Source organism: Lissotriton vulgaris, chromosome 7 (assembly GCF_964263255.1).
Source record: "Lissotriton vulgaris chromosome 7, aLisVul1.2, whole genome shotgun sequence".
Lineage (NCBI taxonomy): Eukaryota > Metazoa > Chordata > Amphibia > Caudata > Salamandridae > Lissotriton > Lissotriton vulgaris.
In genome coordinates, this window is record NC_141695.1 from 415,241,721 (window position 1) to 416,395,153 (window position 1,153,433).

A 1,153,433-nucleotide genomic window follows, 5' to 3' on the forward strand; every position below is an offset into this window, starting at 1 on the left:
AGATCAATTCTGCTCTAAGACTGTTTAGAGCTTTGTGGAGGTTTGACTTTTCAAACTTTGCTTCTTTACAAACTTCATATGGAGTGGTTAGCCAGTAGAGCAGCCTTCACAGCTCTCTTGTGTGAATTTAATTGCCTTTAATGGATTGCTGGTTTCTGCATGAGATTACTATTCTCACTGAGACATTGGGACCACCTGCTTTATAGATACCCCCACCTCACAACTGTGAGTGTGTTGTATGGTAATATTTAATAAATCTGCTGTTAACTAATCTCAAGAAATATTTTCATCATTTGCGGCATATGGGAGCCTACCACAAACATCGTTCTACCAAACTCCGGTGGCCGGCACATGTAAATGCTGTGTGTGGTGGGGCGAGAGCAGGGTTAGGTGGGAGCGCGGGCAGTTGGCAGATGACGGAATAGGTATAAATAAATAAATATTCCATCGTCCGTCAACTTCCCCCCTTGCCACGCCCTACCCCACCATGCTTACCATTGCCGGCCACCACTGCTTTCAAATGAAACACAGAACAAAATAGCACATAAGAATATTTATTTATATGTTTTTTAAGCTCTAAACAAAATTTGTTAAAGATTGTTTACCTTGACTTTTGTTTGTCATCTTTTCTGAATGGAAAAACATAAAAACTGCTTGTCTTAGGAGATATGAGCACCAATACACATGCACTGTTAACGTGGCATTTAGGAATTGTGACCTTGTATGCATGGATGCATATGGCATTTCTATAACATATACCTAGCCACAAGGCAGTGAAGCACTGTAAAGGGTCAAAGACAAGCATAAATTCAACAATTGTAGTTGTATGGTGGATGGTTAATGTATTGTGAAATGCATTGTGATGTAGAGTTCTTTAGAGATTACATTTTCAACTTTTTCCTAAATTGTAGCAGCGTTGGTGCGGTCCTGATGGATACAGGGATTCTGTTCCATATCCTGGCTGAATAGATGGATATGGCCTTCTGCCTTGTTTTTAACAACCTTTTAAGAGCATGGTCTATTTCATATAAACAAAGGTAGCAAGATCAAAGTTAATTTTCATTGTTAATGATGATGTTGGGGTGAGCAGTGAATCACAGAGCAGAGAAGCTAGAGTTATCCTGGATCATTCTCCTCACAATCATTTTATATAACAAATACCCTATTACAGCACACCACGCTTGTTCTGGAGGTTAAAGAAATGGTTTTCAATCCCACTTTAATTCCACTGGCAGATCTTTCATCTTCTCCTTGTAGACTTCATCAAAATGCTTTCTCTGCTTATCAGTAAAATGATTCCTCCAGTCACCTGCGATCCCTAGAAAAGTAACGAGAAAACAAATATAGATATTATTTCAAAATACAAAAAAAGTGACATAAAAAAGCACCATAGTATCCTGATTTACTATCATGAGGGGGTTGCTAGGTGTTGCGCATTGTCCTTTGCTGCCATGTTCCAGCTGAGACTCCATCACCACAAATTTCGGAAGGAGGCCTTATGGGCCTGATTCACAAAAGTAAACTTAGACCAAAAGTCTAAGTTTAGACCTGAAGTCTAAGTTTAGACCAAAAGTCTAACTTTACTACTATTTAAAGCTAGACTTTAGGTCTAAACTTAGGCTTACAGTCTAAACTTAGACTTTTAGTCTAAGTTTAAATTTGTGAATCAGGCCCTCTGTGTATATAAAGTTTTGACAGACATCCTGATTTGGGAGTACCAAAGTATCAGAAATATGAAATTGGGCTTTTAAGTGACCGTTGATAGAGGAGGAGGTGGCTTTCGAGTGCAGAGGCCCTGTGGATGAACTTCCCACACTCTGTTCTTCCCATTGACAGTTCCTATGAAGAACAGAAGCAGTAAGTGGACATTTTGTTCCTGATACCCCTATTACAAAAATACTGAACAGATACAAAACAATTTGAGAATGTCTTATAGTTACTTTTTGATAGCTTGTTGCATTCAATGCTTCATCACTTCTATACATGTCAGTATGAGTTCAGTCCTTCAGTGTCCCAGGCACTTTTGAGCCTGCAGCAAGAGTATACGAAACAAGGCCCTGCTCATTGGTTCTTCTAGATTGCAGAGTACAGAATGAATTGATATACTGGTTACGGATGAACCTGGATTCTATTTTCTTAATTCAACAAATGTACATGTCTTTGTTAAGTTGGAAATTGGAGTCTAGGGAGAGCAGCATTTTAAAACACTTCAAGAAATGCCCTCTAAATGAAATCAATTTATGGGTGTTTAATGCAAAATGGAGATTGTACAACTGAACCACAGGAGACCAGTTATTTAAACTTGAGTCTCACTAACTTTGATCAGAGGTGGAACCTGGAAGAATAAGGAGTGATCCTCCCTGGTGAAAAGTTCATTGGTGTAAAAGTCACTCACAGCACTACTAGACCTCTATTTGCAAAAGCCATCTCCTGGACCATCGCCGCCCAACTGTTACCTGTGCATTTACACTGAGTGTGCTAAGGACCAGCCACATTCATAGATTTTTGAACCTCAGTCACTTTAACATACCGAGAATATTTCATCACTCACAAGCATAAGCCTGCATTTATATCCTATGGAAATATCTTTGTGCTTGCCTTGGGAGCCTGATTACGATCACACATCTACTTATCATTCATTAAACTTTTTCCCAAGTGAAAGACATTAGGAACAACACCCTTGTGTACCTTCCTCTTGGAGCATTTTCTACCACTTAAAATCATTTGGCTTTGATCTAACTTTTTCTTCAAAGGGTTTTCTTTATCTTTAATTGCTTTCTAAAATAGTATTGGGCCGCAGATGCTGAACAAAACACCCATTCACTTGGCACATGGTAATAATGAATAGAATTTTCGAGTCACCCTGTGCTTTCTAACATCCCTTTTTTGGAGTTTTGATTATGCCTCCCCAATAGGATATAAATGGCCCTTGAATAGGTTTGTGGGATGCAACTAGCATTTGTAATTTTCCTTAAATGGATTGGTTTCTAAAATCAAATGTTATCAAAGTGAATGTCTCACCTGGCATGTATTTACTCATTTAATGCACACAGCCAGGCTCCCTTGTGTTGAAGAATGAATACAGAAAATACACAGTATGAACCTGTCATAGCGGTCATAGAAAGGTTCTCAGAGCAAAATATGTGTTGGATTTAGTGGTGGTTGGTGACACTTGAAAGTGGTTGGGCGTAAAAGTTTGTGATGAGTGGGCGGTGGCGAGCAAGTGAGCCTGACAGCCATAAGAGTGGTTTGGGGGGGTTTCTCCGAAGAACATTTTGAACAAAGAGCGGGCAAATGGTGCATTTTCAAGCATATTTGAGAAAGCAAGAAAGTCAATAAAGCAATTAAGTTAAAAAATGTTGGCATCAATAATGCTCGCTACTATTACTGCAAATAATCTCTGTGACAACCTCACATTTCTTATATGTGAGGTCCTGTTTTGATCTAAAATAAAATGTTGATGGATTTTACATAAAACATAAACACAGCGTTTCTCTGAAAATTGTCTATAATAGCCTCAGACACCACCTACTTTCAAAATAAATTAAAGGAAAATCATATTTAAAAAAGTTTGTTTAAGAATTATTCAATCAGAGGAGGAGCCAAGCAGGCATTCAAAATGGCCGCATAGTCGCTCGGCTCCGCGAGCCCTTTCGCCCCACACGTCTATCCTGCCGAATATCCTGACCCACGGAGGCATACTTTGATAAAGGAAAGAAAACGAGCACCTACCGTTTGCTTCCCGAAGCTCCTGGGAATTATCCCCGACTGCACTGCAGCCCACGCGATGGTGAGACCGGGGCGTTGATTAGGCGGGGCCTCCGGCCGCAGCTGCAGCACTAACGGCCGTTGATGGCGACGGGGAGCCTGCCGGTGTGGGCCGATGATATGAAGGACCGCTGCCAGCGGTGAAGACCCGATCCGCTTGTCGGGGACCCTTGAGGGGCAGTGTGGTGGTGCAGGATCGGAGGGGGTGCATGACTCCTGCCCCCTCCCCAAATTTTGTTACCCGGGCATAGCTAAGGATTGCCCCCGACATAGGCGGGTGACTCCCAGGGCCCTGCAGGACTTTAGCCTTTTGGTGGCTCTCCTTTCTGGACCCTGCCCCACAGTTCGTTTGCCCTGGGGACGCATCCCGCGGTGCCCTCACAGTAAGGCCGGGTCCCTGAATATGGTGAAGAGGGACGGGGCCGACTGGATTAAGATGGCGGTTGGTGCCCCGCTCTACGGTTCACGTCCAGGTTGGGCGGCTGTTGAAATGATGGGGCCGGGATGTCCGCAATGCACGACGGAGTTCACACCCTGGGACGTGTTGGCTGCCCTAACAGTTTTGCACGAGACCATGGATTGCCATGTCCGAGACCTGGGTGCAAGGATGGACGCCATTGCTGTTTCGCCATCTATGGCGGCCACGGTCCTATTCCAGCGGTCGGCCGATGAACTTGCTGCTGTGTCCATGGAGGAGGTTTCAGACCCTCGGGGGCACCTTGGGTCACTTGAAGACCGGGCTCCCGTGCCCGCGCGGACCATCTTGATGGCTCGTATGGATGTATCCTTGGGACACATGTCCGGCTGGCAGCTGGGGGTGGAGCGCTGTTTTCCTCCTTGGACTGACTTGGTTGTGTCGCGGCGGAGGCCAGATTGTTTGACTCTCCTCTCCTGGATGATGTTATTATTTGTCAGCTTTGGGAGGTTCATGGGACCGGCGTTGTTGTTGCCTGATCTTTGCTATCTATATTTGGATAGATTTGGATTACTATGCTCTTTTATGGCTTCGCCCAGTCCGGGCTCATCTATACTGTTTGGACTCTCAGGACTGTGCTTTACATTGATTAACGAGAGGACTTCGGGCGGTACTACTGCCAGACACGGTAAGGGATGAGGTGGATTACAATCTATCTGCTTTATTGCTGACAGACGGTGCAGTGGGTATCTTCGATCGATATTTCATTGTTTTTGTGCTCGGGATTTGTTATTCTTCCTTATGGTATTGTTTCCTTCTTGGGATTTTCGAAGTGTAGGGGTGAAGGGCGGGGCCGGGCGGCACGATGAGGGCTCTCCTCCGCTTATTTTTTCTTCTTTTCTTTCCTTTCCCTATCTTTCTATATTTCGGGTTCTATTAGGGCGACAGGCACGCGGCTGGGAGGTAGGCCATGGCCTTCTGCAGGGTGGGGGGTTGTGGGATGGGTGTTAGATTAGTATTTGTTTCTATGGCCCTTTAGTCTTTCTTCTCTTTTAGTGTCGCCGTCGCCCATGTTCCTCGCGGTGTGTTTGGAGTGGATGTATGACGTTAGCACGCATACTATTACCACGCATACCTTTACAACGTGGTATTTACAACGAATACCGTTACAACGCATAGCGCTTTGAGGTGCTGGATAGTGGTAAGTATAGTTTTATATTCCAACTCCAGTCCCCGTGGACACTAGGGAAGGCGTTGGATATAAAATTAAACTTATTCCCTATCCTAGAGCGCCCCCCAGCGCAATGCGTTGTAATGGTATGCGTGGTAATGCCTGCGTTGTAATGGTAGTGCGTTGTAAAAAATGCGTGCTAAACGTTGTATACCGTTTGGAGTTGAGGGGCGGGGTTTAGACTTGTTACACGATGGGGTTATGCTTCCACTTCTCCTGTTATGTATATCTTATCCCCTGCTGCCCCCCGTATTGCTACTGTTCCTGATATCCTGATTTGCACACTATCGCGGGACTGGCTGCGACTGTGCAGCACTTCTCCTTAGTTCTTTATTTGAAAATGAACCTTTTAAATCCTGATTTAAGCTGTTGTGTCCGCTTACAAACTGTGTACTGTTATTTTATTATCCTGGGCTCCGAACTGTCACAACTATGCATATTGCTTGCAATGTTTTGGTTTTGTCTAGCGGCCGGCCGTGATGGTTGTAGGCCCATACCTGTAATCACATGTGCTACAAATAAAGGTTCACAAAAAAAAAAAAAGAATTATTCAATGTCATCAGGGCAAGAATCTCTGCAGAACAGAGCTGGCTCTATAAGGGGACCCATGAAATTCTGGGGCCCTGGGCCAGAGCTGAGCCCACTTTGTCGATGTCTTAAAACTTTTCTGACCAGGCTTGGTGTTTTCGTTTATATCCTTTCACATGGCTTGCATTAAATTTCTTGCATTTGGAAGCCCCTGCTTTCATCAAACCACCTAACGTTGGTTGCAAGCCATTTTCAGACCATAAACAAACACAGCATGAATGCATTTGTTGCCACTGGTGAAGCACAGGGTCAGGAAGCACAGGAGAGGGAGGGTTAATGAAATAAACTCTCCCACGAGGTATGTAATATAATTGATACCAGGCTGCATCAAACATTGAGCTTGCTTGTGACATGTTTCATGACAAGCTGCAGGACTCTGCCTGTGGTCTTATCCCATGTTGTCACAGACATTCTGAAGCACTCTTTGTAAACAGACATGCATCCTACAGCTCCAGGAATAGTATCCTGTGTCATCATTACACTCAAGGAGCTGAAGTGGTACAGCTACATTACCGTGCATGGGAGCTACAGCTCGTTTACAGAGTGTAAAACAGTAAAAGCATCACCAATAGCCAGGGCACAAGTCCTAAAAAAAAAGTTGGGGGACGCTGACGTCATGACAGGAAGTGACATCACAAAAGGTTGCTTGCACCATCACACTCAATGCCTCCCCTCGCTCACCCCTTAGATGCGATCGCATAAGAGAAGCCAGCGCATGAACAGCATTCTGAATGAGCTCCGATCTCGCCCCAGAGAGGGCAAAGAGTGAATGCGTGGCTCCATTTGCTCCAGGAATCGAGCTCGTGGTAAAATAAGTGGGGGGGATGCCATCTACCCGCTTGGTACTCCGACTCGAGCCCTGCCAATAGAGTGTTTTTATTCTCAGGCTCAGCAGCGCCTGGATTGGTCAGGGCAGGACAACTTGCTGCTCATCTGGAGACCAGGGGGCTGCAGCTTCGACCCTCTTAGGCTCCTTCATTGTAGAGGCGAGAGTGCTTCAAACTACACATGTCGGGCTGGCCGCGGAAAGGCGCCGACCCAAACCGACATGCGCGGGTGTTGTACTGACTGCGTCTAGTTCCCCCCATAAGATGAGGCAGACGTAAGTGACTTAGTGATTACATGCAAGTAACAATACACATACACATATTTTTTGTTCACACAGCTCACGAGTGCCTTGGACCCTGGGGGAAAATAATGAGAGGGCAACACAGAAACACCCTCACAGGGGAACCGCCCCTGGTTGGATTGCATCTTGCAAGTTCATTGGAGCCCTCAAACCGATTGTATGTAGAAAGGTAAATCAGTAATGATCTCAAATTTAATCAATGCAGAAAGAGTGACAGGATGGAGCTAAAAACTAATCAATAGATTGCGGTAAACGTGAACCAATGTGCTGTTTCTTATTTGTAAAGCACAAACACAATAATACATGCAATAAAGGAATAAACATCAACCAAATGAGTCAAGTATTTCTACTTTTAGAAATCAATCCATTTAAGGAATAAATAAAGGTGTGAACGGTATCCCCAAGGCTACACTGTGCAGATCCTATTCTGAGTCTAGTTTGGTACCTTTCCCTGTATTAAGCGTAAAGTATCTAATGACTGAGGAAGCTGTAAATAGCAGTACTTGCAGCCACAGATTTCTGGAGTCAAACCATACAGTTCTCACTTTGAAATCTTAACTCTTTCACTGCTGAATTGTTTGTACATCTCTGTGGCATAGCTTTTCTCTAAAATGTAGCATTAACTTGTTCAAACAAATACACCCTTATGCCCTATGTGCCTCTATGGTCTCCTCGTGCACTAATTAAAAATATACATTTTTGAAACATGTATGGCTATCTATGGTGCAAAACTCACATCTATATCTAATTTCAGCATGAAGATATAATCAAATGTAGAGATGATGCATGCATTTGCTTAAGTTTTTGTTTTATTTCTCAATGGTCAAGTCTATTTATAAAGTGCCTAGCTAGTTACAAAAAGGGGGTACTTGTTCCTATGAGGTAAAGGGATTAAGCAAGGTTGGTATAGGTAGTACTGAGGGGGCTATTCCTTAAAGGGAAGTGATGCCCTCACACACCCACTCGGGTGACATGCTTTATCATCAGGCTTTTATCTCCTCTTGGGGCCAGCTTTTCAATGCCCCACGGGCCCCATGAGCGGGCTCTTTGTCGGACATCTTTTTATATATAACAGCCTTGATGATGCATGCAAGTGTGTGGATCTGGTGAGTGGTTTTGCAAGTGGAATAAAACTACCTTAAGGGTATACAATGATAAGTTTATTCAGGTCTCACTTTGGTAGGGTTAAAAACAGTAAACAGTGGACAGTCAGATACATGAGGAGACCTTGACCCCACCAGGGCGACCATTCTTCTCTGGTATTGACTCCGTACTAGAACCATTAAGCAATTTTGTGATTATTTTCTGACACCCCTGGTAGCAAAAACTACTAAATACCTAAAGAACACAACATATGTTTAAAACCATTTAGGTGCACAAATTATGGATGGAGTTGGAGGGAATAATCAACTCTGTTTCTATAGGGGTCAATCTGCTCCACATGAACATACGCAATGTGACAGAGGTCTGGGCTGCCGAAAACTCCATAGACAAACTACAGGTTGAGGTGAAGCTGCTTACGAAGCAAGTGTCCAAAATTGTGGTGGTGTCCAGCATACTGGAGGATAGAGTGGAGGATACTGATGTGTAATAATCTACGTTTGTTGGACTTCCTGGTGGGAACAGAACAATCAGCTCTGGAATAATTCTTGGATGATTGGATTCTTGCCTCCCTGCAAAACCTCAAGTACTATTGAATATATATCTGCAGTGGAGCAGTAGCACAGGGCCCTGTCAACCAGTCCTCCTGCTGGGGCCCATCCCAGGGAGCTCATAGTCAGGATATTCAATTACAAAGACTTCAACAAAAATATAATCCTAAAGGCACCCACAGACGGTTTTTATTTTGAAAACCATGAGATTACAATCTACCCAGATTACACCAGGAAAGTCCAATTGAAGTGGAAGACTTTCCTGAATGTAAAGTAAAAGCGGGCCATGAACTTGCCCTACATGCTGCTGTATCCAGCTCACCTCGGGTCGGGGAACAGAGAGAGATGATGCTGAGGGATGGTTATACATAACTTATGATCACCTGACAGGGAGTGAGTATATGTGCCACAGGAAAAGTTCAGAGAGTGATATGCATTGAAGTGAGTTGCAGACCGAACTTCCCTTTTTAATTGTCAGCTCAACTACATCTGAGAGCAGTGGAGAAGGTACATGGCAATAAAGGAAGGTGGGTCAAATGGACATTAAACTCACAGATGAAGGCGAACGCAGGCTCCTTTCTAGAGGAAATAGGGCAGTTGGGAGTGTACCTTTCGGGGGGCCTTGATCAGCAGCAGGCTCTTGAGGCCCATGGAGGGATGACCCTCTCTGCATATTGTTTATTATAAGTTCCTACTTATGAGTATCTTCAGTTTCACATGTTTATAGTATACTAGGTGGAGTTTAGGGGCAGGCATTTTACTAAGAGTTAAAGATGTACTTACCCCCGGGTGGGCTCAGTGGGATGTTTGGCGGGGTTCTCTTTTGTTAAGTTTATAAAGGCTGTGTTGTGGAGCTCCTGGATTCTTAGATGAACTGTTCAAGTAGTCACGAAATTCCTTCAAGGAGGCTGTAGTTTCTTCCTCTCTTAAAAAACCCCGGGTTTACCCCACGATTTTAAAGAACTACAAACCAATCTCTTTGCTTCCCTTCTTAGCTATGCTATTAGAGACTCATGTAGCTCAACATTATTTCTACTTTTTTGGAGGAATCAGGTTTTCTTGACTCCCATCAGGCCTGTTTTCGTCTTTTACATTCAAGTAAGACAGTCATCCTTGCTGTAATGGATGATATGAGGAAGGAGGCGGATCAAGGGATTAGTCAGGCACTAGTCCTTCTTGAGCTATAAGCAGCCTTTGACATGGTTGATCATGCTCTACTGATCAAACCTGTCAGCTCTGCCGGTGTCTGTGACACTGACCTCAAGCGGTAGACATCCTTTCTTAAACATTGGGCTCAATCAGTTTCCCTTTCCCCGTACCGTTTTACTTAGGTCCCTTTAGGTTGAGGTGTCCCACAGGTATCCACCTTATCCCTCTACTTGTTCAATCTTTACATTTGTCCTCTTACACATTCCCTTCAGGAGCAAAAGGAGAAAATGTATAACTATGCTGCCGATATGCACCTGATTTTCACATCGACAACACTTTGAAAGCCAAGGCAATTATCCAAAACACTTTACTACATATCCAGGACTGGATCAATTTTCCCCAGGTTAAGCTAAACTTGGATAAAACCTAAGTCATGGTTACAGAACCAATTGCCCATTGGAATCCCTCTTTCTGGCCCCCAGAATTGGATGGGTGTTCTGACTCTGCCCAAGAAAGAGTAAAACGCCTTGAAATTCTCATTGATGTGGATTTATCCCACAAGTCTCATATAGGAGCTGTGTCATCTTCCTGCTTCTTCCATCTTCGGAGAATAAGGAAAATTAGGAGATATAGGGGAATCTGTTTTCCAAATCCTTATTGCTCTTGTGATCTCTCTGATTGAATAAGCCAATGCACTTTATCTGGGACTACCTACTGATCTACACAACAGGTCGCAACTAGTTCAAAATCAGGCAGCTCAGCTGTTATTTCACGAGCCTCATAACTGCCACACTAAGCCTTTAGGATTCCAGTAGCTTAGAGGACCATTTTTAAAACAGCCTGCATTATTTTTATGGCTCATCAATGCTAAAGCCCTGCCTTTTTGTCCTACAGAATCCGCCATTACACCCCCAATCACCATTTAAGATCAGCTTACCATAACTTACCTATGGTGCAAAGATACAAGAGGAAAAGGTTCGGAGGGGCCAGCTTCTGCGTTCTGGCTCCTCATACCTGTAACTCTTTCCCAACTGCTTTTAAAATCCTGGTAGTTCCAACACACTTATGTATAATCCGAATAGTAGTTGCAGTCTTTCGTTGCCCTAGCACCCTGAGACCTTATGGTGAACATGCGCTGTATAGGCGGCCTATAACGTAACATACCATAACTACCCAGGTGCCTGATCCTGGCTGGCAACATATACCATGGCCCCTCAATACAACTTTATAACCTGGAATATCTCTGGATTTAGTAGCTATGTGACGCACCAAAGGGTCCTGACTTACCTTAAGCATAATAAAGTGCACATTGCATATTTTCAAGACTCATTCAGAAGAAGTGAAACTTAAAAAAGAAGCAGTGTGGTCAACTGTACTATGAAGGTTAGCGCTGTTTCCCGTGGGAGCAAGGTCCCTTCAGTGCACTCAAGAAGAACAAAGTTCTTAGACAAATTTGATAGCAATTCTTATATCATGTATTTGGTCAATGTTCTTTTTATTCTTTTTCAATTGTTTAAGTTCCACATTATTCATTCATAATGTCATGTTACTTTTTCTTTTCACCCAATGCATTTCAGGCATTTGCCCTTTATCAGGGGACTTAAATCTGGTTCTTGAACGGGAATTTCGTGTTATGTTCTGAGGTGGTCAAAACCGCCGTCGCGGGTTTCCAAGTGAACTGACACGTAAGAATCTCCGTGTAGTTGAGTGATGGCGGATGAAGGTACTATGTGCTATGACAGATTGGGAAAAAATGTGTTATGGATCTGTGAAGCAACCAAATTGGATTGGGTTATTCAATAATTCTGGGATGAAGAATCAGGAAGAATATGGAGACATTAGCGGGAGTCTTCTCACTGGCCTCCCCAATGAGAAGAATGTTTGTGCGGAAGATGGTATCAGCGGGCTGGCGATTTCAAGTTAAGTTGAAAGCAGAGGGCGCATGGCCGCCCGCTGGCTTCTCCCCCACCATCTACGAGCATCACATTGTAGTGTAGTTCCTATTTCCCTGATAGGCTCTGTGCATTGGAATAATATACACTATAGTTTTGACATAGGACTGAGGTCAGTATGTCTCTATCGAGTACATTAACTTAATTACTTGTGTGTGCCAGCTAACTCAGTGGTCACCAGAAACTTCTCAAATAAACAAGAAGGGATTAGTTTCTGACAACCGCATAAACATGACAATTTTTTTTTCCTTAGAGTCGTAAAAATCTCAGAATCGTGGAAACAATAGATAACCCTTTCACCTAGTCAATCGTGCATGCTTCGTTTCTACAGAGGTTGCACAGAAATAGGGAGACATGCGTTTCAATAAAAAGGGTTGATTGAACAGTCTTATTTCTCATGCAAGAGATATGAACTGCTACAATCATAAGACAGAATGCAAAGTATAATACGTACAGCGTTTGCAGTAAGATAAAAAAATACTGTAATAGCATGGTTTGTAGCTATGACATATATTCAAAAAATAGATACATAAATAACACAGGCTAAAATACTCATCTGGTGCTTCTAAAGTAATCCTTCCCCAGTGTAGCTAACCTAAGTGTAGTACGAGGGAAAAAGTAGGTGCTGTTCAGTGATAGTCTAGGTCAGCTATATTTGCCAAGAGTCCCTCTAGGTTCTAGTCTGCTCCATACCTTAAAATGAGAGAGGTTGGAATCTCTTGCCCGGGTCTTGATCTCTAACACCCCGCAAGGGGAGTCAGAAACACTGGAGCTGGATTCTCTGTGAGGAGGATGGCAGCATCTGGTCAGTGCGTCAGTTGGAGACTTGACTTCCTTCCGAACTTGCCGTGGTGAGCTGCGTTGTGCAGGTAGGCAGTCGAACTGTGGACTGAACCGTGGTTTTCCCTGGCAACTGAAGACATATTTATACCTTGAAGGTGTTTAGGAATGCCAGTATTTGCGTAAAAGTCGGGCACAAGAACGTCATGAATGAACCCCCAAGGAATAGATGTTCCTGGATAATAAATGAGTTTTTGGAGAAATCAATATTGAAGCATGGGGAAGTCCTAAAGGCTTAAGAGTCTGGTTTTCCAAGAACTCGTTGTGACGTAGATGAACGGATGTAGGTGGCCATGCCTGTATTTGGTTAGCATGGAGAATGCCTAAATAAAGGCTGGATTTTCTATTCCTAAATAAGGGCAATGTGAATTGTACCTATATAAGGGCATAACTCGAGAAATTCATACGGAATCTAAATCGACACACAACAACATGACGCTCGCCCTGGAGCAATGCTAGAGTTGGCTTCAGCTGTGACGCTTGTGCGCCAAACTAAGGTAACACAATTAACTCATTAACCAAAGTATGTGAAAGGTCTCAATGCCAGGGTCAATCCTTGAAGTGTGAATATTTTTTATTGAAGTGCACAAGGTGAGTACATGCAAAATGGATAGAATGACTCAGATCACCTTGTTTGCCATAGTGATATTCCCCAATAAACTGTTAATAAGAATAGATACTTTCCTAACCGTATATAACCAGGCTGTGTCAAAAATGAACCCAGATAAATGGTCTTATGTGGTGTTACAAGGATAGAATGTTAACAGCATCCGTACGCATAAAAATGCAAAAACCTATCATTAAGTGATTCTGTCATATATGTACGTACTTGACCCCAGCAGCTATGGTTTGGACTAAGGTACTAATCAAACAAATGAGCATTTCTATATGTTTCCCAGCACAGATTTTATTGCAATTTAGTGTGCCAATCATAACTATGGGGCTTATTACGATGTCATGTGGACCAGTTCTTGGGGTCCTGTCTGAGGCGGTTGGATCATAAAAGGTCTTGTCGGAAGCACCCACTCCGACCATTGGATTATGTTGCATCCATATACATATAAAGGGAGACAAGGGGACCCTACTCAGTGGGAGCCTGGTTATGAGGACTATTAGAGAAAACAACGTCTCCTGTGGACTAAAAAGGGATACTTAATAGTAAACGTGAAGCACAATCGCTATGAAACAGGGTTGAGAGATATCAGACAGACAGCAGACCATACAACTGCGAGGTTTGTTGCAATAACGTAATTATTTATATAGAAATCTTACAGATAGCATAGTACCTACAAGCAAATTTACAGTGGACAATTATATTTATACAAAAACTAAACATTTGTACAGTAGTGTTTGGTGTCCCAGTGAAAGTGAACTTGAACCAAAACTACAAAGTGACTTCAAGAAAATTACAAATGGGTAAGGTTTCAATCATAAAACAAATGAGGCGACCCTGGAATTTTATAGTCTCAAGTGCTGCAACACTTTTAACAATCAAAAAATGCTGCTCTGGGTTCGCCTCTTCGATTGTCAACGGCGTTTTGACCCATTTAGGGTATTGGGTCTCTTCAGGACCTGGCAATGTAGGGACACCTGAAGCAAGGGCAGAGGCAACCAACAACGAAACCAATATAATCCCCATTGGTTCCCCTACCCAAATCAGGGACTGGGTGCATATCAGCATAACCCCTACAACCAGCCACCTTTCCCACCGAACTTTGGTTGGAACCCACACTTTGTTCCCCCCCCCTCCACAACATTTCCAACAAAACATGTACCCACAACCTTTTTTAGGGTTTGGCCGGAGAGGCAGGGGGAAGAGGAGAGCAGGGAACGAGGTCCATTGGGGACCAACAGAATTTGTAGGGGACAACACACGGAGCAAAACTCAGGACCAGAGAGCGGGCCCGAGCAACCAAAGAGTCTAATAACTAATCTATCAAGTGTAGTCTTGACTCCTGATGAAACCTCTGTCTTGGAAAAGGGCTTGGGTTTTATACCTACCCCCCGTTTGGACCGTTTTAAATTGAGATGTGAACTGGGGGAGTTCTTTAGAAAACTTAGGCTTAAGACTTTCTTTGAACAACATGAACATACCACCCAGACACCTCCGAGTGACACTAATTTCAAAAACAAATCCAATTTCATTCCTCCTACTCATCTAATACCAGCAGATATTATTGCATTTGAAAACGCTGTGTCTCTTGAGGTAGAAGCACTGACAGAACCGACCCCATATAAGAACTTAACAGCTGGGGAGTATAAAGCTATAGAAAGTTTACAGAAGAACACTGATATAGTGATCAAAAGTGCGGACAAGGGGGGTGGTATTGTCATCCAGGATGCCATTGCCTATGACAATGAGTGTAAACGCCTCCTGGGTGACACCAACAGCTACATCATCCTCCAACAGGATCCCTTCCCTTACCTTAGGGATGAAATTACAGACTTAGTTGGCACTGCGGAAAGGGATGGTTACATCAGCAAACAAGAGGCTGACTTTCTTACTGGTTCGGAAGGGAAAATACCATACTTCTACACTCTCCCAAAAACCCACAAAAATCGGGTTCCACCTCCGGGAAGATCTATTGTGTCAGGGATCGGCTCCCAATTAGAGCCCCTCTCAAAATATTGCGATTTCTTTTTCAAACCTTTGGTACAATCCACCAGTACCTACATTAAGGATACCAAAAGTCTCCTTTCGATGCTTCTCACTGTAGAACTGCCAGAAGAACCTTGTTATCTGGTTTCCTTAGACATCGAAAGTCTATATACCTGCATCCCGCAGGATGCAACCTTAAAGGTCCTTGCGGATGTCTTGGAACAGACCACCTGGACATATAACACTTCTAAGACTTTTATCATCGATTGTGCTACTTTAGCACTGAAACGGAATTTTTTTCAGTACCAAGATACCATCTACTTACAGAAGACCGGTACCTCAATGGGTAGTACCTTTGCCCCCAGAATGGAAAGGGGCGACCATTCGGTCCCCCCGAACGTATGGTGGAGTACCACGATCCCCCCGGGAAGCCATCTTGGGCGGGAGGCGAGCCTCGGCTGGTATGCCCGAAGCGGCGTAGCCGGGGCGCGCTTTTTTCCCGCCCTGGAGTGGGTTGTCCTAGACACTGGCACGGCCGGCCACGCCCTCGGAGGCAGGCGGGGGCGGGTTTTACGCCCGCCCTGAAGACGGATAAAAGGAGCAACAAGTCAAGAAAGCATCCTCTTGTTCCTGTGCTCTGAAGCTGCACCTCCCCGCTGCACGTGAGCTCGAGACGGAACGAAGAGCCAATTTTGAGCGTGGTAATCTTTCTCTTTTGTCTTACAGATATCTTGTGTGAGAATGCCAGGCAAGAAAGTCGGAAAGCGGGTCGGTACCGATCAGATGCTCCGCATGCTCATGAAGGAGATAATCGATTTGAAGAAGCAGATGGCGGCTAAGGACGGGGAGGGAGGACCGAAGCGACCTTTGCCAGGAGTAGTCCCTGGTGGGAGAGGCAAGAGGTCCAGAAGGGGGGCACTTGGGGGGGAAACCCCGGTTCCCGATACCCCACTTGAGGAGCCAACCCCGGTTCCGAAGGAGGGGCATCCGATCCCCGTAGTGGTCACCCCCGTGACCGGGGAAGATATGCCTCCCGAGTTAGCGGCGCAATTGGCAGCGTGGTTGGGAAAAGATAGCGAGGGCGCCACGGCTGACGACGCCCGGGCAGTAATGAGACAACTGCGTGAATCTAGAGAGGCTGCGAAGGCAACATCTTCTGTTATCCCGCCAGTTACGGCGGCGGAAAATGCAACAGGCCCAAGTTCGGCAGCAAATACAGTATCTGGTTCAGGTAAGCGGCCATTGCCGATCGCGGGGGAGGGGTCTGTACCTTCACGAAGGGAGAAGGTGGCTCAGCATGTTCCACTGGAAATTAAGGAAAAGATTTGGGCAAATAAGTATGTGAACATTTTTTCTTTGCTTACCGATCATTACGAGATGGAGCATGTTAAGAGCCAAAAGGAGCTCATGCATCCGAGTGTTTGGCGCGCAAAAATGGCCGCCTTTAAGGTCGACGAAAACATTGGTACTTGGGGCAGAGCATGGGGCATTTTTACCTCCATCATGGGGGAGCGCAGGCCCGAGTTGCTGACCGAGTTGCCTATTTATCAGTCACGGATCATGGAGTATTCCGTAGCATACGGGGGCAATCAGTGGTTCTGTTATGACAATATTTTTAGAAAAGCTAAAGAACACGACCCAATTCTGTCTTGGGATTGTTACGACTCCGTTTCATGGCAAAAAATGGAGAGTTCAGGAATGTTGAAAGTACCATTGTCAGGGAGTAACGGTGGTGAATCTTCCCGCCAATACTCTGGGACACCCTTTCGGACGGGTGCAGGTAACGAGTATCACTCAAAACCGAGTGGCAACGCAGGAAAAAGGGGGATTTGTTGGAATTTTAACAGAGGGAAATGTACGAGGCCCCAGGGGTCATGCAAGTTCAGACATGAATGTGGGGGGTGTGGGCAGCCATCCCATCCTGAGTCCATGTGCAGAGCCAAAACGGGTGATAACGGAGGTAGGGGTAGCGCCAAACAGGTCTGAAATAGTCCGAGGGGCGCCTTTACCTACTCCGATTGATACCATGGCAATGATTCCTTGGCTCAACGAATACCCGGATCATGCTTCCGCTGGGGTGTTGCGAAACGGGTTTTCATATGGTTTCCGCATCCCAGTGGGGGATTTTCAGGGTGTAGCAAACTGTAAGAATCAATTATCGGTCTTGCAGCATACGGCCGTGGTACAGGTAAAGATTGGGAAGGAGGTGACTCGAGGTCGTGTCGCCGGTCCATTTGATTGGCCACCGGTTGCTAACTTTGTTTGTTCCCCTTTAGGGGTGGTCCCCAAGAAGGACCCGGGTGAGTTTCGGCTGATACATAATTTGTCAGCCCCACGTGGTCTTTCCGTGAATGATGCAATAGACCCGGAAGTGTGTTCGGTGCGGTACGCATCTTTCGATGAGGCCGTCGCCATGTTGAATCGCCTGGGGCCCGGGGCGCTGATGGCAAAATCGGACATCGAGTCAGCGTTCCGGTTGCTCCCGGTACACCCAGACGATCAGCGTCTCCTTGGTTTCATGTTTCAGGGTCGCTATTACATGGTAGATGTATGCCAATGGGATGCTCTATATCTTGTGCCTATTTTGAAAAGTTCAGTTGTTTTCTGCAATGGGTCTTCACAAAGAAGACGGGTTTTCAACATGTTATGCATTATCTCGATGACTTTCTGTTCCTAGGGGCAGCCGGGGATCCAGAATGTGGACAGGCTTTAAATGAATTTTGTGTGTTAATGAACCATTTTGCTGTACCATTGGCGCCAGGTAAGACCGTGGGTCCCTCGACTTCCCTCGAGTTTCTGGGGATCGAGCTCGACTCGGTAGAAGGTTGTTTTCGATTACCAAGAGAAAAAGTGGTAAAATTCAGGGCATCCCTTGAAACATGTATTAGTGAGACTAAGGTAAAACTGCATCAATTGCAACAAATGGTGGGCCAGTTGAATTTTGCCCTGAGAGTAATGCCGATGGCCCGCCCCTTTTCCCGCTCGATCGCACAAGCCATGGTCGGCCTGAAGGAGGGTCATCACCGCACGAGGCTCTCGGCAGAGGTTCGCCAGGACATGCGCATTTGGTTGGCATTTCTGGCGGATTTCAATGGTCGAATTGTCTGGAACAAACCGACGGTGTCCTCTGAGGAGCTGGGGCTGTGGACAGATTCGGCGGGGAGTGTAGGTTTTGGTGCCATATTCGGCACACAATGGTCGGCTCAAAAATGGCCGTCATGGTGGCACGAGTGCGGACTGACGAGTAACATTGCTTTTCTCGAACTTTTCCCTATTTTGGTGGCCCTGAAAACTTGGCCCGAGGGGTTCCGGGATCACTCTGTGGTGTTTTGGTCTGACAACATGACCGTGGTTGAGTGTATCAATAGTCAGGCAGCACGTTGCAAATGGATGCTGAGACTGCTTAAAGAAATTGTGTTATTGTGCATGCAGTTGAATGTACTCTTTAGGGCAAGACATGTCCCGGGGGTACTGAACCAAGCGGCTGATGCGCTTTCTCGTTTCCGTATGCAGGCCTTCTGGGGTTTTCTGCCCGCAGCGGACCCGGTGGCGGCACCCTTTCCCGAAGCTCTCTGGTCTCTCGGTGCCCCGAACTACAAAACCTCGTGGGAGAGAGTTTAGCACCCAGGACAAGGAAGGCATATGAAGGGGCGTTCCGTTCCTATTGGTCCTTTTTGGGTTCTGCTAGGGGGGAGTTTTGGGGCCAGGAAGAGCTTGTCGTAAAATTTTTGCTGTCTTTACATCAGGCAGGCAAATCAGTAGCTACGGCCCAGAGGCATCGGGCCGCCATTTCCTTTATGGCAAAGGCTCATGGGATCCAGGACCCGACAGCGTCTTTCGTGGTACAGAAAGCGCTACGTGGGTGGCAACGCCTTGAGGGTCGCAGAGCAGATGAGAGGCACCCGATAGGTCTGGATAGGTTGGCCCTGTTATTATCCGTACTCCCTGCAACGTGTTCATCCCAGTATGAAACAGTGTTATTCCGAGCCGCTTTTGCGCTAGCATTCCATGGAGCTATGCGGGTAAGCGAATTAGTGGCGAAGAACAAGCAGGATACGATGGGGGGACTGTGCCGAGAGCACATTCAGGTCAAGGGGGAGACGATGACTGTCTCGTTTGTCAGGTCCAAAACCGATCAGGGTGCGATTGGGGACTGCATACTCATACAGAGGATTCCCGGGTCTTCCATGTGCCCTGTTGTTTGCGTAGAGAAATATTTAGCGCAGAGGGTGGCATCATGGGGGGGAACCTTGTTGAGACACGCTGACGCCACCCCACTGACGAGGTTTCAGTTCCAGCGGGTGCTTGCGATGTCAGTTTCGGCCACGGGCTTGAACCCCGGCGAGTTCGGGACCCATTCCATTCGGATAGGGGCTGCTACTGAGGCTACAGCCAGGGGTCTGAGTGTAGAAGAAGTAAAACGTGTGGGGCGTTGGACCTCGAACTGTTATAAAAGGTATGTGCGGTTGCACATGTTGTGAAGCTGTAATGATGTACTCACGCTTCTTGTTTTTGTTTGGTTTTCAGTTGTGCAAGCCTACGAGGCGGGGCGGACTGTGCAGTCGACCCGACACCGGGGGACCAGCGGTCAGACATCACCGGCTGCGAAAAAGGAGGTGTGGGTCGTGGGCCACTCATACGTGAGGCGTGCCGCGGATGTATTCAAAGCAGGTGACATGATTCACGTGGCTGGGGAATACGGGTACAGGGTGTCCTTCTACGGAAAGGGCGGGCTCTGTATTGACCAGTTTCAATCCTTTTTCGAGGGTTTGTTAGGGCGGACAAGGTCACCGCCGTCGATAATCATAGTCCATCTTGGGGGCAACGATTTGGTGGCCACTGGTAGACTTTCTTCTTGAGGCAATGCTTTCCACAGTAAGTTGGTTGGCAAGAAGAGTTCCAGGGTGCACAATTGCATGGTCCCATATGATCCCACGGAAAGTGTGGCGGGGGGCCATTTCGGTTTCTGCTCTGAATCATTCAGTGAGGAAAATAAATAACAAAGTGAGTAGATTGTTTCGTTCAAGTACACTGCATTCTGTTTCGCATGGTTGTATCAAAGGGGACAGTATGTATTTGGGGGATGGGGTTCATTTGTCCCGGGTGGGGAATGAGTTACTCATAGGAGACCTCATAGCTTGGTTAAAGAGTTTAAAACATGACCTTTAGGCAGGAGTGGTTGTGGGGGGTCCGGATAGCCGGTCAACTTTCCGGCCGGTGGCGGTAAGGTCATGATCGGTGAGCAGTAATTGGAAGATCCCTATGGGGGGGCGTCACCCATTACGGATGGGAGCGCTCGGGGGAGGTGGCCATTGGCCCCTCAACGGGGAGGCGGTCCCGTCTAAGGATAGGCCGCTGGAAGGAAAGGAAAGGTGGTCAAGGCCCCTTCCTGGATAGGAGGGGCTACGGGCCCTCCTGGGGAATTTCCCGGGGCCAGGACATCTGCGACGGCAGATGGGTAAGTTGTGTGGGGTTCGGGAGGGGGTTTACGCTACCTTTTAGACACCTCACACGAGTCCTCGGACGACCGTTAAATGGCGTCGAGTTCATTGGGGCCCCCGTCAAGTTCAAGGGAAATTGGTAGATGCACTTGAGGTACGCCTCTGTGCGGTCGCTCCCCTCACAAGTGAGGGTGGTATTTCTGGTTTAGGGATCTGACACCGGTTACGACCTTGCCGTTGGCCCTTAACGTTAGGATGTACAATTTCAAGTCAAATGTTTTGTAGGATGTTAGTTCGGCTAGGAGAACCTTTGTATTAGAGATCTGTTAAGGTTAGCCAAACATCGTAATGTGGAAATGAAATTGTACATAATATGAAACTGTTATTTTAATGTTTTGATTTTGTTTCATATTTTAATAAATACGGCCGGGAGGGTCACTCCCTCCCGCCTTCCAAAAGTTCAGAACCGTTTCCGGTTTCCCATCCTTGGGGATTGTGTTGAGAGGGGGTGGCGGGTATCTCAGCCATATGGAAAGGGGCGACCATTCGGTCCCCCCGAACGTATGGTGGAGTACCACGATCCCCCCAGGAAGCCATCTTGGGCGGGAGGCGAGCCTCGGCTGGTATGCCCGAAGCGGCGTAGCCGGGGCGCGCTTTTTTCCCGCCCTGGAGTGGGTTGTCCTAGACACTGACACGGCCGGCCACGCCCTCAGAGGCAGGCGGGGCGGGTTTTACGCCCGCCCTGAAGACGGATAAAAGGAGCAACAAGTCAAGAAAGCATCCTCTTGTTCCTGTGCTCTGAAGCTGCACCTCCCCGCTGCACGTGAGCTCGAGACGGAACGAAGAGCCAATTTTGACCCACCCACCAGCCCCTGAGGACAGCAAGTTGTTTTGAATAAAGTTTGAGGTGGTAACTCTATTTCTTGCAGGTTGTGATAATTGTCGTGATAATTTTGAATATGCAATAAAGAATGGTCATTTTCAGTATGTTTTGCAATTAAAGTAATTTTTGCACTAGTGTTGATCAGTAATCATGCTTGTAATAAATTATGATGGTTTTTAATTTAGTAATTTAGGTAGAATTGTCGTATGTATTATTGTCGGGCGGTAAGGTCATGATCGGTGAGCAGTAATTGGAAGATCCCTATGGGGGGGCGTCACCCATTACGGATGGGAGCGCTCGGGGGAGGTGGCCATTGGCCCCTCAACGGGGAGGCGGTCCCGTCTAAGGATAGGCCGCCGGAAGGAAAGGAAAGGTGGTCAAGGCCCCTTCCTGGATAGGAGGGGCTACGGGCCCTCCTGGGGAATTTCCCGGGGCCAGGACATCTGCGACGGCAGATGGGTAAGTTGTGTGGGGTTCGGGAGGGGGTTTACGCTACCTTTTAGACACCTCACACGAGTCCTCGGACGACCGTTAAATGGCGTCGAGTTCATTGGGGCCCCCGTCAAGTTCAAGGGAAATTGGTAGATGCACTTGAGGTACGCCTCTGTGCGGTCGCTCCCCTCAGAAGTGAGGGTGGTATTTCTGGTTTAGGGATCTGACACCGGTTACGACCTTGCTGTTGGCCCTTAACGTTAGGATGTACAATTTCAAGTCAAATGTTTTGTAGGATGTTAGTTCGGCTAGGAGAACCTTTGTATTAGAGATCTGTTAAGGTTAGCCAAACATCGTAATGTGGAAATGAAATTGTACATAATATGAAACTGTTATTTTAATGTTTTGATTTTGTTTCATATTTTAATAAATACGGCCGGGAGGGTCACTCCCTCCCGCCTTCCAAAAGTTCAGAACCGTTTCCGGTTTCCCATCCTTGGGGATTGTGTTAAGAGGGGGTGGCGGGTATCTCAGCCATATTGCGGGGCTGTATGTACACAATTTTGAGAAGACACATATCTTGAACGCCAGCAACCCTTACACTCTCAATGTTATCCTGTGGCAGAGGTACATTGATGATGTGCTTTTAATTTGGAAAGGGTCAGAAGAGAGCCTTCTAGCTTTCTTTGACTGGGTGAACACGTGCGACCCCCACTTGAGATTCACCCACCAATATAATTCTGAATCAATCGTCTTCTTAGATGTGACCCTCTCCAGAGTTGGCAACCGCCTTGTGAGTAAAACCTACTACAAACCTACCAGCACCAACAACCTCTTCCATTTCACTAGTTTCCATCCGCGTCCCTTAAGGGAAAACCTCCCTTTCGGTCAATATCTACGCATCTGTAGAAATTGCAGTAATCTCAAAGATTTTAACATCCAGGCTGATGACCTCACTGTAAAATTGTCAAGTAGAGGATACCCAAAGAAAGTACTACAAAAGAGCCGCAAGAGGGCTAGGAATAACAATAGAGAGGCCCTGTTGGAGGACCATGAAAAGGAAGCGGAACCTGTTGTCCCTCTAACATGTGTGACCACCTTTAGTAATATCTCAAATTCTGTGAGTCGTTGTATCAATAAGCACTGGAGAATACTCACAAGTAATGGTCGCAACTGGCAAAAACCTTTGTTCTCCTATAAAAGAGAAAGGAGTTTACATGATGCTCTTGTACATACCCGCCCCAGAACCAATCAGACTCCTCACCATCAAACTGTGCTTAATGTCTGGGGTCTACCACCCGTCATAGGCCATTTCCCCTGTGGGGGATGCAGTGTGTGTCACCTCACCACCACTACCAAGGTCTTACAACTGGAAGAAGGGAAAGAATGGCATTTGAGAAGTCACACCAACTGTAATTCAAGTAATGTAATCTACTTGATTACTTGCCCCTGCCATCTGAGGTATGTGGGCATGACCACCAGGCGGATAAAGACACGCATTGGGGAACATCGCAGTAACATTAGATGTGGTAGGAATACTACCAAACTAACTACCCACTTTTTGGAAAATGGTCACAGCCCCAACGATGTGAAATGGGTTGTGATAGAGCAAATCCACTCCAACAATGAGGGCACCCTTTTTGAAAAGGAACAGAGGTGGATATATCGCCTGGCCACTCACCTACATGGCCTTAACGATGAAATACCGTGGGGCACGGTAATGCGGCGATAACCGTAATAAATGATTTACCCATGATAGCACTTTTCTGATCATCAGTGACCTATTTAGCAATGTAAATGACTCGTGGGTTACCCATAAAGTTTTTTTCCCTAACAGTATCCCCCTCCCTTCCTCCTCCTAAAATAGCTCTCATTTGGTGCACAGCAATTTGTCAGGTAGTGTTGTGGCGCAGCATCACATAATTACGAATACTGCTGGGGTTGGGCTGATATAGCGTTATATTGCAGCATTACTTAGTGAATTTAAATGGGGCGTTATTTAAATACCATTCTATTCTGTGCCCTTTCTTTTGCCAATATCCTTCTGACCTTTCCCCAAGATAACAGGTCTTTTTTCACTTTCCTTGCACTGACAATTGAAGCGTGTAATGAGGCCCCTTTAAATGATTTGAGACCTAGCAAGAGCACGTGACCACGGGCTAACGCGAGCCGCGCCCTTCTGGCGCTTCCGCGTTTCTCTCATACAAAACAAACCCGCGCCTTCATTGCCGCTTGGTGTTACGGGCGGCGGTCGCGGTTTGAATAGGTCCGAAGGCGGGGAGTCGCATCGGATAAAGTAGGTGCATGCAGTGATACCGTTTTACTGCCATTACTTGTTTAACTAATTCCACACAGATACGGGTGCCTCTTAACATTCTTGTTGCACCACGTTATATTTATAGATGGACCGAGCGTGAAGGTTTCCCCCCACCGCCAGCCCATGAGGTCCCATTGAGGGCTTATAAATGTGAGTTTTTTCTATATGTAACTCGACTGGCCAGCTTTATATGCCCCTTTCAAAGGTCGTCTTTGTGATTTCTTCAACTCCAACCTTCTGGTTGGCTTTACAATTATGACGAGCACTTTTTTAAATTATATATTTACCCTGTGACCGTAGACTAAAATACCTGCGTGTTATCTAAATCAGACTTCTAAGATTAGGAGCCTTGTTTAAACATTCATGTATTAAAATGGTTTTTCTCTGGGCTCAACGTCCCAAGTCACGGAGATTGTATTCTTTAGGAATAATTACTCCTAGTCAGAATATTGGTGCATGTTTAGATGTAAGTGCATGTTTGATGAAAGTACATGGCTTCTGAAAAATGTTATAATAGTCACATTTTAAAACAGACTTGTTTTTGTTTTTTTCTTATTACTTTTCAGACTTTTTTGTCTCCCCCTCGGGGTGAGACTGTGGGAAGACTTACCCAATATAGGAAGTCTACACTAATCAGGTTGTATTAGTTTTTTATATTTGTTTTTCCTTCTCTACACCTTAGTTTTGGACACCTTAGCGAGTGCCCATTAAGGTATATGATAGAGTTCTGTGGTCCTGACGAATGCTGAGCCGATCCTTGGCTCTTAAGCAGAAACACGTTGACCATCTTTGTTTTCTTGTCACTCCAGTAAGGACTTGTTGGTTCAAACTAACTCAACCAATCACTAGTCCTTTAATTTGCACTGTTTTTACTAGAGTTAGAGCTACCCTCTTAATAAAATTATTGTGTGATGAGTAGCCCACGCTCTTTTTAAAGCACTTCTTTATCACCACTTCATTTTTCCAACCTTTTTGGACCCAATGAAGACAATTGGCTACCGACCTTCACAGGCGGTGCCTGAGGGTTCTTTTTCTTCACAGAGCACATGCACATTATTCCTTTACTAAATTTCTGTTCCTCTAGACGGTGGTAATTTCCTTCCTGTCTATTGACATCAATTGGTTTTAAGTCTTGTTCTTTGTTATTCAACTTCCCTTGACACTCTTCTGTTGATTGTTATGCATTTCGGAAGGGGTAAAAGAGTGGTCTTAATTATACCCTTACTCTCTTGTTGTTTCATGCAAGGGCCTATCCTGCCTGGTGACAAGACACAGTAACACCCTACGTGGTGTGTAATACAAGAAAAGAAAACTCACAGGGAACCCTTGTGCAGGGTGCCCTTGTGAGGGAAGTGAAGGAAGCGGGAACTACGGCAGGACTTTTGATGGAGCCCCCCCAATACAGAGGATCGCTGTACATTAGTTAGTCTAAGAATACACACAGTCAACATTGGTGCATGTGAGCACACCTTATTTCCTCAACCAATGACATTGATTGCAGAACAGTGAAAGGACATGTGGCTTAGAATACCTCTTAAAAGTCCTAAACTGTGTCCTTAACAGAAAGGGAAGCATGTAACTTACCATCTTATGGTAACACTAATCACAACCTAGTATTATTACTATTGTACACATATCAGCCAAAGATGTCAGCTTATCCTTCTCTGTTACGTATCACCAAGCACACATTGACACTCCATAGATGCACATATGATTTCCACCTGAGTGAATATACGCTTTTCAATGGTATGCTAAGTCGTAATGCAAGAAAGGTCAGTCAGTTTTCAACATATGCATATTTTGGCATCAACATGTTTATCTGGTTTATGAAAGCCATCAATGCCAGTGGAAAAGTGTAACTCTCCCATCCATATATTTACACGTCTGTTACTAGGTAATACCTACTCTGTAGGTCTATGTAAATGTAAATCCAGTATTTGTAAAGCGCACAGCTACCCATAGGCATCCAGGCACTGGGGGCCTTTGGGAAGATTAGGCGAGCTATTGCCCAGAGTCACATGGTAACGGGGATCGAACTGTGATCCCCAGTGTCCGGCGTCAGTCGCCCTGGCTGCTGCACCACACCTCTTCACAGACATATGTTGTCATGTACACATTGCCAAAACATGCAGTTATCAAGATATCAGATAGGATGCCTGTAGTCCCTCACTTCATGTATGGAACAGTCTTACATGTGAAATTAGTACACATAAGTTAACACCTGCCAGCATCTTTTCTGAACAATAGACAGCACTAGTGGTGTTAGCCCTCTCTCATTATACAGATTATTTCTCACTTCCCAAGAAGTTAAATTGCACATTGTCTGCTATCAGAATTTATAGTATGGCATGTCACTTGCAAGTGGTACTGCATCACATAACACAGAAAACTGAGGGTGCTTCAATCCAGACACTAGAATATTACCTGTTCGGGCCAACTATAATGCATGACTTCAAGACCTACGATAGATAAGATATTGTGCTGCCATATGGCCATTCCACCTCTGAAATGCAAAACGTACACTACCCTGCTTAGCTCCTGCTTCCATAGAGCATAGTCAATGCACCTACTACAATACCTTTGCATTCAACAATTTTCTCATTACATGGGTCCAGAGCCTCCTTAAAGCTTGAAGTGACAAGAACTGCTTATAAGAAAACATACATGGGCATACACAATGTTTCACTTAGACCCATGCTCACCCCCTCGTTGCTGCTGTTTGGCTCTCAACTGCTTATCGGGGTCTGGGTAGGCCACCCAGACCTCAATGCCGGCCTATGAGGGTCGGAGGGGGGGAAGGGTCAACTGCTGCACGAACCCTTTCTGCCTGAGGTGACTGGCCCAGCCGGACCTCTGCAACATTACATGCCAGGTCTCTCTAGTCCTGCTACTGTTTCCAACAGTGGCCACTGCGCGGACGTGTGAACACCAGGGTCTGCACCTTCTGGGCAATGGTCTTCCACCTGTATGGATGCAATGGATTGAGACACCTGGTAGACATGCAAGATGTATGTCATTTACTAGGGTGCCACATAGGTAATACACAGCTAACCTAACCATCTAACAACATAGCAGACATTACATATTTGCAGTGCACATGCTGACCAAAACAAATAATCATTTTCACTGCATGTTCTGGTCTCAGTCATACCACCCTCTATCCTGACCTTGCCCATATTGAGTACACCAGCACTTACATCACGTAGGATGGGACAAGACCACAGATGGTCTGTAAGGTGTTACCAGGTAACCCAGCACACTATTGTGTCCTCCAGACAGCTACAGTAGCTGTGCAGCTCCGCACAGACACCTGAATAGTATGAACAATTTACTTCTTCCAAACTGTGAAATACTTCACTGCTACCTTGTTATTGAGTTTTATCAACATTCTTGGATGACAATGTAAGGTATACCATGTGTATAACTTGATAATCCCAATCCAAGGATACGTGCATTTGTGTCTTACACATTTGGACATCAGATTTTGTGTGTGTTTGTTACTGTTGGTAAGACAGAGATCTTGCAATGCCCTGTATGCCAGATGTGCCAGTGTGAATTGGACCACATCAACATACCATTGTACAACAATCATGATGACACAATATAACAGAGGATGTGATGCACTTAAAAACTGAACTGCAGATGTTACAGCTATATGCCGGAGACATGTTTGACATGATAACTGTTGTTGGACCTGGCCCTTTTGGCAGCTTCACCCCGAAACTTTTTGCTTTTGCCTAGCTTGTTTCTGTAACCTGGTGTAGGTGATTTTAGGTCTCTGTGCACTTTTTCACTGTGGGCCAGTGTAAAGTGCCTGCGCTCTGTGTGTGTGTGGTGAGAGTGACCTGCCCTCCCCATAGGAATGCATTGGGAATATGTGTTACCATGGTAGTTCCTGATGTGTGGGGAGTGCAGGGTCGAGTTAGGTATGTGCGAAATCGTGAGATTGAAGGCTGCGCAATGACGTATGCGGCGCAATTGTGTCTAGTGTGGAAGTGCCACTTCTAGAAGTTGGCATGTTTGTGTAATTTGTGTCTGGCATGTGATTGGCTGGAGCTGGCTGGTGATCCTGGCTCCAGGAGTCAGGATGGGTCTGCCCCGGTGGTGAGTGGAGTGATTTGCATGCTGATGTGAGGGAGGGGTACACCTGGGACCTGAATAGGGCTGGGCTTCCCCCACTCAATGCTGGCTCCACCCCCAGTGGTGCGTCTGATGTCCCTAGCCTGGCCAGTGAAAGGGAGTTCCCCATAACCAGTTTTAGCTAGTTCTCACATTGTCTGCACCTTGTAGAAAAACGACTTTGCTGTATAAAAAGGGTGCTGTGACACCCTGAAGATGTTCTTGTTTTTCCTTACTAGAATCTACCAGGGGCGTGCTGCTGCTGGGGTCCAGGAAGGCTTGCCTCCCTGTGCCCTGCCCAGCCCCTGAATAGACTTAGATACTGGAGGACTTTCCTTTTATCTCCAGGATTTCTGGGACCTTACTGGCTGCTTTTGCCCTTGCAGGACCTTCAGCAGCCTTCCTGCGCCTTATTTTGGGACTGGGCGCGCTTTTGATGCACTTCCCCTCGTAGGGATTCCCCCTGTGGCCCCTTCATTGAAGGTGCCCACCCTGCATTATTCCCACACATGATATATTTATATAATGGGTGCCACCCCTTTTTGAGATGCAATTAACGGGTGCCCACCCCGTTTCTACTTTCATTTTTATTCTCGAGGGTGGACAAAGAAAATCGCTGCCGCGGCCATCGCACCACACACAGGAAGTCAGGTACCAAAGTGCCTGACTCGGGGCGGGATTTCCGGCTTTGAAGGGAAGTCCAGCCCGCAACCGTGCTCTGATTGGGTGAGCGCGGGGAGGAAGAGGCCAGCGTGAGCTTTCGCGAGGCTCCCAGGTGGAAGGGAGAGCCCTGTGGCAATGGCAGCAAGCCCCAGGTCCCAAGAGGGGGCCCGGGTAAATCCACATGGGGCGAGGCCGCCGACGGAAGTGCAGGGCTCCCAGGAGCCCAGGTGAGCCCCGCAGGAGAAGCGGTGCCGCATCCCCAGGAGAAGGACGTTCTCTGCACGGAAGAGCCGGTGAGTACAGCCGGGCGGGGGGGAGGAGCAAAACGAAGACACCATGCTGGTGCCTCCCTCAGAGCAGCCCCGCTTTGCAGAGGGCTGCTCAAATGATAGGGCATAATTGGATTTTGAGCCCACGAGGCTCCACCATCGCGGGGTCCCCATGTCTGTGGCGGTGTGGGGGTGCTCTGTCGGCACCCGGGCAGCCCCACGTGCCAGAGGGCCGCCCCAACGTCCTGGGGGCAGTTTATTTCTTGAGCCTATGGTTAGCACATTGGTAAGGGGCATTTAGAGCGGCCCCGGATGGCAGTGGGCCGCCCCAACATTTTATTAGTCATCTCCAGAGTGGGCCCGGGGCCGTGTCGGGCCCCCAGTTAATTCCCGAGCCCGAGGGCTCCAACGTCTGGCCATACTTGACTACTTAGGCCCAGAGGGGCCCACGCTTATTATGGAGGTCCGTGATGCAGCATGTTCCATTGGCAAGTGTAATTTACCCCGGCAGTCTCCCCTGTAGGTGGAAACATCTAATGATCCATGACTGTCACTTCAACATATTAACAGGCTATGGCTGTGTCCACCTTGGTTGAAACCAGCTACTGTGACTTTTAAATAGGCTGCATTTGACACACCTGCATTTGCCACTGGTGTGGGTTAGGTCTCCACTTTGTCTGGATACCCAGTATTATGTGTAAAGAAGTATTTAAGTAAACCTCCTACATTCCCTTAACATGGTCACCTGGAAAGAGAAGCCTAAAGCAAACTGTAACAGGTGAAACGAGCTGGAAAGCACTGCCTTCAGTGTTTTTTCACCTCATTTTAGGAGTAGCCCATGTAGATTAAGAAATGTGAATACACCATAGGACACTGGCAAAAGCTTTTATAACCCAATGGCAATTCTGGGTGATGCTCAGGGAAATAGAGGGGTGTGCTTGATGAGGTACAAATTGCCAACTTAAATGTAAAGACACACCTAGGCACAGTATTTCACAAATTATTTTGGCAAAAAACTTTAAGACAGTAACAATTAAAAAGAGCAAACAATTATTGCCATAACTGATATCAAAAGAATATTTATTTTTTATTTTCGTTCACAAATTTATCAGAAACATTTATTTTCTATGAATAGATATATCTTTCTAGATATAGGATGTTTTTTTGAATAGTTTAAATGGTTTTATGTTGTCATACTTCTCAGTGAACACATGAAATACAGTGATATGTAATACAAACATGTATGAAAAACTGGTAATTCATTACACCATGAAATACATAGTCATTGATCAATCACGATATATAATCGAAATCTCAAAATGATGTGCAGAGACTGGCGGTTTGTTGTCAAGCAATGAGCGTTTCGGCAAAGCCTTCATCAGGGCTCCGTCACAGTAATCACTTTATGTTGTAGTACACATGTAGCTCAACAAGAAGAGATGGAATTAACTGAGTGTGGGAGGAATGCTGCAAGGATTATGGAAACATACCAGCCCTTTAGGATCTATAAATGGCCCACTGTCCGAGATTGAGCTAGATATGATGAATTAGTCTTCAAGATGCTGCCTGAGGAGAAGAACATGAATATCGACAAAATAGCTGACTGCAAAAGATAATTCCTGATTTTGGACTTAGAGGGGATGAGCAGCTATTCCCTGAACAATTTCTTATTTTTGGCAATGTGTCCAACATCTATAAGATTTCTCCCGGACTTGTGTGGTTCGCACATTAGTGTCCCATCAGCTAGAGCAACCTCTGTACAGACCCCATGAGGGGGCTTACATGGCCATGCAACATATGTAACTGATGCTTCGTGCTTCCCTTGCAAACAGATTGCCGACTTGCCAGAGGCACCAAACCCTACAAGTCCCCGCATATTCCTCACACAATGGCATTAACTTGCACAATAGCAGTGATATCTTTTTCATGTGTACACTTTTACAAATGTACAGTGTATACCAGAAGTTATTGTATGTTTAATGCAGACTACACAAAACTACCATGTCCACCGTGCTCAGTGCAATTACAGACAAATATGGATTACAAAATGGTTGTCAGAGGTAGAGCTTACTGTGATTACAATTGATCTTTGTCATCCGGTAAACATCTGTATCAATTATGTTACTGGGACCAATTAGACTGTCTACCCCCTGGTTTGGCTTCTCCTAAGCCTGTTGTTACTGGTAAAATATCAGTCTATTGTAATTTTATTCAAGGTATGTATTAAAATCGCTTCATACATGGTTATGGTATGTATGTAGTTGTATGTTATATATGCATGATTTGAAATGCTGGTTCCCTCTAACATATACTGGTATGTGTGGTCACATTGCCTTTTGTGCTTGTCTAAGTACATGTTAGTGTGGGCAATGTGTTACAACTCCTAATGTGTCTACACTCCACACATAGGTACTGTGGCAGAGGGAGAAGACAGCCTCCTATCTACCAGCCCTTTCCAGATCTTCAAACCATGGACCCAGCTGGACTCACTGGTGCCATCTGCCAGCCAGCCAGAACTGATGGGCAAGGTCCAGCTTCCACGTCCAAGTTTGCAGTTGGAGTGTGGGTCCTCACTCTGGCTGATGTGTTACCAGAGATTACAAACGTAATTTTGTAAGTCTAGGTTGTACATCTACATCTATTGGACTACAATAAGTTATGGCTTGGTAAAGAAAACGATTTATATGGGAATATTGGCACCTATCCCCATTATGTTTGCATTAACTATTTTACAAAAAGAAGTATGTGTCTGCTAATTAGCTATGCTGATATGGTTATTTTTTACATTTTAGAATGGAGTATAGCTAATCCCAGGGGCTTGCACCAGAAACACTGTAGACGTAACTTGAGGATTAGTACATTCAAAGTCCAATTTGTACCCAGTACAGTCATGCACAGAATTTGAGATCATTTAGTTATTGCTATTCCTGTGTGCTGTTCAGTGTCAATGTATCAGCAGACACATTGAAGTAACAACCTTACCAGAAAGTATTGGTGATATTTGATGTACACACTTGGCATAGTCTCAGTATTGGACTCATTATTTCCAGTTCTGGAGTCAATGGGAAGTTCAAGCTAAGTAGGCAGACGTGTGTCAGAGAATAGCACTGCTTGTACACTGCTCAGTCCATTTAACCTTACCCTCTGTAGTGAAATTGCTGACAAGTGAGTATGGAGAAACAACACAGGAGCCTGTTGTTGAGAGGTCTGAGTAGAGGACCTGATTGTAGCTGTAGTCATTTCAAACACGCCTCCCCCACTTGACTAATGCCTCCCCACCTGTGAGGAGAACTTAAGTTGAAAAATGGCTGACACAGGTGCCTGGAGTTATGAGTACAAGGCCTGATGGCAGTTGTGGTCATTTCAAACACTCCTCTTCCCCCATCTCACTTCACAAATGGCTCCATGCATGTGAGGGCAACTTCAGTTGAAACATGGCTGACAATGGTGCCTGTAGTTAGGAGTTTGGAGTACAAGGTCTGATGGTAGTTGTGGTAATTTCAAATGCTCCTCCCCCCATTGGCAGATGGAGAACTGCGGACCCAGCAGTCGGAATCTAACAGCAGCCACGTCGGGTGGACGGTCAATCCGACTGGCATCGTAAAGAGGGCCTTTATTTGGAAAGTACTGAGAATATCACAGAAAACATTATGTAGAACTAAATCTACCTAAACGTAATGTACATTTCAGAATGTACAATGATTCAACTAAGTATACCATCATAAATGAGTGTAAAACGCAACGGCCTGAATATTTAAAATGTGTCAAATGTCATTGATTAGATGGTCATTGGGTGACTGCAGATCATAAGAAAACTTAAGCAAAAAAACACTATGTATACCCCTCTCAAGTTCTATCACACAACTGAAATCTTATACACCTCAAAGATGTAAACACAATGATAATTAATGGTGGTTTAGAGAGTAGATGCGTTATTCATTTCATTCAAACTATGGCACCACTCCTACCCCATCCATATCTCTTCAACAATGACCACTGATCTAAAAGGTCTTTCATTTTGCCTCTCACTAAGGTGTCAGTACGCAGAGATAATCCAATACTTTGTACACATTTCAAGATCTTTAAAGTCACATTAGTGTCTACTCAATCCACAGTTTGGATCAGGCGGCCATTTAAAATGGAATTGCAGCTTTACTGACTCTATATATTTCTAATAGTGAGGGTGTTAGACATGGTACCATTTGTGAGTCTCCCTTCCATTTTTTGCTGTTGTCTCCTCTCCTATGTTTTTGCTGGTTTACATGCTATGGGCACTGTGCCACTGCTATTCAGTGCCACAATACAAGTGCTTCCTATTGTGAATTGTTGTATTGGATTGTTGACTACATGGTTAGCTTTTTTGATTTTCTTATCAAACCCTAGTACAGCGCTCCATGTGTGCCCAGGGCCTGTAGATCAAATGCTACTAGTAGGCTTGCAGCACTGATTGTGCCACCCACAGAATCAGCTTGTAAAGTGTGTCTGAGGCCTGCCATGTCGACTTGGTAAGTGCACCCACTTACCAGTCCCTAAACCTTCCCTTTTCTACATGTTAGTCTCCCCTAAGGTAGAGCCAAGGTACCCCCATGGGCAGGGTGCATTGTAAGTAAAAGGTAGGACATGTCCTTGTGTGTGTAGGATATCCTGATACTGAATTACAGACAATTTTGTTTTTCACTATTGCAAGGCTACCTGTCCATATGGGCCAGAATGGGCAGTTTATTTATAACATTTTATAATCCTAACTGACCCAGGGAATTAGGTAGAAATGTGAGTTTAGTATGCCTGAACTCAGAATGTTAAAATACGTCTTTTAGTGAAGGTGGTTTTTACATTCTGTGTTTGAAAATACCACTTTTACAAAGTAGGTATTTTCTTGCCTAACCATCCAGCTGCCTCTGCTAGGTTGTGTATTACAAGTCTAGTTTGTGAGTGACAGGAGGGCTTGGGCTCCAGCAGTCTAATGAGTCAGGGCTAGACTGAATGGGACCTTGGCTGAATAGAGTGTAGGGGGTGGAGATTTTCTTTCAGCTACCTAGGCCAGGTCTGCGTTCAACAATGCTGTCTCCACCTCCTGCCAGGAAGCTGCACCAGTGAGGACAGAACTGGTTTTGGCCAGGTACCAAATTAGTAGTATAAATATTGGAGCCCAGACCCCAAGACTTTAGAGTACTTCTGGACATCAAGATGGGCCTTTTGCCAAGGAGAAGAACCAGAGAATCTGCAGGGGTTTTTGACTTCCCCTGTGCCAGTGTGTAATTGCTGGGGTTGGCCTGCAGTGGTTTCTTTATTGCCAAGGAAAAGCGAAAGACTTTTATTTGCAACTTTCATCATCTTGAAGAAGAATCTCCAAGGTCTTGAACTGTGCTTGCCTCCTGCTGAAGACTCAGGGATACAGACTTTACCTACAGCTCCCCCCTGAATTTCCTTGCAGGGAATTCTGTCTGCAGAAGCCTGCTTGTTGTCGGGAGCTGGAAGCACAACTCAATGAGAAAAAGAGTGTCGCATCCGCAGCTGTCACCGTTGCATCATCAGAGAAGCATGTTGCTACCGCAAAGGTTGCCGTCGCATCACCAGAGAAGTGTGTCTCCGTCGCAGCTGTGTGTCATTGCATCATCAGAGAAGCATGTAGCAAACACATGGGTTGCCGTGTCGTAGGGCCTGTCGTGGCTCCAAAGTTACAGAGTTGCTGCACGGTCGCCGGGCTTGCACGCATCATCTTCACATCGTCGCATCGCATCGAGGGCTTAATCTTCTCGCATCGCACCGGATCGTCGCATAGCAGCAAGGTGCCATTTTGTCGCATCACCGCCTCTCCGGTAAAGAACAGACGCGTTGCCTACTTTGCGCAAGTACTGAGGAACAGGCGCATCGCCTCTGCCAAAGCAAGGAACCGGCGCATTGTTCTCCCTGCAAACCTTTTGTCTTTCTTGCGTGATGCATCCAAAGGTACTTTTTGGGAAATGTGTCACATTTACCATCTAAAGAGTGAACTGAGGTATTTATTCCATCTTAAAGTCATTTTCTTAACACTGTATTATGAATTTTTGTCGTTTGGGACAAGTTTTAAGTCTATTTAAAGAACGATTATTTTTATAAAACCTGGGTTGTGTCCATCTGTAGTGTTTTCCCTGTATTACTGTATGTGTTCACAAATTCTTTACACACTGCCTCTGAGATAAGCCTTCCTGCTCATGCCAAGCTACCACAGAGTTGAGCAGGGGTTATTTAAGAGTGTAGCTCCCTTACTCTGACTAGAAGCAAGGGTCCCCATTTGGACAAAGGTGCACGCCATTGCCAACTAGAGATCCCCCGTTCTAACAGAGGGCAATTATTAATTGATCATACATGTGGCCAGGGAGCTCCTTTGTATCTTTTATAAGATGATTGCTTCAGACACCTATGCAACAATGTGTACACCCACATTAAACTTCACGTTGTGTAACTTGCGTATCTTCCTGTTAATCACAAGACTCACAATTAAGCATGGGCGAATTTTGTGACTCTGGCGTTCGCGAACTTTGCGAATTTGCGAACTCGCAATCTGCAAAATCCGCGAATTCTCGCGAATTTGCGGAATTTTTTTTGTGTTCGCAAGGGTTTCTGCCAGTTCGCGAGGATTTTGTACCAGTTCGCGATTGCGAACTTACTTGTCGGCACGCAACGGTCCCGACTATGTTGTTTCTACGTCTTGTTCATCATCACAGGTTCACAGCACCCTCTGTTTCAACACTGCCACCCTCTGTTTCACCCATGCCACCGTCTGGTACATCAATGCCACCCTCTGGTTCATCATCATCACTGTAGATTATGGGGGGAAAAAGCAAGCACACCTGCCCTGCTTCACCTGACATGAATTAATTTGGGGTTGATTTATTAATGTGTCACTGTTTTAAAATTACAGTCTGCACCTGCCTCCTTATCTGTAATTTGCTTTCTGTTGCAGTGCAATTTTTTTTCCAGGACCTTTTTGGCCTACTTGTAGCTATTCTATGATCCGGCTGTGAGGGTCAGAGCAGGATCATACAATTGTTGCAACTAGCAACTGAACTCTGGAGGGGCCCCAGTCAGGAAGCACTACAGGGAATGGTTACTAATGATGAATTTGAACTTTTGCACCTGCTGCTGAGTGTTTTCAGTTTAGCAAAACTCGTTTTTCTGCAGAACAGCAAATGTAATGCCCCAAACAAACTTACTTGTGAAAGTTTATTTCTAATCCAAAAGTGATCCAAAGAAAGTCAAAAGGCCTCAAATCCAAAAAAGGGCAGGCAAATGTCAACCTGAGGAGTTATTCTGATAAAAATCATCATTTTCAGAAGGTCTATGCTGCTTGCTAGTGGATTTCTTGTGCAGAATTGCAAATTTTGTAATTTCGCGAGTGCGAGATTGTTGCTGCCTGCCGCACCTACATGTTCGCAATTGCGAACTTACACCGCACGCCGCAAAATTGTATCACCAAGAAAAAAAATCCGCTGCTTGCAAATTTGCGGATTTTCTGTAAATTCGCGAGCGTTCACGGATTGCAAATTTACCGAAAATCCGCAAAATTCGCGCGCGTAACGGATTTTCCGCCCATGCTTACTCACAATCCTCACCTGATGTTTGACCGTATCGCTTAATTTCCATTGTCCAGAAATTAGTTAAAATAGAAGGCATAACAAGTATAAATATGTTTTACAGTACCTTTCCTCATGAAGGAACCGTTTTTGAGGTCTAGAAATTCTGGAGGTACCAGGGAGAAGTTTGCCATCCTATTTTCCTTCATGCTTTTGAAGGAGGCATTTTCCACTATGGCATCAATGGCTTTTTCATCAAGTTCCTTCTCCAAGAATGTGGAGATTCTCTTCACGCTGCCTCGCAGGTCCTGGAAAGATGCAAGAATCATAGGTGTTGATTGTAATTCACTGGGAAACAGCGGTTTCAACACGGGTGTTACCATGCAGGTAGGTAACAACGCAGTCATTACAACGACCGTGTTGTTGACACGCGTGGGTCGCAAGTCGTTTCTAAGACTTGCGCTAAGTGGAGTGCAACACCAGGGAATGTACTGGATTTTAAATCCAACAAATTCCCTGCTGTTGCGTTAACTGAAGTAGGAATAGAAATTTATACTATTCCTAAGTCCAGCGCGCCATCTAGCGCAAGTCGTAGAAACGACTTGCGTTGTAACTACCGTGTTGTTACCTACCTCGTGGTAACACCACGCGTAAAGAGACATATTCTAAATCAACTGTTATTTCCCATCACTTTGCAACAGTTACAATTCAGTATAGAGAAAGGCCTTTTGTGGACTAATGGCTGCTGCATTTGATTGGAGAACAATGAAATGGTGATTGTGAGCACAAAATAATCAGAATGTTGGTCTGGCAAGGCGTGAGAAAAAGGTGTTATTCATACAAAGCAAATCTACAATTTATATAAAATATGTGCTTACTGGAGAAACAACCACTGTACCATCTTGAGATTTATTTTAAGCTATATTATGGCTGGCAGCTAAGACATAAGGATCCCAATCACATCCCTCTGCACCCATCAGAATATGAATTTATACTGAATCTTATTTTATGACCTCATTTATTCATGGTTGAGCTCAATTATATGTTATGTTAATTGGATCTTGGTATAGCGCGGTGGCTCGACCCTGAAGGGACATCGCAGCGCTCTGACAGGCAGGGTATGAAAGAGGCAACAAGATAAAAAACTAATGTTTTAAGATGTATTTTAAAACCTGAAAAACTGGGACATGCTCGAGCGAACCCAATTACATTTCGCTTTATGCTACAGACTTGCCACACTTTTCATTGCGAATACATAAAGCCAGTAGCAGTTGGTTGCTTGTGGGAGTGCTGCCGGGTAGTGACGTGGGGAGGGGCAGGGTGGGAGTAGTAAGGGCAGGGTATGAAAGAGGCAACAAGGTAAAAAACTAATGTTTTAAGATGTATTTTAAAACCTGAAAAACTGGGACATGCTCGACCGAACCCAATTACATTTCGCTTTATGCTACAGACTTGCCACACCTTTCATTGCGAATACATAAAGCCAGTAGAAGTTGGTTGCTTGTGGGAGTGCTGCTGGGTAGTGACGTAGGGAGGGGCAGGGTGGGGGGTAGTAAACTATGAATTACGGCAGATTACAGGTAAGTAAACATAAAAATAAATAAAACAAATTTTCTTGTGCGCACTTCATCGCCAAATGCGATGCATTGCACGCAACGAAATTCTTGTTATTTATATGTTTACTTACCTGTAATCTGCTGTAATGCATAGTTTACTACCTCCCACCCTGTCCCTCCCCACATCACCACCCGGCAGCACTCCCACAACCGACCGCTACTGCATAAAGCTATTAAACGTTGTCCCATAATTACAACTGCGACGAGGCTGAAAAAATGTAAATGTAAATGTAGAGTATTTATATAGCGCACTTCTGCTCGGAGGCCTCGTAGCGCTGTATTCATACCACTGTGGAACCCATCCTGGCTTTCCTGTGAAATGTCCACTCCTGGGCACCCCCAAGGTGAAGCCAGGCATCCACAGCGCTGCTGGGGCTGTTGTGGAGATTAAGCAAGCTATTGCCCAGAGTCACAGAGTGGGACCCATGATTAGACTAGGCACCGAGGCGAGAATTATCAGGTCGGGGAAATTGAGTCCAAGAGCCGCCAAGGTGGGAATTGAACCCTGGTCCCGGGCCAGACCTCTGCATTAGGGTCTGCCGCTCTGACCATTGAGCCACGCTTCTCCACGGAGCTGTGCATTAGTTAATGTGTTCTGGCCGTGTCCATGGCATCCATGGGACTGCTGTGGCAAAACAATTTAAAGAAAATACATCCAATGGCAGTGAATAAATATGAGAGCTCACAGAGGCAGTGCAGATCCTGCCATTTCCTCACAGATTTAAGCAGCGCTTGGTTTTTTCCAAACTAAGTTCAGTGCCAGTTCAACTCCAAAGACTGTCAGGCCTACACCTCCGCATAATGCCCCTCTTTTCCCTTGCTTATGCAACCATAGCAGCCCAATTTGTCTCCTTTTGGAAGACTCCATCTCATCTCCTAATAGCCACCTCCCCTTCAATCGATAGTTCTCCTAATTTTAAATCTATCATCATAGTCACTAGAGCTTATTCAGGGCTTTAAGTGGAATGAAAAAATAGGGGGTCTCTCAAAGGGGCGTGGCCGATGTAATTAAGGGAGTGGCTCAAAATCCATAAGTTAAAAATCTGTGCTTAGCATGGTGTGCCACCCCACTGGAATTTTGCTGCTTCTGTCATTGCATACAGATATATAATACAATAAATAACATTACACCTACAACAAGGCAGGGCTGTTGGGTTTGCCAATGGTTGTTAGTTGTGTAAGATAAATAAACAACAAATGTGGCTTCGTTGTATATAATATTGAAAATGCTTCAGTTCTAAAATGATGAGACTGTGAAAGAACTATAAGGAGTCTCTTTGAGGTGGTTATCTTAAAGGCAGTAAAGGGCGGTGCTGCTGCCGAGTTAAGATTTTTTAGGTCGAGCCTATAGCAGCAGCGAGCATGCGCTGCTCGCTTTGCGCGCCATGCAGTATTCAGTATGGCATGGAAGCTTTGTGGAAGCTCCGCCCACTCTATTATTTGTTTTCATTGCTTTAGGTCCTAAATGCTTCCTTCCAATTGGTTTTAGGCCTGTTAGTCCGTCCTCATGATGACCATGTCATCATTAATATCCTTCCATGGCTACTGGCCCCTTTACTTCAACCACTATTATTTTCTTGTGCCCCCCTCCTGCAGTCAGTGACTTCTCAGCCCTGCTGACCCCCAACCACACTCCCGTTTATGCCTTCTCGCACATGCCTTCTCGCACGCCGGCACTCCTGTTTCCAATGCAATAGGTCTCCTGTAAATGTGAGTCCTATTGCATTGCAAATGCTTGTTTTATTCAACTCAAGGGAGTCCCAAGCGGCGCTAGGAAGTAACTCTATATGCCGCAATCAGACTGGTCAAGACTTCATGTGCTCTAAATGATTCATGAAAATGCCTCTCCGTTAGTTGCCATGACAGCAGGAAACTCGACACCGCCCAGGAATCTGCCATTCACAATGCATGAACTAAGCAGAAAGTTGCCTCGAACAGCTTCACGGAGTGTGCAAGATTCTGACAGTCTAGCCGCCCATGGATTACTGGCTATGAAATATCACAGTCATTATTGTATTAATTTGCCGTTCGTTTTGTATTACCAAGGTCGTTGGCTATGTGGATATGATGGGCCTCATTTATGAGCCCTGCGTCACTTTTACGCCGCTGGTGCGTCACTTTTTGTGACGCACCAGTGGTGTAGAAAATGCGCCTTGTTGCGCCATATTTACAAAGTGACGCATCTAAGTAGATGCGTCAATTTGTAAACCCCTGCGGCACATTATACCTGCGCCAGGTATAATGAATGCAAGAGGGGCGTATTGACATAAGAAAGGGTTGTAGAAGTGACGCAGTGAAATTATGAGATTTCACTGCACAACTTTTAGGACACAAATGCGTCAATTTCTTACGCCTGCCTCACAGCAGGAGTAAGACTGACGCAGGCCCTTTCACATGGGGCTTGCCTCATGTAAAAGGACACATTGCTGGTGTTGCGTCACTTTTGTGACACACTCCAGCAATGCGTCTCTTTTGCGCTTACAGATACGTCAGAAATACTGATGTATCTGTAACTCCTTGCGACATGATGCGTCATATTATAAATATGACGCATCCAGCATGATGCAAGGAGGGCGCAATGAAAAGTGACGCATCGCTGTTTTCACGCAGCGATGCGTCACTTTTCATGAATGAGGCCCAAAGTATTTAAACAAAAAGTGGACAGTGGTATGAGAGTTATAAGACGTATATATGATTTAAATAAACATCATCAGCCTTAACCCACTACTGCTAGAAATTAGTTTCAGTTTTAATAAGTTTGCCCTGCAAGGACTTTACTGGGTCAGTGGATTTAAATTACTTTTTTTACTCTATTTGAAATTCTACGAAGCTTTGCTCTCAGAGAGGTATCTGGAGGTTTGTATATTGTATATTGAATAGCGTACTGCTGCCAGTCTGATCTCTGTTGTAAGAAACACATACTTGTTCACGCCTTCCTTAGTTTGATCAGTTGTCTTCCACATTGTTCGTCAGTTGAATCTAAACTATCTCTCCGACATTAAACTGCCTTTGTGAATTAGTTGCATCCTGTTTTAGGAATATCTGGCACTAAACACCTACTCGAGTGTTTCTGATGATCATTTAATTTTGCATGTGCCAGAGAAGAAAATCTTTTTCTGTCTCCCAACCACGGTTGTAGAATTTCTTGCTACTATTCCTCCTTCAGAATTATTCACTAATGAGCAATTGTCAGGACTTACCCCTAGATTCATTAAAGTCCCGTTTTGCGAGTCCTTAATAGCGATTATTAAGGAATCGCTATTAAGGACTTGCAAAACGGGATTCATGTAGGAATCGCTAAATAAATTGCAATTCCTACACATTCCTTATTTGCAATTAGCAAATTGCTAATCGCAAATAAGAATAACTCCCATTCATTCCTATGGGCCTAAAGGCCCATAGGAATGAATGGGGAGTTATTCTTATTTGCAATTAGCAATTTGCTAATCGCAAATAAGGATGCGATTTCAAGGGTGCTAGGGGTGTCCAAATGACACCCTGTAGCACCCCTGAAATGTAAATTTCGACTTATGTTCCTTTGGACATGTGTGTGTGTAACATACAACTGAGAAAAATGCACAAAAGTGCATTTTTCTCAGTTTTCGCTATTTACCACGAAGTCAGACTTCGCGGTAAATAGCGGCAAAAAATAGCGAAATCGCAATTTATTAATGGTTCATGAATAGCATTTAAGGAATCGCAAATTGAGATTCCTTAAATGCAATCGCAATTTGAAAAATCGCAATTTTTTGCGATTTTTCAAATTGCAAGTTCATGACCCATTGATGAATTCCAAATGCCATTTTTGCGGGCCCAAACGGCCGAATTCTGCGATTCGCACCGTTTGCGCCGCAAAAATGCTTCATGAACCTAGCTATTAAAGCCCATTTGTTCTAGAAAGATCGCCTCTTTGCTGTTCCCATAGTTCCTTTCTTTCGAAAAGAAAAATGCTTGATTCCGGTCTGGGAAAGACATGGCTTGGTAGTTCGGACTGGACTGTTCCCATGAGGCACAGGGTCAGAGCTGATTTGCATATAGCCAGTGTCTAACCCAGGGTGGTGTGGAGTGCAAAAAAACGATGGATTTAGGCCCAGATCCTTCTACTTGGGTGAATGTATGACATTGTTCTACATTCTGTCCATCAACTGTGTTTTTTGCTGTTTGAAGTTCGGCACCTCCTTGGATGTTGTGTGGGTACTGTCTAGCGCATTTGACTGCCTTCGCATGTGCTTGGTTGTGTGCCTGCATGTTGTTTTGGCAGGCATGTTTGACCTTAACGGAGACATTGCTGACATGCTGTCATTTGACCTGCGTATTACTATTCTCACTCAAAGCATCTCTTAACGTGACTCGTCATCACAACGTGGCAGTCATATTTGAAAGGGTTCATATTCATCTATTTCAATGGCATTGCTGCATGTTAACTGTATTCCGGGCATTTTCATCCCTGGGGCTCACAATCTCTGACTAAATTGATTGTTCGGTTGTTTCTTTGTTTGAGGTCATGGATTGATGATAAAGCTCCACCTTTTGGAATTTTGATGTAGAAAAGTTTACCCAAAATAGGAAGAATGCTGTACTTTACAGCTGTTTAGGCTCTGGTAATCTGAAATTTATGTCAGTTTACCTGCTATATCACTCCTGGAGATGGTGATGGATGGAATGAATATTAAGAGGCAAAAACAAAGCTAAGAAATACATTTACAGAGCATCCAAGTGTACAGCTTGAAAGATTTCATTTTAATAACCAGAAGCAGGCTCAGGAGGAGTCTATTGAGAAGTTCATTTCTGCCCTTAGGAGTCTTTCAGTAAAATATAATTTTGGAGCTTCGTTGGACACTTTCATCAGGGACCAGTTTGATGTTGGTTGCAGCTCTAGGAAAATCCAAGAATGCTTACTTAGTTTTCGTGATCCGACTTTAATTGAAGTATTGGATATGGCAAAAGCCATAGCATGTTTAGTTATTTCTAGCAAATGTATTGCATCTGAACTTGTTATGCTTGCTTTAAATGTTGTGCAAGTTCCTGATACAGTAATGTATTGTCTGGTTATGATAAATTTAGCACAACTTCACATAAATGGAATGGGACTTATTGCTTTGGATGTGGTTCTAAAACACATCTTGGCAATTATGCCTTGTGTTCTGCTTTAGGAAATAATGTAATAAATGCCAAAAAATGGGACATTTCCAAGTGGTCTGAATTAGTGATCATGGTGGTTCTCAGGTGAATTCTGTGTATATTGCATCGGTCATGGATGAATATTCACAGGATTATCAAGGGTTGTCCTTACACTCAAGGTGGATTCAATGGAAATGAAACCTGTGATAGGCCACCTATGAGATGCATAGTGGCTCAATCAAACTCAATATAAAGGCAGATTCAGAGGCATTACGATTGTTTCAAAAACATTCTATCATCAAACTTGGGCTAATTCTGGACCCCATTGCTCCTGATGTTTCTCCGGAGGCATACAGGGATTAGGATATTACAATGATTGGTTTCTATATGGATGATTTAGAGTGTTTGGGCGGGCAGACACAAACCAAGATATAAATGGCTGAAAAAAGGGAAAATGTATTGTGGGATGGCAGAATCTGGCAAAATTGGGTTTAATGCTTGTCCCTGGTGTACCCCATCCCATCATGGTGAATAATATGCTGGTGGCATCAGTAAGTGACAGTGCTGACAGTGTGTGGTCTGAGATAGTTCAAACTTTTCCAAACGTTTTTACTGATAAGATTGGAAACATCGACAAGTTGGAACATAAGATGAAGCTAAAGAAGAATGCCTTACTGGTGTCTGATAAGGTTAGGCAAGTACCATTATCAGTAAGGTTAGAACATAACCTTTTGACAAACCTTTTGACCGTTTGACAAACTGGTTAAGGAAGGTGTCATTGCACACACAGACTCCTCGAAGTGGGTTAGTCTCATTGTCTTTGTATGCAAGAAAAATTGGGACTTTAGGCTGTGTGCAGACTTTCGCACTCCTAATAATGACTTGGTAGTAGACTGTTACCCCTTACCCAAGATTAATGGGTTATTGGCGAACATAAGTGTTACAAATGTTTTCACCCTATTGGATTTATGCTCCAATATCACCAGATTCCACTCATGTCAAACTCGGGAGACCTTACCACCTTTGTCACTCACTTCGGGGCTAAGAAAGCTTTATGTTTCTTGTTTGGTCTTGCATCTGCTGCAAGTGTTTACCTGAAGTTAATGGATTCCATCAAACATATCAGGTTCCCAAGCTTACCAGGATTATGTATTGGTGTTCTCCAATAGTATTGCAGAACATAAGACCATACCTAACAAGGTTTTGAAAGTGTTTCAACAGGGGGGGTTTACTGCTAAAACTAGAGAAATGTTTTCTGATGCAGGATTTAGACTATTGGGGTCACCATATGTTCGGCTCTGGCATAACACCAAACTTTTCAATAGTAGAGGCAATGCAGGATTTTTCTCCACCAAACAACAAGGACACCTTGAGATCCATCCTTGGTATGAGTGAATACCATTACCGGTTCATTAAGGTGTATGTTCTGTTTGTGCAACCACTTCAGAAGCTTCTGCATAAGGGTGCACAGTTCATTTGGGATGATGCAGCTAACAAAATCTTTTCTAAAATTAAGTCACTGATTATTAATGCACCAGCCTTGCCCTCTTTTAGGCCTGAAGCAAGTGTGTGCTTACAGTGTATGCAAGCCAAGTGGGAATAAGGTATGTTCTCTCACAATTTTATTATAATAGAGCACACACTGTAGCCTTCGCCTCCCACTCATTGAAGCCTACAAGGTCACACTACAGAACAATAGAGAGGGAGGCGTTGGCCTGCTCTTGAGCGATTTGAAGAATTTAAAATGTTCTTTAAGGCAAGAATTTTCATTCATATACAGATCAAAACCCCCTGATACATTTGCTTAATGGCAATAGTTCAGGGAATGTTTGTCAGACTTATTTCTCGCTTGCAGAAATCCGATTTCTATAATTGAATACATTCCTGGCCGGGAGAACTCTAGAGCTGATGTCTTGTCTATGATTCCACTTCAGGGTGTTGATCAAATTGAAGAACATGAGGAGATCGAGTCGATGGTGACCACTTTGGATGACATTTTGAGCTCTTCTAGTTTGGTCTCTCAAGAAGAAGGGTTATCTGCTCTCAGAGATGACAATGTGTTATCTGGCTGTTATGGACTTTGTCCAGAAAGGATGGCCCGGGGAAGGATCTTTACCTGTTTCCCTCAGAAATTTCTTGCAGGTGGAAAGTGAACTTTCCATTGTAGACGTTATCCTCTTAAGCAATGATGCCACTGTTCCTCATTGGCTGTAAGGACCAATCTCGTTGAGGAAGCTCACCAAGGCCCTTTAGGAGTGGGAGCTACATGTAAACATAATTATTTTTTGGCCTTCATTAAATTCACAGGTTATAAAATGGATATCAATTTGCAGTACTTGTTTACTGTGAGATAAGCACTAGAACCCTCACCAAACACCCCTTCACACTTTTCCACTTTTGGATGGTGTTTGGTCTAAAGTTGCTTTGCAGGACCTTTTGAAGCTTTTCCCACAGACCAAAATATTTTTATTGGTCTTAGCAGATTATTTCTCGGAAAGGTTTTTTTTAATGACTTTGTTCCCACCACTACAACCAATATTGTCACACATTTTTTAAACAATATCTTTGAAATTGAGGGGCCACAGCACGATTTGATCACTGATAACAGAACACAGTTTCCTTTTTCACAGATGAAGGAATTTGTTCAAAACCATCACTTCAGACATTTGATGGTGCTTTATACTCACCTACCTCAAAGGGAAGGGTCTGTTGTAAAGAAGAACAAAGTTTCTGAAGGAAGGAATACAATCTGGTTTGGTGAGTTGAGTTCCAGTGGAAGATTTTATGAGGAAAAAGGATTGGCAATACCATCTGACTCCACACTCTACCACTGGTTTATCCCCTTTTTGTTTGTTGAGAAAGAAACACGCCAGTCTTAGGTTTGTCCTGATTGGGTCAAGGAAAGTGCTCCAAAGGGGAAAGATTGTCAATGTAATATCTCTGTAATAGTCGAGGAGAGAGTAGCTATGGCCTAGTTAGCACATAAAGTTCACCTTGACAAAGTGTATGATATAAGTATTGATTTCAAGGTTCCTGACTGGATTTTGATCAAACGTCACACCTACTAACATTAGACAGGGACAATCAATTTTTTCTGGATCTGCACAAATTGTTAAAGTTGCTAAAGGCTTAATTTTGCTTTATGAAAGAGGTTGGTGCAGCAAGATGGCAGTTGTGAAGTTAACACCCCTAGCAAGCTTACAGAATGTGCACACACAGAGGTCTCATTGATGCAGAAGGAGGTCAATACCATGATGATTGGTTTATATCAGAGAGAAACATCTCTTCTTTAAGTGCTACTCCATATTCCTCCTCTGTTTTTTTCTTACAGTCCTGAAGTATATACAGAGCCAAACTTATCTGAGCCACCATTGACAGGAAACTTGAAAGACTGTGGTGAACCTAGAATCCCTGGTGGTACTGATGCATTTGCACCTGAGGCTGCTAGTGCAACTGGTCCTACCGGAGATGTTAGAACTTCTCGCAAAGTTTCCATGCCTTTGACCACTGACTCATTGTCCACTGACCACTGACTCCTTGTCAGTGAAATTGCTCTCCCCCCATGCAGCTCCACCATTAAGTGAGGCCTTCCCCAAACCCCTGCACTCTCGAGTGCTGGTGTACGAGGCCCTTCTCCACCCCCAGGTTTTACCTGCAACTCATCCCTGGTGGTCCAGTGGACCTCTGTCTCCTTTCTCTCGCTTTGCTCTTTCTCTCCATTCTCACGTGTTTTTTACTGATTTCAGTATCCTCCGTTTACTCTCCATTATGCCATTTTCACTCTTTTTTTTACTGATTTCAATCTCCCCCTTTCACTCCCCCTCTGCGTCTCTCCTCCATTTTCACTCGTTTTTTACTGATTCAAATCTCACCCTTTACTCCCCCCTGTGTCTTTCCTCCGTTTTCACTCGTTTTTTACTGGTTTCAATCTCCCCCTTTCACTCCTCCTCTGTGCCTTCCTCCATGTTTATTCTTTTTCTTATTGATTTCAATCTTTTCCTTTCACTCCCCGCTGTGTCTTTCCTCTGTTTTCACTCGTTTTTCACTGATTTATTCTTTTCCTCTTACTCTCCCTCTTTGTCTTCCCCCACTTTTCTGCACCTTTTACTGCTTCATTTCAACTCTTTCCTCTCTTTTTACCTTTTCCTGCCTGTTTTCCCTGCCCCTGCTGCCCCTGTGGCCCCTCTCCCCAGCACGACCAATGCGACAGGCCCAACCAAGCTCTCCTCCCCGCTCCTGCCACCCATCTGTCCAGTCCTCCACGACCCCTACTTAATGGCGGCCGCTGCAGTGAGAGGCGAGCAAGACCACTGACAGTGAGAGGCGAGAAAGACCACTGACTCATTGTTAGTGAAATTGCTCGCCCCCTCGCAGCTCCACCATCAAGAGAGGCCTTCCTTGAGCCCCTGCACTCTCGAGTGCTAATGTTCCAGCCCTCCTCCACCGCAGGTTTTACCTGCGCCTCATCCCTGGTGGTCCAGTGGATCTCTGACTCCTTTCTCTCGCTCCACTCTTTTGCTCCATTCTCACTTGTTTTTCATTGATGTCAATCTCCCTGTTTTACTCTCCTTCTGTGTCTTTCCGCCGTTTTCACTCTTTTCTTTACTGATTTCAATCACCCCTTTTCACTCCCCCTCTGTGTCTTTCCTCCATCCTTACCCATTTTTCACTGACTTCAATCTCCCCCTTTTACTCTACTTGTGTCTTTCCTCCGTTTTCACTCTTTTCTTTACTGATTTCAATCTCGCTTTTTCACTCCCCCTCTGTGTCTTTCCTCGTTTCTTATTCACTTTTCACTGATTTCAACCCTGTCTTTCCTCTGCTGTCACTCGTTTTTTTACTGATTTCTATCTCCCTCTTTCACTCCCCCTCTGTGTCTTTCCTCCATTTCACTCGTTTTTCACTGATTTCAATCTCTCCCTTTTACTCTCCTTCTGTGTCTGTCCTCCATTTTCATTCTTTTTTTACTGATTTCAATCTCCCACTTTCACTCCCACTCTGTGTCTTTCCTCCCTTTTCACTCGTTTTTTACTGATTTCAATCTCCCCCTTTTACCCCCTCTCTGTCTTTCCTCTGTTTTCACTCATTTTTTAGTGGTTTCAATCTCCCCCTTTTACTCCCCCTCTGTGTCTTTCCTCTGTTTTCACTCGTTTTTTTACTGATTTCAATCTTCCCCTTTCACTCCCCCTCTGTGTCTTTCCTCCATTTTCACTCATTTGTTACTGGTTTCAATGTCCCCCTTTCATTCCCCCTCTGTGTCTTTTCCCCACTTTTCTTGCACCTTTCACTGCCTCATTTCCACTCTTTTCCTTTTTCTGCCTGTTTTTCCCTGCCGCTGCTGCCCCCGCGGCCCCTCTCCCACAGCACGACCAATGCAACCGGCCAATCCAGCTACCTTCCCCACTCCCACCTCCCGCCTTCCTGCTGTCCAGCCCTCCATGACCCCTACTTAATGGCGGCAGCTTCAGGGACTGGTGAGCAAGACCACTGACTCATTGTCAGTGAAATTGCTCTCCCCTCCTCACAGCTCCACCATCAAGTATGGCCCTCCCAAAGCCCTCTACACCCTGGGACATAGTATTTCTAACTGAGACCTGGATCAAAGACTCATCCAACCCAGATATCGCCCTAGCTATTCCAACGGGTTACAGATTTACTGGTTTTAGCCGCGAAGGCTCCAAACCAGGAGGAGGAATAGCGGTAATTCTAAGGAATCACCTAAAAATTACCACCAGGAAAATTACTAACACCAAACCTATAGAAGCTCTATACTTTTCTATCGTAGATTTCACAACTGCCATCTCCTCTGGGATATTGGCCTACGTCCCCCCTAACTCTCCCCAACCTGCCATCCAAGAGTTACTGGCAATTACAGCAGATCTCTCCCTCAAACACCCTGACTTTATTGTACTGGGAGATTTCAACCATCATGTAGACGTTAGCAGCTGCAACCGCGCTGCCCAACTCCTGGAATCAATGCAAAATCTTAATCTATCACAAAGGGTAACAGGCCCCACTCATACCACTGGACATACTCTCGAGCTCATATTCTCAAATCATGAGAAACTTAAAATCTTCTCCCCTTTACCCCTGACATGGTCTGACCACTACTTAGTACTTTTTGAGATTTCTCTATCACAAATTATTAAACAAGAATCCGCCATAAGACCTCAAGGCAGAAAATGGCACAAACTCTCTCTAACTGCCTTAGAGCAAACTTATTCCACTAGTCTCAACCCGCCTCCGGATGACCTGGACGCCGCAATATGTACACTAAACAATGACCTTACTTATGCAATAGAAAAAATAGCTCCACTGCATCCTCTCACCTCCCATAGACTAAAACCTTCTGCTCCATGGTTCACACAAGAACTCAGGGCACAAAGAAGCATGTGCAAAAAGTTAGAACGACTTTGGAGACAGAACTATGACCCAGTAGCCAAGGCGCTCTACAGACAAGGCCTTAAAGAGTTTTGCAAACTCAAACACCATTCCATGAGCACTTACTTCTCTGACACCATTGCCAAAGCAAAGAATTCCACCAAGACCCTTTTCAATATAGTCAAAGACTTCACTCAGCCTAATGCACTTACTGCTCCAGTCCCCATGTCTCAAACATTGTGCGACAATCTTTCAAATTTTTTTGAAGAGAAAATTATCAACATTGCAGCTACTATCCGTCAAAATGGTGCTGTCAGTACTGAAGATCCTGATACAAATTATAATCTTGCCTTTACAGCATTCCAACCTCTCACTAAGGAACAAGCCACGAAATTATTTCGGGATTGCAAATCAGGCTCACCTCTAGACCCTGCCCCAGCCTTAATCCTGATTGATATTGCCCCCTTAATCATCAGCTCCCTACTTGAAATCTGGAACTCCTCCCTTTCTACCAGTGTTGTCCCTGCTGCCTGGAAACACGCATTACTTATCCCTATCCAAAAAAAAGTAGGCATGGACCCTCTTTGTCTGAGCAATTACCGTCCGATTTCACTTCTGCCCAAACCCGCCAAAGCACTAGAGAAGGCAGTTCAACTACAATTATCAGACTATCTGGAATCTAACTCCTTGTTTCATGACACCCAGTCTGGCTTCAGACCGGACTTTAGTACCGAGTCAGCACTACTTGAAGTCTCCGAGTCAATTAGGGAATGCACGGACAGGGGAGAGGAGGCCATGTTGGTCCTCCTCGACCTGTCCGCTGCATTCGATACCATCTCACACGACATACTAATGATAGTGATGGGCGCCCCCCCCCTCCTGTGGGTAAAATCATTTTTAAAAAACAGAACCCAACAAGTGATGCTGGGATCCTTTCTCTCTGCCAAAAAACCACTGACTTGGGGAGTTCCACAGGGCTCCGCCCTAAGCCCCCTCCTCTTCAACGTGTACCTTAAACCATTGGCAAAGATTGTCGAATCGTGTGGAGTCAAAGTGACCTTCTACGCCGACGACACCCAACTAGTGTTCTCTTTCAAAGACCACGCTGACAAATCTTTGGCAACTTTCGCCATTGCATGCTAAAGATCGCCTCATGGATGTCCGAGAACAATTTAAAACTCAACACTGATAAGACAGAAGTATTATTTTTTAGGTTTAAAGTATTTTATTGCAGCATTGAAAGAAAAAAGAAACAATACAAACAAATACCCACAGGTACCCCACGTGAAATAGTGCAAACAGTTCGTTACAGATGTGCAATCCGCTCGTACAGTGTGTTGGGCACATCATGCTCCGGTTCCTTATGGCAAGTGCACCTGCGGGTGGGACAAACCAAAAAGGAAAAACAATACCCTCTCAACCAACTGCCCTCCTCCCATCCCTCCTGAGTCCCTCCCCCCACCCTCTGTATTGTGCTAACGATCCCTCCTCTCCCCACCATAGCAGCATAGTCATTCATCCTTCCCCCCTAGCTATCATCTCAAGCAGTTCAGGTGGACGGGGATGACTGGGATGTCAGCCGTAGCAGTCTGAGGTATCTAGGACAGGTAATTTCCCTAAATTCTGACTGTAACAATGTATGGAATGGCAACCACAGCTCTTCGAATGTGTCTACATCCCCCGCCACCACCAGGGACATCTTCTCCATGCCTAGTACATGCCACAATCTATGTAGCCAACCAACAACAGTAGGGAGCATGGTAGTGCGCCAGTGAATGAGTATATTCTGAATCGCCGAGCTCAAGGCAATCGCTATCTGCCTACCCTTCTTAGATCTTAGGGGGTACATCAAGCCGTTTGGCAAACCTAGCAGAACATAGGCAGGGAAGCGGGGCAGTTCAATGTCAAAGCACCAGTCTATCTCATTCAACACCTCTTCCCAGTAGGGATTCAGTAGGGGGCATTCCCATAGTATATGAGTGAGTGTGCCAGTCTGTCCACAGTCTCGCCAACAGGTCCGTGGAAGGGTATGGTTCATTTCATGAAGTTTCTCGGGGGTGCGATACCAGTAAGTGGATAGTTTGGTGAATGTTTCAGTGAGCCCAAGGTGATAAGCAGAGTGTCGCGCCCGGTAAGAGATGTGGTCCCAGTCAGTGTGGCTTAGCGATCGTCCCAGCTCTTGCTCCCAGCGTTCTCGTCCGTGATTGTAGATATGAAAAGGGGGGGGGCTGCAAGAGTTTATAGAGATCTGAGATAAGCTTGGCGTCTGAGGAGCGTGTCACTAACCATCTTTCATAAGGCGTGAGCTTCCGGTCTGCCAAGGCGCGTAACTGCGGCTGGAGCGCCCAGTGATGAGCCTGCATGTATCTCATGCGTTCCGTCTCGGGCAGGCCGAAGTCCCGTCAAAGGTCCTGGAAGGAAACGACGCCTTTCGGGCCGTACATATGAAATAGGGCAGAGCACCGGGCCGCTCGCCAGAGCGCGAAGGCTCCAGGTTCCCTACCAGGGCTGAAGTCCGGGTTTCCGAGTATCGGCGTAAACGGGGAAGGAAAGGTGGTAAGTTCATGTTTGGAAGACACGGCATCCCACACTTGGAGCGGAACCCGTGTGACGAAAGACGCATAGAGGTTGGGAGGGCGGTGTGCTCTGCGTAGGAAGGGCACTTCCTGCAGTGTTCTGCCCGCCACCTCTTGATCCTGAAGCAACCAGTGTTTATCAGATTCCCATCAACTCCACTCTACTAAGTAACGTAGTTGTGCAGCCTGGAAATATTTGTGCAAGTCCGGTATGCCAAGCCCCCCGGACTCAGGTGCCAGCGTGGATAAGGTTCTTTTGAGCCTGGGTGTACGGCCTTGCCATACAAAGCGTGCGATATCAGACTGGGTTTGTCTGAGCCACCCCTTAGGGGTTGTAACGGGAGGGCCCGAAAGAGATACAGGACTTGCGGCAGAAGGGTCATCTTCACCGCGGCTGTTCTGCCCAGCAAAGACAAATGCCTTTGTCCCAACGGGCCAGTTCTTCCTTAATTTTCTTGCTTAAGGCCGTGTAATTGGCTGTGACCATGGCAGGAAGAGAGGGCGCCAGAAGAATTCCTAGGTAGGGCACTTGGTCCTTAGACCAGCTCAGAGGGAAGAGCCTCTGCAAGTCAGCTCTAGTAGTGTCAGACAGCGAGATGTCGAGGGCTGCTGATTTCCCAAAGTTCACCTTAAAACCTGCCACGGTCGTGAAGGTTTCCAGCTCCTCAATACAAGCAGGCAGCGACCTCCTAGGGTCATCGAGTAGAGACTAAGGGTGTGGACAAACCCCCCCATGCGGACGCCTGTCACATCAGGGTTCTGGCGAACCCTCTGAGCGAACGGCTCCATATAAAGGACAAAGAGCAGCGGTGATAACGGGCACCCCTGCCTGGTGCCCCTCTCTATCGCGAACTTCTGGGAGCTGCAACCGTTCACTCTCACCACTGCGGACGGGAATCTATAGCAGTTGAATATCAGGTGCCGAAACTTCTCCCCTATGCCCAGTTTACACAACACTTTCTCTAGGTAAGGCCAGTGCACTCTATCGAACGCTTTCTCCGCGTCTATAGAGAGGAGCATGCGTGCCCCGGAAATCCGGGAGGCCTTCTCCAGTATGTGGGTCACCCTTTTAGTATTATCAACTGTCTGCCTGCCTGGGACAAACCCGGCCTGGTCCGGGTCGAACATACCCGGTAGGTGGAGTGCCAGACGCGCCGCAAGGATGCTGGTGCATATCTTCAGGTCCACGTTCAGGAGCGAGATCGGGCGGTAGGAGCCGCACTCGGTCCGGTCCTTGCCCGGTTTAGGGATCACCGACACTGTCACTTGGAGGAACTCCGGAGGGATAGCACCCGGTTCAGAGAACGAGTTAAACAGGCGCGTCAGCAGTGGTGCCAGGTCTTGGCAGAATGTTTTGTAGAAGAGAGGTATGAAGCCATCGGGTCCCGGAGCTTTCCCGTGTTTGAGTTGGGAAATGGCCGTGACCACCTCCTCAATCCGGATCTCCCGCTCAAGATGCTGGGCCTGGTCCGGCGAGAGGGAGGGGAGAGTTACCAACTCCAGATAGTCAGTCTTGGCTTGCGTTGAGGGGGGGACACCCGTGTAGAGATCGGCGTAGTATCTACGAAAGCCTTCCGCAATCTGGCCATCCTCTGTGACTGTTCCTCCGTTGGGAACCGACAGTTCTTTCACCCGATGCTGCTGATGTTGTATGCGGAGCTTATTCGCAAGGAGCCGGCCACACCTGTCTCCGCCAGTGTAGTATTTGTGTTTCAGGCGTAGTACTGCGTACTCCGCCCTGTCCATGTCGAGTGCGGACAGGAGCTTCCTGGCGGCTTTGAGTTGCCTCCTGACTCGAGGGGCTCCTGTCCGCTGATGCACCTGTTCCAGCTCCCTCACCTTGCATTTAAGTTCGTCTTTTTTAAGCTGCCGGTCTCTATTGTCCGCTGAGGAGACTGCAATAAACTCGCCGCGGAGCACCGCCTTTAAGGTGGCCCATTGTGTCGCGCGGGTGGTTTCATCATTATCATTGTGACGCTTGTATTCCTCAATTGACTCGCGGATACGCTTCACTACCGATTGTTTGTGCAGCAGTGTCCCTGAGACGCCAGACCCCTCTTGAGGGAGACACAGGAGGTAGTTGGAAAGTGCCCTCCACCGGGGCATGATCAGAGAGGGACAGGACCCCTATGTCAGCGGCCGAGGCCAGCTCAAACATTGGACCCGTCACCAGGAGATGGTTCAGTCTCGCATAGGATTTGTGGGCGTGGGAGTAGTATGAATAGGTAAGAGTCGTTGGATGGAGGCGGCGCCACACATCATGCAGGTCCAGTTCCTCCAGGCGGGACCTAATCGAGTGCGAGAGCTCCCCTGATGGCAGGCGTCTTTGCGCTGACCTGTCTAGGGACGTGTCGAAGACCATATTCAGGTCCCCTCCAATAACAATGTGTCTGTCAGGGGTGGTTGACACTTCCTCCTGTGCCTTGTTCAAAAACTGTTCCTGATGGTCATTGGGGATATATATCGAGCCTACAGTGAACACCAGACCTCCCACCTTGACTCTGTAAGCTAGAAGCCTCCCCTTTTGTTCCGCTACCTTGTGTAGTATCTCCCCCTTGAACTTCCTAGACACCATGATCGCTACCCCTGCTGTTTTGGAAGTGCAGGAAGAGAAGAGCTGTGTGGGGAATTTTGGGGATCGTAGTCTGTGGCAGTCCTTAGCTAAAAGATGGGTTTCCTGCAGAAGACAAATGTCTGCCTGTGTGTCATCAAGTAGGGACAGCACAGCCTTTCGTTTGACCGGATTATTCAGCCCTTTCACGTTCAGGGTGACAATCTTAAGGGCCATCAGTGAGGAGAGTACCAGTAGCGCTCAGCAAGTCGGGCTCGGCCCGCATGGCTAAACTCAAAGGCAACAGAACGCAGCCGCAGCACGCAGTGAAAGTAAATGACATCATAGCACAGTACAGTCCCCGTATCCCCTCCCCCCCAACTGTAAGAACCCCATCCCTGGAGCCCAACGCCACCCCGTCCTCCCCTTCGTCCAGTGAACTCCCCAAACCTCAAACATCCCCATTCAACTCCCTCGCCCACCCCCCTCATCCCCAACTATGCATAGTACTTCATTGTCCCAGTCTGGTCCTCAACGGACAAGGCCGTGGAAAGTTATTCAAGTGGACGTCCAGCCACAACCCCCAGTGCTCCCGCCACCCCCCTACCCCCGGAACCCCCGCACCTGCAATGAAGATAAGGCTACTGCAATCTCCCCCCGGAGTATGTTCAAGCCGTCAAGGCCACATCACCAGCCGCCGTGGTCCTGAATGCCTCCTGTATGGCGCTGGTCATTTCCGCCCGAATTGTAGGTGAGTCGGGTCTCGTGGGCGGCGGCGGGGATCGCCGTCCTCCGGCCAGCAGCCAGCCGTCCCGTGTGCTTCGCCTACCACGAGGCGCTGGAGTGTCTGCATCCGTCGCGGTGATTCCCAGCACTCCGCAAACGTCCTGGAGAGATCGGAGCTGGTGTAGAGCCCCATTCCAGCGGAAGATGAGTCGAAAGGGATGAACCCATGAGTACTGTGTGTCATGTTCCCTCAAAAAATCCATAGCAATTTTAAAGGCCTTCCGTTTCTGCAGCGTTATTGCGGACAAGTCCTGATACAGAGCCACTTGGTGGTCTCGGAAACGTAAAGGCTGCTGTCATCTGGCCTCACGGAGAATCCGCTCCTTCAGAGGGAAGTCCGGCAGGAAGGCTAAAATGTCTGGAGGAGGCGCTGAGGCCCTCCGGGGTCAGCCCACCCTGTGTGCTCTATCAATTCGGATCGGGAAGTCTTCAGATTCTCCCAGGATTTCACGGAACAGGGCCCCCAGGTAGGCGGCCACATCTTCTCCTTCTTCACTGGATGGAACGCCTCGGACCCGGATGTTGTTGCGTCTAGACCTGTTTTCAAGGTCCTCGGCATGGGCTTGTAGGTCGATCTGTTGATCTCTCAGTCTCAGGACCTCCTGCTGTAGGTGCGTGATTTCTTCATCTCTGGAGTGGCCAGCCGCCTCCACCGTGCTTACTCTCTCTCCCAGGGAGTCAACCTCTCTCCGAACTTCTCGAACCTCCCCGGCCACCTCCTGTTTTAGGGCTTGAAAATCCTCCCTCAAAGAGCTGAACAGCGACTCCAGAAAAGATCTAGTTACCGGAGGTTCCCCGCCTTCCGCACCCCGAGAGCTGGTCGGGGGGGCTCGGGGCTGGCTGGTTCCTGTCTTGTCTCGGGGCGCCTCTGCCCAGCATGTCGGGTAAGGTCCGGTCTCCCTTCTTCTTTCCTCTGGCATTCGACATCGTGGGGGTGGGGTTTCACAAAGGCCCACGCGTTATGGGGAGGAAGGGGCCAGGGCCTGTACAGCAATCTTTCATAGAGCGGCAATCCTCACAACTCGTGGGATCTCTGGACTCCGGAGCACCGATTCAAACTAGAGCTCGGCTGGGCGCCTCCAAGCGCCGGGAGCGATGGTTGCTCCACAGGGCCGGTGTGAGCGACTCGCCCTCGTCCAATATGGCTATCTGCCTCGCCTTCAAGGACCAGCGTTGTTATGGCGCAGTCTCGTCTTCTGAGCTATATGTGCGGTGCCCCACCTCGGCCGGAGTCGAGGCCGAGACCCTCCGCCACAGAGAGAGGCGCCACAGGACGGCTCCCCCTCTGGTCGTCGCCCAACACCGCGGTCTTCGACCCCGTCTGGGCCGCGTCCGTGGACAGCTCACTTCTCCCGGGGCTCTCTGCAATTATCCGTCGTCCACACGAGCCAGCCAAAGTTCCACGTGGGGAAGGTGAGGGGTGGGGGGCTTCCCTCAACTCACAATCCGGAGTCCGGGCCCGCTCGATGACAACTTGTCCCAAGGCCGGCCAAGTAGATCGTTCAGTGGCAGGGACCGGGGAAGGGTCAGGCCCTGCAGGCAGCGGGGGTGTTTCTGAGCGTTCGATAGTCCGGAATCACCCGGTAGGGGCGCAGGACGGGGCTCGGGCCGGGCCCTATGGCACAGGCCTCGCGGCCTACCTGATCCCCGGGTTTGCGTAGCTGCTTCCTGCCGGCTCCGCCCCTCTGCTTTCCGCTAACTCGGCCCCGCTCCGCAGGGGGTGGCCGCATCTAGTCCACACCGGGGTCTCGCCGTCGGAGCACCCGCAAGCCGCCGGTCCTCTCCGTGCTTCAAGGCCTCCTCTTCGGACCTCTGGAGGTCTGCGGTCGATGGTTCTCCGGCCTCTCGGCAGCTCCTCAGACCGCTCTCGCCGCGGGCCGACCCCGTTGCGGCACCGCCGCTGCAGCAAGGAAATTGGGGGTTGCGGACCGCTCCACAACACCGTGGGGTGCACTGGACGTGTTTCCCGCTCGATCCGGGGGAGATCAGCGGCGTAAGACAGTGCAGGGCTTCCAGGGGCTCGGGAGCTCACGGCAAGAGCGTCCTCTCAGCCCGCCATCTTGGCCACTCCCCAAGTATTATTTTTTAATCAACAATCACCCTTACCCCCTAATATCTGGTGGCCCTCCAAACTATACCCTCCCCCAGTGCCGGTCCCAGCGGCCCGAAACTTAGAATTTCAATTCGACACTTCTCTTTCCTGTAAAGCCCAAATCAGCAAAGTTACCTCTGCCTGCTTTGGGAAGTTACGTATGTTAAAAAAAAGCATTCCCTACTTACCGCTTGACTCCCGAAAAACAGTAGTCCATGCCCTGATAACCTCCCATCTAGACTACGCGAATAGCCTGTATGTAGGTGCTCCATCCTACCTCATCAACCAGCTACAGAGAGTTCAGAATGCAGCGGCCAGGTTAATCAACAATATCCCTTTTCGTCACTCCATCTCACCCCACCTTATCAAACTCCACTGGCTCCCAATAAAAATGCGGATCCAATTCAAAGCCCTGACCCTGGCTTTCAGAGCCCTTAATGACCGTGGCCCTGCATACCTCCGGCGCAGACTGAGGTTCTCACAGTCACAGCGTAACCTCAGATCCAATTATCTACGCTTAATGATATCCCCCCGGTTTCGTCTTACACGTATGGGTGGAAGGGCTTTTGCCGTTGTCACTTCTAAACTCTGGAACCAGCTGCCTACAGAGTTAAGATTCACCACTTCGGAACCCCTCTTCCGTAAAAAATTAAAGACCTGGTTCTTCTCCCAGATCTAAAGATCTAAATACCCCCCTCTTTCCTTGCCCCCTCGTCCCTTCTGAGATAATGTCTTCAGTGCCGGGACACCTCCGTCGGAGGTAGCTGTGCGCTCTACAAAATACTAAATAAATAAATAAAGCCCCTGCACTCTTGAGTGCTGGTGTTCGAGGCCCTACTCCACCCGCTGGTTTTCCCTGCACCTCATCCCTGGTGGTCCAGTGGACCTCTGTCTCCTTTCTCTCGCTCCACTCTTTCTCTACGTTCTCACTTGTTTTTCGCTGATTTCAATCTGCCCCTTTTACTGTCCTTCTGTGTCTTTCCTCCATTTTCACTTTTTTTTTTACTGATTTCAATCTCCCCCTTTCACTCCCCCTTTGTGTCTTTTCTCGTTTTCACTCATTTCGTACTGGTTTCAATGTCCCCCTTTTATTCCCCCTCTGTGCCTGTCCTCCGTTTTCACTTGATTTTCATCGATTTAATCTTCTCCTATCACTCTCCTTCTATGTCTTTTCCCCACTTTTCTTGCACCTTTCACTGCCTCAGTTCCACTTTTTTCCTTTTTCTGCCTGTTTTTCCCTGCCGCTGCTCCCCCGCGGCCCCTCTCCCCCAGCACGACAACGCAACCGACCCAATCCAGCTACCTTCCCTGCTTCCACCTCCCGCCTCCCAGCTGTCCAGCCCTCCATGACCCCTACTTAATGGCGGCCACTTCAGGGACTGGTGAGCAAGACCACTGGCTCATTGTCAGTGAAATTGCTCTCCCCTCCTCGCAGCTCCACCATCAAGTGAGGCCCTCCCCAAGCCCCTGCACTCTTGAGTGCTGGTGTTCGAGGCCCTCCTCCACCCGCTGGCTTTCCCTCACCTCATCCCTGGTGGTCCAGTGGACCTCTGTCTCCTTTCTCTCGCTCCACTCTTTCTCTACGTACTCACTTGGTTTTCGCTGGTTTCAATCTGCCCCTTTTACTGTCCTGCTGTGTCTTTCCTCCATTTTCATTCTATTTTTGACTGATTTCAATCTCCCTCTTTCATTCCCCCTCTGTGTCTTTCCTCTGTTTTCAATCGTTTTTTACTGGTGTCAATCTCCCACTTTCACTCCCACCTCCATGTCTTTCCACCGTTTTCACTGCACAGATGCAGGCAGCAGGTGCGCCACTGGCGCGCCAAAGGCGTAAAAAAGGCAAGCCCGTCTGCACTCTTCCGTGACCTGACCACGACCAGCGCCAGGAACCCTGGACCTTCACAACACCAATGCTACGACCCAGCAGCACTCCACACTTTCAACCCAGGACCCAACAACAACTGCAAGCTAGCATCATCAGCTGACACTCATGGACCCTTCAGCTGTCACCACTGCCAGTACACCTGCAGCACCGCCAAGACCACAGACCCGGCTAAACCCACCCACAAGACCACAACCCAACCAAAGACCCTGCAATGCATCCTCCTCTATATCCGATCCCTTCACAAACATGCCACCAAAATCAGGGACCTCCTCGACAGCACCACCCCGGATGTAGCGTTCTCCACCGCAACATGGACCAGCACCACCTCAGGACCGGACATTGCCATCTCCATTCCCCAAGGATACAAGATCTCCAGGAAGAACTGCTCCACCCGCCCAGGAGGAGAAATCGCCATCGTCCACAGATCCAACTTCCGCACTGAGCACACTCCCTGACTAGCCCACAGACCTGATGGAACACCTTCACTTCTATATGCTGGCCAGCCATACCACCACCCTCAGAGGAACCTTCATCTACCGTCCCCCTGTACCACACAGACTTTTCGCCAGCTCCATCAAGGACATCAACTCCCCGCATGCCATAGCGTCCACCAACTACACCCTACTGGGAGACCGCAACTTCCACCTCGACAACCAACTGGTCCCCAGCACCACATTCCTCCTGGACAACCTCCACAACATTGGACTCCACCAGATCGTGACCGAACCCAAGCACTCAGCAGGACACACCCTCGACACTCCATCACCTTCAGCCACACCAACGAACTTCCATGGACTGACCACTGATGCGTCCACTTCGCCTTCAGAACACCCACCATCCTCAGACACCTGCTCCTACTCCAAGGAAGAAACTGGACTAGAATCACCGATGACCAGCTAACCTCATCACTCAGCAACTTACCCCAACCATCGCTGAAAATGATGACCCCAACACCGTAGCCCGAACCCTGCACAGATAGATCTTGGACCGCACCAACACCGTAGCCCCCCTCAGGAAAAACAACAACACCCACGCCAAGAAAGCTGGATGGTTTACCACTAAACTTTAAGAAACACATTTGCCGCTGCCTCCAAAAGGCCTGGAGGAAAACCAAATCCACAGAAGCCTAGAACAAAACCAGAGCCGCCACCAACGCCCACCAACAGCTCAACAGACAAACAAGGAAAAAAGTGATTGAAGACAGAATCTCCACTCACGCACACAACAGCAAAGAATTTTTTAACAACCCACCAGCCCAACCCACCAGCGAGTCCACCGACATCCCTCCCTCACAAGACCTCTGCGACAAACACAGCACCTTTTCCCACCACAAAATCAAGAGCATCTACGACAAATTTGACCAAGACAACCACCACACTGAACCCTCACCAACCACCCCTCATCCTGAAGCCTTCGATCGACAACTGGACAGCCCTCACCACCGAAGACACACTGAAGACAAAAAAGTCAATCCAATCCGGGGCCCCCATGGACCCCTCCCCTCACCACATTTTCAACACAGCCTCCGACACCATCACACCCATACTCTACCACACCATCAACCGCCACGTTCCCCAATGACTGGAAACATGCTGAGGTCAACCCTTTCCTGAAGAAACTCTCGGCGGATCCCACTGACCTCAAAAACTACAGACCCATCTCCCTGCTCCCGTTCCCAGCAAAAGTCATCAAGAAAGCCATCAACAGCCAACTTGCCGCATTCTTCGAAGCCCACAACATCCTTGACTTCTCAAAATCCGGCTTCAGAAAAAAACACGGTACGGAAACCGCCCTCCTTGATGCAACAGACGACATCCGCACCCTACTGGACAAAGGAGAAACAGCAGTCCTCATCCTCCTCGACCCCTCAACCTCACAGCGGCATCCAACACAGTCTCTCACCGCACCCTAATACGCAGACTTCACAACACAGGGATCCAAGACAAGGCCCTCAACTGGATCTGCTCCTTCCTCTCCAGCAGAATGCAGCAGGTCAGATTCCCCCCTTTCCTCTCCGACCTTACAACTACTGATGGAGCAAGGTTTTGCACATTTAGCGAATTGCTTGTATTCATTAACCTCGAGTAACTCTAACTATGTAATCAATCTGTTTCGTGTTACTAATATTGCACATTTTACACTACACGGGGTGTCCCAGAGAAGCATACTTATGTGTTTATTAATCCTAATCTGCGTGCCACCTTAAATGGCTGCTGCTACGCGGGAATCTAGTTTGCGCATGCGTCGGTCATACCCATGTGATGTGACCCACTGGTGGGAATTTGTTGCTCATGCGCAATACAGCTAAAGATGGCTGCTTTATGTTCTCACATCCTCTGAGCTTGCATTGCCGCTTTTGCAAAGCTGTTTGTTCTGCACTTACCCTAATGCTATAGTTATTATAAAGTAAGGGATATAGTATAGCCATGTCATGGTATACAGTGTAATCTTTTATTCTGTGTTTCTAAATTATTTTCGCTTACTTTTCATGTATCGTATTCTTTGGGCCTGGGAGGTGCTTACTACTCCATCTTTGAAGCTCGTATAGTACCAGTCACGTGATGAGGAATAGAAAGCCATGCAGCAGTGGAACCCAGCCAGCTGGCAGCCTCGCCCAAGATGCTCCTGGGAACCGACCTGTAACCCAGCAGGACGTAGCTGAACTGTACCTAAAATTGTTACATTTGTAATAAACTGCTGTATACTCTATTGTTCACTGTAAAACATATGCCATGGGAAACTAGAATGTAAGGGAGGGTACAAAACTTTAATATTAAGCCTGAGAAAGTCTAAAATGTAGGTGGTGTGATGAATTAACCTCCTCCTTTGTCCAATCAGAACTTGGGGATCCTTACACTTGCAACATTGGGGGGTGGTACACTGACCCGAAAAACAGTGTAACTAGCCTAGGTTTCGCTAGAGAAATTGTCCGACTTGTCCGAATAGCTGACCTGTCACTGATCCAACGTACTCTATTGGTGACTGATACAGAGAGATGTGGAGCACTCTGTCCGAATTTCCACAGACCCACTCTGGGTTTTGGGAACCTTAAGTGCTAGCGAAGCACTTTGCTGGGAGATTTCGAGAACCCAATCGGGGTTATTGGCAGATTCCTTGCAGAGAGGGAGTAGCGCAGGCGTTGCAGCCGAAGCTGCGGGTGTTGGTCCTACCCTTTGGTGAACCGGGTCCTGATCCAAATTCTGGGGTTATCCTGTCCTGACTGTCCATGAGCTGTACCTGCTCGCCTACTGGCAACCTAAGTCTTTGAGGGTCCTTTCCCAAACTGACCCGTGGCCAGGGTTGGTCGTCATTCTATCCTAGGTAAATATAAGTCTGTGTGGGTGTTTGTCTATCTAAACTTTCTTTCCTCTCGTTTCGAATAAAGTATATTTGCATACATTCCTTTTCTTCCCTGTCTACCAATAAATTAGATTTTTATGTATTATTTGTCTATTAGCATGTTCCAATCTTCTACCTACCTTTAGTCAAATACTAAATTGTTTTGCATATATAGTTTGTTCCAATCTTACCCTCCCTATAGAGAATAAGCACATCTGGATAAATCAAATTGCATAAGTTTAATTTCCTTTGAACCGTTAGTGAATTTCGAAAGTCTACTTTGATTAGCATGTTCCCTTTCTTTACCCGCCTTTAGTGAAGTTGTGAAAGTCTGTTGATCTAAAATAGCGTGTTCCTTATTTTTCCTTCCCTTTTAATTTCCGATTTCCAAATGATTCTTTGCCTCATTCATAGCTATACGATATTTCTAATTCTAGTTATAGACAGTTTGATCTGTGTTAACCTTTGGCTCATGGCATATGATGATGATGATGATTAGATAAAGGTTTTAAAAACTTCCTGAGTTTGTGGTTATTATAAAGAGTACAAACATTATTGAAATTGTATATTGTATTGTGTTGTCTGCTTATTGCACAGCTAGCTCCTTGATCCATTGTGATCTTAGGTACCTGTGACGAGGATTGGTAAGTCAGGTACACGGGAAAAAACAGAAAGGAACTGAATTGCTGGTAGTAGTGTGTAGGTTACCGGGTTAAAGTATAATGAAAATATTTTTATGGGCTCAAGTGTGCATATTTGATAACCAAGTTAGTCGGGTGAGCACTCTATCAGTAATTTTCTGGTAGCAGTAGTATGGTTAAGGACTAGTTAAGATAGGTAGATAGGTTACTTGCTGATAACTGTGTAAAATAAAATTGCTGCTAAAATTTCATTGCTGCTAAAAGAATCGATCGATCGAATGTAAACATTTTTGAAATGTTATGAAATATTTTTGATGAAATGCTGCTATATTGATACATGTATTAACACAACTCGTTAGTCATTGTTATATGTTTGTCTGGAATCCCCGGGGGCAGAATAGCGGGTGGTGAGGAGAATCCACCTCGCAGAGAGGTCACTTACGTCGAGGAAACTTAGTGCATGGTTAGGCAGAAGGGGAAGCGCTAATTAGGGTTTTCTGTATGAATAGTTGAATAAATTATAGCAACGAGTGCGCTAACAAAACTTCAATTGTGATATAACCGAGTACGGGTCACACGGAAGGAGTAGTAGGTTCGTCGGAGCTTGAGTGATAGCAAAAGAGTTCGCTAGTGAAACTTTAGACTTAGTAAATATCCCGAAAAGAATGGATGAGTTCAAGTTCAAGTTCAAGTTCTGGCATTTATAAAGCGCACTACTCACCCATAGGGTCTCAAGGCGCTAGGGGAGGGCGTTCATTGTTTGTCGAAAAGCCAGGTTTTAAGTTCTTTTCTGAAGGAGATGTGGTTCTGAGTAAGGCAGAGGTGAGTGGGGAGTGAGTTCCATGTCTTGGCCGCCGGGAAGGAGAAGGATCTGCCACCCATGGTGGATTTCCGGATGCGCGGGGCTGCGGAGAGGGCATGATTGGACGATCTAAGTTGGCGGGTGGGTTTGTAGAAGGACAGTCGAGTGTTGAGGCATTCGGGTCCTAGATTGTAGAGGGCTTTGTGTGCGTGGGTGAGAAGGCGGAAAGTAATTCTTTTGTTAACGGGAAGCCAATGGAGATCTTTTAGATGTCTGGTGATGTGATCTTGGCGCGGGATGTCTAATATGAGTCTCGCTGACGCGTTTTGGATGCCCTGGAGTTTTTTCTGTAATTTTGCTGTGATTCCGGCGTAAAGTGTGTTCCCATAATCCAGTCGACTCGTGACCAGTGCGTGGGTGACAGTCTTTCTAGTTTCGAGAGGGATCCAGCGAAAGATCTTTTTGAGAATGCGAAGTACGTTGAAGCAGGAGGACGAGACGGCGTTGACTTGTCTGGACATCGAGAGAGAGGAGTCTAGGATGAAGCCAAGGTTGCGTGCATGGTCTGTGGGTGTGGGTGCTATGCCCAGCGCGGAGGGCCACCAGGAGTCGTCCCAAGCTGAGGGGGAAGAACCTAGGATGAGTACCTCTGTTTTGTCTGAGTTGAGTTTTAGGCGGTTATGTTTCATCCATTCGGCTACTTCCTTCATGCCTTCGTGAAGATTGGTTTTGGCGGTGTTGGGGTCTTTGGTGAGGGAGAGGATTAACTGGGTGTCGTCGGCGTAAGAGATGATGTTGAGGTTGTGTTGATGCGCGATGGAGTCGAGAGGACTCATGTAGACATTGAAGAGGGTGGGACTGAGTGAGGATCCTTGAGGTACGCCGCAGATAACTTCGGTGGCCTCTGAGTAGAATGGGGGAAGTCGGACTCTTTGAGTTCTCCCAGCGAGGAATGAGATGATCCAGTCCAAGGCTGTTCCTTGAATGCCGATGTTGCTGAGTCGGTGTATGAGGGTGCTGTGGCAGACAGTGTCGAAAGCGGCGGACAGGTCGAGTAGGATGAGGGCCACTGTTTCACCGTTGTCCAGGAGTGCTCGGATGTCGTCGGTTGCAGCAATGAGGGCAGTTCCGGTGCTGTGTTTGGCTCGAAATCCAGATTGAGATGGATCAAGGGAGTTGTTGGATTCAAGGAAGGTTGCTAGCTGGCTGTTGACGGCTTTCTTGATGACTTTGGCCGGGAATGGGAGGAGGGATATGGGTTGGTAGTTTTTAAGTTCAGAGGGGTCTGCTGTGGGTTTCTTAGAAGGGCGCTGATTTCGGCGTGTTTCCAGCTTTCTGGAAAGGTGGCAGAGTTGAACGAGCAGTTGATGACATCACAGAGGTGGGGGGCGATGATGGAGTCAGCTTTGTTGAAGATGTGGTGGGGGCAGGGGTCAGTGGGCGAACCAGAGTGGATTGAGTTCATGAGGCGGATGGTGTCTTCAGTGGTAATTGGGTTCCAGGCGCTGAGGATGTTAGTTGGCGGAGTAGGATCAGAGGGGGGTGGGGAGGATTGAACGCTGGGAGAAATCTCAAAGCTGTTGTGGATGTCGGCAATTTTGTTGTAGAAGAAGGAGGATAATGAGTTGCAAAGTTCTTGGGAGGGAGTGATGTCGTTAGACGCTGCGGTGCGGTTGGTGAATTCTTTGACGATATTAAAGAGTTCCTTGATGTTATGAGTGTTGTTGTCGAGACGATCCTTGAATGCTGATTTCTTAGCGGATCGAATCAGTTGGTGGTTTATGCGGGTGGCTGACTTGAGGGAGGCCATGTTGTCTGAGGTTGGGCTTTTTCTCCATGTCTTCTCCAGAGTGCGGCATCGTTTCTTAGATTTTTTAAGGTCATCATTGAACCAAGGGGCCTCTAATGCTTGTGTGAAGGGTAGACAGAAGGGATCCATCCGCAGCATATGAAAAGTAGACAGAAGAGGTTTACCTGCAGTGAAACAAATCTTTCCTTTCTAGACACTTGAGTACAGTGGCGAATGTTATACGTTGTAAATTAAATAAAGCACTTGCACTTTAAGAAAGAAAGAGAGTGTCCGTTACCTTGTGAAGGAGGGAGTCAGTCGCGGAGCTGCGCTGACGTCACTCTGTGCCGCGCTGGTATTGGTCGAAACAGCGGGTGTGTAACGGAGCTGGTATTGTAAAGGAGGGGTGAGTGCAGGAGCGTGAGAACGCGTCTCACGGGAAGGCCGCGCTCCCATTGGTTGAAACTATTTGCAACCACAGTATTGATTGGTTGTCGAAAATTGAAAGACGCGCTAGCATTGGAAGAATATAGTAAACAGAAGTACATGTTTTTACACAATTTAAGTCTTTGCGAAATATATGTGGTATCTGACTCACCCCGATACTCAACCTGATCCCAGATACCTAGGGTTTGCGAAAGATCAGTGGAAAGGTCGTAGACTAAGCAGAATGTACGGAGGCAAGAGAAAAATGACTTTAGTAGACAAAGTAAAGAATTATTTTAAGAGAGACAAGCCAATTAGAACTAGAGAAGGAGTTATCATTCCACCACCAAATACTCCCGCTTCATTTATGATGTTTGACAGAGGGTACCATGCTTGTGTATGGTTGGAAAATTGGGTGGAATACACAAAAGATGATAGAATTTTAGCATTTCCCTTAGAAGGTACCTTTAATGGTAGGATTTTGTTTAATTTGAGGACTCGAATGAATGATTTGCATCCCAGACCCAAACTAACGCAATATGGGGCCCTAGAAGAATGGGAAATAGAGGCCTTTGAGCGAGAGCGAGACAGACCTAGAATGGATAAAGGGTTAGCTAAATTTTATCCAAAAGCACAGAGGGAGACCCGAGAGAAAAGAATGAAATAGTGGAGACAGAACACAATGGCAGAAGGACTGTTCCCAGTATTAACTGCAGACGAACCCGTGGGAGGTAAAAGGACAGAGAAAACTAGACACCGAGGGGCAGATTTATGAAGGCCTTGCGCCGCCGGTGCGTCATTTTTAACATAGGAAAAAGTGATGCACCGGAGGCGCAAGTCCTTCATAAATCTGCCCCTTAATGACTACTGGTGATTCTGAGGATGAATACCTGGAGGATTTAATAATGAAAAATCGACCACCATATAATGAGGAATCTAGGTCCCGGAGTACGAAAAATCCATTCTTTAGGCCTCCCCGTAATGAGGGATCGAGCACGTCAGAAATGACTGTCCCATATTATAGACCTTCCTGTCATGAAGGACCAAGTATGGCAAATCCAAGTGCACCGAATCTTTACCCTCCTTTGGTCCCACAGATAGTTCATGAAACCACCATGGAAAAGGTATTACAGGAACGAGAAAGAGAGGCTTTAATTAAACAGAGAACTGGACTTATCCAGAAGATTTCCTAGTTAAATACAAGTCCTGAGGCTTTGACAATTCCAGTAACTATTGGTCCAGTTGTTCCTCTTTACGGGGATAAACAGGCTAGTCCAAAGACTCCAGTTATTACTCCAGCTGTAGTGCACCCAAGAAAAGAGCCCTTAATAGTTGATGATCAGGCAAGTGAATGCGAATCTGTAATTTCCCTGATGGACTTACCCATAAGGGAACCAGAAGGCAATTCACAGAGAAAGAACACTCATGTTAGTGCAAATGAAGTCCAGATTGAGTCCTCTTCTGGTACTAGAAGTGCCACAGTAGTGACTCCTGAAGAAATAGATCGATGGACCCGAGAATTAGAGAAAATAAATCCTCAGCCAAAACCATTAGATATTTACAAATTAAGAATAGAATTCGAAGAATTAATGGCTGGGACCGTGGGATTGGACAGGCTGAACACCCTTAGTGAGGAGGAATTACTATTCATTTGCAGAAGTATTACTCGAAACACCAAAGTGTTCCATGAGAAATTGATGGACACCGCAGCTAGCATGGGAATAGACGTTAGCACATCTAAAGTGTTGCAAAAACACTACAGAGTAGAATTTTCTGACAAAGATTTAGAAAACATTAACGTATCAGGGAAAAAGGTGCAGATAAGAGAATTGTTGAACCTGTTACAGAAATGGGGAGACTTAGAAAAATGGAAAGCCAGGTGGGCAAAGAAAAAGGAAGACAGTAGATCCAGACAAGTGACTTCTGAATATGTCCTAAAAGAAGCTGACAAGGCAGAAACATTGTATCCTATGAGAGAAGTGCCAGGTGGAGGATATGTACATGTTCCATGGTCCAGACAAGATATTGTGTCATTTACAAATGATTTTCCAAAATTAGGAGAGAAACCTGTAGAGTGGTACAGACTGTTTGAGAGATTTGTTAAGGTTCAAAAATGCCTCCAAAAAGATCTAGATGGGTTCTTTGACATTGTAGTTCCCGTAGATTTGTGGACAGAATATAAAATTGCTATTGATTGGCCAAGTGAAGAATATGCCAGAGACCCAAAGACAGGAGCTCCTTCAGGGGAGGTGATGAGGAAATATGACCAGGTAATATTGTACCTGAAATGAAAGGTGCCTGCAAAAGAGACTGATTGGACACGAATAGATAGAACTACCCAGAATCGAGATGAAACTGTGCAATCATACTATGAACGACTGTTACAAGTGTTCAAAACGTACAGCGGGCTAGATAACATTGAAATGAAGGACGTGACTCATTTCATTTATCGATTTGTGTTAGGATTAAGACCTGAAATCTCACAATGGATTAAAGATAATAAAACCTGCTGGCAAGCAAAACCAATTGATGAGGTCCTGAAATATGCCAAGTACTGCGAAGATGAGCTAGAAAATAAGAAAAAGGAATTGAAAGAGAAAGTCATGTGGGCACAAGTAAAATTAGCAGAGCACCAAGAACAGCAGTTAAATAAAATGACAAATACTCAGAATCAGAGCCCCGAGGGTGGAGGTAAACCAAGAGTAAAAATGAGTCGAGAATAGGCCAGGAAAAAGTTCCCCTGCCATGGGTGCGGAAAAATGGGGCACTGGAGGGACGAGTGTAAGGCTGTGCAGAACGATAATGTCCAAATTAATTATTTAAATCCGCAGGCGCAGAATGAAGGACCACGTAAGACACAGCAACAGGTAAAACAGAATCAGTTGCCTTGTGCACCTAGGCCAAACTATAGGAGCAAAGCACAACAGAGGGAGGAAGCAGAGGTTTGGGAAGGGAAAGAGGATAGAAAGGCAGCAACTTCGCAATTTTTGTTGAATGATACATTCCTCTGTGACAAACCTTTCTGACGGTGCCCGAGGGGGGAGGACGAGGAGTGCGTGCTTGGCGCCCCATTGCCGGTAGACCAGTCAGGGCCATACATTGAAGGAAAGGTTGAAGGAAATTACGTCACGTTTCTGTTGGACACTGGTGCTACCCGATCTACTGTGAGAACAGCAGACATTCCAAACCTACCCCTCTCGGGAGAAGCGATCCAAGTAGTGGGCGTTTCTAATCAATTAATTAGTACCCCAGTTACAGAGCTAATGGAAATTAAAATAGGGAATTTCAGAGAAATGCATAGATTCGTTGTTTGCGATTCAAGTCCTGTAAACTTACTAGGACGAGATTTGCTGTGCAAAATGAACTGCACCATCTTTTGCACACCAAAAGGCGTTGAGATTCAGACCCCAGATGAAAACGGAATTTACAAATTAATGTTAATAAGACCTGACTCAGAAATTAAAAGACTGACAATGCAAGACTTACCTGAAGAACTCCAACAGACAGTGAAACCAGAAGTATGGGATTTCACTGGGAAAGATGTAGGACTAATGGCAAATGTTGACTTAATTAAAATCTCCATAAAAGAAGATTCAGTTCACCCGAATACTAAACAGTATAAAATGAGTACAGAAGTGAAAGCAGAAGTTGCTATTGAAAAAAAAAGGTTGCTGGAAGCAGGCATCATACAGGAGGTATTGAGCAGTCCTTGTAATTCGCCCATAATTGGAATCAAGAAACCAAGTGGTAAGTACAGGGTAGTACAGGACCGGCGTAAGGTAAATAAAATTGTTGTTCCTTGCTGTCCTAGTGTGCCAAACCCTGCAGTGATCTTGTACCAAATACCATGGAATGCTGGATGGTTCACTGTCATCGACCTATGCCATGCATTATTTTCAATTCCATTGCATCGACAGCAAATTTCTTTTCTCATTTGAATTCAACAGTCATGTTTACGTCTGGAATCGTGTCCCTCAGGGGTACACAGAAAGTCCTTTGATTTTCAACCAGATTCTGAAAAAATGCCTTGAATCCTTGGTATTGCCTAGAGAATCAGTCCTGGTGCAATACATAGACGACCTCTTGGTGGCGTCTCAAAGCAGGAAAGACTGTGTTGTTGACACCATTACCTTAAAGGGGTACATAAAGTGTCACCAGACAAACTACAGTTCTGTACCTCTTCAGTGAAATATCTGGGGCACCAGATAGAGAAGAGTATCAGGAAAGTTACCACAGAAAGAATTAGGATAATTCGAAACATGCATCTCCCCAATACCCAGAAAGAAATCAGAATGTTTCTTGGAGCTGTAGGATACTGTAGGCAGTGGAATGTGGGATTTGCAGTCCTAGCAAGACCATTGATAAAAATGACAAAGAAAGGAGCAAAAGATCCAGTGGAATGGGATGATGAAAGCATGACAGCTTTTGTGAAATTACGAGACTGTCTGTGTACAGCTCCTGCATTGGGAATGCCTGATTACACAAACGAGTTTGCATTGTTCTGTAACACACAAGACAATTGTGCACTTTCAGTCCTGACTCAAAGTCATGGTTTAAGCAGACGACCTGTAGTGTATTTTTCCGCTACTTTAGATTCAGTGGCTGCTGGATTACCTGGATGTCTGAAAGCAGTAACTGCAACCTGCATGAGTCTTGAACAAAGTGAATCTATCATTATGGGATATCCTGTAACTGTGTATGTTCCACATGCAGTTGTAATTTTGTTGACCAGAAACAAAACTCAGTACCTCACACCTAGTCGGCTGACTAAGTATGAGAGGATTCTTGTAGGTGCAAGCAATGTAACCATTACTCAATGTATTATCTTGAATCCAGCCACTCTCCTACCAAACTCACTCACAGCAGGAGTGAAGGGAGAAGTTGAGCATGACTGCCTAGACTTGACTGAGTTCAGCACAAAACCACGCCCTGACATAAGATCAGTACCCTTAAATGATATTTTGAGCTGTTTGTAGATGGAGACATGAGAGTGGAGGCTTAAGTGCTGCCTATGTGGTGTACACTTTAGGAGGTCCAGTAGTAGCATCCTATTTGTATGGAGTAAAGTCTGCACAAGTAGCCGACTTGGTTGCATTGGCAAAAGCCTGTAAATTTGGGAAAAACATGAAAATAACCATATACACGGATAGCCAGTATGGTTATGGGGTTGTGCATGACTTTGGCCAATTGTGGCTGCAAAGAGAGTTCCTGACTTCTTCAGGTACTCCTATCAGAAATGGAAATTTTGTGCAAGGATTACTGGAAGCAATCCAGTTACCAAAAGCATTGGCACTGGTCAAGTGTGCTGCTCACAAATCTGGCGATGACAAAGTGACAGCAGGTAATCGATATGCTGACCAACTGGCCCAACATTGTGCGAAAAATACAAAATATAAATAAATACAAATTTGGGGGTAAGCGGAAACAGCTGCCAACTTATGGTGTTTGAAGACATAAAAACATGGGAAGAACTGAGAGATTTACAGGATGCAGCAGAACCAAAAGAAAAAGAAAGGTGGAGAAAATGTTGTTGTCGCAGGAGTAATGAGGATGGTGTTATTGTTTACCTTGATGATACGCCTGTGTTGCCAGACTGCATGCTTGCTCCTTTGGCTAGATTGATACATGAAGATACCCATATAGGAAGAGATGCCATGATTCGTGTTTTCAGACAGACATGGTTCAATTCGAAATTCAGAAACATAGCAGAGGCACTCTGCCAGAGGTGTTTGATGTGTCAGCAATTTAATCCCGGAAAGAAAACAGTAGTTTTGCCAGGTACAATTGGAAAAGCAGAAGGCCCTTTCATAAGATTGCAAATGGATTTTATTCAGTTACCACCCTGTTGAGGAAGGAAGTATGTCCTCGTCATTGTCTGCCTATTTTCAAAATGGCTTGAAGCTTATCCTGCACGCAGAAACAACAGCATCACTGTAGCCAAATTGTTACTGAGGGAACTGATACCTAGGTACGGTTTTCCAGTCACAATTGAATCAGACAGAGGTGGGCATTTTCAAAACGAAATAATAGGACAAATCTGTGAAGCATTCAGAAACACGCAAAAACTACACTGTGCATATCGCCCAGAGGCTTCTGGAGTGGTAGAACAACTGAATGGCACAATCAAATCAAGATTGGGAAAAATGTGTTAGTCGACAAAAATGGAGTGGATAGATGCCTTGCCCCTTGTCCTGAAGTATTCCAGACCGGAAGACAGGTTTTAGTCCTCACTAGATACTGATGGGAAGAGCAATGCGGCAAGCATGGGTGCCAGGACACAAACTGATAAACACATCTGATGATTTGGTGCTAGAGTACTGCAAGCAACTGGGTGACCAAGTGCGTTCTATCTCTCACCAAATTGGAGAAGACGCCGTCGCCAGACCAGCAACTCCAGCCCATGACTTGAACCCTGGTGATTGGGTTGTAATTAAGAAACATACTCGGAGAAGTTGTATTACACCGAAGTGGGGAAAACGAAGACAGGTGATTCTCGTTACCACAACAGCGGTGAAGTGTGCAGGTGTGCCAAGGTGGATCCATGCCAGCCATACAAAGAAAGTGACGGAAGACGAAGAAGAAACTGAGGCTGAAGGTTGTGCAGCTGAGGGATCTCCTGAAGATGGTCCTGAAGGAGCTGAAGAAGAACAACCGAGCTCCAGTCAAGATGATTGGGTCCCAGTAATCGATCTGACTCTCGATCCAATAAGAACCAGAAGACAAACCTACTTAGATAGAGAGTGGGATAGTGAGGACGAGACAGGAATAGAAGGGAGATAATCAGATCATCGAAATCCATGTCAAATCTGATGATGAGGAAGGCCAGGTAGGGACAGAGCAGGTTATCGACACACCTCCAAAAACTCCTGAGTCTGAAGAGGGACAGATAAAAATTAGAGCAGAAGTTCAGGCAGAAGAAAATCAAAAGTTCGAAGTGCTTGAACAGGATCAGATAGAAATAGATAAATGTGTTCAGGAAGAAGAAACTGAAACAAAACAAAGCCAAATCCAGAATATACCTGAACAAGGCCAGCTTAGTGACCAGGCAGAAGAAACTGACATAAGACCTGGAACTAGTCAGATAGGAAGGGAAGAAGAAGACACTGAAACAGATGTGCCACAACTGAACGAGAATAAAAGAACCTTTGAAAAAAGTCAAATTACAGTGCCAATTAAAAAATTCAAGAAAAAGGATAGAGAACCAAGATTTGTCAAAAGACTGAGACTGAGACTAAAAACTGTAGACGAAAAACTTGAGCACGTAAATCAAGACTCCAGTGAAACCGACCAGTCTGGAGCAAAGCCCAAGAGAAGAAGTGCCCAAATAAAAGACTAAACAACAAGTATCAGAGTCTTGAATGGACTTATCTGGTGTTGGAAGAATTTGAAAATCTTGAAATAAGTGAAGAGAGTGATGAAGAATTGATTGCTGATCAGTCTGACGAAGAAGTGCACCCAACCTGAAAATTGCCTTGTGTAAGCAACCTGTGTAAAGTTACAAAGAGGGGTTGAGACTTCTTTTAAGCCAACATGTCTGATTCCACTGTAAATGGAAGGCCAAGGCGAAATTGTTGTAAAACATGCTGTAAAGTATGTTTGTGTAGTTTAGCATTAGTACTGATATTATGGATAGGACTAACCATAACTATTCCTTACAAGATGAGTAAAGATACTAATTTGTACCCTACTAAATCAGTGACAAAAGACACAGAAGAGTTGCAAACGAAAGATACATCACAAAGAGTAGAAACACAAGGGAAAACCATTAGCCTTAGACAAACTGGAATGGACTTAGATGCATCAGATGAGGAAGAACTACATTATCACAGAATAAAGAACAGAACTCATTTAAATGTATTTGCAAACTTGTTAGTACACTACGTAGAAGCAATGGAAATAGAAGACTGTTACGTCTGTATGAAGCTACCTACTTCAGTAGCTGAGGGTGTGACCTATCATCATTTACACTAACATATGGAATTCCTTGTAGTATTTTAGCTAGTTTATTCTATAGAAGAGGACCGTTACAGTACTACTATTCTAACTCAGACGTGATATTTTCTGAACTTCCTATACGTGGAAATCTGAATCCTGCACATACTAAGAGTGATGTAACACGTTATATGGGAGAGTATTTTCTAACCATAGGTACAAAAGATTTAGGTGAAGCACATAGAGATAACTTAACATGTTCATTACATGAACAAGAGAAAATGTTTCTAAATATGGCAGAGAAAAGAAGAGAAAGTTTCCAAAGAAAAGCAAATGATAAAAGACAGAAAACTCTAAGTGGGCTGAAAACATGGGGAGCACCTCAAATGGTGGAGCTAATCCTGCGTTCTTGTTAGATTTCGAAAAGAAAGGGAAACGTTGTCTTCACAGAGAAATGACTAGTTATTATACTAACATATTCATTGGTTCCAGTGAATGCGAACACAATTACAAGGTAATTGGAGGTTGGGGTTTCAGAAATGGGTAAGAACCTGTGTTTCCCGGAATTTATTATATATGTGGAAATAAGGCTTATTTCAAATTGCCAGATCACTGGTATGAAAGCTGCTATTTTGGAATTTTCTTCTCAAAAATATACCATTTGAATGATTTCGCTGGAAGCAATGAAAACACTAATGGATTAGTGCGTAGTAAAAGAGAAAGTGTAGGAGAAATATTAGGTGATGTATTTAGTGCATTGATACCTGCAGTGGGAGTGACTCTGAATACACACAGAATTTGCAAATTGTCTACAGTAGTAGATTGGTTATCAACTGACACTGCTGCAGGTTTCCTGCTGGTCAATACCGAAATGGTTGCGATCAGATCTATGGTTTTACAGAATAGACTTGCTCTTGACACTCTATTGGCAAAAGAGGGCGGAGTCTGTAGAATGTTGAAAGCGCAACAGTGTTGCACTTACATTTCTGATAAAAGTGTTGAAAGTATGAAATATGTGAGAAACATAACTAATTTGGAAAAAGAGCTAAAACCACTGGAGGTTGACAGTGCCTGAGACTAACTGATGATCTCTCCTCTGTAGGTAATTGGTTTTCTAACCTAGGTAAAAGTCTTGTGAGTAAAATACTGATTCCAATAGCGGGAATAAGCTTATTCGTGCTTATCATAATAATTTCAAATGTCAAAAACACAAAAAGAAGTATGCTGTGAATAAGAGAGGAATGAAACGAAATGATGATGAACTTGAATTAGAAGAGCTGAATAATCATATATATAAAAGGGTGAAAAATTCTCATCCTAATAAAGATGCAGAGAAAATGCTGAATAAAAAGTTTGAAGAAATTGAATTGGGTGAAATGTGAAAAATTGGCATCTGGTTCCATTAATAGTGATGATAGGAAATATCATCAAAGAGGGGATTGATGGAGCAAAGTTTCGCACATTTAGCGACTTGCTTGTATTTATGAACCTCGAATAACTCTAACTATGTAATCAATCTGTTTCGTGTTGCTAATATTGTACATTTTACAGTACACGGGGTGTCCCAGAGAAACTTGCTTATGTGTTTATTAATCCTAATCTGCTTGCCACCTAAAATGGCTGCTGCTACGCGGGAATCTAGTGCGGGAATCACATGCTCTGAGCTTGCATTGCCGCTTTTGCAAAGCTGTTTGTTCTGCACTTACCCTAATGCTATAGTTAGTATAAAGTAAGGGATATAGTATAGCCATTTCATGGTATACAGTGTAATCTTTTATTCTGTGTTTCTAAATTGTTTTCGCTTACTTTTCATGTATCGCATTCTTTGGGCCTGGGAGGTGCTTACTACTCCATCTTTGAAGCTCGTATGGTACCAGTCATATGATGGGGGAAAAGAAAGCCATGCAGCAGTGGAACCCAGCCAGCTGGCAGCCTCGCCCAAGATGCTCCTGGGAACTGACATGTAACCCAGCAGGACGAAGCTGAACTGTACCTAAAATTGTTACATTTGTAATAAACTGTTGTATACTCTATTGTTCACTGTAAAACATATGCCATTGGAAACTAGAATGTAAGGGGAGGGTACGAAACTTGAATATCAAGCCTGAGAAAGTCTAAAATTTAGGTGGTGTGATGACTTAACCTCCTCCTTTGTCCAATCAGAACTTGGGGATCCTTAAACTTGCAACATTGGGGGGTGGTACACTGACCTGAAAAACAGTATAACTAGCCTAGGTTTAGCTAAAGAAATTGTCTGACTTGTCCGAATAGCTGACCTGTCACTGACCCAACGTACTCTATAGGTGACTGATACAGAGAGCTGCGGAGCACTCTGCCCGAATTTCCACAGACCCATTCGGGTTTTGGGAACCTTAAGTGCTGGCGAAGCACTTTGCTGGGAGATTTCGAGAACCCAATCGGGGTTATTGGCAGATTCCTTGCAGAGAGAGAGTAGCGCAGGCGTTGCAACTGAAGCTGCGGGTGTTGGTCCTACCCTGTTTGTGAACCCGGTCCTGATCCAAATTCTGTGGTTATCCTGTCCTGACTGTCCATGAGCTGTACCTGCTCGCCTACTGGCAACCTAAGTCCTTGAGGGTCCTTTCCCGTCTTTCCAAACTGACCCGTGGCCAGGGTTGGTCTTCATTCTATCCTAGGTAAATATAAGTCTGTGTGGGTGTTCGTTTATCTAAACTTTCCTCTTGTTTCGAATAAAGCATAATTGCATACATTCCTTTTCTTCCCTGTCTACCAATAAATGAGATTTTTTTTTAATTTATTTTTATTGCAGATACACAAGGGGCCAAGATATAAACTGTATATGAATCTCTGTGTACAACAGCTGGTGATACCTCGCACTCTGAGGGATACACGGCCATTTAGCCCACACCCCGGAGGTCGGGCGGCGTGCATTGTCAAGATAATAGTTACACCGGTGATTGTCAACCCTGATCCGTTGCAAACGTCCCATGTTTCTGCTTTTCTGTTTTTCTGTAAGTAATGGAACCATCCCCCTCCCATCCCCCACCCTTATCCCAAGGTGGTCAAACATTAGAAAACTCAAGTTAGATTTCAGCAATACACCAGTAGGTTTTAAGAACGTGTCATTGTCGCATACATTCCCTCCCCCCTCCCTCCACTCTCAGCCAGGTAAGTACATTTGGTCACAGCCTGTCACAACCAGTGGCCTCTCTACCCCATGTGATCGTAAGCATGACTGTTCAGACCCTCCTGCTCCCCATCCGGTCAAGATCAGCGACGCAATCCCTCCATCTTTCACATCACACTACAGTCCCCCATCCAACCCATGGTACTGTCTCCATTTTGACCAAACCTTCCTAAATTTACGGGGGCAGCCCCTTGCCTTGTATGTGACCCTTTTCCGCTGCCATGTACAGGTCCAACCCTCTCCTCCACTCCTCAAGGGCCGGGGGTTCTGGTGCTCCCCGATGTTTCGCAATATCCCATTTGGCGACCACCAGCGCCAGGACCAGGAAAATGAGTAATGGGCGGGTCAAATCCACCTCTGTCGTCATACCAAGCAGCGCTAGCTTGGGGTACAGAGGGATGGAGGCCCCTAGGATCTCTTCGAGTTCCCGAAAGATCTGCGACCAGTACTTCTGTATTACCGTGCAGGTCCATACCGTTATGAAAGAAATCCCCCTCCCCCTGCCCACATCTAAGGCACCTTGGTTCCTCTATTTTCCCCATTTTGTAGAGGCGTACCCTGTCAAAGTATGTTCTGTGAAGAAAGTTAAATTGGATCAGTCACAATCTGGACTTGATGGCCACATCCCGGGGGTGTGTCAAGACTATCTCCCAGTCCAGGTCCTCCATTTCCCCTACCTCCACCTCCCATACATGCCTAAGTTTTGTTAGGTCTCCCAACATATGGTTGGTCAATGTCTTATATGTGAGGGACACCTCTTGTCCAACCATATGCTCCTGGAGCAGCCTCCCCTCCAGTGGTGCATATTCAGGGATGTCAAGCAGTGAGATATTTTGGGCCCTCCAGGCATGGCGCAGCTGGGCGTATTTGAAGTGTTGCGTGTTGTGTAACCCGAACTCCATTTGAAGAGCTCTGAATGACTTTAGCTCCCCCTTGGCCACTACGACCCCAATGGTGGAGATGCCAATGTCGTCCCATCGCTGGAATCCGCGCAGTTTGTGTAGTTTACGTAACCAGCTACAGTGCCATAGTGGTGTCTGTCGTGTAGGTTTCTGTTCCCATCCCATGCGATTCAAGCAAGCCGGGCCGAAGACACCTGGAATGCCAGAAACCGGTCCCCGGAAGCTTGTTTCCTTCCCAGTATAAGAATTGGCTTGGTAGTTTGGTCTGCCCTGTTCCCATGAGGCACTGGGTCAGGGTCAGACTAATTTGCATATAGCCAAGTTCTGAGCTGGGATGGTGCAGTGAGCTAAAAAACGGTGATGGATCAAGCCCTGATCTTTGGAGTGGGTAAGAGTGGTCTGCTTAATTCAGACACTCTGTTCATCACCACCCCCTTTTCTGAATCATATATTCAATGATCATATATTCAATGAGGCAGCCTGTCTGAACCAATTTTTTACTTGACCAGTCCAAATTCTAATTGAATGACAAACCCTGGGAAAGATGAAACAAAAACCGATTTTTTTTTTAAAAAAAGACATGTGAACAGTTTTCTTTATGACCTAAAAGGTACTTATGAGAAATACAAATACTTTACTGTACATGTGGTAAATCTTCCTCAACAAACCGAGGGAACACAATAGGCACAAGTCAATGTTTACCCCAAGGTGTCTTATGATTAAGCTTTTGGCTGGCAGCAGAGCCTGAATTTATGGTTTACTTGTGAAGTGACGTCAGGGTATGAGGCAAAATCCGCTTAAATATAATTGTAATTAATTTAAACTTCAAATTAAGTTTTTATAGTAACAAAATGTTATGCTAACTAATTGCCATAAGGATTAGAGGAGGCAAACTTATGGATCAAAATTTGTTGGAAATGAAGTAAGTCAAATCAACAAAACCCAAACTGAATAGCAATTTTTTTTGAGTAATGCCAGACTACCAAGTTGTTTGCATTATAAGTTATTCCCCATTTACAAAGCAGTGCAAATGAAAAAAAGGACAGGGAAAATGTAAATGTTTCCTGGAAACACTTAATAGACTATAAATGCAAGTGTGCTAATAACGCCCACGATGCAGTAGTATGAATGCCCATACAGTAGTATGAAAGCCAAACAACAATCTACAGTGCACATAACTTATATCATAACAAAAATATTTGCAATGTTTCACATTGCCCATTATCTGTTTAGTAACTATTTCATATACGCAGGTGCAAAACCAGAACACTCTAGAAGCAATCAGAGCCAAATATGACATTTAGGTGCAGTAGTAGCTATTATGTTCCCTGAGCTTAATCACTGCACATTGCTTAATCAACAGTCTATTTTTGAAACCTGCACATTTAAATTGCAATCGGATCCGAGTGCTAGAACGTCCTTGCTGCAGTAGCTTCGACAATCTATGATTTTTATTGCCAAAATGTTTTTTTAGGAAGCAACACGTATTTATTCTGAAACCCTGCATTTTTCACTACATTTTATGTATCTTTTAAGTTTTCAGATTGATTGTAAAGTATTTTTATTTTGTGCTTTTATGGTCAATACCATGACTGAATAAAAATTATTGAAACAAAACGACTACACAATTAAACATTTTTCTTTAATTACAAATGATCGAATGCCATTTACTTTCCTTCAATAAGCTGTTTGAAAACAAATGCATGATAATCACTCTGAAAATTTAATATGCAAAACGTGTAGCAGGTAACTCATGTAACATGCTCCTATTTTGGAATGCTGGTGACATTCACAAACCACTCAGTCTTCAACCTCATGGTTAAAGATGTTGCCAGAAAAATAGAACTGCAATACATGGTTACCTGATATTTATTAGCTCTCCATACTAAAGTCATTGACTTAGAGTTTGCAAAGGCTTAGCTGAGGTCATAGACACAAAAGTTTTCATTAGCTGATCTCAAGTAAGCATTTTCTCTTACAGCTGCCATTGTAGGATGGAGTCATGCCCCGAACATCTGGGAACAATTAAAAGCCACCCTGATCTGACCGGTCTCAGTGAAGAGACGTTTAGAGAGAAGGATAAGAAAATTAGAGGAAGTGTGAGAAGAAGAGAGCGAGAGATAAAGAGGAAATGGTACACGGGGCATAAGGGAAGACATAAGGTAAGAAATTAGGGAGGCAGAGGAAGGATTCTGACGTTTAGTCAACCCTGGGCGAGGAGTTTGAATGCTACAGTGCTTCGCTTTGCATTTGGCATTTGTATTTTTGCATTGTATACTGAGATACACTGCTGACATGGGATAACTGGAAATCTTTGAGAGATGATGGGAAGAAGGTCTGAAAAAAACAAGACAGGAGGGACATGTTGGGAGAGGGAGCACACTGGGTAAGGATAATTAGGGGGAGTTAATGAAGGAAAGGCAAAGGGGAATGGAAGTTGAGGAAAATTAAGGTAAGTATGTAGTGGGGAGGATGCAGGGACATATACAGAAAGAGAGATATAGAGGATGGGAAGAAACAGAAGAGAAGAGCGTAGAGTTCGCAGAATTGGGTCGTGTGTCTGTCTCCTAAACCGTTTTCCATCCCACCAGTGTCAATTCCATAATTCCTTTCTCCTTAAACATCCAATGTCCATTTGTACTCATCTGCTAGTACCAGTCACTGAGTAGCATTGCATAGGGATTGTCAACACCATGCAGGGATAATTGTTCTCAAATTACAAAACACAAAGGTTTGAGCTGTTGGTCTGAAATCAGCTTCTGGAAGGAAGGGGCTCCATTTTCAAGAGGAGAGCCGGTAACATGTTCTTTTGGTGTTCTTGATGACGTGTTCTTTGAAGGAAATGTTTGTGTCAATGGTGAATACAAATAATTTCATATTAGCTGAGAGTTGGGCAGAGAAGCTCCTTAGGTCCAAGTGCAATAGCTTTACTAGAATCCATAGTTGTTTGGTGCTATTGCTGGACAAGAAGAATCCAGTGTTTGGAGAATCTGAATCAGTTCGGGGCAGGTACTCAGTAACTCCTATTTAGGGGACTATGTTGGCTTTATTCAGCCAGCCCCACATTCCACTTCACTTTGCTCGATGTTCAGGCTTTGTCAAAGGGAAAAACTAAAAATGGGATGTCTCCTGGTGACACTGTAAGTGGCAAATTACTTTGTGATTCACATTGCTTTTTTATGCACCTGTAACTCAGAGGTAGCCATGCACATACTCAGGAAAAAAGGTTTCACACTTGTCATTTTACTTACTTACACACAAGTTTCCTTGTGAATGAATCCCCCGCTGTGATAGGGGAGTGGGTGCTCTAGGGTTTTAATATTGTGTAAATTACTGTACACACATAAAAACCCTTTCCTAGGCAAATAAGGGAGAGTGAACAACTTATGAAGGTAAATTGCGCTCGCAAAGGGCCAGATTGTGAGAATCTGGCCCTTTGCGAGTGCAATTTTTGCATTTGGGATTCATCATCCCAAATGCAAAAATCGCAATTAGCGAAATCGCATATTTGCGAGGAATTGGATTTAAGGAATCTCTATCAGAGATTCCTTAAATGCAATTCATGAACCAATTGGAAATTGTGAATTCGCAATATCTGATCGCTATTTACCACGAAGTCTGACTTCGTGGTAAATAGCGAAAAAAAATTAAAAAGCACTTTAGTTTATTTTTTTCTGTTGCATGTTACACACACACATGTCCTTTGGACATGTGTGTGCGCAACACCTGTTTAAATTTGCATTTCAGGGGTGCTACAGGGTGTCCTTTGGACACCCCTGGCACCCTTGAAATTGCTATCTTATTTGTGATTAGCTAAGGCCCATAGGAATGAATGGGGAGTATTCCTTATTTGCGATTAGCAATTTGCTAATCGCAAATAAGGAATGTGTAAGAATCGCAATTTATTTTGCAATTCCTACATGAATCCCGTTTTGCGAGTCTGTAATAGCGATTCCTTATGAATCGCTATTAAAGACTCGCAAAACGGGTCTTTGATGAATCTACCTGATAGAAACTGGATATTGCGCAAAGGAAGACTTTTAGGGCAAGCAGCTTGTTCTGAAGAATTTTACGTTGGCAAAGGGAAATTAAGTTTCATCAGGGTGGGGTCCATGTGGTCCTTTTTCTGCAATCCCTTGAGGCATTCTACAGACTGTAGAATGCCCTTAAAGGGGACCAGTGTGTAGTGTGAGAAAGGCATCATTGTCTTTCCGATTGAACAGTACAACGGCTTGAACAATATTCCTGAAGTCACTGTCATGGAGAAATGGTTTCACTTTCTTTGTTATTGAAAACTCGTATCAGTCAGTCTTACTTTTCTTGATGTGCTTCCTGACGGTAATGCAGTTGTCTAGGTTGAATCCAAGTGATATGGTGTTGGAGGAAAGCTGGCATTTGATTCTATCTAGATTCATGTTGATGAGCAACGTTTGAACTAGTGGTTGGTTTTTTCTCTTAGCACAGCCCTGCCAAGTTGCATACATCAGGCATTAGACCAAAGCATTTCAGTGTGGTGATCCACATCACCGCAATGAAATGCAAATTCACGCATCCTCAACTGTCAAGAGGTGCGCTAATAGCATCACTGAAGAAAGCTGTGTGGCAGTGCGGGTTCCCCGCTGCTTACAAGCTTGAAAAAAAGAGAACAAGGGAGACCCTACTCACAACGGAACCAGGGTAAAGTGTTTATCCAGAAAAACAATGGTTCCTGTGGTATATCACTTAGTGAATATGCGATAAATTGGGGACTTAATACCAATCCAACTATTAGAGAAAGGGTGGTAAAGAGGAGAGACACAATTAAATCAGTATCAAACCATTCTCTTTTATATATGTTTCAATTGAAAAAATCAACAATGCTTTCGACTACAACATATAATCTATACTACTATTATAAAGAGAGAACACAAACCTTTTGGCAAGGTAAACTGGGGAACCACAGCGCCAATCCACACACCCAATACATTGTTGTAATCCTCAGGGTGTGCAGATGGACATAGGCTATAGAAAAAAAAAACCGTAAATGTAAAAATATAACTTAAAAAAAAAGTAGTGCCCTGAAAGTAGCACCGGCCGCGACGCTGACGGCCACGACGTAGCGCTGGCCGCAACATACGTGATGACGAGGAGGAGCGACGGTGAAGTGAGGAGCTCTGGGAGGAGCGGCGGCTCAGGTAAGGCTCTGGGACACGGGACGAGAGGGAGGGAGCCGGTGCGGGAGGTTGGCCCGGAACAACTGCGGTAAGGCTCAGGGTCTGGGGGCAGCATTTCAGGCTTGCGAGGAGGAGCGGCGGTGAAGTGAGGAGCTCGGGGAGTAGTGGCGGATCAGGTAAGGCTCTGGGACACGGGATGGGAGGAGCCGGTGTAGGAGGTTGGGCCGGAACAACTGCAGTAAGGCTCAGGGTCTGGGGCAGCATTTCAGGCTTGCGTACACTCCCGCCCCGGCCCCCACCCGCCACGACATTGTCCGGGAGACAGACAATGATGTGGGGGGCGGGGGCCGGGGCGGGAGTGCACGCAAGCCTGAAATGCTGAACCCAGCCCCCTTCTGCCCCAGGCAACGCTGGGGCGGGCTGCTAGTACAATATATAAAGTGCAATGTGTCCTCAGTGAGTTGTGAAGTAACCAAAGAAACAACGTGTGTACATTTAGGTGAGCTATACAGGTTACAGTTGTGACTAATTACAAAAAAGAGACATGAATCCAAGAAATTATTTAAATCAATCGTAGAACAGTTGCTACACAATCATAGGCAATGTATGAGTCTAATTCGCCTCCAGTACGTCGACGGCGTTTCGACCCTTAGAGTGAGGGTCTCATCAGGACAGGGAGTGAGGGACGTCTAGAAAACATAATATATAATGTGGAATTGTAATTATATGTAGTCACCTTGAATATTTGTAAATATTCTTGGAAAGGTGAAGTGATTTACCTTATACTGGGCTAATGGATATGTAACCCATGCGTGTAGAAGTAAAATAAATTTACTTACATTGAACCCAGCCGGCACTGTCGAGGGGCAGACAAGCAAAAGCATAGAATTAGCCACGTGCGTAAAAACATCAGGATTATATATCTGGAGCGGCACAGAATAAACAAGCTTGAAGCAGCCTTGGGGAAACGGCTCAGCACTCTAGGCTGGCTTAGGTGTTCTGTGATCAGATTCCCTGACGTCACACTCCTTTGCTGCACAGTCTCTACTTTCAGTTTCAGTTTCAGTTCTGCAGGAGCATCTGAATAGATTTAACAAGTCTACCCTGATCTCTCACCATCTGACAATGGGGCAGGAAGGAGACCCCGATCAGGGCTGGTCCTAGGATTTTTGGGGGCCTAGGCGAAGTGGACTGTGCGAGGCCCCTCTAATTTACATAAGTGACTCCTTCAGAGCTCTGGAAGCTGCTTTGTGCAGACTCCTCCTGGGCCACAGCTCTCCTCCCTGCCATCTACAAGCGCCTCTTTCACAGCTCATATCGGGCGGAAAGTGTGAGAATAGCTTGGGGGCTGAGAGTTAAAACTGTGCAGAAGGTATAAGGCTGACAATGGGTGCCCCACAGTGTCTCTCAATGGACAGCCAGGCAGGAGGCCTAATTGCAGGACACACCTGCAATTAGGCCTCCTTGCAACTGACACAAGATGAAGTGCTTCCCTTCCCTAGGCCTCCCCACACCATCTCTGAGAGGCCCAGGGAGGGGACCACCTCCTGTGCGCCCAATTGCAGACAGACACCTTTCTTCAATGGGATCGGGATTAGCACAAGAGGTGTGGTGGGGTGTTGCACTGGTGCCGGCCCCATGCTGGTGGACTGAGAAAGAGGCCCTGGGCAGCTGCCCATACTGCTCATGCCTAGCACCAGTCATGGCCCCGAAGGACCAGACTACATGTGTGTGACCATCCATGAGCCACTGTTAGGGCCCTTAGAGTCTGTCCGCGAAGACCCCAGAACCGCGCTCATTGAGCTGTAAGAATACTGGGCCCACACCTAAGGATTCCATGCCGTCAATGTGTGCGCCTGTGGAGGGTCTGTGGTGACTTGTTCTGTTTCTCTTATAAGAAGTGTTTTGAAAAGGCAGTTACTGTCCAGTACTGAGTCCCTGCACTTCTCAGCACCTATGCAATACATGTAATGGGGAGAACCGGGACTTCTCAGCAGCAAACAGGTACTCTAAAGAATGAGTACCCACACTGTTATATTTCCTTTTAAAGCACTGCTTATAAGGGGGGGGGGTGGGATTTAGTAAAATGTAGGTATGTATGCTGGTCCGGGGCGGATGAAGGGGCACAGCACAGTTAGTAGATATGGTCAGTGGTGAGGGATGTCACACTACCTAAGCAATAGGGGTGTGTCACTCTGGGGGCCACGAGCTTATTGATTGCATGTACCCTGACCACATTAACGGCAATTCCTGCCTGCCCTGTCCCCAGTAATTGCAGCCTGCGAATGTAAAATTATAGGACAAGACGTCTGCTCCTTAACCTCCCGGACATTGCTCCCTGTTGAGTGTATGGAGGGGAGGCGGGGAGGGGTCTGTGTCCTCCTATCACGGTGAGAGCAGGCGCTGAGTGCCTTTAACAGGTGCAGGGCTCTCAAGTCAAGGTGCCACGCCATGAGCTCCCACCATGACTACAATCTACTGCCCCCAGAAAAAGCAGTCCCATAGAAATAGAGCTGCCTGTATTACGGATGGTCGCGTGTGCCCACCCTCCTGAAGAGGTCTCTTTCACAGTGGCATACCGCGCATCTGACAGGCAGCGGCAGCCCTGGCATGGAAACCTCGAATTCGTTCATGAAACTGCAATCTTTTTCATGTTTTTAGTTGTGAAAAACCCATGTGGTCAGATGCTGCGGTTTGTTGTAAGGACCCCTTTACAGTGAGTGGACACGACACCCAGATCCTCAAATAACAAGCATTTGCAATGCAATAGGTCTCGCATAAGTAAAGTTTGAGCTATTGGTATTGTAAATGACAATTTTTTTATTTATGTGTTGTTTTTGAAAATAGCGAAATTAATAGCTTTGTTATTTACAATGCCAATAGTTTTAACTTTAGCAAATGTGACACCTATAGCATTTGTAATGCAATATAAAAGTTATTGTAATTTATAATGGCAATAGCTTTTGTAAATAACTTTTGTAAAGATTATGTTCATTGTATTTTATTGTGGCGAAAATCCAAGAACAGAAGTGAAATATTAACATGTTTTTGTGACATTTGTAACAAAGCTTGAAACATTGAGAGAACATATTTGAACCAGTTGTTGTTGAATGGTTGCACAGATTGATGCTGTGGTGGTGCTGAGTGATGTTCTTGTGTCTATGAGTGATGCTGTGGTAGCGCATAGTGATGTTGTGGTGCCTTTGAGTGATGTTGTGGTGCCTCTGAGTGATGCTGAATGATGCTATGGTGATGCGATAGATAGATAGAGTGAGAGTGATAGATAGAGGGAGGAGGCGATAGATAGAGAGCGATAGAGGGAGGGGGCGATAGATAGATAGAGGGAGGGGGCGATAGAGAGCGATAGATAGAGGGAGGGGGCGATAGATAGAGAGCGATAGATAGAGGGGGGATAGATAGATACAGAGCGATAGATAGAGGGAGGGGGCGATAGATAGATAGATAGATAGATAGATAGATAGATAGATAGAGGGAGGGGGCGATAGAGAGCGATAGATTGAGGGAGGGGGCGATAGATAGATAGAGGGTGATAGATAGAGGGAGGGGGCAATAGATAGATAGATATGAGGGCGATAGATAGATAGATAGAGGGCGATAGATAGATAGAGAGCGATAGATAGAGGGAGGGAGCAATAGATAGATACATAGAGAGCGATAGATAGAGGGAGGGGGCGATAGATAGATAGAGGGCGATAGATAGAGGGCGATAGATAGAGGGAGATAGATAGATAGATAGATAGCGATAGATAGATAGCGATAGATAGAGGACGATAGATAGAGGGCGATAGATAGAGGGCGATTGATAGAGGGCGATAGATAGAGGGCGATAGAGGAGATAGAGGGCAAAAGATAGATAGATAGATAGATAGATAGATAGATAGATAGATAGATAGATAGATAGATAGATAGATAGATAGATAGATAGAGAGCGATAGATAGAGGGAGGGGGCGATAGATAGAGAGCGATAGATAGAGGGTGATAGATAGAGGGCGATAGAGGAGATAGAGGGAGATAGATAGATAGATAGATAGATAGATAGATAGATAGATAGATAGATAGATAGATAGATAGATAGATAGATAGATAGAGAGCGATAGCTAGAGGGAGGGGGCGATAGATAGATAGATAGATAGATAGATAGATAGATAGATAGATAGATAGATAGATAGATAGATAGATAGATACCGACAGACAGACAGACAGACGGCAATAGATTGTATTTATGTTGCATTGAGTAGAGTGTAATTATGTGGCGTGTAATTATGTTGCACTGAGTGGTAAGCTTTCAAGTACCTCCAGGTATTAAGCCTTCAGAGAGCATAAAAGGCAGAAAAGTCCTCTGCACCATGCTACAGTCTACTATTTGACTGTGTGGCTGATCATTAAAGACGGATTACTCGGGAGCCCCCAGCCCCCCTCTATTTTGGGGCAGAGGGGATTCTGGGAGTCTCAAATCGACATTTGTATGTTCCATTCTAGTGAGTAATGCCTCCTGCGACATGGAAGCTTTCTACGGTATAACATATCTCATTACTGCTATGTGTTGTGTACACATTTTTATAGGTGCTAAGCCTCTTTTAACTTAATTACATGAGGTTGTGCTGACATTAGCATGCATTTAACAAACACATATGGAAATTATTTCCTTCTCAAACTAAGTGCAATTTAAGAAATGAAATCTGAATATTTACAAAGAGCATAATAACATTCACATTTCGCAACCACATAACAAGAATAAACAGCTAACTTCCTACAGAGGCAAGTGTTCATGAGGGAAACGCAAAAGATATATCTGCTAAACTTCCACTGACAGTACGTTAAGGGCTGTGCTATTCCACTGGGGATTGTGCATTATTTGTTACGAATCAATAAATTACTTTATTATTTGCACTGCTTGAGGCACTTTAGAACTTGTCTGAAAAATTGGAAACCACATATTTTCACCATTTAGTTGAAAAGTGTTATTGCCATTGGTATAATAAGTAAAAAAAAACATTGTCATTTTCAATGCCAACAGCTCTAACTTGAACAAATGCATTTGAGTATTTACACAAAAATTGAAATCGCACTTTGTGACTTTTAAAAAAATGGAAAGCGTTACTTGTCCTAACGTATGGTGTGGGAGCACTTTGCATCATATGCACAAATTGATAAATTACAAGTATGTTCATGAAATACATGATGTTACGACAAGGGATTCAAGATGTAGGAGTCAGTCTTTGTTGGTATAAATTATATGTAACAAGAGAGTGGCTGGGAGAAACACTAAGTCATGATTTAAAATGTAAGGCAGTGGTTAGAGTTGTCTGTACTAAAGAAACGTCATTTGTCATAACAGAAACCCACTTACCGATCTACATAAAATGAAGCTCATCTGCATGCAATGGGTTATTCTTTGCTGTAGACTTTCACTGTAACATAAAGTATGTTGACTGAGACTGTTTTTTATGACTCCGCACCTTGCAACTCTACCCTCTTTTCTAGCGACACCTTAACCCCAAATGAATGGTTCCCGGAGTAATTGACGTTTTTCCAACACTGAAGCAAAATGTCTTAACAAGCCTCCGTATGCTGATCGCTCAACCACATCAACTACATAACTACTGGAGGCCACATCTTTTTGTTCCTGGCTGCACGTAGTTGGAAGACCCTACTGTTGCAACGGGAGTTGCAATAGTGGCGTGTGTAGTGCAGAGGACAGATTAAGGGAGGGTGAAGGCGGCCCTAATCTGGGGGGAAAAACACGAACATTATGAAGTGGATACCGTGTCCTGTAAAATAAAATAAAGGCATGTAACACGAAGTGCATATATGGGGGTAAAAAGGGTGAGGGAAGTGGAACAGTGGCCTGATGGAGGAAGATGGACTGTAACAAACTAGCAGGAGGGAGGAGGGAGGAGGTGGCCGCTACAGCCTAGGGAGTGGACTTTCGCATGAAGAGCAGCTCTTCCTAAAACTTTATTAAAGCCATTAAAGTGAAAACGTGTCATTGGACACTTGATAAAAAAATCCTTTGTTAAAGTAAATACAGCAAGCCGCATGTAAACAAAGGTGGGTGGTCGCAATGGAAGAAAGCGCAGCTCAAAAAGAAAACAGTCAACACTGTAACTGATCAAGCAGGCAGCTTATAGCCCAGGGAGTGCATTCACATGTTCTCACAGTGGCTGAATATCGCGCATTACTCGTCACTGTAGCAGTCTCTGTAACTTCTGCAGCTCAGCAGTAATATGCCCTTCTCAGGCCACAGGAGAGCGGCTGCTGGTACCGCACACTTCATCGTTCTTGTGGATCCGATCCACTGAGATGGAAGCACTATGGCCGGCCGTAAAGCGGGGAGGGGCATATTTAAAAACAAGCCTTTACTTTAAGTGTCAGCCCTGTGTTACGGAAACCGCTGGTGAATCAAGATTGGGCTGTGCAACTAATCACAGGATAGTCAGGTCCTACACATTTTGCAGGAACCGTAAATATTGTTTACAGAATTGATACCAATTACAAGCCATAAATAAACAGATGGAACATGGGGAAAAGTGGCAAAGGAGTTTGCATATATCAAAGTGCCCTCCTGCGTCTCCCATCAAAACTTCAGATACTAACTGCTACCAACTACAGTAGAGAATGTAGCACACACCCTTCAGCAGCAAAACTGTGCAGATCGATCCAGCTTGACTGCAAAAAACAACTACGTGAAAAGACTGTGTAGCAGACTGATCTGGACTTAACGATACGTTATTGACGGACGTTTCAGAACTAACACTCTCAAGTGCAAAGCAACCCAAACAGAAAAGTAATTCACATTTACCCAGAGTACAACATATGAAATATATTGCTTGCTCGGCCTGTGTGGTGTGTTCCTGTGAGCCCACTGTAATCTATTGTGACGCACTGCCATGCAAAGTATGGGCAGACTCACCGCGAAGACGGAAGCTCCGAACTGCTTGCAGATGACTGGCTGTTGTGTTATTTTACAGACCCAGCTGGTGGTTTTGGTTTCATGTTTGCTTTTTTTCAGCTGCTCACAGGGTGCGTGGCTCTTCCTGTATCTGTGATCCTGAAAAACAAGCCCCCTCGTTGCCGGGGTAACTCTCAGAGCTGCTGCCAATCCCGGAGCGGCTTTGGTGGTGATGTCGATGGACTCTGGTTCCGGTGAATTCAATTTAAGTGCTCTTGCGTCTCCCGGGCCAGCGGCGGTTGTGTATCCGCATGTAAAGTGCAAGTCAAACAGGGGCATCAAAGGAAGCAGAGGAGATGGTGGGGGACAGCTGGGCATAGCGACGCGACCCGAGCCCCTTACAATAAAGACCTACCCCAGAGAACACATGGGAGAGGGCTCGGCAAGGTGAAAAGGTACAGCTGTGAGACACGCTCTGTGTTGGGGGAGGGGGAGGAGCGTTAAAGCACGCGCTCAAGAACAGCGATGCAAAGTGAAATGATAGCAGAGCAAGCGCAGGAAAACTGTAAGGAAACACCCAGCAGGAAAATAATAGAGCGAGACAGCACACGTGTAAAAAAACACCCAGCAATGAAATCATAGCTGAGGAAGCAGCAAACGAAACGCCCGGCAGTGGATGCAAAGCAAGCCCAGCAAACTTGCAAAGAAACACCCGGCAGTGAAATCATAGCAGAGAAAGCTGCAGCAAATGTGCAAAGAAACATCTGGCAGGAAAATGATAGCAGAGAAAGCGCAGCAAACGTGTAAAGAAACGTCTGGCAGTGAAATCCTATCAGATGAAGCAGTAACGTGTAGGGAAACGCACGGAAGTAAAATCACAGAACAAGCGCAGCAAACATGTAAAGAAACAGCCGACAATGTTGAGCAGCATAAACAAAGCACCGTGAATTCAAGTCACAGCATCGAATTCACATAGGAAGTGCTGTGAATCGATCTCGGAGCGGGGTGGGGAGACATAAAACAAGCATTGGCGGCGGCAAAAAAAACGGCAGCGAAATGAAGAAACAAGGCAGCGCTGGGAGCGGGGCTGGGCAGAAATGCGAGTCACGGCTGAAGTGTGAACCAGTGGGCGGGGAGGCAGGAGCAAATGGTAAGGGGAGCCTTTGAAGAGCAAGGCAGGGGGATAGAAGCGCAGTCACGAGCACGTGCACTTCTACAAATCCGGATCGTAAAAAGTCAACTTTGTGGTTTGGCTGCAATAGGTCTCTCTGTGAGACCTAAAAAAACAACCATTTATGGAGCGAGCCCTCTGTAAATGTGTTAAGGGCTTGCGAAGTGACACTGTCACCAGGCTACACCTTGAATCGCCACGTCGTCTGTCCTTCTGATAAGGTCAGCAACATGGACTTGTTTATTCATATTATGTGATTTAGGAGTGCAATTCAATTTACTGACCAGCAAGACATAAAGATATCTTTTCTTCCTTGCAGAGATTACATGCAGATCTCTCCTGCATGTGCAAAAAAGACTGTAAATCATGGAAGAAAAAATGCCACGCAGCAGCACAAACTACCGAATAAAATCGGCCAATTAAAAGACAGCAGAAGAGGCATCTATCTTCACCAGCAGAAAGCTACAATTCGGTGTTTCATTTCCGCCTGGGCTTGACTTCACACTGTGTACTTACCGAGGCAGCGTGTTGTCGCTCTTGAAAGATTTTCAGTATGTTTGTTTTCATTGTTTACTCTGCCTGCCTTTTGACCACACTCATTAGCACAGGGTGTCTAAAGATTTGCCAACCATGATTAGTTGAATTCACTTCAGTTGGTGAAATGACCCCGACTCGCTCCCTACCCCTCGCACTTTCTTTCTCTCTCTCGATACTGTTTAAATTGTTTCACATTTCAGAGTCCCTTTCATTGGGAAGGGTTTATGTCTTAGGCTGTATTGTAAGTGTAAGGAATGCATTCTTTAGGAGTCTCTGCTGCTGCCGATCAACATTTCTCTGTGGTTTCAGATAAAATATTGGAAGCAATTTTTGTTTAAAATCTGTGGCTAGCATAGCTCTGCAGACACAGGTAAACACAGCCACGCCATGAGCTCTAACCATGACCTCAATCTACACCAGATGCAACGCACAACTGCAATGTACAGTATGCAGAGAGGCGCGTCATCTGTCATTATGCCAGCCTGCACTCTCCGAAGTGGCAACTGACTCTTATCTCTCTCCACATGACAGCCACACTGTCCTATTATAGGACTGCCATCCTTGGAACACCAAGAGGAGGATGTGCGTTCAAGTTGCATTTTTCCAATTAAGAGAATCTACCAATAAAACAAACATATCAAGGTATTGGCCTGAGGTAACCTCAGCAATAGACCATCTTATTCCTGTATCAGCTTTAACACCTTAAATATGTGATACTGCCATCAGCTTTGAGGCTGGCATTACTAATTTGGGGTCAATGGGTTCTAGTCACAGGTAAAACCCTTTATTTATTTTTGTTGGATGACTAAAAAATGAACACGTACTTGGTGATGATACACTATTAAGCCTGAGAGGAATTTAAATTACAATGGAGTCATTGGTAGAATTTTTCAACACACTTGCTATGTAAAACTGCTGAAATTACGCTATTATGCCATTTTGCGTAACAACACGTCATTCATAGTGTTTTAGTTTGAATGTGTCCTGGTGCTAAAAATCGATGTGTGGTCGCATTTCACACTAAACATTGCACGAAATGCACATTTATTCTTTGTGCAATTACACATAATTTTAAAAACAATGATGGTCTATCCCATAATTACAAGAAAGCAAATTTCACAGACCTCTGTTCTTAATTAGCAATGCCATATGAATGAATAATTTCAGAACCATGAGATATAGTGTTACATTAAAACTATAAAACATATTATTAAACTGATTGTCTTTGCTTGCCTTTCATGTGCCTTTAACATACTCCTCAATTGCAAGAGGAGGAACAATACCTGTATCTGTCCCTTACCTTCAGAAGCTCCTCATAGGTGATAAAGAGGATGTTGCTCTTGTCCTTTATCCCCATCCATCCTTTGACATGGTCAAACCAGGAGCCAAAAGGAACTAAAAGACAAATGAAAAGCAACTTATGTTACTGATTAAATTGTTTTTTTTGTAGGTACAAGGTGAACCATACATACCAAAAATATGGGGAAATGTATTCCAATGATTCTGTTCAGATGATGCACCAGTCCTAAAGTGGCATTTCAATCAGGAATACATATTTTGTTACAGTCTGAGTCTTATAATTTGTTTTTGTAAGCATATGTTCACTAGGAGGCATCTTGGCGTTAGTACTCAGAGATGTACAAAAGGAAAAATTACACTCAGAGCATTATAACATAAATATTACAAATGTGCTAGCAAGGATTTTCTACTAGCTAGAAATGTGTTGAGATATACAGCTCCCAGAAGGAGCATATATGACTCTGGAGAATTTGGGGGAGAAGGGGTAATTAAGAAAGGCATTTTTTAGTATCTGAAGTAGTACTTCTTCACATACTCATAAATGCAATTTCCAAAGGTCCACTCTCTTATGTGTATTATCCAGTTCTACCTCATATAAGTTGTTCTTCATCAAGAATGTGTAAAATAATGCAAACATAGTTCTATGTTTTACTTATAAATGTGGAAGTGGAGAAGTGGAGTGGCAACATATTCTGGAATATCAACTACAAAGTTGAAGGAGAAAAGGGAATGATAGGCAGAAACAGTGAGAGACATGAAAATACAAAACCAGCTACAAAAAGGTTAGTCACTTGCAATTCACTAAAGGAACACTCATTTTTAATCAGTAGCACTACCACAGAAACAAGTTAAAATCAACTCAAGTCAAGTCTTGAAGAAAATCACACACCATACAGACATATACATTACATATACCTATATAAATCACATTGTAAAAATGTAAATTTCTGTAAGAATACCTGTTAAGTTTCCAAGTATTTAAGTTGTTAATGAATTATAGCAAAATACTTGACTCATCCCACAACTAACTACTCCACACAAACACAAATATATATTACATTGCGTTACAGAAGCAAACAAGCACCTGTACAACTATAGTTGGTGTCTGGCTCCATAATGTCACAGAGCATAAGGGAAGAGTGGAGAATAGAGCGTGGGCAGCATGTAAATGTTTCCACGTGTGATGACAGTCAGATGTTGACTATTTTCCGTAGGTGATGCTTGTTTGTTTTTCCTTTTATTTTCAGTTCTTTAGTTCTCCACCACTGCTATGTGGAACAACATTTGAGTGATTTACACCTAAAATACACTCATAAGGTTACTAGTCGTACTTTGAGTCATACATGTCTCAATCTCCTCATGTAAAGGGTGACACATATGACTGCTACTATGTGTAAATCTTCTGCTTTTAAAGAAGAAACCTGGTAAGCCAATCTCCTTTTCCTGCATCCATCACAACAGGAATCCATCTCTGGCTTCACCAGCCTCCATCTTTACAGGAGGGAACATCTCTGTATTCTTCCAGCATCCATCTTTACAGGACGTGATATCACAACCTTTCCCAGCATTCATTTACTCAATGAGTGGCGTTACTGTTTTCTCTTCAAACTTATTTTTAATTAAAGAAACCAGGAAAGTTGACTTCATTCCCCATAATCCATCATACAAGAAATGTATATACCAGCATACCCTCAGCATATATCCCTACAGGAAATGACATCACTGCATATCCCATCATCTACCTATACAAAGAGTGGCATCGCAGGGTTCCTGCCAAAATCATCTTTAAAAGAAGCCCCACAAGAAGACCCAATTTCACAGCATCCATATTCGAAGGAGCTGCCATAACTTTATTTTCAATGATCCTTCTTTACAGGAAGAGAACGCACTGCATTTTGCAGCATTCATCTCCATAGAAGAGACATCACTAGTTTCCCCCCAAAAGCGATCTTTAATAGATTATACTGGGCAAGCAGACCTAATTTCCAGGAGCCCGTCCCTACAGGAAGTGCCATCACTAATTTCCACCATCATTTTCTTCCTGCTATTCTAAATTTGTCAACACTTTAAATATTGTATTAACTGGGTGCTCCCAAATAAGGGCTTAGTCAGACAATGTTGCCAACAGTTTAGACTTCTTCAGACTTGAAAGGACGTAGGGCCAGATTTTTTCTGATCCAGATATTCTAGTTTCATCATGTGTCAGACACACCTCATGTGCGACCTGGCATCCTTGTTGCGGGTTTCCCCCTAACTTTCTGCCTTTAACCCTCCTGTTTTGCTGATTTCGTTTTAGCTGGTATTAGGACTCTGTGCACTTTACCCCTGCTAACTAGTGCTAAAGTGCTTGTGCTCGTTCCTTAAAGCATGGCAGAAGTACCTTATACCCAACTGGCATATCTAATTTACACGTAAGTCCCTAGTAAAGTGGCTCTACCTTTGGCCAGGGCTTGTATATTAAAAGATACAAGTGGGCCTGCAGAACTGATTGGCACTTCCTTTGACCAGGGCCTGTAAATGAAATGCTGCCAGTGGGCCAGCATCATTGATTGTGCCACCCACATAAGTGGCACTGACAGCATTTCTCAGGTCTGCCACTGCAGCCTGTGTGCCCAGTTTTAAATATGCCATGTCAGTCAAAATAAACATTTTGCCAGGGAAAAAACTCCCTTTTTAATACATGTAAGTTAACACTAGGGTAGGTCTTAGACGGTCCAGAGGGCAGGGTGCAAATATGTTTAAAAAGTAGGACATGCACTTTTAAGATTTACATAGATCTATATATACCATTCCAGGGCGCGGCCCTGGAATGGATCATCTCGTTCCTCGCCGGTAGAACCCAGAGAGTCCGCCTCCCCCGTTCCGGTCCGCGGCCACCGAAGTCATCTGCGGCGTCCCACAAGGATCCTCGCTCAGCCCCACCCTCTTCAACGTCTACATGAGCCCCCTCACGGCCATCGCACGCAAACACAACCTCAACATAATCTCCAATGCCGACGACACACAGCTGATCCTCTCCCTCACCAACGACCCGGACACCGCCAGAGCCAGCCTCCAGGAAGGAATGAAGGACATGGCGGAATGGATGAAGCTCAGCCGTCTGAAACTGAACTCAGACAAGACGGAAATCCTCATCCTGGGACCGCCCCCCTCGGCCTGGAACGAATCCTGGTGGCCACCTGCCCTGGGCACCGCCCCCAAAACCACGGACCACACACACAACCTGGGCTTCATCCTGGACTCCTCCCTCACGATGACCAAGCAAGTCAACGCCGTCTCAGCATCCTGTTTCAACACCTTGCACATGCTCCGAAAAATCTTCTGATGGATCCCCACCGCAACCAGTAAGACGGTCACCCAGGCCCTCGTCACCAGCCGCCTGGACTACGGAAACACCCTCTACGCCGGAACCACTGTCAAGCTCCAGACAAGACTACAGCGCATACAGAAAACCTCGGCAAGACTCATCCTGGACATCCCCCGCCACAGCCACATCTCCGCCCATATGAAGAATCTGCACTGGCTCCCCGTTAGCAAGAGAATCACGTTCCGACTCCTCACCCACGCACACAAGGCCCTTCATGACGGAGGCCCCAAGTACCTCAACAACCGCCTCGCATTCTACACACCAACCCGCCAGCTCGGCTCGGCCAGCCTCGCCCTTGCCACCATCCCATGTGCTCGCAAAGCCACCGCCGGAGGAAGATCCTTCTCCTACCTGGCAGTTAAGACATGGAACTCCCTCCCCACCCACCTCCGGCTGACACAGGACCATCTCACCTTCAGGAAGCAACTCAAGACCTGGCTGTTCGAGCAGTAGCAACCTCCCCCAGCACCTTGAGGCCCTAACGGGTGAGTAGCGCGCTCTACAAATTCCCTGATTGATTGATTGATTATTCACTACTTCAAGGCCTGACTCCCGAATAGGAGAACATTGGAGTTACTTTCTTCTTACCTTTAGTAAGTGATCATTTCTGAAAGGGAGCACATCACCAGTTCATGTTTGGTGTCTTCGGAATTGTAATGAAAAATCCTTTGTTATGGAACCAGGCTACTTCTTAGTTTGGCTGCTATATGATTCAAGCAGAGATCAATGGAAACATTTCAATTGATCTGGTTATTTATTTAACCTTTTCATATATACATTTTATGTCTTTTTCTTATTCAAAATACGTATGAAATGGAACAAGCACTTGTTCATTCAGAATGAATATACAACTCAGATACAAAAATTCAACATGTATATACTCATGAAATGACTACATATAGAAAAAAAAATCAAAGTTAACAAAAAGCAGACCCTTCAAACTACAATTCATTTCATCATAGAAGCAGAAGGCCAGACATTGGGAACAATAATGGAACCAGTCGGGGTTAAATCAGCATTACAATTCCCTCAAACTGTATACAGCCAACATATGCCTATCCCTCAATGTAACACCAAGATGCCGATGCATTTCGAGACCCTTGTGAACTCTCATCAGGCTCTCATCAGGATTTCTGAATTATGAATACTGGTGCAATCTGCAGAAATAAAAACATAAAAAGAAGGCTATGGGTTCTTTTCAGGCCTTCCCTTTGTCTGAACTCTACGTACAAACTAGATCAAATAAAGTTACCCGATGGGTGCCACTTATTACCATCAGTGGTGTACCTTGTCAGTCATAGGGAGAGTTTTTTGTGAAAGAATCCCTGTTGTGACAGGAACTGCTGCAAATATTCATTTAGACACGTTTTAATTTCTAAGCGAGCAGAAAGAATGAAATTATCATAGGAAAGTTAAAGCGTGTACGTTAACAGCAGTTGCTACAGAGCTTGAGCTTAACCTCTCTCAGTATTTTCCACGAAGGTTTCCTTTGAAACAAAGTGTCAGTTGGTGTATATATCCCGTCTATGGAACAAAAGCGCATTCAAGATTCAGTCTGACTGAATTAAAGTTGAAAAGCGTGAGTAATAGGTTGAACGCATACCTGAAAAACTGCTGTTTTCAAACTTCAGCTTTATTTCATGCGGAGGTCACTATTTGCAACAATGTATCAATCGGAAATGGCTTTCGCGTCTCTGAAAACACAAACGGATTGAGGATTCACTTTGTCCCGTGCTTGCGAGTGGTGCACGATGTCTATACTTCAGGACTATGTTCTTGCTTAATCGACTGGAAGATCCATGCTTGTTCAACGTTTTCCTTCCAAGTACGTCGCACGACTCGGGCGGCAGCATGCATTTCCTGTTGGTGTAAGGTTTAAAACACTAATTGGTGCATTGAATTGTGGGCAATGTAGTTTCTGCTGTTGAGCAAATGACGGTGGGACAAGTGTGAAGGTCCCTGTCAGAATTTAATTTTGCACCGGCAATGTGTTCTGGGCGCTGTAGTTTCTTTCAGCTGTCAAGTAGAATGAATGGGATTAGGGTCAAAGTCATGCTCTGGATAATTCTGTCATTTCATTTAATCCAGTAAGGGCACTCTTAAATTTTAAAATCAAATAGTCTTCTTTCTGTAGGAGTGCTGCATCTGTGTCAAAAATCCTGCATGGATCTTCTAGCGGATTAAGTAAGAACTAAGGGCCCCATTAGGATGGTGGGCGGATATCAGTCGGCCCGCGCCCCTAAGCGGTGATAGGACCAGCAGCCAGGGGTGCCGCATATTAAACATTGCAGCGGATGCTGCTGTAAGCAGCACCTGCCGCAATGCCAAAGAGGCATTTTGCACAGTTCCTGGCACTTTGAGCATGGCAATGTAGGGGGGTACCATAGGTACCCCTCAAGTACAGCCCCCTAACCCCCGGGGGCCTGCAACAGGCCCCTGAAGCAATTCCCGCCAGCCTTTCCATGGCAGCATTGCCGCCATGGAAAGGCCTTTGATTTAACTCATGCTAATATGGATGGTGGTGCCTAGTAGGCACTGCACAATATTAGTGCCCAGTCCACCTGGCAGGCAATCGTAACGATTGCCGACCGGCCGGAAAAGCGGTTGATGCACTTTGCATCCGCCGCAAAACCCCCGCCATTGTAATATGGCGGGGGGGTTTCACTCGTTACGATGTTGTGGCGGTCGCCACTGCCGACTCAGCGGTGGTGAATGTCACAAAATCCTAATGAGCCCCATAGTCCTCAAGCATAGACAGCGTGCACCACTCATGAGCACGGGACAAACTGAAACCTGAATCCGTTTGTGTTTCAGAGTTGCGGAAGCCATTTCCAATTGATACATTGTTGCAAGTAGTGACCTCCGCAGTAAATAAAGACTGGAGCAAAGCTGAAGTTTACAAACAACTGTTTTGCTGGTATGCATTCAACCTATTATGCGTGCTTTTCAACTTTGATTCAGTCAGAACGAAACTTGAAACTTTATTTGTTACATTGAGGAATTGGCATATGTTGGCTGTTGAATTGTAATGCTGATTTTACCCCGACAGGTTCCATTATTGTTCCCAAGGTCTGACATTCACATTCTATGATAAAATGAATTGTAGTTTGAAGGGCCTACCTGTTTGTTAACTTTGATTGGTGTATCAACATTTGTTTTTCTACGTAGTCATGTCATGAGTATATACATGTTTTGTTTTATCTGTGTTGTATTAACAAGTGCTTGTCTCATTTCATACACATTTTGAATAAAAAAAGACATATAACATTAACATACACAAAGGTTAAATAAATAAGCAGATCAATTGAAATGTTTCCATTAATCTCTGCTTGAATCATATAGCAGCCAAATTAAGGAGTAGCCTGGTTCCTTTTTGAGTACCACGTATTAAGGCCCTACCCGGCTACTGTTTCTCGGGCCTAGCCCCCCTTTTTGACTGACTTTTAGAAAGTTGCCATTTTCCTTCCATGGCCATTTAGTGTATGCAGCTTGTCTTTGGGTCACATGACTAGGTGTAGCTGACAGTTGGGCTTTGTTAGAAATGGGATTTCTGGTTGGCCAGGGCAGGCGCCAAAGCCAGGCAGAAACCACCACTAGTCAAGGCAAGGGAGTTACACACCAAAGATAACTAAGCATGGGCGGAAAATCCGTTCCGCTCGCGGATTTTGCGGATTTTCGGTAAATTCGCAATCCGCGAGATTTGTGAATTTCCCGCAAAATCCGCAAATTCGCATGCAGCGGATTATTTTTTTCTTGGTGATACAATTTTGCGGCGCGCGGCGTTTACTTACCGTCATTCATCGTTTGCCGAGTTATTTTTCTTGATATTTTGCGAGTGCTGCGCCATTTTGGATCTTGCTGCGGGATCCCGCGGGAATTTGGCAAGCGCGATTACGTAATCGCGGCTTGCCAACTTGTACAGCGAGAGTTTGTCAACGCGAGTACGCCGTGATCACGTATCGCGGTACTTCGCAATTGCGAGCTTGGAGATGCGGCGAGCAGCAATAATCTCGCACTCGCGAAAATACAAAATTTGCAATTCTGCACAAGAAATCCACCAGCAAGCAGCATAAACCTTCTGGAAATGATGATTTTTATCTGAATAACTCCTCAGGTTGACATTTGCCTGCACTTTTTTTGCGAGGAGTCCATTTTGGGGAGGGGGGGTGGGAGGAAGGAAGTGCCCCACAGTCTTCAACTTCCTGTTCCTGTCCAGCAGGCTCCTCCCAGTGCTCTGTCCATCTCCAGGACACTTTTCATTTGGATCTGGAGCTGGAAGGATTACTTTTTGTGGATGCTGCTGGATATTTGGATTTGAGGCCTTTTTGACTTTCTTTGGATCACTTTTGGATTAGAAATTTCACAAGTAAGTTTGTTTCGGGCATTCCAGTTGCTGCAACTACAATTTTGGAATTTTCGATGTTTGGGTTGTTTTGGGGCCTTTTGCCCAGGGGTACTCAGTGGTGGGTGGACTGAGTCTTTCTGTGGGGTGTCTTGAACTTAAACATTATGGAGGGCATGGATGGAATGGGATTGTGCTGATTTTTCAGTGATTTTTGTTTTTTTGGGCTGTACTTGTGGCCTTTTCACCAGGGGTAGTGAGTCTTGCATGGGCCTAGTCTTTCTGTGGGGTGTCTTGAACTTAAACATCATGGAGGGCATGGATAGCATGGGATTGTGCTGATTTTTCTGTGTTTTTCGATTTTTGGGGGTGTTCATGGGGAGGGACAGGCCATGTGGCTGGGGGGCATTTTGAGTAATGCTACAGGCCCTGGCCATGTGCTGGGAGGCAATTGGCCATTTTGAATGCAGGCAGTGTTGTTAGGCCTGCAACCATTTTGCCTAGTTTTCAACCTTTATGCCCAGGGGTAGTGAGTCTTGCATGGGCCTAGTCTTTCTGTGGGGTGTCTTGAATTTAAACATCATGGAGGGCATGGATGGAATGGGATTGTGCTGATTTTTCAGTGATTTTCGTTTTTTTGGGCTGTACTTGTGGCCTTTTCACCAGGGGTAGTGAGTCTTGCATGGGCCTAGTCTTTCTGTGGGGTGTCTTGAACTTAAACATCATGGAGGGCATGGATGGAATGGGATTGTGCTGATTTTTCTTTGTTTTTCGATTTTTGGGGGTGTTCATGGGGAGGGACAGGCCATGTGGCTGGGGGCCATTTTGAGTGCTGCTACAGGCCCTGGCCATGTGCTGGGAGGCAAGTGGCCATTTTGAATGCAGGCAGTGTTGTTAGGCCTGCAACCATTTTGCCTAGTTTTCAACCTTTATGCCCAGGGGTAGTGAGTCTTGCATGGGCCTAGTCTTTCTGTGGGGTGTCTTGAATTTAAACATCATGGAGGGCATGGATGGAATGGGATTGTGCTGATTTTTTAGTGACTTTCGTTTTTTTGGGTTGTACTTGTGGCCTTTTCACCAGGGGTAGTGAGTCTTGCATGGGCCTAGTCTTTCTGTGGGGTGTATTGAACTTAAACATCATGGAGGGCATGGATGGAATGGGATTGTGCTGATTTTTTAGTGATTTTCGTTTTTTTGGGCTGTACTTGTGGCCTTTTCACCAGGGGTAGTGAGTCTTGCATGGGCCTAGTCTTTCTGTGGGGTGTCATGAACTTAAACATCATGGAGGGCATGGATGGAATAGGATTGTGCTGATTTTGCTGTGTTTTTCGATTGTTGGGGGTGTTCATGGGGAGGGACAGGCCATGTGGCTGGGGGCCATTTTGAGTGCTGCTACAGGCCCTGGCCATGTGCTGGGAGGCAAGTGGCCATTTTGAATGCAGGCAGTGTTGTTAGGCCTGCAACTATTTTGCCTAGTTTTCAACCTTTATGCCCAGGGGTAGTGAGTCTTGCATGGGCCTAGTCTTTCTGTGGGGTGTCTTGAATTTAAACATCATGGAGGGCATGGATGGAATGAGATTGTGCTGATTTTTCAGTGATTTTCGGATTTTTGGGCTGTACTTGTGGCCTTTTCACCAGGGGTAGTGAGTCTTGCATGGGCCTAGTCTTTCTGTGGGGTGTCTTGAATTTAAACATCATGGAGGGGCTGGATGGCTTGGGATTGTGCTGATTTTTCTGTGATTTTCTTTTTTTGGCCTGTTGTTGTGGCCTTTTCTCCAGGGGTAGTGACTAGTGAGTGTTGCATGGGCCTAGTCTTTCTGTGGGGTGTCTTGAATGTAAGCATTATGGAGGGCATGGGATTGTGCTGATTTTTCTGTTTTTTTCCGATTTTTTGGGGGTGTATGACTGAACTGATGTTCCTCTGTCTTCCATTGCTTTTAGGTGCACAAGACTCAAGAGAACCACCAGTGCCAGGAAGAAGTCCTGCAGCGGTGTGTGTGCAGCATAACGTCACGCAACGGCACGTCTGGCCTCAGACAACTCTGCAACTCGTGCAACTGCGGCCTGCTGTTCTGACCTGCTCTGAAAAAGATGGCCCCAAAAAAAGGTCTCCGTAGCTCCTCTAGCAAGAAAGTTGCTAGTAAGGAGCAGAAGAAGCAAGTTACCAAGGAGGCTGGTGTGCCGGCCGCCGCGTTTTTTGGGAGTAAAAAATAAAGTACGCCTGCAGCAGCAGCGGGATCTGCTGGGGACCAAGCTGGGAGCAGCACCCCCGCTCCATTGGGCTCAGTGCCTCCACCACCACGCCAACTTAAGTCAAAGCCCTTGAGTGCTTCAGAGGCAGTCAGTGTACTTCTTCAATCACCATCGACCAGTGATGTTGGCTCATCGCAAGAAAGTAGCAGCAATGTCCCTGAATCAACACAGGTTGTTGTAACTCATCTGACAAGTGTTGAACAACCACAGCCGCAACAACAACAATATGTGCAAGTACAAGCCCAAGTACATGTGGAAGGAGAGGCAGCGCAAGGAGATGCGCAAGCAGAGGTGCATGGAGGGTCACAAGTGCCCACAATAGTTGTTCCTCCCGAAGTAGGGGCACATCAGGAAATTGACAATCAAACCGAGGTATCATTTGAGGAAGCCACTCCTCCTGATGATCATTCAATGTCTTCCACATCCCTAGCAAGGAAAAGATCAAGGGGGGTGTCTACATCTTCTTCAAGCCCACCTCCTTCTGATGATCCCATTCTGGATGAAGATTGGGAACCATCATCACGGCAGTCTGAGAGTGAGGCACACCATGATCTGACAAAGATACCTAAGCGTAAAAGGAAGGTCGTTGAAAAACTCACAGCTATGGAGTGTGATGAGGCTCAACAAGAAGTGACGGATACTGCTGCTGATGAAGCCTCTCACGACGACGAGCCAGTCATCATAAAGGTCACTGCAGCCCCAGCGGGCATGCAGCAAAGAGACATTTTGACCCTATCCCGAGAAGCTGCTGAGCGTGATGAGGATGTCGACGAGGAGGCAATGGAAACACAACAATCATTGGATTTGGAGTTAACTAGTACACCAACACCTACCGCTTCCATATTTCTTCCTCGCAAGAAGGGACCTCCATCCACCTCGACCTCAATTAGTGGTGGTGAAAGTGCAAAACGTACTGAAGTTCGGCAATCCACATCCTCCACTTCATCTGGCATTAGCAGCAGGACCACCACCACCAGTATCGCCGCCTCCTCCGGCCCCCAAAGACATTTCAAGTCTGCAGTTTGGGACTTCTTTAGTGTTTGCCCAAAAAAGGAAAACATAGCCATTTGTAGCATTTGTAAGCTTCGAGTTAGTCGTGGTAAGTTTGGTACCAACTATGGTACCGGAGGCCAGAGAGGTCATCTTAGGAGAACGCACACTGTCCAATGCTTTGCGCACCTAGAGGCGATCAAGGAAGCCCAAATTGCACGTAATGAAAACGTTGATGTTTCATCTGATGATGACGAGGAGGAAGAAGACATGTCAAACACTTCACTTACACCCAGTACCCCTGTCAGCAGCACACCCCATGTGAGCCACACTAAGAGTGTGGGAGAGAGTGAGACACCAATGCGAAAAAGTTCATCAGCGAGCGTAACTGGGTCGAAGATATCATCATCATTATCCCGTAAATCCTTGGTCCAGGGCAACATTAACAAAATGTTGTTGGGGATGGGGGGGGGGGGGGGAGATGTTTCATTTACACCCTAACTTGACTTGTGGTAGCGCATGAGGTTGGCCCAGTTCAGGTATAATCTCATGTCTGTCCGGCAATATGCATAATCAAGGATCATACTGTGACTTCCCGAAGTTCGATTGTTCTTTCTTTAGGTTTATAAAACAGAAAACGAAAACCTCATTCACCAAGCATGGAACATTTGCATTTAACCTTCGCCACTCTCTTTGCGATCTTTATTTCAAGGACTTTCGAATTACTCTGCACTGTGTGTATTTTTAAAGATCGTTCTCATATGACACTTCAATTAGCGGGCGGCCCGTTCGGGTTGTAGGCGACAAGCTGTGTACAACTGTGAAGGTATAATAAAGGTTTTCAAAAAAAAAAAAAAAAAAATGTTGTTTACAGAAGCGCAATATGAACGCAACCACCCACTGACGCGTCTGTATAACACTAAGCTGGCTAAAATGCTAGCTCTGGACCTTCTCCCTTTTTCTTTTGTAGAAGGGGTTGGTTTTCTAGAATTAGAGGCAGCGCTCTGCCCTAAATGGAAGGTTCCTAGCTGGTTCTATTTTGCCCGAGTTGCGGTTCCAGCACTACATGAAGATGTTCTGGAGGTGATTGGGGCAACTTTGCAGAAGAGTGCTGTCCACACTATACATCTGACAACAGACATGTGGACCAGTGGCGCAGGCGCTGATAACATGTGCATCACTGCACACTGGGTCTCTTTTCAGGGGTTAAAGCAAAGCTAAACGCAGGTGTTGACCCGGACAAAGTTTTTAAAGCTGCTCGGAAACATGTAACACTAGCCATGTTTGGTTTGGAGAAACGTCACACAGCAGAAAACATTTTGGATGTGTTTAACACAAAGGTCCTTGACTGGCTGTCCCCAAAAAAATGCCAGGTTGGTTATGTTTCCACGGATAATGGCGCCAATATAGTTAAGGCCATGCAGCTGGGTGACTATTTCAGAGTGCTGTGTTTGGCGCACTGTATAAACCTGGTTGTCAAAAAATTCTTGAGTGATAAAGGCAGTGCAGCGTACAGGGTAGTGGACACCTGCCGAAAAATGTGCAACCATTTCAGCCATTCTTTTAAGGCCCGGAAGCATCTGAGGAGCCTGCTATATGAACGTCAAATGCCATTAAAAGCACTCATCCAGGAGGTGGCAACACGTTGGAACTCAACCTTCTACATGCTTGAGCGTCTGTATGAGCAGTATACGGTACTCGATCACTATTTCTTAACACAGGGTACAGCTCAGAAGGAGGACCTGAGGATGGGTGCGGCGCAATGGGTCATAGTTAAAAGCCTTACACGCATGCTTCGTCCTTTTGAGTTCTTCACGCGTGCAGTCAGCAAGGAGGACTGTAATTTGGGAAAAGCTATCCCATTGTTGTACATGCTGGAGCACCAACTGAAGGAGGTGTGTTCTATGTTTCAAAAAGATGAAGAAAACCAAGACCCTTTTGTTCTGACGGAGAAATTATTAGAGCACCTATAAGGTGATGAACGTCTTAAAATGATCCACTCAAACCAGCATTACATTTGTGCTACTATTCTGGATCCACGCTACAAAAAGGCGCTGGCAGGCCAAGCATTCTTTCCTTTTGCTGATGAAGATGTTACAAAGTACAAACAGTGGCTAGCCTCCTCAGCCAAGAGGTTTGAAAGAGAACGGCAGCAAATTGAAGGAAAAGGCAGTACACAGGCATTAGCAGGCCATCCCCAGTCACAACAATCCACTTCTGCACCTGTGGCTGCGGCACAAGTGACCTCTCAGCCATTAAAGAGACCGGCAACCGGATCATCTGCACCACCAGACACAACAGTAACATTGGAGGCTGAAGAGGATTGGCTAGCTCGGCTTGGGTTTGGTTCTCAAAAGGTCACAGCAACAGCTAAGCAAAGTGGAGGAACCTTGGAGGAGAACCTTGAGTCGATGGTGAAGGACTATCTGAATGACTCAACAGAGGTCTATGTTAATGCTGACCCATTGGCGTATTGGCATGGGGAAAAAGAATTGTGGCCACAGCTCTCCAACCTGGCTTTAAACTACTTGTCTTGCCCACTCGCAAGCGTGTCTTCTGAACGTGTTTTCAGTGCTGCTGGTGGCATTGTAACTTCCAAACGGAGCCGCCTCTCGCCCAAAAATGTGGAGAGGTTAACAATGATCAAGATGAATCAGCACCTCATACCACCAGATTACAGAGTACGAGAAAGCACGCCAGATGAAGACGAGGTGGACAGCAACATAGATGAGGGAATTTCTTCTCTGTCAGGTGACACTGAGCTCACCCTGCCTGAATTCGCAGAGTATGATGACGAAGCCTTATTCTTATTCGTGGACCGTGACACCGAGCCCTGAAAATGAGACAATGAATCAATAACTTTCTTTTTCGTCCTTATTCACTTTTATTCCTGTGTGTCTGTCTTTCTTTGTTGTGCACAGTTAATATAATTCAAACTTTAATCACCCAATCTCAAAAACAAGCCCATCAGCAGAACTGTCTTCACTTGTTTGCTTATTGATTTTAAGGTGCCGCAGTCTGCATTCCTCAAGTTCACAAGTTCAGAAGAACATGCTCCTCTATCCTCCTCCTCCAGACTCCTATTTCCATCAAAGCAGAGGGCTGGTTTACGCCCAATGAAGAAAGACTCAGCACTTGTGGGGGTGTTGTTCTACCTCTTTGCGGGTGAGTTGACGGCTCTGGGGCCATTGCTGGGAAGCTCTAATACCGGATAAAAGTTGTTTGGACCAAATCCAAGGCAGAATTGTTTTTGTGTTTTTGCTGACTTGCTTGCCTTTGAGGTGCTCTTAGGGGGGGTTCCGCCTGTTTGTGGGTGAGTTTCGGGGTCTGTGAGCACTGCTGGGACACTCTAATCTTGATTGCATTTGCTTTTCAGGAAATCCGTGGTGGTAAACTGGACTTATGGCCTAGCTACACAGCGCGTTTGGACCGAAGGCTGAGAAATATTGTAAGTATGAGAGTTTGCTTTTGGCCTGTTTGGGGGTGTTATGCTTTTTGGCGGGTGGGTTGGCGGGTCTTGGGGCATTCCTGGGAAGGTCTAATACCGGATAGAAGTGGTTGGGACAAAATCCACGCTGATTTTTTTTTTGCTATTTCTGACATTTTGCTCAATGTAGTGTTTTCGGGGGCCTGTTTGGGGGGCTTCCTGGTGTTTGTGGGTGGGTTTCGGGGTCTGGGAGCACTGCTGGGACACTCTAATCTTGATTGCATTTGCTTTTCAGGAAATCCGTGGTGGTAAACAGGACTTATGGCCTAGCTACACAGCGCGTTTGGACCGAAGGCCGAGAAATATTGTAAGTATGAGAGTTTGCTTTTGGCCTGTTTGGGGGTGTTATGCTTTTTGGCGGGTGGGTTAGGCGGGTCTTAGGGCATTCCTGGGAAGGTCTAATACCAGATAGAAGTGGTTGGGACAAAATCCACGCGGATCTTTTTTTGGCTATTTCTGACATTTTGCTCAATGTAGCATTTTCGGCGGCCTGTTTGGGGGGCTTCCTGGTGTTTGTGGGTGGGTTTCGGGGTCTGGGAGCACTGCTGGCTATGGATACTTTACTTTGCAAGAGGTTTGAAGCAAATCCATGGTGGCAGAGGGGAGTTAGGGCCTAGCTGCAGAGCGCGCGTGGAGTGATTTTGGAAATTTGCAAAAAAATGACTAAGTCCCCATTTTTGTACTTTTGCTCTTTGGCTGTTTGGGGGTCTTCTACTCGTTTTCTCCTGGGTTGACGGCTCTGGGGCCATTGCTGGGAAGCTCTAATACCGGGTGAAAGTGGTTAGGACCAAATCCGAGGCTGAAATTTTTTTGTGTTTTTGCTGACTTGCTTGCCTTTGAGGTGCTCTTAGGGGGGGGTTCCGTCTGTTTATGGGTGAGTTTCGGGGTCTGTGAGCACTGCTGGGACACTCTAATCTTGATTGTATTTGCTTTTCAGGAAATCCGTGGTGGTAAACCAGACTTATGGCCTAGCTACACAGCGCGTTTGGACCGAAGGCCGAGAAATATTGTAAGTATGAGATTTTGCTTTTGGCCTGTTTGGGGGTGTTATGCTTTTTGGCGGGTGGGTTGGCGGGTCTTGGGGCATTCCTGGGAAGGTCTAATACCGGATAGAAGTGGTTGGGACAAAATCCACGCTGATTTTTGTTGTTGCTATTTCTGACATTTTGCTCAATGTAGCGTTTTAGGGGGCCTGTTTGGGGGGTTTCCTGGTGTTTGTGGGTGGGTTTCGGGGTCTGGGAGCACTGCTGGCTATGGATAGTTTACTTTGCAAGAGGTTTGAAGCAAATCCATGGTGGCAGAGGGGAGTTAGGGCCTAGCTGCAGAGCGCGCGCGGAGTGATTTTGGAGATTTGCAAAAAAATGACTAAGTCACCATTTTTGTACTTTTGCTCTTTGGCTGTTTGGGGGTCTTCTACTCGTTTTCTCCTGGGTTGACGGCTCTGGGGCCCTTGCTGGGAGGCTCTAATACCGGATAAAAGGGGTTTGGACAAAATCCACGCTGATTTTTTTTGTTGCCATTTCTGACATTTTGCTCAATGTAGCATTTTCGGGGGCCTGTTTGGGGGGCTTCCTGGTGTTTGTGGGTGGGTTTCGGGGTCTGGGAGCACTGCTGGGACACTCTAATCTTGATTGCATTTGATTTTCAAGAAATCCGTGGTGGTAAACCGGACTTATGGCCTAGCTACACAGCGCGTTTGGACCGAAGGCCGAGAAATATTGTAAGTATGAGAGTTTGCTTTTGGCCTGTTTGGGGGTGTTATGCTTTTTGGCGGGTGGGTTGGCGGGTCTTGGGGCATTCCTGGGAAGGTCTAATACCGGATAGTAGTGGTTGGGACAAAATCCACGCTGATTTTTTTTGGCTATTTCTGACATTTTCCTCAATGTAGAAAAGGGGGTGGTGATGAACAGAGTGTCTGAGTTAAACAGACCACTCTTACCCAGTCCAAAGATCAGGGCTTGATCCATCACCGTTATTTATCTCACTGCCCCATCCCAGCTCAGAACCTGGCTATATGCAAATCAGTCTGTACCTGGCCCAGTGCATCATGGGAACAGGGCAGACTAAACTACCAAGCCAATTCTTCACCATCAGGATTCAAGCAAACCGGGCCGAAGACGGCTGTAATACCAGAAACCGGTCCCCGGGAGCTTGTTTCCTTCCCAGTGTAAGAATTGGCTTTTGTAGTTTGGTTTGCCCTGTTCCCATCATGCACTGGGACAGGAACAGACTAATTTGCATACAGCCAGGTTCTGAAACTGGGATGGTGCAGTGAGCTAAAAAACGGTGTTGGATCTAGCCCTGATCTCTTGACTGGGTGAGAGCTTTCTGCTTTATTCAGAGACTCTGTCCCTCACCACCCCTTGTTGTAAATATTTTTGTCCACCCTAAGCGCGGAAGGGTATTCTCAGATGTGAGACCCTTGCTCATTGCACCATCAGGATTCAAGCAAACCGGGCCGAAGACGGCTGTAATGCCAGAAACCGGTCCCCGGGAGCTTGTTTCCTTCCCAGTGTAAGAATTGGCTTTTGTAGTTTGGTTTGCCCTGTTCCCATCATGGACTGGGACAGGAACAGACTAATTTGCATACAGCCAGGTTCTGAAACTGGGATGGTGCAGTGAGCTAAAAAACGGTGTTGGATCTAGCCCTGATCTCTTGACTGGGTGAGAGCTTTCTGCTTTATTCAGAGACTCTGTCCCTCAACACCCCTTGTTGTAAATATTTTTGTCCACCCTAAGCGTGGAAGGGTATTCTCAGATGTGAGACCCTTGCTCATTGCACCATCAGGATTCAAGCAAACCGGGCCGAAGACGGCTGTAATGCCAGAAACCGGTCCCCGGGAGCTTGTTTCCTTCCCAGTGTAAGAATTGGCTTTTGTAGTTTGGTTTGCCCTGTTCCCATCATGCACTGGGACAGGAACAGACTAATTTGCATACAGCCAGGTTCTGAAACTGGGATGGTGCAGTGAGCTAAAAAACGGTGTTGGATCTAGCCCTGATCTCTTGACTGGGTGAGAGCTTTCTGCTTTATTCAGAGACTCTGTCCCTCACCACCCCTTGTTGTAAATATTTTTGTCCACCCTAAGCGTGGAAGGGTATTCTCAGATGTGAGACCCTTGCTCATTGCACCATCAGGATTCAAGCAAACCGGGCCGAAGACGGCTGTAATGCCAGAAACCGGTCCCCGGGAGCTTGTTTCCTTCCCAGTGTAAGAATTGGCTTTTGTAGTTTGGTTTGCCCTGTTCCCATCATGCACTGGGACAGGAACAGACTAATTTGCATACAGCCACGTTCTGAAACTGGGATGGTGCAGTGAGCTAAAAAACGGTGTTGGATCTAGCCCTGATCTCTTGACTGGGTGAGAGCTTTCTGCTTTATTCAGAGACTCTGTCCCTCACCACCCCTTGTTGTAAATATTTTCCTCAATGTAGCGTTTTCCGGGGCCTGTTTGGGGGGCTTCCTGGTGTTTGTGGGTGGGTTTCGGGGTCTGGGAGCACTGCTGGGACACTCTTATCTTGATTGCATTTGCTTTTCAGGAAATCCGTGGTGGTAAACCGGACTTATGGCCTAGCTACACAGCGCGTTTGGACCGAAGGCCGAGAAATATTGTAAGTATGAGATTTTGCTTTTGGCCTGTTTGGGGGTGTTATGCTTTTTGGCGGGTGGGTTGGCGGGTCTTGGGGCATTCCTGGGAAGGTCTAATACCGGGTAGAAGTGGTTGGGACAAAATCCACGCGGAAAAGCCTTTTGGCACTTTTTGTAACTTAGGGTTCGTTAGGGTTAGCCCTAGCAGCAGGATTGCATGTGTTTCGGGGTGTTCTAGATTTTTGCAACTGAGTTCTGGGGTCTTAGAGCACTCGTGAGAATGTGTAATTTTGGTTGCAAGTCATTTGAAGAAAATCCATGGTGGGAAAGGGGGGATTTGGCATAGTTAAAGAAAGCCTTTGCCACTATTCTTAACTTAGGGTTCGTTAGGGTTAGCAGTATTTCTATTGCATGTGTTTGGGTGGGGGGGGTTTCGAGTCTTGGAGCGATGCTGGCTATGGATACTTTTGCTTGGTTGCTTGCAAGTGGTTTGAATGCAATCCACGGTGGGTAATGGAAAGGGGCGACCACTCAGTCCCCCCGAACGTATGGTAGGGGGCCTAGATCCTCCCGGGAAACCATTTTGGGCGGGGGGCGTGTCACGGCTGGTATGCCCAAAGCGGCGTAGCCGGGGCGCGCCTTTTCCCGCCCAAGAGGGGTTGTCCTAGACACCTACACCGATGGCCACGCCCAGAAGGCGTACCAGCGGAGGGTTCACGCCCTCCCGACGAGGAATAAAGAGAGCGGGAATCCGAAGAAGCATCCTCTTGTTCCCGTGCTTGGAAGCTGCACCCACTCGTTGCACGTGAGCCCTCGACGGAACAAGGAGCAATTTTGAGAATTTGTAATTCTTGTGTTTTTCTTTCAGCGCCTTCAAGGCTAAAAGACCTAGGACCGTTTCTGTTCGTCTTGGAGTGAATAATCAAAAGGAATATCTGGAAAAAAGGCAGGAAAGAAGCCCAAGACTGACCAGATGCTCCGGATGTTGATTAGCAGAATGACGAAGATTGAACGAAACGTGGGGCGAGATATGGCGAACATGAAGAAGCAGATGGCTGCGATGAACAACCCGGGTAAACCGAAGAAGGTAATAGGCCCGGCATTGCCGGATGTTGCCCCGGAGGGCAGGGGAAAGTGGGTCAGGAATTGGGCCCCAAGGGGGGAGGTCCCTGTCCCCGAGGTACCCCCGGTTAGCCCTGCTATTCCAGTCGAGGCCCCGGTACTCCCAGACACGGGTCAGCCGATACCGGTTGTGATTACGCCCGCTAGCGAGGAGGACAAGCCGCCTGAATTGGCCACCCAGTTGGCCGCATGGCTCGGCAAGAAAACAGGGGGTGCTACGGCACCTGGAGACACGGCCGCAGAGGCCAGGCTACTAATACAGCAGTTGCGGCAGTCGCGAGATGCCGCAAAGGCGAATCTCCCTCTTGTCCCCCCACAGGTAACACCGGAAGGACCGGCAGCTGGCGTGGAAAAATCAGCAGGACCTTCAACTGAACCGGGTAAGCAGGCATTGCCAATGACGGGGGGATTCATTGCCCTCAAGGCGGGAGAAAGTGGTTCAACATATCCCGTTGGCCACGAAAGAGTTAATTTGGGCAGACAAGTACGTTAACATGTTTTCTCTCTTAACTGACCATCGCGAGATGGAGTATGCTAAAACGCAGAAAGATTTGTGGCACCCGAGTGTCTGGCGAGCCAAGATGGCGGGCTTCAGGGTGGATGAGACAATAACAAATTGGGCTAAGGCCTTTGCGATATTTACTGCAATTATTGGGGAACGTAAGCCTGAGGTTTTGTCTGAATTGTCTTGCTACCAGGCACGAATAATGGATTTTTATGAAACATATGAAGGTAATGAATGGATGGGTTACGATATGAAGTTCCGTAAGGCCAAAGAGTTCGATTCATCTCTGACGTGGGATTGTCTCGACTCGATTTCTTGGCAGAAGCAGCTCCTGCCGGGCGCGACGAAGACGTCCTCGTCAGGTGGGATTGGATCGGGGTTTTCCCGCCAACAGCCCGCGGTGCCCTTTCGAGCGGGCGTCGGTGGCGATCACCAGCCAAGGGCCGGTGGGAATGGGGGAAAACGGGGGGTCTGTTGGAGCTTTAATAGTGGCAACTGCTCCAGACCGCAGGGGGCATGTAAGTTCAAGCATGCATGTGCGGGTTGTGGGAATTCCTCGCACCCGGAAAGTTCGTGCAGATCCAAAAATGGCGGATCGGGAGGTAAGAGAGGGTCCAAACAAGACTGAGGAGGGTCACCATGTACCGTTACCTACCCCTGTTGATATCATGGCAATAACCCCCTGGCTAAACAAATACCCTGATCATGTCTCCGCTGGGGTGTTGAGGAACGGATTTTTATATGGTTTCCGCATCCCGGCGGGGGATTTTCGTGGGGAATCACTTTGTAGAAACCAATTATCGGCTCGGCATAATCCAGTGGTGGTAGAGAAGAAGATTGGAAGAGAGGTTTTACTAGGCAGGGTGGCGGGCCCATATCAGCACCCTCCAGTGGCAAATTTTGTCTGTTCCCCGTTGGGAGTAGTCCCCAAAAAAGACCCAGGGGAGTTCAGGATGATCCATAACTTGTCAGCACCGAAGGGTCTCTCGGTGAACGAGGCGATTGACCCAGGAGTTTGTTCGGTGCGGTACGCATCCTTCGATGATGCCGTCACCATGTTGAATCGCCTGGGGCCCGGAGCGCTGATTGCGAAGTCAGATATCGAGTCGGCGTTCCGGTTGCTCCCGGTACACCCACAGGACCAGCGCCTGTTAGGCTTTGTATTCCAGGGACGTTACTATATGGATAAATGCATGCCAATGGGTTGCTCCATCTCTTGTGCCTATTTTGAGAAATTCAGTTGTTTTTTGGAGTGGGCGTTCACTGAGGCCACTGGGTATAGCCATGTTATGCATTACTTAGATGATTTTCTGTTCTTAGGGGCAGCCGGCGACACAACATGTGCGCAGGCGCTACAGGAGTTTTGCATCCTCATGAGGGAATTCGGGGTGCCATTGGCGCCAGGTAAGACGGTGGGACCATCTACTACACTCGAGTTTCTGGGAATTGAGCTCAATTCTGTGGAGGGATGTTTCCGTTTGCCGGTGGGGAAGATAGCGAAATTTAGGGCTTCCCTGGAACTGTGTCTTAGTAAGGAAAAAGTGACCCTGCATCAGTTGCAACAGGCAGCTTAACTTTGCCCTTAGGGTGATATCAATGGCCCGCCCCTTTTCACGCTCTATTGCGCAGGCTATGGTCGGTCTCAAAGAAGGACATCACCGCACAAGACTGTCTTCAGAGGTTCGCCAGGACATGCGTATTTGGTTAGCATTCCTGGCGGACTTTAACGGTCGAATAGTGTGGAACAAACCGCCAGCGTCTTCGGACGAGATAGGTTTGTGGACCGATTCTGCGGGGAGCGTGGGATTTGGCGCCATTTTCGGCAATCGTTGGTCGGCGCAAACATGGCCGACATGGTGGCACACCAGCGGTCTCACCAGTAACATTGGTTTCCTGGAGCTATTCCCTATATTTGTGGCTCTGAGGGCATGGCCGGACGAGTTCAGAGATCGCTCGGTGGTATTTTGGTCTGACAATATGACTGTTGTTGAATGTATAAATAATCAGGCAGCACGCTGCAAGTGGATATTGAGATTGCTGAAAGAAATTGTACTAATTTGCATGAGACTAAATGTACAATTCAGGGCGAAGCATGTGCCGGGGGTACTGAATCATGCTGCTGATGCACTCTCTCGTTCACATATGCAGGCGTTCAGGGGTTATCTACCTACTGCAGACCTAGCGGCGGCACCATTCCCCGAAGTACTCTGGCTACACGGTGCCCAGGATTACAAGACCTCGTGGCCGCAAGCCTAGCTCCCAGGACAAGGAAGGCATACGAAGGAGCGTTTCGTTCCTGTTGTGCATTTTTGGGTCCAATAGGGGAGCAGACATGGGGTCAGGAGGATTGCTTCCTGAGGTTTCTGGTAGCTTTACATAGGGAAGGCCGATCAGTGGCAACGGCCAATAGGCACCGGGCGGCCATTTCATTCATGGCGCAGGTGCATGGCGTCAAGGACCCAACATCTTCCTTTTTGGCAAAGAAAGCCCTTCGTGGCTGGCAGCGCCTTGAGGGTCGGAGAGTAGACGAGAGACGCCCGATTGGGTTAGAGAGGTTGTCCCTGCTCATAGCGATACTACCCACGACATGTTCCTCCCAATTCGAGGCAGTGCTGTTCCGCGCCGCTTTTGCTTTAGCATTCCATGGGGCTATGCGAGTGAGCGAACTGGTAGCAAGGAATAAGAGCGATGTGGGGGGAGGTCTGTGTAGGAATCACATCCTGATTAGGGGTGATTCAATGGTGGTTACAATAGCTAAGTCCAAGACTGACCAGACAGCTATGGGAGACAGTGTTGTGGTCCAGCGCATGCAAAGGTCCCCCATGTGCCCGGTAAAGTGCGTTGAGGAATATCTGGCGCTGAGGGCGGATACATGGGGTGGGAGTCTGCTGAGACACATTGATGCCACCCCACTGACGAGGTTTCAGTTTCAGAGGGTGTTAACATTGGCAATCGCAGCGGCGGGCTTGGACCCGGGCGATTTTGGGACCCACTCCTTCAGGATAGGGGCTGCTACTGAGGCTACAGCCAGGGGTCGGAGTGCTGATGAGGTGAAACTGTTGGGACGATGGTCCTCGAATTGTTTCAAAAGGTATGTGCGGTTGCACATGTTGTGAAGTCAAGTTACATGCACTCACGCTTCTTGTCTTCTGTTTGATTTACAGTTTCGCGAGCATGTTTTGCGGGGCCGAACTTGCAGTCGACCCGGCACCTGGGGACCAGCGGTCAGAGATCACCGGCTGAGGAGAGAATGGTGTGGGTCGTGGGCCACTCATACGTGATGCGGGCCGGGGACGTATTCAAAGCAGGTGACGCGACTCACGCAGCTGGGGAATACGGGTACAGAGTGACCTTCCACGGAAGGGGCGGGCTCTGTATTGACCAGTTTGAATCTTTTATCGAGGGACTGTTAGGGCGGCAGAGGTCACCGCCATCTGTAATCATAGTACACCTGGGGGGCAACGACATGGTGACACTCGGTAGGCGAGTATTACTCGAGCGAGTTTTGTCCACCGTTAGCTGGTTAGCGAAAAGGATCCCGGGGTGCACGATTGCATGGTCCCATATGATTCCCAGGAAAGTATGGCGGGGGGGCCTTTCGGTGTCAGCACTGAACCATTCAGTAAAGAAGGTCAACAACAAAATTGGTGGGTTGTTTCGCTCAGCACAGTTGCACAGTATTCCGCATGGGTGTATTCGGGGTGATCCCATGTATCTCGAGGATGGGGTTCACTTGTCCCGGGAGGGGAATGTCTTACTCAAAGGAGACTTCATAGCATGGCTAAGGGGTTTAGGAAAGCATGACCTTTAGGAGGAGTTTGTGGGGGGGCCGGATAGCCGGTCAATTATCCGGCCTGTGGCGGTAAGGTCATGATCGGTGAGCAGTAATTTCAAGGTCCCTAGAGGGGGGCGCCACCCACTATGGATGGGAGCGCCTGGGGGGAGGCGGCCATTGGCCCCTCCCATGGGGAGGCAGCACCCACTAAGTATGGGTCGCCTAGGGGAAGACGGCCATAGACCCCTTCCAGGGGAGGAGGCGGTTATATGCCCCTCCTACAAATTTCCCGGGGCCCGGATATCCGCGACGGCGGATGTGGTAGACAGTGTGGGGTGGGAGGGGGAGTCCACGCTGCCTTCTTACAGACACCTCACACGGGTCCTCGGACGGCCTTTAAGATGGCGTCGAGTAATGGGGGGCCCCCAACAAGACAAGGGAAATTGGAGTTGGCACAGAGGGAAGAGTCCTCTGCGCATGCGCCACTCACACCGTGAGGGCGAGAGTTTCGGTAGTAGGGATCTGACACCGGTTGCGACCTTGCCGTTGGCCCGTAATGCTAGGATGTACAATTTTTAGTTAGAAAGTATGCATTTGCAAGATGTTAGACTCGGCTAGGAAAACCTCTGTATTGTATTGTATGTTAAGGTTAGCCAATGAACATGTCTTCATCGAAATGTAATAAGTAAAAATTGTACATGATATGAAACTTTTATTTAATGTTTTACTTTTGTTTCATATTTTAATAAATACGGCCGGGAGGGTAACTCCCTCCCGCCTTCCAAAAGTTCAGAACTGCATCCGTCTCCCATCATTGGGGATTGTGTTGGGAGGGGGTCACGGGCATCCCGGCTATAAGGGGGTATTTGGGCCTACTTTTACTTTCAAACTACGTTTTGTCACCAGTTTTCTGCTAGGCCTCGTTTTTTGAGATTTGATTGGGGGTCTTCTACATTTTTGCGACTGGCTTTAGTAAGGGTCTGGGTGGGAGCACTGCTGGGAAGATCTAATTTTGTTCTAAAACACAGTTTACAGTACACCTAGCTTGAGGGGAAAGATCCGCTACATTAATTTGCCCATACTTATTTATCCTTCAAAAGGTGACTCAGACAGAGTACGCACTTTCAAAAATATTGTACTGTCTACTAGGAAAATCAAAGTGTGACTTTTTGCACTCCACAGCCTACATACCTTATATTTATTTATCAGTGGTGTTGTAATATTATATCACTTCCTGTTTTTCGTTGAATAATTACAGGCCGGGTTTCAGTCTGTGCAATGGGGAAAAAAGGATGGAGTCAGGCTTCACATTAGCGAGCCGCAATTAAGCATCCGCCAGGCAGGCAGTGGACAGGGTGTCTTCTGGTCACCAACATTGATGGACGAAACGTCAGATGGAATGGAGGAGTGCCGCTAATAAGAGGAATTTATTTCTGCATGCAACTTACTTACCAAATTCAACAGGACAACAACAACAACATACAGATACAGTATCCATTGTGTTTTTCTATGACTGTGACTGCATTTCTTGGATCTCTCTCTGCTTCTAAATTGATCCCTTAACACATCACTTAGTCCACTCCACTATCACATCTGCACCACACATAGTCATTTGTAAGTGCTCCTACGTAATTCGCAAGTCGCAGCACGCCCCAGCCCGTAGAGGACTGGGATGGCCCCAATGATGAAGCATGTCACCAAGGGGCAACCCTGGTGAGTGAGGGGACACCTAGAAAAAGAGCAATTTCTCCTTTTCTATCTACTATACCTTCCAGACCAACCCCATTGAGTGTTGTGAATGGATTTATAGTGACCAGCAAGGCTCTCAGGTATCTGGCAACAGAGACCTTATGTTGAATATAGTTATCAATAATTCCACACACGCCCTGTACTGTTGCATTCTTTCTTCCACAGTTGTCGAAAGTACTACTTACTTTTCACTGACATGCATGCAGTAGTGCATGCACTTTCAAAGATTGATGGATAGGTTTGTACCCAAAGATTTGTTTATGTTCAATTGTTTGTCCATGCTGTGCTTTTTTTACAGGGTGTCTTCTGGTCACCAACATTGATGGACGAAGCGTCAGCTGCAATGGAGGAGTGCCGCTAATGAGAGGAATTTTTTTCTGCATGCAACTTACTTACCAAATTCAACAGGACAACTACAACAACATACAGATACAGTATCCATTGTGTTTTTCTATGACAGTGACTGCATTTCTTGGATCTCTCTCTGCTTCTAAATTGATCCCTTAACACATCACTTAGTCCACTCCACTATCACATCTGCACCACACATAGTCATTTGTAAGTGCTCCTACGTAATTCGCAAGTCGCAGCACGCCCCAGCCCGTAGAGGACTGGGATGGCCCCAATGATGAAGCATGTCACCAAGGGGCAACCCTGGTGAGTGAGGGGACACCTAGAAAAAGAGCAATTTCTCTGTTTCTATCTATTAGGAGAGACGAGAGACTGACGGTAGTACTACTAAAGTCCTAGGACTCTTGTTTGGACATTTACACTTAAAGGAAGAAAATGGAACTAAACTTTCAGGAAAACAAAGTTACTGTTAAACCCCCACCCACCAGGCAAGCAGTAAAAACAGGTATGGTCAGATAAAGTTTCAAAAAGTATATTTTTATAGCCCTAACAAAATAATCTCCCGCAAGACCCTCCCTAACCCCAACTGTTGTCCTTTAAAAGTCCCAAACCCAACTCCCGATTCCCACCCCCCAAAAGTCTCTAAAAAAGGGGCAAGGGACACTATGGGTGGATGCTGTTTACTTTTTGGGCCAGGGCATCATGCTCCTCACGGAGCAAGGCGTGCTCTAAGCGGAGCCCCTCCAACACGTTGGTAACGTAGTGGAGCTCCTGCTGAAGGCAGGACACCCTCAGGGTACTGCGGCGCTGGCGTGCCTTGCAGTGGCTGTGAGAGGCAGCTGTTGTCCTTGCTGCTCGGCGTTGGCGTTTGGCTTTGGCAGCCCGGCTCAGTCTGGCTGGAGCACTGTGCTGGGTGGCAGCCCGTGCGGGCACGGAGGACGATGCAGCCGACGTTGTTGTCGTGGTCGACTGCACACTTTTGTCGTCCTCCAGGACCACCAGCCGCCGATATTCTGCAACAGTGGCATCGATCCTCCGTTGCCGAGCCGCTATAGCCAGCTCCTTCCTCCTTGTTCGTTTGGAAGGAGCATCTATATGAAGAAAGAAAGACATAGTCTGTAACCAATGCTCTTTAAGATTAACTCAATCATTCAGCAGAAATTTGTGTTGCAGTCCAACTAGCAACTTGCAAGCGCATTACATAACTATTGAGGCCAGTATCTATCTAACATCCCACTTCTTCATCCTTGCTCTAACATTAGTGGGAGTTTAAGGAACAAATTCTACGAGCACTATGGACTTCCATTGGAGTCGACTATGAAAGTACACCAGTCTTATTCTTCTTCTTGTCTCTTGTTTAGGAAAATTGGTACGTTATCTTCTGCCAGCCGGCATAATGCCAGTGCAGTGAACTTGCACCCGAGAAAAAGAGACGCACGCCATGATGAGTGACCTAGACTTGCATTACTGTACCGGTCCAGTACATGCAGGTGGTGAAGCTCTTACTTTTATATTACGGGTGGCACTGAGAATACTGTGTTACAAGGGCTACTGCTTAATTAATTTAACTTTCACCCTACAGTGCAAATGAGTACTAGAAATGGAAAATGAAGAAGATAAATAATCTGATTATCTATCACTTCACATGGGATGTTTTTGCTTACATATGGGATGACTTTAGGTGCTTTGCTTTTTATTGAGTGACCAGTGATACATCCACACATGAATGACTGAGTACTACTAAACTTATTAAGAGAGGTAGGGAGTGGCCACCGTAATAACCGGATCTATGCTGTGCTTGCAATACAAACTACTGCTACTATTGATGGTAGTATTTGGACAAAATTACAACTTCTTTTCCTTGCCTTTCCTACACTGGAACGGGCGTGCGGGTGCAGTGTTACATGCTCTTCAAAGTTACACTTAGTTCATCCACTGACCGTCTACTCTCTCTAGATCATGGGTACTCACAAACTTTCTCTCAGGGGCTAAATTTACAGTGTAGTTTGTGGCCGAGGGCCGCACTGGTAGGGGCGGAGTCAGAGGGGGCAGGGCTAAAGCAAAACGAAAACTTGTGACCATGAGGTTGCACACAGGTCCCTGCAGCAGATGCCTTCTTCCACTGAACCACCAGACCCAGCATTTACATACATCTCTCTCCCTCCTGCTCTCCCTCCTGCCCTCCCTCTCAATATCTCTCTCTCTCCCTCCTGCCCTCCCTCTCCCTCCCCCTCTGTCATCTCACTGTGTGTGTGTCTGTCTGTGTCAGCCTTCAGCCCGGGCTGAGACAGCTTCCTCAACGCGCACACACAGACAGCCACACCAAAGTACTTAACAGGTCTTTAAAAGACCATTAACATATTATTGAGGCTTTGTTTGTTGTAGCGCCCCTGCATCTCCACCCTGACAATCACAGCTTGCCAGGTCCCACAGAGCAGAGGCTTTGTTCTATTTCACCTCTTTGTGGCCCTGCATCTCCACTCTGCTCTGTGGGGGCCGGGGGAGCAGCGATTGTCTGCAAGGTCTGCACACCGCCAAGGAGGCTTGCCGGGCCGCCACCGGCCCGCGGGCCATACTATGAGTACCCCTGCTCTAGATACACATATGCTATCTAAGAGTCAGATAGTAGCATGATCCAGGTATATGGACACATACAGTTTCTGTGTCACCCACCCAGGCTGTTGTCCTTCCACCAATCATTGCTTCATCATTCACCCAGCCATGCATCTCATATTCTTACCTTCCCAGCCACGTCTTCAATCTCAATAAGTAAGGAATATATAAGAGCTTACCTCTGCTCGCCACCACCACCGTCTCAACTCTCACAGCCAGCACTGGAGCCGCCGCCTCCTCCCCTGAAGAATTGCCCTCCGCCTCCGTGTCGAGCACCACCACCTCCACGCTGGCCCCGCCACCAGATGTTCCACCTACAAAGTTCATTTAAGAATGTTAGAATAAACCACTCACTAGTATTTGGTCTAGGAATGAAGACATGTGAAAACAATGTAATTTGTGACTGTCTACTCCAAAGTAAAAAAAAATGTCCCTTTTTCCAGGGAAGGGTGTTGTCTTGCTGCACTTTTTGGCACAACTGATGAAGGCTGGCTTTTTAACACGCACAATTTTTCTCCACACAGACAGAAGATGGACTTCTAACAACAAGATCAAGTTGAAACCAGGTGAGAGCTCGGCTCGACCACAAGAAATGTCTTCAATTAATCGTCAGCACTAACCACTTTTCCATTCTCAGTTAAAAGTTTAGTTTTTTTATTATGACTTCATTTTAATAAATGTGTTTACTTTTAATAAAGCTTTTAAACTTAAATAGACTCTGTGTTTTTTGGTCCAGACTAGAGTGACTGAGCGAAAGGTTTTGCAATTTTTGCAAGCATGAGTCCGTGCCTCTGACACTTCTTGACTCTGACTCCGTACTCTTGAGCTACGTTGGATAATCATCATTGGGGATCAATCATCGATGAATTCGGGAGGTAAATGACTGTGCCACACTATGTAGTCAGTCAGTAAGGACATTGGGGGTTCAAAGTCTGTTATCACAGAGGTATGTGGAAACTCTAACAGTGCCTATTATAATTGATAAGCAATGCACTATTTATTGTCCATAGTTCTGTTTCTGCAGAAGAATTGTCCCCGCAACAGTAGTGGTATGGATTGTCCTCCTATCCAAACCAAAAGGTAGTATCTTATTCTTTCTTGGTGGTCATTCACATTTTATAGTTGGGAATTTTCAAAGCAGATAGAACACTTCAAAAGACATTATGGACAATCCCAGAGGACTGCACTAAGTTGATAGAGCTATTGCTGACTAGAATGGGAGTTTCGCCAACCGTGCAATCTTAGTTAGCTACACAGACAGACTAATAAGAATAATCTAGTAATACCACAGGGAGTCATAGTAGAGGCAGGATAAGAATTTAGATACAGTCTACAAGAAGATCAAAGACGATTTTGAAAAAATCAAATGAGGAACGCTAGGAAAAATAGGTACTAGTCTAAAATGAAAACTTACTGGGGCCAGCAAAGGAGCCCTCGCCTGCCCGATCCTGGCCCTGTTCAACAGCATCCGCCGCCGCCTGCTGCTCCTGTGTCCTCCCCTCGCCCCTGGGGGGAGCTGACGTACAACATGAAAGAATGAACAGAAAACATGGAAGATTGTTGCTTGTCAATGTCAACCAAATCAAACATTTCAAAACAACAATAACAAAATATTTCCGCGAAATTATATTGATTAGGGTTAGTTTTCATTGATTTGCAGACCTGCGACTTCGAAAGTCACGTAACTCACTAAACAAAGTACTGAAAGGTTCACCTAGGACTGGCAGGCAGCAGTCCGCAGGCAAGACGCAAAGTGACAGACAAACTCCATTGTGATTTCAGTCAGATCAGTGACAACACAAACAGTTGCCTGCTACATAACCAGTCATTTAAATAGTCAAACTATCAATCCACTGCCACCATTTTTCTTATTGTCAGGGGTACAAAGGAAGGGGCAGATTTAACCCCCTTGCGGCTCTTTTGCTCCGTTCTTGCGTGACTTTTGTGATGCAGCAGCTAAACAAACGAGGCGCCATGGTGCGGCGTATAATATTATAACAACGTGACGCATTTGGGAGATGCATCCCGTTATAAAGCCCTGCGCCATCAGGGGGCGTTCCGGCGCAAGGGAGGGCATCCCTGCGCTGGAACACATCCTAAAAGTGGCTGAGGGAAATCTACAAAATTTCAATCAGTCACCTTTAGGACAATGATGCGTCACACAAACCCTGCACCTGCTTGAAGCAGACGTACGGCTTGACCCAGCATTGGGGAGATAGGGTACCCCAGAGCATTGCTGGAGCTGCGCCATTGTTGCGACGCAACTCCAGCAGTAAAGCAGAAGTGCCTGCGTTAAATCTTGTAGATTTGACGCAGGCACTTTTGCGAGGCGCACAGCCGCCGGACCGCCCACCCTGCGTACTAGGAACGCACCCATTGTGGTGCAGGCCCATGGCTTTATAACGTGACGCATCTCCCTAGATGCGTCACGCTGTAAATGACTCGCAGGGATGCACCACGTTTACGCCGCTGTTGCGTCACGCAAGGCAACGTAAACGTGGCGCAAGGGGCTTGTAAATGTAATCTGCCCCCTAGTGTCTAGCATTACGCAGTTCTGTAAAGTACACTCATACATTATAGTTACTCAGGATAATGAGACCACAAAATAGAAAACAAATAAGCATAGTAGCAACGCCACTGAGAAGGAGAGCAGTGCACCTGAAATGCACAGAAGATTTTGGAATATAATTTAACTACAATGTAATCGTCATCAGCGGCATTATTGGCTTGCTCCATGTAAAAAACAAATATTTGCAATACAACAACACAGAGCAGGAGAAAACATAGTAGTGAGTGATGAAATAGCTACTACTACTCACCAAGCCCGGGGATCTCCAAGCCGAGCTGGTCCAGCAGGTCGCGCTCCTGGTCCAGGAGGTCCGTCCAGCGGTGGGTGGCCTGGCTGTAGGTGCGCTGGACCCCGTAGAGTTGGGACATGGCCCAGCACACCTTCTCCCACTGCTTCCGGCGCTCCCGGATGTTGTAGCCGCCGGCAACGATCCTGTCGCCTCCCGTGATGGTCCTGGGCAGGCGGCGCTGGACGAAGTAGACCAGCGCGCCCACTTCCTCCGGGCTGAAGATCTCCCGTCATGTCACCTGCTCCCCCCTCAATCGCCCGCATGCTGTCCTGGCACGGGGTCCAGGACTCCTCCTCCCCGCCGCCGCTGCGGCCCTAAAGTGCCTGGGCAGCTTCACGGCGCTTGGCTTCACCATGGTCTGGGCAGGTAAGGTAGGAAGTAGAAAATTAAGAAGGAATAGGATAGGGAAGAAGAAAAGAAAAGAGTTTAAAAAAGTAGTTTAAAAGTAAACAAAAATAGCAGAAAAGACAAAAATATACAGCTAGGAAAAGAGAGGGATAGATAAGAAGCAAAATCGTTCGAAAAAAACTGAAAACAAGCAAAGGATGGCAAAGATAGCAAGAGGATAAACACCATGCCCAGACACAGGAAAATGAATGAAAAACAAGATGGCTGCCCGTTCACGAGCGCGAAAGTAAGTTCGCACGAGATTTTCCTCTCGATCTCGTGCGAACTTGTACTCGCAATGCGCTTACTTCGCGAGATTATACATAGCGGGCGGAAACGGAAATACGTCACGCAAACAAAATGGCCGCGCCCGTAATCGACCTTGGGGTAAATTTGCGTGTTGCGCTGCAAGCGGCTCGCGAATACTGCAAAAAAACTCGCGAAATAACACGCCGCAAAAAAATATAAAGCTCATTTGCACGAATTGGCGGCTTCCGCGGTCAGTTTTGCACGACGCCGAGCCTCGCAAATAGCGCGAAATTACCGAAAAACGATTTTTGCAAAAGCAAAACAAATGAGCAGGTGCAAAAGGTCAATCTCATGATTTGTAACGATTCCCTGTTGTGCTTCCTGAGGGGGCCCTCCAGAATTCGGTTGCCTGCTTGCAACTATTGTGTGACCCTGCTCTGACCTTAACTGTATGCCACAAAGGTCCTGATTTACAGCTAAGGGAGCAGACAAGCAGGTGCCAGGCTGGAACTTCAAATTCAGTGACACATTAATTATCCCCTAATTCATTATTGTCAGTTGGGGCAGGGCAGGTGTTGTTAATAAACTAACCCCAAATTAATTCATGTCAGTTGAAGCAGGACAGGTGTGCTTGCTTTCCCCCCCATCTTCTACAGTGATGATGAACCAGAGGGTGGCATTGATGTAACAGAGGGTGGCATGGGTCAAAGAGAGGGTGGCAGTGGTGAAACAGAGGGTGCTGGGAGGCTGTGATGATGAACCAGACGTAGAAACAACATAGTCGCGACCGTTGCGAGCCGACAAATAAGTTCGCAATTGCGAACTAGAACCAAATCCTCGCAAACTGGCAGAAACACTTGCGAACACAAAAAAAAAATCCGCCAATTCGCGGGAATTTGCGGATTTTGCGGATTGCGAGTTTGCAAATTCGCTAAATTCGCGAATTCCAGATTCGCAAAATTCGCCCATGCTTAAAGATAACCCCCTAGTAGCTTGGCAGAGCAGTCAGACATGTGCCAGAGGCAATGTGTAAAGTGTTTGCACAACACACTCACACAGCAGCGACACACTAGGCACACCACAAAAGAAACTCCACACAAGGTTATATCAAAAAAAGCCTTTGTATTGCTCATAAAACACATTGAAACATAATCACATATATTCACTGTGCCACCTGGCACTTGGTATGACTTTACAAGGATTATATATACTACTGGCCTAATCGGGCCACCGTCACCATATCACAACTCACAATTAGTGGAGACAACCAGTAACTACTGGCAATAGTGTACTCAGCAGAAACACCTTAGGCATACATCCTAATCATCAGCATTTCATAGAAGCGCATATTACACATATACCGCCTCTGTGCACCATAGTAAACAGGGTCACAGTACCCCTCTCATGAACACAACTCAGGTGTAAACGTAACTGTCCATAGGGTGTGCACATTACACCAACAGCATCAGCACATTATGCCAAGACTTTGCAGGAGGCCCAAATCACCTCCCTCCATGACACTGTCCCCTAGTCAGTGGTCCCATGCCCTGCAATTCCACCTTAGGGAAAAATTGCCCCCGATATTTAGGGAGTGCATGAGGCCCAAATCACCCCCCCTTCCGTGTCAAAACATGCGTAGGAGGCCTCTCCCTGTCTCGGGTGCTGAGGGAGGAGAAAAGCCGCCCCTTGTTCCCTTCTCCTGTCCTCTGGCTCAGAATGGGCAATGCCCCTGCCCTCACAAGGCCTCCAAACTAGCCCTCTAGCTGCTGGTGCAGAAGAAACAATGCCAGTAATGCAAAGGGGGCAGGGATCCAACTCACCCTTGTCCCCTCAAAAGAATGCCCCCGATGTTGCCGCTGCCCGCAATCCAGTGGCGCAACTGTGATGAAAGTTAATCAACAACAGCTCAGGGTAATTTTCTGGGCGGCATTTCCTCCTTTCTCCCTCCAGCTTGGTTTTCTACCGCCGGCCCTACCCCCTCAACAGTCTGCCAGTGGACTCTGGCCTGCCCACAACCTGGCTTTACTTCTGCCTGCCTCAGTAACTACGCAGGGCTCTCCTCCTTCTTACAGTAGCCCCGCCCACAGTCAGGCGCTGGTGCCTGGGTACCTGGTGAATCCTAACGGCCTGAGAATATGGAGTTAAGTCTCCATCAGGCTCAGAATCTCCCGCCCTCATCCTGGCATGTTCTCCTCGTCAAAGCCAGGTGTCCAAGGAGATCATACATGCTGTCAACACCCAGACTACTTTCCTGGCACTCAGCCCCAGGAAGAGAGGCAGAGAGTATGAAGCGCTTCATCAGCGCTGAACTTCAGAGAGCTCATAGGGCAGGGCAGGGCTGGGCCCAAGCAGGCCAGCTCACAGCGCCCTACGCCAGAGCGGGAGCCCTCTGAGGCAGTCCCTCCTGGAACCCAGCAGTCCTCCAACCAGCATCAGTTCAGTAAGCACCACATATGGGGTCACAGCCCCAATATTTATATCCTATAACGTCTTTGTTCTGGCCTGGCACAGGGTACTGGACCTGGTCCAAAAAGTTATGGGGGGTACTTAACAAGTGCACATCAATCAACATTGTTGGTGTAGGCTCTGGCCCCAGACACACCACAGGGGATTGAAGCAAGCATTGTGGAAGGCAAGCACAGTCCTATTCAGGGTCAGGTGCTACTCCTACCACTACTCCAAATTAAGCATGAGCGAATTTTGCGGATCTCGCGTTCGCGAATTTTGCGGATTTGCGGATTCGCAATCCGCAAAATCCGCGAATTCCCGCGAATTTGCGGATTTTTTTTTTTTGTGTTCGCCCGTGTTTCTGCCAGTTCGCGAGGGTTTTGTACACTTTCGCAAATTGCGAACTTACCTGTCGGGTCGCAAGTTTCGCGAACTTGTTGTTTCTACGTGTCCAGCCTGTTTGGGACACTCTTCTTCATCACTGCCACTCTCTGTCACCACTGCCACTCTCTGACTACTCATGCCACCCTCTGGCCCACCCATGCCACCCTCTGTTTCATCACCACACTCTCTGGTTGTCCAGTGTACATTATTTTCGGCAAAGCAAAGCACACCTTCCCTGCCTCAAGTGACCTGAATTAATTTGGGGCTGATTCATGTGTCACAGAATATTTTTTTAGCTGGCACCTGCTTCCTTAGTGCGCCCTGATTAGTGATCTTTTGCACTTGCTAAGTGCTTTCATTGTTGCAAAATTAGTTACAACACCTGCCCTGCCCCAACTGACAATAATGAATTAGGGGCTGATTAATGGATTTTAACTTCCAGCCTGGCTCCTGCTTGTCTCCCTTAGCTGTAATTCAGGACCTTTGTGGCATATGTGTAACTATTCTGAGGTTCAGAGCAGGGTCACATAATAGTTTCAACTGGCAACTGAACTCTGGAGGGGCCCCTCAGGAAGCACTCCAGGAAATGGCTACTAATGATGAGCCTGAACTTTTGAACCTGGTAAGTAGTTACTTTCAGTTTTGCTAAGATCGTATTTCTGCAATTTTGCACTTATTCGCGGGGCGCGAACTCACGCGAACAGTGCGAGCAGTGCGAGCAAAATCCGCTGCTCGCGGATTTGCGGATTTTGCGGGAAATCCGCAAAATCCGCGAGCGGAACGGATTTTCCGCCCACGCCTACTCCAAATGCAGATCAGCCTATTCAGCCTAGCACTGACTCACCCAGCCCCTCTGGAAACACTGCACCTCCCAGCCACTGTCATCCAGAGCCAGACATGCAATACACAACAGGCAGGCACATAGCACACTAAAATGCCTACTTCTAAAAGTGGCATTTCTAAAATAGTGATAATAAATCTGAAAACACCATCATGCAAGCATTCATTACCACTATTCCAAACATACCAAATTTGAGCACGCTACTTCTCTCATGACAGAAATTACCACTGAAACACATATCTGGGAATTCCCAATGCATTCCTATGAGAGGGCAGACTCACAGCAGTAAGAAACCAAATAGGCTGTTTCTCACTACTAGGACATGCCACAGAATTAAGGCACATGTCCTACCTTTTACCTACATTGCACCCTGCCATAGGACTAGCAAGGGCCTACCTTAGCGGTGACCGATATGTAGTAGAAGGAGAGTCATAGACGTGGCAACCACTTTACGTGCCACGTCACAGTGTAAGTAAACTGCGCATGCAGGCCCTGCAATGCCAGAGGCCTGAGACAGGTTTGAAAGGATACTTTGGTGAGTGGCACAAGCAGCCTAGCAATCCATCAGTAGCATTTAATTTACTAGCCCCGGGTATATGAGATGCCACTTTACAAGACACTGATAGGTAAATTAAACACGCCAAACAGGTGTAGACCAATCTTACCATGTTTATCAAAGAGAGCACATGCACTCTAACACTGAACAGCAGTGATAAAGTGCCCAGAATCCTAAAACCATCAACACCAGGTCAGAAAAAAATACCAGGAGGAAGGCAACAAGCTCAGGGATGACCCTGCAAAAAGGGCCAAGTCCAGCAGGCTTAATGTATTCCTCCTAAACAGCCACACACAGTTTTGGTGTGCTTCAATGGGCGATCACTTATAATACAGGGGGAACCCAAGTAACCACACGGCATCTGGGTAATAATACAGAGAATAATGAAAATGATGCCTAGGGAAAAATAGTTCAAGCAATTGAAGGATAGAGATACAACTAATTATCTCTTCCTATTTGAGTTTACTCTCTTCCGAAAAAATCTATATTTATTTAAGCCTCTTGAAACAATGGCATATTATTTTTGTACTCCTTTTTAGATTTAATTTACATATTCAAAAATTTGTAATGGTGCCTTCAAAAAAATTGTCGATGCGTTTCAGCCCTTCTAATTTCCAGGCCTCATCAGGACTAGGGCGTTCAAGGTTCCGCCATCTTCTTATTCAATCCTTAGGCTCTTCAAACTCCAAGTATGTCTTTATTTCGAAGCTTCCACAATTGAGTACTGCCCGCGTAATATTACAATGTGACTGCCTCTCCTGAGTACTAAAATAATAGAGGCTAATGAATATACCTCCTATGCTCCAGGGGGCATATTATCAAGCCTGTGCGCTAAAATTATCGCCGCTTTATCGGCCGAAAACGGCCGATAAAGCGGCGATAATGGGCTTGATAATATGCTCTATGGAATTCCAATCAAAGCACATGTTCGATGTGAAGACATCTAACATGGGCTTCGATTGGAATTCCACAGAGCATATTATCAAGCCCATTATCGCCGCTTTATCGGCCGTTTTCGGCCGATAAAGCGGCGATAATTTTAGCGCACAGGCTTGATAATATGCCCCCTATTTCTTAGTGGCGACCTTTTTGTAAGGAATGTCTTTGGTTATACATGGTTTGTAAGCATCCTTTTTTTGTAAAAATAAAGGCGAAGACTCTTAAAGGTTCAAAAATATATATGTATTACGTGTATAGATATATTGTTTGTTTGTATATTGTATATATATATATATATATGTCCAACAAAGTTTGCCCTGAAGCTTGAAGCCACAGTCTACTACTACTAGAATTCCTATCAGCAGCACAAAGGAATTAAAAGCACGAACTGGGCTCACACTCAGAGGCCCACTGGAGGGCCAAAAACATTTATAATAGCCAGCAGGCAGTCAATGGGAGAGGCTCTGCAGCACGAACTACAAAACCCAGGAGGCACGCAAATGAGAACATTACTCATGAGGCTCCCAGGTGGGCCAATTAAGGAATATGCAAATGAGTATAAGTGCAAGATGCAGAGACCGGAGACTGTGGCTTCCCCCCTCTGATGAAAGAGCATGGAGCTCTGAAACGCGTAAGGGATTGAAAGGGATTGAAATAATTTGGATGTTCAAGCCGGTTTGAAAAATAAAGAGTTCTGATGAACTTTCCTTTGTGGAGTGGCGTCTTCAAGCTTCAGGGCAAACTTTGTTCGATATATATATGTATATATGTATGAGTTGTGTGTGTGTATATATATATATATGTGTGTTTGAAAAACAGTAAACAAAACTATGTACATTCATTTCTACAGAAGATGGTGAAATACATAGAAAATAAATCTTAATTCTTTCTGGTTTGCTATTGTTTGAAGAGGCTTAAATAAATATAGAATTTTTCGGAAGAGAATAAACTCAACTAGGAAGAGATAATTAGTTGTATCTCTATCCTTCAATTGCTTGAACTATTTTTCCCTAGGCATCATTTTCATTATTCTCTGAATGGGCCATCACTGGCAGAATGAGAGGGCAAATCTGGGCACAGCCATACTTACAAATGAATAGGCTGTGTCCTACTTCCACACAAAGGGAGGCATACGCCCTGTAGCTAGTCTGGAGCCAGGACAGAGAAGGCAAGAAGCCTGTGGACTTCAAGGGGAAACATCTTACAGCTGCTCCCCACTTCAAACAAAGGCCCAGGTATAAATACTGGACTCCAGACATTAAATCATCAGTACACTTCTGGAACTGTGGATACTCTGCCAGAAAGAAGTACAGAAGTGCTGCTAAATTGCCTGCCACTCTGCTGAGCTTTGAAGGACGTCTGCACTGCTATGCTGGCCTGTTGCCTGCTGCACTCTTCTCCAATTGGGAACCACTGGACCTGCATCTTTTGAACGCAGGACTCGAGTGACTCCAAGGGCTAATTGGCCGGACTCCTGACTAGAACCTAAAGGACAGAAGTTTCCAACTACCTTGAACCTAGAACCTGGACTTTACCATTGGTGAGTCCTACCCTGCCAAGTGGTTCTACTCCAGTCTTGGACTCCTGAACCTTGGACATAGACCTGAAGATGCTCTGCAAGCCTCCCTGTGGATCCAGTACAACAGACGCATCTCCTCTGATGTGTGGTGCAAACCTGAGCAGAATCGGTGCATCTCCTTTGCTCTGAGGATTCTCTCAATGCAAGGACTACACATTGACCTCACAGCCCACATTGAAACCACCACTGTGTGAATCTTCCCCAACGTAGGCCCTTGCATCACAAATCTCTAGCTGATGGCAGCCTCAATGATGATCTCGGTTCTCGCATCGCAGCCTCACAGCTCTTCAGAACTAAAGCTTCCCCTCAACTGCACGGTGCATCCCTGATGCATCACAAGCCCTCATCAATGGGATCCTCAATGATGATGCAAGACCTTTACTTCAGAGCTCCTTGAAACTGATGCAGCGCCTTGGCTGACCAATGCATCAATTGTGTGGGACCTCACAACACTTGGCTACCAGGATAAGGAATAAGCGTCTTCAGTGGGCCTAACTAGGCCACTGTAGCCGGCCCCACACTCCATCACGGTTGGCCTGAACCTGTGACTTTGTCCTGGTCCAGTGCAACTAGATATCCAGAGTTGGCTCTTTGTGCTTTTTGGAGCTATATTTAGTGAAAGCTCTAAAATTACACATATCAGGGTCTACTGATTGAATGTTTGTTATTTCGGTCTTGATTTATTTATTAAAATGTACTCTTTTTTCCAAAATTGGTGAGGGATGTTTCTTGTATTGCATTTACACTGTAATACTGGTTGAAGCACTGCATAAGTACTTTACTCATTGTCTCTAAGTTAAGACCAGTCATGTCCCTGGCTTCTCTGTGCCAGGCTACCCTGGGGGTAGAGCATAGGTTGATTGGGGCTTTCCTTGTGCCTCACCATGACAGGCATTGTGGTTGCTGATTGAGTAGAGTTTCACTCCCCTCAACCAGTGACCCAATTTCTTACATTGGTGATCAGTGGTGAGGATTAGGACTTGTGTTTTTGCAGTGACATGCAGTTATTTTGTCTTGCACTAAAAATCCCAGATAAATAATTTGAGGCCAATTTGAGTTTAAAATTTTCCCTGATTGGCCTTTTTGCCTTTTTTCCAAATTCACCCTAATCCTACCTGATTTTTTGTACTTGTGGCTTCACCTACAACAAAGGAATTTGACCTTCCCAAGCTGGAGAGCTACACAGTGGACAAGCACAAGAAAGTTTGTGTTGAGAGGCGCTGCCTGCCAAAGGGAGCACATGAATGTAGAGCTCCAAAAGCCTTGAAGGGCATGGGAAGAGGCCCACCATTTGCCAGTTGCAACAGAGGACCAGGAGGGGGAGGATGATGTGGAGGAGCCAGAGCAGGGCGTGAATACCAGCCCTGAGATGCAGCAGTAAGCTGAGGGGGGACGACTTGACGCCAGAGTTGGAACTCACTGCCAGCGCAGAGAGCAGTGTGTTTTCTTGTGGCCTGTTCCCAGAAGAGCTGGAAGAAAGGCAGAAAGAGAGTTCAGGCTGCAGACGGCCTGGTTGAAAATTGAACCAGAACAAAACAAACTGATCTTGAAGGAGAAGAAACTGGCCATGGAGGAAAGGAAATTTGCCATGTAGGCTGATACAGCCTTGTAGGACAAACAAACGTTACTGACTCATGAGCTGGGTGTGAAGGAGCTGGACATCAAACCCAGGCAGGCAGGGTACAGCAGTGATGGTGGCAGGGTACCTGATGTACCCTCTGAAAACAAGAGGGTCCATACTCCTAAAGCAGAGGTCTTCAAACTGGGGGGTGGGCCCCCCTAAGGGGGCCTTGAGTGATCCCAGGGGGGGCCCAGGCTCTGGCCAAAAGAAACATTATGCTTTGTTTTCAGCCTAAAAAAATGAGCAGCAGTAAGCACGTCTGTAATGGGCCATCATTCACATCCTGTGTCTTTTAAATCCTGGCTGGGAGAAGTTGTCAAAAGGTAAGGGACTTCAAATGTTCTCCAAGACCCACATTGCCATTTTGAATAACCACATTGTATCCTTTGCACATTAGCAAGGCCTGCCTCACGGGAATAGTATGTTTAGAAATCATGTATTTGTTTGCATTTCTAAAACAGTGAAAGAACTTAGCTGCAATGTTTAAATAAGTCTAGACATATTTAAACATTGCCAGTTAAATAAAATAATTGTGAAATATTTTGAGGGGGGGGGCCAGCGAATTGTTTTTCTACACTGGGGGGGGGGGCGCAGAATAAAAAAGTTTGAAGACCACTGTCCTAAAGGTCTGGTGCCTGAATTTGTTGTAGAGGATGCCCTTTAAAAGTAGTTTGAAATGTATGATGTGGCATTAGAGATGCATAGGTTCGCTGAGGAGGATTGATGGCTAGTCTCTTGAAGCATATACCAAGCGAGGAGAGGGATGTCCTATTGGCCATTCAAAATGAGGACAGGATGAGGTGTCACCCTATTTAGGAAACTCTTTTAAGGAAGTATGGCCTCACTCCTGAAAAGTAAAGGCACATGTTTAGGGACATCCAGAAGCAGGCCCATCATTCCTCAGTTGGTTGTGTGAATTCGTGTGAAGTTAAGAATTTTCATGGGCTGTATAAGTTGATTGCAAGAGAGCACATGTTCAGTTTTTGTTTTGCAGATCTGCGCCAAAACCTTATTGATAGTAAGCTAACTGACCTCATGGGCCTCTCTAAGGAGACAGACTGTGGCTCAGCACTAGGGTCTACAAGAAGGTATCTGGGGGTTCAACCCAAGGTGGCAGGGTCCCCACCAGACGAAGGAGTGGTGAGACAAATATAAATACAAGGAGTTCTCTAAAGGTCCTTAAACCAGTTCTAAGGGTCAAGACTCCCGATGCCCAACTAGACAGAAAAAGAAGGGGTTCCCTGTTAATAAGCCCTTAGTGCTGTGAGTGCCACTGTGTTAGGCACTACAAGGGGGATGTCAAGAGTACCAAGTGAGCATAGCCCTCCACTGGTGGGAAGCCACTGGGCTGGCTAGTGTGGTGCTTGGGGAGGAGATTTTCCTAGATAGCATGGGGAATAGTGTAAGGGATTACCTAGTACCCCTAGGTGAACGAGAGATGGTGTACAGGTATTGGGTCGCCATCAATTTGGAGAGAGGGAATGTTCTGGGAGATACTGGGACCAGCATGACAACTGCCAAATGTCCTCTAGTGACCTCAGAGCACATAGTTCTTAATGCATTGAACCAGATTATTTAAGCTAACAACCATGAGAGTCTCTATCCATTGCCTCTGGTTCCCTGTGAGTGGGGTGGAGGGTCTCTGGTTCCTTAAGGGTAGTTGTGAGTCCATCCATGAGTGTGGATTTTCTGCTTGACAATGACCTATGGCACACCATCTGGAAAGAGGTGCAGCGCATTTCACACCAGGTGATGTTGCCAGAATGGCTGTTCCTGACCACACAGTCCATGGCCACCCAAGATGGTAATCAGGAGGTCCTGGAGCCTGGAGGAGTGACCCAGGTGTCTATCAAAAATAGAAAGAGCACGAGGTGCAGGAAACTCTGTCCTGTAACTCTCACAGTCTGCAAGGAGGCTGTGCCGGAGGGTGATGCACAGGGACCTACAGTAGAGGACAGTGCTGCCTTGGCAAATCTAACTGAACTGACCAACTGGCAGAAGGAAGGAAGAGCCAACATCATAGAAGTTCTGGAAAGTGCATAACGAGTGCCCTGGCCTGGAGGCCCCCAGGGGACAGGCCGAGGCCCTGGAAGCTGATAACACCTCTGGTGATCACATGTTCTATTGGGAGAATGGTCCCCTGTACAGCAAGCCAAACGGTTCTGGACCTGATTCAACCCTTGTGTTGATAGTTGTCCAATAATACAGGGCTGTCCTACTGGAGCTGGCTCATGATGTTACCCTGGTAAGTTATCTAGGGCAGAGCAAGACCTTTGAAAGACTTGTCACCCACTTTTATTGGCCACAGATGAGGATTGCCTCAGATGTGTCTGCCGGTCATGCCCTACCTGTGAAGCCAGTGCCAATTCATGAGGGAAGTGCATGGCTTCCCTGCAGCCATAACCTGTCATTGGCACTCCCATTTAAATGGTTTGCATCAATGAGTTGGCAGCAACATTGTTGGGCCTCTGGACCTCAAGATTGTCATTGGCAACAGGTTCATTCTAGTATTGGTGGACCATGCCACCCGGTCTCCGCAGTCTACCTCAGAAGACAGTGACTGCAACTCTGGTGGCCAGGGCACAGATGTGGAAATTTTCCCATATGGAGTTCCTCAAGGAGGTAGTACCTGTCCATGTCTGAGAAGCTGTCCTGGTATATGATGTCCATTAATGTAATTGGGCACCTTGCACCAGTCAAGACAACCTTTTTGGTGATTTAAGAGGTCTCAGAGGCTTGGACTTTATCATTAGTTTGCATGGCAAAGTTGAGTTAGCACTTTAAAACTGTTCCACAAGTAAGTATTTTGCTGCAGCCCAGTAGAAACACTTTTAACTTAAAAGCCCCGGGTCACTCAATCAATCAAGCAATCAATCAAGGGTTGGTAAAGTGCAACTACTCACCGATGAGGGTCTCAAGGCGCTCTGGTGCCTCTGGTACCATAAAGTAGGGACTTATCAGTTACCTTACACCAATTGGATGTAAACCAGTTCCACATTTACTTTTAAAGGTCAGAACACTGGCACTGAAGTGGTTAGCAGGCTTCAGTGCACTCTCAAAGTTAAAAAAACAGCAACATCAGTTCAAAACTTTGACAGTGATCATGCAAAAGAGGCATTTTCTTACGCTTTCAATTAAAACATTAATTTCTCTGCTAGTACGTTAGTTTATGAGTATGTTAGTTTACACTCAAGTTTTGCGTCTTACTATAGTCAAATGTTGACAAGGGGTGGCTAGTTGAAAAAAAAGTAAAAGTGTTTCATATAGTAATATAAAGCTGCCTTTAATGTGTAAGCTTTTCTGGTATGAATTCACTCACCATCTCCTTCCAAGAATTGATTGAGGAACTGGTCAAAGCTTTCAGGAGTCTTATAGACCGATACAATTGTTGCATAGTAATATAAAGAGACTAGGACATCCTTTGGGTTTCTGTACACATAAATGATCTGTTTAAATGAGAAAGTCCAATTACTGTTACAATAATCAACAAGCAATTGATGAAATACCGCTGCTTCGCACCCTATCTAAATTGAAAATACCTTTACCATGGTCTTAATTCTCTGTCTCCTCCGATTTTTTCTTTTTTTTGCTATTTTATCATAAACACAAAATGGGAGTATAACAGCACAAGCAGTTCATTTTCATAACAATATAAAAAGAGTACAAAAAAAACAAAACAAGTTCAAAAACCACTAAATGAACCGGTTTGCTAAGATAGCTGCAAACAGTGTAAAGAGTAAAGTGCAAAGCATATTCATAAATATCAGACATTACACAATTCGTCCACAGTCAATTCAGGGAACCTTTCTCTATGGTCCAAAACGGCAGCAGTTTGTCCTCCCATGAAAGATTTTTATAATAGTATAAAAATGCATTGCGTTTTCAAGGGAAATGAGAACAGTTTGAGAAAGAATAAAGTGAATTAGGTATGTCAGTATTAAAGTGCATAATGCCAACTAAACACTTAAATGAAGGTTGTGTGGACATAGTCCCTGTAATTCCTTGTGCTCAATTAGAAATGTTTCCAACTCAGTTCTGGAGAGGGGTCCAATTCTGATTCCCCCTCTTTCTTGCTTTCCCACCTTTTGCAACAATACAAATTGTTTTCTAGATTGTAAGTTGATAACAATTGTGCTAGGCACTGGCGAAACAATGGAGGTAGAGGTTCAAGCCCTGCTGATGGTATACAAATACCAGTCATGGCCATAGCCATAAATAAACAAGCAATGAAAATGCAAGGAGAGACTGATTGCATTTTTAATGCTTGCTCTTCACCTGGCCGTCCCGACGACTTAGCGACCCAGTGCACCCACTTGTTTGGGTGATGTTGGGGTTCCGTTCTAATCGAGGTTTCTGGTACTATGTAATGAAATTTATGGGGTGCTGCTAACGTCGGCAAACCAATCAAAGCACAAAGTCAGATACCTAGGTCCTGACTCGGCATCTACTTGTATCCTCGAGCAAAAAAAGAGGTATTTTTCCTATGCAGCGCATGTGCGCTGTGTAGGCAATACCTAAAAAGACCGCCCAGACCTACGACCATATGGTTGTGTATTCCTGCTAACATTAACTGGGGAGTTAAGTTGATTACGATGGTGATGAATCTACCACCGGCAGCTACAGAATGGTGGTGGTGCCTTGCAGGCACCGCCTACCAGATTTAGATGTTGGATCCCCGCCAGTCTTTCCATGGCGGTATCCCCACCATGGAAAGGCTGGCAGGGATGTACTTTGGGGTCCTGTTGTGGGCCCCCTTGTGCAGGGGCAGTTGGTCTGTGCACTTTGGAGTTCACCTATGGTACCACATGGTGCCTGCCACGTAGTGCAGGGAAATGTCAATAGTGCCTTTTTAACATTTAACATTGTGGCGGGTGCAGCATCTAGCAGCACCCGCCACAATGTTATATATAGCAGATGCTTGTGCCACGATGGGGGTGGAATCCTAATACCCACAGGGGATCGTCGTCTTGTAGACAGGCAGTCTCACTCCCTGGCACAATGGCGGATAGACTGAATTCCGTCTGCCATCGTAATGGCCCCCTAAGTTTTTGAAATTTTCACTACCTCTAGGTTCAGCCGATCCAGTGGTGGGCAGGTGCTAAACATATGCACAAGATCTTCCTCTTGACTTTAGCATCTCGGTCAGCAGATACCTGCATTCCCAAGCCTTTTATTAATTTTTGCAGGTGTATAATATAGATTGAAGAGCGTTTTATAGTGCTGCACCTGTAGTCCTCCCAACAACAACACAGTACAGCCCAGCTCCAATGTTTCATGAAAGCTGCAATTTGTCATATCAAGCTTCTTCTACCACTTGTTCATATGTTTTTCCAGATCATCACACTTACAAGTGCCCAGAAATCTATTGTAGGAGAGTAGGGTCTGCTATCCTATGGTCACCCCAAATTTTTGCTTTTTGCTTCACTGGTTTCTGACTTAATGTGGCTGTGGGCCTGCTAATCAGACCCACAGCCTGCTGTTCTCTCTCTAAATTAATGCCAATGCACTTTAGGTGCATTACGAATTGGAACTGGTTCACCTTATGAGCCCCTGTACTAGTGCACCCTAGGTGCCCAGGGCATAGGTGTATCCAAGGCCTACCAGGGGCTGCAGCACGTATTGTGCCACCCCTGGCCTGGCCTCCATATTTGACACAACTGGCTGATCACTCAGCTGGGGTAAGTCGTTGTAACCACCTCTTACTTAGGTACAGTATGTCTGTGCCTAACCCTAAACTGGACACATATGTTCCTATCAGCCACTCCTATGGAAGGCCTCATCAATCCTGGAGGCAGAGTGCTTGGAAATATGTGAGATGGTGCTCTGGCATGAGCTGAGCCTGTCTGCAGCTGTCGGGAACAACTCCCTAAGCCGTTCCGGGATATTGCCATACCATATACTCTTAAGTGCATTATAATCCTCGCGGTTAAATGCTATCTTTGGTTTGGCTTTATCAAAACATGTCGAGTAAGGTGTCATACGAATTGGAATACTATCCCCTCGCCAATTCTGGCGACGGGGATAGCATTCCACCCTTCTAGAGGGACACGACATGTGCGTAGCCTTAACCCCGGTTAAAGTTAAACAGAGCCTCAGCTTCACAAAATGGACGCTGCCACCACAGACACAAGTCTGGCCTCCTGCTGCTGACCGAAACTCGGCAGATGGTGGCCTGGACAAAGGGTTTCCTGCCTTGGGAGGTGCGAGCACCACCCCAGACAGGATTTTGTGTATTAGGTAGGACAGGGCTGAAAAGAATCAGACATGCCCGGGGCACACAAGGTGTCCCCGTGCATAGGCCAGTCCAAACCGGTTCTGGGGCCTTCCAGCCCCAGTCCTGGCGCGGAGCTGGACAAAGGAAAGGGGGTGTAACCGCCCCCCTTCCTGGTTCCACCCAGAGGAGGGACCTAGTAGGTGATCCACCCCCAGTTTGGGAATAAGAGGGGGAGCAGTGCCATTGCACAGGAGATCATCCCGAAATCAACTTAAACTAAGAAGAAGACTGGACTTCGACATTCTGCTGCACAGAAGACTGAAGAAGAATCTCCCTTGTGGCCAAGGAGTGACCACCCTGTGAACACAGGTACCAACCAGCAACTCGACGTCTGCTTTGCCGCCGCCTCCCGCCGGAGCCCGAGCCCAGAGCCCGACAAGAACCAGATTCCCAGACCTCTCAGAGCCCGATCCACAGTCCCTGCAAAGAAGGGACCCGTGGAGGCACCGAGTGACGTGGGACCGGACCTCTTGAAAGACACCCGAAAAGCTGACTGCGCAGCTTCTGAGGCATCCTCGACGTTGTGCTTTGGGGATTGAGAACCCCCACCACCGAGCAGCCCTTGCACCGAAGATCAGCCCCCCAGCATCTCCACGATCTGCGTGGGGCCCTTTTGCACTGTGCCACTCGACGCGCCATCCCGGCCACTAGCCACGCGGCCAGCGGCCATCTTGGCGACGAACCCGAAGATTTAAACAGCAGGTCTGGTTGCTCCAGACCTACCCAAGCTCCTGTAAAAAGGAGCACCCGCTCTGACCTTGCTGGTCCGAGTGAACAGCATCTTTCAACTTCTGCGTGGCTTGCATTTGCCAAGGCCTGTTTGCTCCGATCAGGTCGCCGACACCGCCAACAGCGAGAAGCCTACGTGGGACAGCTCGTGACCGACTCCTGGACGTCCTCGACCCCGGGTATCCACGTGGCTGCTGAAAGAAGCTACCCGACAACGCCTGTTTGCACCCGACATCACCTGGTTCCACTCTGGTTCCACGGCAGTCACTGGCTAGTGACTTTGAACACTGTCCCCTCTGCTTTCAGGTCTTCACATCTACAGATCCACCCTTGGATCCACCGGAACTCTTCTCATCGAGCCGCCTGCAGCATCTCCTGCTCCAAGCACCATCGACCAGCGTGACGAAACCCGACACATCTTCGACCCTGTGCACCCGCTTCCTGTGGGTGAGGTAACTCAGCTCCGCCGGTGCTCCTGCACTGGTACACATCCCAAGGGCCTGTGTTTTAAGTTTCAGCTCCGTAGGTCACTCGGAAGGTTCCTAACTTTCTAACTTTGTGCTTTTTACGCACCATAGACTTTGTATTGAGAAGTGCGTGCACTTTGAACACTGCACCCGAGTCCCGTGGGCCTTTCCCGACTTAGTTAACTCCAGTCTCGAATAGCTCCAGCGATTCCCAAGGCCCTAGGCCTCTTCACTTTCCTTTAGGTATCTCTTATACCACTTATTTAGTATATGGTTTAGGTGGCCCCTAGGGCTCATCCATATTGTGCAACTTTTGTGTATTTTAAACTGTCTTGTGATTTAACGCTTGTGCTTCTGTGCTCATAAAGAGTCCAGGGGATTTTAATAGTTAATAAATCAATATATATTTTCAATATATATCTGTGTGGTGTCCCTTTCATTTGGTATTCAGGGGGGTTGTGTATGGTATAACAGCTGGCTTCACATGCCTTTCAGAGTTTAGCCTAAGACTGCTTTGTCCACGTTACCACTAGGATAACTGGTCTACAAGGTTGAATTACAACCAATCATCATAAGGGTTGCTTGGCATGGTACAAAGTGATCACTAGAATTAGTGAGCATTATATACCAGGCCAACTTCTCACATTGGTGAGCAGCGGATTGGGATCTGAGCTTGCTGTTGTTTTACCATTACAATCTTTGAGATTATCATCTGAAAGATCACACAGGTACCTGCTAGGTACATATAAAACAAGACTAGTATACTTAAGTTCTACTGAACTTAGTTGTTGTAGAGTAAAGGGAGTAGCACACCCTAGCTACAACTACTAGATAGGTTTAGTAGGTAAACACCAGTGTAGGTAGATTGCAACACATCCACCCACACTAGAGCAATGTCTGGAACAGAGGGGTCCAGTGGACTTACTCCTGTTGAGAGTGACCCTCCAAGGGCACCATCCCAGTTTGCTATTTTTCCCTTTAAGGAATTAAGACAGCTTTGTGTCTTAAGGGGTCTGAAGACAGGGCCTACCCCTACTACAGACCACCTAAGAGAGCTCTTGGATCAGTCTGAGGCTCTAAAGACCTCTAAAGCAAACCCCACAGGGAATGCTGAAGGAGGCCATCCTTCAGAGGATGACACTGTAGACACCCCTACCCCTATCATCCTAGTAGATGAGGAAGCCTCCACCACTGGAGCTCCTCAGGTAGATGAAGAAGAAGAAGAAAGAAGGTCAGAAGAAACCCTGGTGTAAAACTTGTAAGAACACCTCTCACTGGACAAGTGAGTGTAAAAAGGGTGGAGCCCCCAACACTGCAGCCCCTAAGGCACCTGCACCCACTAGTACAGTTAGCAGTGTTGGTCCTCAAGCCAAGGGTTTAGTGGGAATCACTTTGGGAACTGAAGGAGATTCTGACCTAGTCAGAACCCTTACACAGGCTGTTCTGGTTTGTGAAGGGGACATAGATTTGACCCCTGACATAAGTCCCAGTAACCTGGGCAAATACAGACAGACACCTTTGATTAACAACAAAGTGGCTCAAGCTTACAGGGACACATGTGCCAGTGTCACTATGGTGACACCTAACTTTGTGGACCCTGGACAGTACATGCCAGGCGATGATTACCTGGTGACCAATGCCAGCAATGTCACTACTACACATAGTGTGGCACTTGTTAACTTTTCCTGGGGAGGGGTAACTGGCCTAAAGAAAGTTGTGGTTAGTGCTGATCTCCCAGTAGAATGTTTGTTGGGCAATGACCTGGAGAACTCTCTATGGTCAGAAGTTGAGTACAGGACTCATGCAGAGATGTTAGGGATATCATCACATGTCCTTGCTGTGACCAGGTCACAGGCCAAAAAGTGCCTCTCTGAACCTCAGGTCTTGGATCCTGGAACAATGGACCAAGTACCTCCCAAGAAGAAGAACAGGAGGGTTAAGGCTGTGCCTTCCCAACTGCCTACAAGTGAGGATCAGGCTTCACAGGAAACTGATCTAGAGACCCCTGAAGGAACTGTCCCTGAAGAACTTGAACCTGATCAGGTTGAGTTTCTGGGGACAGGGGGACCTTCTAGGGCAGACTTGGGGCAGGCTCAGTTAACCTGTCCTTCTCTTGAACCCCTCAGACAGCAGGCTGCTGCTGAGGCTGCTGGGAATGCTCAAGGTGCCCATAAAGTATATTGGGACGATGGACTCCTTTATTCAGAGGCTAGAGACCCCAAGCCTGGTGCTACCAGGAGGTTGGTTATACCTCTGCAATTTAGGGGCTTCCTACTCACCTTGGCCCATGATATTCCTTTAGCAGGACACCTAGGCCAGAACAAGACTTGGGACAGGCTTGTCCCTCACTTTCACTGGCCTCACATGTCTGAAGACACCAAGGAGTTTTGTCGCTCCTGTGAAACCTGCCAAGCCAGTGGTAAAGCAGGTGGAACAACAAAGGCCCCCCTGATACCACTACCTGTGGTGGGGGTTCCCTTTGAGAGAGTGGGGATTGATATTGTTGGTCCAATGGATCCCCCTACAGCATCTGGGCACAGATTCATACTGGTGGTAGTGGATCATGCCACCAGGTACCCAGAGGCAATTCCCCTTAGGACCACAACAGCTCCTGTTGTGGCCAGGGCCTTACTTGGAGTTTTCTCCAGAGTGGGGTTTCCTAAGGAGGTAATATCAGATAGAGGTACCAACTTCATGTCTGGATATTTGACAGCTATGTGGAAGGAATGTGGTGTAAACTACAAGTTCACCACTCCTTATCACCCACAATGCAATGGGCTTGTTGAAAGGTTTAACAAGACCCTAAAGGGCATGATTAAAGGATTACCTGAAAAGCTCAGGCGAAGATGGGACATCCTTCTGCCCTGCCTTTTGTTCGCTTACAGAGAGGTCCCTCAAAAGGGGGTTGGCTTCAGCCCCTTTGAATTGTTGTTTGGGCACCCTGTAAGAGGGCCCCTGTGTCTTGTGAAGGAAGGATGGGAGTTACCTCTCAAAAAGCCTAAGCAGGACATAGTGGACTATGTACTTGGTCTCCGCTCCCGGATGGCAGAGTACATGGAAAAGGCATCCAAAAACCTTGAGGCTAGCCAAGAATTACAAAAAGCTTGGCATGACCAAAAGGCTGTCCTTGTTGAGTTTCAGCCTGGACAGAAGGTATGGGTGTTGGAGCCAGTGGCCCCAGCAGCACTCCAAGACAAATGGTCTGGACCCCATACAGTTCTGGAAAAGAAGGGAGAGGTTACCTACTTGGTGGACCTAGGAACTCCCAGGAGCCCCCACAGGGTGCTCCATGTGAACAGACTGAAGGCATATGTCAGCAGGGCAGACATGGGCTTGCTCATGGCTACAGATGAGGGACAGGAGGAAGAGAGTGACCCTCTCCCAGACCTGCTCACTCAGAACCCTGAGGATGGTTCAGTTGATGGTGTGGCCTTAGGTGACAACCTCACTGAGCATCAGCAACATGACTGCAGACAAGTTCTACAGGCATATGGGCATATGTTCTCCTTGACACCCAGTCAGACTAACTGGTGTACACATGTGGTGGACACTGGTGACAGTCTTCCTGTAAAGAGCAAAATTTACAGGCAACCTGACCACGTCAGGGACTGTATAAAGACTGAGGTGCAAAAGATGCTGGAATTAGGTGTCATTGAGCCTTCAGAGAGCCCCTGGGCTAGCCCAGTGGTTCTGGTCCCCAAACCTCACACCAAAGATGGCAAGAGAGAGATGAGGTTCTGTGTGGATTACAGAGGACTCAATGCTGTCACCAGGACAGATGCACACCCTATTCCAAGGGCAGATGAGCTCATTGACAAGTTGGCTTCTGCCAAATATTTGAGCACATTTGACTTGACAGCTGGCTACTGGCAAATCAGGTTAGCTGAGGAGTCTAAAGCCAAGACAGCATTTTCTACCCCTAGTGGGCATTATCAGTTTGTGGTGATGCCCTTTGGTTTGAAAAATGCACCTGCCACCTTCCAAAGGTTGGTGAACCAAGTCCTCACTGGGTTGGATGACTTTTGTGCAGCTTATCTGGACGATATTGCTGTCTTTAGCTCCACCTGGGAGGATCACCTGATCCACCTGAAGGAAGTGCTTGAGGCTCTGCAGAAGGCAGGCCTCACTATCAAGGCAACAAAGTGCCAGATAGGGCAGAGCAAGGTTGTATACCTGGGCCACCTTGTAGGTGGAGGCCAAGTTCAACCACTGGAGAGTAAGATCCAGACCATCAAGGACTGGTCCCCTCCAACTACCCAGACTCAGGTCAGAGCTTTCTTGGGCCTGACTGGGTACTACAGGAAGTTTGTTAAGAACTATGGGTCCATTGTGACTCCTCTTAATGATCTGACATCCAAGAAGATGCCCAAAAAGGTTCAGTGGACAGAAATCTGTCAAAAGGCATTTGATGACCTGAAGAAGGCCATGTGCTCTGCACCTATCCTGAAGAGTCCTGACTACTCAAGAGAGTTCATTGTCCAAACAGATGCTTCTGAGTTGGGAGTGGGAGCAGTGCTTTCACAGCTTAATGTAGATGGCCAGGACCAGCCCATTGCTTTCATTAGCAGAAGGCTGACCCCCAGAGAGAAACGTTGGTCAGCTATAGAGAGGGAGGCCTTTGCTGTGGTGTGGGCCCTGAAGAAGCTGAGACCATACTTATTTGGCACTCACTTCAAGATTCAGACCGACCATAAGCCCCTCCTATGGCTTAATCAGATGAAGGGTGAAAACCCCAAACTACTCAGGTGGTCCATTTCCCTACAGGGGATGGACTTTACAGTGGAGCACCGCCCAGGGACTGACCATGGCAACGCAGATGGTCTCTCCAGGTACTTCCACTTAGAACATGAAGACACAACTGGTCAAGGTTAGTCTAATGTCCCTGCGTTTGGGGGGGGGTTATGTAGGAGAGTAGGGTCTGCTATCCTATGGTCACCCCAAATTTTTGCTTTTTGCTTCACTGGTTTCTGACTTAATGTGGCTGTGGGCCTGCTAATCAGACCCACAGCCTGCTGTTCTCTCTCTAAATTAATGCCAATGCACTTTAGGTGCATTACGAATTGGAACTGGTTCACCTTATGAGCCCCTGTACTAGTGCACCCTAGGTGCCCAGGGCATAGGTGTATCCAAGGCCTACCAGGGGCTGCAGCACGTATTGTGCCACCCCTGGCCTGGCCTCCATATTTGACACAACTGGCTGATCACTCAGCTGGGGTAAGTCGTTGTAACCACCTCTTACTTAGGTACAGTATGTCTGTGCCTAACCCTAAACTGGACACATATGTTCCTATCAGCCACTCCTATGGAAGGCCTCATCAATCCTGGAGGCAGAGTGCTTGGAAATATGTGAGATGGTGCTCTGGCATGAGCTGAGCCTGTCTGCAGCTGTCGGGAACAACTCCCTAAGCCGTTCCGGGATATTGCCATACCATATACTCTTAAGTGCATTATAATCCTCGCGGTTAAATGCTATCTTTGGTTTGGCTTTATCAAAACATGTCGAGTAAGGTGTCATACGAATTGGAATACTATCCCCTCGCCAATTCTGGCGACGGGGATAGCATTCCACCCTTCTAGAGGGACACGACATGTGCGTAGCCTTAACCCCGGTTAAAGTTAAACAGAGCCTCAGCTTCACAAAATGGACGCTGCCACCACAGACACAAGTCTGGCCTCCTGCTGCTGACCGAAACTCGGCAGATGGTGGCCTGGACAAAGGGTTTCCTGCCTTGGGAGGTGCGAGCACCACCCCAGACAGGATTTTGTGTATTAGGTAGGACAGGGCTGAAAAGAATCAGACATGCCCGGGGCACACAAGGTGTCCCCGTGCATAGGCCAGTCCAAACCGGTTCTGGGGCCTTCCAGCCCCAGTCCTGGCGCGGAGCTGGACAAAGGAAAGGGGGTGTAACCGCCCCCCTTCCTGGTTCCACCCAGAGGAGGGACCTAGTAGGTGATCCACCCCCAGTTTGGGAATAAGAGGGGGAGCAGTGCCATTGCACAGGAGATCATCCCGAAATCAACTTAAACTAAGAAGAAGACTGGACTTCGACATTCTGCTGCACAGAAGACTGAAGAAGAATCTCCCTTGTGGCCAAGGAGTGACCACCCTGTGAACACAGGTACCAACCAGCAACTCGACGTCTGCTTTGCCGCCGCCTCCCGCCGGAGCCCGAGCCCAGAGCCCGACAAGAACCAGATTCCCAGACCTCTCAGAGCCCGATCCACAGTCCCTGCAAAGAAGGGACCCGTGGAGGCACCGAGTGACGTGGGACCGGACCTCTTGAAAGACACCCGAAAAGCTGACTGCGCAGCTTCTGAGGCATCCTCGACGTTGTGCTTTGGGGATTGAGAACCCCCACCACCGAGCAGCCCTTGCACCGAAGATCAGCCCCCCAGCATCTCCACGATCTGCGTGGGGCCCTTTTGCACTGTGCCACTCGACGCGCCATCCCGGCCACTAGCCACGCGGCCAGCGGCCATCTTGGCGACGAACCCGAAGATTTAAACAGCAGGTCTGGTTGCTCCAGACCTACCCAAGCTCCTGTAAAAAGGAGCACCCGCTCTGACCTTGCTGGTCCGAGTGAACAGCATCTTTCAACTTCTGCGTGGCTTGCATTTGCCAAGGCCTGTTTGCTCCGATCAGGTCGCCGACACCGCCAACAGCGAGAAGCCTACGTGGGACAGCTCGTGACCGACTCCTGGACGTCCTCGACCCCGGGTATCCACGTGGCTGCTGAAAGAAGCTACCCGACAACGCCTGTTTGCACCCGACATCACCTGGTTCCACTCTGGTTCCACGGCAGTCACTGGCTAGTGACTTTGAACACTGTCCCCTCTGCTTTCAGGTCTTCACATCTACAGATCCACCCTTGGATCCACCGGAACTCTTCTCATCGAGCCGCCTGCAGCATCTCCTGCTCCAAGCACCATCGACCAGCGTGACGAAACCCGACACATCTTCGACCCTGTGCACCCGCTTCCTGTGGGTGAGGTAACTCAGCTCCGCCGGTGCTCCTGCACTGGTACACATCCCAAGGGCCTGTGTTTTAAGTTTCAGCTCCGTAGGTCACTCGGAAGGTTCCTAACTTTCTAACTTTGTGCTTTTTACGCACCATAGACTTTGTATTGAGAAGTGCGTGCACTTTGAACACTGCACCCGAGTCCCGTGGGCCTTTCCCGACTTAGTTAACTCCAGTCTCGAATAGCTCCAGCGATTCCCAAGGCCCTAGGCCTCTTCACTTTCCTTTAGGTATCTCTTATACCACTTATTTAGTATATGGTTTAGGTGGCCCCTAGGGCTCATCCATATTGTGCAACTTTTGTGTATTTTAAACTGTCTTGTGATTTAACGCTTGTGCTTCTGTGCTCATAAAGAGTCCAGGGGATTTTAATAGTTAATAAATCAATATATATTTTCAATATATATCTGTGTGGTGTCCCTTTCATTTGGTATTCAGGGGGGTTGTGTATGGTATAACAGCTGGCTTCACATGCCTTTCAGAGTTTAGCCTAAGACTGCTTTGTCCACGTTACCACTAGGATAACTGGTCTACAAGGTTGAATTACAACCAATCATCATAAGGGTTGCTTGGCATGGTACAAAGTGATCACTAGAATTAGTGAGCATTATATACCAGGCCAACTTCTCACATCTATACATTTGATTGACTGTGCAATTAGCGTTATTACATAGGATAACCAACAAAGTTAGCTGACTAACCCACTCAGCCCACATCCTTACCAAAAAAAACTCAAACCTCAAGGTACTTAAACAATTCCTCTTGTCTATCCCATAATCTTGCTTTGATTCCTCAAGCGACACAAATGTATCTCCTGTAAAGAAATCTCCTAATCCATCTGATCTCCCAGCTCAGACAATAAGAGTCATGAGATATCGAAGGTAACATTTGAGATCCTTGTAATGTATAATAGCTGTATCTCCCCATAGCAGTTTTTTTTCCTCATAATCGCCCAGATCCTAAAGGGTCCAGAAGAGTCTTACAACACAATTTTTTGTAACAATCTAGCTCAACAATCTTCAAAAAACTACCCTTCACATCTTCTTTTTTAATAATTCATATACGGGGAGATCACTCTCCCTCTACAATCGCCCTCATAGAAAAGGGACTTCATATATTGTAAAGCTGCCTCCCACTGATAATATGTAACATTGGGGACTACCCAGCCACCTCTTTCTTTAGGTAACATCAGATTCTTGAGAATTCTTCTGGATTTAGCATAATACCAAATATAACTGATTGCCATGTCTTCCAGCATTTTAAACCATCGAGTTTCAAATTCAAATCAAAAAAATATAGAGGACCTTAGGGACAAATAACACCTATTACTTAGCATTGGCTAAAAATTGAAAATAGAAGGTCCCTTTCAAGCTAATAAATTACCTCTGCTACGACAAATTCGACTATCTGGTCTATGCCTAACTCAATACTGACCTGCCGATACACAGCTGTTTCCACTATGTTGTTGTCAATCGATTGTATCTGCTTATTAACAACTAATTGAGTCTTTCTCTGATTTAAGGAGTAGCCTGATCATTTCCCAAGTCCAAGCCTCCTTTTCTATCTCCAACATTGATACCTCTGGGTCTGGTTTCACTGTTGCTATGTAATCGGCATATTACAAAACCTTAGTGTTTTTGCCATGAAATTGCATGTGCTCGAAAAGAGCGTTATCCTCCAATTCTTTAATCAGGGTGTCTATGTAAAGGGTGAACAATGAAGGAGAGCAGAGACAGCCATGTCTTGTTACTCTTCTGATTTCAACAGAGTTAGATTGCCCACCCCATAATCTGGATCATAGCAGAACGATTTTGATACACAATTTGGATAGCTTTGATGAAGCCCTCACCAATTCTATACCACCTCATGCTCCCCAGAGATCTCATGCTCCCCAGACATAGTTCCAGGCTACTGTGTCAAATAACTGTTCTGTGTCTAACAGGGAAAGGGCTGTGGTACCTTCAAAAACAGCTGCTGCATCAAACAACGTTATGATCCGACGGATATCCATTGATCAGGTGCCTTGATTTTATGCCATATATCAACTTGCCCGGAATTACTCCTAAGGTGATATAGTGCCCAAAAGACTTCAGGCTCCCGCCCCGAATAGCCTCTATCTGTTGAATCAATCCTTCGGCTATGTTGATATTCAGATCCCCACACAATATGATTGGTGTTGGCCACAGACCCAAATCAGCATTCACAAAATCAAGTAATGCAGTGTCGACTAAAGTTGAACCATAAACAGAACAAAGTGTGATAGTGCATTTTTCAAATTGGCATTTAGCAACTGCTCATCTACCACATTTATCAGAAGAACATTGTTTGAACCTACAGAGATTCTTATGAGCCCAAATAGCCGAGTGTTTGTATCCTCAGTAGTACATACTCCCAGCGTAAACCCATTTGACTTAAGCAGTTTAAACTTTGAGCCCCTCTACACGATTTTCTTGCATACAAAGAATATCTGTCTATAATTCATAAAGATCTTCTGCAACATTCTATCTCTTAACATTATTGTTAACACCACCTTTATTGACAGAAGCAATTTGTGACTTAATGATGTGAGCCTTACCCCCAGCCATGAAAAAAGAAAAAAAGCCCAATCATATTGTTTTGCTTCGTACTCCCTCACCGCCTCACCAACCAGCATCCACTTAAGCTAGCATTTTGGATCATTTGTATTTCTACTCTCCACTTCTATTCTGAGTCCCATCCCCCCAACACATCTCCTGTGCCCCCCTTAAGTCCTCCTAAAGTGGGAGTCCAATTATCCCATCCCACACCCTGTTTTCTACCCTTGGAAGCAGCTGGGTGGTAGTTTCATTCTCTTCATTAAGCAGGCTGCGACTAAGCATACCATTAACGCTATTAAAGCTTCTGTGGAATTCCACAGAGTTACCAAAAAACTCAGAGAGATTCCACGGTATTCGGCAACCTGGCAAAGTAACTTGAACAGAATACATGGGTGCCCTCTGATTGGCACTGTGGAAGTTTTGAGCTCAACGAAATCCTTGAGTGCACCTAGTACCAAACCAGCCCTAGGGAATGTTTGAGGGTAGTTATTGTGAAGCCAGCTCTATGGACAGTGTCCCCTGTCAGAGGAGCTTTGTCCATAGTAAGGTGCTATATGATGGGAGCACGGGCCGGAAGGTGAATGGTGCCTGCTGCCAGTCGAGCAGTGCGGACCACAAAGAAGCAGTGTGTGATGCACACATGGGCATGGAGCACTAGTGCACAGGGCACTGTAGGTGTCCTTACACACAGCCTGGATGCTTGAGGAGGGCTCATCCTGCCTGCCTTAGTCCCACTCGAGGTAGCTTGTAGGCCCATGCTTGTTGAGGAATGCGGCCTGGCTCCTCAAACCAAGGTGCATGAAGAACCGGTAGTGATCACTAAACCTGGTCAAAGTTCACCGAGTTCTGCCATGTGGAACTCCACGAAGTGACTATAAAACTCTGCCGCGCTACATGGAGTTCTGCAAGCAGTGGACTGCACTTGGCCATGCCTGTTTGCATTGATTTTCAGTGTTAGGTGTTTATCCTGCAACACAAACCTGGTCAGTGCAAGAGGATGAAGAGGATGCTGCTTCTTTTTTGCTGCTCAAGTTGATTTTCTACTCAAGAGGCAACATTATCAACACGAACAGACAGTTTCTCAAAGCGAGTTGTTGGGACCACCTGCGACCAACCACAGTGAGAAATTTGATGGCCCACGTTGGGAAATCTCGCCGGGAGGTAAAATTTCCCATTGCCAACTTGATGTTTGGGACCGCGAGCGAGGAAAAATCTCACATGGAGGTCGACTTTCCTCGCTCACACTCACCAACTTGATGTTGGGGAGCATGAGCGAGGGGAAAAAACTCCACTCTGCAGAGCAGAACTTTTCAGAACTCTGTGAGCTCCATGGAGCACAGAGAGCAGAAACCTCCACAAACTACGTGTGCAGAGTGGAGTTCACCGCCCAGGCTTAGTAATCACACACACGCCTATGTGTGTGCTTTATTATGTAACCCATCCCCTATTTTACATCTGATAACATTGTACTTTTAATATGTAGAATAGTACCTCACACACTGACATGAAAGCAATCCATAAAGAGCGCCACTAAAGCTCTGAATACCTGGACCATTACCTTACCTTCAGGTGTATCCACAGCGGTGTGAAATGATCCTGCTGCACAGTGCACATTATGCTAGAAGGATGAGGCCTGCTCGGATTGCACAGGAAAGTGCAGTGAACCCCTGACGTCAAGAGCTGCAAGAGCTGCCCATATTGAACTGGGCGAAGGCTGAGTCTGTCCCAAGGAGATCCCATGATTGGGTTAGGCAAAATTAATTTTTTAATTAATAGGCCAAAGTGGTAAAGTGGAGGAGGTAGAGTGCACTCAAGGAACATGCCCTCTTCCTAACCTACAGGGGAAAGTCCGGTCAAGGCCATTTCCCATGAGGTGGCCTGAGGTCAACTGCAGCCAATGGTAGGTGGCCCAGCATCTGCAACTGCAACTGGGGTGATGTAGTTCCATCTGCTACTTATAAGAGACCCCAGCAGATGCACCCCAATGCCAGTCTTGAATTTTGAATAAGGCCACTGGAAGAAACTCCAGGTGAAAACCAGATAGCAAAGCCGTGGCAGAAGAGAAGGCTGCTAAAGGGGAAGTGAGCACAGACATTTAGTGTGGAAATACATTGAACATGTATATCTGTTTTGAAAAGGAACAATGAAATGCATTTTCTTTTCATTCTATACTTATGGATACTGGATTTTCCCAAAAAGAATTACATCATCACAGAGGTTGAAAGGCTGGTGACTACGAAATATGTTTTTGATGACATGTATACACACATTTTGTGGAGAATACATTGTCTTGAGCACCAACTATGCTGCCGTTTTGTTTTTTGAGGGAAGTTCATGATGTTTTCGCATAGTGTCAAGTGAGCTTATTATGCCGTTCCATAATTTTCCTGGCTACTGTTTTATGTTGATAGCCTATGCCATTTTCTGGGTCTTGTTCAGCCCCATTTGTTTTGCTATTCAGGTTTTTTAATTGTAGCATCCACCTAGTATGTGTCCTGCTTCGAGGTATTCCCGCTTTAGACGGAAAATGTACTGATGCCCAAAAGGAATGTAATTTACCCTGTTGGGCACATTTGGACAAGTGGCAGTGGGGGCACAGAGTATCCAAATGCCTGGCGTCTCAAGTCAATAGGTGAGTGATAGGTGTGCATGGGTAATTCATATATTAACTTACTTGTGTCCAGAATCATTGCTTTTCCTTTTAAAAGAGTATCTGTGTCACTATGCCAAATGTGCCATGCCACGAACAATAATTATTTAAGTAACTGTATGAGGTCATCAGAAGGTAATATTTACCTCTGCCTTGGTGGGTGCTGGCCATGCACACCTACTCTAGCTTGCCTGGGGAGCGTGTAAGTTAAGGAAGTTGTTTAAGGTCTTCAGGGGTGCTGAATGGATGAAAGTGCATCCTTCAGAGAACGTCTGCTCAGTGGAGCAGTTCTGCGGAGGTGAGTGGGGGTGGCCTGGTATGTTCCTTTACCGGAATGATTTATGTCAGTAATCAGAGGGTATGGCATAGACTGCAAACTGACAAGCGATCACAGACAATCTCTCTCATGCTCTCTTTGTCTCCATCTTTGTCAGTCAAAGTCAAAAGTAGTTTTATTCGGTTTCAATTTAGGAATCCATAAAAGCACACAAGAGATACAATTAAAAACATTTCATTTTTACATTAAGTCATCATCATATCCTTTATAAAAACAAAATGCAGAACCGAAAACCAGTTGCTTCCAGATATAAAATTAAGATTCAATTCATTGTCAACCTGAATCTCAACGCACTTTTTCAAAACATAGAAACAATATATATATAGCGAACTCATCCTCTAGCATTTGTAGTCTTAATAGAGTAGGTCTGCATCGTTTCAAGCCCCACTTCTTGAATAATACAAATACGTACTTTCTCCTAATCCAGCTATAAAATTTACAAATCAAAATGCAGTGTAACATTGATTGTTGGGATACATCGTCACAGGGGCACGGGATCAGTGACTTTGACCAGATGTTAACCTCAGGAAAGGTCATTAGTCTGTAAAAGCTCCCCCCCCTGAAACGGGTTAACAACATCCGCGTAAAACTACTTGGTGTGAGCATTAAATATTTCTGTAGGCCGGGGCCATCTAGGATTAGTTGATTTCGCATTACCGAAGGCTTCTTGCCCTCCAACTGCCATCTAGTATTTTCCAGGTGGGTAAAACAGATTTCCTTCAACTTTTTCTTCGAGATTACAGAGATACACAACGGGTTGTTGAAAAATTCCTGGGGGCTAATATCTGTTAAGAAGTGTTTTACATATTTGAACCACTCTATTTGTGCGCTACCCTGAAGGTTCATACAATCCCGAATGGTGTCCCTGTTCAATTTTGTCTCCTTAGACACCCATACCTTATGCCACAGCAGAATTGGGCTCACCTTAATAAGGTCTGATATATAGACAATGCCCAACTCTTTGTGGCAAGCATAAGTTGAAGTAGACTTAGGAACCGCCAGTAAATAGCAGAGGAAAGCATTTTCACACTTCTGTATCTCAGTAGTGTTCGTGATCCCCCAAATCCCGGCTCCATAAATCACTGTGGACACGCACTTAGCATTATAGATGTCCAACAGGATTTTCATCGGTCGACCCCCAAGCTTAATTTCAAAATTAAGCACAGCGCCAATAGCACAGGAGAATGCTAGTTTTCTTGTATTCGCTGCTGCATCCCAAGTCCCTTTATGATCAAAATGTATCCCTAAATAGGAAAAAGTTTTAGTGGAGTCAATTTTAGAACCAGACAAAAAAAAATTACAGTTGACCTTACTCTTTTAAGAGCAAGACATAATAAAGGTTTTACTGATATTGATTTTTAGGCCTCTCGCACTCATGTAATCTGCAAAGGAATTAAGAGATCTCTGGAGCCCCAGTTGAGTCCATGCCATGATGACCGCGTCATCCGCGTACAGCAGGATTGGTGCTGACCTTCCTTTTATTTGTGGGTAGTCCTGCCTATTTTCTATTAAATAAGATGCAACGCTATTCATATATAAATTAAATAAAAAGGGTGCAAGTATGCATCCCTGCCAGACTCCTTTTTTTATGGGAAATTCGGAAGTGCACTCACCCTTACTGCCACAGCGGACCTTTGCACCCGCCCCGATATAATTCCTTAATAAAATTTAGAAGACCCATGTCTATGCCTAACTGAAAAAGTGTGTCCCATAATATTTCATGGCTTACGCAGTTGAAAGCAGAGCTTAAGCCCACGAAAGTCAGGAATAATTTATCTCTGTGTGCCACCACATATTTACCAATAATAACAGCTAAATTTAGGCCTTGCTCCACAGTGCCTAGCCCCTCTTTAAATCCATTCTGATATTTCGAAAGAACGCCCATATCTTCCGCCCACATCTGGAGTCTGTTTAAAATGACCCTTCCGGCCACCTTCATCAACGAATCTAATAATGAAATGGGCCTATAACATTTTGGGTCATTGCGATCCCCCTTTTTAAAGATGGGGATCACAATTGCTTCTTGCCATGTTGGAATGAACGCTGTTTTATTGCAGCAATTTAGAACATTGGTCAAGAGGGGAGCCCATAATTTAGGATTTGATTTAAAAATATCCACGGGTACCCCGTCAGGGCCCGTGGCTTTCCCCCCCGAGCTCTCTAATATAGCCACTTCGACCTCACATAATTCAAAGTTAACATCCAATGGAAATAGGTCCAAATTGCTATTAATCTCCTCACCCCCTGACTCCGCCTGTGTATTCCCTAATAAGTAATACTTATTATATAATCCAGTGAAATAATTAACCCAAGTGGATTCCTCTATTGCCAATTCTATGCTGTCTACTTTCCTATCTGCGAAGAAAGGGGCGTTCAGAAGCTGATGGTATCTTTCCTGAGGGCAGCTTCATGTAAGTTTTCCCATGCCTCCTGCTTTATATCCTTCTTTCTTTTCTTTATAGCAGCATAGTAAAGCCTCCTAGCGTTTTGTATCTCAGCGCTGCTATTGGGGACTCTTTTAAGTGCTGTTTTTAAAGTTGCATGCGCTTTGCTACATTCCGAATTGAACCATCCCTCAACTTTATCTTCCTGTCGTTTCTTTTCTGAACCCGCCAGGGATTGTTTAATCTCCTCCGTAATATTAATGAAAGCCGGCATAACGGCGTCCAGATTACATGATTCTGAGAGGCAAATCATGAAATCCTCAAACTTACATGTTATTAATTTCTCTAGGAAGAGTATAGGCTCAATTTTACTCCATTTTATGGCGTAGCCGTTTCTTTTCGCTAAGTTTAACCTGTAGCAGTACAAATTGTTTACCAATGCCTCCTTATCATTATTATACTTCTTAAATTTTAGGGAGAAACTATTGGGGTAATGGTCGCTAATTACGATTTCACCCGTTCTGAAGTCAGCCAGATTTTGAGAAAAACTATTTGAAACCATGACAAAATCAATTAACGAATTACACCACCTCCCATTGTAAGTAGGTTTAAAATTGACCGGTGGCGTACATAGTTCATTTCCAAAACCCAGGTCCATTTCAAACAACAAGTTATTTACAAACTTTCCGACTGGTGTATGTGAAAAATGGGTACAGGGTTCTCCTTTAATGTTAACTAGGCCACACCTACTAGTGTAGGCATTTGGACACAAAGAACAATTAAAATACCCCACCCATAGTACACGATTTCCTGAAAAACAATCCTTGCTAGATTTCTGCATTGCATTTAAAAGACCCTAAAAAACACCGGGCATTTCGCATTTGGGAATATTATTATAAAAATTTACAACATTAAGAGGCTCATTTCCCTCCACTGTGACCTCCAGCATCTGATAATATTTTGAAACCGCAGTGAATTTTCCCACCATTACGTTTGAGGTGTTCGAGATGTAAGTACACAAACCCCCTTTGCTTCTTTTCTACCCCTTGTCGACAAATCAGCAGGAGAATAGAAAGTGCGAAATCCATTTAAATGATCTGCCTCCCTCTCCTAGGTCTTCTTTAGGCAAACAATAGAAAAATCCTTTACAAAAGACATAAAGGATGGGTCATTTAACTTATTCGATAGGCCAGCAATATTCCAGGATAAGAAGGATAAGAACTTTCCCCTCTCTCCTACCTCCGGAGCAGAGAGGGGTTGGATGCAAGCGCCTTCCAGTTCTATGTGCGTGAAGTGTGGGGTGGTAATAAGTTTACTGCCATGTATTCTAAAACCCCCTTAGCAGGTTCTTCTCTAAAGGCATTGTTCCTTAGTGCCAAATCTGCAACTGTGGGTGGCGGACTGTTACCGCTCGATGAACACTCCAAGTTGTTATAGATCAATTGCAAGGAGGCCTCTGGATATTTTTCAGTACGCCACCCCGCGTTCCCGATAGTGGTCTTAATTGAACCCATTTTATGTCAATCGACCATTTCTAGAGTACTAAACCTATTTTGTAAGGGCAAGTAATTTTGAACATTTGGAGGAGCGTGTCTGTAGGTTCCCGCCCTATTCTGACGGTGGTGCGCTACAAGTGTCCATGTTCCTGTGTTAGCTGGTTGATTCAGTGGAGGAAAAAAGAACGAGAGTGGTCTTGTTTCTATCGTTGCTCCTAGCTCTTGCTTATAATTATAGTTGTCCCAGGAGCAAATATACTCCACCGTGCGGGGGTCTCTGAAGTTAACCAATACACAATCCCCCGCACATGTTTTCGGTGTATAACCCAACCATGGTAACCTACGCACCAACATAATTTCACTTCTTACGTGTGGTGGTGGCGGTCTATTAACATTGAGCCAATGTACTACTTTATTTTTTAAGTAAGTAAATGGCTCGGGACTGGTATTTTTCAATTCAGGCACACCCTTTAACACTACCACATATGGGTTTTATTGAGGGGGTAGGTTAATAGGACGTGCCCGTCTGGGTGCTTCATCTAATATTTCCCTTACACCGTCTGTCAGTATTTTTTCAGATAGTGTAGATGCCTTGCCCAAAATACAAGGGGCTTGTAACAAAGCTGGGGCACTTACTGCTCCCTGAACATTTGAACAGTTTCAGTTTAAGCAAGATTGCTTCATTGTATTTGGTTGTTGTAGGGTGGGCTGAGCAACAGGCACCATAGTTACTTTAGATATGCTCAGAGCGTCACTTTTAGATTTCCCGCTAACCTTGCTATCCTTCACCTGTTGCTCTAGCTTTACTAGTTGTTTTTCAATACTTTTAAGTCTTTCTTCCAGGGGGGCAAAGATAGATCTCATTAAAGACCCCAATTTATTTAATAGGGAGTTCTCGTCGATTTCAACGCCACCTAAGGATTTATTCAAATTATTTTTTTCGCCAGCTGCGGGTAATGCAGCCTGGCTTAAGGCTTCCGAAGATGTATGATCAGAGCCCACTTGCTGTTTACAGTGATCACCCTTTTCATATGTAAGTGGTATTGTATGGTTACTATTGCCCTTTGTAAGTTTAGGTTTTTTATTTCTTCCAGCAGCGGTCATTGACGGCTTACTTTTAGGTATGGTGCCTTCCCTTCTCCCATGTAACTGTCCAGTGTTCCCTTCCCTTGGAGGAGTCTCCTCAGTTACCACCTGTGTCTACTGGTGTTTGCGTGTTAGGCATTGGTAATGAACTAAAAGAACCCTGAGAACTGGGGGGACTGTGTATAAGAACCTCAGTATCTACAGTATTATCTCTGTTGATGGGTTCGGGTGTGCGTGCCTTTGCAAATTGGCCCATTGACTTTTTTGGGCTAAAACTAAATCTTGCGAAACCAGCCTTTCCATCAAGGTTATCCCTTGGTCTATTACTGAATTTGTTCTTATAATAAAATCGTCTGAAGTCCCCATTAGCAAAGACCCCTCCGTAGTCTTATTCCTCCTTTCCCGTGCAGGCATTACTGTGTTCTATGAATCAGGAAGTATACACTTACACAAGTTTCGAGAGCCCTGGTTTCTGAAAGAGGGGGATGACAGGAGTAAGAGGGGTAGCCCAGTACAGTCTCACCCGGTCTCATCGGGCTACAAAGGGCCCGCCCTTGGCCCGGGCTTCGCCCGGCGTATGCCCGCGAGCGTCCCGCAAACTCGGAAGTGGGAGTGACTAAGTAGGGAGGCGGGGCGGGAAGAGGACCCAGGTGCGGCCAGTCACTTGCCACTAGGAACCCTGGTCCATGCAGTCCGGCAGGTCCGGTGTTCAGCCCCAAATCGGCAAGGAAACCGTATTCAAAAAGTGACAGGTAAACCAGAGTTCTGGCAGCAAAAGGTCTTTGAGTTCGAGGGGCCCCCGCGGAGCGGGGGCCGCGAGGCGCTTTAAAGTGCAGGGAGGCGGGGTCTGTGAGTTCGAGCTGCACCATCTTTGTCTTCTTTTGCTCTTTGTTACTCTACCTTTTTCTTCCACTCTCTTTGTCTGTATCCTTCACACATCAATACACACTTGCCACCAAAAAAACTCACAGCCAGGCACTCATAGACACACTCACAGAGATGCACATGTTTCCATTCATACTGACACACACTTACTTGTGGGTAGACTGGCACGCTCTTTCAGTTTGAGAGCTACTTATTTCCATAGAAATGCTGAGGCTGAGTGGGGTTGCACCTGTAGAGCAGGACCACAGGGCCCACAGGGCCCACAAAAGAGACAGACCAGCCAGTTCATTATACGCTCACATTGCTACCGGAAAGGCTGTGACTCGCATTGTATTATTGCACTGGCTTACAGTTGGTGCTAGAGGATGTTGTCGTTAAACAAAGCTCTGCGGCGGGTGCAGAGTTTTTTGCCAAACCTTATATTCCAAGTGGAGCGCAGAGTGGTGAAAACTCTACAAAGTCCGCTTGCAGAGCGGAGTTAACCACTAGCCTCCAATTTAGCTTAACAAATTCATCTATGTACTCATAGCTTTAACCTCTAAAAAGAACAGTCTAGTTTAATTCTTAAGGATAATCTTGAGTCGAGCTTGCTATGTTAAGTATGCCTCAGCTCCCTTTTCTTGGCATGGTGTAATGAGTTGCCTCAATATCCACTTTCTTTACACAGTTGCGTGACAGAATTCTGGCCTGCGGAAGAAGGTGTTGCAGGAAGCTGTGTCTCTATATTGTGTAGTATAATGAAGTACACTGGGGAGAGAGTCCAGGCAATCCCCTACTGGTATACAGAGGTAAAATCAGATCATTCTAATGCTCTTTTTGTGGTACTGTGGGCTAGCAGTAAGGCTTATTAGAAGTTATTGCTACGTATTTGTTGTATTCACACAGGTAATTAATCAGATACACACTCAAGAATAGATCCGAGAACAATTTATAAAAATAGTATAGATTTTTATGTGATTTATAAGACCAAAAATTTAAATCTTCTCAGGGGAAATAAAAGTTTTTTTGAGGGGTCTCCTTCACGGGGATGGGGGGGGGCAAGGGCCTGGGGAGCATGGGAGCAAAGCTGATTAATCATTATCAGGGCCGGTGGGGCTGGGTGCAGAGCATATTGGTCCACCAGGCATCGTGCATCTTGACGTCCTCACGGTCAGGAGCTGGCAACTTAGAGAGGCTGAATGTGGACCCCTCTCCTCACCTAACTAATTATACAGCCTGTCCACCAGCCAAATGTAGAGCAGGAGGGGGGCATCATTCCCAACTGTCTGGGGCAACTGGAGCTGAACTTCAAAGGTAGCAACACCTTTGAATCTTCTCGTTCTGGAAGGCCAATCCAGCCTAGAGGGAGTGTGAAGTTCCTCTGCCCATAGCATGCTTTGGCGTCTGAGAGCACTGGCTGTCACCCCATGAGGTCAGAAACATGTCTGCTAGTGGCAGGCTGGCTACAACATGTCAGAAACCATACTAGTGCTTGGTAGGTTTTCAGGTGAGCCCAGGGGCGTAAAGATATTTGAGGGGCCCCCCCTGCAAGGTACCTAGAGGGGCCCCCTCCAGACTGTATCAGGAGCTCCCCAGCCGAAGTGCAGTGCTGAGGGGACCCCTGGAGCTTGAGGGATCCCCGCACTGCGGGGGATGCGGGGGCCTGTGTTACGCCCCTGTTTTAGATAATAGAATCCACTAGTCTTTCTGACACAATGCCAGTCTTATGCGGAGTCCCACAGGGATCCGTGCTTAGCCCAACATTATACAATGGGCTATCTATCACCTCCTTTGCGAATTATAGGCATTTGATAGTATAGGCCCTCTTTGAAACAGCTTCCCTGGCTGCACATCAAAGCCAGGATTAACTTAAAAACTTCTGCCTGGTTCATAAAGCAGTAAATGGAAGGGGCCAGATTAAAATCAGAGAACTCATCTCCCCATAGACACCGAAGAGATGTCTCAGGTCAACACAAGAACACCTTATTGTGATGCTAAGAATCAAGAGATCAAGATGGGGAGGCAGTTAATTTTCTTATTTGGTCCCGAAGTTGTGAAACTCCATGCCCAGGAAGCTGAGATTACTGGAAGAGGAACCCAGCTTCAAGAAAAAGCTCAAGCAATGGCTGTTTCCACCACAATTACACAACTTGTACCAACACCAGAAACTCCCTTATCTAGTGCTGGGAAGACCTAGGGCAGCCATGTGCTTTACAAAAACCCCAAACATAAACATACACATAGACTAGCATTGAGCAAATGGATAGGGTGCCAGCCAGGCCAGTGGGAACTGAAAGAAGTGCGGCCATATTAGCTGTAGGGCTTCCCACAGCCATTAGTTTGTTCATTGACATTCCAATATAAGTTTGTTGTTTTTCCCTTCCCCAGATCCCAATTTCCCTTTCTCCTTATTAAATACTTGCTGTCTGAAGGATTAATTCCTTACAAGACGATGTCTGCTCTTATTTGGTGTTCTGCTTGTGTATCAGCTGCTTGTGTTCCCAATTCTTGGCAGGGTTCCCAAACCTTCTTGGGATCACATCCGTCCCTTCACAAGAGCATCAGGTGAGTAATCAAAGGGGGAGTCACATAAGTCTTCCTCAAAGTATGTGAACAATATAATTAATATTTATTCATTTATATTTTTAGAGAGTTCACGTACATAAGAAGCCTGAGCCCAATATAAGCGGTAGGATTAATGATAAGATCCTAATTAATCAAGTCGGTGGGGCCATATTCTGTTTTTGCTCTCTCTGTCGCTCTCTCCCTATCCATATTTTCTCTTTGAGAGAGTAGGATTGCCCTCAATTATGTATCCCCTCTCCATTCAAATAGGAGTTTGATGTAATATTGTTGGGAGTCTTTTGTCACAGCATTGTCATTAGAGCCAACTTTGTGAGAAACGTACACACAATGAATGAATGCAGAAATATTTGCAGAGCGCAACTGCTGCTTCATTGAAACCTCCTGGCACTATATAAGTAATGAGTATGAGTTTGTACTGAGAGAGACCTGCTTAACAATCCAAGGCTCACTTCGAAACCAAGTTGGAGAACTGGCGCGAGGTACTGTGGCCTCCAAATGCCCACTGCATAAAAGGGTACGGTTACATTCCTTAAAGAGACGGTTGAGAATGTGTGTCTGTCAAAGGTAAGGGAATGACAGTACTAACGTAACCACTTAAAATGCTTGCATTACAAAGATTAACTGGAAAGGAGTCACTATTGCTCTTGTTTTCCCCAGTGAATCATTGTTCAAAAGCACCACCACAGAAGTCGTCATACCCATTTTCCACATTTGGCATCCCATCCAAGCTAAAGTTCGATAATGGACCTTCCTTTTTTGGAAAGGAGTTGAAGGATTTTACAGCATATCTATTTATCAGCCATTGGAAAGTAACTCTACCAGCGACATGATGGAACACTTAATAGATACATAGAAGAGACAACGCCAAAACAAAATTCATGTTTAGAGGAAAGACCTGAACCAAAATATCAGACCTCATAGAGAAACCTGATCCAAGATTACAAAGAGAAATAAAGCCTTATGACCCAGATAGGAAAAGAAAAATTACATCACATGCTAAACAGTGGTCACAAACTCGATCTTCATGCCTGTGCATTCGTCAAGAATAGAGGCAGTCACAAAAAAAGGCCTGATCTTTGACCTGCAAACCTATGATCTGGCCAAAGATATTCCTCACAACCATCTGCCCCCTTTATTGCATCTACTCACCCTGGATGGCACTTCAGGCCTCTTGAACCCCCCTTCACATTTACAACCATGGACTAAAGTGAGTTAATATATGTATAAATCGGGAGTGTAATGTCCCTGCCTTCACCTAAACGTGGTGTCACTTCTAGTCCGCAGTAAGCAATTTCCTCTGCGTGCAGAAAGGGGCATCTGAGAGGGAATAGGATGCAGTGACAGAGAGGCATGCAAGTGAAGAGTCTCTCTTCTGCTGGGGTTCTACTCAATATGTCATTCACCCAACATAGTACTACTGCCTCTCCAGAGATTGTTCTTGATATTAATGTTAGCCAACTAATAAAATGTATTCGTTCGAGACATATTCTACATGGCTGGTGACTTGAAATCAACAGAAGAGCAACAGAAGAACATCAACAGAACATCAACAGAAGAGCAAGCTTTCTCAACACACAGCATGATCAACAGAAGACATGTTTACTCCACGACCTCTCTAAACAGCAGTAGTGAAAGTTTCTTCAATGCAAAAGAGCCGCTTTTTGATAGGCGTCCTTATACACAGCAACAGCAGCAGGGCGGCGCACATATTACAAAAGCATCATATGCAGTCGATGAGGGGATAATTCTCCCCGCTCCCGCACATCTATATGCTTGCACACACAGTAAGGCAGCGGAAAATCATAAGCTAGCATTTTAAATCTCTTTCTCTCTTAAAAACATACAGACACACACAGAGAGTCTAATTAACTCAGCTTAATAATCTAAAATGTGCAGCAACCCGCTCCAATTAATACGTGGATGCACGTCTAATACAGGATATTTTGTGCACAATCCTTGATCCTGGACTTGGTGATGTACTTGTACACCACCAGTTGCCCACAACCACCCTAGGCGCAGACACTAGACACTAGACTTTCATCAAGGGACACACTATAGGGACCCACACTCTAACAAAAGAAACCTGCGAGGAAGAACACTCTCCTATCTCCTTTCCTACCTCTATCCCTCTCTATCCTCTCTATCGTCCGGGGCGTTATACCCACCAGGCAGTGCAATAGGGGGGACAACGCCAAGCAAGACTCGGAAAACGGACTTCCTCTTTTTTGGACTATTCGAACTATCCGACCCGACGTACCATTGCAAAGATCGAACTATTGCAGGACAATATTGCTATACCCCCCCCCCGGCGCCTTCTTTTTCCTTTTTCCTTCCTTTCTTCTTTCACTCATGTATGCTCCATGTAAATATATATTTTTTTATATACAATAAAAAATTACAGAAATTAAAAAAAAAAAAGAGAGATTTAGCACTTTTCTCTGTAAGTAATTGTCTGAAAATAGTAAGGGGGTTTAAACTTCCCCAGTGGAACATTTTCAGGAAAAACCATATGGCACCACTGGGGAATGAGTAAGTGAATAAATGAGTGAAAACATTTGTACATCATGGTGAAATGACTTAAAATCAACTCTGTTCTTTGATAAGTCGTTTGCCCTCCATGCTCCTTACCTGAGTCACTGACATCTAACTGGTTCCTAGGATTCTCTTTAGGAGAGCCTGACTGAGAAGCCCTGCTGAAACTTCTAGATTCTGGTTGCCTACAGTAGGCACCAGATGGCCACTCTACCCCACACACAGTTTCACTCACGTCATAGGCAGGCGTTTCTGCACCTAGGCTTGCCTTGCACACGAATGTTCTACAACAGGCCAGGGTCACCGTCTCACTGCATGACTCGTCACAAGACGCACTCACCTGATCTGAGGGCTGGCTGGGGGCCTGCTGCTGCTGGGCGTGGCATCACGAGCGGATGGGCAGAAGGCAGGCAGGGCAGCTGAGGGGGCGCAAGCCAGGCTAGCCAGGTAGGGACCGGGCAATTTGAATTATTGCAAATAAAGGCCCCAACCTGAGCGTGCGTGGTTTTGTCTTCTCTTCTCTGCTGCGTGCCCCTGATGCTGCCACACCTTACGTGCATTTTTTATTGCGTTTGCATGATGAGCTCATTGCGCAATGCGCATATGTTGTCTCCCTGTCCCCCAACAAATGAAATGAGGGGGCCCACCAGCCAGCCCCCCCTGCCCCCGCCCCCCACTGTGCGCATACGAGTCGAAGGCGGAAAGTGAAAGTCAGGAGTGAGGAGTAAACAGAAGTGTGAGCCGCGCCCGCGCACACCCAACCTGTCCCGCCGCCATTGATTTAGAGCCTGCTCAAGAGCCTCAGGACCCCGGCCGGGGCCCGCCCAAGCTCTATTTATAATTGCCTCAGGGGCCCGGCTGGGCCGGGGTCCGTTCCCGCTGCCCGGCCCGCCCCCGTCCATCCACATCCAGTCCATTTAATAAGCGCACCCGCACCATGACATGATCATGACTTTCATACACTGTGTCACCCGCCCGGCCGGGGCCCACCTACCATTTGTATCAATTTCAGCAGTGGGCCCCGGCCCGGACCCCGCACCCACCACCATTCCCTGCTGCAGCCTGCCAGCCTCATGGGCTCGGCCCCGACCGGGGCCCCGCACCATTCCTGCAGCTGCTGCCAGCCGCTGCCTCACGGGCCCCGGCCGGGGCCCGCACCATTCCTGTTGCCAGTGCCAGCCTCACGTGCCCCGGCCGGGGCCCGCACCATTCCTGCTGCCAGTGCCAGCCTCAGGGGTCCCGCATCATTCAGAGCCGCTGCCAGCCTCAGGATCACGGGCCCCGGCCGGGGCCCCGCACCAATCACCTTGACCTTGTAACAATTTTAGGGGCCCCGGCCCCCGCACACCACCAGTTCTCAAGAGCCTCAGGGCCCGGGCGGCCCATCCGCGGCCCAGAATGATGATATACTAAAGAGTGCACTGCCACTGCCTCACTCATCACGGGCCCCTGCCTGCACCATTTCTAAGACTCCAGGGGCCCTGGCCCCAACACCATTTCTAAGACTTGCAGGGGCCCCGGCCGGGGCCCGCGCTGCAGTGCACTATTTTGGCGGACCGTCCATAATCAAAATTAATAATGAATTATCAATCAATGTGCATCATTACAGTGAGGGGCCCGGGGCCCCCTGGAGTGCGAGGCCCCCCACAACGCGGGGGCTGCGGGGGCTTGTGTTACGCCTGGGTGAACCTCTAAATGGTCTGCTGTGTGCATATATTAATAAATTCACCACTGGTTTCAGTGAGAATTTATTAAGACAAGATGTTTGGTATGAAATAACTTAGAAATCAGTGAAGCTATCATGCAGCTAGGAAGCTCGTTTTGACAAGTATCCAACCCATGTATGCTCTATGGCTTCCCTGTGGACAATATGTCAGAAAGGACTGGATATTGTAGGAGAATATCTGCTCATGCTGCTAATGCTGATATGCCCACACAAAGGATATAGTGCACAATGCCTCAAGGGTTGTAAGGCCTACAATAGGGGTGACTTACCTATATCCTAATCTTAGGACAAAAAAGTAAAAGACACACAATTGATAGACCGAATGCAGAACAAATCAAAACATTCCTTCACCCCCCAGTCAAGAAATCTGGGTTAAATCCATCATTCTTTTGCTCACCATGCCATCCCAGTTTAGACCTGGCCATACGGAAATCAGTCCTGTGACTCATGGGAACAGTCCAGCCCAAACTGCCTGTACCGTATGCAGTGTATAGGTGGCATTGCTTTTGTCAAGTGAACAGACCAGCTCGAACTGCCAGGCCAAATTGACCCGGGACCTGAAAAAAGCATCCCTCATCATCAGGGATTCTTGACAAACCGGCTAAAAGCTGTCTGCACAGAGGGATAGGGAATAGAGAGAGGCCTGCCAGGAATATGATCAACAATACTTGTACTAGTAGAGGATCACAAGGACAGGATATTGTATTGGATCTAGCCTCACAGCATCCCCTGGAACAACACAGTAATATTCCCTCCCTCAATGGCGACCCATTTAGAGGTATTCTACTAAATGCTAGATCCATAAGCAAACACAAATATGAGGTGGAATGCCTGATCCAAATAGCAAACCCGGATCTTGTGTTTCTCACGGAAACCTGGGCCAATGAGACATCAGATCCTGATTAGAAGGTAGAGGTTCCTTCAGGTTACTTAGTTGCACATATGGATAGGGCTGAAACGAAAGGAGGAGAGATAGCTATTATTTATTGATCCTGCTTCTCAGTTGGGATTTTGCCACAATCCTCGCTACAGGCCGAGGCACTGTCCTTTAATATTAGAAATAATAACCTCAAACTTTTTCAGGGGCTACTAATCAACCGACCACTAGGGGCTAGACCGTCTTTCTCTAGCTCGCTCCAGACGTTTCTGGAGTCTTGCTTGGGCACTCCAACATTTACTGTTTTGGGGGATTTTAACTTCCACTTTGAGGCTAATAATAACGCTGATACTTCTCATTTGTTGGACAATCTTGCAAGTTTTGGTTTGAGTCAGCTTGTAGCAGAGCTGACACATTTCGCAGGCCATACGTTGGATGTTATTTTCACCAACAACGAACATATTAAGATACTCAGCATGCAACCTCTACCATGGTCAGATCACTCTGGAATACATTTCTGTATAAAGCATTCCCCAACCATTAGGGGTCGAAGGGAAAGGACAGAAATATTTAAATCTCGCCTTTGGAAATCCATCCAAAAGGGTGATCTGGCAACCGCACTGGAGAATAATCCCCAGGAGGTGACTCTTGACACTAATACCTCAGTCAGAAACTTTGAAAGCTGACTTAGTTCAGCAGTAAGTGTCTTAGCCCTGGAAACCAGTAAACAACTCCATAATAAACGTGTTAGCTCACCTTTCTATACGACTAAGCTACGGCAAAATAAAAAAACTTGTAGACTCAGGGAGCGTATTTGATCAGATTGTAGTGCAGAGCATAAAACAGTCTATAATTGCACCTTAGAAGACTGTAAGGCAGCCATAAAACTTCCCAAATCTGTCTACTTAACGGAAAAAAACAGTGACAGCGCTATCAAAATGTCCGGGTGACAGAGCATTTCTGCCAGACCAAAATTTTGTGGAACTGATTGCCGTGTTCTTTCAGAATAAATTTCAAGCGGTATATGATGGGCTAGCCACTGTTGCTTGTCTCCCAAAAACGATCAGTGTAGATTTCTTGAATCACAGGGCATCTCTGCTAAGGTTGGCTTATTTTTCCACTCTGGAGAAGGCTAAAGTTGCCAGCCTGTTGTTAAATACTAAATCAGGTTCTCCTCTGGACCCATGTCCCCCTTATATATTACATCTGGTATCAGAAGAAGTAAGATCCACCTTGACCCCTTTATTAAGTTCGATCATCATCTCTGGGGAGTTTCCCACCTCGAAGAAAAAGACATGCATTAGGCCTATCATGAAAAAGGCCTCCTTAGATCCCTCAGAGCCAAAACACTACTGCTCAATCTTCTGTCTCCCATTACCATCAAACATCCTGGAGAAAGCCATGAACCTAGAACTGACAGAATACCTGGATAGCAGTAACATTTTTGACTCCACACAGTATGGCTTTCGCTCGTGGCATTCCACAGAGCTTTAATCATGGCCACAGAGGAGATCCGCAAAGTGATGGATGGGTGAGGCAGAGCTGCACTCATCCTGTTAGATCTGACTGCAGCATTTGATATGGTAAATCATGCAGTTTTGCTGTGTCAATTAAGGGATGCGTGTATTGAAAAAGTGGCTCTGACTCTACTTACCTCATTTCTAACCTCAAAAGAACAACTTATCCAATGGAATGGCCTGCAATCAGGAATCTTCCATCTCCAATGTGGAGTCCCGCAAGGCTCGACCTTGTCTCCGACATTGTTTAATCTATATGTCAGTCCTCTGGCTCGGGTAATCAAAGACCAAGGTATAATATTGGTGTTGTACGCTGACGACACTCAATTAGTGGTCTCTATGACACAAAATATGGGGCTTAAAGCTGAGAGATTTCGTAAAGATAAACGTAGAAAAAACGGAGGTCCTAGAGTTTGGGCAACTACCGTCGGTATGGAGCCAAGCCTGGTGGCCTCCTGAAGCAGGCACCTGTCCAGTCCCTGTGCCTAAGGTTAGGAACTTTGGATTTGTATTTGACAAGGACCTTAAACTTGCCTGACAAATAAATCAAGTTTCCTCATCATGCTTTTTCACCTTAAAAATATTACGGAAATTCTGCTCTTCATTCCTCTGTCACTTCGAAAAACAGTGGTCGGAGCCCTGGTTCTGTCAAGAATCGATTATTGTAACGCCCTATACTTAGGAGTTGGCAAGGGGCAGACCAAAAAACTTCAATCACTCCAGAATGCAGCTGCTCTGGTTCTACTTGGCCTACCCAAATATCAACCAACATCAGCGGTGATGAAGGAGTTACATTGGCTCCCAGTCCATCAGAGAGTGAACTTTAAAGCCCTATGCCTATTGCACAAGGCTATATACGGAGGGGGGGCTGGGGACATTCAAACTTTGTTCTTGGTATACCAGCCCCAACACTCCCTCAGGTCAGCCAATACAGGATTGGTCTGTGTCCCTAGAACAAAAACAGTTAGATGGGGAGGAACGGGTTTCTCCTACCAAGCGCCCATCTTATGGAACTCCCTCCCCATGACAATTAGGTTAGAATCCAATAGGGCCGTTTTTAGAAAAATTATGAAGACCTGGCTCTTCTCAAGGCCTTAATATCTGTTGTTGTCTGCATCATATTCACCCAGCGCCAAGACGCCTTGCATAAGAGCGCTGTTAGACATGGCATCCTTGGCGTGGTTTCCCCCTAACTTTTTGCCTCTACCACTTGTATTTTTGATGCTGTGCTGGGTTTCGTTTTTGCTGCTTTAGATTCTTTGGACACTCTGCCACTGCTGATTACTGTCAGAGTATAAGTGCTCCCTGTGTAAATTGATATTGTGATTGGATATACATGATAGGCATATTTGTATCACGAACAAGTCCCTAGTAAAGTGCATTGGGTGTGCCAGGGCTGGTGATGACAAATGCTACTAGTGGGCCTGCAGCACTGATTGTCCCACCCACATGAGTAGCCCTAACATGGTGTCTCAGGCCTGCCACCGCAGTGCCTGTGTGCAGTCTATGAACTGCCATGTCTTCCTGGTCAGTGTCCCCACTGACCAGGCCTAACCCTGCCCTTTCTGTGCACATTGGTCACCCCTATGGAAGGGCCAAGGTACCCCCTTGGGCGGGGTGCAGTGCATGTGAAAGGTAGAGCATGTACTTGTCCAGGTGACATGCTCTGGTAGGGAATTACAGCCATTTTCATTTTTCACTGCTGCAAGGCTATCTTGCTCCATAGGCTATCATGGGGGAGGGTGGGGGGTTGCAGGCTACTGTGGCTACCAGCATATCTTCCCATAAGAGCAAGATAGAACATAAAAGTTTGGTATCCCTGAACTCAGAATTTAAAAACACATCTTTTAGGAAAGGTGGTTTTTAACTCCTGTGTTTGAAAATAGCACTTTTAGAAAGTTGCTGTTCTCTTGTCTGACCTTACTGTGTGCCTTGGCCTGTTTGTGAATTGACTGTCTGGTTTGAGAGTGACAGGGGCTGGGGGTTCCCCAGGAGGCTGGCTGAGTCAGCCCTAGGCCGAATGACTGCATTTGCAACTTGAGTGGTGGGAGGAGATAGCACCTGGGCCTGAATAGGGCTGTGCCTGCCTTCCACAATGTTGGCTCCATCTCCTGCTGGGGGGCTGACAACCCTTCCCCTCACTCTGAAAGGAAAGGAGAAGCCAGAAAAACGAAGTGCTCAAGGAACACCCAGAACAAAGACTTTTAGGGGTAAAAGTACAGGACCCGTGACAACAAAAAATTAGATCATCCTGGAATCAAGAAGGAACCTCTGCCAAGGAGAAAGCTGAAACTGAAGAAGAAAGACTGTCCTGCTGTTGCTCTGCTGGAGTGACCTGCTGTTGCTTTGCTGCGAAGGAGAGGAGAAGGACTTTGCTTTGTGCTGTGTTCCCTGTCTTGAAGGAATCTCCAAGGGCCTGAGAAGAGCTGTCTCCCTGTTCTGAAGTTCCAGGAATAAAAGGACTTTACCCGAGATTCCCTGAACTCTGCTGAGATAGTCCTTCCTGGAGTGCGTGGCCCATGTGTGTTGCCGCTGGAAGTTGTACCTGTGTTGGGGAGCTGGAAACCAAGCTTTTAAAGACATTCTGCAAGTTTTGTCGCATTGCTCGCTTGCGGAGCGCATCCCCGACAGTGCGAGGAACTTCCCGCCGCTACGAAGGCCGAGATCGTCCCAGCGCCAGTTGCCGCTGCCCGAGCTGTCGCATACTTCGTTTGAGGGACTCACAAGACCGGTGCAGGAAGATTACCATCCCTGCGAATGCCGTCGCAGAGCCTGTTGTCGCTGGGTGAGTTCGCCGCACCGCTTACTTGCGGACCGCATCACGTCATTGCGAATGTGTCATCGCAGAAGCCATTGCATCGAGGAGCTGTGAGAGAGAGATCACCGCTGGTCTGCGTATCATTACCCCAGAGATCGTCGCAACTCCATAGATCATCGCATCGTGCCTTTGCAAGAGAAAACTTCCTACGCACAGGAATCCATACAAGTCCGCCTTCCTCCCCACACAGGCCGGATTCGTCGCAACACGCCCGCTGCTGCAGGGGGGTTGTCGCATCGCCTCCCCAGGGTCTCAGGAACAACGCATCGCTTGTTTTCCACTGCACCAGCTTCTGCTTTGGAAATTTGTCGCTTTTAAAAGGTACTGTGAGCAAACCGTAACGCAACTGTGAACTTTTCACGCAACTGTGGATTATTTTATCGCAACCTTAAGAACTCTTTTGCAACCATATTCTTGAACTGTGTATGTTGGATTTTTGTTGTTTTGGTCTTGTGTAGTTTAGATTAAATACCTTTATTTTTCTAAACTGTTGTGAAGTCAGTTTGTAGTATTTTCACTGTGTTACTGTGAGTGTTGGTACAAATACTTTACACATTGCTTTTGGATAAGCCTGACTGCTCGTGCCAAGCTACTAAGGGGGTGAGCAGATGTTATCTAAAGAGTGTTTCCTCCTTACCCTGACTAGAAGCAAGAAACTAGAAACAATGCCAAATGCCAGACGACCGCCATATATGGGGCGGGAGTCTGGGGGTATACCGACACCAGCTCCATCCAGAAGGCGGAAAATGTTTTTCTTAGATTTCTTTTAGCCACTCCGAAAGGCACTTCAACATATGCTATGCACCTGGAACTAGGAATACCTTACATAGAGGATCTAATCAAAACAGAACCTGTGATGCTGTGGCGGCGCATCTGGACATCCGATAAAAACACGCTGACCCAGTCCATCATTGCTGATTCGATGGCCCTCGACAAATCCTCTAAAGTAAAGTGGCTGTCCTACGTAGGACATTTTCTCAAAGATCTAGGGCTTGAGAACTACTACCTTGTACCAGAATCTATAACAGACATTTCAAAAAAAGACCTTAAACAACTAGCACTAAGGCACCTGGAAACTCTAAGATTAGCATCGGTTTCATCAAAAACGGCGGTAGTTCATGCTAACATGGTCCAAATAGCCCATGGCATTCATCCATATTTGACACTTCAAATACCAATTTATGAGAGAATGTTAATAACAAGATTCAGGCTAAATACCTTTTTTAGATTGGTTACGTTCTCACTGAGAAACTGTTGGAAAGCTATTCTTCCACCCTGTCCGTGTGATGGACTAGAAGCACAATCCAATCTACACGTGATCATGCTCTGCAAATTTTACCAACCGCATAGAAATATTTGGTTATTACCAATTTTAAGGAACTGGAGACTGAGACAATGTAGACCTGCCCTTCTTAGACTCCAAATGTTGGAAACTGAAAATCACTGTTATTTTCTGAGCAATTTCTTAAAATGTATAATGAAACACAGGAAAAATCTATAAACGCCCTTATCAAGGATACTCTGAGTAGATCCTTGTAGAAAATCTGATAATTAATTTTTTTCAATTTACTAGTTCTTTCGTATGAAATTTTATGAAATATGCTTCTTTTAATTATGTAAAAAAATGTAATGCATTTTATTCACTGTCTCTTTTATGGTTTTTCCTTTGTGAACAAGCCGAATAAAGAAATTTATATTATATATATATATAGAAGCAAGGGTCCCTATTTGGACAGTGGTACCTACCTCTGCCAACTAGAGACCCCCAGGTCTAACATTGTTGGTCAGCGGTGTGATTTTAACTTGTATTTGTACTAGACCCACAGTGATTGGTGTACATCACTAGGGAGTGCAGACCACTACGCCACCTCATAATACGTTTTTTTTTGGTTGGTTCTATTTTTGAGTAACTCTTCTGAGCATCATGTCTGTGAATGGAAAGGCACTCAGTGAGGAGGCAGAAGTAGAATTGGAGTTTGTTATTGAGGATTTGTATTCCTACAAAGCGAAAGATCTTAAGAGATTCTGCCAAGAGTTTGGGTGCCCCTCAAAGAGCACCCTCAGGAAGGAGGAGTTGCAGGGGAATCTTGAAGGCCCATTGGGAGGAACAAGAGGGAAATGATGCAAGTACAGGGAATGGTTTTTAAATCACAGATCTGCCTGTGAGCAGAGTATGCTCAAGGGCTGGCAGTAACCATTCCAGTAGGGGTTTCACTCAAGAAGAGTTAGAAGAAAATCAAAGAGCAAGGGACCATGACTTGGAGGTCCTGAAATTGAAAATGAAGCAATTGGAAATGGAAAAAGAGAATCAAAGAGCTGAGAGAGAAAGGGCGGCAGAGGAGAGTAAAAATGTCCGTGACCTGGAGGAAAAGAAATTGCTTTTGGCGCATGAGAGAACTGGATCTTAAAGCCAAGGAGGTGGATGCCAGTTCAAATGGTGGCAGCGCACAGCCGGTGCAGGGGGTTAAAGTTTATATTCCCAAGGATCTGGTACAGAATTACAATAGGAGTGAGGATATGTATGCCTAGTTTACTTCTTATGAAATTGAATTGAGAATGAATGGTGGGCCTGAACAACATTGGGGGGCGGGCCTGTAGAAACATTTTGAGGCTTCTGGGAGGAGTGCTCTGGAGCCCTTAGAGATGGCAGGTGCCATGACCTAACCCAATATGAAGGAGGCCTTATGTATCAGGTATGGCCTTACTCTAGAGCTGTATAGACTGCAGTTTACAAACTCCAAGAAGAGAGAGTCTGAGACTTGGATGGAAGGTGTGAATTTGTACTCACGTGCACTGGAAGGTTGGATGAAGGGCAGTAAAGTAACTGATTTTAAGGGGTTCTTGCATTTAATCAGTTGGGAGCACTTGAGTAGTCTTTGTGTTCCAGAGCTGCGCCAGCATCTTTTAGGCAGCAAGTTGACAGACCCCATTGAGCTTGCTAAGGAGGTGGACCACTGGACCAGTACTAGAGTTCACAGAGGAATTGTGGGTACCACAGCCAAAGGTGGGCAGGGTCCCTAGCGGAAGAGTGGAGGGGACAAGGGTAACCAAAAGGAGTTATCACAAGGGCCCCAAAATAGTTCCCAGGGAAAGGAGTCCCAACCCCCAGACCCAAGCAGCCATGGCCCCCTAGGGGCAGATGGGAGAACAGAGGCCCCCCTACCTGCTTTCACGCAATGAGGTGGGACATGTTATCAACAGGTGCCCCAAGAAACCCCCAGCACCCGCTGGTGCTCCAGCCCCAGGGTTAGCAAGTGTTGCTTTGGGAGGGGATTTGATTTCTAGTGGGGAAGGAGAACGAGCAGTTATGACCCTTGTCACTCTAGGAGACCCAGAGATGGTCCAGGAAACCTTACTGCCCCCTAACTCCAAGAAATACGGGCAGAAGGTGATCATCAATGGGAGGGAGATAGAGGCCCTGAGAGACACAGGAGACGGCGTGACATCCATGAGGTGTCAGTTGGTGTCTGAAGAGCAGTGTATCCCCAATGTGCTCCGCCCGGTAGTTACAGCTGATAGCTCAGTGCGCCTCTGCAAAGTGGCACGTGTTCTCTTTGAATGGGGAGGGGTCTATGGTCTCTTGGAAGTTGTTGTCAGTGATGCCTTGCCTGTAGACTGTCTGCCAGGTAATGACCTGGAGAGTTCTCCATGGAAGGATATAGAACACAGAACTCATTTGGAGATGTTGGGTTTGCCTTCGTGGATCTGTGTGACCACGCGAGCTATGGCAGCCCGTAGGGGTGATTCAGCAGAACTGGAGCCTGAAACAGTGGTCCAGAGAACTGCCTGGCCAGTTAAAGGCCAAGGGCGTGGGAAACCAGCCCCAGACATTCCCACAGTCCAGGAAGGAGCAGAACCTGAGGGGGATGCCCTGGAAACGAGAGGGGAACAGGTGGCCGAACTGGGCGACCTGCCTGAGCTGACCCATTGTAAGCAAGAAGGTGGGCCCTCCAGGGAGGAATTCTGCAAGGAGCAGAAATAGTTCCCTTCTCTCATTGGTATGCGGCAACAGACTGCAGACCAGGCAGCAGGTGGAGTGTCCAGAGATCACTTCATCTACTGGGAAGATGACTTGTTATATAGCGAGCCTAAGTTTGCTGAGCCCGGTGCAGCCCGTGTGCTGGTGGTACCCGCGCGCTTCAGGAACTTCCTAATGGGTCTGGCTCATGACGTGCCTCTCGCAGGACATCTGGGGCAAGACAAGACCCTAAACAGGCTTGTCACCGACTTCCACTGGCCCCAGATGAGGAAGCATGTTGGTTCCTTTTGCAGGTCGTGCCAAACATGTCAGGCCAGTGGCAAGACTGGAGTGAAGTGCAAGGCATGCCTCCAACCCTTTCCTGTGGTGAGCACCCCTTTCGAGCAGGTGGGCATCGACATTGTGGGGCCCCTGAACTGCAAGACAGCCTTAGGCAACAGGTTTATCCTGGTCTTGGTGGACCATGCCATCCGGTACCCGGAAGCAGTCCCTCTCAGGACAATCACAGCACCCCTGGTGGGTCGTGCATTGATGGGGATCTTTTCCCGTGTGGGGTTCCCCAGAGAGGTGGTCTCCAACCGGGGTACCAGCTTCAACTCTAGGTACATGAAGTCTCCATGGGAGGAGTGTGGAGTAACTTATAAGTTCACCCCTCCTTACCACCCTCAAGGAAATGGGTTGATTGAAAGGTTCAACCGCACCCTGAAAGGTATGATTATGGGACGAGATCGTTGCCCAGGACATTGAGGCAGCCGGCCCTGAGGGGTGTCCATCCACAGGGCCTAGGAGGGCTCTAGGAGGGGGCCTCCAAGATCCTCCTTTTATCTTATATATAGTTAGCCAATGGAGGTTGTGGTTCCTGGGGCTGGGGGACTGCAACGGACCCCCTTCATTAGTGCATTGGTGCCCATTGAGGTGGTTGTCCCAGGGCTATGTGTGGGGGCCAGAGCCCCCTCACGTATCATAATTGATTTATTTTAGCCCCAGGGAGGGGGCGGTCCCTGGGGTTATGGGGCTATGGGGGAGGCTGTTGGGCCTCTCCTCTTTTTCAAAAAGTATTTATGTGCCCCGGTGAGGGGGCGGTCCTCAGGGTTGGGGGGCTGTGATGCTCCCATATTATTGAAATTACCCTGTGAAGGTGGCACTCCCTAGGGCACAGAGAGGTCTGCGAGGCCCCCCTCACATAACACCCGATAGCCCCAGGGAGATGGCGGTCCCTGGGCCTTCAGTCGTGACCAGTAGGCCCTTGCGTATTAATAATAATATTAGATTAGGTTCCTGGGGTTTTAATAAGCCCTAAGAGGGGACCGGCTTCTATATAGATTATATGCCACTGGGACCGGGCCCACTTGGGAGTTATTTTTGACCCCCTACTTCCTTTTTTTCACTGCGAATATCACAAATTCACTGCAATTAAAACATTTTTCATGCTTTTATGCAGTGGCGGGGACCCCAAGACCATGGCTTGTGGGTCGGGGTGTTCCTACCCTGCCTCCTTTCTTTAATTTTCTCCTAGTTTGGGGGACTCGGGGAAGCCGAGTCCCAAGATGGCTGGCAGCATTTCCCTGTTAAAGTGTTGGCAGCCAATCAGAGCAGTACATTTCCCTGCTCAAGCTCATCTTTGTTTGCGAGTACTTCCCAACCAGAGATATCACTGTAATTTTAAGCTTACATTTCTCAACAACTACTGAACGGATTTACACCAAATGAGCAAAAGGTGCATCCTTGAATCACCATTTACCTCCCTGCTTAATTTGGTGTAAGTCCATTCAGAAGGTCTGGCTGTAGCTATGGCTAAGTGTTCCTGTGTGACTTAATAATACAAACGCACCCCATTTTTGCAACCCGCATTCTCGTTCCCCACTGCATGGATGTGCTAGCGTCAGTGATTGTATAGTTGAGTGAGTATATGTTTGTAGCTGTACAAATAAGTGAATGTCTATAGTAGAAAAAGGTAAGTAAATGGCTGTGATTGACACTTTAGGTGAGTGAGTAGGTGTGTGAGTAGTTCTATAAGTGACTGACAGTGTGTGAGTGGGTATATTGGTATATAAGTGGATATATCAGTGCCTGAATTAGTGAATGAGTTGGTGTATCAGTGGCCGTATGGGTGCCTGAGTAGATTTGTGTGTGCCAATGGTTTTGAGTATAGTAGAGTGGAAGTTGGGGTGGGTGTATAAAAGGTTATGTGGGGATATGGGTGGGTATGTCAAAGATTCTGTGGATGATACCATCAGTCATTTAAGATGTCGTCAGTGATGTCATCCGTGATGTGACTGACAATGTCATGAGTGATGTAATGTGTGAGGTCATAAGCAGTGCATTACGAGGGCATGGGCTGAATTTCTCTGGTTTTGTACAAGTGAAATAGCAGCCTAACTATAACATTCCTGGAACCTTTGGTTTTTCACTGAATTTCCAAGTTTTTTAAATTTTGATTTCCTAACTATAATGCCCCTGTAACCTTTGTTTTTTTCAGTGAATTTCTCTTCCCCAACTATAACTTTCATGTAAGCTATGATTTTTTATTGAATTTTTAAGGTTTTTAAATAGTATTTTCTATCTAAAACTGCTCTATAAAGGTTATTTTAAAAGCTTTTATTTTCTTCACTGAACTAATAAGCGTTGTGCTTTTTCTTAAATTTTTTAAAATTCACGACAATGTGGCGCTCTCCGCTGACATGTAATGAAAAACATTAAACAAAAGCAGCTATTCAATGACCACCATGGCATCCAAAAATAATATGTAACAAAATCCATTTTGAACATTGACCTACACTTATTACTACATAGATACTTCTTTCAAAGCATGTTCAAACTTATATTTTTTACTAAGTTTCTTTAAAAACCATCTTTCTGACCTATTTTCCATTTTTGCGGTTATTCAGGATGTCTCGATGACGTCTTTAACTGCGATGATCACAATGTTTCCATTATGTTATAACACGTTCATGCACACGTTATAGTATTTTAAACACTAGGGGTTTATTACTGTACACTTCAAACTCATTTTTTTCTAGTGTATTTCTAGAACAACCATCTCTAAAACCTATTGTCCGTTTTTGCAGTGACTCTGGCTACTGCAATGACATTAGTAATTGCAATTCCCCCGGACACGTTGCAAAAGCGGAGAACAAAAGCAGACTTTTAATGGCCACCAACAAATCCAAAAATAATGTGTAACAAAACCCATTCAGAACATTGAACTATTTTCCATTTTCGCGGTTATTCAGGACATCTTAGTGACGTTGTTAAACGAGACAATCACGCCTTTTCCATGAAGTCTAAAACACATATATTCAAACATACTACAGCATTTTACACACTAGGGGTTCCTTACAGTATACTCTAAAGTCATGTTTTTCTAGAGAGTTTCTATAAAAACCATCTGTAAAAACTATTTTATTTCTTCGTTGTGACTCCAGAGATCGCACTGACGTCAGTAATCATGAATCCCATGGACACATCGCAAAAGCAGAAAACAAAAGCAGACATTCAATGACCACAAACACATCCAAATATAATATGTAATAAAATGCATTCAGAAGATTGCCCTACACATATTACTGAATACATACTTCTTTAAAAGCATATTTAAACTCATATTTTTGTACTAAGATTTTTTAGAAATCATCTTGAAGACGTATTTTCCATTTTCATGGTTATTAGGGACAACAAGACATTACCATTAACAGTGAAGATCGCGCCTTTTCCATACAGTGAAAACACATATATGACACACATTGCAGTGTTTTATACACTTGAGGTCCACTACTGTACACCTCAAATCCATCTTTTTCTAGTGTAGTGTATTTCTAAAAAAAAATCTCTAAAACTAACCTTCCGGTTTTGTAGTGAGGCTGGAGATGTTGGTCATCAAGGCCCCCGATTACATAGCCAAATCAGAAAACAAAAGCAGGAAATCAATAGCCACCCCTCATAACAAAATGATGACTATAAAACTAATTCTAACCATCACAGTAGAAAACTCACTATATAAATAACTCTAAAAAGCATTTCTCAATATCTCAATAACAATGCATATTAATGGAAAGGGCAACATGGCGGCCAGCTAGGAAGCCAATCTCAAGCCACTCTCCACTAACCTCTTGGATATGGACTTCCGTTAATGCTGCGTAGCTGTGGTTTACAACGCAGTTCTACCCATTTTCACCTCCTCGCGGCAACCGCGGTTTGTGTCCTCTGGTGTACTCTCCCCCCGCTCCGTGCATCTAGCAAACTTTGGCTGTTTTGGGACTCCAACTGACGATTCTCCTCTGAGTTTTCTGGCTACAATTCCTGGGTGGCTAGATGGCGAGGAGCACGTTGTGAGCGCCTCCCGTGCCCGTGAGCCTAGGGTCATTTACTCTGCCCGAGAGCTGAGAGCTGCGAGCAGGCAGAGCTAAAGATGAAGTTTAGACTTAAAACTCAAGAGATTATGCTTCAGAAGTGGGAGGTAAGCAAAATGAGGGACTTCGACCGGGGTGAGAATTGTGGTAAACTTCTCGCTACGAAGAGCAGAGTTAATAGTTTGTGCAAATATACCAGCAAGATTAAAGTGGGTAGCCAAGTTATGGTGGACAACGTGGATATTGTGCAGGCTTTTATAGATGTTTTTCAAGCCCTATATCGCGAAGATTTATCAGTTGAGGAAGATGCTATGGATCATTGGCTTGCTGGGAAACAGTTATCACAGCTGAATCTGGATAGCCAAAAACACTCACCCAAGATATAACAGGGAGTAAAATACTTACTGTACTAAACAAAGCTAAGAAAGGGGAATCTGCAGGACCGCATGTGATCCCAATTGAGATCTATGCTTTAATGATCGATGAAATTATTCCGGTCTGGCTAAAACTGTTTAATGAAATTCTTAGAGGCACTTCCCCTTTACCTGACTTGTGGAGTGAGGCTGTCATCACACTGATTCTGAAGCCCGGGAAGGATCCAACCCAGTGCCAGTCTTACCGGCCAATATCATTACTAAATTGTAATTATAAGATCTTTACAGGGATACTGAATGCCCAGCTCGGTAAGATCGTGGGGCTGACAATTCATGAAGATCAAAAGGGCTTCGTCCCAGGCAGGCAGATGTTGGATTGGTTTATACCTTAATTGGTTCAATCGATCTGGCAACTGCACATCCCTCTCTCAATTATTACCATAGATGCAGCAAACCCTTCAAACGAGTCAACTGGCACTACTTGAATAGGTCCTTGAAGGCTTTTGGCTTTGGCGACATCTTTAGTGAGGTCCTTAAGAAAATATATAGAGTCCCCTGGGCTCAGATCTTGGTCAATGGCAGCATTACCGCAGCGGTCACAATAGAGGGTTGTACAAGGCAGGGGTGCCCGCTGTCTCCCAATCTGTTTGATTTGTATATTGAGCCTTTGGCCCAGAGTTTAAGGCAGAATGAAAAGATCATCCCCTTTGCAGCAAATGGGTTCACGAGGAAGCTAGCACTTTATGCTGATGACCTGATTTTATCATCAAATGTCAATCTTACTTTATCAGAGCTAATTATTGAAGTTCAGGCTTCTGGGTAACTGTGTGGCTACGAGTTTAACAACGATAAGACAAAAATCATGGCATGAAACATTGTAGCTCAAGGGGCGAGGCTCTCCAAGGAGTAAAGATACCTTGGAGTAACAATAACCCATGATCTCAGAGATATTCCCAAAATAAACCTGAAGAGATTCTCCAAGGAGGTGGATGTTCTACTGATGGCAGAACATCCTGCTATCCCATTTCGGGCGGGTTAACCTGATTGAAATGTGTGTTCTTCTTAAGTATGCATACCTTTTTAATAACATTCCCCTGGAATTTGATGATGGTGAACTACTTAAAATACAGGGCAAGATTTCTTCTTTCATCTGGGCAGGCAAAGGGATCAGGTTGTCCTGGAAGAAATTAAGGAGCAAACTTTCACACGGTGGTTTGAGCTTGACGGATCTCCAGCTGTACTGCTGGGCCTATCAATTAAAGAATTGTAGGATGCTACTTCCTGTGCCAGCTGGATTTAGATGATGTAGGTTTTATGTCTAAATTTGAAACTCCTAATTAAAAAAAAAAAAATCCGCCTGAAGATTCTGTATGCAGCGGCCAAGTTATGGTTGGACTGTCGGACCTCTTTGGGATTGTCCTATTAAGGAGAATGGGCACCAGTGTGGGATTCCCTAGGAACACCTGAGAATCTTTTTAGACGCTTTAGTCCAGCCATTAAAAGACACAGGTGTCACTGGAAGGACATTGTGGATGGTAACAAATGTTTTCCCTTTGGATTCCTGGAGGAATCTTACTAGCGGTGCTCTCTCCAGATTTAAGTACTATCAAATGTCGTCATGGTGTAAGAGCCAACACTGGCTTCCCCCAAAAGGACAATTCAATGGAAGATGAGTTACAAGATCTGATTCCAAAAAAGAAGAAAGTAGCACAGTGGTATAATCATCTCCTTGCTACAGCGGACAGGAATCTGGAACACCCATATTTGGTCTGGGAGAAGTATTAGCCGAGTGAGGAGCTGAAAAATCTTTGGCAAGTATCTTTAGACACGCTTTGCCCATTGGTTAAATCTGCTGCACTGAGGAGAAAACACTTTTTACGCTCCACCGGATATACTGGTCCCCACTCAAACTTTCCAAAATAAAGGGGAATGGAGAAGGAAGGTGTATGAGATGTGGTGCCCAGAAGGTGGATGATATTCATGTGTTTGCTTCTTGCCCCGTGATTCAAGAGTTCTGGGACAATGTGGGTAAGACTCTATCCGTTGTACTGGGCACTGAGGTTGACATAAGCCCTTCTCTTATTTTGTTTGGCACTGTATTGATGCCCAAAGGGGTGTTGGGCCTGACGGGGATACAGAATAAAATTGTTGTTTTATTTGATCCTTTTGGCAAGGAGTGAGATCTGTAAGTTATGGCGTCAGGCGGTACCCCCAACCTTGAGAGCCTAGTGGAACTCAGTGATTTAGATCAGAAGGTTAATGTATACAGAGAAAGAACAAAACTTGGGTAATTTGGGGATTTGTTAGACTATTTAGATTCGGATAAGACTACTTTATAGAGCCTAATGATTAAACCTCTTGGTCAGCTCATGATGTGTGGTGTGGGTGGCTCTCACAAGAACATGAGCTGAGACTGGACCCCCAAGTTACAAGCAGCAGGGTTGGGTCAGACCGAGAGGTTGCTGTAGCTACGGAGGTCATATGAGGACAAAAAAAACAATGCATATTAAGGATTCATTGATATTTTTTTTTATATTTTCACCAATATTCATGACAACGCTCACAGTCCTGATGCCCCCATAACAGTACACAGGAGGCCATCATTGTGGTTACATCGTTGTGTGAATATCAAGCACAATAAAAGAAATCACTTTTGGACACATGACTTGTGTCACTAACACCTCCACTTCTCAACAGTGGGATCAGAGTATCTCCACCCTGACCCCTAATGTGGGCTTTCACACAGATTTTCAGCCTGAGGATCCATTCCCAAAAGATAAAAAAATAGCCTCAACTTTCTATTCAGGTTGCGTCCAGCCAATAAGAGCATTGATGTTGGTGCGTGCATCTGCGACTCATTCCAAAACCTTCACAAAATATCCACTGCCAGAGATATTACTATAAATGTAAATTTAAATTTCACAAAAACTACTGAATGAATTTACACCAAATAGGCAAAAGGCACTTTCTTGAGCCGGCATCTATCGTCCTGTCAAATTTGGAGTAAGTCCGTTCAGTGGTTCGGGCTGTAGAGGTAGCTAAAGGTTCTTATGGGAAGTAACATTACAAACACAACCTCATTTCGCACCCCAAAGTCTCAGTCCCCACTACACGGATCACTCCCAAACTTTCCATAACAATAGTACCCACAGTGGCACCTTTTTGGAAAAACTTCATGCAGATTGGCCAAATGACGCCAAAGTTATAGCCAAGTCAGAAAAAGCTTTTCCTATGGAAGCTAGGTCCTAACTGTAACTACTCGATGGTGACCTCCAGTAGGTAATATACATATATATATATATATATATATTACCTACTGGCGGTCGCCAGTAGGTATATATAGTTAGGATTTTTTCTCTATGGGATTTTTGAAAATTCTATGTCTAATAACTTTGGCGTTTGTGGACGGAATTGGCTGAAATTTTCAGGAAAATGGAACATTTTGTTTCTGAGCAGCCCCTGACAATTTGGGGGGGTTTCATGAAGGGGGGCCGAGAAAAAAGGGGGGTCCCAAAACGCGTTTTTCCCATGTTAATTTCCATAGGGCGATTGGCCTCACTTTTAGCTCGAACGGCTGAATGGATGTGCACGAAACTTGGCAAAATTGTAGGGACTGTTAGCCCGATGTGCCTTTGCTAGGTCTCAATATATGTCCTCCAGTGGATTTTGAGTAATTTAGGTTCAAAAAAAGATATATATCTGGGCGGAGCCTAACCACACATCTGATCTGATTGGCTGTCAGCACTTCATCCAAGAAGTGTTGGCAGCCATCTTGGGACCAATATACATGATAGCACCTCATTAAAAAGCATTGTAGTTAATAGAGGGTTTTAGGACTTTAGTTACATTGTAAATCATTTGTTGATGGTACCATACTCGTTTTAGGAATTGTGGTGGGTTCTAAGGTGATTTTACCATGTGAAAAAACCGTCTGCTGTGATATCATGAATATTGTTTGAAATAAAACTAATATCTCATGATTTTCCCACAGTGGTTTGGAAGGGGATCTATAAGCTAAACTGAAAGCATATTTTCTGTAAATTCACATTATCTTTCTCAGTCATGTGAAAATGAAGTCTGACATTCTCAGTAAAACATGTACATCCAACAAGGACAGAGACTGTCAGTTGATTCCTTTGTGTTCTACTGCAGCCTCCTAGAGTGTTCTAAAGAACAACTAGAGCGCTAACAGTCCTACTTATTACAAAGGTATGGCACACCTGAAGCCATCTTGATTGGAATAAAGTGGTAACTCTTAAAACATTTAATTTAAAAAGAAACAACATGAGGGGGTATATTTTGCCATAGAAAGTATGATTAGTGCTGCAGAATGAAAAATTAGGGCACATTTTGAGTGACTTCTCAAATCCTTTTCTATTTCATTAAAACATTCTGACATGCAGTCTCCCAAAATGGCCACCAGAGACAAAAGAGCCCAAATGTAGCCCAAATATCACCCAGATGTAGCCCAAGTATAGCCCAATGACAGAATGTCCCAGAGTGTTCTAAAGAACAACTAGAGCGCTAACAGTCCTACTTATTACAAAGGTATGGCACACCTGAAGCCATCTTGATTGGAATAAAGTGGTAACTCTTAAAACATTTAATTTAAAAAGAAACAACATGAGGGGGTATATTTTGCCATAGAAAGTATGATTAGTGCTGCAGAATGAAAAATTAGGGCACATTTTGAGTGACTTCTCAAATCCTTTTCTATTTCATTAAAACATTCTGACATGCAGTCTCCCAAAAAGGCCACCAGAGACAAAAGAGCCCAAATGTAGCCCAAATATCACCCAGATGTAGCCCAAGTATAGCCCAATGACAGAATGTCCCAGAGTGTTCTAAAGAACAACTAGAGCGCTAACAGTCCTACTTATTACAAAGGTATAGCACACCTGGAGCCATCGTGATGGGAATAAAGTGGTAACTCTTAAAACATTTAATTTAAAAAGGAACAAAATGAGGGGGTATATTATGCAATAGAAGGTATTATTAGTGCTGCAGAAAGAAAAATTAGGGCACATTTTGAGTGACTTTTCAAATCCTCTTCTATTTCATTAAAAAATTCTGACATGCAGTCTCCCAAAATGGCCACCAGAGACAAAAGAGCCCAAATGTAGCCCAAATATCACCCAGATGTAGCCCAAGTATAGCCCAATGACAGAATGTCCCAGAGTGTTCTAAAGAACAACTAGAGCGCTAACAGTCCTACTTATTACAAAGGTATGGCACACCTGAAGCCATCTTGATTGGAATAAAGTGGTAACTCTTAAAACATTTAATTTAAAAAGGAACAAAATGAAGGGGTATATTTTGCCATATGAATTATGATTAGTGCTTCAGAAAGAAAAATTAGGGATCATTTTGAGTGACTTCTCAAATCCTCTTCTATTTCATTAAAAAAATTCTGACATGCAGACTGAAACATGCACTTTGAATACCAACAGCAGACGTCCCTGGTGAGCAGTAGCTTTACTACAGTGATCTAATGTGCAACTAGAGTGCTAACATTCAGAATTTATGGCAAATGTGAGACACATCTGAATGCCTTCTTGATGGAACCAAAGTAAACAAGCATTGAAAATGCAATAGATCTCGCCCTCGTTTAAGTTAAAGCCATTCTGTTTGTAATGAGGTGGCTTTTTAGCTTTGCTTTTATTAGTGTTTTTTCAAATTTCATGTAAATAACATGCATCTGTATGCATATAAGTATATGTATGCATGCATTTATGTTTGTATTTATATAGATATACAGATGATATATGTTTATATATGTATGTATATATATATATATATTCACTGAAAAAACCATAGGCTATAGACCATATATAGTTAGGAATTAGCATTTACAAAACCTTGAAAATTCACTGAAAAAACCATAGGTTATAGACCATATATAGTTAGGAATTAGCATTTACAAAACCTTGAAAATTCACTGAAAAAACCATAGGTTATAGACCATATATAGTTAGGAATTCGCATTTACAAAACCTTATTTTACTCACACAAAACCATTGAAATTCCATATATAGTTAGTTGCACTAACTATATATCGCGCACCCGCAATCCACTGCTGATGATGTCACATATTACATCATTCATGACATGGTCAGTGACATCACTGATGACATCACTGATGACATCTCAAATGACATCACTGATGACATCACTGATGACAACATCCAGTGACTGTATGTTTCTGTAAAGTTAAAATATGTCTTACATATTGAAGAATGAGTGGATGTATAAGTGTCTGGATGAAGGATTTAGTAGGTGCATGACTGACTGTATGAGTGAGTGATTAAATGTGTCTCACTGAGTGCATGGGTTAGTGACTAAACTGTCTTAATTTGTGCATCATTATGTCTGTTGTTCTGTAAACTGTTGCATGTGTTGATAAGTAGCTATATGAGTAACTATATGGGTTATTGATTGGTTGCTCAAGTATTTGTATGGGAGACTGAGTGTGTGTGTGGGTGGCTGGGAGGTGTATGACTCTGTGCATAGATGTGTGAGCAATTGATTCACTAGATGTATGGTTTCAAAAGTGCATGTGGAAACAGCTGTATGGGCGGTTGACTGTGTGCATGAGTGTATTGGTGAGTGAATGGATATCTCAGTGCTCCATGTCAAAGTAAGTACATATGTAAAACACAGTACATGTGAGAGTTGACATATATAAATAACTGTGCATAAGAGCCAGTGAATGTGTGAGTGGCTGTATGGATCATTGTGAACTTGTATCAGGGATTGTATAAGAGAGTAAATATGTGTTAGTATATGTTTGAATAAGTAAAGTTTGTATAACTGTATAGTTGAGGAAATGGAGGTGTGATTGATTCTTTGCATGACTGACTAGGTGTGTGAGTAACTCCATGGATGAGTGACAGTCTGTGAGTGTCTGTTTACACTGATTGTATCTAAGGTTATATTAGAGTCTGAAGAGGTTCATCGTATTATCACATGAATGATATCATCAGTGATGTGATCAGTAATGTCAAATGAGATGTCATCAGTGATGTCATCAGTGATGTCATTTGAGATGTCATCAGTGATGTCATTTGAGATGTCATCAGTGATGTCATCAGTGATGTCACTGACCATGTCATGAATGATGTAATATGTGACATCATCAGCAGTGGATTGCGGGTGCGCGATATATAGTTAGTGCAACTAACTATATATGGAATTTGAATGGTTTTGTGTGAGTAAAATAAGGTTTTGTAAATGCGAATTCCTAACTATATATGGTCTATAACCTATGGTTTTTTCAGTGAATATATATATATATATATATATATATATATATATATATATATATATATATATATATATATATATATATATATATATATATAAATAAGGTTTTGTAAATACGAATTCCTAACTATATATGGTCTATAACCTATGGTTTTTTCAGTGAATATATATATATATATATATATATATATATATATATATATATATATATATATATTCACTGAAAAAACCATAGGTTATAGACCATATATAGTTAGGAATTCGCATTTACAAAACCTTATTTTACTCACACAAAACCACAAAACCATTGAAATTCCATATATAGTTAGTTGCACTAACTATATATCGCGCACCCGCAATCCACTGCTGATGATGTCATATATTACATCATTAATGACATGGTCAGTGACATCACTGATGACATCACTGATGACATCTCAAATGACATCACTGATGACATCTCAAATGACATCACTGATGACATCACTGATGACATCTCATTTGACATTACTGATCACATCACTGATGATATCATTCATGTGATAATACGATGAACCTCTTCAGACTCTAATATAACCTTAGATACAATCAGTGTAAACAGACACTCACAGACTGTCACTCATCCATGGAGTTACAAACACACCTAGTCAGTCATGCAAAGAATCAATCACACCTCCATTTCCTCAACTATACAGTTATACAAACTTTACTTATTCAAACATATACTAACACATATTTACTCTCTTATACAATCCCTGATACAAGTTCACAATGATCCATACAGCCACTCACACATTCACTGGCTCTTATGCACAGTTATTTATATATGTCAACTCTCACATGTACTGTGTTTTACATATGTACTTACTTTGACATGTAGCACTGAGATATCCATTCACTCACCAATACACTCATGCACACAGTCAACCGCCCATACAGCTGTTTCCACATGCACTTTTGAAACCATGCATCTAGTGAATCAACTGCTCACACATCTATGCACAGAGTCATACACCTCCCAGCCACCCACACACACACTCAGTCTCCCATACAAATACTTGGGCAACCAATCAATAACCCATATAGTTACTCATATAGCTACTTATCAACACATGCAACAGTTTACAGAACAACAGACATAATGATGCACAAATTAAGACAGTTTAGTCACTAACCCATGCACTCAGTGAGACACATTTAATCACTCACTCATACAGTCAGTCATGCACCTACTAAATCCTTCATCCAGACACTTATACATCCACTCATTCTTCAATATGTAAGACATATTTTAACTTTACAGAAACATACAGTCACTGGATGTTGTCATCAGTGATGTCATCAGTGATGTCATTTGAGATGTCATCAGTGATGTCATCAGTGATGTCACTGACCATGTCATGAATGATGTCATATGTGACATCATCAGCAGTGGATTGCGGGTGCGCGATATATAGTTAGTGCAACTAACTATATATGGAATTTCAATGGTTTTGTGTGAGTAAAATAAGGTTTTGTAAATGCGAATTCCTAACTATATATGGTCTATAACCTATGGTTTTTTCAGTGAATTTTCAAGGTTTTGTAAATGCTAATTCCTAACTATATATGGTCTATAACCTATGGTTTTTTCAGTGAATATATATATATACATACATATATAAACATATATAATCTGTATATCTATATAAATACAAACATAAATGCATGCATACATATACTTATATGCATACAGATGCATGTTATTTACATGAAAGTTGAAAAAACACTAATAAAAGCAAAGCTTAAAAGCCACCTCATTACAAACAGAATGGCTTTAACTTAAACGAGGGCGAGATCTATTGCATTTTCAATGCTTGTTTACTTTGGTTCCATCAAGAAGGCATTCAGATGTGTCACACATTTGCCATAAATTCTGAATGTTAGCACTCTAGTTGCACATTAGATCACTGTAGTAAAGCTACTGCTCACCAGGGACGTCTGCTGCTGGTATTCAAAGTGCATGTTTCAGTCTGCATGTCAGAATTTTTTTAATGAAATAGAAGAGGATTTGAGAAGTCACTCAAAATGATCCCTAATTTTTCTTTCTGAAGCACTAATCATACTTTCTATGGCAAAATTAACCCCCTCATGTTGTTCCTTTTTAAATTGAGTGTTTTCAGACTTACCACTTCATTCCAATCAAGATGGCTTCTGGTGTGCCATACTTTTGTCATAAGTAAGACTGTTAGCGCTCTAGTTGTTCTTTAGAACACTCTGGGACATTCTGTCATTGGGCTATACTTGGGGTACATCTGGGTGATATTTGGGCTACATTTAGGCTCTTTTGTCTCTGGTGGCCATCTTGAGAGACTGTATGTCAGAATTTTTTTATGAAATTGAAGAGGGTTTGAGAAGTCACTCAAAATGTGCCCTAATTTTTCTTTCTGCAGCACTAATCATAATTCATATGGCAAAATATACCCCCTCATTTTGTTCCTTTTTAAATTAAATGTTTTAAGAGTTACCACTTTATTCCAATCAAGATGGCTTCAGGTGTGCCATACCTTTGTAATAAGTAGGACTGTTAGCGCTCTAGTTGTTCTTTAGAACACTCTGGGACATTCTGTCATTGGGCTATACTTGGGCTACATCTGGGTGATATTTGGGCTACATTTGGGCTCTTTTGTCTCTGGTGACCATTTTGGGAGACTGCATGTCAGAATTTTTTAATGAAATAGAAGAGGATTTGAAAAGTCACTCAAAATGTGCCCTAATTTTTCTTTCTGCAGCACTAATAATACCTTCTATTGCATAATATACCCCCTCATTTTGTTCCTTTTTAAATTAAATGTTTTAAGAGTTACCACTTTATTCCCATCACGATGGCTCCAGGTGTGCTATACCTTTGTAATAAGTAGGACTGTTAGCGCTCTAGTTGTTCTTTAGAACACTCTGGGACATTCTGTCATTGGGCTATACTTGGGCTACATCTGGGTAATATTTGGGCTACATTTGGGCTCTTTTGTCTCTGGTGGCCATTTTGGGAGACTGCATGTCAGAATGTTTTAATGAAATAGAAAAGGATTTGAGAAGTCACTCAAAATGTGCCCTAATTTTTCATTCTGCAGCACTAATCATACTTTCTATGGCAAAATATACCCCCTCATGTTGTTCTTTTTAAATTAAATGTTTTAAGAGTTACCACTTTATTCCAATCAAGATGGCTTCAGGTGTGCCATACCTTTGTAATAAGTAGGACTGTTAGCGCTCTAGTTGTTCTTTAGAACACTCTGGGACATTCTGTCATTGGGCTATACTTGGGCTACATCTGGGTGATATTTGGGCTACATTTGGGCTCTTTTGTCTCTGGTGGCCATTTTGGGAGACTGCATGTCAGAATGTTTTAATGAAATAGAAAAGGATTTGAGAAGTCACTCAAAATGTGCCCTAATTTTTCATTCTGCAGCACTAATCATACTTTCTATGGCAAAAAATACCCCCTCATGTTGTTTCTTTTTAAATTAAATGTTTTAAGAGTTACCACTTTATTCCAATCAAGATGGCTTCAGGTGTGCCATACCTTTGTAATAAGTAGGACTGTTAGCGCTCTAGTTGTTCTTTAGAACACTCTAGGAGGCTGCAGTAGAACACAAAGGAATCAACTGACAGTCTCTGTCCTTGTTGGATGTACATGTTTTACTGAGAATGTCAGACTTCATTTTCACATGACTGAGAAAGATAATGTGAATTTACAGAAAATATGCTTTCAGTTTAGCTTATAGATCCCCTTCCAAACCACTGTGGGAAAATCATGAGATATTAGTTTTCTTTCAAACAATATTCATGATATCACAGCAGAAGGTTTTTTCACATGGTAAAATCACCTTAGAACCCACCACAATTCCTAAAACGAGTATGGTACCATCAACAAATGATTTATAATGTAACTAAAGTCCTAAAACCCTCTATTAACTACAATGCTTTTTAATGAGGTGCTATCATGTATATTGGTCCCAAGATGGCTGCCAACACTTCTTGGATGAAGTGCTGACAGCCAATCAGATCAGATGTGTGGTTAGGCTCCGCCCTGATATATATCTTTTTTTTAACCTAAATTACTCAAAATCCACTGGAGCAAATATATTGAGACCTAGCAAAGGCACATCGGGCTAACAGTCCCTACAATTTTGCCAAGTTTTGTGCAAATCCATTCAGCCGTTCGAGCTAAAAGTGAGGCCAACCGCCCTATGGAAATTAACATGGGAAAAACGCGTTATGGGACCCCCCTTTTTTCTTGGCCCCCCCTTGATGAAACCCCTCCAAATTGTCAGGGGCTGCTCAGATACAAAATGTGCCATTTTCCTGAAAATTTCAGCTAATTCCGTCCACAAACGCCAAAGTTATTAGACATAGAATTTTCAAAAATCCCATAGAGAAAAAATCCTAACTATATATACCTACTGGCGACCGCCAGTAGGTAATATCTATATATATATATATATATATATATATATATATATATATATATATATATATATATATATATATATATATATATATATATATATATATGTATATGTATATATATATATATGCATTATTTGTACTTTATATTTAACAAATGGGGAGATGCAGTGTCTTGTGAGTTAGCGATGGCAGGACCCTTTTGGTTCCTGACAGACTCTGTAGAACAGTGACGTAAGTGCTTGGGTGTGGCAACAGAATTCATGATGTAGATTATTCAGTTAATGGTCACACTCTGAAGAATAAAGATGTGTAATGCCAAGCTCCATGTGTGGTGTTATAATTTGCATGTATCCTGGCTGGGGAGATTGCTACACTTAGATTCTGAGATGAAGTTCCCTGTTAGTAAGTCTCAGATGGGCTCTGAATGCCAGTCCTGGGGGGGGGTACATTCTGAATTTCAGAATTCATTGAATGAATTCTGTTGCGTTCTTCAGATGACCAGGTTACTTCACAAATGTGAGTTGCATAGTTCAACTAATTGCAAATGCTCTCATAATCCAGACAACTATGATAAAAGCATTTATCTCAGACACCCTTCATTACCCTTCATCCAGATTCTATACACAAGGAATGCACCCAACACATGCTGGTGAGAAAGAGAGCATGTTCTTCATGGCACAAGTCCCTTGAATGTAGAGACCCAAGACCCAAAGTCTAGAGCTGAAACAAACCACATGCAGTTCAGGAATCATCTGCTGTATAAAGTTTTCATACTCGCGTCCTACTGAACTTGTAAGAGAGCAGATGTACATGCAGAGAAACATTAGATAATTTACAATAATAAATATATTAAATAATAAACTTAATTTAAAAAATAATAGATTTAAGATACAATGCAAAAAAAATAACAAATGAACTTCACCTAAAATAGTTAAACCAACGTATATAATAGTTATCATATATATTTACTGTAAAACAATTAATAAACTATTACATTAAATGTATTTTATAAATTTAAAAATATATAAAATTGCAACAAGTTAATATATATAAACATATATCAATAACATAAAATGTATGTTAAAAAAGATTCAATTATTAATTAAAACTTTAAAATATTTAAAAATATTTAAACTTAAATGTCCCTCTCTAATTAATGCAACAGAAGGGAAAGTGTTGGATAGCGGAGGGGTAAATATTACCATTCCCACTCCAATGAGTGCAATAGTAGGGAAAGTGTTGGATAGCGATGGGTGAAAATGACTATTGTCACTCCAGTCAGTGCAACAGTAGGGAAAGTTTTGGATAGCAGAGGGGTAAAAATTACTATTCCCACGTCAATGAGAGTAACAGTAGGGAAAGTGTTAGATAGCGGCGGGAGCAATTACTATTCCCACTTTAATGAGTGCAACAGTAGGGAAAGTGTTGGATAGCGGAGGGGTAAATATTAGTATTCCCACTCCAAAAGTGCAACAGTAGGGAAAGTGTTGGAAATTGGAGGGGTAAAAATTACTATTCCGACTCCAGTGAGTGTAACAGTAGGGAAAGTGTTGGATTGCGAAGGGATAAAAATGACTATTCTCGCTACAGCCAATTCAAAATTAAAAACAAACAAATTATCAACAACAAATATTTTAAAACTTAATACATTTAAAAAAATATATATAAGTATGTAAACAATTAAAAAACAAATATTTTGAATATTATACATTAAAGAAGCATATTATAATGGTAAATAAATATCACTATTACCTAGAAATATTATAATATATAAAAAGCGATGTTAAATGTTACATACATTTATTTATTTTACTTACATCCTACCATATAACACCAAACAATTCACAAACCACATCTAAATTAAAAATAAATTGTACTTCCATATTAACATAATTAATCATCAGTTACATAATTATTATTAATCAAAAACAAATTAAAACACATACAAATTGTTTACTTCCCATTCTTTACCCCTATAAATGCCACAACCCACAGTTAAAAGTAATTACACAATTACCATATTTAATTTTCAATTAATTACATAATATTCAAAATTATTATTAATTAAATACAAATAAATGACTTCCCACCCTTTACCTCCAAAAACCTACAACCTGCAACTAAAAATAATTACACAATATCCATATTTAATTTCAATTAAATAATTCATAATAATTAAGAACTAATGATTAATTAATTAAAAATAAATCGAAACCCACCATTTGCCCCTATAAATACCACAACACCAACCTAAAATGAATTAAACAATATCATGTTTATTTTTTAATGAATTAATTAATAAAAAGTAACACCTAATTATTAATTAATTTGAAATAAATTAATTCACACCCTTTACCCCTATTAACCCCACTACATGCACCTAAAATTGATTCCATATTTTCAATATTTATTTTTCAATTAAATAATAAAACAAATAATTTTTAATAATTAAAAATAAATTCCTTTCCACCATTTACCCCTAGAAAGCTCACAATCCACACCCAAAATAAATTACACCCTTTACATATTAAATATTTAATTAATTAATATTAATTAACAACAAATTAATAATTAATTAAGAATGGATTACTTCCCACAATTAATAACGATAAAATATAAATTAAACAAATATGAATAAAAACAATATAATAATAATGTATGATAATTAAATTACTTCTCACCCTATTCCTCTATAAACCCACAACCTGCTACGGAACTAAGAAATGCAAAATGTTATCAAAATAAAATTGATAACAACTAAAAATGTAACTCATACCTTAAAAAACATAAACAATACTTATACAAGAAAAATACATCACATACTTTTAAAATATATACTAAAATACATAATACTGACTAAAAAACAAACAGTTTGATTACCTTCTATATTTTGAAAAATATACATTTCTTATCTTAACTTCCTTATTCTTGACCATGATATTCTTGTGTCTTTATTTCTCACTGACTATATTTAGAACTCAGTATTCCTGTAGTTCGACATTTCCAACTCGATATTTGTCTGCACGCCAGATAATGTCGTCCCTTATTGACCAGGCGCTAATGTCGCTAATCCCGCTGACAACAAATTTTATCAAAACCTTCAGTGCGTTAAAGTTGCCAGAAAAGAATGATTTAAGAATCATACCAGATGAGACAGGTATGAGATGAGTATAACAGAGATAGATTGAAAAGTGTTATTCCTGTACCTAGTCCAAACAACACTAATTCACTCACAGATTTTTTGCTCATCATATAAAATATCGGGAAGGGGCAAGCCACATGATGAAACCTATGTACAAATGAAGTGTACTTGAACAACCTGTTTCACAAACAATTCTGTATTCCCATTACTTCGCGAACTCGGAATTATTAAATAAATATATTCTTAAGAGCCTTGCATGCATTAAAATACAAGACCGGGCTGCAAATGTAATCGTGCAGCAGCTATATCAAGTGAATGAGCAGGAATAGAATGTGCACACAGCAATATATAAAGGAGTTTATACGCACGTCTTGTAGTGTAGTTCCTATTTTCCCAATAGGCTCTGCGCATTGGAATAACATAAACAGCAGTGTAAACGTAGGACTGAGGTCATCTAGGTCTCTACTGACTATGTTAAACTTAATTTAGGTTTGCGCCAGCCAGCTCAGAGGTCACTGGAAACTTTCTTGAATGAATAGGGAGAGATCAGCTTCCCTGGCTCAGACAAGAAGGGTTTCAGCTTCCGACAACCATATAACATGACAGCTTTGCTCCCTCAGAATAAGAGTAAATCTCTAGAGTCGTGTGAAAACAATAGACAGTTATTTCACTTAGTCAGAAGTGCGTTCTTAGTTTCACCAGAGTGCAGAGAAGAGAGAGATGGGCGTTTTCAATAAAAGGTATTATTTATTGAGCAGTCTTCCTGTTCATGCAAGAGAAATGAATTGCCACAATTGCAATACTTAATATAAAGTAAAGTACGTACAGTAAAAGGAGTATTATGAAATAATACTGTAAAAGCATTGATATGGTTTCTTAGCCATAAGACACTTTAAAATGGATAAAATATATACATACATATATACATTGACTAACGTGCTCAACTGGTGCTTCTAAAATATGCCTACCCCGGTGTACCTGACCTAAGCCTAATACGTGGGAAGGAGTGAGTAAGTAGCAGTTTAAGTTAAGTTGGTTTTGCCAAGAATCTGATTCAAGAATTCTCTCTAAGGAATTAGTCAGCACTGTACCTTGGGAATAGAATGTAGGAGGTCTGGTATCTCTCTTTCAGGACTCGATATCCCAGTCACCCGCAAGGGTAGGCTGGAAACACCGGAGCTGGATTTTCTCAGCAGGAGAAAAGACAGCGTCTCTCTCAGCGCGTCAAAGAGGAGGGGCAGAGTCCGTGGGCTTTTTGCATCAGCTGGGCTCTCGGAAAGTAGATAGCTGCTCTGCTCCAAAACCACCACTGTGTGTTTGCTTAAGGCAACGTTGGTATATTTATACCTGAAAGGTGCCGAGTTTGACATAAGGTTTGGACATAAGACGTCAATAAAGATGTCACTAAGAACTGGCCATTCTTACAGTGCTTGCAGGAGTTCTATTACAAATCAAAACAAAGCAAGTGGGGATTTCACAGGTTGCTGGAGGTTTGGTGTGTCGAAAGAACTCTTTGTGCTTTCTAGGAATCCAAGGAAGTAGCTTTTGCCGTGTCTTGGACTGCAAGGGTGATTTACTGAAATATGGATTTCATTCTTATGCCATTATAGGGATATTATTGATTATAGCCATACAAGGGCATAGAATAGCAATATTTATTCAGGTTCCTAGATAAAAACACAATACCCACTCCACGATCTAATGTCCATCATTACTAAAACTAAGCAATAGTAAACATGTAAAGGTGCATGTGTATTCCAACCCACCCCAAAGTACATTTTTGCATCTGAAATGGTGTATGCGAAATACGCTAAAGATTATTGGTACTGTACGTTTATCAAGCAGTGTAATCATTCAGTAAAAAAGGAATGCACATATATTTAGCTGAACGTTTTGCGAAATTACACATGAAATGTCTCTTAATACAGAAAAGAAGGTCGAGACTATTTCATCACATATAAATTGTGCTAGAGGCCGAGGTAATATTTTGTCTCTAGAATTACACAAAATAGAAGCTCTGTTCTTTAAGAATAGTTCTACTTTAAGCAGAGTACATGTGCCAGAAAAAAGGGTAAATATTTTGGAATTTTGAAAAAAAATAATTTCGTTTTCAGGGGAGAAAATAGTTCCAAATGTTTTCAGTAGCTTTTGTTTATCAAAGCTGAAGGCCGAATTCAGAGTTCAGGGGAATGCTGTGTGCCGGTTTCCATAAAAAGTTATTCTTTCTGTTCAGGGGAAAACATGATTTCAGACAGATGTGCAAAAAAGCAGTCTACAGCTTCAGGTGAAAGTTCGACCATGGTTGAAAATGCTGCAACAGTGCAGTCGTGAGAATGATTGCTATCATCGATGTTAGGATCAGCAATGCTCACAGAAGTTCGTACCTGGGTGATGTTGCTCTCATCTCGTGCTTCACTCCCACTTAATCGTAGTGGTGAAGTTTCAACAAATGCCGTCATCAGGATTGGTAACCGCTGGGGACAACACGATGCATGAGCCGTTACAGGACTTAGCAAAGTATCGATATCCATTGGTACTGCTGATTATAGTGTAAGACAGGTGTCCAACACGCATTCTTCTCCGCATAGCATACATCGAAGCACAGGTAAGATGCAGTTCTGCCATATAGGTCTGAATGAAAGAAACCAGGTCATATTCAGATCTCTTAGCCGGGCTAATCTAAGGACTTTAGTTATGCGGTCCTGATAGCGTATAGCTAGGATCGTTTCTTCCATCGTTGCTGGAGTCTTTTCTGCAGTTTGGCTTGCCATATCGGAGCAGAAGAGTCAAAAATAAAATTCCTGCTACGAGTCCCAAAAGTAGTGGTAGGCCGCCAACGACAGAATGGACAAAATTAAGAAAGATGCCCAGAACTGCTTCGAAGGGTGTTAACAGTCCCGAAAAAATTGTCTTAAATACATGTGCGTTGCCACTGGTATCTGACATATTTAGAATTTGGCTTAGGATTTCTATGAAATGCAAAGGGCAATTAGTTGATAAAAGTGTATGTATCTCTGCTGTTGTCCTTGCAACTTGAAGATCATACGTTTCTTTTGATGACGTTAAAGGCACGGTTGTCTGTAAAAGAACAGACTTCATTCTGCTTAAAGTATCAATTCGTATAGAAGAGATATTCAAGGAAGGCCAAATCGTCGCCTCTGTATCAGGAGGGCCATTTGGATACAATACTTGCATACAGCAAGTGACCATGGAACTAACGCTTACGAGATATGCTTTCCCTGGCACCATGCCACAACAGCTGTGGTCTGTTATTAGAACGTAACTCCCGTTAGAAAGTTGTCTAAAGAATGGTTCTATTTGTGTTGCAGGTGTGCCGTGCTGGTGGCATGAAAGGTTATTTGAAGTCCCCTCACAGGCCCCATGCAAATTAATACCATGGCACAGAAGTATACAGGTTAGTGATCGTTTACAATTATTACCACTAAGAAATACATTATGCTTCTTGTCACTATAACATGTGTGTGTATAAGGTAGTTTCCATGATGACTTAATGTAGCTTTTGCCCAATCTTTCATACTGGCCTGCTGGTATATTCTCTTGGCAATTTTTGAATTGGAAAGTTGTTATTGGAATTGTGATTATTCCGTGTATTATCCATTCAATGACAGGTCTTTCTGACATTATCAATGGTAATCTCTCAAGTTTTTCAATGCTCAGAATCGTATAGTCTGCTCCTTTTTGTGCCAAACTGATTTGTTTATCAGTAAGGTTAAAGATAGAGAATAATGACGTTGTGTTTATCAGACGCCATGGCACCTAGCCTGAACGCAGGTTTTGCAACGTCCAGCCTAGCTGTACAATAGAACGTAATTGGGACTGACCATGTTGTAACATTAGCAAGTCCTGATCTATTATATCGATAGCAGATGATACAATACTGTCCAGTGAATATATTCTGGAGGACAGAGTCATTAACCCAGAGCTTTCCAAACTGTGTGTCCAGACACAGTGCTGTGTCGCCTGGGAATGGTGCGTGTGTCGCCGGCACTTAGCTCATAATTGCTGCTAATTAAGAGGCATTCTTTGAAAGAGTGTCTCTGAGTCAGCCACAGCAGTGCGGACTCCGAGACACTCTGCTCTATGTGGGTCGGGCGATTCACACCAAAGCTCCATTAACAAGTAAAAAGAGTGGAAGGGGGCTGGCGTGTATGTGGGCGAGCAGGATACCAGGCAGAGAGCAGCGCTGAGAGTTGACAGATGACTTAAGCAAGTAAAGACAAGCTAGGCCAGGAAGCAGCACCTCATAAGGCCCAAGAATGGGGTGAGGTATGGCAGGGGTCTTAGTTGCTTGGGCATCAGAGAATGGAATGCACTTGGAGAGTGTGCAATCGTACAAGTCTGCCTCTGCACCTATGACAACATACAGCACAGTAATATTGCATTCTTTTTACATGCTACCTTATTTGAGTGATGCTGGTTGCATATAGGCCTAAAGATACAAAGGATGTAACCTTATTACTATGTAACTCATTTGGGAAAGACGGGGTCAAACGTTGGCTTTCATTTATCATTTAAATTGAGGTTTTTAGAACACAAAATTGTCATCCTTGGAGATTTACCTTACATTGTGGGTGTTTTAGCAGTTGCAAAATTACGGTCAAGTGTGTTGAAATGTACAAAGCACACAACTGTGCAATCTATGCAAACACTCCCTGCATCTACCATGAATATAAGAGTGTCTCGGAGTCAGCCCCAGCAGCGCGGACTCCGAGACACTTTGCTCTATGGGGGTCGGGCGATTCACAACAAAGCCCCATTAACAAGTAAGAGTGGAAGGGGGGCTGGCGTGTATGTGGGCGAGCAGGATACCAGGCAGAGAGCAGCGCTGAGAGCTGCAGACACCCGCTATCAGGCAGACAGAATTGCTTTTATGTCCCTGTGACTTTACTGTGGCCTGCAAGGATTGCCCTTAATCACACTCAGTTGAAAACGCATGGTTTGGGGAGGGGGGGCTCCGTTATGGCCACGGCCTTTCAAACAATTGTTATTAACATAGATTTAATGGAAACCAATTTGTCAATGTGGTGTGGTCACTGCAAACTGGTGCCAAGCTGTGAGACAAGTCACACTTTCTGCACACCTGCTTGTTAGTAATATAAACACTAACATAACAACACTGTGTTGGTGTAAGTTGGAGGTGACGATAAAGTGTAGTCCAAAATCAAATAAAGTGAAGGTAAGTGCAGAGGGAGAGATGGGTGGTTGGGTTGTCAACCCTCCTAATAAGAAACTTTCCCCATTCATGTTATTACAGCACATCCAAGGAGTGCTGGCAATGCCTCACTAAAGGTATGTCAGCGCTGCTTTCACAAACCAAAACTATCTCATTAACACATAGGTTTTTGCTGAGAAGAGAGGAAACTGTCCCACTGAAGGTGCAGCAGCACTGCTATGCAGTGCAGGTAATGCCCCCTTAAATGCAGAGCAGGCCTGATAATCAATTAGCAATATTGTCTAAAGTAAACTACAATAGCCCTGCTAGGAAGTGCAACGAGAGCGCCATTCAACCCTCTTGTTCGAATGAAAATCAATCTGTCCGTTTAGTGTAAAGACAGTGTTATGTCCCAGCACAGAGGGAGACAGATGGAGGGAGACAGACAAGAGGGCGAGAGAGGGAGGGAGACAGAGAGAGTTAGACAGAGAGAGAGAGAGAGGGGGAGGGAGACAGAGAGAGGTAGAGAAAGAGAGGGAGACAGACAGAGGGAGTGAGACAGGGAGACAGAGGGAGAGGGAGACAGAGAGAGAGGGAGACAGAGAAAGAGAGAGAGAGGGAGACCGAGAGAGAGGGAGACAGAGAGAGAGGGAGACAGAGAGAGAGAGACCGAGAGAGAGGGAGACAGAGAGAGAGGGAGACAGAGAGAGGGGGAGACAGAAAGGGAGACAGAGAGAGGGAGACAGAGAGAGGGAGACAGAGAGAGGGAGAGAGGGAGACAGAGAGAGGGAGACAGAGAGAGGGAGGCAGAGGGAGACAGTCAGGGGAGACAGAGGGAAGGAGAGGGAGACTGACAGAGAGAGAGGGAGGGAGACAGAGAGAGAGAGGGAGACAGAGAGAGAGGGAGACCGAGGGAGAGGGAGACCGAGAGAGAGGGAGAGAGAGAGAAAGAGAGGGAGACAGAGAGAGAGGGAGAGAGAGAGAGAGGGAGACAGAGAGAGGGGGAGACAGAGAGAGGGACAAGAGGGAGACAGAGAGAGGGAGCCAGACAGAGGGAGGGAGACAGAAGAACGGAGACAGAGGGAGGGAGACAGAGGGACAGAAACAAAGGAAGACCGAGAGCGGGAGATGGATAGTGGGAGACAGAGGGCGACAGACAGAGGGAGGGAGACAGACAGAGGGAGGAGGGCGACAGAGGGAGAGAGACAGATGGAGCGAAACAGACAGAGAGAGACAGAGGGAGGTAGACAGACAGAGGGAGACAGACAGAGGGAAGGAGAGGGAGGGAGAGAGAGGGAGGGAGACAGAGAGAGGGAGACATTTGGAGAGGGAGAGAGAGAGAGAGGGAGACAGACAGAGTAAGTGAGAACCCCCGCCGAACTCCCCCTAGGTGGTTCGGGCTCGCTACGCTACACTCGCTTGCTACACTGCCTTACTGTGTCCCAAAATGATGCATCTCCAAAAAGTGTGTCCCCAACATGAAAAGTTTGGAAAGCTGTGCATTAACCCATTGTCCACAACAGAAAGCAATTTTTCCAAATTAATACGATCAATTTCTCGTATTTTCTCTGCTGTCTCAATTTGAGTTACTTTCCAAGCTTCGTTGTACGCAGCGTATATACTGGCCGCTATGAAACATTTTTGACGCTGTTTGCCTGTTCCCATTATGATATCGCGCAAGTCAGCACCGTTTTTAAGTAAAGTCAAGTGTTGCTTAATTTCTGCCAGTGTAGATGTCTGTAGCCATTCAAGGCATAGTTTCCCTACACTGTATGTTGTTACTATCCCTGGATGTTGTCTCTGGGAGTATCTAGGGTCTGGTCTGGTGGTTTTTAACCCTTGTATTTTGTTCAGGAATCTGTCTTGAAGTTATTTGTGTCTGTTGGCCAGATTAACAACTTGTTCCACTCAGGATATGTTCTGTTTTGGTGTAAAATATGGGATACGTCTATCTCAATATCTGTGGTCGTATTATCAGGGATTGGCTTTGGAATAGACGGTTTGTTTAGGTCTTTAATCTTAGCTAGGCCTAGAAAAGTAGTCTGTTGAATGGTGTCATTCAAGAACATTATTTGTTCTGGGATCATGCAGGCTTGAAATAATGCTTCTAAACCTTGGACCTGCCATTCTTTTGTACCCCAGATGGTTTTTGTCTCAATGTTGTTTTTCCAGAAATCAAAACCAAATGTAATCATTTTTTCATAAAATGTTTCCGAATAAATCAATTTAGTATTTGTCAACATAGTATTTATCCCTGTTTTATCTAACAGTTTATAATAAAATGTTTCTGCAGCACTCGTGTTAAAGTAGAAGTATGGGAATTTCTCATAAAATGTTTTCAAACTGCTTTTAGGTGGAGTAGCACAATGTTCCCATTGATTATACTTAAAAACATTTCTAGGTTGTGCAGATTTGTGCAAATAGTGATGAGCATAGTGGCTATAGCAATACATTTGTTCATAGTTCGATGAACCCTGTAAATAATCATGTTCTGTAAATTTTGCTGACATTACTAAATCTGATATCATATTATTTATGCTTTCAAAGTCCCAATTATCAGAGAATGTACTTGGTTTTACAAAGTCACTTAATGAAACCTTGAACTGGTGAGGATATTTCAAGAGTTCGACCGGGCCATAGATTTCGTAATCCGTTTTGTCCCAAACTACCCCACCGGGTATCGGAATGGCTGTGACATTCACTGAAGATAGTTCTCTTTTCTCGATGTGAGATGACATGTGTGGCTTTAGGACCAAGTTGATATTCTGACTTGCTGTGTCCATTGTACTGTATTTTCCCTCAATTAATTTTCCCAAACAAAGTACCATGATGAGCCAAAGCAGGAGGAAAAGTACACCTAACACAATCCAAAATTCAATCCATGGAGAAATCAGATAGGTTTCTTTGAGTTGATGACAGAGTTCTGTTGCTTTGTCTTTAAAAGTTTTTTTTTTTTTATTGCTGGCGTTCCTTCAGGTTCGCTTGGATCTTCAGAAAAGTTATCGAAATTGATGAAGTAGCCAGATGCAGTTCTGTCAATTGTTGGAATTGCTTTTTCCATTTTTCTTTCATTAGCATAGTCCGAGGCTACATCGTTGTAGACCGGTGTTTCTTGACGAACTGTTTCAATTTGGGTTTCAAGAGGCACAAGTTCCATGGCATTGTTGCATAGTCCTTTTTTATTTACTGCAGGTTTATCAAATGTGATTAGCCTCTCAGTTTGAACCTCTTGGATTGTAGCAAGTTTTGGAGTTCTGCTAATTCTTGGGAGTCCACTGGGCCTACTACTTATTATTGGCCACATGATTGTGGTTTTAACAGGTCGATTTATACAACTCGGTTCTCCTTTTTACCAGCAAGGGGCGATAGTACAACTGATCTTGTTCCGCTGACTGCTAAGACAGGTACTGCTTTTCTGTAAGAAGGCCCAAATTCCTTTTTCATCGCGATCTTCTCTCTAACCAGATCCCCAATCTTTGGAATCCAGACAGGTCTTTCTGGGACAGGTGGTGTATCTTCAGTGGTTGTTGGCTGTTGTTTTAACTTTATGTTGCTCAGGGTTTTTCTTGTTTCGTTTAAGTCCAGTAAAACAGCCAAACGATCTTTGATGTCAAAGCATTTTTTCTTATCTTCTACCACTGAAGTTTGACTATCTAAATCCTGAATATACATTCTAGTTCTGAACAATAGTTCGTATGGGCTGAAACCTTTTAGAGAATTTCTTGGCAGATTGTTAAGACTATGTGGAACACTTGTTAAATGCTGGACCCACCCATCACCCGAACCTAATACCTTTGCCGTTATAGATTGCTTTATTTCTCGGTTTTTTCTTTCCACAATCCCATTTCCCTCAGGATGGAAGGGACAAGAGTACCGCAATGCAATGCCCATGCTGGTCATGGCCTCCTTATAAGCTCGAGAGCTAAAAGCAGGACCCTGATCAGAATGTAGCATGCCAACTGCGTATGTGCCGATAAAGACTCGCAAATCTTTTATAACAGATCTGTTTGTGCCTTGGACCCTCACCCATGTGTGCGTCTGCTATTAATAAGACTCTCCTGTTCGTGTTTGGAATTACTCTATCCCCCACTCCAGGGATTCAAGCAAAAGGAACGGAGTTTGCATCAATTATGTATGTATAATTGAGTGGATAGTTCACCGGAAGAGCTGCACAGTCGCCATTTGAAGACGTTTTTACCGCCAGCATGGTTTCCCCGTCTATGTATTTTTCTGAGCACTTTTTGGTGGCTACGGAAGCCGGTTGAGTTGCTTCCGCTGTGGCTGTATTAGCCAATGAATTCCCTGCAACGTGAACGCCATCACGTTGATGACTCAGTGCATGTATCACGTGAGTCTTCTGTAGTTCTTTATGTAAAAGAACTATCGGTCCCCAAAGCTTCTTATGCTTTATTGTGGCACCTGTGTCGTCTTTGTAATCATTTTGAACCCAATTCTGCAAGTCATTATTGTAAGATTTGACGCAGAAATGCGAAACGCACACTATTAGTGTCGGGAATTCACAATCGGCATTTTCAAGCGCCATCTTTAAAGATCTTATTTCAGCTCGCTGAGCCGAACAGTTTCTCAGTGATTCAGTTTTTGTTATTTTTGGTCTGAATTTACCACAGCGCCAGCGACCTTTAACAATCGCGCATGCTGCATTGTAGGATTTATTATCCATATAGTACAAATCTGTCTGTATAGATTATACAAGAATACTGTTGGAGAGGCAGAATTTCAATTGGCAGAGGATATTCTTCTTCATATTTCAAGTCATTCAGTTTTTTCATGTTCGGGTCAAAATAGTGTGTCACGTCTTCTGCAGCAAGATCATTTTCCCACTGTATCCATTTTGGATCTAGTGCCACCGTTTTTAGATTAACTGGGGTGGATAACGCCTTAAAGGCTGATTCTGCTGAAAAAACAGTCATTCTTTTGCCTTGGGCTTGGGCTCTTTCTTTTGCTTCAGCAGTCTGAACCGCCTTTACAGTATTTTCTGTAAGACTGAATGTTTTTTCAGCTTGTGTGTACAAATGTGAATTGTAAGCTATTGGTACCGTTTCTCCCTCATTAGAGGTCAGGTACGTGAATCTGCATCTTCCTGGGATGACTCGGATTACAAGGTTGCGTGTATTGTCGCGAGTTTCTAATTTTGTTTTAGCTAACATGTCTGTTTCCAATGATCTCAAAATTTCTGTGTGTTTCTGAGTCCGGTGATTGGTTTAAAATCAGGTTTTATTAATTCGTAGAGAGGTTTAACCCTCTCAGCATAATTTAGAATGTAAGTTCTTCCGAAATTCAGGAAGCCTAGTATCGATTATAAGTTCTTAAGCGTTTTTGGTGCTTGGAGTACAGCGCACTTCTCTAAGAAATTGTCCGCTAGGCTTTTGCCTTCACTTGATAATTCATATCCTAAAAATAGGACAGTTAGATGGGCAATTCGTGACTTTTTAAAGTTGAATTTGTAACCCTCTGCTGCGAACCCAAGTATTATGGTGTTCACTCTTTTCAAGTGAGTATCCAGGTCATCATCTGTGAGATAGATGTCATCGACATAAGATAATGCCTCGTCATCATACATTTGTAGTAACTCTGTTACTCTTGCTGAGATTAATCCCGGGCTATTCTTGAATCCCTGTGGGAGTCGGCAAAATTGTTTTTGCGATCCCATTGTTGAGAAAGCGGTCAAATACCTGCTTTCCGGTGCAATATTTTGACAAAAGAATCCGTTAGAGATGTCTAATGTTGTTTTGTATTTTTTGCGAATTATGTTATTCATTAGTGCTGCACTGTGTGAGTTTTGTACAGCAAATGTCTTGCAACATGAGTTAAGGTGTCTGTAGTCCAAGACTAGACGATAAGAATCGTCTGGTTTAGAGACAGGAAACAAAGGATTGTACATTTGAGAGGTGCATGTTTCAATCACCCCTTGGTATTCAAGTTGATCTAAGATCTCCCTGACCTGTTTTTTAGTTTCTTGCTTAATTGGGTACTGTCTTTGTGCAGTTGGTTGACATTTTAACTGGATTTTGTGAGGAGGAGAGTCCTCATCCCATCCTACGTGATTTTTATATAATGCAGGTGCTTGAGCTACTGCCCATTTTCTCGCATATATGTATTTTCTATGAATTGGAATATGATTTGAGAAGGCAGGCATAATCATTTCTTCGCCATGAGGGCACTCCCTGACAAACTCTGGTGGCCAGTTTTTCTCAGCTAATAGGATGTCATAGCCATTTGAGAGGTTATCCCAAAACAGACCCCTTACTTTCCTAGTCTTATCTCCCTCTATACGCAATGTTAATTCGTATATTTTATGAGGTTCGCCAACTCTGGTATCTGCAGTTTCCACCTAAATGTATTCATTCGTGTCCACTGTCTCCAGATGATTCATCAGGATCTTGCGAGCTATGGTCACTTCTGCTGCGCTGTCTAGCATTGTCTGTGCCCACTATCCATTTTTCAGCTGTGTCCTCAATATCTTCGGCATGTTTGATTATTTTAATACTTGCTACCTTCTTTCTTGGAAATTGTAATTTTTTACTTTGAGCAGGTTCCTTGTCTTTGGACTTGACGTGCTCTTCCCTGTGTTCTGACCGTCCTCTTCTTTCCGATTTCTGCGAGGAAGTCTGAAAAGATCGAGAGGGACGTGTATCAATATCTTGATATCTATCAGGCTTTTTCAAATTATCCCTATTTCTAAGGTTGTATATTTTTTCAGAGGACTCCCTTTGGGGAGACTTGTGTTCTTGGTTCTGAGTTCTTTCTCTCCGCTGAGGAGACCTTCCTCTGGACTGGAATCTTTTTTCTTTGGGAGTGGATTGTTTATTTCCATCCCAGCTCTTTTTTGGAGTGTTTAGATTATTTTTGATTAAATATCTTTTCAGGATTTTCAAGTAGTTGGGGTTTTACCGGTTTCCCACCCAAACTATCTCTACCTAGTTCTTCATAGGCTTTTTCTATGATTCTGGCAAGTTCAATTGGTTGGTCTGCTATATCTGTTTCTTTCAATTTTTGGCAGATCGCCACAGATGCTGCTCCTCCTTTTATGTGGGCTAATAATATAGCCGAGACCTGCTTGAAGTCTTTCAGTAATTTCATACCCAGAGTTAAAGCAGGTTCTGGACCATATTCATTTTGAATATGTCTTAGTACATCTGGTATCACCACCAGAGATGGAACACCATGCGTTTTTGTGTAAATGGAAGCAAAGACTGTGCCCCAAGTGTCACAATCCTCCACATGTGGTGCGACCCCCATTGGAAGGCAGATAGTCAGAATTCTGTGTTTATCACTAGGGGCAGTATTCGGGAATACTGCCTCTATTTGAGTTATCTTTTGGGCTAGCCAGAATGGAATTTGTTCCTATTTTGCGGGTGTTTTACCAAGACACGATTGTATGTTCTGTGGTGTAATTTTATTTGTGTTTCCCTGATGAGGGGTCAGCTGTGGAATGTTAATAGCTGGTTGGACTGTTGCAGTCCGCATTACATATTGGACTAATTGTTTATGAATTTTAATTAGTACTTTTAGCTGGGCTAAAAGTTCCCTGTCTGACATTTTTTCGATGTCTGGATGTGGTGTGTAGCTGACTAGGACCGGCCACGTTGCTCCTGGTCTATCTAGTGGACCGAGCCTGGTGATGTGATCAGTATGTTTTAGGGCGCCTTTAAACCAGAGCAGGTGCTCTTGGTAATTTAGTGGGATTTCAACATCCTCGAAAGGAGTGTATTCTTCCGGAGGTTCCTCTATTTTGTAATAGTGGAAATCGTGTGTTGTAGTGTTTGCTGCTGGAAAGTTTATCCATGAATAGAATACCTCTGTCTGCCGATATTCGTGTGTCTCTATCAGGAATATGACTGAGTGTACCACCTTGTGATGTCAGTCTGTTTTCTATAGATTTTAGAGTTATAACTCTTCTTATGTTTGCCGGGATGATAATTGCATCCGGTTCATTTTCATTAAACCCTGTAACATCGAAACCCCGTTGATTCGCATCTATTGCGGCTTCATCGGTTTCGTTGTTGTCGCCGTTATTTGACATTGTTTTAATGAAAGTTTGCAGAGCAGGTTTCCAAGGAAACAAATATTAGGTGCACAATATTTTGGAACACTGTATCCTTCAACGTTGACTAAACCAAAAACTATACATAGGAATCTCTTCCTCCTAAGTTCCGGTGGATTTTAACATTCCACCCACTCCAGACGTCTATTGGAGTATTTATGGGAAAAAGGGTCTGTGTGAAAAAGCACGACTGAGTTACTCTAACGTCTTGCATTAGTTTTATCGCCTTACCAAACGTTGGGCGCCATGTAGAGTAGTTCCTATTTTCCCAATAGGCTCTGCGCATTGGAATAACATAAACAGCAGTGTAGACGTAGGACTGAGGTCATCTGGGTCTCTACTGACTATGTTAAACTTAATTTAGGTTTGACCTCAGAGGTCACTGGAAACTTTCTTGAATGAATAGGGAGAGATCAGCTTCCCTGGCTCAGACAAGAAGGGATTCAGCTTCCGACAACCATATAACATGACAACTTTGCTCCCTCAGAATAAGAGTAAATCTCTAGAGTTGTGTGAAAATAATAGACAGTTATTTCACTCAGTCAGAAGTGCGTTCTTAGTTTCAGAGTGCAGAGAAGAGAAAGACGGGCGTTTTCAATAAAAGGTATTATTGAGCAGTCATCCTTCTCATGCAAGAGAAATGAATTGCCACAATTGCAATACTTAAGTACGTACAGTAAAAGGAGTATTATGAAATAATACTGTAAAAGCATTGATATGATTTCTTAGCCATAAGACACTTTAACCGCATACGCGCTAGCGGAATTCCGCTAGCGCGCTCGGTTTTTCAAAATCGCACTTTGCGTGACGAGCTGGGCTCGTCATCAGTGTGCGAGCGGGCTACACCATGACGAGCCCAGCTCGTCATGAGTGTCGAAGGGGTTAAAATGGATAAAATATATACATACATATATACATTGACTAACGTGCTCAACTGGTGCTTCTAATATACGCCTACCCCGGTGTACCTGACCTAAGCCTAATACGTGGGAAGGAGTGAGTAAGTAGCAGTTTAAGTTAAGTTGGTTTTGCCAAGAATCTGATTCAAGAATTCTCTCTAAGGGTTTAGTCAGCACTGTACCTTGGGAATAGAATGTAGGAGGTCTGGTATCTCTCTTTCAGGACTCGATATCCCAGTCACCCGCAAGGGTAGGCTGGAAACGCCGGAGCTGGATTTTCTCAGCAGGAGAAAAGACAGCGTCTCTCTCAGCGCGTCAAAGAGGAGGGGCAGCGTCCGTGGGCTTTTCGCATCAGCTGGGCTCTTGTAAAGTAGATAGCTGCTCTGCTCCAAAACCACCACCGTGTGTTTGCTTAAGGCAACGTTGGTATATTTATACTTGAAAGGTGCCGAGTTTGACGTAACGTTTGGACATAAGACGTCAATAAAGATGTCACTAAGAACTGGCCGTTCTGACAGTGCTCGCAGGAGTTCTATTACAAATCAAAACAAAGCAAGTGGGGATTTCCCAGGTTGCTGGAGGTTTGGTGTGTCGAAAGAACTCATTGCGCTTTCTAGGAATCCAAGGAAGTAGCTTTTGCCGTGTCTTGGACTGCAAGGGCGATTTACTGAAATATGGATCTGATTCTTATGCCATTATAGGGATATTATTGATTATAGCTGTACAAGGGCATAGAATAGCAATATTGATTCAGGTTCCTAGATAAAAACAAAATAGTCTGTACGCTATATTTTCTTATATAAACGCGCATAAAAGGTGAATATTTTTTTTTTAAATGCACTTTTAGAATTCTATGAAATTAGAGACATCCGGCAATATATTTTAATAATATTATATATATGGCAAGTGAACAAGGGCTTGTGAAGCCCGAAACGCGTATTGCCCTCTTTTACCAGCTGGCTATGCAATAAAAAGATACCTGTGAACTGACTTGGTGGTCCGTCTCCTGCCTTGCTTCGCCGGTCCGATTGGGGATTGGAGGTGGCGTTTGTGGAGTTTCACGCATATATATATATATGTCCAAACAAAGCTGCTTCTGCTGCAACGCTGCGACCCGTTGAAAAGTGGTGTACGCTCCGGCGAAGCAACCGGAATTTTTTGTATTCCACACAGATTCCAAGATAAAGTACGCTCTCAGGAACCACAACAATCCAGGAGTAAACTTAGATCTTTAGTTTATTCACACAACGCGTTTCGGCGACTTGCCTTGATCACATGTGATAAAAGTGTGTGAGTAGTGTGCCATAATAAGTAAAGTTACAGAGTCGAAACAAAGGTAGGACTGCCGCCAAATGTACAAAAATAATGTCGGCCATCTTGTAACGGTGTTCTAAACATTGCAATCAAAATAACATACATCATCATTAGAATTTGTAATTGATCACAGATATGATACGCAATGGAGTCGCTGTGGCACGAATAGCATATGCGGAATGTTCCGACATATTAGGTATACAATTCATTGACAAGTGTCCTGGGTAAATGAGGCAACTCATGCTCTTGATCAGATATCCCATTCTAGTACAAATAATCTCTAGAGGTTTCATGTCAGCACACATAACACAAAAGGAATGTCCAAACTTATAAGTGTCGAAATCATAGATAAATGACCACGGTTTAGTAAACATACTAGGTCACATGCCTTTGAATCGCCTGCGAAGTGCACCAAACATACCTCCTATTCAAATTCACAAGAAGGAAAAACCATAAAATAATTTACAAGTGTCATAATAAAGGAGTAAAATTTCTGCATATCATGGACATATTTATATATCCAAATTTAACGGTGCACAAAATATATTCACTTCCTCGATAGTCTCTCATTGATTATGAGAACCTGCACAGTAAAGTAGATCTATGCATATATATATATTCAGGTAAGCCCACATTCACTTTCCGTCCTTTGCGGGAGGGCGTCATCAGCTTGGGTCACTCCGGGCGGTGTTCGCCTAATCACGGGGCAGCGGGAGTGAGTGGAAACTGCCTGTTCAGTGTGGGACGCTTGATTTCCAAACGCGTTGGATTACTCAGTTGCAGTACTTTATGGGCAGAGGGGTGGACTATTAAATTTAAAACACGTTTATACTTGTACCCCGCCAGCAACACACGTTTGTGTTCTACTGATCTGCAATCTGTACTGTTTAGTAACCAGTTTAATTTCGCGTTTGCTACCGGCAAAAAGAACTCTGGATTGTTTCCAGAGGGGAATTATAACAATCCAGTTATTTCACTGATCTTTGGTAGCACCCTAACATGGAAGAAGAAGCAAGTAGACGGGCAGCAGCGCAAGCCCTGTTCAGCAGGAAACCAGGTGGAAATCTTAATGCCAACAGAAATATCGGCATGAACACCAGTACTAACACCATGGAAGAAAAACTAAAAAAATTGGAAAAATTACGACGTACGGAAATATCCAAATGGTGGGAAGCGATTTCCCTACAAAACTATGTGGATCAATCTATGGTACCAAGAGGTTTGAGGATCTTTATTACCCCAACTTACGAGTCACCAAATCCTAACATGCTACAAGATTGGTCCAATAACTCTGCCAAAAGCTCCAAAGTCATGATGGAGATTCTCATCAAATATGCATGGGAAGACAGAGAGGAATTACTGAAACAAATTAAAATTATAATGGAAGAGGTAACACCGTCTGTGGATGAATCCACTATGAAAAAACTTATGGACCAAATGAAAGATCGTCTGATCAAACATGAGGAGGATATCAAACTAAGAAAACAACATAAGATCAATAGAGACTACGCCGACTATGAGAGTGGACGGATTCTCACCTTTAGTAAGAAGTATGACCACCTCTACAGAGAGGAGATGAATGAGCAAGCGGGAGCAACTGCATCCAACATCTCTATGGAGATTCCAGTCATTAGTGATACTGACTCGGAGGCCTCGTTAGAGCAAGCATCAGGACCAGACCGAATACCCAAGCAAGTTAATTTTTTAAACAAATTCCGAGTGATGCAAAAGAACAGACAAAAAACAAGAGCAGACACCCCACAGAAATCCAGAGGGAGAGGTCTAGGTCGAGGCAGAGGTCAGACAACGTATCAACAACAGGAACGAAGAAACGAAGAAATCGCAAAAAAAGACTACAACAACGCTGGGAATCCAGACAAAGGAAAGGGAGCCATGGGAAAACGGGTTACTCGCTCCAACAAAGCCAAATAATGGATGCAGAAATTGTAAATCGCACCGTTGTTAATCTTTCCAAAAGTGAACTAGAAAAACGTACTTTATGCTTAGGCCTTTCTTTTTGTCCTACTGCTAATTTTAATTTCACTGAAACTCGTATAGACTTGTTCAGATTTGTACGCAAAATCAAACTAAAAAAGTGGTACAAACTTAAAAGACTTGGGCGTGGACCTAACATAGACCTTACAGAAAGGGGTCACAACAGTGACTTCAATGTGGGAGACGTGGATAGTCTCCTAGCCATTGCTGAATTAGATGTGTCAGCAGAAAATGTAAATGATCAAACCACATCGGTTGACACACTTAGAGAAGCGGGTTTTGAGGTTGGAGCGGCTGCTAATACCAACTTTAAAACACGTTCTACTTTCATGCCCACTCTCCCCATGACAATATAGATACTTTCCACGAATGTATTGTGAAAGATTTATTAAAATTAAGATCGAAACATGGTGGACAAAGTAACCATAAACACAATACGCCTAACAATTTGACCTCCAAACAAAGAAATCCTTTGAAGTCTATGCAAGCAGACTCTTCAATTGTCATACATCCAGCGGACAAGGGGGGCAATATTGTGGTACTCAATAGAAGTGATTACATTTCTGAAGCTATACGTCAACTCAGTGATGACAAGTACTATATACAAATCATGAGATCTACCTATAGCAATAGCATCACTGAGATTTGGGAAAAACTTGTTATGTGGAAGGAGCAGGGGTTACTCACCTGGGAAGAATATTGTTACCTTAAAAAAGACCATCCTATTCTTCCGATATTGTATCTGCTACCCAAACTCCACAAACATAAGACACAACCACCTGGCCGCCCTATAGTTTCCTCGATAGGTACTGTTTGTGAACATATTTCCAAATACGTAGATCATTTTCTCAGAGACTATGTGGTCACATTGCCCAGTTATCTACAGGACACTAAAGATTTTCTTAGTAAAATAGACACTCTGAAGTGGGAGACAGATTGGAACTACATGGTGCTTGATGTACATTCGTTATACACCATAATTGACCACCAACAGGGGCTTGAGGCATGTGAATTTTACTTACGCAACAGATCGATAAAGTTTTTTGAGCACAATGTTATGATCATGGCAATGATTGATTTTTGCTTCAAAAATAATATTTTCTCATTTGAAGGCGCCCTCTACAGGCAGATCAATGGTACTGCCATGGGTTCTTGCTTTGCTCCCAGTTTCGCAAATTTATTCATGGGATACTGGGAGCAGGAAATCCATGGCAGTACAACCCTTAAGGAAGACTTCCTAAGAGTGGTGGTATGGCTCCGCTATATAGACAATCTGTTTATTGTCTATAAGGGGAGCAAAGAACAGGCCGAAAAATGTGTGGACAATCTCAATGTTAACAGATATAACATTAAATTATCAGGTACCATCAGCAACTCCATGGTTGAGTACCTTGATGTCAGACTTGAGATCAAAAACAATCGTATCTGCACTTCCCTTTTTCGCAAAGACACAGCAGGCAACAGTGTACTGCATGCCCTTAGCAGTCATCCAGAGGTGCTCAAATGGAGCATACCTTATGGAGAGCTGTTAAGGGCAAAAAGAAATTGTAACACGTTGGAAGCATTTGAAGCGGAAAGAGACATCATAGCAGATAGATTCAAGGAAAGGGGCCACCCCAATTGGGTCATCAAGGGAGCTATTGTAAGAGCTGAAAAGGTAGACAGAAAATAAACCTTAGAGAAGGGTGAGCCTGAACTTGAGGAGACTGAGGACACCACCAGATTGATACTTACTTTCAATGCTAAATCTGATGGTGTTAAAAAGGTCATTGCTAAACATTGGGACATCTTAAAACATGATAACATTATAGGCAGTCTGGTTAAAGAACGACCGAGCATAACTTACAGACGCAATCTTAATATCAGGGATCTGGTTGCAAGAAATGATGTCACTCAATACAAGGATATTAATGAACATGGCTTGCAGGGCTTTTACCCTTGCAGTCACTGCAAAGCCTGCAGCAATAGTACTTTCAAAAGTGAGTTGGTATACAATGGGGTTAGGAAAAAAAATCACACAATTACTCACCTGTAGTACCAGCTATGTTGTGTACGTTATTGAATGTCCTTGTCACCTATGGTATATAGGTAGTACGAAGTGCAGTGCGAAAAAAAGAGTATTGGAACATCGTAGGGCAATAACTAGAGAAAAACACTACTCTGATGCCAACCTGTTGAGCTACATGCTCATTGAACAGATTCATGTGAGCCCGAGGGGTGGAGACAGACTACTATCCCTTAGACAACATGAATCTAGACATATCATCAATTTTCAAAGTAAACATCCGGGTGGCCTTAACTGGGATGAAGAGCTAGCAGTACACCTGAGGGAGGATACATAGGGATCTATTTGAGTCCTTCTCTTGGATTGTATTGATGCCACCTGTGTTATCTGTATAACAATGAACCATGATTGTCCTCTACATGATCTTGCTATTATATCTACTTGCTTCTTTAGTAAATGTTTACATGTGTGCTGGTATATATTTTTAATCGATTTCTTTTGTGTATTTGTGTTACAGGTGTACAGGCAGGGTCGTCTAGTATGAATGGATTCTTCAATATGGGCACCTCTGCTTGTCTCTGGCACTTGATCCTGTTGCACCCCCCCTTTCTTTAGGCACTTAGATTCACGGTCAGTTATTTTTTCTTTTTCACCTGTTTGACACCAAGGAAGTTACTTTACCAAGTAGGACTTTGCTTCTTATGATACGAGTATGAGCAAATATGTTTTGAAGCTGTCGAATAGCATTACATATGTTGTATCACACGTGATGTCTGGACTTTCTTCACATGGACACTTGTCAATAAGTATTTATATGCATAGATCTACTTTACTGTGCATGACCCCCGGAATACATTATACCTGACGCAGGTATAATGTATTGCAGGGGTTTTACAAAGTGCCACATCTGCTTAGATGCATTACTTTGTAAATAGTGAGCAACAGGAGGCATGTTTTACACCGCCGATGCGTCACAAAAAGTGGCACATCGGAAGCACAAAATTGACGCAAGAATGTTCTCCTAAAATCCTTTAAGAATCACAAAAATATCATAAATACTCCAAACATGGGTGTAAATTAATGGGAGTACACCTGTGGTAGTAATTTCACGAATGTGTATGTGAACTTGTCAAAAATGTGTATGGACAAAATTGGAGAGAAGTTTGAGAGTGGGAACTGTCTATGAGGAAAAAACATCATTTTCAAAAGTAAGATGAAATCACGAAAAATATCAGCAAGGCGTCTTGGCAAGTAAATCTTCAGGGAATTAGTTCCAGGTAACGTTGTAGGTTTCGGTAGATAACCAAGGTAACTGGAGGTTTAAATGTAATTCTTAATTGAAGCTCTGAGCATTTTTGAAACTTTGTGTGGTCTAATAAAAAAATATTTGCAATTAAGGGAAATGCGAATATTGTAGCTGCCATTGTGATTACTTTCAGAACCAATGGTGGAATTTTATAAAAATAAATGTTGTCATATCGCATTTAGTAGCAGAAGCATTTCTGTTTTGCATTGTGTTATGTGTTTTTGGGAGCCGTATTCCTCAGAAACTAATTATAGACCATGTTCATGTTTTGTGGGAGAATGACGCGTTTCTAGTATGGAAGAGTGCAAATAAGGTATTTGCCACTGGTTGCTTTCGACACTTCTCTCACACGTTTTTGCCAGAATTGTGGGAAGCTGACTGATACCGCACTTAACAATCAGAAAGAATACTCAAAGAAACTCCAACTAGAAATGCTTTGACTATCTTACCTTGGCCTTTGAATTAAAGACGGACTTGGGGAAGATCTCAATAGTCACGTGAGATGTGAGAATGCGTGGGGGTTTGTAGGTCTCCAATAACTTCAGACCTGCGGTGCTATAAAACCACGGTGCACGATCCCACACTGGGACAGTCTTACTCCACGTTGGGTCTCCATTCCTTCGTATCAAACTCATAATTTCCATCATCCAGACTGTGCCTGTGATAAAAGAATTACAAAGAAGATCTGTCACTATGAAAATGATACATTTAAATAAATGTCTTAATATGTTACATTTTCTGTACCCAAAGGTCTCCAGACGTTTTCAATCCCGCCATAAATACAACAAATAAAAACAAGATGTGCTATAAAAAACATGAAATATCTAGGTAGAATAATTAAGAACCGAGATCAAGCTCTAAGGGAAAAGACAGACATCCAGTGACAAATATTTGACTGGGAGCATAGGAGGAAAACGTTGCTGACACAGAAATATGTTTGGTTTTTTAAATAAACTGAAGTTACTCATTAGTACTGTTTGAAAGTGAATTATTAGTAGGAGCAAATATGCATCTGCCACTGACAATAACGCCGCAAACACATTCTAGGGCTCAGAAAATGATTCCCAAACTCAACCCTTGGTAGCTTGGCTGCGAGCAGGTAGGATCAGTAGCAGCTCCTGGAGGGAGTGCTGCGAGGCAGTGGGGTGGGGCGGGGGAGGGGTAGGGTGGGGGGCAGCAAACTCTGGCTTATGGCCGACCGGGGTTAAGTATATACCGCCATATGGCTGAGATACCCGCCACCCCCTCTCAACACAATCCCCAAGAATGGGAATACGGAAACATTTCTGAACTTTTGGAAGGCGGGAGGGAGTTACCCTCCCGGCCGTATTTATTAAAATATGAAACAAAAGTAAAACATTAAAATAACAGTTTCATATCATGTACAATTTCATTTCACATTACGATGTTTTGGCTGACCTTAACACATTTCTAATACAAAGGTTCTCCTAGCCAATACTAACATCCTACAAATGCATTTTCAAATTGAAATTGTACATCCTAACGTTAAGGGCCAACGGCAAGGTCGTAACCGGTGTCAGATCGCTAAACCAGAACTCCCCCCTCACTTGTGAGGGGCGGCCGCACCGAGGACTGCACCTCATGTGCACATACCAATTTCCCTTTTCTTGACGGGGGCCCCAATTAACTCGACGCCATCTTATTGGTCGTCCGAGGACTCGTGTGAGGTGTCTAGAAGGTAGCGTAGACCCCCCTCCCCACCCCACACAACTTACCACATCTGCCGTCGCAGATGTCCTGGCCCCGGGAAATTCCCAGGAGGGGCCCGTAGCCCCTCCTATCCAGGGAGGGGCCTTGACCGCCTTCCCTTTCCTTTCGGCGTCCCATCCTTAGAAGGGACCGCCTCCCCGTTGAGGGGCCAATGGCCACCTCCCCCCGGGCGCTCCCATCGGTAATGGGTGACGCCCCCCCCTAGGGATCTTCCAATTACTGCTCACCGATCATGACCTTACCGCCCGACCAAATAATAAATACGACAAACTAGACTAGAGAGACTAATTACTAAAGAGGAAAAGACAAAAGGATATTCAAAGTATGAACTGCTAAACATCACTGACCAACTCTGGTGCAAATACTTTATTTGATAAAACATACCGTAAAGAATTATTCACTTTATTGCATACTGAATCACAACTTTATTCAGAACAACCTGTAAGAAAAAACGGAATTACCACGTCAAATAACTTTATTTCAAAAACCACTTGCTGTCTTCAGGGGCTGGTGGGTGGGTCAAAATTGGCTCTTCGTTCCGTCTCGAGCTCACGTGCAGCGGGGAGGTGCAGCTTCAGAGCACAGGAACAAGAGGATGCTTCCATGGCTTGTCGCTCCTCTTATCCTTCTTCGGGCGGGCGTAAACCCGCCTCCGCCCGCCTCCGGGGGCGTGGCTGGCGGCTTCAGTGTCTAGGACAACCCACTCTTGGGCGGGAAAAGGCGCACCCCGGCTACGCCGCTTTGGGCATACCAGCCGAGACTCGCCTCCCGCCCAAGATGGCTTCCCGGGGGGATCGGGGTACTCCACCATACGTTCGGGGGGACCGAGTGGTCGCCCCTTTCCATTTGCGTTGCAGCGCATGCAATGTAATTTGTTTTATTTATTTATTTATGTTTTTAACTCCGATAGGCCAGAAGCCGGAATTTACTACCCCCCGCCTCACCACCCGCAGCACTCCCTCGAGGAGCCGCTACTGGGTAGGATTTACTTTAAAGACAGGTATGTAAAGCCTTTAAAAATACCAATTCAGTAAATAATGAAGACACAACACACAATCGAAATCCAAGACCAATTTATAAAAATAGGAAATATTTCTATCTTTCAAATGACATCAAAACGAAAAAAAATAAACTGTAGGGAACCAGAGATATAAATTTACAAAGAAATGGCATAAAGAAACCTATAGTGCCTATTGGGACATCTGGTCACTCCAGACCGGGACAAAGTCAATGTTTTAGGCCCACTGTAATGGAGCACTGCGCCGCTACCCATCATGGTAGGTTTTGGTCAAAGTTTTACCCTCTGACTTAGAAACATTTCTAGAACTTTTCTTCCCGGGTCTCTCAACTCTGTCAGCCATTCTGGATTCAGTGAGGGCTCGCCAGCTTGCATTGTGACGAGCTCCCGGGCAACATTTTGGAAGTTAGACCTCCGGAGCTTCCCAGCGGGACAAACCAGGGATTCAGGCCGGGTTGCAGTTGAAGTTGGGCAGCTTGGCTCTCGCAGTTGGTCCGGGTCATGTTTCCTATGTTCTGACTTAGAAACTTTTCCGGAGATTTTTCTTCAGGGGTCCCATAGTGCTCTTCACCTGGCTGGCTTCAGTGAGGGATTTGCCGCATGGGTTTCAGCCAAATCCCAGTCAATCTCTGGATGTCAGACCTTCAGAGCTTTAGAGCGGACAAACCTGGATGGCTGTCGGTCTTGAGGTTGAGGATTGCCGGTTTTGCTAGCCAGGGCCAGTCGGTAGACTTATGGAGCTTTTTTAAAAGATGTTCTCCAAAGTTCTGGAACTTCATTCTGAAGTTACTCAGAGGGTCCCAAAGTGCCCAGAAATGTCTTCAAGGGTCTGGAAGCTCCAAGAAGGTCCTTGAAAGTTTGGGACTTCAGTTTCCACAATGCCCTTGGACAAAACCCTTATAAAATCCACTGGTAGTACTACAGGCTGAGAATTCTTAGTGGTGATGGTCCAGATGAGCTCTGTTAACCCATAGCTTGCAGGGAGTCAACTCTTTAGTCCTTTTGAAGCAAGTCAGCTCCACAGAGCTGAAGTTCCAGATTGCAGGGCCTGGTTGGTGCAAATTGAACTTCTTAGCAGGACCCTTGTTCTTCCTTTTGTTTCAAGCAGCAGATCTGAGAGGCTCCTCCCCTGTAAATGTAAAGCGATTTATATAGCGCACGTATCACCCGAAGGCATCAAGGCGCTTGCCTTGGGAACCCGTCCTGGTATTCCCCTGTGAGATAACCCCAGCAGGGTATCCACAAGGTGAAAGCCAGGCATCCCGCCGCGAGGGGCCGTAGTGGAGATTAAGCAAGCTATTGGCCAGAGTCGCAGAGTGTGAACCCGTGAGTCGAGTAGGCACCGGAACGAGAATTATCGAGTCCGTGGAATTTTTGAGCCCAAGACCCGCCGAGGCGGGGAATTGAACCCTGGTCCAGGACTGATCTCAGCTTCCGGGTCTGCCGCCTCTAACCCCTGAGCCACACTTCTCCCTCTGAGCTACTTACTCCAAGTTCTTCTGGTTAAGCAGGAAAGCACTTCTTTACAATGAGGTGCAGTGCAACACCACAGAATATAACGATATCCTCCAGAGTGTGGCACTATAGTCTCCCAAAGACCACAATTTCTCTCAAAAATACAACATAGCTGATTTTGTAGCAGAGAGGCAAGAGCTGGCTTAACCCATCTCCAGGATGGTACATCTCCATATTCTCCCTCCCTCTTGCACCTGCTCATTCCTTAATTAATCTTGTTATCTGTCTGGGTTCAATAAATCAGGGTGTAATTTAAACTGGCTTTTCATGCCCGTCTCTTCCTTCTATTGAAGATTATTGTTTCCAACCCCCCTGCTCTGGCATTTAATTGTTGTAGAACCCTGCCCTCCCAGGAACTGCTTTTCACCTCACCAAAGCAGCCTGGTTAATCCACTTGACTCTGACCAATCAGGACAGATCACTGGAAGGCTGAATGTTGGCTTACAAAGCAGAAAGTCTAATAGCTTCTTGTCTGTACATTTAGGATAAAATCACAAATAAGATATTTTTGGAATTATCAATACCATTCAAGGAAGTCCTTGAATTATATTTTTATGACATCCTTGACATTAGTTAGTATTTAATAACTTCTTGCCATGTTTGTTATATGGCCATTAGGGTCATTGTCGACATTTCTAAGTTAGACTGAGCTCTGGTGCCATGATGCTGCTTTTATGAACGTTACTACATGACTTTATTTTGCAAGACTTTGTTTGTGCCTTTCACATGAGAACTGTCTGCTTTCTGCGTTCTCTGCTGGTTCCTGGAGTTTAGTCTGAACACAATATGCAAGGTCGATAAACAATGGCCCTTGTTATTCTGTTCTGGTCAGTTCCTAGCACCTAGACAAAACATGCTAAACACAGTTGTACTGCTGGAAACTCACGCTTTGATATTACAGGGATGCATGTTGTTCAAACACACACTTGGAAAGGGACCTTGCCAGGGAGAAGAGCTATGCTGTTCCTATGATGTAAAACTTCCATCTAGACACTAAGGTATGGAGTCTGCTGACAAAGCCCAGCGATCTTCCTTTATATAATAAAACTCAACCTTACCAAGGCGTGGGTGGTTAGGCCTTATAGCCCTTTTTCCACTGTCTATATATGATGACATCTCCCTTTATATTTTATGGAATTGTAACAATTCTGATTGTTCTGAGTTTATGCATTTCTATGCTGGTAGTGGCTCATATACTGCATTATAGAGCACAATAGTTAAAATAAACATTTTGAACTATTACAGTGACTCTGTCAAATCTTATTGTGGACAAGCGTGAGTGAGTGAGCAAAAGGGTATTTCTTGCTACCGCGATTCCTGAGAGAGTTGGAAGTGTTGTGTTCTGGGTTGTCTAATCATTTGTAGCTTCGTGATTATATAGGAGAACTAATGAGACACTATAGCTAGTTGGTTTTAGGATTTTGAGCACTAAGGCGGTAGGAAAGTACAAACCCTATACACTGACGTCCTGTTTTCTTAGGCATAATTCTGTGTATGTGCAGAATCCCCGCAACATGTTAACCTACATGGCTGGGGACCTGCAATGGGGAAAATGAACTGGGTAATTTATCCAACACCAGGGCTTATAAAACATAATATAAGGACCTTGCCTATCACTAAAGGTTCTCCACCCCTGGAACACCTAGGGGAACCTTTAAGGGTTCAGAATTTTTCTCAATATTGCAGATCCTCAGTCCACACTGGTCCTAACACAAATGTTGATTATGGGAAGCCCTTTACTGCAATGTGGGGCGATGAAATGTGCAATCTCTCTAACCCCAGAGCCTATCAAAACAATTTTAAAAGGAAGCTCCATTTAAATGCCTGACCCCCCTCCACCCCTGGGACACTTACAGGATACCCTGAGGGTACCTAATATGCCCAAATATTGTAGTTTATGAATTCGTAAGTACCCCTCTCACCAGTTTGGGCAGAATTTGCATTTTAAAAGTAGTCTTGCAACGCAGGGCTGCTTTTAAACAATGGACCTCAGGCTTCAGCAGTGCACACATGCAAGTGCAGAGAGGCTGATGGCCTCTAAACTGCCATGCCCTATTATATACTAGGGACTTAAAGTTTGTTTCAATCCCCCTGCCCTATTATGTACTAGGGCCCTATATGGGAGGGCATGCCAATCATAGGAGTATCCTATTCCTAACCTATAGTGTACCCTAGTGTATGTAGAAGTTTTCATTGTATCTAAGTGTCTTTCCAGCATAGCACTGGCCCTGGGCCTGGTTAGGCATAGCCCAGGGTCAGTCAGAGCCAGTTACTACCAGTAACAGTCAGCAAAAAAAGGGGGTGCCCAGGGAACAGGATGACTTTGCAACAAGTACAGTTCAATTTAGCCAGGAGACAAGCAATTGAGAGAAAATCACTCCCTTTTCAACAAATGGTTGCATAGAGCTCGCAACAGACTTTCACTGGGGCAGCAAAGGACTACATCCCCCACCATTCTTTGCGCCAGGAGGCACCAGCATTGTCACTAATGCGCCTGAAGTGCTTAAAAGGTGTACCGGGCTCCCGCAGTGCGGGAGCTCACAACAGACTTTCACTCCATCAGCAAGGGACTACATCCCCCACCATTGTTTGCACCAGGAGGCACCAGCATCGTCACTAACGCGCCAGAGGCACTTAAAAGGTTTACAGGGCTCCTGCGGTGCAGGAGCTCACAATGGACTTTCATTGGGGCATCCAGGGACTACCCCCCCACCATTCTTTGAGCCCGGAGGCGCCAACATCATCACTGACACGCCAGAGGCGCTTAAAAGGTTTACCGGGCTCCTGCGGCCTGGGAGCTTGCAACGGACCTTCACTGGGGCAGCCAGGAACTATGTCCCCCACCATTCTTTGTGCCAGGAGGTACCAGCATCGTCACTAACGCGCCGGAGGTGCTTAAAAGGTTTACGGGGCTCCCGCAGCATGGGAGCTCACAACAGACTTTCATTGGGGTAGCCAGGGACTACGTCCTGCACTATTCTTTGCGCCAGGAGGCACCAGCATTATCACTAACGTGCCTGAGGCGGTTAAAAGGTTTACTGGGCTCCTGCGTCGTGGGAGCTCACAATGGACTTTCACTGGGATAACCTGGGACTACATCCCCTACCATTATTTGCCCCAGGTGGGGCCAGCATCGTCACTAACGTGCCAGAGGTGCGTCTGTTTCGAGCTCCCGCGGCATGGGAGCTCGCAACAGACTTTCACTGGTGCAGCCAGGGACTATGTCCCCCACCATTCTTTGCACTAGGAGATGCCATCATTGTCACTAACTCACCAGAGGTGATTAACAGGTTTACCGGGCTCCCGTGGCAAGGGACATGTGGGGGTGTACCAGGGAAAGCTCAGGCAAAGCTCTGGTCTGCACCCGTCTGAGACTGGAGGAGGCTGAGCTGGGCCACCCCTCTTTAAAGTGACATCGGAGACTGGTGATACTACATTACGAGTGAGTGATCAGCCTACCCCCCATAAAGCTTACATTCAACCCCTGACATTGGCATTATCTTAGATCATTTGTGAGTCGCTACCATGGGAAAGCGTAATATGCTACTACCTGCATGCCCAATAACAGCTAGCTTTAACAGCATTCTTGAGAAAGTGGTTAACATTGTTTCAGGTTTAATTAAACTTACAGAGCTGCGCATGTCACTGGGCATTGAGGGGTGGGCAGACATTGCACATTTTAGAGGTACACCAACTGATCACACCCAAGACTCACTGATAAAAGCTCTTGATTCAGGTTTAGTAGGAAGAGCAGGTTTATTGATCCAATCATCAACAGCAATCCTCAGCAACTGACACAGTATCAGAAAGTAAACACTCCATCAATGATGTAGAACAGACAGTGTTCCAGTAAAGAGACAGTAACCATAACACATCCCCTTACCAATATAAAAGAAAAGATAAATAAGATCAAGAACAAAAACAGCTTCAAAAACAGCTTAAAGAAAATTACAACAAAAGGAAAATAACATACAGAAGAATAAAACTACAGACAAGGAACTGTACCAGATAATTAATACAGAACATAGGGGCATATTACCAAGCAATAGCGATAATTATCACTATTGCTTGGTTAGAGACAAAAATTTACCGCTGAGCTGCGGCGATTCTTACTGCAAATAAACCTTGGTATTACCACATTATCGCAAATGCATGAATATAGCTGAAAAGTCAGCGATATTCATGCATTACTGAGCTAGTGCTCTTAGCCATGTTATCCACCTCCCATTGGATAACATGGCTAAGAACTGCTCAGGGCAGGTGTTAGCTTTTGGAGATATTCGCGCTTAGAGCGAATATCTCCAAAAGTTGGTAATAGGAGATAGCGATGTTAGCGACTGTTTTCAGTCGCTAACATCTTGGCACGCCCACTTTGCATGTCATTAGTGATAAATATCACTAATGACATGCAAAGTGGGGCCCAAGATGGTCGCTATCTCCTACTAGCTGTCTCTAACTGATGTTAGCGACAGCTAGGTAATAGGGAGATAATTTTATCTACGCTTTCTTGGCTTTTAAAGCCAAAAAAGCGGAGATAAACCCCCTTGATAATATGCCCCAAAATCTTTAAATTTCCTGGGAACTTGTCTTGTCCTTGGAACCATTCTTGAATTATCAATCTTTGGCTAGGAGAAGTGCAGGAATGACTGGAATTACCAATAGGCACAGAACCACTATTGGAATGACTATTAAACCCGGAACACTTGGTTAATCTAGACATGTTCCAAGTGCACCCATTGTCTAAAGTCACAACATTTTTCCTAATAGCAGTAATGATGAAAGGACCACTGAAATTGGAAGTACCCGTGTGCCCATATTTTGGCTTCTTCACAAGAACACAATCCCAACATTCCATTTCCTATATTTGACAGCCATCCTTTCATCATAACGTTGTTTATACTTCCATTGATACTCAGCCAACGCATCTCTCCTCCTCAATTCACTTTCAACACTATCATCACAAACCTTCTCCGGAAGCCAAACTGGATTGAGTTTGGAATTAGCTAATCTCCCCCTCAATGCTTCAAAAGGAGACTTTTGCATGATAGCATTGGGAACAGTGCGATGCGCCCACCAGGTCTCCCTCAACACACTACTGAAAGAAACCTTAGTTGCAAAGCCCTCTGCGCACAACTTTTAACAACCCTATTCATTCGCTCAGTAAGTCCATTCGCCTGAGGCGAATAAAGAGCTGTCTTCTGGTGAACAATACCAAGATCCTTAAGAAAACAGTCCATTTCGTTGGAGGTAAATTGTACCCCATTGTCAGTAAGCAGGTATTTAGGCACACCCTCCGAGACAAACACATCCTTAAGAAACTCAATGATAGCCCTGGAATTCACCATTCCCATACATTTCGAAATCACCCACTTTGAAGTGTAATCCACCAGTAGTACCACAAACCTCTCGTGTGAAGGCATGAGCTCAAAAGGACCCGCTATGTCCAACCCCACCTTTGTTCAAACTGTAGCAGGAACTACTACCGGAGAAAGAGGAGAATGACTAGTGGTGTGTGATTTGTCATTGGCAGCACACAAATGGCAATCTTTCACAACAGCTTCCACCATCCGATCTATACTAGGCCACCAGTATCTCTCTCTGATGCGAGCCTTGGTAAGGTTCCTCCCGAGATGGCCCTCATGAGCCAGATTGACAACTTTCTCACGCAAATCATTTGGAGGTACAAGTCTGTCACCTCTTAATAAATTACCCTGACAAAATGTCAAGTCATTTCTGACAGTCCAATAAGGCTTTAATTCACTATCCAGTTGATCATACCTAGGCCACCCTACCCTGATGATATCTCTCAAAGACCGAAAAACAACGTCATTATCAATACAACTTGACCATACATCCTTGGACAAGGAAGGTTCCAATACCCAATTTATGCACTCCAGATTACCAGAAAAGCAATCTCTATCAATCGGCAACCTTGATAAACAGTCTGCAGGCTTGTTGTTCTGACCAGCAATATACTGTACAGTAAAATTAAATTCCTGTAGTCCTTCGCTCCATCTCTTCAATCTAGGTGTCATATGATCACTTTGATGACAAGAAAATATCTGAACAAGAGGATGATAATCTGATCTCACAACAAATGGAATGCCCCATAAAAAGAACTTAAAATGGTATATTGACCAAAATACAGCCAACGCCTCTCTTTCAATGCAAGAGTAATTCAATTCTGCATCCTTCAAAGCTCTTGAAGCAAAAGCTACCACAACCTCCTCTCCATTCACAATTTGAGAAAGAACAGCGCCAAGGCCTTTAAGACTGGCATCAGTAGTGACAATAGTTTTTAATTTAGCATGAAAATGACCCAGAGTGGGCATTTTGCCAATTTCAGTCTTTATCAATTGAAACGCATCCTCACAATCACTAGACCAAGTGAAAAGTACACCCTTTTTCAAAAGGGATCTTATAGGCTCAACAATGCTGGCAAGAAAGACTTGGCCTGGTCTTTATCCTCTGAAGCTGGTGCTTTAGCAATACTCTTAGCCAATTCTAGCTTAGGTTGTATACCTTTCCCATAGATTACATGTCCAAGGTAAGTAACTGAGTCCAAACCAATTCTGCATTTCTCTTTCTTAACAGTGAGCCCCCTGTCAGAAAGTCTACTTAACACTGATCTCAAGACAGTATCATGCTCCCTGGCATCCACTCCATACATCAAAATATCATCTTGGAAGAACTTTACATTATGAAGATCTCCAAGAACCATTTTCATCACCCTTTGAAAGCAGGCGGCAGCCGAGGCTAAGCCAAAGGGCATTCTCAAGAACCGATAAGCACCAAGGGGTGTGACAAAGGATGTTAAATGTCTAGATTCTTGATGTAAGACAATTTGGTGGTATGCAGAAGAGAGATCAAGAACACTAAACATGTTCGCACCCTTCAAAATACTAATAGATTCAGAAATATTTGGTAAAGGTTGTCGATCAACCCAAATGCACTCATTTAATCCACACAAATCTACACACATACTTACTGCTTTTCCACCATCCTTAGGTGCCAAAACTATAGGACTTAACCATTGTGAGGACTCAATTTCTTCAATCACACCTAATTTCAAAAGTTTCTCAATCTCCAATCTCAAAGGCTCAACCATCATATTAGGGACTTTCCGAACCTTGTGCACACACGGTTTAGCAGATTTCTTAAGAATAATCTTGTGTTCAAATCCCTTTAAACATCCCAATGTGTCTGAGAAAACTTTAGGGAATTCAGAAAACATGTTGTTAGAATCAGACACAGTGTTAATTTCTTGAGAAAGAGAAGAGGGAACTAAGCCATAAAAATGACTTGATTATGAGGATTCTTGGCACAGGGATTATTCAATTCAAAGAATCTTTATTCGGTGATTAAAAAACACCATAAAAGCACACATATATATACATAGATAAAAAGTCATTAAACATTATTCAAGATCCTTATACACAGTATTAATAAAAATAGAAATACCGACAGGCAAGTCCAACAATTTAAAAATAGAAAATCCAAAACATTTCATTCCTCTCCCCTTGTTAGCCTTAAACTGACCGCTACCTTAATAAAATTCATTATACAACACAAAGTTAGAGGGTCCGAGGCACAGGGATTAAGGATAATACCAAAATCATGTTGATGTTTCCACCCAAGAAGATTGTCTCCTCTCACAGCCACATAAACCTTCCCAGTGATTTCTTTACCTCTAAATGAAATCTTAGCAACTGTGTATCCCAAGATATCAATCTTTGAACAACCATAACTCAAAGGAGCAATATCTGGCTGGAGGCAACAGTGGAATATTTTCCAAACCAACAACTTTATCCCAAATTTTGTTACCTATTAACGTATAAGGAGATCCTGAATCAGCCATGAGTTTGAACATATACTTATCAATAACTATATCACAAAAAGGCATTATAATCTTTTCAAAATCAACAATTTCCCCAATTACATTTGAAACAACCACAGTGCGAACAATGTCAGATACATTTTCATTAGACTCTTTCTTTTTGTTAGATTTGCAAACACGAGCGTAGTGACCTTTACCCCCACAATTGTTACAGATACTATCCCTTGCAAAACAGTTTGGATAATTAGAAGTGTGAGAAAAACTTCCACATCTGAAACAACGCAACCTTTGATTAGAAAATGAACGTTGTTGTCGAAAATCATGTTCTTTGGACAAAGAAGTCTCTCTATTAAGCAAAGGACGAGCCTCTTGAGAACTTTTCTGAGATAAGTTCTTTTGAGGCAATTTGTTTCTCACATTAGTTGAAACTTTCGCAATGGAATCAGGAGATTCTTCTACAAATTCATCTTCTTGTAGTCTATGCACAATATCTTGACTTTTCTTTTTAACTTCGATAGAAGTGTGATTAGTCTCTTCTTTATTTTTTCTAATTTCTTTAACCCAAGTAGAAGTATTCTCCATGCCTTCTACAATAGCCATAGCCTCTTTCAGAGTAGGATTCCTAGATAATAGTTTTTCTTGAACTCTGGTACTATTAGTAAATCTTACAAGCTGATCTCTCGCTAGTGATTCAGCTAAATCCCCAAAATCACACATGTGTGCAAGAGTTTTTAAAACAGCTATAAATGTACCCACACGCTCAAAAGGACCCTGTACTCGAGTGAAAAATCTGTGGCGTTCTAAGGTAACATTAGTTCTAGGACCAAAATAATTTTCCAGCATGGACATAGACATTTCAAAAATATCAGAAGGTTCACCATCAGCACCACCTACTAGTATAGTGTCCATACTATCGTACGAGTGTCTACCTTCAACCCCTAAATTATGTAACAAAATTGCCTGTTTTCTGGCAGCTGAGAACTTTTCCCCACCAATTGCACCCAGATAGGAATCAAAAAGATTCCGCCATCTTTTCTAGGGAAGAATAGGTTCTCCCTCTTCAGAAAGGAAAGGGGGAGGCTTTGACATACTGGAAGTAGTAGCCATATTATCCGTAATATCCAACACACGAAAATAAATAAATATTTAAATGTTTAAATTACTGACTAAGACATTACACTCCACTTTACTTTCTTTGTAAAGCAAAAGTTAAAAGTCAACGTGCTGTCGTGCACATCGACGATGGCAAAATTAATTATTAAAATATATAACTGACTACCAAAGAACTATGGAAAATAAATGCGCTGTTGTGCACATCGACGTTGAAGAAAGAACGATAGTCTTAATAAAGCACAGCTGTGTGCATTGATGTGAAGAATTTTTTAAACGAAATGAAACTTGCGTTGCTGTGCACATCAGCGTGGTTGCTAAGGTTACTGAAATGCGCTGCCGTGCGCATCAGCGTGAAGAAATGCACGAAGAAATCAAGATGGCCGCTGCGTGATGACGCTATAAGTTTAAAGCGTCAAGGTCAAAGTTCTGGGCACGTCACATCACGTTCGTTCTGGCGTCACGTCCTGAAGCCGGTCCTGAAGTTGTAGCTGGTTCCGAAGCCGATGTGAAAGAGAAGGTGAGCGCGCAGAGACACGCGATGTCACCCGCTGCCAGGACACACATGCGATGTATGATTTAAATCTGTTTAAGAGTAAACAGATCCTGATCGTAATGGCCAACAGTTGAATAAGCCAAAAGAAAGTTAATTATTCAGTGAAGTTTGTTCTCCGCAATAGGTACAGCAGACAGTACAGCAGTATTATGCATAAACACTGCATTTGATGATAAGAAAGCCAATTTTAAATGATTTAAACGATCCAAATTTTGATGAAAAGACGTAGAAAATCCAAATAAAGTAGAAATGAATCCAGATTTCGAAATTTGTGCAGAACAGAATGAAATCCAGTGTCCAAAGTCAATATTAGTCCAATAAGAGTAGAAGAGCAGTATTCAAAATGTAAGTTTCTTCAAACCTAGTCCAAATCCAAATCCAAATAATATTCCAATTGTAGGGGAGTTGATGGTTGTAGGTGCTTGTCCCCAATCAAGCCTTGACCCTCGTTGCCAGGGATAAAATCTCTTGATTCAGGTTTAGTAGGAAGAGCAGATTTATTGATCCAACCATCAACAGCAATCCTCAGCAACTGACACAGTATCAGAAAGTAAACACTCCATCAATGATGTAGAACAGACAGTGTTCCATTAAAGAGACAGTAACCATAACACTCACCCTCTTCTCAGCTTCAGGGAACTGGAACCGGATCTTACAAATCCCCAATTGGAAGTGGGAGCACGAGCGGGCTGGACATAATTTAGTTAGCTGAGTCACAATCTGACACTGATATAGCCCCACCTGCAGGAATTCCAGCTGTTAAACGGAAGAGGAAGAGCGGTTAATCCATGTGTACTAAAAGGACAAAACCTACCAGTACTGCCCCGGCCTGAACCTGCCTCTCTGCTTGGATACAGCCACCACCGCCAAGTACTGACACTCTTGAAATCCCTGATTTTAACATGATTACACCGATAACACAGAACAGGATACTGAGCTCAATCAGCACACAGACTAAGGCTACATCATAGTTTGAGAACCTTGAGGGACACTATTCCTAATATTGCTGCTGCAATGGTGACCAAACAAATCAATGAACTTCTAGATATAGAGCTTGCTCCACTACGGGATCGCCAAGACAATCTGGCTTTACTTATAAGGGGCGATGGTCAACCAGCTGGGAATGTACAAATCACAGCTATTGTAGGGGGAGGAGGAGGAAGGAGAGAACAATGCACAATAACGAGCATTCCAAACCGTGAAACCCAAACCCCCACTGTTACAGCCACTATAATTGTAAGTAACTCGCACATGACACATGGACAAACTAGGGCACTACACCAATGGCTGATCCAGCCACCATTGCTCACCCCATTCAGGATTGCATTAATAGATCAAATAGATTAGACACAATGGAGTCACCTGCCACTTGCCCACATGTGGTGGTGCTGGCAGGCGTACTAATTCTAAAGAGGGATAAGCATGAGTTATGGGTCCAACTATGCAATAAATGTGTGAATTCGCTATCGAGGATTAGGAGGTTTCCCCCATCTGGAATGAATGACATTAAAATGGTGTGTAGAGTTGGGTGGATCGGTGCACCCACATAGAACTGAGACTGTTGTAGGTCATCAGGGCTAAGAATGAGGACCTGGAGGCACGCTCCCGGTGGAGCAACCTAATAGTGGGGTTCCCAAGAGCACAAACACTGGCCGCCTAGAGGACCATGTGGAGGCTATGCTCAAGGAGCTGTTCGCAGGTACTGATAGTAGAGCGTGCGCATAGATCACTGGTGCCCTGGCCACCTCCGGGCACACCGCCATGCCCGTAGTAGGGAAAATATTCAACTACAGGGAATGGGACACGGTCCTCTGGCTGGCGAGAGAAAAGCAGAGCACGTGCTACCAGGGCAATATGGTGTCTTTTCCCTCTGATTTTACTATGGTGGTGCAAAGTATGGGGGCGACATATATCTGGATCCAGACTCAGATAAAAGAGATCGACCAAAGTAATACATGATATTATGCTTCTATTTCATATGAGAGATATTTGGCGGGACAGACACCCGAATACTAGAGAAGGCACTTACATACCTGCAGTACATAAATCATGGTCCAGGCTGGATTACTGGATTCTCGCTGAGCCCATGGTGCCTTAGGTTACCGGGGTAAGGCACATGCCAGGTACGCTTTCAGATCATGCCCCAGTAGAGTTAGACATCAATATCCTGACTAGGCATCATCAACCATTTCAATGGTGCTTACAACCATCGTCCGTTCTAGACCCTGTATTTAAAGACGGTTTGCATCAAGCTATAGAATTGTTCTTTGAGCAGAATGTAAGCACAGTAGAGGGTGCAGGCGCGCTTAGGGAAGCTTTTTAGGTGACCATTAGGGGGACTTATATAGGGCTTCGAACCGGGGTACTAAAAGTGCTCAGGTCGTGTATGCAACATATAGAAACTGAGATTATGCGGTACAAAAGGGAATACACCAGCAAGTTGAATGCCTATAAATTGGCAGAGATCAGGACATTAGTGACAGAATACAACGAGACAGCGGAGCAGGAAATACTGCACATGTCTAGGCACTGGAAGGCTAGGGCATACAGTGAGGGTGGTCGTCCGGGTCGTACACTGGCAGCCTGAGGTCTCAGGAATACATCACAGAAATGGAGGGACCGGATGAAACAATATATCATAACTCCGCAGATATAGTTGACTGCTTCCGGCAATACTATGCTTCCCTGTATTGCTCTGGGGACAACACCTATAGTGAGGAGATCAGGGATTTTTTTGAGGAAATAGTGTTAGCCTGGCTCTCAGATGGCCAATGAGAGTACCTAATACAACCCCTCACATTAGATGATCTGAAAGAGGCCATATGGGCGCTACCATTGGTAAAGCTGCGAGTATTGATGGACTGCCGGGGGAATTCTATAAGGAGTCCACTTAATTATTAGCCCCCCCACTTAATAAATATGTATAGTGAAGCCTATGACAAAGGTCTGCTTCCTCCCATCCTTAGGGAAGCATTTATTGTCACTCTGCTTAAACCAGGGAAGCAGGGGAACAGCTGTGAGTCATACCGCCCGCTCTCACTATTGAACATGGACACAAAAATAATTGCTAAAATCATTGCTACTAAGTTGCGTCTGCTGTTACCCGCCTTGGTCCTCCCAGATCAGTCGGGCTTTGTACCATCTCGGTCAATGTCCCATAATCTGTGCACTTTATTTGCGGTTCTACACCGACTAGACCCGGAATCCAGAGCTGTGGTGGTGCTCCTTGACGCCGTTAAGGCTTTTGATTCGGTTAGATGGGGGGATATGTTTGATACATTAAGGAGGATGGGTCTACTGTTCCCATTTACGATGGATAAAGATTCTCTACACAGCACCGATGGCGAGGGTGCGGATCAATAATTGCCATTCTATACTTTTTAAAATATATAAAAGGATCAGACATGGGTGCCCGCTTTCGCCTATCCTTTTTGCCACTGTGATGAAACCGCTGGCCTGTGTTGTGTGACAGTGATATGCGAAAGTGGCCCTACAGTTCAGTCAACACCCCCTTATAATCTCCATGTATGCGGATGACATGGTTTTGTATACCCGAAATCCGAAGGAGAACCTCTATCCGTTTATCCGGGAATACATTAAATATGAACACTTATTGGGGCAAAGAATTAACTGGGTAAAATCATCTGTTTTTCCACTCATACACAGTATGTCCCAGTTCTCACTGGAATACCCACTCGAATGGTTGTCGGAACCTGTCAAGTACCTTGGGGTGTGGGTACATTCTGACCCCGAGATAGTACTGAGTGAAAACTTTGGCAGAGCTCTGATCTCCACAGAAGAATGGGTGAACAGGTGGATCGGCCTACCCCTCGCAGATAGAATAACAGTAATAAAAATGGCCACCCTTGCAGGTTTTTATACCTTTTCACTAACGTCCCTATTAAACTAACGAAGGTCTTCATCTTGCGGCTGTACTCAATATTACTATGCCTGACCTGGGCTGGAAAGAAATCTAGGAGTAATTGGGGGACTCTTACAAGACAGTATTCACAGGAGGGGTTAGCGGCACCCGATCTGTATTTGTACTACCTTGTGCACAGGCTCAATTTGCACACTTCTTGTTCTTTCCTCCCCCCTTTCTTCTGCACGTGGTGGTGGAGGTGGATGACATTGCCCCAGACCATCTGGTTGCACGGATTTCAAAGGCAAATTCTCCCTACCCATTCGGATACATGTGCATCGCAGACTGCACATCACAGGCATGGCGGGCTATGGTGAAACTCGTGGGCAGACAACTTGTATATGCCCCGGCTCTCCCAATAGCACACCATCCTAAAATTTCAGTAACCCAAGAAAAATTGGTGCTGGAAACTCTGGCGGACATGGGTATAAATACAATGGATGATGTCTACCGTGAAGGCACTTTCATTTTGATGGAAAAGATAAAGGACCGGCATCACTGTGCGCTAATGTCTGTTTCACATATTGTAGACTGCAGGAGGCACTCAAGACCCTTAATGACAGACACCCCAATACAGATGCAAACTGGTCACTCGGAATACAACACCATGCAATTTTACACTGCGCTTACTATCCGTCATGTGATGGAACGATGGGAAAAGGTATTGGGCGACGTGCTTAGCGAGGAGGACTGGGAGTTCAGCTGCTCCATGACCAGACGACTGATGACTAATTGTAATTTGCAAATAATTCACTTTAAATATTTACAGCAATTATATTACACCCCGTTTCAGTTATATAGATATGGCCTGAGAGAGATGGCTAGGTGCAAATGGTGTGGGATGCTGGGGCTGATTTCATTAATCTCGCATGGGAATGTCCCAGGGTTCATAAATTCTGCTCACCGAAGCTCTGTCTACTGAGGTTGGTGAAGCGCTTAAAACCAGTGAATATGATTGGTGCTAATTGCATTACTACTGGCTAAGAGAAGAGTTGCAAAATCATGGGACAGCAAAAGGCCTGATCTTTACAACCTGAATACAAGATTTGGTGTTCTGCAGAGATCAACTAGCATACTATGCCGAAGAACTTCCACCTCCTTCTAGACCTAGAGATATCTGGTCTCCACTGATTACCTATTTACTATCTAATCCTCAAGCTGTCACAGATGAATAGGGTGCACCTTAGTAGCACTGCGGCAAATGTGAGTTGGTGTGGATTAATATTCTGAACTGGCTGTATGATGTCATTCTGTAAAATCAAGGTATATTGTTGTCACACCGGGGGGAAGGGGGGCGTGTTTTCATGCACATTGCGCATATGTTGCATATTGTTGAAAATGTAAAAATAAAAAAATACAAATATATATATATATGTTAGACCTGGCATTTCTTGGTGTGATTACCCCTGCCATTTTGCCTCTACCTCCTCTATTTTTGATGCTGTGATGGATTTCGTTTTACTGGCTTAGATGCTTTGGGCACTTTGCCACTACTGATCCGTGTCAAAGTACCAGAGCTCCCTGTGTAAAGTGTAATGGTATTTGGTTGGCCATGATTGGTATGTTTGCCTTAGTAGTAAAGTCCCTAGTAAAGTGTACTATGTGTGCCAGGGCTGGTAATGCAAATGCCACTAGTGGGCCTGCAGCACTAATTGTGCCACCCACACAAGTAGCCCTATAGAGAGAACTCAGGCCTGCCACTGCAGTGCCTGCGCACAGTTTGTTAAACTGCCATGTTCTGACCAGTGTACCTGCTTGCCAGGCCTTACCCTTCCCTTTGTATGCTCATCAGACACCCCTGTGGTAGATCTAAGGTACCCCCCTTGGCAGTGTGCAGTGTATGTGAAAGGTAGAACATGTACTTAGGTGTGCACCATGTCCTGACAGTGAAATACTCTCCATTTCGTTGTTCACTGTTGAAAGGCCATCTTGCCCATTGGACAGAATGGGGGGGCTGTGTAATATGTTTTCCAGCCTATCTTCCCAAAGGCTTAAGATGGGGAGGTGAAGTTTAGTGTGCATGAACTCACAATGTAATACCTTATCTTTATATGTAGGTGATTTTTGCATTGTGTGTTCAGAAACCACTCTTACGGAAGTTGCTGAGTTTCTGTGCTCCAACATTTCTGTGTGTCTCTGCCTGGTTGTGGATTTACTGTCTGGATTTGAAAGTGATAGGATCTGGGGAATGTCTTGACCCAGGGGAGGAGGTGAGACAACAACAGGCTGACCTTCATCTGTAGTACAGGGGGAAGGAGTATCCCCCAGGGGGTGAAGAGGCCGGGGTTGCTGCAGTAAAACAATGGTCCCATCTCCTGCTGAGTGATTGAGAATCTAGATCCCCACTTATCAAAGGAAGTAGGTGTCACTGGCAGGGAGGCACCTAGAACTGGTTTGAACAGGAGTCAGTGCCCCCCTGAACACAAAGACTTCAAAGACATTTAGGGGCATACCAATAAGAGCTGAAGCCCCTGAACTTTGGAGGAATGGAACTGTTCAAGACTGTAAAGGAGTGAAACTACTTTGTGGTCAAGCAGAACCTCTGCCAAGGAAGAAGCAGCTGAAGAGACTGAAGGAAAGGACTGACCCTTGCTGTGTGTTCTGGGGCTGGCCCGCAGTTTGCTGATTTAACCAAGGAGAGGCTAAAGACACTTTGCTGTGTGCTGTGCCCCCCTGCTTGAAAGGACTTTGCTGTGTCCTGAAGTAACTTATTCCCAAAGGCCCGAGGAGAGCTGGCTCCCTGTTGTGGAAACACAGGAATACAAAAGTTTCCAAGTGTGTCTCAGCGATGCTGTGTGTGAGTGCTTTTTTCAGCCTGAGACCCTCGTAAGAATTGCCCTGTGATCGTGGGCACCTGGAATCCAAGTGAGTCTCTGCGACGCTGTGTGCGTGTGCTTTGGACAGCCTGAGACCTTTGTGAGGGTTGCCCTGTGATCGTGTGCCCCCGGAACTCAAGTGAGTCTCAGCGACGTTGTGTGCATGTGCTTCGTGCAGCCTGAGACCTTCATGAGGATTGCCCTGTGTTACCAAGCACACCCGGAGCTCAAGTGAGTCTCAGTGATGCTGTGTGCGTCTGCAGTGTTGCGCACTGAGTTCTTTGTTATTACCATTGGCCCAGACCGGCATCCCCAGAGAAGCTGTGCTGCCGGCCCGAGCCTGCCTTTGCCAAGGAGGGACCTCGAACCATCCCCATCGTGGGGGACCCGAGTTCCACTGCCCCAAAATCAACGAAGTTGCATTAGAGGCCCGAGTCGCGAGGAGAGGAGAGTGAGGTCGCACTCCCCAGGTACCAATAAACAAGTATGCATGTGTTGCTGCCTGGGGCGGGTTGCGGGCTCCGAGAGAACCGCTTTCTGCTTTTCCCATTGTCGCAGCACGAGCCTCTGATCAAGCTCATATCGCGGCCCGTACTTGCAGAGCAGTGACAGTACCAGGGCAGGATTGTGGAGCTGCACTTTGTTTTATAATATACCCGTGTAGGGGGTATATTTTGGCAGAAGCTCACCGTGAGTCAGTAAGAGTGGCATTGAGAATGTCCAGAGCACCGTGATTGGTGGCAGAGTTCATGATTGTTGCGTTACGCATTGCATTATTTTGGCATTATGAACTGCCTGATTGTTGCATAACGAATTGCATTATTTTGACATTACAAAGTGCCTGATTCTTGCATTATGAACTGCATAGCATTCCATTAGGACTGCATTGGATCATAGACAATTGTTCCTTACTACTGCAAGAACATACAAGGGCTTGCTGACCTAATAACCGGCAAGGTGAAATATTACAAATATGCATATGTTGGATTTTTCTCGTGGGGTCTCATCGGGTATCTTTTTATATAAACATATTAATGTTTTTGTATGAAAATTGTGAGGCGTCCATTTGTGGTGTCATCATTTGGGTTGCTAAGAGCATGGTTGCAAATACTTTATCCATTTGACTTGGAGATAAGACTGGCTGCTCGTGCCAAGCTACAGAGGGGGTGAGCAGGGGTTATCTGAGAAGGTGTCCTTCCCTTCCCTGACTTAGAAGCGAGGGTCCATATTTGGCCTGAGGTACCTACCTCAGCCAACTAGAGACTCTCAGTTCTAACAATATATATGAGTTATGTTCTTAATATAGTTGCATAATTTCAATACTATTATCAAGTATGGAAGTACAAAACTGCTCAAAATGTTATTACACATCACTTTCTGTTCCAATCAAATTACCTAAAATTGATACAAGTTTGTTATAACCTTTGCACAAATGGCTGTTATTACTTTTTGTTAATGCACCTGATGTATTAGTAGCCAAGTGATCGACTAAAGTAGATAACTTTCTTATATTCACATCATTTAAGGTCACATCAATTGGGGGGATCATAAATATCATTAAGCAATATCTGAAAACTGCACTTCACTCATTTGATCCTACCTAGTAGTATGATAGATATGGGGAAATCCTGGGGCTGGAAAGCAAGAACCCACACAATTAATAAAAATGCTGAAATATGCTGTTTTACTACAAATCGGATAAATACTTTTCCATACAGGATCTTTCATTGCCTAACTCTGAATATTTACACTAATTAGTCCCAACCCTAATAAAAGCATCACGTTTTTCACATTCCTCTTGCATCACCCACAAAATAAACTTTTTCCCCTGCATAATCCTAAATCTAGGATGCACATTTCATTTCTTAACGTTCTCCTCAACCTTTTCTATAACTTTTATAAGCCCTGCTTTCTCAGCAATAGTAGCAGCTCTTACTTTTTTGCCACTATACTCTCTAAATAAAGAAATAAATAATAATAATCTTTATTTGGATATAAAATATCCTTAAAAGAACACCACAATGATTCTGACAACAATACACATTATTAAGAAATAAACAAACCGGTAAAACAACAATAGTTAAATGAAAATCTTCCAAATAGCGGTATGCGGGTTCTTATTACATATGGGTGATTAAAAAGCACAATCAGCGTAGCTTTAAACAGAGCATTAGAACAGGAAAGGTTTGTAATACCGACAGTTGGCAATGTTAGGCTTGTAAAAGCAATCTAATGTTCATCAAATAGCTGCAGGTTATAAAAAAAAATATAAAATCAGATAAAACTCAGCAGCAACACATCTATAGCAGCAGGTTGTGGAAAAATGCAGTCAAATAAAAACAGTCTTAGCAGCTTAGAAGTGCAATTTGATTTAAACTATTGCTTAAGAGAAGAAGCATGCATAAAGGAACGATATGCAGAGCGTAAATAGGTTGTGAGGGCTATATTTAAGGTTATGTTTTCAGGGTTTAGTGCTGCAATAATTGCCTGTCTACAAGTCCGAATACCCAACCTGTTCTACTCCGTTTTCAATTTGCGTATGCGCTGAGACATAAGGGCGGGGCAAAGGCAGACCACATGTTCCAAGGTTTCAGCAGTCTTGCCACACCCTCTGCACAGTAAAACATCTGACAGCGACGCCGAGAGGGCAAATCTTTTAGAAACTGCCAGTCGCCCAATCTAATAGCCATGAAGCTGAGTTTTAAATAGAGGGAGTAAGTGCAAGACAGGTAGATAGCGGGAGATAGCCGCCCATAACACTTCATAACTTCCCATGCATGTCTGCGTTTGGCAAAATGGGCTTTGTCAATAATAAGGGAGCTCAATCTTACACATTTCTTAATGCAGGATTTAAATGCAGTAGTGCTGGGGTTGAGATCCCATAGGTCACCCGCAGACATTTCGCGGATGGAGTCCTTAAAAAGGCGTCCATAAGAGCCCCCTGGATTTTTCTCAGACATTTCTAGCCAAACTAGTGACTCTAGTGAGCCTGTATCTGCTTGTCTAAGTTTATGGCAGAGGTTTAAATACGAGCCAATGTTAGAGACTTCATAATTTAATAAGCCCAGTTCTAATCTGATCTGGGAGGCAGATGCATTTTTTGGCAAATGGAGGACTTTTTTTATAAATTTTAGTCACGTGTTGGTTTAGGGTGGTGTTTAAGTTACCCCTGAAAATCTCAATGCCATATGACAAGGACGGCCCATTTCTGCTCTCATGACTTCTAATAAAGGTGAAAGACTTGGGGTAGACACATTTTTTGAGAGCTTAAAGAGGGTCACCTGTAGGATCATGGCTTTTACTGATAACTCACTACGCTATTTGGCAAAGTTGCCCCTAGAGTCAAAGTTAACTCCTAAGTATTTATAGGTGCCTGCTGTCGCAAGGCTCATATTGTTATACAACCACCCATTGCCGACGTTGCGATTTCTACCAAAGGTTACCACTTTGGTTTTCTTTAGGTTAACCTCTAATTGATTTGCTGTGGTGTAATTGTATAATTTGTCCAAGAGCCTTTGCAACCCCACCCGTGTAAAACTAAAGAGAACAAAGTTGTCGCGTACAGAAGATTGCTTATTGGCGAACCACCCAACTTGGGTGGATGACTATTTATTTTATTTAGAGCTACCTACAAGTCTGCTATTAACAGATTAAAAAGAAGAGGTGCCAGCACACATCCCTGTTTGACACCTCTAGTTGTCATGATTTTCCGGGAGAGATGTGTGCCCGACCCCGACTTCACTTGAACCCATGTGCCTGAGTGTAATTGAACAGTCGCCTCCAAGAGTTTTTCCGGGATCCCCCATTTTTTTAGCTTTTTCCCATAGTACAGCCCTGGGAACCCGGTCGGAGGCGGCTTTAAAATCAACACACCAACAAAAAACAGCCCTGGATGTGGAACATGCTTTGTCAACTATTATGGACACTGCCGTTAAGTTAGTCAGAGTGCCAGATTTAGTGGTAAAACCGGTTTGATTCATTGGAATAAGGTTGTTCTGTTCCTCCCATGATCTCAGCTCCTTCAAAAGAATGCCTGCGTAGTGCTTAGCCTCTATGTCCAAGAGAGCTATTAGTCTGTAATTGTTTGGAGAGGAGTGGGAGCCTGATTTGTAGATTGGATGAATTATAGCGCCACGCCAAGAGTCCGGAATGTTTGAGGTTCTTAAAGCGAAGTTGAAAAGGTTAGTTAGGTGTCCTGACCAAAGATCTATATTTGATTTAAAAAGGGTCTGTGGTAGGCCATTTGGGCCCGGAACTCCGTCCGATCTTATCTTGCTTTTAACAAAACTTTGGTAACCGTTTCTTGGGTGAACTGCAAGACATCGCTTGCGGGGTCTAAACAGCCAGTGGGCCTACTCCAGCTCTTACTCTGGCTTGTTTCCGTCGGGTTGGGAGCGCATATTTCTAAAGACACTATTCCCTCTGGAGACCTAAAGTGGTCTGTAAGGAAGGCAGACCAGTGGGCTTCTTGAATGTTTGCTGACCAAGAGCTGCATGAGCTGGAGTTGTAGCGGTTGATTAAAGCGCTGAATTGTCTTGCGTTTTGGTTTTTACTCTCCCATATTAGTTTGCACCAGAATTGAGTTTGGTGGAGTCTTTTATCTATTTGTATGGCCTGCCGAAATGATTTTTGAGCAGTTTTGTACACATTTAGGTGCTCGTTGTTTCCTGGGGATTTCGTAAGGACCCGCAAGGCATTCTTTCTGGATTTCTTTAGCACCCTCGTTTGGTTTGAGATTGAGAACTGGCGACTAGAAAAAGCCTTGTGGAGATGCTGTTTGGCTGGAAAAAGGGTTATCAGTTGTAAACAGAGCATCGACCATGCAACAGTGGGAAAAAGCGCCAGGTCAATTCCGCCCATTATAAGAGCCAGACTTGCATTCATAACATTAGGGCTTATGTATTCACTCCATCTTAGGCCCTGTACATGTTGTTGAGGCTGGTATGTGGTACTCTGTCTTTACATTGAGGGTAACAGTCTGGGGGCGGTGGTCGCTTTCCGTTCGAGGTAGAATACTGAAGTCACCCAGGTGTTTAAGCAGGGCTAAGTTGCAAATGGTGTAATCTAAGTAAGATTGTTTGCGACCATTTGTCCAGGTCCATTTTGGTGGAGTATCATTCATTGATCTGCCATTCAATACCAGAAATCCCGCACTATGAAGTTGCAGCACACACAGTTCACTCAGACCGCAGTATGCTTATTTTGGTGGATTGGACTGTGCCTCTGCCACAGTAAATGTGAATGGGAAGATCCCTTCGTGGTCAGCTGTGTTGCCCTGAAAGAAGTTGGTGTTAAATCCACCAAAACTATACAATCAGAATAAGGTTGATCCGCGGCCAGATCGCACACAATTTTCATTAAGCGGGTTAGATGGACCTTTTTTGTGCGCGTGCTCGGGTTGATGTAGATGTAAAAGTGGACGTTGTTTGCTCCATGAGTCGATTTTGACACCAAGTAACCAGTCTTCGTCAAAATTGAATGGCGTGATCGGACATTTAAAGTTGTTTGAGACATACATCGACAGGCCCCCTTTGGGTTTGACCATAGGGGCAGTCTCTAATTGCTGGTTTCCAGAATTCAATGAAGCTGGCCACAGGACAGTTTCCAGTTGCCCATGTTTCTTGAAGAGCAATTACAGTGTGCCCAGATATGAAAGAGTCGATAATTATATGTTGGAGACCACTAATGTTCCATGAGAACAATGCGAAGGAAGGTTCCGGCTCGGGGTTTAGGGGATTTGCAGGTGAAGATGCGTGAGTTCTTAATTGGTGCAGGGCCTTACAGCTTGGGGGTGCAGGGGGAGCTTCCCTTGGTCAATCTATTTTCCTACAAGACAGAGCACCTGGAAGCCATCCCCAGTCTTGGATTTTGTTGAAATTAGGGTCTGCACTCGTGAAGTTTGTGTTCAGTTCTGTTGTTCCTAGGGCTTTTTTTAAAATTGAATAGGGCCTGGTTTTGACTCCAGTTCTGGGGGATTCGGCTTTTAGCAGGGTGACTGGCTGGTTTGATAGCGCTGTGGTGATAACCAGGGGTAGTAAATGGATATATTTTGATGCCCCATTCCCGGAAGGTAGCCTTATGTTCTAAAAATGCTTGTGCCCGTGTGGGAGACCTAAGTGACACCAGAGTTACCTCAGAGGGTTGTGCGCCTTTTGGAGGGAGAAATTCAATAGACTTAATGTCGTCCGATGTAAGGGCCTCAAAACCCGGGGCACCATTTGCAAGTTTGATTATATTTGACCTAGTGAGGATGTCATGCCTACCTTTTGATTTGTATTCAGGGGCAAATAGTAATTTGGAGCCCTTTAGATCGCATTTAGAACCCTTGCTGCTTGGGCTTAGATTGGGCTGAGTTGATTTGTTAGTTGAGGAGCCTACGTCTAAACCCGGTTGGGGTTGGGAAGGATCACGTGGGCGTAACCTAAGGGTCTGGGTATTTATAGGTAGAGTTGGTTTCTTATTATAAATTACCTTTGAAAAGTTTAGACCAGTGTTTGTTATTCCCAACAGGGGTGGACTCGAGGAAAAGTTGGTTGAGGTTGTGTTGAAGTGACTGTGGTCATTATTGTGATTGGTACATTGGGTTCGACCCTTAGTGTTTCGGTGGCAGGCTGAGGCTCCAGTGCCATGGCTTCAACAGATGTGGTGTTACAATCGTGACTACAAACAGAAATCTGTTGGCAGGCACTTGAAGTTGAGTCAGCCTTAGGTGGGCTTTGGCTGGGGGTTGTTGATGTTGGTGGTGGTTGTGAAACACTTAGGACTTTTTTATTGGCAGCATTTGCAAACAACGAAAATAGTTTGGGGAGTCGACTGTTGGGTTTAGTCTTAATTTTTTTCTTTGTTTGCGCTGACGTTTGCACTCTCTCTTGCTGCCTGGAAGCTACTGAGCCGGGATTATTTCAGGGTTGGGGACGGCGGCAGCAGGAGGGTTGACAAGCAACCCTGCCTCATAGGTGCCGATAGCATATGTTTGCCCACTTGCCGACCCAACTTTTGTGGCCGGGGATGCCATCGGCGCTGCAGGAGTAAAGGGACCTTTTGGGTAGTAGGGGACGTCTTGATGAACAATCTGACTTGTTAAGGGTTCTGGTTTCCCACTTGACTGCATCCCGATTGCAGGTGAAGACGAGGGGTTGGGTAATTCCAGGTTCGAGGTTGTGAGTTTTTGGGGTAACTGAGGAGGACATTCGGATGAACTGCCTCCCTGCAGTTGCTTAACCTTGCTTATAACAGTGGATAAGAAGGCTAGCAGCGAAGAGAAGGAATCGATGATGGGTGAAAAGCAGCAGACCGACTGTACTAGTTTTGAAGATGATTGGGCTCCTATAATTAAGTTGTTCAGTTTGTCCAATTTGTTATCGATCCCTGCTGTAAACAGTCCTAAGGTGTTCAATAGGACAACCTGCGTGTCTAATTTGTCTGAATGATAGTTTAAAGCAGTAACTGTAGATTGGAGGAGTTGAAGTAATCGTTGCCAAATACTCACTATTGTGGGAGCGTCTTGGTGAGGCTCTGTTTTAGGTAGGGAATTGGGTGAATTTTGGGGTTTTTTGAAAAAAAAGGACAAATCGTCTAGCAATTGGTCATTTGGATCAGTTTTTTGTGTCAGTTTTAAAGAAGTTAATATTACTGCTGATGGTGAGTATAAGCATTGTTTGGGATTAGTCAAATCTGGACTACCCTCTGAAGGACTTAGGATGTGTAACAGTGGGGGACAAAATATGTCAAAAGTGAGTGCAGAATCCCTTTGGGTGTGAATTTGTGGGAAAGTTAGATGAGACTGAGACGCTGGGGTAACCTCCCTATACACAGCGGAATTTTGGGATGGGGAGTTGAAAGGTTCTCCGATTGTAGTGGATGCAGTACTTGGGGGCTTGGGTTATAAAATAGATTCCCTGTGGGTGATTGGCTGGAAGTGGCCTCTTGGTTATATGTGTCATGAGGGGGTAGAGGCTGACTTAATGAAAATTGATAGCTTAGTGGGGGTATGTGAGTAACCTTTGCAGAGCCCTCAAAGACGATGTTCTGATCGGCTGGTGCGGACCCGAAAATGTACACATCCAGAGCTAGGGCCGGCTTATCGGTGGAAGTTGACAACATTTGTGGCAGATGTGTGCTTCGCTCTGCAGATTGGTCAGCGTCGCGGGGCTTGGTTACCTCTGAAGATTGAGGAGGAGGTACAGAATTAGCCCCACCCGGAGGTTTATTGAAGTAGTCCAAAAGGGTGAGGGATTTTAAACCATTCAGAGATGGAGCACAGGGGGTGTGCGTACTGCTGTTGCTAGTGTGTTGTCGTCCATTTAATGGTGATTTAGGGACCTTCTGAATGTCCGTGGCAGCCAATGAATTAGTGTAGTTGTCCGGGAAGCTGACTGTTTGTGTTTCTTCCATTTTAGTGCCGAGGGGGGTTTTCCTATTTTCCCAGATCTCATCGCTTCTATTGTTGGACAAGGCTTTTCAGAGCCACTGGGGTTGGGAACTAGGGTGGATTGACCTTCTTCAAGACGCTCTCTGTATTGCCGACTGAGCTTGGGGGCAAGAAGGTCGTAAAGGATTGCGTCAAGAGTCGTGTCCAAGGTCGTGTAGGGCCAGTGCAACTCCGGGACAAGATTGCTAATCTTGTCTTATTGTGTCTTGTGGTCTTGTGAACTACGGGATCAAATGCCCGTGCTACGCGCGTGGGCACCCCCCGCACACTTAGTCCCTACTCGAACCCCCTCGCCCGAGGCCACTTGTCCACGGGTCACAACTGCACCAGTCACCTGAGGCCCGTGATTTTACTCCTGGACGCCCCCCAAATGCGTCACCACAACTACCCAGGTGGGTACGCACAGCGGGGGAGCCGTCATGGCACGGCAATCACTTGCAGTCAGCGCAGTGGGACCAGCAGCGGTAGAGACGGGGAGAGGGGGTTGGAGGGTGCGGAGGGAGCAGAACCAAAGCTTAGGAGTACCTTGCAATCGAGCGCCCTAAACGGCTGAACTGCCAGAGGAGGTGGATGGCCGGAGAGCGAGGCTGGGCAGAGCGGGGATGTGCGGCTGCCGGGGCCCGAGGAGCTGTCACTGAGGGCGCTTTAAGGGTGGCCCCTGTTGAGGACCCACACCAAGCTGAGACTTGGGTGACACCAAAAACGAGGTGGTTCGGGGTGAACTAGAACAGATTGGCACAGATTAGCAGGGGGGCTCAAGTGCGCCCGGTGGAAGCGGGGACTTGATGTTAAGAGTGACTCGGGGTGCTCAACTATGCCAGAGCTTCGCTGTTATGTTCACTGTTATGTCCCAGCAGAGCTAAAAAGCTGAAAAGCTAACACCACCGTAACACACCGCCCCTTGGCGACTTACTTGGCCCCCGCCCCTGGCACGTTCTTGTACGCTTTCCACAACAGGTCACAGCACCTCGCAGCAGCTGTCTGCGGCCAGCACCTCAGGCTCAGCCCGCACTCAGCCCACACTAGCCCGTAACGGCCCCTGTAACGGCCCCTATAACGGCCCCTGTGCAGCCCCTGTGCAGCCTCAGACAGCCACAACAGCCGCCGCTCACTGCTCGCCCGCTCACCTGACTCCACCCACCAGCCGCAACCGCATCAGCACGTTCCCTGCACTCAGATGCGCTTTCCGTCAACAGTGATTCGCAGCCACAAGTTTCCTGCCAGTAATGATAGAGTTACGAAACTCTCTAATAAAATTATGTTCCACATCTGTCAATATGCGCACAAGCTTTCCAACACTATCAGTATTATAATTATGGAATATATTGTATCTAATATTTTTATTAGTAAATTTTGGAAATTCTATCTTCTGACAATTTATCAATGGAAAAATTATAATTCATGTGTTTTTCGTCAAGAAAGTCTTGCCCTATCAATATAAACAGGTAAATACTACAAACTAAGCTATAGGAAAGAGAAAGGTAAATACTACAAACTGAGTTATAGTATAGAGAAAGGTATAAATATGTCACTCATTCAGAAAACAGATGAGTACAAATGAAGCAGTTTGTCACATTCATAAATATTCTATTTTCATCTAAAAAGTTAGCCTATGGATTTCCATTAGTTCGTTATTTGACCTATCTCTATAACCTAGTGTTTTATCTCTGTCATTTTCATATGATGTAGCATTTGATTTGGTTGAGGCAGAACTAGCATGAAAAATATGAACTTACCAGAATCGCTAGTAATATTATCATTAAAAACATTATGAAACTATCATTAAAACTAAGCAAAGTTAGCTTTGCATGAAGGTATCTTCTCTATATAAAAGATCAACAAAAACAAAATCAGTATTTATAAACATAGTAAACAATTATCAAAACTTCAAAAGAATTATGCAAATACTTTTTCAGGAGTCTTTTTGTGGGCAAAAGAACTAATGTAGGCAGAAGAAAGTGATTCAGTTCATATAGAACGAGGTCAGCTACTCTTTATGAAGTCATTTAGGGAGATTACTGTATTCAGAAGGATGCCTTCAGCTAGTACAAAATTACCCTTCCCAAGTTGCAGGCAGAACATAAAAATTATTCTACAGATGAAAATCCATTATAAGAATTTGGGCAAAAAAAAGTGTCTTCAAATATGTGCAAAATAAAAAACTCTAATTAGGATAATTATGCAAGCACACTATAACAACTCAGAGTGTTTCTTCTTTAAGATCAAAAATCTTTTCCATCACTTTGCAAGAAAAGTATTCAATATAGATCACCATCATTTCTCAGTTCATATCTATTCATGGAGGTTCATGGAGGTTCCTCCAAAAGAATTCAATTGTCTCTCAGATTAATGTCTTTTTTTCCTCCTTAATCTTTACCAAATATGCCCATTTATGAGATCTATATTTTTTATTTGACCCTCTTTTTCCTGTTCAGGTTCTTTGTCATTCAGATCTAGACTGTTGTAGCTGTTTTTTCAATATTTTCTTTCAGACCGTCAACTCTTTGTAATGCTCCTTTTCTTTTTCTCACACGTTCAGACCGATCAGCTGGTATCAAGCTTCTAATCTTCTGTTGGATTTGGTCTATTGCCTTGTTTTGATCTTCACTTCTACCATAAGGTGGATAACTAGCAACTAGAATATAATAAGTTACTCTTGGAGTTTTCAAATTTTGAGTTTTTGAATTTTGATTTTCATGTTTTTTTGTTGTCCTTCTTCTTGAAGTCAATGTTTTCACCCCTGGATCAACATTGCAAAGTTGAACTTGACCCTGTAACACATTCATTTGTATCCTTAAATCTTCATCCAAAGTCTTCACTCTTTTTGCGTGCGAACCCTGGAGCCAGTGCTGCAAGCTTCCACACTTCACAAAAGTGTCCCTCACCAAGATCACTTAGCAGGAGACATTCCAAATCAGCTCTAAACAGTGTTTCCAAGCATGTTTCTATACCACAAACCAGTCTGTAGGTCATTGCAGTATACCCAGGACCTGAAAGTTAATAGTCACCAGTGGACTGCAGTTCATATTTTGCCCTCACTAAAGTCACTATGCAAAACATGACTGCAGATCTACCAACAATAACCTGACTGTGCAGGTTTGAATTGCAAATTAAGCCTATTAAAATAACCACTTTCGACAGGCTTAATCCCTCCTTTTAAATAATAGTAAGTCACCCCAGTAAGCCTTAATGCAGGGGCCATGGTATTTAAAAGTAGGACTCAAAGTTGCTTAATCTCCAAAATACTCTTAAAGTGACAAGGCCCCAAAGGCGGTTTGCAGTGTAGCAAGTTTAGGTGTTCCATCGGAAAGTATAAGGAGTAAACATTGAAATATAGTTGTTATCTTTTTCTAGGAACCAGCTAAAAAGTTCAGTCCTTGATATTTTAAAATATGTATTGCAAACTCAATTCATTGATAAAGTCAGATTCTGATTAAATAACTTAGAAAAGGAGCTTTTAAAAAGTCACCTTTCAGCCTCACTGTCACCAAGGAGCGGAATACAAAGCTGAGACAAATGCCTTGGGTGTGGGGACATGTTCCATTCCTCTGGCAGACGACTATCTGGCCAGTGCTCAGGAATTTAATAATCTTAAATGAGGCAGATGTTATAGGTAGATGTCGCTAACACCTGAGTTTGCTCTTTTCCTTTGTCCACCTAATCAGTCAAGCTGCAGACCAAGGACCTCATTTATGCCATATTGAATTGCTGTTGTTTTCCCCTGTGCTTGCGCACAATGGGATGCTGTGCGCCAACACAGGCACCTTTGCATCATGGTGCAAGGATGCCTGCATTGCGGAGATGAACATTTTTGTGCTGGAAGGGAATCCTTCCTGCACAAAAACAATCACTTGAGGATTTTTCCTCTTTCTATGTGTGCTGCAATGCAGCGGCACACATAGAAAGATGAAAAATGAGGAGAAATAAAGAGAGTTTTTCTTTTGTGCCTCCCTTACGCCTCCCCTGGGGAGGCATTAGTTTTTGGCGCTGCCTCAGACTTATGATTTCTCGTAAATCACACGAATATCGGCAGACAGAGGTATTCTATTCTTGGATAAAATTTCCAGCGGCAAACACCGCAACACACAAGTTCCACTATTACAAAATAGGGGATCCACCGGAAGAGTACGCTCCTTTCGAGGAGATTGAAATCCCATTAAAATTCCAAGAGCACCTGCTCTGGTTTAAAGGTGCCCTTAAACACAATGATCATATTACCAGGCTCGGTCCACTAGGTAGACCAGGAGCAACGTGGCCGGTTCTAGCCAGCTACACACCACATCCAGACATTGCAAGAATGTCTAGAGAAGAACTTTTAGCACAGCTAAAAACATTAATCAAAATACATAGGCAATTAGTCCAATATGTAATGCGGACTGCTACAGTCCAATCAACTGTTAATGTACCACAGCTGACCCCTCATCAGGGGAACACCAATAAAATCACACCACAGAACATACAGTCATGTCTTGGTAAAACACCCATAAAATGGGAACAAATTCCTTTCTGGTTAGCGCAGAAAATCACTCAAATAGAGGCAGTATTTCCAAATACTACCCCTATTGAGAAACATAGCATCCTGACCATTTGCCTTCCTATGGGGGTCGCACCACACGTGGAGGACTGTGACACTTGGGGTACAGTCTTTGCTTCCATTTACACAAAAACACATGGTGTTCCGTCAATGGCGGTAATATCAGAAGTGCTAAAACAGATTCAGAATGAATACGGTCCAGAACCTGCTTTAACTCTTGGTATGAAATTACTGAAAGACTCGGCTTGTCTATATTACTAGCCAATATAAAAGGAGAAGCAGCATCTGTGGCGATCCGCCAGAAGTTGAAGGAAACAGATATAACAGATCAACCAATTGAGCTTGCCAGAATCATAGAAAAATGCTATGAAGAATTAGGTAGAGACAGCTTGGGTGGAAAACCAGTAAAGCCCCCAACTGCTCGAAAATCCTGAAAAATTATTTATTAAAAATAATTCAAACACTCCTAAAAAGAGCTGGGATGGAAATAAAAAATCCACTCCCAAAGAAAAAGTTTTCCAGTCCAGAGGAAGGTCTCCTCGAAGGAGGGAAAGAACTCCAACTCGAGAACACCAGTCTCCCCAGAGGGAGCCCTCTGAGAAAAGATATAACCTTACAAATAGGGATAATAATTTGAAGAAGCCTGATAGATATCAAAGTATTGATACACGTCCCTCTCGATCTTTTTCGCAGAAATCGGAAAGAAGAGGACGGTCAGACCCAGGAGAGCACACCAAGTCCAAAGAAAAGGAACCTGCTCAAAGTAAAAAATCTCAATTTCCAATAAAGAAGGTAGCCAGTATTAGAGTAATCGAACATGCCGAGAATACTGAGGACACAGTTGAAAAACGGGGAGTGGGCACAGACAATGCTAGACAGTGCAGCAGAAATCAGTATAGCTCGCAAGATCCTGATGAGTCATCTGGAGACAGTGGACACGAATGAATACATTCAAGTAGAAACTGCCGACACCGGAGTTAGCGAGCCCCATAAGATATACGAAATAACACTGCGTATAGAGGGTGATAAGACTAGGAAAATCAGGGGTCTATTTTGGGATAAACTCTCAAAAGGCTATGACATTCTGTTAGCTGAAAAAGATTGGCTCCCAGAGTTTGTCAGGGAGTGCCCTCGTGGCGAAGAAATGATTATGCCTGCCTTCTCGAATCACATTCCGATTCACAAAAAATATACTTATGCAAGGAAACGGGCAGTAGCCCAGGCACCAGCATTATATAAAAATCATGTAGGATGGGATGAGGACTCTGCTCCTCACAAAATCCAGTTAAAAAGTCAACCGACTGCACAAAGGCAGTATCCCATTAAGCAAGAAGCTAAAAAACAAGTCAGGGAGATTTTAGATCAACTTGAATATCAGGGGGTGATTGAAACATGCACCTCTCAAATGAACAATCCTTTGTTTCCTGTCTCCAAACCAGACAATTCATATCGTCTAGTTTTGGACTACAGACACCTTAATGCATGTTGCAAATCATTTGCAGTAAGAAATTCGCATAGTGCTGCACTAATGAATAACATAGTTAGGAAAAAATATAAAACAACATTAGACATATCTAATGGTTTCTTTTGTCAAAATATTGCACCAGAAAGCAGATATTTGACCGCTTTCTCAGTAATGGGGTCACAGAAAAATTTCTGTAGGCTCCCACAGGGATTCAAGAACAGCCCAGGACTATTCTCAGCCAGAGTAACAGAGTTACTACAAATGTATGATGATGAGGCATTATCTTACGTAGATGATATCTCTCTCACAGACGACGACTTGGAGACTCACTTGAAAAGAGTGAACACCATTATACTTGGGTTCGCAGCAGAGGGTTACAAATTCAACTTTAAAAAGTCTCGAATTGCCCATCTGACAGTATTATTTTTAGGATACGAATTATCAAGTGAAGGAAAAAGCCTAGCGGACAACTTCTTAGAGAAGTGCGCTGTACTCCAAGCTCCAAAAACGCTGAAGAATTTACAATCGATTCTAGGCTTTCTGAATTTCAGAAGAACTTACATTCTAAATTACGCAGAGAGGGTTAAGTACAGTATTTCTGTTGCGTTCTAATCTAGGACCCTGATCAACCCTATGATCTTTATGCCCCTATACGGCTATAATCCATTTATTCCCCTATATTGGCATAACCGATCAAATGCAATATTCAGAAACTCGTCTCTGGCCTCACACGAACAGAGCCACATTTCAGAATCGCTTCCTCTGTACCTTCCTTTGCAGCTCATCAGTGCAAATGACACAGCAGAAGCCACTATCTAAGATTCCTAGATTAACACTCCGAGTTCTTCAACAAGATAAAACTCAGCAACCTGGGAAAGCCCCACTTGCTTTGTTTTGATTAGTAATAGAACTCTAATGAGCACTGAGAGACGCTCACTTCCTAGTGACATCTTTATTGTCAAGTCAAGTCAAGTCATAAAATTTGTATAGCGCACTACATACCCAGAGGGTTTCAAGGCGCTTAGGAAGGGGAGGAGGATTATTTGTCAAATATCCACGTTTTAAGCTGCTTTCTGAACGCTAGGTGGTTCTGGGTGAGGCGAAGGTAAGCGGGGAGTGAGTTCCATGTTTTAGCAGCCAGGTATGAAAAGGATCTGCCTCCCATGGTGGTCTTGTTGATTCGAGGTACAGTGGCGAGGGCTTGGCTGGAAGAACGTAGTTGGCGGGAGGGGGTGTAGAAGGACAGTCGAGAGTTGAGGCAATCTGGTCCGATGTCGTAGAGTGATTTGTGTGCGTGGGTAAGCAGTCGGAAAGTGATCCTCTTATTGACGGGTAGCCAGTGGAGGTCTTTAAGGTGACCAGAGATGTGTTCGTTGCGTGGGATGTCTAATATGAGCCTGGCTGAGGCGTTTTGGATTCGTTGGAGTTTCTTCTGGAGTTTTGCGGTAGTACCCGCGTAGAGGGTGTTTCCGTAGTCTAGTCGGCTCGTGACCAGAGCGTGGGTGACTGTTTTCCTTGTTTCGGAGGGGATCCAGCGAAATGTTTTTCTGAGCATGCGAAGAATGTTGAAGCAGGAAGAGGATACGGCGCTGACTTGTCTGTTCATTGAGAGTGAAGAATCCAGGATGACGCCAAGGTTCCGTGCGTGGTCTGTCGGGATGGGTGCTTTTCTGAGGGCTTCCGGCCACCAGGAGTCGTCCCATGCAGAGGGGGATGTACCTAAGATGAGGACTTCAGTTTTGTCTGAGTTCAGTTTCAGACGGCTGTGTTTCATCCATTCGGCAACTTCTTTCATTCCTTCGTGTAGGTTAGTTTTGGCGGTGCTGGGGTCATTGGTGAGAGAAAGGATCAGTTGAGTGTCGTCTGCGTAAGAGATGATGTTGAGGTTGTGTTGGCGTGCGATGGCCGCGAGGGCGCTCATGTATACGTTGAAGAGGGTGGGACTGAGTGAGGATCCAACGTTGCCTTAAGCAGATGCTAGCTGCCTCATAGATATCGCTGCCGTTATCGCTGCTGATGCTATCGCTGCGAACGAGCAAACAATGGTGTGGTGAACAGAGGAGCTGAACAGCCGTCCCTTGCAGAGCGCAGCAGATACAACCAGCCCACGGACGCTGCCCCTCCTCTTTGACGCGCTGAGAAAGACGCTGTCTTTTCTCCTGCCGAGAAAATCCAGCTCTGGCGTTTCCAGCCTACTCTTGCAAGTTACTGGGATATCGAGTCCTGAAGGAGACACAAGCCCTCCAACATTCTATTCCAGAGGTATCGTGTTGACTAAACCCTTAGAGAGAATTCTTGAAGCAAACCTTGGCAAAACCAACTTAACTAAAGCTACTTACTTACTCCCCTCCCAAGTATTAGGCTTAGGTCAGGTACACTGGGGTAGGCGTAGTTAGAAGCACCAGTTGAGTACGTTAGTCAAATGTATATATGAATGTATATATGTTTTATTCATTTTAAACCATTGTATGGCTAAGAAACCATATCAATGCTTTTACAGTATTATTTAGCAATACTCATTTTACTGTACGCACTTTTTTATAATAACAAGTCTTGCAATTGTGGCAATTCATTTCTCTTGTATGAGAAGAAAGACTGTTCAATAAATAATACCTTTTATTGAAAGCGCCCGTCTCTCTATTCTCTACATATTGTGAAAGTAATCTGCACAACAACTGACTGAGTAAAATAACTGTCTATTGTTTCACACGACTCTAGAGATTGACTCTTATCTGAGGAGCAAAGTTGTCATGTTGCACGGTTGTTGGAAAACTGAATCCCTTCTTGGCTGTGCCAGGGAAGCTGATCACTTCCTATTCAGTCAAGAAAGTTTCCAGTGACCTCTGAGCTAGTTGGTAACACACCCAATTAAGTTTAGCATAGTTAGTAGAGGCCTGGAAGATCCGCACTTCTACGTCGATACTACTGTTTATGTTATTCCAATGCGCAGGGCCTACTGGGAAAATAGGAACTACACTACGTGGTGCCCAAACGTTTGGTAAGGCGATAAACTAACGCAAGACGTTAGAGTAACTCAGTCGTGCATTTTTCACACAGACCCCTTTCTCCCGTAAATACTCCAATAGACGTCTGGAGTGGGTGAATGGTTAAAATCCGCCCGACCTTAGTAGGAAGAGATTCCTATGTAAAGCTCTGGTTTATTCAACGTTGAAGGATACAGTGTTCCAAAATATTGTGCACCTAATCTTTGTCTCCTTCGAGACCTGCTCTGTATACCTTGCATTTCTACAATGCCAGGAGAAAACGGAACCGCTGCACCCGCAGTAGATGCAACTCAGCAGGGTCCCGATGGTATTACTGAACTGGGTGCAATAATCATCCCAGCACATTTAAGAAAATCTATAACGTCAAAACTTACAGAAAATGGACTGACCACATGAGGTGGAACAGTCGTCTTTGTGATAGAGGCCCACGAATATCGGCAGACAGAGGTATTCTATTCTTGGATAAAATTTCATAGTAGGGGATCCACCGGAAGAGTACGCTCCTTTCGAGGAAACTGAAATCCCATTAAAATTCCAAGAGCACCTGCTCTGGTTTAAAGGCGCCCTAAAACACAATGATCATATTACCAGGCTCGGTCCAGTAGGTAGACCAGGAGCAACGTGGCCGGTTCTAGCCAGCTACACACCACATCCGGACATTGCAAAAATGTCTAGAGAATAACTTTTAGCACAGCTAAAAACATTAATCAAAATACATAGGCAATTAGTCCAATTTGTAATGCGGACTGCTAAAGTCCAATCAGCTGTTAATGTACCACAGCTGACCCCTCATCAGGGGAGCACCAATAAAATCACACCACAGAACATACAGTCATGTCTTGGTTAAACACCCATAAAACTGGAACAAATTCCTTTCTGGTTAGCGCAGAAAATCACTCAAATAGAGGCAGTATTTCCGAATACTACCCCTATTGAGAAACATAGGATCCTGACCATCTGCCTTCCTATGGGGGTTGCACCGCACGTGGAGGACTGTGACACTTGGGATACAGTCTTTGCTTCCATTTACACAAAAACACATGGTGTTCTGTCATTGGGGGTAATACCAGAAGTGCTAAAACAGATTCAGAATGAATACGGTCCAGAACCTGCTTTAACTCTTGGTATGAAATTACTGAAAGACTTCAAGCAGGTCTCGGCTATATTACTAGCCAATATAAAAGGAGAAGCAGCATCTGTGGCGATCCGCCAGAAGTTGAAGGAAACAGATATAACAGATCAAATAATTGAGCTTGCCAGAATCATAGAAAAATGCTATGAAGAATTAGGTAGAGACAGCTTGGGTGGAAAACCAGTAAAGCCCCAACTGCTCGAAAATCCTGAAAAATTATTTATTAAAAATAATTCAAACACTCCTAAAAAGAGCTGGGATGGAAATAAACAATCCACTCCCAAAGAAAAAGTTTTCCAGTCCAGAGGAAGGTCTCCTCGACGGAGGGAAAGAACTCCGACTCGAGAACACCAGTCTCCCCAGAGGGAGCCCTCTGAGAAAAGATATAACCTTAATAATAGGGATAATAATTTGAAGAAGCCTGATAGATATCAAAGTATTGATACACGTCCCTCTCGATCAATTTCGCAGAAATCGGAAAGAAGAGGGCGGTCAGACACAGGAGAGCACACCAAGTCCAAAGACAAGGAATCTGCTCAAAGTAAAAAATCTCAATTTCCAATAAAGAAGGTAGCCAGTATTAGAGTAATCGAACATGCCGAGAATACTGAGGACACAGTTGAAAAACGGGGAGTGGGCACAGACAATGCTAGACAGTGCAGCAGAAATCAGTATAGCTCACAAGATCCTGATGAGTCATCTGGAGACAGTGGACACGAATGAATACATTCAAGTAGAAACTGCCGACACCAAAGTTAGCGAGCCCCATAAGATATACGAAATAACACTGCGTATAGAGGGTGATAAGACTAGGAAAATAAGGGATCTATTTTGGGATAAACTCTCAAAAGGCTATGACATTCTGTTAGCTGAAAAAGATTGGCCCCCAGAGTTTGTCAGGGAGTTCCGTCATGGCGAAGAAATGATTATGTCTGCCTTCGCGAATCACATTCCGATCCACAAAAAATATACTTATGCAAGGAAATGGGCAGTAGCCCAGGCACCAGCATTATATGAAAATCATGTAGGATGGGATGAGGACTCTCCTCCTCACAAAATCCAGTTAAAAAGTCAACCGACTGCACAAAGGCAGTATCCCATTAAGCAAGAAGCTAAAAAACAAGTCAGGGAGATTTTAGATCAACTTGAATATCAGGGGGTGATTGAAACATGCACCTCTCAAATGAACAATCCTTTGTTTCCTGTCTCCAAACCAGACAATTCATATCGTCTAGTTTTGGACTACAGACACCTTAATGCATGTTGCAAAACATTTGCAGTACAAAATTCGCATAGTAATGCACTAATGAATAAAATAGTTAGGAAAAAATATAAAACGACATTAGACATATTTAATGGTTTCTTTTGTCAAAATATTGCACCATAAAGCAGATATTTGACCGCTTTCTCAGTAATGGGGTCACAGAAAAATTTCTGTAGGCTCCCACAGGGATTCAAGAACAGCCCAGGACTATTTTCAGCCAGAGTAACAGAGCTACTACAAATGTATGATGATGAGGCATTATCTTACGTAGATGATATCTATCTCACAGACGACGACTTGGAGACTCACTTGAAAAGAGTGAACACCATTATGCTTGGGTTCGCAGCAGAGGGTTACAAATTCAACTTTAAAAAGTCTTGAATTGCCCATCTGACAGTATTATTTTTAGGATACGAACTATCAAGTGAAGGAAAAAGCCTAGCGAACAACTTCTTAGAGAAGTGCGCTGTACTCCAAGCTCCAAAAATGCTGAAGAATTTACAATCGATTCTAGGCTTTCTGAATTTCGGTAGAACTTACATTCTAAATTACGCAGAGAGGGTTAAACCTCTCTACGCACTAATTAAACCCGATTTTAAACCAATCACCTGGACTCAAAAACACACAGAAATTTTGAGATCACTGCAAACAGACATGTTAGCAAAAACAAAATTAGATAAACGTGACATCACACGCAATCTTATAATCCGAGTCATCCCAGGAAGATGGGGATTCACGTACCTGACCTCTAATGAAGGAGAAAAGGTACCAATTTCAATTAAATCTCACTTGTACACACAAGCAGAAAAAACATTCAGTCCAACAGAAAATACTGTGAAAGCAGTAGAAATTGCATTAGCAAATGAACGAGAACTAGCACATGGCAAAAGGATCAATATCCTCACAGCGGAATCCGCCTTCGAGGCACTATTCAGCCCAGTAAACCTGCCTACAGTGTCACTGGATCCGAAATGGATACAGTGTATAAATTCTCTTGGAGCGGATGACGTGAAATACTATTTCGCCCCGCAATTCGAAGAACTGAATGAATTGACATATGAAGAAGAATATCCTCTGTCAATCGAACTTCTGCCTCTCCCACAGTACGCCTGTATAATCTATACAGATAGATTTGTACAGCATTTCAACGTAGAGAACAAATCCTACGATGCAGCCTGTGAGATTGTTAAAGGTCGCTGGCTGTGCGGTAAATTCAGACCGAAAATAACAAAAACTGAATCAGTTAGAAACTGTTCGGCTTAGAGAGCTGAAATCAGATCTTTAAAGATGGCGCTTGAAAATGCAGAACGTGAATTCCCGACACTAATCCTGTGCGATTCGCATTTTTGCGTCAACTCTTACAATAATAAGCTGCAGAGCTGGATTGAAAACGATTGCAAAGATGACACAGGTGCCACAATAAAGCATAAATTGCTCTGGAAACAGGTAGCTCTTTTACAGAAAGAACTACAAAAGACTCACGTGATACACACTCTGAGTCATCAACGTGATGGTGTTCACGTAGCAGGGAATTCATTGGCTAATACAGCCACAGCGGAAGCAACTAAACCGGCTTCTGTAGCCACAAAAAAGCGTTCAGAAAAACACATAGACGGGGAAACTATGCTGGCGGGTAAAACGTCCATAAAAGGCGACTGTGCAGCACTACCCGTGAACTATCCACTCAATTATGCATACGTAATTGTTGCAAACTCCGTTCCTTTTGCTCGAATCCCTGGAGTGGGGGATAGGGTAATTCCAAACATGAACCGGAGAAAGTTATTAATAGCAGACGCACACATGGGTGAAGGTCCAAGGCAGATACAGATGAGGGAATCTCTGAAAGAATTACAGTCAGTGTACTGGTGGCCAGGAATGAGCCTACACCACTACAAATATGTAAAGAACTGCCCGGATTGCGACAGGGATCGCAGCAATGAGTCAAGCGCATTAATGCCATGGTAAGCATAATGCTGTCTACATGCCATCCAGCGTCCTATTAATCATTTAGGCTAAACACTCTTAACCCCTTCCATGCTGATGACAGAACGGTTCCGTCATCAGCTACGGGTGAGCTGTGCTGATGACGGAACCGTTCCGTCATGACTCCGCCCGCGCAAGGCGGAGTCAGCCCAGGCGGAAAATACGCCCCGCACGGAAGGGGTTAAAAAATGTGGCCCCAGTGCTCGGCTGACGCCAGAACGGTTATAAAAGATCTGAGAGTCTTTATCGGCACATACGCAATTGCCATGTTCCATTCTCACCAGGGTCCTGCTTTCAGCTCTCGAGCTTATAAGGAGGCCATGGCCAGCATGGGAGTTGGGTTGCGGTATTCTTTTCCATCACACCCCGAAGGGAACAGTGTGGTAGATTGTCAGGGAGTGCCCTTGTGGCAAAGAAATGATTATGCCTGCCTTCTCGAATCACATTCCGATTCACAAAAAATATACTTCTGCAAGGAAATGGGCAGTAGCCCAGGAACCAGCAATATATAAAAATCATGTAGGATGGGATGAGGACTCTCCTCCTCACAAAATCCAGTTAAAAAGTCAACCGACTGCACAAAGCAGTATCCCATCAAGCAAGAAGCTAAAAAACAAGTCAGGGCGATTTTAGATCAACTTGAATATCAGGGGGTGATTGAAACATGCACCTCTCAAATGAACAATCCTTTGTTTCCTGTCTCCAAACCAGACAATTCATATTGTCTAGTTTTGGACTACAGACACCTTAATGCATGTTGCAAAACATTTGCAGTACAAAATTCGCATAGTGCTGCACTAATGAATAACATAGTTAGGAAAAAATATAAAACGACATTAGACATATCTAATGGTTTCTTTTGTCAAAATATTGCACCAGAAAGCAGATATTTGACCGCTTTCTCAGTAATGGGGTCACAGAAAAACTTCTATAGGCTCCCACAGGGATTCAAGAACAGCCCAGGACTATTCTCAGCCAGAGTAACAGAGCTACTACAAATGTATGATGATGAGGCATTATCTTACGTCGATTATATCTATCTCACAGACGACGACTTGGAGACTCACTTGAAAAGAGTGAACACCATTATACTTGGGTTCGCAGCAGAGGGTTACAAATTCAACTTTAAAAAGTCTCGAATTGCCCATCTGACAGTATTATTTTTAGGATACAAATTAGCAAGTGAAGGAAAAAGCCTAGCGGACAACTTCTTAGAGAAGTGCGCTGTACTCCAAGCTCCAAAAATGCTGAAGAATTTACAATCGATTCTAGGCTTTCTGAATTTCGGTAGAACTTACATTCTAAATTACGCAGAGAGGGTTAAACCTCTCTACGCACTAATTAAACCCGATTTTAAACCAATCACCTGGACTCAAAAACACACAGAAATTTTGAGATCACTGCAAACAGACATGTTAGCAAAAACAAAATTAGATACACGTGACAACACACGCAATCATATAATCCGAGTCATCCCAGTAAGATGGGGATTCACGTACCTGACCTCTAATGAAGCAGAAAAGGTACCAATTTCAATTAAATCTCACTTGTACACACAAGCAGAAAAAACATTCAGTCCAACAGAAAATACTGTGAAAGCAGTAGAAATTGCATTAGCAAATGAACGAGAACTAGCACATGGCAAAAGGATCAATATCTTCACAGCGGAATCCGCCTTCGAGGCGCTATTCAGCCCAGTAAACCTGCCTACAGTGTCACTGGATCCGAAATGGATACAGTGTATAAATTCTCTTGGAGCGGATGACATGAAATACTATTTCGCCCCGCAATTCGAAGAACTGAATGAATTGACATATGAAGAAGAATATCCTCTGCCAATCGAACTTCTGCCTCTCCCACAGTACGCCTGTATAATCTATACAGATAGATTTGTACAGCATTTCAACGTAGAGAACAAATCCTACGATGCAGCCTGTGCGATTGTTAAAGGTCGCTGGCTGTGCGGTAAATTCGGACCGAAAATAACAAAAACTGAATCAGTTAGAAACATTTCGGCTCAGAGAGCTGAAATCAGATCTTTAAAGATGGCGCTTGAAAATGCAGAACGTGAATTCCCGACACTAATCGTGTGCGATTCGCATTTTTGCGTCAACTCTTACAATAATAAGCTGCAGAGCTGGATTGAAAACGATTACAAAGATGACACAGGTGCCACAATAAAGCATGAATTGCTCTGGAAACAGGTAGCTCTTTTACAGAAAGAACTACAAAAGACTCACGTGATACACACTCTGAGTCATCAACGTGATGGCGTTCACATTGCAGGGAATTCATTGGCTAATACAGCCACAGCGGAAGCAACTAAACCGGCTTCCGTAGCCACAAAAAAGCGTTCAGAAAAACACATAGACGGGGAAACTATGCTGGCAGATAAAACGTCCATAGAAGGCGACTGTGCAGCACTACCCGTGAACTATCCACTCAATTATGCATAGGTAATTGTTGCAAACTCCGTTCCTTTTGCTTGAATCCCTGGAGTGGGGGATAGGGTAATTCCAAACATGAACCGGAGAAAGTTATTAATAGCAGACGCACACATGGGTAAAGGTCCAAGGCAGATACAGATGAGGGAATCTCTGAAAGAATTACAGTCAGTGTACTGGTGGCCAGGAATGAGCCTACACCACTACAAATATGTAAAGAACTGCCCGGATTGCGACAGGGATCGCAGCAATGAGTCAAGCGCATTAATGCCATGGTAAGCATAATGCTGTCTACATGCCATCCAGCGTCCTATTAATCATTAAGGCTAAACACACTTAAAAATGTGGCCCCAGTGCTCGGCTGACGCCAGAACGGTTATAAAAGATGTGCGAGTCTTTATCGGCACATACGCAATTGCCATGTTCCATTCTCACCAGGGTCCTGCTTTCAGCTCTCGAGCTTATAAGGAGGCCATGGCCAGCATGGGAGTTGGGTTGCGGTATTCTTGTCCATCACACCCCGAAGGGAACAGTGTGGTAGTTTGTCAGGGAGTGCCCTCGTGGCGAAGAAATGATTATGCCTGCCTTCTCGAATCACATTCCGATTCACAAAAAATACACTTATGCAAGGAAATGGGCAGTAGCCCAGGCACCAGCAATATATAAAAATCATGTAGGATGGGATGAGGACTCTCCTCCTCACAAAATCCAGTTAAAAAGTCAACTGACTGCACAAAGGCAGTATCCCATTAAGCAAGAAGCTAAAAAACAAGTCAGGGAGATTTTAGATCAACTTGAATATCAGGGGGTGATTGAAACATGCACCTCTCAAATGAACAATCCTTCGTTTCCTGTCTCCAAACCAGACAATTCATATCGTCTAGTTTTGGACTACAGACACCTTAATGCATGTTGCAAAGCATTTGCAGTACAAAATTCGCATAGTGCTGCACTAATGAATAACATAGTTAGGAAAAAATATAAAACAACATTAGACATATCTAATGGTTTCTTTTGTCAAAATATTGCACCAGAAAGCAGATATTTGACCGCTTTCTCAGTAATGGGGTCACAGAAAAATTTCTGTAGGCTCCCACAGGGATTCAAGAACAGCCCAGGACTATTCTCAGCCAGAGTAACAGAGCTACTACAAATGTATGATGATGAGGCATTATCTTACGTAGATGATATCTATCTCAAAGACGACGACTTGGAGACTCACTTGAAAAGAGTGAACACCATTATACTTGGGTTCGCAGCAGAGGGTTACAAATTCAACTTTAAAAAGTCTCGAATTGCCCATCTGACAGTATTATTTTTAGGATACGAATTATCAAGTGAAGGAAAAAGCCTAGCGGACAACTTCTTAGAGAAGTGAGCTGTACTCCAAGCTCCAAAAATGCTGAAGAATTTACAATCGATTCTAGGCTTTCTGAATTTCGGTAGAACTTACATTCTAAATTACGCAGAGAGGGTTAAACCTCTCTACGCACTAATTAAACCCGATTTTAAACCAATCACCTGGACTCAAAAACACACAGAAATTTTGAGATCACTGCAAACAGACATGTTAGCAAAAACAAAATTAGATAAACGTGACATCACACGCAATCTTATAATCCGAGTCATCCCAGGAAGATGGGGATTCACGTACCTGACCTCTAATGAAGGAGAAAAGGTACCAATTTCAATTAAATCTCACTTGTACACACAAGCAGAAAAAACATTCAGTCCAACAGAAAATACTGTGAAAGCAGTAGAAATTGCATTAGCAAATGAACGAGAACTAGCACATGGCAAAAGGATCAATATCCTCACAGCGGAATCCGCCTTGGAGGCGCTATTCAGCCCAGTAAACCTGCCTACAGTGTCCCTGGATCCGAAATGGATACAGTGTATAAATTCTCTTGGAGCGGATGACATGAAATACTATTTCGCCCCGCAATTCGAAGAACTGAATGAATTGACATATGAAGAAGAATATCCTCTGCCAATCGAACTTCTGCCTCTCCCACAGTACGCCTGTATAATCTATACAGATAGATTTGTACAGCATTTCAACGTAGAGAACAAATCCTACGATGCAGCCTGTGCGATTGTTAAAGGTCGCTGGCTGTGCGGTAAATTCAGACCGAAAATAACAAAAACTGAATCAGTTAGAAACTGTTCGGCTCAGAGAGCTGAAATCAGATCTTTAAAGATGGTGCTTGAAAATGCAGAACGTGAATTCCCGACACTAATCGTGTGCGATTCGCATTTTTGCGTCAACTCTTACAATAATAAGCTGCAGAGCCTGATTGAAAACGATTACAAAGATGACACAGGTGCCACAATAAAGCATAAATTGCTCTGGAAACAGGTAGCTCTTTTACAGAAAGAACTACAAAAGACTCACGTGATACACACTCTGAGTCATCAACGTGATGGCGTTCACGTTGCAGGGAATTCATTGGCTAATACAGCCACAGCGGGAGCAACTAAACAGGCTTCCGTAGCCACAAAAAAGCGTTCAGAAAAACACATAGACGGGGAAACTATGCTGGCAGTAAAAACGTCCGTAAAAGGCGACCCGTGAACTATCCACTCAATTATGCACACGTAATCGATGCAAACTCCGTTCCTTTTGCTCGAATCCCTGAAGTGGGGGATAGGGTCATTCCAAACACGAACCGGAGAGGTTTCCTTACACAGGAAGCACATATGGGGTTGGGTCTGAGACACCAAACAATCAGGGACTCTCTGAAAGAATTACAATCAGAGTACTGGTGGCCCGGGAATGAGCGTAGATATTCATTATTTTGCAAAAATTTGTGAAGACTGCAACAGAGATCGCAGTGGAGAACCGGCCAGCGTAGTGTCAGGAACCCTAATAGAAAGCATAAGGCGATCTATTCACATAATCAAACAAGAGAAACGCGTCCCATTGTATATCATTAAGACAAAATCCACTTAAAAAATGCTGACGCCAGAACGGTTATAAAAGATCTGCGAGTCTTTATTGGCACATACGCAATTGCCATGTTCCATTTTGAACAGGGTCCTGCTTTCAGCTCTCGAGCTTATAAGGAGGCCATGGACAGCATGGGCATTGACTTGCGATACTCTTGTCCATCACACCCCGAAGGGAACACTGTAGTGGAAAGAAAAAACCGGGATATAAAGCAATCTATAACAGCGAAGGTATTAGGTTCGGGTGATGGGTGGGTCAAACATTTAATAAGTGTCCAGTTAAGTCTTAACAATTTTCCAAGATATTCTCTAAAAGGTTTCAGCCCGTACGAACTATTGTTCGGAACTAGAATGTACATTCAGGACTTAGATAGTCAGGTATCAGTGGTAAAAGATAAGAATAAAGACTTTGACATCATAGATCGTTTGGCTGTTTTACAGGACTTGAATGAAACAAGAAAATCCTTAAGCAACATAAAGTTAAAGCAACAGCCAGCTACCACTGACGAGGCACCACCAACCCCAGCAAGGCCTGTCTGGATTCCAAAGATTGGGGATCTAGTCAGAGAAAAAATAGTGGTGAAGAAGGAATTTGGGCCTTCTTACAGAAAAGCAGTACCTGTCTTGGAAATCAAGGGAACAAGATCAGTAGTACTACCGCCCCTTGCTGGTAAAAATGAGAACAGAGTTGTATCAATCGACCTGGTAAAACCACAAGCATGTGGCCTATAATCAACAGTAGGCCCAGTGGACTCCCGAGAAACAACAGAATACCCAAACTTGCAAAAATTCAAGAGTTCCAAACTGAAAGACTAATCACATTTGATAAACCTGCAGTGCACAGAGAGGGACTACGCAATAATGCCATGGAACACGTGCCTCTTGAAACACAGATTGAAACAGTTCGTCATGAAACACCAGTCTACAATGACGTGGCATCAGAATGTGCTACCGAAAGACAAATTGAGAGAACAATTCCAACAATTGACAGAACTGCCTCTGGCTACTTCATCAACTTCAATAACTTTTCTGAGGATCAAAGCAACCTCAAAGTGATGCCAGAAACAAAGACTTTTAAAGAAAAAGCAACAGAACTCTTTCATCAAATCAAATAAGTATTTCTGGATGCACCATTGATTGAGCATTGGATTATTTCAGGGGTATTCATACTCCTACTATGCCTAATTTTAGTCTTAATTTTAGGAAAGTTTATTACAGTTCAATGGACACAGCAAGTCAAAACATCAACTTAGTCCTAAAACCACACAAATCATCCCACGTGAAGAAAAGAGAACTGTCAACAGTAATTGTCACAGCCATTCCAATACCCGGCGGGGTAGTATGGGACAAAACTGACTATGAAGTATATGGTCCGGTCGAAATCCTGAAATATCCTCACCAGTTCAAGGTTTCCTTAAGTGACTTTGTAAAACCGAGTACATTTTCTGATGATTGGGATTTTGAAAGTATTAATAATATGATGTCTGATTTGGTGTTGTCAGCAAGATTTACAGAACATGATTATTTACAAGGTTTGTCTAGTTATGAACAGATGTACTGCTTCTCACATTACGGTGATCATTACTTGCATAAATCTGCACAGCCTAGAAATGTTTTTAAATATAACCAATGGGAACATTGTGCTACTCCACCTAAAAGCAGTTCTAAAACATTCTATGAGAAATTCCAGTACTTCTCAGGGTTTAACACTAGTGATGCAGAAACGTACTATTATAAACTGTTAGATAAAACAGGATTGAAAACTATGCTGACAAATACTAAATTGATATATTCAGAAGCATTTTATGAAAAAATGATGACATTTGGTTTTAATTATTGGAAAAATAACATTGAAACAAAAACAATCTGGGGTACATATGGCCGGGATGCCTGTCACCCCCTCCCAACACAATCCCCAAGGATGGGAAGACGGACGCAGTTCTGAACTTTTGGAAGGCGGGAGGGAGTCACCCTCCCGGCCATATTTATTAAAATATGAAACAAAATTAAAATATTAAAATAACAGTTTCATATCATGTACAATTTTCATTTATTACATTTCGATGAAGACATGTTCTTTGGCTAACCTTAACAGATCTCTAGTACAAAGGTTTTCCTAGCCGAGTCTAACATCCTGCAAATGCATACTTTCGAAATTAAAATTGTACATCCTAGCATTACGGGCCAACGGCAAGGTCGCAACCGGTGTCAGATCCCTACTACCAGAACTCTCCCCCTCACGATGTGAGGGCGGGCGCGCAGAGGACTGTACCTCTGTGCCAACTCCAATTTCCCTTGTCTTGCGGGGGCCCCCTATTTTAACTCGACGCCATCTTAAGGGTCGTCCGGGGACTCGTGTGAGGTGTCTGTAAGAAGGTAGCGTGGACCCCCCTCCCACCCCACACTGTCTATCACATCCGCCGTCGCGGATATCCGGGCCCCGGGAAATTCGTAGGAGGGGCATCTTAGCCGCCTCCTCCCCTGGAAGGGGCCTATGGCCGTCTTCCCTTAGGCGACCCATACTTAGTGGGTGCCGCCTGCCCGTGTGAGGGGCCAATGGCCGCCTCCTTCCGGGCGTTCCCATCCATAGTGGGTGAAGCCCCCCCTCTAGGGACCTTGAAATTACTGCTCACCGATCATGACCTTACCGCCCGACCAAAATAAATACGACATTTGTTTACCTACTAAGGGAGAAAATTATACTGTACCTTGCAATATTTGTCTCTACTACTAGACATTTTATCACATAATTAGACTTAGATCGTTATCATTCGCTAAACCAGGTACGAAGATGTTATCAAACAAATCACTTTATTGTCCTGTTATTAACCGCTATACAACGGAAAAAGATGTTATCAAAGCAAATCACTTTATTGCAGTACTAACGTTGCCATAAGGGGCTGGTGGGTGGGTCAAAATTGCTCCTTGTTCCGTCGAGGGCTCACGTGCAACGAGTGGGTGCAGCTTCCAAGCACAGGAACAAGAGGACGCTTCTTCGGATTCCTGCTCTCTTTATTCCTCTTCGGGAGGGCGTGTACCCTCCTCCGGTACGCCTACTGGGCGTGGCCAACGGTGTAGGTGTCTAGGACAACCCCTCCTGGGCGGGAAAAGGCGCGCCCCGGCTACGCCACTTCGGGCATACCAGCAGTGACACGCCCCCCGCCCAAAATGGTTTCCCGGGGGGATCCGGGCCCCCTACCATACGTTCGGGGGGACCGAGTGGTCGCCCCTTTCCATATGGCCGGGATGCCTGTCACCCCCTCCCAACACAATCCCCAAGGATGGGAAGACGGACGCAGTTCTGAACTTTTGGAAGGCGGGAGGGAGTCACCCTCCCGGCCGTATTTATTAAAATATGAAACAAAATTAAAACATTAAAATAACAGTTTCATATCATGTACAATTTTCATTTATTACATTTCGATGAAGACATGTTCTTTGGCTAACCTTAACAGATCTCTAGTACAAAGGTTTTCCTAGCCGAGTCTAACATCCTGCAAATGCATACTTTCGAAATTAAAATTGTACATCCTAGCATTACGGGCCAACGGCAAGGTCGCAACCGGTGTCAGATCCCTACTACCAGAACTCTCCCCCTCACGATGTGAGGGCGGGCGCGCAGAGGACTGTACCTCTGTGCCAACTCCAATTTCCCTTGTCTTGCGGGGGCCCCCTATTTTAACTCGACGCCATCTTAAGGGTCGTCCGAGGACTCGTGTGAGGTGTCTGTAAGAAGGTAGCGTGGACCCCCCTCCCACCCCACACTGTCTATCACATCCGCCGTCGTGGATATCCGGGCCCCGGGAAATTCGAAGGAGGGGCATCTTAGCCGCCTCCTCCCCTGGAAGGGGCCTATGGCCGTCTTCCCTTAGGCGACCCATACTTAGTGGGTGCCGCCTCCCCGTGTGAGGGGCTAATGGCCGCCTCCCCCCGGGCGCTCCCATCCATAGTGGGTGGCACCCCCCCTCTAGGGACCTTGAAATTACTGCTCACCGATCATGACCTTACCGCCACAGGCCGGATAGTTGACCGGCTATCCGGCCCCCCACAACTCCTACTAAAGGTCATGCTTTTACAAACCCCTTAACCACGCTATGAAGTCTCCTATGAGTAAGACATTCCCCTCCCGGGACAAATTGACCCCATCATCGAGATACATGTGATCCCCCCGAATACATCCATGCGGAATACAGTGCAACTGCGCCGAGCGAAACAACCTACCAAGTTTGTTATTGACCTTTTTCACTGAATGGTTCAGAGCTGACACAGAGAGGCCCCCCCGCCACACCTTCCTGGGAATCATGTGGGACCATGCTATCGTGCACCCCGGGATCCTTCTCGCCAGCCAGTTAACAGTAGATAGAACTCGCTCGAGTAGTACTCGCCGACCGAGTGTCACCAAGTCATTGCCCCCCAGATGTACTATGATTACAGATGGCGGTGACCTCTGCCGCCCTAACAATTCCTCAATAAAACATTGAAACTGGTCAATACAGAGCCCGCCCCTTCCGTGGAAGGTCAGCCTGTACCCGTATTCCCCAGCTGCGTGAGTCACGTCACCTGCTTTGAATACGTCCCCGGCCCGCCTCACGTATGAGTGGCCCACGACCCACACCACTCTCTCCTCAGCCGGTGATCTCTGACCGCTGATCCCCAGGTGCCGGGTCGACTGCACAGTCCGCCCCGCATAGCATGCTCGCGAAACTGAAAACCAAACAGAAGACAAGAAGCGTGAGTGCATGACATTGACTTCACAACATGTGCAACTGCACATACCTTTTATAACAGTTCGAGGACCATCGTCCCAGTTGTTTCACCTTCTCAACACTCTGACCCCCGGCTGTAGCCTCTGTAGCAGCCCCTATCCTAAAGGAATGGGTCCCGAAATCGCCCGGGTCCAAGCCCGCTGCTGCGATTGCCTTTGTTAGCACCCTCTGAAACTGAAACCTCGTCAGTGGGGTGGCGTCGATGTGTCTCAGCAGGCTTCCCCCCCATGTATCCGCCCTTCGAGCCAAATATTCCTCAACGCACTTCACCGGGCACATGGGGGACCCTCGCATGCGCTGGACAATAACACTGTCTCCCATAGCACACTGGTCGGTCTTGGACCTGGTTATTGTGACCACCATTGAATCACCCTTAATCTGAATGTGATCCCGACACAGACCTCCCTCCACATCTTTCTTATTTCTTGCCACCAGCTCGCTCACCCGCATAGCCCCATGGAACGCTAATGCAAAAGCGGCCCGGAACAACACTGCCTCGAACTGGGAGGAACATGTCGTAGGGAGTATCGCCATTAGCAGGGACAACCTTTCTAACCCAATCGGGCGCCTCTCGCCCACTCTACGACCCTCAAGGCGTTGCCAACCACGAAGGGCTCTCTTTACCAAAAAGGACGATGTCGGGTCCTTGATGCCATGCGCCTGCGCCATGAATGAAATGGCGGCCCGGTGCCTATTGGCAGTTGCTGCTGATCGGCCTTCACTGTGCAGTGCTACTAGAAACTTCAGGACATAATCCTCCTGACCCCAATTGTCCCCCGCTGCCGGACCCAAAAATGCACAATAGGAACGAAACGCTCCTTCGTATGCCTTCCTTGTCCTGGGGGCTAAGCTTGCTGCCACGAGGTCTTGTAATCCGGGGCACCGAGTAGCCAGAGTGCTTGGGGGAATGGTGCCGCTGCTAGGTCCGCGGAAGGTAGATAACCCCTGAAAGCCTGCATGTGTGAACGAGAGAGTGCATCAGCCGCCTGGTTCAGTACACCTGGCACATGCTTCGCCCTGAATTGTACGTTCAATCTCATGCAAAGTAGTACAATTTCCTTCAGTAATCTCAATATCCACTTGCAGCGTGCTGCCTGATTATTTATACATTCAACTACAGTCATATTATCGGACCAAAACACCACAGAGCGATCTCTGAACTCATCCGGCCATGCCTTCAAAGCCACACAAATAGGGGAACAACTCGAGAAACCCAATGTTACCTGTGAGACCGCTGGTGTGCCACCACTTCGGCCATGTCTGCGCCGACCATCGATTACCAAAGATGGCGCCAAATCCCACGCTCCCCCCCGAGTCGGTCCACAAACCCAGCTCGTCCGAAGACGCTGGCGGCTTGTTCCACACCACTCGACCGTTGAAGTCCGCCAGGAACGCCAACCAGATGCGCATATCCTGGCAAACCTCTGCCGACAGTCTCGTGCGGTGGTGTCCTTCCTTGAGACCAACCATGGCTTGTGCAATAGAGCGGGAAAAGGGGCGGGCCATTGGTATCACTCTTAGGGCAAAGTTAAGCTGGCCCACTGCTTGTTGTAACTGATGAAGAGTAACTTTCTCTTTGCTAATGCACAGTTCCAGGGAAGCCCTGAATTTCGCCACTTTCCCTACTGGCAAACGGAAACATCCCTCCACAGAATCGAGCTCAATTCCAAGAAACTCGAGTGAAGTAGACGGCCCAATCATCTTACCTGGTGCCAATGGCACCCCGAACCTCTTCATGAGAGTGCAAAATTCATGTAAGGCCTGCGCACATTTTGTGTCGCTGGCTGCCCCCAAGAACAAAAAATCATCCAGGTAATGCATAACATGGCTATGGCCAGTGGCTTTGGTAAATGCCCATTCCAGAAAACAGCGGAATTTCTCAAAATAAGCACAAGAGATGGAGCAACCCATTGGCATACATCTATCCATGTAGTAATGGCCCTGGAACACAAAGCCTAACAGACGCTACTCCCAACGGGGAACAGATGAAATCAGTTACTGGCGGGTGCCTATATGGGCCAGCAACCCGGCCAAGGGCAACCTCCTTTGCTATCTTCCTCTCAACCACCGCTGGATTATGCTGAGCCAACAGTTGGTTTCTACAAAGTGGTTCCCCACGAAAATCCCCCTCCGGGATGTGGAAACCATATAAGAAGCCGTTCCTCAACACCCCAGCGGAGACATGATCAGGGTATTCGTTTAGCCAGGGGATAATTGCCATGATATCAATGGGGGTAGGTAGTGGTACACAATGGTCACCCTCAGCCCTGTTTGGCCCCTCCTCTACCCCCCGTATCACCATTCTTGGCTCTGCACAAACTCTCGGGGTGTGAAGAATTTCCGCAACCTGCACACACATGTCTGAACTTACATGTCCCTTGTGGCCTTGTGCAATTGCCCCTGTTAAAATTCCAACAGACCCCTTTCTTACCCCCATTCCCACCGTTCTTTGGTTGGTGGTCGCCAGCGGGGCCCGCTCGAAAGGGCGCCGCAGGCTGATGGCGGGAAGGCCCCGACCCATTTTCGCCAAGCGAGGACGACTTCGTCGCGCCCGGCAGGAGCTGCTTCTGCCAAGAGATCGAGTCGAGACATTCCCACGTCAGAGATGAATCGTACTCCTTGGCCTTACGAAACTTCATATCGTAACCCATCCACTCATTGCCCTCATACGTTTCATAGAAATCCATTATTCGTGCCTGATAGCAGGACAATTCGGACAAAACCTCGGGCTTACGTTCCCCAATAATTGCAGAAAACATCGCAAAGGCCTTGGCCCAATTTGAGGTTGTCTCATCAACCCTGAATCCCGCCATTTTGGCTCGCCATACACTCGGGTGCCACAAATCCTTCTGTGTCTTAACATACTCCATCTCGCGATGGTCAGTCAGCAGAGAAAACATATTCACATACTTATCAGCCCATATCAATTCTTTCGTGGCCAACGGTATATGTTGGACAACCTTCTCCCGTCTTGAGGGCAAAGACCCCTCCCTTGCCATTGGCAATGCCTGCTTACCCGGCTCCGTTGCTGTTCCCGCTGTTTTTTCGACACCAGCTGCCGGTCCTTCCGAGGTCACCTGTGGGGGTACAAGAGGGATATTCGCCTTTGCGGCATCTCGCGACTGCCGCAACTGCTGCATTAGTAACTTGGCCTCTTCGGCCGTATCTCCCGGTGCCGTAGCACCCCCCTTTCTGCCAAGCCATGACCCCAACTGGGCGGCTAATTCAGGAGGCATGTCCTCCTCGCTGGCGGGCGTAACAACAACCGGAATCGGTTGACCCGCGTCTGGGATCGGTACCGGGGCCTCGACTGGGATGACCGGGCTTGCCGGGGGTAACTCGGGAACCGGGACCTCCTCCCCTGCCATCCTATTCCTGGCCCTTTTACCCCTCCCCATGGGGACAACTCCCGGCAATGCCGGGCCTATAACCTTTTTCGGTTTACCCGTATTGTTCATCGCTGCCATCTGCTTTTTCATACTCGCCATATCTTTTATCAGCATGCAAAGCATCTGATCAGTCCCGGATTTCTTTCCCGCCTTTTTGCCAGGCATTGTTGACGGATATTCGATCCTCGTTGCTCAACACGATCCTGGACCCTTAGGCTCGAAGTCGCTGAAAGAGAAACACACAAAATTACAAGTTCTCAAAATTGCTCCTTGTTCCGTCGAGGGCTCACGTGCAATGAGTGGGTGCAGCTTCCAAGCACAGGAACAAGAGGATTCCTGCTCTCTTTATTCCTCTTCGGGAGGGCGTGTACCCTCCTCCGGTACGCCTACTGGGCGTGGCCAACGGTGTAGGTGTCTAAGACAACCCCTCCTGGGCGGGAAAAGGCGCGCCCCGGCTACGCCACTTCGGGCATACCTGCCGTGACACGCCCCCCGCCGAAAATGGTTTCCCGCGGGGATACGGGCCCCCTACCATACATTTGGGGGGACCGCGTGGTCGCCCCTTTCCAAAAGATTGGCAGGTACAAGGCATAGAAGCATTATTTCGAGCCTGCATGATCCCAGAACAATTAATGTTCTTAAATGACACAATTCACCAAACAACCTGTCTTGGCCTAGCTAAGATTAAAGACCTTAACAAACCGTCTATTCTGAAGCCAATACCTGATAATGCAACAATAGATATTGAAATAGACGTATCAAAAATTTTACATCTAAACAGGACGCATCCTGATTGGAAAAAGTGGTTAATCTCGCCTACTGACACAAACAACTGTCAAGATAGATTCCTGAATAAAACACAGGGGTTAGCAATGACCAGACCAGACCCTAGATACTCCCAGAGACAACATCCAGGGATAGTAACAACATACAGTGTAGGGAAGCTGTGCCTTGAATGGCTAGAATCATCCACACTGGCAGAAATTAAGCAACACTTATCTTTACCTAAAGGTGGTGCTGATTTGCACGATTTCATTCTGGGACCTCGCAAACATCGTCACAAGCGTTTCATAGCGACCAGTATATATGCGGCTTACAAGGAGGCTTGGAAAGTAACACAAATTGAAACAGCTGAAAAAATACAAGAAATTGATCATATTAATTTGGAAAAATCACTTTCTGTTGTGGACAATGGATTAATGACTCTGTCCTCCAGAATATATTCACTGGACAATATTGTATCATCTGCCATAGATATAATAGACAAAGACTTGCTAATGTTACAGCATGGCCAGTCGCAATTGCGTTTTTATTGTACAGTTAGGCTGGACGCTGCAAAATCTTCGTTCAGGCTATGTGCCATGGCGTTTAATCAACACAACGTCATTGTTTTCCATCTTTAACCTTACTGATAAACAAATCAGCTTGGCACAGAAAGGAGCAGACTATACAATCCTGAGCATCAAAAAACTTGAGAGATTACCTTTTACAATGTCAGAAAGTCCTGTCATTGAATGGATAATACACGGGATTATCACAATTCCGATAACAACTTTCCGATTTAAAAATTGCCTTGAATACATACCGACTGGCCAGTATGAACGTTTGGGTAAAGGATACATTAAGTCAGCATGGAAATTACCATACACACACACATGCTATAGTGACAACAACAAAATAGTATTTCTTAGTGGTGAAAACTGCAAACATTCACTAAGCGGTATACTTTTGTGCCAAGGTATTAATTTACACGGAGCCTGTGAAGGAAATTCAAACAACCTTTCATGCCACCAACATGTCACACCTGCAACGCAGATAGAGCCTTTCTTTAAGCAACTCTCGAACGGGAGTTACATTCTAATAACGGATCACAGCTGATGTGGCCTTTTGCCAGGGAAAGCATATCTCGTACAAGTAACTTCCATGGTCAAATGCTGTATGCAAGCATTGTTTCCAAACGGCCCTGGAGACTCAGAGACTGGCATTTATAGCCTCGTTTGAATGTCTATTCTATACGAATTGATACTTTAAGCAGAATGAAGTCTGTGCTTTTGCAGACAACAGTGCCCATCACGTCATCAAAAGAGACGTATGATCTTCAAGTTGCAAGGACAACATCAGAGATTCATGACCTTTTATCAACAAATTGCCCCGTGCATTTCACAGAAATGCTTAGCCAAATTCTTAACATGTCGAGTGCCATAGGCATCCCAGGCGTATTTAAGACCATTTTTACGGGACTGTTAACACCATTCAAAGCAATTCTAGGAATCATTCCTAATTTTGTCTATTCAGTCTCTGGCGGCATACCCCTGATTTTGGGACTTGTAGCAGGCATTTTATTTTTGACCCTCCTGCTTCGATATGGCAAGCCAAAACTCAGACATGACTCCGACGAAGATGAAAGAAACGATCCTAGCAGTACGCTACCGGGACCGAATAACTAGAGTCATTGGATTGGCCAGGCTGAGAGATCTGAACATGACCTGGTTTCTTTCATTCAGACCAATATGGCAGACCCGCATCTTACCTGTGCTTCGATGTATGCTATGCGGAGATGAGTGAGTGTTGGACATCTGTCTTGCACTTCCATCAGCAGTACCAATGGATATCGATACTTTGCTAAGTCCTATAACGGCTCACGCATTGTGTTGTCCCCAGCGGCTACCAATCCTGATGACGGCATTCGTTGAGACTCCTGTGCTACGACTAGGTGGTGACAGTGGAGCGAGAAATAAAAGCAACATCACCCAGGTACGACCTTCTGTGAGCATTGCTGATCCAGACTTTGATGATAGCAATCATTCTCACACCTGCCAAGTTACAGCACTATCGAACTTGGTTAAAGACGTACAGTACAAATAATTCCATGTATTTCAAATACGCCATTTCAAATGCGAATATGTATTTTGGGGTGGGTAATGTTACACATGCATCTTTTGCTATAGTTTTTAGTAATTTGATGGACATAAATTCGTGGAGTGGGTGTCGTGTTCTATTCTAGGACCCCGATCAATACTGTAACCTTATGCCCCTATACGGCTATAATCCATTTATACCCCTATAATGGCATAAACGATCAAGAGCGATATTTCAGAAACTCGTCTCTGGCCTAACACGATCAGAGCCACATTTCAGAATCTCTTCCCCTGCAGCTCATCAGAGCAAATGACACAGCAGAAGCCACTATCTAAGATTCCTAGATTACACTCCGAGTTCTTCAACAAGATAAAACTCAGCAACCTGGGAAAGCCCCGCTTGCTATGTTTTGATTAGTAATAGAACTCTAATGAGCACTGAGAGACGATCACTTCCTAGTGACATCTTTATTGACATCTTATGTCCAAAAACCTACGTTAAACAAGGCACCTTTCAGGTATAAATATTACCAACGTTGCCTTAAGCAAACGCTGCCTCAACGACATCGATGATAGCGATGGTGTGGTGAATACAGGAGCAGAACAGCTGTCCCTTGCAGAGCCCAGCAGATACAAGCTGCCCACGGACACTGCCCCTCCTCCTTGACGCGCTGAGAGAGACGCTGTCTTTTCTCCTGCTGAGAAAATCCAGCTCCGGCGTTTCCAGCCTACTCTTGCGAGTGACTGGGATATTAAGTCCTGGAAGGAGATACAAGACCTCAAACATTCTATTCCAGAGGTATGGTGTTGACTAAACCCTTAGAGTGAATTCTTGAATCAAACCTTGGCAAAACCAACTTAACTAAAACTGCTACTTACTTACTCCCTCCCAAGTATTAGGCTTAGGTCAGGTACACGGGGGTAGGCGTAGTTAGAAGCACCAGTTGAGTACGTTAGTCAAATGTATATATGAATGTATATATTTTATTCATTTTAACCATTGTATGGCTAAGAAACCATATCAATGCTTTTACAGTATTATTTCGCAATCCTCATTTTACTGTACGCACTTTTTATAATAACTAGTCTTGCAATTGTGGCAATTCATTTCTCTTGCATGAGAAGAAAGACTGTTCAATAAATGATACCTTTTATTGAAAACGCCCGTCTCTCTATTTCTCTGCATCTTGGTGAAAGTAATCTGCACAACTGACTGAGTAAAATAACTGTCTATTGTTTCACACGACTCTAGAGATTGACTCTTATTCTAAGGAGCAAAGTTGTCATGTTTATGCAGTTGTTGGAAAACTAAATCCCTTCTTGTCTGTACCAGGGAAGCTGATCACTTCCTATTCAGTCAAGAAAGTTTCCAGTGACCTCTGAGCTAGTTGGTAGCAAACCCAATTAAGTTTAGCATAGTCAGTAGAGACCTGGAAGACCGCACTTCTACGTTTATACTACTGTTTATGTTATTCCAATGCGCAGGGCCTATAGGGAAAATAGGAACTACACTACAGAACTACCTGTGCCGAATGCCTATAAATGAAAAGCTACTAGTGGGCCTGCAGCACTAAATGTGTCACCCACTTAAGTAGCCCTTTAAATGCGTCACAGACCAGCTATTGCAGAGCCTCTGTGTGCAGTTTGAACTGCCATGCCGACCTGGCAATTTAAACCACTTGTCTAACAAAAGAGAGGGACTTTGAGCACATCAAGGTCCAGCATACATGCTCCAAATAAACTAGAGGATGTATAAAGTGTATGTAGTACCTAGTGTAATATGTGTGTCTATGCAGATCATTGACGGTTCTGCAGGATGTCCTGGGAGCGTGACTCTGCAGGACAAATGCCCCCACAGCCCTAGATAGGTGCATGCTTCATCATAGTGTGTTTGCTCCCTGTTGGGTCGGCACTGCAATGCCCGATGGGCACCCACAATGGGGGCTCTTTGCCGTAGATCTTCTTGTCTGCAGTTTTGTGAAGTGTGGGTGTGGGGCCATAAGGAATAGATTGGTGTTAAAGTGTGAAAAGTGTGAAGTTTAAAAATAGGATAAGAGGTACTTTTTAGGAAAAACTTCAATGAGACAGTTCTCTTCCTGTATTAAAATATGTGATGCTATTCATTAGACTTTACTTATCTTAGATAGCTATAGGTCAACATGTTGCTAGATTTTGTGTAGTCATAACAATGATCTGGGAGCTATTCGTCAGGAACAATATTTACCTAATCTACTTTGTGACTGGAGTTTTTATGTATACTTTCATGGATTTTGTCCCAATCACACATACCTTACTTTTGGTATTGATTTACAAAACTAAATGAGTCTATGACCTGTAGTTTTAAGACACTCACTAAACAGTAAAAATAAAATCAAACAGTTGAATTGCAAATTTATTTTTACACAAAAAGCATGCTTTCCTGTTTGCACAAATTGCATGCTCTGTGTTGGATAAAATTATGTTCCCTGTACATATAAAAACACCACATGATGAACATGACATATACTATTAACCAATAGGGTAAAATGTGCTACTCCTTCAGTTGTACACATTAGCATGCCCTTTACATAGTGAAAGAAATTATTCAATGTTGGGATCAGTTGACCCTGCTTGGTTCAAAGTAGGAATAGTATTCCATTCTCTGATACGTGGTTTGCTATGCTGTTCTTACAGTTTGGTCAGAACCGGCTCGCTGGACAATCTACCCTTGTGTGCTGACTTGGAAATGTTGGCGCACGGGTAGGTTCACAGTATTTAACCTGTTGCTAATGGTTTAAAAGAAACCAGGTATTTCCATTGTGGGACCCGCCCTGCATCTAAATGCTAGAGCTGGGAGTTGAGTTTTTTCCAGAAGGGTTTAGTCAGTTTTTTATCTTCTTCAGAATCGGGAAATTGAGATCAAATGCGGCAGCCATCTTGTTACTGTAATAGGAGCTCGGCCTAATTGTGGATGTGCACTCGTAGATTTCAGATTCTTTACTGTTTTTCTCCTAAACATTAAGTTGTTCCCCAAAAGTGAGCGGACTTAGGACCACTTTCTGATGGTCTTAGAGAAAGGGGGTTGCTTGATGGCTATGTTGTCAGTTCGAGTAGATGTTTAGCTCCTCATTTTGGGGTGTTCATATGACCGGCCTCGATGGGTTTATTTAGGCATTTTTTACTCAGTAAGATATATAATCCTCAATCTTGTGTGTATACTTTTAACAACCTGTGTGGGTTACAGGAGGTAGACTGGTGAGTAGATTTTCACACAGCTGTGTAGGAATAGGAGCAATTGATACTGCTGTTAGAACAAAATCTACGGGGACCGCCCAACACAAATTGTGTTACTTACGTAGTGAGATGTGCTTAGATTAGCAACAGCTATGGGTTTCGTTTGGTGATCAGGGTAAGTGTGTAGGTGAGGGAAACCCTTAATCACCAAGAGTTATGGTAAAGTGTTTGGTGATCACCTGGGTGCCTGTCTAGTCTAATCTGGTCTAACCTATGTTAGGAGAGTCTATGTCTCATGCCTTGAAATGTCATTGTACAGACCAATGGTATTGGAGGAAGGTATGATGATACGATGCATACTTTTAAAACGCATGCCATTACAACGCATTTTTCACAACGCAAAAACTATGACAACGACTGTTTTAACAACGCATACCGTTACAATTCAATATAAATAGAATGCATTAAAAGTGCCATCACAACGCAAAACAATACTACGCATACCGTTACAACGCAAAAAATATTTTTTTTTTACTTGAATTTGTAAAATAACTCCTGCCACGGGATGCAGGGAAAATAGGGCTTTTGGGTGGGTAAGTGTATTAAATTGTGGAACGCAACTGAGCACATAATTTTTAAAAAACAGGCTTTAAAAAAATGTAATACTCAGGTATTAAAATTAATACTTGAGTATTAATCGAGTAACATAACATATTTTTAAAAAGAACATTTTTAGAAAGAGAAACAGAAATTAAGATATTAATAATAAATACATTTAAAAATTGACGAAAAGGCAACTCTACAAAGAAAAGAAACAAACTACTTAAAAAAGATCCTTCATTTTAGGAGCATGCTCAACCACAAGTCCTACAACAGGTTTCATGACAAGAAATAGATCCTACAGCAAACAAAATGGAGGAGTAAACACTGACAAACACATTAAACAGTCACTTTTTTTTACAATAAATTAAATTATAGGTTCTCACATCAAACAAATCCCAAACATATGTGAATAAAATTGAATATTTTTATGAAAATAATGGTGAGAAACCCAAAAAAATATCAAGAAAGCTTGCCCACCATTTTGAAATCAGTGGTCAACAGACTACCAGCAAGAGCAGATGCTTTTTACGGTACCTCTCATGCTCCCACAGAAAGTAACACAGTGGAATTACCATAGAACCATTCCCAAAAAGCAAATACGTACAATACATTTTACTAAAAATATTAACTATAATTTAAAATTAATAAAGAAAAGTTTATAAAGATTACATATTATTTTTCAGTTTTTGGCAAACTTGGCAGACAATTATCCAATGAGCTGAATATTGAAAAGCAAATTATAAAATTGAAAGTAAGTGAATTAATTAAATAAAATATAGAGTTGTATAACAGAAAAAGTGACTTTTCGTACCCAAAATGAACAATACTTTTCATTTAAAAGTATAAAATGAATTACAGTCAGATGATAACTAACCAACGAGTTTACTATTTATGTTCCAAAAAACAATCTTCTTTAGAAATTCATGAAAAACAATGTCTACAATGTTCTGAAGCTATTTTGAAAGTTATTTTTTTATCTATCTACCAAAGTGTGTTATTATTTTGCAATTAAGACTGCAAAAATCTAAAAAAAATTCAAAACAAAGAATAAATGTTTTTTGTTACAGTGATATGTAAAAAGAGTAAGGAATATAAATCACGAAACGTGTATGTTTTTGAGAAGTATTGTTTTACTAAAATAGGTAAGACAGTTGGACTGTTGAATAATTCGGCAGTAATATCTCATTCTCTCAAAGAAAAGTTTGGTATAAAATTATATTTAATATTATGAAAGGAATTATATTTTAGTTTTAAAATACCACTTGATATTTTTTTAAAATGCTAATTCCTATCTCTTTTACTTAATTACAGCATACTGAAAGTAATTCTGAATAAATACATATAAAATCTTTTGAAGAAAGAACACCAACAAACAAGAAGGACATGTCTGTCAAAGGTAAATATAGTTATAAAAAAATAACTAACAGATAGCAATTACCTAGCATTTTTTCAAAATATTTAAAAAAAATGAAGAGCATTTCTGCAACTGTTTCTGAACTAAAATCTATATTTTCTTTTAAAAACATGGATTGTAAAGTTTTTGCTGTCAAAATTGCAATTTTGTAGAAAATGTAATACATTTTAACCATGAAATAATACAATATTTTTAAATCCTATTAAACGTGATTTTATAAATTAAAAATAAACAGTCTATATTATTACAGCTCCATGGGGTTGTCCAAGTAGCGGGTTGCACTGGAGCCTGCGTGCGCCTTCCCCAAAGCGTTTGTTGGTATGGGCAGTTGCGTGTTTGAAATAGGCCCGACACGTTTCGGAAATTTATTTTCCTCATCAGGGGCCAGCAGTAAAGTGCACGACGTCTACCATCTCCCTGTATGAAAACACACATTGTGTTTATGGGAGATGTAGTCCATATTTCCTGGATGGATGCACTTTCAAATTACTGCTTGTTCCAAAGGCTCTTCCATGAGCCCCAAACAACACTCATGTCCCCATCCATCGCGCAGCTCCACATAAGCGACTCCTTGAATAGCGAGTCTTGCAGCCCCTGTTTTCCGGGGTGGTGCAACCCAGCGGCAGGACCGCCGCTAATGTATTACAGCTCCATGGGGTTGTCCAAGTAGCGGGTTGCACGCGAGCCTGCGTGCGCCTTCCCCAAAGCGTTTGTTGGTATGGAAAGGGGCGACCACTCGGTCCCCCCGAACGTATGGTTGGGTGCCCCGATCCCCCCGGGAAACCATTTTGGGCGGGAGGCGTGGCTCGGCTGGTATGCCCGAAGTGGCGTAGCCGGGGCGCGCCCTTTCCCGCCCAGGAGGGGTTGTCCTAGACACCCGCACGGAAGGCCACGCCCCAGTAGGCGTAACGGAGGCCGGTCCCCGCCCTCCCGCAGATGGATAAATAGAGCGGGAATCCGAAGAAGCGTCCTCTTGTTCCTGTGCTCTGAAGGCTGCACCAACTCGTTGCTCATGAGCCCTCGACGGAACAAGCGGCAATTTTCAGAACTTGTAATCTTGTTGTTTCTCTTTTAGTTATTTGGCGTACGAAAGATCCAGGACCTCGTTGATCAACCGACGCAGAGTACACAAAGCTATGGCCGGCAAGAATGCAGGGAAGAGCTCCGAGTTGGAGAAGGTACTGCGCACCTTGTCAAACCGAATGGCGAATATGGACCGAAAATTTGGTAAAGTTGAGTCGATCGGCCGAGGTTTGGCTGATGTTAAAAAACAGTTGGCGGCCCTGAACAGCTCAGGCCGTCCTAAGAAGGTAATAGGCCCGGCCTTGCCGGGAGTCGTCCCTGAGGGTAGGGGAAAGCGTGTTAAGAGGAGGGCGGTTTCTGGGGAAGATCCGGTCCCTGAGGTACCCCCAATCGCCCCGATCACACCGGCGGACAGCCCAGTACCAAACGCAGATATAGGTTTACCAATCCCCGTTGTAATTACTCCTGTTAATGATGAGGAGATGCCCCCAGAACTAGCCATCCAGTTAGCGGCAGTGTTGCCATGGCTCAAGAAGAAAGCGGGGGGCAGTGGCCGCGGGGGACCCGGCCGAGGAGGCTAGATGAATAATCGAGCAGCTACGGCAGTCGAAAGAGGCCGCGACGGCAAATGTTCCCCTTGTTCCCTCACAGGTGGCGCCGGGAGGACCTGCGGTTAGCCGGGAAAAGGCGGCAGACACGACGGTCGAACCTGGTAAGCACACATTGCCAATGGCAGGGGAGGGTTCGTTACCTTCAAGGCGCGAAAGGGTGGCCCAGCACATCCCTGTGGCCACAAAGGAACTGATGTGGGGGGAGAAATATGTGAATATGTTTTCATTGTTGACTGACCATCGTGAGATGAAATATGCAAAATCCCAGAAAGATTTATGGCACCCCAGTGTATGGCGGGCCAAGATGGCGGAATTTAGGGGTTGATGAGACGGTAGCAAATTGGGTAAAGGCCTTTTCGATATTCACGGCAGTCATGGGGGAGCGAAAGCCTGAAGTCATGACTGAGTTAACCTGTTATCAGAATAGGATTATGGATTTTTATACCATGTATGAGGGGGACGAGTGGAAAGGTTACGATATGAAATTCCGAAAAGCGAAAGAGTTTGATGCAACTTTGAACAGGGATTGCCTCGACTCGGTGTCATGGCACAAGCAGCTCTTGCCTGGGGCGGCAGGTACGTCCTCGCCGGGCGGGAACGGATCGGGGCCAGCTCGCCAAAAGCCAGCGGTGCCCTTTCGAGTGGGCGCCGGTGGGGAATATCAGCCCAAGACCGGCGGGAATGGCCGCAAGCGGGGGGTTTGTTGGGGCTTCAATAGAGGCAACTGTAGCAGGCCCCAGGGAACATGTAGGTTCAGGCATGCGTGTGCGGGCTGTGGGAACTCCTCACACCCGGAGAGTAGCTGTAGATCAAAAAACAGCAGAACGGGAGGAAAAGGGGGGTCTAAGCAAGAGTGAGGTGATGTTTTGTAACGGATTGTCTACACCTGTCGATATCATGGCTCTGACTCCTTGGTTGAACAAATACCCTGATCATGTATCCGCCGGGGTGTTGAGGAATGGATCCTATATGGCTTCAACATCCCGGCGGGGGATTTTCGGGGGGACTCCTTTTGTAAAAATCAGTTATCTGTACAACATAACCCAGGCGTAGCTGCAAGAAAAATTTCCAAAGAAGTCAGCTTGGGGCGGGTGGCGGATTTCGTGTGTTCCCCGCTAGGGGTGATCCCGAAGAAAGACCCAGGGGAGTTTAGACTCATTCACAACTTGTCTGCCCCAAGGGGTTCTTCGGTGAAGGAAGCCCTTGACCCAGATATTTCGATGATGCCGTGGCCATGTTGAATCGCCTGGGGCCAGGAGCGCTGATGGCTAAGTCAGATATCGAGTCAGCGTTCCGGTTGCTCCCGGTACACCCACGGGATCAGCGTCTGTTAGGCTTTGTGTTCCAGGGCCATTACTACATGGATAGATGTATACCAATGGGTTGCTCCATCTCTTGTGCTTATTTTGAGAAATTCAGCTGTTTTCTGGAATGGGCATTTACCAAAGCCACTGGCCATAGCCATGTTATGCATTACCTGGATAAATCACCTGGGCCCCGGAGCGCTGATGGCGAAATCAGATATCGAATCGGCATTCCGGTTGCTCCCAGTACACCCGCGAGATCAGCGCTTGCTAGGTTTTACATTTCAGGGGAGTTATTACATGGATAAATGCATGCCTATGGGTTGCTCCATTTCTTGTGCCTATTTTGAAATGTTCAGCTGTTTTTTAGAGTGGGCATTCACCGAGGCCACAGGGCATAGGCATGTGATGCACTATCTGGATGACTTCCTGTTTCTGGGGGCAGCCGGCGATACGACATGTGCGCAGGCGCTGCTGGACTTCTGCAATCTCATGCGGGAGTTCGGAGTCCCATTGGCACCAGGTAAGACGGTTGGACCATCTACTTCACTGGAGTTTCTGGGAATTGAGCTCGATTCTGTGGAGGGATGTTTCCGTTTACTGATGGAAAAGGTGGCCAAGTTTAGGCCTTCCTTGACACAATGCCTGGGCAAGGAGAAAGTGACTCTGCACCAGTTACAGTAAACAGTGGGTCAGCTTAACTTTGCCTTAAGGGTGATACCAATGGCCCGCCCCTTCTCACGCTCTATTGCACAAGCTATGGTTGGTCTCAAGGAGGGACACCACCGTACGAGACTGTCGGCAGAGGTTCGCCAGGATATGCGCATTTGGTTGGCATTTCTGGCGGACTTCAACGGTCGAGTTGTGTGGAACAAACCACCAGCTTCTTCGGATGAACTAGGTTTGTGGACCGACTCAGCTGGAAGCGTGGGGTTTGGCGCCATCTTTGGTAATCGATGGTCGGCACAAGTATGGCCGACGTGGTGGCACTCCAGCGGTCTGACAGGTAACATTGGGTTCTTAGAGCTATTTCCCATTTGGGCTGCACTGACGGCATGGCCAGACGACTTCAGGGACCGCTCGGTGGTGTTTTGGTCTGATAATATGACTGTGGTTGAGTGCATTAATCAGCAGGCAGCCCGCTGCAAGTGGATCTTGAGATTGTTGAAAGAAATTGTTTTACGATGCATGAAATTGAATGTACAGTTCAGGGCAAAACATGTGCCAGGCGTACTGAATAATGCAGCTGATGCACTCTCTCATTCACACATGCAGGCTTTCAGGGGCTATCTACCCACAGCGGACCTAGTGGCGGCACCGTTCCCCGAGGCACTATGGCTAATCGGTGCCCCGGATTACAAGACCTCGTGGCAGCCAGCTTAGCTCCTAGGACAAGGACGGCATACGAAGGAGCGTTTCGTTCCTACTGCACATTTTGGGTCCATCAGGGAGACAAAGCTGGGGTCAGGAGGAATCCTTCCTGGGGTTCCTGGTTGCGCTGCACAGAGAAGGCCGATCAGCGGCAACGGCCAATAGACATAGGGCGGCCATTTCATTCATGGCACAGCTGCATGGCATAAGAGATCCGACTGATTCCTTTTTGGTCAGGAAGGCACTCCGTGGCTGGCAACGCCTCGAGGGTCGCAAGCAGGATACGAGGCGCCTGATTGGTTTAGACAGATTGTCTCTACTTTTAGCAAAGTTAGATGAGACATGCTCATCCCTTTTCGAAGCAGTTCTGTTCCGGGCAGCTTTCGCCTTGGCATTCCATGGGGCTATGCGGGTGAGCGAACTCGTCACAAGGAACAAGAAGGATATAGAGGGAGGCCTGGGCAGGGATCACGTCCAAATAAGGGGTGATTCTATGGTAATCTCTATAGCCAGGTCCAAGACTGACCAGGGAGCTATGGAGGATAGTATTATCGTGCAGCGCGCACGGGGGTCCCCCACTTGTCCGATAAAGTGCGTAGAGGAATACTTTGCACTGAGGACGGCTACATGGGGGGGGGAGCTTGCTCAGACACAAGGATGGCACCCCACTGACGAGATTTCAGTTTCAGAGGGTGCTGGCGCTGTCAATCGCTGCCGCGGGCATGGACCCGTGCGATTTTGGGACCCACTCATTTAGGATAGGGGCTGCTACTGAGGCTACAGCCCGGGGTCAGAGTGCGGAGGAAGTGAAGCAGCTAGGCCGTTGGTCCTCGAATTGCTTCAAAAGGTATGTGCGATTGCACATGTTGTAAAGATCAATTAACATGCACTCATGCTTCTTGTCTTTTGTTTGCATTACAGTTTTGCGAGCCTGTCACGGGGGGCGGAATTGGAAGTCGACCCAGCATCAGGAGACCAGCGGTCGAGGATCACCGACTGGAGAGAGAGTGGTATGGGTCGTGGGCCACTCATATGTGAGGCGCGCCGGGGGCGTATTCGAGGCAGGTGACGCGACTCACGCATCTGGGGAATACGGGTACAGAGTGACCTTCCATGGGAAGGGCGGGCTCTGTTTTGACCAATTTCAGTCGTTTTTTGAGGGTATTTTAGGGCGGCAAAGGTCACCGCCATCTGTAGTCATAGTACACCTGGGGGGCAATGACTTGGTGACACTGGGAAGACGAGTGTTATTAGAACACATCCTGTCGGCAGCTAGCTGATTGGCTAAAAAAGTCCCGGGGTGCACGATTGCCTGGTCCCACATGATCCCCAGGAAGAGTTGGCGGGGGGGCATTTCAGTGTCAGCATTGAACCACTCTGTGAAAAGGGTTAACAATAAAGTTGGGAAATTGTTTCGCTCCGCGCAGTTGCATAGCATTCCTCACGGGTGTATTCGGGGAGATCACATGTATCTGAATAATGGGGTTCACCTGTCCAGGGAGGGAAATGATTTACTCATAGGAGACTTCATAGCATGGTTAAGGGGTTTGAGGAGGCATGACCTTTAGGAGGAGTGGGGGGGCCGGATAGTCGGACAACTATCCGGCCTGTGGCGGTAAGGTCATGATCGGTGAGCAGTAATTTCAAGGTCCCTAGAGGGGGGCGCCACCCAGAATGGATGGGAGCGCCCGGGGGGAGGCGGCCATTGGCCCCTTCCACGGGGAGGCGGCACCCACTAAGGATGGGTCGCCTGGGGGGAGACGGCCATAGGCCCCTCCCAGGGGGGGAGGCGGCTAGATGCCCCTCCTACGAATTTCCCGGGGGCCGGATATCCGCGACGGTGGATAGAGAGTGTGGGGATGGGGGGGGAGTCCACGCTGTCCTTCCTACAGATACCTCACACGGGAACTCGGACGACCTTTAAAAATGGCGTCGAGTGAAAAGGGGGCCCCCACGACAAGGGAAGTTACAGTTGGCAATGAGGGTAAAGTCCTCTGCGCATGCGCCACTCACACCGGGAGGGCGGGATTTTGGTAGTAGGGATCTGACACCGGTTAAGACCTTGCCGTTGGCCCTTAATGCTAGGATGTACAATTTTAATTTAGAATGTATGCATTTACAGGATGCTAGACTCGGCTAGGAAACCTTTGTATTAGAGATCTGTTAAGGTTAGCCAAAGAACATGTCTTCATCGAAATGCAATAAATGTAAAATTGTACATAATTCATGAAACTTTTATTTAATGTTTTAAATTTTGTTTCATATTTGAATAAATACGGCCGGGGGGTAACTCCCCCCCGCCTTCCAAAAGCTCAAACCTGTGTCTGTCTACTCCCATTTGGAATTGGTGTTGGGAGGGGGTGGCGGGCATCCCGGCCATATGGAAAGGGGCGACCACTCGGTCCCCCCGAACGTATGGTTGGGTGCCCGATCCCCCCGGGAAACCATTTTGGGCGGGAGGCGTGGCTCGGCTGGTATGCCTGAAGTGGCATAGCCGGGGCGCGCCCTTTCCCGCCCAGGAGGGGTTGTCCTAGACACCCGCACGGAATGACACGCCCCAGTAGGCGTAACGGAGGAGGGTCCCCGCCCTCCCGCAGATGGATAAATAGAGCGGGAATCCGAAGAAGCGTCCTCTTGTTCCTGTGCTCTGAAGGCTGCACCAACTCGTTGCTCGTGAGCCCTCGACGGAACAAGCGGCAATTTTGACCCACCCACCAGCCCCTTAAGGCAATGTTTGTTTAAATAAAGTTTGATTAGTAGAATTGTATAGGCCTTTTTTCCTTTGTAGAGAAGTAAGGGAATGAGGGTAAAGTCCTCTGCGCATGCGCCACTCACACCGTGAGGGCGGGATTTTGGAAGTAGGGATCTGACACCGGTTAAGACCTTGCCGTTGGCCCTTAATGATAGGATGTACAATTTTAAATTAGAATGTATGCATTTACAGGATGCTAGACTCGGCTAGAAAACCTTTGTATTAGAGATCTGTTAAGGTTATCCAAAGAACATGTCTTCATCGAAATGTAATAAATGTAAAATTGTACATAATTCATGAAACTTTTATTTAATGTTTTAAATTTTGTTTCATATGTCTGTCTACTCCCATTGGGAATTGGTGTTGGGAGGGGGTGGCGGGCATCCCGGCCATATGGGCAGTTGCTTGTTTGAAATAGGCCCGACGCGTTTCGGAAATTCATTTTCCTCATCAGGGGCCAGCAGTAAAGTGCACGACGTCCACCATCTCCCTGTATGAAAACACACATTGTGCTTATGGGAGATGTAGTCCATATGTCCTGGATGGATGCAATTTCAAATTACTGCTCGTTCCAAAGGCTCTACCAAGAGCCCCAAACCACACTCCTGTCCCCATCCACATCCTTGAATAGCGAGTCTCGTGGCCCCCGTTTTACGGGGTGGTGCAACCCAGCGGCAGGACCGCCTCTAATGTATTACAGATCCATGGGGCTGTCCAAGTAGCGGGTTGCTATATTATATCCTACTACAGATATCAACTTCAAAATTTGATCTCAAGCAAGAAAGAAAAACAACCAGCTTTAGAACACCTTCTAAAGAAAAACACCAGCATCTGCAAAACATCCAAAAAGAAATACAAAACATAAATATATTTAAAAAAAGAGAAGAAGACACATTAACCCCTTTTTCTCCTGAAAGAGTAACGTAGCAAAAAAGCACCAAATAATAAACCAACATTTTTCAAATTTTCTTACAGGACAGCAAATTGAAAGAACTACCAGCCAACAAGAAGTTGAACTTAATCCATCGTAGCCATCCTTCAAACAACCAAAAAGGTGAAAAATACTAAAACCAAGTAGACTGATATCTTTGCATAAATGTTTTTTGAAAAAACTGTACGTAAACAAACAGAACCCAAAAAACAATACCAAATCCCATATATTAGTATTTCTGACATACTTTTCTTTTTTTTCTTTTCATTTCAGAAAATGTCACGGATAAGACAGCCCATTATATAACCTCAATCAAAGGAAACCGACTTCTGAAACAGGCAGGGTACATTTATTGCAAGGAGAGAATAATAGAACCAAGGAGACATTGAAGATGTGTGCAATTACTACTCAACCCATTGCACAGGCAGAGCAGTTACTCTGGGTGACACTGTTGTAAAAACGTCAAAGCATAACCACTCTGCCTCTGCAATGGAGATTGAGGTAAGAGAAACAATTAATGAAATGAAAGATATTGCAAGCACCTCCAATTACTCCTCTTGTTCCATTTTGAGGGAGGTTGCCCAGCATGTCCCTAGTCATGTTGCTAGCAATATGCCCATCATACCCAATCTGAGACGAATTATACAACGTAAAAAACAGGCAAGTAACCCACAAAGAGTTACACCTAAAACATTCTCTGATATTCTTATTCCTCCTGAACTCATTGTTTCTATATCTAACCAACCTTTCTTACTGTATGACACCAAAATCCCTAAAAAATGAATAGTTATCTTTATCACACCCCGTAATTTAGCCAAGTTAGAGAATAGTGATGTTTGGATGATGGATGGCACCTTTAAAAGCACGCCCCATCCATTCACCCAAATATACACAATTTATGCTAAAATAAACAATACAGTAGTCCCCTCAGTATACAGTATGCTACCTGCCGAACGACCCACAACGTACACAGAACTTTTAACAGTGATAAAATCAAAAACATCAAACAAAAGTCCTAGGAAAATAATTATTGATTTTGAATTCACAATGATAAATGTTATAACCAAAACGTACACAGATACCCAAATTCAGGGATGTTTTTTCCATTTTTCCCAGGCATTTTGGCGTAAGATACAAAAAAATCCCTAGTTGTGGATTACGTATCAGATAGCAAACTGCAATTCGAATTAAAAAAACTAACTCCACTTTGCTTTGTTCCTCCTGATAGTGTAGACGAGTACTACACTGCAATTACAGAATCAGACTTTTACACATCAAACGAAGAAAAATTGGCACCCTTACTAAATTATTTTGAAGACACATGGATTGGGCATTTAAGCAGGTCGGGTCCCAGGAGGAAGCCACGTTTCCATGTGGAGTGGTGGAACTGCTACACAAGCTGCTTCGAAGGAGGAGCAAAGAAAAACAATTCCATAGTGGGATGGCACAAGTCCTTCAACCAAACAATTGAAAAACCTCACTGCAACTGCAACTTTTATAATTTTTTAGAAACTTTGAGGAAGGAGCGACGTTTCAAAGAAATGAGAATGTCACAAGCATTAACAGGTAGTCTAAACCCACGCATTTCTAAAAGATCAAAAGAAATGTCTGAAAGACTATTGGGTGCATCTCAACAATTTTTGTTGATTGTGGCTTCAGATTACCTGGATAATGTTGCACACATTCTACATTACTAACTCAACCTACAAAATTACTTACCTGTTTTGCCCTAAAATATATAAACACACATTTAAATTGGCATTTTTAAAAAACATTTTCCAAAATTTTAAGTCGGGTCACCTTACGTTTGATGTTTTCTTTTTTCTTTTCTTTTCTTTATTAATCCAATCCATAACCATGCTTGTTTTTTTTCCAAATTCAAAACCAGAAAAAAAAACATTCGCAAAATCTTCTTTTTTTCAATCATATTCCCCCAAAAAACTATTCCAATTAATTTGTACTCCATTCTAAAAATGAATCCTTTCGAAAAAGATCGATTTCAAGAAACCATTCCAAAAAAAGTAAATCTTCCCCAAATCCAAAAGATCTTGAATTCCAAAATAATTGATTTAGCGAAATCCAAACCTTCGAAATCCTCTTTCGTTTTAAAATGTTCCCTTGTAAAAACAAACCCGAAAACAAGATCTTTTCCTCGATTCCAAAATTTAAAAAAAAAAACAATTCTGCTTCCCAATAAGAAATCCATTCTTCAGAAATCGATCGTCTTCTTTCGCCGGTCTTTACAGAACAAAGTCTTTTTCCATTTTTTCAAACAAAATGCAGTATTTACAGTGCAATAAACGTAGTAAATACTAATATACCAACATTTTGTTTTAAACTCTAAATAACACGTGACTCGACGTGGGCATACACTAATAACAAGTTCTGGGACATGCTTAAAAGATAACAACTAAACTTATAATTAACATATCTAAACCTCCCTCTTCTCTCCTTGCAATACATGTCACTCACACCATCTTTCACAATGTATATAAGTTTTAAAAGTTTCCTACCTGAGCGCAGGTCTCCTTGCTTCTGCTCTGTACAGCGACGCTCCTCAATATGGCTGCCTCCGTGATTCACATTTAAGTGTATATGTCATTTTGAACTACCAAAAAAGAAAACGGACAATTTATCTACTATATATTTGTAATATTAATATATGTTCAAAACATATTTTTTTTAAATAAAGTTTACCAATATGGTTTCAAAATATTTTCAAAAATAAAAAAATTATCTAAATTGAAAAAAACGTTTTTTAAATAATAAACAAAAATATACAGTCTCGCATTGTATCTTTTAATTAAAAATTAATTATTTTACAAAGAACTACTACTCTTTACTATGTGTATTATACTGTTAAATACCATTCTTACCTTTAGGATGCTCCCTTTTGCTTCTTTTCTATCCAGCGTTACTCTTCTAATAACTTCCCATATGATAGACGCGGCAATCACCTTGAGATCCATTGAAATAAAGGAAGGACATAACTTTACATTGAAGTTAATGTAAAAGCGTGGGAACTTTTATAAAAAAAATGTTTAACATTTTTATTTAATAACATTTTTTTTAAATGATGTAGTTAATTAAAAAAAATTCTAAATCAATAATATTTCTTTTTTTTAAATAAAAGTTAATTATTACTTTACACTTTGAAGTATTAATTACTATTAAAACTCCTGTGGGGTTGTAATAGTAATGTAAAAGTGTTGGATAGAGTAGGGAGTATACATTTCTATTCATACTCCAGTAGGGTGTAACAGTAGGGTAAGAGTTGAATAGTGTAGGGGGTATACATTACTATTCTAACTCCTGGGGGTGTAACAGTAGGGTAAGAGTTGGATAGTGTAGGGGGTATAAATTACTATTCTTACTCCAGGGGGGTGTAACAGTAGGGTAAGTATTGGATAGTGTAGGGGGTATAAATTACTATTCATACTCCAAGGGGGTGTAACAGTAGGTTAAGATTAGGTTAGTGTAGAGGGTATACATTACTATTCTTACTCCAGGGGGGTGTAACAGTAGGGGAATGAATTGGATGGTGTAGGGGGTTTAAATTACTTTTGTTACTCCAGTGGGGTGTAACGGTAGGGTAAGTGTTGGATAGTGTAGGGGGTATAAATTACTATTCTTACTCCTGGGGGGTGTACAGTAGGGTAATAGTTGGATAGTGTAGGGGGTATAAATTACTATTCTTACTCCTGGGGTATATAACAGTAGGGTAAGAGTTGGATAGTGTAGGGGGTAGAAATTACTATTCATAACGCAGGGGGGTGTAACCGTAGGGTAAGAGTTGGATTGTGAAGGAGTATAAATTACTATTCATACTCCAGGGGGGTGTAACAGTAGGGTATGTGTTGGATAGTGTAGTGGGTAAAATACAGGTGGGATAATAAATTAATAAAAAAGAAATAATTAACAAACCTTACGTTGTAAAGGCATGCGTTGTAACAACATATGCGTTGTAATGGCATGCATTGTAATAGCATGCGTTGTAATACCTCTTGTGTTGTAAAAGTTGCGTTGTAATGGTAGTGCGTTGTAAAAGTTGCGTTGTGATGGTTGTTTCCCGTATTGGAGGATAGGTGAAAATCCATTGTGGTTCATTTCTGAACAGAGCTTGTGTATTCATATTAGGATGTGTTTCTAGTATATTCCAGCGTAGGTCATCTGATGTGTGACCATCAGTCAGGAAATGCATACACATTTTGTGTTGGACTTTTTGCAGCAAATCGTACTGCAGTGTTTGTTGATTCTTAATTTGATAGGACGTGTAGTCATTTCCATATATTGTTTTTTTACATGGCATTTTTGTTGTTGCAGTTTGTGTGTGTTTTTAGTGCCCCTATCCAGTCTGACCCGAGCTCTACCTCTCTGCTGGTGATCGTGGAGGCACAAGCCACACATGATCCACTTGCCAGGCACAAACCTTCCTTTTGAATACATATAAATCACCCCTAGTGTGACCCTGGGCAGCATACAGGGCAGGGTGCAATGTATTTTAAAAGTAAAAGCAGGATGTGTACTTTTGAGTTGTATATGTCCTGGTAGTGAAAAACTCTTAAAGTTAATTCATTTTTGTGAACTGCAAGTTGGATAGTGTAGGGGGTATAAATTACCCTACATCTATATAGGCCTATATCCCCCATAGGATACCATTAGGTTTACCCTATTACATTTTATAAGCATAATTTCCGAAATGAGATGGTATGATTGGATCATGTTTGGTGACTCTGGTATCCTAATTTAATTTTTTTTTAGAAACTTTTAGAAAGTTGGCATTTTCTTGCCTTATCCATTTGGTGCCTGCACCCTGTTTCTGGTCACATGACTGGGTGAAGTTGGCAGTTGGGCTTTGTGTATTCCACCTAGACCGCCACAAACAATGGAATCTTCGGTGTGACTGAGGGGGCTATCCTGTCAGGTTGGGAGGGGGGAGCTGGACCCAGCTTCACTTACACCTAAATTGTCTGTGCCCTGTTCCCACAAAAAGGGCTGCCTACCCCTGCAGTTACCCTGGAGCCAGGGCTGGGTATCTGTAAACTGCAAAGGTATGCCTCTAGAACTTTCTTCCCACTTCAAAGGCACAACTGTGTATTAAAAAAGATCTCAGACAGGTCAACGTCAGTACACTTCGGGGCCTGTCAATATTCTGCTTCAAGTACTGCTACTCTGCTGGACTGCTGCTTTGCTGTGCTGACCTGTTGCCTGGGTGAGAGTGATTGGACAAGCATCTCTTAAACCCAGAACCTAAAGTGATTCTAAGGGCTACTTGGCTGACCTACTGATCCGAGGTCTCAAGGACATAACAGGCTTCCAACAACCTTACATCTGGATTCGTCCATCTGTGAGTTTACCCTGCCAAGTGTATCTGCTAAGCGGCACATCCTCTAGCTGAACCAATGCATTCCCTCAGATGAGCGGCACATTCTCCAGCTGAAATGAAGCATCATTGCTGTTGCATAGATTGAGACCTGCGCAGAAGGTCCTCATAACTCTTGCATCTTCAGAACCGATATATGGCCACTGGCACGGAGCATCTCTGACCCAGATCCTTGCATCTCTCATCAGCTGCAGCTCGACGATGACAACAACCTTAGTATTAGCAGCCTCGCAGCTCATCAAAACTGAAGCATCGCCTCGGCTGCACACCACATCCTCAACCCCTGAAATTTGCAACCCAAGCTCCTGTTGACAGAATCGTCAACACAAAAGAACCTCGCACCGCAGCCTCGCCACATGACGTTACCGATGTATTGCTTCGGCTGCACAAAGCTTCCTCGTTTTGGATCCTCCCAATGCTCTGCAACCAGGACTTAAGGTACTTTGCTCAGCAGGTCTAACCTGGTCCCTGTAGTAGGCCCATGCTGCGTCCCGGTTGTCTTGAACTAGTGAATTAGTCTTAGTCAGGTGTAAACAGATATCCCTTGTTGGCGCTTTATGCTTTTTGTTGCTATTTTATCCTAAAAACTTGTAATTCAATATCTCTGGTATTCCTGGTTGAATTTTTGCCATTTAGGTCTTGTTTTAGTTCCAAAAATATACTCTATTTTACTAAACCTGATATGGGATCTCTTAGAGTGGTGTTTTTACAGTTTTACTGTTTGAAGTGTTATAACAAATACTTTACACAATACCTTCAAGTTAAGCTCGAGTGCTATGTGCCAAGCTACCAGAGGGTGAGACCAGGTTAATTTGGGGTTTGCTTGTGCCTTACCCTGACTAGGGATGTGGTTGCTGCTTTACTAGGGCTTACACCATAGTCAACCAACAAGACACCCTTGGCACCTTTTTCTCTACTGATTGATAGAGGGGCCACGAGTCATCCTCACCCACAGGCTGGTGCAAGGCATAAATGCAGGGAAAAATCTTTTACATCGTAGTCTTCACGGGGCAATACGTTTACAACGCAAGTCGTTAAAATGACTTGCGCTGGAAGGCACTATACACTAAGAAATAGTATGATTTACTATTCCACCACCTTTCCTACTGTTACGTAAGCTGGAGTTGGAATAGTAAATCATTCTATTCCTAAGTCCAGTGCCCTCCAGCGCAAGTCGTTGTAATGCCTACATTTTAAATGTATCGCGGTGTGAAGACCGTCATATATTCATAAATGCAGTACTCTGGCCACCCTCTTCAGACCACAACTGGACCTGTGGAAGACAGAAGGACTACACCTACTGAGCAGGACTCTATCCTGGACATATTGCCACTTGTAACCAGGACACAGAAGTGGACTCCATGGGTCAATTTCTGACCTTTTGGCCTCTGGTTAAACTACAAAGACAAAACATTGCAAGAAGGCCACTTCCTGAAAGAGCTCAGCTCAAATTTAGGTTTCAATTTGACTTTCCCTGGATCCTTCTCGTAGCTTCTTTTAGACTGAATCTTAACCCCTAATGCTGTTCCTGAGGTCTCGTCTGGTGTCAGAGTGTGCTGCTCCTGCTTAAATCTAAAATCCTGAGACTTAAAAACTTTTTGCCCAATGTTTGCCGGGAGAACTGTATTGGGATGGGGACCAATGTGGGAGCTGATCCAATGAGGGTGCATCATCGGTGGGCCTGACTTCACAGCAGTTACCTCTCTTCTCCATAACAGCAAATATGACTCGGATGTCTCAGGAGACTTAATGCCACCCAGCATCCGACAACGTGGAAAAAGCAAGTTACTTACCTGTACCAATGCTTTTGTAGCCTGAAGCTCTTCTAGGTTCTCATGCTGTGCATATTCGGTCATCTGGTAGTGGGCGTAGGAAAGTTCTACTTCTTTTAACCTTTTTTTTTCTCTCCGCTTGGAGATGGGTGAGTCTGGTGAAACCAGATCTCTTAAAATTAGGCTATTAAACACTAGTTTGTGTGGCTAAGCATTCAGATTATTTTTTTCGCCATGGAGCTTGTAGGTGTCTGCTATGTTGCAGAAGGAAACGTCGGAAAGGAGAGCATAGGAACCAACATTAGCATGGGTGGTAGGAATAATGTTGATGGAGAGGAACAACCCAATTGTGCATGTTCGAGATGTGTAGCCACTTTTAGCCTGCCATAAGTTCCTTAATTGCAGTCAGACAATTCCCTCTGCAGCATTCGAGCAACAATTCATGTCTTTTTCTGCCATTTGCAAATGTAGTATTTGTAGCTTTTTGGATAGAAACAAACCTATGATAGAGCAGCAGGTTTCTTTAACGTAGAATAATGATAATCAAAACAAACGTTAGCTTTATACCTTATTTGCTGTTGTACATCTTTTGCTGTTTCTGTAAAGCACTGTTTAAAAACATTTTAGAAGTAACTAACTTGGCAGTCATATCTGCGCCTGGCTATGCCTCAGCCCACTTAGAAAAGAAACACAGATTAACCAAACTATATTTCAGACCATTACATTTAGGCATCTCTATGAAATCTATTCGTAATCTTGTGAAGGGACCTTCTGGTTTTCCTATGTGGTACATGGCCAGTGCTGTTTATCTATCTGCTGAAAGGTGACACAACTTTCACATGATCACTCAGTACCTTTTCTATAATGAGGATTGAGCCAATATCTCTTGAATATTAACATACCATCACATCCCATATTTATAGAGGTGCATGTACTTTGCCATTTGCAACACCATATAGCCTGGTAATACTAACCTATGATCACTTAGTAAACTGACATCACCTTTGGTTTTTATATACATTTTTCCCATATTTTCTATTCATTCTCTGGCACTTTAATTTGCAGTCCCCTCAATTCTTAAAGAGATTGAGTTGACATTGAAAAGTAAATATGAGTTTTCTCCATTTTATTATTACAATTTTCATTTGGTCCAAATGTAACAGACATAAGTGTGCAGCATTTTGCAGCTCTATCTGCAAACCGGTTGCCTAATATAATCACATCTCCATTCTTATGTGCTGCACATTTCACCTCAGCAATTTGCATTGGAGACTGAGATGCTATCAACAGATCCAAAATTCATGGGCCATTTTGAATAGGAGTGCCAATAGATGTCAAGAAATCGCATTGTGACCACAATTGGCCAACATTATGGACCATACTACAACCATACTGGCTATCCATATAGATTGTAACACTTAACCCATTTGCCATGCAATATGCTCCTGTAGTTGCAATGAAATGCTGCTACTTATACTATAGTTGCATTAAACATATATGATGCTTCTACAATGTGTGTTGTTATGCAAACTACATTTGCTACTCTTGGATTCAACGATGATCGCTCAGACAAGAACCATCCACAAATAAATTAAAATCAGCCAATTTGAGAAGTACATCCTGTGTCTGGTCTTGGCTTGGCGGTGCCGCGGTGGGATTGAGCCTGCTGCATTGTTTTCAAAACCTTTGCCCAAGGGGGAAGGGAGGAGGTTTCAACCTAAATCTGAAACAAAAGAAAGCAATTGAATCCCTAGCAAATGATTCTTCTATCATAATACGCCCAGCAGATAAAGGTGGGAATGTGGTCATACAAGATCGGGAGGCGTATATAACAGAGGCAATGAGACAGTTAGACAATGAAAACTTCTACTGCAAAAGCAATGGTGGAGTTTACAAAGACAACATCTTAACCATGTGGTCGAATCTAACCAGGTGGCAGGAGGATGCGCTCCTATCTTGGGAGGAGTTCACTTTCCTTAAGAAAGACTATCCCAAATTGCCAATAATCTATTTTCTCCCTAAGATCCATAAAAACCCACTAACACCACCAGGGAGACCCATAGTGTCATCCATAGGAAGTGTATATGAAAATGTGTCAAAATATGTTGAGTTCTTCCTTCAGGAACATTTAAAGAAACTCCCGTCTTACGTCAAGGACACCCAAGACTTTTTGAAAAAGGTTAACACCATAAACTGGAAACCGGAATATATGCTAATGACAATGGATGTTAACTCATTGTACACTATCATTGAACATGAACATGGCATTGATGCATGCATGCACTATCTAAAAAAACGAAATATAATGTACCTCGAGCATACGAAGATGCTAGGGGAAATGATAAAAATATGCCTTGAAAACAATGTATTTATGTTCAATGGTGAATTGTACAAGCAAACCACTGGGACTTGTATGGGCACGAGCTTCGCGCCGAGTTTCGCGAATTTGTTCCTAGGGAAATGGGAAGAAGAAATACACAATGACCCCCAGTACAGGCAGGCATTTAAGAGAGTCATAGTATGGCTCAGATATATAGATGACCTGTTTGTGGTGTGGAATGGAAGTGATGTAGAAGCGGATAAGTTTGTGGAACAACTGAATGCCAATGAGTACAATATAAAACTGACCCATCAGAAGGACAGATACAAGGTTGAATATCTTGATGTAGAAGTAAGAGCTGAAAATGACTGTCTGAAAATGAAACTGTTCAGGAAGGACACTGCAGGCAATAGTGTCCTCCATGCCCTTAGTAGCCACCCTGACATTCTAAAATGGAGTATTCCCTACGGGGAACTTCTACGAGCAAGGAGAAATTGTTCTAGTACAGAAGAGTATAAGCAAGAAAGTGGAAACATGATACAGAGATTTAAGGAAAGGGGTTACCCCAAGTGGGTCCTAGATAGAGCCTTATCTAAAATGGAGAACGTAACAAGGGAAAGTACCTTGATAACGAAGGAGAAGGAAGACCTAGAAAATGAGACCACCAGAGTAATCTTAACATACAATAGGGGGTCTCATAAGGTAAGGAAAATAATTGCAAAGAATTGGAACATCCTTAAAAGTGATCCTATCATTGGCCCGGAACTGAGTACTAGACCAGCTATCACCTATAGAAAGAGTCGTAGTTTGAGGGACATAATTACGAAGGGAGACATCACGGACTACAAGGAGAGGAACCAACATAACCTTACAGGTTTCTTCCCATGTGGGCATTGTAAGGCCTGTAGATATAGCCCTATGAGAAAAGACTTTGATATCCCTCATGGGACGTCGAATAGGAAGATAACTCAGTTTTTAACGTGTAGCTCAACACATGTGATATACATACTTGAATGTCCGAGTAAGAAAAGATATGTAGGCAGCACGACAGTCATGGCCAAGAATAGAGTGATGCAACATTTAAGAGCAATTACAAACCAGGACCCACAGTACCCAGTTGTGAGACATTTTGCCCGACATCACAGATCTAATTGCAATCTGTTAACGTATTTTGCAATAAAACAAGTAAGGCAAAACCAGAGAGGGGGTAACAGAGAGGTGCAGTTAAGAAAGAAAGAATCAAAATGGAGCCTAGAATTAGAAACGCGACAACCGAATGGACACAATGACCATGAGGAACTCGTAGTTCACCTATATGATTCAAAGAAATATAGTTGGAAGGCATGAATACTGTATCTGAATAATGCAAGAAAATCAGATGAATGTTTATCACAATGAAGTAATGTTGTTATAAATCTGAGCTTGAAATGTACATATATGTTTTTAATGAGAATCAGAACAAAATTGTAATTTTAAATCTCTGTTTTATTCTAAACAGGTAGAATCAAGATGCTCTGATTAGGGATCACGTGCACTTCACGAGAAATTGAGCCTGTCACCCAGAAGATTCACGGGAGAATAGAATAGAAGACTTCTTCACTAAGTAGAAATTTATTCACTTTAGTTCACGTTTTGCACTTTATGTTTTTAGAGATAAGCTTTGCCCAGAGACATTGAACCATAACTAAGCCAATAGGTGAAAGAAGAGGGGTTTTAGAACTAGTAACTGCACAATTAGCCACTGTGGCGAATTAAATCTGAAACAAAGCATGACATGTACTTGACTACTATAATGAACTAAGTGGTTGCATAAAATGAGACATCAGGTGTAATGTAACAATGTGGAATAGGTACACTCCAAGATGTCAGCCAAAATGGAATGTGCAGTCCTGTTTCTATGGCTATCACAAACTGTGTATGTAACTGGTGGAAAGCTAATGGATTGTTGTGTGAGCAAGGGAGCAGAGGCTTCCGAAACGCGTAACAGCAATAAAGCAGCACTGTGTACCACTTGATTTCTGAGTGCGCGTTTAACTTGGATACTGTTTGGAAATATATATATATATATATATATATATATATATATATATATATATATATATATATATATATATATATATATATATATATATATATATATATGTATAAATTTGTTGCGGTTTTCCTATGAATAATAGGTCCTAACTATATCTAGCTACTGGCGATCGCCAGTAGGTAATGCATATATATATATACATATATATTATATAATAATACATATATAATAATGAATAATCGATGAAAATAATGAAAATTCTGCTCTTAGATTCATCACATTTTTTAGTTGCCAGGACAGAAGAATCAGGTCTATCTTAACAAAAAGTTGGCCTATTCTTCAAACTGATGGAGTCCTGGCTTTGAGTCTACCTCGAAATCCCAAGATTACGTTTAGGAGGGGACCCTCCCTAAGTAGTCATGTGTCTAACCCATTCCCTGAGTTACCAAAAATTAAATCTTGGCTTCCCCGGCGACTAGGTTTCTTTAAGTGTTCAAGTTGCCGGGCGTGCAAATTTGGTGTCAACACCAGCACTTACATGACTCCCTTCAGTCCTACACCTTTAAAGATCAAGGGAAATTACAACTGCAGGACTGAATTGGAAAGGGGCGACCACTCGGTCCCCCCGAACGTATGGTTGGGGGCCCGGATCCTCCCGGGAAACCGTTTTGGGCGGGGGGCGCGTCACGGCTGGTATGCCCGAAGCGGCGTAGCCGGGGCGTGCCTTTTCCCGCCCAAGAGGGGTTGTCCTAGACACCTACACCGATGGCCACGCCCAGTAGGCGTACCCGCGGAGGGTTCACGCCCTCTCGATGAGGAATAAAGAGAGTGGGAATCCAAAGAAGCATCCTCTTGTTCCTGTGCTTGGAAGCTGCACCCACTCGTTGCACGTGAGCCCTCGACGGAACAAGGAGCAATTTTGAGAACTTGTAATTCTTGTGTTTCTCTTTCAGCGACTTCGAGGCTAAGGATCCAGGACCGTGTTGATCTACTTGGAGCAAATATTCGAAAACAATGTCTGGCAAGAAGGCAGGAAAGAGGTCAGAGACTGACTAGGTGCTTCGCATGCTGGTAAGCAGAATGGCGAAGATCGAACGGAACGTTGTTATGGTCCCAACGCTTGGCCGAGATATGGCGAACATGAAGAAGCAGATGGCTGCGATGAACAATCCGGGTAAACCGAAGAAGGTAATAGGCCCGGCATTGCCGGGACTTGCCCCTGAGGGTAGGGGGAAACGGGTCAGAAATAGGGCGGCAGGGGGGGAGGTTCCGGTCCCCGAGGTACCCCCGGCGAGCCCTGCCATTCCAGTCGAGGCCCCGGTACCAATCACGGACGCGGGTCAGCCGATTCCGGTTGTGATTATGCCCGCCAACGAGGAGGACATGCCACCTGAATTGGCCGCCCAGTTGGCCGCATGGCTCGGCAGAAAAACAGGGGGTGCTACGGCACCTGGAGACACGGCCGAAGAGGCCAGGTTACTAATTCAGCAGTTGCGGCAGTCGCGAGATGCCGCAAAGGCGAATCTCACTCTTGTTCCCCCACAGGTGACCCCGGAAGGACTGGCAGCTGGCGTCGGAAAAACAGCGGTAACGACAACCGAACCGGGTAAGCAGGCATTGCCAATTGCGGGGGAGGGCTCATTGCCCTCAAGACGGGAGAGAGTGGTTCAACATTTCCCGTTGGCCACGAAAGAATTGATATGGGCTGACAAGTATGTTAATATGTTTTCTCTGTTGACTGACCATCGCGAGATGGAGTATGCTAAGACGCAGGAAGATTTGTGGCACCCGAGTGTCTGGCGAGCCAAGATGGCGGGATTCAGGGTGGATGAGACAATAACAAATTGGGCCAAGGCCTTTGCGATGTTTACAGCAATTATTGGGGAACGTAAGCCCGAGGTTTTGCCTGAATTGTCTTGCTATCAGGCACGAATAATGGATTTTTATGAAACGTATGAGGGGAACGAATGGATGGGTTACGACATGAAATTCCGTAAGGCCAAAGAGTACGATTCATCTCTGACGTGGGATTGTCTCGACTCGATTTCTTGGCAGAAGCAGCTCCTGCCGGGCGCGACGAAGACGTCCTCGCCAGGTGGGAATGGGTCGGGGTTTTCCCACCAACAGCCCGCGGTGCCCTTTCGAGCGGGCGCCGGTGGCGACCACCAAGCAAGGACTGGTGGGAATGGGGGAAAGAGGGGGGTCTGTTGGAGCTTTAACAGGGGCAACTGCACCAGACCACAAGGGACATGTAAGTTCAGACATGCGTGTGCGGGTTGCGGGAATTCCTCGCACCCCGAGAGTTCGTGCAGATCCAAGAATGGCGGGTCGGGAGGTAGAGGAGGGTCCAAACAAGACTGAGGGGGACCACTGTGTACCGTTACCTACCGCCGTTGATATCATGGCAATGATCCCCTGGCTAATCGAATACCCTGATCATGTCTCCGCTGGGGTGTTGAGGAATGGATTCTTATATGGTTTCACCATCCCGGCGGGGGATTTTCGTGGGGAACCACTTTGTAGAAACCAACTATCGGCTCAGCATAATCCAGCGGTGGTGGAGAGGAAGATTGCAAAAGAGGTTACCCGGGTGGCGGGCCCATATGGGCACCCGCCAGTAACAAATTTCATCTGTTTCCCGTTAGGAGTGGTCCCCAAAAAAGACCCAGGGTAATTTAGGCTGATCCATAATTTGACGGCTCCGAAGGGTCTCTCGGTGAACGATGCGATTGACCCGGGAGTTTGTTCGGTGCGGTACGCATCCTTCGATGATGCCGTCACCATGTTGAATCGCCTGGGGCCCGGAGCGCTGATGGCGAAGTCAGATATCGAGTCGGCGTTCCCGTTGCTCCCGGTACACCCACAGGATCAGCGTCTGTTAGGCTTTGTGTTCTAAGGACGTTACTACATGGATAGATGTATGCCAATGGTTTGCTCCATCGCTTATTTTGAGAAATTCAGCTGTTTTTTGGAATGGGCATTCACCGAAGCCACTGGGCATAGCCATGTTATGCATTACTTAGACAATTTTCTGTTCTTGGGGGCAGCCGGCGACACAAAATGTGCGCAGGCGCTACAGGATTTTTGCATCCTCATGAAGGAATTCGGAGTGCCATTGGCACCAGGTAAGACGGTGGGACCATCTACTTCACTGGAGTTTCTGGGAATTGAGCGCGATTCTGTGGAGGGATGTTTCCGTTTGCCGGTAGGGAAAGTAGCGAAATTCAGGGCTTCCCTGGAACTGTGCCTTAGTAAGGAGAAAGTGACCCTGCATCAGTTACAACAAGCAGTGGGTCAGCTTAACTTTGCCCTGAGAGTGATACCAATGGCCCGCCCCTTTTCACGCTCTATTGCACAAGCTATGGTTGGTCTCAAGGAGGGACACCACTGCACGAGACTGTCTGCAGAGGTTCACCAGGACATGCACATCTGGTTGGCATTTCTGGCGGACTTCAATGGTCGAGTGGTATGGAACAAGCCACCAGCGTCTTCGGACGAGCTAGGTTTGTGGACTGACTCGGCGGGGAGCGTGGGATTTGGCGCCATCTTTGGTAACCGATGGTCGGCGCAAACATGGCCGACATGGTGGCACACCAGCGGTCTCACAGATAACATTGGGTTCCTCGAGCTATTCCCTATTTTTGTGGCTCTGATGGCATGGCTGGACGAGTTCAGAGATCGCTCTGTGGTATTTTGGTCCGACAATATGACTGTTGTTGAATGTATATTGAGATTGTTGAAGGAAATTGTACTACTTTGCATGAGACTGAATGTGCAGTTCAGGGCGAAACATGTGCCGGGTGTACGGAATCATGCTGCTGATGCACTCTCTCGTTCACATATGCAGGCATTCAGGGGTTATCTACCTACTGCGGACTAGCACCATTCCCCGAAGTACTCTGGCTACTCGGTGCCCCGGATTACAAGACCTCGTGGCAGCAAGCTTAGCCCCCAGGACGAGGAAGGCATACGAAGGAGCGTTTCGTTCCTATTGTGCATTTTTGGGTCCGGCAGGGGATCAGAAATGGGGTCAGGAGGATTGCTTCCTAAGGTTTCTGGTAGCATTACACAGGGAAGGCTGATCAGTGGCAACAGCCAATAGGCACCGGGCGGCCATTTCATTCATGGCGCAGGTGCATGGCATCAAGGACCCAACATCTTCCTTTTTGGCAAGGAAAGCCCTTCGTGGCTGGCAGCACCTTGAGGGTCGTAGAGTAGACGAGAGGCGCCCGATTGGGCTAGAAAGGTTGTCCCTGCTTATGGCAATACTACCCACGACATGTTCCTCCCAATTCGAAGCAGTTCTGTTCCGGGCCGCTTTCGCATTAGCGTTCCATGGGGCTATGCGGGTGAGCGAACTGGTCGCAAAAAATAAGAAAGATGTGGAGGGAGGTCTGTGTCGGGATCACATCCTAATTAGGGGTGATTCAATGGTAGTCACAATAGCTAAGTCCAAGACTGACCAGAGAGCTATGGGAGACAGTGTTGTTGTCCAGCGCATGCGAGGGTCCCCCATGTGCCCGGTAAAGTGCATTGAGGAATATTTAGCGCTGAGGGCGGATACATGGGGTGGGAGTCTGCTGAGACACATCGATGCCACCCCACTGACGAGGTTTCAGTTTCAGAGGGTGCTAACATTGGCAATCGCAGCGGCGGGCTTGGACCTGTGCGATTTTGGGACCCACTCCTTTAGGATAGGGGCTGCTACTGAGGCTACAGCCAGGGGTCAGAGTGCCGAAGAGGTGAAACTGTTAGGACGATGGTCCTCGAATTGTTTTAAAAGGTATGTGCGGTTGCACATGTTATGAAGTCAAGTTCCATGCACTCACGCTTCTTGTCTTCTGCTTGATTTACAGTTTCGCGAGCATGTTATGCGGGGCGGAATTTGCAGTCAACCCAGCACCAGGGGACCAGCGGTCAGAGATCACCGGCTGAGGAGAGAGTGGTGTGGGTCGTGGGTCGTGGGCCACTCATACATGAGGCGGGCCGGGGACGTATTCAAAGCAGGTGACGCAACTCACGCAGCTGGGGAATACGGGTACAGAGTGACCTTCCACGGAAGAGCGGGCTCTGTATTGACCAGTTTGAATCTTTTGTCGAGGGACTCTTAGGGCGGCAGAGGTCACCGCCATCTGTAATCATAGTACACCTGGGGGGCAATGACATGGTGACACTCGGTAGGCGAGTATTACTTGAGCGAGTTTTGTTTACCGTCAGCTGGCTGGCGAAAAGAATCCCGGGGTGCACGATTGCATGGTCCCACATGATTCCCAGGAAGGTATGGCGGGGGGGGCCTCTCGGTGTCAGCACTGAACCATTCAGTGAAGAAGGTCAACAACAAAATTGGTAGGTTGTTTCGCTCGGTGCAGTTGCACAGTATTCCGCATGGGTGTATTCGTGGTGATCACATGTATCTCGATGATGGGGTTCACTTGTCCCGGGAGGGGAATGTCTTACTCATAGGAGACTTCATAGCATGGCTAAGGGGTTTAAGGAAGCATGACCTTTAGGAGGAGTGTGGGGGGGGCCGGATAGCCGGTCAACTATCCGGCCTGTGGCGGTAAGGTCATGATCGGTGAGCAGTAATTTCAAGGTCCCTAGAGGGGGGCGCCACCCACTATGGATGGGAGCGCCCGGGGGGAGGCGGCCATTGGCCCCTCCCACGGGGAGGCGGCACCCACTAAGTATGGGTCGCCTAAGGGAAGACGGCCATAGGCCCCTTCCAGGGGAGGAGGCGGCTATACGGGCCCCTCCTACGAATTTCCCGGGGCCCGGATATCCGCGACGGCGGATGTGATAGACAGTGTGGGGTGGGAGGGGGAGTCCACGCTGCCTTCTTACAGACACCTCACACGGGTCCTCGGACGACCTTTAAGATGGCGTCGAGTTGAAATGGGGGGCCCCCAACAAGACAAGGGAAATTGGAGTTGGCACAGAGGGTACAGTCCTCTGCGCGGCCGCCACTCACACCGTGAGGGCGAGAGTTTTGGTAGTAGGGATCTGACACCGGTTGCGACCTTGCCATTGGCCCGTAATGCTAGGATGTACAATTTTAATTTAGAAAGTATGCATTTGCAGGATGTTAGACTCGGCTAGGAAAACCTTTGTATTAGAGATTTGTTAAGGTTAGCCAATGAACATGTCTTCATCCAAATGTAATAAATGAAAATTGTACATGATATGAAACTTTTTATTTAATGTTTTGATTTTGTTTCATATTTTAATAAATACGGCCGGGAGGGTAACTCCCTCCCGCCTTCCAAAAGTTCAGAACTGCGTCTGTCTTCCCATCCTTGGGGATTGTGTTGGGAGGGGGTGACAGGCATCCCGGCCATATGGAAAGGGGCGACCACTCGGTCCCCCCGAACGTATAGTTGGGGGCCCAGATCCTCCCGGGAAACCGTTTTTGGCGGGGGGCGTGTCACGGCTGGTATGCCCGAAGCGGCGTAGCCGGGGCGCGCCTTTTCCCGCCCAAGAGGGGTTGTCCTAGACACCTACACCGATGGCCACGCCCAGTAGGCATACCCGCGGAGGGTTCACGCCCTCCCGATGAGGAATAAAGAGAGCGGGAATCCGAGAAGCATCCTCTTGTTCCTGTGCTTGGAAGCTGCACCCACTCGTTGCGCGTGAGCCCTCAACGGAACAAGGAGCAATTTTGACCCACCCACCAGCCCCTTATGGCAATGTTAGTTCTGCAATAAAGTCTTGTTTCTCTGATAAACATCTTCTTCCCTCTGTTTTGCGGTATATGAAGGTTTAGTTTAATGATATGATGTCGGTCTGAAGGTACTGTTTTTTCTTGTAGTATAGACAAATATTGCAAGTAGACAGGATGATGTTTTTTCCCTTAGTAGGTAATCAAATGTCGTATTTATTTTTTGGTCGGGCGGTAAGGTCATGATCGGTGAGCAGTAATTTCAAGGTCCCTAGAGGGGGGCGCCACCCACTATGGATAGGAGCGCCCGGGGGTAGGGGGCCATTGGCCCCTCCCACGGGGAGGCGGCATCCACTAAGTATGGGTCGCCTAAGGGAAGACGGCCATAGGCCCCTTCCAGGGGAGGAGGCGGCTATATGCCCCTCCTACGAATTTCCCGGGGCCCGGATATCCGCGACGGCGGATGTGATAGACAGTGTGGGGTGGGAGGGGGAGTCCACGCTGCCTTCTTACAGACACCTCACACGGGTCCTCGGACGACCTTTAAGATGGCGTCGAGTTGAAATGGGGGGCCCCCAACAAGACAAGGGAAATTGGAGTTGGCACAGAGGGTACAGTCCTCTGCGCGGCCGCCACTCACACCGTGAGGGCGAGAGTTTTGGTAGTAGGGATCTGACACCGGTTGCGACCTTGCCGTTGGCCCGTAATGCTAGGATGTACAATTTTAATTTAGAAAGTATGCATTTGCAGGATGTTAGACTCGGCTAGGAAAACCTTTGTATTAGAGATTTGTTAAGGTTAGCCAATGAACATGACTTCATCGAAATGTAATAAATGAAAATTGTACATGATATGAAACTTTTTATTTAATGTTTTAATTTTGTTTCATATTTTAATAAATACGGCCGGGAGGGTAACTCCCTCCCGCCTTCCAAAAGTTCAGAAATGCGTCCGTCTTCCCATCCTTGGGGATTGTGTTGGGAGGGGGTGACAGGCATCCCGGCCATAATGCTGTATATGTCCTGACATGTACATGCAGCCTGAGGTACGTTGGCAGTACTCGGCTGGCAGTACACGCCAGGATATTACAGCATCTTCGTGCAATCGTTAATAACGATAATGCGTACCCAGTGGCGAGGCACTTCAAAAGTGTGCATAATAACAACTTGGAGTGTCTCAATTATTTCGTCTTGGCCTCTGTACCCCAACCCCGCCGGGGAGGAGACAGAGACAAGATGTTACGCCAACTCAAATCAAGAATGATTCTAGAGCTGGATACCAAAGTGCCTAACTGGTTGAACACCACAGAGGATTTATATCATTTCCTGTAGGGTAATATGTATTTGAATATGATCTAGAGTTTACATACTCCCAATTCTGTATAGCAAATTCAATGCCTCGCTGAGATTAATTCTAACCGTAAAATTAAACTAAATCCAGAGGATTTTTTATATTTCTTTTCCCCCTTATTTATTACTGGTTCCAACAACACACACTAATATAAGTTTAATTTGTAAACTAAAAAAAATCTCTCTTTTGGAAAATTATTATTGTGTTGTTCTGTCACTCCACCCTTATTTGTCTTTGACCTGTTTAAATGCTGTTTATTGTGAAAAAAATAGGTTGTTTTATTTTCACATATTACATGCACATTTATTAATAAGGTGTTAGGTGCACTATAAGATGGAAATTGGTACTGGTTCATGATAGGCAATGCTATGCAGAGGGGTTGCCATCAATCAATGATGTCCCCAATTTATTATAATTAATAAATCCAGGGGTTGCCATCAATTTAGAGATGTCCCCGAGATAACATATATTAGATCTGACATTCACATCGTTCAGGATCATTTGAAATAATCTGTTTATATAAAGTATGTATTTATATCGCGAAAGTTTGCACAATGTGACTTAAGCAGTTTTTAAGAATAACAATTTATGTTTGTATTCAAACTGTTTTTAAGTATTTAATATATGCTTTTTAAAACTGAAACTGTATCACTCATATCATGTTTACATATTTGCGGTATGTTGCACAGAACACAATTTTAATGATCAATGAACAGTCTTAATCAAATTTATGCATTCATGCAGAAATTATGTTGTCCAAATATTGAATTAATTCAGTTAGATTTACTAGCATTTTACAACGTTGGCATTGCAATGGAAATAGTACATTTTCCCTCGTTGTATATTTTCCCTACATATATGAAAGCAGTACCTCTTCCTTTTTCATTTATGTCACATGATGTATCACATGACTTGCACAAGCATTTGAAAAGTACAGGCATTGTGGGAAAATGTTTGACTGTGAGCAAGGGCAACTGCCCGAAACGCATCAGTTTTGCTGCTCAGTTTGCCTTGAATAAAACTACATTTTGCCTAACTGAGTATTCGTCCGGTCATCTGTTCTGGTCCTTTGGGCCAGGTTGCAGTTCTGGCTGTTTGTGTATATATATATATATATATATATATGACCAAGGCCGCTGGGACGGCCGAAACGCGTCATGACACACTACCTAATGGCTGAATAAAGAATGCTGAAGGAAAGTTGGTCCTTGCCTCGAGTCTCTTTGCAAGGAGCGCTGCTGCGAGGTATTTGCAGATACATATATATATATATATATATATATATATATCCAAAATATCTGGCATGGATCCAGCCCTCCAGGACCGGTTTGGAGACCCCTGCACTAACCCATGCTCTCAGTGAGACACATTTAATCACTCTCTCATACAGTCAGTCATGCACTTACTAAATCCTTCATCCAGACACTTATACATCCACTCATTCTTCAATATGTAAGACATATTTTAACTTTACAGAAACATACAGTCACTGGATGATGTCATCAGTGATGTCACTGACCATGTCATGAATGATGTAATATGTGACATCATCATCAGTGGATTGCGGGTGCGCGATATATAGTTAGCGCATCTAACTATATATGCGAATTTCAATGGTTTTATGTGAGTAAAATAAGGTTTTGTAAATGCAAATCCCTAACTATATATGGCCTAAAACCTATGTTTTTTTCTGTGAATTTCAATGGTTTTTTAATACCAAATATCAAATGCTGTCAAATGTCAAGTACATGATAGGTAAAAACATTTTCGTGTTTATGCACGCTGATGTGCTTTGAACGCTGCCCCCCCCCTCCTCTTTTCTCTTAGCAGTACTCTCTCTTTGCAGATAGTGAAGGGTAGTTAACGCAGGCCTTCGCCCCGTTGTAATCCATCGTGCCTGCTTCTCTCTCTATTTGATTGATTGCTATCCAAGTATTTACTGTTTTAGAATTGGTTCTCTTTGGTTCATTCTGTATTTACAAACAAGCACAGAGTCGCAATACTCTGTTTAGTCTTTGCACATAGTGAAAAATAGTTTAAAAAAACAAAAGGAATCGAGCAAAATCAGTAGGCCACTAATGGGATCTGTTTTTGACCTCGCTAAAATAGAAACATTAAGAACAACCCCTCATGAGAAATACGAAACTAGTGAGATGAACTTAGCTCCACACCATGATGGCAGCAAGACAGCTCGACTCCGCCGCCCACCCCACCCAAAATAACGACAAACCCTATGCAAATATTATAAATATATACAACACACCAGCAAAGTAACAGGGTAAAACGTTTTATTAAATAACTATATACACGGCAGCCTGCTGCAACATCGATCCAAATGCCTTTTGGTGACTCTTCCATTGTGAACATTGTCCCACAATCCGTTTGACCTGAAACGATTACACAAATAAAACATTTGTGAGTTTTAAATTTCCGGAGAAGTATAATTCACCAATAGTTTTCTCTGTACATCTTTTTCCATTAACAATCCCAGTTCCATCACCCGCCCAGGATATCACTACTGTTAGTTGTCATTGTTGCTTCTGTTTTAATAAAAAATGTTTTAAGGTGTTTACTGTTTTTGTTGCGATGTATATATTTATAAGTTATTAAAGTGTTATAATCCTACTATTTTTTTTATCGATTATTGCTGTTTGAGATATTCCCTGTCTACAAACAGAGAAGAATAGAAATATTCTGTCTCCCTTTGCAGATAGTGAAGGATAGGTAATGCGGACTTTTGTCCCCCGTTGTAATCCGTCATGCCTGATTGATTGATTGGCTGGAAATTTATTGTTCAAGGAATAGTTCTTTCGAGGTACTCTCTGTTTGCAAATAACGTGGAATAGAAATATTCTGTCTAGTCTTTGCAAGTAGTGAAGGGTGGGTAATGCAGACCTTTGTCCCCCGTTGCAATCTGTCACTCCCCACTGATTGAGAAACTACTTCCACCCGGACCATTTATTAGAGGTACATCATCTGACTCAACCGGAGAGAACCCCTAATAAATAATACATATGTAAAATACGAAGTAATTCCTGTATCCTGTTAAACAGAAACTTTAGCATGAAACACACTTGAAAAGGAAAGGAAAGAAATCGAACAAAATCAGTAGGCCTCTGATGAGTTTTTGACTTCGCTAGAAATAAGAAACATGAAAATGGTGAAAGAAGCCAAGCTTGACGTTACGGCAGCCACAAGGTAGCTAGGCTCCGCCACCCCCCCACTGCTCCAAGCATGTCTGTCCCACCGCCCGCCACGCCCAATAACGGTAACATGAAATAAATACAAATCAGCAGATACCTACCCCCATTCTGGAAACTCCCGAAGTGCAACAGGTTCGCGGCTACGCCCATCCGGAAGACGAGGCCTTCAGCACGTGTAGGGCGAGTCCTGCTGGCAGCCGTCGGCCCGGGAGGTCATCCCGTAAGGTGGGCCAGGAGAGGAGCCGAGGCCGACGGGATTCTTCTACTTTCTTAGATAATGTCTGCGACAACGGGGGGGATGTCTTGCATATGCCACCGACCTCCCCCCCTCGTATCTCCTGGTCTGGCCCCGGCTTGATATGAGCTCCCCGTTCGGGCCTGAAGCGGCGCCCTGCAGGCCACGGGGGGAGGATGTCTTGCAACTGCCTCCGACCCCCCCCCTCTTATCGCCTGGTCCGGACATCACGGATATCAACGCCAGGTGTCGGCGTGGGGTGCGCTGGGAGGGAGAGGCGGCGCGAACGAGACTCTCCTACCCCCCCCAGGTGGGGGCCCCTCAGCTGCACCCCCAACGCTCCACTCACCCAACAAAAGGGTTCGTCCACTCTTGCGATACAGCGACGCTCCACTCGCCCAACAAAAGGGTTCGTCCACTCTTGCGATGCAGCGACGCTCCACTCACCCAACAAAAGGGTTCCTCCACTCTTGCGATGCTGCGACGCTGCACTCACCCGACAAAAGGTCTTGTCCACTATTGCGAGGCAATGATGCTCCGCTCACCCAGCGTGGGCCTCGTCCACTGTTGCGATGCAACGGCGCTTCTGAGTTCAACTAGAAAATGAGTCCTGCATCCAGAAACGTTCTCCTCAACTTTGAAGATTCTATAAGAGCCACGGGGGCCCCCGACCCCCGATGGGGAATGACTGCCATGATCACCCACGGAACGAACATGACGTAGCCGCGGGACGTCGGCGCGCTCATGCCGGCGCCGGCCTCAGTCTTGAAATCACCAAAATCCTGCAAGTCTACCAACTTGATCAGTTCCGGTGGGACACCAGTATGACCCGGTAGGAGAGATTTTTGCCTCCCACCCCTCTTTGACTAATGGTTCATGTCGCCAGTCCCCTCTACTACCCTTCAACGAAAACTTTTAGACTGCCGAAAGAGGTCCCGGTCCAACCACGAGTTGGTGGAGACATTTTGACTATACTTGGACCTTCCTGACCTCACCCAAAATGGCGCCGGTACAAATGAAACTATTGTGCCCCGATTGCTCAGCCTTGATATCATGAGATATGTATGCAGTTTTTAGCACATGAATTGATATGGGATAAGACTGATTATATGTTCGGACAATGAATTGATCCGGGATGGGTATTGATTATACGTTCGAACAATAAATTGACATGGAACTTGTACTGATTACACATTCGGACAATGAATTGATATTAAGTTCTAATGCATCATTGATTACTGTATTTATTGAAGGTTAGAATTGTCGACACTTTTGGTACTTGCTCACAATGAATTATCGATATGATTTTGTCGCACTTGTCGCACTTTTTACTGATTATATGTTCGGACAATGAATTGATCCGGGATGGGTATTGATTATACGTTCGAACAATGAATTGACATGGGACAGGTACTGATTACACGTTCGGAAAATGAATTGATATTAAGTTCTAATGCATCATTGATTACTGTATTTATCGAAGTAATACTGATCTCTCTGCATGAAATTAATTTTCCACATGCTACACAAGTCAATCTCAACTGCCCAAAGTTCTTTTGCAGATTTGGGACCGTTTCCCTTGCATCTGACTCACTTATTGGTAAGTCATTGGTGGATGTTTTTGCCAGTCGGGGGTTATCCCCCAAATCTCGAAGTTGTGCTTTAGAATAATTAAAAGGGTGCCACCTCTCCATGTGCCGATGCATGGTATGATTACCATAGCAATATTTTTTTTCGGTCCCTCTCGAGAGTTTTTTTTTGCAGATGAGGCAGGTAACGAACCTGGCTTTAACTTTCTTTTCATGAGAAGGAAAAGAAAAAAATTGCCAGATAAAATTCACTTTCACATGGGACGTTCTTGGCATTTCTTTTAGTTTTTTAATGTACATGTTCATAAAACGATTACACAAATGAAACATTTGTGAGTTTTAAATTTCCGGAGAAGTATAATTTACCAATAGTTTTCTCTGTAGATGTTTTTCCATTAACAAACCCAGTTCCATCACCCGCCCAGGATATCACTACTGTTCCCCATGTCATAAAACCTTAGGATGTTCAATAACTGAAACAGCTAATATGGGTTTACTTACAGGGGACATCTTTTGTTCTGTTTTGTAAAGTAAAACTATTGTGAACGCAAGTATTATACATAGTAAGTGTTTAATATAGCATTTGTCAGTCATTGGTTAAGCAGCTAGGACCTGTTCACTCTTGACACCCCAGGTGCTGTGTATGTTGCACTATAGTGCTGCATCGGGAATACGGACAACCCTATTGATGTTGATTTTTCATTATTGATTATTGTAAAGAAATGGCGACTCCCCCCTTTAGCAGATTAGCTAAATCTTTGCGTAATTTGGGCATAAAAGTTATATTATTGGAAGTAGATGGTTATAGTTCTGGTTAATTTCCATTCAGAATGTCCTACACAGCACCACTCTAGGTAAATATGCTGCCTTGGGACTATTCGCACAACAGACCGCTACTGACCATTGTTGCTTCTGTTTTATTAAAAAATGTTTTAAGGTGTTTACTGTTTTTGTTGCGATGTATATATTTATAAGTTATTAAAGTGTTATTTTCCTTCTACTTTTTTGTGAGTGCTATATATTTTTAATGTGACACATAATTGTGAAGACTTTGATGTACAAAAAGGCATCCCTGGAATCTTCCGCTTCAGGCTCGGTCCCACACACCCTCACAGTGAGAATCCCCTCTCCAATCACAATACAGGATGGTTATCAGATTGCAGGAACGCGTGTAGTGTGACGGATCTCATCGGGTGGGGGCCTTGATCTACTGTAACTTCTTTGAAGAGGGGTGATTCTGTACAGTTGAGGCCATAAACTACATCTGCAGGGCTAGGTGATAGCCTGGGACGGGCCTGGACAATCGGACACAGAGGAAGAGGAGTGTCAGAGGGTGCGGTAGTGAATAGGGTGAAAGGCAGGTGTCGGGCGGGCACAGGGTGTAATTCTCAGAGAAGAACAGCGCAGATGGGAGGAGGTTTCTAGCCCATACATGAGAAAGAGAGCGGGAGTGACCAGTGCGTGGGGGAGATGCTTGCGAGGGTGCAGACAGTGGGTCTCGTCAAGGCATCTAAAATGGCTGCTGTGCTCGACAAAAGTGTGGCATTGCAAAAAAGGCAAGATGCCGCAGACAATGTTTATCAATAATGATTTATTTATAACAAATAAAATATTTACTCGCAGTGACAAAATGGCGGTCAACACTTCCTGATTTCCATCGAATCAAACGTTAACAGACGTCACGCAGCAAAAAAAAAAACGCTCACGCACAGCCGCTGGAAGACATGTATCAACATATATGAGCCTCCTCAGCCACCCTCAGAAAACAAAAGGGGTCAGGATACGTCTCCCGTACCCCCTTATACCTAGTAATTTAATGAAATCGAAACACAAAATGGCGAATTCACGTTTCGCTACCAGTTTGCGAACCGAGAAGCGCTTCTACCGCGAAAAATCAATTTTTTTTATTTGCCCCACGGGACCCTTTAATAACCCCAACATCATTCCTAGGGGGTCAAGAGGGGTCTACCTAGCCCCCTTTCATTAAATTCCCCCTTCGTTTTTCTCCTCCTCTTGTCTCTCGATCCTACCGACAGACAAGATGGCGGCCGCACCGGACTGTTTAGAATGTTGACAGACACCGGACAGCCAATCAGCTTCGCTACGCAAAGCTCCGTTACGCGAAAAGTACGCGATCTGGAGCGCTATCTGGGACGCTGTCACAGATATATCTGTTTTTTAAAACGTTAATTTCTCAAAATCCACTGGAGCACATATATTGAGACCCAGCAAAGGCACATCGGACTAACAGTCCCTATAATTTTGCCAAGTTTCGTGCAAATCCATTCAGCCGTTAGTTTGCGACCCGGTTCGAGAACCGCTTCTACCGTGAAAAATCAAATTTTTTTTATTTTCCCCACGGAACCCTTTATAACTCCAACATCATTCCTAGGGGGTCAAGAGGGGTCTACCTTGCCCCCTTTCATTAAATTCCCCCTTCGTTTTTCACCTCTTCTTGTCTCTCGATCCCACCGAGAGACAAGATGGCGGCGGCTCCGGACTGTTTAGAATGTTGACAGACACCGGAGAGCCAATCAGCATCGCTTCGCAAAGCTCCGTGACGCGAAAAGTACGCAATCTGGAGCACTATCTGGAACGCTGTCACAGATATATAAATTTTTTAAAACGTTAATTTCTCAAAATCCACTGGAGCACATTTATTGAGACCCAGCAAAGGCACATCGGGCTAACAGTCCCTACAATTTTGCCAAGTTTCGTGCAAATCCATTCAGCCGTTCGAGCTAAAAGTGAGGCCAAACGCCCTATGGAAATTAACATGGGAAAAACGCGTTTTGGGACCCCCCTTTTTTCTCGGCCCCCCCTTGACGAACCCCCCCCACATTTTCAGGGGCTGCTCAGAAACAAAATGTGCCATTTTCCTGAAAATTTCAGCCGATTCCGTCCACAAACGCCAAAGTTATTAGACATAGAATTTTCAAAAGTCCCATAGGAAAAAAATCCTAACTATATATACCTACTGGCTATCGCCAGTAGGTAATATATATATATATATATATATATATATATATATATATATATATATATATATATATATATATATATATATATATTCACTGATAAAACCATAGGTTATAGACCATATATAGTTAGGAATTAGCATTTACAAAACCTTAATTTATTCGCACAAAACCATAGAAATTCGCATATATAGTTAGTTGCAATAACTATATATCGCGCACCCGCAATCCACTGCTGATGATGTCACATATTACATCATTCATGACATGGTCAGTGACATCACTGATGACATCTCAAATGACAACACTGATGACATCTCAAATGACATCACTGATGACATTACTGATGACATCTCAAATGACATCACTGATAACATCTCATTTGACATTACTGATCACATCACTGATGACATCATTCATGTGATAATACAATGAAGCTCTTCAGACTCTAATATAACCTTAGATCCACTCAGGGTAAACAGACACTCACAGACTGTCACTCATCCATGGAGTTACTCACACACCTAGTCAGTCATGCAAAGTATCAATCACACCTCCATTTCCTCAACTATACAGTTATACACACCTTACTAATTCAAACATATTCTAATACATATTTACTCTCTTATACAATCTCTCATACAAGTTCACAATGATTCATAAAGCCACTCTCACATTCACTGGCTCTTATGCTCAGTTATTTTTATATGTCAACTCTCACATGGACTGTGTTTTACATATGTACTTACTTTGACATGTAGCACTGAGATATCCATTCACTCACCAATACACTCATGCACACAGTCAACCGCCCATGCAGCTGTTTCCACATGCACTTTTGAACCCATACATCTAGTGAATCAACTGCTCACACATCTTTGCACAGAGTCATACACCTCCCAGCCACTCATACACATACTCAGTCTCCCATACAAATACTTGGGCAACCAATGAATATCCCATATAGTTACTCATATAGCTACTGATTAACACATTCAGCAGTTTACAGAACAACAGACATAATGATGCACAAATTAAGATAGTTTAGTCACTAACCCATGCACTCAGTGAGACACATTTAATCACTCTCTCATACAGTCAGTCATGCACCTACTAAATTCTTCATCCAGACACTTATACATCCACTCATTCTTCAATATGTAAGACATATTTAAACACACAGTCACTGGATGATGTAATTAGTGATGTCATCAGTGATGTCACTGACCATGTCATGAATGATGTAATATGTGACATCATCAGCAGTGGATTGCGGGTGCGCGATATATAGTTATTGCAACTAACTGTATATGCGAATTTCTATGGTTTTGTGCGAGTAAATTAAGGTTTTGTAAATGCTAATTCCTAACTATATATGGTCTATAACCTATGGTTTTTTCAGTGAATTTCAATGGTTTTTTAATAGCAAATATGAAAAGCTGTAAAATGTCAAGTACGTGGTAGGTAAAATCATTTTCGTATTTATGCACGCTGATGTGCTTTGAACGCTGCCCCCCCCCCTCCTCTTTTCTTTTAAAAATTGGAAGAAACAAAAAGTATTCCCTTCCATAAATAACCCAAGACTTTTATTTTGTTATGGCAAGGGAACGAAATAGAGAATAAACTATAGTTGGTCACCATGGGGTTTAAAGAAGGGATGGTTCTTCACCTGATTAGATATTTTCCCAGACCCTCATTCTCCAATGTGATGAACTAGGCTAAAATTCTTCTGGTGCCTGCACCCTGTCACAGAATATCACCCTAAAACATGGAATCTCCCAAACACCAGATTGAGTTGAACCCCACAGTAAGCCTTATTTCTTCAGGGCCTCAGAATTTCTTTTGCTTTGCTCATGGAAATTGTGGGATATACGAGAGATAAGGTGTCACCATTAACAATATTTGCATATCAATTAGGTTAAACCTTTTAGACATATGATATACTAGCTTGAACTTATGCATTACATTTGAAGCCGAATTCAACAGCTTAAGTAAGTAGGTTTTCATAGTTGTAACTTTAAAGGGTGATCTAGCAAGCTGTAAAGATTTTCTAAAACAGTGGAGCGTATTTAGTTTTTTAATGTACATGTTTATGAAACGATTACACAAATGAAACATGTGTGAGTTTTACATTTCCGGAGAAGTATAATTCACCAATAGCTTTCTCTGTAGATGTTTTTCCATTAACAATTCCAGTTCCATCACCCGCCCAGGATATCACTACTGTTAGTTGTCATTGTTGCTTCTGTTTTAATAAAAAATGTTTTAAGGTGTTTACTGTTTTTGTTGCGATGTATATATTTATAAGTTATTAAAGTGTTATAATCCTACTAATTTTTTATCGATTATTGCTCTTTGAGATATTCCCTGTCTACAAACAGAGAAGAATAGGAATATTCTGTCTCCCTTTGCAGATAGTGAAGGATAGGTAATGCAGACTTTTGTCCCCCGTTGCAATCTGTCATGCCTGTTTTTCTCCCCACTGATTGATTGATTGGCTGGACATTTATTGTTCAAGGAATAGTTCTTTCGAGGTATTCTCTGTTTGCAAATAACGTGGAATAGAAATATTCTGTCTAGTCTTTGCAAGTAGTGAAGGGTGGGTAATGCGGACCTTTGTCCCCCGTTGTAATCTGTCATGCCCATCTACTCCCCACTGATTGATAAACTAGTTCCACCCGGACCATTTATTAGAGGTACATCATCTGGCTCAACCGGAGGGTACCCCTAATAAAGAAGACATATGTAAAATACGAAGTAATCACTTCATCCTGTTAAACAGAAACTTTAGCATGAAACACACTTGAAAAGGAAGGGAAAGAAATCGAACAAAATCAGTAGGCCACTGATGAGTTTTTGACTTCGCTAGAAATAAGAAACATGAAAGTGGTGAGAGAAGCCAAGCTTGACGTTACGGCAGCCACGAGGTAGCTAGGCTCTGCCACCCCCCCACTGCTCCAAGCATGTCTGTCCCACCGCCCGCCACTCCCAATAACGGTAACATGAAATAGATACAAATCAGCAGATACCTACCCCCATTCCGGAAACTCCCGAAGTGCAACAGGTTCGCGGCTACGCCCATCCGGAAGACGAGGCCTTCGGCACGTGTAGGGCGAGTCCCGCTGGCAGCCGTCGGCCGGGGAGGTCGTCGCGTAAGGTTGGCCAGGAGAGGAGCCGAGGCTGTCGGGATCCCTTGTCCCATCCTCTTCTTTTTTCAATAATGGCTACGACAACGGGGGGGATGTCTTGCACATGCCACCGACCCCCCCCCTCCCCTCATATCTCCTGGTCTGGCCCCGGCTTGGTATGAGCTCCCCGTTCGGTCCTGAAGCGACGCCCTGCAGGCCATGGGGGGGATGTCTTGCCTCTGCCTCCGACCCCCCCCCTCTTATCGCCTGGTCCGGACATCCCGGATATCAACGCCAGGTGTCGGCGTGGGGTGCGCTGGGAGGGAGAGGCGGCGCGAACGAGCCTCTCCCATCCCCCCAGGTGGGGGCCCCTCAGCTGCACCCCCAACGCTCCACTCACCCAACAAAAAGTCTCGTCCACTATTGCGAGGCAATGATGCTCCGCTCACCCAGCGGGGGTCTCGTCCACTGTTGCGGTGCAACGGCGCTTCTGAGTTCAGCTAGAAAATGAGTCCTGCATCCAGAAACGTTCTCCTCGACTTTGAAGATTCTATAAGAGCCACGGGGGCCCCCGACCCCCGCAGACACCCCGATGGGGAATGACTGCCATGATCACCCACGGAACGACCACGACGTAGCCGCGGGACGTCGGCGCGCTCATGCCGGCGCCGGCCTCAGTCTTGAAATGACCAAAATCCTGCAAGACTACCAACTTGATCAGTTCCGGTGGGACACCAGTATGATCCGGTAGGAGAGATTGTTGCCTCCCACCCCACTTTGACTGATGGTTCATGTCGCCAGTCCCCTCTGCTACCCTTCAACAAAAACTTTTGGACTGCCGAAAAAGGTCCCGGTCCAACCACGAGTTGGTGGAGACATTTTGACTATACTCTGACCTTCCTGACCTCACCCAAAATGGCGCTGGTACAAATGAAACTCTCAACTCCTTGTTGTGCCCCGATTGCTCAGCCTTGATATCATGAGATATGTATGCAGTTTTTAGCACATGAATTGATATGGGATAAGACTGATTGTATGTTCGGACAATGAATTGATCCGGGATGGGTATTGATTATACGTTCGAATAATGAATTGACATGGGACGGGTACTGATTACACGTTCGGACAATGAATTGATATTAAGTTCTAATGCATCATTGATTACTGTATTTATTGAAGGTTCGAATTGTCGACACTTTTGATACTTGCTCACAATGAATTATCGATATGATTTTGTTGCACTTGTCGCACTTTTTACTATGAAATCAACGACCACTGACTCTGTTATGTTTTCCACAAATAAATACCCCCCCCCATTTACAGTTCCAGCCTGCTCCGTGGCCGGCCCACGGGGTTGTAGGCCCGTATTTGTGCACCAACATTTTTATTAAAGGTTTTTGAAAAAGCAAACGTAGTTGTAACGCGTAGATTGGTAAGTTTCGAATAAATGGCCACTGTTTCCGATATATATTAAAAAAAAAAAAGCAGGTGAAATGAAGCAGCTCGATTAGTTAAGGGTTAAAAAGTATAGTACGCAGAAACATTGCAAATATGAATGGTCCAGGTTTGTTGTAACTTATGTTAAAAAGCGGCGACTGTTGAAAATGGCAATGTATATGTACATAAGCGGCGTTCATTTGTGTTCACCATACCCCTTGCTGTAAACAGAACGAATACCGCAAAACACTCACAGCATTATCCCGCCAGCATAGACCTATGCATGCACGCAAACAACAGCCATTTTTAGGCACCATGGCCTTTCTGCCCGTTTGTTAAACCCCCAGCACCCCTCCCGCGCACACAACTCATGCATCGACCATAAAGCCCTCTCCCTCTGCGTGACCCTCATGAGAAATAAAACTCTGTTCTTGTGTTCCTGCTTGCAGCGCCCGTCTCTTTATTTGGTAACCGTTCAAGATGGGAACTAAGTGGCGTCTTGTGCCAGCAGCCTGGGCATCGGTTGTAATCTGGGCTGAATTTTCCTCAGCACGGGGTGTGATTCTCAGGGAAAAGCAGCGCATATGGGAGGAGGTTTATGGACCATGCATGAGAGAGAGAGCGTGGGTGACCAGTGCATGGGGGAGATGCTTGCGAGGGTGGGGAGCCATGCTGAGGATCGGCGGCGTGCAGAGAGTGGGTCTGGTCAAGGCATCTAAAATGGCTAACGTGCACGACAAAAGTGTGGCATTGGAAAAAAGGCAAGATGGCGCAGACAATGTTTATCAATACGGATTAATTTATAACAATTATTTTTAACAATATATTTACTCGCAGTGTCAAAATGGCGGTCAACACTTCCTGATTTCCTTCGAATCGAACGTTAACAGACGTCACGCAGCAAAAAAAAACAACAAAAAAACGCTCACGCGCAGCCGCTGGAAGACAAGTATCAACATATATGAGCCTCCTCAACCACCCTCAGAAAACATAGGGGGTCAGGATACGTCTCCCGTACCCCCTTATACCCATTTCTCACATTGTTTTTCCTCCATCTTGTAATTTAATTAAAACGAAACACAAAATGGCGAATTCCCGTTATGGCCGGGATGCCTGTCACCCCCTCCCAACACAATCCCCAAGGATGGGAAGATGGACGCAGTTCTGAACTTTTGGAAGGCGGGAGGGAGTTACCCTCCCGGAAGTATTTATTAAAATATGAAACAAAATTAAAACATTAAAATAACAGTTTCATATCATGTACAATTTTATATTTATGACATTACGATGCAGACATGTTTATTGGCTAACCTTAACAAATCTCTAATACAAAGGTTCTCCTAGCCGAGTCTAAGCATCCTGCAAATGCATACTTTCTAAATAAAATTGTACATCCTAACATTACGGGCCAACGGCAAGGTCGTAACCGGTGTCAGGTCCCCACACCACAATTCCCCCCTCACGGTGTGAGGGGCGGGGGCACAGAGGACTGTACCTCTGTGCCAACTTCCAATTTCCCTTGTCTTAGCGGGGGCCCCTTATTTAACTCGACTACATCTTAATGGTCGTCCGAGGACTCGTGTGAGGTGTCTAGAAGGTAGCGTGGACCCCCCTCCAACCCCACACTGTTTCTCACATCCGCCGTCGCGGATATCCTGGCCCCGGGAAATTCGTAGGAGGGGCCTATGACCGCCTTCCCTTCGGCGACCCCATACTTAGTGGGTGCCGCCTCCCCGTGTGAGGGGCCAATGGCCGCCTCCCCCCGGGCGCTCCCATCCATAATGGGTGGTGCCCCCCTCTAGGGACCTTGAAATTACTGCTCACCGATCATGACCTTACCGCCCGACCAAAAAATAAATACGACGTTTTATCTACCCATTGAAAAAGAAATTTTAACTTTACGTTGCAATATTTATCGTTTAACTAAAACATTCAACACATCTAGACTGTGATACTCTGCTTCACTGGGGAGGAAAATGTTTATGCAGTAAATCATTTTATTGCAGTACAGACATCGACATCTTTATTAACCACTAAGTCAGGAGAAAACGATATTATCAAGCCAAAACCAATTTTATTGCAATACTAACGTTGCCATAAGGGGCTGGTGGGTGGGTCAAAAATTGCTCCTTGTTCCGTCGAGGGCTCACGTGCAACGAGACGGTGCAGCTTCCAAGCACAGGAACAAGAGGGTGCTTCTTTGGATTGTTGCTCCTTTTATTCCTCTTCGGGAGGGCGTGTACCCTCCTCTAGTACGCCTACGGGGCGTGGCCAACGGTGTAGGTGTCTAGGACAACCCTCCTTGGGCGGGAAAAAGGCGCGCCCCGGCTACGCCGCTTTGGGCATACCAGCCGAGACACGCCCCCGCCCAAAATGGTCTCCCGGGGGGATCCGGGCCCCCTACCATACGTTCGGGGGGACCGAGTGGTCGCCCCTTTCCATATGGCCGGGATGCCTGTCACCCCCTCCCAACACAATCCCCAAGGATGGGAAGACGGACGCAGTTCTGAACTTTTGGAAGGCGGGAGGGAGTTACCCTCCCGGCCGTATTTATTAAAATATGAAACAAAATTAAAACATTAAAATAACAGTTTCATATCATGTACAATTTTATATTTATGACATTACGATGCAGACATGTTTATTGGCTAACCTTAACAAATCTCTAATACAAAGGTTCTCCTAGCCGAGTCTAAGCATCCTGCAAATGCATACTTTCTAAATAAAATTGTACATCCTAACATTACGGGCCAACGGCAAGGTCGTAACCAGTGTCAGGTCCCCACACCACAATTCCCCCCTCACGGTGTGAGGGGCGGGCGCACAGAGGACTGTACCTCTGTGCCAACTTCCAATTTCCCTTGTCTTAGCGGGGGCCCCTTATTTAACTCAACGCCATCTTAATGGTCGTCCGAGGACTCGTGTGAGGTGTCTAGAAGGTAGCGTGGACCCCCCTCCCACCCCACACTGTTTCTCACATCCGCCGTCGCGGATATCCTGGCCCCGGGAAATTCGTAGGAGGGGCATCTAGCCGCCTCCTCCCCTTGGAGGGGCCTATGACCGCCTTCCCTTCGGCGACCCCATACTTAGTGGGTGCCGCCTCCCCGTGTGAGGGGCCAATGGCCGCCTCCCCCGGGCGCTCCCATCCATAGTGGGTGGCACCCCCCCTCTAGGGACCTTGAAATTACTGCTCACCGATCATGACCTTACCGCCACAGGCCGGATAGTTGACCGGCTATCCGGCCCCCCCACACTCCTACTAAAGGTCATGCTTTTATAAACCCCTTAACCATGCTATGAAGTCTCCTATGAGTAAGACATTTCCTTCCCGGGACAAATGGACCCCATCTTCGAGATACATGTGATCCCCCCGAATACATCCATGCGGAATACAGTGCAACTGCGCCGAGCGAAACAACCTACCAAGCTTGTTATTGACTTTCTTTACAGAATGATTCAAAGCTGATACAGAGAGGGCCCCCCGCCACACCTTCCTGGGAATCATGTGTGACCATGCTATCGTGCACCCCGGGACCCTTCTTGCCAACCAGCTAACAGTGGATAGAATTCTCTCGATTAGTACTCGCCTACCGAGTGTCACCAGATCATTGCCCCCAGGTTTACTATGATTACAGACGGCGGTGACCTTGTCCGCTCTAACAGTCCCTCAACAAAACTTTGACATTGGTCAATACAGAGCCCGCCCCTTCCGTGGAAGGTCACCCTGTACCCGTATTCCCCAGCTGTGTGAATCATGTCACCTGCTCTGAATACGTCCGCGGCACGCCTCACGTATGAGTGGCCCACGACCCACACCACTCTCTCCTCAGTCGGTGATCTTTGACCGCTGGTCCCCAGGTGTCGGGTCAACTGCACAGTCCCGCACCGCCCCGCATCGTATGCTTGCGAAACTGTAAACCAAACAAAAAACAAGAAGCGTGAGTGCATGACATTGGCTTCACAACATGTGCAACCGCACATACCTTTTATAACAGTTCGAGGACCAACGCCCCAATTGTTTCACCTTTTCCACACTCAGACCCCTGGCTGTAGCCTCTGTAGCAGCCCCGATCCTAAAGGAATGGGTCCCAAAATCGCCCGGGTCCAAGCCCGCTGCCGCGATTGCCATTGCAAGCACCCGCTGAAACTGAAACCTCGTCAGTGGGGTGGCGTCGGTGTCTCAGCAAGCTTCCCCCCCATGTTACCGCCCTCTGCGCTAAATATTCCTCAACGCATTTTACCGGGCACATGGGGGACCCTCGCATGCGCTGGACAACAATACTGTCCCCCATAGCACCTTGATCGGTCTTGGACCTGGCTATCGTGATTACCATTGAATCACCCTTGATCAGAATGTGTTCCCGACACAGTCCTCCCCCCACATCCTGCTTATTTTTTGCCACCAGCTCGCTCACCCGCATAGCCCCATGGAATGCTAATGCGAAAGCGGCCCGGAACAGCACTGCCTCGGTCTGGGAGGAACATGTCGCGGGGAGTACTGACATCAACAGGGACAATCTGTCCCACCCAATCGGGCGCCTCTCGTCAGCTCTATGACCCTCGAGGCGTTGCCACCCACGTAGTGCCTTCTTTACCAGAAAGGACGATGTGGGGTCCTTGATGCCATGTGCCTGTGCCATGAATGCAATGGCGGCCCGGTGCCTATTGGCCGTTGCCGCTGATCGGCCTGCCTTGTGGAGTGCTACTAAAAACTTTAGAACATACTCCTCCTGCCCCCAATTATCCCCTCCTGCTGGACCCAAAAATGCACAATAGGAACAAAACGCTCCTTCGTATGCCTTCCTCGTCCTGGGGGCTAGGCTTGCTCCCACGAGGTCCTGTAATCCGGGGCACCGAGTAACCAGAGAGCTTCGGGAAATGGTGCTGCCACTAGGTCCGCGGAAGGTAGATAACCCCTGAGGGCCTGCATGTGGGAACGAGAGAGCGCATCAGCCGCTTGGTTCAACACACCCGGCACGTGCCTCGCCCTAAACTGTACGTTCAGTCTCATGCAAAGTAGTACAATTTCTTTCAGTAATCTCAATATCCAATTGCAGCGTGCTGCCTGATTATTTATACATTCAACTACGGTCATGTTGTCGGACCAAAACACCACTGTGCGATCACGAAACTCATCCGGCCATGCCTTCAGAGCCACAAAAATAGGGAACAGCTCAAGAAACCCAATGTTACCTGTGAGCCCACTGGTGTGCCACCACGTCGGCCATGTTTGTGCCGACCATCGATTACCGAAGATGGCGCCAAATCCCACGCTCCCTGCCGAGTCGGTCCACAAACCCAGCTCGTCGGAGGACGCTGGTGACTTGCCCCACACCACTCGACCGTTGAAATCCACCAGAGATGCCAACCATATGCGCATGTCCTGGCGAACCTCTGCAGACAGTCTGGTGCGATGGTTTCCTTCCTTGAGACCAATCATGGCTTGTGCAATAGAGCGGGAAAAAGGGGCGGGCCATTGGTATCACTCGCAAGGCAAAGTTAAGCTGGCCCACTGCTTGTTGCAACTGATGGAGAGTAACCTTCTCTTTGCTAATGCAAAGTTCCAGGGAAGCCCTGAACTTCGCTACCTTCCCCACCGGCAAACGGAAACATCCTTCCACCGAATCAAGCTCAATTCCAAGAAACTCAAGTGAAGTGGATGGTCCGACCGTTTTACCGGGTGCCAATGGCACCCCAAACCTCTTCATGAGAGTGCAAAATTCCTGTAACGCCAGCGCACATTGTGTGTCGCCAGCAGCCCCCAGGAACAAAAAATCGTCTAGGTAATGCATAACCTGGGTATGGCCAGTGGCTTTGGTGAACGCCCATTGCAGAAAACAACTGAATTTTTCAAAATAGGCACAAGAGATAGAACAACCCATTGGCATACATTTATCCATGTAGTAGCGTCCCTGAAACACAAAGCCTAACAGACGCTGATCCTGTGGGTGTACCGGGAGCAACCGGAATGCTGACTTAATATCCGATTTAGCCATCAGCGCTCCGGGCCCCAGGCGATTCAACATGGCGACGGCCTCATCGAAGGATGCGTACCGCACCGAACAAATTCCTGGATCAATCGCATCGTTCACCGAAAGACCCCTTGGGGCCGACAGATTATGAATTAACCTAAACTCACCTGGGTCCTTCTTGGGGACTACTCCCAACGGTGAACAAACGAAATTAGGGACTGGCGGGTGCCTATATGGGCCAGCAACCCGGCCCCGGGCAACCTCTTTTGCAATCTTACTTTCCACCACTGCCGTATTCTGCTGCACCGACAGTTGGTTTTGACATAGTGATTCCCCCCCGAAAATCCCCCGCCTGGATGTGGAAACCATACGAGAAGCCATCCCGCAACACCCCAGTGGAGACATGGTCAGGGTATTCATTTAGCCAGGTGATCATTGCCATGATATCTACGGGGGTAGGTAGCGGTACCCCATGGTCGACATTAGACCTGTTTAGTCCCTCCTCTACCCCCTGTATCACCATTCTTGGCTCTGCATGAACTCTCAGGGTGCGAAGAGTGTCCACACCCTGCACACTCATGCCTGAACTTACATGTCGCTTGTGACCTCGTGCACTTGCCTCTGTTAAAGTTCCAACAAACCCCTTTTTTACCTGCGTTCCCACCACTCCTTGGTTGGTGGTCACCATTGGCGCCTGCTCGAAAGTGTGCCGCCGAATGTTGGCGGGAGGGCGCTGACCCATTCCCGCCAAGCGAAGACGACTTGGTCGGGCCCGGCAGGAGCTGCTTCTGCCAAGAGATGGGGTCGAGACAATCCCACGTCAGAGATGAATCGTGCTCCTTGGCCTTACGAAACTTACTATCATAACCCAACCATTCATTGCCTTCATATGATTCATAGAAATCCATTATACGCGTCTGATAGCAGGCCAATTCGGTCAATACTTCGGGCCTACGTTCCCCCATGATAGCGGTAAACATTGCAAATGCCCTGGCCCAATTTGAGATAGTCTCATCCACCCTGAATCCCGCCATTTTTCACGCCACACATTCGGGTGCCACAAATCTTTCTGACTTTTAACATACTCCACCTCGTGGTGGTCAGTCAACAGAGAAAACATATTCACATATTTATCAGCCCAAATCAACTCTTTCGTGGCCAGCGGAATATGTTGGACCACCTTTTCCCTTCTTGAGGGTATCGCTCCCTCCCTCGCCATTGGCAATGGCTGCTTACCCGAATCCGTAGCTGGTCCCGCTGTCTTTCCAACGCCAGACGCCGGTCGTTCCGAGGGAACCTGTGGGGGGACAACAGGGAGATTCGCCTTCGCAGCATCTCTCGATTGCCGCAACTGCTTCATTAGTAATCTGGCCTCTTCGGCCGTGTCTCCTGGTGCCGTAGCACCTTCGGTATTTTTGCCGAGCCATGCGGCTAACTGGGCGGCCAGCTCCGGAGGCATATCCTCCTCGTTAGTAGGCGTCACTACAACCGGAATTGGTTGGCCTGCGTGGGGGATCGGAACCGGGGTCTCCACTGGACTAACCGGGTTTGTCGGGGGTGACTCGGGAACTGGGCCCCCCCCTGCTGCCCCGTTCCTGGCCCTTTTACCTCTCCCAGCGGGGACTACTCCCGGCAATTCTGGGCCGATTACCTTCTTCGGTCTGCCCGAGTTGTTCATGGCCGCCATCTGTTTTTTCATGCTCGCCATTTCCTTCATTAACATGCGGAGCATCTGGTCAGTCCCTGCCTTCTTTCCGGGCTTCTTGCCAGGCATCGTTGTCGGATATTCGATCTTTGTTGCGTACTAGGTCCTGGATCCGAGGTACGGAGTCGCTGAAAGAGAAACACAAGAATTACAAGTTCTCAAAAATTGCTCCTTGTTCCGTCGAGGGCTCACATGCAAGCACAGGAACAAGAGGATGCTTCTTTGGATTGTTGCTCCTTTTATTCCTCTTCGGGAGGGCGTGTACCCTCCTCTAGTAAGCCTACGGGGCGTGGCCAACGGTGTAGGTGTCTAGGACAACCCTCCTTGGGCGGGAAAAAGGCGCGCCCCGGCTACGCCGCTTCGGGCATACCAGCCGAGACACGCCCCCCGCCCAAAATGGTCTCCCGGGGGGATCCGGGCCCCCTACCATACGTTCCGGGGGACCGATTGGTCGCCCCTTTCCATTCGCGTCCTGATTCGCTACCCGGTTTGCGAACCGGAAAGCGCTTCTACCGCAAAAAATCAATTTTTTTTAATTCGCCCCACGGGACCCTTTAATAACCCCAACATCATTCCTAGTGGGTCAAGAGAGGTCTACCTTGCCCCCTTTCATTAAATTCCCCCTTAGTTTTTCTCCTCTTCTTGTCTCTCGATCCTACCGAGAGACAAGATGGCGGCCGCAGCGGACTGTTTAGAATGTTGACAGACACCGGAGAGCCAATCAGCTTCGCTTCGCAAAGCTCCGTAACGCGAAAAGTACGCGAACCGGAGCGCTACCCGGGACGCTGTCACAGATATATCTGTTTTTTAAAACGTTAATTTCTCAAAATCCACTGGAGCACATATATTGAGACCCAGCAAAGGCACATCGGGCTAACAGTCCCTACAATTTTGCCAAGTTTCGTGCAAATCCATTCAGCCGTTCGAGCTAAAAGTGAGGCCAAACGCCCTATGGAAAAATGAATGGGAAAACGTGTTTTGGGACCCCCCTTTTTTCTCGGCCCCCCCTTGACGAAACCCCCCCAAATTTGCCATTTTCCTGAAAATTTCAGCCGATTCCGTCCACAAACGCCAAAGTTATTAGACATAGAATTTTCAAAAGTTCCATAGAGAAAAAATCCTAACTATATATACCTACTGGCGACCGCCAGTAGGTAATATCTATATATATATATATATCTATATATATATATATATAGCTATATATATATCTATATATATATATATATATATATAGATATATATATATATATCTATATATATATATATATATATATATATATATATATATATATATATATATATATATATATATATATATATATATATATATAGATATATATATATATATGTATTACCTACTGGCTTTCGCCAGTAGGTAAATATAGTTAGGACCTATTATTCATAGCAAAACCGCAACAAATATGGCTCATGCTGGAGGTTCCTGGTGGGCTAGTTGGCGCCAGGGGTCCTCTGGATTGAAGAAGAATCAATTCCCGTAGTTAAAATGAGCTATAGGGCGTGTTTGCACATTAATTCATCATCAATGCCCCCTACCTTCACCACTGTGCAAACGCGCCCCGTGGCGCGTTTTAAGTTGGGGGATTAAGTTGGGGGATTAATATCCCTTGAATCCTGAGGTCCCCTGGCGGCCAACTAGCCCACCAGGTACCACCAGTAAGCGCCACGGAGCTGTGTTGCAGAGTGTTGTAAAAAGATGCATGGCCTCTGAATTCCTCTCTGCATCGCAGCTCCTTGGCGCATACTGGAGGCACCTGGTGTGCTAGTTGGCCCCAGGGGACCGCAGCATTGAAGATTAAGTAATTGCCCAACTTAAAACGTGCCACAGGGCGTCTTTGCACACATATCACCGCAGGCCCTGCCCCTTCCATCACCATTCTACAAATATTCCTCTAAAATCAGTTGAACTACGAATTCCAATTTATTCACCTGTTGTCAGGAGGGAACTCAGTGCTGGATCTTTTAGCACAGCACTGACGCTGAAAAAGTAATTCTAACCATACTTACTAGTAATTTGCATTTCCTTCCATAAGAACACATTGTCTGGTTTTCACCAGAAAAGTTTCTGTCTATTTTCAAAAACTAAAAATATTCTTTAAAAATTGCCTGTATGACTTAAAAGCATTCTTTCAACTGTTTACAGGAGAGGCACCAGTGCTGGATCCAGGATCCACCACTGAGTAAGAAAAAGTGACAATAGCACTACTTACCTGCTAAAGGAATTTCCCGCCATAGGATAACATTGGTGATTCTATGTGAAAACATTTCTAAGTGTCAACTATTAAAATACAATAATATTCCTTAAAAATCACTACTGTAACTAAAACGCTTTTACTCAACCGTTTACAGGAGATGTCCAAGGACTGAATCTAGGATCCAGTCCTGTGGTTAGAAAATAATTTTTAAAAAGTAACTAATTGCATTTAACTAGAAATTCAGATTGAGGTCAATGTTGCATTGTGTTTGAAATTGTGTTGCCCATTCCAACAATTGTAACTACTGTACTTAAAAGTCTGTTGCCTTTTTGCAAAGTATTTAAGGTAAAGTATTTAATTCTGAAAAACAACATTTTGTAATGTAATTATAATGTAATTAAAAAAATAAAATATCTAAAAATAATTACTTAAAAAAATGTAGTAAATCAGTATCAATTAATAAATTTAAAAATTGTCATTTACAAAACCTTCAAAATTCACTGAAAAAACCATAGGTTTCAGGCTGATATAGTTAGGCACTAGCATTTAAAAAATCTTTGAAATTCACTGAGAAAATCCATAATTTTCAGTCCTGGTATAGTTAGGAATTAGCATTTAACAAACCTTAGAAATTCACTGAGAAAACCATAGGTTTTAAGGGTGTTATAGTTAGCTGGACAGTTCACTCGTACAAAACCATTGAAATTCCTCCGATATAGTTAGTTGTACTCACTATATCTTGCACGCCCGCAATCCACTGCTAATGATGTCACATATTACATCATTCATGACATGGTCAGTGACATCACTGATGACATCTCAAATGACATCACTGATAACATCACTGATGACATCATCCACGTGACAATCAGATACACCTCATCATACACTAATATAACCTTTTATCACTCACTGTAAAATACAGAGTACCATATTTGAATCCATTGACACACCAATACAAGTTTCTAAAAACCCACTCAGTGATTCCTAGATCATTACACACATCTAATCACTTACCTATGGATTCACTCATACATGCAGTCAATGATCAATTGAACACTATCAAATATATCTATACACCTATATCAACATCACACACCAGCAAACATCCTATTCACTTATGCACTTATCACTGTCGGCAGCCTTCGACACGGTCTCACATGCCATACCGATAGACCGTCTAGTAACATCTGGCATAGCAGGAGGTGAATTGGAGTGGATTAAGAACTTTCTGAGTGACAGGCGTCAAGTGTTCACCCTTGGAGATTTCTGTTCAGAGAAAAAAACACTCACGTCGGGAGTTCCTCAGAGATCTAGCCTGAGCCCGACACTCTTTAATGTTTACACAGCCCCTCTGATATCGTCCTTCAAGATGGATGTTATCTCTTATGCGGACGATACGCAGCTTATCCTAGTCCTTGATAAAGACACTAAGGACTGGGAAGAAAAGTTTAAAAGCTGCCTGGCAGCCACCTTTAAGTAGATGGGTAGGAACCACTTGAAGTGCAATACGGGAAAAACAGAAATTTTGCTGTTGGGCCCACAAAATGACTTTCAGCCACATGCATCATTGTTGCCGTTTGCGATTTATTAATTGCGAAAATTAAGGAATCGCAAATAAGAAATCGCAAAAGGCTATGCATCAAGAAATCACAATTTTTTCCGCGATTTCTAAAAATTCCTTATTTGCGATTAGCAATTTCCGAATCGCAAATTGAGAATGCAATTGCAAGGGTGCAGGGGGGGTCCAAAGGACCCCCCTGCACTTCTGAAATATAACTTTAAGTGCATTTTTCCACACACGAGTGTGTAAAATGAAACTTTGAAAAATGCACTTTTGTGCATTTTTGAAAGTTTTCGCAAATTACCATGAAGGTCAACTTCATGGTAATTTACCTCTCCCTATTTGCGAATTCGCAAATTTAAAATGTTCATGCATTGCATTTAAGAAATCTCAAATTGCGATTTCTTAAATGCAGTCGCAATTTTAGAAATCGCAACATGATTGCGATTTCTAAAATTGTGAAAAACATGATGCATCCCAATTTTGTCAATTGCATTCGCAAACGGCCGAAAATTGCAATTCGCACCGTTTGCGAATGCAATTGACAATGATGCATGTGCCCGTTTGTCCCTAAACAATGGTGGCCTGAAGATGCGGAGGTGCCGCCAAACAAGACTAACGCAGCACGTCAGTGATGTCATGAATGATGTCACTGACCATGTCATGAGTGATGTAATATGTGACGTCATCAGCAGTGCAAGGGGAATTAGTTCCCCCTCTGCAAACACGCCCGGGGACTGCGTTGCAGAGAGGTGTAAAAAAGGGTGTGGCCTCATTACACCTCCCTGCAATGCAGCCCCCTGGCGCATACTGGAGGTTCAAGGTGGGATAGTTGGCCCCCAGGGACCCCCAGTATGCAAGTGGAATTAGTTCCCCCTCTGCAAACACGCCCTGGGACTGCGTTGCAGAGAGGTGTAATGAGGCCACACCCTTTTTTACTCTGCATGATATGCCTTTATAAAAACCTGTTTTGTGGGATAACCAATTTTTCTGAATAATTACCTCAGGGCTAGATTTTACTAGAGCGTTCCTCATAGAGGGGGCCCTCCTAAAGGTAATAGATGGCTCCTCTGGTAGTGTTTGGGCTAAACTGATGTCAGTTTTTAGCTGCGGCCAATGTTTCTTCATGATCCCCCTCACTTTTCTTTCCTCTGTGTTGAAGGTGGTAATGAGACTAATTCTTTCTCTTCCATTACTCGGGTCTTGATGATTAGGCTGCTGCTTGTTACCGCTGATGCCTGCCAAGCATTCCTCTTGACTCTGACTGTTGGCCTTATCTTCTGAGAGCTTGAGTTTCTTAGAGCAGTAGCCCCGGGCCAAGAATCTATTATAAGCCTCTGTTTGACATGCCTCTAGATCTACATCTGAGCTGCATATTCTTTGCATCCTCATGAACTCTCCATAGGGTATGCTTTTAATGAGGTGACCTGGATGTGCACTTTTAGCGTGCAAAATCGCATTACCTGCTGTTAACTTCCTATGCAGCCTAGTTTGAATTTTATTATCAGAAATGTAAACCTTTACATCAAGAAATTGAATATGGGGGACTCACCTGCAGCTTGGGGGCAAACTCTGTCCAGTCACCAGCCGCCGCTGAACTTACTCCTGTCTTCCTCCCTCTCGCCGCCGCAGCCCACAGCCACCAGCGGCCGCAGTGCGGAGGGGGGGGGCAATCACGGACCACAACTCCCAGACGCCCTAGCGGCACCGGAAGCTGCACCATGTAATTTCCGCACCAGGAGGCGCACAAAAAGGGTCACAACCTCTGTGGAGTGGGGGAATCACCTGCAGCTTGGGGCAAACTCTGTCCAGTCACCAGCCGCTGCCGAACTTGCTCCTGTCTTCCTCCCTCCCGCCGCCGCAGCCCACAGCCACCAGCGGCCGCAGTGCGGAGGGGGGGGCAATCACAGACCACAACTCCCAGATGCCCTAGCGGCACCGGAAGCCGCACCACGTAATTTCCGTGCCAGGAGGTGCACAAAAAGGGTCACAACCTCCGTGGAGTGGGGGACTCACCTGCAGCTTGGGGGGCAAACTCTGTCCAGTCACCAGCCGCCGCCAAACTTGCTCCTGTCTTCCTCCCTCCCGCCGCCGCAGCCCACAGCCACCAGCGGCCGCAGTGCGGAGGAGGTGGGGGGGGGCAATCACGGACCCCAACTCCCAGACGCCCTAGCGGCACCGGAAGCCGCACCACGTAATTTCCACACCAGGAGGCGCACAAAAAGGGTCACAACCTCCGTTGAGTTGGGGACTCACCTGCAGCTTGGGGGCAAACTCTGTCCAGTCACCAGCCGCCGCCGAACTTGCTCCTGTCTTCCTCCCTCCCACCGCCACAGCCCACAGCCACCAGCGGCCGCAGTGCAGAGGGGGGGCAATCACGGACCACAACTCCCAGACCGCCCTAGCGGCACAGGAAGCCGCACCACGTAATTTCCGCGCCAGGAGGTGCACAAAAAGGGTCACAACCTCTGTGGAGTGGGGGACTCACCTGCAGCTTTGGGGCAAACTCTGTCCAGTCACCAGCCACCGCCGAACTTGCTCCTGTCTTCCTCCTTCCCGCCGCCGCAGCCCACAGCCACCAGCGGTTGCAGTGCAGAGGGGGGGGGGCAATCACGGACCACAACTCCCAGACGCCCTAGCGGCACCGGAAGCCACACCACGTAATTTCCGCGCCAGGAGGCGCACAAAAAGGGTCACACCCTCCGTGGAGTGGGGGACTCACCTGCAGCTTGGGGGCAAACTCTGTCCACTCACCAGCCGCCGCCGAACTTGCTCCTGACTTCCTCCCTCCCGCCGCCGCAGCCCACAGCCACCAGCGGCCACAGTGCGGAGGGGGGGCAATCACGGACCACAACTCCCAGACGCCCTAGTGGCTCCGGAAGCCGCACCACATAATTTCCGCGCCAGGAGGCGCACAAAAACGGTCACAACCCCCGCGTCGCGGGACCGCGCGCGGGCTAAGCCCGGGCAAAGGGCGGGCCCTCTTTGGCCCTCGGAGGCCATAGGAGGACGGGACGGGCCACCCCCCTTGGCCTTCATTGACTATCACATCTGCCCAGAAACTGTTACCTAGACCCCTAAGGGAGTGGTTACAAATATACCCTTTCGGCTGGACCTATGCCTTAGGACATAAGACGGGTTCGCAATTGACATTTCGGTACGAATGAATGTATAGTACAGTTGCTATAATCACTATAGCTCAGCTCATAGACACCCCAACTAGCATGGAAACCCCTCCAAAAACAATCATTACAGCGTCTAATCTCCCCTGGCTAGACGATTTAAATAGCATGTGTAATACCAGGTATACCTTTGTGACATCACCCCACCAGGCAACAAACACTAGTCAGCTAGCCCGCAGCGCAAGTATACAGGGGCCTCTACCTACACTCATAAAAGCCAATGCCCAAAGTACAATTCCTGTTCAGGTCACATCTGCTAAAAGGAAACACGATGGGGTTGGAAAAAGTGGGTCCCAATCCAAAACATCAAAATTACAGAATGCGTCTCCAAATATAAACTTGCCCGTTATTACTGTCCTGTCAACCCCAGAGGTGGGTAAACAACTTGACGATCCAGCATCCTTTTCCCAATTGGCTTTACTGGACATGATCGAACATCTGATCATAACTATTATGCATCCCCTGATCGATAAAATTAACACCTTGGGGGATAGACTGACGGGGATCGAGGAAACTGTTAAATCCAATCTGGCACAATCTTCCCGTACTGTAACATCTAATTGTTCGCTCCATGCTGCTCTTTCCAATACGCCCAAACAAACCATGCAAAACAAAGCTCCCCCAACTCAAGTATCAGTCCCTACTACTGTGCCTCCATATGTCCCTAAGGCACCACCTATACCTGTCATAGATCGCAATGTAACATCTAACTGTTCGCTCCATGCTGCTCTTCCCAATACGCCCAAACAAACTATGCAAAACAAAGCACCCCCAACTCAAGTATTAGTCCCTACTAATGTGCCTCCATATGTCCCTAAAGCACCACCTATACCTGTCATAGATCGCAATGTTGATACCAGATTAGAATGTATTAAGATTCCTCGTATTAATCTTCCCCCAGAGGCCGCTCCATTTGTGTCCATCCTCTCGGGGGTTCCTCCACTGAAACATGGAAAATCTGAGAGAACCACCGACCTGCTAAACAAAGTCTAGTTTTGGCTATCGAAAAATAGACCCTTACCCCATGACCTTGATGGCAGGATAATCAGCGCGAGGAGAGTGGGCTGGCTGGGTCCCCTTTGAAAAGATATTAGTGGCGCCTTGGTTCTAATTAGATTTAGGAGCAGACAAGTTGTTCCCTATCTCCAGTCTTGGCGGCCCCAAGAAGGTGATGGCCCCATAACAACCTGGGATCTACACGATTTCTATCCAAGCAACTCATATATCCCCCTCCGGAAACAAATCGTCGAACATAACACTGAGATGGGTTATAGAATTTGCTTACCAAATGAGCGTAGCATCCCTGCTTTTAATCGATTTGTTCTACCGCAAAGCAGTTTTAATATAGCAACCTTTATCAATTTAACCCTTTGACGTAACATAAAAACTGCTAATATTAGGCTTGTGAATACCATGTAATCTATTTAGATAATCATAACTGCAGGGTTAGCAAATCCCATTAACTTGTAGATAATATGTTGCTTTTTAAATGTATGTTGCTTGTTAAATTATGATTGTATTTTTTAAATTGTATGCTTTTATGGTTTTAAACAAAAAATCAAATAAAGCAATTTGAATCTGAATCTGAATCTGAATATGTGTTGTACTTATTTGTGCCGTGAATTTCAGATTGAGGTCATTTTCATTTATTATACTGACAAAATTCATGGCTGTTTCTTGCGTCCCTCTCCATATCATGCAAATATCATCTATCAATCTCCAAAAGTGGACTATCTTGTCTCCCACTAGAGAATTGAGTGTTCCCCCAAGGACATGCTCCTCCCACCACCCTACATGCAAACATGCATAGGTTGGGGAGAAGCATGCCCCCATAGCCACTCCTCTTTGCTGTTGGTAAACCTCTTTGTTAAATAAAAAATAATTGTGAGTTAAGCACAGATCTATCATCCTCAACACCATTGCATTATGTTGTTTGTATACAATGCATCATTTATCCAGAAAATATTTAACAGCATTTAGAACGTCTACATGTTGGATACTAGTATATAGTGTTCTGATATCTAGAGCAATAAGTACAAAGTCAGATTCCTATTCAACATTTTTGAGTTTGGTCAGGAAATGACCCGTTTCCTTAATAAACAAGGGTCAATTCTCTACAAAATCATGTAAGAAGTAGTACACATATTTTGAGACTGCTTCCAATAAACTCCATTGTGCCAAAATAATTGGTCATCCAGGTATAGGCATGGTTTGTTTATGTATCTTCGGTATGAGATAAAACGTTGGCGTCACCGGATATTCATTTTTTAAAAACATAAATTCCTGTTTACTTAAAAGTCCATCTCTTTTCCATTGATTAAATTCTTTATGTACTCTGTCTTTCAGGCATCTGATGTCATTAAATGTTCCTTTCTTATAGCATGTCACATCACTCAAGTGTCGGTTTGCTTCCTCCATGTAAAGGCTGCGAGGCCAAATGACAATATTGCCTCCCTTATCAGCTTTGTTTATTATAAGGTTTGAGTTATTTCTAAGCTTTTTCATCATGCATATATATGCAAACCAAATCTCCTTCCGTAAAAGTAGACAAAGGGGACGCGGCTGGGCTCTGAAGACTCCGTTTATTTAAAACCCGGCATGACGCGTTTCGGCGACTGCCTTTTTCAAATGCCTTGGTCGTTCTGGGGTCTCAATTCACTCTGTGTATTCCCTCCTCCTAAAGTAGTGTGGGGCATACCTGACTCACATAATTTTACGAGCACTCAAGCTGTTCAGTGTTCCGAGACTGCAAGTCCCAGCATGTGGTTTGTCCGTGGCGCTAATGCGTGTTCGTGTCAGCCTTAGTTGTTTTGTTGTTGCATACTCCAAGTGAGAGGCTAAATTATGTGCTTCAGGCTGAAACCATTGACACAGTGCTGGACGAACAAAGGGTTTCTCCGCCCTCACTCCCAACATTCTTCTTCCCCCAAGGGTATGTATGTATGTATATATATATATATATATATATATATATATATATATATATATATATATATATATATATATATATATATATATATATATATATATTACCTACTGGCGTCTCGCCAGTAGGTATATATAGTTAGGATTATTTGTCTATGGAACTTTTGAAAATTCTATGTCTAATAACTTTGGCGTTTGTGGACGGAATCGGCTGAAATTTTCAGGAAAATGGCACATTCTGTTTCTGAGCAGCCCCCGAAAATTTGGGGGGGGGTTTCGTCAAGGGGGGGCCGAGAAAAAAGGGGGGTCCCAAAACGCGTTTTTCCCATGTTAATTTCCATAGGGCCTTTGGCCTCACTTTTAGCTCGAACGGCTGAATGGATTTGCACGAAACTTGGCAAAATTGTAGGGACTGTTAGCCCAATGTGCCTTTGCTAGGTCTCAATATATGTGCTCCAGTGGATTTTGAGAAATTAACGTTCAAAACAAGATATATATCTGTAACAGCGCTCCGGGCTGCGCTCCGGTCCGCTTACTTTTCGCGAAACGGAACTTTGCGCGCAGAAAGCTGATTGGCTCTCCGGTGTCTGTCAACATTCTAAACAGTCCGGAGCGGCCGCCATCTTATCTCTCGGTAGGATCGAGAGAGAAGAAGAGGTGAAAAACGAAGGGGGAATTTAATGAAAGGGGGCAAGGTATACCTCTCTTGACCCTCTAGGAATTATGTTGGGGTTATTAAAGGGTCCCGTGGGGAAAATAAAAAAAATATATATTTTTCACGGTAGAAGCGCTTCCCGGGCCGCGAACTGGGCCGCAAACTGGTAGCGAAACGGGAATTCGCCATTTTGTGTTTTGTTTTAATTAAATTACTAGGTATAAGGGGGTGCGGGAGACGTATCCTGACCCCTTATGTTTTCTGAGGGTGGCTGAGGAGGCTCATATATGTTGATACATGTCTTCCAGCGGCTGTGCGTGAGCTTTTTTTTTTTTTTTTGCTGCGTGACGTCTGTTAACGTTCGATTCGATGGAAATCAGGAAGTGTTGACCACCATTTTGTCACTGCGAGTAAATATTTTGTTATAAATGAATCCTTATTGTTAAACATTGTCTGCGCCATTTTGCCTTTTTGTCCAATGCCACAATTTTGTCGTGCACGGCAGCCATTTTAGATGCCTTGACCAGACCCACTCTCTGCACGCCGTCGATTCTCAGCACGGCGCTCCACCCTTGCAAGCAACTCCCCCACGCACTGGTCACCCCCGCTCTCTCTCTCATGCATGGGCCATATACTTCCCCTCATCTGCGCTGCTCTTCCCTGAGAATCACACCCTGTGCCCGCCCGACACCTCCCTTTCACCCTATTCACTACCGCACCCTCTGATACTCCTCTTACTCTGTGTCCGATTGTCCAGGCCGGACCCAGGCTATCACCTAGCCCTGCGGATGTAGTTTATGGCCCCAGCTGTAGAGAATCCAGACATACCAATCCTCCCGATTCAGGCGTGAGACTACTGATTTCAGTGCTAGTCTTCCGCCTCCCGATTCCTGCAAGGAAAAACCCGGGGGCATATTACCAACAACTAGCGATAATTTTTGTCTCTAACTTGTTTAGAGACAAAAATTATCGCCGCACATCGGCGAATTTTATCGCAGATAAACCTTGCTATTAGCAAGGTTTATCGCAAATGCGATAAAAAACGGCCGCAATGCATGAATATCGCTGAAAAGTCAGCGATATTCATGCATTATCCAGCAAATGCTCTTAGCCATGTTATCCACCTTCCATTGGATAACATGGCTAAAAACTGCTCAGGGCAGGTGTTAGCTTTTGGAGATATTCGCGCTTAGCGCGAATATCTCCAAAAGTTGGTAATAGGAGATAGCGATGGTTAGGGACTGTTTCCAGTCGCTAACATCTTGGCACGCCCACTTTGCATGTCATTAGTGATAAATATCACTGACATGCAAAGCGGGGCCCAATGAATCCTTATTGATAAACATTGTCTGCGCCATTTTGCCTTTTTGTCCAATGCCACAATTTTGTCGTGCACGGCAGCCATTTTAGATGCCTTGACCAGACCCTCTCTCTGCACGCCGTTGATTCTCAGCACGGTTCCCCACCCTCGCAAGCATCTCCCCCACGCACTGGTCACCCCCGCTCTCTCTCTCATGCATGGGCCATATACTTCCCCCCATCTGCGCTGCTCTTCCCTGAGAATCACACCCTGTGCCCGCCCGACACCTCACTTTCACCCTATTCACTACCGCACCCTCTGACACTCCTCTTCCTCTGTGTCCGATTGTCCAGGCCGGACCCAGGCTATCATCTAGCCCTGCGGATGTAGTTTATGGCCCCAGCTGTAGAGAATCCAGACATACCAATCCTCCCGATTCAGGCGTGAGACTACTGATTTCAGTGCTAGTCTTCCGCCTCCCGATTCCTGCAAGGAAAAACCCGGGGGCATATTACCAACAACTAGCGATAATTTTTGTCTCTAACTTGTTTAGAGACAAAAATTATCGCCGCACATCGGCGAATTTTATCGCAGATAAACCTTGCTATTAGCAAGGTTTATCGCAAATGCGATAAAAAACGGCCGCAATGCATGAATATCGCTGAAAAGTCAGCGATATTCATGCATTATCCAGCAAATGCTCTTAGCCATGTTATCCACCTTCCATTGGATAACATGGCTAAAAACTGCTCAGGGCAGGTGTTAGCTTTTGGAGATATTCGCGCTTAGCGCGAATATCTCCAAAAGTTGGTAATAGGAGATAGCGATGGTTAGGGACTGTTTCCAGTCGCTAACATCTTGGCACGCCCACTTTGCATGTCATTAGTGATAAATATCACTGACATGCAAAGCGGGGCCCAAGATGGTCGCTATCTCCTTTTAGCTGTCACTAACTGGTGTTAGCGACAGCTTGGTAATAGGGAGATAATTTTATCTCCTTTTTTTTGGCTTTTAAAGCCAAAAAAGCGGAAATAAACCCCCTTGATATTATGCCCCACGATTCCTCGGGGGTTTCAGCTGACAGGGCTTGGTATTGTGTTACGTGCTAATTCTTCCAGGAAACGTCAGAGGGTCGATGTAGGGGTTCTAGAAGGGGTGATAAACCATTTAAGCCTCATGAACATGCGCATGGTCTTTTAAAGATTTGTGAAGTACTCGGGGCGGGGGTGTGTGTGTGCCCTCTTTCAGGAGCGGGCGGGGGGGCACTGCCAGCAACTTGCCAGGCCAGGCAGTGTTCAACACGTGCATCACCCTTTCTCTGCCTGCTATTGCGCTCCATGCTTCGGAAAGGTAAGAAAAAGAACGTGCATTTGAGTTTGAAATGTCCGATCCTGTAGCAGTACACTTGCAAAGCCCACCCATGACAATAACCCGATTCAAGGCCCCATTCACCCGATTTTTTTAAAAAATATAGTACTCCAAGAAAGTTGGATTATAAAACTTTATTAACTTTTAAATATAACGAACGCAACAAAAACTGTAAATATATTTAAACATTTTTTGATTAAAAAAAACAACAATGGTCAGAAGCTGTCTTTTGTGCGAATAGTCCCAAGGCAGCACAACGTGCTGAGTTGTGGAAGGCACCCAGGTGAAGAACCATCCCTTCTTTAAACCCCATGGTGACCAACTATAGTTTCAATGAGTGCTATGTCCCAGGTTTTACATAAAGTAGTGTTTACCTAGAGTGGTGCTGTGTAGGACACTCTGAATGGAAATTAACCAGAACTATAACGATAACAACAACAACAACAACAATAATATAACTTTTATGCCCAAATTACGCAAACATTTAGCTAATCTGCTAAAGGGGGGAGTCGCTATTTCTTTACAATAATCAATAATGAAAAATCAACATCAATAGGGTTGTCCGTATTCCCGATGCAGCACTATAGTGCAACATACACAGCACCTGGGGTGTCAAGAGTGAACAGGTTCTAGCTGCTTAACCAATGACTGACAAATGCTATATTAAACACTTACTATGTATAATACTTGCGTTCACAATAGTTTTACTTTACAAAACAGAACAAAAGATGTGCCCTGTAAGTAAACCCATATTAGCTGTTTCAGTTATTGAACATCCTAAGGTTTTATGACATGGGGAACAGTGGTGATATCCTGGGCCACCTATCCGTAGCCTCTCTAATCTCCATTACAATGTGTTTCTTTGTTCCTTAAGATGTCATCTGTGTCAACCTCTTCCGAGAATGCTGATGCGTTAGGGATTTCCTTGTGTTTCTTAATAGCATTGGTGTCTGCACACTTCTTTGTCAATTCTGTGAACTTGACAGCTGCTTCATAGACAGACGATATCTTTGTTTAGTCATTAGTGTTAAGTGTGTCTGAAACTACAGTGCCCTTCTGTTTTTCTTTCTTCAGGCTCTACAGAGTTTTGTGTGTTGTTCTTTTGAGCGACAATTATTCCAGAGGTTTCAGGTTCACTTGTTTTGTCCTGCAGTGAGTTAACAGCTTTAGAGACTTCATGTTTATTTGCTATGTCCTGCTGTGCGTCAACTGCTTCAGAGACGTCAGCCTCATTTGTTATGTTTGACTAGATCCTGGACCTGCCCGGCCGCGCCCAAAATGGCGCCGGTGTAAATGGGACTCGTAACTGCTTGTTGTGTACTGGTTGCCCAACCTTGATATCACGAGATACGTATGCAGTTTTGAAGCACATGGCGGAGGCTCGTCTGCTGTAGTGGGGCGCCCCTTTATCGTTTCAGTCGCCATTCAGCCCGCTTTTGCTACACTGTGCCTTTTCCGCCATTCAGCTGTTTACCGCCCGCTCTTACGGCTACAGCGTCTCGCTCACCATGTAGTTGAGTTGCTCCCACTCTTGCGGTGCAGCGATAGGCGGCGGCCACAGGACTCTTAAAATGGCGGCTGGCTCTTCGGATTTGGGCCTGGTCCAGTAAAATGGCCATGGGACACCTTGGAACTCGGACGCTTGTCTGCCAGGGCTTGGGTCCCATTCTCGAAAGCGTCCCCTCAGCCTTGAAGATTGTACAAAAGTCTAGGGGGCCCTCGACTCCCGCAGGCTTCCGGTGGGGAGCGGCTGCCATGATTTCTTGCGGAATGGCCACGACGGAGCTACGAGATGGTGGTGCTCTCATGGTGACGCCAGCTTCAGTCTGAAACATCCAGAAACAAGGTGGGGCTTTCATCGTTTGGGAAAAAAAATGTTCTAAACCAATGAAAAGTGTTATTTTTAGGTCACATGACCTAGTCTTACATCATTAGGAAAACAAAAGTAAAATGAACCAATGAAAAGTTTTATTAACAAGTCACATGACCTGTTATGCTTACGTTACGCGCTGCGCGGCGCGCTCTGGATCGTTTCCGGGAAGCTGCGCCTTGCGCACCGGAGCACTTCCGGGTGCGCTAACGCGGCGCGTCATATGACGCATTACGCGACAACGCAGGTCCAGAATATAGTCAAAATGTCTTCACCAACCAGAGGTCGGAATACAACCGCTTTCAGCAGTCCAAAAAGTTCTGTTAAATCTTAAGACCGGGAGCAACTCAACTACATGGTGAGCGAGACGCTGTAGTCGCAAGAGCGGGCGGTAAACAGCTGAATGGCGGAAGAGGCACAGAGTACCAAAAGCGGGCGGAATGGCAACTAAAACGGTAAAGGGGCGCCCCACTACAGCGTGTCTTCAGGTCAAACGGATTGTGGGACAAGGTCCAGAATGGAAGAGTCATCAAAAGGCAAAAAATTCCGCCGGACCCCGGGAGCCGGCCGCCTATGTGGGGGGCGATCTCAGGCCACACCAGGGCAACACGACTTGGGGAGGGGGCAGGAGCCAAGCGCCCCCTCCCAGTCCGCGCCATCTCACCGCCCCTCGGGGGCCTCCGTCAAGCGGTTTAGGGAGGCACCGTATCACATTGTTTTCCAATGCAGTCAGGTCCACAAACGGACCCCACTTACTTTGAATAGTGAAGCTGCAGCAGGTGCAAATAAGGTTTAGACAGTGTTACAAGCGCTGCTTAGAACTCTGAAGTATGGCACTCAACATCCAGAACTTATGCCATTTGTGTAAGGCAGTGACATCAAAGCATGAACGAACACTCACGTATGAAAATCTTATTTGGGGAAGGGGCAGGATCCAAACGCCCCCTCCCAGTTCGCGCCACTACACCGTATGTAGAAAATCTGAAGCCATCGTTCTACAAACTCTCAACGCTTGCTATCAGTGCATGAGTTTCATGCTCGATCGATTGAGCTAGCCGGATCGGGCAACAAAAAGTATAAAATAGTTATGTAAAAAGTTATTTAATAAAATGTTTTAACCCTGTTTCTTTGCTGGTGTGTTGTCTATATTTATAATATTTGCATAGGGTTTGTCGTTATTTTGGGCGGGGTGGGTGACGGAGCCGAGCTGTCTTGCAGCCCTCATGGTGTGGAGCTCAGTTCATTTCACAATTTTCGTATTTCTCATGAAGGGTTGTTCCTAATGTTTGTATTTTAGCGAGGTCAAAAAGAGATCCAATTAGTGGTCTACTGATTTTTCACGATTACTTTTATTTTTTTACACGATTTTTCACTATCTGCAAAGACTAAACCGAGTATTGCGACTTTGTGCTTGTTTGTAAATAGAGAATGATCCAAAGAGAACCAATTCTAAAACAGTAAATGCTTGGATAACAATCAATCAAATGGAGAGACAAGCAGGTACGACGGATTACAACGGGGGTAAAGGTCTGCGTTAACTACCCTTCACTATCTGCAAAGAGAGAGTACTACTAAGAGAAAAGAGGGGAGTGGGGGGGGGGGGAAGCGTTCAAAGCACATGAGCGTGCATAAACACGAAAACGTTTTTACCTATCACGTACTTGACATTTGACAGCTTTTGATATTTGCTATTAAAAAACCATTGAAATTCACAGAAAAAACCATAGGTTATAGTCCATATATAGTTAGGAATTTGCATTTACAAAACCTTGAAAATTCAATGAAAAAACCATTGGTTATAAAACATATATAGTTAGGAATTTGCATTTACAAAACCTTATTTTACTCGCATAAAACCATTGAAATTCCATATATAGTTAGATGCGCTAACTATATATCGCGCACCCGCAATCCACTGCTGATGATGTCACATATTACATCATTCATGACATGGTTAGTGACATCACTGATGACATCACTGATGACATCTCAAATGACATCACTGATAAAATCACTGATAACATCTCATTTGACATGACTGATCACATCACTGATGATATCATTCATGTGATAATACCATGAACCTCTTCAGACTCTAATATAACCTTAGATACAATCAGTGTAAACAGACAGTCACAGACTGTCACTCATCCATGGAGTTACTCACACACCTAGTCAGTTATGCAAAAAATCAATCACACCTCCATTTTCTCAACTATACAGTTATACACACCTTACTTATTCAAACATATACTAACACATATTTACTTTACTCTCTTATACAATCCCTGATACATGTTCACAATGATCCATACAGCCACTCACACATTCACTGGCTCTTATGCACAGTTATTTATATATGTCAACTCTCACATGTACTGTGTTTTACATATGTACTTACTTTGACATGTAGCACTGAGATATCCATTCACTCACTAATACACTCATGCACAGTCAACCGCCCATACAGCTGTTTCCACATGCACTTTTGAACCCATACATATAGTGAATCAACTACTCACACATCTATGTACAGAGTCACACACCTCCCAGCCACCCATACACACACACTCAGTTTCCCATACAAATACTTGGGCAACCAATCAATAACCCATATAGTTACTCATATAGCTACTGATCAACATATGCAGCAGTTTGTAGAACAACAGATATAATGATGCACAAATTAAAACAGTTTAGTCACTAACCCATGCACTCAGTGAGACACATTTAATCACTCACTCATACAGTCAGTCATGCACCTACTAAATCCTTCATCCAGACACTTATACATCCACTCATTCTTCAATATGTAAGACATATTTTAACTTTACAGAAACAAACAGTCACTGGATGTTGTCATCAGTGATGTCATCAGTGATGTCATTTGAGATGTCATCAGTGATGTCATCAGTGATGTCACTAACCATGTCATGAATGATGTAATCAGCAGTGGATTGCGGGTGCGCGATATATAGTTAGCGCATCTAACTATATATGGAATTTCAATGGTTTTATGCGAGTAAAATAAGGTTTTGTAAATGCAAATTCCTAACTATATATGTTTTATAACCAATGGTTTTTTCATTGAATATATATATATATATATATATATATATATATATATATATATATATATATATATATATATGTATATATATATATATATATGTATATATATATATATATATATATATATATATATATATATGTATATATATATATATATATATATATATATATATATATATATATATATATATATATATATATAAACATACCATTTCAGGCATAGAATGAGGAATAAATTATGCAGAAAAGAAGCAGAGAACTCTGGGTAGTTCGTAAGTATAGGTGGAAAGCAGCACCTGTATGGAGCACTCTCAACACCAGTGGCACTCTAGATCTGCTCACCTCAAATGTCTGCTTTTCCATCAAAGTTTTTAAGCAAGGTATTAGCACAGTGCTATCCATGCCGAGATAGAAGGGGCAAAGTCTTTGCCATTTATACAGCAAAGTCTTTAAGCATAGGACTAGCACAGTGCAGTCCTTGCCGAGCTGTAAAATGACAAAAGCCATTTACCACTCCAGGCACAGCATTACAGCTTTGAATTGGTAAAATGCCAACCAAGCCAACTTTAAATGAGTAAAAGCAACCCCTGACACAGTGTTTTGCTCTAAATAGAGCTCTTCAGAGAGGTATAGCTTTGTCCAGACACAAGGGAGCACCCAGTATAAGTAAAAAAACATACCCTTTCAGGCATAGACTGACAATAACTTATGCAAAAAAGAAGCAGGGAACTCTGGGTAGTTCTCAAGTTTAGGTGGAAAGCAGCTCATGTGTAGAGCACTCTCAACACCAGACACCAGCGACACTCTAGATCTGCTCACCTCAAATGTCTGCTTTTCTATCAAAGTTTTTAGGCATAGGATTAGCACAGAGCTATCCATGCTGAGATAAAAGAGGGACAAAGGACCTCATTTATGAAGGCCTTGCACCACTGGTACGTCACTTTTTCCCATTTTAATAGTGACGCACTGGCGGCGCAGGACCTTCATAAATAAGGCCCAACGTTTTTTGACATTTCTTCAGCAAAGTCTTTCAGCATAGGACTAGCACAGTGCTGTCCTTGCCGACCTTTAAAATGATAAAAGCCATTTACCACTCCAGGCAGAGTATTACAGCTTTGAATTGGTAAAATACCAACCAAGCCAACATGAACTGAGTAAAAGCAACCCCTGACACAGTGATGTCATGAGTGATGTCACTGACCATGTCATGAGTGATGTAGTATGTGACGTCATCAGCAGTGCATTGCGGGCGCGCAAGTTACAGTTAGCTGAACTAACTATAACGGGGGAATTTCTATGGTTTTGTATGAGTGAAATGTCCAACTAACTATAACATCTGTGAAACCTATGGTTTTTTAAAGTGAATTTCTAAGGTTTTTTAAATGCTAATTCCTAACTATAACATGGCTGAAACCTATGTTCTTTCAGTGAATTTCAAAGGTTTTTTAAATGCCAATTCCTAACTATAACGGGTGTGAAACCTATGGTTTTTTCAGTGAATTTCAAAGTTTTTGTAAATGATAATAATTAAATGTATTATTAATTATATATTTTTCTTTTTATAACAATTTCTTACATTTTTAATATAACTATTTATATTTATTTCATTTTTTACATTATATTTCATATTCTTAATGTAAAATAATAACTAAATTGAAAAATATTTTGTTAATTAATTTTTTTTCTCCAAAATATATAAAATTGAATTCTATATAATTGCTTTAACATTGTTTTTTTTGTTTTTATCACCGTACCATACGCATACACTAATGTAATTACACCAAATTTGGCAGACAGGTAGAGTTTGGTTCGCAGATTGTACTTTTTGTTAAATGGAGTAAATCCATTCAGTAGTTCATGAGAAAACCCCAATACATGCATGTAGTCTTCTATGCACCAGCAAACGTGTCTTTTACACCTTCCATTCCCCAATCTGTTTTGTTGCACTTCCAGTAAACACTATCACACTTCTGTTTCAGTTTTGTAGTGACCATACAGCACTATGTGCTTATCTGTACACTACTCTAAAACAATCCATTCACTACATTAAAACACTAATCAGCAGATGTACAATAAGTGGTACATTCCCAGAGATATGATACTTATTGTGTACTGTGATATCACCTCCTTCTGGTGCAGGGCTTTATAATGTGATGCACCTTCCACACACCATGGCACATCTTTTACACTACCAGTGCATCACAAAAGTGATGTAAGGGCTGTGTTAAAAGAAGCACAAGGGGGTTGTATATCTACACCTAACACGTACTAATTCACCCAGGCAGTTTCACCAGCAGCGCAACTTGAAGCATAGACTTGTAACATATTTATATCGATATGTTACATTCAAGTGCTTCAGAGGTACTGCAGTATTCTATAGGTAAACACCTTATAGATGTATGCTGTAGCACGTCCCTATAGTTCTGCACTTTCACATTCACCATACACTAGTAATGTTTTCATTCATTCATTTATGAACTACACATTCATTCGTACAAACGTTTATACATTAACATAGAAATATAGTTCTTTCTTTAACCAGTGAAGGTTGTTCTAAAAAGAACTGGGTTTTTTTTGTTTTTTGTTTTCTTTTTTTGTGTGTTTTGTCAACAAGTTTTTTTTAAAACCAAAAAAACTGAACTGGAACCGAAAAAGTGTCCAACTGGAACAAAAGAATGAAACAAAAACAACTAATGTTGAGGACAGCGATGCTCCTGCATCCTGCATTTGATCAGATCAATAGACTGTTCCCTATAACACAAAAGTTTATTGCACTGAATGAATACAATTTTAACATCAGCAAAATCAGGATCAATTTATTGGTATGGACTGCTTGCTGAAAATTCTGATGCAGTAGTTGATGTGCTTGGTGCAGAAGCAGATGGGTTCTCCTGCAAACTCCGTGTTGCCGCTCGAGCAAAGTTATTGGGGTGCAAGTTCTTCACGTGTCGCACCATTTGCTGTGCCAAAGGAGTATTTTTTAGATGGATAACCCCTTGAAAGAGTTGTTTGGCAAATTTTACAGGTTACTTTTGGAGCATTAACCTTTTTTTTCCCTTCTGGAAAAGAAGAAATTGTAAATTTAGAGCATCTTTCCTCTTCTTTGAAGGTTCTTCAGGAATGAAATATTCCTCTGCAGAATGGCTGGAAGATGAGTCCATTGCTGTTATTATGGTAATCTTTCTTCTATTTGACAGGATTCTCAGAACAGATGCTTCTTCATAGAAAGACAAAGTAGAATGATTAAAATGGGACTGAACTTTCAACAATTGGAATAGAAACTATTATGAACAAATCAAATCCATTCTTTTAAAGTCACATGACTTTGCGTACGCTTACGCTGAGCTTACGGTGCTCTTAGGATGCAAGTATACATAAGGTTCCACCGTATAATTGCTTTTAAAAGTAATATACGATTGTTTAAAGTTTAAAAAAACAATTTTCATAACTATTCTACATAATGTATTCTATTAGAATGTTCATTAAATACATAGATATGTGTTTTTAAACAATTAAAAACATTCCCGCCTTTCGCGTACGGGGTGCCACACATGACATCACACGGAAGCTTTGATGCGATGCATAACATCGAAGCGTATTCGTAGCGCATACGCAAGTACGCGCTGAGAATGATTAGCAATACAAACTATAGTGCAATCACTCTCTCACTGTCAAATCAGAGGACAGGGCGCGCTACGAGAATAGTTACAAGTGCTCACTCATTGGAGACCGGATTCTGGGTCTGCCTCTGCGCACATGAAAACCCTGCCCCCGTGTCTCTCTGTTGTTAATTATTGGTGCACACACTCACACTTGCGCAGTGCACGCCCGCCCACACTTTCCCACATATCACTACGTACCTTTCTTTCTATTACTAAGCCTGGAACCCAATACATTAGCCAATGGGAGGTCCCCCAGGTCCGTCATTCTTCTAGACCGCGAAAACGCTACCAATGAAAACCTTGGACTTAGTTTGGTCAGCCTTCGCGGTTCCCATATAAAACGGATAGTGACCTAATCACGCTCTCCTTTGCCTCCACTGCGGTGGCAGACAGACTCTCATCATCGTCGATTGTACTACGAACTGTTTGCTCGAGCGGAGGAGGACTCGTGACACTCTACATGGTGTCACTGCTGCTGCCTTCCAGCCAGGCCATCATAGCCACAGTGTCGGTGTCAATCAATCAATCAATCAATCAGTGACACTTATAAAGCGCGCTACATACCCGTAGGGTCTCAAGGCGCTGGGGGGGGTGGGGTGCCGCTACTGCTCGAACAGCCAGGTCTTCAGCTTCTTCCTGAAGGAGAGGTGGTCTTGGGTCAGGCGCAGGTCGGGAGGGAGGGAGTTCCAGGTCTTGGCGGCCAGGTAGGAGAAGGACCTTCCTCCTGTAGTCACTCTTCGGATGCGGGGGACGGCTGCGAGGGCATGGTTGGCTGATCGGAGGTGGCGTTTGGGAGCGTAGAAGTTGAGTCGGCTGTTGAGGTAGCTCGGGCCTTGGTCGTGTAGGGCTTTGTGTGCGTGGGTGAGGAGGCGGAAGGTGATTCTTTTGTTGACGGGGAGCCAGTGAAGGTCTCTCAGATGTCCGGAGATGTGGCTGGTTCGTGGGATGTCGAGGATGAGTCTGGCTGAGGCGTTCTGGATCCGCTGGAGTCTCTTCTGGAGCTTGGCGGTGGTACCGGCGTAGAGGGCGTTGCCGTAGTCCAGTCGGCTGGTGACGAGGGCCTGGGTGACGGTCTTCCTGGTCTCGGTGGGGATCCACCAGAAGATCTTCCGTAGCATGCGTAGGATGTTGAAGCACGCCGAGGAGACGTTGTTGACTTGCCTGGTCATGGAGAGGGAGGAGTCCAGGATGAAGCCCAGGTTGCGTGCGTGGTCTGTCGGTTTGGGTGCGGTGCCCAGGGCGGGAGGCCACCAGGAGTCGTCCCAGGCGGAGGGCGAGGAGCCCAGGATGAGGACCTCCGTCTTGTCCGAGTTCAGTTTCAGGCGGCTGGTCGTCATCCACTCGGCCACCTCTTTCATCCCTTCGTGCAGGTTGGCTCTGGCGGCGGCGGGGTGGTTGGTCAGGGAGAGGATCAGCTGGGTGTCGTCGGCGTAGGTTGTGTTTGCGTACGATGGCCGCGAGGGGGCTCATGTAGACGTTGAAGAGGGTGGGGCTCAGAGATGATCCTTGAGGGACGCCACAGATGACTTCGGAGGCCTCTGACTTGAACGGTGGTAGGCGGACTCTCTGTGTTCTTCCGTCGAGGAAGGAGATGATCCATTCCAGTGCCTTGTCCTGGATTCCGATGTTGCTGAGGCGCCGTACTAGGGTGCGGTGGCAGACCGTGTCGAATGCCGCGGAGAGGTCTAGGAGGATGAGGGCCACTGTTTCTCCATTGTCCATCAGGGCTCGGATGTCATCGGTGGCGGCGATGAGGGCGGTCTCGGTGCTGTGATTGGCTCGGAAGCCGGACTGTGAGGGGTCGAGGGATCCGTTCGTCTCAAGGAAGGCGGCCATCTGCTTGTTGACGGTCTTCTCGATGACTTTAGCTGGAAACGGGAGGAGCGAGATGGGGCGGTAGTTCTTGAGGTCGGTGGGGTCTGCTGTTGGTTTCTTGAGTAGAGCGCTGAGTTCGGCGTGTTTCCAGCTCTCAGGGAAGATGGTGGTGTCGAAGGATGTGTTGATGATGTCTCGCAAGTGGGGTGCGATGACAGCGTCGGCCTTGTTGAAGACGTGGTGAGGGCAGGGGTCGGTCGGTGATCCGGAGTGGATGGAGTTCATCGTGCGGATGGTGTCTTCGGTGCTGATCGGGGTCCAGGCGTGGAGGGTGGTGGTGGGGGGTGGTTGTTCGGTCATGGTGTGCGTTGGTTGGTTGTTGAAGCTGTTGTGTATGTCCGCGATCTTGTTGTGGAAGTATGAGGCGAGGGAGTTGCAGAGGTCTTGCGATGGGGTGATGTCGTTGTTTCCTGCGCTGGGGTTGGAAAGCTCTTTCACGATGTTGAAGAGTTCCTTGCAGTTGTGTGCGTTGATGTCCAACCGGTCCTTGAAAGCTGTTTTCTTGGCGGCGCGGATCAGCTGGTGGTGCTTCCGGGTGGCAAGTTTGAAGGAGGTCCTGTTGTCCGGTGTCGGTTCCCTTCTCCAGACTTTCTCGAGGGCTCGGCAGTTCTTCTTGGAGCTCTTGAGTTCGTCGGTGAACCATGGGGCCTTCTTGCTGCCGGGTCTGCTAGGCGGGGTCTTCAGTGGGGCGAGTTCGTCCGCGCAGTTGCTTATCCACTTCGTGAGGTTGTCGGCGGCCTGGCTGGGGTTCGCTGAGCTGGCAGGAGGGTGCTGGCTCAGGGAGGTGGCGAGCTGGTCTGCTGTGATCTTGTTCCAGCTTCTGCGGGCGGCCTGTTGCTGGTGTTGGTGGGTCGTCGTTCTCTTGAAGGTGAAGTGGACGCAGCTGTGGTCCGTCCATTGAAGCTCTGTGGCGTGGCTGAAGTCGATGTCTGTGCTGGAAGAGAAGACTGCGTCGAGTATGTGTCCGGCGAGGTGGGTGGGGGTGGACACCAGTTGCTTGAGTCCAAGGTTGGCGAGGTTGTCGAGCAGGGTGCTGGTGTTGCGGTCGTTGTTGTTCTCCAGGTGGAAGTTGAGGTCCCCCAGGAGGATGTAGTCCGCGGAGGGGAGGGCGTGCGGGCTGACGAAGTCGGCGATGTCCTCGCTGAATTTTGTGCGTGGTCCAGGGGGTCGGTAGATCAGTGTGCCTCTGAGGGTGGTGTTCGGGTTGGTGTGGATCTGGAAATGCAGGTGTTCGGCGCTGGTCAGGGTGTTGTCGGTGCTGGTCGTGAGACGGATGGTGTTCCTGTGGATGATGGCGATGCCTCCTCCCATCTGGTTGGCGTTTCGGTCCCTCCGGACGATCTTGTAGCCCTCTGGGATAGCGATGGCGATGTCGGGAGCTGAAGAGGCGTTCATCCAGGTCTCCGTGAGGAAGGCAACGTCAGGGGCTGTGGTGTCTAGAAGGTTCCAGAGTTCGATGGCGTGTCTGTGGACGGAGCGGGTGTTGAGCAGGATGCACTTGAGGTGGGTGCTGCTGGTGTTTGACTTGGCGGGTGCTGGTGCGAGGCTGGTCCGGATGCAGGAGAACTTGCAGGCGTGGCAGCTGAAAGGTCCGTGGGTGCGTCGTGGTGTGGCTTGGTGGCATTCTGGGAGTCGGCCGGTGTTGAGTGCGATGAGGGTGTCGGCGGAGTACGTCAGGCGGGTCGGTCGGGGTCTTCGTGGGCCAGAGGTCCTGGCGCAGGGCGCGGTCCGGTCGCGGACGGGCGCAGACGGGCTTACCTTTGGCGCGCCTTCGGCGCACAATCGGCGCGCCCGCTGCGCGTGACCGCTGCGCGTGACCGCTGCGCGTTCGCACGGTCGCCATTTAAGGCGAAGTGCGCGGGAGGGCGGAGCAGCTGGGAGGCGGGAGCGGGGAGGGAACAGAAGAGAAAAGGGGCGGGGCTAATGGCGGTGGCGGGAAGCGGGAGCGGGGAGGGAGAGCGGAGGGCGGCGAGGTAGGCGGGCAATCAGGAAGGAGACAAGCACAAATACACAAATGAAGGGCAAAACACGAGGCAAAACGGCACAATAAAATACAGGCACAAATGCAGGTCAAAACGGAGGAAAAACAGTTAAACAGCGATCATACGGCATACACAGCAAACAAGCACAAATTTCGGTCAAAAACCGGCGAAAACCAAAGGGGAGCGCTCGAGGCGGCAGCGAGGCCGGCGCTGAGGCAGAAAGCAGGCACAGGGGCACACGCAGCAGCTGGTGGCCGTGCGGCGCGGGGGTGTCCCACAAGTGGGTCACACTCACCTGCGTCGCACGGTCGCCATTTAAGGCCAAGTGCGCGGGTGGGCGGAGCAGCTGGGAGGCGGGAGCGGGGAGGGAACAGAAGAGAAAAGGGGCGGGGCTAATGGTGGTGGCGGGAAGCGGGAGCGGGGAGGGAGAGCGGAGGGCGGCGAGGTAGGCGGGCAATCAGGAAGGAGACTAGCACAAATACACAAATGAAGGGCAAAACACGAGGCAAAACGGCACAATAAAATACAGGCACAAATGCAGGTCAAAACGGAGGAAAAACAGTTAAACAGCGATCATACGGCATACACAGCAAACAAGCACAAATTTCGGTCAAAAACCGGCGAAAACCAAAGGGGAGCGCTCGAGGCGGCAGCGAGGCCGGCGCTGAGGCAGAAAGCAGGCACAGGGGCACACGCAGCAGCTGGTGGCCGTGCGGCGCGGGGGTGTCCCACAAGTGGGTCACACTCACCTGCGTCGCACGGTCGCCATTTAAGGCCAAGTGCGCGGGTGGGCGGAGCAGCTGGGAGGCGGGAGCGGGGAGGGAACAGAAGAGAAAAGGGGCGGGGCTAATGGCGGTGGCGGGAAGCGGGAGCGGGGAGGGAGAGCGGAGGGCAGCGAGGTAGGCGGGCAATCAGGAAGGAGACAAGCACAAATACACAAATGAAGGGCAAAACACGAGGCAAAACGGCACAATAAAATACAGGCACAAATGCAGGTCAAAATGGAGGAAAAACAGTTAAACAGCGATCATACGGCATACACAGCAAACAAGCACAAATTTCGGTCAAAAAACGGCGAAAACCAAAGGGGAGCGCTCGAGGCGGCAGCGAGGCCGGCGCTGAGGCAGAAAGCAGGCACAGGGGCACACGCAGCAGCTGGTGGCCGTGCGGCGTCCCCCGCGCCCACCCACCCAGGCCCAGCCAAAGCCCCAGCCTTTGAAGACAAGACAAGAGACGACAAAAGCAAAGGTAGGAGAAGCTGCTATAAATTGTACCTGCATTATAGTATTTTTTTTTTCTGTCACGTGGCCCTCGAGGCTCTGGTTTGCTTTATTTTTATGCAACACATACTTTGTACTTCATTGTATTTGCTCCCTCCTAATCCTCCTGTGACTTTTAAAATTAATGCTACCTCACGTGGCCTTCCCAGGCCTCGATTATTATTTATCATATATAATTGATCATAATATTTCCTTCTGCGTCAAGGAGCCCTCCTTAGCCTTTTCTAAATAAATTGTACATGCATGAATTTCTGTGTCGTATTTTCGAAGTGTCACATGCTTTAGCCTGTATTATTATAAATTGTGCGCTCATTATACTATTATTTTTTGACTGCATCATGTGACCCTCCCAGCTCTGTTTTGCTTTATTATTTTGCTCCATGTGCTTTGTACTTCATCATATTTGTTCCCTCCTAATCGTCCTGTAACTTTTTTTAAATAGTGCTATCTCACGTGGCCTTCCCGGGTCTCTATTGTTATTGATCGTATATGGTTGATCGTAATATTACCTTCTGCGTCACGGGCCCCATTAGGCCTTTTCTAAATAAATTGTGCGTGCATGAATTTCTGGGTACTATTTTTGAACTGTGCCCCGTGCTTTAGCCTGTATTGGTCCAATTTGTGCATTCATATTAGTATTTTTTTTTACTGCGTCACGTGGTCCTCCCAGCTCTGTTTTGCTTTATGTTTTGTGCTCCACATGCTTTGTGCTTCATCGTATTTGCTCCCTCCTAATCCTCATGTGACTTTTAATAATTATTTCTACCTCACGTTGCCTCCACAGGCCTCTATTCTTACTGATCGTATATAGTTGATCGTAATATTGCCTTCTGCGTCACGGGGCACTACTAGGCCTTTTCTAAATAAATTGTGCGTGCATGAATTTCTGTGTCGTGTTTTTGAACTGTGCCCCGTGCTTTAGCCTGTATTGGTCCAATTTGTGCATTCATATTAGTATTATTTTTTTACTGCATCACGTGTCCCTCCCAGCTCTATTTACCTTTTTTGTTCTCCCATGAATTTTAATAGTTATTACTGCCTCACATGGCCTTCCCAGGCCTGTTTTCTTACATATTGTGCTTGACAAATATATATGTCAAATTTTTGTGCTACGCCACGTGCTTTATGTTTCAACATACGTACTCTCTCGGAATCATCATATATGCTCCCTTTTAATCCTCCACTAACTTAACATTTGTTGCTTCCTCATGTGACCTATAGTTGTTTTTTTCTGTGCTCTAGTTGCCTGTGAAAGTTTTGCCTCCTCAGACTACCATATATTTAATTCATAATAATTGTTGGATTTATAACTTTGACACTACGTTATTGTACTGGCCCTTTATTTGGCTTAGGTTATCTAACCATTTTTCCCTCTCTCGTACAACTTTTTATTACATGCGTTATCCAAAATACTTGTTTTCGACACTTCACCACTTCATGATCAGTCTTTCAGTGCAATTGCTGCCTTTCTTGAAAGTGTAATGGTAATTGTTTGTCTATGATTAAAATGTTACTCTTGATGGTTAAGTATACCAAGACTGCTCATGTAGATGCTACTACTGGGCCTACAACAGTAACTGTGCCACCCACACAAGAAACTCTAAATATACAAATCAAGCCTATCACTGCAGGGCCTGAGCGTCCTTTGTTAAACTGTCATGGTTTCAAAGTGCATCCATTTGACAGGCCTTACCTCTGTATTTGTATAGACTGTACTCTATATTCCTCACTTAAACTTTCTACACACAACATATTTTTCAAACTACATTAATGTAAGAAAGTTATTTTGGATTAACTGTGTTTAAGAAACTTTTCTGTTAGGTTGTTAAACTAATTTCTTCTTTAAGAAATGTTACTTTTTCAAAATTAATTTGCAGGAAGCATAACCAGTGATAATTCACCAGCACATGATCAATCTCCACAACGTGATCAATCTTCACAACGTGATCAACCTTCACAACTTGTACCAGGTACACCACGTTCTGCTACATGTAAATTGTGTATACTATACCTAATAGCGTATGATGTAGATATTGGTTCCTCTTTAGAAGCTTGTGTGCTTTCATATATTTTTACAACTAATCAATACCTTCCTCTCAAACATGTCTCTCAACACCAAATATATGTATATGTTCATTCCTATCACAGTTACTTATCTTTAAGTAATAATTTCCCATCAATGTGTGTACTGAAATTCTCTACTCTGAAACCTATGATTGGTATGACATTCAGGTACGACTTTTGCTCAACATATACATTTGTTATTATGTGTTCAGTTTGCAGAATACTACCCAACTCAGCAGCCAGTAGCCCAGATTTTTACTAATGTAATATTTCTGAAGAATTATGAACTGAAAATTGCAATGAACCTAATGGAGTCATCACGTTTGACTTTAAACAATAATATGACACAAGTTGTGGGTTTGCTGTATGCTCCCCACATCTTGGAGCATTCTAAGTCTATATATCCAGTGTATAATCCTACTGGTTGGAGGTGCTTTCAAGACCAAAGAACGCCCAGAACAAAAAATCTATGTTTACCATGTAAATACATATAAAGTTTTCATTTCAAAAAGCTATTGACCTTTAAACAATGCAATGTTAATAACAAGATACTTTTCACTATCTTCCCAACAGGCCCAATGTTTGGAATGCAGCAGATGCCCCCACCTTGACTTTATAAAACCAAATGTAAATCTTACTTACCTTTTACTGGTTATTTATGTAAAAAATGTATCTTTTTATGTAACATGATCGCATGCAACATGTCTAAGCAGACATTGGCACACTCCTGCAATCTAGTGTTGTATCTGAATTATGTTAAAAACTAATATTGAGACAAACTTCTTTCAGCTGTCACAATTTGCACAATCCTTTTAGAGTTGGCCAGCCTTCCTCTAACATTCCTACTTAATTTTCTTTTTGAAATTCAACAATTATTTTGTTTAGGTGTTGAAATATAAATTTAAATCTTCCGCCTCTTTGAAAGTCAAGAAGCAATACCGCTCCTCCACACATGATTGTTCAATTGTAGTCTAGAAAGTAGTGGTAATTCCACTATCACTATGGTAGATATCTGACAATAGAATCTATGATATAGTTACACCACTATTCCATGGTCCTAATCAAAAAGGTGTGTTTACACTCAACAAAAAGAACAATCGAGCACTTTTTAAGCTGGACAGTATTGTTTCAACAATCGGGATAGGAAAAGGGTTTGGAGATCGGAAGCCGTAGAGTCTGTTCCCTTGCATCAGCCGGTAAATGGATCTTCCGGGCGTCTTCAGGTCTTCCGGGGGGGAGCTCCGGTGTAACCTCGGAGGGAAACAGAGAGGCAATCCTTTATAGCTCGGACTTATGGAGTACTAGCACCAGCACCCGGATCGTGAGGGGACAAAGACGAACATGAGGACGGGAATGGAAAGGAAGGTTCAGACGGAAGGGAAGAGATGTGGGAACGGGGAGAAGAAGCGTGCCCAAGTGAGTGAGGGGGGGTTTTAGGGGCTATGGTACAAGATAGAGGTGCAGTGACGCTACTAAGTATCTATACAGTGCAAGGGTGATCTATCTGTGTGTTCTACTACTATACAGGTATTTACATATATCTACAGGGGGACACGGAGACGGTAACAAGGTACTCACGTGCCCCGCCGCACTCTCCAGCGAGTCACAGCCGCTCTCCAGCCACCTCCAGAGGACTCCACCACTCCTCGGTCCAGACGTCCTCCACTTCCTCGTCGTCGCTCCTCTCATTCCGTCCGCTCTCCTTCACTGGTTCACTACGCGCTGTCTCCTGCCACTAGTCGGCTACCTGGAACACTCTCCTCCCTTCGTCGCCGGCTTTTCTGCTTCTCGGACTGTTGTTGGGGGTGGGACTTCCGGGTTCACGGTAGGTCGCTTCCGGGTCGGCCCTTCCGGGGTCTCGGGGTTCGTGGGAAGCCGCATCCGGGTCAGTGCTCTGTCCTGTCGGTCGGTCTGGTTCCTGCAGGGAGAAAAAGAAAGGAGGAGTCCTGGTCGTCAGGGACGCAGGAGGGTTAGTGTTCATGTTTTCCCTGCTCGGGCGCCACCCGGTCGAGGTGAGTGGCGCTCCCCTTCCACAATCATAAAATAGAATTGGATGTCACTAAGTACAAAGTATTTCTGTGTTATGTAAGTCCTAATGTGTCACTTAAAGATTCCAGCGAAGTCCAGACACATACTAACTGAAAGACATCAACCACTAGTAACCTGTAAAATTTGTCAAACAACTCTTTCAAGGTGTAATCAATCCAAATAATTATCCTTTGGCACAGAAAATATAGTGCAACACGTAAACAACTTGGACCCAAACAACTTTCCTTGAGCTACAACACAGATATTGCAGGACAACCCACTTGCTGCTCCACCAAGCATATCAACTGCTCCAACAGCATCTTCAGCAAACAGTCCATACTCACATATTGATCTTGAATTTGGTAAACTTAACTTTCTATGCATTTATTGCGATCAACTTTTGTGTTACGTGAAAGAGTTTATCAACCTCATCAAAAACAAGAAACGGGACCACTGCTGTCCTCAACATTAGTCATTAGACATTTATCAAGCGTTTTTGTTGTAAGAACTACCCCGTCCAAAGGCAGTAAGAAATTTGCACACTTGCTACCTTTCTTGCGTCCTTTCTATCACACAGTGTGTGTACTTTGTCCACTTGCATTGGTTGCTTAGATGTGCTATCCATTTCTCAAGTTCCCACTGCAGAATCCGACGCAGAGTCTGTGTAATGGACTGGAAATCCAAACATCTACTTCCCTCACAGTGCAGTGGATACTTTGCGCATCTGTAGCCTTTCTTATTTTTCACCTTTTTTATCTTCCACTCAATCAACAAATAATCTGCACATACACACACCTACTTGCTGCCTTCCTTGGCTGGGGTTATCAATTATTCTTGAATTTGATATTCTTTTTTTTAAGTTTTGGTTTATTGAAAACAGAAAAGTCATAACACAAAAGAGTCATATAAGAGAAAGTACAATGAAACAATAAGCTAATTCATCATATAACCTATTACAATCTTTGTGAAATAAAAGAAAAAGGAAAGAGAAGAGGGGGGAGGAAGAGGGAGGGAAAGAGAGGGAGGGAGGAATAACACATATGTACAATATCAGTGAAGGCAACACCTGAATCTTACCTTTAAATTACAACAAGAATATTGATAATAACAAGAGTAATTTAAAACACAAATCCTAAAATAAAAGAACTAACACGCAAAAAGGGAGCAAAACTTTAAGGCAATCATCTGGAATGGAGAGTAAGGAGACAACAGGAAAATTTATGGAGGTTTCTTAACTTCATCCGGAGTGCTAATTTTAATAGAAGAAGCTAAAGCTATATCTGAAAGGTAAGAGGATAGAGGCAGCCATAAAAGATCTCTCTTAATACGTAAAGAGAGAGGGTTAATATTACATGTGTCTAATCGATGGTGAAAACAAACAGCATTCCACCAAGCCTTGAAAGTAACTTTATTTGTTTGTTTCCAATTGGATGTAATTAAATGCAGGGCCATTGCTAATAATAAGTCAATTACAGAGGGAATATGTGTTTGACGAGGCCAAGTGGGTGATAATGATCCTAAAAGATATGGGAAGTGGAAAAGGGGATTTGGGTATTGAACATTTTATTAATTTGGGACCAAACTGAAAGCCAAAACCGAGATAAGGAGGAACAGTCAAAGAGCATATGCTTTAAATCTGCTGAGGTACTTTTACAGGACCAACAGGTTGGGGATATGTCTGTTGAAAAAGTGGCTAATTTCATTGGAGTGAAAAGAAGATGTTTATAAATAAAATATAAGGTTTTGGATGTATTAGCAGCTCTTGATGTTTTATGAAGTTTTAACCATAATGAGTCCCAAAAAGGAACAGACCAACACTCTCCAAAATCCTTTTCCCAGGCCAATTCAGATTTTCTCTTAGGTCTATCAGCAGCGAAAAATAGGTGCTTATATAAAAAAGAAGCTGAGGTATGAATAGATAAGAGCGGAAAAATATTAGAAGATGTAGTAGGAATGTTTGGGGTATGGGGTAAAGATTGAAGATATTGAAGAAGAGAAGGAAGAAGGGAATCATATTGGGATTTACAAGAAGAGGGTGAAGAGAAATTCAATTGGAGGTCTGAAAAAGAAAGGGAAAGGGAATAAAACACCAATTGGTAAATCCAAAGCAAACCTTTGAGTCTCCATTCTTTCCAATAAATGGTACGAACTTTGATATGCAATAAATGATTATACCCAATAGGCTGAGTATCTAACGAAGATAAGGCCGGATAGGAAGAAGGAAGAATAGGTATTAATAATTTACAAGCATGAGAGATCACTTGAGGGCTAAATGAAGAAATATTATTAGTAAAAGCTAGAGATTCACGAAAGTGGAAGGGAGAAATAAAGTGTTCAGCCAAAGAGGAGGATGAATATTTTGGTCTTGATCTAACCAATGAGAAGATAGTCTTAGACAAAAAGCATGATGATATGATTTGAAGTCAGGGAATTTGAAGCCACCAGAGGATTTATCAGCTTTAAGGGCAATAAGAGCGATACGAGGAGGTATATTTTTCCAGAGGAACTTATTTAAAAGAGAATTAATTTTTTTTTAAATAGAAGCCAGGAATGTGGACTGGAATCCTAGAAAGAAGATAATGGATAAGTGGAGAGAGCATCATTTTAATTGAATCTAATCGACCCCACCAGGAAAGAAAAAGTGGGTGCCAATGATCAATGGATGTAGAGAGAGATTTGGAAAGAGTATCAACATTTTCTTTCAAAGTTTCTGGGATAGAGGGGGTAAACCATAAACCTAAATATTTGATTTTAGTAGTCTTCCAAGCAAAGCCAGGGGAAATAAAATCATGTTTTAGACAAAGAAAATTTAAAGGGAGAATTTTACATTTATCTAAATTAAGACAATAGCGCTATATAGCTGAGAGAATGTATCCACTTGAGAGAGAAAAACTGGTAGAGAAATAGAAGGATTAGAACAGTAAAGAAGGATGTCATCAACATAAACAGACACTTTAAAATGGGCGGAATCAAGTTTAAAATCAGAAATACTGTCATCAAGCCGAATTTTAGTTAAGAAAGGTTCTAAGGCAATGATAAATAAAAGAGGAGATAAAGGACAACCCTGACGGGCTCATCTAGAAAGAGAGAAATAGTCAGAGGATACACCATTAACAAAAATAGAAGCTTTGGGATCGGAATATAATAAAGAAATGAGAGAAATTAATTTAATAGGCAGACCAATCCATTTATGTGCCTGAAACATGAAATCCCAACCAATCCTAACAAATGCTTTTTAAGCGTCCAATGCTATAGCAGCAATGGGATAATCAAGAGAAGAGGCCTTACTTAGAATATTAAAGAAAACTCTAGAATTATCGGATGACAAACGACCTTTAACAAAGCCAGATTGTTCTGGCCCAATAATGTTTGGGAGAATGGTATCGAGACGGAGAGCAAGGAGCTTTGCAAATATCTTGCAATCTAGATTAACTAAGGAAATCGATCGGTAATTCTTACAAAGGGAGGAATCTTTATTTTCTATAGGAATTAAGCAGATCACAGCTTCCTGAAATGAACCTGAAGAAGAACCGTCTTTTACAAAATATTGATAAAGCGATAAAAGATGAGGGAGTAATAAAGAGGCAAGATGAGTATAAAATTCAATAGTGAAGCCATCAGGACCAGGCACCTTACCTCTTTTTAGTTTAGAAACAGCATGAGTAATTTCAGATAAAGTGATATCCTTCTCCAATGAGGCAGAGTTTGGGTCCTCCATGAAGGGAGGATGTAATGAAAGAAAGAAAGAAGAAAGAGCAGCAGAGGACGGACAGCTTTCCGGTGTGTACACATTTTTATAAAAGGAAACAAATTCATTTAAACTATCACTATTTTTAAATAACGAAACACCAGCACTATTACGTATGGAGTCAATATTAGTACGCTCACAACTTATTATTTAATAATTTTCAAGTAATTTGCCCATCTTATTTTGGCCTCCTTAATACCGAGCACTACTTTTTGAAAGATAGGAAGATGCGGCTTCTGTAGAAGATTTATTAAAGGACATTTTTGCATCTATGAGGCGCTTTAATGAGGTTTAAGAATTAGAACGATAATGGGAATATTCAAGGTTTTTAATGTTATTTAACAGCTGAGCATCTTTGGCAACAAAAAACGTCTTTTTCCAGGAGACAAAACTTATGATAAATCCTCTAGCCGCTGCCTTAAAGGGGTCCCAGATCCTTACTGGAGAAGTTTCTGAGGTAGAGTTAGTAGAGAAAAATTCAGTTGCAAAATAAGTGAATTGGCCTGTGAAATCCAAAAGTAATGAGTTATTAAAACGCCATTTACATTTAAGGGGACTGAAAGGTAAAAGATCAAACTCTACAAAAACTGGGGCATGATCTGATATCAATATGCACCCTATTTCAGCATGTGTAACAAGTTGGGATAAGGGTTTACTAAAGAAAAGGTAATCTATTCTGGATTATGAATTATGAGGAGGGGAATGAAAAGTATACTCCTGTAAATCGGGGTTGCAAAGCCTCCAAATGTCAGTTAAAGCTTTGCGGCGGATAGCAGAAGTGAACTGAAAATGCTTCTTAGTGTTTGTAAATCGTACAGAGGAATGTCTATCTAGAATAGGGTCAAGGACCTGATTACAATCACCTCCAAAGATAAGGTAATCATCATCAAACATAAGGAGTTTATCCGAGATCTGATTCCAGAACATATTATCCACATTAACAGGTGCATAAACGTTAAACAACACCAAGGGAATGCGATCAATGAGCACTTTGACAATTACACAGAGACCTTCAAGATCATTTTCCTGATGGGTTATTGTAAGTTGATGTTTCTTATGACATAATATCGATAGGACATTTTTCTTCCCAAATGCTGGGGAGGAGAAAACATGACCCACCCAACCCCTATTCAGCTTCACTGCGTCAATGTCTGAGAAGTGGGTTTCTTGAATAAAGGCAATGTCTACATTCAATCTAGCTAAAAGGGTTAAACCTTGTTGTCTCTTTATAGGGTTATGAACTCCCTTAACAATCCAGGTTAAGACTCTAAATGAGAATCATAAAAATGAACAGGCACAGGTATTATCAGACTTAGCGGTAAGATAACAATTATGAATAGAATATATGAACCAAACATAAGAATATAAACTGTAAAGTAACCTAGGCTTACAAAATGAATAAGAGTATGAAAACTTCTTATAGAAACAAAAGAAAAGAAAATATCATGGAGGTTGGTAATTAATAATATGCAAACAGTATAACAGAGCAGAATCATATGAATTAAAGAGGAGAAAATAGCAGAGAATAGAAAGAGATATTGAGTTTGAAAAAACAGTGAAGCAACAGAAAAGTAAAAAGAAAAGTGCAGGAAGGAGGGGTAAAGAGAGAGAGGGAGAGAGGAAAGGAAGATAAAAGATAAAGGAACACTGAGAGAGAAGGAAACAGAGAACAAAAGATGGAAAATAATAAAAACATTTGATAGTGAAAAGAAACATTAAAGAGACGTACCACACTAAAACAATGTGACTGGGGATGGTGGAGCCACATGATGAAAACAGCACACCAGATCAGGGAGGCCACTGGAATACGCACAGGGAGAAGAACTTCCGAGTGAATACAAAGAGCGGACAATGAAGGGGGTCATAAAAACGCATCGCCGTTGCTCCTTGACGTTGGAAAAGGCATCAATGTGTGCCGCGGGTGTTCCAGTTTCTGAATCTGTGAGATTTGAGGGCCCGAAGTCGTTGGGGGCACTCGAAAGCCTCCCATCGTGACTACGTTTCTGCGGAGCTTCCCGGACCAGCAGCCATTTCCCACCGTGTCGAAACCACGCCCCCTTGAATTTCATATTCTAATTCAAAGTCATGGCCCTTTATCGAACCTTTTTGTTGTAACTACTTCCCCGCTAAAGGCAGTGGTTAATTTGCAAACTTGCAGCCTTACTTATTTTTTACATTATTCAGCTTCCACTCAATCAACACATCATCTACTCATACCTACTTGCTGCCTTTCTTGACTATGGTTATCAACTATTCTTCTATTTCATATTTGTATTCAAAGTGCAGTCCCTTTATTGAGCCTTTTTGTTGTAACAACTACCCTGGCTGAAGGCATTAAGAAATGGGATCACTGGCTACCTTTCTTGGCTGGGGTTATCAATTATTCTTGAATGTCATATTCTGATTAAAAGTCAAGGACCTTTATCGCGCCTTACTGTTGTAGCTACTACCCCGGCCAAAGGCAGTGGGAAATTTGTACACTTGCTGCCTTTCTTGGCTGGGGTTATCAATTACTCTTAAATTTCATATTTTGTTTGAAAGTCGAGGCCCTTTATCGAACCTTTTTGTTGTAGCTAATACCCTGGCCGAAGGCAGTAGCACATTTTCACACTTGCTGCTTTTCTTGGCTGGGGTTATCCATTATTCTTCAAGTAATTCAAAGTTCAGACCCTTTATTGAACATTCTTGGTAACTACTACCCGTGAATGGCAGTGGGAAATTTGCACACTTGCATCCTTTCCACCGCAAAGTGTGTGTACTTTGTGCACTTGTGCACTTGCTTAACTCCTTAGATGAGATACCCCTTTCTTAGGCTCCGACTGCGAAATCCAACTCAGTCTGTAATACACTGGAAAACCAAACACCCATTTCCTTTACAAGGCAGTGGGTTGTTTCTGCACCTGCTACCTTTCTTCCTTTTCACCTTATACTGCATCCACTACCTCAAACACACCTACCTGCTCACTTTCTTGTAGCCTTTGCCAAGTATTATTCTAATTCAAAGTAGAGTCCCTGAAATGGGCCCATTGTTGTAATTTTTCAGCCCTGCAGCCCACAGTGGTAACTTAATGCACTTAGATTGCTTCCTTCAATGTGGTAACCATTTCTTAGGATCCTATCCGCATAATGAGGTGGAAATCTAAAGATCCACTTCCCTGACAAGTCAATGGATAGTTTGCACGTCTGCAGCCTTTCTAATTGTTCACCTTTTTTATCTTCCACTCAACCAACACATCATCTACAAATAACACACACCAACTTGCTACCGTTTTTGGCTGGGGTTATCAATTATTTTTGAATTTCATATTCTGATTCAAACTCGTGGCCCTTTATTGAGCAAAACCTCCTCACAATACCCAGGACCAACAGAGCCCGATCTGGGGACCGTCTCTTCTCGCGAAATGCAGCAAGGCTGTGGAATGCCCTCCCGCTTTCACTTCGCCTAGAACCCAGCTTGCTGGCATTTCGAAAACAACTTAAAACAGCACTGTTTCCCAAGATACAGATGAGTTAGCTCCCACATCTCAGATCCTTGTCTATCCCTTCTGCTCAACGTCAAGCGCTGGGATGCTTCCGAGTAGCCATGCGCTATACAAGAACCTCTTCAATTCAATTCAATTGTATTGAGCCTTTTTGAAGTGGCTACTACCCCGGCCGAAGGCAGTGGTAAATTTGCACACTTGCTGCCTTTCGGCTGGGGTTATCAATTATCCTTCTTGTAATACAAATTCAAAGTGCAGACCTTTTATCGAGCCTTCTAGGTAACTATTAGTTGTGAATAGCAGTGGGTAATTGGCACACTTCCTGTCCTTCATACGTAAAAAAAAAGCTTAACAAAACTCTACCAATATTAAAAAAGAGTCAATATACTCTATAGTTATCAAATATTCTGTTTGTTATTCTAATTCAAAGTACAGGTTCTTTATTGAGCCTTCTTGATAACTACTGCCTGTGAAAGGCAGTGGATAATTTGCACTTTTGCAGCTTTTCTTATTGTTTACATCAACACACCATCTACACGTACACACACCTACTTACTGCCTTTCTAGGCTATGGTTATCAACTATTCTTCTATTTCATATTTGTATTCAAACTGCAGGTCCTGAATCGAGCCTTTTTGTTGTAGCTACTAACCTGCCGAAGGCAGTGGGAAATTTGCACACTTGCTGCCATTCTTGGCTGGGGTTATGAATTACTCTCGAATTTCATATTTTGATTGAACGTCGAGGCCCTTTATCGAGCCTCTTTGTTGTAGCTAATACCCCGGCCGAAGGCAGTAGCAAAATTTTACAATTTCTGCTTTTCTTGGCAGGGGTTAACCATTATTCTTCAAGTAATTCAAAGTTCAGACCCTTTATTGAACCTTCTTGGTAACTACTACCCGTGAACTGCAGTGGGTAATTTGCACACTTGCATCCTTTCCACCGCACAGTGTTTGTACTTTGTGCACTTGATTAACTCCTTAGATGAGATACCCCTTTCTCAGGCTCCCACTGCGAAATCCGACTCAGTCTGTAATGCACTGGAAAACCAAACACCCATTTCCTTTACAAGGCAGTGGGTCGTTTCCGCATCTGCTACCTTTCTTCCTTTTCACCTTATACTGCATCCACTACCTCAAACACACCTACCTGCTAACTTTCTTGTAGCCTTTGCCAAGTATTATTCTAATTCAAAGTAGAGTCCCTGAAATGGGCCCATTGTTGTAATTTTTCAGCCCTACAGACCACAGTGGTAACTTAATGCACTTAGATTGCTTCCTTCAATGTGGTAACCATTTCTTAGGATCCTATCCGCATAATGAGGTGGAAATCTAAAGATCCACTTCCATGACAAGTCAATGGATAGTTTGCACGTCTGCAGCCTTTCTAATTTCTGATTTGCATATAGCCAGAACCTGGCTATATGCAAATCAGTCTGTCCCTGGCCCAGTGCATCATGGGAACAGGGCAGACTAAACTACCAAGCCAATTCTTCACCAGATGGTGCATTGAGAAAGGGACTCATGTCTGAGTATACCCTGCCACACCTATAGTGGCCAAAAACGATTCAGAAAAGGGGGGTGGTGATGAACAGAGTGTCTGAATTAAGCAGACCACTCTTACCCAGTCCAAAGATCAGGGCTTGATCCATCATCGTTATTTATCTCACTGCACCATCCCAGCTCACAACCTGGCTATATGCAAATCAGTTTGTCCCTGGCCCAGTGCATCATGGGAACAGGGCAGACTAAACTACCAAGCCAATTCTTCACCAGACAGGAGACAAGCTACCGGGGACCGGTATCTGGCATTTCAGCCGTCTTCGGCCCGGCTTGCTTGAATCCTGATGGTGCAGTGAGAAAGGGACTCATGTCTGAGTATACCCTGCCACACCTATAGCGGCCAAAAACGATTCAGAAAAGAGGGGTGGTGATGAACAGAGTGTATGAATTAAGCAGACCACTCTTACCCAGTCCAAAGATCAGGGCATGATCCATCACTGTTATTTATCTCACTGCACCATCCCAGCTCAGAACCTGGCTATATGCAAATCAGTCTGTCCCTGGCCCAGTGCATCATGGGAACAGGGCAGACTAAACTACCAAGCCAATTCTTCACCAGAAAGGAGACAAGCTACCGGGGACCGGTTTCTGGCATTTCAGCCGTCTTCGGCCCGGCTTGCTTGAATCCTGATGGTGCAGTGAGAAAGGGACTCATGTCTGAGTATACCCTGCCACACCTATAGTGGCCAAAAACGATTCAGAAAAGGGGGGTGGTGATGAACAGAGTGTCTGAATTAAGCAGACCACTCTTACCCAGTCCAAAGATCAGGGCTTGATCCATCACCGTTATTTATCTCACTGCACCATCCCAGCTCAGAACCTGGCTATATGCAAATCAGTCTGTCCCTGGCTCAGTGCATCATGGGAACAGGGCAGACTAAACTACCAAGCCAATTCTTCACCAGAAAGGAGACAAGCTACCGGGGACCGGTTTCTGGAATTTCAGGCATCTTCGGCCCGGCTTGCTTGAATCCTGATGGTGCAGTGAGAAAGGGACTCATGTCTGAGTATACCCTGCCACAACTATAGTGGCCAAAAACGATTCAGAAAAGGGGGGTGGTGATGAACAGAGTGTCTGAATTAAGCAGACCACTCTTACCTAGTCCAAAGATCAGGGCTTGATCCATCACCGTTATTTATCTCACTGCACCATCCCAGCTCACAACCTGGCTATATGCAAATCAGTCTGTCCCTGGCCCAGTGCATCATGGGAACAGGGCAGACTAAACTACCAAGCCAATTCTTCACCAGACAGGAGACAAGCTACCGGGGACCGGTATCTGGCATTTCAGCCATCTTCGGCCCGGCTTGCTTGAATCCTGATGGTGCAGTGAGAAAGGGACTCATGTCTGAGTATACCCTGCCACACCTATAGCGGCCAAAAACGATTCAGAAAAGAGGGGTGGTGATGAACAGAGTGTCTGAATTAAGCAGACCACTCCTACCCAGTCCAAAGATCAGGGCTTGATCCATCACTGTTATTTATCTCACTGCACCATCCCAGCTCAGAACCTGGCTATATGCAAATCAGTCTGTCCCTGGCCCAGTGCATCATGGGAACAGGGCAGACTAAACTACCAAGCCAATTCTTCACCAGAAAGGAGACAAGCTACCGGGGACCGGTTTCTGGCATTCCAGCCGTCTTCGGCCCGGCTTGCTTGAATCCTGATGGTGCAGTGAGAAAGGGACTCATGTCGGAGTATACCCTGCCACACCTATAGTGGCCAAAAACGATTACTGCAGCACAAGACATAGACCCTTTATGATTGAATCTCTGTGTAAGATCCGATGATTACTGTTGTACTTGTTACCAGCACCAACCATTCCCAGAGGGCTGGCTTACACTCAACCCACATGCATCCAGCACAGATGTCACTGGACATGTGACCCTGGTAATAAAGAGGTGTCGAGCGCAAGTGCCCGTACCCAGGTCCACTATCTATCTGAGTCCGTGTATTCATTATGTATGCAAAATGCTGCCCCGGGGCCTTACCACATGACATTGTGCTGTAGGCACAGCATATGCTACCAGTTTACCTCTGGTAGTGGGGAAAACTTTGATTATGTAACTTTCTTTCGCTCAAACTACAAGTACGAACGTAGAGACTGGATCATTAGAGTACTGCAAGGAGAATGTATAGTTAATTTATAAGTACATGGGGATTGGCAGTTTTTTTTTGTTATTGTGTTATTGTTACATATATATATATATATATATATATATTCACTGAAAAAACCATAGGTTTCACACCAGTTATAGTTAGGAATTAGCATTTAAAAAACCTATTAAATTCACTGAAAAAACCATAGGTTTCACACCAGTTATAGTTAGCTGGAAATTTTACTGATATAAAACCATTGAAATTCCCACGTTATAGTTAGTCGGACTCACTATAACTTGCGCGTGCAATGCACTGCTGATGACATCACATATTACATCACTCATGACATGGTCAGTGACATCACTCATGACACCATCCTTGTGACATAGTGACAGACCTCCTTTCACTATAATGTAACCCTTGAGACACATATTCAAAAATAGAAACTGAAATTTTTTAAAAAATGGAGATACCTATATCAGTTACAACAAGCAATTCAGTAATTCCACTATCTATATACACATCCACTCATTCACCAATAGTTCTATATAGTCACTCATACATATACTCACTCATCATATGAAGTGATACACCTATACATCCTGTTACACACCGACATTCATCCAAAAGTTACTCACACACATATTCACACGTGCAAATAAACTATTGGACATCCATTTATTTGAATATAGAGTTATACACACACTTCCACCTTACTTCTATTTAAAATTACACATATTTATTCTCTTAAACAATCACTTATAGAAACACATACTTATTTAAACAGGAACTCTTACAATCTCTTACTCTCACATATACTCACTTATATACATCAATATTCATATATACTAGATTAAAACATATGTAGTTACTGATAAAGACACTAGTGAGACAGTCATTCACTCACTAACAAACACATATAGACACTCATCCACCCATACAGTCCTGTACATATGTTGTCTTCAAAACACATACAAACAAAGAGTCAGTCACTCATGCATCTATGTGCTAAGTAATACCCCCACCAAACCATATAGACACTCATACTGATACTAATAAAAATATCTAATAACCCATATACATACACATGAGTGGATGTGTATTAGATGGTGATATTACTGAATTGGTTGTTGTAACTGGTATGGGTATATCCACTTTTTTGAAAATATTAGTTTCTATTTTTGAATATGTGTTTCATGGGTTACATTACACTGAAAGGAGGTCTGTCACTGTGTCACAAGGATGGTGTCATCAGTGATGTCATGAGTGATGTCACTGACCATGTCATGAGTGATGTAATATGTGATGTCATCAGCAGTGCATTGCACGCGCAAGTTATAGTGAGTCCGACTAACTATAACGTGGGAATTTCAATGGTTTTATATCAGTAAAATTTCCAGCTAACTATAACTGGTGTGAAACCTATGGTTTTTTCAGTGAATTTAATAGGTTTTTTAAATGCTAATTCCTAACTATAACTGGTGTGAAACCTATGGTTTTTTCAGTGAATTTCATAGGTTTTTTAAATGCTAATTCCTAACTATAACTGGTGTGAAACCTATGGTTTTTTCAGTGAATTTCATAGGTTTTTTAAATGCTAATTCCTTTGTATATCGAGTTTCTAACCTTTTTTTTTTTTACAATTTGCTGTTTTTTTTTAAGTATTCATTTTTTCTTATAATTTTTTTCTTTTGCGCTCTGGGTGCGCGCTCCGGGAAGCTTTCAGCTAAGCTCTCCTGTAAGCTTCTCCGAGAGCTCATCTGAAAGCGCACCCAGAGCGCAACTGTCGTTCGTGAAAAAAAAATATGAATGAAAAGTTAATAATAATGCAAAACATTTCGTACCATACAAATAAAATTAGTTTTTTTTAATATGGAAAATGATTATGCATTTCTATAAAAGATTGATGACGTCACTTCGGCGCGCAACGTAAGTGCCCTCGGAAGCGCATACGTGCGCGGCGCATAAACGCACGGAAAAGCGCCTACGATCGCGCCACGTTTGCGCCCCGGAAGCGCCTACGATCGCGCTGCGTAAACGCACCCGGAAGTGCTCCGGAGCGCGCAGCGTAAACGCGTCGGGTCATGTGACCCTCAAATAACACTTTTCATTGGTTGCTAACAGTTTTTTTTTACAATGAATGAAATCCCCACCCATTTCCTTCACTTCTTCTTTCACTTTTGTGACTGAAAGACCTGCCTTTTTTGCTGCTCCATATTCCTGGATTCATCATGGCTGCCAGACCATCCAGCAGTGAAGATGACTTCATTGATGAAGAGCCTCCTACCCCAAAGGTGAAGGAACATTTCATTTGGAAATTTTTTAAGTTTCCAGAAGGCCAGAAGAAGGTGAATGCACCAAAAGTAGAGTGCAGGATCTGCAAACAGGTCCTGTCACGGGGTAACCCCCAAAAAAAATACTCTTTTGGGAACTTTACGATGATCCGACATGTGGAGAGGAGGCACCCCCAGAATTTTGCCCGGGAAAGTGTCAGGGCTCTGGCACAGGAGGTTCCCAGAGATGGGGCCTCTACATCAACAGGAGGAGCAACTTCTTCTGGAAGAGAACAATCTCAGGGGCAGGTAGCAAACATTCAACCTGCATTCAACCATGGGGTCGTCAAATGCAGATACTGCAATCAACTCCTCACCTATGGGGAGCAAAGTGTCCTGCTCATGGTTCGGGCATTGGAGAACCATCACTGCCCTTCCCACCCCTAATTTTTTTCTTTTCTTTTTGCTCCTGTTGAGCAGTTTCTATTCCCTGTTTTTGTTCCTCTTCAGTTAAAAGAAGAAAACCAAAAGTTCTTTTCAGAACTACCTCCAATTCTCATCAAAGAGCTATAATCTTAAAAAATGAAGAGTAAGTGAAATATAGTGCATTGATAATTGAAAGGAGAATGAGTAAGAAAGAACAGAAAGGTATGAGAGGTGAAAGGAAGTGAAGTAGGAGGAATGAAAGAAGGTGAGTGTTAGAAAAGAAAGTTATGACACAGTGAATAAACTGGAGTATTTCTGACATATCTGTAAACACAAAAGTAACGCATTGCAGGAGTGCGTCACAAAAGTGACGCAACTCCAGTAATGTGTCCTTTCACATGGAAAAAGCACCATGTGAAAGGTTTGCTGTGAAGCAGGCGCAAGATTTTGGCGCAACTGCATCCTAAAAGTGACGCACTGCGTCATTATTACCAAGCTTTTTGCAAGGAACACCCCCTCTGCATGCATTATACCTGACACTATTTTTTAAAAAGTGACGCATCTAGGTACATGGGTCACTTTTTAAAACTCTGCGCCATATTGTATCTGCATCAGGTATATTGTATGCAGAGGGGCAATCCCGCGCAAAAAGCTTGGTAATAACAACGTACTGAAATCTATGAGATTTCCCTGCGTCACTTTTAGGATGCTATTGCGTCAAAATTTTGCGCCGGCCTCGCATCACTTTTATGTTTACACATATGTCAGAAATACTGACGTATCTGTAGCTCCTTGCAACATGATTCGTCATACATTAAATATGACACATCTGGAATGTCATAAGGACTGTGGACAGAAAAGTGACGCATCACACCAGCAGTGTAATAAAATGTGCCTCGTTGCACTATATTTAAAGGATGCAACAGCATCCTAAAAGTGACGCAGTGAAATCTCAAACATTTCACTGCGTCGCTATTACAAAGCTTTTAGTGGGAGAACACCCCCTCTGCATGCATTATACCTCACGCAGATATAATGTGGCGCTTGATTTTAAAAAGTGACCCATCTACCTAGATACCTCACTTTTTAAATATAACGCAACGCGGCACATTTTTTTACACTACTGGTGCAATGCGTCACTTTTCTGTGCGCACTCCTTATGACATTCCAAGTAACGCATTGCTGGAGTGCGTCACAAAAGTGACGCAACTCCAGTAATGTGTCCTTTCAAATGGGGAAAGCAGCATATGAAAGGTCTTGCCTCAGTCTAACACCTGCTGTAAAGCAGGCACAAGATTTTGACGCAACAGCATCCTAAAACTGACGCAGTGAAATCTGAAAGATTTCACTGCGTCGCTATTACAAAGCTTTTTGCGGGAGAACACCCCCTCTGCATGCATTATACCTGACGCTATTTTTAAAAAGTGACGCATCTAGGTACATGGGTCACTTTTTAAAACTCTGCGCCATATTGTATCTGCAACATGATTCGTCATACATTAAATATGACACATCTGGAATGTCATAAGGAGTGCGCACAGAAAAGTGACGCATAACACCAGCAGTGTAATAAAATGTACCTCGTTGCACTATATTTAAAAAGTGACGCATCTAGATAGATGCGTCACTTTTTAAATATTGCATAACAATGCGCATTTTTTTACACCGCTGGTGCGTCACAAAAATTGACGCACAGGAAGCGCAAAACTAACAGCGCAAGGCCTTCATAAATATAATCCTGGATTTTCCCCGTGCTTCGCCGGTGCGCGTACCATGCGCTTCCCCCGCGCAAAACGAAAAAAAAATTTTAATGCCCTGCAGGACCCTATTTTAGTCCCTACATCAAACCTAGGGGGTCAGAGGGGGTCTACTCTTCCCCCTTATGGTCATTTGCCCCTTTTTTTTTCAAACCCCTTGTGTCTCGATTTTACCGAGACACAAGATGGCGGCCGCTCCGGACTGTTTAGAATGTTTACAGACAACTGAGAGCCAATCAGCTTCCTGCGCGCAAGTCGCGTGCCGCGCCTGGAGCGCACTCGGGTGCGCGCACGGGAGAGCGCCTATAGATATATATATTTTTTTGAACCTAAATTACTCAAAATCCACTGGAGCACATATCTTGAGACATAGCAAAGGCACATCGGGCTACCAGTCCCTACAATTTTGCCAAGTTTGGTGGAAATCCATTCAGCCGTTCGGGCTAAAAGTGAAATCGACCGCCCTATGGAAATTAACATGGGGAAAACGCGTTTTGGGACCCCCCTTTTATCTCGGCCCCCGCTTGACGAATCCCCCCCAAACTTTCAGGGAAGGACCGGACCGCCATGAGACCATTTTCCTGAAAATTTCAGGCAGATTCGTCAACCGGCGCCAAAGTTATTCAAAATAGAATGTTGAGATTTAACATTGAAAATTATCCTAACTATAACTACCTACTGGCGACCGCCAGTAGGTAATATATATATATATATATATATATTCACTGAAAAAACCATAGGTTTCACACCAGTTATAGTTAGGAATTAGCATTTAAAAAACCTATGAAATTCACTGAAAAAACCATAGGTTTCACACCGGTTATAGTTAGGAATTAGCATTTAAAAAACCTATTAAATTCACTGAAAAAACCATAGGTTTCACACCAGTTATAGTTAGCTGGAAATTTTACTGATATAAAACCATTGAAATTCCCACGTTATAGTTAGTCGGACTCACTATAACTTGCGCGTGCAATGCACTGCTGATGACATCACATATTACATCACTCATGACATGGTGAGTGACATCACTCATGACATCACTGATGACACCATCCAGTGAATATGTGTCTTTCTGAAAAATAAATATTAGTGAGTTATGTTTAAATATTTAAATACATATATTAGTGTTTCACTTTGTATATAAGTGACTACATGTGTTGATAAGTAGCTACATGCGTATGTATATGGGTTATTTGATATTTTTATTAGTATCAGTTTGAGTGTCTATATGGTTTGGTGGGGGTATTACTTAGCACATAGATGCATGAGTGACTGACTCTTTGTTTGTATGTGTTTTGAAGACAGCATATGTACAGGACTGTATGGGTGGATGAGTGTCTATATGTGTTCGTTAGTGAGTGAATGACTGTCTCACTAGTGTCGTTATCAGTAACTACATATGTTTTAATCTAGTATATATGAATATTGATGTATATAAGTGAGTATATGTGAGAGTAAGAGATTGTAAGAGTTCCTGTTTAAATAAGTATGTGTTTCTATAAGTGATTGTTTAAGAGAATAAATATGTGTAATTTTCAATAGAAGTAAGGTGGAAGTGTGTGTATAACTCTATATTCAAATAAATGGTTGTTCAATAGTTTATTTGCACGTGTGAATATGTGTGTGAGTAACTTTTGGATGAATGTCGGTGTGTAACAGGATGTATAGGTGTATCTCTTCATATGATGAGTGAGTATATGTATGAGTGACTATATAGAACTGTTGGTGAATGAGTGGATGTGTATATAGATAGTGGAAGTACAGAATTGCTTGTTGTAACTGATATAGGTATGTCCATTTTTTAAAAATTTCAGTTTCTATTTTTGAATATGTGTCTCAAGGGTTACTTTACACTGAGAGGAGGTCTGTCACTGTGTCACAAGGATGGTGTCATCAGTGATGTCATGAGTGATGTCACTCACCATGTCATGAGTGATGTAATATGTGATGTCATCAGCAGTGCATTGCACGCGCAAGTTATAGTGAGTCCGACTAACTATAACGTGGGAATTTCAATGGTTTTATATCAGTAAAATTTCCAGCTAACTATAACTGGTGTGAAACCTATGGTTTTTTCAGTGAATTTAATAGGTTTTTTAAATGCTAATTCCTAACTATAACCGGTGTGAAACCTATGGTTTTTTCAGTGAATTTCATAGGTTTTTTAAATGCTAATTCCTAACTATAACTGGTGTGAAACCTATCGTTTTTTCAGTGAATTTCATAGGTTTTGTTAATGCTAATTCCTAACTATAAGTTTCACTTTATAAATAAGACTGTTAGCACTCTAGTTGTTCTTTTTAACACTCTGGTACATTCTATCATTGGGCTACAGTTGGGCTACATCTAGTTGAAATTTGGGCTACATTTACAATTTTTGGTCTCTGGTGGCCATCTTTGGGCTACATTGGGCTACTTTGGGCTACATTTGGGCTACATTTTGGCTCTAACATATATTAAGCCCAATGTAGCACAATACATATTTTTTTAAAGTTAATTTTTTTACAAACCACTTCAGAATAGGGCTACCTGTCCCTACAATTATCCCATTTTTATTTTTTTTTATTTTTGGGGGGAGCGCTCCCAGAGCGCGCCCCGGAGTGCGCCCCGAAAAGCGTATTTCCGAAAAGCGCCCCCGGGCGCGCTCCGGGGAGCGTCTCGTGAGCGCCAATATCGCAAACGAAAACATGATCGTGACGTATCGCGTAGCCGCGTAGGCGTGAAACGCACGACGTAAGCGCACCGACGCGCTTACGCTACGTGACCCGGGGCACGCCCCCGGGCACGCCCCTGGGCGCGTAGCGTAAGCGCGTCGGGTCATGTGCCCTAAAAATAACACTTTTGATTGGTTCATAACAGTTTTGGTTTCATAATGATAAAACCCCTAGTCATGTGACCTAAAATTAACACTTCTCATTGGTTCAGGATATTTTTTTTTCAAAATGAGGAAAGCCCCCACCTTTTTTCCTTATTCTACCTTTTTGCTTTGAGAGAGGAAGACCTTTACTTTTATCTATAGAAAATGGCTACATTAGCTGCAGCTGCTGGATCTTCTGGACCACCACCACCACCACCACCACCACCACAAGGACCTCCTCAACTTCACAGTGGTGCAGATCCAGAACAGGAGGAAGATGAGGACGAAGAGGACAGTAGATTCGTCCCAGAGGACAACATAACCTACAAACCAAAAGAGCACATCATTTGGCAATTTTTTTCTATCCCGAGTGACAAAAAAAAAGTGAATGCACCTAAAGCAACCTGCCTTATCTGTCATCAGGAGATGTCAAGGGGGAATCCCAACAAGAAGTACTCCTTCGGCAACCACACAATGATTAGGCATATGCTAAGAAAACATCCCAACAACTATTCTAGGGCAGAGGTCAGGGAACTGGCCAAAAACCCTGTGCAATCTTCTGCCAGCACCTCCAAAACTACTGTTCCCACCCCATCAGGACTGGAAGTTAGGGAGACATGCTCCATCATACAAACCAACTTTTCAAATTTTAAAATGGTTTGTAAATTTTGTGGTCAAATGATTTGCTATGGTGAGCAATGCATCACTCTTATTAATCGTGCTTGGGAAAACCACAAGTGCCAAAGGAAATATTAATTTGTTGCCCTTTTTTTTTTCTCCTGTTGAGCCCGTTTGAAATGCTTGGTTTTTGTTTCTCTCCTTAAAAAATACAAAAAAAACAAAAAATGTTCAGAAAAACCAAAAAAAGCAAAAAAAGTTTAAAAACTCCCCAAAAAATATAAAACAACAAAAAGAATAAAAAAACAGTTCTTTTCAGAACTACCTCCCATTTATATAAAATGACTTAAATTTTAAAATTCTGCCATTCTCTTTTCTCCCAGGAGCGCTTTCCGGTGCGCGTACCATGCGCGCCCCCCGCGATAATCAAAAAAAATAAAAAAAAATTTTGACCCCGCGGGGCCCTTTTATGGCCCCCACATTAAACCTAGGGGGTCAGGGGGGTCTACCCTGCCCCCTTATGGTCAATTCCCCCCTTTGTTTTTGCCACCTCTTGTGTCTCGATTTTACCGAGACACAAGATGGCGGCCGCTCCGGTCTGTTTCGAATGTTTACAGACAACTGAGAGCCAATCAGCTTTCTGCGCGCAAGTCGCGTGTCGCGCCGGGAGCGCTCACCGGTGCGCGCACCGGAAAGCGCCTATAGATATATATTTTTTTGAACGTTAATTTCTCAAAATCCACTGAAGCACATATCTTGAGACATAGCAAAGGCACATCGGGCTACCAGTCCCTACAATTTTGCCAAGTTTGGTGGAAATCCATTCAGCCGTTCCGGCTAAAAATGAAATCGACCGCTCTATGGAAATTAACATGGGGAAAACGCGTTTTGGGACCCCCCTTTTATCTCGCCCCCCGCTTGACGTATCCCCCCCAAACTTTCAGGGAAGGACCGGAACGCCGCGAGGCCATTTTCAGGAAATTTTCAGGCAGATTCGTCAACCGGCGCCAAAGTTATTCCAAATAGAATTTTGAGATTTAACATTGAAAAAAATCCTAACTATAACTACCTACTGGCGACCGCCAGTAGGTAATATATATATATATATATATATATATATATATATATATATATATATATATATACATATATATATATATATATATATATTACCTACTGGCGATAGCCAGTAGGTATATATAGTTAGGATTTTTTCTCTATGGGATTTTTGAAAATTCTATGTCTAATAACTTTGGCGTTTGTGGACGGAATTGGCTGAAATTTTCAGGAAAATGGCACATTTTGTTTCTGAGGGGGGGGGGGTTCGTCAAGGGGGGGCCGAGAAAAAAGGGGGGTCCCAAAACGCGTTTTTCCCATGTTAATTTCCATAGGGCGGTTGTCCTCACTTTTAGCTCGAACGGCTGAATGGATTTGCACGAAACTTGGCAAAATTGTAGGGACTGTTAGCCCGATGTGCCTTTGCTAGGTCTCAATATATGTGCTCCAGTGGATTTTGAGAAATTAACGTTCAAAACAAGATATATATCTGTAACAGCGCTCCGGGCAGCGCTCCGGTTCGCGTACTTTTCGCGTAACGGAGCTTTGCGAAGCGAAGCTGATTGGCTCTCCGGTGTCTGTCAACATTCTAAACAGTCCGGAGCGGCCGCCATCTTGTCTCTCGGTAGGATCGAGAGACAAGAGGAGGCCAAAACAAAGGGGGAAATGAAGGAAAGGGGGCAGGGTAGACCCCTTCTGACCCCCTAGGATTGATGAGGGGGATATTATAGAGCCACGCGGGGCAAAAAAAAATAAAAAAAAATAAATCCGATTTTTTCGTTGTAGAGACGCGTCTTGGTACGCGAACCGGGCAGCTAACCGGGCAGCTAACCGGGCAGCTAACCGGCAGTGTAACGGGAGTCTGAGGAGTAGCTGATTGGCTGTCAACATTGTAAACAGTCCGGAGCGGCTGCCATCTTGTCTCTCTGTAGGATCGAGAGACAAGAGGTGGTGAAAAACGAAGGGGGAAATGAAGGAAAGGGGGCAAGGTAGACCCCTCCTGACCCCCTAGGATTGATAAGGCGGATATTAAAGTGCCCCGTGGGGCAAAAAAAAAAAAAAAAAATTTGATTTTTCGCCGTAGAGGCCCGTCCCGGTACGCGAACCGGGCAGCTAACTGGGCAGCTAACCAGCAGCGTAACGGGAGTCTGAGGAGAAGCTGATTGGCTGTTAACATTGTAAACAGTCCGGAGCGGCCGCCATCTTGTCTCTCGGTAGGATCGAGAGACAAGAGGAGGCCAAAACAAAGGGGGAAATGAAGGAAAGGGGGCAGGGTAGACCCCTCCTGAACCCCTAGGATTGATGAGGGGGCTATTAAAGTTCCCCACGGGGCAAAAAAAACGGGCAGCTAACCGGCAGCGTAACGGGAGTCTGACATATTGTGTTTTTGGAGCGTTTGTTTGCATACCGGGTAGCGTTCCGGTAAGCGTAACAAGGGGAAAATCAAGAGAAACAGTAAAATAAAATTTAAAGGAGTAGATTTCCACCAAACTTGGCAAAATTGTAGGGACTGTTTGTTTGATGTGCCTTTGCAAGGCCTCAAGATATGTGCACGTGTGGATTTTGTCTAATTAAGGTTAAAAAAATATATATATATCTGTAAGCGTGCTCCGGCGCGCTTATGTTACGGGTTTTGTTTGCGCTGCAGAGACGATACGTCACGGTTATGCAATGCGTCATGAGGCGTCTCACGGGCTATGTGATACGTCACGTAATAAAGAATATATTTTACAGCTATAGATATTAGCTTTTAAAAAAACAATGAAATTCACTGAAAAAACCAAAGGTTATAGACCATATATAGTTAGGAATTTGCATTTACAAAACCTTGAAAATTCACTGAAAAAACCATAGGTTATAGACCATATATAGTTAGGGATTAGCATTTACAAAACCTTATTTTACTTGCACAAAACCATTGAAATTCCATATATAGTTAGTTGCACTAACTATATATCGCGCACCCGCAATCCACTGCTAATGATGTCACATATTACATCATTCATGACATGGTCAGTGACATCACTGATGACATCACTGATGACATCTCAAATGACATCACTGATGACATCACTGATGACATCTCAAATGACATCACTGATCACATCACTGATGATATCATTTATGTGATAATACAATGAACATCTTCAGACTCTAATATAACCTTAGATACAATCAGTACAAACAGACACTCACAGACTGTCACTTATCCATGGAGTTACTCACACACCTAGTCAGTTATGCAAACAATCAATCACACCTCCATTTCCTCAACTATACAGTTATACACACCTTACTTATTCAAACATATACTAACACATATTTACTGTCTTATACAATCCCTGATACAAGTTCACAATGATCCATACAGCCACTCACACATTCACTGGCTCTTATGCACAGTTATTTATATATGTCAACTCTCACATGGACTGTGTTTTACATATGTACTTACTTTGACATGTAGCACTGAGATATCCATTCACTAACCAATACACTCATGCACACAGTCAACTGTCCATACAGCTGTTTCCACATGCACTTTTGAACCCATACATTTAGTGAATCAACTGCTCACACATCTATGCACAGAGTCATACACCTCCCAGCCACCCACACACATACTCAGTCTCCCATACAAATACTTGGGCAACCATTCAATAACCCATATAGTTACACATATAGCTACTGATTTAAACATGCAGCAGTTTTCAGAACAACATATATAATGATGCACAAATTAAGACAGTTTAGTCACTAACCCATGCACTCTGTGAGACACATTTAATCATTCTCTCATACAGTCAGTCATGCACCTACTAAATCCTTCATCCAGACACTTATACATCCACTCATTTTTCAATATGTAAGACATATTTTAACTTTACAGAAACATACAGTCACTGGGTGTTGTCATCAGTGATGTCATTTGAGATGTCATCAGTGATGTCATCAGTGATGTCATTTGAGATGTCATCAGTGATGTCATCAGTGATGTCACTGACCATGTCCTGAATGATGTAATATGTGACATCATTAGCAGTGGATTGCGGGTGCGCGATATATAGTTAGTGCAACTAACTATATATGGAATTTCAATGGTTTTGTGCAAGTAAAATAAGGTTTTGTAAATGCTAATCCCTAACTATATATGGTCTATAACCTATGGTTTTTTCCGTGAATATATATATATATATATATATATATATATATATATATATATATATATATAGCGCAAACTCGACCCGAAGGTATTGGAGCGCTTTACATGAGCACAGTATTTTCATTACACATTTAGGCACGCACAGATTACGTGATTTGCCCACAATCACAGGATGGGGACGCTACCCCGATCCTCGAATCCTGGTTTCGAGCACCAAAGTCGACAGTCTAGCCGACGGACCACATAAATACATATGTTGGTGCAGCCTAACTCCGAACACGAGCTTCGCTCTATTTTACTGCCCTCTGAACTTTCCATGGCACTGTATTGATACAGCTGCAAAATCCCAGTGAATGTGCAATAAGCATTCCTATCCACAGAAATGTGTCATGTCCACCATCTTTCATGTGTGGAACTATGGATGAATGTAGGGTCAGTGATTCCCCGTACATTCCATGTTGGCCATGTTGTGGGACTTCAGTCACAGAATGACACACTTGCGCTTGCGACCTGGGTGATGGCAGCACTACAACACGGACACCCGCATCAGTTGATTCCTCATATAGCTCACGACGGAGCCATATCCATAGCTCCAGAGTCATTCTTCACAGCCTCATGCAGCACTGGCATATGCAGGCCTGCCCACTCCGCTTACGCTTACAGGGAAGGACAACAACTCTACATGGCCCAGATTTTCATCATAAGCGAGCTTTGGGAAACAGAAAGAATGGGATATGATGCAACCCGCAATACCAATGGAACCAACAAAGGGATTGACGAAAGTGGGAATAGAATAACCACAACCACAGATTTCAGAGCACCATCTACCTTCTATCCCATCCTACTGCGAGACAATATAGATATTTTCCAAGAAAATGTGGTAACGGATCTAAAAAAGTTGCAAATACAGATTGGGGGTACAAAACGCAGATACTCAGCCCAACAACAGCAATACAAGGCATTGACTGAGAAACTTAACAAAGAAAAAAATGTGGTAATCAGAAGCAGTGACAAAGGGGGAAATGTGGTCCTCATGACTAAAACAAACTATGATAAAGAGGCCTATAGTCAACTTAATGACAGTGAATGTTACGAAAAAATCAACAACCGAGAGCTCCTGACCATCAAAGAAGAATACCATCGAAAACTATGTAAGTGGCGGTCAGCCAAACTCATTACTGACAATGAATTTGATTATCTGAAGGTTGAACACCCTGTAACACCGATTTTGTATTTTATACCCAAAATACACAAAGACCCCATCCACCCACCTGGAAGGCCAATAATATCAGCAAGGGGGAGCCTTCTTGAACATACCTCAATCTATATAGATCATTTCATACAAGGTTATGTTCAGCAGTTGGGGTCATATATACGTGACACAGGGGATTTCCTAGTAAAAATCAAGGATGTACAGTTTCAGGAGGAGGATTGGCTGATAGCCCTAGATGTGACAGCTTTATATACCAGTATATCGCATAGTGATGGTCTTGATGCAATACGGTATTATTTATCGAGAAGAGAACCCGGCAATGAAAAGCATACCAAAATGTTGTTGGACATGTTGAATTTTTGTCTTACAAACAATGTGTTTTTGTTTAACCTACAGTTGTACCGCCAAAAACAGGGGGTAGCAATGGGGGCCAGTTTCTCTCCAAGTTACGCATGTTTGCACATGGGAGCTTGGGAGGAACTGGTCCTGGGGCTTGGTTTTCAGCACATCATTAAGAACAATCTTGTAGCATGGTTCCGCTTCATTGACGACTTGTTCGTCATATGGAGAGGAAGTCAGGAAGAGGCCCTTAAATTCATTGAGGACATCAATGATAACCCCCTAATCCTTAGATTTACTGCGACACTCAGTCAGGAAACAGTTACCTTTCTAGATGCTGAACTCTACACCAAGGGGTGTCGTTTGGAATCTAGGGTTTACAGAAAAAAGACAGCAGGCAACAGCATTTTACATGCTGCTAGCGCTCACCCGGTCCATCTCATTTCCAGCATCCCGTACGGGGAAATGCTGCGGTTAAGACGCATATGCAGCAACCCCGAGGAACTGGAACAGGCACAAAAGGAGAGCAGGGAGAGATTCCTTGAAAGAGGATACTCCGAAAAAGTGATTGACAAAGCTGTGCAAAAATCCATGTCAATGAGTAGAGAGGAGCTCCTAATCAGGAAAGCGGATAGGGAGCCGTCCAGGCAAGACACATCTAAACCAGATAAAGTTGAGCCTGAATGCTTCAGATTAATAACAGGATTCACTAGGCAACACCATCAAATAAGGAAAATAGTGAATAAACATTGGCCCATTGTGCTGAGGGATAGGCAAGAGTTTACCAAAGTCTATTTCTTTAACCTACAGCAAAGCCCCCTCCTTAAGGGATCACATAGTTAAAACCAACCCGGATCCCTTTACAAGAACAGAGTGGTGGCAAAGAAATAAAGGGTTCTATAACTGTAAAATCTGTAAAGCATGTACTCACGGTGAAAACACCAAAACATACAGGGATGGATTCACAGGAAAGGAACATCAAATAACCCAAGTACTAACATGCAAGACAGAATACGCTATATACGTTTTGCGTTGTCCTTGCGGCTTGCAGTATGTGGGCAGCACCAGAAATGCTGTCCATAAACGCATTTTGCAACATCTGCGAGCAATAACTAATATGGACAGCACATATCCTGTTGCGCGCCATTTCAAGGACCACCACCAAAGCAACAACAGTGGTCTTAGATACTGGGTTATTGATTCTGTCATCAACACCAAAAGAGGCGGAGACAGGGAAACCAGACTCAGAAAGCTGGAGACAAAATACATCCTCCTGCTCAATACTAAGGTGCCCCATGGGTTGAACGTGACTGAAGATCTCCACACTTGCTTACTCTAGATGACTTAACGTATCAGGAGTGTGTGCTCTCCCCCACGTGGATAATGTCCACGGCACTCACCCGGCTGGGAGAAGGCTGGGACAGATCCCGTGGGGGCTGCGAGCATCCACAAATCATAATAATCATCACTGAAAGAAATTATGCTGCTATGAGAATAGACAATGTTTGTTTTATTATTATTTTTCACTGTGCACTGTTATTTACAACCAGGTTAATAACCAACAAAATGAAATGACCTGTAAAGGTTTTTTAACATAAGGTTGTTTGTTTATTTTTATTTTTGGACAGTTTGGTTTTGGGTTTCAGGCCCCTTGTGGACCTGATTTATTATTTTCACTCGTTCCATCACAAGAACTTTTTTAGAGACATAGGAATTATGGCACCCACACAGGAAGTTTCAATACAGATTTGTGTGACTCTTGTTAATGATGATTTATCCGCCCAGGATTAAAAGTCTAAATATAATATTGCGGAAGGGCAACAAGAAATGACATAGAACTCACCTCCTCAATAGAAATCGATATATTTGTAAATACACACTGTTTATAAGTGAAACGGATTAGGACCTAGGTATATTGTAACATGCGCATTTGCACTATGCTAATTTTGCACATTTTTGATGCACTTTTAAGCACAATTTGCACATTAAAAAGTCAGCACGTAGCACTTTATATGGATTTAGCCATCATACCGAGGTTCCCAAATGGAGAAGTAAAATCGAAGATTATGTTTACAAATATTGAAAGGCAATGATTAGGGGATGTATATATTTGTAAATAAGGCTTTTAAACAGACGGATATGTATAATAGATTTGTGTATTTTACCATGATATTCTTATATAAGGAATTTGACTTACAATTGGAGTCACACCTGTTATAAAATCTGCAAGAAACATTGCAAAAATGATCTGGTTACAAATGTATTTTACATCTATTTAGAAACTTGAAATGCAAAACGGAGTTGAGTGCATTACATAGTATTTCTTCTATGTCTACTAGTGAGTTTGCACAGGTGATTTGAGTTAACCCTTGCTTTCACTTTAAAAGGTGTACCTTGCACAGAAAACGCTGTCATGTGATCAAGGCTCCGTTGAGCCGAAACGTCGGTGACTCTTTCTGCGAAATAAAGATCTTTTCATGCACCTCGAGGTCCGTGTCCGGAGTCTGCTTGCTGGCTGTGCGAGCGCGCGAGCTAGGAGACAAACGACGGTGTACAGGATATATATATATATATATATATATATATATATATTACCTACTGGCGGTCGCCAGTAGGTATATATAGTTAGGATTTTTTCTCTATGGGACTTTTGAAAATTCTATGCCTAATAACTTTGGCGTTTGTGGACGGAATTGGCTGAAATTTTCAGGAAAATGGCACATTTTGTTTCTGAGCAGCACCTGGAAATTTGGGGGGGGTTCGTCAAGGGGGGGCCGAGAAAAAAGGGGGGTCCCAAAACGCGTTTTTCCCATGTTATTTTCCATAGGGCGGTTGGACTCACTTTTAGCCCGAACGGCTGAATGGATTTTCACGAAATTTGGCAAAATTGTAGGGACTGTTAGCCCGATGTGCCTTTGCTAGGTCTCAATATATGTGCTTCAATAGATTTTGAGAAATTAACGTTTAAATCAAGATATATATCTGTAACAGCGCTCCGGGCAGCTATCTGGTTAGCGAACCTTTCGCGTAACGGAACTTTGCGATGAGAAGCTGATTGGCCCTCCGGTGTCTGTCAACATTCTAAACAGTCCGGAGCGGACGCCATCTTGTCTCTCGGTAGGATCGAGAGAGAAGAAGAGGTGGAAAACGAAGGGGGAATTTAATGAAAGGGGGCAAGGTATCCCCCTCTTGACCTCCTAGGAATGTTGTTGGGGTTATTAAAGGGTCCCGTGGGGAAAATAAAAAAAAATGATTTTTCACGGTAGAAGCGCGGCCGCGAACTGGTAGCGAAACGGGAATTCGCCATTTTGTGCTTCGTAAATTAAATTACTAGTTATAAGTGGGTACGGGAGACGTATCCTAATCCCCTATGTTTCCTGAGGGTGGGTGAGGAGGCTGATATATGTTGATACATCTCTTCCAGCGGCTGTGCGTGAGCTTTTTTTTTTTTTTTGCTGCGTGACAGTCCGGAGCGGCCGCCATCTTGTCTCTCGGTAGGATCGAGAGAGAAGAAAAGGTGAAAAACTAAGGGGGAATTTAATGAAAGGGGGCAAGGTATCCCCCTCTTGACCCCCTAGGAATGTTGTTGGGGTTATTAAAGGGTCCCGTGGGGAAAATAAAAAAAAAATGATTTTTCACGGTAGAAGCGCTTCACGGGCCGCGAACTGGGCCGCAAACTGGTAGCGAAACGGGAATTCGCCATTTTGTGCTTCGTTAATTAAAGTACTAGGTATAAGGGGGTGCGGGAGACATATCCTAATCCCCTATGTTTCCTGAGGGTGGCTGAGGAGGCTGATATATGTTGATATATCTCTTCCAGCGGCTGCGCCATCTTGCCTTTTTTCGAATGCCACAATTTTGTCGTGCACGGCAGCCATTTTAGATGCCAGGCTGGTCCCAGGCTATCACCTACCCCTGCGGATGTAGTTTATGGCCCCAGCTGTAGAGAATTCAGACATGCCAATTCTCCTGATTCAGGCGTGTGAGTACTGATTTCAGTGCTAGTCTCCCGCCTCCCGATTTCTGCAAGCAAAAACCCGGGGGCATATTACGAACAACTAGCGATAATTTTTGTCTATAACTTGTTTAGAGACAAAAATTATCGCCGCACATCGGCGATTTTTATCGCAGATAAACCTTGCTATTATCGCAGAAAAGTCAGCGATATTCATGTATTATCGACCTAATGCTCTTAGCCATGTTATCCACCTCCCATTGGATAACATGGCTAAGACCTGCTCAGGGCAGGTGTTAGCTTTTGGAGATATTCGCGCTTAGTGCGAATATCTCCAAAAGTTGGTAATAGAAGGTAGCGATGTTAGGGACTGTTTCCAGTCGCTAACATCTTGGCACGCCACTTTGCATGTCATTAGTGATAAGTATCACTGACATGCAAAGCCGGGCCCAAGATGGTCGCTATCTCCTTTTAGGTGTCACTAACTGGTGTTAGCGACAGCTTGATAATAGGGAAATAATTTTATCTCCGCTTTCATGGTTTTTAAAGCCAAAAAAGCGGAGATAAACCCCCTTGCTAATATGCCCCACGATTCCTTGGGGGTTTCAGCTGATAGGGCTTGGTATTGTGTTACATGGTAATTTTTCCATGAAACGTCAGAGGGTCGATGTAGGGGTTCTAGAAGAGGTGATAAACCATTTAAGCCTCATGAACAAGCGCATGGTCTTTTAAAGATTTCTGAAGTACTCGGGGCGGCGGTGTGTGTGTGCCCTCTTTCAGGAGCGGGCGGGGGGGCACTGCCAGCAACTTGCCAGGTCAGGTAGTGTTCAACACGTGCATCACCCTTTCTCTGCTTGCTATTGCGCTCCATGCTTCGGAAAGGTAAGAAAAAGAACGTGCATTTGAGTTTGAAATGTCCGATCCTGCAGCAGCACACTTCCAAAGCCCACACATGACAATAACCCGATTCAAGGCCCCATTCACCCGTTTTTCAAAAAATAGATAACAGTCCAACAAAGTAAGGTTATAAAACTTTATTAACTTTTAACGATAATGAACAGAACAAAAACTAAAAACATTTAAACATTTATTAACACAAAAAGCAACAATGGTTAGAAGCTGTCTTTTGTGCGAATAGTCCCAAGGCAGCACAACGTGCAGAGTTCTGGACGGCACCCAGGTGATGTCGCCTGGGTGCCGCACTGGTTTAGGGATCCTACAATGCTGCTCCGAAAATTGGCGTGGGGTGTCCCGGGTGGGGCGGGGGGAGGCCTCGTCAGTAGCGGTCTGTTGTGCGAATAGTCCCAAGGCAGCACAACGTGCAGAGTTCTGGACGGCACCCAGGTGATGTCGCCTGGGTGCCGCACTGGTTTAGGGATCCTACAATGCAGCACAGAAAAACAGCGTGGGGCGTCCCGGGTGGTGCGGGGGGAGGCCTCGTCAGTAGCGGTCTGTGTCCAGTGTCACATGGCTGACACAACATGTACGACAGGCACCCAGGTGATGTCCAGTAAACTGCCGCACTGGTTTTGGTATCCTACAATGCTGCTCCGAAAATTGGCGTGCGGCGGCCCGGGGGGGGGGGGGAGGCGGCGTGAACGGGCCTCCCCAGGTGGCGGCCATCTAGCTGAGTTGCGCTCGCTCTTGCGGCCACAGCGTCTCGCTCACCATGTTGTGGAGTTGCTCCCACTCTTGCAGTGCAGCGATAGGCGGCTGCCACATGGCTGTCAAAATGGCGGACGGCTCTTCGGTTTTGGGCCTGGTCCACTGAAATGGCCCTGGGACACCTTGGAAGTCGGATGCTTGCCTGCTAGGGCTTGGGCTCCATTCTCGAAAAGCGTCCCCTCAGCCGTGAAGATTGTATAAAAGTCTTGGGGGCCCCCGACTCCCGCAGGCTTCCGGTGGGGAGCGGCTGCCATGATTGCTCGCGGAATGACCACGACGGAGTCACGAGATGGTGGTGCTCTCATGCTGACGCCAGCTTCAGTCTGAATGATCCAGAAACAAGGTGGGGCTTTCATCGTTTGGGAAAAAAAATGTTCTAAACCAATGAAAAGTGTTATTTTTAGGTCATATGACCAAGCCTTCCATCTTTAGGAAACCAAAAGTAAAATGAACCAATGAAAAGTTTTATAAACAAGTCACATGACCTGTTCTGCGGCATAGGGCTACAAAAAGCGTAGAAAATCCGTTGGCACGTGAGGCGGCGTCAGTAGCGGACCGATGTGCGAATAGGCCGAAGGCAGCACAACGCGTCGAGATCCGGATGGCACCGAGGTGGTGTCCAGCAAATTGCCGCACTGGTGTGGCCATCCTACAATGCTGCGCCGAAAGACGGCGTGTCCAGCTGAGTTGCGGTCACTGTCAGTAGCGGACCGATGTGCGAATAGGCCGAAGGCAGCACAACGCGTCGAGATGCGGATGGCACCGATGTGGTGTCCAGCAAATTGCCGCACTGGTGTGGCCATCCTACAATGCTGCGCCGAAAGACGGCGTGTCCAGCTGAGTTGCGGTCACTGTCAGTAGCGGACCGATGTGCCGAGATCTGGATGGCCAAGTTTCAAGTTTCATCTGGCAGTTTTTCTCCATCCCTCCTGGATCAAAGAAGGTGAATGCTAAATATGCCACCTGCCTCATCTGAACATATGAAGTTAACTTGTATACACTGTGGTGCTATGCTGTCCTATGGCAACATGAGCATCAACCTGATGAATACGGCATTCGAAAATCATAAATGCCCTAATGCACCCAAGAAGTAATTTTTTTTTTGCTCCAGTTGAGCCGTTTTCAATGCCTGTTTTTTGTTGTTTCCCCTCCATCAAGAACAAAACAAAAATACAAGGCGCTAAGATCCGAATGGCAAGTCCTGGATGTTGAGTGCCTCAGTTGAGAGTTCTGAGCAGTGCTTGTAAGACTGTCTGAAGCTTATTTGCACCTGCTGCAGCTTCACTAGGTCCGGCGGAACTTTTTTCCTTTTCCTTTCTGCTTCTTTTCCTACAATGCGTTTCATCTAAAGACACGACCAGGTCCCTGAATGTGTGCAGGGGGACGCTATTGATTGAATGAAAATGGCGGCTTGACACAAAGCTGACTCAAGCGTTACTGTTGGTGCTATACAGACAAAAATTGGTTTTCAGTTTGTACATTCTTCAGGTTTTTTTTCCATCCAAGTCTGATTGAGAGTTTGTAGAAAAATGGCTTCAGATTTTCCACATACTACTCTTCAACATTCTTCCTAAATGTAACAATGTGAAACTCACTAGGAGAACGGCTGTTTCTGTTTCCTTTCAAAATGCTGCCACCAATATTTTCTGAATGGAAGACACCATCTTGTAGCATAAAGGGCCGAAAGGGGTTCTGGTCTGGCCGATGGTTGGTGGAGACATTTTGACTATATCTTGGACCTGCCCGGCCTCGCCCAAAATGGCGCCGGTATAAATGGGACTCGTAACTCTTTGCCCGCAAATGTATATCTAGAAAATGTTATTGTAAGTGGCCCTGTCGTATTTTAATTACAAAATGTACGTCCACCGATTCCGCAACTGTTAGACACCTTTGTTCTTGTCACCTAATGGCCCGCTCGTTACGTTCTTCTACAGTGTAAATGTCTCCTCATCATATACGATTTGAGTTTGCTCCGTGGCCGGCCCACGTGGTTATAGGCCCGTATTTGTATACTGACATTTTCACAATAAAGGTTTTTAAAACAAAACACGGTAGTAGTATTTTCATTTGTAAAGTTTTTACTTTTAGTGACTGTTTTCGAATCAGTAAAAGGCAAGTGAAATAAAGCAGTCCAATTACATGACGGATAAAAGGTATAATATGTAGGAACGCAGTAAAGATAAATGGTCAAGGGCAGTTGTGTTTTTCATGTCTGCAACATAAAGTGATCGATAAGAATCTGATAATCAGGCGCATCGGCGACTAAGACAGCAGGCCGAATCTCTTTTACTCAACGGCTCCGTCATGGAAGGAAGAAACGCCCTTTTTCTCGAAAAAGGAATATATTTTACTTGCCAGACAGTTGTAAATTTTCCGGGAAAGTACATTAGCCTGGAATATTATAACATATGTTTGAAAAAAAAATATTGTTCGAAAATAATAAAAAGCGTAATTTTTAGGTCATATGACCAAGCTTTTCATCATTAAATTAACAAAAGTAAAATGAACCAATGAAAAGTTTTATTAACAAGTCACATGACCTGTTATGCTTACGTTACGCGCTGCGCGCCGCGCCTCGGATCACTTCCGGGTGCGCTAACGCGGCGTGTCATAAAACGCATTACGCGACAACGTAGGTCAAGAATATAGTCTAAATGTCTCCACCAACCAGCGTTCAGAACACAACCCCTTTCAGCAGTCCAAAAAGTTCTGTTAAATGACAACAGAGGGGACAGGCAACAAGAACCATCAGTCAAAGAGGGGAGGGCAAGTTCTTCTCTTCCGGGTCATGTTGGGGCGCTACCGGAACTGATCGAATTGGTAGTCTACAGTGTTTCTGGATGTTTCAGACTAAAGCTGGCGTCAGCATGAGACCACTACCATCTCGTAGCTCCGTCGTGGCCATTCCACGAGCAATCATGGCAGCCGCTCCCCACCAGAAGCCTGCGGGAGTCGGAGGCCCCCATGACTTTTGTAGAATCTTCACGGCTGAGGGGACGCTTTTCGAGAATGGGATCCAAGCCCTAGCAGACAAGCGTCCGAGTTCCAAGGTGTCCCAGGGCCATTTTAGTGGACCAGGCCCAAAACCGAAGAGCCGGCCGCCATTTTGAGAGTCCTGTGGCAGCCGCCTATCGCTGCACCGCTAGAGCGGGCGCATCTCAACTACATGGTGAGCGAGACGCTGTAGTCGCAAGAGCGGGCGGAAAACAGCTGAATGGCGGAAGAGGCACAGTGTAGCAAAAGCGGGCGGAATGGCAACTAAAACGATAAAGGGGCGCCTCACTACAGCTTGTCTTCAGGTCAAACGGATTGTGGGACAAGGTCCAGAATTGAAGAGTCATCAAAAGGCAAAAAGTACCGCCGGACCCCGGGAGCCGGCCGCCTATGTCGGGGGCGATCTCAGGCTACACCAGTGCTATAAGACTTGGGGAGGGTGTCGGAGCCAAGCGTCTTCTCCGAGTCCATGGCCATCACAGCGCCCCTCAGGGGCCTCCGTCAAGCTGTTTAGGAAGGTAACATATCATATTGTTTTCTAATGCAGTCAGGTCCACAAACGACACTCACTTACTTTGAGAATAGTGAAGCTGCAGTAGGAGGAAATAAGCTTCAGACAGTGTTACAAGCGCTGCTCAGAACTCTTAACTATGGCACCCAACATCCAGAACTTATGCTATTTGAGAATGGTAGTGACATCGAAGCATCTCGGGGACCAAAACCATTAACGTACTTTCACGTATGAAAATCTTACTTGGGGAGGGGGCAGGAGCGAAGCGCCCCCTCCCAGTCAGCGCCACCACACCGTATGTTGAAAATCTGAAGCCATCGTTCTACAAAGTCAATCAAACTTGGATTGAAAAATCTAGAAAAATGTACAAACTGAAAACCAGTTTTGGTCTGCATAGCATCAGTAACAACGCTTGAGTCAGCTTTGTGTCAAGCCGCCATTTTCATTCAACAAAGCACAGGCATTGAAAAAGGCTGAAATTCAGAACTCTAAACTATGGCACCCAACATCCAGGAGCTTGCTATCCGGATCTTGGAGCCTTGTGCTGTTTTCGATCTATTCACACATCGGTCCACTACTGACATCATCTTATAAACCAACGTTATGTAAATAGTTTTTTAATAAAATGTTTTACCCTATTTCTTTGCTGGTGTGTTGTCTATATTTTTAATATTTGCATAGGGTTTGTCATTATTTTGTGCGGGATGGGTGATGGAGCCGAGCTGTCTTGCAGCCCTCATGGTGTGGAGCTCAGTTCATCTCACTATTTTCGTATTTCTCAAGAAGGGTTGTTCCTAATATTTCTATTTTAGCGAGGTCAAAAAGAGATCCAATTAGTGGCCTACTGATTTTGCTCGATTACTTTTATTTTTTTACACGATTTTTCACTATCTGCAAAGACTAAACAGAGTATTGCGACTTTGTGCTTGTTTGTAAATAGAGAATGATCCAAAGAGAACCAATTCTAAAACAGTAAATGCTTGGACAACAATCAATCAAATGGAGAGACAAGGAGGTACGACGGATTACAACGGGGGTAAAGGCCTGCGTTAACTACCCTTCTGTATCTGCAAAGAGAGAGTACTAACAAAGGCAAAAGAGGGGAGGGGGGGGGGGGGCAGCGTTCAAAGCACATCAGCGTGCATAAATACGAAAATGTTTTTATCTATCACGTACTTGACATTTTAAAGCTTTTCATATTTGCTATTAAAAAACCAATGAAATTCACAGAAAAAACCATAGGTTATAGTGGATATATAGTTAGGAATTTGCATTTACAAAACCTTGAAAATTCAATGAAAAAACCATAGGTTATAGGCCATATATAGTTAGGAATTAGCATTTACAAAACCTTATTTTACTCGCATAAAACCATTGAAATTCCATATATAGTTAGCTAACTATAAGCGCTAACTATATATCGCGCACCCGCAATCCACTGCTGATGATGTCACATATTACATCATTCATGACATGGTCAGTGACATCACTGATGACATCACTGATGACATCTCAAATGACATCACTGATGACAACTCAAATGATATCAATGATGACATCTCAAATGACATCACTGATGACAACTCAAATGACATCACTGATGACATCTCATTTGTCATCACTGATCACATCACTCATGTGATAATACAATGAACCTCTTCAGACTCTAATATAACCTTACATACACTCAGTATAAACAGACACTCACAGACTGTCACTCATCCATGGACTTACTCACACACCTAGTCAGTCATGCAAAGAATCAATCACACCTCCATTTCCTCAACTATACAGTTATACACATCTTACTTATTCAAACATATAATAACACATATTTACTCTCTTATATAATCCCTGATACAAGCTCACAGTGATCGATACAGCCACTCACACATTCACTGGCTCTTATGTTCAGTTATTTATATATCTCAACTCTCACATGTATTGTGTTTTACATACGTACTTACTTGCACATGTAGCAATGAGAAATCCATTCACTCACCAACACACCCATGCACAGTCAACCGCCCATATAGCTGTTTCCACATGCACTCTTGAACTCATACTCCTAGTGAATCAACTGCTTACACATCTATGCACAGAGTCACGCACCTCCCAGCCACCCACACACACACTCAGCCTCCCATTCAAATACTTGGGCAACCAATCAATAACCCATATGGCCACTCTTATAGCTACTGATCAACACATGCAGCAGCTTACACAACAACAAATATACTGATGCACGAATTAAGACAGTTTAGTCACTAACCCATGTACTCAGTGAGACACATTTAATCACTCACTCATACAGTCAGTCATGCACCTACTAAATTCTTCATCCAGACACTTATACATCCACTCATTCTTCAATATGTGAAACATATTTAAACTTTACAGACACATACAATCACTGGATGTTGTGATCAGTGATGTCATCAGTGATGTCACTGACCATGTCATGAATGATGTAATATGTGACATCATCAGCAGTGGATTGCGGGTGCGCGATATATAGTTAGCGCTTATAGTTAGCTAACTATATATGGAATTTCAATGGTTTTATGCGAGTAAAATAAGGTTTTGTAAATGCTAATTCCTAACTATATATGGCCTATAACCTATGGTTTTTTCATTGAATATATATATATATATATAGCGCAAACTCGACCCGAAGGTATTGGAGCGCTTTACATGAGCACAGTATTTTCATTACACATTTAGGCACGCACAGATTACGTGATTTGCCCACAATCACAGGATGGGGACGCTACCCCGATACTCGAATCCTGGTTTCGAGCACCAAAGTCGACAGTCTAGCCGACGGACCACATAAGTACATATGTTGGTGCAGCCTAACTCCGAACACGAGCTTCGCTCTATTTTACTGCCCTCTGAACTTTCCATGGCACTGTATTGATACAGCTGCAACACTCCAGTGAATGTGCAATAAGCATTCCTATCCACAGAAATGTGTCATGTCCACCATCTTTCATGTGTGGAACTATGGATGAATGTAGGGTCTGTGATTCCCCGTACATTCCATGTTGGCCATGTTGTGGGACTTCAGTCACAGAATGACACACTTGCGCTTGCGACCTGGGTGATGGCAGCACTACAACACGAACTGAAAGAAAAATGAGGTTTTCGAGCGCACTGCTTCTTTTATTGGTGTGTTGTATTCTACCTTGTGGTTTGTGGCTTTTATCAATTTTTGCGTGCAGTCAGGGCGGCGTCTCTTGCCTTCGAACACCCACTGAATAATCCAAAAAGTTGTGCTTCCCACTGACAAAGTGGAAGCATCCCCTGGCGCACAGCCGTTAAATCCTACTGGGAATCACCCAGAGTTCCTCAAAAGTTCAAAACAAATTTTTGAATGTTTGTATGTTTCTTTATTTTTCAAGAAATGTCATATTTGATTAAATTCATCAATTTTTTTACTTATAGATGCTTTTTAGTAGTACTTAAGTCCAATGCATCTATAAGTAAAAAAATTGATGAATTTAATCAAATATGACATTTCTTGAAAAATAAAGAAACATACAAACATTCAAAAATTTGTTTTGAACTTTTGAGGAACTCTGGGTGATTCCCAGTAGGATTTAACGGCTGTGCGCCAGGGGATGCTTCCACTTTGTCAGTGGGAAGCACAACTTTTTAGCACTACAACACGGACACCCGCATCAGTTGATTCCTCATATAGCTCACGACGGAGCCATGTCCATAGCTCCAGAGTCATTCTTCACAGCCTCATGCAGCACTGGCATATGCAGGCCTGCCCACTCTGCTTACGCTTACAGGGAAGGACAACAACTCTACATGGCCCAGATTTTCATTGTAGTTATCTGCTGTTCACAAGTCTAGTTGTCAGTACGCCAAAGCCACTCCCTCATGCCAGGTGTACACCCACACCACACCCATCCAGCACAGGCATCACAGGACACATGAACCTGCCAATAAAAAAGACCGGGCGCACGTGCTCGACTCCATTTTAGAGTTGCGCTCACTGGATGCACTGCGGCCACTGTAAGCACACAGCCACGGAACGGTAAATTTTGGTCCACTGAGGTAGGGGCATTGTAAGTGTTGAGCGGGTGTGTAGCCTGCGGTGATGGCCCATCCCGTTGGTCCAGACACCTCATGTATTGTGTTCCCTGCTCAACTGCAGTGTAAGCCTGAGCCATGCAACAGGGGGCCTACCGCCACATGCGTGGCTCTTGGGTCACTGAGTTAGTGGCACCTCAAGGAATGAGTGGGTGAGCAACATGCGATGATGATTGGCGCCCCAGTATGTCGTCTGACATGGCGATATTAAGACTCAGCATCAAATGTGAGACTTCTTGGCTTGCAGAGCAGGGATGCATAATGTGGAGTGTGCCCTATCTGCGAAAAGGTGAGCAGTGAGGCCTGGGTACACAGTGGCGGGCAGACACCTCTGGGCGGCGGTATTGGATGGGGTGCTGCAGCCTGGATGCAGAAAGGCCGCACAGCAATGTAGGCATACGCAGTCGTTTATACCATGCCATTACCCTTTCTTATTGCATTTTGAACAAGTTTTCCAATAGCAGGACAGTTTTAAGAGAATTACTGTCTCTGTCTTTTAATTTGTGCATACAGGTCTTTCCTACAATTAGTAATTCTGGACTATCTTTCAGATGTGGAGCTTGAGGGTACACTATGTCCCTGCACGTGGTTGGAGACACACCTGTGACACAAAGGTGAGCTGCAAAGATTTTCTCCAGTATCACTCTCTCTCTCTCTCTCTCTCACTCTCTCTCTCTCTCTCTCTTCCTCTCTTCTTTGATGGACACATGATGCACAGTCTTAGCTTGCTTTTTATCTAACAGGCGCTGATCCACAAATGTATGTTCCCCCCACAACACCACCAGAGCTGAACACATGTAGAACCTGCGATGATGCGTGGCCATCCTGGCAATCAACACCCACTTTGGATTGGCAGCTCAGTTGACCGTGTGTACGTAATGGCTGAGGAGGTTGCTTCGGCACATGCTGGACTCTCTTTGACACACGCCGGTGGCGGAATAGGAGCAGAGAGACTTGTTTGCGCAGCAGCGGACGCTCAGCTCCAGCGAATGGAAGTGGATGGAGTGCAGCTCTCTGGATGCGCAGCAGCAGGCAGTCAGCTCCGTAAAGTGAGAGTGCATGGGGTGCAGCAGCCTGGGTGCGCAGCGACTGTTATAAACCTCTGGGCAGTACAAGTAAATGGGCTATAGAAGACTGGGGACCATAATATCAAGAACGGTGATAACATTATCACCGATTTATCGGCAGGAAACTGACGGTAAAGCGACGATAAGTGGCTTGATAATATGCCCTTGAGAATTCCAATAGAAGCCCAGGCTCTGATGTGAAAGACATCAAATTTGGGCTTCTATGGGAATTCACAAGGGCATATTATCAAGCTCCTTAGCGCTGCTTTTGTGGCAGTTTCCTGCTGCTAAAGTGGCGATAATGTTATCGCTGTTCTAGATAATATGGCCCAGGGTGCGCAGCGGAAGTAGATGGGATGTAGCAGCCTGGGTGCGCAGAGCTGAAACAGAGAATTACGCATGTGCAGTTGCATATAGTCTTCAATTACTAATTTCATACTATCTTTCAGATAACTAAACTTGAGGGTGCAAAATGTCCCGGCACGTGGTTGGACACAAATCGGTGCCAGAAAGGTGAGCTGCGAAGATTTTCTCCAGTTTTAACACTCCCTCTCCATCTCTTCCTTTCTCTCTCACACTTTCTCTCTTTATCTCTTCCTCTATCTCTCATTCTTTCTTTCTCTCACTTCCCCTCTCTCTCTCTCTTCCTCTCTCTCACACTGTTTGTCTCTCTTTTCCTCTCTCTCCTACTGTTTCTTTCTCTCTTCCTTGTATCTCACTCTTTCTTTCTCTTGCTCTTTCTCTCTCTTCCTCTCTCTCACTCTTTCTCTCTCTAACTATTTCTCCCTTTCTCTCCCTTCTCTCTCACGGTTTCACTCTTTCTCCTTCCTCCCTCTTACTCCTTCTCTCTCTCTCTCTTCCTCTCTTCCTCTCTCTCTCTTCCTCTCTCTCTCTTTCTCTTTCTTTCTCTCTCTTTCTTCTTTCTCACACTGTTTCTCTCTTTCTCACTTCCTTGGATCTCTCTCACTTTCTTTCTCTCACTCTTTCTCTGTCTTACTCTCTGTCTTCCTTTCTTTCAGTCTTCCTTTCTCTCTTTCTCTTTCGCTCTCTCTTTTTCTCTCTCTCTCTTTTTCTCTCTTCTTCTCTCTCACACTGTTTATCTCATTCTTTCTTCCTTGTACCTCACTCTTCCTCTCTTTCTCTCTCCTTTGCTATACACATAACGCACCCTCTTATTTTTCTTTTTGTCTTGCAGGCTGTGCTTCACAAATTGTCGAGGGATGACAGGCCATGGCTGTACATAGTTTTATTTGTTGTTGGTTTTTTTAATAAAGTATTTTACACACATAGTTTTATTTGTTGTTGGTTTGTTTTAATAACATGTTTTATATGTAAATTCATACATGACTACGATTCTTATTTGTCCAACCTCACAAGCATCTTTTTATTAAAACTGCAACACCAGTCAATTTGTTAGGCTCCACATTTAAAAACTTTCCTGTCACATTTGTTAATGGGGCGTGATCGGGGATGGCGGACAAGGAGCTGCTGCTGCGGGATGTCAGAGTAGTGTTGGGTGTCCGACCTGCATAATGGTTGCCTCCATTGCATTTGTTCTCAGAGACCTGCAAACCACCGGGCTGGGTGGTAAAAGTCTGGGCCCGAGAAGTCGCACCGGAAGAGCTGCGAATCCACCAGTGTTTCGCAGAGGAAGACTTGCGGGCACAAGAAGGTTGTTGAGGGTATGCTGGTGATGTCGGAAGAGGGTGCGTTACCTGCTGATGTGGGAAGAGGCAGCGCGAAAGGGGTATCTCTCACAGACAGAGCTCCGGTATGTTTTCAGAGCTGCCTGGGACAGATTCAAGCATGAAGGACTGAATCACAAAATGGCTTTTCAATGCTCATATAGATTGACTTATCAACAGTTCGCACCCAGTCTCGCAGAGGAACAGCTGCGGCCACACAGCAACGTACTAGCTCGCAAAGGAAGAGAGGTGGGAGCCGACGGACAAGCTTCTAAAACCATAGCCATGACTTGGTGATATGAGGAGAGGCAGCGTGAAAGGCATGTCTCACAAAGACACAGATGCCAGTGTTGCCCCGCACAGGTAAAACTGCAGACTGGATGGCTTCTTCACGGAGAGATGCAAGTTGATGGAGTAAATCACAAAATGGCTGCCAACACTTCCTGGTTTCAACAGTTCACAGCCAATGAGCCGCAAGCTCCTGCTCGTAACCCCTCAGCCAATCACATGTCTGAATTCTCAAATATCGATATCGTAAAATTTGATATTTCTGAAAAACTACTGAACAGATTTACACCACAAAATTCACTCAAAAAACTATAAGTTTTAGGGGTGTTATAGTTAGCTGGACATTTCACTCATACAAAACCATTGAAATTGCTCCTATATAATTAGTTGTACTAACTATATTTCGTGCACCCGAAATCCATTGCTGATGAACTCACATATTACATCATTCATGACATGGTCAGTGACATCATCGATGACATCTCAAATGACATCAATGATGATATCACTGATGACATCATCCAGTGAATGTGGTTTGCTTCGTTATTTAAATATACATTACATATATAGCAATTTTCATTGAAGAATGAGTGGATATATAAAACTAAATATTTGGATGGAGGATTTAGAAGCAGTGTAATTGACTGTTTACTTGACCAATTTATAGTGTCTCACTAAATATAGTGGATAGTGACTAAACTGTTTGAATATCTGCATCACTTTGTCAGTTGTTGTCTAAACTGGTTCTCCAGTTGGTTACTAGCTATGTGAAAGTCTATATTAGTTATTGATTAGTTAACTGAGTATTTGTATGAGAGAGTGAATGTGTGTGAATATTTGATTCACTAGATATATGAAGTTAAAACTACATGTTCTAGCAGTTGTTTGGGTCAGTGAATATCTTTATGGGTGTGGTGATGAGCAAATATATTTCTCAATGGTACATGTGCATCAAACTAGAAAAATAAAAGGCAGTGTATGTGTCAGTTGTTGTATATAAATAAGTATACATAAGACTCAATGATTGTGTGAGTGACTGTATGGATAACTTTATACTCATAATAATGATTTTATAATTCACTAAGTATGACTTACTATCTAAATGAATAGATGAAGTTGTGTTTTTATAAGTGTGTAGCTAAGTAAATATGTAAGTATGATCCATTGTTTGCATAAGTGAGTAGGATGACTTCATATGTGAAATAGATGTGTGCTGGTGTGTAATGTCGATTTAGGTGTATAAGTATTTTTGATAGTGTTCTATTGTTCATTGACAGCATGTATGAGTGAATCTACAGGTAAGTGATTAGATGTGTGTATACATCTATGAATCACTGAGTGGGTTTTTAGATACTTGTATTGCTGTAATAATGGATTCAAATATGATACTCTGTATTTTACAAAGAGTGATGAAAGATTTTACTAGTGTATGAAAAGGTGTATGTGATTGTCACGTGGATGATGTCATCAGTGATGTCACTGACCATGTCATGAATGATGTAATATGTGACCTCATCAGCAGTGGATTGCGGGTGCGCGAAATATAGTTAGTACAACTAACTATATACGGGTAATTTCAATGGTTTTGTATGAGTGAAATGTCCTGCTAACTATAACACCCCTAAAACCTATAGTTTTTTGAGTGAATTTTAAAGGTTTTTTAAATGCTAATTCCTAACTATATAGGGCCTGAAAACTATGGTTTTTTCAGTGAATTTCATAGGTTTTTTAAATGCTAATTCCTAACTATATAAGGCCTGAAACCTATTTTTTTCAGTGAATTTCAAAGTTTTTTTAATGCTAATTCCTAACTATATAAGACCTGAAAGCCCACCAGGAATCTTCAGTATGCGCCAGGGGACTGCATTGCAGAGAGGTGTAATGAAAACACGCCCCTTTTTAGACCTCTCTGCAACGCAGCCCCTGTGCATGTTTGAAGAGGGGGAACTAATTCCCCTTGCATACTGGGGACTTATGGGGGCCAACTAGCCCACCTGGAACCTCCAGTATGCGCCAGGGGGCTGCATTGCAAAGTTGTATTGAGGCTATGCCCCTTGTTACACCTCTCTTCAACGCAGCCCCCTGGCGCGTTTTCAGAGGGGGAACTAATTCCCTTTGCATACTGGGGGTCCCTGGGGGCCAACTAGCTCACCAGGAGCCTCCCGTATGCGCCAGGGGGCTGCATTGCAGAGAGGTGTAATGAGGCCACACCCTTTTTCACACCTCTCTGCACCGCAGCCCCCGTGCATGTTTGAAGAGGGGGAACTAATTCCCCTTGCATACTGGGGGTCCCTGGGGGCCAACTAGCCCACCTAGAACCTCCAGTATGCGCCAGGGGGCTGCATTGCACAGAAGTGTAATGAGGCTATGCCCCTTTTTACACCTCTCTGCAACGCAGGCCACTGGTGTGTTTGCAGAGGGGGTACTAATTCCCCTTGCATACTGGGGGTCCCTGGGTCATATCTGCCCAAACGTCGATATTCCGAACGATTGAAAATTACTTTTCTTGAGAAACATTTGGATTTGAATTATCATGTCCTATACTTTGGAATTTTTGAAAGACTGACTTTGAGGATGCTATAAATTACTCAAGTCTGCCGGAATTGTGTGGGTAAAATTGATACCTAGTCACTTTGAATATGAATGTACTGACGTCTCATCTAACATTTGGAAGAAATATCTAGTTATATGACAACAGGATACCGGCTTAACTTGTCCGAACGAAACGCGTCGGCTGGCTGTGGTACATAAACTTAAGGAAAATAAAAGCATTTGAATATACACCAAGATTCAGAGCTTCAATAAGGACTCTAAGTGATATGATTTGATTGGACTTATTGTGCAAGTGGTGCTGTGCCAAACTTTGGAATATTCTCCACTACTCTCTACTACTTACTCTCTACTACTCCACTGCTCTCAAATACTCACTCTCTACTACTCATTCTCTACTACTCTACTACTCCCTACTACTCTCTCTCTACTACTCAATCCCTACTACTCACTATCTACTACTCTCTACTACTCACTCTCTACTACTCTCCACTCTCTACTATTCACTCTCTACTACTCTCTCTCTACTACTCACTCTTTACTACTCACTCTCTACTACTCTCTACTACTCACTCTCTACTTCTCACTCTCTGCTACTCTCTACTACTCACTCTCTACTACTCTCTCTCTACTACTCTCTACTATGGTTGGGATACCCGACACCCCCTCTCAACACAATCCCCAAGGATGGGAAGACGGAAACGGTTCTGAACTTTTGGAAGGCGGGAGGGAGTTACCCTCCCGGCCGTATTTATTAAAAATATGAAACAAAATTAAAACATTAAAATAACAGTTTCATATCATGTACAATTTCATTTACACATTACGATGTTCATGGCTAACCTTAACACATCTCTAATACAAAGGTTCTCCTAGCCGATACTAAAACATCCTGTAAATGCATTTCTCAAAATTGAAATTGTACATCCTAACATTACGGGCCAACGGCAAGGTCGCAACCGGTGTCAGATCCCTAATACCAGAACTCCCCCCCCACTTGTGAGGGGCGGGCGCACAGAGGACTGTACCTCTGTGCCAACTTCCAATTTCCCTTGTCTTAACCGGGGCCCCATATTTACTCGACGCCATCTTAGTGGTCGTCCGAGGACTCGTGTGAGGTGTCTAGAAGGTAGCGTAGACCCCCCTCCCACCCCACACTGCTTACCACATCTGCCGTCGCAGATGTCCTGGCCCCGGGAAATTCCCAGGAGGGGCCCGTAGCCCCTCCTCCCCAGGGAGGGGCCTTGACCGCCTTCCCTTTCGGCGTCCCCATCCTTAGAAGGGGACCGCCTCCCCGTTTGAGGGGCCAATGGCCGCCTCCCCCCGGGCGCTCCCATCCATAATGGGTGACGCCCCACCTCTAGGGATCTCCAATTACTGCTCACTGATCATGACCTTACCGCCCGACCAAAAATAAATACGACATTTTGAACTAAGAGAGAATACAACAGACAATTATACTGAGCAATTCAACGTATAATTTCTACTAAGCACTACATTTAACTCTGCTGTAATTACTTTGTCGAAACACATGCTGAAAGATCAACCACTTTATTACATATCAAAATTATCAACTTTATTCACAACAACCTGAAAAAGAAACAGTATCATGACACTCGACTTTATTCAAAACAAATCGCTGTCATCAGGGGCTGGTGGTTGGGTCAAAATTGGCTCTTTGTTCCGTCTCGAGCTCACGTGCAACGGGAGGTGCAGCTTCAGAGCACAGGAACAAGAGGATGCTTCCTTGGCTTGTTGCTCCTTTTATCCTTCTTCGGGCGGGCATGGACCCTCCTCCAATCCGCCTACGGGGCGTGGCCATCGGTGTCGGTGTCTAGGACAGCCCCCTCTTGGGCGGGAAAAGGCGCGCCCCGGCTACGCCGCTTCGGGCATACCAGCCGAGACTCGCCTCCCGCCCAAAATGGCTTCCCGGGGGGATCGGGGTACTCCACCATACGTTCGGGGGGACCGAGCGGTCGCCCCTTTCCATATGGTTGGGATACCCGACACCCCCTCTCAACCCAATTCCCAAGGATGGGAAGACGGAAACAGTTCTGAACTTTTGGAAGGCGGGAGGGAGTTACCCTCCCGGCCGTATTTATTAAAAATATGAAACAAAATTAAACATTAAAATAACAGTTTCATATCATGTACAATTTCATTTACACATTACGATGTTCATGGCTAACCTTAACACATCTCTAATACAAAGGTTCTCCTAGCCGATACTAAAACATCCTGTAAATGCATTTCTCAAAATTGAAATTGTACATCCTAACATTACGGGCCAACGGCAAGGTCGTAACCGGTGCCAGATCCCTAATACCAGAACTCCCCCCCCACTTGTGAGGGGCGGGCGCACAGAGGACTGTACCTCTGTGCCAACTTCCAATTTCCCTTGTCTTAACGGGGGCCCCATATTTACTCGACGCCATCTTAGTGGTCGTCCGAGGACTCGTGTGAGGTGTCTAGAAGGTAGCGTAGACCTCCCTCCCACCCCACACTGCTTACCACATCTGCCGTCGCAGATGTCCTGGCCCCGGGAAATTCCCAGGAGGGGCCCGTAGCCCCTCCTCCCCAGGAAGGGGCCTTGACCGCCTTCCCTTTTGGCGTCCCCATCCTTAGAAGGGGACCGCCTCCCCGTTTGAGGGGCCAATGGCCGCCTCCCCCCGGGCGCTCCCATCCATAATGGGTGACGCCCCACCTCTAGGGATCTCCAATTACTGCTCACCGATCATGACCTTACCGCCACAGGCCGGATAGTTGACCGGCTATCCGGACCCCCCACAAAACTCCTACTTAAAGGTCATGGCTGCACAAACTTATTAACCAGGCTACGAAGTCTCCTATGAGTAAAGCATTCCCCTCCCGGGACAAATGAACCCCATCCTCCAGGTACATATGGTCCCCCCTGATACATCCATGAGGAATAGAATGCAATGTACACGTACGGAACAACCTACCAAGTTTGTTATTCACTTTCTTTACCGACTGGTTTAAAGCTGACACAGACATAGCCCCCCGCCACACCTTCCGTGGAATCATGTGGGACCACGCAATCGTGCACCCCGGAACCCTTCTCGCCAACCAACTTACTGTGGATAGGATTAATTCGAGAAGTACTTGTCTACCCGTGGTCACCAAATCATTGCCCCCAAGATGCACTATGATTACAGATGGCGGTGACCTTGTCCGCCCTAACAGACCCTCCATGAAATTTTGAAACTGGTCAATACAGAGCCCGCCCCTTCCGTAGAAGGTCACCCTGTACCCGTATTCCCCAGCCATGTGAATCATGTCACCTGCTTTGAATACGTCTGCGGCACGCCTCACGTATGAGTGGCCGACGACCCACACCACTCTTCTCTCAGCCGGTGATCTTTGACCGCTGGTCCCCAGGTGTCGGGTCAACTGCACAGTCCGCCCCGCAAAGCCTGCTCGCGAAACTGAAAACCAAACAGAAACAAGAAGCGTGAGTGCATGACATTAGCTTCACAACATGTAAAACCGCACGTACCTCTTATAACAATTCGAGGACCAACGCCCCAACTGTTTCACTTTATCCACACTCAAACCCCTGGCTGTAGCTTCTGTAGCAGCACCTATCCGGAATGAGTGGGTCCCAAAATCGCCCGCGTTCAATCCCGCTGCTGCGATTGCCATTGTCAACACCCGCTGAAACTGAAACCTGGTCAGTGGGGTGGCGTCGGTATGTCTCAGCAAGCTCCCCCCCATGATGCCGCCCTCTGCGCTAAATACTCCTCCACGCATTTCACCAGGCACATGGGAGACCCTGGAATCCGCTGAACTACCACACTGTCCCCGATAGCTCCCTGATCGCTCTTGGATCTGGCAATTCAGACAACCATTGTCTCCCCCTTAATTTGAATGTGTTCTCGACACAGACCTCCCCCCGTATCCTGCTTGTTCCTCGCTACCAGTTCGCTTACCCCCATAGCCCCATGGAATGCTAATGCAAAAGCGGCCCGGAACAGCACTGTCTCTGATTGAGATGAACATGTCGCAGGAAGTACGGACATTAATAGAGACAACCTCTCCAAACCTATCGGGTGCCTCTCATCTACTCTGCGACCCTCAAGGCGTTGCCACCCACGCAGCACCTTCTGTACCAGAAAGGACGATGTGGGGTCCTGGATGCCATGAGCCCGTGCCATGAAAAAAATGGCGGCCCGGTGCCTATTGGCCGTAGCCACTGATTTGCCTGCCTGATGTAAAGATACCAGAAATTTCAGGACATACTCTTCCTGCCCCCAGTGCTCCCCCCTAGCTGAACCCAAAAAGGACCAATGAGAACGGAACGCCCCTTCATATGCCTTCCTTGTCCTGGGTGCTAGACTCTCTCCCACGAGGTTTTGTAATCTGGGGCACCGAGAGACCAGAGAGCTTCGGGAAATGGTGCCGCCACTGAGTCCGCTGAGGGCAGAAAACCCCGGAAGGCCTGCATATGGGAACGAGAGAGCGCATCAGCTGCCTGGTTTAATACCCCTGGCACGTGTCTTGCCCTAAAGTGGACGTTTAGTCTCATACATAGCAGGACAATTTCCTTCAGTAATCTCAAAATCCATTTGCAGCGTGCTGCCTGACTATTGATACACTCAACCACGGTCATATTATCAGACCAGAACACCACAGAGCGATCACGAAACCCCTCTGGCCAAGTTTCCAAGGCCACCAGAATGGGGAACAGCTCCAGAAACCCAATGTTACCAGTGAGTCCATTATCGTGCCACCAGTCAGGCCAGGTTCGTGCCGACCACTGATTGCCGAATATGGCACCAAAACCTACACTCCCCGCCGAGTCGGTCCACAACCCCAGTTCTTCCGAGGAAACTGGTGGATCGGTCCACACAACTCGACCGTTGAAATCCGCCAGAAATGCCAGCCATATGAGCACATCCTGACGAACCTCAGTTGACAGTCTTGTGCGGTGGTGCCCTTCCCTGAGGCCCACCATGGCTTGTGCAATAGAACGGGAAAAGGGGCGAGCCATCGGTATTACTCTCAGGGCAAAGTTAAGCTGACCCACAGCCTGTTGTAACTGATGGAGAGTTACTTTTCTTTCGCCAAGACAAGTTATTAGCGAGGCCCTGAATTTCATCACCTTTTCTTTGGGCAAGCGGAAGCACCCTTCTACAGAATCGAGCTCAATTCCAAGAAACTCGAGTGTAGTAGATGGCCCTACCGTCTTACCGGGTGCCAGCGGCACACCAAACTCTTCCATCAGATTACAGAATTCCCTCAAGGCCTGTGCACATTCCGTGTCCCCGGCTGCCCCCAGAAACAGAAAATCATCAAGATAATGCATAACATGTGTAAAGCCCGTGGCTCTCGTGAACGCCCATTCCAAAAAACTACTGAATTTCTCAAAATACGCACAAGAGATGGAGCAACCCATTGGCATACATTTATCCATGTAATAGCGTCCCTGAAACATAAAACCTAGGAGACGCTGATCATCTGGGTGTACCGGGAGCAATCGGAACGCTGACTCGATATCTGATTTAGCCATCAGCGCTCCGGGCCCCAGGCGATTCAAAATGGCGACGGCCTCATCAAAGGATGCGTACCGCACCGAACAAACTCCTGGGTCAATCGCATCGTTCACCGAAAGGCCCCTAGGAGCTGACAAATTATGTATTAACCTGAACTCCCCTGGGTCCTTTTTGGGGTCCACTCCCAAAGGTGAACAAACAAAATTGCCAACTGGTGGTATGTCATATGGTCCAGCAACCCGACCTCGGGCCACTTCTTTCCCAATCTTTGCCTGTACCACCGCCGCATTCTGTTGAACCGATAGTTGATTCTTACATTGTGCTTCCCCCCGAAAATCCCCCGCCGGGATACGGAAACCATATGAGAAACCGTCTCGCAACACCCCGGCGGAGATATGATCAGGGTATTCGTTCAGCCAAGGATCAGTGCCATGATATCAACCGGGGTAGGTAATGACGCCCCTTGGTCTACTTTAAACCTGTTTGGCGCCTCCTCTACCCCCCGTATCACCAGTCTTGGCTCTGCACGTACTCTCGGGGTGCGAGGACTGTCCGCACCCTGCACACTCATGCCTGAACCTGCAAGAACCTTGTGGCCTGGAACACTTGCCTCTGTTAAAGCTCCAGCAGACCCCTTTCTTACCTGAGTTGCCATTATTCTTTGTGTTCTGATCACTGCTTGTACCCGCCCGAAAGGGCACCCCCGAAGAATGGCGGGAAGGCTCAACCCCGTTTCCGCCTAAAGATGGCGACTTCGCCGTGCTCGACCTCTCAATTTTTTGCCAGGAAATGGAGTCGAAACAATCCCACGTCAGGGATGAGTCGTGCTCCTTGGACTTACGAAATATGCTATCATAACAACACCATTGATTGCCCCCGTATGTTTCATAAAATTCCATGATACGTGTCTGATAAACGGCTAATTCCACCAATAATTCGGGTCTACGTTCCCCCATAATTGCAGTGAACATCCCAAACGCTCTGGCCCAATTGGCGATCGTTTCATCTACTCTGAAACCCGCCATCTTTGCGCGCCATACACTAGGATGCAAAAACTATTTCTGGTTTTTTACATGCTCAATCTCATAGTGATCGGTCAACAAGGAAAACATGTTCACATATTTATCCGCCCAAATCCTCTCCTTCACATCAATCGGGATATGTTGAACGACTTTTTCCCTCCTTGAGGGTACCGATCCCTCCCCCGCCATTGGCAATGGCTGCTTACCTGAACCGGTAGCTGTGACCGTTGTTGCTGCAGAACCAACGTTCGATACTGGTTGTTCCACGGGAGCCTGCGGGGAAACAAGAGGACAGGGTGCCTTCACAGCATCTTTCGATTGCCGCAACTGCTTCATTATTGACCTGGTTTCCTCAGCCGTGGCCCCCTCATTCTCTCTGCCCAACCATGCCGCCAACTGGGCAGCCAGCTCAGGAGGCATATCTTCCTCGTTCACAGGAGTGACCACCACAGGGATCGGTTGTCCCGCGTTCGGGACCGGAACTGGGGCCTAGATCGGGGTGACCGGGTTCGCTGGAGGTGATTCGGGAACCGGGGCCTCCCCACCCGATGCCCCCTTCTTGGCCCTTCTACCTCTCCCGTTAGGGACTACTCCCGGCAATGCTGGTCCGATGACTCTCTTTGGTCCACCCGCATCCTTCATTGCCGCCATCTGCTTCTTCATGTCCGCCATGTCCTTCACCAGCATACGAAGCATCTGGTCGGTTCCGACCCTCTTTCCGACTTTCTTGCCAGGCATCGTCCACGGATACTCCTGGAGGTCCTAGGTCAGGAAGCTTCGAACTCGCTGAAAGAAGAAACACAAAAATTAAATTCTCAAAATTGGCTCTTCGTTCCGTCTCGAGCTCACATGCAACGGGGAGGTGCAGCTTCAGAGCACAGGAACAAGAGGATGCTTCCTTGGCTTGTTGCTCCTTTTATCCTTCTTCGGGCGGGCGTGGACCCTCCTCCAATCCGCCTACGGGGCATGGCCATCGGTGTCGGTGTCTAGGACAGCCCACTCTTGGGCGGGAAAAGGCGCGCCCCGGCTACGCCGCTTCGGGCATACCAGCCGAGACTCGCCTCCCGCCCAAAATGGCTTCCCGAGGGGATCGGGGTACTCCACCTTACGTTCGGGGGGACCGAGCGGTCGCCCCTTTCCATACTCACTCTACTACTCACTCTCTACTACTCTCTACTACTCACTCTCTACTACTCACTCTACTATTCACTCTCTACTACTCTCTACTATTCTCTCTCTCTGCTATTCAATCTCTACTACTCACTATCTACTACTCTCTACTACTCACTCTCTACTACTCTCTACTCTCTACTACTCACTCTCTACTACTCTCTCTCTACTACTCACTCTTTACTACTCACTCTATACTACTCTCTACTACTCACTCTCTACTACTCACTCTCTACTACTCTCTACAACTCACTCTACAATTCACTCTACCACTCTCTACTACTCACTCTCTGCTACTCTCTCTACTGCTCTCTACTACTCTCTACTACTCACTCCCTACTCTCTATTACTCACTCTCTACTCTCTACCTCTCTACCTCTATCTACTTATCTCTCTACTAGTCTCTACCTCTCTAGCTCTACACCTATACCTCTCTACCTCTCTCTACATGCACACATATACACACATATATATATTCACTAAAAAAACCATAGGTTTTAGGCCTTATATAGTTAGGAATTAACATATAAAAAAAACATTGAAATTCCTCCTATATAGTTAGCTGGACATTTTATTGACATAAAACCCAATGAAATTCCATATATAGTTAGTTGCAATAACTATATATCGCGCACTCGCAATCCACTGCTGATGATGTCACATATTACATCATTCATGACATGGTCAGTGACATCACTGATGACATCACTGATGACATCATCCAGTGACTATGTGTTTCTGTAAAGTTTAAATATGTTTTACATATTGAAGAATGAGTGGATGTATAAGTGTCTGGATGAAGGATTTAGTAGGTGCGTGACTGACTGAGCGAGTGAATGAATGTGTCTTACTGAATGCATGGGTTAATAACTAAACTGTCTGAAAGTGTGCATCAATATGTCTGTTGTTGTGCAAGCTGCTGCATGTGTTGATCAATAGCTATATGAGTGGCTATATAGCTTATTGATTGGTTGCCCAAGTATTTGTATGGAAGACTGAGTGTGTGTGTAACTGGCTGGGAGGCGAGTGACTCTGTGCAGATCAATGTGTACTTGTATCAGTAATTGTATAAGAGAGTAAGTATGTGTTAGTATATGTTTGAAAAAGTAAGGTGTTCTGTGTTTAACTGTATAGATGAGGAAATCGAAGTGTGATTGATTCTTTACAGGACTGACTAGGTGTGTGAGTAAGTCCATGGATGAGTGGCAGTGTGTGAGTGTCTGCATAGGTGTATGAGTACATATGACAGTGTTGTAATGATGAGTGACTGTATGTACGAGTGATTGTATGGGCGAATGAGTGAATGTGTGCGTAGACGTAGGAATCAGTGAGTGCGTATGTAGTAACTGGTATTGGTGTGCCATGATGTCATCAGTGATGTCATTTGAGATGTCATCAGTTATGTCATCAGTGATGTCATTTGAGATGTCATCAGTGATGTCATCAGTGATGTCACTGACCATGTCATGAATGATGTAATATGTGACATCATCAGCAGTGGATTGCGGGTGCGCGATATATAGTTATTGCAACTAACTATATATGGAATTTCATTGGGTTTTATGTCAATAAAATGTCCAGCTAACTATATAGGAGGAATTTCAATGGTTTTTTTATATGTTAATTCCTAACTATATAAGGCCTAAAACCTATGTTTTTTTTAGTGAATTTCATTGGTTTTTTAAAGGCTAATTCCTAACTATATATAGTGTATAACCTATGGTTTTTTCAGTGAATATATATATATATATATATATATATATATATATACATATTCTTGAATAAACTGTATATACATTTATGACTGTATGCTAATCAATTGCATCTCTAATGTGTTTTTCAAATCATGAATAGAATACAACTCGTCTGTAAGATTCTAGCACCATTTGTCTTCTGTACCTCTGGGACTGGGCCATGCAAGGGATTGAAAACCACTTTTTCCAGCGAGCCTAGTGGTTAGGTGAAGTCTCTGAGGCTCCTTTGCTAAGACTTGGCAGTTGTGCAGCTGTGTCCGAGGGGCGGGAGGGTGGCGGCTGGCATCGACTAATGAGATCCACAGAATGGACGGCATTGAGCTGGATAAGCCACGAACCCCAGGTGCCAGAGGCAGACTGAAGGATAATACAGAGCTTCGGGGCGGGGACAAGGGGGCTGATTAGACTGGAGATTGAATAAAAGCAAGCAACATGTATGCCAGCATAACAGGGTAGAAAGCGCATGCTTGCTTTTCTGAGGAAAGGAGAAATAAGTACCCCGTGGATTCTGAAATATTTGCACTTACCCCTTGCTGCCAGTAGGAAGTGAGGGTAGCTCTCATTGTCAACTTTGCTGGGCTTGCCCCAGCACAGGTGAAGGGATTTCTTTTCTCACCCCGCTCCGCCCTCATGGGGCAAATGCCAGCAGCAGAGACTCTTTTAACTATTCCTAATGCAAATGTAAGTTGATTTCTTCACTGCATGGCAGCGGTAGTTTGTGCCAATGTCAAATAGGTGGTTGTTACAGGGCTCGTTCACATAACGTTTACCCTTAATGGCGCAGTACAATCAAACCTGAAAAGGGAAGTATGTCGCACAGCATATGGTAAACATCTCACCAGTCAATGAAAGATAAAATTCGTGAACAAAGGCCATTGTTTGTTAATGACAGCGCTTCAAACCTGTTTAATCCTCGTGAATGTTTAACCGCGTGCGCCTGTTAGCAAGCAACAGACTTCCAACTTGTCTCTTTGCTGTGCTATGAGTTCTTTCCCTTCGTGTTATCGTGTCAAGACTGATGCAAGGCACTTAGGGCTCTGCCTTCAGTGCTCCTTTCCAAACAGAAGGCATTACTCACGTCCTCCTTTTCCATCTTTTCAAAGTGCCCCATCGTCCGCTCCCGCTAATAGGAGTTACATGCTCAGATCTCGGTGGCACAGCGGGCGATAAAAGAAGCGCATCATTCCTCTGGCTTTGAAACATTCATTTCACCTCCCCTTGTTCCAGATATAACAAGCCGCTCCTGCGGAGGGTGGGGAGGGAGGGAGCTGCTATGCCTGAAGGCTCCCACTCCAGCTTCCTGACAGTTCTCGGCAGTTTCCACACAGCTTGACAAGTGCAAACTCTTGGTAAAGAGCTACATGAAACTGCTCTGTAACCTCCAAGCTAAATAAAACTAATGAACTGGAAAATTGATATTGATAAAAGCAGCTCAGCCTGTATAAAGGGTAGCAACAGCGTGAACCACTCAAAGATTCACATTAACCCAGAGGTCTTCAAACTTTTGTAGGTTGAGCCCCCCCTGCTCAATTATTTGAAATGTCGGGCCCCTCCACCATCTGACAGAAATTTCTGGAATCTGGTACACTACATAATTGACCGCCACCCGCGTATCCCGGGCCATATCCGGCAAATAATGTTCAACGCAATAAGAGTTTAGGTAACTGTAGGTTTGTGAGTGTGTGGTTAAATCACAGAGGCTTATTACACAGCTCAAAACAAAATTTTCCAAGATAAAATGTGCGCAAATTGTTTTTACTAGGATGCTTTGTTTTACACATGACAGATTGATAATAACACCACCAACATTAATGTTACGGGTGTGCCTCTTTTTCGCCACATTGTATTGTACTTTGTATGCTTTTGTTACTTGCACACGTCACTTTTTCCTCTTGTAATGTACTGTTTGCTACCTATTGCATTTTGTTTGCTTTTGATACTTCCACATTGCCTTGTCTGGCAGTGGTGCAACCCGCCAGGGGCTGACATGCCCGCCGGCCCCCAGTGACACAATGGCCAGGCGCCATGTACACATAGTGAGAGGAAAGGCCAGGACCCAGGAGGATGTGTGGCCCGCGACGATGATGGTCCTGCTGCTCTAGTTTCTTCTGTAACATGCCTGCCCCTGCCTGCAGGGCTAAGAGAGCAGCTTACTAATACCGTCTTGTCTGTGCCATTTCAAATAGGAAATACAAAGTGAAGAAGTACAATTCTTTCTAAACCTACTTGAGTAGGAGAGTTTCACGCTACATTCTTAGAGAAGCCAGTGCCACAGGGCCCGTCCAACACAATGGGTGCATACCATGTGGGCTACAGATTTGTAATACATACGTAGATTTATGTTGTGGAAAGAAAAGTATATGTTCAGCTACTTTGAAGAATTTTGTAGGGGAAAAAGTGAAAACTGTGCAAAGGAAAACCTGGGGGCTTTGGTGCCTTATGTTGACGTACTTTGTGCATTCCCCACACACTTTATCTGTGAAGCCACTCCAGACCTGCAGCGAAATACTGAAAGACTATAGCACCCCACAAGTGGGACCATTGGCCATGGTGTATGTGGGGTATATGCTGAACCAATTCTAGCCTGCATTTCTTGGGTGTAATGCCTGTGTTATGTGCTCAGAGTGCCCATGGAGTAAACATTATTTGTAAGACAATTATTATTTCACAAAACATTGCTATATTTGAGGCAAAAGAAATTGCATTGAGACAGCAGTCTTCATTATTCAAACGGCAAATACCACTTTGGAATGGTGCAGTGGTGGTCAATGACCAAGACTTTTTAGCTAGATGATAATTTGACTCCTCGTTGTCTCCTAACAGTCTGTGTGATCTTGCAGAAGTGACTCAATTTCCTGTCCTGGAATGGGTTCTGCTGGCGTGGCTGCAGAAAGACGACTTCATGGGTCTGACAAGTAGTTTAAGTCTCGCAGCATCATAATGTTCACGAATGAGAAAGAGGTAATACAAAGATCTGCCCTCTGGAATGTGGCTAAAATTATGTATTGGTCAGAGTCCCAACATTTCAGCTGCCTGGCTTCAGTGATGTGCAGTCCGGCCCTCAGTGCTCTGAGGAGGTGACACAAGATGGCCTACCTGTCTTGTCTAGAGAGCCCTTCAACTACTTACTGCTTTATGTGCCAACAATTTGAAATAATGAAAGCAGCGATCAATAAAACACCAGCACTGTACATAGGTGGAAGCACAGGCAAAACTCGATAGCCAATTATAAATCAGCCCCAGTATTGCTGAACCATTACACATGAAATAAAATATAATTGTATGTGTTAAGTAAGAGCAGCAGCCAGGACGAGTTTGTGCTCTGCTCACAAGAAGCGCCCGGTTCTCTGTGAAGGCAGCAAGTGTGATCATAAGTGCACTTGGTAAATAAAAAGGTTAGTGCAAGGAGGGGGGCAGGGCGGGCTTGCAAAGGGAAGCTCTTGTACCCTCGTGCTTTATTGATAGATTCCTTCTCCAGGATCTTGCACTGGGGATTGTGGGTGTGAGATGAGGCCGAAATGAGCATCAATTACCTTTATATATAACTAAGAAGCATCTGTGGAGCGCTAATGCGAGCCAGCATTGTTTATGCCCCTGCAACTGGCAATATGTCACCCAGGCAGCGGCATACATAAACACAGGCAAAGCAGCCAGCCAGTGCCATAACCGAGCGCTTACACCTCGGAATGCGACCTTCCAAACGTGGCGGATTTACATAAACGCGACTCATTATTACACTCAACATATCGCCTCGGTTGCAAATGAACAAATAAATACGGGCGAACATCAGTACAACCCCCCTCTCCTCCCCCCCTGCCTACGAGAAGCCCTCTTACCCGCAGCACTTCTCAGCGAGGAGAGGCGATGAGGGGCACACAGTCCTTCCCGGCGATGAGGGGCCATGCAGATTCCAGCAGTCCTTCCCAGCAAGACTAAGGGAAAACGTTCAAATAAAAGCAGGAAGAAAAGGCAGCAAAAGTAGAATGCAGGGGCTTTGTGGCTGCACATTTCGCGGCACTTCCTGCAATCTCAGCTCCTTCCAGTCTCATTGGTGGAACGTCACTGGTGACGTTCCTGCGTGCTGATTGGAGAAAGGGGAAGCAGCAGGCCAATCAGAAATTCCTTTTTGAAATCTGACTACTTGCGACGTGGGACACAGGAAAAATACAAAAATCAGGACAACAAAGGTAAGCTTTTCGGGTGGAGTGCGCGCCGTCAGAGCTCCTTGACCAATCGGAGCTCGGCTCCTTCGCCGGCCCCGCCCACAACCAGGCGGCGGCCATCTTAAGGCAGCTCGGGCGGTGATCTCGGGGGCCAAAACGAGGGGTGGGCACCCTCGAAATTAAAATAAAAACGTTAAAATGAAAGAGAGAAACCCCCCAAGCCCCCCCCCAAAAAAAAAATCGCGAAAAATCGCGGGGTGCGCGCACGCGTTCGCGCTTATAGATATATAATTGATTTCTCTTCTAATTTTCTCAGGAACCACTGGAGGGATTTACACAATTTTACCAAAAGCGTGATCTGCATACCAGACACTACCATTTTGACAAGTTTGGTGTAATTCCCTTCAGCGGTTCAAGCTGTAGCTGAGTCTAAAGGTCCTATGGAAATTAACATGGGGAAAACATGTTTTGGGACCCCCCTTTTTTCTCAGCCCCCACTTGACGAATCCCCCCCAAACTTTCAGGGAAGGAGCGGAGCGGAGCGAGCCATCTTCTTTGAGAAATTTGCGAAGATTCATCAACCAGGGCCAAAGTTATTCCCAATAGAATGTTGGGGATTTCCTATGGGAAACCGTCCTAACTATATATACCTACTGGCTATCGCCAGTAGGTAATATGCATATATATGCATATGCATTTATATATATGGATGCGTATATATACATATATATATATATATATATATATATATATATATATATTCACTGAAAAAAACATAGGTTTCACACCAGTTATAGTTAGGAATTAGCATTTAAAAAACCTATTAAATTCACTGAAAAAAACATAGGTTTCACACCAGTTATAGTTACCTGGAAATTATACTGACATAAAACCATGAGTGATGTCACTGACCATGTCATGAGTGATGTAATATGTGATGTCATCAGCAGTGCATTACACGCGCAAGTTATATTGAGTCCAACTATCTATAACATGGGAATTTCAATAGTTTTATGTCAGTAACATTTCCAGGTAACTATAACTGGTGTGAAACCTATGGTTTTTTCAGTGAATTTAATAGGTTTTTTAAATGCTAATTCCTAACTATAACTGGCGTGAAACCTATGGTTTTTTCAGTGAATTTCAAAGGTTTTTTAACTGCTAATTCCTAACTATAACTGGTGTGAAACCTTTGGTTTTTTCTGTGAATTTCATAGGTTTTTTAACTGCAAATTCTTAACTTTTTATAGGGCTTCATACTTATGTACATTTTAGTGAATTTCTAAGGTTTTTTTTCGCAAATGTCTATAGCTGAGAAAGGTATATTTTTATAAAAATGAACCCTATATTGTATATTAATATAATATTTTTTTTTTTTAAGCATATTCATTTAAAAAAAAAAATCACTCTGGTGCGCTTCCCGTGCACGTACGCGAACCGGGGCGCGTTCCGTTAGCGCACTTTTTAAAAAAAAATTAAAAAAAATAGAAGAAAGAGGAAGAAGACTAAAGTTGAAGTTCTCGGAGAATGTGAATGGGTGACCAAAGTAAAAGGAAGGAGAGTAAAGGATGGGGAATGACAGGTAGTGACAGAACTAGAGAAAAGGAACAGCTGTGACAGAGGGAAACAAAATAGCAGTGAATGTAAGTAAAGAGGAGTGAAAGAGGGTGGATAAAAGTGAATAAGGGTAAGACATGGGGAGTGATAGAGAGAAATTACAGAGAGAGTAAAGGAAGGAGTGTCAGAAAGGGACTAAGTGAATCAGAAAAAAAAGGTAAGTGAAGGAGTTCAAATGAGCAGGGACACTAAAAGAAGTTTAATGTGGTAGGAAAGTAAGGAAAAGAGAAGTAAACATGGAGGATAAGAATAAGTGAGGGAAGCACAGTAAGGAATTAGGAGTGAAATTGGGTGAGAGAAAAGTAGTGAAGTTAAAGCAATGGGTGATGATAAACTACTTTTTTTAATCACACTTACCATATAATTATTGAACACTTTAGTCCATGTTAAAACTACACTTTGTATCTGTGAAGGATAAAAGAAAAAAAAGTTATAATTAGTAAAAAATATATTTTAAAATAGAAGAAACAGGTCAAGAGGAAAGAAAACAAAAAAAGTATACTAAGAAATAAAGCAAGAGTGAAGGATACAGAAACAGAAATAAAGTAATGTAGAAAGACAAAAAAGAGGAAAAAAGAAATAGAGGAGGAGGAGAACAAATTACTGAAGATAAGTAAAATACTAAAAGAATGTGAGATATCAAAACGAAATCAGGAAAGAGAAGTAAGTAAAAGGAAAATGAGGGAAAGGGAAAGGAGTCTAAATGATGATCCATTAATAAGAAACAGGAATGGAAGGTGACTGAGAGTGAGTGAAGGGGAGTCACAGAGTGAAGGGATGAAAGGATTGCGGTTAATATAGAACAATAGAGGAAAAAGGAGTGAGGAAGTAAGTACACAGAAAGACAAAGAGAAGGACTGAGTGAACTGCAGTACAATGAGTGAAGATTGCAAAAAGAGTAAAGGAGCAAAAGAAGGAAATAGAGGGGAAGAGAACTAAAGCAGTGGTACTGAGAGAATGGGAGAAAGATGAAAAGTGGTGGAAGGGAGAGAGGAAATGCAGACAGTTGAAATTGGATTGAGGAGTTGTGAATGAAGTGGAGTAAAGGAACAGTGATGAAACAAAGTGAAAGAAAGGCAGTGTAAGTGAGTAAAGAGAGCTAAATAAGGGTGAAAAAAGGAAAATGAGTGTGAGACAATGGGAATACAATATAAATTACACAATGCAAACTATAGAATAACTTATACAACATATTACATAGTTTTTTTTGCTGTTATCAGAATATATTGAATTTCACTTAAATTAGTGAGTTCAAACTCTTCATCATATAACAGCGGGAAAAAAACACAATCTAAAAGATTGTGTTTAAAAAAAAACATAAAAACTTATAACTCATATAAGTACACTAATCTTTAATTCACTTACTTTTCCGTGAGGCCAAATAGAAGATAGTGAAGGTCCTTTTGGTGGAAAAAAGTCTGCTGTTCTCTATAACTTCCATTTCATCGACTTCCTATGAAAAAAAATCTAAGAACATCATACCTTATGGCCAAATTGTGTCTGATATATGAGTATTTTTTACTTTGAGATCCACTTACAGTACCTATATGAGATAAATAATTTAAAACATTAGATTAACTAACTAACTAACTAACTTTTATTATCTATTCCCGTCTTCAAAGGCCAATTTCCTTAACTAAAACTTTGGTTTTAAAAACACTAGGTAAGAATTTGTAGAGTCATAAGGCAAACGTTGTTTATAAGTCAAATGAGAATCATTGCAGTAACTCCATCCTTTTTCACATTTTAAGTAGCATGTATAATGTCCTGAAGTTGTCGAAGGACCGTCATGATAAATAATAGCTTCAGTTGTGAAGGTTCTTCCTGAAATTGATAGCTGAGAAGCCACAAAATCTTTGATAGAAGTTGTCAATTTAGTTCCATCAGGTCTACATCGTTGGAAAACTAAAATGATATACTGACCATAAATTTGTATAAATAATGTGGATAGCATTGGATAGTTACATTGGGTACACACCATATTATGATCTGCTGCTTTAACTAGATTTTTAAATGACACTGATTTACAGTCTGGTAAAGTCAAATATATAAATCTTTCAGTGTCTATTCTAGTATTACTTGATGAACTACAATTGTGGCAGTCATGCTGCCATTGATAAGAAAGGCTGAAAATATTATCTACATCTACACCATCATCTTCCAAAACACCAAACATATACATTAAAAATTCCTGACAATCCTGCTGAATGTTCTGTGAAAATTTATCTTGACCAGAACACATATCTAAAATATTTCGAATTTCTGTTACACTTTCTATTTTTGCTCTATCGCTGCTACATTATTCAAACACAGAATTCAATAAACCACACAATCTTTGATCCCGATTTTCAACAATCTGTTCTTGTAAAGTTTGAAGAAAAAAAACAACATTAACCACTACATTAGCATAGCAGTTGACACCAGAACTATTTTCAAACTGAAATCCAACAACATTTTCATCACAATCCTTTTTCTTTCTGTTTTGAATTACAGTTTCATCTACTTTTTGCCTTTTTGCTACTACCTCACTGCAATTATCCTCATTTCTTCTTTTTCGGCCTACCACACGTTTTTCAAACAGAGGATATTGAGGCAAATGTGGAGCATACTCTCTTCTTAACCTATTGTATTCTTTACCACAATCTAGATCTGCACAAATTTTTGTCTCATCACACTCAATCAAGTACAATCCTGATAAAGTTCTGACTCGGGATAATGCCACATATGCCATACCCTCTTTAAACACAGATCTTCCAATGTTCACTAAAGCATTATCTACACTTAAACCTTGAGATTTATGAATTGTTACTGCATATGCCAAACAAACAGGAAACTGTTTTCAGCGAACATATAAGTCTTTTACAAGTAAAAATCTAGCAGAACAACGACTGATTTGTTGTACTTGTTGAATACCATCAAATTTTATTTTTAAAAATTCAATTCCATCTCTATTTCTATAATTCACAAAATCAACAACATAACCCATTGCTCCATTTACCAGACCTCTTTCAACATTTAAATTCCTTCTCAAAATTATACGACAATTTAAACACACATTCAGAGTCTTTTCAAAACCAGCTGTTTTAGAAATACTTTTCTCTAATGAATCCAATTTGGTTTTCAAATTTTCCGACAAAACAATTGTTGCACCCATATGCTCTATTTTATCTATTGCTTCCAGTTTCACAATCTCTTCATTTTCTAACTCTAACATGTTATTGTTGAAGATGGAACATTCTTGCAGAGTTGGCATCAAACATATCCCAGATTTCTTCTCAGTCATTTTTTTTTAAATATTCTCTGGAAGAATATTTTCATTTGGATACAACTTTGAAATTAATCGAGAATGTAAAGCTTCTTTCCCAAGCTCACTTACTTTTCCAATTCTTACATCTTGTAGAATATTTTTATAATCTTCATCCTTTGCCTGTCGCATATTTTGAAGCAGTTCAGCATATTTAAAATGTAACCATATATTAACATTTCCAATGCTTCCAAGGGACTTCCTGGTATATTCATGCGTGAGCATTTTAAACACTGGTTGTCCTTTTACTGGAGTCAACTGCAATAGATCTCCAAAAACAATAATGTGTTTTCCTCCAAATAACACATCATACTCTGTTCTAAGAATTTCTTGCATTCTCAAATGCACAAAAGCAAGCATTAGATTTGAGACCATGCTTACTTCATCAATGATAAGAAGTTTCATTTTCTTCAAGACTCTTGAAACTTCAGAACACGCATCTCCAGATAACTTGTTGTAATGCAATTTATTATCATGCTCAACTGGCAGCATCAATAAACAATGTAGAGTAATCCCTTTAATGTTATGTGCTGCCAGACCAGTTGGAGCAGTTACAACACAAGACAGCGGTGAATCAGTTCTTTTCTGCAGATAACTTGAAATGGCTTTAATCAGAAAACTTTTTCCTGTCCCCCCTTCTCCTCTTACGTACAGTCGGACAGGCTCAAATGATGTACATGAGCACTCTTTTTTCTCATGTCTGAATCCATGTTCAATCTGTTCTGTGACTTCATCATATATCTTTTTCTGCTCAACGTTTAGTTGCTTTACCAAATCTTCTAAGTTAACTCCATCCTCTTGAGCTTGTTCCATAGCTCTTTCCACCTCATCCATGGCAGTTGCGGGTTCATTTTGGATAATTGATCCTCCTAATGGATCCTGGCTCAATGAAGTAGAACTCTGACTGTCTTGAGAACTGTCTCTAGCAATCTCTTCAGCAATTGTGGTTTCTTGCTCTATTTCTTCGTTCAACATTTGCAGATAATTTGGAAAAACAGGACATTCTATGGTATCCTTAGTTGCATTAAAAGAGTCTTCATAACACAGAAAATCTCCAAGTAGTTCCTCTTCTGTATGCCATGGCTTAAAGAGTTGCAAAAGAGCTAAATAGTAAAATTCTCTTTTGTCTGGAGCTTCGCAACTCAATTTTCGATGATTAATCAAATGGCCTTTTCTCTGCTTCACTAGACATCCTTCATACCCAATGACAGCATATTTTCCATTATTGATATCTTCTGTGATGTTCCTCTTATGACTGTAGTTTTGCAGAACTTCATATAAACAAGTGTTCTCAAGGTGAGTACTTCTATTTGGATAGTATGTATCCAACATATTTGTCTTCAAAATATCTGTACTGTTTGGTTCTTTCTCCGCCAAATATTCAATTTCTTGTACAGATTTCAAAGCTCGGTTTCGTGTTGCAGCAAGACCTAGACTCACCCAAATGATTGTTCTTGATTTGGCCTAGAGACTTGCTGATGATAACCGATCAGAACATTCATATGCTCCAATTTCTCGACGCGACAACATCTTCAGACTGAAACTGTATAATTTCTTGCTTAGACTCTTTTCATGTGAAATGTCCTCCCACATTTCCTTTAGTTCTGTCTTTTCTTTTTTTGTGATGTAAGATGTCACATATCGAGCCACAGCAATAGAGTTGTCAGCAACGAACTGAATATCCATGTTAGCATTCCACATGGACAAAATCACTGGGTTGTAGTCGTTGATGTACTTGGACTCTTCGTTTCTTTTTAAATTATATGTATTTTTTGGAGATTTCCTCGTCACAGTATGTCGTAGAGATGACATCAAATTATTTACTCTTCCCTTAGAAATCACTGGTCGTGGAAACGCAAAACGACATTTCGTGTAGTACTTTTCCTTGTTTTAAATTTTAGACGACAGTACTTTCCACAACGATGAGATTGAAAACGTAAAACTTGTTGCTTTAAACTGTTTTCTTCAGTAGTTTTTGGAACAGCACATGTTGAATACTGTTCAATGAAACTCATCACTGTTTCATCCAAATCTAATCCAAATGTGGGTGCATCTTTAATCCATAACAGCATATGTATATGAGGAGCACCTCTCTCTTGATATTCCTTCCTCCAAAGGAAATCCAAAACCTCTCCAAGGGGAGGATTTTTTTTGTTGGTATTAAAAGACATCATAGCTTCACATCTATGATTAAAATATCTGCAAACATTCACTGGATCCAAAGAACACAGTTCTCCAGGTGTTTTCAATTCTATATTTTGTATGTTTCCATTTGCCTCTCGTACAAATTGAAGTAAGTCGTCCCATGCATACTCAGCACAGCTAAGAGTAAGGAACCATGTAGGAGTTCCTAAGTTTCTTAGCATACATTTCAATCCCCCATGATGACAGAACCAATACTCATTTGTTCCACGCTGACATGCCATGAGATTGATTAGCTGAGATTCCAAAATACTGTCTTTCACATTGACTTTCTCCATAAAGTCCCTTGCTGAAACATTTTGAAGGTGAGCTCCACTTTTCAATATATGATTAACTGCATAAGAAAGCCCAGACAAATCACTTTCATACAGTAGATGAAACAAATACGGAATGCATTGCCGAAACCTTGGATCTTCAGCATATAATCTTAAAGTCCGGTATTCAGCTGCAGGAATTTGAACTGGTCGATCGCCATATCGTCCACCACGACCTGTTGGAAATACCTGTGGAAAACAATGAGCTTCCAAACTTTCTTCCCATACACTAATGGGACTTCCTTTTGCTGCTTTCATTTGAAACAAGTCAATTGCATTCCCCATTACTTCTTTGGAATGCAAAGGATGAACAGTATAATGTCTTCTTCTGAAGCTGTTTCCTCTGCTCCAACACTTACATCTTTATAGTACTCATTGTTTTTGACCAAATACAACGTTGCCTTTTTGACTTTCCTAACATCCACTAAATCTTGCCAGATTTTCTTACTCTTTGTCGGAACCCCATTAACTAGAATAACCAGAGGATCCTCCTCTACTCTTTCTACACCAAATGTATCAATATTTTTCTTGATATCTAGAGGCAAATAAACAACTCTTCCCTGTAATCCTCTTTGTAAATCTGTAGGAGGTAATTTCCCTATCTTAGGCTCCATGCGAACAATAGCTTGAAAAGGATGGACACATTGAATCAAAATTGATTCAGAAGTATTTAAATCCATCAATTCAGAAGGAATATCTATCAACTGAAGATTATTATGAGCAGCTCTAGCAGGCATTCTATTTTCATTTAATTTTTTCAAACAATAATTACAAATACACTGATCAAAACTCAAATCAAAAGAATTCTCCACCAACAAATAACTTACAAAATCCTGCCATTCACTATTATTTTCCAATTCACATTTTGCATATAAATCAACTAACCTAGTCTGAATCTTATAATGAGTCCGTCGACAACACACACAAGTTAAATTAGGCCTTTCACATGATTTCACCTTAAACTTGGTAATTTCCTCGTCAAACTTTTCGGTACTTGAAATATGTACATTGTCTTCCACATTACCATCCAATACTATACCCATTTCTACACTGTCCTCTTTGTTCACAAAATAACAAAACTCAATTTCTTCACAAATAGTCTTCACATCCACTTCAGATCCATGCAAAAGAGCACTGTTTAACTGTTTAAGCTTAAGTGCTGGACTTTTTGCATGATACAACCTTCTCACTAATTTTCTCACCTTATTATGATGCACTGCTAACATCCTAAAATAATGAAAAACACTCTGACATACTTTTCTAGAAAGACAAGCCAGTGAATGCCCATGCAAACCTGTGCTTTATCTCACTCTGCAAGGATCTAACTCTTGCAAGATCTTCATTTTTTGTTTTAGACTTTTCTTACTATATATACCGTATTTTCCGGCGTATAAGACGACCCGGCGTATAAGACGACCCCCTACTTTTCATGAAAAAATTTAGGTTTTGTGCTATATTCGCCGTATAGGACTACCCGTGATTCTAGCCCTCCTCGGTGACATAAAGTGTAAAGAACTGTCCATCCGATCTTAAAAAGAACGCAGTGTCTTGGTGATTCAACAGGAATGTACTGTAATGGCCCTTCTAAAATACCGTACGGTAACTGCAGCAAAACATTATGTTGCTGTATTGCCGGCGGGAAAATATCACAGTCCCCTTTCTATGGCCATTAACTGACGCTCCTCTGCTTCCGATGACCGCGAGATTTCTGGCCACATCGGAAGGAGAGAGACGCCAGATCAGGACATGCTGCTGCATCCCCCCACCCTCCCACGAGCAGTGGCAGATAACATTTCTCTTCTTCCCGCTCCAGCTAAGATGTTGGAGGCTCATTTCAACCACCACCTTAGTGCCTTTCTAGATAACACCTGCCTGCTTGATCCATCTCAGCATGGCTTTCGAAAGGCACATAGTACAGAGTCAGCCCTTACAGTGGTGGTCAATAATATTCGCGCCAAGGTCGATAGTGGTCAGACCACTCTTCTGATCCTACTCGACCTTACGGCAGCATTTGACACCCTGTCCCCCACCATTCTGGCCGCCCGCCTCAGTGAGACGGGAGTGAAGGGGCTGGCTCTCAGCCTCCTCACTTCTTTTCTTAACCATCGGGAGCAAAGGGTCAAACTGGGTGACTTCCTTTCCAATGCCATGCCTTTGCAATGTGGGGTACCACAGGGCTCTGCTTTGAGCCCTACATTGTTCAACATCTACGTGGCCCCACTTGCAAGACTGGTAAGATCTTTTGGACTGGAAGTACTCTCATATGCCGACGACACCCAGATTATGGTCTCCTTGTCCCACTCTGTTGAGACCACAGCCCTAAACTTCCGAAACTGTATGGAAGCTGTGGCAGGCTGGATGGCCTCAAATTTTCTTAAATTGAACGGGGAGAAAACGGAGATCTTGATCTTCGGGGGAAAAAAGGAGATCTGGTCAGATGATTGGTGGCCCCAGACTCTTGGATCCTGTCCCCAGCCTTCCCTTTCTGCCCGTGACCTGGGAGTCATTTTTGACACCTCACTCGCTTTTGATAAGCAAGTAAGTAGAACTGTCGCAACCTGCTCTGGGGTCCTAAGAATCCTAAGAAAACTCACTCTGTACCTCTCCCCTGATGCCCGGAAACAGGTAGCAGTTGCCCTTCTATCCTCGCGACTGGATTACTGCAATGCTCTTTACCTTGGCATGAGCGCTAAACTACTCCATCGCCTGCAGGTTATCCAGAACGCGGTAGCAAGATTCGTTGTCAACGCTCCCAGACGTTCCTCCGGGACCAGGATCAGGAGAAACCTTCACTGGCTACCGGTGTATGCCAGAATAAAATTTAAGATCCTGACCATCACCCGCCACAAGGCTCTTCACGGTGCTGGCGCTGAGGGCATCAGGACTTTAGTGTCATCCTATACCCCAGGCAGGGCACTACGCTCCTCCGGTCAGTATCTGTTGTCTATTCCCCGAGTTGCCAAGGCGAGATGGGGTGGTAAGGCATTCTCCACACTAGCTCCCAGACTTTGGAATGAGCTCCCCCTGGAACTCAGGGTCCAGGATTCCCTGCTACTCTTCAGAAAGGGCCTCAAAACCCTGCTCTTCACTGAAGCCTACTCTTAGGCCTTTTTTCACCTCCTTTTCATCTCAGTACCTGGCTATTTTATTCCATCTTTTGCACCTTGACGCCTTTGGGCAAAGTAGCGCTTGTATAAATCGCCCCTCATTCATTCATTCATTCAACAGGGCGCCCGAATTCCTCCCCACTGGAGCTGCTGCGCTGCCATCACTAAATGCACCGACGCGGAGGCTCGAGGCATGCTCACAGGCTCAGTGCCCTGTATCGGAGTGTACAGTCTAAAGACTAGCCGGTGCGTGGGGAGCTGTTAGTGTCAATTTAAGGACCTAAAACGTGGAGGGAACTGTGTCTTTCAGATCCACAGCTGTTCATATCTTTTGTATACCGTATTTTCCGGCGACCTGGGTTGTGAAAGCGGAGCGGCACGACTACCATAGCCGGTAAGGACAACAGCAGGCATGCATAGGCAAGGTTGGTGGAGCGGTAAAATTTGGTTACCGGCGTATAAGATGACCCCCGACTTTCGAGCACATTTTAAAGGGTTAAAAAGTCGTCTTATACGCCGGAAAATACGGTACGTAAGAAATTTCGAAGCAAATCGATTGAATCCTGTCGCACACTACAAATACTACTGCATTTCCATGTGTACACTGGACGCTTAGTACTTCTCCCTAAAACTTCATCACCTAACATCTCTTCTGCATCTCTAGACATAAGTTTCTCTTTTTCCATCGGACAACCGTCTTTCACCTCATATGCTCGACTACTGGTGTCAACTGCATGCACCAAATCATTTTCCTGAAAGTAACTCTCCTCATTAAAAAATGGCTCAGAACTTGAACTATGCATCCATTCCCCAGAAAATACTTCACAAAAATTAGTCCGATTAATAATTCTTTTCCATCTACTGTTTGATTTGAAAACATCAATTGCCTTATTAAGTATTCTAATTCGATTGATTACTAAAATAAATATTTTTTCTTAACTTCAAAAGCCTGATCAACAATCTTCTCTACACTTTTCCTTTTCTTGTAAAAAGCAGCTCTCTGTTTACCTTTCTTTTCATTTGTTAGCAAATTTAAAACTACCCTATTGCAAAACATTCGTCTACGAATGTCCCTAAATTGATTTAACCTTCTCTTTCTATCCATAGTCTTATCTGCTGTTCTCATAGAGACATTTTTTGAGGGCCTCTCCTTCCTTTTTAAATTTGTTGTCTGCTTCTGGATCTTCTTATGACCATTAACATTACTTTTTGATCTACATAAATTGTGAAGAAAAGACTTAATTGTCTTACCAGGAGCTTTTCTGGTGTTTTTTGAAGTACTAGTTGTAGAAGATTCTTGTATTTCCTTTGATGATTTTGATTTTTTACGTATGGTATATTTTCTATTCCTTTGCCTTGATTGCATTTTTGCTTGCTTTTAAAATGTTGATTTCAATCTGTGGTTCTGAAAAAAATAACACATAAAAGACCACTATTAGCAAACAACAAAGTAATGACAAAAAGAAAACAATATAAACACTAATTTGCAACATATTTAAGTTTATACCACAGCAACTCAGGGCCTTATTTATGAAGGCCTTGCGTCACCAGTACATCCCATGTTAAAAGAGATGCACCGGTGCCACAAGGCAGTCATAAATAAGGACCAAATGTAAACACCATTGATTTTCCCCAAAAATCGTTTTTTGAATAACATTTAAGAAGCACTGCGCAGAACCTATGTACAACCACTCAATATCACTTTGGGAACCTCACTGTTTCCCAAAATACAAATCCTTTATCTTGCAAATGTTGATAGCAAGTATTATCAAAAAGCAAAAAACAAACAACAGGAAACAAAGTCAGGGCCTTATTTATGAAGGCCTTGGCCACAAGAGCATCACTTATTTCCAATGTTTAAAGTGATGCACTGGCTGCACAAGGCAATCATAAATAAAGGCCAAATGAAAATACCATTGATTTGCACCCAAAATCGTTCGTTGACTAACATTTTAGAAACACAGCAAAGATCCTATATACAAGCACTCAATTTCACTTCTGAACCCTCACTATTTCACAAAATAGAAATCCTCTATCTTGCAAATGTTCATAATAAGTATTATCAAAAAGCAAAAAACAAATCAACAGCCAACAAACTCAGGGCCTTATTTATGAAGGCCTTGCGCCACAAGAGCGTCACTTATTTCCCATGTTTAAAGTGATGCACCAGATGCACAAGGCAATCATAAATAAAGGCCAAATGAAAATACCATTGATTTGCACCCAAAATCGTTATTTGAATAACATTTTAGAAACACTGCGCAGAACCTATGTACAACCACTCAATATCACTTTTGAAACCTCACTGTTTCACAAAATACAAATCCACTATCTTGCAAATGTTCATAATAAGTATTATCAAAAAGCAAAAAACAAATCAACAGCCAACAAACTCAGGGCCTTATTTATGAAGGACATGCGCCACAAGAGCGTCACTTATTTCCCATGTTTAAAGTGATGCACTGGCTGCACAAGGCAATCATAAGTAAGGGCAAAATGAAAATACCATTCATTTGCACCCAAAATCGTTTTTTGAATAACATTTTAAAAAAACTGCGCAGAACCTATGTACAACCACTCAATATCACTTTTGAAACCTCACAGTTTCCCAAAATACGGATCCTCTATTTTGCAAATGTTCATAATAAGTATTATCAAAAAGCAAAAAACAAATCAACAGCCAACAAACTCAGGGCCTTATTTATGAAGGCCTTGAACCACAAGAGCGTCACTTATTTCCCATGTTTAAAATGATGCACCGGCTGCACAAGGTAATCATAAATAAGGGCCAAATGAAAATACCATTCATTTGCACCCAAAATCGTTTTTTGAATAACATTTTAGAAAAACTACACAGAACCTATGTACAACCACTGATTATCACTTTTGAAAGCTCACTGTTTCCCGAAATACAAATCCTCTATTTTGCAAATGTTCATAGCAAGTATTATCAAAAAGCAAGACACAAACCAACAACAACAAAAATCTGGGCCTTATTTATGAAGGCCTTGCCCACAAGAGCGTCATTTATTTCCCATATTTAAAGTGATACACCGGCTGCACAAGGCAATCATAAATAAGGGCCAAATGAAAATACCATTCTTTTGCACCCAAAATCGTTATTTGAATAACATTTTAGAAAAACTGCGCAGAACCTATGTACAACCACTCAATATCACTTTTGATACCTCACTGTTTCCCAAAATACAAATCCTCTATTTTGCAAATGTTCATAATAAGTATTATCAAAAAGCAAAAAACAAATCAACAGCCAAAAAACTCAGGGCCTTATTTATGAAGGCCTTGCGCCACAAGAGCGTCACTTATTTCCCATGTTTAAAGTGATGCACCGGCTGCACAAGGCAATCATAAATAAGGGCCAAATGAAAATACCATTGATTTGCACCCAAAATCGTTTTTTGAATAACATTTTAGAAACACTGCGTAGAACCTATGTACAACCACTTAATATCACTTTTGAAACCTCACTGTTTCCCAAAATACAAAACCACTATTTTGCAAATGTTCATAATAAGTATTATCAAAAAGCAAAAAACAAATCAACAGCCAACAAACTCAGGGCCATATTTATGAAGGCCTTGCGCCACAAGAGCGCCACTTATTTCCCATGTTTAAAGTGATGCACTGGCTGCACAAGGCAATCATAAGTAAGGGCCAAATGAAAATACCATTGATTTGCCCCCAAAATCGTTTTTTGAATAACATTTTAGAAACACTGCGCAGAACCTATGTACAACCACTGATTATCACTTTTGAAACCTCACTGTTTCCCAAAATACAAATCCTCTATTTTGCAAATGTTCATAACAAGTATTATCCAAAAGCAAGACACAAACCAACAACAAAAAAAATCAGGGCCTTATTTATGAAGGCCTTGCGCCACAAGAGTGTCACTTATTTCCCATGTTTAAAGTGATGCACCGGCTGCACAAGGCAATCATAAATAAGGGCCAAATGAAAATACCATTAATTTGCACCCAAAATCGTTTTTTGAATAACATTTTAGAAAAACTGCGCAGAACCTATGTACAACCACTCAATATCACTTTTGAAACCTCACTGTTTCCCAAAATACAAATCCTCTATCTTGCAAATGTTCATTGCAAGCATTATCAAAAAGCAAAAAACAAACCAACAGCAAACAAACTCAGGGCCTTATTTATGAAGGACTTGCGCCACAAGAGCGTCACTTATTTCCCATGTTTAAAGTGATGCACCGGCTGCACAAGGCAATCATAAATAAGGGCCAAATGAAAATACCATTGATTTGCACCCAAAATCGTTTTTTGAATAACATTTTAGAAACACTGCGTAGAACCTATGAACAACCACCTAATATCACTTTTGAAACCTCACTGATTCCCAAAATACAAAACCACTATTTTGCAAATGTTCATAATAAGTATTATCAAAAAGCAAAAAACAAATCAACAGCCAACAAACTCAGGGCCATATTTATGAAGGCCTTGCGCCACAAGAGCGCCACTTATTTCCCATGTTTAAAGTGATGCACTGGCTGCACAAGGCAATCATAAGTAAGGGCCAAATGAAAATACCATTCATTTGCACCCAAAATCGTTTTTTGAATAACATTTTAAAAAAACTGCGCAGAACCTATGTACAACCACTCAATATCACTTTTTAAACCTCACTGTTTCAATAAATACAAATCCACTATCTTGCAAATGTTCATAATAAGTATTATCAAAAAGCAAAAAACAAATCAACAGCCAACAAACTCAGTGCCTTATTTATGAAGGCCTTGCGCCACAAGAGCGTCACTTATTTCCCATGTTTAAAGTGATGCACCGGCTGCACAAGGCAATCATAAATAAGGGCCAAATAAAAATACCATTGATTTGCCCCCAAAATCGTTTTTTGATTAACATTTTAGAAAAACTGTGCAGAACCTATGTGCAACCACTCAATATCACTTTAGAAACCTCACTGTTTCCCAAAATACAAATCCTCTATTTTGTAAATGTTCATAGCTAGTATTAACAAAAAGCAAAAGCACAAACCAACAACAAAAAAAATCAGGGCCTTATTTATGAAGGCCTTGCGCCACAAGAGCGTCACTTATTTCCCATGTTAAAGGTGATGCACCGGCTGCACAAGGCAATCATAAATAAGGGCCAAATGAAAATACCATTGATTTGCACCCAAAATCGTTTTTTGAACAACATTTTAGAAACACAACACAGGACCTATGTACAAGCATACAATTTCACTACTGAAACATAACTATCTGCTTCCAAATATTCTCCATAGAGTAAACAAGTCTCTATCTAAATTAAATAAATCATTACTTACCTTTACAAATGCTTAGGGAGATTAAGAAAAGTGTCAGACACACACCAATTTTTCTTTAGCAGAGCAAAAGGTGTGCCCTCAATACACTGAAACCAAGACTGGCATAGACAATCTCTAACTCTACACACATATGCCTTATTTAAACCAATCAAAAGTCTTCCCTCACTATTTTCAAACCAACACCCTTTCCTCACTATTTTCAAACCAACACCCTTCCCCTCTCAGACCTTTCTATCTGTTACCATAGCAACTCCCTCCTAACTGAACTCTCAGGTTCAAAAGTTTATTCTACAATGTTGCAAATTAAGTCAGCAAGGATGTTTGACCTCTCAATACACCAGCTTATCCAGGGCATTATTGCATTTAGTAACTTTTTCTTAACCATTCAAATTGCTTCTTACACACAACACAACCATGCACCCTAATTTTCTGTTTTCAACTAACTGAATCCACCAATCATTGCTTGTGATTCAACAGCAGGGAAACTCCACAATTATTTTTTTGTAAACTCCTACTGTTCCAACTGCCATTTCATTCCCACACTTCATCTGACTGCACCAGAACCTTCTCACATCATGTATTCTGTATGGATTATTGGACATAGCTACATCCACTGGGCTCAAAGGTATGCAGCAAGCAGAAATCATCACAACCTTGATTTATCAAATGTGGAAATTAAGTGGATTGGCCAGAGAGGATTGAGATGTCATCAATTGATAGAATTGGTGAAAACCTTTTTACAACTGCCAAACCCTGACCTCTTAATAGTGCACTGTGGTGGAAATGATTTGGGCACTATGACTGGGGTTGGTCTGGAAATGCTTTTAAAGGACACCTTTGATCAATTGATGACACTTTTTCCACAAACTGCCTTGGAATATTCCAATATATGCCAAAGACAGAAATGGAACTGGTCCAACCAATTTTGTCCACAATTTGAGAAAGCACGGAAACATGTGAATAAATCTGTTTCTGCTTACATGAGAGACTGTGGAATGGGTTTAATATATAATATTAACTTGCGTTACAACATGCAAGACATCTACAGAGGAGATGGTGTGCACTTCTCAGTTGAGAGGAATAGAATATTCCTCCTGAATTTAAGACTGTGCATTGGAACCTACTTGTAGGTACCTAAATCAGCCACAGAACCTAAAAGTTCTTTTCAGAGCTACCCTTCCTCTGATCATTCAAAATGTTTATCTTTTTCTAACTTTTTTCACCAAAGTACCCTCCCCGGTACGCTTACCGGTGCGCGTACCGGGCGCTCCCCCCGCAAAATTTTTCAATTTCTTTTTATTTTTGCCTATATGAGCGTCCTAAGCCCCCCTCAGAGTTTGTCCTCCATCTTCTGTCTCGATTGTACCAAAACACAAAATGGAGGACTCCCGTAACGCTGCCGGTGTGTGTACCGGAGCGCGCACCGGTAAGCACTCCATAAAAAAGGTGAGAAAGTAATTTACAGAAAAACCACTGGAGACACTCTCATCAAATATAGAATAGGCCCTACTACATAGCAGTCCCTACCATTTGCCCAAATTTGGTGAAATTCCATTGAGACATTTAGGCTGCAGACCTGTCTAAATATCCTGAGGTAAATTACATGACCAAAACACATATGAAGTGTTTGATTGGTTATGTACATGAATATATATAAAAAAGAGAAGGAAACACAACCATTTTGACTACTACTTCCTGAAGTACATTTGAAAATAAATTACACTGACAACTTCAACTGCTTTCTTAAAGGTAAGTTGTTATTTGGAAAAATGAAGTATGTTGTGAACTTTCAGTTAATTTGAGAAAAAATATTCTGTTACTTATATACTATCCCACTGTAATAGAAATAGATTGAGATAGACTTCTCTGTTATAGTTATGGATTGAGTTAGGCTTCCCTTATATTATTATAAATTTACTTAGGCTTTATCACATACACTTTTATATATTTCTAATTCCAGCCTAATACCATACACTACCCAAGGATAGCTTCACTATTAAAAAATCCAAACTTCCTGTCTGAACTTAAACATAACAGTGCCCTAACTCTACTGATATATTTTTTAATGCAATTTACAGCAACAAAATGGAAGGAAAACAGGATATTTCTTTTGAAATTGTTTTGGACAAGAACACAGAAGAAACAATTGCTGAAAAAGATGACTTTGATTTTATGGATGAGTCTCTGGACCATGAGTTAGTTCAGTGTGTGGAATCAATGGAATCACAGAATACAAATGAGGACATTCCAGACAATATATTATTAGAAGTTTTATTAAATTATGAAAAAGAATCAGAAGAATAAATTTATATTTAATAATCAAAAATTGTTCGAGCCATTATTCATTTTTATATGTAATTCATCAAGTAGATCAAAAATGTTTAAAATATAAAGTGAGACATATAGTATACTGAGCAACTTTTTTGTGTTACTTAGTAAGTTTGCTCATAGTTACTTCCTTTCTCCCACTATATTATCTCCAATGTGTATTTAAGATCTCTTTATCATCTCCTGCCTCCATGTTGTTTCTGCTTTCCTGACAGACTATGCTATGAATTCCATATACCACAATAACTTCTGTAACAACATGCAAGATATCTACAAAGGAAACGGTGTATATTAAATTATAGACTCTGCATTGGTACCAACATGTTGGTACTTAAATAAAAAAAAAACAACAAAAAGAACAATTAATAAACATACAATTTTTGAAAGTCTGTCATTCTTTTTTCCCCATAGTACGCTTCCCAGACCGCTCCCCGGTGCGCGTACCTGGCGCTTCCCCCGCAAAAATCGAAAAAAAATTATTATTTTTTGGGCCCCACGGGGCCGTTTTAAAGCCCCCGCATCAAACCTAAGGGGTCAGGGAGGGTCTACTCTGCCCCCTTATGATAATTTACCCCTTTGTTTTGGCCACCTCTCATGTCTCGATCCTACCGAGACACAAGATGGCGGCTGCTCCAGACTGTTTAGAATGTTTACAGACACCCGAGAGCCAATCAGCTTTCCGTGTGTAAGTCGCGTGGCGCACCCGGTGCGCTCCCCGGTGCGCGTACCGGGGCGCGCTTACTGATATATATATTTTTATGAACCTAAATTACTCAAAATCCACTGGAGCACATATCTTGAGACATAGCAAAGGCACATCGGGCAACCAGTCCCTACAATTTTGCCAAGTTTGGTGGAAATCAATTCAGCCGTTCGGGCTAAAATTGAGGTCGACCGCCCCATGGAAATTAACATAGGGAAAACGCGTTTTGGGACCCCCCTTTTATCTCAGCCCCCGCTTGACGAATCCCCCCCAAACTTTCGGGAAAGAACCGGAGCTCAAAGAGGCCATTTTGAGGAAATTTTCAGGCAGATTCGTCAACCGGCGCCAAAGTTATTCAAAATTGAATTTTGAGATTTAACATTGAAAAAAATCCTAACTATAACTACCTACTGGCGACCGCCAATAGGTAATACATACATATATAAACATATATAATCTGCATATCAATATAAATACAAATATAAATGCATGCATACATATACATATATGCATACATATGCATGTTATTTACATGAAAGTTTTAAAAACACTAATAAAAGCAAAGCTAAAAAGCCACCTCATTACAAACAGAATGGCTTTAACTTAAGCAAGGGCGAGATCTATTGCATTTTCAATGCTTGTTTACTTTGGTTCCATCTAGAAGGCGTTCAGATGTGTCACACATTTGCCATAAATTCTGATTGTTAGCACTCTAGTTGCTCATTAGATCACTGTAGTAAAGCTACTGCTCACCAGGGAAATCTGCTGCTGGTGTTCAAAGTCCATGTTTCAGTCTGCATGTCAGAATTTTTTTAATGAAATAGAAGAGGATTCTGTGAAGTTACTCAAAATGTGCCCTAATTTTTCTTTCTGAAGCACTAATCATACTTTCTATTGCAAAATGAGCCCCCTCATTTTGTTCCTTTTTAAAATAAATGTTTTCAGACTTACCACTTCATTCCAATCAAGATGGCTTCTGGTGTGCCATACATTTGTCATAAGTAAGACTGTTAGCGCTCTAGTTGTTCTTTAGAACACTCTGGGACATTCTGTCATTGGGCTATACTTGGGCTACATCTGGGTGATATTTGGGCTACATTTGGGCTCTTTTATCTCTGGTGGCCATCTTGGGAGACTGCATGTCAGAATTTTTTAACCCCTTCGCAGCTGGGCAAATTCCCATTCTGTGCTGGGGGGGGTGCGCACAGTGCCCCTGTGCTCATGACGAGGTCAGCTCGTCATGAGCCACGGTGGTCGTGTGCTCATGATGAACTGAACTCGTCATGACCACACCCGTTTCTTCAGAACGTTCACACAGCAGGGGAATTAGCCCAGCGTGCGAGCGTTCTAAAGGTCATGGCGAGCTCAGCTCATCATGAGCACACGAGCACCGTGGCTCATGACGAGTTCAGCTCGTAATGAGATTCGAAGGGGCTAATTAAATAGAAGAGGATTTGAGAAGTCACTCAAAATGTGCCTGTAACACGGGCACGGGTTCTCGCCCTACACGGGGGCCACCTTTAACGATATGCAACCCCCCCCTCTTGTCTCCACAGGCTCACCTTAACCCTGGTTGGACGCCGGCTGAAAGGTACAGCTGCGATGAGGAGGAGGATGAAGGATGGGGTCCCTTTAAGTGGACGACGGACCTGATGGAAGAGGCGGAGCCTGTTGAGACTGAAAAAGGCGGTCACGGCAGTCCACAGGTGTGTCTATTCACCGGAGGAGCGGACAGAGTGCAGAAGAGCGGAGTGGCGGGAAGCAGCGAGTCGGAGAAGAGCGGAGGAGTGAGTTGGTGGAGTGGAGCGGATCGGGACGGCGAATCAAGAGGGTTCATCGAGACGGAGTGGAGAGACTGTGCGAGCTGGATAAGTGAAGAGGACGTGCAGGAGGAGAGAGAGCCTGGAAGGAGCGAGCAGGAAGCGGACGCCACGAGTCGAGAGGCAGCATCTACGGGATCGGAGGAAGACGAGACGGGAGCTGTGAAGCCAGGAGGCCAACCCCACGAGCCGCCCAGCCGTGCGCCAGGAGGTGTACGGCTAGCTGAGGTACGTGCCAGGGTCCTGGGGTGGTGAGGAGGAAGGGAAGACGCCTCACTTAGTGATAACTTGAAATCCTAGCGGTAACAAGCCTTGCGAGTTGTGATACACAATACTGCACTGAGCACTTTGTCTCCCTAGTCGTGCACTGTGTGATACTTGCACTTCCCCCACGCCCTGCCCTATCAAAACCCCGTGTACGGTCATAATCACTGACGGTTCCTCTCTTCTGCTTTCCTTCTTGGTGGCCGGCGAGGGTGAGCAATACGGAGCCTCCGGAGGAGCCCAGCAGTAGGAGGAGGAGCCCCGTCAGGAGGAAGGAGGAGGGAGTCCGCAGGAAGACCCGCCAGGAGAGGAGCCGGACCCCCAGAAAACCCATCTTAAGAAAGAAATGTACCAATGACTTACTTTCCAGAATAAAAACCACTGCTACAAAATTCCGTTTGCTTCCAATTCCTGGTCCCGCAGTTACAGTGGTGGAGAATGCGGGCAGTCCCTCCATCTGCATAGGGAAGATGGAAGCAGTGGTGCAAGCCCTGGTGCACGGGCAAGAACGACTAGAGAAGATAGCTGAACAACAACTAAGAGCCGCCGAAGCAGATAGAGAAATTATCAAGGCGGCCGTAGCGGCGCGCACACTGGACCCTCCTGTTACCATCGCCCCAGCGGCCGTGGGAGGAACACCGCACACCATAGGAGGAGTCTCTCTTCAAAAGTACCAACCCGGGGAGGACCCGGACGCATTCCTCCTAAATTTCGAGAGAGCGGCTCGGGCCTGTGGCTGGCCTGTGGTCAAATGGCCGTTTTTTTTAGCCCCCTTGTTGGTTGGAGAGGCCCAGGCGGCCTACCAAGTGGCAAACCCAAGAGGGGACACACCTTACTCTGACATCAAAAAGATAATACTAGACCATCTTGGATTAGACAAAGAGGCCTATAGACTGAGGTTCCGCAAAGAGAGGGACATACCAGGAGAGACCCCCAAGACCCTCTTTGTACGTCTAAAGATGGCAGCGGACAAATGGCTCAAACCGACTGAAAGTACAAAAGAGGAAATCATGGACCGGATATATCTTGAGCAATTTCTTGAGGCTCTACCCTTTGCAACTCAGCGGTGGTTGAAGCAACATCCTAACCTGACCACCGAGCAAGCCGTCGAGATGGCCAATACCTTTTCAAGAGCTCCCCAGAGGCCTCCCTTTGGAGGGGAGACAGACAAACAAAAGCACGTATTTAAACCCGATAGGAAAACCATAAAGGTTCCGGAACCGGGGAAGCCCAGAATATGGAAACCGGAGCCAATACCACACAGCGGACCCCAGTGCTTTGACTGCGGAACCTGGGGGCACATTGCCAGACATTGCCGTCGTAGAAAACAAGAAGAGGAACCCATGGAGGTCAGCTATCTACCCCGGACTGTATTATACTCAGCCGAGATGGGACAAGCGTACAGAGTGAGTATAAGTATTAACGACAACCCTGTAAAGGCACTTCTTGACTCTGGATATAGACAGTCTGTGGTCCAGGCCCAACACGTACGACCCCATCAGATTGTCCCCCGTGAAACTGTGTATATAAGGTGCGTACATGGGGATGTGAAGACATATCCCGTAGCCGTGATCCCCTTGGTTCCCCAAAGCGGTCGTCCCTCTAGAGTCAAGGTGGGTGTCCTGTCGTCCCTGCCCGAGGACTTGATAATCGGAACGGACAACCCGGCCTTTCTTGAGATGTTCAAGCAGAGCATTAAACCCGAGACTGAGACCGAAAACTCCTCGCTGAAACAGATCCCCTCGCCTGCCTTTGTGTCCTCAGAGCCTTGGGTGTTAGATCGGAGCTTTCAATTCGCCCAGTCTAATGATGCCACTTTACTTAACGCATGGGAGAGGGCCCACCAAACACAAGACCAACGCCCTATCACGTATCTTCGCCTGGACATAAAGAATGATCTGCTCTATAGACAGGGGAAGGAAGACGACCCCGAACAATTACTGGTCCCATTGGCCTTCCGGGACCAAGTGCTGTTCTATTCACATTCACATTTAGTGGCGGGGCATACAGGGGCTGAAAAGACGACCCAGAATTTGCTAAAATGTTTTTACTGGCCGGGAATATACAAGGATGCGATGGTATACTGCCAGGAGTGCGACATCTGCCAGAAACGAAACATGACTCGTCCACCAGCTGTTCCCTCACAACCCCTTCCAATAATCGGAGTGCCCTTTGAGAGAGTAGGGATGGACATCATTGGGCCTCTCCCCAAGACCAGGAAAGGCTACCAATACGTCCTAGTCCTGGTGGATTATTCCACCCGTTTTCCAGAGGCCTTCCCGCTGACTACGACTACCACAAAGAACGTAGCCGACAAGATGTTAGAGTTGTTTTCCCGGGTGGGATTCCCAAAAGAGATCCTGACCGATCAAGGGACCCCCTTTGTTTCACGCCTCATGAAGGAAGTGTGCACCCTGCTCCACATACACCAGATAAGAACAGCCGTATACCACCCTCAAACTGATGGCCTAGTGGAACGATATAACCGTACATTGAAAACCACTATTCGCAAGATGTTAGAGGTGAATGGGGCTGAATGGGATCAGATACTCCCCCTGGCACTGTATGTTATTAGGGGACAAAAGCAAAGTAGCCTGGGCTTCTCGTCTTTCGAGCTATTATACGGACGTCAACCAAGGTCCCTGTTAGACATGACCAAGGAGGCCTGGGAAAAGGAAACCCACGACGACGTGGTGAACACCCTCGAGTATGCACGAAATCTGAAATCAAAATTGGGAAAGTTACGGGACTTGGCGTTCGTCAATTTAGAAAAAAGCCAAATCAGACAAAAAACGGTATACGACCAAGGAAAGAGATGGAGAAGACTCTCGGTGGGGGACTGGGCACTGGTTTTATTGCCCTCCTCGACGCAAAAATTTAAAGCTGAGTGGAGTGGACCCTACCAAGTCATCGAAACAATTGGTAAAACCAGCTACAAACTGAGAATACGTGCCAGAGCAACTCAAGTGTATCACATAAACATTCTAAAAAAATGGCTAGGTAAACCTCCGGCGGAGGTTCATTTGACAAACCCTGACTGCCCTAATCCGTCCAGCACCATGCAGAGCCTAGTGATCAAGGAGGACTTGACCGAGACGGAGAGAAAGGAGTTGGAAGGAACTCTACAAAAGCATGCACACGTCTTCTCCGACATACCAGGAAAAACCCGACTGGCAGAACACTGTATCAATACCATCCCGGGACGTATAGTAAAGACCAAACCCTATCGGATCCCTGAGGCCCGGAGGAAGGGCATACAGCAGGAAGTAGAGGAAATGTTGAAACTCGGGGTGATAAGGCCTTCCCACAGCGAGTGGTCTAGTCCCATTGTGCTGATACCTAAGCCTGATGGAACGAAGAGGTTTTGTATGGATTTTCGTGCCCTAAACGACATCTCCCCTTTCGACGCCTACCCTATCCCCCGAATAGACGAACTAATTGAAAAGTTGGGAGAAGCGAAATACATCAGTACGATAGACCTCACAAAAGGGTACTGGCAGGTGCCCTTGAAAGAAGAGGACCGGCATAAGACAGCATTCACTACGGACAATGGGAGATACGAATTCACGGTCCTACCCTTTGGCCTACATGGGGCCCCCGCGACCTTTCAAAGACTGATGAACAATGTACTGAAGAACCTTTCATCCTTCACGTCCGCTTATCTGGACGATATAGTCGTCTTCAGCCCGGACTGGAGCACCCACATGACCCATTTACATAGGTTATTCGAAACCCTCACCATGGCCGGACTGAAAATTAACTCCAAGAAATCCAGGATAGGGTTTCACAAGGTCAAATACCTGGGTTATGTACTGGGTCATGGTATGATAGAGCCACAAATCGAAAAAGTCAGAGCCATCATGGAGACCCCTTTTCCAAAAACCAAAAGAGATCTAAGGGCGTTTTTGGGCCTCATTGGTTATTACAGGCGCTTTATCCCGGGATTTGCGGAGTTGGCGTCCCCTCTCACGGATGCCCTACAGACCAGAGTGAAACAGTGCGATCTGAGAATGCCCTCCCCTGCCATGTCGGACGCGTTTGTCTCCCTGAAAAGAGCGATCACCTCAGCACCGGTTCTCACCTCACCGGACTTCTCGCGGCCCTTTTCTCTACATACCGATGCCTCTGACTACGGTATAGGAGCAGTACTGTCTCAAGAGAGTCCGGACGGTTGCGACCATCCGATCCTGTTTATCAGCAGGAAGTTGTTTCCCTGTGAACTCAAGTACCCTACCGTTGAGAAGGAGTGCTTGGCGATAAGATGGGCCGTGGACAAGCTGGCATATTACCTGGAGGTGCGCCAGTTCAGGTTGTACACTGACCATGCTCCCCTACTCTGGATGGTTCGCAATAAGTCTTCCAACGCAAGGGTCATGAGGTGGTTCCTCGCTCTGCAGCCATACGTATTCACGATATGCCACAAACGTGGGATTGACAATACTGGGGCGGACTTTTTGTCCCGGAATCCACTTCCCGAGCGGAAGTGTTCAGGGGGGGAGGTGTGTAACATGGGCACGGGTTCTCGCCCTACACGGGGGCCACCTTTAACGATATGCAACCCCCCCCTCTTGTCTCCACAGGCTCACCTTAACCCTGGTTGGACGCCGGCTGAAAGGTACAGCTGCGATGAGGAGGAGGATGAAGGATGGGGTCCCTTTAAGTGGACGACGGACCTGATGGAAGAGGCAGAGCCTGTTGAGACTGAAAAAGGCGGTCACGGCAGTCCACAGGTGTGTCTATTCACCGGAGGAGCGGACAGAGTGCAGAAGAGCGGAGTGGCGGGAAGCAGCGAGTCGGAGAGGAGGAGTGAGTTGGTGGAGCGGAGCGGATCGGGACGGCGGATCAAGAGGGTTCATCGAGACGGAGTGGAGAGACTGTGCGAGCTGGATAAGTGAAGAGGACGTGCAGGAGGAGAGAGAGCCTGGAAGGAGCGAGCAGGAAGCGGACGCCACGAGTCGAGAGGCAGCGTCTACGGGATCGGAGGAAGACGAGACGGGAGCTGTGAAGCCAGGAGGCCAACCCCACGAGCCGCCCAGCCGTGCGCCAGGAGGTGTACGGCTAGCTGAGGTACGTGCCTGGGTCCTGGGGTGGTGGAGGAAGAAGGGAAGACGCCTCACTTAGTGATAACTTGAAATCCTAGCGGTAACAAGCCTTGCGAGTTGTGATACACAATACTGCACCGAGCACTTTGTCTCCCTAGTCGCGCACTGTGTGATACTTGCAATTCCCCCACGCCCTGCCCTATCAAAACCCCGTGTATGGTCATAATCACTGACGGTTCCTCTCTTCTGCTTTCCTTCTTGGTGGCCGGCGAGGGTGAGCAATACGGAGCCTCCGGAGGAGCCCAGCAGTAGGAGGAAACCCCGTCAGGAGGAAGGAGGAGGGAGTCCGCAGGAAGACCCGCCAGGAGAGGAGCCGGTCCCCCAGAAAACCCATCTTAAGAAAGAAATGTACCGATGACTTACTTTCCAGAATAAAAACCACTGCTACAAAAACCCGTTTGCTTCTAATTCCTGGTCCCGCAGTTACAGTGCCCTAATTTTTCTTTCTGCAGCACTAATCATACTTTCTATGGCAAAATATACCCCCTCATTTGGTTCCTTTTTAAATGAAATGTTTTAAGAGTTACCACTTTATTCCAAGATGCCTTCAGGTGTGCCATACCTTTGTAATAAGTAGGACTGTTAGCGCTCTAGTTGTTCTTTAGAACACTCTGGGACATTCTGTCATTGGGCTATACTTGGGCTACATCTGGGTGATATTTGGGCTACATTTGGGCTCTTTGTATCTGGTGGCCATCTTGGGAGACTGCATGTCAGAATTTTTTAATGAAATAGAAGAGGATTTGAGAAGTTACTCAAAATGTGCCCTAATTTTTCTTTCTGCAGCACTAATCATACTTTCTATGGCAAAATGAACCCCCTCATTTTGTTCCTTTTTAAGTTAAATGTTTTGTATTGTATTGTATTGTGGCATACTTGTATAGGGCGACCTGTCACCACCAAGGGCATCCTGGCGCTTTGACCCATAATCCAGCGAAAACAGTAGCTCAACCTGTCCTAGGAAAAAGGTGAGTTTTCAGAGCCTTTCTAAAAGCTAAGAGATCTTCAAGGCTTCTCAAGGATATTGGCAGAGAGTTCCAAAGTTTGGCTGCCGCTACTCTGAACGAACAGCCGCCCATCCTCACTCTCTGGAATCGCGGAACTACCAATAGCCTGGACGACGAGGAGCGTAGAGCTCGAGATGGACGATACCAGGCAAACATTCGCCGCAAAGGAATTGGGCCCAGGCCATGAATAGCCCTGAACACAATACACGCTGCTTTGTAGCGCACCCGCAGATGGACCGGCAGCCAATGAAGTTCTCGCAGCGCTGCCGTAGAAGAGCTATGGTAGGGGCGAGAGAGGGCGAGTTTGGCAGCAATGTTTTGCACCCTTTGCAGCTTGCCCAGAAGTGTTACCGGGGCCTCCAGAAGCAGTGAGTTACAATAGTCAAGTCGACTTAGGATGGTACAACGCACTACTTCTGGTCTAGCTTGCTCAGGGAGAAGAGGTAAAACCTTACGCAGCATACGAATCAGCATCATACATGTGGAGGTGGTCTTATTTACATGTAGATCCAGCTGCAGGTTGGGCCCAAAAATAACGCCCAGATTGCGCGCTGATTGTGCAGCTGACACCGTCTCTGAGAAGGACAGAGGCCAGAAGTCAGCTGGGAGATCTCGAGGAACTCGATCGGTGGAGCAGTGCAAGACCTCTGTCTTGGTTCCGTTGAACTGTAACGAGTTCAAACGGAGCCATTCCGCTGTCGCCTGCATGCACCGGTGAAAAGTCTCCAATGTGACTGCATCCTGTCCCTCCAGGGAGAAGACCAGCTGGGTATCATCCGCATAGTTAAATGCTGAGATACCAAAGGATTTAATGAGCTGGACTAGAGGGCGGAGGTAGATAGTAAAGAGTATAGGGCTGATGGCTGAGCCCTGAGGTACTCCTTGTCCCACTCTCTGCTCCTCTGAACTGAAGGGGTGTAACGAAACCCGTTGTTGACGGCAGTCCAAGTAGGAGATTAACCAGTCCCTGGCCTTGTCTTTGACCCCGCATTCTTCCAGCCTAGAGATCAAGGTGGGATGGCTGACCGTGTCGAACGCGGCCGACATGTCGAGCAGCACCAAAAATACTGCCCGACCACTGTCGACTCGCGCCCGCAGATTGTCTAACACGGTCACCAGCGCGGATTCCGTCCCATGCGCTGGGCGAAAGCCGAATTGCATCTCATCCAACCAGGTGTTCCCTTCTAAAAAGCCGGACAGAACGCGGGTGACCAATTTTTCCATGATTTTAACCGGAAAAGGCAGCAGGGAGATTGGCCGGTAATTAGAAAGGCATGCAGGGTCGAGCGTAGGTTTTTTTAACAGCGGAGATACCACTGCCTTCTTCCAGCAACTTCGTACAATACCTGTCTCAAATGACTGGCAGCAGATGGCATGCAAGGGCTGGAAGAGATCCTCTTGAAACACCTTCCATAGTTTTGGAGGAAGAGGATCCAGAGGCGAACCAGATGAAATCGTAAGGGCTAGATCGCCGAACTCCTTCAAAGAGGGAAGGGGAAAACTACTCAGCTGGGGTCGACTGGCCTCACTCGCCGGAGCTCCCAAGCTGAGAGCCGACTCCAGAGGAGAAGGAAAAGGACTACTCTGCTGGGGTCGACTGGCTGCAATCGCCGGAGCTCCCAAGCAGAGAGCCTGATCCAGAAAGGGAGGGGAGGAGCTACTCAGCTGGGGTCGACTGGCCACCATCGCCGGAGCTCCCAAGCAGAAAGCCGGGTCTAGAGAGAAAGGAGAGAGACTGCTCGACTGGGGTCGACTGGCCACAATCGCCGGAGCTCCCAGGCAAAAAGCTGGATCCAAAGAGGGAAGGGAAGAGCTAATCAACTGGGGTCGACTGGCTACAATCGCCGGAGCTCCCAAGCAGAGAGCCGAATCCAGGGCTGGAGAGGAAAAGCTATTCGGCTGGGGTCGACTGGCCACAGTCGCCGGAGCTCCCAAGCTGAGGGCCTGATCCAAAAGAAGGGAAGGAGAGCTACTCAGCTGGGGTCGACTGGCTTCCGTCGCCGGAGCTCCCAAGCTGGGGGGCTGCTCATCTGGTCGGGGTCGACTAGAGGGCGTGGCCGGAGCTTCCTGACAGAGGTGAGTTACCCTCTGCAGGGGTCGACTGGCCGCCTCCTCCGGAGCTCCCTCCTCAGTGGTGGAATTCCGTGGGTCCTGCAGACCTGTTAAGATTTTGCGGATTTTTTCCTCAAAGGCGTCCGCAAGAGAGTCACAAACAGCTTGCGATGAAGGGACTGCACTAGCCACACACGTGGGGTGGGCAAGGTCCTTAATGATTTTAAAGAGGGCCTGTGCCTTGTTTGGGGCCTGGTTCAAAGTGAGTTCAGTTTTCAGACTTAACACTTCATTCCAATCACGATGTCTTCTGTTGTGCCATACTTTTGTCATAAGTAAGACTGTTAGCGCTCTAGTTGTTCTTTAAAACACTCTGGGACATTCTGTCATTGGGCTATACTTGGGATACATGTGGGTGATATTTGGGCTACATTTGGGCTCTTTCGTCTCTGGTGGCCATCTTGGGAGACTGCATGTCAGAATTTTTTTAATTAAATAGAAGAGGATTCAAGAAGTCACTAAAAATGTGCCCAGCACTAATCATACTTTCTATGGCAAAATATACCCCCTCATTTTGTTCCTTTTTAAATTAAATGTTTCAAGAGTTACCACTTTATTCCAATCAAGATGGCTTCAGGTGTGCCATACCTTTGTAATAAGTAGGACTGTTAGCGCTCTAGTTGTTCTTTAGAACACTCTAGGAGGCTGCAGTAGAACACAAAGGAATCAACTGACAGTCTCTGTCCTTGTTGTATGTACATGTTCTCACATGACTGAGAAAGATAATGTGAATTTACAGAATATATGCAGAATATATGCTTTCAGTTTAGCTTATAGACCCCCTTCCAACCCACTGTGGGAAAAGCATGAGATAATAGTTTTCTTTCAAACTTGATTCATGATATCCCAGCAGAAGGCTTTTTCACATGGTAAAATCACCTTAGAACACACCACAATTCCTAAAATGAGTATGGTACCATCAACAAATGATTTATAATGTAACTGTTAACTACAATGCTTTTTAATGAGGTGCTATCATGTATATTGGTCCCAAAATGGCTGCCAACACATCTTGGATAAAGTGCTGACAGCCAATCAGATCTCACGATGAGATGTGTGGTTAGGCTCCGCCCAGATATATATGCGTTTTTGAATGTTTTTTTCATAAAAACCACTGGAGCAATTTTTACCAAATATAGAAAAGGCACTACTGCGTACCAGTCCCTACAATTTTGCAAAGTTTGGTGTAATTCAATTCAGCGGTTCGGGCTGTAGCCTTGTCTATTCGTCCTACGGAAATGGGGAAAACACATTTTGGGACCCCCCTTTTTCTCGGCCCCAGCATGACGAATCCCCCCGAAACTTCCAGGGAAGAAGTGGAGCAAAGCTGGCCTAAATTTTGAAAAATTACACGCAAATTTCTCAGCCAGCGCCAAAGTTATTCCCAATAGAATGTTCCGGATTTCCTGTGGTAGCTAGGTCCTAACTATATATACCCACTGGATATCGCCAGTAGGTAATATATATATAAGGTGATCAGAAAAATTGTAAATAAGGAATTGCTAATAGTTATGACTGATGGTATCCTAAAAGATATGTACACAAATAAGCCCAATTTCACTTTTCGCAAAGCCCACTCTATGAAATCTGACTTGGTGAAAACCAGTCCTGAGACTCTTCATAAAGATAACTGGCTTTCTTCCCGCAACGGCTTTTTCAAGTGCTCCTCTTGCCGAGCTTGTAAATTTGGCTCTAATACAACATCATACACAAGTGCATTCTCAGATCAGCCCATAAAGATAAAAGGGTATTACACCTGTAAAACTGAGTATGCTGTATATATTTTAACTTGTGTTTGTGGATTAAGATACGTCGGAAGCACCAAGCTTCCGGTACAAGCTAGGATCCTCCAACATCTGAGGGCCACAGTAAACTCGGACCCTACGTACCCTGTTGCCAAGCACGTAAAAGCTGAACATGGAGGTAATCTCAATGTTCTCAGCTACTTCGTAATAGATCATATTCCTGGTACTAAAAGGGGTGGAGGTAGGGAAAAACAACCAGTTACATAGTGAAATTAGATTCCAAGAGTCCACAGGGCCTTAATATTTGCGAAGATTTACACCACTTCCTACGATGATTCTGAGACACTATGAATATTTAAATCTACACAGGATCATTTTATATGCTGAGATATTTTTATAGATCAAAAGTTTTTATATTTTGTAATACATGAAATATTTCTCACATATGTAAGATAAGGTTTTAGTCTATTTATGTGTTTATTTTTTATACGGTGTTCTAAATTGAGGGGATACTGTGTAGTAAATAAATGACATTATAGTATTCTTTGAAACCTTAGATAAAATACAGGAAATAATAATTAACTATTCTAAAGGCTATGTTTTTAATCTCAGACTGAATCAATGTACGAACTAACTGGAAATGACGTGGTGATTGTTAAAAATTCGAATCTGAACTTTGGGCCATTGCAACATTGTAAGACCAACATCACAAAACTAATAATATAGGAACCATAGATGTTTTCCAGTTTATCGAATTACTTATTGTATTTGTACAGGTATAAATTTGATTTATCAGACCAAAAGTTATCTACCTCCTTACCCTTGACTCCCCCTCTATGTTAAAGAATTTCGAAGCTCATATATGATCCTGCCTTTACACTCCCGGCTGGGAGTAGGTATAACAGAACTTCGATATTCAATGTTCTTTTAATAAATGTTTTGCACTTTGCACATCTTTAGGTGAATTCCATGTACACAGTAGCATCTCTAACAACAAAGCAGAATAATTGTTGTGATAGGTGACAATTAAATTGCATAAAATAAGCTATATGTGATACAACAGAGGAAATGCCAAAAAAATGTATTATTACCTGTGTGTAGATATGTGAATTGGTTTTCCGTTTAGCCTTCTGACAGATTCTCACAGAAAATTATAATGTTTATGAATTAATAATGTGAGCAGGTAACATTTTAATAGCTGGGATCTGTTTTCTGTTACTTTTATCGCTGTTGGACCAACTAATGCTTTGAAGTATGTCATTTGTTTCTACTGTGTAATCATGGCCAATCACGTAGGTTTTAGGTTTTGGGTCTTTTGAAAAGTAGGAGGGTTTTTCCACACAAACTACCAGCGAACAAGACGCCAGGGAACCCCGAAACGTGTTTGGTTTTTGGCACAGTAATGCACGACAAAATTATTGAATAAAAAATACTAGCGGCAGCTAAACGAAACAAGAGTCTGTCTCTCTCAATTGTGGTGAGCGTTGTGGGAAATGCGATGTGGAGAGTGGAACCTGGATATATATATACATATATATATATATATTCCCAAACAATGCCCATGCATTCGGACACGCACTCCTCCAGCTGGCGATTTAAAACAAAATCATTTTATTCAAAAGGAACAGGCATCCTTACTCCAATACTTTTGTCCTGCTGCCTGATGCGTTTCAGAGCTTACGAGCTCTTTCCTCAGAAGCAGTTTGAGTATGCACATTTTGCTCTCCCACAGTTCCCTGCATTTTACTTTGCTTAATGAGCCTCCGGTGTGCTCTTCTTGGTGAAATAATTGCGCTGCATGCCGGAACTTGTGGTTTACATTTTGAGTTAATTAAATCCTCCAGTGGATGTGTGCAAAATTCGAAACTTTGCCAAGACCCATTAATAGCCCTCCAGTGGGCCTCAGAGTTAAAATCCTGTTCCTGCAGTACAAAGAGCCAGCTGCGCCGTATTTCTCCCCCAAATACTTCAGGTAAGACGGGCCCCTCGTGAACTTTCTGAAGGGTGGTGCGACCTTCCCATGGCTTGGACCTGCTGTGATAACATCTTCCCAAACAATGCCCATGCATTCGGACACGCACTCCTCCAGCTGGTGATTTAAAACAAAATCATTTTATTCAAAAGGAACAGGCCTCCTTACTCCAATACTTTTGTCCTACTGCCTGGCGCGTTTCAGAGCTTACGAGCTCTTTCCTCAGAGGCAGTTCGAGTATGCACATTTTGCTCTCCCACAGTTCCCTGCATTTTACTTTGCTTAATGAGCCTCCGGTGTGCTCTTCTTGGTGAAATAATTGCGCTGCATGCCGGAACTTGTGGTTTACATTTTCAGTTAATTAAATCCTCCAGTGGATGTGTGCCAAATTCGAAACTTTGCCAAAACCCATTATTAGCCCTCCAGTGGGCCTCAGAGTTAAAGTCCTGTTCCTGCAGTGCAAAGAGCCAGCTGCGCCGTATTTCTCCCCCGAATACTTCAGGTAAGACGGGCCCCTCGTGAACTATCTGAAGGGTGGTGCGACCTTCTCACGGCTTGGACCTGCTGTGATAACATCTTCCCAAACAATGCCCATGCATTCGGACATGCACTCCTCCAGCTGGTGATTTAAAACAAAATAATTTTATTCAAAAGGAACAGGCAGCCTTACTCCAATACTTTTGTCCTGCTGCCTGACGCGTTTCAGAGCTTACAAGCTCTTTCCTCAGAGGCAGTTCGAGTATGCACATTTTGCTCTCCCACAATTCCCTGCATTTTACTTTGCTTAATGAGCCGTCTGGTGTCCTCTTCTTGGTGAAATAATTGCGCTGCATGCCGGAACTTGTGATTTACATTTTGAGTTAATTAAATCCTCCAGTGGATGTGTGCAAAATTCGAAACTTTGCCAAGACCCATTAATAGCCCTCCAGTGGGCCTCAGAGTTAAAATCCTGTTCCTGCAGTACAAAGAGCCAGCTGCGCCGTATTTCTCCCCCGAATACTTCAGGTAAGACGGGCCCCTCGTGAACTTTCTGAAGGGTGGTGCGACCTTCCCACGGCTTGGACCTGCCGTGATAACATCTTCCCAAACAATGCCCATGCATTCGGACACGAGGAGGAGTGCGTGTCCGAATGCATGGGCATTGTTTGGGAAGATATATATATATATATATATATATATATATATATATATATATATATATATATATATATATATATATATATTGCGCTCGTACAACCTTGTATTCCCAAGGAAGAAATGACAGCACTCGGGGGGTACCTTCACTCACACAGTAGTTTATCAACTACAAGCGCGCCACAGACGCGTTTCGGCTCTTGGCCGTCGTCAGTGTGTGTTTTACACATGAACAACCGGTACATTAATATAGATTGCAAAGTACACAGGTTACACCTCTCAGTCGACATCGACAGAGGACCACAACTCTCCCAGCTATCGCGGGTGCCATCTTGTAACGGCAAAATATACATACATTTATACTTGCAATGGATGTACTGCACGTGATCATACCTACAAATAGGTAAGTATACGTAGATGGGAGATGTTATTCACCATACTAGTGGATTTGTATACACTGTTAGATATAGCCGTGGATCGGCAATGGTCCCCTAAAAAAGAGAGATTACTCTATGTGTAACCTGTCGTGTAAAGTTGTATACATCAATGGATAAACCGTGAACATATCATACAAAGTGCAAAGGGTGAGGGGTACCAAAAGAAAACGTGAAGATATGCCAGTAGTGTAATATACTCCAGTTACTGTTAACTACACAAGTAACATAGGAAACAAAGAGCCCTTCGAATCCTATTAAAATATCAATTATCATGGACAGTGTATATACAAAAAAGATTAATAGATCTTCTGCATATGTAGATTACATGTGGGCTAGAGAGGCAGTTTGTCAATTCATCTTAATAACCTCCCCCACACGCATATACAGAAACACATAAAATATATACACACACAATAATAATATATACACTGTGACCCATGGTTCAGCAAAAATAGAATACAGTTAATTATAGGAACAGTCACGTTGTTATTTGCCTAAATGAACGACCATTTCTTCCCCGCTATTCATCCCCTTAGGCCACTTTGTGGAGAGATCTATAATGTAGCGTGACTCAAGTCTGCGTAGTCGTCGCAGACGGTCACCCCCTCTAGCATTGCTTTTTATGGTGTCAAGACCAAAATACTGAAGCTGATTGCGATCCCTGTTGTGCTTTTCGGCAAAGTGCCGGGCAACTGGATATGCCTGATCGGCTTTGTCGATGGCTCTTCGGTGTTCTAAAATCCGCAACTTCAGCATATTGATGGTGCTCCCTATGTAGCGGAGGCCGCAGGGACACACCAAACAATAGACAGCTAGGGGAGTACTGCAGGTGATAAACTGTTTTATGTGCAGTTTTTTGCAGGTGTCTTGATTATCCACTGAGAGTACTCTTTTACTCCCGGCACATGCTTTGCATTTCCCACAAGGGAAGAAACCACTCATAGATTTTAAGGTATTACTTTTAGGCAGTGGTTTCTCCAAGTGGCTGGTCACCAGATAATCTCGTAAAGATCTAGTTTTATTAAAGGTTATCAATGGGTGATCAGGTAGGTCGTCTTTGATGGTGCTATCTGTTTTGAGAATATGCCAGTTTTTTCGCAGCATAGATCTGAGATCATTAGCTCCAGCAGAAAAAGGGGTTATTAACCTAAACTTTCCTTTGCCGTTGTCAGCTTTCTCAATGGCAGGTTTAGTGGTGATTAAGGAATCTCTAGGGATAGCCCTTACTTTCTTCAAGGTGTTTTTCAGAAGAGACTCTCCATACCCCCTGACCTTAAATCGAGTCACGCACTCATTGGCTGCTTCGTCAAAGTCTTCTACTCTTGAACAATTCCTACGGAGCCTGAGAAGCTCTCCGTACGGAATGCTCTTGATTAGTTGGGGAGGGTGGCTACTACTGGCAAAAAGGGTAGAATTGCCAGCGGTAGTTTTCCTGTGTAGAGCTGTTTGGATCTGCTGGTCTTGTGAGAACACTTTCAGGTCTAGATATTCAGCTGATGTCGCACTTACTGTCCCTGAAAAATGTAAATTATAGGCATTCTCATTCAGTTTATCAATGAAGGCATGTGCTGTTACTAACGGGCCCGCCAAACAATAAACCGGTCGTCAATGTACCTGAACTAGCCCTCAGTCCTCCCTTCCACTCCATCCACCATACAGCTCCTGGGTACCTGCTCCTCCCACCAGCCAACGAAGAGGTTGGCATAGCTGGGAGCGAAGCAGGTACCCATCGCCGTACCAGACACTTGTCTAAACAATTGATCCTCAAATAGGAATATGTTGTTGTTTAAACAAAATTCAGTGAACTCAAGAATCATAACATTATGAGTTGTAAATCTCAGTTGTCTCAAGTTCAAAAAGTGCTGGATAGCTTGTAAGCCCTGTTGATGGTCAATAACAGTGTACAAGCTTGTGATATCAAGTACAATCAATAGGCAGTCTTGATTCCAATTCACATTCCTTATTTGATTCAAAAAGTCCTTGGTATCCCGTACATATGAGGGTAGAGTCAATACCAAGGGGAATAGGACTTTGTCTATAAATCGGGACATGTTTTCGGTGAGACTGCCAATTGAAGAGACAATAGGGCAGCCCGGAGGAAGTAGGCTGTCCTTATGTAGTTTGGGCAGATGGTAAAAGGTTGGTGTAAGTGGTTGGGTGGTCCGGAGATAGAGAAATTCATCTTTGCTGAGCATGTTACAATTATGCCATTTCCCTATTAGTCTATCATAGCTCCGGATGCTTTCCAAGTATACATCGTTAGTACATTTGACGTAGAACTTGGTGTCATCTAGTTGGCGTAGGGCTTCGGATCTATAGTATTCTCTAGTAAGAAGTACAACGTTACCCCCTTTGTCCGAAGGCTTTATGATGATTTTTTCATCCTTCATAAGATCTTGTAGGGCCATTTTTTGTTGCTCTGTAATGTTGTACTTGACAGGATGGCTTGTTTTTCTGTATTGCATGAGTTCTTGGGTCATGGCTTCAGAAAAGGCGTCGATCGCATCCCAGGGCATCTGCGGGACAAATGTTGATGGAGGTTTGTATCCGCTCTCTTCGCGGTCTTGTTCTATGCCCAACGCAAGAGCTCTTTGTCCTCTGTTCAGGGGCCCAGATGGGTCCTGTCTAAGGTCTTCTTCACGCAACTCTCCAAGGGTTTCAAGAGCTTCAATTTCTCTGCCTGTGAGGGCATCCGTAGCTGTTGCTCTAGTCCCTACCCCTGCCTTTTCTTTTAGGTGGGGTCGTAGTTTGAAGTACTTGTGCAACTTCAACTTGCGTGTGAATCTGAAGAGGTCTATTCTTGTTTGGGTGTATTCGAGGGGGGTGCTGGGGCAAAACGTCAGTCCAAGGCTAAGTAGATTTGTTTCGGTATCGGTTAGAATTCTTTCGGTCAGGTTGACCACCGTCAGGTTTTGCCTGGTGGTTTCTGCTGCCTGAGTCAGTTCTTGTTGCTTCGTGTCCGATTGCCCCAATTGTTGGGCTTGGCTCTGCCTCTTCCCTTTCCGCCGCCGCTTGCCGCCGCCCCCTCTCCTTGTCCGCCTTCTTTTTTTGTTGTTTTCTGTGGTTGTTCTGCCATGTCCGATGGTTTTGTCTTTCCGCCTCTTAACCAGGTCCCCTTGATGACATCGTACTCCTGATGAAAAGGGGTCTTTTCACTGTCATTTTGCATTGGTCTTGATTTCTGCCGTGCTTTGGCTGGCACCCTTGTAGTTTGCTGTTCATCCCCAGATTCATTCTCCGTTACATCGGATTCAGATGTGAGGAGGTCGGGTGCTGGGGTAGTTCTCAATTGGAGTGCTTGGCGCGAGGCATCATATTTTCTTGCATATGTTAAAATGCGCCCCTGTTGGTTGTCATCCTCATCTCTTTCGTACTTCTCTTGTTTCCTAGTACGTATTTTCTGTTCGTATTTGGTGAGGCGTGCCTTCATATCAGTTTTGAGTTGAAGCACTAACTCTTTGTCGGATTCCCCTTCTAGTGTCTCCTCTAGATTTTTTATTTCCTCCAACGCCTTCTCGCGGTCACTCCAAGCATACTTAATTAGTATCTTCAAGGTTCCCTCCGTGTACGAAGCTGTGTGTGATTCCCAATCCGTGAGCAGCTGGGGGTCGGGGTTCTCATAAGATGGCACAGTATGGACCCTTAGCCCGCGCGGTACTCTCTTCACTTCGACATAACTGGTGAGGCTTGTGGCTTCCCACCACTTGCGTGTCTCGCGTTCATGCAGCCTTTCAAGTTTAGCCATCATATCCTTTATTTTTGCGTTCTGTGGATCTGCTACTGGCACATCTTCATTGGTCCTCTCACGTCTCTCACGTTGTCTGAACATGTCTTTTGCCGCCGTGCGGCGTTCTGTTTCTGAAAACATGGTGCCGGTTTTCAATTGCGCTACTTGCTAGGTATTGTGCATGCGCAATGATTTGTAGGCTTAGCTTATATATATAGGCAGAAGTAACAAGAAAAATAAATGTTTGAAATGAAAAAGGATCATAGAGGGTACACATCATTTACATGACAAGCAAAGCTTCCCAATGTCTTTTTTAGAAAGAGTAATGGTCCTCTTACCTGATTTAGGGTACGTTATTATGAATACATCGTCATCCAGTACTTGAAAGCGGTTTTCAACAAAGTTCATCTCTTCCTCTGAATAGATTCCTGCGAAGTAGTCAATCCCTTTGTATTTGAAATATTCAGCCGACATGGTAATTCTGATAAGGAATAAATACCACAGAAGACAATTTCACTCTATTCAAATTCCTTCAAAACTATTCTAGCCCTGGAAGTAAAAGAAAAGTGAACAGCAGTTAACAGCATAAAACAAAGAATGTAAAATAGTCTAAACACATAATGCTTTATTATGGGTCTATCAGAAAAGAACATTTACTTCATAGGGAATGCCATCTTCATAAAATATTTTCTAATTTCTATTGTTTTGGATCTTTCTGTATTTTTATGGGCATAGGAAACATGGTGTCTTGAGCATGAATGTAATCTAATCGTCACATGTTTACTGAAAGAATACACAGATGTGAAAACAACTGCAAACCGACTGTTGTCAACTGATCTCTTTGACAAAGTTCACTGCCTGATAATTTAGACGTTGACAACTTCGGAGAACCTATATTTTAATTTGCATCATTTATGCACCAAAGAGTGCATCTCAATAACTGGTCATTTCCAAATGTTCCATTTTTTAAGGGATGTCATTTAAAAAAAAAAAAGAAAACCAAGGAAACTAAAACACTACTCCAGAAAGTCATCCTCCACCCCTTATTAGCATCTCTAACCGTATCTGCTGCTTTACATAACGAATTGCTGCTCTACCGAGGAGGCATTCTAATGGATTGTGTCATCTCCTCCATTTTTACACAGGTAGGCAGAATGGGACAAGCTCAGCAAGGTGTGAAGCAGAGTGCATAAAGACTGCTGTGGATCTCAGTAATATTGGACAAGGGCTACTTAATGCCTTCTTTGCATCACACGAATGTATTGATCATCTTTTAGACTGTGAGCACTGCTGACCTTCCAAACTTTTATGGTTTATAGCCATTCACAATATAACTCACCTATTGTGACATGTTTATCCGTTTATGGTGAAAAAGGCTTTGGCATCAGTAAGGATTATGTTTGTGGACTTTTCTTAGCTGAAATTTCCATAAACCTTTACATTTTTCATTAATCTAGCTGGCAGCTACAGAACAGGCTCCACAACCAAATGATTCATATTATATATGCAAAATCTCAACCAATAATTGGGTTGGCCGAGGTTCCTACACAGATCTTGATTAATCTGGAACATTTGTTATATGTCCATATTTTAATATGAGAGTTGAGCTTTTCTTTAAAGTATATAATCTTTATTTATAAATATCCTTAAAGGAGCACCTCAAAGATTCCAACAGCAATACACGTTATTGAGAAAAAAAAGGAAAATCAATTAAACAACAATAAGTAAATCGCATTATGCAGCTTCTATTACATATGGGTGATTAAAAAACATAATGTGCAGAACAACAAGGGCAACATACCATTAAAACAGAAGAGGTTTGTGGTACTAACAATTAGCAATGTTGGGCTTGTAAAAACAGTCTGATGTTCAGGAAATAACAGCGGGTTATGATAAAATGCGATCAGATAAAAAACAGCAGAAAACAGATCAATAGCAGCGGGTTATAATAAAATGCGATCAGATAAAAAGCGGTTTTAGCAGCATAGAAATAGAATGCAGTTTAATATAAACTATTACTTAAAAGGAAGAGGCATTGGCAGGCCCTTCGAGTTGCTGAATGAAATTACGGTAAGCATGACGTATATATGTTGTAAGGCCTATGTTTAAAGCTGTATTTTCAGGGCGAAGAGCTGCAATAATTGCCTGTCTGCAGGTCCGAATACCCAACGTATTCCACTCAGGTTTCAATTTACGTATACGCTGTGACATAACGGTGGGGCAGAGGCAAACCAGGTGCTCCAAGGTTTCAGCCGTCTTGCCACACCCTCTACACAATAAAAATTCAGACGTGCGACGCCAAGATGGCAAATCTTTTAGAAATTGCCAGTCACCCAATCTGATAGCCATAAAGCTGAGTTTTAAGTACAGGGAGTAAGTGCAGGACAGGTAGGTAGTGGGAGATATCCGCCCGTAAGAATTCATAATTGCCCACGCATGTCTGCATTTAGCAAAATGGGCTTTATCAATAATAAGGGAGCTCATTCTGACACATTTCTTAATGCTAGTTTTAAATGCTGTTGTGCTAGGGTTGAGGGCCCATAGGTCACCCGCAGCCATTTTGCAGATGGAATCGTTAAAAAGGCGACCATACGAGCCACCTGTATTTTTCTGGGTGATATCCAACCAAACTAATGACTCTAATGAGCCTATATCTGCTTGTCTAAGTTCGTGGCAAAGATTTAAATACGTGCCCATGTTAGAAACTTCATAATTTAATAAGCCCAGTTCTAGTCTGATCTGGGCAGCACAGGCAGTTTTAGGCAAATGAAGGACTTTTTTGTAGATTTTGGTCACGTGTTGGTTTAAATTGGTGTTTACCCCTGAAAATCTCAATGCCGTACAACAAAGTCGGCCCGATTTTTGATCTCATAACTTCCAATAGTGGTGATAGACTTGGGCTAGACAGATTTTTTGAAAGCTTAGAGAGGGTCACCTGAAGGGTCATGGCTTTTACTGAAATCTCATTGTGCTGTTTGGCAAAGTTACGCCTAGAGTCAAAATGGACCCCTAAGTATTTATATGTGCTTCCTGTTGCAAAGCTCATATTATTGTACAACCATCCACCACCGACGTTGCGTTTTCTTCTGAAGGTAACCACTTGGGTTTTCTTTAAATTAACCTCTAGCCTATTCACGGTGGTGTAGCTGTGTAGTTTGTCCAAAAGCCTTTGCAGCCCTACCCGTGTAAGGCTGAAAAGAACCAAGTCACTGGCGTATAGAAGGTTGCTTATTGGCGAACCTCCCATCTTGGATGGGTGACTTTTTGTTTCTTCTGGGGTAGCTGACAAGTCTGCTACGAACAAATTAAAAAGAAATGGGGCCAGCACACATCCCTGTTTGACACCTCTAGTTGTCATGATTTTCAGAGAGAGATGTGTGCCGGACCCCAACTTCACTTGAACCCATGTGTCTGAATACAATTGGATAATTGCCTTCAGGAGTTTTTCTGGGATCCCTCATTTTTTTAGCTTTTCCCATATGGCAGCCCTGGGAACCTGGTCGAAGGCAGCTTTAAAATCAACAAAACAACTAAAAACAGCCCTAGATGTGGAAAATGCTTTGTCAACAATTATGGACAGTGTCAGTAAGTTATTCAGAGTGCCAGAGTTGGTGGTGAAACCGGTTTGGTTCATTGGAATCAGGTTATTCTGCTCTGCCTATGTTCTCAGCTCCTCCAAAAAAAATACCTTCATAGTGCTTAGCCTCGATGTCTAAGAGGGCAATTAGTCTATCTTTGTTTGGAGTGGCGTGGGAGCCTGATTTATAGATTGGGTGAATTATAGCGTCGGACCAAGAGTCCGGTATGGTTGAGGTTCTTAGTGCAAAGTTGAAAAGGTTAGTTAGGTATCCCGACCAAAGTGCTATATTTGATTTAAACAAGTTCTGTGGTACGCCGTTTGGACCCGGAGCTCTGTCTGTTCTTGCTTTTGACAATACTTTGGTAACCATTTCTTTGGGCGTCTGCAGGTCTTCACTGCAGAGATCTAATTGTCCAGTGAGCCTGCTCCAGCTCTTACTCTGACTTATTTCCGTCAAATTAGGAGCGCATGTGTCTATAGGCACTGTCCCCTCTGGAAACTTAAAGTGGTCTGTCCGGAAGGCGGACCAATCAGCTTCTTGAATGTTTGCCGACCCAAAGCTGGATGAACTAGAGTAGTGGCGATTGATTAGGGCCAAGAATTTTCTTGCATTGCGGTTTTTACTCTCCCATAATAGTTTGACCAGAATTGGCTTAGGTGGACTTGTTCATCTTTTTGTAGAGCCTGCCTAAAGGATTTTTGGGCAGTTTTGTATGCATTCCAGAGCTCTTTGTTTCCTGGGGATATCGTAAGGGTCGGCAAGGCGTTGTTTCTGGATTTTTTCAGCACCCTTGTTTGGCTTGAGATTAAAAACTGGCGACTAGAAGAAGCCTTGCGGGGATGCTGTTTAGCTGGAAAGAGGGTTATCAATTGTGAACAGAGCATCGACCAGGCAACAGTGGGAGAGACTGCGAGGTCAGTACCTCCTGTTATGAGAGTCAAACTTGCCTTCATGACGTTGGGGCTTATGTCTTCGCTCCATCTTAGACGTTTCAGATTTTCAGTGTAAGTTCCTATGCGTGGTTTTGAGGCAGGTTTGTGATACTCTGGCTTTACGTTTAGAGTAATGATCTGGGGAGGGTGGTCGCTTTCCGATCGAGGATAAATACTGAAGTTGCCCAGGTGTTGAAGCAGGGCTGAATTGCAGATGGTATAGTCCAGGTAAGCTTGTTTACGGCCATTTGTCCAAGACCATTTTGGTGGAGTATCATTCGTGAATCTGCCATTCATTACCAAAAATCCGGCACTGTAAAGTTGCAGCAAACAAAGCTCTCCCAGACCGCAGTAAGGTTGATTTGGTGATTTGGACTGTGCCTCTACCTCAGTTAATGTAAATGGGAAAAGCCCTTCGTAGTCAGCAGGGTTACCCTGAAAGATGTTGGTGTTAAAGTCCCTTGAGATCATACAGTCAGAATGAGGTTGGTCCGCAGCCAGGTAGCACATGATTTTCGTTTAACGTGTTAGATGGTCCTTTTTTGTGCGCATGCTCGGATTAATGTAGACGTTGAGAAGTAGGAGTGGACGTTGTTTGCTCCATGATTCGATTTTAACATCAAGTAGCCAGTCTTCGCCAAAATTTGATGGCATGAATGGGCCTTTTAGGTTGTTTGAAACGTAGATCGACAGACCACATTTAAGGTGGCCATAGGGCAGTCTCTAATTGCCGGTTTCCAAAATTCAATAAAGCCAGTCACTGGACAATTTTGGGGAGCCCATGTGTCTTGAAGGGCTATTACAACATGCCCAAATATGAAGGAGTGCGTCTCCAAGTTGGTAATTTTCTGGTGGAGACCACTGATGTTCCATGAACACATTGTAAAAGAGGGCTGCGGCTGGGGATTTAAGAGATTTGCGGGTGGAGATGGCTGGGAACTTATTTGGGCCAGGACCTTGCAAATCGGGTCTGCAAAAGGTGTTTTGCATGGTCAGTCTATTTTTTTACAAGGCAGCCGGAAGCCATACCCAATCTTGGGTTTTATCAGGATTACGGTCTCCACTCAAAGAATTTTTGGTCAATGGTGTTGTTCCTAAGGCATTTTTTTTAGATTGAATATGGCCTGGTTTTGACTCCAATCATAGGGCATTCAGCTTTTAGCAGGGTGACTGGCTGATTTGATAGCACTGTGGGGTAGCCTGGAATGGAATAAGGATACATTTTGATGCTCCATTGCCGAAAAGTATCCTTATGATCTAAGAATGCTCGTGCCCAAGTGGCGGACCTGAATGACACCAGAGTTACCTTGGAGGGTTGTGTGCCTCTGGAAGAAATTTGATGGACTCAATATCTCAATATCGTCCAATGTCAGGACCTCAAAACCGGGGTCACCATTCACTAATTTTATTATGTTTGACCTGTTGAGGGTGTCATGCCGACCTTTTGATTTATATTCGGGGGCAAAGAGTATTTTGGAGCGCTGTGGGTCGCATGTAGCACTCTTAATACTTGAGCTTGAGTTAGGCTGAGTTGTTTTGTTGATTGTGGAACCTAAGTCTAATCCCAGTTGGGTTTGGGGAGGGTCTTGTGGGCCTCACATCGATATCTGGGTATTTATAGATGAACTTGGTATATTATTATAAATTACTTTTGAGAGCTTGGATCCAGTATTTACTTTTTCCGACCGGGGTGAACTTGAGGGAAAAACTAGTTGAGATTGGGTTTCCGTGACTGTCGTCATTGGTGTGATTGATTCGTTAAGTTTGACCCTTAGTTTTTCAATGTCGGGCTGAGGCTCTAGTGTCGCTGTTTCTGCAGATGTTATATTTAGATCGTGGCTACCAACAGAAGTCTGTTGACTGGCACTTGAGGTTGAGTCTGCCATGGGAAGACTTTGACAGGGGTTTGTTGACATTGGTGGTGATTGTGGGACGCTTAGGACTTTTTTATTGGCAGCAGTAGAGAACAACAAGAATAATTTAGGAAGGTCGACTGTTGGATTTAATCTTAATTTATTTCTTTGTTTGCGCTGACGTTTGTGCTCTCTCTTGCTACAGGGAGGCAAGGGGGCAGGGAATGTTTCAGGGTTGGGGGTTGCAGCAGCGGCGGGGCTGACAGGCAACCCTGCCACATTAGTGCCGATGGTGTGTGTTTGCCCACTTGCTGACCAAACATTTAAGGCCAGTGATGCAGTCGGCGCTGCTGGGAAAGAAGGGCCTTGGGGTTGGTGGGGGTCTTCTTGATGGTTGGTCTGAGTTGTTAAAGATTCTAGTTCCCCACTCGGCTGGGTCCCAATTGCAGGTGGGATCAAAGGATTAGCTAATTCTGAGTTGGAAATTGAGTTTTTTTGGGGGTAGCTGGTAGGGACATTCAGATAGACTGCCTCCCTTCAACTGCTTAACCTCGTTTATGACGGTGGATATGAAGGCTGGAAGCGAGGAGAGTGAGTCAATGATGGGTGAGCAGCAACAAACTGACTGTACTAGTTTTGAGGACGATTGTGCTCCTATAATTAAGTTGTTCAATTTGTCCAGTTTGTTATCGATCCCTGCTGTGAACAGTGCTAAGGTGTTCTGTAGGTCAACCTGCGTGTCTAATTTGTCAGAGTGATAATTTAAAGCTGTAACTGTCGATTGAAAGGTTTGAAGTAATTGAGGCCAGATGCTCGATATTGTAGAAGCATCTTGATGTGGCTCTGTTTTTGCTCTAGGGTTGGGTGAATTTTGAGGATTTTTGAAGAAAAAGGACAGGTCCGCTAACAGTTAGTCATTTGGATCAGTTTTTCGTGGGGATTTTGGAGAGGTTATTACTGCTGCTGATGATGAGTATGAGCGTTGTTGGAGATTAATCGAGTCAGGGCTCCCCTCTGGAAGGCTTGAGACATGTAATAGGCGAGGACTAAATATATCGAGGTTGGGTGCAAGATCTTTTTGTGCATGGATTTGTGGGATGATTAAATGAGAGGGTAACCTCCCTAGGCGCATAGGAGTTATGAGGTAGCAATGTCAAGAGATTCTCTGATTGCAATGGTTGCAATACTTGAGGACTTAGGTAATGAGTAAGACTCGCAGGGGGTGGTTGACTGGAACAGACCTCTAGCTTTCAAATGTCATGAGGGGGAAGAAGCTGACTTAGTGAAGTTTGGTAACTTAGTGGAGGGTTTTGAGTAACCCTCGCAAAACCCTCCGAGACGGTGTTCTGATCGTCGGGTGCAGACCCAAAGATATAAACATCCGGAGCTGGAGCATCTTGTTAGTTGATGTTGATGACGGTTGTAGCAGGTACGTGCTTGACTCGGCAGGTTGGTCAGAGTCACAAAACTTGGTTACCTCTAAGGGTTGAGGGGAGGGAGGGAGCTTGGCCCCACCCAGAGCTTTTTTGAAGTAGTCCAAGAGGATTAAAGATTTTAAACGGTTCAAAGATGGTGCACAAGTGAAATGCATACTGCTAATATTGTTATGTTGCCATCCATTTGGTGATAATAGGAGCCTTCAATGTGACCGTAGGGGGCAAATGGACTTGTGTGGTTGGCGGGGGACGCGCTCCGCATCTGTTGCCGACTGTTTTGATTTCTTCTGTTTTAGTGTGGTGGGAGCTTTTCTTATTTTCCCGGATCTCATCGCTTCTGTTGTTGGACGTAGCTGTTCAGAGCCAGTAAGTTTAAGAGCTAGTGCGGGTGGGCCTTCTTACAAACGCTCTCTTTTTTGCCAGCTGCACTAGGGTGTATTTACAGGGTGCCGGAAGGATCGTGAAGAACCACGTTAGCTCCAGTTAGCTCCAGGGCGGGATTACTAATCTTGTCTTGTCTTATCTTGTCTTATAAGCAGCAGGATCAAATGGCCAGTGCTATGCGCGTAGGCACCCCCCCTGCTCACTTGGTCCCTACCCAACCCCTCTCACGCAGCCACCTATCCACTGGTCTTAGAACTACACCGGTGGCCTGAGGCCCGTGCTTTGGCTCCTAGACACTCCCCCCGGATGCGACATCCGCAACTAACCAGGTGGGTCACGGCCCAGTTCCAATCAGTGTAGTGGGGCCAGCAGTGGTGGCAACGGGCTAGAGGGCTTGGAGGGGGTGGGGGGAGCAGAACCAGAGCTTGGAAGGCCTAGCTAGCAAGCGCCCTAAGCGGCTGACCAGCAGGAGGAGGTGGGTGGAGGGGTATGGGCAGAGCAGAGCGGGAATGCGAGGCAGCCGAGGCCGAAACCAGGACTGGGGGCACTGAAGGCGGCCCTGCTGGAGATGTTACACCAAGCCAGCAGATTGGGTAGAGCCCGAGGAGAAGTGATTCAGGGGCAGACTTGGTCAAGACCAAGCGGGGGGACACAATGCGTCCAGGGGGAGCGAGGTCTTGGTCTTAAGAGTGGCTCAGGGGCTCGCCTTGACTCAGTGCTGTATAACAGCTATACAACACCACCGCTCACCACCGCTCACTTGGTCGGCTAACTTGGTCCTGTCTTCACCGCATCCCCCTCCGTTCCCCACATGGCTCACAACGGCTTACGGCTCACAGCCTGCACCTCGGCTTCGGCCTCAGCCTCAACCCGCCACAGCTATCGCACCACTCGCTCGGCTCCCCTTCCACAAGCCGGGACCTCGTCGGCGTCAGCGGCCGCTTGCATGCTCAGCAACCCTCCGTCAATCAGGCGTGGCGGCCTTCCAGTATTATGATGTGTTTATTCGTCAAATAGCACATATAGAGCAGAGCCCTGTACCCCAGAGACTTCTGCAGAAGAAACATATATCATCATGACTTTGACTGTTTACATGAACAAAACAAGGAAAAATGGAGAGCAATACAAATGAAAAACAAACAAAGTAACCATAACCTCATTAACCCACCCCCCAATCGCACTAGCGTCCACTCTATAGCAACACATTAAAAGCAAAAGCATCGTCTGCGAAAAGCATGATCTGTAATTACACAAGAGACTATGGGCTAGATGTAGGTAAATCATTTTTACCGATTCTAAAATACTGAATTTAACCGATTCGGTATTTTAGAATCGGTAAATCTGATGTAGGTAATTATTCGATATTTTTTACTGAATCTGGAAGATTCGGTAAATACCGAATTGGGGCCTCATTTATGAAAAGTGACGCATCGCTGCGTGAAAACAGCGATGCGTCACTTTTCACTGCGCACTCCTTGCGACACCAATGATGCGTCATATTTAATGTATGACGCATCATGTCGCAAGGACTTACAGATACGTCAGTATTTCTGGCGCATCTGTAAGCGCAAAAGTGACGCATTGCTGGAGTGTGTCACAAAAGTGACGCATCTCCAGCAATGCGTCCTTTCACATGGAGAAAGCCCCATGTGAAAGGGCTTGCGTCAGTCTTACGCCTGCTGTGAGGCAGGCGCAAGATTTTGACGCAACAGCATCCTAAAAGTGACGCAGTGAAATCTCATAGAATTTACTGCGTCACTATTACGAGGCTTTTTGCGGGGGAACGCCCCCTCTGCATACATTATACCTGACGCAGGTATAATGTGGCGCAGGAGTTTAAAAAGTGACGCATCTACCTAGATGCGTCACTTTTTAAATATGGCGCAACAAGGCGCATGTTTTACGTCGCAGATGCGTCACAAAAAGTGACGCATCCGCAGCGCAAAACTGACGCAAGGCCTCATAAATGAGGCCCTTGGTATTTACCGATTCCGTATTTGCTATTGATTCCAATGGGCCTGGAGGCCTATAAGAATGAATGTCAATTACCGAATCGGTAATTACCGATTCGGTAAATACCCAATAATTCAAGGGTGGCAAGGTGTCACTTTGACCCCCTGTTGCAACCCTGATTAGAGCTTGTGTGCCATGTGGCACACATACATGCCACATGGCACACAGGTGTAAATATCGAATCCTTAAAGCCCTGTGGCACTGTTTACAGTGCCACCTACATATCAAAATACAGATTCGGTAATTTTACCGATTCAGTATTTTTATCGAATCGGTAAAATTACCGATTTGGTAAATTTACCGATTAGGTAAAATTACAGAATCTGTATTTTGAGATGACCTACATCTCATTATCCAAATACCGGTCGGTAACGGCCGAAAATCGGTATTTTCGGCCATTACTGACCGGTATTTGGATACCTACATCTGGCTCCAAGTCCAGTATCAACAAAATTAAGAGTTAAACTGGGTCGATGGGCCCTGCCATCGAAACAGGCTCCAACTCCAATCCTCGGTAGTCTGCCCTTTGCTTCTAGATTTTAAAATGTTTAAGTGGGCATCCTCTTGCCCTGAAGATGGTGAGGTTTTGTAAATTACAAACATGTTCATGCTCAGCCTTCATTTTGAGATCGCCGCCATTTTGTGTTGCCCTCACTCAGGCAGCTCGGCGAATGCAATGTTTTTTCATTTCTGCTTTGCGTGTTAGGTGGCTTCCTCGTCTATGTTTACTAACGAGTGTCAGGGTCTGGCCGAGTACACTAATTCCTGTCTGAGCTGATTAATCCCCGTCCGGACTACATATCATTTCACACCATTGTTTCCTTTAAGGTATCTTATCTGCTGTCCTTCGCTACACATCTCATGCATTATCCTGTTTCTCGACTGTCCTTCTACGACACACAGCTGTGTTTTCTCTGCTAGTAAATCGAACTGTGTGGATTCATTTGTGGTTTACGTAAAGGGTCGAGTGACAAACATACTCGGGAACTTGAGTTGTTTTGGACTTAAAGTATTCTCTATAATGTTTGCCTATAGCTCATGCTCATGTGTGATTGCATTTTTGCATTGTGCTGTATGATATATAAACCTGTGTGCCACGGAGTTAAGTAGTAGTCTCTTTTGAACCTTGTTGTACTGACGACTTCTAAGACCACTGTACTAGCTGCAGCTAATAAATATCATCTTCTACGCCACATGAAGAGTCTGTGTCTTTGTTTTGACAAGGCAGGTGAATCCCAGGGATTTAAGGTCTACCCGGTGCCACCGGGCCTTAATGCTGCGGTTCTCCAACTGGCGCCCAACGTGGGGCGACTTCAGCGGTAGCGGTTGTGCCCGAGGGTCGTGAGGAGCCCCGCAGGAAAACTCCAGAGGAAGCGCACCACGTAATTGACCCCTATATGTCGGAAGTGGATCGAAGGTCTTTGACGGCGCGGCTACTCCTCCCCGACGGCTGCTGACGACTGCTGCCCTGACTGTCACCCTGCCTTGGACCCTTCTGAAGTTTTGGTAGAGCGAGTCGATAGACAGACCTTCGCTGGGGCAGAACGATTTTTTAGTTAAGTATTTGGTGGGTCGCTCCCACAGACCTTTGTTTTGTTTTTATTCTAAGTCTTTGTTCAGTCAGTGCAATAACTGAAGCCAAGGGGTAAGTACGATTGTACTGTGTCATTGATTTATACCCTTTGTTGTTTGTGATCAGTCTAGAGAAGTGACGATGCCTGGGCTGAGTAAGTTGAAAAGATTTTGTTGTTTGGGTTGTACAAGGGATTCCCAGTTGGAGGAGTCATGTCTGATTCCTCCGGTTGGAACTCCGACTTATGAGCTCTATTCAAAACATGGTATGGGTCCCATTACCTTTAACGAGACATGGGTCCGATATACGAAAAATAGTGGAGTTTTGAGTTGGCCAGAGAATGGTAGCTTCGATCCCGCTATATTGGATAATTTGGAAACAATTCTGTTCAGAAGAAAAGCCCGGCCGGCTATGTTTGACTCCTTTCGCCTCTGGGGTAAAGAAGCCAAACAGAAAGAAATTAAACAGGCAAAAAAAGATAAGAAAGCACAAGACATGTCTATCCTTCAGGCTGCCCAGCAGTTTAAAGATAACGAAGTAGATGATGCGAAGGAGATATCGGAGAGACAACATCGTATGGCGATCGATAGATGCTATCCGGTGTTGCCTACTTCCTCTTCAGCTAAGAGTAAGGAATTGGAAGAAGATCCCCTAATGACTTGCTTATTGAATTCACCTCCGCCCTATGTTCAGAATGCGACTGCACCTCCATTACCCCCTCCTGTTGCTCAACAAGTGGTTGCTCAATTACTGATTGTCCAGCGACCAGCTCAGCCCCTTAATGCTTCCTTGTCTACTTCTGCTTTGCCTTCACAGCTTGTACTTCAGCCCCCGCCTTCTCCCGCTCCTATTCTTCGACATGCTACGTCTCAGTCTCCATTGCCTTCTACATCTATAATACCCCCTATTCTTTCGAGGGATTCCCCTGTTTCACAGAGGAGGATAGCAGATGCTGTTACAAATTTCTTCTCTCCTTTTGTTAGGTCCTTGAATATGTCTGCAGCTTTTTCTAGACGACAATCTCGCTGTCAGATTCATTTTGCGGACCATAAGGTAGCTCTGGGTTCTCTTGCTCACAAATGGATTGAGCATGGGCCAGACTATAGTACAGATGATATTATGAGTTGTTTTCATCAATGGGGGGAGCCCACGCAGGGATATGTTTTAAACATCATGTGTCAAACTCTTATCAGAGGTTGGGAAGATATGGAGTTAGATACAGTTCCTTCAGACCTTCTGAAATTACAAGGTGATTTTGATAAAGGTTTTATTGTAGGACACCGAGTTGAGGAGGCGGTAACTAGACTTATTGCGTTTCGAACAATGTTTTTATCTCTGTCCTTTTCCGAGGTTGATTCCGTCGATAAAAAGGGTACCAAGAATTATCCGATGCGTGAAGTCCCTCCCGTAAGGAGAGAAGCGGTGGTTGGTCCACCTGCTGTCCCTGCTCATTTCCAGCGTATATGGGTTCACGAACCCTGGAAGAGGTCTGAAGTATTGGCGCTTAAGCAGACTCTTCCCGATCCCCGTAAAAATCCTGCAGGATATTACAAAGAATTGTCCCAAACAGTTGATGCCTGTATTATGCATTTAGCCGACATTGATATGTTATTTGGGAATGTTGTTCCAGAAGGTATATGGGCACGGATTCGTAGGGAAGATCATTTAGCCGAATTAAGTGGTGATTGGGCTGCTATTAGAGCTGCGGATACGAATCAGGTGGGTGGTGCAAAACCCGAGGATTTGATTACGGCTCTTCCAGGTAGAATAATTGAACTGATGAAGACAATGATGCCGGCGGTACGAGTAAATTGGGATAAGTTGGCCGCGTGTAAGCAAAAGAAAGATGAAAGCGTTTTGGATTTCTTCACTCGTTTTGAAGAAACGTTTGTAGACCATAGCGGTAAGGATTTGAGTGTAGAGGGTGGCCAGCGATTGTTTGTGGACACGTTTGTATATAATTTACTCCCTGAATTATCGAATAAACTGAAGAGTTCTGAAAGTGCATGGGCTGTCTCTTCTCCTGCCAAAATATTGGCTACTGCACAGTATTATGAGAATAGGGATAAGGAGGAGAAGGAGAAGCAAGAAAAGAAAAATAAGGATTTGAAAACTAAAGTTCTTTTACAGCAGGCGTATCCGCCTCGTTCGAATCAGCATCAGCAAAACACTCCGTTCAGCAGCCTCCACAATTTCAGAGACTGTTGCAGAAACCTGAGTATTTCACGCCGAGACCTTCATTAGGTCCTAATCAATGTGCATATTGTAGGGAGGAAGGACATTTTAAGAGTAGTTGTCCAGTTTTACTACAGCGTAATAATGGGACGTCTGCTTCTCGAGGTCGAGGTAATTTTCAGACGGGATCTAGGGGACGAGGATGAGGTACGCCCTCTCAGGAGCAGCGCTCTTGCGTCCCATCTACGTCGAATTATTTTGAACAGCAGGCAGTTCCGTCTACGCAGTATTACAACAATGATTATTACGTTGAAGAAAGTGCTGACAATTTTCAGACAGAATAGGACAGCCAAGGACGAAGTGAGGGAGTTGTGTCGATTCCAGTAGATCAAGATGGACCATATGTCACTGTTAATACAATGGGTGTTTGAGAACCGTTTCTTTTGGATACTGGTGTGATGAGAAGTTTGATTTTTCATTCTAAACTCCCTGGGGCCCCTTTGTCTGGCTTAATAAATACTTCTGTGGGATTTTCTGGTGCTCCAGTTTGTAATCCGGTTTCTTGCCCCCTGCCTGTGTCGATTGGTCCTAATGATTTGGAAGCTCCACTGATATTGACGACTGGATATAAGGAGAATTTATTGGGTTTAGATTTGCTAAAAAGATTGCATGCGACATTGTACTGTTCCCCCTCTGGTGTACATCTCACGTTGGGAAAAAGATTAATGTCCCCTATGTATTTATCTCAGGACAAGTTTCCACCTGAGTTATGTTCTCTCCCAGAAAGCCTATGGGCCACGGGTCCAAATGACGTGGGTCGTCTTGCGATCCCACCGTATGTCGTTATAGTTAAGAATAATGTTCGGATGCCACGCATTCCTCAATATCATATCTCTAGTGATGGAGAGAGAGCATTATTAGCCATTGTTGATGACTTCATTCAGAAAGGTGTGGTCGAGTGGCAATGTCTGTAATAGCCCTGTTCTCCCGATCCTTAAAAGGACGGATCCTTCACAGGCTCCTGTCTATAGATTTGTTATTGATTTAAGGGAAGTCAACAAAATAGTGATACCACAGTTTCCTGTTGTGCCGGACATTACAGCCTTGTTGACGATGATTCCTGCCTCGGCTGCTTGGTTCTCAGTGATGGACCTTAAGAATGCTTTCTTTAGCATTCCCATTGCTGAGGAGAGTAGGGATATTTTTGGTTTCTCTCTAGGTGGCAGAAGTTTTCGCTTTAAGAGAGCTCCTCAAGGCTATTGTGAAAGTCCCTCTATTTACAGTAAAGCTCTTAAATGTCAACTTGATACATTTTCTTTGCCTCCAGGTGCTACGCTTGTTCAGTATGTGGATGATTTGCTGGTGGCTGCTGATACGGAAGATGTGTGTAGGGATGTGACTGTGGCGTTGTTGCATCATTTGGCTGTTTTGAATCATAAAGTATCGCCCTCCAAATTACAGTATGTCCGACAAGAAGTGACCTATTTAGGTCATCTCTTGTCAAAGGAGCGAAGGCGATTGACCCCAGAACGTATTCATGCAATTTCACAGATGTCTGTACTCACCACAAAGAGAGAAGTGTGTGCCTTTTTGGTTATCACTTCCTACTGTAGACAATGGATTCCCAATTTCTCTCTCTTGGCGAAACCATTGGTGGCATTAACGTTGAAAGATACGCCCCATCCACTCCCTTGGACGGATGAATGTCAGAAAAGTTTTGTTGATTTATGAACTGCCCTGTGTTCTGCTCCAGTGTTGGGTACCCCAGATTATAGTAAGACCTTTACATTGTACGTGCATGAGAGAGAAGGTTGCGCGTTGTCAGTCTTGACACAGAAATTCGGAGAGAAGCAGTGGCCATGTGCCTATTTCTCCGCTACACTAGGCCGAGTAGCTAAGGCTTTGCCCAGTTGTCTTAGAGCTACAGCAGCTGCCGCAATTTCTATTAGACAGTTTGCCGGATTAGTATTAGATAACACACTCATTGTTATGGTTCCACATGCAGTGGATACTTTGTTAAATAGAACCAAGACGCAGCATCTCACGAGTGCTCATTTGTCTGGTTACGAGCTGACACTTCTAGCGAGCCATGTACATATCAAAAGATGTAACACGCTAAATCCAGCTACATTGTTGCCACTCCTAGATAAGAAAGATGATCAGGAAAAGCATGATTGTTTTCTTCGAACAGAAGAAGAAAACAAGGGGAGAATTGTTTTAAAGGACACTCCGCTCAAGGACCCGGATGGGACCCTATGGGTGAACGGTTCTTGTTTTAAACTTCCAAATGGAGAAACCACTTCTGCATATGCTGTTACTACCTTATGCACTATCGTTGAGACGGCACGTATTGGACATAATTCATCCCAAGCAGCTGAATTGATAGCTTTGACTAGGGAATGTGTACTGTCGAAGGGAAAGAGAGTGAATGTGTATACAGATAGTCAGTATGTGATCGGTGTTGCGCATAGTTTTGGAAAGTTATGGAGGGAGAGAGGGTTTTTCACCTCTCATGGGACAAACATTGAGCATGATCAGTTCGTAACTGATCTTCTTGAGTCACTTACTTTGCCAGCACAGATAGCGATCATAAAGTGCAGTGCACATAAGAAAATCACAGCTGATGTGGGTCGTGGAAATGCGTTTGCAGACGAGATAGCGAAAACTACAGCTAGAAACACCACTAGTCGAATGTATGTGGCAGGCCCTGCAAATTGGGTGAGGGAAATTGGAATGTGTGAAGATACGATTGAGAGTGTGAAAACGATACAGGAAGAGGCTACTGAGAAAGAATTGAGCGTGTGGAAAGAAAGAACAGGAATGTTAGATCCAACGGGTTGTTGGACAGAGTTGTGAGAACATCAGAGATGGTTGTTACCGGACGCTTATGTGTTGCCGGTCGTGACTATGGCTCATGGCCCAGCTTACATTAGTGCAAAAGGCATTTGTAAGCTTTTGGCTCCGGTATGGCAGAATGAAGGAATTCCGAAATGTGTAGAAAATGTGGTTAAACATTGCATTGTTTGCTTAATGCATAACCCAGGAAAAGGAACCCCAACTCCAGCAGGCCATTTTGCTTCCCCGTCATATACTTTTGAGGTGTTACAGATCGATTACATTCATATGGATCGCTGTAACAACCTCAAGTGTGTTCTGGTGGTGGTATGTGCCTTTTCCCGCTGGATAGAGGCCTACCCCTTGAAAGATAACACTGCTTTGTCAACTGCAAAAGTATTAATTAAGGAATTTTTCCCTAGGTTTGGTTTGCCGCGCATTGCCTGGAGTGACAATGGAAGTGAATTTGTAGGTCAGATAATGCAGAAAGTATGTTCTGGTCTTGGTATCTGACAAAAATTCCATGCGGCAAACCATCCACAGTCAGCGCGTTTGGTTGAGTGTTACAATGGTACGCTCAAGCTTAAGCTGGCGAAGATTCAAGCCAGTACAGGTCTTGCTTGGCCAGATGCTCTGCCCCTAGCTCTTTTGTCAACCAGAACTACTGTGCACTCTCATATGGGACTTAGCCCATATGAAGTGGTATTTGGACGCCTGCTAATGTTTGGGGTGTCCCTCGTCCCAAAAGATACTCAGACATACCATATCCTTTGTTAATTGACTATCTGCACGATTTGACTACTAAATTGAGTGTTATTCGTCAAAAGGTACAAAGTGTTCTGCCAGATGCCTCCACAGACCCAGGTCACACCATTGTGCCCGGCGACTGGGTCTGTGTGAAGAACTTTCAACGGACCAAGAATCTGTAGCCTCGTTGGTCCTCACCTACGCAGGTGTTGCTCGCTACTCGCACGGCTGTCAAGGTGGTGGGAAAACGCAACTGGGTACATGGAGTGCACTGCAAAAAGGTGCCACTTCTATTACCCTTTGACCTGTGGACTCGTAGTGGTATAAGAGAATCGGACACTGCAGCTGTTCCTTGTTTTGTCCCGTTCAGCGATGCTCAGATTTATGGGACTCTGTCTGAAAAAGCGTATGACGATATTCTTCAAGCTGCTGTGCCTGTGCATCGTCGAATAGACACCACCAACCCAGAAATACTGTTTAAAGATCAGACCGTGCCGAGCAAAACACACTACAATTTAAGGTCAAGGCCCAACAAACTGAACTCTTGAACACTTTTTATTAATTAAAGACATTCTTTTTGTTTTTTTAGCTTTTTGTATAATATTAGTATTAGATGTGCCATCTGTCTCCGTTGCAGGGTCGCGGTAGGAGACTCAGACTGTAACCTGATTCTGTTCTTTAGTAAGCGGCTAGTGCCTCAGGTATACAGAAGTGATTAGCTGAGTGATTGGAGAAGAGTGCCGTGAGCAACAATTTTTTTAGATAAAGATGGATGGTACAATAATTGTAGGTAGGGAAAATAGGAAGCAAGAGCTTGTAAACTATTACATAGTAGATTTGGCGTAGCTTTGTGTGTTCTTATGATTTTGTGTATTTTATTAGCCTGCACAGGATGGATTGTTCATGTCTTACAATCAAGAAATGTTGCTAACACTACGACTTCTTTGCCCTCTCGACTTTCTGTCTTTTCACACAAAATGCATACTTTACCCCCACATGAACAGATAAGGAGAGCTGAGTATATGAATAATACGTTTATTCAGTTGTTGCACCAACATCAGTTGGCCATTAATATAACTGACTGTTGGGTGTGCGGACTCATGCCACATAATACACAAAAGGGAATGCCATATCTGGTTCTTCCTTTTTCATACGAAGGTTCAGCTTGGGCCTATCTGACAATGTTTTCGGCCGCATACCACAACAGACTTAGAAGCCCTGTGAGAACTCCTGGGAATGGATTAGATTTCAGCCATAGTTCCTTGATAAAAAGCATAGTGGTAATGGTCAAGATTGTAGAGAGGAGTAAGATTCCATTGGATGAAAAGAAAGCTTATGATGGATGGAATGTTACCCCCTATGTCTCCATTCTCAGCGATAAAACTAGAAAAGGCGAGTCTTCTCCAGTGTGGTCTGTGCCCAATAAAAGAAATCTTTGTCACCAGATTAACAGCAAGAAAATTGATGATATCCAGAAATGTACATATACATATGTTCTTTTGTCTCTTGATTTCCCTCCGTTAGTTCCATCTCAAGGGACATACTTTGTTTGTAACGATCAAGCCTATACTTGGTTACCTTCTAACTTTTCTGGAACTTGCTACATAGCTTTTCTTCTGCCCCCTACATATACGGCTTCATCAGACCATCACAGAGTTAGACATAGCAGAGGCGTGTTCGATGCCAAAGACAGGGTAGAGCAAGAGGGAGGCGATTTCCTTAAGGGATTCCTTCACTTTTGGGGTCCAATGGTGAACAATAGACACATTAGGCAATTGGTTCGAGTGGTTGAGACCACTATTAATGTTACTGCAGGAGCGATAGGTAACATTACAGCAGAGCTTCAAGCGGACCGTCTTATGACACTTCAGAATGGAATTGCGCTAGACGTAATTCTAGCAGATCGAGGAGGTGTCTGTAGATTGATCGGATCTAGTTGCTGCATTTATATGCCAGATGACGCTCCAGCAGTATACCAGGCCATTTCCAAATTGCACACTGTCTCCGAGTCGATACATCAGGATGAAGGAGATTGGTCTTTTATGGGATGTTTTGGGGGATACTGTCGACTTGGGGATGGAAAATCTTAACGTTCCTCGGAGCAATTTTAGCTGTCATATTCTCTTGTTGTTTGTGCGTTCAGTGTGGTCCTGCAGTGTGTGGCCTGTTGGCTACCTTGTGCGTCCCACAACCTGCTGCTCAGAAGACAGAGAATATTCGAATGATGGTGCAGCAACAACTTGAGGATTTCATGAATATTAGAATTGACTTTGACTCAGATTAGCGTGAGTTGGTTTGTTTTTGCCTGATTAATGGCAAAAGGAGGGTCTGAGGTTTTGTAAATTACAAACTTGTTCATGCTCAGCCTTCATTTTGAGATTGCCGCCATTTTGTGTTGCCCTCACTCAGGCAGCTCGGCGAATGCGATGTTTTTTCATTTCTGCTTTGCGTGTCAGGTGGCTTCCTCGCCTATGTTTACTAACGAGTGTCAGGGTCTGGCCATGTACACTAATTCCTGTCTGAGCGGATTAATCCCCATCCGGACTACATATAATTTCACACCATTGTTTCCTTTAAGTTATCTTATCTGCTGTCCTTAGCTACACATCTCATGCATTCTCCTGTTTCTCGACTGTCCTTCTACGACACACAGCTGTGTTTTCTCTGCTAGTAAATCGAACTGTGTGGATTCATTTGTTGTTCACTTAAAGGGTCGAGTGACAAACATACTCGGGAACTTGAGTTGTTTTGAACTTAAAATATTCTCTATAATGTTTGCCTATAGCTCATGCTCGTGTGTGATTGCATTTTTGCATTGTGCTGTATGATATATAAACCTGTGCGCCACGGAGTTAAGTTGCAGTCTCTTTTGAACCTCGTTGTACTGACGACTTCTAAGACCACTGTACTAGCTGCAGATAATAAATATCATCTTATACGCCAGAGGAAGAGTCCGTGTCTCTGTTTTGACAAGGCAGGGCAGGTGAATCCCGGGGATTTAAGGCGTACCATGTGCCACTGGGCCTTAAGGCTGAGGTTCTCCAATGGGACTCTCCAAGTCCATACAGATGTCCAGACCGTTCTTCAATGCGGACACTGAGTGCGCCACTGATGCCTTCCATGGCCTGGCAATATCTCTTTCAGCCAGAGGGAACCCCAGCAGCATAAGATGGCGTTTGTATATGTTGCCACCAATCCCGTCCATCACGTGTAGGAGTACCAGCTGTGGCGAGCAGTGAAGGTCTCAAACCAACACTTCCGAGAGGGCAGGCCATAACTTCTCTCCATAAATGCACCAATGCAGAGCAGTGCCAAAATGTATGCAGAAGGGTACCCTCCTCCCGCTCACATCTGAGACACACTGGGGAAGCCACCAAACTTGCCCTCCACAGCCTAACCCTGGTGAAATATACCCAATGAAGGTACTTGACTTGGATAATGCATAGACTTACGGCTATGGCAGTCCCCCGCGGGGAGGCCAGGGCCTCTGTCCTGTCCTCCTCTTCCAGCGGGCCCACGTCACCCTCCCAGGCCTCTATGAGTTTCTGCATCGTGGGGGAGCTTTGAGTAACCAGGGATTGATACATTTTTTAGATCTTGTGGTCTTGGAGATCTCCCATGAACACCTTTGCCTCAATCGGGATGAACTCGGCTAATGACTCTAAGCCCTCCAAACTAGGGGAAATAGCGTGTCTCAACTGAAGATATCTATAGAATTGGGTTTTCACCATACAGAAATCCTTCTGTAGATCTTGAAAGGACTTCAGGACCGGCCTCAGCATTATGTCACCCAGAGTAGAGATACCAATACTATCCCAGCCACGAAACCCAGGTAAAGTAGAAAATTGATGCAGTCGCCCATTGTGCCAGAATGGAGTCTCCCCCGTCAACCTATTCCACCAGCCCATCCTCTGTAGAGCCTGCCGCCAGATTTGGAATACAACCTTTGTGACAGACAGGAAGGAGTTGCACAGTGGTGCAGAGTATAGTATAGTGTGTAAAGAGAGAACCCAATGCACCTCCATTCGACAGCATAAGCGAGTTCAGCCCTATCCCCATACCACCATTCATTTAGGACTAGCAGGTGCGATGCCATGTAGTACGATAAAATATCAGAGGTCTCCAGCCCCCCACAGTATGTAGATTGAAATAAGTCTGTAGTGCAACTGAAACCATCTGGGAGGGATCGGATATGGGTGATTTGGCACATGGTAGAGTAAGCAGGGGAGTGAGACCATCTCAAAGAGGGCCAATCTACCATATATGGACATTGGCATATGGGATCAGGTATTAAGATCCGCCCGTACACAATCCCATATTGGAGCCAGATTTTTATCCCAAGATGTGATAGGCGAGTCTGATGAAAACACTCCCAAATAATTCATCCTCCCAAAAACTACCTGAACGGCGGATGCCCTGGAGCCAAGACCCGCCACATCCCTGAGAACCCATGGAGTCGATTTTGAGGATTCATGTATAAGCCAAAGGTCTCCCTGAAAATCTGCATGATGGGAAGCAGCCTCGGTCCCATCCCGTCTAAATTGGTGAGGGAGAATAGCACATTGTCAGCGTACAGAGCAATACGATCTGACAGTCTGTGTGCCCATTCAAAGCCTGTCACTTGAGCATCGATCTGCACCCATGGGGCCGAGGGTTCCACAGCTAACGTGAACAAGTATAGAGACAAGGGGCAACCCTGCCTGGTTCCCCCATCCAATGGAAAACGTGGTGGAGATAGAGCCTGCTACATGCACTGATGTGGTGATGTTTGTGTAGAGCAATGTCAGGTAAGACAGGAAGTGAGGTCCAATACTCAGCTTACGTAAGAGTGCAAATAGATTTACCCAACTAAGGGAGTCAAATACCCTATCCATATCTGCCAGTAACAACACTGCTCATTCTCCCAACCCCTGAATGGCCGCAAGAGCAACATGTGCTTCACGAATGTTGTGATGAGTCGCCCGCTGAGGCATAAAACCGGCCTGGTTGGGATGGACAAGGGAAGTGATATGAGACCAAAGGCGGTTGGCCAAAGCCTTAGCCAGAATCTTGTCCTCCACGTTCAGGAGAGAGAATTTCTCCTCTGTGAGAGGAAGATCCAGCTCCCCACTCCCCTCATTAGATAACATCTGCATGCAAACACTCTCTGGGGGCATATAACTCTGCATAATAAGTAGCAAAACTTTCTGCAATTGTAGAGGAATCCGTGAGGGACACCCCATCTGAACCTACCACACCAGGGAGGGCCTGGGGGTACAGCATCCCCTGACACAGCATGTGGAGCAGCTTACTGGATTTATCTCCTTACTGGTAAATCCTGCTATGGGTCGCTAACCACGACTGGTGGGCCTCCTCCAGCAGGAGGTCTGCATTGGCCCTGTTACGCCAGCAGCAATAGTCAGGGACACTGTCTGTCCCCGCCTTCCCTACTGAGGCTCTCCAGATCGATAATCTTAGCCTCAGATTGTACAAGGGACTCCCTACGCTCTCTGCGGGCTGCCGCACAGAATGAAATGTCCACACCATGTATTGTGAGATTTATTGCTTCCCATAGAGGTTCAGCCCCATCCACCGAGTCTACGTTAAGTGCCACATATTGATCAATAGCACCCTCCATATGCTCCCTGTAGTCATCTTTCTGTAGGTTCCAGGCCGAAAGGTGCCATCAAAAAGGCTGTAGCGCCTAGCCACCGGCGAATGGTTCGATAGTCCCCATGGAAGGATATCCGCCTCCACCACCCTGACTTCAGCCACTCAGGGGACAAATAAATAATCAAGGCGGGATTAAGAATCGTGAACCGCCGGGAGATACGTGTATCCCTGCGCTGTCCAGTGCAGTCGGCACCAGGGGTCCAACCAATCAAGCCCCATCACCAAAGAGTGCAGTTTGGTTGGTTGTCAGACATCTCTAAAACCCCAGGCCAGCAGCGGTCTCTGGCCAGATCCATCATGTCATTCCAATCCCCCCACTATGGACAGGCTATCTGGTATATCTGCCCACAGGGTCATAAGTCTCTCTACCATACCCTAGGAGAGTGGCGGAGGGGCAAAGACACACCCCTGTACCATAGTTTCTTCACCCCCAGTACCCTGGATGAACAGATATCTGCCCTGAGTATCCCCCCCATGTCTTGACATGCGTGTAGGGAACCCAGTGATTAATCAAGATCGCAACCCCCGAGACCCCCTTACAAACCCCGCATGGAATACCTGGGTGTAGCCAAAGCATTAAAAACATAGTGCCTTAGTCCCCATGAGGTGTGTTTCTTGTAGCATGAGAATGTCTGCATGGGCCCGTTTTGCCTGCTTGAGTATTGCCCCACGTTTGATTTTGTCTAGCGCCCCCTGACATTCCAGCGTACTATCCGAAGGGTCCCGGAGCGATCCTGTTGGCTACCTGATGGAGCTGTCATGTGAGGCCCTGATGCAAATCATTGATGCATGAAAAAGTGTATGAAATATGCAAGGTGGCTCTAAACTAGCGTAGGTCAGTGCGTTCAGAGGTCAAAAACCACAACCCCCCATACCTCAAGAACACTGAAGTACCTGTTGCAGCGGGTGTGGCCAGCAGACCCCTACAGGAGGTCCCACCCCGCACCCACCAATGGATCTCCAACTTACAGCCCATTTTCAACTGACACTCTCCCTGTCAGATAAGGTCCAACAGCGATACCGGCCCTCATCTGTGCTTCTCTGGTCAAGGCAAAGACGTCAAAGACCCATGGGACTACGGCCACCTCCATCAGTTAGGCTGCTGACACAGCATGGGAAGAAGCACTACACGACTGAGATCAATGTCTGGACCTGGAGCGTCCATTCCCTTTTGAGTTCAACTTGGGCTACTTCGAAGGGTGCCTCGCTGGACAAAGAATCCGACTCCCTATGGGGCGGCATGTGAGAATGAAGCAGCACCGTGTCCTATGTCCATAGGAAGACCTCCTCTGGTGAGTCAAAGATGGGGTGCAGGACTGGCACACCACCCACTGCTTGGCCATATACAACAAAGCACAGGGAAGCTTGAGATCCTGAAGACGAGCTTTGGCCGCCATGAATGATTGCCTCCATTGCAGAACCAGTTTCGTATAGTCTGGAAATATCAGAATGCAGGCATTATCAAATAGCAACGGTTCCTTGGACCTAGCCTGTTTCAGGATAACGTCACAATCATGATAATTCAGCAGTTTTGCGATGACAGGCCCCAGACGGAGGCTTCTGCATCAGGGCCCTATGGGCGCGTTCCACCACGAAACATCGGGACAGTGACTCCAGGGGGAGCCAGCTCTACAGCCACTAGGTAAGGAACCGCTTCATTTCTCCCCCACACACCCCTCCAGGAAACCAACAAAGCAAAGATTGTTGCCCTGGGCCTTTCCCTCGGCATCCTCCATTCATGATGTCTGTCGACGTTGGGTAGTCCCCAGATATTCTAATCTCAGCCTCCGTGAGATGCGCCAGAGCACTGTGCAGGTCATGCCGCAGCAGCATGACGTCGGAGCCGATTGCTTCAATTTTAGCATCCAGAGCATCTCTAGATTGCTTGATGGCAGTCATGAGGGTGGCATTGTCCAGCACATCTCCATGACCCCCCTGGCACCGCTGCAGAGGCCCCAGGGCCTGTACATTTCTCAAGTGTACTCTGTTTGGCCGAACCTCCTCCTGCTTTGTCTCTCATCATAGCGGATGTCAAGCCTCCCGACACCCAGGATATCCTCTCACCAGCACACCGTGAAAGATCCACCAGGAGACAGCGAGCCCCCCCACTACAGGAAAGGGAGGGAGTATGCACGCTGCCCTAGGCCAGCGACCCACTTCACAGCTGGAGACAAAGGATTATTTGAGCCAGATGAAAGCAGCAGGAATATGAAGTCATGGCCCAAGTGGACCGACTTGACCGCCTATCACAGGACCGTCAATAATGAGGAAGGGAAGGGGCCAGGGAGCCAACACAGCTGAAGCAACAATCGCCGGTAGTGTACACCACTGGGGCGGTATCATGCCTCGCTGGGTCCCGCCGCACTGACCCTCTGGACCGCCTCGCAGCCTCGGATGCTGCTGTTGCTGCCGCTGCCAACAGGTAATCTGGGGGTCTCATAGGCTCTGCCTAGCCCCCTCAAGGACCCACACCCAGCACTCCAATGTCACTGCAGCAGCCAAGGTTCACAGCCAGTATATCCGCGTTGGACTTGCGCAGCCCGATAGGCCACCGACGCGAATACACCACACAATTGGGGAAAGGGGCAGCAGAGGGCACCCCACCAGGCAAAGGAGATCAGAACGGGCTCCAAACACCGCTCTGGCCCAGGTCCATCACAAATATCCACTTAGTACACTCACGCAACTAGGCCGCAAATGTGAGCACACTGTGCAGTGGGGAGGAGAGTAGGCGGAGGGTCTCCCACTGGGCGCCGGAGCTCAAAGATGGCAGCAAACACCGCCCCAGCCCGGGATCCAAACAGCGTCCTGAGCCCTCAGCATGGCCGCACTCCCCACAGCTCCACCTGCGCCCCGATATGGCCACAGACAGTCAGGCCTCACCTCGTGAGGAAAAGTAGACATACGGTTGCCGAGGGCAGATGTTCAAACTTGGAGGCCCCCTCCGCTCCATGATCCCCTCACTGCGAGGGTATACCGCAGGCTCTCCGTCGTTGGCTCTGCTTCCCACTGGGGACCTCAGGCATGGCCTGATCCGTCCCTCCGGCTGCACTGCCAGGCTATGACACTCTGCTGTCCACAGGCCGAGCCCCAGGCCACTGACGTCTCGCTTCTCAAGTCAGCAATCCAGGTCTAAAATGGAGGTTATAGTACAGTCCCGGCTCAGGCCCCACTCGGGACATGGTCTGAGCATAAAAGCAGACCAGAGAAGCAGGATAATTTAAGGACATTAGTCAAGGCTGGGCGGAGCTCGTCTAACACGCGTCCGCCATCATGGCTTGCTAGACCACGCCCCCTAACATCTGTTTTTTAACATTATATTTTTGTATAAAATCTTTTTCTTTTCTGTTTTGTAATTTGAAGCTCTTTTAAAGCTCTTTTCTAAAGGAGTGAAATGTGTTGGCTTTTCTCTTCTCCATACATTCTTTGATGAAATAATTCAATAAAAATGTGTTTGCATATAACTCATGCTGGAAGAGCATTCCTATATGATCAATTGGCCTGTGACTCTTTGCAATTATTGCACATAGAAGATATTCTGTTTTTGTACCCCTCTAGTGTTTTTTGCTTACTAATCGTTGGGCTGAGAACAACCAGTTATGGGACGTAGGCACAAGAACACAAGGATACTGGAGACACTTGTTTGGAGATATCCCATGTGTTGTGATTTACTTCAACTAACAGTAAGCATCTGAACTATACATTTTTCCACAACTCAGTTTTGACCTCTGCTAATGTCCGAAGCCTGAGAGTCTGTCCCTGCCTGTGCTTTTATTTCCTTGTCCCTTTTCAAATACAACAGAAATAAGCATTTGAGAAGCAAATATTTTGCTTGGAAATAAAAGTGCTTTTTCATTGGCAAGTTTGTACGTGTGATTGTTGATCAGGTGAATGTACATATGTGGCAATTCAAAAATCTTTATCTGGCACAATCTAATTAGGCAATTAAAGAGCAGATTATACAAAATACAGCGCATCAATTAAATTTCATTTTTTTAAAGCAATACTGCACTCATACAGAGTTAAAAACACATACAAAGCAAGTAATACAATTATATGAAAATAATTTTTCTGATTCAAATCGCTCTCCAAATGTAAGTGGTAGCACTAAAACATAAAGTAGAATGCTCCAAGAGCCACATAAAACATAGCGCAACATTGTAATCCCTAATGTTATACGCAAAAAAGATCGGTTTCAGAATATATTTCCTTGAACCATCATAGAAGCGACAAAATATTATAAAATGCAGTAGCGGCTCCTGGAGGCAGTGGTGTAACGAAACTTGAGGGGGCCCCCTGCAAAGCACATGGAGGGGGGCCCCCCCCGCAGCGCGGCCCACCATGCCTCCCCCCGGCGGCGTGGCCCACCATGTACCACTTTGCCCCACCACGCAGAAATCTGGCATATTTTGCTTTGAAACCTCCAACATTTAAATGAAATGTCTCTATATTGTCTTTCTGTAAGTTCTAGTGAGAAACACTCTCAACATACACGCTATGCCATTTGGAACAATCCTGTCAAAAGCAGATAATTTAACTGAGGCAGCAATCAGAACAATCCCAAGGAGTGATACTATTGTCTCATGAACTGCCTATGGCTGAAGAACAAAGAACAACTCTATAGGGTCTGATATAGAATTGACAATACCTTGAAACTTTGAAAGAGAAACCCAAACCTGTAATTCCTTAAAAACTCGACTGACAATATACATGAGAAGAACAGCAGCTATAACTCAGTATCCTGCGAAAGTCAAGAGAAATAGACTGTTGAATTATGTGCATGCTACACACTAGCGACTGTCAAGGGTTGTGCATGATAATAACGTGAACTGAGGAAGGAATGTCAATGATAATGTCTTTATTAGTAAGCACGGCAATACAGGCAGGCAAACAAGCCAGGCTGAGGAAGAAAACGGTTTGGATGCTTCAGAACACTGATGCAGATGTTTGTTTTATTTTATCATTTCCGTAGTGTAAACAATGACTAAATACAAGATTAAAAGTGCACGTATTACAGACAAGTGCAAGCAACACCATAAATAGCACTGTATGTAGAATAAAAACAAACCATATTAGCAGCAAGTACCTAATGACAATCTATACAAACTTTAGTTGGTAAAGGAAAAGAAAAAGTGCAAATACTTTCAAAGTGCAAAATTAAGCAATCACCAGTCCAGCAATATACATAAATCAAGCATGTTTTACAAAACAATGCAACTTTCTTCTTGCATCAAGGTGAAAAAACTTCAAAGGCCATGGTGAAAACAAGTCCAGCAGTATGCAAAAATGAAGCCAGGTTAATCAAAAAATTCCCTGTTTGGTGTGTGCATAAAGGCACATATATTTTAAATCAACTGATAAACAACAACTACAGCACATGCAATAATCAAACCAGTTTAAACTAACAATTTCCTTTTTGAAGGCTCAAATATTTTCAAAGTGACCATCACAACAGTAACAAGTACAGCAGACAGCAAAGCAGCATAAATAAATTAAACCTATTTAGTCAGAGTAATCCCCTTTGTTTGTGCATGAAGGCATAAATATTTCAAAGTGCCTGGTAAAGTAATAACAATTTAGCAGCATAAACATCAAACCCAGGCACTCAAAGAATGCCCCTTTTATTTTTGCATATATGTGCAAATAGTTAAACGTGAGTGATAAAAACAACAACAAGTTTAGGAGCATAAACATTAAACTAGTTATGACAAAGTATGCCCCTTTAGTTTGGGCATAAAGGCGCAAATATTTAAGGGACCGGCAAAGCAATAACAAGTTCAGCAGCAAAATAAACAAAGCTGTTTACTCAAATATTGGCCCTTTTGTCTGTGCAAAAGAAAAGTGTCAAGGGGGTGCATATATGTCAGGTTCATCTGAATAAATCTCTTCTTGCCTCTATAAACGCATGCATGTTCAGAATACTGAGGTAGGGTAGCCTATATATAAGCAAACAATATTTAAAGTCTGATATACTGGCAGAATACCATATTACTTACTGCTTCCAGCTTCCAGCTTCCTCATGGGACTCACAGGACAGATACATGAAGAAGGAACAGTACTTGCAGGAGCCTGATGAAATGTATTGCAGAGTTTTAAGGGTGATACAGCTAAAAACAATATTTAGAGTGAACACAAGGCTGAAGACTGCTTACATCAGGAAGAGTGACTGGCAAATTAGACCGGTGGCTGAAGGCTACTACTGCTTCGTTCACTGAACTGGAGAGATGTAGTTGACTGAAAGAATGTTTGCCTCGTGGCCTTTCTTCGTGCAAAGTCTTCTGTTAAAGCTTTCACATTTATTTTTCTGGCTCAATCGCTCTTGATGCTTAAAGTTGCAAGCCCAGACAGCCTTTCCTGCGTCATTGTGCTTCGGAGGTAGTTTTTGATTAATTTTAACTTTGAAAATGACCTTTCTGCATTGGCTACAGTAACTGGAATCGTTAGAAAAAGTTTCAGTGCTGTTGCAACATCCAAAACACTGGGCAGAATTGCATGGTTTCGCAAAAATAAAAGGTCAGCCAGATCCTTTATTGTGCCACCTGAGATAAGTTGTATTTGTTCTTTCAACACTGCCTTGAAAGCGATGAGTTGTTGTGGAAAGTCTGGGGACAAGTCTTTTTGGTAATGAGCTACCAGGGTCATGGCTGCTTCAAACAACTCCTCCTCGCTAGCTCTGAGGATTTCTGAAGGCATCATGAAATGGAAGCATTGGATTATGGTGTTCATACCAGCAAAACGATTTTGTATCTGATTTACAACAATATCTATGTTAGCATAAAACACAGACACCTTAAAATTGTCCTCAGGATTGCACAGCCGTTGGTCTTCACAGAGTTCATCGAAGTGCTTTTTTTTGCGTCGTAGTCGTTTTTGTGTGAAAGGTAATTGAATTCCCCATGCAGCTGCAAGTAAAGATGCTGAGCCTTTAACATCGTCAAACTGTTCTCTGAAAGTGGCAAATGTATTCGCTGCAGTACTTAACATATTTGATGCTTGTAAAAGGTCCAGATCTTTAGACTGAAGCAGTTTCGACACAATATTTATTTTCTCCAGAACTTTGGACTGGATTACAACCATTACCACAAACTCAAAAGTCTCCATGCACTTCCTAAGACCCTGAGCTTCTATGCGCTCCTCAACCTTTTTCGACTGCAGTACAATTGTAGTGAGTGCTTTCATGATGTCCATAAAACGATAGCGTACAGCATGGAGAGCATCATGTCTGGATGCCCAACGTGTTGGACAGAGTCTCTTCAGTGTTGGCTGTGAATGAGTTGTTGTCTCTTTTGTAACCGTAAGAAGTTCCCAACGTTTAATGCTGTGGCTGAAAAATAAATACACTTTCTGTATAATGTCATAAAATTCTGCAATTTCAGGAATGTGCATGCAGGCATCATTCAACACTAAATTTAGGTTATGAGCAGCACAGTGTACATAGACTACATTGGGTTCTTTCTGCCGTATTCTGGTTTGCACTCCACTATATATACCACTCATTGTGTTGGCACCATCATATCCCTGACCTCTACATTTATTAAGCATTAGGCCTTTGTCCTCTACAAGCTTTACACATTCTGTTGCTATCCCCTCTGCACTTTGGTCTGTAATTTTATAGAAACCAACAAAGCTTTCATTAATTTTGATTTCCGTTGGAATGTCCTCAGTGTTAAGGCACAGTGTCACATATCGGATGACCAGGCTTAATTGATCTTCTTTTTTAATGTCCTGCGTTGTGTCCATTATAACGGAGTAAAATGGTGCATTTTTTATTTCACTTAAGATTTCATTTTGCACTGTATTTGAAAGCATTTCAATCAGCTCATTTTCAATAGCAGGACTCAAGTATTTAAATCTACTCTCTCTTGTGATCAGATGGTTTAGAACAGGATCATATTTGCTCAAAAGGTCAATGACTGCCAGAAAGTTCCCACCATCGTTTTCTTTCAGTTTTTCTCTATGTCCTCTGAAAGGTAAATTGCAAGTTGACAACAGAAGTGTTACATCGATGATCCTACTCAGAATTTCTGTCCAATAGTTGACCTGCTCTTTGTAGTCGGATTCCAGTTGTGTATCGATCGTCTCATCCTGCCTCCATCTTCCATGTACAGCACAAGCTGCTAAATGTGAGTGCGTCATTTCATGTCCTTTAATTTTTTGAGATATGCCTTCCCAATCTTTTATACCATTAGCCCATGCTTGCTGATAGGATGAAAGTTTTCTATCTCCAAAAAGCCAACAAGGTTCACAGTATGCACTGTCCATTTTTAAAGAGTAGCACAACCACAGTCTTGGAGTCTTATCTCCAGTCCTATTTTCCTTGTAGTAGTAGTTTGTGGAAAAGCCCCTGTTTTTATTATCTCATGGGAAGGGTCCTCTAGGCTTGCATGGGCCACTTGCAATGACAAACCTTCGTAACTCGGTATCATGCCAAGGTTTGTCTAAAAAGTTCCCTCTATCACTCGGGTACAAATCCTGGCAAAACTGGGTACTGCTTGATTCTAGTTCTTCTAAGTCTAAATCTACATCCTTACTCATAAGGTCTTCAGTTTCTTCTTCACCGTTTGGCAATACTTCAGAAACAAGTAGCACATTTGAATGTTCGTCACGTTCTTTTGATAGATCTGGTACACTTACAATTTCAGCACTTCCTTCACTTGGTTGTAATATTAGACTCAGAGATGCGTCTGCTGATGGTATATCCTCAGTCTCTGAGCTTCCTTCAGTCACTCGTAGCAGTGTAGGCCTAGCTGGTGTACCTACAATTTCTCCAACTCCTTCTGTAATAGATTGAGGCACTGCTGACACAGCTTGTTTACTTTTGCTTGCTATGTTTCCTGTAGTAGTTGTTGTTGCCTGCAGTGCTGCCACAATTGGTGCTTCAATGCTATAAGGTACATCTGTGGTTTGATCAGAGCACTGTAATTTTTGGTCATGTGGAAGGACAAATTGGGATTTGTGCAATGCTGCTTTGTCTCCTGTTGATGAGGCAGCTGCATCATTTTCCGGTAATGATGCATGAGATGATGATGCGTCATGATCACCTCGAGACCTAAACATAGAGTCAATTTTCATAAATTTGGCTGTAAACTCCTCTTGTTTTGATTTAATTTGCCGCTTTTGAGCACCGCTTAAATACTTTCTTGGCTGTTTGCTCATTTCTTTGATTAAAATGTAATTGTAGAAAGTCAATGTAGTAGTAGAGTCCACGAATATGAAGGTAGAAGTAAGAATATTTTGTGTACACCACACAGTTTGTAATTGTGGGTTTTGTTTCACCAATACTGCCTAAAAGGAAGGAAAATACAAAGCATTATAATTAAACACTACGGGAGCTTAACCATACTAAGTTATCATGTACAGAGAAGTAAGGGATACTTGAAGGCAGGCACTGGAGGAATGGATGCAAGAAAGGGAGAGATACAAGAGAGGAGAGGAGTGGGCCTAACGGCTGGGTTGGTCGACCTCGAATCTGGGGAACTGGGTCCGACTGACTCTAGGCAATGAAGCTGAACATCCTGCGAAAATCGCTTAATCTCCCTGTGCCTAACAAAAATGAATGTGTCCTCATGTAACGCTGAAGCAAAATGTGCGATGTAAAGCGCTCTTATAGCAGATATCTTCAGGTCAAGTTTGTGCTATCTAAAACTCAGTAAAATAGCAGAAAAAAAACAAGAAGGAAATAGCGGAAGGCATGGGATTGAGGAGGTAATCACTCATCAGTTGGATGAGGATGGTGAGAGCGAAGAATGCAGGACTGTCTTGAAGGCAGATGCAAGAAGGCATTAACTGAATGGACGGCTGCAAGGTTTGTGTGTCTTCTGATGGCATGTTTCTTTTTGACTTAAGCTTAGTATGGGCCTTCACGGTGTGTATTTCTTTACCCGTTGCAAACATCTAAATCCATTCTGAAGGATTCTATAAATCCGTGCGGTTTGACACACCCTTTGATATTTAAGGCGATGATAAAACAAGCACTGCAAAGCCAATAGGTCTGGCCTTGGCAAGCTTGTGATGTTTTTTAAACTCATGCAAAAGGCATTAAAAGATCGAAAGCAATAAAATGTAACAGTGCTAAGGTCTAAAAGTGGTGTGCATATGTCAGCAAAAAATAAGTAAACAAGCATTGACATAGCCAATAGGTCTAGCCTTTGGGACCTTATAAGTATTTAGTTATGCAGCAGCAGCACAATATCCTTACTGCAACAACATTACCTGTTGCATGGCTAAACACTTATAAGGTCCCAAAGGCGAGACATATTAGCTATGCCAATGCTTGTTGTAGAGTGTTTTAGATTCTTAGTTGTAGATAGTCACTGCTTGGGAACATGCAAGGCACCCCTTAAGAGTGGTGATGGTGTTCAAAACACCCACACACACAGCTCTCGTGATCTGTTGCAGCCGCCTCTGTGGCTCATGGTATACTCCTGTGGTTGCAGTGCTCTGACAACCACATTTTGTGCTCTTTTGCACCTTCGTATATGGCTCTCACAGAAGGTATTCACTTACGATCCCTAAACACCCCGAACATATTAGGGCAGTCTTCTCTCTGAGATCTACAGGCTTCGTCGTGACCCTTGGATACCCACAGACATCTTGAGCTACTGTGCTGCCTCTTCTATGAGGCTCATAGTGCACACCCTTATCTCCATGAAAGTGGACATTACGTGTGCTGTTTGCCTCTGTGTCTAAACTTCGGAATCCTGAACACACACACACACACGCACACACACACACACACACACACACACAATGTTCTCTAAGGCACCCTTCTGTATGGGACCCGCTGGGTGAAATTTAAATCCCATATTACCAAAACCCATTCTCTGTATCCTTTAAAAGACTTAACAAGTCAATTCATGTTCACCTTTGAACCCTGAACTCCTACACATATACACCTTCCTTCTTTGTAAACATTCATTCAACGTAGACATCCAAATTATGCCTCTAAACAGCCATCGTCCTCGTCCCATAGACATATACTTTCCCCATGACATCTGTATCCCATTCTCTTCCACAGAGAGCCACTTTCTTTCATTAGACACCCACTGTGTACCCTGCACGTCCTTCTGAATGCAAGCGTTCAACCTCCCACCTTACCCGCACAGTGTGCCAGTGCCACTCCCTGACCATCTCCCCACAGAAAGAGCTAAACAGATCTCGACAAGATTAGTGACATGCTGTATGTAAGGGCGCAAATGCGGCACTGTGTGCAAAGCCTGCGCCCAGCTGAATACACTGAATCCGCCTGCCGCCAGTAATAGGAAGCCCCGTCAGGGTTCTACCTAATCCTCGCAGATAAGATGTTCCTTCCAGAATTATCGGCCAGCAATCTTCAGGGTATCAGTCTGAAAATCAAGTTTACTTTCAGACTGATTTGATTCTCCATCCATAAACGAGGAAATATCTGAAGAATCTTTACTCATTCCCACTCCCTTCAGAGCACGCTTCGCAAACTGACAATATTCTCCCCAGCCTATTACCAACCCCTGGTCCTTTCACCTTTGGAATGATGATACCTTCCAGTTCACACCCCCACCCACCCCCTGCCTCTAAACAGCCACCGTCCTCCTCCCATAGACACATACTTTCCCCATGACATCTGTATCCCATTCTCTTCTACAGAGAGCCACTTTCTTTCATTAGACACCCACTGTGTACCCTGCACGTCCTCCTGAATGCAAGCGTTCAACCTCCCACCTTACCCGCACAGTGTGCCAGTGCCACTCCCTGACCATCTCCCCACAGAAAGAGCTAAACAGATCTCGACAAGATTAGTGACATGCTGTATGTAAGGGCGCAAATGCGGCACTGTGTGCAAAGCCTGCGCCCAGCTGAATACACTGAATCCGCCTTCCGCCAGTAATAGGAAGCCCCGTCAGGGTTCTACCTAATCCTCGCAGATAAGATATTCCTTCCAGAATTATCGGCCAGCAATCTTCAGGGTATCAGTCTGAAAATCAAGTTTACTTTCAGACTGATTTGATTCTCCATCCATAAACGAGGAAATATCTGATGAATCTTTACTCATTCCCACTCCCTTCAGAGCACGCTTCGGAAACTGACAATATTCTCCCCAGCCTATTACCAACCCCTGGTCCTTTCACCTTTGGAATGATGATACCTTCCAGTTCACACACCCACCCACCCCCTGCCTTCCAACTGATCCCCTCCTCTACAATTTACCTCATGGAACAAACGTTCTAAGTTCTCCTCCTCTTATGGGCCGCTAGAGCTTAAGTCCCAAGGTGCGCAGTACAATATTTTTTAATTAAAAAAACATGATATCCCAAAACACATAGCAGCTGTTTTCGTCCAAGTTGGACTGGTAGGGTGACAGCACTTCTGTCATTTATATATAGCGCCCTGCTGCAGATGTTACTAGAGCGGCGAGATGCACCGCACTGCACATGTAACTGTGGAACTTAGAGAAGGATGCTTGTTTGTGTGGCATACGTGTAGGTGCTGCTGGTGCAGTTTGGGTGATCACCGGGTGGGGGGCCAGTTGTGTTGTGCCTTGTACAGGGTTCGTAGCAGCAAGTCACGGCAGAAAGAAAATGCAGAAATAACGTCGAAATTGCGGTTGAATTGAAATAATGCTGCTTGTGCTCTAAATTAAAAGCTCAAGTTAATCCCCAGTCCGAAATGTGGATCTCGAAGTACCATGTGACGTCCAGTGAAACCCCACAGCGTTGATGGTTTACCACAGGAGTTAGTTAGGAAGAATTAATTCTGCACTTTAGTTTAAAGGAGTGGGCGGGTCCTGTTTACTTCAGTCTTCGTAGTTACCAAATGCGTCTTTTTCGTCATGGAATTATTTGACCGCCCCCACCTCCCACCACCACTAACTCCCAGTCCCACCTCATACACATTATGCAGCCGCTCTTCAGTCTGTAAACATTGTCACTTCACTAGTTCACTTATTGACATATCGATAAGCGACAATGTAATGTCCTTTTAAAAATGGGTAGCACAATATTATAGGGCACAGGGAGAGAGTATTTCTGGCGGCCTCTGTGCGGGGGGGTGGGCACTGCACTGGGCGGCACCTGGCAGGATGCATGCTACGGTTACCCCTATTACCTCACAGACCAGACGCCCATATCATATACTTGCTGCTCCACTGGCCCCTACATTACCACCTGGGCCCTGCCCTGCCCCCTGCTGCCCCCGAGGCATACGCGGCAGTCGGCAGAATTGAAAATGAAAGTCGGGACTTGAGAGTGGAGGGAGTAAACAACAAGTGTGACTGTGTGTGCGCGCCGCACGCACGCAACATCCCCCCACCCTCGCTCCCTGTCCTGCCGCCATTTCATCATCGATTCGAATTTCGAGACTTTCGTTTCGAGTCGACTGTCGACTGAAAAAAAATAAACTGCGAAAAAAATAAATTGCTCTCTCAGGAGTCAGGCCTCAGCCAGGCTCAGGGCAGCCAGGGCGGCCCCGGGGCACCATTTATAATTGCACTTTGCAGACCAGAGTGCCCACTGCCCGGCGGCCATCAGAGTCACTCTCAGACAGGAGGCTGAGCACCTGGCAGCGCGACTGTCTGCACCATTCCCTTCCTCCAATTCTTCTGCCCCCATTACAACATCACATCGTCATCTACCGCCGGGCATTAACGGTTCGGTTGAATCTCTGGTCCCACATGGCCAGTTGCACATGGCATGGACACTTACTGGCTGTACTAGTACTTCACGAACACGGGACACGGACACCCGAACTTACACACATCTTCAGGGGTACACGTCACGTCCTCCGCTCCGACATCAAATTGCAAGCGTTCCACCTCAGTCACACAACCTGAACCTCCCTACCCGCACAGACTGTCAGACATCCAACGCCGCGCGGCGCGCCAGTGCCACTCTCACCATGATCTCCCTCGGCCTCCCCCCATTCTATTACAATACCAACCCCATGTCCTTTGGAGGAATGATAGTGATACCTTCCAGAGTTCACTGTTCACACACCCACCTGCCTTCCGTTCCAATCCTAGCCCTACTGCTGCTCGCCTGCTGCCCTCCACATTTTGAGTAACAAACGTTCTCCTCTCTTATGGGCCGCTACCACACCTCACAGATGCCCGCCCATATATATGCCCCGTTCTCCATTGAATTAATTGCCCATTCAAAGTTCTTCTACCAGTCTGGGGCTCGCTCTTCTACACACCATCCTGAATGGTATGCGCCACACCCAGGCCAGAGGAGGTTAGCTAGCCAGCTGCCAGGCAGGACACAGGACAGGACAGGGCAGGGCAGGGCAGGGGCCGGGGGCCGCCGGGGCCGGGCAATTTAAATCAGGATTATAAGGCCCTTAGGCCCCACAGCAGGACAGGTCAGTGTCACTGTCAGGACGGTGACGGCAGGGACAAACTTACTTCGGACAGTCTGTCTGCCGGCGGGGCAGGCCTTGCTGGCTTTTGTCTTCTTCTAAATCGATCTCTTCTCTTCTAAGTTGTCTTGACTATGGGCGGCTGCTTAACCTGGCTCCTTGGGGTGGGCGGGCTATGCGCGCCCCTGGCCCCTGATGCCACACCTTGTGTTTGCGCCGCCGGCAATTGCGCATGTGCTGTGTGCCGACAAATGTAATGAGGGCAGGGCATCATTGGTCACCTCTCCTCACCAGCACCCCCAACACCCCACGCGGCACGCGCATACGCGGCGGAAATCGGAATTGAAAGTGAAAGAATTAAAGACAAGTCAGGATTGGGCAGGACCGACTGTTGGGAGTAAACAAGTGTGTGCGCGCCGCGGATCCACAGTCTGTCCGTCCCCGTCCCGCCTCCTGATTCATCAATCGATTCGGCACCATTCCATTTATAAATTTTATTTGCATCAGATTCAGAGAGTGGCGTGCCACTGCCACACTGCCGCGTACCACCCTGCCCTGGCCCTGCCTGCATCATTCAGACAGACGGCCGGGCCCCGGCCGGGGCCCCCCCCCCACAAAATTCAGACTTAACTGTCACTGACTTGACTCGAGTCGGGCGGGGTCGGGGGCCCCCGGCCCGCCCGCCTCGCCTTCCCTCACACTAGTCAAGAAGTCACTCACTCACTACTGATGGCCAGGGCCCCGGCGGCCGGGCCGGGGCTCCCGGCCGGCCCGTGCCCCGCACCATAAAAGATGAAAGTCCAGACTGAGACTCGCAGGTGCCCCCGGCCCCGGTCGGGCCCCCGCCGTTATGCACCGCCGCCACCATTTCAAACTCGCAGCAGGGGCCCGGCCGGCCCACGCTGCTCATTTTGTCACAGCCCTACTACTGTGTGCACAAGCAGCATGTTACGTGAGGGGCCCCTGTGGGGCCCCCCGGAGCCAGTGGCCCTTGCGGGGCCCCCCCGCAATGCAGGGGCTGCGGGGCCTTGTGTTACGCCCCTGCCTGGAGGGAGTGCCACGCGGCAGTGAGGCAGGGTGGGGGAGGGGCAAGGTAGGAGGTAGTAAACCACAGAATACAGCTGAACGGAGGTAAGTACATAAATAAATAAACAAAACTAATTACAATGCCCACACTGCATTGCATTGTAATTTGTTTTGTTAATTTATTTATGTACTTACCTCTGTTTGGCCATATTACGCAGTTACTACCTCCATCCGGGCCCTCCCCCGCCTCACAGCCCACAGCACTTCCTCCAGGAGCCGCTACTGATAAAATGTGGATTGATCTGTTTCGAAATACCATCACAAGGCCATGATACTGTGTCCCTGTGCCACTGGATCATAAAAGGGACTTAACCTTGTTAAAATGAAGCAATGTCGGGTATTGGTCAACAGGGACAGGCACATTTGAAAGCCCTCTGCGAAGGCATTCAACAAGAATGTAACAACAGTAGGTTTTGTGGCCTCGACAAGGGCTCTGTTTTCAAACCTAAGACCTAAAAAAGAGATCACCTCAATCCTATGAAAAGCAGGGAAACAAACAATGATTTGACATAGCATTAATTTAGGAAAGCAGTGGTATAATAAGTTGATTGCAATGCTTTACCAATGAACAAGGAATTTGATAATTCTTCCTATATTTCATCTGAAAAAAGGCCAATCCTGGATTAAACAACAGGTGACATCTATCTTTCTTAAATATAACAGTCACCTATACAAATATTCATAAACAAAGAAATGGACTATGTAGTTGACGTTTCGGTCTTTGATTGTGTTAATCCATTAGACCTTCTTCAGGACAACACAGTGTGCACTTTGCAATGTGGTCCAGTCGTGACCTTGGATATTTTGAAAGCAGTCAAATAACTCTCATTAGTAGTCCTGGTGTTTATCTGATTTTGATCGTCCACAGGCTTACATTTGAACGTGGGTGATCAATCGTCCTCTTTTCTTTCCCTTAGTGCACTTTGAGGCTAGCACTTATGTGATACGGATAGACTCCTACATATCACGCAAAAAGATTGTTTTTTCAAATTGGAAGCATTAAGGAAGAATAAAAATAAGAATAAGAATGAGGCTAGGACACAGCCCGGGGTGACTCTCCTCTTAATTTTGAACGATTGAAAACACTCCCCGTTGAAGCCGTATCCGACTTTAGCAGATAGATTATCATACAACTGGTATAAAAAAAAAACTGTATGCTCAGGGGCCCCAAGTGAAAGTAATGTGCACCACAAACTGAATAGTTGACCAGGTCAGATGCACTGATGAAGTCAGCAAATGACAAGTAAAGACAACCTAGCTTACCGTTCGTGTATTTCCATATGAGCAGGTCTGAATATACACACTGCTTCACTGTCCCTTGTCCTCCCTTGAACCTATAATGGTCCTCCAAAAGAAAAGAGTTATCGGTGGCCCACAGCTCTAACCTCCCCAGAAGAACCCCACCCAACAATTTCGCAGAGGAGTTCATAAGGGAGATGGAGCACTTTGGGTCAGATCTTTCTCCCTTGTTGAAAATGGGCACCATGATGGAATCAGCCCCCTTGGAAGGTATTATACACTCAGCCACTGCATTAAACACTTGGGTCTAAATGGGGCCCCATACTTTGCTCATATCTCTAAAAGCACCAGCCAGCAGCTCATCGGGCCTAGGAGCTGTGCCCCTGGAATGTATGAAATTGCAAAACATACATTCACTACGCAGTATTTTACATCGTGTCCATTGCAACACAAGTCGTTACAATGGCTTGTGCTGGAGGGCACTGGACTTAGGAATAGTATGATTTACTATTCCAACTCCAGCCTACGTAACAGTAGGGAAGGTGTTGGAATAGTAAATCATACTATTCCTTAGCTTAGAGCGCCATCCAGCGCACGTTGTTGTAATGACAGCGTTATACCGGTTGTTCTCCGTGTCCCTGGCACTACTTTCTAGAGTTAAGTGGACCTCTCCAAGATGAATACAAGAGGCCTACTACTAGTTTGATTGATACTTTGTCTTATAGATTTCCATTGGCCATACTTCGAATCATTTCTGTAGGTGGGTCAAAGGTCTTTGTAAAATGGTCAACCCATGCTTGGAGAGGGACAAACGATTTTTATTGCAGGAGCGAAACCATTTTGTAGAAAAGGGGTCAAAATCATGCTCAAAAACAAGTTAATATCCTTGGTATTTGCTGCCTGAGCCAAATTCAACCAAGCCTCTTCCCTAAGCACTCCTTTTTTCCTGGAGGCTAATGCCACATTATATTGTTTCCTTATTTGCTTAATAGCAGAATAGTCCATCGGATAACTATGCAAAGCAAACCGCAGCATCTTAGATGCCTGTATGCACGAATGATAAAACCAACTGTGTCTTTCAGAGGTCCTTGATCTCAGAGGATGTATCAGCAAGCTATTAAATGCCCTAGTCAAATGTGTGAATCAATCCAACATGGTCCACTCAGTGCCAGTGCTTAAATTGTAAAATATGAAGTGCAGGTGCTCACAGTCTTGAACGAGACCACACCCACTTCCCCAGCTCCACCCACTCCCTCCAGTGGCTCCACACACTTCCCTTTATTGGCTCCACCCACATCAACAAGCCTCAACACATCAGAGTCACCTCCTCCCTTATTGAGTTCCGCAAGAAGATGACGAGCTGTCTCTTCACGAAAGCAACTCAGGCAAATCACACCTACACACCTGCTCAAATCCCTGAATACCCTGCTGGGTGATTAGTGCACTATACAAATCAATATAACATAATATCACATATTTGAAGCCTATGACAAAAACTTAAAAGTAAGGTCAAATTAGAGAAAGGTCATTTGAGGACGTGAGGCAGCTTTGCAAACAAAAGAAAATGTGCTTGCACTGTGCTGTTTAAAAGAAACAAAAGAATGAAGGAAGGAATACATTAAAGAAAGCAGTAACAAATGCAGGCAGGAAGAGGAGCACTGGAGTAAGGAAACAAATAAGAAATGGATGAAAAAAGGAGTAAATAAGAAAAGAATGTGAAAGGAAGAAATGAAGGGATAGATGGAGAAACACACCATGTATGTTTGTAAAGCACATTTTCACTAGAGGGGGCCTTGACACCAAATTAAAAATGTTGTTATTCAGCACAATTGAACTAATTTTATCTAAAGATGAAAGCCTGAGTGGCCACACCAAGATTTCAATTTATGAGATAGAACACAGATTCCTGAAGTAGATATAAACATATGTGCAAGAAGGAAAAAAGTAAAAAGTAGAGTAAGGGAGGAGGAGAGGTCTAAAGGCAAGGATAGATGCAGTAGACAATGTGAAGAGAAATGTGGAAAGCAGAGATTGGAATTGCTAGATTGGAGTGGAACGTGATGAGAAGGAAAATTGAAAAGAGGAGAAAGGAAAGGGAAGAAAAGCGTACAGTGGGGAGCATGTGAGAGTAGAGTGGAAGGGAAAGATGGAAAGGTGAACAATGAAAAGCATTTAATAAGGTGAGGTGGCAATTAAGTGAAAACGCAGATATAGGGCAGAAAGAGAAGTAAGATTGGAGAGAAGTGAAGGAGGGAGGTGAGAAGGGGAAGAAGAAAAGCAGATACTGAGATGGAGAAAGCAAAGAGTACACCCCTGCTTTGTTAAATATACAGTCATTAATTATGTAAAGTTGAGAGGTGACAGGAGTGTATCATTCTTGGCCTGTCGCAGTGTTATCTAAGACACACAATAGCGATTCTTTAACTGTGTTATGTTTTATGCCATAAAAGGATGTTTTGTTATGTCACAATAGGCATTCCTGATAAAACATAATAAAGTGTCAGTTATACCATTGGGATTACGCCTTGATGGATAACCACACTCTCATGCTTCACACAAATAGTTCTATTACATGATCAGACGATAAGTCGCAAAATCCCACTGCCATCTATTTTCAAAGGAGGTCAGACATTCAACTCCATTCAGACAGGCTTCCCCACATACTTTTTAACTAATAAAGCACAAAATTCAACTGAGTCTGCCGCCTGTGCTATATTAGGATTGTAATTTATGATCAGCGAGTAACAAAAGGATGTCTTTGACAAAAAACAGAAACCCACTGAGCTATCCACATACATATAGTTCTGACATATGCATGGTACCTGTTCTACATTACCCCTCTGTGCTACAGTCAAAACTTCAACTAGACAAAACTCTGATCTCTCTCCAACAGGGACATAAGGCTGGAAGTATGCTGCAGGGCTTTACGGGACATGGGTCTTTGGAGGTGAAGAGAAGGTGGGGCGATAGATCCCAGCAGGCTTGTGGGGGTGGGGTGAGGTACAGAGCACCCAACATAGCCTAGCCCCTCTGATAGCACGTTTTGAATCAATGCTATTTTTCCTAGGTCAAAGCTGAGAAATTCCCTGTGTATCCTCTCTCTGGTTAGGGGGTAATTGGGAACCTGTCCTGGTTCAACTGTCCAAGACTGAGAAGGGCTTTGCGGTCTCACGTGCGAACTCAATGTATGGATAATCAGGCCCCAGTGCATGCTTTAATACAAAGCGATGGTGGGTAGTGGTGCTCTGAGAGTGAGGAAGGGAGCAAAGGGGTACTGTAACAGGAGTGAGCGAGTGTGGTTGCAGGGAGGGGCATTGTGATGCAGAGGGGAAGGAGACTGTAAGCAGAGAGGCACTGAGATACAGGTGAGAAAGGCACTGTGGAGGGGGGACACTGGGATTGTGGGAGAAGGGCACTGTGGAGTGGGGCACTGTCGGAGGTTGTGGTGGGGCACAGTCATAGTGGCAGGGATGGGGGAGTTTTTCAAGGTGCTTGTGGCTGCAACGGTGTCCATTGCAGAAGGGAGAAGACAGGTGTGATGGAGACGAGATGGTACTGGGACAGGTAGGAGTGTGGTACTAATACACTGACAGGCAGAAAGAAATGTTTTCACTTTGGGACCACCTTCAGCTGCTTCCTGTATTTTGTTATCACGCTGCAAGGCCTCGTCTGGGCTCCTGAGGCAGGCAGCTACTGGGCAGTTTCCTGCGGGTGTCACTGTGCAAGAATTTATTGATGGTGTGCCACGCCAAGCACTATTCTGTCACCTGTAGGATAACAGTTGTGTGTAAAATAATGCACACACATTTCACCTAACCTTCCAGCTTTGGCTACCTGGAAAGCGCAGACTGCTGGGTAGCGCAGATTAAATTATGCTCCCAGTTCAACGTTTGTGCAGTTTATACTGCGCATGTCACAACACACCTGCCCTTCCCCCACCCTGAAGACCAGGCACTGGTGCACGCCAAACCAAGCACACTAGCACCATGCACCAAATCTGAACGTACAGCTGTACAAGCCTTGCTCGAGACTGGGGTTTTTAGTGGCCTGTGGACAGTGCCGGCTGTGCATGGGAGAAAAATTCAGTAGACCCGGCCCTGAGAGATAGGTGCCGATGCTCAGCACCTGAAAGCACCAGAACAAATTAAGCACTGCTCAGTGCCCAAACAAAAGTTGAACTGAGTTGCGTTTGTGGTTAGCAGCTTCTGCATTATACGCATAGGACAACCCCAAACAACCTAATGCGGATGCTGTTTGGTCTAACTGGGTCAGCATTTGCTACACGAATTGAAACTGTAGGACTTTCAGCATAAAAAGACACACAGCTAAAACAGTTTGATTTTGGCCGCTCACTACATTTTGTATTACCCTAAAATAAGAAATGAAGTGACTAACAGAAGACGTGATTAAAATGTTACCAAGTGTAGTGCTTACACCTCTACCAATAAAAGAATGGATCTGCTCATTATTCAAAATATCACAATTCTCCAACAGCAAGAAATTAATTTGGCGGTTAGATAATTTAGAGACTTTCCATATGCGGTGGGGAAAATGTGGTGACACCCACACCTGCTGAGTTAGTAGTGCCAAATTCACGTCTCAACGAGAGAGAAACATTTTATATATTAAAATCCAGCCCATCGACTGGGCTGAACGCAAAAACGTGTCTAAGTCCACATGCAGGGCAAATTGTAAATCACTGCGTGTTGAGCTGTTTATATTAAGATCTTTTTTTTAATATTATATTTATGTATACATTGCTTTTTTCTGTTTCGCAATGTACAGCCTTTTTAAAGCTCATTTGTACTGTTCGCCAAATATTCTTCGATTGAAAAATTCAAAAAAGTTTGTTTGGACATACTTAATGCAGGAAAAGCATTCTTATTTGATCAATTGCCCTATGACTCTTTGCATTTATTGTATAAATAGAAAGCATGTTATGTTTGTGCATCTTTAGTGTTTTTTTCACTAATCGTTGGACCGAGGACAACCAGTCCTGGGAGGTAGGCACACCTACAGTAGGTCTCTGGACTATTTACTTTTCTACACCTCAGTTTTGACCTCCACTAAGGCCCAAAGCCTGAGGGAATGACTCTGCCTGTGCTTCTAGTTCCTTGTCCCTTTTACAACTACAACTTCAATAAGCATTGGAAATGATGACGGTTATAGTAGTGAATGTATGAATGAGAAAACACATAACTGCATGTCTGCATGGGTAAATGAATAAATGACTAAGTGAATCAATGCCTGAATGAATAGATGAATGAGTACACCAAAGATTCGCTGCATGAGTGCAATAATTAGTGATCAAATGCACAAATTAATATACTGTTATAATAAGTGAGTGCCTGAATGGCCAAAAGCAGAGTGCTGAGTTTAGACGTGGTTCATTTGATGTCAAGAAGCTCATATCCCATCTGTTATTAGTATCTTAGTCCCTGGATCTATAAACTACAATGTAACAACAATAGCACATCCCTTAATAGCCTGGAAACATGCCTTGCCAGGTGTTCCAAAGTTGTACTATATGTGGTGGTATTTAGCACCTTAGCTGCGGCGCAAATATCCCTCCCCAGTGCTGCGCTGTCCATTGGAACTAGTGCTGAATGGACGTCCAATGGTCGTGCACAGCACTGGGGAGGTAGCGCTCGTGACGACCGTTGGCCGTCGGCAGCGCTTAAGAGGTTATAGACTATACAGATCACAGACTGTGCGATGTCTGCTGAACACCTTGAGCCTGATACACAAAGGTAAACTTACACTTTTGTGTAAGTTAAACATTTTCTTATTCAAGAACAATAGGGCATACTTACAATGAAATGTAAGAGAGTGGAGCTATGTCAAATTCGGCATTTCCGCGCTCCTTCATTTCCAGAACGCAGGGATGCACCATATTTATAAGAATGAACCCCTTTGTTTTCTTTGCGCTAGGGATAAAATTAGCTGCCTAGTGGCAACGCCGGCACCCTGGGACAGTAGTGCAAAGGTGCCTGTGTAGCAGGGAATGATTGTTTATGTGTAGAAAGGTGTCCTTTCTGCACATAAACAATCCATAATGGCAATTTCTTATTTCTATGTGAGCTGCAGAATTCAACACACCTGGGAGTAACAAATCATAAATATTAAATGATTGTTTATTTGCAGGAGGGACACCTTCCTGCATATAAACAATTATTAATGCCATTTTGCTCTTTCTAAGTGTGTTGTAGAATGCAGCACACATAGAAAAAGCAAAAACGAGGAGAAATAAAAGTAGTTCTCCTTGTTTCACCATTCTAATGCCGGCTCTAGCGTAGTGTTAGTTTTTGGCGCTGTCTCAGTTTTACACATCTTTGTTAATCTGGGCCACTGTCAAAGCAATGGGTGTTACGGTGGCGCACCCACAGCAACACCAATTGCATGCCCCTTTCTCGCTAAGTGATGCATGTAAAGGGGCCATATTTACGAGGTGGTGGTAAGCCACAAAAAATGTCTTAAATCAACTTTGTAAATATGGAGAAGGGAATAGCGCCACCAGAGCATCGCTAAACTTGACATTCTGGTGGTGGCCTCAAATTTTAAATATACCCCTGTGAGTTAATAGAAAGTTTACAATTGTAGAGAGTCCCCAGTCAGGGCCCAGAATACTGCACATAAAAATCTAGGTCGGCGGTAAGCAGTAGAACATTGACGACACAACACACCCTTTCATCTATTGAGTGGGGAGTGGAAGAAAAATAAATCTAACTTGTAAGAAGGACACTCAAACCACGAGTCCTGAAACTATTCAGTATTTTATTCATGCAGTGCTGTTTACAACTGCCTTCAAAAGAGGGCATAGGGGACTGCAGCCACTGCAAGAATGTACATTTTTGACCTAGGTTCACAGAAGTATTGTAATGATGGTATTCGAGTTTAAGTGCTCCTCCTTGCAAATAGCATGTTTAATTTCTTAACTTCTACAGCATTGTCTCCTCCCTGTTGCAGAGTATATGCATGTTTTTCTCGTCCCAACACACTGGCAAAAGCAACAAAAAGCTATGCATTTATGCCATAGCAGTGCACTGAAATGTGGCCTGATAGAATGCTATTTAGGGCAACCATTATAGTAAACACATTTAGTACTTGAGTGTAAAGGCACCGCCTACTATGAGGTGGTACCTTGCATCTTGGCATTCTAGATACACCAAGGGCTGTATTATATATATTGCTCCAGGTGTGCAACAGGCGTTTGCGCCTGCTTTGCTTGCCCTGGGGAACGTTGGTATAACAGAAGGAACCGCAGACACTTTTGCGGCCCCTTCTGTAATAGCAACAGTTCTGGCACACATAAAGCACCAGCACTATCCTAAAGGGGGCATTCTCTCATTTGCATGGGGGTGTGCCTATGCAAATGAGGGAATCCCTTTGCATCTGTGGGAACAGAGGCAAAGAAGCCCACAAAAGACGCACTGACATTGCACCACCTCAAAGGTGGTGCACTGGCAGTGCGCCTTAGGAGATCAGCCCTCTGCAGAGGGCAAAGGGGGTCGCATGGACCCTGCAGACATTTGCTTGCAAGCAGGTGCAGTCGTTGACTGCACCTGCCTGCAAGGGGATTTCTATTCTCCTTTAAAATTGCAGGCCAGTTGCTGCCTGCAAAGTGAAACACAGAGCGGCTTCAAATCAGCTATTCCATATTTCACGTAAATGCACTACCCCAGGGTAGCATGAGTTCACAGCTGCCCTGGGGACAGCGCTTTCACCATACTGCAGTGCACTCTCCTTCCTTGCGATGGGCGTACTTTTTTAAAGGTGCGCCCGGTGCAGTGAAGGAAAGTGAACCGCATGTGTAATGCGGCCCCAGGGGTGCTCGTGCCGGCCCTGCATAACCAAGTTGTGAATGTCAGGAAGCTGAGTAGAAACTTAAGTTAACTGAGGTCCATCTTAAGCTGAGGAGCACTGTGGCAAACCTGTTTACACTGAATCTCCTTGGACGATGTGAGAAGTTATGTGGTCAGGGAGGACAAAGGTACAGGAGGGTGGAAGGCTGTGGCTGGGGGCCATGAAAGAAGTGGACACAACTGAATTAATTGCCATTGCGTGCCCTGGGGGACTAGTGGAAGCAGGTGGTATTTGAAGGAACCGTTCACCTTTGTTGTCTTGTTCATTTTTGTTGGCTAGAGTAGTGTGGGGTCAAGTGGTTTATAACTATGGGAAAGCCACTGTTTAGCAAAAGAGGTTGGCAACTGCAACTACAACTGCAAAGCCCACGGAACTAATGGCAGTGGATGAGCATTAGATAGGTCAATAACATCTTTGAGTATATTACAAACAGGCATGGTATACAACAAACGAAAGACAACCACTTCAAAGTCAAAAGTAATCTGCTACTTATGCAACAGAAACAATTGTATGCCTATAATATGTGTTGTGGAGTGGCATGTAGTGGAGTTTAATTATATGGTGTGCTGTTGAATTTCCTGGAACGATATGGAATTGTGTGGTGTGGATTATTTGTATGTGGTGTTTTGTGTAATTGTGTTGTTGAGTTGTATTATGTGGTTTGGCATCAAATTATCTGGTGTGGATTGTAAATATGTGGAGTGGACTTGTGTGTCATGAAACTGTGTGGATAGCTTTACTTTTCGGTGACAAAAAAAGCATCTGCAATGTAATAGGTCTTGCATTTGCGAGAGCTAAAGCTATTGGTGTTGTTAATAATGACTTTTACCCCTATGTTTTTGTTTGACTTGTATGTAGTGTGCAGTGAAATTATGTGGATTGTATTTTATTGTTAGATATGGAATTATGTGTGGTGACATTGTGTAGTATATTTGTGTAATGGAATTATGTGGCATGGTCAATGGATGGGGTTGATAGCTGCAGAGAATAGACAGAAAGTATGATAGAAAGGGTTAGGTAGTTTGTGCACGAAGTGCTGAATGATTAGTAGGCAGAGGGGTATTAATAGTGCGAGAAAAAGAGAGAAAGAGATGTACAGTAGGCCATATACGTATAAGCACAGGGACACATAGTAATAGTAAAAGACAATGCAGATAAACATTCAAATCACAATAAATCATGTTTTAAAAGATACACTAGATTGGGCATCCAATAGACAAATACATTTCTTTTGAAATTGACGTATTTCAGAATTAAAAAATAAAAGGTACTGCCGTCTGCTCCACTTGAAATAAATCAAGAGAGTAGACATGCCATCATGAATGTCCGAGGCGGAGTAGCTGCCTGTGCTTTTTTTTCATTTTATGTAGCTGGCTGCATGCAGCCTCCATTCGTCCTTAGCAGATGTGTCTTGTCACTCAGGGCAATGGGGCAGCATGCCGTGGAAGACCACTCCCTTCCATTTTCCTCAGATGGCACAATGAGAGCCCCCTGCTTTTGCCATGGTGGTACCCTGTCTCGTGCAAGGCCTTCTTGGGTAGTGCCATGTGTGTGTCCTCCCAGAACTGCCTGTACACTGGCCTGCTGTCTGGTGTTGAAGGCGAGGACGGACCTGGCACCGGGGGATTCCCGCACCGTCCCAGTTCTCCTATAGTATTTAGCCCTGCTGGAGAAAAGTGTACAGGGGCATTCTTAGCTGAGCAAGGAACCCGGCAGGCACCAGCGTCAGTTGGTTAACAAGTGGAACTTGTTTCCTGGTAGAAATTTCAGTTGACCAGTTACCGTCTATTTCTTTTTTAACCAACTATGGCATAGTAAAATAACTTATTTTTGTATGTACAGCTTGATACCACAATTATGCTTTTGGAAGTGGGGTTCCTTATCGCTTACTGCCACCACCAAATGCTGGAGGCGGGAGTCCCCGACCCGTTGCTTCAACAGTAGGCTAAATATGGACACTGTCTGAGATAGCCCTGCTCACCCCCTTAGTAGCTTGGCACAAGCAGCCAGGCTTATCTCCAAGGCACGAGTGTACAGTATGTGCAACCACGCTCACAGTAACCCAATGATGTTATAAACTCGACACAAGTTTTTATAAAATGAGTATAAACTTTATATAAGAGGTTAGATGATATGACCACACAATACAAAATCAACATACAAGAATGGGTAGTATTCTTTCTGTTGGGTTGGTAGGTTCTAATCTCAACCACCATTTCTAACCAACAGTTTAGCTCACTTCTAACCGTTTCCAAAAGGTTATGCCAGTTGTATTGCTAGAATCACACATGTTGCAAAAGAAAACAAATACTGCAATGTGTTACGATATTCTCTTGTACTGTGCAACAGAGAAACAATGCAATGCGTAGCGCCACAGTCATGTACTTTGTAATAGAAGGAATAATGCAATGCGTATCACTACACGCATGCCCTGTACCAGGAAGAAACAAAGCAATGCGTCACACTACAATCCGGTACTGTGCAATGAAGAAATAATACACTGCGCCACTTTATAATCAGATACTGTGCAATGCAGAATTAATGCAATGCCCCACATTACAGTCTGGTAATCTGCAAGAGAAAAATAATGAAGTACGTAGCGCACCAAGCATGTAGTTCATCAGGCAAAATGAGGTCAGGCGTCATATGACAGTTCGATAGTTCGTTAGCAGCAATAAAGCAAAGTGTAATACGACAGTTTAGGTACTCCATTACAGTGCCCCTAATATGGATCAAAGGTAAAATTCCCAATATCAAACCGGTTTTAGGCAAGGAATGGGGATAAGTGCGAACTTGGTAGCATTAGCAATCCTTACGGACAAAGCAATTTTAAAGAAATCAGGTCTATTTGCATGTTATATCGATTTAAAATCGGTTGTTGACAAAGTCCCATGTGATTGACTTTTTAATCTGTACCTCACTGACCTGCACATCCATTTGGTAAAAATAAACGGCCATCTTCCAAAATTGGCAGAAGAACACATACTGTATCTGCAATATGCAGATGACATAGTAGTCTTGAGTGAAACCCCAATTGGCCTACAAAGAGTCATTGACCATCTGACAAAAAACTTTGACCATCAAGGGCTGGAGATAAACAGGAAAAAAACAAAGGTGGTGCGATTAGTTGGCCCAAGACTCAAAGAAATTCAGGTGGTTCGCAAAGGGCAAACAAATAGAGGAAGTTGTCACGTAAGTATTTGGGCATCAATTTAGGGTGATGCATGTCCTTTACTGATCAAAAATGTGCAATAAGAGCAAAGGCTCAAACTCTGACCTTTGCATACAAACAGCTGCAATCGAAACTGAGTTGCCCTTTAAACAGACATCTTTTAAAAACAATGGCAGCACAATTACTTCCAGTGCTGGCATATGGATTAGAAATAAGGCATGGCCGAGAATTTGGAATTTTAAATGAGCTACAGACAAAAGTGTATAAAGCTGTTTTTAACCTTCCCAAAGCAGTGTCACCAGCACAGATCCACCTGGAATTTGCACTCCAAACCCAGAAATTCCAGAGACAATCTGTTTTTGTGATACTGTGCTGGAAACTGCGCTTCACGGAACCCGGCACCTTGCACAATCTATGCTGGACAGAAATAAAGGCCCAGTTTGATCAAAAAACCTCGTACTCATGGGGCGAACATCTAAAATCTTCTCTGTTGGCACTAGACATCCAAGAGGCATGGGCCAGTAATCTGGAGAGGGTGGCGCTCAATACGGTGTGTAATGGCACTGCAAAGGAATTATCTTTTTTAGAAGACAACAATACAGTGGCAAAACAGCTACATTCTTGTGCTGTGATAAATACTTATGTAAAACTCAAATCACAAGATTATCTATTGGTGCATACCCTACTCAAGCACTCTTCACCAGTGCCTCTGCTTGCACCTCGATATGCAACCTGTGCGTCTGAGTCTCTGCTCTTCTCCTGATGCACACAATGTCCAGGCGCTCCAACCAACGCTCTGGCTGCACCACAACACGCACTCTGCGCATCCGAGACTCACCTCTTCTCCTGGTGCACACAATGACCAGGCGCTCCTCACCAACACCCTGACTGCACCACCACATGCAGTCTGTGTGTCTGAGGCTCACTTCTTCTTTCGTTACACAAAATGTCAAGGCGCCCCTCACCAATGTCCTGGCTGCACCGTGACATGCATTCTGTGTGTCCAAGTCACACCTCTTCTCCCGGTGTACACGATTACTGGGCACTCCTCACCAATGCCCAGGCTGAACAACGACACGCACTCTGCGTGTCCGAAGCTCACTTCTTCTTTTGGTGCACATGATGTCCTGGCGCTCCTCACCAATGCCCTGGCTGCACCACGACAGGCACTCTGTGTGTCCGAGACTCAGCATACTCCGCGTGCCCAAGATCACAAGGCACAACTTCTGAGAGTCTCAAGCTGCAAAAGTACATGCACATCGCATTTTATGATGCTGTATTTCCAAACATGAATCCAGTTCACCTCAGGCCCTTGGGGTTACAGGACACAGCACAAAGCACAGTCTTCTTCAAGCAGGGGGACCCACCGCCTCCAAGCACAGTCCCTACAGCCTCTCCCTTCATTAGAACAGCAAACTGCAGAACAGCCCCAGATCATGTAGCAAGGATTGATCTTTCCACAGCCATCTCTTCAGTTGTTCTTTCTTTAGCAGAGGTTCCTCTTGACCACAGAATGGGCCCACGCCTTTTCAGTCTCAATCCATTTCTGTTTCATTCCAACATTCAGGGGTTTCAGCTCTCATAGTTATACCCCTTAATGTAAAAAACAAAAGCACACAGCAGCAGACCAAGATTTAGCACATCAACTTCCTCTGTTTCGTAAGTTTGTGTGGTGCAACCACTCTCACCAGCCGCTGCCAAGGATGTCTACTATACAAAGAGTTTACAAGAAATTTGAGAGGTGAACTCGGTGGCGTAAATAGCGAAAAAAGTTCATGAAGTTTGTAAATCTTCTGTTCTTTCTTTATTGAATTCTTTTTTTCCTCTTTTTAAGATACAAAGGCACAGCCAACGCGTTTCATTCCCTTTAGTGCCGTGGGAATTTCGTCAGGGCTTCAAATTGGATCATCTCAATCCGATGGTCCGAAATAAAAATGCACATTCACCATAGGCGCAAGTCAAAATTGTTGTCAGCGATCTGAGCCTGAGATTCCTATATTGTGTACAATTCGCTGGAAAGGAATCCAAGTGCGTTCCTCCGTGTGCGACGGACAGTTGTATTTAAAGGAAAAACAAAAGATTGTCCTTGCCCCCGAGGGGGAAGTCCGTGACACCGACGATTCTTAAAGGTAAAAATGGGCTTTATGGTAAATGGCGTCCATACGAGTTGCCATGAAGATGTAAAACGTCTGTTGCGGGACCTTTGATAGGGTCTCCGGTGCCGCCTACTCCTCCGTGTTCGTGTTGGAAATACCCCTTAATGTATTTGAAGTTTGTTGGTGCTCAGGGGTCCCTGACCCCCCTCCTAAATCAGGTATGGGTGTCTCCCTCCCAGTGTCACCTGCCTCCCTTTGATACTGGGGGTCTGGATCCATAATCACTCAGCAGGAGATGGGTAAATTGGTTTATAGCATTTGCCTAGGCCTTTTCACCTCCTGGGCTTCTCCTTCCCCTACTCTCCAGATACAAGGGCAGCATGGTGCCATATCAACCCCTCCCTGGGTCAAGACCTCTCCCAGCTCCTCTCACCTTTCAGATCCAGACAGACAATCCATATTTCTGCAGAGACACACAGAAATGCCTAGAGCACAAAACTCAGCCACTTTCTAAAAGAGTGGTTTCTGAACTTACAGTGACAAAACCACCTTCACAGAAAGATGTTTTATGACACTGAGAGTTCATATATACTAAACTTCACCTCTCCATTAAAGACTTACAGGAAACTAGGCTAACAAACACAACACTCAGCCTCTGCCATTCTGTCCTATGGGCAGGATAGCCTTTCAGCAGTAAAACATGTAATGAAGTGTTTTTCACTGTCAGAACATAACACACAAATTAGGATATGTCCTGGCTTTAACCTACACTGCACCCTGCCCAGGGATTACCCGCGACCTACCACAGGGCTGCCCAATGTGTCTGCAAAAGGGAAAGTCAGGCCTGACAAGTGGTTGCACTTGTCAGGACAACATGCTAACTTAGCATTCCGCGAGCAGTCCCTACAATGCAGGCCTGAGTTCCCTTTGTGCGCCTTGCATTACTAGCCCTGGCACCCAGAGTGCACATCACTAGGGACTTTACTAGTAAGGAAAACATACGAATCATGGCCAACCAATTACAATAAAATTTTACATTGGGAACACTTGTACTTTGACACTGATCAGCAGTTGAAAAGTACCTAAAGCATCTAAATTGGCAATTCTATGTCATGAAAAAGGTCTAGGAGGAAAGCAAAAAGTTTAGGGAACTTTAGCCAAAAAGGCCAAGTCCTACACATGCCATTTCTAATCATTGTTAATAAAAGGTGTTATGTAATTTAAGGGTACTAATGTGTCTGCCTAGGAAGAATGGAACTTTGCGTAGGCTTTGCTTTAATGTGATCTTTTAAATCACTGAACCTTCCTATTTGACTACCCCAGAAATAAGTGGACCTCATCAAGTGTAACTAAAAGACACTGTTAAACATGATAAAAAGTTAATGACACCACTGCAGACACTAAGTTGCAGCTGAAACTTTTTTCCAGTAGAACTTAAGCTAATGAAAATACATGTGCGACAATACATCATGTTATTTGTATCAGTGTGCCAAAACACTCTGATTCATACATTTATTAGTAAAATGAAGAGGTTTAATTATTTAGTTGCACATCTGTATACATGTGCGTATATATTCATCTGTGTATACATTTGGAACCTATTCTTAACAATTTCCACTACATTCACCTATTTGAGGACAAATAGCCACTTTTTCCCACTGACAAGGAGCTCAGTTTTTAGCTGTCTAAATACCTCTACAATCAAAATGTCAGGCTGTCAGCTTGATATGACTCACCACCAATGATAATGGTCCTTATTTTTTGTTTTTAAACAAATGTTATTGTGTTTTGGTTGCGTGAGTATTACACTTCTTCTTTCTAATCGCGAATCACTATATTTGTTTCATGTTGCAATGTGAGTCTGTTTTATTATCCCTAAAGTGAACATCCCCATAAGAACACCCCCCTCCCGTTCCCCACTACAGGTCATATCCAGTAGTCAATTACATGTAGTGACACATCTATGGCCATTCTTCAGTCCCCTTCTACCTTGCTGAAGCCTCACTCTGATATTTTTGGGGTGATCTCTTTCTTTTTTGTTTTTACTCGGCTAGGTGTCCAATGCAACATATGTTCTGGGATTGCCCAATATTACACTTTTATTGTCAGGAGGTCACTTCTGAAGTGGCTAAGGTAACTAAAAGGGTGATTCAATGTGCACCGGTTAACTGCCTCATTTGTCTGTTTTCCCACTCTTCCAAAATGAGGGTTACTGACAGACTCCAAGACCTAGCTTTTATCCAGGCCAAACGGGAAATAAAGAGGTGGTGGAGTGCTGCTCGGGAGCCCCTGATAGCAGGGTGGAATAAGGAACTTGAAAACAGGGTGGGATGCGAGAGCAGAATGTTACTCAGGAATGCACATAAGGGGATAGGCAGAGTTGAATGGGCCAGGGCCTAGGAATCAGATGGTATGAGAGACCGTGAGACCGAGAACCAGAGTCAGGTGGGTCTTTGTCATCGATACAATCTACGCTGGAGAGCCCAGCACACCAGTGTACTAGAGGAAGAATAAGGATTTCCCCGGGACACAGAAAGAGAGCAGAGGGCAATTGGGATGGGATCCCCAGAGCCCAAATCGGCCTGGGGAAGGGGGGCCCATGGCCCCCCTCCCTTAGAATTAAATAGATTTGTTTTAAAAGGCCAGGCACCAAGGGATTGGGTTCACGGGCCAAAATTGGCCTGGGGAAGGAGGCAGTGCGGCTCCCCTCCCCTTTTATACAATTTAAAAAAATAAAGAAATGTCATAGGCCCCCTCCCCATTTTTAAAATGTCTGGCCCTGGGGGGTGGGGTGTCTGGGGTCGAAATTGGCCCAGGGAAGGGAGACTATGCAGCTAACTTCTCTCCAAAATGAAAACAAAAAAAAAAGCTTGGTAACTCGCTGGAGGCTCCACCCTTTTTCTCCACCACTCTGCAAACATGCCTCCTGGGGCACTGCTGGTTCGGGGTGAAGTCCCCTTGGTTCTCGAGGGTGCTTGGGGACCAACAAGCCCTCCTGACAACTCCACTAAATCCCACACAGGTACTTTTTTGGAGGCCATGCCCCCCTTCTCTACCACCATGCAAACATTCCTCCTGGCACACTACTGATTGGGAATGAATTCCACTTTACTCCTAAGTGCCTCAGGACAAAAGTGGACTTCTTTCTCCAACCAGTAATGCACCAGTAGGCGCGTTTGCAGAGTGGTGGATAAAGGATTCGTGGCCTCTGATGACCTCTCAGCAATCCAGTTGTGTGGGTCTTACTGGTTGTAACAGGTGGGGTAGTTGGCCCCCAAAGACCCTCAAGAGCCAAGTGAACTTCATCCTCTAACTAACAGTGGGCCACGAGGTGTGTTTGCAAAGTGCTGGACAAAGGGGGCGAGGCCACAGAAAATATCTCAGCAAACCCACTATGTGGGACTTGTTGGAGGTAACAGGAGGGGCTGTGGGTCCCCTAGGACCCTCAATAGCCAAGGGGACTACATCCTCTACTAGTTGCGTGCCAGGTGGCGTGTTTGCCGAGTGGTGGAGACAGGGGGCATGGCCTCTGACAACCACACAGTAATCCTGCTGTATAGGACTTACTGGAGGTAACATGAAGGGTAGTTGAGGTGTACTGTAGCCTGGTGTATCTTTGGCTTAAACACCTTGTCTAATACTGCCATGGACAGAAATCACAATTCCCCTAATCACTTCCCATCCCAGACAGTGTCCTTATTATAGTCACTTGGGAATGATCAGAGTGGGTAACTCACTAAATAAACCCTCTGTAGTCCATGTCTCTAGCACGGAGCCAGTAGTCTATGGGTGACACTGTGCCACAGACTGACAAATAAAATGTAAACTCTTTGTATCCAGGGTGCCTATGTGTCCATATGTCCAATAGAGATTTTGATAAATAGTAGAATTCAGGGCATGAGTAGGTTCCAGGTTGTGCCTCAAGTCTGGGTCGACCCATCCATGGCAGTATATTGGTACTACTATTTTGATATTACAATTGCCTCCTCAAAATGTGATGTGAGGGTCATTCCTAGCGTTAAACTAAAATCATATTGTCATTTCAGGTGTATCTACATTGGGAACATATGTGTTAACTAGTGTGAAATGCTCCCCACTTAGAAATCCATGTAGTATCAAATAACGTGCATGAAAGGCAGAGTGCATGTTGAGGTATCTACATATTAACTAAATATGTATTATCATTAGTAACGCAAGAGGAGAAAAAAGAAATGCTGCCTCTATCTTTTCTGGATTTTTTTAACATTATAATGACCTTCAATATAGCATAACAAAGTTGGTAAGTGCTTTGATCCATGTTGATAAATTTCTCATCCCTCTAGGTGCCTATCATGGGGCCTATTAATGAGAATGTCATGCAGTGCAGTGCAACAAGCCACCGTGCTGTGCTGCACAGCTGGGCATGGAAAGGCAATATGGTGCATGCCTGCCTTTTCCCCTGCGCTGGTGCCCTTTTCGGCAGCCTAGCACCAAAACTGACACCCTTTCCCCATGGTGCAAGGGTTTCTGTATTTCATGTAGGATTGGTTTTGTGCATGAAGGGGCACTTCCTTGCACAACAACAATCCTGAGAGGCATATTTCTCTATGTGTGCTGAAGAATGCAGCACACATAGAAAAAGGAAGTAAGGAGAAATAAAGATATTTCTCCTCGTTATGCCTCTCCTGGGAAGGCATATCTTTTTGGTACATTCCCAAGTTTATCAGTTCTGGTAATTCTGGCAATGCATCAAGAACTATGGGAGTTGCATTGGATCACCCACATAATGCCCAAGGAACGCCATCCTTGCGCAGAGTAAGGCAACGCAGCTCTTTGTTCCACTATGCTTTGCTCCATGTTTATTGAGCCCTCACTGCCGCTCAACGCTGCCTTGCATGACCTCATAAATAGCATTTAAGGTTTACACTGCGTGTATTCCACATTGCGTGTTGCAAACACGACGCAAACCGACTCGTAAATTTGACCCCCGATTTCCTGCAGCATGTGTGGTCCACCACCGATTTTTATGACATATTTAACGTTTTGTCTGTGTTATTTGTACCTTGCACTCCCACCCTTATTTATATTTATTCATTTAAGTAATTTGTAGAGCGCACAAATACCCTTGGGGGTCTCTGCGCTAAAACCCCAACTCTTCAGTTTTACCTCTTCTCTCAATCCACCCAACATATGTAGAAACTGGAGAATCTCAAGCACTTTCAATAGACAACCATCTGGGTCCATTCCCTGTTCCCATGTCCAGACCCTTCACCAACCATCTGGCATTAATGCTGTCTATACTAAATACAAGCGTTGTTAGGAGTTGTGTTCCAGCCACCGACTCCTGAGGTCCAAATGTACTAATCAATGTTCTCACGTAGGCCCTTCCAGCATGCTGCAAACCAACAAAGAGGTTAAACCACACATGCCTATTGTCTGACGGCAACCGAGTTCGCCTCCTCTGTCTCCACGCCCATTCCACTGCCATTCTGCACTTCCTTACAGCCCTGGCCCTACACTAAGTAATCCGACCCTTGCAACAATGTGTTCATTACAGCCTCAATACAATTAAATGTGCACAATCGCAAAACTTTACATGTTCACACTTCCATAAATATAATTAACTACTTCCCAGAGTGAAAACACTTGCATCCTCTTCGCAGCTTTTCATGTTGTGCTCCACGTACATTTAACAAGTAACTATTTCTGATCTCCGCTCCCGCAAATGGCAGAATGACAGCTTAGAAGCGGTGGGGCGGGGGAAGGGGGAGGGGGGGGGGGAGGGGGTAAGCGAGGAGTAGAGGCGAGGTATCTGAAGAAGAACACACGAGGAACAAATAATGCATTTTTTTAACTCCCGTTGAAGTTTACATTGATTTACCTACCTGTTTCACTCCTCAGGCTGTCATTCCAAACCTCAGTATCTGGAGTCTGGCTCAGCCAATGTTTCCTTTGTTGTCACCTACTGTCCCGCACTGCTTCTTTGGGGACAGGGACAGCGGTAAGCGTCTATGGATCATGGGGTCGACTGTCACGCTCTCTTCCATGAATCCTTCCAAACTTTACCTCTTGGTAACACCCAGCAACACCCCAGCACCTCACACGAGCAGACAGACAAGTCCAAACAAAACCTTATCTAGTTCTGCAGGCACATTCCTGCCACGATGCCTACAGCTTTCCAAGGAAATAGGCTTGTCACGTTCTACAAATAGTGCCAAAAATTGGTGCTTGGCCATTCGATGGCGCTCCCAAGTTCTGCAGGTAATAACTGAGCAGGGCTGGCTTTAGGTCACTGCCACCGGTGCAGCAGCACTGGGTACTGACCTGTGAGGGTTGCGCTGATCTCAAAGAGGTGGGGGCACTGTGTTTAGCAATAACCTATTGGAGAGTTGAGGAGCATATTTGCCCTGTGGTAATGAGAGAATCTGAGGAGGCGGTCATGGGCTGTGGGGCCCCAAAAATGATTGTGGCACTGGGCACCACCAGCGCTGAAGCCGGCCCTGGAACTGAGGTACAAGGAGAAAAAGAAATGTTTGCAAGGTAGGGATTTACAGAGGAATTCAGTACAAATTTTGATAAAGGTGTATTAAATGAGTTACTGCAGCATTTCAGGATTTCAGAGGATTACTTTCTAATAGCATAAAACGTAGGTCATAGTGCATTAACTGGTTGGTGGGTATGACAGATCAAGTGTAGGGATGGGTGTAACTCACGTAATTTAGTGTAGGGGAATTACCTAAGAATTCCTTGAGATTATTCTTAATTACGCAACTTAGAGTACCCCTGTGTTCTGTGCTATTTAATAGTGCAAGAATGAATTTTGTGTACTAAAAAACATAGGGGCATATTATCAAGGGGGGTTATCTCCGCTTTTTTGGCTTTAAAAGCCAAGAAAGCGGAGATAAAATTATCTCCCTATTACCTAGCTGTTGCTAACACCAGTTAGCGACAGCTAGTAGGAGATAGCAACCATCTTGGGCCCCACTTTGCATGTCAGTGATATTTATCACTAATGACATGCAAAGTGGGTATGCCAAGATGTTAGCGACTGAAAACAGTCTCTAACATCGCTATCTCCTACTACCAACTTTTGGAGATATTCGCGCTAAGCGCGAATATCTCTAAAAGCTAACACCTGCCCTGAGCAGTTCTTAGCCATGTTATCCAATGGGAGGTGGATAACATGGCTAAGAGCATTAGCTCACTAATGCATGAATATCGCTGACTTTTCAGCGATATTCATGCATTGCGGCCGATTTTTATCGCATTTGCGATAAACCTTGGTAATACCAAGGTTTATCTGCGATAAAAATCGCCGCAGCTCAGCGTTAATTTTTTCACGCTAACCAAGCAATAGCGATAATTATCGCTATTGCTTGGTAATATGCCCCATAGAGCGCTTAATTCAGCAGAACATGATTTTCGAGTGCAAGCAGCAACTCACACTTGCCAGATGTGCTCTTGTGGTTGTATTGTGAAATGTAGTAATAACACCGATACCGAGGTCTTCAGGAACATGGGAGTCATCACAACAAGCAGTTCCTCAACGCGAAATGCGAGCGTGTTGCAACAACCCCAGCCAATGACCAACTGACATCCCTGGAACGGCCATTACACGAACATTCTAACAGGCAGAATAAGTGGACTGGACACAGCCAAGTCCAAACAGCAAACAATGACATCACTACACACCCCTCTCCCTTCATACAATAAGAAGAGAAAAGACAAGGTAATGGGAACACAGGATAAAATTGAGAAATGCAACTCATGTAAGTACAGAGCCTGCCAAATAACTTGGTGGTTTGCGGTTACGGCAGGGGCGTGAGGACTCAAGCCCTGCAGATGGAGAGGATGTAGCAGGTAAAAAGTTGTGGGCATCACTAGAGAAACACCCCCGTCCTTGTTCATCCTCACCACACGCTCCATTTGCTTCAATTCCGATATCACTTAAAAGCCAAAAGTCGTTGGCACATGTCTTTGAACTTTTTGCATTAACGCCATCTACTTTGTGTGCAAAATTCCTTCCTTTGCGAAACAAAGCAACCTTAAGTTTGTTTCATTTGTTACCTTTCTCTACAACACCATAGTTCTTAAAGACTTGTTTATCTTTGAATGGCCCCCAAAACTTTGACATTCCCCTGACAGTCCTGCCATGTCTGATTTTTACTAGGTCACCAACACCAATACCTGATATTCTAGTTTGTTTTTTGAACATTGTCCCTCACCATGGGAGAACGGGGTGAAATCAGCCATGCAGTTACAAGTTCAGTTCGTTTCTGCCCACACATCTTCTCAAAAGGGGAAATCCCAGTTACACTGTGCACAGTTGTACGATGTGCCCACACCATTTCATTAACCATGTTTCTCACATTCTTCTGGTTCTGGACTGCCATGGAAATTTGACCTTTAACCAGACGAATAGCCCGCTCAACCATACCATTATCCTGTGGTTTGTACAAACTTGTGCAATGGTGTTTAATGCCGCATTTGTCTAGAAAATCTCTCATTTCTTTCGATACCAGTTGGGTCCCGTTATCCATGATCAGGATAAGGGAAGTCCCTCCTCTTGGAAGATCTTTATGAGTTTCTCTATGGTACTCTGAGTGGTGACCTCTGACATGAAATGCACGATGATCCACTTAGAGTGCACATCTACCATAACTAACGCATTGGCCCAATGAAGTCCAGACGTACAGTACTCCATGAATTTCCTGGATCTTCAATATTGCCAATGTTGCTCCTCATGGGTGCAGTAAAGTAACCAAGAACACTGATTCTCTCTACTTGGTATCCTCTTGGATCTGTGTCTCTGGGTTCCAGGGTAACGTTTGTCCACTCTTTTTTCCACATCCATTTTGGCACAATGGTATACAAAGACCCACAGTCCACAATCAGGTCGACTTGTTTTCCTCTAATGTCAAATTCAGCTTTAGGAGTTTCCTTTTACCTTCGCTGCCTTTCCCAGGTAGGACCATCAGAACTCGTTCATCTCCATTACCAACTGAATTTGGCTCTTCAGCAACAGCAACCCTTGTTCGTTCTGTGGTCTTGCACATCCTGGCATAGTGCCCCCTGCGTCCTCACTTTATGCAGTCTTGTTTGCTTGCAAAACACAGTTTGAGTCACTAGTGTGCACTAAACTGCCACATCTAGTACACCCTTTTTTGCTTCTTATGTTTTTGAAATTTCTCATAAGTTTTACTTGTCATTGTTTTCATTGTCTGATCCGTGCGCCCAACGACTGCAACTTCTTCTGTTATGGCATTCTTCTTACTCATAACCAACATGGATCTATCAGACTCCTCCACCACATTCGCAATAGACACCGCCTCTTTTAATGTAGGGTTTTTTGCTGCCCATAATCTTTCTTGTGTCTTTCTGCTGTAGCACTGGACGATGAATTGGTTGCAAATAAGTTCATCTGTCATTTGCCCAAAGTTGCATTTGATAGACAATTCCCTCAATGCATACACAAACTCTTCCATAGTCTCCTCTTGCTTCTATGGCCTAGTATAGAACATATACCTTGAGAGCACAACGTTCTCCTCCTTAGCAAACCGCTTTTCCAGACATTGTTTTGCTTCAATATACACATCCTCTACGGGTTAATTATTAATACCCAATATCTGTGGCAAATATTTAAAGATACGATGTGCTTCCTTGCCTATGGTACCCAGAAGCAGTGCTTTCCTTCTCTCTGGAGAGAACTCAACGCAGTCTAGTGCTATTATGTAATTTTCAAAAAGATCGATCCATTCCTCCCAAGGCATTGAAGGTTGTCCTGTTTGGGCCATGAATGATGGCGGAATCACTATTGAAGAACTTGCCATGTTTTCTCGACACAGAACCTATTTGCCTTTACTGTAGTCACATGTTATGCTCACTTTGTCCACTAAAGGGCTCACTCCTCCTGCTTTTAATTCACCAGCTTCCTAAACAAGTTACATTTTCGATCACCACCTGATTACTGACAGCTGGGTGAACAACAGATTAATTTAGTGTTCTAGTGAACCTTCAACTGTTCCAAAACACAGTTGTGACTAGGATACGACTCTGTTCACTTTGCCGCTCCATCACTACAAATTCACCTCACACATCTATTTAGTTTCACACTTGCGCTTTCCTGTCAGTGCTCTACGAAGATGCTGCTGTAGTGTTGCACTCTAGTTCTCCAGAGTGCGCGTGACACGGCACGCCTAAACTAGAGCGCGATAGATGTGCGCATGCGCAAATGACGGTTGGTGCGTCAGAGCGGACCGGAGCGCGATCAGAGTAAGACGCCCAACGCTCTTCCTGAGGAATATAATAAATAAATTAATAAATGCTTCATGCCCATAAGCTCGGTGTAGTGTCATAATTGAAGCTGAAGGTCATATATCACAGTCCCGACGAGAAGTGGGATCTCCCACAGGCAGTACCCTTTTAAAAAAAAATAAAAGGGGGAAGAGAAGGAGACCGAGGAGCACTGCGAGAAACACGCTACCTACAACAAAAAATAAAAGGTGGAATTCAGCGGCAGGAAGCGCAGGAAAAGCGCAGCACAGACGCACAGGAGAGGGTAACGTCCACCAAGTGCACTGGAGCCAGACAGCACAGCGTCCTGAAAGAAAGCACAGTATGAGGGTGGCAGTGCCCCCGCTAAGGCTCTGGCGGAAAGGGGAGACTGCGGTGAAGGGGGAGGAAGAGAACGCCGTCCCAACACATCACAGGAGGAGAACACCAGCGCGCCAGCCAGCCCCAGGAACCAGGGAGGAGAACCGGAAGGACAGGCCACAATGAGCAACCAAGCATCTTTGCTCACTGCGCCGATTCCGTTCCTGCCCAAACCAGGCGAACCCCAGATGAAATGGGAGGACTGGAGGGAGTATTTCAAGAATTAAAGAAAAACAGGAGGTACCCCGAGCATTTTTAAACGTGTCTGCAAATATTGCATATAGTTTCTTTTCAAAATTAATTGTCCAGATCTGCATATTCATAGTATAAAGTCCTTTTATTTTATTTTCCTAATCCATAGGTGTTCATGAAGACTTGTAGATACAGCAGTACAGTCTTGACAATACGCAAACAGCCAAACGCCAACACGTGTTTCGTCAAGGGACATAACCCGATGACTTCCTTAGGGTCTAAGCTGTCCTTTCTTTCAATATCAAACAATTGCGGCCAAATTCAAAACCATAATTTTTGACGTTCATAAATTTCAATTGCACCAGTAACATCTGTAAAATGCAGTTTTTTGAATAGGACCGGACACACGAGGATTCGTATAGGACTCTAGATAAAAATGACATTTACGAATCGGGAATGTTGATACAGCCTGGAGATACATATATATAAAAAATTGAGTCTAAGTCAAGATGTGCTGGAGGTGATTGTGGCAGCTTTGCAGAAGAGTGCTGTTCACACTATCCACTTGACAACAGACATGTGGACCAGTTGCCAAGCCCTTGATTACATGTGCATCACTGCACACTGGGTCTCTTTTGCAGGGTCTTTTGCAGGGGTTAGAGACAAGTCAAGTGCAGTTGTTGACCTGGACACAGTTTTTCAAGCTACTCGGAAATGTGCAACATTAGCCATGTTTGCCATGGAGAAAACTAAGTATGAGCGGAAAATCCGTTCCGCTCGCGGATTTTGCGAATTTTCGGTAAATTCGCGATCCGCGAACTCCCGCGAATTTACCGAGAATTCGCAAATCCGCGAGCGGCGGATTTTTCCGGGGGCAAAAGTTGAAGCCTGGCCTGTTGTAACTATTTTACGATGGCGCCGGCAAGCTGCCAGCGCCATCCTAAAATAGTTACTAAGTTAGCTTCAACAGGAAGCTCTAATAGATAAAATAAAGCAGGTGCTCGATTTTATCTATTAGAGCTTCCTGTTGAAGCTAATTTAGTAAGTATTTTAGGATGGCGCTGGCAGCTTGCCGGCGCCATCCTAAAATATTTACCATGCCCTTCCTGTGACTCATTCATCAGCCCAAAAACAATCATGAGCGTCGTCGAGGCAGGTGTGCCTTCTTCACAAATCTACCGTGGAAAATCAGCTGTGATGCTGGATAGAGGCTTTTGTATCCGTGACTTTCACGAGCGCAATACCCGTGCTGTTTCTGTGACCAGGAGCTTATTTCTCTTCATCTGCTGAACTGATTTTTCTCTGACCTTTTATACACACTAGAAGCATGTGTGAACTCGCGTGGTAGCCCTGCCCATTTGGCCCCGCCCACACACTCGCGGTTTGCACCGTCTTCCCGCCATTCACCCACTATGATGGACAGCTCACTCAAGGGACCCCTGCGCCCGTCGGGGCGATTGCATAGTAACACACACATGGTCGCTCGAACTAGTTGATGTTCAAATTCAGTGACTCATTCATTAGCCCAAAAACAATCGTGAGTGTCGTCAAGGCTGGACAGGTGTGCCTTCTTCCCAAATCTACAGTGGAAAATCAGCTGTGATGCTGGATAGGCTTTGCATCCTTGACTTTCACGAGCGCAATACCCGTGCTGTTCCTGTGACCAGGAGCTTCTTTTTCTTCATCTGCTGAACTGATCTTTCTCTGACCTTTTATTCACACAAGAGGCACATACTGGGCACATTGTGTTCGCACCGGTTTCTGCAAGTTCGCACGCGTTTTGTACAATTTTGCAATTTGCGAAATTGTACAAAACCCTCGTAAACTTGCAGAAACCCGTGCGAACATAAAAAAATTTAAAAATCCGCGAATTCGCGGGAATTCGCGGATTTTGCGGATTGCGAGTTCGCAAATCCGCAAAATTCGCAAACGCGAGATTCGCAAAATTCGCCCATGCTTAGAGAAAACTCATACTGCAAAAAACATTTTGGAGGAGTTTAACAGTAAGGTCTCTGAATGGCTGCAACCAAGAAATCGCATAGTTGGTTATGTTTCCACGGATAATGGCAGTAATATACGTTAAGGCCATGCAGGAAGGTGAATATTTCAGAGTGCCGTGTTTGGCGCACTGTATGAACCTGGTTGTTCAAGATTTCTTGAAAAATGAAAACACAGTCAAGAAGTTACTGAACACCTGCCGAAGAATCTGCACACATTTTAGCCATTCTTTTAAGGCCCGGAAGGAGCTGAGGAGCATTCAACATGAACGTAAAGTGCCAGTCAAATGACTCATCCAGGAGGTGGCAACACATTGGAACTCAACCTTTTACATGCTTTAGCGGCTGTTTGAACAGTGCATGGTAATCAATGACTATGTCTCTCAACTAGGTTCTACTATGAAAGACATGAGGCTAGAGTTAGAGGAATGGCAGCTAGTTAAAAGCCAGACAGACATGCTTCATCCTTTTGAGGTCTTCACGCGTGAAGTCAGCAGGGAGGAATGTTCTTTGAGCAAAGCTATCCCATTGTTGGTCATGCTAGCGCACCAACTGAAGGCGGTGTCTTCAAAGTTCAGAGATGATGTTGGAAAGCAAGATGCATATCTGTGGGCAGAGAGGTTATTAAGCCGCCTAGTTGCCAATGAAAGGCTTAAAAACATACATACAGAACAACATTACATTTGTGCCACCATTCTGGATCCACGGTACAAAAAGGCAGTGGCCAGCAAAGCATTCATTCCTTTTGATGAAGCAGATGTTTCAAAGTACAAACATTGGCTAGCTGTGTCAGCCAGTCGGTTCGAAAAAGATCAGCAGAAAATTCAAGGAGCTGTCAGAAGTCCAACTGATTCAGCAGGCCATCCAGCGTCAAGTTCCACTTCTGAATCTGTGGGCGAAGGGAGTCAATTTCCCTCACAGCCGTTAACAACACTAGCAGCAACCGAATCATCATCCTCACCTGCACCAGGCCCAGCCATAATATTGTCGGAAGCGGATTGTCTAACTCATCAAGGGTCGTTCCAGTGCTGAGAAGGCCACAGATGGTACGCAAAGTGGAGCAACCGTGGAGAAGCATGAGTTGATGGTGCAGGCCTATCTGGATGACCCAACACAGGTCTTTGTTAATATGAACCCATTGCTGTATTGGTACAGGGAAATGACTCCATGGCCACTGATCACCAACCTGGCTATAAATTATTTGTCTTGCCCACACGCAAGGGTGTCTTCTGAACGTGTTTTCAGTGCTGCTGGTGCCATTGTAACTTCAAAAAGGGCCCCCGTCTCTCGGCCAAAAATGTGGAGAGGTTAACACTGATCATGATGAATCAGCACTTGATAACACCAGATTACAAAGTGCGTGAATGCACACAGGAAGAAGAGGACACCGACTTAGGTGACATAAGTTCTTCTCTGTTACCTGACCTACTGCTGTCTCACATCATGGAGTTTGAGGACAAGCTCTACTTCCCTGACACCGAGCCCTGAAAATGACTTCCTTTTTTTTCGTCCTTATTCACTTTTATTCCTGTGTGTCTTTCTTTGTTTTGCAACTTTTACCACAACAAAACTCCAATCACCTAATCACAACAAGTCCATCAGCAGCACTGTCTTCATCTTAGATTTGAAGATGTCTACATTCCTGAGGTTCACAAGTTCACAACTCCTTTATACTCCTCCTCCAGACACCCCCAGTCCATTTCCCTCAAGGCAGATGGATGGATTACGACGTGTCCCCTCAAGTGGGACTGAAATTACTGACTGACTACATGCTTGCTGATTGCTGACAGAGATACTTCTGATATTGACAGGAGAGGCTGCCCTGTGGGCCCTCACTTTCCGAAGAAGATACGGACAAAAAGTAGAACAGGTAATGAATAATTGAGAAGATGGCATGCAGTGGACAGCAATGGCTGTCTGGCTCTGATGAAACCAATTGCTGTTTGTTTTTTGTGCATGAAATGATGATTCATATGTCTTGTCTTAGTTATTATTTAATCTTTCACACAGTAATTGTAACTCATGTCAACAACTCTGTTTTTTTTACCTTGTTTAATTAAAATTGTACTTCAAATTCAGGGCCCACTATATTGCATTTCACAAAATATGGAAAATGTCCTTGGAGCGGACTCACTTGCCAATATACCATGATGATTGATTAAATAATATATCTTTTTTCTTTACAGTCACTCACTGGGATGGATGGATCATCAGCGTCGGTTTACGGAAGAACTATGGCCAATTCGTGAGTGGCAAACAGGTAAACCAGTCTACAACAACTACTACAGCAGGACTACATGTCTGTCTATTCGTGGTATGTATTGGTCGAGGGTGAGGCAGTGTACTATTGTTGTTATGCCAGGCAGAGTCCACTTCAGACAGCAGTTCATGTAAACTTGGGGCTATGTGGCTTGCTGCATACAATTAGATATGCTTTGTCTGTCTGACAAAGAGCCTAGGTATGCTACATCAGGTTGCTTCACTCAGTGGTGCCTGCCTTAACCCTCTGCCTGGCACTGCCTTAAGCTTGGCCCAAACATCCGTTATGTTTGCAAAATTTGCTGTTTTTCGGTATTTCGCAAATCTCGCAAAAGTACGGAAAAATCGCAAATTCTTGAGCGGAACGGATTTTTGGCCCATGCTTGCGGCAGGGCCATGGAGACGGTCAAGGCAGGCACCACTGAGTGAAGCATCCTCCAGATGTAGCATACCTAGGCTCTTTGACACAGACAGACAAAGCATATCTACGGTTTAGGGTTCAGTGCGATTTACTAGGGTTTTTGGGTTTAAGTTGGTATGGTTCACTCTGATTCTAGAGCTCGGGCCCAATGCAGGCTCGTTCATAATGATGTTGGCAATGTTTTTGGGGGGTTTGGTGTTCTTTGGTCCAGAATTGGCAGAATTTGGCCTTTTTGGTTGTTTTGCGGGCGCGTGTGTTTGAGTGAAAACTAAATGTGAACTAGTCGTAGACCTTCTTCTTCTTCTTTAAAGAGCGCAGTGGTTCGATTTTGTTCTGCCTTGCTGAGATTCTTGTGAATCGCTGGAACAAGTGACTGTCCAGGTAAGTTTCAAGAGGATCGAAGTAGTGGAAGTGCTGAAAACAACAATGTTTTGTTAACAGCGCAATTTGCCATCTTTCGAATATACCAGTATTGCATGTTTTTGGGGGGCTGTTTGGGGGTGTTCTAGATTGGTGGGGGAGGGTGTGGGGGTCTAGGAGCACTGCTGGGATAGCATAATTTTGATTAGAAGTGATTTGAAGGAAATCCATGGTGGGAAAGAGGAGTTAGGGCCTAGCTGCAGAGCGCATTTGGACTGATGTTGACTGGTTGGCTGAAAATTTTCTAAGTATGAGTTTTTGCATTTTTGCTTTTGCCTATTTAGGGGTGTTCTTTTTTGCGGGTGGCTGCAGGGGTCTGGGGCATAGCTCGGTAGGTCTAATATCGAAATTAAGTGTTTTGGACCAAATCCATAGTGAAAAAGTTTTTCCGTTTTTGCTCACTTGCCTGTCTTTGGGGTGCTGTTTGGGGGGCTTCTAGGTTATTGTGGATGGGTTTTGGGGTCTGGGAGCACTGCCGGCACAGTCTAATAATGATTCATTTGTTTTTCAGGAAATCCATGGTGGAAAAGGGGAGTTAGGGCCTAGCTGCACAGCGCATTTGGACTGAATTCCAGGTAGGCCCGAAATTTGCTAAGTCTCACTTTTTGCGGTTTAGCTTTTTGCCTGTTTGGGGGTGTTAAACTTGTTTCCGCCTGGTTTGACGGGTCTGGGGGCATTGCTGTGAAGGTCTAATACTGGATAAAAGTGGTTTGGAGAAAATCGGAGGTGAAAACGTTTTTTCCATTTTCATACATTTCGCTCACTTTTGTGTTTTCGGGGGCCTGCTTGGGGGGGTTCCTGGTGTTTGTGGGGGGTTTTGGGGTCTTGGAGCAACGCTGGGTATGGATACTTTTGATTGCAAGAGGTTTGAAGAAAATCCATGGTGGCAAAGGGGGTTAGGGCATAGCTGCAGAGCGCGCACGGAGTGATTTGGGAAAGAGGGCTAAATAATTCTGTGTCACTTTTTGCAGTTTTGCTTTTTGGCTGTTTGGGGGTGTTAAACTTGTTTCCGCTGGGTTGACGGGTCTGAGGGCATTTCTGTGAAGGTCTAATACCGGATAAAAGTGGTTTGGAGAAAATCGGAGGTGAAAAAGTTTTTCCATTTTCAGACATTTCGCTCACTTTAGCGTTTTCGGGGGCCTGTTTGGGGGGGTTCCTGGTGTTTGTGGGGGGTTTTAGGGACTTGGAGCAATGCTGGGTATGGTTACTTTTGATTGCAAGTGGTTTGGAGAAAATCCATGGTGGCAAAGGGGAGTTAGGGCCTAGTTGAAGAAAGCGTTTGACACTATTTTTAACTTAGGGCTCGTTAGGGTTAGCAGTATTGCATGTGTTTGTGGGTGTTCGAGATTTTGGCAACTGTGTTCTGGGGTCTACTCTTGGAGCACTTGTCGAGAAATGTCTATTTTTGGTTGCAAGAGGTTTGAAGAAAATCCATGGTGCAAAAGGGGGGATTTGGGCCTACTTTACTTTCAAAGTACGTTTTGTCACCATTTCCCACTAGGCCTCAGACAGGTAGCAGTATTGCACGTTTTTGGGGTCTGATTGGGGGTATTCTACATTTTAGCGTCTGGGTTTAAGGGTCTGGGAGCACTGCTGGGAAGGTCTATTTTTGTTCTAAAATCGTAGTTTACAGTACACCTACCTTGAGGGGAAAGACCCGCAAAATTCGCCCATACTTATTTATCCTTCAAAAGGAGACTCAGAGTACGCCCTTTCGAAACTATTGTACTGTTGATTCTGAAACTGAAAGTGTGACTTTTTACACTACACAGCGTCCGTACCTTATATTTTTTTCTCAGTGGTGTTTTAATATCACTTACTGTTTTTCCATCAACATTTACAGGGTGGCTTTCACCCTGTGCAATGGAAAAAAGGATCAAGTCAGGCTTCACATTAGCGAGCCGCAATTCAGCATCCGCCAGGCAGGCAGTTGACAGGGTGTCTTCTGGTCATCCAACATTGATCGACGAAGCGTAAGATGGAACGGAGGAGTACCGCCAATAAGAGGAATGGCTGGATGCATGCAACTTCCCGAATTCAACAGGACAAGTACAACAACATACAGTAACAGTATCCATTCTTTTCTACTTATCTTTTAAGTAATGTTATTGCTGTGACTCTGCATTTCTTTGCTCTCTGCTTCTATTTACTTTGGTATTTTTCAAACTAATTTAATGAACAAAGTGTTTCTCTGAGTGCAGAGAGAGGCAAGTGAAAATGCATAATTACTGCAGCCCTCTACTGTCGCATTCTTTCATTCATTAGAAAGTACTACTTAGTTTAAGTAACCTAACCATCCATTTAGCAATCAACTTCATGCCTGCAGTAGTGCATGCACTTCCTTTACGTCCCGTAAAATATTTATGTATATCTTCGTATCCAAAGATTTGTTTATCTTCATTTGTTGTTTGTCCATGCTGCGTTTTTTTTCCTCTCTCAACAAAACTTTCCCAAAAAACCCCATTCCCATCCAATTTCCAAACCCTAACCAACTTCCCCCGGGCTGTGTGGTTTTCATTGATGTGTGAGTAAATGACAGCAATAATTCCACACACTTGCGAGGGAGGATAAGGTCATAGCAACAGAAAATGAATTACATTTCAAGGCTGGTGAAGGAATCTGAGGATATATTCTTACTCAGCTTGACACAGACCCATGACTATTGGCAATTCAAAGCAGATTTTCATGGGCGCCATCAACTGGATTGATCATGAAGAACATCCTCCTCCTACACGTGGCAAATAATTACGCTGCTGTGTCCTTCACCTTCAGTACTATTTCTTGTAGTAGTAGCCAATGTCAAATTCCACACAAGTAGTAGTTATACTTTCAATTAAGCATGGGCAAATTTTGCGAATTTGCGGTTTGCAAATTTGCGTATTCACGAATTCGCAATCCGCAAAATCCGCGAACTCTCGCGAATTTGCGGATTTTTTTTTTTTTGTGTTCGCAAGAGTTTTTGCCAGTTCGCAAGGGTTTTTTACCAGTTCGCAATTGCGAACTTACTTGTCGGCTCGCAACGGTCGCGACTATGTTGTTTCTACGTCTGCTTCATCATCACAGGTTCACAGCACCCTCTGTTTCACCACTGCCACCCTCTGGTTCACCCATGCCACCCTCTGGTACATCACTGCCACCCTCTGGTTCATCACTGTAGATTATGGGGGGGGGAAAGCAAGCACACCTGCCCTGCTTCAGCTGACATGAATTAATTTGAGGTTGATTAATGTGTCACTGAATTTAACTTCCAGTCTGGCACCTGCTTCCTTATCTGTAATTTGCTTTCTGATGCAGTGCAATTTTTTTCACAGGACCTTTGTGGCCTACTTGTAGCTATTCTATGAGCCTGCTGTGAGGGTCAGTGCAGGGTCATAGAATAGTTGCAAGTAGGCAACTGTACTCTGGAGGGGCCCCTCAGGAAGGACTACAGGGAATGGTTACTAATGATGAGTTTGAACTTTTGCACCTGCTGAGTGCTTTCAGTTTTGCAAAACTCGTTTTTCTGCAATTTCGTTGGATTCGCGGGGCGCGAATTTGCGCAAATTTGCGCGAGATCGAATTCGGAAGACGCGAATTTGTGCGAATATGCGATTTGTTTTTTTGCGGCGTGTTAGTTCGCAAGGTTTTGTGCGTTTTTGTGAGCCGCTTGTAGCGCAACGGCGCGAAGTTACCCTCACGGTTGTTCACATGTGCGGCCATCTTGTTTGCATGACGTATTTCCATTTCCGGGCGCGATGTGTAATCTCGCAAAGTGTGCGGCTCGCTAGTACAAGTTCGCGTGTGATCGCGAGGGAAATCTCGCGCAAACTTACCCACGCGATCTTGAACTGGCGTGGCCATCTTGTTTCTCATTCATTGCTATGGTTCTGGGCATGCTTTCTGTATCCTCTCTGAATCTCTGCCATCCTTTGCTTGTTTGAAGTGTTTTTTAATCTATTTTACTTATTATCTATCCCTCTATTTTTCTAGCTCTATATTTTTGTGTTTTCTGCTACTTTTGGTTAATTTTAAACTACTTTTTTAAACTCTTTTCTTCTTCCCTATTCTATTTCTTCTTTATTATTTACCTTCCTTTCTGCCCAGACCATGGTAAAGGCTCCTGTGCGGGCGTTTGAGGGGGAAGCAGGTCACAGCCCGGGAGATCTTTAGCGCGGGGGAGGTGGCCGCACTAGTTTTTTATGTTCAGCGCCGCCTCCCCAGGACCATCATGGCAGGCGGCAAGATCGCTAGCGGGTACGGGATCCGGGAGCGCCGGAAGTGGTGGGAGAAGGTGTGCCGGGCCATGTACCAACACTCTCGGGTCCGGCGCACCTACAACCAGGCCACCCACCGTTGGAAGGATCTCCTGGACGGGGAACGCGACTTGATTGACCTGCTCGGCCTTGAGATCCACGGGCTTGGTGAGTAGTAGCAGCTATGTCTTCACTACTCTGTTTTCTCCTGCTCTGTTTGTTATTATATTGCAAAATTGTGTTTTTTACCAAGAGCAATAATGCTGATGATTACATTGTAGGTAAATTATATTTCAAAATCTTCTGTACATTTCAGGTGCACTGCTCTCCTTCTCAGTAGCATTGCTACTATGCTTATTTGTTTTCAATTTTGTGTTAATTTCATTGGCCCGAGAAATTATGTATGAGTGTAGTTTAAAGAACTGCGTAATGCTAGACAGTAAGGGTCAGATTTTTAATTACCGGCGCATCCCTGCAAAGTAGCAGGAATGCGCCAGTAATTGTGCACCACGCCACCACTACCCATGGTGTGCCGTATTTACAATGCGGCGCACCATGGGCCCAAAACGTCACTGAAGCGTTACGCATCTGTGCCGTATAGGCGGCGCATTGCTGGAGTTGCGTCGCAACGATGGCGCAGCTCCAGCAATGCTCTGGGGTGCCCTATCTCTCCAATGCTGCATCAAGCCGTACGTCTGCTTCAAGCAGGCGCAGGGTTTGAGTCACGCATCATTGTCCTAAAAGTGACTGATTGAAATCTTGTAGATTTCCCTCAGCCACTTTTAGGATGCGTTCCTGCGCAGGAACGCCCTCCCTTGCGCCGGAACACCCCCTGATGGTGCAGGGCTTTACAACGTGATGCATCTCCCATATGCGTCACGTTGTTAATATACGCCGCACCATGGCGGCTCTTTTGTTCTGCCACTGCGTCACAAAAGTTATGCAACAATGGAGCAAAAGAGCCGCAAGGGGCTTCTAAATCTGCCCCTACAGACTCAAGTCCAGTCCTTCCTTTGTACACCTGGAAATAAGAAGAAATAGAGGTGGTGGATTGATAGTTTGAGTATTTTAATGACTGGTTAATGTAGTAGGAAACTTTTTAGTGTTGTCGCTGATCTGCAATCACGATGAACTCTGTCTGTCACTTCGCGTGCTGTGGACTGCTGCCTGCCAGTCCTAGGCGAACCTTTTTAGTAGTTTGTTTAGTGAGTTACATAACTTTCCAAGTCGACGGTCCGCAAATCAAGCAATACTAATATCTTAGTAGACCACATGAGATAGGTCAATATATCCCGTGGAATAGTTGTCTATTTGCTATTTCGCCAAAATATTTTGTTATTGTTCTTTTGAAATGTTTGATTTGGTTGACAAATATCATCCATGTTTTCTGGTCTTTCTTTCTTTCATGTTGCACATCAGTTCCCCCCAGGGGCAAGAGGGCATTGGAGGAGGCTGCTGTTGCTGCTGAACAAGGCTAGGATCGGTCAGGCGAGGGTTCCTTTGCTGGCCCGGTAAGTTTTAATTTTAATATAGAGTACCTATTTTTTCCTAGCGTTCCTCATTCGATTTTTTCTAAATCATCTTTGATCTTCTTGTAGATTGTATCTAAATTCTTATCCTTCCTCGACTATGACTCCCTGTGGTATTACTAGATTATTCTTATTAGTCTGTCTGTGTAGCTAACTAAGATTGCACATTTGGCAAAAGGTGTAAAATGAAACTCCCATTTTAGTCAGCAATAGCTCTATGCACTGAGTGCAGTCCTCTGGGATTGTCCATAATGTCTTTTCAAGTCTTCTAAATGTTTATGCTTTGACAATTACCAACAATAAAAAGGTGAATGATCACCAAGAAAGAATAAGATACTACTTTACTTTTGGTTTGGATAGGAGGACAATCCATACTACTACTGTTGCAGGGACAAATCTGCACAAACAGAACTATGGACACTAAATAGTGCATTGTTTATCAATTATAATAGGCGCAGGTAGACTTTCCACATACCTCAGTGATATCAGACTTTGAAGAACCCCCAATCTCCTTACTGACTAGATAGTGTGGCAGAGTCATTTAGCTCCCGAATTCATCGATGATTGATCCCCAATGATGATTATCCAACGCAGGACAAGAGTATGGAGTCAGAGTCCAGAAGTGTCAGAGGCACGGACTCATGCTTGCAAATTGCAAAACCTTTTGCTCATTCACTCATGACCAAAAACCACAGAGTCTATTTAAGTTTTAAAGCTTTATTAAAAGTAAAAATATTTATTAAAATCAAGCTTGTCATAAAACATAAACGGTTGATTAAAAATGGAAAAGTGCTTATAGTGATTTATTTCACACATTTATTGTGGGTGAGCCGAGCCCTCACCTGGTTTGAACTTTCATTTTTCTTTTTGGTGCTGAATCATTGGTCCCTTCGTCCTAGTTATGATGATTTGTTCTTAGAAGTGAAGCTTCTGTCTGTTATGAGAAAAATGGTGCGTGTTAAAAAGCAAGCATTCATCAGTTGTGCCAAAAAGTGCAGCAAGACAACACCCTTCCCTGGAAAAAGGGACATTTTTACTTTAGAGTAGATAGTCACAAATTATTAGATTGGTTTCTGTATTCACATTTCTTCATTCCTAGACAGAATACTAGTGAGTCTCCAGCTGCCCGGCCGCTCGTAATACCACCAAGAGCGGGGGCGCCAGGAGGAGACCGGCAAGGGGCTTCACTGCAAGATCCAGAAGCCCTTGCGAGGTACAGCGACGTCACCGTGCGCCAGGCGGCGCTTTAAATCACCATCAAACCCGTCTCGCGGGACGCGAGCGGGACGCTGGGTGAAGCCTGGGCCAAGGGTGGGCCCGTCCTAGCCCGTCACAGACCGGAGGAGACCGGACCGGGCGCACCCCCCTGACATCTGTAAGGTAAACTACTTGAGTAATAGTATTAAATATTCCCACTGAGTGCATAACATTAACTCACGAAACATAACGCAGTGGAAAGTCAGATATTCCATTCTACTTGGCCAAGAGACACACTATGTCAACAAGAGGTTCAAGAAGCAAAACCTTAAAGAAAAATATGGCGACCACAGTTGGCCCCATTGAACAGTTTCTACATAAAGTAAATGAAACTATTGACCAAACAGTGCTAATGATTGACTGTCGTGTCTCTTTTGAACTTGATCAAGCACGACGTTCATCCATGGGTGTCTTGGCACAGGCTCAAACTCCAAACGCTGCCCTACAGAATAAGTCAACCTCTGAGACAAATGTTGAAATACATGCACTACCTAATACAGTTGACCTTTCAGTAGCCTCGCAATTGTCCAATTCACAGTCTTCTCAGGACCTCGAACAGACTCCTGACATTTTTGCCACTATACAATCAATACAAACTGATTCAATACAAACGGAGCTAACACAATCTGACTCTAGAGGCATCAGGGAAGGAGCTATTCCCAAAACTCAGACCCTACCCGGATTATGCTCTATGAGTCCATCAACTACAACTCTCATCATCCCTGATTCTGAATCATCCTCAAAGGTTCTAAACTCACAGAATACTCTCAATATAGACTACCCTAATAACTTTACATCTGATGTACTCATAATTGAAGATCACCTGAACAGACCTAATACAAAACAACCTCGACAAGACAAGTCGGCTCAAAATTCAATAAAAACCACAAGTAATCTAAAGGTGGAATCTTTTCTACTGAAAGAAATATCGGGAATAATTAAACACCAGCTTCATCCCATACAAAAAAGCCTTGAAAAATTAGAAAAGCAAATGGCCATATTGATAGCCACAGTAAACACAACTACCAACTCAAAGAAAAAAGACCTTCTAACTTTATCAGATCTCACCATTAACCCTAGTAAAATGAATGCCATCAATACTCAGAAACAGGGAGTGAACAATCCTGCTACTATTAAACCCACAATCAACACAAACACAAATATAAGTGAACGCAAAGGAATATTAACTAAACAAACTGTTCCCTTGAAACCCAAGCCTAACCAGGAAAAGGCAAAAACGACTACAGTCCCACAAAATCAACCACTTTCAAATCAGATTTCGGAAAAAATAGCACCAGCAACTACCCTCACTAGTCCATCTGCATCAAATACTCCCCGACAAGATATACCGCAGAGAACAAATACCAAACGAGAGCGAATAAATAAAAGATGGCCCAAAGTAGTAAATCTCCCGCCGGAAGCTGCACCCTTTGTTGCTATATTAACAGGAGTCCCAGAACTAAGTAAAGACACAGATGAACCTACCTGGTCTTTACTAAACAAAGCACGCTATTGGCTAAACATCAACAGGTCCAACCACCCAAACACCATCACTAGAATCACCACAGTCAGAAGGGTGTCTTGGATAGGTCACCAGCCAAAAACAATTCATGGTGACTGTATAATAGTTAACTTTGAAAATCCACGAGCAGTGAACTACATCTGTTCGTGGGACAGCCCAGAAGAGAACGATGGTATTAATGTCAAACGCTTATCGTTCTTCTATCCTCGACAAACTAACCGTTTCGAGGACCCCAGTTGGCCATCAAACTGGTCATGGAGCCAACCCGACCAAGGTCCAAGAAACTGGAATCAGGGTGACAAAGGGCAGGGCAATCACCAAAGGTTCCAGCCGCAGGGAGAATGGGGATATGACCATAGAGAACGAGGTGGTTGGAACAACTACGGTAGGAGGACGTACCAACATCAGTACAGAGAACCCTGGACCGGAATCCCAACCTTCAATCATTACAGCTGTCTGGACATGGTCGACTGACCACTATCACAGCGTGTCGCATCAAATTTTTCCCACAGTCCCAGACTTAAATTTTCCCCCTCACCAATCAAATCGAAGAGTAAGTCGTCTGACAAGGTTCACAGCCCTCAACAAGACAGAAAAGATGATCCTACCTTAGAAATTACAACTCAAAATGAAAGTAATCAGACCAACGATCGTCTCCATCAAAGTAAATCTGTCCTTAGACTGCAGCCCACGCTTCACTCCTCCACGGACATAGCAGTCGAGGTAACTCCGAACACAGATCATCCAAATTCGATTCTAGAAGTAGAACAACCTGACCCGCCGTCTCAACCCGCCAATTCCAACACAGAAATTGGGAGGAAAATGCTATTCTGGAATGTGGCGGGTTTGGCAACCAAGTATCTAGAAAAAACCTTTTTAGATCTGGTTCACACAAATGACTTAGTCTGCCTCCAGGAGACATGGCTGAACGATCCAATTCATCTGGTGGGATTCAGAACCTACTTCTCCCAAGCAACAAAATCACTCTTTGGGAGAAGTAAAGGGGGCCTAATCACATACATTTCCAATCTTTGGCCCTGTCAGGACTTAACGCCAATAGTACTCCACCAGAATTACCAGATCATTGATATAAAGTTATCACAACAAGTCACCTATACCATAATAAATGTCTACAACAACATGACCCTGCTGGAATTTACCAAAGCTCTAAGTGAAATTAGTGATGCAACAAGTGAATTAAAAATCAAACACGCTAAAGTCACCCACTCCATAATTTGGGGCGGAGATTTCAATCTTCACATTTGTAGCAAAAGCGACGCCCCAACATGTGGGATTATTGATGAACAAGACAATCCTATCACCCATTTTTCCCATACAGAGGAAGGAAACATCATGCAGGCTATCATGTCTGAGTTAGATATAGGGTTTGCAAATCTGCTAATGACGCCAACCACCCAATTTAAACCAACGTTTCATGGAAGAGTCGCCCAGACATTAATTGATTTCATCCTAATCTCCATTAATAGCGCTACAAACATAAAGCATTTTGCAGTGGATAACAATGCACTTAGTGATCACCACCCACTCAGACTAATCTACTTAGAGCCTAACCATCATAAAATGCCAACTAAGGTTCACACTGGTCTCTTACAACAAGAAAACCTCACATTAAACAGACTGAACGGTTTCACCCTCAAATGGGGTAACCTAGATCAAGACTCTACCTGCACAAGTATAATCAAAAATGCAGGACTCATATTGACAATTGTCTAAATCCTCAGGCCACTCCAACGGAAATCTTGACTAATTACAACGAGATAGTGAAAACCATCGGTACAGAACTAACCAAACCTAGGAAAAAAAAAAACATTCTAAGAAAAGGTTGGTTTAACACCCAGTGCACTAAAACCTACTCAGCATTAAAGAAAGCCTTAGCAATGAAAGATCATAACAGAGAAGAGATTGTGCTTTTAAGGAAAGCATACAAGTTCTCACTCAGGCAGAGAAAAATAGAGATACAGAGTAATCTCTGGACCCAACTTTTAAATAGCAGTACACAAAAGGGCAATGTAGCCTTCTGGAAAATCGTAAAATCGCCATTTTTAAATGGAAACAATGACGGTCCTTCGCTGGATGTTGCAATAAACGCTGAGGACTGGGTGCAACATTTCTCAGGGGTCTTCAGTAAGGATAAATCGGGAGACTTGGTCCCTACTCCCCAGCTCCTCCCTCCGGTGATTTACCCGATAGAAATTCACTTCACTATGAACGAAGTAACAAAAGCAATAATGTCTGCAAAAAATGGCAAAGCTCCAGGACCGGACTCAGTCCCAATGGACCTCTATAAATCAATCCCTGATCTCTGGTCCCCTCTTTTAACCAAGGTTTTGAATGCAGCCAAGGAAATCAGCCTTCCGAACTCCTGGTCTACATCGATCCTGGTCCCCATATTTAAGAAAGGTAATAGAGACTCTCCAACTTGCTACCGTCCCATCTCCCTCCTGGATTCGGTCGGAAAGATGGCAGGGAGGATACTACTAGACCGTCTCCAGGAGTGGACATTAGAACATGGGGCATTATCAGATCTTCAGTACGGGTTTAGGTCAGGACTGAGCACAGTGGACCAAGTTCTGAACTTAACACTACTGGCTGGAAAATACACCTTAGCAAAAAAATCAACTCTACACATGGTCTACGTTGACCTTACGGCAGCGTTCGACTGCGTAGAACATTCAAAACTTTGGTTAATAATGCTGCAAATGGGGATCGAGCCTGCCATTATAGATTTCCTGCGTGAGTTATACTCCGGAGCCACGGGAAAGGTCCGATATGGATTGGAGGGCCAACTTACAGACAGCTTCCCAGTAGAGAAGGGGGTCAGGCAAGGGTGCGTTCTGGCCCCCTTCCTATTTACGCTCTATACTAATGGACTCGAAACGGCTATGCTACAGGGCGTAAAAGACATGCCAGAAGTGGGTCGGCGACCGATCCCAGCATTGTTATACGCTGACGATGCGGTAATCCTCGCGCGAACCCCAATCCAGTTACAAAAAGCATTAAACAACTACTGTACCTTTATGGCAAGTCTCAACCTAAAAGTCAACATAAAAAAAACCTTCGTGATGCACGCCGGTACCAAAAGGAAAAAAGTAAAGTCAATACTCGTGGATAAAATCCCTCTTGAAAGAACTAAAACTTACTCATACCTCGGCATCCTCATTGACGAAGAGTTTAACTGGAAACAAGCAATCACTTCTCGCAAGCTGTCTCTCACAAGAACAATTGGTGCTCTAAAAGCATTCTCCCTCCGTCTAGGAAAAAGACCTATAATGGAGATGTTAAAAATTTATAACGCAAAATGCATCAGCACGGCCATTTTTGGTGCAGGAGTTTGGGGAACAGCCAACGCTGAACAAATACAGAAAATTGAAAATCTCTTTTTAAAATTCTTATTAGCAATCCCTAAAACCACAACTACTTTCGGTTGTCACCTGGAACTTGGATTGGACTATGTTTCAGATCTGATCAAGATTCAACCCATTATGCTGTGGCGCAGAATATGGACTGTATGAAATTAGACTGTATGAATAATATAAAGTGGCTAAGCTACGTAAAATCCTTCCTTGCGGATATCGGCCTCTTGAGATTCTTCGAAGAACCACAGTCAGTAACGGACATAGCAAAGAAAGACTTAAAAAAAGCTATGCCTGTCTCATCTAACTCAACTGCGATTGATGTCCGAAATAGGAAAGCCATCAGTTCAACACTGCCTTATGATACAACTGATTCCATCTATTCAACCGTATCTCCAGTATGACCTGACGCAATTTGAAAAGTTTCTCCTCACCCGCTTCAGGTTCAATCTCTTATATATCATGGTTTCATTTCCAACACAGAATATATGGACCCCTAACATGACACCGTGTCCATGTGACTCTATTTCAAGTCAGTCCACGATACATGTTCTCTTTTTTTGCAGATTTTACACGCCATTTCGCAAAAGGTGGATTATACCAATTTTAAAAGTCATGAAGATCCGCAGATGCCGCCCCGGGTACCTGGCGCTGCAGTTTTTGGAAAACACCTTAGCAACGAAATCTGTCGTACACTATCTAAAACTATGCCTCAGGCATCGCACGAACTTATGAAAAACATAGAGCTGCATCAAACACGGACCTTAAAGACAGAATAGTGCTCTTTGTGAGAGATTAATTTTTAACACATCTTGATTCTAATGTTATTAATAATTTGTTCTTCCTTTTTATTGTGTATATTTGTACTTTTATGGCTTTCACCACGAAAACCGAATAAAGTTCTTTTTGAACTTGAATTTGAATACTAGTGAGTGGTGTATGTCTATGAAATCTAACATTCTTAAATGTACTTTGTAGGTGGAACATCTGGTGCTGGGCCCAGCGCGGAGGTGGAGGAGGAATGCTCTGGGGAGGAGGCAGTGCAAGTGCCGGACCAAACTGCTGTGCGGGTTGCCACGGTAGTGGCGGGCAGTGGTAAGCTCTTATATTCCTTACTTATTGAGATTGCAGACTGCATAATGTGCTCCACGTGAGAAAACGTAAGGTTTGTCCAGATGAGAGACATGAAGAAGAATGATTGACATATAGTTTGAATGGATGGATGCCTGGATCATGGTACTATCTGACTCTTAGATAGCATATGTGTATCTAGAGAGAGTAGACGGTCACTGGATGAACTAAGTGTTACTTTGAAGAGCATGTAACACCGCACCCGCACGTCCGTCCCAGTGTAGGAAAGGCAAGGAAAAGAAGTTGTAATTTTGTCCGAATGCTACCATGAATAGTAGCAGTAGTTTGTATTGCAAGCACAGCATATATCCGGCTATTACGATGGCCACTCACTACCTCTGTTAATAACTTTAGTAGAACTCGGTCATTCATGTGCGGATGTATCACTGTTCACTCAATAAAAAGCAAAGCACCTAAAGTCATCCCATATGTAAGCAAATACATACCATGTGCAGTGATAGATAATCAGATTATTTATCTTCTTCATTTTCCTTTTCTAGTACTCATTGGCACTGTAGGGTGAAAGTTAAATTAATTAGGCATTAGCCTTTGTAACAGAGTATTCTCAGTGTCACCCATAATAGAAAAGTAAGAGCATCACCACCTGCATGTACTGGGCTGGTACAGTAACGCAAGTCTGTCTCACTCATCATGGCGGGCGTCTGTTTTTCTCAGGTGCAAGTTGACTGCGCTGGCATTATGCCGGCTTGCAGAAGTTAACGTACCAATTTTGCTAAACAAGAGAGAAGAAGAAGAATATGACTGGTTTACTGTCATAGTCGACTCCAATGGAGTGAGTCCATAGTGCTCGTAGAATTGATTCCTTAAACTCCCACTAATGTTAGAGCAAGGATGAAGACGTGGGAGGTTAGATAGATACTTGCTACAATAGTTATGTACTGCGCTTGCAAGTTGCTAGTTCTACTGTGACACAACTTTCTGCTCAATCATTTTGTGTTAATCTTAAAGAGCATTGGTTACAGACTATGTCTTTTTCTTTCTTTATACAGATGCTCCTTCCAAACCAACACGGAAGGAGCTGGCTAGACGGGCCTGGCAATGGAGGCTGGAGGCCACTGTCGCCGAATATCGGCGGCTGGTGGCACAGGAGGAGGACATGCAGAGTACGTCTACAACATCTACGGCGACACCTGCATCCTCCTCCACGCTCCCTGGGTCAGCCAGTCAGCGCAGCAGGTCTCCAGCGGTACAAAGCCGGGGTACCGCAGCCACCTACCACCGCCGAGCAGCAATGAAATCAGCTGCCCCCCACAGCAGTTACAAAAGAAGGATGCACCGCCTTTCCCTGCGGGTCTCCTACCTCGAGCAGGAGCTCCTCAACACCAAAACCTTGCTCAAGACCCTCCGCAAGGAGCATGCCGACCTGGCCCGGAAAGTCAACAGCAGCAGCCAGCAGTAGAAGGAGACTGTTCTTTACCCCTTTTTGAAAGACTTCTGGGGGGGTGGGAATTGGGAGTTGGGTTTTTTGGACTTTTCACGGACATTCGTTGGGGTTAGGGAGTGGGGGTGGGTTGGGTTGGGTCTTGCGGGAGATTATTTTTGTTAGGGATATAAATATACTTTAAACTTTATCTTGGCATACATGTTTTTTTTACTGCTTTTGAGGCTGGTGGGTGGGGGTTTAACAGTAAGTTTGTTTTCCTGAAACTTAAGTGGCATCTTGATTCAAGTTGTGTAATTAATAGCCCAAATGTTTTCAAAACTAAGTGCCTCTCACAGAGTAAGTGAATTCAATAGTCCTAGGACTTTACTAGTACTAGCGTCAGTCTCTCGTCTCTCCTAATACTCCATTATACTTCCTCCCCCAAACGCTTATCTTACCTGTAGTTTGTGTTTGGAAATAGGGCTAGGCACAGGGCTGGCTGCACGGCAAATGGCGATTAAGGTTGGCAATCCTGGGCGGATGAAATGTCATCATTGCGGTGGTACTAGTGGTGTTACACAGTGGCAGTTGCATCATCTGACAAAAAAGAAAATGAAACCTTGTTTGTCCTTACCGTAGCATTAGAACGGTACAATAGAGAATATAGCAGGTGAGAGTACACTAGAACAGTGCCAAAATGTAACCTAACAAATGGTAAAGTATTGAAAGTATAATTAGTACTTGCGTTGAATTTCTTTGACATTGGCTACTACTACAAGAAATATACTGAAGGTGAAGGACACAGCAGCGTAATAATTTGTCACGTCTAGGAGGAGGATGTTCTTGATGACCAATCAAGTTGATGGCACACATGAAAATCTGCTTTCATTTGCCAATAGTGACTGGGTGTCAAGCTGAGTAAGAATAGAATATATCCTCGGATTCCTTCACCAGCCTGTTGCTATGACCTTATCCTCGCCAGCAAGTGTGTGGGATTATTGCTGTCATTTAGTCACACATCAATCAAAACCACACAGCCCGGGGGAAGAGGGTTAGGGTTTGGAAAATGGATGGGAATGGGGCATTTTCGGAAAGTTTTGTTGAGAGAAGAAAAAAAAACACCATGGACAAACAATAATTGAAGATAAAGAAATCTTTGGGTACAAAGCTAACCATAAATCTTTTAAGTGACATAAAGGAAGTGCATGCACTACTGCATGCATGGTTACTGAAAAGTAAGTAGTACTTTCGACAACCGTGAATGAAAGAATGAGACAGTACAGGGCTGCAGTACTAATTATGCGTTTTCACTTGCCTATCTCTGCACTCAGAGAAACACTTCTTACATTAAATTAGGTTTTAAAAAAAGCACAAGTAAAACCTATAGAATGGCTGTAGGGATGAATTTAGAAGCAGAGATCACACTCATAGAAGTTCACAGCAATAACATTACTTAAAAGATAATTAGAAAAGAACGGATACTGTATCTGTATGTTGTTGTAGTTGTCCTGTTGAATTTGGTAAGTTGCATGCATCAAACTATTCCTCTTATTAGCGGGACTCCTCCATTCCAGCTGACGCTCCATCCATCAATGTTGGTGACCACAAGACACCCTGTCCACTGCCTGCCTGGTGGATGCTGAATTGCGGCTCGCTAATGTGAAGCCTGACTTCATCCTTTTTTTCCCATTGCACAGACTGAAACCCGGCCTGTAATTATTGATGGAAAAACAGGAAGTGATATTAGAACACCACTGACAAATAAATATAAGGTATGTATGCTGTGTAGTGCAAAAAGTCACACTTTTAGTTTCCTAATAGACAGTACAATATTTTTGAAAGTGCGTACTCTGTCTGAGTCTCCTTTTGAAGGATAAATAAGTAAGGGCGAATTAATTTAGCGGATCTTTTCCCTCAAGCTAGGTGTTCTGTAAACTGTGTTTTAGAACAAAATTAGACCTTCCCATCAGTGCTCCCAGACACTTACTAAACCCAGTCGCAAAAACGTAGAAGACCCCCAATCAGATCTCAAAAAACGAGGCCTAGTAGAAAAATGGTGACAAAACGTACTTTGAAAATAAAGTAGGCCCAAATCCTCCCTTACCCGCCGTGGATTGTATTCAAACCACTTGCAACTAAGCAAAATTATCCATACCCAACATCGCTCCAAGACTCACAAACCCCCCCACAAACAGGCCGCCGCCCAAACACATGCAATACAATACTGCTAACCCTAACGAGCCCTAAATTAAGAATAGTGGCAAACGCTTTCTTTAACTAGGCCAAATCCCCCCTTTCCCACCATGGATTTTCTTCAAATCACTTGCAACCAAAATTACACATTCCCACAAGTGCTCTAAGACCCCAGAACCCAGTTGCAAAAATCTAGAACACCCCCAAACACATGGAATACTGCTGCTAGTGCTAACCCTAACGAACCCTAAGTTACAAAAAGTGCCAAAAGGCTTTTCAGCATGGATTTTCTCCAAACCACTTTTATCCGGTATTAGACCTTCCCAGCAATGCTTGAAGACCCGCCAACCCACCCGCAAAAAAGCACAACACGCCCAAACAGGCAAAAAGCAAAAATGGAAAATCTCATACTTACAATATTTTTCGGCCTTCTTTCAATTCTGTCCAAACGTGCTGTGCAGCTAGGCCCTAACTCCCCTTTTCCACCATGGATTTCCTAAAAATCAAATGCAATCAAAATTAGACTGTGCCAGCAGTGCTCCCAGACCCCCAAACCCACCCACAAACACACGGAACCCCTCCAAACAGCACCTCAAAGACAAGCAAGTCAGCAAAAACGCAAAAAATAATTTGCCTCCGATTTTGTCCAAACCACTTTTATCTGGTATTAGACCTTCCCAGCAATGGCCCCAGAGCCGCCAACCCAGGTGGAAACTAGTAGAAGACCCCCAAACAGCCAAAAAGCAAAAGTACAAAAACGAGGACTTAGTAATTTTCAGGCCAATTTCCAAAATCACTCCGCGCGCGGTATGAAGCTAGGCCCTAACTCCCCTTTGCCACCATGGATTTTCTTCAAACCACTTGCAATCAAAAGTATCCATACCCAGCAGTGCTCCCAGACCCCGAAACCCACCCACAAACACCAGGAAACCCCCCAAACAGGCCCCCGAAAACATTATAGTGAGCAAAAAGGCAAAAACTTTTTCAAGTCTGATTTTCGCCAAACCACTTTTATCCGGTATTAGACCATCCCAGCAATGGCCCCAGAGCCGTCAACCTAGGCGGAAACTAGTAGAAGACCCCCAAACAGCCAAAAAGCAAAACTTCAAAAATGAGCACTTAGAAATTTTCAGGCAAATTTCCAGAATCAGTCCGCGCGCGCTCTGCAGCTAGGCCCTAACTTTCCTTTGCCACAATGGATTTTCTTCAAACATCTTACAATCAAAAGAATCCATACCCAGCAGTGCTCCCAGACCCGGAAGCCCACCCAAAAACAACAGGAAGCCCTCCAAACTGCCCCCCGAAAACATGATAATGAGCAAAAATGCAAAAACTTTTTCAAGTCTGATTTTGTCCAAACCACTTTTATCTGGTATTAGACCTTCCCAGCAATGCCCCAAGACCCGCCAACCCACCCGCGAAAAAGCACAACACCCTCAAACAGGCAAAAAGCAAAAATGGAAAATCTCATACTTACAATATTTTTCGGTCTTCTGTCCAAACGCGCTGTGCAGCTAGGTCATAACTCCACTTTTCCACCATGGATGTCCTAGAAAACAAATGCAATCAACATTAGACTGTGCCAGCAGTGCTCCCAGACCCCAAAACCCACCCATAAACAACAGGAAGTCCCCCAAACTGCCCCCGAAAACATGATAATGAGCAAAAAGGCAAACCTTTTTCAAGTCTGATTTTATCCAAACCACTTTTATCCGGTATTAGACCTTCCCAGCAATGCCCCAAGACCCGCCAACCCACCCGCAAAAAAGCACAACACCCCCAAACAGGCAAAAAGCAAAAATGGAAAATCTCATACTTACAATATTTTTCGGTCTTCTGTCCAAATGCGCTGTGCAGCTAGGACATAACTCCACTTTTCCACCATGGATGTCCTAGAAAACAAATGCAATCAACATTAGACTGTGCCATCAGTGCTCTCAGACCCCGAAACCCACCCACAAACACCAGGAAGCCCCCCAAATAGCCCCCCGAAAACATGATAGTGAGCAAAAAGGCAAAAACTTTTTCAAGTCTGATTGTGTCCAAACCACTTTTATCCGGTATTAGACCTTCCCAGCAATTCCCCAAGACCCGCCAACCCACCCGCAAGAAAGCACAACACCCCCAAACAGGCAAAAAGCAAAAATGGAAAATCTCATACTTACAATATTTTTCGGCCTTCTGTCCAAACGCGCTGTGCAGCTAGGTCATAACTCCACTTTTCCAACATGGATGTCCTAGAAAACAAATGCAATCAACATTAGACTGTGCCAGCAGTGCTCCCAGACCCCAAAACCCACCCACAAACACCAGTAATCCCCCAAACAGGCCCCCGAAAACATGATAGTGAGCAAAAAGGCAAAAAATGTTCAAGTCTGATTTTCACCAAACCACTTTTATCCGGTATTAGACCTTCCCAGCAATGGCCCCAGAGCCGTCAACTCCCCCGCAAAGAAGTAGAACACCCCCACAAGTGCAGAGTCTTTCTTCATTGGGCGTAATCCAGCCCTCTGCTTTGAGGAAAATAGGAGTCTGGAGGAGGAGGATAGAGGAGCATGTTATTGTGAACTTGTGAACCTGAGGAATGCAGACTGCGGCACCTTCAAATCAATAAGCAAATAAGTGAATACAGTTCTGCTGATGGGCTTGTTTTGTGATTAGGTGATTAAAGTTTTATTTATATTGACTATGCAAAACAAAGAAAGATATACACACAGGAATAAAAGTGAATAAGGACGAAAAAGAAAGTTATTGATTCATTGGCTCATTTTCAGGGATCGGTGTCAGGGAAGAAGACTTCTTCCTCATACTCTGCGAGTTCAGGCGGGATTAGGTCACCTAACAGAGAAGAAATTCCCTCATCTAAGTTGGTGTGTTCCTCGTCTTCTTCCCGTGTGTATTCTCGTACTTTGTTTTCTGGTGGAATGAGGTGCTGATTCATCTTGATCATTGTTAACCTCTCCACATTTTTGGGCAAGAGGCGGGTCCTTCTGCAAGTTACAATGCCACCAGCAGCACTGAAAACACGTTCAGAAGACACACTTGCGAGTGGGCAAGACAAGTAGTTTATAGCCAGGTTGGAGATCTCTGGCCACAATTCTTTTTTCCCATGCCAATACGCCAATGGGTCATCATGAACATAGACCTCTGTTGTGTCATTCAGATAGTCCTGCACCATCGACTCAAGGTTCTCCATGGTTCCTCCACTTTGCTTACTTTTTGCTGGGACGTTTTGAGAAGAAAACCTAAGCTGAGTTAGCCAATCCTCTTCTTCACGCAATGCTACTGTTGTGATCTGGTTGCTGGTGTCTTTAATGGCTGAGAGGTCACTTCTGCCACAGTCACAGGTGCAGAAGTGGATTCTTTTGACTCCGGATGGCCTGCTGATGCTGATGTACTGTCTTTTCCTTCAATTTCCTGCCGTTCTCTTTCAAACCTCATGGTTGACAGAGCTAGCCAACGTTTGTACTTTAACCTCTTGGCTGCTAATGACAAGGGTAACTCGTCATGCACTTTTGATTGATTTCAATGGAAATTAGATGAGAAGTAAAATATTGCCTTAGCAGCCAAGAGGTTAAAACTTCTGCGTCACCAAAAGGAAAGAATGCTCTGCCTGCCAGTGCCTTTTTGTAGCGGGAATCCAGAATAGTAGCACAAATGTAATGCTGTTCTGTGTGGATCTTTTGAAGATGTAGGCGCTGTAATAATTTCTCCGCCAAATCAAAAGCTTCTTGCTTTTCTTCATCTTTTTGAAACTTAGAAGACACCGCTTTCAGTTGGTGCTCTAGCATGCGCAACAGTGGGATAGCTTTTCCCAAATTACAGTCCTCCCTGCTGACTGCACGCGTGAAGACCTCAAAAGGACGAATCATGTCTGTCAGGCTTTTAACTAGCTTCCATTGCTCCGCATGTATCCTCAGGTTCTTCATAGCTTTACCCAGTGTAAAGAAATACTGATTGACTACCGTAAACTGCTCATACAGACACTCAAGCATGTAGAAGGTTGAGTTCCAACGTGTTGTCACCTCCTGGATGAGTGCTTTCACCGGCAGTCTACGTTCATGTAGCAGGCCCCTCAGATGCTTCCGGCCTTTAAAAGTATGTTGCGTTTTTTTGGGGACAGCCATTGAAAGACCTTTGTGTTAAACTCCTGCAAAATGTTTTCTCCTGTATGACTTGTTTCCATGCCAAACATGGCTAGTGTTGCATGTTTCCGAGCAGCTTTAAAAACTTTGTCCGGGTCAACACCTGCCCTTAGCTTTGCTGTAACTCCTGAAAAAGAGACCCAGTGTCCAGTGATGCACATGTAATCAGTGCCTGCGCCACTGGTCCACATGTCTATTGTCAGATGTATAGTGTGAACAGCACTCTTCTGCAAAGCTGCCCCAATCACCGCCAGCACATCTGCATGTAGTGCTGGAACCGCAACTCTGGCAAATAGAACCGGCTAGGAACCTTACATTTAGGGCAGAGTGTTGCCCCTAATTCAATAAAACCAACCCCTTCCACAAAAGAAAAAGGGAGAAGGTCCAGAGCTAGCATTTTAGCCAGCTTAGTGTTATACAGACGTGTCTTGGGTGGTTGCGTTCAAATGGCGCTTCTGAAAACAACATGCTTCTAATGGTGGGCTGGACCATGATTTTACGGGATGATCATGATGACTTCTTCGACCCAGTTACGCTCGATGATGATGAACTTTTTAGAATTGGTGTCTCACTCTCTCCCACGCTCTTAGTGTGGCTCACAGGGGGTGTGCTGCTGACTGGGCTACTGGGTGTAAGTGAAGAAATGTTTGACGCTTCTTCCTCCTCGTCATCATCAGATGAAACATCAACGGATACAGTTTGTTGACTTCCAATTCGGGCTTCCTTGATCTCCTTTAGGTGCGCATGCCATTGGACAGTGTGCTGTCTCTCAAGATGACCTCTCTGACCTCCGGTACCAAGCTTACCACGACTAACTGCAAGCTTACAAATGCTACAAATGGCTATGTTTTCCCTTGTTGTGCAAACACTAAAGAAGTCCCAAACTGCGGACTTCAAATGTCTTTGGGGGGCGGAGGAGGCGATACTGGTCATGCTGCTAATGCCAGATGAAGTGGAGGATGTGTGTTGCCGAACTTTACTATGTTGTGCACTTGCACCACCACTAATTGAGGTCGAGGTGGATGGAGGTCCCTTCTGGCGAGAAAAAAATATGGAAGCGGTAGGTGGTGGTGTACTAGTTAACTCCGATGATGGTTTTCCCATTGCCTCCTTGTCGACAACATCACGCTTAGCAGCTTTTCGGGCTCGGGTAAAAATGTCTGTTTGCTGCATGCCCGCTGAGGCTGGAGTGGCGTGTATGATGACTGCGTCGTCGTCGTGAGAGTCTTCATCAGCAGGAGTAGTATACGCCACTTCTTCTTCAGCACCACACTCCATAAGTACGAGAGTTTTGGGGACCTTCCTTTTACGTTTAGCTACCTTTGTCAGATCATGGTGTGCCTCACTCTCAGACAGCAGTGGTGGTTCCCAAGTTGGATCCATATCATCAGAAGGAAGGGGCTTGAAGAAGATGTAGACACCATCCTTGATCTTTTCCTTGCTAGGGATGTGGAAGACAATGATTGATCAGGAGGAGTGGCTTCCTCAAATGATACCTCGGCTTGAATGTCAATTTCCTGATGTGCCCCTACTTCGGGAGGAACAACTATTGTGGGCACTTGTGCCCCTCCATGCACCTCTGCTTTCGCATCTCCTTGCACTGCCTCTCCTTCCACATGTACTTGGGCTTGTACTTCCACATGTGGTTGTTGTTGCGGCTGTGGTTGTTAAACACTCGTCAGATGAGTTACAACAACCTGTGTTGATTAAGGGACATTGCTGCTACTTTCTTGCGATGAGCCAAATCACTGGTCGATGGTGATTGAACAACTAGACTAAGTGCCTCTGCAGCACTCAAGGGCTTAGACTTAAGTTGGCTTGGTGGTGGTGGCACTGAGCCCAATGGAGCAGGGGTGCTGCTCCCAGCTTGGTCCCCAGCAGATCTCGCTGCTGCTGCAGGCGTACTTTTTTTTTATTCCCAGAAATATGGCGAGCGGCACACCAGTCTCCTTGGTAACTTGCTTCTTCTGCTCCTTACTGGCAACTTTCTTGCTAGAGGAGCTACGGGGAACTTTTTTTGGGGCCATCTTCTTCAGATGTCAGAATAGCAGGCCGCAGTTGCACGAGTTGCAGAGTTGTCTTGTCTGTGGCCACATGTGACGTTGCGTGACGTTATGCTGCACACACCGCTGCAGGACTTCTTCCTGGCACTGGTGGTTCTCTTGTGCACCTAAAAGGAAAGGAAGACAGAGGGACATCAGTTATACACCCCAAAAAGGAAAAAAAACACATAAAAATCTCCACAATCCCATGCCCTCAATGATGTTTAAATTCAAGACAACCCACAGAAAGTCTAGGCCCATGCACCACTGAGTACCCGTGGGCATAATGGATGAAAGCTAGGCAAAATGGTTGCAGGCCTGAGAACACTGCCTGTCTTCAAAAAGGCCCCTTGACCCCCAGCACATGGCCAGGGCCTGCCTGTACCAGCACTCAAAATGGCCCCCACCCACATGGCCAGTCCCAACAACACCTCCAAAAAGTCAAAAAACACATACAAATCACCACAATCCCATGCCATCCATGCCCACAATGATGTTTAAATTCAAGACACCCCACAGAAAGTCTAGGCCCATGCACCACGGAGTACCCCTGGGCATAAGGGATGAAAGCTAGGTAAAATGGGTGCAGGCCTGAGAACACTGCATGCCTTCAAAATGGCCCCTTGCCCCCGAGCACATGGCAAGGCCCTGCCTGTACCAGCACTCAAAATGGCCCCCACCCACATGGCCAGTCCCCATCAACACCCCAAAAAATCGAAAAATACACAAAAAGCAGCACAATCCCATGCCATCCGTGCCCTCCATGATGTTTACATTAAAGAGACCCCACAGAAAGACACAGTCCATGCACCACTCACTACCCCTGGGCAAAAGGCCCCAACGGCAGCCAAAAAAATAGAAAAACACACAAAAATCATTACAATCCCATGCCATCCATGCCCTCCATGATGTTTACATTAAAGAGACCCCACAGAAAGACTCAGTCCATGCACCACTCACTACCCCTGGGCAAAAGGCCCCAACAGCAGCCAAAAAAATCAAAAAACACACAAAAATCAGCACAATCCCATGCCATCCATGCCCTCATTGATGTTTAAATTCAAGACACCCCACAGAAAGACTAGGCCCAGGCACCACTCCCTACCCCTGGGCATAAAGGATGAAAGCTAGGCAAAATGGGTACAGGCCTGAGAACACTGCCTGCCTTCAAAATGGCCCCTTGCCCCCAGCACATGGCCAGGGCCTGCCTGTACCAGCACTCAAAATGGCCCCCACCCACATGGCCAGTCCCCAACAGCAGCCAAAAAAATCAAAAAACACACAAAATCAGCACAATACCATGCCATCCATGGCCCTCCATGATGTTTACATTAAAGAGACCCCACAGAAAGACTCAGTCCATGTACCACTCAATACCCCTGGGCAAAAGGCCCCAACAGCAGCCAAGCAAATCGAAAAACACACAAAAATCAGCACAATCCCATGCTATCCATGCCCTCAATGATGTTTAAATTCAAGACACCCCACAGAAAGACTAGGCCAATGCACCACTGAGTACCCCGGGGCATAAGGGATGAAAGCTAGGCAAAATGGGTGCAGGCCTGAGAACACTGCATGCCTTCAAAATAGCCCCTTGCCCCCCAGCACATGGCCAGGCCCTGCCTGTACCAGCACTCAAAATGGCCCCCACCCACATGGCCAGTCCCCATCAATGCCCCAAAAAATAAAAAAACACACAAAAATCAGCACAATACCATGCCATCCATGGCCTCCATGATGTTTACATTAAAGAGACCCCACAGAAAGACTCAGTCCATGCACCACTCACTACCCCTGGCAAAAGGCCCCAACAGCAGCCAAAAAAATGGAATAACACACATAAATCAGCACAATCCCATGCCATCCATGCCCTCAATGATGTTTAAATTCAAGACACCCCACAGAAAGTCTAGGCCCATGCACCACTGAGTACCCCTGGGCTTAAAGGATGAAAGCTAGGCAACATGGGTGCAGGCCTGAGAACACTGCATGCCTTCAAAATGGCCCCTTGACCCCAGCACATGGCCAGGCCCTGCCTGTAACAGCACTCAAAATGGCCCCCACCCACATGGCCAGTCCCCATCAACACCCCAAAAAATCGAAAAACACACAAAAATCAGCACAATCCCATGCCATCCATGCCCTCCATGATGTTTACATTAAAGAGACCTCACAGAAAGACTCAGTCCATGCACCACTCACTATCCCCTGGGCAAAAGGCCCCAACAGCCGCCCAAAAAATCGAAAAACACACAAAAATTAGCACAATTCCATGCCATCCATGCCCTCCATGATGCTCACATTAAAGAGACCCCACAGAAAGACTCAGTCCATGCCCCACTCACTACGTTATGTTATGTTATGTTATTTGTTTTCTTCTATAGCGCACGGCTACTCCAAGGAGCATCCCGGCGCTTTGGCGAAGAGAACTTGATACAGAGTGACAACACAACAACTAGAAACTAAGAGAAAAAGACCAAAGAAAAAAGCCCTAAGCAGAAAAAAGCCAAGTTTTTTTAATTCCTTCCTAAAAGCAAGGAGGCTATTTGCCCCTGGGCAAAAGACCCCAACAACAGCCCAAAAATCGAAAAATCCAAAATTGTAGTTGCAGCAACTGTAATGCCCCAAACAAACTTACTTGTGAAATTTCTAATCCAAAAGTGATCCAAAGAAAGTCAAAAAGGCCTCAAATCCAAATATCCAGCAGCATCCACAAAAAGTAATCCTTCCAGGTCAAGATCCAAATGAAAGTGACCAGCACATGAAGAAAGCACTGGGAGGAGCCTGCTGGACAGGAACAGGAAGCTGGAGACTGTGGAGCACTTCCTCCCCCCCCCCCCAAAATGGACTCCTTGCAAAAAAAAGTGCAGGCAAAGGTCAACCTGAGGAGTTATTCTGATAAAAATCATCATTTTCAGAAGGTTTATGCTGCTTGCTGGTGGATTTCTTGTGCAGAATTGCAAATTTTGCAATTTTGCGAGTGCATGATTGTTGCTGCCCGCCTCATCTACGTGTTCACAATTGCGAACTCTCGCGATGCGTGCTGTGCAAGGTGGCAAGCCGCAATGACGTAATCGCGGTCGCCAAACTCCGGCTGGATCCCGCAGAAAGATCTAAAATGGCGCAGCACACGCAAAATATTGAGAAAAACAACTCTACAAACGCTGAATGACGGTAAGTGAGCGCCGCGCGCCACAATATTGTATCACCAAGCAAAAAAATCCACTGCGTGCAAATTTGCGGATTTTCGGCAAATTCGTGAGAGTTTGCAGATTGCAAATTTACTGGAAATCCGCAAATTTCGCAAGCAGAACGGATTTTACGCCCATGCTTACTTTCAATACTTTAGCATTTGTACGGCTACATTATGGCACTGTTCTAGTGTACTGTCACATGCTATAGTATCTGTCCTACCGTTCTAATCCGCCAGTCAAGGTTTCAATTTCTTTTTTTTCATATGCTGCAACTGCCACTGTGTACCACCACTCGTACCACCGCAATGATGCCATTTCAACCGCCCAGGATTGACAACCTTAATCGCCATTTGCCATGCAGCCAGTCCTGTGGCTAGCCCTATTTTCAAACATGAATTACAGGTAAGATAAGCGTTTGGGGGGAGGAAGAATAATGGAGTAGTATGAGAGACGAGAGACTGGCGGTAGTACTAGTAAAGTCCTAGGACAATTGAATTCACTAACTCTGTGAGAGGCACTTACTTTTGTAAACATTTGGGCAATTACTTACACAATTTGAATCAAGAAGCCACTTAAGTTTCAGGAAAACAAATTTACAATTAAACCCCCCCTCCAGCCTCGACTGCAGTAAAAACGCGTATGCTATGTTTAAGTTGAAAGTAATAATTATATATCACTAACAAAAATAAACTATCCTGCAAGACCCGACCCACCCCCTACCTAACCCCAAAGAATTTCAGTGAAATAAAAAGTCCCCAAAGTCCAAAAAACCCAACTCCCAATTCCCACCCCCCAAAAGTCTTTAAAAAAGTGGCAAAGGACAGTCTCTCCTCCTCTAATGCTGCCGGCGGTGTACTTTTTTGGGCCAGGTGGTCATGCTCCTTGCGGAGGTTCTTCAGCAGGATTCTCATTTTCTTCTGCTCCTGCTCAAAGTAGGACACCCTGAGGGTTAAGCGGTGCATGCGTGCCTTGCACCTGCTGTGGGGCACAGCTGATTTTTTGGCTGCTTGGCGGTGGTGGGTGGCTGCGGTACCACGGCTCTGTACCGCTGGAGGCCTGCGCTGACTGGCTGACCCAGGGAGTGCGGAGAAGGATGCAGCTGTCGCTGTGGACGTTGTGGAGGTCGACCGCGTGTCCTCTTCCTCCTGGGCCACCAGCCGCAGATATTTGGCGACAGTCGCCTCCAGTTTACGTGACCAGGCCCGTCTAGCCAGCTCCTTCCGTGACAGTTTGGAAGGAGCATCTATACGAAGAAAGAAAAACATATGCCAATGCTCTTTAAGATTAACACAAAATAATCGAGCAGAAAGTTGTGTCACAGTAGAACTAGAAACTTGCAAGCACAGTACATAACAGTACATAACATTTGTGGCCTGTATCTATTTAACCTCCCACTTCTTCAGCCTTGCTCTAACATTAGTGGGAGTTTCAGGAATCAATTCTACGAGCACTATGGACTCACTACATTAGAGTTGACTATGACAGTACACCAGTCTTATTCTTCTTCTTCTCTCTTGTTTAGCGAAATTGGTACGTAAACTTCTGGAAGCCGGCATAATGCCAGCGCAGTCAACTTGCACCCGAGAAAAACAGACGCACCCCATGATGACACAGTCTTGCGTTACTGTACCAGTCTAGTACATGCAGGTGGAGAAGCTCTTACTTTTCTATTACGAGTGGCACTGAGAATACTCTGTTAATTTAACTTTCAACCTACAGTGCCAATGACTACTAGAAAAGGAAAAATGAAGAAGATAAATAATATGATTATCTATCCCTTCGCAGGATATGTATTTGATTACATATGGTGCTTTGATTTTTATTGAGTGAACACTGATAGGCCACACATGAATGACAGAGTTGTACTAAAATTATAAACAGAGGTAGTGAGTGGCCCCCGTAATCGCCGGATATATGCTGTGCTTGCAATACAAACTACTGCTACTATTCATGGTAGTATTCGGAAAAATTACAACTTCTTTTCCTTGCCTTTCCTACACTGGAACGGACGTGCGGGTGCAGTGTTACATGCTCTTCAAAGTAACACTTAGTTCATCCAGTGACCGTCTAGTCTCTCTACATACACAATTGCTATCTATGAGCCAGAGAGTACCATGATCCAGGCATCCATCCATTCAAAGTAAAATCAATCATTCTTCTTAATGTCTCAACTAGACAAACCTTACTTTTTCTCATGGGAAAACAACATTTTCATTTTATTTTGGAAACCGCAAGACATGCATCCGTGCTTGACTTGCATTTGAATTTCAACCAAAGGATATAATGCGCACACATGCAGTTTCTGTTTCACCCACCCAGGCAGTTCTCTTCCCTTTCTCCTTCCACCCATCCGTGCTTCATCCTTCAACCAGCCATGCATCATATTCCCAGCCACCTCGGGCAGCATTCAAAAACACGTATCATTCTTTGCCAGTCATCATTACCTTTAACTCGCTCGTCCTTCCACACTTACTTACATCATTCTTTCCCTTTTCATTCATCCCATCCATTAAGTTCATCTCTGATCTGACTTGGATTCTCGAAAAAACTTTCACAGCTGAGTTGAAGTCAATTTAGAGGAGGCTACTACCTGGTTGATAAAAACTTAGTTCTAAATTTGTAAGTCTTCTTAACAGTATAGTATACTTGTACTGTACAACATATCCACCCATGCAGAGAGCACACTCTGCAGTCTGCAATCTCAATAAGTAAGGAATATAATAGCTTACCACCGTCCGCCACTACGGTGGCATCCCCCACAGCAGTTTTCCACTGGCTGTTGCACCACCTCCGCCCCAGGAGTGCCCACCTCCACGCTGGCCCCGGCACCGGTAGATGGTTGTGCCGATGTTCCGCCTAGAAAATACATTTCAGATTCCTAGATGCCATATACACCACTCCCTAGTATTTTGTCTGGGAAGGAAAAAATGTCACTCGGACTACACAAACCAATTTAATAATTTGTGACTGTCTAGTCAAAACTAATATGCACTTTTTTCAGGGAAGGGTGTTGTCTTGCTACACTTTTTGGCACAACTGATGAATGCTTGCTTTTTAACCACATCCCTGCTGGAGATTTTACCCTACTGTGCTGGACAGCAATAAAAACAGGTGTGGTAATGACGAGTTCAGCTCGTCATGAGCACAGGAGCACTGTGCTGCATGACGAGCTGAGCTCGTCATGAGCATGGAAGGGGTTAACACGCACCGTTTTTCTCATAACAGACAGAAGCTTCCCTTCAAAGAACAAGAGCAAGGTCAGATCATCATCACTAGGACGGAGTCAGCAATGATTCGGCACCACAAAGAAGATTTGAACGAAGTTCCAACTAGGTGAGGGCTCGCCCACAATTAATGTGTGAAATCACTAATCACTTTTCAATTTTCAATCCACCGTTTATGTTGTATGATGAACTTGATTTTAAAAAATGTTTTTACTTTTAATAAAGCTTTTAAACTTACATAGACTCTGTAGTTTTTAGTCATGAGTGAGTGAGCGAAAGGATTTTCAATTTGCAAGCATGAGTCCGTGGCTCTGACAGTTCTGGACTCTGACTCAGTAGTCTTATGTCCTGGGTTGGATAATCATAATTGGGGATCAATCATCGATGAATTAGGGAGCTAAATGACTCTGTCACACTAGCTAGTCAGTAAGGAGATTGGGGGTTCAAATTCTGTTATGACTGAGGTATGTGGAAAGTCTAACTGCGCCTATTATAATTGATAAACAATGCACTATTTAGTGTCCATAGTTCTGTTTGTGCAGAATTGTCCCTGCAACAATAGTAGTATGGATTGTCCTCATATCCAATCAAAAAGTAAACTAGTATCTTATTATTTCTTGGTGGTCATTGACAGTTTATTGTTGGAAATTGTCAAAGTATAAACATTTAGAAGACTTCAAAGGACATTATGGACAACCCAGAGGACTGCACTCCGTGCATAGAGCTATTGCTGAATAGAATGGGAGTTTCGTTTAACACCTTTTGCCAACTGTGCAAGCTTAGTTAGCTACACAGACAGACTAATAATAATAATCTAGTAGTACCACAGGGAGTCATAGTAAAGGCAGGATAAGAATTTAGAAACAGCCTACAAGAAAATCAAAGACGATTTAGAAAAAATCTGATGAGGAACGTTAGTAAAAAATAGGTACTCTAAAAGATAGGGAAGTATAATGATTAATATTATTTATATTTATTTATTTATTTATTTATTTATTTTTACACTTATAGAGCGCACTGATACCGGTCGGCGTCCTGGCGCTAAAGTGATAGTTCCCGAGAAGCAAAGATCTAGGTACTTATTGGGAGAAAAGCCATGTTTTTAGATCCTTCCTGAATGCCAGGAGATTTGTATTGAGTTTGAGGGAGAGAGGGAGGGAGTTCCACGCCTTCGCAGCTCCCCTGGCAAAGCTCCTTCCACCCCAGCGTGCCCTCTTGAATCGGGTGGTTTTAACCAGCCCCAGACTGGCCGACCTCAGTTGTCTACCTGGTTTATACCACTGAAAAAGATCTTGAAGAAACACTGGGCCAAGGCCATGCAGTGCCTTAAAGACAATGCAAAGGGCCTTGAACCTAATTCGTTTCCGTACCGGAAGCCAGTGCAGTTTATCCAGCTCCTTAGAGACTGAGGAAAACTTGGGCAAACCCCCAATCAGGCGGGCAGCCGCATTTTGTAGAACTTGAAGCTTGTTGAGCACTCCCTGTTGTGCCTCAAGAAAAAGACTGTTACAATAGTCAATGCGTGATAAAACGAGGGCAGTCACCACCGTCTTTCTACAGCCCTCAGGGAGGTACGGTAAAACCTTTCTGATAATTCTCAGAATATAATGTACTGAGGAACTCAGCGCATTGACTTGGGGTTTAAAGGTGAGAAGGTTATCGATAACAACCCCCAAATTCTTCACCTTTGTAACAGGGATGGGAGGGGCCCCCATATCAGTGGGCCACCAGTTAGGGCTCCAAAGGTTGGTACTTGTGCCAAAAATGATCACCTCAGTCTTTGACGAGTTCAGTTTTAAACAACTTTTAGCCATGAAAACCTACTGGGGCCAGCAGAGGAGCCCTTGCCGGACCGATCCTGGCCTTCCTGGTCCTCTTCCGCCGGCGCCGCTACCTCCTCCTCTGTCCTTTTGCCCCTGGGGGAAGCTGATGTACAACATGAAATAAAAACCCAAACATGGATGATTGTTGTCAACCAAATCAAACATTTCTAAAGAACAATAACAAATCATTTCGCGGAAATAGCAAATAGACAACAATTGCACTACATTTATTGACCTATCTGATGTGGTCTACTAGGATATTAGTATTGCTGGATTCGCGGACCGTCGACTTGGAAAGTTATGTAACTCACTAAACCAACTACAAAAAGGTTCGACTGGGACTGGCAGGCAGCACCTCGCAGCACGAGAAGTGACAGACAAAGTCCATCGTGTTTGCAGACCAGTGAGAACACTAAAAAGTAAGTTTCCTACTACATCACCAGTCATTAAAATACTCAAACTATCAATCCGCCACCACTATCTCTTCTTAGTGGCAGGTGTACAAAGGAAGGACTGGACTTGAGTCTCTAGGGGCAGATTTACAAGTCCCTTGCGGCTCTTTTGCTCCGTCGTTGCGTGACTTTTGTGACACAGCGGCAGCCCAAAAGAGGCGCCATGGTGCGGGGTATATTAACAACGTGATGCATATGGGAGATGCATCATGTTGTAAAGCCCTACTCCATCAGGGGGCGTTTTGGCGCAAGGGAGTGCGTTCCTGCGCAGGAACGCATCCTAAAAGTGGCTGAGTGAAATCTACAAGATTTCACTCAGTCACTTTTAGGCCAATGCTGCGTCACTCAAAACCCTGCGCCTGCTTGAAGCAGACGTACGGCTTGACGCAGCATTGGGGAGAAAGGGCACCCCAGAGCATTGCTGGAGCTGTGTCGTGATTGCGATGCAACTCCAGCAATGCGCTGCTTTTAGGGCACAGATGCGTGAAGCTTCTGGGTCTTTTTTGCCCCATGGTATGCCGCATTGTAAATGCGGCGCACCATGTGTGGTGGAGGCGAGGCGCACAATTACTGGCGCATCCCTGCTAATTTGCAGGGATGCTCCAGTAATTGTATATCTGCCCCTTAGTGTCTAGCATTACGCAGTTTTGTAAAGTACACTCATACATAACTACTCAGGCCAATGAAATGAGCACAAAAAATCGAAAACAAATAAGCATAGTAGCACCGCCACTGAGCAGGAGAGCAGTGCACCTGATATGCAATCACAGAACATTTTGAAACATAATTTACCTACAATCTAATCAGCAGCATTATTGCTCTTCGGAAAAACAAAAATTTGCAATATGATAACACATAGAGCAGGAGAAAACAGAGTAGTGATTAAATAGCTACTACTACTCACCAAGCCCGGGGATCTCGATGCCTAGCAGGTCAAGCAGGTCATGTTCACGGTCCAGGAGGTCGGACCACCGGTGCGTGGCCTGGTTTTAGGTGAGCCAGACCCGAGAGTGTTTATACATGGCCCGGCACACCTTCTCCCACAGCTTCCCACGCTCCCGGAGCCCGTACCCGCTAGCGATCCAGCCGCCTGCCGCGATGGTCTTGGGGAGGCGGCGCTGCACATAATAAACCAGTGCGGCCACCTCCTCCGCGCTGAAGATCTCCCGGGCTGTGACTTGCTCCCCCCACAATCGCCCACATGGTAGCCAGGTATGGGGTGCAGGACCCACCCTTCCCCTTCTCCTTCCTGGCTCCCTTTGCCATGGTCCTGGACAGGAATGGAAATAATAAACAGGAAAGAGAATAGGGAAAAAGTAAATAAAAGAAGAGGCAAAAAAAGTAGTTTTAAACTAACCAAAAGTAGAAAAAAACACAAAATATAGATCTAGAAAAATAGAGGGATAGATAACAAGTAAAAAAGATCAAAAAAACTTCAAACAAACAAAGGATGGCAAAGATTGAAGCTGGATAGGAAAAGCATGCCCAGAACCATAGCAATGAATGGAAAACAAGATGGCCGCGCCTATTGATGGCCACGTGGGTAAGTTTGCGCGATATTTTCCCCGCGAGTAAGCAAAAACACACGCGAACTCGTAATACCGCGCCGCACACAATGCGAGATTGCCAATAGCACCCGGAAACGGAAATACGCAACGCGCACAAGATGGCCGCGCCCATGTATGACCGCATGGGTAATTTTGCAGTCGTTGCGCTGTAAGCGGCCCGCGAAGATGCAAAAAACCCAGCGAACACGCAAAAAAACAATCCCCAAATTTGCACGAATTTGCGGATTGCGAGTTCGATTTTGAGCGAATTCGCTCCCTGCGAATCTCGCGAAATTGCAGAAAAAAGAATTTTGCAAAACTGAAAGCACTTAGCAGGTGCAAAAGATCAACCTAATTTGTAACCACTCCCTGTAGTGCTTCCTGAGGGGCCCCTCCAGAGTTCAGTTGCCTACTTGCAACTATTCTCTGACCCTGCTCCGACCCTCAAAGCAGGGTCAGAGAATAGTTACAAGTATGGCACAATGCTCCTGTAAAAATTTTTTAACTGCAACAGGAAGCACTTATAGCTAAGGAAGCAGGTGCCAGACTTGAAGCTCAAATTCAGTGATACATTAACCAGCCCCAAATTAATTCATCTCAGTTGAGGCTGGGCAGGTGTGCTTTCCCCCATAATCTACAGTGGTGAACCAGAGGGTGCTGTGATGAACCAGAGGGTGCTGTGATGAACTAGAGGGTGGCAGTGCTGAACCAGAGGGTGCCAGTGATGAACCAGAGGGTGGCGGGGATGAACCAGAGGGTGGCAGTGGTGAACAAGAGGGTGCTGTGATGAACCAGCGGACTGCAGTGATCAACCAGAGGGTGGCAGTCTTGAACCAGAGGGTGGCAGTGATCAACCAGAGGGTGGCAGTGATGAACCAGAGGGTGGCACTGGTGAAACAGAGGGTGCTCTGATGAACCAGAAGGTGGCAGCGATGAACCAGAGGGGGACAATGATGATCCAGAGGGTGGCAGTGGCAAACCAGAGGGTGGCAGTGGCAAACCGGAGGGTGGCAGTGATGAACCAGAGGGTGGCAGTGATGATCCAGAGGGTGGCAGGGGCGAACCAGAGGGTGGCAGTAATGAACCAGAGGGTGGCAGTGATGAATCAGAGGGTGGCAGTGATGAACCAGAGGGTGGCATTGGTGAACCAGAGGGTAGCAGTGATGATCCAGAGGGTGGCAGTGATGATCCAGAGGGTGGCAGTGGCGAACCAGAAGGTGGCAGTAATGAACCAGAGGGTGGCAGTGATGAACCAGGGGTGGCAGTGATGAACCAGAGGGTGATGAACCAGAGGATTGCAGTGATGAACGAGAGAGTGGATGTCTTGAACAAGAGGGTGGCAGTGGGGAACCAGAGGGTGCTGTGATGAACCAGAGGGTGGCAGTGGTGAACCAGAGGGTGGCAGTGATGAACCAGAGGGTGGCAGTGATGAACCAGAGGGTGGCAGTGATGAACCAGAGGGTGACACTGGTGAACCAGAGGGTGCTGTGATGAACCAGAGGGGGACAGTGATGATCCAGAGGGTGGCAGTGGCAAACCAGAGGGTGGCAGTGATGAACCAGAGGGTGGCAGTGATTATCCAGAGGGTGGCAGTGGCGAACCAGAGGGTGGCAGTAATGAACCAGTGGGTGGCAGTGATGAACCAGAGGGTGGCAGTGGTGAACTAGAGGGTAAAGAACCAGAGGATAGCATTGATGAACCAGAGGGTGGCAGTCTTGAACTAGAGGGTGGCAGTGGTGAACCAGAGGGTGCTGTGATGAACCAGAGGGTAGCAGTGGTGAACCAGAGGGTGGTAGTGGTGAACCAGAGAGTGACAGTGGTGAACCAGAGAGTGGCAGTGGTGAACCAGAGGGTGGCAGTGGTGAACCAGAGGGTGGCAGTGGTGAACCAGAGGGTGGCAGTGATCAACCAGAGGGTGGCCGCGATCAACCACAGGGTCGCAAACAGGCTGGACACGTAGAAACAACATGGTCACGACCGTTGCGACCACACAAGTAAGTTTGCGTTCCCGAACTTGTAAAAAATCCTCATGAACTGGCAAAAACCCTTGCGAACACGGAAAAAAACAAATTCGCAAATTTTGCACGAATTCGTGGATTTTGCGAATTGCGAGTTTGCTTTTGCACGAATTCGCAGAATGCGAATTCGCAAATTTCGCCATACTTAGACGCCTCTGCAGTGTATGGGTTCCATTTTACCGGGTTGTCAGTGAAGCAGGCATATACCCTATAGAGGGGCATTGCGTGACCGCATGATGACTATCTCGAGATTGGCTGTAACAAATGCTGACATGTTTGGTATCCAACATGTTGAAATCCTACCCCCATGCCATAGCTTAGAGAGTTTGGCTATCAATAATTTAACAGAATTTGTGCCACTGACTGTGGAGAATTTTAGTAGGGTAGCCCTAGGTATCCACTCTGGATCAGCTGCCAAACAAAATCTGGAATGAGTTTGAGGCAGAGCTGTTTTCTACACTTTGGTTACTTTGTAACCAATCTCTTTTTAATGGAGTGGTCCCGTCCCACTGGAAACAGGCACTGGCAACACCTCTTTTAAAGAAGCCCACTCTGGACCCGGCCTACCCCAAAAACTATAGGCCAATCTCCCTTTTGCCTTTTCCGGCCAAAATTGTCGAACAAGTGGTCAGTGCTTCTCTCTCAAAACATCTGGAATGGAATAATCTCCTTGAGGATGTACAGTTTGGCTTTTTGCCTGTCCATGGCACAGAGACAGCTTTGGTGACCATGATGGACGAGCTTCGGATGTGGACAGACAGGGGTCAAGTAGCAGTTCTTATCCTTCTCGACCTGTCTGCCTCATTTGATACGGTTAACCATGTGATCCTGTTAAGAAGGCTGAGGGAGGTGGGGGTGATGGGCTGTGCTCTGAGCTGGTTTCAGTCCTTTCTTTCAGACAGGAGACAAGCAGTGCCCCTCCCCCCTTACCAATCTGCCTTTACCAACATCATGCATGGCACGCCTCAGGGCTAAGCAATTAGCCCAATTTTATTTAATATTTATATGAAACCTCTGATTGTAGTCATTAAAGAGCCTAATATCAACATCGTAAACTATGCAGATGACACACAGCTGATTTTCTCCTCAGAGGGAGATCAGTCGACATCTTTAGAAGTGGTTCATGGCTTCCTGTGTGCCACAGTTCATTGGTTGAGGGACAACTCTCTGCAGTTTCATGCTGGAAAGACCGAGGTGCTTTACTGCTCAGTGGGTAAGGTTCCTTCTGTGTTGCCTGGAAACTTCTGGCTCATAGATACATCGACTGCAATGAGGCCGATGGAGAAGGTCCGTAATTTGGGCCTTATGTTTAACAACAAACTCACAATGGAGGCTTAGGTTACCAAAATGGCGGGAAGCTGTTTCGCCATTATTGGAACTTTGCTGAAAATGTTCCCCCTGCTGCCTTCTCATGTGCCAGCGCTAGTGGTACAAAGTACCATTTTAGGAAGATTAGAATATTGTAATGCGCTGTTGTTAGAGTCCTCTAAATATCGTCTGGATAGACTTCAGAGGATTCAGTCAACAGCAGCCAAGCTAGCCTTAGGATGGCCCAGAGGTTCCTCTTCCTCTGCGGCTTTGGCGGAGCTGCATTGGCTCCTGTTGAGACAGAGAATCCAGTTTTAGTCTCTCTGTCTAATGTTCAAACCTCACACAGTGGATCACCGACTGCGCCGATGCCCTTGCACCACTGAAGAACCCTCCAAACAACCCCGACAGCAAGAAAGTCTCATGGTTCACCAGCGACCTCAAAGACTCCAAGAAATCCTGCTGTGCCCTCGAGAAAGCCTGGCGCCATGACCAGTCAACGGAAAACATGACAGCCCTCAAGAATGCCATCCGCAAACACCACCAGCTGATCTGCACCACTAAAAGGTCATCTTTCAGAGAACGACTGGACAATAACACCCACAACAGCAAGGAACTCTTCAGCATCGTTAAAGAGCTCTCCAACCCCAACGCCAGCAACAACGACATCATGCCATCGCAAGACCTCTGCGACTCACTCGCCCCGTTCTTCCACCGCAAGATCGGCGATATGCACGACAGCTTTGGCGCTCATACCACATACCCAACCACCTAACCATCGCCCCCCACCACCACCCTCTGCACCTGGACCCCCGTCAGCACAGAAGACACCACACTCATGATGACCACCATCCACTCAGGCTCCCCAGCCAACCCCTGCCCACACCACATCGTCAACAAAGCTGACTCCATCATCAAACCCCAACTCCGGGACATCATTAACAACTCCTTTGCATCTGCCAACTTCCCGGAGAGCTGGAAGCATGCGGAGATCAGCACCCTCCTGAAGAAACCCACCGCAGACCCCACAGACCTCAAAAACTTCCGCCCCATCTCGCTCCTCCCCTTCCCCGCAAAAGTCATCGAGAAAACCGTCAACATTCAGCTGACCGCCTTCCTCGAGATAATCGGCTCCCTCAACCCATCACAGTCCAGATTCAGAGTGAACCACAGCACCGAGACCGCCCTCATCGAAGCCACCAACGACATTAGGACCCTGCTTGACAAAGGGGAAACTGCCGCCCTCATCCTCCTCGACCTATCGGCTGTTTTCAACACGGTCTGCCACCGCACCCTGACAACCCGCCTCCACCACACCGGGATCCATGGAAAGGCCCTGGAATGGATCACCTCCTTCCTCTCCGACAGAACCCAAAGAGTCCCTCTCCCGCCCTTCCGCGCAGCGGCCACCAAGATTATCTCCGGTGTACCCCAAGGCTCCTCGCTCAGCCCACCCTCTTCAATGTCTACATGAGCCCCCTCGCAGCCATTGAACGCAAACACAACCTCAACATCATCTCCTACGCCGACGACACCCAACTGATCCTCTCCCTCACCAACGACCCCGCCACCTCCAAAGCCAGCTTGCAGGAAGGAATGAAAGACATCGCGGAATGGATGAAGCTCAGCCGTCTGAAACTACACTCAGACAAGACGGAAGTCCTCATCCTCGGCCCACCAACCTCAGCCTGGGACGACTTCTGGTGGCTCCCTGCACTGGGCACCAACCCCAAGCCCACGGACCATGCACGCAACCTGGGATTTATCCTTGACTCCTCCCTCACGATGACCAGGCAAGTCAACGCCGTTACATCTTCCTGCTTCAACACCCTCTGCATGCTCCGTAAGATCTTCCGTTGGATCGCCATTGGAACTAGGAAGACGATCACCCAGGCCCTCGTCACCAGCCGACTGGACTACGGGAACGCCCTTTACGCTGAGACCACTGCCAAACTACAGAAAAGACTCCAGAGCATACAGAACACATCTGCACGACTCGTCCTGGACAATCCAGACACAGCCACATCTCTGCCCACCTGACAGAACTGCACTGGCTCCCCGTCAGCAAGAGTATCACGTTCAGACTCCTCACCCATGCACACAAGACTCTCCACGACATGGGCCCCGAATACCTCAACAACCGCCTTACGTTCCACACACCTTTCCGCCAGCTCCGCTCCACCAGCCTTGCCCTCGCTACGGTCCCATGGATCCGCAGAACCACCATTGGAGGAAGATCTTTCACCTACCTGGCGGCCAAGACGTGGAACACCCTCCCCACCCACCTACGACTGACCCAGGACCATCTCTCCTTCAGGAAGCACCTCAAGACCTGGCTTTTCGAGCAGTAGCGGCACACCCCCTCCCAGCCCCTTGAGACCCTCGTGGGTGAGTAGTGCGCTCTATAAATGTTCCCGATTGATTGATTGGGTCCAGACCTGTTTCTATGAGGAGAAAGTTTGAATGGTACATTCCAGGAAGAAGCCTCTGCTCCTCGTCTGCTAGACTTGAAAATATCGAAAGTTAGGAAAGTAAAATCAGGTGGCAGAACCTTTGGCGTAGCAGCTACTAGACTTTGGAATGGACTACCATTGGAGTTGAGACTAAAAACCTGGCTGTTCCCCAAAGTCTAACTCGGCTGTAAGCCTCCGGGCACACTTATAAACTGTACTCTGGGAATCCTAGCGCCAGGATGTCTGCTAGGTGACAGGGCACTTTATAAATGAAATAAATATATAAACGGTGTGGGAGGTATGAATCTAAGCACTGGAAGAGCCCTCTGTTAGGCTTGCGGGTCTTAACGGCACCAGCCTTCTAGTCCTGCACAGCACCAAATGGTTGCTGCTGACAATAGACACATTTCTGCCCTTCAGCTGCTGAGCGAAGCTTGAGCAGGGGAAAGCAGAACAATAGGCATCCTGCCACAGAGAGGTTTGACTACCTTCCAGACTGGATTAAGGTCCCGATGTAGGTAATTCTAATTTACCACTTCTGAAATACCGAATCATACCTATTCGGTATTGAAGAAGTGGTAAATTAAAGGGGGGGAAATGTAGGTAATTCAGAATCGGTAAATACCAAATCGTTAAGATTCGGTATTTACCGATTCTGTAAATACCGAATCGGTAATGCCCATTGATTCCTATTGGCATTGAAGCCCATAGGAATCAATGGTCATTACCGAATCGGTATTTACCGATTCGGTAAATACTGCTTTTTGCAAGGGTGCAGGGGGTGTCACTTTGACACCCTCTAGCACCCCGAATTCAGGCATGTGTGACATGTGGCACACAGACATGCCCAAAGGGCATGTCTGCCTGTCACATGGCACAGGTGTACATGCACACATGTGCATGCACAACGGGATTCGGTATTTTACCCCCCAATTGGATTGGGTGGTAAAATACTGATTCGGTAAGGCCTGTGGGACTCAGAAGAGTCCCACCTACATCTCCAATTTATCAAATCCGTAAAAATACCGATTTGGTATTTTACCGATTCGGTAAATTTACCGATTCGGTAAATTTACCAAATCGGTAAAATAGAGCACCTACATCAGGAATGACCATTTACCGGTCGGTAACGGCCAAAATCGGCCGTTACCGGTTGGTAAATGGCCACCTACATCCGGCCCTATGTGTGTTAGGGCTGGGTGGGTGCGCTTGCCGGATTCTGAAAGTCTGAATCAGGGGCACATTTGGTGTTGCTGTGCATAGTCTAGTTCAAACCAGTCCTGGGAGCCGTTGTCTCCCACTCTGGCGCAAAACTGGACAAAGGAAATGGAAGTAACCTCCCCCCTGTCCAGACCTTCTCCTTGTAGGGTCACCTGAATCTTTCCAACCCTTTCCTTTGTATACTTAAGGGCTTACCAGACTGTAGGACCCTAGATTCATCGTGGACAAATGCCAGAACTGCAACCACAGCAATTCTAACATCTGGGCACTCTGGTCTTCGCTGGACTTCATTTGGACCTGACTTCATCCCCTTTTCAGTCTCTTGCATCGTCTGTGCCTATGCACCATACAGGATCCGGGAAACACCTGTGGAGCATCCAAGACTCTTGAAGATAATCTCCCTTGAAGTGAAGCAGTCACTTCTCTGCATTCCCAGGCACCTCAACACTGCTGACTTGTCTGCTGATCCTGATCTCCTGCGAACTCCAAAGGTAGTTATGTACATCTCCTGAGGACCGAGCTGCCCTCTCACCAAGTCTGTGGTCAGAATCCCTTGTGGGGGCTGCCTTAACCAAACCCATGTGCACCGCATACTTTTGAAAGTGCATATGCTTTTTGGCAACTGTTCAACAAGTGCATTAGGCACCAAGTATCCCCAACCTCCAGCAACTTCTTCCACCAAGATATTCAGCCACACCGCCTTGTGGGCATCGTGGCCTTCTCCCATTGGTGAGCTGCTCAAGGACCTCTCATGACTCCTGTGCCGCCAGCCTGTTGGTCCATTAGAGGGTCACCTTTTTTTCCTTGGGCTCGGGTCTGCACTGTCTTCCCTGCTTGTGGTGAGTTTCCTGGACCTTTATGGTCCCAACCATGCAACTTCTTGATTTCATGCATGGTTTTCATTTGCCATGGTTTGTTGGTGTTCATCGGATACCGACCCCTCAGCAATCAACATCCTTCGCGGGAGAGCTCGCATCTGAGTCTTGTTTGTCCTCAACGTCACCTGGTCGTCGCAGCTGCAGAGTCAAGGTCACTGTTATCCTTCCTGAAGCACCCGACATCGGAGAGCATTTGTCGTCCAAGTCTCATGGTAATCCTTGAGTGATATAGGGCCTGATGTAGGTAATTGTGAAATGCCGATTTCTTAATATTCCTTATTACCAAATCGGCAATTGAGATTCAGTATTAAGGAATACCTACCCATTCATTCCTATGGGCTTGGAGGCCCATTGGAATGCATGTGAAGACATTTAGTATTACAGATTCTGTAAAATACAGGGAGGTGTTTCAAGTGTGTCAGGGTGTCCAAAGAACACCCTGTTTCACCCCTGAAAAGTGCATGAGTGAATGTGTGCCACATGGCACTTCTAAAAAAGCAAGAAAGTGCTTTTTGAAAGGAATTCGGTACTTATCACTAGCTTGAAGTTGGTGGTAATTACCGATTTCTTAAGGCCCAAAAGCAATCTTTTATGTGCTTTCTACTTTGCATTTAAGCAATCGGTATTACGGATTCCTTAAATGCAAGGGCAATAAGTAATCCGTATTAAGGAATCGGTATTTACTGATTTCTTATTACCGATTACTTATTACCGATTCCTTGCCTACATCAGGAATGGCTAAATACTAGTCGGTAATGGTGAAATTTACTGCATTTCACCGTTACCGACTGGTATTTAGCCACCTACACCGGGCCCATAGACTCTGTCCCCTCTGCTTTTAGGTACTCCTCACAAAAATCCAGGTTTGGATTCCTCCAGACACTTTCTCCTCTTCCAGCAGCGGCACTTTCCTAAAGTCCTCTATTGGGTTCAACGGCGGTTTCCGATGCCACTTAACACCTATGCATCCGGCTTCCCTGGGGTAGGGTTCTTGGGTACCACGTATCAATGGGTGCAGTGGCTCTCTGTCCTTCTATTTTGCACAAGGCTTCTTCAGAGTCCACTGATAAGGGTTTATAATCTTTCAAATTCCAACTGCACATAGACTTGTATGGAGCATGCCAACATGTTCACACACTACGCATGTTCTCCGTGGGGTCCCTATCTAGATAACTTGGGTGGTTCTATGGGCCCTCAGCAATTCTACATCCTCTCAACATTGTTGTGACTCAAGTTATGGTTCTTATGCCACTTCTTTAGTAGTAGTACATTTCTTTATTCAGCATTTCGTAATAGAAATCCATAAAAGCATTTTTGTACACATTATACCATAAAATAAAAAATAAAAAATATTTACAATAAAGACATTTTTCCAGTGCAAATTTGAGAGGTGTTTCTTAAAAAGAGATCAAATCTTTTTCCATTTGATTCAGTTCATTATGATTAAAACATTTTTTCCTCACAGATTATTTCTATGTTTAAAAATACATTTTAAAAAATGAACCATGTGGTAGCAGGTAATTTCGGAGTCCAAAAGTTGAAGGCGCAGCATGGCAGGGCGACACTGTCTTAAGTCCCATGATTTCAGCAGTCGTACCCGCCAAATTTTACGATGAGCTTGATAATATTTACAAAACAATACTGTATGTATGGTGGTCTGTACAGATATATCATCGCAAGGGCAGTGACCTAACGTTTGTTCCCAAGTGTTTCTCGTTGGGAAGGCTACTAACCGATGGAAAGGATTTTGTCTAAATCTGGTTAGCAGGAAACGATCAAAGATGCCAATTTCCAGCGTTAGGTAAGGCTGAATAGTGGGGACAAGTTGAACCATAATTGCGTGGTGAACAGAGGATTTCCCTATTTCACTTGCGAGTCTTATTCCATCTAAATGGTTCAGGGCCATTTCTTTTAACTCCTTCTTGGATATTTCAGTGATTTTTTCCGGTGTTGTATAATAATCCTCTAGGCCTAGATCTATAAAGAAGCTTCTAATATAGGCAAGCCATTTTATATATCCTGAATGATCTAGTGCCATAGAATCCACCATAATTCCTCTAGTTAGAATATTTTTTTCTGAGGTCCAGATACGCCTCCATAATAGAAGAGGTTGGATTTTAGCCAGATCCTCAATGTAAGGTATACCTAATTCAATATGGGATGCGCATATAGAAATTCGCCTCGGTGAAACCAGAAGAAATCTTAGGAAGGAGTTTTCTGCCACCTGTAAAGAGCTGACATCGACATGCCCCCAAACCCCAGCTCCATACAGAGCTACTGCTCGGCATTTTGCATTGTAGATGTTTAGCATTTCCACAGGGGATCGTTTACCTAGTTTTTGTGAAAAGGCCATTAATGCAGCTATTGCGCGCTTAAGGGAATGTTTTCTAGCTTCAACAGACGCTTTCCAATTTAATTTGTTGTCTATTGTGATCCCTAGGTAGGGGTACTGGGCCGTAGTTTCAAGATTTTGATTATTAAGGGATATGTTTCTGAACCCTTTTTTCCCTTTGCCTGCCACCATTACAAAGGTCTTCTTGATATTGATATGGAGGTCAAGGCTACCCATGAAAGCCGCATACCTAGTTAACGCTTTTTGGAGTTTTCGTGGAGTATGGGCCAAGATGACAGCGTCGTCCGCATAAAGCAGAGCGGGAATAGGGCATGATTTTACTTGGGGGAGGTCTTGAGCCCCCCTCAAAAGTTCCGACTCCAGACCGTTTGTAGATAAGGAACATAGGAAGGGGGCCAAGACGCAGCCCTGCCTTACTCCACGCTCTACTCCAAACAACGCGGTCAACTCGCCCCCAACACCATAGCGTACTTTTGCTGAGGCCTTAGAATATAGTTCCCTTAAAAAGTCTAGGAGAGGGGGGTCCACGCCCATTTGTGATAGAACTAGCCATAGCTTGGTATGGGACACGCAATCAAAGGCTGCGGAGAGGTCAACATACACCATGTAGAGTTTATCCTTTTTTGCATGGACATATTAACCTACAATCATTGACAGATTAAGAGCCTGCTCCACGGTGCCAAACCCCTCCCGAAAGCCAAATTGTAGATCTGACAATATTCCCCTATCCTCTGCCCATTGTTGGAGACGTTCAAGTATGACCCTACCGGCTACCTTACCCACTGAATCCAATAATGAGATTGGTCGATAGCAGGTAGGGTCTTGACGATCTCCTTTTTTGAAGATCGGGACCATGATAGACTTGGTCCAAGATTCCAGGAGCCCTATTTTTGCAGCTGCCGTACACACCCTGGTCAATATAGGATTGTGTTTGAAAATGTCCACCGGGACTCCATCAGGGCCCGGAGCTTTTCCGTTTTTACTTAAATTTATGGCCATAAGGACTTCAGAAATGTCAAATTCTATTTGAATGGGGTAGTCAACAACTGGTTGAATTATTTCTTCACTCTCAGATGATGTCTGTTTCCTGAATATTTTTGATAAGTGAGAGATCCAGGCTCCTTCTTCTATAACTACTTCTAATTTTGGGAGGTTATCGTCAGCTAGAAAAGGGGATTTTACTACTCGCCAAAAAGCCTCACAGTTTTTTTGTAGGGCACTTTTATGTAGTTCATCCTAGAGGGTCTGCTTCAATTCGGCTTTTCTCTGCTTTCGAGCAGAGAGATACTCCTTTCTGAGTCTTGCTATTACCCGTGGGTCTCTATTATCATTGTTCAAGGCTAATTTGAGCTAAGTATGTGCCGAGGTACAACTGTGGTCAAACCAACCTCTTTTATTTAGAGTTTCTACCTTCGGTGTTTTTGTCAAAAGGCCCTTAATGACAGTTAGAATTTGCGGAAGTTAATTATAACTTCCTCCTCTGTTGCAGTTAAGTCAAGACATTTTATAATGTGGGGGTATGCTGCTTTAATCACTTTCTCTGTAATTTGTCCAGGGTCTATTTTCCCCCATTTTAGGGTATACCCGTTTACCTGCGCCGATTGCAAGTTATTCTGGTTCAAGACTTGGGCTATCGTCGTCTCAAGAAATTGTTGGTATAATAAATCGAGCTCTATCCTTATGGCAAGGTGGTCACTTAATGTATTTGCTAGGGTCTCAACATGTTTAATCTTATTTGACAACCCATCTGATGTAAGGACATAATCAACAGTGGTCTGGTAGCCTCTCCAAGAATAGGTCGACTCTGGGTTTCTTGTTTTTGGGTTTAGGTTGTTAGCTATTGTAAGTACCAGGTCAGACATAAGATCATTCATGGCTATGCCTGATTTAGTATGGCAAAAGTGAATGGGGGGAGTGTCCTGATCCTCAATCATTTCAATACAGTTTTTATTTAAGCAAGGGTGCAGATTAAAGTCCCCTCCCCATAAAAAGAAGACAGCACCTTTCCCTCCTTTCGTCTGTCTGAGGTAGGAGAGTTTTTCATTTAGGTTTGAAAGTAGTCCCGTAAATTCTCCTGCCTCCAAGTTATTATAGGAGTTAATGAGTACAATAGTCTCATTTTTCGGTAGAGAGAAGGAGAGAAGCTGAAAATGAGTGTCCAATTCAAGAGTAGTTATTTTTATTTGGACAGTATTTGCTATATAAATTGTTAATCCCCCCTTTGCTCTGCCCATGTTCCCAACTACAGCTGGAGAAAATAACGTCCAGAAACCCAAAAGATGGAGTTCCGTTGATGACCAAGTCTCTTGGAGACAAACAATTTAGTGCTTGTCTAGGAAACTTATGGCGGTACCGTCCTCAATCTTGGGGCGGAGACCGGCAATGTTCCATGACATAACGCTTAGAGCTTGGGAGTCTCTGGTTGGGAGCTTAGGTATTTGTGATCCACTATTACACTCTAAATCCCTTTTTTTGGGGGGCTGAGATGTTTTTTATCCTGTGGTGGTCAGTCAACTAACTCAAGGCCACTGTATCTGTTCGACATTGGGATGCCATTCCAACCCTCCCAGGGTAGTGGCTCTCTATATGTATCCCTATAGTAAGGCCCTCCCCAGTCGTCCCTTTCTCTACCCCGATGTTGAGGGCTCCATCATGATGATATCCATTTTGATTTCTCGAGGGGTAAAAAAAGGAGAGGCGTTTTGTTCCTATAGCCCCGGTTGAGGTCTGGTAATCCCATGCACAGATGTGATCAACTAATCTGGGATCATCAAAGGTGATAAGAACACAATCACCTTGTATCGTTTTTTTTCCATGTCCTACCCAAGGGGCTCTTCTTACCATTAAGATCTTAGGTGAACAGTAAGGAGGAGGTGGGCGATTTAAATTTAACCAATGTTGGACCTTATTCTTTAACGACCAGGTTGCTTCATTAGTTTGGTCTCTCAGTTCAGGTACGCCGGTCATTACGACTGTAAAAGGACTAGCCTCCGGTGGGAGGTTGACAGAGAGTCTTCCATTATAAGGTCCTTTATCCCACCCTTTATTCAACTGTGTGGCAGGTGTTTTTAGATCTGTGTTATTATGTGCCAATTTAGTGTTAGTAGTGTTGTTCGGGGTATTACTTAGGGTGTTATCTAATGTCTTTTTTTTGGTCGCTAACAGTTGGACTGGTTTAGTTACGGATGGAATAGGTTGTTTGTTTTGAGCATTTGAGGTTGCGGGAGGCTGCTTGGCTCCCCCTATTTTTTGTCCCAGTTGGTTCGTTTTAGTTTTTGCAGGAGTTGTCAAGTCAGCTAATGCTTTTTCTATTTGTCCCAGTCTTAATTTTAATGGTTTGAGTAGGTGTTTGAGAAGGTCACCAATTTTGGTTATTAGTTGGTCGCTCGGGCCGATGTTAACGTCTACCTCCTTATCTAATAGAAGGTGTGTTATAGTTTCCCCAGTAGTAGGGGCCAGAGTATCAGTTAGTGCCTGATGAACAATCACATTGGGAATTTCCCGGTCTCTTTTCTGTTGTATAGTGGTTCGATTTTCTCCTGTCTTATTGAGAATTTTGTGTGTTTTCTTAGACTTTTGATTATTCAAGGCTATAGGTTTTTTCTTACTTATTGCACCCTCCCTCCTCCCTCTTGACTGTCTAATTTCCTCAGGGGTAGTTTCAATCACTAGATCTGTTTTTTTTTCTAGATCCAATGATAGTTGTGAGTCAGAGAGCTGTGAGACCGATAGATCCACCGTGGTAGGGAGGCTAAGCCTTTGGCCACAGGTTTCACTTGGTCCAAAGTCACTACGTTGCTCTGGCGTTCGTGCATCCGCCAGATGTACCATAGAAGACCTTTTAGCATTAGCTAAATCTTGGGAGACTCTACGTTCTATCAGAGAGATACTTTGGTCTATGAAGGTGTTTGCTCTAGTGATAAAATTATCTATAGGACCTGTAATTTGTCCCTCCTTTGCGGCAGTTTTACTTCTACTACCTCGTATATACATAATAAAGTTTGCTGTATGGTCTTACTTACAATGAAGGGGTAAATGAGATATATGTATATACTTAGGACCTCGAAAACAATATTGAAGATTTTGGAATATGGGTGTTAGGGGGGTGGCCCAGCCCAGTCTATAACGGTCTCTAACGGGCACAAACGGGCTCGCCCTTGGCCCGGGCTATGTCCCGCGCGCGTCCCGCGTCGCGGGATTGGAAGCAAGAATAAATCACTGCAGGTGGGGGGCGGGAGCGCCGAGCGAAGAGGCAGCAGCTGTGTAGCAGAGAGCCTGCTGGACCTCGCAGTCCCTCGGCGTCTAGAGCTGTCAGGTAACTCTCCCCTTTCACCACTCGCACAAGGCAGCAAGCGCTGGCAATTGTACAGGAATCCCACAACGTCCTCCTTTCGCACCCAACGGGAATAAGGCTCAGGAACAGCAGCACACAATGAGCGGCTGTGGATAATGATGGAGGAGTGGAGTCAGCGCTACAGTAGGTCCAGTGATTAAGCCAAACCTGCTGTCAGGCCTGGCTCCCTCTGTTACAGGTCTATCTGAGAAGGGATGGAAACAGCAGTATTCTTGCATGGAAAAGGTCTTCTCCTCGCCTCGAAGTAGATGGTGGCACTTCTTTAGTATATGGTTTGGTCCCTCCCAGGGCCATCTGTGTATTAATGCTATTTACTGTGATTTCTTTGCTAAAGTATTGTGTGTGCTTTCTGTCTACCTCTGTGTAGGATATGCTCTGATGTACAAGAGAGTGTCCGATAATAAATACATATTTTTATACATACTTTGTGTGATTCCTTTTAATTTAATCTTTACTATAAGAGTGCATTCTGGTGAAACAAGCTGCTTCACACTCCTACTTCAAGACTAAGCCTAAAGGCTGTTCTCCACTGCTACCACTTTCCTAATTTTCTAAGGCTGCCTGTGACCTCTTAAATCACTAAAAGGGTTGTCTAGACTGGTGAACATTACCCACTTCATTCATGGACATGATATACCAAGCCTGCTTCTCACACACCCCCTCACTCCCCAAATAACCCAAGCCCCAAAGTCCCAAAACTCAAAATGTCCAAGGAAAAAGTCACTCCATTCCCAACTTCCTCCCCACGCTCTCCACCCAGCCCGAGCAAACAAGTCCCTCTTACCAAACCTAAAAATTAAAAAAGAGCTAGAAGAGGGAATTATGAATGTCAGTTTAGAGCTGGTCCAGGCTCCACTCCATCATGGTAAGCCGACCTCCAATGGTGTCTATCCGCTGCAGGATTTGGCACAGCTGTTGTAAATCAACGGCATTAGCAGAAGATATACTGTGTTTGACCATTATCGTATCAAACGTACCAGCTCCATTTTGTATTTTGTAGCGGCCATTTTGTATGCCATACATCGCCATGTGCTCATCATGTGTTTTGTCCTACCTTCCTGTTAACTGCGCCTGAAGTCTGCCCGGCAACAGGCTATATTTAGCATCCCCCATTTCCAGCATGCCCAGACATGCTCAGTAGGGTCTACGGCTGTTACTAATTAGTTCCAGATAGGAATGTGTTTACTAGTTTCCGAAGACTGTTAACTCCGCCCACTTATCGATTGTGCCTTCCAATATGTCCTTGTATGGTCATGAAACTGCTCTTGTGTTCTGTACCGCCTTCTTTTAAGCCCCCTCATTGTGTACAAAAGGGGCCATGTGCTTTAGTTCGGTGTGCTACTATATACAATACTGAAGGGTGTTGTGTGGACTGTAGTACCACCTTTAAAGGTTTAATAAACTTTGCTTTTGTATTTTCCAGTTTCATTGCCAACTTCTTTCTATGGTCTGAGGACTCCGTGCAGAGAAGGGCGAACCCCGTGCACTAAGTAGGCCTAGCTGAGGTTTGCTTACTACAAATTGGCTCCCGACACGTGGAGCTCATCGGCGACTCGGATGCCCGAATGAGTGGTCGTGACGAAGGATTGGAATCTCGCTGCGGACGTGATCGGATGCCAGAAGAGACCCGAGTCTTGGCATCCAAGGTGTTTTTTTCCTTTCTTTCCGATCTGACCATCCAGGTGGTGACAGTCCTCAACTAAAATCTCTTTTGTTTGCTTGCCGTGCAGTGGCCGTTTGGTCGAATTTAGAACTTGGCAGTCGGAATGTGGACGCCCTGTGATTGGTAAGAACCATTGTACGGTACTTGCTGTGGGTTTTGGAAGCCTGGGATTGGCAAGGCAGTTTTAGAATACGCTTGCTGTGGCAATTTTGGTATTGGTATGACTAGTCAATAATGTGTATGTGTAAGTGTAATATATGCGTTGCAACACATATATTTATTTATTTATTTAATGATATTTATAGAGCGCGTGCAAATACCCGTAGGCGTCTCGGCGCTGGTATGCAATGCTGTGTATCCCTGATCAGCAGATTGGTATCTGGGTTTACTGGTTGAATAACCACGTCTTCAGTTTCTTTCTGAACTGGAGGAGCGTGGAACTTATTTTAATGTGGTTCGGTAAGGAGTTCCAGATTTTAGGGGCTGCGATAGAAAAGCGGCGATCACCCCATGAGACTGTTCTACTTCGTTGAACCACAAGTTGGTTCAGTGAGGAGGACCGAAGTGTTCTAGACGGGTTATAAGGAATTAGTAGTTTTTTGAGGAAGCGCGGTCCTTGATCTTGCAGGGTCTTATAAACTATGCATAATGCTTTGAATTTAGCCCTATTTAGCCCTATAATGGTTAGCCAGTGGTAATCTTTCAGGGTGTCCGAGATGGGAGTAAACTTGGGTTTTTTGGATAGCACGCGTGCCGCTGCGTTCTGCACAGTCTGAAGCTTTTTCGTGACTCTGCTTTGTGCATTAAGCAGAAGACCGTTGCAGTAGTCCAACGATGTCAGGACCAAGGAGGTGACTAACGTCTTGGCTGCTGAATCTGGTAAGTAAGGAATGATCTTTTTTATTACTTTGAGCTTAAAATGGGCGTTAGCTGCCACCTTGTTTGCATGGGCCATGAAACATAGCTTGTCATCAAATGTCACTCCTAGGTTTCTAACCTTAGCGGTGGGGGTAGGAGGGACACCAAGAACCGATGGCCACCAAGCTGCCGACCAGGCTGGCTGAAGGTTACCAAAGATGACCACTTCCGTTTTATCGGAATTGAGCTTCAGGCAATTTCTTGCCATCCACTCACCGATAGCAATCATCCCCCTTTGGATTCTTTCTGCTACCTCCTGTCCATCGCCCTTTATGGCCAAGACCAGCTGGGTGTCGTCAGCGTATGAGGTGAGGCTCATCCCGTGTGCTTTGATGACACTAGCAAGGTCCGACACATAGATATTAAATAGTGTCGGACTGAGGGATGAGCCTTGAGGGACCCCACACGGCAACGACAGTTCCGCTGATTGGAAAAGGCCCATGGTGACTGCCTGGGTTCTGTTGGCCAGAAAAGAGGCAAGAAGATCCTTGGCAGTTAGCTGAATACCCATCCTTTCGACATATAGGCAGGTAATGAGGAGATTTTTCTCTACAATGTGATTTTGATTTGAACGGCACAACGTATTGCATTTTGTTATTTCTGTTACTCAAACACAAGCAGAACTATGTGTACAGAGCATTGGACATATCCCTGTTGGGATCAGCGACTGTATTACTGTTTTGAATATAGATGGGTTAAATAATAGTACCTTTTTAGCTTCGCATAACACCTATTTTGTGTGTGGGAATCGTGGATAATATTGATTGCCAGCTGGTTGGACAGGAATTTGCTACATATCATTTTTGTGGCCCCCTGTGTTTCTGGCACCTCCATTGTATCATCAAAATCTTAAATTGTTTAACAATATTACTGTAAATCGATATAAGAGAACCTTGAATACTGATAACGTAGACCAAACTAATACTAGTCTACAACAATATATAGATTTCAATTTAGGATTGTTCTTTTTTGTGGGTGCTGCTTTAAATAGCAGAAAAGTGCGACGATTAACTAGAGTTGTAGAAGCTGTTACAGATCAAACAGCTGCAGCTCTAGGAAACCTCACTGAAGAATTACAAATTGCTAGAATTGTGACTTTACAGAACCGAATGGTTCTGGACCTCATGCTAGCAGATAGAGGTGGTGCATGTCTTGTTATAGGTAGTAGTTGTTGCATGTTTATTCCAGATCACACACCATCAGTGTGAAAAGCGAATAATATACTTCATAAAATCGCTGCAGACCTCCATACAGAAAATGTTACGTGGACTTTTACAGGGTGGCTTTGGACTCTAATTTCTGCCTGGGGCTGGAAAGTACTGACTGCTTTATGTATAATAATTGCAGTAGTCTTCACTTTTTGTATATGTATCCAGTGTAGTCCGATGATATGTTCGATGTGTATTACTGCTTGCATACCGACCAAAAGAAATGTTTCAGAAGTTAAAATGCAGAATGACTTGAATAAAGAGATAACTGGCATGATGGTCATTGATATAAGGGATGGGTATCTAGCTTATCCTAGGAAGTTGAATGTCTTCAGCTAATGCTGAAACGGTTGTCTGTTGTATATCAACGGCGATTGGGTTAAGCATTAGCAGAAGACATAATGTGTTTGACCATTATCGTAACAAACGTACCGACTCCATTTTGTATTTTGTAGCGGCCATTTTGTATGCCATACATCGCCATGTGCTCATCATGTGTTTTGTCCTACCTCCTTGTTAACTTTGCCTGAAGTCTGCCCGGCAACAGGCTATATTTAGCATCCCCCATTTCCAGCATGCCCAGACATTCTCAGTAGGGTCTACGGCTGTTACTAATTAGTTCCAGATAGGAATGTGTTTACTAGTTTCCAAAGACTGTTAACTCCGCCCACTTATCGATTGTGCCTTCCAATATGTCCTTGTATGGTCATGAAACTGCTCTTGTGTTCTGTACCACCTTCTTTTGAGCTCCCTCATTGTGTATAAAAGGGGCCATGTACTTTAGTTCGGTGTGCTACTCTATACAATACTGAAGGGTGTTGTGTGGACTGTAGTACCACCTTTAAAGGTTTAATAAACTTTGCTTTTGTATTTTCTAGTTTCATTGCCAACTTCTTTCTATGGTCTGAAGACTCCGTGCAGAGAAGGGCGAACCCCTTGCACTAAGTAGGCCTAGCTGAGGTTTGCTTACTACACAGCAGTCATCTGTTGTCAGTTTGTTAGGGGGTGACAGCAGTTGGCTGACAGATGCTTAGGAAATGGGATGGCTGGGAGGCTGAGCAGGATAGCGAGCGCTGGCCATAGCGAGCACTGGGCGTTTTCCCGGTGGGCCGACAGGTTGGGGGCTGGTTTTGGGCCCAGGGGGGGCCGTTTTTGTTACCGGGGTCGACAATATCGGACCCTGTAACACAATCGGCCTAAAACCATCTATCGCAAACAGCTCAGCTGCACTACCCTCCCCCAGGGGGGGAGGGAGCAGTTTGCCAGGGCCGGTTTCGGTTCCCAGTCCGGCCCTGATTGCTGCACTGGGGCCCATCTGAGGTGTGTTTGTTTGCTCCTCCTGCTCTTCCAGGAGCATTAGCCACCAGTACTCTTGCTGGATACGTCCCAGCCTCTGCTGCCGCAAATTGACCAATGTCTCCTGCCTAGTTGGTGGCCAGCGGGACCAGCAGGAGCAGCTATATTGAGAAAAACAAAAAAGACAAATTGTAAATAATGCTCTGTGCAAACAATTAAATTACTGGATGGCATGGTAGCAATAAATTGCTGTCCCCATAGGTCCATTGGAATTTGATGTGATTATGATTAGGAGAGTTACAAGGTGTTTTTTTTATACTTTACCCATATATGCGTTGCATAAAAAAAGGACTGACTTTGTGGAAGAAAAGTCTTAAAATAAAGAATAACAGCACTGTATTAAAAAAAATGTGATTTGATTATTTAATTTTCTTCCAAAGCATTTTAAAGTAACTATAATCAGAGGGCCCGATTCACAAAGATAAACCAAAATGAAAGTCTAACTTTATGACTTTCAGTATACATAAAGGGCATTTACGGGTAGTAAAGTTAGACTTTTGTCCCAGTTAAATTTAAGTTTTGGTCTTAAGTTTAACTAAAACCATAGACTTTCGATCTGAGTTATACTTAAGACCAAAAGTTAAGTTTAACTGAGACAAAAGTCAAACTTTACTACTCATAAATGCCTTTTTGAATACCAAAAGTCATAAACGTAGACTCTCGTCTCAGTTTACCTTTTCGAATCGAGCCCAGACACTTTGAGTTAAAAAATAGATTACCTCTCATTAAGTATTTCACTATGCTCTATATCCTCTTATTTAGTCACTGAACAATTCAAAAGCGAAAATTTTGAACAAGTATAAAATAAACCTGTTGTGGCATAGCATGAAATTTATTCTGGAATCACTTCACTTCCATGGTTATAAAATGAAATGTGGCACATGCTAAGAATGTATTTTCCAATTTGGTATGCTTGGATGGAAGAAAATAAAGGAGTGAAGTACTAACATGTGACTGAGTGGGTGAACGGAAACAGCACATCTTATGTTTTCAATTTGCAATTCATTGAAAACATTGTGTATGGGGGTGCCGCCGCCGCCACGGTGCTGACGTTAGAGCGCCCTGCGCGGTCACCGTGTCTGTTGCTGGAGCGATGCAGGCCTGAGGAAGAGGAGGAGGGTGCACGCAGGGAGGAAGGTGGTGGCCATGGAAGAGGAAGAGGGGGCGATGGCGGCAGAGGGTCCCGTTCGTGGTTCAGTTCTTGTTGACTAAAAACCCTCCCTGGGGAAGAAACAAGTTTTGGTGATGCCTGAGTGTATCTTTTGCTGCAGAGCGGATGCTGGACAACACAATAAAAGTTGAAAAGGTCAAAGGAATAACATCTGTCTACGTGAATGCTGAGTCATTGAATGATATGTGTAGTTTTTTTTCTACTGCTTCCTGGAATATACAGCCAAATTCATACATTTTGCAAATCTTACTCAATCCTTTTACATTGCGTTTGGAGTCTGCCTAAAATGTGGTTCCATATTGAACTGATGGAACAGAATACATTTGGTGTTGAAGTAGAGTAAAGTGATCAATGCACCATCAACATTGCAGATGCACCATATTTCATGAGAACAGTATTTTCTTAGGTAGTGATTCACTGCAGGATACGACTGTGTCACATGTAGCATTGGTTTTGTGATAACATTGAATATATGCTCCCCAAATAGACTTTTCATTGGCTCTGAAATTAGATTTTCTTGCAGAAAATAAAGTGCACAGTTGGTAGGAAAATAGACTGTGTACTGACACATTTTAATACAGTACTAAACCAAGAACACGATGTTACAAAACTGAGAAAACTAAACATATGTTAATATATATATATATATATATATATATATATATATATATATATATATATATATATATAGGGAGAAGTCGTCAAAAATTGAACTATTTTCAAGCTTCTAAAGCATTTTGCAGTTCAAAGTCAAGGAGAGTGTGGAAACCTTGAACCGGGGCTCTTCCCAAAAACTGAGTGTAAGTGACGATGATGGCCCCCAGTCAAAAGGAAGATGAGTGAAACGGATGTCCAAACCAGCATACAAGTTTGAGTAAAATTGTCAGTTATTAAGAAAGAAATTGTGGAGGACTCTGACATTGTTTCAGGAGAAACTGAAGAAATCGCAAAACCAGGCAGTGCTCCGGAATCTGCAACATCAAACGTAAAACCTGGTTTGAAGAACACTTTGGTACAGTTCGATTTAAGCAGCCAGAGCTCCTTGGGGGGACCTGTAGCCTTTTCTGCGCGTTATTCCCAGGAGAGTATGTCACCTACAGTTTTCTTACCTCTTCCATCACCTCAGGTTCTTCCTGGTCCTTTGCTGGTTGCTTCAGACAGCTCCACAGAGCTCACTCAGACCGTTTTGGAGGGGGAGCCAATGTCTTGCTTCATGGTGGGGGGCGAGAATAGAGTGTGTCTTCCTCAAGTGTTGAATTCAGTTCTCAGAGACCACTCGCTCCAGCAAATCAACATTGTCTGTGATGAATTATATATCTACTGCTCAAGGTATTCTTCAGATCAGCTTCATATTCTAAAAGTCCTGGGAATTCTTCCCTTTAATGCTCCGTCTTGTGGCTTAATTACACTGACCGATGCTCAAAGGCTATGCAATACTCTTTTACGCCCACACACTTTTCCCCAGAATGGGAGTCTGCTACCTGCGAAAAAATGCCTTGGCTCAACTGAGAGAATCTGGCAGTGCCTTTGAAGTTGAACATGATTGTTTAGGCAAGTGCCAAGGCTTATTTGCTAATTCTACACTCAGCCAGTTGCACCATGCATTCAGTGTTTGGAATGCTATGGGATGTTTTCAACGCAGATGTTTGTCATGCATTCTCATAGAGCTCCAGACAAGAGGACCTGCCACTGGGGCTTTGACTCTGCTAAATGGTATTGTTACCTCCTCCTGAGCCCCAAATACATAGGTTCGCCAGATGAGAAGGAACTAAAGCTTTTACTGGAAGAAATGAAGGAGAAGTTTAGTTAGAAGCTATCAAAAAAGGCCACAATGTAAAACGGACTCTCATCCAGACTTTCACCTGCCACATTGGTATCCAGTTAAAAAGCAGGAGGATGACCCAACAGGGCACTCGCATTCAGTAATGCCCCCCAGCTAATATCTTTATGTGTATGATAAAGTGGTGGCCCCAAATGTGTCCCTGACGTCTTCTGTATCAAGATGCAAGGATATTACAAAACCAGTGAGCAAAGTTTCAGAAGCAGATAAGCCTTCTCCAGTTCCGATGGATAAACAGACAAAAAGTATTAAACACAAAAGATGCATTTGTTATCCATATTTATCATCAGAGGAGCAGGAAAAAGTGGAAGTAAAAACGAACGCTGCTGTTTGTAATGGCTCACAAATCCGATGCAGTGGAGTTGAGAGCTCGTGCCATTCTGCTGACACTGACACCAGTTGTGAAGATGATAAGGGGCAAATCATGGAAGAAGTGGTTAAAACGTACCTCAGGCAACAAGAAATACTTAAGTCTATTTTGCAAAGGAAACAGCAACTTCAGATGGAAGTTGACCTGCTGAGCAGTCGCAAAATTACTAAAGAGCTGACAACAAAGCGACAGAATTTAGAGCATGAGATTGACACGTTGCAGGCAGAGCATGCACACAAATTGGAAGAATTCAAGAGGAGCAGAAGGAGTTAGAGCAAAAGCTGGATCGAGTGAGACAGCAAAACTGTAACTGCGATTCAAGCCTTGAAAAAGACTTAGCTGCACAGTATGCTGCATAGTTGATCGAGCTCCGGCAAAGATTGGATAAAGCAGAAAAAGATAGGCGAGAATTGCAGGATGAACTTAGACAAGAACGTGAAGGAAGACAAAAATTGGGTATGATGATAAAGGAACTACAGCAACAGATTTGGAATTCATCTCCCTAAGCCCGAATGCAAATCTAAAAACAAATATTAATGTACATTTTTTCATTTAGGCCTGCAAGATGTAAATTATTTATGCAGTTTTTGTTTCTATAAGACAACTATAGTACGTTTAGCTCATTATTTGTTTAGCAATTTGTTTACACCTCTTACTGTTGTCTTACAGTTGCAGTTACTAAAAGGATTTATTTTGTCTAGCCTTTTTTCTATTCCTGATTTCTAAAAAAAAAAAAAAAAAAACCAGATAATTATAATAACTTAAACTATTCAGACCATACTTGTTCAGAAATCTGTTTAAATCTACTCCGGTCTTAATGTTGCAGCTACTAAAAAGATGTATTTTGTATTTTCTCTAATCAAAAAAGAAAAGAAAAAGAAAAGAAAACATTGTGTATGCCTTATTAACTGAAGCAGACGCACATTGCACAGCCAACACTGCAGTCATCTTGAATTGACCCCTTCAAGCACTTCAGTAATAGTTGGGGGGTTGATGAAAGATGGGTGGGATACATCTGGCTCACCTAACAAATACAGCGAGTCAAGGAAGTAGAACAAATATGAAAAAAATACCCCCGCCACTTAGATTTGAATGATAACCCTACATAAACAAAGTTGGCAAAGTAGGCAAGCAGCATGCTCCTCATGAGAATAGCTGCCTTGCTTATTTATCCAAACAATCCAAATATTCATTCATCCTTTCATTGTAATTCACCCACCATAGCCACCATGATTAAGCTTTACTTTCTCTCATTGAGTCTTTCACCAAAATGCCTAATCTATTATCCATCCATCCAATAACCACCCTTTCTTCAAACCATCCTTTCGCCCATCCATCCCTTTACCCACCCACGCACCCTGTAACCTATTCAGCCTTTCACTCATATACCATTTCCATTCCTTTAATTCAAATGAATTCAATCTTCCATTTTTTCTGGTCTCCTTAAGCCATCAATGCTCTTATGTGAGATTTTGCTGAGTTGCAGATAAAAGAGACCTTGATAATTCAGTCACTACTGTGACTGGTAATGCTGGAGTGAGGTTCACTTCATGATCATATGTTGATGACGACACCCTGGCACTAGCTAGTGAGCATAGTAATTGCAAGAATGATGGGCCCAATTCACAGAACTAACTTACCACAAAATCGTAAACTTACTACCATTTTGGTATTCACAGAAGGCACTTACTCATTTTGGTATTCACAGAAGGAACTTACTCATTTTGGTATTCACAGAAGGCACGTACTCATTTTGATATTCACAGAATGCACTTTCTCATACTAACTTTATGTCTGAACTCGGGCCGGAGATTCCGGCCCAGAGGTTGAGATGCCGGCACGATGGTGGAGATTCCGGCCCAAAGGTGGAGATACTGGCCCGATGGTGGAGATTCCAGCCCGATGGTGGAGATTCCGAGCCGATGGTGGGGATTCCGGCTCGATGGTGGAGATTCCGGTCAGTGGCGGAGATTCCACCTCCGGAGGAAATCTCCATTACCGGGCCGGAATCTCCACCATCAGGCCTGAATGTCCACCTCTGGGCCGGAATCTCCACCATCAGGCCGGAATCTCCACTTTGTTCAAAAAGTTAGTGAGCAGCTTGCTATTGGAAAAATGAATGTTATCATTGTAGAACACAAACACAACAAATAATAAATACTGAGTAAGCCCTGGAATGTCAATGACTCACAGTTCCTATTCCTGTTCCAGAATGTCCACCCAGCATTGCGTCAGCTGCTGGGCTCTGCGCTGATCCAGTCTGGGCGCTGCACAGACTGGAGTACCGTCTCCAGTGCCACCGACACTCCCGCAGGGGGTATCCTCTATCAGGCCTGTTGCCTGCTGCCAGCATGGAGGGAAGTTTGACTGGCACAAAAATGTTAGTGCTGCCACTTCTACCTTTCCAGAGATCGCTTGGTGCTGCACACATGGGCGGCGGTGCCGCCTGCAAGGAAGCAGTTCCTCTGCCAATGTGCTGTTTGGGGCAGAATAAAAGAAGGAAAAGGAAGGAAAATGAAATAAGAAATGAGGAAGTAAGGGGAAGTAATGAATAAAATACAAAAGTCATGAAAAACACCAAACGCACAAAACAAGTTTCCAAAAACATAAAACGCTTGCACATGAAGACACACACTAATATATACAAAACAAAAATGAGGACTAGATACATATTAAAGGAGTTGCATGACAGATATTAAGATGAGATTAAACACCATAAAAGAGAGCAGAAATACAAGATGGCACGCAATTTGGAGCATGATGACACACTCTGCGATCCTATCTCAACACGGATGGGCGCCCCAGCAAACGCCACCTGCTAGCGGAACTCAGCAAAGTGCGCTGAAGTTTTCTTGTGACTCTGTGGTGTTCTGCATAGCAGAAGTCCGCAGACTCTGCCCAAGCCAAGAGGAGTGCCATTACTTTCTTTTCTGTCTCTCACAGCCAGTCTGTTTCTAGCTCTGATGGACAGAAAACAAACCAATGATACTGTCTATTCTAGAGTGACGACTATGCTGGCTCTACTCCAGCGACCTCTTATCTGTTATGCAATCGGACATAGCCTTTCATCTACAGAGCCAGCAGGGCCTAAATGGATGGAAAGCTGACAAACCTGTTTTCTCTAAATGAGGAGGATGGACCATCATTTTGGCTATCAGGGCACTCATACACAAAGTGCCTGCCATGCTCTAAATCAGGCAATTATTTTTGACATTTCCTATTTTACATCTAAACCATTTCAAATAAGGGATTAATATCCCTCCAATATATAATTTTCAACAGTTCCCATTTATCAAATGCATTTCTTATTATTAAAAATAGCCCTCTCTGAAGAGTCACTCTGAACTTTTTCCCTTCCTCCTCTTCTTTTTCGGACCTCATTTTTATGAATTTAGGACTCTGAGCATTTTACCACTGCTAACCAGTGCTAAAGTGCACATGTTTTGTCCACTAAACATGGTAATATTGATTTATACCCAATTAGCATAAATAATTTGCTCATACACTAAATGCTAATAGTGGACCTACAGCACTGATTGCGCCACCCACACAAGTAGCTCTTTAAACAGGTCTCAGGCTTGCCACTGCAAAATCTGCGTTTGCAGCTTTACTACCCCTTCAACTTGCCATTTAAACCTCCTTGACAAGCCTTAAGCTCTCCTTTTATTATATACTAGCAGCCCGTCCCGACGTTGTCCGGGTATGAAATAGAATGTGTGCAATGTGTGTAATAGGCAAGGGAAATTTATTTTAAAATCTTGCGGTAGACAACATTTTTAGCATGAAGTGTCACAATAGTTAGGCATGTGTGTGCAGATACTGTGTGTACCTCGGAGTAAGAAGAATTAGCAGATGTCTCTATTGTGTATGTACTCCACTTCCGTAGGTAAGCGTGTGTGAAAGTGCATTCAGTTGTAAATTTTGTGTCCCTGCAGGCACGCTGAATCGCGTCATCCCCTGCTTGAGTCCCGGCTCCAGTTTTGTTTGATGTTGTGCTTGTGGTGTAAAGTCGTTGATGCAGAGAGTTGAGTGGGTGACAGCACGCGCTGAAGACTCTGCGCGTGTGGGAAAGTGCAGTCAGTTCAAAGGTTAGTGTCCCAGCAGGCGCGCTTAGTCGCGTCATCCACCGCCTGAGCCCGGCTCCAGCCCTGGTTGATGTTGTGCGCCTGGTGTCAATTTGTTTATGCAGAGAGTTGAGTGTGTGACAGCGCGCAGGAGAGACGCTGTAGTTAGTGTCCCTGCAGGCACGGTCCTTTATGGAGAGAATTGACTGTCTGACAGCGCGCAGGATACTGTGCTGGTATTGTCCCCACAAGCACGATCAGTCGCGTCTGCCCCCGCCTAAGCCCCGGCAATTTCCGGGCCCATTGGCCATGCCCTTTTCTCCCGCGCAATTGCCGCACCCATTGGCCTTGGCCATGCCCTCGGCCCGATGGCGACCTTTGTTTTACACAAGCCCTCAAGGCACGTTTTTTTTTGGGGATGTTTTGCTCGATTGTTGCCATTTGTCGCGCCCATTGGCCACACACCTTGGTTCCGTGCAATTGCAATTGCCGCCCATTGGTCTTGTTCACGCCCCCAGCACACGCCCCTAGCACACGCCCCCAGCACAACGCACACGTTTCAGGAACACTTTTTTTTTGTTGTAATGCCGCGCCCCTCCCACGCCCACGCCCACACGGGACTATTTTGCCGCTAATGTACTTTTACGTTTCTAATGTATATGGTGGGCAGCTGTATAGCCTTTGTCCATCTTCTGCAACTGTCCTTTCCAATGCTGTATTGGGTGTTCACTATTCTTTCTTCACGATAGAAACCAACAGTAGCCGGCTATACTTAGCCTAGCGCTAAGTGCGCTTAGCGATAATTATCGCCGGTTGTTGAGGATATGCCCCTCAATGTCCTCGGCATAATCCATATATTTATTTGTACTCTCAAGTTGGCCATTTTTGTTTGAGAGAACTTAGGGGCATATCATCAACAACTGGCGATAATTATGGCTAGGAGCACTTAGCTACTTAGCTACTGTGGATAGGTTTGCTATTGATTCTCTATAATTGAATTTGCAATTACCATGCAGTAGTGTGTTTGAGGCATGGTTATGCTCTAGATACACAGAATTGAAAACATGAAGTGAAAAACTATACTTCTTTGTCTTTTATTAGTTGACTCACATTGATCATAAACAATATGTTGTTCAAAGTTCCACATAGCATTCCAAAAAAAGTTTAATAATCAGGATAATTATTAACTAATGGTCAGCATACTCTGCTTTAAATGAGAGTCCAAATTCCTCTGCGCCATGCTGCAGGGTTTTTACAACTTGACGCATCTGTAAGATGCATCACATTGTAATGCCCTGCGCCAGAAAGAGGCGTTCCTGCGCGGGGGCGGGGGGGGGGGGCGTTCCGACACAGGAATGCCTCCTAAAAGTGGCTGAGTGAAATCTACAAGATTTTACTCAGTCACTTTTGGGCCCATGCTGCAACAAAACACTGCGCCTGCTTGAAGTAGGCGTTAGGTTTGATGCGGCATTGTAAAAATAGGGCCCCCTAAGTATTTCTGGAGCTGCGTCATGCTTGCAATGCAACTCCAGCAACGCACTGCCTTTACTGCACAGATGCGTCGCGCATCTGTGCCATTTTTGCCCCAAGGTGCGCTGCAATGTAAATGCGGCGAATCCATGGTGGCGGAGGCATGGCGAAGAATAACTGGTGCATCCCTGCTGATATGCAGGGATACGCCAGTTATTGTTAATCTGCCCCTCAATGTTGACATATTTTACAACTGCTTTTATATGACACCGTATCTTGATGTTCTAAAATGTAGGTTACCAGTTTTAACACTTTGGGACAGATTTTCACATTTCTCATGCAGCACAGCGCAGCAGCTGCAAATGCTGCTCAGCGTGAGATGGAGAGAGCAGGAGAGTGCCAAATTTGCAGAAACATAGCACTCTCCATGCACCACGGAGACACCTTTGTGCCATAGTGCAATGGTGTCTTTGTGTATCAAGCATAGGTTTTGTACTAGAAGGATACCTGTCCAGTACCAAATATTACACTTAAAGTAATTTTGAACGTTTTCCCAATTTGTATGTGTACTGTACAATGCCGCACACATGCAAAGTCAGAACATAAAAGAGAAAAAAAACATTATTCATGCATAGAGCCTGGTTGAAGGGTGTGCTATTTTCTGATGCTTAACTCTGTCTGCTTTATTTAGATAATTGTGAAACCTTGGGTGGTTCACCCCTTCCACACTGATGACGAGCTGTGCTCGTCATGGTGTAGCCTCTTCGCACGCTGATGACGAGCCCAGCTCGTCACGTAAAGTGCGGTTTTAAAAAACTCAGCACAGGAGCGGAATTGCGCTAGCGCGCATGGTGTTAATTGGGATCTCTCCCTTGACGCTAAGTACTGCAAGCATCGCTATGCTCTGCTTTGAAATACTTTTATTTTATTTCCAGCGCTAAACAAGTTTAGTGCTGTAAAGAAAATCAGACAAAGAGATTTTGCGCCAATTTGCATCTCTTTTGTGACACAAAAACTGCATAAAATGTTACTAAGTCTGCCCCTTTGTCTGTCCCAAATCAGAATATAAGCATTTGGAACAGAACTATGCTCTCACTTTATGTAGTGTAATAGTCAGTTATGATACCAGTAGGCATTAAACACCCTCTTTTTAAATACGTCTTCCGATTGTCAAATCCTATTGCTATGCTATGTTTGTGACGTAATTACAAGATGTCGCTCGATGATGTTCGGCTCAGCTCCCTTGAACATTTTTGCTAACACTAGCTTCAAGACGATAGAAAAGTTCACATTAGAGTTAAACAAGTGACAGCCTGCAAATTAGTGGAACAAAATAACGTTAGTGAGTCCAACGTCACTTTTCAGCCTCTAGAGGCAAAAAGAGCTCACAAATACACCTCTAAGGAAGAAAAAAAAAGATTAAAACACCACAATGCTGTGGAGTTACTGTGAGCTGACAGTAAAGGTTGGCCGCGTGAGGCCAGAGCCTGTGGGCCGCAGCGGTAGACAGTGCGGCGGCAGTAAGCATTGAGGCATCGGCAATTGCCCTTAACTGGTGGAGAGGTCTGGCAGGTTGCATGGAGACACATTGCTGACCTCTGTGAGAAGACTGCCTGGTGCCATTTGGAGCTGTGATCGGTAGAGGCACTCCTACTCACTGACGTGTCGAGGTCTGCATTGCATAACACGCACCACCAGTACACCGCGGTGCACAGAGTAGATTGCCGATGGTGGGCAGCGTCTCTCCCGCATCATAAGCCGAAGGAGGTGGTGCTGGTCAGAAACTGTGGAAAGTAAGGGCCCTGAGCTGCTTCAAAATTGTGTGGTGAGAAAGCCGCGACTTCAGGCCTATGGTGTTGCATCATCAGGAACGGGAGATACCCCAGTGGATTCGGCGATGACTGCTGCACCCAGGCTTATAAAATCCGGCCTGGCTTAGGGTCAAGCTGGCTGACTCACAGATTCGGAGAGAGCGTGATGGAATAAGCCCCGGTGTCAACGTCCAGGTGAAAAGAACATGGGACGGGGAGCGGAGGAGGTCTAAGGGTTGTGTCAGGCCCAGGCCTAGTACCTGTGGGTGGTGCACACCGTGCCCTGAGCAATCCCTGCACAGCAGTGGACCCACATCGCTGAGGACACCGCACAAGACTGGTGGGGTAATCCACTAACTGGTTCAAATTGCTGATATTGGCCGTTGGTGGTGGCGGGCCCATAGGCACCGGGGTCGGTTGGGGCCCGGCCCATTTGGCGTGCAGCTTGATCTGCAGTTAATTACTGGGGCACTGGGGAACATGGAATCTGTTCGCCACTGTTAGATCAGAGAAGGCAACCCGGTGATGCTGCCTTCCCTTGCCAACTGTTTGTGTGCTCTTGGGTGTTTGGAGGAGTTCCATTGGTGCCCCCCAAATGAAGATTACTGGCTACACCTACTTTGAGGAGAGGGGCCGGCTGGCAACACTGCACTGCACCGCATGTCATACATAGTGCTTGGGCATCTGGCACAACAATGGTCCGCTTACACATGGGGGTGGTGTTGACACCTGACCGCTTCTCTGTGTCGGTGGACCGAGCGTCTGGGGGTTCCTAGCCACCAGGGCAGCTCACAGAGGACACCCTGAACTCCAAACTAGACTCTGTACTCATGGCTTTGGAGAAATTAGGTACCTCCATCGAACAAACATGCACTTCCAATGAGGGCTACATCAATAAAATACCAGTCAACTTCACCCTTGAGGAAGAAAAACTGGCCGAAGTCCACCCTATTACCCGGACTGTAGCGCTGGACTTACAGCAGCTAATGGCATGTGTGAAATCACTTGAAAGAAGAGCAGAGGATGAGGAGGGCCGCTCCTGGTGAAACAAGATGCGGTGTGGGTCTGCCTGCGGGAGCATAAGAAGCTTTTGCAGTGGCATATAGGGAGACATGGTTGCGTGACCTACTGCCAGCAGGTGTACTTTCCCCATTCCTTGGTTTGGAGTGAGCCCATCGAGTGCCAGCGAGCTGTCCACCTCCAGGGCCAGGCCCTAGACCCTTTCTCTTCTGCCTTCTACCGGGATCGTGATGCTGTATTGAGGAAGATATGCAAGTTGGGGGAGGTGAAAGCGGATAACGCCACAGTACTTTTCTTCCCAGAAGACCCCACCTGGTGCAGAGCAGAGGGGGCTATTTCAAGTGATTAGGCGATGCCTCCGAGAGTTGGGCATCAAATACTCCCTCCTCTTCCTGGCAAGGCTGTGAGTGGTCTCAGATGGTCACCCTTGATTCTTTGACAAATCTACTGGTCATCAGGACCTGCAGACAAAGAGTTAAGGGTCTGCGCAACAAGTTGTCTTTGCCAGAGCCAGACGTATTGGGAGACATAGGCAGAGAAGGCATCCCCCACCACAACTACAAGCCACCCCCAATCTGGAGCAGGTTATAAAAGACGATGCACAATCGCACTCAGAGACATGTTCCAAACTCTTCCCCTGAACACCCCCTCAGCAACGATGGCTCCAATGTGATGAGTAGAGGCCTAGTATAGACTAGGTCTGGCCGGGAGCTCACCCTGATGTCCCTAAGGTTTCAAAAGACTTTTGTGATTAGTAGAAATTACAATTACCCAAATGTTTTCAAAAAATGATAAAGTCACATTGCTTTGCAAAAGTTAATCTTTTTTTGTTAACAATTATATATACACATACAAGCAATATATTTAAATGCATATAGTCGTAGAAACAAAATTCAATTTAGCAATTAAATTGTTTTATGATATATCGTGCCACATGAATCAATTCAATAAACAGAAAAATGTAACATTTCCCAATGCATTTCGGGTCATGTCCGACCCTTCTTCAGGGGTTTTCAAACGTAGAAGCGAATCCAAACTTGGTTATCTGTACCATTCACAGCAGTTCTGTTATGGGGCACTGCAAAGTTAATAGAAAGTAATGTATTCCTGCTTAACAGGATGAGATGTACATTATAATGTAGAATTAACACTGATTCCCATAAGTAGAAGCATGTAGGATAAAGATGTTTGTGTATTAGACTAAAACGTAGAAGTGTGTAATAAAGAAGGTACCAACACCCACCTATTGTGAGAGAGGGTCCTAATACAAACAATATCCACACCCTAGGTGCCTTCGTGTATAACCAGTATCAAAGCCCGGTGTTTATAACAAGTACTCTGTATACCTGACTAGTGCTTGAATCCGCATATACGGATCTCGACAGGTCATCTATTATGATCTGATCTGTAAATAATGTAAAAACAAATCAAGCGTAAATAACAGTTCGGATATTCCTGGTCTAGGTCTCCAATTAAGAGAATGAGATTGCTGGCTTACCACATTGTTGATCGTGGTTGCGCGAGAAGATGTGTCCCGAGATTCTGATCTAATATATCTGGGCGGACAGTCTCAGCTAAAGAAAAAATAAAAAAGTATGTAAACTACCCCATCTGGGTTCTTAATTTAAGAATATATGAGCCGAACGCCATCAAGGCGCGAACGCCTACCTCGCCGCTAGCGCGTACCACGAACTCTGACCTCCCAATGGATTCCGGTGTAAACATCCGGTCCGGAACTCCGTCCTTAAATAATAGGACGTACCGAAGAAATTGCCTGTGCGTAAAACTAATCCCTACACGAGTGCCTCATGTTAACATAAAAATGTCAGCTGAATGCGGATAAAAATAATGTCGAAATGGTAAAACGAACGTGTATGTGGTAAACAATGAAATGGTAGACTAAAGAGTGACGAAAATAACTGTTCCGAAAAGGAGAAATGGTGAAAAAATAATAGGTGAAATAGAAGGAATTAGTGTCAATCCTGTACAAAAGACAATAAATAAATGCTTTTAACCAAACACCATGCACGGTTATCTATATTTGTATGTCATTCCTATACATAAAGTATAATTGATTGAAAACTCTTATGTATTTACACTATGAAAACTGACCAAACACATTATGTAATATACATTCGTTATGTGATTTTCATAAAAAACACACCATCTCATACTGGTCATTGAGCCCACCCGGTGTCAGTGTGCCCAGTTTTTTTATCCAGAATGCCTCTGTCCGAGCTAGAGCTACATTGTGATCCATGCCCTTATGTTTCTCTACCACTTCTAAAACAGTGAATCTGAGTTGTGGTATGGTGTGACTTAATCTAATCCAATGTGTCGCTAGGCAAGATGTTGTAGACCTATTACGTATGGTACTTTTGTGCTCGATAATTCGAGTCTTAATTTTTCGGGAGGTTCTACCCACATAAGTGAGTCCACATGGGCAAAGTATGGCATAAATTGCCCCGGTAGTATTACAGTCTGCATTATGTTTTAATTGAATTTCTTTGCCAGTGTGGGGGTGTGTAAACACTTTGCTCACCATTACGTTGTTGCATTGCCCACAATTGTGGCATTTCCTCATGCCTTTGTAATGAGTCATTGGATTGCGATGAGGATTCTTTAATATTTCTCTGATATTTTTCGATATGGTATGTGCTATGATAGGAAAGTTCTTGAATAAGATGAAAAAGTCTGGTTCGTTGGCTATCATTTCCCAACGTTTCCTGAGAATCTGTTTTATTCTCTGTGACTGTGTAGAATGTTTCATTACAAACACTATACGGTCATTGGGAGATTTTTCTGTTTTTCTCAGTAGAGTGTTTCTATCCATCGTGGAAACCTTTTGTACTGAAGCTTCTAGTATTTCTGTGGGGTAACCTCTGGCGATGTATTTTTCTACCTGTTCTTCGATCAGAAGGTTACAATTAATTGGATCTGAGGAAATCCATTTAATCCTAATCAGTTGAGAAGTAGGTAGATGATCTTTCAAGTTTTTAGGGTGGGCGCTCGTGTAATATAGCGCGTTATTTACATCTGTGGGTTTACGAAAGATAGTGGTTGCGATTCCTTCTTGTGATTTACTGATTTCGATGTCCAAAAATTGTATCCTGTGTTCCTGAATGTTATGGGTGAATTTTATCCTGGGGTTACACTCATTAAGTTCTTTGATTCGTTCTTCCAACTCAACCTTGGTGCCTCGCCAAATTATCAAGATGTCATCAATGAATCGTAAGAATAACACCAAATTCTCTGTCCACCTGGTGTTGGATAGAATGAATTGTTGTTCAAAGTACGCCATGAAGGTATTAGCGTATGCCGGTGCTCCCGAAAAGCCCATGGATGTTCTGGTTCTTTGAAGAAAGAACTTTGATTTCCAGGAGAAGTAACTATGGTACAACATAATGCAGACTGTAATACTACCGGGGCAATTTATGCCAAAATTAAGACTCAAATTATCGAGCACAAAAGTACCATACGTAATAGGTCTACAACATCTTGCCTAGCGACACATTGGATTAGATTAAGTCACACCATACCACAACTCAGATTCACTGTTTTAGAAGTGGTAGAGAAACATAAGGGCATGGATCACAATGTAGCTCTAGCTCGGAGAGAGACATTCTGGATAAAAAAACTGGGCACACTGACACCGGGTGGGCTCAATGACCAGTATTAGGCGTGGGCGGAAAATCCGTTCCGCTCGCGGATTTTGCGGATTTTCGGGAAATCCGCAATCCGCGAGATTTGCGAATTTCCCGCAAAATCCGCAAATCCGCGAGCAGCGGATTTTGCTCGCACTGCTCGCACTGTTCGCGTGAGTTCGCGCCCCGCGAATAAGTGCAAAATTGCAGAAATACGATCTTAGCAAAACTGAAAGTAACTACTTACCAGGTTCAAAAGTTCAGGCTCATCATTAGTAGCCATTTCCTGGAGTGCTTCCTGAGGGGCCCCTCCAGAGTTCAGTTGCCAGTTGAAACTAGTATGTGACCCTGCTCTGAACCTCAGAATAGTTACACATATGCCACAAAGGTCCTGAATTACAGCTAAGGGAGACAAGCAGGAGCCAGGCTGGAAGTTAAAATCCATTAATCAGCCCCTAATTCATTATTGTCAGTTGGGGCAGGGCAGGTGTTGTAACTAATTTTGCAACAATGAAAGCACTTAGCAAGTGCAAAAGATCACTAATCAGGGCGCACTAAGGAAGCAGGTGCCAGCTAAAAAAATATTCTGTGACACATGAATCAGCCCCAAATTAATTCAGGTCACTTGAGGCAGGGAAGGTGTGCTTTGCTTTGCCGAAAATAATGTACACTGGACAACCAGAGGGTGTGGTGATGAAACAGAGGGTGGCATGGGTGGGCCAGAGGGTGGCATGAGTAGTCAGAGAGTGGCAGTGGTGACAGAGAGTGGCAGTGATGAAGAAGAGTGTCCCAAACAGGCTGGACACGTAGAAACAAAGAGTTCGCGAAACTTGCGACCCGACAGGTAAGTTCGCAATTTGCGAAAGTGTACAAAACCCTCGCGAACTGGCAGAAACACGGGCGAACACAAAAAAAAAAAAATCCGCAAATTCGCGGGAATTCGCGGATTTTGCGGATTGCGAATCCGCAAATCCGCAAAATTCGCGAACGCGAGATCCGCAAAATTCGCTCATGCTTAACCAGTATGAGATGGTGTGTTTTTTATGAAAATCACATAACGAATGTATATTACATAATGTGTTTGGTCAGTTTTCATAGTGTAAATACATAAGAGTTTTCAATCAATTATACTTTATGTATAGGAATGACATACAAATATAGATAACAGTGCATGGTGTTTGGTTAAAAGCATTTATTTATTGTCTTTTGTACAGGATTGACATTAATTCCTTCTATTTCACCTATTATTTTTTCACCATTTCTCCTTTTTGGAACAGTTATTTTCGTCACTCTTTAGTCTACCATTTCATTGTTTACCACATACACGTTCGTTTTACCATTTCGACATTATTTTTATCCGCATTCAGCTGACATTTTTATGTTAACATGAGGCACTAGTGTAGGGATTGGATTTACGCACAGGCAATTTCTTCGGTACGTCCTATTATTTAAGGACGGAGTTCCGGACCGGATGTTTACACCGGAAGCCATTGGGAGGTCAGAGTTTGTGGTACGCGCTAGCGGCGAGGTAGGCGTTCGCGCCTTGATGGCGTTCGGCTCATATATTCTTAAATTAAGAACCCAGATGGGGTAGTTTACATACTTTTTGATTTTTTCTTTAGCTGAGGCTGTCCGCCCAGATATTTTAAATCAGAATCTCGGGACACATCTTCTCGCACAACCACGATCAACAATGTGGTAAGCCAGCAATCTCATTCCCTTAATTGGAGACCTAGACCAGGAATATCTGAACTGTTATTTACGCTTGATTCGTTTTTACATTATTTACAGATCAGATCATAATAGATGACCTGTCGAGATCCGTATATGCGGATTCAAGCACTAGTCAGGTATACAGAGTACTTGTTATAAACACCGGGCTTTGATACTGGTTATACACGAAGGCACCTAGGGTGTGGATATTGTTTGTATTAGGACCCTCTCTCACAATAGGTGGGTGTTGGTACCTTCTTTATTACACACTTCTACGTTTTAGTGTAATACACAAACATCTTTATCCTACACGCTTCTACTTATGAGAATCAGTGTTAATTCTACATTATAATGTACATCTCATCCTGTTAAGCAGGAATACATTACTTTCTATTAACTTTGCAGTGCCCCATAACGGAACTGATGTGAATGGTACAGATAACCAAGTTTTGATTCGCTTCTACGTTTGAATACCCCTGAAGAAGGGTCGGACATGATCCGAAATGCATTGGGAAATGTTACTTTTTTCTGTTTATTGAATTGATTCATGTGGCACGATATATCATAAAACAATTTGATTGCTAAATTGAATTTTGTTTCTACGACTATATGCATTTAAATATTTTGCTTGTATGTGTATATATAATTGTTAACAAAAAAAGATTAACTTTTGCAAAGCAATGTGACTATCATTTTTTGAAAACATTTGGGTAATTGTAATTTCGACTAATCACAATAGTCTTTTGAAACTTTAGGGACATCAGGGTGAGCTCCCGGCCAGACCTAGTCTATACTAGGCCTCTACATAGCAGTTTCATACACAGTTGTGGGCTCAACTGACCACTGGGAATCTCCCAACACAGACACAAACTTCTCAAACATAGCTGAAACTTAGGAATAAAAAGGTGTGCAGGCTAGACTCTTACATAGCAGTCCAATGTGATGAGGCCATACGGTGCGGAGGCTGGACGCTCCTGGATGTGACTCCTCAGACAACAGATGACCCAATTTAAGGTTGACAGATTGTGCGTCTCTCCTTCCAGAGTTCCAGACGGCTATGGAAAGTCTCTAGATTTCTGCAGTTCTCAGACCCCAGCTTCCTGTTTCTGACGTTTCTGTCTTCCCACATCATCACTTATAGGGATCAGGTCCAGTCAGCACCCAAAGGGAATGGAGCAGTTGTTCAGGTCAGTGACCCATGACAGGGGTGGTGGTGGTGGTATTCTTGGTGCTCCTAGGTACAATAGCAGGAGGTCCATGGTGTTGTTGACCTTGCCAAATATTAATTGTGGGAGTTCTTCTAAAGTACCCACAGAACAACACACCAAAAAAGCAAGCATGTTCACCTCTGCACTCCAAGAATCCAAATGCTCCTGCCGACGACTCGAAAAGAAATGGAGGAACAACTCCCCAAAAACACACACACCACCCACAGAGCAGCCACCACAGCACATTACCACCTCAACAAATCCACAAAAAAGACCTTCCTTCAAGAGATATTCCCCACCAATGTCCACAACTCCAAGGATCTCTTCTCCATCATCAATAAATTTGCCAACCCCGGCAGCGAAACAATAGATGTCCCATCCTCCCAAGACCTCTACAGCCAACGTAGCAAATTTGTTCACTCCAAGACCTCACCAGCATCCAGCTCCCACCCCCAGCGATGCCGCCCAACAGACCCTGCACACCTGGATCCCACTCACGACAGAAGACACCTTAAAGACCATGAAGATCATCCACTCTGGAGCACCCTCAGACCCCTGTCCACCCCACAACTTCCACACAGCCGCCATGGCCATCGCACCGAAACTACGCTGGACGATCCACTGCTCCCTTGAAATCCCACCATTCCTCAATGATTGGAAACATGCCTAAGTCAACCCCCTCCTAAAAAGCTCTCTGCAGACCTAACGGATATCAAGAATGTCAGGCCTATCTCCCTGCTTCCAGTCATCGAAAAGATCATCAACACCCAACTAGCAAAATTAATCAAAGCCAACAACGTCCTAGACACCTAACAATCTGAATTCCGCAGTAACCACAGCACCAAGACTGCCCTACTCGCCGCCACCAACAACATCTGAACCTTCCTTGACCAGGGCCAAACGGCAGCCCTGATCCTCCTGGAACTCTCAGCGGCCTTCAACACCGTCTCCCACAGCATACTAGCCACCAGATTACATGACGCCGGCATCCGCAGATAAGCCCTTGACTGGACATGCTCATTTCTCACAGGCAGAACCCAGCAAGTCAGACTATCATCCTTCCTCTCGGAACGAACAGAGACCAGATGTGAAATGCCCCTGGGATCCTCCCTCAGCCCCACCCTCTTCAACACCTACATGGCCCCCCTCACAACCATCATCAAAAACTATGGACTCAACATAGTCTCCAACACCAATGACACCCAGCTCATTCTCTCCTTCACCAAAGAACCCATCATCACTAGACACAATTTCCGAGAAGGCATGAATGCCGTCGCCGCCTGGATGAAAAAGACGTGCCTAAAACTCAACTCTAAGAAAACAGAAATCCTTAGTCTTGGCTCTACCCCCTTTGCCTGGGACAACACCTTGTGGGCCCCTGACCTCGGAAATCCCCACCCCGACAAACAACGCACGAAACCGCAGCATCATACTGTGGTAAAATCGATTACCTATGCATAATTTATAATCAATAATCAATAAGAATAACTCAGAGAAATAAGAGGCAAAATCCGGGATATTGAGGTTAACTCAAAAGGGTTTTATTCCTGTAAAAGGAATTGGGTTATTGGCTCGAGCCAAGGTGGCATACCATTCCGTCACCACACAGGTTCGGGAAGGGGCAGACAGACAACATATTATTTACAGAAGTACATATATATAGTCAATGCATTACATTAAGCGAATAGGCAGTAGGCGTAACAGCTGGAAAAAAGGAGATAAAACATGAATACGTCATAAAAAAGGCGTTACAATAGGCGTGCATAAAGGCGTGTACTAGAGACGTCATTTATCATGAGGTCACAAAATGGGTGGATACATAGGAGAATCTTGCAATGTCAGCAGAAATTCATGACACAGATGCGCGCGCAGCAGATTGACGTGAATCTGACGTGTAACTGGAGGGTGAAGGGGGCTTGACACTTAGCACTACAAGTGTAGACATAAGTCTGGGATGTCAGATCAACCTGATCCCAAATCGTATCTAATATCGTATGTTTTAAGAACTGTAGTGTCTGGAAGGGAAAAGGTCTCTCGGGCAGAGACTACTCTATACTGTCTGCGTGTATATGCGTCTACGTGTCGGCATGCGGGGTGAGGGGGCATGGGCCTACCATGGCAACGGAGTCTATGAGTTACTTGCACGGAGACAGAAAGACCGGGCCCAATGCTCCTGCAGCTGGGAGGATGTTTTACTTGAGCTACGAGACAGGAATGTATTTTCGAGGAGTGGAGCAGATAATTCGAAGGTTGAATACAGTCTTGGCAGGCAGAAGGCTGGGCTGGAGCCGCGCAAGGAGTAAGGCAGGGGTGACTGGTACAGAGGCAGCCTGGGTTGAGGCCCTTAGAGTCGGGAAGCAGGAAAAAGGTTTAATGGCAGAATCAGGGCCTACTTTCGCCAGAGCTGAAAAACGTGTAAAGTGTACCACAAAAAGACGGTGGCACGGCATATATAGGAACTGGATATTCAATCCGTTCATGGCGGATCTGAAAGAGGACATGTTAAAGATGGACGCAAATGTATTTGCGTCTTCATAGCTGACACAGGAGGGAAATCACATGCACTGCAAGCTAGTACATGGAGACGGTGGGGTACTCGCTGGGGAACACTACTCGATCAAAAATTATATTTCCTCATTCCCTCCTTGTTCCCCACGGACCCTTCATGATACATCAATTCTCATCAACTGATCAATCTGTTCACTTAACATCAATTGCTCTTCTTGCTTTTCGCATTTTGAATGGGAACTTGGATGTGGAATACATGAAGTGGCACACAGGCCGCAAATCGCCGGTCCACATTGGAGACACAGGCAACAACTGAGTACTATGAGTAGGCCAATACCTAGGAGGGATAGGATCTTCCACCCCCAGGCTGATAACGTTGTCCAGAACCAACCGGACCAAGTCCAGGTGCCTGGAGTCTGATGTATTAAACTTGCAATTTTATGGAGACGTGTAATAGCTTTGTACACGGTTGGCGCATTATTTGGGATGAAAACACAGCAACTTGACCCGATGACCTTACAAGCTCCACCCCTATCTGCCAAGATGACGTCAATAACGAGACGATTTTGAAGAACAACAACCCGCATAGCGGACTGCTCCTCCGTTAAGTTACCTAGGGCTGAAGTGGTCTCAAGCACCACTGCTTCGAGGGTTCTAGTTAATCTACGGATTAGTTTACTATTGGAAACAGTACCTAGGTAGGGGAAAAAACCTTTGTTGAAATCTGTGTATTGTTCCCATGTGGTTTCAGTATAATCGACAAGTGGGAGATCTCTTCGGAGTCTATGCTTGACCAGATTAGTGTTTCTATGGTAGTCAGGAGGGGCTAGGAAAACAGGTGGCAGAAGGAATGCAATGTAACAGGTACCATCCCAATCTAGGGGCAAACGGACATATGCAGTATGGCCGCAAACAAAATAGGAATGACGTAAAGCCCTAAACGTGGATCTACCATGATCACTGAAATCGACCACAGTAGTACATTTACTATGACCTAAGTGTATGGAACCATTCTTGCGAACACATAGTTCACCAGTAACTGGCAATACTGCCATAGCAGGTAGAACAGGAGCAGCTTCAGATTCAACAGATAAAATCATGAATGTAACTGTGTAATTATCTAATCCATATACTTCATTTTCTAGATCAGTTCCAGTACCAACGGGGAGTCCCTCCTTGTCAGGGTAACATACTTTAAGCAAGGCTAAGTTCAGGTTTCCCCAAACCCAGTTACCTTCGTAAATGGCAGCATCAGAAACTAGGGCATTGAGCATTTTAAACCATGCACCACATGTGCCATTGTGAGTGAACGGGTACGGAAAAAGGGGAAGAACTCCCTTGTTTTCTTGGTAGGGAGGGAGTCGACCACATATCCAACAGTTTGTAGCATTGGTAATCTGATGGGAGTGATGTAACATACTAATGAAAGTGTTGTTGCGCAGCGCAAGTCTATAGGATAACTCGTGTGGGGGTAATTCACTAAAAGAATGTTCGTCAGTAACATTATAAGCAGATTGTGCACGCTTGAATATAGGATAATATATGTGTAACAAAACACTAGCAGTAATAACCAGCAAACTTAAGAAAAACATGATAAGTAGTGTCACTATACAGCGACTGCGAAGTGATTTACAATATGCATTCTTTTTATGTTGTCTTTGTCTATCTCTCTCTCTATCTCGATCTAGGGGATACATGTCAGAAACTAATTTAACCGATTCACCTAGGGGAGGACTTAAACAATTAAACTGTCTGACTTGCTAGATCGTAACTTAGTTCTGTATTCTTCAGAAGCGGATTTCTCAACCAAAGGGAGTTTTGAGTCTGAGTCAGTTTGTGTAGGAGGGCAGGGCTTAGAGACCAAGTCCGAAGGAAGTCCGTGGAATTTTTTAACGTGGCTGGAATGCAGCCATCCCTTCCTGCCCTCAATCTTTACAGCTGTCCTCGTCGTCAGCAGAACCAATTTCGGGGCTTGCCAGCGGGGCTCCAATGGACTTCTCCGATCAAAGTTGCGGGTGAACACGTAGTCACCCGGGACCACCTCGTGGGGCTTCACCTCCGTGTTGTCGGGAAAGGCTGCAGCTACCTGTGAACGACAAGATTGTAGTGCAGACATCAAGGAGGCAAGGTAATCTGTCAGCATAAGACAATCAACATCAGTTATTTTTCGTGGTATAGGCGTCCCCCACATATTCGGTGGTCTACCAAAAACCACTTCGTACGGGGATAGCCCAGATCGGGAATGGACCACCATCCTCATATAGAAGAGGGCGACCGGCAAGGCAACTATCCAGTCCACACCCTTCTCTCTACAGATCTTGGAAAGTCGGATTTTTAATGTCTGATTATGGCGCTCCACGAGACCTGCTGCCTCGGGATGCCGGACACAATGGAACTTCCACTGATAACCTAACAGAAGTGTAATGTGTTTCACAAGTTCGGATGAGAATGGCTGGCCATTATCTGAGTACACGATACGGGGCAAACCATACCGTGGGAAGTATTCACGAACCAGCTGCTTGGCAGTGGTCGGAGCAGTGTAATCAGGAACTGGGTATGCTTCTATCCATCGGGAAAGAGCACATACGACTACGAGGACATACTTGAATCCTCGGCAGCGTTCCATCTGGATATAATCCATCTGGAGTATTTCAAAAGGGTGATCGGGAGGCTGAAATCCACCTTGTTCTACGGGAATGCTTTTACCTGGATTGAACTGACCACAAATCATGCAAGTACGCACTTTCTGCTTGGCTGCTGCCCGTAAGTTTTTATTGGACCATATGTGTTGAATACTGTCTAGCATTGCCCTCTCTCCTAGGTGTGCGGGACTATGTATCGTGTTAATGATGATTTGTACCATAGAGTCGGGGAGAAACCATGTAGATTTTCCCTTCGTCATCCAACCCTGGTCTGTTTGGATCCCTCCTACTTTAGCCCATTCCTTAATTTCATCTGGTGTTGCATGTGATTGTATGTCGATTACATCATGTGCGGGATCCCTGACTGTCATGCAGTGCGATGGTAACACTAATTGTGTCTGATCAATTACATGAGTCCGGTTCTGAGCAGTTTGCTTTGCTGTTCGGTCTGCCAGGTCGTTACCCTGGGAGATGATATCAGTAACCTTTGTATGTGCCTTACATTTCATGATAGAGATTGCAGTGGGTAGATGTATTGCATCTAACAGGGCTTGAATAAGGGGACCGTGTTGGATGTTGGCCCCATGAGAAGTTAAGTAACCTCTCTCTCGCCAGAGGACTCCAAAGTCGTGAACGACTCCGAATGCATAACGTGAATCAGTATATATGTTGACTTTCTTATTTCGGGCTTGAATACATGCTTGTGTCAGAGCAATAAGCTCTGCGGCTTGGGCTGACAAAGTGTCAATACAATTGGTTTCAATAACTTCAGTGTCTGTCGTGACAGCGTAAGCTGCCACTAATTCACCTGTCCTTGTTCTCATACATGAACCATCCACATAAAGTGTCAGGTCTGGATCTGGTAACGGAACATCTGTCAAGTCTTGTCTGGGTTTTGTTGTGATAGTAATAACTTCAATACAATCATGTGCCAATGGATCTACTCCATTTACTGGCAATAACGTGGCAGGATTTAATGTGCTGCAGCGTCTGATTTCGATGTGTGGTTGAAACAATGTCAGTTCGTAACCTGTCAATCTTGCTATGGTCAGGTGTTGGGTCTGAGTTCGATTTAAAAGGACTTCTACAGAATGCGGAACCTGTACTGTCAATGGATGTCCTAACACAATAGCATCACTCTGTCTAATTGCTAAAGCTGTTGCTGCAACTGATTTCAAACACGCCGGAAGGGCCTGGGCTACTGGGTCTAATGTGCTAGAAAAGTAAGCACAAGGCTTGTGTGAACCTGCTTGTTCCTGAGTGAGGACTGACAAGGCAGTACCCTCACGTTCTGTGACAAAAAGTGTAAAAGGCTTACTGTAACATGGTGTTGCTAAAACAGGTGCTTGACATAAGGCTTTCTTCAAGTCTTCAAAAGCTTGTGTATGTTCCTGAGTCCAAGGGAGGACAGTCGAAGTCGCTGCCTCCTGTGTCGTTAACTGAATGAGTGGTTTCGCTAGAAATGCATATTGGGGAATCCATTGTCTGCAGTATGAAGTTAGGCCTATGAAAGCCCGCACTTCCTTTTGTGTTCTGGGTGGTGACATGTTTACAATTAACTGAATGCGATCAGGTGTGAGCTGTCTCCCCACTTTGGACAGCAAGTGACCCAGGTACACAACTTGCTGAACACAGAATTGTAGCTTCGAAGGAGACACCTTGTGTCCCTTGTCGGCCAGAAAGTTCAAAACAGTCAGTGAAGCGTTTTCACATTCGGGTTCGCTTCGAGCGGTGATCAGCAGATCATCGACATATTGAAGCAGGGCAGTGTGAACTGGCATGTGGATACAGTCGAGTTGCTTTTTTAATGCTTGACTATAGATGCTGGGGCTTTCTGTGAACCCTTGAGGTGCACGGGCAAATTTAAAAGATCGTCCATTTAAACTGAATCCGAACAAATATTGGCTCTCTGGATCAATAGGGACACTGAAGAAGGCGTTCTTGAGGTCAATTACAGTAAAGAACGTCGCTTCTGAATCAATAGCAGTCAGTAATGAAGAGATATCTGGGACCACAGGGTACTGCGGTACAATACATTTATTCAATTCGCGCAGATCAATAACTAATCGATAAACAGGTGGAGCATTTGGGTCAGTACGTTTAAGAACAGGAATGATAGGAGAATTACACACATTGGAGTCAGTCTCCACAACCACTCCTTGTGCAACGAGCTCGTCAATGATTCTCAGTAAAGCCACTACAGCATCTGGGGGTAACTTGTATTGTCGAATTCGTGGTAATACCGCTCCTGCCTTGAGTGTGACTCGATATGGGGTAATGTGCATGCAACCTACATCAGTGGGGCCCTGTGCCCACAAGTGTGCAGGGACGTTCTGTAGCCGGGGATCCATATCTCTCAATACATAATGGCCTTTGAAATCTCGCAAAAACAATCGTACTCCCTCCGGAGAACAGCATATAATAGCTCCTAGAGCCTTCAGTGTTTTTATACCTAACAGGTTTTCTGGACATGATTTCGTGAGTAATAAATCTGTAGTCCGTGTCAGAGGACCTACTGCAAGAGGGAGGGGTTGTGATACTTCATTAATAATGGGTTTTCCTGAAAACCCAAGGGACACGTTCTGTGAGCCTGAGAGGGGTGCCCCTGGTACTTCGTTGTGGCTTATCGTGGTTCTGCTTGCCCCTGTGTCAATGAGAAACTTTCTGTCTTTCCCTAATACTTGACTATGTACATAAGGACCATTTTGATCTACAGGAACTTCAATAAGAGGCAAGCGGAATTCCCTCTCTAGGCTGTTTCATGTGTATCGCTGATACTCAGGGTAATCGTTCTGCGCATACTGGTACATCTGCTGTGTTGTGTTTTGTGTTGCGGTAACGGGCTGTTGTTGGGGTATCGCTACGGTCTGTGTAGATGCTGGCATGGGTGCAATATGTTGTATATTCTGGGGTACTTGTTGTGAGGTCTGATCTTGTCTAGGAGGACGCGGTCTCTCTTTAGTTTTACCCGTGGCGATGTTGTGTTTCAGAACTGCACAATCGTTTATATAATGACCTGGCTGTTTGCAATAATTACATACACCCTTGACAGGAACTGTTGAATTACTGGGATGGGTCGCACCCTTTTTCTGACCGTCGGCAGGAACCGACTGAGCAACTAACATTTTCATTTTTGTATCCTTCATACGTCTTTGTTCATGTTCTTGTTCTTCTCTAAGTCTATTCTGGTGGTACTGTAACATTTGTAACATTTGTGAAGGAGTATTAGCTTGCCAAGTACTTTCTACTTTCAGTACTCTATTCTTAACCTGGGGCAAAGAATTCTCGACTAATTTCGTTACAAAAAGATGTGGATATGACTCGCTACTTGCTTTCAGACCGCTATTTATACCAAAACATTTCTCAAATCGTGTATAGAAATCACTAGTGTCTTCATCAGGTTTCTGTTTGCATGCTGAAATAGCACCCCAATCTTCCTTTTTCGTACTCAATAAACGTGGCAACACTTGTACTAATAAACCTGGTAACGCTTTAACTTTGTCTCCAAGCCCTAGGCCTGGCACTCGGGTATCTTCTTCATTTTGTAATCCAGCCCAATCAATCTTTGCGTCTCCCACCTCCCACTCTTTTTCCTTGAGTTTCTCGTATATGCCTGGAGGTAGTAGTACTTTCAGTATTTTCATAAGGTCGGGATAAGTGTAATCACCCATTAATAACATATCCTTTATTTCGCGGTGAAACCCTGCAGGATCTTTATCATGACTGGGTACTAGTTTCTTCATTTCCAACAATTCAATTTTAGTTACAGGTGTATACACGAATACACGTCTAAGCGTGTGGTCTGCGTTCTGTACGGGGTGCACTTCTCGCAACGGATTCTGTCTATCCATATAATACATGGTTTTTCGTTCCATAACGGGTGCAGAATTGATCTGTGGACATAAGAATGTACTATACTTGTGGCGGTGTTCTAGAATTACTTTAATTAGATCAGTACTTCGACCTTTCCATCTGTTCGTGACTAGTTCTATTAGTATGTCAGGCAGAGGACCTGGATCAGAACGTTGGCTTTTATACAATAAGAGCAGATGTTGTATCATGTACATACCAGCTAAACGCTGATCACTCGGTGTCAAGTTCAAGAACGTATGTGCTAACGCATCATCACCATATTTCTCAGAGCTGTCAGCCCATTGCACGGCTGACCTGGCTAATTCTTGTTCATCCATAGAATCGAGTACATGGTACCCCATTCGCTCTTGAAGTATTCTGTCAGTGGCTTGGAACAAGTGTTCGGGTGTTCTAGGATTACACATGGCTTCCTGATATATCCTTTTACTTTCTGGGCGTACTGGGCGCATCGAATGATTAAACGGTCTTCCTTTACCTACGTAAGCTATCATTTCCCTGACCGGCAACTGTGAGTGTTCCGGTGTCTCGGCTTCCTCCTCTGGCTCCTCCTCTGAGGATTCATGTTTGTCGGAATCTACTTCCGGTACGGGCTGTCTTCTCTCATGCATCTTATTAATTGCAGTTCTGATTCTTCGGTACATATTATCTATACAGGCCTCTTTGTCATGCTGTCCATCTGTTATATTCTGACCCCATCTGTGGAGTGCTTTTACGTCTTCCGGGTTCATACCCGGCCTATCCACTTCTCTAATGAAGCAGTTTATAAGAAACCGCAATATCTTGGCTTTGGTATCCACTTTCTGATAGGTCATGGCCTCCTTAATACTGTCAGGCCCTACTCCTGTCTGAACAAACTGATATATTCTATCTAGGTGTTCCGTCATTCCAGGTAATGTCATTAGGAAGTTCGTGACTCGCCGTAAACGTATTGATGCGAGTAACATTCTCTCGTCATTCTTTCTACCGGGTACAGGATCATATCTGCAGTCTGCAAGGCGATCTCCAAGTATTGTAATATCTGTTCTAGGTGTACGCTGTTGCGCTATTTCTCTGAAACTCATGCGATGGGCGGCTGGCGGGGTCTGGAAACCTATCGCTCCTCCGGACGCACCTCCTGAGGCGCCGGCTCCGAAGGGGTTAGTCGGGTTCGTATCAAGGGAAGTAGGTACAGTAAGAGGTGGAAGGAGTGCTGGAAGACCAGGAGGAATCGGGGGAGTAGCTTGTCGGGGAGGAAGAGCATAATTGTCCTGACCATCAGGCGCAGGCACTTGTGGCAATGCAGTATTAACGTATGCGGGAGCTACATCGTCTAAATAGGAGGAGAGGAAAATGTCCTTTGCTGTCTTCTGGTGCGTTTTAGTCGGGAGCAATGGGGGTGGTAGGTCCTTCGGTACTTCCGGAGAGGCCTTTGGCAAGCCCTTTGACAGGATGGGGAACATGCCATTCATCAGTGTATTTCGCTGTCTGTCTACTTGTTCTAATTTTACTCTGATACCTTCCTCAACTAATGTGTTCTCTTGGGTCTTGTCAGACTCCTCCTTACTCTTTTCTTCTAGTCTGTGTGCTTTTTCGGTACGCCTATGCGATTCTTTACGCCATAACTCGATGGCATCCTTCTGTGACTGTCTGGCTTTCTTTTTCCACAATGCTTCTTCTACTCTCATGATGCAATCTGCATCCCATGTCCCAGCAGCGGGCCATCTCTGATTCTCTGACAGTTCTTTAGTGTAATCCACCCATAAGTCAAGAAACAAAACGGCATCTAGGCCGTGCTTATGGTACATAAAGTACCCTGGAGTGTCCCTAGGTGGAACGGGAACAGCTTCTTCTAGAACCCCTTTACGGGTTTTTATTTGTCATAGTTTGGAAAACAACGGCATTCTGAAACCTGGCTACTTGGTTCTTACTTAGATATGAACATGAACACACTACACATAAAACACGTGTAAGCACAATAATGAAGATCGGACATTCACTCATACCACGACACCTGAATGACACATTAATACATTTCGAGAACGACCCACATTTATTAATTACAATGAAAACCTACCAACCACGTGGAACAGGATATACCGCTAAGCAGTACAGATACACCTTACAGATGCAAACTAGATATACCGCTAAACAGTATAGATACACTGCTAAACAGTGCAGACCAGGCTCGTGTACCCGAACCTGTCTTGACCGGCACAAACTAATGCGCACGTCAGGATGCGTTCCTAGCAACGGTACTCACCAGGAAGCACGGAAACAGAAGGCCTCGGAAACCCTGGACTGGACTGGGCTCGGACTGGATTCGAACTCGACTCGCGACGTAGATACTTCGGAACTTCGGAATCTGGTGGGCCTCCGTATACCTCGGATCTTGCTCTCTCAGCTAGGCTCAGGTCGGGATCCTCCGCACTCCTCACCGCCTCGTCTGGGTGTCGATCGCAGCCTCAGTCACCTCCTTTGGCCTGAGGGAGATACAGGAAATCCTGCGGGTACGCGTAGTTGTCCGTCCGGCTGTGGCAGGGGGCTAGGCCTGCAACGCACCTCCGGCGCGTGGGGTGGGGGAGGGGTCCCTGTTCGGGCGCCAGAACTGTGGTAAAATCGATTACCTATGCATAATTTATAATCAATAATCAATAAGAATAACTCAGAGAAATAAGAGGCAAAATCCGGGATATTGAGGTTAACTCAAAAGGGTTTTATTCCTGTAAAAGGAATTGGGTTATTGGCTCGAGCCAAGGTGGCATACCATTCCGTCACCACACAGGTTCGGGAAGGGGCAGACAGACAACATATTATTTACCGAAGTACATATATATAGTCAATGCATTACATTAAGCGAATAGGCAGTAGGCGTAACAGCTGGAAAAAAGGAGATAAAACATGAATACGTCATAAAAAAGGCGTTACAATAGGCGTGCATAAAGGCGTGTACTAGAGACGTCATTTATCATGAGGTCACAAAATGGGTGGATACATAGGAGAATCTTGCAATGTCAGCAGAAATTCATGACACAGATGCGCGCGCAGCAGATTGACGTGAATCTGACGTGTAACTGGAGGGTGAAGGGGGCTTGACACTTAGCACTACAAGTGTAGACATAAGTCTGGGATGTCAGATCAACCTGATCCCAAATCGTATCTAATATCGTATGTTTTAAGAACTGTAGTGTCTGGAAGGGAAAAGGTCTCTCGGGCAGAGACTACTCTATACTGTCTGCGTGTATATGCGTCTACGTGTCGGCATGCGGGGTGAGGGGGCATGGGCCTACCATGGCAACGGAGTCTATGAGTTACTTGCACGGAGACAGAAAGACCGGGCCCAATGCTCCTGCAGCTGGGAGGATGTTTTACTTGAGCTACGAGACAGGAATGTATTTTCGAGGAGTGGAGCAGATAATTCGAAGGTTGAATACAGTCTTGGCAGGCAGAAGGCTGGGCTGGAGCCGCGCAAGGAGTAAGGCAGGGGTGACTGGTACAGAGGCAGCCTGGGTTGAGGCCCTTAGAGTCGGGAAGCAGGAAAAAGGTTTAATGGCAGAATCAGGGCCTACTTTCGCCAGAGCTGAAAAACGTGTAAAGTGTACCACAAAAAGACGGTGGCACGGCATATATAGGAACTGGATATTCAATCCGTTCATGGCGGATCTGAAAGAGGACATGTTAAAGATGGACGCAAATGTATTTGCGTCTTCATAGCTGACACAGGAGGGAAATCACATGCACTGCAAGCTAGTACATGGAGACGGTGGGGTACTCGCTGGGGAACACTACTCGATCAAAAATTATATTTCCTCAATACTACACTCACCTCTCACGATGAACCGCCAGATCAACTCCTTATCCTCGGCCTGTTTCAACACACTCTGAATACTCTGAAAAACAATCAGATTGATCCCACCTGAGTCCAGAAAAAAGGTCACACATGCCCTCATCAGCAGCAGACTAAACTTTGGAAATGTTCTCCATGCCAGAATCAATAAGAAACTACTTCACAAGCTCCAGACCTTCCAGGATGCTGCAGCCAGACTGATAGTGAAAATCCCCCGCCTCCACCACATCACCTAACACCTCAGTGATCTCCACTGGCTCCCCATCGAAAGAAGAACAACTTTTAAGCTCCTCACTCACACATACAAGACACTCCTGATCATCGGACCAACATACCTAAATGACTGCCTTTCCTTCCATGCACCCAAGAGACACCTCCAATCAGCTGACCTCTCCCTGGCCACCGTCCTGCGTATATACAAGACCAGAACGGGAGGAAAGTCCTTCTCCTACCTTGCAGACAAGGCCTGGAATGACCTCCCCCTCCACCTTCGGTAAACCCCCACACTGCCCCATTTCAGGATGGACCTCAAAACCTGACTCTTTGGATGATCCCAGCACTCAGTGGAGCTGCACCGCCCCAAGTGCGCTGAGACACTAAAGGGTGGGTAGTTGCCCTTTACAAACCCCTGATTGATTGATTGATTGATTGATTAATTGATTGATTGATTGTGGCACTTTTAAACCATTGTAAGGTCACTTTTTAGACTTTCCAGTGGCGCAATGTGCCACAGCATATTTACAAGGCCACATAAAGGCACTTTACATGTGTTTTCATGGCCTTGCAAATATGTGCCCTTTCATGCATAAAACTGTGTGAAAGGAATGTTCCATGGGTGTTGCTGTGGACGTTCCTACATAAAACACTGAAATCTGATACATTCACAGATTTACAAGAAACCGTAAACCTCGGACTGAGCCAGAATCTAACAATACCCCAACGGTGTCTTTTGAGCAGCACGACGAGGATAAATGTTTTCATTTCTCCTCTTTATTTCCTTTTTCTATGTGTACAGCATCATTCAGCATTCATAGATAGAGAACATTGCCTGTATTGGTTGATTTTGTGCATGAAGTTGTGCCTTACTGCACAACATTAATCAGCTCTGCAATGCAGGCTCCCTTGCATACAGTCAGGTTCTGAAACTGGGATGGTGCAGTGAGCTAAAAAACGGTGTTGGATCTAGCCCTGATCTCTTGACTGGGTGAGAGTATTCTGTTTAATTCAGAGACTCTGTCCCTCACCACCCCTTGTTGTAAATATACCCTTGCACAATGGCGCAAGGTTGGCTGCGTTGGCTCATGACAGCCATTCTGCGCCAATGTTGGGGAAAAAGGCAGGAATGCAGCTTATCTTATTATTAGAGTGCATTCCGGCCCTTTTTCTTGTCGCTGGGCAGTGCAGCAGGAGTCCTTGTAGTAGTGTCTACCACCAAAACCTCTTAAATGAGACCCCAGGTGTGTTTGCACTATTTTTTCAAACGTACAAGGAATTCCTTGTAAATATTGCGTTGTGTGTTTTGTGGGAGTTTGTACGCAGAAACACCTACCCTGATTTTCATTTTTGGTAAGTCACGCTAACAGAGGTGAGGCTGTGAAAAGTTGATGTTAACGCTGGAATAATGTAGCTAACTGTATTTGGCAGCAACTTGTAAATATGATGATTACCAAAATGCCACTGTAACAACAAAAAATGTATGTTCATGTGGGGTTAAATCCTTATATCCCCCTAACCAAAGGAAACCTCCGATCTTCCAACCTCGCCTGGCCGAAACCCCGCGCACCCACAAAGCCAGAGCAGGCGGAAGATCCTTCTCTCACATTACAGCCAAGACCTGGAACAAGCTACCGGCAGGCATCAGACGTGTACCCTCCCTAAACTCCTTCAGGAAGACTCTCAAGACCTGTCTCCTCGGTTAAACGGACCTGCGCCCCCCACCCCAGCGCCTTGAGACCCTCATGGGTGAGTACCATGCTTACAATCCCCTGATTGATTGATTGTAAACATGCCCCTCACTGTTATCATACAGGAAATAAAAAAGCAAAGTATTTCTTGCATGGTTGACTGAGACCACAATACCCTCTTTGGCCAATGTGGGAGTGAAAGCAGTTCATTAGAAGTTGGCATCTGACCCTCTTAACGGTTTTTACTTTCAGACTGAAAAACTTTCTGAAGATTGAAAATCATGAATAGACTTCATCTGAAGGCTGTAGGTGGTGCTCCACATGGTCATATATGCTGTGCAAGTGGTCCCGAGGTAGCTCAAACTTTCCTCTTAAGTTCGAGGCTGCAGAAAGTCCTGATTCAGAAGATGATTTTCCATCCCTCAAAGAATTTCAGTGGGACACTGAAACTAGATATTTCTTGTGGACTCTGTAACTGGAAAATAAAGACTGAAGCCCGAGGAGTCAGTCTTGATGAAATAAAGAATTTCCTTCAAAATAGCACAGCTACAAATACTTGCCATATTTTTCCAGAGAGGCTTGGCAGGTTGCCATGGCCCTACAGAGGAAGGTGTTCAACAAATTCAAAAGTGTCTACAAGTTCTGGTAGGGTGTAGATGTCAAATTTATCAAAATACAGAATTTCACTGAGCCACACAACATACCCTTCAATGTCGTTCTGATGGCTTTCTCCTACCCATTCACTTGAAAACAGATAATATCCCTCCATTTCACACCTCAGCACTTACATACCAAAGCCTACTCAAGCGAGCCAAATTCTATTTCATAGTGACATTAAATGCAAAACATAAACCATGCATTGGTACAATTTTGATTTATGAAATAAATACAGATGTGAACCTTACCTCTGCTAACATAAGGGAAGGTTTTAGTTCATGGGAATACTTTGAAGTCCTGCCATGCAACTAACTTAACAGCTGCCATGATAAGGTCCTTGACCGGTTAAATCCTGTGCAGTGCGGTGAGCTTTGCCTTTGACCTTTGGCCACATACTATGATCATTAACTTCTCCTCCTGGGCCCAATGAGCTCAATATTTTGCAATGTTCAGAACATTCTGGACTTCTGGCTTGAGCTGTATGTATCCAAGCTCTGCATTTGGCAACAGTTCTCAGAGATGTTGTCCACAGCCACCAGGCTCTGGGTGATCGACCTTGACTTGGATCACATCCTAAGCTGAGCACACCAGGGGTGGTGGGTGACATTTCAAAGTGGTGGGGCGCAAAGTGATTTGCATACAGCACCGTAGCGATGGAGCGCAGCGTGCGAACCCGAACCCCAAACGTTTTTGAAAAAAAGAAGAAAAATCGTGCATTTTCAAGCAAATTTGAGAAAGCAGGAAGGTTAATAAAGCAATAGTGAAAGTGCAGTTATTACATTAATAGATGGCATAACATAGGTAGCTGCTTATTCAGTATAACCACAGAGCTTCATACATTCCGTCCTATTACGGTCAGGTGCTGAATTCAGACTATAAGACTTTCATGAAAATCTCAGCTCTAAGAGTAGAAGAAGTTGCACAGCAGTTGGGAAACAGCCTTCACAAAGCATTAGGAAAATGAGAGGCAATTACTTGAAAGCAAACTGAAAGCAATGCATCAAGTAGAAACTTAAAGCAATGCATCCAGCAAAACAGTGCATGCAGTTAACCATACAAAAGTAAACTAAAGCACGTGTGAACCTTCACTTTGAAAGCAGGGTGCTAGTCAACAGGCCAGTCACATACATTTAAACTGAAGAAGAGTACACCTCAGCATGCAGGCACCAACATAAAAGCACCAAGCAAGTCAAACAGTTTCATGAAAGAAAAATGAAAGCAATACATTCAGCAAACTAGACAGTGACTCAAAAAGTAAACTGAAGCAAGTGCACACTGAAAGGAATGCGCAGTCATAAGTCAGACATTCACATAAAAGCAACTTACCAAGACACCCAATCAATTACATGGGAAAAAACTTGAGCCAATGCACCCAGGAAACCAGATCAGCACACCAAAGCATCCCACCCCTGATTGGATGGCAGCTGTGCTCTTAGGGTCACCCCTCAGTTTTTTGGCAGGGTTGATCTGTGCCCCATAAGCATCACTCCATAATTCAGATATTTCCGGGTCAGATAATGCCCTTTTCAATTGTGCGCAGATATTTGCACCATTCTAACGAAATGCAGGACCTTGTTAGACTATTGGATTAATGGCTTCAGCTTTGTGGTCGCCGGCCAGAAGGAGCGTGGTATGCTTCTATCCTTTCTCTCTGTTACACATTCTCTATGTTTACAGTTCTCTTCGCCTGTCTTGCTTTCTCTGTTACTACTCCTTTGTCGCAGTCCTATCTGTGTCTCTCCTTCTCCCTTCTTTACTCCATCTTTCTACCTCTCAGCCTGTCTGCACTTCTCTTGCTCAATGCGTGATAAATGTAGTTTTACATGTTAAAATACATTTTTAGTTGTCATTGCTTCGCTATAAAAAAATGCGAAGTTATGGTATTTGCGGACTTAAAAATGCGTTGAGTTGGTATGCAGAGTCATATCACTCTTGTGTTAGCACGTTTGTCTTACGTCACATTGTGAAAGCTTTTTTGTTGGTGCTTGTGTCCTGTGGTCAGAGTGTGCAGGCGCGATGTGACGTGGCTGCGAGAACACCAAACTCGAACACTGCTCTCCACCTAGCAGTTCAAGCAGGAGATCTTTTTCTGGTCAAAATGCTCCTTTAGAAAAAGATTGACCCAGGCGATCAAACCCCTCTTCATGTTGTAGTTTTTCATAACAAAGCAGAACTGGTTGATGTTTTATCTCGGCTGGATCTAACATTGACTCTGTCACCAAGGACATATTCACCCCTTTGCACGTTGCCAGCCAGAGGGGCAGTGTTGATGCAGCCCGGCGTCTGATCCATCACAAGCCCAAGGTGAACGCCAAGGATAAGCACTCCCAGACTCCGTTCCACTTTGCGGCTAAGGTAGGGGATCCAGCCATGGTGGAGTTGCTACTTATTTCCAGAGCTGACCCTAGCGTGGCAGATAAGGAGAGGAAGACCCCGCTGCATCTCGCTGCTGTGGGAGGGCACCTGGAAGCTGTTCTAGCAATGCTGAGTCACCAAGTGAGGGTTTCTGTGAAGGACATGGATGGTTGCACCCCACTGCACTATGCAGCAATCAATGGAAGCACCGACATAGTGTAGGCCCTTCTTCAGGCTGGAAAGAACAGGAATGTAGATGAGAAAAATGTTTGGAGGAAAACGCCGTTGCACCTTGCCGCGGAGTATGGGCACAGCGACCTGACTGACCTTCTTCTGGCCAGTGGGGCAGCCTTGAATGCCCTGGATAACAACAGGGACATGCCGCTGCACTGCGCTTGTAAGGCTGGCCACATCAGCACTGTGCAAGCACTGGTGAACTGGGCCCATGGGGAGAAAGCTTATGGGCCGGGATGCCCGCCACCCCTCCCAACACCAATCCCCATGGGAGGAGACAGACACCGATTTGAACTTTTGGGAGGGCCTCACGACCCCCCCCGCCGTATTTATTAAAATATGAAACAAAATTTAAAACTTTCAATTAAAACGTTTCATGGTATCATGTACAAATTCAACTTCAATTACATTATGATGAAGACAGGTATTCAGGCTAACCTTAACAAATCTCTAATACAAAGGTTTCCTAGCCGAGTCTAACATCCTGACAAATGCATTACATTTGAATTTGTACAACCTAACATTAAGGGCCAACAGCAAGGTCTTAACCGGTGTCAGATCCTTATCACCAACTTCCCGCCCTCACGTGTGAGTGGCGCATGCGCAGAGGACTTTACCCTCGCAGCCAACTGTAACTTCCCTTGTCGTGGGGGCCCCCTTTCACTCAACGCCATCTTAAGGTCGTCTGAGTTCTCGTGCGAGGTATCCGTAAGAAGGACAGCGTGGACTCCCCCCCTTTCCCCGCACTCTCTTCCGCCGGAGCGGATATCTGGCCCCTGGGAAATTCTTGGGAGGGGCATATAGCGGTCTCCCCCTGGGCGACCCATCCGTACTGGGTGCCGCCCCCGTGGGAGGGGCCAATGGCCGCCTCCCCCCGGGCCCTCCCATCCATAATGGGTGGGGCCCCCCCTAGGGACCTTGAAATCACTGCTCACTGATCATGACCTTACCGCCACAGGCCAGATAGTTGACCGACTATCTGGACCCCCCACACCTCCTATAGGTCATGTCTCTTCAAACCCACTAGCCAAGCTAACATGTCTCCTATCAGTAAGTCATTACCCACCCTGGACAGGTGTACCCCATCATCAGAATAACAGTGATCGCCCCAGATGCACCCATGAGAAATGCTTTGGAGATGAGCAGAGCGAAATAATTTCTCCATTTTATTGTTGACCCTCCTTACCGAGTGGTTCAACGCTGTTGTTGACAAACCTCCCCGCCATACCCTCCAGGGAATCATGTGAGACCAGGCAATCGTACATCCCGGGAGCCTTTTGGCTAACCAGCTAACTACAGAGAGTATGTGCTCAACTAAAGCCTGTATGAGTGGCCCACGACCCAGACCACTCGATCTCCATTCTGTAGTCCTGTTGCGGTGGTCGGCTGATACCGGGCCGCTCCCAATTTTCGCCCTGCGTCACAGGCTCGTGAAACTGTAATCCAAACAAAAGACAACAAGCGTGAGTGCATTTCATCAGTCTTTTACAACATGTGCAGTTGCACATACCTCTTGAAACAATTCGAAGACCAACGGCCTAACTGTTTCACCTCGTCTGCCTGCAGACGTCGAGCCGTAGCTTCTGTAGCGGCCCCTATTCTAAATGAATGAGTCCCAAAATCATACGGGTTCAAGCCCGCTGCTGCAATCGTAATTGCCAGCACCCTTTGAAAATGAAATCTTGTCAACGGGGTGCCGTCCGTATGTCGCAGCAGGCCCCCCCCCATGTTGTCAACCTTTGTTTTAGGTAGGCCTCAACATGCCTCACTGGACAACCGGGGCTCCCTGGAGCGCCCTATAACACCACACTATTCCCCAGGGCCTCCTGGTCCGTTTTTGACCTGGCTATCGAGATCAGCAGAGAATCCCCCCTTACTTGGATGTGATCCCTGCGCAGACCTCCTTCCATATCTTTCTTATTTGCTGCCACTAGTTCGCTCACCTGCAGGGCCCCATAGAACGCCAATGTGAACGCTGCCCGGAATAGTATTACCTCGTTAGGCGAGGAGCATGTCTCCTCTAGTTTAGCCAGCAAGGTGGTCAACTTATCAAAACCTATTGGGTGCCTGTTATCCCTTCTGCAACCCTCTAGGCGCCGCCAGCCGCGGAGAGCCTTTCTGACTAGAAAGGAGTCCGTCGGGTCCCTCATCCTATGGAGCTGTGCCATAAATGATATGGCTGCCTTATACCGATTTGCGATTGCCGCTGACCGGCCTTCCTTATGAAGTGCCACTAAAAATTGGATAAAGGACTCCTCCTGCCCCCATCTTTTCTCCCCTGCCGACCCCAAAAAGGCGCAGTATGAGCGGAATGCCCCTTCATAAGCTTTCCTTGTCCTGGGCGCTAAACTGGCTGCCACGAGGTTTTGTAGTCCGGGGCATCGATTTGCCATAGTGCTTCGGGAAATGGTGCCGCCACTAGCTCCACTGAGGGTAAACAATCCCTGAAAGCCTGCATTTTAAACGAGAGAGCGCATCAGCTGCATTATTTAGTACACCCGGCACATGTTTTGCCCTGAACTGTACGTTTAATCTCATAAATCGCAACACAATCTCTTTCCACAATCGTAAGATCCATTCGCAGTATGCTGCCTGCTGATTAACGCACTCAACCACAGTCATGTTATCAGACCAAAATACCACCGAGCGGTCTCTGAATTCGTCCCCCATGCCAACAGAGCCACCCAGATGGGGAAGAGTTCCAGAAAACCAATGTTACTCGTCAGGCCGTTTGTTTGCCACCACGCCGGCCATCTTTGTGCCGACCAGCGGTTTCCGAGGATCGCACCTAACCCCACGCTGCCCGCCGAGTCGGTCCATAAGCTGAGTTCCGCCGACGAGGCTGTGGGTTTGCTCCAGACCACTTGGCCGTTGAAGTCCGCCAGGAATGCTAGCCAAATTAGCATGTCCTGGCCAAACTTCGCCGACAGTCTCGTGCGGTGGTGCCCTTCCCTAAGGCCCACCATGGACTGGGCAATGGATCGAGAGAAAGGGCGAGCCAGTGATATCACTCTTAATGCAAAATTAAGCTGACCCACTGTCTGTTGTAACTGGTTCAATGTCACCTTCTCAGTCCGGAGACACTGTAACAGAGAAGCCCTAAATTTGGCAATCTTCTCCGCCGGCAAGTGGAAGCAACCCTCCACAGAGTCTAGTTCTATGCCCAGAAACTCCAGGGAGGTAGTCGGCCCCACTGTCTTACCTGGTGCCAATGGAACCCCGAAACCCCGCATGAGCACGCAGAAGTCCTGCAATGCCTGTGCACAGTCCTGAGTGCCCGCTGGGCCGAGAAAAAGGAAATCATCAAGATAATGCATCACATGTTGGTGCCCTGTGGCCTTTGTGAACACCCACTTCAGAAATGAGCTAAACAGTTCAAAATAGGCACACGAAATTGAACAACCCATTGGCATGCACTTATCCATGTAGTATTTTCCCTGAAACGTAAAACCCAGCAAGCGCTGATCTTGAGGATGCACCGGAAGCAACCTGAATGCAGATTCAATGTCTGATTTTGCTAACAATGCGCCGGGACCCAGGCGATTCAACAGCACAACTGCGTCATCGAAAGATGCATACTTTACACTGCAGACCTCAGGGTCGATCGCCTCGTTGACAGAAGTCCCCTTCGGGGCCGACAAATTGTGGATGAGCCTGTACTCCCCCGGGTCCTTTTTTGGCACCACCCCTAATGGGGAGCACACAAAATCAGCCGTTGGTGGGTCACCAAAAGGCCCTGCCACTCGCCCCAAGCCAACCTCCTTAGCGATCTTTTTGGCAGCAACTGTCGGGTTGTGTTGAACAGACAATTGGTTCTTACAGGAAGTGGTCCCACGAAAATTGCCCACCGGGATCCTGAAGCCATATGAGAAGCCATCTCGCAGAGTCCTGGCGGATGCATGATCAGGGTATCTGTTTAGCCAAGGGGTCAAAGCCAATATATCTACGGGCGAAGATGTTTGCTTCCGGGGCACCGTATCAATCCTGCTTGGAACCCCCTTTGCCTCCTGTGCCATTGGCCCTGGATCGGCAGCTCGTTTCAAGGTGCGAGGTGTTACCACAACCATAGCACGCGTGCCGGAACCTACACGTTACTTGCGGCCTGTTACACGTTCCCGTTTTGAAACCCCAACATACCCCTCGCTTACTCCCATTCCCGCCCGATCTAGGCTGGGATTCCCCCCCGTAGCTCGGACGAAAGGGCTGTGACTGCCTTTGGGGAAATGCCCTGGAGCCATTCATGCTTGACCCCGAACCACTCGCTGATCCTGGCAAGAGCTGCGCATGCCATGACACCGTATCCAGACAATCCCAGGTCAAAGCCTCGTTAAACTCTTTTGCTTTTCCAAAAGCCACATCATAGACTTTCCACTCATCTCCTCCATGCTTCTCATGGAAGTTCGTGATCCTTCTCTGATAACAAGCCAAGTCACTCAACAATTCTGGTGTACGTTCAGCGGTAATAGCCACAAAGATAGAAAAGGCCCTGATCCAATTCATCATTGACTCCTCGACCCTGAATTCCGCCATCTTTGCCCGCAATACATGGGGTGCCATAAATCCTTCTGGGTCTTTGCATATTCTAGCTCTCGATGATCAGTCAACAATGAAAACATATTAATATACTTGTTGGCCCACACCATCTCTTTAGTAACCATGGCATATGTTGCGCCAAGCTTTCCCGCCTGAGGGTACCGCGCCCTCCCACACCATCGGTAACGATCTCTTACCGGCTTCTGCCGCACTTCCGGCCGTGTCCATTGCTTTCTCTTGGTTGTCCCCTGGGACCACCTTTGCCACCTGTGGGGAAATAGAAGGCACATTTGCCGTCCCGGCATCCCTTGTCTGCCGTAACTGCTCAATAATTAGTCTAGCTTCTTCAGCCGGGTCTCCCGCAGCCGTGGATCCCCCCGCTCCCTTTTTCAACCATGGTAACACCGCCGCTAACTGAAGTGCTAATTCCGGGGGCATCTGATCGTTCTCCAGCGGTGTGATAACCACGGGGATAGGCAACTCCCCATCCGGTATGGGTACCGGGCTGGCCGCTAGTGCCACTGGTATTGGTGGTATCTCCACCGGGACTGGAACCTCGCTAGGACCTGCTTTCACCCTCCTCTTTTTTTCCCTTATCCCCTGGGGTAACGTTTGGCAAAGCCGGCCCTATGACTCTCTTAGGTCGTCCTGATGGGGCAGTTTGAGCCTCCACCTGTTTCCTGAGGGCCGCCAGGCCGCGATCCGAGGCGTGCTCCGGCCAGCTTGTTCCCTTGAGGGCTCACGAGCGATGAGTGGTGCAGCCTTCAGAGCGCAGGAACAAGAGGAAGCTTCCTTGGATTCCCGCGCCTTTTATCCTGCTGTGGGAGGGCGGAGCCGCGCCCCCAGCACGCCCATCGGTACACAGACTTCCGGGCGGGTGTTTAGGACAACCCTTTTTTGGGCGGTAGGGGCGGGCTCCGGCCACGCCGCTTTAGGCATACCAGCCGGGACACGCCCCCCCCGCCCGCAATGGTTTCCCAGGGGAGCGGGGCACCCATCCATACGTTCGGGGTTACCGAGTGGTCTCCCCTTTCCAAACTCACAGGCCACAAACAGCCTCAAGAAAACATCGCTTCAAGTCGCTGAATCAGAGACTACAGAAAACCACATTCATATTGCAACATTTTTGAAAAAGAAGATGCTAATAACCAAATAAATGCGAATTTTCAGCAGTTTGAAAATAGATAATAATTGTTAACATTACATGTAATTGAGAGTAAGTGTATTTATAAATCTAAGCAAGCCCAACTAAGAAATAACAGAGTCATTTTAAGGGAGAGCTGTCGTAATGCTCATAACTCTAGCTATATTTTGTCCCGACGAAGACTGGTCTATGGGGAAAATGAGACCTTTTCACAGCAGACCAGTAACTCTTAAAGGCCAGCAGTTCTGGAGCAAACTCAGATACATGACCTGTGACTAACTTTTCTATCTCCGGGCTGAGCGTGCAGTGGCACTGTCCTGTGGAGAAATCTTATACCTTATAAAGGTGACTGACTCTCCCAACCCTGTAGGCCCTGTCTAGATCTGACCTGGTTTGAGTCTTCCAGCAAGAGATCCAACTAGTAAGGTTATCTAGGTGTAGAAAAAAAGTAAAGGAGCCATTGTGATTAATTTACATTAGAGGGAAAAGGAAAGCCAGGTTCCTTCAAACCAATGCAGATGGTATCTGTGCATAAGGCCGGTATGCTCATTTGACAGATTTTTTAGCAGCGGGTGCAGAAACACAACAAACTACCTCCCCCAGTCTGTGAAGATGCGGATATATATTTTTTTTTGGGGGGGGGTTTATAAGGTCTTATTTACAAACCAAAGCAAAATGGAATAAACCAATAGCAGAAACTTGAAAGCTGTGTACCATTAAATGAAAGACGGACTATGCCAGAGATCAAAGGTTACATCTGATTTTAGGTAATGTTTCTGCATTAAGTTCAATAAATCTAACCAGCTACATTCATATCAGCGAATCATAGGAAACACAGAATGGATGCTTGTCAAGGAAATAGAGCTGGTTATTAATGTATCAATGTTTCCAGGCATGATTAACAGCACTACTACAAGCAAAAAAGTAAGTGTTCATGTTATCGAGAATGAATCTAAATGTTGACATTGAGCAGTTTCCTTCCTCTCTTGCACACAGCGAGCAATACACATTTGAAGTTCACTCAATCCAGCAAAGCTCCCCCCACTCCATAACTGCAGGTTTAAGGTGAGATGCATAAAGTGAATGTTAATTTTAGAGTTCACGGGGTTGCGCCTGCGATTTCCCTAGTTACTTTTTTCACGGGCCTCAGAAAAAAATGTATTGGTCTGGTCAGGGGAATCTACATCGTTAATTTCCATGCGCATGAATAACCCTTTATTGGGGAATTTCCCGCACTTGGAAACTGGAGCTGCACCAAGCTCAACCCACGGGCAACAAACGGCCCCTAAATACTGACGCTGTGTAACCCCACACGCTACCCCTATTCTGACGAAACGGAAACCGAAAATCATCGGTACCGCTCTCGTGTTTACTGAAACTACCCGATTAGGACCGGGACGGAATTATCACCGGTCACCCGATAACACGCCTCGATCATTTAGATCAGCCCTGAAGATTCACAGCCACATGCTGTGATGAAACACGTGTAGGCTAGAATGATAGGCACAGTGATTCTGAGAAGAAGAACACTGTTGAGCAATAAAACTTTTGAAAACTCATGTCTGGTTTGATCTATCCCATTGGTTTGGCCATTTGAACATTGCATTTTAGACTCTCACTGCAATATCCATCACTCACGTGAGAAAGTTTCAGTGGTGTATAATAATGACTGTCACCGGGCTGCGCAGTCTCTGAATGTACACGTCACGTGTGATTATCTCTTGGTAAAACAAATGAAGTCTAAAGAGTGGTGTCACGCAGATTTTTCTAAGCTGTGGCGGCGAACAGCTGCCAGGCGAACAGGTTTTTTTCTGAAGTTTTGTATATAGCGTGAGAACTCGACCCGAAGGTATTCACAGGAGCGCTTTACTCGAGGACCAGTTGCATTACTCAAGCTGCGCACACAATTTCGGCTGATTACTTACAAAGTCGGCGAGCTCCTCCGGGGTCCCGGGGTCGGTGTCAGCCAAGCCGCTGCCGGTGTCTGTGCTGTCTGAGGACTGCCTTCCTTTCTCGACCCCGAACACCTCTGGCTTCCCCCTTCCTTGGACTTCCCGCCTCTATGATTAAAGAAACGAAACCTTGATAACAATATCCACTCCGCAACGAATGCAGGGCCACCCCCACGCGCGGCATCCAATGGGATGCTGCACCGGTGGACCAGCCAGGATTGGCTAAGGGGGCACATTGCTGCTCGCCCTGTCGCCCTTTGGAAACCCGGGCGGCGGGATGTGGCACAGTGGCAGGCGAACAAGCACGCACCCCTGGGTCCGGCTGGGGAACTTACAGTGCGCGCATGCTTGAGAAAGTTGCCAACTTTCCCAAGCATTCGCACTGCAAGTTCCCTAGACTGCGCACTACGGTCTGCTGCAGCCTGAGTGTGTGGACTGTCACTCAAGCTGCAGCAGGCCACCCCCCCTGCGCAATTCCCGGCGGCTGATTGCTTAGCGCAATGCCAAATTTGTATTTTATTTAGATACGGCCGGCGGCCGTGAAGCGGGTCCATGGTGGCTGGTGGGGCTACGCCCCTACGCCCCAATCGAAGCACCGCTGCTGGAGCACACATTCCCACACAACACACTGGGTCCAAACTTTGATTATGCCCAGAATCCGTTTTTTAAAAGTCTGTTTATTGATTTTTAAACAACATATAAACAGTTCACCCTTGATAGTACAAAGCGTTCTAAAACATGTTGCTGATATGAGTGTATTAATCATTTACAGAAAAATTGTCATCTGTACAGATTTTCCTGTCGAATATGCAAATATACAATTGTTGTTTCATCTCTTTTGCGTTTTTTGCAGGTAGTTTTTAGCTATACTGTGCTTTTCTCATCTCTCTCGGATTGTCACATAGCAGAATGTTTTTACTTCGTTATCGGTATATTGGTGCTCGGCTAAGGTATTAGTGCACTTGAGCCCAAATATCTTTGTGTCTGTTTTAGGGAAGCAATCACTTTCAGTACGTCTCCAGTTGTTCACTGCAATTTACTACATTACACCCATCTCTAGAAGGCATGTTTCGCTCGACATACACAGGCGAGATGCAGGAAAGTTGTTGTGGGCACTCCACATCTCAGCGCTGGCTATTGGTCTAAGGCCTATTTTATGTAATTTCTGTGGAGTATGATATAAACTGTGTAAAAAAGTATAGTTAATTTGATTGAGCTTATAGTTTGGAGACAGATCCACTGTCTGTGCACAGCTGTATGCCCATTCATGATTGGTGCCTGTAGTTCTGCCTCCCATTTCTTTTGAGATACAGGTTGGCTGGCTGGGGCTTTGTCTTGTCTCATTCATGTCGTTGATACTAGTTTTTTGGAGGGTGGTATTCTGAGGATGCTCTCTAACGTGTGACATGTCAGTGTTGGGGCTGGGAAGTTACTGTTTCCCTTTCAGCATCCTTCTTTGAATTTATAATTTAGGAATAATTTTGGGGTGGGCAAAGAATTCCACTCCACCAGCAAATTTCACAGAGTTTTGCCCACTCCTCGCTCCCTGCTCCGTGCCGAGTTCCCAGAAACGGGGACTGGAGTTTTTTCTCTTGAGTGGCTCGCCAAAGGTAAGTTGGTGAGTGGTTGCGAGACATAATAACGCGCTAAACCTCCTCCTGGCGAGATTTCACATTGTGGGCAGTGGCAGCAGGTCATGACCACTCGCGTTGAGAAGTCTGCCACTCGCATTGAGGAAGCTGCTGCTCGAGTAGAATGTCTACTCGAGTGGCATAAAATAGCAGCACCCTCTAGAGCAACGTGTATATCCTTTCGTGCTGATTTTAGAGTGCAGGAAACACTCCTGGCGGGAAAAATCAGTGCGAGCAATGCAACTTAATTGGCTCTGCCGCTGGTGGGACTCCACTGAGAACGGTGGCGTTTTTCTTTCACTTTGACGAGTTCTGCGGATTGACGCTCTATGAACTCCGCCCAGGCTGAGAATAAATCAATTGCTGCATGCTCGTCTCACTGCCTCAGTTAGTACATACATCCTCCAGCTAGAAATCCCCCTGAAAGATCTAGCCGAGCAATCACAGTGGTGTAGACGCTTGTTGGTCACATGGAGGGGTGTACACGGATCAGGGTGCAAAGATATACGAAGACGATTTATTGCTGGTTATTTTGCTAGATATGTTATTTTTTTCAGGCACACACTCTACAACTGGCTGCATCTATGTCTAATATAGGGTGTTTGTCTGCTGAACCGATTAAAGTATTTAAGATCATTGCTGCAAGGCTAACCGATTCTGACTCTACAAAGGGTTAATCCGGGGTAAGGAATTGCACAGAATGTATACATTGGCTTATGCACTCGGGTAATACAGCTCAAAATTGGAGTCCACGTATTTTGTAGATTAACACCAATATTTCCCATTTTAGTGGGGGCTGTTTACCTGCCCATGCAAGTTGAGTTATGGAGAAGAGTAGTGAAAGAGGGTCACGTTTTACCATATAAATTCCCAACATAACATTCTGCTCTAACCATGCAGCATGAAATCCCCTGTATAGGCGCGAGCAGTTAAAACCTGAGAGATGTGCTATCCAGACCATTTTCTATCTTACACAGTCACTAAGTGCCATAATAGCTCACACCTACCTTGATACATCTACATGTAGCCCAAGACCACTGCCTTATTGAATCCTCTTCAATAATAAAATCTACTGGGCCCCACTAATCTCAAATATGCATTTCTCTTGTGCCCAGCACTGCGAGGCATCCTGGCCAACCACAGAAACTTTCCACAGTTACAAGACTAGCCAACATAACACGTAGACAAGGCTAGCTGGTATATTCTCGTTATTTCATAAGTTGTGTTTTTATATTATGAAACTTTCCAAGCTTGCTCAAACGAAAGCAAGACAGCACCTTGGCATGATAACACCTGTTTCAAATTCTGCTTTCTTGTATATTTTCCGAGAAACTTATGTTGAAAGTGTTCTTTTTTATAAATTTGCGGTCAAGCATTGCTGACCAACCAATCAAACACCTGGTCCACTGTGATACCACTTCTGTGTTCCTATGATACTACTTCTGTGTTCTCAGGATTTTAGCAACATATTTGTATGCTTATGGTCAAACACCTACGTCAATGTGGTTTAACAGTTTTACATTAAACAGGTAGAAAAGACCTGCATCCTAGCTGGAGCGCAGAACTCTTCTGCAGTGCCATGCACGGCCTGGGTTCCCGGACGGCCGTATATCTGCATTGGGCCTACAAAGCCTAATCTAAGGTGGTAGAGATCTGAAGAGGAATCACTGTGGGGTCATCTACCCTCCTATTGCTGCCCTGCTTGACCTGCCGCTGGCTGTTCTGTCCCTCCCGCCGACGCCGCAGCCCTCTGTCAACCCAGCGCAGCCTGTGTCCCGTGATCCTTTGCTGCCTTGCAGCTGTGGAAGCTGAGACCGCCCTCAACGGAATCACACGTGGATCACGCTGGGCGAAGCCCGGGCCAAGAGTAGGCCCATCCAAGCCTGTCACAGCCAGGAAGAGCCAGGCCAGGGCTATACCCCTAACATTTCCTGTTGTATATTCACTGTGGCAATTCGGACGATCCTGCAGCCATTCTTTAAGGTACTTTTTTTCCATTGAGAGAATTCAGGACTTGGGACTTGAGTTATCGTTTTGTCGGACTTCCTAACATGGGTAAAAGAAAAACTATGGAGGGAGGTGGGGCGGGTTCTGACTCGATACTGCACAGTGCGCTGGAAAAGCCAAAAAAGTGAAGAAAAACAATAAGAAGGCGCCCAAATTTGATGTTAAGGACCATATAGAATCGTTGGTTGACGAATGTGGTGACATATTGCTTGGTGATCCTGCCGCAAATGTAGATACTAGTAAATTGCGGGAGGTTGCACCTGGCAGATGCCCCTCATAACCCAATGTCCATATACCCCAGATGTTCCGTAAACCATCTTGTACAAACACTATCATTGGCAGCAAGGAGCAACCAAGTAATGACCCTAGTTCCACTCTGGGCACCTCCTTACCTCCTCATATGCCACCTCAGCACAGACTAGATCGGTCCCTCTGGAGCCCGCGGTTATAATTTGCTCTAACCGCTTTGCTCCATAGTCCACCGACTTAGATCCTGTCGACACCCTAATCTTTACAGGGCATAGGCGAATCCCAGCCTGAGGGACATAAGTGGGGCTCAGAAGAGCCATGTGCTAGGACTGCGGCTTTATTAGCAACTATAAACACTCTAACCTTAGAGGTAAAAGGCCTAAAAGCCCTAGTCACTGATCTAAGAACCACAGTGGAAGTCCTAGCAACACATTATATTCCAGGATCAGAGCTCCCGTTCATAAGCCTCCAAGCCTCCTGTTGAGGAACCAGGACCATGAAGGAGTGCTTATTTAGCTACAAAGCAGATAAATTCAAATATACCGGTAAATAAATCGGCATGACCCAGGGAGAACATGATACTGGCTCAGCCCTGGAAGCAAACAAGTGGCCCAGCAGATTACCCCCGGCCTTTCCCCGTCTCTCCCCACCTCCAGCTGCTGGGTAAGTCAGGGACTTTTTATTTTTTTTTCCCTTGTATATACTCCGGCCTCTGGTGTGCGGTCGGGAGGGGTGAGCCCTCTGGGGTGCTCTGCTTTCCCCTGCCTGCTACCTGGTCCCCTGTAGCCTTCTGTCCTGCAACGACCACTGCCCTCTACGTCTGTGTGTGGTCACGGTTCTCGCCTTTTTTACTTCAGATATTACGGTGTCGTTTTGGTTCAATGCTTTTTATGCTTACATTTTTTTGTGGGTATCCCGGTTTGAGTCCGAAGATGTTCTCGGTTTGAGTCTGAGAATGTTCACGTCATATTTAATTGTGTCTCCAGGTTCTAGTCCTGCTTGCGATTGTATTGGTTTTAATTGTGTCTCCAGGTTCAGGTTTGAGTCCTAATTGCGGTTGTATTGGTTTTATAATTGGTTGTGATGCTATTGGTTTAATGATTGATTAAATGTCAGGCTTGAGCCCTGATTGCAGTTGCACCACTTCCCTTACTTCTATTATGTTGGGCTTACATGTTTGACCTCTGCCACTATCGCGTTCTTTTGTTATCTCATCTGTATATTTTACAATTGGCTCATCGCCTCCTTGGTTAAGTTTCCTTTTACTATTTTGTCATCAGGTGCCTTTTTCAATGCGCACTTTCTTTTCATGTGCTTTTTGCCCTCTCGGCTCTCATTGTTTCACTGCCTTTCCTACTGCCTCCATCCCTCGCTCTCTGCAGCTTCCACCCACCCTTTTCTCTCTACTCCTGTGGTTTCCACTTCGGCTCCCACAGCCGTTCTGTCCTCGTCCATCCCTGTCAGATTTCTGACTGTGCAATATTCATGTGTTTTTATTCTTCACAAGGCCTCTTATTTATTGTTTCATCCTTAATTTTTCAATAATGTGTCCTGTTTAACGTTCATTCTTTGTTTTTCATGTTTCACAGTTTTTTGTTCTGTTGCCTGCCTGCTGGTCATTTAATAACACAGTGCCTACCTGTTGCTCTTTTCATATCTCAGCCACTGTCACTCCTGTTGCTGCCTTGACACTTTCACACCTTCTAGTTGAGTGTCAAGACTGCTAGTTAGAAGTTGTCCGGGTTGCACTAACATGTCTCTTCACACCTTAGCCTGCAGCCCCACTAGGCAGCACCGCCTAACTCCTGCTCTTTTCATACTGCCTCCTTTTCCCACATCACTTTTCCTTGGTTCACCACCTCCTTCAACAAAAAAATGTTGTCTACTATTTGCTTCTGCAACTGCTAGCCAAATGGGGGGTGGGAGTTTTCTTCTTCGCTCTTGCCACCTTCAACGCTCCCTCCTTGACTGTTATGTCCAATACCCCTCCACGTATTATCAATTTCGCTATCTATTTAGTGCACAGCACTGCCACAGTCGTTTATAACTCCACTTTTGATGAAATTATTCCACTTACATAACATCAGAGTGCCATCCCCACCACCCAAGTCTGCTTCTCTATACTATCCTTGACTGACCTACTTCCCATCCACATACGCACATCTCTCTCACCATCTCTGGACACCACTCGCCCTGACCTGCTCTGGCCGGACCACTAATCTAATTCTTCCACCACATCCACCCCCACTCCGCTCCTTCTGAATACTCCACTACCTCTATTGTGATTATCACTGATGGGGAGTCTTCACTAGACTCCACACATTCTGTGGCTTCATCCAAAGCAGCCACTCTCCCACATCTCGATGCCCATGTCTCTCCCACACTATTGGCCTCTGCCTCTTACATTTCATTCGATGACACATGCTCTCTAGACAACCCGTTACCCCTCCTGTACCACGCACACTCTCTACACAACCCGTCATCCCTCTAAAGGGCATGTGTGCAGGATTATTCACAAGACTCTGTACCCCTGCCTGCCCTTGTAAGCCCACCCCCTAGCTCCCACTCAAAATAAGGGAATGACCGACAACTCTCACGACGATACACTACCTCAACTCACGGTATACCTGATTAACAATAACGTTGTGGGTCTTTCAGACGGTCACCCATCTTGTTTTGTTCACGTAACACCCTTAACAAGTACTGTCCTTCTCACTATATTCCAAGCTATTGGTATTGACAACACCCACACACAGCAGATCATACTCTATATAGCACTGGCATTTGCTTACCCCATTGCATCAAAAACATGCACACCCAAGTGCAGCAAAAAATAATATCTCCTGTTAGACGCCTCACTGCAGAAGGTCCCATGAATAGAATATTAGGCATTTCTGTGCGCAAAACACCGGATTGCATTTACGTACATATTTGCCTGATATCTCTAGGCTTAAAAATACAGACCACATTGACCACTTTGTGGCCACCGAACCCACTACAAAGTAAGATTATTACTGCCCTTTCCCGCAACAATCTCCAATTCCCTGATTTCCGCCCTGAGGGAGTATACACCGGGCCACAGGAACTGGACTTAAGAGTTATAGTATACCTTATCATTATTGACACTATAGGAGACGAACTTGTACAAGACCTTCATCCCAGCAATTGGGATAACTAGTCTAGGAAAGCATAAAGAGGGTGCCCTTCTCCCCGCAGCAACCACATTGTCCCCCTCAACCTTATTCCGTGCCATTCTCATTCCAGTGTCCCCATGAGTAGTATATTGAGTTCAACAGTATGTAAAACATCAGCCGCCTTTCACATATATTTTATCATACGACTCCCAGGCTCCACCATCCTGTCAAGCTCTTGGCCAAGACACCCACTTCAATCTAAAATTGCTGAAGCCTGTTTTAGCAGTCAGTTCCGCTTCCCTGGTTGCACTCCTGCACAGGAGCATGAATCACAGGATGGTGAATACCTCCTTGTCCTTCAGGCTGTAGGAGAAGAACGTATACGAGATCTCAATACCAGCCACTGAGAAAGAAAAACATAGGTAGAGTGTGTGTCACGGCAACACCCTTCTCCCATTTAAAGATTTATCTTGCATTTACACATCAAACTATGTTACTATGGCCACGCCTCTACAGCACATTTTTAAATCTTTCGGTAAGCAGGAACAACGCATACTTGACCATTATAGAGAACTTCCCAAACTCACAAAGAATATGAGCCACCCATGGCCCTCAAAAGGTAGTTTCGATAGGGATCATGCTATCACCTTTCTAGACACTAAGTTTCCTGGCACCAAGCTACAGAAGAGGAAGGCTACCCTAGATCTCTGGTGTATTTTCAAAGACAATGCACAGAAGCACCCTGCTATTATTAACACAGCCATGCCCACTGCCGCTCTACCAGCGTATCACATAGGAGCATGTACCCTGCCCTTACCACAGATTCGTAGAACGTAGAGCCAGCATTAGATACCAAAGCTCCATTGGGGTTGTATACTGAAACAATAAGTAATGCAGATTTAGCGCCCACATCCAATGACAAAACAGCAGTGGGCCACTCTGCTGTATGTCTAATTGACGCCCTCCCTTCACAAAGCGAACAGTCAATAGATCGCATCTTAACATCACCGTTCCTCACTGCCCAGAATTTGACAGGATTGCTAGGTCAGATTGACACACATTTTATTCACAAAATGACACCAGCAAACAACAGTCTAGCACACCAATTAGATGAGAATGAAGACTGCGATAGAATATCGACTGCTTTGCATTCCACCTTGCACACCTCACACCATAGTCCTCACACATCCCCCGGAGGTGAGCAGCAACTCTTCCCACCTGATGACCAATCGCCAGTTCTTCCCAAAGTATATGGGACTGGAAAGCAGTACCAACACCAAATAATCATGGGATTAGAAATAGCCTAATGGATGAATGAATCACACCAGTCCTCTGTAAATAGCTTGTGCGCTGCTCCAAAGCCAGCGACTCCCCCTGACCCCAACACCTTGTCCCTTACTAAAGACCAGCACTACCCAAGTCCACAATGCCAACTTAATAAGAAATCACCCCCAGCCTCTTTTTCCCAATGTGAGGACAGGCCTTTATTGTTGGATCGTCCAACTGCTAACATGCATTCTGGGTATAACAGACAGGGCTTACCTGATGATCTATTTTCTCAGGCACCTTTCTATAAATGGAGAGGTGACTTGAATATGAATGCAATTACCAATGGCATCTCATTTAGTGATCCAAGCACTAATACGATACCAGAGAGGCAGTCGCCTAGCCCCCCTGGTAATGCTGATGCCCTAAGGTGCATGTCAACTAAACTAAAACGAGTATCTCACCTGATTAACAACCTTACAAAGCAAGTGAACGATGTTCCATCACAAGATCTTAGGACGGTGCAGGGCCAGACACACCGTCACAGCCGACTCTGCATGGAGACACTCATGAGGTGACACTGGGTGCAACTGAAACACACAAGACTGAAGAGCACTTTTTAAATACTTCCCAGACGCTTGCCCCTTCTATCAATATGACCCCCTTTCACGACCTATTGGTCAACACAAAAACACTGTACCATGAACCATTGCCCCATGACAAAGAGGGAGCAAAACCTAAAAGGATGAAAAAGACATAAATAGAATAATTGGAAGATTTAGGGATACATGGCAGGCCGGAGGACAAACAATATGATGTCACATGTACAGCATCATTATGCTCTGTCAGACAGAAATAAACGCAATCTGATGCAGCTCAACAAACAAAGGCCATCCCCATGTACCTACATAACACCTAATGAAATGGTGACACTGAGAGAGGTTTCTGACCTTCATATCACACGTTTCTCAGATAATTTGGCAGACTGTACTAGCGAAGAAACGTTTCCATGGCCAAGAGCTGGGTCCTTTCACCCCCAATATTTGTCCACAGCCCAAGATTACATCATACATAGAGAGGAAGAAGAAGATTGGGACTATGCTTATATGGCAGCCTGTCTCAAGGTGTGGCAGAAATATGCACATGATTATGCCCCCACCTTGCATACATCCCTGAACGCATTGGCCCCTAGGGCAACACGCCAAATGCCCCTATTGTTCAAACGCCCCAATGCCACACCTGTCTATGTTCCGTGGAGCCAAATAGACAAAGAAGATTTGAAAAAACAGCTCCCTCCCTTGACAGAGGGCACAGGCAAATGTATAGCGGCCCTGAAAAAGAACACTGCAGGTAGCAATTTAGGAATAGGAGATATGAAGCGTCTGCTCATTTCCATCATGGGAGAAGAAGCAGAAGACATCTTTAAAAGTGTCAGCGATGACAAAATAACTATAACAGACGCAATACGACAGGGACTCATTTAACAAAATAAGAGCTCATGTCTGGACCCAATTACATTGAAAGTTTCCAGATATCCTGGATATCGGGTCACATACGTCACAGACACTGCAACCAAATGAGGACCCTGCTAATTACATCTCAAAACTGAAGGAAAAATGTCATCAGGAGATAGGCGACAAATGGAACATGGCAGGAGGTAACAGTAGGCTTTTCTACCACGCGGTAAAGAGAGGGCTCCCAACTGACATCCAGGATGAGTTGGATGGAAGTGTAGACATGGAAGCAAAACCATGGCCTGAGATACAAGATCCCATTATCCATTTCTACAAAAAGAAACAGGACAAGGAGAAGGATAGACAGCTAGCTATAGAGATTGCAGCTGCAAAATTGGTGCAACAGAAACTTAATAAGAAAAAGGAAACACCAGACACAGTCATGTTAGCTGCACCTGTCAGTCAGATGACAGCAGTCACCACATTTCCCCAGGCTGCCATGAATGCACTCGCAGGTAAGTATGGGCGAAATTTGCGAATTCGTGGTCCGCGAATTAGTGCAAAATTCGCAATCCACAAAATTAGCGAATTTGTGCGAATTTGTGGATTTCTTTTTTGCGTGTTCGCGGGGTTTTTTGCGTATTCGCGGGCCGCTTGCAGCGCACCGACCGCGAAGTTACCCATGCGGTCATACATGGGCGTGGCCATCTTGTGCGCGTTGCGTATTTCCGTTGCCGGGCGCTATTGGCAATCTTGCGTTGTGTGCGGCGCGGTATTACGAGTTTGCGCGTGTTTTTGCGTACTTGTGGGGAAAATATCACGTGAACTTACCCACGCGGTCCTCAATCGGTGCGGCCATCTTGTTTTTCATTCATTGCTATGGTTCTGGGCATGCTTTTCTATCCAGCTTCAATCTTTGCCATCCTTTGTTTGTTTGAAGTTTTTTTTAATCTTTTTTACTTATTATCTATCCCTCTATTTTTCTAGATCTATATTTTGTGTTTTCTTCTACTTTTGGTTACTTTAAAACTACGTTTTTTGACTCTTCTTTTATTTACTTTTTCTCTATTCTCTTTCCTATTAATTATTTCCATTCCTGTCCAGGACCATGGCAAAGGGAGCCGGGAAGGAGAAGGGGAAGGGTCCCGGACCCCGTACCCGGCTCCCATGCGGGCGATTGCAGGGAGATCTTCAGCGCGGAGGAGGTGGCCACACTGGTTTGTGCAGCGCCGCCTCCCCAAGACCATCGCGGCAGGATCGCTAGTGGGTACGGGCTCCAGGAGCGTCGGAAGCTGTGGGAGAAGGTGTGCTGGGCCATGTAGGAACACTCTCGGGTCCGGCGCACCTACAACCAGGCCACGCACCTGTGGTCCGACCTCCTGGACCGTGAACACGACCTGCTTGACCTGCTAGGCGTCGAGATCCTCGGGCTTGGTGAGTAGTAGTAGCTATTTAATCTCTACTCTGTTTTCTCCTGCTCTATGTGTTATCATATTGCAAATTTTAGTTTTTTCCGAAGAGCAATAATGCTGCCGATTAGATTGTAGGCAAATTATGTTTCAAAATGTTCTGTGATTGCATTTCAGGTGCACTGCTCTCCTGCTCAGTGGCGGTGCTACTATGCTTATTTGTTTTCGATTTTTTGTGCTCATTTCATTGGCCTGAGTAATTATGTATGAGTGTACTTTACAGAACTGCGTAATGCTAGACACTAAGGGGCAGATTTACAATTACTGGCGCATCCCTGCAAATTAGCAGGGATGCGCCAGTAATTGTGCGCCACGCCTCCACCACCCATGGTGTGCCGTATTTGCAATGCTCTGGGGTGCCATATCTCCCCAATGCTGCGTCAAGCCGTACGTCTGCTTCAAGCAGGCGCAGGGTTTTGAGTGACGCAGCATTGGCCTAAAAGTGACTGAGTGAAATCTTGTAGATTTCACTCAGCCACTTTTAGGATGCGTTCCTGCGCAGGAACGCACTCCCTTACGCCGGAACTGAGGTAAATGGAATTTTTATGGTCAATTGTGTCCCCTAACGTAGACCCCAACAGCTCCATGTACGTGCTTCAAGTACATGTAATTTCCCTCCATGACCAGATATGAAGACGCAAATACATTTGCGTCCAACGTTAACATGTCTTCTTTCAGATCCACCATGAATGGGTCGATAATTCCGTTCCTAAGTATGCCGTGCCACCGTCTTTACATGGTGCACTTTCACGTTTTCCTGGCTCTGTTGAGTTAGGCCCCGATTTCTGCCATCGAGCCCTTTCTGCCTTCCTGTCTTCTGCCTCAGAAAGCTGCAGCCTGGATCTGCACCCATGACCCTTGCCTTACTCCCTGTGCGGCGAGCGGTGCCCGGCTCGGCCTGCTTGCCTGCCAAGACAATTCAGCCTTCAAGTTATCTGCTCCGCTCCTCGAAAATACATTCCTGTCTAGTGATTTAGGTAAACATCTCCCCAGCTGCAGAGCAAAGGGCCCGGCCTTTCTGTCTCCGTGCATTGCTCCTGTTACCATGGTAGGCCCATGGCCCCTCGCATTACACGTAGACACGTAGACACATATGCACGCACTAGCAGTCAGTATAGAATAGCCTCTGCCCGAAAGACCTTTCCTTCTAGATAAAACAGTTCTTCAACACAAGATATCAGATATGATTTGGGATTAGGTTGTTCTGACACGCCAGACTTCTGTCTCCCCATGTAGAGCTAAATGTCAAGTCCCCTTCACCCTCCAGTTCCACGTCAATCACACGTCATGTTGCCTGCGCGTGCATCCAGCCATATATTTCTGCTGACACTGCAGGATTCCTCTATGAATCCGCCCACTTGTGACACTTTCATGTGACGTTTCTAGCACACACCTCCGTGTATGCCTTCTGTTACGCACATGTGTTCTTATCTCGTTTCTTTCAGCTGTTACGCCTTCTGTATCCATCACCATTGTATGCTTTTACTATATATAATGTGCACTGTTAATAAAGCATTGTCTATCCCTTCCTGAACCCTCGTGGTGATGGAACATGATACCATGGAATAAAACCCTTATAAACTCAGCCTCCACAGACTCTGCCTCTCATTTTGATTGAGCTATTTTATTGAACTTATACCGCATAGAAATTCAGTATACAGTAAATTTATTTACCACATAATTGGCGCCCGAATAGGGACCCCTCCCCCACCTTACACGCCGGCGATGCGTCGCAGGCCTTGCCCCCTGCCACAGCTGTGACGGACAACTACGCGTACCCGCAGGATTTCCTGTATCTCCCTCAGGCCTACGGAGGTGACGGAGACTGCGATCGACATCCAGACGAGGCGGTGAGGAGTGCGGAGGATCCCGACCAGAGCCCAGCCGAGAGAGCAAGGTCCGAGGTGTCTAGAGGCCCACCAGTTCCGAAGTCCCTACGTCACGTGTCGAGTCGAGTCCAGTCCGGTCCAGTCCAGTCGAGTTTCCGAGGCCTTCCGTTCTGTGCTTCCCGGTGAGTACCGTTGCTGGGGACGCATCTAGACGGGCGCATTAATTTGTGTCCGGTCAAGACGGGTTTGGGTACACAGACCCGGTCTGCACTGTTTTAGCAGTGTATCTGTACTGTTTAGCAGTATATCCAGTATCCAGTTATCTAGTTATTGTTCGTTCTGAAATGTTTAAATGTATTTTAATGTCGTGGTATGAGGGATTGTTTGATCGTCATTCCTGTGTATATTGTATTAGTTGTGTCCGAGTCCGAGTAAGTATCAAGTATCAAGTATCGAGTTACAGGATGCCTCTATTCTCTAAACTGAGACAGATAGGAACTAGAAAAGGGATACTTGAGGAAGCTGTTCCCATCCCACCCAGGGACACTCCCGGTCATTTTATTTACCACAAGCACGGCTTAGACGCCGTATTATATCTCGACTTGTGGGTGGATTACACTAAGGATTTAGCAGAGAATCAGAGATGGCCCGCTACAGGGACATGGGATGCCGAGTGCATCATGAGAGTAGAAGAAGCGTTGTGGAAAAAGAAAGCCAGACAGTCACAGAAAGATGCTATTGAGTTATGGCGTAAAGAATCACACAGACGGACAGAGAAAGCACTTAGAAAAGCAGAGAAAAGTAGAGAGGATTCTGAAAAAGCCAAAGAAAAAGAACTACTAGAAGAAGGAGAACGAGTTAAAATGGAACAACACGACAGACAGAGTAATGCCATTTTGACAGGATTGTATCCAGTCCTGGCCGAGGGCCTGCCCAAGGCGACCCCGGAAACACCGAAAAATCTGCCCCCTCCATTTGTCCCGACTAAATTACGTCATAAGACCGCAGCAGACATTTTCCTTTCTTCCTATTTAGACGATGTAGCTCCCGCATATTCTAATGTACCTGCCCATGTCCCACCTGCTGACGGTAACCCGCCCCCTGATCATCAGCCCCAGGTCTGCGACAACAGACCCCTCCCGGTCCGCTTCCTGCACCCGCACCTGTCGTTCCCCCTGGTATTCAACAACTGCATCCATCTAACCCTTTTGGGACTGGCACGGTCCAGGTTCCAACCCAGTTACAGCAGGCACCGACCCTACAGCCAGATTATGCCCAAGCCTCCGCCTCAGGAGGTGCTACAGGAGGTTATCGAACTCCACCACAGATACATCGAGTAACAATGAGAGAATTAGCGATAGCTCGGACACCTAAAGGTGCCCCGGCCGAACAGCTTAGAAGAGAACTCACAGATTGCAGATATGACACAGTGCCTGGTAAAACAGGACCCATGTTGTTAGCGTCCTTACGTTTAAGACGTGTTACAGAGTATTTGCTATTATTACCAGAAATGCCAGAACATCTAGACAAATTGTATTATTTTATTAGAACAGGAGAAGGACCGGAGAGTGTTGCTGAAGCCATGTCACGCCAGAAAGTTGAGAACAAAGGTTTAATCATGCGATTTTTGGTTAATTGTTTAATAAGAGAACAAGATCAGGCAGGTTTCCCACAGAGTGAAATGGATAGATTGAACAAATGGAGCCAGAATATAGCGGATGGTAAACATGATAGAGAAAAAAGTGTACATGCCATGGTTAGAAAGATCCGTAAAGAAATAATAGAAATACATGCCCAGCGAGAACCTGAAGAGCCACTCGGATCAGACGAGCCAACTTCCTCGCAGGAGGAGGATGATACAGAGGATCTAGCAGAGACCTCGCAACAGTCGGACAAAAAGATGATAGGATATGTAGGTAGAGAGAAACATCCTAGACCGCACTCTTTTGATAGGCCCTTCGATAGACCCATTCGTAAACAAGAAACGTTCGAAAAGAAGGAACGTTACCTTTGCCCGATACCAGAGCGATGTACCCTTGAACATGTGTTCCAAATGACTGACAAAGTACTAAAAGAAAGGGTAGGTTATCAAGAACTCAATACCCTACGTGATCAGGAACTAGCTCGGTCCGCAGTACAGTGGGCCGGAGATGACAACATATATAAAGATGATTCGGTAGTGCAAACATTTTTAAGTCTTATTCCAGAAGAACAGCGATTAGCTGGTATATACATGACACAACACCTCATTATACAGTATGAAAATAGAGCATCTGACCCAGGTCCGTTATATAACTTATTGCAGGACTTACTCCTGAGAAGATGGAGAGGTCTAGGTACTGAACTAATTGAAACGATTTTAGAACAACGCCACAAATATAGAACCTTCTTGGCTCCACATCTTGTTTCGGTTCCACCCCCAGTCAGGAAACCATTCCACTTTGACTTTGACAAACAGAACCCTTTACGAGAAGTACATCCGGTTAGGAATGCTGATGATACCCTTACACGTGTTTACGTATACACGCCTATAACTAAAATGGAATTATTAGAAATGAAGAAAATAGTGCCCAGTCATGATAAAGACCATGCAGGTTTTCACCGTGAAATAAAAGACATGTTACTCATGGGAGATTACACCTATCCCGACATTATGAAAATATTGAAAGTTTTATTGCCTGCCGGTATTTACGAGAAACTCAAAGAAAAAGAGTGGGAGGTGGGGGATAAAAAGATTGATTGGGCTGCATTAGAAACTGAAGAAAATGGTCGAACCCCAGGTCTGGGTCTTGGGGATAAAACTAAAGCATTACCAGGATTGTTAGTACAGGTTTTGCCACGTTTGTTAGCAACAAAAAAGGAGGACTGGGATGCAATCTCAGCCTGCAAACAGAAACCCGATGCAGACACTAGTGATTTTTATTCCCGATTTGAGAAATGTTTCATTATTAATAGTGGCCTGAAAGCAAGTAGCGAGTCATACCCACACCTTTTTGTATCCAAATTAGTCGAGAATTCATTGCCCCAGGTTAAGAACCGTGTACTGAAAGTCGAGAGCACATGGCAAGCTAATTCGCCTTCACAAATGTTACAAATGTTACAGTATCACCAGAATAGGATCAGGGAAGAACATGACCACGAACAGAGACGTATGAAAGACACGAAAATGAAAATGCTAGTTGCTCAGTCAGTTCCAGCTGACGGTCATAAAAGGGGTACTACACAAGCCAATAATTCAAATTCAGCAGCTCCTGTAAAAGGGATATGCAACTATTGTAAACAGCCAGGTCACTATGTAAACGATTGTGCAGTTTTGAAACACAACATATCTACAGGTAAAACTAAAGAGAGACCGCGTCCACCTAGACAGGACCAGGCCCCACAACACGTTCCACAGAATGTTCAGCCTATGCCTATGCAGACTACACAACAGACTGTAGCAGTACCACAGCCACAACCCATTGCCGCAACACAACATGCAACCCAGCAGATGTACCAATATGCACAATCTGACTATCCCGATTATCAGCGATACACATGAAACAGCCTAGAGAGGGAGGTTGGCTTGCCTCTTATTGAGGTTCCTGTAGATCAAGAGGGTCCTTATGTACATAGTCAGGTATTAGGGAAAGATGGAAAGTTTTTGATTGACACAGGGGCAAGCAGGACAACAATCAGTCACGACGAGGTTCCAGGGGCTCCCCTCTCAGGCTCACAGAATGTTTCCCTTGGATTTTCAGGAAAGCCTATTGTTAATGAAGTATCGAAACCAGTTCCACTTGCAGTTGGTCCATTGTCCCGCACTACAGATTTATTACTCACGAAATCATGTCCAGAAAACTTACTTGGTATAAAGACCCTGAAAGCTCTAGGAGCTGTAATTTGTTGTTCTCCGGAAGGAGTAAGATTGTTTTTGCGTGACTTTAAGGGTCACTACATGTTGAGAGATATTGATCCCAGGTTACAGAATGTTCCTGCACGTTTATGAGCACAAGGCCCTACTGATGTAGGTTGCATGCACATTACTCCATATCGCGTCACACTGAAGCCAGGAGTAGTACTACCACGCATTCGACAATACAAGTTACCACCAGATGCTGTAGTGGCTTTACTGAAAATAATTGACGAGCTCATTGCACAAGGAGTGGTCGTAGAAACCGACTCCAATCTATGTAATTCCCCTATCATTCCAATTCTTAAACGTACTGATCCAAATGCACCCCCAGTTTATCGATTAGTTATCGATTTACGAGAATTGAATAAATGCATTGTACCACAATATCCTGTGGTCCCAGACATTTCGTCCCTATTGACAGCTATTGATTCCGAAGCGACGTTCTTCACTGTAATCGATCTCAAGAACGCTTTCTTTAGTGTCCCTATTGACCCGGAAAGCCAATATCTTTTCGGATTCTGTTTAAATGGCCGAAGCTTCAAATTTGCACGTGCACCTCAAGGATTCACAGAAAGCCCCAGTATCTACAGCCAAGCATTAAAGAGAGAACTTGACAGTATCCACATGCCTGACAACACTGCCCTACTCCAGTACGTCGATGATCTATTGATCACCGCTCGTAGTGAACCAGAATGTGAACAAGCGTCACTGACAGTTTTGCATTTCCTGGCGAACAAGGGACACAAGGTGTCTCCTTCGAAGCTACAATTCTGTGCTCAGCAAGTGGTGTACCTTGGGCACTTGCTGACCAAGTGGGGTAGGCAGCTTACACCTGAACGAATACAGTTAATTGCACATCTTCCACAACCCAAGACACAGAAAGAAGTACGAGCCTTTATTGGACTCACTTCCTATTGCAGACAATGGATTCCACAATATGCATTCCTAGCTAAACCACTCATACAGTTGACAACACAGGAGGCAGCGTCTTCGACTGTCCTCCCTTGGACTCAGGAACATACACAAGCTTTTGACGAATTAAAGAAAGCCTTATGTCAAGCACCAGTTTTAGCAACACCATGTTACAGTAAGCCTTTTACACTTTTTGTCACCGAACGTGGAGGTACTGCGTTGTCAGTACTCACCCAGGATCAAGCAGGTTCACACAAACCGTGTGCTTATTTTTCTAGTACATTGGATCCAGTAGCCCAGGCTCTGCCTGCGTGCTTGAAATCAGTTGCAGCGACAGCTCTAGCGATCAGACAAAGTGATTCCATAGTGTTAGGACATCAATTGACAGTACAAGTTCCACATTCCGTGGAAGTTCTTTTGAACAGAACACAGACTCAACATTTGACTATAGCACGACTGACAGGTTATGAATTGACATTGTTTCAGCCACACATAGAAATCAGACGCTGCAATACATTGAATCCTGCTACACTTTTACCATTAAGTGAGACAGACCCTTTGGCACATGATTGTGTTGAAGTCATTACCATTATGACGAAACCCAGACAAGACTTAACAGACACCGTATTACCAGATCCAGACCCGACACTTTATGTGGATGGTTCATGTATGAGAACAAGTACAGGAGAGTTAGTGGCCGCATATGCAGTCACAACGGAAACTGAAGTCATAGAAACACATCGCATTGACACACTGTCAGCCCAAGCAGCAGAGCTCATTGCTCTGACTCAAGCCTGTATACAAGCCAAGAACAAGAGAGTTAACATCTACACGGATTCACGTTATGCATTCGGAGTCGTACACGACTTCGGTGTACTCTGGCGAGAGAGAGGTTTCTTGACCTCTCACGGAGCCAAGATCCAGCACGGTCCCCTCATTCAAGCTCTGTTAGACGCAATACATTTGCCTACAGCGATATCCATCATGAAATGCAAAGCACATACGAAAGTTACAGATACCATTTCCCAGGGTAATGACCTGGCAGATCGAACAGCTAAGCATACAGCTCAGACTCATACTCACACAATTGATACGACAAAGACAGTAGTCCCGACACATTGCATGACAGTTAGGGATCCCGCCCTAGATGTAATTGACATACAGACACATGCTACACCAGACGAAATCAAGAAATGGATTGAACTAGGAGGGATCCAGACAGAACAGGGATGGATGACGAAGGGAAAAGCCACATGGTTTCTCCCCAACTCTATGGTTCAAGTTATCATTAACACAGCACATAGTCCTGCACATTTAGGAGAAAAAGCCATGTTAGACAGTATTCAAAACCTTTGGTTCAATAAGCATTTACGAGCAGCAGCAAAACAGAAAGTGCGTATTTGCATGATCTGTTGTCAGTTCAACCCAGGAAAAGGCATTCCCGTAGAGCAAGGTGGATTTCATCCTCCCGATCACCCTTTTGAAGTCCTCCAGATGGATTATATCCAGATGGAACGTTGTCGAGGATTCAAATATGTCCTCGTAGTTGTGTGTGCACTCTCCCGATGGACAGAAGCTTATCCAGTCCCAGATTACACTGCTCCGACCACTGCCAAGCAGCTGGTACGTGAATTCTTCCCCCGGTATGGTTTGCCCCGTATCGTGTACTCAGACAATGGTCAGCCATTCTCGTCAGAGCTTATGAAGCAGGTATCACTCCTGCTAGGATATCAGTGGAAATTCCACTGTGTCCGACATCCCGAGGCAGCAGGTCTCGTAGAGAGACCCAATCAGACACTGAAAATACGCCTTGCAAAAGTATGTAAAGAGAAAGGCGTTGATTGGATTGTAGCCTTACCAGTTGCACTTTTCTACATGAGAATGGTAGCCCATTCAAGAACAGGGCTATCCCCGTACGAGGTGGTCTTTGGTAGGCCACCGAATATGTGGGGGACGCCTCTGCCTCGTAAGATCACAGATGTTGACTGTAATATGCTGACAGATTACCTTGCCTCCTTGATGTCTGCACTACAATCATGTCGTTCACAGGTAGCAGCAGCTTTTCCCGACAACACCGAGGTGAAGCCACACGAGATCGTCCCTGGAGATCTAGTGCTTATCCGGAATTTTGATCGGAGAAATCCGCTGGAGCCCCGCTGGCAGGAGCCGAAGCTTGTTCTTCTCACAACAAGGACCGCTGTTAAGGTGGAGGGCCGCAAAGGCTGGCTCCACTCTAGTCATATTAAGAAATACCATGGACTGCCGCCAAAAACAGACTCCCAGCCCTGCCCCGTTTCAGAGACTGATACTAAACTCCCACTGGTAGAAAATACTCCTCAGCAGGAGTACAAACTGAAATTGAGGTCTAGCAAGTCAGACAGTTTAATTGTTTAAGTCCTCCCCTAGGTGAAGCGGTTAGACAGGTTCCTGACATGTATCAGTTAGACCCCAATAGAGAGAGAGATAGACGGAAACAGATCAAGAAAGAGAAATATTGTAAATCTCTCCGTAGCCATTGTATTGTTACACTATTAATTATGTTTTTTCTGAGTCTTACGATTATTGCTGCAAGCATATTATTACACATGTACTTTCCTATCTCCGTACGTGCACATTCTTCCTCAAACGACACTGTCGAGCATACTTTCAGTGAATTGCCCCCTCACGAGTTATCTTACCGACTTGCGCTGCGCAACAATACTTTCATCAGTATGTTACATCATTCTCATCAGACCAGCAACGCTACAAATTGTTGGATATGTGGCCGACTCCCTCCCTATCAGAAATACAAGGGAGTTCTGCCCCTCTTTCCGTACCCGTTTACACACAATGGTTCCTGTGGTGCATGGTTTAGTTTAATGAACTCTTTAAATTCTGATTCCATAGTTTACCAGGGCAATTGGGTATGGGGAAATCTGAACACAGTTATGCATAAAGTATGTTTCCCTGACAAGGAGGGTCTTCCACAAAGGACAGGGACCGATCTAGAAAACGAAGTGTATGGATTAGGTAATTTTACACTTAACCTCATGATTCTGAATGTCCAGTCCGATACCAAACCAGACTTGCCCGCTATGTCAGTGTTACCAGTCAAAGGTGAATTATGTGTCAGAAAGAATGGTTCAGTTCATCTAGGTCATAGTAAATGTACTACTGTGATTGAATTCAGTGATAAAGGCAAGTCTACATTCAAAGCTTCCCGTCATTCCTATTTCATTTGTGGTCATACAGCTTATGTTCGCTTACCTCTAGACTGGGATGGTACTTGCTACATTGCCTTCCTTCTGCCACCTGTTTTCCTAGCCCCACCTGATTATCATAGGGACTCCCATCTAGTACACAATAGACCCAAGAGAGATCTCCCGATTGTCGACTATACTGAAACAGCATGGGAGCAATACACAGACTTTAATAAAGGTTTCTTTCCCTATTTAGGCACTGTCTCGAATAGTAAACTGATACGTAAATTAACTAGAACCCTTGAAGCAGTAGTGAATGAAACTACTTCCGCCCTAGGCAACCTAACAGAGGAACAGTCTGCTATGAGACTTGTTGTTCTTCAGAATCGTCTTGTTCTTGACGTCATCCTGGCCGATAGGGGCGGAGCTTGTAGAGTCATCGGATCGAGTTGCTGTGTTTTCATTCCAGAAAATGCACCATCAGTATATAGAGCCATAACCCGTCTCCACAAGATTGCAAGTCAGATACACCAGAACCCAGGCACCTGGACTTGGTCCGGTTGGCTCTGGAGCGTGTTATCAGCCTGGGGATGGAAGGTCCTATCCTTCCTCGGAATAGCCCTTCTCATAGTATTCAGTTGTTGCCTATGTTTACAGTGTGGGCCGGCGATTTGCGGCCTGTGTGCCACATCATGTATTCCCCATCCAAGTCCACGTTCTAAATCCCGCATGAAAAAGGAAGAGCAGATGATGTTATATGAACAAATAGATGGACTAATGAAGATTGATATATCATGAAGGGTCCGTAGGGGACAAGGAGGGAATGAGGTAAATGGAATTTTTATGGTCAATTGTGTCCCCTAACGTAGACCCCAACGGCTCCATGTACGTGCTTCAAGTACATGTAATTTCCCTCCATGACCAGATATGAAGACGCAAATACATTTGCGTCCAACGTTAACATGTCTTCTTTCAGATCCACCATGAATGGGTCGATAATTCCGGTCCTAAGTATGCCGTGCCACCGTCTTTACATGGTGCACTTTCACGTTTTCCTGGCTCTGTTGAGTTAGGCCCTGATTTCTGCCATCGAGCCCTTTCTGCCTTCCTGTCTTCTGCCTCAGAAAGCTGCAGCCTGGATCTGCACCCATGACCCTTGCCTTACTCCCTGTGCGGCGAGCGGTGCCCGGCTCGGCCTGCTTGCCTGCCAAGACAATTCAGCCTTCAAGTTATCTGCTCCGCTCCTCGAAAATACATTCCTGTCTAGTGATTTAGGTAAACAACTCCCCAGCTGCAGAGCAAAGGGCCCGGCCTTTCTGTCTCCGTGCATTGCTCCTGTTACCATGGTAGGCCCATGGCCCCTCGCATTACACGTAGACACGTAGACACATATGCACGCACTAGCAGTCAGTATAGAATAGCCTCTGCCCGAAAGACCTTTCCTTCTAGATAAAACAGTTCTTCAACACAAGATATCAGATATGATTTGGGATTAGGTTGTTCTGACACGCCAGACTTCTGTCTCCCCATGTAGAGCTAAATGTCAAGTCCCCTTCACCCTCCAGTTCCACGTCAATCACACGTCATGTTGCCTGCGCGCGCATCCAGCCATATATTTCTGCTGACACTGCAGGATTCCTCTATGAATCCGCCCACTTGTGACACTTTCATGTGACGTTTCTAGCACACACCTCCGTGTACGCCTTCGTGCACGCCTTCTGTTACGCACATGTGTTCTTATCTCGTTTCTTTCAGCTGTTACCTTCTGTATCCATCACCATTGTATGCTTTTACTATATATAATGTGCACTGTTAATAAAGCATTGTCTATCCCTTCCTGAACCCTCGTGGTGATGGAACATGATACCATGGTTCGAACCATTCCATTACATGGAATAAAACCCTTATAAACTCAGCCTCCACGGACTCTGCCTCTCATTTTGATTGAGCTATTTTATTGAACTTATACCGCATAGAAATTCAGTATACGGTAAATTTATTTACCACATAATGCCCCCTGATGGCGCAGGGCTTTACAACGTGATGCATCTTCCAGATGCGTCACGTTGTTAATATACCCCGCACCATGGCGCCTCTTTTGTGCTGCCGCTGCGTCACAAAAGTCACGCAACGACGGAGCAAAAGAGCCGTAAGGGACTTGTAAATCTGCCCCTAGAGACTCAAGTCCAGTCCTTCCTTTGTACACCTGCCACTAAGAAGAGATAGTGGTGGTGGATTGATAGTTTGAGTATTTTAATGACTGGTTATGTAGTAGGAAACTTACTTTTTAGTGTTCTCACTGGTCTGCAATCACGATGGACTTTGTCTGTCACTTTGCGTGCTGCATAGCGCTGCCTACCAGTCCTAGTCGAACCTTTTTGTAGTTGGTTTAGTGAGTTACATAACTTTCCAAGTCGACGGTCCGCGAATCCAGCAATACTAATATCCTAGTAGACCACATCAGATAGGTCAATAAATGTAGTGCAATTTTTGTCTATTTGCTATTTCCCCGAAATAATTTGTTATTGTTCTTTTGAAATGTTTGATTTGGTTGACAACAATCATCCATGTTTGGGTCTTTCTTTCATGTTGTACATCAGCTTCCCCCAGGGGCAGGAGGACAGAGGAGGAGGTAGCGGCGCCGGCGGAGGACTAGGAAGGCCAGGATCGGTTCGGCGTGGGCTCCTCTGCTGGCCCCAGTAAGTTTTCATGTTAATATTAATCATTATACATTCCTATCTTTTAGAGTACCTATTTTTCACTAACGTTCCTCATTCGATTTTTTCTAAATCGTCTTTGATCTTCTTGTAGACTGTTTCTAAATTCTTATCCTGCCTCTACTATGACTCCCTGTGGTACTACTAGATTATTATTATTAGTCTGTCTGTGTAGCTAACTAAGCTTGCACAGTTGGCAAAAGGTGTTAAACGAAACTCCCATTCTATTCAGCAATAGCTCTATGCACTGAGTGCAGTCCTCTGGGTTGTCCATAATGTCTTTTGAAGTCTTCTAAATGTTTATGCTTTGAAAATTCCCAACAATAAACTGTCAATGACCACCAAGAAAAAATAAGATACTAGTTTACTTTTTCATTGGATAGGAGGACAATCCATACTACTATTGTTGCAGGGACAATTCTGCACAAACAGAACTATGGACACTAAATAGTGCATTGTTTATCAATTATAATAGGCGCAGTTAGACTTTCCACATACCTCAGTCATAACAGAATTTGAACCCCCAATTTCCTTACTGACTAGCTAGTGTGACAGAGTCATTTAGCTCCCTAATTCATCGATGATTGATCCCCAATGATGATTATCCAATCCAGGACATAAGACTACGGAGTCAGAGTCCAGAACTGTCAGAGCCACGGACCCCTGCTTGCAAATTGCAAACCCTGACGCTGACTCACTCATGACTCAAAACCACAGAGTCTATGTAAGTTTAAAAGCTTTATTAAAAGTAAAAACATTTATTAAAATCAAGTTCATCATACAACATAAACAGTAGATTGAAAATGGAAAAGTGCTTAGTGATTTCACACATTAATCATTCAAATCTTCTTTGTGGTGCTGAATCGTTGCTGACTCTGTCCTTGTGATGATGATCTGATCTTGCTCTTGTTCTTAGAAGGGAAGCTTCTGTCTGTTATGAGAAAAACGGTGCGTGTTAAAAAGCAAGCATTCATCAGTTGTGTCAAAAAGTGTAGCAAGACAACACCCTTCCCTGAAAAAAGTGCAATTTTTAGTTTTGACTAGACAGTCGCAAATTATTAAATTTGTTTGTGTAGTCGTAGTGACAGTTTTTCATTCCAAGACAAAATACTAGGGAGTGGTGTATATGGCATCTAAGAATCTGAAATGTATTTGCTAGGTGGAACATCGGCACAACCATCCACTGGTGCCGGGGCCAGCGTGGAGGTGGGCACTCCCGGGGCGGAGGCGGTGCAACAGCCAGCGGAAACTGCTGTGGGGGATGCCACGGTAGTGGCGGACATTGGCAAGCTATTATATTCCTTACCTATTGAGATTGCAGACTGTGCTCTCTGCACGGGTGTATGTGTTGTACAGTACAAGTATACTATACTGTTAAGAAGACTTACAAATTTAGAACTAAGTTTTTATCAACCAGGTAGTAGTCTCCTCTAAATTGTCTTCAACTCAGCTGCAAAAGTTTTTTCTAGAATCCAAGTCAGATCAGAGATGAACTTAATGGATGGGATGAACGAAAAGGAAAAAAAGGGTATAAGTAAGTGTGGAAGGACGAGCGAGTTAAAAGTAATGATGACTGGCAAAGAATGATACGTGTTTTTGAATGCTGCCCGAGGTGGCTGGGAATATGATGCATGGCCGGTTGAAGGATGAAGCAAGGATGGGTGGAAGGAGAAAGGGTAGAGGACTCCTTGGGTGGGTGAAACAGAAACTGTATGTGTGCGCAATATATCCTTTGGTTGAAATTCAAATGCAAGTCAAGCCCGGATGCATGGCTTGCGGTTTCCAAAATAAAATGAAAATGTTTTCCCGTGAGAAAAAGTAAGGTTTGTCCAGTTGAGACATTAAGAAGAATGATTGACATTTACTTTGAATGGATGGATGCCTGGATCATGGTACTATCTGACTCATAGATAGCATATGTGTATGTAGAGAGAGTAGACGGTCACTGGATGAACTAAGTGTTACAGTGTGTCGGTGTCCATGTGCCTATTGCTCAGTGGTGAGTCTGTTGTCACGGGCTCTCAGTCGACGAGGGTTCGAGTCCTGTCGAAGTGTCCATTTTTGTGCTACCCTTGGGTTCTGTGTGTGCTTTACGCATACTCACGTTATGTTATTCCCTACGGGGTGCTGTTTGGACTCAAGGGTGGCCACGTGGTTGGTCTCAGTGGACTACTGCATCCACTACGGGGCTTGTGATTCGGCCACATGGTCACAGGTTCAGATCCTGGTGGGTCTACTCGGCCTTTCATCCATCTAAGGTTGATGCAATGAGTATCCAGTGATGCGCCACGAGTACCCGATGGGGTTCACGTGTGCTTTGATTTACACAGGTTGTGTTTTGTTCCAGGTAATGTGCCTTGTGGGAATGGTGTCCGGAATTCGTTGTCCGTCTTTCTCTGGGTCCTGCGGCTTTTGCACCCTGATGATCCCTATTCTCGTCTGGTCTCATGAGTTGGGCATGGTCAGGCCTGGTTGGTGCGTGGTTGGGTGCTTGCCCGGTCTGTCCGTTGGCGTCCGGCTGGTCTCTGCCCTTTGGGCCTGCCTGGCCATTCCGGCATTGCCTGTGCTGGTGGTGTTATTTTTGTATTTTTTCTTCTGCTTGGCTGTTGCGGCCTTTTTGTGGTGCTGCGCCTTGCCGCTTGACCTCGTACCACCATGGTGCTTGGCTCGGTCATTCGTCTTGTGCCTCTGGGGTCACAGGCTACACGGGTGGGGTTCTGCTTTCAGTCCTTGGTTTTCCTGGGCCCCATGGCCGTTCTTCCCTTGTTTGCCTCTGTTCTCATCTGCTCTGGATAGTTGGCCGGGTCTGGACTGGTTTATACCTTGGGTCCTGGGTCTTCCTGGTGCTTTGGGGTGTCTCTCCGGTGGGGTCCGTGTCTTGTGCTTCAGACGTTCCTTCTTGGCCCTGTGGTCTTTCTGTTTTTTCCCCTTCCTGGTTTCTGGGGGCCTTCCCAGCATTTGGGGCGGGAGTTTGGCCCCGATCGGCGTTGCTCAGTTGGTCGGTTTTCTGTCACCCGTTCCTTGGCACCAACCCTGTGGAGGCTTCCTGTTGCCCTCCTGTGTTGTTTCTTCCCTGTTGTTTTTCACCGGGGTGTTTGCGGCTTGTTGGCTTGGCACAGTTGTGCTGTCCTTCCACTGCTGTACTGTGGCTCATTGGTATGTCTGGTGCCTCTGGTTGCTCCGGCTTCCACTGGCCGAGGGCCTGCCTGTGTTTCGAGGTGTCCCGATGTGGTACATGTTCATGGGGTCCTGAGTTGCTTCTCCTGGCTCCGGCCATACCGCCCTGTCGGCTCGGGTTTTGCCTCTGTGGGCGCCGGTTTTGTGCTCTGCCTCGGCTTCCCCTTGTGGGTGCCCGGGAGTGCTGGTCGCCCGTTTTTTTGTCTTCCTGGGTCCGTGGGCAGTGTCAGGTCTCTGTGCTTCGCGGTTTACTCCTGTGTGGGGCTTCCTTCAGTGCGTTTTCCCTTCCTTCTGGTGTCTTGGCCTTGGGCCTGGACCCTTCCACCCTTCGGTGGGTAGGCAACCCTGGGTTCCCTTGGCGGGTCTCTTCGATATCCTTCCGGCACTTCCCGGGTCTATTGGCCCTGTGCCTGCCTGTTGTTTTTTGTAGTAGGTTTCACATCCTTTCCGGATGGTTCTCCCTTGCGGTGTTTTGCTCACCTCTCACTTTTGGCCGCCTGTGGCCGGTCTTGGTGTGTTTTTGACCGGCTTACGTCTTCTCTCTGGGGCCTGCTGGCTGTTGCTGTTGGCTCCGTGCTGTCTGGTTCCGTGCCTTCTCTGTCCTCTTTCGGCCTTAAGCCGGGGAATTTTTTTTCTCAGTCGGCACTTTGTCTCTCGGTGGTCTGAGTGTTCGGGCTTCCCGGTGTTTTTCTGTCCCGGGCTGGTTTTTTTCTTTCCTGCTCGCGGTTGCCTCTCCCTTTGGTGGTTTTTCCACTCATCTGTTCTGTGGGTTTGCCCTCTTCCTGGGCATCCCCTTCTGTCCCGTTGGTACCTTGTGAGGTTCAATGAAGCCGCTTGGGTTTGGTATGTGCTCTTTTTGTAAGTCATGTGGCGAGGAAGACTAATGAGGTGGTAATGCCCCGATTACTTACCGGTAATCTTCATTACACCAAGTTAGTCTTCCTCGCCACATGACTTCCCATCCCTCCCTCCCTGTCTGACTATCGGCTTCATGTTTCTGCTTGGTAGTTTCAGGCTGATGGCTTGGGCCGGCCCGCCTCTTATAGAGGTCATGGGTGTGATGGGTCGGCCATATTGGGAAGGGATGGGAGGCATGGGAGGCTGACTCTTTTTTTGCTTTGGAGGGTTCTGGTGTTGCGCTGAAGCTCACTTTGTAAGTCATGTGGCGAGGAAGACTAAATCAGTGTAATGAAGATTACCGGTTAGTAATCAGGGCATTACTAGTGGAGGGCAGACAAGGCAAGGAAATTGCTTGTTTGTACCCTTTAGGGCTGGGAAGGGCCTTGCGCAAGAACTCCTGTTCCACAAAAATCTTACAAGGTAAGATATAATCATGTGCCTTCCCCAGTACCCCACACTGCCAATAATCACAATTACACCCAGATATACTATGCAAACACCGAAATAGCATTTGCAAAACATATTGATCAAAGTCCATACACATCCCCATAACTACCAAATACCCTAAAACTACAGAACACATTACAAATCATGTTCATTGATGCTCACTCTTCAGTAGTTCACACACCAGCCATCATAGACCTTATCACCTATCACAAGCTTGCCACCCAGTTCATCACACAAACATGGTTCATCCCCACATCTAAGCATATTCTAGACATCCTTCTTCAAACAGGCTGCAGTATCCATAGTGTGGACTGTGCACATAAGAAGGAAGGAGGTCTTTCTGTCATTTGTAAGTCCTCCTGTACCACAGGCAAGCAAGCAACGAACAACTCCATAGAGTTGCTAACATGTCATTTCCATCTCTCTACAACTCAGTTTGCCACCTTCAATTTTATGAACAGGCTTCCAAGGCAAAATAGGGACTTCATTGATAAATTCTCTGGTCTCCCCACCACCTTGTACACCCAACATGCCCACACCACCTTTAAGGCAAAGTCAACCTCCCAGACAACATAAATACAAAAACAAGAGCCACCCTCTTCAATGTCATTGATACACTGAATGTGGTACCGCTTGTCACACAGCCAACACACTGCAAAGGCCACATCCTTGATCTTGCCTACTCAACATCAGCACCAATACAATACAAATTACTCATACCCTGGACTGGACTGACACATTTTTCCAGCCTATCTCCCTGCTCAGCATCCTACGAACAAACCAGGGTCAACACAAAAAAAGACCAAAGCAACTGATCCATCAAAGACTTCTCAGTAGACAAACTGATGTTTGGACTCATCTCTCACTCTACCAACTCCAGGTCCAATGCCAGCACCTTTTTAAACAACTTCAACAATTTTTTGAAAAGCAATGTGTATATCCAGGCCATGATTACAACACACAAGTGCAAGTCTAACGCCTTCAACACTTTGATACTCCACAGAACTTGCTAACAACAAACTATCCATCCACACAGAGGAAAATTTGTTAAGAAAAACAGAACTCCTGATAACTTCTTTATACTGAAATCCCTCCACGCAACATTCAGACAGCTCATCACATCAACCAAAGCAAAGTCCTATACTAACACCATAAATAGAGCCAGCAATAGAAGCAGACTGCTACTCAAGACAATCAAACATGCATCAACCCTTTCCAGAATCCACCTAATCTTCACTTCACAGAAAAGTGCAATGCCATCGACCTCTTCTTTAGTAAAAAAAAAAAAAAGATCCCACAGCACCAATGACACAAAGTTTGCTTCAACTCTTACACATACCCCTTCCCACAGAATCCAGCAATGGTTTGCATTCAAAGCGCTATTCATCCCAGATCTCACTGACATGCTCACTCCTTCAAGGCTACTTGTTTGAAGATGATATCTTACCATCATCTTTCAACAAAGCACTCTCTAATGATGTTCTCTTACCCGTTCTTACCATTGTCAGTGCCTCTCTCACTTAAGGCATCTTCCCAGAAGCTCTCAAGACAGGCCAGATCGCTCACTTCTAAAGAAACGTATACTAGACTATGAGACCCTTGCCAACTACCTGCCAGTCAGTCACCTACTATTCCTCAGCAAAGCATTGAAAAAGCAGCCCATGTTCAATGCCAAGATCACATCAATGGTAACCATCTCCTGCATGACTACCACCTGCCTTCAGATCAGACTAAAGCTTTGAGACTGCTACCCTACAGATCAAAAATAATACCATCTTGACAATAGATGAGAATGCCCTTGCCTCCTCATATTGCTGGACCTCTCAGCAGCCTTTAGCATAATCAACCACCCCACCCACTTATATACCCTGGAGTCTCAAATAGGTTGACTAGCAATGTCCTTGACTGGTGTTCTCCGCCTACATTTCTAAATGACACCAGTTTGTTCACATGGACATGTCCACATCTCAAAAGATTCCTTTCACTTGTGGAGTCCCCTAGGATTACATACTGCACCTGTCATATTCAACCTGCTTGGTGATCTAATCACAGATAATAGTACCAAGATTCACAAATATGTCAATTATACAGAACTCTGCTTGAAAGTTTCTTTTACTTCAGACATCCAGCACCTCCAACACTGACTGGATATCCTGGATATCCTTTATCTATCTGAAGTTCAAATCAACAAAGTCAGAAATCTTGTTATTTGCCAGGAAAGTCAAAAAAGATACAGTACAAAACTGGTTCAATGATATGAACCTTGACAGTTTCAAGCCCCACCTCTCCCAATATGCCAAGTCACTTCGCTGCCTGGACACCAATCTCTCTCTTACGGAAACAGTACTAAAAACCAAAATTAGCCAGGTTCAGCACACTCTTTTGAAGAAAGTTAAACTGTGTCTTCCAGAAAGTGACTTCAGAACTGCTGTTCAAGGTCTTTTGGATGGTGGTAATGCCCAACTCTATGGCCTTCCCGAGTTCACACTGGCATTCCCGGGGTATCCTAGATGCAGCAGCATGTCCCATTCTGGGCCTGAAGGAATATGATCTCATCACACCCATTCTGATGTTTACCATTGGCTCCCCTTGTCAATCCGCACCCTTTTCAAAACTAGCCATATAATTTCCAAATGGATCACAACTGGCACTCCCACATCATTTTCAGACAAGCTCACCGTCTCTGGTGGTTTTCGGCATACCCACAGGCATGATACTATTAGACTGCATACCAAGAAGTTTAAAACAGGAAAAAAAAGACAGTAGGCCTTTTGCAACTATGTTTGCAGGATCTGAATAACAAACCCTTATCCATCAGGAGTGCTGCAAGGCTGCTCAAATTTCTGAAAGTGTTGAAAACTCAGGGGCATTTACGAGGATTTAACGCTGTAGTAATGTACATTTTTTGACGTTACGCCAGCTTTTTTTATATCAATATTTACAAGTTGCTGCAAAGTCCAGTCATTGGCATTTTTTCAGCGTTAGCATGAATTGTTCACAGCAACATTTCTGTTACCGTGACTTACTGAACATTAGATGCAAGGTAGAAGTTCCCACGTAAAAACTCCTGCAAAACACACAATGCAATATTTGCAACGTTTTCCTTGTACGTCGCTAAAATGAAAAACTGATGCTAAGTCCCATTAGAGGCTGTTTTTTAATGTCAGAATTATCTTGTCTTAAAAATGGTGCAAACACACTTGTGGCCTCATTTACGAGGTTTTGGAGCAGGACAGCGCTGCAAGGATTATTGCTGCACTGCTCTGCTGCAAAACAAATGGGTAGAAATGTGCCCCTTCAATGAGAAAGGGTGCATTCCTGTCTTTTTCTCCTACGTTGGCGCACCTTTGCTTCCAAGCGCCAACGCAGGCACCCTTGCGCCATGGTGCAAGGGTGTCTGCATTGCAGAGCTGATTGATGTTGTGCAGGAAGGGACACCTTTCCGCACAAAATCAGCAATCCGGGTGATTTCCTCGTCCTGTGTGTGCTGAAGCATGCTGCACACATAGAAAAAGGGAAAAAGGAGGAGAAAAGAAAACATTTATCTTCGTTGTGCCTCCCAAACGCCACCCTTGGGGTGGTGTTAGATTATGAAGCAGTCCCAGGTTTACCGTTTCTCATAAATTTGGTAATGCTTCAAATTCCATGCAATTTAAATGAGGACGCCTACAGCTACATCCATTGAATGCCACTTTCATGCAGTTTTATGCAACAAAGGGGCACATATATACAAGGTCATAGAAAGCTGCATAAAGGGGCTTTAAGCAGCATTGTAAATGCTGTGGCACATTGCACCACCAGTGACATTACAGCCTTGCAATAGTGCCACTAGTGCCTCATAAATGAGGCCCATGAATAAAAGTAGAACTCCTAAAATTAATCCCTGCCAAGTTCAACAACACCATTGATCTCCTGCCATTGCACCAAGGAGCACCAAGGAGACCACCACCACCGCCCCTGTCACCTGAACAACTGGTGGGTGATCATCCAGGGAAAGTGTCAGTATCCTGTCTCTGAATGCGATCGCCGCACTGTTGCCACTGCATGCAGCGCATTCCGCCTCTCTTGTATAAGCTGCTCCACATTGGGGGTTTCTTGTTGTTGTGGCGGGGGACACCTGCTCCTCCTACCCCTCCTAATCCCTCCTACTATGAATGGCTCCGCGAATGACAGACTGTTACACAGACCCTTCACTCCTATTCTGCAGCTCCTGGTGACCAATAGATTCCAGCCAGGTCCAAACTTGTTCAGCAGTGTCAAAAGAATCTCGCGTTATCATCTGAGACAACTTGCTGCTTTGCTGGGAAGAGGAGGGAGCTTTTGAGGCATTGCTTAACCACTAGAAAAGACCCCTTCTGTCTCGGCCCTCCCGTGGACTAGTCAGGGAAAAATAGTACTGTGGTGTTAACCACTTTCACCTACCCCAGCTTGTGTGCCGCCCTCAGGACAGTGTCACAATCCCTGTAGGAGGTGGAAGAGAAAAAGTCTAGGACCTGTGCCCATCAGGAGATGGCTCACCGGCACTCAATGAGTCCACTCCTCAAACAACAACAAAGAATGGGGAGAGTGTACCTGCTGGCAGTAGAAGGAGAAGAAGAAGAAACACTTTATTGTAAAGTTAGTAAAAAACATTACAAAGTATAAATATGACAATATTCTAAAACACAGAGAATTTACATTGCTGTGTGCATGATAAAAAAGAAAAAAATAGACGTGTTCAAGGTTCAAGCCTTTGCCAGAGTTCTTTGTTTTTTCTCGAAATTGTCAATGAATTTAGCTGCTCTGCAAATGAGTTGCGGATCTACTGATAAAAAAGGATTAGTATGATCGCGGACCGGCGCTTGCGTGTTCTATATTCCTTAAATTTGGTTTTTAACCAACTCTGACGTTCCAGGATCAGAGCCAGGCAGATACAGATCAGATGGATAAAGTCTCGTCTTCCTGCCCCACATAAACCGCATCCATCATGTTCTTGGGGCTTCCACTTTGGTGACTCGGTATTTGTTGGGAAGCTACCCAACCTTAAATTAAGGTGTTTCCGTTTGATGAATGGCGAGAAAGCAAGGTCTAGGAAGGCTGCCAGTGCTAGTTTTTTATATGATTGAATTGTCATCCAGGCATGGGACCGACGACTGAAAGTTAGTTTATCGTCGAGCAGCGAATGTCTGTTGGCAGCCTTCTTTACCAGCTGTTTGAAGGAAAATACTGGAAGCTTAGATTCCCAAAGTGCAGCCAAGTCAGTTAATTCAGGGCATGGTGTGCGCCACTCACAGACACTAGGCCAGGGCCCGACATGATCCCCCGGGCGTCCCCGCCCCACCTTCTTCTCACTTGAAAATCGACACCGGGGCTCAATCCACCACGCTTTCTCTGAATATGTGACTCAGTCAGGAGGAGCCTCAGCCAGGCCAGATTTCACAAGTCCGGTTACAGCAGTCACCCTCTGGTCCACTGGGGAACCTCCGGATGCAGGTAATGCAATAGAGCTCTTCAGGCGCAAAGTCGCAGCTCTCCCACCACACAAGTTCAGTGCAGCTCAGGGGCTTCACTCTCCACAGTGTCCATGCAGCGCCACCTCCTCTGGCCTGTGATGCAGAGACATGCACCCCACCCTCAGCAATCTCCTCTGGGCACCCCAGTCTAGTGGTGGTGCGTCTTATGCAATGCAGACCTCCCCATGTTGGTGCGCAGGAGCACCTCTACCGGTCACAGCTCCAAGGGTCACCAGGTTGTATTCTCACAGAGGTCTGCTATGTGTCTTTATGCGACCTGCTGGACTTTGCCATCAGGTAAGGGTGATGACCAATGCCTAAATGTCTACCGTCGCTACTCACAGGCTCTGGCCAGATGTGGCCCACCTCCACCATCATGCTGCAGTAACTTGACAGCACTGGTGGCCCCCACTCCCGGTCTCAGATGCAGGCCCAGCGAGGCTTCCAGGCCCGGACTTTCCTCACTTTCAGGCATCAGCCGCCATGGTGTGGCAAGGATGGTGCAATGAAAAGTTCTGCATCACAGTTTTTTCCCTCCAGGGATCCGCCACTTTTAATAAATGACTCTGCATTTCCTCTTTCCTTGGGACTTTGGCTGGCCATCTTTGCTGTTGGGGAGGTTGTTGACCTGTGCTGAACTTGGTCCTGGCTGCTCCATTCTTCATTCCAGTGTTTTTTTTCCTTAGAGGTGTATTTGTAAGTTTTGTTTGCCTCTAGAGGCTGCAAAGTGACGTTGGACTGACTAGCATGAATTTGTATGCTGCTAATTGGCCGGCCGACACATTTTTAACACTAACGTATATTTTTGTATCACCTTGATACTAGTGTTAGCGAGAATGTTCCCGTCCGCTAGCTGATCCTAACACCATGTAGAGACGTCTTGTAAATACTTTGTAAACATAGCGCTAGGATTTGCAGATCAGCAGCAGTAAAAGAAATTGCCGCTAAACAACATCAAAATGACTTAGCTGCAATTCTTGTAAATATTCCCCATAGTTCTTAAAAGACACTCAGCACTATGCTTTATTGTCCACAACTCTTCTCCACTTTCTTGTTGACTGTGTGATTGTCTTTGACCATGTTCAGATCTCCACTACCTTTTGGCTAGGCTATGCAATAGAAATACCACTTACATACATACAGGCATATATACATACGATGTGTGTGATAGTGGAAGACTGTGTCTTTCAGACCTGTCTGATGGATTTTAGTGTGATCTTTTGGAGCATTCTCATCAAAATATGGTCTTTGTTCGCATATTTTTTCTGCTAAAATTCATAATCATAAAATAATATTGTTTATTGGTTTAATCCCAGTCCCAGAAAACAGGGTTGTTAAAAGGGAATACTGGGCCCGATTCACAAAAGTAATCTGAGACAAAATCCTAACTTTACAACTTTCGATATTCACAGAGGGCATTTAGGAGTAGTAAAGTTAGGAATCCTTTTACTACTCCTAAGTGCCCCTTGTGAATACCCAAAGTCGTAAAGTTAGGATTCTGGTCCACTGACCTCAACACAAAGAAAAAGTGGTGTATGTGATTTCTAAAATATTAACATGTAAAAGTATTTTTTAACTAAGGTTCATCATTCTTTTCACTCGAAATTTATATTCATTAGCATTAGAAAATGCATATAAAGAAAGAGTTGACCAAATAGCTGTATTGACATGTGTTAAATGGACTGAACTTGAGTACTTCACCAACCAGGATAAAAAAAATATATTAATTGGTGGTAATGTTATGTATTCTTAAGCCGCATTGAAAGACCACTCACTGTGAGAGTTAGATGTGCTCTTCTGTTTCACACATATACTTGAAAAACGAGTGATGAAGCCTGGAGGTCCGCAGCATGTAAGATCTTGATATATATTTAAGGGGGGCTCTGTGGACCTCTGGCTTCTTTTTCCAGAAGGTAATTTGTTTGTTATTCTTATGGAACAGAAAACAACTCAGGCAATAGCCTATTTTTCTTTTTATTCCACCAAATTATATTTCTTCCTCAGCCTTGAAGGGCAAAATGTTAACCCTAAAAAGACTGCCAACCCCCAGGAGCCATTCAAGGAACCAAGGGGCCGATTACGATGGCGGGCTGACAAAGTCCGCCCACCATCGTAGCTGCAAAAGGGACCGCCTGCTATAGGTACGGCGGTCCCGACATATGAATTAGGATGCGTCCGCCACACTGGCGGGCGCATCCTGTATTTTAACATTGCGGCGGGTAGCAGCAGACGCCACAATGTTAAAATACATGTTGTGCTTTTGTATGTACAATGTGACAGGCACCATGCGGTGCCTGCCATCCTGTACATGCAAATGCAGGGGGGTACCATAGGTACTCCCAATGTGCTGCAACCACCCCCCCCCACCACCCCAGGAGCCCACAACGGGTCCCCAAAGGCATTCACCGCCTGTCTTTTTGCCGCCGCCAAAAAAGACAGGCATCCTAATGCCCAAGGTGGTGCCTGCACGGCACCTTTGCCATAGCCCCATTGTACCTGGTCCCGCAAGGCGGGCGGAAAAGGACTGCCTTGCGGGACCACACCGGACGGTCTTTCCGTCCGCTGCAGTACCTTTCCCATTCCCACCGCCATCCTAATTTGGTGGTGGAAATATTCAGGTTGATGGCGGGAAGTGCACCACCACCACCGGGCTGCGGTCCTCACTGCCGGCCCGGCGGTGGCGGACTTCCCGCCATCATAATCGGCCCAATAGACAACAGACATATATTCACATGTGGGACAGCATTGTTCTATTTGTGACCAACTAAGGTATTGCTTCAGAAGCCGTCGAAAAAATGTAGTATTTCAGTCTGGAGATAGCAATTGACTCAACTCCTGAGCATCTGTCATTGGTTTAGATCATAGTAAAGATGTTTATTACATATATATCTGAAATAATAATGTGTGGATAGTGACTCTAATGTGATGCCTTCAAAGACCGATCACTAAGTATTCTCACATAAAACTGATTAGCCTTCTACTTCACTAGCAGATTTTTCCCTAAAAAAGCATTGGAAAAACCAATAGATTGTGCCTATGGAAAATCTATTGGCTTTGTCAATGGTTTTTTTTACATGTGAGAGCGTCTGTTTTGGTATGTGCTGTAGCTGTACCTAGTTGGATGTTTTAAACTCATTGTTGGTGGCTTGCAACAGTATTTATGGATTGATTTTTAATAGTGGGTGTCAGGTGTTTTACAGCAATAGAAGACAAGGGTTGTCTTGAGCGCACCCATGTCATGTAGATAGAGGTTCTTGGGGACCTATAAAGATGTCTGGACACCGGATGCCCCCAATATGAGTGGGCGGCAGGTGTGCCAGTATTGCGGACATAAACTGCCCCCGGCGATGCAGTGCGTAAGGGAATTGGCTCTTTTCTGGAGAACAATATAATCATCTGAGGTGCAGTGCGTTCAGAACATTGACGGTAGCTTCAGAGCCCGCATTGGCACGGCAGAGATGTATGCAGTAATACACCTTCTGTGTTTGCTCGTGTATTGGTGCAAACAGTGAAAACATGGAACGGGTGTGCAAGTAAAAGCACAGATGTCCATCTTGAGCTAGCCCGAGACGTGGAAAGTGTGCATGTAAACAACCAGGTCACATCGTCTGCAAGCATTGGATACAATTGCCATAGTATCTCACGAAAACCAGCTGCATACTCTGGAACACACCGGATTCCAAGAGCACTCTGCATATTTAGTACTTTTATTTTTTCTGAAAAGTTGGCCTGATATTACGCCTAATGAGGACAGATAGGGTAATTTTTGGTTAGCATGGTTCTCTGTGTACCACAGTACCATTCACACTACCAGTGCTCCTGGTCTGGTGGCAGTACTGCTGTCATAGACTGCATCTGATTTCTGACCTTAACTCGAGTGCCGTCTTGTGGGTAAAAACATCTTTACACCATAGTTTCAGAGACCAAGTAAGTAAGTAAGGGGCAGATGTATCAAGCCTTTTGCGATTCGCAAAAGGCTTATTAGCATTTTTTGACATGTATCAAAAAATCGCAAAGTGAGGAATCGCAAAAATTTGCGATTCCTTATTTTGCTTAAGCATTTAAGGAATCGCAAATTTTGCAATTCCTTAAATGCGATGTATGTAGGTTTTCGAAATTGCGAGTTTGGGTTAAGAAATTGCAAATTACCACCAACTTGTAGTTGGTGGTAATTTGCGAATTCTTTTAAAAATGCCCTATTTGGCGTTTTTGAAGGTGGCATGTGACGCACATACATGCCCATAGAGCATGTATGTGCGCCATATGGACATACATGTAGATTTCAGGGGTGCAGCAGGGTGTCTGAGATTCCTTAAAAATCGCTATTTAGAAATCGCAAAATGAAATCTTGATACATCTGCCCCTAAATCTTTATTGCTTGATTAATAAAACCGTTGCAATATAATGCATAATAAAACACTTTTATGCAAAACCACATAAAATCGAACCATTGTCATAATTTCATAACAGTAGAATCAATAAAAACCCATTTAGAACTGTAGGTACTTATGTTGAGTCAAAAGGAAATAGAATCTAAGGTGTAGTACGATCATTAATGTCCATTTTGAGTTGAAGCGCTAATACTTATTTGTGCGCTCTAAGACAGTGCAATGAGAAACAGTAAAATGCAGGAATTAATTTATAAAATCTGGTTTTATAAAACTTAATGAGGGAATGCTATAATATGTTGAGGACGAGCACTGGGCTTAGAAACAGTGACCACTATGGAAAAGAAAGTCCAGAGTGGTCCCTGAGAAGTCAGAGGTAGTGCGATTTGAAATTAAGGTGCAAGTGCTTTCACCTTTACAAATTAGGATTTAGACATGATTGCTGGCAAATTAGGATATTGTGACAGTTTTAAGGATGTGAATGCACATTAGAAGAACAGGTGTAGTAATATCCTCTTAAAGAGTTCTCACCTCCTCGCCGTCAGCTCAATCTTTAAAAGTTGTGGTTGCTACCTGGAATCAGCAGTGAAGGGGTTGGGAGTCTGGGATCGGGGATTGTTTAAAAAAACACTTACCTCCTGGCTGGCCGGCTGGGCGGCAGCCGACCTCTCTCCTGCATCCTCTTCCAGGCTTCTAGGAAGAAACAGGAAGCACCAGGGCTCCCACGCTCCCACTAGCCAATCACAACACTGCAATGCAGCGTTGTGATTGGTATGAGCACAGTGACAGGGCACTCAGCTAGGGGCCTGCAGCCTGCATGGAGAACAGGGAAAGTGTGCATGACTGTTTTGGGAGGCCTGAGAGGGTCAGCCAAACAGTCATTTAGCACTAAGGAGTGTTCTACCACACATCCCCTGCTCTGAAGCCCCGTGCCCTCACGCAAGCTGCCGCAGAAGGAGGAAAAAATAAAATGATACTAGCATTACGTTCCTATCATTTTATTTTTTCCTTTCTTTTGAGGATTAATGGCAGTGGGGTGACACTTCTCCACCTTAGCGGAGGAGCCGTCACTGATCCTTAATCACCGACTTCTAATCAAAGCTCTGTAGGAACTTAACCATTGCACAGCTCAGACCAATGTCCTTAGGATCAACACTGGCCAACACCATCTGCCACTTCGTGCACAAGAGTTCAGGTCGGTCCCCCATGAAGGTATGGCACAGGCATAGGACGTGAATAATGTTCTTTAACTCTTGCATGCATAACCAACAGACATCATACACCGGCCCCCTTCTCCATGGGAGAAGATGTCTTAATAGGGGTTATAATCCCCAACTGTACTTCAGAAAGTGCACCTTGACCTGGTTGCTCTAAGTTTCGCTTAGGTAGCCCTATGGTTTTAGCCTGGTGTAATTTTGACATGTCATCCATCCATGACTGTGCTTAGACAGTTTATCTTTGTCCTCAAGCATTGAAAATAAACGGTGCCGTGGATTTGGTTAATTATTCAAACTCTGGGTGACCTAAAAAAAAGTTCCAAGTATTTGTTAGGCTGAGGGAGTGTAAGGCCTGGTTTAATTAGACCCATGCCGGAAAGCTCAGCCTGAGTTCCAGTTCATGCCAAAGGTGACAGTCCAAGGAGCTCTTCGATGCCATTCTTAGCCTATGACAACAGGACGTGAAGGGCGCCTTCTGAGAAAGAGACCGTTTGGCAATATCGAACTCCAGCCTTTGTGCAGGTGCATGTTTGGAAACAGTTGGAAGATTGTCTTCCAATCACAAATAAAATAAAGTTATAGGTAAAAAAGGATACTATACATTTTTAAAGACAATCTCTCGTATGGGCAATATTTAAGAATTAGACGAAATTGCCAATACAAAGAAGAATACCTCAGACACGCAGAGATTTTAACAACTAATCTACTACAACGTGGCTACCCAAAAAAGCTCCTAAAAAAATCACAAAAAAGAGCATGGTGGACACCACGCGAAACCTTACTTGAAAGAAAATCTAAAAAAAACATTGATAGGATGGTCTTTGTTTCGACATTTTGTCCGAATCTAATTCTTTGAAAAAAGTAGTGAATCAAAACTGGCATCTATTGAAAAATGTGGATAACGTTTTTTCAAATGAACCACTGTTCGCATTTAAGAAGAGCAGCAGTATTGCCAATTAGTTAGTGAGAGCAGCTCTCCCCAAAAAAGAAAACAATACAGATCTCCGCACTATGTTAAGACTACCGCCTATTCAAGGCCATGGCAGATGTGGAACATGTTGTGACTCAACACAGGAGGGAATGCTATTCACACACAAAGAGATAAGTTGGAAACATGAGACGTTTACAAATTGTAAATCTCGATTTGTTGTATATGGAATCATATGCCCATGTAATCTTTTGTATATTGGAAAAACAAGCCAAGAAGTGCGTGCACCTATACAGCAACACAAGTCCAGAATAAAAAACAACATACTGACAGCCCACCTCGTCAATCATTGGCGAGAACTAAACCATAAAGATACGGACCTCAGATGGACAGTGGTGTCAAAAGTGGAAAACGATGATCGAGGTGGCAATTTGGAATTAAAACTCTCTAAACGCGAGGCATTGCTAATCATGAAATTTAATACTGCTCTGGATGGACTCAATGAACTCTCTGAAATGTTCAAACTATAGATCAATTAAAATGAACATCCATCTGATTTTTCACAGCTGATTGAATGATTTATTACTGTATGACAAACAGCGTAAAGCCGATGGAATTAGTATCACAACCCCGACGATTATACAATCTGTTTGGAACAATAAAGTTTAATAAAAAAACTTCTTCGACATGCACCACGTGACCCTGATCAGCATATAATGAAGCAGTCCTTGGACTACAATTCCCATGTTCCCCAGCGGACCCAGAAATCCATACGACCGCGGCGATTCGAAGGAGATACATTGAATGCTCCACACTTTGTCAATCAAAGGTACGCAATCTTCAACTACATGGACTCCGTCCTTCAATTTGATGTCAAGCGAATTCCAACTATACAAACAGAATATGTCCTTAATGATTGCTCCTAGGCAGAGGCATTAAAAATCAGGACACAGACTTCAAACTCCGAAGGGGAATCCGTTGGGACTACGACTCCCGTGATCCTGGACGGACCCGGAAATCAGCGCGACCGCGGGGATACAAACTGCATGTGCCTTCCCCCGTCCATCCAATGTACAGACTTGCTTATCCATGGGCCAGGTCCAGGTGAAATAAAATAAAAAACAAATAAAGAAGTGTTAATACACACAAAACATGATGTTTTAGGTCATATGTTTTGAAGGAATTGTTTAGGTTAAGCAAATAGCGGCACGTGCATTCTTTTGTTTATTATAGCTTGTGGCAAGCTGTGCCGTTGGAAGCCCAGACCCAGTGGTGATTCTTCAATTTAAAACTAGGAACCCAAGCTGGACCAGATTAGGTTGAAAAGTGGGCAGCCCACCTTGAGGAATATGTGGCCCCCAGCAGGGATCAATAGAAATGCTAAATAGCTACATGCCGGGGTGAACCGTAAGTATAGCAACACCCATGTACTTACAGTACACCTTAGTTTGTATGCTGATATTTCATGAGGCCCTCCAATTTGGCCCCACTGCAATGTTAGTCCTGAATAAAGCCTTTTTCACTTGATAACTAGGCTGAAACATGTAGACCACTATTTTGGATACAAAAGACCATCATAGTCCTTATCAGTATCCACGTATTCCCCTTTTTTAACCTTGCCCTGGGACCTCAAGATTAAAGTTGTCCAACCCGACGGAGGATCCTAGAGGCATTATTATCCAACACTTTGTTCTCACTTCCATCACAAAAACCACCTGTTCCACTGTAATCAGGCATCGTAGCACACCTGGGTTGCACTCGGCCGCCCAGGTGGGAACCCAATGATGAAGCATGCCACCAACTAGGTTGGTGGGTGAGGGTTCTTTTTAAAAACCTAATGGTTTTTCTTTCCTGTTCCCTTGGCACTGTGTTGCAGTGTCCTATATTTCCAGGTTTGGGTCCATCTCTGTTGTTGTTTGATCATTTTGAACCTATACATATACAGACCCTAATCTTGTGGGATCTTTCTTCATGTCAATAACACTGGTATTATTCAATTTGTACAAGGGGAGGTGTCCTCATATAGCTAAGATCTAGATCAAACACTGGCTATTGTCTGCAAATCACCTAGTTAGAGAACCATAACTCCACCAATCATGATGCCTTAAATTTGACCATTATTACTTAAAATGTTATCTTTCAGACAATCCTAAGAGAACAGATAAGAAGACAGGTGAGAGCCTTAGGCCTCACGAGTGTGCATGGTGTGCATGCATAAAGAGGCAGGGACACATTCACTCAGCCCTGACGAAGGCCCCAGACCAGATTGGGCTCTTAGAGTGGGCCGAAACATGTTGGCACTAATAAAGGAGACTTTTTTGAATGACTAAATTCAATATGAAACCTCAAAATAACTTTTTATCTATACCCCAGCTACCCAACAAATATAGGAGACCTTTGAGTATGCCTGTAGGTATTTTTTTTTTAAGTTTGATTTTATTGAAGATAAAAGAAAAGGGGGGCAGGAGAGAGAGAGGAAGAAACAGGAAGAAGGATATGACAAATATTTTACAATTTAAGGAAATAATTACAATAGCTCATGCAATACAATCTCATAAAAGCCAGGTAAAATGAGCATGAGATAACATGAGCAAAAATATGTAATAAAAGCAAATGCACTATAAGATATTAATGGGAATAAAATTTAAAGCAAAGGGAAAAGAAATTCAGGTGGTTTGCGGACTTCAACGACAGCAGGATCCAAGGAGGAGCTCATTGGGACAATGGAGGAAAGAAATGTTACTAAAGCAAGCCAAATAAGGTCTTGTTTCATTGCCAGGGAAACGGGAGATACAAAATTGGTATCTAGCCGATGATGGAAACAGATTGCATTCCACCAAGAACGATAAGACACATTCGCAGCTTGCTTCCAGTTAGACGTGATAATGTGGAAAGCAACAGCTATTAAGAGGTCAAGGAGTAGGTATTGGCGAGTAGATTTAGGGAGATCAGGTGAAAGGGAGCCTAGAAAAACAAGAGTTGTGGAGAAGGGAATCTGAAAATGGAAAATCTTCTGGATTTGGGCCCATACAAAATTCCAAAACTTGGATACATGAGGACAATCAAAAAGCATGTGTTTAAGGTCTGCTGAGGGAAAAGGGCAAGACCAACATGTAGGGGGTGTCTCTGAAGAAACACGGGACAGGGAGAGTGGAGTAAACAAAACTCTGTTATAAAGAAAGTCAACGTTTGGGAGGAGTTAGCAGCTCTAGAGGTTTTATGGAGTTTGTTCTAAATTGTATCCCAAAGAAGAACCGACCAGTCTTGAGAAAGATCAGACTCCCAAGCAATTTAAATTTTAGATTTTACTCGATCAACTGTGTAGCAGAAGAAATTATAAAGGGAAGAAGCTGAGGGGGTAGATTCTAGTAAGGAAGAAGTAGCTTGACGGTCTAAAGGAATATCATTGGATGATGGCACTGAATGGAGATAAGAGGTAAGAACAGGCAAAAGCAAGTCATAATGTGAGCGGGCACTGGAAGGTAACAGGAAAGCGGACTGAAGTTCCGAAGAAGGAGAGAAGAACATTGTGAGAAAGCAATTGAGATATCCAGCATAATCCTCGAGAGTGCCAGACCATCCAGTGAATAGTACGATAACGAATTTTAAGTTGAGAATTACACCAGATAGGTTGTTCATGGAAAGTCAGAAGGGAAGGATATGATGAAGATTTAAAGGGATGGAGAAGAGCACGACAGTGAGAAATAGTAGGAGTATGAAGGCGAGCGGGATAAGACACGAAGGATAAAAATTCACGGAAAGTTAAGGGAGAATGAAGGACGATTCCATAATTAACCATAAGGGAGGATAAAATGGAAGATCTGTCGAAAGCCATCGGGTTGTCTGTTTCAGAGAAAAAGCACAATGATATTTTCTGAAATCAGGGAAGTGGACACCAGCCTGAGCTTTATCTTTTCGAAGTGTAGCAATGGCTATCCTTGGGCGTTTGCCGCACCAAAGGAATTTGAAAAGCAGAGAATCCATTTTTTTTAAATAAGAAGCCGGAATACGCAATGGGAGCATAGAGAAGGTATAGAGAAGGAGGGGAGAAAGCATCATTTTTATAGAATTGAGTCGACCCCACCAAGATAAAAAGAGTGGGTGCCAACGGGTAATCGCCGTTTCCATCTTCTTAGAAATATAAGCAAAATTCAACTTGAGAGTGTCCGACAGACGGGGTGCCAACAAAACACGTAGATATTTAATTTTGGATGACTGCCAAGAGAAACCAGATTGAGCGAAATTATGTTGCTGACAAAGAGGATTCAAAGGAAGGACTTCACATTTCTCGACATTTAGGCGATACCCAGAGACAGCGGAAAAAGAGGAGACTTGTTGCAAAAAGGGAGACAAAGATGAAAGAGGATCGGAGCAATAAAAGAGGATATCATCCGCATAGACCGAAAGTTTCACTTGATTGGAACCAAACCGAAACCCAGACATTCTATCGTCTTGACGAATCTTAGAAAGAAAGGGTTCTAAAGCCAAAACAAATAATAAAGGGGAAAGTGGACAACCTTGACGTACACCTCTATGCAAGGAGAGATAGTCTGAGGTCATCCCATTAACAAATATGGAAGCTTGGGGGTTAGAATAGAGTAAGAAGATAATAGAAATACATTTAGAAGGGATGCCAAACCAACGGAGAGCCTGAAACATAAAATCCCATCCAATCCTGTCGAAAGCTTTTTCCGCATCTAAGGAGATAGCTGCGAAAAGGATGTCTAATCGCGAGGCTCTACTGAGAATATTAAGGAAAACTCGTGAGTTGTCTGAAGAAAGACAGCCTTTAACAAAACCGGATTGTTCGGGGCCAATTAAATCAGGCAAGAGGGGATCCAATCGCAGAGCCAGAATTTCAGCTAATATCTTATAGTCCGTATTGACCAAAGAGATCGGACGATAATTCTTGCAAAGAAAGTGGTCTTTATCCTCTTTGGGAATTAAGCAAATTAAAGCCTGTTGAAAGGAACTGCTGGAAGACCCTGCTGAGAGAAAGGATTGGAATAAAAGTAGAAGCTTAGGAAGGAGGGGGTCTAAATGACTATAGAATTCTATGGTGAAGCCGTCGGGACCAGGAGCTTTCCCATGCCTTAGCTTGGATACCGCAAGAGAAATTTCGGAAAGTGATATATCAAGTGCCAAAGAATCTAAATTAACGTGGGACGTTGGAGGAGAGGGAAGGGATTGGAAGTAGGAAATAAGCTCCAAACGTGTGGGAACCTGTTCAGGGGTATACAGAGTATCGTAGAAATTGACAAATTCAGAGAGAATGTCTTTGTCTTTAAAGCAGAAATCACCAGAGGAAGTCCGTATAGAATCAATCTTCGTACGTGCTCGTCTTATTTTTAAATAGTTAGCAAGGAGTTTACCCATCTTATTTTTGCCACCAATGTATCGGGAATTGCATTTTAATAAAAGATTAGTGGCTGCTTCAGTTGTGAATTTAATAAAGGAAATTTTCGCCTCAATAAGTTTAGTAAGAGAGGTGTTCTAGACGTTTGATGTCAGCCAGGATTTGAGCTGACTTGGCCTCCCTAAGTTTTTTACGTCGTCCCACAAAATTGATAATGAAACCTCTAGAAGCTGCTTTTAATGAGTCCCAAACCATAACAAAAGAGGAATCAGGAGTGTTATTAATAAGGAAAAATTCAGTGGCAAATGTGGAAAATTCAGAGCAAAAAGTGGGATCTTGAAGCAGAGTGTTGTTAAACCTCCATCTGCCTGAGGGAGGAGAGAATGGAAGGAGATCTAAGTCCACTAAGAGAGTGGCTATTTCAGAGCGAATGGCATGCTGGGATAGGGATTTGCTAAGGTAAATATGGTCAATGCGAGATTGGGATTGGTGGGGAGGAGAGAAAAAACTATACTCTCGAAGGTCTGGGTTGCATAGTCTCCAGATATCTACCAGAGCATTATTCTGAAAGGTTTTGATAAATTGGGAGTGCATCTTTGAGGGTACAAATCTGACTTTAGAATGTCGGTCGAGAAAGGGGTCTAAAATTTGATTACAATCCCCACCAAACAAAATGTAACTCCCGGAGAGGGAAGCTAGCTTATCAGAGATAGCGGGCCAAAAGGATTTATCAACTCCAGTAGGGGCATATACATTAAAAAGAACAACGGGGATATTATCAACAAGCAAATGAACAATGACTCAATGGCCGTTAACATTACATTCATGAGAAACTGAAGCAATATTTAACTTTTTATGCAACAATATCACAACACCATTCTTCTTATCAACAGTGGGGGAGCAGAAAACATGACCTACCCAACAACGTTTAAGCTTTAAAGCCTCCACCTCCGAAAGATGAGATTCCAGAAGGAGGGCTTCATCAGTATTAAGCCTAGCTAGGTGTGATAAAACCCTTTGCCTTTTAATGGGATTATGTAATCCCTTAATATTCCATGTTGTAACTCGGAATGAAAAAGGAAACAAAAGCAATGAACAATAATAATTGTAGAAGGATAAAAAGAGAAGAAGATGTAGAAGAGAAACCTGTAGGTATTTTTAATAGCAACATTTCGCCTGCATCCTTGCTTATCTAGCCCGATTCAATTAAAGAACTCCCAATCCACCTTTGGTTGAGTCCCCCTCGGTGACATCATCCTACCGGGGTGTGGATAGGTGCAGATTGTGAAGCATGTTACGATAAGCGAGTGAGGCGTCTACTCCAATATCTTTGGATATCCAGGAGGTTAACGTTGGGATCCCTTTGACAAGTAGTCTAAGAGTGCTTATAACCCAGAACTATTTGAACATTCCAGTTGCCTTTTGTGTGTGGTTCCAGGTCAAAATGTCAGGTGAAAAAGCTCACCAAAGCCCTGTCTCATCTTGACGGACGTTGAGCACAACATACCCTTTTCTAGACTGACATGATCAAGACACTACGAAGAAAATGCAGCACATTAAACCTTGTATCATTAGACTTCATACGTTTTCAAAATACGATCCCAACAGACAAACTCGGCAAGCTAATTCACAGATTTTTTCAATAAGTAACTGAAGACTAGTTTCTTCAAAGCAAATCATAAACCATTCCTTGTCATTACTTCAAAATGTTGGTAATGATATTGGGAATATCACATGCTCGCAAAGTGCATGAAAAACTCAATCCAAGAGAACTGTTTCTGCAATGACAAAGAGAATGTTCTGAGCAGCCTATCCAGGGGTGCTGCTTCACGGAGGTGTTTGAGGTGTAACACCCTCCAATAAATGCATTTTTAGCTTTGTAGTTGGGTTGAGGGCACTGAGTCAGTTCTGCTATCTCTATGTCAGCTTTTCTCATTGTGAGCTGAAAATAAAACAAAACAAGGATATTTGATGTGAAGAGGAGGAAGATAGAAACAGAGATACCCAGCCTGTGGCTGAATTTCAAAACCAGGCCTGGCAGTTCAAGCTAAACTTTCCCATTGGGGAAGGGACAATACTGACTTGCATATGGCTGGATCCAAACTGTGGTAGAATGGTGTGCAAAAGGCCTGACCCATTACAAGAACACAATGTCACTTATAATAAGTCCAACACACTCTAAATCAAGTCCTCCGTAGAAGCTAATGAGCTACTATTCTGAGCCAGCCTCATGTGCATTACAATTAGCCTCAACTTGGGTCTAGGTGCCAATCAACTGCACCTACAGACCCTATGCTGTTTTTTGGTGGTTTTTAACTTAACAGTTTTAAATATTCGTATCTCTAGTTCCAGATTAGAGTTTGATCATATTTTTGTCAATTTTCTTACAAAGATTTTAGCAACTCTAAAAAATTGGATGATTTTCCAGTTTTTTTGTATCTACTTTTTAACTCTTTCAGTACAGCTGAATACTGTACAAATACTTTGGGAGCGGATGTAGCCTTACGGCTAGAGCGGTCAACCTTGAAGCTGGGTAACCGGGTTCGAGTCTCGGCAAGGACGCTAAGCATCCAGTGATTCTGGGCATATTACTTAATCTTCCCGTGCCTAACCAAAAGAAAAACGTAATTAATGTGTCCATCTGTATCAATACTGGTGCTCATGTAAAGCGCTCTGATATCTCGGTCTAGTTTGAGCTATATAAACCCCCCCACTCCCCTCCCTCACCCCCCAAAAAAAGCAAAATACTTTACACATATTTTAGACTCAAGAAGCTTCATCCAAGGCTTGTTTTGTGAACTTTGTGTCAGATTTGACACATTTGTGTCCTAAATACTTGTAGCTGATTTCCATCTTCCCCAATTAATACACTAGTACTTTCCTGCACAAATTAACAACAAAACCGACGTTTTACATGGGCAAGCATTTCATACAATATTAAATTCCACAGTATGGGCTTAAACCAGATACCAATGCAAATAACTGTAGAAAAATCAAACATAGTAATCCAACACCGTCCATAAATGCCAATTGTATTTAAAAATAAAAAAGTCAGGATTTTTTATTATTATATTATATCATATTATACGAATATGATATAATAAATGTCCAATGGATAATGCAGTTCTGTGTTCCAAGGGATCTTTCAACAAACACATTTTAAAATCACAGATTATTTCACGTGTGCGTCACATATTACCACGTGTGTAATATGCATGCACTGGCAACTACTACATTTAAACTTTCTGTTTGTGATTTTACTACAGTGGTACAATGACACCATCACATTTGTATCCCCCTAAACAGCCATTCGCTTTTTAAAATCAGTTCCTTTCCCAGAAATACTTAATATCACAGTCTTTCATATTTTCTTCATAGACTCTGTCAAAGTACTCGCTTTGTGCCACAGTGAAAAAGTTCTTCCAATCTCCACTGATGCCTGCAAGACACGAAAAAGACATGCAGGTAATTAGTATGATGTAAAACATCTAACTAGGACATCACCATCACCATGGTGTTTTAGTTTAAACATGACAAAGGATGACTTCTACAACTAGCAGTGACTGGTCACGGATATATCAGTGATTGCCTAGCCAGAGTCAAACACAAAGCTGAGGCTAGACTTGTGGGGAATGCAGTAATTTGATTCATTAGCCTGTTTATGTCCTTGGTGTCCCTATATTTTGAAGTAACTCTGCAATCATGAATGCATTTTAACAGCTGTCATACAGTGCTAGGGGGCACCTTTCAAAGCACTTAGGGGCATATTTACAAGCCCCTAACCCATAGGAATGTCCCTATTAACAACATTCCTTTGGTGACCCTTACTGTGGCTTAACACTGCAATGTGGACGATCAGTGTTATGGTGGGCGTTCGGCCGCAACACCCATTGATTTTGAGTCTGCCCCATATTTACAAGGGTGGCACAAATATGGTGCAGCGCCAAAATAAGACCTTCGAAAACCTGGTCTTAACATGGCAAACAGAGGAAAAATGCTTTAGTTCTCCTCGTTTTTGCTTTTTCAATGTGTGCTGCATTGTGCATCACACATAGAAACAGCATATCGCCATGAATGATTGTCTGCAGGAAGATGTCCCTTCCTACATTATAATGATTGTTTTACATATAAAACAATCATTATAAAGTGGCGATTTGTAACATCTATGTGTACTGCACACTACAGCATACATAAGAACACCTTCCTGCACATAAGCAATCACTCTCCCCAATGCAGGTACCCTCACACTATGGTGCAAAGGTGCCTGCATTGGGGCTAGGGAGTTTAATTTAGCACCAGTGCTAGGGAAAATTCAGGGGTGCACCATATCTTTGTACATATGGCGCATCCCTGCGTTTTCAGAATGGCGGAGCATGGCCTTAGCACGTTTTGTTTAATGCCATGCTCCGTTATTCAGTTGTACACATGCCCCCTAATCTTAACAAGGTAAAGCTACATTTAGGGGAACGTAGCCAAACAGGATGTGCTGGTCCAGCCTATAGAAAAGCAATGTTTTTGGCTATTAAGATTTTACTGTCTATTCATTGATCAACTTGAAAACAAACACAAATACTCTTGCCAGGGCATTCGTGGGCTATAATATGCCCCAATCAATTTATTTAATGGTACTATATCCACCAGCCTAGACAAAAGAATAAAAGTGTATTTTGTTCCTTGGTACAAGTCTGTACAGTCTCTACTTCGTGAAAGTTTCTTGGATCAAGAATCTACTCTGTCAGTGGTATGCACTTTGGCAGTTAAGTGGTTATATATAGAAGTGACTATACCATGTTTATGGTGGGAAACGAATAAGGCAATAGCATTAAAGCACTGTGAATATCTCAGAAATGACATAATAATATTACAAAGTAAGGGCTATCATTGCCAGAGGCCAGAGAGAAATTAGGAGATATCTGCTGCAATTGCTCCCTGCAAGACACACAAGATGATGGATGGAATTTGCACAATGGCAACACATTCACCCCCAGTCACAGATCTGGGTTTAATCCATCGTTATTTTGCTCACCAAGCCACCCCAGTTCAGACATGGCCATATTCAAATCAGTCTTGACCCTGTGGCTCATGTAAACTGTCCAGCCCGAACTGCTGTTCTGACCGACTTTTTCGGCCCTCCTTTGAGGGAAGGTGATTGGAGGTGACTTCCGTCTACTATCATTCTAGTGGAAGGATTAGAACCGTAAATAGGGCCTATTCACAAGGCGTGTTGATATAATTCCGTACCCTTTTCCTTAGATTAGGGCTTATAAACTTATGTTAGGGGATAGATTCATTAGTATTAGTGATTATCCATCCTTTTGTAAGAGTGTTAGTATACCTTCCATGGAGTTATGCTTATTTAGGGCCTTGTAGGCCTCAAACTGGAGAGACTCCATCTTTCTTTCTGCCCCGGCAGCTTGAGATGTTTCTAGGTCAAATGCAATGTTTTAGTTACGAGGTGTTGTTCGCTTGGAGAGAACCGGCTCAGGCTGGCCCTTATCGAAAGACTATTTTTCTCCATTCCGAAGACACAACATCAGGCCGGCCGGCTGGGAACTTGTCCTTGGTACGGGGAGGTACAAGAATTTGGTGGGCGGCAGGTTACTGGCCGTAACTTTCCATGAAGGTACAAGCTTCCATATTAGTGAAAGCATGAGGCAGTGAGTTAGTTAGTCTGTAGGCGGCAGCTAGCCGTTAGCATCAATGCCATTAATTATTTCAGGACAGACAGTCGCCATTTTAAAGTCCGAGAAAGATCGAGAAGCTGATACTCTCTTAGAAAGATTGAAGATATTTTAGCTGGAGCAGCTGGCGAGCTTTGACATTAAGATCAGAGCATACAAAGTGAAGCAGTTAGTTAAGGGAACGAATACCAGAGTGGCTGAAACTGAGTTATAAGATCGAAGCCGAGAAGTGAAGATGGTTCGTGATTGAGATGAGAGAGGAGTAGTGCAGAACAGCCAGAGAGAAAGCAGCTGATGAGAGGAAGGTTCCAGTGACTTGGAGGAAGGCGAAGAGAACAGAGCATAGCGGTGCAGACGTGTATCCATGACTGCAGAAGTGTGACATTAAGACAAGCCAAGGCACAGACGAGAAGGGAACCTAGATGACTGCTGAGTCCAGACTTCATATTAATAAGGTGACGTCGACCCGTTCTTATTAGCGTGCACATTCTAACCTTCAATTTTCCTTTGCAGGCTATAAGTTATAGTATAGTGTTATATTGCTATTGTTGTTCTGATAAATAAAGTACCCCAGTTCTTAGTGAATCGGCATGTGCCTCTTATTCTTATATCATAAAGGTAACCTGTTCTTCTAGTCAGGTACTGTTTCGCGAACGGACGCAACCCCCGATCAGGTAAGCAGTGGTTGAATAATGAGGGAGAGAGGAGCCCTTGAAGTAGAGGATAAGTTGTACATCATCTAATTCGGCTATCGTTGTGTGATCCATAATATTGCAGTATTATACCCCTAGTAAATAGCGAGAGATTCCCCAACATAAAGAGCTAATGGTATTCATAGGAAAGTGATCGTCGTTGGGAGGCAGCATTAATGAGAGCACCAGGGGGGACACTGGTGTGTATACCCACAGGATTGTGGCTTGTAATGTAAGTAAGAGAGCACCAGGGGGGATACTGGTGTTTATACCCACAGGATTGTGGCTTGTAAGGAAATAGAGAGGGCATCAGGAGGGATACTGATGCCTGTATCCACAGGATTGTGGCTGGAGCGAGCACTGGTTGCGGTCAGTGTGTAATGGTAAATAATCAGAACTGCCCCAGGGTAGAATAGTCTGGGCCTGGGTTGCCGCGAGACTAACTGGTATGAGTGTGATATTGTAGAAAACTTAGGCATGTACATTGCTAATTCCCCATCCTTGGGTAGGAGACATGGATACCTGTTGTAAATAGGTCCTAAGGAGGGAGGTGATTACGTTCCGGCTGTGTTGGTTGTGCTCTGATGGGCTGATTCTATCTGGTCCGAGAATACGGTCGTTACAACTGCCAAACCATGTCTTCCCTGCACCGGAATCAAGCATTCTAGGACCGGTTTCTGGCTATCAGCCATCTTCAGCCAGGATAGCTTGACTCCAGTGGCTTAGTGAGTACGGGACCCACGTCTGGGCATACCCTTCCCACATAGGGTGAACAGCAAAACATACAAGATGATGGACGGAATGTTGCACAATGGCAAAACATTCACCCCCAGTCACAGATCTGGGTTTAATCCATCGTTATTTTGCTCATCAAGCCACCCCAGTTCAGACATGGCCATATGCAAATCAGTTTTGACCCAGTGCCTCATGGGAACAGTCCAGACCGAACTGCCAAGAACTGCTGTTCACCCTATGTGGGAAGGGTATGCCCAGACGTGGGTCGTGTGCCTCATGGGAACAGTCCAGCCCGAACTGCCAAGCCATGTCTTCCCTGGACCGGAAACAAGCATCCCTGGACCGGTTTCAGGTTCATAACCGTCATCAGCCAGGCTATCTTGAATCCAGTGGCACAACAAGCAAGGGACCCACGTCTGGGCATTCCCTGCCAACTTAGGATGAACAAAGCGATACCAAAGGGGATGATGGATGGAGAGTTTGAGCAAAGAAAACACTCACCTCCAGTCAACTGATCTGGGTTTAATCCATCATCATTCTTTAGCTCACTCCACCAACCCAGTTCAGCCATAGCCATATGCAAATCAGTCTGCCCTGGGCCTCATGGGAACACTCCATCGCCGAACTGCCAAGCCATGTCCTCCCTGGATCGGAACAAGCATCCTCAGACCGGTTTTGGGTTCATAACCCTCATCAGCCAGGCTATCTTGAATCCAGTGGCAAAGTGAGCAAGGGACCCACGTCTGGGCATACCCTGCCAACTTTGGGCGAACAAAGCGATACCAAAGGGGATAAAGGACTGAGCGTTTGAGCAAAGCAAACACTCACCCCCAGTCAACTGATCTGGATTTGATCCATCATCATTCTTTAGCTCACTCCACCACCCCAGTTCAGATATGGCCATATGCAAATCAGTCTGACCATGGGGCTTTTGGGAACAGTCCAGCCCGAACTACCAAGCCATGTCTTCATAACCCTCATCAACCAGGCTATCTTGAATCCAGTGGTAAAGTGAGCAAGGAACCCACGTCCATACCGTGCCAACTTAGGGTGAACAAATCGCTACGAAAGGGGATGATGGACGGAGCGGTTGAGCAAATCAAACACTCACCACCAGTCAACTGATCTGAGTTTAATCCATCATCATTCTTTAGCTCACTCCACCAACCCCGTTCAGCCATAGCCATATGCAAATCAGTCTGACCCTGGGCCTCATGGGAACACTCCAGCGCCGAACTGCCAAGCCATGTCTTCCCTGGACCGGAAACAAGCATCCTCAGACCTGTTCCATGAGGCACAGGGTCATACTGAATTGCATATGGCCATGTCTGAACTGGGGTGACAGAGTGGGCTAAAGAACGGTGATGGATTAAACCCAGATCTGTTGACTGGGTGTGAGCGTTTGATTGGTTCATATGCTCCGTCCATCACCACCCCCTTTTGTACCGCTTTGTTCGCCTTAAGTTGGCAGGGTATGCTCAGACGTGAGTCCCTTTCTCACTTTGCCACTGGATTCAAGCAAGCCTGGCTGAAGATGGCTGAAATGCCAGAAACCAATCCTAGGAAGCTTGTTTCCGGTCCTGGGAAGGCATGGCTTGGCAGTTCGGGCTGGACTTTTCCCATGAGGCACAGGGTTAGATTGATTTGCATATGGCCATGTCTGAACTGGGGTGGCAGAGTGGGCTAAAGAACAGTGATGGATTAAACCCAGATCAGTTGACTGGGTGTTAGTGTTTGATTGGTTCAGAACTCCATCTATCACCACCCCCTTTTGTACCGCTATTATATACTAGGGGCTTACAGAGGAGGTCATGCTAATAACAGGGGTAGTTCAAAACACATAGTGTTCCCTGGAGCATGTAGGTGTTTTAACAGTATTCTAAGTGTGTTTTAGTTGAGGGTACAGATGATTATGCAACAAGGCCTCTTTCTGCTCCTCTGTTTGTTCTTTCTGCATGTCTTCCTTCTTCCTGCACTTTTCTTCGTCTTTGAGGACTTCTGTTGCTTACTTCTATATTTCTTTTTCTTCTTTCTATGGGTTTTTTCCTCTTTCTTCACATGTCCTACCTCTGTAGGCATAGTTAGAAACTAGCATTTAAAAAACCCTTGCAATTTACTGAAAAAACCATAAGTTTCAGGCACGTTTTAGTTAGGAATTAGCATTTAAAAAACCTTAGAAATTCACTGAAAAAAACATAGGTTTCAGGCACGTTCTAGTTAGAAATTAGCATTTAAAAAACCTTAGAAATTCACAGAAAAAACCATAGGTTTAAGGGGTGTTATAGTTAGCTGGACATTTCACTCATACCAAACCATTGAAATTCATTCCCCCATTATAGTTAGTTCAGCTAACTATAACTCTTGTGCCCGCTATACACATAATACATCACACATGACATCGTCAGTGACATCACTCAGAACATCACTGATGACATCTCAAATGACATCACTGATGACATCATCCTTGTGATAGAGTGGCAGACCTCCTCTCACCCTAATATAACCTTTGATGCACACACTCAGAAATATAAACTATCATTTAAAAAAAATTGCGATACCAGTACCAGTTACAACACACCTATTCAGTAATTCCAAGATGTACACACACATCCACTCAATCACCAATAGTTCTTTACAGTCACTCATACATGTACTCACTCATCATATGTACTCATACACCTATTCATCATGTTACACACTGCCACACATCCATATAGTTACTCACACACCTAATCACTCTTGCTAATAAAGAATCACATCCATTTACTTGCATATACAGTTATGCACACCACCACACTTACTTCTACAGAAACTTACACATACTTACTCTCTTAAACAATCACTTATAAAAAAACATACCTATTTATACATGAACTCTTCCAAACTTCCACTCTCACATATACTCACTTATATATACCAATACTCACATATATTAGTTTAAAACATATGTAGTTACTCATAAAGACACTATTGAGCCAGTCTTTCACTCACTAACACACCCATACACACACTCATCCACCCATAAAGTCCAGCACACATGCTGTCTTAAAAAAACATTCAGACAGTAAGTCACTCATTCATGCATCTATGCGCTAAGTATTGTAATACCCTCCACTGAACCATACAGACACGCATACTGATACTCAAAAAAATAAGTAATACCCCAAATAGTGTATTGTAGCATTAAAAAATCCAAGTGAAATTTACCGATTCATGCCCTTATATAGGTATAATTCACATTGCCCTTCTATAGACATAGAAATCATACCCATATTTAGATATAACCCATCCAGTCCAAATACAGGCATGGCTACTTCCACTAGTTCCAAAAAGCCACAACGATTTCTTGGAAAACTCGGCTTCTGCAATCTGGGTCATCCCCTTGCTTGAATATTGATTTGGCCTAGAAATCATGGAGTTTTCAAAGAACTACCATTCCCTTGGGGTTCTTTGATGATGTTATTATGTCCGACTTTCTGTCAAAGTAGGCATCTTCATGGTATAAATATACCTACACTTGCCCTAGCAAACACACGGTGGTTCGGAGCAGCTCAACTATCTACTTGCCCGGCGCAGTTCGCTACAGCAAGTGCCGAAGGAAGCCGACCCTCCAGCTGAAGCACTGATCAAGAGGCTGCCTTTCTCTCACTGAGAATCCAGCTCCAGTGTTTCCAAGCTCCCCTCGCGGGTTGTTGGGAAATCGAGTCCCGGGACAGAGATACCAGACCTCCTTCATTCTAAAACCAAGGTACAGAGCTGATTAGACCCTAATTGAAATCTTGGATAGATTCTTGGCAAAGAAAACTAAACCTATGCTACACCTCACTTACTTCTTCCCTCGTATTAGACTTAGGTTAGGTACATTGGGGTAGGCGTATTTTAGAAGCACCAGTTGAGTACTTTTAGCCTTTGTTATTTATGTATGTATTTATCTATGGTTTAGAAACCATACAATGCTTTTACAGTATTATTTTAGAATACACTTCTTACTGTACGCATTATACTTTGCAACCAGTCTTACGATTGTAGCAGTTCACTTAACTTGCTTGAGAAAGAAGACTGTTCAGTAAACCCTTTCTATTTCTATTTCTCTGCACCTCTGATGAAATGAAGCATGTTATGTTATGTTATGTTATTTATGGGTCTTATTATAGCGCAACGGCTACTCCAAAGGAGTGTCCCGGCGCTTTGTGCTCCAGACCCAGAAAGGAGACTGAAAAACATAACAAAGGAAACAGAGGATAAGGATAGAGGCGCTCTAACCAGAGAATAGCCAAGTCTTTAGACCCTTCCTAAAGGCAAGCAGATTGGATGTGGACCGTAAAGACAGCGGTAGAGAATTCCACAGCTGAGGGGCCAGGAATCTGAAGGACCGACCACCTACCCGAGCCTTCTTAATACGGGGAACTACAGCAAGTGACAGTGACTCCGATCTTAAAGATCGTGTCGGCCGGTAGAAATCCAGCCTCTTCTGTAGGTATTTTGCACCGGTGGCGTGTAGGGCTTTGCGGGCTAATGTCAAAGCCTTAAACATTATCCTCTTCCGTATGGGGAGCCAATGGAGAGATTGCAGCAGGTTTGAAGCACTGGCTCGACGATGCAGACCAAAAATAGCTCAGGCTGCAGCATTCTGGGTCACCTGCATTCGCTGTAGGAGATATTCTGGAAGACCCAGATACAGCATGCACGATTGACTGAGTAAAATATCTATCTATTGTTTCAACGACTCTGAAGATCAGTTTTATTCTTGGGGAAAACAAAGTTGTCATGTTTATGTGGTTGTCAGAAATGAACCCCTTCTTGCGTATTCAAGAAAGTTTCTAGTGACCTCTGAACTAGCTGGCACTCACAATTAAGTCTAATATATTCGACAGAGACCTAGTCAACCCAAGTCCTACGTCAAATCTATAGGATATATTATTTCAATGCGCAGAGCCTATTGGGAATATAGGAACTACTTTACATGGCGCCCAACGTTTGGTAAGACACTAATTTAACACTAGATACTAGAGTAACTAAGTTGTGCTTTTCACAGAGACCCCTTTTTCCCATAAAATACTCTAATAGACGTCTGGAGTGGGTAAAAGGATAAAATATCTGCTATAACTGAGTAGGACGAAAATCCTATGTATTAGTTTTTGGTTTGATTCAACGTTGAAGGATACAGTGTTCCAAAATATTGTTAACCTTATCATTGTTTCCTTGAAAACTTGCTCTGCAACTTTCATTAAACATTGTCGCTTGACGGCAATAACGGGACCACTGAAGCTGCAGCCCAACCAGGTTTAAACATTACAGGTTTCCAAGAAACCGACCCGGATGCTATAATCATCCCAGAAAACTTAAGGAAAACCATCGCTATAAAGCTTATAACAAATCACCTAGAGGTGGCAGGGTAATTTTTGTCGCAGGGGCACACGACTATCGGCAGACAGAGGTCTTCTATTCATGGATAGTCTTCCCTGAAGCAAATGCAGTATTGCATGTGTTTCACTTCTACAAAGTAGAGGATATTCCAATGGAATACGTTCCTTTCAAGGACATTAAAATTCCACTAACTTACCAATAGTGTCACCTGTGGTTTAAAGGCACGCTACAACATCAAAATCACATTACCAGGCTCGGTCCACTAGGTAGACCAGGAGCAACATGGCCGGTAGTAGCAAGCTATACACCACATCCTGACATGGTAGAAATGTCAAGTGAAGAACTATTAGTTCAACTAAAACAACTAATAAAAATACATAGACATTTGGCTCAATATGTCATGTGGACTCTAACAGTCCAACCTCCTATAAGTATTCCACAACAAACCCCTCACCAGTGGAACACAAATAAAATCACACCACAGACTATACAATCAGTCATCGGTAAATTGCCCGCAAAAAGGGAACACATTCCATTCTGGATAGCTGAAAAAAATTACTCAAATCGAGGCAGTATTTCCTGAGAGTACACCTCATGAGAAACATAGAATTTTAACAATCTGTTTATCAATGGGGATCGCATCACACCTGGGTGACTGCGACACTTGGGGTACAGTCTTTGCTGCAATCTACACAAAAACACATGGTGTTCCATCTATGGCGGTGATACCAGACGTCCTGATACAGATTCAAAATGAATACGGGGCAGAGTCTGCTTTAAATCTAGGTATGAAATTACTGAAAGATTTCAAAGAGGTCTCAGCTATAATATTAGCTAATATTAAAGGTGAAGCAGCATCCGTGGCGATCCACCCAAAAAAAAAGGAAATGGATATAACTGAGCAACCATATGAACTAGCCAGAATTATTGAAAAATCCTAGGAAGATCTAGGAAGAGATAGTTTGAGTGGGAAACGAGTTAATCCCCAACTAACAGAAAGCCCTGAAAAGGTCTTTATTAAAAACACTCCCATTACTCCTAAAAAGAAGTGGGAGAGTACTAAACAAACTTCTAATGAGAAGCATTCTCAGTCCCGAGGAGGGTCTCCTCAAAAGGAGCCCTCTGAAAAGAGGTATAACTTCAGGAATAGGGATAATTTGAGAAAACTTGATAGATATCACAATACTGATACACGTTTCTCTCGTACCTTTCTGACTCCCTCACAGAAATCGGAAAGAAGAGGACGGTCATAACACAAGGAAGAACATGTGATGTCCAAAGAGGATCAACACGTTCCAAAAAATAAGAAAACCCAATTCACAAAAAAGGTAGCAGGTCTAAAAATCAGGCATGCCGAGGATCTTGAGGACACAACTCAAGAACAGGGAGTGGCCCAGACAATGCTGGTTAGCGCAGAAGTCACCATAGCTCGTAAGATCTTGAAGGATCATCTGGAGACAGTGGACTTGAATGTCCCTTAATCATTTAAAGATGCAGTAGTGGTTCCTTTGGTTAAAAAAACCTGGAGCAGATCCATCTAACCCCTCCAATTATAGTCCAATATCTTTACTCCACCATATACAGAGATTTATCCCTGAAAACTCAAATAGGGACAGTGGTCTCAGCATGTTTCTTTCAATTACAAAAGATTTATAAGATCCATCACCTGCTTACTCACGCAGCACTGATACAGGTGGTGATAGGGCTGGTATTGTCTCATCTAGGCTATGCTAACTCAATTTACCTAGGGCTCCCATCCTGTCTGACTAAGCGGCTTCAGCTGGTGCATAACCAGGCTGCAAGATTGATCCATCAGCAACCCAGGTGGCACTCTGCCAGACCTCTTATAAAAAAAACTACACTGGCTTCCACTGCCTCAACGATCTGCATTTAAAACAGCTTGCCTAATTTTTAAAGCCCTAAACTGTCAAAGTCCATATTTATCAATAATTTGCTATCTAGGTATACCCCTACTCGGGATCTTCGCTCCAAACATCTACACCTGCTAGCCACTCCGAAATTCAAGCCAAAATGACACGGTGGATGCCAGTTTGCATATCTGGCCCCACAGCTGTGGAACTCACTTCCCTTGGAGATCCGATCCTGCACAGAACTACTGCGGTTCAGGAGACTTCTCAAAACTTGGCTATTTAAACAAGCACATGAGTAAGCCCTGCCTCAGTATGCGACCAGTTCAGAATAGCGCCATGAAACCATGGTCTACGTGCGCTTTATAAATTTGTTATAACATAACATAACATAACATAACAATGAGTACATTCAAGTTGAAACAGCTGATACCAGGGTTAGTGTACCCCATAAGTTATATTAAGTAACGCTCTGGATGGAAGAGGACATAACTAGGAAAATAAGAGCACTCTTTTGGGAGAAGCTCTCTAAGGGTTATGACATTCTTCTAGCTGAAAAAGACTGGCCACCAAAATTTGTCAGGGAGTGCCCACACGGTGAAGACACCATTATGCAAGCCATTTATAATCATACTCCAATTCATTCAAAATACATCTATGGCAGAAAATGGGCTGTCGTCCAGGCTCCAGCATTACATAAAAATCATGTAGGATGGGATGAGGAATCCCCTCACCACAAAATCCAGTTAAAAACTCAACCAACTGCACAGAGGCAGTATACAGTTAATCAAGAAGCTAAAAAACAGGTCATGGAGATATTAGATGAACTTGAATACCGAGGGGTGATTGAAACATGCACCTCATCAATGAACAATCCTTTGTTTACTGTCTCCAAACCAGACAATACATATTGTCTAGTTTTGGACTACAGCCATTTAAACTCTTGTTGCAAAACCTTTGCAGTACAAAATGCACAAAGTGCAGCACTAATGAATAACCCAGTGGGTTAAGATGCCATCACACTCAGGGGGTCGCCTACTGGATTTAGTCTGTCCCAACTTCGATTAATTTTTAACCGATCCAGAGTATGTTGTTGGTCCGATCACCATCTGATTAGGTTTTCCTGGTATTTAGGGAAGCCTTCTTGTACCTCTGTCTTTTCTCATGGCATTCGTCCTCAGAAGATTAGTCTTCCAGCACTCTCTGATGCTTTACAGGGGCAGTGCATAGCTTTAACTCCTGGGTTGGCCGTGGGGTTAGCTCCTCTGTTAAACCAGGTGCTAGTGTTAAACAGCGGTCGCCCCCCTCAAATCTCTGGTTTCTGAACTATCTGAAAGAATTGAAACAGGGCTGTAAAAAATGTATGGACCGGGATGCCCGCCACCCCTTACACCACCAATCCCAATGGTAGGAGACAGACACAGTTTAAACTTTCGGAAGGCAGGGGGACCTCGCGACCCCCCCAGCCTTATTTATTAAAAAAATGAAACAAAATTTTAAACTTTTAAATTAAAACATTTCATGTATCATGTACAAATTCACCTTTCATTACATTTGATGAAGACAGGTATTCAGGCTAACCTTAACAAATCTCTAATACAAAGATTTCCTAACCGAGTCTAACATCATGACATAATGCATTGCATACGAATTTGTACATCCTATCGTTAGGGGCCAACGTCAAGGTCTTAACCGGTGTCAGGTCCCTATCACCAAATTTCCGCCCTCGCGTGTGAGTGGCGCATGCGCAGAGGACTTTACCCTTGTAGCCAACTGTAACTTCCCTTGTCGTGGGGGCCCCCTTTCACTCGGCGCCATCTTAAGGTCGTCCGAGTTCCCGTGTGGGGTATCCGTAAGAAGGACAGCGTGGACCCCCCCCCCTTTCCCCGCACTCTCTTCTGCCAGAGCGGATATCCGGCCCCGAGGAAATTCATGGGAGGGGCATATAGCCGTCTCCCCCTGGGAGGGGCCTATGGCCGTCTCCCCTGGGCGATCCCATCCGTAATGGGTGCCGCCACCCGATGGGAGGGGTCAATGGCCGCCTCCCCCCAGGCGCTCCCATCCATAATGGGTGGGGCCCCCCCCTAGGGACCTTGAAATCACTGCTCACCGATCATGACCTTATCGCCCGACCGGTGACTAAATAAATACGACAGTTAGTTACCTACTAGGGGAAAAAAACCTATGCTTAATCTTAGATTACAGTTAGGTATATCCAATGAACTATAAACATTGCTACAAAGGAGAAAAGGTCCTATAGCAGAGAACATTCTTTATTGCATACATTCCATTACATTTCTACAAAGGAAAAAAGGCATATAAGCAAGTATTCAGTTGCATGCATACTCTTGGCATCGACTTAAGATGAGAGCAACGATTCCAACAAGACGTTTATTCATTACAATCAAATTGCGACTTAGAACTTTGTTTACTCCCAAACTTCTGCAACAGGGGCTGGTGGGTGGGTCAAAAAACTGCAGCTTGTTCCCTTGAGGGCTCACGAGCGACGAGTGGTGAAGCCTTCAGAGCGCAGGAACAAGAGGACACTTCCCTGGATTCCCGCGCCTTTTATCCAGCAGCGGGAAGGCGGGGCCGCGTCCCCTTCCTGCCCAGAGGTGCACGGACTTCCGGGCGGGTGTTTAGGACAACCATTTTAGGCTGCGGGGGCGTGCTCCAACCACGCCGCTATGGGCATACCGGCCAGGACACGCCCTCCACCCGCAAAGGTTTCCCGGGGGATCGGGGCACCCAGCCATACGTTCGGGGTGACCGAGTCGTCTCCCCTTTCCAGGAGTGCAGCTGGAGGCGCGAATGTTGCCCTTATGCCAAGGCGTCACTTTGTGCTGCCCAGAGGGAATACTATTCTGCAATCAGGATAGCTAAAAGTAATTATTATGCTGAAAGGATCACTAAGGCCAATAACAGCAGCAAATAATTTTTTGCCATTGGTAAGAGTTTTCTCTCCCCCTGTGCTCAGCAAACAACGCTCCCTTCCTTGGATCAGTGGTGTGAGGACGTGTCTTCCTTTTTTGTTGACAAAATAGCTGTGATTCAGGACAGCCTGTGTGCTGCTCTGTAGTGTAGTTCCTATTTTCCCAATAGGCTCTGCGCATTGGAATAACAAACGATACTTTAGACGTAGGACTGAGGTCGACTAGGTCTCTATTGAATATGTTAGACTTAATTTAGGTTTGCCAGCTAGCTCAGAGGTCACTAGAAACTTTCTCGAATGAACAGGGATGAGTGAACTTCCCTGATTAGACAAGAAGGGATTCAGCTTCTGACAACCGCATAAACATGACAACTTTGCTCCCCCAGAATAAGGAGTATATCTCCAGAGTCGTGTGAAAACAATAGATAGCTATTTCACTCAGTCAATTGTGCATACTTAGTTTCACCAGAGTGCAGAGAAATAGAGAGACGGGCGTTTTCAATAAAAAGGTGTTATTTATTGAACAGTCTTCTTTCTCATGCAAGAGAAATGAATTGCTATGATTGCAATACTGGTTATAAAGTAAAGTGCGTACAGTAAAAGGAGTATTACGAAATAATACTGTAAAAGCATTGATATGGTTTCTGAGCCATATGATACTTAAAAGGTATAAAATATATAGTTACATACAAAAATAAAAGCTTGACTAAACGTACTCAACTGGTGCTTCTAAATATGCCTACTCCTGTGTACCTAACCGAAGCCTAGTACGTGGGAAGGAGTAGATGGGCTGCAGTTTAAGTTAAGTTAGTTTTTGCCAAGTATCGGACCCAAGAATTCTGTAAGGATCTACTCAGCTCCGTACCTTGGTTTTTAGAATGGAGGAGGTCTTGTATCTCGCTCTCAGGACTCGATCTCCCAGTAACCCGCGAGGGTGATTGGAAACACCGGAGCCAGATTTTCTCGGCAGGAGAAAAGACAGCGTCTTTCTCAGTGCGTCAAATGTGAAGGACGGCTTCCTTTGGCACTCGCATCAGCTGGGCTTCGGATAAGTAGATAGCCGCTCTGCTCCACACCACCGTGTGTTGCTTAAGGCAAAAGCTGGTATATTTATACCTGGAAGGTGCCGTGTTTGACGTAAGGTTGGACATAAGACGTCAATTAAAGATGTCACTATGAACTGACCGTTCTTTCAGTGCTTGCAGAGTTCTAAGACAAATCAAAACAAAATCACAGGGAATTCCCAGGTTGCTGGAGGTTTGGTATGTTGTAAGAACTTGTTGTGCTTTCTAGGAGTCTAAGGAAGTAGCCTTGCCGCATTTGGGTTGCATTGGCTATTACTAAATATGAAATATTTAATTAGGGTCCTAGATAAAACACAACACCCACTCCACGTATAATGTCCATCATTACTAAATACTAAGCAATATATAAACATATAGGTATGCATGTGTTTTTCCATCCCACCCCAAAATACGTTAAATACATTTGAAACGGTACAGATACACGGAAATGAGTATTATACTGTACGCATTCAAGCAGTGGTATCATTCAGATAATTCAAACATAAATATCAGCTGAATGAATTGCGAAAATTACATTTATGAAATGGCTCTTAATACAGAAGAGAAGGCCGAGACCATTTCATCACATATTGATACAAGATTGTAAGTGTGCTAGAGGCTGATTCAAAATATTGTCTCTTGAATCTCTATAAATAGAAGCTCTGTTCTCTAAGAATAGTTCTACTCTAAACAGAGTACCTTGTGCCAAAAAAAGTAAATATTTTGGTAGTTGTTGGAGAGAAAAAAATAATTTTCTTTTCAGGGTAAGAAAAATAGTCTTTTCAGCAGTGATATTTTTAAAAGTTGAAGGCCGAATTCAGAGTTCATGGAACGCTGTGTGCTCGCTATTTCAATTGTTATTCTCGTTGTTAGGGGAGAACATTACCTCAGCTAGACCAGCAAAACATTTGTCTGCAACAGTAGGTGAAAGTTGTGCCAACGCTGAAAAATCAGAAATAGTGCATATATGCGATGCATTGCCATCATCGGTGTTTAGATCAGCAATGTTCACAGAAGGTTGTACCTGTGTGCTGCCGCTTTCATCTCGTACTTCACCGCCACCTACTCGTAGTGGTGAAGTCTCAACGAATGCCGTCACCAGAATCGGTAGCCGCTGGGGACAACTCGTTGCACGAGTCGTTACTGGACAAAGCAAAGCGTCGATATCCATTGGTACTATTGATGGTAGTGTAAGACAAACGTCCAACACGTATTCTTCTCAGCATAGCAGACATCGAAGCACAGGTAAGATGCAATTTTGCCAGATGGGTCTGAATGAAAGAATCCAGGTTGTATTCAGATCTCTTAGCCGGGCCAATCCGAGGACCTTAGTGATACGGTCTCAGTATCGTATTGCTAGGATCATTTCTTCCATCGAAGCCTGAGTTTTGTTTGTGACTTGGCTTTCCATATCGGAGCAGAAGGAGCAAAAATAAAATTCCTGCTACGAGTCCTAAAATAAGTGGCAGGCCACCAAAATGAGAGTGCACAAAATTCGGGAAGATGCCCAGGACTGTCTCGAAGGGTGTTAACAGTCCCGAAAAAATTGTCTTAAATACATGTGTGATGCCACTGGTATCTGACATGTTTAAAATTTGGCTTAACATTTCTATGAAATGCACAGGGCAGTTTGTTGATAAAAGGGTATGTATCTCTGCCGCTGTCCTTGCAGCTTGCAGGTCATACGTCTCTTTGGACGAGGTTAAAGGCACAGTTGTCTGTAAAAGAATAAACTTCATTCTGCTTAAAGTATCAATTCGAATAAAAGAGATATTCACAGAAGGCCAAATTTCCGCCTCCATGTCTGGATTGCTTTTTGGATACAATACTTGCATACAACAAATGACCCTGGAAGTGAAGCTCACAAGATAGGGCTTTCCTGGCACCATGCCACAACAGCTGAAGTCACTTAATATAACGTACCTACCGTTGGAAAGATGTCTGAAAAATGGCTCGATCTGTGTAGCCGGTGTTCCGTGCAGGTGGCATAAAAGGTTATTTTATGAATCCTTGCAAGGTTCTTGCAGGTTTATACCTTCGCAAACGAGTGTACCGCTCAGTGATGTTTTGCAGTTATTGCCACTAAGAAATACCTCTCTCTTTCCCCCACTCCAACACCTGTGTGTAAATGGTAAATTCCAGGTTGATCTGATGTATCCTTTACCCAACCTTTCATACAGGCCTGCTGGTATATACTCTTGGCAGTATTGAAACTGAAAAGTCGTTATCGGGATTGTAATGGTGCCAAGTAATATCCATTCAATGACAGGTCTTTCTGACATTGTCAATGGTAATCTCTCAAGTTTTTCAATGCTTAGCACCGTATAGTCTGCTCCTTTCTGTGCCAAAGAGATTTGTCTTTCAGTAAGGTTAAAGATAGAAAATAATGACGTTATGTTTATTAGACGCCATTGCACGTGACCTGAACGCAAATTTTGTAACGTCCAGCCTAGCTGAACAATAGAACGCAATTGGGACTGACCATGTTGTAACATTATCATATCCTGTTCTATTATATCAATAGCAGATGATACAATGCTATCCAGTGAATAGATTCTGGAGGACAGAACCCATTGTCCACTACAGAAAACGTTTTTTCCAAATTAATACGATCAGTTTCTCGTATTTTTTCAGCAGTTTCAATTTGATTTAATTTCCAAGCTTCATTGTATGCTGCGTATATACCGGCGTATATGAAGCTTTTTTGACGCCGTTTGCGAGGTCTCATTATGAAATCTCGCAAGTCAACACCTTCTTTAAGTAAAGTTAAGTGTTGCTTAATTTCTGGAAGTGTGGATTTCTGTAGCCATTCAAGGCATAGCTTTCCCACGCTGTATGTTGTAATTATCCCTGGATGTTGTCTTTGGGAATATCTTGGGTCTGGCCTGTTTTGTTTGAACCCCTGTATTTTGTTCAGGAATCTATCATGACAGTTATTAGTGTCTGTGGGCCAGATTGACCATTTTTTCCAATCAGGAAGTGTTCTGTTTTGTTTTAAAATATAGGTCACGTCTAAACCCTCATCTGCAGTGGTGTTTCCATCAGGTATTGACTTTGGTATAGACGGGTTGTTTAAATCTTTTATCTTGGCTAAACCAAGACAGGTTGTTTGCAGAACTGTGTCATTCAGGAACATTATTTGTTCTGGGATCATGCAGGCTCTGAACAATGCTTCTACACCTTGTACCTGCCATTCTTTTGTCCCCCAAATGGTTTTTTGTCTCAATGTTATTGTTCCAATATTCAAAACCAAATGTAGACATTTTTTCATAAAATGTTTCTGAATAAATCAGTTTAGTATTTTTCAACATATTTTTCACCCCTGTCTTATTTAACATTTTAAAATAGAATATTTCCGGATCAGTGACATTAAACCCGGAGAAGTATGGGAATTTATAAAAAAAATTCTTTGAGCTGCCTTTTGGCGGGGTTGGACAATGTTCCCATTGATTATAAACGAAAGTATTTCTAGGATTTGCGGACTTATGCAGATAATGATGCCCGTAATGGTTAAAACAGTACATTTCCTCATAATTCGACGAACCCTGTAAATAATCATGTGCAGTAAATTTTGCTGACATTTCTAAATCTGACATCATATTATTGATATTTTCAAAGTCCCAATCATCAGAGAATCTACTAGGTGAAACAAAGTCACTTAACAAAATCTTAAATTGGTGTGGCAATTTCAGAGCTCAACCGGGCCATAGATTTCATAGTCAGTTTTGTCCCATGCTATACCACTAGGTATGGGGATGGCTGTGATGTTCACTTGTGACAGTTCTCTTTTTTCGATGTGTGATGATCTGTGTGGTTTCAGGACCAAGTTGATGTTCTGACTTGCTGTGTCCATTGTCCTATATTTTCCATCAATAAATCTACCCAAACTTGAAACCAAGAGGAGCCACAGAAAGAGGAAAAGTACGCCTAACGCAATCCACAATTTAATCCATTGAGGATTTAGATATATTTCTTTGAGTTGATGAAAGAGTTCTTTTACTTTTTCTTTGAATGTTTTCGTTGCTGGCTTGTCTCCATGTTCACTTGGATCATCGGAAAAATCATCAAAGTTGATAAAATAGCCAGATGCAGTTCTGTCAATTGGTGGGATTGCTTCCGGATTTCCATTGATCTTTGCATTTTTTTGTTACATTTGTGTAGTCCGAAGCTACATCGTTGTAGACTGGTGTTTCTTGTTCAACTGTAGCAATTTGTGTCTCAAGAGGCACAAGTTCCATGGCTTTGTTACATAGTCCTTTCTTAATCACCGTAGGTTTATCAAATGTGATTAGTCTCTCAGTTTGAACCTCTTGGATTGTAGCAAGATTTGGTCTTCTGCTATTTCTTGGGAGTCCACTGGGCCTACTACTTATTATTGGCCACATGGTTGTGGTTTCACCGGGTCAATTGATACAACTCGGTTCTCCTTTTTACCAGCAAGAAGCGTAGCACTACTGATCTTGGTCCGCTGACAGCTAAGACAATTACTGCTTTTCTGTAAGAAGGCCCAAATTCCTTCTTCACAGCGATCTTTTCTCTTACCAGATCCCCAATCTTTGGAATCCAGACAGGTCTTGCTGGGACAGGTGGTTTTTCTTCAGTTGTAGTTGGCTTTAATTTTTCGTTACTCAGACTTTTTCTTGTTTCATTTAAGTCCTGTAAAACAGCCAAACAATCTTTGATATCAAAAGCTTTTTGTTGCACCACTGAAGTTTGTCGATCTAAGTCATGAATAAGCATTCTAGTACCAAATAATAGTTCATACGGGCTGACACCTCCTAGAGATTTTCTTAGCATATTATTAAGACTACGTTGGACACTTGTTGGATGTCTGACCCACCCATCACCCGAACCTAATACCCTTGCTGTTATAGATTGCTTTATGTCCCGGTTTTTACTTTCCACAACCGCAATTCTATCAGGATGGAAGGGAGAACTCAACTTGAGTGAGGGACTCAGGGGAAAACATGGCGGCTGGCTAGTTAGCAGGTCGCGGATGTAGGAGCAGTGGCGGTGCCTGGTTGGGGTGATTAATATCGGTAAGTGACCGTATTGCGAGGTGATTCAGGGAAGCGCTTATTTTGATTGAGTGTACGGCTTCTGGTCAAGAGCTGGCAGTGATGCGGTAACTTTTGAGGCTATCTGTTGGTGTTTTGCTGTGTCTCTACGACGTATGGCGGAGACCTCTATGCAGCTGAGGGCGGAGAGCGAGGAGGCAGAGCCGCGTCTGCCAGCGGGACCGAGGAGCGGGAGCTGGGGAAGGGCGGCTCAGGAAATCGGCAGAGGACACTGAATGATTGCCAGGATCGGAATACAAACTAACGGAGGTCGGGGGAGAGGAGAAGAATCTCTGGCAAAAACTGTGTCCTGGGAGGTAAAAGGCACCGGGGGCTTGTTCGAGGCTACGCAGACATTGTTCCCATCGGATACTGACTCGGAGCAACTAAGGAGTGGGGTGGATACTAAGAAATTGGTATGGGGCGTCCCAGGTACCTATTAAGGAGTTCTAAGTCTGATAATAACTTGTTCTGGGTAAGCCTAAATCATTACAAAAAAAGTTTCAAAAAGTGCTCCATTAAAAATGCCCAGACCGCTAAGTTAGGGGAGTGTTCACAAAAAAAAATATAAAAAAAGGAAAGCAAAAGGGGTTTGAAAATAAGTTAGTTACAACCCCATCGCTTAGTTCCTATTTCAAGCCAGTTCCCAAAGTATTGGTTTTGAAACCACACCCCGCACTGGCAGTTCTAAATCTTGTCCCCGTCTCTGTTAAGGGTGGAGAGATAGTGCAGCCTTTGCTCAGAGGCATAGAGGAGCAGGATTGGTCTGCACACTTAACTCCAAATCCCTTTCAGGTTTTGGCAATTGAGATGGAAAGAGAGGAGGGAGAGGTTATGCTTATTACTGCAGAAACGAATGATGCAGAGATCTCTCAACAGCTGAATATACCACTAACAGTTGAGGGAGTAGCAGGAGCAATAGGGGGAATAGCTGAAGAAGTAATGGAAAAGAGGGACAGAGGGACAGAGGTTGAGAAAGCGTATGAGACGATACCCCTAGAGACAATAGATATTAGAATTACAGAGAAAATGTTGATACCTCAGGAAGGCTCGGAGAAGATACAGATCGCCCTTCAGCAGAATAGCTCAGACACATCAGATATGTCGGTACTGGCACTGCTAAGAAAGTTGGAAAGAGATATACATGTGGGTTTTGAAGCTTCTAAAAGAAATCAGGAGCGTAGAAGTGCTACATGTACTCTACTAGAGGATAAACGTGATAAATTAAGCACACGTACGGAAGTAATTGAGACAGAGATGAAAGTGATGCAAGGGAGAATTTTGGATAATCGCAAAGAAATCGAGATTAAAAAATTTAAAGAACGAGAGACTGATGAGAGAGTTGAGAGATTGGAAAATATGCAAAGGCGTAATAATTTGAAGATCTTAAAATTACCAGAAGGAAAGGAGGGGTCAGACATAAAAAGTTACGTAGTCCAATTGTTAAAAACTGAGCTACAGCTGGAGAAGACCGAAGAAATGTTGCTACGTGACTTTCAGAGAGTTCACTAAGATCCCTTCATGTTGAATCCAAATCGTTCTAAACCAAGGAAAATATTAATTAATTTCTTAACGTACAACTTAAAAGAGAAGATTTTGACAGCAGCCCTCAAGAAAAAGAATATAATTGTGGATGGAACTGCAGTAGACATTAGGTCTGATTTATCACCAGCCACAGCAAGTAGACAATGGGAATTAGGAAAGCGAAATGCGCCTCTTAGAGCAATGGGGGCAACTGTTCAATTGAAATTCCCTGCTTTTTTAAGAGTAATGTGGCAGAATAAAATGTACACGTTTCGTGCAGTTGAAGAGATGCTTTTTTGGATCAATGTCAAGAAGAATAGTATTAAAAAGGTCAGATTACTGGTTAACACCCATAAAAATAATGACTAAGTGATATAGGAAAGGAGAGGCACCGCTACTGCGGCATCCACTGGCCTAGGCAAAGGGAGTTTTGGTTGGGTTTTCCAGGGAGGGGAGGGGGGTGGGGGGGGGGGGGGGGGTAGGATGGAAGGGAGAAGAGTACCGCAATGCAATGCCCATGCTGGCCATGGCCTCCTTGTAAGTCCGAGAGCTAAACGCAGGACCCTGGCCAATTGCGTATGTGCAGATAAAGACTTGCAAATCTTTTATAACAGTTCTGGCGTCAGCCGAGCGCTGGGGCCACATCCAAATGAATCCTGTATTAATTTTTATGGGACCGCATTTGTCCGTCCGGACGTCTGCGCATAGATAGCCTGATGCTTTCTAATAGTGGTGTCTGGGCTGGTGTCTGGTCCGGTTCACAACTGCGATCTCTGTTGCAGTCCTCACAATTCATTGCAAATTTATAAAGTTCTACGCTCATCCCCGGCCACCAGCATTGAGATTGTAGTTCTATTAGAGATTTCATGATCTCTTCGTGCCTCAGACCCAATCCCATATGTGCTTCTTGTATCAAGAAGACTCTCCGGTACGTGTTTGGAATTACTCTATCCCCCTCTCCAGGGATTTGAGCAAACGGAATGAAGTTCACATCAATTATGTATGTATTACTGAGTGGATAGTTTAGAGGTAACGCCGCATAATTGCCTTCCATTGAGGCTTTCACTGCAAGTAGCGTTTCGCCATCTATTTGTGTTTTCGTACGCTTTTTTATAACTTTGGAAGCCGAGTGATCAGCCGCCGCTGTGGCTTTGCCAGCCAATGATTTCCCTGCAACGTGAACGCCATCACGTTGAAGACTCTGCGTATGTATCACGTGAGTCTTTTGTAGTTCTTTCTGCAAAAGAACTACTTTTTCCCATAGTTTTTTATGTTTTATTGTGGCACCTGTCTCATATTTGCAACCCTTTTTTATCCAGTTCTGCATGGAATTATTGTAAGATTGGACGCAGTAATGCGAATCGCACACTATTAGTGTTGGGAATTAACAATCAGCATTTTCCAGCGCCATTTTTAAGGATCTTATTTCAGCTCGCTGAGCTGAACAGTTTCTGAGTGATTCAGTTTTAGTGACCATCGGTCTGAATTTACCTAAGCACCAGCGACCTTTAACAATTGCGCATGCTGCATTGTAAATCTGTTTTTCCACAACGTAGTGTTGTGCAAATCTGTCCGTGCAGATAACACAGGCGTATTGTTCCAGAGGCAGAATTTCTATCGGCAGAGGACATTCATGTTCGTATTCTAGATTTTCTAGTTTTTTCATTTTTGGATCAAAATAGTGTTTCACACCTTCTGCAGTAAGAGAATTTTCCCATTGTATCCATTCTGGATCTAATGCCACAGCATTTAGATTGTGTGGGCTTGTTAATGCTTCTATGGCTGATTCTGCTGTTAACACAGATATCCTTTTGCCTTGCGCTAGGGCTCTTTCTTTTGCTACAGACGTTTGAACCGCTGTCAGAATTTTTTCTGTTGAACTAAATTTCATTTCAGCTTGTGTGTACAACTGTGATTTGTAAGCTATTGGTACCGTTTCTCCCTCATTAGAGGTCAGGTATGTGAATCCGCATCTTCCTGGGATGATTTGGATTACAAGGTTGCGTTCCTTCGCGCGTGTTTGTAGTTTTGTTTTAGTTAACATATCTGTCTGCAGTGATCCTAAAATTTCTGTGTGTTTTTGAGTCCAATTTATTGGTTTAAAATCTGGTTTTATTAGTTCGTAGAGAGGTTTAACCCTCTCTGCATAATTTAAAATGTATGTTCTTCCGAAATTCAGGAAACCTAGTATTGATTGCAGGTTTTTCAGCATTTTTGAAGCTTGGAGTACAGCACACTTCTCTAAGAAGTTGTCTGCCAGGCTTTTGCCTTCACTTGATAATTCATATCCTAAAAATAGGACAGTTAAATGGGCAATTCTAGATTTTTTTTAATTAAATTTGTACCCTTCAGAAGCAAACCCAAGTATTATGGTGTTCACTCTTTTCAAGTGAGTCTCCAGGTCACATCTGTAAGATAGTTGTCGTCGGCATGAGATAATGCCTCATCATCATAAATACTTAGTAACTCGGTTACCCTTGCTGAAAATAATCCTAGGCTGTTCTTGAATCCCTGTGGGAGACGACAAAATAGTTTTTGCGACCCCATTATTGAGAAAGCGGTCAAATACCTGCTTTCAGGTGCAATGTTTTGACAGAAGAATCCATTAGATATATCTAATGTCGTTTTATATTTTTTGCGCACGATGTTATTCATTAGTGCTGCACTGTGTGAGTTTTGGACTGCAAATGTTTTACAGCAAGAATGTAGATGTCTGTAGTCCAAAACTAGACGATATGAATTGTCTGGCTTGGAGACAGGAAACAAAGGATTGTTAATTTGTGAGGTGCATGTTTCAATTACCCCCCGGATATTCAAGTTGATCTAACATTTCTTTTACTTGTTTTTTAGCTTCTTGCTTAACCGGATACTGCCTCGGTCAGTAGGTTGATTTTTTAACTAGATTTTATGATGAGGAGCATCCTCATCCCATCCTACATGGGGCTTGGGCCACTGCCCATTTTCTAGCAAGTGTGTATTTTTTATGTATTGGAATGTGATTTGAGAAGTCAGGCATAATCATTTTTTCGCCATGTGGGCACTCCCTGACAAACTCTGGTGTTTTCTGCTAGAAGGATGACATAGCCTTTCGATAGATTCTCCCAAAAGAGACTTTTTATTTTCCTAGTTTTATCTCCCTCTATACGCAATGTTATTTCGAACAGTTTATGGGGCACGCTCACTCGGGTGTCTGCAGTTTCCACTTGAATGTATTCATTCGTGTCCACTGTCTCCAGAAGATTCATCAGGATCTTGCGAGCTATGCTCACTTCTGCTGCGCTGTGTAGCATTGTCTGGGCCCACTCTCCGTTTTTCAGTTGTGTCCTCAGGATTTTCTGCATGTTTTATTTTAATACTTGCTACCTTCTTTCTGGGAAATTGTGATTTTTTATTTTGATGAGCAGGTTCTTTGTCTTCGGACTTGACGTGCTCTTACTTGTGTTCTGACCGTCCTCTTCTTTCCGATTTCTTTCAGGAAGTCTGAAAAGATCGAGAGGAACGTGTATCAACATCTTGATATCTGTCAGGTTTTCTCAGATTGTCCCTATTTCTAAGGTTATATCTTTTCTCAGAGGGCTCCCTTTGGGGAGACTTGCCCCCCAGCTCTGGAGATCTATTTCTCCATTGGGGAGACCTTCCCCTGGACTGAAATTGTTTTTCTCTGGGAGTGGTTTGTTTGTTACCCTCCCAGTTCTTCTTTTGAGAATTGAGATTACTTTTAATAAAGGTTTTTTCAGGATTTTCAATTAGTTGGGGTTTTACTGATTTACCACCCAAACTATCTCTGCCTAATTTTTCATATGATTTTTCAATTATTTTTCCGAGCTCAAAAGGTTGGTCTGTTATATCTGTCTCCTTCAATTTTTGGCGGATCGCCACACATGCTGCTTCCCCTTTAATGTTGGCTAATAATATAGCCGAGACCTGCTTAAAGTCTGTTAGTAATTTCATACCCAGAGGTAAAGCAGGTTCTGGACCGTATTCATTTTGAATCTGTCTTAGTACATCTGGTATAACCGCCATAGACCATGTGTTTTTTGTGTAGATAGAAGCAAAGACTGTGCCCCAAGGGTCACGGTCCTCCACATGTGGTGCGATCCCCATTGGGAGGCAGATAGTCAGAATTCTGTGTTTTTCATGAGGGGTAGTATCAGAAAATACCGCCTCCGAGTGATTTTTTGAGCTAACCAGAATGGAATTTATTCCCGTTTTGCAGGTGTTTTACCAAGACATGATTGTATATTCTGTGGTGTAATTTTATTTGTGTTCCCCTGATGAGGGGTGTTTTGTGGAAGTTTAATTGCAGGTTGGACTGTTGAAGTCCGCATGACATATTGGACCAATTGTCTATGTATTTTATTTAGTTGTTTTAACTGAACTAAAAGATCTCTGGCTGGCATTGTTTCAATGTCAGGATGTGGTGTGTAGCTGGCTGTGGTGTGTACCTGGTCTACCTAATGGACCTAGCCTGGTAATGTGATTTTGATGTTCTAGGGCGCCATTAAACAAGAGCAGGTGCTCTTGGTATGTTAGTGGAATTTCAACTTCCTCAAAAGGAGAGTATTGCTCTGGAGATTCCGCTACTTTGTAGAAGTGGAACTCATGTGTTACAGCATTTGCTGCTGGAAAAGTTATCCAGGAATAGAATACCTCTGTCTGCCGAAACTCATGTGCCTCTACCACAAATATGACCGTACCACCTCTTGATGTTACTCCATTTTCTATAAGTTTTATAGTTATGGTTTTTCTTATGTTGGCCGGGATGATTACTGCATCACGGTCGTATTCATTCAACCCTGTAAGGCCTGCACCCGGTTGATTCGCATTTACTGCGGCCTCACCGGTTTCGTTGTTGTCGCCACTAAGCAACATTATTTAATGAAAAGTGTCTTGCAGAGCAAGTTTTTTTGAGGAAACAAAAGATTAGGTGCACAATATTTCGGAACACTGTATCCTTCAACGTTGGTTATACCGTAAACTAATACATAGGATTCTCACCCTACTAAGTTCCGGTGGATATTAACCTTTCACCCACTCCAGACGTCTATTGGAGTTTTTATGGGAAAAGGAGTCTGTGTGAAAAAGCACGACTGAGCTACTCTAGTATCTTGCATTAGATTATCGCCTTACCAAACGTTGGGCGCCATGTAGTGTAGTTTCTATTTTACCAATAGGCTCTGCGCATTGGAATAACATACACAATAGTTTAGACGTAGGACTGAGGTCGACTAGGTCTCTATTGAATATGTTAGACTTAATTTAGGTTTGCCAGCTAGCTCACTAGAAACTTTCTCGAATGAACAGGGAGGAGTGAACTTCCCTGATTACACAAGAAGGGATTCAGCTTCTGACAACCGCATAAACATGACAACTTTGCTCCCCCAGAATAAGGAGTATATATCTAGAGTCATGTGAAAACAATAGATAGCTATTTCACTCAGTCAGTTATGCATACTTAGTTTCACCAGAGTGCAGAGAAATAGAGAGACGGGCGTTTTCAATAAAAAGGTGTTATTTATTGAACAGTCTTCTTTCTCATGCAAGAGAAATGAATTGCTATGATTGCAATACTTGTTATAAAGTACAGTGCGTACAGTAAAAGGAGTATTACAAAATAATACTGTAAAAGCATTGATATGGTTTCTGAGCCATATGATACTTAAAAGGTATAAAATATATACAGTTACATACAAAGATAAAAGCTTGACTAAACATACTCAACTGGTGCTTCTAAATATGCCTACCCCGGTGTACCTAACCTAAGCCTAGTACGTGGGAAGGAGTAGATGGGCTACAGTTTAAGTTAAGTTAGTTTTTGCCAAGTATCAGACCCAAGAATTCTCTAAGGATCTAATCAGCTCCGTACCTTGGTTTTTAGAATGGAAGAGGTCTTGTATCTCGCTCTCAGGACTCGATCTCCCAGTAACCCGCGAGGGTGACTGGAAACACCGGAGCTGGATTTTCTCAGCAGGAGAAAAAGACAGCGTCTTTCTCAGTGCGTCAAATGGGAGGGACAGCTTCCTTCGGCACTCACATCAGCTGGGCTTCGGATAGTAGATAGCTGCTCTGCTCCACACCACCGTGTGTTGCTTAAGGCAAATGCTGGTATATTTATACCTGGAAGGTGCTGTGTTTGACGTAAGGTTGGACATAAGACGTCAATTAAAGATGTCACTATGAACTGACCGTTCTTTCAGTGCTTGCAGAGTTCTAAGACAAATCAAAACAAAATCACAGGGAATTCCCAGGTTGCTGGAGGTTTGGTATGTTGTAAGAACTTGTTGTGCTTTCTAGGAGTCTAAGGAAGTAGCCTTGCCGCATTTGGGTTGCATTGGCTATTACTAAATATGAAATATTTAATTAGGGTCCTAGATAAAACACAACGGCTCTTTCCAATCAGAAGAGTGCTTCCTCTGCATTCCCACTGACCCTTAGCCCCCCAGCCAACCAGTTCAGGCATTTTCTATAGGCAGCTAAGCCTGCTATTCTAGCTATTCTGAAATCATTGAAGTCTGGCTCACCCACTGATCCTTGCCCGGCTCGTGTTTTAGGTGGGTTAGAAGAGGTGGTTAGCTTAGAGGTAACCAAGATCATTAATCTCTCCCTTCAGATGTCTACTGTTCCTACGTGTTGGAAGCAGGCCAAACAGCTACCCCTTCTCGAAGAATCGGGGCTTGATCCATTGGTTCCATCTAACTATCGTCCCATTTCTCTCCTGCCAGTGCTGGCAAAAGTTTGTGAGAATGTGGTATTTCGCCAGCTGGAAGCCTTTGTGAAAACATCAAATGCTTTGCACCTGCTCAATCTGGGTTCAATGCTTCATACAGCACTGCAGCGGCACTTGTTGAAATGTCTGAGGCTATCAGGGAGTGCCTAGATGGAGGTGGCAGGGCGGCTCTGATTTTGTTGGACCTCTCTGACGCCTTCGATACGGTGCCCCATCAACTTCTTCTGGCCCGGCTGTCAACCATCGGTATCACCGGCTCTGCTCTGGAATGGTTAACATCGTTCTTGGACAACCAGCAGGTTTGGATGCCCCCCTATTCAGTCCAGAAACTCTCTACTGGGGTGCCTCAGGGGTCAACTTTGTGCCCTTTGCTGTTTAACATTTACCTGACCCCCTTGATCTGTAAGCGGAGGAACTGGGTGCGTAAATTATAGCCTACGCGAATGACACCCAATTATCATTTACTTGGCAGGGCTCGGACCTGGACACCAAGATTGCTCAGACCTGCCTCTCATCGGTCTTCTGCTGGCTTGCACGTGCAATGATGAAAAATCGGAAGTACTCCTCTATGGCCAGTTCCCTGCCATATTTAGAGAATCACTGTGGCCTCCCAATGTGCCTCGCCCCAACTCTGTGGGAGATCTGGCAAAAAACTTTGGTTTGGGGAAAATTTAAGGTTTGAAGAACACATTAAAAAACTAACCGGAGTATGCTCTGGTACCCTTAAGGCTCTTCGAAGGTTTTTTCCTTTGCTTCCGAGGGAGGTCAAAGAAATGGTAGCGCATGCCCTCATCCTCTCTCGCCTTGATTATTCCAATGCTTTGTTCATTGGCATCCCGGCTTATCTGGTCAGGCGACTCCAGATCATACAGAATGCCGTGGCTAGACTCCTACTTAACATCTCGCAGAGATCTAGTGTCCAGCAGTATCTGTGTGATCTGCACTGGTTCCCATTTGCCCAGTGGGTGCTATTTAAGGCCCTCATTTTATCTCACATGGCCATTAATGGTCAAGGGCCAGTGTATTTGACGAGACACTTTGTCTTGTATATTCCGAACCGCCACCTTCGCTCTGCCACTCAGTGTCGGTTTGTCATCCCACGGTTTCAAAGGGTGCGATTAGGTGGCCAGTCTATCTCTGTGAAAGCTGTGGCTGCCTGGAAAGCCCTTCCTGTGGAGCTTCAGCACACTCAGGATTTTAAGCTCTTTAAAAAAACACTAAAACTCACCTTGTCAAAATGGTTAAGTAATTCTTTTCTTTTTCTGATCACTTTCTCACTGTCTGTGCATGCACCAGGAAACTCTCGAGTATTTGAATACGCTACAAAACCCTCTATAACATAACATAACATTGAGCGTGTTAGACCTGTCTGGCTTTTTGCGTAGTCCCTCCAAATTATTATTTATTTTGTCCCCTTTTTGCCCCTCATACCCTTAATAATTTTTGTCCACTAACTTTTTCTAGGTGTTGGTCAAGGGGATAGGTGTTCTTTTTCCCCTCATAGTTTTTCACCTCAGGCCCAGAGGCCTGTTCTGACAGGAAAAGTTGGAACCACAAAATGGTGGCTACCAACTGCCCTAACTGCCAAACCCAGAACTTGCCCATAGACTAGTATAGGGCGTTCCAGAACCTTCTGGTCCCTTCTGGACCACTGAGGGTCAGCCTATATAAGGCGGAATGCTGGGAAGCCATTTTGTCTACCTGAGAGAGTCAGCTGGAGGACAGGCTATCTTGGAAGGTGGGGGGAGGCTAGTGAAAGGGTTGATCTCCTGGACTGGGAAGCAGCCTAATTAATCCACTTCTCTACTCCTCCTTTGGGATCCTTGTCTTGTCCCCGCTGTGGATGATTAAGGGAGAACCTGGGCGCCTGACTAATCCCTGGACTGAAAGAATAGGGAGGTGGACAGGAGAAGGAGACTACAGCACTGTGGGGTGCAGTCCTCTGCCCAGTGAAAAGACTTCTGCTGAGATTCCCTTCAACGGAGGAGGGCTAATACCTGTGGCCCCCCAGCCTTTTATTCAGTCCTCCATAAAATCCTGCCCTGGTTACAGCGACTGTCCCCTAGCTTAATCACCCCACAGAGTGTCATCTCTCACCTGCTGTGGAGTGAAGCCAGAGCCTGGTGAGCTGCCCTGGTTCAGTGGTTGAGCGCCAACTGAGAGGAGCAGCGGGCGCTGAGGGAGCAGTGGCCAGGAGAGATCGGGCTGTTCTGCCCCTATGACAGCGTGGGGATCGGCGCCGAGTTGTGGCTGAAGAGGCGATTTGAAGGGTGCTGGTTTTCATGAGACGGTGCTGATCTTGCCGTCTGCAGGACCCCGGGGGCACCGGCCGCGTCGTGGTGAATATGCCCAAGGTTTGAAGTTCACTGAGCGCTACCGCGCATGCCCCAAGCGATCCCACTCCTTTGTGCAGGAGGGGCCTAGGACCGAGCAGGCCCGGAAGAAGCAGCGTCTCGCCAGCTGAGCCAGCGCGGCGGAAGGCGGGAGCGGAGGCGGGTCTGGAAGTGAGGTGAGAGGAGGTCAAGTGTGAGCGCCTCGCGCATGCCCAGAAGCATAGCGCGTCCCTTGCCAGAGCGAGGAAGAACTGAGGAGGAGCGCCAGGAGTCCCCCGGCGGCGGTAGAAAAAGGGAACTTGTCTCCCGTGCTCGAGCGGCCCACAGTGAGGCTGGTGTGAGCGGGAGGGGAGATCTGTGCAGCCCAAAAGCGGCTGAGGAGACTCGGCGGTAACTGATACTCTGGTTTTGGCGCCACGCAGAGAAGAGCTGAGGGGCCCCAGAGGCTGAGGAATCTTGGTAGCATGTGGCTCCCTTTTGTCCTGCCCAGTGATTTCCCTCGTCCTTTGGCACAACAAGACTACCACCGCCTATTCTGGCACAAGTAAGGAGGTGTTCTGTAGGGGGAGAGTGACGCTAGAGGTTATCAGAGAATAACCCAGACACTGTTAGTTTCCACAGCTGTGTTACATAAAGTGGGGAGTATCTTGAGGAAACCCTCAGTGACTGTGTATTAGGGAGAGGGGGTTGTAGGTGCTGTGGGAGACAAGTATAGTGCACTTAGAGGTAACCTTTTCTAACTAATGCTGGAGTCTGATAAAATGCACTATTGTTGTTGAATATTGAGTTAACTTAGCAAATCTGTAAGTGCTGATCTTCTCTTCTAAAGTAATGCTGTGAAGGGAAGTTGCCGAGGAGTAAAGCAGAGCACAGTAAATGCATAACTGATTTATTGGAGTATAAGTGTTACCTGCCAGTTTTGGTTAAGAGGTCTGACCAAATGTAATGTACTGCAAATGCTGATTGATAATATGTTTTAGAACTTAAAAGTATAGTTAATGCTTCAAAGACAAACTGAAATGCCTAAGTTGTAAATTTTGAAACCAAAGAGCAGAGTATATTATTTTTATAAACCAGTACATATTTTCATAACAAATTGGTGTAGTGTCCTTTTTAAGTGTTATTGCGTGGATTTACTGCTGGGTGGTTTGCAACCTTCACACTTGTGCCTCTGAAATGCATGTCTTGCCCTAGGCCAGGCTACCCTAGGTGACCTGACATCCCAGGTTCTAACAGATTGGTGCCTAGCGGTGGGATACTGACTTGGTTGCAGCGACTCAATAGTAATTCAACGCAATACACTGACCTACACCAGGAGTTTTCTCCTTGCGGCCCTCCTAATTTGAATTTTGTTTTTCCAAATTTGTTTCTGGTGGTGGGTGGAGGTTAACCTCAGGTCACTTCTTGGTTTTCTCCTGTGTGTTAATTTTATTCCATAGTGAAAAATGGAATTAAATTTGGAAGAGCTAGAATCCTACACCGTGACCCAACTCAAGGAATAGTGTCAGCAACAGGGGGTATTCTTTAAAAAAGGTGCCAGGAAAGGCGAGTTGCTGACAAGCATAAGGGCATGGGTGGAAGCTCTTTCAGGGGAGGAACCGGACACAGAGGGGAGTGACAGGGACACTGTCCTTGAGATTGCAATGTTGTACCAAGCTGGAGGGGGGAATCTGCTGACAGGTCCCAGGACACCTTCGAGGGTGGGCAGCAGCGTCTCAGAGAGGGGTTTAACTGACGCCGAGCTAGAGGATAGGAGGGAGGAGAGGAGAATGAGGTTGGAATTAGCTAGAATGGATATGGAAAGGGAGGACAAGAGGTTAGCCCATGAGCGAACCATAAAGGAGATGGACCTCCAAGCTTTAAAACTCAGGTCTCCCAATCCAGATAATGGTGGCAGCGAAAATAAAGTGAATACCAGGGAATCCAGACCCTATCTACCCAAAGATGTCGTTGCCAGTTACACCACAGGCGATGACATTGCTAAATGGTTAGCCGCCTACGAAGTTTCTTTAAGGGCTCACTGGATCCTAGAAACTCACTGGGGGGGTGGGCTGTATAAATACATGCCACCTGCTGGCAGAGACACCTTGTTGGCTCTGGAGCAGGATGAGCAAACCCACTACCCTACAATGAAGGTGGCACTGGTGAAGAAGTTTGGACTTACCCTTGAAAGATATAGACAGAAATTCAGGGGAAGTCACAAACTGAGTACCCAGAATTGGGTAGATTTCTTAGACTACGCCAAGAAAGCTTTGGAGGGTTGGGTCCAGGGCAGCGAGGTGAAGGATTATGAGGGGCTGTACAATCTATTTTTGAATGAACACCTCCTCGAGAAATGTTTTCCCGAGCTGCACCAACACCTGGTGGACAGCGAGCTGACCAATCCCCGGAAGCTTGCAGAGGAGGCGGATACCTGGGCAAGTACCCGGGTGTCCTCAAAGGGGACTGGAGGGGATTCTCAAAAAGCCGGACAGGGCGCCCCCCAGAAGAAGGAGGGGGGAGATAAAAAGAAGGAGTTCTCCAAAGGTCCCCAAAATAATTTCCAAGGAAATACCTACCGTTGGAAAGATGTCTGAAAAATGGCACGATCTGTGTAGCCGGTATTCCGTGCAGGTGGCATAAAAGGTTATTTTATGAACCCTTGCAAGGTTCTTGCAGGTTTATACCTTCGCAAACAAGTGTACCGCTCAGTGATGTTTTGCAGTTATTGCCACTAAGAAATACCTCTCTCTTTCCCCCACTCCAACACCTGTGTGTAAATGGTAAATTCCAGGTTGATCTGATGTATCCTTTACCCAACCTTTCATACAGGCCCGCTGGTATATACTCTTGGCAGTATTGAAACTGAAAAGTCGTTATCGGGATTGTAATGGTGCCAAGTAATATCCATTCAATGACAGGTCTTTCTTAGGATTTGCGGACTTATGCAGATAATGATGCCCGTAATGGTTAAAACAGTACATTTCCTCATAATTCGACGAACCCTGTAAATAATCATGTGCAGTAAATTTTGCTGTCATTTCTAAATCTGACATCATATTATTAATATTTTCAAAGTCCCAATCATCAGAGAATCTACTAGGTGAAACAAAGTCACTTAACAAAATCTTAAATTGGTGTGGCAATTTCAGAGCTCAACCGGGCCATAGATTTCATAGTCAGTTTTGTCCCATGCTATACCACTAGGTATGGGGATGGCTGTGATGTTCACTTGTGACAGTTCTCTTTTTTCAATGTGTGATGATCTGTGTGGTTTCAGGACCAAGTTGATGTTCTGACTTGCTGTGTCCATTGTCCTATATTTTCCATCAATAAATCTACCCAAACTTGAAACCAAGAGGAGCCACAGAAAGAGGAAAAGTACGCCTAACGCAATCCACAATTTAATCCATTGAGGATTTAGATATATTTCTTTGAGTTGATGAAAGAGTTCTTTTACTTTTTCTTTGAATGTTTTCGTTGCTGGCTTGTCTCCACGTTCACTTGGATCATCGGAAAAATCATCAAAGTTGATAAAATAGCCAGATGCAGTTCTGTCAATAGGTGGGATTGCTTCCGGATTTCCATTGATCTTTGCATTTTTTTTGTTACATTTGTGTAGTCCGAAGCTACATCGTTGTAGACTGGTGTTTCTTGTTCAACTGTAGCAATTTGGGTCTCAAGAGGCACAAGTTCCATGGCTTTGTTACATAGTCCTTTCTTAAACACCGTAGGTTTATCAAATGTGATTAGTCTCTCAGTTTGAACCTCTTGGATTGTAGCAAGATTTGGTCTACTGCTATTTCTTGGGAGTCCACTGGGCCTACTACTTATTATTGGCCACATGGTTGTGGTTTCACCGGGTCAATTGATACAACTCGGTTCTCCTTTTTACCAGCAAGAAGCGTAGCACTACTGATCTTGGTCCGCTGACAGCTAAGACAATTACTGCTTTTCTGTGAGAAGGCCCAAATTCCTTCTTCACGGCGATCTTTTATCTTACCAGATCCCCAATCTTTGGAATCCAGACAGGTCTTGCTGGGACAGGTGGTTTTTCTTCAGTTGTAGTTGGCTTTAATTTTTCGTTACTCAGACTTTTTCTTGTTTCATTTAAGTCCTGTAAAACAGCCAAACAATCTTTGATATCAAAAGCTTTTTGTTGCACCACTGAAGTTTGTCGATCTAAGTCCTGAATAAGCATTCTAGTACCAAATAATAGTTCATACGGGCTGACACCTCCTAGAGATTTTCTTAGCATATTATTAAGACTACGTTGGACACTTGTTGGATGTCTGACCCACCCATCACCCGAACCTAATACCCTTGCTGTTATAGATTGCTTTATGTCCCGGTTTTTACTTTCCACAACCGCAATTCTATCAGGATGGAAGGGAGAACTCAACTTGAGTGAGGGACTCAGGGGAAAACATGGCGGCCGGCTAGTTAGCAGGTCGCGGATGCAGGAGCAGTGGCGGTGCCTGGTTGGGGTGATTAATATCGGTAAGTGACCGTATTGCGAGGTGATTCAGGGAAGCGCTTATTTTGATTGAGTGTACGGCTTCTGGTCAAGAGCTGGCAGTGATGCGGTAACTTTTGAGGCTATCTGTTGGTGTTTTGCTGTGTCTCTACGACGTATGGCGGAGACCTCCATGCAGCTGAGGGCGGAGAGCGAGGAGGCAGAGCCGCGTCTGCCAGCGGGACCGCGGAGCGGGAGCTGGGGAAGGGCGGCTCAGGAAATCGGCAGAGGACACTGAATGATTGCCAGGATCGGAATACAAACTAACGGAGGTCGGGGGAGAGGAGAAGAATCTCTTGCAAAAACTGTGTCCTGGGAGGTAAAAGGCGCCGGGGGCTTGTTCGAGGCTACGCAGACATTGTTCCCATCGGATACTGACTCGGAGCAACTAAGGAGTGGGGTGGATACTAAGAAATTGGTATGGGGCGTCCCAGGTACCTATTAAGGAGTTCTAAGTCTGATAATACCTTGTTCTAGGTAAGCCTAAATCATTACAAAAAAAGTTTCAAAAAGTGCTCCATTAAAAATGCCAAGACCGCTAAGTTAGGGGAGTGTTCACAAAAAAAAGATATAAAAAAAGGAAAGCAAAAGGGGTTTGAAAATAAGTTAGTTACAACCCCATCGCTTAGTTCCTATTTCAAGCCAGTTCCCAAAGTATTGGTTTTGAAACCACACCCCGCACTGGCAGTTCTAAATCTTGTCCCCGTCTCTGTTAAGGGTGGAGAGATAGTGCAGCCTTTGCTCAGAGGCATAGAGGAGCAGGATTGGTCTGCACACTTAACTCCAAATCCCTTTCAGGTTTTGGCAATTGAGATGGAAAGAGAGGAGGGAGAGGTTATGCTTATTACTGCAGAAACGAATGATGCAGAGATCTCTCGACAGCTGAATATACCACTAACAGTTGACGGAGTAGCAGGAGCAATAGGGGGAATAGCTGAAGAAGTAATGGAAAAGAGGGACAGAGGGACAGAGGTTGAGAAAGCGTATGAGACGATACCCCTAGAGACAATAGATATTAGAATTACAGAGAAAATGTTGATACCTCAGGAAGGCTCGGAGAAGATACAGATCGCCCTTCAGCAGAATAGCTCAGACACATCAGATATGTCGGTACTGGCACTGCTAAGAAAGTTGGAAAGAGATATACATGTGGGTTTTGAAGCTTCTAAAAGAAATCAGGAGCGTATAAGTGCTACATGTACTCTACTAGAGGATAAACGTGATAAATTAAGCACACGTACAGAAGTAATTGAGACAGAGATGAAAGTGATGCAAGGGAGAATTTTGGATAATCGCAAGGAAATCGAGATTATAAAATTTAAAGAACGAGAGACTGATGAGAGAGTTGAGAGATTGGAAAATATGCAAAGGCGTAATAATTTGAAGATCTTAAAATTACCAGAAGGAAAGGAGGGGTCAGACATAAAAAGTTACATAGTCCAATTGTTAAAAACTGAGCTACAGCTGGAGAAGACCGAAGAAATGTTGCTACGTGACTTTCAGAGAGTTCACTGTGATCCCTTCCGGTTGAATCCAAATCGTTCTAAACCAAGGAAAATATTAATTAATTTCTTAACGTACAACTTAAAAGAGAAGATTTTGACAGCAGCCCTCAAGAAAAAGAATATAATTGTGGATGGAACTGCAGTAGACATTAGGTCTGATTTATCACCAGCCACAGCAAGTAGACAATGGGAATTAGGAAAGCGAATTGCGCCTCTTAGAGCAATGGGGGCAACTGTTCAATTGAAATTCCCTGCTTTTTTAAAAGTAATGTGGCAGAATAAAATGTACACGTTTCGTGCAGTTGAAGAGATTCTTTTTTGGATCAATGTCAAGAAGAATAGTATTAAAAAGGTCAGATTACTGGTTAACACCCATAAAAATAATGAATAAGTGATATAGGAAAGGAGAGGCACCGCTACTGCGGCATCCACTGGCCTAGGCAATGGGAGTTTTGGTTGGGTTTTCCAGGGAGAGGAGGGGTGTGGGGGGGGGGTAGGATGGAAGGGAGAAGAGTACCGCAATGCAATGCCCATGCTGGCCATGGCCTCCTTGTAAGTCCGAGAGCTAAACGCAGGACCCTGGCCAATTGCGTATGTGCAGATGAAGACTCGCAAATCTTTTATAACAGTTCTGGCGTCAGCCGAGCGCTGGGGCCACATCCAAATGAATCCTGTCTTAATTTTTATGGGACTGCATTTGTCCGTCCGGACGTCTGCGCATAGATACCCTGATGCTTTCTAATAGTGGTGTCTGGGCTGGTGTCTGGTCCGGTTCACAACTACGATCTCTGTTGCAGTCCTCACAATTCATTGCAAATTTATAAAGTTCTACGCTCATCCCCGGCCACCAGCATTGAGATTGTAGTTCTATTAGAGATTTCATGATCTCTTCGTGCCTCAGACCCAATCCCATATGTGCTTCTGGTATCAAGAAGACTCTCAGGTACGTGTTTGGAATTACTCTATCCCCCACTCCAGGGATTTGAGCAAACGGAATGAAGTTCACATCAATTATGTATGTATTACTGAGTGGATAGTTTAGAGGTAACGCCGCATAATTGCCTTCCATTGAGGCTTTTACTGCAAGTAGCGTTTCGCCATCTATTTGTGTTTTCGTACGCTTTTTTAAAATTCTGGAAGCCGAGTGATCAGCCGCCGCTGTGGCTTTGCCAGCCAATGATTTCCCTGCAACGTGAACGCCATCACGTTGAAGACTCTGCGTATGTATCACGTGAGTCTTTTGTAGTTCTTTCTGCAAAAGAACCACTTTTTCCCATAGTTTTTTATGTTTTATTGTGGCACCTGTCTAATATTTGTAACCCTTTTTTATCCAGTTCTGCATGGAATTATTGTAAGATTGGACGCAGTAATGCGAATCGCACACTATTAGTGTTGGGAATTAACAATCAGCATTTTCCAGCGCCATTTTTAAGGATATTATTTTAGCTCGCTGAGCTGAACAGTTTCTGAGTGATTCAGTTTTAGTGACCATCGGTCTGAATTTACCTAAGCACCAGCGACCTTTAACAATTGCGCATGCTGCATTGTAAATCTGTTTTTCCACAACGTAGTGTTGTGCAAATCTGTCCGTGCAGATAACACAGGCGTATTGTTCAAGAGGCAGAATTTCTATCGGCAGAGGACATTCATGTTCGTATTCTAGATTTTCTAGTTTTTTCATTTTTGGATCAAAATAGTGTTTCACATCTTCTGCAGTAAGAGAATTTTCCCATTGTATCCATTCTGGATCTAATGCCACAGCATTTAGATTGTGTGGGCTTGTTAATGCTTCTATGGCTGATTCTGCTGTTAACACAGATATCCTTTTGCCTTGCGCTAGGGCTCTTTCTTTTGCTACAGACGTTTGAACCGCTGTCAGAATTTTTTCTGTTGAACTAAATTTCATTTCAGCTTGTGTGTACAAATGTGATTTGTAAGCTATTGGTACCGTTTCTCCCTCATTAGAGGTCAGGTATGTGAATCCGCATCTTCCTGGGATGATTTGGATTACAAGGTTGCGTTCCTTCGCGCGTGTTTGTAGTTTTGTTTTAGTTAACATATCTGTCTGCAGTGATCCTAAAATTTCTGTGTGTTTTTGAGTCCAATTAATTGGTTTAAAATCTGGTTTTATTAGTTCGTAGAGAGGTTTAACCCTCTCTGCATAATTTAAAATGTATGTTCTTCCGAAATTCAAGAAACCTAGTATTGATTGCAGGTTTTTAGCATTTTTGAAGCTTGGAGTACAGCACACTTCTCTAAGAAGTTGTCTGCCAGGCTTTTACCTTCACTTGATAATTCATATCCTAAAAATAGGACAGTTAAATTGGCAATTCTAGATTTTTTTAAATTACATTTGTACCCTTCAGAAGCAAACCCAAGTATTATGGTGTTCACTCTTTTCAAGTGAGTCTCCAGGTCACATCTGTAAGATAGTTGTCGTCGGCATGAGATAATGCCTCATCATCATAAATTCGTAGTAACTCGGTTACCCTTGCTGAAAATAATCCTAGGCTGTTCTTGAATCCCTGTGGGAGACGACAAAATAGTTTTTGCGACCCCATTATTGAGAAAGCGGTCAAATACCTGCTTTCAGGTGCAATGTTTTGACAGAAGAGTCCATTAGATATATCTAATGTTGTTTTATATTTTTTGCGCACGATGTTATTCATTAGTGCTGCACTGTGTGAGTTTTGGACTGCAAAAGTTTTACAGCAAGAATGTAGATGTCTGTAGTCCAAAACTAGACGATATGAATTGTCTGGCTTGGAGACAGGAAACAAAGGATTGTTAATTTGTGAGGTGCATGTTTCAATTACCCCCGGATATTCAAGTTGATCTAACATTTCTTTTACTTGTTTTTTAGCTTCTTACTTAACCGGATACTGCCTCGGTCAGTAGGTTGATTTTTTAACTAGATTTTATGATGAGGAGCGTCCTCATCCCATCCTACATGGGGCTTGGGCCACTGCCCATTTTCTAGCAAGTGTGTATTTTTTATGTATTGGAATGTGATTTGAGAAGTCAGGCATAATCATTTCTTCGCCATGTGGGCATTCCCTGACAAACTCTGGTGTTTTCTGCTAGAAGGATGACATAGCCTTTCCATAGATTCTCCCAAAAGAGACTTTTTATTTTCCTAGTTTTATCTCCCTCTATACGCAATGTTATTTCGAACAGTTTATGGGGCACGCTCACTCGGGTGTCTGCAGTTTCCACTTGAATGTATTCATTCGTGTCCACTGTCTCCAGAAGATTCATCAGGATCTTGCGAGCTATGCTCACTTCTGCTGCGCTGTGTAGCATTGTCTGGGCCCACTCTCCATTTTTCAGTTGTGTCCTCAGGATTTTCGGCATGTTTTATTTTATTACTTGCTACCTTCTTTCTGGGAAATTGTTATTTTTCCGAGCTCAAAAGGTTGGTCTGTTATATCTGTCTCCTTCAATTTTTGGCGGATCGCCACACATGCTGCTTCCCTTTTAATGTTGGCTAATAATATAGCCGAGACCTGCTTAAAGTCTGTTAGTAATTTCATACCCAGAGGTAAAGCAGGTTCTGGACCGTATTCATTTTGAATCTGTCTTAGTACATCTGGTATAACCGCCATAGACCATGTGTTTTTTGTGTAGATAGAAGCAAAGACTGTGCCCCAAGTGTCACAGTCCTCCACATGTGGTGCGATCCCCATTGGGAGGCAGATAGTCAGAATTCTGTGTTTTTTCGTGAGGGGTAGTATCAGAAAATACCGCCTCTGAGTGATTTTTTGAGCTAACCAGAAGGGAATTTATTCCCGTTTTGTAGGTGTTTTACCAAGACATGATTGTATATTCTGTGGTGTAATTTTATTTGTGTTCCCCTGATGAGGGGTGTTTTGTGGAAGTTTAATTGCAGGTTGGACTGTTGAAGTCCGCATGACATATTGGACCAATTGTCTATGTATTTTAATTAGTTGTTTTAACTGAACTAAAAGATCTCTGGCTGGCATTGTTTCAATGTCAGGATGTGGTGTGTAGCTGGCTGTGGTGTGTACCTGGTCTACCTAATGGACCTAGCCTGGTAATGTGATTTTGATGTTCTAGGGCGCCATTAAACAAGAGCAGGTGCTCTTGGTAGGTTAGTGGAATTTCAACTTCCTCAAAAGGAGAGTATTGCTCTGGAGATTCCGCTACTTTGTAGAAGTGGAACTCATGTGTTACAGCATTTGCTGCTGGAAAAGTTATCCAGGAATAGAATACCTCTGTCTGCCGAAACTCATGTGCCTCTACCACAAATATGACCGTACCACCTCTTGATGTTACTCCATTTTCTATAAGTTTTATAGTTATGGTTTTTCTTATGTTGGCCGGGATGATTACTGCATCACGGTCGTATTCATTCAACCCTGTAAGGTCTGCACCCTGTTGATTCGCATTTACTGCGGCCTCACCGGTTTCGTTGTTGTCGCCATTAAGCAACATTATTTAATGAAAAGTGTCTTGCAGAGCAAGTTTTTTTGAGGAAACAAAAGATTAGGTGCACAATATTTCGGAACACTGTATCCTTCAACGTTGGTTATACCGTAAACTAATACATAGGATTCTCACCCTACTAAGTTCCGGTGGATATTAACCTTTCACCCACTCCAGACGTCTATTGGAGTTTTTATGGGAAAAGGAGTCTGTGTGAAAAAGCACGACTGAGCTACTCTAGTATCTTGCGTTAGATTATCGCCATACCAAACGTTGGGCGCCATGTAGTGTAGTTTCTATTTTACCAATAGGCTCTGCGCATTGGAATAACATACACAATAGTTTAGACGTAGGACTGAGGTCGACTAGGTCTCTATTGAATATGTTAGACTTAATTTAGGTTTGCCAGCTAGCTCACTAGAAACTTTCTCGAATGAACAGGGAGGAGTGAACTTCCCTGATTACACAAGAAGGGATTCAGCTTCTGACAACCGCATAAACATGACAACTTTGCTCCCCCAGAATAAGGAGTATATATCTAGAGTCATGTGAAAACAATAGATAGCTATTTCACTCAGTCAGTTATGCATACTTAGTTTCACCAGAGTGCAGAGAAATAGAGAGACGGGCGTTTTCAATAAAAAGGTGTTATTTATTGAACAGTCTTCTTTCTCATGCAAGAGAAATGAATTGCTATGATTGCAATACTTGTTATAAAGTACAGTGCGTACAGTAAAAGGAGTATTACAAAATAATACTGTAAAAGCATTGATATGGTTTCTGAGCCATATGATACTTAAAAGGTATAAAATATATACAGTTACATACAAAGATAAAAGCTTGACTAAACGTACTCAACTGGTGCTTCTAAATATGCCTACCCCGGTGTACCTAACCTAAGCCTAGTACGTGGGAAGGAGTAGATGGGCTACAGTTTAAGTTAAGTTAGTTTTTGCCAAGTATCTGACCCAAGAATTCTCTACGGATCTAATCAGCTCCGTACCTTGGTTTTTAGAATGGAAGAGGTCTTGTATCTCGCTTTCAGGACTCGATCTCCCAGTAACCCGCGAGGGTGACTGGAAACACCGGAGCTGGATTTTCTCAGCAGGAGAAAAAGACAGCGTCTTTCTCAGTGCGTCAAATGGGAGGGACAGCTTCCTTCGGTACTCACATCAGCTGGGCTTCGGATAGTAGATAGCTGCTCTGCTCCACACCACCGTGTGTTGCTTAAGGCAAATGCTGGTATATTTATACCAGGAAGGTGCTGTGTTTGACGTAAGGTTGGACATAAGACGTCAATTAAAGATGTCACTAAGAACTGACCGTTTCTTCAGTGCTTGCAGGAGTTCTAAGACAAATCAAAACATAAGCACAGTGAATTCCCAGGTTGCTGGAGGTTTGGTATGTTGTATGAACTCGTCGTGCTTTCTAGGAGTATAAGGAAGTAGCCTTGCCGCATTTGGTTTGCATTGGCTATTACTAAATATGAAATATTTAATTAGGGTCCTAGATAAAACACAACAGCTCTTTCCAATCAGAAGAGTGCTTCCTCTGCATTCCCACTGACCCTTAGCCCCCCAGCCAACCAGTTCAGGCATTTTCTATAGGCAGCTGAGCCTGCTATTCTAGCTATTCTGAAATCATTGAAGTCTGGCTCACCCACTGATCCTTGCCCGGCTCGTGTTTTAGGTGGGTTAGAAGAGGTGGTTAGCTTAGAGGTAACCAAGATCATTAATCTCTCCCTTCAGATGTCTACTGTTCCTACGTGTTGGAAGCAGGCCAAACAGCTACCCCTTCTCGAAGAATCGGGGCTTGATCCATTGGTTCCATCTAACTATCGTCCCATTTCTCTCCTGCCAGTGCTGGCAAAAGTTTGTGAGAATGTGGTATTTCGCCAGCTGGAAGCCTTTGTGAAAACATCAAATGCTTTGCACCTGCTCAATCTGGGTTCAATGCTTCATACAGCACCGCAGCGGCACTTGTTGAAATGTCTGAGGCTATCAGGGAGTGCCTAGATGGAGGTGGCAGGGCGGCTCGGATTTTGTTGGACCTCTCTGACGCCTTCGATACGGTGCCCCATCAACTTCTTCTGGCCCGGCTGTCAACCATCGGTATCACCGGCTCTGCTCTGGAATGGTTAACATCGTTCTTGGACAACCAGCAGGTTTGGATGCCCCCCTATTCAGTCCAGAAACTCTCTACTGGAGTGCCTCAGGGGTCAACTTTGTGCCCTTTGCTGTTTAACACTTACCTGACCCCCTTGATCTTTTTAGCGGAGGAACTGGGTGCGTAAATTATAGCCTACGCGAATGACACCCAATTATCATTTACTTGGCAGGGCTCGGACCTGGACACCAAGATTGCTCAGACCTGCCTCTCATCGTTCTTCCGCTGGCTCGCACATGCAATGATGAAAAATCGGAAGTACTCCTCTATGGCCAGTTCCCTGCCATATTTAGAGAATCACTGTGGCCTCCCAATGTGCCTCGCCCCAACTCTGTGGGAGATCTGGCAAAAAACTTTGGTTTGGGGAAAATTTAAGGTTTGAAGAACACATTAAAAAACTAACCGGAGTATGCTCTGGTACCCTTAAGGCTCTTCGAAGGTTTTTTCCTTTGCTTCCGAGGGAGGTCAAAGAAATGGTAGCGCATGCCCTCATCCTCTCTCGCCTTGATTATTCCAATGCTTTGTTCATTGGCATCCCGGCTTATCTGGTCAGGCGACTCCAGATCATACAGAATGCCGTGGCTAGACTCCTACTTAACATCTCGCAGAGATCTAGTGTCCGGCAGTATCTGAGTGATATGCACTGGTTCCCATTTGCCCAGTGGGTGCTATTTAAGGCCCTCATTTTATCTCACATGGCCATTAATGGTCAAGGGCCAGTGTATCTGACGAGACACTTTGTCTTGTATATTCCGAACCGCCACCTTCGCTCTTCCACTCAGTGTCGGTTTGTCATCCCACGGTTTCAAAGGGTGCGATTAGGTGGCCAGTCTATCTCTGTGAAAGCTGTGGCTGCCTGGAATGCCCTTCCTGTGGAGCTTCAGCACACTCAGGTTTTCAAGCTCTTTAAAAAAACACTAAAACTCACCTTGTCAAAATGGTTAAGTAATTCTTTTCTTTTTCTGATCACTTTCTCACTGTCTGTGCATGCACCAGGAAACTCTCGAGTATTTGAATACGCTACAAAACCCTCTATAACATAACATAACATTGAGCGTGTTAGACCTGTCTGGCTTTTTGCGTAGTCCCTCCAAATTATTATTTATTTTGTCCCCTTTTTGCCCCTCATACCCTTAATAATTTTTGTCCACTAACTTTTTCTAGGTGTTGGTCAAGGGGATAGGTGTTCTTTTTCCCCTCATAGTTTTTCACCTCAGGCCCAGAGGCCTGTTCTGACAGGAAAAGTTGGAACCACAAAATGGTGGCTACCAACTGCCCTAACTGCCAAACCCAGAACTTGCCCATAGACTCGTATAGGGCGTTCCAGAACCTTCTGGTCCCTTCTGGACCACTGAGGGTCAGCCTATATAAGGCGGAATGCTGGGCAGCCATTTTGTCTACCTGAGAGAGTCAGCTGGAGGACAGGCTATCTTGGAAGGTGGGGGGAGGCTAGTGAAAGGGTTGATCTCCTGGACTGGGAAGCAGCCTAATTAATCCACTTCTCTACTCCTCCTTTGGGATCCTTGTCTTGTCCCCGCTGTGGATGATTAAGGGAGACCCTGGGCGCCTGACTAATCCCTGGACTGAAAGAATAGGGAGGTGGACAGGAGAAGGAGCCTACAGCACTGTGGGTTGCAGTCCTCTGCCCAGTGAAAAGACTTCTGCTGAGATTCCCTTCAATGGAGGAGGGCTAATCCCTGTGGCCCCCCAGCCTTTTATTCAGTCCTCCATAAAATCCTGCCCTGGTTACAGCGACTGTCCCCTAGCTTAATCACCCCGCAGAGTGTCATCTCTCACCTGCTGTGGAGTGAAGCCAGTGCCTGGTGAGCTGCCCTGGTTCAGTGGTTGAGCACCAACTGAGAGGAGCAGCGGGCGCTGAGGGAGCAGTGGCCAGGAAAGATCGGGCTGTTCTGCCCCTGTGACAGCGTGGGGATCGGCGCCGAGTTGTGGCTGAAGAGGCGATTTGAAGGGTGCCGGTTTTCATGAGGCGGCGCTGATCTCGCCGTCTGCAGGACCCCGGGGGCACCGGCCGCGTCGTGGTGAATATGCCCAAGGTTTGAAGTTCACTGAGCGCTACCGCGCATGCCCCAAGCGAACCCACTCCTTTGTGCAGGAGGGGCCTAGAACTGAGCAGGCCCGGAAGAAGCAGCGTCTCGCCAGCGGAGCCAGCGCGGCGAAAGGCGGGAGCGGAGGCGGGTCTGGAAGTGAGGTGAGAGGCGGTACAGTGTGAGCGCCTCGCGCATGCCCAGAAGCATAGCGCGTCCCTTGCCAGAGCGAGGAAGAACTGAGGAGGAGCGCCAGGAGTCCCCCGGCGGCGGTAGAAAAAGGGAAACTTCTCTCCCCTGCTCGAGCGGCCCACAGTGAGGCTGGTGAGAGCGGGAGGGGAGATCTGTGCAGCCCAAAAGCGGCTGAGGAGACTCGACGGTAACTGATACTCTGGTTTTGGCGCCACGCAGAGAAGAGCTGAGGGGCCCCAGAGGCTGAGGAATCTTGGTAGCGTGGGGCTCCCTTTTGTCCCGCCCAGTGATTTCCCTCCTCCTATGGCACAACAAGATTACCACCTCCTATTCTGGCACAAGTAAGGAGGTGTTCTGTAGGGGGAGAGTGACGCTAGAGGTTATCAGAGAATAACCCAGACACTGTTAGTTTCCACAGCTGTGTTACATAAAGTGGGGAGTATCTTGAGGAAACCCTCAGTGACTGTGTATTAGGGAGAGGGGGTTGTATGTGCTGTGGGAGACAAGTATAGTGCACTTAGAGGTAACCTTTTCTAACTAATGCTGGAGTCTGATAAAATGCACTATTGTTGTTGAATATTGAGTTAACTTAGCAAATCTGTAAGTGCTGATCTTCTCTTCTAAAGTAATGCTGTGAAGGGAAGTTGCCGAGGAGTAAAGCAGAGCACAGTAAATGCATAACTGATTTATTGGAGTATAAGTGTTACCTGCCAGTTTTGGTTAAGAGGTCTGACAAATATAATGTACTGCAAATGCTGATTGATAATATGTTTTAGAACTTAAAAGTGTAGTTAATGCTTCAAAGACAAACTGAAATGCCTAAGTTGTAAATTTTGAAACCAAAGAGCAGAGTATATTATTTTTATAAACCAGTACATATTTTCTTAACAAATTGGTGTAGTGTCCTTTTTAAGTGTTATTGCGTGGATTTACTGCTGGGTGGTTTGCAACCTTCACACTTGTGCCTCTGAAATGCATGTCTTGCCCTAGGCCAGGCTACCCTAGGTGACCTGACATCCCAGGTTCTAACAGTGCATAAAAAATATATAACCACATTAGATATTTCTAACGGTTTCTTCCGTCAAAACATTGCACCTGAAAGAAGGAACAGGACCGCTTTCTCAATTATGGGAACACAGCGTCACTTCTGTCGTCTCCCCCAGGGATTCAGGAATAGTCCAGGGTTATTTTCAGCTAGAGTAACAGAATTACCACAAACGTATGATGATGAGGCATTATCTTATGTCGATGACATCTATCTAACAGACGATGATTTGGACAGGCACTTGAACAGAGTGAATACCATTATATTTGAATTTGCTTCTGAAGGGTACAATTTTAAATTTAAGAAATCAAGAATTGCCCACCTCAACGTCCTTTTTCAAGGATACGAATTATCAAGTGAAGGCAAAAGCCTGGCAGGCAACTTTTTAGAAAAGTGTGCGCTGCTCCAACCTCCAAAAACGCTGAAAAACTTACAAATCAATTTTAGATTTCTGAAATTTCTGAATAACGTACAATGTAAATTACGCAGACAGGGTTAAACCTCTCTACAAATTAATCAAACCTGATTTCAAAACTACTAATTGGACTAAAAAATACACAGAAATTTTGCATTTAGTGCAAACAGACATGCTAGCAACATCACATTTACAGACACGCGTAAACGTATGCAACCTTGTAATCAGAATAATCCCAGGAAGATGCTGATTTACTTACTTAACCTTTAATGAAGGTGAAAAAGTACCCATTGCTTACAAATCACACTTGTATACACAAGCTGAAATGAAATTCACTTCAACAGAAATAACTCTGACAGCGGTTCAAACTGCAGTAGCAAAAGAGAGAGCTCTCGCACAGGGTAAACGCATAATGGCGGTTACTCCTGTACCTGCCTTAGAAGCAGTGACAAAAGCAAGCATTCTGAATGCAAAGGCTTTACATTCGAGATGGATACAATGGGTTAATCTCTTGCTGTAACAGACGTTGAATACGTTTTTGACCTTTATTTGAAAACTCAAGAATTTGTATAATACGAACAAGAATGTCCTGTGCCTGCTGAGAGTCTGCCTCTGGAACAGTACGAATATAAAATTTATACAGACGGATCAGCACAGCCCGCAATTGGGGGTAAAGAAGCCTATAGTGCTCCGTGCATGATTGTTAAAGTTTGCTGGTGCGATGGTAAATTCCGACCTATGGTCACAAAAACACAATCTCTCGGAGACACTACAGCTCAGCGAGCTGAACTACAGGATTTCAAGATGGCGCTTGAAAATACAGATAACGAATTCCCCACATTCATAGTGTCCGATTTGTCTTACTGCGTTCAATCTTACAATGAATACTTGCAGAACTGGGTTAAAAATCTTTTAAAAGATGCAAAAGGTGGCACAATCAAGCATAAATTGCTTTGGGAACAAGTAGTTCAATTACAGAAAGAACTACAAAAGAATCATGTGATCCTTACACTGAGTCATCAGCTTGATGGCGTTCACGTTGAAGGGAATTCATTGGATGATGAAGCCGCGAAGGCAGCTGTGCAAACGGCTTCCTTAGCTGCAATCACTCATTCAAAAACAAAAATAGACAGTGAAATAATGCATGTTGTAGCCGCTTCCAATAAAGACAGCGGTAAAATGTTACCATAAGGCTTTCCACTCAAGTACTCATATATAACTGATGTAAATAATGTTTCTTTTTCTCAAATCCCTGGAGTGGGGGATAGAGTAAATCCAAACACAGAACAAAGATTCGGACTAATCTTAGCAGCACATGAAGGGCTCACCTTTGCACACGCATGTGTTTCCGCCACAGTGTCATTATTAAAACAAAGATACTGATGGCCGCGCATGAGGAAACAGACCAGAAACTATGTTTCGGAATGTGAAATATGCTAGAAAATGAAGGTTTTAGCAGTGAAACGCCCGGCGCAGACGCCCCTTTAATTTTCAGATAAACCATTAGCATGCGTTTACCAGGACCACTGTGGTCCCTTACAGAGGGATGTTAACTACAAATATATCATGGTTGCAGTGGATTCATGCTCAAGATTAATTTGGATGTGGCCTCAGCGCTTGGCTGACGCCCGAACAGTTATAAAAGATTTGCGAGTCTTTATCACCACATTCGCAGTCGGCACGCTACATTCTGACCAGGGTCCTGAGTTTAGTTCCAAAGCTTACAAGGAGGCCATGGCCAATCTGACTGTTACATTGCGGTATTCAAGTCCATTCCATCCTGAGGGAAATTCTGTAGTGGAAAGAAAAAACCGGGACATAAAGCAATCTATAATAGCTAGGGTATTAGGCTCGGGTGACGGGTGGGTCAAACATCTAATAACTGTCCAACGTAGTTTAAATAATCTGCCAAGAAATTCTCTGGGTGGAATCACTCCATATGAAATCCTTTTTGGTACTAGAATGCTTGTCCAGGACCTTGATCATCACACTTCAGTGGTGGAACAAAAACCCTTTGATATCAAAGACCGTTTGGCTGTTTTGCAGGACTTAAACGAGAAAAGGAGAAGTCAAAGCAACACAATACAGAAGCCAACGGCCACTGAAGGAGAACCAACCGTCCGAGCAAGGCCTATCTGGATTGTAAAGATTGGGGATCTAGTCAGAGAAAAAGATCACGGATAAGAAGGAATTTGGGCCTCCTTACAGAAAACCAGTACCTTTGCTAGCAATCCACTGATCAAGAACAGTGTTACTGCTGCCCCTTGCTGGAAGAAAGAAGAACAGGTTCGTATCCATCAACCTGGTCAAACCACATCATGTGGCCAATAATAAGTAGTAGGCCAAGTGGGCTCCAAAGATGTAGCAGAAGACCAAATCTTGCTACTATCCAAGAGGTTCAGACTGAGAGACTGATAACATTTGAAGACTCAGCAGCACAGAACAAAGGACTAAGCAATAAAGCTATGGAACTTGTGCCTCTTGAGACCCAAATAACAGTTCGTCAAGACACTCTTGTCTACAATGATGTAGCATCTGACTACACTGATATGACAAAGGATACAGTAGCCCCAGTGCTTTCAATAAATCCTGATTCCAACAATTGACAGAACTTCCTCTGGCTATTTCATCAACTTTGATACGTTTTCTGCGGATCCCAGTGAGCCTGAAATGATGCCAGAAAATAAAACTTTTAAAGATCAAGTAACAGAACTCTTTCAGCAACTTGAAAAAACTTATCTGGTTTCACCATGGGTTGAACTTTGTATTGTGCTAGGCGTACTTGTTCTACTTTGGCTAATCATGGTATTAACTTTGGGGATGCTGATAAATGGAAGATATAGTACAATGGACACAGCAAGTGAGAACATCAACTTGCTCCTGAAGCCACACAAATCATCTCATCGTGAACAAAGAGACTTGATATCAGGAAACAGCACAGCCACTCCTATACCTGGGGGTATAGCATGGGACAGAACTGATTATGACATCTATGGCCCTGCAGAGCTGATGAAGATCCCACATCAATTCAAGGTTTTTTGGGTGACTTTGTTTCACACAGCACGTTTTCTGATGATTGGGACTTTGAAACTGTTTATAATATGATGTCAGATTTAGAGATGTCTGCTAAATTCACAAAACATGAATACTTGGAAGGTTCATCAGATTATGCACAAATGTACTGTTATAATCATTATGGTCCTCATTACCTGCACAAATCTGCAAACCCTAGAAATGTTTATACTTTCAATCAATGGGAACATTGTCCAACGCCACCAAAAGGTAGCTCAAAAATATGTCATGGACAATTTCCATACTTTAATGTCTCAAATCGAGAGACCTTATATTTTAAAAATGTTATTAAGACAGGAATTAATAGTATGGTGACTAATACTAAGCAAATTTGTTCTGCAGCCTTTTATGCCCAGTTGTCCTCATTAGGTTTCGACTTTTGGAGTGACAACATAGAAACAAAAAGCGTCTGGGGTTCAAAAGACTGGCAGGTGCAGGGAATAGAAGGTTTATTTCGAGCCTGCATTATCCCTGAACAAATAATGTTTTTAAAAAACACTGTTCAAAGATGTGAACAAACCGTCCATACCTACACCTATACCTGATAGTAAAAACACTTCAGAAGGAGGGATCGACGTAAAAACTATTTTTCTAAAAAACAGAACTGATCCTGAATTGAAGAAATGGGTAATCTGGCCCACAGACACAAATAACTGTCAAGATAGATTCCTTAACAAGAGACAAGGGTTTACAGTAAGTAGGCCAGATCCAAGATATGTCCAGAGACAACATCCAGGCATAGTAACAACTTACAGTATAGGAAAACTGTGCCTTCAGTGACTACAGAAATCCACACCAACAGAGGTTAAACATCACTGATCTTTACTTAAGGATGGCGTTGATTTAAGGGACGGCTTACAAGGTCCGACAAAACGACGTCATAAATGATTCATATACGCTGGTATATACGCCATTTATAATGAAGCTTGGAAAGTGACACAGGCAGAACCTGCAGAAAGAATACGAAAAATTGATCGTGTTAATTCAGAGATGTGTTAACAACCCTGTCTTACAGAATGTATTCTTTGGAAAGCATAGTATCCTCTGCCATGGACATAATGGAACAGGACTTGCTTATGATACAGCATGGACAGTCGCAATTATGTTCTATAATGCTTTTAGGTTGGATGTTTCAAAATCTTCGTTCTGGATATGTGCCGTGGAGTCTAATCAACACCACGTCTTTGTTTTCTGTATATAACCTTACAGATAAACAAATCACTTTGGCACAAAGAGGAGCAGACTATAAGGTGCTGAGTATTGAAAAACAGGAACGATTACCATTAACTGTTTCAGAAAAACCTACAACAGAATGACTATTACACTGGATAATTAGTGTGCCTGTCATAATTTTCAATTTTGAATACTGTTTGAAACATATACCAGTCACCGTGTTTGAAAGGTTGGGTAAGGAATACATAAAGTCAACCTGGGAATTACCATACACACACAGATGTTGGAGTGGGGGAAAATAAGTATTTCTTAGTGGTACACAATGTAAAAGCGCACTAAGTGGTACACTTTTATGTCAGGGTATTAATTTACATGGAGCCTGTAAAGGTTCCTCGAACAACTTATCCTGCCACCTGCAAGGTTAAAAAATTCATTGGAGGGGGAAAAAGAAGAAGTTGTAGTTCATTCAGCTTCCTTATCTCCCGAGGAATTAGAGTCAGAACAAGTCCTCATGACAGCAGCACCGCAACAGGTCTGCAGAGCTGGCTGAATCCCTCGATGCCGCCATAAACACGTTTGAAATAAGATACAGATACAATTTATCTACCTCCTAAACATAAAGGTGGTGAGTACACCATTCCTTCATGTAAGAGCCAATATGTACTCCTATCACCTGGTCCTGACGAAAGCCTCTAGAGGTGCCAGGAGGCTGAAACATGTTGACCGCTCTCACTAGGCTAGTAACTAGGCCTAGAAACACACAACTTTGTTTTTAACTTCCTATACCAGTGTTCTACAGAAAAAAAACACTTGAGACTGGATATAAGGAATTTTATACCACACCCACTTGAGCACTAATACGTCCTCTTTTTATTCCTGGCCACTACTGTCATTCAAGTTGGTCTTCCTCCATGTAGAGGTCAGCATAACATACAAAGGAAAAGACCCAATAATAATGCTGTTGCAGCACTGAATGGCGGAGAACCAAGATATACCACCTGACGCTTGTGTTCTCATATGACGGTTTTTTACTATTATGACCCCGCACGTTACCATAGACCCTGGGAACACAGGACAAGTGGTTCATTCCCCTCTACTTTTATTTTTTGCTCCTGCAAGGTTCTACAGCAGCAGTGATAGATCCAATTTTTAGGAAGCTTTCAAACGGGAGCTATATAATGTTGAAGGATTCCAGGGTATTATTTATTTATTTATTTTAAGGTTTTATAGAGAGCGAACTTGATCCGTGAGGGTATCAGAGCGCTTTACATATTTAAGAGTAGTATAGAGCACAGTAAATCCCAGGAACCAGTACATCATAGAGCTTACAAAATAGTGGGGTCATAAGGTGGGCAGGAGATTACAACAAATACTGCACATTTGGGATATGAGAAACTAAAAAACATCGGGGTATTTATAGGGACACGAGTCATACAATAGGCAGGAAATCATAAAAGTACTGTACAGGGTCGCAGGATGAGGCAATAGTCTCTTAAGTAGCTGAGGACCATGTTTAGCCGAGGAATTTACCCATGAGGAAGGATTTAGCCTCTTTTTTGAAGCGTGCAAAGGAGGCGATTGTTCTGATGTCCGGAGGGAGGGAGTTCCAGATTCTTGGTGCAGAACCGGCGAATGCTCGATTCTAGGTTTTTCTTTTCCTAAAGCGTGCAGGCCTGAGGAGGAGTGTGTTAGCCGATCGCGAGTCTCTGCTTCCTCCAGATATCACAAGCTTCTTTGCAAGATACGCAGGGGAGTTAGAGTGTAAGGCCTTGTGCGTGATGCATGCCAGTTTGAGGTGGATCCTAGCCTCGACGGGAAGCCAGTTCAAAGCTTTCAAGTGAGGAGTGATGTGATCGAATTTTCTCGAGCCTGTAAGTAGTCTGGCGGCTGCATTGAGGCAGGCTTTTAAGGGAGCTAGCGAGATCCTGGGTAAGCCGGAGAGGGTGGAGCAACCATATTCCAGTCGAGAAATAACTAATGATTGGACTGCAAGTTTTAGGTCAGGAGCGTCCAGAAAGGGTTTCAGTTTCCATAGGTAGCTCAAGTGGAATCTGGCAGATTTTGCCATTGCATTGACATGGTCTCGCATGTTTAAGTTGTGGTCTAAGGTAATTCCCAGAGATTTTGCCGAATCCACAATGGTTGGTGAACAGTTTAAGGCAGTGATGGCTTTAAGTAAAACACAAAAGAGCAGACCAGGTCCAAAAATGGTGTGCAACTACCACAGCTCCTGTGAGGTAATAAAGGTGGATGTGTCGAAACAAGTTGTTGGAAACTTTTACTAACAGAAGGCTAAAGCAATTTCCATCAGACCCCCCTTCATGGTGGAGTATTACATCACGTGGAAATTGCTAATCATACCATCCCGAATCCGACCATGCAGTGCCGGTGCGGAAAAGTTGTCAAAAGTATGCTAAAAATGTACATCCTAGAGTGGTATGAATGCAAAAAGTGCAGTGCTTAAACTGTGAAAGTGAATAAAAAATGACTACCCAGACTCCAAACAATGTTGGAACAGGAGTCTAAGTGTCAAGAATTAAAAACACGCCGGGTAATAGAGTTACCCTGTGGCGCTGTGCAGTATGATCGACATGTTTCAGCCTGCTGGACATTTAGCCCGGCTTTCTTCAGGACCTTAAATTGGAATAGCTACTGCAACCACATATAATGTATTTGCGTAATAAATAACAAGAATGTACTACTAAAGAGTTACATCTACATCATGAACTTAGATACTTAAGTGTCCACTGAAGGGGAAGATATGCGTCTTCTTCCTATCAAAAAAACAGAAACAGATGGACAATATGTAAAACAACACTCAAATACACACATGTACCTATATACGTACACAGAGACCGTATAGCTACACCTTGCATTCATACCACTCTAGGATGTACATTTTTAGCATACTTTTGACAACTTTTCCGCACCGGCACTGCATGGTCGGATTCGGGATGGTATGATTAGCAATTTCCACGTGATGTAATACTCCACCATGAAGGGGGTCTGATGGAAATTGCTTTAGCCTTCTGTTAGTAACAGTCGTTGTTTCCAACAACTTGTTTCGACACATCCACCTTTATTACCTCACAGGAGCTGTGGTAGTTGCACACCATTTTTGGACCTGGTCTGCTCTTTTGTGTTTTACATATTGATACAGGGGAGTGAGCAGACAGGTCATAAATTATTCCCCTAGACCCTCCACACACCTGTTCTGTTTTTTAGTGATGGCTTTAAGCCATGTCTGGATCTCAGGGTTGATCTTGGGCAGGGAGATTAAAAGGAACTCTGTTTTCTTAGCATTGAGTTTACGTTGGTTTGAGGATAGCCATCTGACGGTCAGCTTCAGGGCCTCGTTCAAGGTGAGGATCTCCACAAGGGAAGTGATTTTTATGTAGATCTGAGTGGCATCAGCGTATATATGGAAGGAGATATTTGCAGTGCGAAGGACTTCGGCAAGGGGTTCAAGATAGAGATTGAAGAGGGTGGGGGGCAACGTTGATCCTTGCGGGACTCCCACCGTGACCGAGGAAGGGGCGGATAGTTCGCCGTTGATTAAGAATCTCTGGGATCGATTTTGAAGATAGGAGCTAAACCAGTCGAGGACTGTACCATCTAATCCCATTCTCAGTATAAGGCGTTCGAGTAGCATCTCGTGGTTGACCGTGTCGAAGGCGGAGGATAGATCGAGGAGGATCAGGAGACAGGTTTTATCTTGGTCAAGGGCTAGAAGAGCATCATCAATAATGTGGAGCATGGTGGTTTCAGTACTGTGACCCGGTCTGAATCCGGATTGGCAGTCGTCGAGTAGATGGCAGTTGTTGATGTGGAGGCTTAGTTGTGTTTGGACACACTTTTCCAGCACTTTGTCCAAGAGTGGAATGTTGGAGATTGGTCTAAAGTTGTCTGGGGAGGCTGGGTCCAGAGACAGCTTTTTCAGAATGGGGAGGACTTGGCCAGCTTTCAGTGAGGCCGGTATTGATCCCTGTCGGAGAGAGGCGTTGATTATCGCAGTCCAGCTTGGGATAATAGATTTGGCAACGGTCGCGAGACAGTTCGAGGGGAGCGGGTCGTTGAAATGGTTATTAGGGTTCAGGGTTGAGAGGATTTTAGCGACAGCGTCTTCATCATAGGGTGTGAATTCGGACCAGTGTGCTAGATTCTTCTGTGTGGAATATGGCGGCAAGGGGAGAGACATTGGAAGGTCCAAGTTCGGAGGGGGGAGTAAGGCGGTCTTGAGTTCGATATCTAGGGCTTTGATTTTGTTTGCGAAAAATGAGAACTCCTCGGAGGAGATGAGACTTGGGGGATTTTTTAGTTGTTTTAGACAGTTTGTTCGATTGCAGTTTGACAATCTCAAAGAGTTTGCGAGGTCTGTTCTGGGCATTTCCTAATTCCGATCTGAAGAATTCCTTTTTAGAGATGATGATATTCTTGTTATAAGTATTTCTGGCCTGGCGAAGAAGTTTTAGGTGATCAGCCGAGGGGTGCTGTCTCCAGATTCTTTCGGTTTGTCGGAAGGATCTCCTCTCATTGTTGAGGGAACCAGTGAACCATGGGTTTCTAGCTTTTGCTTGAGATCTTTTTAGTTTAAAGGGGGCTAGGTCATCCAATGTTCGACATTGTAGCAGAGTAATGATCATATAGGTCACTGACCGAGGTGATGTGGTGGGGGGAGGGGAAGGTCGGTTTTGCAGCGAGTCAAGTTCATTGAGATCGAGGTTTTTAGTGTCTCTGGCCCAGCGTTTAGGGAGCACCGGTTGTGGTGTCCATGACCTCTGTGTGCCGGGTAGCAGGAAGGTGATAGCATGGTGGTCTGACCAATCGCAAGGGTCGATCGAAATGAGTTTGATGGTTGTCTCCTTGGAAATGATCCAGTCTAGAGTGGCACCTTTCGTGTGGGTTGGGAGGGGGCAAGCTTGGGTCAGGGCAAGATCAGTCATGAGGTCTTTGATGGTGTTGACATGAGGGTCCTTGGGGTCATTCCAGTGCAGTTTGAAGTCGCCGAGGAAAATGTCTTTAGTGTTGGGGGAATACTTGGTTGTGATGACTTTCATAAGGTAATCGGTGAAGGATTCATTAGAGCCTGGGGGGTTGTAAAAAATATGGAGGTTACATAGGAGGGTGGTGTTACTACAGACTGAGAGGGGTAGGTATTCGCAGGAACCAGTGGAATCTGTTTGAAGCTCTGTGACAAGGAGGTTGGAGCGATGGATGCAGGCAATTCCGCCACCTTTTTTGTTTTGTGGTCTGTCTAGTCTGGTAATGTTGAAGTTGGGAGGGATTAAGAGATCGAGGCATGGGGATGATCCGTCATTAAGCCATGATTCTGTTAGGATGGCTAGGTCTGCGTTGTTGTTATGAATGAGAGCAGCGACATCTGCTGCATGCTTCACTGCGGAACGGCAGTTGATTAACCCCTTCCATGCTGGTGATGAACCCCAGCCGTCATGCACTACGGTGCTCGTGTGCTGATGACGGCTGGGGTTCGTCACGGCCCGCCCGTGTTCGTCCGGCGGCCGCACACAGGGAAAATCGCGGCCGCACGGAAGGGGTTAAGAGCCCAGACAGATCAGGGAGGTGGGTAGTAGCAGAGGTCGGGATGGACAAGGGTACCGGAGCAAGGTTGTTTGAGATCGCCCTTCTATTGCGGAGGGGGGCTGATCTGTAAGGCTCAATAGCAACCAGGCAGATGGGGTAAGCAGCACTCACGACAGGTAGGCACAGAGGGGTAGTGGCTGTAATATGGTCATTGAAAAGATCCTGGATTTCATTCTCAGTGAGGTCTTGTGAGTTAGTTATGGAGAGGGAAAGGTTATAGGAGAGGGAGAGGTCAAGGGTTTCCTCATCAGATAGGCAGCTAGTGTGCTTGCGGGGGCGGAGATGTCTCAAGGCTGTCGGTAGAGGGCGTTTGGAAAGCTCTGGGATAGGAGGGGAGGACAGCTGAGGCGTGAGGTTTGGGAGAGAGAGTTCGGCGAGGTAGAGGAGGTTAGTAAGATCAAGGATGGAGGAGTGGAGGCTCTGAAATATTTTGGAGGCTCTGGAGTTCAGAGACTGGATCGTTGCGGATGGGGGGTTTGAGGGTGAGGGAGGGTGTGCATTGGGTCGTTGGAGTGGTGGCTTGAGTGTTAGCTGGGTTGGCATGGTCAGCTGCAGCGGGAGTCGCTGGAGGGGGGTTTGGGGGGCAGGTGTTAGTGGGGCTGGTATGACCTGCAGCAACCAGAGTCGCTGGGGAGGGTGGGGTAGGGGGGCAAAGGAGGGCTGTGTTGGGCGCCATTGTGGAGGGGGGGCTAGGGGGCGAAGGAGGGCTGTGTTGGGCCCCATGGAAAGGGGGGCTATGGTGTAAGTGGGGCTGGCTGGAACTGATAGAAGAGGAAAAGCCCATCTCGTAACTGTGAGAGCCAGGGTCACTTGTTGTCAGGCACGGCCCATGCCGGACGTTATACTGGGGCGGTGACGTCAGGCAGGGGAGGGTCAGGGTGGGGGGTTGTAAAATGCGGGATATGGATCATTAGAGGTAAGTATTGATAAAAATAAATAAAACTAATTTCGTTGCCCACGCTGCATCGCCAAATGTGATGCAGCATGGGCAATGAAATTCGTTTGATTTATTTTTATCGGTACTTACCTCTAATGGTCCATATCCCGCATTTTACAACCCCCCATCCGGACCCTCCCCTGCCTGACGTCACCGACCCAGTATAATGCCCGGCACGGCCCGTGCCTGCTTGTTGTATGCAAGTATTGTTTCCTAAAGCTAAGACAGATGGGGAGTCACTGTTATGGCCTTCACTGAACATCTCTTCTATTTGAATTGATACTTTAAGCAGAATAAAAGCCATACTTTTACAAAAAACTGGGCCACTGACCTCGTCCAAAGAGACGTATTAACTACAAGTTGCAAAGTCCTCTGCAGAGATACATGCCCTTTTATCCACAAACTGCCCCGTATATTTCGTAGAAATGTTAGGTCGTATCTTAAGCATGTCCGATACCAGTGATATTGTACATGTGTTTAAGACAGTTTTTTCGGGACTTTTAGTACCATTTGAAGCAGTCCTTGGCATTTTTCCAAACTTCGTGCACTCTGTGTTCGGTGACCTGCCTCTCATTGTGTGACTCGTAGCAGGAATACTATTCTTTTTCCTTCTGCTCTGATATGGCAAGTCCGGTCAGCAGCGACACCCAGATTACCATAGAGAACACTGTCCTGGCAATGAGGTGTCATGAGCGCATGGTACTGATCCTGGACCTTGCTCGGTTAAGAGACCTGAATACCATGTGGTTCCTATCATTCCGACTAATCTGGCAAGATTGCATCTTACCTGTTTTACTATGTCTGCTATGTGGAGAAGAATGTGTGTTGGACATCTGTCTTACACTGCCAACGGATGTTGATACTTTGCTTGGTTCAGTAACGGCCCATGCATCGTGTTGTCCCCAGCGGCTACCAATCCTGATGACGGCATCCATTGAGATCTCACAGACGCAATCTGCTGACAGTGAGATACGTGGATCGACAGGCACACAGGTACCATCTCCATCTCCGACAAACATTGCTAATGCGGCTAACGCTGACTGTGATGCTTCACATTTTTGCGCTATCGGTTTATTTAATGAAGTGGCCCAACTTTCACCTACTGTGGTAGACGATTTCTTTGCCAACTTAGAGGATTTAATGTTTTCCCCAAACAACCGTAATGACTTTTGAAGTTAGCACACAGCGTTCTATAGGACTCTCTATTCAACCTTCACTTTTCAAAACAATACTTCCAACTTAAAAACTCAATTTTTCAGCGATTTGACTTTTTCCAAAATTTAACTTTTTTGGGCACAAAGTAATTTGATTAAAGTAGAACTATTTTTTCTTAGCGACTGAGATTTCTCAGAAACTTCCTAATGACAACATTTGACCTTGTTCACAACCTAAACCGTTTATATATTATGTCATGGAATGGTGTCGAATTTTCTTCTGTATTTTGAGAGACATTGCATAAATGTTATTTCATGCCTCATTCTTATAAGCATTTTCCAATGTCACACTACATGCTTTGAATGAAAATATTGTTTTTTTTAACTGCGTAGAGTGCAAATGCTCATCTTTCATGTACAACCCTTTCAAATGCATTTTATGTATTTTGGGAAGGATTTTTACACATCACGCTTTAAATATTTTTAAAAAATGCTCAGAATTCATTAATATCGAAGATAATAAAGTGGAGTGGGTGTTGTGTGCATTTTAGAATTCAAGCGTAATTTACTGATTCATGCCTTTTGTAGGTATAATTCACATTGCCCTTATATAGACATAGAAAACATATCCATATTTTGACATAACCCATCCAGTCCAAATACAGGCATGGCTACTTCCACTAGTTCCAAAAAGCCACAGCGATTTTTTGGAAAACTCTGCTTCAGCAGTCAGGGACATCCCCTTGCTTGAATATTGATTTGTCCTAGAAATCATGGAGTTTTCAAAGAACTACCATTCCCTTGGGGTTCTTTGATGAGGTTATTATGTCCAACTTTGCGGCAAACTAAGCACCTTCAAGGTATAAATATGCCTACACCTACCCTAGCAAACACACAGTGGTTCGGAGCAGTTCAATAATCTACTTGCCCGACACAGTTCGCTACAGCAAGTGCTGAAGGAAGCCGACCCTCCAACTGACGCACTGATCGAGATGCTGCCTTTCTCTCGCTGAGAATCCAGCTCCAGTGTCTCCAAGCTCTCCTCGCGGGGTGTTGGCAAATCGAGTCCTGAGACAGAGATACCAGACCTCCTTCATTCTAAAACCAAGGTACGGAGCTGGTTAGACCCTAAGAAAAATCTTGGATAGATTCTTGGCAAAGAAAACTAAACCTATGCTACACCTCACTTACTTATGGCATATTTTAAAAGCACCACTTGAGTACTTTTAGCCTTTGTTATTTATGTATGTATTTATCTATGGTTTAGAAACCATACAATGCTTTTACAGTATTTTATAATACTCTTCTAACTGTACGCATTATACTTTGCAACCAGTATTATGATTGTAGCAGTTCACTTTACTTGCTTGAATAGGAACACTGTTCAATAAACACTTTTTATTGAAAATGCCCTTCTCTCTATTTCTCTGCACCTCTGATGAAAGGAAGCATGCACGATTGACTGAGTAAAATAACTATCTATTGTTTCCACAACTCTGAAGTTCAGTTTTATTCTTGGGGAAACAAAGTTGTCATGTTTATGCGGTTGGCAGAAACGAATCCCTTCTTGTGTATTCAAGAAAGTTTCTAGTGACCTTTGAGCTAGCTGGCACTCACAATTAAGTCTAATATATTCGAAAGAGACCCAGTCGACCAAAGTCCTACATCAAATCTATATTATTCCACTGCGCAGAGCCTATTGGGAATATAGGAATTACACTACAATAGACACTCATGTAGCTACTAACCAACCCATGCAGCCAATTATACACAATGTGAGAGACTGATACAGATATTTACATATTTAAACATTACTCACTAACCCATGTATTCACTAAGATACACTTATTCAGTCAGTTATAAAATCAATTTTACAAAAAAACTATCCATTTAGACACTTATTTACCCATTTATTCATCCATCGACCTTGAGATAAGCATGTATAAAAATGTCATGAGAGATGTAATATGTGACATCATCAGCAGTGCATTGCAGGCGCGCGAGTTATAGTTAGCTGAACTAACTATAACGGGGGAATTTCAATGGTTTTGTACGAGTGAAATGTCAAGCTAACTATAACGCCCCTGAAACCTATGTTTTTTTCTGTGAATTATATACATATATATATATATATATATAAATATGCTTTTACATGTTAACTGATTGTAAGGTTACATGAGAATGACAGCAATGCTTGAAGTAAATATACACTCCAAGATGGCGTCTAAGTCGTCGCAGAGGAGTTAGTCCCTTGTTTGTGTCCATGGAGGTTGAGAAACTTTATCAACATGTCAGGAGCATAGTGTCACTGACACGGACGAAGGCAGAACGCCGAAACGCGTTTGTGTGGTTCCTGTATAAAGAAACTGTGGACCTGATCTGTCCCTCCGGAGAGCTGTGGTCTTTGCGTGAGTGCAAAGATTTCTGAGCATGATATATATATGTACACCGTTAGCCGAAACGCGTCATCCTGTCTGTTTTATTGCGCATCTGGTTAAAATAAAAGTCACTGTTGCCAGCAGTGAGGAAAGTTATTTGGAGTCCGTGTTTCTCCTTGTGGTGGACCGAAGCACTGGAGTGGTGATTGGATATGTATATATATTTATACACACACACACGTGTGGATATTCACTCCTGTCACACCACCTTCAACGTCAAAACTCCAGTAAATCCGAGGCAAGCAGGAAAATGGCACAGTCTGTTGTGTGTCCCTCAAGTATGTTTTATTTTATTTTTTCTGCCTAGTGCATTGTACTAACAAAACAAGGGTCTACATGATTCGGCCGGAGCCTTCAACCGATAAATATATATATGTATAAAGGAAACTTTCATGTCAACCTTCAAAATGAATTGTGACCAGTAATTACTCTTTTTCACTAAAATTGTTACTAAATTTGAAAATCAATGGTAAGTGGTTATGGCATAGGGTGGGATTGTAATTAGCACCACATCAGTACAAATAAATAATACGGAAGGTGGAGGATTTTAGTATTCAAAATTATGAGTACACTCTCACAAACACAATGTGAATCTAGAAAAAAACAAGGTTAGTTTTATATCCATCTAACCTTTGCGATAGAAAGAGCTTTTTGTTTGATCCATGAAAGAGCTAGGTAAGAGACTGTAATTGGACATTGTGTTTTCTTTCATGGCTTTGAAGGAGGAATGTTCCACTACTGAATCGATGGCTGTGTCATCCAGGTCTCTTCCCAAGAATTTGCAGATCCGAACCACGCTCCCCCTCAGATCCTAAGAAATTAAGAATGACACAATAAGCAACAGTAAATAAAAATATTACAATTAACACAAGGAACATATAAAGTAACACTGATGCGTGCTTGTTCCCTGATGCATGCCTAATAAATCATGCTGTCACTTCCAAAAAACAATCACGACTAATCACGCTGCATTTATAAAAATAATAAACAATGGTGAAGCACATCAAAATATATCCTTTAGGAGGAGTGAAACCTATAATCCATAAATGCATTGCAATGATATACGTATCACCTACTATATGGCCTAATCTTAAAAGATTCATGAAATTAGGTAGAGAGTTTAAAGCTACATGCAGCCCACACTCCACCTGCTGGTACCTGCTGGATAACAAGCATTTGCAATGCAACAGGTCTCTCATTTATATGAGTTTGAGCTATTGACATTGCAAATGACAATGCCTTTTATTTATGTCTAAAAAACAAAAAAGGAATTGTCATTAGCAATGTCAATAGGTCAAACTCGCATAAATGCGAGACTTATTGCATTGCAAATGCTTGTTGCTAGGATGTCTATCTCATTCCACATTGCGCACTACTGGTGCCTTCCTGTGAAATGCAAAGAGAAGAGGTACGCTCAGATGTGTGGTTCTGTTGTTGAACCTTCTTTCGAGCACCAGGCTGGTAACCTAGCCAGGTAACAGAGATGAGAGTGGGGTTTGGAGTGGCTGAGAGCATGGCGGGCCATGGAGAGTGGAGCAGAGGCGAAGGCTTGGGGAGGAGATGTGGGCTTTTTTATTACGGAATCCTCGGTGTTAGTCACATATTTCCTGCGTCAAGACATTGTGTGATCCTGAACAACATACTTTACCTGCCTGGACCCGGGTTGACAAAGCTCGTTTCCCTTGAAAAAGGCTAATTGCAGGGTTTTAAGTGGGATAAAAGAACTTTGAGTCTCTCAAAGGGGTGGGGCCGATTTGATTGAGGGCGTTGCTTAAAAACACGAACGCTGCCGTCCCACTGGTATTTTGCTGCTCCTGTAATTGCATCCAAAATCCAGATATATAATGTAACAAGTCAGGGAGGGCTATTGGCTTTGTCAATAGTTGTTAGTTGGATAAGATAAATAAGCAACAACTATGGCTTCGTTTTATATAATATTCAAAATGCTTTATTTCTGAAATAATGAGATTGTGAATGAACTATAATGAGTCTCTTTGACATTACAACAAAAGCAGTGAAGGGTGGTACTGCTGCAGAGCTAAGATATATTTATTCTACCGAGGGTGGGGGGCAAAATGGAGAGCCCGATAGAACCTGTCTGTGCAACTGTTTTTTAGAAGCACCCGCAGGACCCGGCCCACTTAAATCCCTGGCTAAATGCAAATATCAAACGACCAATAAATACCTGCGCACAAAGCAATTTCTAATTTCTCAAATACCAGGTGAAAAAGGTGCTTGTTGGCAGGTAAACTTTGTTCTTGTTAAATTAGTTGGTGGCCGAAATGAGTGCGGATCAAACATGATGGAATACCTGGTCCATCCCACTGCACTGATGCAGTAGGGTGGCTTGGGGAATTATAAAAGATGTTCGGAATGGGGGGTTTGGGTGACATTGTTGCAGCATTGATTATATAATATGAGAATCACTATCAAGTCACTTGTATTGGATACTTTTGAGGTAAACGGCATGAGTCCATTTGTAATGTGCAGCGTTACAAGGCAACAGCTGGTGGCAAAAAAGTGTTAAATAAAAAAAAGTCTTATCGTACTAATATGGTGCACATTGAGCCTTTCATGTCTAATCTGGACACTGGAGCCTCGACCAGCATTTTCACTTGGCCACATTGAGTGATCCTGGGAAAATCTCTTCTTCCATTGTGGTTCACTTCCTTTATCTGCCCACACAGAGAGTGCTCAGAAACAGTATTAAGCGCTTTATTACACAAAACTGGATATATTCGCAGTCAGGATGGATTAATGAATCGCAGTGTGCAGAAGAAAGTGCAGCGCACAGCATATACTGTTTCTGGTATTTTTAAAAGTAGTACGGCTTGGGGGCATCCTTTTTCCTATATATTGGTCGATGTCTCTTTAATTTGTGTTTTCAGTGACCACAGAATCCTGCGAGAGTAGTGGGGGAGGGGGCACCTGGCAGCAGGTGTCATGTCTAACGCAGAGTCATGACACCTAGATTTCGAGGGCTAACTCGTGTCTAGGCGCTAGAGCATTACTCACGTGTTGTTCCCCGCTCCTTACTGCCTTCATTGTGGCTTTATTGTGGCTATAACACGCCTGTTGTGTCAGCTTGAGCATCCTCGGGTTTATAGTTTGTCGCACCCTTTCTTTGCAGCGCTGAGGATCCAACAGGCTGCTACAAAAAAGTTAATCGCTGCGATGTGTTAAAATAGAAGCACCATGCAAATGGAAGAAATCACACACCGCAGAACAAAGGGCAGCAGTAAGTGGAAGTGAAAGTGACATGAAATTCTAAAAAAGCACATACCGAAGAATGAAACGCCGATGATTTTTAAACTAAATGCGCCATGGAGATCTAACAAGTAATATGACCATAAATGCTACAGGTTGTTAATATGAATGCGCTGTGAATATGTAAGAACTCTCATATGAAAGAACGCAGGGCCGCAAGTTGTTAAAGTGAATGCTGCATGGCGAACTAACACTCGCATATCAAACAATGAACGCAGTGGCTTGGTACAGCGAAAGCGCAGTGAAAAATGTATGTACCACCATATTGAAGAATGTTGCGCTGCTGTTTGTAAAACTGAAAGCGCCATAGAGATGGAAAACGTTATATAACACACAATAAGCATAGCGCATTGTTAAAGCAAAAATGCTGTGAAACGCCGTGAAGTGTAAGAAGTCACATACCAGAAAATGCAGCGTAGCTGGCATTGTCCTGAACAGTGTGTGTATAAAATAGTACTGAACCAACATATACATCCAGCCATATTACGCCGCAGGTGCAGTATACAGTCCATATGAGTGAGCCGAAAAAGGAGACAGAGAGGGAACAAACAAGTCTCACTTCAAATCAAAGCAAGCGTTTATCATAAAGTGTGACACGCGCCAATCAAAAGTATAGGCGGAGCTTCCAGTCAACTTCCGAAATCGCTTTGACGACAATACATCTCGCAGAGCGAGCAGCACATGCGCTGCAATGCTAGGCGAGACCTAAAAACTTTCAAAAGGAGCAGACATCCGGCTAAGAGATAGACAGCTGCATTATAATGGACTGTATGAATAACTCCATTTTACTTATGTAATAAATCACTTCACATTTCGTTTAGTGCACAGCAGCACTATAGCACAAAGGAGCAAGGATCATTGCCAAAGGAAGTAAAGAAATTGCTTCTTAGGCATGATACATTAAGGCACAGCATGAGACAACTTGTGAGCATCCCACTCTGTAACGCTTACTTTGGAAGCACATGAATATAATGAAAGGTGCAATTGAGTAGCGGAAGGAACGTGACAATTAGGCAGTAAGTAAGAAATGTAGTTTTACTTGGGATGCATTAAAGGTGGGAAGAAGTGCATTGTTCGCGCAAGATAACTGCTTTTACAAGCAGTTAAATATTCACCTTTTATTCTTGCCATTTGATTTAGTCTTGCTTAAAAAAATGCAGGCATAAAAGAATGGCATTTTAAACTAATGCAGGTGTAGTATATTTATTGCTGTATACCCAGCTCTCTGTAAGTGTTTCCCATTTTGTTAAACGCAAACGCATTATGGTGAGAGAGCAGGGAATTATGACACCAGCGTATAGCTGGGAGCCACTGGATGAACTGTCTTCTCTTCCTTTCATTGCCTTGATGTATGGAATATTACTTTGAAGTTGCTGTATCTTTCTACTTCTCCTCTACCTCATTAATAGTTTTTATTCCCTCTATCTGGTGGTGGTGACAGATGGATGCCTACGAGAGGCCCAGTCAAAGACCATGAATAGTAAAAGAGGTTAGAGTGTGCAACTCCAGCGTCATCAGAGTGCACAGCCATTGTGGAGATGAAGGCAGTAGCCATGATTCTGACTAGAGGCGACAAATATCATGGAAAGATTGATGCAGTCAACAAGATGGAGGAGAAAAGTGTTTTAGTTTCTTATTTGACTGGAGCCAGATGCAGATGTCCATAGGAAACGGTCTACAGATGAAGATTATGAGGAGATGTGGTTGTGCCTTCCATCAATGACCCCCTATAAAGTTTGTGTTCAGTCCATGTGCAGTTAAAACAAATTTGCAACACTGGTTTACAAAATCAGATTTCAAACTTTTAAAAACGAGACAAGCATCCTGAGGGTGTCACGGGGTATGTATAGTGCCCACTTTCTCACCATTAAATATTAAACACAATGCCAACATAGTAGGAATGATCATGCAGCCCTGCTACATGCCAGTTGAAAAAGGGATGATGTATGTAAGTACACCGTTATGTTCTAAACAGAATTGGGCATAATTGATAGCTCCAGCAGTGGTTCATCCACTCTACCAGTGAAGTTCATGTTACAAGAGGTTATGGTCAATAGGCTTTAATACGCCCTTAAATCTATGAACTGGAGTTGGCCAACCCTCCTCATGTTCACGTATTTCTCAGTTAAGAGAATGACGCACAATCCATGCATTCCCTTTCTCTTGTCTAAATCCTACCTGACTTAGCTTAAACAATAAGTATCAAGCTAGTGTTGCAAACGAGCCAATTGAATTTTACAAAATATCTTGCAAAAATGTAGCATATATATTTGAAATCATTCGAGAGCTAGTTGGAAGGGTGGGATCACCCTTTTTAAAGAAGGACACAGTTGTAGTCATCTTTAAAGTACTTGGCATCTTTCCAGTGGTTCGTGTGCCATCACATATAACAACTAAGAAGAAGGATTCATCAAGTAGAACATTTTGATTACAACCTATTAAACATGAACAAAAGTAAAAGGGACACTCAATGTACATGAATGAACTGTAACAGAAGTGTACTGTGCTGCACTATACAATGGCAAAGTATAATTTGTCGGTATAAAGAAGAAACATAGGACATCGAACAGGCTTCACAAATAACTATGTCAGGGTTATGGATATAGTTTTTCATGTGCAATGTAAACGGTGTTCGAGGTCAATTTTTATTGTTCTTTAACAGCTACCACCATATACTTCCAAGGGGAAACATCCTTTACACCACGGATGTTTCAACGCAGTGCTGTTACGACACTTCCTTTACAACGCAAGTCGTAACCACGACTTGCGCTGGAGGGCGCTACAGGATTAAGAATAGTATATTTACTATTCCAACACCTTCCCTAGTGTCCACGGGGACTGGTGTTAGAATAGTAAATTAAACTATTCTCGATCCGCGCCCCCAACGCAAGTCTTGTCACGACTTGCGTTGTAAAAGACGCTTTGTAACAGCACGTGTTGTGACGGTACGCGTCGTAACGTCATACATCCACTTCCAAGACTTAAGAAAGCTTCTTTATACATTCAGTTTTATGACTTTGTATTTTGGCCATTTTTTTCTGGGTGAGTAGAGTTAGACGCATTGAAGTGAAAATATTAGAACACAACACAGACTCATACTATATATCTTCCCAGCCCAATAAACTCTGAACCAGGGCAACATAATTCGTTACAAGGAAACAAGGAGCGCCTTTTGAAATCAGAAGCAGAAATAAGTAGCAGAAACTATAAAGGTCATTGAGCCACCATATTACTTGAGGACAGAAGGAAAAAGCATCTAGGTTAATTATTTTGAGGGCTTAGTGAAAATCCAAGGGATGAGGAAATATGTTTGAGTTGCCAACCAATAGAGTTTCAAGCTTTTGAAAGAGTGAACAATGGGTAAAGAGTAGTAGAACCTCCCAAAATGTTTTTTCACTCCCCTGGCCATTTGTAGCGAACACTGGGTAGGAAACCTCTTTGCTATAGCAAAACCCTTGCCACTCCCAAGTAGCAAGCCACATCAAGAATCATATGAAATAATTAATAATTATTCAAATGGATACATGCATTTGACCTGGTCAAGGTTAGTGCTTCTTAACTCATCTCTCCTCCAGAGAAGGAAGTGTTGAAAATAACAGCCCTTTCCTCTCTTTCCTTAGGAACATTCAAAGTGTGTGTGGTTATTTAAAGAGGGGTTCCAGTTCTCCTCCCTGAGAGCAGAGTGGGGTTGGAAATGGGGCGCATTGGGTCACTGCCTGAGAGCAGAGACAAAGGATAGGTCAAAACCCTCTTAGGTACAGCAGAGTCTTGCCCCATTCACAAACTCTGGCTCTGCTCTCTGGCTCCAGCTATATGTCTGGGACCAAAATAATACTAGCTGAGAAAATAAATAAGGGATAGTTCAACTCCCAAGGTTATGCATAGTCTACACACCCTATCTTGGTTTATCTAACCTCTATGTAAAGAATAGTACAGTTTTGCTGAATTCTGGGCCACTCCTCTAATTTCCTATAGGATCGTTGCAAAGATCTCTTGTGCTGATTGGTTCAATTTCCTCCCTGTGGGTGATCCATAGTCTCAGGAGAGGTTCAAGCCATGCCTCCATTAAAAGTGACCGGACTACAGTTCTGCATTGGTGACAGTCTTGGCCAGGCACATTTGAGTTCAGTAGGCTTATTCACTGGTGAAATTAGTAAAATGAAATCTGAGTCACTGAAATATAAGATCATAGTTATGTTTACCTCTTTACAAGAAGAGGTACCTCATTTCAGAAAGTATTCAGACGAGAGATTCAAGAATCGCATGTAGAACTAGAAATTGGAGGAAAATGAGGAAAGTTGACAAACTAATTTGAAGAAAACATCAGAAATGCTGTGAGAAGGGAAAGATGCAGGAACCTTAAGTCATTTCATATTATTGAAAAGAAGAGATAGGAAGCAGCTGGCTCATAGGTGACTGCACCACCAAGCTAGTCACAATGGTATATCCTATTGCCCACCTCAAGTGATCTGCTGCTTGTAGATCACAAAAACTAACAGGACTTAGTTTGGTTGGATGAGAGGCAATATATAGAAAACAAACATTTAGGCATGTGCGAATATGTAAACACAGGCAATTACAGATGAATCCATTTTGGGATGGCTTTATTCTCTGTTGTGCTTCACAAGGTATACACAGCCAACGCATTTCGCCCAAACCGGTGTGGTAGTTGCCAGTGACCGGATAGTTTCTACTGACCAGGCTCATCAACGTCGCTAACCGACCAGGCACGGAGTTTCAACATGCGGTGAATGCCGCTTTTGAAAATTGTATTAATTACCATCCGGTCACTGGCAACTACCACGTCAGTAATACCGAACCCAGTGTTGACTGACCATTGGAGGACCAGCTACACTTTCATCTGGTCTTCTTTCTCGCTCTACCTTGAGCTTATAGTAAATGCATTAGGATTCATCTCAAGTCGACCTTCTTGGATAAACACGCTATCTGATACGCCTTTCCTTACATACTATACTGCCCTGAAGATGCCCATGTTTGGGGGAAACGCTTTGGCTGTGCATACCTTGTGAAGCACAACAGAGAATAAAGACATCCCAAAATTGATTCATCTGTAATTGCCTGTGCTTACATATTCACATGTGCCTAAATATTTGTTTTCTATATATTGCCTCTCATCCAACCAAACTAACTCATTTCATATTATCGTTACTATATGTATATATATTTTACACATAAATCTGATATTTGTAAACTGAAAGAAATTGTGTTGTTGGTTGGCTGAGGTATAAGCCCCGGTTAAGCAGCAGCAATCACAATCCTTGTCAGTGAAAGAAAGGCACAAGCAAACATCAAATGAGCCTGTATCCACCCTCTCGGTAGCTTGGTAGAGCCACATCTAACTTAGAGGCAATGTGTAAAGTATTTGTGCAACGCTTCAAACAGTAGAACAGTGAAAACACACCACAAAAGGAGCCCACAACAGATTAAAGACTGCAATGCGGAGTCCTGCATCACTGTTGAGGCTGGCGTTGAGGAGAGGTGGGAGGACCTGGGCTGTGGAATTGCCATGCTGTCAGGGCGATGCATCAATTCTGAGGACTAGAGGAGTGACGCAGATCTTTTCAACAGGTCCAATCCACGCAGCAGCAATGCATCAATTCTGTTAAGGGATGTGCCGGTAAGCCAAGGAGATGCGTCAGTTCGGCTCGGGCATGCACTGCTCAGAAGAGCAGATGCCCTGGCTCCACTGGCATGCACATTAAGGCCCCTTCCAAAGGTCTAGGACTTAGGTGGCACCGCTTGGCAGGGTAGACTCACAGATGGCAGAGTCCAGGTGCAAGTGTACTGCTCTGGAGAAACTAGCTTTTCCACTACCATGGTCTGGTTATCTCCCATGTCCCTAAGAGCAGTATGAGGGATCAAATTAACTCATCTGGTGCAAGTGATAACTCCCTCTCTCAGGGATCTGAAGCCGGCCCTCTGGTTCTATCTCCCATCTAAGGGAGATCAAGGCATAGTCGATGACCTGCCTTTGCAGACTACTTACTCCTAAGGTCACATTGGCCACTTCTGTAGAGGACCGACCAGTGGGGGTTACCTTAGACAGACAGGGTCCACCTGCTTATGTCCTACCTGGGAGCACTCAAAGCAGTGGGGTTGGAAATGGGGCGCATTGGGTCACTGCCTGAATATATGTCATTTTAACGTATACCAATACATCGCAGTCATGACAACAACAGGGTTGTTACATCGCATAAGATTATATTCAACTTAGGAATAGTATAATTTACTATTCCTCTTCTAGTTTTTGCAACAGCAGGGAAGGTGTTAGATGGAAATCCAATACCTTCTGCCCTCTACAGCAAGGCGTTGTAATGCCTTGCTATGCAATGGTATGCAATGTAACAACACGGTCGTTGTAACTACCATGCAATTTAACGCATGTGAAGTAAACAATGTCTCTCCCACCACCCACCAGAACCACTCCCCTGTTTCTCAGATAGGACCTGGGAACCCTTTCCTCCTTCATTACTCTGGGACTTGCCTGGGTCATCTTTAACATTTCCCTCATTCTGCGTGGGGGAACCTTAACCACCCTTCTTGGGTTCACTCCAAGGAACCTTCTTTGGCACTCTGGTACTGACCCAGGGGGTTGCCTCCCCGGCAAGCTTCCTAGGGTCAGTCAGCTTGCTATTAACCAGGATCTGGCACAGCTGGGTAAAGCAGGAACTTATAACCCATTGTAATCATTAACCCTCCAGCATCACACCCAACCATTCAGTGCATTACTGGAGTAGTTTACAAAATCCACCCGTGACTGGTTGGGGAGCTTCTGATTGTCTCTGAACCTTTGCTGGTACTTTCTATGGGTCAGCCCAAGCATAGCAATCAAGATGGCTTTCATAAGGGTGTACCAGGTTTGGTCCCCAACCTCGAATATAAGAAGTGTGTCCCACCCTACTATAGGCATGTGTTTCCACAAACCACCACTGTAATGCTCTTCTGGGATCTGGGGAACTCTCAGGGCTACCTCGTAGGCAGAAAACATGTGGTGATATCATCCCAATCCACATAACTGGGCACCAGATCCTTGGGGATGCGGACCCTTTTGTCTCCGGAAGACATTGCAGGTGTGCTGCGACCATCACTGCTGAACTCTACCTGCCTGGCCTTGATGTCCAGGTCCCCAAGTCTTAGTTCATGAGCCAGTAACAAGTGCTTCTCCTCCAGGGCAATTTCAGTTTTCTCCTCCATGGGCAGTTTCCTTCCCTTCATCCTTAACTTGGATATATACAGCTAGAATCGCCTTTCCTCCCTCCTCCTCTCTGCCAGCTCCTCTGGAGACAGGCTTCAGAAAGAGACCCTGCTCCCTGCCTTGGCAAGATCTCCATTCTAGGGGTCAAGTCATCCCCTTCCACTGCAGTTGGCTCCTCAGGAAGGTCTTCTGCAGACCCCTCCATCTCATCATCCTCTCCTGTGGCTTCAACCAGTGTTTTGTGGGTATGTGCACCTTTTGCAACTCCACCTTCCTGGTGGTGCTCTTGGTAGGAAGTCCACCCTCCTTGGAGAAATCTTTAAGCGGGGATACAGTTTAGATAACCCTGTTTGCCAGCTCAAACTTCATTCTTGCAGATTAGGTCTCAAGCACAACAGTCAGACAAATAATTTAGAAAAACAAATAGGCCAGGAAGAATTTAAACTGAAATTGATCTCAGATTATCTATGTGGGTTGGTAGTGTAACAGAAAGTTACTGTATGGCAATGCACAAAAACAAGTTCAAGCCTCACTGCTGAACACCATCATATACATGATGCAGTAGTATTTCTATTGTCAACTGCCCAGTATGCTTGTAGGGCAAACCATTACATGTTGCAGGGAAGAGCTTCTGTGGGTTATCTTCAGGATGGAAATGGACTGCAACTTTCAAAATCATTTACATATATGGCAGCAATAAAGTGTAGCACACATTAATCGTTTAGCAGCTACTAGACACAAATATAATCAGTTGTTGTGCAATATCAGGTCTGTTTTTGTGTCTTTCTTCAATTAACCCACAAACCTCCCCTCCTTCAGCGCCTGACTCCCACCATCTAGAACTACTTATCTGTGATGAGCAGCAATGTTTCTGTCATTACCCACCTAGTGTGTTCACTGTGCTGTTACTGAAGCGTCTATGTCTGTCTGCCATTTAAATGGCCTACTTTAGGGAACGCATCAATTAGCACAGAGCACCTACATAAAGTCCTTGTATTTTTATTCTGGTAGTAGCTGCCACAGTGGCTTTAAGATTGTGAATTCCATGTACAGAGATCTAAATTGCTTCATCTAATGTCAACAGTGAGTGAGCAACATCAGGGAAGGCTGTCTGTTCCATAATGAATTTTTACCCTAATTACCATACCTGTTTATAAGCAGGACGTGCTGTAGCATTGCAATGCATGCTGACTATGTGTTCGTACATTTCACTGCTATTCTAATCAGCATAATTTCTCTCAAACCCACACACTTCCACGCCACACAATTCGACTCTACATGTTTCTATTCCACACCACATAATTCAACAATAAACCACATAATTGAAATCAACAACACAATAACACAACACATCACATTCATTAAATTTACCCAACAGAATTCCACATCATGCCACAAAATAATTCAGCCTACCACATAATTAAACTCTACTACAAATTACTCCACAACACAAAATACGAAAACATTTATTTACACTCTATCACACATAATTCCAGTACACTCAATACCAAGTAATTACTATCTACATAATTCCACTGCAAACCATGCCACATAATTCCACTACATCAATCCACTCTACGTGCTCAATTCCAGAACTAACAATTCTAATACAACATCCATAATTCCACTCCACACCACATCCATCCACTCCACTCTAAACCAAAACACAAGGGTAAAAGACATTGTCATTTACAATGCCAATAGCTTTAACTCTCACAAATGTGAGACTTATTGCATTACAAATGCTTGTTGCTTTTACCTTTAAGAGCTCTTCATAGGTGATGATGAAGAAGTTATTTTGGTCCTTCATCTTCATCCATCCTTTAACATGATCAAACCAGCTACCATAAGGAACTGAAAGAGAAAAAGGGATATAACTAGGTCTGATATTTCAACACTTGTACAGTTAACATTTCTGATCAAGCTGTGGATAATAAACGAGTTTGGGAGTTCAGCTGAATATAAGCACAGGATAAGCAAAAGATAATGTTAATTGTATCACTTGCTCTACTATCTCGCAGAAGATAGATTTTCCCCCCACCTTGTAACCCATTATGCTTTATCTGACTATCAGGTGAATGCATATAAGTGTGATCCATAGCTAGGGATTCAGAAGGTGGATCTTTCATTGATGTGCACACTTTCAATTAGAATGAAGGGACAATTAATAAAGTGCAAAATGTTTATCTTCCCTTCCTTCATAAAATGGCAACTAATATATTGTCTAGGTGTGTTATCTCCTGTGTGAGAACATCAGATTACTTTTTGGTGAGGAAACATTAATTCTTAAATACATTTTTAAACAAGTGTTGCCAATACCAATCGGTCTTGCTTAGAAATGAAAGTGCTTTCTATGTCAGTGTAGACACTAAATAAGTTATTGTACATGCACGCTGTCACTCATCTTTATACTCATGCATCCATTCATCCATCCACTTACTCATTTGTGCATTCATCCTCTAGCACAACACAATATAAAGTACACACAAACTCAACAATAAATGCAATAAATGCAAGATAAATTAAAAGAATGCAAGTAGGTTAAAAACCATGGTGCCATCCGAACATTGCGGGTGTCTGTCTTGCAGTGGTACTGTACGTAATCTAATGCTGTCATAAAGCTTCAGCAGGGAAGCCATGCTTAGAACCAACGTAACAGCCATCTAGGAGTTGTGAAATATTGTTACACTATGGACAACAGCATTCCATAACAGTCACCTAGTTAAGAGGAAGTGTTTGGGTGGGATACTGTGCAGTACAAATGAAATGAGTGGCAAGCAATTGACTTGTTAATACTGCCTGGGGAGCTGTAGTTTCTGTTTTAGAAAAAGACAATATGAAAAGAGGAGAAGCAAATAAATTCTAGGCGAACTATAAAAGAAGAACAGTGTCATGGATGAAAGCACACTGTAACTGATAATCAGACAGACCGTTGGCAGACGGGAGCTACCCAAAAGACCCTGTGTGTATTTATCTATCTTATGTATCTATCTGTAGATCTATCTTTCTATTTTTCTCTATAGATCTATTTATAGATATTCATATAGATCGTTATAGATATAGATAGACAGTATGTGTGTGTATGTAAAAATATAGATAGATAGATTTACAGACAGACAGACAGACAGACAGACAGACAGACAGATAGATAGATATATAGATAGGCATACTTATGGATATGTGGGTTATTTAATTATTATTTCCATTACAAGGTCCTGGTACACATCTAAGCCTATCAGGAATTTTGAAGAGATTCTGGCAAGATTTATTACAGAGAAAATATTTTACCTTTAAGTTTCATCAAATGGGGTAACGTTACACAAACACTCTTCCCTACAAAGTTATTCTGAGAGATTTCTGCTTGCTTCAACATGGTGAAAAAACAATCGACCCTTAAATACATCAGGCCTTCTGTGTTTGTCTTAACCTTTTTATGATAAACAGATAAGAAGAATGGCATCACAAATATATTCTACTAGCGAACCAATCAGGCCCTTAGCTCTTGTCACAATAACCAACTTAGGTCCACTGAATTGAGCTTAAGCTTCCCCAAAAGGGAACCATCTGGCATTTAGTCGTAAGGTAGAAAAGTATGCAAAATTACAGTTCTCGTAAAAGGGTCCAACAAGGTTTCTCACAGTGCAAATCTTCTAGAATCATGGTGTGTTAAAGAGGATAACAAGCACGAAAACCCTTGCCTACTATGGTAATCTATGAGATTGCATGTAACAAAATACCCATGTGTAGGATTAACAGAGTATCAACAATTCACCGGTAAATTCCAATAGGTTTTGGCATATTCTTTTCAAAGTCAGTATGTCAGGCCTACTCCCTCTATCAAAACTTTTAATTAGAAATAATCAGCCCTATAACCCTTTAACATTGGTTTGTCATGATAACCAGCTTAAACCTACTGTATTGGGCATGAGCTTTCCCCCAAGGTAACCATTCGGTATTTTGTAAGAAAATTACGAAAATGCACAAAAGTACAGTAGTACAAAAACAATGCAAAATCTCTCCTAATACAGCCAAATAAGAATACCGTAGTGCAAATCTTTTTATCTCCATTGTTTTTTAGATGGGTCAAAAACGTTTTCCCACCACTATAGCCTGCTAGATTCTGTCCAAATAAATACTTGCATACAGGCTTTAGCACAGTGTTAGGACAATCACACTTAGATGCCTTTTAGAACATTCATTTCACAATAAATTAATCAGGCCTACTTGCTTTGTCATACCATTTCATTATATGCTCATCACACCCTAGGAATTTGACGTAACCTTTCCCATAAACTAATATGGCCTATATACTTTACCATTGACTTGACACTATAAGTAACAGAGGCCTACTAAAGTATGCGTACATTGGAAATCATCAGTTATACAGTTATAACATAATTCCCTCTCAAGAGGGTTCAAAATGTTCTAACAAGAATCATCACAGGGAAAATCTTCAACCCTCAGGAATTGTCCGAGTGGGTGATCAACACAAAAACCCTTGCCTAATACAATAATCTGTGAGATCATATTGAACAAAAGACTTTTCTGACTGTAACGCAATACAAAAGCAACCCACTATTCAAGACCTTCTGGTTGTAAAATTCTTTTCATAATAAATATGCTAGGTCTACTGCCATTGTCATCACTTTTCAAACTACGCATATCAGACTTTTTACATCAGGCCTACAGCTTGACACTGTAACCAGCTCAGGGTTACCGACCTGAGCGTAAGCTTTTCCACAAAGCAATCATGGGCACACAATCATGAAATTAAAAGGTAAACAAAAATTACAGTTGATTAAACAAAATACTATCTCTCCTTGAAGAGCCAAACAAGGATTCTCACAGAGCAAATTTTCCATATTCACGGTGTGTAATAGAGGGTAAACAACATTAAAATCCTTGCCTAATACAGTAATTTATGCAATTCCATTAAAAAAAGTACTTCTCTGCTTCCTTTCAAATCGAGTAATAACAATCCAAACTTAAGTACAATTATGTCAACATATGTTTTCCACAATAAATACGTCAGACTTACTTCCTTTCTTCTGAACTTTTCCTAACAAATAGATTAGGCCTGTAGTCATTATCACTGGCTTGCCTCCACAACCTGCGCAGGCCTGTTGTATTGAGTATACCTTTGTCACAAGCCAAAACGTGCAATGCAAGCAGTCTTTTTAATGGAAGCTTTCAACAACAGCCTAATCAAATCAAATGAAAAAATAACATGAGGGTGGAGCCTAAGCCCATTGCTGAGCAGTGTTGACAGCTCTTTTTGTGTTGATCACATTAGGTAAAATGAATGCTATGTTATCAAACCAGACCTAAAAATGACCCAGATCACAATTTTGCAATACAAACATCAGGTGAACCATTAATGGAAAGTTCTAAGGAAGTACTTACGCTATGTTATCCCCATTATAAAGAAATATAAACTTGTCTGCAATAAAAAATAAACCTTCTAATGATCTTTTTCTATTCCATTTGTAGGAGACCCTCCCCCTTCATGATACCATTATGTGATATATATATATACACATACACACACATACATATATACATATGCAAGCATGCATATATACATATATACACACACACACACACAAACACACTAGGTTTTTACACGTTTCAAATTCCTATGATAAAAAAACCTACTGGGGGACGCCAGTAGGTAGATATAGTTAGGACCTATTTTCCATAGGAAATCCGCAACATTCTATTTGGAATAACTTTGGCGCTGGTTGACGAATCTGCGAAATTCTCGAAACTGGTGGTGCGCTCCGGTTCGCTCCTATCCTGAAAGTCTCAGGATGATTTGTGAAGTGGGGGCCGAGAAAAAAGTGGGGTCCCAAAACGTGTTTTCTCCATGCAATTTTCCATAGGTACCGTTCATCGCGGCTACAGTCCGAACTGTTGAACGGAATTACACCAAATTTGGCAAAGTTGTAGTCCTCAGTTCAGACTCGTGCCTTTTGCTTAACTAATGTAAATCCGTTCAGTAGTTCCTGAGGAAATGACATTTAAAAGTACATTTATATCTATGACCGCGGAGGATCTGCGGACCTTGCCGTGCACGAGCTGCATGCTAATTGGTTGTCAACACTTCAAACCAGGAAGTGTTGGCAGCCATCTTGTGCCTAGGTAGAATCGAGGCACAAGAAACCTATAAAAATAAATAGCGCAAAACGCGAAAAGGGGGCAGGGTAGAAACACCCGACCCCCTAGGCTTGTTCAGGGGGTCCCACAAGGAACTTCAAGGCTGAAAAATTATGATTTATTTCTAAACATTGTCAAAATCCGCGTGGATCCTACCGATAAAAAAAAACCAAATCGCGGGCTTCCGCGCTTCAAGGCTAATTAGCCCCCGGGAAGGGCCAAATCCTGGGGGCATGCTAAAAATGTATGGGGGGGGGGCAAATCCCCCACCACACTGCCCCAGGGAACGCCACCCTGGGGCTTTATTATAATATACGCGGGGGCTCGCGGCCCCCCCGCAGCCCCGGGGACCGCCACTCCCGGAGCTTATTGAAATGTGGTGGGGGGGCTCTCAGGCCCCCAAGCCCCGCGAACCGCCACCACCGGGGCTTTTTTTTAATTTTAATTTTGGGGTGAGGCCCTGGGGGATGGGGACCCCAGGGCCCAGATAAAGTAAAAGAAATGGGGACCACACTACAGATTCCGATTTACTCACATGTCATCAGGACATACCTCAGTGCTATATCTTTGAGCCCACTACTGTTCCTGGAAAGTAATTCTAACCGCACTTACCAGTAACTTGAATTTCCTTCCATAGGCTAACATTGACTGGTTTCACTTGGAAATTCTTCTAATTGTGGAGTTTTGGAACTTACAAATATTCCTCTAAAATCAGCCAAACTACGAATTCGGATTTACTCACATGTCATCAGGACAGACCTCAGTGCTGGATCTTTGTTTTGTTATGTTATGTTTTGTTATAATATGTTATAACTATTTGTATAGCGCAACTGTTACCAAAGAGGTGTCCTGGCGCTGGGAGAAGCCCTAAACAAGAAGTTAAGCCGAATGGGGAGATCATTGCATTGGTTAGATTACTTTAGCGAAAAGCCAGGTTTTAAGTGGTTTTCTAAAAACAAGGAGGTTGGTTGTGCTTCTTAGTGAAAAAGGAAGTGTATTCCAGGCTTTTGCGGCATTGACTGTGATGCTTCTGCCTCTCCAGTTAGCTTTTTTCACCCTAGGTACAGTTACCAGTTTGGCGTTAGAGGAGCGTAATGTTCTAGTAGGGGTGTACCAGTGGGTCAGTTGTTTAAGGAATTCTGGCCCTATTCCATGAAGGGCCTTGAAAACCAAGCACAAGGCTTTAAATTGAATATGTTTCCTTACTGGAAGCCAATGTAAGGCTTTAATTTGGGCAGAGATGGATTCAGGTCTGGGTGTACTGGTGAGTAGTCTAGCCGCAGCGTTCTGAAGAACCTAATTTATTCAGAGATCGCTCATGTATTTTTAGATACAGACTGTTGCAGTAATCCAGCCTGGGCATAGTTAGAGCGTTAACAACATTTTTTTTTGCTGCTTTAGGGAGAAGTGGCAATATTTTTTTGCAAGATTTTAAAATATAAGTAGTGGTGGAGACCACTTTATTAATCTGGTCCCTGCAGCTCAGTTTCTCATCAATCCAGAAGCCAAGATTTTTCACTTTTCTAACTGGCATGGGAAGCTGGCCCATGTCAGAAGTCCAGCAGTCTGGCGTCCAGAGATTAGGATTATTTCCAAACAAAACCACCTCCATTTTGTTGGAATTTAATTTCAGATAATTTTGGGCCATTTAACCCCCCAGGGCACTCAAACAACTTTGAAGTCTCAAGGAGGTTGCCTGAGTGCCTCCTGGAAGAAGGTTCACCACCACCACCTTGGGTGTCGTCGGCGTATGATGTTAGTGTGAACCCAAAAGATTCAATAAGGGGTGCCAGTGAGGAGACATAAATATTAAAAAGGGTTGGGCTCAAAGATGAGCCCTGTGGAACACCACAAGGCAGAGAGAATGGCTTTGCTTCAAATTCCTCAAGAACTACAGTTTGTACTCTATCTGTAAAAAATGAGTTGAGAAGTTTCCAGGCCGAGCCCTTCACTCCTATCTCCTGTAAACTGTCCATCAATACCACGTGATGGACCCTGTCGAATGCCGCTGAGAGGTCCAACATAATCAGTGCAGCATTTCCTCCTTGATCTAAAATCATTCTAATCTCCTCAGTGGATTTCACGAGTGCCACTTCCGTACTGTGGCCTCCTCAAAACCCAAACTGAGTTGGGTCTAGTGCCTGAGTGTCTAGCAGAAAGGTGTTCAATTGAGCATGAATGTTCCTTTCTACGACCTTTGCTGGGAGAGGGATTCTAGAAATAGGTCTGAAGTTGTTAGAAACGGGGAGTGATAAGATATTCCCCTCCCGAGGTATCGCACCTCACGGATCTTAGGCGCCATTGCCGCCTTAAGCAGCACATAATCCAGCCTATACAGGCTACTGTAAGCCGCCGAGACATGAGGATAATGCGTGGCCGTCGGGTTGCGCATGCGCCAACCGTCTATCAAACCCAGCGCTGCCATAAAATCGGGCAACCATTTCTGAGATTGTCTAAGCGCACAAGGCGGGCTACGATCCATCTCGCCACTGCATTAAAATCACCGCCACACACCAAATCCCCAAGAGGCAGAGAGAGGAAGATGCTGCCCAAATCACAATAGGTCTCATTCTGCAGGCCAGGTGGTACGTATACCGACAATAGAGTAACCGTCTGGCCCCCGACCTGCCATGAGACACCTGCATATCTACCCCTCTGATCGATCCAAGTACCCTGTACCGACAACTGGAATGAGTTCTTGACCAGGATCCCAACACCCCTGGAACCAGTAGTGAATCCTGCGTGTGCCACTAATTTATACCCACCCTTGTGGAGTGCCAAACATCTATTACCAATTAAGTGCGTCTCTTGCAGTAATACCACATCTGGAGAATGTCGCCTAATAAGCTGACTCACCATCCCTCTCTTAATCTTGTCCCCCAGACCATTCACGTTCGAACTCAATACTTTCATCCCCGACCCTCTAATACTACGTGTCTCCGTACCCATGCAAAACAAATCTCGCAACAATGTCATCACCTGAGATCAAAAATAAAATAAACCACACTCACCCTCCCACACATTCCACAACAACACTCCCCACCCTCTACCAACCACCCTGCACCCCTGTACTCGGCATTCGCCAAACCCCAACTCGCAGTGTGCCTGTCGCCTCATACTCTAACTAATCAACTATCTAAATATAGATCTGAGGAGGAGTACAGCGCCCCCATTCCCCAGCCCGCCCAGGACAAACACCAGTACAAATCTCAATCCAGGAAGACGTGCGCCTCAACAAAGTGTCTCACCACTGCCCCCCCAGACGATCAGCACCACACCATAGTCCATGCCCGTAAACGACATCACTGTTCCTGTGGGCCTTCTTCATCTTCGCCACTGCGCCCCTGCGGCTCTGTCCATGCAGGAAGACCATCAACCCAATCCGACACCACCTCAGGATTATCGAAAAACCAGACCTTTCCCTGAGCCTCGACTCGGAGCTTGGCAGGGAACATCATAGCATATTTGTACCCTTTGTGCCTGAGTCTCAGCTTAACTCCAAGAAAGCTTTGCCGCTGTCTCTGTACTTTCTGGGTAAAGTCCGGGTAGAAGTTGAGGGTTGAATTTTCATACTTCAAAGGTCCCTCCAACCTGGAGGCCTGCAGGATAGCGTCCCTGTCCCTGAAACTGAGGACCCTCGCAATCATCGGTTGAGGAGGGGCGCCCGGGCGCGGCCTCAGCCTTGAACTCTGTGCGCTCTTTCAACAGTGAAGAATGTACCCAGACAATTAGGTTTCAAATGGTTAAGGATGACATCTTCAACAAACAGGTCGGGGGCCTGCCCCTCAGCTTTCTCCGGGACCCCTGTAATACGCACATTTTTCCTCTGGGCCCTCCCTTCAAACTCATCCAGCTGGCGACTCACCACCTCACCGGCGGCCTTTAGGCTCCACACCTCCTGCTGTAGTTCTGTCACATCGTCCATCAGGCTTGCCGTTTTAATATCTAGCGACTTCACCTTCTTGCTCGTTTTAGTGAGGTCGGCCCAGATCAAATTGACTTCTATGGTCACTGTGTCCAGCTTGTGATCCAGTGACTCCATCTTTTGTCTGAGAGACACTTTAACTCCATCAATGGCCGCCATCACATCATGTAGCGTGAGTTCAGGAGCAGAACCAGAGGCATCTGCCCCACCATCGTGCGTACGACCAGACCCTGTGGGTGAGCCCTTGGGCTGCCTATAACGATCCAACTTATTAGACTGCACATAACAGGCCCCCCTGGTGGACTTGGTCTGGGGGTTCTCCGTTTCAGGCTTAGCCGCCATCCCGACTCCAGGAGCAGGATTGCCCGTCCGCCAAGTCTCCGACTCCCCCTCACCACCTCGGCCAGTTCCCAGAGCGGTTCGTCTCGTCGATCCCTTCCTGTGACGATCTTAACACTCAGTTATATGGGCCCACCTGGCGCTCGCCGCCTCCAGCACCAATCCCGACTCCCAGACACCGTCAACACAGCCAGGCCCATCACGGTCACGTCTCCGTCTTCAAAGCCACCAAGCCCTTGTCCGCCCCTGGCTGCGATGTTTTCATGGCAGCTCCCTTTGTCAAGGCCCATTCCGAACCCAGCACAGCTCCTTAGGGCTATACAGGCCACAAACGGGGACCCATGTCCCGCCCGGGGGGGCACAGCGTCGCAACTGACTATTCTGCATGGTCCCCTCACGTCCAAGGCCTTCACACTTGTCCACAGCTGTGTGTGTGTGAGGGGGGGGCCATGGCCAAGCCAACCGTGACCTGCGGCAAAAATGGGGCAGGGACCGGCAACTTCCGGTGCACTGACCCGTTGTTGTTCAACTCTGGCCGGGGTCGAATCTCACACAAGACCCCGGCCATCTTCCAGTCGTAGGCCTCGAACTCGCCGACCCCCAACTCTGCAGCCCAGCGTCCGAGCCGGTCGCAGAATGTCACAGTCGATGCCGCTCCCGTTCTGCCACACAATTCCGGATCACCTGTACAGGATATTCCCGGTGGCGGCGTGGGTCTCGGGAGCTCCGAGCTCACGGGGCCAACTTGGATGCGCGCGAAGCTCCTCCCATCCCAAAGTGTTCTTAAGAGCAACTAGAGCGCTTACAGTCTTACTTATGACAAAAGTATGGCACACCTGAAGCCATCTTGATTGGAATAAACTGGTAACACTCAAAACATTTAATTTAAAAAGGAGCAGAATGAGGGGGTTCATTTTGCCATAGAAATTATGATTAGTGCTGAAGAAAGAAAAATTAGGGCGCATTTTTAGTGACTTCTCAAATCCTCTTCTATTTCATGTATTCTATTTCATCCGCTGAGCCCGTCACCAGGCTAGGTCGCCCCCTCGCACTGCTGCCTGCCAGCAAGCCTGCCTGCTGATTGCTGCTTGCTGCTGCCGCTTCTCTTCGGATGACCCAGCCGCCGCTGTCTCCCTGCGGCCCGCCCCCTCCAGCCCATTCGCTCCCGCCACCCAGCTGCTCCTCCATTCCGGCTCCTTACTTATGATGACCTCAGAGCGACCGCGCAGCGGACGCGCCGATTGTGCGCCAAAGGCAAGCCTGTCTGCGCCTGGACCGCGCCCAGCACCGGAAACCCTGGGTCTCTATGATACCAACGTACCCACCGAACCTACGATGTCGCCACCCTCCGCGCACTCAACACCGGCCGGAACCCCGCCTGCTACCTGGCCACCCCGAAACGCACCCATGGACCCTTCACCTGCCAAGAGTGCAAGTTCACCTGCATCCACCCCGGACCAGCACCCACCAATCCTACTACCAGCAAGAATCACCTCAAGTGCATCCTGCTCAACACTCTCTCCGTCCACAGGCACGCAGTCGAACTCTGGAACCTCCTAGACTCAATAGCACTGGACATCGCCTTCCTCACTCAAACCTGGGTTAATGCCTCCTCAGCCCCCGACATCGCCATAGCCATCCCGGACGGCTACAAGATCATCCGGAAGGACCGCACCAACCAAACCGGAGGAGGCATCGCCATCGTCTCACGACCAGCACGGAAGACACCCTCACAGCCGCCGAACAGCTGTACATCCAGATACACACCGACCCCAGGACTACCCTCAGAGGCACCCTAATCTACAGACCCCCGGGACCACGCTCCCAATTCAGCGAAACCATCGCAGACTTCGTAAGCCCACACGCCCTTGCCTCCCCAGACTACATCCTCCTAGGAGACCTCAACTTCCACCTAGAGAACAACAATGACAGCAACACCCCCACCCTGCTGGACAACCTCGCCAACCTCGGACTCAAGCAACCAGTGAACACCCCCACCCACTATGCCAGCCACACGCTTAACCCCGTCTTCTTCAGCAAGCACATCTCCTTCAGCCACTCCACCGGACCCCACTGGACAGACCACAGCTGCGTCCAATTCACCTTCAAGGTAACCACGACTCACCACCACCCGCAACAGGCCCCCCGCAGAAGCTGGAGCAAGATCACCGCCGACCAACTCACCACCGCCCTCAGCCAGAACCGTCCCACCATCACGACGGACCCCAACGAAGTAGCCCGCAACCTCGCACAAAGGATCACCGGTTGCGCCGATGAACTCGCACCACTGAAGAAACCACCCAGCAGACCCCACAGCAAGAAAGCCTTGTGGTTCACAGACGACCTCATAAACTCAAAGAAAACCTGCCGCTCCCTGGAGAAAACCTGGCGCCAGAACCAGACAACGGAGAACATGACAGCCCTCAAGAACGCCACCCGCAAGCACCACCAACTGATCCGCACCACTAAGACAACTACCTACAAACAGCGCCTGGACAACGACACCCACAACAGCAAGGAACTCTTCAGCATCATTAAAGAGCTCTCCAACCCCAGCGTCTGCAACAACAACATCACACCCTAGCAAGTCCTCTGTGACTCCCTCGCCTCGTTCTTTCACCCGAAGATCGCCGACATACACGACCGCTTCGGCACACAGACCAACCACCCAACCACCGAACCAGCGCACCCAACCACCTCTCTCTGCACCTGGAACCCGGTCAGCACTGAAGACACCGCCCGCTCTGTGAACACCATCCACTCCGGCTCCCCCACTGACCCATGCCCACACCACATCTTTAACAAAGCCGACTCCATCATCGCACCCCAACTCCGCGACGTCATCAACAGCTCCTTCGCATCAGCCACCTTCCCAGAGAGCTGGAAGCATGCCGAGCTCAGCGCCCTCCTGAAAAAACCCACTGCGGACCCCACAAACTTTCGACCCACCTCGCTCCTCCCGTTTCCTGCCAAAGTCATCGAGAAGATGGTCAACAAACAACTCTCCGCCTTCCTTGAGACAAATGGATCCCTCAACCCGTCGCAGTCCGGTTTCCGAGCTAACCACAGCACTGAGACCGCCCTCATCGCAGCCACCGACAGCATCATGTCCATGCTCGACAATGGGGAAGCCACCGCACTCATCCTCCTGGATCTCTCAGCAGCCTTCGACACGGTATGCCACCACACCCTGATACAACGCCTCAGCGACACCGGAATCCAAGGCGCAGTCTTAGAATGGATCATCTCGTTCCTCGCCGGTAGAACCCAGAGAGTCCGCCTCCCCCCGTTCCGGTCCACGGCTACCGAAGTCATCTGCGGCGTCCCACAAGGATCCTTGCTCAGCCCCACCCTTTTCAACATCTACATGAGGCCCCTTGTGGCCATCGCACGCAAACACAACCTCAACATCATCTCCTAAGCCGACGACACACAGCTGATCCTTTCCCTCACCAACGACCCAGCCACAGCCAGAGCCAGCGTCCAGGAAGGAATTAAGGATGTTGCGGAATGGATGAAGCTCAGCCGTCAGAAGCTGAACCCAGACAAGACGGAAGTCCTCATCCTCGGACCTTCCCCCTCTGCCTGGGATGACTCCTGGTGGCCACCTGCCCTGGGCACCACCCCCAAACCCACAGACCAGGCACGCAACCTGGGCTTCATCCTGGACTCCTCCCTCATGATGACCAAGCAAGTCAACGCCATCTCATCGTCCTGTTTCAACACCCTGCGCATGCTCCGTAAAATCTTCCGATGGATCCCCACCGCAACCAGGAAAACAGTGACCCAGGCCCTCGTCACCAGCCGCCTAGACTACGGAAACACCCTCTATGCCGGAACCACAGCCAAGCTCCAGAAAAGACTACAGCGCATTCAGAACGCCTCGGCAAGACTCTTCCTGGACATACCCCACCACAGCCGCATCTCTGCCCATCTGAAGAATCTGCACTGGCTCCCTGTCAGCAAGAGAATCACATTTTGACTCCTTACCCACGCACACAAGGCTCTCCACGGCGCGGGCCCCAGGTACCTCAACAACCGCCTCGCATTCTACACGCCAACCCACCAGCTCCGCTCCACCAGCCTCGCTCTTGCCACCATCCCATGTATTCGCAAAGCCACCGCCGGAAGAAGGTCCTTCTCCTACCTGGCAACCAAGACATGGAACTCCCTCCCCACCCACCTCCGGCTGACACTGGACCATCTCGCCTTCAGGATGCAACTCAAGACCTGGCTGTTCGAGCAGTAGCAACCCCCCTCAGCGCCTTGAGACCCTTACGGGTGAGTAACGCGCTTTACAAATTCCTGATTGATTGATTAAACAATTCTGACATGCAGACTGAAACATGCACTTTTAATACCAGCAGCAGACTTCTGTGGTGAGCAGTAGCTTTACTACAGTGATCTAATGAGCAACTAGAGTGCCAACATTCAGAATTTATAGGCAAATGTGTGACATATCTGTATACCTTCTTGATAGAATCAAAGTAAAAAATTGAAAGCATTTCCTACTGAGGAGACTGCAGTGAATGAGGAAATGAGGAAACTCCATAACAAATAAATCTCCCAAGATGGCCAACAGAGACAAAAGATCCCAAATGTAGCACAAATATCCCCCAGATGTAGCCGACATGTAGCCCAATGACAGAAGTGTGCAAAACACTTTATCTTTTATGTTTTCACAGTTTTATATAGTGCAGACTTGTCAGGTATTGGAGTGCTGTACATGAGCATTGGTTACATCACACAAGAACAAATTAATTTTGGTTGTACACATGGGGAGATTAAGTGATTTGACCAGAATCACAGAATGTTGAGCTGAAGCAAAAACTTTAACCTGGTTCCCCAGTTGCAAAGTCTGCAGCTCTGGAAGTAACACCACATTCTCTCCCCTAAGTGCAACATTTAATCAAGTGGTCAACTGGATAAAAAAACAAAGATAACAAATAATTTAAAAGTGCTTTGTTGCTATTTGAAAACTCAGAAAATATGTCCTCATTTTAGTTTTTTAGAGCACTAACCATAATTTTTACGCAAATAAGACACTCCCATATATGTAATTTCTAAAGGAAATGCTCTAGGTATTACAGTTTTGATTACATCAAGATGACGTCAGGCGTTCCACACTTTTGTAATAAATATAGAATGTTAGCAATCTAGTTGTTTATTAGGATACTGTTGAGAGGCAGAGGCCAGGGGCACGGACTCTGAAAATTAAAGGCAGGTAGGAGGGTGCAGAAGCAACAATTTGACCACACTGGGCAGGCAGGAAGGGCAGTGACAGCAACAAAAACTATGGAGAGCAGTGGTAAGGGGGGCAGGGGCAACAAACCAACAATACAGGACTGGCAAGAGAGGCTGTGGCAATATATCAGTAGACCATTGTGGGCAAAAGGAAGAGGCAGTGGTAGTACAACCATACATGCCAATAGACCCGATTCAGCCAGGAAACATCCAATGTTTTTAAGCCCAAATGGGCTTTATTTGATCAGTGTCCTGTCTACAATCTCCTCTTTTTTCAATGCAATTCAAAGGGAAAAATCAATACCCCAGTTATTTTTCAATTTTAAAATGTTAGCAAGTATGGTACATTGGATCATGTAAGGCAGGAGGAATTGGGGTAGGTACATGGACTTGGATAACAGAGGACAGGAGGGACATGGAGAGGTGCACCAAACTGACACTACAGGGCAAGGATCAGGGTTTGCAGCAGCCCAATACACCACACAGGGCATGCGGGATGGGAGTGCAGCACAACAATCCATAGAAAGCAATAGGGAGGGGACAGGACCATGCACATGGACAACAGAGAACAGAGGGAAAGAGGCAATGGTAGCTAGCTGACCATAATGGACAAACTGGACAGAAAGCTATAGCATAACAGACTATAAAGGGCAGGAGAGGCGGATCAGGGGCATTACAATGGAACAGACAAGCCAGGAGGGAGGGAATAGGGGTCTGCACATGGAAACAGAGGACTGGGGGCAAGGGGGCATGGCAGGAGCAGCAAGATGACCATGGAGGTCAGACAGGAAGGGCATGGAGGACAGGAGGAAGGAGATAGGGGCATGGAATGTGGACAGGCAAGGTGGAGGTGGCAGGGACAGGTTACAGTCATCTGACAATCCGAGGCAGGTGGGAGGAGAGTGGCAGCTCAACAGAACACTCAAAGAAAATAGGAGTGGCAGGTCCATGGAACATGGTGGGCAAAAAGGATGGAGCAAGAGCATGCACATAGACATCGTAGGGCAGGGAGAAGGAGAATAGGGGCAGCAAGCTAAGCACAGAGGCTAAGCAGGAGGTCAATGATGGGGCATAAATTTGGGCAATGGAGGACAGGAGGCATAGACTGGTACATCATGCTAAATAGAGGGCTGTGGCAGCACATCAGACCATGCATGGCAGGAGGGAGGAGGCTAGTCCATGGATTCAGACAACAGAGGATAGGGAGGAGGTGAATGGGGCAGCAAACTAACTGTTCAGAGAAGGCGAGAAGGCCAGTGGCAGAACAATGACCACACAGGGCTACAGCAGGGACATGGACTTGGACAATGGATGGCTAGGAGGAGGAAAGGAAGGAGCAGCAAGCTTGGGTGGGGGCATCACAATGCCAGGACCTGCTTCCAACCCCCCACCATCCATTGTGATATGCATTTTACTTAACATTTAAAAAACTAGAATTTTGCTGAAAAAACAAAGATTACAGGGACGGTATAGTTAGACTCAGATTTCACTCATACACAACCAGTGAAATTCAGCAGTTCTAGTTACCTGAGCTAACTATAACTGACGCCCTCACAAGGCACTGCTAATGACCGCAGACAGTACATCACTCATGACATCACTCATAAAATCTCAAATGAGCTGTGAATGGAATGGAAATATAATAGCTAGAACTTTATTTAGGGATAGTGTGTGTATATTAACACCCTTTTTTTTCTTTTCTTTCGTGTAAGAACCATTATAATACGCAACATGCCCAGATTAATATGGCCGATAGCCTTTCACTTTAAAGTAATGTGTAGTCCTTTGTTGATGTTTGCAATCCTAAGTATGTTTATTATGGATAAGTCAAGTTGAGGAACATACGGGTATGGTGGTCACGGGGCAAGATATGCTGAAATGACATTGTGTGCATATTAACACTTGTTTTCTTTTCTTTATTGGATCAATTCCTGAATTTTCACATTGTGACCTGGCTGCCAGCTTTTTGGATTAAAGTAATATGTAGTCATTTGTTAATGTTGGCAACTGGAGGCATTTGTACATTTAAATAAGGATGCTACAATGACGTCTTGTATCGTTATCAAGGTTCGGACGAGTCAAAACGCGTGGATCACGTTCTTTGCAGATTAAATACTTCTAAACTACAACCTGAGTGCGGATTTCTTCCTTGTAAGAGTGAGAGGCGATTAAATAAATATATATACATGCAAAATTTACTGAAAAAAACACAAGTTTCAGGGACATTAGAATTAGAAATTAGCATTTGAAAAACCTCAGAAATTCACTGAAATAAACACAGGTTTCATGGACGTCATAGTTAGTTGGACATTTCACTCGTACAAAACAAGACCAATTCGGCAGTTATAGTTAGTTGTGCTAACTATAACTTGCGCCCCAGCAATGCACTGCTGATGACGTCATATTACATCACTCATGACATGGTCAGTGACATCACTGATGACATCACTGATGACATCATCCACTTGATCATCTGAAGTACCTCCTCACACTCTAAAATACAGACTACCATTCTCGAAACCATAGACTCACCAATACTAGTACAGCTAAAATATTCTGTGCACTATGCATGCAGACCTCTAATCAGCTATATGGCATTGAAATACCCAGTTAGTACCTATGCAGCTTAGGAATCCTTCTGTCTGTCCCATACACTTGTCCATTCACCCATCCGGCACTATGTATGTATCCTATCACTCTGACAATACCTAAGCACGTATAAATTTAGCATGCACTCTCCTTGCAGCACTGAAATTACTCCAGTTATTAGTCATATACTTAAGGAATGTCCTAGTCACTAACCCAAGTACAGGTACAATATTTTGTACACTATGTAGGCAGATCTCTAACAAGCTACATACTATGAATACACTCTTCTAAATACCCAGTTAATACCTATGCAGTGCTGGAATCCTTCTGTCTGTGCCATGTATTTCTCCAATCACCCATCCAGCACTATCTACATATCCTATCACTCCGCCAATACCTAAGCTTATAAATTCAACATGTACTCTCCTTGCAGCACTGAAATTATTCTAGTTAATAGTCATGTACCTAAGGAATGGCCTAGCCAGAAAAACTAGTACAGCTACAATATTCTGTGCACTGTGCATGCTGACCTCGAATCAGCTACACAGCGTTGATACAGTCTTTTAAATACTCATTTAGTACCTATTCAGTCTAGGAAGCCTTCTGTCTGTCCCATGCAGTTCTCCATTCACCCATCCAGCACTATCTACTTAGCCTAGTACTTCACCAATAACTAAGCACTTTTAAATTCACTATACACTCTGTTTGTAATACTGTAATTATTCTAGTTACTAGTCATGAACTTAAGGAATGGCCTAGCTACTAACACATGTACAGCTATAATATTTGGTGCACTATCCAAGCAGACCTCTAACTAGCTACATACTATTTATACACTCTTCTAAATACCCAGTTAGTACGCATACAGTGTAGGAATCGTCCAGTCTGTACCATTCTTTAATCACTTATCTACCACTATCTACTTATGCTATCACTTCACCAATAGGTAAGCACTTATAAATTAAGTGTTCACTCTGTTTGCAGCACTGTCATCATTCCAGTTACTAGTGGTATTCTTATAAAATGACCTAGGCACCAACACAAGAACACATATAATATTCTGTGCATAATCCCTACAAATTCTAAGCAGATACATACTATTGGTCCACTCCATTTAATATTGAATTAGTACCCAAGCAGCGTAGGATTCCTCCTGTCAGTCCCATGCAATTCTTCAATCACCCATCCAGCACTATGTTCTTATTTTATCAGTCTGCCAATACCTAAGCACTTATGGGGCAGATTTACAAGCACCCTGCACCACCAGTACATCACTTTTTGTAACATAGTGATTGCGCCAGGCACTCCTTCATATTTACAAGGAGAGGAAAAGCCACCCTGCGTGGTTTCTCCTCTCCTTGTAAATATGACCCCTTCATACTCAGAACTTTGTGTTGAAGGGGATTTCCATAGGCGTTGCTGTGGATATTTCTACGCAACACCCATAGAACAAGACATCTTCAGATTTATGAGAAATTGTAAATCTGGAAATGTGTGTGAATGCTGCGCCATCCTAGAGTTGTGCAGCCAGGCGCAACGAGAAGAACTGTTTTCATTTCTCCTCATGTTTTCCTCTCTGAATGCATGCTGCATTCCACAGCATACATTGAAAGAGGAAAATGCCTTTTACTGATTGTTTTTGTGCAGGAAGGAACACCTTCCTGCTCAAAAACAATCTCCGCACAACACAGACATCCTTGCACCATTGTGCAAGGGTGCCTATGTCACCCCATGGCTGCAGTTTGTGCGACAGTGCAGAGGGAAGCACAGAGTTGCAACATATTCATGTACATATGTTATATCTCTGTGCTTTGGAAGTGCCACAGTGCAGTGCAGCTAAAGAGCTTGCAGTGTCACGCTTCAGTACTTTCTTATAAATCTTCACCTATGAATTCACCATGCACTACTAATGCATTCTTTCAGTCAATCATGCTGGATACATATATTCAACCAAACTTTCACACATTACCTTGCAATTATAGTTCTTTCTTTAACCAGATATGGTAGTTCTGATAAGAACCTTTTTTTTATTTTTTTATTTTTTGAACAATTTTGTATTTTTGGGGTGTTTTTTCAAAAAACTTAAAAAAAAAAAAGAACAAATCAAACAAGAAACTTTTGGAATTACTAATCATTCCAAAAACAACATTTTTTTTAACAATGATGGGTGCTTTGCGCAGCACAAACTGCATCCACCGATTGCTTACTGAAGCCTATAGGTTTCTCACACTTCACGCAGTGTTGCTCGAGAAAGGCAAATTCTGGCCTAATGTCCATTGCAGGTGTTCCTGAGGACGCTCCAGACGTACTTGCCAAAGCAGGTGAGGGGTTTAAAGCAGCTTGCCTCATTTCCTCCCGAGCAAGATTGAGAGGAAGTGTGGTCCGGAGATGCTTGTACATAGAAGAAGTGCCACAAGAGTATTTTTTTCACTGCCTCTTGACAGGACTCTGTAACAAATTTTGCACATCACCTTTCTCGCATTTACTTTATTCTCTCCAGGTGAAAAAGTGAAGAATTTCCAATCAACAGATTCCGGCCTCTGTGGACGTGGTGCCTCCTGCAAGAATTCTTCTTCAGAAGATACCTCCTTCTGCTGCTGCTCCTGTCCGGGTGCCATTTCGTTTGATAATTTTTGAAGAACATACAAAAAACAAGCAAAAAGGGTTCTTGTAGGAAAAGAGATGTCTCTCTAAAGATGCTCCAACAAGAATTATTAAAATGGGTGGAGTTCTTCAATAGTTACAATGGGAAATGTTATGAACCAACAACATTTTTTATGGGAGGTCACATGGGATCCACACTCTCTGCGCTCACAAAGCACGCACCTGACGCGACTTCGCGATAATAAATTAAAAAATAATATACGTTTATTATAAGTACAAATATATTATTTTTATAAATATCTTAGCTAATCTCTTGCCCTAATATGTATATTAAAAACACATACAAATAATTTTAGAATATAGAACAATGTTGCGGGAGTCCCGCACCCAGTGCGCCCCAGCATGTACATTACGTGGAACCAGCCACCGCGCAATTGTCACGAATGCGCGGGAGAAGGAGTTGCGGACTGGTCTCATACCAATCGCGCACATCAAGTAAGATTAAATGTATATGATGTAACTGAAAAACACGCAGCCGTCTCACACCGTACACGTATCCTTCACGACTTTTCTAAAAAGGCGGCTAGAATCCGAGCACCCATCGTGATGTGTACAATTTGGGTGCACGACTCGAAGAAAATTTGGAAAAAAAATTAAAAAAGAAAATAATGTAAACATGTTAAAATAAAAAATAAAACAAAAAAGTAAACAATATTTCAGTTTGAAGTAAAACATTTTTTTTTCAATTTTCAGAAAAATATATATTGTTATCTATATATATAAAAATGAAAGTATGTCTGTGTCTGTCTGTCCGAAAGTATGTCTGTCTGTCTGCGTTTTATGTATTACTACACCATTCATCCGATCGCAATGAAACTTTGGGAAGTTGTTGAGTACAATCCCGCAAAGGTTTCTGGCATAAACTTTTTGTAAATATCGGCCCCCCAGGGCCCTAAATCTTTCGAATACTGATGTACGCACCAGACGGAAAAACAACAAATCGTGTATCCACAAGCACTTGAATAAATAAATAGAATTAAAACACCATTCATCCGATCACCATGAAACTTTGGGAAATTGTTGAGTACACTCCAGCGAAGGTTTCGTTCATAAAAATATTTTAAATATCGGCCCCCCAGGGCCCCCATAATCTTTCGAATACTGATGTACGCACAAGACGGAAAAACAAACAATCGTATATCCACAAGCAGTTGAATAAATAAATAGAATTAAAACACCATTCATCCGATAACCATGAAACTTTGGGAAGTTGTTGAGTACACTCCCACAAAGGTTTCTGCCATAAACATTTTTTAAATATCGGCCCCCCACGGCCCTCATAATCTTTCGAATACTGATGTACGCACAAGACGGAAAAACAAAAAAATTGTGTATCCACAAGCACTCGAATAAATAAACAGAATTAAAACACCATTCATCTGATCGCCAGGAGACTCTGGGAAGTTGTTGAGTAAACTCCCGCAAAGGTTTCTGGCATGAAAATGTTTTAAATATCGGCCCCAAGGGGCCTCATAAGCTTTCGAATACTTCTATACGCACCACAATGAAAAACAAAAAATGAGTACACTCCCTTGAAGGTTTCTGGCATAAAAATGTTTTAAATATCGGCACCCCAATCTTCCGAAAACTGATGTACACAACAGATGGAATAACAAAAAATCGTGTATCCACAAGCACTCGAATAAATAAATAGATTTAAAACACCATTAATCTGATCACCATGAAACTTTAGGAAGTTGTTGAGTACACTCGCCCGAAGGTTTCTGGCATACATATTTTAAAAATATAGGCCCCCCCCCAAGGCTCTCATAATCTTTCGAATACTGATGTACGCATCAGACGGAAAAACAAAAAATGGTGTATCCACAAGCATTAGAATAAATGAATAGAATTAAAACAACACTTTGAAATGTTTTCCATATTAAACTGAATAAGTTTCAATAAAAATTACACAATGTAAATTGAATGTTATCATGACGAGTTTCCTTGAATTTCCTTTCTTCGGAGATCGCAGCAATGCGCCACGGGTAGGCTAGTTTAATGAATAATTAAAAAAAACTGTATAAAATCAGTACAAAAAATAGGTATAACTACTATTACACTTAAAAATTTGCACTTAAAAAACCTTTGAAATTTTTCAATTTTCAGAAAAATATATAATGTTATCTATATATATAAAAATGAAAGTATGTTTGTCCTTCTGTTTGTCCGAAAGTATGTCTGTCTGTCTGTTTGTCCTTTATGCATTACTACACCATTCATCCGATCGCCATGAAACTTTGGGAAGTTGTTGAGTACAATTCTGCAAAGGTTTCTGGCATAAACACTTTTAAAATAACGGCCCCTCAGGGCCCTCATATTCTTTAGAATACTGATGTACGCAGCAGACGGAAGAACAACAAATCGTGTATCCACAAGCACTTGAATAAATAAACAGAATTAAAACACCATTCATCTGATCGCCAGGAAACTCCTGGAAGTTGTTGAGTAAACTCCCACAAAGGTTTCTGGCATGAAAATGTTTTAAATATCGGCCCCCAGGGCCCTCATAAGCTTTCGAATACTTATATACGCACCACAATGAAAAACAAAAAATGAATACACTCCCGTGAAGGTTTCTGGCATAAAAATGTTTTAAATATCGGCCCCCAGGGCCCTCATAATCTTTCGAATACTTATGTACACAACAGATGGAAAAACAAAAAATTGTGTATCCACAAGCACTCGAATAAATAAATAGAATTAAAACACCATTAATCTGATCACCATGAAACTTTGGGAAGTTGTTGAGTGCACTTCCGCGAAGGTTTCTGGCATACATATTTTAAAAATATAGACCCCCCAGGGCTCTCATAATCTTTCGAATACTGATGTACGCACCAGTCGGAAAAACAAAAAATTGTGTATCCACAAGCATTAGAATAAATAAATTGAATTAAAACAACACTTTGAAATGTTTTCCATATTAACCTCATGCGCGCTAGCAGAATTCCGCTCGTACACTGAGATTTTTAAAAGCGCATGTTACGTGACGAGCTGGGCTCGTCATCAGCGTGCGAGGAGGCTACGCCATGACAAGCCCAGCTCGTCATCAGCGTGGAAGGGGTTAAAATGAATAAGTTTCAATAAAAATGACACAATGTAAATTGAATGTTATCATGACGAGTTTCCTTGAATTTCCTTTCTTCGGAGATCGCAGCAACGCGCCACGGGTAGGCTAGTTTAATGAATAATTAAAAAACTGTATACAATCAGTACAAAAAATAGGTATAACTATTACACTTAAAAATTAGCATTTAAAAAACCTTTGAAATTCACTGCAAAAACCATAGGTTTCAGAGACGTTATAGTTAGAAATTAGTATTTAAAAAGCTTTGAAATTCACGAACAAAAACATAGGTTTCAGGGGTGTTATAGTTAGCTGGACATTTCACTCGTACAAAACCACAGAAATTCCTCAGTTATAGTTAGTTCTGCTAACTATAACTCGCGTGCCCACAATGCACTGCTGATGATGTCACATATTACAACATTCATGATATGGTCAGTGATATCACTGATGACATCTCAAATGACATCACTGATGACATCATCCATGTGACAATCTGATACACCTCATTATACACTAGTATAACCGTTCATCACTCACTGTAAAATACGGAGTACCATATTTGAAACCATTGACACACCAATACCAGTTACTACATACCCACTCACTGGTTCCTAAGTCTACACACACAACTACCCATTCAACAACAGAATCACTTATACATGCAGTCACTAATTAGTAGAACACTATCAAATGCACTTACACACATATATAGAAATTGACACATCAGCAGTCATCTTAGTCAGTTATGCAATCATCCTACTCACTCATGAAAAAAATGACTCACACTTACATTTACTCACTTACACAATTATACACACAACACCTCGTTTATTCAAACACATAGTAACACATAGTTAATATGTTAAAAAATCACTGTTACAATTATACACTCATTCATATAGTTACTCACAATCACTGACTCTTACAGATACTTATTTATATAAACCAACTCTCACATACAATGCCTGTTATTTTTTTAACTTTGATGAAGATGTACAACTAAAACATATATTCGCTCACCAACACACAAATAAATACACTCAGTCACCCAAACAACTGTTTCCACATGCACTCTTAAACCTATACACCTACTCAATCAACCATTCACGCATCTATGCATAGAGATACACACACCCCATCCAACCACATACAAACTCAGTGTCCCATAAAAATACTCACCCAACTAATCAGTAACTAATATTCACACTCATGTAGTTAGTGACCAACTGATGCAGCCAGCATGTTATACAACAACAGAGAGGGTGATGCACACTAAAGCGCATTCACTAGATGATGTCATTAGTGATGTCATCTGAGATGTCATCAGTGATGTCACTGACCATGTCATGAATGATGTAATATGTGACATCATCAGCAGTGCATTGTGGGCGCACAAGTTATTAGCAGAACTAACTATAACGGAGGAATTTCTATGGCTTTGTACGAGTGAAATATCTAGCTAACTATAACACCCCTGAAACCTACGTTTATTCTGTGAATTATATATATATCTACATACATACATATATATATATATATATAGTTATATATAGTTATATATATAAATACATACATAAATACGTATAGATACATATATATAGGTAATATATGTACATATATACAGTGTGCTAAGCAACCAGTTAATCATAAGTATGTTTAATATGCAACCTTCTCTTATATCTGTTCTCCATGCTAGACATAGATTTGTTTTAACCCATTTGAGATTAGATATTTTCCATCGATTAGTCACCTTCCCAAAGATGAATGGCTCGGCAGCAAATTTGAACCACTGCCATTGTGGCAATCGACTGACCCAGGATATGTTGCACGTGGTTCTTCAATGCAAGTTTTACACTAATCCATGGAAAAGATTCATTGTCCCCATACTAAAAGACCAAGGCTTTACTCAATGCCAGCCCGCTTTACTTATTCCTGCAATCACTACCTTCTCTAGAAATATGCTGTTGAATGGTGTCTTTCTTATGGGCGGTTTTCTATATCAGAAAGAACATGGTTTAAACAATGTGATCACAACGAGCTGTATCAAATTTTAAATGTTTTTATACAAAGTCTTGGTGGTATTTACAGATGTGTAACATTTTTATAGCAATAATCTTTAATTCCTTTATAGCACATAGGCACTTTACAAAATTTGGCTGGGCATGTCCCCTATCAAACTTGCACACAAAGTGGGCTAGGATTTGTAAATAATCATAATAGGTCAATATAAATGGTATTTTAAGTCTTCTTTTCATTTTTAACAGATTATAGCAGATCATGCATACCCTTGCTATGCTTTCTTGGATGTTGTTTATGCATTCAAATAAAGATTACTACTGATACTATACATATATACATACATTCACTGGAAAAAACACAATTTTCAGGGACGTTATAGTTATGCTGACATTTCACTCGTACAAAACCAGAGACATTCAGCTGTTATAGTTAGCTGAGCTAACAATAACTCACACTTCCGCAATGCACTGCTGATATCACATATTACATCACTCATGACATTTCGTTGAATATCTAATGTTTTTTAAATGCTAATCCCCAACTATAACATCCCTGAAACTTGTGGTTTTTTCAGTGAATTTCTAAGGCACATATAAAGCAAGAGAAGTGCAGAAAGATGGAAGAGAGGTGCAGAAAGAGGAAGAAAGGTGCAAAAGAAGCAAGAAAAATTTAGAAAGAGACAACTGAAGTCCAGAAAGAGAAGAAGGAGGAAGAAAGCTGGAGAAAGAAACCGGAGAAGTGTAGAAAGAAGCAACAGAGTTGCAGAAAGAGGCCTACTTTTATTGTAGCTTTCCACAGACTCATACAAAGTATCCCAATCCCTAATCCTGCTCCCAAGATGTCTTACATGTCACTTTTCTCTTGAAGGTTCACTATTCATCAACTGTTCAGAATATTAGGCCTACCAAATGTATAACAGCAATCCTAACCATATCACTGTTGTAAGTCTGACCAAGTTGGTGAAGGTATGCATGCGTGTCTCTGCCTTTACCTAGTGACATGTTACATAAGAATAAACATACAAATACTTGAATACCTGTGTTTCGAAAATAATACAGAGCACATGTGTATTCAATAGTATATTTGAAGGGCTCTATAACACCTATATACAAAAGAGATATCTGCCTGTGCCGCTGAGTGTGAGAGCAGAACTAAGAATACTTGACCACCTTTAGGAAAAGCTACCCGCTTTTTAAGCTACCATCTTCAGATGCATAACACATGCAAGAATACATGTACAAGTAGACATATACCTCAGGGCTAACATGCAGCTCCTCTGCCAAAAAGCAATTCTGCTTTGCTTCTTGGAAGCGAGGGCAGGTCTCCTGCTCTCACTTCCAAGAAACAAAGCAGTGTTTGCTATGGCAAGCTGGGAGCCATGCTCCTGCCCTGCCTTAGCAAAATGCAATGCCCAGAGGTGGGCACCCTGGGACATTGCAGGAGCCGGCCCTGGTGGTCCCCAGGGCCATCTAGGGCTCCAGGAGGGGGGCCGCGCGACCTCTCTCCCAACAATGACAAAACCACTCAAAGAAAAATCCATTTTCTTCGCCTGCGTTCACCAACTTGATGTTGACTAGTGCGTGCAAGGAAAAATACGCTGCTCCGCTATTCGGAGCAGAGTTTTTCAGAACTCCGCGAGCTCCACGTAACGTGGAGTGCGAAAAACGGCAAACTCTGCAAGCGGAGCAGAGTTCACTGACCGTCTCTCTCACCTGCAGTGGCCGCGGCTGAATAAAACTACACATTTTAGGAAGTTTGAAGAGCTAGATCCAGTAGCAGGAAGAGAAAGAATTGCATGTGCTTTTTGACAAGGTTTGTAGTAGAGGAACATTCTCTGAAGGGGAAGCTGAGATAAGAAGACATTGAGACACAGTACTTGGGCCATGCTTCAGGAAAGGAAACAAAAACATGAAGACAAAGTGAAGCTTGCATGCATAGAAATGTGATCATCAATCAAAACGAAAATGAAGTCAACCAATGGTATATAATGTGGGGTCTAAAAGTCACCTTATAAGTGACTCTTAGTAGCCAGTTTCAGTGCCTGAAGCCAAGTTAGATTGAACGATGTGTCCAGGATCACACTATGTTGAGTGGAGGTGAAGGTGAAGGGGAAGCCAGAATCAGAAAACAAAGTTTCACCCTCACACTGGATGTAGTCAAGAGTCTTGTCTTTCCCTTTTATTTACACAGCATTATCCAGACTTAAACAGCAACGAGTAAGGGGAACTTGCAGAAGTCTACAGGGAAATGACTTCCGATGTCTTGGGAGTGAGCATCTAAAATTTGAGTTTGTCTGAAGAGGGTGCTGTCTCACAACACACGTATTGTTCTTAAACAAACATATCTCCTTAAATTGTGCCAATAACTAAATGTTAGTGAAAAAATGGTAGTGTCACCTTCACAAAGAAAAAGCAATGAATAACAGCACAAAAGGTTAGCCAACATTGGCAAATGTGAACTTTACAGGATCACTGTGGAAAATGGGAACATTACATCGCCACTATCAACACTAGGCAAACGTGCATTCATATAGGTTTTTAGAAACATAGCACATACATGCTAGAGTGGGGTACTATGTTCAGGCTCTGTTCAGAATATAAATTATGTTTAAATGATGGGGCTTGCATTTATTATGGTGTTGTGCTAACATGAGCCATCATGAACACTAATAGCAAAGTCAATGTGCTGTGCTGGCAGTGATATCTATTATGTCTAATCTTAAGTAAAGGTATGTCACTGCTGTCACCTCCTGTGACAGACAGACTTGTGTGGAAAATTCTGAGGATGGTTAAAGAATAGCAAGAGTCGTTGAGGATTTGGGACAGGTATCTGGTGAACTAGGGTCTCATTTTACATGTTTAAATTAGGGCCCATGGTCATCAAGCTATGTAACTGGTGGAAAGGGATGTTTCCCTCCAACAATACCTAGCCAACACCCTAATCTACCTTAACACGTCGTCACTACTGGAAATGCTAGTTCTGTACTTGTGAACATTTACAACATTTAAAGAACTTCTTTTTTCTAAATCCACAACAAAATAATTCATCCTGTTCTTCTCCAAGGACAAATAGTCTTTCAACTCTGACCTGCTGAAACAATTACACAATATTATGTTATGTTAATTTATGTTATGTTATGTTAATTTCAATTTATATAGCGCCAAATCACCGACAGGTCTCTTAGCGCTTGCTTTGGGAACCAGTCCTGGCTTTCCCTGCGAGATAACCCCTACTGGGCATCCCCAAGGTGAAGACCAGGCATCCCATCGCAGTAGGGCCGAAGTGGAGATTAAGCAAGCTATTGCCCAGAGTTGCAGAGTGTGAACCCATGATTCGAGTAGGCACCGAGGCGAGAATTATCAAGTCCGTGGACATTTTGAGCTCAAGAACCTGCTGCGTCGGGAATTGAACCCTGGTCACGGGTCTGACCTCTGCATCAGGGTCTGCCTCCTCTAACCAGTGAGCCACACTTCTCCACATTATTATTGTTAAAGATTTGTCCCGGTGCTAAGTAGCAAGTCTGATCCCCAAATAACAGAGGTACTAAAAGGTAGTACCAAACAGCCAGGTATTAAGAAGTCTCTTAAATGTCAGAATGTCCCTAGCAGCAGGGAATTGAACTGTGAGGCTTTTTTACTTCCTGACAGCCAGATAAGAGAAGGAGCTACTGCTCCACGTTATATCATCTGAAATGAGGAATTACTATCAGCAAGGAGTTGGATGCCTGAAGAGACCGAGTTGGGAATCTGTTGACAAATACTTTGTGCCTTTCTGGTAAAAATATCAGTGTACAAAGAAAGAATTCCCTTGAACAGAACTAGATAAACAGGGCACGATGGTCAAAAAAACAATAAAAAGATTCACTAATGTAAAAAGAATTCTTTTTACATTAGTGAATCTTTTTATTGTTTTTATGACCTTCGTGCCTTGTTTATCTAGTTCTGTTCAAGGGAATTCTTTCTTTGTACATTGGTTGGTTGACCCTATTTCCCTTGACCTTGTTTAAGGGGTACCTCTCATACTCTTCCAAAAATATCAGTGTGCCAGAACCAAAACTTTGAACCTCACACATTCTTTTATATAGGCAACCAGTGCAGTTCCTTTAGTCCTGATTGAATGTGGGCTCTCTTGGAAGGGAGTAACAGAAGCATGGCAGCAACATTCTGAACCAGCTGTAATCTCTTCAGGAGATAGGCAGGTAGGCCTCAGTGCAGAGAGTGAGCATAGTCCAAGCTTGAGGTGATCAAGGCCTGATCACAGTTTTCTATTTTGGGAGGGGGAGGAGTTAAAGGAACATTAACATTTTCAGTAGGTCAAAATTGGTGTCTAATACTGCTTCCTCCTGGGGGGGGGGGGGGGGGGGGGGGGGAGAAGCTCTAGTATCGAATTTTAATTCAGGAATGCACTCTACCATGGTAGGGAGTGGAAGTGGCACATCCTTGAGCAAATGGTCATTGCCCCAGCTGGGCAGGGGAGCCCGAAAGTGCAGAATTTCTGTTGTATTAGTATTACATTGGAGGCCACTATCGCGCAACTACTGAAAAACAGACGTCTAGAAGGTGTGGAACTTTTGCAGTGCAATAGATGAATGTCTGCCAAGCGTGAGGAACAGTTGTGTATCATTTATTTATTTATTTATTTTTGATATTTATAAAGCGCAGCATATACCCTAGGGCGTCTTGGCGCTAATAAAACCAGTTACTTGTGGTGAGAAACGTGGGGACGGAGGAATCATTGATCGAACAGCCAAGTTTTTAGGAGCTTACGGAAGTGAAGGAGGGAAGGGCTCTGCCTGATGTTTAGGGGTAGAGTATTCCAGAGCTTCGGGGCTGCCACCAAGAAGCGTCGATCACCCCAGGATACCGTCTTTGTACGAGGAATGACCAGTTGGCCGAGGGAAGCTGAACGTAACATTCTGCTAGGTTTGTACGGTTGCAGCTGCTCTTACAGAAAGTGAGGTCCTTGGTTATTGAGCGCTTTGAACACGATACAAAGGGACTTGAAATGGATTTTGTTTCGAATGGTGAGCCAGTGGTAATCCTTTATGCTTCTTGATATTGATTCATATTTTGTTTTGCCTGAAAGCAGGCGTGCTGCTGCGTTCTGGATAGTTTGTAGTTTGGTTATTACTCTGGATTGAGCGTTGAGAAAGAGGCTGTTGCAGTAATCCAGAGCAGAAAATACTAGGGAGGTGACCAATGTTTTGATGGCAGACTCCGGGAGAAAAGGTCGAATTTTTCTGATCATCTTTAGTTTTAGATGTGCTGTGGAAACTGTTTTATTGGCATGATCCATGAAGTGTAAACCTTCATCGAAAATGATTCCGAGGTTCCTAACTTTGGCGGTTGGGGTGGGAGGGGTACCGAAGGCATCTGGCCACCAACTTGATGGCCAGGCTGGGAGAAGAGGTCCAAATATGTCCACCTCAGTTTTATCTGAGTTTAATTTGAGGCAATTAGTGGCCATCCATTCTCCTATGTCGACAAGTCCCATCTTAAATTTTTCAGCCACTTGATTTCCGTCACCTTTGATTGCCAGTACCAACTGGGTATTATCGGCATAGGAGGTTAGGCTCATCCCGTGTGCTTTGATGGTTTTAGCAAGGTCCGACACATAAATGTTGAAAAGTGTCGGACTAAGGGATGAGCCTTGAGGAACTCCGCAGGGAGATGAAAGTTGTGCCGATTGAAATGGGCCTAAGATGACAGCCTGCGTTCTTTTGGCTAGGAAGGAGGCAATTAGATCTTTAGCAGAGTGGCAGATTCCGAATCCCTCGACACGATCGACCAAGATGGTATGGTCGACCGTGTCGAAGGCCGCTGATAAATCCAACATGCATAAGATATTGTCTGTACTCCAAAGGATTCAATTAGGGGTGCCAAAGGGGTCATATACACATTGAAAACAATTTGGAGCTTAGTTCAGATCATTGAGGGACCCCATAACCCAATGGTTTAGGACCAGAGGCAAATGGGACCAACAAGACCGACTGGGACCTGTCTGTCCCAGTCCGGACAAAAGGAAGAGAGCCATGCCAAAGCAGAACCGCAGACACGTCTCATATTTGTTACTCCTGCAGCACCTCAAAGCCATAGGTGTCAAAAGCCGCAGATAGCTCAAGGAGGATCAGTGCCACCTGCTTCCCTTGATCTACTGCTAGCCTATTTGTATCTGAGACCTCTAACAGTGTGGTCTTGGTCCTGAACCCGGGAGGAAGCTAGACTGGTTAAGGTGAAGACAGTAAGATGACAGCGGAGATATGGAATGGAAATTGGCAAGATTGATCTTGTCTGCTGAGGGTTTGCTTAAAAGAGGAATCAACTTGACCTGCTTTCAACCCCTGGGCAGTGTGACCAAATGAATTGACTGATTTAGATACTGGTTTAGAACAATGTATGGCTGTACAAGTGGTAGCAAGAATGAGGAGGAAAGGGGTAATCTTGTGGCCCTGATTTGCAAACAATACACAGATGATGGACGAATGCATAGCAAATCAAACATTCGCCCCCAGTCAAGAGAACTGGGTTAAATCCATTGTTCTTTTGCTCACTCAATATACCACGCCAATTTAGACCCAGCCATATGCAAATCAGGATTGATCCTGTACCTCATGGAAACAGTCCAGCCTGACCTATTCGTTCCTTTTTCCATTCTGTTCCCTATCTTTCTAATCTGTTGTTACTCCCCACTTTCTTCCTACTTCTCCTGTAATTGTGAGCCCCTTCCCACATTTCCCTCCCTTCTACCTTTTGACTCTTTGACATTTCTTTTGTCCCTTTGTCTCTCCATCAAATCATTTCCTTTTCTCTTGATCTCTCCTTTTTTACCTAGATAGCTCCACCCCCTATCATTTACTGGAAATTCTCCATTGTATCTCCCCAGTCCCCACTGTATCTCTCTATTATGTTGTGCATCCCTGTATTCTCAATCTCCACCCTCTTTTCTTTATCCCTGGCATCTCCCCATTCCATTATTATGTACCCTCTGCTCCAGTATCTATTTCTAAATAGCAGAAGAGTCCTTCAAAAATACACCCCATGTAGTACTGTGCAGACCTTGGAGAATTAAGGACACCACTGAGGATTAAGGAGACCTCAATGGTGTAACACCCTCAGGACTGCACAGTAACATAACTCCCTCACTCACCCTTTTTGCACAAAACAGGAAATTAAAGTACAGCATTCGCACTAACTAGGGTACATGACCCTGCAACGCACACACAAATTGTAAGCCTGATGGGACAAAAAGTCTCAGGCAACACACACATATACAGTACACATGACGGGATGGAAAACAACCATACCAAGGCAGTCATTATAACGCACTACATTTACTACACAGTAATTACAACGCAACTGCCTTTACATCGCATGCCATTCCGACGCAGTCATTACAGCGCATGTCACTACAACATATGCCATTACAATGCATGTCACTACAACCCTTGCCATTACAAAACATTATAAGGTAAGTAATGTGGAATATTAACTTTTACCTCTACGCTATCCAACTCTTACCCTACTGTTGCACTCATTGGAGTGGGAATAGTAATTTGTATCTCTACACTATCCAACACTTACTCTTTTGTTTTTCCTGCACCATTTAGTTTTTACATCATTTTTAACTTTCACGTCCTCAGGTCAGGGTGGGCCTTAGCGTGCTCATACCGCCGAGGTACACTCCCCATGGTCCTGAAGAATGCCCAGTAATTCACACATAAAGGGCAGAAACATGTCGACCCCACTTTAAGTGGAAATATCCAGACTATTAATTTGGTAATTTCCCATCACATCGTTTTAATATGTCAGGTTGACCACTAAATAAAGTTTTTTATGTGGGATACAACCGGGACATTTTTAAACCTTTTTCACACAACTTTCACAAAAAACCAGTTCCGCAGTATCCTGGCGTGGTAGCACACCGAGGAGGCATTCAGTTTCTCCCAGTGGGCCCAATGATGAAGTATGTCACCAACCAGGGTGGTGAGTGAGGGTTTTCAGAAAAAAATCCAATGAGATTTATTCCTTTCACCTTTCTCCCTTTTGTGCTTATATACACCCATTGATTTACACTCTTCAGTTGTTTGAACTACATTTTCTGGGGGACTGAGAGTTATCTTCTTCCCTCCCTCTCCCGTTGTTTAAACCCATTAAGTAAGCCCCACCAGAAGCAGCATCCTTGCTGCTTGGCCCACACACTCCAACTGACACTCTCAACCTCACCAGACACTCAATCATTCAATTACATCACCAAGCACTCCAGCATTCCACTACATCACATTCATACTCGCTGAGCAGCAGAGAACAGGTATCTAAGGGAAAGGATGCATAGTAACAATTAAAGTCACGACACAGACCAAGCAGTCTCAAGGTAAACAATGGCCAAGTAGGCATGCATAACATACAGCATGTGCAGTATCGTTAGTTCTCTGTCTCAGCAACTCCTAACTTGTGCTGAGTGTTTCTGTAAGCTGATGAGTGTTGCTCCAGTCATCCAATTATAAAGTAGGTCTACTCATAACTATCTGCAGAGAGTTCTGTGGGAAGTCTCCATTTGGGTGCTATAGAGCTTGCTTGGAATCTGTCTTGCTCTTCATGACTGCCTCTCCCCCTCTTCTCCTAAAGAGAATAGTGCAAGGGTCCAGGTAGGGACTCACAAAAATAGATGCAAATGTTTGCTGTTGGGGTGTTAAAAGTAAATAGGGTCAAGGTTGCATGTGATTTCATAGACAAATAATTTCATAGAATACCATTACTTAGAAACCATTTCAGCAAATCCTACAAAATCATCCACAAAATAAACACCACCCATCCATGACTCCTAAAAAACCCTCACCACCCGTAAACTCTACCCATCTCTGGACCCTAAAAACCCTTCTACATCTAAACTGCACCCATCCCTGAATCCTTAAACACCCTCACTATCCATAACTCAACCCAATCTTGAGCCCTGATCTTCACCACCCCTCACCTCTACCCATTACTGAACCTTAAAAAACTTAAGCAGCCCTTAAAACCACCCCTTCCATGAACCCTAAAAACCCTTAACACCCCATACACTCCACGATCCCTGAACCCTCAAAAAACAACCTTTACCCCCTAAACTCTATCCATCCATTAACCCTAAACACCACGCATACCTGACTTCCAAAAATAATTGATTACCCCCAAAACATTACCTATCCCTACACCCCAAATCCCCTCCCTAGTCCTACACTTCACCCAAGTGTAATAGAATTTTTGAATTTTCCTTAAAATGATCTTTCCAGTAAAATGTTTGCTTTAAGCTACAATTTATTTGTATTTCCTTGTAATTGTCTTTCCTTAAAAAGGTTTGCCATGATTTGGTTTCCTCCAATGTGTTTTTTCAATTTTCTTTTTTCCATTAATTCACATACATCAGGTGAAGAGCAGTCTGGACTCCCCACCCGTCCGTACCAAGTGACTCGGCTTTGGCTGCACCAATGATAGTTACACCACTGGGTGGCATAATCCCTGTTGTCTGTGGATGACCTAAACTACAATGTGAGTGATGAAAACAATAGGATAGTAAGACATTTTGTTAAACAGTCCCACGAGGATATTAATATTGCATGTTTAATATTAAACATGCAAAAACAACATTGGGAAAGGGAAATGGAAACATACACATAGTATCATTGCCTAGGAAAATAAGAAAGGCCAGCAGCTAGTCAGAAAACGAAAATAATTAGAAAGCAGTAAAACTGAAGAGGTCTGTAAACGTGCATAAAAAATTGCAAACTATAAATCAAGCTCCTAATCAACTCTTGATTCTTGTTTTAGTCTAAAACATCCAGACTACCCAAAAACTGAATTTGAACAAATAGGATTACTGCTTGTCTGTTGATTAATTGCATTTCAAATACAGGCCCTAGATTATACTTTCCAAGAGCATCAAAAGGGATGGTCAGTTATATCACCTACAGGTTCCTAAATATAAGCCATCAATATATAATGTTAATATCAATGACTATAGCAAATAAGAATGTCAAAATACCACAATGTATAGAAGTTGTGGCAATGTAAAATTAAGAAATAGTTCTAGAAAACGATGGAACAAGAACATAATCATCAGGAAAATGAAACAGAAAATACACAGAAACCACATGCACGTGTATAGCGGAAAATGTAATCTTATTTTTTTAATGGACAATAAAATAATTCCTTTTGAAACTCCTTGGTGGCTGGGAATGGAGAATAAATGATTATACATAGTACAGTAATACACAATACTCCTCTGTGTAAGAAATATCTGCCCATTAACAAGGAGAAAACAGAATAAATTCACAGCCAAAAAGGGCAGCTTCCTTAAAAAAAACATGGTTCACTGCATGAATATAGAAACAGGTTAATCAGATGAATGCAGCTCGAGCCATACAGAATCGGAGATCTTCTCACACCTGATTATGTTGAAAGCAAATATTAGAATGCAATAGGTCTCAACCACCGGTAATTATCAAACCAGTTTCAACATTGCAGTACTAGGCACACATTGGAATCGCGACCCAGCAGATAGAATCATAGACAACATGGAAATTTACCAGAAAAGAAAACCACACATATTAGTGAAGAAGAAACTGAACATTGAGACCATGACACAGAGGTCCCACAGTTCAGTAAGGGCTCTATTACAAATCTAGTGTTACACAGACCGCTAGACTAGTGGCGGCGCGACGGTGGCGGTCTTCCAACCACCCTTTTACAATTAGGGCAGTCGGACCTCCATTGCCTGCCGCAGGTGCTAGGAAACTGCTGTTCCCTGGCAGGGTTGCGGCAGTCAGGAGGCTGCAATGTACTTTGCTGGACCACAGCGATTCCGCCGAGCATATTACAAGTTTCCTTTCCACTACAGTTTTCGTGGTGGTTTCTCTGCCATGAAACTGTGGCAGAAAGGAAACAAAGGCACCCTACAGGGCCCCCTTGTGCCACTAGACCCTGGGGTGCATGCAGCCTTGTGAATGCACCCCATTTCCTGCATGGCATGGACTTTGCAGTCCATGCCATTCAGGAACTGTTTTTGACGTTTCCATTGCAGTGCCGTGGGATCATAAAGAAAAAGCAAGCCAGAAACGAGAAATACGTATAATCTGACGGACAGCCCAACCACGGGTTGACCTGATGCCGCACCACCAAAGTCGTATGCAGGCACTAAGTGTTCTAGCCCCTACTGAGAAAGGCACAAAAGAACAAAATACCTGAAATTGTAACATAAGATAAATAGCATGAGGAACAAACTAATCAGAAATTACTCCAGTCCTCATAGGTCCAGCATGGTAAATCAACACAAAAGCACAGGACATTTTAGGCAACCTGAGGTAACAGTATGCAAGCTATCTTTGCTAAAATAGAAATATTACAAATAGTGCCAGCAGCAAATATACGAGAATAATGCTTAATATTTTTCACACAGAGATTCTGGAATGTAGATCATTTCTGCCATGACTTGTAGTATCCTCAACAAACCCAAATTTGGACACTGATCCTGAAGAAACAATGTACCTGAGAGCACATCAGAGAGCAACGATAGGCACAATACGCATGCTACAATTAACCAATGAGATCATTTATGCAGAAGTTAAAATCAGCATGCTCGGTCTCAATAATAAGAATTGCTTGTATGTATGACTGGGTTTGCTTAGAGCCGTCACAGATAGAAAACACATTTCAATGTATCGAGCGTAGCAAAGATTGCATTTACAAGACAGGTGTGAGAAGGACACATGACACATGACTTCAGAGATGGTGAGCATTACTGATGACACATGGATGAGTAGCTACTTCATTGTGCCCAACAAGGTGCTCATAACAATTCATCCCTCACCAAACACTCAACACCCAACATGACATTATGACTTAATGAGAGGCAGAGTCACCAAGCATTGTTAAAGACATTCTAGGGTTGGAACATGTAGTCTCTTATTGATAGATATTTCTGAAAGTTCCTAGAATTACCATGTCCTTTCTCCAGAAGTACTCTTCAATTTGTACAACAGCCCTCGAGAAAACAATGTAGAAAATTTTAATCAGTAATTCATCATGTTTTGCTCTATGTCCTGAGAAATCAGGTATTCAATTTGGTATTGCCTCAGACACACTGGTGCATTCCGGAACATGTGGTCTTTCCCTACTTAAATTTAATGAAATGATACATGGTGTACTCCTTATACGGAGACACAATTGCAGCCCTACTATAACACTACTTTTTCATTCACTCACCATCTCCTTTTAAGAAGATCTCCAAGTATTCCTCAAAGGTTCCAGAGTCCTGGTAAAGGCATAATACTTTGGAGAAATGAAACAAAGAAACCATAACATCTTTTGGGTTCCGAAGTGTGTAGATTATCTAGGATAGAATATATAGATGGAAACAGCTGATTATTAAAAGAACACCATTTAATCAGTTGTCAAAATTACACATTCATTTTGAGATTTTTGTAATTGGAGTAACCAAATATTAAATGCAACAATGATGCAATGTAATAGATATAAAGGTCCCACATGCTTCTTTAACCGATAACTCATGGACCAGAAAAATAAGCCTTGGCCAACATTATTTTCACATCATAAATAAAACTACATATGCTGAATTTAAGCAGCAAAACAACAGAGATCACACATAAATATATGACAGGTATGCATTCCTGCAAGAAGAACTTGTAAGCTAAAGCTGGCAGTATTGAAGTCAACCCATTGCATAATGGTCATATTTTGGAGTGATGCATTTCATTTTAACAAATGGGATTGGCACAGGTGCCCTGAAAAATGGCAATAACTGATCCATTTTTTACAAAAAAAAAAGTAATCTATTTGTGGCAAACCCAAATCTATTATCGAACAAATCTAAATGTTGCGACATAAATTTATTGATGAATCAAAAAGGAGATAATTTGTTAAAAACAAATGATTTGTAATTTGATGAAAAAAGCGATTAAGTGAAGCGGATTTTTAAATCCTAGTCAAAATTGCAAATAGCATAAAAATATTTCCCTAATCTAAAATGCAGCAAATAATTATTTAAGACAACTTGGTTGATTAAATCAAGATTTGACTAAGTGGTAGGATTTGAAAATTATTGGAGGATGTTTAAAACATTTTTAAACATGAAGATGTTGTTGGGGCTTATAGCTTTTTCTCCATGGCAGAAATGTTTAAAATGCTATTTCCCATATGCCCTTTGGCTGTAGATAAAGCCATTGTTAAATATAGCCATCTTTCTCAATAAGTAATTAAAATTTGTTTTTGTGACTATTTTTTAACATTACAATGGATAATCTTCCCTTCTTTGGTGATGTTCTTTTAACAGTTTTATCTTCCCTAAGTAAGCAGGGGTCAGATGTATTATTCACATTTGTATGTGTATTTGTAGGTATACTTGTAGAGCGCGATCCTGTCACCCAGAGGGCATCCTGGCACTTGAAGTTCGGTCCCCAACACTTATCGCTGCTCAGACATTTCTAGGAAAGAGATGCGTTTTTAGGGCTTTTCTGAACGGATAGTAGTCCCTATGGCTTCTCAAAGAGAGTGGCAGGGAGTTCCAAAGTTTGGCCGCTGCGACACTAAACGAGCGGCCACCCATCCTGACTCTCTGGAACCTTGGGACCACAAGCAGTTGTGCCGAGGAAGAGCGGAGGAGCCGCGGGGCAGAGTACCAGGCAAACATATTCTGCAGTGGCACCGGGCCCTGTCGATGTACTGCCTTAAACACCAGGCACGCCGCTTTATACAGTACGCGTAGGTGCACCGGCAGCCAGTGTAGGTCCCTTAACGCTAGGGTGGAAGAGCTGAAGTTAGGGCGAGAAAGAGCCAGCTTGGCAGCCATATTCTGCACCCGTTGTGACTTCCCCAGCATCCAGAAGCAGCGCGTTACAGTAGTCTAGATGACTCAGTATGGTCCCGCAAACTACTTCCGGTCTGGCCTGGGCAGGGAGGAGGGGCAGGACTTTACGCAGCATGCGTAGCAGCATCATGCACGAAGAGATGGTCTTATTGACGTGCATGTCAAGTTGTAAATTTGGGCCAAAGATCACCCCCAGCCAACACTGGCTCGGGGAAGGTGGCAGGCCAAAAGTTCTATGGGAGTGACCGCGGAATCCGGTCCATGGAGCAGTGTAGTACCTCCGTCTTTGTGCTATTAAATTGTAGGGAGTTGGCCCGCAGCCAATCCGCTGTGGCTGCCATACAACGATGGAATGTCTCCAGCGGGACCGCGTTATTTCCTTCCAGAGAAAAGACCAGCTGGGTGTCATCGGCGTAATTGAAAGCCGAGATACCGAAAGATTTTATAAGCTGGACCAGAGGGCGGAGGTACAGATTAAAAAGTAAGGGGCTGATGGCCGAGCCCTGTGGCACCCCCTGCCCTACTTTCCGTGGCTCCGATCGAAATGGAGGCAGCGCGATCAGCTGCTGCCGGTTGTTGAGATAGGAAACCAGCAAGTCTCTTACCCCCCCCTGTGATCCCGCACTTCTCGAGCCTCCTGATAAGGGTCCGATGGCAGACCGTATCGAACGCGGCCGACATGTCGAGCAGCACCAAGAAGGCTGCCCGACCACTGTCGACACGCGAACGGAGATTGTCCAATACGGTTACCAGTGCGGATTACGACCCATGCCCCGGACGAAAGCCAAACTGTCTCATCGAACCATCCAATTTCTTCCAGGAAGCTCGAGAGGGAGCGGGTCATCCATTTTTCCACGATCTTAATAGGATAAGGGAGCAGAGAGATGGGCCTGTAGTTGGAAAGACAAGCGGGGTCCAGCGTTTGCTTTTTAAGCAGTGGTGACACGACTGCCAGCTTCCAGCACTCGGGAACGCTTGCCAACTCCAAAGACTGGAGGCAGATGGAATACAAAGGCTGGAAAAGTTCAGCCTGAAAAGCTTTCCAGAATTTGGGTGACAATGGAACGAGCGGAGAGCCCGAAGACACTGTACATGCCATGCTGTGGAATTCCTCAAAGGAGGGACTGGGAAAGAGTCTTAGTTGGGGTCGACTGGAAAGAATATCCGGAGCTTCCAAACTAAGATCTGGGTCACTCGGCTGGGGTCGACTGGGTGACTGGTCCGGAGCTCCCAAGCCGGGGCCAGAGCCAACCGGCCGGGGTCGACTGGACGGGTCACCCGGAGCTCCCAAGCCAAGAGCCGGAGGCAGTGGATTTTTTAAGCCATCCAGGATCTTAGCGGTCTTCTCCTCAAAGGCACAGGCCAGGGAGTCACACAGGGCCTGCGACGCAACGACCGTATTGGCCACGCACACAGGATGGGTCAAGTCCCTTACGATTTTAAACAGGGCTTGAGACTTATTAGGCGCCTGGCTCAGGGTGGTTTCCAGGAAAGCCGCCTTAGCCCCCTTGATCTGTGCCTTATAGCCCTGCAGTGCCAGCCTGAACGAGGCCCTCGCTGAGGTCGAATACTGCTTCCTCCAAGCTCTCTCGGCGCGTTTGCAGCTCAGCTTTAGCTGCCGCAGCTCCTCCGTATACCAGGGACAGGCCCGGTTCAATCTACCTCGCTACTTGCGAAGGGGCGCAACCTTATCTAACGTATTAGTAATGGACCGGCACAAGGTAAAATAACTTTCCTCCACCGAATTACTCAGGCAAAAATTATCTGGTAATAGGGAAGGTAACGATGGTGAATTTAGTAGCCAGGACCAAGGTCTACCCAGTTTAGCCTGTCCGACGCCGGCTTCCCCCGAGGGATAATCCCCTATGCAGAGGGGGAAAGCATCCAGTGAGTGGTCGGTCCAGTATTGACATAGGATATCATTGACCATCACTAGTTGTGCGTCAGCAAAGACCAGGTCCAGGGCATGGCCCCCCCTGTGAGTCGCTGATCGAACCAGTTGCTGCAACTGAATGTCGCCAAGAGCTTGACAGAGTGTCGTAAATGCACCATCCAGCGGGCCGCCCTGCCACAGGTTAAAATCCCCTAGGACCAGCAGCTTGGAGTGGGTATTAGAGAGGTCATATATCAGGTCGACAAAGTCTGATAGGGAGGGTACCGAGCCCGGCGGACGATAACAAAGAACGCCCGTGAGCAGAGTTCTCTAGCTGGCTTTGAAAGAGAATCCCATCAGCTCAAAGCCCGAGACCTCTCTAATTTTGACCAGGGAAGTGCAATTTGCATGCTGATTGGGTTGAGAATGTAACTGCAATTTGCGATGCATCCCATGACCTAATTAGTTACATCGCAAACAGTCGATTCACAAGGGGTTGCAAAATGACCTAACTGATGAATATTAATTAGGCAGGTCACAATTTGTGACCCACTATAATTGGCTGACAATACAGGAATGGGAGTCTCCAAGATAGCTTAGCTGCTTGAACCAAGTAACCGAATATGAGCAATGGTATCCTGAGCAAATCAGTTCACCTTTTGTTAGATCTTGTTTGGGGCTAAAAAGAGGAGTGGACTCTCTACTCAACTACATAAAATAGGATACCTTGCAAATCTTTTTTTTGTGCTGTAATTTTTTATTAACATTTTGCAAAAGTTCATCACAGGAACAATGATGATAATAATATCTAAGATTTTACAATAGATAGATAAGTATATAAAAATAAGGACAAAAAACATATGCAATGTATTTGTTAATACTCTTTAATTCCTTGCACGTATTCTTTCTTTTTCTCTTTCCTCTATTTGCCTCCATTATCTAAATATTCAATATTTTCCTTATTCATCTATTTATTCAATTATTTATCTCTATATGTATTCTATTTATTAACAAATACCTTGCAAATCTTAACTGTCTTCTGAACTCTCAGAAACATTTTGTTGTTGTTAAACTAGCAAGTTGACATCACTATGTATGTAGATGCTCAAGTTTTAGTAGGTTTTGCTCGGGGCACATATTACTTTAAATTATACGTATAACTTTTCAATTGTAAGATTTGTGTAGCTTAATTTGGTTTTGTATATAAATTACGTTTTGAAATAATAAATTACGTTTTTCTAACTATAACTAATTTTAAATCTCAATTTTTTCAATTAAATGTGTATTTAATTTTGTAAAATGAATTGTTTCTAACCATACAAAGTTGTTTATTAGGGTATAGATTTTTCAATACTGCTTTTTTGGTACCGCTTTACTTTTGTCGAAGGTCAAAGTTCATTATAAGCATCAACCTTGCTTGCAGGCTTGTTTTGCTTTCACTAGTTATGCCTCTTTAAATATTTAAAATGATATTAGCAACAAAGAAATATTTGTTTTTTATAATATAGATGTGTTTTAGCATTGCACCTGTAGTTGTGTTTGTAAACTCCACAGGTACCTCTATAGTATCGAGATAGTACTGCAGTAATTTTGCTTTTGTAGACCAGCATTTCATTGTTCTAGAACTTTGTCAATTGTGGGAAACAGGAAGTGTAAACCTGTTAGCCCCATTCAATTTGATATCTTCAAAGGAGAAGGTTATGCTCTTTGACTGCGAGAATGGAAAATTGTTCGTTCTGAAGCCACCTTTGAACTTTTGGAGAATTGCAATGGCTGAAGAAGATGCTCCTGTGCTGTTGCAAAAGGCAGAAGCAGAGTTGGAGGGGAGAAAGAAATTAAAGACATTCATTCTATAGGAGTTTTTAAATGCCCCCTGGAGGGAGAAAGGTGAATTTAAAACGTATAACCTGCGACCTATGCAATGAAGTTATTTCCCATGGGAACATAAAGCAATACTTATTTGGAACCACAGAAATGAGAGAACAAGTGCAGGCAATTATTTCCACCAGGTTGGCACATGCAGAAAGAAGGTGTCAGAAGGAGATAGCTGAGGTTGAAGCAAGAACATCATCAGTGGACACCTCTATGGTCACTCGAACACCTATGACTCCTTCTGCTTTGTCAGCACCTCCACCACCACCTGCTGCATCTGTCCCTTCAGTAGTACCTTCTAATTCTTCTGATCCATTGGCATCACCATCAACCCCCCGGTGCATCGGTCCTTCCACCGATACCTGCTCCTGGTGATGGAGCAAGGTTTCATACGTAAAGTGACTTGCTCAGATTCAATCCTCTCGAAATAATAGGTAACCTATTAATCAACATGTTTTGTATTACCAATAATTGCACCACACAACATTTCTAGTATCTAGGGGAAGCTTTCCTATGTGCTTTTACTATCAGTAACTCAAGTGACTTAATATGGCCTCCGAAAACGCGGGAACTCTTCAGCGCATGCGTCTGCCATATCTATGTGGTGTGACGTCTTTCGCTTTAGGTGGGAAATCTTTGCAGCTGCTCACTAGTATTAAAGATGGCCGCTTCATGTCTCACACATTAACCCGTTTACCTTGGTGGCAATTCCGCAGCGATGCAGGCGTTCAACGGAGCGGGCGGGGCTGCGTCGGCCAACGGTCATGCGCAGCACCCAGCAGGTAGTGCTCGCGTCAGCCATTGGCCGACCGGAGCATGGAAAGGGTTAGTGCATCTGCTTCTGCTTGAACTACACTATTGTTCGTTCTGCCTAACTATTAATGCTATAGTTAAAATAAATTAATGGGAATAGAGTAGAAATAAGTGGAATACATTGCATTAATTTATTCTCACATTCTAATGTGTCTTACTTTGACTTTATCATTAGCTCGTATTTGGGCCTGAAGAGTAACTTGTAACGCCATTTTGAAAACTGCACTGCGCATGAGTCAAAGAACCGAGAGTCATTGAGCAGTGGCATTGTACTAATGCCAATGACAGCCTGGGAACTCGACCCCGTGTACTTCCAAGAGGAAGAGACTATATAATTTTTTGTACTTTTTATATCATTTTGCTACAATAATGCTGGGTGGAATAAATTCATGGGAAAGTAAATTATGGGCGGGAACATTGATCCACGTTATTGAATGAAAATGAACTCTTACTGGTATGGTGTGATGACCTCTCCTCGCCTTTCTGACCATCAAATCAAGGGAATATATGAATTCTCAACACTGGGGTGTAGGACATTGCCCTGGAAAATGGTAAAACTAAGGTATGCTTAGTCAGTTAGATTGTCCAACTTGTCACAGACCTGTCACTGACCCAACGTATGCTGAAGGAGATGGAGAACAGAGGTGCTAGTCAAGCCCTCTGTTCAAAAGAATCGGGAATTGCTGAGGGAGAAGAATTGATGACCCAGTCGGGGTTCGAGTGTTAGCCGCAGAGAAAGAGAGGGGTGTGGCGCTGGTGTTGCAAATAGCGGAGGTCCTGTCCTGATCCACAACTGTCCTGATCTGAATCTGCACCTGTCCTGTCCCATTGGGCCCAGATTAGTCGGGAGCCCTGTCTTTGTACCAGCCCGTGGCCAGGGTTGGTCTTCACACCATTCTAATTAAATATAATCTGTGTGGTATGTCCTTGTACCGTTCCCTTTTCTTACCCTTCCCAGGTATCAATGTCTAAAAGAAATCTTGTAATATTCCTACAGATCATTGCTTTGATTATTATTTTCTTACTTGAAAAGGCTTTAACTGCACTTGTATGGACTCTTGCTAATAAGACTTTGCATAGATAAAGTGTTTAAAACTTTCCCGAGTCTATGGTTATTTTAAAAAGGTAAATGTTATATTCTACCTTTTATGCTAACTCCCTGGATCCCTTAGGACTTTAAGTACAGGTGACTAGGATTGGTAAGTCAAAGTGTACAGCTATAAGTCCTAAGTGAATTAAAATTCTGATAGGCAGGCAAGTAAAGTAGGATTACTGGTTCATTGTGTGTATGTTATGGGCCCAGGTGAGTATGGCAAATCGAGCTGGTGATCCCGCGCGCCGTCACTGGTACTATGGTGCCAATACATCTTTTGAGGCAGAATTGGGAAACTATAGAACAATATGGCAGTACAGCGACATTTGTCTTCTCTACTATTATTGTTGGTGGAGAGAGAAATGTGACCACCCATAATGAACTTGTCACTGCTCACCACTGTAAGGCTTAGTTTTTTTCTTTTTTTGCCATTGTTGTCCTGATTCTAATTGAGACTATTGTTTTGGTTGGTTATGTGACCATGTTCCACAAAAATAAAAAAATAAAAAAGTTTCAGATCTAACCAAATATCTCAAAAGATAATGAGCTGCTCCCAATATTAACCAGATTTTTTCAGGTATCAGAAATACTAATTTGTAATTAATATAGAGATAAATGGTAAGTGTAAGGTAAGTAAACCATGTACCTTTTGGTCACTTCATAGTAGATGGTACGTTAATAATAGACTACTACAGTGATATTTTATTGTATTTAATAAACAGAACACAAACTCAATCTACCATGGTTTTCCTTTTTATGTTTGTTCACGAAAGACTGCCATTTCTGTTACGCAACTATGTCATCATTTAGAAAATTTACAGTTCAAGATGATCATGTCATAGATGTTAACATGAACGTTTAATTTTTTAAGGACTCCACAAGGTTTTTGACATGTATCAGTATTTTATTTTAAGTATTACAGTTTGTTTTCATATTTCACAAGTAGTAAGAGTAGACAATGTAAGATAATTTATTTGATGTTATGTGCTGCTAAACAAGTAGGAGCAACAGCTACAGAAGATAATTTAGAGCTAGTATATTTATGCACATAAACAGTAATTGCTTGTTCAGTTACATATAGTAATGTACGTATGTAAGTAGTACATTCACATATTCCATTTTCATGTTGAAAACCACAAGCTACAGATTTTTATTTTTTTTATACATTTCGAATTGTTGACTATTTAATTGATGTACTAAGTTATCTAAATTATGTGTGTCCTTTTTGATTTGGTCCACTGCATTTGGAGGTTGCATGACAATGCATGCCTTTACCACACATACCTTTACAACGCAGACTTTGCCATGCATATACCTTTACCACAAATGTATATTGGATCACAGTATGCACTTATGCACTTGGCATCCTCATAGCATAACTTATACTTCTGAAGTCCTGAAGTCCTATCCCTGCCTCTGTCTTTAAAAAAGTCACAGCCCACATAAGCTGAGAACATTAACCGATTGGTCTGACAGTCTTGTCAGATTCCTTTCGGTAGTCCGCTGACTAGAAAGGGACTACTGGGCCCTAATCATGATGGCTGAGGTCATTTGCCACTGGTGATCTGGGGACTGTCCAATTATGCCACTTCAAACTAGGCCAAGTTTAACCCTTTGCACACTGGACTCTCAAAGTAGCAAAGGGGAGAAGTCACTGGCACCTCAAGGAGAGTATGTGGGGGGCAAGAGCTCAAAACACAACAGTTAATGAAGAGACGCAGTAATTTAATGTAGCACAAAATAGGCAATGGGAGGAATGCTTGCAATAAATCAAAATACTGGCAATTGTTTGGAGTAGCATTTCACTATCGCCGATTTGTTCACCAAGCCACCTCACCTCCTATTGTTTTTTGTTTGTTTGATGTAATGCGCTAAGTGGCCAGGAGTATGCCCAAGACATGTGTCCCTTTGTTACTGCGCCACTTGAAACAAGTTATACTGAACTGAAGTGGATCAATCAGGCCAACATCAGTCTTGGCTTGACTGTTCCCATTGGAGCATGATCAAGACTGATTTGCATATGGCTCTGTTTCATCTGGTGTGGCAAGGTATGCAAAGGACAGTGCGTTAGAGTACTACCCCAAGTGATTGCCAGTGGATATCCAAGCATTCCTCTCATCACCTTTTGTGTGTTTGATGTAATACAGTATTTGGCAAAAGGAATGCCCAGACATGGTCCTCTTGCTCACTCTTCTGCTGGAGCCAAGTTTAACCCAACTGAAGAGGCCCAATCAGGCTGGAACCAGTCTTGGGTTGCTAGTTTTCTGGTTCAAAGAGGATCTGCCTTGCCTGTTTGGGCTGGACTGTTTGTATTGGAGCAGGATAAAGACTGGTTTGGATGTGGCTGGAACTAATCTGAGATAGGAAGTTGGTTAAAAGAACAATGTGTTTGGAATGCCAGTGGTTAGACTTATTGCAATCATTCCTCCCATCAGCTATTGTGTGGTTGACAATAACTTAATGTCCATCCTAGTGCCTTTTCTTTTCTAAAAGCAAATACTTTAATCACTGAGCAGAACTAAATGCTACACAGTTCAATTAGATGTATCCCTGGTCGTGATCTTGGTAAGCATTTCACCCCCTTGTTTCAGTATTCTCTGCCCTCCTGGGTGACCATAGCAACTACAGTCTGTAGTATACTGTAACAGAGGATGGGATTAGGCACATGTGACGGGGAGGACTCGGGTCCGCCAGGCTTACCTGTCTCACCTCTCTTTGACCAGCATACAGGGGCCTGGAGAAACACAGAAGAACCGGACGACACGCATCCGGAAGAAGGTGGAGAGCCCTGCTTCTTTAATTGGGCGGAGTTGGACAGAGACAACGTCACAGGGCACACCCCCTCGGCTCAGGTAAAGGCCGCCCAGGAACCCTCACAGGTGTGTTTTACACTCGAAGGCGAGGGAGGTGAGAGCGACGGCTGGCGAGGTGAAGAGGAGGACGAGTGCGGAGGGGAGCGGAGTTCGAGAGCGGAGGAGGAGGAGAGGCGGGAGCTGAGGAGAGAAGAAGAAGGCGGAGCGGAGCAAAGTCAGGAGACGGAGGAGAGAGAACAGCGGAGGAAGGAGGCGGAGACGAGAGCGGAGGAGAGAGAACATCGGAGGCAGGAGGCAGAGATGAGACCGGCGGAGAGAGGAAGGCGGGGAACCGAGGCAAAGGTCAGAGACGAGGAGGGAGAGAGGAGCGCTGAACGCAGAAAGCCGAGGGGAGCAGAACCCGACAAGCCAGGAGGCCAACAGGAAGGCTCTTCGCCCAGCCACACTTCATCGAGGGAAGTGTGGCTACCAGAGGTACGATCGCGGCTTTCGGGCTGGGCGGGCTTTAAGTGGGCTAAACCCCCAAAGTAACTCATTGCTCACATTCTATGCACTACCCCTCCCTCACTACCCCAGCACTTTAAACCCTAGACGGAGAATTGTGCACGTGTGATCCCTCACTCCCTCCCCTGTGCTATTTGGCTGAACAGTACGCTAAAACGCTGTTGTCTTTCTTCCCTGCACGGACGAGACGTTACGACACCGTGGAGGAAAAGGCTTGGACCACCAGTCCCAGAATACACCGGGACGAGAGGAGGACAGCGGCCGAGAAGCGCCATCAAAGACTCACAGAAGAGGCTGAGACACCTTTACCATACTACCGGAAAACCATACACCGAAAACGAACCTTTAAGCTAATAAAACCTGTGTTACCCAGATTACCGGTGTCTGTCAATCTATTTGAAGGGACTGTAGCCGCGCCCACACCTACGCTCAACGTTCAGGGCAGCCCCGAGGCACCACAGCACAGATGCAGAATATATCACTCTTACTCTACAGGTTTTGATGTAAAACTCAGTTCAATTGTTCTCAACCCAAGTTTAGTTTGGGAAGAAATGTTCAAGTCCTGGCAGATGATATTCTTGGCGGACACCTCAGTCCTTTAATCCAGTTTCAATTGAAGCCCTGCAATACCTGCTGGGTGATCTCACAGAACAGTGATCTATTGGGTGCAGCCGTGCCTTTTTCCTTATAGCGGCTACTCCTCTGCTACAGCATCAATAGAAGAATACTCCATGCTGGGTCTAGATGTCACTGGTCAGCTTCTTTGGCAGATGATTTCACAGCCTAGTGGGCTCCACTCAACTGTGGCATGTAGTTGAAGCTTACTAGGTCAACTGGCTCCAATTAACAGCATCATCAATGCAGGCAGTAAACTGTTACAATCAGGGGAAGCTGTACTCATTTCCTATGTGTACCTACCTAAACCAAGTGCATCGATAGTGGATTATTCTGAGACACTATTCAGACTCACACACAGAGTCCTGCTATCATACAGGTATCACACACTCACTACTCGGATATCTGCGCATAGGATATCAGCACACATTTCTTGATCTTCACCGCTGATGTGACAGGGGCAGTAGTCTGCTGTCTTTTATGAAGGTATGCTTGGTGCAACTCTCCAAGTCACAGCATAGTACCTGGACCTCACATTGTCAGGAACAGGCCTAGACATCTGCAATTAGACTAGATTAGCATGATATGAGGGCCAAAATAAAAGTGAGGATACCAAGTTTCACAAGCACTCAGGGCAGGGGCACATGCCTGTTCATTGAGGAGGCCATTCCTATACCAACAGGTACACCTCACAGATTTAACTTCCAGAAACCTTATACCACCTAATCATTAGTGTTACATCTGGAAAACTGACATGAAAGTCCATTTCCATGATCCATTCTGACTTTGTGTTTCATTGTCATCAACCATATTCATGGTTTATAAGCTGTTTGGTCCACAAACATGGCACCAAAGAGTTAAGGCACGAGCCTCCTCAAAGCTCACACTATTGCAAAGCACTCCTCTTCAATGGCTGCCCAGTTCTGTTCTCTACGATGCAGTCTGTGGCTGATAAAGGCCACTAGATGCACTCTACCCTTGTCATCATTTTGAGCAAGTAGAGGTCCAACTACGTCATTTGGGGCATTAGTCTGAAAAATGAGGGACTGACCATAGGCGTGTGCCATCTTCACTGATGCGCTACATAGTGATGACTTGAGGTCCTCGTAAGCCTTCTGATTTTGGCGCTCCGAATCACTTTCTTAAGCTACTTCTTAGATGTCATCTCTGTCAAAAATGCAACCATGGTCGTGGATTTGGCCAGACACATCCTCTAATGTTTATTGAATCATGTTTATTTATAAAAAAAAATTGTAAGCATGAATACAGCAGAAACTTGAAGAACAATGAGGTGTACAGGGACATTTTTAACACAGCTGGTGTTCTGCTCATATACTACAACGCTTACTATCAATTCTCTCTCATATATGAGGCATCACTGTGTTGTAAGACCCAGCCCTTGAAAAGATCGTTAGGTGCCATAGCTAATACCTTTGTGGCTGTGCTTTTCTAAGCACATGTGGCCTCTGTTACAATATTTTGATGCACAGCAGTGCATCAAGTCTTCCAGCTGCGCTGCCATGCGTCAAAATAAATGGGCAGGAATGTGCTGTATTTACAAGATAAGGTGCATTCCTTTCCTTCTACCCTGCACCGGAGCACAAAAAGCAGCCATGCACAGGCGCAGATGTTGCTCAATGCTCAGTGCTTATGCCAATTGTGCAGGCTTGTTTTGCTTTCACTAGTTATGCCTCTTTAAATATTCAAAATGATATTAGCAACAAAGAAATACCTTCCTGCACAAAAACAATCATTAAAGACATTTTCCTCTTTCTACGTGTGCTGCATAACATAGCATGCATATTAAGAGGAGAAAACATTGTTGCGCCTCCTTACACCTCCCCTGGGGAGGCATAGAATTCTAACGCAGTCCGAGGTTTACAAAAGGTAAACCTGGGAAAGGGTCAAGTTCCATGGATGTTGCATGGAAACTTTCACAGTAACACGCATGGAACACCCCTTTCACACAGATTTATGCGCAGAAGGGAAACATATTTACAAGGTCATGAAAAAGTCACGCAGGGTGACTTTACATGGCCTTGCAAATATGGAGAAGCCCACTGCGCTACCAGTGCATCAATAAGAGTGACACACTGATGGCCCAATGAGCTTGTAAATAAGCCCAATGATACCTGGTAGCATGATACACCACAGCCATGACATTCTTGTTGCCTGATGCTTTGGGGATTTGGGCAGGGAGGAGGGCCATAAATGTTCTTTCACACCAGACCTCTGTGTCTTTGTATCTCCACATTTCCCTGTCCTCTAGAACAAATTTTCTAACTCATCCTGGGTCTTTATTATGACTAAGTTCCCAGATAAATGCACATTTTGAGCCAGTGAGAACAAGAAATATATGTGAAGTAGGCGACCCACTATTATCTTGCTGGCTAGTGGCTCATGATTTATGGGCTCACAGTAAATCCACCCCAAATTATGCCTTCAGACTACTCACTTGCTGATCTGTTCCTGGGCTTCTTTCCACAGTACTCCAGTACCTATCAAACCCTACAGCTCTTGCAGTGACCCAGACTCCAACACCTGGTTCATTTTGGGTTTCCCATCCTTCCCTCCCTATGGAGCAGGAGTGCTGGGTGTCATGGCCTTTGCCTTCACAGAGTATTCCCAAATCCACTCACTGCTCTCTTCTCTAGGCAAATTTGGTATGGTTCCACCTCTTCATGAGACTCAAGTTCAAACTTGCGCTGTTGATCAGAGCTGAAGTGGTTATAGCCAATGTACGCTTCTGGTCTTGAAACTGGTACTTTGTCCCAGTCAAAGAACATCCAGCATCTTGATTCTCTATTCTACCAGAATTCAGGCAAACAGGCAATTACCATGCCATCCCAATTGGCTACCAAGCCTGTATCCTTGGTAGCATGAAGCTACCAAGTCTTTCTCATTGGTAGCATGGAGAATCTCTTCAAGTTTGATATACGTTCACCCAACCAAAGTCCTAGAAGCACCTTTATCCCTCAGTGCAGGAACTTTTCTTGTATTGTTACTAAGGGACATATTTACAAATAAATGACGAAGCATGGTGCTGAAAACTATTTAGCAGAGCCATGCAGCATCATTTAAAAAGCTCAGGGATGCACTATAGTCACAAGAATACTGCGTACCCCTGTGTTTTCCCTTGTGCTCGTGCTAAAAAAAAGCTGCCTAGCACCAACACAGACACCCTTGCGCTAGGGTGCAAGGGTGTCTGTGTGGCAGGAATGATTGTTTTATGTGCAGGAAGAAATACCATAGTTAATTTGATCAGCTAGAGCCATTCTCCCAATGGCCGCTGTTAATTTATTTGGCAAGTGACCCATAACAGTGGCTTCCATAGACACATTATTCAAAGCCTGAGCTCTACAAGCTATCTCAAAACTGAAAAACCATTCCAAACTGTTATGGACTACCACATACATATTCACAAGCTAAATCGTTATGAAACCTCTTGCAGCTGCACCTGTACCTGCACCTGCAAACTGGGAGGTGGAATCGCATTCCCAGATGTAGCTATCTCTGTTGCTATCCTGAGATTTCCTTTTCTGAGACTAATCTTTCTTTTCGATATCCTCCTGTCTTTTCTGTATTCTTTCCTTTTGTCCCTGAGGACCTAATCACGACTTTGTCCTGTCAATCTCACGGGCCTGTCCTGTTCCTCAGACTTAGCTTTCTGGAAATCCAACTGCGAACTAAGGGTATCAGGCAGCTTAACCCACCTAAGGGAATTAATCTTAAGAGTAGATGACAGTGGTACCTTTAAAATTGGTGCAAGGGAGGGGGAATACTGGAAAGTAAATCTGAGTACACACTTGTGGTGTGACTGGAGGAAGCCTATGCTAAGGGACCTAAGAGAGCTTCACTCTACAGAATTCCCTCCCTTGGTCCCAGACTCTATCATAGTTTCTTAATTGCTGCAGAGTTCCTCTTACTAAACTTAACAAAACCAACAAAGATCTCCCTATCTATCCTATGACCTAAGGACAGGGTGTGAGAGTTTACTCCCTTAAAATGTGTATTGTCCCTTATATTGTGCTGGTAATGCTGTGCTCAGGCTGAACATTTGTCTATGTTAAAGCCAGATGGCACTGGACCTTGCAGATGCCACACCCATTGCCCCCAGACCTAATTTGGGAGGGGATGTGTGCACAGAGAAGACAGAAGTTACCGGGTCCCAATCAAAGTGGTTGAGGTTGTTTCCCACTGGTGTCTGGGAGTCTGTACTACTAGGGCTATAAAAACTTAGGTGAGCCAAGAAGAACAGGTTGCTTAAATTGTGAAATGCTTTTTGTGGTAGATATTCTACCTAACCACATATCCTCACCTTGTGAATATACCCTAAGTGGCAGACTGGATCTGGAACAACTCTAAAACAGTACTACTGCTCATCAGTAGGTTGCACTGTGATTCTGCCCCAACTTTGTTCCCCACTGGAAATGATGGTGGAAGCTGTACATAAGCACCACACATGCAGAACTGTCTACACCATCAGGCACAGAGTCCATCATACAGCTCAGGCATTACATGACATTATGTGGCCAGCAAAAAAGTGCTTTCAGGATACTACTGAGAAAGGGGCATAGGCTCCACTCACATGTGTATACCCGAGCAGAGAATTTGATTGGGTCGTATTCCACTAAATACACTGCTTGAATTGCAGTTTTTTTACAGTAGTGACAAAGCTTATCCTTGATACAACAGGACTGAGTTGGTTATGGGGGCAAGCCGATGATGATAATTTGTAGAGTGCATGGCTGCTTCTTATGAAATCTCCAAGCACTATGGATATATATCTGATCCATTTAATATAAAATGCAATGAGAAAATGTGAATCCTCACCTAGAAGTGCAAGACTTTATAACCACATCATTTAGGCATACTCTGGAGCATAATTATGTTTAGCAATAGAAGTGTATCAGCTGGCTTGCTGAATAACATATGTTTTGAATTAATAAATAAGTATTACAGTGGATGTGTGTGACCAAGACAATAATTTATACATCAATGAAGTTGATACTCATAGGAATTTGTAGTTCTTAAGATTCAAACACATACTACTGATTTATGATAACTAATTGTTAGACAGTGTTGTACCTTGGCTTTGGAATTGAAGAAGGACTTTGCAAACAGCTGGTGGGGAAGGTGGGAGCAGATTGCTCGAGGTGGCTCAACATCCTTCATTTGCGTTTGGCCTTCCACTGTTTCATACCAAGGAGATCGCAGCCAGTTTGGGACAGATTGGGCCCAGGTTGGATCCCCTTTCTTCCGGATAAGGCTCAAGATTTCCAGGATCCAGTTGGTACCTGTGGGAAACCGGGTTCCATTTATCTCAGCAATAAACTACATCATGTACTGTACATTAATCTTGGGTAAATCATTTGTTAAGATATTTCTAACTGGAAAGTTCCACAAGGAATTCATAGTAATAGGAGGATTTGCATGCTACATAGAAAGCCAAAGTCACAACATAGATTGTGAAAAGATCTACAATTGTATCAAAATCTTTGAACTTTGATGTAAATCTTGGAAATAAAATGGTGTGCTTTCACTTTTAACTCTACATAATTACAATAGAGAGATAGTGGGTGGACAGCCGGGTGAAGGTGAGATGTAATGGAAAGGGGGGCTGGAGGTCTGATCTGCTCTCAGTATAGAGGAAGTGAGCAGCAGTAACATGGGAAAGAATGACAAGAATAATCTTGTGGAGAACACATCAATAAGGTCAAATACAAATAGCATAGGCAGCCAATTAGGAAGAGTAGGGCTGTGTGAAATATTCTGTTACACTCACGAATTCTCACAGCTTTGCACTGAGCAAATTATGCATAATGTCACTCACCAGTGCTGCAGAGCACTTGATGAATCAAAAATGTCTTGCTGGAGATAGAACAATGTAGAAAATGTGCAACTAGAAACACTTTCATCACGAACCAGTCCCTTTGCCAGTATCTTAATTAACTTTTTAAATTTTAGTTCTGCCCTTTCATTAAATGCTTACTTGTGCTACCCCAAACAACATTTCACCTAATTTATGCTTAATATTAAAATAAATTACAATTCCAGGAAAAATGATACTAAATTTCACACACACTTAGGAATGAGTGAGCAAGGAAAGTAAATGTTTGCACTCCATATTTTCAACAGTACTTTGGCGGTTACATATACTTCTAATCCTTCAAACAATGTATGTAGAGGATGTATACCTTGTGCAATGGGTATGGGGTTATAGAACATAGTGTAATATTGTTTGCTTCTTACTTTCATAGTAGCTGCTTATGTACATTTGTCATTGTTTAAGATCATTGGAATTTTTGGCAGTTTTTGGTAGGTTGGACATATATTGACTCTTTGTGAAATGTTGTTTTCCAATATACCTTATAACTATTATAGCTTTTGCTTGACGTTAAGGAATGTGATATTATGATTATCACAATTTTTAGGATATGGTATGTATTAAGTTTTATCATGAGGTGTTGTATATATGGTGATAATGTATCATGTAATATTGGGGAGACCATTTGTATATTAACAAGTCCTTTTATTTTTAGCCTTGGGGAAGTCCTGGGCAATAGACTATCTTGACAAAGCACTTTTTGGCCATGCACAGTGCAAGCAGGTGCTGCTACCTTTCTGTCACTTGAGTAGATTTTTCCTCAAGGGGCAGCTTTCTCAATGCGAGCGGTCACCAGCATACGCCACTACTCGCAATGAGAAATCCGACTGTCCATGTTGAGAAATCTCACTGGAAGGTTGTTTTTCCATGCTCATGCTCTCCAACTTGAAGTTGACAATCGCGAACGAGGATAATTCTCACCGGGATGTGGATGTTCCTCGCTCGACAACTTGACATTGACAAACACGAGCGAGGATAATATTTCCGCTCCACAATGCGAAGCAGAGGTTTTGGAACTCCACGAGCTCTGCGAAGTGCAGAAAACTCTGCAAACTCCACAGGCGGAGCAGAGTTCACCGCCTAGACTTAGTATTGCTGTAGATATAATGGACTGTCTTGATTTCTCTGCTCAAGAGCGGCTTTTCTGATCTAAGCCAGTTTGGCTCATTTGCAGTTTTCAGGTGCGCTCCCTCTTTTTGGAGCACCATAAAATATATAAAGTCATTAGCAAAGTTCCTCTTCCAAATTGAGACTAGACTTTACTGAGTTCAGTCGCATTATGCTTACGTTTTCTCATTGATGAAATGGGATTTCATTGGAGAAGGAAATTCCCAATGAGGAATCAGATAAAATTTACATAAAAATAGAAAGGTGCATTGTGTGTTGTAGAAAAGAGATTATCACAAGGACAAAATGCTATATTATCAGAAGCTTTCCAACTCATGGGGAACTAGGCCTCATTACTCTTATTGCTTGCCTCAGCAGAACACTCTATTTCATTATTATCTTCTCTACTGTTCAAGGCTGTTTCTCGACTTACTAATGAATAGGCCATTCTGCCCTCGCATACCTATCCCAGTGTGTAGTTCTGCTCCCACGTTAGAAGACGCTGAGGCTCAGAACAGTAAACTTGAGTTGCCAGTAGCATGTACCCATCTGGCAGGTGGTAGCTCATCTCTCGGTGCCCTCTTTTCTCATGTTCGGCCCAGGCCAGTAACTTTCCACTATGGGCATGGTTGGAGGCTCTGGGGAAGAATCATTATGTGTTGTAGGGTACAGATCAGATTGGACTCCTCTGCAGAGTAATAATAATAAATGTATGTTTGTATTCTCTGTCTGACTGACTCTTCATTATTTGGGAAGGCATAGCAGGTGGGTGTCAATAACCCAGGTGGGCCCTAGGGGCCTCTTCCTTCAGTTGGTGCCTGAAGAGGGACCCCACAAGGTGACCCAACTCACCCGAAAACGGGTTGCAGTGTTCTGGTTGCGTCCAATTGGTAAGCCTGGTTCTTGCAGCTACCCCGCCTGTCTGATTGGGCGACTCCTCGTCTAGTGGTCCCCAGTTGGAGTCCTGAGAAGGTGAAACCTTGGAGTTGACTGTTTGGTCTGAAAAGTCAGCAGTGGAGAATAATTTGATTCAACCTGAGTGCATCAGATGAGTGATTTGATCCTTGGAAAAACTGTGCCATTCTTGAATGGCAAGAGCCTGCGGGCTGTGTCTTGATACAGTCTCCCGACTGTCTTGGTGCAGTTTTCGAACTGCCTTGCTTGAACGGCATGAGACAATGGGCAGTGTCTTGGTACAGTCTTTTGGGCTGTCTTGGTTGAACTTGGTAGGTTTGTTGGCCCTTTTTAAAACCAAAGAATGTTTGTGAAAATTCTGGCAGGCCAACTGGTAATTTGGTCTTCTCTCGGAAAGTTCTGGGGCTAGAGCCTGTCTTCTTGAACTTGGTACAGTCTCCGGACTGCAGTGGTCGGTTTTCGGACCGTTTTGGTTTGGTTCTTGAACTATTTTAATCTTGTTTATTTTTCTTTTATTATTTTTGTAGGTGTTATACTTGTCCGTTGGGGACAGCATATGTGTCTTATATTAACATGCCTTGTTTAAGTAAGTTAGGGTGTTTTGGATGCGGATGTTGTTTCACTGATGCTCGATTGGAAGAGAGCCAGCCTGTGCATCCGGAGAGTTCCCCAAATTACGATGTATATGTCCAGCATTGCATTGGCCCTATTATGTTTAGTAGGTTGTGGCATAAATATACGAGTGTCAACGCTGATTTACAATGGCCACTTACTGGCTCGTTTGAATTGACTTTCTTGCAGGACAAATTGTTCACTAGAAAGAGCAGGCAGTCGATGTTTGATTCTCTAAGAATATGGCAGAAAGAAGCAAAGCAACTGCGTATGAGAGCAGAGAATGAGGCATGGAAAAGACAGACGCAAACAATAACGCAAAAGCAGTGGCATATGAAAGGGAAAAGATAGAGAAAGGCAAAGAATGTGCATATAGGAAGTTTTGTTTACAGAATAATAAATGCAAAGTCGCCAGAGAGGAGGAAGAGGTTTTTGTTTTGTGCTGCCCTCTCTAGTGTGTCTTTTTCTAGCGCTACTGCCTCAGCCCAGCCCCACTTGCTTTTCCTCTACCCGCGCCAGCCACAGAGGCAGGAGCCGTTAGCTCTCCTGTCCAGTCTATTGGTTCTGTTTCGACTGCTATGCCCCCTTCCAGCCCTACAACACTGTCTCCCTACATGATGGTACCTGTCTCTGCATCTGATCTTTCCCCATTGAGTGTGTCATCTCAAATGTCGAAACGCCCGTGCATGGGAAGCCTGAAGCAAATTGGGCAGCAGCGCAAGACCGTATGGAGAAAGTGTTGGTACATTCTGCTGTGGGTGATGAGGAAAAGCAAATGGTGGTGAATCAAGCAACTCAGTGGGCCCGGAATGCGATCTATAGTGTGGGAGATGTGTGGAGTTTGATGAAAGATTATGAGCCCTTCATACAGCAGCATGCCCTTAAGCATATGTCGGCCACGCTAATAGGACTGTGGGTAGTGTTTTCAGGGTGTTGCACCGCAGATCATCTATGACATACGGGACAGGGTATATGCTACAGGTATGGCTCCCAATGAGGTTTATAGCAATGTAACAACATTAGTGGGTTACCGAGGCAGATTGGTCCAAAAGATTCCGACGATAGAGATACAGCTCCCAATGAGGGAAGTCCATCCCATTCACCATCCTGAAATACCACAACTCTTTGGAAGAGGAGTGAGGTACTATCTCTAAAGAGTCAGCTGCCGGACCCTTTGAAAAATCCTACTGCATATTATACAAAATTGACGGAGGCGGCCTCCTCCACAGTGATGACATTAGCAGATATAGAGTGATATTTCGATCTGCTGGTACCGGTCAATATATGAAGATAGGTTCATAAGCAGAATCATGCACTGGAGTTGGGTGGCACATGGCATGAGATCAAGGCATGGGATAAGGAGAGTAAGCCCGGTGAGAAGCTGGAAGCGTAGCTCCTAGCTTTGCCAGAGTGTATTATCACTTACATGCACTTCCTTATCCCGCCGAAGAGAGTGGGTTGGGAAAAGTTGACTGCTTGTCATCGGAAGAAAGATGAAAGTGTGTCTGATTTCTTTACTAGATTTGAAGGGGAGTTTTTAGACTTTGGTGGTCAGGACTTGGCAGGAGGGTGGTGTTCGTTTGTTTGTTAACATGTTTGTCACTAGCTTGCGTCCTGAGAATGCAACTAGGTTGCAGGCTACGATACTTGGACAACATCATCCCCATCAGTGATTTTGAGTATGGCACAGTACTATGAGTATAGAGAGAATGAGGACAAAGACAAGATGGAGAAAAAGTCAAAGGATTTGAAGAGGAGGATGTTAATGTAGCAAGTTGCGAGGGGAAGAGGCAGATGTTCAGCCCAGCAGCTACCCTGGTCTAATAGAAGTGGTGCTTCGAGTATGCCCATTGGGCCTAACCAATGCGCAATACGCGCATCTGCCAATGTCCATCCTGCTTACAATACGTAAACAGGAGGGATATTGGCGGAATGAGTGCTGGAGTTGTTGCAGAAAGGTGAGGCCCGAGAGGTTGAGGTTTTAGAGGACACAGAAGAGGTGGAGGAGGCTGAGGAGAGATGCAGTTAGAGAATACGTCACGCAATCGACAGAGCGGGAACAATTTTTATGACCCCGAGGCCAACAGTACTATCACAATGACTATGACATGGATGAGGTGATGGGGTTGTCCCATAGCTAGCACAGCCAGGGACAGTGTGAGGGATCAGTTCTGTTGCCTGTTGATCAGCGCAGACCCTATATCACGGTGGTACGACCAAGAAATTTTTAGTTAATACAGGGGCTATGAATAGCTCTGTTTCCCGTTCACTGGTCCCGGGGCCAGCTCTGTCTGGTCAAAATAATGTGTTGGTAGGCTTTTCAGGCATGCCGGTTGCTAGCTCCATTTCCAAACCTCTTGCTTTGACTATTGGGCCCTTCACGGCTGATTTCTCATTTTTATTGACGTCCAATTGTGGGGAGAATATATTGGGATTGGATTTGTTAAAAAGGTCACATGCAACAATATTCTGTTCTCCTTATGGTGTATACATGACTATTGGTCGATTGACCCGTGCAAATAAATGCTTCGCAAAAGATGCTCCTCTCCCTGCAGAGTTCAAGAACATGCCACGCACATTGTGGGCTACAGGGAACATGGATGTGGGGTTGCTCCAGATCCCACCAGTCTCCACACAGATAAAAGACAACACCAAATTGCCACACATTCCCCAGTACAAGATCTTGCAGACAGGAGGTTAGGCTTTATTACAAATAATTCAGAATTTGATTAAGTCTGGGGTGGTTGAAGAAACAGTGGTGAATGTGTGTAATAGCCCTCGTCTTCCTATTCTTAAAAAATACGCCCTTGGATTCTTCTGATAACCAACCTGATGTTTACAGTTTTGTAATAGACCTTAGAGAGGTAAACAAAATAGGGGTTCCCCAGTACCCTGTGGTTCTAGACACAATCATGGGGCTTCTGTTCGGTTTTTACTGGTCCCACTATAACTGTATCCATTTATCTGTGCCCCCTTTTTCTTTTTGCTCCTCAGATACCCTACCCCTCCCCAAACTTTGTATATTTCTGCACTTCAGACTATTTCGCTTTGTTTACTGTGTAAAGCGCCCCGATACCCTCACGGGTCAAGTTTGCGCTCTATAAAACATAAAAAATAAAAAAATAAAAACATTACCACGATCTTGGCAATGATTCCCCCATCAGAAAAAAAGTATTTTCCGTAATCAATTTGAAAAATGCTTTCTTCAGCATACCAATCCATACAGATTGCAGATATCGGTTTGGATTTGCAATAGCCGGTTGGAGCTTTAGATTTTGCTGTGGTCCACAAGGCTATACAGAAAGTCTTAATATTTATAGCCAAGCTTTGAAAGCGTAATTGCATTCTTTGGAGCTTCCCCTGGCAATGTCCTGTTGCAGTACGTTGGCTACCTCATTGTGGCTTCAGACACGGAGGATGGTTGGAAAGAAGCCACAGTTAAATTATGGTTGCATTTGGCACACCATGGACACAAGGTGTCACTTTCGGAATTTCAATATTGTCGACAGGAGGTCACCTATTTAGGTCACCTACCGTCGAAGGAGGGTCGCAGACTAACACCTGAATGCATAGCTGTTATTACTAATATGCCTGTTCGTAAGACCAAATGCTAGGTAAGTGCGTTCATTGGTATAACTTCATATTGTCGTCACTGGATCCCTAACTATTCCCTAGAAACTAAACCCCTTCTTAACCTGACCACCAAAGATGTGCATAAACCCCATACCTTGGACCCCTGCATGCCAGCAAGCTTTTGAGCAATTAAAGGTTGCGCTTTGCTATGCTCCTGTGCTTGATACTCCTGATTACCAGAAGCCTTTCGTGCTCTATGTATATGAGGCGCATGGTTGCGCTTTCTGTTCTAACACAGGGTTTCGGTGGTAAGTAGAGACCATGCACCTATTTCTATGCTATACTTGATAATGTCACCAGAGCTCTCCCGAGCTGGCTGAGAGCTGCCGCGGCGGTGGTAGTTTCTATCGGACAATCGGCAGGGCTCGTCCTTGATACTGATCTCACAGTAATGGTACCTCATTCTGTGGATACACTATTGAATAAGACAAAGTCATAGCATCTTACTAGTGTGCGTCTGACTGGATATGAATTAAACTTGTTTGCTCTGCACATTACCATAAAACAATTTGCTACTCTGAACCTAGCCACGTTACTAACCCTCCCTTCGGAAAGACAAGGACAGTGATGTCCATGATTGTTTATTTCAGACTGAGGAAGAAACGAAAGGACGTGTAGACCTGACTGATGTTTCCCTATCTGACCCCCAAAGGGACCTATATGTTGTTGGCTCTTGTTTCAAACTACCAGATGGCACTACCACTGCAGCCTATGCAATCACAATGTTACACACTGTAGTTGTAACATCCTGTATCCCATCCCAATCGGCTCAAGCTGCAGAGTTGGTAGCCCTCCTTAGGGCTTGTGAGTTGTGCGAGGGACTGGCTGTTGATGTCTACACCGACAGCCAGTACGACTTTGTGGTGGCCCATAATTTTGGGTGCCTCTGGGAGGAGAGAGAGAGTTCTTGACTTCGCATGGACAGTCCATTGATACATAGATTGCTGCCACATTGATACTTCCGGATAAGTTAGCAATAATAAAATGTAGCGCTCATAAAGCAATTACGGATGATGTTGGGAGGAAAAATGCGTTTGCACATCAGACAGCTAAGGAGACAGTGTGATCAAAAATGAAAAAGATGTTTGTGGCAGGTCCCGCTAGGTGGGTCCCAGACAATGAAATGTTTGAGGACACATTGGAAAATGTCAGAGAAATTCAGGGTGGGTGATCCCAGATAATTCAATTCAAAAGACCTTTATTCGAATTTCATAAAATTCATGAAAGTACATACAATAAAAACAATCCCATCTCTAAGCAAGTCTATTTACAGTAATCACGATACTTAAAATTTATTACAGCTCTCATAAATCTAATTTTTATGGGGGTTTCCATCATTTTGCGTACACGAGTTATCAGTCTCAAGAAAGTGCTAGTTCGCAAGGTTAATTCATCTGTTTCCAAGGAAAGCAACATTAAATAAGACTCCCCTAAGGAAAGGGGTCTTCGTTTTCTAAAATATGGAGTTAAAAAACAGTTAATATACTTTAAATAAAATTTACAGAAAAATAGGAAGTGCAAATCATTCGGTGTGCTTATCCCATCACACAGGAATGGGTTATAATGTGCTGTATGATGATAGCCCAAAGGAAAGCCCAATAAAAATTTCACAGAGCCTGCACTTAGGCGGAATAACAGTGATCTTTCCCAGTTGGTCATGGGGAGAGGAGGATAGGGTGGGAGTGGTTGCCTACACAGTTCATCCCCCATGTATGTCACAACAGTAGATTTGAGTGATTCCCTTCCCATTCTTTCTGAATTATAAAGTGCATATAGTGCATGTTTGATCTCATTCTTATCTTTGGGCTCGATCTTGGATGGGTCGAAAAAAAGATCTACCCTACCCACGGCACATAGTGTCTTTAAAACTCCCGCAAGCCAGGGGATAGCTAGGCCCTTTTCACATTTAAGACAATCATTTATAATATCCTGTGTTAGGCAAGCTAGATTATTCCTCCAGATCCTGAGCCAGAATAGAGCTGGCCTTGTCCTAATAAAATCACATGTATAGGGGAGGTTTAATTCCTTGTGACAAATAAACTCAGAGGATGAGATTGCGGCACCCAGTATTTTTCTACAAAATTGGTTTTCTTATCGTTGGATACTGGGACTTATCCCCAAACCACAAACCTCTACCCCATATGTGGCTACTGGTATGCACTGTAACCTAAAAAAAAAAAAAATAGCTCTAGTGGCACTTATTTTCTTTGGGCGTGGCAAGCTCAAGACGGAATTGGTGGCTTTCGAGAACTTGCCCGTGGCGTGGGCCAAATGCCCGCTCCACGAGCCGTTCGCAGCGAAAACCAACCCTAAATATGGGAATGTATTCACAGATTCTAATTTATCTGTCCCTACATGTATAGTATTGAGCTTCCGTTTCCCTGGGCCACATGGCATGATAAAAGATTTTTTTAAATTCACACGCAGATCTAAAGCCTCCATACATTGAACAAAAGTTTTAACAAGTACGCGGAGGGCATTAGGTGTGCGACCCATAAGGACCGCATCATCTGCGTATAATAGAACCGCTAATGGTTGCCCCTGGATTATTGGCACATCTGGAGTCACTTGTTTTAAAGATTTAGCTAAACCATTGATATAAATAATAAAAAGCAGGGGTGCTAAAACGCACCCCTGTCTGACCCCCTGCCTATTTTAATAGGTCCAGATACTTCCCCACCCATCCCAATCCTAACTTGTGCCTTGAGGTCAGTATGGAGATAGGCCAAAAAATTAACAAGAGCCTTATCTAGTCCATAGTCCAAAAGAATGGACCAAAGTTTAGATCTATTGACTAGATCCAAGGCGGATGAAAGATCCATAAATGCAAGGTAAATAGGGGACGAACGAGCAATGTTATACTTGTCAATTATCAGCTTCAGATTCAAACATTGCTCCACCGTGCCCACCTTGCTCCTAAATCCCAACTGACAAGGGTCTAATAAGTCGCTATCTTCTGTCCACTCTAACACTATTATAAAGGACTCGCCCCAGGATTTTTAAGGTGTTGTCCAAGAGTGAGATTGGTCGGTAATTGACCGGATCTGACCTATCGCCCTTTTTAAAGATTGGAACTATCATGCTAGTGGACCAGGTATTGGGCATGGGCACCGAGGGCAAACTGCTAAAAACATTATGGAGAATCGGTGCCCATAAGTCTGGGCTAAATTTAATAACATCTATAGGTAGCCCATCAGGGCCGGGAGCCTTGTTACCAAGGCTCTGTCTAATAGCTACTTCTACCTCATGAAGACCAATCTGTAGACAACACAGTTGACCAGGAACAAAGCTTGTTGTTTTACTCAATTGGTGTGGCATATATTTTGGAGAAATGGGCCTCCCAGACACTGCTGGTTATGTTGCAACTAATCAAAGTTAGTTGTTTGCTCATATCTCGCATTTTCCTGACGGCCGTCCAGAAGGGGCCACTGCTCTTCTGGTTTGCACTTCCAACCAGTGACTCCCACTGTTCAGTCAGTAATGCAGCTTTCCGTTCGGCTATTTTAAATTTGTAATATTTCCTGGCCGCCTCTACCTCTACTATACATCTGGGTTTAGTAATTAGTGCCCTACGCAATGCCCTATTTGCCAATGAACAGGCGGAATCAAACCATCTTGGGTCTTTCTCTTTCTTTGGTAAAGGGTCTGATAAGCAAGTTTTTATTACAAGACATAATTTACCGAAGTCCGCGATTATCCTGAGGCAATTCCCATCAGAGGATAGACAGGAGTTGATCAGGTGGGAATGTTCCTTTTTCACACTTTCTAATATGGCCCCACTATCAACTCCCCTCCATTTTAGTCAGAGACCGTCTCCTGAGAGTGTAATATCTCTTGTACCATTTAAATTAGCATATACAGGGCTTGGTCCTAGATGCAAGGTAACTGTGAGAGGGTTGTGGTCTCCAAATGGTGTTTCCAACACTGTGGACTTTGTTATACGATCTATTAAGTGGGGGGACATAAAAATAAAATCAATGGTTGAGGAACAATCTCTGCCTCTAAATGTAGGGGCGTGATGAGTGCTAGAAGTGTGACCTATTTCTGGGGCGTTGCTGAGGATATGCTCAGTTAAGATATTTTCTAATTCAATACCCCTTCGTTCCACTTGGTCTGGTTGAGTTTTTCCTCAGACCGATAATTCTTTGTAATTTTTGCATTAAAATCCCCCTGATGAGGATCCCTACCTCCTCCTCTACATCGAAGTTTAATTCCAGATTACGTAAAATCTTGGAGAGCGCTATAAAATTCTTATTAGGTACAGAATTAAAATCTTGGGGCCCGATTCACAGAATGAATTTAAGACTAAATCCTAAACTTACTACTATTTGGTATTCACAGAATGCACTTACTACTTTCGGGATTCACAGAGTGAACTTACTACTTTCGGGATTCACAGAATGAACCTACTACTTTCGGTATTCACAGAATAGATTGAAGACTACTAACTTTACGTTCGCACTCGGGCCGTAAATTCCGGCCGGAGGCGGAGTTTCCGGCTTGGGGGCGGAGCTTACGGCCCAGAGGCGGAGTTTGCGGCCTTCCGGCATAGAGGTGGAGATTTCAGCCATGGCTAAATACCCACTTCCGAGCCGGAAGCTCCGCCTCCAAGCCGCAAGCTCCACCTCCGTCCCGGAAGCTCCGCCTCCGGCCCGGAAGCTCCACCCCCAAGCCGGAAACTCCACCTCCGGGCCGGAATTTACGGCCCGAATGTGGACGTAAAGTTAGTAGTCTTAAATCTATTCTGTGAATACCGAAAGAAGTAAGTTCATTCGGTGAATCCCGAAAGTAGTAAGTTCACTTTGTGAATCCCGAAAGTAGCAAGTGCATTTTGTGAATACCAAATAGTAGTAAGTTTAGGATTTAGTCTTAAATTCATTCTGTGAATCGGGCCCATTGTTATAAAAATGTATTAGATAAATCCGGGTCTCTCTTGAATTCCAGGACCTGTACATTCAAATTCTCAACTGATAAATCTCTGATAGTGCCGCCTGCCAATATACTAATCCCAATGAACAATCCACCTACTGCACGGCCAAAGTTGGGTTTGCGTGCTGTCACACTAAAACAGTGGTAGCCATCTATATGTAAATTTCCTGTGGCCCATGTCTCCTGAAACATAATAATGTCTTTGCCATCCAATAACTGTGCCCATTGCGGGTCTGACAATCTTGATTCTAACCCAGCAACATTCCAGCTAAGGATTGTCAAGTCAGAATACCTAAAGGGGCTGGCTGTCTTACTCCCAACACCTTTATCTATGCTCAACTTAGCTTTGATCGGTGTTGAGGTTGCATCCTCTTGTGTGACTGTGAGTGGGGGAATATAATCATATGCTGCTATTCCCTTAGCTGTTTTAACTTTTGTAGATACTAAGTATTCCCGTTAATCATTGTTATTTGCCTCCTCAGGTTTAGTATTACTATCCCTGTTCCCCAGTCAATCTTGGTCTTCCAGATTTGAGAAGGCTTGTTCAAACCGGTTGTATGTTGGGATATTATATGTATACCTCAACTCATTCCGGTGCATATTTGGATTTTGATTGAACCTTTAGATTGTGCCTCTCTTTTGGGTTGTACTGAGGGGGAATGGAAAAGCATGGATGGGGCAATGAATACGTTGGGAATATAGCCTAGTGACACAGTGAGGGATTATTCCTGGAGTTAAAATTTTGGTCCTGGTAACACATTAAGGAATTATTCCTAAGATTAAGGTTTGGGTCCTAATAACACGCTAAGGAATTATTCCTAAAATTAAAATTTGGGTCCATTAAGTGCCTATAAAAATAGCCCAGAGGTAGCAGAGTTGTGTTAAAGTCCCAGGGTGAAGGCAATGGGGCATTAGCGAGCGTTTTCTGGGCCCATTGGGGGGGGACATAAAATTTATGATTATGCAGTCCCCCTCAAACATTTATCTCAACGGGCCCATCCATCCCACTCTTTGGGTTTGGATGATCTCATTGGAGTAATCCATTGGAAAATTACAATTTCCAGATAGCCAGTGGAGGATTCTGCTTTTAAGGCTTGCAGGATTTTCCTCTTGGTCCTTCCTCAGTTTAGGGATGTTAACTAGGACCGCGACGTAGGCCCCACATTCTGGGGGTAAACTAATGCGGGCCGGAATCTGTCTCACATTAGTTACAGTTGTTTGGCCCGACTTAGCTACTGGAAGGTTTTGAACATCCTTGTTAGCATGTCCAACAGGTACCTTTTTGCTTTTGTCAGTAGTTCGGATCGTTCTTTCTGGGCTAATTGCCTTTGTCGCATTAGGTTTAGGAGCCCGTTTGGCTGGGGGTTGGGCATCTACTGAGATTTTGCTCCTGTTTGGTGTTGCAAGAGGGGCTTCATTATGGACGTCTGTTTTTGTATTAGCTGCATTGTTTTTGGCGTTACTTCCACTAGTTGTCCCCAGGTTAGTTTTATTTATTGGGTTGTGCTCTATACCCAGTTTTGCTACATGTTCATCTATCACTCTCAACCTCTTTTCAATGGTTGAGCTTTGTAGGCTAATGGGCCCTAATAAAGTGGAAAACAGAGTCTCCATCCTCCCCCAAAATCCTTCATTCTCCAACACTACACTAGCCTGTATGGTTTGAGTGTCTATGTCATTGGGTTGTTCCTCCCCCTTGTCCCCTCTCTGCCCTACGGAGCTAACGGCATGCCTCTGTTGCTTACGCCCACCCTTGCCTCTTTGCTTATTTGTCAGTGACTCAATGACTATATGTTTTAATTTACTCTTTGCCTTTTGACCCCTAGTTCGTACCGGTGTACTAACACTTTTTCCTTATCCGTATTTGACATGTCAAGGTTCGGGCACACTTCTATGCCCTCTATATGTACCGAGTCATTTACTATAAGCGGAGAAGAGTCTTGGCTCATGTTCATATTTGGCGTCAGCATGGTGGGAGTTGATGAGAGCCTACTATCCGTGTAAAGGTGTTCTGATGGCGCGGTGTCCTGGATTGTACAATTATCCTTGGGATCAGCTCCGGGGAGCCCTGCATATGATGCGGCAAGCAAAGAGTCAAATGAATTGTCTTGATGCATAAATGGGGCCAAGCTTGGTGGGATTGAAAGGCATCTTTCAGTGTTCTCAATGGCTGTTGCCACGACACCAATAGTCTTCTGGAGGATTTTGTCAATGGCCGTTAGGCATGGCAATGGGGTAGTAGTGGTTGTTGTGCCCATGTTCTGCCTAATCCTTGGCTCCATCAGGATTCAAGCAAGCCGGGCCGAAGAAGGCTGAAATGCCAGAAACCGGTCCCCGGTAGCTTGTCTCCTTTCTGGTGAAGAATTGGCTTGGTAGTTTAGTCTGCCCTGTTCCCATGATGCACTGGGCCAGGGACAGACTGATTTGCATATAGCCAGGTTCTGAGCTGGGATGGGGCAGTGAGAAAAATAACGGTGATGGATCAAGCCCTGATCTTTGGACTGGGTAAGAGTGGTCTGTTTAACTCAGACACTCTGTTCATCACAACCCCCTTTTCTAAATCGTTTTTGGCCACTATAGGTGTGGCAGGGTATACTCAGACATGAGTCCCTTTCTCACTGCTCCATCAGGATTCAAGCAAGCCGGGCCGAAGAAGGCTGAAATGCCAGAAACCGGTCCCCGGTAGCTTGTCTCCTTTCTGGTGAAGAATTGGCTTGGTAGTTTAGTCTGCCCTGTTCCCATGATGCACTGGGCCAGGGACAGACTGATTTGCATATAGCCAGGTTCTGAGCTGGGATGGGGCAGTGAGAAAAATAACGGTGATGGATCAAGCCCTGATCTTTGGACTGGGTAAGAGTGGTCTGTTTAACTCAGACACTCTGTTCATCACAACCCCCTTTTCTAAAACGTTTTTGGCCACTATAGGTGTGGCAGGGTATACTCAGACATGAGTCCCTTTCTCACTGCTCCATCAGGATTCAAGCAAGCCGGGCCGAAGAAGGCTGAAATGCCAGAAACCGGTCCCCGGTAGCTTGTCTCCTTTCTGCTGAAGAATTGGCTTGGTAGTTTAGTCTGCCCTGTTCCCATGATGCACTGGGCCAGGGACAGACTGATTTGCATATAGCCAGGTTCTGAGCTGGGATGGGGCAGTGAGAAAAATAACGGTGATGGATCAAGCCCTGATCTTTGGACTGGGTAAGAGTGGTCTGTTTAACTCAGACACTCTGTTCATCACCACCCCCTTTTTGTAAATCGTTTTTGGCCACTATAGGTGTGGCAGGGTATACTCAGACATGAGTCCCTTTCTCACTGCTCCATCAGGATTCAAGCAAGCCGGGCCGAAGAAGGCTGAAATGCCAGAAACCGGTCCCCGGTAGCTTGTCTCCTTTCTGGTGAAGGATTGGCTTGGTAGTTTAGTCTGCCCTGTTCCCATAATGCACTGGGCCAGGGACAGACTGATTTGCATATAGCCAGGTTCTGAGCTGGGGTGGGGCAGTGAGATAAATAACGGTGATGGATCAAGCCCTGATCTTTGGACTGGGTAAGAGTGGTCTGTTTCGCCCGGCGTCCCGCGACGCAGGGAGCTCGCTGGCTAAATGCGCCTCCTGGCGCTGCCCTGATGTCTGTGAATCGCACCGCCGCTTAGCCCGCCGGGAAATGTAGTCCCGGGGCGGCGACGTGAAAGGTGTGCACCTGGTGACTCTTGGCGGTGGTAATGGCGTGCAACCTTCTCTCCAGCTGCCTCGTGGTCAGGCAGACCGCAGCTGCCCAGGTACGGTCCCCGCTCCTGCCGGGGAGCTCGCTAGCTAAATGCGCCTCCTGGCGCTGCCCTGACCCCAGATGAATTGGCAATACGGGAGGAGAGTACAGGGTGGTGGGACGAGGATGGTTGCTGGACTGACTTGTCTGGGAAACAGAGATGGTTGTTGCCCAATGCGTGTGTGCTCCCTGTGGTTACCATAGCCCACGGCCCAGCACACATTAGTGCCAAAGGAGTATGTAAGCTACTGGATCCAGTATGGCAGAATAATATCTCTAAGGTAGCCACACACCTAGTGAAGTATTGTATCATTTGCTTAAAGCATAATCCTCGGAAAGGTACTCCTACACCCGCAGGTAACTTTGCACCGCCTTCCTTCCTTTTCGAGGTACTCCAGATGGATTTCATCGAAATGGAACTAGTTAACAATTAGAAGTATGTAGTAGTAGTGATTTGTGCATTGAGTAAATCGGTTGAGGCTTATCCCACCAAAGAGAATACAGCTGCGGTGACGGCAAAGGCACCCCTTAAGGAGTTCTTCCCAGGCTATGGATTGCCACGTGTGATTTGGAGTGACAACAGAAGTCACTTCAATTCAAAACTCATTGAATTGGTGTGCAAAGACTTGCATATAAGGCAGAAGTTTCATGCAGCGAATCATCCTCAGTCAGTAGGCCTGATTGAGAAGTACAATGGTACTCTCAAACTGAAGCTAGCAAAGATTCAAGAAAGACCAGGATTGCAATGCCAGATGCATTACATTTGGCTCTATTATCTACCAGAGCGACAGCGCATTCTAGAACTGGGTTGTCCCTTTATGAGGAGGTCGTTGGACGTCCCGCCAACATCTGGGGCGTCCCAAGACCAAAGTGCTTTTCCGATATAGAGTACCCCTTGTTGATAGATTATCTGTATGAATTGTGTACGGATCTTCGTTCTATCCACCAACAAATTCACGCCACGCTGCAACCAGTACCAGAGGGGCCTGGGCACCAGCTACAGCCCGGTGATTTTGTTTGTGTAAAGAACTTTAAATGGAAGAACTCCCTGGAGCCGAGGTGGAAGGGGCCCCTGCTTGTACTGCTCGCCACTCACACAGCTGTCAAGTTTGAAGACCGGAAGAATTGGGTGCATGGCACTCACGTCGAATGGATTCCCCTCCCACTTCCGTATGATAAGTGGGTTCTCAATGGCATTGCTGACCAGGAAGGAGAGTGGGTGTCCCGCTTATTTCCCTTCTCGCACGCCCGACCTAATGCCCCGAAAGAAGGACGGTGCACCAGTAAGACAGTACAGGAGTTAGGGAAGGACTTGATCCTATGGCATAGGTGCTGTGTCTAAAGTGTCTGCATTAGATTAGAGGGAGCTATGCTGGTGCAGTGCCCTGGACACTGGACAGGATTGGTGAGGGTACTTGCCCAGAAGGAATGGTGCCCTATCCTTAAAGCAGAGGATTTGTTTTTCAGCAAGGGCTGCTATTGTGGTCGTTGAAGAACCTGCCAGCGTGGCTCTAGATGGACGCTGGGTGATTTGTGCCCCTGTGGTTAGTTGCATTTTTGTGGCTCCAATTCCTAAGGTTTCTTAATATGTGCCCATTTGGCCCTGTAGTCATGAAGGAGGAACAGCCCCAGGTGGCCCCTCCATTACAGCAGAATGGTCCTGCGTGGTCTAGTTGGTGTACTGGGAGTAGGGTGGTATTAGTAGCAGTCATCCTCATAGTAACGCTAACACTATTGGGGTGGTCTGGTATTTAGAAGAACAGGATCCTGTACACAATCTGGTAGGGACCACACAGTTCTACCTGAGCACCTGTTCATTACACTGGCCCTGCATAAAGAGAGACATAGACATAGTTATACTGAGAACGCATTTCTGCAGATGCTTCATCAAGTACATAATACCACTAATAACATGAATTGTTGGGTGTGTGGGTTACTCCCCTCCATTATGCAGAATAATGATTTGCTCGTGTCATTCCCCCGTCATACTTGGGCAGCTGTGAGGTATGGTTCCAATTGCTTTCTATGGTATACATGCACTATTATGCTGATGCTATGCAAATGGTACAGTCGGGGGCGCTAGAGGGCGCACTGTGGAATGGCTGGCTCCTGAGGCAGCTCCACCGGATGGGTGCCTATTACCGCTACAAATGCGGTGTTGCCGGCGATTACAGCACTTTTGATCGTAGATATCGATATCGGAACACCGTGGCCATGACCTACGAGGGTCCACGTTGCGGATAATGGATCACAACACTGTTTATGAGGAGAAACGAGTGTCCTGCTACTGAAGTCCCAAAATGGCGGCGCCCGCGCTCTGATATCGGGATGCTGTGAAGGTCGCAAGATTCATGTAAAACTACTTAACAAGATCTCCAGTGTCTTGTTCGGACTACGTGTGACTGCAGATGGTAACGAAAAGCGAGTTGCAACAGAAAGGCACTGTCTGTGAGTACCGTATGTGATGCGTTCCAAGTGTACTTGTTAACGACTAAGATGGCGGCGCTGCTGAAACGGACAAAGACTAGAATTGTGACTGCCGCATAAAAGGTGCGTACTTAACATTGTGCAACAACAAGCTGCTGCGGACAGGCAAATGCACAAAGTGAATCGATTTCCAATTGGATACGGATTGTGATAGTAACTGCCACCTATTACTACGACACCACTCGCACGGAGGGATACTCTTGTGATTGTGCTTTAAGATGGCGGCTGTGTAACTGGGCAGATCAGCTAATTCGCGTGTATACTGTGAACACTATGAATGTACGTGTATGGCGATGCCCAGACGAACTATTTAGCGCATGGCTGGTAAGGTTGCAGAACATTGGGGAGTCGGCCACCCACATCTGACAAAACACTGGCACGTCATGAAATGTCGAAGTAACGGGCCATATGCGATCGACATAGCGACCTCCAGATTGATACCAAGCAGCTAACTGTGCACGTCGGCTCACTTATTACACACGTGCGCTTCGCTGTAGTACGTCCCATGCTTGCGTGGGAGACGGATGCGACTTATCGACAGAGCTGGTTTGGTTGGTCGTTCATTGCTTGGAATGGTGCTCTTTCCCAACAACGGTCGTGATTGCACGACTATATTGCTGTTGTCGACCATTCACAAGTTCAATCTGTGCAGGATCGGCTGTTATGCACCACCACAGTTACTGCGGACCTTGATGTTGCTGCCAGGTACCCCTTCCAACATACATATCTAACAGTCTGAATAACCATACTGGTATACGGCGATTTCACTAAACAGAGCCACCTACATCAGCACTGTGCTTACGCGCGGGAGATTGAACCTCACATATCGTGCAAACAACATGGGTAAACCGGAGAAAAAACAGTCAAAGCTCCAATTTGAAGCGAAAAAGCAAACCAAGAGTGCCACTGCCCTGTCAGAAGCTGAGGGAGATAACAAAATGGAGGAAGGTGGAGGCATGGAAGGCGTGCTTCGTGCAATTCAAAATAGCTTACAAGTAATTAATGAGAAACTGGATAATCTAACACAGAGAGTGGACAACATGGCTGCCAAGCTGGAAAAGCATGGAGAGCGGCTCGTGGAGGCGGAGACGAGAATCTCGGTGGTGGAGGACGAATCCAGACCCACCACTAAGTCTTGTGCAAACATGGAAAAAACTTGGGAAGTCCTACGCAACAAGGCGGAAGATTTGGAAGCTCAAACCCGCCGCAACAACGTACGTATAGCAGGCCTTCCGGAATCGACCAACACTGGGAAAATGGAACACTATGTAGAAGGTTTGATCAAAGATCTATTTGGAGATGAAGAACTGTCGTCAGTATTAATTGTGGAATGTGCACACCGGTCACTTTCGCCCCGTCCAAAACCTGGTGCTCCCCCGCAAATCATCATTGCCCGTTTGCTAAATTATAGGGACAGAGATACAGTTCTGAGATTGGCGAGAGAGAAGGGCGACATCAACCATCAAGGCAATAAGCTGGAGTTCTACCCGGATCACACTATGGTGGTACAAATGGCCCGAAAAGAATATAACCCAGCGAAGAAAAAACTACGGGAGCTGAGTATTGCATATGCCATGATTTACCTGGCAAAACTCAAAGTCAATCACGCAGGCCAAACCACGATCCTCTCCACGTCACAAGCTGCCCATGAATAAATAAAGACATTTGGTCGCAGACGCAGGGTGACTGGGCATGGGGACCAACCAAGTGATGAGGATTGAGTAGCTCAATTAAGGTAATAATGTTCCTTTTCTGGGCCAGCTGAATCGGGGATCTGCGTTTCCTGTTTCATGTAAGCCCTCGACGTTGGATTTGTTACGCACTATTCTACACGTGACAATATTTGTGACTGCTGGGTGCTTATGCGATCTTCTGAGTCACACTATGGTTGTACTTAACAGATGCCGAGACTGAACGGGCATACTGCATTTGTGATATTGCCTGTTGTGGCTCCATGTTCGAACATTGCTTGCCTCTCTTTGGAACTGACTGGGGTAAATACCCGGTACAGCGTGGTTGACTGCTGTGTGTACCTTGGTGAGCAACTACTTACTGCCTTATACTACTGTGATGCCTTACTGACACACGCACTGGTTTTCATTATGGGGCACATACACTGTGGCGGACCTATAACACGAGCTTGTAGTGGGCCCTGGGGTGGGGTCTGCGTCCAGACGCTGCTTTACGATATGTGCCAATGTTGAACGATCGTCAGGTATAACCCCTGCCTGCAAGCTGTTCATTATGTCTGTTGTTGTATAGTTTGTAGCACTATTTTCACATGTAGTGTTTGCGATTGTGCACCTGTCCACATCCACGCTGTGGATGGAGACGTGCGAACCTGGTGGACCCCTCATGTGGGTGTTCCCCTACAAGAGTTTTTTCTATTGGTTTGTTCACTCAGGGATATGGCTTTGGCAAGGTTGGGATGCTTAAGTGGGAGGGGGGAGGGCAGGGACTTTGAGGGTTGTTAGTTGTAGATCACTGTACCTAAGACCAGTTCACGAAAACCGACAGTATTCAATGTTTGCCAGATTCTTGGCACTATGCTGCCTCACGAAATGTTTAGCCAGATTACTCTGTCACAGTTAGGATGCCTACCGATGTGGTAAAATCCACGCAGTTAAACTTCATTACCTGGAATGTGCGGGGCCTAAATAACCCGAAGAAAATCTGCCAAATATTTGCCTATTTTGATACACTGCACATCGATATAGCATTCCTCCAGGAAACGCACATTACAGCTAATGCAACGTCCACACTGCGTTCTAGGTGGGCCGAGGCGGTGCACAGCTCACATTACTCCTCTTACTCAAGAGGTGTCAGCATTCTCATACAAAAAGGTGTCCACTTCAAGGTCACAAATGTTTTGAAAGACACGGATAGTAGAAGTGTCATTGTGATTGGCATTGTACGTAACCAGAACATAGTGTTGATAAACACATATGGTCCAAACATAGATGACCCTAAGTTCTACACTAAAATGTGGCATACCATCTCTGAATTACAAGTTACGAACATTATATGGGGTGGGGATTTTAACATTGCTCTGAGGGAGGGACTAGATCGCTCACCGAAGACTACAGAACCGCACAAACGGGCTCTAGCAGCTCTGCAGGATGCTATGCTAGATTTACGTCTAAATGACATATGGAGGGTGCGACATCCAACTCTCACTGAAGCCATGCACATAACTGTGGCGCACAACAGTTGGTCACGGATTGACTACTGGCTGGGGACAGGTGAAATTTCTTTATGGACCACCTCTGTGAAACACTTACCGCGTACACTGTCTGAGCATAGCCCAGTTCTGTTGTCCCTACAAATGCCATATTACATCCCCCCTCCTTTTACTTGGAGGTTCAATGCCGGTGCGCTTCTTGACTCGGTATACACGGACACCATACACAAGGCCGTAGTGGAGTATTTTGACCTTAATGCTCCCACGACCGAGGACCCAGGGCTCCTGTGGGAAGCATTCAAAGCGACAATAAGAGGGACATGCATCAGCACAACCGCGGGAATACTCAAAGACATTAGGCCACAACTAAATATTCGGGAAGGTAAATTGCACGATTTAGAGCGACGGTATGAACACACGAGAGACCCTGCCATATTAGGTGAAATCAAATTGACTCTGGTAGACCATCAAACATATGCCACGGACGAACTTAACTATGTGTCGAAACGCAGGCTGGCGAGAGCGTATGGGGAGGGTGGTAGGCCTGGGAGGGCACTGGCACAGAAAATCTGCACAGGACATGCCCCGCAATACATTCATGCGGTAAAGGACCACTCTGGCACTCTCAAATATGACAAAGGGTATACTAGACGAGTTTAAAGCCACTTACGAACAGTTATATGAATCACGCCCCACGGTTCCAACGACTGACATATTGTCTTATATGGCGGACATTGAAATTGCATGGCTATCAGATGCGCATAGGGTATATTTATCTCAACCTGTTATGGTAGAGGAAATCATGGGTATTATTAAATCCCTCCCTAACAGCAAGGCACCGGGACCAGACGGATTCATTTCCGGATCTACTGCCCCACATCTAGTTAGAATGTACGGTGCTGCGCATGAAGCCCAAACTCTTCCCCCATCGCTGCGTGAAGCAATGCAGATAGCTTTGCTGAAGACGGGTAAAGACCAAGAACAATGTGATTCTTATAGACCCTTATCACTTATTAACGTAGATACCAAGATTATAGAGAATGTAATGGCTTCATGACTCAAACCTTTAATGCCACTTTTGGTTAGGCCGGATCAATCTGGCTTTATTCTGAGCAGTCCACGACACACAACACACGTACACTATTTGCACGATCCCACTACCTGACCCCTGAGACCAAAGAGGTGGCGGTTCTACTGGATGCTGCCAAGGCGTTTGACACGATTGAATGGACATATCTCCATGCCGTCCTAAAAAGAATGGGCTTTCCGACTATGGTCACACAGTGGATATCGGTGCTGTAGACTGATCTCTCTGCCCGCATAAAAATAAACGGTCATGTCTCGGACCCTATCAGGATACGTAAAGGCCCCAGACAGGGATGCCCTTTGTCCCCAATACTATTCACACTGGTACTGGAGCCCCTCGCATGCAAAATTAGGCAACATCATCATTACTCGGCCCTTCAACTCCCGACGCGACCCCTACATATCTCTTTATATGCGGATGACATGGTACTATATGTCAAGAATCCAGTACATCACCTTAACCCCCTATTACGTGAATATATAAAATTTGGTCAACACTCAGGGCTACAAATCAACTGGTCCAGGTCACAAATTATAGCACTGACGGATAGCACTATCCCATTTGCGTTGGACTACCCATTAGAATGGCAGGAGAAGCTAACACACTACTTGGGAGTGTGGTTTCACAGGGATCCAGAGTTAGTCATTCGTACAAACTATGGGAGAGTCATCTCTTCATTGGAGGAGAAGATCAATCGCTGGAATAAACTACCGCTATCACTAGTGGACAGAACTGCAATAGTCAAAATGGTGCTTTTACCAAAGTTCCTCTATTTATTTAACAACATTCCAATTAAGCCACCAGCAGAAGTATTCCGCAATATAAACAAATTAGTACTTAGTCTCATCTGGGCAGGCAAACAAGCCAGATTAGAACTGTAAACGTTGTCTCTGCCCTATGCACAGGGTGGGTTCAAAGTACCAGACTTCTTTCTCTACTATTTATGTGCGTAGGCACAATTTGCACATTACTGGTATCATGAAATACCGTTCATGTCACATATCGCTGTCGAAACAGGCGATGCGTTTCCTATTCCCCTGTCGGCCATACTGCCATATAAACGACCGCCGTTACACGCTCGAGATATAAACACCATTGACGCCACTATTGAAGCCTGGCGACTGATGGGCAAGAAAGCTGGTAAACTACCATTATATGCACCGGCCTTACCACTACTGCACCATCCAGCACTATCAGTCACCCAGGAACCTGTTGGCATGAATCTACTTCGACAGGCCGGGATAGATACAATGGGTGATCTATATGTTGAGGGTCAGTTTAAGCCACTAGAGAGTCTAAGCTATATTAGCAATCCAACACTATTATTCACATTCACATATTACCGTTTGCAAAGGACGATAAAAGAGCTCTATCAAACATATCCGGTGGAACCCCAACAGATGTCCTCATTGCAATTTATACTAACGGCACCAACTGCAGCACACATGGTCTCGAGATTATATACCAAACTGCAGGAGGATATAGCAGGTAACACTGAGAAAATGAGGACTAAATGGAACACTAACCTGGCTGAGCCTCTCTCTCCTGAGGAATGGTCCGAGACTTGCATGTTGACTGATATGCTGACACCAAATGGTAATCTGAGAATCATTCATTATAAGTACCTACACCAAATGTATTACACTCCGCAGAGGCTTTATAGGTATGGTTTGTGTGCAGATTCTAAGTGTAAAAGATGCAGAAAAGATTATGCTGATTTTGTTCACCTGGCATGACATTGCCCGAAAGTTGCGGACTACTGGGTTCAGGTGACGGAGGCTCTAAGCACTATGTTGGGGACGCACATTGAATGCTCGATAAAAGTGTGCCTGCTGGGCCTCGTTCCTCAGATCAGAGCAAGGAAGCGCAAGTTCTGTGTTGCAGTGTTGCTGATGGCAAAGCGCAGAATCTCACTTCACTGGAACAGTAAAAGATGTACAATGATACGGAACTGGTTGGAAGACGTCACCTACTGTAAAGATACACTGATAACATATGAAGAGGAGCTCCCATCTCGATCCCGACCCAAAGACTATTGGTTTTATTTACTTGATTATTTAAAAACGCAGTCGCTGGAACAAAGTGTGCGAAGTATGGATAATAAAGTAATGGGAGGGAGAATGCTGTGGTGCAGTGATTGATGTTTCTTTATTTATTGTTTATTTTGGCTTTTTTTCCTATGCTTAATTGCAAATGTGTATAACTGCATATTTGAAAATGCCAATAAATAAAATTTAAAGAAAAATGAAAATGGTACAGTCTGATTATAAATCAGTGTTGGAGTATATAGTGGTACACCAGGGATATACACCTGGGGCAGATGGCAAGGAGGGTACCCTACATCCAGAAGCTTGCATGAACATTTTCCAAGCAAATGGAAACGGGCTACGACCACTTTTGTCGGTGGATTACCAAGGCGCTCGACTCCCTGATTCCCATTACTTTGAGCAAATGTAGCTCTAGAGAGGTAAGCCCCTGGTACGACAGTGCCTTACGTACTTTGAAAGGCACCTGCAGACGGGCGGAAAGACTATGGCGTAAGTCCTACGAGGCTGATAAGAAAGTCGCGTATCTTGCTTCTGTCAAGCGTTATCATCATGCCATATGTAAAGCCCGTGCAGCGTTCTATTCCTCTGAATTTCGTAATAGCCCGAACCCGTCTAAGACATCTTTAAAGTTCTTAAAGACCTTTTGGCGAAAAGGATCTCTTCCCCGCAAGCCTGTTCCACCTCCCACTGCGAGGCCTTGGCTTCTTTCTTTCTAGAGAAAGTCCAGACTATTTACCAGACTTTCCCTAGTATTGGACCACCTCCAGGTGCCCAAGTCGGCACTCAAGGCCATACTATTCTGTATTCTCTCCCCTTAATACTTCCTGAGGGGTTTAACAAACTGGCTCAGCAAATTAAGTCCGGCTCTCCCTCGGATCCGCTAAAACCTGCCCTGCTTAGAGACCAGTCTTTTCTGGGACGCACCAGGTTGTGCTCCCTGATCAATCTCTCGCTGGCCTCAGGTGTAGTTCCGGCCACATGGAAGCAGGCGGTGGTTTCTCCAATTCTGAAGAAGCCTTCGCTGGACCCTTCACGACCGGAGAATTACCGCCCTATTTCTTTGCTCCCCTGGCCGGTGAAAGTTGCGGAGGCACACGTTAATTTGGCCCTCTCAGACCATCTTACAAGGGCCAATGTCCTGGACCCCACGCAGAACGGTTTCCGTGCAGGCCACAGCACGGAGACAGCCCTCCTTGCCATGGTGGAGCATTTGCGTGCGGTGCTGGATGCAAGTCAGACCTAAGCGCCGCCTTTGACACCGTCTCGCATCGTATTCTTCTGCACCGCCGGGAGGAGATTGGCATCGGTGGGCTCGCTCTGCAGTGGTTTCGCTCCTTTCTTGACAATGGCTCTTTTTGCGTTGCCACCCCCCCTTACCAGTCCAAATTCCATCCTCTGGCCATGGGGGTTCCGCAGGGATCCTCGCTGAGTCCCACGTTATTCAATCTATACGTGAGACCGCTGGCTGATGTCGTCAAGCAGTGGGGCATGAATATGGCATCATATGCAGACGGCACTCAGCTAGCGGTTACTATCAGCAGGGATGCGGAGCAGGATGCCCCTAGGTTTCAGAGTGGACTGAGGGCGGTGGCTGGGTGGATGAATGCCAACTGTCTCCAACTCAACGCAAAAAAGACTGAAATCATGATTGTCGGAAAGAAAGCGGAACTCTGGGGAGACAGGTGGTGGCCTCCGGAACTCGGGCCGTGCCCGACTCCGGTTACAGAATTAAGAAATCTGGGAGTCTGGCTGGATTCCACCCTTAGTTTTGCTGGCCATACTAAAAGAACTGCGGCCTGCTGTTTTGGTGTTCTCCGGGGCCTAAGGCCGGTCCTTAAGTTTTCAGATGCCTCGGCCAGGCAGTTGGTGATTCAGGCGACGGTGATCTCTCGGCTGGATTACGCCAGCTCTTTACTTTACCGCTCTCTCAGATCCTTTGGCCAAGCTCTCGCTGTGGTTCCCCGGTTTAAGCTCAGTCGGGCTGGGGGCCGATCCTTTCGTGTGAGAGCGGCAGCGGTTTGGAATTCTCTCCCTGTAGAAATCCGTCTGATGGGGGATCTTCTGACGTTTCGAAAGGCTATCAAAACCTTTTTATTTTAATTCTGTCCTGTAGTGGTATCCTCTCTTTTCTGCTTTTGGCGATGCTGTGTTCTACCTTGTCATGCGCCGGGACGCTCCTTTGCTGGAGCAGCTGCGCGCATTATAAGTACCCATAGCATAGCAAATGAGAATGTCACTTGGTTACAGAATGAAATGCTGGATTTCCAAGGATTTAACGTTACTGAATACTTCAAATGTTTCCGGGAACAAAATATCACTGAAGACAAAGCCATGCCTGTCCCTGTGTTCAATGCAACAGCTAGTTTCTGTGTTGAAGGCTCAGAAAGCGTTCCTGTAGGACAGAGCAGTTGTAACTACACATACCGATTAAACACTACTAGTAGCCCACCTCTGCTTACACCTCCAAATGTATACTTCATCTGTGGGGAAAAAGATTATATATGGCTGCCCAGGGGATAGTCTGACCGGTGTTGTGTCTCTTTCCTCTTACCTCCCGTTTACATTGCACTCGCAAATTATCACAAAGATCATAGGCTACAGCGTAGAGATCTCCATTTGCATTGAGTTAAGAGAGTTGTCAATCCAGACAACATTGATCAGAGATACATCCCTACAGCAATTTACTGACATAATGAAGGGCATTCTGCCGTTCTGGGGTCCCATGTTCAATAGTCGTAATTTTTATCGCCTTGCCAGAGTAGTTGAGGGAATTATTATTAATACTGCAGGTATACTGACTAATATTAAAGTCAAGCTTCAGGCTATGACGCTCGTTGCTCTTCAAAACCGGATGGCTTTAGACATCATTCTGGCTGATAGGGGTGGAGCCTGCTGCGTCATCGGCAGCAGCTGCTGTGTGTACAATCCTGATAGCACCCCTACTGAATACTCTGCAATACAGAACTTACACAGACTTGCTCCATATATCTATCAGGATAATGGTTCACGGTCTCTCACAGGATGGCTCTGGGGTCTGTTGACATCATGGGATTGGAAGATACTACTAGTCCTAATAGCAAGCGCACCCCTACTCCTAAGTTGTCAGGTTGTAATATCAAGGTATCTACTATGATGGCGCAGGATATCCAGGATATCATGCTTATCCATGAGGGCATTTTTTAATACTAAGTGTGTTGTTTTATTCTCCCTTATAACTTGAGTAACTATGCATTTACTTTCTCCCCTTAGCATTGTAAATACCCTGCCAGAACACCTCAATAAAGCATTTAGCCACCCATGCTAAAAGGAGGGTCTGTTAGGTTTGAAAATCCCATTCCTGCAATGTGCTAGTTTCATGATATATCAGGTTAGCAGTGTGTGGCTAAATAGACGCCATTTGTGTTCATGTTATGCAACCCACTGAGTTATTCCCGTAATGTGCGGGCTTCTGTTAGCAAGTGTGACTCCATTTTATATTTCGTAATCCATATTAGGCTGCTTAGACTGTGCCTGAACTAAGCCTCATTCCTCGTATTTCTTGCCTCAGCAGAGCTCTGCATTTCGTTATTATTTTCTCTTCTGTTTAAGACTGTTTCTCGACTTACTACTGAATAGGCCATTCTGCCCTTGCATACCCATCCAAGTGTGTAGTTCTGCTCCCACGTTAGGAAACGCTGAGGCTCAGCATGGTAACCTTGAGTTGCCGATAGCATGTACCCATCTGGCAGGTGATAGCTCATCCCTTTGTGTCCTCGTTGTTCATGTTCGGCCCAGGCCGGTAACTTTCCACTGTGGGCGTGGTTGGAGGATTTGGGGAAGAATCATTACGTGTTGTAGACTGTTGGGGGGCCAGTCCCTCAGCAGACCTCTTAGAGTGCAGATCAGATTGGACTCTCTGCAGAGTAATGATAATAAATGTATGTTTGCATTCTCTACTGTCTGACAGACTCTTCATTACTTGGGAAGGCATAGCAGGTGGTTCTAAGTAACCCAAGTGTACCCTAAGGGCCACTTCCTTCATCAATTCTTTAGTCAAAACTCTTCATTGCCTGTCTCCCGATTTTCGTCAGCATAGAACAGACGAGAGCTACCTCAATACCCTCTCAAGATGCCATCAAGCCCCGTCAGTTACATTAGCTTGGAGTTCTGGACTTTTTGGTACTGTCCAGAGGTGTCAGGGACAACACACGAAGACCCCTGAGTTCTACCTGTCTCGGTGCACAAATAAACAGAAACACGGGCTTCTCGATGGTGGCGTCAAAGACCAAAGGTTTATTACTGCAGGGACACAGAAGTCAGAGAAACTACACACGGGCAGAATCTAGGAGCCTGTTCAAATTGTACAAAGTGGGTTGCTCCTTAAATACGAAATTTTCAGCTTGGGGCAACATTCTTCACATGCTAGTACATTTCTAAACCTTCATGTCCTAAACAATAAATATTTGGTGTTACACAAGAATCGTCAACAATATCTGATGTCAAAACATTACGAACGAGGGGTTCCCACTGTTCCATCATAATCCCATGTCAACTTTTCATTCAAGAGCCGGACCGCCTCATCGTAAATTTCGTTACCTCCCCCTAATAAAGGCCCAGAAGGAAAGGAGCAGAGCCAGGTGCAGAAGATAGAAAAGCAGGATAAGAGATGTTTGTGGGTCGTAAATGGGCAAGGCTACCAGCTTCGGCCGCCTAATCATGATCAGGCCAACGAAAGCGAGAACCAGTATAGCAGGACTGGCCTCAGGCTGGGGAGGCAGCTTCTGCCGAGTCATGCAGCCACAGCGTTTCTGTCCTAAGGTGCACGTGTCACTAGCAAGGTGAATCGTCGGCTAAAGCTTACGTGTCCTTGAGTGAAGTGAATTGATCAGAGGTCACTGTGTGTCCATTGACTATGTGAGGGCAAGAATACAAAATGGCTGCCATAATCTAAAATGGATGCCATGGGTAAATCAGAAATGTGTTTATAACAAGAGTGCTCTTGCTCGTAGCATAGCGAAAACACCAGGATATGCTAAATGGATCATTTGCGGTTCACTGGTACCAAAATTATGAGTTTACGACAATGTTGAAAACACGGGTTCAAATCGTCACGGAACCTCAGACCCTCCTTTTGCCCTTACGTAGGCAATTACTCAGTCTATATCAGAGTCTATCTCGATGCTCATCAGGTCAGTGATATGTTGTTGTATCATCATCCTTTCTCATACCTTGTCTCCAATCACAGGTGTTTTTCTGAAACAGGTTGCAGCACAGAGGCTACACAAAGCGGGACCACATTGGATAATAAGGCAGCACGAGAACAGGAATACTAAGATGATACCAACGACCATCAGAACCTTCCATCCCTACGCTGATAGGAGAGTCCAAAGCCACTCCATTAAGGACCAGTTTCCCTTGTCTACGTGAATAGAGTCGGAAATCTTGTGTAGCTTAGAGATCGCTTCGTATACAGTCGGAGCATTATTAGGAATAAAAACGCAGCAGCTCGATTGGATCATTCTGCATACCCCACCTCGATCTGCAAGTATTATGTCAAGAACCATACGATTCTGCAACGTCATGAGACGATCCGCCTGGAGCTCAGCTGTTAAGTTACTAAGGGCACCAGCAGTTTCTGTAATAGTAGATTCAACTACCCGTGTTAGCTGACGTAGATTTCTACTATTGGCCATAGGCCCCCAGAACGGAAGGAAACCTTTGAAGAAGTCTCCGGCTTCCTGACCAGCGGTATCTTCTTTGCTGAAAACACCTCTTGCTACTCTGGTCTTGTGATAATCTGGGGAAGCAGTGTATGTTGGAGGCAATAGTCGAGCAATATAACATGAACCTGAAAAGTCAGCAGGCAGCCATGTATAGGCTCTATCCTGACAGATGAAGTAGGTACCCTTAGCAGTTAGGAAGGCAGGGGAGGAGTTCGACGGATACACATAGGTCTCAACACAGTCACTCCTCCCTAGCCGAGCTCTTGGATTTCTCCCATTTCCTTGCAAGCAGAATTGACCTCGGTGAGGTACGACCCAGACTGGAGTTGAGCTTTTACGCTTCCTTTCACCCAAACTAATACTATACTCCGTAGAATTCCAACTCAGATAAACCCGTAGTTCATCTCTAGGGACAGATGGGGAGTTATTGACGTCTTTAATCATGTCAGTTATTCCCTTTATCAAGGCTTTATTAACGGATGTATACTTAGCGGAACGTGGAGGACGCGGGGGATAGGTTTCGAGAGCATAGACAAATACAGTTTGGAAGGCCCGACATGATCCATTATAGCTAAAAGGCAAGACCAGATAGGGAATGCCTTTATCCATAGTGTGGGGTATCAAACCACATACCCAGCAGTCTGTTGTGTTAACTACCAGTTGGTGTTGATGCAAGAGTTGTACAAAAGTGTTATTTATGAATTCTGAGCGTCGAGCTTGCTCATGTTCAGGGAACGGATGAAAAGAATGATAAGAAGCAACAGTAGAAGAAACAGGATCAAGGGGAGGTACTGTAGTTGTTATCGGTGTAAAAACTAAATGTACACCAAAAACGATTCCACCCACCAACGTTATTAAAACAATCAAAAACGTAATTGCACATTGCATCAGAAAGCATTTGTTATGAAGAATCTTGTAAAGTCGATTTCTGCGAACATAAATTACATTCTCTCGGTGAAGCCCAGGAAGCTCCATCTTCTACAACCGCTCGCGACCACTGATGATATGTACGTAGTTGAAAATGCCTCTATCAGCCCTGGGAGTTCCCAGAACTAACAGAAAGACCGACCTTGTGTCTGGCCCCCGCAGATTCAACTAGGCACAAAGCCACGACCCTACGGCTACCCAGACGGCAAGGCAATTAAAACAACAAAATACACATAGAGAAATACAAAATATTAGCAAACTTCCTGGCTGGAGGCAATGTATCAAAATTCAAATATGAAAATAGGCAGTTTCCTGCTTTATTAGTGTTTAGAATGAGACCGTAGGTTGTATCTCAATTTTCCTGGCGTGGTTTGATCTGGAAACAGTCTATCTTCAGCAGAGGTTGCAATGTTCGAGTTCGCAGATGGCAAATGTTCGCTTGATGCGGAGGACAAATGTTCAGTGTTCAAAGGAACAGTTTCAGAAGGGGAGTCAGAGTTCGGTGAATCAGTAATCAGTTCTGCATCGCTGAAAGGAATGTATCTAGGAACTGGTTCGGTTTCAGAAGCACCAATTCCTTTTTTCACCCAGTTATCATAAGGAAGTGGAAGGGGTACACGCTTTGCGTGCATCGCAGGGATCCAATTCTTTCTGCCAGCCACACGTATAGCAGTCCTCGTCGCCAACAGGACCTGGAATGGTCCGACGAATCTGGGTTGGAGATTTCTGGTCCGTCCAAAGTTTCTGGTGACGACTTGGTCGCCGGGCTTCAGCTGATGACCTGGACTCTCCGGTGGTTTTGGCAATGCATCGAAAACCTGTTGGTGAATGAGACTCAATTTAGCAGTCAAGTCAAAAAGGTAATCGATTAACATTGGATATTCCAGTTGCTTGAATTCCCTCGGTCTAGGTACCCCCCAAACGTTTGCAGGTCGACCGAACACAATCTCGTAAGGGCTAAGCCCTACTTGAGAATGTACAGTCGCTCTTGTGGATAACAGAGCCAAAGGTAGTGCATCTGGCCAGGACAAGCCCGTGGAGGCTTGTATCTTGGCCAGTTTCAGCTTGAGGGGGCCATTGTAGCCCTCAACTAAGCCTGCAGACTGTGGGTGATTCGCACTGTGAAATTTTTGTTTTATGTTTAAACCTACACACACACTCTGCATAACTTTCCCTACGAATTCACTTCCGTTATCTGACCATACAATCCGTGGCATGCCGTACCTGGGGAAATATTCCTTGAGAAGGATTTTCGCAGTGGACAAGGCAGTGTTGTCCTTTAGTGGATATGCTTCGATCCACCTTGAAAAAGCACAGACTACCACTAAAACTTACTTGAGATTGTTGCAACGATCCATGTGGATGAAGTCTAACTGAATCACTTCGAAGGGGCAAGAAGGAGGAGCGAAGTGACCAGCGGGTGTGGGGATTCCCTTGCCAGGATTATGCATCAGGCATATCATGCAATTTCTCACCACTCTTTCTGCACACTTACTAATTCCATCATTCTTCCAGACTGGAGCCAACATCTTACAAATCCCTTTAGAACTGATGTGCGCTGCTCCATGCGCCATCGTTACTACCGCAAGCACATACGCATCAGGCAACATCCAACGCTGCTGTTCCGACAAATCAATCCAACATCCATTCGAGTCCAATTTACCCGTATTCTCTTTCCATGCAAGCTTTTCCTCTTCAGTCGCCTCTTTCTGAATTGCTTTCACACTTTCCACTGTATCCTCACACATTCCCGATTCAGTAATCCATCTTGCAGACATTGCAACATACATTCTACTCATCGTATTCCTAGCTGTCTGTTTAGCGGTCTCATCAGCAAAAGCATTTCCACGACCAACATCATCCGTGATTGCTCGATGAGCACTGCACTTCACAATCGCAACTTCAGTCGGTAAGGTTAGAGATTCCAACAAGTCATTGACTAGCTGACCATGCTGGATCTTAGTCCCATGGGACGTAATAAAACCTCTTTCCTTCCACAAACGGCCAAAACTATGCGCTACGCCGAACGCGTACTGACTATCTGTGAACACATTCACTCTCTTTCCCTTAGCTAAAACACACGCTCTAGTCAATGCGATTAATTCTGCAGCTTGGGCAGAATTCTGACTCACTCTTGCAGTCTCCACAATCGTACTCAAAGTCGTTACTGCGTAAGCAGCTGTTACATCACCATTCTCCAATTTAAAACAAGACCCGTCAACATACAACGTGCCATCTGGATCTGGTAAAGGAGTGTCTTTAAGATCAATCCGTCCCTTTGTCTCTTCCTCGGTTCTGAAACAACAGTCATGTGGTTCAGAATCACTCGACTCCTGATCAGTCGGCAACAATGTTGCTGGATTCAATACATTACATCTTTTAATCTGAATATGACTCGCTAGCAGCGTCAGCTCGTAGCCTGATAATCTTGCACTAGTAAGGTGTTGCGTCTTGGTTCGGTTCATGAGCGTGTCCACGGCGTGAGGAACCATGACCACTAGCATGTTATTCATGACCAAACCAGCAGATTGTCGAATGGACGCTGCAGCTGCTGCTGTAGCTCTCAAGCAACTAGGCAACGCTCTGGCTACCGGATCTAATGTTGATGAAAAATACGCACAAGGGCGTTGTTTATCACCAAATCGTTGCGTCAGAACACTCAACGCGCAACCTTCTCTCTCGTGGACATAGAGTGTAAATGGTTTACTGTAGTCGGGTGTACCCAATACAGGAGCTGAACACAATGCATTTCGTAACTCAGAAAAACTTTGCTGACATTCAGCAGACCATGGCACCGGACTCGGAACACCTTTCCCAGTCAAGGCCACCAATGGTTTTGCCAAAAGAGAAAAATTTGGGATCCATTGCCTACAGTATGAAGTAATACCTAAAAAGGCACGCACTTCTCTCTGTGTGCTAGGAACATTCATCTGCGTAATTGCTTTTATTCTCTCTGGGGTCAACCTTCTTCCCTCCTTTGACAAGAGATGACCTAGGTAGGTCACTTCTTGACAACAGTATTGCATTTTGGAAGGTGACACCTTGTGATTTAAATTAGACAAATGATGTAGTAGGGAAATTGTAGCTGCTTTGCAAGTTTCCTTGTCATCGGCAGCCACTAGAAGATCATCGACATATTGCACTAAAGCAGAACCAGGAGGAAGTACAAAGGAATCTAGCTGACTTTTTAATGCCTGGCTGTAGATGGATGGGCTTTCACAATAGCCTTGTGGAGCACGTTTAAACCTGAAGCTTCGACCTCCTAGAGAGAAGCCGAAAATATCTCTGCTTTTCTCGGCTATCGGAATGCTGAAAAAGGCATTCTTCAAGTCGATAACTGAAAACCATGTGGCTGTAGCAGGAATCAACGTTAACAATGCAGTAATGTCTGGCACCACAGGAAACTGTGGGATAACAATTTTGTTAACCTCTCTAACATCAATTACAAATCTATAGACTGGTGGCTTTGAAGGATCAGTGCGTTTCAGAATTGGCAGTACAGGGCTGTTACAGACATTTCCTCTAGTTTCTTCTACTACGTCTTTCTTGATCAAATCTTGCACTATCAATAATAGCGCACGTTCACCTTCACTAGAGATCTTGTATTGTGGGATTCGTGGAAATTTGACATTCGCTTTCAAAGTGACTACATATGGTGGGATTTCTAAAAGACCTACGTCGTTAGGACCAGTCGCCCAAAGAGTATCAGGGAGAGAACGCAGCTCTGGTGGGAGCGCATCCATTGACAAGTACATCGGAGAGATGATTCTCTTACCCAATGTAAGCTGTACTCCTGCCGGAGAACAGTACAGAGTCGCGTACAGGCGTTTCAACAAGTCTAAACCAAGCAGATTTTCATTACAACCAGTCGTCAAAATCAAGGGTGCTTTCAATTGACGGGGTCCGACAGAAATAGACAAAGGACCAGATACGGGGTTGTGAACAGGGGCGCCTGAAAAACCTACAGAAACATTTGTTAAGCCAGACAAAGGTGCGCCAGGGAGTTTCGCATGAATGATAGAACTTTTTGCTGCACCAGTATCCAACAGAAACGGTTCGACTACACCTGATGTTGCTACTGCGACATAAGGCCCACTCTGATCTACTGGAACTGATACTACTCCCTCTCTTTGTCCATGGCTGTCCTAGTACTCATTTTGCTGAAATTCCTCACTAACTTCACAGTAGTCTTCAACGTGATACTGTTGAGATCTAATAGGTTGGGCAAACTGTCCGTTTCGCTGATCAAAATAATTATAAGGTCGATCATTCGTTTGTGGAGGCATAGCACCTCGTCCTCGACCTCTAGAATTTTGCGTAGAACCACCACGTCCTCTCTGAGCTGCTGCAGCATTATTTTGTGCTAATACTGGACACTCATTCTTGTAATGACCTTCCTTCTTGCAGTAAGCACACTGATTCCATTGGTATTGTGGTCTCAGAGAACCATAATCTGTCCTCTGATATGGCCCTTGCTGTGTATTTGTCTGATTCGTGCGAGGCGGATATGCCTGCTGCAAAAGAACTTTAGTTTTCAAATCTTTTGTTTTCTTATCTGACTTTTCCTTCTCTTCTTTATCCCTATTTTCATAATACTGAGCAGTTGCAAGTATTTGCGCAGTCGTAGAGACAGCCCACGCACTTTCAGAATCTTTTAATTTATTACTGAGCTCTGGTAACAGATTGTGCACAAATTTATCAACAAATAGTCTCTGTCCTCCCTCCGTGCTCATATCTTGACCACTGTGATCTACGAAAGTTTCTTCAAACCTTGTGAAGAAGTCGGAGACACTTTCGTCCTTTTTCTGCCTGCATGCGGACAACTTGTCCCAGTTAACGCGTAATGCTGGCATCAGAGTTTTCATTAAATCGATTATTCTACCAAGCAAATCAGCAATTAGAGGTTCAGGTTTAGAACCACCTATTTGTTGACCATCTGCCGCTATTATAGCTGCCCAATCACCACCTAGGGCAACTGGATGATTTTCTTTACGAATTTTAGCCCAAATTGGTTGAGGTACTACATTGCCAAATAACATGTCAATGTCCGCTAAATTCATTACGCAAGCTTCAACTGTTTGCGCCAACTCTTTGTAATATCCAGCTGGATTTTTACGCGGGTCTGGCAAGGCCTGTTTTACTGCTAACACTTCGGCTCGCTTCCACGGAATGTGTATCCACACTCTCTGGAATTGGGCCGGAGCGGCTGCAATACCACGGACCGCATCAGCTTGCACAGCTTCGCGCCATATTGGAGGAACCTCTCTCATAGGATATTGTCGACCTTGCTTCGTACTACGTTTCTCTAACTCTCTAGGTGAATGAAGGGAAGGATCGAATCTAAAATCTAAAATTAATTCCATTGCTTCTTTTATTTCCTGACCAACTATCATACCTGCAGCAAATTTTTGTTGAACTTGGATTAATTCATCCGGTACCTGTTCAGATTCGCTCTCTTCCCATTCTTCACGTAAAAGGGAACACATGACATCAAACACATAGCGCTGTGTTGGTTCCCTCCATTGCATGAATGTATCTAATACATCTCGCACACTATATCTTCCAACTTTCGAAATCCACCTAAGGGCAGTGGAGTCTAATATTCCACGTTCTTCACTACTAGGGAGCTGACTACGTCTCTGAACGGAGTCAGAGACAGGACTCCTAATCAAAGTTTTGTAAAAGGGAGATAGAATATTAGTGACAGAATCAGTGATTCTCCGACGAACAGAAAGCGGAGTCATATAGCTTGCAGAAGTTTGGAGGAGAGTAGTAGTAGGGACAGAAGAAACAGCAACAGCAGGGGTAGCAGGCAAAGTAGCTTGTGAAACAACAGGTATCAGCGGTACAGGCATAGGCAGAGGAGCTGGCAACCCTGGAAGAGGGGGTGCCGGAGGAACATTAATATTGACCACAGGAGGTACAGGAGCTTGATTCAGGGGAGCAGGAGCAGGTACACCAGGCTGTCCAGCAACCGGTAATTGAACATTCGGTAAAGGTCGAGCTGTAGCAAACTGTGCATACGGTGGGGGTGACCTCAACAAGTAAGACAACAGGGGATCCTTTTCAGGGTCCTCTACTATCTTAGCTGTACTCGATGGCAAGGCAGTATAGCACTTGTCTATCGCTAAATTACGCTCTCTATTGGCCACCTCCATCGCTTTCTCAGATTCATTGAGTTGCAGCTGCTTGGCAGACTGTTCTAAAGTCAACTCTTGCTCTTTCTGTTCTTTCTTTAGCTTTTTAGTTTCTCTCTGTTTGGATTCTTTTCGCCAATAACGGAAAGAATCAAACATTGCCGGCCGGGCTTTCTTCTTAAATAATTTCATTTCTAAATTATCAAGAATTTCGGGTTCAAAACTACCATGCAGTGGCCAACTAAGGACACCGTCTTTCTCCGTATATCGGATCCACACCTCATTATAAGATATAGGACCCACACCATGTTTACAATAAAGATCATAAAGAGGAGTTCCAATCGGAGGAACCAGACATGAGTCCTCCAACCGGGAATCCCTGTTGCAACCAAAACACGACAACATACAATTTCTCCGACTTACCATTTTATAAACCGGAACACAGAACAAACAAACACGAACAAAGGTGCGCACTCGAACCAAGAACTTAGGCCTACCAAGCGAACAAATGTATCGATACCCAAACTAAACCAAAAGATTATCGTAACTAGAATGACCAGTGATAATCTTACGAAACCAAACCAAACCAAGAACTAAAAGGATTATCCAAACAGGAGCAAACCCTTACGAATTAACCAAACAACTAGCAACCACTTAATACTTAACTGAGGCACTGAAGACGTCACCAAGGAGAAACCCGTCTCGTCTCGCCGTACTAAGGTCTGCACCTCGGGTCCAAGACAGGGCGACAGTCAAGGCAGCGGACCACTGCAGCCGTCCGAACGGGAACCCTCGTGGAAGAGAACGTCGGGCCACTTTTGCGATATACCGGGATCGATGAAGTGGGGCGCCTCCCTCTGGAATCTTCATACGAAGCTTCTCGAACTCTTCAGGCTTTTGGACCGGTACCGAATGACGTCGCCCCACATTGGGCGCCAATTGGAGTTCTGGACTTTTTGGTACTGTCCAGAGGTGTCAGGGACAACACCCGAAGACCCCTGAGTTCTACCTGTCTCGGTGCACAAATAAACAGAAACACGGGCTTCTCGATGGTGGCGTCAAAGACCAAAGGTTTATTACTGCAGGGACACAGAAGTCAGAGAAACTACACACGGGCAGAATCTAGGAGCCTGTTCAAATTGTACAAAGTGGGTTGCTCCTTAAATACGAAATTTTCAGCTTGGGGCAACATTCTTCACATGCTAGTACATTTCTAAACCTTCATGTCCTAAACAATAAATATTTGGTGTTACACAAGAATCGTCAACAATATCTGATGTCAAAACATTACGAACGAGGGGTTCCCACTGTTCCATCATAATCCCATGTCAACTTTTCATTCAAGAGCCGGACCGCCTCATCGTAAATTTCGTTACCTCCCCCTAATAAAGGCCCAGAAGGAAAGGAGCAGAGCCAGGTGCAGAAGATAGAAAAGCAGGATAAGAGATGTTTGTGGGTCGTAAATGGGTAAGGCTACCAGCTTCGGCCGCCTAATCATGATCAGGCCAACGAACTCGAGAACCAGTATAGCAGGACTGGCCTCAGGCTGGGGAGGCAGCTTCTGCCGAGTCATGCAGCCACAGCGTTTCTGTCCTAAGGTGCACGTGTCACTAGCAAGGTGAATCGTCGGCTAAAGCTTACGTGTCCTTGAGTGAAGTGAATTGATCAGAGGTCACTGTGTGTCCATTGACTATGTGAGGGCAAGAATACAAAATGGCTGCCATAATCTAAAATGGATGCCATGGGCAAATCAGAAATGTGTTTATAACAAGAGTGCTCTTGCTCGTAGCATAGCGAAAACACCAGGATATGCTAAATGGATCATTTGCGGTTCACTGGTACCAAAATTATGAGTTTACGACAATGTTGAAAACACGGGTTCAAATCGTCACGGAACCTCAAGCTGCAGAGCATGGCGGGAGCTCCCAAAGCGGCTTTCCTGAATTGGATTAAAGATAACATTTTTGTGCCTATGGAATATTGTTGATGGCTTTGGTAACTTGTGGATACTTCACAGTATATTGGAGCTCACTGGGCTGGATCGGGGCTGTGCTGCACTGCTGTTCAATGGTGGAGACTTGCCTTTCTCCTTCTCTCCACTTCACGTTCCATAGCGGTGAGTTATCAATATTTTAGGGGCCCTGGGATCAGAACTGTTTATCTATCAACACTGAAAGGAGCTCTTGTTTAATGTAAACTCTGGGTAATACCTGCGAAAGATGTTGGGCTTTTTTGAGGCTTCTCCCCTTTTCTTTTTGGGTGGGGTGGGGGGTGAAAGGTCTATTGAGGCTACGGAAGTGGCCCATGCAAGCTGTGGGTGCAGTTTGTGGCCATTAAATGTACGTACTGAAACTGATTGTCAGGGGGCAATCCGATAATGAAACCCATTTCTAGGGAATTTACAAGTAAAGCTCGCTTTGTGAAGGCCTCTGCAAAAACAAATCACAAGCAGAGTAAGGAGTAAGAGAACATGGCTGTTGCTACTCTCCTCTACTGGATCTTTTTATAGGATTGGGCACAGATCAGACTGTGGGAGAGAACTCAACTATACCACAGGGGGTTATAGAAGATAAAGAGGCAGCTCTACCCTTGTCTGCTTCCAAGATGTTCACTTCAATTTTGGACTCTGCAGTGAAAGCAGCGGATGCCGGGATATCAAATTGAAGGCAGGGGTGAAGAAAGACATGGATAAAACACAGGGGATAAGGAAACCTCAGACTTACCCTCTTTTTGCTGTAACTGGTTTGAAAGATCCGCATAAGGATATAACTCACCTCATGGATGCCCAAAAAGCCAGATAAGGGCAAGGATAACTTTACACTTGTAGTATCGGATGGTATTATGAATGGTTTTTTAAAATATTTTTATTTAAAAAAAAGTTGTAAGCACACGTATGGCATTACACAGAGTACTAATACATATAATAATCAAATATTAAATAAATTATAAAAAGAAATTTATAGAAACAATACATTGATTATGGTACAGTTTACGAAAGAAGAAATAAGGAACACAAACCCTATATAGCAAATTGCCTCAATTTACCAAACAAAACATATCTTAAGGGGTTAAATCAATTATGAGTTTCACTTATCCTCTCTTTCCATTGGTGAATTGGTTCCCATATTTTCCTTCCCAACCTCCTTGCAATTCTACCCTTCCTAGCATAGATGCCTTTTTCTAAATTAAAAATCCCCAATAGCAGGGCAATCCATTGTTGTATTACTGGAGGTATTTTGTCTAGCCAGTCTCTGGCGATCAACAATCTATACACCGCCATTGCTACAAACAAACATTCACGATGTACCTCACCATTGAACCCTCTAACCCCTAACAAAATTACTGTTGGTGTTAGCGTCACAGCCAACCCAAGTGTACGACCCAGGAAATCTTCCATACCTTTCAACAAAGTTCGTAATTGAGGGCATGTGGCAAAAATATGTATGCTATCTGCTGCTGGAACACTACAGCATGGGCAGGTGATCCCTGTAGTTCCTCCCCACTGTGCGATACGAGCCGGAGTGTAGTAGAGATGGTATAGAGTTTTATAATGTTGGGATTCGAGCAGAGCAGAGAACAGAATATCCTAATTCCAGTGAGTCCGAGAAGTATCGGCCCTGTATTCCTAATTTTTCTGCCCATTTATTTTCATATTTTTCAATATCATCCACCTTCAAATCTACCAAGATAGCATGAAAACTACGAATAGAACACACCCCACCCTGTTCTATAGCTTCCAAAATACTATTTTTAGCAAAACCAGCCTCTCCCCCTTTTTTCCTACTGAGAAAACTCCTGACCTGCAGATATTTAAAAAAACTCTGTCTAGAGATGTTAAACTTTGCCACAAGGTCGGAGAATTGCAATAAGTTCTCGTCTAGGCCCAACAAATCCCCTATTTTTAGAAATCCTTTTCTAGCCCATTCTGCCATAGTAGCATCAGCAAAAATTGAGGGTGGGAGGGATTTATTCCTATAGAGTCTCGTGTATCTGTTAAATCTTCCCAACCCACATTTTTTTGCTACGGCTGTCCAGATATTATGCGCCGCTAGAACAGTCTTAAACCGTGTACGTTTATAATATGAAGAGTCGGCACATCTTAAGAAGGCGTTCTCGGTTTCTGGACCCAACACAATGGAGTATGTCATAGTCGAGAAGGCATTAACGTTCAAATCTACACCACTCGCACCAATCAAACCCTGCATATATTGAGGAGCCGAAGCCCAATAATATAATCTAAGATCTGGGACCCTCCACCCCCCCCTTGCCCTTGGTAAGGTCATGAATTTATAAGCCTGCCTGGTCTTTCCATGTGCCCAAATAAACTTATTCAAAATTGCCTCAACCTTATTAAACCAGGAGATCTCGAATATTAAGGGTATCGTTCTAAAAAAGTAAAGAAACTTAGGGAGTATAAGCATTTTAATTACATTGGTGCGACCCACCAACGAAGATTATTCATTCTAACCAGATCCAAGCTTACTTTTGTCAATAAGGGGGACATGTTTCGTTCTACCACCGTCTCAAGTTTAGCCGATATTTCAACCCCTAGATAGACTGCCGCCGGAACCACCCGTATATCGTCGCAGCTAACCAATGAATTCTTAATTATTTGTGTTTTGGTACTCTTAAGCCTATAACCTGAGATTACGCCAAATTTTTGAGCCTCCTGTTCTATTTCTCCAATTGCCGTGGATGGATCCGCGGTAATTATAGCGACATCATCTGCGTATGCCAAAACGTTAATTTGTAAACCATTCAAACAAAGGGGGAGAATTTGAGGTTAAAATTAAGATACCGTAAATAAGGGTCCATATAAAGTGCAAAAAGAAGAGGTGAACTCGGACAGCCTTGCCTTGTTCCCCTATTTACCTGTACCGCAGCCGTGAGTTCTCTGTTGATCTTAATTCTAGCTGTTGGTGCCTTGTATAAAACCTGGATTGCTCTTATATAACCTTCACCTAACCCAAATTGCCTCAATATTTCCCATAGATACCCCCAGGCGACCCTGTCAAATGCCTTCTCGGCATCAAGAAATAGAGCTGCGACAGGGCGAGACCTCCATGGCGTCGAAGGAAGTGATCACTGTCCTGATATGTTCTGTGTTGCCTTTCCCCGGGATAAACCCATGTTGGACTGGGGAGACCAACTTCTCTATGGCTGCTGTCAATCTTGTTGCCAAAATTTTCGAGTATAGCTTCTCATCGGCGTTCATTAGAACTATAGGTCTATACGACCCGGGGGCTGTGGGAGGCTTGCCTTTTTTCAGAATAACTATAACTTCAGTGCCTCCCCAGGAGTCTGGAATCGAAACCCCCCTCTGAGCTTGTATAAGCATGTCCATTAACTCCATCCTAAGGGCCGCCAGAAATGTTTTATAGAACTCCACAGGGATCTGGTCTGGGCCTGCAGCCTTTGATGATGGGAGGTCTGATAGGGCTATTGTTAGTTCTTCTAATGTTATGCTAGATTCCAGTTTTTCCCTTTCAGCTACCTCTAGCTCGGTCAATTGAAGATTTCCTAAATAGTCCCTAATTCTTTCATCACTCTCCTCTTCTTCCACGTCATACAATTCTGAATAGTATTTCCTAAACTCTTCTCTTATGCCTACCGGGTCTGAAATCAAATTGCCTAATCCATCTTTTATATTCTTAATATCCCCTGCAGCAATCTTCTGCCTCGTTCTAACAGCAAGAATAACCCGGATGGTATTATGAATGAGATATCTATGAAATTTGCCTCATCTATATCGACTCTCAAAGTGAGGGAGCTACTACAAGAAAAGATAAATAAGACATGAAGATGTGAGTTCCCAGCTAACCGTAGACCCTAACACCGAAGGCATTGGAGTCGAGAACCTTTCCACTACTGAGATACTGTTACACCGAATCTTAGATGAACTTAAATCAATAAAGGTATCCCAGGCAGTAGTGAGTAAAAAGACGGAACGACAACTTAATTCAATAATCGGATCAAAGAGCAGATACTCACAAATGCTATTAAGAATAAGACTTTACAGATTTCAGGGGACTTCACCTTTAAGGTTTTTTCTGATATGTCTGCTGTGTCAGCCCCTGCTGTCGTCGAAAAGAATTTGAGTGCCTAATTAGCAATTGCCAGCAGGTTGGGGGCCCATTCGGGCATTATACAGCAATCAAAATTCAAAGTTCTTTTTAAGGATCAGGTTAAAAATGTTCATTCCGTAGAACAGGCACGTGATTTTTTGCAGTCATTTCTTCCGCCACAACCAAAAGCGGGAGGAGGCCAGTAGTAAAACTGCTTTTGTTCTGTTGCGGATCTATAAACATACTTTTCGTTTTTTTTCTCTTCCACTGCCCAGAGTTGCCTCAGTCGCCGTTTAGGTACCATTTCAAGGTGCCTTGTAAGGGTTAAGGATTGGAGGGGAGCACTGGGACTGGGAGGTAGGGTGGGATTGGAAGGAGTTTATGGCGGGTCAGGCTCCTGGGAATGAAGATAGGGTGGGTGTTGGTGGGGGGTTGGCGGCACAAGGTTGTGGGGTAGGCAGGAAGATAAAAATTGAGAAAAAAACAGCAAACAATGAGATGTAGGAAATATAATGCCACGTAGTATGTTAAAAATTGTTTCATGTAATGTGAAAGGATTAAATATTGGATTAAATACTCGGGGAATGTTATCTTGCTTTAGATCACTAGATTCAGCTATCATACTGCTGCAGGATGCACACTTAAAAATCCAAGGTATACAACCTTGGCTTCGTCTAGCTCAACATGCAATTTTGCTTCAGCACAGCCTGCAGTCCGGTGTGGTCGCTATTTGGATAATGCGGTCAGTTTAAGCAGGCATCCTGAAAGTAGTTCAGGATGCATTTGCCACGTGTTTTTTTGTTAAATTACAAATTAAAAGGGACATTTATAATTTGATACGCTATTACGGCGCTATTGAAGATTCACCTGCAGCCCTGCAGGAATTACATTCACTCTTACAAAATTAAATAGGCCATATTATAATAGGTGGTGATTTGAATCTAATTCAAATTTAGCAATTGATACAACTTGCCAGACTACTCAACAGAACAAACCTAAATCTATAAGGGCTTTAAAAACTTTAATTCAGGATTTCGCTCTCATAGATCCATGGCGGACTCGAACACTATGGTCCAGCATCTTGCACAGATTATTTTTTTACATCATATAGGTTAGTGTGTGAGGGGACAAGCATTGCAAATAGCATATTTTCAGACCATGTGTTGGTTGATTTATTTGTTCCATTGGATCCATCCAGAACCCTTAGTAACAGATGGAGCTTCAATTAGGCATTATTATCAGAAGATTGCTGGGTTGTCTGGGTGAAGTTTAACCTGGAGGAATTTTTAAAGCTCAATATTGATTCTGCATCAGACTTTATGATTTGGGAAGCAATGAAAGCCTCTTTTAGGGGGCTAGCAATCGCATTTGCTGCCGCCATAAGATAGAAGGAGAAAATATAACAGGAATCTTTGAGTAAAGCAGTAGATAAAGCCATGGTGACATATTCATCCTTTCGGTCTGAAAGTTCATTAAAATTATTGAAAGAAGCAAAGCAGAACCTGTGGGAATTCTTTTTTGGAAGGGAAACTTTGAATCATTCTGCATACCTTCAGCAAAGATTTGAAGAAAGTGAATTTGTGGGTTAGTTTTTGGCCTGTTCCGCAATATCTAGAAGTCATTCCAATTAAATTAAAAGAATACAACATCTCATGCAGATTATTAAAACTCTCCCCTCAGAAGAAGCACAGATTTTAAAGTATATACTGGGGGATAGGAAGCTCACAGGAGACAATTGAACAGTGGCTGGCGGACATAGACGTTCCAACTTTAACAGAAGCCCAGGCGGACTTAATCAAAGCCCTTATTACTTAACTAGAAGTACAACAAACTATTTAATCTCTTCCCAGTGGCAGGGCTTGTGGTAAAGAAGTTTTGCCAGCTGATTTTTATAAAAATGTTCTTCACAATTAGTACCTTTTTTTGGTTTGTTTATTTATTCAGATTATGCAAGGGGTGCACTTTTCCCAGCTCCTTCTCAAAATCAATTGGTAAAGCTAGAACTTGATCTGAACTCGTATCTTCTCATTAGCCTCCTTAACACGGACTATTAATTATATGCCAAAATTATGGCAAAAGGATTGCAGCTGCCGCACAAACTATTGTTGATCATGATCAGTATGGCTTTCCTCCAGGGAGATCGATAACCTCAAACACTAACTTTTTAATAGAAGCTATAGATTATTTTTTAAAAGAGAAAATTAAAGCCACTGCTATTATGTTAGATGCTGAGAAAGCATTTGATTTGGTGGAGTGGGATATACTTTTTGTAAAATTTCGTAAATGTGCTTTTTCAGCTAGTTTCATGTTGATGCCTGATTCTGTGCAACAGTTGTCCCTCCAAACACCTAGCCATTGCAGGAGTTACCTTCGCGGGGGACTTAGTGAGGTCTTCCTGCCCTCGGGGCATTTCCATGAGGGAAATACGGCATTGCTTTTGCTAGGGGCACGGCAGGCCCCATTGGCAGGAGTCCTCATTCTTGGAAAGGGTATTGCAGGGCGAGCCCAGGATCGGGCCTAAGTACATTCTCGCATTCCCTGTGGTAGGTTTGCAGGTAGCCCGGAAGCCTACGGAAGGGGCAAGACAACAGTGGCCTTTTCTGCACACTATGGATTTTTCACTGATGTCGAGATCTGTGTTGGTAAGCCTACTGTTGGCAGGAGGCTTCTATTGGGGATCTGCATGTGACTAATGGGTGCATGATGTATTTTTGATATATATATACATGCCCTGCTGCAAGTGTGTACTAAGGTGCAATGATGATTATATGCATGTTGTGCTAATCGAATTGTTGGTATTATGTTTATGCCTAATGCTTTGTGCTAAGTGTAATCTTACCAGTAGTTACTGGCCGCCCTAACTAACTGGGATTTATGTGATTATGACAGTGGTCCGATTGGCCTAGTGATTTATGTAATTCCTGTAAAGTAATGACAATTGCCTAGTGGCACAGTGTATATGTGACCGTGTTCTAATGTGTTTTTATGGATAATACAAAGGCTATTTTATATAACCTTGTGTGGAGTGTCTTTTGTGGTGTACCTAGTGTGTCGCTGCTGTGTGAGTGTGTTGCGCAAACGCTTTACACATTGCCTCTGAGATAGGCCTGACTGCTCGTCCCAAGCTATCAAAGGGGTGAGTAGGGGTTATCTTCAGTGTGTAACTTCCTTGCTCTGACTGGAGTGGTAGGTTTTGCTTAGGTGCAAACCCCAGCCAACCAGAAACCCAATTTCTAACAACAGCGTTCTGTGTAAACTTCCTTCACGTGGGGGATGTGGCTACTGATAATCTTGCCACCATATCACCATGTTGTTCAAAAAGCATAGTATACTTTAGGGAAATTGACCACCTTTTGTGCCATAACGGCGAGCAAACAACTTCAATAAACATGAACTGCGGACTCCTGTAGAGTTAGATATTATTGTCAAGATTTAGCGGCAGTCATGTTAAAGTTGTGAAACGAACATGAAAGGAACAAAACTCTACATTTGTAACCCTTTATTAGAAAGCCAGGCCGGTCAACCAGGGAATTTCTGGGTTGTAAAATATCATAGAACACAACTTGAGTATTCTACAGTCATTCTTGTGAGTCAGAGTTTTAAGTCATGTTCTGTCATCATGTGAGGTCTATAATACATCAGGGATTCTTCAGAATTCCAAAAAATATAAATGAACTCCATGGACATGTTAAACAATGCATACACATATTCACCATGTAGTGTGAGCCATGACACTAAATTTGTGAATGATTAAAAACCTATACATAACACATGAATGTTTTCCCAACTACACTACCCTTACCAAAATCTCAAAGAGGGAGTGTAATAAGTTCTTTGAAAATATTAGGGGTGGTGTCTGTGTGTGGACTCCTTATTTCGTGCAAGTATAGTTTATTTCATACCGTGCTGTGCTCTAACTTACTGGGATTTATGTGATTATGACAGTGGCCCGATTGGCCTAGTAATTTATGTAATTCCCGTAAAGTAATGACAATTGCCTAGTGGCACAGTGTATATGTGACTGTGTTCTAATGTGATTTTATGGATAATACAAAGGCTATTTTATATAACCTTGTGTGGAGTGTCTTTTGTGGTGTACCTAGTGTGTCACTGCTGTGTGAGTCTGTTGCGCAAATGCTTAAGACATTGCCACATTAAACAATGCATATACATATTCACCATGTAGTGTGAGCCAAGGCACTAAGTTTGTGAATGATTAAAAACCTATACATAACACATGAATGTTTTCCCAACTACACTACCCTTACCAAAATCTCAAAGAGGGAGTTTAATAAGTTCTTTGAAAATATTAGGGGCGGTGTGTGTGTGTGTGTGGACTCCTTATTTCATGCAAGTATAGTTTATTTCATACCGTGCTGTGCCGCCATGATGCGTTTCGGACCCTAGAGGCTTGATCACGTGCCGTGCTACCATTTTCTCACCACAATTTACAGTGCAAGGTGCAACAAAATATGGAAGACCGACTGCCCGTCTGTACTTCCATTTCACAGTACAAGAAATCAGCATCCTTCCACATTTGTTATAGCATTATCAAAGAGTCATGTGCAAATAATGCGCATAATTGCTGTATAAATACAGTTAGGTAACGTGAACATAGTAACACACATTCTAAAAGCAATTGTGCAAATGGATTGGTCCTAGAATTTAAAACCATGTGCAAAGTACGCTTAATTTCTGTATGAATACAATTGTGAAATACACACACGGTAAAATAATCCTTGACCCGGTCACTACTACCGCACGGCCCCCGTGAGCCCGGATTCTGCTGCCGCTGCCTGCTCGACCTCTTGCTGCCGCCACTCCTTAGGGCCCCTGCTCTCCAAGCTTGCCCTCACTCCCCAGGCTTGCCCTCGCTCTCCAGGCTTGCCCAGGCTTGCCCTCGATCTCCCGCGCTCCGCTTTCCCGCTCTTTCCAACCCCCCCTCTGCTCCCCGCCGCTGCTCTCCTGTGGCCCCGCACCCTTCTCCTGTCTCCCGCTCCCCATTCGCCGCCCCGCTCCCGCCTCCCAGCTGCTCCTCCCTCCCACTTCGCCATAAATGGCGGGGACACGCGTATGCGCAGCGCGGCACACGCCAAAGGCAAGCCTGTTTACACCCGTCCGCGCCTGGACCGCGCCCAGCACCAGAACCCCTGGACCCTGCCAGAGCCAACCAACCCGACTGAGCTACGATGCCGCCACCCTCCACGCACTCAACACCGGCCGACATCCAGCCTGCTACCAAGCCACCCCGAAAAGCACTCACGGAGCCTTCACCTGCCACGCCTGCTACTTCACCTGCACTCGGTCCTGCACCGCGCCAGCCAAAACAGCCGCCAACAACAACCACCTCAAGTGCATCCTGCTCAAAACCCACTCCATCCACAGGCACGCCGTCGAACTATGGGACCTCCTGGACAAAACAGCACCAGACGTCGCCTTCTTCACGGAAACCTGGATGAACGACTCCTCAGCCCCCGACATCGCCATTGCCAACCCGGACGGCTACAAGATCATCCGGAGGGACCGCGTCAACCAGACCAGAGGAGGCATCGCCATCGCCCACAGAAACACTATCCGCATCACGACCAACACCGATGACACCCTCGCCACCGCAGAGCACCTGTACTTCCAGATTCACACCAACCCCAAGACCACCCTCAGAGGAACCCTCATCTACAGACCCCCAGGACCACGCTCACACTTCAGCGAGGCCATCGCAGACTTCATCAGCCCACTCGCCCTCGCCTCCCCCGACTACATCCTCCTAGGAGACCTCAATTTCCATCTGGAGAACAACCAGAACAACAACACCACCGCCCCACTAGTCAACCGCGGATTCAAGCAACTGGTCAACACCCCCACCCATTACGCCGGCCACATGCTCGACCCTGTCTTCTCCTCCAGCATCCACATCTCCTTCAGCCACACCACCGAGCTCCACTGGACTGACCACAGCTGCGTACACTTCAACTTCAGGAAAACAACGACCCACCACCGCCCTCAACAAACCCCCCGAAGATGCTGGAGCAAAATCACCACCGACCAACTCACCACCTCCTTGCGCCTAAACCCTCCCACCAACACCACGGACCCCAACGAAGGAGCCCGCAACCTCACACAGTGGATCACCGACTGCGCCGACACCCTTGCTCCACTGAAAAACCCTCCCAGCGGGGGAGGAGCTTTGCGGGCAACCAAGATGGCCGCGTAAGCTCGGAGCTCCGAAGACCCTCCGATCCTCCGTATTGATCCTGTCAACTATCCTGTCCCACGACGGTGGGAATCAGTTGCGGTGTTGATGCTGAAGCGGCGCCCGGTTTCAGTTTGAAGATCCGAGCTTCCTGGACCGAGTTACACAGTCGGCGAGCCTGGTGGCATTGTTGGGGAGGTGACGGAGCCCCTGTGCGGCGGCACTTCGAGTGGGACTAACTGACTTGCGAGGTCCGGCGGCCCCGCTGATCTCCCTGGAGGCTTGCTGTTCCCTGGGGACGGTGGAGAGACTTGTTGGTTCTGATCGAGTGGAGGTGGTGTTCTTGGCTTGCCCCCTCTTGGACCGTACGTTCCCCGTCGCCCGACATGGCGGGCAGAGGAGATCCAGACAAAGGGAAGCCCCCGAGAGTTAGCAGAAAGCCCCTGCACTCACAGTCCACCATCCCTGAACGATTCTCTCACTCTAGAGGTTCGCCGGGTGCATCGGGCCATACTAAGGACCCGCATCGGGACGTGTCCCCAGAAGATACCGAACCCACCCTCCGGGACGTGATGGGCGCCATTGCTGGCGTGAAGGCCGAGATGCATGGCCAACACGAAGCGCTGTCTAGCAAGGTTGATACCCTCAAGATCGAGCTCAATCTCATCAGGGCCGACCTCGGGAAAAAAAAACGACAGGGTCAAGTCTCTTGACATTAGAACGTCGAGCTTGACTACTGACGTGTCGGACGTGCAGACCGAGGTACGGGACTTGAAGGCCGCTAATTTGATGCTTGCGCGCCGGCTTGATGATTTTGAGGAACAGGCACGGCGCCAGAACGTCCGTGTTACAGGTGTGCCGGAGGGTGCGGAGGAGGATGCCGCGGATTTGTTTGTGGAGGACCTGGTGGTTAAGCACTTGGCGCCTGGAGGCCTGAGTAAATTCTTTTCGGTCGAGAGGGCTCACAGACTGCCTGGTGGCCAACCAAAGTTGTCTGCCTCCCCGCGCCCCATCATTGCCAGACTGTTCAACTACAGGGACCGGGACGCAATCCTACAAGCGTCGAGGAGTGGCGGCCCGCTGCGGTTTCAGAATGCTGATGTGAATTTCTTCCCCGACTTCACTCAGGCTGTACAGAAACGTCGCCAAAGTTTTATGGGAGTGAAACGAAGACTGAGAGAGATGGGGTTGAGATACTCCATGCTCTACCCAGCGAAATTGCGTATAGAACATGGTGATCGGACGCTGTTTTTTGATTTGCCAGATGCTGCAGGGGACTGGTTGGACACCTTGCCTCAGCGTCGAACTACTCCGGAGGATCAGTCGGAAGGGGCGTCGGGAGGCCCAGGTTCCCAGGAATAAACTTTGATATGTTGGTCTTCTTTCTGCGCAGGGCTCTGCGGATGGCATCATTCATTGACTTTTGTTTCTTCTTATTTTTCCTGTTTTTTCAACTTTGGAGGGTGACGGGGGGTGATAGGATGTCTCCTTTCTCCTCTGGGGGCTTTTTGTAGGTTAGTTTATACGGGGCGACAGGCACACTGCTAGGTGGGGTGGCTTCTAGTCTAATGCAGGGGTGCAGGGCAGTTGGGTTGTGTGTTCTTCTTTTGCTCTTCCTTTCCTACTTTTCTTATGGCGAGGGAACTATTGTCTTGAATACACCGTTTTGGTGGCTGCTTTCTGGGGGGGATGGCTGGGACCGGACATCTTTGACGATGGGGGGTAAGACTTTGAATGTACTCAGTTGGAACGTGAATGGGTTGGGGGATCGCATTAAACGTGGTGTTGTGATACAAATGTTTAAACGTTGTGTTCCAGATGTTATTCTCCTGCAAGAAACTCATCTCGTTGGCAACACTTGTAAGGCTCTGAATAGAAAGGGGTTCAAAATGGTGGCCCATTCCGGGTTCTCTACGGGCTCCCGAGGGGTGGGTATAATGGTGCGCATGTCTCTTCCCCTGGAGGTGGTGTCCACAGTGGTTGATGATAGGGGCCGCTATGTTGCCGTGGTGAGCAGATGGGAGGGACGTACCCTGGTTTCGGTTTATGTCCCCCTGGGGTTGCAAGCGGCTACCTTTCAGGATCTTGGAGGCGCCATCTTGGGTCTCCCTGAGGGGCTGTTAATACTGGGCGGGGACCTTAACTCTGTGGTTTCGGGCACTTTGGATTGTTTCCCGTCCAGAGATCTACGCAGCGCACAAGCATGGCTCCCGGATTTCATGAGCACCATGGGCCTCATTGATTGTTGGCGACTTTTACATCCCGCTCAACGACAGTACACCTTCCATTCCGGGGCCCACGGTAGTCTTTCTCGAATTGATTACATTCTGACACCCGCGGTTCAGGCACAGACTGTCTCTGGGGCTCGCCTCATGGCCAGGGGTATATCGGATCACTCTCCAGTTTGGGTGTCCTTTGACTTTGGCATCGCGGCGGCGACCAGGGTGGCGCCGGTCAATCCCTGGTATTTCCGCAACCCCAAGACTCGAGACCTCCTTGCTAAAGCTATCGATCTGTACTTCACAGAGAACACAGGTACGGTAACGTCGGCCCTTTCCCTCTGGGAGGCCTTTAAGACTGTCCTTAGAGGAGAGGCCTTCTCCTTGATAGCTGAGGTGCGCAGACGACGGGATGAGGACATGGTACGGTTGGAGTCGGATATAGCAGACCTGAACTCCCAATTAGCGCTGGGACCGACACCAGAACTGTTACATGCTCTCTCCCTGAAGCAGTCGGAATATAGTGCCACTGCCACTGATGCGGCCAAGGCGATAGGCAGGGAACAGCAAGGGAGGATTTACGACGCCGGAGACAAGGCGGGCAAACTTCTTGCCTGGCTGGACAAGAAGGAGCTGGCCTCTCGTGTGGTGCCTGAGATCCTGGGGGACGATGGTCTGGTTGTGATTGATCCCACTGCTATTGCCGCGGCGTTTGCCGACTACTTTGAGACGGTTTACACATCGGTCTCCGCTCTGACTGAATCGGACTCGGCCTCCTTCTTAGATGGGATTGAGCTCCCTTGCCTGTCTGATACTGAGCGCGATGACATGGACCGCGGCATTACGGTTGACGAAGTGGCGTTGGCAATACGGTCTTTGCGCTCCGGGAAAGCTCCGGGTCCCAATGGTCTCCCGGTGGAGCTGTATAAAATCAAAGCGGAAACAATCGCCGCGCCCCTGCGGAATATGTTCTTGGAAGCCCGAGACGCTGGTGAACTTCCAATGGATCAACGCCTGGCTACCATCGTGGTCATCCATAAAGAGGGGAAGCCTAGAGACCTTTGCAGGTCGTATCGCCCTATTTCTTTGCTGAACGCCGAGCCCAAAATCCTGGTAAGTTGCTGGCCAACCAGCTCGTGGGCGTGATCGCGGACTTGGTCCACCTGGATCAGTCTGGTTTCATACCTCACCGCAACACAGCCCTTAATCTTAGAAGACTCCACGCTGTCATGGCGCGGGCGCACATGCTCAGGGAGTCAACAGTCCTGGCTTCGCTGGACGCGACGATGGCGTTTGACTAGCTTGAATGGAACTACCTCTGGGCGGTGCTGTCTAAGTTTGGGTTCGGCCCTGACTTCATCAGTTGGGTTCGGCTCCTTTATTCCTCCCCGATGGCCAACATAACGGTCAATGGCCGCGTGTCAGCTTCCTTTGCCTTGCGCAGGGGTACCAGACAGGGCTGCCCGTTGTCACCACTCCTCTTTGCCCTTGCGCTGGAGGCACTTGCTGCTTGGATCCGCACTCACCCTGATATTAATGGCAACAAATGGTCGCCGGGATTTGAAGATCGTTTTTCGCTATACGCGGACGATATTCTTCTTTACCTCACCTCTCCCTGTCGGTCCTTGATTGTTGTGTTTGACGTACTGGGTACCTTTGGTGGATACTCGGGCCTGGTTATTAACTGGTCCAAGTCCTACCTCTACGTGCTACGTGGGGACACTCCGCGTCTCCCTAGGGGCTGTGCAATACAGGTCTCGCAACAGGGCTTCAAGTACCTGGGCATCTATATTTCAATGGACGCCAGGGCACGATACTCGAACAACTTGCTCCCTCCACTGGCACGCCTTCGGCGTGACGTGGAGGGTTGGAAAAGATTGCTGCTGTCCTTGTTGGGCCGTGCGGCGTTGTTCAAAATGATGTCCCTGTCGAGATTTTTGTATGCGCTTCAGAACACGCAGGACCCAGTACCCTCTAAATATTTTAGAGAGATTGAGAGCTTGCAGCGTACCCTCTTGTGGGATGGTAGGCCACGCATTGCCGTAGTCAAACTGACCATTAGTGGGATGACGGCGGTATCGCCCTGCCTGACGTGCGTCGGTATTACTGGGCTCCGCAACTGGCGGCCATCAATCATGGCTTTTACGGACCGGCGGTCAATCCGGGATATGCCATGGATCGCTGGCTCATGAACGACGGGATGTACTACAGAGCGCTGTATTCTAGATCTCTGGACCGGAAATTGACTGGTCCCACCAGGACCGCGGTACACTTGTGGAGGGCGGTCACGAAGACTCTGGGGTGGAAGGATAGGCTCACCATGGCTACTGCCCTTTATGACTCCGACTTGCTGGGGAAATTGTGGCACTCTAAAGGGTTCGATCGGTGGGACCTCATCGGTATATCCAAAGTGGCGGATGTGATGGCCAGGGGGGAAATTAAATCGTTTGCTGCTCTACAGGCGGAATTTCAACTAGGGGCCACGGAGTATTTTCGATATGCACAGCTGAGGCATGCCCTTACGTCCTCCTTGCCTGTCGGTGAAGAAGTCCCCGAGTCATCCCCGCTGGAGGACAGGGTGCTGGACGGCCATATGCCGGACAGTGCCATCTCCCTGACCTACAAAAAACGTATTAATGTTCGGACGGACCTGTTGGTGAAAGTACGAGACCTCTGGATGAATGATGGGATTGAGATGGATGACGAGGACTGGCAGTCTGCGGTTTCCTCCCCTAAGGAGGTGGCTATTTCGGCCAGACTGCGCTTGGTCCAGCTGAAGGTGCTCCACAGGGTGTACGTCACTGGCCCCAGGTTGATTTGTATGGGGCTTTCCCAGGATGGCCTTTGTAGGAGGGGGTGTGGTGAGACGGCCACTTTCATGTATACCATTTGGGAGTGCCATGCCATAGCCTCTTATTGGGAGCGAGTGCATGCGGTGATGCGGGTTGTGACTGGTGTGAATTTGCCTGCGGAGGCTCGACGCTGCTTGCTGAATGTGTGGGGTCCGACCGACTATAATACTGCTCAAACCCGCTGGGTTACCCTGGGGAATATGGTGGCCAAGAGGGACATTGCCCAGAGATGGGGTGCTCCGACCCCCCCCCACTGTGAGTCTTTGGAAAACCAACATGGACTGGTGCATGCTCCGGGAGAAGACTGTTTACTTAGCCCAGGGTAAGCCCATGATGTGGGGGTTGGTCTGGGGTGCCTGGAATTCGTATAGAGGTGACATTTGTGTGCCCCCGGATGTAGTCCAACCGGAAATTCGTCTCTCACCATAGCTAATCCCTCCACCCAGGTTTTCACGTGCTGTAATCCTGTTTCTTGCTCCCCTTCCATATGTGTGCTTATTTGACATGGTTATTACATGATGCGGGGTTCCCGGCTCTCCCCCTGGATATGTGCCTTACCGATTTTCTATGCTCCTTTGCCTTGCCATCTTCTTCTTCTTCTGCCTCCTCTTTCTCCCCTTCTCCTTCTTTCTCCTTGTCCCTTTCGGTTTCACCTTGTTTATTGAGTTTCACTTTTAAAATTATAAAATTAAACCTGATTGCTCCTTTTACGGTCTTGTGCACACTTCCCAGTTGTGTTATAATGCTGCCTAGCCTCCAGGATGTACGGCTGAATAGCGGTGTACTTTGAATTACAAATAAAGGTTTTTCCAAAAAAAAATTAAAAAAAAGAAAAACCCTCCCAGCAACCTCAACAGCAAGAAAGCCGCGTGGTTCGCCAACGATCTCAAAGACTCCAAGAAATCCTGCTGTGACCTCGAGAAAGCCTGGCGCCACAACCAGTCAATGGACAACATGACAGCCCTCAAGAACGCCACCCGCAAACACCACCAGCTGATCCGCACCACCAAAAGGTCATCCTTCAGAGAACGACTGGACAACAAAACCCACAACAGCAAGGAACTCTTCAAATTCGTGAAAGAGCTCTCCAACCCCAATGCCGGCAACAACGACATCACGCCTTCTCAAGACCTCTGCAACTCTCAGGCCACCTTTTTCACCGTAGGATCGTCGACATACACAACAGCTTCAGCGCTCAGAACACGTACCCCACCACCGAACCTACACCCCCCACCACTACCATGTGCGCCTGGACTCAGGTCAGCACGGAAGATACCACCCACACGATGAACACCATCCACTCGTGCTCCCCAGCCGATCCCTGCACACTCCATCATAGCACCCAAACTTTGGGACATCATCAACAACTCCTTCATATCCGCCACCTTCCTGGAGAGCTGGAAGCATGCAGAGATCAGCGCCCTCCTGAAGAAACCCACCACAGACCCCTCAGACCTCAAGAACTTCCGCCCCATCTCTCTCCTCCCCTTCCCTGCAAAAGCCATCAAGAAAACCGTCAACAAACAGCTGACAGCCTTCCTGGCGATGAACAGCACCCTCGAACCATCGCAGTCCGGATTCCGAGCGAACCACAGCACTGAGACCGCCCTCATCGCGGCCACCGACGACATCCGGACCCTGCTGGACAACAGAGAAACCGCCGCCCTCATCCTGCTCGACCTTTCGGCTGTGTTCGACACGGTCTGCCACCGCACCCTGACAACCCGCCTCCGCCATGCCGGGATCCAAGGAAAGGCCCTGGAATGGATCACCTCCTTCCTCTCCGACAGAACCCAAAGAGTCCGTCTCCTGCCCTTCCTCGCAGAAGCCACCAAGATCATCTGCGGCGTACCTCAAGGCTCCTCGCTAAGCCCCACCCTCTTCAACGTCTACATGAGCCCCCCAACTTATCCTCTACCTCACCAACAACCCCACCGCCACCAGAGCCAGCTTCCAGGACGGAATGAAAGACATCGCAGACTGGATGAAGCTCAGCCGCCCGAAACTGAACTCAGACAAGACGGAAGTCCTCATCCTCGGCCCATCCATCTCTGCCTGGGACGACTCCTGGTGGCCCCCTGCTCTGGGCTCCCCACCCAAGCCCACGGACCACGCACGCAACCTGGGCTTCATCGTTGACTCCTCCCTCACGATGGCCAAGCAAGTTAACGCTGTTACCTCCTCCTGCTTCAACACTCTCCGCATGCTCCGTAAGATCTTCCGCTGGATCCCCACTGGAACCAGGAAAACGGTCACCCAGGCCCTCATCACCAGCCGTCTGGACTACGGGAATGCCCTCTACGCTGGGACCACCGCCAAACTACAGAAAAAACTCCAGCACATCCAGAACGCCTCAGCACGACTCATCTTGGACATCCCCCAACACAGCCACATCTCCGCCCACCTGAGGGACCTGCACTGGCTCCCCGTCAGCAAAAGGATCACGTTCAGACTCCTCACCCATGCACACAAGGCTCTCCACGACTTGGGCCCCGAATACCTCAACAACCGCCTCACGTTCTACGCGCCAACCCGCCAGCTCCGCTCCGCCAGCCTCGTCCTCGCCACCGTCCCACGGATCCACAGAACCACCACCGGAGGAAGATCCTTCACCTACCTGGCGGCCAAGACCTGAAACACCCTCCCCACCCATCTATGACTCACCCAGGACCATCTCTCCTTCAGGAAGCAACTCAAGACCTGGCTTTTCGAGCAGTAGCAGCCCCCCCCCCCCCCAGCGCCTTGAGACCCTAGCGGGTGAGTAGCGCACTTTACAAATACTCTTGATTGATTGATTGATTGATTGATTGATTGATTGACTGCAAACATAATGCATACAACTGGTGCTGGAGTTAAAACCATGTGCAAAATATGCATTATTCCTATATAAATATATACAGGTGAAAATACACATAGTTAAAACTGGCCCAAATATGCTGTTTGAATATGTTGCATTAAGATATGTTACAACGACCCTTTAGCAGTTGCTACAAGTACATTTGCAAATGAGCAAATTGCCCCTATGGGCATATGACCTGCTGTTCGTAAAAAAAGGTGCTGTGTCGCGTGCTCTATGTGCTCAATGAGCAGAGCAACGCAACTAAAGTGGCGATGTGTGTTACAATTGGGGGTCTCTAGTTGGCACAGGTAGGTACTTGTGACAAATAGGGGCCCTCTCCTTTAGTCAGAGCAAGGGGGATTACACTCCTAAAATAAAACCCTGCTCACCCCCCTAGGTAGCGTGGCGTGAGCAGTCAAGACTTATTTCAGAGGCGTTGTAAGTTAAGCATTTGTGACCACATACAGTAACCCAGTGACAACACTGCAAATGGACTCCCCCACATGGTTTTATATCAAAAATAAGTATACTTTATATGGAGTTACCACAAGTACAATAAACAACAAAAAGAATCCACAGTACTATTAGATTTCAAGAGTTCTGGTTAAAAAGGCTTAAATCAAGGTTCCGTGCAAGTCAGTAGCCTGGACGGGCTACAGCGTTGTTGAAAATAACAGAGTCTAGCAAATCCAGCGGACCGCGTTGGTACGGGCCCACTCAAGTGTCAACAGACTCAGTCACAGTACCTTTTACTTGGAGCGGCCGGCACGGATGTGTGAGCCGGTTCCGGTGATTGTCGCGTTGCAGGCAGCGGCCCGTTGACAGAAATGGTGGATCCAAGGCTTGCGTTGCAGGGCGACACAGTGCTTCGCTGCGGTGCCTGCAGCTTGCGGTGGGCAAACGAGCCGGAGTTCGGGAGCTGGCGTCGGTCAGTCCGGACAGTGGTGCGAGTCGGGCGGTGCGTCGCAAAGCGTGCGAGGCGGTGCCCAACTCCGGTGCGGTCACAGGACTGGAAATCAGCAGCAGTGACCGCGTCGGTCAGACCAGTTCGATTCGGTGTAGCGAGGCGTTGCACGTCGCGATGTCCTTCCAGTCACGGTGCAGGCTACGGCTCGTTGATGGCATCGGTGAGCGCAGACCTTGCGTTGTTCGAGGCGGACGTTGCTTGGTGCAGTGTCTACAGGACACCGGGTCACTGGGCCCCGAGAGGAGGGGTGCACCCTCCCCAGTGGGTAGCAGTGTTTCTGCCCAAGGTCTGTCCCCAGAACAATAGGCAGACAGAAAAGAAAACAGGATGCATGAAATTGAGATGGCCAAGCTCAAATTGAATGGGCAACTGGAGCTAGAAAGCAAGAAGATGGCTCTAGAGGAAAAGAGATTGCAATTGGAGCATGACAAAGTTTTGAGGGAGTTGGATCTGAAAGCCAGGAGCCTAGATATTTCTCCCTCTGGAAGCAGCATGCTGTCAGCACCTGGGGAAGCTAGAGTGTACATCCCCAAAGATGCGATAAAGGAGTTTTTTAAGAATGATGATATTGGGCAGTGGTTCAGAGCCTATGAGGTAGCCATGTCTTCCCACCGGGTCCCTGAGAGAGATTGGGAGTGGGGTTGTGGGGAAGGTTCCTTAGTGAACGGCGGGACACACTATTGGAATTGCCTTCTGAAGTCCATAATTCCTATAGCCACATGAAAGAGGCACTCATGACTAGGTATGGTTTGAACCCTGAACTCTATAGGCAGAGGTTCAGGAAGTGCAAGAAGATAGAAAGTAGAACCTGGGTAGAGTATGTCACTTTCTTTTGCAGAGCATTGGATGGTTGGGTGAAGGGCTGCAAAGTTAATGATTTAAAAGGTCTCTTGGATTTGATTGCATGGGAGCACTTGTCTGAAAATTGTTTTCCAGAGCTGCATCAGCACCTGATTGATAGCAAGCTAACTAACACTAGGAAGCTTGCTGATGAGGCGGACCGCTGGGTCTGTACCAGGGTCCACAAGGGTCACGTGGGGGACTCAGTCAAAGGTGGGCAGGGTCCCCAGCAGAAGAATGGGGGGACAGGGGTAAACAGAGGGAGATCCGCTGAGGGCCCAAAGTAATTCCCAAGGGAACCAAGAGAAAAAGCCAGTGGTCAAAACAGGTAACCCTGTTCCATGGACCCCCGAAATACTACAAATGAGGGGACCTGGGTCATAGGGCAAATGATACCAGGTACCGCCTGTTTGGTAAACCAGCACCCACTGGTGCCCTGCCCCGGCAGATGGCTAGTATAGCCTTTCGGGAGGAGGTGGAAGTCCAAGGGGGGGTGGGGTCCCGCAGAGATGTCCCTGGTCTCTTTAGGAGACTGTGAGTTGGTCCCAGAGAACCAACTGCCCAACAACACTAAGAAATATGGGCAGTGGGTGACCATCAAAGGCCAAAAGGTGGAGGCTCTTAGAGACACAGGAGACCATGTGACAGCTGTCAGGCGTCTCAAGAGAGCCTTTGTCCAATGGCTCAGGTTCCCTTCGAGTTGGGGGGGGTCTCTGGTACTCTTCAGGTAGTTGGACGGGTGGGGATTGACATTGTGGGGCCGCAGGACCCCAAGATAGCCATGGGCAACAGGTTCATCCTGGTCTTGGTGGACCATGACACCCGGAGCCCGGAAGCCATACCTCTGAGGACAGTGACGGCCCCCGTGGTGGGACGAGCACTGATGGGAATTTTCTCACGTGTACGATTCCCTCGAGAGGTTGTGTCTGACCGGGGCACCAACTTCATTTCTAAGTACATGAAGTCCCTGTGGCAGGAGTGTGGGGTAACTTATAAGTTCACTCCTTACCACCCCCAAGAAAATGGGTTGGTTAAAAGGTTCAACCGAACCCTGAAGGGCATGATTATGGGTCTTGAGGAACCCTTGAGGCGTAAGTGGGACGTCCTCTTACCCTGCCTGTTGTTTGCATACCGGGAGGTGCCACAGAAATCTCTGGGGTTCAGTCCCTTTGAGCTTCTCTATGGATCCCCGGTCAGAGGACGTCTGAGTCTGGTCAAGGAAGGCTGGGAGCAATCTCCCAGGAAACCTCCCCAGGATGTATATAGCTATATGCTGGCCTTCATAAACCAGACTAGGCGTTTCAGGCAACTCGCTGAGGCGAATCTGGAAGCCAGCCAGGAGGAAGTGAAGCGGTGGTACGACCAGAATGCCACTCTGGTAGAGCTTCAACCTGGTCAGAAAGTGTGGGTCATGGCCCCAGTGGAGCCCTGTGTGCTCCAAGATAAGTGGATCGGACCATTTGAAGTTGTGGAGCACAAGAGTCCCGTTACTTGAGGGTCCTACATGTCAACCACCTTAAGCCTGACTTAGAGAGGTCTGAAGTGGGCACGCTCTTGGCGACAGATGATGGAATGGAAGAGGAGACGGAGCCTCTTCCTGACCTCCTGGCTGCCACAGACCAAGATGAGTCAGTGGATGGTGTTAACCTCTCTACTACCCTGACCCCTGAGCAACAGAATGACTGCCCCCAGTAGCTGTGACAGTTTTCTGACCTGTTCTCCCTGGTTCCTAGTATCACAGATTGGTGTGTCCATGATGTGGATACAGGAGACAGCTTACCTGTGAAGCAAAAATCTTACAGGGTAACTGACAGGGTAAGGGCTTGCATCAAAGAGGATGTCTCACATATGCTTGCACTAGGGGTGATTGAGTCCTCGAGCAGTCTTTAGGCCAGCCCAGTGGTCTTGAACCCAAAGGCTGTGGCGCGAGGTGCTACACCCGAACTCCAGTTCTGTGTGGACTACCGAGGGCTCAATTCGGTCACGAAGACCGATGCGCACCCCATCCCCAGAGCTGATGAGCTCATTGATCGGCTAGGGGCTGGGGGTACCTCAGCACGTTTGACTTGACGTCTGGGTACTGGCAGATCGCCTTGACTGATGGGGAAAAGGAGAGATCAGCATTCTCCACACAAGATGGGCATTTCCAGTTCCGGGTTATGCCCTTTGGGATGAAGAATGCCCCTGCCACCTTTCAGAGGTTGGTCAACCAGGTGTTGGTTGGACTGGATGAGTTCAGTGCTGCCTACCTGGATGACATTGCAGTGTTCAGTGTCACTTAGGAAGAACCTCTGCACCACCTCTGGGAAGTGTTGTTGGCACTGCGGAAGGCAGGCCTCACAATCAAGGTGAGTAAGTGCCAGATCGGGCAGGGTTCTGCGGTGTACTTGGGACACCAAGCTGGGAGCGGCCAGGTGGCGTCCCTACAACCCAAGATTGAAACCATCCTGGTTTGGGAACCCCCAAAAAACCCAGACGGAGGTGAGGGTCTTCTTAGGACTACAGGAGGTTTTTCAAGGTTGCACCCTTGACGGAGCTGACTTCCAAGAAGCAGCCCAAGAAACTGATTTGGACTGACACCTGTCAGAAAGATTTTGAGGCCCTGAAAGCTGCCATGTGCACGGCGCCCGTGCTCCTGGCACCCAACTTCTCCAAGAGTTCATCGTTCAAACAGATGCTTCAGAGCATGGTGTGGGGGCTGTTTTGTCACAGATGAATGAAGAGGAAATAAATCAACCTGTAGCCTTCATCAGTAGGAGGTTACTTCCACGGGAACAGAGGTGGAGTGCTATTGAGCGTGAGGCATTTGCTGTGGTCTGTGCACTGAAGAAGCTGAGACCTTACCTGTTTGGGGCTCACTTCCGGGTTCAGACAGACCACTGGCCCCTCAGATGGTTAATGCAGATGATGGGTGAGAATCCAAAGCTTTTGAGGTGGTCCATTTCCCTACAGGGTATGGACTGTACGGTGGAACACTGCCCTGGTACAGAACATGCCAACGCTGATGGTCTGTCCAGATTTTTCCGCTTTAGTATTGAGAACTCCCAGGAGGTAGGGTAGCTCTCTCCACATTTCAGCTGGGGTGGACACATGTTAGACCTGGCGCCATTGGCGTGGGTCTCCCTTCCATTTTTTGCTGTTGCCTCATGTGTTTTTCTGGTGTTAGATGCTTTGGGCACTGTGCCACTGCTGTCCAGTGCCACAGTGCGAGTGCTCCTACTGTAAATTGATGTATTGATTAGCAGTACCATGATTGGATGTTTGGTTTACTTGTCAGACCCTAGTACAGTGCACTGAGAACCCAAACAATAACTTTGGGTTCATTCAAGTACTTTGATGTTGGACAAGGGGGTGCCCCAGGGCAACTGCCTAAGCACCTTGATTTTTAGGTCTTGCCTGAGCCAGCACATGCACTGATCTGGCGAGACATTTAATGAGTGGGCTTTAGAAATCTGACCACAAGCTTTTGCTTGTGGCCTAAAGCTTGTGGTTACGCATGCGGACACGTGCACAACCGCCATCTGGATTTCCTCACAGCACCCTTACAGCACGCGATCAGGCGCCATCTGGCTTTCCAGATTGTCTGGCAATTCTCAGCAAGTCACATGCCACCCAAACGGCAAAGTCTCACACAAATCTCAGAAACCATATCCTGCTCACACTCCGAATACACTACTTCTACAAGGGGTCTCTGTAAGTTGTCGTAAACGAGAGACAAAGCAAGCACTGGAACAAATTCCCACCCGTACACCAACAACGCCCCCACACTCGCCTTCAGCTCTCTCCAGATAGCGACCAAGCGTGACTGTCCTTCATTCGCAATCAGTGGGAAAAACAATACAAAAAGGAGACTCAAAGCACTCTACTAAAATTCTAAATAAATAGATGGTTGCGTAAGAGGTTTCCTAGTGAACGGCTTGCGTATTTTCTGTTTTTGTCCGGGCAGTACTGTTTCTAAGCCAGGTTATAACAAGAGCATCGGGCTAGGAAATAACTAGTCTGCCACGAGGGACACATACTTTTCTCTGTGGTAGGCACTCAAACCCAATATGCTATCTTGCCAGATTTGCAAAAGGAGAGCACCTTAAAGAAACAAGTTCACAGCAGTACAGAGTATTATTTAGGATCGAGAAAAACAACTATCAAAATATGCAAGACCCCTTCATTCATAGCAGCACCGTGTATACTAGCAACGCTTTTAAATGCATTAAATCATATATGTCTGCGCGTTAAGCCAATAACCGTTCATTGTGATGCATTCTGTAGTGGTAAAAAATACAAACAGCTCCCTTCTCCTTTCCAATGGCTCATTTTACCCTAAAATTTTGGTAACAGGATGTAGAAGTCTTAGATGCCTGCCTGTTAAATCCATCTCCACAGACCCAATTTTCGTGTACACCGGCTGAATGGAGCTGGCCACAAGTGTTGTGCTTCTCCGATCTCTTGAGTGTGTTGTGCCTATCTCCCACCTTCCTGCGCCTCTACGCCCCCCTCTTTCCCCCACAACCCTCGCAGGTCTAGCCTCACACCTCCTTAACAAACCCCTTCATGTTGAGCAGTTGTCGACGCCCCTCCGTCTGACAAAGGTGGCACGAGGCCTTTTGCCTCCCTAAAACAAACACACATCAAAGACCGCCCGTTCAAACAAACTGTTTCTTGGAGGGGTGAAGAAATAGAAAGAAGAGAGGAGAGGCATGGTGGAGGGGGGGAGCGTGAGGGCTCGTGCAAGCACGTGTTTATACTAACACAAAGACTACACTGCGCCTCTTGCTTCATTGCACCTAATTAGCACTCTCTGGAGTGCCACCTGGCTCACCTCATCTGAAATTCAATATCTCAGATGGGTATCCCTGTTGCTTGTATCTCTCGTATTGTTCCTGGATTAGGTGATCAGTTTTTTGTTGTGCCGATGCGATTTGCTTAATGCGAAGGAACTGAAATACCGGCAGGTGTTTTTTCAAAGCTGGTGGATAAAAACAAAAAAATGTAGCACCTTATTTCTTTCTTTGGGTTTTTTATACACAGACGTTTCCAAGACCGTACCTGTTGTAGTGAAGCCACGCTTCTGCTTGCACACATTGCTAGGTTGGAATAGGTGAGTTAGTTGTTCAAACACCATTTTGCCACTTTTGCACACAACACTACATGCCTCTGTTCTTAGGGAGACAAACTGCTTGTTTTCCTTCACATGAGAACGGTCTGTTTTTCACACCTCTAGACTTACACCGTGACCCCAAGACTGTTCACAGTGTTCAAGGTTAAATAACAATGTATGCTGTTGATTTAGGTTGATCGGCCCACGCTCTAGACATAACATGCACACAGCTGCACATCACTGAAACTCGGGTGCTTTTAATATTGCATTACATGCATGAGAAAGACACTTGAAAAAACCTTTCCATCCACAAAGAGCTGTGCTGATCTGGGATGTGATTCACTTCACCTGTTTTTGAAAGTATGGGGTTCCCCGTTTTAACCTAGAGATCTTCTATTATTATAATGCCTAGCTCTGAGCAAGGGGAGGGTGGTTGACAAGGCGCCATAGACCTGGTTCCACTATCATTTTAATATGACTTCTCACTTTGTATTTTATGGAATTGTAACAATGATGATTGTATTGATTTTATGCATCTTTTTACTTATGTAGGCAAAGATACTGCATCTGAGAGCACATAGTTAAAATAAACATTTTAAACTATACTGAATCTCGGATTACTCACGTTGTGGACTTGTCCATACTAATATAATAAAGAGAGAGCCCAAACCTTTGAGGCAGGAATCTCAGGAACCACAGCACCAATCACAACACCCAATACAGCGTTGGAAAGGGCAGTTGCAGCAGAAGGACATAGGCTATGCAGATGCCCACCATATACATTTAAAAGGTAAAAAAACGTGCCAGCAAAGTAGTCCCTTGTGGGCGTGTCTGCGTTATGCAGTGGGCGTGTGCTGGGGGCGTGACAAACGCTGGGGGTGTGTGGTACGTTCCGGCCTTCATGCCATGTCTCATATCGTGTGCTAATCCCACCCTGCTCCCTGTAAACATCCCTACACCCCATAATCATAACCCACCCTTACTCCTTAAAATACCCCAACACCCTTAAACACTAACCCTTCTTAACCCTATCAATATACCCTGTGCCCCACAACCCAAACCTATCCCTAAACCCTAAAAATACCCCTGTACCCCAAAACACAAACCTACGCCTGAACCCTAAAAATACCCCTGTACCTCAAAACCCAGACCTAGCCCTGAACCCTAAAAATACCACTGTACCCCAAAACCCAAACCTACCCCTGAACCCTAAAATACCCCTTTACCCCAAAACCCAAACCTAGCCCTGAACTCTTAAAATACCCCTGTACCCCAAAACCCAAACCTACCCCTGAACCCTAAAAATACACATGTACCCCAAAACCCAAACCTAGCCCTGAACCCTAAAACTAACCCTGCACCCCAAAACCCAAAACTACCTCTGAACCCTAAAAATACCCCTGTACCCCAAAACCCAAACCTAGCCCTGAACCCTTAAAATACCCCTGTACCCCAAAACCCAAACCTACCCCTGAACCCTAAAAATAACCCTATACCCCAAAACCCAAACCTAGCCCTGAACCCTAATACCCCTGTGCCCCAAACCCCATACCTATCCCTAACCCCTAAAACTACCCCTGTACCCCATAACCCAAAACTATATCTGAACCCTTAAAATACCTAAACACCCCAAAACATATACCTCAGTACCCCAAAACATATACCCCTATACCCATACTTACCATATCCAAACATTAAAAAAAAAACATGCTTTTACCATTCATGCATTTACAACAAATTTCGTTGGAAATGTATGCGTGGTAAAAGCATATAAAATGTAATGCCATGCATTATAATGGCATTGCGGAGTCATGGTACTTTTGTAATGGAAGTATGTGGAGTGATGGTATGCGAAAAGAAAGTTGCGGAATAATGGGTGTTTACCCTCCCCCGGTAAGTACATTGGTGGCACGACGGCCCACATCTCCAGCAACATTCTCATATTTTTTCACCACCCATTTGAAAAATGCACAGGTCTCTCATTGATGGCCAGCACTGCCATACACTTTTAGACACACCTCCCGCCACAAGGTCTAGAATTGCGAACTTTAGAGCTGGGGAGCTACGATCGAATCTCGGCATCAGCTCAACATCCTGTGATTCCAGGCAAATCGCTTTGTCTCTCGGTGGCTACCACAAATTAATGTGTTCTTCTGTAATGTAAATTGTGCTCATGCCATGTTGTCATGTTCACGCTATATAATATTGCAAGGAAAAATAAAGTAGGGAAACTCTAGTTCACACACTACTGAACACGCACTCTTAAGTGCATCAGCAGTGCACTGTGAATCGGAGCGTTTCACAGGCCTGTCACAGATAAGTAATGCTATCAAAACGAAATCCTACAAAACAATATACTACTGGCCGGCAGCAATTCATACCCAGACAACGTTGGGACGGGCTGCTAGTATGTGAATAAAAACGAAAAAGTGTTCTTGATTCCCACTATTCCCGAGAGGTCACTAAGTCGATTGTTCTGGGTTGTGTAATAATTGGTAGCTTCGCTGTAGTACGGAGAATGAATGAGACACTGAATGAGACACTGATGCTAGTCGGATTGGGGTTCTGGGAACTGAGGTGTGTTTTTGATACACCACAAAACACCGAGGTCCTGGTTTCCTGCACATATTTCTGTGCATGAACAGAATCCCCGCAACATGGCGCACCCAACGTGTGGTCCTATATTTGAGACGCTTTAGTAGTGCTTATATTTGTCCACAATTCCCTCACTCCTGTTTCTGGTTAATGGGCGTAACGGATTAACCTACCTATTGAGATGTAATATAGGTTACTTCAAGGTTGAGATTTAAAATGGTTCATGTTTTGAAGAGCTACCCTTTTTGTGCTACAATTTATATCAATTGTTTTTTTTCTCTGTGTCCTTATGGGTAATATTGATATCGTCGCATAGTCGTGTGGCGCTCCGGCGTCATATGACGCAGTTTAGAGTGCCTGACGATGGTATGTCAGTAATCTTTGTGGCAAGTGCCGATGCAGCGTTCCCCTTTGAGCTTTTTTACTCTTGGGTTACATTTCCTGCAGTAAATACGGATGATGATACATTCCAAATAGGACACAAGAGATTCCAGTTTCAGCGTGACAGCATCGTATTTGGTTTAATGGCGCCCTCCCCCAAACCGTGACTCCATTTCGGTTAGGCCCTTTGTCTATGCCTGGGGCCACTTAGCCAGTCTTGGCCAGGTTCACACCACTTTCACATTATCTAAATGTCCCGGTTGACGAATTTCGTCAACTTTATACCTCCTTGGTTGGGATACATAGGGCTTTAGTACTATACGTTTCTCGCAACCTCCAGGTGGTGGCACTTGGGGTTGCTGAGCAACCAGTTGGACCGGCTGGGATGACAATTAGTCTCATCATGGTTAATTCAGTAATGGGCAAGCCCCCCCAAACTAAGAGTGATATGCCTGATTGGCTTGCTAAGACATTTGACCAACTGGAAGCAGTATTTCCTAATACGACACCTGTGGAAAAACACAGCATCCTCACAATAAGTTTGCACAAAGACTTAGTGCCAAAGGTAATAGATTGTGAGAATTGGGGTAAGGTATTTGCTGCAGTGTATGAGAAGTGCTTCGGAACACCGTCTATGACTGTATTGCCCTCCATGATCAGCGGGTTCAAGATGAGCACGGTCCGGAGGCGGCTGGCGAGTTGGGAGTGAGGCTTGTCGGAGTGTTGGACGTATCCGTATCCGGCAAACAGCATTCTGCTCTGCACTCCATGTTGCTTACAGCTTGAGCCTCTTGGAGGCTTGGACAGCAGCACCGGCCCGTCTTTTTATCTCGTATAAATCTTGATGCTCGCTACTCTCCAGCCGCAGGTGGCCTTTCTCTTTTTGTATACCTGACCAGGATCGGTTTGGAACCATCACTGGTCTCCTGATACTGCCGCCATCAATAATTTGTACAGCCCTGAAGAGTCACGGGTGATTACCCATTGACGAAACACGTGTCGGCTGGCTCATGTTCTTCGGCTCTCCTCTTGAAGGAGGACCACAATCTTCCATAAAAAGCTATGAACAACAACTATTGATGTTCGATCTTATTTCTCCTACATTTGTGATTACTTTTCAATTAACTCGATACGTGTGCTCTGGACCTTGTATGTATAATTCATAGAGTGGGCCTTATCCCATTGTTCTTCAGGGGTTTTGGGTTCCCACTGACCAAGCAGCACAGTTCCATATTCGCAATTCTCTTCACTTTCACCGCTACCTGTTGAGCGCCAATTATATCTGTAATACTACAAAACCCTTCACAGGAACCTCACGAGTGTTTGACGTTGTTGCTGATCTCATTTTTGGGAATGTAAAAGGGAGATGCGGTTAACTTTTAGGTGTCTAATGCTTTACACCTTGTTGCCGACGCCGAGAAACCCCGAGCGTTACCGAAAATGATTGCAGAGGCTTATAAAACCATTGGTTGCAATAGTTTGGATGAGCTTTTTGCTAAAACAGCAACTCAACTGCAAACTCAGATGGCGAAGTCTACTAAAGACGACCATCCACGTTTTCCAAAACAGAATTGGAAGAAAAAAAACAGGGGAAGCAGCAACAGAAACAAGGGTCACGTCCTGCGTCACCGATACCAGTGTCTACTGAGCGCACATATGATTTGTGCGACCGCATGAGAATTATGTTTCCTGATAGATTTCAGGTTCCTGATCAACGTTCTCTTCGTTCTTCACAGAAATATCGGGCACGCAAGCCGGTGGCGGAGAACGCGCCAGAGGTCAGGGTGCCCCATAATAATGTGAGCAGCCCCACCCAGCTGACGGTAAAGGCAAGCATTTCGACTTTGCACGTTAATGCCCTCAGTTTAAAAAAAAGAAAGTTGCTGCATTAACCGCATGGTATGCAACTGATAGTGAGAACACAGCTTCGGAACCTGACATGAGCATTAACGATGCTAGACAGCGCAGCGGAGGTTACAATAGTGCGGCAAGCACTGCATCTATATCTGAAGGCGACAGCAACTGACACTTTTATGAGAGTGGAAACTGCTGACACTAGAGTGGCTCCATGACAGATTATATGATATAGTTCTTTTAATAGAAGGTGACATACAACGTGTAACAAAAGAGATTTTGGGGGAAAGTCTGACCTCCACATATGACATTTTGTTAGCTGAGGCAGACTGGCCCCCGCCTTTCGTTTTAGCAGCTCCGAGAGCCAAGGATTTGATCCTCCCTAGTTTTTCTCACAGTGCCCAAGGAGCAGGTGCAGAACAGTGGGCTCTGGTGCTTGCACCAGCGTTGTACCGTAGTCAGGTTAGATGGGATTTAGACATGTGTCACCCATGAATAATCCTCTTTTCACTGCAACCAAACCTGATGGGTTGTACCGCCTAGTTTGGATTATCTGCATTTAAACTCATTGTCGTACATGTGCGGTACAGAACACTCACAGTTCTGCTCTTCTGAACAGTCTTGTGCGTAAAAGGTTTAAAACCACACTAGACATATCCAATGGCTTTTTTAGACATAACCTGTCCTCTCTTAGTAGTCAATAGACAGCGTTCACTTGTGACGGCAAACAAAAACTATTTAAAAGATTGGCCATGGACTATAAAAACAGCCCAGGCGTTTTTGCCGCTCGTGTCATCTCTTGGTTAGACTGCATTGACCCTGATGGCCACTCGTTGATGATATTTATCTCACAGATGACGAATTATGGCCGTATCTTTGTTGCATGGACTGCTTCATAGTTATGTTTGTGGATTACGGATACAAATGTAACTTTACAAAATCACACATTGCAGAGTACACAGTGTTTTTCCTGGGTTATGAGCTCAACAATGAAGGTTGAGGTCTTGCACCTCACTTCCTGGAGAAATGTGCACGTTTGCGATCTCCTACAACTCTGAAAAAACTATAATCTTTTCTGGGATTTTTGAACTTTGGGCGTACATACATTCCTGATTATGCCCAGCGTATCAAGCCGCTATATGCCTTGATACAACCTACTTTTACCAAATCATGCTGGCTTCCTGAACATTCTGCAATCTTTGCAGTCTGATCTTCTTGAATCTAAATACTTATTGACTCGTAACAACCACACTAACCTGGTAATAATAATTGAGCCAGGTGCAGTAGGTTTCACATACTTGACATTTAATGAAGGAGAACCAGTACCTATTGCTTACAAGTCACACTTGTACACTTCGGCTGAAATGTGAATTTCTACTGTCGAGAAGGTGTTGACAGCTGTACAGATGGTGATTCTAAAAGAGAGAGCGCTGTCACATGGAAAATGCATGTTGGTTGTTATACCGTATCCTGCCCTTGAAGCATTGACGGAAGCCAGTGTACCGAATTCAAAAGCTTTACATCCTTGTTGGATACAATAGGCCACTTCACTGACATCTCCGGATGTCACATTTATCTTTGATTCCTCATTACAAACACAGGAGTTTTTACAGTATAAATTTGTTCATCCTGCTCCTCTGTCCATGTACCCACCTGAGGATTACCATTTTATCATTCACACTGACGTTTCGACGCAACCAGCCACGGAATCTAAACATTCTTACATTCTTATTCAGCGACCTGCGCAATTGTGGCAGGTACCATTGTGAATGAAGAATTCTAGTCCGGTGTCATGCATACGCAGACATTAGGGGACTGTACCACCCAATTGGAAGCGCTACATGCTCTAGTGCTTGCACTAGAGTTTGCTGATGCTCGTGTGACTACTTTAATTGTGAGTGACTCTTACTACTGTGTCTAGTCTTTCAACGACAATCTATTTTTTTTTACTCAGAATGACTATCGTGATTATAAAGGTAGCACAATTCAGCATAAAATGCTACAGGTTGGAGTCACCGAACTTAAAGAGCATCTGCCGCTCGTAAGTGTAATTCATACTCTTGGTCACCAGCGCGTAGGAGTACACTGTTGGCAAAAGTCTAGCTGATGAGGCAGTGAAGACAGCAGTAGCAACATACTTAGTAGCAGCACTTACAAGGTCTAAAGGCAAGATTGATGATGACATCTTGGAAGCTATTGCTGCTACAGAGAAAGGTGATCATTTTCCTAGGGGTTTCCCTTCTACATACTCTTATAATTTAGGTCCTGATAAAGTTCCCTATGTGAGAATTAACGATGTTGGTGACAGGCTGATTACCAACGCGGACAGCAGACTCTCTTTGATAACAGCCACTCATGTAGGCATGGCCTCTGCTTAATCCTGCGTTTCAGCGACGGTCTCTATCTTACAGCAGCATTACTGGTGGTGCAGATTGTATAAACAAACTTGTGAATATGTCAACAGATTAAGCCTTCGACTGCTGCATGGCTGCCACAAACTCAGCTTTACATTTCTAATAGACCACTCGGTTGTGTTTATTTGGATCACTTCGGTTCTTTTTCTTCAGATACTGCCTATAAGTACATTTTAGTTGCAGTGGATTAAAGCACACATTTTCTACGGGTCTGACCCCAAAGGAGTGCTGTCATCAGGGATTTGCGTGTCCTTGTGCGAATTTTTGCATGTGGCACGTTCCATTCTGACCAGGGTCCAGTGTTTGCCTCTAAGGTGTACAAGGAAGCCATGAGGTCTTAGGGGTGCAGGTCAAGTTTTCATCTCCATACCGGCCCAAGGGCAATTCCAATTGTGATCGAATGAACCGTGACTTAAAGCAATCCTTGACAGCTAGAGTTTTAGGTACTGGCAGGAATTGGTTCGCCCATTTGTATAGCGTACAACGTGCACTAAATAATCTCCCTAGAAGATCTCTGGTGGGTAGACACCATAAGAAATGCTCTGTGGCATAAAAATGTTTGTCCCGTACCTTGATAGTCTAGACATGGCGGCGATTGACATACCCTTTGACGTAGATAATCATTCTGCTGTGTTACAGAACCTACAGGAGACTCAAGATAGTCTTGCAAAGGAACACTTGCCCTTCACATCTGGAGCTGAAGCTGCTCTACAGATTCCGGTAGTTGGCTGGCTACCTCAAGTTGGAGACCTGGACCATGAGAAGGTAGAGAACAAGAAGGAGTTTGGCCCCTCTTATCGTGCACCAGTTCCAGTGCTTGGCGTGCAGGGCAGAAGAACAGTCATTTTACCACCACTTCCAGGTTGCAAGGATAACAGGTACATCTCCATTGACCATGTCAAACTACGAGTGGCCGATTCTTCTTAGTATGACCCCGGCGGTATCTTGTCCTGCGATGCTGAGAAACTCTATTTCGGCCTCGGGTAACACCAACAACACGGACATTGCGAAATAGATGTCCAGAGTTACTAGTCAGTTATTTAATCTGCTGGTTGGCGATCCACATGAAGATACTGAGTACACCTATCCCACAGATGTGTCATTGCCTGGTGTGTAGACCAGTGCAGTTGACCAGTCACGTTTTTCATGTGACTCGGACTCCATTACATTGAGTGTACCATCAAAGATTTCTATTTTTGTTACTTGGTTTAAAATAAATGTTTTAGTTTCACCTGGAACTTACATCTGGTTGGTTCTCATCTCTAATCTATATGCTTACCCTGAATGGGACAATCATACCGGTATGTCCCTTGATGATTTGCAATCATTAATTTCGAACACCTCATTTAATATTTCGTCCCTGGATCCTGAAGGGTGGCTGGTATGGCAATCAAGTTCTGATTCTTGCCAACAACGCTTTCTAGGTCTGGCTCCTGGCTTCACACAGGACAGAACGGATCCCCCTTTTGAAAACTCCCATTCGGTTACCACCTATTTAGTGGAGAAATTATGTAAAAATTGGCTAAAACATTCCACCCTAGCGTCTGTTAAGCATCATTTATCTTTATTAACTGACAATGTTGATTTGACTGATTTTGTTAAAGGCCCTGTGGGGGGCAAATCAAAGATATATATATTTGCTACTTACAATGAAGTTTGGAAATTGTCGCAAATTGAAGCGGCTTCATGTTTAAGAGCAATAGACCAGGCTAATTTAGAAAAAGTGCTTGCTGTCATTGATAAAAGCATAAATACGCTTTCTTCCAGGATTTATACCTTGGATAACATTGTGTCATCTGTTGTGGATATTGTGCAGTAGTGAAGTATCTGTTTTGTACCATGGTCAAAATCAATTGCGTTCCATTATGCAGCTTGCTTGGACTTTACAAACGTTAAAGTCTAGGAAAGTGCCTTGGGACTACATGAATACTCAGTCATTGTTTTTACCTTTTAATTTAACTGAAAAACAACAGGTCATGTCCATGAAGGATGCAACATATTCTCTTTTGCATATTGAAAAATTAGAACCGTTACCATTTTCTGTAGCCGAATCAAATTCAGCTGTATGGCTCATCCATGGTTTAATAACATTGCTTTTTCCTCTGTTTGAATTTAGTTCATGTATGAAACACTATAGCCTGGTGTTGGACTTGGCCCTTCTGGCAGGTTCACCCCTAAACTTTTTGCTTTGTGTTTGTGACCCAGTGGTAGTGATTTTTGGTTTCTGCGCACTTTCACTGTGTCCCAGTGGAAAGTGCGTGCGCACCCTGAGTGCATGTGATGAGATAGGCCTGCCCTCCCATAGGAATGCATGGGGAATGTATGTGTCCCTGGTAGTTCCTGATGCGTGGGGTGTACAGGTTCGAATTTGATATGTGCGAACTCGTGAGAGTGAATGCTGCCCAATGGTATGTACGGCGTGTATGTGTCTAGTGGGGAAGTGCCACTTCTAGACATGGCTGTGTATGTGCTGTGAAGGTGCTGGCGTGTGATTGGCTGGAGCTGGCTGGGATGCCTGGCTCCAGGAAGGCTGGATGGGTCTGCCTGGTGGTGAGTGTGAGATTAGCATGTTGATGGCTGGGGAGGAGTGCACCTGGTCCCTGACGGGCCTGGACTTTCCCCACACAAAGCTGGCTCCACCCCCTGGGGTGCGACTGATGACCCTAGCCCTGCCAGTGAATGAAATGGGTAGTTGAGCCATCAAGAGGGCTTCAAAACCAGCTGCGACTGGTTTCTCCCCCACCCTGCACCCTTAGACAAAGGAATGTGGTGTATAAAAATGGGGCTGTGTCCCCACAGAGGTTGGTCTCTACCAGGATCCTGCCTGGGGGGGCTGCTGCTGTTGCTGGGCCAGAGGACCGCCACTTGGAGTGTCTCCCTGCCTGGAGACCCAGTGAGCTGGCTCTGGGCCCAGCCTTGCCCCCCCCTACCTACCTAGGGAGCTTTGGTGCTGGTCCCTGGGCTTTTGGGTCCCCCAGCGCCTAGAAGCGCTTGCATTTTCCTCCTAGCGCCTGGGAGCGCTTTGTTCTGCTTCTAGCGCTTAAGAGCGCTTTATTTTGGCTGTAGCGCCTCCATACCCCCAGGGCCGCGCTGCCATTGGCGGCCCCAGAGGAAGTCAGGCAGATTGCAGCGTGACGGGGCCAGGCCGGAGAAGCAGGAAGCAGCCTGCACATCCTGCCGAGGCTCCCGAGTGAGAGGAGAGCCCCGGACCCCTGCCAGCAGCCGGTGAAGAGGCCCGTCGAAGGGAGCCCGTAGCCAGAGCCGCCCGGGAAGCAGAGAGCCGGGGAGTGGAGTCCTGGTGTGCAGCATCGGGGAGGAGGGCGTTGGTGCACATTGCCGGTGCCCGCCCCTCCCCTCCCCTCCAGTTTGAAGAGCCCAGAGAGGCTCTTGAGTCCCACATTGCTGGTTTTCGAGCCCTGAGAGGCCCCGGGGGCAATGTTAAGCTTGAGTCCCCCGTGAGGGACTCCAACAGCGGCATCTTTGTGATTTGGAGCCCCGAGGCTCCTGGGGATATTTTTAAATTCAGAGAGCCCAGAGTGGCTCACGGCGCCACAGTGCTTTTGCGAGCCCGAGAGGCTCAAGGCGCCCCAGTTGTTGGCAGAGCCACAGAAGCTCTAGAGGGCATTTCTTTGTTCAGGAGCCCAGCGAGGCTCAAATGGGGCCAGTCATTTGTGTAGAGCCCTGAGAGGCTTAGGGGGACATTTTATTTGTTCAGAGCCTGCGAGGCTCCAGTGTTGGCCCTCCCCATTGTCTGCACCAGTTGCCCAGCACTTTGTGGGCAACTGCCAGGTTTAGGCCCCCTGACACTGGGACACAGGGAGTCCTAGCCCCAACAAGGCCAGAGAGCCTAGGGACAGTCACAGGTGGTGACTAATGTGAGTTTTGCGCAATTGCTCGTGCTTGCACCTCTGAATGTGTTTTTATACGTCATGTACCTTGTTCTACACCGCTGAATGTTTTTATGCATCATGTGCCTTGCTCTTACACCGCTGAATGTATTTTATGCATCATGTGTTATTTGCACCTCTGAATGTGTTTAGGCGTCATGTGTTTCCTCCCTTACACCTCTGAATGTATGTTATGCATCATGTGTTATGTGTTTACACCCCTACAGGTATTGTGATACTTAGGTGGTTGTTCTCCTAGTACAGGTAGTGCTAGTGAGGTCCTGGTTACCAGTAGTTACTGGTTGTGTACTACAGTGATTTTACATTGTATGTGCTATGTTCTAAAAGTGTTACTTCTAAAAGTGCTGATTCCTGACAGTGGTCCAGGTGGCCCTGTCTTGTACATATCCCCTGTAAATTCTGCCAGTGCCTGTTGGCACATTGTAAAGTGTGTGTTTTTATCTAATGTGTTTTAGTGTAATACAAAGGCTATTTTTATATATAACCTTGTGTGGAGTTTCCTTTGTGGTAGGCCTTGGGTGTTGTTGCTGGGGTGCGTGCGCAAATACTTAACTCTTATCGCCTCCAAGTTTAGCCTTGCTGCTCGCGCCACATTACCTAGAGGGTGAGCAGGGGTTATCTTGGCGTGTAACTCCCTTCCCCTGACTTGGGAGTGGTGGTCTCTGACTGACTTTGGCGCAAGCCGTGGCTAGCCAGGGATCCCATTTCTAACATTGGACGCAGCGGTGCGGATAAGGATTTGTTTTTGCGTTGTACCACAGTGGCAACTGGCCACACTACAAAACTCTGCATGTTAGATGACCACATTTTGGGGATTATTGTTTTTGAAGTTCCATTATTTTCTTCTCCTGAAGGTATCATTGTTTATTTGTGTCCAGTACATTTGTTCCCCTGCCCCGCACCCAGAGTTTGGTACCTGTGTCACATGTGGTCAGGTTGAGGAATCAGGGGTGGTAGAAACTGCCTTACCAGTCCGAGGGGTGGGTTGTGTGTGAATGAGTGGTGTGTGGCACTAGACAAGTGAGTGTGAGTTCTCTGGGAGAGGGAACTTGCTGAACCTTTGTGAATTGGTAACTCCTGTGTCAGCTCAGGCCCCTAGGTTCCCTGTGTAATCTTTTCTCTAGAACGTCCGCTAGAATGGAGCCTGCTTTTAATTTCTGTGATCTGTTTAGATACAGTATGGGAGAGTTGGTAAGGTTCTGTGAAGAGAGAGACATAAGGGTGGATGAGTCAGACACTCAGTCCGAACTTAGGAGCAGCCTGATCCTATGGCAAAAGGGTCAGTGGGATCTTGCGCGCAGTGAGGAAAGGGCCCGGGCCTCACGCCAAGAGGGTGGTGGGTCTGTGGGGAGCCCTGAAGATTCAGAAGAAGAGGGAGAAGATGCCAGTACCTGGATGCCAGTAGAGAGTGAAGACCCCATAGGTAGGGAGTCCCTTGCTGGGTCCAGCGTAGGAGGCAGCGCCTCATCCCTTTCCCTGTCCCCAGAGGAGTGGGTAGATAGGAGGGAAGAGAGGGAGCACCAGCTGGCTATGGAGAAGCTCAGGTTAGAGCATGCCAGGGGGATAGCGCATCTGGGTGTTCAGGAGAGGATGGCGGAGGCTGAGAGGGCCTTCACCAGAGAGAGATTAGCTCAGGTGGGTAGATTGTCCCCTGAGCGCAGTTTTAATTTTCTGGACTCCCCAGGGCGGGTTAAGTCCAGTGGTGGCAGCTATTTAAATCTCAGTGTAGGACACCCCATTCCCAGTTCCCAGAGTATGGTACCTGTTTCCCAGGAAGAGGAGTATAGGTTGAAATTCAGGGGCAGTAGGAAACTGTCTCACCAGTCTTGGGAAAATTTTGAGGATGAATGTCATGGAGCACTGAGGCCTTGGGTAGAGGTTCACACTGACTCTGATTTTGAGAAACTGTTTGATATGATTGTCAAAGAGCAGGTGCTCAGTTGTTTATTTATTTATTTTGTGTACTTATAAAGCGCAGTCCTGTCACCCAAAGGGCATCCTGGCGTTGTTGTTGTCCAGAGTTGCGCCAACACCTGTTGGAATATGGGTCTCCTTCTTCAGAGCAGCTTGCCGCGGAAGCAGACTGCTGGGAGAGGGCCAGAGGTTCTTTAGAGTCCCTAGTGAGTGAGTCCAACAGTAGTGGTATAGGTATCTTCCAGCCCAGCGTGGTGGAAGAGGCTCAGTCTAGCCCAGCTAGGTCCCAGTATAGTGAGAGGGGTGGAAAGGCTGACTACCTGGCTCAGTGGAGTGGGGGATGAGTTTCCCAGTGGATGCACCAGTGGACCAGGGACTAGCCAGTTGGGCTAGATCTTCTTGGGGGGACCCGGGTGGCGCCACTTCTGTGCTGGGGGATCTCTGCGCACTGTCAGGTGTACAGGAGACGGGAGATCTGCGCCAGGCAGACAGTCACACGACACATGGGTCATGTGTCAGCCTCAGGGGGATGGTGTGTGAGTCCCCAGAAGTCCTGGAGTGCCAGGCAATTGTTCCACCAAAGGTTTTAGACCGGAGGTTGGGAGGCCAGGTTCAGGATCAGCCTGGCCTGAAGGGTAGGACGACTGTAACTAGTGTCCTGACCGGTTCTTCTTCCAGAGGAACCTCTCCAGTTGGGAGAGGGCAGACCTCTGGAAGGGGGTGCAGAGGGTGGGAGAGCCCGCCTCGGACCCCGGTGAAACCTGAGGGGTTAAACCCTGGGTTGGAGTTGCGTTGTAAGGGTACCCCTCGCAGGAGGAGGAGGAACCCTAGAAGAAGAGGTAGGGGGAGGAGAGCCTTCCCTGAGACTCCTGGTCCGCCTGAGGTTGTAGACCCTAGGCTGGGGAACCAGTGGCAGTCTAGTCCTGTCTTGCAGACAGGAAGAGTGGAGAATGGCTACTATGTGCCAGGGGTTACTACCCCCACTCTGTGAATAGGCAAGGACCGGTGGCACCTGGGTGGCCCAGGGCCTGGCCGCGGACAGCTTGGGAGTACCAGTGGGGTAGCTCAGTTGGTCCAGACAGTGTTTTGAGAAGAAATCCCATGGGTTCACCGTGGCGTAGAACAGGAGGGTGTCCCTGCAGTTGCGGGCCCGCGTCCGTGTTCTATCGCCCCAAGCAGGGAAGTCCATCACGGTGGTGATTGTTCTCCTCTGCGTTTTGGCTGGAAGGGGGTTGTGTTGGACTTGGCCCTTCTGGCAGGTTCACCCCTAAACTTTTTGCTTAGTGTTTGTGACCCAGTGGTAGTGATTTTTGGTTTCTGCGCACTTTCACTGTGTCCCAGTGGAAAGTGTGTGCGCACTCTGAGTGCATGTGATGAGATAGGCCTGCCCTCCCATAGGAATGCATGGGGAATGTATGTGTCCCTGGTAGTTCCTGATGCGTGGGGTGTACAGGTTCGAATTTGATATGTGCGAACTTGTGAGAGTGAATGCTGCGCAATGGTATGTACGGCGTGTATGTGTCTAGTGGGGAAGTGCCACTTCTAGACATGGCTGTGTATGTGCTGTGAAGGTGCTGGCGTGTGATTGGCTGGAGCTGGCTAGGATGCCTGGCTCCAGGAAGGCTGGATGGGTCTGCCCGGTGGTGAGAGTGAGATTAGCATGTTGATGGCTGGGGAGGAGTGCACCTGGTCCCTGATGGGCCTGGACTTTCCCCACACAATGCTGGCTCCACCCCCTGGGGTGCGACTGATGACCCTAGCCCTGCCAGTGAATGAAATGGGTAGTTGAGCCATCAAGAGTGCTCCAAAACCAGCTGCGACTGGTTTCGCCCCCACCCTGCACCCTTAGACAAAGGAATGTGGTGTATAAAAATGGGGCTGTGTCCCCACAGAGGTTGTTCTCTACCAGGATCCTGCCTGAGGGGGCTGCTGCTGTTGCTGGGCCAGAGGACTGTCACTTGGAGTTTCTCCCTGCCTGGAGACCCAGTGAGCTGGCTCTGGGCCCAGCCTTGCCCCCCCTACCAACCTAGGGAGCTTTGGTGCTGGTCCCTGGGCTTTTGGGTCCCCCAGCGCCTAGAAGCGCTTGCATTTTCCTCCTAGCGCCTGGGAGCGCTTTGTTCTGCTTCAAGCGCTTAAGAGTGCTTTATTTTGGCTGTAGCGCTGGGGAGCGCTTTATTTGTAAAGGCCGGTGCCCACCCGGCATTGGACCCGTTTTTGCCGATTTTCGGCGCATTGCCCACTGGTTTGTTGGCCCCCACAGCGAGTGCCCACCTCGCTTTATATTTCATTAACACGGGAGCCCACTCCGTGTTTAAATCACTGCCGCAGCCCAGGGACATCGCAACCGTGGCCGGGCCGCTGCCTAGTGCGACCCGGAAGTCTCGCCTCCATACCCCCAGGGCCGCGCTGTCATTGGCGGCCCCAGAGGAAGTCAGGCGGATTGGAGCGTGACGGGGCCAGGCCGGAGAAGCAGGAAGCAGCCTGCACGTCCTGCCGAGGCTCCTGAGTGAGAGGAGAGCCCCAGACCCCTGCCAGCAGCCGGTGAAGAGGCCCATCAAAGGGAGCCCGTAGCCAGAGCCGCCCGGGAAGCAGAGAGCCGGTTAGTGGAGTCCTGGTGTGCAGCATCGGGGAGGAGGGCGTCGGGGCACATTGCGGTGCCCGCCCCTCCCCTCCAGTTTGTAGAGCCCAGAGAGGCTCTTGAGTCCCACATTGCTGGTTTTCGAGCCAGAGAGGCCCCGGGGGCAATGTTGAGCTTGAGTTCCCCGTGCGGGACTCCAACAGCGGCATCTTTGTGATTTGGAGCCCCGAGGCTCCTGGGGACATTTTTAAATTCAGAGAGCCCAGAGTGGCTCACTGCGCCACAGTGCTTTTGCAAGCCCGAGAGGCTCAAGGCGCCCCAGTTGTTGGCAGAGCCACAGAGGCTCTAGAGGGCATTTCTTTGTTCAGGAGCCCAGCGAGGCTCAAATGGGGCCAGTCATTTGTGTAGAGCCCTGAGAGGCTCAGGGGGACATTTTATTTGTTCAGAGCCTGCGAGGCTCCAGTGTTGGCCCTCCCCATTGTCTGCACCAGTTGCCCAGCACTTTGTGGGCAACTGTCACGTTTAGGCCCCCTGACACTGGGACACAGGGCGTCCTAGCCCCAACAAGGCCAGAGAGCCTAGGGACAGTCACAGGTGGTGACTAATGTGAGTTTTGCGCAATTGCTCGTGCTTGCACCTCTCAATGTGTTTTTATATGTCATGTGCCTTGTTCTACACCGCTGAATGTTTTTATGCATCATGTGCCTTGCTCTTACACAGCTGAATGTATTTTATGCATCATGTGGTATTTGCACCTCTGAATGTGTTTAGGCGTCATGTGTTTCCTCCCTTATACCTCTGAATGTATGCTATGCATCATGTGTTATGTGTTTACACCCCTACAGGTATTGTGATACTTAGGTGGTTGTTCTCCTAGTACATGTGGTGCTAGTGAAGTCCTGGTTACCAGTAAGCATGAGCGAATTTTGCGGATCTCGCGTTCGCGAATTTTGCGGATTTGCGGATTCGCAATCCGCAAAATCCGCGAATTCCCGCGAATTTGCGGATTTTTTTTTTTTTTGTGTTCGCCCGTGTTTCTGCCAGTTCGCGAGGGTTTTGTACACTTTCGCAAATTGCGAACTTACCTGTCGGGTCGCAAGTTTCGCGAACTTGTTGTTTCTACGTGTCCAGCCTGTTTGGGACACTCTTCTTCATCACTGCCACTCTCTGTCACCACTGCCACTCTCTGACTACTCATGCCACCCTCTGGCCCACCCATGCCACCCTCTGTTTCATCACCACACCCTCTGGTTGTCCAGTGTACATTATTTTCGGCAAAGCAAAGCACACCTTCCCTGCCTCAAGTGACCTGAATTAATTTGGGGCTGATTCATGTGTCACAGAATATTTTTTTAGCTGGCACCTGCTTCCTTAGTGCGCCCTGATTAGTGATCTTTTGCACTTGCTAAGTGCTTTCATTGTTGCAAAATTAGTTACAACACCTGCCCTGCCCCAACTGACAATAATGAATTAGGGGCTGATTAATGGATTTTAACTTCCAGCCTGGCTCCTGCTTGTCTCCCTTAGCTGTAATTCAGGACCTTTGTGGCATATGTGTAACTATTCTGAGGTTCAGAGCAGGGTCACATACTAGTTTCAACTGGCAACTGAACTCTGGAGGGGCCCCTCAGGAAGCACTCCAGGAAATGGCTACTAATGATGAGCCTGAACTTTTGAACCTGGTAAGTAGTTACTTTCAGTTTTGCTAAAATCGTATTTCTGCAATTTTGCACTTATTCGCGGGGCGCGAACTCACGCGAACAGTGCGAGCAGTGCGAGCAAAATCCGCTGCTCGCGGATTTTGCGGGAAATTCGCAAATCTCGCGGATTGCGGATTTCCCGAAAATCCGCAAAATCCGCGAGCGGAACGGATTTTCCGCCCACGCCTAGTTACCAGTAGTTACTGGTTGTGTACTACAGTGATTTTACATTCTATGTGCTATATTCTAAAAGTGTTACTTCTAAAAGTGCTGATTCCTGACAGTGGTCGAGGTGGCCCTGTCTTGTACATATCCCCTGTAAATTCTGCACGTGCCTGTTGGCACATTGTAAAGTGTGTGTTTTTATCTAATGTGTTTTGGTGTAATACAAAGGCTATTTTTATATATAACCTTGTGTGGAGTTTCCTTTGTGGTGGGCCTTGGGTGTTGTTGCTGGACTGCGTGCGCAAATACTTAACTCATATCGCCTCCAAGTTTAGCCTTGCTGCTCGCGCCACGTTACCTAGAGGGTGAGCAGGGGTTATCTTGGCGTGTAACTCCCTTGCCCTGACTTGGGAGTGGTGGTCTCTGACTGACTTTGGCGCAAGCCCTGGCCAGCCAGGGATCCCATTTCTAGCACCTGGGTAGATATGAACCACTTGATACCGCTTTTCTCCATGAAGTTTGGTCTTTGCCCTTCTCATACAGATGTCTGAGAGATGGCAAAGAGGTTTACTTAAAGGAGGAAGAGTGCACTTCCACACCTGATCACTCACTCATGTGCAAGAATATACAAATGCACAGCGCCTGCAACATGCAGGCTCCGAATTTAGCTTGTATTTCGAAAGGGAATCCAGTGGCAGGAATCACGCCGACTTTCACGTTGTTAGCTAACGGTAGCTATTTACTTTTAAATAATGAAGCTTGCTGGGGGATGTTGACTGGGATTCCTTACATTGTCACTGTCTCACAGTGCGTAGGTTGCTGTAAAAATGGGCTTTTCCTGCCCCCACATGGGAGGCTTGATATCTCCATCCACCATTCAATTCTGACCCTGAAAGCAGAGTACAACAAGTTAAACAGAATAAGGGCTCTATTGTCCCAAAAAGAAGTCACTCTTACTTCTTCTCGTGAAATATTTGCACTTCACGTTGCTTACATACTTACTGAGGTACACGCGCTTTTAAATATGGGTTGCCCACTTCATTTTGGTGCTTTGATCCACACTATCTTTAATGCCTCTACCACTACATGCTTGGCCCATTTGTAAAAATGTTTAGCTCCGGCCTTGTGACCTTATTCCAAACTATATTTGGTGTGATACCGGCATTTTTTCATTCTATTTTTTCCAGCATCTTTGGCGGCTTCCCTCTGATTCTCGCCATGGCTACCGGTGTGCTGCTGTTGATTTGCTTGCTCCAAAATGGCTGCACTGTTTGTGTCAAGAGACTGCTGGTTCGGCTGACCCTGCTCCGTGATCGTATGCTTGAACACTATGGAGTGCTGCCATTGGCCACATTGAGTTTGACATATGGATTATCCTTCCGCTTTTCATATTTTACTTGCGCTCAACCTGTGTTCCATTGCCTGCATTGCCAATCTGAATGGGCATCAGAACTCTGTCTCTCAAATACGGTGTCTCCTGCTCCAGATTATGATCCTCTAATGAGTCCCTTAATGGCTCATAAGTTGACATGTTCTGGAATCAGGACAATTGGTTGCGCGGCGGCGCACAGAGTTTTGGCAAACTCGGACATATGTGCAGCTGCACATGACTTCATGGAACGGAGTTCTCGAAGAAATCGCAAGTTGTCCTCTGATGGTGCTAACGGCTCCTGCTATTGAAGAACATGTATGTTCATTTCCAATACTGAATTGGATGGCAGATCTCTTTGCTTATACCAATAGCTATGACTTTCTTTTGGAGGCTTTTGCAACATACTGTACATACACGCTGATGGATTAAATTAGAAGCAGTCCAGCATGCGTTGCTTGGAAATACTAACGTTTTTTCTTCTCTCGACTGATTTTTTTCCTCTTACATTTTTTTTTTCTAAGACATTCTTTTGTTTTTGTCCCTCTTGTCTCCTCTTGACCCTTTTGCCAAAACTGAACTTATTTCATTCTCAAACGAACTTTGTCCTTATTATGTGTCCCTTCATTTGTTGGACCGATCAAGGGAGGGTGTAGTGAAGCTATGCTTCAGCTTGCACACATTGCTATGTTGGCATAGGTGAGTTAGTTGCTCAAACACCATTGTGCAGCTTTCGCACACAACACTACATTCCTCTGTTCTTACGTAGACAAACTGCTTGTTTTCCTTCCCATGAGAACGGTCTGTTTTTCACATCTACAGACTTACACCGTGACCTCAAGTCGGTATACAGTGTTCAAGGTTAAATACCAATGTATACTGTTGATTCAGGTTGATCGGTACACACTCTACACATAACACGCACACAGCTGCGCATCACTGAAACTCCGGTGCTTTTAATATTGCATTGCATGCATGAGTAAGACATGTGGAGAAAAAATGTATATCCACAAAGAACTGTGCTGACCTGAAGTGTGATTCACTTCACCTGATTTTGGAGGTATGGGGTTCCCTGTTTTAACCTAGAGATCTTCTAATATTATAATACCTACCTCTGAGCAAGGTGAGGGTGGTCACAAGGTGCTATAGACCTGGTTCCACTATCATTATAATATGATTTCTCCCTTTGTATTTTATGGAACTGCAACAATGCTGATTGTATTGATTTTATGCATCTTTTTACTTATGTTCGCAAAGATACTGCATCTTAGAGCACGTAGTTAAAATAAACATTTTAAACTATACAGTGTCTCTGATTACTCACGTTGTGAACTGTATGAGAGTAAAAACAAAAGAGTGTTCTTGATTCCCACAATTCCTGAGAGGTCACTAAGTTGTTTGTTCTGGGTTGTCTAATCATTGGTAGCTTCACTGTAGTACAGAGAACGAATGAGACAGTGATGCTAGTTGGAATACACCGAGGTCCTGGTTTCCTGCACATAGTTCTGTGCATGAGCAGAATCCCCTTAACAGAGTGTTGGTAATGAGAATATCTAAAATATTGATGCAGTCGTGGTGAATTTGATGTGTGAATTGGATAGGTGGATTTTGCTAATTGCGAGTGTGGATGCTGTCCTCAAGTGACTATCGATCTACACTCCATTCCAGATGTCTAGAATTTCTTCAATATATCTCATATATAGTAAAAGGTGCCTCATCCAGTGTTCTTGATTGATAAGGTGTGTGTTCGAAGTGCGACGAACATATTGGCGTACGAAAGAGCCCCCAGGAAGCACATGGATGTGCATGTTATGTGTAAGAAAAAGATCTCTTGCAAAAAAAAATGTATATAACAATTTTAACAGACAAAAGGATGCTGATGAGCTCAAATAAAACTCCACCATGTACGCATGTGGATATATATATATTTTTTGTTGAAAAATTTTAATAATAATAAATTGTATTTCTGCTAAAGGCAACAAAAAGAAAAATGCACACAGAATTAAAGACAGATGAAATCAGAACAAAAGCCATTGTATTAATTATTTCAAATGAGAAAAGAAAGAAAATACAACGAGCATAATCGTATAGTTAGGTTATCAGAAGTAAAAAAAATAAAAATTAATATGACTGCGCTATCACAAACACATTAAAACAGAGAAAAATATGCGGGTATAGGCTTCCTTGCCAAGGGCAATAAATATAATTGCTACCTTAGAATTCATAACAAACAGAGAGATCATAAAACAATTATTTGCCTTCAGTAAACATTTAATTAAACAAACACCCAGAACTAACACAATGTACATACAAGCAACACAGGGTGTACAAATATTAGCTTTCTATCGCAAGACTTTAAAGTGCAAAAAGCTGCCGATTAGGCAGAGTTAGTTCGGACACTCATCATCCAGGCAAACGGAACCAATATTTGACAGGCACATCTTTCTCCTGATCCTCATTGCATTCTGATTGTGGAATCCGATGTAGGGAGTGCAGGTGGTTGCTGGAGTGAGAGGACATGACCGGGGAGGTTGTTCTGTACTAAATAAAACTACTTATTCATTTCCCCAGCGTCAGCATCTTAAAAGTGGTGATGAGGATGGGATGGCAAATACAGGTGTTACAGCAGGAGGATAAGAAACAAGCAATGGAAATGCACTAGGTCTCGTAGTTTTTTGATTTCGATCTTTTGGCGTTGTAAACTGCAATGTTTTTACCCCTGTGTTATGGAGTTTAAGTATCTGGTGTGTAGTGGAATTATGTTGGGTGGATTGGAATTGTTAGTTGTGGAGCAGTAATGAAGAACAGTGAAGAAGAGTGAGGAGGTGAAGAGCAGCTTGACGCACAAGTAAGGAGAGTGAGAAGAGCAGCGTGAGGCATAAGGAAGGAGAGTGAGGAGAAGAGTAGCATGAGGTACAAGGAAGGAGAGTGAGGAGAAGAGCACACTGAGGCACAAGGAAGGAGAGTGAGGAGAAGAGCACACTGAAGCACAAGAAAAGAGAGTGAGGAGAACAGCTGCATGAGGCACAAGGAAGGAGAGTGAGGAGAAGAGCTGTGTGAGGCACAAGGGAGGAGAAGAGACGCATGAGGCATAAGGAAGGATAGTGAGGTACAGAGCAGCCTGAAGCACAAGGATGCAGGGTGAAGAGAAGAGCAGAGTGAAGCATGTGGAAGGAGAGTGAGAGGGTGGAGAACAGCATGACGCACAAGTAAGGACAGTATAGCATGAGGTACGCAGAAGGAGAGTGAGGAGGAGAGCAGCATGAGGCACAAGGAAGGAGAGTGAGGAGAAGAGCAGCGTGAGGCAGAAAGAAGGAGAGTGAGAAGAGAAAAGCAGCGAGAGGCAGAAAGAAGGAGAGTGAGAAGAGCAGTGTGAGGCACAAGGATGGAGAGTGAGGAAGGGAAGAGCAGCACTATCAGCACACCTCCTTCTGACGTCCCATGTTAATGATTCAGAAATCAGCATCTGAAGCCGATAGTGCTCGCGTCTCAAATGTCAACCACAGGTGTTTAACATTACACTCTTCATACTGCATTTCCATTTTTCCTTTACCCTCAATATTGCGCAAAGATTGAATTAACTGTGATGACCGTAAACTGATCTTCATTTCTCTTCATTTTGCTCTGCCCTTTTTGTTAATCATCGTTGACAATTTGGATGGTGTTCTTCTGGTGCTCTGCATAGAGGGTCTTCCAGTGGATGCCGTATACATCTTGTCATCACTCTACAGGACTATTGCACCCACCATTGGGACACAGCATTCTGTCAGCCAGCTAACTCTGCACTGTGTTCTGGTGATGCAGCTCACACCCCTAAAGGGGCAATACAATTAAAAGCCAAATTACAGCAAATAGCTGTTACTCCCAAGTTTTTATAAAATCTTGGGCCACTACTATGGTGTGGGTAGAACGGCTGGAGTCCTTTGAAACAAACCTTGAGGCAGTTGGGGGTACATTTTTGTGTCAAAGAAGGTTGCATTACTGAAACACAATTTAGGTGTGGAGGGCAGGAAGGTTTTAAAGACCTTACCAAGACCTGTAAGGGCTACATTCTATAACCAAGAAGGAGAAGGTGACGATGGTTCAGAATCAGGGGAAACAACTATTGATGAGTGTTTTGAGGTTATGAAAGCACTGGAGGGCAATTACAGGAAGAAAACTAGTATATTGGTGGAATGGCAAGATTTTTTCTAGAGCTTATTTCCGGAGGGAGACGGTTGAGCAGTTATGTCTGTATTATGGACATTAGCTGATATATGTAGGTTTAAAGACTTACACGAGGAGATAGTTAGAGATAATTCATCAATAGAACCAGTAACATTAAGATCCAAGAAAGATTAATGAAGCTGAAAGATCCTTCTTTGCAAAACACTATAGAAGTAGTGAGGCATGTAGAAAATACATTTAGGTACATCAAAGAACTTAAGTCCAACCAGTATTGTAATCAGGTCCTATGTCCAACCAGCACCATGGCGGAAGCAGGACTGCCCAACTAGTAATCAGTGGTCCCACTGTTCGCATTACAATGCAACCGCCTTTAAGGTACATTGCAGCATGTGCTACGGGCTGCAGCACATTCCACAGTACAAAATATACACATCTTACATATCCCTGCACAATGTGCCTGTATTTATAGAGGGCACTATAGGTGCCCCCCAGGGCCCATAGAGGAGAACCAGGGGGGGAACATGGCCCTTCTAGAGAACCCCAAGTCACTTACCGCCTGCCTTACATGGCGGGTTAACTGACCTGAAAGGGCCAGCGGAAAGCACAACCTAATCCCTACGGCGGTGCCTGAGCAGGCACCGCCTCACTGTGGGGAATAGGAGTCCGACCGCTCCAGTGACAGGATCCTTGGTCCTGTCAGATGCTGCAGTCTTTCCTGCGTCAGTCGTGATCCGACCGCCTGCATCATAATGCTGCAGTCGGATCAGGTGAACTGGATGGCGCCATCGTAATTAGGCCCTTATGAGGCTATCCAGAGCTGCTGGAGCAGGACAGTGCTGGGCTTTTCCTGTGTGAAACACTTACTTGTCTCCTGAGGTTTACCTTCACCCTCTCCAGGAGTGTCAACAAGCCCATTGAAACCAAGCTCACCACCCTATGTTAGCTGAAAAACTCTGCCCACTCATTGCGTGTTTTCTAAGCCATGTTCAGGTCCTCCTGATCCTGACTGCACGCCCGCACCCATGGCCCCTTTGACTATAAAGGCCATGAGATTCACATTGCAGGGGACTACTCCAAGGAAACCAATGAGAAACATCAGACCTTTATGGACCTCTGCAGTGGACATTAATTATGGCCTGTTAGAATCTGCGAGAATGTGTACTACCATGGGGGGCTGCTCCAAGCACTTCCTGGCTCTTGATTGCCTCAATGCCTTTCTGGACTCCGTGCAGGACTCTGGTCTGGACAGGGCTCCTGCCCATTTTCTCCACCCCATCAAGGTGCCCTGATAATCCCAAGGCATCAGGCAAGCAGCGCAGACTACAGAAGCGGCCCTTCCCTGAACCTTCCTGCACCAGCAAGGATAGAGCCATTAAGGGGGAGAAAGAACTGGCATATATCTGGAGGGACAAATCTTTGCTCCCTGCTGAAGACCACAGAGCCTCCTGACCTGGCTGAGGAAGACAACGGGCCTGCAGGCTTGCTTACAGCACCAACTGGTCGAGTATTAGGATGCCCCCCCCCCCGCTGCGGCAGAATTCCTGCATGGGGCTACCCTCCATCACATCATAGCCTCACACCTCCTCTAGGACTTGTCTTTTTGGTGGGAGGGGGTGGTTGTGGGGAGGCTTTCCTCTCTCTCTATCTCTGGCCTGCTGTTTCAAACTTTCCATGTTGGGAATTAAGTTTATTTTTGATGTTGCAGGTCTACCTTGTTCCTCTTTGGTGGGGGAATGCTGCATGTTTTAGGCTGTAAGTTCATGGCTGCTTGTTACACAATGCATGTTTTATTCTGTTACTTGAACCCCATCTTTTGCTAGGCATCAGTGATTATCATTGTATATTCCTCAGTCATGGCTCTGCGTGTTTTTTTCATTGTTTGTTGTACGATAGAAGCCCTGTGATGTGCATGTAGAACCAGGCCCCTGCCCCATTCTGACATGTCCTAGTCCCCCCTGCTTGTTGGACACCCTCCACTGCTCCATGCACTGTGGGGGTGGGACCAAACGTATTAGGGAGGACTGTTCTGGTGCAGATCATCTCCTGGAGGACCCTCTTGCCCCTTGCTGCCACTGCGAGGATCCTGGGTGCTGGAGCCCACCTTATTCATTCTGTCCTGCCTACCAACCCAGGATCCTATGTTAACTTCTCCCCAGCACACTGAGGGAGTCTCCTTTACCTCCCCCTCCCATTCCTAACTCTCCCGGCAAGGGCTATTCCCCATCTTTTCCTCTCCACCAGTCCTCCCAGCTTGGCCTGCTTTCAAGGTCTCTGGGCGATGGACAGGTTCTCAGCTCCAAAGACTTAGTTTCCCCTTCACACCCTCTGCGGGTAGGGTACGCAGACCAGTTTTCTTTTCTGGGTCATCTGTGTGGGCTCCGTTTATGCCCCTGCGGGATACTCTCTGGTTCTTGGGGGGCTAGAATCTGCCATTGGACCCGAGTGTTTGACCACACACATCCATGTGACAGGCCAGTCAACCTGAACAGGGTCCTTATGCGCAACCTCTGTGACAACAACAGCATGCTGGACGTCTGGAGCCTTCTCCATCTGGCCGACAAATCGTATACCCACCTATCCCCAGCACCCAGTCCCTGCTGGAGTATATTTTACCCTTGCATGCTCTCCTGCCAGTGGTGGCTACTGCCTGCATCCTGGAGGGCTCACTCTCAGACCACTCTCTGACTTGTCTTTCACTCAACTTTGACATGGTGCGCCCGATACGGAAACCCTGGAGGTTCAATACCTACTTCTGCTGATCACGAGAGACTTCTGTAGTCTCACCTTGCTATATACTTGGGCGATAATGAAGTCTCAGTGGAATCCACATGGAATCTTTGGTCTGCAGCAAAGGCTACCCTCAAGGGCAGCTTATGTGGGACATGGATCTCCACAACAGGCGTCAGGTGGAGCAGTAGGTCTCTCTAGAGTGGTCAAACTATGATCTGACCCGCTGCTCCTCGATTTGACAAATGTTTTCTACACTCAGTCGCTTAGAAAAAGCGCAATTGTCCCTCAACGGCCTCATCACCACTCTGGTATAACACACTCTCCATAAACTTCATTATCGCCAATATGAACAGGGAGAAATTGTGGAATGGTTACATGTTGCCCAGCTACCACCAACAGGAGGCTGCAGTGGCAGTCTCGGATATCAGAGACTCCTAGGGCTGTCTAGTCACCCACCCCAAGGTGATCAGGGGCACCTTTGTGACCTTCTGTGGCCACCTATACACCCCATAGTTAGTAGCAGATGGGGCTCGGATTCAGAGCTTTTTGGACATGGTTACCCTACCCCAGCTGAACGTTTCGATGGTAGGGCTCAGCTCTCTGGCCCTATTACTAGTGATAAGATTACATAGGTTGCAGCTGCTGTTCCATATGGCAAAGCAAAAGACACACAATTGATGGAGAGAATGCAGAACAAATCAAAACACCCCCCCCCCCAGTCAAGAGATCTGGGTTAAATCCATCATTCTTTTGCTCACCATGCCACCCCAGTTTAAACCTTGCCATATGCAAATCAGTCTTGAACCTGTGCCTCATGGAAACAGTCCAGACCGAACTGCAAGCCAGATCCTCCCTCTTCAGCCAGGATAGCTTGATTCCAGTGGCACAGTGAACCCAGGACCCATGTCGATATGGCAAGGCACCTGGAGAGAAAGTCTTAACTGTGGAATTTTATAAATGGCCGGCTGAGTCTTTACAGCGGCCTATTTACAGGAAGGGTATGAGAAGCTGGCTTGGTATATGATGTACATTTATGTAAGTGGGCACCTTGCACCAATCCAGACAACCTTTACTGTGATTTTAATGTTCTTAGACTACCTTAGAACGCTCTCTAAGTGGGAGCTGCTGAGAGCAGCCTTCAGGCTTAGTTTATAGGAATTGTAAAGGAGCTTGTTTTAACAGAACATAATCTTATAGGTATAGATTAAGTGAAAAGGAACCACACAGTCTAGTTATAAAAATATGTATTTATTATAAGACACTCACTCATACATTCAGATATCTCCTAGCTGGAGATAAACACAATGCACACAATACTTTTCAATAGAAACAGGTAAGTAGCACGAAATACACAGTGGTCACCGTGGGGAGATCAAATCATATACTAAAATAGTGGTATGTGAACAATAACTTGAGTCAAGACTATACCCATAAGAATGATGTAGGAGTGCCAGGGACCCAAGGAACCACCCGAGGTAAGTAACTTGAAACCCCACAGAGGCAGTATGCAGAGTGGGAACACGACCGCAGGCTCAATACAAGTCAACGAGTATGTTGCAGTTGAAATTTTCAAGAAGAAGAAGGACCCTTTTCAGTGAACCCTGAGGAAACCCCTCGGAAGTCAGAAGGTTGGAGAGAACCCCACCGGGGATACCCTAGGAACCTGGATACCTACACTGGGGAAGCCGGGTGCATAGGTGTGAAATGGCGTAGGAAACTGCTGTCGGACTCCATGGAGGACTTCAGGAAGATGCAGCTGCTGGAGAAGATGAGATTGTCCGGTGGAACCCAAAGTGAACTCAGGATGAGAAGTACTTTTCAAGCAGAGGGGATAGAGTCTATGCCACTTGGAAGTGACCACGAGGCCGAGAGTTGAGAGGTCGCGTCCGTCAGGAGCACCAAAAAGCCTATGCAACTGCAACCAACGTGGAAAGTGAAGAAGGTACAGGGTCGGGTCTAGCAAGGTCCACAAGCAGGGCAGTCAGGACAGCCCCAAGCAGTCAGGAGAGCCTGCAAAAATCAAATGAGACCGTCAGGAGGATCCACAGGATGGAGTCACTGAATTCACAAGAGGACCTTGTGTAGCTCACCAAAGATGCAGACCCACAGTGCAAGTGATGCGGCGAGGATGAAGATCTTGGTCAACGGAAATGCTTGAGGCTGGGGCTACTTTGCCCCCGAAGATCTTGCTGGAAGAATGCCAACAAGCCTTTGAAACTGCTAGTCAACGCTGTGCACAGGGGTTCTGTTCCTACTCCTCTGACAAGGGAGCGCACGTTCACCGAAAGATCTCTTGCCACTAGGTAGCTGATACGTCATAAATCCATTGTTAATGGTAAGCCTGTATAAAGAGCCGAGTCTTCAAAAGCTTTCAAAATCTAATGTAGTTGGAAGTATGCCTAATCTCCGATTGTAATGTATTACATACTCAGCTGCAGTAACAGAAAACCTACGCCCTGCGGCCCTTTGTTTTTTTAAAGGTGGGGATGATGAGGTTGTGGAGGTGTCTGGATCTCAGGTCTCTGGTCGGGGAGTATTTCGCAATCAGAGATTTCAGGAAGACTGGGCAGCTTAGATATAACGCCTTAAAGGCCTCCAGCATACCGAGAACCTATCTCTCCGTAGCACTGGCACCAGAGGAGGTCCTTGGTCACTCGAGAGATGTGTCCCTCTCTGGGCACGTGAACTATCAGCTTAGCGACCTGATTTTGAATTAACTGGAACCTGCGCAAAATATATTTCGGGAGATCCAGATAGAGAGAGTCAGCATAGTCAATTCTAGACATAACTAATGCTATGATTATTTGAACCACAGCCTCCCTCGTAAGGAATTTTCTTATCTGTTTTCTGCGTCGCAGTTAGTAAAAACATGCTGAGGCCACTGCCCTGTCCTGCTGCTTGAGTGAGAGATCCTCATCAATAATAACTCCCAGGCTTTTTACTGCTTTTTTGGGAGTAGGAGGGGAACCCATCTCACTTGGCCTGGGATACTGACCTCAAGCTTGTTGAGAGGGCAGGCCTCGAGGGATATGAAGAACCACCACCTGTGTTGCTGAGCCTTTTGGAGTCTGGGGAAACCCAGGATCAGCAGACCTTGCCCATTGAGTCTTTATTTTCCAAGTGGAAATATCTGGAGAGTCCATCTGCAATGGCATGGATGCTCTCAGGTCTGTTTTTCATTGCATAGTCTATCCCATGTAGGGAAATGGGCCACCTCAAAAGTTTGGGGTTCCCACCCTTCATCTGTGTAAGCCATAGGAGGGCCCTGTGGTCGGTCAGAAAAAATAAGTGAGTGCCAAGCAGTATGGCCTCAGCATCTTCAAGGCCCAGATCACAGCAAAGGCTTCCCTCTCAATGGCTAACCAACATTTTTCCCCGGGGGTCAACCTTCTGCTGATAAAAGCTACTGCTTGATCCTGGCCCTCTATATTTAGTTGTGGTAACACAACCCCTACCCCTATCTCAGATGCATCTGTCTAGACAATGAAAGTTGTGAAGTAGCCAGGACTTTGCAGGATGGGAACAGTGCATATGACCTGCTTCAGGTCATCAAATGCATTTTGACAGCTTACTGTCCACTGAACTTTCTTGGGCATTTTCTTTGATGTCAGATCATTCAGGGGAGTCACAATGGACCTATAACCCTTTTCAAATCTTCTGGAGTACCCAATCAGGCCCAAGAAAGCTCTGACCTGAGACTGGGTAGCGGGAGCAATCCAGTCCTCAATGGTCTGGATTTTGCTCTACAATGGTTGAGCATGTACTCCACCTACCAGATGGCCCAAGTATACAACCTTAATCTGACCTATCTGGCACTTAGTGGCCTTGATAGTGAGGCCTGCCTTTTGCACGGTCTCTAGAACATTTCTGAGGTGGACCAGTTGATCCTCCCAGGTGGAGCTAAAGACAGCTATATCATCTAGATATGCTGCACTCTAGCGTTCGAGGCCTGTGAGAACTTTTTTCACCAGCCTCTGAAATGTCGCAGGTGCATTATTCAGACCAAAGGGCGTTACTATAAATTGATAATGCTCACTAGGGGTTAAAAAAAGCTGTTTTTGGCTGAGGCCAAAGTATCTAGGAGTTCATCCGCCCTTGGAATAGGATGGGCATCAGTCCTAGTGACTGCATGAAGACCTCTGTAGTCTGCACAAAACCTCATCTCTCTTATTTCACCCTTGGCGTGAGGTTTTCGTACAAGGACCACTTACTGGACTAACTCAGGGCTATCTCAAAGCTCAATGAACCCCCAATTTCAGCATCTTTTGGACCTCTGTACTGATGCAATCCCTGGCATGGCCTGGCTGACCATAGATTTTACTCTAAACAGGCAGGCTGTCACCTGTGTCCACTTCATGGCTATACTAGGTGGTTTGATTGGGTGTCAGGGAGAACATGTGTCTATACTGATTGAGGACATGCCTACAATCAGTTTGCTGTTGGTCAGTGAGGGTGCCTGCCAAGGCCACCTCATCTCCTAACCAGCCATTAGGGTTCTGAGAGAGGACATCAGGGAGAGGGTACTCTCTTTCTCCTGTCCCTCATCAGTTGCCATGAGGAAGCCCAAGTCAGCCCTGTCTACAAAAGGTTTCAGGCGGTTCACTTGAAGTATCCTATGGGGACTTCTGGGATTACCTAGTTGCACCAAGTAGGTGAATTCAACCTTTTGCTCAAGTATAGTGTGGAGGCCACTCCACTTGTCCGGGAGAGCTGTTGGGGCCACAGGCTCTAACACCCACATTTTCTAGTCTGGCTGTTAAACAGTTAAGAGAGCCTTTTGGTCATGTCAATCTTTTTGAAGTTGTTGACTGGCCTCTAGATTTCTTCATGGCCTTCTTCATGTACTCAGCAATTCACCAACCCAGGCCTAGGACATAGTCCACAATATCATGTATAGGAGGATTGATAGGCTGCTCCCAACCTTCCTTTACTAGACACAAAGGACCCCTAATTGTACGTTGTTAGAAATGGGGGTTTCTAAGTGGCAGAACTAGGTAGCTTTGAGCAAATAGGGAACCTTGATTCTAGCCAGGGTAAAGGGAAAACACACTCTAGATAAACCCTGCTCACCCCCTTGTAGCTTGGCATGAGAAGACAGGCTTATCTTCAACGCAACAGTAACACAGTGATAACACCACAAATGGACGCTTCACGGGGTTAGAAAAATAGAGTATGTTTATCTAAATTTCATATGACCAAAACAACAAAAATCCAACATACATAGGAAAAGCGAGCTTAGTACAATTGTCTTTAAAACGTGTTGCCAAAATAAACTTGTAGATTCAGTATTTCTTTTGGCAATCAAATAAAATATTGCCAGCCCTGTTGTCTTTACCACCTGCACAGTTATGTTGTGATCTGCACAGTTCTTTTGTCACTAAGGGACTTTCTCCAACGGGGCCGCTGGCTTCGCGAGCAGTGATTTCCCAGAAATGTGCCCCCAAAATGCTGGAAACAAACAGACTCCGAGGAGAGGGCCCCAGTACTGCAGCGCTTCTCATGTTCCAGGATGGGCTGTACTTATTACTTTGAGAAGGGAGCCCCCACCACTTAGGCAAATACTCGAACAGTCCGTGACAGGCCCCGGTAGCTAAATCCAGGAGATCTCAACAGCCAGGTCGTCACACGCTCCTGCCCCCCGGCTATACGATCAGCAGCCACCCCGATCTCAGGCTTAGGGAGCACCTGTACAGTCCCAGGCAGGCACGCCAGCTAGACTAAAGCTCCGAGCAGCCCCGCCGATTCCAATCCGCTCAAGGCAATACAACAAGCAGCAGTGCAGATGGGAGCATTACCTGGAGAGCTGGTCTTGGGCTGCGAAAGGCACCTTGGAGATCATCTCCTTTGAGGGCGCTTCATGGAGAGAACAGGGCCACCTTTTTTTTAATTGTTTTCTTTTTTTATTTTACAGAGTTTTATATAGCGTGAACTTCACAAGAATTGGGTATGAGAACGCTTTACATAGCACCAGTTGCATTGCATGAGGACACATTCTTTTTTTGTTTTGTTAGGCACAGGGAGATTACTTGATTTACCCAGAATCACAGGATGTTCAGCATGGCCCCTTCCCGCACTGAGCATGGCTACCCTTGGGCTCGGGCTGACGTCCTGCTGGTGGGCTCCCTCTTAGGCAGCTGTACGTGATGGGGAATCCCAGTTGCTAGGCAATGTCTCGCAGATTAGGAGCGTTGCACAGCTTTTCTTCTCTGGTGATTCCGATCTAGGTGGCGACTTGGGCCGGCGACGGTTTCTCAGATGATAGTGGCTACCCACGGTGCCCTGACACACGCACACCGCAGTGTAGAGGTGAATTAGAAGGCAAAACACTCCTCAGCAAAGCAAGCCTCACAAAGGGTGCCAGCTGCGCTCAGACTTACATTCATAGCTGCTTAGAGGTGGTTTTTGGAAACTTTGATGATCCTGAATTTCCACAACAGGAGGCCAGCTCTCCTCAGGACCTTGGAGATTTCCTTTTGAAGTAGAGGATACAGCACACAGCAAAGTCCTTCTCCTTTCCTTGGCAGCGAAGCAACTGCAAGTCAGCCCCAGAACACACAGCAAGGGCAGTCTTTCTTAGTTTCTTGCACTCTTCTTCTTGGCAAAGGTTTCTTCTTGTTCCAGAAAGATATAAGTTACAGGGGTTTCACCTCTCATATTTATACCCCAAATGACTTTGTTCTCTATGTGTAATGGGTCCTGGATCCAGTCCAAACCAGTTCCGGGTGCACTCTGCCAGTGCACAAATTCTTCCTTTGTGCACTGGCAGAATGTGGGCCAGGGTCCTCACATGCACCACAGGTGGTGGAGCCAGTCTTTTGTGGAAGGCAGGCACAACCCTAGTCAGGGATAGGTACTACTACTCCAACCGCTCCAAATGCAGATTGGCTTATTCAGCCCAGACTGACTCACCCAGACTCCTGGAGCCACCCCAGCCCCTGTCACTCCAAAGCCAGACAAGCAATCCACAACCAGTCAGAAGCACACAGAAAGGTTGAACAAGAAAATAGCCACTCTCTAAAAGTGCTATCTTGAGCGATTACAAAAGGGCCATACTAAAGGCTAAATCTGAATATTTTTCAACAAAAATTCTTATGGCAGAGAACAAATCTAGGGAGATCTTCTCCATCGTTCAGGACTTGGCCTATTCTGACAGGGCCACCCTTAAGCCCCCCCCCCACTCAATCCCTCTGTGATTCTTTGAATGTTTATTTTTTAGAAAAAATTAGTAATATCAAAGCTAATATCCCACTTCCCTCCCCCACCTTCTCCGAGCCTTCTCCCCCTTCTGTTCACTGTTTTCTTTCCTCTATCCCCCCGCTTACTGAAGAAATGTTTCTCACAATACTCCCCAAAGTAAAGTCTGGCTCCCCGGCGGATATCTGTCCAGCCCATATTTTGCAACAGATTTACTCTGTTTGCCCTAAACCGCCAATCTCCCTTCTTAACAACTCATTGGCCCAGGGGGTGGTAATTCCAGCACTTAAAACCGCCACCATAGTGCCCATTCTTAAAAAGCCTGGCGCGGACCCCTCTGCTCCAGCCAACTATCGTCCCATCTCTCTCCTGCCCTACCTGGGCAAGGTGCTGGAGCGACACGTAACATCGGTCCTCAGTGCCCATGTGGAAGCCAATGGGGGCCTAGCGTCCCGCCAGGCAGGCTTTCGGCCTAGGCACTCCACCGAGTCTGTCGTGGTGTCGGTCCTTAATAACCTCAGGGAGGGCATGGACCAAAACTGCCGCCAGGCTCTGGTGCTCCTCGATCTTTCCGCCGCTTTCGATACGGTGGATCATTCCATCTTACTTTCCCGTGTCGGAGCGGCGGGGGTCGGGGCTCAGCCCTGGTCTGGCTATCGTCCTTCCTGAGGGACCGCACCCAGGCGGTCCGGTTAGGGGATTTCTCAGCTACCCAACTCAAAGTCACATGTGGTGTCCCCCAGAGTTCTTCTCTTTCCCCTCTTTTGTTCAATCTTTATATCTATCCTCTGATTTTCGCACTTCAGCAACTGGAGGTCACTGTCTACAATTATGCAGACGACCTCCAGCTCATCTTCAATCTGTCCTCTTCCTCTCACTCTATTTCCAATTTTCAGTCTATTATGATTTTTATCAGGGACTGGATGAACCACAACCATCTGAAGTTGAACCCTGACAAAACAGAATTGGTCCTTACGGGTGGTTCCTCCAGTCCCTGGAATTCTTCCTTTTGGCCTTCTTCTCTTGGATCCTCTCCCACACCCTCTCCCTCAGTTAAGACTCTGGGATTAAACTCAACCATCATCTCAACCTTCACTCACAAATCAGTTCTGTTGTTTCTTCCTGCTTTCTTGTTCTTCGAACTATTCGCTCTGTCTCTCGTTTTTTCTCTCCTCCTGCACTTAAGCTAATCATGTCCGCTCTGGTTGTTTCCCGGCTGGACTATGCCAACGCCCTCTACAACGATTTACAAAAAGGGGGTGGTGATGAACAGAGTGCCTGAGTTAAACAGACCACTCTTACCCAGTCCAAAGATCAGGGCTTGATCCATCACCGTTATTTATCTCACTGCCCCACCCCAGCTCAGAACCTGGCTATATGCAAATCAGTCTGTCCCTGGCCCAGTGCATTATGGGAACAGGGCAGACTAAACTACCAAGCCAATCCTTCACCAGAAAGGAGACAAGCTACCGGGGACCGGTTTCTGGCATTTCAGCCTTCTTCGGCCCGGCTTGCTTGAATCCTGATGGAGCAGTGAGAAAGGGACTCATGTCTGAGTATACCCTGCCACACCTATAGTGGCCAAAAACGATTTACAAAAAGGGGGTGGTGATGAACAGAGTGTCTGAGTTAAACAGACCACTCTTACCCAGTCCAAAGATCAGGGCTTGATCCATCACCGTTATTTATCTCACTGCCCCACCCCAGCTCAGAACCTGGCTATATGCAAATCAGTCTGTCCCTGGCCCAGTGCATCATGGGAACAGGGCAGACTAAACTACCAAGCCAATCCTTCACCAGAAAGGAGACAAGCTACCGGGGACCGGTTTCTGGCATTTCAGCCTTCTTCGGCCCGGCTTGCTTGAATCCTGATGGAGCAGTGAGAAAGGGACTCATGTCTGAGTATACCCTGCCACACCTATAGTGGCCAAAAACGATTTACAAAAAGGGGGTGGTGATGAACAGAGTGTCTGAGTTAAACAGACCACTCTTACCCAGTCCAAAGATCAGGGCTTGATCCATCACCGTTATTTATCTCACTGCCCCACCCCAGCTCAGAACCTGGCTATATGCAAATCAGTCTGTCCCTGGCCCAGTGCATCATGGGAACAGGGCAGACTAAACTACCAAGCCAATCCTTCACCAGAAAGGAGACAAGCTACCGGGGACCGGTTTCTGGCATTTCAGCCTTCTTCGGCCTCCTCACCACCCCTTGTTGTAAATATTTTTGTCCACCCTAAGCGTGGAAGGGTATACTCAGATGTGAGTCCGTTGCTCATTGCACCATCAGGATTCAAGCAAGCCGGGCCGAAGACGGCTGAAATGCCAGAAACCGGTCCCCGGTAGCTTGTTTCCTTCCCAGTGTAAGAATTGGCTTTTGTAGTTTGGTTTGCCCTGTTCCCATCATGCACTGGGACAGGAACAGACTAATTTGCATACAGCCAGGTTCTGAAACTGGGATGGTGCAGTGAGCTAAAAAACGGTGTTGGATCTAGCCCTGATCTCTTGACTGGGTGAGAGTATTCTGTTTAATTCAGAGACTCTGTCCCTCACCACCTCTTGTTGTAAATATTTTTGTCCACCCTAAGCGTGGAAGGGTATACTCAGATGTGAGTCCCTTGCTCATTGCACCATCAGGATTCAAGCAAGCCGGGCCGAAGACGGCTGAAATGCCAGAAACCGGTCCCCGGTAGCTTGTTTCCTTCCCAGTGTAAGAATTGGCTTTTGTAGTTTGGTTTGCCCTGCTCCCATCATGCACTGGGACAGGAACAGACTAATTTGCATACAGCCAGGTTCTGAAACTGGGATGGTGCAGTGAGCTAAAAAACGGTGTTGGATCTAGCCCTGATCTCTTGACTGGGTGAGAGTATTCTGTTTAATTCAGAGACTCTGTCCCTCACCACCCCTTGTTGTAAATATTTTTGTCCACCCTAAGCGTGGAAGGGTATACTCAGATGTGAGTCCCTTGCTCATTGCACCATCAGGATTCAAGCAAGCCGGGCCGAAGACGGCTGAAATGCCAGAAACCGGTCCCCGGTAGCTTGTTTCCTTCCCAGTGTAAGAATTGGCTTTTGTAGTTTGGTTTGCCCTGTTCCCATCATGCACTGGGACAGGAACAGACTAATTTGCATACAGCCAGGTTCTGAAACTGGGATGGTGCAGTGAGCTAAAAAACGGTGTTGGATCTAGCCCTGATCTCTTGACTGGGTGAGAGTATTCTGTTTAATTCAGAGACTCTGTCCCTCACCACCCCTTGTTGTAAATATTTTTGTCCACCCTAAGCGTGGAAGGGTATACTCAGATGTGAGTCCCTTGCTCATTGCACCATCAGGATTCAAGCAAGCCGGGCCGAAGACGGCTGAAATGCCAGAAACCGGTCCCCGGTAGCTTGTTTCCTTCCCAGTGTAAGAATTGGCTTTTGTAGTTTGGTTTGCCCTGTTCCCATCATGCACTGGGACAGGAACAGACTAATTTGCATACAGCCAGGTTCTGAAACTGGGATGGTGCAGTGAGCTAAAAAACGGTGTTGGATCTAGCCCTGATCTCTTGACTGGGTGAGAGTATTCTGTTTAATTCAGAGACTCTGTCCCTCACCACCCCTTGTTGTAAATAACGCCCTCTACAACGGCATCCCAGCGTATAGTCTGCGGAAGCTCCAGCTGGTTCAAAACCAGGCGGCCAGATTGGTGCATGGCCTCTCTCGTTCCCACCACTCTACCCCTCTATTGAAGGCACTACACTGGCTACCTGTTAGGGAGCGTTCCCTTTTTATAACAGGCTGCATGGTCTTTCAGGCCCGCCAGGGCACTGCCCCTGCTTTCATCTCTTCATTGTTAAAAGAATATACCCCTGCTCGTGAGCTTCGCTCATCTACTCAAGCTCTTCTTCAGGTTCCCCGGTACAGACGTAAGAAATGGGGTGGAACCAATTTTTCATTCCTAGCACCATCCTTCTGCCTTCTGGAATTCCCTCCCCGACCAATTACGTCTGGCCACACAATATTCCACTTTTAGAAAAGATCTCAAGACCTTTCTATTCACTTCTGCAATGTAAACTGACCCCCCTTTTTTTTTTTTTTTTTTTTCTTTTTGCCAGTTCTCGTCCCTACGGCTAAAGTTGCTTCCACAGCGCCAAGAAACCGCCTGGTGAATGATGCGCTATACAAATATTTTAAATTCAAATTCAATTCAAACAGAGAATAAAAAAAACATCCTTACTAAAATTATAAATTCAGAGTTCAGGGATACCAGACTCTAATTTTCCATCTTACTCCTATGGGAAGATATGCTGGCAAAATGTTACACAGCATTCCCTGTTCTGTCCTATGGGCAAGATAGCCTTTCAATAGTGAAAAAACAAAATTGGCAGTTATTCACTATCAGGACATGGGAAGCACACCAGTACATGTCCTACCTTTTACATACACTGCACCCTGCCCATGGGGGTACATTGGGCCTACAATAGGGGTGTCCTATGTATAAGGGAAGGGGAGGGCCTGTGTAGTGGGTACACTGGCCAGGTCGTAATGGCAGTTAGCAAAACTGCACACAGGCACTGCGGTGGCAGGCTGAGGCATCTCTTTGGTGCTACTCATGTTGGTGGCACAATCAGTGCTGCAGGCCCACTAGTAGCATTTGACTTACCAACCCCGGCACATGTAGTGCACTTTACTAGGGACCTACTGGGAAACAAATATGCCAATCAGGGAGAACAAATCACTATGTCAACTTATACAGGGAGCACTTGCTGTTTGAGACTGATCAGCAGTGACAAAGTGCCCAGGCATGTAAGCCAGCTAAACGAAATCCAGCACAGCATCAAAAACACAGGAGGTAGAGGCAAAAAGTCAGGGAGAACCACGCCAAGGATGCCGGTCCTAACATCTGTCCCATCAAGCTGAAAAGTGGGGAGAACTACCCACCCTCTTGGGAGTTCTCATCACAAAGGCGGAAAAATCTAGACAGACCATCAGCATTAACGTGTTCTGTACCAGGGCAGTGTTTCACCGTAAAGGCCATTCCCTGTAGGGATAATGACTACCTCAACAGTTTTGGGTTCTTATCCCTCATCTGCATCAAACATCTGAGGGGCTTGTGGTCTGTCTGAACCCGGAAGTGAGTCCCAAACAAGTAGGACCTTAGCTTCTTCAGTGCCCAGACCACAGCAAAAGCTTCCCTTCCAATTGTACTCCACCTCTGTTCCCTGGTAAGTAGCCTCCTACTAATGAAAGCTACAGGTTGATCCAAGGCCTCATCGTTCAATTGCTAGAGTACTGCTCCCGCACCATGCTCTAAAGCATCTGTCTGCACCACAAACTCTTTGGTGAAACCAGGCACCTAGAGCACGGGTGCCGGGAACATTGCAGTTTTCAGGGGATCAAAAGCGGTCTGTCAGGCATTGGTCCAGATCACCTTCTTGGGCTGCTTCCTTGAAGTCAGCTCTGTCAAGGAGCAATAATGGTGCCATATCCCTTGACAAACCATCTGTAATGCCCGTGAGACCTAGGCTCTCCCGTCTGTCTTTGGGGGCTCCCAAGCCAGAATGGTATCAATCTTGGCCTGAAGGGGCACCACCTGGCCACTCCCTACTTGGTGCCCCAAGTACACCACTGATCCCTGCCCTGACTGGCATTTACTTGCCTTGATAGTTAAGTCTGCACTTTGCAGAGCTTTCAAAACTTCACAGGGGTGTTGCAGATGTTCCTCCCAAGTGGAGCTGAACACAGCAATGTCATCCAGGTAAGGCGCTTAATTCCTCCAGCCCGGACAGGACCGGGTTGACCAGTCTCTAGAAGGTGGCAGGGGCGTTTTTCAATCCTAAGGGCATAACACGGAACTGGTAGTGTCCCTCAGGTGTTGAAAACGCTGACTCTCTTTGGACCCCTCAGTTAAGGCAATCTGCCAGTACCCAGATGTTAAATCACCGGGTAGTGCCTAACTGATTAACAAGCTCATCAGCTCTGGGTATTGGGTGTGCATCAGTCTTGGTGACCGTATTGAGCCCACGGTAGTCCACACAAAACCGAAGTTCTGGAGTGGCACTGGGTGCAGCAGCTTTTGGCACTAAGACACCTGGGCTAGCCCAGGGGCTGCTGGAGCGCTCAATTATCTCTAGCGCCAACATCTTGGAAACTTCCTCCTTGATGCTGGCCCTGACTTTATCAGCTACTTCAACGGTAAACTGTCCCCAGTGTCCACATCATGGATACACCAATTGGTGACTCCTGGTGTCAGGGAGAACAGGGAGGCAAACTGACCCAACACATGGCGACAGTCCCTCTGCTGTTCTGGGGTCAGGGTAGGCGAGGGGTTCACCCCATCCACTGACCCATCCTGTACCCTTGCTGACAGGAAGTCAGGAAGAGGTTCACTCTCCTCCTCCATCCCATCATCAGTAGCAAGGCGCATTGTCACATCAGAACTCTCAAAGTGTGGCTTGAGGCAGTTCAAATATAGGACCCTCAAAGGGTTCCTGGGAAACTGCAAGTCAACCAGATAGGTTGCTTCACTCTTGCGCTCCACTACCTCATATGGACCAGTCCACTTGTCCTGGAGTGCACAGGGCTCCACTGGTGCCATTCCCCACACCTTCTCCCAAGATTGAAATTGGACCAGAGTGGTATTCTGATCATACCATCTTTTCAGAACTTCCTGGCTAAATTCCAGGTTCGCCTGAGAGAGTTTCCTAAAGCGGTGAGTCTGGTTCCGGAAGGCCAGCACATAGCTGAACACATCCTGTGGGGTCTTACCAGGAAACTTCCCCCAACCCTCCTTCACCAGACTCAGAGGTCCTCTCACAGGGGGGCCGTACAGGAGTTCAAAGGGACTGAACCCTAAGAACTTCTGGGCTACCTCCCTGTAGGCAAATAACAGGCATGGCAAAAAGACATTGCACTTTTGTCTCATGCGTTCCGCAAGACCCTTAATCATGCCTTTCAGGGTTCGGTTGAACTTCTCAACCAACTCATTCCCTTGAGGATGGTAAGGAGTGGTGAACTTTTAAGTTACACCACAGTCCTCCCACAAAGATGTCATGTACTTTAAAATGAAGTTGGTATCTCGGTCTGAGACCATCTCTCTGGGGAACCCCAAACGGTAAAAGATCCCCATCAATACACAGCCCACCCGGGGCTGCGATTGTCCTGAGAGGGACAGCTTCCGGGTACCGGGTGGCATGGTCCACCAAGACCAAGAAAAACTTGTTGCCTAAGGCTATCTTGGGTTCCAGTGGCCCTACAATGTCGATGCCAACCCACTCGAAAGGGGTCCTTACCACAGGAAAGGGTTGGAGGGGAGCCTTACACTTCCCTCCACTCTTGCCACTTGCTGGCAAGTCTAACAAGTCCTACAATGTGTACCGACATGCTTCCTCATTTGGGGCCAGTAAAAGTGGCTGACAAGCCTCCGATAGGTCATGTTGCTCCCCAAATGTCCTGCGAGAAGCACCTCATGAGCCAGACCCAGTAGGAAGGTCCTGAAGCGCTAAGGTACCACCAGCACACGGGCTGCACCGGGCTCAGTGACCTTTGTCTCACTGTAGAGTAATCCATCTTCCCAGTAAATGAGATGTGATCTGGCTGATAACCTGCTGCCTGGTCTGCAGCCTGTTGCTGCATACCAATGAGAGAAGGACATTCCATCTGTGCCTTGAAGAACTCTTCCTTGGAGGGACCCCCTTCCTGCAGCCAATGGGTCAGCTCAGGTAGGTCTCCCAGTTCGGCCACATGTTCCTCTGTAGGTTCCAGGGAATCCCCCTCAGGTTCTGCCTCCTTCTGGACCGTGGAAACTTAGGAGGCTGGTTTCCCATGCCCTCTGCCCCTCCTCTTCCTGGCAGGCCCCTGGACCATTGTGTTTCAGGCTTCAGGTCCTCTTGATTACCCCTACTGGCTGCCATTGATTGAGTGGTCACACAGACCCATTCAGGCAGACCCAACATCTCCAAATGAACCTGGTGTTCCACCTCCCTCCAGGTGGAACTCTCCAGGTAATTTCCAAGCAGACAGTCTACAGGCATGGATTGACTAACTGTGACCTTCATGGAACCTGAGACCCCCCCCCCCACTCAAAGGGAAGTAGTGCCACCTTACATAGGCGCATGAAGTTGTCTGCTGCAACTACAAGGTGAAGTGCATTGTGAATAACCTGCTCCTCAGACAGCCAATGACACCCGACAGATGTCACACTGGCTCCTGTGTCTCTCAGAGCCTCCACGCCCTCCCATTGATGATCAACCATTGGCTGTATTCCGTAGTGTTCTCAGGCAGGTAGGACTCCAGAACCACCTCTCTGTCTCCTGAAGAGACAAGGGTCATCACTGCTTGCTCCTCCCATTCACTGGAAACAAATTCCTCCCCAACACTACTCTCACTAAACCCATTGACGGAGCACCTGTGGGTGCTGGGGGTTTCTTGGGGCATTTAGGGGCAATGTGGCCAACCTCCCTACTGGAATAACATGCGGGGGGACCCCTGTTGTTACGCCTGCCTTTAGTGGGCCAGGTCATCTTAGGCCTGGGGGGTTGGGACTCCTTTTCCTGGGAACTGTTTTGGGGCCCTTTAGAGATCTTTTGATTACCCTTGTCCCCCTACCCTTCTGCTGGGGACCCTGGCCACCTTTGCTGTGGTACCCACAATCCCCTTGTGGACCCTGGTGCTGGTCCAGCGGTCCACCTCCTTAGCAAGCTCCCTGGGATCAGTTAACTCACTGTTTAAAAGATGCTGGCGCAGCTCTGGAAGAAAGAGACTACTCAAGTGCTCCCAACTATTTAAATGGCACAACCCCTTCTAATCAGTTACCTTTATGCATGTACAAACTCACACACTCAACCCAGGTGCTTGAATCATGCTTCTTGGATTTCCTGAAATTCTGTCTGTACTGTTCTGGGGAGAGCCACTACCTGAGGCATATGGCCTCCTTCATATTGGCTTAGGTCAGGGTACCCACACGCTCTAAGACGTCCCTCCCAGAAGCCTCAAAGTGTTTCCACAGGTACGCCCCCAGTGCTTCTCAGGCAACTCATTCATCCTTAGGGCAAGCTCATATGACTCAAACCATGCATAGATATCCTCACCCCTCTAGTAATTCTGCACTAAATCCTTGGGTATATACACCTTACTCGCTTGCACTGACTGTGCGCTGCCACCATTTGAACTGGACTCTACTTGTTTCACCTTAATGTTCAGTTCCCTCATGCTCAACTCATGAGCCAAAAGCTTTTTTTTATCCTCCAAAGTAAGTGCGCTCTTGCTCTCCTCTGTTCTATTTTCGCTTTCAAGTCGCAACTTGCTTTCCTCTGCCTGAGCCTTCGTTTCAAAACTTCCAGCCCATGATCTATGACCCTTTGGTTCTCCTGTAACTCCTCTGAGGAGAAGCCCCTACTGGAATGGTTGCTGCCAATCCTGGAGGCTGGTTTGCCCACGGCAGATCCTGCAATATGAAACCATCCCCTTGCGCAATCTAATCCACATTTGCGTCATCTGTCTCCTCAACCTCTTTGGCCTCCCACCAGGCCGTTAAGGCCTTCAGATGCTCATCCTTCATTGAGCTGCTCCTCATGGACATCCAAAATCTTTTCAAAATTGCTTGAGTTGATCTACTTTGTAAGAATACAAATGCTCAATGAGACATGATGCGTGGATGCTTTTAAGGGTCACTCAAAAATAGAGCCAAAAACAAAGCAAGGTATGTGGCTGCGTAGTGGTCTACGCTAAACTAGTGATGTACACCAATCACTCGTAGGTCAAGTACAAATACAAGTTCAAATCCTCACCGCTGACCACCAATGTTAGAAATGGGGGTCTCTAGTTGGCAGAGGTAGGTACATTTGACCAAAGAGGAACCCTTGCTTCTAGTCAGGGTAAGGGGAAACACACTCTAGATAACCCCTGCTCACCCCCTTGGTAGCTTGGCACAAGCAGACAGGCTTACCTTGAAAGCAATGTATAAAGTATTTGTACCTAGACTCACAGTAACACAGTGATAACACCACAAATGGACACCACACAGGTTTAGAAAAATAGAGTATGTTTATCTAAATTTCACAAGACCAAAATAACAAAAATCCGATATACATAGGAAAAGGATACTCAGTAAAATGGTCTTTAAAATGTCTTTCCAAAAATAAACTTGTAGATTCGGTATTTCTTCGGGCTATCAAATAAAATATCTGCAGCACGGTTCTCTTTAGCACCTGCACAGTTCTGTTGTCATCTGTACAGTTCTTTTGTCATTAAGGGACTTTCTCCCATGGGCCACTGGGTCCGCGAGCGGTGATTGCCAAAAAAAATTCCCCCAAAAATCTGGAAACAAACAGACTTCGAGGAGTGGGCCCCGGTACAGCAGCTCCTCTGATGTGCCGGTACAGGCCGTACTTATTATTTCCAGAAGGGAGCCCCCACCACTTAGGCAAATACTCCCTCAGTCCCTGAGAAGCCACGGTTGCTAGATCCAGGGGCTCTCAACAGCCCGGTCGTCACACAATCCTAACCCCCCCCCCCCAGACCACACAATCAGCAGCCGCCCGATCTCAGGCTTAGGGTGCACCTGTACAGCCCCCCGCTGGCCCGCCGACTAGACTAAAGCTTCGGGCAGCTCCGCCAACTCCCTACCTGCTCCAGGCAACACAACAAGCAGCAGAGTGGATCGGAGCATTACCTGGAGAGCTGGTCTTGCGCTGCCGCCCGCACCTTGGAGATCTTCCGACGGGAGCCCCTCTCCTTCGAGGGAGCTTCACAGGGAGAATGGACCGCCTTCCGGCACTTGAGTGCGGCTTCCCCTTCGACTCAGGGTGATGTCCTGCTTAGAAGCTCCCTCTTAGGCGGCTCTACATGTTAGGGAATCCCGGTTGCTCGGCAACGCCCCACAGCAGAGGAGCGCAGCACAGCTTTTCTTCTCTGGTGATTATGATCTAGCTGGCAACTCGGGCCAGCAGCTGTGACGGCCTCTCAGATGATAGCGGCTGCACACGGTGCCCTGACACACGCACACCACAGCGTAGAGGTGATTTAGAAAGTGAAGCACTCCTCAGTAATGCAAGCCTCACAAAGGGTGCCAGCTGCGCCCAGACGCACACGCACAGCTGCTTACAGGTGATTTGTGGAAACTTTGATGATCCTGAGTTTCCACAACAGGAGGCTAGCTCTCCTCAGGCCCTTGGAGATTTCCTTCTCAAGTAAAGGAAACAGCATACAGCAAAGTCCTTCTCCTTTCCTTGGCAGAGTAGTAAATGCATGTCAGCACCAGAACACACAGCAAAGGCAGTCCTTCTCAGTTTCTTGCGCTTTTCTCCTTGGCAAAGGTTTCCTCTTGATTCCAGGATGATCTAAATTACAGGGGTTTCAGCTTTCATATTTATACCCCAAAAGTCTTTGTTCTCTATGTGGAAGGGGTCCTGGACCCAGTCCAAACAAGTTCTGGTCAATTTCTTCCTTTGTGAATGAGGGCCAGGGTCCTCAGACGCACCGCAGGAGGTGGAGCCAGTCTTTTTTGGAAGGAAGGCACAGCCCTAGTCAGGGACAGGTACTACTCCTCACACCACTCCAAATGCAGATTGGCCTATTCATCCCAGGCTGACTCACCCAGACTCCTGGAGCCATCCCACCCCCTGTCACTCCAAAGCCAGACAATCAATCCACAACCAGGCAGAGGCACACGGAAAAGTTGAACAAGAAAATAGCCACTTTCTAAAAGTGCTATTTTCAAATACAGAATTTATAAACCATCCTTACTAAAAGATGTGTTAAATTCTGAGTCCCGGGATACCAAACTCCAATTTTCTATAACACTCCTATGAGAAGATAAGCTGTCAAAAGGTTATACAGCATTCCCCATTCTGTCCTATGGGCAAGATAGCCTTTCAATAGTGAAAAACCTAAATTGGCAGTATTTCAGAATCAGGACATGGCACCACAAACACCAGTACATGTCCTACCTTTCACATACTCTGCACCCTGCCCAAGGGGGTACCTTGGGAATACCATAGGGGTGTCCTATGTATAAGAAACGGGAAGGGTAGGGCCTGGCCAGTGGGTACACTGGCCAGGTCAAAATGGCAATCAGAAAAACTGTCCGCCGGCACTGCGGTGGCAGGCCTGAGACATCTCTTTGGGGCTACTCATGTGGGTGGCACAATCAGTGCTGCAGGCTTACTAGTAGCATTTGACTTACCAGACCTGGCACATGTAGTGCACTTTACTAGGGACCTACTGGTAAACAAATATACCAATCCGGGTGAACCAATCAAAGTGTCAAGTTATACAGGGAGCACTTGCACTTTGACGCTGATTAGCAGTGGCAAAGTGCCCAAGCACCTAAGCCAGCAAAACAAAATCCACACAAAATCAAAAACACAGAAGGTAGAGGAAAAAAGTCAAGGAGAACCAAGCCAATTATGCCAGGTCTAAACAGATATCCAAATAGAAGTTCAAATGGTCTGTAGCCAACCCCCTCCTGAGGAATCTCTCTGTAGGCTAGGAGAAGGCAGGGTAGTAAGACATCCCAATTTTGCCTAAGCTTTTCTGGGAGCCCCATGATCACACCATTGCAGGCCTTGGTGTACATCTCAACAAACCCATTGCACAGTGGATGGTAGGGTGTTGTAAAGATGTAGTTTACTTCACACTCTTTCCACATGGCAGTGAAATAACTAGACAAGAAATGTGTACCTCTGTCTGTTAAAACCTACTTAGGGAAGCCCACTCTAGAAAAGATTCCCAAGAGGGTCCTGGCCACTACAGGAGCTTCAGTGGTATTAAGGGGAATAGCTTCTGGGTACCTAGTGGCATGGTCCACCACCACTAGTATATAACTGTGCCCAGATACAGTTGGAGGGTTCACGGGATCAACAATATCAATACCTACTCTTTCAAAGGGGGTCTCAACAAGGGGGCCTTTGTGGTGCCACCTGAATAACCACTGGCTTGGCTAGAGGCACAGGAGCGACAAAACTCCTTGGTGTCTTCAGACATGTGGGGCCAGTGAACATGAGGGACACCCCTGTCCCAAGGCTTGCTTTGCCCTAGGTGTCCTGTAAGAGTAATATCCTGGGAACTCTTAGAAAGGTGTTGCCGTACATTCTGTCCGAATTTCATCGGTCTACCATCATCGTACTAGCCACCTCTCGTCTGGACTATTGCAAAGCTTTTGTACCTTAACATAAATGAAGTATCTCTGAACAAGCTCCAGGTGGTACAGAACACAGAGGCAAGGCTGATCCTTAACATTCTAAAGCATCAGTCAGCCAGGGAGGAGATTCGTGCCTTGCACTGGATCCCTATCAGGAAGCGCATCTCCTTTAAGGTTCTGAGCATGGTATTTAAGGCCATGCACAGTAAAGGTTCGCTACATTTGAAAACCCCATTTCCGGTATGCTCCTAGGAGGAACTTGAGATCCTCTAAACAGAAAAAACTGGTGTATCCTAGATTTCGCAGGTCCAGATGGGGCAGCCGCTCCTTTTCTTCAGCAGCCACAAAGCATTGGAATTCCTTACCCACCTTCATCTCCAATGTGGACTCTTTCCCGGTTTTCCAAAAACTCCTGAAAACATGACTATTTTCATGTTATGGCTGCAAGTACGCTTCTATCCTCCTCCATCTGCCCAGTGAGAGAGGAAACCACTGAACTTCTGGTTTCTCACCAACCTCCTGGTGCCATCAGGCTTGAGGTCTCTCCTTTAAGGAGATAGAAGCCCATCTTCCCAAATGATCCCATGGGACCCATTGATATTCCCAGATTCCTCAGCAATAGCTTGTTGTCTGAGGGGTAGGAGTGCGGCTCTAAACACAAATCTGCCCTGGAAGGGTCCGTGCCCCCAAGAACTCTGCCTGGTCCGGCCGAAGTTCGTCTGGGGCACTACCTTCACAGGGGGCTGAGATCACCCCCCTCAGGAGACAGATCCTCACTGGGAGTGTGAGGAGGAAAAAGCCTTACCCTTCCTGCTCCTTCTCTTGAAAGGCACCTGGTCCATTGTTCTAGGATCCAGTGCCTTGTCAGTGCTAAGCTGTTTGACCTGAGCCTTGGTGACAGCAAATAAACTCGCTGAGATGCCCATCATCTCTGCATGTGTCCCGAACTCCACTTCAGCCTAAGCTGACGTTTCTAGGTCATTGCCCAAAAAACAATCTACAGGTAGGTTTGGAGATACCACAACAATTTTAGGTTCAGTTACCCATCCCTGTGGTACTGAAATTTCTGGACCCGGGTGTCTGTAGTACCGAAACTCTGGACTCGTGTCATAAACATCATCGTATCATGACGATTTTGGTATCAACAGACCAGAAATGACGAGTATACTATGCATAAGCATTTGTCATATTCGAGTGACGAATTCACCGTCAAATCCGCGTTTCCGTCATGAACCCTCGGGTTCCATTTTATGAACGGCATCCATTTTGTGATTGCCCTCACATAGCCAAATGACTGAAGCCGAAACCCAGTCCGAAGGACACGTACACCTTAGCTGACTCCCCTGTGACCTGGGCAAGCTGACTCCGCTGCCCGAAGCCAAACCTGTTCGGCCAGGTCCTCTCCCAGCGGCCGAGCTAGATTCGTATCAAGACACAACATATTATAAACCTTTCATCGCACACAAACTATGCCTAATCTTACGCATACCTGTCCTGGTTTCTTGCTTTATGACTTGCTTTACGAGGAGGAGGTGCCCGATTTTATTGGGGTCCGTCGATATCTGATGGAAATACTGGACCTTGCCGGGTAATTTGTCATGGACTGGACAAACTGAAATGTGGGCTTGTCATCATGACTCTGCTTTTTCTTTGTAGTAAAAATATGCCTAGGGTCAACTGTAAAATAAGGAATGTTTGCCTGAAGCATATTATTTTGTATAAAAAGAGAAGGCTGGCTTTGTAAATTTGAGCAGTTTCCTGAGAACATACATGCCGTTGTACTTCTAGGATATCTGTTACTGGCTGCAGCCAATAAATACGATCTTTTGACTTCACCTAGAAGACTTTGTGTTTCTGTAGTCTGAAACAGGAAGGACTCGGAGTTTTCAGGTGTGTTCCCTGGCACCGCCGGGTCCATAAAAAACCCGGTACTCCAGTTGGCGCCCAATGTGGGGCGGTATCAGCGGTACCGGTCCAAGCCAGAGGTTCGTGAAGAGCTTCGTGTGAAAATTCCAGAGGACGGCCAACCACTTCAGCGACCCCTGCATGTCGACGTGGTAGGAAAGGTCTTTGCTGCGAGGTTCCCCCCGTCCCGACGGCTACGAAGGACTGCTGGAAATACTGAGCAAGGGGTTTTTTAGAAAAATAGGACTAAGGGGGCGCACTGCCTGGGTTGAAACGTTACAAAGTGTGTAAGGAGCAAGCGTATCGTTGTGTAGTGCGTAAAGAGCAGACGGCAAAACGCCCTTAACCGTCTAAACAAGTCAAAGACAAGACAATTAAACAACAAATAAGCTCTCGCAACTACATGTGTGTATATCAAAACAAGGTTCAATGACCAACAGTAAAAGGAAACGCAGACGCAGGTTCTTTGGTGTGATACTTCTTGTTACAGCAAGATGTTAATTTTTCTCCAGACTTAAGAATGATATCAATCGCCGACACGTGTTTCGTCGTGTGCGGGTGAGTCAAACACGACTCTTCAGGGCTTATACTCCCAATCCACAGTGTGGTTGGAGTAAGTCTGGGTCTTTATAAGCTCAGTTTCAGGCAATGGGTATTCTGTGTGTTCATACACAGACGAGGCTGATTAATAAGGTAATCAATGGTAGTATAAGAGTGGAGTTATCAAATCCCATTGGCAATCTTGTAGAGATAATGTAGCGCTGTATCCAGCTATGTCGTCAGGCGGTGAGCCGGGAGGGGATTCTTAAATCGTGCCGAAATGAGGAAATGAGTCTGTATCCTCTGAGGCGGTGTGCCGCTTCATGCAATCCCTCCTCTGTTTGTTCCCGGCGGTCGTCTCTCGTGTACGAACGACGAGAGACGACCGCCGGGAACAAACAGAGGAGGGAATCCCCTCCCGGCTCACCGCTTGACGACATAGCGGGATACAGCGCTACATTATCTCTACAAGATTGCCAATGGGATTTGATAACTCCACTCTTATACTACCATTGATTACCTTATTAATCAGCCTCGTCTGTGTATGAACACACAGAATACCCATTGCCTGAAACTGAGCTTATAAAGACCCAGACTTACTCCAACCACACTGTGGATTGGGAGTATAAGCCCTGAAGAGTCGTGTTTGACTCACCCGCACACGACGAAACACGTGTCGGCGATTGATATCATTCTTAAGTCTGGAGAAAAATTAACATCTTGCTGTAACAAGAAGTATCACACCAAAGAACCTGCGTCTGCGTTTCCTTTTACTGTTGGTCATTGAACCTTGTTTTGATATACACACATGTAGTTGCGAGAGCTTATTTGTTGTTACGAAGGACTGCTGCCCTGACTATCGCCCTGTTTTGGACCCTTGATGATTGATGATTGATAGAGCGAAACGATAAACAAGTCTTCTGGTGACGTCATCGATACCTCAGTTAAGTATAAGTGGAGCGTCTCCCAGTCCTTAGTTTGGTTCTTAGTTTTTGGGTATCCTTTGGGACCGTTTTGTTTGGAACTTGCAAGTGCCAAAACCGAAGGACTCGTGTATTCACGAGACTATCGTATTCGATAATCCTTCGAAGTTTGAAGCTAGACTAGAGAGCGAAGATGCCTGGTCTTAGAAGACTTGGAAATTTGTTTTGTCTTGGTTGTAATAGGGACTCCCAATTGGAGGACTCATGTCCGGTTCCTCCGATTGGAACTCCAACGTATGAGCTCTATGTGAAACACGGCGTAGGCCCCATCACTTATAATGAAGTATGGATCCGATACACCAGAAACGATGGTGTTTTAAAATGGCCCCAATATGGTAGTTTTGACACAGAGATTTCAGATAATCTAGAGGTAAAACTTTTTAAGAAGAAAGCCCGGCCGGCAATGTTTGACTCTTTTCGCCTATGGCGCAAAGAAGCAAAACAGAAAAATGAAATTAGCAAAGAAAAATAAACGAGTTATGTCAATGGTACAAGCTGCAGTTGCGTTCAGGGATAATGAGGAAGAGCAAGAGAATGAACAAACTCTTAGAAGTAGGAAGTTAGCGGTAGATAAGTGCTACCCAGTTTTGCCACGTAAAGGACAAGAATCAAAGGAAAAACTTGATAAAGATCCTTTAATGTCTCATTTACTGAGTTCACCACCTCCTTATGCGCAGAGTGCTACAGCACCCCAGCAACCTTTGGTTGAGCAACCGCCCATTTTTGGACCACAGGTTTTACCACAATCACCAGCTCCTCTTCAGCTGGTTCCTACTCCTCCGGCGCAGCCCCCTCAAAGGCCGCTGCCTTTGCTACCTACTCCATCTGTGTTCCCTACGACTTCATCTACTGCTCCGACTGCTTATCCTAACACTCCCTCTGCTACTGCCTCCACCTCTGCTTTACCTCAGCATGTCTTTCCTGGTGTTTTCGTCTTTCCGTAAGTTTCTCCTTCTGTTTGACAGAGAATGGCCAACACTGTTACTGGTCTTTTCTCACCTTTCTTTGGGTCGCCTAATACGACCTCTAGCGTAGAACGAAGACAGTTGCGGAGTCAACTGCCTGACTACCAAGAAAGAGAATTACTGAATGATTTAGCGCGTAAATGGGTTGTCAATACTGTAAGATATGACCTACAGTCCGTCATGGAAGTCTTCCGTCAGTGGGAAGCATCCAAACAGAGATATGTTTTGAACAAACGTGTGTATTTCTCTGTGAAGATTTGGAGGGAAATGATCCGGAACAGGACATGCCTGAATTGTGCCGTGTGCGGTTCAAATTCTCGGATGGCATGATCGTAGGCACCGACGTTGAATGGGCGGTCGCGACATTGTTGTCGTATCGGAGTAAGGGGAGCAATTCTTGATCACTATCTGAGCATGACGCACCCGGTAGAAAAAAGGCGCAACAGTATCCCAAGAGAGAGGTTCCCCCAGTTTGGAGGGAAGGGGACGCAAATTCTAATCCAGCCATTCCGCCGCATTTTCAGCGTGTGTGGGTACATGTTCCTTGGAAGAGATCTGAAGTTTTGGCTCTCAAACAGACATTGCCTGACCCCCGTAAAAATCCGGCAGGGTATTAAAAGGAGTTATCACAGACTGTAAGCTCATGCATTATGAACTTAGCCGATATAGACATGTTGTTTGGGAACGTGGTTCCACAGCCTTTATGGGGAAAGATTTGCCACACCGACCACGATCAGGAGCTAGGTGATACATGGGTTAATATTGCTGCCGTAGATAACTGACAAGTTGGAGGTGCTAAACCCGAGCCTCTAATTGCAGAACTCCCTGGTAGAATAATTACTTTTATGAAGACATTAATGCCTGAATTGCGTGTCAATTGGGATAAGTTGTCTGCTTGTAAGCAGAAGAAAGATGAAATTGTGTCCGATTTCTTCACGCGGTTTGAAGAGACTTTCGTAGATCATAGCGGTCAGGATATGGCTACCGAAGGTGGCCAGAGATTGTTAGTCGACAAATTTGTGCATGATTTACTTCCGGAGTTGTGTGCTAAGTTAAAGGATTCCGAGAGTGCTTGGGCTGTTTCAACGTCAGCACAGATTTTAGCTACAGCCCAATACTACGAAAATAGGCGCAAAGATGAGTTAGAGAAAGCAGATAAAAAGACTAAAGAATTAAAAACTAAAGTTCTGATGCAACAAGCGTATCCACCCTGCACTAATAATCAGCGCGATTATCAGCAGGCTCAGCAATATTCGGGAAACTCGCAAAGAAACGGGTCTTCTCAACAGCGTTTACAGTATGGCCCCAATCAGTGTGCGTATTGTAAAGAGGAAGGCCATTTTAAGAATAATTGCCCGGTTTTGTTACAACACACGAATGGTGCTTCCAGTGTGCTAGGCCGCGGTGTTCAACAAACGCCTAGAGGTAGGGGACGCGGTGCGTTCCCGCAAAACGCACGCCCGTTTCCACCACAGAATTCAATGTACAGTTTTGACCAACAGAATAACGCGTCTGGTAGGACGACTCAGTACTATGCTGATGACTACTATGCAGAGGATGAAAATATGGTAGGTAATGATTGCTAGGACAGCCATGGACAAAGAGAGGGAGTTGTTTCAGTTCCAGTAGATCAGAGTGGACCTTATGTTGAGGTGATTACATCAGGTGTGTCAGAACCTTTTCTGTTGGATACTGGTGCTACAAAGAGTTCTATTATGCACTCAAAACTCCCTTGCGCACCTTTTATCTGGCGAAATGAATGTTTCCGTAGGTTTTTCTGGTGCCCCGGTTGGAACCCGATTTCTAGTCCTATGTCCCTTTCTGTTGGACCTTGTGAATTCGAAGCACCCCTTATTCTTACAACAGGTTGTGGCGAAAATTTGTTGGGATTGGATCTGTTGAAAAGACTATATGCGACTTTGTACTGTTCTCCTTCGGGAGTACAACTCACACTAGGTAAGAGAGTGGTTTCCCCAATGTATCTATCTAAGGATAAATTACAGACAGAAGTGTCTTCTCTTCCGGATACTCTTTGGGCTACTGGTCCTAATGACGTGGGTCTTTTGGAAATATCACCATATGTTGTGACATTGAAAGACAATGTTAGAATGCCGCGCATTCCCCAGTACAAAATTTCCAGCGAAGGTGAAAAGGCATTGTTAGCGATCATCTATGACCTGATTGATAAGGATGTGATTGAAGAGACAAGAGGCAACGTTTGTCATAGTCCCGTTCTGCCTGTTTTGAGGTGTACTGATCCTTCCCAGCCACCTGTTTATAGGTTCATGATCGATCTTAGAGAGGTGAATAAGATTGTTGTGCCACAGTTTCCAGTTGTCCCTGATATCACTGCCCTATTGACTAGGATTCCAGCTTCAGCAGCTTGGTTCTCGGTGATTGACTTGAAAAACGCTTTCTTCAGCATCCCAATTGCCGAAGAGAGCAGAGATATTTTTGGCTTCAGTTTAGGAGGCCGAAGTTTCCGCTTCAAATGCACACCTCAGGGTTACTGTGAAAGTCCATTGATATATAGCCAGGCTTTAAAAACACAGCTTGATACGATTGTTGTACCTGATGGCGCTACCCTTATTCAGTAAGTCGACGATTTACTAGTCGCTGCAGATACTGAGGAGATTTGTAAACAAGCCACCTTGTCACTGTTGCGTCGTTTGTGTGCTCTGCATCACAAAGTCTCTCTTTCAAAGTTGCAATATTGTCGACAAGAAGTGACCTACTTAGGTCACCTCTTATCGAAGGAGGGAAGGAAACTGACCCCAGAAAGAATTCAGGCGATTGCAAAGTTGAGTGTGCCAAGAACACAGAGAGAAGTGTGTGCTTTCTTAGGTATTACATCCTATTGCAGACAATGGATACCAAATTTTTCCTTGCTAGCCAAACCCTTGGTAGCATTGACCTGTAAAGATACACCGAATCCCATCCCATGGTCTGAAAATTGTCAGAAAAGTTTTTCCGAATTGCGTGATGCATTGTGTTCGGCTCCTGTGCTGGGTACCCCCGACTACAGTAAGCCCTTTACACTATATGTCCATGAGAAGGAAGGTTGTGCATTATCAGTGTTGATACAGTCTTTTGGGGACAAGCAACGTCCATGCGTGTATTTTTCGTCGACTTTGGATCCGGTAGCCAGGGCGTTGCTGAGTTGTCTAAGAGCCACGGCAGCAGCAGCTGTTTCTATCCGACAGTCTGCTGGTTTAGTGATGAATAACATGTTGATTGTAATGGTCCCGCATGCGGTGGACACTTTGCTAAATAGAACCAAGACACAGCATTTAACTAGTGCTTGATTGTCAGGTTATGAACTGACATTGTTAGCAAGTCATGTCCACATTAAAAGATGCAATGCATTAAACCCAGCCACGTTGTTGCCAATTCCAGTTGAGACAGAGAACGCTGAGAAGCAGCACGACTGTTTCTTTAAGACAGAAGAAGAAACGAAAGGGAGAGTAGACCTTAGGGACACTCCTCTTACTGAATGTGAAGGTACTTTGTGGGTTGATGGGTCATGTTCCAAACTTCCGAATGGTGACACGACTGCAGCATAGGCTGTTACGACTTTGCATATGATTGTCGAAACTGCACGCATCCCACATATCTCAGCGCAAGCAGCAGAATTGATCGCACTTACGAGAGCATGTGTTTTATCGAAAGGAATGAAAGTGACCATATATACTGACAGCATGTATGCCTTTGGTGTGGCTCATAGTTTTGGGCGTTTGTGGCGTGAACGTGGGTTCCTGACTTCGCATGGTGCTAAGATCCAGCATGGTCAGTTGGTGAATGAGCTTCTCGAGTCACTGACCTTGCCGTTACAAGTTGCGATTGTGAAATGCAGTGCACACAAAAAGATTACAGATGATGTTGGTCTTGGAAATGCGTTTGCGGATGAAGTTGCGAAAGAAACCGCAAGGAATGTAATGAGTCGAATGTATGTTGCAGGTCCTGCATGATGGGTGGGTGACGTTGGTATGTGTGAAGATACGATTGAGAGTGTGAAGTCCATCCAAGCTGAAGCTACAGAGAAAGAACTGAAGGTGTGGAGAGAAAGCACGGGTAAATTGGACGCGGATGGTTGTTGGGTTGAATTGTCGGAGCATCAGCGTTGGTTGCTACCCGAAGCGTATGTGCCTGCAGTGGTTACAATGGCGCATGGAATGGCACACATCAGTGTGAAAGGAATTTGCAAGTTACTGGCTCCAGTATGGCAGAACACCAGAATACCTAAGTATGCAGAGAATATAGTCAAGAACTGTATGGTGTGTCTGAAATACAATCCTGTTAGGGGAACGCCAACTCCAGCTGGTCATTTTGCTCCTCCGACGTACCCGTTCGAGGTTTTGCAGCTAGATTTCATCCACATGGAGAGGTGCAACAATCTGAAATACGTACTCGTTGTTGTTTGTGCCTTTTCAAGATGGATAGAAGCATATCCCCTGAAAGACAATAGTGCCTTATCAACAGCTAAAGCCCTTATCAAAGAATTCTTCCCCAGATTCGGAATGCCGAGAATGGTTTGGAGTGATAATGGGAGTGAATTTGTGGGTCGAGTGATGAAGAAAGTGTGTGAAGGGCTAGGTATTCAGCAAAAGTTCCACGCTGCAAATCACCCCCATTCAGCTGGATTAGTAGAGTGCTATAACGGTACGCTAAAACTAAAACTGCCCAAAATTCAAGCGAGTTCCGGTCTTACTTGGCCTGACGCTCTGCCCTTGGCACTCCTATCAACAAGAATGACTGTACACTCAAGGGTGGGACTTAGGCCCTACGAAATAGTGTTCGGCCGTCCGGCCAACATATGGGGAGTGCCAAGGCCAGCCAAATTCAGCGAGTTAGAGCACCCTGTACTACTTGATTATTTGTACGAATTGACAGCTAAATTGCGTGTTTTACACCAACAGGTACATGATACTCTACCTCAAGCTACTGAAGCTCCAGGACACCCTATCGATCCTGAAACCTATGTGCTCGTAAAGAATTTTCAGCGGACAAAGAATGACGAGCCTCGCTGGACCGGCCCCCATCTAGTCCTTCTCTCAACAAGATCAGCTGTTCGAGTGGAAGGGAAGAAACACTGGATCCACGGGGTCCATTGCAAAAGGGTCCCTTTACCTCTGCCTCACGACTGGCAAGTCCAGGAGGGGATTGCTGATTCTGAGACTGAAACTTTGCCTCGCTTCCTGCTCTTTAGTGATGCACAGGTAAAAGGAACAAACTCTGTACGCGAGAGTGCCGACATCCTGCAAGGATCTGTGCCACCGTCAATGCGATTGAACATTACAGAACCTGAATTGTTCGAAAACCAGACAATACCTGGAAGAACACGTTACAATTTGAGACCGAGAACTATGACTATGGACAAATAAAATATTGCTTTTTGACTATTTTTGAAAGTGCAGCGCTCTCATCTGAGATACTTGCTTATTTTTGTTTTTCGAACCGCCATCCGGGTTCTGGTGCTAGGGTCGCGGTTGCCAAAGTCTTTGGGGTGCAGCCGAAGACGTTAGGTCGACGGTTCTGGTTGGTCTAAGGGAGTTGCCCTGGACTGACAGAAGCATTCCTTAGCATAGAACACCCTACCGCCGCGGGCAGCAATTATAGAGGATGGAGTTTTCCGAGATGGAGAGACCTGCCAAACCAATGAACTTTAAAGCCAGAATGTGCACATTAATGACAAGAACACGATTTCTGATATTATGTATTTGTATGTTGCTAAGTGTGATGACATTTTTTGTAGGATTTGTTTTATTTACTTTTCAAGTGGCATTCGCACCTACTACACAGCCCATACCTCCTCCTACTGTTTCCTCACATTCTTTTCACCCTCTGCCTGAACACGAGACTGCTAGAAGATCAGAATTTGCAAATAACTCATTCATCCAGCTTTCACACCAACACCAGTTAGTAATGAACACGACTAATTGTTGGGTGTGCGGCCTTATGCCACATACGACGGATAAAGGTATCCCATATTTTGTCTTGCCATTCAGCTACTCTGGTTCTTTGTGGACGTTTCAGACGATGTTCCTATTTTCCATCGAACCATATCCCCCACGTTCCACGAGAAGTAGCTCGAGCAACAAGGCATTAGTGGTAGGAATCGCGAATATGAGTAGAGACATTGACTCGTATAGAACCATTCCTGGAGATGAGTTGCAGGCATACACTAGATAATAATAATAATAATAATAAAAGGGGTCTTGTCATGCGCATACTTAGCCCAATGGGCGTCAAGGCGCCTAATTCAAAATCCAGCTCATAACATGGACCCTGCAGCTCAACCTGTGTAAGCTCTCGTGAAGCACCACGTTTTAAGGGCCTTTTTAAACAGCGCTAGAGATGGAACATAACCGGATATAGAGTGGCTCTGAATGAAAACAAGCAAGCAAAGAGATCCTCCCCGATTTGGATTGTACCCCATAAGGGTCACCTATGTCTGCAAGGTAATGGCAGGAATCCCGGAGCTCAGTTAGGGAAGAGTACCTGTACTGAAACGTATGTCTTTTCGTCTCAGACCTCCCCTTCATTCCTAGCAGCTAGGGGCACCTACTTCATCTGCCATGATACATGGCAACCCCCCCCTCCCCCGACTTCTCGGGCAAATGCTTCATTTCGTTCCTGTTGCCTCCCACCTATACGGCCACGGCAGATTACCATAGGACAAGGACAGTTAGAGGTGTCGTGAGTAAAGACGACACTGCTGGACAAGAATTTGGGGACTTCTTAAAAGGTTTTCTGCCGTTTTGGGGGCCTATGGTGAACAGCAGGAGTATTCATCAATTGACGAGGGTAGTTGAATGTACCATAGTTGAAACTGCCGGTGCCCTTAGTAACTTGACTGCGGAGCTCCAGTCGGACCGCCTTATGACTCTTCAGAACAGGGTTGCCCTAGACGTCATACTTGCAGACCGAGGTGGGGTATGTCAAGTGATCCAATCAAGTTGCTGCATTTTTATCCCAGATAACGCTCCGACAGTATACCAGGCCATCTCCAAACTGCATAAAATCTCCGAATCTATTCACGTGGATAAAGGAGACTGGTCACTGATGGGGTGGTTCTGGGAACTGATATCCGCCTGGGGTTGGAAGATATTGATAGTCATTGGGATGGTCTTAGCCATTCTTTTCCTGCTCTGTCTGTGTGTACAGTGTGCTCCTGCAATATGTGGCCTCTGTGCTACATCATGTGTAAGGAAACCTGTATCAAGAGACGAACTAAGTAATAGGATCATGCTACAGCAACATCTCAATGACTTTGCGAATACAGACCTGGACTCAGATTAGCGTGAGTATAGGTTATTGCCTATGTAAGGGCGGAAGAAGGGTCTGTGGTACTGAAATTTCTGGACCCGGGTGTCTGTAGTACCGAAACTCTGGACTCGTGTCATAAACATCGTCGTATCATGACGATTTTGGTATCAACAGACCAGAAATGACGAGTATACTATGCATAAGCATTTTCGTCATATTTGAGTGACGAATTCACCGTCAAATCAGCGTTGCTGTCATGAACCCTCGGGTTCCATTTTATGAACGGCATCCATTTTGTGATTGCCCTCACATAGCCAAATGACTGAAACCGAAACCCAGTCCGAAGGACACGTACACCTTAGCTGACTCCCCTGTGACCTGGGCAAGCTGACTCCGCTGCCCGAAGCCAAACCTGTTCGGCCAGGTCCTCTCCCAGCGGCCGAGCTAGAATAGTATCAAGACACAACATATCATAAACCTTTCATCGCACACAAACTATGCCTAATCTTACACACACCTGTCCCGGTTTCTTGCTTTATGACTTGCTTTACGAGGAGGAGGTGCCCGATTTTATTGGGGTCCGTCGATATCTGATGGAAATACTGGACCTTGCCGGGTAATTTGTCATGGACTGGACAAACTGAAATGTGGACTTGTCATCATGACTCTGCTTTTTCTTTGTAGTAAAAATATGCGTAGGGTCAACTGTAAAATAAGGAATGTTTGCCTGAAGCATATTATTTTGTATAAAAAGAGAAGGCTGGCTTTGTAAATTTGAGCAGTCTCCTGAGAACATACATGCCGTTGTACTTCTAGGATATCTGTGACTGGCTGCAGCCAATAAATACGATCTTTTGACTTCACCTACAAGACTGTTTCTGTAGTCTGAAACAGGAAGGACTCAGAGTTTTCAGGTGTGTTCCCTGGCACCGCTTTATCTTTCTAAGGCTAACCAGGGTGATTCGTTCCTGGAACTTTAGACCACTGTTCTTAGCAGACTGGGGAACATTGGTATCCCCAACTAAAGGCATGGTTCTAGGTTTAGTGAGGTGTTGCACCTACCTACCCTGGTAGAAACTGAACTCTGTGAGGTTGGAAAAAGGGCTGTGCTAGACCCTTAACTACCCAACCCTAAGTTCAATAGAACTTACTTATTCTAATCTGTATTATATGTGCCTAAGTGACGGATTTTCAATTAATCCACACCAAGATTATCTGATAAAATAAAGCAGGCTTGAATCCCAACCGCTGCACAATAATGTGAGAAGCTGGCTTGGTATATGGTGTACACTTATGTAAGTGAGCACCTTCCACCAATCGAGACAGCCCTTATGGTGATTGTAGTGGTCTTAGACAACCTTAGAAAGCTCTCTAAGTGGTAGCTGTGTGAAGCAGCCTTCAGGCTTAGTCCACCAGGAGTGTAAAGTAGCGTGTTTTACCATACCTTAATCTTATAGGTATAGATTAAGTGAAAACACAGTGTATTTATAATAATATGTATTTATTATAAGACACTCACTAACACATACATATATCTCCTAGCTGGATATATACACAATGCACACAATACTTTTCAATAGAAACAGGTAAGTAGCACAGAATACACAGCGGTCACCAGAGGAGACCTAACCATGTACTAAAATAGTGGTATGACTACACCCATAAGAAAGACGTAAGATTGACGGGGACCCAAGGAACCACCCGAGGTAAGTAACTAGGAACCCCACGGAGGCAGTGTGCAGAGTGGAAACACGACCACTGGCTCAATAGAAGTCAATGAGTAAGTTGTGGGGTTTTTTTTAAGAAGAAGGTCCCTTCCAGTGGACCCGGAGGAAACCCAGTGAAGATTGGAGAGCCACCCCACCCGTGGATACCCTAGGAAGCAGGATACCTACACCAGGGAAGCTGGGTGCATAGGTGGGAAGTGGCGTCGCAAACCGCCATAGAACTCAATGGAGGACTTCAGAAAGATGCCGGTACTGGAGAAGGTGAAAGGTTCTGGTGGAATCCAAAGGTGTATTCAGGATGTGAAGTACCTGCAAGCAGAGGGGAGAGAGTCTATGCCACTTGGAACGGACCAGGAGGCCCAGAGGACAAATGCCAACCAAAGTCAAGTTTTGCAGAAGAGTTGAAGGACCATGTGACGCTGTGGAAACCAGGAGCTGTGCACAAGATGATCCATGTCGGATGTCGAGAGCCTCTGCAACTGCAACCAATGTAGAAAGTGAAGAAGGTACAGTATTGGGACCAGCAAGGTCCAGGTGGCTTACCACAAGCAGGGGAGACCCTCGGGAGGACCCATAGGCCAGAGGCACTGGAGTCACATGAGGGCCTCGAGCATCTCACCAAAGATTCAGGCCCACTGTACAAGTTTTGCGGTGAGGACAAAGATCTTTGTCACAAGATATGCTTGATGTCGGGGCTACACAGGATCCGAAGATCTTGTTGGAAGGATGCCAAAAAGCCATTGCAACTGCAAGTCAATGCAGTGCACAGGGGTTTGTGTCCTGTGGCTCCAACGAGGGATACTGGCCTCAAACTTAGTTAAAGTACAAGGCAGGCCTCAAGGGATGTGAAGAACCATCACCTGTGTTGCTGAGCCTTTCGGAGTCCATGGGAGCCCAGGATCAGCAGACCAGTCAGCTTAGTGGTGGTGTCTGCAGATGCAAGGAAGTGACTCTTCCACTTCAAGGGAGATTCCTCCAGGAAGGTTCCTGTATGGAGCACAGGCACGGACGTTGCAGCAGCTGAGTGGGGTGACGAGATCAGGAGCAGCAGGAGTCTTCCCAGTTGCAGCCTTGATGCCCAGAGCGAAGTCCAGAGTGCCCTGACGGTGGAAGAAGAAAAGGTGTCTAGAAATGAATCTTGTCCCATGACAAATCTAGGGACCCACCCTCCGGTAAGCCCTTAACCACATGGCTGCTAGGAGTTTTCCCGTCCTGCGCTGAAGAACCAAAATTACCATTATTGATGACGAGCTGGCCTTGTCATCCGCGCACGGCAGGTAAGCGCCATGACGAGCCCAGCTCGTCATTAGCTTCGAAGGGGTTAAGTACCCTAAGGAAGGGGTTGGGCTGACTCAGGGTTCCCTCCCAGGGGAGGGTTCGGACAATAGGGAGGATATTCCCATGTCCTTTCTCCAGTTTTGCACCAGAGCGGCTCCCTGAGCTGGTTTGAACTGGACAGTGCATGGAGGGAACCAAAGCTAGGAGACAGGATTTAGCCCGGGACCATGCACTCCTCATTTCTCAAACAAAAATAACAATCTGCTCAAGAAATGTTGAACCCTGAACTGACACGGCCCGTTTAAGAATATGTATCACTCTTCATGTTGCATATCTATATTATACCCGAAGCCTTGAAAAAGCACAGGTCTACTTGACCCAACAGGCTAAACACGTATCGGCTGACATCCTTTGTTTCATTGAGATTCTGAATCAATTGGATTCTTTTAAAGAAGATGTATTGAAAATAAACACAAAAAGATGCTCCATAAAAGGATTTGAATTTTCTTCTTTCTTTGCTTCTCTTGAATGTAAATGACTTACTCAGAGAACTGTTTGTATGAATTATTTAAGGCTCAAGAGGTCCTGAGCCTCGAGTAAACCTCCTCAAACTATTTTTTGCACAAATTTGGGTCATACTATCCAGTACTGGGATCCAAGGACCTCTTTAATTCAATATTTGAGGGAACCAAATGTGCCTTTCAAGCAGACTGAGAGGCACTGGCAAGGCTCCCACCCACCCCCAATACACTAAACACCATCTGTGAGGTGGTCACACTGTGACAGGATACCTATTGTTCTGCCTACCCCAGCTCGAGCTTGGCTCAGCAGGAGGAGGGCAGGATCTTGTCTCTGGTCGGCAGCAGCCATGTTTGACTGTCTGGGTCTAGAAGACTGGTACCAGGAGCACCGAGGGCCTCTCGGAGGAGCTTTACACTGCATGGAATCATACCTGCCACACCGTTTATGGTGTGGAGGTATGATTCCAAAGGGTTTGTTACAGCGATTTTAGAGACCCTCCTCGCTTAATGACGCACGGAGAGTTTATGTATCATAATGGCGGATGCACTTACAGCCCGGGAGAATGGACTCCAAAGGCAGGAGGGGTGTCCTGCTCATGCAGATGCACCCTCACACTTCTAACCGAGCACCCCGCCTTCAGGATTGAAAGGCCTGCTTTAGGGGTGACTTATAGGTTTTAAGTTCAGTAATCTTAGATATTGGGAAACCTATATATTTCATAAGTGGTGCTAGCACTAGCTTACACAGGCTACATTGGCAGGCCTGTAGTTACAGTTTGAGTGGTCCCTCATGGGTGGCATAATACATGCTTCAGCACATGGGGGAGCCCTGGTGTACCTATGCCCTAGGTACCTCAATATCATATACTAGGAACTGATAAGAGTAAACCATTGGCCATGTACCCAAGTACTTACCATACCAAATTAGGGGAGAAAGCCTAGTCAGAAACAGCATAACATCTGGCAAAAAGTGGGGTAACAATAAAAGCAGATCCTCCTTTGCTGCATAGGAGAGCTGGTCCACCTGGGGTCCCTTTGCAACAAGGTCCATATCACTGTGCTTCCTAAACAGGGCAAGGACAGCTACCAGCCCATCGCACTCTTGATTGGGGACATGAAGATTCTGGCAAGTGTCTTAGCCACCTGCCTCAAGACATGCGCCAGCCAGAGGACAGTGGCCAGGGTGTACAGGTGGTTATAGGAGTACCGGTCTGGGACAAAGCAGACCGGTATGTGATGGACCGCAAAAAGTTGGACACCGTGAAGAAGACCAGAAATTATGGTAAATGTAGTAATGTGTGAGGGGGACCAGAAGCACATATTAGAGTTCATTAAGATTATCACCCCCCCGCAAAGAGCTGAGTGATGCTCATATCAGAGACCATTACACCATTTCTAGTATAGGCTTATTATTCACTTTTTCCAGGTGTATATTCTAGTCTAATTCATTATTTATATGTACTTTTTTTTTTTTAAATGTTACTTCCAGACGGGTCTTTGCTTTTTATGTGAAGTATTTTGTCCTGAACTTGGTTCTCATAGATTTACTACAGAAGAGACCAAAACGTCAACGCTCTAACCCATTTTCTTTTCTTCTGTTAACCCATTTTCTTTTCTTCTATTAGGATTTAATTTGGGAGATTTTGTTTCTATGTTTAGGGCAATCTCCATACTGTTTACTATTTGAAAATGTTTATTGTGTATTGATAACTATTGAAATCTAACTGTGAAGAATTTCTCAGTTCTGTTATCAATGTTTTTGAAGTACTGTTCGCTTTGAAGCCCTAATGAAACCATCATTCTTTGTGAGAAATACAATGAATTAGGAAATACACCTTGTTGTTTTGGTTGTTTTGATTGATTCCTTCTTTTAATAATGCAGACTACTGTGTTCAGAATTGGTTTTCTGATTGCATGCGTGGACATGTCACAAATAATTTGAGAATTCTTGCATGGAATCATACCTGCCACACCGTTTATGGTGTGGAGGTATGATTCCAAAGGGTTTGTTACAGCGATTTTAGAGACCCTCCTCGCTTAATGACGCACGGAGAGTTTATGTATCATAATGGCGGATGCACTTACAGCCCGGGAGAATGGACTCCAAAGGCAGGAGGGGTGTCCTGCTCATGCAGATGCACCCTCACACTTCTAACCGAGCACCCCGCCTTCAGGATTGAAAGGCCTGCTTTAGGGGTGACTTATAGGTTTTAAGTTCAGTAATCTTAGATATTGGGAAACCTATATATTTCATAAGTGGTGCTAGCACTAGCTTACACAGGCTACATTGGCAGGCCTGTAGTTACAGTTTGAGTGGTCCCTCATGGGTGGCATAATACATGCTTCAGCACATGGGGGAGCCCTGGTGTACCTATGCCCTAGGTACCTCAATATCATATACTAGGAACTGATAAGAGTAAACCATTGGCCATGTACCCAAGTACTTACCATACCAAATTAGGGGAGAAAGCCTAGTCAGAAACAGCATAACATCTGGCAAAAAGTGGGGTAACAATAAAAGCAGATCCTCCTTTGCTGCATAGGAGAGCTGGTCCACCTGGGGTCCCTTTGCAACAAGGTCCATATCACTGTGCTTCCTAAACAGGGCAAGGACAGCTACCAGCCCATCGCACTCTTGATTGGGGACATGAAGATTCTGGCAAGTGTCTTAGCCACCTGCCTCAAGACATGCGCCAGCCAGAGGACAGTGGCCAGGGTGTACAGGTGGTTATAGGAGTACCGGTCTGGGACAAAGCAGACCGGTATGTGATGGACCGCAAAAAGTTGGACACCGTGAAGAAGACCAGAAATTATGGTAAATGTAGTAATGTGTGAGGGGGACCAGAAGCACATATTAGAGTTCATTAAGATTATCACCCCCCGCAAAGAGCTGAGTGATGCTCATATCAGAGACCATTACACCATTTCTAGTATAGGCTTATTATTCACTTTTTCCAGGTGTATATTCTAGTCTAATTCATTATTTATATGTACTTTTTTTTTTTAAATGTTACTTCCAGACGGGTCTTTGCTTTTTATGTGAAGTATTTTGTCCTGAACTTGGTTCTCATAGATTTACTACAGAAGAGACCAAAACGTCAACGCTCTAACCCATTTTCTTTTCTTCTGTTAACCCATTTTCTTTTCTTCTGTTAGGATTTAATTTGGGAGATTTTGTTTCTATGTTTAGGGCAATCTCCATACTGTTTACTATTTGAAAATGTTTATTGTGTATTGATAACTATTGAAATCTAACTGTGAAGAATTTCTCAGTTCTGTTATCAATGTTTTTGAAGTACTGTTCGCTTTGAAGCCCTAATGAAACCATCATTCTTTGTGAGAAATACAATGAATTAGGAAATACACCTTGTTGTTTTGGTTGTTTTGATTGATTCCTTCTTTTAATAATGCAGACTACTGTGTTCAGAATTGGTTTTCTGATGGCAAGCGTGGACATGTCACAAATAATTTGAGAATTCTATCTAAATATACTTCCGAATGCATCCCTTGTAGGCACCTTTACCTGACAGCTATTCACTCAAGCCCACCAGTGTATAATGGGTTGCCCTTTTCTATATAAATAATAAAAGTAGGCTGCAGCACCCTTTGTGCCACCGGCTAAATTACCACAGTAAAACATGTTTCATGACGGCCAATGAGCCTGTAGTGTAGTTTAAAAATGACATTTTGACCTGGCAAACTAAAGCTTTTGCCAGGCCTAGACCTTCCTTTTTAATACTTAGAAGTCACTCTAAAGTAGACCCTAACCACCCCTAGGCAGGGTGCATGGTATTTAAAAAGTAGGACATGTGGGTTCACAAATTACATTTCCTGCGAGTGAAAAGGTAATGAAGTTGTTTTTTACTGCTATATGGCTATCTGTTTCATAGACTAACAATGAGTTACCATATTACACTTAATAAGTGAAAATTTCAGTTTGGAGCCAGATGGAGAAATATTGTTTCCACTCAAATAAATGTCAATTTAAAATCCTCTTTAATGCTAATGTAGGATTTTAGGTTACTATTTAAAAAATGCCACTGTTAGAAAGTTTGCATTTTTCTGCTCAAACCACCAACTGTGCCTTCCTGCCAGTGTCCTGTGGTACATAACTGTAGATGGCTCTCCGGTTGAGGGTTGTGTATTCTCTCAGACATTGGAACAAAAAAGTCAGAGGTGTGAGGGAAGAGGGTCTTTCTGAGAAAATGGCTAGGGAGAAGTTATGCCCTGTCCTGGTTGCACTTCAAAGGGCCCTGGCTGCAGCACACACAAATGTACCTGACACCAGGCTTGCCCTTGCTTTTTTCACCCTAACAGTTTGGAGACAGGACCAGGGGAAGGGGGAGAACTGACCAGAACCAGTTGTGGGGATGGGCTGGGGAATTTACCCAAACAAAGGCTGGCACTAGGTATAAAAGTGGCACCTTCAGAACCTCTCATCAGAACACTCCTGGACCTGTGGAAGATTCAGAAGAAGGACTATCCTGCTGTCTGGGGAAGGAAGGCTTGATCTGCTTGCATTGAACCAAGGCTTCCCAGAATGATTAAAAAAAAAGAAAATACAGCAGGTCCTTAAATGAGTACTAGTGAACCCCACCAGTAACCCCCCGCTCAAATTATGGGCCAGATTGATCAAATAGCTGAGTTACCATTGTGCACGCAATGGGGAGCAAGGGTGACGCAACTACCAAGTTAAATGTATCAAGCCACTTTGTGGCTTGATAATTCTAGAGTTATGCAGCTCAGCAATTTGCCCAGCCCCAGGGAGGGGTTCCTGGGTAAAGCGTGGGTGCTCCCACGCCTCCACCTATGGATTTCCGTGCATTCTCAGATTTACTAATACTGGTAAACCTGGGAATGAGTCAAAATGGTACCCCTCTCCAGGTGAGGAGTAACTAGGAGAAATAACCTTATTTCTCCTCACTACTTCCTCTTTCTATCTTTGCTTTATCTCGTAACACACACAGAAAGAGGAAAATGCCTCAGAGAATGGTTTTTCTGTAATAAGGTGTCCCTTCCTGCACAAAACAATCCTGATTACATCCCAGGCACCCTTGCACCATGGTGCAATGTTGGTTGCATTGCGGTTAGGCAGGATATTATGCGCCAGTGCAGATAAAGTGAGGGACGTGGTGCATAATGTTAAATACGGCACATTCCTGCTCTTTCCCTATCATACAACGCAGCGCTGCAAGGTGAATTGAGGCGGTGCAAGATTTTTTTATATACATATGCCCTAAGTACTAGTAGTGTGATCTCTGCTGTGACACAGTTTTGCTCATGTAGCATGCGGTCATCATTTAGGTGCAGATTATCGCCCCACCTAGTACGGACATCACCACAGCCAGTAGCATACCGCAGTTTCTCTACTATAACGAGGCATGAAAACATCTTAGTGGCACAGTTTTGTAGTTTACAACAATCGCAATGAAGAGTCCTAACTAGTCAAAAATTTGCTCCAATCGTCACTGGTGAGTTTTTTTTTTCATTGTTGTGATTATCATGACTCTTCATGGTTAATGGTTTAGCTGGACCTTAGTCACAATTCGAGGGTGCATACATTTCCGCTGACTTCTGATGACAAACTCCGACTACAGGTCTTTCCATCATATAACATATTCACTAAACACAAACATCAAAATATTTTCTCTGTGCAAATAGCAGAACATAATTTATAAAAAAAAATAAATAAGTGCCAGGGCTCTAGCCATCAGCCCACTTCTGCTTGCACAGCACATTTGCGCATAACTAATAAGTCACACTTCTACATGTTCTTAATGTTTATTGAATTATTAAACAACAGCTGTTGTGCTCAACTCTGTATTTAAAAAACAGCGCCACAATGTGGCAGACTGTCGTAGGTGCTGGTGCTGACAATTAAGAGCCAGTGCCGAACACCGGTAACCACGGCTCAAATTAAGCACTAGCAAGTAGGCCTTTGCCCACAACCCACCAAACATGGGGGATGTTCTCCCCACATTCTTGCTGTGGAATAATTCCTGGCCTTGATAAGAGTAAACATCCAACTGTTTCCAAGGTGGTAAAGGCCAGTGACAAATACTTGAGCGCACTGAAAGACTCTGGTGCTTGCCATCGTTCTGTGGTATAACTGTGGAAGCTTTTTTTCTAATTATGCAATTTTGGGTGTCGCATTAATTTTGATTACCCTTCCCAATCAATTTCTCCCTGAGGGACTCTTTATGCTAGATGAAGCTGAGCTGAGCTGCCGTGGGTACATTTTGCAGTGATGGAAATAGAGGGGTTTGGTGAAAGTTTGGGGTTCAGCCGCAAATGTTCACGATGGAACACCTATTAACCCAGGGAATAAAACGTATAGCCACATAAAGTTTCACAAAATGTACGTTTGTAAAATAATTTTGTAATGTAAGTACATGGATGATGAAATATAAGATCGACATTGCATTGCTAATCATATAATTTACTTGCGCATTTTGAACATAATGTGCAAATGTCTTCCTTAATCAGGCTTTGTGTGTCCTCCACTGGCTCCTACAGTACCTGATTTGGGATATGTCACATTATAGACATCGTCATCGAGGACTTGAAACTCATTTTCTGCAAAGTTGAGGCTTTCGGGTGTATATGATGGTGGGCTAAAGTAGATTTCTTTGTACTTGAAGTACTCCAGAGACATTTTATAACTAGAATGAAAAGAAAGAGGGTTATATGTCAGATAACTCTGATTGCCCGAACAAAACAAACTACTCGAAGGCATTTAGGCTTAACACACCGCATCACAATTATTAACAACCATATATGGTTCCTCCTGGCAGTTGCCATTTAGAAGATCTGCAATGGTAGAGAAGATTAGCGAAGCTACTAAATATATATTTACAAACTACCAAAAAAGGTGGCTGGGGATACAAATGCACAGATTGTAGAATACAAAGTGTCCCAAACAGTAGGTTCAAAATATCCGCAAGTGTCCGGTACTATAAGAAGAGGACGAGCCACCAAGCCTTCCCCTGCTGGAAGAATTCCAAATAAGACAAATATTCTCAGAGCACTCCAATAAATCAAAGTTGAATTTGTGGCATTAGTCTGTTATTTATTTTCACATCCTCACCAACACGTTTCGTATTTGCTGTCGATGTTGTAGCATACTTCCTTAGAGCTACATTTACAAATATTCCAAGGTTTTAGGAAGGAGTCCCTAAGCGCAACCGATTGCTGTACCATCAGGGACCCAAAATACATTTTGGTTAGCGTGATCTATCATGGTCACATGTTATTCCGTATGTTTCATCCCTCAAATAACCGAAGGATACTGTTTTATAGTGAGCTAATGCTGGCCAATGTCATTTAATCAGAGTGAAATGTTTTGCTGTGATTGGCTGAGTGTTTCTATCTACATGTGGCATCTATCTTTGTTGTATTTTTGGGGAACTGGCACCTCTGGCCAAACCGGTTTTATTGAGGTCAATTTCCCCATACCTGTTGTGGTGCAACTATCTAGCTGTGAGATTAATCAGGGTTTTCAGTGTGTACACGTTTTACTTTGGGCTAAGAGAGACCCGATTGGTGACTAGTCATTCGATTCCATGGGTTATGGTCGCAGGGCCTGTTGGATCACGTATCTCTGACTCGGCGTTGATGGGGAGGTCACCTTGGGTAAATCTGACGGCAATATTAAGAGTTTATTAGAACTACTACAAATAATGTTTCAGCCATTGATATAATTTTTATCGACACCCTCAATATTGCACGTACAGTTGTCATAGCGTACAATTGATATTGTCTTTACTGATTTTGGCTTTAGTATGCATATCTCGATCATGGCGTACATTGACATTGTTTCTACCAGTATCAACACTGGTTGTTTTATAACTCAAAGAGCTGCATTATTGAACAATGGGTTTAGATATGGGTTTGGATAGGCTTAATGTGAAACTAGGAAATTATTTTAAGATGCACTATGCATCACAAGGCGGAAGGTAATGAAGCGTCATGCTTTGGCTGTGTGTTTTCAGGATAAAGGCTCAGTTTTGTATTACCATGGTTGAAAATTGGACATGCATTCCTCTAAGTCCAATAAGCTCCTTGAAGTGGATTGGTATTCTTACCTTTTATCTAAAACACTATAAAACTAGACAATGGCAGTTGCAAAACGTGAAAATAATTATAGCAATATAGTGTGTTATTGGCCTCATCTAGTAGATAACTTGTATGTGTGTAATCACTTATGTTCTTGTGTGGAGACGTGTGTGTGTGTGCATGTGGGTGGGTGTGTGCATGTGTGTGTGTGTATTGCAGGTATGCACAGTTTGAACTACCAGCCAAAGACAGACACAGTTGTCATCAGGTATTAAAACTTCCCTATGCAAATCTACACCACGTCTTTTGTGAAATCCCCATATAGCATTGCTTGTAGAGCATGCCCCTGTTTAAGAAATCAACTGTTTCTTTTGAGCTGAGGCTGATGTTGGACTCTGACCCTGCTAACCAAACCCCAGTTCATGTTTTATCCCTTACAATCTTGTTGAATTGCTTAGAAATTCTAATTGGTACATTTAACTTCCCTATTCGTACCTAGTATATAATACCCAGGCTCTGTAGTTTAAATGTAACTAGGGGACTACAGCACCTATTGTGTCACCACTAAAGTAACAAACAAAGCATGTCTTCAGGCCTACCCCTGCATCCGAAGTGGCCAGATAAAAGGTGCAAATATGGCTTTCCAAAACAATCCATTTGACAGCCAAGACATCCCTAAGGTAGGTGCGAAATGCCCATAAGGCAGTGTGCATGGAATTCAATAAGTAACACATGTGCCTTTAAGTTTCACATCATTTTTCATTGGTAAGGCTGGCTCTACCATAGAAATGCACAGGGTTACATTACAACGCCTTATAATGCATAATTTCAGTTTGGGGATCCATAGAACAGTGATTCAATAACTTAAATTAATAGTAATCTAAAATCTAATATAATAATCATGTTAGCTTTTAAATCACTATTTTGAACAGGCTACTTTCAGAACGTTGTAGTCGCTTTTTCAGAGTTAATCGCCAACTGTCACCTGGCAATTTGCTGACATTCTGCAAAGGGGTATGAATGGCACACAGCAAAGGGAACAAAATAACCTTGACTGGTACGAGGTGTGACCTTCTCCTGAAAGGATCTCCTGGGGGCTATGCTCACTAACTGCACAAGATTAAAAGTGTTATGGGAAGATGTAACTCACGTCTAGGCCTCCCCTGCAATTGTTCAAGTAGCCAGAATAGCAACAGCTTCCAGTGGAGGGAAACATATTCTCTAACTGGTTTGCAGGAGGAAATCCACACCTCAGGGGTGTTTTGCAGATCTCTGACAAGGGGAAGAAATGTTCTGCCATGTTAGATTTTTAACAGAGCAGGGCAATTATGTCTAAGTGGATAGGGATGCACCTGGAAACATTCTCTCTGTTGGCCAGGCATTTTCTCCAACACACAAGCTAGTGCCAGGCATAACAGTGGCACCCAGGGTACCTTATTCAGAACATCTCTGGACCTGTGTAATACAGTAGAAGGACTGCACCTGCTGTTGAACATGTGGAGAGAAACCCCAAGAGATGGACCTCAAAGAAGAAATTTAGGGTCAATTTAAAGTAAGCTCATATTGAGAAATCCTTCCATTTGTGAGGCAAGGCTTGAATCCAGAAAAGAGTTGAATAAGGTTTACTCTACTATTCAATTCCAACGTCTAGTGTAATTTCTCTGGGGAATTATACTCCGGATTTAACTTGATGTAAGGAAGTAATCTTTATTGCATGATTTAAAAAGGAAACCCTTGCAAGGTGCAAGAGATTAAATTATGAAGCTTAGTAAAATTATTAAAAATATAACAGTTACTAGGACTGATAAAAGTACCCGATGTTGGTTTACAGATGCCCAATTCCAGCCTAATTTGTGCCGGTGACGTAGAAGATGGTAGGTGGAAGGCAGTTCTAAAAGATTTTACTATAATTGTGTCTAGTTGGATGCTGTCCAGTCCTTTTAGCACCTCTTTTCCATATGTTAAGGTTGGGATGACTTTTGCCTGTGCCACCTGAAGTGTAGGAGCGAATGTTGGGCCGAGTGGTTTCTTAGAAATGGAGCTTAGAGCAAATGCTAATGCTGTTCTTTTCTTTTTTTGCTCTCCCAGGTGGCTTTTGTATCTTCCGTAGTTATTGAAAAGAACTCCTAAGTACTTGTGGCATTTGGATTCTGTAATGCTTTCTGAATTTAAGACCCATGCCAGCTTTGAAGCCTTCCCGAGCGAAACACCAAGATTTCCTATTATTTATCTGGAGCTTGTTCTTATTTGAGTATGCGACAGATGTGTCCATAAGCTTTTGTAGGCCAACCTTTGTGTTACTTAAGAGAACCACGTTGTCAGCATATAAAAGATTTGACAGCTGTAAGCTGCCTTGTTTGGGAGAATGAGAATTGACTGAGTTTAGGCATCCTTGTTTGAGTCCTTTTGTTGTAAAAATTGGGCGTGACAGTCTAGAGCTGCCGCCAATATCAATCCTAACCTATGTGTCCTGGTTCGGTACTTGTAGGGCTCTTAGTAAGCTATTTGGGATGTTCAGTGCGGAAAGCTTCTGCCAGAGCTTGGCCCTATTGTCTTTAGCAAATGCCGAGCTATAGTCTTTAAAGCCCATGTAAAATGGTCTGGTGCTAAGCTCCGCCTGATCTATCAGACACAAGAGAGTCATAAGGTTAACCGCAGTGCCAGTTCCACTTGTAAAACTGGTTTGGTTTGGAGGGATTATTGAGTGTGCCTCAGCCCAGTCCCGCAATGAATTCAGCAAAATCCCTGCAAAGCACTTTGCTTCATTATCAATAGGAGTGACTAACCGATAGTTGCTTGGGGATTTTTTGTCTCCACCTTCGAAACTTGGAGCAAAAATCGATCCTCGCCAAGAGGGTGGAATGTTATTCTTTGTCAAAATAGAGGTGAAAAGTGGAGCTAGTTTAGAAGCCCAGAAGGCCGGATCCTCCTTGAACAGAGCTGGAGGAATATCGCCTGGTCCTGGGGCCCCATCTTTCCGACCCTTTTTTATCTGCCTTTCAATTTAGTTCTCCGGAACTGTGCCATGCTCAGTGCAGTTGTGGTGGTTTTGTCTCTGTTCCCTTTTTTGTTATTGGGCTTTTTTGAGAAAACTCGTCCGTAGTTATCCCTTTGCAAAAAGCGGTCTGCAGGTGAGTTCAACTCTGTCAGAGTGTTGCTACCCTTTGTGCCGGTTGCATGATTTGGGGTATGGTCGTGTCGGTCATTGGAGTGTCTGTGCAGAAAGAGATAGCACTTGCTCCAGTATGTTTGACGAGGCAACTTTCGGGACGCGGTCCCCGAGAATATTTATGGTACGCCAGAATCTTGCAGAGTTGTTTAACCTTATATCTCGGTATAATTTGGCCCAAAACGAGTTCCTGTGAGCCCTTCCAATGTTCTCTTTTTGCTTTCTTTAGATGACTGTGATTTAGTTATAATTGATGTGTCCATTGGCTTTGTTTTTAATTCCCGCCAAAGCCGGTTCGTGCTTTTTTTCGCAGATTGTATCACCGGATCCCTTGCGATCGACTGTTGGGACCATGTCGCTCTTGCATGCGTTATTGTCTTTGCATATCTTGCTGTCAGCTTATTTGCAAAACTTGTCCAGTTTGCAATATGATCTTCAGTTGACTCGCCACAGTTCTCTATCATATGCTTTGCCTCCTTTGACACTTGCTGTAGGTTATTGACCAAGCACTTAATGCATTTTAAGTTGATCGTAAAGCATTCAAAAGTTAATGCCCCCGCCTCATCATGTTTCACCAGTCTGGTGCTGAGCAAAATTTCTTGAGGGCTATGGTCGCTTTCAGGTCCGTCGACAAACCCAAAGGCGATTACTTGATTCAAGAACAAAAGGTTAACGAAGGTGTAGTGGATTACAGATGTTGAGGGCTCTAAGGTCAAGGTGTTCTAGATTTCCTTGTAAGGTACGGCCTTTCTGGTCATCCTTGTGCCATCCGGGTATAGCCCAGACACTTTCCTGTGATGTTGTTACCTCATTTTTTTGTAGGTCCGACAATAGCCACAAATTAAAGTCTTCAGATAATAAGATGTCGGCATTTGACAATCCTGATCCTATTCTTAGCACTGTCGCTATCAACTCTTCTGAGAGTGTTTGACTGGACCCAGAATTTGAACGAATGTACACATTCAATAAGATTATGGTTCTAGGCTGGCCTTGATGAGTGTTGAAAGAGATTGCCACAGACTGGAGAGAGTGGGAATTGCTTGCGAGGTCCCACAAGGTCATCGCATTATTTGTTTATATATAAATAGCTAGACCTTCCCAGCCACATCCTGAAGATTTCTTTTTGATAGCTGGAGGTGGTGAGTTTTGAACCCTTCCAGATGCTGCGGCTCTACGAGCCATGTCTCTTGTAGTAGAAAGATCCCAAATGACTGTAAGTAAGAGATAGTGGCTTCATTTCCCAATTTATTTGATAGCCCTTTGATGTTCCGAGAACAAACTCTTAGTGGGCATTCTTCTTGTTCCTTTTGACTGCAGTTTTGTATGCGTAACAGCCAAGTTGAGTTTAATAAGCCCGACAACCATGACCATGTGCATGCCTGTTCCTTTACCCTGTTTGATGTATGCTGGCCATCTCTTGCTTTTGGTTCTTCCGAGTCGGGGTGGGAGATTTATCCTGGGCACTCCTCAGAAACGAGTAGACCTTTCTCTGTCCAGTTCGTGGGTGCTCGATGGCTCGGATTTTCTGCAGAAAATACGGGTAACCTGATTCCCTGCCGGGGAGTATGGTGATGCCCCACTGATTAAAGGTTTCCGAGTGGCTTAAGATCTTATTCATTAACTCACTCGAGCTGAGCGCCAGGTGACCTTTGTGGCTTCATTTGTTTGCCCCTGACCTGATGCTATAAATTCCATAGAGATGATGTCTTGTGAGGTTACATAATGGCTTCTATCAGTTTCATGATGATCCCGCTGTTTAATATATCGCAGCTGCCTTTGGACTTATACTCTGGATATAAAAGCGTGAAGGTTGGAACTCCATAAGAAGAGGCCTTATCATCCCCGGATGGTAACCCGGGTCTTGGCATAAAGTGGGCTAGAGCAGGTCCTGTCAAAGTTCCAAGTATTCCCCCCTTCGTTGCTTTGTGCTCAGGTGTGGGAGTCGACCTGTTCAGTGCTTTATGACTTTTGGATTGCGCCGCATTCATTTCGCACTTTACCTCTATTGTCCTGCGCCAATGTTGCAAGGTTGCCCTGGTAAGCATTATGCTGGCTACTGACTTGGGCTTGATTGAGTGCTTCAATGCTACCAGGCAGCTGTATAAGTATGGTGCGCCAATGGCCCTCTTCTCTTATCGATGACGTGGGGTCCAGGAATACTATTTGGATGTTAGTACTTGGCTCAGTTTTCCCCCCTTTTCTTGAATGCACCTGGTCTGTTCCTGCAGCTTCCTTTTCCTTCTCAGGGAATGAGGAGTCCATCCGAAGCTGCTTGACACTTTTGGATGAAATTATTGGGGTCTCTATTCCCTTGATTTCCTTGTCTGTTCTTCTTGGGTCGTTTTGCCCGATTGAGCCTGCTCGTTTGTAAGTGTTGTTCTTGAGGGGAGAGGCTTTGCATTTGTTGTTTCTTTTATGTCCTCCATCAATTTTGTCATCATCTTTGGCAGCGTACATAGTTTCTCAATTATTGGGAGCAGTCACATCCTTGTTGCACGGGGTTCGCCGTCCGCTTGGGCCCGTCTGATCAGGGTATTTAGATTTGCAATTTTAACATCTATATTGGCCATGTACACGTCCAATGTGTTTAAAAGACTGATTTGTATGTCCATTTTGTTGGCTTGATAGGTCATACCATCAGCTGACCTTTGTAAGATGTCCAAAGCTATGGCCCATGCCATCTCCTGTTTAAGATCCTCCTTCTTCCTCAGGTTTGGGACCGGCGATGGCCTCGGATGCTCGGGGGTATCTTTGCCATTTGACTGTATGTCAGTATGACTCGATGCGGCGAAGTGTTGTACGATGTGTTGTTGTCCAGTCACGGTGCGAGCTCCTGCTCGTTGAAGTCGTCAGGACGAGGCGTTGAGCGGAGAGCCGCGTTGATTGAGGCGGCCTCAGTGACTACGGAAAACAGCGTTTTCAGCAGCTCTCTTCGGGGCAGATGAAGTCCACTGGTCCTGGGACTTCGTTCAGGGGGCAAGCTCGCTTCCAGGCCCTTGGAGATCTTTGCACAAGTTTGGAAAATAAAGTCTTTGAAGTCTTTCTCCTCTCCTTCAGCAGCAAGGCAACCACTGCAGGCCAATCCCCCAGGTCAGGGACAGTACTCCTCCTTCAGCTTTCCCAGTCCCTTCTCTTTGGGCAGAGGTTTCTTCTTGTCAATCTGGATCTAATTTCTTGGGAGCAGGGTCCCAATACTTGTACCCCTAAATCCTTTGTTCCTCTGGGGTAGAGGGGCCTGTGACCAGCCAAAACCAGTTCTTGAGCACTTTGTTGACATGACTCTGACTTTTCATTCAGGGAGCAGGCTAGAGACATCAGACACTCCACAGGAGGTGGAGCCGGCATTGTGGTGGAAAAGCACAGTCCTATTCAGAGTCCAGGTGCACTCCTCCCACTCATCTGGATGTAAATCTCTCTATTCATCTCCAGGCTACCTAGCCCGGCCACTCACAGAACCCAGACAGCAGATACACACCCTAGCAGAGGCGGGCTGAAATGGTTAGGCAAGCAAATACCTACTTTCTAATAGTGGTATTTGCAAACACAGAATATTAAAATAAACTTTACTAAAAGATGTATTTTATTGTTCTGAGTTCAGGCATACTAAACTCAAATTTCTACTGTGTTTCCTGAGTCTGTTAAGATCATAGAACCTAACAATTCTAACAGCCCATTCTGGCCTATGAGAACAGGTAGCCTTGCATTAGTGAAAAACGAAAATGGCTATAATTCACTATTAGGACATGCCACACACATCAGGGCTTTTCCTACCTTATGCTTACAATGCACCCTGCCCTTGGGCCTACTATAGGGGTGACTGATATGAAGGGAAGGTGTAGGGACTGGCAAGTGGGTGCACTTGCCCAGTCAGAATGACAGCACGAGACTGCACGCAGGCTCTGCAATGGCAGACCTTAGACACATTTTACCGGGCCGCTTCTGTGGGTGGCAAAACCAGTGCTGTAAGCCTGATAGAGCGCGCGGGTCACCCGGGTCACTAGATTTCCAAATTTTCCACGCACTGGGCCATGGCGTGCATATGATGACAGTGTTTTGCATGAACCGGGTGAAACCTCTGTCACGCTCTTATGAGTAATCGAGTGGGTGACTCTTACACCACTCACTATTCATGTACCTGACTTACCACAGGCACATTACTCCTGACGGATCAGGAGCTAGCAGTGGACAGGTGATAAGGGTTTTCCTAATAGGGAGAAAATTCTACTTTACACATTTAATACCTTTAGTATTGCTTTAAAGTATAATGACCACAGACACCTTGATGGTTTTAAGGGTTTTATATAGTATAAGTTTTAGAACGAAAATGCCATTACAAGTAGGCAAATGCAAAGTAATACATCAATGATTAGTATCAGGACCAGGATATAACTATGGATTAAAGTGAGTATCATAGAGTAAAAGGGAACACTATAGGGCATGAATCATAATGAACATTTATCTAATACAGTTTAATCTAGGGCAAGGACGTGAGGAAAACCTAATGTGTGACCTAATAATTTTATACTACTTCCTAAACCTTATGCTATCTTTCTAACTTCACGGCAATAAGTGGAACAATCTAAATAAACAGTTGGGTTTAACAATGTCCTATAGGAAGGGTAAAAGTGGAACATTTACTAATAATCAATTGCATGAAATCACATTCAAAAGAGACATGGAGAATATCACAGGCAAGATTGCTTTAATCAGAGGAGGAAAAGTTGAGGGTATAGTATAGACAGACACCTATGCCAATATTTACCTAAGTGAGAATGAGGACTAACCCTGGCCACGGGTCAGTTGGGAAAGAACGGGACAAGGACCCTCAAGGATTCAGGAAATACCAGAAGGTGAGCAGGTACAGCTCATGGACAGTCAGGACAGGAAACCCCTCAGGTCTGGGTCAGGACTGGGTTCACCAAGGCATGACCAACCCCTCACAGCTTCGGATGCAACGCCAGCGTTACCCCCTCTTCTGCACGGAATCCGCCAACACCCCGATTGGGTTTTTCGAATCTCCCAGCAAAGTGCTTCGCTTAGCACTTAGGACTAATTTCCACCCCTTGGAGTTTGTGGAAAGTTTCAGGCAGAATGCTCCGCAGCACTCTGTATCAGGCACCTATAGAGTTCGTAGGGTCAGTGACAGGTCTGCTACTCGGACAAGTCGGACAATTTCTCTAAGCTAAGCTAGGCTATATATACAGTTTTAAGTCCCCAAGACCACCCATAAATGTTGCAAAATGACAAAGTCCCATCTTCTGATTGGTCAAGGGAGGTGGTTTAAGACATTTGTCACCACCTATATTTCTATTACGTATTTCACGTGACATTACCCTCCCCCTAGCATCTGGGTTCCCAGGCATACGTGTGGGAAAGTACAATAGTGAAGAAAAGGTTTGCAACATTGTTGCGCATTTCAGAGTAAAAATAGCAGGTCTTCAAGGGCAAAGGTGCGCCTGGAAAGGACAGTCCCCTTTTCAATGGCCAACTGGCCAGGTTCCATTGCTGCACGTCCCAGATCTTTGATCACGTGATGAGGGATACGTCAGCTTCAAAATGGTTCCCGTCCCTACTTCCAGGCCCTCATTTACGCGGTACATGAAAAGTAAGCGAAAACAAATTAATAACACAGAATAAAATGAATACACTGTACACCATGACCAACTACTCTTAATCCCTTATTTTATAATACTTATAGCATTAAGAGTTAGTGCAGAAAAGATGCATAGACAAAAGCGGCTTAAGATAGCATGAAGCATGATTAGTGACAAGCGGCCATTTTAACACCACTGCGCATGAGCGAACTTTTCCCTCCAGATTGCGAGTGCGTCACATCACATGGGTATGACCGACGCATGCGCAGACTGGATTTCTGCAAAGCGGCCATTTTATTAATGTGCAAGCTTGATTACGATGAAAAACACATAGGCAAGCCTCCTAGGGACACCCGTGTGTTGGGGAAATACAAATAAATGACAAACAATCGGAGTTAGTACCGTTATGATTTAAGGCGAGGTTCATGAAAGAGAGCAAGTCGCGTTACGTGCGAATCCTTGCTCCATCAATCCCCTCTTTGATGATATTTACTATCATCACTACACATGAAAACAGATGCCAACTTCATTCATCCAATTCATCCATCTCAATCTCAATGAACTTATTGTTGAGCTTTCTCTCCGCCTCTCTGTGTGTATGATTGTTCTTTATCTTCTTATATATCTGGTTTCTTAATTCTTCTAACTCTAATTCTTCAGCCTTTCGCTTTCCTCTTTTATTCACTATATATTTTCTGCATTTCTGGCATTTGCAACAGATGAATATGATCAGAACAATCAAACCTATTCCAGCTATTGGCATCAGTATTTTCCATATAAGACTTTTACCTAAGTTAGAGAACCAACTACCTACAGAGGAGAGACCATCAGTCAGTCTCTTCCAGGCACTGTCAACCTCTAATGGTTTGAGTTCTTTTTCCAAATTAGTAATGTTTCTTATATACTTCTTAATTTCGACACTTTTATCAGGAATGTAAGTGCAACAATGTTGTGCCCTCAGCATCCTGCAGACTCCGCCCTCTTTTGCCAATAAGGTATCAAGAGCAAGGCGATTCTGTAAAACCATTGATCTGATCGCAACCATTTCGGTATTGATCATCAGAAATCCAGCAGCAGTGTCAGTTGATAACCGATCCACTACTGTAGATAATTTGCAGATTCTATGAGTGTTCAGAACTACCCCCATTCCAGGTATCAGTGCACTAAAAATATCACCTATAATTTCTCCTACACTTTCACGTTTTCTACGCACTAAGCCATTAGTAATCTCATTGCTTCCAGCTGCATTGTTCACATGGTATATTTTCGGAAAGACAATGCCAAAGTAGCAGCTTCCATACCAGTGATCCGGCAATTTGAAATAAGCCTTGTTTCCACATATATAATAAATTCCTGGAAACACAGGTTCTGACCCATTTTTGAAACCCCAACCTCCAATTACCTTGTAATTATGTTCACACTCGCTGGAACCAATGAATACATTGTTATAATAACTAGTCTTTTCTCTATGAAGACAGAGCTTCCCTTTCCGTTCAAAATCCAGCAACAGAGCAGGAGTAACTTCGCTTTGTGAGGTGTTATCCATGTTTTCCGCCCATCTAGGGGTTCTGTTCTTTTCGTCATTTGCCTTTTTCTGAAACTTTTCCCTTCTCTTCTCCGCCATTTTCAAGAACATTTTCTCTTGTGCATGTAAGGAACAAGTCAGGTTAGCTTTTCTAGCTTCATCTAAGTCTATGTCACCTATAGTCAGGAAATATTCTCCCATGTAGCGAGTCACTCCACCAAGGGTATGTACAAGGTTCAGATTCCCTCTAATAGGAAGTTCTGAAAAGATAACGTCAGTGTTTGAGTAATAGTACTGTAAAGTGCTTCTATAAAATAAACTAGCTAAAATACTACAGGAAATTCCATAGGTCAGGGGTAAATGGTGGTATGTCACGCCTTCAGCCACTGAAGTAGGTAGCATCATGCAGACATAGCAATCTTCTATTTCCATAGCTTCTACATAGTGCACTAAAAGATTAGCGAAAACATTTAAGTGTGTCCTGTTCTTCATTTGGTGATAATGTAGTTCTCCCTCATCTGATGCTTCTAAGTCGGGTCGTGTATGTCTCAGACTCATTGCATTGTCACGTCTTTCTACTCTTCGTGGTGTTTCTTCAGTATGTACAACTTCTGCGTCTTGTGTCGTCAAGTCTGTAGGATATATGTTAGGGTCTTTGCTTATCATAAAAGGTATAAACACTGTTAATCCTATCCATATCATTACTATCAGTACTACACTACAGATGCATATTTTACAGCATGTCTTGCAACAGCTAAATCTGGACCTTCCAGTGACATTTGAATCAGACATTTTATCTTACAGGTGGCGTTTTCCAACCCCTCTTCGTTTCTTCTCAGCAGAGGTTTTACTTTGCTTCAGCTCAAGGAGGGTCTTCGTCAGAACTCCGATTAGCAATTGGCTCTTCGTCACTTTTGCCACAGGCTTCGGGCTCATCAATTTCTTCCAACACCAAATAGGTCCACTCAGGGCTCCGATACAGTCTGTTCTGTTTCTTTACTCTGCCGCCCTTTCGGATGGACTTTCCTCGGGCTTCTTTTCCTTCACTTTCAGCCCTTTTTCGGTCCTTTAGTTTTTCTTCGACTGTTTTTATTCTTATTCTTAGTCTTTTTACATATCGGGGTTCATCCTTCTTGTCGATCCTATTTGTAGTCGAGGAAACTTGCTCTTCCTCGTGAACTCTTTTGCTTTTTCTTCTTTGTCGCACTATTGCTTCAGCAGTGTCTTTTTCCCTTCCTGTCTGACTAGTTCCAGGTCTTTCATCTATTTCTTCTGCCTGGTCCTTAAGCTGATCTAGTTCAGGTTTAGACTGTATTTGATCTTCGTTTGTTAGTGATTCACTGGACTCTTCTTCCTGAACACGTTCATCTATTACTAACTGGCCTTGTTCATGCTCTTCGATCTCTTGATTTTCTTCCGCATGAACTTCTGCTTTGACTACTATCTGTCCCTTTCCAGTCTCCTCTGTCTCAAAAGGAGTGTCGATGACTTGAACTGTCCCTACTTGGCCTATTCCCTGATCAGATTTTATGATGGCTTTGATGATCTGACCTTCTCCTTGTTCTGACTCACCTGCACTGTCCCACTCACTACCTAGGTAAGAGTATTTTCTGGTTCTTATTGGATCAAGAACTTGGTCATCAGCAGGAAACCATTCAACTTCTTGACTTGTGCCTGGTAGTTCGATGTCAGCGGGATCCGGACCCTCTTCTGGAGTCTCCTCAGCTGGACTACCTCCGGCTTCAGTCGCGTTTTCTCCAGTCACCTTCTTCGTGTGACTTGCATGGATCCACTTTGGTACACCAGCACACTTCACAGCAGTTGTGGTGACAAGGATCACTTGTCGAGGCCTGCCCCACTTCGGTCCAAGGCAACTCGTCCGGGTGTGTTTCTTTAACACCACCCAATCACCTGGTCTCAGATTGTGTGCTGGAGTTGTAGGCCATTCGACAGCAGTCTCTCCAATCTGGTGAGAGATAGAACGCACTTGGTCACCCAACTGCCTGCAGTACTCTAGCACCATATCATCAGAAATACTTAGCAGTTTGTGTCCAGGTACCCATGCCTGTCGCATCATTCTTCCCATCAGCACTTCATGGGGGCTCAGGCCTGTCTTTCTGTTTGGAATACTTCTCAAGCTCATCAGCACCATGGGCAAAGCTTCTATCCAATTCATTTTTGTGGAGTCACACAGTTTTGCCAGCCTGGACTTGAGAGTGCCGTTTATCTGCTCAACTATTCCAGAAGCCTCTGGATGATAGGCACAGTGCAGCCTTTGCTCCATTTTGAATGCTTTGCAGAGTTCTTTTAGGACTTCGTTTGAAAAATGTCCACCTTGGTCTGTTTCAATTGTCTCAGGAATTCCAAAGCGGGGGATCAGTTCCCTAAGTAACAATTTAGCTACCGTCAGGGCATCATTCTTCTTTGCTGGGTAAGCCTCCACCCACCGGGAAAACAATCAAACTATGACCAGGACATATCTATATCCTTTGCACAGGGGCATTGTTATGAAGTCTGCCTGCATCCTAATGAAGGGACCTTCTGCTCTCCCAATGGTACTTTGTTCCACTACTGTCTTCTTTCCTGCATTGAACTGTTGACACACTAAACACCTCTGACAAAGTTTGTCTGCTGTGCTCCTGAATTTTGGACTGTAGAACACCTTTTCAAACATTCGGCACATGGCATCCCTCCCAATATGTGTTGGTTCATGTATTATCCGTGCCATTGCGGTAACCAGTCGTTCAGGTAGTACAGGCATACCAGTCACGTGGACCACAACACCATCCTCTTTCCTTGGTCGACATTCATCCTGCCTCCACCTGTTCCTTTCTTCCCTGTCTGTTGTCTGTTGTAGTTCTCTCAATTCATCCCATGTTCCCAATCTTTCAAACAACATCAGTTGGCAACTGCTTTCACCTCCCCATAATTTAATTAGGAGGGACATTTTGTGTCGGGCGCAGTACTGGGCAATTTGGTCAGCATATCTGTTTCCGGCTGTCACCTCATCATTTCCAGATCGGTGAGCCGCACACTTGACCACAGCCAATTCTTTGGGCAATTGGATGGCTTCTAGTAAGTTTTGTACTGGTTTTCCATTTCGGATAGGAGAACCTGAGGAAGTCATGAATTCTCTTTGCAACCAGAGCTGGCCGAAGTCATGAACAACCCCATAACAGTACTGACTGTCAGTATAAACAGTTACTCTTTTGTTTTTCCCTATTTTACAAGCTCTTGTTAGAGCAATGAGCTCCGCTACTTGAGCAGATTTAACTTCGCAAAGATAGGAAGCTTCCAGGGTTCTTTCCAATGTGACTACAGCATAGGCAGCACTCAAACCTCCATTCTCATGTCTCAAGCAGGAACCATCCACAAACATTTTGAGGTCTTCCTCAACCAAGGCCACTTCTCTGATATCAGGACGGGGTTTTGTGCTAAATTCAGTCAAGTCTATGCAGCTATGCTCAATTTCATCTCCTGCCTCTACATCAATGGGAAGGGGCAATAGAGTGGCAGGGTTTAGAATATTACATCGGGAGATTATTACATTTTCTGCACCAATGAGAATCCTCTCATACTTAGTCAGCCGACTAGGGGTGAGATACTGTGTCTTGGTTCGGGTGAGCAAGATCACAACTGAATGTGGAACAAATACAGTGACAGGATGTCCCATCACAATGTTCTCACTCTGCTCTAGGCTTGTACAGGTAGCAGCTACTGCTTTCAGGCACCCAGGTAATCCAGCAGCCACTGGATCTAGGGCGGCCGAGAAGTAGGCCACGGGACGTCTAATCAGACCATGTTCCTGGGTTAAGACCGAGAGCGCACAATTGTCTCTCGTGTCACAAAACAGTTCAAAGTTCTTGGAATAGTCGGGCATTCCTAATGCAGGAGCTGTGCACAGACAATTTCGCAATTTTACCCAAGCAGTCATGCATTCATCATTCCAACAAACTGGGTCTTCCGCTCCTTTCTTTGTCATGTTAATCAAGGGTTTAGCTATAGCCGCGAAACCCACGATCCACTGTCTGCAGTACCCAACAACTCCTAGGAACATTCTTAATTCTTTCTGGGTTACTGGTAATGACATTTCTCGAATTATTTTAATTCTTTCTGTAGTGACTTTCCGGATCCCTTTCTCTATCTGGTGCCCCAGATATTTTACTGAGTTCTTGCAGAACTGTAATTTGTCTGGTGAGACCTTATGTCCTCCTTTTCCTAGGTGATTCAGCAAGGCAATGGTATCAGTGACAGTCGTCTTGACTTCTAGATGCTACCAGCAGGTCATCTATGTACTGTACCAGGACAGACTCTTTAGGCAGTACTAAGGATTCAAGACATTTCTTAAGAATCTGGTTGAAAATCGATGGACTTTCGGTGTACCCCTGGGGGACACGATTCCAGACATAGATCTGGCTGTTGAATTCAAAACTGAAAAGGAATTTGCTTTCTGGATGCAATGGGATGGAAAAAAATGCATGGCACAGGTCAATGACAGTGAACCATTCCGCATTCCAAGGAATTTGATACAGTATTACTGCGGGGTTAGGCACTATGGGACAGCAAGGTACTACAATTTGGTTTACCTTGCGCAGGTCCTGCACTACCCTATACTTTCCGCTTCTTAATTCCAAGTATGGGTGAATTACAGGGACTACTCATCACTTCCTGAATGATGTTTGCTTTGAGCAATCTGTTTAATTCCTTTGCGACTCCTTCTTTCACTTCTGCACTCATTTTATACTGTTTGGTATTTGGGTATACAGCATTTGCTTTTATAGCTATTTTAACTGGGTCTACATTTGCCATTAAGCCTACATCTTTCCCAGTGAAATCCCAAACTTCAGGTATTACGCTTGATTGCAGTTCTTCAGGTAGACTTTCAATGGACATGGGCTTAATTTCTGTGTCGGGCCTCAGTAACATCAATTTATATAGGCCATCTTCATCTGGGGTCTGGATTTCAACACCATTTGGTGAGCAAAAGATGGTGCAACGCATTTTGCACAGCAAATCTCGTCCTAATAGGTTTACAGGACTGGAATCACAGACCACAAATCTGTGCATTTCCTTGAAATTTCCTATGGAAATTTCCATAGGTTCTGTTACCGGAGTACTGATTATCTGATTTGAAACTCCCACTACTTGGATAGCTTCTCCCGAGAGGGGTAGGTTAGGAACATCCGCTGTTCTCACAGTGGAACGGGTAGCACCAGTGTCCAACAGAAAGGTGACATCTGTCCCTTCAACCTTTCCTTCAATGTATGGTCCAGTCTGGTCTACCGGTAAGGAGGCGCCAAGCACGCACTCCTTGTCCTCCCCTCTCAGGCCCCGTCAGTATTGATCATCGCAGAGAAAAGTATCATTTAACAGGTACTGTGGAATGGGTGCATTTCTTTCATTCTCTCCTTCCCACACTTCGACCCTTTCATTCTGTTGACCCTGATTCCTATAATTCTGTCTAGGAGCGCGTGGCACCGGGGGTTGATTTACCTGCTGCTGGGTCTTTCGGATCCCCTCTTTCTGCACCTGTGGATTTAAACCATTTACGGGGGCATTATCAGCCTGCGAGTGCGGACATTTATCTCTCCAATGCCCCATCTGACCACATCCGTGACAGGGGAATTTTCCCATAGCCTCTTCTCTACTCATTTTTACCCGGGGCCTGCCTCCACCCCCAGCATTCGGATTTGGAGCATTATTACTGTTAGTCATTTTACTTAACTGTTTTTCTTGTTGTTCAGCTAATTTTACCTGAGCCCACATTACCTTCTCCTTTAGGGCTTTCTTTTTGTTCTCGATCTCATCTTCGCAGTATTTGGCATATTTGAGAACATCATCAATGGGTTTCCCTTGCCAACTGATTTTGTTATCTCTAATCCACTGGGATATTTCAGGTCTCAATCCTAACACGAATCGATAACTGAAATGGGTCATTTCCTTCATGTCCACATTATCGATTCCACTGTAAGTTTTGAACACCTGTAGTAACCTTTCATAAAAGGAGTGGACTGATTCATCACGCTCTTGGGTAGTTCTATCTATACGGGTCCAATCAGTTTCCTTTGCAGGCACCTTTTTCTTCAGGTATTGTATGACTTGATCATACTTTCTCATTACTTCAGGTGAGGGAGCTCCAGTTACAGAGTCTCTCTCGTACTCCTCATTGGGCCAATCGATTTCAATTTTGCATTCGGTCCACAAATCTACAGGCACCACAATGTCGAAAAAACCATCCAGGTCTTTCAGAAGACATTTCTGAACTTTTATGAAGCGTTCGACCTGTCGGTACCAATCGACTGGTTTCTCCCGTAATTTTGGAAAGTCATTGGTAAATGATACTATATCTTGTCTGGACCAAGGGACATGGACATATTTTCCCCCTGGGACTTCTCTCATGGGACATAATTTTTCTGGTTTGTCAGCTTCTTTTAGGACGTACTCAGCAGTCCGTGGTCTCTCCTTGCTATCCTCCTTTTTCTTTGCCCACCTGGCTTTCCACTTGTCTAGATCTCCCCATTTCTGTGCTAAGTTTATCAGTTCTTTAATCTGCGTCTTCTTCCCTGCGGTATTCAGGTTTTCTAGATCTTTGTCTGAAAATTCTACCCTATAGGATTTCTGTAGTACCTTGGATCTGCTGATATCTATTCCCATACAAACTGCCGTGTCCATTAATTTGTCATAGTATATTTTTGCGTTCCGAGTAAGGTGTTTGCACATGAACAACAACTCATCTTCCTCCCGGACATTCAATCGTTCTAAACCCACATTCCCTGCGCTCAGTTCCTCTAGCTCTATTCTTAGCTTATAAATATCTAGTGGTTTCGGATGAGGGGTTCCCTTTTCTAATTCTCGGGTCCATCTTTCTATTTCCTCGGGAGTTACCACTGTCGCACTTTGAGTTCCTGATGAAGACTCTATTAGTACGTCTTTGTTCCCAGTCTGAGTTCCCAGTCGAGACATACTAGGTCCCTGTTCCCTATTAGGCAGATCCATCAAGGAAGCCATGGACTCACATTCACTTGCTTGGTCATCAATAATGAGTGGTTCCCTTCTGGGCGGGGGCATCATCGGGGTTATGACTGGAGTTTTTGGAGTATTCATTCTGTCCCCATATAGGGGAAAAACTGGACCAATGGTTACTGGAATCGTCAGGGCTTCAGGATTTGGATTAATCTGAGCTATGGCATGTATGAGATCATTCCGCTGTCCTCTCAGGGCATCCCTTTCCTGCTCGTGTAATACTCGATTCATGGGGGGATCCTGTATCATTTGGGGTACTAGAGAAGGATATATATTCGGAGCAGATGGAGTGGATAAAGCTGGTCTTTCCTCACCAAAGGGGTTGTAATTCGGGACCACGGGGTCGGGTCTACCAAATCCCTCTCCTCCCGCTCTTCTCTGTTCTATCCCTGTGGAATCGGCTTCACTAGTACTTCTTCTTCCTGAAGGTCTCAATGGAGTATTTAAGCTTTGAGATCTGGTGTCTTCATTATACGGCGGGGGACCTTTCATGAATAAGTCCTCTAAAAATTCATCTTCCGATTCACCCAGGGGCATCATGTGTCGGGTTTTCTCAGTACATTTTTTCCCTCCCATCATTTCATTAGCTCCGAACATGGGGAATAACCCTTCTACCATCATATTTTGTCTCCACTGTTTCAATTTCTGCTCCTTGGTTTCCTTTACCATTTTTGGATACCATCGGGTCACTCCCTTGTCCATTCGGGGTCTGTCTCGCTCTAGAGCCTCAATTTCCCATTCCTCTAAAGCTTCGTACTGAGTTAATCTAGGTCTGGGATGTAATTCATTCATTCGGGTCCTCAGGTTAAATAGGACTCTCCCGTTAAAAGTACCATCAATGGGAAAAGCTAAAACTCCATCCTCCGCAGTGTACTTTACCCAGTTCTCTAACCATACACAGGTATGATACCCTTTCTCTAACATCATGAAAGAGGCTGGAGTATCTGGCGGAGGAATGATCACGCCCTCCCTAGTTCGTACGGGTTTGTCAGTTTTGAAGAAATTCTTTATTTTGCTGGCAAATGACATTTTTCTCTTTCCTCCGTACATGTTGTGAGGTCTGCCTCTGCTCATCAACTCTTTATGACACCCTAGATTTCGTGGATCAGGCAGAAAATCAGGGTACCACATACACCGCTTGTAACAATCTATAAGCTTGGTGCGGAAAATTTTTACTTCGTTTGTCCTTCCAATGCTAGTGCGACTCCAATTTCTCAACAACCAATCAGTGCAGAGGTTGCAAAAAGTTCTTGACCAATGGGTGTGCGGCCTTTCGCGAGACGCGTTCTCACGCTCCGGCACTCACCCCTCCCTTACAATTTTCGGCTTCACTACACACCCGCTGGTTTAACCAATACCAGCGCGGCACGGAGTGACGTCAGAGCAGCCCTTCGGCTGTCTCCCTCCTTTACAAGGTAACGGAAACTTTGTATTTTCTCTAAGGTGCTATTGTTAATTTTAGTCAACAACGTGTAACATTCGCCATTGTGTAGGAGTGTTCTAAAGAGATAGAAAGTTCTTCTTTTACTGCAAGTAAACCACTTCTGTCTACTTTTCATACACTTCGGATAGACTTCTCTTGCCTACCCTCACGCAAGCATTAGAAAACCTGCTATTACCCAGTCTCATCCACTTCTTCCCGGGATATATACTAAGCCTGGGGTTCGTCAGCGTTTCCCTTTGCTATCATACAAGCTCCGATGACTCTATTACTCCCTTAGTGTGACCCTTACTAGGTGATATCAGACCAAGGTTTCTATCAGCAGTCCCGTTACTTTCATTCATACAGTTTTCCAAAAAAGACCTAATTAGCGCTTCCAGTTCCACTTGAACCATGCACTAACCTTTCCTCCCTACAAATGACCTCAGAACGCGATGGATTCTACTCACCATCCGTTATACAATTCCCCGGGGATTTCAGACAACACTCAACAATCACACACAATTGGTTAACAAAACAAATAATATTTAGCAGCAATACATATATAAATCATTTAAAACAATTTTGAAATCGATTTCTTTTGCAATAAAATATTAAGTAACACAATCAATATTAAAAAAACAATTTTAGCAGCACATTTATTTTTCACGGTTTCTTTTCTAACTATCTTATCTACCTATCTTACTAGTCCTAACCATTCCTCTGCTTACCAGAAATTACTGATAGAGCGCGCGGGTCACCCGGGTCACTAGATTTCCAAATTTTCCACGCACTGGGCCATGGCGTGCATATGATGAGTGTTTTGCATGAACCGGGTGAAACCTCTGTCACGCTCTTATGAGTAATCGAGTGGGTGACTCTTACACCACTCACTATTCATGTACCTGACTTACCACAGGCACATTACTCCTGACGGATCAGGAGCTAGCAGTGGACAGGTGATAAGGGTTTTCCTAATAGGGAGAAAATTCTACTTTACACATTTAATACCTTTAGTATTGCTTTAAAGTATAATGACCACAGACACCTTGATGGTTTTAAGGGTTTTATATAGTATAAGTTTTAGAACGAAAATGCCATTACAAGTAGGCAAATGCAAAGTAATACATCAATGATTAGTATCAGGACCAGGATATAACTATGGATTAAAGTGAGTATCATAGAGTAAAAGGGAACACTATAGGGCATGAATCATAATGAACATTTATCTAATACAGTTTAATCTAGGGCAAGGACGTGAGGAAAACCTAATGTGTGACCTAATAATTTTATACTACTTCCTAAACCTTATGCTATCTTTCTAACTTCACGGCAATCATACTAAAGGAAAGGGAATAAGTGGAACAATCTAAATAAACAGTTGGGTTTAACAATGTCCTATAGGAAGGGTAAAAGTGGAACATTTACTAATAATCAATTGCATGAAATCACATTCAAAAGAGACATGGAGAATATCACAGGCAAGATTGCTTTAATCAGAGGAGGAAAAGTTGAGGGTATAGTATAGACAGACACCTATGCCAATATTTACCTAAGTGAGAATGAGGACTAACCCTGGCCACGGGTCAGTTGGGAAAGAACGGGACAAGGACCCTCAAGGATTCAGGAAATACCAGAAGGTGAGCAGGTACAGCTCATGGACAGTCAGGACAGGAAACCCCTCAGGTCTGGGTCAGGAATGGGTTCACCAAGGCACGACCAACCCCTCACAGCTTCGGATGCAACGCCAGCGTTACCCCCTCTTCTGCACGGAATCCGCCAACACCCCGATTGGGTTTTTCGAATCTCCCAGCAAAGTGCTTCGCTTAGCACTTAGGACTAATTTCCACCCCTTGGAGTTTGTGGAAAGTTTCAGGCAGAATGCTCCGCAGCACTCTGTATCAGGCACCTATAGAGTTCGTAGGGTCAGTGACAGGTCTGCTACTCGGACAAGTCGGACAATTTCTCTAAGCTAAGCTAGGCTATATATACAGTTTTAAGTCCCCAAGACCACCCATAAATGTTGCAAAATGACAAAGTCCCATCTTCTGATTGGTCAAGGGAGGTGGTTTAAGACATTTGTCACCACCTATATTTCTATTACGTATTTCACGTGACATTACCCTCCCCCTAGCATCTGGGTTCCCAGGCATACGTGTGGGAAAGTACAATAGTGAAGAAAAGGTTTGCAACATTGTTGCGCATTTCAGAGTAAAAATAGCAGGTCTTCAAGGGCAAAGGTGCGCCTGGAAAGGACAGTCCCCTTTTCAATGGCCAACTGGCCAGGTTCCATTGCTGCACGTCCCAGATCTTTGATCACGTGATGAGGGATACGTCAGCTTCAAAATGGTTCCCGTCCCTACTTCCAGGCCCTCATTTACGCGGTACATGAAAAGTAAGCGAAAACAAATTAATAACACAGAATAAAATGAATACACTGTACACCATGACCAACTACTCTTAATCCCTTATTTTATAATACTTATAGCATTAAGAGTTAGTGCAGAAAAGATGCATAGACAAAAGCGGCTTAAGAGAGCATGAAGCATGATTAGTGACAAGCGGCCATTTTAACACCACTGCGCATGAGCGAACTTTTCCCTCCAGATTGCGAGTGCGTCACATCACATGGGTATGACCGACGCATGCGCAGACTGGATTTCTGCAAAGCGGCCATTTTATTAATGTGCAAGCTTGATTACGATGAAAAACACATAGGCAAGCCTCCTAGGGACACCCGTGTGTTGGGGAAATACAAATAAATGACAAACAATCGGAGTTAGTACCGTTATGATTTAAGGCGAGGTTCATGAAAGAGAGCAAGTCGCGTTACGTGCGAATCCTTGCTCCATCAAGCCCACTAGCAGCATTTGGATTTACAGGCCCTGAACACTCCTGGTACACTGTACTGGGGTCTGACAGTAAACCAAATAAGCCAATCCTGGAATCCAAACAACATATACATTTTATACAGGGAGCACTTGCACTGTGGGTCTGATTGGCAGTGGCACAGTGCTCTGAGTAGCTAACACCAGCAAAACACATGAGGCACAGTAACAAAAAAGTGGAAGGGACACCCACGCCAAGGTGCCAGATCTAACAATATGTTGATTGTGCTTGGCCAGTACAAAAACAAGCACTTCCAGGGGTCTAGGACTAGATTGATTTTGATTTGATTTGATTTGAGATTTATAAAGCGCAGCAAAAACCCTAAGGCATCAAGGTGCTGGAGACCAGCCGTCCATACACAGGAAATAGAAAGAGACAGAAACTGCAGCTATATGCTAGACCACGAAAAGCCAGGTTTTAGGAGTTTTTCTGAAGGGGAGAAGAAGGGGATGGATCTTATAGCAAAGGGTAGAGAATTCCAGAGCTTGTGTGCTGCCACCGAGTATGCTCTATCCCCCCCACTTCTTCTTGGAACAACCAGTTGAATTTGGAGCAAAGAACGCAAGGGTCTGCTGGGAGAGTGGCACTTGAACATAGTCTTCAACCTTGACTAATAGGGAGCATGCAGCGATTTATGAAGCATACAAAGTGATTTGAAGATAATGCATTGTTCAATGGGGAGCCAGTGCAGGAACTCCAGTCCCTTCCTGCCAGATGGTTTCCTGGGAATGTCCAGAATGAGTCTAGCCAATGTGTTCTGCAGTACCTGGAGTTTGTACTGCATACTCTTATTGGCGGCCAGGTATAATGCAGTACAGTTATCAAGTCTGGACACTACCAAGGCCAGTGTTGCTTGTATCCGAGCTGGTCGTTGGAAAAAAGGGAAGATTTTTTTTAACATCCATATGAGCCAGGAGCATGTCGAGATGGTACGGTTCATTTGGATATTTAGGCTAAGTTCAATATTCCTTAGAACTCCAAGGTTCTTAGCCTTTTTGCTCAGAGTATAACAAGAGTCCCTTCACCAGTGGCATGTGTTATAGGGCATGATTTGATGTCACTACAATCAATGGTTTTAATATCCTCCCATGAGTACTTAGTAACACAGGGAATGTTCATGTGTTTCACCCATTGGAGGGCCATGACATTTTCTGTGGCACCCCAATCAAACACAATGTGTACTTCAAAGGAATGCCCACCTCATTCTAATTGTGATAAAATAAAGAAATTATGAAAAGAAGGCAAGGTCTCTGAGTCAAGTGGTGCGAGACAATCAAGCCTGACCTACCCGAAACCTTTCACAGGCTTCAGGCTTAAGAGTTTTCCAACTCACTTTGATCCTGTAGTTTGACAGGACATTCTCTGAGGAATTGTCTCTGTTTACTACAGTACAGGCATCATTTCTTATCACACCTCCGCTGTCTTTCTTCTTCGCTAAGGGGGCCTCATATCCTTCCAATTTGCATTGCCTCTGGCTCATCTACTGCTGTCTCAGATTCTGTTTTTCTCTCTTTATATAGTATAGTTTGTGCTTTAGAATGTCCTTTCTCTCGCTTTTTTTCAATTAAACGATGGTCTAATTTTTCCACTAAAAGAATGAGGCCACTCCATGATTCTGGGTGTTCTACCACTTGTGCCAACAAATCTTTTAGTTCGTTTCGGAGTCCTTTATAAAACAAAGCACTATGTTTTGCTTCAGGCCATCCTGCTTCAGCTACCAATCTATTAAAGTTAGAAATGTAGGGCATTAAATCTTTTGTCGCTTGTTTCAAATTCAACAAACTGACATAAAAGAGTGTCTATTGAATAACCTCTGTAGTTCTTCCTTAAAGGCAGTATAGTTATACTATAAAGGATTGTTACGTTCTACTAATGGAATGGACCTGTTTGCTGCTATTCCATCTAAATATGAAAGAACAAGCACCACTTTTGCTTGTTCTGTACGAAAACAGGAGGCTTTGCACATAAAGTGCAGCTGACCAGGACTATTAAAAGTAGCACATTTTGCAGGGTCCCCCATAAACCTCTCAGGAGGGGCCAACGGTATAGCAGGAGGAGTGGTTACATGAACTACTGGAGTACCTGAACTAGATGTGGGAGAAAGAGGGGAAATTGACTTCCTGCTCCATCTGCCATATTCCCTAATAATTAGGTCTAATTCCCGGTTGTAGAGTATCTACTCGTAAGGCAAGAGCTTGTGTTTCTTTCTGGAGATTACCAATCATATGTGCTAAGCCGTAAGGGTAAACTGGCTGTCTTCTATATCGTTCAGGCAGAAGGGTAAAATGTGGCTTTCGCGTACTGTCAAGGTCTCAATGCCGGGAGGAGCACGTTTACAGACAGCGCATCACACTCTTCCAACTGACTGAGGCGGAGATCCATGAAAGGTACAGGCTATACCCCCAAATCATCCTGTACCTCACTCCTGGAGCATCCAACACCAAGGGCACACTCTATACCACCACATGTGCAGGTTCTCTGTGGCCTACACCTACTTGCATCAGGAAGTTACCAGGGGGTGAGCGCTGCGGTAGGTGGTGTGTCAGAGAATGTGTCAGAGTTGCCTGTCCCATTTCTTTAACAAGTTCCTGGATGCCATGATGCAGAGAATGCATCACTACATAAGCTTCCCAACCACACAGGCGGAACCGCAGAAAATCAAGACAGACGTTTACCAAAAGGCACAGTCCCGCATGTTATGGGGGCAGTGATGGGACACACATTCCAACCTGCAGCCACTGTGTACATCTACCGAAACAGAAAATCAATCCACTCCATTAACTTAATCACCGACATTGTGGCCAAATTTCCAGGTAGCATCCACGGCTCATACATTTTCCAGAACAGTGGGATCTACACATGCCTAGCTGCGGGAGAATTTGGAGGTGGATACCTGCTAGGTAAATCACTGAGACACACCCTGAAGTATACTGCAGATGAATGTGTTGGTGACTGTTATTAATGGCACTGTTTTCCTCACCTAGGTGATAGCGCTTATGCTGCACGGTCATTCATCCTCCCTCCTTACCTGATACCCATCAACACCAAGTGAGAGACGATACAATGTGGCACACTAATCAACAAGCAACGTTCTGGAGCGCACGTTTGGACTATTACAAAGCAGGATCTGCTGCCTCCACAAAAGCATTGGTGTACGTCAGTACACACCCATTATCTGCTGCAAGATCATCGCAACTTGTGCTATGCTGCATAACCTTGCCACTAAGAAAGGTATAGCAGTTGAATTAACGGACTCTGAGGACGAGGATGATGAATTTGCACAGCCAGAACCCAATGCAGCAGGAGTAGCACCAGAACCAGATGGGAGACAAAGATCGGCTGAGATCACACGCAACTACTTTTGAGTAAGTAAGGAGACACAGCCAATTGTTCTATTTAAATGACGTACTTCAAAATATTGGCACTACGCCACCAAATGCAGGGCTCAACATGGTAGTCCTATATGTAAACACCCTACAAAGCTGTCATGGGTTAAGTCACCCCGTCAGCTAGACTAAGCGTGGCCTGCATAACCGCCTGCGGCCACGTGGAAGATTGCTGCATTCCCTTTTCAGACTGTCGTCACTGGCAATCGATCCAGTGGCAGCAGCTTGACGTCTGCTGTTCCTCCTGGACTCAGTTGCATGGGGCGTTATGCTGCTGCGACTTGTTGTCTCCTCACTGTCCCCCACATAACCTACACCAGTATTGGCAGCCTGAGTATTTAGGAGCACTTCAAGTGCAGTGGTCACTTTCACAAGTCCCCTTGACACATCATGGCTGCATTGTGCAATCCCTTTATGCATGGCCACGGAGTGCCAGCAGAGCAGAGAAGTGGCACTGAGGCGGTTCCCCGCCTTGGTATGATTCTCCATTTTCTGCCTCTCCCTGCGCCGTGCCATCCCGTCCTCATCAAGCTTGCTGCACAGCAGCCTCACTGACTGGGACATGTCCCTCATGCCCTCAGGCATGCCCTCATGCCCTCAGCCAGTGTCCTGTTCATTGACCAGATGCCCTTCTCTATATTCTGCATGTTTGCTGTCACATGTTTCATCTGCCGCTGAACTGATTGGATTGCTTTCCCTTGCAGGCGCTGGACGTTTACCATGTTTGCCTCCAGACCTGCAAACACACCATGCTCCTCACCCTGCAAAGGTGGACTGGGTTCCCTTGCCCTGCATGTGATCGCTCTGTGGGGGACTTTAATCCTGCATTATTGCCATCCACTGGCACCGTTGACTGCTCTCCACCCCTGCAGTCTTCCTCGGACAACTCCATCTCTTCGAGTCTGGCAACTGCATGCCTCCTGGGTCTTGATGATGCAGGTGGTGACGCTGCTGGTGATGCAGGTGGTGGTGTTGACGCCGGTAAAATTGTTGTTGCAGGTGGTGGTGGTGATGCCGGTGATGGTGGTGATGCCAGTGTTGGTGGTGATGCCAGTGGTGGTGGTGATGCCAGTGGTGGTGGTGATGCCAGTGGTGGTGGTGTGGTGTGACCTGCAGTTGCAATGGCCTCCTCCGTTCTGTCTTTCTGGGGTGCCTTTCCTGCATTGACATGTGCAGACCTGCGCGATGTCTTGCCTGTGGACACAAATTGTACATTAGCTGACTTGTCTGGCAGCATTTCTAAACAAATACATTTTCATGTCTGCCAATCTATCTGACCGTCCTCTGCTTGCTTGTCACTGATGTGTGTCACATGCATTTATGTTCAGTGGGATGACTGTTGTTATAGGTGTTACACTGACTACATCTCCCATAATGCCTTGCTGGATTTTACTAAAACATGTACTGGAATCGGATTCACAGTGCCTCATTGGGGAATGGGGGCGCTGTTGTAATTTGGCAGCAATTAGGTTAGCATTAACTGAAGCCATCTTGCTTTTAGCGACTATCTTGTCCGTTTTGCGGAATCCATTTTGTATTCTATCAGCCATTCTGTTTACCATGTGCTTGCCATGTGCTCTGTCCTACCTTCCTGTTAACTGCTCCTTAAATCTGCCTAGAGACGAGATATATTTAGCCTCTCCTGCTTCGCACATGCTCAGTTGAGCTTACAGCTGACCCCAACTTGTAACTGTCAGGATGTGTCCACCAGAATTAGCAACTGTTAAGGACCAAGCTCCTTCCATTCAGTGTGCTACGTCATACATTACCGAAGGGTGTTGTGTGAATGTAGTTCCACCTCATGAGCTTTAATAAACTCTGTATTTTCTATTCCAGTTTCTGTGCCAACTTCTTCCAATTGGTTTGAGGACTCTGTGCAGAGAAGGGCGAATCCCTTGCACTGGTAGGCCTTGCTGAGGCTCACCACCACAGCGCAGCTTGGTGTGCATGCATTGTTTGTTGCCAGCTCTGGCTGAGCTGTCTGCATCCCCGATCCCTCTGACACTCTCAGGCTCAATGGTAGACTCCACCAGCAGTTCCAATGCAGTCAGTGCAGGGGATACATTTCTTCCTCCACCTGTCAGGCTGGCTTGTTTTTTCCTTTCGACCACCTTGTTCTTTGCCAGGCTCGTAACGTCGTACCACCTTTTCTTCAGTACATAAATTTCACGGTGGATCACTCCAATGGCATTTACATGTTCCTGTATGCGAGTCCATATTTTTCTTTTCTGGGATTCTGGCACTTGTAGTGACTGTTTCCCAAACAGCTTTGTGTGTTCTTTTGCAACCTCCTCCATCTGGACCTCCAGCTTCAGTTTTCTTTTCCTTTCTGCGCCTTCATTTTCACTCTCCTTGTTGGCCATTCTGCAATTTGTGTCAGGAAAAGTCCTTTCATTTGCTCCGGTGTTCTCCTCTGCACTCCCTGCCTCTCCAGCAGATTCTGATTCAGTGAACCTGCATGGGTGTGTCTACTTCCTGGTTGGGAGGTGGTGTGGATGCACAGGATTGGCTGATTCCTTAATTGCAGGGATTTTTAATTACTGATTTGGTATTTACCAATTCAGTAATACAGATTCGGTATTACCGATCAGTATTAAGGATTCAGTCATTATTTTTCCGAATTTTACAGAATCGGTAAATATTACCGATGTTTTACCAACATCAGAAATACCAACTTCTTAATAACTTTTACGCCAGTTACACTTCACTTTCAACAACCAAAAAACAGATCGCAAAAGGGAGGAATGAAGGGACCCCGGGTCCAAACGGCATCCCTCCTGCACTATTTAAGGCAGTGAGTGAAGATTGGGCGGACATTTTGCACTCCCTATTCCTGGATGTCAGGCGGCTGAACACAATACCTGATTCATGGAAGGGTTCGATAATGATAATAGCCCCAATTCATAAAAAAGGGGACAAGGCAGAACCCCACAACTACCTCCTAATAGCACTGATAGACAATGAGGCTAAATACTTCGCAGGCACCATACTTTAAGAATTTACAACCTGGGCTGAGGCGAGTTCTACTATACCATGGAATCAGACCGGCTATCGCAAATCAACTAGTACAACCACTAACATTCTCACAATGTCCTTCATAATCGATGCAGCCAAAGTCTCCAAACTATCCTTTACACCTATGCTACATTGACTTTAGGGCTGCTTTCGATAATGTGGATAGAGGCAGACTGTGGGGGAAACTGGCACAATAGGGAATACCACAACCCATCCTAAACTTGCTGAAGCTACTACACACAAACACCTGGGTTCAGGTGAAACTAGGAGGAGGCACCCACGTGTCCACAAAAATACCCACAACAAAAGGCCTAAAACAGGGTTGTGTGCTTGCACCAACCCTGTTTAATCTGTACATGGCCGACCTCCCAAAGGTACTAGATGCCTGCAACTCACACCACCTAGGATAGATGGTAAAACACTGACTAATCTTATGTACACAGACGACGTAGTTCTGCTAAGTCATACTTACGTCGGCCTACAGCATCTACTGACGGCAATGCAGAATTACGCCACAGAAAACAACTTAAAAATAAATCTACAAAAGACACGCACGAGGTCAATATACAAAAAAAAGAAATGTCAGAGAAACTGGTTCCTTGGTGATACAAAAATCGAGTCAGCTGAGGAATACAAATACCTAGGAGACACATTCGACAACGGGGGGATGTTCAAATCCCAGATGGAGGAAACAAGAAGAAAGGGTGTGTTAATGGCTCTAACAATGAAAAATCTTGCCAACAAACTAACTGGGCCGACTCGGACTACTCTACTAAAGGTAGTCCAGGCCAAACTACTGCCTTCAATTGCATATGGTAGCGAAGCCATGCGGGGCAGAGATGCAAAGAAATTGGACAACACACAGGTTAAAGCCTACAGACAAATGCTCTGCCTTCCGAATTACACCTCCCCAGCCCAAATAAGGCTGGAGGTTGGGCTTCTATGACAAGATCTTGCAAGGTATGGGGTATATATCATCTGCTGGTTCAAGATCAAAAGCGCCCCCACTCACATGCTTAACCATCTGCAGTGGCATGATGTACAGCACAGGGAGATTTCCCAAGCCAGAGATTGTCTCCATATACCCCTGGAACGTACCAAACTCACGGGACTTTGGGTTGCCCAAATTGGCTATCATAACTTCAAAAAACTGGTCTGGAAGACCATCAAACAAATCTCATTGGTGGAAGATAAGGCAACCTTTTCAAACAGAGCTCATGCATGGATGACTCAACACATATAAAGCATTCGGTCCTCAAACATACTTTAATCAGGGGTACCCTAAGGCAATAAAAATTAGATTTATGAGGTACAGACTGGGAATTCTGCCTTGTGCTCAGCACCTTCCACCATGGCAAAGGCAAGCATCGCAAAACACCTGCAGTCTGTGCAATGCTAAATCAGGCGACATACTACATTTAATCTGCCTATGCAAAGGAATGCTTCAAGCACAGTGCAATTTCATTAAAAAACTATTCAATCAAAAAGGCATTCGCACCAGGAGGCAAGCTGTGTTAGCCTGGCTAAATCCAGAAAATATCCAGCTAAATTGTCATCTAGTAAAATTTCTAATGATAGCCGAACAAAAACTGCTTAAGATCACGTAAGACAAACAAGGCTTAGCCTGCTGATTCTACCTATCTCTGGGAATATGCCCCAAAAAAGACCATCCTCTCGGATTCATCTCTAATCGCACTGGGACCATGTATGCTGTATGTAAACGCATTTCAAATTAAACTATTATTAAGATCTGGGTTCTGGCCGATGTGCTATGATGCTAAAGCCACTGCGGGTTACCTCTAAAGAACATACAATAATTTTAAGACCGACTGTACAGAACCTTTTTTTTGTATAAGACTTTTAATCGCAGGACCTTTGTACAAACCTAGAAATGCTCCGACAAATGTTAAAAATGCTAATGGCTTTAGGGCCGGACTGAGATGCTCATTACTGTAAGCAATGGTTTTAATTAACTATGCAAATAAACTTAAACTTAAACTTCTTAATACCGAATCAGTAAACTTCGGTATTAAGACATCGGTATTTCACATTTACCTACATATGGCCCTTTAAGAAGTCTGAAGTGACAATGCTTCTGGCTACAGATGATCGAATGAAAGAGGAGAGTGAGTCTCTTCCTGACCTCCTGTTGGCCAAGGAACATGATGGGTCAGTGGATGGACTAAACCTCTGTCCCACACTGACCACAGAGCAGAAGAAGGACTGTTGCCGGGTACTGGGACAGTTTGCCACCCTGTTCTCCCTGACTCCAGGAATCACCACTTGGTGTGTCCATGATGTGGACACTGAGGAGATTTTGCCTGTAAAACACATGTTACAGAGAGACTGATAAATTCATAGGCAGCATTAAGGAAGAGGTTTACAAGATGTTGGCATATGGGGTGATAGAACCCTCTAGCAGTGGTCTTGGTTCCGAAAGCTGCTACACTCGGTGTCACTCCTGAACTCCGGTTCTACGTGGACTACCGTGGGCCTAATGCCTCACCAGGACTGGCTCGCACCCCATCCCCAGAGCTGATGAGCTCCTTGATCAGTTGGGAGCTGCCTGGTACCACAGCACATTTGATCTAACGTCTGGGTACTGGCAGATTGCCTTGACGGATGGGGCAAGAGAGAGAGAGGTCTGTGTTTTCAATGCCAGAGGGGCACTGCCAGTTCTGTTTCATACCCTTTAGATTGAAGAACGCCCCGCCACATTCCAGAGACTGGTCAACCAAGTACTGTCCGGGCTGGAGGAATTCAGCGATGCCTACCTGGATGACATTGCTATGTTCAGCTCCAACTAGGAGGAACACTTACAACACCTCTGCGATCTGTTAATGTTTCTTCAAAAGGCAGGCCTCACTATCAAAGCCAGTAAGTGCCAGATAGGGCAGGGATCTGTGGTGTACTTAGGGCACCTGTAGCCTAAAATCAACATAATTCTGGCTTGGGAGACCCCCAGGACTCAGACAGAGGTGCGAGCTTTTTAGGCCTCACCGGGTACTAAGACGGATTGTCAAAGGATATGGCACCATCGTTCCCCCCTTGACATAGCTAACCTCAAGGAAGCAGCCAAGGAAAGTGACCTGGACTAATGCCCTGAAATCTGCCAACTTCTCCCAAGAATTTGTTGTGCAGACAGATGCTTCAGAGCATTTTTTTTTTTAATTTTTTATTTTGAGAGTTCGTGAACACATGTTACACAACAAAATACAATTCATTCCAGTTGCAAAATGCAAGATACGAAATCCAGCATACATAGTTAAATAATGATCGCGGGTGCATCAGTCGCTACCAATAATATATAAAGAAAACAGAAAGAAGAGAAAGGCAAGACTCTAATTAATTAATTAAAAGATAACCATTCTTGATTTTCGTATCTCCACACTCATAGTTCTAGATAAGAGAGAACTATACAGAGTATTGGCCCAGAGGAGGTTTAGCATACAGTACAAAAAAGCCTAAGGCTAACCAGTTGACATCACACTCGACTGACCCCTCATCCTTGCCGCCCTCCAAACGGCCACTGGTGCCCAGAGCCGTAGCCCCATCTCTCTTGTTTTTAAGCCCTTAAGTTCATATAAGACTCCCTCAATGTTATAGATACCGAGGAGCCTACATAGCCACATTTGAAATGTTGGGGCCTCTATATCTTTCCAGGCGGCTGATATTAATATTCGGAGTACAGCTACTGCTATAAAAACTAAAGCTTCCTCCTTGATCCTTAGATTTAATTTAATATTGCAGCCGATAATCAGTAATGTTGGGGATAGATTTATTTTAACATCTAGCAGCCCCTCTAAAAAGGCCACGATCTCAGTTTTGATTAGCTCCAATTTCTCGCACCCATAAAACATATGTACGATATCCGCTGGTCCTTTACCACATCTAGGGCAATCACTATCCACCCTCTTCCCCCAATCAAACAGCTTGGAGGGCGTGTAATATAAATTAAATAAAGTTTTAAAATGCTGGGCTCTAAGATTGGAGGAGCGCAGAAATCTTTTATCAAATGAAAGGGCTCTATCCAGGTCAGTCTCTGGGTCCCCCAATTTCGTAACCCAGACTGCCTCAGTCTTAACCATATCATCTGGGGACCCTTCCATAAGTATTTTATAAAGTCCCTTAATTCTACACCCCCCTCCCTTCAGATAGTCCAGAAGTGCACTCCTTTTTTCCAAAATGATGCGGGGTCTTACTGATCTAATTGTATTAACCACCTGAAGATATTTATATTCTTGCCCTTCCTGTAATGAGTATCGCATCCTTAAATCCTCCAATGTCCTACAAACATCCTTCACCATTATTTGCCCGAGTGTAACAATGCCTTGATGCTCCCAATGTCTCCAGAATCCATCCCTACACAAGTTTGGAAAAAGTCCAGAACTCCAGAGAGGAGTATGATGATTATACCTGGGAACTCCCATTACTTTCTGCACTGACGCACATACCCCCACTGTGCCTTCGAGCAATTTATATTGTGTTTTCTTGTAGTACCTTTTTTCTGTTCTCCTCAGGACTACCCCAAATGCTTCATTACCCAATGCCAGCTGAAATATGGATGGGATATCATCTTGACCCATGCCCTGTCCCGCCCCCCCCTGATCAAGGAGTATTGCCATTTCTGTGAGGAGACAGGACCAGTGATACTTCTTGATATTTGGCATTCCTAACCCTCCCCTTTCCTGAGGTAGAGACATAAACGTATTTGATCTTCTGATCTTGCCGTATTGCCAAAGGAATTTCATAAAAATGGCTTCGATTTCCTTTATTAGTTTATCTTCCATTTTGAATGGGATGGATCTGAATTTATACAAAATCTTGGGAAACAGTCATTTTAATGACATTAGCCCTACCTATTATCGATAAATGTAATGTATCCATCCTTTTTAGATCCTGTTCCATTGATTTCAGGAGCGGTGTAAAATTATCTCGGATTATATTCCCTGGTTGTGAATTAAGTGTTATACCGAGGTACACCACCGAATTAACATACCTAGCATCCAGTTTAGTTATATTCTTGGAGCACAGAACTTGGGTCTTAGCCTCATTTAGTCGGTATTCTGAATGTTTCCCAAACAGACTTGTAATAGTCACTATTTCCCTCATAGCAGACTCCGGATCAGTCGTAATGACGTCATCAGCATATGCGAGCAATTTTGTTTGAAAGCATTTTGTGACTACAGGTTTTATCGCCGTATTGGTCATTATTTGAATTATTAAGGGGTCAATATACAACGCAAATAGAATAGGGGAACAAGGGCAGCCATGCAGAGTCCCCCTCGTTATGCTAATTTTTTCTGAACTCCCCCCCCCCCCATCAACTGAATCCTAGCTGTAGGAGTGGAATGCATTGCCTGGATAGCCTGTCGGAACCTTGGTCCGAACCCCCTCTCCTCTAGCACCTTCCACAGAAATGACCACCTTACCCGGTCAAAGGCCTTTTCCGCATCAAGGAGGACCATCGCGGCCCCCTCCCCCCCGGCAGCACAGATATCAAACACGGTAATCGCTCTTCTAATGTGATCCGTCGTACCTCTCCCCGGGATGAACCCGTGCTGCCAGGGCGAATCTAGGGCCCCGATGATCCTCCCGATGCGGGTGGCCAAGATCTTAGCATACAGCTTATTGTCAGCGTTTACTAGGGAAATAGGCCTATAGGAGCCTGGATTTTCTTTGGATTTACCTTTTTTGTGAAACACCACGATGTTGGTACTCATCCATGACTCCGGTATTTTGCCAGTATTCATAATCCCATTAAACAGATCTAGAAGAAGTGGGGATATTTCCTCCCGTAAGCATTTATATATTTCAAGTGGTAGCCCATCCGGGCCCATCGCCTTTCCTAATGCCAAACTTTGTAAACCTCCTATTACCTCATCCATTGTGATAACCTGTTCGAGAACGTCCCTCTCTCCCTGACCCAGTCTTACACCCGTACTTCCCCAGTTTGTAATTGGGGCATCTGTCACCACCTCCTCGTGGAATAGATCTTGATAATACCTTCTAAAGACCTCCAGAATCTCGGATGGTTCCTCGTATACTCTCCCCTGTTTTTCTATTTGCGTGATTACATTTTTTGACGTGACATGTCTAATACGCAGCGCTAATGCCCTCCCAGCCTGTTCCCCTGTTTCGTATAGCCTGGTTCTCTGTGTATGATATTCTGCCGCTGATTTTTTGGCCAGTTGGTTCTGTAATCCCGCTTTAATAGTGTTGATCCTCTCGAGACTTTCCAGTCCTTGCCGCCCCTGACATTTATCTCTTCGGTGTTGCCCTTCTGCCTCAGTCAATATATTTAGTAATTGCTCCCTTTCCAGATTAATCGTTTTCCACTGCCTGTTAGTATAGCTGATGGTCTCCCCCCTTAACCCTGCCTTATAACTGTCCCAAACTACACTACGAGAGGCACTGTATCTATTGGCATCGAAAAAGGCCTGTGACCAGTTTTTAATATATTCTATGTATTCACTGTCGGTTAGTAGTTTTCTATCAAAAGTCCAGGGTCTAGGTCCCTTCATAGGCCGATTGTCATCCATTGTCATTACCAGCGGGTTATGATCAGACATTATCATTGGGAGTTTGGAGATTTTAACCTTTTTCAATTCAGTAGCTGATACGAAAAAGTAGTCTAGTTTAAAGTATTTGTTAAAGGGGTGTGAGAAGTAGGTGAACCCAGTATCCCCTGCTTCTTTATTACCCCAGACATCTCTCAACCCATGTGACTGCAGCAGCGAGGATATAGCTCTGTATACCCGGGGCTTGCGTTCAGTATATGGGGTGCCATTAGCGAAGTCGGCTGATATGTTGAGATCCCCACAGACTACTATTGGGGCTGGCCAATCTATCAATTCCTTCTCTATAAGATCGAAGGTCGCAGGATCGTCCGGATTGGCTCCATATATTGAACATACAGTAAATCCCAGATTCATTTCACATACAGCCCACCTGCCAAGGGCATCTGCCTTGCAGCACTTAACGCCTCCCGGGCCCAACTTCCCGATGATAGCTACCCCCCCCCCCTTGTGGTAGACGTTTGAGAAGAGCATGACAGAATCTCAAACCCTTTTAACTTAAGCCTTTTTCTTCCATGGCAAGTGAGTCTCTTGTAACCCAAGGATGTCTATACCTGTTGTTTTAAGATATTCCTCAAATCTACCCCTCTTCTTCCAGTCATTCAACCCATTAATATTTATAGAGCCAATCTTAAGCTTAGGCATACTCCTGGACCAAACATTGCCAACTTCTCAAACGACAGAAAAACATATTAGATACATAATTACAAAACCTCTTTTTTCGCAGATTTACAATTGAATTTGTGTGTGAATTAGTGACACATGCTCTCTTTTCTTTTGCGTTTACTCCCCCCCATCCCAACCCTCCCCCCTCCCACTCCCCCTTGCAGCCCCTACCCCCCCACCACCCTAGCCCCTCGACCGCTCACCCTCTTCTGTGAGGTGCTCAGAGTAGGTCTGTGCATGTGATGGGTGCAGCATCGCAGCGAGGACTCAAAATATACTGCTTACTGGCCTTAATGGCCTTAGCCTCAGAGTTTGTGTTTACAATAACAAAACGAAAAAGGAAAAAAAAATAACGGATGGTAAACACTTAACAATTCTATTCATTGCCTTGACCTTAAGAACTCCCTTCCATTACCACCGCCTTACGCTGTGTACAACTTCTAGCATCATGTCCCTTCATGTGTAAATAACTTCAAGTACATCCTGATATCTAGCTATCCGCGTACACAGACCCACCGCGAAAGAGAACAATTCGAACTGAAGTTATATGGAGTCCAAGAATTCCTGCGCCTTGATTTCTGACGAGAAATACAATGCCTTCCCATGGTGGATTATTTTGAGCTGGGCCGGGTTTATAAGGTAGACTTGTGTTTTCTTGTCCTGGAAGGGCTTAATCAGTTGGCGTAACCTCCAACGCCTTTCTACCGTAACATGGCAGAAATCAGGTCTAACAAAAAATGATAGCCCCTCGCTTGTCCTCTTAGCGTCAGGTCTAGCCTTTTCCGCTATGGCCTGGCGCAAAATGAAGTTCCCCAAAAATATCAAAATTGCCCTGGGTTTGTCTCCTTCCCTTGCGTTTCGATTTATCCTGAACGGGGTTCTGTGTGCCCGCTGAATTTCTGACTCCCAGCGCCAGCTAGCCAATTCAGGGAATGCTTGTGCAAACAATTTAACAATAAAGGCTCTCACATACCCTCCCTCCGAGCATTCCGGCATCCCCCAAACCCTTAGGTTATTTCTCCTGAGCCTATTTCGAGGTCCTCCAGATTCCACTGTATGTCCTGGGCTTGAGCCCCATACGATTCCACCTTACTGGTAGCAGCAGCAGATTCAGCCTCAGTGGAGACCACTCTTTCTTCAAGGTTCGACACTCTATCATCCACCTTCGCACAGGCCTTTGAAAGTTTCCTCACAACACTCTTTATCTTCCTCATGGCTGCTTGGGACTTACGATTGTCCTGCCTGGTTTCCTCCCGATGCGCGATTATTTCCTGGTGAATTGCCTCTAATATTGATCGTTGGGTGAACTCATGGTCCTGATCTTGATTAGGGGATCCTTGAAGCAGAGTAGTAGGTGAAAGGTCCCAAGCCAACCCCTTCTGATCATTCTTTTTGAAGGAAGTCCCTGGTTTCACAGCTGTTGCGGGGAGGTCCTCCTCCGGGTCCCTGTCTGACTCTAGGTTACTTCCATCTATGTCTGAGCTGTGCTCCACCTCATCTTCAGACCAGTCTGCTTCTTCGGCCACAGAGTGGAAACATTCACTGGGGGTCCTCTCACTCTCAGTGTTGCTAGCTACCGCCGTCTCCTCAGTAGAGATAATGCCATTGGTTGATGTACTGATTAAAGCGGGAGGATTGACCTTGGTTATATCACAGTCTTTAAGAACACTGCCTCCCGTACCCTCAAGGCGTTCCGTTAATGTTACATTTGCTGAGCCAGGGTTAGCAGCATCAATATCTACCTGAATGTCACTCTCATCTCGGGGTATATCTGAGGTTATATCAGAGGCACCCCCAGCCGGAGCCATGGTTGAGTCTATGGCAGTGGGTTCAGTGGGATCAGACCCACCGATACCCGTTTGGACTATAGGGCTAGCTTCATTGCAACCAAGGTCGTTTTGAACCTCCAACATGATCTCACCCCCAGGTGCACCAGCCTCTAATTCAGTCTCAATTTCAAGGAGCTTTCCCCCCTTTCTCCTTACCGCCGCGGGTGAACATCTCTGCTATGCTGATATTTGCGGTATTAGCGGTGGTTTGCCGGGTCCCGACCGCTGGTAGCTTGGTTTCCTTCGCCAGGGGTTGAGATTGAACTGGAGTCAAAGCCTTCATTTTTCCCGTTGGCTCCACAATCCGACCGGAGTTGCCATCAGTTGTTGCAGGGGCGCTCACGATTTCGCCCGCATTCTTTTTCTTATTTGCAGCCTTCCCACCGGCATTAGCTTTTGGGGCCAACCTGCACACTCGCTGTATGGCCCTGGAACAGATCACTTTGCCCCGCTCGGTCCTCTCGGGTCGGCAACGCCGCTTCTCTCCGCTGAAGAGGACGAGCGTGAGCACGCCGGGTCCGCTCCGCCCACTAACTCTGTGAACTCTGCGAACTGCTTCCGCATTGCCCGACTCAGACTCCGACTCCAGGCGAACCGAAACTCCAGCCGTCGCGATCCTCTGAAGCAAGAGAGATGGCGACGTCAACCGATAGGTAATCATTTGTTCTCACATAAATTACTGTATGTCCGCTCTGAGGCAGAATAGTTACGGGCTCCATGTCCCCGCTACAGATCGCTGCCGCTGAGCCGCGCATCGTGGCCGCCATCTTTCCTCACAGATGCTTCAGAGCATGGTGTGGGAGCAAAACTCACAGTTGAACAACGAGGGCCTGGACCAATCCGCAGCTTCCATTAGTAGGTGGTTACTTGCCAGGAAACAGAGATGGAGTGCAATTGAAAGAGAAGCTTTTTATGTGGTCTGGGTGCTGAAAAAGCTAAGGGCCACATGTATAAAATTTGAAAATTGCGATTGCATAATTGTGTTTTTCTGAGAATTGCAATTAGGTATATGGTATTTCCAATGTATGAAACTCCATGAGTTTCATTGCAGATTCCTAGTGGTTCACAAATCAACGTACCTCATTAATACTAATGAGGTTGATCGCAAGTTGCGACTCCTTAGGAATTGCAAAAATCATGGGATGGTGGCCTTCTGGGGTCAGCAGACCACCATATCTGAGATTGTTTTTAAAAAAAGCAATCTTTTTTTTTAAATGCAGCTCGTTTTCTTTAAAGGAAAACTGCTTGCTTTAAATATTTTAATAGCGGACAGTGGTCATGGGACCATTGCCTGCTCTTAAAAATGTTTTAACAACCATTTTCAAAGGGGAAGGAGGTCCTTTGGGGACCCCATCCCATGTGCGAATAGGTTACAACTAACTTGAAGTTGGTGGCAAATTGCAAATGTTTTGAGACCGCATTCATGGTCACAAAACATTCATACATACCGTTCGGTATTTGGAAGGGACAGTCTAAACATGCCCCTTCCGAATACCGAATGGCAAACACATTTTGCGATTCGGTAACAGGTTATCAAAACACAAAATAGGGTAGCATACATGTAAAAAGTATTTTTTGCTTTTGCAAACGGGCCGATTCACAGAATCAAAATTGATTGATACATTTGGCCCTAAGACCCTACTTGTTTGGGACTCACTTCTGGGGTCAGAGAGACCACAGGCCCCTCAGAAAGTTGATGCAAATGACGGGTGAGAATCCAAACCTGTTGGGGTGCTCCATCTCCCTACAGGGAATAGACTGTATGATGGAACACTGCCCTGGTACAGAAAATGCCAATGCTGATGGTCTGTTCATATTCTTCCACTGTAGTGATGAGAACTCCCAAGAGTGTGGGCAGTTCTCCCCACTTTTCAGCTTGAAGGGACCTGTGTTAAAATTGGCAACTGTGGTGTAGTTTCACCTTACTTTTTGCTGCTATATCCTGTATTTTTGATGCTGTGCTGGATATCGTTTTTGCTGGCTTAGATGCTTTGGGTACTTTGCCACTGCTGATCAGTGTCAAAGTGCAAGTGATCCCCGTGTGAATGGTTATCACAATTGGTTCTCCCTGATTGGCATATTTAATTTACTGGTAAGTCACTAGGAAAGTGCACGGAGCATGCCATGGCCTGTAAATCAAAAGCTACTAATGGGCCTGAAGCACTGATTGTGCAGCCCACATTAGTAGCCCTGAAAGGGTATCTCAGACCTGCCACTGCAGTGTGTGCGCACAGTTCTAAACTGCCATGTCCACCTGGAAAGTGTGCCCACTTGCCAAGCCCTAGCCTTCCCTTTTCATACATATAAGACTCCCCACAGGTAGGTCCAGCGTACCCCCATTGGCAGGGTGCAGTGTGTGTGAAACGTAAGACTTTATACAATATGCTTGAAGAAGGGTGTTTATCCTATGTGTACTCTGACCCATGCACGCTTCTGATTTAAAATAATGTTACAATTCAGACAAAAACCAAGCCTAAGTGACTCGGTGAGAATCGAGAGTTTTGAAGCTTAATTTGTGCTTGTGGTTGCAGGTGGCAGGCATAACACAGTAACTAAAGGGTGGTGAAAGAAAGAGACGTGGTAGAGTGAAGACAAGGTATCCTTGGTAATGAACAACCTTGCTTTCGGCCAGTGGCATAACGAAACTTTAAGGGGTCCCTTTGCAAAGTTCATGGAGGGGCCTCTCTCCTCACCTACTCAAGAGCACTCAGGCCTGTGTACTGTGCTGAGGGCCCCCCTGGAGCTTGTGTCCCCGCACTGTGGGGGCTGCAGGGGCCTTTGTTACGTGACTGCGATCAGTACATCAGTGATCACCAGAAAAGCTTTTTTAACCTCTATCGCAAGTTAATCATGGAGATTTACAAAACTGTATCAGCATGGGAAAATGTATCCATAGAAAAGGGCATCAAAAGTCCACCTCATCTGTGCTAGCAAAATGCTTCCAGACACCTTGGTTCATGCCTGGTTTAATGCAGCAGGATGGTAAGCTCATAATATACATGAGCTTAATGACTGTTGTAGGATCAAGTTCCCATGCCCTCTAAGGTTGGAGCAGTGTTCATGTGGCGGCTGTCCTCAATCGATAAGGCCACAATTTCCCTATGTAATAGCCTCTCTTTTTAGGTCTAGTTTGAGAATGCAGATTTCTGCATGAACTATTGTCAACAATTCTTTAAAATATATATACAGTGTGCTTTGGCTGCACCTAGAGAATTATTACTCTCTCATCTTGTGCTATTGACTATTTGATGTCTCATTTCACTCCCAAGAAATTGCTTTCATTAAGATGCATAAGAAACTTTTTACATCTGAAAGGTAAACTCATTCCTCAGACTGTTTGTCATATTTGTTAGACCTGTCAGCTTTAGGGTGGTCTTCCCTCAAACTTGTTGCCTGCTTGACTTCAATTTTGCTGAATTCGTTTTTGACTGGCCTTAGGATTTTACTATTGCTTACCAGTGCTAAAGGGCTCGTGTTCACTCCTCTGATATGGTTTGATTGGCATATACCCAATCGGCACACTTAATTTACTTATAAGTCCCTTGTAGTATGGGATGCCATATACCAAGGGCCTGTAAACTAAATGCTACTAGTAGAACTGCAAAAAGAACTGTTGATGGACAGAATACAGAATAATATCATACATTCACCCCAGTACAGAGATCTGGGCCTAAATCAATTGTTTTTTTGCTCGCCATTCCAGTTTGAACACAGCCATATGCAAATCAGTCTTGACTCTGCGCCCAATGGGAACAGTCCAGCCTGAACTACCAGGCCAGGTCCTCCCTGGACTGGAAACAAGCATCCTAGTACCGGTGTTGTGGTTTAACCCCTCTCTAGCCAGGATAGCTTGATTCCAGTGGCATGGAGAGCCTGGGACTCATGTCTGAGCATACCCGTCCTCCTCAGGGTGACAAATGCAAACAGAACTATTGATGGAAAGAACTGCAGAACTTGTTGTGCCACCTACCTAAGTAGCTCTGTAAAACTTGTCGCAGGCTTGCCATTGCAGGCTGAATCCAGTGTCACACTGCCCTGTCAACTTGCATTTCAAACCCCTTGCTGAGCCTTGAAGTCACCTTTTATTACGTAAACGTCACCCCTAAGGTAGGCCCTTTGTAGCACAAAGAGCAGGGTGCTATGTAAGTAAAAGGTAGGACATGCACTTAAAACAAAACTTTTAACATTTTATTAGGCATTTAATTTTCCAGAAACCCAATAGCAAATAAATGGTAAAGATGACAAGTAAAGGCAGTAGAGTGATTTCCATTTAGCACCTGTGAGTCCAACAAAAGAAAGACCATTTATATAGCTCAGACATTAAGCTAATTAGAAGAGTATAGTTAAATGAGAGTCCAGATGACAAATTGCATTAGTATTAAAACTGCCTGCGTAATTTCAGCGGTCATGTGGGCGTTTACTTCTTCTGGAAAGAAGAGTGGAAAGAAAAGAGGAGATAGAAGAAGGGGTGGAAAGTATGAAAAGGGGACGTGTGTGTGGGGAGGAGGGGTATCCCAGGTATTTATTTGAGCTGGGTAGAGTGTTTGGAGTTCGTCCCCAAGTACATTAATCTGGGGGAGAGTTGGTTTGTATGTGAGCATCTAAGGGTGACTAGTGTAGTCTTTATTCTTCATGACTGAAATTTTGGTTGAGGATAATGTTTTCCGTGCTTCTGAGGAAGCAAACCCACGCCCACCATGTGTGATAGGAAATATATTTTAAGTCTTTCCGATCACAAAGGATCATTTTGACACCCAATGTGTGAAGCAAATCAAATAGTAGGAGTTCCGATGTATTGATTGGTGGGGGGTTGTGGAGAGCCCAGGGGCCTAGGGATGTTACCACTGGGTCCAGCAAAACTTTACAGTGGAAGTGGTTGTTGATAGTTTTGTTAATTTACTCCCAATAGGAGTGGAGCAAGGGGCAATAAAAAAATCATGTGCCAGAGGTCGCCAACTTCTGAGGAGGAGTTCCAACATTTTGATGAGTTTAGTAGGCCAAATTTTCAAAGTTTTGCTGGTGTCCAGAAAAAGCTGTATAATACCTAATATTTACATTGAAGTATGACAGGGGAAATCTTGTGCTTAGTAATGTGTTCCCAAAAAAGTGACCAATTGCTTCCCGTTAGGTGAGAGTAGCCTACCCTAAGACAAGAGTCAGACCATTTGTTTTAGTATTTGTAAATGGGATGGATGTGAATTCCTGGCGCACTTTGTACAATTTTGAGACCTTGTGATCTTGGGAAGAGGTTAAGGCAAATTTCTTAAGTATACTTTGGTTATGTGGTTACGATTGATCAACTCTGAGTTTTAGGAAGTTATAGAATCCCTTATTCAGTATACCTGGGAGGCTTGTAGGAAAGAGAACAGAATGAGGTTGGCTCTTTCATTCACATCTTTGATGTATAGGAGCTCGTGGATTGCCCAAGAGTAGCAATGGAGGGCTGTACTGTCAATTATTTTAGCGGGTTGTACCAGAGTGATACGTAGGAACAGTGTTTGACTTTAATATTATAATTCTTGTCCAGATGTTTCACCACAAATATCATTTCTCAAAGTAGTGTGGGGGCTTTAAGTGGTCCACTGAGATAGTGACAAGAGGAGTAAATGGTAGGAAGAGGTCTTTCTCAAAGCCTGTCAGATAGGGGTTGAAATACGGGATTTGGAATGGAGCAGTGTTTAAACTGATGAAGCATAAAAGCCATCTGGAATTTGCTACAGTTGGGAAGACCCACTACACATTTCTCTTTGTTAAGTAGAAGAATCTTAGTAGAGCTTCTAGGTTTTTTACCTTGCTAAATTAATTGGGTGGTGGTCTTATTGAGGAGTTCTAAAAAGGAGTCCTATAGTTGAAGAGGGAACATACTGATTATAAAGCTCACTTGCGGAGCAATTAGCATTTTGGTACATTCTAGTCTGCCCCAGCATATCATGAGCTTGGGCGACCATGTCTCAATGAGGTCCTGTATTTTATCAACAGCATGTTTTCAATGTGTATGCACGATTGGGATATTGACTTGCCTAGATGTAGGCCCAGGTATTTCAAGTGGTGGTTTTGCTATTGGAGGTTGGTGTTTCCGATAACTGTGGGGATGCAAATAGAAATGAGAAGGAAGACCTCAGTTTTGTCCTTGTTTAGTGTGTAACCAGAGGCACTGGAATAGGTTACATTGTGGTCAAGTATTTATGGAATGGTTGATTCTGCATTCTTAGAGAAGATGAGGACGTTATCCACATAGGCTGCTACCTTGTGAGTTGTAGAGCCAAAAGGGATATCTTTGATGATGGAATTATGATGTCATTCAAAGAGAAGGGGATCTAGGACTAACAGGAAGAGTAATGGTGTGAGGGGACAACCTTGCCAGGTGCAAGTTTGAAACTTTCAGAGAGGGAGCCATTTACCCTTACTTTGCCCGAGGGATTATCGCTTAATAGAAATAACGTGTCTTCAAAGGAGGGGCCAATGTTGAATTTGCGGGTTGCTGATCTTAAAAATGGCCAAAAGACCTTATCAAAGGCCATTTTGGCATCTAAGGCCCTGGCCATCGCCGGGAGTGAAGGTGGAAACATTTTCTAACACATGTACAAATAGTATGATGGTAACACAGGCCAATCTCCCTTTGATGAAGCCTGTTTGCAAGGGATATATTATTGATGTAGAAGTTTTTCTAACCTGGTGGCTAGGATATTTGCATACAATTTGCAGTCTACATTGAGTAATGAGATCGTAAAAGTCGAAGAGCGATTTTAGGTGTGGTGTAAGTAGGGGTTAAAAGCTTTTGTAAAAGAGGCTTATAAAGCCATCTGGCCTAAGAGCTTTGTTTATTTTTAGTGTTTTAATCGTGTTATCTATTTTTTCCATTTTGAGCAGTTTACTAAGGGCAATTTAGTCTGCTTCTTTAAGTGAAGGGACATTATTGTTTCTGAGGACATTTTCGAAGTCTGTGATGTTAAGATGCCAATCTGAATTATAGCCTTTTTAATATTGTGCATAGCAGCTTGCTATTTTTTTCGATTCAGTTTTGCCTAATTTGCTTTTATTTGCAGTAAATGATGATTTCTAGCTTTTCAGTTTTAGGTAACTGGCAAGGAATTTCCTGCTCCTGTTGAAGTTGCGCAGTATTTTCGCTTTGTAACTATTTAGCCAGGTAAGCACTCTCTTGCTTATTAGTTTATTATATTGATATTTTAGAGTCTTTAGTTTGTTGATTGTTTCAAAGGAATGTTGTGAAATTAGGAGGTGCTCGAGCTGTTTGACTTTAGATTTGAGTTCCTCCCAGGTTTATTTGGATGTTATATTTTGTTGGTTGTAACAGTGATCAATTTGCCCCTGAGAGTGGCTGTCATTGCTTCCCAGAGAGTTTACGGAGACGCGTCTTCAGAGGCATTCTCTTGGAAATACTTAATAATGGCAAACCTTATTTCTTCTCTACAGGTAGGATCATTTAGAATTGTGTCATGAAGGTGCTAAAGTCTATCAAGAATTCGTTTGTTAGAGATTATGACATCAACTGTGATGCAAGCCTGCTCAGATATAACAATAGCTTCTATCTTAGGGTTCAATTAGGAGGGAGTTCGATTCTGATTGGTAAGTATACAGTCTATCCTCGAATGAGAATTATGAGGGTTTGAGCACAAAGTGAACTTGCTACCTGTTGAACTGGTATGATTATGTGTAATGGTAAGCTTTTTCATCTGTGTATGGGATATTCCAGGCCTAGGTTTACACTGGGATAGTCTATCAAGTATTATATCCACTGAGAGGTTAAAATCCCCATCCAGAAGAATCTTTGAGCCATTTGGGATTTCATGTAACCTTTTTTCGGGTCGACCCAAAAAATGGAGCACTCTGCAGTTGGCACATATATGTTGACGATAAATAGTTCCTGGTTATCTTTGATGATTTGTGAAATGACCCTTCGGCCTTCTGTATCGTTTATATTCTTGATTACTTTAATACCTGCAGACCTGGCAAAGATATTGGTGACACCATTCTTCTTATTGGAATCAAATCAAGCACATTTATAGAGCACGCTACTCATCCACAAGGGTCTCAAGGTGCTGGGGGTTGGAGGGGAGGTGCTGCTACTGCTCGAAGAGCCAGGTCTTGAGTTGCTTCCTAAAGGAGTGATGGTCCTGGGTCAGTCGTAGGTGGGTGGGGAGAGAGTTCCACGTCTTGGCCTCCAGGTAGGAGAAAGATCTTCCTCCTGTGGTGGTTCTGCGAATCTGTGGGACAGCGTCGAGGGAGAGGCTGTTGGATTGGAGCTGTCGGGTGGGTGTGTAAAACGTGAGGCGGTTGTTGAGGTATTTGGGGCCCATGTCGTGGAGAGCTTTGTGAGCGTGGGAGAGGAGCCTGATCGTGATCCTTTTGCTGATGGGAAGCCAGTGCAGGTCTCTCAGGTGGGCAGAGATGTGGCTGTGTCAGGGGATGTCCAGGATGAGTCGGGCAGAAGCGTTCTGTATGCGCTGGAGTCGTTTCTGTAGTTTGGCTGTGGTTCCTGCGTAGAGGGCGTTCCCGTAGTCCAGTCGGCTGGTGACGAGGGCCTGGGTGACGTCTTTCTGGTTTCGGTGGGGATCCACCGAAAGATCTTTCGGAGCATGCGCAGGGTGTTGAAACATGATGAGACGGCGTTGACTTGCTTGGTCATCGTGAGGGAGGAGTCCAGGATGAAACCCAGGATTCGTCCCAGGCGGAGGGGGATGGTCCGAGAATGAGGACTTCCGTCTTGTCTGAGTTTCAGACGGCTGAGCTTCATCCATTCTGCGACGTCTTTCATTCCTTCCTGGAGGTTGACTCTGGCGGGGTCGTTGGTGAGGGAGAGGATCAGCTGGGTGTCGTCAGCGTAGGAGATGATGTTTAGGTTGTGTTGGCATGCGATGGCTGCGAGGGGGCTCATGTAGACGTTGAAGAGGGTGGGGCTGAGTGAGGAGCCTTGAGGTACGCCGCAGATCTTGGTGGCCGCTGAGCGGAAGGGAGGGAGGCGGACTCTCTGAGTTCTGTTGGAGAGGAAGAAGGCAATCCATTCCAGTACCTTTCCTTGGATCCTGGCGTGGTGGAGGCGGTTTGTTAGGGTGCGGTGGCAGACTGTGTCGAATGCGGCCGATAGGTCAAGGAGAATGAGGGCAGCAGTTTCCCCGTTGTCGAGCAGGGACCTGATGTCATCGGTGGCTGCGATGAGGGCGGTCTCAGTGCTGTGGTTTGCTCGGAATCCGGACTGCGATGGGTCCAGGGAGCCGTTTGTCTCGAGGAAGGCGGTTAGCTGTTTGTCGACGGTCTTCTTGATGACTTTAGCGGGGAAAGGGAGGAGCGAGTTGGGGCGGAGGTTCTTGAGGTCCGTGGGGTCCGCGGTGGGTTTCTTCAGGAGAGCGCTGATCTCTGCATGCTTCCAGTTCTCCGGAAAGGTGGCAGATGCGAAGGAGTTGTTAATGATGTTCCGGAGTTGGGGTGCGATGATGGAGTCGGCTTTGTTAAAGATGTGATGAGGACAGGGGTCGGATGGTGTTCATCACGCTCCAGATGCGAGTAACACTTGTTTAAGGGATTTTGAACATTGCCCTTGTCTATTCAGGCCTCTTGAAGCAGAAGGATGCCCCTTCTCAGTTTGCGACTGTATTCAATTATTTTCCTTCTTTTGACTGGATGATTGAGGCCTTTTAAGTGACGTGATAAGACCATAAGAGTGTTAGTAGGCATGACGTTTGCTGTGTCTAGAGTTCAGTTGCAATTTGGAGTGCCTGTCGAGCAAAGGAGAGGTGTAGAAACACTGGTTAATGTGACATCTCAAGGAGTGGGAGGACTTGGTCTTGTATACATGGGATATTCACAGGGGGGTCAGAGAGGCAGAGAGGAGGAGGGAAGTAGGGGAACGGGAAGGCATGGATGTGTAAGAAAGGATAGAAAAATAAATAAATAGGAATTCCAAAAAGCATGGAAAGTGGAGAGAGTGGTTGCCATGGAGCCGCCAATTGGGAGCTTCAACTCAGAGGAGTGAGCAAGATAGGGAGGGGGGTTGGGGGGGATGTCACAGTCAGAGGCAGAGTCAATATCTGTAGATTAATTATAACAGTGCAATGGTTTGTTTAGCATATAGAAGCTGGCAATTTGGAGTTTTGGCTGACTGTTACGGGCAACTGTCCAAACATATTTGAGGGTTAGGCAACCTTATGAAACAGTTTAGATGATTAAACAAGCACATTGAAACGTTGTTAAAGTACACATAGCGTCAAAAGTGTGGTTAACAAGAGTTTTTTACGTTGACTAAAAGAGAACCACAATTTGGAATTTGTGTAAAATATACAACAAATGTTGATTATATGGCAGCATGAGGTGTGAAAGAAAACATGAACAGTGAAACAATAAACCAACAGTTACAAAACCTGCAAAGAGACCTGTTAAGATCATATAACATTTTGAAGAATCACCCTGATAGGGTAATAAGACAAGTCAAGACATCTTATAGGACATGTAGGTAATGATTGTTTGTGTTGCAGGAGTTGAGGGTGAATGTTGGCTACTGGTAAATATTCGCTTGGACCGTATCACTGTATTGATACTGGAAAAGTGTGGTCCTAAATCTCAATGAGGGGGCAGATATGACTAGTCCCATTTAGACATTCGGGCCAGGAGTAATATTGGCTGAGTATATGAAGGGTGATGTATGGGAATGGGCAAATGCTTAGATGCAACATGGAAAGGATGAGTTGATAAGTGATAACAAGTAAAAGTTGGTATGAGACTCTTATGGTGATTAATATTGAGAAAGGGAATGTAAAGAAAGACGGCAAAGATGACGAAGTCTCCTGACGCAGTGTGGTACATTGTATGCTGATGTATGTTAATGTAGTTGAACAATGGTTTCCAATGGCAGTATCATGTTTGTCATATGAGGGCCTGAGAGTAAGCAAAGACATGTCCTGCTCCACGTGATTTGAGAGTGAATGACAAGATCATGGTTTTCCAGGTCGGACACATGCGCTCGTCAGCGTGTATGGGAAGTTGGGTAGGTTTGATGTGAATACATGTACTTTCAACGTCTTGAAGACTCATGGCTTTATATCAGTAGACTGTACGCTATTGGTTGCAAGTTTCTTATGTAAACGTACAAATGGAAGTGGTCAGTATAATGAGACGTAAGCACATTAATACTATCAAATGTCTCAATAGTAATATAACAAGAACACACACAAGGGGTAAAGCTCAGGATACTGGAACACAAGAGCACCATCAGGCGTAATCGTCAGGAAACACGCTTGACAAACCACTTTCTCACTATGAAGCACAATGTTGATGACTTGAAGTAGGTAGTAATTGAAAAACCCTTCATTCCCCAGCACATTAGTGATGTCTCACACTATCTGTTTGTTAAAGAGCAAAAGTGGATTTTTAAACTCAATTGCGTGACAGGAGGGTTAAACAATGAGATCCCATGGATCCAAATTTGAAGAGTGTCGGAGTTGCTCTTGATGGATAACAGCCATAACTCTGATGGTTGTCCAGGCTTACTGTACTGACAAACCTTCTAGGTTCTGAGTCTTGCACGAACTGACAATACTGTGCTTCGTCTATGTAACACATTAATTTTGACATTAGCTTGCACCTTAACCTATAATGCGGGTTTACACACACTGCTAACCTACTACCAGTCGTTTTTCATTTTATAGTACTGTTCATGAATTTGGTCCCGCGTGGTTTTAACAAACTTCACGCAGTGCCCCCGTACCTTCGGGTGAATAATACTATTATCATATACTCTGTCATTATTTTCATAATTCCGACTTGGGCAGAGTACAAACAATATAAACAAACACACGAAAAGCGTGACGATGATGGTGCGTTTCCATTGGAGGATGAGACTCATCCCCCAACGTTATTGGCTAGCGCTTTAGCCAATCATTATTGTCTAAACACGCCATTACCCTATCACGCCGATTCATCTTTACCAAAGCCCCCGCGCGCATTGCTCTGCTTTTCGACAGGCGAATGTGCGTTAGGCTTTTTTCTGTATCGAAGCCAACCCAACTTAATTGCTGCTACCTATTGGGTCCGCAGAATCAATACTTATTCAGGCCTCCCTGTCCATCGTGCTACATTCCCCTCGACTCAGTAGGGATTCGAGGTACCGACGGACAGGTGAGTGTGCAAGAGTTCCAGCCTTGTTATTTATATAGCGAAGCGATTGCAAACTTGTGAGTGACTTTGTATAGGTCGGAATCTATGTCGTTTCTCTGGCATATATTTTTATAGCCATTACTTTTATAGCCAGCTGAAATGAAACATAGCTACCTTGTTTTGCAATTTGTTTTCTATATATATATGTGCGGATTTAACCATCTCTTCTGCTCTTCGTTGTTCAATCCAATAATTATCACATAGGCTATTGAGCCAAAGGATTGGACTAGTTTGCTTAAAAACTACAGACGCAATCCGTCTTTTCAGATTTTAATGACTTTCTTTACACAACCTTTCTAACATTGTTTTACTAGGTCAGCGAGCACTGCTCTTCTGCACTTTATGCCGAATTATGACACCAGGAGGTTAAGGAAATGGTTTGGCATCAAACACAAATAGATGTTATGGTGTATTTTTCTCCTTTCTCCATTTTCATTAGAGCGGGCCTCATTGACCTGAGTGAGTGCCAGGCGAGGTGAGGCCACCCCCAAGCAAAATTTGGGTGAGTGATTAATTAACTAACAATTATCGAGCAATGACTGTGGCTGCTAAATGTATTACCATCTATATGTTACTTCTGTACTTACAATATTAGTACCTGTTTGTTTATACTGTCTTTGTGTTTCAGGAGCGGATTGTTCCTATATACCATGACTTCATTTCCTTCCAATATACACACATGTGTCTGGTAGGTTACTGGTCTGGCATGGTACGTATATCTATATACCTTTCCACTGAAACTTCACAGTTGCAGTAGTGTTGTAGTAGGTCCTGAAGAAAGCCTTTGTAGGCTGAAACATGTCGACCAATTGATTCATCTAAGGATGGTAATAATTGCTTTCATCCAGTCACACTCTGCTTTTAATCTTGCCACCATGGTGACCGTTGAATAAAGTTTACTATTAGGCACCATGTTAGTCAATTTTATCTCATCACTTTCTTACTAGCACATATTTTTTTGAACACTGCAACTCTTTTCACTTCTCACAGCCCTTTACACACTGCTATCTGGCTTTCCATTATTGGTGTATTACACACTAGCAGATGTCCTCACATTTCCTTCAAGGTGAGACACCTAGTGGATACCATTTTGGATTCTTAAGCCCCAAATGATGAAGTTCCGCCAATGGTGGGCTGATGGGTTCACTCTTTTTCTGCTCTCCCACACTCACAGTCTATACATATATCCATTTAGTACATAACAAACACTTCTCAGCCACTACAGACCTTTAGCACCCCTTGTGTGTGTTCTCATTAGTTAAATAGGGGTAGGGTGTTTATAGGTCTCTAATCTCGTATCCCCCTTAGACCCTTCTCACTTTTGTTGTTTGTTGTAGTCAATAGTAATATAGACATCAGGAAAATCAGATAGTTCAGATACCTCATATTGTCGTGTTCTTATCTAGGACCCTGATTCGATATTCCCAATTTATGACCTTGCGAGGTTATAATCAATGTCCTGACAACGGCATAAGAATCAGATTCATATTCAGTAATAGCCCATGCAATCCAAAGCACAGCACGGCTACTCCCATCGACTCCTAGAAAGCACAACACGTTCTTTAAACAAACCAAGCCTTCAGCAGCCAGGGAAAACCCCCCCTGCTTTTGTTTTGATTTGAACAAGAACTCCTGAAGTCCTGCAAGAACTGTTAGTTCTTGGTGACGTCTTATGTCCAACCTCACGTCAAACCCGGCACCTTTCAGGTATAAAATACCAACAGTTGCATTAAGCAAATACACAGTGGTTTGGAGCAGAGCGGCCATCTACTTGCCCGAGAGCCCAGCTGACACGAGTGCCCGCGGAAGCCGCCAGCCGAGAAAATCCAGCTCCGGTGTTTCCAGCCTACCCTTGCGGGTTGCTGGGATATAGAGACCTGAGGAAAGAGATACCAGACCTCCCACATTCTATTACTAAGGTACGGAATTGACTAAACCCATAGGAGAATTCTTGATGCAGATTCTTGGCAAAACTATCTTAACCAACTTAACTTAACATCGCTACTTACTTGTCCTTTCCCGAGTATTAGGCTTAGGTCAGGTACACCGGGGTAGGCTTAGTTAGAAAGACCAGTTGAGTATTTTAGTCAATGTATTTGTGTATGTATATATTTTATCCATTTTAAAGTATCATATGGCTAAGAAACCGTATCAATGCTTTTACAGTATTATTTCATAATACTACTTTTACTGTACGCACTTTACTTTACTCTAAGTATTGCAATTGTGGCAATTCACTTCTCTTGTATGAGAAAGAAGACTGCTCAATAAATAACACCTTTTTATTGAAAACGCCCGTCTCTCTATTTCTCTGCACTCTGGTGAAACTAAGTATGCACTGCTGACTGAGTGAAAAATCTTTCTATTGTTTTCACACGACTCTAGAGATATACTCTTATTCTGAGGGAGCAAAGTTGTCATGTTTATGCGGTTGTCGGAAACGGAATCCCTTCTTGTCTGAGCCAGGGAAGGTTATCCATCCCTCTTCATTCAAGAAAGTTTCCAGTGACCTCTGGACTAGCTGGCGCAAACCTAAATTAAGTTTAGCATAGTCAGTAGAGACCTAGATGACCTCAGTTCTACGTCTACACTGCTGTTTATGTTATTCCAATGCGCAGAGCTTATTGGGAAAATAGGAACTACACTACATGGCGCCCAACGTTTGGTAATGCAATAATCTAACGCAAGACAATAGAGTAACTCAGTCGTGCTTTTTCACACAGAACCCTTTCCCCGTAAAAACTCCAATAGACGTCTGGAGTGGGTGAAAGGTTAATATCTGCCGGAACTTAGTACGATGAGAATCCTATGTATTAGTTTCTGGGTTTGATCAACGTTGAAGGATACAGTGTTCCAAAATATTGTGCACCTAATCTTGGTTTCCCTGAAACTCGATCTGCAACAGAAAACTTGCAGTCAGTAAAATGACAGAAAGAGACGAAGAAAGGGAGCGGGTAAGACTAGCGGCTCGACTCTTAGAGGAAGACACAAGTCTTCATGAAACCGAACCGGATGCAATACTCATTCCGGTCAATCTAAGAAGAACTATAACTCTAAAACTTATAGAAAATGTCCTGACACCGCGAGGTGGTAGAGTCATATTCCTGATAGAGGCACAAAAATATCGGAAGACAGAGCTATTCTATTCATGGATACACTTTCCAGCAGCACACGCTACGACAAAAGACTTCCACTATTACAAAATAGAGGAACCTCCGGATGAATACACTCCTTTCGAGGAGATTGAAATCCCACTAAAATACCAAAAGCACCTGCTCTGGTTTAAAGGCGCCCTAAAACATAATAATCACATCACCAGGCTCGGTCCACTAGGTAGACCAGGAGCAACGTGGCCTGTTCTAGCCAGCTACGCACCACATCCAGACATTGATAAAATGTCAGTTCCTGAACTTTTAGCTCAGCTAAAACTCTTAATTAAAATACATAGACAATTAGTCCAATATGTCATGCGGACCTCAATAGTCCAGCCGACATTCAACATTCCACAGCAGACCCCTCACCAGGGGACCATAAAAAAAAAAATCACACCACAGAACATACAATCAGGTCTTGGTAAAGTACCCATAAAACTGGAACAAATTCCATTTTGGTTAGCACAGAAAATTACTCAAATAGAGGCAGTATTTCCTGACACTACGCCTACTGATAAACACAGAATTCTAACTATCTGCCTCCCGATGGGGATCGCACCACATGTGGAGGACTGTGACACTTGGGGCACAGTCTTTGCTTCCATCTACACAAAAACACACAGTGTCCCATCTATGGCAGTCATACCAGATGTATTAAGACAGATTCAAAATGAATACGGTCCAGCACCAGCTTTAACTCTAGGTATGAAATTACTAAAAGACTTCAAGCTGGTCTCGGCTATATTACTAGCCAACATAAAAGGTGAAGCAGCATCTGTGGCGATCCGCCAGAAACTGAAGGAAACAGATATAGCAGCCCAACCATTGGAACTTGGCAGAATCATAGAAAAATCCTATGAAGAGCTAGGAAGAGATAGTTTTGGTGGGAAACCGATAAAACCCCAACTAACTGAAAATCCTGAAAAATCATTTATTAAAAATAATTTAAAAACTCCAAAAAAGAGCTGGGATGGTAATAAACAATCCAATCCCAGGGAAAAACGTTTCCAGTCCAGAGGAAGGTCTCCTCAGCGAAGAGAGATCTCCAGGCCGAGAAGACAAGTCTCACCAAAGGGAACCCTCTGAAAAAAGATACAACCTTAGAGATAGGGATAAAATAAGAAAACCAAACAGATATCAAGAGGTTGATACACGTCCCTCTAGATCATTCTCAATGAATCCTTCTCGATCTTCCTCACAGAAATCGGAAAGAAGAGGATGGTCAGAACATAGAGTAGAGCACGTCAAGTCCAAAGACAAGGAACCTGCTCATCAAAGTAAAAAATTACAATTTCCCAGAAGGAAGGTAGCAAGTATTAAGATTAAACATGCCGAGAATTCTGAGGACACAGATGAAAAATGGAGAGTGGGCACAGACAATGCTAGACAGAGGAGCAGAAGTGACCATAGCTCACAAGACCCTGATGAATCTTTTGGAGACAGTGAACGCGAATGAATACATTCAAGTGGAAACTGCAGACACACCAGTTAGTGTGCCCCATAAGCTATATGAAATAACATTACGTATAGAGGGAGATAAAACAAGGAAAATAAAAAGTCTCTTTTGGGAAAAACTTTCAAAAGGCTATGACATTCTGTTAGCTGAGAAAGACTGGCCACCAGAGTTTGTCAGGGAGTGCCCTCATGGCGAACAAATGATTATGCCTGCCTTCTCGAATCATATCCTGATTCATAAAAAATGTACTTATGCAAGAAAATGGGCAGTAGCCCAAGCTCCTGCTTTATACAAAAATCATGTAGGATGGGATGAGGACTCACCTCACCACACAATCCAGTTAAAGAATCAGCCCACTGCACAAAGGCAGTACCCAGTTAAGCAAGAAGCTAAAAAACAAGTCAGGGAGATCTTAGATCAACTTGAATACCAAGGGGTGATCGAAACATGCACCTCTCAAATGAACAATCCTTTGTTTCCTGTCTCCAAGCCAGACGATTCATATCGTCTAGTTTTGGACTACAGACACCTAAACTCTTGTTGTAAAACATTTGCAGTGCAAAACTCACATAGTGCAGCACTAATGAATAACATTGTGCGCAAAAAATATAAAACAACACTAGACATCTCTAATGGATTCTTCTGTCAAAATATTGCACCAGAAAGCAGGTATTTGACCTCTTTCTCAACATTTGGATCACAAAAACAATTTTGCAGACTCCCACAGGGATTCAAGAATAGCCCATGATTATTCTCAGCAAGAGTAACAGAGTTACTATAAATATATGATGATGAAGAATTATCATATCTCGATGACATCTATCTTACAGATGATGACTTGCAGAGACTCACTTAAAAAGGGTGAACACCATAATACTTGGACTCGCCTCAGAGGGTTACAAATTCAACTTGAAAAAGTCACGAATTGCCCATATAACTGTCCTATTTTTAGGTTATGAATTATCAAGTGAAGGCAAAAGCCTGGCAGACAATTTCTTAGAGAAATGTGCTATACTCCAAGCACCAAAAACGCTGAAGAATTTACAATCACTACTAGGTTTCCTGAATTTCGGAAGAACACACATTCTAAATTACGCGGAGAGGGTTAAACCTCTCTATGAATTAATAAAATAAGTTTTTAAACAAACCAATTGGACTCAGAAACACAAATTTTGATATCACTACAAACAGACATGTTAATTAAAACAAAATTGCAAACACGTGAGAACACACGCAATCTTGTAATCCGAGTCATCCCAGGAAGATGCGGAATCACATACCTGACCTCTAACGAGGGAGAAACGGTAACTATAGCTTACAAATCACACTTGTACACTAAAGCTGAAATGAAGTTCCGCTCCACAGAAAGAATTCTAACTGCGGTTAAAACTGCTGTAGCAAAAGAAAGAGCCCTAGCCCAAGGCAGAAGAATATCTGTTTTTTCAGCAGAATCAGCCCTTGAGGCGTTAACAAGTCCTCGTAACTAGGTTAAAGGAGTATGAGATCCAGAATGGATAGAATGGGAAACTTTTGCTACAGAGGACGTTAAATACTATTTTGACCCAAAATCTGAAAAAACTAGCTGATCTAGTATATGAACACGAATATCCTCTGCCAGCTGAAATTCTGCCTCTAGAAAAATATACCTGCGTAATCTACATGGACAGATTAGCACAACACTACGATGTTGAAAATAAATCCTATGATGCAGCGTGCGCGATTGTTAAAGGTCGCTGGCGCTCTGGTAAATTCAAACCAATGATTACCAACACAGAATCACTCAGGAAATGTTCAGCTCAGCGAACGTTAAAGATGGCACTTGAAAATGCCGATCGCGAATTCCCCACACTAATAGTGTGCGATTCGTATTGCTGCGTTAAATCCTATAACAGCAACATGCAGAGATGACACAGGTGCCACAATAAAGCATAAAAAGCTTTGGGAACAGGTAGTTCTTTTACAGAAAGAACTACGAAAGACTCATGTGATACATGCATTGAGTCATCGACGTGATGGCGTTCACGTTGCAGGGAATTCATTGGCTAACACAGCCACAGCGGAAGCGGTTCACCCGGCTTCCGTAGCCACTAAAAAGCGTTCAGAAAAACAAATAGATGGGGAAACCATGCTAACGGTAAAAGCCTCACTAAAATGCGATTATTCAGCACTACCTCTCAACTATCCACTCAGTAATACATACATAATTGATGCAAACTCTGTTCCGTTTGCTCGATTCCCTGGAGTGGGGGATAGGGTAATTCCAAACACGAACAGGAGAAGCTTATTACTACAAGAAGCACATATGGGGTTGGGTCTGAGGCACCAAGAGATCCTGAAATCTCTGATGGAACTACAATCGGAGTACTGGTGGCCGGGAATGACCGTAGATATCTAGTATTTTGCAAAGAATTGCAAGGACTGCAACTAAGATCGCAGTTTTGAACCGGTCCAGCCTGTAGCCCAGATACCACTATTAGAGAGCATTAGGCTCTCTATATCGCAGAAATCCAGTCGGAGGAATGCGTCCCCATAATAATTAAGACTGAATTCACTTAAAATGTAGGCCCCCAGCTCTCGGCTGACGTCAGAACTGTTATAAAAGATTTGAGGGTCTTTATCGGCACATACGCGATTGGCATGCTACATTCTGATCAGGGTCCTGCGTTTAGCTCTCGAGCTTACAAAGAGGCCATGAACAGTATGGGCATCGCATTGCGGTATTCTTCTCCCTTCCATCCTGAAGGAAATGCGGTTGTGGAAAGAAAAAACCGGGACATAAAGCAATCTATAACGCCGAGGATATTAGGTTTGGGTGGTGGGTGGGTCAATCATTTAACAAGTGTCCAACGTAATCTTAATAATCTGCCAAGAAACTCTCTAAAAGGTCTCACTCCATACGAACTATTGTTCGTAACTAGAATGCTTATTCAGGACTTAGATAGTCATACTTCAGTGGTAGAAGAAAAAAGCTTTGATATCAAAGATCATTTGGCTGTTTTACAGGATTTAAATGAAACAAGAAAAAACCTGAGTAACATAAAGTTGAAACAACAGTCGAAATCCACTGAAGAAAAACCACCTGTCCCAGCAAGACCTGTCTGGATTCCAAAGATTGGGGATCTGGTCAGAGAAAAGATCGCGGTAAAGAAGGAATTTGGGTCTTCATACAGAAAAGCAGTACCTGTCTTAGCTATCTGTGGTAAATATTTTACCGTATACTATTTTTCCATATAATTTCAGACAGGTTACAAAAGAATAGCTCAATCAAATGAGAGGCAGAGTCCGTGGTGTCTGAGTCATAAGGGTTTTAATCATAAGAATGACTAAATGACTTGAGTCAATGGAGATCTAGTCCATCAATACAAGGGTTCGGGTATGCAATGATGGCAGGAAAATATGTCAACGATTTATTCACAGTACATGACATATATAGCAAAATGACACAATAGCATTGAATACAGTAGGCGTGACAAGTGAAATGTATATGATAAGAACACATGTGCGTAGCAAAAAGGCGTGAACATGGTTGTGCACAGAGGCGTGAACTAGAAACGTCACAGAAAAGTGTCATAAGTGGGTGGATGCTTAGAGAATTCTTGCAGAGTCAGCTGAAACCTATGGCCTGGATGCGCGCGCAGCTAATATGACGTGTGATTGACGTGCAACGGGAGGAAGCTAAGAGTCTGACTTTTAACACTAGTAGAAGAGACAGAAGTCTGGCATGTCAGATCGACCCGTCCCTAAACATATCTGATATCTAGTGTTTGGAGGATGTTTAGTCTAGAGGAAAAGGTCTCTTGGGCAGAGGCTATTCTATACTGAATGTATGCGTGTCTAGGTGCAAATGCTCGGAGCCAGGGGCCTACCATGGTAACGGGAGCAATGAATTTCATGAGGGAGGACGGAAAGGCTTGGCCCTTGCTCTGCAGTCGGGGATATGTTTTCGTATTTCACTAGACAAGAATGTGTTTTCGAGGAGCTGAGCTGGCTACGCTGATAACTTGAAGGCAAAATACTGTTTTTGGCAGGCAGACCAGGCCGAGCCGGGCACCGCTCGCTTGGCAGGAAGTAAGGCAGAGGTCAGGGATGCGTCTCCATGCTGCAGCTTTCAGAGGCAGAGGCAGAAGTGGCTTGAAGACAGAAATCAGGGCCTAGCTCGGCAGAGCCAGGAAAACGTGAAAGTGCACCACATAAAGACGGTGGCACGGCATACTTAGGAACTGAATTATCGATCCATTCATGGTGGATCTGATAGAGGACATGTTAACGTTGGACGCAAATGTATTTGCGTCTTCAGATTCGGTCGTGGAGGGAAATTACATGTACTTGAAGTGTGTACATGGAGCCGTTGGGGTCTACGTTAGGGGACACAATTGACCATAAAAATTCCAATTACCTCATATCAACGGAACAAGATCAGTAGTACTACCGCCCCTTGCTGGTAAAAAGGAGAACCGAGTTCTATCCATCGACCAGGTAAAAACACAATCATGTGGCCGATAATAAGTAGTAGGCCAAGTGGACTCCCAAGAAATAGCAGAATACCAAAGTTTGCTACAATCCAAGAGGCTCATGCTGAGAGACTAATCAAAATTGAAAAATCTGCAATGAATAAAAAAAGAAGGACTATGCAATAATGCCATGGAACTTGTGCCTCTTGAAACCCAAATAATAACAGTTCGTCAAGAAACACCAATCTACAATGATGTAGCTTCAGACTATTCTAATGAAACACCGAAAAATGTATAAGCAAGTGAAAATCCGGAAGCAATTCCAACAATTGACAGAACTGCATCAGGCTACTTCATCAACTTCGACAATTTCTCTGAAGAACCAAGCGAACATGAAGAAACGCCTCCAACACAAAGTTTTAAAAACAAAGTAATTGAATTTTTTCACCAACTGAAAGAGACATATATAATTTCACCATGGATTGAATTATTTTGGATTGTGTTAGGTGTACTTTTCCTCCTGCTTTGGCTCATCATGGTTATATGTTTGGGAAGATTCATTGAAGGAAAATATAGTACAATGGACACAGCAAGTCAGAGCATCAACTTGGTCCTAAAGCCACACACATCTTCTCACATGGAGAAAAGAGAACTGTCATCATTGAACATCACAGCCGTTCCAATACCCGGTGGGGTAGCATGGGACAGAACTGATTACGACATTTTGGGCCCGGTCGAGCTTTTAAAGTATCCCCACCAGCTCAAGATTTATTTTATTTATTTATTTAATTTATATCGCGCGTTATAACCACCGGGGTCTCTAAGCGCTCATTTCATTAACATTAAGTGACTTTGTAACACCTAGTAACTTATCTGATGGCTGGGACTTTGAAAACATTAATAATAGGATGTCAGATTTAGTAATGTCAGCAAAATTTACAGAACAAGATTACTTGCAGGGTTCGTCCAATTATGAGGAGCTTTACTGCTACAATCATTATGGTGATCACTATTTGCATAAAAGTGCTCAACCTAGAAATGTTTTTTCTTTTAACCAGTGGGAACACTGTCCAACACCACCAAAGGCAGTTCAAAAAAGTTTTCTGACAAATTCCAATACTTCTCAGGACTTAATAACAGTGGCCCAAGAACGTTTTATTTTACAATGTCAAATAGAACAGGAATGAAAACAATGTTGACAAATACTAAATTGATTTATTCAGAATAATTTTATGACAAAATGTCTACATTAGGTTTCGAAATTTGGAAAACCACCATTGAAACAAAAACAATTTGGGGTTCCAAAGATTGGCAAATACAAGGCCTAGAATCACTGTTTAGGGCCTGCATGATCCCAGAACAAATGATTTTCTTGAATGACACAGTTCAACAAACTACTTGTCTTTGCCTTGCTAAGATAAAAGACATGAACACACCGTCTATTCCAAAACCTATGCCTGATAGTGATAGCACTACTGATATGGAGATAGGCGTTTCTAATATTTTATACCAAAACAGAACACATACTGATTGGAAAAAGTGGTTGATCTGGCCAACAGACACGAATAACTGTCAAGATAGATTCCTGAACAAAACACAGGGGTTCAAAATGACCAGACCAGACCCTAGATATTCCCAGAGACAACATCCAGGGATAGTTACAACATACAGTGTAGGGAAACTATGCCTTGAGTGGCTACAGAAATCCACACTGGTTGAAATTAAGCAACACTTGACTTTACTTAAAGATGGTGCTGACTTGCGTGATTTCATAATGGGACCACGCAAACAGCGTCAAAAACGTTTCATAGCGGCCGGTATATAGGCTGCATTCAACGGAGCATGGAAAGTAATGCAAATTGAAACTGCTGAGAAAATACGAAAAATTGATCTATTAATTTGGAAAAATCACTTTCTGTTGTGGACAATTGGTTAACGACTGTCTTCCAGAATATATTCACTGGACAGTATTGTATTGTCTGCCTTTGATATAATAGAGCAGGACTTACTAATGCTACAACATGGTCAGTCTCAATTACGTTCTATTGTACAGCTTGGATGGACGTTGCAAAATCTGCGTTCAGGCTACGTACCATGGCGTCCAATCAACACAACGTCATTATTCGGTCTCTTTAACCTTACTGATAAACAAATCCGTTTGGCACAAAAAGGAGCAGATTATACAATCCTGAGCATTGAAAAACTCGAGAGATTACCATTGACAATGTCAGAAAGACCTGTCATTGAATGGATAATACATGGAACAATTACAATTCCGATAACAACTTTGCAGTTTAAATACTGTCAAGAGTATATACCAGCAGGCCAGTATGAAAGGTTGGGTAAGGAATACATCAAATCAACCTGGGATTTACCTTATACACACAGATGTTACAGTGAAGGAAACAGAGAGGTATTTCTTAGTGGTAAAAATTGTAAAAAATCACTAAGCGGTACACTTCAGTGTCAAGGAATTAATTTACATGGAGCCTGCGAAGGGTCTTCAAATAACCTTGCATGGCACGCCACCAAAACAGATAGAGCCATTCTTTAGACCAGTTTCAAACGGTAGTTACATTTTAATAAGTGACCACAGCTGTTGTGGCATGCTGCCAGGAAAAGCCTGACAACTGTAACTTCCAGGGCCATCTGCTGTATGCAAGTATTGTATCCACAAAGCAATCCAGATATGGGGGCTGCGTTATGGCCTCGGTTGAATATCTCTTCTATTCTAATTGATACTTTAAGCAGAATGAAGTCTATTCTTTTACAAACAACTGAGCCTCTAACGTCATCAAAAGAAACATATGATCTGCAAGTTGCAAGGACAACAGCAGAGATACATACCCTTTTATCAACAAATTGCCCCATACATTTCATAGAAGTGTTGAGCCAAATCTTAAACATGTCTGATACCAGTGGCATCGCAAATGTATAAGACAATTTTTACCGGACTTTTAGCACCCTTTCAAACAGTTCTGGGCATCTTCCCGAATTTTAGCCACTCTGTCTTTGGTGGCCTACCCTTAATCTTGGGACTCGTAGCAGGAATTTTATTTTTGCTTCTTCTGCACCAATATGGCAAGCCAATCCACAGGCAAGACTCTAGCAATGATGGAAGAAACGATCCTAGCAATACGATACCGAGACCGTATCACTAAGGTCCTCGGATTGGCTAAGAGATCTAAGTACAACTTGGTTTCTTTCATTCAGACCGATCTGGAAAGATTGCATCATACCTGTGCTTCGATGTCTGCTATGCGGAGAAGAATGCTTGTTGGACATCTGTCTTACACTACAATCAGCAGTACCAATGGATATCGATACGTTGCTAGGTCCGGTAACAACTAATGCATCGTGTTGTCCCCAGCGGCTACCGATTCTGATGACGCCATTCGTTGAGACTTCCCCACTACGAATAGGTGGCGGAGAAGTACGAGAGGAAAGCAACACCAAACAGGTACAGCCTTCTGTGAGCATTGCTGATCCTAACATCGATGATAGCACTCACGCAGAAAACTGCTCAGTTGCAGCATTTTCATACTTGGTCGAACTTTCACCTGATGTGGTAGACCTATTCTTTGCAAACAATGTTCTCTCCATCCAACAATAACTCTTAAGAAAAACAATGAGCACACAGCGTTCCCTGAACTCTGAATTTGGCCTTCAGTTTTTGATAAACAAAGCTACAGAAAATATTTGGAACTTTTCCCCTGAAAGCAAAATCATTTTTGCCCATATTTCCAAAATATTTACTTTTTTTTGGCACATGGTACTCTGCTTAAAAGTAGAACAATTCTTAGAGAACAGAGCTTCTATTTTAGGATACTAGAGACAATATTTTACCTCAGCCTCTAGCACATATAACAGACATTTGAATAAATATGTGATGAAATGGTGTCAACCTTCTTTTCTGTATTTAAAGCCACTTCATGTGTAATTTTTGCAATTCGTTCAGCTGATATATATATATATATATATATAATCATTTCTCTGAATGATAACACTGCTTGAAAAGCGTACAGTACAAATAGTCATTTCCGTGTATTTACCGTATACTATTTCAAATGTGATATGTATTTTGGGGTGGGTCGAAAAAAAAAAACACATGCACCTTTGAATGTTTATTATTGCTTAGTTTTAGTAATGATGGACATCAATTCGTGGAGTGGGTGTAGTGTTCTTATCTAGGACCCTAATTCGATATTCCCAATTTATGCCCTTGTGAGGTTATAATCAATAATGTCCTGACAACGGCATAAGAATCAGATTCATATTCAGTAATAGCCCATGCAATCCAAAGCACAGCACGGCTACTCCCTTCGACTCCTAGAAAGCACAACGCGTTCTTTAAACAAACCAAGCCTCCAGCAGCCCGGAAAACCCCCCCTGCTTTTGTTTTGATTTGAACAAGAACTCCTGAAGTCCTGCAAGAACTGTTAGTTCTTCGCGACGTCTTATGTACAACCTTACGTCAAACCCGGCACCTTTCAGGTATAAAATACCAACAGTTGCCTTAAGCAAACACACAGTGGTTAGGAGCAGAGCGGCCATCTACTTGCCCGAGAGCCCAGCTGATACGAGTGCCCACGGAAGCCGCCCCTCCTGTTTGACGCACTGAGAGAGACGCTGTCTTTTTCTTCAGCCGAGAAAATACAGCTCCGGCGTTTCCAGCCTACCCTTACGAGTTGCTGGGATATTGAGTCCTGAGGAAAGAGATACCAGACCTCCCACATTCTATTACCAAGGTACGGAGTTGACTAAACCCTTAGGAGAATTCTTGATGCAGATTCTTGGCAAAACTATCTTAACTAACTTAACTTAACATCGCTACTTACTTGTCCCTTCCCCAGTATTAGGCTTAGGTCAGGTACACTGGGGTAGGCTTAGTTAGAAGAACCAGTTGAGCATTTTAGTCAATGTATTTGTGCATGTATATATTTTATCCATTTTAAAGTATCATATGGCTAAGAAACCGTATCAATGCTTTTACAGTATTATTTCATAATACTACTTTTACTGTACGCACTTTACTTTACTCTAAGTATTGCAATTGTGGCAATTCACTTCTCTTGTATGAGAAAGAAGACTGCTCAATAAATAACACCTTTTTATTGAAAACGCCCGTCTCTCTATTTCTCTGCACTCTGGTGAAACTAAGTATGCACTGCTGACTGAGTGAAATATCTGTCTATTGTTTTCACACGACTCTAGAGATATACTCTTATTCTGAGGGAGCAAAGTTTTCATGTTTATGCGGTTGTCGGAAACTGAATCCCTTCTTGTCTGAGCCAGGGAAGGTTATCCATCCCTCTTCATTCAATAAAGTTTCCAGTGACCTCTGAGCTAGCTGGCGCAAACCTAAATTAAGTTTAGCATAGTCAGTAGGGACCTAGATGAACTCAGTCCTACGTCTACACTGCTGTTTATGTTATTCCAATGCGCAGAGCCTATTGGGAAAATAGGAACTACACTACAATATACAGAAACTAACAGCAGCAATTGAAGAGGTTGAATAGAGAATATAGCATCAGAATCTTATCTGACTGAGCGAAGAGTGTATCGAACTGTCATCAAGTGATCCTGGCACAGGATCAGATCTGATGATGAATCAGGAGCACATGTCAGTTGCTTGTTATGGATGTAAGATTCAAGGTCAGTGGGATCATCAAAAATAAAAGTCTTACCCATGTTGATGATTTAAAATCTGTCTGGGCCGATGAAGGAGAAGCTGATGTTCAAAGCAGTGAGAGTTCTGCAGGGCTAAAAAGCCTTTCCTCATGAAAACAATTTCTTTAGTATAGTCTTGGCCTATTCTGATCTTCTTGCCATTCCATATTAGTGCTCTTGCCATCCTCATGTGTGATAGGATAGATTCAGAGTGCTAGAATCTGAGTGGGCTGAAGATGAGAAGGCGTGGGGTTCTTGCAGATCCATTGTTATATCAAGGAGACACAAGAGAATGCCGGGTTTTTGGTCCGTCCAGGTAGTCCATAAATTCTTAGGTTTCCTCATATGTTCCTATTTTCAAGGCCAGAATTGGTTCTGGAGAGGGTGCTGATCCAATTCACTGTGGCCTGGGTGATTTTTGTTATCTTTGCCGATCTCATCTTCAAGCACACTGGTTCTTGATTCGGACCCACCCGTACATTTGTGTAGAGGTTTAAGGTCATGTCACATGGCAGAGATCTCAGTTTGTAAGTAATCGGTGTTTGCTTCGTGCCAGTTCTTGAAGGGAGGAGAGCATCTGAAGAATTAAGTCCATTTTCTCATTAATGTCTAAGGATTGTTTTGACTTGACAGGCGATTCAATGACTGGAGGGTCTTCTTTAACCCTTTTGAAGGATGCTTTCTGTTCTTTGTTGTCTTTGTGGTCCTTCGCATCTCTGGAGTCCTTTTTGGCGGCCATTGTGGTTTGCTATTATACCCATTTGGGTTGTTGCAACCTACACTCTGCATTTCTCAGTATGTGTCTCAATCTGTGTACCCAAAGCGAGTTGGCTTATGATGAAATTACCTTTGATCACAGGGGCAACCCATTAAACGACAAAGGCATCTGGGATACTAAACAAAAATGTATCTGAAACGATGCCTATGGTATTAATTCTTAGAACCATTAATTTAAGACAGGTACCAAAAATTATCTGTCTTCAGTTTTTTGAGAAAATACTTCATGAATTAATCTCAAGGTCTACTTTATCATCATTCATCTAATCACTATCCAAACAATTCAATAAATCCACAAAACAAAAGTTGGTTTCTATAACTTATTTTAGTAAGCAAAATCTTTTTACATTTTTCAGGAAAATCAATTTTCTCCTTTTCTAATTGTCATTTACTTTTTTACATATATAAACATATTGGACATTTTTAGACATATATATTTGTACAATATCTACAAACATATAAACAAACACAAAAGAGTAAAGAATTTTTCTCCTGAACCGTTTTTCTGGTTCCAACGCCCAATTACATATACAAGGAAATAAATGGCACTTAATTATAGGACCTTTTTCCTTTATCTTGGTCACCACAATGTATATACATGGAGCCGGGGAAGGTCAAAATCCTTTGTGCTTCCTTTTTACTTGTGGCTCTCGTAAACTCTTTCAAAATTAATTTCATTACTTTTTTGGTGGTGCCACCAACAAAATGCTGACAGATAATTTTTGGTACCAGTCTTAAATTAATGGTTTTATGATGAAATTAGGCGGAGCAGCAGTTCTGCTCCCCACAAGTTACACAAATGAATGCACTGCCTGCTGAGGAGTAGCACGGTATGCAAAGAAGGGTAGCATTTGTGTGCTTTCGACATTCCCCTTTGGGAGCCTGTACCTATTGACCCTTGTCCCTTGTCCCCCCCCTCCCTTCTTCCTGACAATCCTATTGCAAATTGGTGCAAATTAAGGACCAAGGAATTGTACATAGCATTAGGCTAGTAAAAAAGAAGTATTTTTTACAAGCATTACCCAGGACAGGCTCATGTTTCTTTGTATATAAATGACCTACACTAATTTTCTGATCCTCTTGATCATTCACTTGAGCACCTACTTTATCTCTTTCTCTGTGCACGTTCCTTTTTTTATAAAAGTGTATTTTGCCTTATGATTCATGTAAATATATGTACATAGATACATTGATTTTCAAACGTTGTTATATTGTATATTAAATTGACTGTCCTGATTGGACTTTTCTCGGTTTCATTGGCTTATTGGCACTTACTGTGTGATTTTTTGTTGATGTGGGCTAGTATTATCGGTGTAATTAAGACTATAGATTCAGTCTTGATGTGGAGTGAATTAAATTGATAAAATGTTATGATTATTTTCAATGGTAAAATTATGTCAAGGACCAATTGTTGTCTATACTGCTGAATACCCAGATCCTTGGACTAAATTGGGTCAACCCCTGTTTTGTAACAATTTCCTTTTTACTTGTGGCTCACGTAAACTCTTTCAAAATTAATTCAATACTTTTTTGGTGGTGCCACCAACAAAATGCTGACAGATAATTTTTGGTACCAGTCTTAAATTAATGGTTTTATGATGAAATTAGGCAGAGCAGCAGTTCTGCTCCCCACAAGTTACACAAATGAATGCACTGCCTGCTGAGGAGTAGCACGGTATGCAAAGAAGGGTAGCATTTGTGTGCTTTCCAGCAATTGTTAGCACTTGGTGTCTGACATTGTCAGCTTTGCTGACTGAGTGGATGTAGGCTGCAGTAAAACAAAAGGGCACTGCTTTTACAATGTACACTGCGGGAAGAGTGTGCATTACTTATACAATTAAATATTTATATAATCATACAGCTCTGCTCCACTTTGTGCCAGTGCAGGGCTTAAGATTTCTTGAAGGTTACATGGGTTAGGAGGGTTAAGAGGCCTGAGTCTTACTTTAGTCTTACTCCATGTAATCCGGAAGTTCATATTAAGTCAGAATTGCTGTGGTAGGATGCTATGGGTAGAGTTACAGAGGGTTTGCATTAATCATTTTACCATTCCCTTTCCCTGCACACTTACTTATAGGAAAACAGTTCAACTGTATTGTTGTCCCTGCATTCCGTCAGATGCCAAGACGCCAGTTTGTTTCATTGTTGGAGAGCAGAGGGCAAAGAGGCTCGCGTTTGATGGGCCTACTTGGGCCTGTACTCAGTCTGTTATTTAGGGATCCTAGATTTCAGGAACCTAGAGGTGCTTGGAGAGCACATGGTTGGTGGTCATTTTCCCTGTACCTGCTATAGTATTCTCTGTGGTAGCTTGTAAATCCTCAATCTTTATTTATTATTAATTCAATGTTGTTAGCAGTTTTGTTCATGGCGGGATGTTATTTCACACCTGTTGGACCTGGCCCTTTTTAGCAGGTTCACCCCGAAACTATTTGCTTTTTCCTAGCCTGTTTCTGTGACCTGGTGTTGGTGATTTTAGGCCGCTACACACTTTTTCACTGTGGTACAGTGTAAAGTGCGTGAGCTCTCTGTGTAAGTGTGGTGAGTGACCTGCCCTCCCATACGAATGAATGGGGAATATGTATGCCCATGGTAGTTCCTGATGTGTGGGGAGTGCAGGGTCAAGTTTGGTATGTGCGTACTCGTGAGATTGAATGCTGCGTAATAATGTATGCGGCATGATTGCGTCTAGTGTAGAAATGCCACTTCTAGAAGTTGGCATATTTGTGTAATTGGTGTCTGGCGTGTGATTGGCTGGAGCCTGGCCCCAGGAGTGAGCCCTGGCCTGCTTGTGGATTGACTGTCTGGTTTGAGGGTCCTGAATGGGGCTGGGCTTTCCCCACACAATGCTGGCTCCACCCCCTGGGGTGCGTCTGATGTCCCTAGCCTGACCAGTGAAAGGAATTCCCCTATAACCAGTTGTAGCTGGTTCTTGCACTGCCTGCACCCTGCTAGACAAAGGATTTCTCTGTATAAAAAAGGGGCTGTGTCCCCTTACAAAATGTTCTTGTTTCTGACTTGAATCCTGCCAGGGGCATGCTGCTGCTTGGGCCCACAGGAAGGCTTGCGAGGCACTACATCAGAGCGACCCCATGTGTCAGTGGGCCGTTTCAATGTGGGGAGTATCATTCCCTGGGCTAGAAGGCCCGTGATTGTCCGGTTAGGGGCATATTTCCTGGTGGCATATTTTAATGTCTGAGAGCCCATGTCGCAAGTTTGTTATTTCTCAGCTGCCCAGCAATAAGTGGGCAGCTGCAACTTTTAGGTTTTGCGCCAGTGGCGCACCCCTGACTGGCGCTGCATTGGCAGCGCGCCCTGACATTCTGGACACAGAGTTTTTGAGTCCCCTTGTTGGATGGCCAGTTGGCCAGGGGGCTGGTATGTGATTTCTGCGCAATGTGATTTCTATGTTTTTGGTAGTAATTGCTAAGGTGATGTTTGCGCCATGTGGTTACCTGCTATGTTTATGATGGTGACTGCCTAATGTGAGTTTTGCGCAATGTGATGTGGTGCTAGGAAATGTAATGCATTTAATATGATTACGCACCTTGATCTTACACCTCTAAATGTTTTTAGGCATCATGCGTTTTTGTGCTATTGAGTTGTGGTCTGGCACCTCTGAATGTTTTTATGCAACATGTGTCTTCCTTGTTCTTACACCTCTGAATGTGTTGGTTTATGCATCATGTGTCTTCCTTTCCTGTACCTCTGAATGTGTTTTTGATGCATCATGTGCCATGTTCTACACCGCTGAATGTATGTTTATGCATCATGTGTTTCCTTCCCTTACACCTCTGAATGTTTGAGGCATCATGTGTTTCTCCGGTACCTCTGAATGTGTTTTAATGCGTCATGTGCCTTGTTCCTCACAACGCTGAATGTATGTTTATACATCATGTGTCTTTCCTACTCCTCTGAATGTTCTATGCATCATGTGTGAACATTCTTATTGTTCTATGATCTACAAAGTGCTATTTCTAACAGTATTTCTACTAAGTGCTGATTCTGACAGTGGCCCATGTGGCCCATGTGGCCCTGTCCTGTAAATAATCCATTGTGAATATTGCCTGTGCCAGTTGGCACAATGTATTGTGTGATACTATCTGATGTGTGTTTACAATACAAAAGTTATTGTTATATAACCTTGCGTGGAGTTCCTTTTGTGATGTGCCTAGGATGTTGTTGCTGTTGTGTGCTGGCGGAAATGCTTTACACATTGCCTCCAGGATAAGCCTGTCTGCTCGTGCCAAGCTACCGAGGGGGTGAGCAGGGGTTATCTTGGCGTGTAACTCCCTTGCCCTGACTAGAATGGTGGTTTCTGCCTAGCTTTGGCATCAGCCTTAGCCAACCAGAAATAGCCAGTTCTAACAACACCTCTACACCCACACACAGGAGTATGGGTCAAATACACAATCGCTTATTGAAGAGAAGGGCGCTAAATCCCACTGCTTTATACTTCGTACTGGTCTGTAGTTGCAAGAGAATGGCTCAGCTGTTGTCCGGACAGCTGAATGGCTGAGTAGCTGTTCCCGCATTGCTGCAACCGTCGCTTCCATCTAGGGGAGGGCTGGATAGCTTCTATAGCAGGATGGGGTACCTTCAGTCAGATGTAGGTATCTCATGAAATGTGCCATGCTTGTTGTGGGGAGTGCGATGCACTCACTGAGATAGCTTAAGAACTAGGCATGGTGCTGCACGTAAAAGTGGATCTCACATGGGCACTGGAGATAGGAGGTGGCGAGCAACGAATATCTGGAGTGAGTTCTGCAGAGCAGCGGATGGGGCGGAAGGCAAGCGCCCTACCTTTAGATGCCTTTTACCATCAACATGAATCATATTGGAGGACTAGTAATACAGCTCACAGCAGTGGAACATTCTTGTGGCACTATAGGCACCATTTCCTCGTCATATAGCCACATGTGTGGTCTGGAGTCTGGTGTTGAACATAGTATCTGTGAGGCTACGAGGGATTTGGGGACAGTAGTGCACTCAGTGGTTCGTTTGTGGTACTATCTGGGCATTTTGGAAAGAGATGCCAGCGGATTTGAGGAGGATGGCGGAGCTTCCACTTCAATCAGCCATCTTCTCCGGGCTCAAAGCCACTCCCCGTCAGTAGGACATGTACTTTTAAGGTTTACATGTCTTGATTGATTGATTGATTGATAAAAATTTATAATGCGCATAAACAATAACCCGCAGGTATCAAGGCGCCTAACAATACGATCAAATTGAAACAGATGTCCTTACACATAGGCTTCTCGAAAGAGGTGAGTTTTTAAAACATTGCGGAAATTCTGTAGAGATGGAAGGGATCTCAAATCAAGCGGAAGGTCATTCCACCATTTGGGGGCTAGCGTCGAAAAAGCCCTGCCACCCCATTTGGCTCTTCGTACACGCGGGGCTTTAAGGAGCAATTTCCCGGAGGAACGCAGGCTCCTACCAGGGGTATAGTGGGAAATGATAGAGCCAAGACCTGTGTCGCTATTTTTTGCGATGGCTCTGTAGGTCATACATAGCACTTTGAACCGGATTCGAGATTCCACCGGTAACCAATGCAGCGATTTCCTGGCCGCAGTGGCTGAGGAGCGCCTGGGAATGTCCAGAACAAATCTGGCTATAGCGTTTTGGACCACCTGCAAGCGCTGTAAGTGGCTCCGATTTAGCCCAGCATACAGCGCATTGCAGTAATCCAAACGAGAGCCAATCAATGCAACAGCAATTTGCTTTCTTGCCTGCAGGGAAAGATATTTCCTGATCCTTCGCAGGGTGTGGATCAGGCCCCAGCAGGTAGAGACAGTTCTGCTCACCTGAGCGCCCATGTCAAGGGCTGGATCTAACATCACCCCAAGGTTCTTAGCAGACGTGGTGGGGGAGGGACATATTCCTAGTGAGTCAGGCCACCAAAGGGCTGACCAGATGTATTCTTTTCCCCCAAACACCAATATCTCAGTCTTCTCCCCATTCAGTTTAAGAGAGTTCTGAATCATCCAGTGGCCAACCGCCTCCATACAGGATCTAAACTTGGAGGCGGTAAGCACATCAGAATGGGGGAGAGAGACGAGTATTTGGGTGTCGTCTGCATAAGAGACTACCTCCATCCCGAAAGATCTTATTAATCTGGCTAGTGGGGTCACATAGATGTTAAAAAGGGTCGGACTAAGCGCCGACCCTTGAGGGACCCCACACTGCACTGGTCGGGATGGAGATAGGAACTCTCCCAGCTTGACTCTTTGTTCTCTCCCAGTAAGGAAGGAGGTCAAGAGATCCAAGGCTGCCCCTCTCACCCCCACCTCCTTCAGGCGAGATGTAAGCACTGAGGGGGAGAGGGTGTCGAAGGCCGCTGTTAGATCTAGCAGGACCAGGAGGGAGGTCTGGCCCCCATCTACTGTCGTGCGGATCTTATCAAGCACGATGGTGAGGGCTGACTCGGTGCTGTGTTCCCTCCTGAATCCATGCTGGGAGGAGTCCAAGCATCCCGAGCTTTCCACAAAGATAGCGAGATGCTTGTTAAGATGTGCCTCAAGCATCTTCGCTGGAGCAGGAAGCAACGAGATGGGACGGAAGTTTTTTAGGACCTCCGGATCAAGGGATGCCTTCTTTAGCAGAGGTTTGACTACCGCCTTCTTCCACTCCATAGGGAAGATACCATCTCTGATAGCTAGATTCATTATGTCTAGCAGCGGTGGTAAGAGAGTCTCCCTACACTGCTTGATGATTTTCAGTGGGCAGGTATCCAGAGGGGATCCTGATTTGATCTTATTGATCAGGATCTCCAGATCTTGTAGGGCCAGCGAAGGAAAGGAGTCCAAGGTGCACAATGGGGAGATGTCTGTAGTATTCATATTCATCTCAACCCAAGTGACAGATGCACTAACACAGACTCTTTGTTCCTCGAGGGCCAGATGGATATCCTGTATTTTGGTGTGGAAAAAGGAGGCAATCCTGTCACACAGATCCTGCGAAGGAGTGACAGGGTCAGGGGCTTGCAGGTTGACTAGAGAGTCAACAGTTTTAAAGAGCTCCTTCGGCGAGGAGAGCGAGGTGGTCAGGGTTACAAAGTAATCTTGTTTGGCCCGGATAATCTCAGCTTTATATTTCCTAACAAGGAGTTTATGAGCTTCCTTGTTCTTAAAGTCCCAGCTGGCGTGCCAGAGCCTCTCCTTTCGTCTCACTTCTTGCCTAAGAAGTCTGAGGGAATCGGAGAACCAGGGGGCGGATGGTCTCTTTCTGGCTCGGCGACGGAGCTGTACTGGGGCCAGTTTGTTCAAGGCTTCAGTAGTGACCTGCTCAAAATGGCCAACTGCAGTCTCTACGCTGTCCAGGCTAGTGACAGAGAGACTTGCGGCCCAGGGCACAAAAGAATCACTGCTAAGGTTCCTAAAATTTCTAGCAGTTTCCAAAACATGATTCCCTCTTTTACAAGAGTCCAACCTATGGTATTCCAAAATAAAAGGAACCGCTAGATGGTCAGACCAGGATAGGTGCATCGAATCCTTAATAGTAACCCGAGGGTCATTAGAGAAGAGGCCATCCAAAGTGTGGCCAGCACGATGGGTCGCTCCTCTGACTCGTTGCTTGAGTCCACAGGACTCCAGGGCCTCGATAAGGCATGATGTATCCGGTAAGTCATGTCGTTCTAAGTGATAATTAAAATCACCTAGGATTGAGAAGTTATGTTGGCCAAAATAGGGTTCCAGAGCCTGGAGAAGGTTGTAAGTGAAATGAGTTCTCGAGCCAGGTGGTCGATATACTAAGATACCATTAAAAAAAGGACATTGCCCTTCCTTTATTGTAAAATGAAGTGCTTGAGAACTATCAGGGAAGTCGAGTAGAGGTACAAAGTGGCATTGCAAGTGGTCTTTGTAAAGGATCGCTAAGCCCCCTCCTACTCGACCCTGTCTATCGGATCTGACCAGACAGTACCCATCTGGGACCGCCTCAATTAGATCAGGGTCAGAGGAGTCCTTAGCCCATGTTTCTGTGATAAATACTATGGTAGGTGTTTTCTCTAGTACCAGCTCTTTGAACATTATTTTATTCTTAACAAGAGAGCGAGCATTAAGCAAAATGCACTCTACTCTTGCTATCTTATGGCTGGAGGTGGCGGGACAGTCGGAGGGTGGATTTCTAGGGGCTAAGAGAGGAAGCCTACACATAGAAGAACAACCGCAGAGGAGGGGGAGGAGAAGATCATCCGGCTCATATGAGTGCGAACATCGCAGTCGAAGCGGTTTAAGACCCAGCAATTGCTGGTAAGAATACCTATAGAGGGCGGGAGAGGAATCGTCGGAGTCCAGAGGCCAGTCGTCCAGCGCGTCCTCAGCGCGGACGGGCGCAGACGGGCTGGACTCTGGCGTGACTCCGGCGGGCATCCGGCGCACACGCTGCGCGTATACGCTGCGCGTCATACCCTGCTGTCTATATAGGGCTCTAGTTAGACCACGTGTCTACTTCAGCCAATGGCTGAATAGCGCTAGTGACCCACCCCAGATGGCGTCCCAGACAGTCAAAGCGCGAGGACCGGGCCGCCCGAATGGCGGTGAATGCAGATCAATTAAGTGCAGCAGTGCGATCCGTGTCTAAGGGCACAGGTGGGGACCTGGTGATTCTACACAATATCCTAACAGTATTAAAAACGGGGGGAAAAACGAACGTAAGTCAAAAGTAAATACTAAACGGGGTGTTTTAAAATTACAGCTACAGGCTTCTAGAGCAAGCGCTATATGTAAATACAAAGCGGGGAGTTTAAAAGTTACAGCTACAAGCTTCTAGCGCGAGCGCTATATGCAGGACAAGAATCAAACAAGAATGAGGGGCTCGCCTACCTGATTTAAATACCGTAGCCAATAACAGCCTCTAGTTAGACCACGTGTCTACTTCAGCCAATGGCTGAATAGCGCTAGTGACCCACCCCAGATGGCGTCCCAGACAGTCAAAGCGCGAGGACCGGGCCGCCCGAATGGCGGTGAATGCAGATCAATTAAGTGCAGCAGTGCGATCCGTGTCTAAGGGCACAGGTGGGGACCTGGTGATTCTACACAATATCCTAACAGTATTAAAAACGGGGGGAAAAACGAACGTAAGTCAAAAGTAAATACTAAACGGGGTGTTTTAAAATTACAGCTACAGGCTTCTAGAGCAAGCGCTATATGTAAATACAAAGCGGGGAGTTTAAAAGTTACAGCTACAAGCTTCTAGCGCGAGCGCTATATGCAGGACAAGAATCAAACAAGAATGAGGGGCTCGCCTACCTGATTTAAATACCGTAGCCAATAACAGCCTCTAGTTAGACCACGTGTCTACTTCAGCCAATGGCTGAATAGCGCTAGTGACCCACCCCAGATGGCGTCCCAGACAGTCAAAGCGCGAGGACCAGGCCGCCCGAATGGCGGTGAATGCAGATCAATTAAGTGCAGCAGTGCGATCCGTGTCTAAGGGCACAGGTGGGGACCTGGTGATTCTACACAATATCCTAACAGTATTAAAAACGGGGGGAAAAACGAACGTAAGTCAAAAGTAAATACTAAACGGGGTGTTTTAAAATTACAGCTACAGGCTTCTAGAGCAAGCGCTATATGTAGATACAAAGCGGGGAGTTTAAAAGTTACAGCTACAAGCTTCTAGCGCGAGCGCTATATGCAGGACAAGAATCAAACAAAGCTTGGTAGTGAAAAAAACCCCAATTCATTTTTCACTACGGTGAGGACTTTCCCTCTCCTAGAATAAAATTGGGGATTCCTTATTGCATTTAATAAGCTGTAAATCCAAATTGAGTGGAATTATATTTGTCATGTTTAGGACCTATGGAATTGTAATGATAAATACTCTTTAAAGGCTAAGTCGGATTTATGGTTAAAATTTTGAAAATGGCACTTTTAGAAAATTTCTGTAACCACAAAAGAGCAACATAATATTGCCCCAGGGAACCAGGTAATCAGTACACAGAAAAAATGTTCCCGGAGAAATTATTTGGAAAATACATTTCAGTTTGCTGGTCTAACAAATCATTCAAATCAAATTACATTTCTTTGATGTGATAAAACAAATGATAAAAGTGCAATACACAACAAAAACGTTTCTCAGTATCACATTTAGTGGAGAAGTGTGGCTCACTGGTTAGAGGAGGCAGACCTGGAAGCAGAGGTCAGCCCGGGACCAGGGTTCAATTCCCGGCTCGGCGGGGTCTTGAGTCCTAAAAATAAAAAAAATGTCCATGGACTCGACAATTCTCGCTCCGGTGCCTACTCGATTCACGGGTTCACACTCTGCGACTCTGGGCAATAGCTTGCTTAATCTCCACAACGGCCCCTCGCGGCGGGATGCCTGGCTTTCACCTTGCGGATACCCTGCCGGGGTTATGTCACAGGGGAATACCAGGACGGGTTCCCTAAGCAAGCGCTTAGAAACCGCTCGGTGATTTGCGCTATATAAATTCCTGTACATTTACATTTAAATTCATAAATTAGCATGATATCCGCTAAAAATCATGCGACATAAAAACATGCGATTAAAAAAATATATAGTAATGCTCGCTTAGCTTGTTTAAAATGTAACAGCAAAAGAAGCGGATGAATATTCTTCTCTCGCCCCCCTGGGGCAAATAAGGGTTATATGTAAAGATTCTAGCGCAACACCTATGTCATTTAAACAGGTCAGAGGATTTCCATTCCCAGGTAATCCCTTCAAATGTTCCTGTTAAAACTTGAGTCACTTTTGAGCCAGACACAACACCATGATAGTATAGAACATAATCTTACAAAATCCTCTATATATGAGTGGAGTAGATCATGGTAGATTGGGAAAGAGTGGATTGGGATAGATTGGAGTGGATAAGAGTGTAGTAGAGTAGACTGAATTGGAGTGGGGTAGATTTGGGTAGACTGTGGGGGGAGTGCTGCTGGTTGGAGTAAGGTATATTGGGTGGACTGGAATAGGGTAGATTGGAATGGAGTAGTGTAGGTGGAGGTAGACTGAAGTGGAGTGGGTACATTTGATTGGATTGAAGACGGCTAGTTTGAAGTACATTGAGTTGGATAGATTGAAGAGGGGTAGGTTGGAATGAGGTAGATTGCAGTAGATTGGAGTGGGGTAGATTGGAGTCACGCTGCCAACGAGCCCGCAAGCAGGGCGGCGCTTCAATCACAGCGGAGCTGCTGAAGCTATTGAAAACCCCGCCGCTACCTCACGGAAGCCCGCGATAGCTTTCGTAAAGAAGTAACCTGCTGAAGTCCCTCACCTGCCATCCTCACCTCACCCTCACCTGTGTGGCGCTCATCCCCAGTGTCCGCCTGGCTCCACATCACTCTGCTCCGGAGGTGTCGCTGCGAATCTGCAGTACAGCTGATCACTGGAGGAGCACAGCTGAGTGACGGGCCGAAGGAGAGCCTCGCTTGGGAGCTGGTGAGTTGGTGAGCGACGCAGTGTTGGGAGGGAGCTCTATTGCGCAAGAAGTGAGCGGCTTGCTGGTAGTTAGCTGAGTTATAGCTTTCTGCTTCGCTCTAACAGCTGATACGCTGCAACCTTACCCATCCGTCTGCCTGCATCCTGCACTGCCACTGCCTTGCAGTGACCTTCCGCCGCCTCCCGCTGCCCGTGTGCTCGCAGGTCATCTGAGCTGGGCTGCAGTGAGGAGTGCGGTGAGGGGCTGCGACTTCAAATACCAGCAGCCCTTGGGTCCCATACCTGCGTGACACCACCTCTAAGCGCCAGGAGGCGTCAGGAGGCGCTCTAAAAACCGCCCGGAGGACGGGACGGGCTAAAACCACTTGGCTGTTTAAAAACTTGCACTACCCCCCAACTAAGTAAGCAAGGAAAAATCTTAATTATTACACTGCATCCCGTCAGTTTAAACTCAATTGTTGATCAGGGCGCACAACGTAACAACAACTGTGATACAAAACAGCCAGAAAGCAAACAGGTCACAACATATTACATACCATACAGATATTCCATGGCCCTGAAAAAATTAAGATCAAGAACAATATTTTTAAAAAGAATTGGAACGGAGGAGTCCATTAGGAAATCATCTGATAAAGCGTTATCACAGGGTCGGTTATCAGTCACTCCGGCTATAACCAATTATTTTTCTGGTCTTTCATCTAACCAAATAGTAATACCCTTTGAGCCAAAGCCAGAGATGCACCCAGAACCATCGCAACCGAGTGGTAAAGTCTTATTTACACCTAACAATTTATCATTGGCAGAAAATTTGAGTATCCAAAGACCAGAAAGCGATTCAAAGGGAATTTCTACTCCCCAAGATTCTCTAAAAACAAATATTGAAGAGTCGAAACCTAATCCAGAAACTCATGCTACTAACAAAGCTCGACTCACTGACGCAGAAGAAATTGAAGGTCATGGAAACAAAGCAGTAACTAAACCCCAAGAAGCACCACTAAATACAGGCAACTTGTCTATTATCTTAATGGAAGAATCTCCTGAATCAGAAACTGATCATGATCTTGAAATTACCCCAGACCCCTTTATTATGGATAACATGAGTCCACAAATACCAGTAACACCTATGTCCAAAGCCCTCTTTTCTCTACAGGAAATCCTAGAGTCAGTTTTAACCTTCCTGGGCCACATATTAGAAAATTCGGACCAAACCTTGGACGTACAGATTGGCTTACTCAAACATTTAGTAGGAGAAAAAAGAAAGAAAGAATGCTCGGATGGGAAAAACACACAACAAACATTTGGCAACAATCAAAACAACAAGAGTGAGAACACAACGACTAAAGGCACAAAAAAAGATGCAACTACTCAAACGCCTGAACATGAGTCACGAGAATCACTTATGAATGAACCCCGAAAAAAACAAGAAAACGAGGTCATCTATTCATTGAAAAAACTCTTCAAAGAACCAAAAACAATAAGACAATACCCAATGTTTTCAAATACAAAGGATAACAACTCTATATCTAAACCTGATGAAGGAAAAGGAGATAATAATCTACAAACAATAAACGAAAATTCAGAAGAGGAAAATATGGAAAAAATTATAGAAGAGAAATCATGCCAAAATGGGGCTAAGAATCGAAGAAGAAAACCACATAGAAGAATACAAAAGAAAAAAGCCTGCAAATTAAGATTTCAAAACCCCAAAACTTATTCCAAAACCGAGGATAAACAAACAAAGGAACCAATTATCGGTGCCCCTCTTAATAAGGGTAAGGAGGATAATACAATCAATCAAAATTACTCACTATTGAATCCTAACGCCGGGGAATATCTACCAGTCAAATCTTACACACGAATATGTTCAGGAAGCCAAGAAGTAACTCAAAATTCTGAAACTAATTCCTTATGTATGGAAGGCCTTTCCTCAAAATATCTCCTGTTTGAAGAACTTTTTCCAAATGACAACGAGCCTTTAAACCGAGGGAGAATTGTTAATCTATTACAACAGATATCATCACTACGATCTCTGACTAGCAGAGGAATTGCACTTGTGTCCTTTCCAAATAAATGTCAAAACAAAATAGCTATGGTTACTTTCTGGTCACCTACCTTGCCAGGGATCATTCTAGGAGACAAGGAAGTTATGTACAAATGTGGGTTTGACGTAAGAGAAATATCTGATCCTAATGAAGTCAAACCTACGGAAAGACAACCATGGAGTACAGTACGAAATCTGAATACGTTAAGTGGTAATGGGAGTATAACCCAGAAAAAAAACTTAACTTCTCATGGAAAAGAGTCTCTAAAAGTACAAGTACATAAAGGTGCGAGAATAGTGTGGACTCAAGATATACAAGCGCAAGAACCTTTAGCAAACATTCAATCTTGGGCATGGATTTCAGAGACATTAAATAGCAAAACTAATTCTTGCCAGCATCAACCTATGGTTTAACCCTGGCTCTAAATTTAATATAGTATCTTGGAATATGGCTGGAAAAACTGACAGTAAAATGACTGATGCTATAAAAAATCAGCCAGACATTCTAGCTCTACAAGAAACTTGGTCTACAAATTCCTTCAGTATAAACGGCTACTACGTATACGACACTCCAGCAATGGAATCAAAGAGTGGACATGCCAAAGGGGGGTTAGCAATACTCCTGAGTGAGGAAGATCAATGGGATCAAGAGATCATTGAGACCAACTCTGTTCATGTACAATGTATTAAGGTCCTAATGCACACCAATGACTCAGACAATCGAAGACCATTATTATTGTTTAACGTATACTTTCCCCCTGGTTCCAAGGGAGACAGTATCTTTTTGGAGAATATGGAAACTATGTTACAGATACTCGAATGTCTACAATATCCGCAGTATCTAATAATGGGTGATTTAAATGCAAAAATCTCAAACAAAGACATCAGTAATTGGGCAAAAATGTACAAAGAGGAATCAGTTGAAGTGCCCATTCCAACACTTCCAATAGGAAATCGCTCAGACTCGAGAGGCAAAAGTCTATTATCGACCTTACCCAGTCTAAATGGGACTATATTAAACGGCAATGTGGAAGGTGACATTCCGGCAACAATACCCAGGCGGGGAAATGGTACCAAGGCAACACTGGACTATTTTATCTGTGAATTTGATCTTTTTGAATCATTTGATCATTTACACACAATTTTTACAGAGGAAAGTGACCACGCTCAGTTACATCTAACCTCTAATTGGATAGCTTCTCCTACCCCGACCTGTCACATAATTCACCAAGAAAGCTGTGTCTATATCAATCCCATCCACCGGCGCATTTTCTGGAATTCTCAAGCCCTAGATCTGATCAGCTCTTTAATTCCTATCTTGCCAGTATTAACTGAAGCTTACTCCTTAGATCCAATTACCAACTTTGAATACACAATTAACAAACTAAAAAACATTCTCCTAGATGGATTAACAAAAAAGGCCAATGCAAATAACAACAGAAAAAACATAGGAAACAGAGTGTGTAACTCATCATTGGCAAAAAAACTTAACAAGCTAATCAGAGCACAATTCCTGAAGTTCTCTCTATCCACTAAGTCGGACATAAATAGACTAAAGAACAAACTAAGAAGAGAGAAAAACGGCAAGAAAAAGAAATTACATGATAAAAACTGGATTGATATCCAGAAAGCCTCAAAGAGCCATAATCAAAAAGACTACTGGGCGTTAATTGCTACTATATCAGGGTCAAAAAAGAAACTACAACCAATCCCTGTTACACCCCAAGACTGGGAAATCTATTTGACAGATCTATACAAAACCAATTTGAGCGTCACAGAAGTGTCTGACGCTGCTACGGGTCGAGTTGAAAGAATAAGCCTGATTGTTAACACCACACCATTTTCTATTGAATTGCACATAAAGAACGCAAGAGCTACAGGTGCATCAGGTCCTGATCAAATTCCCATTAAAGTACTGCAAGCCAATCCAAAAGAATGGAGTCAAATGCTGTGCCCCCTTTTCAATCATCTGTTTAAAATACAGCAAGTTCCAAAATCTTGGCAGGGGAGCATCATCATTCCAATCTTTAAGAAAGGAAACAAGAACGTTGCAGGCAACTACCGCCAGATAGCATTGATGGATGCTACGGGAAAGATCTTTGCAGCTGAAGTTCTGGATCGTTTAAAAACATGGGCATTTTCTGAAGGTATTATACCGATGGTGCAAGCCGGATTCCGGTCCAATCATTCAGTAATTGATAACATCGCAATTTTGCAGACCATATTGGATAAGTACACAAGAAGGAGATCTCAAACTGTGTATGCAGCATATATAGACTATTCAACAGCTTTCGATCGGGTTGATCGACCCACATTATGGAAAAAGCTAAGAATCCTTGGAATTCCGGAACAACTGTTACAAATAATAATTAGTCTTCACTCTAAAACGTGGTGTCAGGTACAAATGGGAGGAAAAAAAGGCTATACTAAACAAATCACAACAGATAATGGACTTAAGCAAGGTTGCTTGCTGGCACCAATACTTTTTTCTCTTTATCTGAGCGATTTACCAAGTTTTCTCCAAAAAAGCTCCAGTTTTCCGCCGAAAATAGCTGCACAGAGCATACATGCGCTACTCTATGCAGACGACATAGTGATGTTCGATCTCACCCCCTTCGGCCTTCAAGAACTTTTACGTATTTTATACAACTATTCTAGGAACAACTACTTAATTCCCAACTTAACTAAAACGAAAATTGTGGCTTTCACTGGTCGAAACAAAAAAGGGGTTAGGTATTGCTGGAAGTTGGGAAACGAGAAAGTCGAACAGGTAGAGGAATATACCTATTTAGGTAGAATTTTTGCAAAATCACTAAAGAATTCAAATCAAATTACTAACTTAAAAAGAAAGTCGCAGATGCACGCTGGAGCACTGGCAAGACTATATTCGGCAACCGGGACAAAACACTTTGCATCAATGATAAAGGTTTTTAAAGTAAAAATTCCACCAGTCCTATCATATTCCACGGAATATATACCAATGAAGCAATGGTCGTTCATGGACCAGGAAGAGGGAAAAATTTTAAAGAAAATGATGAAAGTCTCTGCCTCAATCCCAGTACAAGCTCTAAGGCTGGAGTTTTCAATCACTAGCTCATATGCGACTGCAGTTGCAAATGTGATACGGTGGACCTTCAACCTTCTTCACGCAAAAAGTGATACTTTACGAGCTTTGCTCAAGGAAGAGATATTTGAAACTGAGTCTTCCTATCAGACCTTCTCTCGAAATATGGTTAAAGCGCTAGATCTTGCACAAATTAATCTGGATATCTTACGATCTTGGACAGCTGCTCAGCTGAAATTGTTTTTAAAATGTTTTACACCTAAATTTAGTTATGACTCTGACTTTGCACATTGTAATACGCTATCACTATATAAACCATTTACAGCAATTATTGAATATAAAAAGGAACCAGTATACGTAGGTCTTACATTAACTCATGGGGCAAGACGGGCAATAATGACGCTTCGCCTGGGCATCCTGCCTTTACAGACTTTCACCTACAAATGGACTCCAGGAGGCACAACGACGTGCTCTTTGTGTCTGGGGGGAGATCAGACAATTGAACATTTATTGTTTGTATGTCCCAACTCAATAGTAGTATCGGCAAGATCCAGATACCTAAGACCGATTTACTGCAAATGTAGAATAGTTACTGTAAAAGAACTGCTCGTATTATGTAAGCATTCACCTAATGAATTTGTGTGCTATAATCTTTTTAAATTTCTCAAAGTAACCTTGAACATGTTTTAACCTTATGAATTTTTAAATCAGATCGCTGAAGTGTATTTAACTTTTGTAAAATTATTTTAAAAATTTGTGGTCCTCGGTTGAGTACCAAAACAAATAAACATACTTTGACTTTGACTTTGAGTGGGGTAGAGTGGGGTGAGGTAGGTTAGGGTGAGGTAGATTAGAGTAGGATGTAGTGGGGTAGTTTGGGGTAGACTTGGTTAAAGTGGGGTTAGTTTGGGTAGATTGGAGTACAGTAGAGTGGATTGGGTAGATTGGAGTGGGGTAGATTGGAATGGAGTGGGGTAAATTGGGGTAGAGTGGATTGGAATAGGGAGACTGGAGTGGAGCGGGTAGATAGTTGTGGACTGGTGTAGATTGGAGAGAGGTAGATTGGGTTAGATTGGGCTGGAGTGGACTCAGATTGGAGTTGAGATTAGAGTGGACTAGGGTAGATTACGGTAGAGTTGGGTAGATGGGAGTGGAATGGGATAGATTGGAGTAGAGTGGAATGGAGTAGTGTAGGTGGAGGTAGACTGAAGTGGAGTGGGTAAATTTGATTGGATTGAAGACGGCTAGTTTGAAGTACATTGAGTTGGATAGATTGAAGAGGGGTAGGTTGGAATGAGGTAGATTGCGGTAGATTGGAGTGGGATAGATTGGAGTGGGGTAGAGTGGGGTGAGGTAGGTTAGGGTGAGGTAGATTAGAGTAGGATGTAGTGGGGTAGTTTGGGGTAGACTTGGTTACAAATTATGAGATCCTCAAGGGCATTTTAAGTGCCCACCAAAATGATATTAAACAGAGGAAAGCTCGTAAACTCAAGCGAGACGAAATTGATTATAATACTGGAAGAATTTTCACCTTTTCTAAAAAATATGATTACCTGATATCAACAGACAAAATTAGAAAGACTCCTGTGACCATTACTGAAAGTAATAGCACAACATCGTTAAGCACCATCCCCTCAAGTAGTAGTGACAATGAGGGGGCGTCTGGATCAGGACCTAGACAACTGCTCCCTTTAGGCAACTCATCCTTTGTGCAAGAAGTGAACTACATAAAGGCGGGGTCTCCAAACCGGTCCTGGAGGGCCGGATCCATGCCAGATTTTTTGGATATCCCCATTGAGATACATGTAGTAATTTTAAAATTGTGGCATGGATCCGGCCCTCCAGGACCGGTTTGGAGACCCCTGGCATAAAGAGAGGGAACAGGGAACAAGCCAGACGTGGTGCCATTACAAAAAAAACGGACGAGGTAAGAAGAGACCCCACAGACACAAACAGACCAGACAAACAGACCAGACACAAACAACCACCTCCAACCAACTCTGCAAAGAAACTGGAACAAAATCACCACGGACCAGATTTCCGCATCGCTCCTTCTAAACACCCCAGCCCACTCTTCTAACGCAAACGCAGCCGCCGCCAACCTCACCCTATGGTTATCCAACACCGCCGACACCTTAGCACCACTGAAAAAACGTCAAAGCAAACCCGGCAGCAAAAAGGCCTCATGGTTCAACGATGATCTTAAGAAGTCCAAGAAACTCTGCCGCTCTCTTGAAAAAGCCTGGAAAAAAGACCCAACCACTAGCACCAAGGACGCCTTCAAAAACGCCACCCGCAATCACCACCAACTAATCCGAAAGGCCAAGAAAACAGCATTCAAGGATCGACTTGACAACAACGCCCATAACAGCAAGGAACTTTTCAACATCGTCAAGGAATTTACCAACCCCTCAGCCAACTCTAACGACATCACCCCCTCCCAAGCCCTCTGTGACTCCCTAGCCTCATTCTTCCACAAAAAGATTGCAGACATCCACAACAGCTTCGACAACCAACCCGGAGACCAACCCACCCGACCATTTGCTGAACATTCTCCCCCCGTGAACACCCTTAACAACTGGAACCCAATCTCCACTGAGGACACAATCCGCCTGATGAATTCCATCCACTCAGGATCCCCCACAGACCCATGTCCTCACCACATCTTCAACAAAGCAGACTCCATAATAGCACCGCACCTCCGAGACGTCATCAACTGCTCCTTCAACTCCGCCACCTTCCCGGAAGACTGGAAACACACCGAACTCACCGCCCTTCTGAAAAAACCCACAGCGTACCCCACCGAACTCAAAAACTACTGCCCCATCTCGCTCCTTCCATTCCCGGCCAAAGTCATCGAGAAAGCTGTCAACAACCAGCTCGCCGCCTTCCTCGAAGCCAACAAATCCCTCGACTCCTCACAATCTGGCTTCCGAGCAAAACACAGCACTGAGACCGCCCTCATCGCAGCAACAGACGACATTCGAACTCTACTGGACAATGGAGACACAGTCGCCCTCATCCTCCTCGACCTCTCCGCAGCCTTTGACAAAGTTTGCCATAGCACCCTTCTACAACGACTCAGAAACATCGGAATCCAAGGAAAAGCACTTGAATGGATCACCTCGTTCCTCACCGGAAGAACCCAGAGAGTCCGCCTGCCACCATTCAAGTCCGAGGCCACTGAAGTCATCTGTGGCGTACCACAAGGATCCTCACTCATCCCCACCCTCTTCAACGTATACATGAGCCCCCTCGCGGCCATCGCCCGCCAACACAACCTCAACATCATCTCTTACGCGGATGACACTCAACTAATCCTCTCTCTCACCAATGACCCCAGCACCGCCAAAACTAACCTACACGAAGGAATGAAAGAAGTTGCCGAATGGATGAAACAAAGCCGTCTGAAACTTAACTCAGACAAAACAGAAGTCCTCATCTTAGGGACATCCCCCTCTGCATGGGATGACTCCTGGTGGCCGGAAGCCTTCGGAAAAGCACCCATCCCGACAGACCACGCACGGAACCTGGGCGTCATCCTGGATTCTTCACTCTCAATGAACAGACAAGTCAGCGCCGTATCCTCTTCCTGCTTCAACATTCTTCGCATGCTCAGAAAAACATTTCGCTGGATCCCCACCGAAACAAGGAAAACAGTCACCCATGCTCTGGTCACGAGCCGACTGGACTACGGAAACACCCTCTACGCAGGCACTACCGCTAAACTCCAGAAGAAACTCCAACGAATACAAAACGCCTCAGCCAGGATCATATTAGATATCCCACGCAACGAACACATCTCTGGTCACCTTAAAGACCTCCACTGGCTACCCGTCAATAAGAGGATCACTTTCCGACTGCTAACCCACGCACACAAATCACTCTACGACATCGGACCAGAATGCCTCAACTCACGACTGTCCTTCTACACCCCCTCCCGCCAACTTCGTTCTTCCAGCCAAGCCCTCGCCACTGTACCTCGCATCAACAGGACCACCATGGGAGGCAGATCCTTCTCTTACCTGGCTGCTAAAACATGGAACTCACTCCCCGCTTACCTTCGCCTTACCCAGAACCACCTAGCATTCAGAAAGCAACTTAAAACGTGGATATTTGACAAGTAAACCTCCTCCCGTATCTAAGCGCCTTGAGACCCTACGGGTATGTAGTGCGCTATACAAATTCTCTGACTTGACTTGACTTGACTTGAATGAAAACCAGGTCTTCGGGCAAAGAAATAATACCTAGCAATTTAGAAGTACAGGTGGTGAATCTTTCTGATGTTAACCTTACTGAAGACATAAGTTTGCTAAAGAAGGGTTTGGGATTCTGTCCAAATACCATGGGTGATGATTGTGATGTGAAAATAGATCTGATCAAATTTATAAGAAGACTGAAATTAAAAAAATATTTCTCGTATAAACCTGAACAGAATAAAGCAACTACTGTGCAATTATACAATTCCGTTTCCGATTCACTTTCTATTAATGATGTCCAAGACACGGTCAATCTGTTATCAATCACTGAACGTGAGGATGACCCATATACTATTTCCAGAGTTTTGGAAGATCTGGACATCACACCAGATCTGACAATCTCCAGTGGTCTAAAAGAAAAGTTCAGATGGGTCCCGAATTTAACGGGTGGTAATCACATTGAAATCTTTTACCATTTAGTTCTGAATGATTTAGATGCACAAATTAAAAATATACATAAAAGTGTTCCATATGCTTCCAATTTATCCATGGGGGAAAAACAGCTTTAGAAGCTTTGCAGCACAACAAACAACTGATTATCAGGAACGCGGACATTGACTATGATAATGAAATTTACAATCAATTGCAAAATGAGAATGGTTATGAAAAAGTGATATCTAACCCCATGTTTAGATTAACAAATACGATCAATGAATTTCTAACTAAGTGGTATGATTCAGGACTGTTAGATAAGGAAGAATATCTGTTTTTGAAAGTGAGCCGCCCTAGATACCCAATATTATACACCCTACCAAAGATTCATAAAGGCCTCCCTTTTCCACCAGGGAGGCCAATAGTTTTGGGTATTGGGGGACCTACGGAACGTCTATCTCAGTTTGTAGATATATTCATTCAACCTATCATGAAAAACTTACCATCTTTTATATAAGACACAAGGCACATACTCAATATCTTGAGTGATGTCAAGTGGGAAACGGGTATGATACTCGTCACTCTTGACGTGGTATCTTTGTATACCAGTATTCAAAATGAACTAGGACTTAAGGCTCTCAACCATTTTTTAATCGAAAAAACCTGCTACTCTATGGGAACATACACGTCAGTTACTAACTATGACAGAACTTATTTTGACCAATAATTTCTTTTTATTTAATGGGGAATGGTTCAAGCAAAAACAGGGTGTGGCGACGGGCTCCAAATTTTCTCCAGCCTATGCCAATATATTCATGGGCTGGATGGAAGAGATACTCATTTGGAGCCCGCAAGCAAGTCATTGGAATGAACACATTCTCTATTGGGGCAGATACATTGACGTTTGCCTAATGATTTGGACTGGCCCTGAACCCCTCTTGTATGAATTTTATGATTTTTCAAACAGTAACAATATGAACATAAGATTTACCACTAACCATAGCGCAACCAGTGTAGTGTTCCTTGATGTAGAACTCTACTGTTAAGATAACAGAATTCTGAGCAAAATGCACCGCAAATCTACAGCATGTAATGCGATTTTACATGCGAAAAATGCACACCCAAGACATCAGATTAGAGCAATCCCCTTAGGAGAAATGCTCCGGGCAAGAAGAAACTGTAGCTATGATCAGGGGTTCATACAATGTATAGAGGATATGGAGGGTAGGTTCCAGCAAAGGGGTTACCATCCTTCAGATGTACAGAAAGCAAAACACAGAGCTCTAAACACTAAACGTGAATCCACCCTCAAACCCACTACTAGAACAACCACCAATACACAACCGCTAAGATTAGTTACGAATTATAATCCTATAAGTAAGAAGTTAAAGGATAGCATGAATAAGCACTGGCATGTAATTATGATGGATAAAACACTAAAAGAACACATTGGCACACAACCCCAAATCACATATCGTAGGGGACGAACGTTAGGGAGCCTACTAAGTCCAAGTTATCCAATATGCAGATCAGATACTTGGCTAGACTTATATTGCAAGGGCTTCTTCAAGTGTGGCCACTGTGGTGTATGCAAATATTCTCTGGATAAGATCAAGGACTTTCATATAGATGGCTGTGAAAAATATACCATCTCTACACATATTACATGTAGTACGAAATATGTTGTGTACATTATCCAATGTAAATGTCTTAAAATATATGTGGGGAGCACAATCAGAATGTTGAAGGACCGTATGGGGGAACACGTTAGAGCTTTGAAACACAATGATACCAGATATCCTACGGCGGAAAACATCAATAATTGTCCATTACAAAATGCAAGTAAAAACTTTGTATTTTTTGGAATTGGCCAAATAAAACCCAGCCCACAGGGTGGTAACAGGGAGCTGTTACTACGCAGATGTGAAGCCAAATGGATTATGCGCTTAAAAACCGTGGAGAATGGAATACATTTTGATCATGAGCTACAGTATTTTCTAAGAGATTGAAATGTGACTAAAATTATGTGTTTTAATCCAATCATATGTTTGGGTGACGATGGATATCGGGTAGGGTATGATGAACAATCTATGTTCACTCTCTCTCAACAAATATGTATTGGCAAGTACATGAATACCTCTGTATGATTAAGGGAAATGTATGATAAGCAATATGATATGAATTGGAATGAATAATTTCTCTTGAATAATTGGTTCTGACCAGCACATAAAGATATCTTTCTGACAATAAGATCTATATGTGTTTACCAAATGAATTTGTTTGAATAATACTGCATCATTTTGTACAACCCAATTGCACCCGAAACTGAGTAATGTAAATATGTAAGGCTCGCAGGCTCTTTGTGCAATTCTACTCATTATACATCCCTGTCGTGCAAAAGCACATCGTGAAACATATTAGATACTCTTTTTATCAAATTAGGCCCCTCTCCAAATAATCCATTAGCTTTTGTATCTATCAGTAAATAAAACAGTGACCCGATTCAGATATGAGGGGCATTGTTATTAAGAGAATTGGAATTTCCATTCATATTCTATGCGTACTAGAGTTAGCGTTAAACCACTTCGGACCTATCCCAAGATGGCGGCCACTCGTTGAGATAATACGTTGGTCTGTCCTTCATTTCTAAGAATGCGCTTATCACTGCGCAATTGCGGAACAAGCGCACGCTTGGCTGTACACGGGCAGGACGCCACAGTCTATCAACGGAGCTCAACTTACACGGTAAGAGCCAGACTTTAGTGGTATATACAACACGGGAGGCTTTTTATGATCAACCTCGCGGCGAGATAGAGGGAAACTAAACTCCAACACTTATTTTGTTATTACAGGGATTCGGACATACAACTAGCCTGTGTCATTCAATACGAATAAAAAATTTTGGGAAAACTCTTCGCAAATTATAATTAATGGAGGTAAGCGCCTTCAATAACCCTACATGGTGTGTTCATTTAAAGGACGACTTAATTATGTTTAGGCGGAATCAGTGCTATATTACCTCACTAATTTGGGTGTAATATATCTTTAGGCATGCAGCCTCGATATACATGATTAAGCAGCCAGGCTAAAACGGCAGCTCTAAAATATCCCCAATTTTGAAAAGGAAATACCGGCAATATTGGAGGAAGCTTTAATAAGGTAGGAACCTGTTCAAGTAAATGTAAATGTACTTGAGCTTATATAGCGCACAGCTACCCGCAGTGGGTTTCCCGGCGCTTGCTTAGGGAACCCGTCCTGGTATTCCCCTGTGAGATAACACCGGCAGGGTATCCACAAGGTGAAAGCCAGGCATCCCGCCGCGAGGGGCCGTTGTGGAGATTAAGCAAGCTATTGCCCAGAGTCCCAGAGTGTGAACCCGTGAGTCGAGAAGGCGCCGGAGCGAGAATTATCGAGTCCGTGGAATTTTTAGCCCAAGACCCGCCGAGGCGGGGAATTGAACCCTGGTCCAGGGCCGATCTCAGCTTCCGGGTCTGCCGCCTCTAACCCGAGCCACACTTCTCCACAAGTAGTAGGCAATAGTGGCTATACATGATCACTATATATGTATCACCAGAACATTGGTACTGGACTACTTCTGACCATTCTATTTCAATTTTCAGAGGTGATCCTGAATTTGTGAAGGTATCAGCATCTTATTTAGGATGCTTATTTTTATTTCGCACCAGCACTTGGGTTGTACAAAACTTTTGTAAACTATCATGGCAAATAATGGGTCTAGAGATCATTAATAGACACCATAAGTAATTTTATATCATGACAACCAGTACTCAATTCAATAGTTATGGTTATACTGCATTTGAAATAGTAGCATGTTTGGCTACCATACACCTCTGCTTTCTTTACGGTCTTGACACGGTCTGCATGAGATTGGTGATTGGTTTTTAGAACCACAAGTAAGAATAAGATTACAAATACACGTTCTTTGTATTATTTCCAGCCGTGACAAAGCCGTAGGTGTCTTGAACCTAGGCGAAACGCGTTGGCGCAAGGAGTGGACGTCTTATGGAATAAAAGCTATCTGGCATAACACCACTACATTGGAGTTGTAACTTGGAAATATAATTTACAATTGCATTGGAACTTTCTGTGTGCTCCAGGACAGTGTGATTTAGGCTGGAATAGAGTTTGGTTGATTGGAGTTGGGTAGATGGGGTGGATTCGGTTGGAAAGAGGTAGTTTGGGGTTCGTTGGAGTGGGATGGATTGTAATGAGTTAGTTTGGAGTGAGGTAGCTTGGAGTGGGATAGATTGGATTGAGGTAGGATAGAGTGGGGTAGAGTGGGGTAGAGTGGGGTAGAGTGGGGTAGAGTGGGGTAGAGTGACATAAAGTGTGGGACATTGGGTGGATTGGAGAGTAGTAGATTGGAGGGCAGAGGAGTAGATTGGGTAGATTGCAGTGTGGCAGATTGGCATGCCGTAGATTGTTGTGGGGTACATTGGAGTAGGGTAAACTGGGGTGATTTGGGGTGGAGAGGCTGTGGAATGGGGTGTAGTGGGTTAGATTGGAGTCGAGTGGAGTTTGACTAGGATAGAGTGTGCATGATTGGAGTGGCATAGATTTGAGTGAGTGGGGTGGATAGGGGGCTAGTGGTGTGAGTTAGATAGGGGTGGTGTGGAATGGGATAGATTATGATACATTGGAGTGGGGTAGATTAGATTGGGATAGATGGGAGTGTAGTAGATTGGAGAGAGATATAATGAAGTGGAGTGGGGAAGTCTGTGCAGATTGGAGTGGGAAAGAGTGGAGTGGGGTAGACTGCAGTGGAGTGGGATAGATCGGAATGGAATGTAGATTGCAGTGCAGTACATAGGAATGGAATGGGGTACATTGGAATTGAGTGGGGTAGAATGGAGTGGGGTAGTATGGGTTTGAGTGGAATAGATTAGAGTGGAATTCTGTAGACTGGAGAGGAGCGGGGTACAGAGGTGCGGGGTAGAGTGGAGTGGGGTAATGTAGAGTGGAGTTGAATGGGGTAGATTGGGATGGAGTGGGTTGGATTTGGGTAGATATGAGCAGGTAGATTTTTGTGGAGTAGATTGGAATGGCGTGTGGGTAGATTGGGCTAGATTCGAGTGGAGTGGGTAAAGTGGGGTGGGGTAGATTGGGGTGGAGTGGGGTTGATTGGAGTGGCATAGATTATAGTGTGGTAGAGTGGAGTGGGGTACATTGATGTGATTGATTTAAGAGGGATAGATTGGATTGGGGTAGATTGGTTTGGGCTGTGGTACATTGGTGTGGATTGGGGTAGATTGGATTGAGGTATATAGAATGGTGGGGGGGGTCGATTGGAGTGTAGTGGAGTCAATAGGGTAGACCGTAGTAGATTGGAGTTGGGATGATTGGAGTGGAGTAGATCATGGTAGATTGGGAAAGAGTGGATTGGGATAGATTGGAGTGGATACGAGTGTAGTAGAGTAGACTGAATTGGAGTGGGGTAGATTTGGGTAGACTGTGGGGGGAGTGCTGCTGGTTGGAGTAAGGTATATTGGGTGGACTGGAATAGGGTAGATTGGAATGGAGTAGTGTAGGTGGAGGTAGACTGAAGTGGAGTGGGTACATTTGATTGGATTGAAGACGGCTAGTTTGAAGTACATTGAGTTGGATAGATTGAAGAGGGGTAGGTTGGAATGAGGTAGATTGGAGTGGGGTATATTGGAGTGGGGTAGAGTGGGGTGAGGTAGGTTAGGGTGAGGTAGATTAGAGTAGGATGTAGTGGGGTAGTTTGGGGTAGACTTGGTTAAAGTGGGGTTAGTTTGGGTAGATTGGAGTACAGTAGAGTGGATTGGGTAGATTTGAGTGGGGTAGAATGGAATGGAGTGGAGTGGGGTAAATTGGGGTATAGTGGATTGGAATAGAGAGACTGGAGTGGAGTGGGTAGATAGTTGTGGACTGGGGTAGATTGGAGAGAGGTAGATTGGGCTGGAGTGGACTCATAGATTGGAGTTGAGATTGGAGTGGACTAGGGTAGATTACGGTGGAGTTGGGTAGATGGGAGTGGAATGGGATAGATTGGAGTAGAGTGGAATGGGGTAGATTAGGCTAGAGTGGAGTGGGGTAGACTGTGGGAGATTGGCATGGTGCATAGTGAAGTGGGGTAGACTGGAGTGGAGTAGGGTGTGTTGGAGTGGGATGAAGTGGGGTAAATTGGAATTGAGTGGGGTAGATTGGAGTGGGGTGAACTGGAGTGGAATCGGGTAGATTGGAGTGCAATGGGTTAGACTGGAGTGAGATAAATTGGGGTGAAGAGGGTTGGAACAGGGTACATTTGATTGCGGTGTATTGAGGTAGATTAAAGTGGAGTGGGTTAGATTGGAGTGTGGATAGACTGGGGTAGATTAGAGTGGATTGGAATATAGTGGAGTGAAGTAGATTGGAAAGGAGTGGGGTAGATTCGAGTGGAGTAGATTCAAGTGCATTGGGTTATTTTGGGGTTGAGAGGAGTGGGGCAGATTGGACTGGAGTTGAATGGGGTTTGACTGGGTTACATAAGGTTGAATAGGGTAGATTGGAGTGGTGTGAGGTACATTGTAGTGCAATAGATCGAGTGGACTGGAATGCTGCAAATTGGGGAAGATTGGAATGAAGTCGGTTAGATTGGAGTGCGGTAGACTAGAGTGGAGTGGGGTCGATTGGAATGGGGTGCAGTGGTGTAGATTTGGGTAGAGTGGAATGGAGCATGGTGAACTGGGTTATATATTGGAGAGGAGTAGATCGGGGAAGATTGAAGTAGAGGGGAGTGTGTTAGATTGGGATAGAGTGTAGCGGATTGGAGTGGGGTAGATTGGCATGGGGTGAGGTAGACTGGTGTGCAGTGGATTGGGGTAGATTGAGGTAGATTGTGTTCGATTGAGGGGGTTGGGTAGGCTGGTATGGAGTGGGGTAGATTGTAGTGGAGTAGGGTACAGCGAGGTGGGGTAGAGTGGATTGGAGCGGAGTGGGGCAGAGTGGAGTGGTATTGATTGGGGTGGAATGGATTGAAGTAGGTTGCAGTGGGATAGATTGGAGAGAGGTTGATTGGGGAGGTGGGGGTAGACTGAAGTGGGTTAAATTGAGGTGGGGTATGGTGGGTGGATTAGGGTAGATTGGTGTGGGGTGGACTAGGATAATTTGGACTGGAGTGGGGTAGGTTAGAGTGGAGTGAGGTAGATTGGACTTACTAGAAACATTTTCATTGAGTCAATAAAATCTAGCCTGTTCCCTTCATGCTTCTCAGCTCCCTTTTAGAGTCCTGGGAAGGGGTGATTCCTATCTTGGGAATATATCAGGCTCGCTCTATCACTCCATTTGAAGATAGCTGCTTGCAGTGGGGCCGGAACAGATCAAGGTTGTGAGTCGGAGTGTAAAAAAAAAATGTTACATAATAAAACCACTTACCTTATCGCTCTATCCCACGACTTTCCTCCGTCGAACTCAACCAGGCCAGGAAGCACTGCCAGGCTCCCCTGACCAATCACAATGCTGCAATGCATTGTGATTGGTGAGCCCCTATGCTCCCCTGACCAATCAAGTCAAGCCAAATTAAACTTTATTCGACCTATAATGACCATAAAAGTACAATGCAGCGTTGTGATTGGTCAGCACACGATGGCTCGGCACAGAGACAGGAACTGGGGGTCTGGGCATGTTCTCCACCGAGGCAGTAATGCAGCCTGCATGGAGAACATGCAAAGTGTACATGACAGTTTGGTCGGCCCGAGAGAGACGGTTAAAGTGTCTTTGCACACTGGCTGTTTGTTAAGTGGTTTTCAAATGTCTTACTTTTTTTCAATATGCAGTTTTTTCGTTTTTCATTTTGATTTTTATCTCTTTCACTGCGTTGGTGAACAATGTATTGTGATTGAATCTGCGGCTTTTAAGAGAGTTATGTTTATGTCAGTTGATGTCTTTAACTAAATAATATTTGCATTCTTCATTAACCTATTGTTCATCCTGGATGTCTGAACATGCACCCTCTCAGCCGCGTTTACAATTTTTTAGTTCTAATAATCACTGAACATGCTCTCTCGTAATTGAGTATAGAACTGTCTGCATTGCAACACGGTGTACATTAAAATCAACTTTGTCAATTGTATCAAAGTATCACTAAAGCAACATATTGCTATTCCATATAAAACGGTATCAATTTCAACAGAATATCTTCAAACAAGTGAGTTCTCTAATCCTTATAAACCTGTGTCCTAATTGTAATCGTATTTACATAGCGCTTACTATTCCAGATGAGGTGCTGATGCGCTTTTCAGCAAATTATGCTTCTCTGAAACCCAAAGTGGATAAGTGGTGCGTTAGTATTGGGAAAAATAAACTGTTAACTCGAGTTGGGATATGTGAGTCTGTTAGTTGGACTGAATAGTATAAGGGAGGGACAGAGGGGGGAAGAGTCCAGGAAGTGTTACTGGGTGGATTATAGTAGTAAAAGGAGGTTTGGGATTACTTTTGCAGCAATGTAACACTTACGAGCCCCCTTCAACCCCCGATCTTTCACTATTATACTTTACAAATGCCTATTTTGAGAATGTGTAATGGAATTTAATGCCCTCTCTTCTCCAAGCGTCAATGAACACAAGCTCTCACAAGCTCTCTCTCTCGCTCTCTACTCCAATTAAAACACCCACTAAGTTGTAACAGTGTATCAATGGCCATATCACTGAACCTACTCGCGGTGTTTCGTGCCGTTTAATATTTATAATCAGAAAAAAAACATACTCATATGAGGTTGGGAGCAATTTCAAAGAGAACAGTACATCTTTTCCCACAAAAAATAAAATAATAACCACAAAATGGCTACTTACCCTACAGAGGGAAATGTAGAGGTAAGTCTGCTGCTTTAATCGATGGTGAAACACGCAACACTCCTCCAGCAGCCTCTTCTCCTCCTCCCTTTATCCTGAAAGGAACGGCCAGCACCCACCGGGAACAGCCAAGCACGGCCTGCACGGTCTTGGCAGCTCTTGTCTAAAAACTCGCGCCAATAAAGATAAAGTACCTTATATAGTATGGACTCTTGATGCAACTGCCCCCTCAAATTATGGTTCTGGTGATTTATTGGATCTTATGTTTGGAACCACTAAGTTTGTACTGGGAGTAGAATAAATAAATAGGGCTCCCACGTCTCATCTTCTATCTCCCAGCACGAGAAATATCCGTTGTATCACAGTATCCAAAAGCATTCAATGGTTCTACCGTGAAATGGCGCAGGCTGAGCCGACCCTGCATGGACGGAGCCAGCCCTGTTCTCTCCAGGTAACACACACTGATCTCGGAAAAATAAATAACAGAGCTATTTTTTGGGAGCAGGACTTTAGACCTGTAGATTACAGGCAGATCGATGCAACCGCACTCCGCCTCCCTCAACAGCCCTACCGGAAACGGAACCTCTTTCCTGCAAGGAGATTGCAGAAGGCAGAATAACGGCCCTAATCTATTTTACTGAGAGGCAGATATCGGTACTGCGGGCTCAACAAACACATTTAAACAGCAGATAAACGTATCACCAAACGACCTCTCCAGAAGGGAGCTGGGCCTCACAAATCACGGAAGTGGGAGTGTAAACAAACCATGGTTTACTGTTCCGAGGCCAACGTTTCTATGCTCTTTCGCAATGCAGAGCTCGCAGATTTCCAATACTCAGGTGTGAGTTACACAATCATTCCAGTTTTTTTTAAATCTATATACTTCTACTTTTAGACTAAAAGTTGTAGTCATGTTTAAGCCATTATAAATCCAGGACTACCAGTATGGCACAAGAGAGGGAAAAAACCTGGACTGGATTAGCTACACAACCACTTGGAATCGGGAGAGTGTTAAAGAAATATAGATGCGACTTTGTGGCTGAATTGAGAGATACTGTGTAAAAATGTCTGAAAATAAATACATTGTTTCATAGTGAGCATCTCACCGTTTCACCACGCCGAATGTAAAGAGGCATACCTCGATTTCCTCGGTTAGATAGGATGGTATTTCCAATTGCTTCGCTTGCAATACAATTAAAGTGTGTGTTTTATCAGACTAAACAGATAAATTAGCACCGAAATGGGCATCCAACAAACAAAGATACCAATCCGATAGGTATGGTGTGGTCATGCACAAATTGGACAACCTTGATGATTATTGACAAAGCAAATGATCTGATTGGGAAAAAAATTACACTCAGCATCCCCTTTCACTCAGAAACGATGGCGAGTTTAAGATCAGAGACAGACAACTATGACACAAAGTATGGAGAAAGCGAGAAGGACATTAAGATTAAGAACAGTCACCGGGTGGAATTAGAGTTGAAAATGTAGGAGAAAATTTGAACAAACAGAAATACAGGGGAGCAACACAAGCTAAAACTAAGGAAGTAGTTTGAAAAATTGGAGAATGGAGACGGATGCATAGCAGAGAGTGAACCAAAATGTAATAGTGAATTATTAGACCAAGTAAGATATTTGAAATCCACAGAAGGTGGGAAAGTAATCCAGGTTTTCCTCGTTGAAGGGCAACAAAGAAATGGGTCCACTAGCACCTTCTGGGAGAGGGTGAGGTGAAAGAGAAACTGAAAGATATACCCTGCAGTGTGCATCAGAATGACTGCATGCACTGTGAAAGCTTCAGCTTTCAGTTTCCTGATTCGGTGATTGAGGCAGGAGTGAGTTGTTTGTCTATCCAATGGATCTGTCTAGCACAAGCATATCCGTGGAATAAAGCAGCAGGCGCGGATTCGCCTGGCACCGATCCAGGCGGCATTCGCAGAAATAACACCGCTTATCCAACAGCCAGGAGTGACGGAGAATGGTCCCATTCTTTATCCCTTGCCTCGTTACTAGTGCACACACGGAGACGGGTTACTTCTCTCTCTGGGGCGGGGGTGAGGGGCCCTCTCGGCTAATGAGAAGTTATGTTCTCCGAATTTACCGTCAATGTGGTTGGGTATGCTTGGGTGTTTATTCTATGGTTTTGTGTGCGTGCGCCCATGTGAGCGCATGCACGTGCGCGCGAGCTCGTGCTTGCTGCAAGGCCTCGCTGGGGCTATTTGGAGGTGTGGGCCATTCGAAGTAATGCTGGTCATTTGCATAGCGCTTAATGCAGCGTCAAAGTTGCCTTAACGCATTGAGGGTGAAAAGGAGAGCTAGGAGGCAAGGGACACCTGTCAAGGCTGTACATTATCCCCATTACGGCGTGCCCTGTGCATTGAACCCTATCTCCCTCTATATTAAACCCTATATCTAGTTTGCTTATTTCTAATCCTCTATTTGGCCAATCGCTTCTAATGGTGTAAATCTGAAAATCAATACTTACACAGACGATGTTGCTATATACTCATCTGACCCCGTTGAAGCTATTGGCCAAATTGCTGCAGAGGCGGATAGGTTCGGAGAGGTTGGGATATAAACTTAATCTAACAAAGACTCAGATTTTGGTTAGTTATGTTAAATTCCCATATCCTGGAATCACTCCAGTGCCTATCTTTCTTGGGTTTAAGATCTATGCTAACTTGGACCGCATTGTAGGGTCGAACTATGAGTCCGTCTTAAAGTCTGTTAGTTTTAAATTGCAGCAATGGAGTACCCTTTAGTCCAGGGGTCTCCAACCTTTTATGTAGTGAGAGCTACTTCTGGTCAGTGAAAATTGTCGTGAGCTACTAAACCCCAAGCAACTCGCGCATTTTTCCGAGAGACCTCCCGCGCCCCATTTTAATTGATGGTAAGCCTTATTTCTTCAGAGCCCATACTGTGGTTTGAACACAATACTAAAGAGTTCCCAAATATTATGTTTTTATAGTTCTTACTGGTACTGTACAGTGGCTTCCTACTGCTAATATGTCAGAACTCTGCGTTACCCTTTTATCAACTTCAGGAAGGTTGAAGGCTAAGTTTGCCTTACCAGACTGCGGCCTCGCCCAACTGGTGTGACACACAGTCTTGCAGCAAGTGCCAGCACCTCCCGAGTCCCTCAGGTCTGTGCTGATAAACTCCAGAGTCCATGCATAACCACTGAGTATGCTTGTGTAGGAACACTTTTTGTAGACACCAAAGGACAGGTTTTGGGGAGGAGGAATGACCCATGAATGGCTCTGGACCTGCCTCGAGGTCATCAGAGGAAGATGTAGGTTGGCTGTGTGGCTGAACAAAGCTGGAAAGCTCTCTGCTTGCCTGATGCTCGTTGCTCCTAGTCCAGAGACAGTTCGGACACAAACGGCCAGCCCTTTGCAGAACTTTCACAATGGCACAGATGTGAACAGATCCGAATGGATCTGCGCTACATGGAATACCCGATCACCACTTTTCAGCCCAACGCTGGCAAGGAAGGGGACCGCAGCCAAATGTCATTCGAAAAGTTTGAACATTTAATTACTGGAGCATAAAAGCTTAACAAAGAGACACTGAAGAAAATGATGGCCTCCTAGTCTACTTTAGCCTTTGGTGGTGTTGATGGGAAGAAAGATAATCAGAGTGACTTCCAGGAGTTTTTGTGCCTAATTGAGGGTATGGTGATTGCCTGCCACAAGGCAATAATGTGAAGGCAACTCTGCACCCAAGCCAGATCTCAAGACTGCACAGACCTACATCACACTTTGCTTCTTTACAGTTACTTCCATAAAAGATTACAGCACATTTGTCATACTGATCAGAAATGGAGGGCCATTTCTCACAGTCACTGTATTTTTGTTGTTGTTTTTGACTGGAACCCACACTCTTCAGATCACCTCAAGGGGGTAATGTACACAACAGCAAATACTTTTATTTAAATTTAAACTAGCCGGTCCCACCTTGCTATGCACGCTAAACTGGCAGTTCATTTGTTATTCTGACTTGGAGCATGAAAAAGATCCGGAATGTGGAGCAAAGACAACAATAGTGCCTCCTTTAGTAGCTTCTTTTACCTGAGCCCAAGGCAAACCCAACAACTGCCCAGTCACGCAGTAGTGAGTACATTCATCCAATTAAACTACTGACCCAATTATATGGAATTAGTGCCCCATCCATACTGCAATCCCGAAATAGCTCAACCTTTCCTCAAATAGTGCTCTGTCCACGCCGGGCCTGAAACCAGGGCCATGAGTCAATCCTGGCAATGTTCCAAGCAGCCCTGAGGTCACTACCCAGGCATAACAGCGACTGGCTCTCTCTGCTCCCAGTGTTGCATAACATTTTTTCATATCTACAGACAAACTATATATAAGAAGGCAGCCTCCCTTCCATGGTCTGATTCCAATCAAGCCTACCAAAGGATTGTTTTTTTTTTATTCCCGAATCCTAACGCTACGAGTTATCTACTTAAATTGGTATCCTTGCACTAAATACTAAAACTAATAAATGCGTGTTAACACCTCCGAGAGGCCTATTGACACGGCTATATTACCTGCTGCTCTGTGGCAATTAATATAAGGTGGCCCGAGTCACTGATTTACTTTGAATTAGGTTACAACAGCACAAAGACTGATACAAAATCTTCAAACTCCACTTACTGTTCGCTAACACTGATGCATACGAGGCGAGCAGCCAACACTGTTCCAGATTTTCTAACTTTAATATTAGCTGCAGCAGATGAGAAGCGTTAAACTCCAGGATGCAAAAATATTCCTGTCAAATTCCAAAATTAGGCTGCCTGATTCTGAATGATATGCCACGCTTTGGCTATCAAGAACTTGAATGCAACAAATAGTCTATAAATCACCGGAGAAATATTATTTCCTCGGAAATCAACAGTATACAAAGCTGAACAAAGAATGATTGTGCACTTTGAAATACCGCAGAGATGCCTACCCACAAGGGCACCGTTCAGCAACTTGAGCGGGGATGTGGGGCCAGCACTGGGCAGTGTCTGTCTCGGAAACATAAACCAGGCCTGACAAACATTCTGAAATACGTTTTTCCACTTGAGAATCCTAACGCTACTATGGGTTTTCAAAAATGGTATCCCTGCATAAAAAGTAACAAATTCGTGTTAAAACCTCGAGAGGCCTCTCGACACGGCTTACCTGCTGCTCTGTGGAAATTAATTTGAGGTGGCAGGCTGTACTTGGGAAGGGCAGATGGCGCAGGTCCCGTCAGTTCAACTGCTTGCGTGACCAGCAAACAAGCTGCTCTGCCCTGCTATGCCTGCTGCAGTTCTGCACTGCCATCCATAGCACTCATGACCACACAGAGCAGTGCCAGTGAAGAAAAGGCGGGGGCACTTAGAGATGTCCATGAGACGTGGATCCATCGTAGGAAGTAGAAGAGGAACGTCATCCTCTTCGGCCCGCCCCTCCCCAGCTAAGCTCAAGCCAATCTGAGCAGCTGGATTGGGTGAGGGCGGGCATCGGACCCTGAAAACGACGTAATTGCCCAAATAACAGTAAAGGGCTACAAAATTGAGCACCAGGCAGCGCGAGCTACTTGCAGGGTCTCGGCGAGCTACCGGTAGCTCGCGATCGACCGGTTGGAGACCCCTGCTTTAGTCTGATAGCAACATTCTCTCCAAATTTCTCTCATTTTTTTGGGGCGATCCCGCTGCGGGTCCCCGACTCATTCTTAAAGCGGCTTGAGGGGCAGTGGCGGCTGGTGACATTTGAACCTGGTGGGCGGAAAATGATTTCCGCACTGTAGCTCGCGAGGGTGGCGCGCGTGCCCGAACACCCCCGCCCAACCCCCCCCCCCCGAGAAAAATTTGAAAATCGAGTGGATAAATGGTGCATTTGCAAGCAATTTTGAGAATGAAGGAAGGTTAATAAAGAAACTGTGAAAGTGCAGTTATGACAGTAAGAAAGAGCTGTCATACTACATAGGTAGCTACCTGCTTAATTAATATGTAGCTTCATAACAGACTTTGAGATACAATGCATTTCTGACTACCTCACAGAGGTTTTTTATTTAAAAACAAGTAAACAGATCGCAAACTAGCAGAATTCCCCATATAGTTACTTTTTGTAATTAAAATCAACACGTCTGTCCTTAAGAGCAGCAAACTTTTCAATAACTTGTGTGTTGAACTCTGGTATTCTTTTGAGATGAAATTGCAAGAAAGGTTAAGGTTTCCCTTGAGTGCTCTAAACAATACCCCGCCTGACCCCTTGGTGCCCCTGAGGAAAACGTAGCCTAGTAGGAAATAGTATCCTCGCTAGAGCTGTAGAGGTCGACAAGTATTTCCAATGCGGTGAAATCCTAGACCGCCGGTGACTGTCCACAGCGCCACAAGGCCACCAAAGATAAAAGAACACTAACGAAAACCAAGTGAGATGAGAAGGCGTTGGGTGACACCCAATTTCAACAATAGAGCATAAATCTAACACGATCCAGACATAGCAGATCGGACGTGGCAATCGACCAAGTCTGTCGAACAGCTACCCTGCTTCTCTCTCGTACCGCCATCTGCTTGCTCTGGGACTGGCCTTTCTACAGCAGATTTCTCCTCAATCAGCCAGTTAAATTAATAAATTGGATCAGACGCTTGTAAGAGGCCAGCCTCTAGCGAGTGAGTCAGCCTCCGTGCGATAAATGCTTTTCACATTCCAAGAGACAGCTGTCGTGCATTTCTCTACATTCCCCTCCTGAACCTTTGAGTGGAAGTCTGTAAAATCCCTAAACATCATAGTCTGGCAAATGAATTACTTCGCAAGAAAACAGGCACATAAACACGCGTGGACATGCTCCTTGTTTTCCATTTCAATCATTGTGTTGCATCATAAAATAAGTGGTGCCCTCAGGGAACTTTCATACTGCGTAATGCCCGCGGACTCCACCAAAATACTTTAAGTTGCCTCGGCAAACATCATGCATAGAATCTCAATCTTCGCTATCAAGGTATCCATAGGCATAATGGAAAAAAGTGGGTACAGCTGTGGGGGATCATGGGTAATGCTTAACGGGTGGTGGTGGGAGTTTGAAATCCAATACAAAAGGGCGGAAACGGGTAATCACCATTGTGATCAACACCATTACCATTGTGGCTGACCTCCTCGTTGTCATCGATGTCCAATTACAATAAGGTAACGGTTACGGTAGTAGTCATGCTCCACGACAAGGCAGGATTCCAGGTAGAGTTACCATCAGCAAGGCAGGATTGGAGGAAGAGTTACCATCAGCCAGGACAGGAGCACGCACACCACGCACACCACGTTTGAAGCGGGCAGCTGGCAGCACTGTGTGTGGCAGTGGCTGCGGTGGGTGCGGGGTGAGAGTGACTAAGGAGGAAGTGACGTCATCAGGCAGGTGGGTGGACTGACTCCAGCTCAGGATTGGCTGGAGCAGCCAAATTTCCCGCCCCATTAGGTGGCTGGGGCATGCGGCATGAGGCATGAGCCAACCCCCGGTTTCCCAAGGGGGGAGGGCTAGTGCGCATGTTCCCGCCGGGCAGGAAAATGACCTGTCCGAAAGAGGACACGCCCACTAGCGCATCTGCACAGCCACCCTCCCCCTCCCCCTTTCCTGATGGATTCTGGTCTGGCCCGGTGACCGGCCGGCCAGAAACTGGATGCCGAATGTGTGATTTTAAGCACACAGTGGCGGTCTCGGATGGAGGCGGTGCGCATTGGGAGGGCAAAGCCCCAATGGACGCACCGCCGCTGTTGAGGGGGTCATTAGTAGTTCTATCTGGGGGTAGAAGAGAGACAGGCGGGTTATACCCTTCATGAAACTACTGGTCAGTCAAGGTGGCCTCCAACTTCCTGACTTCAAGCTATGATTTTGGGAAACTTCTTGATCACGCATTCGGTACCAACTTGTGTACCATGACCCCGATTTCCTAAAACTAGTCTACAAATTGGCTTTGAGACCGAATTTCAGACCCTGCCCTGAATTACTTCAAACGGGTGCGGTTGTGACGATCATGAAGGACATTTCTCAAATCTTGGCGGAAATCTGCATTAAATATGCACTGCCACCAACACATCCATATACACCAATCCAGATTTTCCATTTATCTTTCATGATAAGGTGGCTAGGCAATGGTTTACTGCAGATTTAAAAATAATGCGCCAGCTCATCGAATCGAAACATCTGGGCTGTGTATCTTTTCTGCTCTTCAACTACACTTTGACCTTTCAAACCAGACTTTCTTAAAGTTTAAATACTAACAGATTTGTGATCGTCTTTTACTCAGAGTGTTACATTTAGCCATGGAGGATTCAGACATTTTGAAGTATTTCTTCACAATTCTTGTTACGCGATCCATTGCATTAATTTATAAAATGAAGTGTGCTTACAGGGACGATAAGCAGCCCCTGCTTATGGCAAAGTAGAGCTGTCGGCTTGATATGGCTATCTTGGGCCAATGGTAATACGGATGCATTTGATATTGTCACCTGCTTGGTACTGTCAGTTAGTCTGAAAATGCAGCAATTTAAAACTGTCTGCATGTTATATTAGAGTTTGAAAAAGATGTGTAAATGGGCAAGGACCTTTCCCAATAATGATAAAGCAAGCTGTCCCAAGTGTGGTACTTACTCCACTGATATTGTTCACTTGTTTGTTGCATGTCCCATGCTAAATAACTTCTGGGATTCCACAGCGTCTTTCATGCCATCTGGGGTGTGATGTACACTTCTCTAAGAAAAATGTTATGCTGGCATATAAACCCACCATCAATCCTAGAGATTTGGCAGAGGATAATGAGTACTAACACAGGATTGCATAGTATGTACAGTATTTATAATTTATGTTGTTTTGGTCTATGTTTATGTACAACATGCAAATCTATATTTTTTTACACTGCTGCGTGGAGTTTCTTTAGTGGTAAGTTCATTGTGTTTCTGTGTGAGTGTGTTGCACAAACGCATTACCATTCCATTCGTTAACTTTATTTCGGCCACCTCTGGCCATAAAAGTACATTAATACAATCATACAAAACAACAAACAAGTTAATAAATAGCATAAAATAATAAAATACAATCATGTATTCTGCATTTTTTCCAATTTAAAAATGTAATTCAGCCATCCCTAGATAAAAACAGCTTCAAAATCCTTGAAAGTTCAGTACTGGCGGGACAATCTCGTAGACGATGTCGACGCCGTGGTGGTTTGGGAAGCAATGAAGCCCACTATAAGAGGGGTCGACATTGCTTGGTGTTCGGCCGCCCGCCGGAGGCACATGGAAGCCATTACCGCTGCAGCTGCGCAGGTCGAGGCCCTAGAAAGGCGTAGCCGGGGAGGGGGTGACGAGACCGGGCTACGGTTGCTCCTGCAGGCAAAGCAGTCTTATGCCTCTACCCTGCACGACAAAGCTAAGCAAGCGTGGCTCGCCACGTGGAGCAGAATCTACCAGTGGGGAGATAAGTCTTGCACGATGCTCCATCGGTTGTGTCAATATACCCTTAAGCCGATCTCACTGCCGGGCCTCACTGCGGACGACGGGTCGGTGATGACAGACCCGGTTGAATTGGCGGCTAGTTTCGCCCGATACTTCACGGAGCAGTACTCCGCACGGGAGAGTCTTGACGCAGACGAGGTGGCCAAATTCCTTGATGACCTACAACCGACCGCAGTCTCAGATGAGGCCAGGACGGCGCTCGACGCCCCGCTTACGGCTGAGGAACTTGGGGAGGCTCTGGGGCAGCTTAACACTGGGAAGGCACCTGGGCCGAGTGGTTACCCGTGTGAGTTCTACAAGAAATTCCACCTCCTGTTAGGGTCTCACTACCGCCGTGCGCTCGAGGCGGCCCGGACCCGAGGCAAACTGCCCTCTGATTGGCGCCACGCGGAAATTGTGGTGTTTCAGAAGCCGGGTAGGCCCCCGGACAGACATGACTCGTATCGCCCCATATCCCTGCTGGACATTGAGGCCAAAATCCTAGCGAAAGCTCTAGCGAACCGTCTGCTTCCGTACATCACCGATCTGGTCCACCCTGACCAGGCCGGGTTCATGCCTCATAGGGCGAAGCGCCATAACATCCGGCGGGCACAGGCAGCGGTGGATGCCATGGGGGCTCTGGGAGAGCAAGCGGCATTGCTATTAGCGGACATGGACAAAGCCTTTGACTCTGTGAGTTGGACGTACCTCTCTGCACTCCTACCCCGTCTTAACCTAGGCCCGGTGTTTTTGTCGTACATTAAACTACCATACACCGACATTACGGCCTCGGTACGAGTCGCTGGGGCTATCTCCGAACGGTTTCAAATTGGTCGGGGCACCAGGCAGGGATGCCCATTGTCCCCATATCTGTTCGCCCTGGCCATGGAACCCCTGGCCTCCCGAGTGCGCATGGATGCGCAAGTGCGCGGGTTTGTGTGGAACGGGGATCTAGCAGATAAAATTGCGTTGTATGCTGACGACGTCCTCTTCTTCCTTACGGATTTGCGACGTTCTGGGCCCCGGGTGCTGGACATTATGCGTCTCTTTGGAGGGGTCTCTGTCCTTTGACTGAATCTGCATAAGTCTACCCTGTGGGTGCTGGGAGGGGGAGCTATAACAGACCCCTGGGCGGCAGACCTTCGGGTGGCGTCCGACGGGCTGAAATACCTTGGGGTGTTTCTATCGAAATCAACGGCCGTTGCTTGGGAACGCAATATCGTGCCTGTGTGGGAGCGAGTCCAGGCTGATACCAAAACATGGTCCAGAATGCCTTTAACCATTTTCGGCAGGTCCGCAATCTTCAAGATGGTGGCACTTCCACGCCTGCTGTATCAGTTGCAAAACTACCCCTACCCCGTCAGCCCGCAGTGGTTCCGACAAGTTAATTCGGTGTTGGGCCGTTTCCTATGGGCCGGAGGCGCGGCCAGAGTGGCACTACGGACGTGCTTCTTGTCCACTTATTGTGGGGGCCTGGCCACCTCCGATCTGCTGTCTTATTACCAGGCCTCGCAGTTGCTTGTCCTTAATGAATGGTGGTACAGTGACAGGGGAGACCCGGCTTATGCCTTGGAGCGCTCGCTCATGGGGGAGCATACGCTGCACACCGTCTTATATTCAGCCCGACTGCGGCGGACGCTACCATCTGTCATGAAAGTGGTATTTGCTGTTTGGAGACAGGTGCTGCGCCGAATGGGCTGGTGGGGTAAGCTGACAGCAGAAACACCGCTGTGGCATAACGGCCTACTCCCAGAGCTTTCTACCCTGGCCAGGTTTGAGGGATGGGAGGCCATTGGAATCTCGCGGCTGGGCCAAGTAATGTCAGGAACTACCCTCAAATCGTTCCAAGAACTCAGTGCGGAGTTCCACATGCCTCGATCCCAGTTCTTCCGCTATTTACAACTGCGCCATGCTCTCACCCCCAGTATCGTCCAATTGGAATCTCTTCCTGAATTTAGTCCGGTCGAGGCGAAAGTCTTTCTGGGGGACCTGGGGGATAAGAAGGTCTCCCGCATCTATCAAACACTGGCTACTCACTGCTCCTCTAAGTTACTCCCCCTTCGGGCGGCATGGGAGGTGGACGTAGGTCCCATGGACGAGGACGACTGGAGGGAGGCCCTGGAGTCCCCGCGAGGGGCTGCTATCGCAATGCGGCTTCGGCTTATCCAATTTAAGTACCTCCACAGAGCCTATTATACCCGAGAACGTCTGTGGAAGGCGGGATTGATTGAGTCTCCAGAATGTCTGTGCTGTGGGGCTGCACCGGGTACGTTGCTGCATACGGTGTGGTCGTGTGTTAGATTGTCTGGTTTTTGGAGAGGTGTATGGGGCTGCCTGTCTGAAGTCCTGGGCTGGGATCTCCCCCGCACTCATCGACTGGGGTTGCTTCATGTTATGGAAGGTATCAGTGGGAACATCTACAAACGCTACCTGCTGTTGCTGGGACTCGTAGTGGCTAAAAGAGACCTGGCCCGAGCATGGAAGGGGGAGCGGGCTCCCCCCTTATCGGCATGGAAGGCTGGACTGGATTACTATATGGGACTGGAGAAACCGGTGTTTGAGGCAAGGGGATGCCCACGTAAACATTTCAAAATCTGGAAGAGGTGGGCCGATTATAGAGGGTTGTCTCTGGATCCCCCGGCGGAAAGGGAGGAAGACATCTGAATGTACTGTGTTATAGTGGCCTGAGATCTGTGGCATGCCTATCACACCGCACCCATGACTTGCTTGCTGTATTTTGCACACGTGCGTGGGGGGGGTTGGGGGGTAGTGGGGTAGGGGGAGTTGGTAGGGTATGGGGGGGTGGCGGGGTTGTTCTTATTGGGCTGTTCACTCTCTATTGATAAGACATTTCTGCATATGTAATACTCTGTGCCATGACTGTTGGTGGCGATCTCCTGCTTGTGGGGAGCCACAATTTCCCTTGCTTTGACTGCTCAATAAAACTTTGTTGTGAAAAAAAAAAATCCTTGAAAGTTATCGATATTAAAAAATAAATTAATAAGTGCTACAAGTACCCACATTATAAATGCATCCATGAATTTCTTTAAACAGACAGGCAAACATATGGCTCCACAGATGATTTTTTTAGGAAACTCCTACGCTTGTGCCACATCCCATTCAGAAAGTGCGAGACGGCAAAAACAATAGGGGGATGGGTATCATACTTTAAAATCCTAAGGGCTTCGACAACAGTGTCTAAATCCTAGATTTCTACAAATTGGAATTACCCATTGTTTGCGGGATACATGATAAGCAGGGCATAGGAAAAACACATGATTTTCAGACTCTATGTTATGTTTACACGCCGGGCATTGCTGGTTCTTGTCATTGTCCCATTTACTGGTGAACGACATATGAGGGAGAGTCCCCAATCTGAATTGCATGTATAATTTCCTTGCCAGGGGAGCATGGATCAAATCTAAAAACTCTTCTTTTTTATATTCCGCTTTCACCTGTAGAAACTTAGTTGTCAAGCGACCATCAGTGGAACTTACTTGGAGGATTGACAAGTTATGATACCGACAAAGTCGCGCCAGTTCTACCCTAGTTATTAATGAGCACGCTATATCCAGTGCTTCCCAGAGTTCCTGCCTTCCTATTCTGGTACTAAGAGCCCTTATGTGGCTTAGCCAAAGGATTTTCTTACTGATCAGGGTGGGCAAAACCTCTCTGAGTTCGTCTCTATAAGGAGACAACTCTGGTATTACCCATAGCCTTCGCCAGTACATGAGGGGTCTTTGAGCAGGAACTTCATCAATGGGTAATAGCCCTAAATCCATGCGAAGGGGAACTAAAGGTGTGCTAGGCGGTAGTCCCACCAAATTTCTCATGAAAGAATGCTCTACTTTCATAAGGTTAGAGGGCCTACAATATCCCCACAATTCAGCTCCTTAGAGGGTGGCCCCATAGCCTGTACTTTATAGATATTAATAATAGGAGCAGCTGGCTTAAACGTGGCAAGTCTATACATTTTCATGATCCCCCCGCTGCTTGGATTAACTTTAAGCTTGCCTTGGGCAGTTGAGTATCCCACTCCAGGTGTTCAGATAAAGTGATACCCAAATACTCTAAAGTCTTCACTCTCTCCAGGGGAATGCCGTCTAATGATGGGTTCGGGCGAGTGGTCCTGGGGGGTTGAAGATCATAAATTTAGTTTTAGATAGGTTGATCTCAAAGCCTCTCAAGATGCAAAGTCAGCAAAGCCATCCAAGTTCTCAGTGCACCTCTATATCTTCTTTATACCTCACGCATTACGTACCCAGGGAGAATAACTAACAACAGTAGGTGCGGACGTTTTCTCTGATGAGAAACACTACCACCATTTTGTTTGTATACAGAATGCGTTGAATGCCCGTTGATGTTTTGGACAACAACAAAGTGTCGTCCGCAAACATCAACGCGGGCACCCTCCCAGAGACTAACCTTGGAGCATCACTATCTTTGATACCAAGTTGATGGTGAATAAGTCCATTGATGTAGAGGCAGAATAAGGTGGGAGCCAGGACACACCCCTGGCGAACCCCCTGCTTCACCGGAAAACGTGCTGACAATTCCCCATGTTTCCTGCACCTAACGGGCGTAGGTCTCCCTGTGCAACCTCACTAACACATCCAAGAGGTACGGTGGGATCCAAAGGTCACACAGTACTTTCCACAGTTTTTCTCTAGGAACTAGGTCGAAGGCAGACTTTAGGTCAACGAAGATGAGGTAGAGGCTGCCACCCTCTACACTCACGTCTTCCAGTATAGGACCTGAAGTCTAAATATCTGGTCAATAGTTGATATACTCGACCCGAAGCCTGCCTGATAAGGACTCAGGATCTCCATCTCCTCAATCCAGCCCTGAATTCTATCTAAAATGACCCGTCCCATAATTTTTTGAGTGGTGTCCATTAGGCTAATAGGCCTATAATTGGACGGTAGGAGAGGGCAACCTTTTTTGTGTATGGGAACTATCTCAGCCCCTCGACAAGTATCCGGCGCATCCATACCCTTTAGGATAACATTTAACAGGGCACACAGATACGAACCCCAAATTTTTCGGTACCATCCGGAATAGGTCCCCGGGTAGCTTATCTAAACCTGGTGCTTTATTAGGTGGTAGTTTATCAAAGGCGGATTCTACTTCGCCTAAGGTGATCTCCCAAACCCCTTCCAATCGATACTCATGGAAGGGGTTCGGCGAAGGAGAGGAGGTACCCTCTTTTCCCTGATCAGCATACAAAGCCCCGAAGTGTGCTTCCCAAACTGCTGGGGCTATAATGGGTTCGAGGGCAAGTCGCCCCCCCCCTCACCCCGAGAGCTGACTATTGCCCAACATGTTTTAAGGTCTTTTTCATGCAGGGCAGTCCTAAGATCTTCCCACTTGTCAGCTCCCCAATTTTTTTTTCTAGATTAATAATCCGTTTATACCTAGCCCTACGCTGCTTAATTGCTAGCCCATCCTTTGCCTTCACTGCAGTTGTCAGTTCTAGTTTAGCCTCACGACAGTTGGCATTATACCAGGGGTGGGCAGGATCAATTTTTGCCCTTTGTTTTCCTACTGGATAGAACACATCAAGTAATTTTGACGTCAACTGTTTGTGGATTTTTAGAGGCCTGTCCTCAATCCCTATTTTTATGTTCATTCCACCTGCCTCACCCATTTCAATTAAATATGGTAGGACCTGTTGGTATATATTGGCCAGTTTAGTCGGGGAATTCTGGATATGGCACCACCTCACTCTCCGCCTGTTATTCGCTAGGGCAATTCATTTTGAGCTGGTTTGGGTGCTGGTAAAGGGTTAGACAGACCCAAACTCCCTGGTTTAAGAGTCATTACCAGGGCATTATGGTCGCTGTCTTGTCTCTGGTGAATCTGAAAATCAATAACCCTGTCCCAGGCTCTGGTTTCAACCAAAATGTAATCCAGCAACAAGTTCTGCCCTTCTCTATTGAACGTGGGCTGGCCTGGTCTATCAGATTTAGTCCTCCCATTACATGCCCTCAATGATGATGCCAGGGTGAAAGAATTTAGTTGTAAGACCAGCGGCGTCCAAGCTTTCACAGGTGGAATCTGCGGATCAGGTATATGCCAATACTGGTCCTCATCATTAGGGCCATCTAGGATCGGATTGTTCAGGGGCTCAAACTGACAATTAAAATTGCCCCCTACAATCAGGACAAATGCTGGATCAAGAGTTGGTAAAAATTGTCTCAGATCTTCAATTGCTCCGGATTCTTGCCCATTTTGTACAGGTCTTTAGTGAACATTAAGTAGGGCTATTTGTATTTTTGAGGGAAGTGTTAAGAGGACACATTGTACATCATCCGATTTAGCTGGAATCTGCTCGGCTTTAGCACCAAGGTCCCCCTGCCCTTCATGGTGGCCAATATATTGAAAGGAGCAAAACCTACTCTCTGGTATTCCTCCCGGGCCCACGTCTCCTGGAACAGGCACACATCACAGTTGTCTACAAAGGTTCTCCAGACTGGACACGATCATTTAGTCTTAATCCCAGCCAAATTCCAGGACAAAAATCTAATATTAGCGTTAACTTCCAGCAGTCGAGTAATCTGGTGTCCCTCAGTGGACCTATCAACCTGGGATGGTAGTCCATCAGGATATAGTCCAGCATGGTTGTGCTCTGTCACCGCCAATTCTATACCAGTACCCTCCCTAACTGCTAGCGATGGTACGACCATCTCTACACCATCCTGTGTTATCAATGGTAGAGTACCAAACGGCACACCATCGTCCATGCTACCCCCCGTGTAGCCCCCCTACTATAATCAATAGCTCCCTTCGGAGATTTCTCACACCCCTGGGGACTATTTGGGGACAATATCTGATCATGGGCCACAATTCCCACACCAATTCCTAGAAGTCCCGGCTTGTTGTCAAGATGGTCCGAATGGTGGCTGCTCCTAAACTGTCAATCTACCTGATCGAGAACACTGAATCTGTTGCTTACAGGAAATGCGATTGATAGGGGGATATCATTGATATCTTCACCAAAGTGTCTAGTGCCGGCCCGGACTCTTGGGCCCCAACTATCCCAATTTCCCCAAAGCTGGCCCCCTCTCTTTGGAATGGGATTATTGGGGGTGGCAGGGTAAAAATAGTTTAGGGGGAGGGACAGTATTTGTGTTGTTGGCCGAACTGGATACCAATTGCATATGTGCTCAACCACCCACCTGTTTCTAAAGTTGATCAAGATACAATCACCCTCAATATCTTTCTTTTGTTGCCCCTCCTAATTTACTCTGCGGGCAAAAAGGATTTCACTGGATGCCTGGGAGGGGAGTGGCCTTTTGTAGTTCAGCCAGTGGATACATTTATTTTTAAGATCAGTATATGACTCATCTTTACCCTGATTCAGCACAGGAACCCCTGCTAGTACTGCAACATATGGTGTTGATTCAGGTGGAAGTTCCTTACACAGTAGTGCAGTCTTCAGTGCGGCATTAGTCACAGCACTCCTTGCGGGGGCAAGTATTCTGTCTGTTCTCTCTGATTCGTGCATCGCTGGGGTCATGTTTCCATTAACTCCACCCCATCATTTGCCACACTTCCACATATTACCATAGCGTTCGCCGCAACATTCCCACTAATTAGGGGTGAAGGTAAGTTAAGAGGTGGATTGGAAGGGGGTTGGTAGGGTAAATTACTAGGGGAAGGGAGGTTACATGTTAAATTTGTTGCCATAACTGGATTCCCACTATCCCCTTCCACCCGCATAGTATCCTTAGGGTGATTACGTGCAAAAAAAGATTCAAGATGCAAGAGTCTTTCCTCTATGGAGTTAAGTCTGTCGTAGAGGGAAAGGTATGAATTAGTAAATAAAGTTTCCAATTTAGACCAAAAGTCCCTTCCCATCTGAAATAAACTAGCGTCACCGCAATTTGGAGTTGTCATACTTGCTCGAGCGAGTGGCTGACGTAGTTCAGGACTAATTGACGTGTCAGCAGTTGTCAGCTTACGGGCTTTGTACATTTTTGGATTTTTGCTTTTTCATTCCTCTGAGAGACTTCTCCCCGCTTTCTCTTAGTTGCTGGTTCTGGGTTACACAATTGGGCCACCACTTGCAAGGTAGAAGTACATGCAGACCTCCTTAGGGCTCTGGAAGTTGCAACACAAGCATGCTCTTTATTTAGTATCCTGTGGCGAAACTCTCCTGAGACGGAAGCCAGGAGATTGTATGTTAGAAGCTGTCAAATTTTAAAAGTGCTGTATTTTTATTTTGTAAATTACAGTAGCGCATTTTTACCTGCATTGCGTTCTAGGGGCTGATTTGCCCTAGCTCCACTGTGTCCCGATCCCTGGTCCTCACGATGCAGATTACTTGCTGACGGCGGACTGGAAAGGGGCAAACCGCCATCTTGGAAGAACTCGGAGGGTTGCGGACCAGTTGTTTCATCTTCCCGCCCCATAAATGTGCATTGGATCTTGTCCGCGCAGCGGGCGCGCCAGCGGCGCGCCAATGGCAAGCCCGTCTGCGCCAGTCCAGCGCCTCTCGCCAGAGATGCTGTTGTAGATCTACCAGAAAAGGGATTCTACTCAAGAGATGAGTTGCTTAGTCTGAGCCCCTCTAAGCTCCAGGGTTGCTTGGCCCCCCTTGATCCCATGAGTGGCCCGGTAACATGTATTTGTGATCAATTCAGTCTCCCTACTCTTACTATTATAGGAGCTTCTGGTACATCTCCTGCACAGCAACGACTAAAGGTGCTCCAGCTGAATGTGAGATCGTTACCAAAACACCATGCGGAAATATTTGATCTCATAGTGGATGAATCCCCGGATATCCTTTTCCTTACGGAAACATGGATGAGTGACGATCGTAAGACTTTTTGGAACTTGGCACTACCACCTGAATATTCGATCACTTTGATAAATAGGGCTTCTAGAGGTGGCGGCATTGCTGTGATTACTAGATTGGCCTATTCCTGCCTTCTTGAGAAGATTAACTTGAAAGGTGGTGAATGTGGACATTTTAACATCACTATTAACACTCATTTTACTTTCTCAGGGTTATTAGTTAACCCATGTGCGGGTTAATATCTCTCTCTTGGAGATTGTAGAAGCGTTTGCTGTGGGGTCAGTAAATTTTAGCATTTTGGGCGATTTTAACTTTCATTTTGAGCTGGAGCACGACCCGACGATTCGCACTTTGTTGCGGATCTAGCCGCCTTTCAGCTCCTCCAATTAGTTAAAGGTCTAACACACAATGGAGGCCATATGTTGGATCCAATTTTTACTAGTTCAAGTTCAGGCATTTATATTGCGCACTACTCACCCAGAGGATCTCAAGGCGCTTGGGAAGGGGTTCAATATTTGTCGAATAGCCAGGTTTTAAGTTCTTTTCTGAAGGAGATGTGGTTTTGAGTAAGGCGGAGGCGAGTGGGGAGTGAGTAAACAAGGAAGAACAGTTTTCCCTTCTCTACCACATAATTGAAAAATGCAGCTGCTACAAAATAGGTGACAAGAACAAGACCATAACTTGCAAGATTATAACAAGGTATATATTATTTATTTCATTTTTATAAATATATGCTCCATAAATTTACTTCAAATAACATTGTTTCAGAAAATTCATCAAACATGGTGAAATTTATAATTTTTATACAAACAAAATATTTTTATAAATATAGAAAAACAGAACACAAAAATATAACAACGAATGCAAGTGAGTCAAACATTTATAACAAATCAAATGACTAGAAACTAACACATATATGAAATGACCCCTGGAAAAAAAGAGAAAAGATAACATCCGAACACATTCATAACAATCTCCACATTACCACTCAAACTACACACATTCTCACAACATTTAAAACACGGAAGAAAAATCAAGAGTGAAGGTCTCCATAGTAAATGGGAGACCCCGCACTTGGTCGACGCGTTTCGGCGGCTCAGGGCCACCTTCTTCAGGACCACTTCCGGTAAAGGAACCCAAATATGCAGGGGGTAAAAAGGAGCGATGGTTGACACTACTGATGACGATCTAGTGGTGCAATCCAATTATACTAGTATCCTGAAGGTAGTATATCATCTATAAATGATCCCTATATAGGTAGCTGTAGGAGTAAATCGTATGTTCTGAGATTACTGAGATAAGCTTAGTCCTTGGCCTTCTATTTATTGATAAAAACCACCAATAGTTGGGTCCCAGCTCTTTTAGATTAAAGTTATGTCCACAAAGTATTGTTAATTCATATTCTATTCAGAATACTGAGAATGTTGCATCCAAACTATGGCGCGTCCTGATAAAATGTGAGCCTCGATCTTAATATATCCGCATCTGAAGTGATCTCAAACTCCGGGAGTGGGGAGTGAGTTCCATGTCTTGGCCGCCAGGAAGGAGAAGGATCTTCCTCCCATGGTGGATTTTCGGATGCGCTGGACTGCGGCGAGGGCTTGATTGGACGATCTTAGTCGGCGGGTGGGTTTGTAGAAGGACAGACGAGTGTTGAGGCATTCGGGTCCCAGATTGTAGAGGGCCTTGTGTGCGTGGGTGAGAAGACGGAATGTAATTCTTTTGTTGATGGGAAGCCAGTGGAGGTCTTTTAGGTGTCCGGTGATGTAATCTTGGCGAGGGATGTCCAATATGAGTCACACTAATGCGTTTTGGATGCGTTGGAGTTTTTTCTGTAATTTTGTTGTGATTCCGGCGTATAGTTTGTTACCATAATCCAGTCGGCTTGCGACTAGTGCGAGGGTGACAGTCTTTCTTGTCTCGATGGGGATCCATCGGAAGATCTTTTTGAGAATGCGAAGTACGTTGAAGCAGGAGGATGAGACTGCGTTGACTTGTCTGGACATCGAGAGAGAGGAGTCTAGGATGAAGCCAAGGTTCCGTGCATGGTCTGTGGGTGTGGGTGCTGTGCCCAGAGTGGAAGGCCACCAAGAGTCGTCCCACTCCCAGGCAGAGGGGGAAGATCCCAGGATGAGCACCTCCGTTTTGTCGGAGTTGAGTTTTAGGCGGCTATGTTTCATCCATTCGGCTACTTCTTTCATGCCTTCGTGCAGATTGGTTTTGGCGGTGTTGGGGTCTTTGGTGAGGGAAAGGATTATTTGGGTGTCATCGGCGTAAGAGATGATGTTGAGGTTGTGTTGGCGCACGATGGATGCGAGTGGGCTCATGTAAACGTTGAAGAGGGTGGGACTGAGTGATGATCCTTGTGGAACTCCACAGATGACTTCAGTAGCCTCTGAGTTGAATGGGGACAGTCGGACTCTCTGAGTTCTCCCCGCTAGGAACGAGATGATCCAGTCCAAGGCATTTCCTTTTATGCCGATGTTGCTGAGGCGTTGTATGAGGGTGCTGTGGCAGACTTTGTCGAAAGTGGCGGAGAGGTCGAGTAGAATGAGGGCCACTGTTTCTCCGTTGTCCAGTAGTGTTCGGATGTCGTCTGTTGCTGCAATGAGGGCGGTTTCGGTGCTGTGTTTGGCTCGAAATCCGGACTGAGAGGGGTCGAGGGAGTTGTTGGATTCAAGGAAGGCGTCGCGCTGGCTGTTTATGGCTTTCTCAATGACTTTGGCCGGGAATGGGAGGAGGGATATGGGTCAGTAGTTTTTAAGTTCAGAGGGGTCTGCTGTGGGTTTCTTCAAGAGGGCGCTGAGTTTGGCATGTTTCCAGCTTTCTGGGAAGGTGGCAGAGTTGAACGAGCAGTTGATGACATCACGGAGATGGGGTGCGATGATGGAGTTGGCTTTGTTGAAGATGTGGTGGGGGCAGGGGTCGGTTGGCGATCCAGGGTGGATTGAGTTCATTAGGCGGATGGTGTCTTCAGTGGTGATTGGGTTCCAGGCGCTAAGGATGTTAGTTGGCGGAGTAGGATCTGAAGGGGGTGGGAGGGTTGATCGCTGGGAGAGTTCTCGAAGCTGTTGTGGATGTCGGCAATTTTGTTGTAGAAGAAGGAGGATAGCGCACCGCAGAGGTCTTGGGAGGGAGTGATGTCGTTAGATGCTACGGTGGGGTTGGTGAATTTTTTGACGATGTTGAAGAGTTCCTTGCTGTTGTGAGTGTTGTTGTCTAGACGATCCTTGAATGCTCATTTCTTGGTGGATCGAATCAGTTGGTGGTGTTTGCGGGAAGCTGCCTTGAGGGTGGCCATGTTGTCGGTGGTTGGGTTTTTTCTCCATGATTTCTCCAGAGTGCGGCATAGCTTCTTGGATTGTTTTAGGTCATCATTGAACCAGGGAGCCTTTTTGCTGGCTGATTTGATCTGGTGCTTTTTCAGGGGTGCTAATTCGTCGGCACTGTGGGTGATCCATTGCTTGAGATTGGAGGCCGCTTGATTTGGGTCCAATGAGAGGGTGGGAGGGTTTTGGTTGAGCGAAATGCTGAGTTGGTCGGAGGTGATTTTGTTCCAGTTTCTCTGAGGAATAGGTTGTGGGCGGTTGTGGGTCAGGGTGGTTTTGTAGCTGAAGTGAACACAGCTGTGGTCCGTCCAGTGGAGAGCTGTGGTGTGGTCGAAGGAGATGTGCTTGCTGGAGGTGAAGATTGGGTCGAGCGTGTGTCCAGCTATATGGGTGGGGGTTTCAACAAGTTGTTTGAGTCTGAGGTTGGCCAGGTTGTCCAGAAGGGTGGAGGTGTTGCTGTCGTGTTTGTTTTCCAGGTGGTAGTTGAGGTCTCCTAGTAGATGTAGTTCTCGGAGGCGAGGGCATGTGGACTGATGAAGTCAGTGATGTCTTCGCTGAATTGTGTACGGGTTCCTGGAGGCCTGTAGATGAGGGTGCCTCTAAGTGTGGTCCTAGGGTCGGTGTGGATCTGGAAGTGGAGATGTTCGGCGCTTGCAAGATTATCGTCGGAGCTGGTAGTGATTTTGATGGAGTTCCTATGGATGATGGCGATGCCACCTCCTGTTTGATTGGTGCGGTCTTTTCAGGTAATCTTGTAAGCGTCCGGTATGGCTATGGCGATGTCGGGTGCTGATGATGCGTTCATCCATGTTTCTGTAAGGAAGGCGATGTCCGGTGACGCAGTGTCGAGTAGTTCCCAGAGTTCCGTTGCATGTCTGTGGACCGAGCGGGTGTTAAGCAGGATGCACTTCAGGCGGTTAGAGTCGGAGCTGAGTGTGGAGGAAGTGGGTTTGGTGAGGGTCCTGAAGCAGTTGAACTTGCAGGAGAGGCAGGCGAAAGGGCCGTGGGTACGACCTAGGGTAGCATCGCAGCATTGTGGTGTGCGTCCGGGGTTGAGGGCGAGGAGAGTTGCGACATCATAAGTGACTCTAGTGGGTTGGGTGCGGCGGGGACCAGGGGGACAGGCCCTGGGCGCGGGCCACGCGCGGACGGGCGTAGACTGGCTTACCTTTGGCGCACCTTCGGCGCGAATGGGGCGCGACCGCTGCGCGTGAATGCTTCGCGTAGGTCCATCAGTCATAAATGGATGGAGGAGCGGCGGGGAGCGAGGGAGGGGCCGCAGGGAGGTGTGACAGGGGTGGACGGGCAGGCTGGCAGGCACAACAACAAACAAAATGTCCGCTAATCTAAGCACAAGCACCACGAGATCGGCACAAGCAGGGAATTAATTCTGAAATGTGGGCAGAGGCACAGGTAATCTTGGAAGCAGGCAGAACCAACAATTGTTACTAGTGCAGCAGGCAATTTAATATTTACTCGCGCTACAGGAATAACAATCACTCGCGCGATGTGGGCTGAGAGTAAAGCTAAACAGCGCTACTAAAATGCAGAGCACAGACACTGGTGGCAATATCTAGTCAAGCGCTACGATACCCAGTTTCAAGGGAGCTACTAATATTGAGTCGTCCAGCACCACTACCCCAACACCCATAGCTTGGTCAGGCCATTTTTTAGTGAAACTGACTTTTTGTATCTCTACCCCTTACATGTGTAAAACTCAAAGAGCCGTGCGCAAAAGATCCTAGCGTAAGCTCCGCTTAGTGAACTTTCATGCCCTTTTGGAATCTGATCCATTGGGCCCTTTTACTGATATTGAAACAGGTTAAGATTCTTTTTGCACTTGGTTAACCAGGGCACTGGATAGACTTATCCCAGCAACATTGGCTAAAGGTCGCATGCAGGACGCCAATCCTTGGTACAACGATACTTTGGCGGGCCTCAAGAAGATCTGTAAAAGATACGAACGCGACCGGAGAAAAGATTATTCCTCTGAGAAAAAGATCTGCTATCTAAAAGAACTTAAGATATATCATAAAGCCATCTGCAGGACTTGGGCGGAGTACTATGCCAACGAAATAAAAATTATCTCTAATCCGGCTAAGGTTATTTTTAAGATTCTTAAAGAACTTAGCACAAAAAAATCCGCTAACAATATTTTCACTTCGGCGACTCAGTGCGAAGAGTTAGCCTCCTTTTTTGTGGAGAAGATCCGGGGCATTTATCAAGCCTTTACTCCTGTGACGCAGCCTTGCTGTATCTCGGCAACGAGACTTAGTCCTGCCTCTAAGCTATCGGTTATTCCCGAAATCTCTGAGGAAAAGTTCGATCAGCTAACTAAGCTTATTAAATCTGGTTCCCCAGCCTGCCCAATTCAGAGACTCTTCTCTGTACTGTTCAGCCCCGCTACATAGTCTTATTAATGCCTCCTTTTCGGCTGCCATTGTGCCAGTTAAGTGGCAGCAGGCATGGGTCTCTTCTATACTTAAAAAACCCACCTTAGACCCTCTGAAGCCCGAAAACTTCAGGCCTATTTCTTTGCTACCTTGGGCTGCGAAGATTGCTGAGGCCCATGTAAACTCTATTCTTACCAACGTATTAAATGCCAATGACACTCTCGATGAGACTCAGCATGGGTTCCGCGCCGGTCATAGCACGGAGACGGCGCTCTTGGCTATGACGGAGCATCTTCGGGCCACTCTCGACCATGGCCAAACGGCGGCACTGATCCTACTAGATCTCAGTGCAGCTTTTGACGCTGTCTCCCACCAGATCCTGCTCCATTGGCTTGAAGAGGCAGGGATCACGAATATGGTTCTTGCCTGGTTTAGGTCTTTCCTGACCAACAGATCATTTTGTGTTTCCACTACTCCCTTCCTTTCCAGGGCATACTCTATTGGGCCGGGCGTCCCTCAGGGCTCGGCTTTGAGCCCAACCCTGTTCAATATTTACGTTCAGCCGCTGGCTGCTGTCGCCAAAGCGTGGGACCTTAACATCGTGTCATACGCTGACGACAAGCAGCTAGTGGTCGCCCTCTCGGAAGGTATCACCATGGACCATGTTAGGTTCAAAGTAGGTCTGGCCGCGGTAGCAGAGTGGATGACAGCTAACTGCCACGAAGACAGAGGTTCTATTGGTTGCCAGAAACACTGAGTTATGGAGAGAACACTGGTGGCCTTCTACTTTGAGGAAAGCTCCTACACCTAAGACAGAAGTGAAAAACTTGGGAGTCTGGTTAGAGTCAGCTTTAAGCTTTGGCACCCAAATGAAAAAAGTTGCCGCCACCTGTTTTGGCATACTACGCAGTCTGAAAGTGGTCCTGAAATTCTTTGACTCTGCTACTAGGCAGCTAATTGTTCAATTTACGGTGTTGTCCAGATTGGACTATGCCTGTTCGCTGCTCCTAGGTGCTAATAAGGCAGAAATTACCCATCTGCAACGCTTTCAAAATGCGGCTGCTAGAGCCTTAGTAGGTCTGCGCTGTTTTAGTTCTACTTCTGCTACTATCCGGAAACTTCACTGGCTTCCTGTAACTCAGCGGATACAGTTTAAGACCTTATGTATCTCATTTAAAATCTTAAAACTGTCTACCCCTAAAATGCTGGGGTCATTGCTGAACATGTATGTGCCCATGCGGGCTCTAATTTCAGCTGGCCAGAACCTGGTTGAGGTCCCCCGGTTCAAGCGAAGCAGAGCGGGTGGACGTTCTTTCTGCTTCTTAGCAGCAAAACTATGGAACCCTCTACCATTCCATATTCGGGAAATGGAGGAGTTGCTTCAATTTAGGAAAGCCATCAAAACTCATTTATTCCCTTGAAAATACTTTTATTTGTCTCTCTCTTCCTGATCTCAGCTCTGTTTTTTGCTTCAGGATTAGCGCCGGGACGCCCCTTTGCTGGGGCAGCTGTGCGCTTTACAAAACCACATAACATAACATAGCATAACATAACATAGTGGGACAACATGCGGGGTTACTAATGTAACATCCAGACAAAAAGAGATGTCTAGTGGACCCCCTGAGTCTTGTAGTTGCTGTTTGTCGTTTCCTGTAATAGCAGGAGAGACAATGTCTAAAATTGGAGTTTGCTCTGGCGATCTTGCATGAGCAAGCCTGCCTAAAGAAGACCATTTAGATAGAATGGGTTCCTGTGATAGACGCCGTTTGGTCAGTTCAATTTCATGGGCCAGTACAGACGATGCCCTAATTAAGAACTGATCCAGCAAACCCACTATTGACCCACCAGTTACAGATTTCCTACCTTTCCCCCCTCTACAAGTTGTCATGATTTTAAAAGACAACTCAGCAGCTGCTCCAGAGTTGAAATAATGTCTTACAGTATCTTGCAAGTGGCTAGCCGCAAATTAATGGACAATCCTGCAGCCTAGCATGCAAGCACTGACTTTCATATGGACTCCCTGTCGGAGGGGGGCCCGTCCCGTCCTCTTTCGTACTCAAACGGGTCCACCCTTGGCCCGGGCTTCGCCCGGCGCGCTCCCACGCAGCGGGGGCCTCGGGCGGTTAAGTAACGTAGACACAGGTGGCTTGATCACGGGGCTCCTGGTCCTAGTAGTCCCCTTAGCACCAGAGTCAGCACAAAGTCCCGGCTGCGAGCTGCACCCCACATTCAAGTACCAATCACTCCCCCCTTGAAGACTTGTAGGCAGTGTTGGGCAGGACAATCAGGGCTGAGGCAAAAGCAAAGACAGATGCAGGATATTCACAAGCCCCTCAGTATTACCAGGTGCGCTATTGCACTGTCGCAATGTCTCGATATTTACTTTAGCACAAGCCTCCCAAAAAAGTCACAGCCCCGTCAGTACCTTTTCTCGAGGCTCATCTCTGCTCATGCTGCCTCTCCAAAAAACGTTTTTTAAAGGTTTAGTTTCTAGGGGCTTTATTGCAAATCAAAACGGACACCTCCACCCAAAAAAAACAAAAAACCCTCACTTCTCCACCACATCGATGCCGACTAAATCCAGGAGATACCAGTCTCTTTTTAAATTTGCCTCAATTACCGCAGTTCGATCAGAATAAGATGAACAGCGTTCATGGGCAGCGTTCGTGCATCAAGCTGCAGCCGTGGCCTCTCTCCCCTCCCCCCTCTCCAGGAGATACCTGGTAGAGCGAAGCGCTTCAAAACATCCTAGCGCAGCAGAATCTTAAGCGAGCCTCAGTCTGAAAAGAGAAAAGAAAAAAGAAATCCCTTGCCGAACAGGGAAGGAACATTCTGTATAGTATAGCTGCTCAGACACGCTCAGATCCAGGCTCCGTCGACGAAACCGAAGGTCAAAAACACAAGGACGCCAGCCTCTCACCAGCATTACACATTACCTCTGATAATAAGCCTGCCTTCTCTGCACCAAGCTACCAGAGGGGGGGTATCTTTGGTGTGTAACTTCCTTGACCTGACCAGAGTGGTGGGTTCTACCTGGCTTAGGTGCATGCCCTAGCAAACCAGGAATCCCATTTCTAAAAGGATGCAATAACATGGAGCCTGTTGAGCAAAGCAAAAATGCAACAGTGATCCCCATCTTCCTGGCATGGAGCTGGCAGTAGGTCTGTAGTGACCACAAGGAAGGCCGGTAAGCCACCCGGCAGGGTATAAATGGCCCTGTAAGTCTGCAACATTTCATATATATTCTAATAAATTGCTTATGAACCAGTAGCAATCAAATCAGGCCCGCAGGGTTGGAGTTTCCAGATCTTTTATTGTGATTTTCACCAACAATGCATATAACACAGGGACAGCGCTAGCCTTCAATAGAACCATAGAGTCCTGCAATCTAGATTGTCCTTTTAAAGTGCCCTTAACCTCAAATCATCAATACTTTTAACATTTGTAAAAACAACTAGACCCCGTATCTTCTTGTGTCTTTTTTTGTCAATTAACATCTGCCAGTTTTGCATAAGTAATCCATGTAAAGTACACACAATTTTCTTTTTGTGCCTGACTCAGCTTCATACACTAAGTTGAACAGTATTTTTGGCAACTAATATGTTACTTGTTCTCATTTCAATTAATATAAAAATTCTATTCTAAATCCCAATCTAAGTAAAGTGCTTTTGATACTTTTCGTGGAAGGATACACTTCCAAAAATTCACACCTCATTTATATTCTACAGTAAATAATAAGGTACTCTAAAATCAAAGCCAATAAAGGGGGAAGAAAGGGCGGAAAGAGAGAAAGAGAAAACAAAGAGGAGGCAAACAATATTCATTAAATTATATATAAACACTTATATGTTTTTATACCTATATAAACAACTCAAAATAATATCTTTTCAGGATTAGAGTGACACATAAATTATGCAAAAAAGTAGCAGAGAACTCTAGGTAGTTCTAAAGTTTAGGTGGGAAGCAGCTCCAGTACAGAGCACTCTCAACACCAGCGACACTAAATTTGATCACCTAAAATGTCAGCTTTTCTTTTTTTTTTTTTTCAAAGTTTTTTATTAAAATATAAAAGAAGTGGAATATACATTTGGCAATTCTTATATACAGTACAGAATGTGGTACGCTTCACCTTCATCTTTCCCAAAGAGTAGGGAGAAAGAGGAGAGAAGAAAGAGGGGGGGTGGCCTTAGTTATGCGTCTTTTGCTGGGTTCTCGTCAGCTGTGCATCCAGTAGCTCCCACATGTCCCTTTTCGAGTTGTGTTCCTTTGAGAATTTCCCTGTGATGTTGTCTGCCCCTCTGAGAAAGGTGACCCAGTTCATCCATGTTTTAAAGTTTGCTTTGGTCTTGTTTTTCCAGTTCGTCAGGATTTTTTTTAGGGCAGCTGTGAGTAGTAGGTCTAGTAGGTCTCTCTATTCTTTGCTGTTTAGGTCCGTTGTCATATGTTCTGTGGCCAGGCTTACAAAGCTGATTGTTAGGTCTGTGTTGAAAATCTCGTTCAGAAAGCTGTTGACCTGCATCCAAAACTTCTTGACCTTCGTGCAGTTGAAAATAAGGTGTTCTAGAGTTCCTTCCTCTATCCGGCAGTTCCAGCAGTTGCCAGATTCTGTGATGCCAATTTTGTGGAGTCTTGATGGCGTCCAGTAGGCCCTGTGGAGGAGCCAGAATTTTGTCTGGGCTAGTTGTGGGGTTATTTTGTTTGTTGTTGCTGAGCGCCACAGTTTGCATCGTTCGCTGTCGTTTAACTGCCTGCCTAGGAGTTGTTCCCATGTGTTTGTTGTTTTCTTATTCAGTGACGTGGATGGGCTGAGGAGCCTGTATATCTTTGCCGTTTGGTGGCCTGCTGAGTTGAGGGTTTGCATGTATTTGATGATGGTGGGTTCTTCCATGCATAGGTTCGCTTTGGTTATGGCTGTTTTGATTTTTAGGAAGTTGTAGAGTTCTCGGTTAGGGAGTTCGTGTAGTTGTTGCAGGTTTTGGAAAGTTAGTGGTAGCTGTCTGATTTCTAGCTGGTTTGGAAGGCTTATTCCTTTCTCGATCCATGTATCGTTGTGCATTGTTGCTCCTTGATAGGTTATCTTTGTGTTGAACCAGATTGACTCCCATGTCGTGCCCTTCAGTTTCCGTGCCATACGCCTGTCTATTTTCATCAGCGCGTCCTTGGTGTATCTCAGTATCGGGTTTGTTCTTTGGGGGTGTCTGTTTGCTGTTAGAAGCGCTACTGGGTTTAGCCCCCCCCAGAATGTCCTTTTCCACCTATAACCAAACAGGTTTGTAGGGTTGGGTGTTGTCTAGCCAGGAGATTCCTTGCCTCGCTAGGCAGGCTGTCTGAAAGGTTTTGAAGTTCGCTAGATTGAGTCCTCCAAGGTCTTTCGTTAATCTCAGTTTCTGTATGTTGATTCTCGTTTTTTTTGTTTCTCCATATGAAGCTATTTATGAGCTTGTTTAGTTTTTTGTGCAATGCGTCTGTCATCCGGAGTGGCAGCATGCTGAGCGTGTAGTTGATAGCTGGCGTTACCATCATCTTTATTGTTTCTATTCTGCCCCACCAGCTTATGTATTTTGGTGACCATAGGTCTAGTCTTTCCTTTATCTTCTTCAGGGTTGAGTCCTCGTTGTGTTGTAGTGTGGACGTGAGGTCTCTCCCAAAAAACAGACCTAGGTATTTGAGTGGTTTCATCTGCCATGTCAGTCCTGAGTCACCAAGCACCTCTCTGGTGGTGTGGATGTTCATTGGCTTACACTCTGATTTGTCTTTATTGAGCTTGTATCCTGAGGCTTCCGCATATTCTCCTATTGTGTCCATGAGTGCCGTTATTGACGTTGATGGATTGGTGGTCGTGTTGAGGATGTCGTCCACGTATGCTGCCAGTTTGACGATTTTTCATTGATTTTGACGCCTGTTATTTCATTATTGTCTCTTATGACTTTAACCTTTTCTCTGCACATGACAGAATGGTTCTGTCATGAGCACAAGTGTTTGTGTGCTCATGACGGAACCATTCCATCATGAGCCCACTTGCACAAAATCCCTCTGCTGTAAAAAGCCGAGGGATTTCCTTTTTTGCCTTGGGAGGTGGGGAAGAGCTTTCCCAACCTCCAGAGGCTTATTTTTTCTTTTCCTCATAATAACGATCACGCGCATGGCGCGCTGACATAATTACACCCAAAACGAAACACTGTTTCGGAGCTCACAGGGCCACCTCAGCCCCTCGAGCACCGAAACGCATGGGAGGAGTATCATTGGAAACGGGATAATCCCCTTTTTTCAATTTCTTTTTATAAATGTTATTTCAGCCGTAAAAGGCCATAAAAGTCACATAATAATACATCGCAAAGATAACAATACGTTAAAAATAGCACTAGATAAAAGTTTAAAAAGTCGTTATTTACAGATTTTTGGGTCCTTTTCCACATTGAAAGAAGGAAGCGAGAAACGGCAAATACCACAACAGTTTTTGTTTCAGATCTTAAAATTCGATGAGAAGCAATACATTGAGTGAACCCCATATATTTACAAAGTGGAATAAGCCAATATTTTCTTAATTATCTGTACCCTGGACAGAAAAATAATACATGTATCACTGTCTCGGGGTGGGGTGGGGGTGGGGGGGGGGGCATTTCATGCTGGGCATGTATTTACAGTATAATTTGCCCAGTTCTTTGTGAAATAAAATAGAGGAAGGGTGCCCAGCCTAAATTGTATAAATCGCTTCCTCGCCAGTGCGGGTTGGATTTCATCCATATAAGGTTCAAACATGTATTGGTCTTTGTAACTCAAGAAATCTATTGTAAGTTGGCCAAAGGTGTTGTTTTCCTGCAGGGCCCTGAGCCTGTACAATCTATAGGATTTCACCAGGTCAAGACGGGAGATCTGCGTGCAATAAGCCTCTGGGCTAAACCAGAGGTCAGAATGATCAATTTTGGCACAAAGATCTTTAATATATGCAAGCCAAGGAAATGTCTCTGTCCCAGTTAGCTCCAGGATCGAGCAGAGCTCAGACCTATATGAGACTAGCTCAGGGGTCAACCAAATTCTGCGCCAGAAGGTCAGTGGGCGCAGTTCGCTTCTTCCGAAATGGGTCTAATACCCAGATCAAGATGGAGAGGAACAAGGGGGGTGCTTAGCGGAAGATTCAACAAATATCTCATATACTTGTTCTCGGCTGAAGTCAAGCCCTTCATAGGAAAATGGCCCCAAAGCTCCGCCCCATATAGTGCAGCACTTCTCACCTGCACTTTATATATCTCAGTAGTGGGGCCAGGGACCACAGTACCTATGGACTTGGCAACTTTCATGACACCACCGGACATCTGTACCAGCCTTAAAACCTCCTTTTCCATTTGAGGTCCCCAGGAAAAAAGACTCAGAAAGAGTAACCCCAAGATAGTCAAAGAGGGACACCTTTTCTAACTGGATGCCATTCAGCGTGGGGTTGGGGCGAGATGATTTCACTGGAATAAACACCATAAACTTGGACTAAGTTGCGTTTATTTCCAGGCCCCTGTTTACGCAAAATGAGGCAAAGCTATCTAAAATTAGCTGTATTCCCATTGGGGACTTAGATAGCAACTCGGTGTCATCCACAAACAACAATGCGGGCACCTTCCTTTGACCTAGTTTTGGGACATCACTCTTCTCGACCTGTCTTAGTTGGGAGACCAGGGCATTGACATACAGGCAGAACAGGGTGGGATCTAGAACACAGCCCTGCCTTACCCCCCTGTCATATCAGTTGAGCAAAATTCCCAGTATGTAGGCGGATAATCATATCTAATAGGTCTGAGGGTATTCCAAGTTCATCCAGAACTGCCCACAACTTTGCTCTGCGTCCCATATCAAAGGCTGATTTTAAGTCGACAAATATCAATTAGAGGCTGCCACCCTCTATTGATACTGTCTTCCAATAAAGGAGTTGGAGCCTAAGAAGTTGATCAATGGTCGATACATTTTTCCTAAAAACAGCCTAGTAATCACTCAGTATGTCATGATCTTCCATCCACATATGTAGACGATCAAGAAAATTTTTTGAAAACAACTTCTAAGTGACATCTATCAGTCTGATTGGCCTATAGTTTATGGGCAGTAGGGGAGAGCCCTTTTTATATAATGGGAATATTTCCGCTCCAAGCCATGTATCTGGGATTTTCATCCCCTGCACTTTAGCATTAAATACTATCCAAAGGTAGGTGTCCCATATTATTGGTTCTTCCCTGAAAAGATCCCCAGGGATCTTGTCCAATCCTGGGGCTTTACCAAGGGGGAGTGACTTAATTGCACCTTGAACCTCTGCTAAGGTAATTATCTCTAGAGGAGGCAGAGATGCAGAAGATTAATTGATTTCCGCAGGTGCTGATGGCAGATCACTAGCATAAAGGGATTTAAAATGCACTTCCCAGGCTTGAGCAGAAATATTCGGTTCCACCGGAGACCGATCTGCAGAATTATGAAGGTTGGAGACTAAGTACCAGAAGCCCTTCATATCCCTATTGTGTAGGGCTGTTCTGAAATCTTCCCATCTATCACATTCCGAATGTTGTTTGGCTTGCTTGATAGTAGCATTATACAGATGCCATTTTATTTTTATTTGTGGTCTATACTAACTCCGAATTGCCTCAATAAGAGCACCCTTGACCGTCCAACAGGATGTATTGAACCAAGATAGCTTGTGGGTCCTATTCACAGGGGGCATAGAGAGAGGGTTGAAAAATTTGTTAAGATCCACCGTTAATTCGGCATGGATTATTTCAACTACGTTTATTTCCCAGGTGGTAGGAAATCGATTTGCCTCTTCCACAGCCTTCTCAAGAAAAGGGATGAATAAAATGTATAGGGATGCCAGTTTTTCCGGGACTAACCTAACTGAATCTCACCTTATCCTTCTTTTGTTATTGGCCAGGGCTAGGTTAGTACAAGCATTGGAGAGGCTCATCGTTGAGATTTGTATGTCTTGGATCCGGAGTTCCGGGACTAAAGCATTATGATCACTGTCGTGTCTCGAAAGAACCATGAAATCAACTACCGACAGCCAGGCACTAGTTTCCACTAAAATCTAGTCCAGAAGGGAAAACTCTACGGATCTATTATAGGTGGCCTTCTCAGGTTGGTCGGACTTGGTGCGGCTATTACATGCCCTTAGGGAATGCAAAAGCATGGCCTTGCTTATCTGCATCACCAATGGAGACCACACCTTCACCTGCTTAATCTGTGGGTCGGGAATTTACCAGAACCTGTCCTCGTCACTAGGAGCTGTGTCTAAGGAGTTAACAAGGGGCTCAAATTGGCAGTTAAAATCGCCCCCTATCACCTTCCCTGCATCCTTAGGTAAGGCTTGTAGGATTACAGACAGATCATCAATTACAGAAGATTCCTTTGAGACACTTAAAGGGCGTGAATACACGTTAATAACCACAATTTTAAGATTAGAAAAAAAGTTAATTTAACACCCTGGATATCATCTGATAAGATGATCACTTCCTCCATCTGGCAATCCAGATGGGTTGCAACCCAGAGAGACAGACCCCCTGAGGGTCTTTCCCTATTGCTTCTGTGCGCAGATACATTGTACGTGACATAGCCCTGACTCACAATGTCATCTATTACCCACGTTTCCTGGAACAGGCAGAGATCAAATTGGGATATAAACTTTACCCAATCTGGAATCTGTAACTTATTTTTGATACCTGCCACGTTCCATGATAGTACCTTTAAATTCGAGGCCCTGGAAGAACAATCACTAGAATTACTAAAGAGCTGGCTTCTGCTGGACTGGGTTAGCCCCTCATTATTTACCAAAAGTGTGCCTACTTCTGCCATTGGTGCCGGGGTGATAACTGATGGAAGGAGAAGATTTATAATGCGTTCTATTATTCTGTGTGAGGTAGAAGCAGTGGTCTCAAAAGGGGTTGGATCCTTTATCTTCGAAATTGGGTGAGAAGACGAACTAGCCAGTCAATCACATTCCTCCAGAGTCTAAAGAACTTCAAATCTATTCTTTAGCACTGAGCCAATGCCCAGGGGAAGCTTTCCATTCTCTTCACCAGGTAGGGTGTGGACAGGCTTGGCCCTATTCAGTCTGTTCTTCCTAGGAAAGTGTCTGTTATAAAAGTAGCCTAAGGTTAAGGGGACTATCTCATAGCTCCTACGTTGAGGGGGTAGAAGTTTGCTAACAATATAGGTAGAGTTTTAATGTTTGAAAAATTAACAATGACACAGTCCCCTTTAAAACGTTTTTCCTGGCTGCCTACCCATTCCACCCTCCTTGCCATAATTAGTTAATTTGCCAATAATGGACAGGTCCTTTCAGTAGCACTTATATTGGAAGAAATCCAGTGCAGGCATTTGTCCATAAGATCGAGAGTAGACTCCATTTGATCAGGTCGGAGCCGAGGAACATTAGCCAGGACCAAAGCCAATGGAGCAGCAGCAGGCGGAAGATGAAAACTTAGTCGGGCTAAGGTATTAACAGTTATAGACATTAAGGGTCTTATTGTTTCCGGCTGTATGCACCCCCCATGACCCGAAGTACATGACAATACTGCTTTGTTCCAAGGTTCCCTTACGAAAGAACTGGGGCTATGTAGCAGAGGAGCTGCCATAACTGGATGGAAAGGTGGTGGTGGTTTAGAAGTTATAATTGTTGCTGGAACAGACACAGACTGCAAAGATTGAATAGTTTCAACACTCACAGCTGGTTGAACTGCCTGTAACAGAGCAGGGCTTACATGCAGTGCTGAGCTAGAACCCTGGACCGGAGCAAAACAAAGCTGTGACTCTAGCTCATTCAGTCTGGTTTCAATATGTGATAATTTGTAAACAATTGGCAGCATAATGGAATCCATTTTTAGCAGCAGATCTTCCCAAACTGAGGCATGATCAATAACTGGAGGGACTGGGAGAGCAGAGGAAGCAAATGTTAATGTTGACTGACATAACTTAGAGGCCTTGAAGCCCGTTTTTTTTGTTGGACCCTTTGATTTACCAGGACACTCAGATTTCACTTTTTTAGGTTTAGGGGCCACAGCAACGTTCTTGGCTCTAGTACGCCTTGGCTTAGGTGAAGGACGATGTTTTTCTGGAGATACTTCCACACCAGATTGTGAAAAAAATGCAGTTCTGTTCGGACTCTATGGGGGGACATTGAGTGGAAGGGGTAGATTCATTTTCAACAAAGACTCGAGGAATACCCAGAGACTCATTAATAAGGTTTGGGGAAGAAACCGGAGCTTAAGGAAGTGCAAGTTTACCAGGAAGGCCCCTAGGTTCCAATGAAAGTCGTTGCTCGGTCATTTCGATTTCATGGGCAAGAATTTTAGTAGCCCTGGTAAAAAAGAATCAAAAGTAGCCCTTACGCCCGCACCTCCTAGCTCATTAAGACCTCTCCTTTTAGCCATCGCCAGGGGGTAATAACAGTCACAATTAAATACCTTATTCTGTAGCAGGCGAAAGAGTGTGGGGCCAGCCCGGCCTCCTCCGGGTGATGACGGGCCGCCCTTGGCCCGGCTTCGCTAAGGCAGAGCCCAGGCAGGCCCGCACGCGTTCCGCGCTGCGGGAGCCCGACATTCATTTAGAGCGTTTCCTTGCGCTTTATGGCAGCGTCAGCGGCATGCGCACTGCAGGGGATGCCGGGTGGCGTAGTTTGCCTCTCTCCTGGCGTCCGACCTCCCGGGAATGGCACCAGTGACTCTCGGCGGTGGCGGCTCCTCACACTATCCCCCAAGAATGATGTAGGTGACTCTTGGTGGTGGCGGCTCCTCAAACAATGCCCCAGGTAGGGATTGCAGCATTACGGCAAGCTTCTGCGCTGCGGGGGCCCGACAGTCCTTTTGAGCGCCTCCTTGCGCTCTATGGCAGCGTCAGCGGCGTGCGTGCTGCAGGGGATGCCAGGAGGGTAGTTTGCCTCTCTCCTGGCATCCGACCTCCAGGGAATGGCACCCGAGACTATCGACGGTGGTGGCTCCTCACACAATCCCCCAAGAATGATGTTGGTGACTCTCGGCGGTGGCGGCTCCACAAACAATGCCCCAGGTAGGGATTGCAGCGTTACAGCGAGCTCCCGCACCGCGGGAGCCGGACAGTCCTTTTGAGCGCCTCCTTGCACTCTATGGCAGCATCAGCAGCGTGCGCGCCGCAGGGGATGCCAGGAGGTGTAGTTCGCCTCTCTCCTGGAGTCCGACCTCCCAGGAATGGCACCAGTGACTCTTCACGGTGGCGCCTCCTCACACTATCCCCCAAGTATGATGTTGGTGACGCTCGGCGGTGGCGGATCCACATTCAATGCCCCTGGTAGGGATTGCAGCGTTACAGCGAGCGGTACCTTTCCGTAGTCGATTCATGCTTGGGGATTGCCCCAGGAGGGCGTTCCCCAATCAGAGATCCACCCACTAGGGACAAGGGAGGGGGAGAGACCCCTTTGGCAAGGGCCTCGCTCCCCCCATAAAATTATGGCATCATCAGTCTTTCTGCCCCCCCCCCCTTGGGTGGCAGATGGGGGCAGTATCCCCCAATCCACCTTCCTGAGTGGGCAGAAAGCACCCTGGTCACCAGAGATTTTGGCTTTTCTACCTAAGGGTGGGGGCTGCCCTGAATGGGTATGCTAATGCCCCCACCCCCAAAAAAATTGCCACAGTCTATTTGCCCCCCGCCCCCGGAAGGCAGCTGGGGCAATAGCACCTTATCTGCTCCCCCCCCCCCAATGGGGAGTGGAACGCTTACTAGGCACCAGAGATATTTTTTCTCCAAAATGCAGAGGTGGGGGCTGCCCAGAATAGGCATGCCAATGCCCCCAGGGGTCTGATGGGGGCAATATCCCCTTATCTATCTCCAGTGGGGGACAGAAAGCCCACTAGGCACCAGGGGTTATTCCCTATTTTTTTATACATAGGGGTGGGGGTTGCCCAGAATGGGCATGCCAATGCCCCATCTCCAAAAAATTGCCACAGTCTTTCTGCTGCCCCCACCGGGAGGCAAATGGGGCAATTGCCCATTATCTGCCCCCCCCCCCCGAGAGGGACACAAAGCCCACTAGGCACTAGGGAATAAGTTCAGGGGTGTGGTCTGCCTGAAATGGGTATGCCAATGCCCAACACCCAAAAGAATGCAGCAGCCTTTCTCTCCTCCTAGAAGGCAGATGGGGGCTGTAGCCACTGATTTGACCCCCAAGAGGGACAGAAAGCCCACTAGGCACCAGGGACTTTTATTTTTATAATATGTATATATAGGGGATAGGGGATGCACAGAATGGGCATGCCAATTTTCTCACTCCAAAATAAATTGGCACAGTCTTTCTTTTCCCATTGAGGGCATATCAGGGCAAAAGCACCCGATATGCCCCCCTTTGGGTGGTAGAAAACCCAGTAGGCACTGACCTTTTTTCCCAATGTGCCTAGCTGTGGATTTTGGACCTGAGCACAGCTTGCAGCTAGAGATACCTAGCAAACGTACATTTTTAAAAGTGACACTAAGGGGAATCCAGGAGGGGGTGACTAGTGTGCCTCTCACCAGGTTCTGTCACCCAGAATCCCTTACAAACCTCAAACTTTGTAAAAAGCAAACCCACATTTTCCTCATATTTCTGTGATGGAAAGTTCTGAAATCTGAGCGGATCCACAAAATTCCACCCACCCCACATTCCCCAACGTCTGCCGATAAAAATGGTACCTCACTTGTGTGGGTAGGCCTAGTGCCAGCGAAAGGACACAGGTCAAAATGCAAGATGAACACACCACATTTTTACTGTGAAAACTGATCCTGTATTTTCAAGGTGCCTAGCTGTAGATTTTAAACCCTAACTTGGCCGGCAGCTAGGGAAACCTAGCAAACCTATACATTTTTAAAAACTAGACACCCAAGGGAATTCAAGATGGGGTGACGTGTGTGGCTCTCACCAGATTCTGTTACCCAGAATCCCTTGCAAACCTCAAACTTCCACCTGGAGAACAACAACGACCACAACACCACCACCCTGCTGGACAGCCTCGCTAACCTCGGACTCAAGCAGCTGGTGACCAACCCCACCCACTACGCCGGACACACACTCGACCCCGTCTTCTCATCCAGCAAGGACATAGCCTTCAGCCACGCCACCGAACTCCACTGGACGGACCACAGCTGCGTCCACTTCAGCTTCAGAAGGACCACGATCCACCACCACCAACAACAAGTTGCACGCAGAAGCTGGAACAAGATCACAGCAGACCAGCTCGCGACTTCCCTGAGCAAGAACCCACCCACCAGCGCAACGAACCCCAGCCAAGCGGCCACCAACCTCACGAAGTGGATCAGCGTCTGCGCTGACGACGTCGCCCCCCTGAGCACCCCGCCTAGCAGACCCGGCAGCAAGAAAGCCCCGTGGTTCACCGACGAACCCAAGAGCTCCAAGAAGAACTGCCGAGCCCTCGAGAGAACCTGGCGCAGAGACCCAACACCAGACAACATGACTGCCCTCAAGCTCGCCACCCGAAAACACCACGAACTCATCCACGCAACCAAGAAAACTGCATTCAAGGAACGACTGGACAACAACGCACAAAACAGCAAGGAACTCTTCAACATCGTTAAAGAGCTCTCCAACCCCAACGCCGGAAACAACGACATCACCCCTTCGCAAGACCTCTGCAACTCCCTCGCCTCCTACTTCCACAACAAGATCGCGGACATACACAACAGCTTCAGCACTCAACCGACGCACGCCACGACCGAACCACCGCCCCCACCACCACCCTCCGCGCCTGGACCCCAATCAGCACAGAAGACACCGTCTGCACGATGAACTCCATCTACTCCGGATCTCCGACCGACCCCTGCCCTCACCACGTCTTCAACAAGGCCGATGCTGTCATCGCACCCCAACTGCGGGACATCATCAACACCTCCTTCGACACCGCTACCTTCCCGGAGAGCTGGAAGCACGCCGAACTCAGCTCTCTACTAAAGAAGCCATCAGCCGCCCCCACCGACCTCAAGAACTACCGCCCCATCTCGCTGCTCCCGTTCCCTGCAAAAGTCATCGAGAAGACCGTCAAGAAGCAGCTGGCCGCCTTCCTCGAGACGAACGGATCCCTCGACCCCTCGCAGTCTGGCTTCCGAGCCAACCACAGCTCCAAGACCGCCCTGATCGCAGCCACCGATGACATCCGAGCACTGCTTGACAACGGAGAAACAGCAGCCCTCATCCTCCTAGACCTCTCTGCGGCCTTCAACACTGTCTGCCACCGTACACTAGTGCAGCGACTCAGCAACGTCGGAATCCAGGAGAAGGCACTGGAGTGGATCATCTCCTTCCTCGCCGGAAGGACACAGAGAGTTCGCCTCCCCCCCATTCAGATTTGAAGCTACCGAAGTCATCTGCGGCGTTCCTCAAGGCTCCTCGCTCAGTCCAACCCTCTTCAACGTCTACATGAGCCCACTCGCAGACATCGCACGCCAGCACAACCTCAACATAATCTCCTACGCCGACGACACCCAGCTTTTCCTCTCCCTCACCAACGACCCCGCCACCGCCAGAGCCAACCTTCACGAAGGGATGAAAGAGGTAGCCGAATGGATGAAGAACAGTCGCCTGTAACTGAACTCGGAAAAGACGGATGTCCTCATCCTGGGATCCTCACCCTCCGCCTGGGACGACTCCTGGTGGCCCCCCGCCCTAGGCAGCGCACCCAAACCAACAGACCACACACGCAACCTAGGCTTCATCCTGGACTCCTCCCTCTCCATGACCAGACAAGTCAACACTGTCTCCTCGTCGTGCTTCAACATCCTGCGCATGCTACGTAAGATCTTCCGGTGGATCCCCACTGAGACCAGGAAGACGGTCACCCAGGCCCTCGTCACCAGGCGTCTGGACTACGGCAACTCCCTCTACGCAGGAACCACCGCCAAACTCCAGAAGAGACTTCAACGGATCCAGAGCGCCTCAGCACAACTCATCCTGGACATCCCCCGTCGCAGCCACATCTCCGAACACCTGAGAGACCTGCACTGGCTCCCGGTCAACAAGAGAATCACCTTCTGTGTCCTCACCCACGCTCACAAAGCCCTACACAACCAAGGACCAGGATACCTCAACAGCCGCCTCAACTTCTACGCTCCCAAACGGCAGCTTCGATCGACCGGCCACGCCCTCGTAGCCGTCCCCCGCATCCGAAGAGCCACCACAAGGGGACGGTCCTTCTCCTACCTCGCCGCCAAGACATGGAACTCCCTCCTGACCCACCTCCGCCTGACCCAGGACCACCTCGCCTTCAGGAAGCAGCTCAAGACCTGGCTGTTCGAGCAGTAGCGGTTCCCCCTCCCCGAGCGCCTTGAGACCCTCTGGGTGAGTAGTGCGCTATATAAATGCTTTGATTGATTGATTGAAACTTTGTAAAAAAAACACATTTTCCTCACATTTCTGTGATGGAAAGTTCAATCAATCAAAGTACTTGTAGAGCGCGCTGCTTACCTGTGAGGGTCTCAAGGCGCTGAGGGGAGGGGGTGCTGCTACTGCTCGAAGAGCCAGGTCTTGAGGATTCTTCTGAAGGCGAGTAGGTCTTGGGTCTGCTGTATGTGGGTAGGGAGGGTGTTCCAGGTCTTGGCGGTGAGGTAGGAGAAGGATCTGCCGCCAGAGATTGTTCGTTGGATGCGGGGGACAGCGGCGAGGCCGAGACTGGCGGAGCGGAGCTGGCAGATGGTCCAGTCTGCTGCTGACGAGGGCCTGTGTCATCGTTTTTCTTGTTTCGTTGGGATCCACTTGTAGATCCTGCAGAGCATGTGAAGGGTGTTGTAGCAGGAGGGGGAGACGGCTTTGACCTGCTTAGCCATGGAGAGGGAGGAGTCGAGGATGAATCCTAGGTTGCGTGCATGGTCGGTGGGTGTTGGTGCTGTTCCCAGTGTGGTCGGCCACCAGGAGTCATCCCAGGCTGAGGGGGTGGGTCCGAGAATGCGTACCTCCGTCTTGTCCGAGTTCAGCTTCAGACGGTTGGCCCTCATCCAGTCGGCGACGGCCTTCTTTCCCTCGTGGAGGTTGGTTTTTGCGGTGTGTGGGTCCTTGGTGAGGGAGAGGATAAGCTGGGTGTTGTCGGCATAGGAGATGATGTTGAGGTTGTGCTGGCGGGCCACTTGTGCGAGGGGGGCCATGTAGATGTTGAACAGCGTCGGGCTGAGGGATGAGTCCTGGGGACGCTGCAGATGATGCCGGTGACTTTGGATCTGAAGGGTGGGAGGCGGACGCTCTGGGTTCTGCCGGTGAGGAAGGACGTGGTCAAGTCAAGGGCCTTTTCTTGGATTTCTTGGATTCCGACTTTCGATGTTGAAGGCGGCCGACAGGTCCAAGTGGATGAGGGCCATTGTCTAGTTGCCGCCTGATGTCGCCTGTGGTGGCAATGAGGGCTGTCTCGGTGCTGTGGTTTTGTCTGAATCCAGACTGGGACGGGTCCAAGATGTTGTTGTTTTCCATGTGGTGGACCAATTGCCTGTTGACGATTTTCTCGATGACCTTTGCCGGAACAGGAGCAGGGAGATGGGCCAGAAGTTCTTGAGGTCCTTTGGGGTCCACCTTGGGCTTCTTGAGGAGGGCGTTGATTTCTGCGTGCTTTCAGCTTTCCGGGAATGTCGCAGTTTCAAAGGAGATGTTGATGACCTTTCGTAGTTGGGGTGCGATGGCTGCATCTGCTTTGTTGAATGCGTGTGTGGGCATAGGTCTGACGGAGATCCTGAGACCTTGTGTGTCTCGTCATCATTGACGTTGGACCAGGGGGTCAGGCGGATGGCGCTGGTGGTGTTCACAGGGGAGGTGGAATCTGGCGTAGTCGGGGCGGTTGTGGTGTTGAAGCTGTCGTGGATGTCAGCGATCTTGTGGTGGAAGAATGTGGCTAGTGAGTCGCACAGTTCTTGTGAGAGCGGGATGTTGTTGCGTTGGCGCTAGGGTTGGAGAGTTCCTTTACGATGCTGAAGAGCTCTTTGCTGTCATGTGCATTGTTGTCCAAGCGGTCTTTGAAGGAGGATATCTTGATTAATCTGATGAGATGGTGATGTTTGCAGGTGGCGTTCTAGTGGGCTGACTGGTTGTCCGGTGTGCATTCGTGGAGCCATATTTTCTCCAGTTTCCGGCATATGCATTTGGAGGTCTGGAGCTCGTCGGTGAACCAGGTGGCTCTCTTCAAGGCGTGGCTGTTCGAGTGTTTCTTGAGCGGGGTGAGGGTGTTGGCGCAGTCGTAGATCCACTGTCTGAGGTTGCGGGCTGTGGCGTCTGGGTTGGTGGCATCGGTGGGTGGGTTCTGGGTGAGGGTGATGATCAGCTGGTCTTTGGTGACTTTGCCTCAGCAGCGGCGAGGCAGCTGTTGGGTGCGGTGGTGCGTAGTTGGTTTCTTGAAGGTGAAATGGATGCAGCGTTGATCGGTCCAGTGGATATCGGTGGTGTGGTCGAAGGCGACGTGGGTGCCTGTGGGGAAGACGGGGTCCAGAGTGAGGCCGGCGGCGTGGGTGGGTGCGGTGAGGAGTTGTTTGAGTCCGAGGTTGTCCATCAGGGTGGTAGAGTTAGCGTTGTTGTTCTCGAGGTGGAAGTTCAGGTCCCCGAGGAGGATGTAGTCCATGTAGGAGAGTGCGTAGGTGCTAGCGAGGTTGGCGATGGAGTTGATGAACTGAGCTTGGGGTCCGGGGGGTCTGTAGAGGAGTGTTCCTCTGAGGGTGGTGTTGGGGCCGGTGTGTATCCGGAAGTGCAGGTGTTCTGCTGTGTGTAGGGTGTCATCTGCGTGAGTGGCGACCTTGAGGGTGGACTTGTGGACGATGGCTATTCCTCCTCCGGTTCCGTTGGCGTGATCCCTACGGGTGATCTTGTCGCCATCCAGGATGGCTATGGCTGTGTTGGGTGCCGAGGAGTCGTTCCACCAGGTCTCGTCAGGAAGGCCACGTCTGGGGCAGAGGTGTCGAGCAGATCCCAGAGCTCGATGGCGTGTTTGCGTGCGGAGCGGTTGTTGAGGAGTATGCAGCAGAGGTGGTTGGGTCCTGTCCTTGAAGGATTGGTAGTTCTGTCGCAGGTGAAGCTGCAAGTGCAGCAGGAGAAGGGTCCAAGGGTCCATTTGGGGGCTGCCTGGAAGCAGGTGTGGTTTCGGCCAGCGTTGAGTGCGTGGAGGCTGCTGGCATCGTAGTGAAGTCTGGTGTCATGGCGTTCGTGGGGTCCAGGGGTTCTGGCGCTGGGTGAGGTCCAGGCACAAATGGGCGCAGGCGGGCTTGCCGTAGGCGCGACTTCGGCGCACCAGCGGCGCAGCCTCGCAGCTGCCGCCATTTGAAGGGGAGCTGGGAGGGAGGAGTAGCTGGGAGGCGGGATGCAGGGGAGGCGAATGAGCGTGGGGGTGCGGGCCGCAGGGGCAGCAGAGGCAGGAGTGAGCAGTGGGCACGGAGGGGGCGAGGGAAGAACAGTACTCATGAATGGGCTGAACACAATACCAAAATACAGTGCACAGGCGCAGGTGGAGCTGCAGCGTGAGGGAGCGACCTTCCTGGAAGGTCAAGGGTCGCTCTCCTGACCGCGCAGCTGCCGCCATTTGAAGGGGAGCTGGGTGGGAGAAGCAGCTGGGAGGCGGGAGGCAGGGGATGGCGAATGGGCGGGGCCGCCAGGGCAGCAGCAGCGGGAGTGAGCAGTGGGCACGGGGGGGCGAGGGAAGAACAGAACCCAGGAATGGGCAGAAAACAAACAAAAATGCAGACTACAGGCACAGGTGGAGCTGCAGCGGGGGGGAGCGACCTACCTGGAACCTGGAAAGTTCAGGAATATGCGAGGATCCACAAAATTCCACCCACACTACATTCCCCAAATGCTTTCAATAAAAATGGTACCTAACTTGTGTGAGTAGGCCTAGTGCCCTCAAAAGGAAACGGGCCAAAACGCAATATGGACACACCACATTTTTACAGTGAAAACTGACTCTTTTTTTCATAGTGCCTAGCTGTGGATTTTGAACCCTAGCTCTGCCGGCACTTAGGGAAACTTAGCAAATTATACATTTTTGAAAACTAGACACCCAGGGGAATCAAAAAGGGGTGACTTGTGTGGCTCTCACCAGGTTCTGTTCCCCAGAATCCCTTGCAAATCTCACACTTTGTAAACAAAACACATTTAACTCATATTTCGGTGATGGAAAGTTCTGGAATCTGTGTGGATATTCAAACTTCCACCCACCCCGAATTTCCCAAAGTCTCTCAATGCAAATTTTACCTCACTTGTCTGGGTAGGCCTAGTGTCCATGACAGGAAACGGCCGAAAACACAATGTGGCGTACCAAATTTGTACAGTGAAAACTGACCCTTTTTTTGCAAAGTGCCTGCCTAGCTGTGGATTTTGGGCTTTCGCTCTGCTGGCACTCAGAGAAACCTAGCAAACCTATACATTTTTTTTAAACTAGACACCCAGGGCAAGCCAGAAGAGGGTGACTTGTGTGGCTTTGAACAGGTTCTGTTACCCAGAATCACTTGCAAACCTCAAACTTTGTAAAATAAAATGCATTTTCCCTATGTTTCTGTGATGGAAAGTTCTGGAATCTGAGTGGGTCCACAAACTTCCATCCACCCCGCATTCTCTAAAGGCTCCCGATAAAAATGTTACCTCACTTTTTCAATAATGTGAGATATGCAAATAGCCACTGCTTCTAAACTCTATATTATGTTCCCATTTCGGAATTACATAGGTGTCCTTGATACCTATTTTTCACTCTTTATATTTTACCAAATGAATTGCTATATACCCAGTACACAATGAAAAACCATTGCTAGATGCATCTCAGTCATTGGCTCTAGGTTCCTCGGGTACTTGGTGAACCTACAAGTCCTATATATCCCCACAACCAGAAGTGTCCAGCGGATGTAACGGTGTAAAGATTTAAAAATGGTCATACTTAAAATAAGTTAATGGTGAAAACATTGGCACAAATGGCTGTGTTTTTTCAAATGTTATCCTATTTTAGAGTGTTGTCTACTTTTTAGAAATGTATAGCTGTCCAGGATCCATTATTGCTTTAACATCAATTTCTACCACTAACTGGAAGGACGTTGAAAGCACAAAAAGTAGCAATAATAGGCTATGTCGCAGTAAAAGGCCAAAATTGTGTATAAAGTTTGTTTTCTGACAAAAGTGTGCCTGTCCCTGAAAGCTGGGAAGATGGTGATTTCAGCACTACAAACCCTTTGTTGATACCATTTGCATGGAAAAAAACAGACACTTTCTTCTGCAGCACTTTTTCCAAATTTTAAAAAAAAGAACATTTGCTGTATTTTGGCTATTGTTAAATTGTTATTGTTAAAAACATTTGTAACGCGCTCTATCACCATTGGTTTCTTGGCGCTGATAGACAAATGGGGGACCGAAAGCAGGAGGTTTAGTCAAATGCAGCTTGGAAGAGCAGAGTTTTTAAAAGTCTGCGAAAACAGTCTAGCTTTGGACAGAGACGAAGGGAAAGGGGAAGGGAGTTCCAAGTGGAGGGGGCCAGGACGGAGAAGCTCAGACCACCGTGCTTTTTCCTTTTAAATCTAGGCACCACAAGGAGGTTTGATGAGGCTGAGCGAAGGGCTCTCGTAGGGATGTGACGGGTCAGAGCCGAGGAAATGAAAACGGGCGCTGCATCAGAAAGGGCTTTAAAGGTGGTACATGCCAGTTTAAAGGTGCAACGTTTGGATACCGGGAGCCAGTGTAGGCTACGAAGGAGGGGAGTGACATGTTGGTGCTTAGGCTGGTGGTAGATCAGGCGAGCGGCCCGATTCTGCACCAGCTGCAGCCGTTGAAGGTGGCAAGCTGGAATCCCTGCATAGAGAGTGTTGGCGTAATCGAGCCTGGAGGTGATAAGGGCAATGACCACTTGGGTCAGGGCTTCTTTACTGAAATACCTGCTGATCTTGCGGATCCGCCTGAGATGGAAGAAACAGGCAGAAGTGACCGCGTTGATCTGGGGTCGCATTGACAGGTCCTCAGAAATAATCACCCCCAGGCTTTTAACAGAGCTCACGGGAGAGGGTGCTAGCCCCAAGGAAGTTGGCCAGAACGAAGGGTTCCAGGGATGATTGGGGCCTCCTACCAGGACGAGCTCAGTTTTTGTGGGGTTCAGCTTTAAGTGGCTGTGGTGCATCCACTCCGCGATGGTCATCATGGTGGTCTGAAAATTAGTGCGGGAAGAAGGGAGGGAGTCTATGGGGAAAATTAACTGAAGATCATCGGCGTAATTAAATATTTTGACCAGGGAGTTGCGGAGGGAAGCTAATAAAGGTTGGAGGTACAAATTAAAAAGGAGAGGAGAAAGTGCTGAGCCCTGAGGGACTCCGCAAGGAAGGGAAGTGTAAGAAGCGGAGAAGGAGGATAAGTGAACAGACTGAGAGCGTTGATGGAGAAAAGATTTGAGCCAATCAAGGGCCACGCCTTGAATGCCAGCGTTGTGGACACGGTCGATCAAAAGAGTGTGATCGACCGTGTCGAAAGCTGCCGAGAGGTCTAATAGGACAAGGGCTTGAGGGGTGTTTTTATCCGCACCTTTCCTAAGGGTGTCCATAACAGCTACGATGACCGCCTCGGTGGAGTGGAGGAGTCTAAATCCTGCTTGTTGGGGGTCTAAGAAGGAAGATTGCTCTATAAAAGAGCTCAAACAGCGAGTGACAAAGGTCTCCAGGATCTTTCCTAAATAAGGTAGGAGAGAGATAGGTCTGTAATTGCTAAGTATTGAAGGATCTGCGGTAGGTTTCTTTAGTATCGGTAAAACTGCAGCTCGCTTAAATGAAGATGGGACCTTCCCGATGGCAAGGGAGTTGTTAAGTAGTGCCAGAGGGGGACCTGGGCAAGCAAGGAAAGCTTCTTTTAAGACCTGCGGGGGGCAGCAGTCGTTGGGAGAGCCCGAGCTGACTTTATGAAGAAGATTAGTGAACTCTTCTAAGGATATAGGAGGGAACTCTGTAAGGATATTAGTATTTGTAGGGGGGAGAAGAGGAGAAGTGGGGAAGGCCGGAGATGGAATATTATTTTTTATTGTGATTATTTTATCTATAAAATAAGAATTAAGTGAGTCACAGAGGGTTTGAGTCGGCTGCAATTGAAGGGTGACTGTCTGGCATGGAGAGCTCATTTACAATTGAAAAAATATCCTTAGTTTTATTGTTGGAGTTCAAAATTATTTGAGAAAAATATGCCGTCTTGGCCTCCAAGATTAATCGTTTGTAGGATTTCAGGGCCTCGATGTAGGCTAGTTTAAGCAGGGGGTCGTAATGACGACGCCAACGGCGTTCTGATTGTCGCAGTGCAAGTTTTTCTGCTTTGAGTTGGTCCGTGAACCAACGTTGAGCGTCATGGGGACGCTTAGTTTTAATTTTCTTTAGAGGGGCAACTTCATCGCTAGCCTGTTGCAGCCATTCCTCAAGATTATCTGCTTGATGCTCTAATGAGGTCGACGACAGGGGTGCGGTAGAGATCAGTGAGTCAAGAAAGTCAGGCAAGTTGGCCCTTTTCCAGTTACGAGCCATGATGTTGGAGGGACAGGGAGGGGGACAGAGGGTGTGCAAGTGTAGGTGGAAGGAAATGAAATAGTGATCAGACCAGGAACAAGGGAAAACCGAAAGAGATGATATATCGAGGTTAGAGGTCCAAACTTGGTCAAGAATATGACCTTTCAGATGGGTGGGGGTGTGAATGTGTTGGGTAAGATTCATGCCCGTGAGCAGGTCTGTGAATTCCACCGACGAATGATTTTCATGGGCATCGGCTGGCCAGTAATTAAAATCTCCAATTACCACAATATTAGCGTGGTTGATTGCTAAGTGAGCAATTGCGTCGCTGAAAGATTGGGGAAAGAGAGGCATAGAGTCCGGGGGTCGGTAGGCAAGGACACAAACGAAGGAGGATTTAGGGGAGGAGAATTTTAGTGCCAATAGTTCAGTTTTTGGAATAGGGTTTACCGAAATCTCAGAGAAAACATGTTCAGAGCGGATAATAGCCGCCACGCCGCCCCCAGTCCTCCCAGCAGGCCTGTTGCTGTGCATGATGTAGTATCCCGAAGGGATAGCAGCGAGAATATCAGGGGCGGAGTCTTCAGTGATCCAAGTCTCTGTCAGGAGGAGAATATCGATGGAACTATGGATCAATAGTTGAAACACCTCAAGCTGATGGCGAATAAGGGAACGGGTGTTAAGATAAAAGATTGACAAAGAGGTGGAAATTTGTGGAACAAAGGGGGGCAAAGCGTGAGATGGGGCCAGCGCCGAAAAGGCGGAAGGAATAAGAATGCCACATGTCTGGGCGGCCTTGATGGCGCGGGTAGGGATGGGTCCTGAAGTATTAAGACTCTGGAGGTCAGAGAAGGAGTAGGAATAAAAATGGGCATTACGACTGGGGCCTAGGCCTAGTCGGCCGCGGACGGGCGCAGACGGGCTTGACTTGTGCGCGACTTCGGCGCGAAGTCGGCGCTCCCGCTGCGCTCTTCCACTGCGCTGCCTCCATACTGTCATTTAAATAGAGGGGTGAGGGAGCACTAGAACGCTAACCTGCAAAGGTTTGTGCAGGGCGGAAGTGGTGCCACGAGGCAAGAAGTACCGCTCCTCGAGCTGACCCTCCGCACAAACGGCACAAAAGCCGGGGCGGAACGGGGTCACGAGGGCAAGAAGTGCAGGTAGGTGCAAGCAATGAGAAAAAATACAATTTTAAAACGTTTCAGAACGTGCTCATAAAATTAGCAATGACGATTTTTAAAATATTTCAATGCGTGCTCTTAAGATCAGCACTCACACACAATGTTAACATTAGGCCACAATAACACACCGCCGCAGCCTGGGTCGCCACGTATATCTATGAGGCAGGGAGGTGAAAGCGCGGTCTAAATAGGCTGCCGGCTCGGCAGCACTAGAACGCTAACCTGCAAAGGTTTGTGCAGGGCGGAAGTGGTGCCACGAGGCAAGAAGTACCGCTCCTCGAGCTGACCCTCCGCACAAACGGCACAAAAGCCGGGGCGGAACGGGGTCACGAGGGCAAGAAGTGCAGGTAGGTGCAAGCAATGAGAAAAAATAATTTCTGTGTCCGCTCCAGGGGAATCCACAAACACTGGGTACCTTTAAAATCCCCATGATGTTGGAAGAAAAGAACACAGGTTTGGCGTGGTTACCTTATGTGAACAAACAGTTACAGGGACCTAAGCTCAAACTAAACAAAATAGCCCAAAAAATTGCTCAGCATGGGGGTAAGGCCTGGCACCAAAAGGGTTACACTTTGGATTAGCGCAGCATCATCCATGATGAAATAGAAAGAGACAAAATATTTTGCCATTCCTACAGCAACATTTTTAAGCTTAGGACTAGCACAGTGCTATTCATGTCGCACAATAAATTGACAAAAGCCTTTTACGACTCCAAGCACAGTATTACGGCTTCAAAGTGAAAAAAATACCAACCAAGCCAATCTGAGATTAATAAAAGCAACCCCTGACGCATTTTTCTCTCTTGTTAGAACTTTTCATAGAGGTATAGCTTTGTCCAGGCATAAGGGAGCACCCAGTATAAGTCAAAACAATACCCTTTCAGGCTTAGAGTGATGCATAAATGTAAATGTAAATGTCCAGTATTTGTAGAGCGCAAACAATTACCCGAAGGTGTCAAGGTGCTGCGGCCCATCGGGAAGATTAAGCGAGCTATTGCCCAGAGTCACATAGCCACTGCCTGTATAGGGCGGGCCACTGGGCGGTGAAGTGGAGCATGGGAGGGGCAGGGCGGGGGTTGTAAAATGCAGGAAACAGACGATTTCAGGTAAGTAACGAAAAAATAAATAAAATGAATTTTGTTGCGCGCTCTGCATTGCATTTGGTGATGCAGCGGGCACAACGAAATTCGTTTTTTTTGTTACTTACCTGAAATCGTCCGTTACCCGCATTTTACAACCCCCCGCCCTGCCCCTCCCCTGCCCCACGTCCCCCCCCCCCGGTGGTACGCCCTATACGTGCTGTGGCTGGAGTCACATGGTGCTGGACTGATCTGTTGCAAGTGCCGGGGATCGTACAGTGAGCCCCCAGGTTCCGGAGTCAATAAACCTGGCTGCTGCGCCACACCTCTTCCACCAAAATTATGCAAAAAAAAGGACGAGAAATGCTGTAGGTTTTTTTAATGTTCTATAGCAATCAATCTGTGCCAAACCGCATTAGAATGTAAAGTGCATTAGTGCAGCAGGATCAATTAATTAATATAACTGCAGAGCAGCATATTATCATGTAAAGTCCTTGTGCATCAGCAAATATTCTGTGCAACTTTTTGCCAGTCAAGCAGCATAATATAAATTGCAAGTACATAAGCAGCCATTTAGTGCAAATGTTTACTTTTTTGAGAGACAAATGTACATTGCAGAAGCACTTGAACAATATGCTCAAGATGATTCATTCTCAAAATTTCAGAGATCGCATAGTGCATTAGCAGTTGCTCTGTGCAACATTTTGACAATGAAGCATCATTTTGTGATATAAAGCAGCTGTTTTGTGCTAAAATCTGCTTTTTAAAAAAGCATGTTTCCAAAGCAATTTTCTATGCCAAATATGCTTACAAATATTTTTCATAATCATTCTCAAAACTTGAAAGATCATATCATAAAGTGTGCCTCCATAATAATACTTTAGATAATTTTAAAAGTTTTAAAATCATCCTCTTGTTCTATAGAACATCCCTCTTTTTTTGTGCACCTCATTATCCAATACTCATCAACAGTCTTCTCCGGGATAAAAGAAACATATAAGAGATAGTTTTTTTCTTAAAAATATTCAGATAGTTACTTTGCTTATTTGAAGAATTTCTCAACAGCTTTAACATTCTGACAGTTACAGCTGGAAGCATTATTATAGGTGCACATGTAATTAGGCATTCAAGTTATGTCCTTTAGGTATTTCTTTTACCATCATGATATTGAGCCTCGACTCCATTCTTCTCAACAGTAATTGTCGATCTGTTCCTTTTTAATTTTACTTTATATGCTTGATCCCAAAGCACAATAGTTGCCTGGATGTGCTTCCCAAAAATGCTTTGCAATTGGATATGAGTTGGACTCAAATGTTTACTGCTTGAAGGTGTTGCAGGATACGCAATCGTTCTTTATTTATGGTACTTCCTACAAAGTATTTCTTGCAATGACAAACTAGGACATACACCAAAAAGTCTGTAATACAAGTAATATGTTCTTTGATTTTTCCATTTTTGCCATCATGCAATCTGTAATTCTTTTGATTGATTCCATGTTCACAGGCTTTGCACTTGGAACACTTCCAGTTCATTTTACTTTTAGTTGCAGTGGTGCAGTGACTTTTTGTTGGAAGATCTCCTAGACTCCTTTTCTATGAGTGATATTTGTATAATCTAACAACATCTCGTTCAGAATTTGAATTATTTGTTTAGTTTTCGTTATGTTGCACATTATATAATCCAAAATAACACGAGTTATGTAATTTCCTTTCGCCAGGTGTATTTTTTTTGGCACTAAGAGTTCACTTCTTAATTGTTTCTGTACCTTCTCCATGGCATCTTGTATTACTTCAAATGGGTATCCCCTGGCAAGAAATCTGTTTTTCATTAACATTTTACAATGCTTTTTTCTGAGCAGTTCCTCCTTGCTCCTAGCATTTCTCCATAGGTGATACTCCATCTGAGTTTTTATGGATGACCACTATTTCTATAGAGAATATTATTGCATGATGTTGTTTTCCTGTGAATATTTGTACAGATGTGTGTGTCTTTTATATGGACCTCAATGTCTAAAAACTTAATGTGCTCGGAGCTGATGGTATATGTAAAAGCTAGGCTGAGATCTTTTTTTTATTAAGCAAAAAAATAAATGATTCCTGTTCTCTGCTTTCATCCTACCAGATTATAAAAAGGTAATTTTTAGACCTGGCATCCTTGGCGAGGTTTTCCCCTGCATGTTTGCCTCTGATTCCTGTGTTTTGCTGTGTGCTGGACTTCGTTTTTGCTGGTCTAGATGCTTTGAGCACTTTGCCACTGCTGATCAGTGCTAAAGTGAAAGTGCTCCCTTTATAAATTGTGAAAATGGGTTTGTGTTTTCATGAGTGGCTTGTTTGACTTACTACTAAGTCCCTAGTACAATGCTCTGTGTGTGCCAGTGGCCTGTATATTAAATGCTGCTAGTGGGACTGCAGCACTGATTGGGTCACCCACACAAGCAGCCTTTCAGACCTGCCACTGCAGTGTCTACGAGCAGTCTCTACTGCCATGTTGACCTGGTAAGTGCTCCCACTTGCAAGGCAGTAACCTTCCCTTTTATTACATGTGAGTCACCCCTAAGGTAGGCTCAAGGTGCCACTGTGAGCAGGGTGCATTGTATGTGAAAAGTAGGACATGTACTGATGTGTGTGACATGTCCTAATAGTGAACTACAGAGTATTCGTTTTTCACTATTGAAAGGCTATCTGCCCCATGGAATGGGAGTTTACTTCTAACATAGTATTTACGGGACTCGATTAAAAGAAAATTAATCGCGTCCCGTAAATACGATGGTAGGCCTGTCACATACGGAGCTATGAAAATTTCAATATATCTCAAGGTGTCCTTCAGAAGTGAGTCAAATGAGCAGACTATTGGACTTTCTGGTGGGTTTATCATGTTTTTGTATATTTTTGGGAGGAAGTACATCATTGGTGTTATTGGGTGTTACAATTTAAGTACTTGTATTCTTTATCATCGATTAGTTTTTGCTGATGTCACTCCTGAAACTTTCTATGATCTTCCAGAGTGATCTTTGATGATTGGTTTCCTTTTAATTTCTCAAAGTGCTGTTTATTTCTTAGTTGTTTTTCAGCCTTTATTAAGTACTTATCACAATCCTGTATAACAATGCGTCCATCTTTATGTGATGCTTTCATTATAATCTGTGTGTCTTCCCTTAGTTCTGTTATTGCCATGCTTTCTTCTAAATTGAAGTTTCTTTTTCTTCTTAGTGCTTATCTTCCAGAAAGTTTGTTGAAATTTTCAACCACCATCTCTTGAACTAAATCTGTTTTATTTCCCGGTGGTAGTTGTGGGCAAAAGTGGAACATTAATTTATGCTCCTCCTTCTCCTGCATTAATTATCAAAATTGTACCTCTGTTATTTCTCTAACTGGAGTTGTATGAACTAACCCACCTGATTCTTCTTCCAAAGTTGCGAAGGTTCTTCAGCACAGTAGTTCTTTTATTGTTATATTGGAAACGTTTTTTTTCTTTTGTTTTCATTTCTGGGGGAGGCATTTCAAGAAATGATTTTAAATGCATTTTGCGTGAGAATTTGTACAAGTCAGTTCTTAGATTTTCTAGGCCTATTCCCAAGTCTGGACCGAAGGAGAGTACTTGGTTGAGAATTTTCTTTTAATCATAGTTCAGTATTTTTTTAGACAAATTCACAAAAGATTCTTGTGATTTGCTACTTTAAGTTTTTCTTTATGTTTACTTTTCCATATTCCTTGGCTTCTTCTGGCTTTAATTGTCCTCTTCCCCTGCCCCTTGCAGGAGTTGCTCCCCTTCCTCTTCCTCTCAGTCTCATGCTCATGCGGACCAGTGGAAGTTCCCATGAAAAATTCAGATTGTTCTGATTTTATTCCTCACCTGTTGAACTCACTTCAATGCTATTAATTGATGCCTTTGGGGCTTCTTTTGTCTCCAGAGCTTTATCCATCATAGATCTACTTCTTAATCCATAATATTTCCATGAAAATATATATAAATATCCATATTATTAGTCAATTTGATCTCTGCTGAACTTCCTCACCTTTCATTTTTTTTATTTTGGCCTCCTGCTTATCTATTCTTTTTCCAATTTGCTCAAGTGCCTTCATTATTTCATAAATCAACAAGAAACAAGTGCCAATACTTATCGTATCTTTGTGAAAATGCTCTAACACCATAACAAAGACAGTTTATCAAAGCTGGGATATGCTAGTTAATAGCTTTTTATTATTATAACTGGGTCATCAAAAAAGTATATTTGTTTTAGTCATATACTGTTAAACAGAAACAAAAAAGTGTTTTGTAAACACAAAAACAATTTTGGACACAAACAGTGAAGCATTAAAATCAAACATGCATTCCATACTCAATCATATCTCAATCATACCTTCCATTCATACACAAAATACATACAAATACTCAGCCCTATTGAATACGAATAAACAAGCGGGTTGAGTATTAGGTCTGCTGCAATATATACAATTATATACATACAATTATACAGTGAATTCGTATATATAAGTCTGAATCAAATAAATCATCAGGATCAAATAACACAGTCAAGCAAAATATATGAAACAATTCTAAACCAATAGTGTAACAGTATATTCACACTAAGGAAAAAACAAAAGGAGCAGACACTGGACATGAAAGGGCCTACGCGTTTCGAATCCCTAAGGGTTGGGAGGGATTCTCATCAGGGCCAGGTAGCTCTGAAATAAGAAAAAGAAAAAACTTTGTGTACATCTATTTAAAAAGGAAGAATCTAGAGAGCATAAAACACCCAAGGTTACCTATGCTTACCACTATGGAGAATATCCAGAGAATAGATAGCACCTGTGTCAACAACAGAAAAAATAATAATCACATAAATGTTGGGAAGTGTATGTCTAGCCTTCTCTTCTCCAATGTTTGTGGAGTCTATATTAGGATCAAAAAGGCGCATTTACCTTAGATGTATACGGAAGCCAAGCCTGTCTGGGTTCAGGTGGGAGAAGCTGGGTGGCCTGCAAAAGATATGGGCCATTTAGTATCTAAAAAATCGTGGCGTAGCCCTAAACATAAGGCCCAGGATCATTGTTCTTACCGGAAGATCGTGAAAATGCACGTCCAGGCACAAGGATCGCGGAAGGATCAATTTGAAAATATTTAGTTTCAGCCTCTATTGGAAAGAAGAATGGAAACTGTAAGACCTGGAGTCGGAGTGCGTAAAATTATCGGTCTGTAAGTTAAAAGGTCCGGTGAGGGCTTACCGGTCGGGAAGAAATGTTGTTTAGAATAAATTCGCCGGCGTCTCCAACAGCACTAGTCTCTCGCACATGCGTGGAGTGTAGTCTGGCTTGAGAGGCTTCTCTATATGTGAAGCGGAATTGCGCATGCATGGTGCGTATCGGCTGTGATAGCTTCAATATTACGAGGTGTAGGAAGGTGGCTACCTGACTATGGTTACCCCAGATTTTTTGCCTTGTGTTTAGCTGGTTTTCGACTTAGTTGGCCTGGTTCCCTGCTAATCAGGGCCCCAGGCTATCTGCTCTCTCTGTAAAATGGATTCCATGTACCCTAGGTGTAGAGAAGTCGAAGAAAGACACGGAGAGAGGTTGAAGTTGGAGACGTAGTTTATTAGCTCCTCACGTCTCAAAGTCACAGCTTGTAATGCCCATCAACAGATGCAGCACAACCGATGGCATTCTGCAAGTTCAAACCATAACATGTGTAAACAGCAACACGAGCTTGTCACGAGCAGCCAGACACACCTGAGCGCTCGTGACAGCTCGAGTCACCAAGAGTACGTTCCCAACACACCTTCCCCCCTTAAAAGACAACCAAAAAAAAAAACCAAAAAAAAAACAAAGATCAATTCATCACAAAATCATTAAACCTAACAGGTAAGCGGTGAGAGCGTATAGCCCTGGTATTGTCAGAATCACACGTGGCTTGAGGACATTCGCCATTACCACTCATTCTTCCAACATCATAAAAGACATTGCTGTCCGAATCTTCCACCGATGGACAAGGCCCATTAAACAAAGAAACCCTGCTCAAATTCCAGACAGAACCGCCATCAACCCTGACCGCATTCCTAAAAACTTCAATGACCTTCTTAGGGTTTGACCAAACAGGAAAACCCTTACTCACACCCTCTTTCTTTTTGATGCGAACGAGATCACCCACTTTGATAGAACAACTAGACGTTGAACCAATCCTCTTGACCATATCACGTTTCATCCTTTCCTTATATGACTGAACCCTGTGTAGGACAGCTTCAAAATCAACTTTAGAACAATTTTCAAAACCAGCCAAGTTTTTTTTCAGCCACCAAGGGACTAACTTGGTACTGGGCTTTCGCCCTCTTAGAAGCTCAAAAGGAGAGACCAAAGTCACAGAATTGGGAGAAGTTCTATAGGCCAATAACATGGATTGCAAAGCATTCCTCCAATTCAGATTACCTTTAATGGAAAGCTGTATGGCGTCTTTGACCACACGGTTGAAGCGTTCAACCTGACCGTTTGCCTCAGGATGGAAAACTGCAATCTTCCTATGGACAATACCACATTTAGCAAAGAAAAGTTCCATCTCCTTACTTACAAACTGTGGGCCGTTGTCAGTCACAATTTCTTGGGGAATCCCTTCTCTGCAAAAAGTCTCATCTAAAAATTCTATAACACGACCCGAAGTAACTTCCCTAACCATTTTGACCTCAGGCCATTTAGAAAAATAATCTATGAATACAATGCCGAAAGTTTCCTGCTTGGGTAAACAACTGAAAGGCCCAATTATGTCTAACCCCAATTTCCGCCAGGGACCTAAAGGTAAATCTATGGGGCAAGGTTCAGGACGTAAGGCAACAGCTGATTTATCGCTGTTAGAGCACTGGGTACACTGTCGCACAAAATGATCTACACAAGAGTCAATACCGGGCCACCAGAAAAACTCCTTCAACCGCCTTCTGGTAAAAGAAATCCCCAAATGTCCCTCATGTGCGATTTCAAGAAGAGAATTCCTGAGTTGAAAAGGTGGAACAATCTTATCGCCACGAAGAACCAAACCATTTTCCACAGCAAGCTCCTCTTGAACCTTGAAGAAACCCATCATGTTTCCAGACAGCTTCCTCTGTTCAGGCCAACCCTGTGCAAGATACTTCTTAACGCAGCCCAACTCCAAATCTTTATTCATCTCTTCCATCCAGACATCCTCTTGCACAGAAAATCGTTCGCCACACACAGAATTAACATCTTTAAAATTGAAAGCAACCTCACATTCCTCTTCATGCACAACTCCCGAAACATCAGACTCGGAAATCAATCTGGACATGCAATCCGCATGAACATTCGCCTTCCCTTGAACATATTCAATAGTATACTGAAAGGATTGCAACCTAGAAGCTAACCTTGCAAGGCGTGCCGACATAGTCCTTCCTCCACCTGGAGCCATGAGATACACCAATGGCTTATGATCAGTTTTTATCAAGAATTTAGTGCCCCATAAAAAAGGTCTAAAATGTTCAGCACCCCAAACACATGCCAGTAGCTCCCTTTCTATAACGGAGTAATTCTTTTCAGCATCACGTAAAGCCCTAGATGCGTAGGCCACAACCCATTCTTTTTCGCAATCTTTCTGCAAAAGTACACCACCTAAACCGGAGGCGCTGGCGTCCACCATGATGATGCATTTCACACCAATGACAAAAGGTTTTAAGCAAGGAGCATTCACAATAAACACCTTTAAGGATTGGAAAGCTTGTGTCATTTCATCAGTCCAAATAAACTTTGCATTTTTCTTCAAAAGACATCTGAACGGATCAACTTTGACTGAGAAATTTGGGATAAACTTAGCGTAAAACTCGATGAGACCTAAAAAAGCCACGAGTTGCTCCTTTGACGTAGGCACAGGAGCATCCACAATGCTCTTAACGTGATTCTTCTTTGGTTTGATTCCCATCCCACTGATAGTGTGCCCAAGATACTCCACCTCCTTTTGCCTAAATTTGCATTTGTCCAGGCGAAGTGTAAGGCCCTTCTGCGCTAACGCAGCGATCACACACCTTAGATTATTGTCATGCTCATAGTCATCCTTCCCATGCACTAAAATGTCATCCTGGAATGCTATGGCACCACTCAACCCTTCCAAGGTATCTCTCATTAGCCTCTGGAACACGGAGGCTGCACTTGCCAGTCCAAAGGGCATACGACAAAACCTGTATAAACCTTCAGGTGTGATAAAGGCAGTAATATTTTTGGATTCCTCAGCAAGTACAACTTGGTGGTAAGCACTGGCTAGGTCAACACAGGAGAAAACCTGTGCACCAGCCAATGTCGACACCATCTCATGGAGATTAGGTAAAGGGTGCGAATCAACCCAAATGGCGCTATTGACACTGCGGAGGTCAATGCATAGCCTAAGTTCGCCATTGGACTTAACCGAAATAACAATCGGAGAAACCCAAGGTGACGACTCAACAGGTTCAATAATGTTTTTCTCGCACAAGTCTTTTAGCATATCCTTAAGTTTAACTCTATAGGATAAGGGAACATTCCTTACTCTATGTCTTACAGGAATGGCATTCTCATTTAATTTGATGACGTGCTCAAAACCCTTATACCGACCCAAGGTACCGCTGAATACGGTGGGAAAAGATTGGCGTAAATTCTCAATAAGTAGTGAATCATCCCCAGTGACACTGGATACACTCAAGGGTTGCACCACATACACAGGAGGATCAGCCCTGGGATCAATTTTCATCCCCAATTGATATTGGTGTGGCCAACTTAAAAGTGACAGACCGGATCTTGACACATAAATTTTCCCTGATATGTATCGCTCAGAAAATTGTATGTTTGCTATAAAATAGCCAATTAGGTCAATTTTGTGCCCCGTATAACCACCCGGGGAAACATCAGAATCAATTAAACTCTTATTAGGAAATTTATCCTTAAAGACATTTAGGGAAATTAAGGTGTACCAAGCACACGAGTCTACAAAAATTTCCAAATTCACACTGTCAATGGTTACAATGCAAGATGGAAATTTTGTGCAATCTCCATCTTCACATACATTGATAACGGTGTTAACTTGAAATGATTCTTCATCATCTGATTGAAATTCTTCACAGCATTCATGTACACAATTCATCTTCCCTGGTGTTGATTTACAAAACTTTGTAAAATGACCTTTTTTATAGCACTTAGAACAAGTCTTGCCTAGGGCAGGACAATTCTTATAATCTGCTAAATGTCCATCACTTCCACACCTAAAACACAATAGTTTGGAAGTTCTTTTCTCATATTTCTGATTCTTATATTTGTTATCATTCTTAGCAAAAGACTCATTTCTCTGCGAAAACGTTTTCTTAAACTTATCCCTGTCTTTAGGTATACTGAAAACATCACTCTTATCATTACCCCTGATCTCCTTAACAAACTTCTCTGAGTGTTCTATGGACTTTGCAATGTCTATAGCATTATTAAGAGACATATCAGAAGTTGTCCAAAGACGTTCTTGCACTTTTTTGTTGTTAGTTCTCATCAAAATCTGGTCCCTTAATACTTGCTCATAAGAAATATGTTCGAAATCACATGTTACAGCCAACGATCTTAAAGCTGATACAAAATCCTCAACAGGTTCATCAGCACGTTGTTTCCGAGAATAAAATATAAACCTCTCCATGACAACGTTCTTCTTTTTCCCATATCTTAAACATAACTGTTGTGAAGCATACTCATATACATTAATGTTTCCTGGATTCACTAAAACAGGTAAAGTTTTAAATTCTTTCAAAGCAATACCGCCTAAACAATGTTTTAGCAAAGACAACTTCCTTTCTGGTTCACAATCCCCTTCTTCTAAAACATCAACATAGGCTAAGAAGACAGGTTCCCAAATCTCCCAAGCCATGGGTGGCTCACCAGGTGCTGACAAAAATGAAGGTGGTGGTACAATGCCAGACATGTTAACCTAATTGTTACAAGCTATCAGGAAGTTGGTATACACATATAATTACACTTGAAATATGTATTTCAAAATAAAAATGCACTTTAAAGTCATAAATGTTTAGTATGCACAGTACGAATGAAATTGTGACTAAAATTTCCTGCTACAGTAAAAGAAAAAAAAAAAATATTGTGGTTATCTTGGTTGAATTCCCAGTTGTCCGAAAACTGAGGGTAGAAAAGGTCTCCACAGTACTTTAGAAAGGAAACGATCGATGCGCGATGAAAACCGGCAAATCTGTAGTGGTTCCTGTTTTGCGCGATGAAAACCGGCAGTCGCCTAGCAACGTTGCGTGACACACTCATGCGCGATGACCCAAGACGTCACGTTGGATAGAAGTCACGCGATGGCAAGAGCGTAGCGTAGGATTGCGCAGTTCAGAATTGTAAGCGCGGACTCCTATGGCAACAATTCCAAAGATGCTGCTACGGAAAACAAGTAAGAAATACTTGATTTTAAGTTCTTTAGGTGAACGGAGGTCCTTCTGCTTCCCTTTACACAGCAGTAATCCAATGCTGTTCTTTAAAACGAAAATTTTAAAACGCTGGCAAATTTCAAGGTAAATCCAGGATAAACCAAAAAATAAAAATAAAAATAAACATCCAATAGTCTTTAAGCGCAGGTAAAGCGGATCCCACCCTCGTCGCCAGTGTAGAGAAGTCGAAGAAAGACACGGAGAGAGGTTGAAGTTGGAGACGTAGTTTATTAGCTCCTCACGTCTCAAAGTCACAGCTTGTAATGCCCATCAACAGATGCAGCACAACCGATGGCATTCTGCAAGTTCAAACCATAACATGTGTAAACAGCAACACGAGCTTGTCACGAGCAGCCAGACACACCTGAGCGCTCGTGACAGCTCGAGTCACCAAGAGTACGTTCCCAACACTAGGTGCATAACTAGATTGGCTTGGGTCACCTTATCAGCCCCTGTACAGAGCATTATAGGTGCCCAGGGCATAGGTGCATCCAAGGCCTACCAGGGGCTGCAGCATATCTTTTGCCACCCCTGGCTGGCTATCTAAAATTGACACAACTGGCTGATCACTCAGCTGGGGCAAGGTGGTGTAATCACCCCTTGCTTAGATATAGTATGCCTATATCTAAACCTATCTGGACACATATAAACCTGTGAGCCACTCCTATAGCAGGCCTTAACAATCCTGAAGGCAGAGTGCGTGGTTTAATGTGAGATGGGGCTCTAGCATGAGCTGAGCCTGTCTGCAGCTGTCGGGACCAATTCCCTAAGCTGATCCGAGATAATGCCATACCATATACTATTAAGTGCATTATAATCCTTGCGGTTATATGTTAACTTTGGTTTGGCTTTATCAAAACATGTCGTGTAAGGTGTCATACGAATTGGAATACTACCCCCTCGCCAGTCCTGGTGACGGGGGTAGCATTCCACCCCTCTAGAGGGGACGACATGTTACTTTTGCTAAAATGCAGTTGATTTTTAAAAGAGCCTCAGATCCACAAAATGGATGCTTCTGCCACAGACACATGTCTGACCTCCTGCTGCTGACCGAAACTCAGCAGAGGAGGCCTGGACAAAGGATTTCCTGTCACAGGGAGGTGTCACACCACCCCAGACAGGAGATAGTGGATTGTAGCAGGGAGGTTTGAAAGAAACCAGACAGTGCCTGGGGAGCACAAGGCTTCCCCTTGCATAATCCGGTCAAACCGGTTCTGGGGCAGCCCAGCCCCAGCTCCAGTGAGACCTGGACAAAGGAAAGGGGGTGTAACCACCCCCTTCCTGGTCCCACCCATAGGGGAGGGACCTAGCAGGAGATCCACCCCTCAGATTGGAATAAGAGTGGGAGCAGTGCCAATGCAACTCAGATCATCCTGAAATCAACTTTAAACTAAGAAGACGACTGAACTTCGACTTTCTGATGAATAGAAGACTGAAGAGCATCTCCCTTGTGGCCTAGGAGGGGCCACCCTGTGAACACAGGCATCACCCAGCACCTCGACGTCTGCTTTGCTGCTGCCTCCCGCCGGAGCCCGAGTGCAGAGCCTGACAAGACCCAGCTTCCTAGACTTCTCCCAGCCGGATCTACAGTCCCTGCAAAGAAGGGACCCGTAAAGGTACCGAGAGACGTGGGAGCGGACATCTTGAAAGACCCCCGAGACGCTGACTGCGCAGCACCCGAGGCACCCTCGACTCTGTGCTTTGGAGTTTGAGAAGCCCCACAAACGAGCAACATTTGCACCAAAGATCAGTTCTCCAGCATCTCCACGATCTGCGTGGGGCCCTTTTGCTTTTTGCCACTTGACTCGCCATCCCGGCCGCTTGTCACGTGGTCAGCGGCCATATTGGCGACAAAACCTACAATTTACACTATGGGTCTGGTTCCTTCAGACCTGTCCTCGCTCCTGTAGAAAGGAGTACCCGCTCTGACCTTGCTGGTCCGAGTATTAAGCCTTTTTCACTTTCCCCATGGCTTGCATTAGCCAAAGCTTGTTTGCTTCAATCGAGTTGTCGACACCGCCATCAGCTAGAACCTTCGAGGGACAGCTCGTGATCGACTCCTGGACGTCCTTGACCTCTTCGTGTCCACGTGGCTGCAGAGAGAAGCAACCCCTGATCACCTGTTTGCACCCGACTTTTCCTAGTTCCAATCTGGTTCCACGGTGGTCACTGGTCAGTGACTTTGAACATTGTCTCCTCTGCTTTCAGGTCTTCACCACTTCAGATCCACCCTTGGATCCACCGGACACTTCTCCTTCACATCGCCTGCAGCATCTTCAGCTTCAAGCGCCAAGAACCTGCGTGTCAAAACCCGACGCCACTTCGACCCTGTGCACCCACTTCCTGTGGGTGAGGTAACATTGCAACGCCAGTGTTCCTACACTGGTCCACACCTCTAGGGTCTGTGTCTTAAGTTTTGTTCCTCTAGGTTCAGCGGAAGTGTCCTTAAACTAACTTTGTGTAACTTTTACGCACCATTGACTTTGCATTGGTGCAAGCCGCACTTTACGTGCTGCACCCGAGTCCTGCGGGCTTCTCCCGACTTCAGCACTGCTAGTCCTGACTGCTCCCAGCGATTCTCTAGGCCCTAGGCCTAACCACTGTTCGATTGGTATCTCTTATACCATTTTTTTAGTATATGGTTTGAGTGGCCACCGGCCCTCATCCAAAATTGTGCCACTTTGTATGTTATACTGTGCTTTTGATTTAACGCTTGTGCCCCTTTCCTCATAAAGAGTACTGGGGAGTAATTTAGAAATAAATACATATATTTTTATAATATATACTTGTGTGGTGTCCTTTCATTTGATTGCAGGATTGTATGTGGTAAAACAGCTCGCTTAACACGACCTCTTAAGTTTAGCCTTTAAGGCTGCTTAGTCCATGCTACCACTAGGATAGCTTGTCTAACAAGGTTGACTTACAACCAGACATCTTTGGGGTTTTGTTTGGACTGATACCAAGTGGTTCCAGAATTGGAAACACTACATATCAGGCCAACTTCTCACACGAGGAAAAATACATCTTCGACCATGAGTGTGGCACAGGCCATGGAATATCTCAAATCGGGTAGCGAACAAATTTAAAGTTTGTATATCTCTGATATCTCATTAAGTCCCCTAACTGCTGTGTCAAACTTTACAATCAGATAGGCTTCTCTCTTTGACATTTATTGGTCCAGATCTCCACCTCGTGGATCTTTTTCAACGCGAGAAATAACAGTCCATTTGATATCGCTTAAAAGATGTTTGCAACGTTTCCAATGATTAACCAATGGAGCAGTTTCAATCCCATTTTTTATCCTGGATTTATGTTGGGTGATTCGGGTGCGAATTTCTTGATTGGTCTTTCCTATATATAGGAGTCCACAAGGGCAGACAATGCCGTAGACTACATACTTTGTTTTACAATTGCTGAAAGTTTCATGTTTCCATGAGATGCCACGATGTTGAAACAATGATCCTTCTATTGTCAATTCACAGCATAGGCACATCCCACATTTGTGGTGGCCGAGAATTGGGGACAATCCCATCATCTTTCTCAGGGACGGTTGTTCGTCTTTTTTTATTCCTGCTCTTATTGCATAGTTGGCCACACTGTTCTCCTTTTTAAAGGCAAATAGCGGGGGAGCTTGAAGGCTTACGTCCAGATTTTTTATGAGATGCCAATTTTGACTGATGATTTTTTTAAGGTTATTGGCGTTTGGGCAATAGGTAGTTACACAAACTTGCCTGTTGGAATTAGATTTGTTTTTTCGTTCAAGGAGACTGTCCCTGGGAACCCATCTGGCCCTTTTCATTGAATTGCGGACCAATTTTTTGGGGTAACCCCTGTCGCATAGCTTGGAAACTAAATTTTCAGCATGAAATTTGTAGTCCTCATTCGAAGAACAATTTCTACGAATTCGTAGAAATTGCCCAAAGGGCAAATTTTCTTTTAAACTCCGCAGATGGTTGCTGGAGGAAAGCAATGCCTTGTTGCAATCAGTCGGCTTAGTGAACAAAGATGTTGCTAATTTTCCATCCAGTGGAAAAACTTCTACATCCAGGAAAGAGATTTTGGTTGCTGAATGCGATATACTGAATTGCATATCGAGCGTTCTCGCGTTGAGCCAATTGTAAAACGATGTAAGGTTTTCTTCTCCCCCAGTCCAAATCATGAAGACGTCGTCTATGAAACGCCACCATGTGGCAATGTATTCCTTGAAGGGATTGTTGTTGTGAATGTATGTGTCCTCATAGAGCGACATAAATAATACTGCCAGCTCTGGGGCAAAGGGACACCCCATGGCGACCCCCTTTATTTGGAGGTAGAATTCATTTCCGAAGCTGAAGTAGTTCTTTTTTAGGGCAAAAGTGGCCAGATCTATGTCGCTCTATGAGGACACATACATTCACAACAACAATCCCTTCAAGGAATACATTGCCACATGGTTGCGTTTCATAGACGACGTCTTCATGATTTGGACTGGGGGAGAAGAAAGCCTTACATCGTTTTACAATTGGCTCAATGCGAGAACGCTCGATATACAATTCAGTATATCGCATTCAGCAACCAAAATCTCTTTCCTGGATGTAGAAGTTTTTCCACTAGATGGAAAATTAGCAACATCTTTGTTCACTAAGCCGACTGATCGCAATAAGGCATTGCTTTTCTCCAGCAACCATCCGCGGAGTTTAAAAGAAAATTTGCTCTTTGGGCAATTTCTACGAATTCGTAGAAATTGTTCTTCGAATGAGGACTACAAATTTCATGCTGAAAATTTAGTTTCCAAGCTATGCGACAGGGGTTACCCCAAAAAATTGGTCCGCAATTCAATGAAAAGGGCCAGATGGGTTCCGAGGGACAGTCTCCTTGAACGAAAAAACAAATCTAATTCCAACAGGTAAGTTTGTGTAACTACCTATTGCCCAAACGCCAATAACCTTAAAAAAATCATCAGTCAAAATTGGCATCTCATAAAAAATCTGGACGTAAGCCTTCAAGCTCCCCCGCTATTTGCCTTTAAAAAGGAGAACAGTGTGGCCAACTATGTAATAAGAGCAGGAATAAAAGAAGACGAACAACCGTCCCTGAGAAAGATGATGGGATTGTCCCCAATTGTCGGCCACCACAAATGTGGGACGTGCCTATGCTGTGAATTGACAATAGAAGGATCATTGTTTCAACATCGTGGCATCTCATGGAAACATGAAACTTTCAGCAATTGTAAAACAAAGTATGTAGTCTACGGCATTGTCTGCCCTTGTGGACTCCTATATATAGGAAAGACCAATCAAGAAATTCGCACCCGAATCACCCAACATAAATCCAGGATAAAAAATGGGATTGAAACTGCTCAATTGGTTAATCATTGGAAAAGTTGCAAACATCTTTTAAGCGACATCAAATGGACTGTTATTTCTCGCGTTGAAAAAGATCCACGAGGTGGAGATCTGGACCAAAAACTGTCAAAGAGAGAAGCCTATCTGATTGTAAAGTTTGACACAGCAGTAAGGGGACTTAATGAGATATCAGAGATATACAAACTTTAAATTTGTTCGCTACCCGATTTGAGATATTCCATGGCCTGTCCCACACTCATGGTCGAAGATGTATTTTTCCTCGTAATATTGAAGCTATCACAGCCGATACGCACCACGCATGCGCAATTCCGCTTCACATATAGAGAAGCCTCTCAAGCCAGACTCCACTCCACGTATGTGCGAGAAACTAATGCTGTTGGAGACGCCGGCGACTTTATTCTAAACAACATTTCTTCCCGACCGGTAAGCCCTCACCGGACCTTGTAACTTACAGACCGATAATTTTACGCACTCCGACCCCAGGTCTTACAGTTTCCATTCTTCTTTCCAATAGAGGCTGAAACTAAATATTTTCGAATTGATCCTTCCGCGATCCTTGTGCCTGGACGTGCATTTTCACGATCTTCCGGTAAGAACAATGATCCTGTGCCTTATTTTTAGGGCTACGCCACGATTCTTTAGATACTAAGTGGCCCATATCTTTTGCAGGTCACCCAGCTTCTCCCACCTGAACCCAGACAGGCTTGGCTTCCGTATACATCTAAGGTAAATGCACCTTTTTGATCCTGATATAGACTCCACAAACATTGGAGAAGAGAAGGCTAGACATACACTTCCCAACATTTATATGATTATTATTTTTTCTGTTGTTGACACAGGTGCTATCTATTATCTGGATATTCTCCATAGTGGTAAGCATAGGTAACCTTGGGTGTTTTATTCTCTCTAGATTCTTCCTTTTTAAATAGATGTACACTAAGCATGAGCGAATTTTGCGGATCTCACGTTCGCGAATTTTGCGGATTTGCGGATTCGCAATCCGCAAAATCCGCGAATTCCCGCGAATTTGTGGATTTTTTTTTTTTGTGTTCGCCCGTGTTTCTGCCAGTTCGCGAGGGTTTTTACAATTTCGCAATTTGCGAACTTACCTGTCGGGTCGCAAGTTTTGCGAACTTGTTGTTTCTACGTGTCCAGCCTGTTTGGGACACTCTTCTTCATCACTGCCACTCTCTGTCACCACTGCCACTCTCTGACTACTCATGCCACCCTCTGGCCCACCCATGCCACCCTCTGTTTCATCACCACACCCTCCGGTTGTCCAGTGTACATTATTTTCGGCAAAGCAAAGCACACCTTCCCTGCCTCAAGTGACCTGAATTAATTTGGGGCTGATTAATGTGTCACAGAATATTTTTTTAGCTGGCACCTGCTTCCTTAGTGCGCCCTGATTAGTGATCTTTTGCACTTGCTAAGTGCTTTCATTGTTGCAAAATTAGTTACAACACCTGCCCTGCCCCAACTGACAATAATGAATTAGGGGCTGATTAATGGATTTTAACTTCCAGCCTGGCTCCTGCTTGTCTCCCTTAGCTGTAATTCAGGACCTTTGTGGCATATGTGTAACTATTCTGAGGTTCAGAGCAGGGTCACATAATAGTTTCAACTGGCAACTGAACTCTGGAGGGGCCCCTCAGGAAGCACTACAGGAAATGGCTACTAATGATGAGCCTGAACTTTTGAACCTGGTAAGTAGTTACTTTCAGTTTTGCTAAGATCGTATTTCTGCAATTTTGCACTTATTCGCGGGGCGCGAACTCACGCGAACAGTGCGAGCAAAATCCGCTGCTCGCGGATTTGCGGATTTTGCGGGAGATTCGCGAATCTCGCGGATTGCGGATTTCCCGAAAATCCGCAAAATCCGCGAGCGGAACGGATTTTCCGCCCATGCCTAATGTACACAAAGTTTTTTCTTTTTCTTATTTCAGAGCTACCTGGCCCTGATGAGAATCCCTCCCAACCCTTAGGGATTCGAAACGCGTAGGCCCTTTCATGTCCAGTGTCTGCTCCTTTTGTTTTTTCCTTAGTGTGAATATACTGTTACACTATTGGTTTAGAATTGTTTCATATATTTTGCTTGACTGTGTTATTTGATCCTGATGATTTATTTGATTCAGACTTATATATACGAATTCACTGTATAATTGTATGTATATAATTGTATATATTGCAGCAGACCTAATACTCAACCCGCTTGTTAATTCGTATTCAATAGGGCTGAGTATTTGTATGTATTTTGTGTATGAATGGAAGGTATGATTGAGATATGATTGAGTATGGAATGCACGTTTGATTTTAATGCTTCACTGTTTGTGTCCAAAATTGTTTTTGTGTTTACAAAAAAAATTTTTGTTTCTGTTTAACAGTATATGACTAAAACAAATATACTTTTTTGATGACCCAGTTATAATAATAAAAAGCTATTAACTAGCATATCCCAGCTTTGATAAACTGTCTTTGTTCTGGTGTTAGAGCATTTTCACGAAGATACGATCAGTATTGGCACTTGTTTCTTGTTGATTTTTGATTACGGCTCAGCCTTACTGACTTTGAGCCAACCGCAGTTGTTCTCAGGTTCATTATTTCATAAGTCATTGAATATTTTTCAAGTTCATTCTTCAATTCCTTTATCTTGACAAATATTAATACCAGTTTCCTTTCTTCGTGTTATATATAATTATGCATTAGTTTAAAAGATTATTTGTTAGAGTCATTATCCAAATTTTTATGAGGTCTTCATCAAGGTCACTCAGAGTACACAATATCAATAGTTGTAATCCTAACGGAATTCTTTTATATTTAATATATTTCTGTAGTGATGTCATCTCCCACCAGTTATTCATCTCATTTGTAGATGCTCCTTCCAATTCCCTGCTTATGACATTGTTGGTTCTCTTTTTGTTCTCCGTTTGTCTTGTAGTTGTATTTTCCATTGTCAATTTATCATCATTGAGGAGCTCACTAGTCCTTTGGAATCTCTGTTACCTCCTTTCAGCCATGGTAATTTGCAGGACTCTAAAATCCCTGTGTTGCAATTTAAATTCCTTCCTATATTATGCCAACCACTGCTGCCTTCTCGATTTATTATTGTCATTTGGGCTACCGAACGATGCCTTTGTTTATCTTTTTTTTTTACTGGAAGCCTTTTGGTGCGTTATGTCCAATCACATGATTTGTTGCATTCTGCCAGGTCCTTCGAGTTTACGGCCTCGCAGGCAATTGCACTGCAATTAGTGCCAGCTGAACATGGGATGAGGCCTCCTCTGCATGACCCTTCTGAAGAATTTGAGTCTCAATGCTACTACCCCGTTCCTCCCAGCCATACCCTGCAATTGCTTTCCCCACTTACCGTGATTCACTCGTGGCTGTATCCTTCTCTTCACTTCAGGCAAAGGCATCGGAGATTGTGTCCATTAAACGGTAAACTGTTGCTGCCAAATGTCTCAGTTTTTCCTTCACGTTTGGCTGCGCGATCCGTGCAGTGCAGCTGCTGCATTAAACATGTTTAAACATGCTTAAATGGTTCCACTGGTCGAATTTTTTATAGACCAATAGCAATCAAAACAGCACCGCAAAGTTGGAGTTCGCAGAACTTTTATTGTGATTTTCACCAACAGTGCATATTACACAGGGTCAATCAATGCATTTAAAACTTGCTTTCCACGGAACCATGGAGTCCTGCAATCTAGATTGTCCTATTAAAGTGCCCTTAACCTCAATCCATCAATACTTTTTACTTTTGAAAAAAAAACAACTAGACCGCACATCTTTTTCCTTCTTTTTTGTGTCTTTTTTGTCAAGTAAAACCTGCCATTTTTGCCTAAGTAAGTCTGTAGGCCCCAGACTCCTTCTTTGGTATCATCCCCAACAGGGAAACTACACAATTGTCCAGTGGGGGCTCCCTAAAAGGCCCTGATACCCTCCCTAACTCCTCCAGTTCCTTCCTGACTTTTGCCTGCACTACTGCTGGTAGGTCCCTGGCCTACTTGAGGTTGTCCACCTCCCTGCTTGACAGGGTCCCCACTGCTTGCTACATTACTTTGTTTAATTTCCTGCAGAAGAGTTTCTGATGTCAAAGCTCTTAAAATCTCAAATAGATTCTACAATATGTTGGGTGTCAATTTTGAGCTAATTAGAAGAACCAAGACTATGTCTGATTCTATCTTTTACCCTCGTTTTGATTTATTCCCCAAACTTTGGTGCTCATTAGGATGGCGGACGGACCTGCGTCCGTCCGCCACCCCAGAGTAGGAGGGACCGTCCGCAGGGGCAGCGGCGGTCCCTTCCGTGCAGATTAGGATGTGACCGCCACCCTGGCGGTCACATCCTCAATATTTAACATTGCGGCCGGTGCTGCTTGAAGCAGCACCCGCCGCAAGGTTAAATATGCATGCATCGCATTTGCATGCACAAAGAGGCAGGCACCCCGCTTTGCCTGCTGCTTCATGCACGCAAATGCAGGGGGGTACCATAGGTACCCTCCATGTGCATCCCCCAACCCCCCGTCACCCTAGGGGCCCGCAACGGGCCCCCAAAGACATCTCCGTATGCCTTTCCACGGCGGAGAAGCCGCCGCAGAAAGGCATCAGTTTTCCCCCTTCCTAATATGGTTGGCGGTGTCTGTTAGACACCACCTCCATATTAGAGCTTTTCTGCCGCGGTCATAAGGCGACCGTGGCTGAAAAGTGGCGGACAGTCTTCCTGGCCCCCCAGCCATCCTAATCTGGTGGGGGGTCTTTGAAGTCTGCGCAGCGGTTTTTCCGCATCCTCCGGAAAGGCGGACACATCCACGGGCCCGGGGGATGCGGAAAAAACGCAATCCTAATGAGGGCCTTTGTGTGGTAGACTGCATGAGAGAAGACGGTCGTAGAATGTCTAGCCTTCGTGCTTTAGGTGAGAGTCAGCTACTTATTTTTTTTGTTAAACCCCATAAAGGTATATCCTCAACCTCTATTGCCAGATAGGTCAAACCCGTTATGAATCTAGCAGGTATTGATCTAAAGAAATTCCGAGCCCACTCGGTCAGAGGAGCTATGGCCAGTAAATCTTTCTGGTCTGGAGGTAAGTTAGACAATATTCTAAAAGCTGCTGATTGGTCTAATGCTAACACCTTTGCAAGGCATTACTGCAAACCAATTGATCATATGGCTAACATAGTCTTACAGAGCTACCAACATGCATAATGTAGCCTCCGTTCTTGTGATGAAATTGAGATTCTTTTTTTACCATGACTAGAGAATCTGGATTTCATTAAAGACACGGAGGCTGACATTATCCCTCCCATCCCTACCCTGGGCTGACTATGTCTTATTTTGCCTATTTCTTTATACTTACTGACTTTGTCTTATTTTACATATTTCTTTTTTTATACTTTCCATTATATTTTAGACTGTTTAGGAACTGTTCTTTATTATTATTTGCATTGTGTTCTATTTTTCATTCTTTCCTTTTGGAACTATTTATTTTTCTTTCTTTTTCAGGTAACTCCTCATGACTTTATGAGATTGACCTCCTTTTCTTCATTTGTTTCTCTTGGCTTTCGTGACTGTTCTTTGGAAGATTTAAAGTTTTGGACCTTTTCTATCATTTGAAAGTTTTAAAGTTTGGACTTATGCTCTACTTCATCTCATTTAAAAGAGACAGATTGTTGTTGGCTCATGCCTATTATATGTTGCTGGTGTTCTGGAACCTTTGCTTTATGATGTATCCGGCTTCTTGGAGACTGCATTAAAAGTGTTACGCATAATGTATAATGTCAGCCTCCGTGTCTTTAATGAAAACCAGATTCTCTAGTCATGGTAATAGGAGGATCGCAATTTAACAACCCATTCACAAGCTGGTGCAAACTGCAAACATCGCCTGTATTCCCACAATAACTGCCCCAAAATGTATCTCCACGGTGGACACCACCAACTAACCCTAATGAGATGCAGAGTAGGCGTTCCTGTGCAAAAACAAAACGAAAAATCCACAAAACCACTTTCACAATGAAATGCAAGATCTGTGAAGGGGACCACAACCACGCAATAATCCGTGGTAGCGGCAGGTGTAAAGCCAATCAACTACCGGCAGTAGGCAACGGAGCCCCGCACACAGCCACACCCGAAGAACAACCTACGCCATGGAGCTACTCATCATGCAGCTTGGAGCCCCAACAGGGCCACAACACCGACTGCCACCACCCCATGACCGCCACCACCCCCAGGACCTGGACCCTTCCCCCCAGACCACCACAGAGGCAGCGCAGAGTAAGACAGTGGACCTACCAAAAGCGCACCAGTCTCACAGACCTAAAGCCAGAGGAAGTCATTGTCCGCTACTGGCTCAAAAGGACAACCACCATCCGCATCATGACCCACATCACCAAGAGGTTGACGGTCCCAACACAGCAGACAACCAACATCCCTCTGCAGACAAAGCTGCTGGCTGTGCTGTACCTGTTGGCCTCTGGTACCTTCCAACCAACAACTGCCAGAGCCGGAGGAGTCTCACAGCCAGCCCTATCAAAGTTCATGACACCTGTCCGGGAGGCCATCCCCAGCTTCATACCCCAGTACCTTTCACTTCCCCCACACTGCGCGGGAACATCAGGAGACCAAGCAACGCTTCTACGCCATAGCTAGATTCCAGGCCGTGCTGGGAGCGATAGACTGCACACATGTCCCACTTGTGCCCCCTGCGGATACAGCACACAAATTCCATAACAGAAAGCACACCCATTTCATCAATGTGCAGGCAATAGTGGACCACCGGGGACTCTTCACCAATGTCGTCGCAAACTACCCAGGCAGTGTGCATGATTCCTACATCTTCCGACAGTCTATCATCAACCAGCGCTTCCAGGATGGCACATATAGAACTGGACTGCTCATTGGTAAGTGCCAAATCAACACACCACACACCTCTAAGCCACCATCATGCACATGTGACCAAACCTCATACAACATGCTAAACAACATGCCCACCTACCAGACACGACAACACCACCCCATAGTGAACCTGGCCTACCCCTGCACACAATACAGCCATATCAAGGCACCACAGCCACACAACAGCTGAACGTGTGTAGATGCGGAATGCAGCCATGTGCGAAGGATGCATGTGACCCTTGAATGGCAATGTACACAACGTCAAGTGAGGCGTGGATGTGCAGGACAGACATTGGTAGGCAAACCACAGCTATGTCCATGCAGACCACAACTGCTGGTGACTGGAGAGTAGCGAACAGTGGACACAACCATGTCACGCCAGGCCAGGGCTCAGATAGCCGAAATGTTGCTCGCCCCGCCATTGTGCATGAGCGTAGAGGGAGGGCCCTGAGTACACCAGGGCTGCGCAGGGGTGTGGACAAAAACCCCGTGGCGCAGAGGGTGGTTCCCTCCCGAAAGGCCAATGTCTCTGACAGAGCGCCGCCTCACAGTCCACCACGAGGCCGACACCGTGAGCAGCGGTGCGTGCAACCCTGTGCGTCTGCTGCACCCCAGAACGCTGATACCCAGACCAGGCCTGCCCACACCAGCGTCCAAGGCCACAACGCTCACCTGCTGACAACGCCGTGTGTCAAAGAGGGCCCACTATGAGCCGGGGCAAGCTCCAGGCCCCAGTCCCTCAAGCTCCGCTGCCTCTGCAGACCATCGCCGGCCCCCACTACGCTGGTCTATATTACTTCTTTTTCATTGTCATACTCCACCGGTGTCCCCTTCATCACAGTGTACCCCACATGTGGAACTGTATCCTGAGTCCTGAAAGGCAGTAACCCCAAATCCGGGGCAGCGGGCACAGTGCCAGACTCCCTTCGATCAGTAAAGCATGAATCCATATGGAAGGGCGTCGACACGTGGTGCCACTAACTTTGTTCAATGCAAACCGGTGACAAATGGTGCCACTAACCCTGTTCAACGCAAGCCGGTGACACGTGGTGCCACTAACCCTGTGCGCCGTGAGTGATCACCAGCCTCCGGCGGAACATCGTTGGTGTCTGAGCCTGTAGCCTTGGGGTTGCCATCAGCAAATGGCAGGTACAGACTTGGTGTCTGGCATGAGTCTGTGGCATTCATATCCTACATGTTGCAGGACACAGCTGGCATGTGCCCTCTGCATCATGCCCTTCCACTGTCCACCGAGTCACTCCGCGACACGCTCCTTCAACTTTGACGAGAACCTGCTCTATACTCCTGACCCTACCCCAGTTTCCCACAGGTCAGAGTCCTGTGGCGGTGGGCCCGTGTCGGCCGCTGTGCATCGGGGCCACTAACCCTGTGCGACTCAAGTCATCCCCCCTTGTTGTTCTGCCATTGCTTGTCTGAGTGCCTGATGACTGTTGGAGTTGTTGCCAGCACCAGCTACTCCCTGAGGGCTGGCTTACACTCACCCCACACACAGCCAGCCCAGGCGTCACTGGATTAGTGGGCCTGCCATCACATCCTGCCAAACCAAGTATTGACTCTTTTCTCCCTGCACTATCAGAGGTGGTCAAGGATATGCACTCTGCCCTTGGATGATGACACCCCTCCAAGATCCGAACACACCCGCCCAGAGGCAGTACAATGTGGCTCACATACACGCCAGGGGCATCGCTGAACGCACATTTGGCGTGTTGAAATCACATTTCAGGTACCTGGATGGCATGGGTGGAAAGCTCCTGTACAGTTCGGTGATCGTGTACAAGATGATCATTGCATGTTGTGTCTTGCACAAAACCTGTGTTTGCACCAATGCCCCACGGATCCCAGTTCCAGAAGTCCCGGACGATGATGGGGCCGATGGGGCAGGTGGCCCACATCTCGCTGCGGCAGGAATGGCCCGCAGGAACACCATCATTGACAATTACTTCTCATGAGCATGTGACATTGTGGCCATCCCTGGCAATCATGGAACGGTACAAGATGTCTGAGAATATAGCAAGTATGAATAAAACATATTTGCAATTTACAGGTTGTACTAGTACATTGTGATGCCACGGTTCCCTACTGGGCCAGATGTGATTTGCCATGTGTTGCACGTTTGCGGCGCCAGTTGTGGCCTGTGTTCTGTTGTGGAGGTACTCTCATACTTATGTGCGTATTTTGCACGGTTGGTGACTTGCTCCTCGGCTCTGATTTGTCTGCCACAGGACCCTTTTATGCAGTGTACCTGTCAGTTCAGTGCTTCCATGGAGCTGAGATATTGCAAACTTGGGTAACTTGTGCTCTTTGTCGAGTTGTGACACTTGGGGATGGTTTGTCCACAGCTTTGTTGTTGACATCAAGGGTTGTTTGTGCAGGTGGTTGTGTCCGAGTGTGACCTGCTTAAATCTGGTTGTGGTCCCCACTCAGCCACCTCAGTGTCGTGCCATGTACATTGTCATGGCGATTGGACAGCAGCCATGCTACTCGTCATGTGGTGTCTCTAGCATTGTCAGTGAGGCTGACGTATATGCCTGTTGGCTGTGTTTCGCACGTGTGCATGTGTAGATTGTGTGCTTGTTGTTGTGTTGTGTGGGTGCCCCTTTGTGCACATGGTGTACATGGGATTACTTGGTGTTTGTGTGTGTGCTGAGGTGTTCCCGTGAGATCAGGGACATGATCCTGAGTTATTGTGGATGTGCAATGTGCACTGCTTAGTTGTGCATGTGTGCCATTGGGCCCGTATCCCCCGTCCACACACTCTCTGGTTGGTGCGCACCCTATTGATGTGGTGTTGGGCATGTTGGACAGTGTACAGATCCCGGACTCTTGTCTAGGTCTCCCGCATGGTGACTGTGGCTACCATCTTCTCCATGTCATTCAGCTCCTGGTATTCTCCCCTCCTCTGGGGTACGTTGCTGCTTACGTGTTGGCAGCGAGTTTCTACTTAGTTTTGCCATTCACATCAGTCCAGGGCCTCTTGTGCTCTTCCATTGGCCTCCACGGCCATGCGACGACATTCAGTTGGTCCGAGGTGGTGTGCCATCTCTGCCTTTTTGTTGCCAATGACACTTTGGAGGTGACGTACAGTTAGTGGTGGTGTTCTGGCTCATCCGTGGCAACACTCGGGTTTTCCTGGCGACTGTGCCCCGTCTTCCTCTTCCTGTTCTCATTGGCATTCCACGGCCCTGTATTCCTGGGTGCTCAGTCCGTGGGGATCATATTGTCCTCTGCAGTGGGTCAGGGTGCATCCGTGGTACTCCGCAGTTGGTGTCGTTTTTTCAGTGGCATTTTCCATCTGCTGTTCTTGTGCTTTTTCACGCATTACGCGTGGCTATTGCTGGCCTCACACTGGTTGCCACTGTTTTCTTATGGCGTTTGGGCACATTGCGTTCCATGTTGCGGTTTGTGTTATTATCTCTGTCCCAGTGGTCAGGCCCGGACTGGCCATAGCGGGCACCGGGCAATCCCCCGGTGCGCCGCACGGGTGGGGGCCGGTTTTGGGCCCCTGGGGGGCCGATTTTGTTACAGGGCTGTTTTTGCAGCATAGCTGCAAAATCGGTCCTGTAACAAAATCGGCCAAAAACCGGCCCCGCAAAGAGCTCAGCGGCACCCCCAACCCCCGGAAGGGGGGCTGGAGCCGGCCGAGCACTTTGCCAGGGCCGGTTTTGGTTCCCAGTCCGGCCCTGTTTCTAACCAGTTTAGCCATAGCCCACCTAACAAGCATTTACAATGCAATAGGTCTCGCAGTGACATTGCTTTGAGTAAATGGCCTTGTAAATTACATGTTTTATATTGTCTATGTTTTGTAAAAATGTATTAAAATGATTTTAATGTAAAATACAAAGAGTCTGGGAGGTTGCCTTGTTTAGGGTACAGGAGAGTGACAGGCCTGTTTAAACAGCCATAGGAAGGCAGTGTCTGTCACACCAGGCCCCGCGTTTCAAAAGCAGGAGGGAGGAGGATGCAGCTGCAGCTGCAGCCAAACAAGCCAGTACTTAATGGACATGAACAGGCATTCGATTACAGTTGGAGCGGCCGTGCTACGCCCACCCTTGGCAATCATCTGCGCCCATTTGACAGAGCGTCCATTCATTACAACGGTCACAGCCAGGGCTTACAAAACGCAGTGTATCAAAGCCCCTGGCACAGAGGATGCTGTGCACTGAAGTCCCTGGCACAGAGAAAAAGCGCTTCGAAGTCCTGCTGCATTAGACACAGTACTTTGAAGTCCAGGGAGCAGAGGGCACAGTGCTTTGAAGCCCTAGGCATACAGAGCAGTACTTTGATGCCCAGGGTGCAGAAGGCAGAGTGCTTTGAAACCCCATGTACCCATGTACAAAGGACACAGCGCTTTGAAGCAGCGGCGCGCAGAGAGGACATGCGGACTCACGTAAAGGCTGTGGAACTCCACTACTGACCTGCAGTCTCCCACTGACTGGGGGAAGGAAGGTCTACACTTTTCCCAGTGAAAGGTTTGGCTGGGAGACAGCGAGAGGGGCCAATGGGAAGCCTGGTAGGAACCCCTCGAGTGGACAGAAAGCATCTGGCTTTCATTAAAAGTTTTGAGAACCTAGGCAGCTGGGAGCTTGTAGTGTCATGCTGGGCGTATCTGAGGGGGCGATTAATTCCCCACACCACAAAGTGTAGGGTTTCAAGCCCAAGGAATAAGAACACGCACACGTTTAACAAGAACAGGAAAGCACAAGCAATGCGATTTTCCATGGGCTGAATGCGTCCTAGGGTCAAAATAGATGCGAGGAAGCATTTTGGGTTTAAAAAAATTAAGATGCCAGAGTGGTATTTCGCATAATGACATCTAATTTTGCACAGCGTTTGAGACATTTTGTTCAATTTCTGCAAAGGAAAGAAGGCAAATTCCACCCGGGCCTAGTGCTAAAGAAGAAAACATTTGTAACAACAGATTTAAAGTGAACAGGGAAGGTGGGCGGCAGAAGAGCCGGTTAATGAGGAGATTACCTTTCTGCACCAGTGACTTTCCCTGCCCCAGCCCCTTCTCCTTCATGTGAACAGCCGCCCAATGTTGGATAGTATAATCAGAGTGATACTAGAAACCGAGTCACAGGCGCTTTAATGCATTTAATACAAAGACGGGGCAGTGAAATGAAGTGTCCCATCTGAAGGGAAAGCTTGGAGAGAGAAGGTGTGCTTAGAAGTGTTATCAGGCAGCCTTGATGGGGGGGGGGGGGGAATACAGGTGGGACATCTGATCGTTAATGGCCTTCTGTGGCCCCGGTGCTCCTAGGGGGCGGGGTCTGGCATTTCATTAAATATAAACCGTGGGCACACTTCTGGCTTCCACACACCTGTTACAATGGGCAGCTGTTTCGGGGTTCAGGGGAGCAGGAGGCACGGCCAACTCTGGAATTCCGGGGGATCTATGGAATGCAGGCCTGTCTCATTGAGGTTAGTCTAAACAATCTAGTCTTGCTGTGCGCCATTGCATTCACCTTTCTACTGACAGGGCGCAGTATTATGACCTTGTCTCCTCTTCCCCCCGATTTATCCGAGTCATTGATTGTTGATATCCTGATGCAGGAGAACACTACACCTGGGTGGAAGATGTGTGGTGGGGTAGTGGAATGCTCGAACATTGGGGTAATCAATAATTACTGTCTGATACCATGCGTGAATGTGTGCAATCACTGAATCTTGGTGTGACACTGAGCTCCCAACCTCGAGTGCTTCGAAGCTCAGAGGTAACGCTGTGAGTGCGACCCACGGGAGGCAAGCACTTCAGCAGGGTGGTGGTGAGCACTGGGCGGGGCCTGCCTGCACTGTGCGGTTCAGGTGAGAGCGCGGCGGTGCCGACCTTTGTCTAGCCGCTAGACAAAGGTCGGCACCGCCGCGCTCTCACCTGAACCGCACAGTGCAGGACTAGACTTGACTCTAGCGCTTAGGCTAGTTTCTTTTCAAGGAGGTTGTTTCGGCTCTGCAGGCAATCATTACTGTCCAACTGATACCATGTGTGAATGTGTGCAATCACTGGATCTTCGTGTGACACTGAGCTCCCAACCTAGAGTGCTTCGAACCTCAAAGGTAACGCTGTGAGTACGACCCACGGGAGGCAAGCACTTCAGCAGGGCGGTGGTGAGCACTGGGCCGGGCCTGCCTGCACTGTGCGGTTCAGGTGAGAGCAAGGCGGTGCTAACCTTTTTCTAGCGCTTGGGCTGATTGCCTGCAGAGCCGAAACAACCTCCTTGAAAAGCAATCATTACTGTGTAACCGATATACCATGTGTGAATATGTGCAATCACTGGATCTCCATGTGACACTGAGCTCTCAACCTCAAGTGCTTCGAAGCTCAGAGGTAATGCCTTGAGTGCAACCCTAGGGAGGCAAGCGCTTCAGCAGGGTGGTGATGAGCACTGGGCAGGGCCTGCCTGCACTGTGCGGTTCAGGTGAGAGCGCGGCAGTACCGACCTTTGTCTAGCGCTTCGGCTAGTTGCTTTTCAAGGAGGTTGTTTCGGCTCTGCAGCTGGCGAGGAATTAGCAGGGTGGGGGCGAGCTTGCAAGCTGAGCGTTGTGTCCTTGATGCGGCGCCGCGCTCAGTTTGAAAGTAAAGAGAGCTTGGGAAGGGGCGGGAGCCGCACTAACACCCGAAGGCTGAACATCGACACGCCCTTGGGACGGCGAGTCTGCAGCGTGTCTTGCTCACGCTGCCTGCATGCCCCATTAGGCTCTTTGATTGGTTGACAAGGTCTACCAATCCCAGTGCTTATTTGCTAGTGAGAGAGCGCAAAAATTGAGTTAGAAATTGTAGGGGTGCATCATATTCACAAGTAGTCAGCACCCACATATATAGAGGACCTTTAATCATGTTTAAATGTGATGTAGGGCTATGAGTTAATGTGTTAGAGAAACGCATAGAACAACATAGAGTGTTTCGAAAGCATTAATGTCATGTTAACCTAGAAATGTCGTTTGCAGTGGAGTAGCAATACTATTAAGGGATGATCAATAGGTCATCAGTGTATTAGCTGCCTTATTAAAGTAACCATTGTATTCTTATAGTGTGATAGAATTGCTTGGTTAGAAAATGTATTTTTGCTTTAGTAATGAAGGCCTAAAAGGACGAAATGTATTGCTTGTGTTAGGATGTGATACACCTAAAACGTGCTGAGGCCTAGTCATGAAAATCGTGTAGGCCAGACTGAAAATGCTTTGCTTGACATAACCCATAGAAATGTTTTTGAGAAAAGCTGCTTCTAGTAAAGTCGATTGCAACATTATGAAATTGTGAGCCGATTCACATGCGTTCCTTTGCAGGTGCAAGACTTAGTACAGATTGTAGAAGAAGGGCCCATTGTGTATGAGTGTTAGGATGGTAGGCCCAGACATGGAGGAGTGACTGCGGAATTTAGGGAAGCAACTTCAAGAGAAGAAGAGTCTGGGACCCAAGGACGTTTCAACGGACCAGGATGAATAGATGTCGTAGTGGAAATTTTCTGGAAGTCAACACCTTCGAGAGGGGCGTACCCTTAGGGCGTGTCGCCTGTATTGTGGGGTTTTGTATTAGGGACAGCACCCTGGGGAGGAGAGTAGAGCAGATGCGCATGAGGGCGAAGGAAGCGGTTGGGTAGGCAGAGAGAGGCTTTGCTATGAGGAGAGGTTCTTTGACTGAGTTCGAACAAGTGAGTGTACTTCTTTGGAAGTCACCACGGCTGACACCTTTTGTTAGGAGGGAACCTTGTTAAGTAGGGATGTCACTTAGTATAGTGTAGGGACAGAATTAATCTGGATTTGTTTCTTCCTTTTCAAATGCTTACCAAAACGCAGGTTAGAGCAATTCTTGTTAGCCTAATGATCCTGGAATTGATTTTGGTATTGTTTCTTAGTCGGCTGAGACTTTGTATTAGTACCCGTTTACCTTTTGAATCTTTTGCTGAGATGTTTATATACTCAATTGTTTTTGGCTTTATAATAAATCTTTAAACTCGATCCTTAGTCAGTGGTTCTTTGGGGAATTTGATGGGAATCTTTGAAATCGATTGTCAATTGTTTAGATGGATTGCCTTTCACACTCTATGACAGATAAAAAGGTCTAATCGACCTGTGACGGGATTCTGAAGAAATGTTGTTAGGGTTCTAGAGAATTAATCCCGCCTTTCCACTAGTTGCCAACTAATCAGTGAGCTGACTGGCACGTGCAGGCAGCGTGAGCAAGACATGCCATAGACTTGCTGTCCCAAGGGCGTGTTGAAAAAAGCCACAGGGCTGTAACAAAAACCACTGCAGACCGAGCCCTAAAAACAGCTCTGAACTGTCCTTGAGCTTACAGCTTAGTCGAAAGAGTAAACAGAATGGTAAAAGAGAACATACAGTCAGCTTGTATCAACCACCTACCTGTTTAAAGCTCTATTCAAGATATGCTCTGGGCATATCACACTACTCCCAACCTGGTCGCAGGCATATCTCCCTTCTCATTACTCAGGAGGAGAAAACCCAGTACTAAATTCTTCCCCAACTGGATCGGATCACTCTTATGACAATGCCAAACCCAAAATAGCTTCCCATCAAGCCAACTCCAAAGACCGGTATGATTAAAAGCATGGAACAAAAAACAAACAATGGTCTGTAGGCGACTGGGTAGTTGTGAGAACACCCACTCTATCAGGGTATCACAAATCTAAATTCTATGAACCCAAAAAAATAGTGGAGATCAAATAAAACACTGTGGTCTTGAGAATGGACAAAACTGGAACATGGGCCGGTTGGCTATATGCCCGAACCCAGAGAACACCACTCATCCACTCATGAAAACTCCCTGACAACTGGGGAACCTGGAGACCCTGTAACTCATCCTAGGGGCTGTATCAGAATACCCATTGTTTCCGCCGAATGGCATAAAGACTTTATTATGCAATATTGTTAACCTTTCTCTCTTACATTGTTTTATGGGGGGAAGATGTGTTATAATACCCTGACTTTACTAGGTTTGTATTATGGGACGTTCATGAACCTTGTGTGGTCTCTACCTATCTCTCTCTCTGCCCCACTCCCTCTTTGCACCCCTTGGAACGTTCCTACAGTTAGCCAGAGGCTGCCTTGGAATGTTGACAAGCGCAGCCTGACTGGCAGAGTTAATTGGTCTCTGTGCCTTGAGCGCAAAGTATTAGAGGTTCCAGGGTGGAGGCTGTAATAAAGATTACTTGAATCTTCACCTACCTGTTCCAGTCGTCTTTGTAACACATACCTTGTGTAGTTGTAAAGAGCACGTTCCCCATAGGGTGTCCTGGTAGAGAATAACAGATGTTTATTGTTACCCAACTCAATGAGACTCATTTTGTTGACCTCAGAAGGATGCAAGGCTGAGAGGACCCACCCAGAATCGAACCTGTGGCCAGCAGGTCAAATACAGGCCCCTACAGTGGAAGTATTAGTCCACTAGCCACCAGATCAGGCTGATACACAGCACTTTGCGGTTGTAAATATAGACGTTCATTCCACGTGGCTGGAGGCGATACTCATGAATAGAATCACCACCTTTAACACCATTAAAATTCCGAAAGATGTTTTCACTTTTTTCAAGAGTACTGCAATATGTTTACATTACCACAGACAATAGTATGCAGTTAGTTTCAGAACAAATTAAAGATTTCTTTGGTATAATGTAATCACGCACATAAGAACTTCATTGCATAATGTCCAATCCAATGGGCAGGTAGAAAGGGTGAACAGGTTAGTGAAGGGAACGCTATAGATGGCAATCAAGATTGGTCTGCATGTAGAAGAGGCTAACAGAGATATGGTTTGGGTATTTCACAGCACAATGACCAAACCGGGGTTTCTCGCTTTTTAAAGATGATGTGTACAAAGCATGGTTCAAACCTGGTGCCCTGTTGGTCGTATGAGTTAGACTAAGGGTGGAAAAAATGTTACTGAGCCTGATGAAAGCACCTCAAGGCATAGAGTCGTAAAAGGTGATTGAGTTAAAATTAGGTCTGGGAGTACATCGCCTGGTCTATCAAAATGTAAAGGACATTACAGAGAATTAAATGTCACTAGAAATTGGATAGAGTTGGAGAATAGTCAAAGATGGAATGTTAGGAAGGTGGTTCCATATCAAAGGAAGGATGACTATAGTGGGGTACATGCAGGATATAATGGGTTTATGCTGATATCTGATGAAGAAATGTGAGACTTGGACAGAGAAGAAGAGGGAAGCAAAGTTGTCTTCAGGAGATACCCAATTGCTCAGGCAACATTCCACGAGCAGGAGTGGAAGAGTAGAATGTTTGACATGTGCCCTACACACATTCCATAGAGCCTCCATGTGGCTAAGTGATTTTCTGTCATAAGAGGCGCTATCCTAAAGTTACTTTTAAAGCTGGTGTTCTTATTTCTTTGCATGTTTTCTTTGTTCCAATATGTTTTTTTGATTCCTAAGAAATGATTATGCCTTATACAAGAAACATGTGCTATTATTATTGTTTTGAATATTTCCATCTCCATAGTATGTTTATTCTTAATCAGTGTTTATACCAAATGCTAATCAGTATTCATATGGCAATCTTGTTTCATATAGTTTCCTTGTTATATAGAAAGGGAGATGTGTTGAAGCTTTAAGCTGGTTTAGAATGTCAGCTTAAAGAATGTTGTATTTCAATCTCAGTGGTTCCTGGAAGTCAGTTGAAACCAGCTGGCCTTTAGTAAGCAAGTCTACAGCTTCTCTCATAATAAAACTGTCTTCAAATTATAGTCCAGTGAGCATGGTTATTACAACAGAAAATATCACAAATCTTAAAAGCAAATTAGAGAAGTCCAAAAGGCAAATTGCAACTAGGTCATTTCAGGCACTCATAATCTAGCATACACCCCCAAGCAGTATCAAGAACCTTAGGGATGCAGTTTTATCAAAATAAATGTAAAATGTAAAGGGCAGCTTTTGTAAAGCGCACAGCTACCTCTGACGGAGGTGTCCCGGCACTGGGGGCAGACGGGAAGACTAAGCAAGCTATTGCCCAGAGTCACAGGGTGTTGGGCTAACCTGCCGCTTGAGCCAGAGATCAAACAGGGAACGCTAAAGTCCGGAGTCAGGCACCCTGGCCTCTGCGCCACACGTCTTCCACAAAGGAAAGGCTAAATTACCAGATTAGCCAGATAAAGAACAAAATTAGATCCTACTCTCTACTCTGCAACACCTTAATTTTATGTGTTTTACCTAGATTACCAAGAGGATCAATGGAGATAAGGGAGAGGGGTCTCCCAAATATACAACACCTACCTCTCAGGATTATGGGGGATAGTGCCCTAGCAGGTGTACAAGTAGGCACAAAGGCAGGTGGTAAGGTACAGGAAAGGAAGCTCAGGTAGATGGTGTGCAGACATATGTAACATAGTGTATGAGCACAAGCAGGCGAAGGGAACTCAAAGGGTAGCATAGCGGGTAGTAGCAAAATGAGTTTGAGGACACTATGAGAAGGGTTCACTACAACATCACATCTTCTGCAGTCTGTAATTTTCCACCGTATTACTAGCGGTCAGAGTGAATGGGTGCCTGACTTTAATATTACTAATGACAACTTTAGACAGGTAAGATAAAAAAGGGCTAGAATCTATGAACAGAAACTAGGGGCCTCATTTATGAAAAGTGACGCATCGATGCGTGAAAACAGCGATGCGTCACTTTTCACTGCGCACTCCTTGCGACACCAATGATGCGTCATATTTAATGTATGACGCATCATGTCGCAAGGACTTACAGATACGTCAGTATTTCTGACGCATCTGTAAGCGCAAAAGTGACACATTGCTGGAGTGTGTCACAAAAGTGACGCAACTCCAGCAATGCGTCCTTTCACATGTGGAAAGCCCCATGTGAAAGGGCTTGCGTCAGTCTTACGCCTGCTGTGAGGCAGGCGCAAGATTTTGACGCAACAGCATCCGAAAAGTGACACAGTGAAATCTCATAGATTTCACTGCGTCACTATTACGAGGCTTTTTGCGGGGGAACGCCCCCTCTGCATACATTATACCTGACGCAGGTATAATGTGGCGCAGGGGTTTAAAAAGTGACGCATCTACCTAGATGCGTCACTTTTTAAATATGGCGCAACAAGGCGCATTTTGTACGCCGCTGGTGCGTCACAAAAAGTGACGCACCGGCGGCGCAAAACTGATGCAAGGCCTCATAAATAAGGGCCTAGGGTTTTCAACTAAAGTACGGTCCACAATTTAAGATGAGGAGAATGGGGATGTGCTTACCAGGTTCGAGGTCACTGTTCAGTCTTTGGAAACCTAACCAGACAATTTCCCAAGGTTAGAGACGATCCCCAAAAGTTCAAAGAAGGACTACAGACCATCAGTGAATGTTCCAGTCCTAAATGGGACGATATTAGCTAGAGGTGGGCGTAACTGGCATAATTCTTTCTAGTATAATTACAAAAAATTGCAGAAAAATTATCTGTAATTACATGAGAAGCATAATCCATCGTTTAGTGCTATTTTCTGAATGCAAAATGACCCTCGTGCTCAAAATGGGCCATGGAAGCATTTTGCTATAAGAAAATAGCACTAAATGCTACAGGACATGAACAGCAGTAACCAGCAGCCCCTCGCTGTCTCTGTTTGTTGTTTCTGTTCTCCTGAAGTAGTTTGTCCTCAAATTTCTCTTCATTACTCAAATGGGTGTAATCGCGTAATTGATGACATTTCACATAACAAGAGTAATGCATAATTATTGAAATTAGTTCGATTACTCTGGCGCAATTCAAATTTCACCCACGCCTACTATTATCAAGTCACTGGTGGTTGTAATGAGCACGATTGTTAGGGAGCGATTGATAAAGAAAGTATAATGGGTGCTGTAGACTCCCAGAGCCAACTATGCTATAAAGACAGTTACAAACACTCTTTTTAATGTGGTAATTGAAATATGCATGGTCAAGACAGAGTGGGTGAAAATAAACAATTGAAAATTAAATAAAAAGGAAGGATCTGTTGACTGACATTCAAGCAATAGAATTCTTCTGAAATGGATTATGAGGACATGGGGATCCTTTTCTTCAGGTAATGCTTTCTAAGATACAAGAGCAGTTGCACAAATGGTGGGGGGTTGGCAAATAAAGGTTTGTCAGAATTAGTTGTGGTACATGATCATTGCTCAACATTGTTAAGGGGAGGAATAACGAATCAACGTGAATAAATGCCCCTACACATATTACCTTTCTGATAGGAGGTAGCAGGAGGTGCTGTGGAAAGGAGCAGAGAATTGGTGGAAGAATTGGTCAAGAAAGCAAACGGGGTAGGTATCCCACCAAAGAACTCCTGTTTCAGCTGTGGCCTTTTAAGCCATTGGATGTAAGACTGTCTGAACCATCTCCAAGGTTCACATAAACAACAACACAAACATCCTAAATTCTCAGTTCTCCTCCTTCCCTACAGCGATTCCCAACCTAGTAGGATAGCCCAAATGAAGTTGACTGCATCATGCACCTCTTAAAGAAGCCAATATATCTAAAGGGGTCTTATAACCAGTCTGTTATGAATGGTAGGTCCACTCCCTGTCTTATTGACCGTATTTCTTCCCTTGACATCTCCAGTATTTCCATCTTTACTAAATATACACTTTTATCATATTGTTGTGCTGAACTACCTCAAGCAATGATCCGATGTCTCATCAGCTTCCAATCTGAGGTTAAAAAACCTCTGTCAAGACAAATGGTTCAGACAGTAATAAGACGATCAACACCTTGAGATGATGTTGCGTAAAGTAAGCTATATACTGTTCTCTATTCACTTGAGACACCATTATGCCTGGAATGTGACTGACTCCTTCCCAGCACTACTGACCCTTTGGAAGCAGGAGCATAATACATTGTATTCTAAACACTCTGCGAGCACTATATAAGAAAGGTTATGCTGAAGGAAAAATATAGATGGTCACTATGAGGTAGGAAAAGACGGACCTGCCCGATTGGTTTCACATCACAAAGCCTGTGATGTGAAAGTAGCACCCTCTGCAAGAGTTAAAAAAAACAACACGGAATGCATCAAAAAGACATCGTAGGTAGCACAATTTCAGATTGGCTCATAATGTCTACTGTTGCATTGCTTCAGATTGGAAGGAAAGTGTGTGGTTAAGCAGTGCTGCTGATTCTTTGCAATTCACAAACCAGCATCAATGGTTGGTGACTTCTGCAGCAGTTGTAAAGCATTAACGCATTAAAAAATTACTGAAACCGCCCTCATCAGCTGACAACCATAAACAAACTGGAATGGGCCTCTGGGGGCTAGCTTCTGCTGTGTAAATGGCAGCCATTGGAATTAGCTAGGTCGGGTTCAGAAGGCACACAGTATTCCAGTTGTGAATTTGAACAAAGAGATAGTGTTAATTTTGTCCCTTGCAAATTTCCATCTCCACATTTGCAGTTGTTCTCATGAATTCATAGAAGGAACCCCACCTCATTTTGATTAGGAAGCATTTCTCTGAATCTTTCTGACCAAACTCTGCGCTGTGCCGATTTACACTTCTAGCACGGTGCAAAGAATTTGCCACCATCTTTGATCTGTCCTAGCCAATTATACATTTGACCTAAGTTTCCTGGGAACAGCAGGAAAAAGTAGTAAGTAGTCAGTCTCGTTGCAATAGAAAACCCTGTAAAACTGAAAATCAGCATATTTATTTCTGATTATGTCGTTTGCTTTTAGACAATGTGCCATGCAACGATACACAGATCATTGTTAGTACTGACTACAACACTGGGAATACCAATGAACAATTCTGCATATGCATGTATGCAATGGCCGTGTGGATGAAAGCAATGCACCTTAAGTCAAAGAAGAACAAGCATTTGGAATGCAATAGGTCTCGCATTAGGAAAGTTTGAGCTATTGGTATTGTAAATGACACATTTTCAAATTTATGTCTTGGTTTTGAAAATAGCTAAAGTAATAGCTTTGTCATTTACAATGCCAATAGTTATAACTTTCGCAAATGTGACACCTATAGCATTTGTAATGCAATATGTGCAGTATTTACGTGACTTACATATATTGATATTACAAATAGCAAAGGCTTTTAATTTTTTAAAATAATTAATACTTAAATAAAAGTTATTGTAATTTATAATGGCACTAGCTTAAACATTTGTAAATAACTTTTGTGAAGATTATGTTCAGTGTACTTTATTGTGACGAAAATCCAAGAACAGAAGTGAAATATTAACATCTTTTTGTGATATTTGTAATAAAGCTTGAAACATTGAGAGAACATATTTGAACCAGTTGTTGTTGAATGGTTGAACAGATTGATGCTGTGGTGGTGCTGAGTGATGTTGTGGTGGCGAACAAGTGATTCGTGCTGTGGCATTCAGTGATGCTGTGGTAGCGCATAGTGATGTTGTAGTGCCCCTGAGTGATGCTGTGGTGGTGCTGAGTGATGCTGTATGCTATGCTATGTTTTGTTTTGCTATCCTGTGTTTTGTTTTGTTATGCTATGCTATGCTTTGCTGTCCTATGCTTTGATTTGTTATGCTATGCTATGCTGTGTTTTGTTATGCTATGCTATGTTTTGTTATACTATGCTATGTTTTGTTATGCTATGCTTTTCTATGCTATGCTTTGGTATGCTATGCTTTCTTTTGTTATGCTATGCTATGTTTTGTTGTGTTGTTTTTTATTAGGCTATGCTTTGTTTTGCTATCCTATGTTTTGTTATGCTATGCTATGTTTTGTTGTGTTTGGTATGCTATGCTATGTTTTGCTATGCCATGATATGTTTTGTTTTGTTTTGCTATGCTATTTTTTGTTGTGTTTTGTTAAGCTATGTTTTGTTGTGTTTTGCTATGCTATGTTTTGTTATGCAATGCTATATTTTGTTATGCTATGTTTTGTTGTTTTGTTATGCCTTGCTATGTTTTGTTATGCTATGTTTTGTTATGCTATGCTATGTTCTGTTGTGTTTTGGTATGCTATGTTTTGTTATGCTATGCTATGCTGTGTTTTTTGTGTTTTATGCTATGCTTTGTTGTGTTTTGCTATGCTATGCTATGTTTTGTTTTGCTATATTTTGTTATGCTATGTTTTGTTGTGTTTTGTTATGCTATGCTATGTTTAGCTATGCTGTGCTATGATTTTTTTTGATATGCTATGTTATGTTCTGTTATGTTTTGTTATGCTATGCTATGTATTATGTTATGCTATATTTTGTTATGCTCTGCTTTGTTATGCTATGCTATGTTTTGTTTTGCTATGTTTCGTTGTGTTTTGTTATGCTATGCTATGTTTTGTTATGTTATGTTTCGTTGTGTTTTGTTATGCTATGCTTTGTTTTGTTAAGCTATGCTATGTTTTGTTGGGTTAAGCTATGCTTTGCTTTATTTTGTTATGCTATACTATGTTTTGCTATGCTGTGCTGTTTTGTTTTGCTATGCTATGTTTTGTTTAGTTATGCTATGCTATGTATTATGTTATGCTATGTTTTGTTTTGTTATGCTGTGCTTTGTTATGCATTTCAAAAGACAGTGGTCCCTAGTAGTTCAGGGATTAGGCAGAATTGATGGACATACACTCAATAGTCAGTATGACCTTTGTCCAGCAGGGCAGGTTTTTATTTTAAGAGATATTGAAAACATAAAAAGATTTTTTACAAGGTGGGTACAGCCAGTAACCCACAGGGGACAAGACAAAACAGGGGGGTAAACTTGACGCAACAAAGGCGGTCTGTGCTAGTATCTCAGTGAACAGACAATGGTAAAGTACAAAGCATCATTGTAAACAATTTTCTATTTGTAGGGTACATATGATGCTACTATGTCGACGGCGTTTTGATGCCTACACACAGATACATGGCATCATCTTCAGGACAAAGAATTAATTTGTTTGTCTTGAAAGCATAACAGTTTTTAGGGCCTATATGCGTACATACAGTTATATTGGGGAAACAAAAAAAGGGAGACAAAACATAAACATTGGTCAATAACAAAAAGACTAGGCATGTATATAAATCTGACCAGTGATCATCTGTGGCATTGTGAACTGTTTGTGACAGTTATTCATTCTTTTTAGGAATAGTAATTTTGTAAATTGTAACGTGGTGGCGTGACAGGCTTTTGTTTCCATGCAACATATTGTGATCTGTTTATGACAGTTGGGACAACATTTAAAATCCGACGCAGTGACGGAACTGTGGGGGGCGACGCATGAGATTAAAAAACATTCAATGAGCTCAGTGTTGGGCCATGCAAAGTTTAAAAACGGGTGGCGCGCAGTGTAAGCGGCGGAGTGTTTGTAACCGGCGGTTACGTGTAATGAGTTTTACATGTGGTTCGGAGGCGAAAGGAATTTGTGAATTAACGTCTAGCTCTACGTGATCAATTTTAAAAGGAAGGTAGCGCGAGCATACAGATCGTGATTTACCAATATTGTGGTCCACAAAGTAGTCTGTTTAAGCAGTCCCTATGCTTTTGGAATCAAAGCAAGTAAGGAAAATGAAGGGTTTAGGAGCACAATAGTATCCTGCCAAAAAAGCGGGAAATAAAAGAGTGAGTATAAACATATTAATGGACCGGTGAGAAGGTGATGAAAAGCTCATAAAATAATTACCAAACCAGGGCAAGGGATCCTCTACATACGAGACCGGACCAATCGTGTCTCACTGAGAAAGAAGAAAGTAGATTTATATGAGTTATGGTCCTCGTGGGGTATGGAAATGCCGATTAAAGCATTCTGCAGGTACTTACTTCCTGGTTTGGCTGCTCCTTGTCTATGCAGGATACAGGATGGCGGGGATCGCTGTCGTGCTCGTGCCTGAGGGCTAGATACAGGGGTATTCAGAAATTAAAGAAGGACTAGTCGTGGTGAGTACGGCGGCCATGCTGGAAAGGTGTGGGAGTGTTTAGAGATAGGTAAGGGACTAATCACAGTGAAACTGGCGGCCATGCTGGAATGGTGTGGGAGTGAGGAGAAGAGGTTATATATAAAACCATGTGCAATAAACATTTACATATTTACAGGAATCGTTTAAGAAACATCGCGAAACCTAGGAGGCAGTCAGGTATGTATTACAGGGTGACTGATCACAAGAGAGATGTCCAATCTTCGAGACGATTGAGGCCTGTATGGATACTGTTGGTGCGCAGTATCCAGTGAAGTTCCTCCTTGTTAAGTAATTGAGTTACGTCCGCTCCTCTGGGTGGTGGTTTTACCATGGTGATGATTGTCCATGTCAGATCATTTTCAGTGTGTCCTTTTTCTTTGAAATGTTCGACAAGAGGGGCATTTGGAGTATGGCACCGGATCCTACTACGGTGTTGTCTGATGCGTAGCTTGACCTTCTGGCTGGTTTGTCCAACATATATCATCTTGCAGGGGCAAAAAATGGCATACACCACATTGATGGAGTTACAATTAGTGAAGTGTTTTCTTTCAAAAGAAATAGTGCCAAAATTAAATGTTTTTCCCTCAATAGTGAAGTCACACACTATGCAACTGCCACATTTTGCATGACCCGTTAGGGCAGGTAACCCCCATGCATCATTGATGGTTGTTTTCAAATTAGGCTGAGGTAGGGAAGCTCTTACCAAATGATCTTTTACATTTTTTGCTCTCTTGAATGCAAAGATAGGGTGCTCAAGATTCAGTAGTCCGGCATTTAATACAGGCCAGTGTTTCAAGATGCTTTTCTTTATGGCATTAGAGGCTGGGGTAAAAGTGGTTACACACACTAGTCTGTCTTGGTTTTTCTTTGGTTTTGGTTCTAGCAGACTCTCTCTGGGGCAGTACCAAGCCCTTTTTAGAGAACGCCTTACTAGTTTTTGAGGGTATCCCCTGTTTCTGAGTTTTATGCTGAGAGTTTTTGCCTCAGAGAAATAGTCTTCTTTGAAATAACAGTTTCTTCGAATACGAAGGAATTGTGAAAATGGGAGTGAATCTCTGAGTGCTCGGGGATGGTGACTGCTATAATTCAGCAAGGTGTTTCGTTCAGTTGGTTTTCTATGGAGGCTGGTGGTAAGGCGTCCTTCTGTATGTTTGATTTCTAAATCTAGAAATGGAATTGAGTCTTTATTCTGGGATAGTGTGTATTTCAAGCCATTACTGTTATTGTTAAGCCAGTGTAGTAGGTGTGGTAATGCTTCCTGTGAATCGTTCCAAATCATAAATATATCGTCTATATATCGTTTCCACAGGGCAATGCCACTGTGGAAAGGATTAGATTCTGTCAGTATACAAGAGGTCTCAAGATGATCCATGTAGAGAGTCGCTAGGTTGGGGGCAAAAATAGCCCCCATAGATGTTCCACGTACCTGGCCATAAAATTGACCCTCAAAAAGAAAAAAGTTTTTTGTTAAACAGATCTCCAGAAGTTGAAGAATAAAGACTGATGGGACATTGTGAGGGCGCGGACGTGTGTTAAGAACTGTCTCAATCACGCGTAGTGATTCATATTGTGGAATATTGGTATATAAAGATTCCACATCCAGCGTGCACATTGTGCTGGATGTGGGATCAAATGGGTATTCCTCAATCATAGTGATCATTGACATGCTGTCTCTGATGTAGCACAGTGTGTCAGCTACAAAAGGTTTTATAAAATAGTCAATATAGTGCCCGAGAGGCTCAAGGACAGAGCCACACCCCGACACTATTGGACGACCAGGTGGAGATTCACAATTCTTGTGAATCTTTGGTAGGCAGTAGATAACTGGTACCCGTGGAGCTTTGGTATTGAGGAACTCATGTTCTTTTTTAGAGAGGTATCCTTGTTCTAGGGCATCAGCAGTGACCTGTTGGATCAGTTTCTGTATTTCTTCTGTGGGATTTCGAGGTAGCTTACAGTAGTGTTCAGTGTTAGCTAGTTGGCGATGGATTTCTTTTTTATAGTTATCCAATTCTTGGATAACAATACCACCTCCCTTATCCGCAGGTTTTATTATAATGGAGGAGTTATTTTTCAAGGAGGTTAGAGCTTTCTTTTCGTCAATTGTGATGTTGTAGGGGATGAATGGTTTTTGTTTTTCAAGGGTGGTAAGGTCATTGAGGACACGTTTCTCAAATGTTAGTATTTCAGGGGGAACCATGCTGCCAGTTGGTGAAAATTTGGACGGTGGTTTAAAAGGAGTGTTCAGGTTCTTCATTGGACTTGGGTTCAGCAAGAAATAACTATGAAGTCTGATTTTCCTGAAAAATCTTAAGAGCTCGGTTTGAGCATCAATGAAGTTAGGTCGAGTAGTTGGGACAAAGGAAAGGCCTTTTGTGAGCAAGGATAGTTCATTGTCTGATAGCTCATGTGTGGTAAGGTTAAAAATGGGTAACAAGGCGACCGCTTGAACAGATTCATTATTTTCTGGGACAGTAGTATGGGTTATATCTACCATTGGTAGTGTTGTCGGCGGGTAAACCGCTCGCCTGGTGGGTTCGGGCGATTGGGCCATTTCTGAGGCTGTTTGGTTTTGCCTGTTCCTGGCGGTTCTGATTGACCTCTGCCTCGCCCTAAAAAATTCCTGTGCGAGGGTCCTGGGCTATCACTTGGGCCTGAATACTCAGATGAATCTCCTGAGCTATCAGAAAAGCCTACAAAATTTCGTCTTCTGTTAAACCTTCCCCAAGGTCTTTGGTTTTGAGGGCCGCTATAGGCTCGGTTAATATAGTAATCTTTAATTAGGTAGGGATATGCTCTTTCTTGTGAAAAGTTTTTTATATCTTTTTTTACTTTAGTGGTTTTTTTATCGGTTTCAAATTTGTGGAACTCTTCGATAGTTTTAGCTACTTTTTCGAGGAGTTTCTTAGCCTCAGTGTTGGTATTCTTATCTTTAATTTGTTGTTCCAATTCGCCAATTTCGCTAGCTACTTTTTTTAGTTCTTCTGTCGCAATATCTATTCCTAGCACCATCCAGTGCCTTGAACAAGTAGTGCTGATGTAACTGAAGCCGTTTAAATATTTCGGGTTGTCTGTGAAGACTCCCGGAATATTTCGGACTTGGAGGCCGACTGGTATTATGTTGGCCTTCAGATAATCTGTCAGTAGTTTAATCATTAGTGTTAATCTGACTTCTTTTTTCTTTGCTTTCTCTAATTCCTCCACTGGTGATGCATTTGTTTCAGTGGGTGTTTCTGAAGAATCGGAGAGAAGTGAGGGCCCTCCTAGGATTTTGTTGATGTAGTCAAGAGTATAAAGAGGTGGGTGGTCAGACATGCCTAGTTAAGAAGGTGAGTCTTAGTGTGTGAGTGTGTATCCAAAAGAGTGAAGAGAGAAATAACTGGAGAACCCACTTGTAAAAAGTGGTGAGGTTTTCACAAACCCTTGCAACCGTGCAGTTGCGCTACATTTTTTTTCACAGAACAAGGGAGACCCAAAGGAATATCACTAGGGACCTTGGGCAGTTACGTATTTCAAAAGACAGTGGTCCCTAGTAGTTCAGGGATTAGGCAGAATTGATGGACATACACTCAATAGTCAGTATGACCTTTGTCCAGCAGGACAGGTTTTTATTTTGAGATATTGAAAACATAAAAAGATTTTTTACAAGGTGGGTACAGCCAGTAACCCTCAGGGGACAAGACAAAACAGGGGGGTAAACTTGACGCAACAAAGGCGGTCTGTGCTAGTATCTCAGTGAACAGACAATGGTAAAGTACTTTGTTATGCTACACTATGTTTTGTTTTGCTATGTTTCGTTTTGGTTTGTTATTCTATGCTGTTTTGGTATGCTTTGCTATGTTTTGTTGTGTTATGCTATGCTTTGCATTATTTTGCTACGCTATATTTTGTTATGCTATGCTATGTTTTGTTATGCTATGCTATGTTTTGTTATGCTATGCTATGTTTTGTTATGCTATGTTTTGGTATGCTATGCTATGTTTTGTTGTGTTTTGTTATGATATGCCATGCTATGCTTTGCTTTGTTATGCTAGGTTTTGTTTTGTTATGCTATGTTTTGTTGTGTTTTGTTATGCTATGCTATGTTTTGTTATGCTATGCTTTGTTTTGCTATGCTATGTCATGCTATGCTATGTTTTGTTGTGCTATGTTTTGTTGTGCTATGCTACGATCTGTTTTGTTGCGATATGCTATGCTTTGTCATGCTATGCTATGTTTTGTTATACTATGTTTTTTGTGTTTTGTTTTGTTATGATATGCCATACTATGCTTTGTTTTGTTGTGCTATGTTTTGTTGTGCTATGCTATGCTTTGTTTTGTTGCGATATGCTATGCTTTGTTATGCTATGCTATGTTTTGTTATGCTATGTTTTGTTGTGTTTTGTTATGATATGCCATGCTATACTTTGTTTTGTTATGCTCTGCTATGTTTTGTTGTGTTTTTATGCTATGCTCTGTTTTGTTGTGTTTTGCTATGCTATGCTTTGTTATTCTATGCTATGTTTTGCTATGCTCTGTTTTGTTGTGTTTTGTTAAGCTATGCTTTGTTATGCTAGGTTTTGTTTTGTTATGCGATGTTATGCTATGCATTGTTTTGTTATGATATGCTATGTTATGCTATGTTTTGTTATGCTATGCAATGTTTTGTTATGCTATGCTATGTTTTGTTATGATATGCTATGTTTTGTTGTGTTTTGCTATGCTATTCTACGTTTTGTTATGCTATGCTATGTTTTGTTGTGTTTTGTTATTCAATGTTTTGTTGTGTTTTGTTATGCTATACTATGTTTTGCTATGCTATACTTTGCTATGTTTTGTTTTGCTATGCTATGCTTTGCTATCCTGGTGTGTGGTTGTGTGTGTGTGTGATATTGTGTGTGTGTGGGGGTTGTGTGTGTGGGAGGGGTTGTGTGTGGTTGTGTGTGTGTTTGGTTGTGTGTGGGGTTGTGTGTATGGGGTTGTGTGTGGGGGTGTGCGTGTGTGGGGTTGTGTGTGTTTGTGTGTGTTTGTGTGTGTGTGGGGCTGTGTGTGTGGGGATATGTGTGGGGTTGTGGTTGTGCGTGTGGGGGGTTGTGTGTGGGGGTTGTGGTTGTGTGTGGGGGGGTTGTGTGTGTGGGGGGGGGGTTGAATGTGTTTGGAGGGTTGTGTGTGTGGGGGGGTTGTGTGGGTGTGTGTGTGGGGTTGTGTGTGTTTGTGTGTGTGGGGCTGTGTGTGTGGGGTTGTGTGTGTGTGGGGTTGTGGTTGTGCGTGTGTGGGGCGTTGTGGTTGTGTGTGGGGGTTGTGGTTGTGTGTGGGGAGGGGTTGTATGTAGGGGGTTGTGTGTGTGGGGGGTTGTGTGTGTGTGGGGGGTTGTATGTGTGTGTAGGGTTGTGTGTGTGGGGGTTGTGTGTGTGGGGGTGGGGGTGGGGGGTTGTGTGTGTGGGGGGGTTGTGTGTGTGTGGTTGTGAGGGGGTGTGTGAGGGGTTCTGTGTGTGTGGGGCGGTTGTGTGTGGGGTTGTGTCTGTGTGTGTTGGGGTTGTATATGTGTGTGTCTGGGGGGGTTGTGTGTGTGTGGGGGGGGGGGTTGTGTGTGTGTGGGGGTTTGTGTGTGTGGGGTAGCACAGAAAGCACAGCAAAAGTGGGCCTGGCAGAGTGTAAATTAGACCGTGAACAGTAAAGTTTTGATTACACTTGAAACCCCATCAGCAGCAACAATAAAGCCTTATTAAACTGAACCGAAAGTGTGGGACAGAAGGGACGTGAGAAGCAGGGGCACAGAACAAAGATCTAGGGCGAGTAGAGGAGGAGGAACAGAGGAGCACAGAAGTAACAGAATGAGACGAAGGGATAAAGAAGAAAATGCAATGACACGGCGAATGAAGGAGAGAGGAGAGCATGTAAACCGGTCTAAAGGGACGTTAGTGAGGGGACAGCAAGGCAGAAAGAAGGAAAGAGGAATAACAAGAAGCATTGCGTTTTCGTTCAATAGAAAATCACACATAAAACCAGATATATATTCTAGCGCTGTGGGCGAGCCAGGCGCTATACAACCCACAAGGGGAGGGCTTGAGCAGGGTGGAAGGTAACTAGCACATGGCATATTGAAGACAACTTCTCTAAACACTTAGCATCGAGAAATACTAAAAGAAGAGACTGGGTGGCGTCATATAGTGTGGTGAGTGCGTTTCAGAAGCTTGTTGGGGCATCGCATGTCATACATCTACTTTCTCAAACCACCCCATCCTGGGCCAGGAACTGGAGTAAAGTGGATATCCCCTCCCTCTGTGCCTCTTTGTCAACCTCTTGCCCGGACCTTACTGGCCTTACCCCTTCTTCTCAAATAGCCATGCTTAATAGCTGGCTTTCGACGGCTTGCAACCAAGTGGCCCCGTGTCAAGTCAGGATCCCCTGCTGACATTTGTCCAGCTCACGCTGCGAAAAATCCTCTCTGACTCACCTTTGCCCTCCCTCACCTTTATGAATGACTCCCTCAGACAAGGTATAGTCCCTACTCCTCATAAAGCGGCCACCATTATCCCCATTTTAAAGAAGCCTGGGGCCGACCCCTCCTGCCCCGACTCATGTTACCCAGGTACTCAGCTCCTTTGTGAAACACAGTGGTTATCTTGCCTCCTGCCAGTCTGGCTTTCGCCCTCGGCACTCGACCAAGAAAGTCGTTATCTCTGTTTTAGATCAGCTCTGGGAAGGCTTGGATACAAACACCCCTCAGGCTCTCGTCCTCTTAGATCTGTCCTCCGCCTTTGACACGGTTGACCAATCAATTCTTTTGTCCCTTGTCAAGGCGGCGGGCCTGGGGGGCTCGCTACCTGCCTGGCTTGGCTCCTTCCTGAGCGACCGTACCCAGGCCGTCCACCTGGCTGACTTCTCTGCCACCCCTTGTAAAGTGCAGTGCGGTGTCCCCCAAGGGTCCTCCCTTTCCCATTTATTGTTTAATTTGTATATCTTTCCTCTTGTTTTTGCAATACAACAGATGGAGGTCACGGTGTATAACAACGCTAACGACCTCCAGCTCATTTTTAATCTTTCTCCCACTCCAGCTGGTATCCACAGTCTCCAATCAGTCATGCTGTTTATCCGGGATTGGATGAATTGTAACCAACTCAAACTCAACCCGGATAAGACTAAGTTAGTCCTGACCGGTGGCAGTGGCAGCCCTTGGTCCCCCACTTTTTGGCCCTCCTCTCTTGGTCCCTCTCCTTCTCCCTCAGCTTCAGTTAAAACACTAGGTATTACTTTAAATCAACATCTTACACTTCACTCCCAGATCAGTTCTGTTGTTTCTTCTTCTTTCTTTATTCTTCGTATTGTCCGGAAGGTTTCTAGGTTCTTTTCTCCCCGGCCCGTAAACTGATCCTTATGACTATGGTTCTGTTGCGGCTGGACTACGGGAACATCGTGTATAACGGTGTTCCCGCTTATGCCCTTCAACGCCTCCAGCTAGTACAGAATCAGGCCGCCCGCCTGATCCATGGCTTATCCAAATTCCATCATGCCACCTCATTACTGAAGGCACTACACTGGTTGCCCATCAAAGAGCGGGCTCTCTTCAAGATAGGCTGTATGGCTTTTCAAGCCCGTGCAGGGACGGCCCCTGCCTTTATCTCTTCTGCTATCCAGGCCTATCACCCTTCTAGAGAGCTGCGCTCCTCTTCCAAATGCCTTCTCTTAGTCCCTCGTTTCAAGAAATTTTCCGTCCTGGCCCCTTCATTCTGGAACACACTCCTGCTCGCCATGAGATCGACTACTTCCTACATGGAGTTTCGCAGAGGTCTTAAAACTTTTCTTTTCCGGCAAGCCTTTCTGTCCTAAGCGCCCGCCCCTATGCCCTCTGTATTAGTATCCTTCAGCGCCAAGAAACCGCCTGGTATATGTGCGCTTTACAAATTCTTTTAAATTCAAATACAAATTCTTTTTAAATTCAAATACAAATTCTTTTTAAATTCAAAACCCTTTTACAAAAATATACTATCGGCCCAAACAAGCAAGTGCCATGTGGTGCCAGTCTCTCTGCAGGATTCGGTGCCCATGGGCAGAGAGTTACTGTATACAGAGTGCGCGTGAAAGAAACACCAGCGGCACAACGAAGCGATGTTTGCTTTTCCAATTTATTGCCATGGCGCAATTGCATGGATGTATTACAAACACAATGGACACAGCAAACAAGGGTAAATCGTCTGTCCGAGTGGGGTTAACTTAGAGACGGTGCGGGCCACTGGTCTGCCAACTGCATAGGGTTTGCGGAACGCCACCATCAGAGGAAATGTGTGGGAAAAGTTTATTGCAGACTGCCAAGCAGCGGCAGTTAATTTCTTCAACCGTTAATCATCTTTACAGAGGAATGAGCTTCTGGATATTTTATTTGCATCTCATTAGAGGGCATTAGCATGAGGGACTTGAAGCCTGTCCAGGATTAGTGCAAAGTTGGGGGGGAGGACGAGGTAATAAGCTTGCAGCACCAATGAGTCACACACTGCAGAGCCACAGCCTTGGTGAAAGATCGCTCATTTACTTGAAGAAGGATCTCTAGCTTTGAAAACCCTGAAAGTGGTGGTCTGATGCCGAAAGCTACTCATTTCAGAGAAGCTTAAATGAGCAACGGGCTGTGAAAGGAGGATACAAGAAGACTCTTTGGTATTTTGGGAACGCTATGATCAACAAGCTCTCTGCATTGCTGTGGCGGGGGCAGGGCTGGGGAGGGGCAGCCTTTGAAGTCTGAAGCCGAGGCACAGACAAATGATGTTACGCGTTGTGCATGCGAGGGGACGGGGGAGCGGCAGCCTTTGAAATGGTGGTGTGTTATGTGGCTGGCGTGCACTCGCATAGATCACATGAACTGTATGCGATCCGCAGCCGTTTTGGTAGACTTTTCTTTTCCGTTTACTATAATATCGCCGGAGCAATGCCCAAAAGCATTGGCTCAGGCTAGACGTAAAAAAAGGAAGTTCTGATATTAGGGTCTCCTCAATCCACATGATTATCCAGTCCCACGCTGGTTACTTCAGCTAAGAATTTAGTTTTTATTTTGACATATCTCTCTCTTCATTTAATCTAATCCATAGGGTAGCCTCTCCTTGCTTCTTAAATATGCAAATGCTCCATACATTTATATTACTTTACTTTCTTTCTGTTCCAGGAAAACCAGATGTGTCCGTCATTCTATCTTGACTGAACCGGGGCAAACATATATATTTTTACCTTATTGGATGTCTTATCAATCGCCTGTAAGGTGTACAGAATGCGGCTGCATGCTTGGTTGTAAACAGTCCTTTTCGTTCTTCTATTTATAGCTGTCTCAGATGTCTACACTGGCTACTAATAGCCAAACGAGCTTGGTTTAAGTCTCTACGCATCTGCTTTTAAGCAATCTGTGTATATATAAATATATATTCTTGACTATGTTTGGTTAAAAATCATTACAAATTAAAACTTGATCAGTTCATCGTAAAAAGGACCACAGAATGCAAACCTACTATAGCATTGTCAATAAATGATAGTCAGCATATTAAAAAAAGTTTTAAAAAAAAATAGAATGCAGAAGTTATCAATGCATTGTGGGCAGATTGTCTTCGCCTGGAAGACCGGGAACAGTACAGCTGATGTTAGCAATTTGAGGTTCTATCCAGGTGATGACAATGATTCAGGCTGGACTGGCATTTCGCTATTTCTCGCCAAAATGTTGCCTCCAGGGAGCCCTCCCTTGAATGGCGCAGTCTATTGCAGAACTTTATAAATGCACCGGCCACGACGCCGTGATGATCCGATAGGCCCAGTTCTAGAGGAACCTGCGATGGTGAACTCGATTTTGGTAGGCGGGAGGCACGTTTAAAGATTTTGGTTGTTAATTTGTTTAATAATGAACTAGTTGTGCCCTTCATGATCTCTTGCCCATACAACAGAGAGTTGATTATCCTTGCCTTGTTTACATTTAGCATGGGAGTTAGACTTGGGTCAAGTAGTTGTTTTGCTAATTTCGTGGCAGCAGCCTCTAGTGGCAGGGCTTTGGTCCTTAGCATTTCTTTTTGTTTGATGAAAGAGCATCTGCGGTCCAAAAAAATACCCAAATATTTGTAGTGAGATGTTGGTTCGATTTTTGTTTTGTTAAAAAACCACCCGCCACGTGGCCTTCTTTGCTTCCCAAAAGATATTGTTTTAGTTTTGGACAGGTTCAATTCCAAGGAGTTTCTTGTTGTGTAGGGAAGCAGTTTGTCAAGAAGCCTTTGTTGACCCACTTTGGTATGACTTAGTAACACCAAGTCGTCGGCATAGAGCAGGTTGCTGATGCAGGTTCCATATAATTCCCTTGTCCTTTGCTGCCGCTTCCACGCTGGGCTGTCAGTTGCTGTGAAGTTTCCTTTTGACTCCTGGACACTGCTCGCGGTACCCGCTGCGCGGGTCCCGCTTCGCCTGAGGCCATTTGTGAACAGCGGTACTACCTGAACTCTGTCTGTGGGTGCCGGGACATGCAGGGCTGCGAGCGTGTTGTGGGCGCAGGACTACAAGTCCCAGGAGCGCCCACAACTCCCAATCGTTTCCAGCTGGGACGCTCTCCCTGCAGGCTCCTCCTCTTCCTTTTTAGATAGTATTTCATTAACTGGAGATCCCTGTGGCGCGGGAGCGCGCGGGAGGGCGCCGGGAGAAGCCCGGGACAAGGGCGGGACCGTCAGTGGCCGTCCAGGGCCGAAGGAGGCCGGGCTGGGCCATCCCACTGACATTTGCAGAACTGGTACTGTAATTCAGTTATTTGTGTAGTGTTAGTGATTTAACCTGTTCCAATATATTAAGGTGGCAAAAGGGTTATTTATATGGCTTGTCCTACTAACACTTCCACCTTGCTGCCATCCATGAGTGAGGTGGAAGCTGCTGTTATGGGCCCCCTTGATACCTATTTTAAACGGCTGCCTCAGGATATTGATAGGGAAATCGCCCTGGCAGAAAGACGTGCGGGGCGCAGGTTGTCCATTGAGCTTATGAAAACCCCTCTTGAGAAACGTAAAAGTCAAAGTTTTCCCTCATTGGTCAGCCCTTTATCATCTATTTCGCTGCCTACTGTACACGATATTCCACATCTTCCACCCCTAGTAAATGAGTCATTGGTTACCTTTCCTTTAGAAATAGTAACCGCTAGTCTGCCTGCAACGTCCACCAGTGTTCTTACTAATCCACCCACTGGGCAGCATCCTACATCTCAACCCAGTGTTTTAGCACATGCTATAAAATCCAAACCCTGTCCTAAAAGGAAAAGGAGTGTTACTGTAAAGAAATGCCAGGTCCTAAAACCCCCCAAAAAATATAGGAAACAAGGTACAAATACACAACCTTGTCATACTACTGGGGATAACCCTACTGGGTTACCAGTGGGCGAGGGAGAAGTTGTTTCATTAGGCTTGGATCCAGTCATAATAGTATCCCCTAGGACACCATTACCATCAGGCCCAGATCCTAATGTCATAGCATCCCCTGGGACACCAACAGCTAAGCCACAATTCCTTCTGGAATTGGAAAAATTAATACGGTCCCTCTTGAACCCCTTTGAAGATAGACTCAAAAAGCTAGCTGATCAATTGGATCACCTAGAGCAGGCTAGCCTAGATAATTTTTTCTCTACAAAATCTTTAATCAAGTCTTGTCTCAAAACGGGAGAAAATAGGAACAACCAACAAATAGTTGAGCGAGATGTAGGTGCCCCGTCGGTTGAGCCACATCCTTCCACTGCGAGTATTGCAACTGGCCATCGGGGAAAAGGACAAAGTAGTAAGACTACCAATGACCAACCAACTACTCTAACTAATAGTAATTGTGGGCAAACCAAGCCTCATAGTACTGTAGCCAAAGGTAGCAAGGAATGCACAAAGAATGCTACCCCTGTTAGCAATAATAATCCACCCCTGCCAAGCACTTTGACAACCTGCCATGGTCCTTTGGCAAGCAATGATAGAAATCCCTGTAAAAATATTGTTGGAACAAATAAGCCCCATGTTCTAAAAGTGAGGGGTGGTCCTGCAAGTGATGGAAACAATATATTTGAGAAAAATAAGGCTCCCATGGTACCAAAGAATGTTGCCCCGCCCTGCCCTGCTGTTCCAGAACAAAGTCGACCAATACCCTGTGTGACAAAACCTCCGACTAGGATACCCCCGATACAACTTACCCCTGATTCCTATCCCTATGTGGCTATCCTTATCAATGTTCCACCCCTATTGGTAGGGCAAAGAGAAACCCATCAAATGTTAAAAAATAAGGTTATGCATTGGTTAAGGGTTAAGTGGAGGGTTTGATTATCGGGGTTAGAAGGGTTAACTGGATAGGCAGCACCCTGAAAAAATTGGGGGGCGAATGTATTATAATCAACTTCCAAGATCCAAGGGTGGTAGGATTGATCACGAGACCAGGTTGGAGTACTAGCAGTGGTGGGATTGGTATTGTGGATCTCACTTTTTTCTATCCAAGACCTGTGGACGTTAATTTTGGTGGGAACAACGAGCCAGGGAGATTCAGTTTCTTTCCCCCGGCAGAGATCAACCCTTTTTTTGTTCCTATCCCACGACCAAATGACTGCTATGAACAAGCATGCAATCCTCATGATGGGCTGGGAAATTTGAGGTGGGGATGTTGACGGAAACCGGCTGACCTCATTGATATTGGGGAAAATATGGTTAGGGAGAATATATCTGAGAAACCATTGGCAATAACTAGGGATGTAACACCAAGTCCAATTGGAGTGATCATCAATAGGAAAAATGAAAATGTGAGGGGGGACAGTATGGTATGTATGGAAAATATGGAGGGTGAATTAAGACCTTTATCAAATACAGGTGTTACTGAGGGCAAGGATGTTAACTGTGTGGACACTGTTATAGAAGAGGAAGTTAACTGCGTGAGCTTGACTAACCTCCCGTCTATGCCAGTCATTGATGTGGGGATTGGTAATGGCAATACCATGGGGAGGTTCTTTTTGTGGAATATCGCGGGGCTGTGTACTAGATTGCTGTCGCAAAATTGGATAGATTTTGTCAACGGGTTTGAAATGTGTTCATTCCAGGAGACATGGGCTTGCGACCCAATCTTCCTCCCAGGTTATTTAAATTTTTGTATCCCAGCGAGTGGAGGCCCAAGGGGCAGACCTATGGGAGGTTTAACAGTTTGGATCAAGCAAAGTTCACAAATTAAAATAAAAGTGCTTGACCTGGGTTGCAAGGATATACAATTGCTAAGAATATCACCAGATAAGGGGGGTGTGATAGACATATACAATATCTATGCCAGGGGTACGAATGATGGGAATTCTCTCACCCTAGAGGCTCTATCCATCTTCCTAGAATCTCAGTCCCTGGGAAATAGAGTGGTTGTGGCTGGTGACCTCAATAGGACCTTCGAGCCGTTGGAAAATACGGAACATCCAATAGGGCAGGAGGAAGATGTCCAATGGGGTGTCCCAAACTTAAATCTTGTACCAGTTAAGCGGTGGACAAAAGATATATTGCTACTGAATGCGCTATGTTTGGAATATGGCTTGAGGGCCCTTAATGGGAGGACAAAGAGCGACCAGGGAGGCAATTGTACATTTGACAATGGTCACAGTAGAAGTAGAATAGACTATGTCATTTGTAGCCTTAACCTATGGTGTGGGATAGGCGACATGGAAATCAAGGGTAGATTAGAAAGTGACCATAATCCCCTTTGTGTCACCCACTCCTGGTGGAGGGTCACGCCTGATAATCCAGAGTCGCGTAGCGAAGTTGTACCGGTTATGGCCAATGATACGCGAAGAGTTAAATGGCCAAATGTGTTGGCAAATGTGGCATCCATGGACTACATAAACTCGGAGGTGGATAAAGCAATTGCCGCCATGGAGATAGTAAATTCTGTAACACCTGGTTCCTCTTCAACAACAGCCATACACGATACGTTCTTCTCTCTTATAAAACCACATTTTACTAGATTAAATAAGGTAAATAGAAAAGCCCCAGTTAAGCGAGGTGGTTTAATAAACAGTGCAGGCTAACCAGATTGGAATTGGGTAGGGCAATTAAAAGTAGAGATAAAGTTTTGATTAGTATAGCTAGGAAACAATATAATGTTAGTATCCGTAAGGCCAAGAAAAAGTGGGATGAGGAATATTGGGAAGAGTTACTTGAAGCTTCTGGGTCAAGGGATTCCAGACTTTTCTGGAAAATCGTGAAGTGGGGCCGAGGTGGCACCCCTAACAATCCAGATAATAATGTCAATGAGGCATCATGGGTTGATTATTTTAAACCCCAGTATGCAGAGAACAGGGATATTGTGGCCATAGAACCTATTCCAGTGGTATTTTGCAAGGGAACTCTGTTCTCAAATAAAGAAGCAGAATTGGTAATTTCAACCTTACAAGGGGGAAAAGCACCGGGCTTAGATGGGATTCCCTCTGATATATTTAAGAACGACAAGGTACGGTGGGCTAGGTATGTGACCTCACTGGGAAATGCTCTAGCTAAAGGGGCTAAAATCCCAGAAATATGGAAGGGTGCAATAATTATACCGATCTACAAGAAAGGTGATCGGTCACTCCCGGCCAACTACAGGCCGAAAAGTTTGATTGCCACTATCCAAAAAGTGGTGGGGAAGATGGTGGTTAATAAACTTATGGACTGGGTAGACGAGAATAATGCCCTTTCCCCCTATCAGGCAGGTTTTAGGCGGGCAACCAACACGGTAGATCAAATATTTCGATTTACCATGTTGCGGTGGGGGACTGTACTCCTTGGCGAGGGCAGCCTATATGTAGCATTTGTAGACTTGAGGGCTGCCTTCGACCTGGTGCCAAGGAGCAAGCTTTGGGCAGTTCTGAAAAAGATAGGGGTCCCACCCGATTTGCTCACTCTAATAATGCGTCTCCACGAAAGCAACTTTGCCAAATTCCAGTGGGGGAGTAATGGGGAATCTACCGTTAATTTTCCTGTTGAGCGGGGTGTACGGCAGGGATGTGCGATGGCACCCCTGCTCTTCTCCCTGTTCATCAATGGTATTGTGGATAGGATGTTGGATGAAAGTGTGGATGCACCTTCGCTAGCGGGCATCAGGGTCCCGATCCTGATGTTCGCTGACGACACCCTAATTGTGTCCAAAACCCCAGCAGGACTCCAGCGCGCCCTGAATATATTTGACATGTTTTGCAGGGAACATGGCCTCGAGGTTAATGCTAGCAAAACAAAGCTGATGGTTTTTGGACAAAGGCGCCGATCTCAACCAAGGGTATCTCTGAATAACATCGAGCTTGAGGTAGTAAATGTTTTTACTTACTTAGGGGTAGAGATATCAAGCAAGCCAGGTTAGTCACGACACATTGAGAAGGCGGTCGGAGACACCAGCAGATCTCAGGGGCGCTCCGGGTTGAACAAGTAAAATCAAAAACTAGGCCTATAAAACCGGTCCTCATGGTCTACGATGCTAAAGCCCTGGGTGCAGCCCTATATGGGGCAGAAGTATGGGGTTTTGAGAGGTTCCCTACCCTACAAATATCAGTGAATAGGTTTCTGAGGGGAATTACGGGTCTCCCCCAGAGTACGCCATTAATACCACTTGGCCTGGATTTAGGGAGGAGATTGGTTAGTGACCGTGCTCGATTAAGGCCTATCCTTTATTGGAGACGGCTTTGGACGACCCCAGAGATCCAACACTATGCTGATGGGTTTCTAGCCCTAGTTAAATCAGATATATTCCACAAAATAGCATGGTTGAAGACGCTCAGGGTTGTTCTTGCAGAGCTCGGTCTCTCTAACCTTTGGGAAAATCCGTCTGGGGAAGTATTCCCAAGTAAAAACACCATCAAGGCCATATATTGGGATTATATAGAAGATAAGCTCTGGAGGAGTACACATGCAGAAACAATGGGGGGGAGAGTCATGGAAATTAAAACGAGACCTGCACTGGAACAGTATTGGGACAGTATAACTGTTCCGATAGATAGGAAGTTATTTTTCCAGTTAAGGTCAGGTTCTCTCCCCTTGAGGTCATTGACGGGTAGGTGGAGGAGTACTAATAGCTCGTGTTGCCCGGTATGTGGTGCCCCCAATGAAAGCATTATTCACTTCTTAGTTCTGTGTGAGGCCTATGTAAACCCAAGGAGAGTATGGTTAGCTCCAGTTTGTAGAAACCTTGGGGTACTAAGCGGTGTTGAGGGGTTGAGAATTATTTGTACCTCCACCGAAATGCCTATTGTGCTGGGAACAGCAAAATACCTGGGGTGGGCATGGTCCATTAGGCGGAGGGCTTTACCTCCCAATATGCATTAAATTTTACATTAATTTTTAAAAAAATTCTTTTTGTTAAAGCTTGCACAACTGCTAAAATGTATTTTATGTGTATGAAATATGAATTTTAATTATAACATATTTTAAAATGTATGTATTTTAAAATGTACGTTTGTGCTTTTATGAGTGTACAACTCGAATAAAGCTTTTTCAATCAATCATAATTGAGGAGGATGGCAGTTGACACTGTCTAGTGACGGATATAGATCTGATATAAACAAGTTAAAAAGAAGTGGAACCAGCATACAGCCTTGTTTTACGCCAGAATTGGTTCTAATTTTTCTGGACACATGGAAGCCTTCACCCAGCTTAATTCTGATCTATGTTCCCGAATGGAGTTGGACGATTGCATTTAACAGGGTCGGGGAAATGACCCAGGACTCAAATTTTTGCCACAGTAAGGCCCGGGGTACACGGTCAAAGACAGCTTTAAAATCAGCAAAACAGCAGTGCAGCTGGGTTTGTTGGATTGCCACATTCTCCGTCAGGACGGTCAAGGTGAATAAGTTAGTTGTTGTGCCAGAGTTAGCCACAAATCCGGTCTGGTTAAAAGGGAGGCGCTTTGTTAAATCGGCCCAGGCCTGCAAATCTTCTTATAAAATTTTGGCGTAATGTTTGGACTCAACATCTAGGAGTGCTGTCATTTGGTAATGTTTGGGGTCATTTCTTTTCCCACATTTGTGGATGGGATGAATGATAGCACCTCGCCAAGACTCAAGAATGGTATTGTATAGCTAGCAATGGAGATACAAGGGGGTCAGATAAGTTGACCATAAGTCCACGTAGAGTTTGAACATGGCCTAGGGAAGGCCGTTTGGCCATGGAGCTCCTTCGGTCTTGACTTTCCTTCTGGAACATGAAATCTTGTTTTTTAACTCATCCGGTATCCTGATGGACTCCGATAGGAAATCGTTGTTAATTACCGGGCCCTTGATTGTTGGCACTTCAGGAAGCATAGTAAGCGAGTAACTGTGCTCAAGTCATCTTGGACTCCTTGGTTCTAAATGTGAAGTCACCGAGTTGACTGGGCTGGCTGAGCTGTAGGCTTCAGAGTGGTCATCCTTTATGTTCTGATCTTTAAATTGCGTTGATAAAAATTAGCTCCAATCGTCTGTGCTGATGTTTGCGTTACCGACTCCACTTCTGCCTCGTAGGCCCCAGTTAACAAGAGACCAAAATTGTTTTGAGTTGGGGTTCTTGCTTTCGTGGATGAGCTTCAGCCAAAAATGATCTGAGGCCGCTTCTTTTTCCCTGCGTAGTGCGACCTTGAAGGCTGCCTGGGCTTGCTTGTAGGTTAAAAATTTGGTTTTGTCACCTGGGCTCTTCCTCTATTGGCATAGTGCACGGTTTCTCTGGGCTTTTAATTGCTTTGTTATGGGGGAGATGCGGAATTGAAATGCTTGTTGACTTTTACTCCGCGTTTATGGAGAGTCTTCAAATAGTTGGTTCATGAAGCTAGCCTCCTGTGATAGGTGTAATAGAGCTCTGCATTTTTCCATCAAAGGGGGAGCCGTGGCATCCGTCCATTTTATTCGCTTTAAGTTTTCTGTTAAGCAGTCCATGCTCATTATTTGCACTTCTCACCAGATAATCTTCATGTCATTGGAACTGTCTCCATAATGCTTTCCACCATACAAATTCTCTTACCAATTTCAGTATTCATATTAAAACCTGACTGTAGGAAAGTGCCCCTTTTTTATATGGTAAACCGCACTTTTTGCTTGGTATCAATTGCAACATTGACTTAAAGTGTGCTGAGTTCCAATCAACCAGGTCCTCAGGATCAGTGCTCTTTCCCTAAACTGCCCAATTGTTTCTCAATTGGCAGTACCTTAAGGACCCCTGTAAGTTCCTAGTAAAGGGTACCCCTGGTACCCAGGGCATCATAACTAAAGGGGGACCCCCGGGGTTGCAGCATCAATTTTGTCACCCTGGGGGACCCCACACCAAGATCAAGCAAACTGTCATTGCAGGCTCAGTGTCTTGGTGCAAACTAAAGGGAAAAGTCGACCTGGCACACATCCCTGTGTGCCATGCCCTCAGACACTGCTTGTGGCATAGGTATGTCACATCTACTGCAGGCATTTCAGTCCTAAGGCAGGGTGTACTATACCCCATGTGTGGACATAATTACCTGAGTAGCTATGCTCCTTTAATATTTACGTCAATTCTTAAATATTGCGGGCAGGTTTACCAGCCTGCCAGTGCATCTTGTTGCGTGGCAAACTGGCGGCGCAACCTGCTGAGTGATATTTACAAGCACAGGTAAAGCTACCCTGCGTTACTTTACCTGTGCAGCTAAATATCCCCCCTTTTCATGTAACACTTTGCGTGTTAGAGGTGTGACATGGGTGTTGCTGTGGGTGTTCCCACACAACACCCATGTCTACTGATGCATTTCCAGATTTACAAGGAATCATAAATCTGGAAATGCGTCAGAATACTACGCCACCCTAGGGGTGGCGTAGCGAGGTGCAACAAGGAGAAATTTAGTGATTACCCGTTGTTTTTTTCCTCTTAACGCGTGCTGCATTGTACAGCACACATTGGAAGAGGAAATCACCTCAAATTCTTGTTTTTGTGTAGGAAGGTAGCCCTTCCTGAACAAAAACAATCTCTTCACGATGCAGGCATTCTTGCACCATGGTGCAAGGGTGCCTGCGCCGGCGTATGGCTGCAGTTTGTGCAGCAGTGCAGGGGGAAGCACAGAGATGCAACATATTGTTGTAAATATGTTGCATCTCTGTGCCTCTAAACTAATGCAGCACGGTGCAGCAAAATGACTTGCAGCGCCGCGCTGCATTAGTTTCTTGTAAATTTGGCCCTACAAGTGAACAGAGAAGCTATGTCGAGTCTATGTGCTGGACACTCATGATTATGAGCTCCCCAGCTACATGATGGCTTCACTGTAACCCCAGATGTTTGGTACTAAATATCTTGCATTAATAAGCCCCCACTGTTGCCAGTGATCGATTTATTAATATATGAACCCAGAGGTCACCTTAGATGAGTCCCCAGAAAACCTTCCGCTATGTGTGTGAGTTGATTGACTGGTCTTGACCAGCCTTCCACAGAGGCAATGTAAGTTAACCATTTGTGACCACATACAGTAACCCAGTACAAATGAACACCACACAAGGTTTTATATCAAAAATAAGTATACTTTATATAGAATTATCACAAGACCAATAAACGACAAAAAAGAAATCACAGTACTATTACATTTCAAGAGTTCTGGTTAAAAAGGTGTAAATCAAAGTTGTGTGCGAATCGGTAGCCTTGTCCGGCTACGGCGTACTGAAAGAACACGGAGTCTAACAAATCCAGCGGACCACGGCGGTCTGGGCCCACTCAAATGTCGACAGACTTAAACACAGCACCTTTTCCTTGAGGTGGCCTGCACGGATGTGCGAGCTGGTTCTGGTGTTTGTTGCGGTGTAGGAAAAGAAAGCGCTGCAGGTCACGGTGTCCCTTCCGTCGCTGTGCAGACTATGGCTCATTGACGGCGTCAGTGAGCTCAGAGCTTGCATTGTTCAGGGCGGACGTTGCTCTTTGCGGTGCTTCCAGCTTTACGGTGTGGCGTTTGAGCCGGAGTTCGAGAGCTGGCGTCGGTCAGTCCGGACAGCGGTGGGAGTCAGGCGGTGCATCGGGAAGTGTGCGAGGCGGTGCCTAACTCCAGTGCGGTCACAGGACTCGAAGTCAGCAGCAGTGACCGCGTCAGTCAGACCAGTTTGATCCGGTGTAGCGAGGCGTTGCATGTTGCGGTGTCCTTCCAGTCGTGGTGCAGGCTACGGCTCATTGACGGCATCGAGACGGAGTCCTTGAGCGCAGAGCTAGCGTTGTTCGAGGCGGACGTTGCTCACAGCTCCCTGCCTCTGTAGCCACTGGAATAGTAGCAATTCACAAAGGCTGGTGAAGTCTACTGGTCCTGGGACTTCGGTTAGGGGGCAAGCTCTCTTCCAAGCCCTTGAAGATCTTTTTAGCACGAGTTGAAAAGCAAACATAAAATTCACAAAGTCCTTTCTCCTCTCTAGGCAGCCAGGCAACCACTGCAGGCCAATCTCCCAAGCAGCACTTCAGCTTGGGAATAGTCTCTCGTCAGTTTCTTCAGGTTCCTTCTCCTCAGCAAAGGTTTCTTCTTGTCAGTTCCAGGAGTGTTCTAATTTCATGGGATCAGAGTCCCAATACTTACACCCCAAAATCCTTTGTTCTCTGAGGGGAGAGGGGCCTGTGGCCAGTTCAAGCCAATTCTGAAGTACTCTGTTTACCAGACTTCTCCTTCCCTTTCACAGCACAGGGCAGGCACATCAGACACCCCACAGGAGGTGGAGCCAGCATTGTGGTAGGCAAATACAGTCCAGGAGGACTTTGTTTCAGTGTGCAGGGCAGAGATATCAGACACACCACAGGGGGTGGAACCAGCACTGTGGGGGGGGGGCACAGTCCTATTCAGGTTCCAGGTGCAACTACTCCCTCCCATTTGGTTGCAGATCTCCCTATTCACCACCGGGCTGCCCCAGCCTGTCTCCTGGAATTCCCCAGTCGTGTCACACACAAACCCAGACAAGGAATGCACAACCTAGCAGAGGCGGGCTCAAATGGTGAGGCAAGCAAATACCTTCTTTCTAAAAGTGGTATTTGCAAACACAGAATATTAAAATAAACTTGACTAAAAGATGTATTTTATTATTCTGAGTTCAAGCAAACTAAACTCGAATTTCTACCATGTTCTCTGAGTCTGCTAGGATTATAAACATGTAACAATCCAGCAGCCCATTCTAGCCTATGGAGAACAGGTAGCCTTGCAATAGTGAAAAACGAAAATGGCTGTAATTCACTATTAGGACATGCCACACACATCAGGGCTTGTCTTACCTTATACTTACAATGCACACTGCCCTTGGGCCTACCATAGGGGTGACTAATATGAAGAAAAGGGAAGGTTTAGGGCCTGGCAAGTGGTGCACTTGCCCAGTCAGCATGACAGTACCAGACTGCACGCAGGCTCAGCAATGCCGCTTCTGTGGGTGGCACAACCAGTGCTGCATGCCCACTAGCAGTATTTGGATTTACACGCCCTGGGCACACTCAGTGCACTGTACTAGGGTCTGACAAGTAAACCAAATATCCAATCATGGAACCACTAATCAATACATCAATTTACAGTAGGGAGCACTCGCACTGTGACACTGCACAGCATTGGCACAGTGCCCAAAGCATCTAACACCAGAAAAACACATGATGCAACAGCAAAAATGGAAGGGAGATCCACGCCATTGGTGCCAGGTCTAACACCCCTAATGTGGGCTACCTGATGTGGACACCACCTTTCAAATTCCATCATCGGGTTTTGGAGGAATTAGATCCTATAGCGACAGGATTATGCCTACTTCCCTCAGTAAGTGGTCATATAGAGGGTGTAGACACCTTCAGGCAGGCAGCCATTGGCTACTACCTGTCACTCCTCTTAACATCCCTAAATGTACTAATTAGGTTGAACCCCCTGAGCCCAAGAACCTAGATTTGACTGATCCAGAGAAGACAGACGAAGAAGAGTCACTGCCCAGCGCAGAACTGAAGACCAGCTGTGAACTTTTGGCATGTAACCCTGTCTGCTCGCTACTCTCTCGACAATCGTGATAAAGTGGCTCGTCCTGTAGCTGGAGAACTACCACAAACATAGGTAGCCTGCACAGAAGAGCAGAATCTGGCCCACTGTCTGGCAGCCCCCCGGCCCAACCAATGCCACACCCAACTGAGAAGAGGCACCGTGCTCTGGAGGGTCGACCTGTCTCTCCACCAAGTGGAAAGACACCAAGACCAACCAGATCGGTGTAGCACCACTCCCTGGGGTACTGGACACCCTGCACCAAACACCAACAGTGGGAGTCCATTCTGGATTCTCACTTCACCACGTCTGAGCAGCTGCCAAGAGACATCAGCAGCACTGAGACCCACATTGCGAGTGGCCCAGCTGTCCTGCTATTACCTCATCAAGCTGCCAGACTTCAACCACAAGGACCTCTTTTGTGCACTGAGCCCAGCTGACCTACCTATTCTGCACCAAGCCACCCAGCCCAGGCACCAATGAACCAACTTTGCTCCCTTGCTCGCAGGGTTTTTGTGACCTGAGCCCCCCTTTGAATCCTGTTCCTAGGTGCCCCACCCCCCTTCACCATAGAGTGCACAGCTACCATCCCAACCAGCACCTCTCCCCTGGCTTACCCCGGGCAGGTAATGAGAATTTGCTGGTGGTACTTTGGTCCTTGGCCCACTACGACCCCAAGTCCTGAAAGAGACCCCCAGAAACCAACTGTAAATATATGTATGCATACTTGTATTTTATCCCATAGGAAATGCAGTGTGTAAAGTCGCATTGTCTCAAAAGCATTTACTTACCTGCTAAAATCAATATTTAAAAAAGTACTTACTTGACATCAAAGTTCTTGGTGTCAAAATGTATATAAAAGTACGAAATATTAGTCTAAATTGGTCTTGGACTTATTATCAAGTGAGTGTATCATATATTGCCTATCGGTGTGTCAAAAAATGCTTAACACTACACTCTAATAAGACTAACTGCTCACCCACACTACCACAAAAGAGAGCATTTGTATTATCTTTTTTACCTCTGTGAACCAATAGGGGTTCGCCTGGACGCACTACACAGTGTACTTCTTTTAGTGCACTATATAGAGAAACAGCTCCCTACACTGGCTATTCAATATTCACTAACTAAATCTGTTTTTTTTTTGTCTTCTACTATGCACCCAATTCCTCATCGTCGAGGTGCCTTTAAGGGTAACAGTTAGCGTGAACAGCGGTCCTGAGCTTAATTAGAAATAAACAATTTTTTAAAATATAGAACACAATAGGGACTATGGGCCAGATGCATCAAGCATCCATTTTGCGATTCCTTATTAGCGAAAAATAAGGAATCGCTAATAAGGAATAGCAAAATGGAATGCATCAAGCAATCACTATAAAAATAGCGATTCCTTAGAATTCCTTAATTGCGACTCGCAAATTGCGAGTCGCAATTAATGAATACCTCCCCATTAATTCCTATGGGCCTAGAGGCCCATAGGAATGAATGGGAAGACAATCTCAATTTGCGAATCGCAATTAGCGATTCGCAAAATGAGATTGCGAGTTCAAGGGTGCAGGGGTGTCCAAAGGACACCCTGTTACACCCCTGAATGTGATCTGTGCACATATGTTGCGCACACGCATGCCCTTAGGGCATGTGTGTGCGCAACTTGAAACTTTGAAAAATGCACAAAAGTGCATTTTTCAAAGTTTTTGCAAATTACCATGAAGTTGTACTTCGTGGTAATTTGCGTGCCCTATTAGCGAATTCGCTATTTTTGATACTTTCATGCATTGCATTTAAGGAATCTCAATTTGAGATTCCTTAAATGCAAACAATCGCAATTTAGCGAATTCTCTATTTGCGATTTTTGCATTTGGGATGATGCATCCCAAATGCAAAAATTGCACTCGCAAAGGGCCAGATTCTGAGAATCTGGCCCTTTTGCGAGCGCATTTCGCTTGATGCATCTGGCCCTATATATTTAACCTGTCCAGCCGGATCAGGATTTTTATTTCCTTACAATCAAAACAATGAATAGAATACAAAAAGTGGTTGTTTGTAGTAGGGCACAATCTTGTACCCAACTCGTGAGAGAGACAGAAAAAATAGAAACAAGAGTTAGAGCAGTAAAGTTCACAGGCAAGGAAAAAGAAGAGCAAACTGGACACTTTTGAATCAGCGTAAACAGTGTTCTCCAGAGTGGAGCATGCAGATTGGTACACATTGATTACATGTATGTCCACTTAAAACTCTTTTTTTCCTTTTTCTGCAGTTTGTTAATTCTAATATTGCCTTTTAAATGTGAAAAGCCAAACCGCACGGTGATTGTAACATTGGTTATTTAAAATTTTAAATTGCAGATGTACGCTGTGAATCTCTACATAAAAACAGGCTAAAGCATACTACATTACTTAAAGCGGTGAGGTATAGGGTTTTTTTGCATCAAGAAGAAAATGTCAAAAACAATGATACCAAAAAAAAACACCCACAAAAATGTAAATATGCCAAGCGTCATGTAGGCATGTCCCAGGTGCAGCACACAATCTTATTACGCACGCCTCTTCATACTCACAGACTGACGCGTATGGAACAAGAAACAAGCATTGAAAATGCAACAGGTCTCGCCTTTGGTTAAGTTAAAGCCATTTGCTTTGCTAATGGTATTGTGTAGCAAAGCGAATGGCTTTTACCTTAATAAAAGCGAGACCTATTGCATTTTTGATGCTTTTTCGAAATTATTATGCATAAGACCTTAAAATACATGTGCGCGTTTACAAAACCGTCTCCTTTGGTTGATTTAATAAACTATAATGTTGTTCATGTATAATAGGAACCCAGGCCACCCAAAGAGTCTAGCGCACCTTAGAATCGAAGAGTGACCAGAGGCCACGCGCACCTCTCAAGCATCCATAACAGTCACCGAGTTACTTCCATGTGGGCGAAACAAACTGTGAGGAGGGCAGTGGCATCTACTGTGGAAAATAAAATATGTGATAACAAATGACATTTGCAAGAGAACACCGAATACACAAGAATATTTGTATAAAAAAATTGTGCATAATGCCAAAGATTAAACATTTTCACACAACAAAATGACAGAAAATTGAAAAATCAATAGTAGTCAACTGAGGCTTCCTACGTCTCTCCTTGCAAAGGGTATGTGCTGAAAAGGGATGATTTGCAGCAGGCAACGGAGGTACTAATTGGCTCAGAAACACAAAGTGGGATAATGTACGAAGATAGGCAAGGCTAATGTTTACAGAGGTTTACGGTAATAATGAGTACTGTGTTGTGTGTGAGAAAGGACGGCTATACTGACATTTATGAGGCAGAGTGATGCTCTAGTGCAGGTATAGATAGGAGAGAGATGACGTTATAGTGATCGACCGGTGGCGTGATGTAACGAGTAAGGGTTAGGATAGGTCAGTGATGCACTAATGCAGATATAGTAAGGATGACGTATGCACTGGTACATGAGTTTGTACTATGCTGGTGCATGAATGATCTTTGTTGGCCTGGGACTAACAGAGAAAAGATTAGTGGGGTAGTGGAAGAGAAACAGAAGAATGAGTATGTAGTGGTAGAGGATCGAAAGGCTGGCCTATCAAGTGCTAGAGAGATAACAAAAAGGAGTGGCGGGCCCCAAAGCCACACCTTCTGGAAAATACTGGGCCAAAGCAGGTCAGGTATTGGAAACAAAGCTACCAAAATCAATTTCTGAATATTTTGAACTTCTCTGGACTTTTGGGAAACAACTCGTGGAAACAATGGGGCATATTATCAAGGGGGTTTATCTCCGCTTTTTTGGCTTTAAAAGCCAAGAAAGCGGAGATAAAATTATCTCCCTATTACCTAGCTGCCGCTAACACCAGTTAGCAACAGCTAGTAGGAGATAGCGACCATCTTGGGCCCCACTTTGCATATCAGTGATATTTATCACTAATGAGATTCAAAGTGGGCGTGCCAAGATGTTAGAGACTGAAAACAGTCGCTAACATCGCTATCTCCTATTACCAACTTTTGGAGATATTCGCGCTAAGCGGGAATATCTCCAAAAGCTAACACCTGCCCTTTATCCAATGGGAGGTGGATAACATGGCTAAGAGCATTAGCTTGCTAATGCATGAATATCGCGGACTTTTCAGCGATATTCATGCTTTGCGGCGATTTTTACCGCATTTGCGTTAAACCTTGGTAATACCAAGATTTATTTGCGGTAAAAATCGCCGCAGCGCTGCGGTAAAATTTTGTCTCTAACCAAGCAATAGCGATAATTATCGCTATTGCTTGGTAATATGCCCCAATGTTTCACCAACCATTACCACAAAACTCATACTGCAAGGAAGGCTGCAGAACAATCTCCAGAGAGCAGTGTGTGATATTCCTGGCACATTTCCCAATTGTTTATGGGCATGTTTTAAAAGCTACAGAAAGGTTATGAAGGCTAGTAACCCATTTTGCTTTTTCTAGGGATTTACCAGTATTTTTGGAACGAGCTGCTTCGTGTACTGGTACAGATATAGGAGAGATGGCAATACTTATGTACAGGTACGTGAATAGAAAGGGTAATTAGTGAAGAATGTCCTAAGTAGCGGGTACAGGTGTGGGACGACGAATCGGGCCAGTAGTACAGCGATAGCAAGAGGAGATTTGGCGTACAGATAAGGGAGATATGACAATACTTATGTGAGGGTGCAGGAATAGTAAGTGCGAATTATGTACTAGTTGGTGGTATAGGGATGGGATGGGGACCCTGTTCACTAGTAAAGTGATAGTAAGGGGTTTTGGAGTAATGGTACAGGGCTGTCATAAATTGCTGAATCGGGGTCAGGCATATAAAGGAAGGCCGAAATACTGGTACAGAGTTATGAAAGAGGCCTGGTGTACTGGTACATTTAAAGCCCGTCTAGTGCAGGGCTAGAGAAGTGGTAAGGAGGACTGCTGTACTGGCGCTGGTGCAAGTGTAGGAAGGTGTATTAGTAGAGAATTAGGAAGACGCACTGGTATAGTTAGAAGAACTGGTGTACTGGGTCACAAAAAGAAGAACGTAAGTCATTTTTGGTATATTTATAAGTAAAGATATGTAAGGTTTCTCTGTACTGGCACTCGCACAGAAATGGAGGCCGGTGTACTGGTAAAGAAATAGGAAACAGGACTGATGTCATGATTCCGGGCTACAGAGGGGTACCGTACTTAACTGGGAAACTGACATACCAGTATGGAGAGAGGAAGCAGTGCTGGCATGCGGTTCTTTTATAATCAGGACTTAGTGGTCATACTAGGAGCAGCTAACGTACTGTGTACGTGAAGGGGTACTGGCGTGACAGGAACAGCTGAAGCCAAGTTGCTAAAGAGAGACAAGCGGCGTCTGCTATTGGCATGGCTGCGCAAATGCACTATAGCAATGATGAGACAAAGGTCTTGTGTGCTGGTACTAGGGGCTGATTGTGATCGGAGGTGTCCAATCAATGTGTTTTGCTGCCACGATGGGAAGTGGAGAGAGCCTGAGGAAGTGAAAAATGGTGCCGTCTTCCTAGGTGGCATAATGAATCAGGTGTGGGTAGGAGGGTGTTGCCTTGTACCTGGGGTGCGCGAGGAATGCTGCTTGCAGCTGGCACACGTGGAGAACTGATGTCATGTGGTTGGATTGCTGGCACTCTGCTATGAGCCTGAGGGGTAAATCCATCGCTGAGTTTGCAAGAAATGATGGTAACCTGTTGCTGGAATAGGCGGGAGTGAATGATGCTTTGCTGCTTGGAAGCACTAGAAGGCTGGAATAACCTGTTGCGGGAATAAGTGGACGACCAATGCTTCAGGCAGATTGGGGGTGATTGCTTGTTTTTTGGGTAGGGGTGAAGCAGTAATGCTTAGTTGGTGGGGTGGTGGTAGCAAGCTGAGGTAAGGAAGGATCGATGACTGGTGGATTGGTTTTGGAAAGTGAAGCTCTGTTGTTAAAGCAGGTGGGTAGTATAATCTCTGTTTCTGCCATAGTGAAGCCCGACTGCTGCGTGGGAGAAGAAAGGCTGCTCTTTTGTTCCGGTGGGAAGAAGATGTGTTGCTCTTTTGTTAATTCAGGTGATGTGTTTTTTGGGCGAGTGCTGGTTAAGGCTAGGTGAGCGAGTGCTGGTAACCAGCCGTGGCCGGTAGTGGGAGTACCGGCTGGGCGGTAACATGGGGAGGGGCAGGGTGGGGGGTAGTAATGTATGGTTTACGGAGCTTAACAGGTAAGTAAACACATAAATAAATAAAACAAATTTCGTTGTGCGCACTGCATCACCAAATGCGATGCAGTGCGTGCAACGAAATTCGTTTTATTTATTTATATGTTTACTTACTTGTTAAGGTCCGTAATCCATACATTACTATCCTTCACCCTGCCCCTGCCCCTCCCCCTCCCCACGTCACCGCCCGGCCGGTACTCCCACTACCGGCCACGGCTGCTGGTAACGGCCGGGCTAGGTGAGTGAGTGCTGGTTACGGCTAGGTAAGTGATTGCTGGTTACGGCTAGGTGAGTGAGTGATGGTTATGTCACAAGATCTTAGATTCTGCTGCTAGGGTGAAGGAAAAGACGCCGCTCTTGCTGTGGTTGTTGGGAGGAGCATTGTTAGTATGTTGCTTGGATGCTAGTTTTGTGTTAGGTGGATAGAGAGGCCTGTTATTGCGGTAGGAGGTTATGTGGTACCTGTTGATACAGGTTTAATACTATGTTAGTATTGTAAAAGGAGTGATGATGCCTGCATCAGGAGCGCCTCAGTGGTGCCTGTTGCTCAAGTGGGAGGATGGAGTGATACCCTGTTGCTTGGTGGGTGGGAATTAGAGGGGGTGGGACTCGGTGTTCCTCTTTTAGTGCACAAGTCTAGACATCAACAGCTCCCCGTGTGGCACATGTTGTGGGTATTTCTTTCGGAGTGGCTGCACTTCAGTGAGTTCCCTCTCCTCCAGAGTGGCCTCAGTGTGTGTGAGGGGGTGCCCTGTACCCCAAAAGCCCATGCCCTTACCTTGCTCCTGATCTGGCCAGAGGTGGACATTTTCTGGATGAGCTTCTGGGGTCCCTCGAGCTCGGCCTCGCTGTCCAACAAGTCCTCTCCAGGGGCCGCCTCTGCCCCTGCTGCCGCCACCACAGATGCCGGAAGCTGGTGCTGGGCGATCCTGATCATCCCCTCTCCGCCGCTGGACCCCTTCTCCGACTCCTGCAGAGAGAAAAGACACCAGTCCGGGTCAGCCAGGGTGGCCGCCTCGCACCCCGTGCCCTCAAGAGCTACCAGCAGCAGAGTTGAGCAGCCAAGGTGGCTCTCTTGGCCACCATCTTCCCCTCCCTCCCACTCCTCTGCCCCCTGCTCCTCCCAGGCCCTGCCTGCCTCCCAGCAAGTGCACCCGGGCTGCGAGATTAGGCCACTGCGGGCAGGGAGGGAGTGCCGCCTCCGTGCCGGGGGTCCCTGGGCCTCTTCTCTGCTCAGGCCCCCGCTTCGCCCAATGCTTTCTGGGTTCTGCCGCCGCCCACCCCCCAGGATAGGCTCTCCCCCGTTCTACGGACATGACCTGTTGCCTCAGTACAAGTGACAGCTTTCACACTCCCCTTTCACATGAAGTGACCTGAATGACTTCTTAAATGTTGCCACAGAAACAGCAAAACATACAACGCGCACATGCTAACTCTTCACGAGGAAGTGGCGTAGCTCCGACACTCCCCATGATCAGCAATAGGATCCCGAATGTAAGCACTGGTGGCGAGGAACGGGCCGGCCCCATGATCAAGGTCTGCAAGCGCGCCCGAGCCTCAGCTGCTGGCAGATGCAGTCTGCTGAGGACGGTCACTGTTGCTCCCTTCCACCTGGCACACAATGGCTCCCCATGGCCACCCGTGCGCACCGCACATCAGCGGATATGATGCCAGGGGTAAGCATTGTTAATATTCAACAGAGACTGGTGCCCAAGCGGCAAACACTGCAGCCTCTTTCGCCTTGTACCGCGGGGAGCGCTTCCTCAGGCAGCCATTACTCTGACGTCGAGCTTTGGGGTGGGGCTAAGCCCGAATTGCACAATGTTGTTGAAAGACAACCATCAAAGCCAATAGAAAGAGACTTTTCTCTTTTGGAGCCGTCCCACTTGGACGGACTCGGCATGACTTGATGCTGGCGTAAAAGGTTATTATCTTCTTTATGGGGCCATCTGTTTCGCCCCATAAAGAAGATAATAAACCTTTTACCACACACGTAAGTCAAGGAAGCCAGTCTGAATGGGACGGCTCTAAAAGAGAAAAGAGTACGTCAATGGGACCTCTTTTCTAAAGGCTGGTCACCATTTAGCATGAACGGTGACGCCAGTCAATGGAAAAGAGGGGAGAGGCTTAACCTCGCTAGTGAAACATACTCTAACTCAGGGGTCTCCAAACCGGTCCTGGAGGGCCGGATCCATGCCAGATTTTTTGGATATCCCCATTGAGATACATGTAGTAATTTAAAAAATCTGGCATGGATCCGGCCCTCCAGGACCGGTTTGGAGACCCCTGCTCTAACTCATTAAATCTCACCAGCCAGATTGCACATGTGCGCAGCCTATGCTAGCCGAGACCTAAAAAGCTTTACCAGGGAATGCTTTTTCCTTCGACTAGTACAAAAAGCCTTCAGCCTGCGCAGAAGCCGGACAGACACATCACACCCCTCCTATCCTTGTTCTTTCTGGGTTCTGTTTTCCCACTTCACTGGCAGCCCCATAGTTCACGCCCATTTGCCACATGATTGGCCTGGAGGTACCACTTCACTGGCAGCCCCATAGTTTACGCCCACTTGTCACATGATTTGCTGTGCAGGTAGACATCTCCTAACAGGACTGCTTGAAGTACAGGACGCTTGCCACATTTAAAAGCCTCCTGAATAGTACAAACACTATCTTTATCAGTAATGTATTTTTGCCTTGTTTAAGATCTGTGTTTATATTTTGAGATTCTTTCAATCGTACAATATAATAAGGCCTTGTGCACAAACGCACTTTCTCGATTTCCCCAACAATGCTGGGCCACAAGCCTGCGGCATTCCTAGTGTCAGGTCCTATGCTGCTCTGCAACCCGTGAGCAGGTGGACGTGTGTCCGCCTTTCCGTTGCACTGAAAGGTGACTCGCTCCTCTCTCACGAGCTATGGGGTCGCTCCCACTGTCCCTGCAGACAGCTGGTTTCTCCGCGCTGCATTGCCTCGTTTGCCTGAAATATCCACTTGGTTCATTTCGCCTGCTGCATAGTAAAGTAGCGCTTTGCTTCATCTGCGCTGTTTATTTGCTAGAAGTGTAAACTGCATTGGCGCTCTGTGTCTTTTGCTGAAATTGTGCCGCTTTGTTGTCATTTTGCTTGCTTTGTGCCTCATTTGCGCTCTGTATTATTATAGCTGCTTCCCTAACGCTCTCAGCGCATTTGCCTGTAGCGCTCCGCTGTGCCTCCCCCCTCCGCCTCCATCTTGTTTGTTGTTCTCGTCGTCCTCGTGCACCCGCCCCGCCTCCCAGCTGAGACGCCCTCCCACTGTCCACAAATAGATCTCTCCCCCTACAAGCGCCGTGACTCGCTCCTCTCTCACGAGCTGAGGGGTCGCTCCCACTGTCCCTGCAGACACCTGGTTTCTCCGCGCTGCATTGCCTCGTTTGCCTGAAATATCCACTTGGTTCATTTCGCCTGCTGCATAGTAAAGTAGCGCTTTGCTTCATCTGCGCTGTTTATTTGCTAGAAGTGTAAACTGCATTGGCGCTCTGTGTCTTTTGCTGAAATTGTGCCGCTTTGTTGTCATTTTGCTTGCTTTGTGCCTCATTTGCGCTCTGTATTATTATAGCTGCTTCCCTAACGCTCTCAGCGCATTTGCCTGTAGCGCTCCGCTGTGCCTCCCCCCTCCGCCTCCATCTTGTTTGCTGTTCTCGTCGTCCTCGTGCACCCGCCCCGCCTCCCAGCTGAGACGCCCTCGCCCCTCCCCCTCCACTATCCATATATGACAGGAGTTCCCGCGCGCAGCGCCCACGCGCAGCGACCGCGCCCCATTCGCGCCGAAGGTGCGCCAAAGGTAAGCCCGTCTACGCCCGTCCGCGCCTGGACCGCGCCCAGCGCCAGACCCCCTGCCCCTCGTGCTGCCCAGCCCCCCCACATTACCTACGATGCCGCCACCCTCCTAGCCCTTAACCCCGGTCGCTCCCCCAACTGCGTCCAAGCCGCTCCTGGACACACCCATGGACCTTTCTCCTGCTACTCCTGCAAATTCAGCGGCACTGACAACATCCCCGCTACAACCACACCACAGATTCCCGACCCCAATCACCTACAATGCATCCTGCTCAACACCCGATCGGTCCACAGGCACGCCATTGACCTATGGAACCTACTAGACACCATCTCTCCAGACGTCGCCTTCCTAACGGAAACATGGATGAACGCTTCCTCCGCCCCAGACATCACCATTGCCATCCCTGAAGACTATAAGATCACTCGCAAAGACCGTACCAGCCACACAGGAGGAGGAATCACTATCGTCCATAAGAAATCCATCCGCATCTCAACCAGCTCTGACGCCAACCTCGCCAACTCCGAACACCTTCACTTCCAGATCCACATCGACCCCAAAACCACACTCAGAGGCCCTCTCCTCTACAGACCACCAGGACCCCGCGCAAAATTCAGTGAAGACATCACAGACTTCATCTCTCCACACGCGCTCCCCTCCAAAGACTATATTCTTCTAGGAGACCTCAACTTTCACATTGAAAAGATCAACGACCGCAACACCGCCACCCTCGTGGACAACCTCGCCAACCTCGGACTTAAACAACTAGTCACTTCACCCACCCACATCGCAGGGCACACACTCGACCCCATCTTCACATCCAGCAATCATGTCTCCTTCAGCCACACTACGGAGCTCCTTTGGACCGACCACAGCTGCGTTCACTTCACCTACAACAAGCCAAAACCCATCAACCGCTCCCAACCTACCCTGCAAAGAAACTGGAACAAAATCACCACGGACCAAATCTCCGCATCGCTGCTTCGAAACTCCCCAGCCCTCCCGTCTAACGTCAACGAAGCTGCCGCCAACCTCACCCTATGGTTATCCAACACCGCCGACACCTTAGCTCCACTGAAAAAACGTCAAAGCAAACCTGGCAGCAAGAAAGCCTCTTGGTTCAACGATGATCTCAAGAAGTCCAAGAAAATCTGCCGCTCCCTTGAAAAGGCCTGGAAAAAAGACCCAACCACCAGCACGAAGGACGCCTTCAAAAGCGCCACCCGCATACACCACCAACTGATCCGAAAAGCCAAGAAAACAGCATTCAAGGATCGACTTGACAACAACGCCCACAACAGCAAGGAACTTTTCAACATCGTCAAGGAATTTTCCAATCCCTCGGCCAACTCCAACGACATCACCCCCTCTCAAACCCTCTGCGACTCCCTAGCCTCTTTTTTCCACAACAAGATTGCAGACATCCACAACAGCTTTAACAACCAACCCGGAATTCAATCCACCCCACCACCTGCTGATCACCTTCCCCCCGTGAACACCCTTAACGCCTGGAACCCAATCTCCACTGAAGACACCATCCGCCTGATGAATTCCATCCACTCAGGATCCCCCACAGACCCATGTCCTCACCACATCTTCAACAAAGCAGACTCCGTCATAGCACCGCACCTCCGAGACGTCATCAACTTCTCCTTCAACTCCGCTACCTTCCCAGAAGACTGGAAACACGCTGAACTCACTGCCCTTCTGAAAAAACCCACAGCGGACCCCACCGAACTCAAAAATTACCGCCCCATCTCACTTCTTCCATTCCCGGCCAAAGTCATCGAGAAAGCCGTCAACAACCAGCTCGCCGCCTTCCTCGAAGCCAATAAATCCCTCGACCCCTCACAATCTGGCTTCCGAGCAAAACACAGCACTGAGACCGCCCTCATCGCAGCAACAGACGACATTCGAACTCTACTGGACAATGGAGACACAGTCGCCCTCATCCTCCTCGACCTCTCTGCAGCATTCGATACAGTCTGCCACAGCACCCTTCTACAACGCCTCAATAACATCGGAATTCAAGGAAAAGCACTTGAATGGATCACCTCGTTCCTCACCGGAAGAACCCAGAGAGTCCGCCTTCCTCCTTTCAAGTCCGAGGCCTCTGAAGTCATCTGCGGCGTACCCCAAGGATCCTCACTCAGTCCCACACTCTTCAACGTTTACATGAGCCCCCTCGCGGCCATCGCACGCCAACACAACCTCAACATCATCTCTTACGCGGACGACACTCAACTGATCCTTTCCCTCACCAATGATCCCAACACCGCCAAAACTAACCTACACGAAGGAATGAAAGAAGTTGCCGAATGGATGAAACAAAGCCGTCTGAAACTGAACTCAGACAAAACAGAAGTCCTCATCTTAGGTACATCCCCCTCCGCTTGGGACGACTCCTGGTGGCCGGAAGCCCTCGGAAAAGCACCCATCCCGACAGACCACGCACGGAACCTTGGAGTCATCCTGGATTCTTCACTCTCAATGAACAGACAAGTCAGCGCCGTATCCTCTTCCTGTTTCAACATTCTTCGCATGCTCAGAAAAACATTTCGCTGGATCCCCTCCGAAACTAGGAAAACAGTCACCCACGCTCTGGTCACGAGCCGACTGGACTACGGAAACACCCTCTACGCAGGTACCACCGCTAAACTCCAGAAGAAACTCCAACGAATCCAAAACGCCTCAGCCAGGCTCATATTAGACATCCCACGCAACGAACACATCTCTGGTCACCTTAAAGACCTCCACTGGCTACCCGTCAATAAGAGAATCACTTTCCGACTGCTTACCCACGCACACAAATCACTCTACGATATCGGACCAGATTGCCTCAACTCTCGACTGTCCTTCTACACCCCCTCCCGCCAACTTCGTTCTTCCAGCCAAGCCCTCGCCACTGTACCCCGCATCAACAAGACCACCATGGGAGGCAGATCCTTTTCATACCTGGCTGCTAAAACATGGAACTCACTCCCCGCTTACCTTCGCCTCACCCAGAACCACCTAGCGTTCAGAAAACAGCTTAAAACGTGGATATTTGACAAATAATCCTCCTCCCCTTCTCAAGCGCCTTGAAACCCTCTGGGTATGTAGTGCGCTATACAAATTTGTTGACTTGACTTGACTTGACAATGACTGGCAGACTTTGGGAATTATTTTTACTCAGTGCTTCCCGAGGTCACACTCTCTGCACGTTTGTAGCTGTGAATAATGTTCCCAGATCCGCAAGGTATAACTGTCCCGTCACGTGCGTAAATTTAGCAAACCTGTGTGCAGTCTGCCGGTGATGCAGTGTTCAGTTTTAACTATATGGGGGTTTTATTGAATTAAGAAACTTAGCAAAAGTTATTTGAAGGGAAAATGCCAGGCAGGAAATATGATGCCCTAGATGCCTTGGAAGTACATGCAGTCATAGAAAAGGAAGACCCAGACCATAGCCAGAAGCCCATTTTTAAGGGGACATGGCCCTCAGATATGACCAAACATTAAAGCTGTGCTCTCTAGGTGCATTCTGTCCCAAATAATGGTTGCACTACCCGATTATTAGCCCCCACAATATGATGAACCAAGAATATGGAGGACAGAATAATGAAAGGTAACTGCAATTAGGGAAGTATATGTATATATACTATTCTTATCTCCACATCTGCATGCCTGAAAATAAAATAGTTTAAAAGGAATCCCGGTTTTCATTCTCTCTTTCATTACAATACTCTGTAAAGGGAGTTATCTCATTCTTAGTGATCAAGTCTATTGCAGAATGTCGGTCGGAGTCCTGTCCATTTCTCAGTTAGTCATTTGTTGCAACAACGTCTTTTTCCCCCTTCGCACGGTGTTGTAGATAGTTTGTTGTGGCCTTCCATTCCAACTTTGAAGGCAGACTTCAACAAGCTAAGCAGACTCAAACCATCATGATTCCAGCAAGAAGTAGCTCTTGCGTCTGCTTGCAAAACCTTCGAATTGTAGGTGGCTAGAACTTTTAGTGAAATGCAGTCATTGTTAAATGCTAACTTTCCCCTGCATTTTGGAAAATGAGTGCATCAAGGGCCCGATGTAGGTACACTCCAATTTACCACTTCTTAAATACCGAATCATACCGATTCGGTATTTGAGAAGTGGTAAATTGGAGGGGGGGAGATGTGGGTATTTCAGAATCGGTAAATACTGAATCTGTAAGATTCGGTATTTACCGATTCTGTAAATACCGAATCGGTATCCCCCATTGATTCCTATAAGCCTTGAAGCCCATAGGAATCAAAGGGCATTACCGAATCGGTATTTACCGATTCGGTAATTACCGATTTCTGCAAGGGTGCAGGGGGTGTCACTTTGACACCCCCTAGCACCCCCAATACAGGCTTGGGTGCCATGTGGCAGTCATACATGCCCTAGGGGCAGGTCTGCCTGCCACATGGCATAGGTGTGCATGCACACATGTGCATGCACACCGGAATCGGTATTTTACCATGAAGTTGTATTTCATGGTAAAATACCGATTCGGTAACACCTGTGGGACTCAGAAGAGTCCCACCTACATTAGGAATTTACCGAATCGGTATTTTACCGATTAGGTAATTTTACCGATTCGGTAAATGTGCAGTTACCTACATATGCCCTTGGAAACGGGCACCTACATACCAAATGGCCATTTACCGGTCGGAAACGGCCGAAATCGGCCGTTTCTGACCGGTATTAAGGCTCCTACATCGGGCCCTAAATCTTTAATGCCTCTAATACGGCCTTCTTGCCCATTTTTTAAGGTTGTAGGCTCTGGCCTCGTTAGTTCTTTTCAGACCCTCTTAGGAGTAATTCCGCTTTTATCCATTCTATTTTCTCTAGTGTATTTGGAGGATTCCTGTTGATGTTATTCCTCAATTGATGCATTCTCGTCCTGCTCCTGCTTCTCTGCAATTGATGCTCCTTTTGTGCGTGCTCAGGGACTGGCATCACTCCAACACTACTATGAGAGTATTTTTCATATCTTTGGAATGCTTCTACTACAGGAACTAGATCTTGATTGGTCTGCGACATTTCGGCCTGCCTGTTTGCTGCTATCTGATATCCTAACTGATATCCTGAAATGGAATCGAAGCTATCGACTTCATTCAGGGAGGCTGGCAACTAGGGGTAAGCAGTGAACTCTGCTCTGCTGGAGGATTTCACTGAGTGTCTGTCACTCTGCGCTCCGCTTAGAGAGCAGAGTTCTTTAAAAAAACTCTACCGACTGATGGTGGAGCGGAGTTTACTGGTGGCACGTGCTCACCCCTAGTAGGCTGGTTCCTCTGCACAATTGTCCACCTCAAAGCAGTTCTGCACCATGGCTCAAGTGCACTATTGTCAAATTCAAAGCAGTTCAGCACCCTGGCTCCTGTGCAGTAGTGTCAACCACAAGGTGTTGCAATACCTGGCTCATGTGTGCAAATTCCTGCCACATACTAATAAGATTCAGCACCCTAGCCTACGTGCACCAGTATCGAACCCAGAACAGTCTGACACCCTGGTCTGGTGAACTCATGTCAACTTTAGAGTTCAGAGCAGTGCAGCACCCTCACCCCGTGCCCCAGTGTCCATCAAAAAGTAATGCTGCACATGTCTCCCATGCACTAATACCCACCTCAGAGCATTTTAGTAGCATGGCACTGCCACGCTAGTGTCCACTCCAGATCAGTGAAGCATCCTGACTCTCATTCACAAGTTTCAACATAAGGACAGTGCAGCAACATGAATCAGTGCTGTGGTGTCTACTCCAGAGCTGTGAAGCACCATGGACCTAGTGCACGAGTATCAACCTGCAACAGGCAACTGGGAATAGTGCTCAAGTCCTTAGTCCTGCAGTGGTGTGATGCTCTGTGCTCCACACAAACCCTTTCAGCCCTAGATATGTGTAACGCCCTAGGGCCCCGTGTGGTGGGGGCCATGACAGATTGGCAGAGCTGCAGTCCAGCTCCATGTAGGCTCCTCTGAGGAGGTGCCCAGTTCCAGAGAGATCCCGTAGCCAAGGAATGAAAGCATGAATACCCTGCATTTCCCAGGACCTCTCTTTCTGCTGTCAGCTAGTAAGGGTCGGGAACCTCCTAGCCCAGGTCCTGGTTCTCCTCCCTCTGGTTCAGCTCAGCTGGAGCCCAGCTGCAGCAGCCGCAAGCTTCATCCCGCCATCCAGATCCATTCCTGAGCTACTTTTAAATATTCAGTTGAAGCCCACAAGCCCACTGAGCTAACCTTTAACTCCATCAAGCCCGGCAGCACCTGACCAGGGCAGGACCGGAGTCATGGCTCCTGTGCTTTCTGTTTCCCAAAGAGGCTGTCCTGGGCCAAAATCTGCTCTCCTTTCAGACACCAGTCCCCTCCTGGAATAATGCTCGGCATGGAGGGTGGATCAACAGGGAAGGCGGACAGCACGGAGTTTGGACCAGCAGGGAGGGTGCACCAGAATGCAGGGTGGACTGGCAGGGAGGGTGGGCAGAATGGAGGGTAGACCAGCAGGGAGGGTGGACCGGCTTCGATGATGGACCAATAGCGAGGGTGGACCTGCAGGGAGGATGTACCAGCAGGAAGAGTGGACAGCACAGAGGGTGGATCAGCAGAGAGCCTGGACCGGCAGGGAGAGTGGACCAGCAGGGAGGGAGGACCGGCTGAGAGGGTAGGCCTGCACAGAGAATGAATTAACAGGGAGGGCGAACTAGCATGGAGGCTGGCCGCATGGAGGCTGGCCTGGCAGGGAAGATGGACCAGCAAGGAGGCTGGTCCGGCAGGGAAAATGGTCCAGAACTGTGGTGGACAGCACAGAGGGTGGGCTAGCAGGTTTCGCAGCTCAGGTCCAGTGGTATGCCGGCACCCAATGCTGCCAGAGCATCCCCCAATACCCCGACGAGACCACCAAAACATAGACCTCTGCAAAGGCACCATACTCAAAAACACAGTTCAGCAATATAATGCATTCACTGCAGCCAGATCATCCATTACTGCCCTAAACAAGACCTCAAAAGATAAACCTCTGGAAAGGCACTATAGTCACAAGACAGCGCAGTGGGATAATGTGCTTACTGCTGCCGGAACATACAGCCGCCAACCAGACCCTCCAAAAGGTAGAGCTCTGCCAGCTAACTCAATCAAACAATTTTTCGGCATCCAGGCTATAGCTGCTCAAGAATATCTATACAATTTGGATTTACCTAAGACATTAAAAAATAACCTGGTGGTGTCTGAAATGTCTTCCATTAATAAAGCCAGAATGTTCTCTTCCTATTATTTTAGGTAACAGAGGAGCTAGGCAGAGGGAAAGAATTTTCACAAAGATGTTATAGTTCAAATTAACAAGGGATATGGGGCTACAATTTTTACATAGTGTTGGATCCTTCTAAATTGTTGGATTGTTCTAAATATAACTCTATGCTTATGGACTTTAGCTCCACTGCAGCAGTCCTTAGAAATTGGGCAGACCGGGCTCTGCTCTGAGTGTGCTCTGAATAAACAGACATTTATTTGTATTCTCTACTGTCTGACCGACTCTTCATTTGGTGTGGAAGGATGAAAAGTAGTCGTGAGTGAACCAGGTGATCTTAATCGGGCCACTACCTTA

General features: G+C 44.9%; 2 protein-coding genes and 1 pseudogene across 11 annotated transcripts; 1 reads left to right on the forward strand and 2 right to left on the reverse strand.

Moving 5' to 3' along the window:
* Window positions 1–540: 540 nt before the first annotated feature.
* LOC147701766 (sulfotransferase 2B1-like) lies at window positions 541–513,348 on the reverse strand. 9 transcript variants are annotated; one of them, XM_086930385.1, is made up of 8 exons: window positions 483,690–483,937; window positions 483,534–483,606; window positions 454,695–454,837; window positions 216,784–216,992; window positions 137,403–137,529; window positions 94,084–94,178; window positions 37,131–37,311; window positions 541–1,318 (listed from the first exon to the last, which is right to left on the reverse strand). In XM_086930385.1, the coding sequence occupies exons 2-8, from the start codon at window positions 483,578–483,580 to the stop codon at window positions 1,209–1,211; spliced, it is 912 nt and encodes a 303-aa protein (XP_086786511.1). In that variant the 5' UTR covers window positions 483,581–483,606; window positions 483,690–483,937; the 3' UTR covers window positions 541–1,208. The 9 variants fall into 9 exon arrangements, with proteins under 9 accessions (XP_086786511.1, XP_086786515.1, XP_086786514.1 ...); XM_086930389.1 differs by having other exon boundaries at window positions 454,695–454,905; window positions 483,690–483,930; XM_086930388.1 differs by lacking the exons at window positions 483,534–483,606; window positions 483,690–483,937 and adding an exon at window positions 513,186–513,348 and having other exon boundaries at window positions 454,695–454,905.
* Window positions 513,349–533,680: 20,332 nt separating this feature from the next.
* On the forward strand, window positions 533,681–579,908 carry LOC147701767 (ski-like protein pseudogene; annotated as a pseudogene).
* Window positions 579,909–668,615: 88,707 nt separating this feature from the next.
* Window positions 668,616–1,024,369, reverse strand: LOC147701768 (sulfotransferase 2B1-like). Of its 2 annotated transcripts, none has more exons than XM_086930394.1 (7): window positions 1,023,720–1,024,369; window positions 927,473–927,615; window positions 795,289–795,497; window positions 778,997–779,123; window positions 742,511–742,605; window positions 730,899–731,079; window positions 668,616–669,043 (listed from the first exon to the last, which is right to left on the reverse strand). In XM_086930394.1, exons 2-7 carry the CDS (start codon window positions 927,606–927,608, stop codon window positions 668,928–668,930), a joined length of 864 nt encoding a protein of 287 aa, XP_086786520.1. In that variant the 5' UTR covers window positions 927,609–927,615; window positions 1,023,720–1,024,369; the 3' UTR covers window positions 668,616–668,927. The 2 variants fall into 2 exon arrangements, with proteins under 2 accessions (XP_086786520.1, XP_086786521.1); XM_086930395.1 differs by having other exon boundaries at window positions 1,023,914–1,024,203.
* Between the last annotated feature and the right edge of the window lie 129,064 nt (window positions 1,024,370–1,153,433).

Excerpts from the sequence above, each read along its gene's own strand:
- LOC147701766 (XM_086930385.1), bottom strand. The coding sequence starts at position 483,580 with ATGTATCTGTCCTGTGAGTCCCATGAGGAAGCTGGAAGCTGGAAGCA. Across the intron at positions 94,179-137,402 it reads TCAATTCTTGGAAGGAGATG|TTCCTTTTGGCTCCTGGTTT; the intron begins GTGAGTGAATTC and ends TTTGTCTTTTAG. Across the intron at positions 37,312-94,083 it reads CCTATGAGGAGCTTCTGAAG|GACCTGCGAGGCAGCGTGAA; the intron begins GTAAGGGACAGA and ends GCATCTTTCCAG.
- LOC147701768 (XM_086930394.1), bottom strand. The coding sequence starts at position 927,608 with ATGTCTCTGGAGTACTTCAAGTACAAAGAAATCTACTTTAGCCCACCA. Across the intron at positions 779,124-795,288 it reads TCTTCAATTCCAAAGCCAAG|ATAATCTACACACTTCGGAA; the intron begins GTACAACACTGT and ends ATTCTATCCTAG. Across the intron at positions 742,606-778,996 it reads GATCTTCTTAAAAGGAGATG|TTCCTTATGGTAGCTGGTTT; the intron begins GTGAGTGAATGA and ends TTTCTCTTTCAG.